Here is a 1153433-nt window from a genome sequence, read left to right on the forward strand (position 1 = left end):
TTCAGAGTGAACTGAGAGGAAGGAAGGAAAGAAGGAAGGAAAGAAGGAAGGAAGGGAGGAAGGAAGGAAGGAAGGAAGGAAGGAAGGAAGGAAGGAAAAAAAATCCAGCCATTCTAGGTATGAGGGAGGGGAGATAGCCAGTGAAAATACCAAGAGTTGGGAGGGTCAAACAGAAATGAGGCCAGCCACACTGGATCAAAAAATCCATAGGACAAGGTAACGAAGCCTGAAAAGATAGAGAAGGGCCAAGGGAAAGTGGTTCTGATCTGTATGAACTTTATTAATTGAGATCCATAATTAAACCCTGAACTGATTCTGGTTCCCTGTCATGCAAAATCTCTTCACTTCAAGTGCCCTAATTCTAGGTGAGCATCTGAAAAAGCCTTAGCCTAAAAGGGCCAGGGTCTTCCATTGCAACCTGCTAGTATTATGCTACTGTCAGACTTGAATTTCACTGATTGTGTAAATTCTTTCCATCAGTGAGGGCAGTCCCTCCACTAATGCAAATGATCACTGCTCTGTGACTTCATTGTCTTTGAGAGTTGTTTCAGTGGAAAAATTCATCATTCCAGAACCAACATGGTGATGAGACTTCCTGGAGTTTGATTAGTTGGTCTTCAGTCTGATTTGCTGTGGCAAAAGTAATTTCTACCAGGATTTCCCTACATGCATAAGATCTGTGCCTCCTCTCCTCTTCCAAATCCAGCATAGGTTAGGCTCAATCTTCCTTCTTCCCCCATGTGACAGGGATTAGTTTTCCCTAAAAGTCCATAATACCGCCCCTAGGACTTGACTGGCCCCTGCCTCCCTTCAGAGAGCTTCCTGGTCACCTAAGGGCATAAAGGAGACACCCAAGAGTTGGAGCGCCTCCCAAAGTTAGTGAAAAGTAAAAGCACCACACCCTGCTTTGTTGACTAGCTGTAAATGCCCATCCAGAAAAGCAAAATACCATTGTACGTTTGTTGCATATCCTTGTGGTATTAGGACAAAGTAGACCTCCTTTTGTTCTGTTTGATAGCTTGCTAGTATCTTTTTGTGTTCCAGGGTCAAATCTGAGCTAAGAAATTGATGGTATCAGGCTGCTTCTAAAATATGCTATCCATCACTACACCAGTATTGCAGCGTTTTCCATTCCAGCAGAAACTCCCAGATTCTGTGTTCCAATAGTCTTCAACAGCCCAGGGTGCCCTCCATACAATGAAGCATCAAAGAATTATTTTGGTGGAAGGGGTGAATATTTAAAGCACTTGAAATATATTTCCCATATAAAACATTGTTTGCCTATCTCCCTAATATATAGTATATCTAAAAAATTATCTAAATTGATATTTTATCTTTACCACTCCAAAAGCTCTGTGAGTTCAGTTAGGGAGACTCCCTCTACCTACGACATACATTACCAAAGATTAAGGAGACTCTCATCTTATCAAACTTAATCTTATCATTATATGATACACACTGGTTCTTATATTCAGAAAATGGTAGTAGAAGGGAAACAACACTTTTTAGAAAGATTCCAGAACAAGAAACGCAGTAGAATTTCATATAAAAAAAAATTGTACTAAAGGTTTTTTGATAGGTTACCCTGATTCAATGTTTCAAACCCATGTTTCCTCAAAGGCAATATAAAAATGTAATTTCATTACCATGTCACCATGGCTTTGCTTTGATTCTGTCTGGTGGGTTCTGTTTGCTTGCCTTTTGAACAAGGGCAGTATAGGCAACAATTAACCAGGACTTGAGGTATTCAACTCACCATACTAATTACAGCTCAGAACTTGAATGATTTAAATTATTTTTCCACGTCAAATGCCCATTATAAGTATAAAAGAATTACGTTTTTCCGATCAAGGCAAAGGTGAAGTTCCCAGAAAAAAAAAAAATCTTATTTTGTGAGCACTAGAGGTTATGCAGAGATGGCCTCCGTGGTTCTGAGACTTTCTCCAGATTCCAATTACTGTCAATAATCTGTACTTTATGAGCTGTCTAACTTTTGAGTCTGAAGGGCAAGGATAATGCTCCATTGCCTCAACAAAATAGACAAAAATTATACAGCATTCCCTGCGAAATAGTACAATACTGTCTGTGTCATTCACCCTGAATGGTCACTCTAAATAAAAAACCTGAGGTATAAATTAAAAAAGTAATTATTAATCTATTAATGTATTTAATTTATTAATCTCAAATATAGACAGGCCTCAGCTGGGATGAGTCTACAGGCATTCATGTATTCATTTGTATTGAGCACAAGCATTGTTTGCATGTTCAGTGAGATTAAAATAGTCATTGAGAACAGCTTGCTGGCCTTCACCTTAGAAACTTTAACAAATCAGAGTGCTGATCATTTCCTACCAGGCTACGCTCCTCTGGAGTTTTCCATCATGCCTCAGGAACCTCTTCATCACTGAAAGATCCCGTTAGCCCTGAAACTGACACCTCTTCAGTAAATCTGCGCCCCTGGGGTCCCTCCCTCCTGAGTATAGAGTAAAAAGTGTGAAGAGTTTCTCCCAGAGCCACCACTTCAGGAGGGTGCCAAGGCCAGCTGGCTCTCTCTTCATCTCCTATCTGTCCATACTTCTTTGTACTTCTCTAAAACACATCTGTCCCTGGTATCTTTTTCCAGAACTCTACTTTTAGCTTTCTTATGTGTGTTACCTTTCCACCGATCAATTTTAAGCTGCCAAAGATCAGGGACTGTCTTTTGACTTTCTTTAAATCTCCAGTGCTTTACAGTCACCCTATTGTGAAAGTGTTTAAAATGCCAAGCTAGAAGCTGTTTGCTTAGGAGCTATAAGAGTATTATTGGCTAGCAGAGAACCTCACAACTTGTAAACTTTTCTTGGTCCCAGATAGGTTAGACTAGAAAGAGACTGACGATGGCCGGTTTCCATGGGTCATGTGACAAACAATCTCGAGAGAGAGCATAGTGGCAACCCTCCATTTTTCAGAGGCATTGGGGAATCCTTTGTCTGGTGGAAAGCAGCCCCATGTCTTGTGCAGGCCCGGTTTAGCAAGAATAAGATATGTACAAAACATCCAGTGTAACTGTATATATAATACCAAAATAAAACACTGACAATACGATCCTGTAACACAGTGCCTGGCACCTAGTAGGTCCTTATGTTTATTGCCTGACTGACTGTAGGGCCACATCCAATCAAAAGTCATAGCCCATGAGGCCTCATTGAAGTCTGTACTTTTATTAGTCAGACAAAGGACAGAATAAGTTCTGAGCATGGGCATTTTTTTATGTAATAGTGTAAGAAAAAAAAAAAACAATAAAACTATTGTTGATATATCTAGTACAATCTCCCAATCAATCAAACTATGCTTCAGAGAGCACAATTCCAGTGGGCTGGCCACGTTGTTTGAACGCAAAATGTACGCTTGCCAGAAAGACTATTTTATGGAGAACTCTCATGGGGCAGGCGATCACATGGTGGTCAGAAGAGGCAATACAAGACACTCTCAAGGTCTCTCTCAAGAATTTTGAAACTGATTGTGTAACATGGGAGACAATGACAAAGGACCTCTGGGCATGGGGTGCCTACATCAGAGAAGGTACTGTGCTCTTCTCTGATTCAAAGCAGAATTGAGACAGCTCAAAGGAAACATAGAATGCGCAAATTCAGAGTATCTACGCCAAATGTTCACACAGACTAACTGTGCCCAATCTGTGGTAGAGCATTTCCATCTCATCTTGGTCCCATCAGCCACAGTCAGACACATTGAAACTTGACTTTATCATAGTGATATCATTTTGGTCGTCTTTGAAAAGGAAAGACAACAACCAACCAGGAGAAAGTCCTCAGCTGATACAAAGAAGGATCTCAGTTCCTAGAGTCCTAGTGGTATGTGACTTTGTTCTTTAAAAGAATAGCCCTCACTTCCAGGAGCCAAAATTTTTTGGAACATAGACCCATCATAGGATGAATGTCTTAGTCCCAAGTTTCTATCTGACTTAAGGTAAAAAATATATCTTTAACCTCATCAGTTTCTAATTTCTAACCTGTATGCTGAAAATCATCCTTAAAGTCTTCAAGAAATCAGCAATCTCTTTCTGAAAATGAGTTCTAGTGAGTTTTCTTAGAAACCAAGAGGCTTTAGTTTCCAACACAAATGGAAAGTGGAAGGAATACAAGAATGAAACCTCCAGGTGGATATAGAGTGAGGTATTTTATTTAAACTCAATTCATTTTTCCAGATTCTTGCTTTTATGAATTATATGGTCAGAAACTTGCACCACCAACCCTGCCCCCCACCCCAGACCCCGAGTCACTGACACATTAACATTTCCCTTTTTTTTTACTAGCAAATTTACCTGCAGATTTTTTTCCCCGTCCCTTATAGGACAAATGTAAATCATACATTTAAGTTTATGTCTCAGTTATCATACATTCTAAATCTGCAGAGTTGGATCAAATGAGGTTTTATTATTGGTAGAATTTATGAAAGAGGAAGAACCAGAGAATGTGCTGTCCGCTTTTCCTGTCAACTCTAGGTTGGGGATAAATCTAAGGATTTTTGTCCTTACAGTTAGGTAATACTTTTTAGAGCTTCAGATAAAGGGGAAGGGAAGGAAGTGATTAAAACTGAAAGACTGGGGAAGGAAGGAGAATTATACATATGAGGGCTGAGAGAAAAGGCATATTGAAACCCTTGTCAATTTCTAGTCCCTGCCCTGATTTATAGGTAACTGGAGATGTCCAGAGTATGTTCCCCATTCTGAAGGGTCCCAAGGCGTTAGGCTCTATACCCAGAGTTACAGAAAAACTCCATTATCTGGGGAAGATGTACATAATTCAATTAGATTTTAATATGTCATTTCTTTCCAGAATAGCTCTCTCTCCAAGTACCCAGAGGACTTTTCCTTAGGCATATCTTGACACAAGAAATTCAAACTCAGAATATCTAAAATTTCAAAGCTGAGTTAATTACTTTTTTTTCCTAAAACCTCCATGTCCTTCTGACTTTTCAACTTATTTCAGTGGCCACAACAGTCTCTTAGCCTCTCATATTCCAACACTCAGTGGTTGCTTTGACTTTCCTTTTCCTTCACTTTTTTTATCCAAATAATTTCCAAACCAATTACATCCTACCTTCACAATAACTCTTTATATTGGCCCCCTTTCCTCTCTTCCCACTGCTAACACTCTAGTATGTGCACACCTCATCATACCCCTAATAATTTCATTAGTGCCCAAACAGGTCTGCCCTCTCTTATTCTCTAATCTTCTTCCCACCTCACCCAATCTATCCTTCAGGTGACTACTAAGAAAATCTCCCTCATTCATGGACTCCTTTGCTACTTTCTTATTTCCTTACCTTCCCTCTTCATTGAAACTGGGGTTTTCTGAATCCATGATGTGATTCCTGGGAAAGATGAGCTACTTATCTCAGGTGCTCCAGACCTAGCAGCCCCAGGTGATTGGTGACTGAGTATGTACAGACTTGCTCACTTGACTCACTGTATCTGCTGGATGTCCCTAACTTCCTTCCCTGGTCACCTCTCTCTTTTATGTGTTATGTTTCTTTATTAGAGTATAGGGTCTTTGTGGTCAATAGTTATCTCCTTTTTAATCCCAACACATCACCATTTCTGGTGGATAAGTCCCCATCACCACCCATCCCTTACCCCCCCATTCATTCCAGAGAATAGTTTCTAGAATTTCCTAGGAATGGAGAGTAAGCTCACTGGACTGTGTATAATTCTCAGGCTGTATCCTCTTTTCTCTCTCTCTCTCTTTTTTATGTTCATGATTTTTGCCATTCTTTAAGCTTTTGTTACCATTCTGCTTTCCTTTTCCTAGTCTTTTAAAGATCACTCATAGTGACAGCAATCATGATGGTCTGTTATTTTCTTACGCATGGTTGAACTTCATGTAAGCTTGGTGACTTGGACTCCTCAAATCCCATCTAGACATTTTTCTCATTATCGTCCAACTTATCTTGTAAATCAAGTCTCTTTTAACCATTTTTTCTTTTTTTTCTTTCCAATCCAAAGATCATTCTCTTTGACTAAGAAAACAGAAGCCAAAAAAATAAAAAAAACATTTGAGCAATTCTGCCATCTAGGTGGGTAGGTGGTACAATGGATGGAGTACAGGCCCTGGAGTCAGGATGAGTTCAAATGCTGCCTCAGACACTTACTAGCAGTGTGACCTTGGGGCAAGTCATATTTCCATTTGCCTCAGTTTCCTTATCTATAAAATAAGTTGGAGAAGGAAATGGCCAACCACTTCAGTATCTTTGCCAAGAAAATTCCAAAGGGGTCATGAAGAATCAGACATTACTGAACAGATCTCTCTATCCTCTATTATTATCCCATTCGCTATGGATTTATTCTTCCTTTTTTCTCCTCAAAGCTAAAATGAAGTATTTTGATTGACCTTAGCTTTTCCCCCCTCAACAATACCAGCTCATTCTTAGTTTTAGCAACCTTCCCATTCTTATCTTGCTACACTTTTATACTCATCTCCATTATCTGCACTTGTTCTCATATCCTGTTCATACACATTTTTGTAAGTACAAGTAGACTGAATAGTTCATTATGAATATTTATCATTCTCATTAGACAATCACTCATTTTCTTTCTCCTTAGCTTGATTCTATTTGTATCTTCAGAATTTCATCCAAAAGCACTTAAGTCATGTAATCCTACCCATTCTTTCTTTGAAATCTGTTAAATTTGTCCCCCAAATCTAAAGTGCATACCTGACTGCCTTCAGTTCTCTTCTCTTCACTCACCAGTTCTAAGATGAAGCGGCCACTTCACCCATCTTTCCTATCATTTCTACCCCAGTTCATTAACTAGATCCCCCATAATGAAGATATGGGATAACATGGACAAATATTACCCAAGATCAACTAAAATATGGGTGAGTTGCCATCTGTATCCTTTACATCCTTGAGGAGAACTCACCAGTGGTGGAGGTTACAGATCTATTGAATATTTGAGTTTCACCTAGTATTCTCCCTATAGTCAGCATACAAAAAGGACTGAATTGAATTGAGAGGCTTGGCGTTATCGTAGTATATGTAGCAAGTAGAATGTGTAGCTGACACATGCACACACTCAATCTGATGCTCAGGCAGTGTTCCTCCCACCTGAATACCATGCATTCAGATATATCTTATCTTTCAGGGATTATCATCACTATTCCTAGAACCAGAGTAAAATTTCAGGGAAATTGGCACTAGGATCTCCACCTGATGCCTTCATTCTCTCCCTTTCCATTTCCCTATGGAGAGGCTAATAACATCCAGGGACTCACAACCAAAGAAAAACATAAACATCTGTGGATTTATATCCAAAAGACTTCAAAAGTACCCAGGAATACACAGTTGAATAATCTACTTCCTTACACACATATTTCTCAGCTTTCACAAGACCTTCTCTAATCACCCCTTTTGCCTCTCAGTCTCACACTAGCATTTCACTAATTTTCTAAGCAGTTTGTGTGTAATTTATCTATACTTCATAACAGAGAGGAAGGGCAGACTTCTGAACATATCTTCTTATCATATCAAGAGACCAACCCAATCACTTCTTTATAGCCTAGAAATATATAACACATGCATATAAATACAAAATATTTCAATAGATTTTTTCTGTTCCAGGAATTGGTGGCAGTCACTTGTGATTCTTTAGATCTACTTGAAGGCAAAAGCTATTTGTTTAGGTACTTATATGCCCTTAAAGTTCCTTGTGTTATAGAGAGGCAAATGTTTTTTAAGGATCTCATTTGATTTTTCATTAATTCAACGTCATCCTTGGATACATTATCTTTCTCTTTGGCAAGGGAATTGGACGTCTTCTGACTAACATTATTTCCTGGCTCTTTCATGAGTGACTGTTGTTCATCAGTTAAATTCCTTTAAGAAATGGTAATAATCAGAGGATATGTCTTTCTTTTTTATCTATTTTCCATTTTTTCATAATCAATAGCTTGTTTATATAGGTCAGTTTGGAGCCATTTATAATTGCATGCTATTTCATCTCATTCCCATTTCTTTTTTTAAAGTTTATTGATTTTGAACTTTCCTCTACTTGCCAGCTTGATTGCACACATAAGGCACACTTGGAAAGTGATCCCATGTTAGTCACGAGTTGCTTTCTATCTGTTGAGACAGATTCTATTTCATTGTGGAGTCTATTATTGTTTCATGATTACCGTCCTCAACACCTTCACAGAACAAATCCACTTAATAAAAAGACTTTTTCTGTAGAACTTGGACTCAGTCAAAAAGCCACACTTGAGGACCTAGGAGTCCACATGTGGTCCCAAGGTCACAGGTTCCCTACTCCTGCTCTATATACTCCCCATTCTATGTGTCTGCTTGTTGCTTTTCTATATAACAAATCTAAATGGAATTTTGGGAGTAGGTGAGAAATTCCATTGATTTACCAAGAATGTTTATGCCAATTAGATTAATGGTAACTGTTTTCTTGCTAACTTTGTAATGGAAATCACAAACTATTTCTTATCTATGAGGCTATAGAAGAGTGGGTAGTGGACTCCAGAGGTACAGGTTCTGTTACCCTTACAATAAGATACACCATAGAGAATTTGCAACTGAGAAAAACAAATATAAATTTTATTATGCCTAGTTTCTAAATGGGCATATCTGAAATGGAATTTTTCATGATGAAATATTTAATTGAAAACCAAGCAGTGAAGATGGAAAAAATGAGAGATATTTAGACAGACTAATCAGTTTGCTTTAAACATTATATCAAGAACAAGTTGGTCCCAAGTCAAATATCTACAGTACTGTTTTATGTACATTCAATCATTTTTGTTATTTACAACAAGTCAAGCTTGAATCAACAGTTAGAATGGAAGGGAATTTTCAAATCTTGTTAGGAAAGGATACATTTTATTATTTTTAAGTTTTTGTTTCATTTAGAGCTCTTGAAACAATCATCTATGAAGAAACCTATGTATGGGGGCATTTGCTCAACCTTCCTTTAAGACCAAGGATAACAACAGTAGTGCAAAAATAGGCTAAAACCTCTAAAAAATAGCATTTAGATCAAAATTCAATGTTACGCATACATCAGAGGCTTTAAAGGAAAGCAATTATGCACCAAACTTATTTTTAAACCAAATGTCAAATGCTTTTCACAGATACAATTCTGTTAAATTTTATCATTGGTTTATTACTTAGCATGAAAAAATGGTTTAACTCCCAGCAGTGATAAGCCTGGATAGTTCATCTAATTTTGCAGGTTTTTCTTTTTCTTTCTCTTATTGAACCAAATAAAATAGCAACTGACATAGTTTTGGGGTAATTCTGGACTTCAGAGAGATAGGTAGTCTGGTATAGTGGAAAGAGTGATGAAACCATAATCAGGATATTCTGACTTCATAATCTACCTGTGAACTGCATGATGTGGGATCCTGGACAAGCTAAATAACATCTCTGAAACATAAGTAGTTCAAAAAAAGACCCTCATTATAGAATCAGAGGACTTCATTCAAATCCTGCCTCTAATTCTTACATTTATGTAACTGCCCTGGATCTTGGTTTCCTCATCTATGAAATGGGGGGGAGGGGGCTGGGCAAGATAGCCTCGATCTCTTTTAGCCTTAGATCTATGATCCAATGAACAACACTAGCAGAAACCACAATAGGATGCTGTAGTAAAAATAGAGGGATATCCCTAGAGTCTTGAGGACCTGAGTTCAGATCTTCTCTTTGGTTATGTGATCTAGTCAAGTCATTTAACCTCTAAATGCCCCAAATTACTCTTCAAGGCAAGAAATTACAGGGCAATTGCTGATCTGCATTGGTACAGGGAATTTGCCTTCTCAGAAGTTGCAAGTATTAATGAACCACAGAGCTGGACTAAGAAGCAAAATGTCAGCAGCTTATCCACCACATCTTATTTTTGCCCTTTTAAAAAATGGTAATAGCCTATTTAAAAAAGCCTATTTATTTTAAAATAGTTAAAATAGTAATACTTGCCCAAAGGACAGAATCCCTGGATCTCAATCTGCCATGCTCCTCTTGAAGCTTTGCCCTTTCCATGCCCCATGCATAATCCCTAATATTTTAATAACAAATTCAACAGTTTCCTTAAGAAATTCTTCCAGCTGCTCAAAACAAATGGAAATAGATTTCTTCCCTGAGGACTCCACATCCTTAGCAACCCACTCTACTGGTACAACTCATTCTCCCAATTTTCAATCCATTTTACCAGGAGGGATAAGAGCAGTGGCTATTAGATTCTTCACCCCACCTCCAACCCTGCATCCACAGACTGTTGGAAAATTATCACAGTACTCTACAGTTTCAGCTTTTATGCAAGCTCATGACACTTGATTACATTACACTATTATATCCTTCTTGAAGTTCTTTATATATCTCTTGGACATTTTCATTCTCCATCCTTAATGATTTTTTTTTAGTCTCAAGCTGTCTTGCTCAGTGGCCAATCTCATGCCACTATCTTCATCCACTTTCAATACAAGGTTTCCTCACTGTCTTAGTGCAATTTCAAGCTTTAATAACCAGAAGTATAAATGCTACAAACTTACAAAAACATATTTAGAAAATATGATTATTCAAATTTCTTTTATTCTTATAATTTTGGAAATTTTAAATAATCAATTTTTAATTTTGATTTTAAGAAATGGGGCACCTTGTCATTTTATATTGTTTGTGACAGTTTCTTGATGACACATTATCAGATCAGTGGCTCATCAATAGAAGAGTGATCCGTTTGGCTACTTCAGTCACTCGATCTGTCTCCATCAGTTTTTTCTTGGGGTGCTTTTCAAAACTATCATGTATGCACCAAAACCACATTCTTTTGATGATCTTAAGGCAAGGATTCCAAATGCAATATGTTTAGTCAATTAACAGCAGTTAATGACAGTTTTTACAAAATCTGAAAATCAGTTAGAGTGATGTATATAGCACAAGATGTTGATTATGTTGAAATGTACTAGGAAACAAACATCTAAAAAATCTAAATGATGAAATTTTAACATTTTTATAAGTTTGTCATTTATACTTCAGAAATTATTAAAGCTTAAAGCTACACTAAGACTTTTGGGATGCCCTATACATTTGTCAAAGATAGACATTCTTTTTTTTTTTAACTACAATGATATCCATCTACATTTTACTTCAATCATTTGATAATCTGGACTTCACTAGAGTTTATGATTTTGAAGGCCTGAGACCTGACCATTCCTAGGGGTCAGCTCTTTGAAGGTGTTGGACCCTGACATTTTTCCCTATCCAGTTCTCTCAGCCCACATTCATACTTTTCATTACCATTTTCATTACTTCTTCCCCCCATGCTGCTCATTCTTCAGATTTATCATTCTCATAGTATTTCCTGCTTCCCTAATCCACTTGAACCTCATAATCAGCACAAAGACCATTGAGTAATCCCAAACCTCTTCCAACATTTCCATAATGTTTATCTCTAAATTTGGTTTATCTACTACTACTTACCAAAATCCCACTGATGGCTTTCCAGGCTTCTCAACTGGGACAGACAAAGGGGATTAGCAGTTGAATGGCTGAGGCTTGTTGGCATCAGTGCATATGAATAGTCATTGATCACTGGGCAAGAAGAACTTATATCCCATTGACTAGTCATATTCCACTCCATAACTACACTGGAACTGTTTCTCAGTAGTTAATTTTCCCTGTGTTCCTCAAGGAGTCCAGTTGCCTGACAAATAAATGCTAGCTGGTACTTCGGCCTCAATCCTCTCTGCTTTTCCTCAGCATGGATCTCCTTGTTATGACTGTTTGTGCCATCTTGCCATCCCCAGAGAGTGGCAAAGTTTTCAAAATTTTTTTTTAATTTCACAGGCAATGGTAAAATGCTCTTCCCCTACAATTCCTCTTATAATCCCCTTCAATGGATAGCTCCCAACATGGGGCAGACTTTTTTTTTTTGAGGGGGGGGGAGGGTGTACAATACAAATAATAATTGTCGACACATTTGTGCCTGTAGACACCTAGGGACAAGTCTCAATCATGAACTCCAGTGCTTTCTGAATAGTGAGTCTGGATTTAGTTTGGAACAAGGTTGTTCTAGTGGAACAATTTGTCAAAAGGTTCAATAAGAAAACTGATAAATAGAAATACACATAGAATACTTTTACATACGCATGTATACATATATGTTACGTATACCTATTTGTGTCTAATTAGCCATCTCTAGGGCAGAGGGAGGGAAGAAAAAAGGAAATTTACATGATAATTTTGTTATATATTTGAAAGGAATAATTTGAACATAGCAGATTTACAGTTTCATGTGCAATCATCTTTCTTTTTAAAATCATACTATGTTATAGAATTGCTTGTTTTATTCCATAAATTAAAAATAAGATATGAAAGGTTTAATGACAAACTCATGAAATTCCTTTCATCAGTAATCAGTCTCCCTTTAGAGAAAAAACTTAAAGAGCTTGCCTGGGGTGACACAGACAGATGGTATTTGAAGAGGAATTTGAACTTAGGTTTTCCTGATTCCAAGTCCAGTATTGTTGCCCAGTGTGTCACACTGTGCTCTGTACACCTAACTACTTAATAAATAAAATGATGGCTACATGGGCTACGGCAGTTGGACAAAGGACTTTATGACTACCAGACTGTTATGAATTCAGAAGTAGTAGAAAGCATATGAAGAAGAATATGGCAAAAATATCCATGGTGATTAGATGACTTTTCTTTTGGCCATCCCGCAGTCATCAGGTCACCAACAAGTCCTTTTCAGTGGTGCTCAATGGTATTCCTCATTGTTGAATATCTCATGCAAAGGTATTGACAGATCCTAAGGGAAATTCTATGGGTACATTTTATTCCAACTAGAAGAGGCTCCTAGTAAAACCTCCATCTTTCCTCCATCTTTCCTGCTAAATACCTCTTCTCTTTGGGCTCAGTTAGTTATTATACCTATCTACCAAAAGAGGTAGAGAAAGAGGATGGTACTTGGAATAAAGTGAGCTGGATTCAATTTCTGGAAAAGGTACTGATTAAATGATTCTAGGCAAGTCACTGACCCTTTCTGAATCCGTTTACTCTGTATGAAAGGAACGCCTAATAAGACATGAGTCATAAGTTATTATTGTATATCCCAGTAACCACTCATGTGAAAACCCTATATTTCATCAGCAGACCCCATTTCCAGGTGATGCGATATTTGATCTTAGTGATTGACCAAGGTGATTCTTGTTCAGGTATGGGTAAGACCAGATGACTTCTCCACTTTGTTATGGAGCAGCATTCAGGTTGAATGGCTCTGTCTTGGACCCAATACAGGTGTTCTTGTTATTGAAGTGCCAATTGATGATGGAATCAAGTTAACCTGCGTGATAGTTCCAGTGTTCCCTCCTCTGTCCTTTACTACTTGTGTGACCTTTAGCAAGGCACAGGACCTCTATGGGTCTGTTACTCATCTGCGAATTGAAGGGGGCTAGATTTGGTGTCTTCTAGGGTCCCTTCACATTCGAAATCTATGATGCTATGATACTGTAAATAGAGATTCTGTTCCAACTCATTTAGGGAAAAATATTACCTCCCCTCCCCACAAATAATTGCCAGGATATTTCCTAAAGGGTAGGGATTTATTTTCAATGCTCACATACAATTGAAACAACTGAATGAGACAAACTATTTACATAAAGCATAAGTACAAAAAATATAATACAATTTATACTGTACATGATCAGGAATCTTCTTCCTTTCTTCTATTCATTTATTACCAAAAAGTTTTAGCAGAGATGATATAGAAGTGAGGCTGGGGAGGGAGAAATATTTCATTGGAAATGATTGCCAAATTTACTGTCTATCAATTTACAGTCTCTGATGACACATTGACTTTGGATACAGAAATTGGCAATCAAGTCTGCAGTGAAAACAACAGTATCACTTGCATAATGATGGCTAATTGCACTTTTCAGAAATTTAGTCATTTTCTTCAGAGTTGAAGAATTGTTGTTAGAATTTGTTTCCACTGGTTGGCTGGGCAATCCATTACCTGTTTCTTGAAGTGACAATAATAGAATGAAGGTAACAGGTAATGAGCCCCTCAGCTGAGTTACCAACAAATGAACCTTTTGGAGGCAATTCATATTCACAACCAATGTCTTAAGCAGATTGGTTTTTTATAACTATTGGTCTTTCTGTTCTCATTAAGAACTCATCCAAATTGTAGTATTAGCACTATTGCAAACACTGAAGACTCTTTGAGGGACAAATAGCTAGGACAAAAGTGAAACTTTAAAATGTCTGCTAGACATGTCTAGCAAAATGGTTTTAAGAATGGTCCATGCTGAATGACATATGGCAAATGAGAAGAGGGCTCAGATCTGATGTGGAATGTTTAAAGACCAGTATTAGGAGCAACCTTGAAAACTTAGAACATCTGGATTGGACAATTGAACTCCACTTTGTTATAAAAATAAACAACCACAAAACCAGTCATCTCATATTGAGACAGTCCCAGGGATTAAAAAACAGAAATAACTGCTCTGAGGACAATAGGAACACCATGCAAAAGACATCAAACAATAAGTTTTGACAATAAGGAGAAGGTTTAATGAAGAAATAATCTTTCCATATGTTCATTTTTTTTAATTCCCAAAGAGATGCTGCTGAGTTCTCTGTTGCAATGTTGGGTTTACACACTGACGTGACATATTCTGAAGGAGCAACCGCTTCCCACACAGATTCAATGGTGCAAAAACACTGACTTTAACAAGTACTAAACAAATCCTGCATTGAGCAGAGCACAAGCATTTTCTTACATGATGCCATTTCAAGTTGCATAGGCTTCTGGGTTCAACCAAAACCTCTCTTTCACAGTACAAAAGGAAGAGGTCCTTTTAGATCCATATCTATAATTCAAAGGAGTAAGTAGGAGTTCAGTGGGATAGGAGAGTGCCTGTCTCTTATAATGGGAGATAGCAGTGCCCTGAATTTGTAACTGTGTGGTGTAGCTTTGAAATAAATTGGAAAAAAAAATCATAAGTCAGGCTTAATCTCCAAAATCACCATTCATTCTGTCACCCACCAATGTATACAACAAACAGCTGTCAGTGACCTGTGATCAACTTTCCTGTTTCTATGGATGAGTCAATGACAGGAAAAATAACAAAAACTTCTAAAGTCTATAGGCATCTCAGTGACAATGCTGATATGGAACATGTCTTTCAATGATCTTTGGAGCAGGTAAAAAAAACAACAATGAAATTTTCTAAGGTGAAGTCCACATAAAACACTTCCTGTGATGATACATTAATGTTAGATAATGAATTAACTGTTCTTAATAATTTGCCATTCCTGATTTCAAAGGGTCAGGTAAAAATGCTTTCTTAAAAATATTTCCAACATCTTTTTATCCTTTGCTAACTGAAACAAAAAATATTCTGGTGAAATAACTGAATATTGACCTTCCTCAAGTCACTAATTCATGTCTTTTCAAAAGAAAGTTTAAATACCTATCCTAGAGATGGTCTAGCAAGGTGTTTTGCTTAGGAGAAATTGTAAACTGACGAAGTTTGGATTGTCTAAGATCAGGATTTTCCTTCCAGCTGTGAGTCTTTTATCTGAACATGGCATCATTTTCAGTCTCAACTATCACAGTATTAAATCACTACAGAAGAGATTGATGTTACCAAAGAAGGATGATTTCTTTCTTTTTTGCCTCCCCTAACTCTTTTGGCTTAGAAAAAGAAACTGAATTCTATTACTATGAATATATATTCAAGGCTACATTACTGTTTTCCTTCTACATTTCTATTTTATATTAGTTATATCTCAATTTCAACTAGGTAAAACTGGTGTATTCAAAAATGGGCTAGTTTTGGAAATAGAAGATTTAAGGTGTGTGTGTGTGTGTGTGTGTGCACGTGTGTGTGCACGTGTGTGTGTGATAAACATATACTCAAAGTCCTAGCCATAATAAATGCTATTTTTCTGACACTAGACACATAGCACAACTTCTTTGAACCTTGTGTTTTATCACAAATATGAATGGGATATCACTGAGTTGTTTGAGAAAATTATTTTGTAAACTTCTATAAATGAGGTGATATTGTTTGCCCAAGTTGGAAATGAGCATTTAACTCTGAATTTAAACATTTGGCATGATTAAACCCACATGATTTTCAGGAAATTAAAAAAGTCTTTTAGAACTATGAATATCCAGAGATTTATATGAGTTTATGAATTAGATACTCCCAATTTTGGTTTATTTGTATTTTTATCATTTTTTCCTTGGTCAGTTATCATGTTAAATTAGTTGAATATTTTTAAGAGACCTCATTTTAGTTAATTTTACATTTTATTATTATATCAACTTTGTTTACCCACTGAGACACACACAAAGGAGGAGGAATTTCTTACTTTTAGAAATTATCTATAAACTCAATAAATAAGAATGAATAATTTGGTCTTTTCCATTGAATTTCAATAATGGAAAGCACAAAAACGTAATAAAAAAGCAGTGGAGATTTTTGTGTTATGGTAGAATACAGGAAAATATGTTGCTTAAAACTATTTCAATGAAAATCAAATACATCTTCATATACACATTTCTTTGAAGGACAGCAATAGACTGGAAAGGTCTTTGAGATTATCTAGTCGGACCCTCTAACTTTCAAGATGAGGAAACTAAAGTCTAGAAAAGTGAGATAATATCATTAAATTAATAGCAGATATGGGAGTTGAAACCTGGTTTCCAGAGTCCACCTCTCTCTCCTCTACACCATCTTTTTTAGTTAGTTAAGAATCATCCTTATGTTAGTTCACTTTTATGGACCCAAATGGAGATACGGGTGACCTCTATGTGGGGGATAATCTCCCAATTAAAAAAAACACCAAGCCTTTTTATCATATCAAATACAATGGATATGATCTATTTTAGTAGCATATTTACCTTCCTAGTTAAGTTTTCTGTGGGTTTGTATTAAATCAATGTATATTACTTGAGTATGTCAGTATACATGGTTCAGAAAGCTTCCTTTTCTCTATCTGCATGATTATGATTGGTAGCCTGGACTCTGTCACCAACATAATTCCTCTAGAATTCTTGCAAGAATAAATAGATACCATTGAATTTCCAATATCTTTAACCTTTAATTGTTTAAAATGTGGTCTTATTCCCTTTTTCCCTTTACTTAAAAATCCTTAACCTCATTGTTGTTTAGTTGATCGTGGATAAACTTTAGCAGAAACCACCAACCACGAATAAATAGGAATCATTGCTTTACAAGAGTGTCCTCCCCTTGCAGAGGGGTCCGGTGCCTGTAATTTGTACAAATAAACATCAATTACTCTCTCTCTCCCTCTCCCTCTCCATCTCGATCACTAGTCTTCCACTAAAAACTTTTGGTTTTTCAGATTTTAGATTTGCACAGATAAACACTTTCACCCACTACACCTGTTGCTAGCTGTTATCTTGCCCAAAGCCTTCTTATATCAGAGGATTCTGTGGCACTGTTTTTGTCAATAACAATAGTACAGAGATTTAAAACTGCATTAAGGATACAGGTGATGTTACAGTAAAAATTCATGCACAAGAAACACAATGAAGTGTAAAATGATATCCAGAGGCTACAGAAATTTGTGCAGTTATGGTATGTATGCAGTTGATGTGGAAAGCTATTTGAAAGCTTTGGGGAATTTTCTCCTGCTCTGATTAACTGAAAAAAGAGAGAAAAACATTTCTACATATCCTAAGGTCTTAGTAACTTTAAAAGGGAAAATGCTTAATTTGAAGAGTGTAGTGAAGAAAACAGTTGGGCCAAATACTCCATTTTGCTTTATATAAAAATATGAATTTTCAGATGTGTTTTAAAATAAATTCTACTGAATTGTGTCTTCTTCCACTGACATCTGGAAAAGCAAGAAAAAGTCCTTACCAGTATAAGTTTGAATTCTTAACTACTATTTAAACAACAATCAGTGGCCAAAAATTTTCACTATATATTTGAATACTCTTGTCATGTATTGTTTTAGGGGTCAACTGGTGAAATAAAGATGACTTCAGCTTAAAATACTATCCTTTTGGTGTCAGAACTCACAGATTTCATGATTTAAGAATATCCTCGAAGGCATACACAAATGATGTTATTTTCTAGTTCTTTTGGGGGTGATCACTGGTTTTTTTGTTGGTTTGTTTGTTTTTAGGAAAAAAATGTTCCCATGAGATTTTATATTGCTAAAATGAAAAATATTATCATTTTACTTATACTTGTTCCTCTTCTGTTTTTCATAATCTTAGGATTCAGTAGGCCTAATGAATCCTTTTTGTATATGAATGAAATGGTCTTTGTGTTATGTGTATACTTATGTATTTGCATATCTTACTCAAAACATTTTTTTGGGGACGTGATATTTTTAACAATATGCTTTTTGCCTTCTCTTCTCAATTTCATTAGAATTTCACTTATATTTAATGTAATAACAAAAACAAACACTATTCTCTTGCTCCAATATGAAAACTATAATCCTAATTTAAAAGCATTTAATTAGAATTATTAAAATTTTTCTGTAATGCTAGGGAATATGGATGATTAATATAATATTTAAAAGCATAAAAACAGACTTGTATTTAGGATACAATTCAATATACATATGTATTATTAAGTACAATACCATATGACCATCTCTTAGCTATCAAGAGGGTGGATCAGACTTCTGAGGGGACCTCTCAAGCTCATTTTTTATTTTACTCTTCTTGATTGCTATTGGATGCCTTTTCTTATAAATATATCCCTGGAGCTATTTGGAAAATATATATATATATTAAGATAATATGTTAGAATTTGATTTCTTGTCTATTCTACAAATTCTTAGCATAGATATTAAATAAAGGTTTAGATTGTAGCCTTAAAGCTGGAAGTACCTTCGAGGTCATAAGACTCCTCCTTTTATATATATATGAGAAAACTGGGGCCCAATAAAATTAAGTGACACTTAATATATGGATGAAGTGGAATTAGAGGCTAAGTTTTCCTGACTCCAAGTCAGGTACTCTAGGTACCTCATCTTAGGACAGACTAACTTTGAACATTAGTAGGAATTATTACAAGAGAATCCAAATTGTAAGACTAAAGGCCACCTTTATAGTGAAGTTCACCTGACCTTCCATTTTAACCAATTTGAGTATCATAAGACGAACTCTGATTAAAAATCATTTGATGTCACCCTTTCTTCCTCCATAGATCCAAAATACTACATAGTTTCAAGGTGGTGTGGATTATGACTCTAATTTTTATTCCAGTGGAAAAAGAAAATCAAATTGTACAAGGAATAAAAAGCTATTCCTCAAAGTTTCTGCAGAAGTTCAATGCTTTATAATAAAAAAGAACCATTTTATGTAAGTGTTTTCTGCTAGTGGTGTTCAGTTATTATTGTGTGGACAGATTGTGTAGATGTATGAACAAGAGGTATGATGTGTTAAGTACATATATATATACATATGACATGACTATAACATTATTGGAAAAATAAAAAAATCACATATGTCTAAAATACTTCAAGAAACATATATTTTAGTTTTTCTAAGCTAATTGTTGCTATTTAAAATTTGTAAAATTCAGAATGCAGAAAAATCATATTTGAAATAGCCTGCAGAAAATTGGAATAAAATTTTTTTGTTGTGGGTAGCTTTAGAATTCTATGTTATTTATGTGAAAACTCTGTTATTTTCCCTCAGATGCTATGGAAGACTGATTATAATACCAGATTGTCTATCATTCTTAAAGCTTTTTCCAACTAGTCTATTGAACTTGAAGCATTAATTTTCCTTTTTCCTAGGGGAAAAAATATATGGCATCACTTCTAAAGACAAAAAAATGAGTCAAAGGAAAAAATGAAATAAAGAACTACCCAGGAACAGGACTTGTCCTTATGGAGAAGTGATAGGATAGATTGCATCTTCGATGATGAATCAACACAAACACCACAAATAGCAAAAACAATAAGGAAGCTGTTCTGACTGTTTCATTCATTAAATGTAAATTCACATACACACAACACGATCTGATGATGCAGCCAAATAACAAATATGATACAAAATGAGCTCATCAGGAAAAGCATCCTGGAGGCACTGCACACAGATGCCATCAACTTCCCAGAGATCATCTGCCTTTTAACTCTTTACTACGGAGTAGTTATTGAAAATATGCATAGGGGAGAAACCTTTCTCAATTAATAGCATTCCATGGTAGATTATGAACTGTTTCTAACCTTTAATTTTTGCCTTGATATTTACCGAGTAAGACATTCCCATGTGCACATCCTTCAAAAGAATCTACACCATTCAATGTCATTGCAGTGCAGTTTTGCCAGTACAGGTTGATTTTCTACTAGAAGTAACTTCTGCATATGTTTATCAGTTTGTGTGTGGTTTTTTTGTTTTGTTTTGTTTTTGTCAGAATGCCAATAGCTGTTCAGGTGAAGTATGTTTTACTGCTGTTTTCACTTTAAAAGAAATTGTATAAATATCATTACACAATAGAACAGTTGTGTAGCAGCTGTTTACATAAAAATAATTTGGCTTTTTTCAACCTTCTGGGAAATGTCTGTGGATAGTGCGAAATACTAAAGCACTGAAATGTTTCTTTTATCAATAAACATTGCTCAGAACCTCAGGACCAATTAGCGGGCATTTCTTTTTCTCTTTCTGGCAATCCTTGAAGTTAACTGCCTCAGATATAGATTGGCATGCTGCAACAAGAGAAGGTACTCTGAGAACAAGGTCAGTGGCACCGAAAGTAAAGACTAGTTATCAGTCCCTTTACCTGAAATTACAGGTAGAAAATGACAACTTAAAACTTAGAGAGTATTAACTATTTACAGTATCTGGCTTATAGGAAGCCCACCTTAAACAATATCATTAATGCTCTTGTCGGGGGTTGATTAACATACATCAAATATTTCAGAAGGATGGCAAAAGTTGCCTTTCATAACACAACTGCACTTTGGATATTTGTCAAAAAAACAGGCATTGGCAAACAGTGATCTGTAACCAGAAATGCAGTTCTGTTTTGTCCATTTGTTCCCAAGCCAGTCAAGGAAGGAGTGGTAAGTCAATTATTATGAAGTTGGTTAGTTCATGATTTGGCCTCCTTGAGTGTTTCAATGGACCAGATGTGAGGGTCCCTTATGCAAACAACATGGAGAGGAGGACTATGGAATGCCATGCACAACCAATTGTTCAAGAAGATTAGTTAACCAGTCAGATGCAGAAACTTTCAAACTGAATCTGCACCTCATTCCTCTACCCTCTCTCCCAATTTACAACAAAAATAATTAATGCGACAAGATAAAAGCTTGAGTTGTCTCAAGGGTTCATGTAATCTTCTCTGCAGACACAAACCATCTTATGTTTCCTGGCTTACTCGGGCTAGATTCCGTTTCCGATCCAAAAAAAAAGAGAGGTTGCTTCCAAGCATTCCAGCCAGAACATTCTTTAGATTGGGGAGCATCTGGGGTCACTGTGGAACATCTGTACAGTAAAATTTTTCTTCAGCATTTTATCCAGTGTTATATAGAGCTAAATACTTCAATTTAGAGGGACTCATCCTTAATTACTCATTTTCCTCTTCTAAAATATCTTGAAAGGACACATCTAAAGGAAGCCAATGGTAGTGTACTTAATGGAATCTCCAAAGGCAGGTAACATGATTACAAAAAAGCTCAAGAAAATAATCCTCAACTTGTTAGAGAAATTTAACTGACCACAATTAGAAAACTTCCCGCACAGTGACAAACAGTATTTCTCATGGCTCATTCAACTATGAACAGATGCTGGAGACCAAATTTTCATGATGTCACATGGAGTTTTTGTTGTGATAGGGTATGTATTTTTGGCAGCAGTGGGACACTGATGGCTTGAAGTGTGCTTGAAATGTCTCCAAACTTCATCTCTGAAGCCTCAAACACATGGGCAGTCATGTAGCACAGGCCTTGGGGGACTGGGGAATTACAAGAGACCAAAAATATAAGATCTATTAGTACTCATCATAATTATTGAGATCTGTAAAATAGGCGTTAGAATAGGTCTTTGCAGTGAGATGTGGATTGAAGTATTTGTTTCTTTCCTCTAGGATCAAGTTGTTTTTGTTAAATGCCTGTAAGAAGGATAAAAAAAAACCCAGTAAGTTATATTTCTGGAAGATATTGTAATAAGGAGCAGCCCTTTACCTGAGAACTTGTGTTCTCATATAAGTCCACAGGGAAAATATAATAATAAAATATTCTGCCACCTTCTTTATTTCCAGATCATGCAATGTTGCATGCTTACCTGCTAGAAAGAATGTCTAGTTGTGCTTTATTTTTTTAATATCATTTTGAGATTTCACTTGAAATCAATAAATATTGGGAAATGTAAATTATTTTATTTGGAAGAGAATTGAGGTGGTCTACTAGAAAGTTTAGCTAACTCCAGTGAGTCTTAAAGAACAGAATGTGTATCATTGCTTAGTCCTTTACCTGCTTAGTGGCCATCATAGTACCATATAAGAAGAGGCTTGTGATAACTTGCTCATCTTTTTCCAAGCAACCTCAATCTTCATCTTTCCACTGTTTTTTCTTTGCCTTTTCTGCAGTTGTCCTGTATTAGATGATTCTTCCATACTTTTCTACTATAATGTGTCTATTCCTAGAGAATCAGATTTTAGAAGCCCCAAGCAATATAGATTGATGCTAGGAATTGGTTTCTTGTCCCTGTTGACTCCACACAATTTACTTTGACGGCTACCCAAGGATTCATGAAAGATTGGAAAATCAACACAAATGCTTCATGAAAATGGAATTCTTAGTCATTAATATCAAAGTAGTCAGATCCTGGTGAAATCTGCTGATTGCTTATAATTCTAGTTCTTCTCTGTCCTAATCCTAGCTCTCTGATATGCTTATAATAACAATGACCATTAAATGACATGTTAGACCCTAGTTTTAAGTAAATCTTTTATGAAAGTTCTCTCTTATAAGCAGTGTGATAGAATAAAAAGATCACTGGCTTTGGAATCAGAGGACACTGTGACACTTATTTTCTATGTAACCTTGTTTAATTCACTTAGCCTGACTGGGCCTCTGTCTCCTGAGGTTAGGCTAGATGACCTCCAAAGTCCCTTCCAATTCTAGATCTATGATCCAGTTACATATGAGTAAAGGATAGTTCAATTCTCCCTTCAATCTTTCCCCAGGGACACGGTTCAGAAACAGCTATGTCATTCACAGTCTTTTTTTTATAAACCTAACTTAGTTGATTTACTTCATTCATTCTGGTTGCTCTTATACTAGGAAAACCCCTGGAAAGAGCAAACTTGTAAAGTCTTAGCCCAAGTTAGAATGGACTGCTGCTAATAGGAAGGAAAAAACAAAGATAATTCAAGAAACAGTGACACAAAGATTTAGAGATTCAAACTATCCTTAAGACAGAGATGCTCATAGAACAATCTATGTATGGTGAAAAGCCACTTAGCAATAGAGGGGGAAAAAACAACCTCCTGAGAATGAATGACTGAAAAACTAAGATTGAAAGCAAAGCAATGAGCCTATTTGAAATGTCCATGTTTAATTTTCTACAATAAAGGGAATTTTCCTCAATTAAATGGCATGATATAGTGCAAAAGAGAACTCAACAGCCTCCGGAACCTTCTGACTTGTTGGATGGCAAATAAAGTCAATCGTTATTTCTCCATCCCCTCAGCTATAAAGAGGGGATGCTTCTAGTGAGGCTAGAGGCCCTTGAATAGGTTAAAAATTTATCATCAAGCTTCCGCACCAAGTATCATCCTTTTGATATGGAAAAGCACATGGTATGGAATTTTTAAAGGTAAATTTTATTTTTATTTGTATTTATACATGTTACATATAAATATAATTTATATTTATTTTATGAAATGTATTTGATGAAATTCCAAAGTGTGCCAGAATTCTACCTAAGTATTCTTTCCTGAAGTGAGCTCATGAATCTTTTTTTTTCTTTATTTGCTTATGTCTGATTATCAATAGTTCTATTTTCCTCACTTATGCATAGCTGGGTATTTGCCTGAATTCTGTAATTCACCTATGAATATACAAGGATTTCTAGGGATATAGGAGATACAGAGTTAAGTGTGACAAGCACACTATTTTTGCTAAGGTTTTATTATTTTCTGACTTTTCACAAGGATTTCAAATATTTACCAAGTCTTCATTTGATGCTGTCTTAGTGTACCTTTATGTTGTACTCGTATTCTCTCTCCCTCTCCTTCCTTTAGTCAGTCTCCCCTATTCCTTCTCTTTCCCCACTTCTTGTTTTCCTAATGCAATTAATAAAAGTCTTGAAGCAAGAATTCTTGAAACCTGAATTCCCTAGATAATTGTCTCAATCTTTCATTTTGCATATATATGTATATATATACACAATACTATATATATATATATGTATGTATGTATGTATGTATGCATGTTGCCTTCATACTGTCTCTGCCAATTGCTTACCTTGATGGCTTCCACAGAATCATATTTATCCAGTTTGTTGATATGATTAGTTATGCTTGTATTAAGAGGAGCTGGTGAGACGGGATGGATGACGGTAGCATCGTGCGCCTGCTGCTGGTATCGCTGGCAGTATGTGTAGATAAGCAGAGTAAGGAGGCAACCAAGAATAGAGCTGCTTAATCCCACTGCAATCATATGGAACATGTTGAACTCTGAAAAGCATATAGTCAAAGCCATATTATATTTCATGCAGACATGTTGTGTAAAAGCTCAAAGTCCTCAGATGACAGAAGCCCTGGGGCTCTTCCAAAATAAAAGAAATTATCGTCTCTTCCTTTAAAATGGCATGCTCATCAAGACTTTCCTGCAAGAGCAAGTATGTTCCAAGCCAGTTCTCTTAGGAATTATAATCTGCCTTTTATACACCATTGAATATTTGAATCCCTCTTTTCGTAGCATTCCTATAAGAACGCTTTTTTTCCTCCTAGTAAAATAACTCTGTATTTATAGAGCTTCTAAGAAATGTGCTTTTTTCCCCTCAAAGTATCATTTATTAAATCTGGTTAAGAAAATGCACCGATGACATTGGACAAAAGTATTTAAACTTTCATGAAGAGCCTCTTTTCCGTTTAGTTTTGTATTTTAATGTAAATCCACCAAAAAAGCTGTCCAAACCTACTTAATATAAAATACATTTTCAACAGATTTGTATAGATTCTGGTGCTTTATCCTTTCTAACAGTATGTTTTCTTTTTCTTAAGAGTTATATTTTTGATTATATAAATATTAACCATTCCAGCTATTATTACGTCACTTGTCCTTATTTCTATATTAGAACTGCTTTGTGTCATGATTAAATAACAAAACAAAGTCTCTCAAAGAGTTTACTACTAATGTCAATACTATTAAACAGTCTGATAGATTTCAAACTGGTAAAAACATTCAAAAAAGTATTCAGATGAAGACTGAAAAACAATATTAATTGTAATAAAATGCTATATCATCTCCCAATACACACAGAAACCCCAATCTATCTGGATCTGTTGGCAAGTGATTTCTTGGCTAAATCTTCCCAATTTATAGTTCACATTTTAAAATCAGATCAATACAATGTTGTCCCAACAGAAGACTGAGTAATGGAGTCAGAAGTTTCAAGCTTTGACTTGATTGTGACCTTTACTTTATGACTCTGTTTAAGTCATTATTTTTAAAGTCCATTTCCCTCATCTGTCAAATGAGAAGGTTGTGGGGAAGATGGGAGTATTGGATTCTTGCACTACTGCAGAATATTGCTTTGGGGAAAGTGCTTTGTAAAAAGCCCAAATGTTCTATAAAAGTGAGCTATTTTGATACTCTTGAAGCTAGAAATACTCTAAATACTATGCCATTGTCACCTAAATTGCTACAAGGAACAACCTCAGTGGGCCTCTACAGCCATCAATTTATTGATGAAAACATGGAACTTTTATCTAAGAAGTGAATCTGAGTTGTCCCTTCCATGGCAACAAGCAAAAATCTGCAAGAGTCTCAGGAGTTCAGGAACTAAGCTATATTTTCATCAGACGCTCCAGAACCAGGAAGTAACGTTAGGTTTGCTATTAGAACTGTGTTCTAGTTCTTAGATGTAATGCATATTTGTATATATCTAAGTTCCTTAACTTTTCTGAGCCTCACTTTCTTCCTAGACAAAAAAGGAGAAAAGTATCCTACCTGCCTCCCAGGAAAGAAACTTACGTAAATGTGAGTGAACTAGCTTGTTCCTAAAATCTTTCAGATTCAACATTAACATATCCCTTCTTACATTATTCTCCCTCCCAAAGCGATTCAACATTGGACTCTCAGCAGTCTACGAGCTTTAAAGACACAGAACTAGGGAACCCAATTTTATTCTGGGACCTTTCTTGGGCTGCTGAAATTTCTCACATGTTTTGGAAGGGAATTCTATGTGTAGTGTAGAAATGTATGGCTCCATCTTCATCCAGTCAAGTTTTGAGTTTTGAGACTTCCTCTGCCTTTGACTGAGATTGCAAATTGAATAAATCATTTAAATTCCACTTGTCTCATGAGAAATCTAACTTAAGGCATCACGTATTTACAAATTATTTCCCATTAATACAACTGCTGACTCAGGGAGAGTCTGGGGCGTCTAGAGTTTCTGCCTTTCTTAGCCAACAGGAATGAAAGCAAAATGGAACTCATGAGAGGAATGAATTTGACATTAATAAAGAGTAAAAACTTACCACCACATCTTTTTTCTTCTACACTACTGGATCTTGCTACAGATATTTCTGAAAGAACAAACAGTATATAATATATACAAAGCTTTTCTGGGTTTTTTTTTTTGTTGTTGTTGCATATGAGATACTTTAAGAAAAAAATCTAAAAACTTTGATTATTATAAAGACCATCCTTAATAGAGAGAATACTGGAAAGGATACACAAGCGTTATATGAAAATTATAAATCATGCCTGCTTATCTTTTTTTTGCCCTTTGGATATTGTTTTGATTTGCAGAGGGTTTCTTTGGTCATCAAAGAGTAACTAATGACTGGAAAAAAAGACTGTTATAAACATCAGATACTTGAAGTACCTTCCCTTTGGCTGAAAATACAAGATTAACTTCAAAACAATCCTAGAGTTTTTGTTGGTTTTTCTGATAAACTGTCCATCACCAGCTGTGAAACTGTGAATAGTCATAGCCTGTCAATTTCTTGCTTTAGATCTCCACTTTTACATAAAACCCAAATTGCCATATTTCCTGCAGTGTGGAATCAATCTACAAAAGTTCAAAGGAAGACATTAACAGCCCAAGTAAAGGAGTTTATCAGAGAAACATTTCACTTCCTCATTTATATAATGTCACATCCAGAACCTCAAAGGTAATCAATAGGATTACAAGTTACTTCACTGTTTTAATGCCCCATGGGAACAAAACTATTGAGGGTATTCTGGAACATTCTACACTTATTTTTTCATTCATTCAAAATTAAAATTAAAATTCTGATTATATTAAAATGAAGAGTGGTGGTTCTGCATCCGTAATGTACTAAAATACTGAATACAGCTAAAGATAAAGGTACTTTCTCCAAAAGGATGATCTTACTCATATCCATAAAAAAGCAGAAACATGACTTAGTAATATAATGCAACCTTGAAATGTCATATTCTTATCCCAAAGGTTTGCTTATTTATTAGATAAAAACATCATCTACATATGTAAATATGCCTATGAATAAAAGTATAATTGTGCAAACATGAATGTATGTGTGTGTGTATGTGTGTGTATTACTCTCAGTATAACAGTATAAAGGACTTAGCTAATTCTCTAATACAATTGCTATAACCATACCTAGAAGGCAGTGTGGTGCAGTAGAAAGATAACTAGATTTGGAGTTGGAAGCCCTCGTTTAAGTTCTAAGCAATGACTTTTATTGTGACTTTGAGTTCATCACTTAAGCTCTAATTGTTTGACTTTATTAATGTTATGTAGAAACAGCAATGGGAATTTCCAGCTCCTACAATTTAAAATATTTAACTTAGTATTAATTTAAATGATTAATAAATATTTGTTGCACAGATAAATGACTCATTCATACACCTTACTTTAAATCAGTATTGATTGCCTTTATTAAGAACTAAAGTCATATAAAATACTGTGTACATATTTATCTACATATGTAATATGTATATACTATTATACATATGACATATAGAAATTATATACAAACTGTGACAATCTCTATCTCTCTATTCATCTCTCTATTTTCTTATCTATCTCTACAAGAATTGATGGAACCATTGTCGCTTTTTGTTAATATCTCTAAAAATAAGAGATTTCAGACCTATCAATCATTTAATGTTATACAGTTAAAAATGTATTTGTTTACTTTAGTAGATATCTGTAATCTTACCTGGAATGAAATTGGAATCAAAAACACAAGACCGACTTTCTGTGGTATTTCCAGAACACTGGTTGCCCACAGGAAATAAAATGATACACTGACGGACCCGGAATTGATTCCCAGAAGAGTCACACTCAGACCAGTCTGACCAATCAGACCAGCTATCTGCAAGAGCCAGAAGAAGGAGAAAGGGAAGGGACAAGAAATATTTCACATTAGAATTTAATCTACCAAAATAAAAGATGCAAATATATGCCTCTCTAGTATCAAATTTAATATTAAGGCCTATGAATGAACAACAGCCATGTCTTCTAAGCAAGGCCCTAAATAAATGTGACCTATACAAAATCTAGGTTTTTACATAATTTAATTTTTTTTATTTTTCTAATTTATTTAGCCAATTTTCACTTGTATTGGGCCAATAGTATAATAATATATTTGCCTCTGCAATTGTTAATTTCAAAAACTGTCAGTACTGTGCCACAAAATAGGCAACATACCCTATTGCATAGTGTACGTGCATGTATGAAAAGAGATCGGTCGTTCAGAATGTCTCCTCTAACAGTTCCTCCAGAACTAAATTTCAGTATCAAGTCAATAACTCTTTGTTATGGAGAAAGCTCTAGGAAGGAATTGAAGTTTTCAGTCATCACAACAGTCCTTATCTTTAGTTATAAACAATAATTCCACTCATGTAATGTAGGAAAACTGATTTTTCCCATTTCTACATTCAGTAACTAAAGATCACACGAATAGGCCCCTGGTCATGGCTAGAATTTGAAGGGACATTGTCACCTTATCTAACATTCCTAATTTTGACTAATTGGAAATGAAAGAAATGATGCTGATTTTACTATTATTTTAAGCTTAAAGAATCAAATCCTGTGAATTAATTCTTATGATCAAAATATCTATTTCTGAGACAGAAGGCCCACAAAAATAAAATGTTAAAAAATATTAATTCTTGCCCTTCTGCATCATTGGTTGTTTAAGGAAAGAAAGAGATCTAATTTTGTCTTTCATACTTGGAAATAAGGCAACATGTCTGCTCCAAAACTAGAAGGAAAGGACTTAATTTAGTCCTACTCAGCTTCAGTGGTTCTTTTTTGTTTCTCTCTTTGTTTTTCCGTAAACAGTTCTATTCATTAAGTGCCTGCTATGTGTGAGGTACTGGAATAAAGAAAATGACAATCCTGCTCTAAAAGAACTAAAAACCTACTAAGGAAATAAGGTATACTAAAAAAATAATATTAGTTTGAATTCAATACGCACGAAAAGGGAGATGAAACAGACATGAAACATGAGGGAACAAGAAGGTCTGCTGCTAGTTGGTTATAATATGAAAGAAAACATTTCCAGATTCAGAGTAAAATGTTGGGAAATAGAATGTATAATTTTTATGGTGAACCTTGTACATATCCTAGAAGTTCAAACAAAATCTTTGTCCATAAATTCCTTGATTTAAATGAACTAAAAATGATACTAGCAAGTGTTCCAGGTTCTATGCATCTAATACCTGACCCTGACTTGGCACATCAAGTTCTGACCATGTTTTATAGATTTTAGCCACAAAATCCTACATTTTCACTTCAGATCATATCTCTAATTTCTATTTTATTTAATATCATCTATTTTATTATATCTATATTATTAAATATCATCTATTTTAATTTTAATTTAATTTCATATTCTGTCATAATCTTGTTACACTGCATGTTTTCTTTTCTTCTTATCTAATTGCATATATTAATTTTTATTGTTTTCCTTTCCCAAGTTGCCCAGTCATCTCATTGTTCTTTAATGAAAACTTTATGCCTATTATAATTTAGAAATAATTTCATGACAAAAAACATTAAAGAATCATTGAGATGGGCAGTTAAGTGATACAATGTATAGAGTACTGGCCCTGGAGTTAGGAGGACCTGAGTTCAAATCTGGATTCAGACACTTACTAGCTGTGTGACTCTGGGCAAGTCACTTAACCCCAGTCTTCCCCTTCCTTCACAAAAATGAATTCTTGGTCTAACTAGATTTCGAACTATTTTTGAATTAAAAAAAAAAAAATAGATCATTAAGACTGGACTGCATGAATGCCCTCAGGGTCAGAACTACCTGAGTTCATCCTGCCTCTAACATAATGCTAGTTTTGGGACTCTGGAAAAGTCACTTAACTTCTTAGCATCCTAAGCAAACTACCAAGATTATAAGTTGCAGAATACTTGCCTATCTGTGTTATTAGAGGTCATTTCCTCAGCTGAAGCATGCCATACATAGATAAAATTGCAGTCTGGAGTTCCCTCTTCCCAGAAAAATTACCAAACCGATAAAAAATAAGAAAATTTCTGAATGGAAATGTTTTAAAGTGAAATGGAGTTTTAAATCTTTCCATAAAAGAAGGAAGCCATGAAATAACAAATTCTGACAAGAACAACATTACCATGTGCAGGTAACATAGCATACAAATATAAGTATGTGATACTAAATTTTGTAATCCTCTATTAATACTGAGTTGGGGATAATGGTATCCAGAACAAATAAATCAATCCCGGTAGGAAGAGAACTATGTTAAATGTTTACCTGGACATGGCTGTGTGTTGCAGAGGGCCTCTTCAGTGTGGAGTCCAAGGCATATGTCTCCCCCATATGCTGGGGCAGGGTTTGTACATGAACGGGTCCTCATATAGTGTCCACCTCCACAGGTGGCTGAACATTTTGACCACGGTGACCAACAAGACCAAACGCCATCAACTACGAAGGGAATATAAATACAAGTTATTACTTTTCCAGTTCTGATTCATCTATACTTTAATTCACTGATTTATTCATTTTCATCATTAATTCCACAAATGTTTATGTGACATCTATACTCATAATAACACGGTTCTGATTTTTAAAATAAAATATACATATACATATGTATACAAATAAATGCACATATGCAACAAGAAGCTTAAACTTAGTTGGGAGAAATAAGAACTTCACATATGAGAATAAATTAGAAACAAAAAAACCCTCTATATTCTTTATTATATGACTCACTAAAATTAGAGTACACACTTATAGCTATGGAAAGGGAAGCTTGTTTTGGGTTCACAGCACCAAAGACATTCAACTCCTTAGTCTGAGCTGGGATTTGAACCTATATAGGAATTCTGACTAACTCTTAAGCCAATGGTACATGCTCTGTACCATGATCTCCCTTTTCTACTGAAAAGATGATTGAATAAGTAGGTATGGGAACTAATCCAACTTACTGAGAAGTCATAGAACCCCAGAGAAATAAAAGCAGGGAAAGTAGATGGCAAGTAATGGACGGAAATTGGAGGAAGTCATCAATGTGATCTCAGATCCATGGTATTTAACTAGTTAGTATGCTCGAGTTATACATGCAAGTCTCCTCATTTAAGTGTAAGTTTCATGAGGAAAGGAATAGTTTCATTTTCACCTTTATATCCATAGCACTTCCTACAATCCCTGGTTCATGGTAAAAATTTATAAAAGCTCAGTGACTGACAAACAGAAGAACAAAATCTGCTGGGGAAGAACCACTTTATAAAACAATCATTGTTATAAACAGCAAAGTAGTGGAAATATATTTTAAAAAGGTGGAGAATATTTTTAGATAGTTATCTAATACTACATACTATATAGTGATTAAAAAGACAAAGAATATAAATATTAAAAATCACATCATTTAAAAAAATAAAGAGAATTGCAAGATATATCTTCCACACCTCTAGAGAGGTGAGGAACACATAAGAAATCACGGTATAAAAGAAATTATATAGGGCAAAATTGACAATTTTTATTTGAAAACTTTGATAATAAAAAATAAGTACTATTAGAAGAAGAAAATATAGATATGTATTTCATTAAATATTTCGAAGTCTGATACTAGAAATCTATAAGACACATTCCATCTCTAACAAGTACTCAAAATAAATAAGTAGTTTTCAAAAGAACAAATTACAAACTATCAATAACCATCTAAACAAGTGTTCAAAACTACTAATAAGAGAAATGAAAATAGCATTTTACTGTGCATACACAGATCTATATATATATATATATATATATATATATATGTACAGACAGATCTATGTATGTACCTATATGGATACACACATACATGTATACACACAAATATGTATCAAAAGATGTTATTAGCAAAGATGAGGGGAAATAAATACTGTAGGGGTTATGGAAACATAGCCATTCTTATTTACTTAGATCTGTGAATTTGTGTGCTAACCATGGAAATGTTTTGAAATTGTGCAAGTTACAAAATTCTTCATATTCTTGAATCTAGTTTCCACTATTGAATTCACAATGAAAATGAAGTTAATATAGCTTCAATAAGAAGTTTCTCAGGACATAGGCTAATATTTAATCTATATACAGAGCATTCCCAGACTTTTCTATCTTCTTAAGAGCTGCAGGACCTTTATTTCATCAACAAGCATTTCATTCAAGAGTCCAGAACCACATCTATGACATGATAACAAATCAGAGTAGGACTTTGGGAGTCCATATATTCAAATATATATTCTCTCTCTCTCTCTCTCTCTCTCTCTCTCTCTCTCTCTCTCTCTCTCTCTCTCTCTCTCTCTCTCTCTATATATATATATATATATATATATATATATATATGTATATATTCAAAAGGCATTCTCCTTAGATTTAAGTGAGGCTGAGAGGCAGAGCTATACAGAGTCATCAGCCTCGCTCTCTCCTCCAGTCACTGAAGTCCAGTGGCAAGACAAAAACAAGAAAATTCTTCAAAGTCAAGCTGCAGCATACTCAATCAAGATAATAAATTTTATGAAATGAATTTCTTCCTCCTTAAAGAAATGAACTTTGCCAGAGATTCTAGAAAATAATAGTAGCTTACAAACATTATAACAAATTTTAATGACTAAACCTATTTTAGATAGAGTAATATATTCACATCTGGGTGCCTCAATTTAAAGAGGACCATAAGAAGCAGAAGGGAATTCAGATGAGGGGAAATAGAATTGTGAAAGGCCTTAAAACCCTCATGGCAAATGAGTTCTGCTTGAATTAAGAATGTTTGAGCTGAAAAAGGAAAAAGAATGAGGCATCTGCATGATTAAGTCTGTATGTATATGTGTGTGTGCTTGCATTAGGCAGACTTTACAAAGATGATAATAATATGATACATGATATTATAGGATAATGCTTATGATTGATTAGAAATGCACAGGATAAAGTCTAGTCATGTATTCATTTTAATGAATTCTTAGGACCAGTCCTCATAGGAAAGAGGGGATCAAATAGATAGAAACTTCTAGAGGGACTGATAATATCCATGTGGGCATACTAGAAAACATACACTGGTATAATGTGAGAATCAGACAAAGTGAAACATTTGTTAAACGTTGTAATAGTGGATATAAGTATTGTCTGGTTTTTGCTATTTGGACACAAAGACATGAATCTGCAGTTATTACAACAGTCATACATACATACTGAGCTTTATTTTTCTTAATATAGTTAAAGATTCCCAGTGCAAAAGTTCACTCAGCTACTGATCCTTGACTCTATGAAGCAAAATCATTAGCATCTGAAAACAGTTTTGTAACAGAATGTTTTCAGTTTATTGACAACGGAACTAAGTGAAGGAACAGAAAATAACAAGAAGATGTCTACATGGTGTATATTATCATGGGATTAAATTGATTAATAGTGGGGAAGTGACAGAGATTATTCAAGCTCCCAAAATTAACTGTGAGCCCTTTGAAGGGAATTTCCCCCCTATATTTCACCACAGTGCCTTGCACATAGTATTAAATCTAAATCAACAAACATCTATCAAGCACTGTGAAAGGTACTCTGCTAGGCACTGGGAATGAGTAAGCATTAAATAAACATCTGTTTAATTGAACTGAAATGTGTTAATTAAACCAAACCAAAAATTGTAAAACTAGATGGAAAACTAGACTTTAGCCAGTGGCATAAGGAGAAAGGAGACAACAGAAAGGTTGCCATGATTAAATCCTACCAATGACAAAAAATGAAATTTCAAAGCAACAAAAGCTTTGGAATGATTACTGGACACTTCAACGTAAAGCAAGATTGCTTTCATGAAAAAAGGACACAAATAGCCATGGGAGGGTGCCTGACAAATAAGAATAATCATGTAGAAATATGAAAAAAGCAAAAAGATGGGAACAAGTAGAAGAATACTTTGTGTATACACACCATAGATACATAGAATAAAGGAACATGAGAGAGAAAATAGTCTCAAAGCAAAATTTTCAAGGACATAGGGGGAAGAAATTGAAGTCAAATATTTTGAAAAACCTCAAGGTCGTAGGAGAAATTGAGAAAGTATATTAGGTTAAGGTTAGGATTGGATAGCTAGTTTAATAACTTAGCTCATACTCCCTAATGATCAAAACCAATGGAACATATGGGCAAGAAAAAATTAAAGTTAACAATTATAACCATGAACATGAAATAAATGACTCATAACACAACAATAAGCTGCCTAAAGGGCATAACTAAGACAGAGACACATACATGAAAGTGCACATAGTCAGTAATAATAGTATGCACTATGCTTCACCTGACTAAAATGACTAGATAGAATCCTGATATGGCAAAAGCTAAATTAAAATTATAAAGTGTTATAAGAGATAAACAGAGGAATCATCCAATCAAATATATCAAGCTTGGCAATGAAAAAAATCAGTATTTAAGTTTTATATACTTTATGACACAGCAACTAAAATTTTAATGCAAAAATTAACTGAATCATGAAAGGATTTGGACAGAAAAACAATAATGGTTGTCAATTTTAGCACCTCACTAAAAAGTGTGATAAATTCTAGCTGTTTGTGAGACAAAAAAACCTCCCTAGTATGGTAAAAAAAAAAAAAAAAAAAAAAAGAAAAGAAAAGGCAATCTGGCTGCAAACTTTCACATTACTGCCCTTTAGATACTCTGTTCTAATCAAATGCTTTACTGATCAAGTCACCTCCCATCCATGAACTTCATTTCCTCTTCACTTCTGCACTTCAGAATTCTTAAGTTTTGCAAGGTTCAATCCACTACCACCTTCTGTTTGAAGTCTCCTTATTCCCCAATTGGTAACTCTCCTTGAATTACTTTGTACATGTTTGTTTGTTATGTTTTGTATAGACTGCCAATAGAATATAATCTCCTTCATGGCAGGAGTAGGGAGGTTTTTGTCTTTGAATTTCTAATACCAGGCACAGTGTTTTGCACACTAGAAAGAATTTAGGGACTTTAATATAAAAGGGGAGATATGGAAGATTTATGGAAATAGCTAAAAGAAAATAGTAAAGAATTCACTTTTTACTAAAATATATGGAACATATAAAAACAGTCAAGCATGCCCTTGAGGCTAATCAATTATATGTAATTAAGGAATAGTAGGAATTTTTAAAAATTACTTTTAAAATTCAGAGGAAAGGCAGCCCAGGAAGTGCAGAGTACATGCAGTGCAGCCCAACTTGGCAGAGACAGGACCTGAACAGAAAAACTGCCCTGATATTCTAGAACCAGAGGACAAAATGAATATTGAAAGAATCTACCGAGCACCTCCTGAAGAGATTTAAAAAGAGAAACTCTTAGAAATATTGTAGCCAAATTCTAGAGTTCCCAGGTCAAGGAGAAAATATTGCAAGCAGCTAGACAGAAACAATTTGAGTATTGGGGAAATACAATCAGGATAACACAGGATCTGGCAGCAAAACACTAAGGGATTGAAGGACTTGGTGATGTTCCAGAGTCAAAGGAACTAGGATTAAAACCAAGAATCATCTACCCAGAAAAACTGAGTATAATACTTCAGGGGAAAAAATGGTCATTCAATGATATAGAGGACTTTCAAGCATTCTTTATGAAAAGACCAGACCTGAAAAGAAAATCTCAAAAGTTAAGTATGAAAAGGTAAACAGGAAAGAGAAATCATAAAAAACTTTCTAAAGTTGAACTATTTACATTCTTACATGGAAAGATAATATTTGTAACTCTTGAGACTTTTCTCAGTATTTGGGTAGTTGGAGGGATTATACACACACATATATGTGCATGTATGTATACATATATACATATAAATTATATAGACAGAGAGCACAGGGTGAGTTGCATAAGAAGACATGATATCTACAAAATAAAATTTAAAGGGTGAGAGAGGAATATATTGGGAGGAGAAAGGGAGAAATGGAATGGGGCAAATTATCACTCATAAAAGAGGCAAAAATAAGCTTATTCAATGGAGGAGAAAAGGGAGGAAGTGAGAGGGAAAAAGTGAAACTTACTCTCATCATTTTTGGCTTAAGGAGGGAATAACATGCTCATTCAGTTTGGTATGAAAATCTGTCTTACACTACAGGAAAGTAGGGAAGAAGGAAAAAATGAGGTGAGGGGGATGACAGAAGGGAGGTCAAATCGGAGAAGGGAGTAATTAGAAGTAAACACTTATGGGGAGGGTCAAGGTCAAAAGACAGAATAGAATAAATGGAGGCAGGATAGGATGGAGGGAAATATAGTTAGTCTTACACAACATGATTATTATGGAAGTCTTTTGCAAAACTGCACATATATAGCCTATATTGAATTGCTTGCCTTCTCAGTGGGGATGAGTGGGGAGGGAGGAAGGGAGAGAAGTTGGAATTCAAAGTATTAGAAAAAAAGGTTGAGAAATGTTTTTGCATACAACTAGGAAATAAGAAATACAGGTAATGGAGTATAGAAATCTATCTTTCCCTACAAGAAAAGAGAGTAGATGGAGATAAGGGAAGGGAGGGTTGTGATAGAAGGGAGGGCATATTGAGGGAAGGGGTAATCAGAATGCAGGGTGTTATGAGGTGGGGGAGGGGAAAGGTGGGGAAAAAATTTGGAACTCAAAATTTTGTGGAAATGAATGTTGAAAACTAAAAATAAGTAAACATTAAAAAAATAAAGTTCAGAGGAAATATGATAAAAATGCAACTTTAGATGGTAACTGAAAATGAATTGTTAAATAATACCAAATTACAGAAAAAAATAAAGAAATTATAGACATATCAAAATCATTTGGACAAAGCAAAATAACTCTTCAGAGGTAAATTCAAAAATCATGTATAGATTTATTATAATATTAATCAAAACACCAATGGGATGCTTTAGATAATAATAGTGATTACAATAATAATTATTATTAGTAATAATAATAATAGCTAACATTTATATGGTATTTACCATGTGCCAGGTGCTATGCTATGTACTTTACTGTTATCTCATTTGATCCTCACAACAACTCTCTAATACAGATGCTATTATTATCCGTAAGGAAACTGAGGCAAACAGATGTGAAATGACTTTACCAGAATCACTCATCTAGTAAGGGTCTGAACTCGTCTTCCTGACAATAAGGCTGGTGCTTTAACTTTACATTTAGCTACCAGATACTTGTTTTGTTGTTCTTGTTGAGGTGTTTCAGTCATATCCCACACTTTTTGACCCCATTTAAAGTTCACTTGGTAAAGATACTAGATACAAAAGGTGCCATTTCCTTGTACAGCTCATTTTACAGATGAGGAAACTGAGGAAAAGAGGGGTAATTGACTTGCCAAAAGTCACACAGCTAGTAAGTGTTGGAGGCTAGATTTGAACTCATGAAAAGAAGTCTTCCTGACTACAGACCTAGCACTCTGTGCACTATGCCATCTAGCTGTTATGATTGCTAGAAGCAGAATATAATGTAGTAAACTGGCGCCATGTAACAATCATGATGAAGAATCAAGTTCTTAGTAGACAAATATTTTATAAAACCGAGATCACAAATACTTGGAAAAGAATTCTACATGAAAGAAAAACTACAAGAATAATCAGATATTTGAGCAATTCATCATGAAATAGGAGTTGGTATGTGTATATACATATATAGTGCATATGTACATGTGTACATATATGTATATCAACATATACCACTAAATAAATGACAATAAATTCCCAATATTTCAAAATTTGAATACAAAAGCACCACATTATTAGAGGATAATGAACTATTATAAACAACTGTAGAAAGAGAAAATAACTTCATAACTTACATTACAGAAAAATAAAATGTTTTGCACAAAAAAATCAAAGTATTCAGAAAACAAAGGAAAGAAACAGATTAGAGAAATCATTTAAATAGATAATTCTGAGAAAATTTTGGGATCCAAACAAGGAATTTACCAATATTTCTGTGAATAAGAATAATTTTTTAATTGACAGTCATTTGCCTATAAAGGAAATTCTCAAAGGAAGATGCACGTAATCAGTTTCCACATTAAAAAAAAATATTCTATATTCTCCACTAGTTAGCCTAGTACCAAATATGCAATAGAGGTTTAGGAGCAATGAGTGCCTAACACTAAGAGGTGATTAATAAATGTTTCTTTATTTATCCTTGATGTAGTAATAACAACTGATCCAGCAGTTGTTAGTCTTCCAAGTAGGCATTTGCCAAAGCAGGACGCTAGCCTCTTAGTAAAAATTTTTTAAAAAATGGAATTGGGAAAGTGTACATGATCAATTGCCACATTAAGGAAAAGTATTTACATTCTCTAATAATCAAAGTGATAACATTAAGATACTACTTTACACCTGTAGAATTGGCAGGTTTTAAAGGATGCTGAGATTCAATGCTCATATTGCTGTGAGAAAAAAGGGATGCTAATATATTATAAGTAGAGCATGAATTGAATCAATCACATGTGTGTTTATATACACACACATATGACTTTGCAACATATATTATATAACATTATATATAAACACATATATAAACTTTGCAACATATATAACATGTATTCTATCACATTATATATAACAATATATGTGCTATATAACAATTACACACACACTTTGCAAACCATAAAGAACCATATGAAAATTAGCTGTTATTATTAGCTAGCTACTATGCATCAGGAGAAGGGCTAAAAGTCTAGGTCTCCTTGACTCATTATTTACATCCCAGTGTACTAGCTAGTACTACAAGACAGCTTATTATAATCAACTAAAAACAAGCTAATAGTCCAATTCTTGGGGAATTGTTGAATAAAACATGCTATAGCAATGTAAAGTAATAATATCATAAGAAATGATAAATACAAAGAATTCTGACAGATATGATGATTAATAGAAAATAATACAGGAGAAAAGGACAGCATAATGATAATAATATGTAAATTAAAACAATAATAGCAGCGAAAGCTAGACAAACTTCTGAAAGTGTGAAGGAAACAAATAGAACAATTTAGTTGCTACCTTATTGTTTTATTATGCCATTATTTGCAAATAATCAAATTTCAACTTTCTTTAATCATTTTCTTGCTTTTCTCATCTGTTTTTTCATTTTATTTTAAAAATCAACTACCCTCTCTCATCAATGATAATTAAAACTTGAAAAAATAAAAGGACAAAAAAAAATAAAGGGAAAACCAGAATCATTCTGCTCCTATAGGTTGATTTTGTAGTCGTGACAATTCATTTTGTTGGCTAGACAAAGACAAGGAATTGTCACAAATTTAAAATATTAATATTTTTAGTTATTAATAAGGTCATACTGTTACCCCAAATTTGTATACAATACGTAGATTAAGAGGTTTTGATTAATTTTCTTATAACCAAAGACATAATGTGTGGTGGTACAGAAACAAGTGTGAGATGAAACATAGAACACTGATAACTCTGTATCACCTCACCCCTTGACTTTCCCTACCCTACCCCAAAATGGAATTGACATTTCAGGAATTTTATGAAACTTATATTTTTTGGAGGGGGCAATGAAGGATTATTTAGGATGAAAAGGCATTAAAATTCTGTGTTCTGCTTTGCCAGAGGAGATACTGACATCGATTGAAATCATTGATAACTTAAAATAACAAAGGAAGAATTCAATCTAAGATGGGTGTCTGTCACGTCAAATTTAAGAGATCATCTTTTTCATGGTGGTTTTATTTGTGAGTACCTTGAAAAAATTGTATTTTTGTACACAGTTTGAATATTCTGTATATATGTATGTATGATGTACATATGCAGTAATAGCTAATATTTTCTGCCATCAATAGAGAATGAGATGTTTGACATTTGTGAATTATTTAAAGCGCTGATATTTTTGGCTAAAAGTTTGGTTCATTCATGCATTCATTCAACAATCACTTATTAAATATTTATTCAATTCTAGCACACAAAGTAAGGTAGCAATCTGACCATGTATTCTCAGGCATATTTCATCATCATCCCCATAAAACGAACACACACACACACACACACACACACACACACACAAAACAAAAAAAACAAAAAACAAAACCTAGTAGCTCACATAGGCATTCTCCCATGAGGTATGAAACCATTACCTAGGCTAATCTCTATCATGGTTAAACTTTATCCATACACTTTCCCTCCATAAATACTTCTACATTTATACTAGAATTCTACATACAACATTGTGTTAACATTGTGTTGTAGGCATGTAGGGTGAATGGAAGAGTTCTGAAGGCAGAATAAATGTAGTCAAGTAAATGTAAGGCAGTCCTTTGAGGTCTGTGGGTAGATCTGCAGTCATGATCCATTTGCTAAAACTTTTCCATTTGCAAGCGTCAAAAGAAATTCTATATGTCATGATGAGTAATTCCTCTTTCAATTTAGATACCTCAGAATTAAATTGGTGGAAAATGGTTGCTTTCTATAGAATAATTAAAAAAAGGTCTGTGTTGTTTCCTTTTCTCTTGCTTGATATAAACAAAGCAAAAAAAATCTCTCTTTCTCTCTCTCTCTCTCTCTCTCTCTCTCTCTCTCTCTCTCTCTCTCTCTCTCTCTCTCTCTCTCTCTCTCTTTTATCTGTTACTTAATAGATAACTTTTAGGTAGCTATGTAAGAGAAGTTAAACAATTTCCCTGTGGTCATACAGGTAGCAAGAATCAGATCTAATGTGTGAGTTCAATTCTTCGTGAAGCCAGCTCCAGCATTGGTTTGCCCCAATAATGCTTTATCTCACTTCATTTAAAAACTTCTTGAGCCTACCCTATAGACCAAGCTTCCCAGATAAAGTGGATTAGGCAATTGTCACCAGCTATAATTTCCCTGATAAAAAACTTGCTTACCCTGTGTTTTTAAGATAGATAATATAGTCTTGTGTGTGCCCAAATTATTCCTTCCTAAAACACTGTCTTTCAGGAAAATGATAATTTCTTAATAGCCTGAAAGAGTCATTATATCTTCCTAATATATTAGCTATCAGTTATAAGAAGACTCATCATTAGATATAAAAACAATAACACATTAGATTTTACATTGTCATGTTTCCTTTAAAGAGCTCAAAGCAATTTTTCATAAGCTGTCCATTTGTCCAGATTTTTATAATAACTTCTGGGAAGATAGCAGGGACAAATATTCTTATTTTCTTAATAGAGAATATATGGAGGCACAAATGAACAGTCTTGCTTAACATTATGCTATTAAACAGCCCATGATAAGGGATTAGAAGAACACAAGTTTTGGGAGCCCAACCTAGCGCTCCATGGGCCAGTCCATAGGGACAATAGTTGAAGACCTGCATTGTGTGCACTATATAGTGTGTCCCAAAAGTCATAGTGTAGTTTGAAACCTTCAAGGCGTCAATAACAGACTTTTAGGGACATGCTTTTTAGCTGTGGTTGTTGTTTTTGTCCTGAATTAACAAATTTTTCTGAAGAAAAAAACACAAAGATTTCAGAAGTAAATTTCTGAGTACTGAAGACTTAAAATAGATATTATACTTGAATCCGAAACTACCAATAAAAACAGTAACAAATTAACAAAAATGTATTTCAATAATATGAAGTAAATCAAAACTAAGCAAAATATTGTTATCAGAATATCCTTTTTCAGTATCTGTGCCATGAATGCATGGTATATGACCTTTGTGTGAACTCTTCTACTCTAGAGAACTTTCCAGGATTTGGTGTTGATCTCTCCTTTATTTGAAATTCTAAAGTAACATAGTCTGTGGCATAAATTACTTTTTCAAAATTTTAGTAATCTGTCATTTCATCTATATTGGTATTATCTCCACCTATTTAAATTTCAAACCCTATATGATTTATTAGATATTCTTTGAGAGTTTCTATGGCCAAAAAATTAATCATCCTATGATTAACAGAGAAATGAGCCTGAGAACTTAACTAGGCTGCCTGGAGCAACAGACACACAATCAATCAATCAATGAATCAAACAACAATTTATTAAGAACTTACTACATGCCAGTCATTGTGGGATATAGGATGTACCAGTCCATCCCAGAGTCTTTTGACCTTGTTTGGACTTGAAGAACTTTGCAACCCAGAGGCATCACCTTCAAGAACTCAGTCATCTACATGCCATGATGAGCTCTCAGAGAGATTATACAATTTAGCTTTTAATTATAGTTGCCCAATACTGTCCTTCATTTTTTTCTTTCATGAAAGTCTCAGCTCCCCAATTAGACTGTAATGTTCTCTAGTGAAATGACTGTATCTTTGACTGTTCTTATATTGACAATATGGGGCTTCCAATGAGCATCTTCTCCCCTCTTCCTGCAATGTTCATCAAACTAGCATTTCCAAAGGAACAAGTAAGTATCCAAGAAATTAAAAATGTATACATATTTTTTTAAAAAATATGTTATTACTTGGCATGTAGACTGACACTCTTGTAGATACTTGTTGGATTAACCTGGTTATTCAGAGCTTATATTCTTTCCTCCTCAAATCTTGATGAAAAGCCTGAAAGTCCATGTTCTACATATATCTTATCCAACTGTTCTTCCCAACAATGAAAGACAATTATAGTTAAATTTTATCAAAGGAGTTTATGCTTGATGCATTAGGTTTTAGAGGGAATAAGTAAAAAACTCTGTGGTGGCTTTCATCTTTTCTGAATGTTGCTTAGCAACGGAGGGCCATCTGTTTTCTCTTCCTTTGTTGTGTAGGAACAGACGTGCTTATTGCTGAATCAGCCTTCTATTGAGGAAACAGATACATGGAGAAAGACTAAGAAATATTTTAATTTTTATAAAATCTGATTATACATGTAGAAACATTATTTTGATGAACATCACAGGAAAAAAATGTTCTTATTATGGAAAGAAAAAAACCCTTTTATAAATTTTGGGACAAATATTATTATTGTGGTTTATGATGATAATTCAGAATCTGGTTCCAGAAATTTCTGATGAGTTATCCCTATGGAATGTGGACTTACTTATCAATATGAATCATGCAAGGAGTGAGTATTAGTATTTATCACACACAATTATTATAAAATATAGTTATAAACTATTGGCTTTATTATTAAAATAATTTTTCTCCTCTTGTTTGTTCAAATAGATATACTCAAAGTGCAAATCTCTATTATTGTTCATTTTTAATGTTATGCACACTACTGCACAAATGCATAAAATAACTGCTTTTTCTAATGGAATAAAATATCAGGATATAGATTCATCTTCTGTAGGCTCACTGAAGCAACTCTAGGAAAACCCCAGTGCCAGGCAGCACAACACAGTCTATAAATTTCAGCCAATTCCCACATCGTTTCTGTCTATTAAGAATACTCTTTTTAAATTTGTGTGGATCAAAAATTGTGGGTGATATTTCTCTCCATAGCAATGATCTTGTTATATCCAGTATGTATTGATTTTTAAAGGATATTTTGAGGTTTATATTTGTTATATGTTAGTTTATGAAATATTGTGATCTTCAAGTATATCACTATGGGATGTGCACGCGGTTGCACTACAGGGCAGAGCTGACTTGCTTCCCACCCGCTGCCTTTGACCATCCCTTTTACCTTTCCTTTGTCCTCAGGTGGACCTAGTACGGCGAGGCAGATTTTTGTGAAGATTTTGACAGGAAAGACCATCACCCTTGAGACTGAACCGTCGGATACTATTGAAAATGTCAAAGCCAAGATACAAGATAAGAAAGGTACTCCCCCTGATCAACAAAGATTGATTTTTGTTGGCAAGCAGCTGGAAGATGGACGTACTTTGTCAGACTACAACATTCAGAAGGAATCTACCCTTCATCTTGTTCTGAGGGTTCGTGACAGTGCCAAGAAGAGAAAGAAGGAGTCTAATACCACTCCCAAAAAGAACAAGCATAAGAGAAGGAAGGTTAAACTTGCTGTTCTGAAGTACTTTAAGGCTGATGAGAATGGCAAAATTAGCCGTCTTCGACAAGAATGCCTTTCTGATAATGTGCTGCTGGAGTCTTCATGGCTAGCCATCTTGACAGACGTTATTGTGGCAAGTGTTGTCTAACCTACTCCTTCAACAAGCCAGAAGACAAGTAAATGTATATGTGTTAATAAAAAAAAAAAAGGATATCATTCGGGTTACCAGATCATTTGTTGTTAGGTTCAAAATTTCTGCAGTTTGAAGTAGAAAGTATAGACATTTCCCTTGCCTGCATATACTGGACCAATCACTAATCCCAGGCTCCTTAAGGATAATCCATCTGTAATTTCTGGTGGTGATGACCTTCTCCTGAGTTGACATCATAAACTCGTCCAATTCCAAAAATGTCTATTTTGTAAGCTTTTTTGTTGACATATTATTGAATGAGCTGATATAGGTGTGTGATTGTGTTCTTAGATGTTGGTTATTGCATAGGCCCCATTTGGTAGTAAACCACTTTTGGTTACTTTTGACAAACCCAGTAGAGTATAACTGTTCTTTAATACTGTTTAGTAAAGTGGTATCTGTTACAAACATATTTATGTAGGTTTTTGACCTGTTTATCATATATTATACAACTATCTATTAACCTTCTCCCTTCTTTTTTGGTATGCAGTTGCATTTTAAGAATTAATTTAACGTCACGGGTCCTGTGTTTTGCTAACATTGTATTTTGGGGTGGGGGTTTAAGATGTTTTCCAAATGTGTTTTGGTTTACTTTTTAGTTAGAATATTGATATTACATGGGTATTAATTACTTCAAATGTGCTCCTCCCATGGAGATTTGATTTTAGAATACCAGTAGGACATTAATCATATTCAGTCCCATTCTTCTTTTTGATGTATTTATGCTTCATGTGTCTTGGTTAGAGGGGACAACGGAATTTATAGATCTCACTTACATCCTTTGGTTCAGGGTGGCATCCAGATTTAAGCTTGAACTCTTGAGTCTCTATCTTTTCTTGGTGCATGCTAAGAATTTTATATTCATCAAATTCAAATGACATTTTGCCATAATTGGAGACCAGTTTCATGTGAAGGAGTTATTTAATTTGATGTTCTGTGAAGCTATATAATTTGATATATATCAAGTGATTAATATATTTTACTTGAATCCTATAATTTAGAAATTATCCTTAGTTTTATTTAGGAAAGATGCCAGATAATTTAAGGCTAGGCAGAAATATAATGAGTCTAAAGTGACTCACTGAAAAATATCATATTTTAAGTTAATTTCTCTTGACATTACTGTCTTGGGGGTACATTCTGAATACAGAAGATTTCCTTCTGTGTACCCTAGCATTCTCTTTATGCTTGGGGCTTTTTAATGTTTTTGTAGTCCAAGAATCATTCATGAGTCAAACTGAGTCAAAGAATTTGATAATCAATAAAAGTAGTACAGATATTATAGCTCTTTGGGGAAGTTTTTCAAAAATCGCTAAATCAGTAATGCAATCTGACACCCATGAGACTTATTCATATACTGTTTTTATTTGTTAGCCAACATTTTGTTTTCTTGGAAAAATTTAGAAATGTTATTAGTGTCACAAGCTCTGAATGTATTTTATAAACATTCAGTTGGCCTACATTTTGGAGGGGGCGGAGCTTGCTGGTATTCTTGGTAACAGGTGATAACTTCTATTAGGAAGGCTGGGAACAGGCTTGTATATGACAGAAAGTCGGTAAAGTGTTTTGCTAGTAATCCATGAACAAGCGTGAAAATTTTGAGTCAACAATCATGGAAATTATATGTCCTTATTACTTCCTAGTTTGACAGAAGACCTAGAGTTTAAGTTTGATGGATCAGAAATTTATTATATTAATGGTGTGCAAGCTTTCTTTTTCTTGGTTTATCTAACTTGAATTTTGATTGAGCTGGAATCTTGAAATCGAAAAGATGAAGTCATTTTCCTCGTAGTTCTTATTCAGGGCTTCACTCTCCCCTCTATTTTTTTTTTTAATTTCTCAAACCTCTGCAGTGATTTTTGTTTGGTGTTTAATTTGGGTTTGTTTGTTGTTATTCTTTGTGTTGCACTAACTCTCTGTATTACTTTAATCTTTTGACTTTTGATTTCAATTGCTGATTAAGAGAATTTAGAATTGTCAGTATGGTGGTGTTTTCTGCATTTCTTCATATGTATTTCTTTTTCTTGCCTTTAATTAAAGAATATAATGTTCCAACTTTCCATTGCTTGTATCAGCTTGATGGTGATACAAACTTTCAGTCTTTTTAAAGATCTGTAACTCTCTTAAGTTGCCACCTAAATAAATGGTGGCATTTTAACACTTCTCCTTATGACTACTATATACACTGCAAAATATTTTAAGAACCATAATACCTCTGCAGAAAATGTTATTAACATAAAATATTGTAGGTACATGATTTTGTTTAATTCTCACTCTTGCAAGTGAGGCAATGCAATATGCTCTTTTTAAAAAAAAACTTTAATTCATTATTTATTTTTAACATTCTTTTCTTTTAAAGTCGAGTTCAAATTCTCTCTCTTCCTCTCAAACCTTCCCACATCCAATGAGAATGCAAGTAATATGATAATTATCATATATGAAATCATGCAAAACATATTTCCACATTAGCCATAGTTTTAATAATGCAAGAAAAATAAAGTGAGAAAATTGCTCTTCAGTTGGGACTCAGAGTTCATACATCCTCCCTCTGGAGGTAGATAGAATTTTTGTTTCCATCATGAACTCTTTGGAGTAGACTTGAATTATTATATTGATCAGAACAGCCAAATCTTTCATAATTGATCATTATTAGAACACTGCTGCTACTGTACACAGTGATCTTCCTCATACTTCACTTTGCATCAGTTCATATGATTCTTGTCCCCTGTCATCATTTCTTACAGAGCAATGGTGCTCCACCCCAATCATATGCCACAACTTGTTCAGTCATTTTATAACTGATGAACATACCCTCAGTTTACACTTATTTGACACTACAAAAAAGACTTGCTATAAATATTTTTGTACGTATAGGTATTTTTCCTTTTTCTTTGATCTCCTTAAAATACAAATCTAGTAGTGGTATCACTGAATCAAAGGTGATATAGAACTTTGGGCATAGTTCTAAATTGTTTTCCAGAATGGTCAGATTCATTAGTCCATCAACAGTTCATCATTGTTATCTATTTTTCCCTCATTCCCTCTGGTATTTGTCATTTCTCATTTATGTGAAGTTGTACCTCAGAGTTGCTTTAATATACCTTTCTCTCACCAATAGTGATTTAGAGAATTTTTTCATATTACTATGGATAGCCTTGATTAGATTCTGAAATGTCTTCATACTTCATGCCAAATATTATGGGAGAACACATTCATTTATGAGTTAATGAAGATATCAACTCTTGAATTACAGTTTCACTAAAATTGGTTATTAGTTTGATTCAAGTCATCAAGCTCAAATGGGAGCTTTTTGGAATTTCAGTCTAAGCATACTCATCTTTAAAATAATTTGATCTATTAGTATTGGTTTTTGTCATTTAGTTAGTTAGTAGTTATAATTTCTGGAGTCCAAATTAAATGGAGACTTTTTATAAGCTCAGTGTGTTCAATATCTTCTTCTTCAGGTTTTAATAGCTTCTTACATTCATTTTGCATTTGACTTAATCTAAACTTAGTATCATATTTTTTTAAAAACTGATTTTCCTATATTAGATAGAATCATATTACTGGATGACTTAAAGCTGATGGTGCTATTGACAAAAAGTGATATGAAGCCTTGGTTTGATAACCAGTCTGATATTTCCAATTTTATTATGATAGCACTGTCATATGACTTCTGTCCATTTAATGCATATTTATAGCTTGTCTCCTTTATTGTCCTGCATCATGTGGACTGAAGTATTCCTGGATGGTAGAGTATTTTATTTCTAGTGGATCTTGTGGGAAATAGAACATGGGGAAGTACTACTTGCTCCACTTTCTTCCACATCAAACCAATTATCATAATAGTTTGGACCACTCAGCTACCACTCAGCTACCCTATGCCCCCAACTATTTCTCAGACTCATAGGGGCAGTCTCCCCACACTGGCAATGGTGCTAACCCAATTATTAGGTTAGCCAAATGCAGCAGCCCAACTTGCTAGTATCTCAGGTTTCTAGCCAGGCCTTCATAGCTATAGCTACAGTCTCAAGGCATTGCATATCACCCTGCCCTCATTCCCTTGTTTTCCATTCTCTCCTCCTAACCCCAGAATATGGATGTGTTAGTTTTTGGAAGTTATTCATTAATATTATTGTTATTGTTGTCACTGTTATAGGTACTCCCTCATTTATCTAGGACTATCACAGCCATCTAATTTCCTTCAGAAATTCTGCATTATATGAACCGAGGTACAATAATAAAAATTGGTGATCAATTTTAACCAGCTGTCTTTGTTAGAAAACATGCTGTGCCAATGAAATAGGGGGACAGGGAAAGAGCAAGAAGGTGAACTCAAAGAACAGAGAGGAAGAGGTTCCAAATGGCACAAGAATCGCTTAGAGACATAAAGCTTCTATACCTTAGAAGAGTTTTCCAATCCTCTTAGTAAAATTTATGAAAAGGACAAAGAATTAAATATTTGTATCATTGATCTGCTTGTAGACATAGGTTTACAGATGGATGTGTGTTACTGGAGAATTGGTGGTAATTCCCCATTATTTTCTAAAATTTATTGAGTTGGGTTTTTTTAAGAAAAAAAGAATCCCTTTAAGACATTAAGACTATTGATATCCTCTTTCATAATATAAATTTACTTGATGAATTTACAGATCAACCACAGCAAAAATAACATTTGAGTCCAGACTTCCTTTATTTCTGTCATTGAATGAAGTGTCTTTGAGATGGCTAGGCATTATCAACAGCATCCAAAAAGCTGAGAGGAAAGTGAAATTTTTAGCAGTGAAAATGATGAATCCCTGTATCATGATTAGGGAGGGGAGGCTGGTTCAAAAGACCGTAATCTTCTCATGCTTCCTCTCTCATCTTTGTTTATAATGTCGGCTCCAAGCCACTTCTTTCGCCTTACCAGTTCTCTTTTCATCTATGATCTAAACACAGATAGACTTTCTTTTTCAGTGGCCTATGAGAAAGGTAAATGTTTTTGATCTTCCCTGACCCCATCTGTATCAGTTGGCACAGAAGGCAGGATGAAACAGTGAGACTGTTGGAGGAATGACAAGCTGACAGGAGGAAAAGAGAAATATATCAGGATGGAGTTAGAGTTTTTTGTTTGTAAAAATTCTTTGCTCATAGCCAAAGCAAAATTACACAATTGGGGAAAAATGAGGAAAACAGAGGAAAATCGGGAGAAATGAGTTTAGAAAGCTTGACTGGATTATGATCATGGAGAGTCTGGGTAGGTGACTTGGTACAGTGGGGAAGAAGCAGAAGGTAACCAGAAACAACACTGAACTATGGGGCCCTAGAATCTAATTCTAAATCCTCCATCTGATGCTTACTGTCTGGGATTTTGGCTAAATCACTTAACCTTGTAGGTCTCAGTGTCCTTATGCATAAAAGAAACAAATTGGAATAGATGAACTTTGAAGTTCCTCTCTGCTCTCTGTTTATAGTCCTTTGACTATCAGACTAAAGGGTTTCTCTCTTAGAAGAAAATTGGGAATCTTTGAATGTTTTGAGCAGGGCAGTAATATTATTAGGATTGTGCTTGACAAAACTTTATCTACCACTGGTATTTAGGATGGGTTGGCATGAATAGTCATAGAAACATGTTATAAAACTATTGTAATAATCTAGGCTACAGGTAATAAATTCTGATCTAGAGTGGTAACAAAGGGAACAGAATGAAAAAAAGTAGATAGATATATTTAAAAGCTAGAATTAAATTTAATTAAACAAACATCAATTGCTTATATGCAAGGCACTATGCTAACAACTGGTAATACAAAAATCAAAATGGCAGGCATGTGGGATGAGAGCTGCAAATGACTGCATTATGATTTTTAGTTTAAGGGAATATAAGAAGGAGAGTACAGTAACAGAAAGAGGGAAATCAGAAAGGGCAGACAGTTTGAGAGAAAATGCCAAACTCAGATTGAACAGGATACATTGCTAGTGCCAATCTTATCAGGAGATGTAAATGTGGAACGAAATAAAGAAATCTCTGAATAATGGGCATGATCCAGCTTATGTATTTGAGAATCATGTAATTGGCTCCCCTGACTCATGTATCAGAATCAAGAACACACAGTTATCTATATAGATATACTTCACAATGTGTGGTTTGCCGCTAGATAATATGCCCGATGTATCTCATTTAATGGGATTACTAATTTGACTTTTACTGTTACACTTACTTTATATTCAAGTTATGAAATTTTCTAAATATGTACATACTAATCATTTATGTCCTATTTTTAGTAGTCCAAATGCTTAATTGAAACATCTTAATTATAATTTCCAAGGTCCAGAAAAGTTGAGAATATCTATTTGTGTTATTAAATATATTGATCACACTTCATGCTACCTAAGGATGTTCAAGAACATTAATGTAATATTTTTGGATCACATAAGATTCTTGACTGGCAATTGTTTTCTAATTCGTGGTAAGGCACATAGTCTTACTGATTAAAATTTCTCAATTTCCAAAATTTGGAATATTTTCACATTTTAAGAAAAAAACTTTATGATAGTGCAGTATAAACTTTAGGGGTTTATCACATGTCGTAATTAAAAGCCTTCAGTCTGAAGCAATAGACTATGTGCCAATTCAATTACTTGATGAAATGGAATAATTGCAATTTGCATTAAAATTATTTCAAATAATTTACTCTAGAATTATTGAGAATAAATAGAAAATGATAAAGCCATTTAATTTTCTTTTAGTAGAACCTGTAACATAGGGAAAAACAAAATAAAACAAAACAACAATCCAGTCATATACTTTCAGAGTAAGAAGGTTCTTTGGTGGCATTAGTTACTGAAGAACAACTCTCCCATTTTGTTAATAAGGCATCTCAAACCCAGACAGAATGAATGACTTGCCAAATGACGCACATGCTAGTTGGAGACCAACTCAGACTGCCTGACTCTAAATCCTTTGTGTATTACCTCCTTTACAACTCGTAAAATGGGGACACATAGGAACAACTATTCTAATCTAAAATAAATCTGATGCAGATTTAATTCTAATAAAAAACTATGGGCTTCTCTAACTCATTCCACCACCACTAAATGCATAGAGCTACTAATCTATTTCTGATCTGAATGGCTGCACCCAAAAGATTGGAAGGGTTCAACAATATACCCCAGCACAATCTGTATTCCTTAAGGTTTCAAGCTTTTTGGGGTTTGCCATGAATTTCAACACAAGCATGGTACCAAATGAGTGATGGGGATCTCTATATCTGGCTATAAAAATATTAAGGCCTTTAAAAGGCAAATCAGATGACACTGTCATATGAGAAATATTATTCCCAGCATCTGATTTCTTAGATTCTATTTCCTTCCTTCTCTCTTAGTATTCTTTTAAATTTGTTATGTTCCTTAGAAAATGGAAAGTGCTCCTTAAAGCAGTTTTATAAGAAGTAGGAATAACTTCCTCCCCTAAACATGCTTTTTGGCTTGTCTTGCTGTTTGGTGACAGATTGAACGAAGCCGGTATCCTTTTTTAGTGACAACACGCAGATCATTATGAACTTAAGGGAATGACTGACTGACTGATTGCCACACATGAAGACAGGTAAAGTGGTGCTGGCTCTGTAATTATTTCCTGGTATTCGTGATATACTTTCCTGTTTGTATCTTGTTATAGATCCCTCCAGTCACATTGGTAGTTATCACAGAATCTCCCCTAAAATCTACAAGTACTTTGTGCATATTCTACAATAAGAACATACCTTTTAGCATAATAACATTAATACTTGTGTGGGGTGATGAATTTCTCTTGAAACGTGCTGGGAAATAAATCTTTATCTTTTCATAAGAATCAAGACCGCGTGGTGCAAGAGTCTAAGAATTGGGAAGGGGAGATGACATGTGTACCCTCCCACCCCAATCCTCAGGAAAAGCAAGTCATGGAGCTTGTCCACAAAGCAGCTGTGTCTACCCATTATGACGTAACACCCCCCATTCCACCCCTCTTGCCTCTGTGCAAGCCCCCAATTTCCCACTTTCTGAATTGGCATTGATTCCTTAGAAAAGTAATAATCTACACAAATATCTTTGGAAATATTCCACTGCCAGTCCACTCTAAGATAACTACCAGGGGGCAGATTCTCTCAGAACTACCATTGTCTTAGAGTCTTTGCAGGCACCCTTCAGAAGCTGAACTCTGGGCCAGTTTCTAGTAAGATCCCTGACAAGGATAGTTTGTGATTTGCAATGGAGATCTAATTGCATTGTCTTTCACCTGTTCTCAAATTTACTCTTATGCTGGAAGGTACTGATCTATCAAGGACACTACTATTCCAATCATCTGATTGTTTTCCTGGATGTCTCATTTTCCCTCAGCCCAAGTATTCATGCAGTTGCAAAGTCATACATATATATACATACATACATATACATTTACATATATATGTTTATGTATATACACACATATAAAGAAATATCTGCAGATATGAATGTCTATGTATTTATGCTCCTACATCTATGTACATAATATATGCACATCAAGGTACATATGTACTATGTACACATATATGCATATGTGTGTATATGTGTGAGTATGTATGTATACACAGAGAGAAGATAAAGAAGAAGAGGAGGAAAAAGAGGAGGAGAAAGAGGGAGAGGAGAGACAGAGACACAGAGAAAGAGAGAGATCTTCCAAAATGTTTTTGATATATACGTGTGGTTAAAATAAGTTAGAGACCTCTGGTAAAATGGCTGCAAAGCTAGATTCAGAATCACAGAGACTTCTATTCCAGGTCTACTTCCAAAAGACTGCAGGTGTGGGTCAATCCTGGGAGCATCACTTATTCTCTCAATACTTTGGCCAACTATCTGCTGTAGAATATTTTCCAGTTTGCATTGGTAGATGAAATTTCCCAACAGTGGCATCATAGACCTGAAGTTAGCTCAGGTTAAGTTTGAACTAATGAGCAATCAATCCATCTTTGTTAATGAAGTCATTTTCCATGAGGGGGAGAAAAGAAACAAAACAACAAACTACATGTGTGTTTGTGTGTGTGGGGGGGGGGGGAAGTACAGGGCTTATCAAAATAACGGTGCATAGAATCATTAAGTTGGATCTGGAAGGGACCCGAGAGGCTTTGTAATCCAACTCCCTCAATTTACACAAGGGGAAACTGAGAACCAAGGAGTTTAAATGAATTGCCCATGGTCATACAGATAAGAAATGACTTCTTGAATTTCCACTTTCTAATTGTTTTGCTTTGACCAAGCTCTGTGGCCTAATCTCAGCACTTTACTTAGTGAAAAAATTGTCAATACGATACTTTAATAAAAAAAGAGTGATAGGTACACTATCTACAGATACAAACTTCCATACAAAGGGTGAGAATGTATTACAGGGTTTCAGTAAAACAGTTCATGAATCTATATTGTTACTAGGAATTCACAATTAACACTCTGACTGATTGTGAGGTACAACAAAGAGCTCATGTGTATTCTACTTCATCAGTTCTGTTATTAAACAATTTTTCCTAAAAAATGTTTGTGGATTTGGTGACCAAGTCACCGATCCTGATTCTTCTTTTCATACTGCTTTACAGGAAGACAAGGGAATGGGTTCTTTTTTTCTCTGTCCCTTCTTTATCCTCCAAGGAAGCCACACTCTTTCAATAGATGAGAAAAACCTCTGTTAACCATTTATTTGCAATAAGTAGAAATGATTCTAGAGGTAAGAAAGATAGAAAAAGAGAGGATGGGACCTGTGGATAATGAATACTTCATTTATCATAACATGCAATGATATGCAGAAAGGACCTTAGTAGTTGTTTAGTCCAAGTATCTCATTGACAATTTAAGTGACACGATCACACAGTTAGTAAGAAGATTAGAGTGTTAATTTTCTGACTACCCGACCAGCATCTTTTTCATGATATCACTTTGCATGCCTGAATCACTATAGACAATTATTCCTATGGATACATTATCTGAATTCACCAAACCCAGCACTTAATCTTTTTTTATGTCCTAGGCCTCTCTGACAATCTGGTTAAGTCTATGCATGGACCCTTTGCAGAAGAATGTTGTTAAATGCATAACATACCACACATAGGAATTACAAAGGAAACAATTACATTGAAATACAATTATTAAAATATTAAAAAAACCAAGTTCAATGACCCCAGTTTAAGAACTGCTGGGGAGCATCTTCAACTTTGGCAAACGTACATTTGAATACAAAGGTAATTCTGCACTGTTTCCATTAATTTTTTACATAAACATTACATAGTGTCCCATTTTCAGCAGTCTATTAAAACTCTATGAAAGTCCTATTCATTCAAGATACAGTCACTGATATATGTAATTGTGTGTATGTGTGTGTGTGTGTGTGTGTGTGTGTGTGTGTGTGTGCGTGCATGAGATAAAGCTCATGGACCACAGTTAAAAATTCCTGACCTTTGTAAATTATCTAGTGTGAGTTTTTACTAGTTCTTCTGCTTAATGGATAGAAGAATAAGCATTTAACAGCTGACTTACAGATATTTTTAGTGGATACAACATATATACAAGTAAAATTAAAAGAAAAAAAGAATTGCTTAGAAAGTGACATTTTTCTTTACCCATGATGACCAAGTTGATATCTGAAAAATTACACACAGATGCACACACAGACACACACATACACTCCAAGTACAGAATAAATTAAGCAAATACAGCTTAACCATATATTAGAAAACTTTACAATTCCCTTCGTCTCCAGTGTCTCCTTATATTATATACACTTACCTGGGCAAGGCAAGATGTTACATTCTTGGTATTCCAGTGATGGTCCAAGACAAGGAAGTCCCCCATATTTGGGTTCAGGGTTATTACAAACCCGTTTACGGTTTCGAATGCCTCGGCTGCAGTCTCTACTACACTGGGACCAAGGAGTCCATGCTGACCAAGCACCATTGATGGTATGTGCAGAATACCTTCCAGATCGCAAGAAATCTCCAGAGAGCCCTTCAGTTTAAAAAAAGAATAAGTGAAAAGATCACTCTACAAATCAGTCAAACAGCAAATAAAAGCTTTAGTCTCAAGCCCCAAACCCAGTAATATTATGTATTTTTCTTTGACTGCCCTCTCCAACCCAAGCTGTCATTCTGATGCTTCAAAAAAGAGACAATTTATAATAAAAAAGATGCATGAAAACCTCCTATAATTTTAGATAATTTTCTATAACTTGCTAAATAAGGTTATAATTAAATAATTCATACATGGGGCAAAGTTTGCCTAAGCAGCCAGGCTGGGCACTAGATAGATTGTTGAATTTGGAGTTTCAGATTCAGGAAGATCTAAATTCAATTTGTCTCAGACATTTAATAGGTATGTTATTCTAAGGAAGTCATTTAACTTATCTTTGCCTCAGTTTCCTTATCTATAAAATTGAGGATAATAAAGTAACCTACCTTGTGGGGTTGTTATGAGATTCAAATGAGATTAAATGTACAAAAGTGCTTTTCAGACTTTAAAATGCTCTACAAATGTTTCTATAATTATATATGTACATATATAAAACAGAGAATTTTATATTAGCTTTAGATTTTTAATGTGATGTTATTTTTTCTTAGAAAGGAAATATAATGTGCTCTCTTCCCTTTGGAAAGGTGTTAAGAAACCCTATAGCCTGCAGACATGCTTTGACAGCTTGGGAATTTAATCGCTCTTAGACAGGATGGAATATATCACACTTCTGTTAAAGCCATCAAGCTAGAAAATAGAAATGATTCTGACTTTTGCTAAACCTGAGCCTTCACCTATTCACCTTTTGAAAGTGAATTAAATGCTAGTGAAAGGTGGAAGATTAACTGCCATGGAATCATTGTCTGTTGAGACTGACGCCTTCCATGGAACTAGGGGATAGTTATTTTTGACAAACTTAAATTGCAGGTTTATGAACAGTTCACTGTGCTAGAGGACATAGAGAGATGAATGATGAACGAGCTGACTAATAGGTAAAAGGAAAATAAAAAATAACAACAAAACTGTGGAACATAAAGTATCTATTAATACAGTCACGTACCCTCATGAATAAATGACACAAAGGCAAAAATCATGTGGGTTTCATTTGTATCTATTCACCAATTAAAAAAAAAACAACTTAATAATCTTCACACACAAAAGTTGGTGGTAGAGTATTTGAGATACTTAAAGCAACAACAACTCACAAAATGCTGCAAGTCTAAGTGTTGGAAGTAGCCTTGTCATGAAAACAGAATTATTCCTAGTGGCAGATCAAATATTTAGCTCCATCCATTTTGCTCATTATCAATCAATAAATGTTTATTTAGCTCCTAGTATATGTCAGACACCAAGCAAGGAACTTAGAATAGAGGAATGAAGAATGAAGAATGAAACAATCTCTACTGAAAGGAACTTATATATATCCCTTAGTCTCTGGCTAAGGCAAGTTGTTGGACTTATTAAAATTCAGTCACAGGGGAAAGTTACAAATATATAGGCATATCTTTCATAATAGCCCTGACCAATTTTGTGTGGTAGAATGGAAAAGATATGCCTGTATATTTTATTTAGAATCAGATGTTGTTTAGCCATTCAGTCATGTTTGATTCTTTTTGACCCCACAGACTATACCATGCCAATACTGTTGATGGATTTTCTTGGCAAAGATACTGGAATTGTTTGCCATATCCTTCCCCAGTAGACTAAGGTAAACAGAGGTTATTTGATTTGTTCAGGGTCACACAGATAGTATCTGAAGCTGAATTTGAACTCAGGTCTTTCCAGGCCCAGCTCTCTTTCCACTGAGCCACCTATCAGCCTTAAAGACAGATGACACAGGTTTAAATCTCAGCCCTGTTACATCGTACCTAGGTAACTTTGTGAATCATTTCTCAGGGCCTCAGTTTCTTCAGGTGTCAGAATGAGGGGATTAGATTATAGCATTTATAAAATCCAGTAATTGGAAATGGAGTCAAGGAAACCTAAATTCAATCCTACTCAGACACCTACTAGTTGTTTTATTCTAGGGGAATTGCTTAACCTCTCTCATCCTCAGTTTCCTCATCTGTAACATGGGGATAATAATAGCATCTCTCTTATAGGTTTATCGAGAAGATGTAATGAGAACTTTGTAAAGTGCTGGGAAAACAGTGTTATTTGAATGGTAATGATTGTCATTATATTTCTTGCTGCATTAAATAAGCATTGTCCCTCTGGAACTAATGTAGCACCCCTGAAATGTTGTTTCAACTTAATTTGACACATTTAAAGCTTTTATTAAGTGTGAAGCATTGGAGAACAAAGCAAAAAAAATAAATAAATGAGATAACACTTTTGCTTACAATTGCATTCTTCTAGAGGAAAAAATAGCATTTACATAGCTAAATATGACACAAAGAATGGGGTAAGAAACACAAGGAAAAATCCAAGCCAAGTCTTCTCAGAAAGTTTGAGCAAGGGCTAGGAAGAGATTCTGAGAGGCTATACTGGAAAAGGTGGCATTCAAAGCTAATCCGTGTAGAAAGAAGATAATTTTGATAGACGGAGATAAGGAGGGAGTACATTCCAGGTGTGCTGGATGCTCTGCAGGAACCTACTGATGGGTAATGAAACCAACTGAAGTTTAAGGAGAAGTCAATGATCCAGACTGGCTGGAATATAAGCTATGTGAAAGAGAGTTAATATAATACAAGGTTGGAAATATAACTTGGGGTCTACCATCACCATCATGTAATTTATACAGAATTAGACTTAGAGTCAGTAGGCCTGGGTTCCAATCCAACCTCACTTATTAACTGTGTGATCATCAGAAAGTCATACCTCACAGAGCTTAGTTACTTCATCTATAAAACAGGGAGAGATAATAATATCTGCACTATCCATCTCATGGGATGAAGAAAATACATTGCAAATCTTAAAGCACACTGAGAGCAATGGATCAAAGATTTAGAGCTGAAAAAGGCTATCAGAGGCCATGAGGTCCAATTCCCTCATGCTGGAGATGAGGACCCAGAGATCCTGGGAGGTCAAGAAACTTGCCCAGAGCCATTCGTATAAAAGCAGAATTTGAACCCAGGTCTTCTGGCACCAAAGAAATTGTTCTTTCCACATGTCACTTTGTCTCCCATAAATGAAAGTTATTCTTGTTGGAACTAAGTTATTCAGGCCCTGAAATACTAGTTGTTGTTGTTTTTTTTTTTTTTAAATTTTATCTCTCAAGCAACAGATAGCCACTGAGTTTTTTTTTAAGTTGAGAAATAGTATGTATTGAAAGCAGAGAAACCACCAGGAAGATCTGAGAATGAGGGGGATTTTGCTAAGTATTTGAAAGATTGAACTGATAAAGTAAAATATAGAGAGGAAGGAAGCAGTTAAAATAGTCCAACTGAGATGTGATGAAGACCTGAAATGCTAGGGGTATTTTTGGAAAATAATTAGGTGCAGATACAGAATCAAGGATTGCTTCTATAGGATTAAACACCCGATTGGATTAAAAGTTAGACAGAGGAGAGGTGACCAGGAGGATAAAGGGACTTAGGTAACCAAAAAAATGCAAGTGATATCAGTTTAAATAGGGAATTTTGGCTTAATTTTAGGTGAGAAGTGGATGTTTTCAGTTACAGGCATGTTATTTGAAGTGCCAGAAGGAAACCCAGGTGGCATATCCTGTAGGCACTTTGTGATGTGGGACTGAAATTCAGGGAGGAGATTGTGGTTTGATTTTGTTTTACTACGTAGGAAGGTGGTATGTGAATTTACTGTGATTCACAAAGAAAAGAGATAAATGGTAAAAGTTAAAACAAGGAATTTGGTGCTATAAAGTAAGTGGCCATAAAGGCATAAAACATTTTTCAGTCTGTTTTATTATAGACCCATCATACTGAAAAATCATTTTATATAGCATTTTGCATTTGAAATATAAAACAAATTCAAAATTAAAATTTTTAAAAACAAAAGACAACAAAAGCACTTTTTATTCCTTTTTTGTTTATAATGATGAACAGAAAAAAGCTGAGTTAAAAAGTATCTTTAGAATTTGTTTCAAATGATAATTAAAAGAAACCAAGAAAATACATAGTCTTTTCCTTTAATTTGATGTAGGAAAAAATGAGATTCTATTTAGGTTGCTCTCAAATTAAGAAATATAGAGAAGTGCAGTCACATTGGTTTATAAGGTACATTGTTTCTTGCTCCATTCTAAAGGAGACATTACATAATCGTACCTCTTTGTCATGCAGAATATACTCAGAAAAAATGAGTACGATGCATTTCATTTTCCCTCTTTATCCTCCTTGGTACCAAGAAACCACCCAGATTGTTCCCATCAGTGAGAGTGCCACCCACATGATGAGATACTAACTCAAAGAAAACAAAGCATTCTTGACAATTTTTATTTTCATTTTTTTGAACAAGATGATCTCCTTTTAGTGAGAAAATTATTTTCATCTTTTTTACAAGCTAAAAATATGGTTATAGCTACAGAAAACTCATTACTATTGTTCCCTTAGATGATTAAAGTTGTCATAATTTTAACAAGTATGATTTTACTTTTAATTAAAATAACTGAAAATGAATTGATTTCTAGCATAATACAACTTAAAAATAATTTCTCAGTATTGATGCAATCTCTTGTATTTTGAATGGGTTGAAGTCTCAAGTTTTAGCTTTAACATTGTCAAAGATCCATGATTTCATTGGTGTAGCTATTTGACCAGATCAATCAATCAACTGAATGACTTCTTGAATTATTGCGATTGAAATTTTCAAAAATGTATGACCAACTGGGAGGTGGGTCTCGAGCCAAGTTGGCAGCATAGAGGCAACAAGCCAACTGAGTCCTCCTGACATTCCCCTCCAAACAACTTTAAAATAAGTGTCAAATTGAATTCCAAAGCAGCATAGCCAACAAAAGGTTGGGGTGAGACATTTTTCTGTCCCAAGACAACTTTGGAAGTCTGAAGGAGATGTCTGTGATACTTGACTAGGGAATGGCTCTGGCAAAATCAGCTATGGGCCTTGGAGGTGAATGTGACAGTAGTAACAGAAGCTTCATAAGCTCTCAGATAGTAATGGGTTTGAACAAATTGTCAGACAGAGATTACAAGGGAACCTGACCTGGCACTGGATGCAGGACCATGCTATATTTGTCAATGCTGTTACCCATACATGGTACAGGGTGGCAGTTTCAGAACAGAGAGCAACAGTTGCAGTTGTAGCGGAGCAAGGTCTCTAGCTGAAGTTGTAGAACAGAGAGGAGTGCTAGCATTTATGACTGAAGAAAAGGAGGGTCCTTCCTGGGTAAAGATCAGAGCTCAGAACAGAAGGCCAGTGACTACACCTCTCCATGGATCACACCACCTTGGAAGCACTGGAAACTTACAAACCCCAAGAACTAGCTCTGAAAACAGTAGTGCAAAAAAAGCCAAAACTGGGAAGAGTGCCTACCTACCTCTAGTTGAGTAAAGTTCAACTTTAATATAATTTCAAAGTCAAGAAAAAGACTAGAAAAATAAGCAAACCACAGAAACTGAACCCAACCATCAAAAGCTACTATGGTGACAGAGAAGAACAAGATACAAACGCAGAAGAAGACAGCAATAGTAGCGATAATGACCTCAGACAAAGCAAAAGAAAAAAAATAGACCTAATTGAGATAATCAGGGAAACTAAATCTTGCTAAAATATATGATAAATAATGAAGTCATATTGTTGCTAAACATATATGCAACAAATGGCATTCCATCCAAATTCTTAAAGAAAAAGTTAAATGAATCACAGGAGGAAACAGAGAGTAAAACTATACAAGTAGTGCACCTCAACTTACCTTTCTCAGAACTAGATAAATCTATGAATAAAATAGATGAAAAGAAAGTTAAGGACATGAATAGAATTTTGGAAAAGTTAGATGTGATAGAACATTGGAGAAAAATGAATGAGAATAAAAAGGAAAATAACTTAATTTACCATGTATTACGGCATAAAAGCATCACAAACAAATTTTTAGATTGTAAAGCCAAAAACATTTATCCAATAAAGTGCTTTGGAAGCACAGATTAAAAATTAATTAGAAATTTAATAATCTAATCCTAATGAATGAATGGGTCAAAGAACAAATATTAGAAACAATCAGAAACTAAATTAAAGTGAATGGCAGAGATGAGACAACATTCTAAAATGTGTGGGATGAAGCCAAGGGAAAATTTCTATTTCTCAATTCTTTCATCAATAAAAAGAAAAAACAAATTAACAAACTTGGTATGCAACTAAAAATTTAAAAAGAACAGGTTAAAAATTCCCAATTAGACATCAAAATAGAAATTCAGAAAATCAAAGGAGACATTCATAAAATTTAATGTAAAAGAACTATTGAACTAATAAATGCTGCTGCTAACTGGTTTTATGAAAATAGCAACAAAATAGAAAAGTCATTAAATAATTTGATTATAAAAAAGGAGAAGACCAAATTACTGATGTCAAAAATGAAAACTGTAAATACATTACCAATGAAGATGAAATTAAAGAAATTATTAGGAGCTAGTTTGCCCAAATATATGTCAATAAAATTGAAAATCTAAGTGAAATGGGTGAATATTTGTACAGTTTTTTTCAGTTGTGTCTGACCCATTTGGCTATTTCTAGGCAAACATACTGGAGGGGTTTTCCATTTCCTTCTTCAGCCCATGTTACAAATGAGGAAACTGAGGTAAACAGGGTAAAGTGACTTGCCCAGGGCTACACTGATAGTAAATATCTGAAGCCATATTTGAACTTAGGTCATCTGACTCCAGACCCAGTACTCTCTCCGTTGCACCATGTAGTTGACGAGAGAAATATTTACAAAAATGTAAATTGCATTAACAGAAGAGAAAAAGAATATTTAAATTATGAAATTTCTTGAAAAAGAAATTGAACAAGACATAAATGAACTCCCTAAGGAAAAAAAATATCTAGGAATAGATGGATTCACAAAGAATTCTACCAAACATTTTAAGAATAATTAATTCCAATATTGATTTTTTTAAAAAAAAATAGGTATAAAAGGAATCCTACAAATATTTTTATGAGACAAATAAAATTTTAATATCTAAACGAGTAGGAACAAAAAAAGAAAAAGAAAATTATAGAACAATCTCTCTAATGAATACTGATGCAGAATTATAAATTATAAATGAAATTATCAATAAAATAGTAGCAAGGATATTACAGCAATATATAAATATAAAGTTCATACACTATAGCCAGGGACAATTTATACCAGGAAAGACAGGCTGGCTCGATTAGGAATTATGGAAATCAATTAGGAAATCCAATTAGGAAAATTATCACCATAATTGACCATATCAATAACAAAAACAACAAAAATCATATGTTTATATTAATAGATGTAGAAGACCCTCAGGACAAAATACAACATGCATCACTATTAAAAAAAACTAGAAAGCATAGGAATAAATGGAACTTTTCTTAAAATGTACCTATCTGAAACCAAGAGCACACATGCTCTATAATGGACATAAACTAGAAGCCTTTCCACTAAGATCAGTGATGAAGCAAATATATCATTATTGTCATTATTTCCTTAAGAAAGAAACAAAACCATCACTCTTTGCAGATGATAAAGTAGTATGCTTAGAAAACCTCAGATAATCAACTAAATATTAGTTGAAACAATTAAAAATTTTAGGTTATAATATAAACTCACATAAAGCATTAGAATTTCTATATATTATAAATAACATCCAGCAGCAAGAGATAGAAACAAAAATTCCATTTAAAATAAGTATAGACAATATAAAATAATTGGTTATCTACGTGCCAGTGCAAACCTTGGAATTACATGAACAAAATTCACAAAATTCTTTTCATACAAATAAAGTCAGATCTAAACAACTGAAGACATGTTGATTGCTCATAAGCAGTCTGAGCCAAGATAATAAAAATGCCAATTCTACCTAGATTAATTTACTTATTCAGTGCCATAGGAAGCAAACTACCCAAAATATTTTACAGTGCTAGAAAAGAATAAAAATAAAAGAATAATAAAATTTATTTGGAAGAACAAAAGGTCAAGAATATCAAGGGCATTGATGGAAAAAAAAAATGTGAAGAAAGGGGACCCAGCAATTCCAGATTACAAACTACATTACAAAGGGGTAATCATCAAGGTAACTGGTTTCAAAATAGAATGGTGGATCAGTGGAATGGATTAGGTAATACATTGGCATACTACCTAGTAACCTAGGTGTTTGATAAACCCAAAGATCCATGCTTTGAGGCAAGAACTTACCATTTAACAAAAATTACTTGGAAAACCAGAAAGCTGTCTGGCAGAAACTAGACCCATATCTCATACCTTCTACCAAGGTAAGGTCAAAATGGATACATGATGAAAAAATAAAGGGTGACATCATAAGTAAATTAGGGAATCATGAAAAATTTTACTTATCAGATTTACATATAAGGGAAGAGTTTATGACCAAACAAGAGATAAAGAGAATCTTGGGAAATAAAATCAATAATGTTGATTATAAAAGAAATTATATAGTTTTTCCACAAACAAAACCAATTCAGGCAAAATTAAAAGAAAAGCAGTAAATTCTGTGTGTGTATTGGGGGATTACAGAAAATTTCTTTGATAAAGGTCTCTTTCTCCAATATACAAGGAGCCATGTCAGATTTATAAAAATAAGAGCCATTTCCCAACTGCTAAATTGTCAAAGGAAGGAAATGAAGTAAAAAAGTACTGACTTCAAATCTGGTCTTATGCGCACACTGTCTGTGTCATCTTGGACAAGTTACTTGTCCTTTATTTGTGTTTTGTGTATGTGTGTGTACATACATAGACATACATACATGCATGCATACATACATACACACATATATCGAATATTTTTATTCATCAACTGAGTCATTCATTTATAAAATATTGCTGCAGTGACTTTTAGAAGGAAACTCTATCTTTGCTTATATATTATTTTCTCCCATAATCAGAAGGCTTAACAACAACAAAAATAGCATAGGGAGAAACCTGGCAAGATAGCTTGATGTTTCTTTTTTGTTTTGTTTTGTTTGCTCCTCAGAAGTAGTTGTAATAAACAAAATTTAATCAGAGCCTTCCTTAGAATTGAGAAGTTATTTCACCATATCTTGGAAGGACAAAGCCTAAAAAAAATTAAGGAGGTAGAAAGATGTGTGTTTACTATATGGAAGGCGTTTTGCTGGACACTGTTGTCAAAGAGCTTATATTCTTATCAGGGAGACAACATAAAAAAATTGCATATCAAAAAGATACATAAAGTATTTGAGTTTAAGAAAGGAGAAATAATTATTTTAGCTATCATTTTTGAATGAATGACCCAGAATTTTACCACATGCAACAATAATATTTGAGAAAGGACAAAAATCTAACATCTATTCACTGGTGTTGAGAGAAAATTTTATAAAAAATCTAAAACTAGTTGTTAATAATAATGCAGATTATGTTCTACAAAATTTCAGCCTCAACTTCCCCCAATTTTGACTTTATCCATAGCTGCCCAACATTCACATTATTCAGGTACTCATTTACTGCTCTAGGAATCATGAATGATGTTTGCTATTTATTTACCTACAGACAGATGCTACAGCATTTTACATACACTAAACACACATCTTTCTATTTAAAGAATAGCTGGCATTACATCTACTCAGACACATACATTCATTTCAGTAAGTTTTCCTTCCAAGAGACCAGAACTAAAGAAGCATAAAAAACGAATTACATTTTGTCCCAGGGAAAAAGAATTTCTTCACTTCAAGAGTGGGTTAAAATTAGCAGTGGCCAAACACATCCAGAAGTCATGTGTTTTGAAGATGTTGTCACTAGCATTAGAAGCCACAATAGTTACACTTCTAAGGAAAACATATTGGATAGTTTGTATTTGATATAAGCTACTAAAAAGCAGCAAGAAAATAACAAATAGATAACTGTTATATGGAGAAACTAGAGCCTCAATTTCCTTCCTATTCCCTTAGATCAAACTCTCATTCAGATTACAAGGCAGTCTAAATTATTCGCTTTAAGTTATAGAGCTAGTTAATATTAAAAATTGGGCTAAAATATAAGGGTCATAACACTTAGTTCAAGTTTTTACCATTATAGCATACAAAGTAATGAAAACATTTTAAATACCTAAGCTAAATAGATATTAGGTTATAAAGGAAACATTGTGAACATTTCTACACCATTGGTACAATTATAGGAGACACTTCTCTTCCTCCAGTCTGGTTTGCATAAAACTTAAGGGTAGTATTGTGCTTCAGTGGATGGAGCAGAATATTTCTTCCTTTTAAAGGAATTTAATTTTATGGTTACAATCTGTTGGAGAAAGCTTATTTTTCGGACTGATATGGGCTTAGTTTCAGACTTTGTGATCTTTATCAAATACTTGAAATAATAGACTTGAGTAAGAAATTACGTTGTTTTTTTCACAGTTGTTCAATCGATGACGAAAGGAGATCTAGTGCTAATGGTATTATTATCAAAACTGATATGTTACAAAAAATGGTCATGCTTGGACTGAAGTTTTCTTTGTAAGAAATCAGAGGCAGTATGAGAGAAGAAAAGGTTGTTTCAACAGTATGTTCTCCAGAAAGCCAGCTCAGTATATGAAAAGATCATTGCACTTAGATTCATAAGACGTGAATTTGATTCCTGGCTTTGACACAACTAACCATGACTATGTGCAAGTCTCTTCACTTCTCTATGACTCAGTTGAGTCTTTCGTAAAATGGGAAAGGAAAGGAAGGAAACAATCATTAATTAATTAAGTGCTTACTTGATGGTAGGCATCATATTAAGTACTGTTGATACAAATGTAAGCAATTTTTCCATTAGCTGCCTCATAGGTTTATAAACAAAATATCATCTATGTAATTGTAAGTTACTATTATTTATTTATGGATTTCATAAAAAAATAAACCCTTAAGATGATATTTCAATGGTCACTTCTATGTCTGTCTTTCAATGAAGTTCTTTTAGTATTTCAATAATCATTTTTCCTAGAGGAGAAGGCATTTAAAATGATATACCTAATTCTAGATTTCCCTAAACAGTTAATAATATTAATAAAAGTTATGTAATACAAATTAAATGCCAAAAAGTCATGCAAAATAGCTCCAGTCTATCACCAACTCTTCGTGGCTGTTTAATTTGGAAAGTGAATTCAGTCTTGTCACAGAATCTGAGTCAGAAGATTGTCCAACTTGTATCTTAACCATCATTTTTCTATCAAGCTTAGATTTAAAGACTGGAAAGGAGGTGAATATATCAGCTCCCAAGGAAGCCTATCCCATTCTTGGATGCCTCTAATTACTAATAAAATTTTTCTTTACATGGAACAGACAAACCTATCTCTATATACGATGTCCATTCTTCACTCTTACCTTTGCTCTCTGAACTATCAAAAGTCTAATACCACTTCTCTGAAAACTTCTCTTTTACATGCTTGGAGACAGTTATCATGTCCTGCTAAATCTTTTTGAGCAAACCATCTCCAATTCCTCCAACCAGTCTTCAAATGGTACAGTTTCTAATCTCCTTAGCATCTTTGGCATCCTTCAGTTTGTCATCTTTCTTCTTAAAATAGCACATCCATAAACAGCAAAAACAATAACTGAAGAAATAACCATTAGCTTAGCTTTTTTTTTTCCCTCACTAACATAATCTGCCTCCATTTTGTGTGGGATAAATGACAGGAAGGCCAAAATACTTTCCCCAGTAGTCACAGATATGGAACCACAATTTGGCAATGTGTCTATTTTATCTCAGCTTACCATCTGTGGAGCAGCCACTGGTCCCATCACTAGAACAATAACGCATTTCTATTCTTTGCCTTCCCACTTCCAGTAAATTGGGGTCAGGTAGTCGAGCTTTGCAAGTGTAACGGAACCGTTGCTCATAATGGCCTCCATTGTCTGAGATGTTGACAGGAGTCCAAGGTGTCCAAGGGGTGGTCTTTTTCAGTTCTGGACATGAGTTGGTGTTACAAGGCTGATATTCCTGGAAAAAAAATTAAAAAAGGATGTTGCATATTTGATATCTTGTAAGTTTAAAATAATTTTACCAAAGAGTTTGTTTTCCTCATGCTAGCTACTAAAGTTGTACGTATGGATGCTGAATATCCATGTTCTGGAACATTAGTCATGTGTGGTTAAAGCGTATTTAGGTCTCATCTCTAAAATTATAAAATCAAACTGGACAACACTGGATCCTATGAAAAACTATTTTTTTGATAATGCAAAAAAGCCCAGTCAGTATCTGCAGAAGATGTCATGAATGTCCTAAAAATCTTAGACAATAAATATAGGAATATACCTTTTGTATCTGTTTAAATAAACATGTCAGTAGAGTTCTTTTATCCTCATAAGCCAAATCTAATACTGGTTCAAGATAAAAACAATTAAAAAGGGAAATATGGAAATGTCCACCAAAAATTGTACATTATGGATATTTTTGTCCTAAAATAATGTTCATTTCTGGGCAGTCACTTGATCTCTTCTTGATTTGAACATTTATTTCCATAGAAAAATTAAAATAAATCAATGACAAAAGTTATTAAATGGATACAAAATGGTAGGAAAAGTATGCTTCTTAAGACTTAATACTGAATTATGGCAGATGGAATTACACATTTACCCAATGGGTTAAGCATATTTAAAGATTGTAAACTTAAAGGCCCATAGAAAGTTCAGATTTCATGAAAATAGATTAAAAAAAAAACCCTTTACAAAATGAGACAACTTCCCTCTCAGCTGCTGACACGATTACCTTCACTAGCATTTGCAAGTTACATCGTGATTTTCATTTTCCTGTTATACCACTAGGGTCTCCTTAGTCCCTGACATAAGACTTTTTCTTTTCTCCTTGAAAGGTAATCGATTATTTGCTCTACTCCCAGAAAAAGTATCCACAAGAAATGAAAAAGAACACCTAAATAATAAATGTAATTAGGCAAATATGATGATTTCAATAAAGACAAAAGTAGTGACCTACATGTGCATCAACAACAACAAAAACCTCAGCACGTTTATGTTCTAGTTATAATTTCTACATACAAGGTAATCGGGAAACTCGGAATGCCACCTAGCACACAGATCTGAGGAAGGTATCCTATACTTCATTTTGTTTTCACCATGGTGAAAGCCAGTGTTGGGTCTTTTTTTCATCAACTTCCCTGAACACTAATTATTCAAATATTTGGCTTTACTTCCTTACTGCCAATTCATTTAACGGAACAAATCCAAAACAAATGAGAGGAAACTGAATGTATGGTAAGTCCCAATGAAAGGTTATTATGCCTATTTGAGGCTCTGTCACTTCCCAAACCTAATTCTCAGTACTTTCAGGTAGTGAGTAGTGGACAAATGGCTAGAAAAGTACTCATATACCCATTCCTCCTTCCTTCACACCACATCCAAAAGGAACACCTAACTTACTGAGATGGAATACTGCAGATGTCTGGCAAATAATGGGGTAATGTTGAGAGTCTGAGAACAAAGGTAAATGTGGCCATGGCAACACAATGTGGGATTAGACGTTAGAGATGAAGCTGTTGAAATATGTACAATTTCATTTGGAAGTATAACTTAATGCCTAAACACCTTGTTTGTCATAAATACACAATGGATGGGGGTGGGGTGAAGGAGAGGGAATAATTGATGAGGCTAAGAATGGGCATAGGTCAGTAATGCTAATTTATCAGTTTCAGAACTATGTATTGAGTACTTGTTATTTGCAAGATATTCTGTCAGGCTATGAGGGACAAAAGCTTACGTCCTAGTCTTATTTATCAAGGAACGTACAGTCTGATAGCTTTGGTATAGTACATCTTGCTCTTTCAACAAACCAAGTATTCGTAACCAGACATTTGTGCATTAAAAATGACAATTGTATTTCAATATAATTGGCTGTCTTTATAATTATATACTTTATTTTATGAATTTAAAAAACATATTCTGAGAAGGGTCATAGACTTCACCAGACTACAATGTACACTATATGTAAATGTGTGTGTGTGCTTGTAAAATAAAACTTTAGTTAAAATATAAAAATTATTTTAAGCTTAAAGGACAGGAAAAACTAAGAAAGGCACGGGTCATATCTGGCCTTCTGGCCATAGTTTGTCAACCTTTGCTCTAAAGCTATTCAAAATTGTGTCATCACAAGCTATTAACAGCCATTAGCATACTTTAATATTCTTATTTCAATGACCACCAAATTATCTAACTGATCCTCACTGGCATTCTGAATTGAACTTCTAACTTCTTTTGTGTTGTCTTGGTATCAACCTTGTACCCAAATATATGGTCAAAGGCAGTCAAATATTAAATATATACATCAATCTTATTTTATTCATTTTTGTCTTTAGATCACAATTTCATTAATAGAACATATGCTATCTTTTGAAAACTAAGGTGAAAGAACACCATAAATGAGTAGATTGAAATTCTCAAGGTTCTACAATTGAGTATATACAACAGAATGAATACTGCCAGTTTGGAAATGCCATATGCTGTTTTCTTTTCAGTCATAGTGTATGTGCCAGCATCCCAGCATATTCCTACGCAGATGTCCAAAGGTATTTGCTGAAAATAACCTGCAAGCATGATTAGATCATGCACCTCTGCTACAGGAATATGTTCTAAGACAATATTCATATAAGTTCTTGGTTTGCCAAAGATTATGTAGATTCTGAATATTTAAAAAAATGAATACAAATATTTCCAATGGTTCCTAGAATGCCTCTCTCAAGTCCATAATACTCATCTATATAGGATGAATTTTTGTTAAAAAAACAAACAAACAAAAAACCTTGATGGAGGTGCTTGAAAGTTGGTCCAAATGTCTCCATTGACATCTGTTTGCTGTCTGCAAGCTCAGCCAGTAGATCATTTATATATCCCAGTTATACTCATAGCCGAAGCCTGAGAGAATAAATTTATGCCTATTATACCTATGTCCGTTGTTATCTTAACCAGTATGGTCCATTCTTAGACTGATTTTTTTGTTTCTTTTGGATAATTTGCCTTTCTTGACATAGTATATAATGAGCATATATCTTATTTTTTACTATATTCATTATCATTGCTATTCTTTCCTCATTCTCATGGGATATAATATAACTAGTACTTCAGTACTTTCCCTTATGCTACCCTATACGAATTTGTGGGTATCACCATGACATTTTAGTTTGCTCACATAATTCATTCTCTTTGCTTTCTATATATTAGTTTTTACTTATAGAGATGATTATACTACCGCTCATAGTGATACAACCATCAGAATGATTAATCACTGAGAGATAGATGGTAGGTTAGGCCTGGTCATCTGAATGATTTAAATAATTTCCATTAAAAATACATTTCCTTTTCATAGTTGAGGATTTCATTGAATATTTGTGATCTGATTAACCTGTGAACAGTCATTCTGTCCACATACACATGATTTTAATCCTGCTAATCTGATGCTTAATTTTTGCCTATTAATGGAATTTCAAATTTGTTTGTTTCCTAATCAGTGATACTACCAAAAGCAGTCAATGGATTACAATTCCAAATTGAAAGAAAATACTGTCCTATCTATAAACATAAAAAAGGGTGAAAGACACAAACACCAGTTCTTTCTTTTTACTTATGGAAGCCCAATCCATTAGTCAAGGTCCATTTCCACTCTTACCCCTCCTTATCTGTAAACGTTCCCCAGCTTCAACTTCAGCTCAAAAAAAAAAAAAAAAACCCAAAACAAAAAAAGAAACAAAACATTTCTAACCTTTCTTGACATTTAGCTATGTTAAAAATTTAGACAACTGAATATATTCCATCACGTATTATTACCAAAATGCACACATGCAACTTTCCAAAGAGATGGCAAATTTCTTGAGATAATATATTTAGGAATGAAAGTGAGAAACTGCTTCAGAGATCATTTAGTCTGCCCCCCTTTAAAAAAACTTATGGTGAAATTAAAGGGCAACATTTTCAGTGAATTGCTCAAGGACTCAGAAATAGGAAGAAGAACCAAGATTTTTTTTCAAAATCCTCTCAATCTAAATCTTGTATTCTTTTCATGATGCTACATTGTCCTTTTACCCTATAAGCTCTCTTCTGCTCTATCCTGCTTGCCTTCTAGCATAGCTCTAAGCACACAATTAGAATATAACAGAAAACTGTTGAGATAATTCTGTTAGTATACAAGAGATTGCAATAAATCCTTTTGTCTTCTTTAAGAAGGTATAAACAACTTACAGCTTACTATGGTAACCATGAAAATGAAGGATAAGTGTGAGGACTCTAAGAACTCATTCCTTATTCCACCATACACTCAATTCCATCCAAACATAATCAACACCTGAACCTCTTTGAAGATTTAAAATCTTTGGTTTGTTTTCCATACCAAAACTATATAGATATTAGAAATACACAAATATTTGAGTATACGCTTCCTAAAAAATGGGAGCAGTCAATAAGCAAGTTTTTCCATGCTATATCCTCTGTACTATTTTTTGGCAATGTTGGAATGGTATACCTAATTTATTTGCTTCCTCTAAGAAGAAAAGTTAAGCAATAACATTTTCTATTGAACCAGAATGAGTATATGTTTATGTCTTTTCTGCATTCTGTAACTAAAATATCCTGAAAATCCAATAGAGGAGTAGCTGTCAAGACGATTTTTCTGTCTTCAATGAGCAGCATGATTTCTTTTTAAATTTATGAGCAACACTGTTTTTTCCCCAAATTTCATTCTAAATTCTTTATAAATTCCAAATTTGCTTGTGATGTTTTATTTAAATTATTCTCCCATGAGAGTAAAGTTCAAGTAATTCAACAATCTATTTTCAGGCAGAAACCCTGAAAAAAAGGTGGATTTAATTTTAGTCACAGGTGATCAAGTAGGCTTTGGAGAGAAAATTTCACTCCCAGTGTTGCTCCTTAGTTGGGGAACTTTAATCAGCTTATTACATCTCAAGACTTCCTTGTTTCTCCATTTGTAATAAAGAACTATTTATTCCTACCTTACAATGATGTAAAGATTAGTAGAGGTTTAAGAAGTCGGTCTAGAAACATGATAATGAACATATAAATATTAAGTCAAGTCTTGTGACTTTAAAAGTCTTCATAATGATTGAGCAGTTAGTCTGGTGCTATGAGGATAGAATTTAGAAAACTACAAGGGAAAAAAGAACCTAAAAAAAGACATGCTGCCCATAATCATAGGACTTTCTTTCAGTGGCTATAGTGACACTCATGTGGGTAAAGCGAATATGTTCTTTGGCAGGGCAGTATACAATTAGAATAATATAGTAGTTATGAAAAACTGGTCATGAAGAGATAGGCATCAAAACATACTCTTTTGACCTTTAAACAATATAACTGGAGAAAAGAATGAAAAATCACCGTATAGTTTATAAACTCTAAGGTAATACGTAAACTATAACATTATTATATTTTTCTTTACTGGTATGGTTTTCCAACCAAGGTATATTCAAAATGGAATTATTTATATGTTTGATAAGATAATGTTTGCTGGGTTTATACATTTTTTACTAGGTATATGAACGATCTTTTAATTAGCTTTTTTATTTAAATAGCTTTATATTTTTAAATTCTTCATAAACTAGAAGGCAATTTGAATAATTTAATTGAATTAAGTTTTTAAGCAAAATGTGATAAAAACACAAATGAGGACATGAGTAAATAGGAAGGCAGTGTGTTAGTCATGTAGTAAGCATGTAGACACCAGACAGTCAGCCTTATTGCTCCACTGGTACCTAGCAGGAAGGTCTCCAAGTCACTGGGTTGAATGTCTATGGAAGACTGCAGGGCTGGGAATGGGGAGGGCAACTAATAAAGAATCATGTGAGGAGATGAATGCAGTAGGAACAATCCATAGTGGAGGATGGTTATCAATTCCACTGAAGTACTAATTCTACCAAAGCAGTAACTGGAAATATGAGTCATTGACCAAAGTAAGTATTTGGTGCTGGTATTTTTGTTATATATTTTGCTTATTAATCTCACATAAAATGTCTGGAGATTATTCTCAGTCTGAAAAAAATGTATATTTTTAAGGCCATTTTTAAAAAAAATTTAACTAAAATCCACAACTATTAAATATGGGAAAAGATGATCTGTTGGTTATTGTTTTTTATTTAATTAAAGACTCAAAGTATATATCAGATTTTAACCTCTAAATTTTGCCATGAATTCAATGCTACTTATTTTCTTTAAGTCTCCCTCTTTCTGGGTGTCTCTGTCTCTCTCCGTCTTTCTCTGTCTCTTTCATGCTATGAAAACTATCGGCAAGGCTTAAAACAACAAATAAGCAAACAAAAAATCCTAACCAAATTCTCTCAAAAGTAAGTTGTTCATTTCAAATCCATTTAATGAAAGATGAAAAAAATGTGCATTTTTTTTTATGACATTTTTCATTAATGTTGTAAATAAATCACATGGAATACACTCTTCTATGAACCCTAATGTGTAGTTAAAAAGGTATATTCTTATATCTTTTCACAATTTCAACCACTTCATTTAACATTTAGCACCCAGATTCAGAAGAACAAAATGAATACTTTGGTTCAGAATAACGTGCATCTTTTCCCCATGTGTACAAGAGCTATAGATTTTCATTTGCCTTGTTTCTGTGTGAATTATTCTTAAATATCCCATAAGGATAATGTATTACCTGATGTAGGCTTTCCATAATCTTCGGTGAGTTTCTTGGAGATAGAGAGTATCTTTCCACCTTTTTTTTTTTTTTTTTATCTCCAGAGCTTAGGATAGCTCTTGGCACATAGTAATTACCTAAATGCTTGTTTATTGATTATGAGATAAATGGATTTCCTGTATTTAGGTTTTTAGCTGTCAGCTATATGTGATCAATTCAGTCTTTGTTCAACATAATTCTGCAGCCTAATAGTCCATCGAGTACTAGAAGTGATGGAAATGAAGAGACAGGGAAAAGGCTGTTATATGTAATAAAGAACTTTTTAGGAGGGATCCTTATAGGTTTTGGTATGATAGGTAGAAAAGAAGCACTGAAAATAAGGTATTCATCAAAGTACATTGACAACCTTTACAAAGAGCAGTGGTTAAAAACGCAGGTGAGAAGACATGATATATAGAATCATTCCTTGTCCTTGGTGATGCCTTGGCCCACAATAAGGAAGAAAAAGAAAATGTGTTTGGAAAATTTCAAGGTATGTGCAAATTACTAAAATTGGTTACATGTCCATTAGTGAACCTCTGGGTTGTAGAATAGCCTTGAAGGAAAGATGGAATGCATAGATGGCACAACATCTCCAATACGGGAGCTTTTCCAAAATCATGTTCTGCCAAGCCAAGAAGTCATTAGCTCTTCCAAGAAAATGCGGATGGATCAGCACAATAGTGCTGAATAATTCTGGAAAGAGCCTCCAGCATAGTCAAAATCTTAAAAAAAATTCTCCCTGAAGTGAATATAAATTTTATTTGTGTCCTTGTTATCATACAAATTACCTTTTCCTTTCTGTAAGTAACCTGGCAAACATCACTATTGTTTTAATTTGTTCTCTGTCTCTCACTCCTGTCTCCTGGAATTTGCAAGAAGCCTGCATTACTGATTTCATACTCTCTTGAGCAATTGCTGGCGACTTATGCCCAAAAAGTTTAGTGGTATTTCTATAAAGGGCAAATATAATTGGGAGCTATAGTGATGGCAGAGTGACTGGCCCTAAGATACACACAATACCTTAAGGAGGTCACTCTGAAATTGTGATGAGACAAATTTCCTGCACAATCCTTCCATCATATCATTTATACTATGCACAGAAAAAACTGGAAGGGTATTCTTTGGGTGTGTATGCTGGAAAAAACATCACATTATAGTGTTTATGATTCAGAGAATCAGTATTTTTCTTAAACAGAAATTTTGCCTCATAAAATCTGGCCTTTGGAAATGTATTCTCTCTGCTGTCAATCACAGCTAAAGAAGTTAAAACTTTTGCTATTGTATGTTGTTCACTTGCTTCAGTCATGTCTGACTTTTTGGGAACCCATTTGGAGTTTTCTTGGCAAAAATACTGGAGGGATTTGCCACTTTCTTCTCTGGCTCATTTTTACATATGAAAACACTGAGGCAAACAGAGTTAGGTGACTTGCCCAGGGTGACACAATTAGTAAGTGTCTAAGGCTAGATTTGAAGGCAGATCTTTGTGACTCCAGGACTAGTGTACTATTTACTATGCTACCTATGTGTTCCTTCTTCTACTATAAAAATCATTAAAGGTAAGAGTTTTCTCCTGATTTAAAGTGGCTATTTAGATTTCCTTAGAAAATCTTTCTCCATGCCAAAACTTATAGATGATTTATGAGACATCTTAATCTTAGGATTCAAATTGTTCCAAAAACCTAAGTAATATTTAAGTGGCCTAAATCATATGAGCCAGAGGTAGTTGTGGCACAGTGGACAGAGAGCTGGCCTTGGAGTCAGAAATACTGAGCTTCATATGTCTTGTCTTTGACATTTAAAGGCTACAAGTTCCTAGGCACCAATTAAACATTTCTATGCTCGGGGTAATTCTCTAAGACTATAAGTTACAGAAAAAGATCCTGACTAGAACTAGTAGAGATAGTTTTCTCATTCATGAGTATCTTTTATCCATGAAATCACAGGAGCTGTCATATAATTAGCTGCCAGAGGATGTTTTATATTACTGCCATATTAATTCAAATGAAAGTATTAGAAGCAATAAACCCACAAGTGCTCTGTTGATTGTCACAGAACTCACCAATGTCTAGTTCATGTTTCATCAGTGCCAAAGGCAGAAAGGAATATATTATAGAAGTGCACAGCTCTCCTCCTTAAAGTCAACCCCAGAGTATGGGATATGCCAACAATCCCCCTGACCCATACAGCATAGTTGGTATTGCTCTTATGAGTCTGGTTCTATTATCTACAGAGCTACAATTAAAACCAATGTTATTTTAGGCCAAAGTTATAGACTCTAGAAGAATAGATATATCTCGCTATTCCTTTTATTTAAAGAATGGTGACCAGAATAGTGAAGATATGTCATTTGAGGCACAATGGAAAAATATTTTAAAGTTTGTTCAGTCAAAGAAAAGCTAATCAAGAAAATATTTACAATATCAATACCTATTTTCAAAATATTGATTTACTCTTGGGAAAAACAGTCCTAAATTAGAAAGTCTTAAATTTGGAATTAGACATCTTGAGTATGGATTCTACCATTTATTTGTTAGCCATGTGACTTAATTACTTAATTAAATTAATTACTTAATTAAACATGAATTCTCTCATCTGTAAAAGGAAGATACCTGCCCTTAGAATACTTTCATCAATGATCTATCGATTATCAATGAATTAAAAAAAGAATTTATATTTTTGAAACATGTTCTCCTGTCAAGAAGGATATTCAGTAAATAATAAAAATGTAAGAAAATTCTCTACAAACACTGAGATTCTCACGTGGTCCTAGTTTTGGAAGGCATTGTTTTCAGAAGCAGACATTAAAAACAGCACTCAGAATATGCATGACTAAGAGAGAAATGAGGGTAGTCATGTACTGAGGGAAAGGGATGATAAAACAAATGCTGCAGTATTACTATTATAACGACAAAAGACTCCACATAGCTGGAATTATTAAAAAGAATGCTTCCTTAAAAATATTATGCATATTTGACCCCTGAGAAGACAATTTAAAAGTATTTCAGAAAAGTCTTTCAAGTCTTGTCTCAATTTTTCCTCAATAGTGTCAATGATTTTAAATGTCCCTTGACCTACAGGAATCAGCAGAATCACTTTGAGCCTCCTCATGTACCCATTAGAGAGCGATACAGAGAGTCATCATGGCCACAATTCAATTCTCTCCCAGCATGAGCTGTAACATATTTCTAGCCTTACCTTCATCATTTGTGAGTGTGTATGCATGACAGAAAAGCATTGTGGGGGATTAAACAACAACCACATGATTTACAATTTAAATCTGTATTAAACAAACAGCTGTCTTCTACGGAGATGTAAATAAGTCTGTAAAGTACCAAGATTGTAAAAGTTCCTTTTGTGTTAAACAGAGTAATGCTGTTCATGTTGTAAATGTTTATATGAAAAACCTTCTTTTTCTGTAGAATTGTTTTTTGGGAAATTAATGCAGAATACTTCAAAACAAATGAGTCGACGAATGATGATTTTGTTAGTAAACCTCCAGCAAATACCAATGAAGAGGAGATTTCCATTGCTGAAATTGCTGATGTTAATGAAAGGTAACTTGTCTTTTGCAAACACTGTTAGGGATAAGATATAGTGTTTATTGTGACCATCTGTGACCTTCTACAACTATAGTTTCAAACAAAGGGTAACGTGTATAGAAGTAGATGTGCAAGAGAAAACAAATTCTTAGACTTAAGAATAATAATCTATAATAAAAAATGGATGAAGATTTCTTTGGCACTTTTGTATTATTTTATCAAGGTTCTGTGACGTTCTTCCAACAACAAATTTTCCCTTGAAAGTTAATGGGAATAAAGGGATGAACACCCAGCACTGAAAAGGAAAGACACGAAGTTGTGTAAAGAAAATTAATGAGTTATATATTTATTCAATATTCAGCTAATAATAGTCAACTTATATTTTGGAAGTTTCACCAAACTGCTCGATGATGGCAGGTTTACATAACGATATTCATAACTCAAGGACCTAAAAAGTAATTCAAGTACTAAATTCATAATTCAAGCAGTTAAATACATCCTCATGTCTTGAAAATATCCACATTTTCCAACTGGAATACACAGTCAAAAGAGAGAGTATGTATGTATGTGTAAATATATGCACACACACATATGTATGTGTGCATGTAGATATATGTACGTGTGTATGTATGCGCAAATATATATATGTACACACATGCATGTGTGTAAGTATGTGTGTATACACAAGAAAGTAGCCCTAGGGAAAAAAATAACAAATCCACCACTCCACTAAGTGGCCATGTGGCTTAGTGGAAAAAGCATTGGAACTGTAGATAAAACATGTAGATTGAAATACATCCCCAGTCCTCCACTCAAGTTTCCCATCTATAACATAAAGTGGTTGAAACACATACCTTCTAAAGCAGCCAATGGCAAGCCTCATTTAGAATATAAATTCCTTTGTTCAGTACTGTGGAGGAGGATTACAGAAGATTAGGAAAAGTATTGCTTTATAAAAACAGTGAAGAGCAGCAGAGGCAAAAATCAGTCTTCAGAAAGTTTGTATGAGATGAAATTATCCCTAGCATCTTCAGCTGTAACCAGCAAGTGCCTCAGTTGCTATAGTGCTGGGCCTGGAAACAGAAAAACCTGAGTTCAAATTTGGACTCAGACAGTCACTGGCTATGTGACCCTGGGCAAGTCATTCAAAACCGTATCTCAGTTTGTAAAATGAGCTAGAGAAGAAAATGGCACAACCACTCCATTATCTCTGCCAAGAAAACTCCATATAGGGTCATGAAGAGTAGGAGATGTGACTGAACAAGGAGAAGCAGGAGGAAGACAAAAAAACATATAAAATGAAACAGATTTCTCAGTATTTCTAAAAGGATCTATTCCTATCATTGCTAACTGTAAAGCTTGTTCTTTTGGGCTCAGCACCTTCATTTCCAATATGCAATGAGAAGAAAGAGAAATGTCACTTAAACCAGAAAGAATGGCTAAGTCAGATCAGGAACACAAAAAGCAAATCTGTATGGGAGATAATATAATTCTGATAGCATTTGAGGAGCACTTTAAAAGAGATTTCAGGAAAATGAAGTGACTTAGAGAATGGGGGAAAAGTCACAACTGATTGTAATGTCCCCAAATGGCATCTAGTATAGTGCACATCTGAAGCAGAATTTGGTTAACAATTTAGTTAACAAGTTATCATATATTCCTGGAAGAGATCTGTGGAAGAGGAAATTTAACACCTCTAGTGGCAGACCATTCTACTTTTGTAATGCTTTGTTAGAATTTCTTCCTCATAGCAGGCCTACATTTTCCTTTTTTTCATTTCCACAAATTATTCTTAGTTCTGCCTTCTTGAACTAAGAAGAAAAAAAGTCTATTCTCTTCAAAAACCTGAAGAGATATCACATTATTTTGTTCTCCAGTCTAAACATCTTTATTTCTTTCAACTGATGCACATAATGGGGAAAAATACATTGAAAAAGTCTGTTATAGACTTCTAGCTTCTTAATTGTTTAGACCTCTTTAGACTCTAAAAAATTACTGAAGACCCACTAAAATTTTTTGCTTACAAAGGTTTATCTATTTCTATTTACCACATTAGAAATGTAAAATCTTAGCAATATTATGAAAATAATTTTCACTTTATTGTCCTCACAGGTTGTTGGAACATATTTTCAGAACAACTGGTTTAGAAGAACATTTAGCTGAGAGGTCAATCTACTGACTGACAAATTTATTATCATTAGGGTTCTTAACATGTCAACTCTGTAGAGTAATTTAAGGTGTTGGAACGCTAATGAGAGTCAAAACTCTTTCCCACCCATTAAAGGGCCTGCTCATTAAGGGAAGCTTGATTAGGGGAGATTTTTGTTGTTGTTGTTGGAAGGCTCACACCTTTTGTTAAATTTCTATTGAGGCACTGGGTCAGAGGGTCCAGCCCTGTGGCTCTGAAAAAAAGTATCAATACAATGAGGTGTGGTTTTTGCTTTGGGGCTTACTCATTAGAAGTGTTTGTTTGGACAGATGAGAATCTGGGCAGTTACTCAGGATCCCCCACTCACCCCATTTTGAAAACCCAGATACTTGTGCTTCTCTCTCTGGTAACTGTATATATTGCTTATGGTCAGGCAGTTGGAAGTCCTGTCTGTTGATCTTTGTTTCTCTGTATTTTTTGGGAGATGGAGCCAAGATGGTAAAGTAGAAAGAAGGACATACAATAGCTCTTACCCTGCAGTCCATAAAATACCTGTAAAGAAGAATTCTCAACAAATTCTAGAGCAGCAGAAGCCACAGAACAATGGAGTGGAGGAAATTTCTAGCCCAGAGTGACCTGAAAGAGAGACGGAAAGGTCTGTCCCACTGGACCAGAGCAGAGCCCAGCCCAGCCTTGGCCATGCTGCACTGAGAGGAGCAGATCTGAGCAGGCTTCATGGACAGAATCTCCAGAGGCAGCACAGATCCTCAACTGACAGTGAGAGGGTTTTTTTGGCTGGCCAAGAAGGGAGCAGAGTGTCCCCATAACTCAGGCCTCCTCAGGTGGCAGCAGTGCAGGCAGAAGTGGATGGGGCTCCCAAAGCAGGCAGCAGTCCACATCCATTGTTGAAGATCTCGTAATAAACCCCTGAGGGAACTGAGCAACTGAGCCCTGTGTGGCTGCTCTGCCCCCACCTGAGCAGCTGATCTTAATCTCACACTGAATAGCAGCCCTGCCCCTGCCTAAAGCCCCTGAGGCTTTGGAGCAGCTCACCTAAATCTCAGCCCCCAGTGTTGGCTTGGCAGAACTGGAGGCAAGGTAGTTGTAGAGAGGAAACTCAGAAGTCATGTAACTGGCTGGGAAAATGCCCAAAAAAGGGGAAAAAAATAAGACCATAGAAGGTTACTTTCTTGGGGAACAGGTATCTTCCCCCATCCTTTCAGATGAGGAAGAACAAGGGATGCTGTCACAGGAAGTTAAGGCCCCTGCCTCCAAAGGGAACTTAAACTGCACTCAGGCAATAGAAGAGCTTAAAAAACAAGTTAGCAGCTTACTAAAGGAGAACCAAAAAAATGCTGAGGAAAATAACAGCTTTAAAAAGAGGCTAACTCAACTGGAAAAAGAGGTCCAAAAAGCCAATGAGGAGAAGGAGGTTTAAAAAAGCAGAAAAAAAAAGCAGAATTAGCCAAATGGAGGAGAAGGTGCAACAGCTCACTGAACAAAATAATTCGTTGAAAGAGAGAATTGAGTTCAGGGAAATGAAAGCCTTTGAGTTAAACCAAGCAGTTAGTAAACAAAACCAAAAGTTTGAAAAAATAGAAGATAATGTGAAACATCTCATTGGAAAAACAACTGACCTGGAAAACAGATCCAGGAGAAACAATTTAAAAATTATGTGACTACCTGAAAGCCAAGATCAAAAAAAGAGCCTAGACATTATCTTCCATGAAATTATCAAGGAAAACTGCCCTGATGTTCTAGAACCACAGGGCAAAATAAACATTGAAAGAATCCACCAATCACCTCCTGAAAGAGACCCAAACAGAGAAACTCCTAGGAATACTGTGGCCAAATTTCAGAGTTTCTAGATCAAGGAGAAAATACTGCAAGCAGATAGAAAGAAACAACTTGAGTATTGTGGAAATACAATCAGGATAACACAGGATCTGGCAGCTTCAACATTAAGGGATCGAAGGGCTTGGAATGGGATATTTCAGAGGTCAAAGGAACTGGAACTGAAACCAAGAATCACCTACGCAGCAAATCTGAGTATAATACTTCAAGGGAATAAATGGTCATTCAATGATATAGAGGAATTTCAATCATTCATATTAAGGAAAAGACAAGATCTGTATAGAAAATTTGACTTCCCAAGACAAGAATCAAGAGAAGCATGAAAAGGTAAACAGGAAATAAAAATCATAAAAAGCTCTCTAAAGCTGAACTGTTTACATTGCTACATGGAAAGAAAATATTTATAACTCTCTGCATTTTATCTGAAGTTCAGAGTGCTGACATTTTCCCCTGAACTAAGTGAATGCCATATGTGCTTAATTAAAGTGATTGTTGACCCCTCAAAAGTGACTTTTCTTTTAGAAAAGCAAATCTAAGAACCTGTACAGCAGGCCCTCTTGTGTATACTAAGGTCCTATGTGGGCACAAAAAGACAACTGAATTGCTTGTCTTTTTTTTTAAGCCTAAATTTTTAATTGTCTTCGGTATTCAAGTTGTGATTTATTTATGCCAATATTAGGAAGAGGAAGGTTAAGACTTTTCTGCATATGTACTTATTTAAATATAAGTAGTTACATCTACATTTCTGAAGTGAAGGAACTTATGATTTTCCATCCTCTGTTCATTCCTTCCCATGAAGGATCAAATCTCATCTGAAAGTAAGCACCTCAATGATATACAGATATAAAAGCTTGATGTATAAAATTATGAAAAGCATGAAATTATCATAATTGTCACAGAAAGAATAAATTAATATCCCATTTATCCTGAAATGTTATGCTGAAAGCTAAATTTCATTCCATACAAGCTATTTTATTTTCTCAAACTACAAAAGAATTCAATAAACTAAAATCCAGAAGGCTTTAGTTTAATACTATGATGGATCCTATAATTCTTCATAAAGTCAAATAAAATCTGTACAACTTATGGATAGTCATTCCTCATAAAAGTATAATTCTCTTTTGATGAGGCATATATTTTAATATATCTTATATAATGAGTAGAGATACAGTGAACTTAGATGAGAAGATAGGGCATAATAACATCAGATTAGGAACAAATTTCCACTATACCTGTGAATACTTCCTGGGTTCAAATCTTTTTAACTTAAATATTAATTGTAAAAATGAACTGAAAAAAACCCAGCTTTGAAAAGCTCAATCAGTAATATGAACTATATTATACCTGATCTAATTGATAAGAGAGTCTTGTCCAAATGTCATCTATCAGTCCGTAGTTTCAGCTTGTATATCACAGAACATGTTGATGTGGGAAGAAGATTTAAATGAGGCAATAATTAGAAATATAGTACTAAGTGATAAACATAAGGGTGCTCTTATTGGAACCCATAGCTAATGAAACTAGAAAATTCTGTAAAGAATAGCTAAGCTTCCAGTAATGCATTTTAATCAATTTCCTAATTCATAAATTCCATAATGTTTCTGCTTGAATAAACTTTTGGAAGATTATGAATGGTATTCAAGAAACAAAACAGCAAATAATAATAATAACTGAGGAGAAAACAAGCCAAAAGAAAGCTTGGCATAATAAATCAGTTTATCCTGAGATCATGTCTTGATGATTGCAGGATTACAGAATTTAGAGTTGGAGAGAACTTAGAAAGCATCTAGTTGCTCTCTCACTTTACAGATAAGGAAAATCAAATTAGAAAGCAGACAATAAGCAGATGTGAAATGAAACAGATCAGCCAGATTTTGGGTTATTTTTAGTCCTATTTATTCTCATCATCAGTGTGAGTGGAATCACTACATTTGGATTTTCCCATCATTCTCTGTACACAATGTACTTTGAGAAGGAATGGAAATTTCACTTAGGTAGGTGAAATCAAACGTACTGGCTGGAATGACCAAATAATACATATTGAAGCGATCTCCAAAGGAGATGACAATGTCTTATAAATCACCCAGGTTGGTTCTTTAGATATCCTGAAGAGGATGAGATGATTCCAAAAGAAAAAATAATATTGCACATAGTATACTTAGAAAAACAAATGACTAAGAAAACATCAACAATTACAAACTCAGATGCCTATTAATTCAGAAATAAAATATTTAGAGAACATTCAACAAAAACATTCATTCTCTCTAGGTATTTTTTGACCATTGATCATATCCCTATAGTTACTGAGTGAATAAAATCAATTGACTTTAAGAAAACATTGAACTGGGAGAAGAAAATGCAGCCTTCTAACCTTTTCTTACAACAAAATCTTGCATACATGTAAGTCCAAATCACATAAGATTACAAGAGAAGTAACTACCATTACTGTTCAATAATCCACTCAATATTGATAGCACTTGAGCTGTTAAATTGGAAGATGTTTGCCTGAGGTTTTCATCAGTCAGAAGAAATATATTTTATGCAAGACACTAATAACAAGGGTGTCTCATTAACGATAAGGTTTTCAAAATGATTCCATAAGTGGATTATGTAAAATTAATCTCACCAATCCCTAAAACACTCTCAATGAAATCTACATGAATGCCAAAGAGAAAAACTAGAAAATAGATGTTACACACTTTGGCTCATGAACATATGTGTCTTGGATGAACAATGAAATGAATAATGAGCTGGACCTAAAATTGAAGGAGGAGGGGATTGAGGTAGATCATATTTGGGAATATTTGGCACTTTTAGTTATTTCAAATTGCCTGCTGCTAAAAATCTCTCTCTTTAAAAAGCAGTATTTTCTGGCAACTCTATAGTGCCCTGAATCTGAATCTCAAACACTATGATCTTTAAAGATTTAAAATTACAAGTAACCCAAAGGGCAATAGAAAGATGAATAGTAGACACAAGTAGGATGGAGCATGTTAAAAATAATGACTTGTTCGTGAGAAATGTTATTAAAAATACTGTTGAAAATATGACTAAAAAAGGTGATGCTGCAATCACTTAGTGAGAATGATAAACAACAGACAGACACTTTGAGTGAGTAAACTGGTATCCCTTAGAACCTGAGGCTTAGATACTAGAAAGAATCAGAGAAAGACCTATAGAGCATCAGGAAAACCTTTCTGGAGGAGTCGGGGTGGGGGTGGGGGAGAACAGGACAAGGATGACAAAGGATAAGAGAGTATAAAGGGCTGTATTTTGCCTTGAAAGAGGGAGAGAGAAAGACTGACACACACACGTGAGTGAGTGTGTGTGTGTGTGTGTGTGTGAAATAAATCAAAGTATATTGGTGAATTATATAATGAAGTATATTTTATTCATTCAGTGAGAGTACTATAACATTCATATGTATATACATATATATAAATTTAACAGCAAAAGTTATTCTGATTTGAATACATACATTTAGAATGTCTTCCCCATTGTTTTCAACTAATTGCTGAGATAATAAGTGTCAGCAAACTTATTACCTAATGCATTAAAATGAATATAGACCATCATATAATCCTCTAATGAATTCCTTATTAATCCCTTTTTAACTTTATTCCTTAAGTCCTTCCTCTTCCATACTTTAATTTTTACTCCTCAAATGCTTCAAAAATTTCTACAAAAAGTATATGAAAATTTCATTTCCTTGAGTTGACAAAATAAATTACTCATTTTAACTCAAAAAATCAAATGAAATTGTATAACGTGGTGGAAAAAGTATTCCCCCTTTCCCAATTTTTGACCAAAAGTATTTTTTCCACTTTTTAATTACTTGAGAATGATACAACCTAATAATAATTATAAGTGAAAGGGAATCAATTAGATAAACCATGTATTCAGAGTTGTCAGTGAATGATCAAAGTATTCCTTGCTGACATCTGTTTTCCAGCTGTCACACACACACCCTCCTTCTTTTCTTTGTCTTTCCTGTTTCAATAGGCTAGAGGCACCAGATGCAGAGAATGAATGACTTAACAATTTCCATCTTTCTGCCACTATAATTTTCTTAAATAATATGACACTTAAGTTGCTTAGGGGACAAACTTGATGGGATTAGGATATACAGACGTACAAAAATGTTTCTCTTTTTAACTACAAGATGTTAGATAATAGTATGTTGATGTCCTTTGCTCATGCATTATAAGCCAAGATATAACTGGAGCCAACCTTGTCCTCAAGATTCTCAGATACCACACCCATTTTCTTCCAAAATGAATTTCTTGAGATACTGAAGGCAAAATTGATTCTAGCAGCTATGGTGAAATAATTGTGTGTTCTATACGCTGCACTGCAATCATGGTTATGATTTTGCTTTATCGGGCATTGTGAATTATGTTTTGGTTGTGGTTAAGCATTCTTGTTAACTATATTTATAAAGATTTTTGAATACAGACATGATTTCATTGATAGATCTTTAGTTTAAGCTAACTATAGAAACAGCGCCTCTTCATTCTTAGGGTCACAAAGATCTCTGAAAGTAGTCCCTAGTTTTCATAATCTTTTAGGTTACTCATTACTGAAAGAATAGCAAACTCTGTCCATGCCAAGAACACTTGGGAGGAGGAAAAAAAAAACCTGAAGCATCTGTGATGAAAATTCAGTGTTTTAAAAACATTTTGCAATTTCCAACATCTGCTACTCTTTCTGTAGTCAATTTCTGGCTGCTTTGAAAATTATTATTGCCTGTAAAATGTTTTAACAACTAAAATTAGAAGAGTAGAGTAATACCAATGGAAATATCAGGTTGAAATTACAAGGAATGGTAGAACCTGTCAAAACTCTTAACCTCAAGTGAAACAGAAACAAAAAAAAATTACTTTCCAATATGAGTGAATATTGGGGGGGGGGGGTATTAGAAAGATGAAATACTCTGTCATAAAAAATGTTTGATCTCTCCAGGAAGATTTTGGGTATTAAATACATGATTCCAAACTGATTCCCAAATGCCACCAAAGTTCTGCTTAAGCATTGTCTTTTCCTTTGATGAACATCAATTTAAACTCTATGCTTATCTATGTAAAAGGAAAGCAAAATATTTTGAAAAGAAAAAATACATAGATTTAAAGCATTTATTCAATTCTTAGCTACATTTTAAATATATATATAATTCTATTTTCTCTAAAACTAGACTGCAATCTCCTTGGAGATAGTCTTATACAACTTTTCATCCCCTGTGTACCCTGCAAATATTAAGCAATTGCTGTTTCATTAAATTAAAGGGAGAGTTCAATTTCCCTCTTTTTATCAGAATACTTATTCTAATCTGACTGGTTTATGGTGAGATTTTCATTCAAAACATTTCATAGTAGCTAATCAATATATTTACTCTTATACTTCCTTAATATTTACCACATGATCTGGAGGCTGAATGTGAGGCAGAAATAGCACTGTACTATGAATTAGGTCAGTTGTGTTCTAGTTCTAGTCACATAATATTATAAAATTCACATAATATATACCAAATCATATTTATAAACTTCGATTATTATTGACTACCAATGGCATTTTCCAATTCAGCCTTATATAACAGCAAAAATATCATAGCACATGTCATATAAATACAAAGAGAAACAATGAACCAGCAAGATCCTTTCCCTAGTTTGAAGGGAGTCTTATAACAATGCGTTAATTTCTACACCTGCTCTACACTCTACATTACTAGTAAGCAGACATCTAGAGTCACATTATTCAGTTTTAATGTCATCTAGTGTCACTGGGTTACAGCTTTGAAAAGCCCAGTGAGGTAGAACTAAATTTTACTATTAAATAAAACCAAACAATGATCTCATGATACTAAAACCAAACCATGAAACAAGACGAGTTGCCATGCAACAATTAATGATAGGTTACACTGCACATTTTTTTTTTTTTGGCTTCAAATCACTTTGAATACATTATCTCATTTAAAACTCACAATGACCCTATGAGGTTAGTCATACAAGTGTAATTCTTCTTGTCAAGGAAATAAGACCCACAAGTGAACTGACACAAATGTGAGTCCAATTGGGGATAGTCATTTCTTCAAAGGATAGAATTATAAAGAAACTAAGGAACATTGATTCTGCTGACAAATACCAGCAAACTTGTTATTATATTTAACGATACTGGTCCTCTGAGCAAGTTCTCTGCTAACTATCATAATAAGAGTATCAGAGATAACGATGAGCAAATAAAATATATTCAAGAGTTTTACAAAACAAGATAGTAATATAATATTCAACTTCTGAAATGAAATTAAGATGGGCTGAGTAGATGTTCTCTGCAGGATTCTTCATTAGTAGTGGCCTGTGGTTGAAATATATCTTCATATGATTCCCACCCTCTCCCCCAAACCAAGTAGTTTCTGTCACTCCTTCCATTCTTAGATAGTCAACATTATTCATACAATTTCTAACAAATAAAATGCATATATTTTTGAGTAAACTATTCACTTATTCTCTTGTATATCAAGTGAACTTGTCTTATTTATTTCAGCCATCAAATATCATTGGTTTGTGATGGGTGGGACTTGCTTTTTCCACAGGTCTATAAAGCAGATGTTAAAGTGAATGATTGTTTAGCTTAAAACATTATAGTTGAGAAAAAGAAATTGTTGCTGTTTCCTTAACCTTTTTTTGGAAACTTCAGTGCCCACTAGTAAAGAATCATTCAAAAAAGTATTTAGAGTACAGTGCCAAGGGAATGCGTGGGAGTCATTTTGCTTCAGAATGCCTATATTCTAGAAAACATCTCATTTCAATTAAATTTGCAGTCATTGAAGCTAATGTCTCCAGACAGGCAAGAAAACAAAGAGGCAAGATTTTGGTTTAAAAGGGAATAAATCTATGCTGCAGATCATTTCTGTACTGTAAATATAATGTCCTTGTAATTGATTCCAGATATAAACTACCAAATCCAATTTGTGCAAGCTATACTTTTATTTATATAAACTCAAGGCAACATCTTGATTAATTGATTTTATAATTGACCATTTTACTTGTCTCTAATCTTACCCCCACATTTTTTTTCATATTTGATTCTAAAATTTCTGAAATTAAATTTCAGAAAGCTTTTACTGAACCTCTAATTTTTCCCTCTTCTTAATAGCTACATTAAATTTGTGGATAATTAATTCTGTTTCTATATACTCAAGATTTTTTTAAAAAATGATATGCCTCTTTAACTGTACTATATACATGATATTCTCATTAAATAGCAAGTAAAAGTAAAGTTTGAATTTTCATTACGATGATGTTAAATCTGACCTTATCTGGTCAAATGTATTTGAAGAATTTCCCTTACAAAGTAATATTTTAAAATACAAATTCAAAACACTCGAAATCAAAAGTGTAATGAGATGTTTTAAATTATATGCTTCCACACAAAGAGGTGCATATTTTTGTACATGTAGGTTTTCAGTTTTTTTTTCTGTAAAACAGTAGGCAAGATACTCAGCTAAGAGAGTGCGGGTAGGAGAGAACTCAAGATCTGAAGAGGGATGAAAAGGTTTGGAACAGTCGCTATGTAGACTGGGATAGTGAGTTGAAAAGGGAGCTATTACATGAATTGTCTATCTGTAGGGAGTGGCCCATCTCCAGTCATCCTGATGAATATCTGGCCACTGTACCCAGATGGCTCTGGAGAAGAAAGTGAAGCTGGAGGCTTTGCACAGCCCTCCCTCACTCAAATCAAAGTCAGCTGCAAGTAATGTCATCATCTTGATGTCATGGTCCTCCTCAAGAACGGAGGACAAACACAACCTGTGAGTGAGTAGCAGCTCCCCTCCCTTTCCCTTCACCTCCCCTCCTCTCCTCTCCTTTTCTTTCCCTTCTCCTTGCCCTTGCCTGGGGTACTCTACCCAGAGGAAGGCACACTTTCATGGCAAAAGCTGACTTTCTTTTTTCCTTTGGGTTTACTGGCTAGATTTCTTTCTCAAAGACCAAACTCAATTCAACCTGGAGCTCATAGATTGGAAAACAGGTCCCCCCACACATAGCACAGAGTGAATGTAAATAATAAATAGTAACTGTTTCTCTTTTACCCAGGAACCCTGCAGGTCTTCTCCTCTGTTTAATTGTTTCATTAAAGGGGCTGTCCCCTGAACAACTTAACTTAAAGAAGCTTATTCACTGAATAGGTGTATCTCACTCAAAGTGAGAATTTGATATGTCCTTAGCCTCAAATGGCCAGGGTCTCCCATTGCATCCTGGGCCATTCTCCAGTCGTTCTGATGAATATCTGGTCACTGGACCCAGATGACTGGAGGAGAAAGTGAGGCTGGTGACCTTGCACAGCCCTCCCTCACTCAAATCAAAGCCAACTGGAAATCATGTCATCCTCTTGAGAACAAAGGACAAATGCAATCAATACAATCCAAAGGGCAGAAAGAGTCATTTCATTATCTCTTGAGAAGTGCCAAACCAAACACACATTGGTGTTTAAAATTATCATCATGAATTCTTCCATTTATTGGATAACTATGCCAGTGATTACATGATATGTGAATAGCATTTTCCAAACACACATGAATTCTTTCCATTTTATTTACTGGAATAATCTGGGCAAATATTCACAGTATATTTGATGATAGTGAGGGGATCATAACATCTAGAATGACCTCATGGGAGTCCCATTATCTGACAGTATCCGACAGATTTTTGAATCCCATTTCTACATTTGAAACAACAGGGAACTCCTAAATTTGCTGGTGATTATGCAGAAACTCTAGATTTCCCCTAAGCAGATTAAGAAATTTCACCTGCTACACATAGGACATGAAATATTCCCAAATAGTTTTGGAAACCTTCCATGTTTTTAAAGCTCTACTGAACATACTGGTTTCTTGTTATCAGGGGAAGATCTGGGTTTGTTTTGGTGGAACGAAAACTAAACTGGCTTCCTATTTTTCATCTCCCTTCCACAAGAATTCTGAATTCTACCCCAGTATCCTAGCCTCTGTTAGACGATCTTTCACGTTCTGCCCAAAATGTCACTTCCTGGGTATTTCCCAGTCATGCCAATTGATACCTTGTTCCCTTGCTTCTCCCAGTTTCTAACTCCCTCTTATATACTATCTTCACCTATCAGAATATGAGCTCCTTGAGGGAAGGGACTGTTCAATTTGCTCACATTTATATCTCAAACCTTAGCACAGTGTCTGAAATGTAAAGTGCTTAATAAGTAACTTATCATTCATTCACTTATTCATTCATTCTTGGAGGCTCTTTGGATTTTATCTCAGGAATAAACCTCATGCTAAAGCATAATTATTTTATAACAACATGTTACTATTTTGTTGAATTTCAAACGCAAGTACAGTGTTTTCCATCTTCATATTTTAAAATACTTTTCAAATAATGAATACAAAAATCAATATTGTCTCAATTACTCTGATATATACAGGTTCTATTGGAGTGGAAATGTACCATGTGAAAATATATATACACACATATACATACATGTAAATACACTTAGGAGGTCACATCTATACAATTTTGAAAATAATGAACACATTAATACCATAATTTGAGAAGCTGATGAATTTAGAAATATAAGTGCAAGCTTCTTAAAATATTAATTCAATTTAAAATTCTACCCAATTTCTATCTTATTGAGTTGTTTAACCTCTTAGCATTCCATATTTTTCATCTCTAAGACAGGGATAACATCAATGATCTGTCTTACTAGGATATAATGAAGGAAATCACAAATAACAGTTGGAAATAGTCTTGAAAAAAACAAAGTAAAACACATCCAGCTTGCAGCATTCACATTGTCATGTATATCCTAGAATGTATTTGACCAAAATCGAAGAAAACCAAAAATAAAGAATCATAATTACTTGATTAGAACAGGAGGTGCCTATTTAAGAAAAAAAAAGGAATTCCTAGGAAGCCTTGATTTAAAGGTGAAGAAATACCCACAAATCAACAATAACTAGCAAACTCATAATCAGCTATGTTTTGTCTTCTATATTTTATATCTTGAAGGAAGTTAATTGAGTCTATTAAATACACATAAGTATAAGGACTATTTAAAATGACACTCTCGAGCTTGATATGTCCAATGATAGGAAATAGCTGACTTACATCATCTTCTATAAAGAATCAAATTACATCACACACTAATAAATTTTAATAATTTTAATAAATCCAGGAGGATGTTTAGAGAATAAGTGAATGTAAAAGACAGTTAAGTAGATAATTGCCATAAATTTCAAGAGGGTTACATGGTATTGTTCTCTGGTAGCTAAAGGCTGCTGCCAATTAGTCTGGCTAACAAATCAATCTTAGACACTTGAACAGTTTCTATGATGGGGAAGTTATACGTGTGATGGCACATATTACTGATGTTTACTTCATTCACCTCTCAGTTTACCAGTGTCTGAGTGAAGGACATGAGACTTTTAGAATCATGCATAGCATCTGTCATAATACAAGACTGGCTATTCTTCATGTTTGGATTTTGTCAGCAAAGGTGATCTAGGTTTTGCAACCCATATTTCCATATTAAATATTAAAATAAAAAGATGGGAAAAAGTTCCAATAGTCAAAATTGAAAGTTTAGGTGTTTTGGTCATTTTTTTTCACCATGAAATACATTGCTTTTGTCCATTATTTTCCTTTAAAATTTTGACAAATATATTTTTTCAGGGAAAATGTTTTTAAATATATGCATTGATTTGTATCTTTTTAAACTAATAGATTATATAAGGGAAAAAAATAACATAATCTGTACTTTATTTGAGATAAAGACAGGGCATTGGGGAACAGGGCTCCCTGGAAGCAGTATTAATTTCTCCTCATTTCCACACTGCCTTGAAGTCCCTGAGGAGTTGTCTATTCAGACATGACCAGACTGCTTCGCATTATCCCTATGTACTCAGAGTTTCAGTTTGCCTATGTTGCCAATTTTTAACAAGAAAAGAGATAAATTCAAGAAATGGCAAATAAAAGATTGATCTGATATAATAAATGAAGCTGAAACAGAGTTAAAGTCAATGAATAATAAGCATTTGCACAGGTTTTTCTTCATATTTTTATACATTGACATCATGCCAGCATACAATTAAGTTGGAATTTTTATTGAAAATTAATGGCATCTCATCCAAAAACTAACATGAATGACAGTGGAAACAAATATTTTAGTAAACTTTCTTCCACAAGCTAAGAAGTTTATTGCAACCTATGACAAGGAATATATCAGGCAAAGCAAGGAACTAAGCTTAGAGTCAGACTGAAGGACACACATTCAAAGGTTTATGCTTCCCTCTCATTTTCTCCAGTGACTTGTATTCTAAGCAAGTTATTCAGTCATGAAGGAGATTTCAATTCAAGACCAGGCTCAATTATTACATGTGCGACATCTCTCTGTCTGTTCCTGCTTCATTAAAAGACGGGGTCAGAAAAACTAATCTCTAAGATCTTTTCTAGACAAAGAATTTAATTAGTTCAAGTCATCTCTTTGGCCTTCAGGTTCAGGTGAGAAGATTTCAGTAGTCTCTCCAAGCTACCTTCTAGCTCAACAATATGTGATTCTGTGAATTTTTACCTTAGGGTAATATTCCTTGGGCTAGCAATCTAGGGGAAAGGTCAGTGCACTAATTTGCCATAGGACACCATGCTTTCCAGAATGTCCAGACAGGCTATTAATTTTAAATATACCCTTAGTGACTTTTTACTACTTTACTTTCTATTTTCACTTTCTCATCTGTAAATGTGGATAATAATAGTGACTACATCCCAGGGTAGTTGTGAGGATCAATTAAGATAATAATTGTAAAGCATTTAGAATACAATAAGTGTTATATAATTGCCAGTCATTCCTATGATCATTTTATTATTAATTAATAATATACATAAATAATTTAAATATGTCTAATGAATGAAAACATTTTAACAAAATATTTTTACTCACTAACAGTTCAGACACAGTCATTGCTCTTTTTTGCCACATGTATTATTAATGACACTTGGAAGTTAGCATCTGGAATATTAACCAAGAATGTACTAATGCCTAGAATGAGATGAAGCTAGCGTTCAATGCAAAAATAACTAAAAGAGTATTTGGTAAATAGTTTGTTTGCAATAGCAATCAAAGGAGGGATAGGAGCAAGTGAATGGAATGATAAGAGAAAAAGAAATGAATGTTGAAAAACTCAATTCTTATTTTGTTTTGTCTTCTCATCCAAGAAAAATAATCTTTTGACTGAGATGAATGTTTAAAAAATACTTAGTGGGACATGAGAAGTCCAGGCAAGTCTAAAGAAGATGAGATAACATTGAGCTTCTTGTTAAAAGAGATCTTGAAGATGTTAGAAGTGCTTAAAGACTAGAGAAGGGCAAATGTTTCAACTTTCAAAAGAAAGAAAAAGATTAGGGTAGAACCTAAAAACTAGAGCAGTAATCTTGATGTCTTTTTCAGGTAAAATATAAAACACAGTATGAAGGTAATGGCCTTGAGCACCAAGAAAGGGAAGTAGCAATCAATAAAAAACAACATGGGCTTATCAAGAACAGGTTATGTTGGACTAAGCTCATTTACTTTATTAAGAATCCTGTTGGATCTCCGAAGTACTTTAGACGTTAAATCGCTCAATATTTACAAAGCCTTCCACAAAGTCTTTCATGCTGTGGTTGTGGATAAGACAGCAAGATATGGGCTAGCTAACAGTACAGTTAAATGCCTTTGGAATTAGTTGAATTACTGGACCCAAAGAATAGTCATTAGTCTATAATAGCTTTGATGGAAGCCTTTAGTGCAGTGCTCCAAGGATCTGTCTTTGTACTTTTTATAAATGTCTTGTGCAGAGGCATGAATGCTATGCTTGTCAAATATGCACATGGTATGAATTTGGAGGATAATTAACATATCGTGTTTTAGAAAACAGACACAAAATGATCTTAACAGCTTATCATACTCAGACAAATTGAAGAAGATGAAATCCTATATAGACTGATATCAAGTTCTACTTGTTAGAGTTGTGTCTGACTCTTCATGATTCCATCCAATACATCAGGACCTTCTCTCCTCCACTATTTCTCAGTCTGTCCAAATTCATGTTCATCGTTTCCATGGCACTATCTATCTCATTCCGTGCCATCCCCTTTTCCTTTTGCTTTCAGTCTTTCTCAATATTAGAGTCTAGAGTCCTACCTTCTCATTATGCGGCCAAAATATTTAAGCTTCAGGTTTGACATTTGAGCTTCCAGTAAATATTCTAAATTAATTTCTTTAAGTATTGACTGATCTGAACTCCTTGCTGTCCTAGAGATCCTCAAAAGTCTTCTCCATCACCAAAATTCAAAAGTGTTGATTCTGTAGTGGTCAGTTTTCCTTAGAGTACTACTCTTACAGCTACACATTGCTACTGGAAAAACCATAGACTTGACTCTACGGACCTAAGTTCTAAAGACTGCATTTCACAAATATAAAATGAGAAAACTCGTCAAAACACAAAACGATATGTGCACATATATATATATATATATATGTATATATATACATATATATATACACGTACATATATGTGTGTGTATCTATCTGTACACATATATAGGTGTATGTGTGTATATATGTGCAGAGACATTTATCTTTCTATCTACTTATCTATCTATGAAAGAGGGCTAGGTCTACTTGAAATAAGCACAATAGTATCTGGAGTGAATATTCTTTGTGTGCTAAGGATGTTGTAGAAGGGATTCTTGTTCTGACATATGTTGAGTAGATGGGGTCCTTTCCAGATCTTAGATCCTAAGATTATATTCTTTTTTGAAAATATATTCTCAAGAGACTTCATTTTTGAAAGAAATTGTCTAAATATCTAAAGTATGAACATGTCTTCTAATGAATTTATTGGTTTCAAAATGTAACATGCCTTTTCTCAGAACACATTAATATGTTATATATGTATATATACATATGCATAGATACATATGTGTATATAGCTATATCTTTGTGACTGACCCCACTTGGGTTTTTCTTGGCAAAGATACTCGAATGGTTTCCCATTTCCTTATAAACTATATTCCCATAGGTATTCATCTTTTGGAGTGCTTTGTTTTGGCATGTCTATGTGTATATGTATATCTATACGTCTGTGTACATATTATATACATGGATGTATATATTTTTACATATACATATATAGGCATATATGACTACAAGGTCAGTCATAGATCTAACCCAAACTCAATATCATGCTAAAATTACTCGTGGCAGCTAAAAAGGCCACTTTGGGGTGAGGGGAAATTATAATATACAGGTAGTTTTCTTACAAGTCTGGATTATGAAAGACATGGTTCAGAATGTTCAGAAAGTCATGGTTGCAGTTCATTCTGCTTGCTTGGTTGCAGCATGCTCTGTCTGCAGCGAACCAGAGATCTGTGTTTGGTTCTGGGTGATGCAGTTAAAGAATAGACTGGACAAACTGAGAACTTTGAAAAGAAGTGGTAGCTATTGTGAAAGTACTGGAGAACCTGCTATTTATTGTCTGGTTGAAGGAATGGGGTGGACAGTGGGGGGCGTAATATTACCTAAAGTGAAGACTTAGAGAAAGTTGCTTTTAAGTGTTTTAAAGCTTTCTCATGTGGAAAAGGAATTAGTGTTGTTCTGAGCTCCAGGGAGCAGAACTAGGAAAGAAAGATAAAAGTTGTAAAGAAATATACAGGGTTTTTTTAAAGGAATAAGTTCCTAATAATTACCATTATAATGAATTTCCTTAGGAGTTAGGGAGCAAATCTTCATTGAAGGTCTTTTAGCAGAGGTTCAAAAGGAGTTACACTAGATGAGCATTGTGATGGGATGATTTTCTTGCAAGTTTCTTCCCTTACCCCACATATAAGCTGGGCTAGATTCTGGTGGACCCTGACCATAATAGTTTGGCTTCTTGCTCACATAAGGTCATGAAAAGACCCATTCAGTTGGAGTTAGAGCTCTTCAGACTTATCAGTCCTTCTGATCCCTGGTCCCTTAGCTGCTGGCCAACCATTTCAACAAGAAGATAAGAGATCCTGGCGTACCTGAACTAACTGTAATAGTCTCCTTATTAAATATCCTTTAGATGCTAGGTATATTTGTAGGAAGTTTTCTTGTTCTGATATAAGTTGGACTAGATGACCTTTGTGGTGTCGTTTGACTCCTAGACCCTATGATTATGTTATTCTGTAGTGATATATTCTAAAGAAACTCAGACTATTTTATAAAGAATTCATCTCTAGTGAACACCTAAAGGTTGAATACACATCTGAATATATTTGTTACATTTAAAAATATGAAATGTCTTTGCTCCAAACACATTAACATTTATTAAAAAATATACAGGTTAACTTAGCAATATATTGAGTAACTAGAACAGCATAACATTACAACCATGCAATTAAATAGAGGTTTAAACATTAATTGCACTTCTAGGAATAACCGGAATTTATGGACAGCCCTTGGGGCATGGCCATCTATTTACATGCTTGAATGAATATTAAATATAATTGGGGACTTAGTTCACTCAATATCAAAGTAATTGATTCATGTAGAGTAGCTTTTTGGACATGCTTGTCTGTCAATTTCTTACAAATCAAATTATGTGAAGCAAACGTTTTGCTTTAGAATAACTTTTCAGTTAAAAAATCCAGTTGATTCTTCCAATATTTCATCAACAAAATTTATTAAATGAAACCCAAGCAATCATAAACCAGAAAGTAATTAAGTTTATTTATGAAGTACTTTATAACCCCTGGATTGGAGTAGAAGAGTGTCTCAAGCTTTCTATGTTGACAGACCACTATAAGAAAGTTTAAAAAGTAGACCTCTGTGAACATACATAAGTGGCACAGTAGATAAAATCCTTCCCCCGGGGTCAGGAAAATCTGAGTTCACGTCCACCTTCAGACATTTACCCTGACCCTAGGCAAGTCATTTAACTTCCACCTGCCTCAGTTTTCTCAACAGTAAAAAAACACAGAATACTCATAGCATCTACCTCCCAGGGTTGTGTGAATAAAATAATATTTGTAAAGAATTTTGCAAATCATAAAGTGCTCTATAAATTCCAGCTATTATAGAAAGAGAATACATAACTGCTCATGTATATATAAGTAGCTTTCAACCTGTCTTTTGCATTGATTACATGCATTCTGCTTAGTATCATAATTATGTGTGAAGATAGACATATACGTACATATCTGTATCTATATATCCAGCATTATGTCCATTTTTATCTGAATTACTGATGAAATTGACAATCTACAAGTTGATATTAAGCTTCTACTACATGCCAGTCATTAAAAGTGATGGGAATACAAAGAAAGAGGTGGAAAAGCAGCCCCCACTCTTAAGGAGCTCATAATTTAATGGAAGAGACAACATTCAAGCAATTATTTGCAAACAGGAGATACACCACACACACACACACACACACACACACACATACACACATATCTGGAGAGAGAGAAAGACAGATAGACAGACAGATATGCGATGAATAATTTTAGAGGGAGGGCTGTAAGATTAAGGACTAGAAAAGGCTTCTTGTAGAAGGTGAGACCTTGATTCACACATATTCTTACTGGAAAAGCTAGTAGCTTATCCCCATTACAAAGAATGCTTAATAATGGCTTTAGATATTTTTTTTTTTTATCAACGTATGGAAAAATCCATTTAAACCAATACTTTCAAGAGTTGTTTTTTTAATATAAATGAGTGTTATACTTTATCAAAGCTTTTTCTGCATCTATTGATATAATCATTTTTTACTTTTACTATTGTTATAATCAATTATGTTAATAGTTTCACTTATGTTAAACCAGCCCTGCATTCCTGGTATAAATCTCACTTCGTCATAATGTATAATCTTCACAATATATTGTTGTAATCTGTTAGCCAGCATTTTATTTAAGATTTTTCATCCACATTCATTAATGAAGTTGGCCTATGATTTTCTTTCTCTGTTTTTACTCTTTCTGGTTTAAATCCTAGTAATAGCAATAAGAGAAGAAAAACAAATAGAAGGAATCAGCATAGGGAATGAGGTAATAAAACTATATCTTTTTACAGATGATTTAACTATATACTTAGAAAATTCCAAAGATTCAACTAAAAAGTAGTTGAAACAATTAGCAATTTAAATAAAATAGCAGGATACAAAGTAAATCCACATAAATCATCAGTGTTCCTATATATCAGAAAGAAAACTCTGCAAAAAGAGAGAGTAAACGATATCACATGTAAAATAACTCAAGATGGTATAAAACACATAGGAGTATACCTGCTAAAACAAACCCAGGAACTATATCAACAAAATTATGAAAAACTTTTTATATGAATAAAAACAGATTTAAATAACTGGAGAAATATTAATTATTCATGGGTAGGCAGGGACAATATAATAAAAATAACAAAAATTTGTATATTAAAAATTTATGTATATTATATATATATAATTATATATGTTGTCTCTTCCATTAAATTATGAGCTCCTTGAGGGTAGGGGTTGCTTTTCCACCTCTTTCTTTGTATTCCCATCACTTTTAATGACTAGCATATAGTAGAAGCTTAATACCAACTTGTAGATTGTCAATTTCACCAGTAATTTAAAAAATTATACAAATAAATATATACAAATTTATATATTAAATGAAATTTGAATTAAATTTTCAAAAACTATTTTACTCAATTAGAAAAAAATAATAAGATTCATTTTGAAGAAGAAAAATCAAGAATTTATAGAAGGTAAGACCTTAGCTGAGACCTGAAGGAAGCCAAGAGAATCTAGGAAACAGAGATGAGAAGAAAAAGAGTTCCAGGAATGGGGTGAACATGCCTGGCAATGAATTAAAGATAAAACAAAGGCAAAAAAGGACAATGATTCTGCTCTTAGAGTGGAGGATGCTACAACATGTATGCAGATAATACGTAAGGCTGGGATGGGGGTGGCAGTGAAGGTGATGTCCAAAGACCTCAGGAAACTCTGAGGAAGGAAAAATAACTAAAAGAAATGGTAGAGAAGACTGCTGAGCCTTTAGAAAAAGACTGGAGAGAGATCACAGAAGCATTTATGGAAGTGCATTTGAGGTAAACCTTACAGATCATAATTGTTCTGAAAGTAGAAGTAAGGAGAGATGGCATTCTTTGTGTATCCTTATAATCTGACACTATGCCTCACACAGAATAAGTTTTTAATAAATGTTTATTGAATTGGCCAGCAATGAATTATTGATTCTGCATCTAAGGCTGCTAGAGCATGAAATAAACCACTGGGGAAGTAGGGTAAATATGGAATTGTCTGTCACAATCAACACAGAATCTCTACCCCTTCCTATATTATGAAAAGAGAAGGGGATCTCTAGAAGATGAAGGTGAGGATAGCAGGATAGTAACCTCGGAAGGCAAATTTAATGCTAACAGTGAAGAGAAATAAAATGATGGACATGTAATTTTATATAGATTATTTCAGTGATACTTCACTACTTTGATTGTTAAAAAAAAAAAACATTATGGCAAATATTATAACCCTTAAGGAACCTGTAAGAGGTAGTACCAAAAGAGTAAATGTTACCAGTTACTTTCTCCTAAACAACATCAGATCTATTTATTTTGATATCAAGCACTGCATTTGATGAGCAGAAAAATGGAATGGCATTTTCACTGTTGACTTATAAGAAACAATTGAACTTTTTCTACCTCATACATATTTGAGAATTAGAAGTAAAGCTGCTGAGTCCAAAGTATTTTTCCACATAGAATTAAATTTAGATGAACTTATAGACTTATATGGTCAAAGTCTTATGTATTAAAATGCATCATAAGTAGGATTTGACTATGCTTTGGGACCTCAACAATGGCCTAATTTCTACCACACTATACTATTACAACAAGTTTAAAATTCATAAAATATATCAACCAACCTCAACTTGATCCATAGGCTTTATTCTATTAGAATGTTTTCCCAAAAAGTGCTATTTAATGTGCTGTTTATTTACCTGAGACCAATTCTGCTGTGCATATGCATACCTTTCAGTAACTACAATTGGGTTTTATGACAACTAAATAGTTGAAATGATTGGGCATTTTAATATCTGTCTTTTGCATGACTCACTGACCACTAATTTCTGCAATCCATGATCACATTTTACCCCCTACATTATACTGCCTTTGATTTGTAATCAATTTGAGTTCTCTATTGCCAGGCATGAGTGGTTTCTGAATTTAACCAGAGAAGCACTCTCTAGTGTGAGGCAATTTTAAGCTCACTATACTAACTTTGATTAACCTTCCTGGAATCGCTTTGGTTCGGTATATTGATTTTAAGGTTTTTCTTCTTGACCTTTAAGAGTCTCTATGGTATGTTTCTCTTGTATTGTGAAGATTTAGATTTAACTTGAACTCCATGTTGATGTCTTTGATCATAGCCTTCAGTTATATATTTTCACAGTTTGTATGAAATTACAGAAAGGGATGCAACTTTTGAAATATCAAACTATGTTTCTCTTCTTGGAATATACTTGAGGTATCTGTGTCAGCATGGGACTCTATTATTTTATAAATTTGTCAAACCTTGGTGGAAAACTTTGACATAGCTCTTTCTATTCAGAAGCAAGTTTGTTTATATGGAATAACATTTTAATGTTTTTCTTCCATTGGTATCTTATAACTTATTTCAGAAATAAAGTCTTATTTTTAAATGTTGTTTCTTATTCTTATTGTTGGAGTCACCTCCAAATTATTTTCTAATTTATGGTTGGCAGTTTTGGTAATTGCTGACTGAATGACCCTTATCATAATAATGTAACAATATGAGGATATGGATGAGTAAGTAATGATGTGAGACAAAAAATGCCTTTTCACTGAAATATCCTTTGTGATAAGCAGATGGAAGAAAAATAAAGAAATTTGAATCTGAATATATTATTGTGAGCAATGTACTTTAAAATACTTCAATTTTAAAAGAATACTATTTCTAATTACATCTGTCAAGTTTGCTATGGTTTAAGTTTGGCACTGGGCTACAATTTAGATATCTAATCATGCACATAACAACATAAACGAGATCATACAAGCCAACAAACAAGCAAAAATAAAATATTGAGATTCCGTCAAGCTACTCAAATCTGATGGAAAACACAAGTAGTTCAACTTTATCAATCAACTATTTCCCTATCTGTCAAATGAGAAGATTTGAAGAAATGATGGCCAAGATATTTTCCAGTTTAAAAATTCTATGTCTTGGTAATCCTACTATTTTCAAAACAATTGTTAGATTAAAGGGAGTCAGTCCTTTAAAACATACATAAACACATAAAGGCATGAAATGACATCATCAGTGGAGCTATATTTCTTTTCTAATTAAAAAGAAAATTGCAAAACTAAAGAAAATCACAAAATTTAGTTGGGGTATAAAATCAATCCTGAAAAACTAAGTCCTCCATTTCTCCCTTCTTGCAACATACACCTCAGGTATATAATTACTTAAAATCTCCATTACATTTTGCCCATAAAAGTAGTAAAAAGTTTTAAATCTATAGGACTCATTTTTTTAAATTTACTTTAATACTATACATTGACAGAGTATAAAAATTTGAAAGGAAAAAGTTTGGTAAAATTTTAGAAATCAATAAGACATCTCAAAATTAGGTACCTACATTCTTTTGTGTCCCCAGAAGCATAGCAACAGCTGTGTACAAGAATGATGAGTGAATTGTCTCCCTTAGTGGCCTGCCAACCATTCATTTTAAGCACCAGAGAGAGAATAAAAATTCTTATTAATCTGTGTTATTTGCTAAGGTTTATAGCAGCATATGTTTAGCCAGCACAGAATAAACGAAGAGGTGGTCACATCACCTTCTATACAGCCAATATATAATACAGCTTCTCCATTTATCGTCTCTCCTAGATTTCACTATGGCACAGAGGAGACTCTGGGTTCTTGAGTATTAACTTTGGAGCACAAGTTTTGTAGGTCCTAATTATCTGGAGAGTTTCTTTTTTAGTAAAGAAGCAAGCATGTTTGGGTGTGTGCTTGCCACTCGACAAAAAGATTGCCTGACTGAAATATAAAGAAACTTGTTACCAAGGGCCTGGCCACCAGTACATAAGAAGCTTATGATTCTTTTGGTTGCAGGAACACATTAAGTTATCTCGTAAAGCGTGAAGAGGTTAAGGGAGACGGTATCCACTCTGACAAAATAATAGATTCTTATAGTGAAGTGAATTTGGAAAGCATGTCATTGCACACAATTCAGTTCTGTAGGTAAACTCTGGAGAGAACTAAGCTTTAGCTCTAATTGTCTAAAACATGTTACGTATGTTTGATAGTCTTAGAATTAAAAATTACAAATTCCAATTGTCAGCAAACTTTCTGAAAATGTCAGTAGATACAGATTACGATACTCAATTTCCCTCACTATGAGAAAGAAGTCCCCATTCAATGTCCCAGAGCTGAAAGAAGTGCTGCTTCTGTTTTGATCCTACTTCACTATGCAAAAAAAAAAGTCACAATATTAAAGTGAACATGACTGGTTAACTAGGTGAGAGGAGAAATAGAGTGAAGAAGGAAGATAACCTTTCTAATGTAGCTAACTTCATAAAGGGACAATTCCAAGGCTAGAACCTCTATATTGTTCAGTCCATAACTGCTCCCAAATTCCTCTACCATATCTATAACTATGGGCATTCAATTTTTGCTTGAAATTCTCTAGGGTGCAACACTTATTATAGTGGTAGTGGGTTCCTCCTCCTTAGAGATCTTTAAGCAGAGGCCAGATGACCACTTACAAAGTAGTCATCCACTTGAATGCAAGTTGCTTGAAGGCAGAGAGTGCTTTGCTTACTAATTTTTTTTATGCCCAGGAATACATTGTATACAGTGGCTGGCACACTGGAAATGGTTAATAAATGTTTACTCTTATTCTACCGCTCTTTCCTCTCAACTCATAGTGGACATCTGTTGAACTAGAGGTTCAACCCTTGAGGTGCATTCAAATGCTCAAAAAGTCTGAATCTTTTTGGTTCTGAATAGTGAGAATAATGAATCCCCTGAGTGGTATTACTGTTTCCAGACCAAAAGAAATATGAAATGAGAACTCAAATAATGAAACACTTTACAAAAGTCATTAATCACTGTAATCAGGAGCTACTTGTGTTTCATTCCACTTAAATACAATTCTAATTTTTACAAAACTTCTTACACCAGAAGAAATTTGTCCCTTAGCAGCTTTTAACACATGCTCCTAGTGCTTCTCCTGAACACTAAGCACATGCCCTTTTCTAGATTATGTTATTTCAAAGCCTAAAGACAGTTTGCATGTTCATCATATATTTTCTTTCCTTCCACGCTAAATATCCCCTCTCAATTAATCTTCATGGTGCAATTTAAGTTCACTCACCAATACATAAAATATTTCAGATTTGTTCTCACCAGGGTAGAGGAAAGAGGCATTTTCACATCCTTCATTCTGGATACTATAAATTAATGTGGTAGCTGATATCAGATTATTTTCACTGTCATGGCACACTGTTGACTTATATTGAACTTGAGGTTCACTAAAACCCCAGAGATTTTCATCACATGTACTATTTTTATATGAGGTTTCTATACATTCTATTCTGCTTCAGTTCAAGTCATGTGCAGACAGGAGACCAGAAGCAGACAAGAGTCAGGGTAGAGGAGGCTCTCCTGACTAGTCAGTGATTCCAGTATAAAAGAATATGTGCCCTAACTGTAAGGAGACATGAGGAGAATGGTTCAAAATGAGTGTTAGAATTTTTTGAACTTATTTTATTATATTAAATATTTCCCAATTTCATGTATAAGTCTTTTTCAACATTAAAAAAAATTGAATTCCAAATACTTTCCCTTCCTGACATCCTTTCCCCTTCCTTGAGAAGGTAAGCAATTTGATATTGATTACACATGAACAACATTTCCATATTAGCCTAATTGCAAAAGAAAACAAAACCAAAATTAAAAAATATTAAAAAACATTTTAAAAAACCCATGCTTCAATCTGCATTCAGAGTTCATCAGTAATCTCCCTCTGGAGTTGGAAAGAAGTTTTCTTCCTGGGTCCTTTGGAATTGTCTTAGATCATGTTTTTACTATGTACAATGTTCTCCTGGTTCTGCTCACTTCACTTTGCATAACTTTATATAAATCCTCCCAGATTTTTCTGATACCATCCTGTTCATCATTTCTTATATCACAATAGAATACCATCACCATCATAGAACATAATTTGTTCCACCATTCCCCAATTTATGGGCATTCCCTTAATTTCCAATTCTTTGTCACCATTAAAAAGTACAGCTATAAATCTTTTTAAATAGGTCCTTTTCCTTTATCTTTCATCCCTTAGGGATACAGATTTATTATTGGTATTGCTGGGTCAAAGATAATGCAGTTTTATAGCTCTTTCCAAGCAGTTTCAAATTGTTCTCCAAAATAGCTGGACTAGTTCACACCTCCACCAATAGCGCATTTTCCCCACATCCCCTGCAACTCTTATCATTTTCCTTTTCTGTCATGCTGCCAATCTGATAAATTTGAGGTGGCAACTCAGGGTTGTTTTAATTTGCATTTCTTTAATCTGTAGTTAAATTTGAATTTTTTTTTCATGTGACTAATTATAGATTAGAATTCTTCTTCTAAAAAGTGCTTGTTCATCTACTTTGACCATTTGTCATCTGGGGAATGACTCATATTCTTATAAATTAGAGAAATTTGCTGCGATATTTTCTTTCCAGTTTTCTATTTTCCTTCGAGTTTTGACTGCATTAGTTTTGTTAGAGAAAATTTTTCTTTTTTAATTTCATGCAATCAAAATTATTTATTTTACTTTCTCTAATCACCTCTACCTCTTGTTTGGTCACAAACTCTTACTTTATCCAAAGATCTGACAGGTACATTTTTCCACGTTCTCCTAATTTGCTTGTGATATTACCCTCTATATTTGCATCATGTATCCATTTTGTTCTCATCTTGGTATATGGTGTGAGATGTTGGTCTACATCCATGACTTGTTTCCACCAAACTGCTTTCCAGTTATCCCAACAACTTTTGTCAAATATTTAGTTCTTGCTCAAAAAGCTTGACCTTTGAGTTTATCAAACACTAGATTACTATGGTCATTTACTACTCTTTATTGTAAACTACTCTACTCCATTAATCTACCACTCAATTTCTTAGCCATCACCAGAATGGCTTAATGATGATTCCTATATATTTGAAAATTACTACTGCCAGGCTACCTTTTTTAGCATTTTTTTTTCACTGATTCCTTGGGCATTCTTGACCATTTGCTTTTCCAGATGAATTTTGTTATTTTTTTAGCTCTATAAAATAATTTTTTTTCTAGTTTGATTGTTATGGTACTAAATAAGTATACTGACAAGTAGAATTGTCAGTTTTATTGCATTAGCTCAGCTTATTCATGAGCAATAACTACTTTTCCAGATGTTTAAATCGCTGTTTGAAAAATGTTTTGCAATTGTCTTCATACGGTTCATGAATTTGTCTTGGCAAGTAGACTTCCAAGTATTTTGTATTGTTTATAGTTATTTTAAAGAGAATTTCTCTTTCTATTTCTTGCTACTCGATTTTTTTGGTAATACATTGAAATGCTGATGATTTATATTGGCTTGTTCTATATCCTGCAATTTTGTTAAAGTTGTTAATTATTTCAACTGGTTTTTTTAATTGATTGTTCTTAAGATTCTATATCATATCATCTGAAAAGTGTGAGAGTTTTGTTGCATCACTGTGAATTCTAATTTCCTCATTTTTTTTCATTTTGTCTTAAAGCTATCACTAGCATTCCTAGTACAATATGAATGAGAATGGTAATGATGAACATCCTTACTTCACTCATGATCTTACTGTGAAGGCTTCAAGTTGATCCACATTATTGATGATGTTTGCTCTTGGTTTTAGAGAGTTACTACGTTTAAGTAAGGCTCCATTAATTCCTATGCTTTCTATTATTTACAATAGGAATGGATTTTTTGCATCTATTGATGATATCATATTATTTCCATTCTTCTTGCTTTTGATAAGGACAATTATGTTGAGTGTTTTCCTAATATTTACCTATTTTCCTAATAATTTCTGGCATTCCTGGCAAAAATTCTATCTGGTCATAATGTATGATCTTTGTGACGTAAATCTCCTTTCTAATATTTAATTTAAAATTTTTGCATCAATGTGCATTAAGGAAACTGGTTTATAGTTTCCTTTCTCTATTTTTGCTCTTCTTGGTTTGGGTATCAAAACAATAATTGTGTCCTAAAAATGAACTTGGTAGGACTCTTTTATCTACTTTTAAAAATAGTTTATATAGAATTCAGATTAATTATTCTTTAATATTTGGTAGAATTTACTTGTGAATCAATCTGGTCTTGGAGCTTTTTTCTTAGGGAGCTTATTGATATTTTGTTTAATTTCTTTTTCTAAGAAAGGGTTATTAAAATATTTTATTTCCTCTTCTGTTAATCTGGGTGAGTAACATTTAAAAAATATTCATCCATTCCACTTAGATTGTCAAATTTATTGGCATATAATTAGGAAAAGCAATGCCTAATAATTGCTATAATTTCATCTTCATGCAACATTAGTGTTTCATTTACCTTTTTTTCATTTTTTATACAAGTGATTTGGTTTTCTTCTTTTTAAAATCAAAGTAAACAGTGCTTTATCAATCTTAATATTTTCCATAAAATTATCTCTTAGTTTTATTAATTCAAAGTTTTTTTTTATATTTTGCTTGCAATTTTATTATTTTCTCCTTTGATTTTTCAAAACTTCCATTTTGGTCTTTAATTGGAGATTTCTTCAGAGCCCCTGATCTCTTAGGGCCAGAAGGGATACTGCTACTTTAGGCTTCCACTCCCTCTTGACTGGAAATTCTCCTTTTTACCATTGAAGTATGACCCAAAAGTAAGTAAAGGAAATGGAATTGCCAAATAGTATTTGGTCCTGTTCCAAGTGCTAGCATTGGAGTACCCTGTAATCTCTTTCTGAATAGTTGTCAATTGCCCTTATCATCTCTGTCTTGGGAGCTCTGGAAGATGCTGCTGCTTCTGTTACCACAACTTTTCCCACAACTTGTATTTCATCCATCTTGATCCTGTTCTAGCCTCACCCCCATATCATAATTCTCTCTTTCTGACATCCTAAGCTGTTTTGGGCTGAACAAATGTCTCACTCTGATCTTTTGTTGGCTTTGCCACTCTAGAATTTGACTTGAGGCATTATTTTAAAGTTGTTTGGATAGGAACGTTGGGAGAGGTTGGCTGAGTATTTCTTTACTTTACCATCTTGGCTCTATCCTCAGAAGTCTAGAAATAATTTGTTCTTTCTTTGAGAATATTTTTTTTAATCCAAAAATTTGCAAGAAGGGATTTTTGGTTCTGGGCTATATCAACAATTGTTTCCCCCACACACTTTATTTTGGCCATGGTGTTGGGGTAAGGGGTCCAAAAACTGTGATTTTATTGATATAGGGGACTTGTAACAAGGAAACTTTTTCTCCCAATGAAGGTGGGCAACTCTTCTCCAAAGTACAGTCTAAGGAGCATTGCCTAAAGTTCTAAGACATTTTTCTGGGTCATACGGTCAGACTTATTCAAAGGCAGAATTTGAACTAAGGCATTCCTGACTCTATGAAATCAAATACATCTCTTAAACATGTAATTTCTTAAATTATAAAGTTATAATGTGGTGGCAAATAGTTAATTTTAACAGAAACTTGGTTATCTCATTCTACACACACCATATTAAATAAAGAGAACTTTGATACATATTTCTCAGCTCAAGAAAAAAAAATGAGTTACCTGCAGTGAAGGTAGGTTTTTTAAATATTACACTAAGAGCCCTGCAGTCCACAGGAGTTGTAATAAAATCATAGAGTCACAGCATTTCAAGTTATGAGGAATTTTATAAATATATTTGGCAATACTCTTTATCTTGCAATTGAGAAAACTCAGACCTAGAAAGGTTACAGATGCATCCAAGGTCATACCATTAATTAGAAGCACAGTTGCCCCTAGAATCCAGTCTGTTTGTTTTGACTCTCAAAGTGGATTTCTTAAAATAATGTCTCCCTGACTCCACTGCTTGCTAATAAATAAGTCAGAACTTGAACATCCAGGCCACAATTATATCACTAATATTCTTTAATCAGAACTCTTATAAGCTAAGTAGTAGAGTAGATGGAGTGGTGGACTTAGAATCAGAAAGATCTGAATTCAAACCCTGCCTCAGATACTTATTAGCTGTATGACCATGTTCAAGTTACTTAACCTCTCTTAGTCTGTTTCTGTGTCTATAAAATGGGAATAATAATAGTTTGTACCTCAAAGGGGATTGTAAGGATCAAATGAAATATATGTATGTGTGTGTATATAATGATATTACATTAATGTGCTTTTTACCTACTCTGAGCTTAGAAATAAAAACAATTAAAACCCAATATTTTGCAATTAATCAATAAGCAATAAGATACAGTGGTAAAAGTAATGAATTCGGTGGCAAAGGAACCAAATTCCAATGGCAGCTTGCTGCCTCAGTGACCACCATGTTAATTCCCTAGACTTCAGTTTTCTCACATTCAAAATGAGAGGGGTATACTTGATGACCTGCTAAGGTCCTTTCCAATTCTAAATCTATTTTCCTATCTTGATCAGAAACAAAAAAAATAAAACATCACCTTAATTCGAACTATGATGTACAACTCAGTTACAGTTACAGACCTGTTTCTTCTCTTTTCTCTGTCATATATACATATGTATACATATACATACATATTTACATATGCACACATAAACATATACATGTACATAACTATATGTGTGTGTGAATATATGCACACATATATTCATATGTATGTAGAAATTTAATTGCAATGTCCCATTTTTCAACCACTTTTCAAGAACTGAAAAAACAAAGCTCATCACTCATCCTGCCTAACTATCTCAGAACGTCAAAGTCAGCATTCCTATCTCAGTAGAGACAGAAATTAGAATAAATATGCCCAAATATCTTTGGAAATAAATTACATTTATGTTTCCTCTAGAAAGATATAGGTTACTTGTAAGAATAAATTAATCAATAGCTACACTTAAAATTCTCTTTGGAAAAGTTTTAGTGTTTACATATATAATCAAATAAAAGGAAAAGCATTATATTCATATGGATACTACGGACCACAAAAGACAGCTTGCACTCTTCCCTTGTTAGAAATATTCTTAGATTCATTATAATATTTTATGAATATGATTGTGGAAGTCAATAAGCAGTTAGAAGCCATCCTAAAGTGCTCTTTAGTTTGCTCATTTCCCCTTGACGCAAAGCTCTCAGGAACAAATATGCAAGCAAATCAGCTTGGCCCTATTCCTGTCCTCATAGTTCCCTGCTGCTGAGGAAAGCTGTGCTACATAGCTGCTAAGCTCCCATGCTCAGACCCCAAGTCACTGAGGTTTAATAAACACTGTACTTTGTTATCACACTTAAATCTTCTACCAAGAACAACGAAATTTATATAGTGAAAGCACATCATTTTTAAAAACGGTTTTAAGTGAAATTGGAGCATTTGAAAAGTCAACAAACACTTATATAAGAAATGGCTGCTCCTACAAATAGTTAAAGATGAGAATTAACTGATTCCAACACTGTTACAGACAGGCACAGGAATAATTGTCTGTATATTCAGTGTTAGAAACTGATAACGTTACTACAATATCTTTGCCAAGGTGAAGGAGAAAAAAATCTAATCACATATCCCAGAAACAAAATCTCATTGGGTCAGGTGTAATATCTGACAAAGCATCTCATAACACTTTCTGTCTTGGAGAATTCCCCAAGGCTACCTGGGATGTGTAATTTTTACTCCAGTCTGAAAATACATCACATAGAAGCACAGAAATATTGCTCAGTCTTACAAACCAAGGAATGTAAGTATTATATGATTAACTGAAAAGATCAATGTGGAAAAATTCCAAGTTCCGTTCTTGTTTAACTTTTTCACCTCAGAGAATTTTAAACCTAGACTCTCTGCCATGCATTTTCTTTGGTGAATGGCACCACAGAAAGGCAAATATTTTGAAAGACCAGCAGGCCTTGAATTTGCTCAATACATTTTAAGAGTTTCATCAGGAAGAGGGACAACTGACCCTTTGAAAAGTGTGAAAAGTGCTTTTAGGAGGAGGATTTAACTTGTGGATTTAGAGCGTTAGAGGAAACAGAGCTGTGCCACAATGAAGGAAAAATAAAACCAGGAGCTGCCTTTTATTCATTAAGAATTGGCATCCACATGTGCTAACATAAAGGACCATACATTTTAAGAAACCTCAGAATGACAAATTTTATCCTTTATTTGGAAATTTAGTATGTGTCCCATACGTGAAAAATTCCTCCCATTTTCTCAATCTTTAATGTGCTGACTCAAAGTAAGTATATTGAATTTTCTCTGTTAGCACAGAAATCAGAACTGTCTACAAACATTTCATACCGTGTGTTGATATTTAGTTGAAGAAGGCCCCAGTTAAGGCCATAATATTCTCTCGAAATTATTTTTTTAAACAAGATAAAAATGTATGATTCACAGAGCATTTATAGGTTTTCCTGCATGCAATGGACTTTTGGGAAGGTAGAGGTTGGGGAGGGAGCTACTCACCACATTACAGCCTGGACAGTCAGGCCCATTCTCACATGTCCTGCGCCGAGCTTGGATCCCGCCCCCACACTGGGCAGTGCAACGTTCCCAGGGACCCCAGCCTGTCCAAAACATGTGTGGGGGGCATAGCAAATGTTCGTTACAGTACCTGGGACAGGGGAAACCAAAAAGAAAAGGAAACTGTTTAAGTGCAAGAGAAGGCCACCAGTGTCTCCTTTGTCGGTTACTGGACCAGATGTTTAACACATGGACATGCTCTACGTGTAGGAGCTTTTTATCTTTGGAGTGGTTGCATGTTGAATGAGGCAGATGTAGCATTGGCCATGCTGTGTGCAGACAGACAAGGTGATGAACAGTAGACAGTGAAGAAAATGCTGAACTCACAATGCAGGATTGATCTTCCTATGCAGCCAAGTAAAGGGAAAAAACAAACACACCTTCAAATACAGATACCTGAACATGGGGAATATCAAGAAAATGACTGCGTAGGGAATTCACTTTCCAAGTATAAATATATTTTTAAAGTAGAGGAGAGTGGGGAATAGAAAACTAGTCAAGACTCATTTAGAATTCATCTCATATTCTATGTACAAATCACTGGCTTCTCCATTTCAGCTTTTCTAATAATCTAATTTTATAAGTAATAGGAAAGACAAAGCATGCTCCTTATTTTTAGTACCATGTTTTTTCTTGTATACCTCCTTCAATGTACTACGGTATTTTGATTATATTACCTTTAACCTACGTTACCTTTAATATAATTTAGATTTCTCACAGGGATGTCAAACAAACTAAATTATAAAGACATATGTCTGAGAAAAGCTCTGCTCTAGGATTACAATTTCTCTTTCAATCGTCTGATTACAATGAAGAGCTAAGATTTCAGATATTCTTTCCATTGAGGATAATGATGATGATGGTGATGATGATAATAAAAAGTGACTTCTGTAACATTTTAAATTTTGTAAAGGACAGGACATATGTCATTGCATATAAGCCTCAGAACAACCTTGTAAGGTAGCAGTTATAAGTAGCATTCTCCTGATGTTGCAGATAGGGAAATGGAGGTTCAAAGAAGGAAGGAGTGGACCTGTTAATGGTCATCCAGCTAGTAAGTGTTAGAAGCAGAGGGAGGAGAAGTGAGGCTGATGACCTGCACAACCCTCCCTCCCTCAACACAAAGTCAAGTGCAAGTCATGTCATCACTTCTCTGATGGCATGGTCTTCTTCGGCAACAAAGAACAAACAAGATCCTGTTAGAAGCAGTATTTGAAAGCAGTTATTCCTGACCCTATGTTCTATATACATTAGACACTGGTGCTTCTGGTGCTCCCTAGTACTCTTTTAATGTCTGATGGATTCTCTGGGTTTCCTCATATTTAAAATTATTATGTTAATTTCAATACTAAACCTGGAACGTGCATACTTCAAATCCTATCTATTGATATTCACAGACAGAGCGTATGGCTTTCTACAATTTACTGACCATAGTTTGAATGCTGTTTAGTACAAAAGAGGAAGCAGTATAATACTGTGGAAAGAATGCTGGATTTGGAGTCTGAGGACCTAACTTCAAAAGCTAGCTCTGCCAAAGAGTACATGACTTAGAAAGTCATTATCCTTTCTAGACCTTGGATATCTGAAGTATAAAAAGAAGGGTCTAAATCTAGTATCCTCTGAATATCTAGGCAGTTTAATAGTAATTTGATATGAAATAGAATCAGGTGGTCCTAGAATATTGAAAGGAATATTTAAATTCTTATGAAGAATTTCCTATAAAATTTATATTTCCTATAAATATTCCTATAAAGAATAGGCTAGCCTACCAAACAATACACAGAATATAATTTTTTTCTCTTTCCCATGCTAATTCCCAGTCAAAACCAGAGATAACACTTCTTTTCCTAGGCATAAAGCAGGAATTATCATCACTGACATCATCACACATTCACTCAGCCCATCCAATTACAGAAGTGTTAATAGACACTTTAGATATTACTTAGTGTAAGTTCTTATTTTATAAGTGAGTTAACTGAGGCTCGATGACGTCCAAGGACAACGGTCAACTAATAGAAGAGAGAAGACTTAAACCATGATTTCCTGCCAGGCTATTGTTCTTCTAATAGACCAGTGTCTAACCATGCATGACACTGTGGCAAGGGTATTACATGGAATAACTGCACTATGAAAATAATGAATATAAAGAAGTTAGGAAAACTTGAGAAGACTCATTTAAACTGATTCAGAGAAGGAAGCAGAAACATGGAAATATTTTCTACTATGATGCCAATAATGTAAAGGAAACCAGCACTTAAAAACTAAAGAACTCTGATCAGTGCAGTGACCCACAAGTGATGACTTTAGGGGCTGAATAGTAAAGCATGCCTCTTGCCTCTCATCAGAGAGGTGGTGGATGATGGGTGTAAAATGAGATATATGTTTTTAGACATGACCAATATACTGATTTATTTGATTCAGCTGAACTTAGTTGTTTCACAGGAAGGTTTTATAGGACAGGAGAAGGACTCAAGAAGTAAAATGATATACACATATTCATTTTAGTTATATAAACAAATATTTATGTATATATGTGTGTATATATATATATAGCATATACACATACTATATCATTTCCCCTAGATTAAATGTGTCTGTGTTTGCATGCATGTATCTATGGGTGTTTGTGTATGAATGTTTATATGTATATATGTCTTACACTAAGATCCTGATTTTAGAAAGACGAAACTATATAGATCTGTTTCTTATTGATGTTGAGTTTATATTCTAAAACAAACACATGAACATGTGTCCAGTTCAAAGCTATTAAAGTGTAAAAGTTGATCAAGGCTTTAACAACAGGTTCCATATACAAATGAAAGAAATTTTATTTTTAGAAATGGAAAACAAGACTGAGTTTGGTGTTAGAGTTAAGGAAAAGAAATGGCAATTTCATGTCTAGAATGTCAGACAGTTTCTTTCTGATTGATTGAGGAAGGCTACATAGAGGAGGGAGGAGTTCAGGAATGGCTAAAATTATGCAAGAGAAAGGACTCGATATATGAAGGGGGCAGGATGGCTGAATGTGCTTTTCTAGGTAGGGTTGTTCTGGGAAAAAGAGAAAGTGGGAATCATAGGAAGAGTGAACTAAAAAAAACAGATATACTCTAGAAAAAGAGCAGCAGAGGTCTAAGGCAATCAAAAAAACAATGAAAGAAGCAAGATATGCTGGGAAAGGCTTTAAAATACAATAAGTGGATTTTGGACTTGTTCCAAAAGATGCAAAGTATGAATTTCTTCAAACTAATTTCTCTATAAAGGAAGTCTCTGAGTTTCACACTAGATTGAACATATATTCCCAATAGGCTGATAAGTTTCTCAACCAGATGGTCTAAGGAACACAGTTTCCCTTAAGCCAATGTGTTTTCTTTTTGCTCCTCCTCTCCCCTTTACCCTTCTAAATTATATTTTAATAATAAACCCTTGTGGACTTTAGGGACATTGGTAAAACAAGGTACAACAAAGACAATTGTAGTTAGAAATGATGAGGACAGCTTGGAGAAGGAAAGCCTCATGAAAAGAAGGTAGCAACAGTCCAAATGAGAAGTGTAGATTAGGGTAATAGAACAAGAAAAGGGCAGAAACACAGGTGGTGCAGTAGACAGAGCATCAGACTTGGAGTCAGGGAGACTTGAGTTCAAATCTGTTCTCAGACATTTACCAATTCTGTGACTGTCACTTAACCCCTATTTGTCTCAGCTCATCTTCTGTAAAATTAGGACATACTGGAGGAGGAAATGGAAAACTAGTACCTTTGCCAAGAAGACCACATAGAGTCTTATATGACTGAATAACAAAAGTGGATCAAATGAATTTTATGCAAAAAGAGTTAAAATTCAGTGGATGGAGTCAGAGTTCAAAAATTAGTTAAAATTTTCTCCAAGTCGCTTAGTTTGGGGTGTTAGGTGGTGGATGATGGCAATATGCATTCTGACTACAAAGACGGGCAGTAAGGGAAAAATGAGCAATCCTGTGTTTGTCATGCTCTAATCTTACTGTTAGTAGAAAATTCAATTCAAATAGTCCATTAGGAAGACTAATGGAATAGTGGAGTGTTGAAGTTTGTCATAGGACCTGACTTTAAATCCTGACTCTTTTCTAAGCAGTCTTGGAAAAGTTGATTAAGGCTTTTTTTTTTACTCATTCTATCATCTTTAAGAGAAAGGAGTTGGGTTAGATGAACTCCAAGTCCCTTGCAGTTCTAGATGTGTGATCCTAAGACTTGAATTGAAGAGCTAAGGTTGAGGTCACAGGAGTTTCAGTATCTTGGACTAATAAAAAATGTTAGAAATGAAGAATGGAGGCTTAAAATGTTCTTAATAATAGAGATGGATTGGATCTTTTGACTACCAATTAAAAACTTTTTGCTGTAACAGATTTCATTTCAAAATATTATTATATCATGTCTCTGTCAATAAGCAAGAACAAAAAGCTAGGCCTTTCAAAATATAAAAGGTTGAGATATTCCAGAAGCATAATCACAAATTTCACCTCTAAAAAGTGTCATGGGGAGGAGACGAAAAACTCTCCACCAAAGTGCCTATGTAATCTTCTTAACTTTTAATAAAATAAAACCATCTCTGGAACTGAGCTTGCATTTTCTCTGAAGAGAAAATAAATCATGGTACACAAAAGCTGCCTTACATTTGCCTACCCTGGCCAAACTCTGAAAACACCAGGTATGTTTTCATAGTAAAGATCTATGGCAGGAGCGAACTTGAAATAGCATTGGAGCCCAGGGTTTTCAGGCTAGTTTTATTAAAGCCTCTATTTTGGCTGCATTTCAAGGGGCCAATAACTGTTTTCTCCCCTTTGCTCTTGTTCCCTTTTCATTTCTTGTTTCTCAGGCCTTAAAGTGTCTATTCCTATAGTAATTCTGTAAAACAAGTATTGTAAGAATCTGTGAAACTGCTGCCCTCTGAACTCATCCTATTTGTAGCAAGCGAGGTCAGAAGGGAAAGAAAAAAGGCTAGAAATAGGGTTTTGACCCTCTGTGTCTTGTGTCTTCATTCACAGAGCTAAAAAGGAATTGCCACCCTGGGAGAGATTGATGACACATTGAGTCTAATAGCCTGTTTCCAATGCAAAAATACCTTAAAAGCACCCAAACTTAGACTGTTCTACCATGGGAAACATTTATCTCTGACCCATGATGACCAATATATGATTAAAAAAAACCAAGTTTTAGAATAGGTGGTGAGACTTCAGAATATGCCTTTGGTTATAGACAGTTGTGAGAATGGGTATTATTAACTTTAGGAAGACTGACTATATTGGGCTTAAGTCATTTATTTTCTAGTATTCTTAAATGGCATAATGGTGAAGGAAGAAGACTCATGAAATTATTCCTCTGAATACCCTGGTTAGATGAAATAAATTTCTAATCTTTTTAAAGTACTCTATGATATATTGAAATGAACACTTTAATTTGACATTGTAAGTTGTTCTCACTGTGTATTTAGAAAGCAAATTAGAGAACTAATAACTTTTTTATGTTATATATTTTTTCTTCACTCAGCAACAAAAAATTATTTTACTAAATCACAGATCTGTAGATTTCATTCTCTTACTCAATAAATACAGGTGCTTCCCTATTATATATAAGAACAAATATAATAAAAGTCCTCTGGTATTTAAAATTCTTTACAATCAGATCTCTTCCTATTTTTCCCATGCTTTTTATACTTTGCTTCTACCTGGTCTAAGAGTTAGCTAAAATGATCTGTTTTTATTGTACAACAATCTGCCTCTATGCCTTTGTTTTCATTGCTCCTTCTGGTCTTGAAGGATTTTCTTGGGGGTTTTTTTGTTGTTTTTTTACCCCTGGTCTTTATCACTTTGCTTCCACAGCTTCCTCCAGTCTCAGTTCAAATCCCTCCTTCTGCAGGAGGCCTATCCCATTACTCCTAGCTGCTGGTGGATTCCCTTTCGAAATTAATTTTCATTTATCGGTATATATCTTCTATATAACTAATTATTTATGTTGCCTCCCCCATTAGAATATGAGCCCCTTGAGGTAGGGGCCATTTTTGCCTTTCTTTGTATTCCTAGAACTTAGCATATTGCAAGGAAAAAACTAAGTGCTTGGTAACTGCTTATTGACTACTCACCGTACATACCGTACTATGAAAAGGAAGACTGTTTTTCCCCCTATTATATATTGTAATCCTACTTAAGTTTACTTAATATTAAACTGAGGGGCAGATAGGTGGCACAGTGATATACAATGCAGACTTGGTGTCAGAAAAACCTGAATACAAAACCACCCTCAGACATTTACTCTCTGCTTGATGCTGGGCAAGTCACTTAACTATGTTTACCTCAGTTTCCTGATTTGTAAAAGGACCTAGAGAGGAAATTGGCAAACCACTCTACTATCTCCGTCAAGAAAACCCCCAATGGGGTCATGAAAGTCGGACATGACTGAACGCATGAAAAACAACAACAACCTGTTTCTACTCTTTGATCCGGAGACTCAACAGCAAAGCCCTTACAAAAAGGTCAAGGATACAAAAAAAGTCTCCTGCCCAACAAAAAATTCATAACAATATTGTGTGTGTGTGTGTGTGTGTGTGTGTGATAGCAAATGACTAGAGACGAAGTGGGTAGACAAACTGGAACGGTTAGAGAAATTATAGTACAGTAATATTATGATGACATAAGAAATAATAATTATGAGGAATACAGAGAAATGTGAGTAGTCTCATATGAGCTAATAACCAGAAATAAAAATATTATACACCTATCTTAATCTATTCATCTATCTTTAGAGAGTCAAAGACTAAAAAATAATAAATGAAAGGAAGCAAAAATCAGAGGAAACAATGTTATACAAATAGAAAAACCGATTATATTGATGGCCTGGATGGAAATGCCCATTTCCTTTCAATGAAGACTTGGAGATGCTATGAGTGTGGAACATACATACTGACATATATGTGTGTGGTTGGTGTGCTAACCAGTTGTCATGTTTTCTTTGTTTAAAAAAAGGCTTTGTAATGATAGATTCTGGAAATGACTGATTCATGAATAAATCTTACATATATACACACACACACACACACATATACATATATGTGTGTATATATACATATATATATACATTTATATTTAAAATGTGTTTCCTATGGTAAAGAAGTCTAATAGATGAAGGAATGTGGTATTGGTTCTAAAAAGTGGCCCAGACTGGAGTCCAAAACTGGTTCTAATCCCTTCATTATAACTTATTGCCAATCACACTTTGGGTAAGTAACTTCATCATTCTGTAGCTCAAAAATTATTTGTTCACAAATACAATTATTTGTATAAGTTTTCTGCTTTGTAAATAAGGGGCTATATTAGATAATTTCCAATACCTCTTTGACTCCTGAGGGTCAGTGTTTCTCACCATAACCTTTGTTAGCCTAATCAACTTGGTGATGCTGAGAAAATGATTTCCATTTATCACTCAGTATACGGGGTATTTCAGTTTGTTAGACATCACTTTGCTAAAGGTAAGTAAGGTAAATTAACTTGCTCATAGCTTCAAATGCTCCAGCATCCAAGTGCATTCATGGCTATTTTGAGAGGACTAATTGACTTCCTTTGGGGAAGCAGATTACTTTTAAGAATGTCATCTCAGTTCACCAAAGAATCAGCGTTAAGCCTCGAAACGCCTGAGTGATACACAAACTGCAAACGTAAACTGGTCCTTAAGATTATCAGATCAAACAGAAACGTATTTCTTCTTTGATACCTTATTTCAATTTTGGTAACCTATTCACAAAGAAGGAATTTCTTCCTTTTCTTTACTTCCTGTTTTGTAATCACTATTTGATACTTCTTCATGGAAATACATGGAAATACTCTCATGGCATACTTGTTGTTTTGGAAGGAGATAAATTTAACCAAAACAAAAAGATATTTCAAAGTATACACATAATTAGACTCACAGATTTCCATGTATCCATAAAAATGTCTTTGAATTTAATGGACATTTCAAAAGGGAGAATCTGGCATACAAATAACACGTTTGTTCATTATATTATGTGGCATTCATCAATGTGCCACACAGCATTTTTTTCTTTTTCATTTCAAAAGAAAGTTCCCCAAACTATAATCCTCACATTACCCTTGATGAAAGGTAGTTGCAAGTGTGGCCACCCACAAGATTTTGGAACTAAATATGTTTAGAAGTAAACAACATGATTTTGTAAGTAGTTCAGCTCCCTGAACAGAGTCCTTTAGCACTCTAGAACTGGGAATAGACAGATGGCCATGGCATCTCTGCACTTTGATTTACTTTTTCAAATTTCCCTCTCCCTGGCATTGGGATATCTCTTTCCTGACAGAATCTCACTTTGTGTGGCACAAGCCAGAGAGGTAAATGTTATATATATAGACAGATTTGAGAGCTGATATTTCCAGTCCCCAAACTCATCATTTTAACTTACAAAGACACAGGAAAATATGTAATTAAGTAGTCTTTGTAATCACATTATCCTTTCTGACTGCCCCTTTCACAAATGGCTTGTCAAGGAAAGCCAAATTTTCCTGAAATCTTTCAGGAGCACTGCTCTTTGTTATTCTGCTTGTTAACAATGTCCATTTATTCCTAAAATCTCCATATTCTTCCTGTTAATCTAGAACACAATTTGGTTTTCTCCTAGACAAAATAAAGGCAAACTCTGCAACAAAAAGAAATTTTAAAATTAAAAGTAATCAGGCTTGCTTACTTTGCTGTGACCTTTGCCTGAGTACTAAACTTCGGTTTCTCTATCTCTTTGCTAGTGTGTTATCTCTGTCTCCTGTCTCCCTATCTCTGTCTCTCTGTCTCTCTCTCTCTCCTTCTGTCTCTGTCTGTCTCTCTCCATCCCCCCCCCCACACACTCACATACATAAACATACACACAAACTGATACATTCACCCATTCACACTTCATTCCTGATCTTTTGGCCTGGAAATATTAATAATGGTTGCTAGGTTTGTGAGAGAAATGCTGTTTCAGTGACAACTTATTACAACAAAAAGATATTTTTCCCAGATGAACTATATAAAAGAAAAAATATTATTTAATAGAATTTTATAATTTTAAATACAATCTTAAATAGGATATCCCTCTTTCCATTGGACATTTCATAGTGCAAAGATAGCATTATGTTGGAACACTGCATCATAACAATAAACAATAATCTCAACACATTATTGTACATTTTTTAATTAAGAGAAAAATATCCTTTATGACAATGGGAAAATTTTGCAAACACCTAAGGATGGGTTAGTTTTCTTCCATATTTATAGTCTGAAAAATAACAAGAAAATATTCACTGCACAAATTGCAAAGGAATATATCTATTTTGTAACCCTGTAGTTCTTATAGAAGTGATTTATTTTAACTTACATTCACAAACTGTATTTTAATAATTTTTTATATGAGCCATTTTTACTGGGAAGAAATATGCTTGTCCTGTGGAACAATCTTTTAAAATAACTTAAAACATTTAATCATTTAAAAGAAGAATGTCATTGATTTGCTGGAAGTTTTATCCTTTAACAGCATCTTGGAAACACATAGGATGTATAGCCAAGATGAATATTTTATAAAGATACAAACCATTGTCTAATTCTATATAAAGTAACAGACTATGTGAAAGCAAAGATTTTAACCACAGTGTTGGCTCAATTTGCTGAAAGATTAAAATACATAGAAAAAATTTCTGCCAATTTCAGTTATTATGCACCACTACCATGATTCTGAAATGGTGTATGTTTATATACTCTAAACAAAGCCTTGAAAATATCCCATATGTCCTACATCTGCTTATGTTTATTTAAGATAGAAAAAAAATTAAACTAAGCTTACCAGTAAGATTGAACTGTGACCATTTTATGCCTTATTCTGGATTGTGGTTTTTGGGTCAGGTGAAATTGCATTTCAAATAAGCAACAATCAATTAATCAATTTTCCAATGAAATCAATTTTCCAGGTCTCAGGGGAAAACAAGGAGAAATACCTCAGCACAAGTGACTATCTTTGAATCAGATGGTTGGTAAAGAATTCAGCCAGGTGAACCTAACAAGCTTCCCAACTTCCCAATCCAGTTATTATACATGCAGTGTCAGTGAAAACTGAAGTATGTCAGAAAAAGAGGAGGATCCAGCTTGAACTGAAGGGGATGCCACAGCTAGGTGTAAGATATAGCTGTAACTAAAACTAAGGGACAACTGCACCACACCGGCATGACATCAAGCATGAGAGATGGAAGTGCTGAAGAGAGCAAGGGTCCACATACCTTTCCTCCCGGTTCTGTCCCACACACACCCGGCCTCCATGGCGAGGGGTAGGGTTACTGCAGGAACGCTGACGGACTTGGAAACCAATGCCACAAGTTGTACTACAGGGTGACCAAGAAGTCCAAGGAGTCCAGCCTCCATTTCTGTTGGAGAAGAAAATAATACATATCAGTTGTTGAAAAGTGGCACCAAATGCAATATTCTTGATCAAAAATTAAAGCAGGCATCTATCCATCCATATTTAAATGTATGAGGGGTTAGGAGGGCAATGGATGGCACAGGTAGTGAAATATATCCTCCAAATTATATTGTCTCAATCGCTGGTTTTGAGATATTCTATTTTACTTTCAAGATAGAAAATTCTGTTAATAACATAAACTTAAAATGTTCTAAACATTTCAATGATGATTCTCAGAAAACAATAAAAAACCTTCCTTTATCAAATCCAAGAACTGAATACAGGGTACTGATGTTTCATTTTTATAAAGAAATTTAAAGACAGGGATCCATGTATCATTTGGTTTGCAGTCTGTTATTTATTTTAAGAGTTGGTTACTGAAACATTAGTAAGGTAGAAGAGAAAGAGGATTTGGATCTAACTTTAAACCAAGATCTGTCATTTTCTATCTATATGATCTTGGACAAGTCACTTAAACTTATCTGTGTTTTAGAACCTTAATATGAAAAAAAAATGTGTCCTAAGTTTCCTTCTAAATCTTAAGCCTATCAACCATTTTGCCTATATGTATATATTTGCATATATGCACACACATATGGAAAACCACTTATATAGATATGTGTTTAAATCTACATAAGGAATTCCTGATAAGGAAATTCCTTCTCATCAGGCAGTTGGGAAGCTTGAGTTGGGCACTGAGAAATAGTGACCAACCAAGACCCAAAGAGCCAGTAAATGAGAGAGGTAGGAATGGAAACCAGATGGGCCTGGCTGACCTCAATACTCTATCCAGTCTATCATACTGTCTCTGCAGATCCATTCCAGAGAGCCTTCTAAAAAACAAACAAAACAAAAATTTATGTATGCTCATGGATTATATAAATATCTTTGATAACAAGGAACAAAAATATAAAACACTAATTCAAATGATAACAGTCTAAGTTGATGAATTCGTTATTGTGTTTACTGACTTATAAAAGTATAGAAAGAATGGTGATAAAAATGGAAAGAATCATGGCTTTTGAGTCTGAAGATCTGTAGTTGAGCCAGTTTTGCAAGTTTGTCGCTATGTGACCTTCAGTATATCTCAGTAACTCTGGATTTTGAGAAAATCATTGAGCCTCATTCAAGTTCAGTTTTTTCAACTATAAAAAAGGGGGACAATAAAAATTATATATGTATATGTATCATAGATCAGACTAGAAGCTGTATATCAAAAATGTTACAAATAAATGTATAATTTCGAATTATAAATGATGCATATTAATATACATCAAATAGTAAGATTTTATAATTATTACACTATAGCCTTATAAGGCTGAGGTATTATTCATATTTGTAGGCATACACTATTGATACTATAATTTAACTAAAGTATCTAGGCTATATATACATATTCTATACATTGGTAATATATTTCTTCAGAGGTTTACAAAGAATTTTCTTTACAACAAGCCTGTGATATATATAATGGTGGAGGGGAGGAACAACCTAGCAAGACCATACTGAGGTTAAACTGAAAGAACTATTGCTACTCTTGAATGAGAACAGATTTTTATTTTAAAAAACAACAACAAATCATGCCAAGTGAATCATAAAATTTAACTGAACATACTTAATTTGCCTAACAGGCCTTAAGTAATTGCCTTAAATTTGGAGGGTGTGATAGCTCCCTGACTTGAACTGTCTGTCTGGTTTCCTAATACCTATCTCATGGTAAAATCCTGAAATTTTTACCAGATGAAATGTCAAGAAATTCAATGGAAGATGACAATGACTTCTTCCACTCAATGATTTCACAAAAATTCAGCCTCAATATCTCATGTGCAACAAGAAACGGGACTACCAACAAAGCCAGAGACAATACAGGTAGAAAAGACCTACTGCCTCCCACTACGACTATCCAATATGACTATTGGAAAGACACATATAGTCACTAATTAGAGCGTGCCTGCAATCAAAGTGGGCTTAGAAGATTTAGTAATAGGAATCCCAAATATCCTGGGAGAGGTTGAAGGATAACCATACAGATTCATAGAATCAAAGGGAAAAATGAACTTTTCCATAAGGACCACATGGATTCTTTGAAGAAATGAAGCAAGAGAAAAAAAAATATAATAGAAGCTCTTGAGGAAAGAAATAGAAAAATAAAACAGCTTAGAAGAGGAAACAATAAACTTCACTCAAAATATTCTCTGCAAACTAGAATAAATCAAATAAATATCAAAGACTCCATGAGATAGCAAGAAACATTAGACTGATTTTAATGGAAAGAAAATGTATGATTATCTGGTATTAAAAAAAAAGCAATTGAAATGGAAAAAATGTCAAAGAAAGATAATTTCATAATCACTGAACTCTCCAAAAGCCATGATTTTTTAAGGTAGGTAGTTAAGTATGAAATCACAAATGAAAATCAATCAATAAATCAAAGAAATCCCACCAGGAAGATGTGGAAATTATATTTAATATTTGATATTTATTATTTAATAATCATAAAGAACTCCCTGATAATTACTCCAACAGTCAGTTAGATGGCAAAATGGATAAAATGCTAGAGATATAAGACTTGAGTTCCAATCTTTCCTCGTACGTTCTCTAGCTATATGATCCTAGGCAAGTAACTTAACCTCTATACCTCAATAACCTCATCTACAAAGTGAGAGGATTGTATTCAATATCCTCTAAATTCTCTTCCTGCTCCAAATCTATCATTCATGCCCATATAATGTTTCAATGGGTCTAGAATTTCATTGTTTTGGTATTCTCTCCAGCGATGCAGGTACTAACACATCCTTTCCTGCCATATCCTGTCTCTAATGCTACCCCATAATCCAACACAAAGAATAAAATGAACTAAGGACCTACTTTGTGCTCTCCCAACATTGAAGGACAGAAATTAGAGTTATCTAAAAATTTTATTGGCAGCCTTGTAAGGCATCAACTTCTTAAAATGACTGGAAATTATCAAGCATAGTTGGCATAAACAGATGACCACCAATACTAGTATATTATCCATATCATATTATTATTCATAATATAATATGAGTATATTATTCATGAAGTCCAACTCTATTACCTTAACCTTCTACAATTGTTATGATAATGATGATGATGATGATGATGACAATGATGATGGTGGTGGTGGTGGTGGTGGTGATAGTGGCAACACCTTCTATTATAATTTAACACATAAAGAGCATCCTGTTTAATTTCAGAAAATATTTAATCATTCATTTGAAATTCCTTACTGAGTCCTTGATCTTATTTTGTTTAAAATGTGTAAGTATGGCATTCATTTAGATTGAACACATTCTAAGCTGTTTAAGAATCTGCTTGTGTTCTGTTCGCTATTAGGGAATAATTTCTATAGAATTTTGAGATGGTCTAGAAGACCTTTTGTTTCAGCATGAGAGTAAAAACAACATGAAGACTTCTGAAAACTCCCTTTTGTCAGGGTTGTCAAAAGCAATTATAAAAATAAAGACAAATGATAAATGAAACTATTGAGAAAAGAATCACAAGAACTAGCTGAGCATGTTTCTGAAAGTGATGTAGGGAGAAAAGGATCAGATTGTTTCCACTCCTTTGTTGGATCTTCTTTGTCAGTTCATACTGTCTAAGATAAGTTTGTTTGTTTTTTTCTAATACAACCCACAGAAATCCAGACTCTCAATATAGTAAAGTCTGGGGTGAAATCATTGTGAGTGACAATGAAGAGAAAAGGGAGGGGATATTTAGGTCAAGAAATTTGGAATAATTTTTGGTAATGCTAGACAGTTATTTGTAAAAGCTTTCACAAGGAAATCTCAAATCAATTTTAATTTACCTAGCTCTAATGACCAACCTCTATGGTCTAATCAACATTCCTACTTGTTGTCAGTGTCTACCACCAGAAAGAGCCAAATAGCCGTGAATCAGATGTAACTGAAAGACTAGATCATTCTAGATCATTTTGGTTCATTTACATGGCACCTCTAGTGGTAGAAAACTAGAAATTCAGATACTCTAATTGCAGAAATGTCTGAATGGGTCTGAATTTAGTGACCACATCTTTCATGCCTTGAGACACATGGTAAGTGACATTTTATAGTCAAACAAAAACCACTAATAAATTACTACTTTGCAAACTTACCCACATTAATCTGAAAATAGGTCATTTCCTCCTTAAGGACTGACATGAAACATACATTTAAAACAAAATTTAAATGAGAACCAAAAGCCTGTAAGCCAAAGAGTCAAGCAGGCTGTGTAAAGCTAAAGGAAAAAAAATGTTTTGACTAAACAAGAGATAAAAAGCATTATGAAGTACAAAATGGATAACTTTGATTACATTAAGCTGAAAAGATTTTGCACAACCAAACCCAACGCAACCAAGATTAGGAGAGCAGCAAAAAGCCAGGAAAGAATTTTTGCAAGTAGTGTCTGTAATAAAAGCCTCATTTCTAAAACATATAGAGAACTGAGTCAAATGTACAAGAACACAAGTCATTTCGTAATTTATGAATGGTCAAAGGATATGAACAGGCAGTGTTCAGAGGAAGAAATTAAACATATCTATAGTCATATGAAAAAATGCTCTAAATCACTTTTGATTAGAGACATGCAAACCAAAACAACTCTGAGGTGCCACAGCACATATCAAACTGGTTAACATGACAAAACAGGAAGGTGATAAATGTTGGAGAAGATGTGGGAGAGTTGGAACACTAATTCATTGTTAGTGGAGCTGTGAGCTGATCCAACCATTCTGGAAAGCAATTTGGAACTATGCCCAAAGGGTTACAGAAATATGCATACCCTTTGACCCAGCAATACTGCTTCTAGGACTGTATCCTCAAGACATCATAAAAATGGGAAAGGGTCCCACATGTACAAAAATATTTATAGCAGTTCTCTTTGTGGTGGCCAAAATCTGGAAATTAATTGGGGACTGGATGAATAAATTGTGGTATATGAATGTAATGGAATACTATTGTGCTATAAGAAATGATGAGCAGGAAGACTTCACCTGGAAAGACTTATATGATCTGATGCTGAGTGAAAGGAGCAGAACCAGGAGAACTTTGTACACAGCAACAACCACAGTGTACGAGGAATTTTTCTGGTAGACTTAGTACTTCATTGCAATGCAAGGACTTAAATAATTCCCAATGGTCTCTTAAGGCAAAATGCCTTCCACATCCAGGGAAAGAACTATGGAATTTGATTGCAGAATGAAGCAGATCATTTTCTTTTGTATTATGTTTTGGTTTGTTTTATGATTTCTCCCATTCGTTTTAATTCTTCTATATAACATAACTAAGGTGAAAATGTATTTAATAGGAATGTATGTATAGAACTTATATAAAACTGTGTACCATCTCAGAGAGGGAGTGGGGAGGGAGTGGGGAAGAGGGAAGGAGGGGAACATCTAAGATACATGGAACTGATTGTAGAACAATGAAAATAAATAAAATAAAAAAATTTTAAAAAAAGGAAAAAGTATAAAAATTGGTAGATTTTAGGTATTAATTTCTGTGAAATAGAGAAAAAAGAAAAAATAAATGGTCTCATTTGCTGGAATATGTTTTTTCCCTATTACTGCTGGCCAATTGAAAAGCTTTATGTAAAAACAAAGCTCCGGAAAGCTTTTCAATGCTGTAGACATCCCTTCTGAGCTTCCATGTAGTAGTATAAAAAGTAAAGATGAGATGTACATTATTGTTTATTATTCTGAGGGGATTAATAAATGACTTTATGCTTTAGGTGAATGTGAATTTTTTTCAGTGTTACAAACATGGGGTTTAAATTAACATAGTTTTTACAATGAGAAAAAGGGTAGGAATAATCTTCAATTTGGTGATATACAGTTTTGACTAATGATGATTATATGAACTGCTTGGCTGACATTTCTGACTTTATTTTTGAAAGCATAGGAATAAATTATAAGTAGTATCTGTCTCAATGATAAGTAGTATCTATAAATGATAAGTAGTATCTATTAGAATAAATGATAAATAGTATAAGCAAGCATTATCTGTATTGAGGATAAGCTAGAAGTCTTTTGAAAAAGATTAGAGGTGGAGAAAGGATGCTCATCATCACCACTATTATTGAACACTGTTCTAGAAATTCTAACTAGTAATAGCTAAAAGGAAATGAGCATAGTAATCTTGTGTTCTGCAAACCGAAAGATCCAAGAGTTTTGGACAAGAACTCACTATTTGATAAAAAAAATTACTAGGAAAACTAGAAAGGAGTCTGCAGAAACTAAGTATAAACCAACATTTCAAACCATATACCTAGATAAGTCCAAAATGGGTACATGATTTAGAATAAATTGTGATATCATACGCAAATTAAGGGAGCATGGAATATTTTAAGTGTCAGATTTATGGATAAGGGGAAAATTTACGACCAAACAATAAATAGAGAGCATTATAGGATATAAAATGGATAATTATGTTTACATCAAATTAAAAAGATTTTGCACAATTAAAACTAATGCAGCCAAGATGAGAAGGAAAGCAAGAAACTAGTGGAAAATATTTTTACAGCAAGTTATCTGATAAAGACCTCTTTTCTCAAATATAAAGAGAAAAGAGTCAAATTGATAAGAAAATGAGCCATTTCCCAACTGATAAATGGTTGAAGCATGTGAACAGACAGTTTTCAGAAGAACAAATCAAAGCTACCTATAATCATACGGAAAATGCTCTAAATCACTATTAGTGAAATACAAATTAAAACAGCTCTGAGGTACTACTTCACACTTATCAGACTGGCTAATATGACAGAAAAGGAAAATGATGAATGTTGGAGGTGACATGGAAAAACTGGGACACTAATACACTGTTGGTTGAGTTGTGATCTGATCTAATCATTCTGGAGAACAAGTTGGAAGTATGTCCAAATGATTATAAACTGTGCAAACTCTTTGACCTAGTGGTATCACTGGTATGTCTGTACCCAAAAGAGATCTAAGAAAAAGGACTTATATGTACAAAATATTTATAGCAGCTCCTTTTTGTGGTAGCAAAGAATTGGAATTTGAGGGGACTCCCATTAATTGAGTAATGGCTGAAAAAACTGGGTCATATGATTGTAATGGAATTCTTAAAATGGTATGAGGGATGCCTTTTGACGCATGCATAAATTGGATTTAAGCGAGGCAGAATGAAATCATTAACTTCTCTTTTCCAGAGTTGTTGGAGTCCGGCGACAAAAGTCCACATGACTAGCAATGTCTTGGGAATCAGGTGGATGACCTTGGAGTCTTCCATGTCTGACCAAGCTCTATGCACTCCTCAGTGTCTGCTTCTGCTGAAGTCATAGCCTCGTATAACAAGTTGTTCAAATCTGAGTGTTCCACCAAGGAAGTCTTCACATTCTTTAGGTAGACACCCTACTATCTCACCAATGGGTTTGAGGTCCATTGGTGACCCTCAATACTACGAAGGAATACTATTGTGCTATAAAAAATGATGAACAGTCTACTTTCAGAATGAATTTAAGCAAAGTGAAATGAGCAGAAGCAGGAGGTAGGAAGAGAAATATTACGTTATATTATCTTATATTTATGTTTATGATATATATGCAATATAATAATATAGTAATATGACATTGTACTGTATTATATATTATACTATACTATTATATTATATTGTATTGTGTTGTATTGTATTGTATCATATCATATCATATTATGATCATCTATGAATGACATATCTATCCTCAGTAGTACAAGGATTGAAGACTATTCCAAAGTATCAATGATGAAAAATACTCTCCATCTCCAAAGAAAGACCCAATAGAGTCTCAATACCAATTGAAGCATACTTGAAAGAAAGCTTTGTCATTCATTTGCTGTGGTTTTGCATTTTATTTTGTGATGTGGCTAATACGGAAACTTTTGCATGACTGCACATCAATGCTTAATAATTGCTTGCCTTCTCAAGGAGGGAAGAGGGAGAGAATTTGGAATCCAAAAATTTTTAAAAATAAATTTTAAAATGTATTTACATGTAACTGAGGAAAAATTTTTAAAAATTTGTTAGTATTATGCAGTGTTTAAATACTTAAAACACTTCAGTACAGATAATTTAATCATCTATAAATAACTTACTAACTTTCAAAGTAGTTTAAAAACATAAAATTATTTTTAACTCCAAATCCATGGTCCGATGACACCATGCTCCATATTTTCATGTAACATACCTGGAACAATTAGCAATTTCCATGCTTGGGCCCTCACACTGCCATCCTCCACACTGAGGAGAAGGATTATCACAGGAACGAGTTCGACAGAGGCAAGAACCAACCATATTGCCATCTGTATGAGTACAGGGTATCCATGGTGACCAGGCTCCATAATTTCCATCCACTGTTAAATTCCTCGTCTAGAAATAAAATTCAAATAAATGCATAATGAAAAATTAAGATTTTTTTAAGTTAGGAAATTAAAAAAAATCATGTAAAATCAGATTTGGTTAAAGATAAAAAAAGAGAATATTCAAAAGAGGAGTGAGAGTTAAAATGGTAAGATCTAACCCTATACCAAGCAGTCCATGAAGACAACGATACACTAGAATATGAGTGCAGGTCAATAGGCAAGGGAGCAGTGATAACTACTTGACAAAGAGAACTACTGGTTGAAGAAACTCACAGTCTGGGTCATTCCCTATAAGCTATGGTCTTAGAGAACTGTCTAATGAAAGGTTAAAAACTTGCCTGTCACATAGGCAGTAAGTGTTAGGGGTAAAATTTGAATCTAGGTCTTTCTATATTCAAGGTCCATTCTATATACAATATGCTATGCTGCTGCTCTCTTTTGAAAGCATGTTTATATTCAAGTTTCTTTCTTGGTAGCTGATAGTTAGGTTGGCATTGTGATGGGAAATATAGGACCATGAGGTATGGCAATCGATGAGCAACTCTGTCATTGTTACATTTCTTGTGATTTAACAAAAAGATAGTTGCTTCAAGTTGTCTCACAGATTAAATGATATGTGGACCAGGAAGGTGTACTAAAATTCCGATGTGTTCCAAACTCTAGACCTAAAGTCCTAGTATATAGAATATCCTAAATAAAAAACCTTTTTGGTCTAATTATTTTCTGTTATTATACCTCTTTCCTGGCATATCTAATATAAAGGAAATTATAGTGAGATTATGATTTTAATCTGGATTGCCTTCAGCACATTATTCCGAATATTCTCTCTCACATTAAGTTAACTATGTTGTTGAGGAAAAAAAAATTTTAAAAGGTGAAATCAATAGACCATATAAATATTTTTTCACTAAAGGGAAAGAATAAGGAAGTGTAAAATTTCATACCTTAACCGCTTCTACATTGAATTATGAACATAAGCAAAAGAATTATTTCAAGGTAAGTTTACTCCATTTGTTATATATTTGTGTCCAATACCCAGAACTCAATTTTAACCTAAAGGCAATTTATATTTGTTACCTAGTTTGAAAAAGGAAGAAGCCTAATTACCTTCAAGTAGTATGCATCTACTATTTCTCCTGATGCTGATCATACTCCATCTACTCCACCAAAAGTTCCATCTCTTAACTAGTAATTACAGTTCTTAAAATTCATCTTTCATGTACTATAGTATTCCAAGGAAGGGACAAGCTGATGTTCTTTTTAAATATAGCTGAAAGAGCTGCAATCCATCATTTCGGAATACTGCTGACATGTATTTATTGGAAATAACACATCATTCTTTGTGCAGGAAAGTAGAGCTGAACTGGGCTTTTGCTCTGCTGTTTTCCCCAATACAACAGGAAACAGTGATTTCCCATTTAATGTCAAGAATGTTCATTCTCTCTGACATGGCTGGGTGGTAGAGCAGAGATAACATGTCCCTGGTCCAATTAGTGTCAGTGCTGTGATTACATCTCGCCTCTTTTATTTTCAGTGTTCAAACATGCTTGATTCCACTGAGGCTGCTGAAAATCTTGAGTACCAAAACACAGCTTGCTCTCTTCTTTAAGAAACAATATCAAGGTGGACAGACAGGTAATGTGACTGCACCATCTCCTCAGGCAATTCACAATGTTTCATCTGATCCTGGCAAGGGGGCAAAGAAGACAGCAAGACACAGACTCATCCCATGGGGAAATTGGGATGGAAATGTCGCAACTTCAAAAGCGCCTTTTCACCTTTTTCTGGGTAAATCAGGAATGAATTGAATGGTCCTATGACATCCTTAGGTTCTCCATAGGACATAGCAAAGATATTTTCTTTTGATAGCTTAGGTTCATACTAAAAAGGCATCCAATCCATTATCTCTACCTCTGATGACCTGCTCTTGTTCCTTAGGGGATCTGGTACAGTGTAATTGGGGACATCTAGCATTTAAATTAAATCAATTTCATAGCTCTCACATTTCTACCTATTCCCCAAATTGTTTTCATTGAATATGAGGGATGAATTATTTAGACTTGTACTAGTTTTACTTTGACTGAGTATAGCACTTTTTTGAAAAATCCTCATGTGCATTCACAATGCAAATTCCCTCCTGCCTTATAAGTGGTATTATGATGATTTTCAGAGTAAAATGATCTTGACTCAATTGTTCATTGAGTCAGTGATATGTAATAATAGTAATTAGGCAAATTTCTTGATATCATATTTATAAAATATAGAATTGGTTATAATTATGCAGCATTACATTGGATACATTTATACCAATTATTACCCATTATTAAATGACGTTCCCCTCAGACAATGGTAAAATTGCTCTGAGGAAGATGTGTATGCTTTTACTATCATCCAATTCTTTACTTTCCTTTTCCATTTTTTAAAAAAAATTCTTTCCCCCTTTATTGAGGGAAATAATGTTTGCTACTGCTTCTATTTTCTTTCTTCTACTTAAATGTAACATGTGGTGTGCTATCTTTCGGAGAATAATGTGATTTGAGTAAGTTTATGTCTTTCCATATCTTATAAATAATTTTAAAAATGGCAGGTTGTTGAGGGAGGATAAGAATGAGCACAAAAAGAATGCACTGCAATGTATAGGAGAGCTTGGGTACTCCTTCAAGGACAGTTTGGGTAGTCTTTATTCATTCCTCCAATAGGATTAGAGCTACATGACCTTTGACGCTTCTTTCAACCCTTGGACACTATGGTTTCAAGTTCCAATGCTAATTTTAAACTCAAAGTGGTAGTATGTTAAAAAAAATATATAACATGAAACATCATAAGGCCAGCCAGAAATACAATGTATCAGAGACACCATGCTATCTTGCAAAGATGGAAACAATTAAAACAGATGTTTACGTTCTAACTATGAAGAAACCATTTATTAAAGATCTTTAATGAAGTAGAACAAATGTAGAATTCATGTAGTCAGAGGAGATGCAGATAGCAATAGATAAAAATCATTAGGTTGGAAGTTTAGGAAATCATAGGTATTGCGGGAAAATAGTATGATATAATGAAAAGACCACTGATTTTGAAATCAGAAAACCCAAACATCCAGCCCTATTTTCCACTTATTGTGCAAACTTGAACATTATTTTGCATTTCTGTTCATTTTTCCATGCAAAAAAGAAAAAAGTCACGGGACTAGATTAGCATTCTTTATCTGGTGGATAGAATTTAAGAGATCCTTAAAGTTGGACAAGAACAAATACATCTTTATTTTCACTAAACTACACTGAAATATGTCATTTCCTTCAAAAAATTAAGAATATAATATAAACCTAAGGACCCCAGCTTCTGGGATAAGAACTCACTGTTCGACAAAAATTGCTGGGAAAACTGGATAACAGTGTGGCAGAAATTAGGCATAGACCCATGCCTGACACCATACACAAGAATAAAGTCCAAATGGGTACATGATTTAGGTATAAAGACTGATACCATGAATAAACTGGAGAAGCAAGAAATAGTGTATTTATCAAATTTATGGAGAAGGGAAGAATTTACTAAAGAAGAGATAGAAAGCACTATGAAATACAAGATGGATAATTTTGATTACGTTAAACTGAGAAGTTTTTGCACAACCAAACCCAATGCAACCAAAATTCAGAGGGATGTAATAAATTGGGAAAGAATTTTTACGGCTAAGCTCGGGGATAAAGGCCTCATTTCTAGAATATATAGAGAACTGACTGAAATGTATAACCGTACAAGTCAGGACGAAATTAAAGATATTTATAATCATATGAAAAAATACTCTAAATCACTATTGATTAGAGAGATGCAAATCAAAACAACTCTGAGGTACCACATCACACCTATAAGATTGGCAAACATGACAGAACAAGAAAATGATAAATGCTGGAGAGGATGTGGGAGAGTTGGAACACGAATTCATTGTTGGTGGAGCTGTGAGCTCATCCAACCATTCTGGAGAGCAATTTGGAACTATGCCCAAAGGGCTACAAAAATGTTCATACCCTTTGACCCAGCAATATCGCTACTAGGACTGTATCCCCAAGAGATCATAAAAATAGGAAAGGGTCCCACATGTACAAAAATATTTATAGCAGCACTCTTTGTAGTTGCCAAAAACTGGAAGTCAAGGGGATGCCCATCAATTGGGGAATGGCTGAATAAATTATGGTATATGAATGTAATGGAGTACTATTGTGCCATAAGAAATGATGAACAAGAAGACTTCAGAGAGACCTGGAAAGACTTATATGATCTGATGCTGAGTGAAAGGAGCAGAACCAGGAGAACTTTGTGCACAGCAACGACCACAGTGTGCGAGAGTTTTTTCTGTAGACTTGGAATTTCGTAATAACGCAAGAACTTATTAAAAAAAAATCCCACTGGTGGTTCTCTAAGGCAAAATGCCTTCCACACTCAGAGAAAGAAATATGGAAGTCATTCACAGAATGTAGCAGATCATGTTTGTGTGTGTGTGTGTTTTTGTGTATCATGTTTTGATTTGTTCTATGATTTCTTCCATTTATTTTAGTTCGACTACATAGCATGAGTATAGTGAAAACATACTCAGTAGGAAAGTATTTGTAGAACCTATACAGAATTGTATGCTGTCGTGGGGCGGGAGGGGGGTACTGGGGGGTATGTGTAAGGGAGATAAAATCTTAATTTTATGGCAATGATTGTAAAACATTAAAAAATAATAATAAAATTAAATTTAAAAAAATTAAGAATATAATTCTGGAAGGGGCATATAGGTTTCCCTAGGCTGCCAAATGTTGCCATTGTTCAGTCATTTTCAGTCATGTGCAACTCTTCCAGGCTCCAGTTGTTTTTCTGTTTTTTGTTTTGTTTTTTGGCAGAGATCCTGGAGTGATCTGCCATTTCCTTCTCTAAACCTTTTTTACAGATGTGGAAATGGAAGCAAAAGAGGTTAAGTGACTTACTCAGAGGCACATTGTTGGTAAGTGTCTGAGGCTGGATTTGAACTCAGGAAGGTGAGTCTTCCTGATTCCAGGCCCTGTGCTCTATCCACTGCACCACATAGCTGTCCCAGCTTGCCAAAGCATCCATGAAAGAAAGAAAGGTGCTGAACCCCTAACCTAGATGATTCACAAGGTCTAATATCCTATTACTAATGTACATTGACAAAAAAATCAAGGCCTGTAATGGTCAGTGTGTTATATGTTATAATGTGCTTTTCTTATGGTAAAATATTTTATCTACATATATTGGACTGCACTGGAAAACTCATTGTACCTGATGGGATTATGGCAAGATTATTATGATTATCTACTTAGTCAAATGGGCTAATGTTGATAAAATACAAGTTTATTTTGACATACCATCCAATTACAGTATTCATGAAAAAGGCAGAAAATCTGTCATCATAAAAACATTGGGGAATAGAAAAATGGATGTCATAGTAATGTTGGCAATGGGAGCAGATGTTATGAAATTGCCAATGAATGTGACAGTGAAGGGTAAAACAATGCTGAAGCAACAGCTGCCTATTGGAATAATTGTTAGATGTCAAAACCAAGGATTTATATCTACACATTTTAGTGAAAGATTGACTAAATGCCATTTGGAATCAGAGACCAGGTGTTCTGTAGAAAAGAAAGCTGTTTGTCTTGTAAGCAGAAAAGGGGCATTTGACACTAGAAGTGATGCTGAACTTGTATAAAGTCATAAAAACTGGAGGGCTTAGATACAAGAGGGTCAAGTCTTTTACTCCAGGGGCAATTAAAAATCTTAAAACTCAGAATAGGTCTTGGCAGGAAATCATGTCTAAACTCCAACTGGCATTTTTTAAGCCTAGAGGAACATTGCTGAAAGAAGATAAAAGGTTTTAAGGATGCCTGAAACCTTCCTGAGAAGTGAAGAATGCCTATCTGTCCAAAGATAAAACCTGCACATGTGATTCATGAAGGTAGAAGCCAAATCTTTTGAGGATGCTGTTTGATTAAGGTAGGAGAAGACAATCTCCATTCTGAATGTGATTGTGGTCAGTTTAGTTTATTTAACTTGGAATTGTGTTATTATGACTTATAGACACCTCAGGAAATCTTTTGTCTCCCTCCTTCCCTGTTCTATAAGGCACAGTTAAGGTTCAGGAGACCAAGAAACCTTGGAAGACGAGACACTTATAAGTGAAACTAGGTTAAATAGAGAGTAGACCAATTCCATTCCATTATATTCAACAAACCCTTATGAAGTGCCTTCTAGGTGCCAGTAGTGGGGTAAGTGAGAGGCAGGTAAGGATAAAAACAATGAGCTTCCATTCTCTTCAGCCACTTGTCACCAGGGTAATAAATGCCTCTTTGATCTACTTTAAGGGCCACTGTCTTCTCATGAAGAACAAAGGGGTTAAACATCATAGGTATTTAACCTGGGAAATACAAAGTACTTTATCTAACCATTTTATCACCAGCAGAACCATCTCTATTCCTTTTTGCCTAATGTAGGGCTTTGACTCTTTCATTGACTTGTGAGAACTCAATAAAATCACTATCATTATCTGTTGCCTTTTACTTAGGGTGGCCTGGGAATGGTTCATGGATACTGTGTTTAAACTAATCTGAATTTACAGGAGCCCTATAAACTTTGAGAACTATAGCTGAAAAAAGGAGAATACAGTTTCTGTATTTGATTTGGAAACCATGAAGGCCAGGTTCTGCTTTCTGGGCTGGCAAATGTAACAAAAATATTCAACTCTTAATTAGCAACATTCATACCAACTTTCCTAATTTGTCCCTGCTTAGTTTAGTGATAATTTTACATTTTCTTGCTATGAGCAAAACCATAACTCCCACAGAAAGGAAGCATTAACCTAGTTGTAACACTACAGTTTGTATCATATGTTGAGGAAATGCATTTTTCATTGGTCAAAGAGAACATTCTTAGAATTTGTTTTGGGAAGACTGACTACAATTGTACTCCAATGGTTATCTGGGTTTTCTGACATCTGTAGTATCATTTTCTCAGAAATAGTTTATACTGCAATGCTTGTGATTATCAAAGCACACATTTAATTTTTCAGACAGCAGAAATAGGGTGGGGCATTAGGTGCTATTCTTCTCAACATTCCCCTAAGTAATTTGAATTATATGGTGAAAATAGCTCAATGCTACATACAAATACATAATTTATAATGAAAATATTAAAAATATCATGGCAGATGTCTTGCCCTGCAATGGAATTAGAGAAAACTGTGAAAAGATAGGTATTTGCACAAGTAGTTTGTGCAGCTTTGCTAAAGAAGTTTATAGAACTCCAAGATCCTAACGTACAGAAGGGTGAATCATGATTCAAAGCTGATAAGAAGTCTCTTCGTCACATGATATCCTATTGGTAGGGAATTTAGGGGTGTTCTCAACAAAATATTTAATCTATTGTCAGCAGTGGCAATCTTATTGGATAGATAAACCAAATTCCATGTTCTGTAAAAGACTATTTCAAAAAGTAGTGAGCCTAGAAGCCCCCAAAGTTCCAGAGGTTTCTGAAAAATCTTCCTTGCTGGTTCCCATGAGGACTTGGCTCTGAGAAGTGATCAGTTCTGTGAGAGATTTGCACCAGTATTTATTTTACACACCACCTTTTATGTCTACAGGTTATTTCCCTCATGACCCTGTCTCTGAAGTGGCACTTTGACTTCTACAGGACAAGCAAATTATGTCTAATGAAGAGACCCAAAGTGTAAAAAACTGAAAATTGCAATTGGTAACAAGATAATAAGGTATAAAAGAAGGGAAGGAATGGATTTCAAATAAATCATTAGGAAAAAGTTTGTATCCTAATGGCTTATTGATTGGGGTGGGTGAGTAGATTTGTGCTTTTTTTCAGTGTGAGAAGTTCCCCTCTCTATTAGAGTATGGAAACTCTAATGATACTGACAAGCAAATTCCCTATTCTTACAGTATTACCTGATAATTAAATGACTTATGTGGCATCTGTCAATGTCTGTTTCTATGACTGCTTCTCTGTCACACATATGTGGACATTTACACATGCCTATGTTTTGCACATAGATATTGTTTTAAATCCTACCCTAATTTTTTAAGGTTATCTTCATTTCAGATTAAGATAGACGATATTAGATTATAATAACCTACTTCTAGATGGGCACTGTTTAAAATGTACTTCTGTAGAATAATTTCATTCTTTTTTATTTATACTATTGTTTCTAAATGTGAATAGGTGGGATTAGGTTCTATTTAGGGGTTAGACCATTTAATATGTATATGGGGGTGATGGTGGTGACAAATCTTTTGAAGCTCTTTTTTATGTATTTTTAAATATATCTAGGTAGTAATAAAACTAAAAGAATTGAGCAGAATTGAACATAGCCTTGCTAGCTTTGGAAATTTATGAGCGAAAATGCTTTTTTTATAAGGTCCTTCTGGCATGCCTTTGGATTTGGGTCAAGAGAGAACAGTATTATTGTGAATCTTTGCTCAAGAGTAATTAATACTCAAGCATTATGACTATTTTGAGGAGAAAAAGATTTTTGAAATCTATCACTAATACAATCTTGATTTTAAAAACCTGATCTGCCAGAAAACCTAACTGAGACAATCAAATGTGGCACTGGCACATTGTTTACATCTTGGATAGCGTGTAAGTATGAACATATATTTGCAAAATTAGAGAAATGCTGCAGCAGAAACTGAATTGCTTATTACGGTGCTACCTTTCTTCAGATACAGCAGACATGAAGTGCTATATGTTCTAACTCAGATGCGCGCTCTCAAGTTAAGGAGGTATTTGTTCACTTTAAATATCATTTAAGGTCCTTTTGCTCACAGCACCAACTCCATAAGAGGATGACATAGGCTAGGCAGAGCTTTACTTTCCTTTGGAGAATAAACATTTCTACCTCTTGGAATCACTAGCCTTTTCCAAAGCTCAGATCAAGTGCTATCTCTTCCAAGACATATTTTCTGATCCCCCTTAGCTGTTGCCACATGTTCAAATAACCTGGTATTGATTTTGTACATATGCTGTATTTACTTTTGGGCAAACAAATTGGTTCTTCCAATAGAATGGAATCTCTTTAAAGGCAGGGGCTCTTTAATTTTTCTCTCTGTATTAAGTGTGCCACCACACAGCAGACCTTTTATATATGCATGATCATTGATTAAATAAATATAAGGTTAGCTGTGACTTTCTGAAAAAGAAATCACAGCTCCTCATTATTTCTGTTATAATGTTAATATTAAAATATAGCCTTTTGTTTCCACACCTGCTACCACCCACTGAAGGTGAAAACATGTTGGTGTCACGTAACATTCTAACCTGTTGTGAATCTTAGTCAAGTCCCATCATATATCTGGTCTTCAGTTTCATTTATTAAATGAGAGGCCTGGATCACTCCAAGATGATCTTTAGCCCTAAAAACCTATGGTTCAAATTTGCTGTAGTTCCAGGAAGTATCTGATTATTGTATAACTAAATGCGACTATCCTGAAAATACAAAGTACATTTTGTTGTTATTTTATTATCCATTTGGGTAAAATGAATTTCTATGATATGGTACATCAGATCATGCATTATACACACACACACACACACACAGAGATTAATACTCGTGTTAAGCAACATTAAAGGTTATGGTAACATGTATATCTTGTGTATAGTACTAGACGTATAGCAATTTAGGTCAGATACAAGTTGCTTAAAGCACTTTAAAAAGACCACGATGTGTTCAATTATAATTTTAAAAGTAAAAAAAGACTACTCAATATCTAAGTGAGATTCTGTAACCTGGACCATAAGAATCCATAAATACTGGTATTTTGCTGATAGATAAACCATCTTAAATCCAGTGTCAGCACATTTCTTTTTTATGTATTTCTCTTTTTAAATTCAATTTTATTTTCTATTCGAAATTACCTCCCTTCCCTCTCCTTTCTCTTCCTTTTGAGAAGGCAAGAAAAATACAACTATTACAAATATTTATAGTCATGCAAAACTAATTTCCATATCAGCCATGTTCCCTTACAAAAAAAAAGCAAGCAAGAAGAAAAAAATAAAAGAAAATATGTTTCAGTCTATATCCTGAGTGTATCATTTCTCTCTCTAGAGGTCAAAAGCATATTTCATCATGAGTCCTTGGAATTTGTGGTTGGTCACTGTGTTGATCAGAGTTACTAAATCTTTCAAGCTGATTTCCTTCACAATATTGTTCTCACTGTATATATTTTTCTCCTAGTTCTGCTCACTTCACTCTGCATCATTCATATAAATCTTCCCAGAAGCTAAATGGCACAGTAGAGTTCCAAGATGGGATTCAGGGAGACCTAAGTTCAAATTTAATCCCAGCTACTTACTAACCCTAGGTAAGTAGTTTAATCTTTGTATGCCTCAGTTTTGTCCTCTTCAATGGGGATAGTAATAGCACCTATCTCCCAGCGTCGTTCTGAGGATTGAATGAGATAACAAATTTAAAGTACCAAGCACTGTGCTTGGCACATAGTAAGTGCTTTATATGTTAGTTGCAATAGTAAGCTATTATTATCCCAAAATTTTTCTGAAACAATTTATTTTATAATTTTTACAGCATAATAGAACTCACATTCAAATAGCATAACTAATTGTAAGGTTAATATTTATACAGAAGAAAATGTCCATCTAACACCCATATAATACATATCACTTGTTTCTTTATACTCCCATTAGATAGGCTGTATCAGTGGTAGCTGAATAGTAGTTAGCTATCAAATTAGTTTCTATTGGGGAGAGAGAATATGGCTAACATTTAGCCATTTCCCTGTTGATGAGTCTCCCCTATTTCCAATTCTTTGCAATCACAGAAAAGAACTGCTAAAAATACTTTTGTACAAATGGATCTTTTTCCTCTTTGATATATTTCTTTGAGATATGCAGTCCTTTGACTATTTCTTTGAGATATAGGATAAAGGGTCTATTCAGTTTATTACTTTCAGGCATAATTCCAAATCACTAACAATGTTTCTGATGGCTCACACAGAGTCACTGATTTATAAGTAGAAGAGACCTTAGAAGTTACCTAATCTGATCCCTTCATCTAACAGATGAGGAAACTAAGGCTCAGGGAAATGAAATAATTTGCTCAAGGTCATGCAAATACAGTCAGGATTTAAACCCAGGTCTTCCAATGACAGAGCCTGTGCTCTTCCCCACTGTACCACACTGACTCTACTTCCACACCTGGCATATCAGAAGTCCTTGTCAGGCTAGAAAATTCCTCAGCAAATGTATTGTTTATAAAGTTGCATTTCATTTATCTTGAAAAATGGTTTCGCTAATTGAAATTTTTCTCATTTTCTCAAGAAAAATGAGAAAAAAATAATATACACAGATGTCATTTGGATGTGTTTTAGAAGGTCTTTTATTTACATCAGTAGCTAGTCTTCACCTTTCAGCATTCATAGTAATATCCCTCAGCTGCCTCATCCCTTTGCATCAAGAAGGATTTTTAAAAGGTATAATTAAAAGATAGCAGGTTGCAAAGTAATCCAGTGTGTTCCATCCACTGTAGGTTAGTCTACACAAACCAGAAAGATATGTGCTTTCCTTCATTGTGTTCTGCTCAAGGTTGGCGATTTACATAATTTATTTTGCATTGCTTGCTTCTAAGTCAAGTACAATATCCATATTCCTGACTTATCATAAGCAGGGCATGATATATTTTCAATTAAATTGAATGAGAAGGTACCAATGGATTAACACAAATTCATCACTTCTACTGGAAAAATAACTCAAGTTTTGCATGTTCTACAGATAGTTGAATCAGTAGAATCATTTTAATATGCAAAGGACAGCACACTATGCTGTTTTTCAATCAGAGATAACTGATGAAACACCTCCTAAGCCACTGATGCCTCCCACTGTCCTTTGAAATGTCTGGAGGCATAGTAAATATTACCCTCTCCCTAATAGGAATCAACTTAGTAGGCATACATTTCTAGTGGGAATATAAAGAAACAAGTGATATACATTATACATATGGACATTTCCATCTAATGACATTTTTTATCAAGGAACAAATCTTGTCTGCAAGCCACATAGCAGAGTACATCTTCTTTTGACTCTCAAGTCACACCTTTTACATTAAAATTTAAGTTCTTCCCATTTCAACAAACTTGTTTTCCAAAATTACCACTAATAAAAAAGGAAAAAAAAAAAAACTTTGGTCTGTCTGTACTTAACACATCTAGAATGCTGTACAGAAATAGCATTGTCTTCTTTGTTAAAGGGAAGTTCTATAACTTTTCTTGGCATAAACAATATGGTAGGAACTGAAATGGATGGAGCTTGTGATGGGTGGTGAGGGGAAGAGGAAACAGACTGGGTGAGCTGCATTTGAGTTTTATATTTTGATAGGGGAAATTTCGATAATTCTCTTCTACTCTGAAGAGTTTTATTAAGAGGAGGAATAGGGTAGCTGACATTAGTCCTCGAGAGGAGACAGGTTCCTTTGGGAGAGAACACACTTATAACTGACGTTAGGGAGGAAGTATTATGATACTACTAGGTACCAGTGGAAAGAACCATGAATTAGGAGTCAAGACACCAAGATCCCAGATTCAGCTCTATTACTCACCAGCTCTGAGAACTCAAGCAAACTGCTTAACCTCTCTGGGACTCAGCTGATTCATATCTTTAAGTAAAGTCTGACCAGTTGCTCCCTAGCATCATAGGTATATCTAATGTTCTCTTTTGTGCTTCTGTTATCAGAAGATTCATCTGAAGCAACACAGTGGATTTTATCAGTTGATTCAAAGTTTACAAAGGTTCATATAGTGTAATCTCAAAAAAAACAAACAAAAAAAACCCCCACATCTTTATTTTGTGAATAAACTCAAATTCCATTAGCTCTTAGATTAGGATGGCTAGAAACACATGTAAATTGGATATTATTAATAACCTTTGTTCTTACTGTTCACCTTTGAATATCGTTGGAGGAAACAATGAACATTTGTGACTTGAGTCTACTACAAATTCATAAAATCCAAAGTCTATTGAACTGCTGAATGTGTGTCTCTTACTGACTTTCATCCTCATCTCCAACAATGGTTTTTTCAAGGCATTCTTTTCTACCTAACCCATTCCCCCAGTTCCCTACTCAAGGACTTATCCAATTTGTCTATGTTGTCACCAACCCCTTCTTAATTGGTTTCTATCACTACCACTTTATTAAATGATTTCTCTCCTCCTCCAATTTCCTCTTCATTACCAAAACTATTTTCTTTTCTATATACTCATATTTCTTGATTATTTTCTGTGGCCTGTGGCATAGTGCCTTCATTAGTACTAGTTTGTCCTTTGGCTTCCATTACACTGAGTAGAATTACAACTTTTCTTATTAGTCCTTGGATTGTTCCTTCTCTGTCTCTTTAACTGTACCTTTTCAGATGATTTAAATGGGAATATTCTTTGGGGTTCTCTTATAGGCACCTTTTTCTTCTGTCCTATCACCTTTAGTGACAACATCTGTCCCCATGACTTCCATTATCACCTGTGTTTACATAATAAGTCAATTGTTTTATGTCCTATCCCCAAACTCTTCTCAGAGCTAGTTACACAGTTCCTATTTCTACATACCTCTAGCTAGATTTTCAGCTAGAATCTTAAAGTCAGTATGTCTAAAACTGAACACATCATTTTCTCCCTTCCGTTTGCCTTCCTGCAAACTTCTCTTATTTCTGGTAATGTTAGCACTACACTCTCACTCTCTAAGGATCATAACCTTGAAGACATCTTTAACAATTCCCTCCCTCTCATCCCACATGCCTAATTAATTCTTACAATGTTAATTCTACCTTATTCATTTAACTCACATCCCTGTTCATGCCCCTTACCCCTATACTAGTTCAGCTTTTAACACTTCTTGTCTAGGCTGATGATGTAAAAGTTTCCAAACTAGCATTTCTCACTCTAATAAATGTCATTTTTAATTCATTCTCTAATTGCTGGCTGAATAATCTTCCTACTGTGATGTCATCATTTTGCTCAAAAACCTCAGAAGTAGTCTCAGATAAAGTATAAGTTGCAATTCTCGGATTCAAGGCCTTTCACATCTTGGATCCAACCTGACTTCTTCAGAACTGGGACCAGTGGGTAGAAATAGATTCTGGCTTGATATAAAGACTTTCTAACAATTACAGGTTTCCAAAAATAGAATATGATGACTTGAGGAGCAGTTGGTTCCCACTTACCAGAGATTTTGAAAGCAAAGGCTGTATGACCCTTCGTGGGGAGATTGTAAAAGGGATTATTATTTAGTTATGGGTTGGATTTGATGAGTTCTAAGGTTACTTCTAACTCTGACATTCTGTGACTCACGGATGTTACATTCTAGGTCAATTAGATTATTCTCTTTTATTCACTCTTTTCTTTCCCTCTGGGATCCTCATTCTTTGGCTCATACCATGACCTATGCTTGGAATAGGTTCTCATTTCCAACTTTTGAATTCCTTCCTTCCCATAAGGTCCAATACAGATGTTACTCCTCCCAAGAGAGCATCAGTTCTCTATCCCTAAAGTAAATGAATTTCTCTCTCCTCATATTTATCATCACAATTTGAATAAACCTCAACTTTATGGCATTTTTAGTCTCACATATCTATGGGATATTATAGGTAGATCCAATATAAATAAATAATGGAAAGATTAAACATAATAGATAATTCCCTATATTTTTGATTCTGTGAACAATCATTATCAGCAACATGATTTAACACTTTTATCTTCTTCTACATTTCTCAACATTTAAATTAATTCTAAGCCTAAAACTATAGCTCCCAAGGTAACTTTATGAATATAGTGTTGCTCTGTTTTTTAATGGTATGGATTATTAAAGGAATCTACAGGGAACTTTGGAGATAAGAACCATCATTGAACCCATGGGAAAATGAGACAAGAGACTCATTTTCTTTGTCACCACCAATCAATTGCAGAAAACTGCCACCATCAATCAAGAAAGCCCAAGAGAACTCCTGGAATAGAAGCACCAATGTCCCTCTCCCACTCCAGATCATTGATTCTGAATATATCCAGCAAGATATGACATGACAGTGTTACTGCCTCTGCCTTATCAGCTGCTGCTGCTACTGAAGATTCACTCACCACCAAAGTCCTTGGCAGAATCAAATGGTTCCATACTAGAAATTGATATGAATAGCAATAGAAATAACATTAAAAATAATACCTCATCATTCTATTTGGTGTTGTACCCTAAGGGCAATGGAGCCTTTCCATCTCAAAACATCTTGAGAGCAGGAACTATCAGTTTTCTACTTTTAACTACAGTGCTTAGCAGAGTACCCTCAGGTCCCCACCCCCAACAGGTCAGCATCATAGCAGTTACCAAACCAGAACTTCTTGGATTTCTTTTACAGCACATCTCCAGATGAAGACAGGCAAACGAAAGTATGTGAGCATGAAGTGGGCAGTAAGATAAGCACACCATGAGCTGATTTAGTAGGATTCAGATTTTCAAAGAGAGATAAGACAAATAAATTTGAGTACAATGGTTGTTTGAGCTTAGGAAATAGTGAGATCCGCACACATTTAAGGAGTTCTGAAGATATCAATGACTGTCCTAGTACTTACTGGACATGTTGAGATACTCTGCTCCCACTGGCTCATGCTCAAGCTCTCTTCCAAGGTCGTACATTTCTTCATCACTACATCCCAGCCACAGTAAGGATCCTGAGCTCCAATACAAGCACTGCAAATACAAGTCCCACAGGTCAACAAAAGGGCACTGTGGCCTATTCCATGTAATGCTAACTACAGTTTTGGTCCTACCTGTCGTGAGCAAGAAAAGGAACAATGTAAGGTTATTTAAACACAAAAGTGTTGCAAAAATAAAAATTGGTCGAACATTTATTTTGCATATTAGAGATGAAGACTGGAAGGATAACTAATTACTAGATGAAAAAATCAAGCAGTCATTGCATTTACAAATGTGACATTTACCACTATGTAGGGAAATATTTAGGAGACTGAACAAAGTCATGAAAATTCACATTTTATATATTTTTATATTTTATGAAGCAAGTTCTTCACAATAATTTTGTGGGAGAGGCAACAACAGTACTTCTATTCTCATTTTATAGATGAGGCTGCTGAAGGGTAAAGAGTCTAATCCATGAGTACCTTCTCATCCAATGTAATTGAACATAAATCATACTATATTGCTATTAAGTTGGAGATATGAATAACACACTTGACTTAGAAGCTAGTAAAACAAAGGAAGTATGTGGCCAAGGTAACACTAATAGCGCTTCAGGCAGAATTTATCTGAGTCTAAGTTCAATGCTACTTCAGCTATCTCATCAAATAATCTGGATGTTTCAGCTCACACGTTATCACAGCTACAGTCAGTGTTTTGCAATTAGCAGAATATAAAGTCGACCTTTTTTCTGAATTACAGGTAATAGGAAAATATTTGTGAGATACAGCATAATCACAACTTATGTTTAGATACACATACATATATGTATTAACATATTTACATTCACTGACAGGGGGACAATTTTCAACAGGTAAGAATCATTTCAACTTGCTATGTCTTTGTTTACTCATCCATAAAATGAGCACATGAACAGATGATCACTTCCAGCTTTAGAATACAGTACTTCTACATGGGAATTTTTTTTATAAATTTACAGATTCTTAAAGTATATTTTTAAGGACAGTATAATAATGCCTTTCATGTAGTATACATGTTCTGAAATATATAAATTGTTTTCCCTAAGCTGTAAAATCATATTAAACTGATTATAAAGTGTGAATAATTCATTTAATCTCTGTCTAAATGAAAGATTTCATACACAAAAATGAATATTTTGCATGAAGGTCTCTCATACTATTTACCAAACGAAAGAAAGAAAAATAAGAGATGAACAGCAAGGCAAAGATAGATATAAAAAGAAGCAGTAACAAAGTGATAGTTTAAGGCAGTCAGTATACTCTTTCTTCAAGCCATAACCACTAGGAAAGAATTTTTAAATTTTAGACTCTTGCCCATACCCAGACTAGAGTTTTTCACAGAACAAGAAATACAAATAATCTGCTTTATAGAGAACACATCCAAAGATTTCCCTGTTCAGCCAGACTATTTTATTATGCAAGTCAGTTTTGTGAGCAGGGGCTCTGTAGCACTCTCCCACATTCAGGTGAAATAACATTGTAGAGTTCAAGATAGAACCAGTCCCCTCTGGTATATGGCAGATAGCCCACAAAAACAACATGTTGATTTGGTGAGAATGACTGGTCTTGTATTAGAAGTGCTTTTTCTGGTTCCTTTCCATGTTACCATTATGTTCTATATTTGAATAACTGAATACTGTTAGTTGGGAAGGAGAGGAGCAATTGTCAACATATTTGCAATTTTTCTATCATGTCGTTGCTTAGAAATTACCATTCAGTAGTATTTATCTACTCGTGTACCTTAGAAAAACAATCCCCAAGGGAGAAAAAATTAAACTCTCAAACTACAAAAGGAAAATGAAAAAAATATGCAACAATATCTAGGAACTAAGTGGAAGAAAGGATGAGGAAGGTACTACTGTACAAGTCCTTTCTGTAAAGGATCCAGAACATTTATTTTCACTAATCACTTTACTACAGAGAAAGTTGTCATAAATTCCTTTTTATTTTTAAATGTTTAGGTCCCAAGTCATTACTAAAGCAAATATAGTCTCTTCACCACATAAAAATAGAAATTCGTTACAACACTAGTCTATTTGTATTTGTGAAAGCCTCTCCAATATGACATATAGTGCAGCTTACAAAGGACTAAACTAGTCCTGCTTTGAGCTCGCCTGGCAAGATGCTACTATGTACATTGGTCTCTGAATTATAATAACAGTTTGTATTCAATTTCATGACTGCCATGAGGAAGAACAAGAAAAGAACTTAGAGTATATTGAGCTCAACCCCCTCCTTTTGTAGGTGGGGAACAGGAAGGTTGTACAGGATTAGAAGCATCAGAAGCAAGATTTTGAACCCAGGTCCTCTGATTCTGAAACCAGGGCTCTTTTCCAAGTACAATGCTTTCTCCAAAGATTTGATTTGATCAAACACATTTTTGCATTATCCCTGTTTTAACTCCCTAGGAAAATCATATTAGATTTGGCATGACATAATGTGCCACCTAGATGGATAGGCCTGAAGTGAGGAAGACTCATCTTCCTGAGTTCAAATCTAGTATCAAGATACTTACTAGCTGTGTGACTCTGGACAAGTCACTTTTAACCCTGTTTGCCTTAGTTTCCTCAACTATAAAATGAGCTGGAGAAGGAAATAGCAAACCACTCCAGTATCTTTGACAAGGAAATCCAAAATGTGATCACAAAGGGGCAGACAATGACTGAACCACAATAATTTAAGATGCTGTTTTCAAAGTAAAGCAAAAGATCTATACATTATTGATTATATATATGTATATATATATATACATATATATAAACAGAATTCTTATATAAATTTTCTGAAAACGTCAACTTCCATATGAATGTTGGGATAAACACAACAAAGCTATGAAAAGTTATGTGAATTGGTTTTCATTCATTGGTTATTTTATATATATATATATATGGAGAGAGAGAGAGAGAGAGAGAGAGAGAGAGAGAGAGAGAGAGCTACTAGAAAGAATAAAACTCCTTCAGAAAATTGGGAAACAAAATCTTCAAACTCACTTCTCTTTCCGCTGTATCTCATTCCACTTGCCCCTACAGTTTAAACAGCTTTCAACAGCACCAAAACGATATTTTAATGTTAACTATGAAAATATTGTACAGTATTTTTAATGAATGATTGCCTGCAATAACATTACTCTCTTCCTATAATGCCAATTATGCTTCAGAATGTTCTTAAGTTTCCAATTAAAGGGAAAAAATGTATTATTCTTTGTGCCAAGGATGTGTGTATGAAGTATATGTATATATTTGCATATGTATATACCATCTATATATTATATAGAATGCATGTATATATCTTGAAATAATGAAAATATGTTTTGGTAGTAGTGAAGTACTTTTAACATATATTATTATTTATGACAAAGTACCTGGTTATTGCCATCTTCCATTATAATATATTAGTTTTGGAAGCCAGGACATTTCTATGATGAAATGTGGAAAATTATGACCTTCTTGATAGCCCTCTCACAGGATTCATAGATATAAGTTCTTTTTGTACCACTTTCATATTTATATAGAAATTTAAAATATCTTTTGGGTGGGAATTCCCAAGGATTTTCTAGTTTAATATGATATTCTGGTAAATATTGGATATATTTGAGTAGAGAGGATGTTTGTAGTTGGAAACTTATTGTGGGTTGAGTTTTAAAGTAGCAATTTTGTTCATATATGCATATGGATTTTATTTATCTCTTTTGAATTACAAAATTCTATTGTTTGTGGACCTAATATAAATTATTTGAGCGAAGTAAATGAACAGATAAAACAAAGATATGTACTTTCACCTGGATTTTTGCACTGTTTCTGGAAATCTGGAAATAATTACAGATTCATTCTCCATCCATGCTTGGGGTGGGGGCTACCCATAGAATTCCTAGTAGGAATACTCACATCAATAAGATCACAGACTTACTGGTATACTGGGAATATTAGGGTACAAACTCATCGCCATTTATCCCAAGGAATACTGGGTTAGCACTGACTTTAGTTCTGATTTGTTTTTGTCATGAGTGTTAAAATATTCATCAGAAATTGTGAATGTTGAACATAGTAACATAATTGTTAAACAATGTTTAACACAAATTTTTAAAATAATGATTATTTAATGATTTGTTTTTAATAAGGTTATGCTCTGGTCTCTGTCACTACTATGAAATTGTTTTAAAAATAAAGTTCCTTTTCATCAGTCAGCCAGTTACATGTGCCAAACAGTGTGCTAAGTGCTAAGCATACCAAAAAAAAGAGGCAAAAACAGACAAGGTCCTCAAAAAGCTCACTTTTTAAATGTAGGTGACAACTTGTGATAACTAAACACATACATGACATCTACAGAGTAGATGAAAGCAAAATGTAACTAAGGAAGGAACTGGCATAGTATATGTGAGGGGAGAGACGGACTAAAAATTAGTTGAGATTTGAACAGTCTTAAAGGAAGTCAGAGAAACAAATAAAGGTGAAGACAAAGAGGATTTGAGGAGCTTTAAATGACAAAGAGTCATTTTTGTATTCATTCTGAGAATTAATAAAGAGCCCTGAAAATTTCTTGAGCAGGGGGTTTGGCATGTGTTTGGTGAATGAATTGATGAATGAATAGGAGATATTATAAAAATTGCTGTGTTTTCAGTCCTTTTAATATAAGGTAATAAGCAAGTACATAACAAAATAGCCTACAAAAAGATCCACACAAGCTGGCAGTTTGAAAGTTAGCAGGATGAAATGTTTCCCTGCTGGCTGGCTCTTTCAGTACTTTCATTAAATTATAATCAAGAAACACAGGAAATGGTCTGAGTCATTTGATTTAAAGTGGATTCAGAATAAATACAGCATTTTCTTTCTACATATCAATGCCATTATAGACATCATTCAGAAAATGTGCTGTGGAAACCCAAATGGAACAGGTGCCATATGGAAGCATGCTGGTCGACTGACTATACTTAGCTTATATATTACAATGAATTTAAACTTTTCAAAAAAAGAAGTCAGATACATTCAAGTTACATGAGCGTACTTGAAGTGTTTACATTTGGTTTTTGTTTGTTTGCTTAATCTAGATTTAATTTTAGGAACATCTTCACTATAAGTCAATGCTTGCAGAAAAAAAAAATCCTTTGTGGATACTTGGTGCTAGAATAATGACTATACAGAAAGAAAGGAGAGAAGAAGGAAGAAAGAAAGGGAACTAGAAAGAGAGGGAGGAAAAGAAGAGAGACAGAAAAAGAAGGTTCTTGAGTCTATGTCACAGGAGGATTGTTTGACAGAAATTAGGATGTTTATCCTGGAGAAGAAAAGACTAGAGAAGGGTAGGAAGAGCTGAAAATTGCAGAGAGGTCTGATTAAACTTGATTTTAGGAGACAAAAATTTCTACCCATTACAACTGTCTAAAAGTAAAAAGAACTGTTATGGGTTACCTCCTATTTGGAGATCTTCGAACAGACAGATGATCACTTACAGGAAAGGTTATAGTGGGAACTGATCTAGTTTAAGAGTTAGAATAAATAATCCCTAATTTCCATTCTAACGCTATAATACTATAAAATATCATGTGCTTTATATAATGTATGATGTTCCTGATACTTACCGAATTGGACTATTGCAAATGCATTTATTTCTCTATTGTAAAATCCATAATTGTGAAGTTTTTTTCATTGAAATTAGGGGACAAAATGTAGTGTGACTTCACTCCTGGGGCTCAACTCTCTGCGTTTTTCTCATCTCCTTGCCAGTAGCAACCTTGTTCTCCACTTCAACTCTTCCCTCCTATCGTGCTCTCTTTCCAGTTTTCCCCTTCTGTGCCCTCTTTCCTCAGTCTCTTTAGAATGTAAGCCCTTTAAGGATAGGTATTTTCTTGATTGGTGATATTTTTGATTCCCAGAACTTAGCAGACATCATAAATAATACATACCTTATTTATCTAATAAATGCATTATCTAATTACCTATTACATGAAGTAGGAATGCTAGCATTGCTAAAATGATATTGACAAATCTAGAACAGACTGTGTTTACTTCAAGTAGTTTGTTTTATCTCTTTGAACAGAGCAAGAGATTAATCAACTCAAAGAACTGTAAATATGGGAACCACCTGCAATTTTCCCCCTCGCATTTTTCTATTGGTAGGAAGCATATGTAAGAGGATAAAACTCAACTGTCAGGATGGCACTTCCCAAGGGTGAGCCAGGAGAAATAAACATGTCTGGGAGTTCAGAGTTCTCATCCACATGACATAAATTCCCTCATCTCAGGCACTATGTTACAGATCTGATCTTGCCTTATTGGAATGACGTTGGCCTCATCCTTCCTGAGCAAACTAGTGCTTATCATGCATTGTAAGGGTGAATGCCCAGGACAATCATTCAAGGTGGATAGGTGGCTGGTCATAGTACAGTTGTGGGATTCTTTTCCCCATCATGTTAAAAAAAAGAAAATAAATGATATGTGCCAAGCAATTTTTTAAACAAATATTATAATAATAATGCAGAAAATGCTGATTGTTCTGTTTATAAAGCCACAATCTCATGGCAATTCTGCTCCTGGCTACTAACATGAACATTTTACAGATATTCAATTCAAAAGGCATTTATTAATCTTTTATTATGGGCAAGTCACAACCTCAATTTGCCTCAGTTTCCTCATCTGTAAAATGGGAATAATAATTGTATCAATCTCACAGAGTTGTTTGGTAAATTAAATGAGATAATTGTAAAGAGCTTAGTGCCTACCACATTAAAAGGGCTATCTAAACGTTAGCTATTCTTACCAATATAAGCCACTGTAGTAAACACTGGACATAGTGGAATAAGATCCCCTTTTCTATATAACAAACATGCTCAAACCATACCTGTAATTTTCAGTTATAGGAGCCACATTTTGGGAAGAATATTAAGGGACCACACAATTGCTAGGAGAGGAAAAAAAATGGATGCTAGAAGGGCATGAGACCATGTGAAATTGGTTAGCTGATAGCATTTAACTTGGAGAGAAAATGTTTTGTTCTGTTTTGTTTTTTTGGGAGGGTGGAGTGGGGATTGTAATGTGTGAAAGGATGGCATATGAAAGAGGGTTTCTATTCCTTCTGTTTGGTCCCAGAGGAGAGAAGAATAATGAGTAAAGGTTGCAGATAATCTGTTTTTGACTGCATCTAGGAAAGACTTCTTAAGCAATTTGCCTATGAATGAGTTGTCTTAGAAAGCTGTATCTTCAAGAAGAGTCTGGATGACTACCTATTAAGAGTCTTCTAGAAATGATTCCTGTTCAACTGGTTAGACTAAATGACCTTTTGGGAGTCAATGACCCCTCCATCTCCCTAAGATCTATGCCCTGAGCTGTAGGGAATAGCTATATAGAAGACAGAGTGATCCAAGGTTAAAGAATTTAGATATTTTCCAGAAGTAAAATGTAGTTTTGGTTTTAAATGACCCTAGGAATTAACCTTAACCTTAGCATCTAATCTTTCTCCTTCCCCAAATACTTTTGTTTTGTAGGATCTATTATGTAGAATCATCACTATAAAGTCCTGAAATATACTCAAATATAATCCTAGAGACTGCTTTTTACATTTAATTTTCAGAAGATATCAATAATGTCATAATCCCTAAGCTTTGAAAGTAAATGTCCTAAAATTGACCCAATTGCTACCTCAGATTCCAATTTATCACATGGAAAACAAACTAGCATTGATGACCCCACCATAAACATCCTATATATGCTATTAGGAAAGTCATTTTACTTTTTTTGGTCCCCTGTTTATCCAACTATAAAATTAAGGAAGCTAATATCAAATAAAACCACTCCCCTACTTCAGGCTGCCCAGACCCCACTCTCCATCTTCCTGATAAAGTGCCCTCTCCCCTTTTCTCCTGAGCAGTTGTTGATCCCTGTCCTCTTAATCCCAATTCTTGTCAGAGGAATTCCAGAATCTTTACTCTACTGTGACTGTATTTCCACTGCTGCTGTCCTAATAATGGTACTGAACCAGTTTGCTAAAGATTCCTTGCTTTGTAGGGCCAACATACCAATGCATCATAATCACTCTTGGGCCCAACGGCCACTTTGCTGAGGAACCCTTAAGACTTCCATATCTTTTTATCCATGATGCAAGTAGATTTTTCTACATATTTTGTCTTCCCCAATTAGAGTGTGAGTTCCTTGAGAGAAGAGATTTTTCCCTTTTCATACTGGCATCCCCAGTGCTTAACATAATGCTTGGTAGAGAGTAGCCATTCAATAAATGGTTTTCCAATCATGTAAGGAGGCTGAACTAGTCACAGGGTGGGGAACTGGTGGCCTCAAGGCCACACGTGGCACACTAGTGCATCCTCAAGCTTGGCTCTTTGATTGAATCCAAGCTTCACAGAACAAATCCTTGGGTGTGGCCTGAGTCCAAGTTTTACAGAACAAATCCTCTTATTAAGGGGATTTGTTCTGTGAAGCTTGGATTTAGTCAAAGGGCCACACTTGAGGACCTAGAGGGCCACTGTGACCTTGAAGCTGCAGGTTCCCCAACCCGAACCAGAAGCTCCATAGATACTTTATTACTCTAATAATTTATAGTTACCTGGAAAAAAAAAAAAAACAAACAACTCTGGGTTTACAATTCAGATCAGTAAATGTGCATGCCAAAAGAAAAGGAAAAAAATAACCTTTTAAAATTCAGGCTTTTTTTCCCTATTATCCATAATTTGGATTACCCCTATTATCCATAATTTGGATTACCTCTATTACTTCCAGAAAAAAATGCTAAATAAAAAGCAATAAACACAAGTCACCCACCAGGATATAATCTACAAAATAGCTAATGAGGTTGTTCTAACAAACAGGACCCAGATTGAAAAGTCTGTCCCTCTAGGTGTTTATTGACTGGTCAGTGAGAGAGCACTAACACTTGCTGGGAACATGGTAAATATGGCAGTCACTGTGTTTTTTAATGATCAGGTCACATCTGTATTATATTCAGTTCTGGGAAACCAATGATTTTACAATAACCACTAAGTATCTGGAGCTCATCCAGATGAGGGTACCAAAACAGAAGGGTTTGGGAGAGAGCGACCGAGCTGTATGTTACATAAGGAAGATTTGAAAGAGTTAGAATGCTTAGAATAAAAAAAAGTAATAAATGTGCATGTATCAAGTAGAAGAAGGTGACTAGAGATTAGAATCTGAATCAATGGATAGGTAGAGGTTACATGGCAGTAGGTTTAGTCTTAATAGAAGAAAGTGTGTCATCCTAAAATTGGAGCTGTCCAAAAATGAAAGACAAGCAAATAACCACTGTGGCATAATGGAACAAGTTTTGACTATAGGGTCAGAAGGCAAGGATTTGGAACCAGTTCTAAAACTGTTTGACAGTCAATAAATACCTTCTCTGAATCTCAGTTTCTTCATATTTAAAATTAGAGCAATAATATACATACCATCTAGTAGGGTTGTTGTGAGGAAACATTGATAATCCCAAAGTGCTATACAAATGTAGTATTATATACATTAATAACGATAATAGTTCATGCAAAAAAATGAAAAGAGTGATGGACTTGAAGTCAGAAGATCTGAGTCCTCTATTAGCATCTATAAAGTAAGGGTAATAATAATAGCATCTTCTTGTTAGAGATGTTTTGAGGATGAACTGACAGTATATTTAAAGCGCTCTGTAAACTCTTCAGCACTATATAATAGCCAAGTGTACTGTTGCAAGTAAGAGACCCCAGTCTCTAGGACTTTACTGCCTTGACTGAGTCCTTCAGTGCCTCTGAAGTTAGTAAGACTCAATGCCAACTAACTGATGAAATAACTCCATCACTTATCAAGCCCAGATGAGTATTGCCTCCATAACAGCCCTGGGATCATTCTCCTTCTAAGCACATGCATGCATGGTCACTAGTTTTTGGGCCCTGACCAACTTTCAACTAGACAATGATGCGCATGATCACTGATCTCCTTGCTGCAGTCCTCTCTCCAGTCCATCCTTGACGTAGCCACTAAAGTGGTTTTCCTAAAGCAGAGATTTGATATCTTTCCTCTGTTCAATAAGCTTCAGTGGTTCCCTATTGTCTCAAGGATGAAATATAAATGGTTCTATTTGGCATTTGATACTACTCACAACTTAGCTTTTGCTATTGGGGTTGTCGTTCAGTCATCTTTTAGTCATGTCTGACTCTTTGTGACCCCAGTTTTTGAGTTTTCTCGGCAAAGATGCTGAAGTGGTTTGTAATTTCCTTCTGCAGCTCATTTTACACATCAGAAAATGGAGGCAAGTGAAAATGGCTTAGCCAGGGTCATACAGCTAGTAAGTACTTGGGGCCAGATTTGAACTCAGGAAGATGAGTTTTCCTGACTCCAAGCCTAATATTCTATCCACTGTGCCACCCATCTGTCTTTCATCTTAGCTACAGCGTACCTTTCCAGGTTTATTATATGTTATTCTCATTCATACACTATATGGTCCAGGCAAAACATTCTTCTTGCTGTTTGTAATATATAACATGCTGGGGATGGAAGCTCAATTCCATGAGGACAGTCTCGGGCGGGTAAAGGTGGGAACTTCTAAATCTTAGAGTTCTCACGAGACCCCCCCAGGAAACGACTGGGAATCGAGGTGAACCGAGCTATCTCGTGTATTTCCACCTCTTCCCGTGAGAAACGTGATGGGAGAGAGCTCTCCCCGCCCTCGAGGTTGTTCCGGATCTGGGCACACTATTGTTATCTAACAGGCACGGTATTCAGATGCAAACTATGCGGCTGGAGAGCTTAAGTAGGATCAGGAAAGCCTGAAAGCTCTCTTGGGCGGAGGGGCCACGTGTGAGGACAAGAAGGCTCCGCTTTTCCTCTCTCCTCTCTCCCCTCCCCCTCTCTCCCCACTTATACTTCTACTTCCAATCTCTTATTGTAAGATCTTTGCCTCCTTGGGAGATTCTTCGCTCCCTCCTAAGGAAGAATTCCCCTGCACTTGTAACTAGACCCTGAAATAAAGCTCAACCCTTGTTCGACTCTGGAACATCCTTTCTCTCATACGAGCATCCGGTTTGGCCAACCGAAGACCTCCGATAGAGGTAAGGGAAGACTCGGGTAGCCCTCAGGCCTCTAGGCCTGGCAATAACATTCTATGGCTTATCTTTGAGCTTTTATATAGCTTGCTCCTTGTACTTAGGATGAACTATTTCTTACCTTTTCATCCTAGAATTCTTAGTTCAACTGCCCCACAGGAAGATTCTCCTGATCTTCTCTGCTTCTGGTGACCCCTACTGCCCCATTGCCCTCAAATCACTTCTATTTACTTTCTATATAAATTTACCCATTCTCAGATGTCTGTAGGTTGATTCCCTCAATAAAATGAGGGCAGAGACTTTTTTTTAATCTTTGTAATCTCAGTACTGAGCATTGTATCCAGCAAAGTAGAAGTAATTTAATCCATGCTTGTTAATTGGATACTTGAACCAACCAGGTCCTTTTCAGGCCTACTTTCTCAAGATCACTTTCTCTGACAACAATCAACCAAGCTGCTGTTAGTCCAGACGTGGAGGCAGATAAAATCAAAGAGAAGAAGAGCATTTAGCAAAGCAGACCTAATGAAACAACCTATGGTTTTCAGTCTAGTGATAAAATAATCCACAGCTGGAGAAAGATGGGCCAAAGTACAATGAAACCAAACACCACAGTAGGTCAGGGTAGAACTACTGCCTTGCTCAGATTCAGAACAATCCATGGTGCAATCATATGCTGTGACATGAACACATTCAACCACATAGTAGGCATTTCCAACTGCCTATAATTCAAAACATCTCCAATGGAAATCAAACATTGTTAACTTACAATGCCTCCTGGGACAGGAAATAGCTTTACAGTGACATTAAGGGACTGAGTGCTACCAATAAGTCCCTTCCCAAAAGAATATTTCTGAGATAGTGGTTGGCATTATACTGCCATTAGACAAATCAACAAGAAAAATAAATGCATTTCTTTTGGACTGCTGGCTGAGAATGCATTTGGCAAATGCACTTAAGCCTTAAGATGACTAATGAAGGCAGACCTGTTTCATCTGACTTCTGAAAAGAGAGAAATGAGACAATCATAAACATATGTATTCTCTGTCTATACTATAAATATACTATCTACCATATAATAAAGATAATGGATCTGTACAGACTCACCTGTACTCTCACATTCCCCCCTGGTGACCAAAGGAAAATAGCTAGCATTTATGTAGCGTTTAAGGGTTGCAATTTACTTTAAGAAATACCATCTCATTTTATTTCCACAACAATGTTGAGAGGCAAAGGCTATTATTTTACAGATGAGAAAGTTGAGGCATAACATAGGGTAAGTGCCTTGCCCAGGTCATGTAGCTGGGTAAATTTCTAAGGTCAGAAAAGAATTGAGATCTTTCTGACTCCCAACCTAACATTCAATCTACAGTGTCATAGAGCTTCAATGAATCCTCAGACCTCATACAGGACTTCCTTCTTTACCTGTCTTATAAACTAATCATAGGATGTTTTAGTAGTATAATTACCTATTTAGTATTATAAAAAATCTGCGTTTGTGTTGTATATTCAAACTAGAATTCAAGCTTCCAGAGGACAAAAGTTGTGTCTTATATAAACTTTATATATCTCCCAGCTATCTACAAGGTATAAGTGCTTAACAAAATTGTTGAATTAATCATTAAGATAACTGTCCAGATTTAGGGCAGAATTTAAGATCTTCATTTGAACATAGAGATCTGAACCTATGACTTTGGTCTCTTTAACAGCTCTCTCTAATTAACTACAAACTTTGCAGCAGAGACAACATCTGAGGATATGACTGTGAATCCTTGTATTCCACTTATTACCTGTTTGACTTTGGTCAAGTTGCTCAACATCTCCATGCTGTGAACATCTCAATGTGAGCAATGATTGCTGTTGTTCAGCTGTTCTAGTCATGTCCAAGTCTTCTTGACCCCATTTGGGGTTTTTCTGGAAAAGATCCTGGAATGTTTTGCCATTTCCTTCTGACAGGTCAAAGTAAATTATTTCTAGGGTCTCTTCCCATTCTAAGATTCAGTGTTCAAAGAAGAAAGAAAAAGCAGCTATTATCAAGAACCACTTTTCCTCAATATATTTTCCCCCAAAGGGTATAAACTTTTTGGAGGAAAAGATTAATTCATTTTTGTCTTTCCATCCCCAACCCCTAGAACAGCTCTTGGCACACAATAAATGCTTAACAAATGTACAATATTAGACTTGGAGAAAATGGCTTATCAGACAGCATGTTAGATATGGAGTCAGAAAGATCTCGGTTCAAATTCTGTCCCTGACACCTACTGTGGGAACCTGAGTGAGTTGATTAGTTACTATATGCCTCAAGCAACCCCCTAAGGATTACTAAGTTCTAGACTAATTGAGACAGGATCTTTCATGGTATAAGTAATTTCCAAAGATGGAGTTTCCCAAGTTGGAAGAAACATCACAGTTTCTTTTCCCCGTCATATAAGAATACAAAGTAAAGCAGGAAAAACTCAAGAATGAGGTAGGCGATGTTAGTCAGCAACACAGGCTACCAGAGTTGGGGAAAGCTTACAGGAGATTAGATTTGAATTGGAATTTGAAGAAAGGCTATAATTTAAACAAACCTTTATCTGGAGTAAGAGAGGGAAAAAACCTTCTTCGTAAGGAGAATAGTCACAAAAGTGTAAATATGTTCAAATTTTGATAACGATAAATATCATTTGAGGCTATGACAATTAGCTACTGTGCGCAAGTCAGCTCTTATTTATGGGTCTCTGTCTCTTCATTTGGAAAATAAGAGATTTGGGTCAGATAATTCCCAAAAGCTTTAGTTTATGTGACACTGAAAAGACCAGCCTTGCTCGTAGGATTCAGACTTCGAGCTGGAAAGGACAATAGAGGTCCTTATATCCAAACTCCCTCATTTTACAGGTGAAAGAGCTGAGGCCCAAAAAGGAGAAGTAACTTTTCACAAGTTGGTCAGTCAGTCAGTCAATATGCCTTTATTAAGCATCTATTACGTCAGGCCTTGAGCTAATATGCAATAAGTTGTGATGCCTCTTGTAAGGATGAGTAAGAAAAAACAATTGACATAATAGGTTAAGACAAGATTGTGAAGGCCCTGGAGTATGAAGTCCTGACACTTCTAGAGGCAAAGAGGAGCTGCTGAAGACTTTTAAGGAGATGACTGATATATATCAAAATGGATCTTAAGGAAGATTACTTTGTCTAGAGGGTATATGTCAAATGGATTCAAAGCAAGACTAGAACTGTTAGCAGATTAATTTTAGGACCTAAAAGGCAGCACACGTATTTCACAAAATTTTTTTAACAAAGATACTGAAGGGGAAAATAATTTAGACTAGGTCATAAGCCACATAAACAAATATAAGACTATTTTTAAATAGACATCAGCTTAAAATCAAAGCACATATCAAGTTAAATGTATTTAATAATTTAAACTGCAGTGTATGCTTTGTTGAAGAAATGAAATAACATCTTAATTAGTGTCTATCTTTTAAACGTGTGTTTATTAGAAAACTACCTATATTTAATTAGCATTTTCGTGTGACACTGATTTTGAAAGGGTAGGATCATCTTGTAATTTTTATATAAATACCTGATAACACTATCATCACCACCTAAGACAAATTTTAGTTATAACTTTACATTTTATTACACTGTTTATAACTTATAACTCTGAGATTGCTATTTCAGACCTGAACAAGTTGGATAAAAATTTCAAATGAATTTCTTATTCAAAAGTAACAGAGAGAAAGAGAAGAAGAAAGGGAGGAAGGGAGAGAAGGAAAGCAGAAGGGAGGGAGAGAGAGAGGGAGAGGGAGAGGGAGAGGAAGAGGGAGAGAGAGAGAGAGAGAGAGAGAGAGAGAGAGAGAGAGAGAGAGAGAGGGAGAGAGAGAGAGAGAGAGAGAGAAAGAGAGAAGGGGAAGAAGAAAAAAATAATATTGTCAAATCTAGGAACCTCTGAAATAAAATGAGATGTCCTAGAATCCAATAATTACAATCAGACTTAAGATATCTTCCTTGGTCTGTGACTTAATGCAAACAGCCATGAAAGACTCCACTCGGAATAAACACAAAGCTTAGTTGTTTATATTGGCATTCTCTACCAATCTCAATCATCTAAATCATAGTCATGGTCATCTTGTGGTAAAGTTTTCTCCAGAATAAACATGTAGACTTTTCAGGGGAAAAAAAAAAGTTATAGCTTCCCCTAAGTATAAGGCTTCTTGAGGACACTGGTTCTCTAGGACAGCAAGGTCTATAAGTGTTGGTCATAAAGAAGTCATCCAGTCCATGAGCTCTAATTCCACACACAACCAAGAGCCACAGGGAGTTTCCATTTTCATGTTGTGACATTTCCAGTCTTGTTCAGGGGTCAAAGAGGTGGAACAATCTGCCAGGAGTGACAGATGGCCAAGCCACAGGACGTACTTACCAACATTGTGAGCTGAAAAAAGTTATGTTTGTGTGTCTGTGAAAATGAAGGAAAATGTTCAATGGTCAAATTCATTGAAGTAAAAGTCATTATTTAGTGGAATCTCTTGAATCCTAGTTATCCTCTAGAAATAAAACAAGAGAGGGAAGAACCAATCATTTATATCTCCTTTTCCCCCCGATGGAAATGTTCAATGTGTGTGTGTGTGTGTGTGTGTGTGTGTGTGTGTGTGTGTGTGTGTGTGTGTTTGCGAGCGGGGGAAGGAAGGACTTTGTCAGAAAGAAAATCAGTTAAAAGAACTGGCCAACAGCAATCACTTTTGGAGAGTTGCTATTCAGAGCAAAAAGAAGGTTAAAAATGCATTTCATATCACTAAATAATCTTTTTGTTTTCTTAGACCACACTTGTGATTTCATTGGCATGGGAAATGCAATCCGGAAAGTCCTTTTACCTATGCAGATAGTCACCTCTGGCTATAACTGAGCATCAGCTATGATTCTGCAGCTGGAAGTTTAGAGAGTTACCTTGGGGGTCATTGAGAGAATAATTGGCTTGCCCTTGATTGACCAGGCTGTTATGTTTTAGAGGCTAGACTTAAAACCTCTGTGGTCAGCTTTTAATTCATTACATTACACCATGATGCTACTTAGACACAACCGTATGCCTACATAAAATCAATCCATTCATCAACCTTATTGAGAAACTACTAATAAACATTATAGAATAAAAAAGTGGGGGGAGACAAACTGAGTGAAGGATTGAGGACTGAGCTGCCTCTGAGACTTACTATATGACCCAGGGAAAATCATTTTCCCTAGGAGATTCAAGCACCTCAGGAGTACTTATCCATTAAATCACAAAATGAGACATGCTTGGAAGAGGATGCTCCTACACTGATGAAATAAAAAACATTTCTTATACTAAACAATGATGATAATTATTTTTATCTAAATCTCCATCTATTCTATCTACATTTTGAGCAGTTGAATGATAACTGACAAAATATGGGTATGTGTGCAAGGACCCTGAGGGAAAATCATTGATATTTCACGTCTGCATTGTTTTAGCTTTCTGCCAGTGTAAAACACAGTTAGCCAATTTTTAAAGTAGCAAGAATGCTGTAAAACTTCTGAGAAAGAATTCCTTGGTGGAGGAAGAGGGAAATGTACCTATGCCTAGGTCTCCCCAAACCTTAACTATGGCTAGACCTTGAGAACTTTAAGGGTCTGGAGGATTCTGGACTTCCCGTTGACATCCTAGCAACAGAAACAACTGGATACAATTCAGGCAGGCAGATTTCTCATGGTGCCCAAGAAAGAAGCTACACTGCACCTAAGGAGAACTTGAGCACCTCAAAAAGGGGATAAATGGATTTCTAATGGACCAATTTAACACCGTGTTTTCTGTACTTATCCTCTCTTTTTCCTGGACTCTGTAATGTACCAGTGGACAAATATGCAACAGACTTTTGAGGGGATGCTTTATTAGAAATGTTCACATTTTACAATCTTAGTAAATGTCCCCTTCTCATTGGTAAAACAGATAGACTGACAGACACATACAGACATACATATATGAATAGAAATAGAGAAAAATAGAAGGGTAAACAAATAAGTAAATAAAAGGCTAAAATGCCAAAATAAATGAATGAATACATAAGGTAAAATAGAAATAATTAAATTAATGTCTAGATGATGAATAAATAAGTAAATTTGGTAAGAATAAGATAGAAGTATTTAAACATTAGGCCTTCTTCCACCTGTGTAGAGAAGATATGGAAGAGTGGAAATATCATCAGAAATCCGAGTTCTGACCCTGGGTCAGGTGCTGTAAGTGCAACCCTGGACCTCATATCTGACTTCTTAGGGCCTAAATGTCCTAATCCATGAAATTAGAGAGTGAATCAGATGATTTGGGAAATCTCTTCCAAGACTGCATTTCAATATTTGAAATGATCAGATATGCCATTTTAATGCAAACTAAAAAGATGGTTGTTCTGTATTATATAAACAGAAGTCATTTATCTTCAGTTCTTGATGAATTGCCAAAATAAATTCAATGAAAACTTCATGCAGGAAGGCAGAATTTGTTGCAAAGTGACACAATTAGGATCAGTGAACTCACAAAGGATTTTTTTTATCTGATGTACAATGAAGCTACAGGTGTGACTCTGGGCATTTAATCTCATCTGCCTGAATTTCCTCATCTTTAAAATTAGGACTATAGGGGAGGAGCCAAGATGGGGGACTAGAAAGACACACTTACGCAGGGTCCTCCCCACAGCCCATAAAATACCTGTAGAGAGGGACTCTCAACAAATTTTGGAGCAACAGAAGTGGAGAACAACAGAGTGGAGGAGATTTCCAACCCACAGTGACCTGAAAGGCCCACGGAAATGTCAGTTGCGCCAGAAGTGGAACCAAGCGCAGAGCCAAGCCCAGCCCAGCCTTGGCCAAGCCTCGAGGTGTGAGGACAAGATCTGAGAGGAGGACACCTTGGAAGTGGAATCTCCAGTTGCATGGGTCCTCAGATCCCTCAGGCCACAGGCACCAAAGATCAGTGATGGGGTTTTATCAGCAGTCCAGGAAGGGAGAAGGGCCTTCCCATAGCTCTGGCAGCAGGCAGCAGCCAGGGAGCCTGCACAGCAGTCCATATGGAAGCTCCATTGTTGGAGTGTTAAAACCCCTGGGGGCATTGAAGAGCTGAGTCTTGCCTCCGCCTTGTGTGGAGGTTCTGGGGGAGTTGGTCTTTGTCTCACACTGAATGGCACCCCTGCCCATCCAGTTTATCTGAAAATCAACCCCTAGTGCTGACTTGGGAACTGTAAGCCAGGTGGCTGTGGAGAGGTAACTGCCAAAATTCTGGGCATAAAAATCCCTCTCTGCCTCCACACGCTTGATTGTGACACCTTGGAGGAACTGAAATCTCACAGATTCCCAGAGTATACCCTGCTTTTGACAAAGGACCCAGAAGTCAAGTAACTGGTTGGGAAAATGCCCAAAAAAGGGAAAAAAAATAAGACCATAGAAGGTTACTTTCTTGGTGAACAGATATCTCCTCCCATCCTTTCTGATGAGGAAGAACAATGCTTACCATCAGGGAAAGACATAGAAGTCAAGGGTCCTATATCCCAAATATCCAAAATAAATATTCAATGGGCTCAGGCCATGGAAGAGCTCAAAAAGGATTTTGAAAATCAAGTTAGAGAGGTGGAGGAAAAACTAGAAAGAGAAATGAGAGAGATGCAAGAAAAGCATTAAAAGCAGGTCAACACCTTGCTAAAGGAGACCCAAAAAAATGCTGAAGAAAATAGCAACTTTAAAAATAGGCTAACTCAATTGGCAAAAGAGGTTCAAAAAGCCAAGAAGGAGAAGAATGCTTTAAAAAGCAGAATTAGCCAAATGGAAAAGGAGGTCCAAAAGCTCACTGAACAAAATAGTTCTTTCAAAATTAGAATGGACTAATGACTTTATGAGAAACCAAGAAATCACAAAAAAAACCCAAAAGAATGAAAAAATGGAAAATAATGTGAAATATCTCCTTGGAAATATCTGACCTGGAAAATAGATACAGGAGAGACAATTTAAAAATTATGGGACTACCTGAAAGCCATGATCCAAAAAAGAGCCTAGACATCATCTTTCATGAAATTATCAAGGAAAACTGCCCTGATATTTTAGAACTAGAGGGCAAAATAAATATTGAAATAATCCACCGATCACCCCCTGAAAGAGATCCAAAAAGAAAAACTCCTAGGAACATTGTGGGCAAATTCCAGAGTTCCCTGGTCAAGGAGAAAATATTGCAAGCAGCTAGAAAGATCAAGTATTGTGGAAATACAATCAGGATAACACAAGATCTAGCAGCTTCTACATTAAGGGATAGAAGGGCTTGGAATATGATATTCCAGAAGTCAAAGGATCTAGGACTAAAACCAAGAATCACCTACCCAGAAAAACTGACTATAATACTTCAGGGAAAAAATGGTCTTTCAATGAAATAGAGGACTTTCAAGGATTCTTGATGAAAAGACCAGAGCTGAAAAGAAAATTTGACCTTCAAACACAAGAATGAAGAGAAGCATGAAAAGATAAACAGCAAAGAGAAGTCATAAGGGACTTACTAAAGTTGAACTGTTTACATTCCTATGTGGAAAGACAATATTTGTAACTCTTGAAACTTTTCAGTATCTGGGTAGTAGGTGAGATTACACACACACACACACACACACACACACACACACACAGAGCACAGAGTGAATTGAATAGGATGGGATCATATCTTAAAAAAATGAAATTATGTGGTGAGAGAGAAATATATTGGGAGGAAAAAGGGAGAAATGGAATGGGACAAACTATCTCTCATAAAAGAGGCAAGCAAAAGACTTTTTAGTGGAGGGAAAAAGAGGAGACGTGAGAGAAAAACATGAAGTTTAATCTCATCACATTCCACTAAAAGAAGAAATAAAATGCGCACTCATGGTATGGTATGAAAACCTTTGGTATGAAAACCTATCTTACAATACAGGAAAGTGGGGGAGAAGGGGATAAGCAGGATGGGGGGGATGATGGAATGGAGGGCAATGGGAGGAGGGAGCAATTTGAAGTCAACACTTTTGGGGAGGGACAGGATCCAAAGAGAGAATAGAAGCAATGGGGGGCAGGATAGGATGGAGGGAAATATAGTTAGTCTTACACAACACGACTATTATGGAAGTCATTTGCAAAACTACACAGATATGGCCTGTATTGAATTGCTTGTCTTCCAAAGGGAAGGGGTGGGGAGGGAGGGATGAAGAGAAGCTGGAACTCAAAGTTTTAGGAAGAACTGTCGAGTACTGTTCTTGCTATTAGGAAATAAGAAATACAGGTAAAGGGGTATAGGAAGTTATCTGGCCCTACAGGAGAAAAGAGAAGATGGGGACAAGAGCAGAGAGGGATGACAGAAGAGAGAGCAGATTGGTGACAGGGTCAATTAGAATGCTCGGTGTTTTGGGGTGGGGGGAGGGGACAAATGGGGAGAAAATTTGGAACCCAAAATTTTGTGAAAATGAATGTTAAAAGTTAAATAAATAAATTTAAAAAAGAAAAAAATAAATAAAATTAGTACTATAATAGTACTTGTCTCCCAGGATTGTTATGAGGATAAAAAATATTTGACACTTTGATAATCTTAAAGTATTACGTAAATACTAGTGATCATTATCATTACCAAGCAGGTATACTTTGTGTCAACATGTCTATAATCTGCCAAATCTACACTTCATGGAGGCAGTGTGGTACATGGCAAAGAACAATGCAATAGTGGATCTGGCCTACAATTCCATCCCCATTACTTACAGCGTCTCCAAAAGTATGATGGATCCTCTAAGGAGTCTTCTGGCTCACTGATGGTCAAGATAAGAACTCTATTTAATGCAGTGATCAATAACTACTTCAGAGTACTTGAAATGAAAGTAGCTTCCCACTTCTAGTCAGAAAGCTATTGACAAAAAATGAAGCACAGAGGTAGCCCATGTGCAGGTTTGTTTTCTAAATTATGCTTTCTCTTTACATAAGTAGTGTTTTTTTTCCTTCATTTTTGCATGTGTGTGGGGATAATTGGCATGATAGTAATGCAGAAAAAAATAAGAACATCAAAAAAGAATGTGATTCAGAGGAAAACACATATAAGCAAGACATCTATGGAATTCATATGCTAAATGTATTTTTAAAAAAAGCATCAGTTTTAATGAATTTTCATGGTTTTATGAACATTCTTTTTTTCCTTTTTTTGTATATATGGGAAGGCTAATATTTTTTGATTAACAAATTGAACTTTTTTTAAAAAAAAGTGGATGAATGATAATTAATCTTTGTTTTCGAGGGAGTTTCTATTGGAATAGAGAGCCTCTGACATCCCTTTCAATGCTGAACTTCTGTGAAACTTGTATAGTCTTGGGCAAGTCATGTAAATTTCTCTAGGACTGAGTTCCTTCAACAGTTAAATAAGATAGTTTGGTTACATTATTTCTAAGATTTCTTCAACCACTTCTTTTATTTTATGAACGTTAAGAGTAGAATCATGTCATGAAGTGGCTCTTTTCATCATCTCCCTTGCCCTAGGTAAAGAGTAAGCGCAGCATCGTGAGTAGAGATCAGTCCTTGGAGCCAGGAAGACCTGGGTGTAGGTGTTAGGCAAATATTTTAACCTTTCAGTGCTCTATGAAACTAAGATTGTAATTATGGAGAGAGTCCCAATAATTTACATTGGTAGAGGTCATGTCTTTACCTTGAAGTTCTCTATGTTAATGAATTGAGAGGTTTGATCCCTATGCCCACTCCTTATCAGCGACCTAAATAAACTAAGTAGAGCAGGTCCATATAAACCTGTGCTTTAATTTACTTATGCAGGTAAGCACGAAAAAATAAAGTTCTCCATTTAGTGAAAAGAAGTACTGCACATTCTACATGCTAAACTAGATTGTATTTAACGTTATTCTCAGGACATTTCCCAAATATTCTTAACTGCTTGAGAAAAACTTTGTCCAAATCTATCAGTTACCCAGTAGGCTAGGGAGTAAGTATACATAGGATACCATACAAGAAAGTGAGGTCTACACATTATTTTCTTAATTTGTTAGAGAATCTTAAAGAAAAAAATCTGCTTCAGTAGGGGGTTAATTATATGAGATGGCAGTGTGAAAAGTTTACTTATGTAAACTGAATTTGGAATCAAAAGACGTGAGTTTGAATCCTGACTTTGTTATTACATTTGGGTTTGTATGATTGAACTAGATGATTTCTAAGGTCCCTAGCCCTCTAAAAGTCTATTTGGGAAAGGGTGTATGCATTGAATAATGTTGAACCGCAAATGATAATAGAAATAAGTTTATGAGATACTTAGGTATGGAATATGGCATATGAATTTGGGGAAGGGGCTGACAAATTTATCTTCCTAATTATTGCTTCCTTAGGTTACAGATCACAATTGTCCCTCTGAATTGTTACAATAGTGGATTTTAGGGATGACATGCAGGTTAGTGGAAGAGCTTACTGTATAAATGGGGAAAAATGTGCATCTTTCAAATTTTTACACAATGCATTCATTTTTCCCCCAAGAAGCAGAACCTATCTTTGGTGAATATATAATCAGTAAGGTGCTGACCTGTTAACTCTGTCTTTAGAAAGCTGTGCCTCCTTGAGCAAGAAATGCTCTGAGCTAACCTAATCTCCATACTAATTACCTTAACGAGGTACTAATTCCACCGACTAAATGAAATCATTAGAGGCTAACAGTGTTAAGGATGACCAGCTAAGAAATTCTCATGCAAACAGAGATATATCATTTTTGTAGGAGGTTTCTGTTTTTTCTCTCAAGCTCTCTCAATCGAATTCCATTGATTGGCACTCCCAGAGGGCTATTCGCTCTGAAACATGAAATATAAGTCATCATGGTTTTCTGAAAGGGGGGTGGGGGGGTGGAGAGAGGACATGTAGTCACATCAGAGACTGTATTTGAATTCAAGTCCTCTGACACCTGAGCCAGTGGCCTTCCCACTTTCCTTCCAGTGTATGTACTATTTGAAACACTTGGAGCAGAAGAGCATGGAACTTGCATTTAACCTTGGCTCCGTCACTAACTCCATTGTACCAGTCACTTACCCTCCATGATTTCTGATGTATATATCTATAAAATAGGACCAATCCTATCTGTCCTACTTATAAAGCTAAGGAGGGGAATCAAATGAAATAATCAGCCTTTCTGGGAAAGTATAAAATACTACACAGAGAATTATTAGTATTTATCATTTAGGTAAGTAAAGTTAAGCATCAATTATTAATTCATTCATTCCAAGTATTCATTTAGTTTCGATTCATGCATAGCCTCAATCCTCAAAACCACTTTAAAACTTCATAATTGAAACTCCTCCTAATACCATACCCTCAAGTGCTCCTAATTCCTAGACAGGACTGTACAAGTTTTTAACTTGGGGATTCCAACACAAAAGAAATTTGGAACTCTACCATTTTTCCTTAAAAGGAGAATGGGTGAGTAGAAAGAAAGACAAGAAAATTGAACCAAAGATTTGGTATCTATTTTCTTCCTTAGTGCAATGAAGATAGGATACAAACAGCTACATTTGTGATTTTTAATTTTCCATGAGTAGTCTGCTATGTTATTTCATAAATACAGTGAGATTGAGAAATTTTATATTTGCTCTATTAAGTGAACTGATTAGAGAGTAATACTGATGAGGCTGAAGTCAGGTATCTCCCATAGGGACACAAGTTAGCTTTCTTAAGTCTTAAGCAGGCCATCTTTCAAAGCTCTATCAGTCTCAAACAAAGGAAAGAGAAAGGAAGTGTGAATTTTAGTCATCACCATTTCTAGAATAACTCAAAGATCATGTTGGCACTGAATAAAATACTTGTTGAAATTAATTGAACAATCATCTTGAACAAATAATATTTGCAAGGGAGGGGTATGAATTTGGTATAGCGAAAAGGGCATTGGATTGAAAGTCAGATGATCTGGGGTTTAATCCTTGCTTTACTCTGTATTTGTAGGATTTGGACAGAACAATTATTCTCCAATGGGTATCAGTTTCTATATCTGAAAAAATGAAAAGAGTAGGTTTAGATGATGTGTAGAGTTTCTTCTGATTCTAAATTATATGATGGGGTGTTCCATTCTTTCAATGCTTCCCAGGGATCTACATCCTTAAAATTTTTAGGGGTCAAAAAGTATTATGGGTAATACATATTACCAATAATTTTCTCTAAAATTTCTGAATAAATAAATGGACCCATATTGTCCTTGTAAATAGTTCAATGTCAGTATAGTTGAAGGTGACTAGTAGAGCTAATGAAAGATCTACACTTGTCTTTGGGAAGTTTTATAGGTACAAATAGTTTGTTATATTTTCAGATGATACAAACCTGGAATAAACGCTTAATATATCAGATGACAGAACGAAGTATAAAAAAGATAATGAAAAGTCAGATAAAATAAAATTTAATAGAGATGAATATAAAATTCTACAATTGGGTTCGAAGAATCAGTTTCACAGTTACACAAATAACTGTATGTATGGCTAGAGAGAAATTTCTTTGAGTTGATGAAAAGTCATTTAATCTGAATGTATTATGTGCTTAGCACTGAGCTAAATTATTTGAAAAAGAAGTGGGAATATTAGTGAAAGGAGGCTCACCAACACAAGTCAACAATGTGATAGACTACCTTGAGAGAGGTCTAGAACACAGAGGACGCTGGTTCTCCTGTGTAAGCGCAGTAAATAGAGAGATCGCTGGGCATGGAATCAGGAAAACCTGAATTCAGTCTGGCCTCAGGCACTGATTAGCTGTGTAATTCTGGGCAAGTAACTGTTTACCTCTGTTTCCTTATCTGTAAAATAGGGATAAGCACCTTCCTCTCAGGGTTGTTGAGAGGATCAATTGGAATTTTGTAAATTACTTTGTAAGTAAAATCCTTTGTAAACTCTATACACGCTGGCTATCATTACTACCACTACATTTGTTACTTTGTCTCAATCACAGTATATCTGGAGTATTGGGTTCAATTACAGTTGCCACATTTTAATTAAGCTTATCCTTGAGTGACTAGGAAGTGATGAACATTTAAAATGATAAAATGAGGAACCTAATTATAATTTCACATCAGGAGTAGATAAAGGAACTAGGGATGAAGAAGAGATTTAAGGAAATGGGGGAGGTATCACGGAGAAGAGGCATTTAGACTTATTTTTTCTTGGTCCCAGAGGAAAAAATAAATGTAAGGTATGGACATTTTCAAGAATCAAATTTAGCTTTATGTAAGGATCTAATAAATGAATGGGTTGTTCCCCACGGTCATCCTTCCTCTTGCTAGGGATGTTATAGAAAAGATTCTTATTCCATGCCACATGTGGCCCTCTAGGTCCTTGGATGAGGTCTTTTGACTACGTCCAAGTTTTATAGAACAAATCTTTTTATTAGGGGGATTTATTCTATAAAATTTGGATTTGGTCAAAGGGCCACCTTGAGAACCTAGAGGGCTTCAAGGCCACAGATTCCCCACCCCTGATATTCTCTACTATTTTTATGTTGGATCATAAGGTTCTTACCGAAAAAAAATTTAAAATTAAGCTTAATACACATTTCTCTTTTCCCTGTTTTGAAATGAGATAATATATGTGATAGCAAGCACTATGTAAGCATTAAAGTGCTACATAAATGTTAGAGATTATTAGTCTCATTATTTATTAATATTATTAAAAGCCTTGATTATCAAAATTTTTAGATCAATACTGTCATATTCCAATTTTATTCTTTTAAAAATGAATTTGTAATCAAAATACCTGAAATTTAAATGCAACCACTAGTTGAAATGGATATGGAATGTCTGCTTGCTACTAGTTATAATAAAAATACATAATGAAGGCTAGAGAAGCATAAACTTTCATTTAAACAAGGAAAACCAATCAAGGAAGTTCCTAAAGCATTTTGAAACCATAAAATTGCCTCAAAAAAAAAAACACAGAAAAAAATTGAGACTCTAGTTCGCCTGAGTCATAAAAAACATTAAACAAGGTATTCTAACGTAGATTGGCACCTTCCTACAACTTACTGTATTAGAGAGAGGCCCACATGTGACCTGACATGCCTAAAGTCCACTAGGCAGCACACATAGGGGGCAGGCCCTAAACCCTAAACCTCATGATTCTGAGCCCACCTCCCCATCTACTGCATCGTACTATCTCTCCATGAAGGAGAAAACCACATGCACTAAAATCAAGACAGACTATCTTGGTGTGAAGGGTCCCATATGAGAAATCTGCAGGAAGCAATTGGGCTTCCAGATGTCATGAGTAGTTGTGCACTGTTCAAATCATTTCACTGCTCTTTACCTCAGTTCTTTCATCTTTAAAATGAGAATAATAACCCCTGCCTTGCCTAGTTCACAGAGTTATTTGGAAACTAGATAAACAGTTTTGAAGCTTCTATGTCTATGATAAAATTACATAATCCATGTTTAAAAGGTATATACATAAGTAAGTCATCAAAATGCACCAAGCCTTTAGAACATGGCTTTGATGATTTCAAAGCAGAAAATGAAAACAGAACTGGTTTCCACATGGACATGGGGCATGCACGTTTATTCCGCTTATTTGAAGTCAGAGCCAAAAGTCTTAATGCTCTATAATTTTGAGTAACCTTCAATGCCTATTGACAAATGAACGTATAGTAGAATTTAATTTACTGAAGTTTTATTGAACAATTTCTTCAAGCAACATCCTACATATGCAGCTTCTTCTTAATTCTGAGGGGAAAAACACATGAGAAACAGTATTTGTAGAATTTTGTTTGAAAAAAATAAGGTTTAAGTTAGATTCTACTATTTTTTTTTAATTATCAGGGGCTGAACACAAATTCTCTGTGCATTATTAAAAGAAGTTTTCTAAACAGATAAAAAGAATAAGATGTGAAATGGATTATCTTTGCTACTTCTGGAAGCAATTTTTCTAAAACATATATTATAAAAATCTATTGAGATAATTGAAGTACCAATTATCCATCAATCTTCTCAAGGTCTCTATCTACAAGGTCTCTGTCTGCCAAATATTCTGGCAAAACTAATTCCAGGTGCTGTACTCAAAAGTACTAACATGACGTATTTCTTTGAAATTAAAACTGTATTTCAAAAAAATTATTCCATCATCCAAGCATTTTATTATTCAGAAAAAGTAGCCTGCTCCCCAGTCAGCCTAAAATTACAGTTAGAAAACATTTCACAGAAGGAAGGGACCTTGGAGAGTATTTATTCTAATTCTCTCCTTTTATAGACAGAGTAACTGAGGCCTCACGAGGTTAAGTGCTAGAACCAGAACTAGAATTTCAATGCCTTGTTTCCCAGACCTGTGTTCTCTCTGCTGTATCTCAACAGCATCTCTTGTGGTTTTACTTTATTTCTACAGGGCAATAGTTTTTGGTGAATAAAAATCAAGACAAACTCCTGGGCCAACTTTCTTTTCATTTTTATTTGCCCAAATGCAATATTTAAAAGTCAAAGTTACATAGACACATCTTAAAAGAAGCTAACTGGAAGAAGCATGACTTGCCTCCCTGGGTGTGTGTGGGGGAGCGAGGTGTGGGTGGGAGAGGTGAGGAAGTGGGAAAAGGTTGTGGCTCAGGTACCTATTACCAGCTATAGAATCTCACTGCTTTCCCTTTGGTATGGACAGGAAAGTGGCAGGAGGATCCAGTTCTGAATGTCATGTGAAGATTACTCTCCTCCTACACAGCCAGATCAAAATACAAGTAACACTATTCTTCTTAAATTAAAAAAGAAAAAAAAAAAGAGCAGGGAGTTCTATGAGATATTTACTTCTGCCATGGCAATGGATCACTATGTATTTTGTAGATAGACTCAAAATACAGCTGTAATAAATGGAAAAGCTTGGCAAGGTATATTCCTTAGCTAATCTTATGCAAGATTTAGCTTTCTAACTTGCAAGAACAGTAGAGTTAGGCTATTGTAACCCTGCTTCAATGAAACCATGGAAAACCAAAAGGGCTGGATTGTCTCAGTACATTGCCATCCTCAAACTCCAGTTCTGGCCCATAGAAAACATCCTGCTCTGGTAGCAGAACAGCAATTTTGACTATACGAGGTTTTCTGCTCTAGACAAAGGGTCCATTTTTCATTCTGTCCTGTATTACGCCCTACGGAGCTACTCAGAACATGTAACTCACCACTGACTCCACAGGTAGCTCCAGGCTCTCATCAGTTTTACTGAATTTGGCAGTATGTGGAGGATAAAGGGCAGGAAGGAGAGGTACAAAAGACCAGGAGCTGTCCTTAAGCATCACTGACTTCCTACGTGACACAAAATCTTGAGTTTTCCATTAATCAACAATAGAGCAGTGGAAATTTCCACCTTAACGAACTCCTCTACAGAAGGTAAATTAGATAATGCTTTCAAGCAATTAACCATTAAACTTTATGGATGGCTTAGAAATGATCACCATATAAATATAATTTAATTTTATTATCAATATTATTAACATGATTATTAACATTATGCTGAATCAAAGACTGAGAGAGAATAAACTGGGAACTGTTTTTTATTAATCTCTAGCTTCTTTTAGCTTGAGGAGAAGATCAAATACTCAGAAATTCTTTGAAGGACAATTTTGTGATGGTAAAATGCACTAAACCTTTATTTATCTACAAAATACTTTCCAGTGAGCTATAATAGGAAGAGTATTGGACCTGGAGTCAGGAAATTTGAGTGGGAACTTCTGTTCTACTGGAAACTTCCTATATGACCATGAGTGAGTCACTAAACTTTGCTAAACTGCTCTTTTCCCATCTGTAAAATGGGGATGGTAACATTTATACTGCTTACTTCACCAGGCTGTAATTCTCAAAAAACTACATAATATCCCAGATTTGGAGCTGAGAAGGACCTTACTTTCTCATTTCAAAGGTGAAGAAATTAGCCTGAAAAGATTAAATGATTTTCCCAATATCACACCTGTTTCATCAGAGGAGAAATTTGGACTGGATATTCTAATGCCACAATTATTGATTCCACATGTCTAATTTATTATTCTCTCACAATGCATGGCAAGCCCTGACCATCACCTGGAAATTTTAAATTCTATATAAACTCAATAGTAGCCATTTTATTGTCACTATCTTTTTTAGTCCTTTAGAACTTAATCCTTCAGAATTATCTGTAGCATTTGGCATTTTTTATCTCCCTCTCTCTGTTTTTTGTTTTTTTGGGGGGTCTTTTTTTGTTTTTTTTTTTGTGATAGTGTCCTGTCTTGGTTCTTTTTCTGTCTGTCTGAGTGTTCTTTTGGTGAATTATCATCTCTTAAATGTGGCTATATCCCAAGTCTCCTCCCTGGGCTCTCTTCCTTCTCTCTCTACCCTCTTTCAGTAATCTCATCAAATACAATAAGTTCAATTATCATCTCTGTGAAAATGATCCCCAGATCTTTGTGTCCAGACTTATTATCTCTCCTGTGTCAAATCACAGGTCACCACTTTTGGGTAATAAAATATTGCATATATGCCTCAAAAGCATTTAATCTCATTTTTTTCTGTGTTTGTTTCTGGCATTTGGGGTTAATTGACTTGCCCAAGGTCACACAGCTAGTATGTGTCTGAGGCCATATTTGAACTCAGGTTCTCTTGCTCCAGAGCTGATGCTCTAGCCACCTAGCTGCCCCAATTCAACCTCACTGTATCCATAAAAGAACACAGTAATTCTTCCCTATACTGAGACTTCTTTCTATCTTCTTTATTTCTATCAGGGCTAATACATTCTTCCATTAAAATCAGGTTCATAATCTCAGACATACTTAACTCTTTATTTTCTTTTAGCACCCCTTACATGTCAAATCCTGTCTAGTCATCAATTTTACCCTCACAATGTCTTTCACACTTGTCTCCTCTCTACTCACATGGGTACCATCTTGATGAGGCCGTCATCTGAACTACTGCAATAATTTCTTAATTGGTCTCCCTGCCTCCCCTTTGTAGATTTCACATTTTAGATAAACCAGCCTACTTGGTATAACTTTAACATGATCACCTATCTCCCATCTCTGTGCCTTGACACAGATTGACTTCCAAGCCTGAAATGTACTCTCTCCTCTCCCCTACCTCTTATGATTCCAAGCTTCTTTCAAAGCTCAACTCTTTCTTCTACTTAAGGCCTTTCATTCATTTTGGTTCCATGTGATACCCTTCCACTTCCAATAGAAAAACATAAATTTAGAAGTGGAAATGACCACGAGTCACTACTCCAACTCCCTCATTTTATAGATGAAGACATGTGATTTATAGAGGCTAAATGACTACAGTGGAAAGAATGCTAGGCTTTGGGGGTAAGAGAGACCTGGGTACACATCCTGCCTCTGTAACAAGAAGGGATAGGTACACACCACTTAAACTCTCTGAATTTCAGTTTCCTCTTTGTAAAGTGTGTATAATAAAATCTGCATTATCTAACATCTAAGCAATAACTATAGTACCAACCTCACATGCTTTTGGAGATGCTACAATGAGCTACACTATATAAAGTGCTTTATAAACTTTAAAATACAATATAAGTAACAGAAATATCACAAAAAAATGCTTAAATGTCACTGATTTCCACTGGTATAACTGAGAAGGCTAATTTGTTTTTGGAGTTTTGGGTTTGTTGTTTTTAGGTATCATGCTGTGAGTGACAGTAAGATTTTCAAGATTCTCTCCCCCATGTAGATTTCTGTCCTGCCACATGTATGTAGACAAAGAGCCTCAGAGCATTGCTAGATTTTATTTGAGTCACAAGTTTGGGTTTCAACTTTAATTGGGTCTTAAAGATAGTCCTTTAGTAATGATCTAATCTCTTCTTAATGGCCAGAGCTGTAATGAAAAACTGCTATACATATGTAATATCACATACATGCATATTTCTTATTTTCAAAGGATGTTTTAGCAAAACAAAGATTTGGAGCTAGAAGGAAATACATAAGCCATCTAAACTAAGTTTGCTATCTTAAGGATAAGACTGTGAGGCCCAGAGAGTGATTTCTCCAAGGTGATACAGGGAGCAAGAAGCAGAGCTCAAGTTCGAACTTCGGTCCTCTCTCTACCAACCCTGCATCATGGTGCCTCACAAGCAGCATCTCATTTCCTCCTCACAAAAGCATTATGAGTTATTCAGGAATAAACAAAACAAAACAAAATAAAGGGTAAGAGGAGGAAAATGTAAACTTACTGAGTCCTTGTTCTATATTCTTCCTGCCTTATTGTCTAATTACATAATGCTATAGATGGTGATCAATAACCTTGACTGACAAGGTGACTCCATCTGAAATAAACCAGAGACTGACAACTGATTTATCATAAGCTTATGAATTTGGAGCTGAAAGAGATGTTCGAGATCATCAAGCCCACTGTCTTCACTTTACAGGTGAGAAAATGAGGCCAAGAGAGGTGAAGTGAGCTGTCCAGGGTCACACAGGAGTAAGCAGGAGACACAGAAACTGAATCTCGGATTCAGAAAATTTTTAGAGTCAAAAGCCTGACTTCTTGCTGGAGAGCACATCACTCTCTATACACTTTGTAGAAAGAATGTGAAGAAAAGTCATTCCTCCTTTAACTGATAATCTATAAAGAAGTCATGGATGTTCTCATGCAAGTACCTACACTTGCCGTTCCAAACCTGTAAAAAAAAACAAAACCCCAAAAGCATCCAGTGTCACTAAACTGAATGCCTGTAGCAGCAAATACCAATATTGGCAATGAATGATATAAATGCCTGATTTTTTGTTTGTAATAGACTGATAATTACCTATGGATTAATTAATTTGACTATCTCAACAATCATATATCATCCTTAGTGCTTCATGGATTCTTCTAATTACAGTAAATTGGTTTAGCGTTTAAAAAAATCTCCAGAGATTAATCTAGGATGCAGTGCTCACACAGCTTTCTAGATCCTTAAGTTATTAAGGAGCAGTTAATTTGAAATCCTACAAAGATTATTGTCTCTCCCTCAGGGTAGATTCTTCTTTTATTGGGAACAGCAGCTCTAGAATGAACATGCATGTGATTTCCCTACCTGCGCGAGCTATAAAAAGGGCATCTCTTCAGGGGGATCTTGGCCACGTGCTCCTGAAGACCCACAAACAGAACACTTTGGCTGTGCAGAATCTGCAAGCTCCTGATGGGCTCCCTTTGCCTCTCAGGGAACAACTCAATCTCCTCAAGCAAACAGCTGCTGGAAGTCAGGTTCATTGGGGCCAGGACCTTTTTAATTGTGCCATAATCTGTAAAGAGAATGGGGTGGGGGAAAGAAACACACAGAGTCACATTGGCAGTGATTTGCCCTCTCACATCTGCACACCTCCATCTGCCTCTTCCAGGTCTCAGTTGAAATGCTAACTTCTTCAGGTGATCTGTCTCAGTCTCCCCAGCTTCTGATGCCTTTCTCTCCAAGTTTTTAACCTTTTTTGTTCATCTTGTGGACCCATTAGCAGTCTAATGAAACTTCTGGACCCCTCCTCAGAAGAATACATAAAATATAGAGTTACAGAGCAAACCAATTATATTGAACATATATAACATGTTGAAATACAGGTAACATTTTTGAGTTCATAGGCTCCAAGATAAGAATATAAACTTAAAGTTAACATTGACTTAGAATGTTCACATCTTGTGTACCCCCAGCTATGGATGTGGCAACTCCCCAGGAAGATAAAAAGCTTCTAGGCAGCAGGAACTGTATTGTTATCGTTGTTGTTGCTGCCGCTATTGCTATTTTCTCTTTCTTTATAGTTTTGGCTTTTATCACAATAATTGCCTCATTGTGGACATTTAGTAAATGTTTGATGACTGATTGTTGACTGAGTAAGACACTGGTAGTTCATATTTTAAAACAGATTTTCCTATTAATCTGGAATTCTAGAATACCGGGGTAGTATTTTATATGTGATTGGTAGGCTTCATAGAATGGGTATCATTAGGTTAACCTTTGAAGCATGAATAGGAACTAAATGGGAGAGGCATTAATTCTAGATATAAATAAAATGAGCATAGGCACGGAGGCAGGAAGGGGCAGCTAGCTGTCACCATGGATAGAAATCTTGAACTGGAGTCAAGAAGATCTGAGTTCAAAACCAGTCTCAGACACTTATTAGTTATGTGACCCTAGGCAAGTCATTTCACCCTGTTTGTCTCAATTTCTTCATCTGCAAAATGAACTGGAGAAAGAAATAGCAAAGCATTCCAGTATCTTTGCCAAGAAAACCCCAAATGATGAGTTGGACATGTCCGAAACAACTGAACAACAAAGATGGAGGTAGGACTTTTCAACAAGTAATAAAATTTTACTAGAATTCAGGGGCTGGCAAACTACACTTTTGTATGGCTATAAACTAAGAATGCTTTTTACATTTCTGAATAATGTTTTATTACATTTAAAAGCTCACAGGCTGTACAAAATATGGGATGTATTTGGCTCTTCTCCTGTAGTTTGCCTCCCTCAGAGTTTGCAGAGGATACTCATATTAGATAAGTCTAGAAAGCAAGACTTCCAGAAGATTATAGAGAAAACTGTTGTGAAGCCAATAAATATGAATTTGGTACACAGTCACCACTTAAGAAATGCTTGTTGATTAATCAGTTTACTCAGTAAGCAAAAGGGAATCACTGAAGATCCTTGAGTTGAACAGTTACATGAACAGATCTGTAAACAAGTTCTGCTTTATTTTGCTGAAACTCAATAAATAATTTTATTTATGTAGAAAACTCAGGAGAGAGAACTGCAGAACAATTAACTAGGAGATCACATATGGAGGAAATTAAGTTAATGCTTTGCTAACTCTAATTTTTGAGCAACCACCTTTTTCACTACATTCTTCTATCCCATCTGGAAATGAAGCTTTTCTTGAACTGTGCATAAAATGGCCATATTAATGCAGTTATTGATAGATGTATCTGGATAGAGTTCCTGATAAGATACAGATGACCTTATGCCTCTCTTTTCCACTAAGCCACTGTAAGGTTATAGAGATGATCACACAATGAACTACAGTATTTCACACTTAGAATTTTTCACAAGATATGACCTCTGAATTAGTTCTTTAAAACTTTTTGTAAGAAAAGAAACTACAATAAATCCTAATTATTTGTTACAGATGCCTTTTTGAGATTCACAGTAGACAACAAAATAATGGACAATGAGTCAGGAGGAATCCTCCTGTAGCATCAGAGTCCACATTCATCTGCAGACACAAAGGCTTGGAGGCCAGTGGTTGGGTCTGAGTCAAGAACTCTAGGGGAAAACTAACAAACTGCCATAATCATATACACTGGGGAAGGATGAAGAAAGTGAATTCCATCATGCTGAAACTTACTACATAACACAGATTTGATTATATTGTTTTCATGAACACAAAGATATAGGATAGGCATTTCTGTATCAAAGAAAGCTTATAATGGCAGTGATATTCTTCTACTCTATCATCAATATTATAGCACTGTTCTGTACCATGTATTTCAAAATAGTAAGGTTCATTTTAAAATTTAAAGTCATATATTTTGCAATGAAAAAGTTATTTGGATTAAAAACAATAGAAGTTGAAATAAGAGTTATTGCAAACAAAGTACACTATAAACAACTTGGACAGAAAAGAGAAATAGATGAGGAATTTGGAAAACTGATCATGTTGATAAGCATGGACATGCCAGAGTTGTGATGGAAAACATCAATTATCCAGACAAATACTGAAGCTCCTTCATTTTCCCAAATAGAACAGATAATAATTTTTGTCTTGGTATAATGATTACTTCATCCTTCAAATGGAGGATGAAACAGTAAGAGAAACTTATACTCTAAATTTTATTTTTGCCAAAAAAGTGGAACTGATCTCAGGGGTAAAAAAAATTGTTGGTGTCTTGATCGCTCAATTGCAGAATTTGTGACAAAAGGAAAAGAAAAGCAGTCATAGTTTGACATGTATCCTAGGTTTTTATTCTATTCTGTTTTGTTTGAGGAAGATTTCAAAGGATTCAAGCAGGATCCCAAGAATAATAACAGGATGGGGGAAGTCAACCTAAAAGGGATATGAAGGCCTTAAGATGAATTTTTATTTTCTAAAGAGACTTAAATGGATGCACAGAGACCTTAAAAGATGAGCAAAAAGATGGAAGCCAGTGAAGGTAATGAATGCTATCCAAAAGTTTGTACTGTCCCATAATAGCATGAAGAACATTTAAGCTTAGAAAGAAATGAGGCTGGCAAGGAAAGTTAAGGGAAACAAAAATAATTAAGGGATATTGGTAAGAAGAGAATAAGAGCACAGCAAAGTGTGATGACCTATTGATAATAGAAGATGGAAAAAAATCATGTGTTATTCATTTTGGTTTTTTCACCAAAAATAATTTTTTTATTGAATAAAAAAGAGATGAAACAAAAATTAGTGGGGAGTTATTAAAAGAGCACCTAGTTGTCCTGGATGAGTTAAAGTTCCAAACATATGATCAGTGTGCTCAAATTCTGTAGTAATGGTAGATGAAATATCATGAAGAATAGGAGAGAGATCTCAGAATAAGAGTAGTAGAATTATCTTGATTTTTGAAAAAGGGAAGAGAGTGGAAGGTGAGTTATGTGTCAGCCACTGGAATTAACTTTCCAAAAGCAGCTCATACCAAAGACGAATCTCATTTTTTTTTTTTTTTGGACAGGATTACCCCAGACTCAGAGGAACACTATATATGTTGTTCTTTTAAATTTTAGAAAACCATTGGATAAAGTCCCATCAGCCTTTCCTATAGACAAGAAGAAAATATGTCAGCTATATCATTACAGCTAGCTGGATTTGAAAGTGGTTGAACAGACAAATGAAATGAGTAGTTATTAACAGTTTGAAGGGAATATTCTAGAGATCAGTACTTGACCTGTGCTAACACTTTTATCAGTGCCTTCTATAAAAGCATAAAAGACATGCTTTTCAAATTCTTTAGATGACACAAAGTTGGGAAAGATAGACAGCTAATACAGAAGACAGAGTCAGGAATGAAAAACAATTTTGACAGACTAGAAAAATAAGTTGAATTTTACAAAAACATAATAATAGAAATAAATGGCAAATCTTAGACTAAAAATCATTGTCAATAAATTAGACATGGTCGAAAAAGCAAATTTCTGAAAAGATCTCAGAGTTTCAGTGGACTACATGTTTAATATGGGTCAAATGATTTGATATCTCATTGAAAATAATTAATGTGATCATAGACTCTATACAGGGAGCTATAGTGCATGGGATTAGGAAGGTGGTAACCCTATTGTACTTATTCCTGGTTAGGACCTTTCTGGAGCATTGTGTGCAATTCTGCTGATAATATTTTAAGAATCTCTTTGATAAGGAGAGTGTTCAAAGGATGTGAGATCAACCAAAAGTATGGTGGGCCTCATTATTATGCATTATGAGAATCAGTTGAAGGAGCTAAGGATGTTTAGAATGGAGAAGAAACATTTTCAAGGGGGCAATGAGCAATTTTCATGCGCTTGAAGTGTTGGCATTTCCAAAAAATGAATATACATGTTTTGCTTGGATCCAGAGGAAAAAGTTGGAACAGTGGTTGGGAATTATAAAGAGGTAAGTTTAGGATTGACATAAGGAAATGTTTCTAATAATTAGAATTTTCTAAATGTAAAATGGTCTACCTCAAGTGATTTCTCCCTCACTGCAAGTTTAAAAGCAAAGAGAGTAGAACCATTTGTTTGAGATGTGGCAGAGCAGATTATTGTCTGAGAATGGGTTGAGTTAGATGGCCTCTGAAGGTGGTACCAACTCTGAGATTCTATGACTCTTAAATTCTATGTGACACTCCAACCAAAATGTTAGGCAATCATGTGAGAGTATCTCCAGCCAGATTTGAGTCTCCAATTCACTAGTTAGATTCATCTCTCCAATTCTACATAGACATGAGGTATAACCATGAATAAATATTTTCCTCCTCCTGGAGGAAAATAATTATTTGATAGTTTCAAACTACGAAATTCAGAAAAAATTATTGCTATTGGAAGTAAAACAATATTTTTCCAAACTGTCCCAACTCTCAATATTTCACATTAAATATAGTAACCAGAGGCAAAGGCAAACAAAAAATTAATTTCAAGGATGATAGATAAAAACCATTTGGATAATTCTCTTTAAAAAATGACCACCACTTGCAACAGCCAATAATTACCTTCTGTCAGTCATTATCTAAACCCTGCAAGGTGAAAGTGCTTACTAAACTCTAAAATCCACTGTTTAAAATAATTCTAATTTGACAATTATTATTTCCCTAAATCTTTGTATGATACTAACATTTGCTTTCTTTGTTAACATCAACTGCAAAGTATGCTACACAAAAATTTTTAACTTATCTAATTAATCTAAATTAATACATTCCATATAAAAGAGCCTTGGTTTCTACTACACATTTATAAGACTTATTCTGCCTTTTAATGAATTTGATGTTTGCAAAGTGTGGAGTTGTTTATTTCTGTGAGCCATAATACCAAAAAATAACTAAATTAATCTTAAAATTTACATAAAGAAAGATTCTGTCGTGTTTTTTCTACAGGTCATCTTTTAAAAATGTATTAGAAGTGTTAGGCATCTCATTCAATTTAAATGGGACTTATACAGGTAAAAGACTGATAAAAGCTCATGGGAAAAGCTCCTTACAGGTATGACAGTGTATAATAATTATGAGACTAGTCTCTCTAAGGCTCATGGAACTTTGTTGTATTTTTATTTTGTTCTGGAAATTCTTTGGCATTCACAAAACTGAACCAACTGGGAAGGGAGATGAAGGATCTCGATGTTCTTCTGATCCATCAGAAGACACCATCTGTTACCCATCTGCACCACAAAGTGTATGTGATTAACTTCAGAATATAGTATGATCTCATGACCACAGATACCATGTTGTATTTCATCTAAATTTTTGATAACTCGTCTGCTTAGAGGGCATGAATGAATGACATTGTGTCCTTTCTTCTTCTCTATTCCTTTTATATAGTAAACAAAAACTGCAGAGATAAAGCCAAATAATTGACAGAAGATAAGATGAAATCTTGTGTATTCTGGTTATATGAGTAATATTTGTGGAAGAGAAAGCAAAATGCACCACTGTTACACAGGAGGAAACAGGTCAATGAAATACATCTTTAAAAAAACAATGTTCATAAGCTTAAACAGAATACCCAGAGATGTCTGTGATGAAGCAACAAAATCTCTTGGCAAAAAAAAATAGTAAGTTATCAGTATAAAAAAATCCATACTATTGAATTTGCCAGTGACTGATGACTTGCATGGAAGACCACAGTTAAAAATGATTGCTGAAATAAAATGAGGAGATAAAAAGGGAATACAGTAATAATGCAGAAAATGGTTTGGATTTACAGAATCAATGTCATTAGAAGAAGGATAAAAGAGAAAAAGAAAGTCTCATACAAAACTAGTGCTACAAAATACAAGCTGATATGATGGTTCATGAAATAGAAAAATCAATTTAAATATGTCTATTTGAGGAGGGAAATATTTAAGCAATGCTTACTGAAAGCATGGTTCAGAACTTGAAAAGGACAGTAAGATGTGAACAGAGGAAAATAAATCTGGCTTTCTAGGAAGAATTCCAAAGACAAATGGTTACAATAGAATGATGAGTAAAAAAGAGTTGAAGGAAAATATACCATGTTAGAATAAAAACATTGTTAAAAAATAGCCCTGGGGCTCTTTCTGATGGTACCCAAAGATGAAGGTCTTATTCACCCATTGAATGGGCAACATGCAAAAGAGTCAGGTGGGGAAGGATCTTTTCTGCCTTCCCCTTCAGGCCCTGTAACTTTAAGAAATGGTCTTGAGGTTCTGGTCAATGTATCTTTTTCAATTCTATGAATAAGTTGTGGAATCCCAGACTTGGCAATCGTGATGACTTTGGAGCTAGAATTCTAGAATAGAGAGAGCTGGCTTGAGAAACCCAGGAGATCATTATACTTTGAATTTTGTGGACCATGCTATATCTATATAGGAACCAAATTAAACTGTGAACCTAATTCCCTTCCCCATGCACAGAAACTGAGGTGGCTTAGGTGGTACTACACCTAAGGTGCAGTACTACAACTGAGATGGTACGACATATAGTTTTTTTTTTTGAGGGGATGGGGGTGGCAAGGGTAGGAAAAGAAGGAGGAATGTTTGTCTGCTCTTGATATAACTTTAAATTAAATATTCCTTTGTAAAAACTAAAAAAATAGTAAATAAATAAAAATAAATAGGACCATGGGCTAAATAAAGAAAAAAGGCAGAATAATGCAAATCTTATGGTACAATAAAGGTTATTCAGGCAAAATTTTCAGTAAAGCTTTCCTGAGCATTTTCCAAAAATATACTTCTTTAAAATGTTACAACTCCTTCCAGTATGCACAAGATCTTAGAATACCAGTTACTATTGTTAAAATACCTACTAATAACTTAGTCCTTAAAAGTCTTCAGCTAGAAAGGTATTAATATGCCTAATTAAGAAGCAGGTTGGTATAGTATAGGAGCTTTAACTTATTTTGTGTCAAGGGCCCTATGGCTATCTGACAAAGACAAAATCCTTTATCAAAATAATGTTTTTAAAATTCAAATAAAAGAAATAGAATTGCAAAGGAAATGAGTTCTAATGAAATAATTATAAAAGTAGGTAAAAAAGTTCACAAACATCAGGTTAAGAACACCTGAGAAGATAAAAGACTAGATGAGAAGTAAAAACTTAAATCTGAATTCTGCCTCTGCTACTTAATAGTTATATTGAGCAAACCATCTTATTTCCCTGAGCCTCACTTTTCCTCTTCTATAAAATAATATTGATGCTACCCATCTCACAGCATTGTTTTGAGGAAAGTGCTTTGGGAAGATTAAAAAATGATATCCTGTAAGAACTCTTGGGCATTCATTGCATCAGAGACAAGCGAAAGGTGAAAAGATTAAAGGAAATCCCATAGCCCAAGTGAAGCAGAATAGGGTTTAGAACTCAGTAGCCTCTTATTCCCTAGTCTGAGTACCTTTCACTACACTATAGTGATTTATCCATACACAAGAGATGAATACATTTACCATTTATGTTAATAGGCCTTTGAGATCCAGAATAGTGGAATCCCTCACTAGGAAATCACTAACACGGGGAAACATGTTTTTAAATAATGCTATTTGGTAACATCAGGTAATATTTCACTTTAGAAAGTAGCTTATTTTCCCCAGCCAATAAACTTGGTTAATTTTTCTAACCCAATATAAAAACAATATAAAGAAGAGGTAAATGGTTTCATTAAGCAGCACTATTTGGCACACGCCAGGAGGATATCTGAAAAATTCCAAAGCAATATCCCATTGTAAATAATATAGGAATTTTTATATCTGAGAGGAATGATACTGGTCTTCAGAGACACCATGGCCTAATGGAAGAATCACTGGATTCAGAGAGGAAAAATAGGAGTTTTCATTCTGGCTCTGAAATTCATTAGCCATGTAACTTGTAGATATGTCACCTAACTTCCCCTAAGGTTCAGTTTCCTCCTTTATAAAGTGGGATACCTAGCACACTGGATTCTTGTCAGGTTAACACTTTAGAAATCTTAAGTTGTTATATAAATGTGACTTATTATTCTCATGGAGTTCTAATGTCACATTTTACTGATGAAGCAACTAATATGACCTAAGAACTGAAATGACTTGGGATTACTGTGTGGTTGGTAGATGGCTGCACTGTGCATTGAAGCAGCTTGGGAAGGATCACTTCTTTTATTTCCTCTTTCTGCCAATTGATAATACTTGGCAGAAGGTGTGATATTGATTCATTAGCTCCTGTCTGTATAAGTATTATTATAATGCCAATATCTGAGAAGGTCTGTCAAAGTCAGAAGGCAGCTGCAAGTGAACTTCTGGGACATTCACATAATATTCCCATAGAGGATCATTCAAAAAAGAATCAAGGGTAACTTCTTTAGAGCAGGACACGAACTCCATTTAATGAGCAGCTGCAGAAATGACTGGTTCCTGACCACAAGGATGAAACACAGTCACCACACATGTAAAATATAATCAGGCAGGGGACTGAAGTTGGGAGACTTGGGGGTGGGGCGAGGATCTACAGGCAGCTTTGCAGTTCACCCTCAAGGATGCCCCACATTTGGTGATTAGCAACAGTTAATGCTCTGTAAATGACTGGGGACACACCTTCCTTATTCATATAAATTTACCAAATATTATGTCACGTAGATTTAGATTATATATCTTGCTGCTTCTATTTCTAAATCAAAACTTGGGAGGCTATTGAATCTGAAAATATTGATGCTAGAAATAAGAAATGCGAGTAAGCAATAATAGATTTGAGACCCTATTATCATATCATACTTTCCATAAAATCATAGTATTATAGACTTGCTAGAACCGTCAGGAGTTATGTAATTAACACCTCTCCCCTCATTTTAAAGACAATGAAACTGAAGACAAAGATAATACATTTCTTTTGTGTTTTGTGTTTCTAAAAAGGTAGCAGTAAAATCACAAAATAGTGGCTAAAAGAACATTTCTCATACAAAATTTAAAAAATAAAGTTCTACTAATATTTTGACTTTTCCAGTTTTCACCTCTCATATGAATCTAAGGAGATCTGGCCTACTGGGTTTGCGGACTGTGCCTTTGTCACCTAGGGGAAACTATTATCTACTTCTCTTGCTTACCAAAAAAGTTTGCCCTTCCCCATTTCCCACTAGCTCCTATAAGAATTAAGTGAATAAGGATCCTGTTTATTTTGACAAAAGACTTAATTAAGCAGATAATAAAAAAGGAAGATTTGCTACAGAAGATCTACATGGTTGCTTCATGAAGTGATAATTGAAAATTAGCTGCAGTTTGGCTTATCAGATGAACAGAAGTATACCTTAAATCCTTTCTTCCTCATAACTCTTCCCACAGTAGAGCTGAAAAAAATTTTTTGTGACCACCACTCTCCAACTCTCCTTCAATTTAACATCATTAGGTACTTTGAAATGCTGAACACGTTTCCTTCTATTTTGCAGTCTTGATAGAAAAGTAACTTCTGATAAATATTAGAATAGTAAAATGTCTCAAATGCTGCTGGGATCTGAATCATAATCACAGTAATGAGTTCAGCCAATTCCAAGGATTAACAAGATAGGTATAGAAAAAATCTATTTCTCTATGAAGGCAGTAGTCATAAGAAAACACTGATATACCGGAAGCAGCTAGTCCACAGATGGTCCATAGTTACTCTATGTTCTGGTGTAGAAGTGAGTGATGATAAGGGGTCTTCTGTGCTTCACTGAGATGGATTTGATTCTTAAAGCACTAGAGAAAGGGTTATGGCACATTGGGTGGACTTAAAAACAATTTACAGGAATATACTAAGAAGTGCTTTCCAGGAATTTGGGAGCAGGGGTAAGGAAGTGGCAGCAATCTAGGAGAATGGTAAAAAGATCGCAAAAGGACTTGTCCCCTTACTAAGGAGCTCAGAATACCATTGATGAAGTGAAGTCTAGGCAGTTTGTCCCCTTCAGACAATTCATAGCCACCTGGCTTCTTTTATTTTTTAAATTTAATTTTTAAAATGTATTTATTTTTCATTCCATATTCTCCTCCTCCCTCTACTTCCCACTGAGAAGGTAAGAAATATAGCATCTATTTTCCGTATGAAGTCATGCAAAACATATTTCTGCATTAACCATGTTTTGGGAGAAAAAAGTAAGAAATTAAAGGAAAAAAATTCATCAATCTGCAGTCCATCAATTCTTTATCTGGAGGTAAACAGTATTTTTCATCATGATTCATTTGGAGTTGTGGTATTGATCAAAGGTACTGAGTCTTTGACAGCTGATTATCTTTACAGTATTACTGTTACTGTACACATTGTTCTTAAGGTTGTTTTCACTTCTCTGGGCATGAGTTCATATAAGTCTTCTAAGTTTTTCGGAAGCCATTCCCTTCATCACTTCTTACAGCACATTAATTCTATTATATCATATAACTTTCTTCAGTCATACCCCAATTGATGGACATCCCCTCAATTTACAATTCTTTGCCATCACAAAAAGAGTTTCTAAAAATATTTTTGTATATATCCTTTTCCTTTTATCTCCTTGGGGCATAGACCTAGTAGAGGTATTGTTGGGTCAAAGAGTATGCACAGTTTTATAGTCCTTTGGGTATAATTCCAAATTGTTTTCCAGAATGATTGGTCTAGTTCACAGTTCCACCAACAGTGCATTAGCGTATTTATTTTCACACATTCTATCCCATACTGGTCATTTTTCTTTTCTACCATCTTAGCTAATCAAATGAGTATGAAGTGAAAACTCAGAGTTGTTTTCGTTTGCATTTCTCTAATTATTAATGGTTTATAGCATTTTATATGATTATTTAGAGCTTTATGTTCCTTTGAAAAGTGTCTGTTTATATCCTTTGACCATTTAACGGTTGGCAAATGGCTCTTATTTTTAGAAATTTGAATTGGTTCCCTGTATATCTGAGAACTTAGTTCTTTATCAGTGAAACTTATAAATAATTTCCTAGTTTCCTACCTTTCACCTAATTTTGGCTACACTGGTTTTATTTGAGCAAAATCTTTTTTTTTTTTTTTTTTTTTGGAGGGATGAATGGTTCTGGTCTGACTTTATTAGAAGTTTAAGAACTGGATGAGTCTGCAATGGCAGAAGAAGTAGGCTGGAGAAGATTCAAATGGGGCTAACTCAAAGGGGAGAGTAGACATGGGATGAGAGGAATAGGGGGAAAGGGGGAGAGGAGAGGCAGGATGAGGTCTAGACTCAAAGGGGGATATAAAGCAGAAAACTAGTAGCAAAGGGCTCAAAAAGGAGCTTCCCAGGAAGTGTGAGGGGCCATCTGGGCACATTCCAGTTGCTTGTAGGTGACAAACATCACTATATTTCAGGATTCTAAATGGAGGAAGGAAGGCATGAACCCTTTGTAGAAGGTTAAGGGCCCCCCCCCCACCTTCAGAAGCATGGTGAGGACACTGTGGCCAGCACTGGTATACTAGCCTGGGGCAGAGTTCATGTATCTCATCCTGACCACGTCCACAGGGGAAAGTACCTTCACCGCATCTGTGGGTTGAGCTGCAGCCACTGCCAGTGTTCTTGTGCTGCAGTTTGCCAGGAGGTGGCTCCCAATGCCTGAATGCTTATATCCCTTGGTATAGAACTGCTTGACAGAGTCATAGAGGCCAATGCAGACAGAGGCAAAACTCATTAGGCACTGCAACTCAGCTCCAAGCCTGTTGCGCAGGCTTCCATGTTCCTCAGTCTTCACCATGAAGAGAGTGGTGCCTATGGCACCTTGATACCAAGCAGTGGTAGAGAAAGCTCAGATAGCCCCATGGCTCTCTCCTAAAATCTGCTGCCAGACTTCCAGAGGGAAGGTGATGAGGTCAGTGATGGAGAAAGCAGTGCCAGCCCCAAGGAACCTTATAGTGACTGTTAGGGGCACATCCGTAGGCTTAAATCCAACCATGATGCAGTACTGGCCTTCTGCTACTTCCCAGGAGGCAAAGAAGAAATAGAAAGATAGCCTCCACTGATGGAGCAAGAAGAGATAGGGGAACTCCACCAGAGCCCTGATATGGAGGGTCTCAGGATGATGACACTTTAATCTACCTTTAAACATCTCTCACTCTTCAAAGTTGCTCACCACAACCTTGACCCACTTTCCTTGATTTTCCATGGGAAGTTGTTGGAAAAATGACCACCCAATGATCATACTATGTGCCTGGGACCACAGAGGAAAACAGGAGGAGACAACAAGAGGCATGAGGCATCCAGTGGGCTGGAAGGGTTGTCTAGCTGTCTCTGCCCTGGGTTGCTAAAAGGTCTCAGCCTTAGAGTAGGTTGATGCCCACACTAAGCCAATTTCTTTCTTACTTTAATGTAATTGAAATTATCCATTTTCCTACCTCTAGATCTATCTCTTTTTGGTCTTATATTACTTTCATATCCATATGCCCAACAGATAATTTTTCCATGCCCTCTTAATTAGCTTATGATATCAACCATTATGTGTAAATCAGATACCCATTTTGACCTTGCCTTGGAATTTAGTGTGAAATATTGGTCTATACCAAGTTTCTGCCAGATTACTTTCCAGTTTTCCCAGTACTTTTTTGACAAGAAAAGTGAGTTCTTGTCTTAGAAGCTGAAATCTTTGGGTTTATGAAATGCTGATTTACTCTTCTTATTTGATTTTGTATATTGTATATATGATCTATTCAATTTATTAAATACTATTTTTCTAGTACTAAATTATTTTGAGAGTTATGACTTTGTAATATAATTTGAGATTTGATACTGCTAGGCCACCTTTCTTCATAATTTTTCCATTGATTCACTTGGTATTCTTGAGTTTTTTGTTTCATTCCTCCAGTCCAGTTGCATGTTTTTTTTCCCTAAGTCTACAAAGTAATTCTTTGGCAATTTGATTGGCACATAAGTGAATAAGAAAATTAATTTTGGTAGTATTGTATTTTTTATTACCTTGGCCTAGCCTCAGCTTTATTATGTGACCAGTGTTTTGTAATTATGATCATATACTTCCTGTATGTCTTGGCAAGTATCTTATAGTCTGAAGTTATTTTAAATGGAATTTCTCTTCTCATCTCTCTCAGTTGGGTGTTGTTGGTAATATGCAGAAATAATGATGATTTGGGGGGACTTATTTTTTATCCTGAAACTTTTCTAAAGTTGGTAATTGTTTTTTTTAATTATTTTAATTGAATCTCTAGGGTTCTCTAAGTAAATCTTTGTATCATCCACAGAAAAATGATGGTTTTTATTCCTCATTGCCTATGCTTATTTCTTCAATTTCTTTTTCTTGTCTTATGGCTGTACATAGCATTTCTAGTACAATATTGAATGATAATGGATTATGATAATGGACATCTTGACTTCACCCCTGATATTATTGGAAAGGTTTCTAATTCATCCCCATTATAGATAAGGCTTGCTCTTGGTTTTAGATACTACTTATTTTTTAAGGAAAGCTCTATTTATTTCTATGCTTTCTAGTGTTTTCAATAGGATTAGGGGATTGTATTTTGTCAAAAGATTTATTCTGCATTTTTTCATAAAATCACTTCTATTGGTCGTGTTATCAATATGGTCAATTATGCTTATATTTTTCCTAATATTGAATCAGACATGCATTCTTGGTATAAATCCAACCTATTCATACTGTATGATCTTTGTGACAAATCACTGCAATGTCCTTGCCAGTATTTTATTTGTTTGGTTTTTTTTTTTTTTTGCATCAATATTCATTAGAATGATTGGTTTCTAATTTTCTTTCTCTTTTCCATCTCCCAGATTTAGGCATAAAAACCATATTTGTGTCATAGAAGGAATCTGGTAGGATCCCATCTTTACCTATTTTAAAAACTGTTTATATAGTATTAGAATTAATTTATTCTTTAAATTTTTAGAAGAATTAAATTGCAAATCCATCTATTCCTAGGGATTTTTTTCCTTAGGGGAAAAAGATAGGGATATTTAACTATTCTGCATCTTTTCTTAGTCTGGTCAGTTTATATGTTTGTGAGCATTCATTCATTTCATTTAGATTGTCACTTTTGTAAGAATATGCTTAGGCAAAAATTGATACTAATTGCTTTAATTTCATCTCCATCGGTTATTCACGTACCCTTTTCATTTTTGATACTGATAATTTTATTTTATTCTTTCTTTTTAAAAAAATCAAAATAGCTATTTATCTATTTTATTGAGGCTTTCATAAAACCAACTCCTCATTTTATCTGTTATTTCATTTTTTTTAAACTTTGGGGGCAGTCAGGTGGTGGCATGGATAGAGCACATAGCTTCCAGTCAGGAAAACCTGAGTTCAGTTATGGTCTCAGACACTTACTAGCTCTGAGAAATTGGGCAACTTGCTTAACATCTGCTTGCCTCAATTACCTCATCTGTAAAATGGAGAAAATAATAGCACATACCTCAAAAGGATGTTGTAAGAATCAAATGAGGTAATAATTATAAAGAACTTAGCACAATGTCTGGTACATAGTGAGTACTATATAATATTATGTGTTTATTAAAATAATAATAATTGTTATTACTTTCAATTTTATTAATTTCTTCTTTTATTTTTGGGCTTTCAGTTCTGATTTTTATTTAATTTCCTGAAGGAGAAAAAATGTCCATATGAAATTTCTATCTCAAAATATCTCCCTTATGGTAACAGTAGAGGGGCTTTGAGCTTTCTGTACTATAGATCTTGGATACTTGAATAAAACCAGATGCCCTGCATTCTGTACTGCAGAGATTATTTAAATAAACTCATAGTTGCTGCCAATGACATTTTCCAGTCCTGACTTCTGCAAGATAATGAAAAGTACTAGATAATTTCAGTTTATCCTAAGTCTACAACTGGAAACATTTACATGACATAGAATAGATAAATCTTATCTTTAAAGCTCACTAAGTTGTATTATTTTATTTTTAAAATTGTGATGTCCTTTGTCTTTACATAGTAGTCATTTCCAATCCCAATTCCAAAGTAAACTTTCTATTATTAAAAAAAGAGAAAAAAATCATATGATGTGCCCGATAGTATATACACTATTCTCTCATAATTATCCTCTGACACAAAGGAGAATGTATGTTTCACTTTCTCTTTTTGTGGAACTTCATTGGTTTTAAAAGTACTCAGAGAGCAACTTTATCTAATTTATTTTCTTGCTTACATTATTATAATTTATTGTGTATATTTCTCTGCTTATATTGTTTTGAATAGGCTTATGTAAATTTTCCAACATTTCTCTAAATTTTCATTTCTTACTTAATTATATGCCATTATATTGACAGTAGGGAAAAGTATTGAAACTGGATTTGTAACTTCATTGATATTATAAGCTTCCAGATGAGGGAACTCCCTTGGCTATGCAACATAGGCATAGGGCTTTGTTTAGGATACTAAAAGTTCAAAGATTTACTTAGGCTCACAAGGTCAGTATATGTCAGAGGTACGGCTTGAACCTATCTCTATGTGTGTGTATATATAAAATGCATGTAATATATACACACACACATATATATGTGTATTATATATATTGTATATATATATTCCTATTTATAAATCAACTAATTAATAAACCACATGGTCGCTCTAGATTTTTACTCTTTTATTCAATCATTTTATTATTAGTAGGCACTCATTTCAATTCTTGGTCTTTACTACCACAAAGAGTAATGCTATAGATATTTTGGTACAAATTAGACCTTTTATTCTTTTTTTTTTATGTCTTCAGCATATGACTAACAAAAGGAATTAAAATTTAAATACTTCTGAATAATTTCAAATTAAAATCCCTACTCTGTAACTCTACTAAAGGAGCATCAATGTCCCTCTCTTCTAATAACTTTTCTAACATTATTGATTCTCATTTTTTTGAATTTTTGACAATTTCAATGGAGTAAAGTGAAATCTCAGGCTAGTAGTAATTTGGAGCTTGTTTCCATGCAGTCAATTATAATTGCAAATATTCTTTCAAAAACTATTTGTTGAGGTTGTTTGGCTACTCAGTGGATTTGTCATTCTTTATGTTAAGCATTTCTATCTATCCACTCTTTATTTTTTTATCTGTGATCTATGTTGGAAATATTTTTCCAATAACTCCTTTTAATGTCATATTCATGCAAATAGCCTTTGTTTTTATGTAGTCTAAACTGTCTTGGATTTTCATCTCCTCTAATGCTTCTTTAGTTAAATATGCTTTTCCTAGCTGCATACTTATAGTGATACAAAGACACACACACACATACACACACACACACAGAGGATTATTTTGATGTGTGATGTGAAGTTTTGATCTAAACTTAATTTTTACCAAGTTTTTTTTTTTACATTTTTATAACATAAAAAATCATTTGAATAAAAGCACAACAAACCAGAAAATATATAGCTTGAAAGAGAAAATATAAAGAAGTCAGGATTATTGCAAGGTATTAGAAAGTTAACTTTATTATCTTTGATTCCAATTCCATCATTTTCCTTCCTTTCATTATATTTCAACCAAATGTTTATCTACTTCTCTACTGTATACTGCATTGAAATGAAACCTCTGAAGGAAATGAAATGCAGAGCTGACAATGGCTGTCAATGAGGCAACCTAAAGATTCATTATGGATGACACTGTTTTCAAAATTAGGGAGATAAATGACATATTTCTATACACTCTCATTCTAGAAAAGGCATCATTTGCATTATGACTTCACTAGGTTCCCTAGTGCTGTGATTGGAGGGTATATCTTAGTAGTACACTTTAATAGATCTTGGTACATGGAAATACATCTGAACATACTAGAAATTCACATTTCATACCTTTCAAATCATTCTTTCTCTCCATAAAATAATGACGAAATACCTTTTCTACACTTATTTTGCTGAACATTACCATAACAATATCTCATTTATTAAGTTCATCAGTTCAACCAGTAATTATCCCAAAGTAAGGGATAACTAACATATTATAAAGGTGCCTGATTATAATTTGTTGCTGAACAAATGAATTACATTAGCCCTGGTATTTCCATCTAAATAATATAGCTAATACTAGGGGGAAATGGGAGTTATGCTACCTGTTGTGCACTCAGGACAGATGTTATAAATATTTTCATGTTTTAAATAAAAGTTTTACTTACATGAATTACCAGATTCAACAGTAGTCTATTTTTTTTCTCAAAATAGGTCTGCTAATTTAATACATCTCTAAAGATCAATTAGTTATTTTTTTTCCCAACAAGAACCCTTCTAAGCCAAGTCCCCTGTTTAGATTTGTCACATTCCTAGTTAGAATGCAGGTAACAAAACCTAAACAAGTTTATACTAAAGTTACCAGACTGTTTCAGTCAGTACTTGCCGCATAAGAAATAGGCAGGGAAACAAGAACACTTTGACAGGAACCACTATTAGAACACTAAACAAAACTCAAATGTTTCTTTAAGTGCAGTAAATCATAATCTGGTAGCCTATAAGAAATTTGCCACTAGTGCTTCCTGTGAACGAAAACTATATTACATTTAAAACAATGGCTCAATTAGTGGATTCCTCTGGGTGCCTTTTCCAGGGCTCTCATCTAGCCTTATGACTTAAATCTAACTGCAAATGCATTGACTGAAAATCATTCTAGTAAGGAGGCAATTCAAGGTTCTAAAGGGAAATTACTTGCTTTAGATTTATCGTAGCTAAATTACAACAACAACAACAAGAATCCCCCATATTTGGCAAAGTTATCAGTATCTCTCTGAAAGTCACTATGCATAAGCATGGGGTTTAAATTACCTTCTCATCCCCAATGATCAAATTTATATTTTGTCTAGTCCCATTTGGTTTGAGTTGAGATGTTCACAAAATTCATACTAAGCACTTTTTCACTGTTAAAATGTTCACTTAAAACAAAAATGTTCTTCTCCTGAAAGAATGAGAAACAGAATAATTCACCTTTCTATTTTTCAGAGTTGTGTTCTAATTCCTGGAAGTAAGCAGCTGATAATTCAAAGCATGTGGTTTGACAGTGTGGTTTCCTTGGATTTCTCAAATGGTAAGAAGGCACCTTAATGGTTCCCAAAGTATAGGCAATGAAAACACAATTAGACTTTCTTCTTTGAATCAGCTGGGTATCTCAAATTCAAAAGATCCCAAACGTAGCAACCTTCCCTATCCACCTTCCCTCCAAACCCAGCTCTCTTGTCAACTTCCCTATTTCTTTCAAGGGTGCTACCAATATGCCAGTCATCCAGGTTGCCAACCTTAGCGTAATTCTAGACTCTAAATACCCATTTTGAATCCAATGATAAATGTTTCATACTGTCATTTCTCCTTAAAGAAAATGAGTGTGTCATTGGATAGAGGACTAACCCTAGAGTTAAGGAAGATCTGAGTTCAAATTTGACCCAAGACACTTGAATGCTGTTTGAGGCAGAGCTCTCTTGCCTCTACTTTCTCAACTGTAAAGTGGGGATAATAATAAGACCCACCTTACAGGATTGTTGAGAGAATCACGGGATAGTATTTTTAATAGTGCTTAGCCCAGTGTGTTACACATGGTAGTAGTCACTATATAAATGCTCATTTCCTTGCCTTCTTCCTCCCCATTCCTCCCCAATATCTTAGTGCTGTCCCTCATCTCATTCCTTCGGACCTACTACAATAGTCTTCATATTGATCTCTTATTACATACTGATGTCACTCCTGTACTCAATAAACTGATAGCTTCCTTTAAATTCTATTATCAAGTATAAAAGCCTTTGTTTGTCACTTAAAGTTCTTCCCCTTCCTACTTTTCAGCTTCTCTAAATATGCCACGAAGGGCAGCTAGGTGGCTCAGAGCACTGGAGTTAGGAAGATCTGAGCTGAAATCTGACCTCAGATACTTGTTGCGTGAGTCTTACTTATTAGCCAATTAACTAGCTGGACAAGTCACTTAACCTTGTTTGCCTCAGCTTCCTCATCTGTAAAATGTTGGAGCTGGAGAAGGAAATGGCAAATCTCTCAGTATCTTTGCCAAGAAAACTCCAAATGGGGTCATGAAGAGTTGGATATGACTGAAATAACTGAACAACCAAGATACTGAACCATACTGGACTCCTTGCTAATCCTAATGGAATAACACTCAGTTTCTCATCTCTGTGCCTTTGAATTGTTTGTTTGTCATGACTGGAATCCTCTCTCTTTTTACTTTCCCTTAATGGAATCTCTGGCTTCCTATAAGATTCAGCTCAAACATCACATTTCACAAGAGGTTTTTCTTGATTCTCCCAGGTAACAGATAAGCCTTACCCTGGTGGTAGGGCAGCCAGGTGGTGCAGTTAATAGAATGCTGGGCCTGGACTCAGGAAGACTCCAGTTCAAATCCGGCTTCTGACACCTCCTAGCTGTGTGACTGAGGGCAAATCATTTAACCCTGTTTGCCTCAATTTCCTCACCTGTGAAAGGCAAACATCTCCAGTATATTTGCCAAGAAAACCCCAAAAGGGCACAACTGAAACAACTAAACAACAACAGTGGCTGCCCATCCATTTAGTCAATATACATGGATATAATAACTTAACTACTTATTTATATATTTTCTCCCCATCAGAATATAAGCTCCCTCAGGGTAGGTATCATTTTTGCTTGGCTTTTCATCCCTAGGACTTAATACCTTGTGCAGAATACAGTAAGTGTTTAATAAGTGTTTGCTGACTGATCTTGGAGATTCTCTTCGTGGTATTTACACTTTATAACTGAAAGAAGAAAAACACAAACTGCTGAGCATAAAGACTTGTAAATATGGTGAAGGAAAAAAAAAACAACTCAATATGACAGCAATGATATTGCCCAGAATTTACATAATTTTTTAAGGTTTGCAAAGGACTTTGTAAATATCATTTTATTTTGTCCTCCCAACAACCTTGGAAAAGTAGGTATTATTATTATTATCTCCATTTTTATAGATGAGGGAACTGAGGCTGACAGAGGTTATGACTGTTTTTCAACGTCACAATGTCTGAGCTGAATTCAAACTCAGATTCTTTTAAAACTCTGGACTAGATTGTTTTTGTTTATTCAGGTAAACAATGAGATATTGAAGATATCTGGATGCTATTCCATAAAACTTCCCTATCTTGGTTAAAAGGAGTTGCTTGACCAAAAAGAATAGTTTTTATTACAGAAATCCATGACTTTCCTAGAGTTTACTGGGATCTAAATCAAAGAGTATTTTATAATGGTAATAGATCCCCCCCCCAAAAAAAAAAATTAAAGAATTATGTAAGCAGCACAGACGACTTGTCATTAATCTTACTGAACACTGAGCATTAAAGGGCATTTTTCTTTTCTGTTCAGGAAGTAAAACTGAAGAATAATTTCTGAGTTTTCACATAGCTAATTACTAGAGATTGGATTATCAAAGAGAAGTATGTGAAAGCTGTTGCCCATAAAGCATTTGAACTTTTCTGAAGTAGTGCAAATTACCTTCTTATATTGGGCTTAACCCAATAACATTTACATATCTTTTCAAGGAAATGCCAGTTGAAGAATAAGATTATCTATTTTAGCCATATATAGTAATGTTCTTTTTGGGGAAAAGTGTATAGAAGAGGAATTTTTCTTAACCATATTTGCCTCTTCAATAACACCACCTTACTTTAATACTAACCAAAAAGACGTAAATATTTGATTGCTTAACATATCCTCTGAGGGCTCAGAAATTGGATGACACAATGAGGAATCACCAGCTTCTCTTCAGCTTTTTTTCATATTCTTCTTCTTGTACTTCATGGTCCAGTCAAAATTATATATTCTCTGAACCCAAAAATATTTATCATAAGGTTCTACCAGAGCCAGAACTGAGTGAGATGGCAAGCAAAGTAGGATCTTTTGCTGTTTTTGTTTTAGTATAATCAAGTGCCTCTGATTGAATAACTTGATTAAAGAAGATCTTTGCCACCCATTAATGGGCCTGGGGGAAGACCCACACCTTTTGCGAATGAAGCACTGGTTCTCAAGGAGTATGATGTCTTCTGGTTCTAAAAAAGTGTATAAAGACTCTGAAGTGTGGTTTTACTTTGGGGCTTAGTTTTCAGAATAAGCTTTGTGTGACAGATGAGACTCTGGGAAGCCAGTAAGCAATACACCAGCTTTGAAAACTCAGATGCTGGTGCTTCCCTCTCTGGTAACTACGTATGTATGGTCAGGCAGTTGCATCTGTCTGTTGATTTGTGATGTATGTATTGCTTAGTGGCAGACAGTTTGGAAGTGTTATCTGTTGATTTAGATTTCTCTGTATTTTCTCTGAAGTTCAGGGTGTTGACTTTTTCCCCTGAACTAAATGAATGATACATGTCCTGGATTAAAGTGATTGTTGATGCCTCAAAAGTTACCTTTCCTTTTATAAATGTAAATCTAAGAACCTGTGGTAGCAGGCTCCCCTGTGTATGTCAGGATGCTTACTGTTATACTAGGGCAATGAAACCAGGACTTTTTGCCATTTACTGAAATACAGAGGTCACTTTTTCATCCAGCAGAAGATCAGAGACCATTGATCTAGTTCCCTCAATTTTCCTAACAGCCAGTGAAACATAAGCATGGTCCTTTTCTTTTTTCTAACTGCTGTCTCCTATGGGTAGGGTTTCCTCCTTTTAGATTTAACTTACTTTTCTCTGAATAACTTTAGACTATTTTCCACAATTCTCAGTACGAGTGACATTTTTTTTGAAAATCCATTTACATAAATATCTTACAGCAAATATATTTGGAGGAAAAGCTTCAGCAAACTTAAATTACAATAGTCATTTACATCTATAAAACAGGTACCTCTCCAGAAGATTCCTCAGAAAGTTTATAGTCCCATTCATGCAATCCCCTAGCCTTAACAGGGATGCCTTTGAAGGAAACCAGCCCTGAGAGGAGAGACTTTTAAGGTGCCAAATCTATTACCATTACAAAATACTCTTTGATTTAGATCCCAGCAAGCTCTAGGAAAGTCATGGATTTCTGTAAAAAAAACTACTCTTTTTGGTCAAGCAACTCCTTTTAACCAAGATAGGGAAGTTTTATGGAATAGCATCCAAATATCTTCAATAGCTTTCAGTATCTGGAAGATGAAGCAAACGACCTCCACCAAATGAAGGGTGGGATAAAGGGATAGAAACCCAAGAGAGCTGAGAATGTGGAGTCTTAAACTGAGGTACCTATCCTCTCTTTTGCCATAGATCCCTTGGCACTTTCCCCATGTCTTGTAGTTGTACAGTCAGTAAGTCAACAAACATTTATTAAACTCCATGAGCCAGGAACTGTGCTAAGCACTGGGTAGAAAAATGGCTTTGCCCTCAGGGAACTTGAAAGATAAGATGCCATCAGCTGTGAGCCTAGGAGATATATTCAGTGATCTCTTGGCCACACTAGAGAGCCAAGCCCTCCTCCTATCTACTCAGTCCCTGCATATTTTTGTAGCATGCCATAATTAAAGAAGAATGACTCCTTTGCTTCTGGTTCTCTCTCCTTAGGGCGGGGAGCAAAAGAGAATTGAGGATTGTTGAGGGTCATCATCTTGCTGCAAATACATAGGCTGAACTGTCTGGGAGTGATGGCCACCCCTCCCCTAACATGGCTGCACCCACTCAGGAGTGTCTCATAAGAAAGCACACATGGGACAAAGTAGATGAAAGAATATCTAGACAACTTCCTGTATTTTAGGTGGATTTTTGCACCAAAATCAGGCCAGTCCTGCTCTCTTCTAACAAATAGTTGGTTCCCAGCCCCTCCCAAGCTTCTTTCCTCTTATTCTAGGCACCAGAATATTTAATTGTAGCTCCATGTCTTGTCTTCCTTTCTGCTTTTTAAATTTATACCCACCAGTTCATGCCCAATTGAATGGTTATTTCCTCTATGAATTTTCCCTTCATATTATTCTCAAGTCTTTTCAATCAGTCTTTATATAGCACTTAGCTTTTCTTCTTCAACACAAGTACCGTGAGGTTTAACTATCTGAACAAGTGTCATTCAATGAGACTATAAACTTCTTGAGAGCAAGGAATGTGCCTTATCTAGACCCTATATCATCCCCAGCACCCTGTTATGGGCTCTGCTCTATGTAGGTCCTTAATACTCATTTGTTGATTGAATGGATACATGGCTGAATGAAGGAAAGAAGATCTTTATGCTACCTAAATTTAGGAACAACTATTTTACAAACATCAAGTATAGTTTAAAATATACATGCTTCTGGAGTCTTGAATAAGCCAGTATCAGTCATTTGCCTCCAGAAATTCTCTCAATTTGCCTTGGATGGGCTTAAGAAACATCATCTGCGGATGATGCTTTAGTTCTCAATTAGCAAAACTTCCGAGATAATAAATCAGAGGTTTCCAAGAAGAGGCTTCCCGGACAGATTTTTGCTCTTTCCATTTTAATCGTAACAATAATAAAGAAAGCACTCATAACTGTCTTTCATGACATATTTCCCTGGAGGCTAAAAACTTTGATTAATATGATTCATTCATACCCTAAAAATTCAATGAACATGGTAGAAGCTGAAAATATGGTTTCTCTTTTATGGATGAGAGCAATGAGGTTTAGACAGGTTAGCCAAAGTTTAAAAGTCATAGCAGAGCTTATGAATAAAACCCATTTCTCTGTGCCCTTATGACTGATATTGTATTTCATTTCATTACTTCCAGTCCTGAACCCTAGTAACTGTCACTTCAGAGAGGAATCCAAAAGTGAGCAATAGCTAACATTTGTCTAGTTTTTTTAATATTATTTAAAAAAACAAAAATTTCCACCCTGAGCACTTGGTAAAATTTAAAGTGATCCATAAATGTGAGTTATTATGATCATTATCTAATACTATGTTCACAGTAGTAGAAATGATGAGTGCAGCTCTCCAAATATTTCATAATATTTAAAGAATCTGAGCTGATGTCAATAAAATAGGTCAAGATTCCAGGGTCATTTCATTTTATCCATGCTGGCATATATAATAGTAGAAGTAAAACTGACTGAGAAGTCAGTTTTACTTGTGATATTTAAGATGCCATTACTTTTCTGGATCTTCTGACCTGCTAGTGTCTCCTCCTCTAAATAATCTGAATTTATGTGTATATTCTATACATAAATGTATATGTTATATGCATATGTGAAGATATGAACATATGCAAATATTGACAATAAATAGATTGATAGAAAGATAATTGATGGATAGATAGTTAGATAGGTTGTCTTAAATACTTTCTCCCCTAAGAGAACATAAGTTCTCTGAGATCTAGAACTCTTTGTCTTTGTGGCCCCAAATTCCAGCACAGTGCCTGGCACATAGTAGGCTTAACATAAATACTTGTTGGTTGGTAGATTGTTTGAGATATTTAAAATACTAAGTGTGGCTTTGATTTTGTTACATTTTTGTAGTAGGTTTGTGACAAAAGAGTAATAAATAATTATTATAAGAAGCTGCTAAAAATTACCACAGATTTTGTCACTTCTGACTAGAATTTTCCATATTATTACACAATTCAGTGAACTTGGACTTTGGTTAAAACAGAGAACCTAAAATATCTACATTCAGATGCTGGCTCTACTACTTAAAACCTTTGAACTTGGGCAAGTTAATTAACAAATCTGGCATTCACTTTTTTCATTTATAAAATGAGGTTGTGGTGGGTAACTGAACTAGATGATCTTAAAGTTCCATCTAGCTCTATTTGGTCACTAAGTTCTGTTTACTTATCATTTATCATTATTGTCATTCATATCCATCCCTTCGTACTTGAACTATCTGATTGTAGATTCTCTACTTCCTCAAATTATCCATTTGTCTTCCTAACCTATTCTCATCATAATATTTGCCTCCTTAAAACCACTGAGAGTCTCCCTCTATGTCATTCACCCACTCAAAACCACTGAATGGCTCACTGTTTTCCATTATCTAAACTCTTTATGACTTAAAAATCTCCTATAAATCAGCCTCATTATGTAACCTATTCCCCACTCCTCCTCAGTTTCCTCCTTTGATTATACTTAAACTGGTCTGTTCATGACCCATGAGTACACCATAAATCTTCATTTAGGATTTATGACCTTCTTCTTCCTATTTCCCCCTGTATAAAATAATTTACAGTTTTATGGAATATAAGAAATAAATTCCATTTATTCTAAACAAAACCTGAAAGAGAATGCCTTTTTTTTTTACCCCCCTCCCTGACTTTGTGCCCTCTCTCAATAATAATGCTGCTTCTACTGGAAGACCTCCAAAGTTGAGGGTTCTTTAGTTCCTAACATAATCTATCCAATTTCTGGAAAGCTCTGATGACTAGGACATTTTGCCACTATAAACCTGAAATCAAGCTCTAGGTAACTTCTACCCTTTGTTGCTAGTTCAGCCTTTGATCTATCCAGATTCCAGTTTTCAAGGCCAAGCTCATGTTTAGGCTTCAGTGACATCATTTCAATGAACTTCTTTAAACTGAAGATCCATGGGTTGGATAAAAGACTTCAGATTACATCCTACCTTTAATACTTACTAGCCATGTGGCCCTGGGCAAGTCAGTTACCTTATCTGAATCGTAGTAAGTTCATCTGTCAAAAGGGGATGATAATACATTATCTCCTTCATGTAGTTTTTATGAGGATAATACTTTGCAAGCTGAGAAGTACAATATAAAACGACATTATTATTATTTTCCTATATCAGAAGGTAATATGCAAATCTATTGCTATGTCTTGCATGAGAATGGGTGGTGGTGGTAGTGTTGTGTGTTTCTCCTCAAACCACACTGTAAAGTCCTTGGTGTAGTTCCTCATATCCCTCTCATGAAAGCTTGTAGGCCCATATGTCATTGTAACAAGGCTCTGTGATCTTGTCACTTCGCCCCGCACAATCTATCTAGAACTTAGCAGAAAGGTATTAGAGTCAGAAAAGTTAAGTGATTTGCCTGTGGTCACAGGAACTCATAAGTTTCAGAGATAGGATATGAACCTAGTTTTGCCTAACAACAAATGCATTATGCTATACTATATATAATGGCCACCTAGTAGGTGTACCAGTGTAAGGGATATTTTGGGGGGGGGAAGGTGGCAAAGGTGAAGGGATATTTATTTTTAACGAGGAAAAGTGACAGCCCTTGGGGTAGGAGTTTAAACCATCAAACAATGAATGCTTGTTCCTCCAATGACTCCCAAGATCAAATGTACTTGATTTACTGTGTCTATTTAGCTTTCTGGTCCTTAACTTCTCCATGTATAAATGTGGAGATAACAAGATTTTTCATCTCTATAACTCAAGGGAATTTGACACAGATTGTGGCTCTGTTTCCAAAGTGCTTTTAATTTTTCAGAAGAAAGGAGCCATGTAAGAAACATGACTAAAGTATCATTTTGTATATTGTGAATTATTTATTGTAAAGAATAGTATGTCTTCTGCTTTTACTGACTGTAAAGAAAAATGCTTCCCTTTAGAATTTTCTTCCCACAGAAGTATTTCAGTTCAGTCTCTGTGTTCAGCCCGTAGATCAGAACTGCTTTCTCTATTTACAGCTACTGCCCCATCCTTTCTCTCTCCCCCTGCTTTAAATGTATATTTCTGCAGTAAGTCTATTTGCAGAACAAAAACCTTCCCTTTTCTGTAGCTCCAAGGAGAGACCACTTACTGTTACACTCACAGTTTTTGCCCTTTCCAAATTTCAGGTCCCTAAAATGCATGGAACAGGCTGAACACATCTACCTCCCTTCAGTATTAACAATTCCTTAGATCTCTGCTGTATACATCAAGTACAATGTGACCAGCACCAAACCAGAGGTCTCTCTATTAGTGAGATTGCTTATCTCTGAAATGGAAATGCCACATTTTCTTTTCTGAATTGATTATTTTAAAGTGATATTTTATAATTACTTCTATTAATATTTTATAATGTATAATTGATATTTTATAATTACTTATACTACTACTAATTAGCACCAAAATCCATGTCATTCTCAAGAAATGGAGCCTCCAGAAATCTGCATTTCTCCCATGGCTATTTGGAATAGTTTCTAGAAGAAAATTAAAACTCAAAAGTTATTATCCTAAGCCTACAGACAAAAATCAAAAGTTTCAGAATTCGCTCATAAAAATTTCACATTTTAATTTATTGTTCAAAGAAGTGAGTGAAAAAGAGGTGAGTAATCTATTGTTTAAAGATTATGTGAGGAATTAGCATGAAATAATGGATGGAACTGAACTTGGAGTCAGGAAGATCCAGATTCTAACTGTGCAGTTAGGGCAAGTGTAGGCCTTATTATTTCCCCTGACACTAAGACCTCCAGACTCCTGTATGTTGTCATCTTGACAGGGTAAAGCCCCAGGCTGAGACATTTGCCACATACCCCAAAAGAATTTGGGCCTCATTTGTTTACAGACCCTGGAAACCCTCCCTTGAACTTTCCCCTGAAATCTCCTTGAATTTTCCCAATTAGTCAAGTCTCTGGCCTTTGCCTGAGGTATCTGCCCATAGCAGTCAACTGGCTTTTCCTTGTAGTCTACAACCAATCTCCCAATTCTCTGTTACCTCTAACCTAGCCCAGCCCTTGATTGTCTGTTACCTCTAGATTGCCCAGGCTACTTCCCACTCTGGATCCTTTCTAGATTGCATTCTCCCTTGGTCACATGGTCCAGGTCCCTGATGTTCCAAGTCCCTTCTCTGTTACCTCCCAGTCACTCCAGACTACTTGGTCACTCCTAGATTGTTCCCACAGTCTTTCTATATATAGGCAACAAAGTATGGATCAATTCTCTGCTGCCTGTGCTCATTTTGGCCTAATAATTAACACCAGGAAAATACAAGGGCTCCATCAGTCACCACCACACTATCCATACATGTAACCATCAGTTACAATGGAGAAGTTTTAAATGCTGTGGATGAGTTCACTTACCTTGGTAGTGTACTTTCCAGGGATGTACACATTGACAATGAGGTTGATGCTTGCATTGTCAGAGCTAGCTCAGTGTTTGGGAGACTCCAAAGAAAAGTTTGGGAGAGAAGAGGTATTAGACTGACTATCAAACTGATGGTCTACAGAGCTGTTGTGTTGACCTCATTGTTGTGTGCCTCTGAAACATGGACAGTCTACCAGCGCCATGCCAGGAAACTGAATCACTTCCATTTGAACTGTCTTAGGAAGATTCTGAGGATCATCTGGCAGAATAAGGTACCAGACACTGAAGTTCTTTCCGGAGCTGAACTGCCAAGCATTCAAACTATGCTTCAAAGAGCGCAACTCCATGGCTGGCCATGTTGTTTGAATGCAAAATGTATGCTTGCCAAAAAGACTATTTCATGGAGAACTCACATGGGACAGGCGATCATGTGGTGGTCAGAAGACACGAAACAAGGACACTCTCAAGGTCTCACTCAAAAACTTTGGATTTGACTGTGCAAAATGGGAGACATTGGCACAGGACCTCTCAGCATGGCATGCTAGAAAGGGTGCTGTGCTCTATGAGCAAAGCAGAATTGAGACAGCACAAAGTGAACACAGGATGCCCAAATTTGGTATCCCCTCTAGATATTCACAAGGGCTATATGTGCCCAACATATAAAGCATTCCGAGCTCTTATTGGTCTGATCAACCACAGCTGGATACACTGAAACTTCACTTTATCATGGTGATATCATTTTGGTCCTCTTGGAAAACAAAGGACAACAACCACCATACCTCTTTCACTCCCATTCCCACTCACTTCCCTTTTACGTTTCCCCATTCTATTGTGAGCTGTTTGAGGGCAGGGACTATCTTTTTTTCTATTTGTATCTTCAGCACTTGGCACAGTGCCTGACACATAGTGCTTTATAAATGTGAAATGAATTGAATTGAATTAATGGTTATGATGAGGGAAAGGTTTATGGAAAATATTTGTTATCAATAATTAATGGACCTAAGTATTCTGTACTTAAATTCCTAAGAAATTCTGAACTCTTCCACTTTCTCTACCATTGTAATTTTGTTCTAAAAATTATGATTCAACCTAAGTTCAGTTTAAATTTATGATACCTTAGTGATTCAGAAGAAACTTTGGATTTAGGTTTGATTACCCATTACTTAAACAAGCATTTTCCAACTACCCATTAGGCTTCCCATATTTCATATGAAACTTCATTGTTGAAATATCTGTCATTAATATGCATTTCTGAGCTCTTCTGCTTTCAACATATATTACAATTTTTTTTTGGCAACAAAATGTACTTCTTTAGAAACGAAGTCAAAAGAGAGAGCTTTAATTTTGTTTTTATTTGAGACCTTTTTCAAAGTCTGTTGACACCGTGATTGATGGGCTATTTACCAGATTGCAGATTTATGTTTGAAAGAGTATCCTTTAAAACATACACATAGAAAGAAAGAGAAAGAGAGAGAGAGACAGAGAGACAGAGAGACAGAGAGACAGAGACAGAGAGACAGAGAGAGACAGAGACAGAGACAGAGAGACAGAGACAGAGACAGAAAGACAGAGATGGAGAGGCAGAGACAGAGAGAGACAGAGAAGGGGGGGGGAGAGGGAGAGAGAGAGAAGGAGAGGGAGAAGGAGAGGGAGAGAGACCTATGGACAAAACTGGTCATACACTATGTTCCTAAAGCAGTTCTAATGAAGGGGGAATGAGGTAAGACGCTCTTATTCTGAGGTTTTTCATTGTATAAATGAGTTACAGTTTGGACTGAGGATCATAAATGTTGCCAGGGGAATCCGCTTAATTCAATTAAATTCAACAAGCGTTAAAAGCTTACAATGAATAAAATACTGTATTAAAAAAAAAATCCTAGGTACTGATCGATACATAGGTCTCTGATCCATTCTTTAAGGCCCTGGCTAATTACTTGAACAATGAATAACACTATTGGTCGCTCATCCTATATTCTAATCCTTCACCAATTATTCTAATTCCTTTCTTTGTTATTGCTTCTTAGGGGTCTTTGATATATTTTGAGAAAAAAAAGAGACAAGTACATATCATAAAACTGCAAGATGAATTCATTAGTCTTACTATGTCAAGCATTTAAGATTTCTGTGTTAGAAGCCCTAAAGAGTTTACCCAAAAGTTAAATGAATTGCATGTCTGGAGCTGCTATTTCAATAATTTAGCTACAACTTATATGCAAAAATGTTTTTAAGGAATTTTATATTTTGTTTGTCTTTTTTAAAAAAATCACAACCAAAAGTTTAACTAAAACATTCAAATGAATAAAACATTTTAAATATGACTGAAAACTGGGCTTAGATATTGATTGAAGTTGAATGAGGAAAACATTCAAAGATCAAGTGAGAAGCCAGCGTCTCTAATTCAGTAGTGTTCTAGATGATAGGCACAAATATGAACAACTGACATGTTGATTGATGGTTATTTTCCCCAGTTATTAATTATAAATGAAGAGTACTTGAATGCATTTGAAGTCATCTTTCCTTCTTTAGAACATAGAGCACAGGATTAGAGATTATTAGTGATCATATGTCTATACCCTTGATCTCTTCTAGGAATTTTACATTCTTTTTCCAGGATCAGTTCCTACATGATTATAGCTTCAGGTAACCCACACTTTGGAGTAATGGTTGCCTTGATAGCAAAGTTCATGTCCCTTAACTGCTCTTTAAAAAAATCACAAGGGCAGACTAGAAATTGTAAGGATACTATTAACAGAACAGAGCTGCTCTTGAAAATATGACATCCAAAGGCTTCTGAAATTTTTTTCCATAATTTTCATTACTTAGTCAAAAGAATCATGCATTTTCTTCAGTAGCGCCTTAGCAAGTATCTTGGTAAAGTGGATTTTATTCAAGTAACTGAAAATACTACCTTTCAAAACTGCATTTTTTGGAAGGAGGTGCATGGGAAGGAAAGATATCCATATTTCAGAAGGTTACAAGGTACAGTATGAGGAACTACTGAAATCTCACTTCACTGGTGCATTTCTGCATTACTGTTTGTTGTTTTTTTAAATAGGAAAACAAAATTAAAAAATCAAAGGGGATGCTATAAATGATTTTTTTTCAGAAGTCTAGGAAAAGATTGCATTTAAATGATGAAGGTTATTATTTACAAGAATGTTGTTTTTATACCAACAGATGGTTTGGCAAATTCTAGTAGAAAAGAAACCTGGAAATAAAAGCACTTAATTTTCTCTGCTTATTTAGTGTAGCTTTCTTTAATTTCTAGTTGGTACCTGGGATGAAGTAAATAATATGCTCTCACATAATGTTCCCTACACTTTATATCCTATTCTCTCTAAATTTATTAAATCTCTTCTGTCTATCCATTCAGACAATTCCTAGAATTCTTTTAGGTTCTCATAGGTTCATTGTACCTATAGATTTGAAGCTGGAAGAGGCCCTAAAAGAGGCAAGACAGTACAATTGATTCATACAACAGATCAGAAAACTGAGGGCTGATAAAGTTACTTGTCCACTATTACTCAGGCACTAATTTGCAAAGGTGAAATTTGACTTATTCCAAGCCCAGTGCTTTTTCAACTATACTATTCCTTTAAAAGACTGAACCACTTTTCTTTCATTTCCCTTTTTTTTTCCTTCCAAGGATAATGGAACTTTTCATTGAGAAGGGTAGAACAAAAAATGTTATCGGAAAGAGGAAATTGAAAATAAATGAGGGCAGGGTGAGACTGCATCCAGCTGTCTTCACAAAGTTCAGATTACCAGTCTTTTTTCTAAGGTACTGAAAAAGATAATAACATATGATTGTTGAGTCATCAGGTATAAGAGGATTTTAGGAAGGTAAATGCTATCCTGATTTTCAATGCCGGTGGGTAGGGGAGAGAAAATGGGGTTTAAGGAAGGGAGAGTAAAGCACTTAAATGTTGTTAGTCAATGAGCTTGACTTCAATTATGAATCATTATTCATCCTAGAGGCATTAATTATACACACTTACTACTGAGGCACCACCAGAGAAGTCAAGGTTCAGAGAAAAAAATGTATGATCCTTTACCATTAAAAGTTCCTATTTTACTAGATGCTAAAATTAAAAGGTTTAAGATTGGTCAAAATCTTAAAAGCCAGAATGACTTTACCAAAAAAAAAAAAAAAAAGGTCATGTCATAAAAATATCATTTCCTTTTTTCTTTTTGGTCTAGGATGAAATAATACTGATATTGCACTCTGCAATTTAGATTCCTCTGCCACAAATGATTTTATTTAATATACATCAAAGATATCTCTAACTCAGAGAGAGAAAGGGAGATGTCCAAATTGGCATAGTTCCCCAAGTCTTCTGACATAACTTTATGACCCAATGATATTTCAGGTAACATTTATGTGAATCTAGAACAAAGAAAAGATTATAGTATTTTAAACTATAGTTTTGGGTTCATATTACAGAATAATTACTATTCAGTTCCAACCTGGAGCACTTCACTTTAAGAATTACCTGCTGTGATCTATACCTTATGCTTGAATTTCAGAATAGCAGACACTGTGTGCAGATGAGTGAAAGCAACAATAATTTCAGGGGAATTGGAAGAAATTAATTACATCAAGACAAGAGTTAAGTTTTGTTATTAACCTTATTCCATTTCAAAATAAGGTTTTGACTTTTTTTTCTTTTACTGCTTTCCCAAGGGAAAAGTCTGAAAAGGATTTTGGGTGGGAAAATTTGTATTTTCTAATATTTTTTGGGAAACTCAAAGGGAGTATTTTTATTATGCCTCTACATTTCTGTAAAACAATTAGACTGGCAGATCATGGGAACAATGTTGATATAATAGAGCTAGATTTCTCTAAAGTATTTGGGGGAGGTGTCTTACATTTAGAAGAAAAATGGGCCATATCACTGAGAATTTGAAATGGCTAAGTAAGGGGAACCAAAGACCAATCACTGATGTCTAATGTTGTTGTTGTGTTTGTCCTTTGTTGCTGAAGAAGACCACGCCAGAGAAAAGATGACATGACTTTCACTTGACTTTGTTTTGAGTGAGGGAGGGCTATGCAGGTCACTAGCCTCACTTTTCCTCCAGAGCCATCTGAATCCAGTGACCAGATATTCATCAGGATGACTGGAGATGACCCAGGATGCAGTGGGAGACGTTGGCCTCTTGGCCAAAGTCTATTCAGGAAATCAAATAGCCCAGTGTCAGCTGGAGGGAAGCTTCTAGTAGACTGATCCAAAAATATGTCTTTGATTCTGTAGTATTAAATATTCTTTAATGGCTAGAATAGGAAATTTTTTCACAAAAATCTAAAAATGACATGCTCTGAATTCCAGCATAGTAGAATTATAATACATGAGTATATGTGTATACACATATACACATGCAAACATACATAAATCATTTATGTGTTGAGTGTGCAATAGGTTGCATACAACATGAGGTACTTGAGGTACTGTGCTAGAAACAGTATTCCTCTATACATGCTCTGCAATCCTTAAGCCTACTGAAAGCCAGCATGTTACTATGTTAGGTATCTAAAATGGAGGTACAATAGCTGCATGGTCCACCAGCTATGTTCGGACAAACTGTTTTCATCAATGTCTGTCTGGTCCACATCAAAATATCCAGCACTGCTTTATAGTTCTAAAATTCTGGAGGAAAAATAAGGTTCATACAGTCCAGGTTCGAAATTTAGACTGGAGGTGATTAAATATTGATCAAAATTATTCCAAATAGAAATTCATGCTTAACTGAATCAATGTATTAGATATTACTCAGCATCATACATGCTGGAGTGATGTGCTTCATTCAATCCAATTTAACCATTAAATGCCTACTATGTACAAAACACTGTGTATACATGTATACTTCCTTTTATTGAACAACTCCGCTTTCCCACTGTCCCTCCTCCCCCTCCATTCATAGAACACAGGCAACCAACATACTGTACCTGGATAGTGTATTGTGTTTTGGAAAAATTAGAAAAACTCACTAAGTGCTTCCTACCTGAAATACCTGCCCAATTGGTTCCTGCAATTCCTCCTAACTTTCCCTGCTTTTAGGTTCAGCTCCAAGATGAAGTGTACTTGTCTTCCTTTTGTGGAGAAAGAATGAGCAGTGGGGTTAGGAGAGGAGGGGGAAGTGTGTGTGTGTGTGTGTGTGTGTGTGTGTGTGTGTGTGAGTGTGTGTGTGTATGAGTGTGCTCACATGCTCTGAGCCCTGGACTGCAGAGGATAAGCAGGGAAGATAAGGGCACCACAGGGAGAGACACTCATCAGTCCTTGTCAATCCAGAATTTTTATAGCACCAGGCTTAGCAAAAACTGACAGTCTCTGAATTCAGGGACCTCTTCTCCCTCTAGCCATGAGTTCTCTTCTCAGTCTGCTCACTTCTGCAGCACTAGTTTCAGAAATGGTTCTAGGCACCAGAAGTAGAATCTTGATCCATGCCCACCTATTAGTCACCTGCAGTCTTGTCTTGGCTCTCCTGCTGATTCCTGTCACAGAATATAACCTGGATAGAACCCTATAGGCAACAACCTTGGCATGTACCTACCAGTGTCTGCCACTTTCATTTACAAAGCAGACAAAGCATGCTACATCTGGCTATAGTTAAACTCCAACTTCTATGAAGCAAAAAGAGAACCAGAAGTCTTTCCACAGGGCAAAGGAAAATGACGGAAAGAGAACCCAATTATGGATATCAGTATCAAGTTCTCATTTTCCTCCTCCTATCACAGAATTCCCTGTTACAAAATATCTACTAATGAAAGAACCTGCTCCCAGTATTGTCAGAAGGTTTCTTTGCGCATGCCATGCAAACATGTCCCTAGAATTCATTTGGGAGGAGGGCAGGGCAGGCCACAGTAGTTGGAAGCACACTCTCCTGCTTTCGTCTCCTCAGATTATCATCACACTGGCTCTGAGCTAACTAATAATTTAGAACAAATAATGGTTCGGCACAGACAGAGAATAGACATAGAGAAATAGATGAGTATATATATACACACACATATATGTACATATTTATATTTATTTATATAATATATATATTACATAATATATTAATTAATTTATTATATTTATTTATTGTTATTAACAAATAGCAATTTAAAAAAACCCACAGTACTTCCAGCATGATCAAGTGTCATTGGGCACAACTGTATACCAGTAGATAAAAGAATTGTGCTTAGCAAAAAGCAGAAAGAAGTAAAGGGATCCATTCACAAAATAATTTAGTAAGATAAGAAGTGACTTACTTTCATGCCAATAAACAAGATTTAATAACCTTATTTATTTTATTGCAAAATCTGCACTTAGACGAAGTAATACCAATTATTTAGCTGAGAATACACTACTCTACTTAGCGTGTAATCAATTAAACTATTATCAAGAAACTTTAAAGATAACATTCCTTTCAATATAAAATAGACTGTATGTTTTTGGTGACCTGAAGAGGCTTTAAGAACACTTCAGATGGTATCCATATAGTTTTATCACACAGGTTATGAGGAAAACCCTCACAGTTTTGTAGAGCCAAAGAAATTAATTTCTTTCTAGTTTTGTGGATTAGAGATGAATGGCTTCACTTGCCAAGAAAACCCCAAATGGGGTCACCAAGAGTTGGACATGACTAATAACAACAACAAATCAATCTGTATCATCTATCTGTGTCACTTTGCAAGCTGTGTCTATGAGTCTGTCTACCTATAGCTTTATTATATAAATATGTATATATGCATGTAATGTTAATTATGTTAATGATAGTTAAAGATCCTCCCACCCATTAATGAGTCCGCCCATTAAAGGAAGCTTGATTAGAGGAGATTTGTTTTGTAGGAAGGTACATATGTTTTGTTAATTTCTAATGAGGCACTGGTTCTCAAGGGTTGTGATGCCCTGTGACTCTGAAAAGTGTATAAATACTCTGGGGTGAAGTTTTGTTTTGGGGCTTACTCATTGGAGGTGTTTGCTTGGCCAGAGGACATGCTGGGAAGCCACTAAGGAGTCCCTCAACTTTGAAAACTCAGCTATTGGTGCTTCTCTCTCTGGTAACTATGTATGTATGTAATGGTCAGACAGTTGGATCTGTCGGTTGATCTATGATGCATGTATTGCTTATGATCAGACAGCTGGAAGCCCTGTCTGTAGGCCTTTATTTCTCCACTTGTATGTTCTCTGTTGGCATATATGTTTCATTAAAGTGATTGTTGACTCCTTTGAGAAAAGTACGTCTAAGACCAGTACAGCAGGCCTTCATGTGTGTGCTGGGGTCCTTGCTGATACAACATATCACTTTACTAATCAGTTATATTCATATAGCTTTACAAACACTAAGTGTCTACATAAATACTAGGTATTAGCAATCACAATAGTATTGTTATTTTTGCTGTAAAGCCTTTATAAACTGCTAAAGAGGTTCGTGACACACACAAAAATGGTTAAGAACTCCTGAGCTACTACAGTTTTAAAGCCACAAGACTCAGCGTCTAGGACTAAGGATGTGACAGATCCATTATATACTGCTCCCTAAGCAAGCCATATGTTATGTTATGCTGATTTATAGATGATTTTATGGAAGGGATATTGATAAGCTAGAGAACATTCAGAGCCAATCAAGATATGAAAGGCCTCAAGAGCCTCACAAATGAGGTTCAGAACAGGTGACATTCACTCTGGAAAAGTGAAGATTGAGGGTAGATATGGCACTTATTAAAACTGTGGGAAATATGAGGAAATAGATACAAATCTTGTCCTCTAGAGTCTTAATTTTTAACTGGGAATCAAATTACTAAAAGTGATATGGACATATTTCCTATGGAAATTTAGGGATTAAGAGTTTAAATATGGCTTCGAGCTCTCAGAAAAACCCAATAGATCAAATTTAAGATGTTTTAATAAGTAGGATATACATAAGTAGGGAGGGGTCATCAGAGAGCCTTTGGGGCAAGGATAATAAAAGGTGTGGGCAAAAGGCAACACTAGGAAAGCCATTATTTGTGGAGATAGCATGGAGATGAGTTTGTCTGAAACATGAGTTTCTATTCGTATCAAGTTGGAAGGCCTGACTTGGGCTTAAACAAACGTCTTCTACATTTTCACTGTCTGTGAATGATTAGTATTGTTTTGAGTTAAATATGCGCAGAATTATGGCAACAAGTCCTAAACAGTACAAACACCAAACATAGGCAATGTAGGGAAGATATAATTTTTATGGGTCTATAGCTAATAATAATATACAAGGCTCTGGGTCACTTTCAATTCTGATTAAATGAATTTATTTTAACATATGGGTACCTTTTCCCATAATCATTTTTTTAAAGTTTGTTTTCTTTTGAGGTAATGATAAATACCCTTGGGAAGACCACATTCAGTTTATAACTCCATGAGGAAGGTCAAGTCAGTTGAGCTAAATAATTTCAGTTGTCACATTGAATACTGGGAGTAAGATGACCCCACAAAGGAAAGGACTAATTATTTCAATTATTAGCGTTCAGAAGGCATGTGATAAGCTTATATGACAAAGTTTTTCAATCCCACCCAATTTCATCACACCTAGTTAAACTTAGTTTTGATGACTTTCTGAGCAGTAATTTAAATGTAAGCCCGTTCATAGAGTTATGACTAGGCTTCCTGTGAAGAGAGTGCCACTTTTTAAAAGTGCTGGTGGTAATTTTATAGTGTTGTTCACTATGAGATAAAAAAAGGCAAAGGGTCAAAACGAATTTAGTCAGTTGCCTTTATCACTTGTAAAGACCTACTAACATTAAAATTCACTACCATAGGAACATCTATAGCTTTATCTTGAAATTAACTGAGCAATATATATCCATGCAAGAAAGAGATAAAAGATAAAAGTCACTATTACCCATTCTTAACTTGGTTTCAGAATTATCTTCATCAACAACCATGGATCACTACTATATTTAACATGAAGTATTCCACATGGAAATTAGTTTGAATGCTTCTTCATAGAATTAAAGCCTGAGATTTAGAGATACAATTAGACCCAAGGCATATCTGACAGAACATTATAATATTCTTTTGGAGTTACATCATCAGTTTCACAAAGGACAAGGTCCTATTGTATATTAAGTAGTAAAATAAGAACAGGCTTGGGAACAGCAGAGAAATATGCTTAGGCTACATGATTTCCCTTGACCATCCAGAAGAAAAAGAGCACAGTTAGTTTGATAAAGATGTTGATGTATAAAAAAGAATAGTGCTTGGAACTCATCCCTCACCACCCACAAACACACACACCTTACACACACCAACCATAATACTTTCCTGCCTGTGGTAACTAGATCAATATCTGATAATGTAGCACCTAAAAGAATGCTGGCTTCTTTATCTGGAGATCAAACAAAGAAGAAAGAAAAAATAATGAATTAAATCTATCAAGAATGCAAAAAGTCTTTGTTATAACTAGAAAAGTTGTTCTTTCCCCAAGTTGGAATAATTAGAAAAGTGACTAGATAAAATCTTATATTTCATATTCTCATACAGTTTGGAGAGAATACAGGGAATCTTTGGCTAATATTAAATGATTGAGAAATCATGTATAATTTCACTGGAAGAAGTCCTTACTTCTAGTAGGTGCTCATGCAATAACTGTTGAGCTTAATTAAGCTAAAAAGGTACATACTATACAATGAATTTCACTGTATTAAGTCAAAACAGATCCAGGCTTACCAGTATTTATATTCATGAATGAGATAGTTATTATAAAGAATTATGAGGTTATTAATATGTCAGTTTTGAATTCATTATATAATGAATATATTCTTTTTACTTCTTAAATTATGTTTAATGTAATAATATTCAATTATTTTTAATTCTAGAGAACTAGCCAGCTGGTAGGAGCAGGTGATCTGGGATACTGAAGAAATCTAGTATAGATTTAGAAAATCTGTTTCAAATAATCCACAAGGTAAAAAACATTCTGCACACAGGTCATTCAAGGTTGACAATAGCACGTGCATTTACTACATATTATCTCTTAGAAGCATCTGTTTCACTGACAGTTCTTGAGTACGTGTATCTAGAGTGTACCTAGAGCCTTGCTTTGTTTGGGTGAAGGATTTTTTCAAGCTGAAATTAGACCATTTTCCTCTCTATTTCCCTAAGAATACTCTTGGGGGGGGGGGGATGCACATATAGAAGCACACACAATTAAGCTAGGTTTTTATAACTATATATAACTTTATACTTTTATATTATAATATTATAAATTAAGAAATATATATTATAACTTTATAAAGGAGGATAGCTAGAGGACTCTTCAATATGCAAATCTTCAACAAGTAATACATGCCTTGACTACTTAAGATACTTGAAGATTGCTTATAAATATTTAGAAACATAAATTGTAGCCACAATAGCAATCACCATGATGAGAGTAGTAGCAATTCTTGAGAACTCCAAATAGTTTCAGTGGGCTCTCTAGACATCCTCTCATTTATCTTCACTGTAATTGGTGTGATGTAGATATTACAAGAATTACAAGGGCTTTAGAAGCATTATCTAAACTGTAATCAAATTACTTAGTCCTGCCAGAAAAAAGAGGGAAAAATGTTTGTATACTAATAAGTTCAGTTCTGTACCTTTTCATTGGCTCTGTTCCAAACCTGAAATTCATTCTCACCACAACTCTCCCTCTTATAATCCCTTGTTTCCTTCAAAACTCTTCTCAAGTGGCACCTTTGATATAAAAAAAGTTTTTTTTTTCCTGAACCCCTAGCTGCTTGTGCTCTCCCCACTAAAAGGAAATTGCACTGATTTTTATTTTGTATATATCTATGTATGGACTTTTTTTTCTTTCCCCTTTCAGAATACAAGTTCCTTGAGGACTGTGACTGTTTCATAACTCCACAATCTAGCACAGTTACATTGACTTATCCAATGCTTAATAAAAGCTTTTTAACTTTTTGGTTGATTCAACAAAAGATAGAGGATAGAAATATTCAGGCAGTTAGAAGTGGAGGACTGGCAAGGACTGTTTTCACAGAGATGTAAGAATCTAAAACATTCTTAAAGGACTTTTGAGGCAAAATGCCATCCACATCCGGAGAAAGAACTATGGAATCAGAACACACAATGAAGAAAACTATTATTTTCTCTTGTGTTGTGTTCTGGTTTGGTTTGGTTTTCTCATGATTTTTTGCATTCATTTTAATTCTTCTATGCAACAAGACTAATGTGAAAATGTGTTTAAGAAGAATGTAAGTGTAGAACCCGTACAAGATTGCATGTTGCCTCAAGGAGCAAGGGGGTGAGAAAGGGGCAGAAAATTTAAAACTTATGGAAGTGATTGATGAAAACTGAAAGCAAATTAATTTTTTTTTTAAAGTGGAGGACTGAGACTTAGGTGAGTCTGAGACCAAAAATAGATTTTGGTACTCATTCACCTTCTCTTTGTTCTTCTGACTTTTCAGACATCAGCAGCTGCAGATTCATACCTAGGAACCTCCTTTAGCATTTGGACCTCTTCACCCTGGAATATCCATCAATCTTTACAGCCTTCTCAAAGTAAAACATCTTTCTGCCACTCCAATCACCTTCCCCCATAGATGAGTTCCTTCTCTTTATGGGGAAAGGACCAGACTGGCCAATTTTCATTCTCCTTCTGACTGAGTTTCTGACGTTCTACAATTCAACACCACACGTCCTTGTAGTATTTTCTCCCTTTCCCCTTTCCTTTTAATATAACATCTTTCTTTCCCCTTTAGAATTTAAGCTGCTTGAGGGCAGAAGCTATCTTACTTTTTACTCATTTTTGCATTCCCAGTGCTAAACACAGTGTCTGGTATTTATTAAGTACCTTTAAAAGATTGCTGCTTTGTGTTGATTGGTCATCTAAATAGGAAAAAAAATTGAAGCCTTTGGAACAGGTAAAATTTCCAAGACAGACAGTACATAGTGACAGAAGAGAGGTCCAAGGGACACAAATACTTAGATATACCTTGGCATGCAAATACTTAGAAGGCAGAAGGGATATATGAGGAAAAACAGAATATTCATGGAGAAAAAGACAAGAGGAGCATTACAAAACAAAAAGAGAAAAGATTGATAAACAAGATAACATACAAAATTAGATAAATCAGAAAAAAACAAAGAATTATTAGCACCATTATTATTACTAGCTAGCACTTATATAGCACCTGTGTGCCACTCTGCTAAACACTTTACAAATATTATCTCATTTAATTCTCACAGCCCTGAGAGGTAGCTATTGTTATGATCCATATTTTACAGATGAGGAAACTGAAGCAGGTTAAGTGACTTGCCCAGGGTCACAAAACTATTTAAGTTTCTAAGGCCACATTTGAATTCAGGTCTTCTTAACTTCAATTAAGAGAGAGACATTGTTGTTTTTGAAGAGAAAAGGTTCAGTAGAGAAGTGGAGATAAAAGCCAGATTCCAGGAGGCAGAAGAATGAGTGGAGGTTGTTGGAATGAGGAAGCTGGGACAAAGTATATATTTTTTACATCTTGGGCAACAAAAGGGAGGAAATAGAATAAATATGAGAGTTTGGAAGAACAGCAAAGTCAAAGAAGCTGTTTTTAGGAGAGTAGAGACCTAACCAATCAGCTTGGTAGGTAGAGAGGAAAGAGAGAGCAAAGAGAAGAGACTGAAAATAAGGAAGCAGGAAAGAATGACATTAAGAGCTGAAGGGGAATATCTACATTCAGAGTACTTATGTTCAAATTCCAGCTCTGTTGCTTGTCACCTGTGTGACTTTAAGCTAGTCACTTTAGCTCTCTAAGGGTCATTTCCTCAACTATAAAATAAGAATTGTTGAACTAGATGACAACTAAGGTCAAAATCTGAATTAGGATCCTATGAGTAAATAGAGTAGAGATCATGTGGAGGGAGAATAAGAGGTTAGGAAGAAGGAGGCAGGAGATGTGAAAGGAGGAAGGACAGGGAATTATGCTAAGAGGGGAAAATGTCAGAATTCTGAATCAATGTGCTAAAAGGAAAGCAAACCCTGGGGGACTGAGTGAATTGCCTAATTGTCTGGCAATGATAACTTCAATTCATTATACTAACCATAGAACTTGTGAAATCAGCTGCCAACCTGCCTACCATGTGGAAAAAGGTACATGACTACAGAATATGAATTCTGTCTTGCTTAAGGCAAATACATTTTGGAAGACATGGTGATTTCATGGTTTCATCAATGAATTATCTTCAGTTTTCAGTGAACGATAATGAAAAATTATGTTATCTATTCAAGTACATTATGGACAACAAAAGGATCATAGAAAATAAAACATTTAATTATATAGATAGCACAAAGGCTATTAATTAGGGGGAACATATTATACAAGGTGCTTTTTTAACAATAACTAACTTTTTAGTAACAAAATACTAATAGTTTGTGAGCAGGATTTCTAATAATATCAGGAGTTTTATGAATGGGTTTAAAGAGAATAAAAAGGTCCACGTATGTATGCATCATTTATTACAGAAAATTATCAATTCATAATAGTATGAATGGAGATAAAAAGAACTCTGTAAAATATAAAAGGTATTCCTTTGAAGATAACTACTTTAAACTACTTAATATAAGAATCACTCCTGAAAAGATTTATGATTCAAATAAAATTTAGATTTATATTGATTACCCCAAACTATATTACCCTTGGTTGGTGCAGTGGAAAGAGTGCCAGGTCTATAGTCAGGAAGACTCATTCATGAATTCAAATCTGGCCTCAGTTACTAGCTGTGTGACCCTGGGCAAGTCACTTAATTCACTTTGGCTCAATTCCCTCATCTGTAAAGTGAGCTAGAGAAGGAAATGGCAAATCACTCCAGTATTTTTGCTAAGAAAATATCAAATTGGGTTATTCAGAAAGTACTTCCTGATCATGCTTTGCCTCAGTCACCATTGTAAGTCATGCAGGTTATTTTGATGCTAGTGGCTTGAGATTTTCAAGGGATAGTATGGCACATAAATCAGCTTCTTGATATTAATGAATCACAGAATGATATATCTAGAAGGGATCTTAAAGAGCATTTTAGCCAGCCCTGCAATTTACAGAAGAATAAACTAAGAAGACAAATAAAGAAACTCTCCAAATATTATACAGGATATACAGCAAATTTTCTCTAAAATTTCAATTTTAGAGACAATTCAAACCAAAACAAAGTAAATGATGAAGCATTTAAATACGTTAGAATGTATTTAACATAAATACCTCATGGGATAATAGGATATATATTCAGAATTTACACAAAGTCATTTTGTGCAATTCCTTGATTTTACATATGAGGAAACTGAGATGAAAGAAATATTTTGCCCAAGGTCACACAAATAGCAAGTGGCAAAGCCATGATTCTAAATTAATCCTTATCATAACAAATTCAGAGCTCTTTCAGCTACATAATCACACCACAATAAAAAAGTCATTTTCTTTCCCTGTTTTTCCTCATAAAGCACCACTTTCTAACCTTGCTCTCTTTCTCCAATCTTTTGGGGAAAAAAATCATTTTTAAGACTTTTCTGCTCTGAAAAACAGACCACAAATCTGAATCTCTGAATGTAAATGCCTTGTTTTAGGTTTACAGAATATTGAAACTGATGTGATGACTCCTGCTACCTCAGGACAAGCAACAGGATGCAGCAATTCTAAGTCAATTGATGTCTTCATGGGTTTGTTCACAACCTATGTGAGGGTTTCATGTTAGCTGTCTCAGCAACAGGAGGGATCACTTCTGTGATTATGGATTCTTGTTAGGAAAGGATTGACGTTTTTTTAAGGCAGAAGAAGAATTACATGACTTCCCCACTAGTTTCAATTTGGGAGTTGCCAACTTGTCCCATTAAATATGAATATTGACATATTAGCTGTAATTTGGCTGTGTTCCTAGACACAGTGTAGAGATCAGAATGTATTGTTAAGCATTACAGATGCTGTTGGTAGCCATGTTGTTAGCACTTAAAAACAAATAGACAAACAAAAAAACCCAACATTGTGGGAAGATGACTGAATAATTTCTAGGAAATAAAAGGTCAATGGGAAGCTGCCAAAGTTGCCTAGAAAAAGTCTGGACCTTTCCATCCTCTTTTGTACAATGTTTCTATGTTTATTCTTAAAATAATTATGCTAAAGGATTCCATTTCCATAAAATAAGGTCACTAGTCTAGACCTCCACACAGATCCCTATTCATAGTGACCTCTGAGAAACAAACAAAAAAGAACAATGTCACTAGATTAATAAGTGAAAAAACCCACAAAACAAGAAAAAAGTAACTCAAAATAGATGTGTTGCATAAAGGGAAAACATGCTGGAGTGAAATTACTTTACATTTCTCACTTCTGAGGGTTATTATAGATATCTATGAATGAAAAATTACTTTTTAAATCATAAGAACCTCCTTAGAGCTGTCCTCTAAATCACCAGAAAAAATGTAGATATTACTATTTCCAGGCACAGAGAGGCATAAAGGTACGTAATGTCTTCTTGTAGAAAATAATCAAATTCATTAGAGGGTGATATTATACAACTAATTTTTTCTAATATTTTTATGTTTGAACAATCATTTTATTTCTCCTCTAAAATCACACATGGCTTGGAAGGAGAAGAGAGGTGAAATTGACCTCCCTTAAATAAGAATTTTGAGTTTAATAAATATTCAAGCCAAATCGTTCATTTCTCCTATAATTTTGATGGTATACCTGCACTCAGTGCTCTGGGAGCAAGAAAAGAAAGAAAGGAAAGTAGAGGAGGGAAGAAAGATAGAAAAAAAAGAGATTCTTTGAAAAATATATTAGTTCATGTTTAATACATATCACTGGTATACTGTCCATACAAGAAGGTTAAGTTCTACTGTAAGGACAAGATGGGTTATTTTTCCTTAGATCATTTTTTTTTACTATGTGGTGAGCAGTTTTGTTCGCCTTTCTACATATGCAGTTCCCTGAGTACTGGGGCAGAACATACTGGAAAGGGACTGAAGAGGTCTTGTTTCTAGTTGAGGTTTTGTTGCTGACTTGAGAGTGTAACCAAAGGACCAGCCTTTTCTTCTCTATAGGCCCACTATTCCTTCTGTCTTAAAGGAGAGGTTTGATCCAGGTGATCTCTAAGCAGCCTTTTGGTCTAAGGACTCTACTATTCATTCACTGAGTTATCCTTTTTTGTTTTCTAATGGAAGGTATTTCTAAATAAATTAGGAGTCTGTGAATGGTGAAGAAAAGTTTTCTCTATTCATTTGACAATCAAACCTAGATTTTTTTTATGTCTACCACTCTCTAATCAGAGTTAAAAGAGCTACCCCGCCTTTAATATATATATATGTCATATGTACATATGACATATATATATCATATGCAAATAAGCACGTATATATCAGAAATATTTTTTTGACTCTGCTTCTATCTCTGTCTTTATCTCTTCCTCTCTCTCTCTCTTTCTCTCTTTCTCTCTCTCTTTCTCTCTCTCTCTCTCTCTCTCTCCACACACACACACACACACACTCACACACACACACACACACTATAACTAATAATCATTCAGTCATTCAATATTTATTTATTAAGAATGTTACTCTACAAAACACAGTGCTAGGCCCTAAGGAGATAAAAAGGAAAACTGACACAGAGCTTTAAATCTTGCAATTATGGCCATCATCATCATTGCTACGACTACTGATTTCAATTTATATATTCACCTTAAGAATTATCTTTCTCTACTACATAAAGGCTATTTCAATTATATGTACTTCTAAGCAAAGAAAATTAAACTAATATCTTATTCATTATTAAGGACACTGCTAACCCATACCCAGTTATAGTCAGCCCCTGTGACAACTGATTCTCTGATCTGGTCTGCTAAACACTTAACTGGATTCTCCCCCAGTGTCCAATGTGCTGCTACAGTAAAGCATTAAATAGTCCCTTGGTGTTCTGAACATCATGAATGCGCCACTATATGCCACATTACTATTAAGTAAAGAGGGTGGGCACTAGGGAATGGAGTCCAATTATTCCTGCAGCCTCATAGCTATAAAAGTGTTATGACTTATCATAGTGCATAACACACTAGCATATGGAGCATGGGACTTGGAATTGGAAGGCCTGAGTATCATCCTTCTGTCTGCCACTTATTAGCTGTGAAATAAGAACACATCATCCAACTTCTCTGAACCTTTTTCCTCATCTGTAAAACTGGAAATAATAATGTGGAGAGTACTTATAAATCATAGAACCATAAAATAATGTATGTAAAAGTGCTTTGAAAACCTTAAAGACCTTTAATACATGTCTTGAATTTGGGATGGGGAGAGTTAGGAGCTGGGTGTTTTCTTGTGTGTGAGGACTCTTGGAGAAGAAACTCAATCTAACAATGAAAATCAGCACTTAGCTTGAAAGTACAGTCTTACAGAAAGCTGCCTGGAGCACCAAGAAGTTAAGCTAGGTTAGCCAAGGACAAGATGCCATTTAGGTTCAAGGCTGGACTAAAATTAAGTTCTTCCAACTAGACTCCCCTCTATTCACTATGCCATATTACCTGCCTCTCATCTGTTAGTTTATCATCATCACTACAACCACAACCTCCACCACCTTCATCACCATCTCCTAAAATAAACATTTCCTTTTGTAAAAGAGAGTTTTACTTCCCTTTGATAACAGGTTATCTGGGTTTTAATAAGTTGTTACCTTCTGTTTTCTCAGATGTCTTTAGAATATTTTCTAATTCTAATGGTTAAAATTGACATGTAAAACTAATACAAAGTTTAATTTACCTTCTTTCCATTTTTTAACAGGATAGGAAAGTTATGGTGACAGGGATGATTCAGTGAAACTTTGTGAAACAAAAATATAAGTGTGAAATGAAAGTTTTATGCATTTATTTTGTAACAGCAATTGTATATTTGGCCAGAACACATTTTTCTCCTTATCAGTTCAGTACACTATTGTGCTGCACTAAAGCTTTCAGATATTACAAAAATAACTTCAATTAAAGTTCAACTTTCTGGAACACAAATTCTCAAAGATGGTGCAGCATATGCTTAAAGATTTGCTTGCCTTTCAACATTATTAACAGAGATGGTCCTGATCTCACTACTTCTTTCAAACACAGGGCTAGTTTTAGCTCTAATTATTGATATACTTCAAAAAACAAATATTATTTCTAGGTTGAAAGTTGGATGGGTGCATGTGTGTGAGTGCTTAAAGAAATGGAAAATTAATTAAAGCACACATTCAGAATATATTGCCAGATAAATCTTGTTATGTCAGATCTTTTTTCAGCTCTTTCTATATTGAATTAGGGTTTCATGGATTGAGTCTCTTTAAATGATATTTTTACATTATGTATTTTACTTCAATTCATCTTGATACAGGTCAAATCTCTGGAATATATAAGAAGGGAATATCCTCTGGAGCACAATGAGATAGTTTAAAAAAATAAATGGTAATACAGAATATCAGAAGGCAGTGGCTTGCACTGTTTTGGAAGTGAGGACACCTGTGTCAAGATGTAGCTCTACCACTTTATGTGTACCCTAAATAAACTATTTAATCTCTTTATGCCCTAAGTTGTTATATCTAAAATAGGTTAAGAAAAAAAGATGACTGATTGCTTTTTAAAGGTTGTTATTGTGAAAGTAAATGGATATGGACTACCATCCCCTTCTCCCATTTGTGAGTTTCTTCTCAAGACTCCTCCTTCCATCTTCTACCTTCTCCTTCCTACTACCTTCCATTCTCTTCTTAGCTCTGGTTCTGACTTTCCAGACTTAGACATTTAGACATTGTTCTCACATGAAGTTATCTTGTGTCCTCACTCACTCTCAACCCCCTTTTCACCTTCATTTGCTAAGCTGTCTATCCCTTGAAAATGGGAAATGTAAGATCCTGGAGGGCAAGGGCTTCCTTTCTTTTTCTTTGCATTTGTATCTTAGAGACTTAGGCATCTGGAGGACTAACATCTATTAGTTCTTCAGAATGGTAATGTTTCCTGAGCACAGCACAATGCCTGGCACATAGAAAGTACTCAATAAATGTGTGTTGTCTTGTTTTTAAGAAATATAAATTGCTATATATAGTGATTTTCTACTTACCACAGATGTTAAGGACTAAGAGTCAAGCTACTCTAATGTTATTAAGAGTTTCTGTGACATCCCAACATGTTTCTCCCTGAGAGTTTCGAGAGATGCTTTTAGTTTTTCAGAAAGAGTAGCAATATAACAGTCCAGGATTGGGGAACTGTAGCCTCAAGGCCACATATGACCCTCGAGGTCCTCAAGTGCAGACTTTTGACTGAACTCAAACTTCTCAGAACAAATCCCCTTAATAATAGGACTTGTTCTGTAAAACTCGGACTCAGTCCAAAGGCTGCACCTGAGGACTAGAGGGCCACATGTGGCCTCAAGGTCACAGATCCCCAACCCCAAAGGGTTAGATTCTTCAACAGAAGTAAAATATTTGCTAATGACTGGACTTAGAAACTATTTAACAATTTTGCCATTAATGGTAAAAATAACAAAGAAGGCACAGGTCAATGGACCAGATTTCTCTTTCCATTTCTCAGCCAAGGCTAGCATGTTTTCCTGATGTATCCTGGGACTTTGGGCATGTCCAGATTGTCTAACATGGAGTCCATTGCCTCCTCTACCATTGGGTGAGGGTAGCTTCCTTGATTGGTTGCCTGCATCTTTAAAAGTAGTGAGACCAAGCTGGTAATGTCCTTTTCCACTATCTTTTGGCTGTGCTCTTTTGATGATCCCTCTCTGTTGTGCCTAGTATGGACCCTATGAACTGAACTGATGAGAGAGGAGAGATCCCTGCTTACCTTTCTTTTACCTCTGGTCCAATAAGTTTGCCTCGGATATTTATTTCTGTTCTGTGTCACTTGTTTCTATCAGTTTCTGATATTGGAGATAATTCCTAAGAATGGGTGTTTGAATTATGGCAACCTCTGAGCCAAAATTTTAGTTGGGATGGCACAGCCAAGTCAGCCCAGCATGGATGACTGGGAAAGTCAGGGTGCCTGAAACTTGACCTGAGTAGAGTTTTGGACTTGAAACTGGAATTGTATTCTGTCGAAACCTATAGGAACTTAAGTTGTGAAATTTACAAGGGGTTTACCTTGTCCTTCCCAGAGATTTAGGCTTGCAGGAGTTGGAGAGAGGAATATTATGCTTCCAAGTATTGGGGAGAGTAAGTTTCCATATTTGGGTTATACCTTTGGAAAGAAATATTCCTGTATAAAACTCCACTGTGTTACACTAGGTTTATTCATTAGACCATAGATTCAGAACAAGAAGGGAATGCAGAAATAATTTGACCCAACCCACTAATTTTACAAATAAGGAAACTGTGCCAAGGATTGAATGTAGTAATGTTAGAGTAATGTTCTTAGTCCCCAAATCTAGCACTCATTCCCCTACAATACTCTGAATTCATAACCTTTTAATTCTATGCCACATGGCTCTCCAAAACACAGGAACAAGAGAACAAAACAGGGTTGTTTTTAATTGTTATTAGAACAAGATAATCTGTCTTGCCTTAGCCTTATGTGCTTCTAATAAAAAGTGAACATGGGGGAGGTGAGACAGATGTAGCTCACTTCAAAAAAGCTGGCTAGCACATAAAAAGATTTTGCTGATGGTATCATAAATAATTACATGTATTTCCAACTAATACCAATAAAATGAGGAGTTCCATTTCTAAGACCATCTCTAATTCCCAGGCAGTCTTTATTTTCATAACAGTCATCTGCACTGTATCATACCATTTTCAGTTAACACAACAAAATCAACGTGGGAATACTTCCTGAGTTACAATTTAGTCTTCTACTGCAAATAAAGGAAGCCAGAAGGACTTTCTCCAATAGATGTTTCCACTTTAAAAGTACATCTTACTTTTAAGCTTGTGGTACAACAATATATTTTAATCCTCCTCTTCCTTGAAGGTCCATCTTAGGTACAACATAATCCATGAATTCTCCCAACTAATAATGATTCTCTCCCACAAAAAATTTCCTTACAACACATGGCCTGAGTTTCTGCCTTTGTTCTTAGCATATTCTATCTTGCATGAAACTTATTTGAGTACATATCATATCCTTCCCATTAGATCATTAGCTCCTCAAGGAAAAAGAATGAGATGTTGATTTGACAATATCATTCATCCAGCTAGAAAACCTTTATTTAGTGATTATTGTATGAGGAGTATTTTATTGGGCATTGGGAAGAAACACGTTAGGTAAGGAAAACTCCCTATCTTAATGAAGCTTACGATTTATTAGTAGGGAGATTAGAAAGAAACAGATAATTATGGAACACAATATTACATAATATATGTATTAGAATAAGTTCAATATCAAGAAAAGAGTGTTGGACCTAGAGTAAAGTCTAGATATTGCGTCGAGTAGTTGATAATGACATGGTCGTGTTTCTCTCATTCAACCACTTGGATTGAGCCAAATGGGAGAAGATATCACCTATTAGGTTACTCTCTGAAGTTGTCTAGCCATCAAAGTTAAACAAATAATTCAGAGAATATGTTAACAGTCCATAGATAACTAAGAGTTTTCTATATTTCATTTTTGTAACCCACTTCTAAACTCTTTTACATCATTGTTTAAATATTCTTGAGCCTGTGACAGGGCTATATTTTTTAGTATGAGAGTACTGGACTCTTCTATACTTACTACTTCTAACTACTGTCATTTATTTCTTATGCTGTGACGAACTATTAGGTAGGAAAAAGTCTTATGTAGTACTTCATAGTAGTGTTCATCATTGCTCTTACAGTTTGAACAGCCTTTTCTATCATATGACCAGGAATATACGCATTAAATCTTTATATGGGGTCTCTGTGCAACTCAGACATAGACTGGTATCCTCGTCCTCTCTTCCTCCTACTAGGCTCATTTACAGCTCTCTAGAAATACAATTAATTTTTTATTGAGGGGCAGACTTGGTATCTTGGAGGTGAAAATGAACTAACAATAGCTACGTATAGTCCATTTGAGATTCATATATATCTTTTCATCCTAAGGCAACGAATAACTCCTGCTGATTTTCCTAGGCTCATGTGCAAAATCATCACATACTCATGTAACATAGTGGTTCTTCTTAATGTCACCTCTGGATTCACTGAAATGGCAACACAGATAAACTCAAAATTTCTGTATTGTGAGCACATTTTTCCCCTTTCATATTAGCCTACAATCTGTCCCGGTTTCCCTGCATACATACAACAAGTTCCAAATGAAAACTGCTGATTCAAAACATGTGTGTGTGTGTGTGTGTGTGTGTGTGTGTGTGCTTTCTAGTCTTTGAGTCTCCAATAAATATCAGACAGTTTTTTGATGTAATGTTTTCTCAAAAAAAGGAATACCATTATTTTGTGACAATATAATGCCAAATATCAAAATTCAGGCATTAGTGACTTAAGTTCTTTTAAAATCTTAAGCCATATACAAAACAAATCAGAAACAGGAGCCCTCAAAATTAATAATAAATGTATCTGACTGGTTCACTCCAGCACAACTAAAACATTTTAATCTTAAACTTAAACAAGCCCTCTGAAAATAAGCTAGCACTCGGACACAGAGGGAAGTAAAGTACACATTTATAGAAGGAAATGTTGGTTTGATTCAAAATACTTCACATGTTCAAAGAGTTAAAACAAGTTTGTTATTTCTCATTCACGAGATCTACTTCAAAAGGGGGCTTTTTTTTATTAACCATTCTTTTCTTTAGACCTCTTCCTGATATCTTGTCTGGTGTGCTAATATATTTTTTCTAATTGGTCCCTAGTTGAGAGTTCCATTCAACTCTAGATTAAACTAACAAAATAAACAATTCTGGTACATCAACTCAGAATGCATCTCTAACTCTTGTCTATCTTTTAATAAAAGTACATTATGTCCATTGGTGAAACACAATAGATGCTTTAGTTATATCTTCTCATCACTTCTGCACAAGCACATTTCTTCTTATCATAGGTTTTTAAAGTCATCTTTGTTTCTAAAGAGAAACTCAGCTGTCACAGACCACAGAGTTACAGTAGCTCAAAGAAACCTCTGCAGTCATCTGGTTGAGTATTCTGTTTTTGCATTTGAGGAAATTGAGGTTCAGAAAGATTAAGGGACCTGTCAAAGATTGTACACAGAGAATGTATTTAAAGCCAGGTTTTCTGTCTCCAAATTTGTTGTTCTTTCCACTGTACCATGCTGTCCGCAAATTAATTCAAATACACAGTCCTATCTAGCAGTGTCTAAAATCTGTTATTATTTTATCCATTGGATAACATGCCTATTTTCTTTCAATGGAAGAAGCAAAATGAAACCATAGAATCATAAATTTTAATTATCTGATTAGCTACTGGAAAGGAAAGAGATTAGATAAATCAGTAACCAGGACAGTCAGTCCACTCAGTAATGTGGTAATAGTAGTAACTGCTGTGGGCAGAGCCAAGATGACAGAGAGGGCAGAGTCAAGACAGCAGTGGGTGGGGCCAAGATGGCAGAGTAAGAGCAGGGATTTCCCTGAGCTCTCCACCAAAGCCCTCCAAATAACTAAAAAAATGACTCTAAACAAATTCTAGAGCTACAGAACCTACAATATGACTAAATGAAACAAATCCCCAACCCAATACAGCCTGGAAAGTTGACAGGAAGGGTCTTTCACACTAGATAGGGAGCAGAGTTCAGTCCAGCATGGGCTGTACCAGCACAGACCTGCCACAGCAGGACTCAGGGGACTGAATCACTGGCAGCTATGGCAGTTTGCAGACTTCTCAAAAGACAAATGCCAAAAAGGTCAGTAGGAAAACTTTGTGGGACCTGGGTGAAAGAGTAGCATGCAGTCTGACTGGGTCTGACCCCAGAGCCAGGCCAATGGAGCTGGTGGTGGTGGTGGCAGGTGGTGGTGGCAGCAGCAGCAGCAGTGGCAGAGGCTGCTTTTGGAGCTCTGGGTCCACAGATGGTGGTGGATTTAGCAGTTTCCCCTCCCAGTTGGATTTTTAAAAATTTTATTAAAAGGGACCACCCTTTGAGTAACTTCTTAAAGAGGTGAATTCACTGAATGAGTGTATCTCCCTCAAAGTGAGAGTCTGATAAGACCTTAGCCTAATAGGCCAGGGTCCCATATTGCCTTGGCCATCTCCAGTCATCCTGATGAATATCAGGCCACTGGACTGAGATAGCTCTGGAGGAGAAAGTGAGGCTGATGACCTTGCACAACCCTCCCTCACTCAAATCAAAGTCAACTGCAAATCTTGTCATCCTCTTGGTGTCATGGTCCTCTTCTAGAACAAAGGACAAACAAGCAACAAAATCCCTGAAGCCTTGGACAGTACACTCACCTCCACCCCCACTAGAAGCAGAGCTCTACCTTGACAAAGAGAGAGAAAGTCAAGTATTGGGCTGGGAATATGAGTAAACATCATAAAAGAACTAAGACTATAGAATCCTGCTTTCATGACAAGGAAGATCAGGGCATACAACCAGAGGACAGCAGAGCCTAAGCTCCTACATCAAAAGCCTCCAAGAGGAATATGGGTTGGTCTAGGCCATGGAGCAGCTCAAAAATGATTTTGAAAATCAAGTAAGAGAAGTAGAGGAAAAATTGGAAAGAAAAATTAGAGTGATGCAAGAAAATCATAAAAATTGAGTCAACAGTTTGCTAAGAGACCCCAACAATGCTGAAGAAAATAAAACCTTAAAAACAGACTAACTCAAATGGCAAAATAAGCACAAAAAGACAATGAGAGAATGCCTTAAAAAGAAGAATTGGCCAAATGGAAAAGGAAGTCCACACTGAAGAAAATACTTCCTTCAAAATTAGAATGGAGCAAATGAAAGCTAATGACTTTATGAGAAATCAAGAAATTATAAAATAGAACCAAAAGAATGAAAAAATAGAAGACAATGTGAAATATCTCATTGGAAAAACCACAGACATAGAAAACAGATCCAGGAGAAATAGTTTAAAAATTATTGAACTACCTGAAAGCCATGATCAAAAAAAGAGCCTAGGCATCATCTTTTAAGAAATTATCAAAGAAAATTGCCCTGATATTCTAGAATCAGAAGGTAAAATAGAAATGGAAAGAATCTACTGATTGTCTCTGGAAAGAGATACTAAAAGGACAACTCCTAGGAATATTGTAGCCAAATTCAGAATTCCCAGGTCAAGGAGAAAACATTGCAAGCAATCAGAAAGAAACAATTTGAGTATTGTGAAAATACAATCAGGATAACACAAGATCCAGCAGCTCCTACATTAAGGGATCAAAGGGCTTGAAATACAATATTCCAGAGGTCAGAGGACCTAGAATTAAAACCCAGAATCACCTACCCAGCAAAATTGAGTATAATCCTTCAGGGGAAAAACATGATCATTCAATGAAATAGAAGACTTTGAAGTATTCTTGATGAAAAGACCAGAGCTGAATAGAAAATTTAACTTTCAGATACAAGAATTAAGAAAAGCATGAAAAGGTAAACAGGAAAGAGAAATCATAGGAGATTTATTAAAGTTGAACTGCTTACATTCCTACATGGAAAGATGATATTTGTAACTCATGAGATCTTTCTCAGTATTAGGATAGTTGGAGGAAAGAGAATAGATAGATAGATAAATAGACAGATAGACAGACAGACAGACAGATAGATAGGTAGGTAGGTAGGTAGACAGACACAGGGTGAGTTGAATATGAAGAGATGATATCTAAAAAATAAAGTGAGAGAGAAATATATTGAAAGAAGGAGAAAGGGAACAATAAAATAGTAAATTATCTCACATAAAAAAACAAGAAAAAGTCTCACAAAGAAGGGGAAGATGGGGGTGTGAAGAAGGTGAGAAATGAATGATAAGAAGGAATGAGTGAACCTTACTCTCATCAGATTTGGCTTAAGGAGGGAATAATCTACAAACTCAATTGGATATCTTACCCTACAAGAAAGTAGGGAGGAAGGGAATAAAAGGAGGGAAAGGGATGATAGAAGGCACAGCAGAGAAAAGAAGGGAGAGAACTGGAACTCAAAGTTTTAAAAACAGATGTTAAAAAAAATTGTTTTTACATGCAACTGGGAAATAAGATATACAGGCAATGTTTAAATATACTATCTTGCCCTTCAAGAAGGTAAAGAGGAAGGGGATGGGGGGGGGGGATGATAAAAGAGAGGGCAGACTGGGAGAAAGGGTAATCAGAATGCATGCCATCTCTGAGTGGGGGGAGGGGAAAGATGGGAAGAAAATTTGGAACTCAAAATCTTGTGGAAATGAATGCTGAAAAGTAAAAATAAAGAAATAAAATTAAATCTTAACAAAAAGGTAACAGCGCAGTTAGGTTGGTACAGAGGGATGGCTCTCCTCTTTCCCTAGTCCCTTGCCTTCTTCCAAGGGACATTTTCCCCCAGCCAACACCCTGACTCCAACACCTGTAGTGGCATGGGCTAACAGAAGGCTATAAGGTTCGGGGTGTGAGGAGAAAGTGCTTCCCTCAGAAAGTGTCACATAAGCTAAGTCCTAACTGGTTATGGTTATGGATCAATGAGAGATCATGTCAGATAAAGATGGGGATCTTAAGAATGACTGGGCAACAGAAAACCTGGCTTAAAGTGTGGTATATCATGGAACAGCTCTCAACTGAGTGGTAAGTGAAGTGGTTATAGGAAGCATATATAATCAATCAATCAACAGATAATTATTAAGCACCTAGTATGCCCTAGATACTATGCTAGGCATTGGGGATATAAGTAGAGTAAATACAATCACCTATCCATGAGGAATTTAAATTTCCTATATAGCCAATAGAGGGTTGATTATACTTAGATTAAAAAGCAGTGGGAAATTGGGGAAGCTTTGAAAATATGGAATGGATCAAGTTTGTAGCCTGTTCAAGTAAAAAAAAAAACAAATCAAAACTGGAGGAGAATGTCTTATTTTCTTCTCATCCTTTAAATAAAATAGACACATTGATGGTTTGGGGGTACCTTAGTTTTACATTTAACTTCAGAATATGATCTGTCTTTCAAAATGTACTTTTAGGAGTATGGTAACAATTAAGTGAAATGATCAAGGAAGACATAATACTAGAGGTTCATACAGATTCTAAATTTAATGATATCCAGCTAATTCAAATACCCTTAAATGCTCTCTATACAAAGTCATCTGAAAGAACTTACAGGTGGTCTAGGTCATGGTCCATCATTTTGTGGCATAACTAACTCTATTAAGTTCTGCCATTTCCCCACATCTTATTTGGTTAACTCTTTCTCATCCCCTGAGTTGAATTTCCCCTCATTTAGGAAGAGTTCTATCTACATGCTGAATTTGACTCTCTGTGCACTAAGCATGAGTAGCAACATGACATAGTGGAGAGAGAGTCAGCTTCAGAATCAGGAAGATGTGAATTTAAGTCCTGCCTCTGAAAAGTCCTGGTGGTGTGACCCTGGGCTAGGTCATTTAGCTCTTAGCACCCTATGCAAGTGTCTAACACTGTTACTTACAAAGCAAAAGTTGGCATATATGGGTAAAGGGAATTTAGTAAAATCACATCTGTTAAAAAAAAAAGGGGGGGAGGTGGTGATAGCACACAAATTATATAGCAATAAGATGCAAAATATAAAAGAAATTTGTCCCCAGATCTGCATTTATACAGAGGTTCTTGTTCAGTTGTCTGACTCTTGGTGACCCCAAGATGGGGTCAAAGATACCGGAGTGGCTTGCCATTTCCTTCTCCAACTCATTTTTCAGATGAGGTAATTGGCACAAACACAGTTTAGTGACTTGCTCAGGGTCAAACAGTTATTAAATGTCTGAGGTCAGATCTGAACTCAGGAGCCAACTCCAGGGTCAGCACTTTATTCACTGTGCCACCAAGCTACCCTTACCTAGAGGCTCGGGAGTTTGAAGAAAGTTGAAATTCTGACTTATTTGGTAAATTAGACATTAAACATGATTTTCATAATCTGATTTGTATATCAGATATAATCTGATAGCCTAGGAGATGCCAGCTGCTATGATAACACACACTAATCTCTCCTCGTCCAGATGGTAATAACGGCTCTAACAAGAAGGCAAGTCAAAACAAATTTGGGTAATCAAATTACTGTGAGGTTACACTGTTTAAAATGCCAGTGCCTTTGAGTATAATTTCTAGTCAAAGGCTATAATTTTCCCAAGATTTGTTTGTTTTGATTTGACCTCGATTCTGTTTCATCATATTATTTGTGGTTTATTGGCTTTATCACAGGGCAAGCATTTCTAAGATGTCAACAGGAGAGGCTGTTCGATCAAATAAGAAGAATGATTTCACTGGACAATTACAATGGATTAGAAAATATAATTATAAAACCAAGGAGATACATAACTTTAGAGTTTTGTAACATTTTACATCACAGTGACTTTGAAGTTGCTGTAAAGTGAGAATTACAGAATGTAAGAGCTAGAAGGGACCTAAAATCATCTAGGTTAGTGGTTCTTAAGTGTGGTTCAATGACCCCTGGCATCACCATGACCCTTTCAGAAGTATGTATGTCAAAATTATTTTCATAATAATGCTAAGATACTATTTGCCTATTCAAATAATCCTCCCCTTTCTACCTACCTATCTATATGAAACTGGATTTCTTCAATCATCACAACAGATTTAATCCAGAATCTGATATGGGAATTAGCTCTTTTCTATTAAGCTAGACATAAAAGTCATTTGCAAAAATATGTAAAAATAATATTACTCTTTTTACTTTGGAAAGTAGCTATTTTCCTAAATATGTTCATACTAACATGTAACAGATTTATTAGTTATACTCAATGAATTTTTAAGTTGTCAGTTTTAGTGAGTAGATACTACCCACATAAACAAAAGTTGCACTGAGGTATTCAATAATTTTTCAGTGTAAAGGGCTCTTGAGGCCAATGAAACCTTCTTTTGTCAGATGAGAATCTATTGAGGAGTCTTTGAGTATACTATATAGGGCAAAGAAAGGATTCTAAAGGACTGAGTCCTCCTCTAGAATTCCTCAATCATCAAATGAGATGAAATCCATAAATCACTTTGCAAACCATAAACATCAAGCAAATGTTTGCTATTATTATTACTTTTCTAGGAGCTGAACAAAAAAAAAAAATAGATGCCCCTGAGTTGGTAGGACATTACACTATGTACCCTGACATTGCCCAATCAATCAATAAGTATTTATTAAATGACTACTATGTGTAATGATAATATGCTGTGCTTAGCCTTAAAACACGAGGAAGATGAAATGATACATATCTTTAATTCATAACTTAACCACTGAAAGTACACAAATGAGTCAATATATACATATTGAATATGAATGTTCACATACACGTTGAATATTCATATACATATTGAATATGTGAATACACAACAGTTTTGGACAGGGGATCCTACCAGTGGGGGCTGGGAGAAGGTTACCTAGACCTAATGGAAAGGGAGCTCTTTATCTGAGTCCTTAAAGAACCCAGGAATTCCAATAGAAGGCCAGGAATGAATCTATATAAGGCTGGGGAAAAAGACAATGTAAGGAGCGAAAAACAAAAGAGATAGAACTGTAGATGTATGTAGTACAATGAGTATGGGTGAAATGCAAAGTATGAGGAAGGGAATAATCAATTAATCAATAAGCATTTATTAAACATTTACCAGGTGTCAGTCACTGTTTTAAGCTCAGAGGCCACAAAGAAAAAGCAAAAACAGTTCTTGTTCTCAAGAAACTTACATTCTAATAGGGGAGAAAACACTGACCCCCCCCCGCCACACACACACATACACCCACACACACAACACATAAACACAAATCCATATGTTTATATCTGTCTCTGTTTGTATACATGTATACATATTTGTATGTGGATGAATATACATATTTTTACGATACATACATATATAGGCAATATAATAGCGGAGACAAAAGAAACCATATATGTGTACAGAAACATTTAAGAACATATGTACATGTGTGTTTATTCTTCCATCTTTGAATCAATTCTAATAAGCATAAGGTTCATGCATTTTCTCAACGTTACCACCTATTTCCCTCCTTACCATAAAAGCTCTTCTTTGTTTAGTTTTTTTATGTGACATAATTTCTCCCATTTTATCTCTCCTTTCTCCCTTTTCCCAATGGATTCCTCTTTGCCACTCCTCCATTTCTTTTGAGATGATCCCAACATAATCAACTCTTACTCATTCCCTCTGTCTTTGGGGAATCTTTTCAACTGTCTTAATAATGATAAAGTTCTTAAGAGTTATATGTGTCATCTTCCCATATAAGAATGCAAACAGTTTAACTTGATTGAGTCTCTTTTGATTTCTCTTTCATTACCTTTTTATGCTTCTATTCAGTTCTGGTCTTTTCATCAGGAATGCTTGAAAGTTCTTTATTCCATGAAATATCCATTCCATGAAATATCAAGGATTATACTCAGTTTTGATGAATAGGTTAATCTTTGTTGTAATCCTAGTTTCCTTGCCTTCCAGAATACAATATTACAGATTTTTTTGCTCCATTAATGCAGTAGCAGCTAAATCTTTTAAGTTCCTGATTGTGGTTCCATAGTATCTGAATGTTTGTTTTTCCTGGCTGCTTGATTTATTTTCTCTTAGACCTGGAAGCTCTGGAAGTTGACTATAATATTCCTGGGAGTTTTCATTTTGTGATCTCTTTCAGGAGGTGATCAGAAGATTCTTTCAATTTTGGTTTTTGCCCTCTGGATCCAAGATATTGGGTAATTTTTTTAAACAGAGTGTTTAGGCTTTTTTTGTGATCATGGCTTTCAGGTAGTTCAATAAGTCTCAAATTATTTCTCTTTAATTTATTTTCAATGTCAGCTTTTTTTTAATGAGATATTTTACATTTTCTTCTTTTTCATTATTTTCACTTTGTTTTATTGCTTTTCAATGTTTTGTGGAATTATCAGGTTCCACTTGTTCAATTCTAGTACTTAAGGAATTATTATCTTCTTTGTACCTTTGTACCTTCTTTGTACCTTTTTTCCATATAGTGAATTCTGCTTTTTAAGAACTTCTTTTCTTCAGTGAATTTTTGTATTTCTTTTTCCATTTGATCTATTCTGGTTTTTTAAGGTGTTAATTTCTTCCTTATTTTTTTTGTACCACTTTTGGATTATCTTTTCATAATTTTCTTCTATCACTCTCATTTCATTTCCTAATTTTTCCTCTACCACCTTTATCTTTTCAGTTAACTGTTCTAGAAATTTTATTCTGACTTGTTTCCAATTAGCATTTTTATTTTGACTCTTTGCTTATAGCTGCTTTCACGTTGCTTTCTTCTTCTGAGTTTACATCTTGGTCTTTCATGCCACAGAAGTTTTTTATGGCCAAGTTGTTGTTTTTGTTGTTGTTGTTAGCTTATTTTTTCAGCCTAGTTTTTGACTTTGACCTTGGGGGTGAGCAAAACAAATCATTGTATTGGTTGCTTCAAAAAAAATTTTCTCATTCTACACCCAGTGTATCTTCCTATCAGGAAGTAAGAAGCATAGTTTATTATCAGTGTTCTAGAATTATGGTTGGTTATTGCACTGATTAGAGTTCTTAAGGCTTTTCCTGTCCTGCTTTCTGAATTAAGTCCAACTTTGACAGCAAATCATTGTTCAAAGTGTAGGGAGTTAGCACTGGATTACTAGCTATTAAAGAGTGTTATGATCTTGTCAGATCTTTTCTGTCAGCCTCAATGAACCCTGATCTGAGCGTGAGAACTTTCAAAGAAGACACATACATTTGGCCATCAGTGAGAGGTTTAAACAACCGATTTCCAAGTTTCCCCCTTGTCCATTAAATCTATGGATCTTGCAATGAGAAGATTGGAAATGTAGGGAGAGGTTCTTTAAGAAGGACATGCCACAATCTTAAGCAACCTGCCTCAAGAGAAAGTGGTAAAAAAGAATATAGAGGAAATTCTTTAACCTAGAATAGTTCTATAACTTTTGTTGAATTGCTACTATTATTTTCTGTTCTCCATCTGGACTCATGATTCCCTTGCTCTAGAAAACTCTCAGTGTGGAGAACTTCCATCAAGCCAGATACATAATTAATCTACAATTTGTAGTTTCAACTGAGTTACCTGAAGATGAAATGACATGTTCACAGTCATGCAATTAGTATAAACCAAATGAAGATTTAAACACAGTTCTTCCTGAGACAATGGTTGACCTTTCCTCCATATGCTATGCTGATTCTTATTGGTTATTATGCAACCTTGAGATTATATACTGTAGCCCTTCAGAAATTGCAATTGACTATAAAATTTAATAAAGACCATTGCCATTTATAACTTAATGAATTCTCACCTAAATTTTCTGTAGAGTTACCTAAAGCATCTGTGCTCACTGGGATGTTCCTCAGATGAGAATTCTGTGCTATGCCTACAATTTTTGACCCAATGGGACATTTTCATACAGCCACAGGGCAGCAGTCCTCCTTACGATGTCTTTCAACAAACAATTCAAACACCTTAAATGACACACATTAGGTTCTGCCAAAAAGGATATTATTTTACATTCTCTTCATGCAGCTAAGTAATAAGCCATCACTCATTTTTATTTCAAAATAAAAGGATGAACAGATGGTTAAGGATCACAACTTTCGAGGAGAAATAGAAAGGATAACCAAGAAAAGAAGATATTTTATGTGGGGTGGAGTGGAGTGGAGTGGCAGTGAGGCAGGCAGTAATGAATGGGAAGCAGAAAAAGTCAGTTTGAATTAGAATTTTTAAAACTAAGAATTCACACATCTGAAGAATGGGAAACTCTTACCTGTAGCCAGATAGATGATATGGAAGAGCATGTCTTTTCCTTGCACAACATCTACTGCAACATGAGAAAATCGACTATTGTCTTCCATGAAGTAGGGAACTGTAGTAACTGGCTGTACTACCTCATGCATAAGAATGAACTTTTGAGCATCCTGAAGGTTTCTTTCTGTCAGGTTCACATACAAGCCCTGGTCCACTGTACCACACTGTGAATGAGGAAAGATGATCTTATTACTGTAGGCAACCACCAATTGTCACACCATGCATATAGTAGGTAAACATGGTAGCAGGATACAAAATTAGGTAATGGTACTTTTGTAGTGAGATTGTGGAAACAAGCTCCTACCTCTCTCTCTCATGTTCATACACATATAAATATATTCATATATGTATATGCATACAGTATATATGCATGCATTTGCAGTGTTCCAATACAATATTAGTATGTATGTGCACATATGTGTATGCAAGTATAATATATGTATGCGTACATGTACACACATAACAAATATACACACTATCAAATTAACTAAAGAATGTACTTCTTTCACAGTATCCTGAATATCACCATTCTACCCATTTGGATGTCGATCATATCATAACTTCTGAAGAGGACAGAGCAGGAGTAAAAATATTGAGTATAAGTTAATGCTAGCTATAGCTAACATACCTTATGCCCAATAAGTTCCCAGCTCACTTGTAGCCACCTGGAAGTTGTCTGGCTAAGTGTATTTTATCACATCTGTCTGCTAAATCAGAGACCCAAATTCAAAATGCAGCATTCTGGAACATTACATTGATTTATTATATTTCCCATAGGAATAATGGATCTATAAGGCTATAAATGGATTACATGGAAACAGAGCTCTGTTATTTCATTTGTGAAAGGTATAATATTGCTTCAACATCATTCATGTAAAGTTACCAAAAGAGGGCTGAGTTCCTTCATACCCAGTGCACCCAAATTGCAGGGAAAAAGTCAGTTTGTTTCTATCTGAATAGCCTTAGAAGTATACAACTTAGGAAAACTTGTATATACACACATATGTGTGTGCATGTGTATGTATGTGTATTTCAGGTACAAAGAAAATAATCAACATGGATTTCATTCAGGCAGACTTTAAAAATCACTTTCTGAGAAATGTTTCCATTTGTTATCTAAATTTGAGTACGAACTAGTAGAAAAGTTCATTGTTTATCTTTTATTTACTTATTTTGGGGAGCGGGGTAGATATGAGTTAGAAGGAGTTAGTGATGTGTCCTTGACTGACATGAAGTAAGGGATAAGTGAAGGGATCAGGAACTTTTTTTCATTTCTTTTAAACTTAAAATCCCAGTTTAAATTTGATTTATGTTTTTCAGAACCTGATATTAGAAGTATGTAGAAGCAAATTTCAATGTCTATAACAATCTGAAAGTATCACTCACAATTTGACATCCTGAAATTTGGGTTTAAAAGCAAGTCACGGGTACAAAAGTAAAGAAAAATGGAAGTTTGTGGGAGGGTTTTCTTTCTTAAATAGAATGCATGCTTATAACAAGTGGAGGGATGTGACAGATGCCGTGGTAACAGCAAGCTTATAAAACAGAATCCTAAAATCTTGGAAGTAGAAGGAAAATTTAAAAATCATCTACTGTGACTTCCATTCAATACAGAAATCCAGTATTCCATATAGAATATTATTCATCTTAATGTTTTGACATTACAAAATACAGAACTCGTGTAAATAGATAAATACAGGAAAGAATTATGATAATTATAAAATAAATGATTTAACAACTACCATGCCAACAAACAGTATCTTCCCTATAGGAAAAGAATCTATAGATATGTCAGATTCAGGCCCATCTAGGCCATTTTCTTTCTCCAAGACAGCTAAAGAATGCATTTTGTAAAAGAATGGCTGACTTTCCTAAAATCAACACAATAAAAAAGCCTGTAATGCCAAACCATTCAGTTTCTTTTAGTAACTTGTAACTAAATGAATGTTATGTGCTTTAAACCTCCCTATTTGCTTTTATCAAAGTCACCACAATCTTGGCATGATCCTGACTACTCACTCTTCCATAATTTGCCAAATCTTGCTATTTCTTCCTTTACAATATCTCTTGAATCTGATCTTTTCTCTCCATATGCATAGTTTCCATCTTAGTTTGATGGAAGCTCATTAACTCTTTCCTACATGACTACAACAGTATTCTAATTGATTTCTTTGCTTAAAGTCTCTAACCATTGTTCCACACTGTAGACAGTCATTTTCCTTAAGAGCAAAACTGCCATGTGATTTCTCTACTCAAATAACTCTAGGGGCTAGGATCTCTAGTCATTTTATATAGGATCTAAAATAAAATCCTGTGTTTAGTTTTTAAAGCCTTACACAACCTTGCCCCAACCTATGTTTCCAGTCTTGTTGGATATCATTTTCACATATAATCCAGCAAAACTGCTGGTTTGTATTATATTATATATTATATTAATATGGTTAATATAATAATATTAGTATATATCATGTTATGTTATATTTGTTATTTTATTTATACTCTATTATTACTTCTTAACACTACCCAGTATCTCCTGTTTCTTTGCTTTTTGATTACTCATTGCCCATGTCTTCAAAGCATATCCTCACATGATATCCACCTAATGGTCTCCTCTCTTTCTTTAATATGCAGCTCAGGAACCATCAAATATATGGAGCCCATCTTAGCGACACTACAGTCTAGGACTCTAACACTATGTTGTATTCTACTATTTTTCACATAATTCTATTTATTATCTTTTTATATGTAATATATGTGTGTATATATGCTTTGTAGCATGTATATGTGATATACTTGTGATCTACTAGAATGCAAGCTCCTCATGAGTGGGATTGATGGATTTTTATTACTGTATCTCTAGCACCAACACAAAGCTTGGGATAGAGCAGATACAATAAATAATTGATGGTTAGTTGACTGATTATTTTTGCAAAATCATTCTTTGCTGCATTATTTTACACTCATGCCATATGTGCTGATCTGAACTAAAAGACCTCTGAGGATATAGCACCACAATTTAGCAAAGTGCCCTGATCATAGGAGACAGCTCAATACAGCTTTGTTATTGTAAGATTATTTTGATGATATTTGATGATATGATCTATTTATTCTTGGACAGCAATCTAATAAGGGCTCTTTAGGGAAAATATAGTTTATTTAAGCTTAGAATTTGTCCACAGGAAATACTTAACATCCGCATTTGTTTAGCAATTCAATTCATCAGGCATTTATTATACCTGTTATATGAGTCACAAAGGTGAATGTTTTTAAGTGAAATACTCATATGAAGATAAAGGACCTCCTATAATATTGGAAAAATATGTTCAAATATAAGTAAACATTATATAACTGATGTAGATACTGATGGATCATGGTTCAAATGGCTCTTTAAACAGAGTCATGAAAGAAGTTAGCAATTTTAAAAGGCTAAAATGAGAAGGGTATGAATTCTAGGCATTGGTGACAGACAATGGAATAAAGATGGGCAATGAAATGTCAACTTTTTATAATAACTAGAAGGTCAATTTCATTAAATATACAGTATGTGATGGTAAGGAATATGAAATAAGACTGAAAGGTAGATTGAAGTCATCTTAAGAAGAGATTGAAATATCAAACTAAAGAATTTGTGTTGTTCAGTCATTTCAGTCATTTCCAACTCTTCACAACTCCATTTGGGTTTTCTAGGCAGAGCTACTAGAGTGGTTTGCCATTTCCTTATCCAGCTCATTTTACAGATGAGAAACCGAGGCAAACAGAGTTAAGTGACTTGCCCAGCATCAGACAGCTAGTAAATGTCTGAAGCTGGATTTGAACTCAGATCTTCCTGATTCCAGACCCAGCATTCTACTCAATGAGTCACCTAGCTTATACTTTAACCTAAACGTAACAGGAAGTCATTGAATATTTTTTAAGATGTTCAAACTGATGTTTCAGAATTACTACTTTGATATATCATTTGGAGGATTGACTGGAGAAGAGAGAACATGGAAGCAGGGAGACAAATTAGAAAGTTATTGTAATAATTTAGATGAGGGATAATAAAGACCTGAGCAAGAGATAGAGACTGTGCAGCTGGGTAAACTCTTTGCAGAGATCCAGTAGGGGATCAAGAATAAGACAGAGTCCAGCTTTGGCAAGAGAAAGAACCACCTTCCTCACAAACTGAAGCAAAGAGAAGAGATGATAAAGAATTATTCTGAAGTAGGGAACTGAGAGTGCAAAAGAAGAAGGTCATAAAAGATTGCTGATGTTTTCTTTAAATATAGGAGGTGAAATGCTGGGAAGAAATGAGGAGGAGAAGAGATGGTAGAGATTAGGTTTGGGACAGTCTCTTTGAGAACCAGAATAAAGTCAGTCCAGAAAAGTTAAATAATTGCTATATAGCAGTGAGACCCAGCTGAGATAAGATAATGTAAATCTTTAGTGGTCCATATGGCAGTGTTCGTAAATATGTTAAAGGGAATGAAAAAGTAAGGATAATTCATATTGGGTTCTAACAAAATGTGGGCACTTCTTTTCTTCCCTTCTCTTTTGCCTCATGACTTGCCAGGTGTTCTTCAAGTCCAAGCTAGAATGCTATATTCTACACAGAAGACTTTCTCAATCTGCTTTAATGCTAACTGTCTTTCTTTTATTGATTGTTTCAAACGTATCCTGTATATGGCTTAATTGTTCACCTTATCGTTTAGTAGGCTGAGGTCCTTGAGAGTAGACACTATCTTGTGCCTTAAGTTGTATCCCAGGCCCTTAACACAATGCCAGGCGCTTATTAAATGACAGATAATAATAATTAATGATTAATAGGCATCATATTAAGTCATCAATAATAACACTTAAGGATTGATAGGTAAGAGATTTAAAAGTAGAAGATGAAGTATAGTTAAACTCATTAACTCTATGTTAAAGTCTATAAAAAGAAAAGTGAGGGCAAAGCAGCACAGAGGGACTGGGAGACTGGGAAAGAGGAAGACTGGAACTTACACAGAAAAAAGAAATGAGTTAATGGAAGTGATGAGAGACAGAAGGCTGGGAGAAGAAATGGAGAATTCATGATCATGGAGGCAGAACATAGGCACTTGCAAAAACTAAGATGCAGCCATACCTGTAGATATTGAGGTAGAATGAAGATAAATGTCATGAGAGTTGAAAAAATAGAAGAATTGAAAGATCAAGGTGTTTGTGCAAACATAAAAAAAGTATATTAACATGACCAAATATGAGGGCAGAGTTTCAGGTAGAAAGGAAGACTTTAAGCCAGGTGCCAAACCCATTTTAAAGGGCAAATCACAGAGGTAAAAGACAACAATAAGGAACTAGACTGATAATATAAGCAGATGGAATTAGGACGACTGGTGACTCAGGGCAACAAAAGAATGGTCCAGAAATGATTGCTTTGAAGGAAGTACTTTTTGAATTGTAAAGCACTCTATCAAGGCAAACTATATAATCACAAGAAAAAGGTTCAATCATTAACCATAATAACAAGTTAAATATGATTTTGTGTTGCTGAATCAAGCATAAAAAAGAATTAGATTGTAGAACTGTAAATGAAAGAGCATGTGTGATTACATGTATACTTATATATACATAAATATAGCTATACATATATGTAGATACAAAAATATTCCATTTATACGTACATGTGTACGTATGTATATATGTAGGTATGTAGATGGGTAGCAAAAGTTTGGATTTTGAACTCGCAGTTTGATTTCACTCTTAACAAGTTCCATGAAAGCAGCACATAGTCAATCACTTAACATTACAGTTTGTTGAACACCGTGACCACAGCACATGAAGCTCTGATGGTCTCTCCCTGTATAAAGAAGGATGAAAGATATTTCTCTACCTGCTTCTAAGCACACAGATGCTGCAGGGCAAAGCTCTTTGATAATTCAGACTAATTCCCCACTCCCTATTTACCATAGGGCATAGATAACTCGGTTGTGTAATTATTAGGATTCTTAGTTCTATCAATCTTGTCCCTAAGATGAATTTCCTTGGAAAGAATAGATGGTATTTAAACCTATTAACTAAAAAATAAAAGACAAAATATTTTTTCTTATAATTGCATTACATAGTGATATGCCCAACACCATAATGCCCAGTGAAAGTCTAGACTATTTTATCAATGAAATTTTAAAAAATGACTTAACGATCATTCTTGTAAGTAACAACATTAAAGAACAGGTGCTCCAAGTTCTTCTAAAGTCCATTTGTGGGTCTGTGCCCATAACAACTGTTTGAGGAGCACAGTCTAACATTACACAGGTAGTCCTCACCCAGAAATGACTGAAATTTTTCCTTTCTTCCTCCTCCCCATTCCTACTAAACTCCTCTAGCTTCTGTGGGAGCCATTGTAGGGGAAAATAATACTGAAACTTTCAGAACATCTTCCAAGTCTTAAAGTAGAGTTGGGGAGCGGGGGGAAGCAAACAGTAGGAACGTATTCAAGTATGCTACTTGAAGTGAGTCTTGAAGGAAACAAAGAATTCAAAGAGGTGGGAAATCAAGCAAGGAGTGGAATTCAGGTATGGAGAAGAGCAAATAGAAAAAAAAAAAATATGTTGATGGAAAATGAAGAGTCATGTAGAAGGACCAGTAAGAAGATAGATTTGCCTGGACTACAAAGTATATGAATGGGAGCAAGGTATGATAATATTGGGAATGTACAATGAAGCCAGGTTGTGAAGGGATTTAAATGCCAATGCAATGGGAGAAAATATCCAGGATATTCAGCCTTATCTTATTTTTTTTTCTTTAAAACTAGAACAAAGCTTGTTTAAATCAAGATGAACAAGGACCAATTTTTTTGATAGAATTGTAAATGCCTTACAAACCAAATACTGGAACATGAAATCAAACAAATAGACAAAATCTGTATATAGTCATCATCCATCAAAAATTTTGTCCCAAGCAGACCATACTGCATGCATGATTTCAATGTGATGAAATCTCAAGTTCCACCCCAGGCAGAATAGACTATATGGTGTAATCCCAGAGCATGAAGTAAGTGCCACAAGTCTTTAGGTGCCATTTAAATACAATATGATTCTTGTGAACAGTGCAATACAAAGTATAACAAGTATTTTACCTATTAATATATCAGGAGACATTTTAGAAGGGAAAGCGTGTGTGTGTGTGTGTGTGTGTGTGTGTATGTGTGTGTGTGTCTGGCGGGGAACAGCTGCTATATATTTGGCATTCCTTAAAACTACTGGAGTGTTACCAAGTTAGGGGATTGTCTATTGTCATTTCACTCAGAATCTCTTAGCAGAAAACACATAACTTAAAAGTGTTTACAAATATAATTAACTTCTATATTTTACTTTAATTTCATCCTTTGAAATTCTTCAGGGAGATTTGGCACCTCATTTTTTTTTTAAAAAGTAGGGCTGAAAGATGGGTATGGTGGCATACACGTGATCCTAGCTACCAGGCAGGCAAAGATTTGGTGGATCTCTTGACTTTAGGAGTTTTGATTGGCAGTGACAAAGTTGATTGGTATCATTTTACCGAGTCTTCTCCCATCTCACCTACAAATCAAGAGATTATCAAGTGGCCTAAAGGGAGTTAAAATAGCCTGAGGTAAATCAAGGCTTCCCATATTGATCAGTAATGGAAGAGAGGGAAATCCAGTCTTTAACAGAAATTAAATTAAATTTAAAATAGAATGCAATAAAAGTAGATAGAATTGAAAGAGCATTATTACATCTCACCCTTTAAGGAGTATGGATGGGAAGTTTTGTCTACCATAATTCAGAACTCTGACTAAAAAAAATTGTATTAATTTTTATAAGAATTCTATACTTGTATCTTTAAGGATATGGAAAAAGATTAATCCTATGATTTTAATGATGTAGAGAATTCTCACATGAGGAAGCTTTCTCTACCACTGTGGATCAGAATCTTTTCTACAGATGACAGTCTCAGAGAGTTTCCTAGAACAGTGAGGATTCTGATAAATGACATTCAGGGTCATACAGACTGTATGAGTCAGAGAAAAGACTTGAATTCAGGCCTTCCTGGTCCTGAGGCCAGTTCTATAATCTGCTATACTATGCTGACTTCTCTATTTATCTTTAAGCAAGGAAATAAAAGTCTGTTTATTTTTTGTTGAGCTGCCAACTTCATTAGCTCTACTGGCCAGCTGTGATTTACAAGACATGTGCATTTATTTCTCTTTCCTTGGCCTCTCTCATCATCAAACTCATATGAATATCAAATAAGAATTTCTCAAATAAAGCCTTCAAACACATGCTTTGAATTCAAAAGCCTCTGACAATGGTTTGTGACCTTAGCAAACAATCAATCTTTCCTAAGTTCTACTTTTTTTGTGTATGCCCAGATGAATTTATTAAAGATCATTTTGTCAGATTATTTGAAATCTATAGATGAAAGGCATCTATCTTTTCTTCCACTGTATTTCCCAATTCCACTCATACTGCACGTTTTTATTGTAACACATAACAAAAGTTTTATAACTGTGAGAATGCATATATGCTTTACTAATAAATGCTTCCAACTTTCTTTAGATATATCTCCTATATCATGCCCAAACATCTGCTTAATTAAAATGTCATTCAGTAGAGGTGTTTTCTAAGTAAGAGTACACATAATTACTTTAAATTTAGGACTTGCCCTTAGCCTGTGACTGGAAACAGCACTGTCCATAATTCTGTCCATTATTCATTCTCATTATAATTTAGGAAAAGCAACATTTTCACTGTATCTACCTTTCTGTTTGTTTCTGTGAATCTGTCCATAGGAAGAAACAATCTGATGTGTGATGAATATTCAAATAAAAAAATTCAACAAACCTTTATGAAGCCCATAATATGGGTAAATCACTTCCCCCAAAGTTTTACCTATATCTCTTGGATTCTTTCAGAAACAAATGACTGAAAAGCAATGACCTCTTCTCCTCTGAAATTACCTGGAAGTTGGGGTTGGGATTCGGGTAGGGCAGCCATGCTGAGCGAGAATTCTCTTGATATTTGAAAGGTCCATTGAATGCCTGAGAGATGGCACTCAGGTTGAACACACATACAGCGGAGGCAGCTATACTGTTACTGCGGAAAAAGTTAAAAAAAAAAAATGAAAAAGGCCACCAAGGAACCCACGAGCATGTTTCTTTTATTTTTTTAATGTGAAAGTGACTTTTATAGTCCCTCTAGAACATTACCTACTTAAAGTTCTTAGAAAAGCTAAAATCAAAACAATTAATGGTCATTTTCAGTAATCTTGTAGGAGAACAAAGATTTTGACATAAAACAGAGGTTTCTTGACAAATGAGTACTTACTTTTAATTCTGCCAGAATAATTGGATTAATTCATGAGACAGTCATAATTTGCTGACACAGACATTTGAAGGGGTGGATATTCTGGTTTGTAAATTCCCTAAGACAAAAGTCTTTGCCCTGGTTTGTCCATGAGGGTCTAAGCTGCCTCTCCCCTTGCTCTCATGTTCACCGTTTCCCTGTTTACTTCTCCTGGCAGCCCTCTCTAAAGCAATCAGTTAAAATCAGTTTAGGGGAAGAAGTCCCATCATAGACTATAAAAAGTAAGGGGAAAAGTTTAATGCAACATTGACACAAGCATATTAAACCACTAAATACAGTTTTTAAACATAAGGACCAACAAGAGGTTGTTTATGCAGGCTGACAGAAGTCTAAGATACACCTTTAAACTAATCATTATGGCCACAAAGCCATTTTGCTAAATAAAATTTGGTTTGAAGTGAAAAGTAAAAAAAAAAAAAAGTGGTAATTCTTAAAGTGATTTCATATCAACATTTACAAGAGAAAATCTAACTCCTAAGAACTTATTACCCCCTTGGCAAGGAACTAGTTTCTACCAGTTCAGCACAATTAAATCCATTTACTATCAAACAACTCCTGTAACATCAAAGGAGAAATCACAGATGTTTTGCTGTTAGCAACTGACACTAAGGGTCAATTATTAAATGCAGTGCAAGCAATAGCATTTTCATAGAGGTTTTCATAGCTAAACATTACTGTTTATTGTCGCCCAAGTTTTATGGTTTCATAAGCCATAAAGTTCACAGCTTTTCTATCCCTTCTGTACACGCTGCTTTCTTTTTTATGTATATTGGGACAGACTGCCTGCCCAATACTAAAAAAGGCCAGGTGTTTTCTGGATTTGTACACCTGGATGTCTGGATGTATAACATGAAACCCACTTAGTCAAAAATGATTAATAAACCTTTCCCTCTGAATCTTTCTTTTCCTTAGGACTTCACAGTTTCTGTCATGGCTCCAAAATTCACCCAGTATCCTATATTCACAACCTTATCTCTTAACTGTAATCTTGAACTCTAGCCTTTGAGCCAGCCTGGGTTCTTACAGTTGAGCATTTGCCTCTTCTTGCCCAGATCTAGGCCTCCAGTCATGTCTAAACCATGCTGCCTGCTTTCTGGCATGACCACCACCTCCCTATCGGAAACTTGGACTCTACCCCTGCAACACTTTCAATTAGAATAATTGAGCTTTTGTCTTTTCTTGACTGAATCCAGGCCTCTTTCTCACATCTTGGCCAACCAAACTATGTCTCCACATATGCACTCTCCACATACACTCATGCCAGCTTCCTCTTTATGTGTTTTTCTCCCAGTGTAAGGTCATTGCAGTCATGGATCATCATGCTTAGTTTTACTTCTGTCTGTCTCACAGGCTACCAAGTTATCTATCTTAGGCATATGATGCCTATATCATTTCTCTTACTTCTATCCAATAATTCATCAAGTCCTTTTGATTTTACCTCTGTAATATATCCCACTCTTACCCAATGCCATCTATTCCCTCTGGTATCACTCTTAACAACCATCCACTTGACCTACTGCAAGAGCTCCTTAATGGGGGTTTCTTCCTCTACATTTTCTCCTACCTAATTCAGCTTTTATGATAGTCATCATAATCATTTCTCTGTATAAATCTGGCTATGTTATTTCTATGCCTAAAAATTTCCAAGATTTCTTTTGAAAGTTCAAATTTCTCTGTCTGGCGTTCAAGGTTCTGCATAATCTGGTGTAATCTTACTTTCCAGCTTGATTTCACATAGTATTACTCTCTATATACTCTCTGCTGCTACCAATCAGATCTATGCCCTATCCCCATGGATCTTCCTATCTCCATGCATTTGCTCACATTATTTTCTAGGTTTGAAATGTCAGCCCTTCCTCTTTACCTCTTTTCTCTTCTTTGAAGCCCAACTCAAATGCAAGATTCTAAATCATGCCTTTGCTGATGTGTGAATTCAGTGATAACTGTGTCTCTCAGGTCTCACTTAGCATTTTGTCAAGTTACTAATGCAATTAACATATGTTGTCTGTTATAGCAATCTGTCTTTGTGTATGCTGGAAGGAAAACTCATAGATAGTAGGGACAATGCTCTATATAAACTTTATACCTCCCTACTACTTAGCCTAGCTGCACTATATACAGTAGGTATTTTAAAATATAAATATGCAAATAATATAAAGTAATACAAAATATTTAATTATACTTTAATTTGATTTAAAATATTTAATGAGCAGATTGTCAGATCAATGATGGAAAGGTGATTTCTAAGTCCTTCGATAGTCGATAATTTTACTAACGTGAAGACACTTAAAAGAAAAAATCATTGGTTGTGAGATAAATGATTATTTTTCTCATATTAATAACCAATTATTGAATTAGGACAAAGATTTTTCCCCTTTCCTACTTTCTTATTCATAAATCATTCTCTGTAGGTTATGTAGGCAGCCTTTGAAGTTCAGGGCTGAGAATGAGAGGGAAAACTTAGATCTGTTGGAAAGGTAAAGAAATGTTAGTTGAAGTAAATTGAAGGATTTTTGGCTCATTGTGTTTTACTGAAATAGGTCTGGAAAAATTCTCTATTTTTGTCTAGATTGCCAAAGATTCAAGGTGATTTAGAACTAAATGGCATGATCAAAGTCATGTTCCCCATTGTCTCATTAGAATAGGTCCACCTCTCATTATAATATTTCTTCTCTCTCATTATTTAACTAATCAGAGTCTATTGCCACCCTCAGGAACATCCACTCTTCCAAGGGCATATAAGTGATGAGTGCGTTTCATGAGGGGTCTTTGGTGTTCAAGAATGTCTCTGACCCCTTTTATTATTTGGTATCAAAATTAACAAAATGATTAACTACCCAGAAACTATGTCTGTCTCTTGAAATTTTGTATGTCACAGATGACAGAATCAATTCAAAGCCTCCCTCATCACAGAGATTTATTTGTATTTATAAACTTGTGAATACTTATTATAAAAATCAGTCACATACCATTATGCTTCCATCCTATCTTGTACAGTACAGGCAGCTAGGCACTATAGTGCATAGACTGCTGGGGCTGGAGTCAGGAAGACAAATCTCTCTGAGTTCAAATCTGGCCTTAGATACTTATCAGCTGTGTGACCCTAGGCAAGTCACTTAATCATCTTTGCCTTAGTTTCCTCATCTGCAAAATGAGCTGCAGAAGGAAACAGCAAGCCATTCCAGCACCTTTGCCCAGAAAACCCCAGGTGAGGTCACAAAGAGTCAGACATGACAGAAATAAGTGAACACCAACAGAATTCTGTATAATTGATTGGGGGGGGGGTCTTTGACCATATTTAGAACTTGGTTTAATTTGTCCCTCCCATTGGCTATGGAGTCAGATGATCTGCATTTTCATCCTACTTGTAATATTATCTGTTTGACTTTTGCCAAGTAAGTTAACTGAGACCATGGGTCTCAGTCTCTTCATCTGTAAAGTGAGAAGTTCAGGTTGGATAACTTCTAAGATCCCATCCAACTCTCAATCTGTGATTGTAGGATCCTAAGGCAAGTTTTAAAAAAAATCCTATCTATTGGTGGGGAGTTAGTAGAGTTGATTAGAATGATGGGTCAAATATACCTTGGATAAAAGTTGTTTTTTTGTTTTTTTTTAAAGAGTGGTGCTGAACAACCTGGTGATAGAAATCTATCTTAAAAGTATAGCCTTAATAAGGCTACAACACAGAGGGAGTCTGGCCATTCAAAAAGAGGGAGCCATTAGGTCTGTTTTGTCAGAGAGGAGCCAAGGGAAGTAGAATTCCTTTTTTTTTTTTAAATGACAAGTAACTGGCAGATAGAGTTCTGGATTTAAAATAAAGAAGACCCGAATTTCAGTCCTGAATCAAAGGTGTCAGAAGTCACTTAATCTCCCCATCTTAGTCTCCTCTTCTGTAAAATGAGAATACTCATAGCACCAATTTGCAGGGGCTTTGAGAGGATAAATAAAATATCTATAAAGTGCTATAAAAATGCTACCTCTTAAGAGAACTGTAGATTTACTGGGCAAGCTTTGGTTAGGTAGGTGTGATTGTGAAGATTAAGGTTGGAATGGGAGGAAGACAAGGGCTTTCTACCCTTTTTGTCCCTTTTTTCCATCTTTGAACATTTTAACCTTTCTCTAACCACCCTGGTCTTCTTCTTTTATCTTGACTTTTACTCTGGAGAAGCTATTTTCTCTGTCAAGAAAAACAAGAGTAGGAGAAAAAAGTATAGAACAAAAATGAAGTGTCAAGTTTTTCCCAATATTGAATAAGGTTTTATATTCTTATTTCTAATTCTAAAAAGAATATAAAAGGATGGAGATTTTGTGATCTTTTTTAGCTCTTTTTACTCATACTAAAACCTACTGACCAACTAAATTTACTTAGTTTATACTGGCCTAAGTCCCTAAACAGTATTTAGAAACATGCAATCAAGAAATTACAGAGAATGATGTGGCATTAGAGCTCATCACATTCAACTTTCTCATTTTACAAAGGAGAAATAGATTTTATATTGGGTTGATGGTCATTAGGAGCTTAAAAAAGTCTACGCCAAAACACAAGATTGTAAATGTTTCTGGTTTGCTGAGTTGATTTTTACTTTGGAAAAGATCAATCTTCTTAGCTACCTAATTCAAATAAATGTGGAAAACAGTGATAAGCCTAATTTTTGGAACAACACAACAGGATTTTAAAAGGAATATTCTACCCATTCTCCATCAGTACTTCTCATCTATCAAAGAAATGAAAGAAAATATTGAAGTAATTTTCCAGAAATCATTTTTTAAATCTACAAAATGTTCCATAGAAATGTCAAAAATTCTAATTATGCAGTGTAAGAAAACAAACTATTTCTGTGCATTCTGTCTCTAATCTACCCTAGTCTAACGTGAGCTCTTTGAGGGCAGGGATTGGTTTTCACTTTTATTTTTGTATTTCTAGTCTTGTGTAGAGGGCTTTGCATATAGTAGGTGCTTATTTCTTAAATCATAGTCTACTTTTCCTTCTTCTCATGGGCACAGAGGTGAACACAGTTACTTCCAGGAGAACATTCAAGCAAATGCAACTCATTATTGTAGTCATTGCCATAGGTGTTGTTACTTTTATGTGATATGTGAATTATTTAACACTTCTTTGGAAGTAATGGATCACTTGTAATGTTCCTCTGAATGGAAGGTGACATTGACCAAACAACCATGTTGTAGCAGCAGTGACTTCTAACTCTCTCCCCAAAGGACTAGGAAAGGATGTGCCGAGGGATTAACTGTGCTGCTCTGTACTCTAGCCTGTTCAAGAAGATGTGTAATGTTTCTTTGACCTCCCAGTAATTCTCACCTTGCTAAAATCTAGATAATTTATACCTATAGGATTCCCTTAGTGTACTACTTTCTTTTCTAAAAGATCATCAAAGATACCTTTAATAATGCGTTATAGAACTTTGACAGCAATCAAAGTCAAGAACACTGGCTAATACTCTATATATTCCCTGGTATTCACTATTTGAGTATCAGAACAACCTTCTCCTTCCTCCAGTCTTTCAGAGCCATGTCACACCCACCCTCCATAATTTCTCAAATATCACTAACAATATGCTGCTCAACAATCATCTGCCTCCTCTTTCAGTTCATTTGGATGAGATGAATCTGGACCTAACTGACAGAACTCACCAAGGACATCTGCTCTCTATCTCCATACTCATCTTAAACATTTTAATATTAAATATTAAATAAAATGCATTTCTTTCTTTTTATGAAATTCTGTAAAATAAAGGGAAGTTTACTGAATAGAAATAGATTGAGGTCCTGGAGACCTGGGCTCAAATCACATTTCAGGCATTTCTAAATTGTATGACTCTGGGCAAGTCACATCCTCTTAAGACCCCTGTTGTTTAATTGTTGTCTAATTTGTAAAATGAGGGAAACAGTGGACTTGATAACCTTTGAAGGGCCTCTCCAGATCTAAAAGTACTTCACTAAAATAACAGTTTATTTTTTAATGTTAAAAGAACAGTAATTTCCAAAAAAACTATCAAATTTCACCTCCTGAATATTCAATAGGTACTATTAGCCTACATTCAATTCTTTGGCTACTTGTCTACATCTCACTGTCTCTCAAATGTGAGAAACCCTCATCTCACTTTCACCATTTGCCAAAATGAGTTTTAAAGGATTTATAGGACAGCTTAGTTTAGGTGAAGCAAAATTAAGCAACTAGAAATGCATATGTGAGGCTAGAAAATCCTTTGATTAGTCATTATGTTGTAAATGTACAGGACTTTTGGAATTCTATTTTCTCACACAATGTGAACAAATAGTGGTTAAGTGGCACAAGGTTGACATGACAATAAATGTCAGCAAAGGAATTTGAATCCAGGTCTTCTGACCCCAAAGTCAGTGCTCTATTCACTATTGCCTCTTGCTGCAGGCAAGCAACAACTTCTCTCAGCCTCAGTCTCCACAACTATAAAATGGGAATAACAATCACAGAATCTACTTTATATGACTATTATGAGGGTTAAATATATGTAAAGTGTTTTGTTAACCTTATAGAGCTATACAGACATTATTAATTATTTGACTTAAAGACTATGGTATTGAAGAGATCAAAACTAAAGAAAAGTTTTAGGGAGGAGGGTATCCTGTCATAGTAATCATAACCCACAGTCATAGGGGTTCTCATAATTTCTTTCAGAAATCAATATTTGGTCTCTCTCCCAATTCATATCACCATAAAGTTGAAGCACAAGAGATAAACAGAAAAAAAGTATTTTAAATAGTAACTAACCCACTAAGTCTTTTTTTTTTTAATTCACCAGTGGTTTGGGGGATTTTACAGAAAGTTACATGGGCTTGCTAAATTACTATTTGGATACCTAGGGAAGTTGTCATAGCAATTACAAATGGAGTGTAATTTAAGGGACCAATGATAACCAAGATAAGAGAGTAACTAGATGAGTAATAAAGAAAATTGTAAATATTTTGCACAGCCAAACATTCAAAATTCAAAAGGTAGAAAGAATAAATAGCCTTGTTAAGTCTTGGAGAAAGTCTTTTAATTACAACTGGCATTTCAGAGCCGAGTGCCCAAGGCAGACATCTTCCTGAAAATTGGTGTCACATTTAGCCCTAGATTACTTAGAACCAGTACAAGTTAATGATTGCCCAAGAGCACCCATAATTAAAGGAAATGGATGATTTTCCAGGGTTACTTTCAAAGATATTTTCAGGGTCATACTTACAAAATTACGTGTCCTTCATTATTCCTGTAAGCATTGTTGGTTGTCTCTGTGTGATTACTATATAACCACAGGCACTGATTAGGAGTCCTGTGGGCTACATATGCACTAAACCTGCTTCTCTGTTTTAATAAATCTCAGAAACATATTTGCAAAATCAGAGAATGCACATCAGGAGATGACATTAAGGAAATGACTTATGCTAATCAATGGTTCCAGTCACTTCTATCCTTTCAGGGTATTTGGCTAAATATACCTTTCAAAAGAGGGAAGGGTCTTGAAAGGCAGTAAGAGTAGCAATGGCTAAAGAAGCAGGGGGGATTACTTTGAGTGAGTACAACTGCTGGAAATGGAGTAGAGTGAGCAGAAGAAATATATAATAACGTAAAGAAAAATAATTTTGAAAGAACTCTCATCAATGTAATAATCAACCCTGATTCTAGAGGATAAATCGATGAAGCATGATCCTAACATAGAAGTGATAAAATGTCAAATGAGACATTTCTGAACACGGTCAAAGTGGAAAGTTGTTTTGCTTGAAAATGCATTATTGTCATATGGATTTTGCCTTACATGGGAAACTGGTAGGAGGGAGAAAAAATAAATGCTAACTAACTGAAAAGTATAACTTTTTAAAATTGAAAATTACATACACATTAGTGGTAAATATCCCATAGATTAAATCCAGTTCAGGAAGGAAAAAAGTACTCTGTAGTTCATTGTAGTAAAAAGGAACTTCCCCAGGACGGGAGCAGTTCAGTCGAGCCTTCATGAAGGTGGTCCACGTATCCTCTAGCAAAAATCGGCCTCCAATGTCATTCTTACAAACTCGGGCAGCCCTGGAGAAAACTGTTTTTCCACAATCATGCTCCACAGCATTTTCTCGGAAGAAGAAATAGGTGAAGTTGCCAATATCATAGGATGATATGAAATTTGGTTCTAAATCCAAGAGAAAAAAGAAAATTTGGTTATTGACATCTGTTATTTTGTTGGGTTTTTTAAAATCAGACTAGTAATCTCATGGGTAGAAGGAGTTCCTAGTAAGAATCTTCATCTACCAACTGGATCATCATATTCTCTATAACTTATTATCTTAGAGTTTTACCTTTGGCAACACTAGTTAAGTGGTGTGTCCAACTAAATATCAAATAACAACAAAAATAACAAACATTTATACAGCTATTTAAGATTTTCAAAGCACTTCATGTGTATAGTCTCATTTATACTTCATCACAACCCTGTGGGAGAGGTGATAATATTATTACAATTTTACAGTTAGAGAAATTGAGGCTCAGAAATGTTAAATCATTTGCCCAGGGTCACACAGTTAGTAAATCTGAGGTTTCATTTGAACTCATCTTCTTGACTGCAAATCCAGCACTGTTCTATACACATCTAGCTCTCTGCAGTATGTATCAAAGGTAGATATTAACTTAGGCTTCTGGACTTGAAGTCAGTTCTCCACTCACTCCTCTCAGCTTTATTTCACTCAGTTAAAGTTCTTCCACTGAAATGGGGGAAATATATGTATATGTATGTATATGTATGTATGTATGCATATATATATATAAAATTAACAGTCCTTTCTCACATGTGAAAATTGATCAAATGCCAAAACCACTTTATGTAGACAAGTAGTTGAATGAAACAATTCCCTTCCATTGTGAATAGAAAAAAGAGGTATGCCATGATGAAGTTGCTAAGCACAAGTTTTAAATTATAGAAAATCATATTTCTCTGCTTGAGCACACTACAATAAATCAAACTCAAGTAAAACTAGCATTAATATTACCAAACCAATAAGAAAAAAAACCCTCAAAAAACAATAGCAAAGATTTACTGCACTGTTTAGAAAAATGTTACTTGCATTTTAAATTTTCATGCAAGTGCTACAGTTAACACTTGCATGAGACATAAAATGAATGAAGAATGAGATATGTTTGATTCTTAATGAACTGAGGAAAAGGAAAATATTGCTAAGAATGAATGCATATATTTCATGAATATAAAATCATTCAATAAGCTTTTATTAAGTACCTACTATGTGCCAGCATTATGTTACGTGGAGGGATACAAAAGCACAGTTTTTGCATTGACATACATGTGCACACTTGGAAAATGGATGCTAAGACCTGAAAATGAAATCCAAGCTTTTCTGAGTCTTCTGAAATATATGGAAACTCTTAAATATGTTACTATTTCTATAGAAATATACATATGCTAGAGTATATGACCATATATATTTATATGTTTGTGTGATATTATATACTGTAGTATGTTTGCATGCATATGTATATATTTTATGTGTACACGTATACATATATCCACATACAAACATGCAGGCTGAGCTGAAATGATTTTGGCAGTTACAGTAATTGCTTATATAACATAGTTAAGTTATTTTTATGATAATGCATTTTATCACTGCTAGTTAATGTTTTCTGGAAGACATATTTTAATTGTCCTCAAATCTTTACTTTGCCCACTCAACCCTGATAGTTCATGACCAATTACAGATTCAGTTGAAGTACACCAACAAATACCTAAATGCCCCTGAAAATACGTCCTTGTGGATACATTTGTTGTCTGTACCTTTTCATTAACTTTGAGTGCCAAGATGTAGGCATAATTATCTTTAATTGTCCCTATAAAATTCAGAGGCCAGCTTTATTGAATGGAAAACTCCTTGAAATAAACAGAAAAATAAGAATCTGTGGTCCTTGTTAGATTGGGTTTTGATAAACACTTGAGCATAACCTGAAGGCAGAAAGAGTTCCTCTCAGAGACAAATGCAAAATAGTTTATTTCTCTAAAAGAAAGTTTTATTAAGACTAAATTCCAAACCATAAATTCCCTTAACTGCCTCAACTAAACATTTTGCATGCTATTCCAAAATATCCTGGAGGCTACTTATTACATTTCCAGGTTATTAGTGAAGGTCATGGTTATTTCATTCAAATCCATTTCTATGCCCAATTTTAGTAAAAAAAAATAATAATAATCTGTCAGGCACCTGTATCTTATTTCTCTACTACTTGATCCTCCCTTCTCCAATCAATTCTCCCACCACTTACTGTGGGGTATAAATCCAGGTGACTTAGTAATACTAAAAGGTACATATAAATTTGTATCATAAAAGAGCTTAAATGTGATATGAAGAGTAATTATTGAACATACTGAGAGGTTAGTTTCTTTTTGAGGCAGGGGAAGAATAATAAATATGCCTGCAATTTCATTGATCTGGGGAAATTCCTAACGTGTAAACTCCCATTGTTGATATGGCTCAGCAACACATCTATTAACTTAATAAGCTGCTTTGAGCTGATAGGCTAAGTGACTTATCCATGGTCAAATGGTAAATTTATGTTAGTAAAAAATCAATGCCAGCAGTATTGTCTTAACAGCTATGTAAAATTGAGAAGCAGAGTTTTCATCTTCTAATCAATAAACATATATATTGTCTTCAATGAACATTTGTTTCTGGATTCATTCACAAAATCTCTCACTAATTTCTATTTACTCAGCTCTGTCAAGAGCTTCTTCTTAGAGTACAGAGTACTTCTCAAAGTCCTTCAAGGGACAGCAAGTAAGCAGAGATGAAGTTATGATAATAATAATGAAAGGGTAAAGAGTGCTAGAACAAAACTGAAAGTTATACAACTGCAATGGTGAGAATGGAGACAAGTTAGAGATGTGCCCCTGCCTAGTTCCACTGAGAAGTGGAGGGCAATGGCTGCTGAATGCTGCTTGTATTATGACATGGTCTTCATTGGTTAGTTTTGGCAAACTCTAACTGAATTGGAAGGATTTATGAACAAAATTGAGTGTGATATAAAAAGCATACGTTTCAACTAAAATTGTTAAAGCATACTTTTGGTTATAAAAGAGATAAAAAGTGAAAAGTCATCAATTGTCCAACATGAAAATTCATCTAATATATCTCCCTTACTGTGAATTTTAGGAATTCTATGATCAAAAAGGTAAAGCCATCACACAGATAGTGAAAAGGAGAGCCACGATTTAATCCCAGGTCCTCTGATTTCAAATCCTATTTTCTTCTATCTATGTCACACTGTCTTCAATTTGTAACAAAATATATTTGTACTTATTTATTTTTTTAACCTGAAATGGGTGTAACCTATAGCTCTCATTAAAATTACTTCATCACAGATGAAGGTAGATAGCACTAGCCATACAAAATATTTTGCTATCATAGAAAAGAATTAATAGAAAAAAACAAGCATTTTTGACATTTGTAACATTAATATATGATAGAAACCTTGGGAACTGTTTGAATGAGTATTCATTAACTTTTTGCACAAAGAGCTAATGTCAGACCTCTTGAAATAGACCTCAATTTAAAAAGATTTTGAAACTACATATTGATTTCAAAATGCAATATTCATTTGTACTTCCGATCCAAAGAGAAAAATACAAAGCCTTTCAAAATGATTTTTAGATTCAAGGATTATGAAAATAAGGCATAAAATAATTTGTATTAAAAATTTTGAAAAATAAAAATGATACAGTGCTACACTAAAATTTTGACTAGTTCTTAGTCTTCATCTCTCCGTCTCTGTCTCTCTGTCTCTGTCTCTATCTCTCTGCCTCTATCTCTTTGTCTCTGTTTGTCTCTGTCTCTCATACATAAAAACACATTCACACATATGTATACATTACTTAACAAGGAAAATCAGGAAGAAGTAGGGGAGTAATTCCAGGTAGAAGTAACAGTACCAGCAAAGGAACAGAATCAGGAAGGCAGCGGTCTGTAAAGAGTGTTTTCCGATTGTGGAAAAGGAAAGGTAGTAGAAGGTAATTCTGGAAAGGAAGTCAGGGGCTATAGCATGAAAGGCCATACTTTCCAGACTAAGAAGACTAAAGTTTACTCCTTAGGGAATGGGGAGTTATTGAAATCAATTAACTTTCATAAATACTAGTTAAGAATTTATTCTGTACAAAGAAAGAATTCTAGATTTGAAATATTTTTAATAACAGGGTAGTGTGAAATACTCTTTGCCCTAATACATCTAATAGCCATGTAAATTTTCATATCGAGACCACTTCAACCAAGGACTCAGAATTAAGCCCTTGAGTTTTTATTTGAAGAGAAAAATATTAAGAAAAATAATGCCATATATTTAAGGAATTTTTTTAAAGACATGCTTTATACTGTTTTAGAAGGCTTTAAAAACAGACCAGGTAAGATGTATTAAACCATATTTCCAAATATCCATTGACCTGGGGTGGCCCAGCGAGAGGCATTGCAGTCACAGAATAGACAAGACAATGAGTAACTGAACGTAGGAGGTAAATGAACAGGAGTCAAAGATGGCTCTTTGGTTTACAGCACAGGTTACCATTAGAAGTGCCAGGAACAGAAATGGTGAAGTCATCAGGATGTGGTTTGGGTTTGGGTTTGACTTTACTCCTTTAAAAAATGATGCCTTTTGTAGTTACATCACATTCATTTCCAAATATATCCTTCCCTCATCTCCTACTGAATAAAAAAAGCATCCTTGTAACTAACATTTCAAAAAAAAGATTAAAAAATTCAGCAAAGCTAACCAAGATATTTACTTTATTTTACATTTTATACAACATTCTATGTACATAGCCTTCTATCTTTGCAAAGAAGACAGACACTTTTTTTCCAATTTTCTCTATGGCTAAGCTGGGTCATTGTAATGACGGTGTTCATTTTTGTTTTACTGTTCTTTCCATTTACACTGTTGTCATTATCTTGTGTACTTTCTTCCTAATATTTCCTTGAAATAAGTATTTTCATATCTCACTGTTTCTTGCAGTATAATATCATTGCACTGTATTAATGCAACAAAATATATTTAGTTATTCCCCAATCAATAGGTTCCTACACAAGTGTGTAGGAACTACTTCATGCAACCTAAGTTAGCTGTGTTCCCCACCACCTCTGTTGTGCTCTACCAAATGATAACTATCCTTTGATTTAATTATTCTTGAGATTTAATTGGTCCAAGGGACTACATATTGAATGACTGATAGATTCTTGGTCTAAGTATGAAAATACCACATGTGAGGCACTGTTACCTCTAAGGAATGACCACACCCTTCTGAACAGGTATGCCGTTAAGAAAAATGTAGAGGCCGATCAACTGCATGAAGCTGAATCAATGCTCTGTATTCTCTGAATATCTTTTATGTGTAACTGTTAAGGAAACTTTCTTATGTTAAATTTTAAATGATTCTATGAATGTCTTACTTATTTTAATCTTCAGCTTGGACCAGCTTGTTAGGTATGAACCAAAACAGTTACTATGAATACTGTACTTGGTATGAGATTTTTCATTCTGTCTTACTCTTTCATGGATATGTATATCTAGCAAAAAGGTGTCTAGCTCAGAGATTACAGTTATCTTAGTAACTTTAAAACATATTTTTATGGATTGTGATTTCATAGCACTTTAATTTTTGAATATATCCCTTCTTTTGCTATCCTTAAAAATCAATATTTTTATGTGTAGAAAAGATTTCTTTATACTTTTTTTCCTTTTTTAGGATATACAGCTAGCAATGGCATCTCTTGGCCAAATGCATGGACATTTTAGTCACTTTTTTTAGCATAATTCTCAATTGCTTTCTAGAATGGCTTGAACTTAATGACAACTCTGTCATATCCCTTGATTACCTAAACATTGTATAATAGCAACAAATATATATGCATATGCATACACATGTATGTGTATATATATATATATATAGTATTATGAAATCTATAGGTGTGTATGTGTGTATATTTTGTATGCATATGTGTTAATTCCTCAGATATCTGATATAACATACTCTCATTAGAAATGTTTGATGAATTTTCCCATTTAACAGTTTCCCATTTTATCCCACTTACACTGATTTTATTTATGGAATGCTTTTTATTTTTATATAATAAAAATTATCCACTGTATTTTTTGTATTTGTTTTAAATCTTGTTTGGTTAAAATAATTTTTTGCTTCCGTTCCTAGGTCATACATGAGAAAAGAGACCAGATCAAATTATCTTCTAATTTTGTTAGGTGTAATCTTCCATTTTGAAATTGTGATAATGGTTTATATGGTATTGTCAACCTAATTTCTGTCAAATCACTTTTTAGTTAACTGAAAGGCTTTACCACTTAGGAAATTCTTCTGCTTTTTTTGTTTTTTATATTTATTTGACCGAGCTTTTGACTTTACTTTTTTCCCCTAATTCTGTATCTGGTAAGTTCTACTTATCTAGAATTTAAATTTTTTTTTTAACAAGTACCAAAGTGTTTTGATAAATTGTACTTGAATGTAATCTGAGATCTATAAGTGCTATGTCTTTTTAATTTTTACTATAATTTTACATAGTTCTATAAAGTTTTCCCTTATAATAATGAGTATAACACTAAATATATACATTACTTTAGGCAACATAATCATTTAAAAATATTAGCAGGATCAATCCATTATCAATTAATATTCCTCCAATAATTTGTCATTCTTTATTCCTTTAAAGAGTATTTTAAAATTCTATTTATATAAACTTTGAGCATAATTTGATCTATTAATTCCAAAATGTTTTGTGTATCATGTAGTCATTTTAAATATTATTGAATTTTATTTTCTTTTCTACTATCCCCTCTCAGATTTTGCTGTCATATAGAATATTGATTATTTTAATATAGTCATTTTATATCTGGCTGCTTTAGGAAATCTATGAATTCTTTGAATTAGTTTCCCAATTCCTTCATGTTTTTCATCACATCAATTACTAATAGCAATAATTTTATCCTGTATTTGCTAATTTTTACCCTTCATTATTTTTCTTATCTTATTGATACTGCTAACATTTATGGAATTATGTCTAATAAAAGTGGATAGCAAAGCATTTTCATGGGGGTTGACAAAGGAATGCTTTCCCAGATCCCATAGGTGAAGGCCATAACCACCTATTACCCAAGCCTGAGTCCACACAGTCTGGACCTGATTTCAGAGACTCACATAACAATGTCCTTCTTTTTGGTTACATATGCTATTACCCAGGGGGAGAATCTTAAATACCGAGCATGTCTACATTTTTCCAAATGAGGATTGTGTCCCTAAATTCCATTTAAGTGCTCAATATAACAAATACATCACAAGTAGAGAATAGTTTTTTTTTGTTTCATTCTGCCAAACAGATATTCAAGAGGGCACAAAGGATTCACAGTAGACCATGTATGACAGACATAGAAAAGACACCAATAAACAGATTTAGAAAACACATAAAGCGTTTATGGCATTCATATATTAACTACCAATTAAATTCGGGGTTGTCATCAGGGTAAGAGTCCTGTTTCATCCTAGCAAAGCACTAGAGCTCCCCTACAATCATACTGAATTACTGCCAGATGTGTACAAGTGATTTTTATTACTCCCAAAGTCAAAAAAAGCTTTTATGTCACACATAAGCAACGCCTTTTCTATCAGTCATGTAATATCTGAATTTCTCACTGTAATAGTGGGAGTTGGACCAGAATCAGAATTAGAATCCTATGAGTAGGAATTCCTAGGCATAAATACTACTTCTAGCACATACCAGTTGTAAACCTGGGTAAGTCATTTAAGTTGTCAGTGTCTCAAGCAATTTACTAAGACCATAAGTTGGGGAACAGTTGTTCATCTGTAGTAGTTGAAAATATTTCCCTGTATTAGTGAAATCATAGGTTCAATCCATCCCCTACATACAGTAGGAGGGGGTATCAAGATCTTGCTCCATTATGTAAGTTGTGATATTAATCCTTAGTGCTCCTCTACTCGTGAGACCACAGTCAATATTTTTCTTTCTCCAAGAGACATGATACTCAGGAAATCCTCTTCTCCCTATATGTCTAATCCCAGAACTATCACATTCAAGGGTACTTTGAAAGGTAAGCTCAAATCTGATATAGCCCAAGAAATTTTGGCCTAAGCAATAGTTTCTGAAATCAAATTGCCTAGGTAATAAAAATTTCCTTCTCTATACAGAAAAGGTTAGAGTGCAAAAATGTTGTCCATGAATTCCACTCTTGAGTTGGATGGGCAAGCACGTCTGCTTCTGCTTTGGAAATTTTGTTGCTCAACCATTAGACTAACTACCATTATCTCCTAAACTCGTTAACTCTCTTGGACTGAATAGACAAGAAATGTAGTAGGAAGCACCTTAATCTGTCCTCTGCTTCCTCCAAGGTAACCATCAATGATTCCCAGAGAAAGGAGAATACATACATAAAGAGCCTTACTGTATCAGGTCTCCAAACCAAGGTCTGCTCTGTCATGCTCTGTTTTGCTTTTACATTAATAAGTTATCCAAATGGATTGTTCTTCTCACAAGTGTCTCTTCCCTACAAAGTCCTAGCTACTTGAATTTTCCTGTGGTTATCTCCTGTCACTTAAAAATATCTTTGACTTCTAAACAAGTTGTCAGAGAGTAGATCCAGAAGAACTCCCCTGATACACTCCCCCACTGCATGTCTTATGCATTTTCCATACTGTTTCATGATATCAATGTGGATGAAAATCTTAGAAAGTTTTTTCTTACATCATGTCAGTCAACAAGTAGTTCTTATGTGTATACTATTTGCCAAGCATTGTGCTAAGAACTGGCAATAGAAAGAGGCAAAAACATAGTCCCTGGTCTCAAGTAGATTATATCCTGATGAGGGAGACAATATGTAAACAATTTTAATTATAAGAAACATACATTAAAAATGGAAGGCAGCCTCAGAAGGAAGACTAGGGGAAAGAGGTTTGCCAGAACGACCTCCTGAACAAAATGGGGTTTGAGCTATTTTTGAAAGAGATCAGAGTACCCAGAAGGCAGAAATGAGGAAGGAGAGCATAAAGATATGGGAGACAGCTCTTGAAAAGGTATGGAGTTGAAAGATGGAGTGTTGCATGTGGAGAACAACCTGAAGGTCAATGTTGATGGTTCACAAAACTTATGAAAGGGAGTGTTATCTAAGAAGACTGGAACAGTAGGATGGTGAAAGGTTGTGATGGGTTTTTAAAGCTATAAAGAGGATTTTAGAATTAATTCTAGAAGTAATAAGAGACCACAGACTAGAGACATCATGTTTAAGAAAATTTCTTTGCCAGTTTAATGGAAAATGGAGAGAGAGAGAGGCTAGTTGGGTACTACATGAAGCCTTTGTCTACAAATTCTGTTACTTTTTATACTTCTGCCCCCTGAGGATAACCAAAATACATCTAATACTGCTTCTGTACAAAGCCCTTTCAAAGACTGATTATGCCAATCTCCAACCAAGTCTTCTTTTCTGCAACTAAAACCCAATAGTTCTTTGAACTGATACTTATATTACACAGGGAAAGGGAATAAGCATTTATACTGCATTTACTTTGTGCCAGACACCGTGCTAACTGATTTTTAAAATATTATCTCATTTGATATTGTATCTGATATAGTATTCAGTACCATCACTGGTTTTGCCCAAGGCAAATGCAGTGTGACAACAATATCCCTTTTTTCAGGATGCTGCACCTTTCATGAGGTATCCAGAAATTACATTCACTTTATTTGGCTGCCATTTCACATTGTTGGCTCACACAGAGCTTGCAATTCACTAAAACATCGGTATCTGTTCATATGAACTTCTGTCAAGATGTGCCGTCCTCAGTCTATTCTTCTACTGTTGATTCTCTAACTCCAGGCAGAGGACTTCCTGTTTCCCCCATTTAACTACATTTCTACTGGATTTGGTCCACTGTTCTAGACTATTGAGTTCTTTAAGGATCCTCTTCTGTCATCCAATGTATTGGTTCTCTCTTGTTCCACAGCTTTATCATATGCAATCTGATAAGCATGCAATTTATGCCATGACATTGGTAAAATGTTGACCAACATAAAACCAAAGCTAAATTCCTGTGGTACTCTACCTCTATAAGGTGTGGTATAGCAAGAGAATTAATAGATTCAAAGTGAGAGAATCTGGGTTCTAATCCCAGCTATACTACTTAGTGTCAGTGGGATGTTTGGGTAAGATGTTTCACCATTCTTGATCTAATTTTTTATCTATTAAGAGAATAGGTCAAATGAGGAAGCTTTTGAGTTTTCTTTCAGTTCCACAGCCAAGATCTCACATAATTATCTAAATTGGCCTCAAATCACTAGTGACTAGTGTGTGGATCAGCCAGTTTTGAAACCACTCAAATACACTATCATCTAGCACAGATCTCTTCCTCTCTCCTACCAGGATAGCATGAGATATTCTACCAAATTCTTTACTATTATTATACAATGTGAAAATATGGTTTTGGCACACCTCTAATATCTGAATCCAGTAAGCACTCCTTTTACTCCTACGTCTAGAATTTTGTCAGATATTCAAGCTCATTAATCTCTAGAATAAAGAATCAACCAACCCCTTCCACTTTTAAAAAATGGAGATATTTGATCATTTACAGTCCTATGATAAGTACCATTCTCTATGATCCCTTAAGGATTAGTGTAAGTGCCTCAGTAATCATGTACCTTAGTATGTAATTCTTCCAGATCAAAAGACTTGATCCCTTTAATAGAAGGCAGTTTCATTGCCTGTTTCTTTTGTTTTCTTTTTTTAGTCACTTATTTGGATAGAGACAGAGAAGACACATGTATCTTATTTGTGGATAGCACAAAAATACAACAGATATGTGGGGAGGAATGAACAAAACTGAGATGATCTTATCAGGCCAGAAGACTGGATGAAAACCAACAAGATGAGACTTAACATAACAAAATATAAGGTTCTACTTTTAGCTTCAAAATATCAATTGGAAAATACAAGATTCACGACAATATTTTAGACAATAATTCACACCAAGAGGATAAGGTGTTTTAGCTAATCTCATGATTAATATAATACAAAAATATGATCTAGCTGAAAGAAAAAAAGGAAAAAAGCTAAAACAAGCTTACTTGGCCTGCCATAAAAAAAAAATCACTGCATTCAGACAATAAGAAATATTTGACCTTCTCTAGGTTATACTGTTCATAATACATCTTGTATGAAATTTTCATTTCTAGGTTCCATATTAAAAACATAATCTTAAAAAAATTATGAAAAGCCATGAAATATAATATGGAGGACCAGTTTGTTTTGTTTTTTTTAAATTAAGAAAACCCAGATTCAATCCTACCTCTGATGCATCTTGTGTGGCTATAGGCATTACTTAACCTCTTGGTGTTCCCAGAAAATTGTCTGATATTGTAAGCACTAGACAAGATTGATCTGCGTTAAAATAGAAAGCCTCCTTACTAGGACATCCTTGACACAGAAGAAATTAAGATTCAGGTCCAAAAAAAAAAAGCTGAAAATACTAGATCACTTTAAGAATAGAATGAATGTGATGATAGTGGTGTTTAATATGCAGGGATTTGAAAGACATTGGATGTATATCTGGAAAGAAAATAAAGGGGGAATTGTAAGACCTATACTTAGCTTTTAAAAGGACTGTGCTGTGGAGAAAATTACTTATTTTGTAAGGTTCATTGGAGGAGAATTAGAACATGAGAACAGATAGAGAGGCAAGATGGTGCAGTAGACAGAACATTAGATTTTGAAACAAGAAGATCTTGGTTTGAATCTTGCCTTCGACACTTAACTGTATGTGTTTCCCTGGATAAGTAATTTGAAATATCTGCTCTCAATTTTCACTTATATAAAATGAAAGGATTGGAATAAATGGTCTTTGTGATTTCTTAAAACTCTAAGTCCATTTTCCTATGATTTCAGCTCAATATAAAACCTTATATCCTGATTTTCCAAAAAGATATTTCAAAGATACTCTGTAAGGCAGTCAATTTCATATTACTATAACTATTCAAGGAGATATTGGACATGTACCTATCTGTAAAGGAATACTCTATAAAGGATTCCTGAATATGGGTATAAAATTTGACTTTCAGAAAATGAAGTGATGATGTATATATAGGAATATAGTAAAGGGAGGGTAAGCATTATTCATAAGGAAAAGATAAAATAAATGGGGTGAGGAAATTCATGAGCTTGACTGGCATAACATGGTGGAAAACTTGGATAAGAATCAAGACAGAGAAAAATGGAAACAATTGTAAAATCACCAAGGCAGAAGGAAGAAACCTGTGACTATTTCAGTCACAGAGACAGAAGGAGCCTAGGAGATATTTTCATCCTACCAATTCCTCATTTTACAAATGAATAATATAAATCCCAGAAAGCTCAAGCAAAATTGCTCACAGTCATGCAGGTCATAGATAACTGAGTTGGGAATAGAATCTACATCCTTTTATTCCAAATATAGGTCCTTTCTCACTAAATTTGCTGCCTATTCCAGAAGCAGATAATAGTATGGATTATGATAGTTTATAATATGATGATCACTTTTCTTAGGAAAGAAATTTTCTTAGTTTAAATATACAAATATAGATGTGTATTATACAATTTTGAATGAAATGTAGACCACTTGAAGAAGAAATATGTTATTGTTGTTTAGTCATTTTTCAGTCACTTCTGACTGAATGAGCATTTCCTTGGGAAAGATACTAGAATGGAACTTCTTTCTCCAGATCATTTTACAGATCAGGAAACTGGGGCAAATGGAATTAAGTGATTTGCCCAGGATCACATATCTAGTTAAGTTACAAAAGAGTTAAATCTTCTTCTTGCTAGCAGATGGAACATACTAGAGGATTAGAAGTTCTTCAAGAGATTTTTTTTTTATGAATTAGACATGGCTTTCACATGTATATCTTGATTTTCTGCACATCCAGTTTCAATAAGAATTTGTTAATCCAAAAAAATGGACAAAACGCTGTACTCAAAGAACTTTGAATCTCAAAAATATGTGTGTTGCCCTCTATTGATCTCTACTAGTCATATTGTGTATGTAATCAAAGTACCTTTATTTTAGTATGTAAATTCATCTAAATTTCAACATATCCTGGACCACTTTATTCAGGGAACTAAATTACATTTGGAAGCATATCCTATGACCTCTAGCAGTGATATTCTTTAAAATTCACAAAATCATTGGTCCCTGATTATATGACTTGTTTTTAAATTGGAAAGAAGTGTTTCTTGGAAAACAGAGGTTCTTGAAACAAATCCAACATCTATTTCGTTCTCCTGAGAAAACCAGGGCTAGTTTTAAAGTTCTGTGCTGACACAAAGTAGTTTTAAAATTATATATGTATATATGTGTGTGTATATATATATATAATTATTATTATTATTACATTCTTTTTTATGTACCTGAAAGAAACAAGGTAGGGCAGGGGAGAGTGGTTTCAATCCCCTATAAGGGTTGATAGAAGGCATATAGCTTTCCTCCTGTTATTCAAATTGTGTGTTTGCTAAAAGAAATTCACCAGAAATCTGTTATCTATCATTTCTGAAACTTTTGCAAAACAAATCATAAATCAGGTATTACATTCTGTTCCACAAGGACTGCAAGTGAGTGCAAGGGAGATCTAAAGGGTACTCCACATATTGTTATTATGGAGAGCAGTGAATAGAGTGCCAAGGGATGAAAATACAGAGATGAGTATATGTCAGATATTATGTGGCTGCAATACAAAAAATACATACATACGTGAGGGCTCTGGAATTTATATGGTCCATTTGGATGATATAATCACATTTATTTCCTATACAATGCTATGCAATTAAGCTGATTTGTTACATTCATTTAAGACATCTTTACAGTAATCATGCAGTTAACCTGGTGAGTCAGCTAATCAATGTAACAATTTCCATTTATACAGAATATTACATTCTATTTCCTTGCAATCACTGTAGGGGTTGGTAGTATAAGTATTACCCTCCCCATTTTGTAGATGAAGAAATTGAGAATCACAGTGACTAGGAGACTAGACAAAAGCCACACGGCTTATATCATGGTGAGAGACAGAATGTATCTCAGGTCTTTCTGGATTCATGACCAATTTGACCAAATACTCTAAATGAGAATTAAATTCCCTAAAACATCAAAATTCTTAGTAATTGGTGACTGATTGATTGATCAAAAATCTTTAATTTTCTGTGTACTCTGGCCAACTTAGTTAAAGATTACACCTAGGCACATTTGCACTTGTGGTAGAACTGCATAGCATTTTCTCTTCTGCACTAAAAGAGTTTGTGAGCAGGCCAGAATTTTACTATTGTATAAAACAGCTACCACCATCATCACCATGGCCACAAGAAAGCCTAAAGGAGATGCTAATGGAAAGAAGACCAAGCATAAGGATGAATCACAGATAAAACTGGCATGAGTATCTATTAAACCTGGTCTTCCAAAGCCAGGAATCAAAATCAAAGAATCACCTGCAAAGAAAAGAGCCAAGTTACCCAATGGGAAGGAGAAAGGCTGATGCAGAACAACTCTATAGAAAAATGGAATTGTCCAAACAGCCCAGGCAGAGAATGCTGAAGATGGAGACTGAATTGTGTGAATTTTATATATTTCTGTATTTCTTGGGACTATAATTTTATATTCCATCTTAATTATGTTTTGTTAGAATTCTAAACTTTGTTATAGTTTGGTGGGGGAAAACATATCCCAGTCCAAAGCTCCAGGAAAATATTTCTAAAGGCTTCTTCCTCATGCCTTACTCTTAATGTGCTTTCTCAGCTCATGAATCAGCAATCCAACACCCTTCCAATACATCCCTTCTTCAAACAAAACTGATTCCCCTCTTTCTATTGTTCAAGGATGTACCAGTGCTCATCTGTGACTAACGACTTACTACATACCAACAGAGTGAGTCTTTTTGAGAGTTTTAAATTTAGCACAGGCTCTGAAGTCATTATTTCCCAATCCCCATTCTCAGCGGATGCCAATTAGCAAGAAAGAATTGCTTTAACTTTTAAAAAAAGAGTATTTACTAAGGTGGCATAATGAAAACACTCATATATAACAATTCCCCAAGCTCTCAAGTACATACAAAATCCAGGGGAATGAGGGCTCAGCTTGAAGTATGCAAATGGCTAAAGGGTAACTCACAGTTGCTGATAGCTGAAAGTATGTTTTGGGGCTCAGAAGCTCAGAATAAATAGGATTTAGCTTTTGGGGGGTTCTTATCGAGCTGTGAGGCTGCCTTGCATCAGTAGAGCTCATTTGTTTCTAACTCTCATATACACTCTGCCACTTCTACTGTTATTCCAGGGATACCTTTAGGATGCTTATGGGGTACCTAAATCTTCAAACCTTTTGACATTCACAGGGTCATTCCCTAGTCAAGGTGGGGAGAGGAGATAGAAAGTCTCTCCTTTCTATATCATCTAGGTAATTCCGCTTTGGGATGACTCAAACTGTTTCCACAACAAAACTAGCCTTCTACTACAATGCCAAATTTTTAAACTGGCTTGTTGTTTCAATCCAAGTCTCACGGAGCATGACCAATCATTCCCAATACACTTGCTTCATGGTGTCATTCCATTTCATCCAATGGCTGGAATAATTTCATTCTTCCCAAATTGAGTAAGAAACACTAATTTTTCACACCTAATCTAGATGATTGACTGATTCAATAGAGATTTTCCTACTTGATAATGGTGTCAGGCCAGGGTTCTTAATTTTGTATATCAGTAGATTCCCCTGGAAGTCTGGTAAGACCTTCTTCTCGTGAATATTATAAATTTTTTAAATAATTGAGGGAAATAAATTTCGGTTAGTGGTAAATGAAAAAAAGAATGAATTTATTCTCATCCAGATTATTGTCTGAAATTTGTCTCTGGACCTAGGACTGTAAAACTCATTTTAAAAACCACTGGTATAGAATATTTTGTGAGGTATATTAAGTGCTTTGGGAACAGCTGAATTATTGAATCTATCCCTACCCTTAATCAAGTAATGTAGACGTGAAAAAAATTTCCTTCACGAAAAATGGATTTGTTTTTTCAATCAATTTACTAAATATTTACTGAATGCTAAGAATGAAAAAAAGATTATTTAAGGTACTACAAGCAGATATCAAAGTAATAGACTTAGATTTTTTCCTCAATTAATGGAATATGTATGGTACAAAAAGTGTGCGCATGTGCATACTCATGTATGAATGTATCCCTTTTCTATTCATGTACATAAAAGCATTATTTAATGATAGAATTAACAATTCATTTGATTTTCATAAGAATTCACAGGGGATTCAAATATTTCTGGAGCAATATTTGTATAACTTGACCCACTCATAGTCTCTCCAGGTTTCATTTTCCTTACCTGTAAAAAATATGTATGTAGGACTAGATCAAAAATCATTACTCTCTGGAATGTTACATATATTCCAGGACAAATTGCATGAACATTCCATAGAGATAATCCTTCAATTCATGTATCTTTGATAGGTACAAGATTTAGTGACAAAGAAGAAAACAGCAATGATAGTAGAGGGGAAGTAGAGGGGGAAAGACTATTTGCTTACTTGACAATATTGCCTAGGGCATCCCCAAGACATTTCATTAAAAATCATTTTGCATCCTACCTTAGGTCATAAAAAAATTAGCAGTGGATTGACGTGATGAAATCAATTTAATGGTCGTATAAGTTTACAAAGTGTTATATAAACTTTAAAATGATATATTAATGAGATGTTGTTAATATAATTAAGATCAAAATTAGCAGCTCTGAACTTGAATTAAACAGGGAGAAAACCTGTTCCAAGCAGTAATGCTGATATGAGACAACTGGCCCTGAACTCTTGGCATGCAGGCTATTTCTTGGAAATAAGCCTAGGGATATAGTTGATGCTGACATTAACCAGGCATTAAGGTTGAGTAACACCTTACTTTATATTTCTATCGCAGTTCTTATGCTTTTATGTACATTATCACCCACACCTTTCCCCAGTATATAATTGCATTACCTTGTTTTGATTAAAATAAAAAAACATATAGTTGTCAAGTAGCAAACATTAGAACTTTCTAACTTAGCCATGACACATATATTGTGAAATGTTCTAAGTGAAAACTGATCTTTTTGACGCAGAAAGATTTTTTGAGATTACAGGATGAAACTGTTTAAATCAATCTAGGAAGTTAAATTAAAACAAGCATGTAAATATTCATATGTATTTTATGCAACAGAGAATGGGATCATATAATGTGTGTATGGTACTATATCTATTTTACTGTTGATCAATCTATTCACCTACCTCTCTACCTGTATTTTAACTACATTTAATTCCATCTATGTATGTCTTCTTTCTACCTCTTTTCTAATTGCTGTCATCTAGCATCATTTTTCATCCTTCCTCCCTTCTTTTTTATCTTCTTTCCTTCCTTCCTTCCTTCCTTCCTTCCTTCCTTCCTTCCTTCCTTCCTTCCTTCCTTCCTTCCTTCCTCCTTTCCTACTTCCTCCCCACCCCCCACTTCACAAAAGTTCCATGCCTCATCATGGCATGGATGTAATGAAACTTAGGTTTATGAGGTTTACTTATACCAATAGAACACAAAATCGGGCAGGTCCTTCTAAGTTGGAAAGTTCCAGATATGGTCCTGACATGAGACTGTATCTGTTGTCCCAGGACTAGACTGTATAACAACAGAAATGCTCACCGTTAGATCTCTGGGTGATGAAGTCTTCAGGTAAATTCTATGTATATAGAATATATGTATATGTATATTCATGTATATCCATGCCAATCTAGGCAATTAATAAAAATATAAAAAAAGCTGACAGGTCTATGCTGCTTCTCTCCATTTTAGCAATGATAAAGTACCAAAAAATGGGGCAAAGGAAAACAAGCATAAGATAAACCTTTAGACTATTAACAAACAATATTTTTGGCATTGTACTTATAAAGCTTACTTGACTCTTTGCCTACTAAAGAAGCTCTAAATATGCAACCAGTAAATTAAAAGTGCAAGCTATGAATACAAGGCTGGGTGAAATCACAGGGCTTGATGAATTCCAACCATCAAAAGAGATGAGAAACATTTATACTCTCAAGGTACATTTTTTTTTTTACAAATATAAGTACAATATCAGACATAAGGTTGAAATCAAATAAAGAATTAATTTGTAAGTATATGTAATGGTGGTTCACAATTTCTCTTTGGAAACTGGATGAAAAGGTCATCTAGTACAAATCCCTCATTTTGCAGGTGAGAACACTATAAAGGTAAGCAAGTTTCCAAAGTCACAAAGTTACTGAGTTAGGATTTGAAACTTTTTTTTCCTCTCACTCAAGTCCAGAAAGCTTTCTACTCTGGTACGCTGCCTTTTAACTAAATTAGAAGAAGGAAAACAAATATGTGTGAAGTGGAACAGCTCTGTCATTACTATCATAGTGATTTTTTTTCTAATCAAGGATGACATTTGAAAAATCGCACCTAGGAAGTGGAAGTTGTTCTGAAAGAAATAAATAATGAAGATAAGTAAGTGTAGCTGAGCCAATGCATCCAAGAGACAATGTATCTAAAGAGTTTGATATGACTAAAACAACTAACAACAACAACAAATAGTTGTAGAGAAGGAAAACTTGGAGGAAAAAAAAACTCAGGGGAAACAAAAATACCCTTGATTTTTCTCCCTGTATAACTGAGGTCAGAGTGTTTGAACCTAGGTCCTCCTGATTCCAAGGCAGTACACTGCACCACTTAGTTGCCCTTGAGCTCAGGATGTGATTATCTCATTTCATTGCATGGCATATGTTAAAGCCATCTCCATTATTTCCTTCCACTGTCTGTCCTAACTTCTCAACTACAGTTTCGTATTTCACCATGTTGATAAATATGTCTTTAATTGGAAATGTTAAGGCTCCAACAGTTTGAGTGGACACCTTACTGAGGATTTATAGGAAGACATGAACAAGAACCACATAGGATGGATCGGTACAGAGTGCGTTATGATCTGCCCCAAATGAATGGAGTGTCCACACTCATGAGAACACAGATCTATTGAGATTTAGAAGTTTCTTACCAGAATTTCAAACACAACATGGCTAAAACAAAATCACTAACTACCTCTCTCATCCTGATGGAATCTTAATAAAGTTGCATCCAGCCCCAATATTCTAACTTCCTTATGGACCTTACTGAACATCAGGCATGTCCTCATTCAACCTCACAATCTGGCTTTAATCACACCACAGCCCCCAGACTCAATATAGCCACTGCCTCTACCTAGTCACAGCTCCCCTGACTCAATATCCTAATTTCCTCATATATGCCTCACTAGAACAGCAGGCATGTCCATGAATTCATGCCCCGCTAGAACAGCATGGGTGTCCATGTGATGGGATTCCAGCTACTGTCTCTAGCTAGCCACTGCCCACAGACCCATTCCTCCTATTCCTCACAGAAACAGTATGTGTGCCCATGCCTTCAACAACAATCTCAGGCAGGACCATACTGGCCAGTCAATCAGAAAGCAGCACTACCAGGATGCCTGAACAGGATGTGGACCCCAAAACAACAGCAGGGACTTTCCTTAAGTAGGCATCTGTGCAGTAATAGCAAAAGTTGTCCAGGTGAACTTACGATGTAGAGAGGCTCATTGTAATATCATTTTCATATATTAATTCCCACCTACCTGCCCAATTTGGGTTTTTCTTTATGCATTGGGGGTAATTACATATACAGTTCCAAGGCCAGGACCCCTCCCCCAGCACCTAATCCCTTGACAAACCATTCCTATCTTTTTAATATCCATAATTTCTGTTGTGTAATTATGATCATTACACTATAAAATTACCTGTCTTGTCTTACTGAAGTTGATGGTTCCTCTAAGGAGAACCCAGCCTGCCAGAGGGCATAACCCTCAATAAATGCCTTTGCTTGGATCAGAGATGATCTGAGTCTGTGAATTCATTTAAGATGACCTGCACTACACACTGTGAAACCACAACAATCCTACCTACCTCTCTGTTACCCTTATATATAATTTGTCCATTAAGATTTCTGATATCACTACCAGGATATCAATATTGAAATTATTTCAAACTTTTCCTCTTCCTCTGTTAACCTTCCTATGTAACCAATAAATCATTACTTTTTCCTTTATACAGTTTGATTTTATCCTTTAACCATCATTCCTACAAAGTTTTTCATTCTAACTTTAATCAATTCCCTTGTTCATTTCCCAAGGAGCCTCCCTATACCTCAATTTATTGAGCATACCAGGACAGAATCTTCTATTGTACAGAGATTCCTCCCACTCCCTTCTAGATGTTATGATGGGATGCCCAGGTTCTACTATCAAATTCAAGGGCATTAATTGGCATGATGGAACCTGTACTGGCTCTAGAGTTGGAGATTTGGGTTCAAATCCCATCTGACACTTACTACTTTTGTATCCTTGGCAAGTCACTTTACTTCCCTGGGTCTGGTCTGTAAAACAAGGGGATTTGACAGAGGTGAGGTCACCTGCCCTTCCAGTGCAAGATCTGTGATACTATTCTCTCCTCCTCTTCATTGCCATTCAATAAAAGATCTCTTAGAAGTGGATCCCTCACTTTCATATCTCAGTAAACTTCAGCTGTTCACATATTACATATTGCCTCTATCTTCCCAATCAGGAACTTTACTATTTGGACAAGTATAGTGTGTGTGTGTGTGTGTGTGTGTGTGTGTGTGTGTGTGTGTGTGTGTGTGTGTGTGTGTAGGAACAGAGGGTTGGGGAAGGTGGGGACTATGACAGTGGCCTTATAGTCTGAAGACTTAAGTCCCAGATATTCCATTTGATTGTCATGATCTCAGACAAGTCTCAGTTTTTTTCTAAACTTCAAATAACACTCTTTCCAACAGAGATGAGAAGTAGCAAAAGAGATGTCCTCAAACAGGAAAGCATGAAATCCTGTTGTGCCTTTGACATTAACTGGCTTTATGAACCACATCAAGAAGGCATCCCTCTATGAATTAAACTGTTGAAAAACTTCCAATATATACTATTAAAAGAGAATCTCCCTCAGGAAATTCGTAAAATGATAAATTCATAGGTACATTTTTTAAATGGGGAAAATAATGCCTATAATGTAAAATAGTGCATATATATATATTTTTTATTTCAAAGCATTACACAAATATGAACTAAGCTGAATATTATTAGTTGCTGAATATTATCTCAAAAATATAATAAGTGTAAAATTCCCCAGGGACTCCCTTTAGTGACCTCTGAAACCTCATTCCTCCTCTCAAAACTACTCAATTAATTCTGATTATTTAGTATCAAGATTGCTTTTAGACAAGATGCCAAAAGCAACAAACTGCCTAACTTCCCTGACCTGTTATCCCAACTAGAATGAACATCGTCCTTTATCTTTGCCATTCCCTATTCCAGCCTCCTAATTCTGAAAACCATTCCCCAGAGAATGCAGTGCCATTCTACCTGACCCTGAGACACTCTTCATTTACAAAAAGGGTGAAGATTATTGTGTGAGTCCCATAGGGAGTGGGTCTTATTTATCCGAATGAGGAAAATCTTCATGCTTTCCTAAAGACAGCTTTTCCTGTACCTCAAAAATTCCTGAGGAAGAAATTTTGAAGTCTGTAATATTTGTTCTGCTTCTGGAAAAGTTTTTTTTAAAAAAACAAATATTATTACAGCTGAACTGTTTACTTTTTCTCCAGCATCATTCATGCTGTTATGAAAAGGGGGGATAATATACATTTGTACTCAATAAGTGTTCCTGTAAAGTAATTCAATCAAGACCAGAAAACTCAAGACATAAGAAACCAACATTAGAAATAATAATTAACATAGCAAAAAGCAATTGGGAATAAAATTAAATACATATATTATATATCTATCAAGGGGAAGATAGTAAGAAGTAATATTATTGGCAGGCTTTCTGTTCACTTGGCATCTTTATGGTATTAAAATAACTCAGTGAAGGTGTCTAATATTTTGGGAATAGACTCCTTGAAGCAAACTTATGAATAACAGTCATGCAGGATGGGCAGGTATGGATGGATTATGGTCTGGATTATTTAAGGGAACATTGAAACTGAAAGAGATGTTCATATATGGGAAGAGAGAGAGAGAGAGAGAGAGAGAGAGAGAGAGAGTAGCTAGGTGGTACAGTAGATTGAACTATAGGCTTAGATTCAGGAAGACAAGTTCACACATGTAGAAGCTGTTGGACTCTAGGCAAGTCACTTAACCCTATTTGCCTCAGTTTCCTCATGTGTAAAATGAGCTGGAGAAGGAAATGACAAACCACTTCAGTATCTTTGCCAATAAAATCCCAAATGCTGTCATTAAGAGTTAGTTGAACATGAGATGGAAAATAACTGAAAAAAAGGAAATACGTATGTGTGTGTGTATACACATATATATGGATATATAATGGTATGTGGATATGCATACATAGATGTATATGCATATGAATGTGTATTAATTATACATATAGGTGTCTGTGGTATACACACATACATCAAGTAAAATGACATCTGCTCAGAAATGAATGTATCAATGTATTATTCCAGAAATGAACATATACCTACAGATCGATCTGATATGGAGAGTAAATATTAATTTTAAACAATGTATATTTCACATCTAGACTACATGTATTATATATATGTATATATACACAAATATATACACATATATGATATAAATGTACATGAACCTCTTGGGTTCATGAATATTCTAATGAGTGTGAAAAATATGTGCATATATATATCTCTATATATGTATATATAGACATAAATATATATACACACATATATTCCTGTTAGCATGGAATATGTGGTATATATGTGAAATAAGAATGCACGTGAATCTAATAGATATTCTTCAAATGATGCAGAAATACAAGAATGTATCCCTTTATAGAAAAAAATAGTTCTGAAATACAGCATATAAAACAAGTCTTTGTATGTTCAATCCTAATTTTCACTTGTGTTTCAGTTATTTTTTAAAATATGTATGTAATTATTTGGGCAAAAATGGGGAGTGATGGGGTTCAGACTCTGGGAACCTCCTTGAACTCTCCTTGAATCTTCCCACTTAATCTGACCTTTCATACTCAGATCTCTTACCCTTAACCTAGCCTGGCCCATCCTTGATTACTTCCCATCCAAGCCCTCCATTGTCTGATACTTTCTAATTGCCTCCAGCTGTTTCCCATGCTTGATTACATCACTAGTTAGCCCAGTCTCATCAAGATCCTCCTTAGACCCTCCTCCCAGACTACTAGATCACCTCTAGATCTTTCCCAAGGACTTTCTGTGCATAAATTTCATCTCGCCTCCATTAAAGGCCCTCATATTCAATCCTGCTCCAATTCTTATTATCTGAGATTCTATTTGGCCCACTTGTTAATACAAGTGTCACAAATGATTAGGCTCCTTAAGAGTCAACCCAATATCGTGAACCTTTAATAAACTTTGTTTTACTCAAGCATGCTTGAGTCTAATTTATTCAGCAGGACCCGGAGTGTCAGTATTTTGGGGTCCACCACAAACTTCATTATGGTTCTGAAACCTCAACAGGGGGATTAAGGAAAGAGCAAATGTGTGAATGCAGCATATTTTTGTGAAAATCAAACAAAAATTATGAAAATAAAACTACTCAAAATAAGTCACAACTTATGAATTCAAAGTGATTAGACATATTTGGTAGCACCAGCTCAAATTCATAAGTAAAAAAATAATTTTAATTAAATTAATAAATAAGGAATTGATGTCATTTTATTTAATTATTTTGAAGTTCTAAACAACAGCAAGTAATTTTATATTTTTAATTGTTTAGACTATTTACTAACATTTTTTAGTAGAAACAATTGGTTTTCTCACTATTTGTGAAAATGCATGGATTTTTTTTTTCAGGTAACATGTTTTGTGGGGCAAATGTATAAGATATATATAGGTTGGTTGATTATTTAAGATGACATCACCAAGATAAAGTGAAGTTTCATCGTGTCCAACTGTGGCCCATCAGACCAATACAAGATTGGACTGCTTTACCACAGATTGGGCACAGATAGTCCACGTGAGTATTTGGAGTGATTACTCCAAATTTGTGTATCCTACATTTACTTTGTGCTATCTCAATTCTGCTTAGTTCATACAGCATAGCATCTTTTCTGATGTGGGTATGCCTGTTGTTCATGTTGCACATCTCCCATGATGCACAGTCAAATCCAAAGTTCTTGAGAAAAACCTTGACAGTATCCTTGTATCACTTCTGACCACCATGTGACCTCCTGTCCCATGTGAATTCTCCATAAAATAGTCTTTTCGGCAAGTATACATTTTTGCATTTGAACAATATGGCCAGCCCACTAGAGTTGTGCTCTCTGAAGCATAGTTTGAATGCTTGGCAGTTCAGCTCAAGCAAGGACTTCAGTGTCTGGTACCTTATCCTTTCAGGTGATCCTCAGAATCTTCCTAAGACAATTCAAGTGGAAGCAATTCAGTTTCCTGGCAAAGCTCTGGTAGACTGTCCATGTTTCACAAGCATATAGCAATGAAATCAGCACAATGGCTCTGTAGACCTTCAATTTGGTAGTTAGTCTAATACCTCTTCTCTCTCAAATTTTTCTTCAGAGCCTCCCAAAAAATAAGCTAGCTCTGGCAATACACGCATCGATTTCAACATCCCTGGAAAGTACACTACCAAGCTAAGTGAACTTATCTACACCATGTAAAACTTTTCCATTTGTTGTAACCAATGGTTCCACATATGGATGGTGTGGTGGTGGTTGATGGAGCACCTGTGTTTTCTTGGTCTTAATTATTAAGCCAAAATTAGTACAGGTACCAGAAAATTGACCCATACTTTTGAGTGGACAATCATCTGCAAACCAAAAATCATGCACCAACAATCCCTCCACTTTGGTCTTGGCTTGTAGCCTTTTCAATTTAAAGAACATACCATCAGTACGGTAGTTGACCTTGAAGCTGTGTTCATCCTCATTGAAAGGATTTGACAATATGGCTGAAAACATCATGCTAAAAAGCATGGGAGCAAGCACACAGCCCTGTTTCACTCCACTGGTGACTTGGCAGGCACAACAGCTTTGTCCATTATCCAGAACATGGGCAAACATGCCATCATGAAATTGATATACAATATTGATGAACTTCTCTGGGCAACCAAATTTTGATATAATTTTTCATAAGTCCTGATGACTAACAATGTCAAAGGCCTTGGTCACAACAAATGATGTGTACAGACCTCTATACTGTCTGGGCATGTCTCCTGGAGTTGTTGAGCAGCAAACACCATATCAACTGTTCCTCAACCCTTTCTGAAGCCACACTGGCTCTCAGGCATATGACCATCCTCCAATTGAAGGATCATTCTATTAAGGAGGACTCTAGCAAGAATTTTGCCAACAATGACTAAGAGAGAGACTCCCATGATTGTCAGAGGACAATCTATTCCCTTTACCTTTATAGAGATGGACAGTGGCAGCATCTTTGAACTCCTGGGGGATAGATAGTCTTCTCTTGCTGTATAACCTGGAAAATTCCAGTCAGCTTTTGTATGAACAGCGGTTCCCCTACCTTGTAAATCTCAGGTGGAACAGAATCAGCACCAGGTGCTTTGCCACATGAAAGGAGCCTAATGGCCCTCAAAACCTCTTCTTCAGTTGGAAGTTCAGCTAAGGAGAGATTGACTTCAACCTGAGGTAAATGGTCAATGGCCTCAGCATTGATTGATGATGGTCTGTTGAGAACACTATGAAAGTGTTCAGCCTATCTCTCTAGGATCATGTCCTTATCACTAATCAATGTGCCTCCATCAGCACTGAGTAGTTGTGATGCACCATAGATTTTTGGTCCATAAATGGCTTTCAGAAAATCATAAAAACACTTTGGATTGTTACTATCGTTATAAAACTGAACTTTATCTGCCTTCCTACTGAGCCAGGAATCCTGCATCTCTCTAAGTTTTGCTTGTACTTTCCTGTTGATGGAACTAAAGGTTGCCTTCTTAGAGGTGGATGAAGTTCTCCTGTGAAGTTCTCCTGTTCTCATTTTTCATTTAGCAACTTCTGAATTTCCACATCATTTTCATCAAACTAGTTTTGATGTTTACGAGTGTTCTGACTCAGATGAGCAAATGCAGTGCTGTATACCAAATCTCTGAAAGTTGCCTACTCTTTTCTGCTCCGCTGTTGCCAACTGTGTGCTGGCTTAGCTTTCCCTCCAAGTTAGCAACAAACTGTACACCTCAGAGAAGAGCTCTAATTTGTTGACATTAATTCTTCTGGTAGTCATTTTGCCTTGGGGCCAGCACTTTTGATGAACGTGAATATTTACCTTGGAAAGGATAAGTCTATGATCAGTCCAGTGCTCTGCACCACACATTGCCTTAATCACTCTCACATCTTTTCTGTCTCTTCTCCTTACAATCACATAGTCTATTAGATGCCAATGTTTGCTGCATGTGTGTATCCATGAAATTTTATTGCATTTAGGTAAATGGAAAACAGTGCTGGTGATGAGGTCACGTGATACACAAGTCTTCAGCAGTAAATGACCATTGCTGTTGCTATTTCCAACTTCATTTCTCCCTAGACTCCTTGCCAAGTCTGGTAGTCTGAGCCTACTCTAGCATTATAGTCACCCATAATTATAAGCTTGTCCTCTTTTGGCACATTGATGATAAGGGTCTCTAGGTCTTAGTGATGGGGAGTCTACAACGTCACAAAACAATTCTTTCCAATTTTCAATAGCTGAATATGTTGATTTTTTTGTTTACTTTGCATCAATTTTAAATCTACCTTTCTTCAAAGTCCACTTATTTCTTCTATTCTTTTTTAACCTCAATGGAATGCCTCCTCCTATGACATCATTTGTAAGAATTTTGCTAACTAGGTGCCACTCAGAATTTGGGAGAAAGAAAAAGGAAGATTGGTATATGTAATCTGATTTCCACTAAACTTGAGAAGAATGGAATTCTCAGAAAGGCTAAGTTGGATCCAATGCTTTAAAATTAGTCATGGAAAGTTATTTACACATCAAGAATGAAATTCTGAAGATAAAGGCACAAAGAGAAATAAATGCTAGAATCAGGAAGAAAATGGAACTTGTTACAAGGATAGATGTGGTTGCAACTGATTAGCAATTGTTAAGAGGATTAGGAGAGTTAAATATGAAAATGGGCTAATGCTGGTGAGGCAAACTGAGGAAAACAAAAACAAGATTTCCTTTTGTTTTTTCTTTTCTCTTTAGACTTAAAATGACAATGTCATTTTATCTCCCTTTCTACTGATTTTGAACCAAATGGTCTTTAATGTGTCCCGCTTCCAATTAATAGATTTTCTTACATAAGGATATTTTCTTATTACCCAATGCTACTCCATTCCATCTTCTACCTCATTAGAATTAATAGGATAAGGAAGAATATAGGTAGAAATAATATTTTACCTCATTTGACCTGTTAATAATTGCAATTAATTAGTAACTATATAACATTAATATAAAGGCAAAACAGGATTGTAAGACCTCCATTTCTACAACTTTCAGGCATTCACAGATAGGATTAAAAACCATATTTTATTTCCAAAATTTTTAAAGGGTATATTAAAAAACTTCTTTTACAATTATGCTCCTCCATGGGGCAAATTTCTCTCACTTTCAGTTTCCTATCATTTATTGTCTTCCCTTGTATGTAATGGATCTCCTTGATGGCAGCAGCATTATTTAGCACAGCAATAGATGGGTACAGAGGAGGAGCTTAATAAATGCTTCTTGACTAAATAATCTGTCATAAATTTGAAATGCCTAACCCTCTTTTTTTAAGATTTAAAAATATTTTTATATGTACAATGTGAGCACTTGAGGGAAAAAATAGAAATAGGAACTACAGAAGAAAAAAATGGAAAGGAAATTAATAGTTTAGTACAAGACATAAAAAAGTTTGCCCAAGCAATGTGTCCTTTAAAATTAGAATAAATGGCATGTTCGTCTGTGTGCTGGTCTGCTCACTCCCTGTTGCCCTGCCATGGCTGCCTACAAGCTGGTATTGATAAGGCATGGAGAGAGGGCCTGGGGCCTAGAGAACTGTTTCAGCTGCTGGTACGACACAGACCTGAGCCCTGACAGGCACAGGGAGGCCAAGTGCTGCGCAGTGCTGGCTATTAATTTGATATTTGTTTCACCTCTCTCCAGAAGAGAGCAATTCGGACCCTTTGGACAGTACAAGATACTATTGACCAGACGTGGTTGCCTGTAGTGAGGACTTGGCGCCTCAATGAGCGGCACTATGGAGGTCTGACAGGCCTCAACAAAGCAGAGACCGCTCCTAAGCATGGTGAGGCACAGGAGAAGATCTGGTGATGATCCTACGACATCCCACCACCTCCAATGGAGCCTGACCACCCCTTCTACAGCAACATCAGCAAGGACCATTGCTATGCAGCTCTGACTGAGGATCAGTGGCCTTCCTGTGAGAGCCTGAAAGACACCATTGCAGGGGCTCTACCTTTCTGGAATGAAGTAATTGTACCCCAGATCAAGGAAGGCAAATGTGTTCTGATTGCAGCCCATGGCAATAGTCTTTTAGGGATTGTCAAACATTTTGAAAGTCTGTCTGAAGAAGCGATCATGGAGCTGAATCTGCCCACTGGCATTCCCATTGTGTATCTGACAAGAATCTGAAGCCCATCAAGCTCATGCATTTCCTCAGGGATGAAGAGACTGTGCCGTGGAAGCCGTGGCAGCTCAAGGCAAGGCCAAGAAGTGAACACAGACTACCAGCACCTGCCAGCAGTAGCCAGGTCCTTCCCTTCTCACTGTCCCCACCACATCTCTCCCCTGCCTGCTCCACACACTGACCATCGCCCTAGGGATCACAACACATGGCAGCAGGTGGGGGACTGATGGTTCCTTTTCTCATTTCCTATCTATTTCAGACCAATTCTTTTCTCTCTTGTTGCCCTTCCCCTCAACCACATTAGTCAGAATGCCTCCTGGGTGGTTTGGCTCAGTTAGGACCTAGTTTGGGGTTAGGGTTGGGGACATAGTAAGAAGTGCAATGTGGGAAGTTGGAAGAAGCAATTAGTCCAATTATTCCTATGAGCCAGTCCTGCCAGTAAGGCAGCCCTCTCAGAGGCTATTGTAGGAAGTTGCCTATAACCTGGGTGGTCATTTAGCAAATCATCAAAGTCTAACGTCCTCCCTAATCCCAAGAAAAATGGATCTGGGAGGTTGAGATTATGTCCTAATGTTTACTTGTCACATTTACTTACAGAAAAAAAACCTTCTAGGCTGGTTATTAGTGACTTTTGAAATTAAAGTGTCCCACTTGGTAGTTATCAGAGAACTCAAGCCCAGTCAGAGAAGGAAAGAGTTCTTTGATTTCTAAGGGGTGGCTGAGTACATCCCATTGTGTGTTTTATAGCCCTGCTCTGTTCTGTGGCAGTGAAATGCCCCTAGATCATGTTGAAATATGTTCTCAGTGTCCCATTGTTTCCATCTTATGTCCAGCCACCTGGGTCCTCATCAGTTTTTAGCATAACTATACTAACCCTGCCCCCCTTTTTTTGTTGTTCATTATAATAAAGGAGTGATGTGCAATAAAAAATAAAAAAATAAAATAAAATTAGAATAAACTCCTTAGAAGTCAATTACTTCATGAGGCAACAAAAATATTAAAGAAGTCTAAAGTCTAAAAGATTGATGAAAATATAAAGCATCCCATAAAAAAATGACTGGATAATACAATGAGGAGGAAAACATTAATGATCATTGGACTACCTGAATGCCATGACCAAAAAAAAGAATTGAGACAACCTATTTCAAGAAATTCTAGTAGAAAAGTGTCCAGATGTCTTAGAACCAGAGGACTAAGTGAAAATAAAAAGAAACCATCAGTTATCCTCTTAAAGAAAGCCCAAAGTGAAAATTCCCAGAAATATCATAGCCAAAATTGATAAGTTTCCAAGTCAAGGAAGAAATATTGCAAGCAGATATGAAATACTGAGGAAGCACAGTGAAGACTACATTGAATTTAACACACCACTATGAAGGAATGGAAAACTTGAAATATGATATTCCAGAAGGCAAAGCATATGTGTTTATTGACAAGAATAACTTACCTAGAATTACCAAGAAAACTGAATATAATGCTATGGGGGGGGGGGAGGGGAAGCAGGTAGGTGTTAATAGATCTTTAATGAAATAAAAGGCTTCCAAATATTCCTGATAAAAAGACCAGAGTAGCAGAGAAACTTTTAAGTTCAAACACAGAAGTGAAGAGAAACATAAATGAGGAAATACAGAGTGCTAAAGAAGGATAAAGTGCCAAAACTTTTGTCCCCTAGAAACTCTATCATCATTAGAAGAAGTTCAATTAGATGAGGTCTTGGAGGTTCACTTATGTCTGGATGATCTTAAGGAAAGAATGGAAATGGAGGGGAAGGGAAACACATTGGGGACTGAAGAGGGGCAGGGAAAAGATAGTTGACATCTATACAAATAAATATAAAGAAGTGGGGGGAATTGGTTGACATTTCAATCTTACTCTTATCTGAACTTGTTAAGAGAAGAAAGAATATACAAAAATAAAAACCCATACAACTGGGTTCAGAAATACATTTCACTCAACAAGAAAATAGAAAGGAAAGAGGTGAGAAGGAGGATTACAGAGAGTGTAGTTTATAGAAGGGAGTAGTGCTGGCAAAATATTTACTTTTTGTATATATAAATATACAAATATTTAATATATATCATATTTGAGGTAACAAAGAATGGGGATATAAGAGTATATATAAATTGGGAAATGGATCAACAAGTTATAGATTACAAATGTGAGGAAATTCTATTGGACTATCCTGTCTTCATTATTATTAGCCATTCCAGAGGGTTAATGATAAAATATTTTATCCACCAACTGATAGACAGCTGGACTCAGAATGTAGAATAAGACAAAATTTTGGAGGACATATATAATATGGAAATGTGTTTTGACTGACTATATATGTTTGCAAAATTGTTTTTTTTTCCTTCTGTTCTCTTTGGGGATTGAGGAGTAGGGTGGAAAAGTGAGATGATGAAACATGGCTGAGTTAAAAAATCTATTTTTAAATAAATTAACTTATCTCCCTAGTCTTTTCTTCATTAGGTTACATAATCTCAAGTCATTCAAATTTTCTATCAATTTCTGTAATTCTCCTCCAAACCCTCTCTATCCTACATATCTCTTTTCAGGGTAAAATAAGTGAATTTTGGAACATTATAACTGTACATAAAAATTTAAACTTAGCAAAGAGATAAATAGAGAATATGATGTTTTGAAACTCTCACAAAAGCATACTCACTTAAATAGTTCCACTTATCAGCTATCAATATCTATTCATAACAATTATTTCAACAATGAACAAAAAAAAGTTGAAAGGATACTGATAATTAATGTTCAGAGAACAAGGTCCTCAATAGCATATCAATAATTAAAATAAGCTGATGGTGAACTAAGGCTCAGTTTTCAATCATTTTATTTCCATGAAAATTTCAGTCAAGTCCAAAAGCATATATATCAAGCAACAATTTTCAGTCACTGTGCGTTCACTGAAGGTACAAAGGGAAGCAAAGAACATTCCCTGATTCTCTATAGAGATATACTCACATGAGTATCCCTCAGTGAGGTTTTAACTGGAACAGAGTTCACTACACAAAAGGAGAAGCCCTTTACTTGGCATTTAACACATATTCCTTTAAGTATATACATATATTATATTTCAAAGCACTATGTTCTATTTCTCTGTCAATCTCTAGCTCCTAACACAGTGCCTCCTACGTAGCGCTTCAAATATGTTTGTTACTAAGAATGATGATGTTAACTCTGTCATTATTCACTCTCTGTGCATATATTTATGCATCCTGCCATCATGCTTGATGTTCAAAATGCAGCTTGTTATTCACTGTGACCCCTTTATCTTTCAAAGCTACTTTTGCGAATTTATTTGAGCATTTTCTTTGCCTCACATATACTCCTGAGCACATCTGGTTGATTTTCATTTCTTATTACTACCTCTCCAATTTATTAATTTCATATTTTACTAAGAATGTGTTAGTGGAAAACTGAACCATGTGCAGATTATCTAGGGCTGTGGGGCACTGCATTAACTGTGAGGATGCTTCAAAATAAGCTTTTTTACTGTAACCAGGATAAAGGGCAAGCTAAGTTATGAAAAGTCTAGCAGTGGTCAGGTCTAAAGAGGTGTCAGAAATCTGGATGGGACACAAAGCTATATAATCAGTGTATCTCATAAAATACTTCTCTTCATGATAAATGGACACACACGGACACACATATATATATATACGTAATAAGTGTAGTGGTTTAGCAGACATAAAACAATAACTATAAAATTGAATTTGAAATTATAATGACTGTGCTTTGCCTTGGCATAGAAATGAAAACATTTAACATTGCATAAATACACATGTATGTACATAAAACTATGTACATGTGTACAGCCAAACACTCAGTTGATGACATGGCCATCCTTTCTAGTTTTGGTTGAACCTTCCCTCATACCCCATGACTTACTGGAACCAGAGGGGAATTTTTAACACTCTTTGCCACTTTGGTGTTGCCTCTCACTTTAGAATGTAAGCTCCTTGAGGGTTGGACCTGTTAAACATTTTTTGGGTGGGGGTGGGGGGTATTATCAAGATTCAGGAGAATGCTTGATAAAGAGTTAATCGATTCCTCGTACTGTCACAGTCAGTCTACAGATGTGTGACTCAGCTTTATTGAACTACTTTGTTTTTTTCTTTTTTCAACCCTGTCACAAGGGATGGTTTGCTGCATTAGAGGAAGGATACACTTAAGTGTTGTGTATAAGTTAAAAACATCAAAAATGTGTTAAAGTAATTTAAAAGTCTTTTATCAGAAAAGGGAATTTAAAAACTATCCTTACCGTCCTATGCCAATGATAATTAGTGAGCAAGGGGTAAATAATTAGCTAGAGGATATAGTAGATTGCTGAACTTGGAGTCAAGAAGAACTAAATATGAATGACACCGCAGTCACTTCCTAGCTATGTGACCCTGAACAATATATTTAACATTTCTTACCCATAGTTTCTTCATCTATAAAATAGGGATAATAATACCACCTAATTCACATGGTTGTTGTGAGAATAAAATGACGTACTGTATATAGTGCTTTACAAAGCATAAAGTAAAGGTTAGTTATCATTATGAGAGAGGAGGCTTTTAGTTACATCTCAGTCACAAAAGTGTAATTTCCAAGTTCCCTAACACAAAGTTTCAGACAAGATTAGTGAAAGATGGTTGGTTTCCACAACCAGAAAATGGGAGATGAGACCACGTGGTGTACTACCGAGGTCTATAATGATAGCATTTGTGGCTGATTTCTGAATCTTGCTATCCACTTTCCATGATTAACTGTATTGACTTTCTACTTGTTTGTTGAGACCCCACAGGGTTAACATACTCAGCTCCTGAGGTACTCATTCATACTGATTTTCTTGCTATTGTGGGGTTTTTTCCTAGATGTTTAAGTTTTATCCTTCAAATTAGTCTGTTAATTCAAAACAAGAAGACTATTATTTGTGCTATTGTTGTTACTGATATTCCATTAAACATCTAGTGCAGAATTTTATAACATGACTATTTTTTGTCCCTGTAACTAGAACTAATAGATGTTCCAGGAACACAGAATTTCATTTATTACTTTAACTATCAAATTGGTTACCTTAGAGTGGCTTTACCTCCAAAAAGAAATAAAGCTTAGCAATCAGGAGTCAATCATTAAAAAAGGGTATGAATCTCCAGATTGCTGTAGCATATGATTCATTGACACTGAATTATGGTGTCATTATGGTCACATTAAACAATTGTTAAGGGGAAAAATAGTGGAAGGAAGATTGGTGGCTTCTTTGAACTGAAATTAGTTTGGAACAGTATTTGGTCTCTAGATTGTACCCTTCCTTCAATCCTTTGAGCTATCTAAATGGCATGGCATTCCTTTTACTGGTTCGTACTATAAACCATCTATGCCCTCTCACCCTGCTAGAATGTTTTTCCATTTCTATAAATCCTCCATAATGTATCCACCCACATGTACTGCTCCATTTGATTTTTTTAATATCTTACAAATTTCAGTGCAAAACACATCTTGCCTATTTTTAATGCTCATTCTTTCTATATAGCTAGCCTTCATCCTTTTCCAAACATACATATCCTTGATCATGCCTTTTATATCATCTATTGCACAAAAGTCATTGTTGGTGTGCCAAGAGGCATAATGGCAACCTAGTATTGTAGAGAATGTGCTGCCTTTGGATTAAAGACTCAATCCTACCTCCAATACTTTCCAATATGTGATCTTAGGGGGGGTACTAGACCTCTCAGTATAAATTGTATAGTATAGATATTTCCTCATCTGCAAAAAGGGGCTATTTACTGTGTTACCTTTCTCACAGAGCTTTTGGGATACAATATATCTAAATCATTTTTCAATCCTTAAAGTTCCATGTACACGCTAGTTATTATTAATGGCAATACTCTATAGCCACAGTGCATCTTTCCCTTGTCCTTAAGTAATTTGCAATGATAATTTTTTTGAGGTCTTGTTATTTTAAGATTCACAGTCATATGGCATAACCAGCAGAATATACTATATTATAGAACATTAGAAATTGTTTTCCTCACCTAGCTGGACTATGAATTGTGTTGTTCATTTACAACACAGATATTTTTTAACCTGAGTATCTATATTTGTCTGATATGTATCTAAATCACTATAAACTCCCAGTTTTTGGCAGAGTTTATTAAATAAAAAAATAAAGGTATGCTCCTGTATCGGGAACTATTATATATTGAGAGGAAAGTAAGAAAGGTTTTTTCTCCTCTGCATTCTCTAGCATTATTCCATTTCTGAACCTTGCTATCCAAAACTGATTCCTTTTGCTACCAGAACTCTCACTCTTCTAAGGATCTTATTGACAGAAGGAGTTTAAATAATGATTTAGGATTTCTGAGTAACAGCTCTAGGATTTTTAACTTTGCCAAAACTCACACATAAATAATGTGACAGCTACAGTTTCCAACGAGCATCTGTGATCGACAATGATAAAGTTGTAAAACATTTTCTGTAAGTTTTGTTACAAATCCAAATTGCCATAAAAGTCGCCATCAAATTCTTTGTCTTGCAACTATTTTCAAGGGGAAAAAATCCAGAAATTCAACTATTCAGGACAAAAGATTATTAAATAGAAGTACACTATCACATCCTGTCTATTCTCCTTAGATTCAGTTTGCAAGAGGAATTTATTCCATTTTTGAAGATGAAGTCTGGTAAGTGGCAATTTGTTCATTCTCCCAGTGGAAAGTTTTTAAAACATTTTGGGCTGGGCTAAAGAATATCCTTATTAACAATGATATACTTGCTGTGACAGTTATCAGCAATATTACTTTTTACCCAGTGGGTCTATAATACATAAGAAACTTCAGGTACATCCCCATGCCATTTGAAAGACACAGAAATGCCTTTCTTTGGCATAGAGTCTCAGACATAAGGATGAACCTCTTATTTATTCCTCCCTTCATGAGATTAAAAAATGGGGTTAGGCTATATAAAGATGGATTTTACTCATTGGATGTGTTTCCTTGACTGGACAATGCAAAACTGAAAACATTTGTAGGCTCTTTGTGAGTATGGTATATTACATTAGCTATGTGGATGCTTTCAATGAAGGGTTCTTGCTGTTCTCAGGATAAAAACATGTTAGGTTATTAAAATCCAGCTGTGCATGGCTAAATAATGTTAGGAATTTCTCAGGGAAAAAGTGATGGTGGGCACAAGAATTCAACTAACTATCCTTTGTAATGCTAGTTAGATTCTTTTCTCCAGACTACCTCTTGCTGAGGCAATTTTCCTTCCAACACAGGAAGGAGGAGGTGGTGAAACCAGATAAGGCCAAATTCAGAGAATAGTATGCTATTTAAAATGATGCACAAGCAACTGCTACTTGGGTGATGAGCCCTGTAAGGTTTATTTTATTGTCAACTAAGTTTTGTTAGTGCCTTTTATTTTTATGTCATAATCATTTCTGCATGTAAAACTCACAACAGCCCCAGAGTTGAACTCAACCTTTAAAATAATAAAAAGAAAGAGAAAAGTTAAGCAACATCTGATTAAGTGACCTCATATGACTATGAAGAAACTATTTTATTTCAATCATATGTCCCCACCTCTCTGCAGAGATGTGTTTCATTATTTCTTAAGACATAACTTAACATCAATTATTTGTTTTGCTTAAGTTTACCTGATCCCAGCCTTTTCACACAGATCCCAAAGCCCTTCCTTTATCCTACCCAATCCATGATTCCTTGGATTATCTTCTTACTCTCATTTATGTTCATTTTAACCTCTCCATGCTTTCTCTTTGTACTTTTATGTCATTGTACTCTTTCCCTTTTCCAGATTAAATAGGAGATACCAAATTTTCTCTTTCCTCTCCCTAGCAGCTATTCTTTTAATTTTGAGGGCATTAATATGTAAAACTCCATTTCTAATACATTCTGTTCTTTCCACTACTAGGATATATTAGATCTAATCATCCATTTATGGGCTTTATGTTTCCATGATCCTCTTGGGTTCTTTCTGTGACCCTCTTATTGGTTTGGTTTTATGAAGGACAAGAGCTCTACTCTCACTTCTACTTAGCCCTATCAGTTTTATTAAAGATCCTCCCATTACTTCCCTTAATCATAAGCCTTTTTTTTTTAAAAGAAAGACATATAATGTTTACATTTGTATTCAAAAACTGCAAATATCATTAGATAAATGCTAATGTAAATAGGCTTAAATAATCTCCCTGGCTCTGCAACATGAATAGCAGTAGACCAGAGGATGTGAGAAGACAGTATCAGGGAATTCAGCTATCATAGGCATTATGGTACCTAGGAAAGATGTCATAACAAGAGAGGCAGTTCATATAGAAGGAAGTGACACATAAGCATCATTAATATATTTGATAAATCAAAGGTCAGAGTTCAAGGCACCAGACTACTCAGAGGGAATAGCAAGGTTTAGGGTCTATGTAGATATGCTAGAAATGGAGTTCAGGGCCACAGCCTGGGCAAAAGCACAACAGCAGATATGGCGACCAAGTATAGAGATTGGAGCTGTTGTCAGAGAAACAGAGCAGTCAGAAGGCCAGAGACAGAAGCAGGAATTCAAATCTGAGTTAGGATTTTTTTTTTTTGAGGACTGTTTTTGAGAATTCAAATTCTCAAAATGGATGTGGAAAATGAATTACAGATTTAGAGGCAAGAAACAGAATCTCAAATCTCAGTAAATGTGGGATAGAGCAATAAAATGTGGGAATGAAGGAGAAGGACTACTGATCCTCTGTTCTGGTTTGAAGTAAACTTCTTGATGTAGACAAAAAGAGTGACTGCCCCCATGGTTACTCCCAACCCCCCAATGAGTGGAAGGAAGACAGAGCAGCAACACATACTGTTTCTGAGGGAATCCACAGACATCCTTTACCCCAACCATTCCTCATGGCTCAGTTGTCATCAGATACAGAAATTCTACTGCTTAATAGATTCTGATCTCTATATCCCTACCTCTACTAGAAGTATCCCAGAACTCTACTCCACCCTAACCCTTGAAGTCACTATTCTCTTGGTGTGGTGACATCTGCTCTGTCAATATTCCTCAAGATTCTCTGAGCATTCATCATCTGCCATGTTTCTTTCCCTGCCTAACAATGATCTGGCCTTTCTAATTGCCATGATTTGAACATAGATATGAACTCTCCTTTATGGGTTATCTCTCACAATTAGAATCTGAGTCCCTTGAGAATAAGGGATCCTTTCATTTTCTACTAATATTCCAGCATTTAGCAAATGTTTGGCATATAGTAAGAAATACTTTTCCATTCTGTGGAAGAAATGAAAGTTAGCATTATACAGCACATAATGTTTAATCCCTTAGAAAACCAAACCATAATTGTTCCCACACACACACTGTGTATTCATTTCATCACCTCACTCCTAAAGAGAAAAGATTTCCCATTGATGAAGTAACAGCACCTGATAACTTGGTTTGCTGTTAGATGGCTGTAAACGAAGTGTGGTCAACAAATGGACACTGCAGCTAATGGCCTACCTCAAATGACTTTTCCATAATACTATCAAGGGTGTCACAGCTAGAGTGAGGGATGAAGAGTGAGTGAGAAGGAGACAAGCATTGCACCCGTCTTCATATTTGACTTGATTTTAGAAAGCTCTAATCACAAGCACTTTAGACTCTGTTTCTAAGTTAAAACTTTTCCTGGACAGGAAAAATAGAAGGAACAACTTAAATCTAAGTAAATGCAAGCTGCAGGGCCAAAATGTGAACATCAATAGAGTATTTATGGGTATAGTTGAAACCAGTTAACAGAGACAGTGTTAATGGAGGAAATCTAGTTAAACATTTCTGTTTATGGGAACATTTCATTTTGCCCTTTGGATGTAATACAGAACAATCCAACTTAATGGGAGTTAATAATAAGAACATTCTCTCTTCCACAAGGGAGACTTTTAAAAGAAAACAGCAGTTTTTGATTCAAATAGTTTATGTAACAACAAAGCATTAGTATTGAAAGAAATATATACATAGACATGTATGTGGATATACATATATGTAGATATACACACATGTGTGCACACCTCTGTACTTTTATTTACAATTAAATTAATTCAGTAAATCATTGGTCTTCACACATCTTGTACATCATTAAGGTAAAGGGTATAAATGAGTCTTATATACTCAACTCTGATTAGATTAGCAAATATCATAATCATGGTCTCAGTTCCCTCTCATCTTTATTAATAGTTATCAAGCACCATGATTTTAAAAATTTATAATTCATGATTCAGTTTAGTTTGAAAATCATACACATACTCCTAAAACATCATCCTAGAGTTACTGAGAAAGACCAGCCTCTCTCCAACAAGGGAGTTGAAGCTGATAAAAACCTTCCTTATTCAGTTGCAATGACTTTGTTTTCATCTCCAGAAAAATCAGTTTCTGATACTTTGATATATCTATCTATATCTCCACCTCTGATTGGATAGCCATAGAACTATATGTATGCAGATATGATGTCTATACATGCCTATAACACATATGACAAAAGAACCTTCGGGGATCATTTGAAGCAGGGAAGGCATAGCCAAAGTTACAAAGAACTGAAGAATAAAATTTCCTTCCTCAATAATAATAGCAACCCACTCTTTAAAGCTATGATCTCCTTTACGAAAAGGATGCTTTTGTCTCCGTGGCATGTGTATTTTTCTATTAATTGCTGCTTAACTAAGCTACAGATATTTTACTCCTACAATTCTACCTCCTAAGTAGAATTCTACCTCCTCTATCCTTTTAATCATTTTTTGTTGTTGCTCTGTAAATGGTCTCTGATTTATCTTTAGAATTCTGATGCTGAGGTAGCTTAAAATGAATGTAATATTTCAGAGACAGGTTCAGAAGACTTATTGGAAAAGGCAATGTCTCCCTTCTCCTGAACTATTTCTACCAAGGATTAATAGTATGAAATTTTCCAAGTTGATTCTCAGTAACCATTCCATTTCCTCCTCTCTTTTTTACCTCTCTAGATTCATATCTGTTATATTCCCTTTATCTGTGAGGTTTAAAAACATCTTCCTCCCTCCCCTCAAAGCACTGTCTACAGATCTCATTGAAAGGCTGATTACTTTCCTTCCCAGATGATTAATAAAGATGTAAGAAAGAGTTATTGTTAAATAAAACAAACACTTAAAACTGCAGTTTAGGGAACTTATACGGTCATTTAAAGATGACTCAAACCCAGACTTAACTCTATTACTTGGTAGTCAAATAAATCTTAGGTACTAGATCATTCTCAATGGTTTTAGGTCTATCTTGCAAGTAATAATTTTACTATTCTAAGATTAAAGCGCCAAGTGTTACCCTCAAATGATCATTTCTTTTGTTCGGTTTTAAAACACTTAATATTTCCAGTTGTTAGAAAAATGAGTTTTTCTTCAGAAGTTTTGTAGCAGAAAATAAAGTACATGGTTCAAAGTGATTTTGATGCTTACCATTTAGCCATTTAGAGTTGTACTGTGCAGTGCGCAGAGGAGGGAGGACCCCAAGGCTTCGATAAATGGCAGGATCTCTTCCTGGGAAATCCATAGCTGTGGCAGCATACAATTCCCCACCAGAAGTAAGCAGGGCTGTGGAGTTATGTTGGGGGCTATAAGGACACCGAGCCATACCACTGATCTGATCATGTATCTCAGTCAGGTTACTTAACTACAAGTGAGAAGAGAGAAATAAATAATTCCTCAGGGCAGAACCCCTTTGATGAGGATCCATGCATTCTCAATGCATCATAGATCAACAAGTCAAAGGTCTTCCCCTGGTGCTATCAATAAACCAGAATGACCACCATCACACTGTTGTCTGTCATTCCTATTTCCATTCTAGTACACTTTTACTGATATCATTTACAAAATTCCTACTACAGAAGTCATGATTGACAATAAGTGCAGTCTTATACAAACCATGCATCTGTTTGTCGCACTTTTTTCTTACTAATAATTTTTATTCTTCCAAAATCATGAAGTTCCATATTTTCTAGTCATAAATTTTCATCAACAGATTATCAAAAATAAAGAGGACATTTTTGGGGGGGAGGAGAAGGAAAGGGGGCATTTTAGAATCATTGGCACTGCGTGATTTCCCAAATTTAATCCAAGATTATATGCACATTTATTTGAATTTTTCTATGTATACATGTACATTATGTATGACATAACAAAGTACTATACTTCTAAGTGCATATTACTATGTTGACAAAATGTATTTTTCACCCACTTCATTTTTCTAGTATTTATGTAGAGACCAATCTCTTTCATATTAGTGGGGGTTTAGTTGAAGAAGCTTTGAAGGGCCTGAGAATTCACATACTAAAAATCTTATGTAAAAAGAAACATGTAGAGACTCATCATCAATAGGTCAACTTTTTTTTGTTTAGATTCCAAACAAGATATCTTTGAAGACTATGACACACACCTTAGTTGAGCATTTTACCCCCATTTTATACTGCGCTTTATACCAGTATTCTCCAGGTAACTGCACAAACTTATTTCCACTTTCACAGTAATATATCATTTTTCCTAGATATGGGAGACATTTTTTGAGGAGAAACTTTAAGGATTTATATACATTTATAAAAGACTTTTATTTAAAATAGCATTAAAATTAATACAACTAAATTGATTAACCATTTCCATTCAAATTAATTAATTTCATTGCAAATAGCTTTTCAATCAACTTGTCTTAACCTTCATTAACGTTGTTTTTCAATTCATTCACACTCACCTTTATTCTTCATGATCATACTACTTACTATAATTTTTTTGATTCTGCTTTTGGTAACACTTTGCATTATTTCATACATATCGATCTGCTTTTTTGAGCATATCTCCTACCTACTCATTCTAATTGTATCTTAGTATTCACTGTGTTGATGTATATGCCAATATTTAACTACTCTTTGCTTTTGCACATTGAAGCCATTTCAAAAAAAGATTTCATTATGGTGCAATGAAAATCATTGTATAAATTGTTCTTTTTGTTGTTATTTTGATAACACCTTCATGACATGTTAATAATGGAATTATTTTATGAATGGATATGATTCATTAAAATACTTTTACAATCAATAAAAAATAGAAAAGAATCTGATATTCTCTATTCCTCACAGCTGACAAAATTATGTCCTACTCTAGAAAATCTATTTTAAACGTTGATAGTTGTCTTTTATTTTCATCGATGATACCCTTGATGTGTAAATAGACCACTCTAATAAATACTTTATAGAGCCAGGCAAGGAAACAATAGTTTAGTTACTATCAGTGGCTTCTAGGTTAATAATTGTGGGTATTTTTTTACGTACTATATGTGTACTTTTATGTCCCTTTGGAATCTTCTTTTCTCTGGGATATCTTGAAAATCAATCCCTGAAGTTGTTGAAAATTGTGTTGTTTGCAACACTTCCTTATTTATTTTCCCCAAGGTCAGCTACTCTTCTTAATTCTATCCTTTTAATTGATACTTCCTCACATAACATTTTTAGGTACAGGTAGCATCAAAGAGTACAAAAGAATGGTTCTAATATTATCACTGATGAAGATATATCCTTATGGAAATGAGAATAGGGTTAATCCATTGTGCTTCTTGGGTAGCTAGTTTATACAGTGGATAGAGCACCAGGAGTCAGGAATATTCATCTTCCTGAGTTCAAATCTGGCTTCAGACAATTATCAGCCATGTGACGCTGGAAAAGTCACCTATCCCTGTTTGTCCCACTTTCCTCATCTGTAAAATGAAATGGAGAAGAAAAAGGCAAGCCACTCAAGTATTCTGTCAAGAAATCCCCAAATGTGGTCACAAAGAGGTGGACACAATTGAAATGACTGAACAACAACAAAAACTGTACTAATAGTTTCAACTACAAACCTCTGGGCCATCTGACTTAGATCCATCTCATTGGAAAGCTCTTTGGAGGACTCTTCCTATTAACTGATTTTTTTAGGTCAAACCTGCTCTTAGCCTTCTACAATGCTTTACAAATTAACTTGTATGTATGTATATATGTATGTATGTATGTATGTATGTATGTATGTAGCCCTCACCTTCCATATATCATTCATTTGGCAAGGAATTCTCTTAAAAGCCATTCATAAAACAGAGAAATGAGTTATATTACATTGCACATACATAGTTAATATATAACTGTTTTAATTTTATTTCCCTTTGATAAAGAAAATCACTTGCTTAGATATTTTAAAGATATAAAAGTCATATAAATAATTATTGCAGTTTTGTTAAAAGAATCTAACATATTGGGATTTTTTTTACAAATTCAGTCAAATTGTTTATGTATTTCTATCATTCCATGTTAAAATTTAGGCATTCATCATATATACTAAGTTTTCTCAACCTTTGGATATAGATCTTATAAGAGAATACAAAGCTACTAAAAGGAGACAAAGAACCTACTTCCATTGCAGGAATTTTCTTTCTCATTTTTTTTACTTTTCTCTAAATATATTAATAATGCAAATACTGTCATATGGAGAAGATAGGTGTTGTGGATTTTTTTACATTAAAATAATGTCACCATACTTTAAAAGGCTGGAAACACCTTACGTAAAACAATGATTCTTTTTCATGTATGTTAAGTTTTCAATTTTATATTTTAAAAGTTCATTTTTCTTTGTTTGAAACCATTATTTTGTGGGAAAAAAAAATGAGTACATACCGTTCGATTGGTGCAAATTGGTGTAAAAGCATTGGTTCCACAAGTGAAGAGTCGGTCACCCCCCACCAGCAGTACACGAATATAATTTTGACATTCATCCTGAAAAATTCAAATTTAGGCAACATATTTAACAATGTTTAAGGAGAATAGCATTGAATGTTTGACATGTTTTCTCTGGCTTATAAATTAAAAGAAGTTTGACCTCTGAAAAACTTATCAGTTATCAGGGGGGATTTATATGTGATGTATATATGTACTATGAAAATACAATAATACATTTGCATATACTTATATATATTTGAGAGACAGAGACAGAGAATTAGAATTCAGAGTAATGGAGGCAGCATGGTATTATGAGAAAAAAACAACAAAAAACAGCACAAATCTAGGATGTTTAGATTCAAAGGTGTTGGGTTCAAATCCCAACTTGTCAAGTAACTGCTTGTGAGATCTTGGGCAAGCCACTTAACTCCACAGGACCACTGTGTTTCTTCATCTGTAAAAGTGTGGCTGGATTAGATGTTCTCTGAGGTCTTTTCTTCCTGGTTCAAGATCTATTATTCTATGATACAACTAGCACATTAAAAAAAATCCCCACTAAATTGCATTATTGAGAAATGTGTCCTTTAAGTTAAGAAAAAAATACACCTAGTATATAGTTTTGTGAGTAATTAAGTACTGGGAAATATTCCCTGATGACTATCAAATATACTTTATTTCAAGTGAATGGACAGGTTTGAATGGAGAACTTCTGCATGTGAAGCATAATATAGATGTGTGAAAGTTCTAGCATTTCATAGGTATACAATTATTGCAAAGTCCCTTTGCCACTCCTCATTCTTCTTGCCTTTTGCAGCACTTGATACTATTGACCACACTCTTCCCATAGATAAGAACTCCACAAGACTTGTTTCTTTATTCTTTCCCCATTTGACTATTCCTCCTCAGTCTTCTTTGCTAGTTTTATCATTTATGTTTAATCAATATTTCTAATGTACCAGGAACTATGCCAAGCATTGGGGATACCTTTAAAAAAGACAAATACAGTCTCTACCCTTAAGATGCTCATATTCTAAAGGAGTTTGTACATACAACAAATATACATAATAAATGGAAGGTAATTTCAGAGGGTGGGCAGGTAGAGGACTACCATTGTATCCTTCAGTAGGTAAGATTTCAACCGAGTCTTGAAAGTAGCCAAGGAGAATAAGAGGTGGATGTGAATAAGGAGATTATTCCATAAATGGGGGATAGTCCTTACTAAGGTAGCATGTATATCCCAAGAAAGTCCTGAGTCTTCTTTCTATATACAACCTTTCTTAGAGATCCTATTCATTCTCATTGCTATACTAATAATCTCTTCATGAGTCCCATATTTACATATCCACACTTTTTTAATCACCTGCTGCATAGAGGACATACTGACCTGACTACCCTCTAGATATATCAAATTTAACATGTCAAGATATCTCATTATTTTTTTCCTTTAAAATTCAGCCTTCCTAACTTCTATTTTTCTATTCTGGGCATTATCCTGCTCCTAGATTCACAGGTCCATAATCTCAGAACTATTACTCTGCCTCAACACGTAGCCAATCAGTTGCCAAGTCTTATCAATTGTACCTCCACTAAGACTCTTTATCTGTCTCTTTCATACAACTGCCACCCAAGTTCAGGTGTTCATCACCTCTTATCCAGAACATGACAGCATAGTCATAATTGGTCTTCTTGCCTTAGGACACTCTCCTTCATAACCTGTCATCTCATTGGCACATTGTTATTGCCTAAAGTGCAAGTATCACCATGCTCAGTAAGTTTTTTATTGACCCTAGAACAAAATACAAACATCTCTGCTTAGTATCTAAAGATATTCACAATCTAAGGCCAATGTGTCTAGGCTTCTTGTGTATTGCCTCACCTTTCACGCTGTATATGGTCAAGCTAAACTGGTCTGATAGCCAACCCTCTAGTTCCTCAAATACAGCATTCCAGCTTTCATTTCGGTGTTTTTGTATATGTTGCTCCTCATGCCTGAAATACACTTCGTCCTTACTCTGCCTCTTAAATACTGCAGCATCCTCTAAAGTGAAGCTCAAAAGCTATCTCCTACATGAAGCTACTTAAGTACTTCTAGATGCTATTTCTACCTCCAAAAAAATTACTTCATCTTTACTTTGCATAAATTTTTCAAGAACTTCTATGTATGCCTATTATTTTCACCAGTATCTTATAAGTTCCCTGAAGTAAGAATTTTGTTTTTCTCTTTGTTTCCCTACCACCTTGAAAGGTGCTTGATAAAATGTGCTTTCTGATTTGTTTCTTGCTTCATTGATTGACACAAAATGGCTAGCACAGTCTCAGAAACATGTATTATTAAGCACTGCAGCAACAGATAACTTTGCAACTTCCTGTGGCTCTAGGAGTTAGATGATTGCTTCTACAGGCCAAAAACAAAACAAAACACAAAAATCCTATCTCGTATATTTTTCTTATATGCAGAGTCAAACAGAATACAATGCGATTAGTATGATGAAAAAAAGAACCAACAACTTTCCAGAAATATCTTTGCAATATAGAATGTTATAATAGTTTGAATAAAACACTTTCATAAAATATTTCAAGTGAATGTGATGCAATGATTCTTTTGAGCAAATCCAGAATTTTCCCTCATCAAAAATGTTTGTTTCCTATAAGACAGTCTCTACCTCTGATTTTATAGCTAAAAGATTTGCTTTAGGCATATATAGCATATCAAACTATTCCTTCCACTGCAGTATGAATAGATAAAAATAGATGGACTGAACACTGGGGAATTGAGGTTTGATATGCAGAAAACTATATTGTCCCATAAATGGTGAGGATTAATACTGGGAAACCTAAGAGAAGAAAAGCAGGAAAATGCTGGAATGCGTGTGTGTGTGTGTGTGTGTTTTAAAGGATATTAGATGAAAAGCTATGGACAAAAATTATTATACAAGATAAGAAAACTATTAACAACCATACAGAAAAATGTTCCAGATTACTCGTAAGAGTAGTAAAAATTAAAGCAACTCTGAGGTTTTCTCTCACATCCATTAATGTTGAAAAGATGATAAAAGAGAAAAATAGTAAATGGTAGATGGTCTAAAGGAAGATATACATAGTAATATACAGCTAGAACGGTTATGAAATGAAATGATACAACCGTTCTTCAAGACTGCTTGAAATCGTAACCATTCATAACCTTGAATCAGTTCCACCTCTGAAATATTTCTTGAATTCTTTTTCTTCCTATCCATTCTTTCTGCTACCATCATGGTCAAATTCCGCATCTCTTTACTCGAATTTTGTAGTTTTTTTCTTGCCACTTTTCTCAACCTTCATTGTTTTCCCCTTAAGCTATCCTACATACTGTCAGATAAATTATCCTATTCTATAAGTTTGATTATATTGATCCTCTGCTAAACAAAAAAACCTAATAAACAAAAGAAAAAAAAAAACCTTTAATGACTCCTTCTTGCTTAATCATTAAGTTCTAAATCCTTTACTCTGGCCTTAAAGTTACTCTACAACCTCACTCAACCTACTTTTCCAGTTGGATTTCATACCATTCTCTTTCTTATATGCTGTACTCTAGCCAAATTGTAGTAAGCAACATTCCAAACATAAAACCCACACTTCCCTCCATCCATTCCATTAACTATGCCATGACACTGACCTGGAATGCTCTCCCTTCATCTCTACAAACTGAATCCAACCCATTCTTCATGACCTTTCCAAAGGCAACCTCCTCCATAAGTCCTCTTAGGAACTTGTCATATTCTATTTTGTATTATATCTAGAAGTTCAAAATCTTACCTGTCTTACTTGCTCTTTGTGGGCAGGACTATTCCTTATTTTTCACTGTATTTCTTTTAGAACATATTGTATATCTTTTAATGACTACATACTTGTTTATTGATTTTACTTAATTCACAAACATCACTTTCATTGTTTGCAGCCTCACTCAAATGTTATTTCATCTGTCTAAAAATTTCTATTTTTCTCCTATGCAATTTTGTTTCTCACTTTTAGTAGTCCTCCTGAAAATGCAACCAGAGACTTTTTAATGAATTTTAATTTCCTAATAAATCTCAGGACAATTTTATATACACTAATTTGACTTTTAACTATACGAGTTTGTTGATAATGAGAGCCGCTTATCTACATTTCTATATACAATTTGATGTTAAAATGTATTACCCATGTATTACCCAGATTCTGCAGGAAAACCAACTTGCCTTTCACTATGTAGCAATTTTTATGTGAATAAAGACAGCTCAAATGGAGCTGCTGAGTCATTTGAAGTGATTTTTGATATGGTATGGCATTTTGCTCCTAATGCCCACTTGGTCAAAAGGACATAAGATCATGTCTACTTAATAAAAGAGAAATGTTTTAAGGTTATGATTCCCTAATTTTTTTTGTCTTACAGAACATTACAGAACATCATCAGAGACTAGTCTTAGAACTGGAAGTGACCTCCTTGGTCATCCAGTTTTTTAAATCTACGGATGAGAACAATGAGGCTCACAGAAGTGATGTAGCTTGACCAAGTTCACAAGGGAATTAGGTGGCAAATCCAAGAAATAAAATCCAAATTTTTTCTGATTCCAAATCCATATTTTTTTCCACTGTACCATACTATTTCAAACTGATTTGTTCTGCCTGATCAAAGACTCAAGATTCACTATACATGAGTCAAAGAGTTACAGTGCTTGGCAAACTTGGAGAATTCCCTCTGATATTTTTCTCATTTTTAAAATAACATTAGTGAAGATGACGTCTAAGGACCCTGAAGGACCTAATAGGCTCCTTGCACTCCTGTTTATGAGTCTATGTTTTGCAAATTTGGGGGATCTCCTAGCTCCCTTTCACATTTTCCTCACCTTCAAAATAGTAAGATGGATGGTGGTGACTCCCAAGGATCCTGATGGACCTCATATGCTCTATGTACACTTATGCTTATGGGTCTATGCGCTGAAGCTGTTTTGGAGAGGAGAGACTGGTGAAAAGACCTTTGTAGGGGGCCTATTTAGACAGTGAACAAATTTATTTAAATTAGATACTATGCACACTGCTATTTTTTCTAATCCTAAAATAATGAAACTTGAAAGTACATTTACAGGATATCTGAAGTAGGCACATATGTGATGTATGCCCTATGTATATGGCAAATTTCTTGCTTCAAAACAAGTGAATGAGCTTTGAGAATATGATCTTTTCTGACTTGCCTGTCTCCCTCCCTTAGGCCATATTCTACTATTGCTTTACGCAAAAGAAAAAAGAAAAGAAAAAAAAATATGCTTCCCATCATCAAACATTCACAAACAGTACTCCATAGATTTTGAACTAAAGAGGCCTTTGAGATTTATTATTCTTATTATTAATTATTTCCTAACAATTTTCCTAACCCCCTTATTTTACAAATTAGGAAAATGAGACCACAAAAATTTGCATGTCTTGCCCCAAATCAAACAGATAATAAGTGACAGAGCTGGTATTCATATCCAGTTCCTATAGTTAAAATTGAATGTTGCCTTCACTGTACTTGCCCTACCACTGTCCATCATTCAAATCTTTACACAGTACAGATGATTTAGTTGCAAATTACACAGTAGTTCTGTCTGGGTGTGTTTTACCTAACAACTTCTCAAGAAGTATTTCCTTTGTTTCATTCCTCCTACTTTCTGAGGATTAAAATTCTGTTTTCTCCCTTAATACAAGATCATTGCTTGATAGTTTAGATAATTCAGTCAAAAGATTAACAACCTTTGCCAGGCACCTCTGTGACCTCATGGAAACTATTGTACAGCTCTGGGTCTCTGCTTCCCCTTCAGACAAATCAGTGATGCTACAATCCTTATCTACCATATGGAATTGTTAGGTCAAAATGAGATAATAGATACAAGAATGCTTTGAAGGGTAGAAAGTAATACATGAGTATAAGGCACTCATTTTATCTTTGGGCCAGTTAACACTGAATTTTGTTAACATTTTTAATATGTCATACACAACTTAATGTGTCATAAACAGAATAAAGGGAATGGAATTTATAGGATCAGATCAGGTTTTAGATAATCAGCTTAAAATGATATTTACATATAGATGTTTGATCATCCCTAGAAACTTTTTTGGATAATCACTAAATTAAATAAGACAAAACAGAATAAAATTACATTGTGGCAAGTCTTTGATTCATGAATCTGGGTATTTTTTCTTTTAGCTACAGATTGTGAAAATCAATGAATAATGCTAAATCATTCACTGTCTTTCAAGAATCAGTGAAAATCTTTATGAAAACTCTTTAAGTCAAACAGAAATAAAAGTTCGGGAAGAAGGTTGTCAGTGTTACTATCCTCTTAGAAGAAAGAAAAGAAGCATTTATTATGTATCTACTATGTACCAGGCATTGTTGAGCCCTTTAAAATATCTCATCTGCTCCTTGCAACAACTCTAGGAAGTAGATACTATGATTATCCCCATTTTACAGTTGAGGAAACTGAGTCAGAAGTGAAGTGACTTGCTAAGGGTCATGTAGTTAAAAAGTATCTCAGGCTAAATTTTAACTCTAGTCTTCCTCACTCCAGGCCCATATTAAAGTTAAGATTTTTTTTTCTTGACCAACTAATTTGAATTTTTAAATGGTAATAAATGAAATGAAATGGTCCACTTTATCATGGAGTTTATTGAAGGAAGAAAGCATATACATGCAACAGGAAGTTTGTTACACTCATTACACACACTCAAGCAAATTCAGGAATGTTTCATGTAGGACAAACAAGTGGGCTCTGACCAGATGCCCCTTTGAGTTTTTCTGTTTCACCGCACTAGGCCCCATTCCAACATTTTTCTGTGCTAAAAAACCTGCCATGTGTGCCAGCACCAAGTACCCACTCCTGACACTCAAGGAATCTCTGTGCCTTTTTATTTATCTGACATTCTTCACATTCATAAGTCTTGCTTTTTCTCTTTCTCCCATATTCTTTAAATCGTTCTTTGTTGCTTACATATTGGCACAATTGGGCAACATAAGTAAAAATAGAACAATAATATCTAGAAGTTTGAGCAAAGTTTTAAAGAAAATTCAAATTTTTTTCTTCCCTTGAAGCCTAAGGAAATATTCCTTCCCTCACCTACACTCCACCCATGACTATTATACTTTATGCCTTTTAAGTCAGACTTTTGTCACTAAAAAAATATATATACATATGTATGTATGTATGTATGTACATATGTATATATATGTATATATATATACATATATATAGAGAGAGAGAGAGAGAGAAAGGGAGAGGGAGAGGGAGAGGGAGAGAGAGAGGGAGAGAGAGAGAGAGAGAGAGAGAGAGAGCGCTAGTATCAAAGTGTTTTCTTGCCCAACTCAGTCAAGCTGTCACTGAGTTCCCTGACTGGCTCAGGGGGTGGTCCCAAACAAATCATATGCTTGCTTCTTCCTTTTCACAAAGGCAATGCAGTTTTCAACAGCTGCCTACCTGACAATGCTGTATAAGTTAACGTCTTAACAGTTTCATAGGCTTATACAATATGGCTCCTATCGAGGCAGTAGAAATAATCACTGCCTTGCCTGCTGCTCACTATTTACCACCTACTGGAACACCCTACAAGGCTATCTACAGTGTCAAGTATATAGATTCAGTTACATGCCAGGGTACAAGTGCATTTCCATTCTACACAATTCTGTTGCACAAAATTCCATTTCATGTAATTAAAAGGAATTTCTTTGGAAAGTTATCACAAAATTTCATCTGTTAGTATGAGTAAATATACAGATTCATGCTGCCTCAATTGTATCTCTATATGGCATTCTGACACAGTATGCAGTTATAGATAGAGTACCGGGCTTGGAGTGAAGAAGACTTGAGCACAAATCCAATCTGATGGGGTGGGGTGGGGTCACTAGTGGGGTGACCTTAGTAAGTTGCTTAACTGCTATATTCATTAGGCAAGAGTCAGAAAGAGGTTATGATCTGACTGGGTAGAAGGAATTCCCTACCGTTATAAAAATCGCTAATCCAAATACACTCAAGTATACACTACACAGAATAAAAGTAGATTCTGAAGACTACATGTCCAATGTATATTTATATGCACATTTTCATAAAAATATGTGTATTAGTCGATTAGATATTGGTTGATTAATTAGTGGATTAGTCCCATCTGACTCTTCATCACCCCTTTTTGGTATTTTGTTGGCATAGATAAAGGTAAAAGAAATGGTTTGCCACTTCCTTCTCCAGATAATTTTACAGGTGAGGAAACTGAGGCCAACAGGGTTAAGCGACTATATTTTATATGCAATTATATTTTATATGTAATTATATTTTATATTATTTATATATGTGTGCATAATGTTTTTGTGTGTATATGCGTATGTGTATACACAAAATAAACAACTTTTCTTTGAAAAGGATTATGGTAAATCATGGAAACGAACTTTTAAAAATTAAACAGTGAAATTTATCAACCTGTCTCACAGTACATTTACATCCTCACTCTTAAATGGTTCTTCTTCAAGAGGGCCAAAATTAAAGTATTAACCAGTGGGATTCTAAGTTGTTCCTAATGTGTAAATACTAAAAAAAAAAGGGGGCGGAGCCAACATGGCGGAGTAGAAAGACACACATATGCTAGCTTCGAACCCACAGCCAATAAAATATCTGTAAAAAAGAACTCCCAACAAATTCTGGAGCAGCAGAAGCCACAGAAAAACAGAGCGGACGAGATTTCTGTTCCAGAGAGCCCTGAAAACCTCTCGCAAAAGGTCCGTCATGCCCCAGACCCAGAGCCGAGCCCAGCCCTGCCTTGGCCGCACCATGCCGAGAGGAGCACACCCGAGCAGGCTTCAGGGACGGAATCTCCAGCAGCCGTGCGGGTCCCACCACCCAAAGGTGACAAGGGTCAATGAGAGGGTCTCTTTGGCTGATGGAGAGAGGAGTGGGGTGCCCCCATAACTCAGGCCCCCTCAGGAGGCAGCAGTGGAGGTGGGAACAGATCAGGGCTGCCCAAGCAGGCAGGAGCCCTGATCCATTGTTGAAGGTCTCTGCATAAACCCCTGAGGGAACTGAGCCCATGAGGCAGCCCTGCCCCAACCTGAGCACTTGAACTTAATCTCACACTGAATAGCAGCCCCGCCCCCACCCAATGCCCTGAGGCTAGGAAGCTGCATTTGAATCTCAGACCCCAAGTGCTGGCTGGGAGGATCTGGAGGCAAAGTGGGTGTGAAGAGAATACTCAGAAGTCAAGTCACTGGCTGGGAAAATGCCCAGAAGAGGGAAAAAAAATAAGACTATAGAAGGTTACTTTCTTGGTGAACAGCTATTTCCTCCCTTCATTTCTGATGAGGAAGAACAATGCTTACCATCAGGGAAAGACACAGAAGTCAAGGCTTCAGTATCCCAGCCCACTCAATGGGCTCAGGCCATGGAAGAGCTCAAAAAGGATTTTGAAAATCAAGTTAGAGAGGTGGAGGAAAAACTGGGAAGAGAAATGAGAGACATGCAAGCAACATGAAAAACAAGTAAACACCCTGCTAAAGGAGACCCCAAAAAAATGCTGAAGAAAATAACAACTTTAAAAATAGGCTAACTCAATTGGCAAAAGAGGTTCAAAAAGCCAATGAGGAGAAGAATGCTTTCAAAAGCAGAATTAGCCAAATGGAAAAGGAGGTTCAAAAGCTCACTGCAGAAAATAGTTTTTCAAAATTAGAATAAAACAGATGGAGGCTAATGACTTTATGAGAAACCAAGAAATCACAAAACAAAATCAAAAGAATGAAAAAATGGAAGATAATGTGAAATATCTCATTGGAAAAACAACTGACTTGGAAAATAGATCCAGGAGGGAATTTAAAAATTATGGGACTACCTGAAAGCCAGGATCAAAAAAAGGGCCTAGACATCATCTTTCATGAAATTATCAAGGAAAACTGCCCTGAGATTCTAGAACCAGAGGGCAAAATAAGTATTCAGGGAATCCACAGAACACCGCCTGAAAGAGATCCAAAAAGAGAAACTCCTAGGAACATTGTGGCCAAATTCCAGAGTTCCCAGGTAAAGGAGAAAATATTGCAAGCAGCTAGAAAGAAACAATTCAAGTATTGTGGAAATACAATCAGGAGAACACAAGATCTAGCAGCTACTACATTAAGGGATCGAAGGGCATGGAATAGGATATTCCAGAAGTCAAAGGAACTAGGACTAAAACCAAGAATCACCTACCCAGCAAAACTGAGTATAATACTTCAGGGGAAAAATTGGTCTTTCAATGAAATAGAGGACTTTCAAGCATGCTTGATGAAAAGACCAGAGCTGAAAAGAAAATTTGACTTTCAAACACAAGAATGAAGAGAAGCATGAAAAGGTAAACAGCAAAGAGAAGTCATAAGGGACTTACTAAAGTTGAACTGTTTATATTCCTACATGGAAAGACAATATTTGTAACTCTTGAAACTATTCCATATCTGGATACTGGGTGGGATTACACACACACACACAGGCACACACACAGGCACATGCACACGCACACACAGAGTGAATTGAAGAGGATGGGATCATATCTTAAAAAAATGAAATCAAGCAGTAAGAGAGAAATATATTGGGAGGAGAAAGGGAGAAATGGAATGGGGCAAATTATCTCTCGTAAAAGAGGCAAGCAAAAGACTTATTGGTGGAGGGATAAAGAGGGAAGGTGAGAGAAAAACATGATGTTTACTCTCATCACATTCCACTAAAGGAAGGAATAAAATGCACGTTCATTTTGGTATGAAAACCTATCTTACAATACAGGAAAGTGGGGGATAAGGGGATAAGCAGGGTGGGGGGGATGATGGAAGGGAGGGAATGGGGAGGAGGGAGCAATTTGAGGTCGACACTCATGGGGAGGGACACGATCAAAAGAGAGAATAGAAGTAATGGGGGGCAGGATAGGAAGGAGGGAAATATAGTTAGTCTTATACAACACGACTATTATGGAAGTCATTTGCAAAACTACACAGATTTGGCCTATATTGAATTGCCTACCTTCCAAAGGGGAGGGGTGGGGAGGGAGGGAGATAAAGAAGTTGGAACTCAAAGTGTTAGGATCAACTGTCGAGTAATGTTCTTGCCACTAGGAAATAAGAAATACAGGTAAAGGGGTATAGAAAGTTATCTGGCCCTACAGGACAAAAGAGAAGATGGGGACAAGAGCAGAGAGGGATGACAGAAGAGAGAGCAGATTGGTGACAGGGGCAATTAGAATGCTCGGTGTTTTGGGGTGGGGGGAGGGGACAAAAGGGGAGAAAATTTGGAACCCAAAATTTTGTGAAAATGAATGTTAAAAGTTAAATAAATAAATAAATAATACATTGATCCTGACAGATAATTCTATTTGGTGCCATGCATTTTCCACTAGTTTTATTTTAAGCAGTTATGTATTGTAGATTTCTCAAGGAGACAGCATTAACGGTCAGCCTCCTCACCAAGTCAGGTTTGTATTATCCTGTCAAATATGACAGATTACTTTTTCTTATTTTTCTCCCAGCTGTTTTCTCTACTTTGTACTCAAGCATCAGTAAGCAAATACAAAAGCTCTAGGCAAAATAGAAGGTCATATTTTTTTCTTGAACAGGTAATCCTCCAAAGTACTGATAATCCAATTTTAAATGCACTATCATAGACGAATTCAAAATTGTATTTTTGAATTTTTAAATTTAAAGGAACCTGAGAGATGATTCAGTTCCTCATATAGAGTTTACATATTAGGAAACTGAACCTCATTTTCTCAAGGTTATACAGCTAAGTGAATGTCAAAGGGGAGCAGAAAATAGAAGCCAAGTCTTTTGAATGCCCAATTCAAGTTTTCTTAAAATTTCTGTCCCAATTTAGCCTTTCAACAACTAAATGCTCAGCCCTTTTATAATTATTTTAATTTCAAAAAACATTGTAGATGATGCTTTATACTGTTTATTTTTCTAAAAGAAAAAAGAGAAATATACAAATTAGAGAAACAAAATTACAACCCTCATAAAGCCCAACAATATTTTTCCTATGTATATGGGGAAAAGAAAACGGAGGATGCCTCTCTTGATTACTTTGTGGATTACCTTTGGAAGGCAGAGATAACACGGGTGTGAAATAGTATGTACATATACATGCATGTATATTTTTTTAAAATGTATTGACAGGTTTGTAAAAGTGTTTTCCTCTTTTTCTTAAAAATGAAAAAAGACTACTATGTAGCATAACTCTGGGAAAGGAGAATGGGAGAGATGTGGGGAAAGCAGGTAATGTAAAATAAAAGATGAATAAAGATCTTTTTTAAAAATCATTCTGGAATGGGTGGGATGGTGGACACCTGTGATTCTTGTTACTAGACACGGACTGTATGAGTTACAGAGTTCTGCATTGACATAGGGTTAAGAAGATCACATGTCTCCATAACGTCTGGTACTAGTATGGTGAACCCTTAGGACCAAAGGGCTGCCTAAGGTCAGAACCAACCCAAGTGAAAAACAGTGCAGCTTAAAGCTTCTATGAAAAAAAGTAATGCGATTGGGCTTCTGAGTGGTCACTACACTTCTAGCCTTAGCAACATAGGGATGCTCAGTCTCAAACATATAAATATATATGTGTATATATAAAGATATAGATATCTATGTATTTATATTTCTATATTTATACACATGTATATGTGTGTAAAAAATTTAAACTTAATATGTGCTCATTTCATATCTTGAAATTTCATTTTTGTTATGCTATCATGCACTGCTATTTAGAGATATGACATTCCCACCTAATCCCCAAATTAATACTAGAAATGGCATGGAAAGAGAAAAAAAATGAAAGCTCCTTTAAGGGAATTTAGAGGGTAAAGATCAGGGACACATGCTTGGACATAAAATCACACATGTTCACATAATGCCTAAACTTGCAAATTATCTCTAATTCTCTGTCAAACTTGTATCTTCCTATTCACCCAATATATGAAACTTCTGACGTTACATTCCTAGATGACAAGTAAATACAAAGCTATTTTAATCCTCTGGACATTGACTGATTTTCTGATCTGGATCCTGCCCCCCTGCCTCTAACCCCAGTGCTTCTACACACCTGTGTCAGGTCGAATAATTGCTCACTTTATAGGACCCAGCTCTTACTACTCCCTGAGTGGGGAATTTCTGGCAGGGCTTTCTCCTTCTCCCCAGCTCAAGAAGTCTCCTTCCAAATGAAGGAGGACATACAGGTCCAGTCCAAAAAAAGTATAAGATGTTATTTATAGTCTATGGAAAGAATTCTTGCTTTTTATTACACTGACAATCAATGGGATAAAAACAGTGGAATATTAAAACATCAAAAACTAAATTGGAATCACACCTCAGACACTATCTAGTTGTATGACTCTGAGTGAGTCACTTGATTTCTCTAAACTCGTTTCCTCATTGGTAATATGATAATAATATCACCATAGGCTATGAGATTTTGATGAGATAAGAAGGAAGGAGAGAAGAATTGGCTATTCAGTCATTTTTTAGTCATGTCTGAGTCTTTGTGACTTCATTTTTGGTTTTCTTGGCAAAGATATTAGAGTAGTTTACCATTTCCTTCTCCAGGTCATTTTACAAATGAGGAAACTGAGTCAAACAGGGCGAAATGAGTTGTCCAGAGTCATATGGCTAATAAGTGCGTGAGGCCAGATTTGAACTCAAGAAGATGACTCTTTCTGATCCTAGGCTTGGCACTCTATTTACCTCTAGAACTTCCTATATGCTCAACACTGTTAAGTGCTTTACAAATATTATCTTCATGTTATCTGATAATGTATTGAAAGTAATGTGAAAAATCTTAAAAGCTTATGTCAGCTATTATTATTTTTGAGCCTGTTTCTACATTTCCAAAATGGGGATAATAATATCTGTTACAGAGCCATTGTGAGGCTCAAATGACATCACAGCATTCATTATAAAGGTAATGTTACAAGCAGTCTCAGAGTCTTTATAATCCAAATCCCTCATTTTATATATGAAGAAATTGAGCCCAAAATAAGTATTTAAACACAGATCCTTCAATACTAGAACAAATTTTCTTCCCACCTACTCTCCCCCTTCATACACCATTTTTCAAACTTAAAATCACAATGTCAGTATTAGGTATTATTATTATGTTAGGTGAAGTGGACCATTTCTAAAAACCCCAAGGCCTTCCAGAGTTCTCTGGTCCACAGTTTGGGAATCACTAATCCAATCTGTATCTCCTAACCTTGAACACAAAACTTATGAGAAAATTTGTCATTGCTTTTTCTTTGAAAGTAAAATTTACCCCTTCTGTATATTTAATGGCATTTGCAAGCACTATCGTGGCAGGATGCTCTTGAAGGCAGGGAGACCTGATGGTCAATGCTACAATCATTTTTACACTTCTCCCATGGAGGAGTACTTGAGATCACTTGAGATATTGGTTAGTAATTTTGGAATTCTGTAGCCCCTTCTACATGTAAGTTCAGTTTTTTGATCATTCAAGGCATGTGTTCAAGTAAAGGTAGATTGGTAGATAAACACTATACTCCCACTCCTTATCTAAAATACGTATAAACCCCTTATTGGCCCTCTACTAGCATAAAAATGAATCTCATCACAGACCAGCCATTATCCTGAGGGTCTGACTCTGTCCTCATACTACTGGATACTCCAGCTCACTACATGAAGCTGCCACTTTATCTCTGAGGCTGCCCATCTGTTCCTTGAGGTCTTTGTCCTTACAGTCTTGTCACTTATCACATGATGTGGACAGCCAAATTTGTGTTAGCATTTTGGTTTTGGTCTATTTGGGGTCCTCCATGTTAAGATTTATCTCTTCACTAAGGCAAGCTTTATTAGATTGTGATATCATAGAGAACAGGGACAGTCTTTTTACCTTTTTTTCTACCTCCCATGCCTAGTACAGTACCTGGTACATACGGGGTGTTTAATTAAGGTTTATTGACTGACTGTTAGACTTTTTACCACCAAAATAACTGGTTCAATTCAGATTACTTTTAAAATGCCAACATTCACTCCTTTAAACATTAATTACAGATTGTAACTTTGAACTTCACCTGTATACCATAATATCACTCATCCCCCACCAGGCAATGCTTCGTGAATTGGAGGCAGCTCAGCCAAACCTATAGGACTCTATACTGTGGAGGGCTTTGAATGACAGATCAAGGTATATTCTTGAAGTTCAGCTAACAAGATGCCACTAAATATTTTAAAAGACAAATAGCATGGTTAGACTTCTATATGAGGAAGATATAAAATCCATATGAAAGAGAGATTAAAAGAGCAAAAAGTATACATATATACGTGTATATCCTGCCCACCTATACACGTATATGTGCATATACACAGTTTTTTTACAAATCTTTCTAACTCTCTACTACAGCCAAACTCATTATTCTCCATGAAAATTGTAAAATCTTTTATAGACAGAAGAGGAGGAGGAGAAATATGAAAGCAATTATGTGAAAGAAGACAGGGAAAAGCAGTGATTTAAAAAAAAAGAAATAGGTGAATATAGCAGAAGATGACAGAGTTTAGAGTGCCCAAGTGCTATTCAATAGTGTTAGTACTAAAAACACTTTTGCACTAAAACAAATAAAGAAAAGACCTAAGCTTAGATATATCCATTGTATATTTTAAAATATGCTATCATGTTGTTGATTCCTCAAGGAATCATCTCCTTAATGATCAAACTAATTTGTCATATTTGATTTTTCATGACAATTAGACTTCAAAGTATGATGCCTACTACTTGTTAGCTGCTAGACAATGATGGTGCTGTAGGATTATATAATATTCAAACTCATAAATCTATTTGAGATAAAAAATCTAGAAAACATCACTCCTAAAATATTAGGCATAATTTAATACAAACTCAACAAAGAGGTCATACTAGATCTTTTAAGTGTATTGGTTTAGTTTTTAAGCAACCTAAAAGGAATAATATTTTTTACCATCTTGCACTCTCATTAAATCCTTTTGCATTTCAGATGAGCTATCTGAGATTTTCCTAGGTTAAATATCTTTAGTAAATAGCATTCATCATTTTCTATCTTTTCTTCTTGCTATCTCCATACAGTTCCATAGTTAAGACTACATTCTAATTAGGGCATCGAAGCAGTATTTTTCAAGCAATGAACCTTAGAAAAAGAAAATATATCATAATATTTCAGGAATGAATAATGCAGATGTGGAGGAAAATATCCTTCCACTCCTGTCTTCATTCCCTATTTTTTTCCCAAACTTTTTCCCAAAGTTTTAGAGAGTTCACACTATTTGAAGGCTACAAGATACATGTTCGTGGATTTTGTGCTATTATTTCCTTACTATGCTGGTCAATAGAAAAATTATTGTTCTTAGATGTTCCATCTACAAAAAATATTATTATAACTTCTAAAGTCATAATCTTCCGATACCAATTTGTAAAATTTGTAAATAATATCATGAACCCCACAATAATAAAAATGTCCTTCCATAGCCTTGATGATTATATTTTTCTTTGTTTTTATAACTATATTTTTGGTAGAATATAAGCTCAGTAATGGAAGGAATGGGTTCATTTTGGTTTTATATCTGCAGAGCATAGTACAGTACTTGGCACATGATTAGTATTTAATAAATACTTATGAAAAACTCACTAAATTATAACTTTCTTTTAATTTTATAATTATATTCAACAAAAATACAAGGAAGATGATAAATATAATCATTATTAAATACAAAACTTATGGAGTACAAGTTATGATTTCTCAAAGAGTTTTTTTATATAATCTTTTTCAAAAACATATTCATTACTATCATTATTTACAGATGACCTTCATTTCTCTTATTTCTTTCCTCAACTCCCAGAGAGCTATCCTTTATAATAATGTCTTAAAAAATAAAAAACAACCAATACATTGGAAAAATCTTACATTTACAATGTTCCATAACCATAGACAACCTCTCACCTCTCACCCACCTTCTCCTCTGTAATGGAATTAGAGAAGGCATCTTTTCATATTTCTTTTCTGGGACTAAGGTTGTTCTTTGTAATTTTATGACTTTGACTTTCTTATTGCTATGTGGTTCTCATCTTTTCTATTTGTACTCTGCAGTCACCGTGTATATTCTTTATGTAGTCCTGCTTTGCATCCATTCATATGCTTCTCTGAATTCATCATATTCATTGTTTCTTAAAGTAATATTTCATTACATTCATGTATCATTATTCACTTAGCCATTCCCATCTAGTTTGTTTCCCATTCTTTTCTACCACATATAAATATGGAGGTTGTCTTTTAGTCAACGGCCTTCCAAGGTAGAATCTGTATTTAAGGATATAGTCACTTAGCTCTTTTATTTACATAATTCCAAATTGTTTTCCAGAATGATTGCTCTAACTCACAGCTTTAATTAAAAAAAGTATGACTGTCTTTCTACACTACCCTCTAACATTGATTATTCCTATCTTTTGTCGCCTATGCCAATTTGGTGGTTAAAAGGTGAAACCTCAGGAGTCTTTTCAGTACTTTTCTTATTCTAATCTAATCTCTTATAATTTAATGTAATTTAGGTTATTTTTTCTTAAAATCCATTTATTAACAATCTAGATCAAGCCTAGTCTATATTTCTAGATTTGTTTCACATTACACTCCTTGTCATTTTATGCAATATGTCTAAATAAATCAGACCACCAAACTCTGCATTCCGTCTCCTGCCTCCAAGATTACAGAAAAAGTTGGAATATGATTCTTCCTCACTTTTACCATTTAGAATCGTAAGCCTTCCTCAAGGTCTGGCTATGATATAATTTCCTGTAGCAAACCTTTCCTAATCTCCCTAGGTAATAGGGTGTTTTTTTTCTACTCTGATCTTACTTATCTAATTATTGTTGTTCTCTTTCCCTGTCCGCAGTAGAATGTAACCTCTGTCAGAGCAGGGACTTTAAAATTTTTATTTTTGCGTTCTCAGCACCAAGTATAGTGCCTTGCAAATGACAAATACTTAATCAATGTTTTTAGATTTTAAATGAATTGAATTACTCTCACATGTAGAAAGAAAATTTTCAGTGGAAGATATTTTAGTATAGGAAACTTCCTTCATATTCATGATAATAATGCAATCATTTACTCCCAAATGACATTTTATCTTATTTTTTTACTAAAAATGTTAAATTGATATTATTCATAAATCATTGAGAATATTGACTAATGGTAACATTAGAGAACTTAATTTTTCATGATTACTTCTCCAGCAATAAATCTTAAATTACTCAAAGGATTCTATTGTCTTAAGTGATGTGCTATTTCAGTGATACATATTAATGTGTTTTAATGTATATCAATACTTTTCTTATTAATTTCTTTTGAATTTATTTCCTTTTTAAATGCATAATTTTAAAGCTAAAATTTTGTTCCCCTCAAAGTAACTGATGAACAATTTAGCGCAAGAAGGATTTTATCAGATCTCTCAAAATAATCACTATTTAATAACAATGAACAATTAAAAAAGCATATGGTTAGCTAAATAAAGATGAAATGAGAAGGAGAAGAAGAGAAGTGAGAAACCACAGGACTACAACATGGCTATTTTAAGTACAAAAATAGCAGATGTTAAAGAAGGGAACAAAAGACTAACAAATTCTATAATTGGGTAAATGCAAAGGTGTGTCAGAAAAGGCAGAAATTCGGTGAAATATATTATCAGTATTTAGGTCAATAGAAAGCAAAAGTATAATTGCAATATTTTTGTACAAGAAATAGATGTTATTGTGCATTTCTTTAATGGCAGTTTCCACTGGTGAATATTCAAGCATAATAAAAGAACCGGTATAATGCCAACATGTTAAAGAATTAAGATAATTTGAGAAAATGCATAAGTAAAGATACTATTTTTAAATTGTTTATACATCTATGGTTTGATTTCCTTAATATGCTATAGGGTCAAGAACACAGGATCACTGGTTTCTCTTGAATTCTGACAGAAAATGTAGAACAAGTTTTCTCTATGTAGTAGTTACTTGGTAAATGTATATCAGCAAATGTGAATGGTATATTTTTGGAAGTATATCAAAAGTATCTCCCAAATAAAAGTATATCTGTAAAGTTATTTGCTCCCACTGGTGAAGTGCTCATAAAAATTAATTGAGACAGTCTTCAAACTGGCAGTAAGCCAAAAATTCATATAAGTCTCAACGTAACCACCTGCAAATTCAAATACAGGGGTTACCTGTACTTTTTCACTACTGGCATATTTGCTGAATGACATACACACACAATTCCTCAAAGGAGAAAGAATTCAATAACAGGTTTCCAAGGTAGCCAGTCAATTGTAAAACAAAGTGTCTGCTACCCCACTGAAGAGCCATATTTGATAAGAGATGATGCATTTTCATTCTAAGCACCCAAGTTGTCTTTTCCTTGAAATGACAATGATGTGAACTGCTTTAATACACCTTTAAGCTGACAGAACAAAATCATGGAGGATGTATTTTAAATAATTGCAAGTAAAAATCATATATTTTATTTGAGCTATTGTTTTGCTCACCAAGGGAAGTTCCCTCTGAAAGTACATAAAGTATACAATTTTGGATTATAGCCAGTGAAAGTATGATTGAGACAATGTGGGGCCAAATAAGTAATTTTAAGACAAGATTAAAAGATCATTTCCAAAGAAGTAAAAATCCATTTCAACTTACATGCATTTTCACAATGTAATTACGTACAATTCAAATCTGTGTATGTGTCACAAAATGTCAGTGAAACTAATCTCTGTGATAAAATATTAGTGTTTAATGGAAAGTGATAAAATATTAGTGTTTAATATAAGTCATTGTTTATTAATGGATGGTTATTACATAGTATTATCTTGTGTTTGGTGTTAATTTATGACTGGAAAGACCATCAACCAATAAATTATCCAAAAAGAAAGAGAACATATGTTCATTCATGAGGAAAGCTGCAGGGCAGAAAAGAAGAGAAAGGCATTCTGGCATTCCTGAGAATGCTAGCTGATTTTTTTGGTCTCCATAGGGATGAGATCGGTATCCAGAGACAATAATCCTAAACTCCTAAACTACACTTCAATACCTCCACCATTTATGGGTCAAACGGGCAAATATTTCAGGAAGCAAAATCTATTTCCAAGTCCAGCGATCTAAGGGTTCAGAAGTTATACATCAAAATTAAATTTCTTTTAATGAATACTTTTCAGATTGGAATCTATGGTTTCCTTCCTAGAGGAAAAATGAACTAATAGGAGACCCCTCACAGAGATGACAAAAATATATTTTTCAATGATTTAAATTTTATATTACATAGAAATGTGATTGAGGAAGCAGAGTTTATATAAGTAGAAAGATAGTAAAGGTTATGCTTACACCATTTTGTCATGGAGTTTGATATACATTGAAAACATCTGCCTCACACTATGTTTTAGTAGACAGAAGAACTTACACCTGCCTAATGGTCTAACCATGTTATTTGAGACTTTTCCTATACATAGTTGTATGTCAAGAGACAAGATCTTACTAAGGAGGAGGTACAAAAGTATAGTGTTGTGCAACGCTTATAACAAGCTTATAACGCTTATATCTTGGTGGATATTAGGCATCTTTTAAAAGTCAATAATCTTGAGCTGTATCACATCCTAAAAGGATTATGCTGAATCCTATTGATTAGTGAGCAATTGTGATTTCCAGATAGGAATAATACCTTAGACCTTTTGGCAGAAGAGGAACTAGAGTTGTCAAATGAGGCATGCATTCTCCAAAATGATGAATGTGTTTATTTGTTTTGAATATATACATGTGTGTACATACATGTATATATGTACACACGGGTGTATATATACATATGCATATATGTGCATATACACATATATACATATTCATGTATTATTATAAAAATGACTTCTACTTAGATAATAAAATTACTTTTTTATCTTAACATTATTGTTGTTTTCTTCTTGTACCTTCACAGAATATGCCCCTTAGTAAAAGCTAATTGGTGGCAATGGAATTGGGGTCCTAAACAATGGTGTCTAACAATGTGGGGTAACACCCAAATAGAGAAACCCAAGTTCATAGAATTAGGAATAGGTATTTTCAACCTATTTAGAACCCTAAATCTCTGAGAGGTAGGTGCACACTTTTTCTCCCTCTGAAAGATTATATCCAAAGTACCACAATACTATATCTAATTTTGAAAACATAGAGGTAACATCATCAAAATTTTCTGCCAAGAATAAATTTCTTGGCTTCATAACTAAACCACTTTATTCTTACTAAACGAACATGGATATGGGTTTTCAGGACTAGGAAGAAAAAGAAGTACCTTTAGAAAAATTAACTTGTGATTTCTGAGTAATGGGAGGCATGGCACCTCAAGAAATTGAGCAAAGGAATCAGAGACAAGTCAAGTGACATTAGCCAAGATTATTCACATAAATCCATAGCAAGATATTACATCTCCCACTTGAGTGGAATAGGCCATTCTTTAGAAAAATAAGAAGGGGGAGGAGGAGAAGAAATAGAAGAGGAGGAGGAGGAAGAGGAGGAGGAGGAGGAGGAGGAGGAGGAGGAGGAGGAGGAGGAGGAGGAGAAGAAGAAGAAGAAGAAGAAGAAGAAGAAGAAGAAGAAGAAGAAGAAGAAGAAGAAGAAGAAGGAGAAGAAGGAGGAAGGAGAAGAAGGAGAAGAAGGAGAAGGAGAAGGAGAAGATGATGATGATGATGATGATGATGATGATGATGATGATGATGATGATGATGATTTTAACAATCTATAACTTCTTACCATTCAAAAATAAGTTCGGGCTTAAGAACCAGGCTGTTGTATCCTTACCTTAGATTTTCCCTTGCTGTAACAGGCTCTTTTAGTAGCTTCATCACACTCCCACTCCACAGCCTACAAAGAAAAAAATGTTTTAAATATTCTATTTGGCTTGAGAAATACATAAAATATTCATAAAAGTAAACAATAGTTTATTTGTCAAAGAGATCAAGGCAGAAAATGTCAATAACCTATCAGTTGATAACAAAATGTTCATACTGAGTATAAGACTAAACTGCGTTGCATGGAGGCTTGCTTCTAAAAAGGATGCTGCTCTCCATAAGTAATTTTTTAAAAAAGATTGTTCACTATCTCATTATTCTCCAAATTAGCAACAGCTGACAAACTATGATACCAAGGAGGTGACCTATAACTACTTGGTCAAAACAAGTAAGTTGTATCATCTGTAAAAACTATGTACAGTCATAAACTGCCAACATTTCTAGATAGAACTTTAAGATTCTTTGAATTAGTAGATGGAAGGAATGTTTGGATAATCATCAGTCCTGCTCTCCACAAATGCATGTATCTTCCTTTACCCTGTAGACAGGACTTAAATGGTTTAAGCATATATCAGTTCATCCATTTTTATAAGTTTTATTAAATCCACACAAAACAGAAAGAACAACAAAAATCTAATTTTACAACATAGAGTATCTTGATGAAAAGAAGGGAAATGAATCACTGAACTTAGATCTGGGAGGTCCGTCTGTGGCAAAATAGTTCAAGGCATATTCCCCCCCAAAAGTCCAATTATTTATATAGGCATCTGGGTTGTGTTTCTTTGTACACTGAAAAGCTCATATTTGTTGATTATTGTTAAATTCAGAATAAAAAAATCACAGAGGTCAATACTACCCAATTGTAGTATATGTAAAAGGAGTTTCTAATAAGCAATTTCCTCTACTAATAGAGGGGAACACCTTCTCTATAACTTAAATTCTTCGGGAATTTTTTTATGTCCTGGGAAGTTGAATGATTTGCCCAGTCATTCAGCCAGGATATGTCACAAAAGACTTGAATTCAGGTTTTCCTGGCTGGGGGAAGTTCCGTATTCTCTACCAAAATACCTCAATAAATGCGTGTATACATACATAAATACACACATACATATATGTGTCTCATGTATATATACGTGCATGTGTGTATACATATATTATGCATATTGTAAATGTCTATATTAAATATATTTTTGAGAAAGAGGTCTTTCTATAAGCATCAATCAAATGGCCATCCAGTCTTTGCTTAAAGCTCTTCTTTGAAGGGGAACCCACTACCTCATAGGGCATGGAAAGTTTTAATCTTTAGGAAATTTTTCTTTGTATCAAGCTCCAATTAGCTTCTCTGTAGCTTCTCCTCATTGCTCCTATTTTTATTCTTTGACCTTAAACTTTCATGTCCTTTCTGAACATGCTTCCCTTTAAACATTCCTAGTATATCCTACCAATCCTTATGTGCAAAAAAATAAAAAATATATATATACCTTCAAAAATGGACCAAAGCTGAATTTTACAGTTTCCACCCAGATGTTCAGGGATGCTGTCTTCATTTAACTTGTGGTCAAATACTGTCTTCATTTAACTTGGCCCAATGAAAAGCAAGTAATATGTATTCTGTGTGATGCAATTCTTTCTTACTAAAAGGTTTTTTTTAAACCTTCAATTTTACAATGAGAAGTAAACTAAATTTCCCCCAAAGTACTTTCCTTTCTTACAAGACATTACTTTTGCTCTCAAAATGTGAAATTTAAAACTATGTCTAGCAGAGTAGGATTTTGATTGATTACATTGACATAAATGTAATGTATCCTTCAATGAATATTTTTATATGAGGAGAGATGTACCATGCAGACAAACAATATAGGATTTGTATTTGCAGAGACACTTGTGCTTTTAAAAATAACCTCTAAAGAACACAAACTATAACCTAATAATTAGATCTATAGTATTTCTTCTCATACTAACCAAAGCCAACTCATGTTGGCTTCATTTCAGCATGTTTAGATATCTGATCTTTCCTTGCTAGTAGACTCTGAAACAGCCTAAAATAATAAACAAAGTCCATTTAGGGGAATGAAAAAAATGCCTTCAGATATTACTGTATCACATATGGTGATGTGCTTTTCCAAGTCTTTTTAAAGACTTTTTTGTTTGAGCTAATTTTATTTTTGCTATGATATAGATAGTTATGGACATATAGAGATATATACAACATTCTAGAAAAAAAATAAACATCACATATATTTTCTCCATCAACTATCACTTTTTTCTCCATTAACTATATTTTCTGTTATAGTTGAATTTCCAAAGGAGCAGAGTTTTAATCCATTAACAGATCTAATTTTTTGCTCAAATGGCTGACATAAGGGGTTTTTTATGATTTAGATGAAACACACAAAAAAGTTATCAGCTCAAAGAAAGAACAACAAAATAACTTTTAATTCAATTTTACAAATTTTTTACTAGTGTTTCTAAAAAGACAAGGAGTTTGAAGAAAACAGTCTGACATTACTCTAAGTTTGAAGTATAAAGAATGCTTCACATAGAGATTATGTAATAGAATAGCATATATACTAGTTACCTTCCTTTATAAAGATAACTCCATGATAAATTTCCAAGAGGGACACAACATTTCATCCAAAGAATAATCTCTTAAAATATAGATGCTGTACTTTCCCTGAAAATTTATCAGTGTCAAGAACCAATATCAAAAACTTGCTATATTATCTTTTCTATATTGCTTACTAAAATGACACAATGTTCATAATGCTGGACTACAGATAGCGTCAGCTTTACTTAAAAACACAACTGATTTGTATCTAATTTTAAACTTGTTTGCCTTTAATTATATGCCATTATGACAAACGCTTGCATGGAATGTGAGGACAACATCGGAAAGACATTAACAGCATGAAACATGGCTATGTTTGTCTGTCATGTAATGATACTTTATCAATATAGATGACTCAGATTTAACCCACAGAAATGCTCTTTTGTTAATAATGCTTTCAAAAGACTTGTCGGTTTTATTGTTAATGGAAACTGTACTTTGGTGTCAGGGGATCTGAGAGTTAGTCCTGACACCAATTTGTCACAGAGTCATAAACTGAAACTTTGAAAGAATCTGTTTGATCATTTAGCCCAGTTCCTTATCTAACAGATGAGAAAACTGAGGCACAGAGGGAAAAACAAAATAACAACTTGCTAAAAATCGTAGAAGTAGTAAACAGCAGAACTTAACTCCTGTAATATCAAACCCAACAATCTTTCCCATGTGACTTTGAGCTAACTGCTTAACCATTCAATCAGTTTCTTCATCTGTAAAGTAAAAATGAAAACTCTTCCTTTATCTACTTCCCAAGAGGCTTAGGAAAAAAGAAGCTTGTATATAAAAGTGTTAGTATTATTTAAAGATAGCTATCAGTAAGTACTCTTTATCTCAATTTTGTGTGTATTTGTAAAAGAAAGGGTCCAAATACTCATTTATCAAGTTACAGTAATGATGAGTATTAGCAAAAGAGACCCAAGGATGATTTTGATTTCCTAAGCTTAGAAGGACTGATTGTGCTTTTATATTAAAACTATGATATTGGAAAACATGCAATTTAAAGCATTTTTTAAAGTAACAAACATTTTGACTGTTCTTGTTGGTCTAATTATCTTTTTCTTTTAAAGTGAAATACTGATGTGATCTTCAGCAACAAAACAGATGCAGGGATTTTAATCTGCTCAAAGAGCAGAAAGGGAAGAATTCCTATGAAATGTCATCAGGTTTATTAGGATTCTGTTTCAGAAAAAACAAACAAAAGGTGACATAGAAGTTACGGAATGCCTAAATACTCCTTGCATTTGGAAGATAAATATTAGCTAAGGAACAGAAAGAAAAAAATCCCTCTTTATTGCAAACGAAAAGAAAGGATTTTAATTGTAATGACTCCATCCAATATATAAGGAAACAATATCCCTAACAGAAGGTCCTTGGTCAGGATGAAGTGTTAGAAATCTTCAAGTGTTCTTCAGTCTCTACAGGTATGATGCTGCTAAGGGTATGAAAACTGCTATGATGGTACTTTGTCAATAAGCAAGGTTATTTCACTGAAAACTTGTGGTGGATCACAGTGTCTACATTGTTCTGTTTATACTTGGATATGTTTTCTTTTTGTCAGACTACAAAGGTAGGTAGAAAAATAAACAGTCACAATTATGAAATTAGATAATGTGAGAGAATGGACTTTATTGGGGATGGTGTTATGTCTACATTGATTGGGTCAAATTATATGTTTCTTAATTAATTAATTAATTTTGACATTTCCTAGATTCATTATCAATGGAGGAACTATTTTCTAATAAGTAGTCATATAGAGATGAACGAAAACAGCAGGTAACTCAAAATAATAAAGCAGTAATGGTAGTGAACTTGGTTCATGATTAGATAGTGTTTCAAAATATTAACACGATACTACTACTACTACTACTACTAGGTAACATTTTTAAAAGTGTTAACTATGTGCCAGATATTGTGCTAGGTGTTTTACAGTTACCTCATTTGATCCTCAAAACAATTCTGGGATATAGGTGCTATAATAATTCCCATTTTGCAGATGAGAAAACTGAGGCAAACAGAGGTCAAGTGACTTTCCTGGGATCACATATCTAGTAAGGATCTGAGGCCAGATATAAATTTAGGCCTTCCGGACTGTACGTCTGGTGTTCTACACATTGGCCCATCTAGCTGCCCCTAAACTGCACTAAGGCATTTGGAACACCCTATATGTAAGTATTTTTTCTACAAAGTGTGGCAACTTATACTCAAATGATTGATTTGGATGTTGTCTCCAAACATGTATATCACAATCCATCCCTGCTGCACTTCCTGTTTGCTTTTTCTCATGACTTCCTATAAACTAGCGATAGGTGGCCCACTGCAAAGTTTTATAATTTTTCCTTACTTTTTTCCAGGCATTGCATGCTTCCCAGCATATAGATATAGACAGAGAGATAAAGAGAGAGATAGAGAGATAGACAGTATAGAAATATATATATATATACACACACACAAAAAAAAAACCACACACACATATGTATATGTATATATGTGTGTACATATATACTATGTATATATATGTATATGTATATATATCATACAATACATTAAATTATATAATGTATGAGAACAATGTAAAATTACAGAGCTACATGATGCAATAACTATAAACACTGAAAATCTGATCCCTAGCACAGATGATTGAATGACTGAATCAAAATACAAGGTGTATTAAAAGTCTTATACAGTTGGGACACTCTGTAGAAGATGTAAAACAATCATCTTCACCCTGAACTAAAAGCTTCCACTTCACGTCACTGAGTAAATTATTCTGAGGCAGTTCACCTAGAAAGAGCCTCATTGCACTAGAGATCAACAACGTACCTTCAGCAGCTTCCTAACTATGTCACATGGAGAAAACCAATCTCCGAGACTGTTTCCTCATATATAAAATAGATATCTTACTTGAGATGCCAGTCTTGCGAAGTCATTAAAAGGATCATGCAAAAGAAAATGGCTTGAAAATGACAAAGGTCGCGCAAACATAATGTTATTAACATTACAATTAGATTCGTGCCCTAGAAGTTCTTTTTATATCCAAACACAATCCTACACTCTAATCCTTTTCCTTCAATGCTGGTTCTATGTCACTGAGTTCTCACAGTAAGCAACTGAAATTGCCATGTCTAATATGAAAGCTATCTTTCTGTAGAAGAATGGACAGAAGTACACTCGAAATTTAGAAGATCTGAGATGGAATGATTCACCTGATATTCATTACCTGTGTGACCACGAGCAACTTACTTAAAATTCTTTGAACTTGGTCTGTCATTCACAAATAGGAAAAATAACCTTGATATTTAATATATATAATTGTTGCAAAGCTAACAAATGATAATATATGCAAAGTGCTTTACAAATGTTAAGGTGCTACATGTGTCAAGTATTTTTTATGATGCCTTCATTTTCTAATACATTTTCTCATAACCTTAAGATAAGTGGAATCAGCATAGCAACACTATGCCTATCTGGCTTTATCATATTGATATATTATTCTCCTAAATGCATTTTCTTATTTCCTATATTTTATGCTACTGTAGGCTTTCTAAATTGTATTGTAAAAAATTCATTGAGAAAGCAATTTCTGGTCCTATGCTGTATTCACTAATTCTTCTCTAATTCATTAAAATACCCATAATTTCATCATTGCTTGATTCCTTCAGAGATGAAGAGGAATTCAATCAGGAAGATATTATTACAAATGCTATCTTCTGACACTAGACTGTGTAACTAGGATTAATTTAACTTCTCTGAATCAGTTTTCTCATCTTTAAAATGACTCTTTCACTTGGATCCCCAGAAATTAGCACAATGCTCTACACATTTAATGCAAGTTTTTTATTCATTCTTAAAATAGAGATAACAATAGCTACAGCTATTATTATTACAAACGTGTTGTTATACATGTTGTAACAATATAGGATATGTTGTTATTTTATAACAATATCTACAGTACAACTGTATCACAGGGTCAGGGTTAGGTTCACATGTCATAAGGTACATAAGGCACTTTGTTTTACTTTCTGCTTGGTATTATCCCTTCAACATATAACATACCATGGACTGCATTTTAGAATTGCCATGAGTGAAATAAGCATCATTCTTTAAACAACCTTGTGATAAACCTTTCTCAAAAATTACCTAGGATGACCCCTAGATCACAGAGGTGCAACTCATCACTATGCCCACACTCAAAGCATTTCCAGCTTGGTAATCTATCCAGCCAAAGCTTGCCTTCTACTAGCATAGACTTAAAGAGACAAAGGTTACCCCATATCATAATAAATAAACCATTATCGTAGCAGTTCTGAAGGAAATAGTAAAATAATGATGATATTTTAGTGGGATCTCCTAAATTTTGAAGAACAAAAAAAGTAGGGATCAAACAAAATCTTGGCACCAGAAGTTATTTTAAATATCAAGTACTCTAAAAGTATAATTTTACAAAAGGGAAAATTAAGACTGTGAAAATTTAAGCAATTTATTCAAGGTCACACTATTAGAATATGATAAAGCTGTAGCTAATCCAGTGCTTACAGAATACATTGGTCAAAATACTTGAAAATATATACATACTATGCCTATGCAAATGAAATATATGGTATACTTATACATAGATAACATGTATTTTATATTCATCAATCATATAGATATAACATAAATATGTAATATACAAATAATATATACTGTATATAAATTTATATACATAACCTATATTTGTATATGGTATACACTATTTATGTATAACATATGTTATACCTATATTTATAATGGTGTCTAACTGTACCTACATGTATCAATTAGATATTTTTATTTGTATATGGATGGTGTGTATATTAACAAGTATTTTGACCAATGTTCTATAAGCACTGAAGTAGGTTCAAATCCAGCTTCAGATACATGTTAGAGGTGAGCCCCTGGGCAAGTCACTTAGCCTTTCTAAATTTCAGTTTCCTCCTGTGTAAAATGGGAATAATAATAGCATCTAGATAGCTAGATTGTTATAATAATGAAACAATATCTGAAAAGTGCTTTTCAAAGCTTAAAATGCTATATAAATGTTTTTGCTATTATTCATCATCATTGTCATCACCATCACCATCACCATCATCATCACCATCCCCATCACCATCATCATCATCATCATCACCATCATCATCACCATCACCATCACCATCACCATCATCATCATCATCATCACCATCATCATCGTCACCATCATCATCGTCATCATCATCACCTTCCCATTGTTGTAACTTCCAGAAGTGTGATCTTAGATTTAAATTCTCAAAACATTGTTGCCCCATGTGCGTCTGTATTTCTGCATGTGTGTGTGTCTTTGATTTAATTGGCATAGGGAACTCCTGTTAAGGAAACCTTTTCTAAAAGCAGATTTACTAATTCTCTTCATCTTATAGTTTAAAGAGTTTCATATGCAATGAATTACATGTTAAGTGTGTGTATACATACATGTCAGTGTACATTCAGATACTGATATTGATATGAACATACACATTATACATATATACACACATACAGATATATGGGATGATGCATGTGTATATCTAATTATTGGAACTTAATATATGATTAATATATATTGATTATATTCACATATATACTTATATGTACATGTATGTATATTTTATATATGGTGTTTATGTGCTTGTGTGTGTGTGTGTTAGTTCATCCTATTCTGCTCATTGTGGATTCTTAGACCCAGTATGTTCAATAAGGACTGAGCTAGTTCCTTCTCTAACATTTTCCAACAGTGAGATCCAGGGTAAATTTGGGACACTCACCTAATCTTAATTTCTCTGTCTGTAAACTGAGACATTTAAACTAAAAGAGTAATATTCCTTCTGGTGCAGACTAATATAGTTCCTGCATGTAAGATTCTATAAGTCTGTGACTTCAACTTATAGACACAATAAGCTGAGTGTATATGTATGTGCACCAACATACATATATATGTATCTCTATATATATCTATACATCTATATATACATCTCTTCTTTAGTCCAGCCATTCAATATTTATTTTAATGGGATGAAAATCTTTCTGCTGTCTAGACATCATCATACAAAGTCTAAGAATACAGATATAGTCATTTTTACTCTCACCACCAAATTCTAGTTTATTCAGATTTATTCATGCAAAAACACTGAATATAGCAATCAAAAAAGGTATCAGAAATGCAGGAGGTGACAATCCTGCATAAAAATGAGAGAAGTGCATGAGAGAATTATATAAGCTGATATGAATACACAAATGTGTATCTGTGTGTCTATGTACTATGTGAATATATGCATAATGTATACAAGTATCTATATATACCTATGCAAATGCGTGAATCAAGAATATATACATATATATATGTGTATATATATATATACATATATATATGTGTATATATATATATACATATATATATATATATATATCCATGGATGCATCATTCATTCTCTCTTCTCTCTCTCTCTCTGTATATGTATGTGTGTGTGTATATATATGTGCATGTATGTGTGTGTATTTACACATCTTTTCCCACTCCAGCAAATCATCCATTCACTTCAACCATATCAACACCTACTTCTACTCATTAAAAATCTAGTGACTGTCCATCACCTCCTTGATCAAATATAAAATCCTCAATTTGGCATTCAAAGACCTTCATAACTTAGCCATCCCCACAATATCCTGAACTTCTGGTCTTCTTACACCCTATATCCCTTCCCTATATCACTTCTCACTACCTGTTTTAATCCATTTACATTGGCCCCCTTACTGTTCCTCACACAAAATTCTCCTTCTCCTCACTCTGGGCATTTTCTCTGGTTGCCCTCCATGATTGGAATGCTCTGCTGAATTCTGAATCCCCTGAAGTCTCAGCTAAAAATCTCACCTTCTGCAAGAAGTCTTTTCCAATTCCTCTTAAATCTAGTATTTTCTGCTTCATTGATTTATATAAATATATAAGTATATTATAATTATACAAATTATGAATGTGTATATAATGCATGTATGTGTATAAAAATGTATATGTATATATAAAATGTATGTATATACAGAGACAGAGAGTTTGTACATAGTCCTTTGTATGTTGTTTCCCCCCATTAAATTATGAGCTCCCCAAGGGCAATGGCCACCTTTTACTTTTCTTTGTATCCTCAGCACTTAGCACAGTGCCTGACACATTGTAGGTGTTACTGAAGGTTCATTGACTATGTACTTTGTCTATGTCTATAAGCTACATATTCCCACCTATACATATTTTTGAGGAATGTGTAAACAAAGTAGTATGATTACATTTTACAGTAAGAGAAGCTAATAAGGCAGGGACCAGGAAAAGGCAGACTCTTTCTATAAAAATGAAGAGAACAACATTACAGACAGATGGGTTGGCACGACTTCAACAGATGGTTTTACTAATTAGATACTGGCATAAGACAACATTTAAAAAGTGGTTTAATTACACAATGCCAAAAATTAACAACAACCTGAGGGTTTTTTTTTCATTGTGTTTGCTTTTACATTCTTATGTTATGTATTTCAACAATGCACTGAAGAATTTTAAATGGCCATGGAAATTCAAAATGCCAGTGAATGCATCATCCCTTTGTTCAAAATAAAATTTAAAAATTATTACATGAAATAAATTTTATTCTTAGTAACTTGAGTGAAGTTATAAATCTGATTAACTTTGTATCTGAATAACTTCTTTCATTATCTCTCAGAAAACAAACACAAAACTGTACATATATATATGTATATACAAACATATCTGTTTCTACATATGTATATTATCTATGTATATACATGCACATACAGAGAATTTAATAAAGATTATACTTTGGTGAAGTTTCATAAAATTGAAATAGTATAACCCAGATAAAAAAAAAAAGATCATAACATGAGGAAGAAAATGATGCTAAAAGGATGTATTAGAAGTGGGAAAATCAGAAGACCAGGTTTGACTTTGTGCTTGGCTATGTACTAACTCAATCATGAAGAAACCACTATATTTTTCTGGGCCTCAGTTCATTCCCTTGTTGAGATATTTAGATTCTCTCTGAAGTTCCAGTTCTGGCATATCCAAAATCACTGAAAGCTCATTCAATTTGGAAGGAATTTTTCAACTTTATTATTAGAAAGAAAAGCACTTTATTGTGTGTCGCTTCCTGTTGTCTTAAGAAATACTTGTACAATTTCTGACTTTTCATATACAACCAAGTTCAGAATTTTGTAGCTGTTAATATAGATTCACAAGCCTACAGTGGATATGAATAATCTGCTCCATTCCATTACATTTAAGAATGATTATGCTGAAGTCATTTGAGTATAAAATAATTTATGTTAAACTTGAAATCTTTCATTAAATAAAATCTACAACCTCTTTGGAAAACTCATTACAGTCACTGAAAATGTGTGCAATAAAAAAGTGCTTCCTTGTGTCAAATGTATCATAGGTCTTTCCCACAATTTGTCCCATTTCTCTCCTTTGACCTTTATTATTCAATATATTTGGCATCCATTGCTAAAATGTACCCTCTTCCATTCTCCCTCGCTGCATAATTTTCTCTTGACCAAGTGAAATAAGCCCTACTATATAGGCTTTTCTTCTATTGCTTTCTTTCCTAACAGAATGATGAGTCTTATTCCTTTTCTACCCATTAAGTACAGTGTCTCCAAAGTCTTAATGTAGTTTTTTAAGTTGTTAATCTTTTAGATTATTTAACTAATTAAAGCGAAAAATTACACTAAGACTTTACACCACTGATAGCTCTACCACTAATTTTCTTTTTTTTTTTTAATTAAATTTATTTATTTAACTTTTAACATTCATTTTCACAAAACTTTGGGTTACAAATTTTCTCCCCTTTTATCTCCTCCCCCCGCCAAACACCAAGCATTCTAATTGCCCCTATGACCAATCTGCTCTCTCTTCTATCATCCCTCTCTGCCCTTGTCTCCATCTTCTCTTTTGTCCTGTAGGGCCAGATAGCTTTCTATACCCCTTTACCTGTATTTCTTATTTCCTAGTGGCAAGAACATTACTCGACAGTTGATCCTAACACTTTGAGTTCCAACTTCTTTACCTCCCTCCTTCTCCACTCCTTCCCTTTCGAAGGCAAGCAATTCAATATAGGCCAAATCTGTGTAGTTTTGCAAATGACTTCCATAATAGTTGTGTTGTATAGGACTAACTATATTTCCCTCCATCCTATCCTGTCCCCCATTACTTCTATTCTCTTTTGATCTTATCCCTCCCCATGAGTGTCGACCTCGAATTGCACTCTCCTCCCCAGGCCCTCCCTTCTATCATCCCCCCCACCCTGCTTATCCCCTCATCCCCCACTTTCCTGTATTGTAAGATAGGTTTTCCTACCAAAATGAGTGTGCATTTTATTCTTTCCTTTAGTGGAATGTGATGAGAGTAGACTTCATGTTTTTCTCTCACCTCCCCTCATTATCCCTCCACTAATGAGTCTTTTGCTTGCCTCTTTTATGAGAGATAATTTGCCCCATTCAATTTCTCCCTTTCTCCTCCCAATATATTTCTCTCTCACTGCTTGATTTCATTTTTTTTTTTAAGATATGATCCCATCCTCTTCAATTCACTCTGTGCACTCTGTCTCTATGTATGTGTACGTGTGCATGTGTGTGTGTGTGTAATCCCACCCAGTACCCAGATACTGAAATGTTTCAAGAGTTACAAATATTGTCTTTCCATGTAGGAATGTAAACAGTTCAACTTTAGTAAGTCCCTTATGACTTCTCTTTGCTGTTCACCTTTTCAGGGTTCTCTTCATTCTTGTGTTTGAAAGTCAAATTTTCTTTTCAGCTCTGGTCTTTTCATCAAGAATGATTGAAAATCCTCTATTTCATTGAAAGACCAATTTTTCCTCTGAAGTATTATACTCAGTTTTGCTGGGTAGGTGATTCTTGGTTTTAGTCCTAGTTCCTTTGACTTCTGGAATATCCTATTCCACACCCTTCGATCCCTTAATGTAGAAGCTGCTCGATCTTGTGTTATCCTGATTGTATTTCCACAATACTTGAATTGTTTCTTTCTAGCTGCTTGCAATATTTTCTCCTTGACCTAGGAGCTCTGGAATTTGGCCCCAATGTTCCTAGGAGTTTCTCTTTTTGGATCTCTTTCATGCGGTGTTCTGTGGATTCCTTGAATATATATTTTGCCCTCTGGTTCTAGAATCTCAGGCAGTTTTCCTTGATAATTTCATGGAAGATGATGTCTAGGCTCTTCTTTTGATCATGGCTTTCAGGTAGTCCCATAATTTTTAAATTGTCTCTCCTGGATCTATTTTCCAGGTCAGTTGTTTTTCCAATGAGATATTTCACATTATCTTCCATTTTTCCATTCTTCTGTCTTTGTTCTGTGATTTCTTGGTTTTGAATAAAGTCATTTGCCTCCATCTGTGCCATTCTAATTTTGAAAGAACTATTTTCTTCAGTGAGCTTTTGAATCTCCTTTTCCATTTGGCTAATTCTGCTTTTGAAAGCATTCTTCTCCTCATTGGTTTTTTGAACCTCTTTTGCCAATTGAGTTAGGCTAGTTTTCAAGGTGTTAATTTCTTCAACATTTTTTTGGGTCTCCTTTAGCAGGGAGCTGATCTGCTGTTCATGCTTTGACTTCATGTCTCTCATTTCTCTTCCCAGCTTTTCCTCCACCTCTCTAACTTGATTTTCAAAATTCTTTTTGAGCTCTTCCATGGCCTGAGCCCATTGGGTGGGCTGGGACACAGAAGCCTTGATTTCTGTGTCTTTGCCTGATGGTAAGCATTGTTCTTCCTCATCAGAAAGGAAAGGAGGAAATGCCTGTTCACCAAGAAAGTAGCCTTCTAAAGTCTTATTTCTTTTCCCTTTTCTGGGCATTTTCCCAGCCAGTGACTTGACCTCTGAATATTCTCCTCACACCCACCTCGCCTTCTGATCCTCCCAGCCAGCGTTTGGGGTCTGAAATTCAAATGCTGCTTCCAGCCTTAGGGCTTTTGGCAGGGGCAGGGCTGCTATTCAGTGTGAGATTAAGTTCAGGTGGTCAGGTCAGGGCAGGGCCACCTCTCAGGCTCAGTTCCCTCAGGGGGTTTATGCACAGACCTTCCACAATGGATCCATGCTCCTGCCCACTTGGGGAGCCCCGGTCTGCAGCCGCCTCTCAGCTTCTACCTCCCGGGGAGGCCTGAATTATGGGGGCACCCCACTCCCCTCTCAACCCGCCAAAGAGACTCTCTCACAGACCCCCATCACCTGTGGGTGGAGGGACTTGTGCGGCCTCTGGAGATCCCGTCCCTGAAGCCCGCTCGGATCTGTATCTCTCGGTGCCACGGCCGCGGCCGCAGCAGGTCTGGGCTGGGCTCCGCGTCTGCAGCGCGACGGACCTTTTGTGAGAGGTTTGCAGGACCCTCTGTGGGTGGAGGGACCCGCGTGGCCGCTGGAGATCCCGTCCCTGAAGCCCGCTCGGATCTTTTCCTCTTGGTGCCGCGGTTGCGGCAGGGCTGCACTCAGCTCCCAGTCCCGGGGCCCAGTCCGCAGCGCGAAGGACCCCCTGTGAGAGGTTTGCAGGTCTCTCCGGAACAGAAATCTCCCTCGCTCCAATGTTCCGTGGCCTCTGGGTGCAGAATTCGCCGTGAGTTACTTCCCTGTAGCCGTTCTATGCGTTGTGAGTTCGGAGCTATGTGTATGTGCATCTTTCTACTCAGCCATCTTGGCTCCGCCCCCTCTAGCACTAATTTTCAAACACAAGATTATTCATACTTTACATTTATATGAGGGGTACTTAACTTTTCTGAAAGTAAACTAATATAATGAATAAATTGCCTTTGATAGTTCTGATTATTTGACCTTGAGCCAGTCTTTAAATTTTCTTATTTTTAAAACGGGATAGCAATACCTGCTGTAGTTCCCTCACAAAACTGCTGTTTAACATAAAAGAGGTAAGAACTTTGGAAATGTTAAAGTGCCACTGGCCTTGTGAATCTGGGTAAGTTACTCAATCTTTAAAGGCACTAGGTGATGAGGCAACATCATCAATAGCAGAACAGTTGCTGATCTCCTTTAGTAGAGGGAGTGTCCTATAATACTCAATTCAGAAGTCCGCATATTCAATCAATCAACAAAAAATAAGTAAATGACAGAATTACAGTTAACATCATAATCACAGATATTCAGGATTTCATTTGTTCCTAAAATCCAGCCCATGAAGGATATAGGGAAGGTATTTTGGGCAGATGAAGGAGAGAGGGAGACAATGCTGAAGATGCCTGGGAAGCACTATGAGAACCTAGAAAATGGTGAAATAAGGAAAAAGTTGTCCTTTTTATTTTTCTAGTAGATCACTTTCTTTTGTAGATACTTGCAAAATATCTATTTAATAATATATTTTAGAATTTTCTGAAGAATTGAACACAAGTTCATTGGCCTACATTTTACAAACTGTTCTCTTCCCTTTTTTTGGAAAATCAAGACATTTATTTTCCTCTAATCTCATTTTGGGTAACTAGGTGGTGTAGTGGATAGAATGCCAGGCTTGGGGTCAGTAAGAACTGCTTTCAAATCTGGCCTCAGACGTTTACTACCTATGTGAACCTGGGTAAATCACTTAACTCTGTTTGCTTCAATTTCCCATCTATAAAAAGAGATGGAGAAGGAAATGGCCAACCACTCCAATATCTTTGGGAAGAAAACCCAAAATGGAGTCACCAAGAGTCAGACATAATTAAAAGGACTGAATAACAACAACAATCTTCTGTTACTTTTTATTTTCCTTGATCTTTAATTCTCAGAGGCTAAGCAATTATATCTGTGATTTTTCTTCAGTACTCAAAGGCATAATTCATCTGGGCCTAGTGATTTAATTTAAAGGGATTTTGGCATTTTTTTTAAATATCCTTACTTGTCTTGGGTATCAACTATCTATTAGTCATTTTGGTTCTGTCATCTCCTTGGTGGGAAAAAAATTAAGTTTTGATAGCACGCAAGAAATTATTAGATAATAAAAATTAAACAGGGCTTTGGAATAACCAAATTAAAGGAAAACCATTACGGGAATCGATAGCTAGACAACAGTATTGTACAGCAGCTGCAAGAGTTCAAGAAAACTTGGGTTGTGTGATGAGAAACATAGCATCCAGAAGCTGTTAGAATTGTTGTATGCTACCCCATGTCAGATGGCATTTGAGATACAGCATTTAGTTCTAGATACCACATTTTAGATACAATTTATTCATCTTGCAGCAGAAAAGGGTAACCACAATGATAAAAGGTCTAGAGACCATGTCATTGGTGATCTAGTGGAGAAACTGTTCATGTCTGGCTTGTGGGGGGTGGGGGTGGGGGTGGGAAAGCTTTAGGGAAATATGATACTTAACTAAGTATTCAAAAAGTCGTGATATGGAAGTAATTAGAGTGACTGTGTGGGACCCCAGAGAACACACCTCAGAGTAATAAGTATAACTTGCAACGAGACAGACAATTGAAATTAAGGTAAATCATTCTGACAATTAGAGTTGTGTAAAAGGAGAATGATTTATCTCAAAAGGTAATAGATGTCTCTTCACTGGAGGCATTCAAATAGAGGCTAGATGAACACTTGGAAATATTGGAGGGAGATTTCTGTTCAGGTATAGTTTGGACAAAATGGCATCTTAGTTGAATTGCAACCCTTGAGATTTCTGCGAATCTGTAACACAAAGGTGGTTTGCTTAATGAAAGAGATAAATAAGCACTGAGTTTGTAATTAAAGTAGGTAGTGAAGGAATGACAAATAAAAAGAATGGTTTTTGAAAAGGAAGAAACTGAAGCAACTAAAGAGATTGTTTTATCAATATTCCAAATGAAAAAGAGTTTATGATGGGAAAAGTTGCTGTTTCTTGTATATTTCAGGATCATGAAATAAAATGTCACCATATTAACTGTCACTAACAAGAACTATACTGTCTAATATACTACTTTATCTTCCTGAAAGCTTATAAATATATTCAGGGCTCAGTTGTAATAACTAAAACACTCTATATTTATATTTAGCTCTTGGTTACATTTAAATGCTTTTTGTTCTGTTTTTATTTTTGTTTGCCTTAATCTATTTCATATGTATTTTAACTTTGTATACTGATTTAATTCTTTTGGAAGAAGATAAAAAAGATACTTTAAATTGGGCTGATTCTGGACATGTCACTTTATTGCCTTTCAAATAATTTTGCTGAAAAATCAGATCTTTTCTCATGCATTTGAATGCAAAAAAAAATCGTAATTGTTCTGCATAAACTAGGTGATGTTGGCTAAATTCCCAAGTGCACTTGTATTTGTTTGTTCCCATGTTTTCATCTTTTAAAAGTCAATAAAAGAGATTCAACATCTGTTATTGTGATGTCTAGCAAAAATGAAAATGGGTGTATCACAATCATGTTGCCTATCTTAGCCAAAAAAAAAAAAATTACCTAAATTCCTTCCTTATCCCTTTGGTGCTGTCTTCTAACACAAGCAAGCAGCCGTTAGGAGAGGCTGTGGTACAGCGAGGCAGCTTCAAGATAAATATTGACTAGACCTTGGGATTTTGTAATACTATTGGAAAATGAGAAGGGTGAGCAAGGAATAACTTATTGCTGAGGTAGCAGATAGATAGGTAGACAGATAGACAGATAGACAGATAGATAGATAGATAGATAGATAGATAGATAGATAGATAGATAGATAGATAGATAGATGATAGATAGATAGGTAGATAGATAGATAGATAGATAGATAGATAGATAGATAGATAGATAGATAGATAGGTAGATAGATGATAGATAGATGATAGATAGATAGATGATAGATAGATAGATAGATAGATAGATAGATAGATAGATAGATAGATGACACATATACATACATCACATATAGATGATAGATGGAGGAGATAGATGACATATACATACATCACATATAGGTGATAGATTGAGGAAAGGAGGTGTATGCAAGACGAACTGAGACAGACATGCAAAGTGGATAGATATACAAATAAACAGAAAAACAGGCATGGCAACCAAATGCCAACAAAAATTGGTCTTTTTGAAAGAAATTTTGCCAAATCTATAAAGCTTCCATTTTGTTCACTGAACAATGACTTGGTGATTATACCTGGAGGAAGAGAGCTATACTTTCAAAATATTACTTTGAGAAGAGTGGAGGGGAACAACCTCTCAAAGGCAACCTGCTCCCTGATAGTCATGCTTTAACACTATCTGGAAGAAATTATGAAACTCCCTTTGGATTTACTGCTTGAATAGGTATTTCAGACATGTGATGAAATCTCATCAGGGGGTATTGTTAAAGGCATCAAGAAGTATTCTGCTTCAAATGTAATGGATATGATCAATAGTGATTTGCCTTCATCTGTAACAATGAACAACGAAGAGTGATGGGGATGGCAGGGACAAGGAATCAGATGGGAAAGGAAACAGAGAGTGGTGAACGCTGGTGCCCAAGGACTTTTTCATTTATACTTTGTTTTACTGTTACTCATTTATGTTCATATCCTCCTTCCCAAATTACCTAATAGCTAATTTCTTTGTATTTATTTGTATTCATTCTCATTTTTATTCTATATATAGTGTATATGTATTTGTGGTCTGCTCCATTTGAATATAAACTTCTTGAGAATAGGAGTTTCTTTTTCTTTTTTTTATCCATAGCATCTAGCAAAGAGTTTGGCACAAAATAAGCACTTCATTGATTTTTTATTAAAATGAATTTTTAAAAAGAAAATTTTATTTTTCTGTATTTCTTTTCTTTGAAAGATATGAAGGCAATATCTCAATCTGTGGTTTCCAAGAAAGTTAGGTTACTTTTTCTTTCAAATATATTGAAAGCATTCTCAAGACTTAATTAGCTCAGGAGGCTAAAGGTACAGGTCATTAATATCACTTACTGATCACATAGGCTTTTTTTTAAAGGCACTCAACAACCCTCCAATGCCTAGCTAGCAGACTATTCTGAGTAACTCAGAGGCAGGAGAGGTTCACTCAGATGAATCCACTCATGGTGTTTTTCATATGTACTCCTATTAAATATGCTTCCCTTTCTAAAACAAAGTAAATTTCTATTACTTGCTTAATGAATGACATGTCTCATTTAACTCTGATATTGGATTTAAACTACCAAGTGGCTGGCCAGATAAGCCCAGCACAGAACAAAAGTTTCCTGAAATTTGCAGTAATCATAAAAATTAGACAGAGAATCCCAGAGCAGTGAAAATCCTTGGAAGTCACTTTTCTACTTCTTTGGCTCCAAATCAATGTTACGTTTAAAATATTTAACCGTATTTCTCACACACTAATTCAGTAAATTAGCATTGTGTTCATATCAATGTAAAAATGTAAAAATTTTATTTTTATATTTTCTCAAGTGAAATGAATATTTTTTTTCTGGCACTAGGTTCAGTAAAATAATCAGATCTGCAGCAAATATATTAGCATAGAACTTGGCTTAGAATACACAGGATATGTGTGTGCATATGCATATGTGTGTATATATACACACACACATAAATGTAATGTGTATCTATAGTATAAATATATTATTTACTATTTTTCAATAATTGTTGCATGTACATTATTTTGTCTAATTCTTAATAAAAATTATCTTTAAAAATGTACATACCTCTCTTTGTCTTCTTGCTAATAGATAACAGGTTTATGATATCCTACTGTTTCGCTGAATATTCATCTCACCATGTTTAGCTGGAGCTTTTGTCCAATTTTTTTGGACTGATCTTTTTAATTGTGGGATTCTACATATTCTTTCATGAGTTGTTTCATTTTGAATGAGTTGTTTTAGTTTGTAATAAGTATGTCTGAGAGATATGTGATTTGGGGGTTCAAAAATAGTTTACCAATTTTGTGTTTCTTCACTTGTCAGATATAAGGAATATGATGAGATTATAGTTGGTGTTTTTAATCAGAATATTGTTCTTATAGTTTGAAGAGGTTTTGTCTTATCTCTTTCATTTTTAAAATCAGATAGTTATGCTTTGATATTTGATATTTTCTTTGCTATATCTCCTGGTAAAAGTCCTATTGATTTAATGCTCTTCTGAACACATTTATTAAGCATATGCTATGTGAAAGACACTGTGTGTACATTAGGGAGAGACAGTTTTAAGAAATAGAACCTCTGTCTTCAATGAGCTTATATTCTACAAAGAAGATAATCATCGGAATAATAATAGCAAGAATTTATATAATATTTTAAGGCTTCCAAAGCATTTTACTATCATTATCTCATTTTATCTTCACAATAGCTCTGGAAGTGGTATTATTGTACTCATTTTATAGCTGGAGAAACTGAGGCAGTGAGTAAGTGGCATGCCCAGGATTACAAAAATTGTATGTGTCTGAGGCTGTGTTTGAACTCAGTCTTTCCTATTCAATGTGTTGCCTAGCTATTATATATACCAAAGAAGTGTAACTCAAAGTAGAATGTGAATGGGGAAAAGAGCAGATCCAGAGTACACTAGGAAGACCGAGGAAAGTGAAATGAGGTTCAGGATTTGGGAGGAAGATGATAGATTCAGTTTTAAATATGTTGAATTAGAAGTACCGGTTGAATATTTAGATGGAGGTAAACAAGCCAGAGACAGAAGACTGAAGTTCATCAAGAACACAAAGACTATCTGTCTTTCAGTCTATCATTTGTCAGTCTACTTATATCTATCTTTTTATGTCAGAATAGGGACTGTTTGAGACAATTATCCTACCCCTACTTAAATCTATTATCAAGTCTTTTTGATTCTACCTTCAAAACAGCTGTTGCACATATTCTCTTTTTCTCTCTGACACTCGTGCCCTTTAATGCAAACTGATAGCCTCTCTTGACTCTAGATCATCCTTTTTCAGATGTCATATAGGTCTTCCTAGAGATCAGGTCTGACCATGTATCTCTGTAATAGTTCCTCATTATGCAATAAACACTAGTGTTTCCCTACCAATCCAATGATCAAATATAAAATTGTCTATTTTATATTTAAATATCAAATATATCCAATTATCACCAGGCCCTACCCTACATTTACAGCATTTGTACACCTTATCAAACTCCATATACTCCAGGACCCACTGGATACCTTCCAGTTCCTTATATTCTATTTCCTAATTTAGTACATTTTCATCAGCTATCCCCCATGCCTGCAATTCTCTCCCCCATCAACTCTACTTTTGTGGTTTCCTGATGTTCTTCAAGTCCCTGTTAAATCCTACATTTTAATAGAAACCTTTACTGATCCCCTTTGATGATGATACCTTCCCTTATGTGATCATTTCCAATTTATCTTGTATATATCTTGTTTTGTGCAGTGATTGGTGCATTTCTATCTTGTTCCCTTCATTAAAATGCAAACTCCTTCAGAGAAGCAAACTCATTTTTGCCTTTCTTTGCATTCCTAGAACTTAATACAATGCTTGACACATAGTAGGTGCTTAATAACTGCAGGTTGATTGACTAACACATGACCCAGTCTACTAATGAATGTGGGATTTGGGAAGGTGACTCCAGAACTTATATTATAAACAATTTTGGGAATCATCTATATAGAAATGAAATTTAACCTGTGGGAATATATGAAATGGCAAAGGGACACGGTATAGGAAGCCAGAAAAGCAGAAAAGAAATAAAGTGTTGAGTTACTTGTATTTGTAGGAATATGCTAAACTTAGGGACTCTTTTCCAATTATTTCTCCAAATATGGCATCTGATTGTGGTGATTTTTCTCTTTTTTTTTCCAGTAAGTTTTAGAAATGTCTTTTCTTACACTACCGTAATTTTCTCCAGTATCCTACCACTCTTTCTCCTAGAGTGTCACTCCATAGCACAAATAGCAATTATTAAAAGAAACACAAGAGAAGAAAAAAATCACCATTATTAATATATTGGAAAAGTCTGAGAATATTGTCAAAAGTGTGAATGTATTGGATCTCCCACATGTGGAAAGGGGGTGAGATGGTAATGTCTTATCATCATGTATCTTCCTTCAAGCAGCAATTGTACTTTATGATTTCATGACATTCATTTGATTTTGCGTGTGTGTGTGACTGTTCTTTCAGTTTATATTTTTAGTCATTTTGTACATTATTTTCTTGACCCTGCCTACCTCACCTAAACTGGTTCATGTAGAACTTTCCATATTTCCTTATATTGATCTCATTCATCATTTCTTATAGCATAGTACTATTCAATTACATTCACATTAGCCATTTCCCAAATGATGGGTATCTTCTTTGTTTCCAATTCTTTGCTACCACAAAAAGTGCATCCATAAATACTTTAATTAGAGGTCCCCTTTTTTTTTCAGATCCATGGCTTTCTTGGAGGATAAGCCTAGCAATAAGAATCTGTGAGTCAAAGGGTAAGAAACATTTTAGTCACTTTATTTATATAATTCCAGGCTACTTTTCAAAACAGTTACAGTGATTCAAGTATTTCCATCTTTGGCATCTTTGTCCATGTGTGGGATGCAAGGTGATATGTTAGGATTATTTTGATTTACATTTTTATTACCAGGGATTTGGAATATTCTTTAATATGGTTATTAATAGTTTCCAATGAATAATTTGAAATTATAGCAGCTTGGAAAACTATTAAACAAGTATGTTTGTGTGTGTGTGTGTGTGTGTACACATATATACATATTCAATGCATATATTTATGTATGTGTGTGTTTGTGCATGTATTGTGTGTATATACATATTACATATATACACACATATATGCAAGTGTTATTTGTAAATCCCACATACAAAACCCTTATCAGATTAATTCAATACAAAGATATTTTCCCAATTACACTCTTTCCTTTCTGATCTTAGGTACATTTTGTTTATGAAGAATATTTTCAGTTTCACAATGTTCTCATTTTCAATGCTGTTTCAGATCCTAATTCATCTAAATTTTATGTATTTTATCTATGTGCTGTCATTATTAAGCATTCGTTCACTTCGCAATGTACAATAGATGAAACAATGTTTAAGATTTTGCCTATGCCTTTAAGGAACTCATAATCCTGTAAAAGGAAAATATACTAATATAAATGGCTATACTATGCAATATTTTTAAATATTATCAAAATGCTATGTCAGTAATCGGGAAAATAATCACTTATTGGGAGAATCAGAGAATGTTTAATAGAAGTTTCTAACTGATTTAAAAATAGAGGGTAATGTCACAAGCAAATTAGTAGAGCATGGAAGAAATTACTTGTCAGATCTAGAGAAAGGAAGAGTTCATAACCAAAGAAGGAGTATTGAGAAGTTCCAGGGAGGCAAAATGGATAATTTTGATTATGTAAAACTAAAACAATTTTTGCACAAACAAAACAAATACAATTAAAAATAGAGGAAAAGCAGGAAACTGAGAAAAATTGTTGCATCAGGTTTCACTGATAATGTTTCAGAATATTTCCCAAACATATAGGAAATTGAGCCAAACCATAAAAATAAGAGCTAATTCTCAATTGATAAATGGCCAATGATTATAAACAGGCAGTTTTTCAGGAAAAGAAATCAACACTATTAATTTTTTCATATAAAAATATTCTAAATTGTTAAGAATTAGAAAATGCAAATTAAAATAATATCCACGAGATTGACTAAGATGATTAGAAGGAAAATAAATGCTGGAGGGGATATGTGAGTATAGGGTGACTAATGAATTGCTGATGAAGCTGTGAACTTGTTCAATAATTCTGGAAATTCATTTAGTATCATGCCCAAAAAACTAATAAATTGTGCATACCTTTTCCCCCAGTAGTACCCTAAAGAGAACAAAGAAAAAAAGGAAATGACACGTATGTACAATTTATAGTAGCTTTTTTTATAATTGCACAGAACCAGAAACTGAAAGGATTTTCCTCAATTTTGAGATGACTGAAAAAGTTATGGTAGAAGTTCTGTAAGAAATTATGAAGGGACAATTTTAGACAAATCTAAAAAGACCAATATGAAGTGATGTTATGTGAAATGAACAGAACCTTCTACACAGTAAGCAATATTATAAAAATAATCAACTTTGAAAGACTGAGTCACTGATCAACATGGTGACCCTCCACAGTTGTAAAGGATTATGATAAAAAAAAAAATTGTTATCCACCTCCAGAGAGAATACCGATGGACTAAAATTGCAGACTGAAATTTTTTTTATCCTTCATTTTCTAGTTTTTTTCAGAACATGATGAATTCATAGATTTATTTTGAATGACTTCATATTTATAAGGGATTTTGTTTTTATTGCCTTCTCAGTGGGTGTGGGAATGGTGAGAAAAAACAGAGAATGTGGAACTGAAAATAAAAATAAAATTGCATGGAAAATAGAGTAAATGGAATTTGAATCATCATGTGATAGAGCTAAAACAGCAATTCCATTCTGGATTATCCATATGGCTATCACTCACTTTAAACATCTATAAACAATTCTTAGTTTCATTGTGGATCCTGTATGTTACCCAATATATCTTGTTTGATATTGTATGGACCAGTAAGTTTATTCTAAGGAAATAGAAATAAATAAATAAAACAAAGATAATGATTATATATTATCATTATTATTGTTACTAGGAAAACTTTCAAAATACGCAAAGTTAAATATAAATGATTTGAGAACTTTTGTCATTTTGGTAGTAAGCCCCTTTAAATTAATGTGGTAAAAGTTTTTTCCCCACAGAAATGCTGTATACAATCGTGAATGATTTTGTTCACGTTGAAGCCATTCCAAAATAATGACAATTCAAGGTTAAATATCCTAAGTTTTAGCTCAAAGTTACATGATAATAATGATTTAACTACCTTGAGTTCTGTGTACTAAATCAAATGAATGAGATAATATTTGTGGGGAGATGACATAAGCATAAATGAAAAATGAGAATAAATTTTACTTTGAATTTACAGAATCTTTGGCAAGAATTAAAAATTTAAATGTTAGAGCAAAAACAAATGTGGGAATGACAAAAAAAAAGACACCATTCACCTAAGTGTCAGCAAAAGAAACTCCTTTTATTTTTCTTGCATTTGTATTTCTTCAGCGTAATGGAGAAAATAGTCAACTAACCATTTTAGAATTGATTCTGGTTCCAAAATAAGTTTAGCAAAAAGAATTTTCTTCATAACCAACTAAATTTGAATTCATATTTTATTCAATAACCCAAGATGCAGCTGGACTTCAGCTGCAGCATGTATATCAATCAAGTATAACTAATAGCTTTCTTTAAGTAATATATTTTGATCTTCACAATGAATCCATGGGTTTTTTATTTGATTAAAATGACATGTCAGAATAAGAGTTCCACTTTCATTTATGCTGAGTGTATGTGTGTGTGTATACATATATATATTTTATACACATATACATATGTAGCACATGTATATATGCATATGTATATGTTTATATACAAATATATGCACAGTTAAAATTTCTTTCCACCAATTTGCTTTTGTTATTATGATATCAAAAGAAAAGGCACTCACAGGAAAAATATAGCATGAGAAGAATGAGTGAATTCACGTGGAATGAGAGTGAGCATAAAAATAGTAGCAGCAAGCAATGATACAGAAATGGCTGAAGATCAAAAGTCTCATATTTGGAGGTATGGTGGTCGACAGATGTCCAAAACAACTGTGGCTTTCAGACTGGAAGAAGAATAGTAGGTACCCCAAGAACTTCAAATCTAACTCTAGATATCTGTGTAAATTTAATATAAAAAATAAGAATGAAAAGTCACTTAAAGAAACCTAAAATAAGTATAAACTGTCTTTTCTGCCCGTGCCTTTCCATTGATTCAGTTTTTTTTCAAATTGGGGTTCTGCCTACTTTCAAAATAAACACCGAGGTGCAAACCCTAGTTAGTGCACAGAATTTATGATCCAGTCATTTACTGATCAACTCTTTAGGGCTAAACCTCTCATTTTAATCATGCTTTTTACATGTGGTAACTATACAACTAATGAGTCCAGAGTACTTACAGTATTATAGATTATTATTTATAATCCCATAGGTATTATACGGGCTACCCATAGTCCTATGCTATTAAATTCAAGGCTAAATCCCTCAGTTTAATTATGCTTTTTCAAAAGAGTAACTATAACTCATGAGTTCATAGTACCTCAATATCAATGGTTTTCTCTGTCTTACACACCTATAGGTTCACTTAGATTTAATCTTTTTTTAATAGTTAACAAAGCAATTGTTTATTACTTTGTTTTCAAGGGCAAATCAATTCAATTGATACCTCCTCTCAGATTTCCACAATCTATCAGTCAAGGACAACTAATTTCATGGATTATGATCTTGGATAATTAGACTCCTTAATTATTTTCTTAGAACCATTATGAGAATAAAAACAAGACCAAATCTACACATGCATATAACTACCAATTACAACACATTTAATTGCTTTTTAATTTAGCAGTGACTTCTGTTCAAAGAAAATAAGACTGATTGTACATTATTTGCTCAATGACTCTTGCAAATTTAAACTTTCCAACATTTTATCATCACTTTACTTGGCTCAGTTTATAAGCATGTTCAAAACTGTCACTATCTAGCAATTTTAAGTGTATTCTAATTAATAATTCAGATTTTTCAAGTTAAAACTAATATCTTTGGGGGAACCTATATCTCAATTCATCTGTAAAAGTCTCAGATAGTCCAAATAAGATCTAAACCTTTGCTTTTCCAAACATGGTGCACATGCATTCATTTGCTTTTCTTTTAAGGAACTACCTCTGTCAAACTCAGCTTTTTAAACTCTACTAAATTTCAAGAAAAAGGTAACAATCAGTCACTTGACATTTATTAAACATCCTCTATGTGTCATTCACTGTGCTAAGAGCTGAGCATATGTAGACAAAAATGAAGTATTTCTTGATTTATAGGATCTTAAACTTTACCAAGGTAGACAAGGTAAATATTTTGAGGGGAAGGCACTAGTAGCTGGGGAATGAGGAAAGAATTAATGAAGAAGGCTGCATCTCAAAAGAATATTTAGCAGGGGAAAGAGATTCTAAATACTAGAATTAAAGACAGAAAGTGTTTCAAGAATGGAGAAAGTCAATGTAAATACATAAAGATCTATGCAAGGAACAAGAAAGTTAATTTGACTAGACTGAGTAATGTGGGAAGGGAAGTAAAGTACAATAAGGTTGGAAAGATTGCTTGGTTTAGTTGTGAAAAACTTTAAAAGCCAAATAGACAAATGGTTAGATGGATAAGGTGAGGGAGAAGATAAGGTTGCAAATATGTGCTAATAGAAGGATGATCATCCCCTCAATAAGGAAATTCAGAAAATAAGGAAGTTCATAAAACATTGCATTTTGGGGAAAAAAGATTAAGTACATTTTTAGGATTTGAGATGCCTATGGGATAATTCAGATTAAAATATCCAATGAGCTGTTGGAGATGTTCAAGTAGCACTTAGAAGAGAAATATATGTGTAAGTACATATAAATTAGATGTAGAAACAGACTGGATATAGATGCAGATATATGATAGGGAGGTAGTCATCATAGAGATGATAATTAAACCTATAGGAACTGACGAATCCACTGAGAGAGAGTAAAGACTGAGAAGAGAGAGGGTCCATGATTTAGGGGGAAATTTAAGCATATAATTTCTATGTTTTTATATCATACATATACAAATATGTATGTATATGTAAACAATAAATACTGACACATAAAGAAATGAAGTGATTAGGTTTCAATTCTCTCAGATGTGCCATAGCTCTCATTAGTTTGTCTACAATTTTATATTTAGGTACCCAGAATATATGACATTATTTGAGTGATTTTTAGCTTCTAATTTTTGAAACAATTTTTAATTTTGTTTTTTTTAGTTTTCAACATTATCTTCTACAAGATTTTGAGTTCCAAATTTTCTCCCCTACCACAGTTTCTCCCTGCCCAAGACAGTATGCAATCTGATATAGGCTATTCATGTACAATCATTATTAAAAATATTTCCACATTAGCCATGCTGTAAAAGAAGAATTAGAACCAAAGGGGAGAGGGGCATGAGAAGGAAGAAACAAAGAAATAAACAAAAAAAGGAGAACAAATAGTATGCTTCAATCTGCATTGAGAATCCACAGTTCTTTCTCTGGCTAGGGATAGCATTCTCCAACATGAATCTTTTGGAATTGTCTTAGATTCTTGTACTGCTCTCAAATCTATCAAAGTTGGTCATCACACAATATTGCTGTTTCTGCGTACAGAGTTCTCCTGGTTCTGTTCATTTCACTCAGCATCAGTACATCTAAGTCTTTCCATGTTTTTCTGAAGTCCACTTGCTCATCATTTCTTATGGAACAATAGTATTCATCTATCCCAACTTGTTCAGGCATTTCCCAGTTGATGGGCATGCCCTACCACAAAAAGAGCTACTATAAATACTTTTGTACATGTGGGTCCTTATCCCATTTTTATGATCTCTTTGGGATATAGACCTAGTATTAGTATGGCTAGATCAAATAGTATGCACAGCTTGGTTGCCCTTTGGCCATAATTTGGAAACAATTCTTAAACATTTTGCCAATGTTATAAGAATAAAAACTGGAATTTCAAATAGTAACTGGCCAGTAAGCATTTCACTCAGGGCCCTTGAATTATTTCTAAGAAAAGTCAAATGTCAGGTTCTTCGCCAGGTACTGGAAGAGTTGTTGCAAGGTTACTGAGAGATAAGACCAAAAATTATGAGTTCTCTATTTTGCGATGATGGAAAAGGACACAAGGAAAGTTGTGTCTGCCAGGTTCTTTTCAAATAAAGCACCTAATATATTTGAAGCACTATGCTAATCTCTGGGAACACCGACATCCCTGCCCTCAAGCAACTTACATTCTAATGAGACAAGACAACATAGAAAAGGAAGCTGAAAAGTGGGGAGTGGGAGGGGGCCCCAAAGTTACTATTCTTTATTTTTATAAATATACAAAAATCAATAATGCTATAACATTTCTACTCTATGCATAATCAATAATAAGAGAAAACATTTTAAGAAAGTCTAAGTTATAAAGATCAGATGAATAGGAAATTAAATATAGAAATTAATCCCAAAATTGCAAGCTGCAATTAGTATTAAATTCACAGAAATAAAACAAAAATATAAAGAAAATCATAGATATAAGCAAAGAATTTAAGTTCTTAATGGTTCAGATCAGTTTTGTTTGTTTTTTTAAAAAAAACAATGATTACTAATACTTATGAGATTTTCTGCAAACTACTGACAAAATGACAGTTAAGAGTGTATAATCCTACAATTAATTATCTCCTTTTTAGAGGAAAAAGAGAAAATCTTTAAAAAGCAGCCTTTCCATATGCTTATATGATCTTATCTGAGAAGAATAAAAGTCCAAAAAAAAAAAATCATTTACAACTACCCAGACAAGGTACATAAAACAGCCTGGTATTAATATATTCATGCATTTATTCATTAATCCAAAAAATATTTATGGAGAACTTTCTGAATACAACCTAGCATACTAACTCAAGCTAAAATGAGAGATGATCCTATACTTCAAGAAATTCATGATTCAATGGAGAACTTAAGAGATTTAGGTAAGTAATTATCATCATACAAGCTAGAATATGTTGAATCAGTTTAAAACAGTAAAAATAAATAAGACATTATGAGAGTTCTGAGGAGAAAGAGACTTGGCAGACATGAGAAAAGACACAAACTGTGTGACTCTTAATAAATCATATACACATTGATAGAACATGCTCTACAGAGTTTGATACTTCAAGCAATAATGCCAAATTTTCCAGTGAGTATTTAAGGTGTCTTTCGTAGTTATTGAGACCTACTGAGAAAAGGGAACAACAATGATTTACTGTTCCTGGAAACTCTTTCTCTGTGGAATTTTCTATCATCAATAGCAGTCACCTTAATAATAATACTCAGTCACAAAAGAATTTGCTCTGGTCTTAAAGACACTTTGAACTTTCAAATAAAATGGCATCTCCAGGAAGACTAGAAGTTGTCACAAATTCATGAAGACTTTCCCACAAGGCAACCAAACTACAGAAGACCCCTGTGAAGGGATTATTTCAAATCAACAATTTCTTTTAAGTATTCCAGCACACTAGCTCCCACAAAGTAATCTGTGTTGACAGTGCGGAACTTAATATGGAAGAGTGAAATCACTTTCCCCACTGTTCTCAGTAGTATATGGAAGTAACAGAGTTAAAAAGGTTTTTGAAGTGGGTTGGGGGAGGGATGAAGAGAAAAGATAGGATTTTGAACATCTAGTGGAAGTAGGAGGATGGACCACTTTAAAAATAAATCTGAAATTGGTTTTTATTTTCCCTCTAATTTTAAGAAAAAATAAATCAAAGATATTCAAAGCCATGAACTTGTAAAAGATCACAACACTGTCCAATCCCTATAACTTATTCATATCAAAAACAGAGTTAATACAATTCTTTAACTCCTTTAATTCTGATTTTTAAAAAATTAAATTAAAAAAGCATGGGCAAAAATTTAAATAAAGACATAACACAATATGGATTTTTTGCTATTGTCTCTTAAGGCAGTTGATAAAAGAATAAGTCCTAATATCTTAAAACTGTAAGCAATGCAGTCATGCCAAAATGAATTTTATTGAATGTCATGATTTCTAGATATTTCATAATGACAATGTCAATAAGCATTGACAGAGATGTTTTAAATAAAATAATTTCCTCTCCCCTTTTTTGGCATCTGAGTGACAGTAAAAATGAGGTTTGGGTGTATATAATGCATAAAATAGTAGGGAGTGAAGCTTCTTAAGCACTAGTACTGAAAGCAAATCATTCCAAAAGGAGAAAGGAGCCTATCTAAAGATAAAATGTCTTCCTCTATTTCTCAGAGCCTGCTTAAACTCCTGTACCTATTCTAAAACACTACTAGAGCATATAGGCACAGGAGGATTTCACAGCAAGGTTTCTACCTACAGTTCATTTCTTTTCTTTTGTTAAAGAAAGAAAACAACTGGAGAAAACATAATGGGGATTAGTTACAGTTAACAGCTGTCAGATGCCATCTCTCTCTAAAATAAAATGAAAAATCAGTTTTGTTTCTAAAATGCCATTAATTTGGTAAAATGCAATTTCTCTCCCATATTCCCTTCAATAAGTTCATCAATAATATTTTAAACCTGTTTTTGATTTGAAAACTGAAGATGTAACCCCATACCTTTGAATGCTCATTATACTTTATGTCGAAGATATATTCTGCATGTCTTCTTTAAAATACAGGTCATTGAGTCATCAAAATAAAATATAGTGCTGTGGTTTGGGGTAATTCTTGTATCATAATGACAACAGAGGGGAAAAGGTTCAAGATCAGGACTTCACAACTGGGTGGATGAATAAATTGCTTATCTATGCCATCATTTTGATTCCTATATACTGTCATCTCATAGATTCAGTCAAATTATGCTAATAAACTGTTAACCCAAGAAGGTGCCTATCAACTATAAGGGGTTAGTAGCACGCCATTTTGATCTTTACTAATACAATTAATATAATAACATCTATATCATAAAAAAGCTTTCATTTTTCCAGATAACTTAAATTTACTAAAATAATCTATATCTTGGAGGTTCACATTTTCTTTTAAATACAAAATTACCCTTCCAATAATGAAGGGCAGAATGAACTATACATGTTTGTCTTTATGTGTAGATGTATATATTCATGCAAATATAATTATATATTCATCAAACACTTGTTTGCCTTCTGCCTCTTGACTATATCTTGTTCACAACTTACTTTTTCAACAAGTGAAGAAAATATAACAGGAGTCAACATATTTTGAAAAGTACTCAGGGATCAATTTTTACAATATCTCAGAGGGGATGATTCCAAAAGATCACAAAAAACATTTTCTCCAAAAACTAAGAAAAAAACAAGCATCTACCAAATGCCTATTTGATCATGTCAATAAAATTATGATGAGAATGGTCTACAAACACATCCTGCAAGCATTAAAACGTAGCTAAACAATTGCAAAGGTTTTCATATCCCCACAATCATACTTCTCACTGAAAGTTTTGAAGAATTACTCATGTTTTATCTTGTGTTTGTTCTGAAAGAAATATGGGATAAAGTAAATTCAGCCTTCAAGTTCCCCCTCAGACAAGGCTTCTCCCATGCATATTTTAAAATTGTACAGACTCTCTTAGATATAAGTATGGAGATAACTATTCAAGCAACTCATTGAGTATGAATATCAAAAAAGGCATAGTAAGGCAAACAAATGTTCCCCTAAGTGTCGTGGAAGACTGCTGTTGTTCAAAGTTCCAAAAGGGATTCCCAAATAATGACATAAAAGTCTATTCTTTAAAAAGCAATATTGTTCAGTGGTTGCATGGCTATAAATTTCATAGTACCAATTTCAGAAGGAAAAATGGTGGTGATACAAAGGAAAGAAGCATTTAACTAGGATCACTCAGCCATAATGTTTCAGAGGAGAGCTTGGAACAGAGATCTTCCTGAATCTAAAGACAATTCTTTATCCACACGCAATACTTAGCTGCTTCTCAATATTGTCAATGCAGAAAAAAATTCCAAAGATATCTTATGTTTATAGTTTTAGGTTTATGCTTTCCATTAAACAATCCATTTCCTAGCACCAACAAGTACTTTCTTGGGAGAGGAAATGAAATGTAAATGACATCCAGGAATAACTACAAATTAATGGAGTCTAATCTTGGAGTCAGATTTAGGGAAAACCTATGAACAGCATGAGTGATGTATTTATCCTTCAAAAGTATTCAAACACCCAGAGGGAGGGAGTTCAGTGAATTGGGTCAATGCTCTGTGGAAGGTCTACACTAAGACAAGAATAACAATTGTACAAGGTGAGGTATTGGAAGTATTTTAATGTGCACTGGTGGAGGAATATCCACACCAGTGAAATTAGAAATCTACCCAAGTCAGAGGGATTTTTAGTATTAATGCTAAGGGAAACTTTATTTCAACTTTGCCTTCAGAGAAGCAATTAAAACATTTTTTAAAATTAAACTTGGGTCTTCAAGGGTTATGTAACTAATGCATAATTTTTTTTACAGAAATTATAATGTTATTTTTTTTTAAATCAATAAAGACAAAGGTTCACCCCTACACACACAAACACATACCCTATGAATATGACATCTTTAAATTTTTTGATTCCATGAAAATATGGAGAAGCAGCTGAGCATTGTGGGTAAATAACTGTCTAGATTCAGGAAGGTCTGAGTTCTAAGCTCTCCTCTAATACACACTGGCTGTGTGACCTTAGTTAAGTCACAATCTCAAAGGACACTAATCAATCTCTCTAAAACTGGTAGAAATGGTTAAGACTATCAATACAACAGCTCTCTGTACAGACTGGAGAGAAGAAAAAGCTAGATGAAGGAATACCAATATGTAGAGAAAGTACCAATCAGTATTACTTTTCTTAACCCAAAGTTTCCTCTATCAATGAAATCGCAGGTGAAGTCCCTATCCCTGTCCCAGTGAAAGCACTGAATTCAACAAGTACTGTAAGGATTAATGAGATTAGTTCTTCTTGCACCTCAAATGTTAATGAAGCTCAATATATCTCCGTTCCAAGTCATCAGAATAGAAAGCCTCCCTGATAAGTAGTTGTAGTTCGTTCAGGGATTTATTGAGTGATCATCATGTGACAATCAACAAGTGTACTAATATTCTAACAAATAAGTCTATAAGTATGTGCATAAGTATATATATGGATAACTTTCTAATGAGCTTGAGAGAGTAGGGTTGTTTGGGACTACGAAGTGGTCACCAATAATTTGTGAAGAATGATTAAAATCCATTGTTGAAAGGAACATTGGAAGTCATCTAGTCTAATACTCCACCCAGGTTCAAGTAGTCCTTTTATAATTTTCCTAGCAGGTACTTCATCTAGTCCATATGAACCATCATGGAAAGCTATCTCACAAGGTTTCTTACCGTTCAGTCATTTTTCAATGGTGTCCTACTCTTCATGAGGACAATAAGGAAAACTCATTTGAGATTTTCTTGGCAAAGATACTAGAGTGATTTGTCATTTTTTTCTTCAGTTCATTTCACAGATGAGGAAACTGGAGCAAAGAGGGTTAAGTGACTTACTCAAGGTCACATAGCTAGTAAGTGTCTGAGACCAGAATTTGACTCACAAAGATGAGTCTTCCTGATGCCAGATCCAGAAGTCTACCCACTGCACCCCCCAGGTTGCCTACTTCCCAAGGTAGACCATTCTATTTCTTGACGATACTAAACGGTTTTAAATTCTTCCTAACTTAAAGCTTAAGTCAGCTTCTCCTCCTAGTTTCTACTAATTAGCCGTAATGTTTTTTCTTTGACGTTACACAGAACAAATTCAGTCCATTTTACGTATGACTTGAAATATGGAAAGACAATTATGTTCCTTCCCTGGTCATTTTATATTAGCCAGATCAGCTCTCTTCCTTACTAAACTTCTTCAGTTGTTTCAAATATTTCTTATAAAAACATTGTCTTCAGACTGTGCACCATCTTTCTCAGCACATGATGTATCATTATTCCTCTTTTAAATTAGTACTCCCAAATGAATATGATGCTTTGGATATAGTAATATAGAGTACAATGAAACCTCTTCCTCTGGGTTGCTGGAGTGCTTCTATAAAAAACAGTTTAAGATCATGCTAACTTTTTATCACACTTTTGAACCATGTTGAGCTTTCAGGCAATTAAAACTCCTATGTTTGTTTCGTTTCAACTGTGATTTAGACTTAGGTTCTATTCATTCTAGGCTTCTGTTGGAGGTATCATTCCTTCCCATGTGAATCAACATAAGTGGTATTAGTGAGCTGGCTTGATAAGTGTTGGCAGGCCATTCATCATGTTTCAGATATATCCTCTAAGAATACAGTACATTTCCTGATCAGTCAAATTTGTTATACAAAGAACTGCCTTTATGTCTCTCAATAGGGGTCATTAAACAATGACGTTTCTCTCCTTCCTAAGGACCATAATAAGATTGCTGTAACTCCTATTCAGGTCAGTTTAACAAAGATTTCTTGCACACCTAAAATATGTGCAGCAATGGGGATTTTTTACAAAAGGTTAAAAAACCGTGGATCAATGGAACTTAAACTCTACTAAGGGAAAACAATAAGCACAGAGTAAAAAAAAAAAAAAAATGCAATGTGATTTTGGCAAGGAGATCACTAATAAATACAAAATGAATTCAAAGTAATTTTAGTAGATGGAAATCACTAAAAAATAGAGTGAATCAAGAAAGGACTTTTGTAAAAGGTACTGCTCTTAAAACTTATACTGAAGGAGAGCTTGAGATAAGAAGTGTTTCCCAGGCATGAGGGAAGGCCAGACAATCCAAAGAGACAGAAGATGGAATGTTGAGTCTATGAAGGTGAACAATGTATAATCAGATTAGAAAGATAGTTTGGGGTGAAGCAAAGAGGTTAGGAACAATGTATTAAGCACCTACTATGTTCCAGGCTCTGTGCAAACATTTATCTGATTTGATCTATACAACAACTCTTCAAAGTAGATATTATTACAATTCCCATTTTACAACGAGTAAACTGAGTCAGACATAGGTTTAAGTATCTTGCCCAGGGTCATAGCTAGACCTAGCTTTTCATAGCTAGAGAGTGATGGAAGCTAACTATGAACTCAGGTCCTCAGGCCTTCCTTACTTCTGGTGTGGTTCTCTATCCAATGTTCCATTCAGCTACCAGATCATAAAGGACTTTAAATATCAATCACTGTTTTCTTTCTATCCAAGAGGAATGTAAGTAAACAGTTTTTGGCAAGGCACTGACATGGCTAGGGTTATCAATATAGCAACTCTGTGGAAGATAGATTGGAGAGGGGAGAGGTTGAATGAAGGAAGATCAGTTTGGAGACTACTATTGGTAGCACACTAAACAATAGATAAGGAAGGCCTGATCAATAACAGTAGCCATCAGAAAGAGATGTAGGTAAAACAGGAAGGGTAGAAGAAGCATTGGAAAGATAAGGGAAATGATTGAATTTGGGAGGAGGGGAGCAAGTAAAAGTTAAAAATCAAAGATTAATCCTTTGTCCATTGTATCCCCAGTGAATAGTAATCACTTACAAATGCTAGTTGCATAAATGATTGGCTTTAAATATTATTTTTTTACTTAATACCCTTGTTGCTAATGATAGAAGAAAATTCATTCCTTTATTCATGGGCATTTATTTTGGCATGTCAAGTCCCATTTGTTACAATGGAAATTCAATTACCTAAGAAGCCCAAATATAAGACACTCTCAGAGGAGAGAGGTTGGGTAAAGACATTCAAAAATGTATTTGGAGTTCACCATTACTTTGTCCCTTCTCAGCAGAATGTCATATTACTGCTACTTCATATTATTACAAATCACCTATGGTGGAGAACTTGTGCTAGCTATAGTGGTTAAAAGTCTTAATCTAACTCCCCTCCTAAATCTCACACCAATAATATAAATTATGTTCCCTTAAATACACTGAACCACATGATAAAAACTAAGCCTAACTGACACTTAGGTGGTGAGTGCTCAGTGGTAGTATCTGTACAGTCTTATCTGGCTTACTTGGATGTCTCATAGATTCCTGACTTGTTCGAATAAATTGTTTTGCTCTGTAGGGGTCACTTGGACAAAAAGAAAAAAAAAATTTATTTTCTTCTGAATGTCATATTTTTTTTATTTCCCCCACCTCCCAGACACTTGACAATGATTTATGATTGTGTTTCACCTCTCTAAAATATGTTTGTTTTACTCTGCTCCCTTCTTGGATCATATTATTTACCATCATAACTAGAAAACCTTCATTCTTTCTAAATAAAACAGAAGCATTCCTTAAACCCTGTCCACTTGAAACAGACATAAGTTTGATTTAAATAAAGAAGCCAGTGGGACCATGGAAGGTGAGTCTAACAGACTATGCTCACTAAGATCTGAGTCAGAAAGGAAGAAAACAGTTTTCAGAAATTTTATACATAAAATTATTTTATTTTCCATTACAAAGGAAAAATTTTTCCTGTACTTAGAATAATTCATAGTTTTCATAAGAGTACTAAGAAAAGAAGATTGTAATGACCATATTATCTTTGTACCCAACTAGAGAGCCATGGAACATTTAGTGGACTCCAAGAAATGGATTGTCCAAGAGTTTGACACTTCCATGAGATACATACTCCTTATTTTATTTTTATTTTTAGAGCTCTAGCAACCATTTACAGATTTTTTTAGGATAAATACTTTGTATATGGAGTTTGGCTATACAGTGAAATCATTGTAGCATTTTTTTCATTTCTTCTTTTTGGAAAAAATTTCTGACCTTAATTTGCTCATTTCATTTCACAAGAAAAAAATGGCCATTGTTGTAGTGTAAAATGTAAAATGTTACCAAGCAAAAGTTTGCATTAAACATTCCTAAGAAGTTTATAGTAATAAATAATAGAGGAAGCCATGTTAACCAGAATTTTTCTATGTTTTTGGGCAAAATAAGAAATGAACTTTGTAAAAAAATGTCTAAAAGCTACTAAACGTGAATAATCCAGTTACATTATACACATGTATGTACATACAAACTAACCAATAATATTTACCAATATTTCAACATGCTTCCTGAAAACATTCACACAAAGCTGGGACAAAATTAGGCATTGTGACATAACGGAAAGGTTCTCATTAATACCAAGTATCTCCAGGTTAGTACAAAATTATATTTTGTTATTCAAACATAAGCTCTCCTTCCTGGACCCTTGCCTGCTTTTTTGTGTTTTATTTCCTGCAGTTATCCTTTCAGAATTTTATACCTCATTCTTTCTTTACCAACAACTTCTATTGAATTTCTTACTGAAAAATGAAGAAATCATTCTTAATCTATAAAATCCTGCAATTGCATTTACAAGAACCAAAATAGTCCCCATCACCAAATTCTGAACATATAACTGCATATATACTCTAAAGGTAACCCGTCTTTTTGCTTGAAACTTCACTCTTTTTTTTCTGTCCTAATTGATATATTCCAATTTCTTATAGGAGCTGAACAAAGTTCCAGGTTTATTTCTCGTTAGCCATGCATGCTTGCCATCCTCTCTCCTCTGCCAAGTTCTTTGGAGGGAGTTGATCAGAATTTCATTTAGTCTTACATACATCTTCTGTTGTTGTTACAAACCATCTTAGGACTGAAAAATCTTAATCTGTGACAGTGCTCCTGGTCTCTTTCTTAAAATAGACCTTTTTTTTTTTAAACAATAAAAGAAACGAATACAAATTCACTTCTACTTGTAGGAATTCTGCTGGAATATAGGAGGATTAAAAAGATATACCATATGAACTCGACTATATGCTTGATTTTTATTTATATTATTCTACCTGTTTCCAGATTTTATACTCTCCAGATATGTTTATGTATACAGAGGACACAGTAAGATTTGTAGGGAAAGGAGAGATTTAGAAAGGGAAGCAGATGGAAGGAGAGGAGGTAGAAGAAAGAATAGGAAAAAAGAGGAAAGAAAATGGTGAAGGGGCAGAGAAAGGGGGGAGAATTGGTGAGAAAAAGACTACAAAGGAGAAAAGAAATGGAAATAAAGAACCAGAAAAGGTAGAAGAAATGACAAAACAGATAAACAGCTGAAATAATAAAATTATTAGACCTAAAAATTAAAAAACAAAAACAGTTTACTTCTACAATAATGGCTCACTCTAAATTCTGTAAATAATGATTCATGAACTTACAAAAGTCAAGGGGGAATTTAAAGGTTCTTTAACCAGTATATGTGTTTGGGGGCGGGGGGGGCATATGTATACATACATAGATACATAGATATAGACATATTTTAAAGCACCTTTTTATAGACAGGGATAATGAAATACATCAGTGGGTCAGAGGAGAAGAAAGTGAATGTATACCTGAATTTCAGTTTCTCTAATTAACTAGGATGCCACCCCACAGAGACTCCTGCAACCCTATATTGTGACCAGACACCCATGAGACAATACAGAAGTAAAGAAACAACTTTGCTCCTCTTTCATAGTTCTGTTTAAAAGTAAAGCTATGTTCTGCCAGAAATGCTTATTTTCCTCTTCCAAATATGAGCATATTTTGGGGGCTGAAAAGATGAAATTGCATCACTATCCAATTTCTGATTTGTTCTAAGTGTATACTCTCCCCACCACTAGCAGCTTTTATAGAGCCTTCGCTATTAGAGATTGTAGGCTTTCTACTTTTCAAATTGTTGCATGTGTTTTTTCACCATTCTCCCCCAGCCACTCCCAAAGGGAAAAGAAACTTAGACACATATTCGCTCTGAAAGTAATATACTTTCTGATCTCACTTTTAGAGTTCTTATCATGTCCAAAATGATAACACTGAGAATTAGCTTTTAAAAAGTCAGAGATATTTATGTATAAATATGTATGTATGTATTGTTTGAGTAATTAAATCACTGAACTAGTGGCCTTTGTTTTCCAAATAAATAAACTTTTCTTGAGTCTCTGGGAATCACCTACTGTGTCAAGTTGAAATGAAGTTCAAATGATCTGCCCACTCAAGTTTCTTTTCAAGTCATCTGAGGACTAACTCCTCCCTAAAAAGAATGTCTGGGCCATAGATAGGCAAACTCAAGAAAAGTTGTTAGATATCATGAACTTTTGGGGAATCTCAGGCACTTGGCTGGAGTCTCTTGTTTTCAAGTTGAAGGATTGGCATCTGAAAAATTTCGGGAGGAGAATGAAATTTCTATGTGGAGGAAGACTTCTATGGTGGAACATTCCTAACCAAAATGCATTTTTCCTCCAAAGTCTCTCCCACTTTTTCTCCTAGTACCACAAAGAAATACATTTTCCTAATGCTCCCAAAATTATTTGAGAATAATAATACTATCTCAAAGTACACATTTCTTAGAGGACCTTTCTGCATTGAGTGATCTCCAGATGTTAGTGGATTCAAAAAGCTCTCTTTGCTCAAAGGGCACATGAGGACAGCGACAGGGTTCAAATTGTTTAAACAGAGGGTGGGGCTTCCAAAGAAAGGAAAGTGGCTGTGCTGAGCATGTTTTATGCTCAGATGAAAAGAGATAGCTAGGCGAGCTTTGTCATTCCTCATAACAACAAGATGCTTAAAATACCTCCTGAAGAAAGCAAGCCATAATATTTTACTGCCTCTCTACAACTTCATGAATGCTAATAGAGGGATGAAAAGGGAAACTACAGATTTCAAGACTACCTTGAACTTTCATTAAAGGGCCATGCTTTCATAAATAACAAAATCACACCTTTCTAACATACAATAACCAACTAGTCAATAAGAAAATATTTATTAAGTCTCTACTATATGTAAGCTGCTATATAGTAAGAAGCTATGCGGCTCAGTAGATAGAGCACTGGGCCTGGAGATAGGAAAGTCTTAGTTTAAATTCAGCCTCCCAGGCATTCACTTGTTATGTAACCCTGAGCAAGTCACTTAATCCTGTTTGCCTTAATTCACTTGAGAAGGAAATGGCAAAACATTCCACTCTTTTTGCCAAGAAAACCTCATTTTGGTTCACGAAGAGTAGGACACATCTGAATGATCAAGCAACAGCAGCAATGTGAAAGGTACAAAGATTTAATAAAAGGACCCAGTTTCTCTCTTCAGGAGATTACTTTCTATTTGAGTGGGGAATCAGGTATGCTTTCAATACAAATAAATATGAGGGGAAGAGTCCTAGAGACAAAGGAGATCTCCAGTCTTGCACGTTACAAGGAATATTGAGGAAAGGGATATTACTTTCAGCTAGGTAATTAGGGAAGTTGTACTTAGCTTAGCCTTGAAGTAAAAGGATCCTGAAAAATAGAAGAGGAAGTAAATTCCAGGCATACAAGATAGCCTATATAAAACATAATTGGGAAACAACTAGTATTTCAGTTGGACTGAAACGTATTTTCAGAAAAGGGAATGATGTGAAATGTGGTAAGCCAATATAGTGAGAAGCAGCTTATACTAAGAGCCGCATGGTATAGGAAACAGAACACTAGACATGGAGTCAGGAAGAACAGGGTTCACCTTAGACACTTATTAGTCACGTGAGCCTGGGCAAGTCACTTAGCCTCTCTCTGCCTCAGTTTCTTCACCTGTAAAATATGAAAGTTTTATTTGGTGTCCCCTACACTCTCTTCCAACTTAAATTTATGATCCCATTATTTTGGAAAAGTAGAGTTCTTAAATGCCAGACAAAGAAATTTATATTTTTGGACTAATTCCTAGAGAAAAAGACAACTACAATAGAAAGGGCACTAGAAAAAACTGGAAGAAGGGGCTGCCTGTTGACTAGGGAAAGGCTAAACAAATCATGATATACAGATATTATTGTGCCATTAGAAATAAAGAGTATTAAGGATTATGAGAAACATGGCCCAATTTACATGAACGGTTGTGGAATTAAGCAGGCTAAACCAGGAGAATAATCTATAAGAAGACCTCAATGACATAATGGAAAATGACACTAAAAGATGTGAGAAATTTGATCAATGCAGTGACTAATCATCATTTCAGACAACTGAGCAGAAGTTTTTGGCAGAGACTGAGGTGTATATTTTCTTCTACAGTCACTTGATGGGTTGATTAACTTAATTTATTTGTAACAAATTAGAGTTATGAGGGGGCTTCAGTGAGTGCTATTGGAAAACGACAGTGATTTTTAACAGATAGAGACAGAGACGTAGAGGGATAGGCAAATGAGCAAGAGGGAGACTTAGAATCAGAAGACTGGGTTCGAATCTTGGATTTTTGCGTACTTTCTCTATGACCTCGGACAAACCATTTAGTTTCCCTAAGCCTCAGTTTCCTCATATGTAATATGAGAGTTAGACCTTTAAGACACCTGCAGTTCTATATCTTTGATAGTTATCAATTAACTTCCCATTTTCTACTGTTCCATGATACCTCCTATTTATCAATGAAACAAGTAATGATAATGAGAAATCCTGTTCTAAGCTGCTGGACTATTAAAAAAATCTAAGGGAAAAGGTCTGGAAATCAATTGAAAATGTGACTAGGAGCTAAAGGGAGAGATGAATAGATAGAAGGTATAGAACTCATTATCTGTATAGAGGTGATCATTTGAGCTGATCATAATGGAGGATCCAAAAGAATTTAGTGCCAATAGAATGTAGGAAGCTAGGTGGTGCAGTGGATAGAGTACTAGGCCTGTAGTTAGGAGAACCTGAGCTCAAATTCAGTCTCAGACACTTATTAGCTACGTGATCCTGGACAAGTCATATGAGCTCTGTCTACCTCAGATTGATCATCTCTAAAATGAGGATCATAACAGCACCTACCTCACGGAACTATTGTGAAAATCAAGAAAGATAATAGTTTTTAAGTGCTTAGCACAGTGGCTAGCACATAGTGGCCACCACACAAATGCTTGATCTCTTCCTTGTTCCACTTCCCCCTAGAATGTGAGATAGCCAATGATCATTTAACAAATCCACTTGCTAGTAACAAGAAGACCAACATCTGGAACCTTCCCCCCCACCAAAAAAGACGGAATACTCAGTGAAAACCAAACAATGGCTTGGAAGGAATACAGACAGAAACAAAAGCTAGTTTGGCCCGACGTCTTATTGTCTAACTTTTGGAATATTTTAGATTATAAATGGACTCTCAGCTTCCTAACTTTTAAAGATCATAGAACAAGCTATACAACATAGATCTACCCCCCAAAGAGACCCTTGAATGAATTTTGAAAAGGAAAATATCAGAGAGGAGTGGAATGCCACCTAGCCTGGGAAGGCACCATCAATTGTGTTCAGAGGAAAATGTTAAAAAGGTTTAACTGTAGTGTCCCAAAGGAATCAAAATAAATTTATACACATGGGTGATTTTGTGTATGTATGTATGTATGTGTGTGTATGTGTGTGTGTATGTGTGTATACGGAAAGAGAAAGCTGGTGTTTCTGTGTTTATGCTACACATATACACAGTCTAATATTCGTATGTACCAACATTTGCTCCATTTCTTCCAACAATTAGGATATTACAGATGAATTTTAATTTGATGGAGTATATTCAGAATTTGAATATTTAATGACTGAACAAAATATATTTTGATAACTACAGTGCCCAATAAGCCAATCAATTAAAAAGCACCAAATACCTCCTTATGTGCCCAGCACTGCGCCAAACCCTGGGAAATACCAAGGTATATATGAAATAGTCCCTATTCTCAAAAAGTTTTCTAGAGAGTAAATATTGGATAGAGTTATAGATAACATCACATCCAGAAGTGAGAAGAAAAGATAACTGGACTCTAATAAAGAATTCATTTTCCTTCTAATATTGTGATTTCATTTATATCACACTTTATAGTTATTTACTTTCAATACTTCAACAAACTACTGCAAGTAATTATATTTTTTTTAACATTCTTCTTTGCACATAATTAATCAGGATCAACTATTTGATTCGTAATTATGTAATAATTTTTGAAGAGATTCTACTTATTCCTATTTTGAACATGCTGATTGATTTTAGGAATAGAAAAAATAGGACAATTTGTTTTAATAATTTTGATAAAGCAGTAGTTGGCAAGACATTACATTTTATTACTTTTGATTCTGGCCTTCAGCTTGAATTGGTTCAGACAGATATAATTTCACAGGTGAATGAAAGCATGATCCCCTTTAAAAATAATAGCTACTATTTATAATACAATTCTGAACTATTTTGTAAGTGCTATGTTATAAGCACTTTGATCTAAGTTTTATGTAAATGCCTGATATTACAACCCCTTTCAAAAAAAAAAAAAAGCCAGTCATGTAATTTTCCATTTTAAGAAGAAAACTACATCAAAGAATTTGAGAGTGTCTGAGTCTCACATCTCTAACTTTATCACTTGACACTAGCCTCAGCTCCCAAAATAAAAAAAATACCTGCTGCTCTACTATATCAAGTCAAGTTAACAAGCATTAAGTGCATACTATGTGCCAGGCACTGTGCTAAGCTTTGGGGATACAAAGAAACGTAAACCATATCATTAATTTCAAGGAGCTCACAATCTAATGGAGAAGACAGAAGGAAATCAGCCATGTAAAAGCAAGATTTGTGTAGGATAAATTGGAGATCAGGTGATGAGAACATCACATGAAAGAGTACACAGGAAAAAAAGAAAGAGCACACAACTGACTTTTAGGGGACATCTATGGTTAGTGGGTATGTCATGGATAAAGATCCAGCAAAGGACACATGCATGGTCCAACAGGAGAGATTAGTGTCATGAAAACCTAAAGAGAAAGTCTCACAGAGAAAAGGTAAGGATTGAAAACAGGAATGAAAAGACCTCTTTCTCTTACATAATATATAAAGACCTATAATCAAATGTGATTTATGAGAACTTTTAAAAAATGGAAGTCACCAATATGTGTTAAAGCAACATGGAACAGTGGAAAGATTTGGATTCAGACATGGAATCAGAAGACTTAGGTTCACATTATGGCAGCATTTATTTACTACCTGACAACAGGCAAGTCACTTAACCTTCCCAGGATTTAGCTTCTTCATCATTAAGAGGATGAGGAGGGGGGGAGGGGGGATGAACTGATACTTCCTAAAGTCTCTTCCTACTCTAAACCTGTGACCCTACGTACAGGTTTGAGCCAAACAAGAATGTTTCATCTCTAACACACAAAGACAGAATTTGAATTCAAAATGCTTACTGATTTCTGATTTTAAAATGAATATTGATGGAGTACATGTCTTGGGGAGATAGGCAGGCTGTTGAAGAAATTACATAAAAAAGCAATCTTTTTTTTTCATTTTGAGGGTCAAAATTTAGTGACAATAAAGCTGAACTTCTGATGTGACCAGAAGAGAAAGTTGATTCCACTTTTAAAAAAATAACACACCTGATTGTAAATTTTAGCTTTTTCAAGATTCTGGATGTAATTCTATATCACTGCAACAGACCAAAGTGCATCAGATGTAGTATATCAAAGATATTTAAGAAGTAAAACCAGCCAGGCTGAAAAGGCAAATGTTAAAGTTCTATCACATCCACAAAAGTGTCAATGGCTTCTATTCAACATGAAAACCCTTTTTGAACCCCACATAATGATGTCAGACAGGTGCTAGCTAAAATGTGGTCAGTCAGTCATGCCAGCCATGAAACAAAATACAGTTTCACTGTGCCAAATATTATCTCATTAGGGTCTGGGAACCAACATGACCCCTTAAGGAAACAATGTAGGGATTAGAAGTTTTTGTTTTTGTTGTTTTCCATTTCATATCTAAGTAAAATAGTTGTTCAAGAAGAAATAATATATATTCCAGAGCTGAGAGGTTCTATATCTCAAAAAATAATCATAAAATGGGTCTTCTGAAAAAAAAAGTGGTAAGTTGCTAAAAACTATTTTGTACAGATGCCACATTTTCTCAACCCACCATAGTAATGAAAGTTCAGTTCTGTGAACAGAGCATTAATAATTGCTTTTGATATTTTACATTTCATTATATAAGAAATGAGTGATGCCTGCTGCTTTCTAAGCTTAAAGCAGCACCAATTAGAATAATATTTGGTATCCAAATGCCCATTTCCAGTCATGGAAGCAAAGACATTTGAGTGTCACTGGTGAAAAAAATTAGGAACAATTTTAATGGCATTTGGAAGTCATCATGTTATAAAAGAAATGATCCAGAACTCAAACAAGAAAATTCAAAAATGAGACAATGACATGTTACCAAAATCCAGAATAGGAAAATATTTCAAGAAAGGGACACATTTCAAGAAAGGGAGACAAGATGACTTTGACTAATTTGTTAACATTATAAATGATTTCCTATTATTTTCATATATTATGCTACTCACTTTACTGATTTTAGTAATTCCTTCTCAGATCTTCTGCCTAAGTAACTTGCTTACAGTCTCCATCTATATTTCTGCTTGTCTCTGTCTATCTCTTTACTTTGGAATAGACTACACAGAGTACTTTTATGATCTGACAGGATATTTCCTCAGCACATACTTGTGGAGTCTGTTCTTCTTTTGAATCCTCAAGGAAAAGAAAACAAAAATGAAAAACTAAGGACTTATGTTATTCACATCTAAGCCGAATAACCTCCAACGACAAAGGTAAAAATGCCTACAAGAGAGGCTCTTAGATATATTCTGTTCAAGAGGAATACTTTCTTGAGAATGGACAGGCTGAGCTGCCTGACAATTACAGTTTGCACCTCATTCAGATAACAATCTCAGTAGGGAGTTTGCCTTTTGAATTTAAGCTGCTTTAGGAATCATTTCTAGTTTGAGTACTTTACCAACAAAGAAATGGACAAAATATAAAGTCTGACAAAGCACAGGGATGTGTGTGTCTAAATCTCCATGTTATTGGCGGATATTCCTATGAGAAAGGGAGCACTAGATTCAAATGGTACGGTGGTAAATGATACTAGGCTTTCACTTACTTCGGGTCACATCAGAGAATACTAAAAGTTGTTAAGTTACAAGATGAATATAAAAGATGTTGAGTTACCTATAAATAACGTCCAGCAATTAAACTTGTAATGTTTCAAGGAGTATATACAAATTAGATGCTCCAAAAAGTAGTTCTAAGCAAATTAGGGTAACAAGGTCTTTTTGTTTTCAAAAATAAGACCATGATTATAAAGAACAGATATAAATAGTGACAGGATAGCTTGTTGAGACATGAATACTACTGGGTGGCAGGGAAATTTTGCCATTCGTCTATATCAGCCCTGCACACAATCATTCCATTACTAAGAAATGTGGCTTTGTTTCAAGAAAATGTTGTTCTTAAACAAGTAAGATGACTTATCAATATTTGATTCTTAATGTTCAATGACCTTGGTGCACCTGGCAAAAAATTAAAAAAAAAAATAAAACAATGGTTAATTCATTAAGCATGCATTCCAATTTCTTAATGAATTCTGTAACAGCAAAATTTCCATTAGACTCTGAATGTATAATATGTTTTCTCTACCTGTCTCAACATATTTTTTACACCTCCATCTAACATAATGTATGGCAATGAACAGCTGGTCATCATGATTTGCTTTTCCTGCTGTTCTCAGATGCTGACATGTAAAATAGGAGTGTTATATTGCTATTATATTATAAAATTCCCTAAGACTAATCTAGTAGTTGGAATTTGCCCCTCCTCCAAAATTAAAGATGAAAATCAAGAGGTTAGGGTGTGTGTATGTGTGTGTGTGTGTGTGTGTGTGCATGTGTGTGTGTTTTAGCTAATAGCACACCTAATGTAAAACATATTAGATGTCATCAGTGAAATAGCAGAGATGCCATGGTATAGATGAAAGGGACAGAACACTTTCTGCATTCTGTAACTAACTGACCTGGGCAAGACATTTCATCTATACCATGGAGTTGGATTAAATGATTCTAAGATGTCTGACAGACCTACAATTCTATGATCATTTTCACAAGTTGAACATATCTCCAGGACATAATAATCCAAAAGACAATTCCCAGGACATAACATAGATATGGTGGTAACAAAGCAATAATTGAGTTACCGACAAAGGTTTTAGCATAGTAATTAGCAACATTCACAAACAAATTCTGACATTAGACCTATAAATTGAGTTGGTCAATTCTACTATGTTTCTTTTCAGGAAAAATAATTATATACAAAAGAATATTAAGAAAGAAAGCAGAATATTTCAATAACACTCTTGAATCGATATAAGCATAACATTCTTATTATCATGCACCATATCAAAAGACTTGCACCCTATACGCATTTTTGTCTGAAAGATATAATTTGGTAACTAATATAACCAGTTTTAATTCTCAGACATATCGATGATATCATCAACGCTGACTCTTGAAATAATGGAGATAGAAACCTATCCATACATTGTCATCTTGTGGGAATCTTGTCCAGGTCTTCCCATAAATCACAACAAGAGGTACACCCAATATGCTAGTTTCTTCAGGATATTTTGAATTTGGGGGACTACCAAAAGATCATATGAACTGTCCATCAGTTATCTCTAAATCTTGTTCCGTAACCAGGTCATTAGTCATAAAATTCGATAGACTGATAATAGAACTGGGTGATCTACACAGATGCCTTAAGTAGATAACCAGGAGTGGATGATGACTTGGGCCCAGAATTGAAGAGAAGGAGGGTATATACAAGATGGATCACACTGGAGAAACTATGTAATGCTCTTAAAAGCAGACAAAGGGCGAGTGAAAAGAATCTGCAAACTACTGCGTAGTGAATATCCTTTCTATTACTAGAAAAATTCTAGAATGGATAATAAAAGAGGTAGTTGGCAAATATCCTGAAAATGAAGCAGTGATTTTACTTTATTTCCCTTTTTGATAGAACTGCTAAACTAGTACATAAGGGGAATGCTGTGGACACAGTTTACCTAGTATTTAACAAATCTTTTGATAAAGTATCACATTCTTTATTCAAAAAAAGATAGAGACGCAATAGTATAATTTAATGGATCTGAAACAGGATGGAAATCTACACTCAAAAGGACCATTCCTACTGGTTTAATGCAACATGAAAAAGGTCTTCTACAGAGTATCCCTGGGATCTGTTTTTGACCCTGTGCTATTTAATATTTTTGTAAATTTTATATATATAGATGCATCAATGATATATTCATCAGATTTGTAGATGACACAAAATTGGGAGTGATGCATAACACACTGGACAATAAAATCAGGTTCCAAAAATATCCTACATCCTACCAGTCTAGAAAATTAAAGTGAATCTGAAAAGATAAAATTCAATAGGGAGAAAAGCCACTTCTGTCCCACCCTATCCCCCACTCCAAATAATAATATCCAAAAGTCTTGTGCAGTTTTAAGGCATTAGAGCTTAAATGTTATTGATGCTTAGAATTCCACTAAGACTTTGGAGACACCTTAGAGACATGGATAGAAATTGCTTTAAAAAGAGACTTTGATATTAAAGAGCGCTGCAAACCCAATTTTACTTAGGAATGTGATATGACAGCCAAAAATGCTAAAGTGATCTCAGGGGATGTTAAAAAGTACCTAGCTTAAAAAAGAGGTGATAGAGAACTGTTCTCTTCCCTTGTGACAAGAAGTATTGCATTTTGTTCTGGGTATCTCACAGAAGAAGAAGGAGAAGGAGAAAAAAGAGGAGGAGAAAAAGAAAAATAATGCTGACAAGCTTGAAGAAGTTAAGAGGAGGGAAACCACGATGATGGAAGGCCTTGAGTCTATGGTTCAACAAGGTCCAACTATAGAAACAGAGTGGGGCTGGAAAACACAAGACAAGGATAAGAGGATTGCTCTTTTCAAGCATCTGAAGTATCATCACATGAAGAAAGGACTAGACTTCTTCCACTTCTTCCCAGAAGGCAGAATTAAGAGTAATGACTAGAAGTTCAAACATGACAATTTAATTTTGATTTCAGGAAAACTTCCAAATGATTAGAGTTGTATAAAAGTGGAATGGCTTGCCTATAGAAGTGGTGAGTTCACACTTCTTTTGAGGGCTTCAAGTTGACTACTCAGTGTATATGTTATCACAAGAAATTTGCTTTGTGTATGAGTTTAACTGGATATTTATTGAGGTCTTTTTTCACTCTCAAATTTACATTCCAACCACCACCTTGAAACAAAACTCATTTTACTTCTTTTTTTACATTAACATTCTTCTGATATGACCATATGTCATAAGGGACAGATAGAAAGTAGATATCAGAATCGCAAAGACCTAGGCTCAGTCCAGCTTCTGACACATATTAACTATGTGGGATCAAATTATTTGACTCTCACTGTGCATGGCAGCTCTCTAAGGTTAAACATTATAATACAGGTGGGAATTTGCATTAGTAGAAGTAGTTTTCTCATTAAAGTTCTAGATATCAATGGAATCACAAATCTAGCACAAATATATTATTCTGGTGATATTAAATATTAAATTAAATTCAAGGAATAGCATAGTCAAATTAAAATGGCAGCTCCTGCAGCAGGCACTGAACAAGCCTATGGTAGGTATGAGTGGCTTTCAAGATATCCCCAACCAAGAGTTGCAAAAGAGTAGCAGGATTCATGCCAGAATTCATGACATATTAAAGTTCTTTGTAGTAGAGTTTGAATATAAATATTTTTTCATTGTTAAAATAGTCAACTTGCTTTACTTGTTAAAGAAAAACAATGCTACCACAAGAACAATGAAATAATGTGCTTTATTAAAAGGTTTTGACATTTTAAGCTTTAGTGGACATTAGTGATTAACATTTGAATGTGCATTGGAAATAAGCTAACAGTAATTAAAGCAAAACAAATATTACTATGCCTATAATGGAGACTCAGAATTGCCTTCTTACAAGGTACCCAATAAAGGCACACCCGGAAAGGATTATATAAAGAAAATGATGATCCTAGGACCACACAATGAACCAATGACTAATAAAGAAGAGAATGTAATTATTCCCATTTATTTTTCCATGCTCCATTTTAGTAATTCAACTTAAACACTCAATTATTTTAGCAATCATCAGCATTTGTTTTCTTCCAATTTACTGCCCCTCCTTGTAGAACATTCACAAATAACAGATGAAAAGAGTCAATGATATCCGAAACTCCACCCTCTCTTCCATAAATACTATTTTTCACTGCAAACAAACGTCACCACGAAAAAGGATAAACATATAAATAGCCCCTTAAGATCACATAGATACAATTTGACTAGTATTAGGAAGTCCTTAACTGAGGACATAGCTTCAGAAGAATGGGGCCCTTGTCTCCCTAGCAAAACAAATCAGAAAAATCTACCCCGTCAATCAAAAGACTGACTGATTTGTACATCCATAGCTGGAAGAGCCATTAATTGGAAAGGCAAGGAAACTGAGGCCAAACAAGTTAAGTGCTTTGTCTATGATCACTCATCTAATTAAGTAGCAGAACCAGTGCCCAGTCTCCCTCTTCTTACTCTACAGCTACACTTCTGTTTTTTTTCCCCCGGAGGGCAGAATCACAAGCAGAGGGTGGAAGTTCCAACACGGCCATTTAGGCTTGATGTCAGGAACACTTCCAAACAATTAGAGCTGTGCAAAAGTGGAGTGAATTGTCTATAGCAAAGGTTCTGCACCCCTGGTCTACAGAGATGGTAAGGTCCTTCTTCTCCAGTGTCTTCAAGCTTTCCAAAAGCCCAAAGCAAATCTCTCTGACAATCTTCCTCTTTTAAGGAAAAGCTGGAATAAAAGATATGTTGGAATAGTGCTAAATACCACTCAACTAACATTCTTCTATAAGGTATTTCCAAAGCTTCTGAACTACTAATATTTTGACATTCACTTTAATATCATGTGCTTTCTATACAAGACTTTTAGCGTGTGTTTTTACTCAAACAAGATTTTTTTCATTATTTTGAGTCTCTCTCTGTTGCATATTATGTCTTCCATTCATAACAACGGCCCTGTACAAAACTAGTGCCACGATGCAGGTTTTTAAGCATTGATGCATTAGTTACACATGTTCTACTACATGCCTTTTGTGGTGTCCTGGAAAAAAAAAGAAATTAATTAAAACATAAGTTCATTGGGCAATGAAGCCAGACTTAAAGGACAAGTATCCCAAATCTTTCCCCTCAATGAAGGATAAAATAACAAGTTACTTGGCTATTCTATATCCTACAATGCTAACATTCAAATTAAACACATCAGCTTCACTCAAGCCATAAACAAACTGTTTTAAGCAATAAACTTGATGCTTTAAGCCAGACAAGATTGGTTGCTATGTAACCCTGCCTGAAAGGATTGGCTCCCTACAGTCTCCTCTGTGAGTGTACATATATGCAGGAAACAAGTAGAAAAGTACTTACTGTGTGTCAGGCACCATGCTAATTGCTTTACAAATATTAGATTTGATCTTCTCAACAACACTGTGAGGCAGGTGTTATTATGAATCTCATTTTCAATTGAAGCTAACAGAATTTAAGTGACTTATCCAGGGTAACACAACCAGTATCTGAGGTCATACTTGAACTCATGACTTCCTGATCCCAGGTTCATCACTGTACCAACATATACACACCAAAGATATACACAGATAGACATGTATAAAAATGATGCAGATATGGATATAGATACATCTATCTATAAGCAAATGAGTACATACAAATGTGTAAGTACATACAAATTTTTCTTTTTCTCTGACTACTAAGCAAGCATTTTTAAAAACTGGTATATGACAACATAGAGGTTTAACCTCCTGGTGAAGAGGTTCATTTAGTCATAGAATATCATCTCATCCAAGCCACACATTTGACAGATAAGGAAACTGAGATAGTCTCATGAAGCCTATAGGTGGACTCTTCTCAGAAAAATGTTTTTAAATGCATAAAATGATTAGGATCACAAAGAAAATTAATTACATTGACATGTAGTTAGCATTATTTTTAACAAATTCAAGGACCCTGTGTTAAGAACCTCTCCATAGTATCCTGAAGTGAATTTCTCTCTCTTCAAGATTAGGTATGATAAATTTGGTAAACCTAATGAACTGAAACATTATTTAATAAACCACTACTTTAGTGCACACTGATTGAGGCTGCTGTATGGGACTATATAATGAAGAAAAACTAGAAATGGCAGAGATATGAGAAAAAATAAAACCTCATGGTTTAGGACAAACCCATTACAAAATAGAGTGGTAACATGGTTTGGGGTGGTGAATCTGTGGTCTCAAGGCCACATGTGGCCCCCTAGGTCCTTGGATGCAGCTTTTTGACTAAGTCCAAGTTTTATAGGACAAATCTTTTTATTAAGGGGATTTGTTCTGTAAAGTTTGGATTCAGTCGAAGGGCCACACTTGAGGACTTAGAGGGCCAACATGTGGCCTCAAAGCTGCAGGTTCCCCACCCATGTAACAATGTATTTCTAAATTTGCTATTGTTTCAATCATGTATAATGAAATCTTACTGCATATAACCTATACACACTGAATGTTTTGGAATTCTGTCTTTAAAGTTACTATAAAAATGATCAATTATTGACTCCCCTATTTCATGTGATCGTATTCCTGCTGTAATAGAAAGTGAGCTCAAGATATACTTGGCAGAGTTGATATTTAAAAAAGGACCCAGACTTTTGTGCGGGGAACATACTTGTCAATGTACCTTTCAATTGTTTTCTTATTGACTGGTTAAGTTTTATTTTACTTGGAATTCAGTATTGGTCCGGAGACTAAGTTAGGAGTTAGGAATCTTCCTTTAAATACCCATAGCTGGCTCTGGGCAAGCTGTTTGGCTTCCACATACAGCAGTTTCAGGACTTAACAGGTTTTAACTCCACAAGGATGGATAAATTTCCATGTCACTACTTGGAATTTCTTAAGGGGATTTTGCCAATGAAACCCATTTATTCTACTTCCCCTCATACCAGCTGCCTTCCTGATCCCCTCACCTTCCCCCCACGTGCGCACACACACACACACACACACACACACACACACATACACACACTTCATATGAATACACTGAGAATGCTTTATTGCCCTATGGCCATCTTAATCTTGACCCCAGAATAATAATGTATATCTTTGCCAATTCAAAAATCTCTGTTAAATATTTTTGAATTGTTCACAAATTCAAATAGTATTTTTTCAACTTTGTACAGTAAGTATTATACAGAGCAAAGAAAAACAACCTTATGTTATAGAAGCTCAAAATTATTTTAGAGCAGTAAGTGCACTATTTATAGTTGATTTCTTGATATTCAGAAGTACTAATTTTGTTCTGTTTCTCCAGCTCCACTACTTACTAGCTATAAGTATGTCACAACCATTCCCAGGATTAATTTCCTCATCTGTAACATGGGGATCAAAATACTGGCGATATCTATCATCAAGAGTCTCAGGGACAAATCTCTGCCACCCTTAACGCATATGGTGATTTGAAAATCCAAATATCTACATGTAGATTTATGTCTTCTACATTCAGAAAAAAATAAGTAGTTAAAATATGTATTCCCAAGGCAGCAATTTATAATGGAGAAAAAGAACTGAATTTGGAATCAGAAGACTTATGTTCGAATCCTGCTTCTCACTTACTATCTGTGGAAGTTTAGTAAAGTTACTTAACATCCCTGTCCTTCATTTCCCTTATCTGCAAAAAGAGGACAGGGTGAGATGAATCTCCTAGCACTAAAATTAAGATCCAATTCTCTCATAAGGTATTCAGTCATGTTTAAAAATTCAAATGTGATTATTCTAATTGTAAAAGTATTTGGGCCTTTCAATAAAGTGTTATGCAGTATTATAGATGTTTGTATTCATGCTTTCCTATGGAATAGAATTTAAAATCCCAAAGGAGTTAGAGGGAGAAAAGGGGGGAAAGCCCAGTGTAAAGTCTTGGTCTGCAAGTCTTCTGTTGAAACTGAGGTTCTTACAAATGCTTCACAGGATTACTGGAAAAGGTAAAAATTCTTTTATGATATATGTTCAATAAAAATGGACCTGGGAAATAAAACTTTTCCTTTAAAAATCCCATAAAAATACTTATTTTTCAAATATATTCAGTCGAATTTGATAAAATTTTTCAGAAACAGCGCTCAAAATAAGAACAACTTTATCCTAAAATCAAATTAGGTATATAAGAAAATAGTTCTAAACTGAAGACGTTGGAATATATAAGCAGGTATAAGTATAAAGGATTGTAGTTAACTTATTATCATTTTTCATTAAGTGACAGCATGCATTTTAAAATGGGCTACCTCTGCTGGAACAGCTGATGTTTTAAACAGGCTTCACCCACAAAATGGGCAGGGGGAAGTAGGGAAAATTAAACATGCTTGATATAAATGTCATAAGCCATTTAGTCTCTATCTAAACAAAGAGCTGAAATTCATAAAAACCTACGGAAAGCAAGTGGATTTTCCAAATTACATCCAACACAAATTGCAAACCAGATTTACATGTTATAGTACGTTCCAACTTTGGGGGAATTATAATATTGCAACATCACAGCTGACTTGAATATATTTTTTACCCTTCATATTCCCCTACCCGTATACATATATTTTACCATGATTCCTAAAAGTTCTGTCCAAACTGTATTTACTTTAAATTTGAAATTATTCAAATAAATTTTGTTTTGAGATTTTAAGGACATTGCTTATCATCCTAGAATATGCTGTACTGGAAATCAATAATGAAGAAAAATACCATTACGTCAGGTCCTAATTTCTTTGTCCAATTTAGAAAAATAGAAGATAGAGGAGAAGAAAGATGGAGGGAAAAGCTGTGACAGAGAACAGTGATTTTGTCAGTTTGTTTCAGGAAAAACAGCAACTTTTCATGTAAAAATACCAACCTCAGTAAAGGCTATCCACATTTAACTAATAACTGACTATCCCCTCCAATTAATACAATTTATGATATATAGTCACATTCCTTCTCTCTAAGGACAGATTTTGATGAAATTCTTAAATCATATGATTTAAGGAATAGGAATAGTCCTGGATAATAAACTATAATTTAAAGGCAGTGCTTTCTTAAAAAGCAAACTTGAATCAGTTTTTTAAATCTACAACTTAAATTTAGATAGCAATTTATATTAAAGACTTCATGCTTAAAAATGCTTCACATATTTGATCTTGCTGGATTATAAACAACATTTTGAGGTACATATCAGAGTGAGAATCATTATCCCTCATTTAGAGATCTATAGCCCAAGAGGTTGAGTAACTTGTCAAATTTCGTACTTCTACCATCAGGATTAATTAAATATTCTGGTTAAAAAAAGCATAAATGATTTATGACTTTTCAAAGAAAAATGATAAAATTTACTGAAATTTCAAACAATACTAAATATTTAGTCTTTATAAGATAGCTCAAACAATATCTCAAGATCTTGCAAGATCACATCATTATTCTTGTATCAATTACTAACATAGTATAGTTATTCATGAGCACATATTAATAGACATCTGGATTACAGAATGTCAGATAAATCAGTGTTTGCTGTAAAGGAAACTCTGGGGTCTGTAATTTTTAAGACACATTAGAGAAGTGAGCCTTCATTTTTCAAAAGGTTTATCTACCTAAGGGTTAATTTAAATAAAAAATTTCCTTAGTATTCTAGTAGTCATTAAATAGTACTTAAAAATACAATATTTTAAATTCACTTTTAGTCAATGACAATAATATAAAATGTTAATAACATTTACACCATAAAATATGACATTCCTGAAATCCAAAATGCAAACCAGATCACTGGGATCATCCCTTGGGGTTCAGCTTCCTTATAAATCAAAGTTATAAACCTGACTTTCACTGACTACTTCATAAGAAGACCATACGCTCCTTCATAGAATTTTATTATCCATCTCCTGGTATTATAGGATTTAGAGCTAGAAGAAATCTGGTTCAAGTAGTCCAACTCCATCATTTTACAGAGGAGAACACTTAAGCCTCAAAGTGACATGGCTGCAATCACACCGGAATTGGAACATTAACCAAATTTAATGCTTTTTACATTAGATTACATTACTTTCTAGTCCATAGCTCAGCATGTTGTGTTGATTTCACTAAATCTTCACATTCATGCTACATGATCATTTGAAACAATCGTACCAGTTCTGATAGTAAGATTCCATGGCAGAAATCACTCAGCAAATAAATGGTATATGTTTAAGAGGTTGCTGGATGTGTTTGAGAAGGGTTGTTCATTTCTTTAAATGATCAATGGAAGAGTAACAGTGATTTGTCATTGATATGTATACTTATTTGCCAGATGTTCTCATATCCACTGGATAATAGATACTGATAGTTACGGTACATATATTGATGCTTATATATTTCTTTACACACAGCAAACCCATTTGTTAATACACATTTAATGGCACGTACTATTCCAATTTTTCATATATTGAATAACTACACTTATAAATAATTCACTTTTAATAGCTGCAATTACATTTTAATAAGTATCATGTGTCTGAATGTACATAGGAAATATGTTTCATTCTAACAGAATTAAATACATTTCTTAAGATCTGTCTATATTTAGACATACATGTTCCTCATTTAAAGCCATGGGTAACAAAACTCTACAGTCTCATAGTATTCTCTGTCTGGTTGGTTCAGCTGCTTAGAGTACACTGTTAAATAAAGCCTGGGTCATAAGTTCATTCCGTTTGAGAATGGATAAACTTTTTTCTGTTATTTGCACATATTGGCCTTCTATCCTTGGTCAAGTAGATGTTAAAAATGTACATCCTTGGTCATAAGGGAAACTGGATGGGAACTAAATAGCCAAAGAGAAGCTGAAAATAGAATCAAGGTCTCTTGGGACCGTAACTATCTTTGACAACCCAAAAGATTAACATTCTGTTGGGATGACTGTAGTCTCTCGGACAACGGCCATAAATGGAAATGTAGATAATAGGAACAGGAAACATAGTGTATTTATTCTGTGCTTAGTTATCAATATTTGTATTAATTATCTATTAGCTGTTTTCAAGCTCCAGAGTCACATTACCCTTCAAGTATTTTTATAGAAAATCATAATCCAAAAACTTATGAAAAGTCCTCTTAAATTCATTGGGTCAAAAATTTAATCCTTTCCTAAGCAGGTGCCAAGTGGTACAGAATTTAAGAGATTTTAATCCTTCATATGACAGAATTTCAATAACAAAATATAATTATTTCTTCATATTAAGTAACAGAAAAACTCATTTTCCTCTTAGGGTAGCTAGGCTGATACAGAAATTTAACTCAGTCTGCTGATATATTTTCTTCTGTATATTTCTCCATTTGAATCTCTTGGGGGAAACATCAAGAAAGCAAAGATCACAGTAAGAAGAGGAAGGGGATGTGCTATATAAAATATGAAACATTTTGTTGTCATCGTTGCTTTTCCATCTTGCATCACAACCATCTTTCTTATCTCTTACTCTTCTCTGACTTTTACTATAGAATCTTTTTCTTTCTCTACTTTCCTCCTCTGTTTTTTTAAGCCTTGAATTAATTAATTCCACCCCTCCACAAGGCAAAGGAGGAAAGTTACAAACTTTTGAATAGAATTTCTGGGCCTAGAGTCTCCAAATAACAAACAAATTTCAGAAGGAAGAGCTTCCAAGGTAGGGGAGTACTATTTTCTTTCCTGACTAGGGATGAGCTACATGACCAAAAAGCAAGAGTCCTTCCTATCTGTTCAAACCTATTCATGAACAAATATAGTAAAATATAAAATTGCATATTCTTTCTGATTCAGTGATACCATAAGTGAATGTCTACCTCAGTGAGATCAAGAACAAGGAGAACATTCCCATATATTATACATAAACAAACACATATTAATAGCAGATCTTTTTTTAATGCAAAAACAATTTATATTTACATATATATGTTAATATAGTGGGTATATCCATCACTGGAGAGGGGTAGGGTATATGAACACTGACCTACTACTCACATGTGGAATAAGAAGGTAAAAGAACATTATTACACCATAAGAAATGAAAAATAGGAAGAATTCAAAACAATTTGAAAAACAAATGGAGAGAGCAAAATAAGCTGGGGGAAAAGAGATCAGTATGTAAATTACATTAACACTACAACATTCCAAAATACCAGAACTCTGGACAGTATACTAGCCAAGCTATACTTCAGAGGACTGACAATAAAGTATGACATTCTTCTTCTTGTCAGGGAGATGGTAGACAATAGGTACCAAATTAAGTATACAGCATCAGATGTGGCCAAAACAAAACCAAAAAAATGAAAAATGGAAGATAATGTGAAATATCTCATTGGAAAAACAACAGACCTGGAAAATAGATCCAGGAGAGACAATTTAAAAATTATGGGACTACCTGAAAGTCATGATCAAAAAAAGAGCCTAGACATCATCTTTCATGAAATTATCAAGGAAAACTGTCCTGATATTCTAGAACCAGAAGGCAAAATAAATATTGAAAGAATCCACCAATCATCTCCTGAAAGGGATCCAAAAAAAGAAACTCCTTGGAACATTGTAGCCAAATTCCAGAGTTTTCAGGTCAAGGAGAAAATATTGCAAGCAACTAGAAAGAAACAATTTGAGTATTGTGGAAATACAATCAGAATAATACAAGATCTAGCAGCTTCTACATTAAGGGATTGAAGGGCTTGGAATAGAATATTCCAGAAGTCAAAGGAACTAGGACCAAGAATCACCTACATAGCAAAACTGAGTATAATACTTCAGGGGAAAAAATGATCTTTCAACGAAATAGAGGACTTTCAAGCGTTCTTGATGAAAAGACCAGAGCTGAAAAGAAAATTTGACTTTCAAACGCAAGAATCAAGAGAAGCACGAGAAGGTAAACAGCAAAGAGAAATCATAAGGGACTTACTAAAGTTGAATTGTTTACATTCCTACATGGAAAAACAATATTTGTAACTCTTGAAATTTTTTTCAGTATCTGGGTAGTTGGTGGGATTACACACATACACACACACACACACACATATACACACACACATGCACACATAGAGAAAGAGAGAGAGACAGAGAGCATAGGATGAGTTGAATAGGATGGGATCATATCTTTAAAAATGAAATTAAGGGATGAGAGAGGAATATATTGGGAGGAGAAAGGGAGAAATGGAATGGGGCAAATTCTCTCTCATAAAGAGGCAAGCAAAAGACTTTTCAGCGGAGGGAAAAAGGGGGGAGGTGAGAGAAAAAACATGAAGCTTATTCTTATCACATTCAACTAAAGGAAGGAATAAAATGCACACTCATTTTGGTATGAAAACTTACCCTACAATACAGGAAAGTAGGGGAGAAGGGGATAAGCACGGATGATGGAAGAGAGGGCAAATGGAAGGAGGGAGTAATTAGAAGTCAACACTCTTGGGGAGGGACAAGGTCAAAAGAGAGAACAGAAGAAATGGGGGGCAGGATAGCATGGAGGGAAATACAGTTAGTCTTACACAACATGACTATTATGGAAGTCATTTGCAAAACTACACATATATGGCCTATATTGAATTTCTTGTCTTCCCAATGGGGATGGGTGGGGAGGGAGTTAGGAAGAGAAGTTGGAACTCAAAGTTTTAGGAACAATTGTTGAGTATTGTTCTTGCATACAACTAGGAAATAAGAAATGCAGGTAATGGGGTATAGAAATTTATCTTGCCCTACAAGACAAAAGAGTAAATGGGGATAAAGGAAAGGAAGGATATTAGAAGAGAGGACAGACTGGAGATAGAGGTAATTAGAATGCTTAGTGTTTTCGGGTGGGGGGAGGGGAGAAATGGGGAGAAAATTTGGAATTCAAAATTTTGTGGAAATGAATGTTGAAAACAAATAAATAAATTTTAAAAATATTATGCATGATGCTCATAGGGTTAATCCTTCTAATCCAATCTTTGCCTCTTTGAACCATAGTATTATAGACATAGAACTGGATGCAAACTTGTAGGTCATTGAGTTCAAACCTCTTTATGTAGAGAGGGTGACTCCTCTACAGCCACTCAGCTAGGAACTGTCTGAGGTAGAATTTGAACCCAGGCCTTCTGGCCTCCAAATCCAATACTCTCTCCACTACTATACTCTGTCAACTACAGTCAGTCTTCACGACTTTTGAATGAATAACCACCATGTTATGGAAAGAAAGTAAAAGTATCAGCAACTGCAATTGAACTACATGAATTTAGAGAGGCCAGAGATAGCTTAGCACATGGTATCTTAGAGCGGAAACAGAAAGCTGTTGCCTATGTGCATGGTCCCTACTTCCAGTACTATGGACACTTCTAAATGACATTTTACTCTTTGTATTACATTTAGAAGTGAACCAAAGCTGGGTGGTTCAGTGGATAGAGCACTGGGCCTGGAGTCAGGAAGACCTGACTTTATTATCCATTCCCTCTGGTCTCGTTAGGTGGATAAAGATTCATTCATAGCATTTTAGTTATAATAACATGCTTGATAGGCAACTGTATGCTCTAAAATCACCAAGAGAATCAATAATGGTTAAGGCATTAGCATCCCTTAAAGCTCAAGGGTGAGAGAAGGCCTGGACTTGCCCACAGAATGAGAGGAAAAAAAGAATACTAGGAGTTACGTATACAATCCAGTAACACATGCTATTAATGTCAAGGGCTGTCATCAAGTACAAAAACTCTGGATGATTCTTCAATGACAAGGGTTTATAACCTGAAGCCAATGAATTGCTTTTTTTTACTATTTTAATAGCTGTATAACAATATGATTATTTTCTTTTGTAATCTTATATATTCTATTGCATACATTTGAAGAAAAAACTATTCTTAGAAGAAGCCTACAAACTACTGAGGGGGTCTGTGACACAAGTTTGAGAACTCCTCTATGGGGTTCTGCGATTTCATTACCACATTGTATCAGAAATGAAAGGAATCTTAGAGATTACCTAGTCTAGCCTGGAACTACCACCATTTTACATGTTGGGAAATTGGGTCTCTAAGAAATTAAATGGCTTGTTTAAAATCACACTATTTCCAAATAGAAGAGCCCAGATACAAAAATAGGAACTTTTCTTGCCAATTATAGTATTCCTTCCACTTCATGATTCTTAGAAGCTATGGAAACATATAAAGAAGATGCTGGCCTCGGGACTATTATTTGCTGCTGACCATGGTCCTACCAACACTCTGTCTTCTCTTCTAATCTATTCCACTCTGTTTTCTCTTGGGGGTCCTGGGTATTTGTTTGTTTAATTCACAGGAGACCAAAAAATGAATAAGTAGAAATCATTCATGAAACAATATTTAGAATTAGGGTTTCTGATCTCTTAGTCATTGTATCCCTTCTAACATGGGCCTAAAAGTCATATGTTGAACATAAGTCTTTTTTATTTTGCTTAAATTAACATTTTCCTTGCCCTGTGGGTATGATACTTTCATTTATTTCATCATATCATAAACTAAACTTGTCAAAAAAGCATAAGACAACAAGAAGTAAGCAAAAAATAAACAAAAACCCCTGATGTAATACAAAGAATACACAATAAAAGAGAAAAGAAACAAACTGTATCAGGTCTCTTTATTTATATGGTGATTGGATTGTTGAAATGCTTGAGGAAAAAGGGTTCAAGTTTCTGAGCATATTGATTTATTAAGAGATGTATGACAATTGCATAACAAATCAGGACCAGGCTTCCTCAGCTTGGCCCTGAACCCTAAATACAGGAGGAGACAGACTTTTATACATTAAAAGAGCAAAATTAAGAGAATATATAAACTATGATACAAGATTAGGTAAACCAGTTTCTAGTTGGAGGAAAAATTAGGGGCTTTTCAAGCTGGATGAGGGAGAATAAATAGGTGCAATTCTCTGAATTCGGAAAAAGAAATGTCCCACTACATGATAAGTGTCTGCATTCAGTCAAAGGAACAAACAGTTACTGATTGACTAAAATAGGGACAGTTTTCAGATAAGACATAGGATTACCTGAGATGCATAGTTGAGAGAAAACTTGAATCATTCACCATATCTAATTGAGTTTGTAGTCAGCATAACCTAGGTCCTTTTTAAGTGTCCCTAAGCAATAGATAGAGGTGGTCCAGCTTCCCCAACACACAGAGCTTGATGCAAACAATGTAATAAAGTTTTTTCATAATTCCCATAATTGAATAAAGTTTTCTCACAAGACAGAAATTAGACTAGACACATAAATGAACAAAAATAAAACTCAGTTAACTCCAGAATTCAGTCACAAGATGGAGTCAATGTGGTTCACTCAATTCCCACAATTCCCACATTTGGCATGATCACCATCCCAGAACATAAATCTACATTCCTGCTTCTCATGACGGAGCAATATCACTAACAAAACAAAACAAATCCTATAGCAATTAGTTGAAGTCATTTGAAAAATGGTCAACCTCTAGCCATACGAAGCAGGAAATGGAGGAGTTAGGGGTTGTGGTCAAGGATAAGAAGACTGGGTAAACAAGAGAGACTTAGATGGTATAAAACAATATATGGTCCTCAAGACATTTTCATCTTTGAAATGTGATCAGAGTCATGAACAAGGGCACACGTTAACACAAATACCCTCTATAATCATAAACCCCACAAAATTCTCTCAGACTAACATTATAATCAATAGTTCAACATCTTCCTGATCTATATTAGAATTATAAGGTGAATCTCCAGGTAACTAAGCTAAAATAGTCAGCACGTGTAGGATCCTGAAAATTAGAATATACCTGCTGTACCATTCATACTGAAACATGTCAAAAAACTGTATCATAAAACATAAAACATAAACCCAAAGACTAGGGCAGAAACAAGCCCTTGGACTCAGTGACCCATCGCTGAAGTGAGGAGACAAGGTCTCAGTGGTCAGATTAATGTTCCATTCATGGATAACCAAGACTTCATTGAATTGGTATTTATTTTCATCAGAAATCTGCATCTTCCAAGAAAAGGCATTTTCTATTAGTATTAAGACAGTCCTGAAATTAACAACTCTGATTCTAAATGTGGTTTTGTGAATGACTTGAATTTTATCTGCCTTTTTTTTAATTATAAAAATAAGTAAATACCTGCCATAAGCTGTGTCTTCAAAGATGAAATTTCTTAGATACTTTAGACTTTAAACCTTGATTTGCATCAGATAACTGAGAACTACAAAATACTTTTATAAATTAAAGTGTAAAATGAACATTAGGAGAAAGGAACTTTGGAAAGAGGTCCAATACTGAGAAACTAAACTGAAAAGAGAAGCAGAAGTAGTATGGTCCATAGTCACTCCACAGTATAATATGTTTATGCAGTAAGGAAAATGTGACCCCTGAATCATACTGCATGGCCAGAGCTAAAGAGCAGCTGGAATGGGATAATGAGTGTGCGCCCAGAAGGGATACCTTGCCATGTATCAGCATGGGTGGAGAAAAGTAGAGACTTATACATTTACTCCTTTCTGCAGTCATTGGCTTCTATAGCAACCATCTAGTTTGGTGAATCTCCACAGCATGCAAAGCAGGGTATAAAACAAAAATTTAACTATAACTTGAAAGTATTCTTGAAATTGGGGAACAAAGAGAACTAGCTAATTAACATCTACTTGGTGCACACTTGCATTACAATTTAGGAATTCTCTGAAAATATACTTTGAACCTACAATTTGACTTAAACTAACAAGTAAATAATAAGTGCTTCATAACAACGTGAAAATATTCAGAGTAATCTTAATGGAAAGTATTTCACAATGTGTATTACCCTTTTCAAAATACTCAGAATTACTATCATTAACGTCCATTTTTGCTTGTAATGGAGTATGCTGCATGAATAACACATTCAACTTCAACTGTGACAAACATTTATTCAGTGCATCTTATGAGCAAATGGTAATGCCAGGGCCCTGGAGGAGATATGGAAAGTCAGTCAGTGCCTTCATGGAATTCACAATCTATATGACATTCCAAAATATATATGTAATGCAAAATGATACATGGTTAATTGTACAAAAGAAGTCAAAACCAAGCACTGTGCCTAATCTGAGAAGGAAGATTCATCAGTGACAAAGAAAATCCTGTAAAGGCTTAGGCAAGAAGATAATATTTATCTCAGATTTTTAAAACATGTTAGTAGCTCAACAAAAATGGATGGAGAATTTCAGATAAAGGGAGAACTTTAGGCACAAGACCCTGTGTACGGATACAGTAGACTATAGAGTATACATAGAGTATAGAGTACACATACACACACACACACACACACACACACACACACACACATATATATAAGTACATATGCTATATATGGTAGGGTATATACAGAGTATAGAGACAGAGGGTATGTACAATAATAGTACAAGGGAGAGAGGCATCAAATCGTAGAGGTTATTAACATCCATCCTGAGAAGTTTAAATTTCTTTTATTTGTGTTCAGAACCCACTGAAGGAACGTGAGTAGAGGAGTGACACTGAGAGGTATGTATATAATCTAGCATGGGAATAAAATGTATTGGAGATGAAAAACACAAAGAAGACCTAAGACTTCAACTTGAATTTGCAGATCTTGCTTGATATATTCTTTTCATGTACAGATGCTTCATATGTCTTTAGGGATGTATTTAAAGACATTACAATTTCTACACTATTACTTCTGATTATGAATTTCAATTATTTTCTCATGGAAAGAAACATACTAAAACAACTTAAATCAAAGATCAAGAGATAGAATTCACTTTAAAGGGTATTGGGTCCAATCCCCCCATTTGACATGTGAAAACTGAGGAAATTGAGTCCCCCCAAAAATAAGTTTCTAAGCCAAATGCATGCAGCTAATGAGTATCTGAGAATTTGAAACCAGATCTTCCTCCTTCAAAATTCAAAGCGTTTTCTCCTAGATCAAGCTCACTATCACTGCAAATTCAAATATAAGTTTCTTGCTAAATAGGTTACAAAATTTTCCTGCATCATAAAACATAATATTTCTTCATTTATCATTACTGAAACACATTTTTAATTTAAAACCATGTAGCTATAAGCAAAAGTAGACTAATTATCCACAATTATTTTGATTTCTCTTTATATCATCATGTATGATCATTTTATATGACCAATGTCTTAATTATATGCTAAATCAAATAGCGAGATACATTTTAGAAAATTTCTGCGATATCAGAGAACTTGCAATAAAATGTGTGTATCAACAAAAAGTACCTTGTGCTGTTTCACTGGATTAAAAAATTAACAGATGAAAGAGCTAGAATTGAGGCAAAGAAAAAAAATTTGAATGACTTTCCTTCCCATTTACCACAGCATCAATCTTGCTGTGGGAGAAATTAAGGGAAAATCTCACCCACCATAATAAGGTCCATAAGATTATGATCAAAAAATAAGTAGCTAAACTGAAAAAGAAAAAATAAATTAGCATACTCAAGAAGACTGCTCAGAATGGTAGCAATTTCAGCATCTTAAGGTATGAACTAGGTTTCTAACAATTTTTTAGACTCTACCAGGGTATAGAGTTAATAAATACCATTTCTATAGCAGAAAGGAAAAGGAGAAAGTGAATGAGCCTTGGAGTTAAAGGAGTTGCTAAAGATCAAACTGAGTATTTCCATAGGAAGATGCATTTCTCTGTACTAGGTCCTTTCTGAGATATAGTGGGGGCCTCCTTCCTGCTGGAGTCAGCTTGACTCATACTGTTGCTGCAAGTAGGAGCAAGTAGGAGATTGTGTCTTATTGACACAATTCTCTTGGTTTCTTTGCTTGGTCCCAGAGATTACATTATCTGGGGAGAAGTTCTCTCTCCTAAACTCGAAGTGCTTATGTTCACCCATCTCTTCCACAGCTTCCATCAATAAATACTTCCTAAAGCCAATTTATTACCTTTAAAAAATGTGTGTCAATATGCAAAAAAGACAAGGTACCCACTCTCAAATATGTTTAAAAATCTTCTTATAACATAAAAGTTGATGAAAAAGAAAGTAGGTATACAAAGTCGAAAGTAGTCAGATATTCTGAGGAGGTAAAGATTCATAAACATGCTCTTTTGCAGATGAAGAAGAAACAGAAATGTTCTGAAGAACTTCTCATTGGATGTGGGCTTAGAGGACATATGATCACTTTTAACTCTAAATCCCAAGATGTTATAACATTATAACTGATTTAAGAGGGAGTGTAGTAATATTTTAATGTTGTAAATAATTCATGATTTTATTAATTTCACTAAATTCCCTCCATATATTAATAAACAATTTAACAAGTTTCTCTAGAAATTTTTTTAAAAAAAAAAACAACCATTATCACTTGGTGACTATCTTTCTGGTCATCAGTCTCGGATCTTGGCTAGGTTGATAGGTGGGTTTTCAGACAACAGCTTAATAATCTACTGCCAGGGCTATACTGAATGGTCTTCCAGCATGATAAGATCTGCCTGGGCATTCTTTCTATTGGCATCACTTTTAGAAATCCAGAATCAATGAGGCATCAAAGGAAAGTGAGGAGGTCCTTTAATGTAGAAAAGCAATAATGTCATACTTAAAAAAAAGAATTAGGAATTTTTGCTGTTATTATCTTGTTTCACCCAAAGTAGTACAAAAGAATTATTTCACAAGAATGTAGTGATGCTCTGATACAGAAGTAAAGGAAAAAAAGGGCTGGCTATGGAGTTAAAAAACCTGAATTCAAATCATGATTCTGATACTACCTGTGAGACTTTGGACAAAGTATTTAACCTCTGTGAGAGGTTAGTCCATCTAACTATGAGAGTGATAGACTAGATGACCTCTCTAACATCTCTTCCAGCTCTAGAATTATGATTCTAGTACAGTAATAATTATCAGTCTAATCAATAAATGCTTATTAAGGTTAAAATAAAATTCAAGCCCAGATAAAAGGTAAATCCACTTCTAAATTGTTCTTCCAGAAAATGCTAGCTGTAAATAGCAACAGTATTACATTTTCTTTTGAAATTTCCTAGTTATAAATCAACACAAAGAACAAAGAGAAACTCTGACATTTAAAACGTAGAGTTATGTTCTAGGGTTGTGATATTCTTCAGTGTTTTAAAGAACAAAATATGTAGAAGGACATATTTGTTCTAGGAGTTTGTTAGTAATTGAGTCCACACTATAATGCTCACATTTTCATCCAATTTTCAAATTTCATTATCATAATGTTTGACTAATATATTCTCAAAGTCACCAGTTCTGGCCCTTCTTAAATGGAAGTCATTAGCATAGGTAAATATTTCCCTTCCAAGGAGTTTAGTAGTGTTCAGTCATCCTGTTTAGTGGTTTGTTGGAAAAAATCAGGCAGTAGAATGAAACAACTATATGAGTAAAAAAAGTAATTTAGATTCTTTCATTATCAATATTTATTGAGCACTGATAGTGTGTTCAACTGTACAGAGAAAGAAAGTGTCTACTATAATTGGAAAAGCAAGCACAGGCAAGAGACTGCATTAAGACTCATAGAATTTTAGAATTGGAAAGGATCTTAGAGGTTAGTCCAACCTTGTGGGAATGACACACATTGAGGGGGACACACTAATCATAACCAGGCTCAGGACGGTAAAACAGTGAAGAGAAAGGGCTTGATATCAAGAGCAAAAATGAAAAAAAAGAAGGAAGGAAGGAAGGAAGGAAGGAAGGAAGGAAGGAAGGAAGGAAGGAAGGAAGGAAGGAAGGAAGGAGGGAGGAAGGGAGGGAGAGAAGGAAGGGATAGTATTTGAGATACTGTGGAATCTAAGAACATTTTCCCCCATACATACTCCCTCTACCCACTCACCCAACTGACATTTGAACATGTTCTTGATAAGGGAAAAATTTTTTTCAAGAATTATATTGTCTTATCCATTTCTCTTTCCCTGAGATTCATCCGGAAAAATTGTTCCCTTGCCCCTAAAACACTCCAGTTTTGTCAATTATCAAACATGAATTAGATTACATGGTGATAACTTTTTGTTCTGTTGTTTAGTGCAGGGACTGCATAAAGTAGGCACTTAACAGATGCTTGTTAAATTGACTTGACTTTTCTGTATCATGCCCCATCTGAAAGTCTGGTGAAATCCATGCATCCCTCTTCCAAATGATGTTTTTAAATATATAAAATAAAATGCACAAAATTTCCAAGGAAACCAATTACAATGGAATTAAAATGATTTTCCCCTTCCAATTTCAAAGACTCCTTGAATAGAGGACCTCAGGTTAAAAACTCCTGATTTGATAAATGTATAGCCCCTACTAATTCATAGACAATTTAAGTTGATCTAACCACTGTAATACTTGCTATTTTTTTACACTAATTCTTAAAGTTGTCACTCAAATTTGAATTTGGATGGATCCTCTCTGAATCACAGAGACTTATGTACTACCTAAAAAAATACGTGCATTTCAGAAATCAACAAGCATTGATTAACCACTTACTATGGTCCCAAGGCACTATGCTAAATTTAGAGGGTTCAGATAAAGGCAAAATTCAGCCCTTGCCCTGATGGGAATAGCTCACATTCTAATGGGAGAAATAATGTGTAAACAATTATGTACATGCAACTTAAAAATGGGGTAAATGGATGGTAATATCTCAGTGAAGGAAGTAATAATCCATACAGCGTAGAAAAAGGTAAAAAATGTGTTTGTTTTTCAAAAGATTTTTCTTTCTGGGTCATCAGCATTTTTTTCCATTTTAAATGGATTCTCAGGAGGTTAAGTACAAGGATAATGCTAATAATACCCACAATACATCTATATAGCATTTCCATGTATCCAAAGCACTGTCTCACAACTCCATAAAGGTAAATAGTGCAAGCATTATTGTTCCCATTTTGTAAATTATGAAACTGAGATTCTAAAAAGTTAAGCAATTTGTCCATGGTGATACAAGTAATAAATGTCTAAAGCACAATAACAGATGGACAGTCCAAGTTTTAAACTGGTAGTTATAGAATATGGAAGGAGCCAGAGAAAAGACTCATGTGCTTAGGTTAGAGTCTTTGTTGAAGATTTATGGAAAGACTTGGACCATAATTGTCCACGAGGTGTGAATGAATTGCAACCTGCATTGGAGTTGGAAGCATTCATGTCAATACGATTATAGATCCTTCAAAGTGTCAGAGTCCATGGACTGAGTCAAGAAGGGCCAGGTTTTGGATCTCACTCCCATCCATTCCCTATTTTTTCCACTCCTTTCTCTGACAGAAATTTGTTGCTACTAATAAGGTACTTGGAGAATGCATTAGATAAAGCATCTTAATCAAGATTCCTGCTATAGTCAGAAAAAATAACAGAACAAAACAAAGAACTGTCCTCAAAGAGTCAAGTAACAATAAACTGCATTTGTAATGACACTCTCTCTTCAAGAACCAGTGATTTATATTCTCGTCTTTTATAATTCAGACTTTTAGAATTCTCAGCCTTGGATTCTATCCATTAGTCAACAGTATCCCTATTTAAATGTGCTTATGAAATGAATCCTGAATTCAGAGTACACTGATGCCATACTTGGCAAAATGGCTTCTGAATAACAGAAACATTCACCTTATGAATAGTATATACTCAGACAGTCTTTTTTTTTTTTTTAAGAATGACCCTAGTGAACCATTTATTACTTACCTGTAGATTAGAGACAGGGATAAGAAGGTCCAGGTGTGTAAGGTTATTGGTACGGTGAGTTTCTAGAAAGAATACTCCCTCTACTAGTATAGATTGGCAGCAACTTTGCAATTTACAGTTTCAGAGAGTTGCCTTGAGTACTAAGAGATTAAATAACTTATCCCAGGGTCACTTAGACAGTATGTGTCAGAGGAGACTTGAATGAAGATCTTCCTGACTGAATCTGGATCTCTATTTACTCTACTATGCTGCCTCTAAAACTACAGATACCAAGCTTAATAATCAGGCCATAAGTAATAATCCAGTATTATTAAAAAATCAATTAAATAATCAAGTGATATCTCATTGAATAAGCCTCCATAATGAGTGGGGACACACACACACACACACACACACACACACACACACACACACACACACACACACACACACTCTCCAAACACTGGTTTGGGAATCCAAATGCCTAGATTTGAATCCTTGCTATGCAACATATATCATTTATGACCATGTTTCATATGTGAGATGAAAGGGCTAGATTAAGATAATTTCTAATGTTTCTTACAGTCATAAATTCTCTGAACTGACAAAGTAAGCATTATTTACCGATTAACTTGACATTAAATCAAGTTGCAGATACTTTTTTTTCCCAGAAGTTCTGTATGTGTGGTGACATTTAAATGTTCTAATTATTTTGTCACTGCATGGAGAGGAAGAAAAGTAATTACCTTTGGAACATGAAATTTAGTAAATAGATTATTAAGCTGAACAATGAAATGGCTTCTTTTAAGGCAGCTAGATAGTATGAGAGAAAGAGTGCTGGAGATTGAATGTGGAAGACCTGAATTCAAATCCTTCCTCAGAATCTATGTGATTCTGGGCAATTCACTTAACCTCTCAAATTCTCTCAGCCTCATTTCTTCACCTGTAATAATAGCACCTCCGGCAAAGGGTTGTTGTGGGAATCAAATGACATTATATGTAAGGGGCTTTTCAAACCTTAAAGTGCTCTAAAAATGATAACCACTGTTTGATGAGGAGGAGGAGGAGGAGGAGGAGGAGGAGGAGGAGGAAGGTGTGGATTATGACAAAAACAAGGGAAAAAAAGCAAACTTTGGTAGAAAAAAAGGTGTTTCCTTAACTGTTTATGATTCAGTCTCACACAAGTACCACTGTGAACTGAAACTGAAAGCAGTAAGTGAGAAAGGCTAACAGCATTCCATCCATTTAAAAAGTAAAGCTGACTGTAATCAATAGTCAGAAGTTTTTATTGCCACTACAGGCAAGCTATGAATGTCAGATCTAGGAAAACCAAAGGGCTAGAACAAAGCGCCAATTTCCTTTTTTCTTTACTTTTCTTTTTTCTTTTTTTTCCTTGAACTCCATTCATCTTCATTAATAGCTAGCAAGTTTGGACTTTTTTAATAGCACATTTTATCCTTGTACTTCTCACTCTAAGAACTCTGATTCTCTGCCAACTCTCCATGAATTATAAGACAGCAAAGAAAAGTAGTTCCTCACCAAATTTATGAAATCACATAGCTGGGAGAGATCTTAGAAATGATCTAGTTCAGCCTACTTATTTTATAGATGATGAAATTTAGGCTCATGGAGGTGAATTTTTCAAACTCACATCAAAAGTTAATGATAGATCCAGGTCTAGAACCCTGATCTTATCTGTCCGTCTATCTATCTATCTATCTATCTATCTATCTATCTATCTATCTATCTATCTATCTATCTATCTATCATCTATCTAACTATCTTGAGAAAAGAAATATTGCAACAGGATTTTTTTAGGTCCCGGGTTTGAGAGAGAAAACATTAGTGGAGAGAGCTGTGGGAGTATAGAGGAGAGAGGTGGAAGGAAATCATAAAAGACATTAACTATATTTATCTCTGGTAGTTAAGTAAAACATCCAAAATAAAGGTAATTAGTAGAAAAGACACAATTTTTAAAAGCTATTTTCTAAGTTTCAAAGATTAGAAAAATTTAAAAAATACAATGAAAGTTTTAATGACTCAAAGAACAACGGCTGCAGAGCTAAGATAGGTAACATCCTGTCACAAGCTGTTTTTGTTTTTGTTTCTCCTGCTAGCACTTGATGTACATTTTCCCCCAAAACTCCCCAAAATGTTCTGAGTGTTCTCACTTCTTATTATAATAGTTTCTATCCATGTAGGGTTGGAAAAGTATATAAAGTATTTTGCACATATTTTTCAATTAAAATCCTGAAAAACAAAATTGTTGCTTTTTTTAACTAGCTTGTCATTGGCTTCTTAATTTATTCTCAATACAAGCACAAGTGTATTGGTACAAAGTTACCTGTATTTATGATTCATGGACTTAGGAGATAGTGATCTCATTGGGACAGCAATTTATTCCCCAAATACTTACATAATTTATAGAAAAATAGATGGAAGAGAAGACAATAGATTTAGTATAGCCCCGTTAATTCAAATTCAGTTGAGGAAAGGAAAAGAGACAGCTGTTGGGGGGGAGGGTGGAAGGGGAATGATTAAACAGCATTCAAATTGGCAAACACATCAGTTTCAACTCAATGAACACACATTCTTACTGACAACTACAGCCAATAAATTCATGTCTCAAATTTTTATTTTAGTTTCTATTCATATTGTCTGAAAAAATGATTACTGAACATTGACAGTAAAGCATGCATTTTTAGACTAATCTAATAGTAATCAAAACATCAGCTATATTATCTTGAATTTAAAAATTAACTATGGCAAGAAAGCAGCATAAGAAATTCACATTAAGCACAAAAGGCAAATGTCTAGATCTAGACATTTGTTGTTATATTGACATTTGTAGGTTTCCTCTAAAAAGCAAAATGTTTCTTATGGACTAACCATTGAACAATGGCCTTTTCAGACCTCTGGAGTGTGTGTATTTGTTCACCACAATTGCTATAGGTTGAATCACCCTGAAAATCAATAGCATTTGACACATTTATTTTATAATTTTAGGATGATAAATGACTCACCAGTCACAGCCACCATCTATTACTATAAAATTTCAGTCCTTTGCAGTCTATTGGACAAACAACAGGCAAGTTTGATTCATATTTCTTCCCTTTGCATTTTTCAATTTATTCATTTACACTTGGCCTCTAGGTAATTGTGCGATGTCAACTTCCAGAATTCATAAGCCACTACATTTCACCAAAGCAGGAATTCATCACAGGTTTGAAAGGAGTATAACTATGACAGCAAGGGGTATTGATAAACTGGCAGCACTCAACTAGTACCTTGGCTCCCCTGTCGCATCAGCATTTTAGGAGGGGAAGAAGAGCAAGAGAAAATGAAAACAGGCCAAAGGATTCATGGTTTGTCATTTATTCAGTAGATCTGTCACCAATGTATGCCAGAACAAAATATAAGTACAAGTGCATTTCTAAACAAATGAGACCATATACCTCCATTTATCCAATGCTCTGTGATTGTCAGGCTGCATTTGTTGCTGTCCTACAGAAATTGTCTCTCCTTGTTTCCAGAAACAAGGAAAGAAAAATGAGCACTAAGGAATGATTCAGGTTCTCTTGGAGGCAGATGTAGGGGAACCCTTCCCTCCTTAAGGCCCAAACCGAGGTCTATACATAGGGAAACAATTGAATATGCGTTATATTTACAAATCAGTTATGTGACAAAAGTTAATATAATAATGATGATAACTACCTCGGGGTTATGGATCACCTCACTACCAACCCCAAAGAAGAGATAAAGCAAGGTTTTGTCATTGCAGGGTCAAAAAGGAATTATTATGGGCTTAAACAAGGTCATGCATTTGAATGTTTTATACAGGCATTCAACAGAGGCAAATTGCATAGTGGTTAGAGAGCAGACCTTGGAATAGGAAAGTCCTGGGTTGCAGGCCTGACTCTATGATATACTAGATGTGTGACTGGCAAGGCACTTTACCTCCAACAGCCCTGAGCTACTCTCTGGAATTATAAAATACAAAGTCGGAGAGCAGGTGTTGATTGGCCTCCATGGAAAGAATTTCTTACCTAAAACTCCATGCACTGGTGAAACCATAGGCCCAATTATTTTTTTAATGAGTTTCCTTAAGTTTAAGCAATGGGCTGAGTGTATTAGTATAGTGAAAAGAATTGAGAATTCTCAGATTCTATCACAGTCAGTAAATGCCTAAATTTCTAATTAGTTTAAATTATTTGAAAAGTTTTCTCAAGGAGGTGAAAATTCAGAAAGTACTTGAATGAGAGAACATTTTATAAAGTGCAACATGATGGCAATGACTTACTTCCTTTCCTTTTGCCCCATGAATAACTACTTCTTGCATGAATAACTACAGTTATTTAAAAGGAGTGTAATAAATGAGCAAGAGACAGAGAACTAAAGATCTTGTTTTCAGAAAGTATAAAAAGTAGGGAGTTTGTAGTGGGTTAAGTGATTACCATCTCTCCTAAAACTAGAGGCCTCTTTCTTCCAAGAAGTTGATAATAAAGATGCTTGAAAATATCTTTCTCCTCTTTCCAAAGGACTAAATGAAGTAGTCTTTAAAATTGGATGAAAACAAAGAAGATAAAGGATCTGGAGAGGCTGTGTCTGAATGAAGAGGCGTAAGTAGATTTTTATCATTATCATTAGAAGGACTACCTCTCTTACATCTCAGATCCATTAAAGAAGTTAGGAATCTGAAAAAGAGAAGACTGTGATAAAAAGAAAAAAAGGAGAGAAAGAAAATCACTATGTGAACTATGCAATAGTTATTAAGTTCATCCTGTAGATCAAAGGCTCAATCTTTTTTGATATCATGGACCCCTTTGGCAGTCTGGTGAAACTTATGATGCCTTTCTCAGAAGAATGATTTCAAATTCATAAAACAAAATAGCATTACAAAGGAAACAAATTATATTATATTATATTTAATGGTCATTAAAAAGTGTTTTTAAGTGCATAGACCACAATTTAAAAACCCATGGCAAAAGAAGCTGGACCCTGAAGAGAAAATAATTGGGTTCAAATGAATGATAAAGTAGATGCATTGATACTATTAAGATAATTCACTAAGGAAGGAGCAAAGAAAGAAGAAACAAATGACTCTCTGCTGAAAGGTAATGAGGAAACTATCTGTTGAATCTAGCATGTCGAAAACAGGTTCATTATCTTTTCTCCTAAACCTACCCATCTTCCTAACTTACTCATTTCTATTGAGAATACCAGTATCTTTTAGTCACCTAGATTTGCAAACTTAGTATATTATCCCCTTTTCCTCAACTCCCCTATCCAAATGGTGGGCAAACCCTATGAATTCTCTTCTCACTCTGATGACTGCCACCCCAGTTCAAGACTTCCTCACAACCTCAACTCCATGGGACTACAGAAGACCAGGATGCAGCATCTCGGTAATTAATGAACTCCTTAGAGTTCGTTTTGATTCTGTATCTGTGCTTGAATAGTTGGTGCATTAAAAAGCAAATAGACCATTTCAGCCTCATTATTTCAGGGCTCCCTCACCCCTCAAAAAGCACAACACACTGATTTATTGAACATTACTTTTCATCACACACTCTTATGTTGTAGACTAAGAAAAGCATATCTAAGTGATTAGGACTAGAGATATACAAATCCTACTGTACTGTGATCATATTTTATCTGAAGCACTGAGTTGATTCTGACTAAATTTTAGAAAAATTTCTGATAAGATGAAGAACACTCTGAGTAGGGAAACTAAGATGATGAAGCCCCTTAAGATCATTCATCAGTGAATGGAGTGAAGGACTTGTGATGTGTTTCCCAGAGGGGGAAAAAAAGTGTGAGGAAATGACTCATTTTCTTCAAGTTTCTGAACAGCTAGAATGTAGAATTTGGAGCCAACTTTTACTACAAAGCCCCAGCTCAATACATGGAAATTAAGGAGGTAAATTTCACATTAACGCAAGAGACAAATTCCTCACTGAAGGTCTAGGAGGAGAGGCTGAATGACAACTTTTTGGCTATGATTCAATGGGAAATTTTTTGGTCAAGTGTGGGATAGTGGGTTGGACTAGAGGGCTTCTGACATCCCTTTCAACTCTGAAACTGTGATTTTCTGTGAGTATAAGATATTAAAAGTTATTAAACTTGGTCTTTTCTGAAAAGTAAAATTAGTTGTCCTTCCACTAGTAAAATGTTGTGGGGATATTATTGTTTTAGGGTACAGAATCACTACCCATACTCTGATTGCCCTAAAAGCAAGTACTTCAGACACTTTTGCGTCAGTGTTTCCTTGACTGGAAATCAAATATTTTCTGCCTTTTCCCCTCTACTTTTCCCCTTATACGCAAAGAAAATCATTTAGACATGTTAAATGCTGCTTCATTCTCAACATTATTATTTCAAGTTCCTAATATCAACTAAATAGCTGTGTGCAAGTGGATGAATCATACCATCATTGTATATTCAATGATATTTATTGATATTCTGGCCAGAGATAAAGATGGCCATTTTGTATCTTAATTCATGACGATAACTGTCTTGTTTCATTAATGATTTTATTTCTGAAAGGAACTTCTTTGACAGAAGAACTTTACCTACTCCTTAACTTTCCAACATGAACCCTAAGTTATACCAGCACCCACACCACACAGCCTGGCCACCCTCTTCACGTGCCTATAAACTGCAGCTACACTACCACCATCACAAATCTCAACTTTAGTTATTGCCATCAAATGCTAAATTTGAGGTGTTGGGAAGCCAATTTTTCTCAGGACTCAATATGAAAAAAAACCAAAACACTGGCTATGCAAGCAGAATTTTAAAATTTGTTAGTTCTACCAACTCATACAATAAGAATTAGTACTTCCTTATACATACTCCCATCTTAATTATTTGCACATGAGTAGGGTCTGTAGATTTTTAGTTTAATTGATTGATTTTACTGATTGCTTTTTTCTTTTTCCTTTTTTCTTTTAAATTATTTTGTAAGGGATGGTTCTCTGGGAGGAGGAAAAGGAGTAAGAGGAAGAGAAGGAGGAGGAGGAGGAGGAGACATGGAAAATCCAGTCAGTAAAAATATAGGAGAATATGAATCTATTTTTAAAAGGATTAGCATTTCTCACCTCCTCTGTAATTCATGATTAACATCCACCTTGCCTACTTAAAATACCCTATTGCTTCATTCATTTATTTTTATCACCATAAAATCAAGCCCCTGCCCACACTTCTCTCTTCCTATACTTTCACCCATTTCCAACTCAGCTCAGTCCCTTGTCCAGACTCATCTCATCACAGTCTTTCCCTTCACTAGGTACCTCCATTGCTCTCTGGGGCATCCCTGTTCTACTATCTGCAAAACGTCTTACATTTTTCAGAACTTCTCTTTTATTTCTTCACCTTAATAGAGTCTATAATAATAATATTTACAATTTAGTCCCAGGCTATCTGAAAAGCTTCTTCAACATAGGACAGAGGAGTATATCTATTGGCTCCCTATTACTTAGTGACAAAAGTTCAGGAGCCTACACAATCTGCTACCATCCCATCTTCTCAGCCTCTGTGTTCTCTGCATGTGAGGACTACTTTTGTTCTATGAAAACACCTGGCTTTTTTAGCCTGCGTGCCTTTGTTCAAATTGGTCTCCATTTCTGTAACGGCTGTCTTTCTCGGGGTGATCTTTTAAATGCCTAACTATCATTGAAGCCCAACTCAAATGTCACATTTTCAAAAAAATCCCAGCTCTTGCCTAATGACACTGGCCTTCAAACTCCCAACCCAACTGAACATCTCACAAAACTCTTTGCTCTGCACTTCTCAAGTGTACTTAGCATGTGGTGCTGCATGTTACTTGTGTCTTCCTAGGGATAGGGATGGTCAGTTAGGTGAATAGAGTGCTGGAGTTGGAGTCAGAAAGACTTCATATCTTAGCTTTGTGATCAAGTCACTTAACCTTGCTTGTCTCAGTTTCCTCATCTGCAAAATGATCTGGAGGAAAAAAATGGCAAACCATTCCAGTATCTTTGCCAAGAAAATCCCAAGCTCACAAAACAACTGGATATGACCAAAAAAGATGACTAAACAACAACAAAGACATAGGGACCATGTCAGTCATTCAACAAGCATTCATTAAGCACTTCTTATGTGCCAGGAACTAAGTTAAATGATGGGCATACAAAGAAACAAATGGGGAGGGGGGATTAAGGAGCAAATAGTTCCTGCCCCTTAGGAGCTTGTATTTTAATGCAGTATAAAAACATGAAAATACATACAAGAAACATACAGAGAAGACACAAGGTAAAATCAGAGGGTAAAGAGAGTTTAGCAGAGATAAGAACTAAGAAATGTAAAAGGTAATTATTTTAGCTGAGTCTTGAAATAAAGGGTGTTGGGAGGTGGGGAATAATATTTCAGACAGGAGTCAAGTAAATGGAAAGGCATGGAGATTAGTGATAGATTATAATGCTCAAGGAACAAGAAGGAGACCAGTGAGATTGAAGTATAGAACACACAGAGAGGGATAAAAGGAAAAAAGAATGGAAAGGTAGGAACGGTCAAAGTAATGAAAAGCTTTAAAGGCCAAACAGTTGCCTTTAGAACAAAACTTTGTATTTGTCCTAGAGCCTAGAATTGAGTGTTGTACAACGTTCTATAAACAGTAAGCGCATAATAAATATTTTTAAATTTAATGTCATAACATCTCTGATATTTCCTGAGTCAGAAATAGCATTTCAATTTCTTATTTCATTTTGATACTTTCATTTATTTAACAATATTTACAGAGTGGTCCAAAGCATTGTGGTAATCACAGCAAATAAAACAAAGATGAATGAACCATAGTAATTGTCCCTTATATTCTACTGAAGCCTTTCCTATTTCACCTTTGCATTCTAATTTACATTGCAATTATTTGCATATATCTTAAAATAACTTCTAGCCTATACCTGTCAGGAAGTAGGGAGTCTTACATTTATATTACTCCAGATACCTAGAAAAAATGTCTTAGGAACAATCTATGTCCTCAAAATAGATATCTATCAAAGTAATCAATTTTAAATTGCTATAAGAGATGCAAATAGGATTCAGAAGACATGGGTCTAAAGACCCTAATAATAATTAACTAAATGACTTTGGGGAACTGATTCATCTACCTTTTCTGGGTCACAACTTTGTCATTTAAAAATAAGTTCACTAGGTTTAAAATATTAAAACTTTAATAGTATCTGACAAATAAAGATGAACAAATAAAATGTGTATACTTAATCACTAAAGACCTTTGTGTGGAGGAAAGGGAGTCAAGCTTCTTCTTGACCAAGAGTATAAATATAAATGCAACATATTTATACAACGTAGATATAAATACAACATATAATTTGAAAAATATACATCAGTGTGAATAGCCCATTTGAAATTGTAGTCCAAATAATTAATTAATATATCATTCTTTAAATTACAGTAGAATCCTAACAGGGTATAGTTACATGGTAATGTTATGATCCATTAGAGAGGTTTATTGCTAATAAAAATGACTCAATTTATTTTTGAATTTTCATTTCATATTAATAAAAGAAAGCAATTTAAATTCATAGATTCTAATAGTTTCTTTTGTGAATGGACACTAAGGATTTATAAACGTATTTTGCTAGCATACGCACTGAAAGAGAGACACTTGAAGAACACCTTTCCCCAGGACCATCAAAAGTGTACAATGAATTATGTAATTAATTAACATTTTATCATCATAAACAAGAAATGTTGCTTATCCCTAAAGACAAAGAAAGTAAAGTAGCAAGCCCTCCAAGAATTCCTCTTTTTCCCATTCTTGCAGGTAGATAAAACTTGAACTACAAATTAAAACCAAACAAAAAACTCTTCCTTAGCCAATCCCAAGCAAATAATAAAAGAGATTTAACAGTTTTCTGCTTTGAAATTGTAGAGACACAGGTGGCAAATTGGAACATTCATTTTAGTTTTTGTGCTTGTTCTAGCTGTTGTGAGTGAGAAGCAGGCTGTGAATTCTCTTTCCCTCAGTAAAAAGCAACATAAAGATAGATCTTGAGCACTTACCCAAAATAACATTACAAGAGATATCCACGCTGGATTTGCTCCAGCCCTTTTGTGTTCTTGGGAGAAGGGGGAGTACACTGCAAGAGTTTGACTACTGGCACTTCACTGTATACTTCCAGATGTACAAATGTTGCTTTCTACCAGCTGCACTTTTTTTTCTTAAAAAATACAAAAGCCCAATTCTTGTAAAGTAACCACAGTGATCAAAGCAAGGCAAGAGGGGGGTGAGCGAAATCTGGGGTCCATTACTATGGTAGAATCAAGCAGACAAACAAAGTGCAGAATTTAAAATCTCCTATGTTGCTATACATTTCAATGTGATTTTTTTCCTTCAATGTATCAGAATACAGTATATAGAATAAAACAGTGAAGTAATGCAGTGAGATACACAACCACCCCTTTATGGAGGTGCAAAAAAATCCAGCTTAGAAAATGATGACATTATTTGAATATTTAGTTGTTTTTCTCAAATGGCTTATTTTATTCAATAATGATGTTTTTATTATTGTAACAGAAAGAAGAAGCATTATGGAAAATACTAAACTAGATATCTGGTTTTTTAATATTACTCTGAATTTAAACAAAATCATTTAAGATGAGCACTTTAGATAACTCATTTCTTAAAAGGATTTATTTTTCACTTGCTTTGAAATAAGAATTTGTTTGAAGTTCTTTCTGGAATTCACTTTAAACAGAAACATGGATGAAAGACCCACCAGCAGAGGATGTCCTTCTCTCCATATCCTGCCAGAGACCTCAGAAGCAATACCAGGTGCTTACAAGGTTTTGATTCAAAAAAAAAAGTCACCAAGAATATTTCTTCCACAGAGATGAAGGATCACCAGGCCTTACCATCTGCCCTGCCTCTATAACCTGAAGATCCCTCACACCTATTAATTAAATTAATTAATTAAACCTATTGATGAGCCTGAGGATTCAAGGACCTTGACATCCACCCTGGATTGCTTCTAAAGGGCTCTCAGACATTCTCTCTGCCCTGCAGCTGAAATTTCTTTTATATGTTGTCTATTCCAATTAGAGTATGAACTCCTTGAAAGCAGGAATTGTCTCCCTTTTTCTATTTGTATTCCTAGGACTTTGAACATATTAAATATGTATTGCTTTTGCTTTAATTCATTCATAAATTCATACTGAGAGAGAGAGAAAGAAAGAAAGGGAGATTGAAATTAAAGGACTGTTCCTAATTAAATCCCTATTTGACTTGCTCCTGGTTTCACATACCACAATATTGATGTAGGATAAAATGTTATCCTTGGGAGAAGTGATATCTTATAGGTGGCAAAGTAAGTGCACATTTGAAAATAATTGTTCTGGTGAATCTAATTACAGTGCCAAAACATTTTTTTTTGCTATTTTTGTTTTTGTTTTGCTACATTTCTTTTTTTAAATGATTTTTTTAGTTCTCTCTCTTCCTTGACATGGGTCACTTGTACTGCTTGAGTCTAATGGTAAAGATTTGAAGTCTGCAGGTAGAAGTTCCTCTCTCAGATTAACTCAAAATCAGCTTATATTGGGCTGGTTTCTCTTGAGATTTATTCTTTGACTCAGTTTCTCTGACAAATTAGATCACTACTCTTCAAATCAGGGGACCTGGATTTTCTTCCTTTCATATTGTTTCATTTAGTGGCCTTGGAGCAGCCATTTTTACCTCTGTAGACCTCAGTTTCTTCATCTGTGATATGAGAGAGTTGGGCCAAATCAGGAGTCTTAAATTCAAATAATGTTTACACTCTACCACTACCCAATCTCTTTATTTTCTTATTATAAAAATTGGTTCTTAAAATTATATTTCATCTTTAAACAAAAGGTTGAATTTCATGACTTGAAGAGCTTTAGTTTTGAGAACTTTGGAGTAGATTATCTCTAAGGTATTCTTTAGCCCTAAAAATCTATGATTCTGAGTGTTTAAAATTAAAAGGAAGTCTGTAAAGTTGAAATAAGATTTGCAATGGAAAAACGATTCATAAGTAGAAAGGAAATTAATATGTAAATTTTATCTAAGTCTGAAATAGACTTTGGTTTGAGACATACAAGAAATCTGAAACTCATAAACATTCAAACTGATGCTGATTCTAGTGTAAAGTGCAAATCCTAAAGTCGAATCCAGTTCTATTTCTCTCAAATTTGAGGATCAAATTGTCCAAACTTTTCTTTATTAGAAGAAATGATATCTTCATAAATCTCACATATAGAGGGAAGACCAAGAAATGAGTATTAATCAAGGTAATATTTAGAGTCTTTGTACAAATCAACTGGCATCATTTTATAATTTTCTGAGGTAGTGATTTGTTACATATAGCTGAAAAAGAATTTAATGTAGCCTTAGGCAACAGCCAGAGTATTCTGAATGAGGAAGCTGATAATCCTATTCTATTGTGTTAAGGTCTGAATGTGATACTTTACAAAGCACTTTGACAAGCTAAAAAACACACAGAGGAAACCAACGAAGATGATAAAGCGTCCAAGTTCATGCCACATGAAGACAAGTGCAAAGAATGAGGGATGTTTAACCTGGAGACAGGGGAGAACAAAATAACCATCTTTATTTCTTGTGAAGGGATTTCACATAAAAGAACCATTAAATCTGCTCTGCTTAGTCCCAGTGGACATAACTAGGACTAAGGGGTAGAAGTTGTAGAAAGGTAGATCTATGCTTATTAAAAAAAGAGTTCTCCATAAGTAAAGCTCTTCACAAGTAGAATTGACTGCCTCAGAAAGTAATGGGTTCCCCCAAACTATGTCATTAAGCAAAGGCTACATGACCTTTTGGAAGGATGCTATAAAGGTTATTCCTGTTCAAGCATAAATAGAATTAGATGACCGTGAAGATCACTTTGAGATTCTATGATACTGAGGGGGTGCAAAGACTAGAACTGAATTCTAGTGAAAATATAGTAATCATATGGAGTGCTAGAAATAGTGTATCACTATGCAGCAATTGTTTAGGCCACATATGGTACAGTAACATTATGCATAAAAGCCTATTTAAACTAGCATTAGAGTCATTCAGTTTAACAATGTTTTCACAACTTTACCATAGCTTTAGAAAATTCATACCACAATCAATTCAAAGGTAAAGTTGTAAACCAAACGGCAAGAACTATGTGATTAACGTTAACATAGCACTGAGAATATCAGGACAATTGGCTTTCTTGTTGTTTTTGACTTAAGCTTTTTCTGCAGTTAGGAAAAAGAAATTAGCAGAGCTTGAAATGACATTAGAATTTGAAGAGATCCAAGAGGTCATCTCATTCAGCGCCATGTGTAAAAAACAAAAAAGAAGAGAAGAAAAAAACAAAGAAACTACCTAGTAGCTGATTGTATATATTGTCCAAGGTACAACTGTAGTTGGGATCAATTTTAAAATCCATGTGAAAAAATGATGGCATTTGTGTAAGTATTCAACTTAATAGACTCATATTTTTTTCAAGAGCAAATAGGGAAATGAGCTTCTTTCTAATTACTTCTCAAGCCTTAGTACCGGGTTTGAAAGCTCTAATAACTATAAGCAACAATACAGAGGAAGCAGATATCGAGCTGTGCAACCTTCCTTTCTCTCTAGCGTTCTTTTACAAACATGGAATTCTCCTTTAATTATCATTACAAAAGGAAAGCAATTATGTCTTTTTTTTAAAGGTTTCACAAAAAAATCTTGACAAGATGTTTCCTACCAAGAAAAAATATTCTAAAATGAAAACAGAGAGCCCCAACCTCCCAGAAACCTGCTGAATACCATTTACCTTTACCTTTCATTAACGACAACAAGGATAAATCAGTGTTGTCCAAGTGAGGCAGTGACAGATCTGCCTGGTTTGGGTCAAAAGCTAATCTAGATTTAAAACAGGTGTTGTGACTTAAGTCATGAGGGGCAACTAAGAGAAGAGAAAGAGCTGACAAGCCCTCTGTGGTTTGGAAACCTCTCTATCCCTTGATTGATGGCATATATACATCTGTTTCCATCACATCAAACAAGTGAGTTAATTGAAGTAGACAAGGCAGAAGATAAAATATATGTTCCTCCTACCTGGATCAGCGTCAAATCCTCAAGCTTCAACCTGAAGAGGTAATTTCTGCAAAATACAGAAATGAACAAAGACAATTACAATTTTTATTTTTAATTGATGTATAAAATAAGACCTATCAAATCAGGGAGGACAGTACACATCTTATCCCAATGCTAAAAATGTACCATTTTGAGCTTCACTTTCCTTGTAACACAAACTGCAAGAAAATAATTGATGTACAACACACATATTTCTCAATAACTGATGGCTAACTCGTACTATGAATACAGAGTATACAAAAAAAAAGCGAAGGTCTTATATTAAAAACAGATACGTAGTTTGAAAACTTGTCAAAGACTTTATGGTACTGCTCTATGGAGAGGCAGTCTTCTCTATTCTAAATGATTAGCTCCTCCTGCTATAATTAGCCATTATTGGAACTAGGAACCTCTGGATTAAATAATTGTTGAAGCTCTACAATTTTCTGACTTCTAAATAATGTTGCAAAGTTAGCTCACATTTTAATGAGAGAGAAACATGCAAACAATGTATATACAAAATATATACAATTAAAAACTGGAGATAATCTCAGAGGAAAACATTACTATCATTGAGGAGGATGGGGAAAGACCTCTATAGCCTCAAAACTCTACCAGTTCTAATACAAACTGCTCCCACATACACTTAATTTGGCACAGGGCTCTCTTACTGAGTGAAGCTGATGGAAACCATACTGTTTGATGGTACCACTACTTTATTTTCTTTGCCCCATGGAAGTTCAGATTTCAGTGTTGGGAGACAGAAAAATCAACCAATTCTCAATGCTGAACAATGAGTAATAGCAACATATTCTCAATTATTTTTTTAAAATTTATGAAATGTTTTCCTCACAACAAACCTCTGAGGTGAGTAGTATAGTATTGTCTCATTTTATAGATGAGGAAGCAAAGGCTCAGAGGGTTTAAGAAGCTTATACAAGGTTGTACAGCTTGCAATTGCCCATCATGATATATCAGCCATGTAATGGCAATTCCATAGTTAAAACTCTGCAGTAATAAATATTCTGTGATAGAGTTTGATTGCAGAAGGACATAAGTATTTGGTGGGTTTATTATAGGTTAATTGTGTGAAAATGGGAAAAAAAACCTCTACCCTTCTCCACTGTGAACAGCAATAACTCTCTATAGAAGTCTGCTATAATTATGAATTTCTGAAGGGCTGCTAATATGCATTGGTAGAGGGAATTTCCTCCCTAGAAGTTGTCTACACTGAAGAAATCACACGTCCAAATAGAATTCGTAATTATTCACATACACAGTGCTATTCCCAAAGAGCTTTCTTCACAAGAATCCTGGCAAATAGTACAAATCCTATGTTATCCTCATGTTGTAGATGAAGAAACAAAGAATTATGATAATTCTGGGGTTTTGCTTGTGTTTTGTTTTGTTTTGTTTGCATAGGATCACACAGCTAATGAACAGGAGAGACAGAATTCCATCCAGCACTACTGACTTTCTGTTATAACCATGTCATTAAGGAATACAACTTATGTCAGATAGATGACAGAAGATGTCGGATAATACATGTATAATCATTTGAACTTGGCGTTGGCCTGGATTATATAGGTCTTTAAAAAATGTTCCTGTTTCCTGTTTTAGCAGCAGCTAGTTTGTTATTTTCATTATATTTTGTTTAGACTACCAGCAAAATTGTTAGCACTCCAGGAATATATTACCAGCAGGGTAAAGCAAGAGGGGAGGATTCAGGAATATCTGGTTATTATAAGAGGAAAATAATCCTTGGATGAAAAACTGATTATGCACAATAAATAAAATAGATAATCATTTATATAGAGAACATCAAGAATTAACTTTGTAATTATGTCAATAGACACATGAATTTATCTATGTGGGAACTCCCTATAAGGGGTGTTCATTGCAATCCTTCCCTTCTTAGATAATCTTATAGATAAGGAGTTTTTAATATTAGGACCACATATATAAATTGACAGCATTATTTTCCAAATACAGTCCTCTAAATACAATCATACAGTCATAAAGCTACGTGATCCTGAGCAAGTCACTTAATCCTGTTTGCCTCAGTCCAGGTTCTTCTTCCTCTATCCAGCCTTCCTCAGTGCTGGTCCTTAATGTCCTCACTTCCCTCTCAGATGTAGTATTTATTGCCTGATCCAACTCATTTAAAACTCCATTTATGCCCACATTATATCCTTCTTCTCTTTGAATGTCTGTCTTGTCTTCCTAATTATGTCTTCCAAAGCTTAGACAGGCAGATCTTTCTATCCCGACATATGACCTCATCCATGCAACAATGATTAAGGGCCAACTAGGTGGCACACTGAGTCTGGAGTCAGGAAGATGTGAGCTCAAATGAGACCTCAGACATTTAATAATTTTATGACCCTGGGTGTCATCTCTAGTCATCCTGATGAATATCTGGTCACTGGATTCAGATGGTTCTGGAGGAGAAGTGAGGCTGGTGACCTGCACAGCCCCTCCCTCATTCAAAACAAAGTCAAATGCAAGTCATGTCATGTGACCCTGGGTAAGTCACTTAACCTTGTTTGCCTTAGTTTAATCATCTGTAAATTGAGCTAGAGAAGGAAATGGTAAACCATTCTACTATCTTTGCCAAGAAAACCCAAATGGGATCCTGAAGAATCAGACACAAACGAAAAATAACTGAAAAACATGTACAAGATACTGTGCCAGGTTCTGAGGTGTGTACAAGTATAAGTGACAGAGGGTTCCTAGCTTCAAGAAACCTACAATCTAGTCCACCTGAGTGGATTTGAATACAGACAAAAGCAGCACAAATGAGAAAATGAAAAGAGCGTTTGCACAGTATCAATCAACAAGAGTTTATGAAGCATGCCCTGAATTCTCTTCCTTTGTACCATGCTTTATACAAAGTGCTTTCCTTGTAAATCAAGTCAAACCAACAAGTATTTATTAAGGGCCTAGTATGCACCCACCACACTATAAGTATAAAATAAGCATTTTTTTAGACAAGCATGCGATTGCATTGGCGTATGGAATGCCTGGTGAGGTAGCTCCCTCTATGCATCTGCTCTACAACATGTAGGCTTAGAGAATTTTCTGGGGCACCAAAAAGATTGGCTTGCTCATGGCCATTTTCCAAATGAGTTAGAAATGGGTATTATTTCAGATGAGAAAACTGAGCCTGAGAGAGGTTATTACTTTCTGGTAAGGTATTAATGACATTATAAGAAGGATAAGGTAGTTTATAATTGGGCAACGGTCATTAGTGTAAAAGCTTCTTTCTTCAGAAACAGAAAGCACTATGGTTACAATGATGTTCCCATTATCATGCTCAACAGGGATCCAGTTTCACATTGTATTCAGTAGATTAATCAATTTATGAGTATAGCATAAACTCATATAAAAATTAATAATAATAAGAGCTAGATTTGTTACAAGAGGCTCTGAGGTTTCTGTAACAGTACAGAGAAGATTCATGATATGTTCAAACTGCAAAAAAAAAAAAGAAAAAAAAGAAAAAAAACAACCTTAAGAGTTTATTTTTATTTAGTCAAGCAATATATAGGAGGCAAGATTTCCAATACAAACATTTATACAAAAATCAAGGAATGAACCAGTCCCTCTGGAGAAGAATGCAGGCATACGACAGAGACCAGTACTCTGGGGAAGACTGCTTTCCTTCAAAAGTGACCCACTGACTAGCATCGACAGAGAAACAAAGAATATAATTATGCATGCTAGGGCAGGGGTGGTTAATCTAGAGCTCTGATGACCTCCATGGCAGCAAAAACAAGAGCCAGAAGCACTCTCTGTACTCTTGACTTCTGAAACTAGGAGCAGAAGGACAGTCAGCATCATTCCAAGTGTACTGAACCAACCTATTAACTCATGTGGATGTTGGACTAGTCTCTCTGCCCTCTACCTTGGTCCTACTGATTTCTGCCTCTTTCAGAACCCTTGCTCAGCAGTCATTCCCCTCTCTTCTGAATGTTGAGGGGCTGGCACCTCTCCACAAGCAAAATTGCTCAAGGCTAATTTCATATTAAAAAGTATTCCTTGACACTGATCTAGAAAGAGCTTCATGGATCATCTGATGCAGTTCCTTTGTTTTTACCATAATAAAACTGAAGTCCGTAGAAGTTAAATGACTTACCTAAGGTTGCATGTATAGTAAATCACAAAACCAGAATGTGAAACCATTTCTTCTAGGTCCAACATCAGTGTATTCATTTGACTACACCATGAAGTTTCATCCAGTTCCATTCTGGTTCGCATTCATTCCAAGCATCTTTGAAAAGTTGTTTATATCCAAACCCCCCCTTTCTTATTACCATTTCTATTCAACTCTGATCTGTCTCCTGCCCTTATATTATATTGAAATTATTCTCTCAAAAGTCACTAATGACCAATGTCTTCTTTCAATTGTTTTTCCTGCTTTTACACTAATATCTGACATTTTAGTGACCATTCTTTTCTGAGATACTCTACTCTGCTGATGCTCCTCAACCATTTTTAGGATTATTTTCCTAATTATTTATTCTCACTCTGCAAACCCTTAACCTCTTTCTGAACTCATAAAGCTAAAAACACTTACTAAGGTTCTGGCTTTAGCCCTCTTTTCTCCAAAATTCTCTTTGGCAAGCCCATTGTTTCCCACTATTTCAACTGTCACTTTCTAGATGACAGTTCTTTATCTCCACACCTGGGCTCTTCTTTGAACTTGATAACATAGTTCCAAATGCCTATAAGATATTTTTTTTTCAAAATGTCTAAAACCAAGCTTACTCTATTTAATCACTATGCACCCAAACAAAATCTACCTCTTTATAACTTACCTATTAATTTTTCCAGATGAATCTTCCTTTACCCTGACCTAAGACATTACCCTTCATCTTCCAAGTTCATAATTCCCTTGGGACTTTAAATAGCACTTTGTACCTCTCTTATGTATTTACTCTGTAGTTTTGACAGAGTAATTTTTTATAGTATTTTATCTCTCTCTTGGGTCTTAGACTACATAGAGAAAGAAACTATATCTTATCTAATCTTTGCGTTTCCTCCTAGGCCAATCACAGTGCACTGAACACCAAAGGTCCTTAATAAATGCTTGCTGTTTAAATCCTTAAATGTCCAACTTCACATAGTTATTAAGTGGTAGTGCTGGGACTACAGGCTAAGTTTCTTGTCTCCTACACCAAAGTTCACTCTACTCCACCACACTGACTCCCAAATTTATCAATAAGCATTTTATTCTTAAATGATACCCCGCATCAAGAAAAACTGGATTCAAGCCCTGCTTCTGACAGCTGTGTAGCCATGAACAAGTCACTTAATTGCTTGGTATCCCAGGTGGCTCTCTTTTTAGTCTATAAACTATAAAGCACAAAGAAATGGCCAAAACACACCAGCAAAAAGACTTTCAATATATTGATAAAATCACAGATAGCAAAAATTACTTTATTGATATGTGTATCCATTTTGTTTTCATATGTATCTCCAAATTATTTTAACGTATTTTGGATATCAAATTGTAAATTCCAAAAGTGCTAGGCATTGCCTATTTAAATTGATTAAATGGTCCAATAGAGTTCGGTGTGAATATGAACATCTAATGTATTTATCATGGTCATTACAACTTAAACTGTAGTCAATCTCTATCTTACTATACTGAGGTTACAACTAAATACCAGGGAACATTTTACTTTGGGAATTTCTTGCCTATCTTGGAACAAGAGAGAACTGAAATCCCATTAGACAATTTGATCCATTACAGTTTAGGTCTATGACCCACAGAAGTTAAAGGCTACAAAAAGAAAGAAACCTGTCTAACAGGAATAAAAAATTGATATTCCCAGATGTTGGGTCACTCACACAAACTAAAGTAAGATCTATGGTCCTTCTAAAAGAAGCAGGTCTCCAGAGTAATACAAAAGATGCAACCACTTTATCTTTCAATTGTGAAAAGCAGAGAAGAGGAAAAACAATATATGTGAGGTACACTAGAGAGGCCAAGGACCTTTCCCAGCATGAGAAAATAATTCCATTGGATCAGATCCAACGAAGGATTCTAACTGCACAACTTATTGAGGGCTGGTCTACTATCAAATAATGTTGCTCTTTTGAAGAGATAAAAGTACTTAAATGTTTTCATTGATCTTCACTGCACCCTAAGATATAAACAGGCAGTAATAATTGCATCACCAGTTTTCATAGAGGGAAAAGCCTTGACCATAACAAGTTAAAGAATTAGGTCAGTTTCTTTTTCCCAAGTATTGAGAGAACTGCAAAGTTCTACCCTTCCCTAAGTTTCTCTCTTAATTTGAGAGGTGCAGAGATGAGATTTAGAGATCTATTTTCTAGCTGTAAGAAGAAAAAATGTTAGTTTAAAGCTTCTATGGAGAATGATTTATGATAAAATTAACCAATTATCTCAAATTGACCTGTTACATGACAACTTCAGATATGAGATACTAACAGTATACTTTGAAAATAAGTATACTGTTAGTATACTTTGAAAATAATAACTATCTTATGCATTTGGATATGATAATTTGGAACACAAACCAGTAAACCATCATCATCACCCAGACTGAAAATGGCAATCCTATTCATGATTCTCATTCACTCCCTGAGTGGTTTTCCATCTTTTACTTTCTAGTTTACTGATTTAAGGAAAACTTTATTCATCCTTGATGTACCATCCCTTTACCCACAATGAGCTATCAGTAGTGAATGATAACATAAAACCATATATTATCTTATATTATTATGTTATAAACAAGGCTCTCAATACATCATGTCAATTTATATCTTATTTTAAGGCAATGAAAAAGCCTGGATACAAGAAGGGCATAAGGAGTTCAGCCTCTTAAGAAATTTAACCAAACAATTCATTTTACACACAGACACTCTGAAGAGTTTAACTCCCAATTCCATTACTTTTAGATGGATAAAGGGATTTTTTTAAAAAGTAGGATTTTCTCTTTTTTTAAAATTTCAAATGAATGTCAAGAGCCATGTGAAAGTACTTAGAACAAAATGTTAAATGAAACCTTCTCATCAATTTGTAATTAGGCAATCCATTTTTGTTTATTTGTTTTTAATTGATGTGCAGCATTCAAGAAAAAAAAGCATCCAGGAATTTTCCAGTAAGGAAAAATGGAGTCCTTGCAGCCTATAATGCTATCTATTATGTTGTTAAATAGCTTTTTAAACAATGACTACTGGAGTTTTTAATTTGGTGGGGTTTTTTTTTAAATTCTGACAGAGCTCAATAATGAAACAAATTGAACATCCCATATATGCATGAAATTAAATAAGAAAGCAAATTATGGTAGTCTTTTATCATTGAGATAAAAACTAACTGAAAGATACCACTAAGCAAAAGTGCAAGTCTCAGCATGCTTCCAAACTGACGTTTTTCTCCTTGCCTGTCCTTCTCAACACTTTCTCTCAAGGACATTTGGTACAAATACAAACATCCATTACACAAATAGGAGCACAGGGGCATAATATAGTGTTACAAAGTAAGTAAGGTTACTTTTTTATTAGTAGTTAAAATTTAGGCCAATAGAGTAAAATTTGATATCTTTCTTAAAAAACATGGCAGTTATTTTAATAATACATTTCTAGATATGCCCTGAGAGTCTTTTTCATAAAAACATAAGATGAAATAAAAAAGCCAGATTTCAAAATTTGAGTAACTTAAAGGTATCAAAATTCTTGAAAAATGCATGATTCTTCAAAAATCTTATAGAAAATTCTACAAAAAATGCAATCTTCTACAAATGTGCATAAAAATAGCAGCTTTATCACAGTGTTTCCATGAGAGTCAAGTGAGATAACATATGTACAGTATTTTGTGAAATTCAAAATGTTAGTTATTATTAAAACAAAGTTCCAGGCCTATAATAGAGACTTGATAAATGCTAGTTGACTGGCAAATAAAGGGATGGGGAGTCTTTTCATGCTGAGAGAGAAAGGTTTCAGGCATTTAGGAAGGAACTTGATAGGAGAAAGAGAATTCCTTCTTTATGGTTTATAGTCTGCAGTATGGGGTATTTTCCACATAGCATCTCACAACGCTGACGCTTGATGAGAGTTCTGACCTCTGTTTCAATTGCGGCTGAATCTACTAGTGCATCTCTCCTCTTTCTCTTTTCTAACTAAATCAAAAGAGTTTGTATGTCCATAAAAGGATCATCAAGTGTTAACGCCCTGTCACAGATGAGATTGTAACCTATGACTAAATCAACAGAGATGGTGAGGCACTGAAAAATCAAATCTCATCTAATTTATACTCTAGCCTTACTTAAATGTTTGCTCTCTGAAGCAAATCAACCAATGTCCTTTTGGTCAAAGTCTAACAATCTGAAAATTAATCTTGTTTAACAAGTATATAGGCTTACCACTGCTGGAAAGTGTTCTAAATTCACAGTCACACAATCTTAATAAGCAGAAATCATTTTACAAAATTCTCATAGACTATCTTGATTGTTTTCAAAGTTTGTTTTATTTTCCCTTGATCCAAAGACAACAAAGACAAGAAAATCAATCTATCAATGTATACAAGGATGAAACAGATATTAGTAAATGAATATTCACTGTTGTAGAAGACACATCCAAAAATCAGATTTGACTTGTAATGAAAAACACACCAGAAAACTATCTATTGTATAGCATTAAAAAAAAGAGAACAATACTAAGTTTTTTTCTAGTGGATCACTGCAATGTTAAGGTATCCAAGAATGAGAGTTCCAGATGGAAAAGCTCTTCAGTGAGTGCCAAAAAATAAGTAGAAGCCCCTTATGTATCCTCAATAATGCCCCCAGTGTAACATTCACTCTGATCTCCTCTTCTAACTTTCCCTCCCACTAGTATATTGGATTCTCCAAGAGAAAAGCCACCACGTTTGATTCTAGTGTATACCCTATAGTTTCAGGGTACAAAATTTAATGAGTAATAATTTCTGACTATACAATTGGCTTTTTTATTATGCAGCTTATAGATCCATTGGATATTTGATTTATCCCATCCTTTTCTTACAGGTATTAGAATTGATTTTTCATCTTAATAAGCTAATAACTAAAATATTCATAGTCTCTAAAGTATGCTCTCATACCACTTTCCTGAAATGTAGCAAAATTGACTTTTATGTTATTCCACTATGCAACAATTTCTTTCTGGCATATATGTAGGGCAAGTAGGTGTCTGAAATTTACCTCTGTTATCTTCTAAAGAACCAGATTCTGATAGAATTCTGATAGAATTGGGGTGTAATGAAAAAGTCAGTCATAAGATTTGAAATTCATTTCTCTTCCCATTTTAAATAGGAAGGTAGTAATTGATCATAAGTACATAGTATAGGCCCAGCTCTAGGAGAGATGGTATACAGCCAGGGCACTTGGAACTACAAAGACATGCATAGATAGTTTTCATCCTTTCTATAATAGTAACTCTAACAAGCTTCAGATGGCAATCTGTACATACATATGCACAGATAAGATTCAGCAAAGCTTGGTAGAGGGAAGACCAGTCATGAACTAAGGAAGACAAGTAGCTCTGTAACCCTGGATAAATCATTTAATCTCCCAATGCCCCAGTTAACTTATTAAGATTGTAAATTGCAAAGCCAATGTTGATCATCATTAGCAGAGGAAATTTTCTCACAGGGAGTTCTCTATAAAAATGAAATCACAAGTCTTCCTCCACTATATTTGCATAAATATGTATGTGCATATGTATATGTGCACATTCATGTATACATATGTGTGTTCCTATAAGTCACATGTGTATGTACATGCAAATCCATTTGAGAGTGGAAGTGGGGGCAGACTTGGAATTTCATCAGCATGGGGAACTCTGTGGAAACTATCTCTACTGACACAGATTGGCAGCTCATCTGTAACTTATTCTTAGAGAGTGGCCTGGGTCACTAAGAAAAATGACTTACTCATCAGGACACATAGTATATAGCAGGTAAATAAATGCTTTTTGATGAATGTCACAAAATCAATATGTGTCAGAGGTAAGACATCCCTCTATCCATCCCACCACACTGCCTCTTTCTAAAGGTCATAAGTCAATGAAAACATTCTAAATACCTGACAAATAGAGACACAAAATGTTGCTGCAGAAAGTTTGAAACATGAAAGTCTTCAAAAATCTATCAAGATAGCTCTATTCATTATATCATGCTACCTCTCCATATATAAATTAATTCATTTTTGGTATCTGTATCTCTCCTTTGTATGGTGTGTGCTATTTGTATCTGTCTCTGTCTACCTTGGTCTTTCTGTTTCTCTCTATTTCTCTCTCTCTCAAACATACACACATCTATACATGTACAACACACATATATACTCATATACATGCAGACATACTTAGATAAATCTCTGATCTCATCCGTATAAGCAAAGTGGCATAGATGACCACTGATCCTCCTTTTCTCATGCTGAATAACTCTTGCCTATTGTTCTTGCTGTTCATTCTTTATTTCAATGAAGACCAATGACATCAAGGTGTAATGGTAATTTAAATGGGAAGATCTTTCCCATTCATTAATAGGCCCATGTGGCCTGCCTGGACCACATGGAGCCTGTGGTGGGAGGAGCTTGCTGAATGGGTGGAACAGGAAGGGTGCAGCAGAACCTAAGTTAGTGAGAGGAGGGAGGGCACAGACTGGCAAACACAGCAAGGCTCATGAGTGTTTGCTTGTGGAAGGAGGGGTGGAAGACTTGGGAATGCCTTTGTCCTCAGTAGTGCTAATATGTATCGACTTCTTGGCTATTATGATGGATTTAGCTTTCTGATGTCTGAATAAATGTTTTTCTTCTGCCTTCTATATGGAAGCCTTTTAGACTTTGTGATTCAGAACTATGCCAGCATATTCATAGCTGTCCTCAGTGCTGTGAATATTGCCTGGGCAATACAAGATGGAACAGGAAGAGGCAGAGCTAGAGCAGAGCTGAGAGGAAATTAGTCATGAGAGCAGTTAGAACGGAGGGAGAGAGAGGAGGCAGACAGCTAGGCTCGTGACTGTTTGTTTGTTTGTGGGAAGGTCCTAGCATGGGGAAGGCTTGGGGATTGTGTTATCCTCTGCATTGTTACTGTGTATAGATTATGATGGATGTGGCTTTCTATTGTGCATAGATTTTTGTTACTATGATGGATTTGTCTTTCTGGTGTCTGAATAAATGTTTTGGTTCTGTCTTCCATGTGGAGAGTCTGTTGTATTTAATGATTCAGAACTGTGCTGGGATATTCATGACCACTATAGGTGCTGTGAATATCACATTGGCACTACACAAGGCTGATGACTTGCTTATGAATTGGATTTCTGTGAGACAGAGTTGCACAAATATCTTCCTACAAGTCCTTCACAGGGAGTTCAACAGTGTGTGGGGACATTCCTCTAAATTTGTTAACTCTCCTGGAACCAAGTTACCAAGGATATCAAGGGCTATCCATTGATTATCCAACCTGATGTATTACTAAATATCTCTTTTTAAAAAACAGCTTTTGTGTTACTCTATGTGCTTTTTTTTATTATTATCTTTGATCTTTATAATTATTTTTCATCTAATCTTTGTGAAATAACATAGAATTTTTTTAAAAATCTTATTCAAAAAATGAAACTGATTCTATTATATCCTGTTACAAATTTATTTCTCTATATCTCACAGTCTTCTATTAAAACATATACCCTGTATCAGTCAGATACATGTGCCAATTTAGATGGTAATAACTTGTGCCCTTCATTTTGGTTTCTATATCAATGATGGAATTATATAGGGTTAAGTTAAGTAATTGAAACAAGAAGAAATATCACATGTAATATGATCAAGATCCCAAAAGAAAAAACTCAAGCACCAAAAAGTCAAAAAAAAAAAAAAGGAAAATTGCATATTTAGATACAGGTACACTTTCAAAAATGGTTTATGAATGATAAACTTTTTTAAGAATGAAGGAACCAAAGATCAACAAATAATGTCCTGCTATACACCATATGGTGGGTTTAGGTGACTTTAAAATTCTTAATAAGGAATAATTTTTTGTTTCTGCTGTGCAGCATTTGATATTATAAGCAATTATCTATATCTATTGGTCCTTTATTATTAATGACATTAAAAATGATCAACTCCAAAACTCAAATCTGGGAATTAATATTGCTAATTTAACTGAAAATTATTTGTCATTTTCTTTTGTTAGTGTTCCAAAACTTTCCTCTTTAGGTTATTATGTGAAAATTATACAGGGTGTATTTCAAACAATACTGATTATAGGTAATTTGTATACAACTGTGCCAGCTAATACTTCATCCATTATAGGACACAGTTCTCTGTTTAGCATACCCACTTACAACAAATTGTATAACACCAAAAATAAACTTAATTTAAAATAAAGTACTTTATTATTTTTTATCAGTGTCATAGCTTCTATAGTAAACCATTCATGGTTCAGTAATAAAGCTGCTTTGTAGTAGTAATCTTACCAATCTATTACTAAAGTAAAATACCAGAGTCCTAAAATTACCCTGTCTAAAAGATGTGTTAAATGTTTTTGTTTTTTTTTTTTACAATATTACAGAAAACAAGTGAGTGTCATGTACCTAAGACTTGAGGTTGTTTTTTTTTTAATTGACAGAATATGTAACAAAATTTGTCATTTCAAAACTTTGATCCAAATAAAATAGCATAATAATGCTTTTTGTTATACTTTTCAAAAGACTCTAAGTATTCTTCACTCCACTTTATAATTTATGAAATGACAAATACATAATCCCTCAAGAAAAAAGCCTAGCACCTCAAAGATCCATAACCTATTGTTTTACTTTTGTTTATAACTCTCTTTAGGTTTTGGTAATTCTAACAATTTTAAGAATGTTACATCATACAGAAAAGGGCAATACACAATGTTTACTGCTGTATTAAGTATTGCAAAATAGAGACTAGGGGAGAAGGTTGCTACTTGAGGGATGAGGAAAATTTTACAGAAAGCAGTGGCATTCAAGGTGAGCTTTAACAATTCATACAAAATCCAATAAACAAACAGGAGGGAAAAAAGATATTCTGAGAAAAGGAAATAATGGAAGTAAAAGCATAGAGGTTGGAAAAACAGTGCATATTTTGACAGCAGGAAGGAATATGGTTTTTTGAAATTCTCTCCTTCCATGCCCCCCCCCTTTCTGTCTGTCTCTGTCTGTCTGTCTGTCTCTGTGTGTGTGTGTGTATGTCTCTTTCTCTTTGTGTCTTTCTCTCTCTGTCTGTCTCTGTCTGTGTGTGTCTCTCTCTCCCTCTCTCTCTGTCTCTCTCTCTCTGTCTTTCTCTCTCTCTTTTGTCTTCTTTTTCAAGTCAAACTTACAGTAACAAAAGGTACCCTGTATATAACATGGTACAAATGAAAAGAGTTGATAATGTTGGCAATTTCCCTATGCATTGGTGTTTGGATTCTGAATTTTACTTTATAACATCCTAGGAAAGTGGGATGCCACAACAAATTTAATTACTTTCTGAGGTATCAACACCATGCATCAAAGAACATAAAAAGGGGCAGAGAGGCCACTACAAATTTCATACCTTGTGGTGTTACACAAGTTTGCTTTCCCAGTACACCTTTAAAGGATTTGGAAAAAGAAAACCTTCTTTTAGAAAGTCTTCCTCACCATCCATTTCTACAATCTAAGTTTATTTTTTATTAATATATAGGAAGATAGGTAATAACTGATTTGATGCCAAATTCCAAGTAGTGGGAAAATTAATATGAACTAATTTAAAGCTGCCAGTGTAAATGACAGTGTTTTTAAAGAATGTGGATGGAAGACATCCTTATTTCAGGAACTGCTAAAATGTTATAAAGATTTTCTGAATGTCTAAAATATGAAATAGTAGTAGATTGCACAGTATCTTTGGAAGTTGAAACAGTTCTTCAGACTTGCTAAATTTTACTGAAATAGGTGAAGAAATGCTTTGGCACAAGCATTCAAGCACTAACAGAGTCAATGTATGATTTCAAAGATAACTGGGAAGATATGTATGGAATGATGACGGATAAAATGAGCTGAATCTAAAGAATAATTTATAAAAATGAACAGTTCTGAGAGATGTAAAAATTCTTATCATTTAAATGATCAATCATGATTCCAGTGGACTGACTAATAAAAAAGAATGCTACTCACTTTATGACAGAGAGAATAAGAAATGCATTTTTGGACACTGTCAATGTGAGAATTTATTTTTCTTCACTGGATTTATATGATGGTGTTTCTTTTCAGTGGTTAGGAGAAAGTAGAAAGGAAAGACTGTCTGATAATTTTTTTAAAAGTATTGTAATAGAGTGTCCTCACTAAGGAAGTACTTAATATCTGGAAGCTGGGGAATAAAGTATACAGCACCATTTTAAAAAGAATCAGTTAAAATAAATATCTTTATTTGCATGTCTCACCCTACTTCCCTGTGAAAATTATATGGAGCTCTGAGGACACACAGTGTAATGGAAAGAACATTGAGCCAGTAGTCAAGAGATCTATGCCTTTTTAATAGCTATGTCAACAGCTAGCTAAGTACTCATAGACAAGTCTTTAAAATTAAGTTCAGTTTTTTCAATTGTAAAATGATGCTGTTTTTATAGACAATCTCACAGAACCTCAAAGTTGGAAGAGACATCAGAGGATATCTGGTCTAACCAAAACCTGAATAAGAGGCTCTCTATATTCTACCTAAAAGACTATCATTCACCCTTTGCCTGAAGAATCTACTGTTGGGGAAATTGCTACTTGCTGGGAGACCATCGCAGCTTGGGGAAGATCTAAGTACCAAAACAGATACAACTAGGATATTTGTCCTAATACACCATATTTTAAGAGCACTAAAAATATTTGAAGTCCCTCAGCATAAGAAACAACAGACCTTCAGTAGTAGCAAGAATATATTTGCAAGAAGTTACTCAATGTCTTCCTTCTTCTCCCTCAAAGTGACCCCCTCAAAGTAACCCAGTCCTTGACATGATTATCTCTTGTCCTTCCCTGAAATGGCCTCCTCAGAAGTTGTTCTTTTTACAGCTACATTAACGTGAAACTTGCTCTAACAACCAAAAAACTAGTAATTAGAACCTTAATTATTAAAATTATTTTTAAATTGAAATAAAAATCAGCTTTTCTGAAATTTTTGCCTGTTGCTATTAATTCTGACATCTGGATCTAAACAAAAGAAATCTAATTCCTCTTCCAAAGAACAACCATTCATAAACTTGAAGGCAGCTAATGTCCCCACAAAAGCTTTTCTGATCAGTGATAAACACTGCCGGGTCATTCAAACAATCCTCAAATGGCATGATTTCATCTATTTTCATCACCCAATCACTCTCCTTTGACAGCCTCTAGTTTTCCAAATGTTTTCTTTTTTTTAATATGGCACCCAGATCAGAAACCAACATTCCGTAAGTGTTCTGCTTAGACATCAGTATAGGGAAACTATCATCCCTCCTCTTATTGATAATATGCCTCCATTAATGAAGTATAAGACAATGTTAGAGGGGTTTTGGCTATTATTTTTATTGTTGATTTATGCCCCTGGGTCTTACTTTCACATGACATATGGTCTAGCTATACTTTCCTAATAATGATACAGGTGATTTCTGAACTCATGTTATATTTATCACTAGTAAATTTCATCTAGATTTGGTCCAATCATCAAGGCTGTCTTGGATACATGAGCAACATGTTAGCTATTATTTGTGTTAACTTCATATTTGATGAACGTGCCTTTCATGTCTTGATCCATGTTACTGCCAAAATATATGAACATTACAGGACAGGTTGCTGAGATACTCTGCTAAAAACCTTTCTTAAGAACATTGATTCATTCATTAATCACTGCCCTTTGGAACAACATCTTGCAGTTTTCTTTCAACTCCAGAAGTTGATCATTCAATAGTCTAATGAGACTTCATGAAGAAGAGAAACATAGGCATTGAAAAAGTTGCAGATTGAATGTATTGCAATCATTGAGTATCAGAAGGGAAAAGAAATACTATTACATAATAATAAAAATTAAAGATCCAAAAAGAGATTGAGACAATTTTATGAGAAAAATAAAAATCATATGTTTGAAAACAGATTCACCAAATATTCCATTTCATAAATAGGGATAAATAATTTCCCCCCCTTTTCAAATAAGGATGGAGTTGGATAGTTCTATAGCATTGTGGCTATAGGCAAACAAATATTTTTGATTCTTCAGGTACACAATTCCTACCCCTTTCAAGTGACACATAGAAGGCAGTGCAGTTTAATGCTAAATAAGTGGAATAATATGTCAATTTACTTGACATCTCAGTGTTTTAGGAAACTCCCTAAGCTGAAAGTTACAAAGAAAGCACCGATTTGTAGTTATGGACAGAGCATCCTCATTGGGAAGATCATTAAACCAATGAAATCACAGGTCCATTTACTATCACTCTTCATAAAATGACCTGGTATATGCACTCAGGTCACAGTTTTCTACATAGTAGTCAATACATTATTTAGCCCCATTTGTTACATCACCCAAGTCATGTTTATAATAATTAATATTGATTCATATGGAGAGGAAAAGGAGGGGAAATGGTCATATAACACTGTAAAACAATTGTCATGAAGGATAATAGGTATGACCCAAAATGACAGTAGAATTACCCTAAAATTCAAAAATGGAAGTATGGTGGCAGAGAGATAGCAATGTTAAGAGACTGGGATGTTCCAGTGCTAAAAGCGGGAAATAGATTGACATTTTCCCCCTTTATAGAAATATTTCCCCCTATCTACCAGTAACGCAGAGTGACTGCAAAGGAACATAAGTAACTTCACATCTACAAAAAGAAATGAGAAGCATTAGGGATTAGGCAATTTTTGTGTGTGTGGCATTGTTGTACTTTGGAAGAGGGCTAGGATCTGTGTACACAGCAAGTATTGAAAGATAAGTAATTGGTAGGTGAGAGTGTATTCTAGGGTTACATTTACAAAAAAATAGGAGTTGAATAAGAGAGGAGGTATTTGCCAAAAACATGTACTTTAACCTAATGGGGCAAGTAAATTAGATTAAGTACTGAAGTTGGAAGCCCTTGGCACCATAGGCCTTTAAGGTATATACATGAGATTCAGGCATGTGGCCTAAGTCCAAGGATCTTCCATGTACCGTATTCCAGGACAGAATGAGTAATGAGATGAGATTTTTATCTAATGCAATTTATCTGAATCACAAGTATTTGAAGTCACTTGCAGGTTTCTATTTTGTAAAAAAATTGCTGGGAGGGAGGAACGGAGAACAGAAGTGAGAAATTCAATGGAAAATAAAATATATGGCCAGAGTATCTATATAACAGTGCACAGAATGCTGTTAAAGGAAACTCAGTATTGTAACAAGTAAGTAAAGTGAGAGGTGTTGGCAAATCCTGATAGGACAGAACCAATGATTTTATGGCAATGTAAAAGCAGTATGACATAGTAGTGAGTTAGAGTCAAGAAAACCTGGATTCAAATCTCACCTACAAATATGTACAACCCTGGATAACTCACTTGAAGACTATGATTCTCATGTGTAAAATGAAGATAATAATACAGTAACAATTTCATGGAGTGGTAATGTCTCACATGAGATAATTCAGGTAAAAACACGATAAAATTTTAATGCTGTGGCTGTTATTGCTATTAATAAAAATAGGGCCATAGGATTTTAGAGCTGGACAGCACATTAGAAGTCACAAGTCACTGTGCATTAAAAAGATCCAGAAACCCTTTACCATACACCTTTGAGTAGAACTGGGGTGGGTAGAATTTTGGAAAGAATAAAAGGGAAGAAAAACTAAAGTGATAATTGTTAGAGGAAGATGCTACAGGTCATCAAACTACAGAAAATATGAGTGACAAGCACGGTGCCTAGAACATTGGGCCTGGAGTCAGAAAGACCTTGACTCAAAGCTAGCCTCAGACACTTCCTAGCTGCATGGTCCTGAGCAATTCACTTAGTCTCTGTTTGCCTCAGTTTCTTTATCTATAACATGGAAATAACAATAGTACCTACCTCCCAGGGTTGTTGTGAAATGAAATGAAATAATATTTGTAAAGTACTTAACACAGTACCTGGCACATAAATGTTACCTATTATTATTAACTAGATCAGAGGCAAAGTGTATAATAGTTATAAGAGAATTCAACAATTCAGACATTTTCTGAAAGTACTATTTGCTTAAAAGCAAAAGTTTTTAGCATTTTTTTTTGCTAACAATTTTGTCTATAATAACATGAGGACTGACTCTGGATTTAATTCTAATCAAGAAGAATAAATTGGTTGGTAATGTAAAAGAAAGTTATGCAAATAGGGACAATACCTCATCAAAAAAATTTGATGTGGATCTATAAGAATAGTCTTAGAACCCTGTCCACTAGAGCCCAGAGCCAGACTTTAAGGAGGAATGCATTCTGCTGTACCCTTGGACTGCAGGTCTTTATAGTGGTTAACATCTTAACATTTCAATGAAGTTTGGTACTTAGCATAAATCAATGAACATTTATTAAGTACCTATTATTTGCTAAGAATTGTGCTAAGCACTGTGTGTGCACATATATGTACAGCTATGTACATACTTGTTTCCCGCCTTAGAATGTGTGTGTATGAATGTACATCTGTCTCTCCCATTAGAAGTTTAACTTTTATATGTCTATTCCCAGTGTCATATTTTTATTTACTATATATTTACTATATTTACATATAAATATATATAACACATAATATTTACTATATCCCCAGTACCTGGAACATAATAGGCAAAAAAAATTTGATAATTTATAGTAAAGCTCCAAATACATCAGAATAAAAGGTGGTTCTTCTCCAACACTGGAGGCCAGACCCCAGGGATTAGGTCTGCCTCTGCCTAGATCATGCTCAGTTCATAGCCGCACAAATGAGGACCAAGGAATTTGAAGAGGCTATAGGTCAAGTCAAGTAGGTTAAATCAAATAAGCTTGTCAGAATTCTTAGTATAAATCTTTGGACTTTCTCAAAGTAGTCATAAGTAGAACTAATTAGAGAGTTATGGACATCTGAAACAAGATGAAATAATTACCATTAAGTTAAAGATGAATTGTCAATTTGCAGCGGTGGAGTGTGTTCTCACACTAGGAGTTCTGCACACCAATCACAGAGTTAAATGAGAACCCCCCTCCAAAGAAATAATTCTTACTTGGCATCATACAGTTCTTTTTAATTTTATTTTTATTTTAAACAAATACAAAAAGACAAAAATGAATATTTCCAGGTACACAGCACAACATAGAAGGATTCAATATAAAGCCATGAATTTCCATTTCATCATCTACTTTTAAAAAAACTATGTAATAAATACAACACAGTTTTCAGAGCTGCCCTGCTTTTCTGTGCTTCGTTCCAAGCTTTCTTTTGTTTTTTGCTGTGTTTTTATTCATATCATATAATTCTTAAAGATTTTATACACAAACTCTACAGGGAAGAACAGATTGCTAATAAACACAAAGTAAAAATCACTTTATCTGATATTAACATAGCAAAAGTCAAAATCAAAATGTAAATAATCCTCACAATGACACTAATCTTGAATGCTGAAAACTTGAGGTGTAAATCTGAGTGTATCAGTAACAACATAAAACCATTCCCACAATTCTTCCATTTGTTTTGGGGATTTTACTGCTAAAATTCTAGAAAGGAGTGACAAGATGTGTGTGTTATGATGGCTCTGGGAGCACACAAACCCCATCAGTATCTCACTAAGTAACATATTTTCCAAGTAAGCCTCATTGCTAAGTGTTAGCACTCCCTTGGGCACTGATAATTACATAAATACAACATGGTTATACCTGAAACTACTACGGGTAAGGTGAATCTAGTACAGAGAGAAACTGACACCCTATATATGTGAGCAAACATTAATATAACCTAACTTTCATTTTTCATGATCCTTAATATAACAACTGTTTTCTTTTTTCCCTGCAAGAACAAGAAGTTGCAATAGAAACTGCAGTGATAGTGCCTATATTTTCCCTCTTTCCCAACCATAAGTAATTTACCAGTGAGTGTGTGTGTGTGTGTGTGCATGTATGTGTTTGTGTGTGTGTGTGTTTGCGTGTGCACTAATAACCTGCAATTCAAGCAGAAGTTAAGGACAGAATAAATAAACTGGCCTGAAAGCCAATTTTCATTCCAAACCACTGACCAGGCAAATTGTATCATCTCATAACTTACTCAAGGCCAGACCCAATTCTCTCTAGATCCCTATAACGCTCACATTTTATTAGGCCTGGAATATATTTCCTCCAAATCTCTGCCTGATGCAAACCTTCTTTTCCTTGAAGACCCAGCTCAGATGCAACCATTTCCACACTGATGAACCTCTTTGCTGCTCCATCCCTCTCCTCACCCTCTACAACCTGAATCTGAGTTTTTTCCTCTTCAGATTTCTCACATCACTTCATCTGAATCTCTTCTTTACAATTATCATACTCTGTTTCTCATTATACAACTTTGCTTATACTTTTATTCATATTATTTGTCTGTAACTGCTGTATGAGCAGATGCCATATTATTTACCATCCTTGTAGCCCCAATGCCTAGCACAATTACTTTTTACATAGCAAATACTTCATGGGTTTGAACGGAGCTGAGGGACTAAATACTAGGGGAAAAACTCAAAGCCTTTCTCATGGTAGGCCCATAGTAGAATCTTTGATACATGAAGAAAAGGACTTGAGTTGATGTCCTTAAATATTTTCATCTCTGAGAGATGAAATCTATCCCTCTAATTTTACTGATAAAAAAACTAAAGCAAAAACAAGCAAACAACCGTGAAGTCACTTGTCCAAGGCCAGATTATTCTAAATGTCGCTAGCATCTGCATTGTACTTTAAGGGTTAAAAATTATTTTGTATACATTATCTCACTTGTGCAGCATAACTGGAAATAGAGTCAAGTTTTGGTGTGCTAATCACAAACTAAATTTTCTAGGCTGGTTTCCATTGCTAAAATGAATAATGAATAATTAATAGCTAGTCAGTAGTTTCTAACCATGTTTCAAATGCTCATGCTTAACCAAATAAAAGCAAAATTGAGTCCCCCCAAAACTGGGTGACAAAGAAAATTTCTCACCTGGCTCCTACAACAAGTTCTTTCTGTCCTGGGTCAAATGTTAGCTGAGAGAAATCCACAGCATTCTTCGCTCTGAACTCATGTAACCAGGGGGCAATTTCTAAAGGAAAGGGGAAAAAGAACAAAAATCATCATTGTAAGTGCTGTAGATCAGGTAGCAAATATTACATGTCATATATGATTTAAAGGTGCCTTGATGTAATCATTTAGGGGCCAAAAGAAGTCTTCACCCTCCGCACTGTGGACCTGTAAAACAAAAGGGGCAGCCACACAATACGTAGCAGACTGAAGCATCTATGCTTCATTCTGATTTACAAGCCAGATGCATGTTTTTCTTTAGGCCCTGGACTGTGCAGAAAATAACCCAATACACACATGATTCATTGGAAGACGACTGAATGGGAACAAAAACATTTCCTGTGCAACTCAAATAGAAATAGCTGAAGATTTAGAAAATCACAATGAGACTCCTCAGGAAGAAATTATAAAGCAAATGAGCAACGTTTGCCTTTTTTTTTTTCCTAAGTGAACATTTCATTTCCTTGCCCACTGGGTTTCTCTTGGTAACTAGTTTAAATGATCTAGAATAGGGACATGTTGACTCATATCTGCATGGAAAAGCAACAGTTAATTTTACCCATATTTTGCATTCTTTCTAAAGGAAGTCAGATAATAACCTCTCCCTACAGGGACAGGTTCCTCAGGCACTCATATATTACTACATAAAGCCACTATTTAATATCCTAAACTCTAGAATCACTCTATCATGAAAATCTAGCTTCCAATGATACCATCTTGTTATAGTAGAGAGTTTCATTAACTCATTCCAGATATCAAGGAACTTGTCAGTAAGTAAGCTGCTTGATACTCACAAGTTATTGTGTTATTATTTAGTTGTTAAGTTAACTTGATTTGTTTCTATTTCATATTGAATCTTTTTTTATTTCACACTGGCTAAATAAACTTGCAGCAGTTATAATAACGGCATCCTTTAGAGAGAAAGATATGATACAAGAAAAATTCAATTACTACAAGCACCACTTCCTAAAAGTGGGTTGCATATAAAAGGAATATTTTCACATCCTAGTAGATGCCTCAGAAAAGGGTATCTGTTAAAATGAATTCACTACAAGGAACAATCTGGCACAACCAATCATTTCTAGGAATAAATCGGGCAAAAATTAGTAATCCCTTGCTATATTCCAATAAGTTGCAAACACAAAAATAAGACAGTCCACACTTTCTAGTAGCTTGTGTCCAAACCAAATACATTTAGGTAAGTGGTGAACAGAGAACAAAGCTTTGATGTAAGATATTGAAGAGGAATAAGGCAATCTATGGAAAAAGTCTTTCCATAAGTAATGACGGTGTTGGCCCGATTAAATTTCTCTCCCTGAGGCAATTTGGGTTAAGTGATTTGCCCAGGACCACTAAGACTGGATTTGAACTCGGGTATTCCTCACTCTAGGGCTGGTGGTCCATCAATTGAATTTCTTAGAGCAACAGGTGGAAGGGATAATACTGAAAAATCCATTGGGTTGCAGGGCAAAGAGCATCTAAGGTGACAATGAAGACACATGATCCCAAAGAGCTTAGAGTTGTGTATCTTAGTAACTCTTTGTCCTTGTCTCTGTAGATCTAGATTAGAAGAGAAAGCAGCAGTGGCAAATGGCCCCAGGAAGGAAAAGGAAGAAGGTCTTAGTCCTCGGAAAGATCACTTTCTTTAATAAGTACTAACATGTGCAAATACTAACATTTTAAAATTAATAGGAGAGCTAATCAAACTGTAGGTTTATTTGTATCTTACAATATATACAAAGCACTTTTGACTTTTTCAAATCATTTTCCCATCTATTATTTTATTTCATCACTAAATAAGCATTTACAAAAGGAGTACTAGGCATAAGGCTGTAAGCACTGTGATACTGTAGTCTGATGCTTCTGTTTTTGTCATTGTTTTAAACCAGACCTGTGATCTCATTGGTATAGTGGGATCCCAGGGTGGAATTTCCTCTAGGAATGACCTTCTCCACAACTTGTCATCTTATAGAAAAGCCTTGAGCTTCTGAGAGTTTAAGTAACATACCTGAGCTTATGCAAGTAGTATGTGTCTAAGGCAGACTTGAACCCAATCATTCCTAAATCTAAGTAGAGCTCTACCCATGACACCAAGTTGCCACTAGTCATGTCTTCTGAGAAATAAAAAGAATTGGGTGAGGAAAATAAAGTTTAAGAAATTATTCAGTTACTCTGTATGTATACACTGACCACATTAGTCAACATATTTAGGCATGGGAAGGACATTACCAGCTACCAAAACAAAATGAGACTGGACAGAATCTTGAATATTTTTAAGGCAGCTGGCATTTTCCATACAGCAAAAAGTCAAAGATAAGCCTAAAGGTCTCAGAAAGAGTATCTACATTGTCTGTGGTCCTGTAAAGCAATTGTACCTGAATTTAATTTTTCTCTCTTTCTTCCTTGGTGTGCTGACCAGTAGGAAGAAAATCAGGCAAGTTCTTTCCCTTATTCAGATACCTTCTGTGCTGTGACATCAAGGTACTCAGGGTCAAGTCTCATTAAAAACTGAACCTGTGATGATATTATTCTCAGAATAGGATAGAAGCTCTGAAATAGAGGAGAGTACAATCTACAAACCTAAAAAAAATCACCTGTAGACTATCCTTGACAAGTGACAATTCAAGTTCCACTTGGCATTTTCAGATGTAGGAGGAGACAAAGATGAGAAGCAAAGAAAGGAATCTACAATATTTTCCAGTATTTTCAACATAAATTCCAACTAATCCACTGAATAGAGAGAAGCATCATTGCATAGTATATAGAAGTGGATAAAGGACCAAATATGGAATCAAAAAGGCCAGGACTCAGGTAAAGTCTGTGACACCTGCTCCCTACTTGACCATGTTCAGGTAGCTAAATCACTCAGTGCCTCCAACAAATTCTCTAAAACTATATTTTATAAATCAGTTGCTTATATACATGAAGTAGAGGGAATTTCCAAAACAAGAACTCTCCAATTCTTATGAAATTAGAGGTCTACCATCTCCTGCCCATCCCAGGGAGAGATTGTAATATGAATAGTTTTACAGCGGAAGGAAAAATAACCTCTGGATTTGCATTCAGGGATTCCAGGCTTAAATCATGGTTCTGTCATTTTATGACCTTGCATGAGTCACTTCCCTTCACTGGGATTCTACTTCTTCATTTTTAAAATGAAAGGGTTGAACTGGATAACCTCTAAAATCCCTTCTGACTCTCAAACATGACATGTGATTTCATCAGGTTGGGGAACTCACAATATGGAAACCTTTTCTACTAATACTGCTCAATATTTGGTCTCAGAGAGTTATCCAAGGGACAGATGTGAAATAACTTGTTTATTATCATAATGTGACAAAGAGAATTTAAATGCAGGTCTTCCTCACTCCAAACCATCCAGCCATCCCCTATACTATGCACACTGCTATTAGTATATCTCAGTGTAAAGGGGGAAAAGGGGGGAAAACCTGGTTACTAATTACATATAGAGGAATAATGACAAGGATGAATCAAAAATTTCTAGCCTGGGTAACTTGAAAAATTATAACGATGGCTGAAATATGAAATTCAAAGAGCAAAACTCTTTGAATTGATAGAATAGAGAAGGGAGAATAATATACATATATGTGTGTATATATATATGTATGCATATACATATATATTTAGTTTTAGTCATAATGTGTATGTGCATGTGTGTGTGTGTGTGTGTGTGTGTGTGTGTGTGTAGTGACAGGGAAACATTTAGTTACAGATGTCCAGCATATGCCTAAACATATATTCATTGCCAATGATAGAATTTTAAAGCTAGAAGGTATCTCAAAGATTAATCGAACGTGCTCATTATAAATGTGGAAAATCAGAACAGTATTTCTTTTGCCTAAGGTCAAGCAACTGATTAGTGGTAAAGCCATTTGGTAATTATTTATATTATGGCAAATATTTATTTATTTTTACCTAAACCATACAACCTCTACTGTACAGGAGAAGGATTAGGTTTTAAGATGTAATAAAGGGGAAGTCAAGAAAAAAGATAGTCAAAAAAGATTATGTGAGGATCATAATGAGATCAAATGCAACAGACAGGTCAAAGAAATGAAGATGAAAATGTCATCAGATTGGGTGATAAGGAGGTCAGTCGTGACACTTAAGATGTTACTGGTAATCTTCAAGAGAGTTGTTTCCATGAAGGGATGAGTTCATCATCAATAGTTCATCACTGCATGCTGAATACTAAGCATAGTTCACAGGTTTTAAATGTTAAGTCATGAATGTATACTGGGGAGTACTTTGTTATCTGGTATTTAATATAGTCTTTTTAAATGGTTCTATTAAACCTAGGAATATGAATAAAAGTGTTAGCTCACTATATACTCTGAGATGTAAAACAAATACAAATGTCTTAATTAAATTTATCCTGTGAATTTGACCTTAATTGAAGGTTATGTCTTTAAATACGTATTATTGTAGAATCCTATCACAACTGCACTTCATATTTACAGATCAACATTTCAAATCATATCCTTTCTCTACCACTTACTACCCATAGGATCACAGACTTAAAGCTGATAGGGAACTTAGAGATTATGGCGCTCAACACATTCATTCTATAGAGGAGGAGGAACCTGAGGTGAAAAAAGGGTGGGTGGCTTTCTCACTGTTACGTAGCAATTCAATAGATAAGGCAGGATTTAAACTTAGATCTTCCTGATTTCAAGTACAGTGAGCAATTCGAATTTGGATCTTCTTTAACTCTGATTGTCACTTTTCTTGATTGGTATATTGGGGTTAATACATATACCACCTACTTGAGAAGATTTACATATTAAGCACTGTGCAAAGGATAAAGTGTCAGTTGCAAGTAAACTAGCAGCAGCAGCTGCTGAACTAATAGTAGATCTTATTTAATATTCTAAGCCTAGAATGGAGGTGCTAATTCTACTTACTGACACCACAATATTTCAGTATCACTGTAACCAATAAACACATTTCAAAAAAATTTATAACAGAATGAATCAATTATTACTTTTAATTTTCTCCATGTATTTTCAAAATTCTGCCAAAGTGACCATGTATCCAATTTGAAGGAAGATTTGTTTTAATCCTTTCTACCCCACTTCCTGGAACCTCTAGTTAAAATTCTAGATTTGGATTAAGACAACAGTCAGAGAAATCCTTGAAAAAAGATTTAATCTCTTTTAGAAGTCTTTTGAAGAAAAAAAAAGAAATCATACACAAAACAAGCAGGATATTGACTTAGCCACCAAACTAGTTTCCAGAGTATAACACGTTTCTGTAAGGAATTTATTTAGCTTTCATTCTAACAATATTAACCCAATTATTTCAAAATAAAAATTATTCCTTTCATACTCTTTCAGTCCTAGTCAGCTGGAAATCCTTTTGTTCATCACCTATTGATCTCCAATGCTTTGCCAATCATAACTAGTTTAACCCTCTTCCACTCTCTTTAAATTAGAATTCAATTCCTTGTCACTATCAGAAGATGACCTCTAATTTTGAGGGGGGAAGAGTGAATGAGTAAAAGTTCCTCATCTACCATTACTTGTCATTCAAAAATATTTCATATCTGTACCCATTTTCCCATCTAGCCTGAGAGGCTGAGATATGCTTTCTTCTCTTCCAAAGAAAAGTGACTACCTAAGCTTTTTAATCTAAGTAAATTCACTGAATATTTATTGAATGCTTACCAGAAAACAGACATTAAACAGGAGATGCTATGACACAAAATGAGGCAAGTGCTTGATCTTATGTAGTTTATGATCTACTGTGAGTGAGAAAATATGTACACAATTAAGTATACTAGAGAAAAGGGAGAGGGTGCAACAAAGTTTGTAAGAAAATCTGAGGAGGGAAAGATAATTTTTAGCTATGGAAATCAAGGAAGGTTTCATGGCAAGGGACACCTGATCTCAACCTTGAAGGAAACAAAGAATTTCATCAGGTAAAGATAATCAGATTGTGGATTTCTCCTGGCAAAATGGTGGACATCACTCTACCATGAAGATAACTGCTATTTGCTGATTTTCAATAACATCCCTTGAGGAGAAGTAAAGAAAACAAAATAGAAAAATTTTATTAAGAATTTGGCAAGACCTTCAGAATCAAGTCAACATGCATTTTGATGCTTGGTGACTTCTATTCAACTGTGGGCATTATGGAAGGACAACAAAAACCAGGTCACAAAATATAATCCAGAATGAGGAAATGAAAATTTTAGATATCTCAAAAGTCTAAGTAATGTACATCATGATTACATTTTCTAAGAAGAGTCAGAAGACTAGAAAGAGGACAAGCTCCAAATGACACAACAAAAAAATCAAATTTACCATATCACAACAGATATGAAAATATTATTTGCTGACATAGTTCTCATTTCAGATTTACCTCAGTCTATTGATTTATTGACTGCTAATGACAAAGGTCAAAGTAAATAGCAAATTATAAGGAAGGATAACATGAAAAGAAGATCCAACCCACAATTACAGCATCTCCAATCTATTCAGTTTAAATAAACTGTTCCTTAAAATGGCAAAAGACAAACATAGATATGTAAGCTCTTTGTCAACTTCTTAAAGGAAATTAGCAGATGTAAAATATCCATCAGAATAAGAACTCCAAAAAAAGCCTCAGCCAATAAAGGTTTAATCACCCCGCCAAGTGGAGAAACACAGCAGCCAAGGGTAACAATTATTTAAAATACATCCTCATTTGAAAAACATTACAGAGAAGATGGCAGTAAACTACCAACAATATTTCCTCAGAAAACATGGAAAAGCAGTTTAAAAGAAAAGCAATCCAGTAGAGAATTTGCTATATGATCCAACTAAGCCACATCATCATGAAAGGATCTGTGGATAAGAAACAGAAAAATGAAACTTATCTAAAGCATTTCCATACTCAACTAAGACCAACATATTTGGACTTCACTATATCAGCACATGTTGTGACGAAGTTCCAATGCTGTTTAGATAAATGAAGTTGGTTGGACCACAGAGAAGCAGGAAATTACATCATTTTAAAAACACTCAAGGACCAATGATTAAAATATATTAATAAAGGGGAAATGTCAAAAGAATGCAAAAAAAATTCATAGTGAATGTTTCCACCAAGAACACAAAACAGAAAAGGAAATAGAGCTATTCACCCATATATAACTATCGGCTGATCCCTATAAAAATCTTACTGAGAGTACTCTGGGCACAAAGAGAGTACAGACTTGCTAAAATCTTGAAATGAGATTTTTTTTTTGTAATTGACTACATTAAAGTAAAACTGATCGAGAATTGGGAGAAAAAAACATAAGATACAAGTGTATCTATTATTTAATATTTTTCTAAAGCAATTGACAAAGTACAATAAAATCTCACAAGACTTTCTTTAAGAAAGAGATATAGCTAAGTAGATAAATTTCTTAAAGGGTCTTCGGAGAAATTTGGTGTCTATAAACTGAAAGGGAAAACAAGAAGATGAATGGCAACCTCAGGTGTTTGACAGTGGCATGGATACATACGCATTTGTGTGTGTGTATACATACACATATAAATTCAAAGTCATTAAAGATAGGCACCAACCATGGGGGGTTGCAGGGTGGGGATAAGAGAGACTGAGGGAGGGAGATATAAATGGCACTTAACCTGAATCCTGAAGGGATCCCAAGTGGTCAAGATGAGGAAGGAGAGCATTCCTTCCAGGCTAAGGGGAAGTCTCAATAAAGGCACAGAGGAAGGAAATGGAATGGGGAATGAAAGGCTTTAAAAATGGGATTTTGTATTTTATGCTAAAGGCAGGGAGTTACAGAAGCATTTTAAGCAGAGGAGCAACCTGTGTCTTAGGTGTTATATGGAGAATGACTTGGACTAAGGAAGGATCTGAGTTAAGATGAACAATTATGAAATTCTTGTAATAGTTTACGTGATAGATGACATGAGTCTAAACTTTATTATGAAGGATGTGTTTTTTCAAACATTTATCTTTTGTATGTAGTTATTCTGCTTAATATTTTTATTTTCTTTCCTTGATGTTTTTCTATGTCATACCTGGTACAAGAGAGTCTACAAACATGTTTATAAATTAATAATAATCATAACGAAATTTATCCTACAAAATTTCTACCACAAGTACCACTTAGCATAATTACTTATTTGGTTTTTTATTTAAATGTTATGATTTTACTGAGTTAAATGGAGAAACCAGTATGATTAATTATATTTACAATAAATTCTTCAATGATTTTGGTGAGGTAAAGTCTCTGACCCTCAATTTTCTCATCTATAAAATGAACAGGGTAGACTAAATGTTGTCTGTTGGTCTCTTTAGCTCTAACTCTATGGTACTCAGAAATTTTTATTATTTTTATTTGAACCATCCATCTACACTGGACATCTCTCCAACTATTTCATCGGCTGAAATAATATTTTAAAGCATTTAACACAGTGCCTAGTATGTTAAAGGCGCTTAATAAATTCTTATTCCCTTCTTTATTCCTTTTTTAACATTTTACTATTGTTACTTTTATATCAGGCATTATTAGTATTAATATTAGTATTAATTCCTCAAATTTCAAGTTTTTGTTGTAATTCCTGGTCTAAATTGGTCACATTTTCTTGCTTTGTTCTTGCTGTTAGTAATAAGAATGAAGAGTTGTTCTTTTTTTTCCTGATCTCATGTTCTACAATCCTTTTTCTCACTTTTTGTTTTGGTAGAGACAACAGAAGTTTGTAGGCATTCTATCACGCCATCTGAAAATTACATATTTATATTTGCTCTTTTATTTTTCACGTTAATTCCATTAGATCTATTTCAATAAGCTTTCTATTAAGTATATTCTTTGTTCAAGATTTTCTTCTAAAGGCAGTCATAATATCTGCTGTTTCCCCACCCCACCCCACCCCGGCACCTTCCCCATTCTAATACTATATCAAATGAAAGACCAAGCTTCTGAAGATTAACATAGAGTCTATCAATGGGCTCATACTCAAAGCCTTTTCAGTTTGGAAGGATGAGATAATACATGCATTCTGACACCCCTTTGTGACAATGAGACATCAGGACAGGATATTAGTAGTAGATGCTCTAGACTACAAGGACAATATATGAATAATACTTAGTAAACATGAGCCATAATTGTTAGCTATTATTAAATATATCCTTTGATACATATTGCATTAAAAGATTTAACATCATTCAATTAACAAAGGAACACAATTTGTTTTGATTTTGGAAATAATTGCTTTTATGATCTTTTTTGTAGATAATATCGATTTTTATCTTAAAAGCGATTTGGCAAGGTTAAATCAGAATTTTGTTTGAGATGTTATCACTAGTAAACAAAGCTACTAAGGAACAGCACCAATACCTATCCCCTAAAAGAATCCAAAACTCACTTTTCTGGGAGGTGTCAGGTTAGATGACCAGATTTCATTCATGTGGGAACTCCCTTCAGCAAACATCCATAACTTATAATCTTACTTGTTTCTTGAGATACTCAGAGATTAAATTATTTCAATATAGTCACACAGTCAGTATACATCAGAGGCAGGATAGTGCTTTATCCACTATGCCACACTGTCTCACTCCAGAGTACATGTAAAAGAAAATCATTTAAATACCTGACAAATAAATGGAGCTAAAAAATGTTGCTTCAAGAGTACACTACAACTTTTTTGAAATAAAAATTCATTCCAAAAATCTATCAAAATATTAGATCAGAATTAATGTCCACCCACAGGCAGAAACTTGTAGCATTTTCATTGTCCAGAGAATTTGACTTGTCTAGAACTGCTGAGCGAGGCAATGTTTCCATCGTAGACAAAGTTTGGCTATCTATAAGCGTAGCTTCGTTACTCACCATTTCAAATGTAAGTATATTAAACAGAAAGCAGGATGACAGCAGGCCTACCAAAAATGCATAGGAGATTTGGATACTGTACTAGAAACCAATCTCATGTGACAAGAAAAAAGGCAAAGGCTATTGGAAGTCTATATAAGGCCATGCATCAATATGGGAATGTTCAAAGAAGATTTAAAATGAAGGCCTAAAGTTTATATCATCTTTCTCATGACACTCTGTGTTACACTACTCTGTATATGTCAGCATACAGATCATAAATAAAAGTAATGACAATCACATGGGTATCTATAAAATGACCATACTGCAGTAAACCTAAAACTCAGATACGCTTACAATTCAGCGTTTGTAAAATTTAATGTGGGCAAACCAATCAAGAATTCCTCAATGCTGTTTTTTATTGTTTTTGTGATTGTTTTTGTAAACAGATGAAGTATTTCCCATAAACCCCCTTCATTCCAACACACTTATTGCCCATTAAGCTTTGTAACTCCCCAAATCCGCAGAAACAGAATAGTAGGATAAATCATTTGACACACCAAAATAGAATCCCAAACTCTATTGCAATGTCAAGTTTAAAAGGCTTCAGGTTTCTAGGACGCTTTAAATTTCAGTGACAATTTATTGGGACCACAGCACTCTCCAATAGAATCAGATTCATCCTTATGAACCAAATACAAATTTAGACCTGGGCAAACAAAAAAGAAATGGGGATAGAAGACTCTGCTTCCCTAGAATGAAAAGAACAGATGAAAAACTAAAAGTAGATGAAGGAAGTGATATAATAAAGGTTAAATGGTTGGCCACTTCCAATCAATATAAACAGCTTGAGTCTGACATGGAGTCAGCAATAGAACATGTTGGAAAGGAAAAAACAGTGGTCAAAGCAGCAGGTGGGAAAGATGATTTTAGTAGCAATATTTTGGATTGCCTGCAAGGGTAGAGAGTAGAACGTCATCCATGAAATGTTATAGTTTCAGAGTGGGGATTTTTTATGTTTTGAAAAAGCTACTCCTAACTTAAAGGTATCTATTTCTCTATTTGCAAAGTACCCTTTATGGTTTTTATTTTAGTAGCAGTACATTAAATAAAATATTCCATAAATGCTATATGGCCCCAAAACATTTTTAAGAAAGCAAAAGACTGTTTTTTGTAAGAGCAATAAAAGAAAAAATGATATTCACGAGTCTCTCAGTTTTCTTCATTGTCTTTTGACTGCTCTCATTTTTCTTCCTAAGATTTTCTATTTTTTTATTCTTTTTTTGTTGGGTTTTTTTTTTTTTTGCACAGTTCATATCACATAACACAATTCCAACTTTTGGTTAGATGATATTTCTTTTAAAGCATTTACAATATAGACCACAAATGGATTTTTTTTAACATTAACCAACTGAGACACACATAATAACTATGTATGCTAACTTCATAGCCCCTTGACCTAATTGTCTCCACACTATTATTAAGAATTAAAGGACCCTAACTTATTGTTGTTGGTCTAAAGTCCTAAGCCTAATAGCTTAATTTTAGACTTGACCTCGGATGTTCCCCTACCAACAATCTATAATTTAATAGCTCTGGTATTAAGCTTACAAATCTTTTGACAATACAAAATTGCCATTAAGAGTAGGGACGTTGCAGGGAAACAATATCTCCCCAACTTCATGTCAGTTCCAGGCAGGATAGATTGTCAACTTGCATTCAGTGAGGCTTAGAATCTGCCAGGTATCAGTGGAGAAATTGAGTCAGGAGAATCCTACCTCAGCCCAGGCAGAATAGCCACTCTCCCACCCTTCCCATGAGGTAACCTTTTGCAGTTCATACTAGCATCTCACAGGTTTACTGGCATCATGGGTTGAAGGCTCAGACCACTTTTCTTGTTATCCATACCTGGAGTTAGACTCAGAAGAAGAGTCACTTAATAGTCCCATAGAATCTTAAAATAGCAGGTTCTAATAACCAGGTTTCAGATATCACTATAATTTCACATTGGCTAAGGAACATCTTTTGAGGCAAGTCTTAAGTGGCTTACATGGCTCTCTATACATGTTCTAGTTCCTGATTAAATAACAATCATAAAATCAAATTTACCATTAAAACCTTAACTTTTCCATCAATGCCAAATTTTACCCAAAGTTACCTACCTCTAGGAGACTTAGACTAAAATTCTTTTCCCCAAACTAAAGATGTCTCTGATTTAGTCTCAGTAATTAATTCAGTCAACTGTTTTAATACTGATTGCTTCTACATCACTTTGTAACATGTCCAATTTTTCTCCCCTTCTCCCACCCCCTAATACCTTGCATTCTGATTATTCTCTCCCTCAATGAGCTCTCCCTTCTATCACACCCCACCCTTCCCTTATTCCCATCTTCTCTCTTTTCTTGTAGGGAAAGATAAATTTCTATATACCATTACCTGTGTTTCTTATTTCCCAGTTACATGAAATAATAATTCTCAACACTCATTTCTAATTTGAATTCCACCTTCTTCCCCTCCACCCCTCCCTCCCCATCCCCACTGAGAAGGCAAGCAATTCAATACAGGAGATATATATATATATATATACACACACACATATATATGCCATTTTGCAAAAGACTTCCATAATAATATATAATGTATATAATAATATATATATAATACATATAATATATTATTATATATTATATAATATAATAATAATAATATTCCATAATAATCATGTTGTGTAATACTAATTATATTGCCCTCTATCCTGCTCTATCCTCCCTTATTTTTTATTCCCTGATTTGACCTTGTCCCTTCCCAAAAGTATTTATTTCTAGTTACTCCCTTCTCTCATTTGTCCTACGTTCTATCATTCCCCTCACCCTACTTATCACCTCCTCCTCTACTTTCCTGTAGTATAAGATAGCTTTTCATACCAAATTTAGTGAGCATGTTATTCCCTCCTTAAGCCATATGTGGAGAGAGTAGCTTCATTTTTCCCCTATCCTCTTCTCCCTTTTCTCCTCCATTGAATAAGATTTTTCTTTATCTCTTTTATGAATTATAGCCTGCCCCATTCCATTTCTCCCTTTCTCCTCCCGGTATTTTCCTCTCTCACCCCTTAATTTTTATTCTATTTTTTTTTTTTGTGGATATCATCTCTTCTGATTCAACACAGCCTGTACTCTCTGTCTATATGTGTGTGCGTGTGTGTGTGTGTGTGAGTGTGTGTGCATACAATCCCTCCACCTACCAAAATACTGAGAAAAGTCTCAAGAGTTGTAAATATTTTCTTTCCATATAGGAATGTAAACAGTTCAGCTTTAGAAACTTTTTATGATTTCTCTTTCCTGTTTACCTTTCCAAGCTTCTCTTGATTCTTGTGTTTGAAAGTCAAATTTTCTATGCAATTCTGTTCTTTTCAACATGAATGCTTGAAAGTCCTCTATATCATTGAATGACCATTTATTCCCTTGAAGTATTATACTCAGTTTTTCTGGGTAGGTGATTCTTAGTTTTAATTCCAGTTCCTTTGGCTTCTGGAATATCCTATTCCAAGCCCTTCCATCCCTTAATGTTGAAGCTGCCAGATCCTGTACTATCCTGATTGTATTTCCACAATACTCAAACTGTTTCTTTCTAGCTACTTGCAGTATTTTCTCCTGGACTTTGGAACTCTGAAATTTGGCCACAATATTCCTAGGAGTTTCTCTTTTTGGGTCTCTTTCAGCAGGTGATCAGTGGATTTTTTCAATATTTATTTTGCCCCCTAGTTCTAGAATATCAGGCAAGCTTTCCTTGATAATTTCATGAAAGATGATGTCTAGGCTCTTTTTTGATCATGGCTTTCAGGTAGTCCCATAATTTTTAAATTGTCTCTCCTGGATCTATTTTCTAGGTCAGTTGTTTTTCCAATGAGATGTTTCACATTATCTTCTATTTTTTCAAGCTTTTGATTTTGTTTTTTAGCTGCTTGGTTTATCTCACAGTCATTCATTTCCCTGAATTCAATTCTCTCTTTCAGAGAACTATTTTGTTCAGTAAGCTTTTGAACCTTCTCCTCCATTTCGCTAATTCTGCTTTTTAATGCCACCTTCTCCTCATTGTCTTTTTGGACCTCTTTTTCCAATTGAGTTAGCCTCTTTTCAAAGGTGTTATTTTCCTCAGAATTTTTTTGGCTCTCCTTTAGCAAGCTGCTAACTTGCTTTTCAAGCTCTTCTATTGCCTAAGGCCAATTTAAGTTCACTTTGGAGGCCCTGGAGGCAGGGGTCTTAACTTCTTCTGACAGTAAACCTTGTTCTTCCTCATCTGAATGGATGGAAGGAGACATCTGTTCACTAAGAAAGTAAACTTCTATGGTCTTATTTTTTTTCCCTTTTGGGGGCATTTCTCCAGCTACTTACTTGACTTTTCAATCCTTTGTCAAGAGATTATACTTAGCTGCTTGGTTCCCCTGGGCTTTGGGTGGGGGTGGGGCCATCACTCAGGGCTGAACTTTAGATCAGCCGCTCCCTACCACCAGAGGCTTTAAGCTGAGCTGCCTGAACAATTGATCCAGGTTGTTTCCCCAGCCTCTGTAGCTGCCTACGGTCTGCTGCTGAGGCCTCTGCCATTGCCTGGGGCTATTGCTGCAGGAACCTCGTTCCCTCTTGCCCAGCTGAGAAAGCCCTCCCCCACTGACCTTTGGAGCTTTCTTTGTTGCTTGTGGGTTGAGATATTTGGGACCTTTCTGCTAGAAACTCTGCCTGGAGGTCTGTTCTGGTCCTGTTCCTCCCAGTGCCACATAGCCAGGGCTGTGCTCTGCTCTGCTCAGCGTCCATGAGATAGACCTTTCCGAATGTCAGCCTTCTGGGTTACCTTTGGCTGGAAACCTCTTTCACTCTGCTGTTCTGTAGCTTCTGCTGCTCTAGACTTTGTTGAGAGTCATTTTTACAGGTATTTTGTGGGCTGTGAAGCGCTAGAGTATATGCATCTTTCTACTCCCTTTTTATTCTTTTTTGCTAGGTTTCTTACTCCAAGGATTACCTCAAAACAAAAGCATAAGTTCAGTCATGACAATAGTTCAATGACTTTCAAATCAAGCTTTATAAAAGGAATAGGAAGCCCTACTGCTTTGATTAACTGCTTCTACTCTGAAATTTACAGATGATTTTTCAATGAGAAATACACATTAATTTCATTTATTATGTTTGTGTATATGTATGTATTATGTACTGTATATGAGAAAGTCCAAAAGCTGTCTTATTTGGAAAAAAAAAACAGTATTTGATAAATAAATTTCTGGAAATGTGTTACTTCTCCTTTCTAATCATGCTCTTTATTCAATATGAGGCTCATCTTGCAATGACCAGGAGAGGAATTTGTGAAGAAAGCACCATGAAAATAAGGGTAGTTTTCATGCCAATAATTCTTAAGGTTGACGAAAGGGAGAAATCCTATGAAACCAACAATATCCTACAAATCAAATCAGCATATTTTCATGAGCAATAGTTTCCATGTAAATGTGGGAATAGGTGAACAGTATGAGAAATATGTCGGAAAATATGAACCAGGAATAAGGGATGAGAGGGATTGTAGACATAAAAAACATAAAAGCCTAATGTTTGTATATCATATATGATTCCCCACAAAGTCCTAATGCAATGCCTCATTATGGAATACAGATGATATAGATATCTTCAAGGTTATATCATGATCCACCATGGTGGAGAGGTTTCACACATATGTCCTACAACAAACTGAGATCAGCTTGTTTTGAATACTCAGAGGTTCATCATCAGTATTCTGACTATTTTTGATGAATTCTTTGTCCATGAAACAGAAAAATACAAAATGACACTCAGCCCTATGCAACCACATTCTGTTTCTATAATTAGTACTGTGTTCTAGGTTTGAGGGGACAATTTTGAAAGTTGGAGAGTTGATTACTCTCTCCTAATAATTTCTCAACATTTAGGGTCAGAAGCTCTCTAAAAGATTGATCATGTATATAGGTATCAATGTTAAAAATTGAAAAAGAAGCCCAACATTTCACTTAGTAGATTTTATTAAAATATTTAACATAGTCAAATAAATCCCAAGATAATGGAAAACAGTGCTAGAAGGTGCCTAAGGCTAATGCCTTATACTTTGGCTATGAATGTCTCATCTCCCATGTCTATGGAGAGCAAGCCAAAAAAAAAAAAAAAGCAGAGCTTTCAAGAACAAGAATATTCCATATGTTGTATTATGAAGCTGAGTTTCCTTAATATAAAAAAAAAAAAATCACTGCAAATTATGTCATTCATTAAGATCCTAGTTCATAGTGAACCCGCAAGATTTAGGAGTGATAACTAACTAGGAAAAAGGTAGCTGGGCTTACTGGCAGCCTTTGGTCTTTCAGACCAAATGCAGACTCAGTATTGACACATATTCAAAACCCTTAGTGGCCTCAAATATAGGTGGAATTTTATCTAGTGGGGAGAGCTATAATGGACAATTTATCATAATTATAGGATGACATACTTTCAATGATCTTGGAAGGTAGCAGATGAGTCAGTCTTTCCAGTTTCAGTATTAAAAATTATTCTTAGAAAAACTTTGTTAGACCCTGCTATGTTCCAAGAGGAAAGTAAGATTCAAATGCCTATTCAGCTTTTTGCAAAATAGAATAAAATCTAATGAAATTTTAGGATGCAAACTCTTTTGTGAAATTCCAAGACACAATATTTTTTGTCAATTTACTCACAACATCTAAGCAAAAAGCATTGTAATAAACTACTACCTAATGCAAATGTTTCTTCTGCCTGTAAAAGTAGTCTCCCAAAATGAAGACTGTGTGTGCTTTTTCAGTAAATGATAAATTAATCTTCTCACGCAGGAGATTGATACACTACTAACCTTACTTCTAAACGTATGCTAGTAGAACCTCAAATCTTGAAGTGAAGATAAGTACCTCTTAGCATGAGATGGGTCATAGTAGTTGCAAGGTGCCATTTAAAAAAGAAAAAGTCCAAGGGATGTTGGTCAAGGGATAGAGTATGCTAAGAATTCCACATTTTTTAGAATATCTATAAACTTTAATTTTTCAAACAGTATTCTAAATGTGAGCTGCTTGGCTAATAACCAGAGTGGATATAGTGCCAAGGGAAAGAAGGAAAGAGAATTGGATTTTGGTAATGTAATACCTACAGGGTTAGACAAATCATTTCACCTCTGAGAGTCTTAGTGCCTTCATCTATAAAATGGGGAATTTATGCTATTTCAATAGAAGCATGGATACCAAGTTTTCCTTGCAGTTGTAAATAGAGGAGTGATAGTATTCATTTTAACATGCAAAAGTAACAAGAAACTTCATTTCATGGGCATCAATTCATCTTGCATTGTAGTGCTCATGATAAGCAGTAAAAAAAAAAAAGCACATTTGACAAAAATGATGCTTATGCACAAGAGTGAAGAGATGGAGAAATTCAACAAAGAAAGTGCTAACATCATCCAAGTTCAATTAATAGATGCTTTGATATTTAGGGAGTTAAATAAAAAGGCAGAAATAGAGAAGGATTTTTGAAAATGTAAAGGAAAATAAGAATCAAGAATAGGGAAATAAGAATGGGATCCCTCCTGTTTCCATTGACTGTTCAGAATGGGCTCAGCACAGCAGGTTGGCTCTGTACCCACCAGCCACAGAAGGTCTCAGACAGGATCTTATGTTTGCATACTGTATTAACAGATGGCTACATTACATACAACTGCCACTAACAGTAGATTTGCCCAATTCATTCAGCATTTGTTGACTTTGATTTGAACTTTGTTTTCATTGAAAAGTTGAATTCATTTATGTATGAATAGTACTCAAAAAAACTTATCATTTTGGTCACTGATTCCTCTATACCATCCCCAAGGTCTTTAGCAAAGTTATACCCCACAGTTTAGAATACTTTAGAGCAATGATATTATCATTACTTCTGTGCAAAATTATTTTTATTCTTGCTTTCTTCTTCCCCATACTAGGATCACCTTAGGGACTCAGAATCCATAAATCAAGGTTAAAGGAGTTTTCTGGACTGCTGGACTAACCTGAAGCAGTTTCTACAGTACCATATGTAAAGTTATATTACAAAGAAAATTGTGAATGAGTGGACTTAATGCTCCCTAAAGTAGTTTATATCTTCAAAGGTCAAGTTAACCTATTTCATAAAACTATCTATAGCAATTATTCCTGGTAACTAAAGGGTAAAGACCAAGTTGATCAATGACAGCTTTTTATTGTTGGTGAACTTGCACAAAAAAAGCAATTTCTATTTATTCATCAAGAAATATTTTTTTTAATTTAAAAAATTATGCAAATCCAAATGCAAATAAGGTGAGACCCTTAGGCTTTTGGATTAGAGCCAGTGTTTTTTTTTTTCTCCATTCTGTGAAGACTGTGTCCTGTTTGACTGTGTTTAGAACCAATTAAAGTCAAAATTAGTGTGGCATGTCACTAAGAAGCAATTTTTTCTAGGTCCAAAATAAATGTGTTTGTTTTTGTCATGAACTTTAGAAAATGAGCATAATCTTGAACTACATTTGTAATTACAATTGTCTGTGTGCCTAACCCCCTCCACAAACCATCTGAAAATTCAACTTCTTTTAGTTACAAGAATCAAAAGTGACCTTGCTATGACAAAAATTTTCAAATGAATAATGATTATTTAGCAGGCAACCTACAACATAGGGATTAGAGGGGAGAAGGGAGGGCATCAAGCTCATGGACTGTAGAGCCACGTATATTTATTAGGTGCTCATTATATGTAAAGCACTATGCATGGTGCTCAGGAGGCAAAGAGTATTGACTTTGGAGTAACAAGGCCTGGGTTCCAATGTTGTCTAAGCTATTTACTGCCTATGCAATATTCGGTAAGTCATTTAACCTCTCTAAAGCTCAATCTCATCACGTAACATGAGTGGGCTGGACTAGATAATATATGATGGCCCTTTCAGTTAGAAATACATGACCCAGCAATCTAGGTTGTTAACAACAAAAAGCTAGATCAGAACTACTTTTCCGTGGCAGTAATTCTCCCCACAACCTAAGAAAGAGACATGACTTTAAGCATAAGAGTTCATTCATTCAATCAAGTAATATTTATTGGGTGCCTACTACATGCAGATACTTGTGTGCTAAAATAACCGAATCTTAGTGCAGGAAGGAACCCTGTGTCCTAAAACTTCTACATAACCTAATCCAACTCACTCTCTACAACATCCTAGCCCTGAGGAAGACAGGGATTAACTATCTCAAGAATAGGTCAATGAATGGCTAAACATAAAATGGTTGTTCAGATGATTACAGACAGAAAAGGGCTCACAGAAGAAGCAAAAAGTCCTCATTGTACTTGCTATTACACAGCATTGACGAGAGTCAATTCATAACATTGTCAGATATGAATATCAACTATCCTTTTAAAGAGCCTCCTACAAAGAACATTTTTAGAAGTACATGTTCCAAAGCTATTCTTACTCGAAGTTAACAGTAAGAGTTAGTTGGGAACATAGTCTTTGTGAAAGAACAAAGCCACACAAATAATCTACAACTAGTCTAATTTGTTCATTTACAGACTGTCTCATGCACCACTTATGCTAGTGTCTTCCCTCGGAGATTATCTCCAAGTTATAATTTATATGTTATCACTGTTGTTTAGTTGTTTTCAGTCATGTCCAACTCTTCCTGACCCCATTTGGGGTCTTCTTGGCAGAGATTCTGGAGTGATTTAATATTTCTTTCTCCAGCTCTTTTTACAGATGAGGAAACTGAGGCAAATGGGGTTAAGTGACTTGTCCAAGGTTACATGGCTAGTAAGTGTCTGAGACCAGACTTGAACTCTGGAAGAGGAGTCTTCCTGACTCCAGGCAAGTACTCTGCAGTATGGTGCCACTTAGTGTCCTTACTTATACTTTATGTATCTTGTTTGTATATAGTTGTTCACAAGATGTTTCTCTATTAGATTGCTTCCCTCCTTAGAGCAGTAAGTATTTTAATAAATGCTTTTTGTTTTATTGCTGTTAACTTCTGAAGAAGGAAGAGAACAAGGAGGATGAGGAGGAAGAAAAAGAAAGGTAGGGTATGGGAAGGAGGGGGGTGGGAGGGTGGAAGGAAGTGGGGAAGGAAGGAAGAAAGGAAGGAAGGAAGGAAGGAAGGAAGGAAGGAAGGAAGGAAGGAAGGAAGGAAGGAAGGAAGGAAGGAAGGAAGGAAGGAAGGAAGGAAGGAAGGGAGGGAGGGAAGGAAGGATAAAGAGGGAAGGAAGGAAAGATAAAGGAAGGAAAGAAGGAAGGACAGAATTCCTTCTATGTCTTAAGCCCAGTGAAAAATGATATTAACATATGTTCCTAGGTTTGTTTGTTTGTTACCAAAGAGTTCAAATTCTAAAACAAGCTATTTTTTCAACTTAAGGAAAAACAACAATAAGAAAATATGGATGAGAAGTTTATAGGGTTCCCTCATACTCTGAAGATAAACCCTTAGGTCTTCTAAGCTTCATAAACCATGAATACATGTAGAGAACATTCCTAATTTGGCTGTTCATGTTCAAATATGTTTCAAATGTTGAATACCTATAATACATTGGTGATGCAATAGTAAGACTTACAGGAAAATGAATGATAATATTGATTGGTTTAATGAAATACAATTTCTCTAGAAAGTTTACAGATTAACATTAAAGTGTGAATAATATATCAAGTTTAAGTAGAAACAAAAATTTACCTATTTAAATCATTCAAGAATAAGCAAGTGAACTGTCTTATTTTAATATATTATAAAAACTCACTCTACACCCTTAACACATATTTTCCCTGACAAGTGTGGTAACTGGTATTAAGAAATTAGAAATGGAATAGGAAAAATAAAACCCTTGAAGTATTGAAATGCTAAAGTTTGCTTCTAGTTGATACATTTGTCAGTCATAAGACTTGTCAAACACAAAACTAATTTGATTAAGTAAGGCAGTGGATCAAAGGAGGCAACAATTCTAGGGTCAAAGCTGTTAGTAGTGGCAGAATGAAACAAAAGATTAAGGATTACAGATTTTCAATTATGTTGGTAGAAATGCTAAGGAACTATTAAAAAAAAAAAGCTCTTACCTTCTTTGGAGTCCCTTCATTAACACTGAACAAGCCAATCAGGCCACAATATAATGTCTAGCTATATGGCAATTGTAATAATTTAAAGGAATGTTATTTATTCTGAGGTGACCAATTGTTTCTTTGACAAAAAAAGCCCCTGTGGGGTTTCAGTTTCTCTATTTTTATAAGATGTTATTTTAATTAATGCTTCATATATTTTTCTCCTGAAATATAAGTATTATGCTAAATACAAAGACTCATTGTCATTTTAAGTAAGTAGAGAACATTGCTTTTAGAAGGTACTATAGCGCTATTGAAGATTATAGGAAAAAATCATTTGAAATACATATTGCCTTCTATTCATGAACATTTCTGGAGATCAAAATAATAGACATTTTCTTAGAAACTAGGTACCTGAATTCAATCCAACTCCAAAACAGCACCTTGTCAAAATCATTGCAGTTCTTAAGTAAATCTGTTCAAAAGAAAGTTATTGCTTCTAATCTGTCTTCTTTGGAAATAGAGAACTATTGGTGAGCACCATACATTTTTTCTTACAGTTGCTAGATCATTACGACATTAGCATATTGTGCAGTCTACTTAGTAGTGTTCTAGTAAATGTTTAACAGCTGACGCTTTTAATTTTAATCTGCAATTTTAATATTTTCTTCATCACTTTAGCAAAACTACACAATGAACAAAACAATAAACCAAGCCCTGGTGTGTAGCTTTTGTCAATTTCTTAGTAAGACTCATACTGAAAATTTAACTATCAGCCCCACTGAACTAATGCTAGCACATGACTGGATATGTCAACCTTGTCCTCTACTGAGAATAACAAAAGGAACAAAATCAGATATTTTGCTGATATGTAAATTATACGTGTACTTTATCCTTATATTCAACATCATTCATTTAATTTTGATGACAAAATGATACACCTGCCATGACTTACTCTTCTCAAAGGTATACTAATTACCAGTCAATATTATCTAATTGTCTCAACGAATTGAATATGAACTACCTTAAGACAACATAATAAATAGGTTACACTGGATATACTTTTTCCCAAAAAATATCCATCACTATTTGGAGTTATATCCATTTTCACCTCTAAAATACTTATGAGATATCTGTGTCCCTAAACTTACATGACTATATAGATATTTATCTACAAATATACACAAATATACACACATATATGAGTCTGTCAATAGCTAGACAGATAGACGGATAGATGGATGGATGGATTGATAACAATCTTTCGGAGGTAGTGCAACAAATCTTCATACATTTATTCTTTTAAAAACTATCTTAGTGTTCACTTCTCAAAAAGAAAAAAACTGAAAGGAGGATAGTGTCTCACTTTTCTTTCTAGAGGTTAGGGCTGGAAGGGAGAGGGGAGAGAATCAGAGATACTTTCAACCCCTGAGATAGAGAACAGAGGTGAGAACCTTGAAAGGAACTAGAGAAATTACAATTAAAACCTACATCAGAGAATACCCTGAAGGAACATAAGATATAGAACAGGAAAAGACTGGAAAGATAATAGGTGGTTTTGCCCCAAATTAACAGAAATGTCAACACTGTTTGACAAAGCAGTACTAAACAAGCATGAAGCTACCTTCAATTGTGAAAACCACAATAAATAAAAAAAATAATAAAGTACATTAGAAAGTACCTGGAAGTCATTCAAATTTGAAACATTGGCTTTGATGAGTTTTAAAGGCTAAGACAGAAAGCTCACTTGGATTGAGTTTCCTGCTCACCTAAGATAAAGCCAAGGATGTTAATAGCTTTGAATATCCCTAAAGTTTCCCTTAATTGGCATGATCTGCAGGTTTATCAATGGACTAGTTCATTCATATTTTCAGATTGTCCACCTTCTTAGATCTAATAGACATATGGCAACAATTACATATTCAGCAATTAACAAATGTAAATATTATTTCATATTGAATGAATCATTACAATGTTAAATATTCTTATTGCTTTGTTAGCAATAGATGCTTATGAGATAAAATGTAAATTCTTCTGACATTCAAGGAAATACCAATCTAATCCTACCTTATCTATACATTCTTAACTTGCCACAAAACATATCATATCATGTCCCCTTCATCTTTAATCCAGTGTTTAACACTTCCTTTCATCCTCTCCCAATCCCTTCCACATCTTCCAAGGTATATCTCAAGCTTTTAGCTATCAGTGCAGTTTTCCTTAATTCCTCTGGACAACTCAGACTTCTCCCAGACACATGACTAAGTTCAAGTAGTCCATTATGTCGCACTATTTTCTAATTGTTTCTCACATGTGTCTTCTTTGCCAAAATAGCTGTAAGCTCCTTGAACAAAGGTTATATACTCCTTTTGTAAAGTGTACAGTGGCTAGTACTCTGATATTCACAATGTGCTCAGTAGATATTATTGCCACAACCCTTTCCTAGAAGGGTGCATTTATCTGATATCTCAATGATAACAAGAAAAATAATAGAGATAATACTCTGATCAAAGATAAACTTTCTATATAAAAGGCTACACAAAGTTCATGGAGGAAGAGGGAAACTAATAACTTCTACTCTCTTGAAAGAAAAACAAAATATTTTGACATTTCTAAAAATATAAACAAAGTACTTTTATTTAGGGCGCCACAAATGCCACTAGTCTTATCACCTTCTTTGTTTAATAAGCATTCCAGTTTTAAGAGCAACTAAATTCTGATATCAGAGGCTTCAGAACTCTTTATTTCTTGTAAGTAATTTTTTTTTTCATTGCCTGGTGCTTCCTGTGTTCAACTACACTGTATTTTCAAAATAATCCCTTTTCTGATGTTACGTGACAATTGGCTAGTTGTCAGAAGGTACGCTGAAATAAAGAATATGCTTTTCTGTTTCCCCTCTCTTTTTATTCTTTATTTGACACACAGCAGTTCACCTAGGAAATAAAAGCACATCCAGTCATAGTTTTAAAATGCTTCTCATTCAGACACTCTAAGGACGTGCATGTAAAATGTTGAAAATGATAGTACTTTGAGTTTTTAGAGAGTTTATGAACTCACTATGGTAATATCATCTTTAAAAATGAGTTTTCAAGTTTGTCTCAAAAATTTTATTTAATGTCTTCATTCTTTTCATAAATTAGTTTAAATATCCCACTTGTCTACATAACTACAGTTCAATGAATTGTCTCCTTTGACTCTCCCAAAACTGTTCGGAGAAGTTGCTGAACACTCTAGAAGCCTAAAAATCTCCAAAATATGCAAACTGTATCTAGTGTCATCATGTTGCATTCTAACATCTCCTCTCCCCTGTCTCCTAAAAAGGTAAACATGCTCAGAATAGCTTGTTTTCTCCAGAAATGCCCCCAGGGATGCTGCGCAAGTACTTGGTACTCCATGGGCTCCTGTGGTATTAGACCATTGATTTCAATAGAGTTATTAACTTATTCTGTATGTGCTGTGGACCCCATTGGCAGTCTGATAAAATCTATAAATACCTTTTCAAAATAATATTTTTAAATGCATATAAAATGCATATAATGAAATGTACAGTATTATCCAGGAAACTAATTATATTGAAATATATTTGTCAAGGTAAAAAAAAAAATTCATGGACCTCAGGTCAAGAACTTCTGCCCTCAAAATCCATTTACTGAATTATATATTTGTTCTAATTTACTTACGGCTTTGCAGCGTGACCTATTAGTCCTGCATATTTGTATAAATCTGAGCAGTGTGTTTGTGTGCACTTGTATTTGAGAGTAGAAGCAACAAAGGAGAATTCATTTGTCTGTCTGAACCCTCAGGGTACAGAATGTAACAGATGAGACTATTTACTTGGGAACTTTTAAGATAGGGATAAAGGATATGGAGTTGTTGGATGGATTTTTAAACTGTTTGGGTTCCAAACTAGCCAAAAAAGTACTTTGCATACATCTACAACAAAGTGTTAAAGAAAAGAACTCCCACTTAGTTCAAAGACACTTCTGTTTAATCAAACAAAAACAATTTTTATAGCCTCAGGAATACATTTGGAGTTTGGAAGGTAATGGTTGTAGGATGATATTAAACATTAAAACCAGGATGTTTTCAATCCCCCCACCCCACCCCTTACCCCCACACACTCCCAACTTTGTTTTTAACTTGTTTTCAAAGAAATACACTGGATAGAGCAGATCCTGAGATAAAGCAGAGATTCCTATGCCCAAGAAAAGTCTTATGATGGCCAAGATTACAAGTAGCCTATCACATAAAAGACTCATTTTACACTTTGTAGGACTATTTTATTGGAAATACTCTTTTTGATCTGCTTTTTGTCTCTTCCTAGTTAGCTTTTAACATTTCTGATACTATTAAACAAGTACCTGATGTGCTCCAAACAGTATCCTGAAGAAATTAAATAAATCACATACTAAGGAAATAAAGCAAGACATGGAATATGTCAGGAAAAAAAAAATCCCTTTCTAGTATGACAGCTTTTCTTCTCTAGCCTATTTTCTACCTAAAGGTCACGTATTCTGGTCAAACCTCCATCTCATCAATTATCACTGTGAGCAAGCCATTAAAAACCTCATTTCGTTTTATCATTAACCCTCCTTATAACTGACTTTTCATAATTGTAATTCTCCTTCTGAAATACTAGGCCTGTTAAAACTTAATGCTTTAAAATGGCTTTAGATCTCCTAAAAGTCATATACTGTGTCCATGAAATGTACTGCAGTCTTTCTTCAGAAATACTTAAGTTGGTAAAAAAAAAAAAAAAAAAAACAACCTCATGTTCTATTTTCAAACGTAGGAAAAAGAAAAGTCAAGGTAATTACACTTGGCTAGTTATATGAGGGCTGTATTGTCCAACTAGGAAATATATAATCAGCAGCGTTTCTGTCAACCATATCATGCTGAGGTGAAGGTCACGCTTTTTATTTTGTTTGTATTTTTATTCATATTCTTCCTAAAATATAAAAACTACTACTATATGAAAGGTGATTTGGCAAAGAAGAACTTTAGGGTTTCTTCACAAATTCTAAGAACAAAAAGGAGAAGGGAAATATCTTGTCAATACCATGTGAGAAAGTGTTTTGCCCACGGGAGTGCTGAAGAACTCTTAACAAAACAACTTTAAGATCTTGCTTAATTAATTAATTAAAAAGACATTATAAACAACCAGAGGCAGTTGGCCCATATTCTACCCTGTCCTGCTCCCTAAATAAAGTTCACAATTCAAAGGAGACTGGAAGGAAATTCTTCTTTAACTCTAACCTGATAGTATTAAAAGGAGATCCTCCTGGAAAGAGAGAAATTTCTGTCCATGAACTCATTTCCAGGGGATTTAGGGATTGTCTGCCATATCCAGAAGTCATAATGGAGCTGAAATCATTTGTGACAAGCTCAAATTGAATACTCCCTCAGTTTGAGGATAAATGACATATACACAGATAAGACTTTGTGTGAAGTCTCTCTTCTAAACTGTAAGTTTAACTTAGGCAAAGACTGTGCCGTATCTAATTTTTTTTAAAGCTTCTCTAGATCTGAACAGTATTCTGCATACCACAGTCATTTAATAAATGTTTGTTCAATCAACTGAATTTAAGATCTAAACGGAAGGGAAAAGACTTTATTGAAAGAGTGAATTAATCACCAAGCCAGATCTTAAATCTTTCTATAATTTTCAAAGGGTGACTATAGCAACTTACAGATATTGCCAAACAGCCTGAATATTGGGCCAGATCAGACAGTCAGTATGGAGGAGGCAACACTTGACCAGCCATGACTATTAAGGAACAGAGAATCCTGAAACATTTACTAAAAACTATCTTATTCTCACCCCCATCTCTCTCTCTCTCTCTCTCTCTCTCTCTCTCTCTCTCTCTCTTTCTGTATCTCTTGTTTTTCTCTCTCTCCCCACCCCTCCCTAACCTACCCTCATCCGTATCTTCTTTTCCTGGCCCCAAAGCCTGGAAGAATGGATTATTTGAAAAATTCAGCACCAACATAATACCACAGATCTTGCTCATCTGTCAATAGAATATCAAAGTTAACATGTTACTGATCAATCATTGCCTTTAAAAAAAAAAATCAACAAAAAAACAAAAAAAAATTATTTCTAAGGGCAAGACCATTCCATATTTCAGAAGAAACATTATTTTTAAAATCTGAAGATATTGACAAAAAAGCATAGCACGTATGTGTACAAAGGTCTGAAATTCAGTTATTTGACTTCAAAGACTATTTCTCCCATGGTCAAGAACTCAAATTTTAGGATTTCTGATATATTCACCTTACAGAATTATGACAGCATGTTGGGGGGTTTTTTGTTTGTTTTGCTTTAGTTTTTAATGCCAAGGTAAACTTTAAAATTGAAAATGTCACTTTTCAGCTGAGGTGATGTTGGGACCTGTCAACATTGAAATTATTCTTCTAAGAAATAGCCTAACAATCCATTGGCTAGTTCAAATAATGAGGTGCCAGATGAATAGTCATTCACCTCTGAAAAAGGTCATTCCTTCTCACTTAGACTTGTCTGGTCATAATTAAAATGTTATCATAATTATGGGGATTAATGGAATCTAAAGGTGTACACATCCTCTGGTAAGATATAGAAAACCATAACAAGGGCATTTATTATCCAGAATACTGGCTAACTCCTTCAGTGATAACATTACGTTCAGGAATGGGGACTTCAAAATCTTCACTGTAATCCTCACTAAACTCCACAAATTAAATACAGTTACAAAAAAAAAAAACAATTGGCATGGCTTCCTAAAGAGATGAAAGAATACTTTCCCAAATACAGAGAAAAGTTAAGATATAGGAAAGGGCTATTCAAGACAAAGAGAAAAAGACCAAGGAAATAAAGCTGAATAAAACAAGTACACTAAAATTGAAGACCTGATGGAGAAACCTCATACCTTTACTTTACATTTGCATTGGTGAAAGGTTTTAGTATCTTTCAAAGGCATGCTGAAGTTCTATGGCAGTTTTTTCATATCGCTATTCTTGTGTACGTGTATGTGTGTGTGTGTGTGTGTGTGTGTGTGTGTGTGTGTGTGTGTGTGTGTGTGTGTGTGTGTGTATCAAGTTAAGGTTTCACAAATACAGGATAATATACCTGAAACTTAAACAAGTGTCAGTAACTCTAACTTTCTTTTGATTGCTATTTTGTCTATTAGGTTTATTTTATGGTTGTTCAGTTGTTTCAGTTATGTTCAACTCTTTGTGAGTCCATCTGGGGTTTCCTTGGCAAAGATACTAGAGTGGTTTGTCATGTCCTTCTCCAGCTCACTTTACAGATGAAGAACTGAGAAAAACAGGACTAAGTGATTTGTTCAGGGTCACACAGCCAGTAAGTGTTTGAGGCCATATCTGAACTCAGGAAGAGTTGGATTCCTGACACCGGACCCTGTGCTCTATCCACTTTGCCACCTACTCGTCCCCTCCTACCAACAGGATTGCTGTAAAGGAAACATTTTGTTAGCCTGAGAGTACTACAAAATGAGAGCAATTGCTTGAGGACAAAAATAACCTAAAATGTTAAACAAAGCATCTAAGACACTTCTGAAAATATAACTGGAATGCTGAGTAGGTATCTGACTCATTGAAATTCCCCTTTCCCTCAGTTCCCACAAATATGTTTTTATACTTTTAAATATATGAAAGACAGCCTGGCATAATAGATAGAGAACCAGTCTCTCTCTAGTTAGAAAGACCTGAATGGAAGTTCTACTGCTGCTGCATATTAGCTGTAGGATCCTGGGTAAGTCATTTAATATCTCTGTGCCTCAGGCAAATTTGTAAAACCAGAAAATGCAGAACAGAAGCTGATGTGTCTTAGGAGAGGGAGTTCTTCACCAAGAGTAGATGAAATCACAGGTCACAGGTTCAGGCCAAAAACAACAATAAAATGTTTCCCATGGATTTATTTACATTTGTATATACTAATTCCTTAGTACCTATGGATACCCCTCAGAATGAACATTGGACATTGGTTTGAGTTATGTTCCATCCCTTCTCATAAAAATAAAACTGATATTTTTAAATCAAGAAAGGAAAAATATATTTATAACTCCCTGCATTTTATTTCATACATGTATTTTCTAACTAGAATGTTGAAGTATTTGTCCTAAGCCAGCAAACCTTGTTAAGCCTTACAAGTGGCAAGAGAAAAATAAAAACAAACCTAAATATATATGAAGTTAATCTAGTTCTCCAAATGCTTATTTTGGTACAACCCACAAAAATCATACTCTTTTGGGTAAGTGCATACTTTCTCTTTGGATAAACAAGTATGAGGACTGTGCAGTGGTTAGGGAAGCTAGAGGTTAAGGCTGAAACTTTTTGTGGCACCTCAATGAAATCTATAGTTCACGTATGATTATTTGGTTTTTTTTTCTTGTCTAGGAAATTGAAAGAGTCAATGAATGAGTTTAGTATTTCAGAATCCAGCACAGTGCCTTGGATGTAGAAAGTATCCAATATGTTTCTTGAATGAATGGATGGATGGATGAATGAATGGATGGATATTACTTTTGTAAATAGTTTGGATTTTTATGATATTTTTGAAATTACATTTTTTTCCTTTCAGATGAATTAGATACTGGTCTATAAAACAGAACAACTTTGCAAAACATGGATTTCAGATCAGAATTCTTTCACAGGAGCTATAACCAGCTTATGTTCTTTATGGTGATGTTCTGTTTATAAAAGCTATATGAGAAAGACAACTATTTTCAGAGCATAACCAAAATAAAAGAAAAATATTAAGAGGCATAAACCCATCTAGTTTCTGCACAAATACTGCCTCCCAAAAATTATTGCTGAGTGCTGTTATAATCTCTTAAGTTTCCCTCTCTCCAAAGACAGTTTCTCTAAGGATCCATGCACACTGGTCTGTTAATGGTCTACAGATGATAAAAACAAGCAGAGCAGTGAAGCAGTTGCTATAATTTGCTGGATCTGCACTTAAAATAGTTATGACTGCTGCCCCCACCTACCGCAGTAGAAAAAGGAGACGAGAATTATATGGTAGAACAGGAATAGGTCAAGACTAAATTGCTGGGAATCAAGAAAGTTCTAAGGTCAAACTGTTGGATTGTTTCAAGAGTATCTCTGGCACCAGCAAATGTTATTGCTAGGATTGTAGCAATGGAAATAACCAACGCTGGATAACGGAATTACAAATCCTTTGGGAGATATTCTTCCCTCACTTGGTGTGTGAAATTCCTAGTGATATCAATTGGGCCTTCACATAAACATCTAGGTAAAGGGAATGGAGCCCTTCGGGATTTATACAACTTGTCATGAACTGAAAATTACCCTACTGGACTTTTTCTAAGCAGAAGTCATGTTTCTTTTGCCAAAAGATACAGACCTGGAAAGTCAGCTGCAGCAAAAACAATATTTAATACAGGCAGTGGGGATTGCTGAAAAAAAAAAATAATAAATCTCCAGTGGCCAGAAAAGCCTGGAGGTGCAGAGGCAGCCAGGAGACAAGGTTGGGTGGAGCTGAGTGCATGGAGTCTTTTGGCACTTTAAGACAAGGAGCTGGGAAGGGGATGGTCCTCAAGGCTCTCAGTGCACTATGGTGAAACAAATAAAACATCTGAAATAGGGCAGGCAAAAAAATAAATCAACACTCCCAAATCTGATAATTTATTGCCATGGTCCGAGTACTAATACTCTTTCAGTCTTGTGCAAGTCAAATTTTCACACTATAAACATCTTTAGCACAAGCTACATAAATACACTGTTTCCATATGTTTAAATTCTCTCTTCCTCATTGTGCTTCTAAATTTCAAACTCTGCCCCTAAAGGCTTTCAAAAGATGACTTAAACTAAACAATAAACTATGCACTTCCCTATAGCCACCTGAAGAGGTGCAAGAATTTGTATCAGCAGATATGATATCAATAATGCTTTGAGTTCTTCCATAGCCAGTCTAGAATGTGTCACCTGGACCAAAATGAAATGGCATCTCCACCCTCCTTCCAGGTACCATGCATCTCATCTATCTATTCATACAGAATTCTTGCTGTGAAAAGCTGCTGTGCTGCTCATACTATGAAGCCCAAGTAAGACTTGGAGCCTTCATAGAGTGAGATATGTGGCTTTTGACACACCACTTTAAAAGCTTAGAAATTGGAAGCAACTTATTAAAACCTACTGGAAGTTCACCAGAAAATAAATGAAAGGAGAGGAAAAGCCTAGGAAGGTACAGTTTGCAGAGCATGCTTCATGGGAAAGAGGGTGTGCTTTTCGTTTTACACGTCGGTCTTGCATTTCAGAAAGTCAAATATGTTTGTTTCAGGAAGATAACTTGCCATTCATAAAGAATGGCAAAACCTCACTCTCTGTCACAACACCAGTCGTAGCTATACGAAGGTCTCTTTTTGGTTTTGTCTGCTATGAAATCATAATGATATGATTTAGATACTTCCAGAATCTGTGATTTCTCAGACCTTGCCTTAGTAGGCAATGTTCAGGAGCTAGAAAGGTCACTTATACAGTATTTTAAGGTTTACAAAGTTTACACATGCTAACTCATCTGATCCTCACAACAATCCTGTGAAATATTATCCCCATTTTTAACAGATGAGGAAACTGAGGCACAGAGCCATTAAGTGTTTTTTTTTTTCCAGGGTCATTCTACTTGTTAAGTATTTGAGGCAGAAATCAAACTCAGCTCTTCCAGATACTAAGTCCTGTGCTTTATCCACTGTACCACCTCTTTGCTCCTAGAAAGAAATGCATTTCCCTACAGCTAATTTGGGTGATAGGTTTATAAATGGTAGGTACTTAATAATTTGTTAATTAATTGAGCATCTTCACATTTAGCTAGATTAGCCCTCAACTGAGGATAAACGGTCTACTTGAAGTCTATACTTAATGTCTTTCAAGTTTGGAAGGATCAACTAAAACTTATGTTCTGCTAGAATATGTTTCAAGGATCCAGAGTACCCCCTCTAATGAGAAAGGAGGCATAGGAGAAAGAAGAGAGGAGAAGAAAGAAGAAAAGCAGTGGTACTAGGAGAAGTTCCAAGCTTTACGGAATAAAATGTCTTCAAAATATCTGAGACCTAGAAGAGGAGATAAAAATCACGTAGGAAAAGGACAAATAAACAGATAAAGCATTTATTAAAAATATAATATGTGCCAGGCATTGTGTTAAGTGCTGGGCATATAAATACAAGCAAGCAAGACTTTTTCTGGCCTCCAGAATTTTATGTTCTAATGGAAGAAGGTGATGCATAAGGAGAAGCTGAGGAGGAAGATGTTGGAGTGGGAATAAAAATGAAAAACAAAAACGAAGAAGAGATACATGAACAATTCCATAGAAAGCTTACATTAAAGTTAAGTCTTGACAAGATAAAGCAAAGAATAACCTGTCAGAACTGAAGGGTCCCCAGTTACGCAGAACCAAGTTACCTATGGAAAAGATATAGAAGTTGTAGCCTGGGAAGAGGTACGTATTGTTCTGGAGGTCTGGGTCCCACAATATATGATAATCAGAATCAGAACACGTATTGGCAGCACTACTGTTCTGCCATACAACTGAAGTACTGAAGGTGATGCTTTCCAAGTACCTACTGAAGATGAACACAACCTAATACATTTATTTAACCATAAAAAATAAGTATTTTGTCCATTTGTGCAAAAATTCATAGAACATTAATTCTAAAAGAATAATAGGATAATACCAAATTGTCCTAAGACTATTTTAACTTGAACCCCATCAAAAATGAGAATAATAGTCAAATCTGACACTTCTACAGTGCTTTGCAGCTAACAAGTACTCTATATGTTGCTTGATTTGAGCCTCACAACATATTAACCCCATTTTACAAATAAAGAAACTGGGACAGAGGAGTTAAGTGAATTACAAAGCTCAGATAGCTAGTTAATGAAAGAGCCAGAATTTGAACCCCATACATCAAAAAGCTAAAGATTATATCTTCAAAAAGAGTAAGTACATTGGCTGAATCACCTTTAGAATTCAAGAGTATTAGCCTTGCTTCTAGGGGAGGGGGGGATAGATAGAATATTATCTTATAAGCATCTCAATTTTAGTTGTTCATGGTTTGTTAAAGATTAAATGTTTTGTCAGTAACAAAATATTTTTCTGGATTTTAGTTTCTTTAAAATATGTTACAATAATATGTTTAAACTAGTTCAATCTGCTTTTTTGCTCAGGACATGGAATACTTTCTAAGCAAATAAAACTGATTTAAAATGTAATGTGCTACTTGGATACATAAGTGAGTTCCTCAGCCTTGGGAAATGCTCAGATAGTACTTAGAGTACCTCTTATCACAGATCTCATAGAAAGGATTCATGCTTCATGTAGGAATATAAGATCATAAGATCACAGAATGTTGGAACTAGGTCTTTTGATTCCGGGCTGGGTCTAGCAGTAGCCAGTGCAACTCAGGAGCAGGATTAAAATGCAATGAGACACGTATAGACATATAAAGCACAAAAACAAAGACCTGATTCTAATAAAACCCCATTTGACTCTTATAATAACCATGGCAATGGCCAAAGGATCAGTACTCCCTCAAGAGAGTGGAAATTCCCTGAATTCTTGAGTATTAACTGCCTCCCCCATAGGCTGGGGCTCTTTATGGCTCAGGCAGCAAGGAATCCAAATCAATGATAATTAGGAGAATGGCTCCTTTTCCCCCTTAAGAGGACCAGCTCAGCCCACATAAAGATGCCCTTACATACCTAGTCGAAACCCCTCATTTAACCAATGAAGAAACTGAGACTCACAGAGATAAAGTGATTTGTCCAAGCCTTCACAGGGAGTAAGCAGAAGAGGCAGAATTCAAACACAAGTCATCCAAGTGCAGAATCAGTGTCCTTTCTACCATATTCATATTAGATGCTGAAATGTGAGTTCATGAGGTTTCAACTAATGGTAAGAACTCATATGACATCCTCTGAACAATTATTTCATCAGTACTCATTGGGTATTCCTTACACACAGAATGCTCTATTATGACCTGCTTCCATCTTCCAAAACAAATACAAATGAAATGTACATAAAATGACATACAAAATAGATCACAGGAAACTAATTCTAGCTAAATGGTTATTGACAACAAAGAAAATAATGTCTAAATTCCACTGTATAGTTTGGCCTGAAATAGATACTGGCTCATATATTGTTTTTATCCTTTTTCTTCTTTTTTGAGTACCAGGAAGCGACTGTAAAGAATGAAGAAAGATATGAATCTAGCCTGTTTCTAAGCAACCGATATAGTAAATGATATCTTGAAATAAAGGTGAAAAAGCAAAATGAGTACCCAAATTAAAGACATTCCTTTTTTTTTTCTTTACTGTGTTTGATCCTGGAATATAATTTGAGATTCTACCATGCATCTTTCTTCTGTACTATGATGACAAGATCATTGAAAATCATAGCCTCTGAATCTTCCTTATTTATTTCACTTTTTTCTTTGTATACTACTATGGCATTTGCTTTTCTGAGAAATTTTTATTGGATACTATGTTCATCTATCTCTAGTATACCTATTCCCATGAGTATCTTACTTTAGAGGGCAACAATATTCTTCCAGTCCCTCAGGCTCATAACCTATGCATCATCCTGGGCTGTTTGCTATTTCTCATCCCCCATTTCCAATCTCTTGCCAAGGTCTATGAAGTTCATCTTAGCAATATCTCTTATATACACTCCCTTCTCTCCTTTGACACTGCCATCACTCTAGTACAGGGTCTCATCACATCATGCCTGGACTATTCCATAGCCTTCTGGTAGGTCTGCCTCAAGTCTCTCCCCAGTTCAATCTATCCTCCATTGAGAAATTGTAAGGAAAACTTGTACAGCCTAGCCCCTAGCATATATGCATCGTCATCATCGTCATCATCATCATCATCATATCTAGCATTTATCTAGCATATTAAAAATTGCTTGACACAATATCACATTTTATCATTATGGAAATCCAGACAGTGAGATGTTCTTATTATCCTCATTATATAGATGAGAAAAACAAGACAGAAAGAAATTAAGTGATTTTCCCAGGATCACACACCCGATAAGTACCTAAAGCTCAATTTGAACTCAGCTTTTCTTGACTCCAGGCCCAGCACTCTCTCCACTGTGCCACTTAGCTGACACATCAATAAATATATGTGTGGTACATATAAATATCTATATATATTCACCACTTCCTTCTTTTGTGAGAATGTCTCTGGGGGTCCCTCCCTGGTGGTAGTGACATAGAAATACCAAATAACTCTATGCTGATAGTCAAGGTAGCTGGAAAAGAGATGATGAGTACTGATGAGACCTTGGAAGATTCATCAGAAAACTGTGCATGAAATATTTCCTGAGGAGATGTTTATAATATTCCTGTTTTTATTAAGTCATCCTATGAGTATATGCCAGATATTTAGAGCAGTGTGAACAGTTAGAGGGGAGAAAGCTTAGGATGCACTGAAGAAACAGAGAAGGAAGTATACAGCAAGAAGTCATAAAAATAAGATAGAAAACATATCACATGTTTTGAATGTCGAGCAAAGGAGTCTATATAAACACTGAAAATATTTTGAGCAGAGACGTGACCAGATCTATTCATATAGAAAGTTAATCTCATAATTTTAAGGATTGATTAAGGAGGAAGAGAATAAAGATAGGAAACTCATTTTGAGGATGTTATAATTCAGGTAAGGGGCAATGAAATTTTTTTTCAAGGGGAGAAGAAATGGTAATGATAAGGAAAAGATGGGTGCAGGAGATGTTACAGAAATAGAACTGAAAGGTTCCTAATTGGTACCTAATTGATAGAATTGTAGAATTGTAGAACTGATAGAAAAGTAAAGACAGTCATACTTAGAACTGTGGAGAATTTAAATATTCAGGGAAAAGAAAAAAAGTCTCCATTTGAGGAGAAAGAAAAAGAGGCTTATGAAAGTTAAGAGAATATGACGTCTCTGAGCACAAAGGAGCTGGAAGGTCCATCCCAAGGTAGGGTTTCACATTATTCAGTCTCACGTTAAGGTCAAGGCAACAGGGTGAAGAGAAGCAAAAGATAAATGAAGCTCTTCAGTCCAGAGTTAATTTATTTTGTTTATTAAAAAAATGAGAAAAGTCTAATTTCGAAGGAAACAGGTAACTATTAATATAGTAGTTTCATTAGAGTAGCAGAAAGAAAAGAAGAAATGAGGTTACTGGTAGGAGATCATTATTTTCAAAATTAAAATACTGTTATTGTTGTTGCTGTTTTCATTATTGCTTCCATCTGAATTATTTTATGAAGATTCTGAAGATCACCTGGCAGGATAAGGTATCAGACACTGAAGTCCTTACTCAAATGAAACTGTCAAACATTCAAACCATGCTTCAGAGAGCACTACTCCAATGGGCTGGCCATGTTGTTTGAATGCAAAACGTAGACTTACCAAGAAGATTATTTTATGGAGAACTCACAAGGGGCAAGTGATCACACGGTGGTCAGAAAAAGTAATACAAGGATTCTCTCAAGGTTTCTCCCAAGAACTTTGGAACTGATTGTGTGATACGGCACTGTCACAGGACCACTCAGTATGGTGTGCCCACATCTGAGAAGGTGCTGTGCTCTAAAGCAGAAGTGAAACAGCTCAAAGGAAAAAACGATGGGCAAATTTAGAGTATCCACCCCAAATGTTCACATGGACTATTTGTACCCAATCTGTGGTAGAGCATTCCAAGCTCATATTGGTCTGATCAGCCACAGTCTGACACACTGAAACTTGACTTTGTCACAGTGATGTTATTTTGGTCCTCTTTGAGAACAAAGGACAACAACCAACCAATCATTATTTTTTTTTTAAATTTATGGATCTCAGGGGAGCCAAATGACAATAGCAGTGATGTATAAACTGTAGCATTTACGAAAATGCATACTTTATGCTGAAGTTAGACATAGGTGGAGGAGGTAATGTGGGGAGGATAACTAGCTTAAACAGGAATGAAGCTTTTAACCTATGTATCACCATGACAACTTAAGACTCTCTCTCTCTCTCTCTCTCTCTCTCTCTCTCTATCTATCTATCTTACTATATATTCATTGCAGCAATGTATTAATTAATTAAATCTATTTAATAAAGGTTTACAGAGATGATTTAAGCATACTTCCCAGAAATATTTTTTAAGGTAGAAATGGTCAACAAGCTTCACTAGTGCTTTACAGTATCTAGATCTAGAAGAAATCATGTCCCTTTTAGTGTAGTACTGCACAATATTACTGTGGATGAAATGACAAATTTAGCTGTACTTCTGATCATAAAAACAGTACTTCTACCACCATATATGGGTTAAGTTTTGGAGAGACTTTGACTGAGGGAAATTAAAAAAAGAAAAAAAACACATAGAATTCTTCATCCCAGTTTGTGTCTATGCTTTTTCTTTTGTCCTTCCACAGAACAGAAAGAATGATTTTCAAAGAATATAGATTTTCACATATTTGAGAGATGTTGATCAGATGAGTTTGTAAACTAGGTAAAATAAAGAAATCAGAATTTTTTTTAGGGAGGAAGAAGAGCAGTTTAAGTTAAGTAAGCCATATGGCCTGCTAAAATTGACCTAACCTATGAATACAAAATGTAATATTGTTACTAGCTGCTATTTCAGTCAGAACTAAAATGAAGAACATAGCAAATATACAGGCATAAAAAATTTAACTTAATGAATTTCAGTCCTTAATGGACTTTGTTAGTTTTGGCCCTGCCTAAAATAAGACAAAATCTGTTGTTGTTTTCCTCATAAGAAGATAAAAGTAATAGTATTTCTTTTTTGAAGACAGAAGCCATTAGAATTAGCTAATTAATGGCTATCTGGATTGTAACATGTTTTAGATAAATGAAAGAGAACATAATGGAATGTTTGACAGCTAAATTAAATCATTATTTCCAACAATAACTTTAAGAAAATAATTCAAAAGGACATTTTAATACCATGTGCAAAGAGTTTTGAGTACTTAGTTTATAAAATATCTCAATGCAACTTTGAAAATACTATGTACACTCCATCCTCAAAAATATGTACTTAATATTACAAAAGCATTCCTGTCCAGTCTGGCAAATTATTTCATTGTAGTAACATCAAAATTGAAGGATAATCCCAAAACAAAAGTATCGATAATTTTTAAAGGTTCAATAAATCACTCTCACTTGGCTCAGAGAGTCATCAATCTTTTTTTAAACCTGTATATCGACATACAAGGATTCTCTGTCCTTTCATCTTTCAAAAATCAATAAGGACATAAAATGGTTGCATTTTTTTTTCAAAACAAGGGATTGAGAACAAATCCATCAAATGAACAATGAATAGGTGTTTTTAGTTTTGTTATCCCCTAACAGGTATATTAACTCATAAATCTTTATTTAACTACTATGAAGTTTTCAAAAATTATCTGGACAAAACATGGTTTTCTGATTTTTTTTAAATAAAAAATTGTGAAGAAAATACTTGATCTACAGAAGCAGCAGAGATTCTTATCTCAAGTTTGAAGGAACACTTTTCAATCACTACTCTCCAACTTTATTTGCTTGCTCTCTGAAAACACTCATATCTTAGAGTTTTTATAATTGTAATGAATCCAATCATCTTCCTGATGGTGGGATTGCTATGAAAATTAGTAAGATAATTCTATGAAGTTCATGAGATTGCATGAGGGCAAATGATTCAGATCATAGTATATTTCTGTCTGTTTTTGATACCTTTCCCCCAAGTAATCCAATTAAAACTGGCAAATATCCTTCTGGGATAACTGAGGACATATTCAAGTATATTTGACAAGTTTTATAATTAAAGAAATGTGCTCCAAACACACATATATAAAACTACCTTACACAATTATCTACAAATATATTGTTGTAATTGCATAAAACCATTATTCTAACATTCAAATACAAAAGTAAAATTTATTTTTTATTCAAAAATACTTTTAGGAGAAATATTTTCACCCCCTCTTGACAATGTGAGCCTTCATCATACAATTATAGAAGCTATTATAAAATCTATTTAAACATTTAGTCCAGAATGAACAGAGAATGAATAGTAGAATACCTGAAAAAAATGACTGGCTAGACAGGATTCTTAAATCATTATTCTTAATATGTGATAGGGCATTTAAATATAGATTGTTCCAAACTATGGAGTATACTATAGGAAATTACAATATAGTAGAGCTAGACAAAAACTAAATAAATGACTGATGGTGTCTTTTCAATTTTATTCAAGTACATTTATCTTAATCTTCCACAGTGGCAACCTCAGGAATTACAGGCTTGCAGATTGTGGGTGGGGAGGAGGAGGTGGTGGGATAGATTAGACAGAGATGCCTTGCTATCAGATTTACACAGTCCTTGAATTATAGCTCACAAGTCCACTCACCCCCCACCTGTGAGTTTGGCCTTAATAGTCAGTCAGTAGACTTAATTAGTTCAAAGCAAAAGTCTTTATGATTATGTAGGAAGTACTACGAAATAGCATCCTTCCCATCCCTTCAAACCTGGAGCGTAGAATCCTACAAAATAAACATAGTGTCTGTGGGTAGTGAGAAGAGTGAGGGTGAGTTTAAAGTAACTGTATAGTGAGATACAGAACACAGAAAGCCAATGCAATTGTTTCCTTTCCAATTCTATTAGAGAGAACACATTAGATAAGGGAATAATAGTATGTAAATTGCTCTCTTCATTAACATAGTAACTCCTTGTTATCTCTGTTAGCAACCTATTAGCTTCAATGTTTGCATCAACAGACTTTGAAGGGGAAGTGGAACCAAATCTCCCTCCTTTATGCTCACGTTTTCTGTTGCTTTGCCTTTTGGGAGTAGAAGCTACACTGCTTAGCTCCTGAGTGGTACAAATGATCTACTCTACACAACACTTTTCATAGCCACTGAAAGTATGATATCTAGGCAAGGAGAAGGAGGGGAAAAGAGTCCTGAATGAAGAAATAAACAAAGGGAGTGGGTGAAAAGAGCAAAGAAAAAAAGAGACAAAATAATACAGTACAAGAATGGTAGAAGGCCACCAAAAGTTGCCTCAGATATTATCCTTGACCTGGAGCAACGCTGAGAAATTTACAAGAACCCTTGCAAGTCTTTCATTATTCCTGCTGTTGAACAGTACAAGATGACGACAGGGAGTCTTAAGGAATTCAAAGCCTTTAGATGCAAAAAAGCAAAGGGGAGGGGAATAAAAAATGAGTCAGACTTTTAAAAGTTTTCAAAAAAAATTTTTTTGTAGAAACACTTAGCAAAGTGAGAATGATAATTGCCAGCTGAGAATGAATAAAGTTGTTGTTTTTTTAAAGCAAATGATTGAAAACTATTTCCCTATAACCTCCTTTCTACAACTGGATCTCTCTCTAAATAGCTAGCATGCTGGGTAAACTTTAATCAATAAACAAACAAAGGCCAAATATGGAATCATTGTCCTAAGTAGGCATTAAACATTTAAAACTAATTTTGGATGTGGCTATGAGACTCAGTTAGTTTGCTGTGAAGCACGTTGCCTCAGAGGGTCACTATTTTTTTTTCCGTTTTATTGGAACTGACATCAAGGGAAGATGCAGATAGGACCAAAGTGTGAACCCATGATATGTCAGGCTGTTTTAGCAACCAGTGCACAGTACAGAATAAATATCCAGGAATTAAGGCATGTCTAGAGAGTAGTCTAATAAATAAAGTAGGCTCTTAGATTTTGTTGGTCAGTGAACTCTGCTAGACAGGAAACATTTGTAAATCCTACACCTATTCTGAAAAATAAAGAGAGGCCAGAATCTTTTCTGAAGCAAGATAACGAATAAAATCTTGAATACATGTGCTTAGATTTATACCAATGTCACTTAAACACACAATTTCAGATATAAGTTATGCAAAATACCAGCCATGCTTGGAATTTGTAGTTATTATGGGGTGGGCATAAGGGGAAAGTAGGGCACCTAGGTGGCACAGAGAGAGCTAGACTCATTTTTCTGAGTTCAAGCCAGTCTTAGACACTAGGAAAATCACTTAACCCTCTCTGCTTCAATTTCCTCATCTGTAAAATGAGCTGGAGAAGAAATGGCAGGTCATTCCTGTATCTTTGCCAGGAAAACCTCAAATGGGGTCAAAAAAGAGTAAGAAATGACTTAAATGGCTCAACAAAAACAATGAAAATAAGGGAAAAGTATGCAGAACAAAGATAAAATTTGTAGAGAGATTCAGTTTAGCTAAGTGCTTTATTTCTCCCTCATCAAAATTCCTCACTACATGTGTCCGATAAGAGCTCCCAAATAGCACGAAAGCTATTTACCCAACAGATTTAAGGGGCTGCTAACATGCTACAGTTGTCTGAAAATCACTCGAGTCAGTAAAGACGGGCATCTGCCCCAGTGGCATAGGTTGCTGTGACACATGTATATGGGATTTGGCTTTGTGATAAGGCTACATGCTGAGAAACATCAAAACAGGATTTATTTTTAGATTTAGTGTCACTTTTTAAAAATTTCTGAGTGAAGGGCCCATGACATATACAATAAAAGAAAAGAAAAGAATACAGAAAAACTAGCAAGTGCTCAATAGGGTAAGGGACTGGGGGTTTCCTCTCAAAATACCATGCCTCATTACTGAATGGGAACCATTTATTCTGAAAAATGATATGTTTCTCCTCTGGATAACTCTTAGCTGAAGGGGATAAGAATTACATTTTCACTTGTAATCTAAGGTTTTGAAATTAAGTTTCTAAGAAGAGAGTTATCATTTTTAAGTTTACATCTCCTTTAAAAATCATATTCACATCTTAGAAGAGAAAAACAACACTTTTCTGCTATCACATGCTTGCTTCCTCACCTTTATAGGTGATAACTGGATGCTCAGCTCTCTTACACTGAGTATCATCTGTTGTCATTGGCTGTATGACTCCCAACAATCCCAGACTTGTAACCAGCCACACGATGAAGTAAGTTCCCTCCATGTTGGTCATGAGGTCCTTGTTACTAGTCACTTCTAACTGGAAGTTCTTCTTCCATTCATCTGTGGAAGTGCCTGAAGAACACAACAGAAAAAAGACGGATTATATAAAAGGAAACAAAACAATGAGATCCAGCTGCCTGGTGGGTGGTCAGATGGAAAAAACCAAATCATCATTTTCAACATTATGATTTCTGAAATAGGGAAAAAGTCTGCAGAATGTATCTATTTCTGTATTGATATTCTGGGTCATGTGCTTACTATGTTCAAAACTACAGATTTATAGAAATTAAAGCTGGAAGGTACCCAACACTCTCATATAACTCATTAATAAAATGAGAATAATAACATCTACCTCCCACGTCAGTTTTATCAAATAAGATATGTAAAGTGCTTGCAAATACTTGTAAAGACAGGCATTACCCTGACACATAGTAGGTACTATATAAATGCAGGAATCAGAAATAAGGAGGGAAAAAATTCCAGGAAGGGCAAACTCCATGATACAACATGGACATTCTCTAAGCTTCCTAAAATTGTACAAGTAACCATTTAACAGCATTTTTAGGGAAGTATCAGGACTAAAAAAGGATACTCAAATATGATAAGGAACACCTAATCAATTCTTATGCTGGAACCCTCTAAAAGGAGCCACAACATGGGCACAACTCCCCACTACCCTCTTTTCTAAAGCAGCTAGGTGATAACAGTGGATACAGTGGATAGAGTACTGGACCTGGAGTCAAGAAGTTTGAATCCTGCTTCAAACTCTAACAAATCATTTCATCTCCCTCCCTTATCCTAACCTCCCTAAGACTCAACTTCCTCACCTGCAAAATGGGGATAACAGCACCTAACTCACAGGGTTGTTGTGAGGACCAAATAAAATAACATATATAAAATGCATTACAAATTTTAAAGCACTATGAAAAATCCAGTCTATTATTATAATTCAAATGTATTAAGTATTTTGTAGCTAGAGGCCTCCACAGAATCCATCACAAAAATAATGACAGGAGTCAAAAAGAAACTGTCTCAATCCTGATGAAAGTTAGAATTCAGATAACCTGGAAGTTAAAGGCATCCATCAAAAAATCCAATCAGCTTCAACAGACTGTCTTTTTTTTTTAATCTAATAAAATTCCCAACTTAAAGTCTAGATACAATCAAGTTCTGCTATGGGAAAGATCATTTTCAGAGCCTAAATGTCTTTACTAAGTGATTCAATTCTGGGTCAAGGACAGCTTAAAGAAGTGATCCACCAGAATTAATTAATGATAATAATTCCCAGGTTCCATGGTAAATCTATGGGTCAAAGTGGCTTGTGCTTCAATCCCACCTCTGACACACTCTGGTTGATTGACTTTGGCCAAACAACTGTGGTCAAATCATTTAACCTCCCATTATCCTCAAGCAACTCTCTAAGGATTTAAGCTTCAGAACCATTGCAGATCTTCATTAGTAGATTAAATGTCTTTACGGTTACCCCTGAAGACCAATGAAATTAAAGGAATAGGCCCTACCGTACTACACTGAACAGCAATGATCAACACTCCAAGATAGATAAATGAAATAACTATTGTCTTCTCTGTCTAATTCAAAACAAGCAACCTATGGTTAATGTGGTACCTCTATCTGCCCTACACATCTGGGCATGTGCTTGTGCACCGAACACAAAAATGACACGGATTAAAACTTATTATTATTTGTCAATAACGTCGTGAGTGCGGGTATCATTCAGTTCACAATAAAGAACCAATGCTATGCCTGACATAAAGATAAAAAGCAACAGCAATGATCAGAGGAACTTTTACCTGTGACTTTGAAAGAGACGAATGAAGAAACATGTGTGGGTGTATGCATATATACACATACATGTATTTATGCACATATATGTGTATATGTATATTTTATATATACCTATATGTATGTGTGTGTGTGTGTGTGTATATATATATATACATACATATATATATAGTATGTATATGTGTGTGTGAGATACTGACCAAGTTAGCAACAGAAATACCTTTTAAGGAGAATGAACCTTAATAGTGGCCCATGATAATATGCAGTTTGAGTATTCAGTGTGGCATACTGGAGTACTGGAACTACAAGTTTGGAGAGATCTGAATTCAAATATTTCCTTGGACATGAACTAGCTATTTCTTCCTCTATATGATGAGAATAATAATGTGAATTAAATGATGTCACGTGTGCCGAGCATACTGCAAACCTTAAAATGTGGCATGTTTTAGCTATTATTATGATAAAAACTAGTTATGCTGTTTTGGCTTACGTGTTTGACACAGTATTTTCTAAAGGTGTATAATTCAGCAACATGCTTCATTTTGTCTTACAGAAAAGGCAATACAAACTACCTTCACTGCAAAAAGAAGAGGGAAAGATATGATGAATCTAGTTATTAATAGCAGAATGTAATTCTTATACCCCCCAAAAGGTTTCCCCTTCAACAAATAGTTCTTTAGCTCCCAAGACATTACAAGTCTACCCTCTCCTGACTCAGCATATATATGAGTCAACATGACTCCTCTCCAGGAAGGATTAACTACTCTATCACAGCTACCAAGATCATTCCCAATCTAATTAAGCAGATCACCCTGTGAAATTGGCATCACTTTACTTTAGCTGAAATTCAATTTCCCAAAAGTTAAAATCACATTACTTATAACTGTGTGCTGCCTTAAGGAAAACAAAAAAAACAAATGCATTCTTTAATAGGGAAAAAAAATCCCAGCCAAATAAATATTGCTTCAATTTCATTGCCCAGTTAATTAAAAATATTTGGAGTAATTGAATGCTAAACAAGTGATTTTCCCCCAAAGTGAGGGCCTATTTTACGTAAGAATTGGATCAAAGTATTGCCCCAGAAATACAAACATTGTGGCAGGGATTTCTGAATCTAAAGCCTTCATTAGAGTTTTCTTCTGTGGGATGTGTAAGCAGGATCCAAATAAGAACATCTCTTCCAAATGTTCATATAACAGATAACATTTACCATTCACACCTACATTGTAACTGAATAGTCCTTCAGGAACAGAAAATAACTATCAGGGAATGAAATCATTGTCAGGTGAATTAAAGAAATCAAAAGAATAGAAAGTTATACAAGAAGTTTCATATATGTAATGAAAAATAACTAGTACGAAGACAAATGAAGCAGAACTCAACTAACGCGCTACTTTTGGAAAAGAAGTCAGCTATGCAGCTATGTGGCAGTGGGTAAAGAGTAGAGCCTGGAGGCAGGAAGACCTGAGTTCAAATTTAGCATCAGTTACTTATTAACTGTGATCTTGGGTAAGTCACTAAATCTCTGTCTCAGATTATTTAATTATTAATTAGGCATCATAAAAACACTTACCAGACAGACTTGTTGTTAAGATAATATATTTTATTTGTAAAAAAGTGTTTAGCCCAGAGCCCAGTACATACTAAGAGCTTAATAAATGCTTCTGAAACATTTTAAAAAATTTAAGAGAATAATTTCTGGGTAATTAGTCATTAATGGTCTCAAATATCAAAGGTAATCATGTCCTTTGAAAGAGGAGTATTCCTGAGGGTGGCAATTAACAATTAATGAGTCAGACTTTACCAAGAAAAGTGAGCTCATTCCAGTGAGGGGCTAAAGGTGACATCATGCCACTCTTGGCCAGAGAAACTATCATCACCACCACCACCCCCAGCCATGGGCAGTCTAGACAAAGAATCTCTATCCCCAACCCAAGACTGAGCTAGTTGGGTAGAGTAGCAATACCCAGGAGGAAGGAAATGTTAATCCAATCTTCCATCAGTCCTGTCCTTGAGAGATTGGACAAGGAAACAGGACAGGGAGAAAAGCTGGGGTCTCTCCAATTTTAAAAATGGGTTATTAAGATGAGGGAGAAATAATAATTTCTCTCACCTATCCTCTCCCATCTCCTTCTGAAGTAAAATGGTAGATAGTTTCATATCTATCTATATAGTAAAATTATAATCAATGCAGTGTATAATAAAACAGGATGGTCTAGAATCAGATATACTCTAGAAAGTCTGGAGAGATAGCTCAATTGCCTTTCCCTTATGAAGGAATACTGGATTACATCAAGCTGATCCATGGAACAGGGTCACAGAAGAGGCCCTGCTGAGAAACTTACCCACTCTGTATGGTTTCTATAACTTTTCATATAGCTCTTTGGCAGAAAGTGATTTGTAAAAGGTCCAATTCTGCAAGGTTACCAAGGAAAAGACTTTCTAAACCAGAAGCCCCAATAAGATTTGGGTATCTCAATAATACAATACAATGCAGTTTGGTGGTCAGGACATAACTACAAATGGACTTTTTGTGTGAACTGAGAAACCAGTAGCATTTTTTTGTTTCTGTTTTTTTACCAAATAGGGACATTTGCATTCAGAAGTTATAGAAGTTCATACTTAATACTTTCTACACATGCATCTAAAAGGATACTAAGGAATACTTCTCACAATAACTTCTGAGCCAGCCCTTCAGATCTCGATTTACATACTGGTTCAATCAGGAAAATACTGATCTCATGATCATTACATAAAATAATAAGGAGAATATGCATATTTAGTAACTGCTGAATTAAAGGCTCTGTACTAGGTGCTAGAGATACAAAGAAAAAAATGCAACAGTTGTCGCCCCCCAAAGTGCTTATAGTATAGAGGAGTGGGCAACCTGCAGCCTAGAGGTCATGTGGCCTCTAGGTCCTCAAGTGTAGCCCTTTGACTGAATCCCAACTTCACAGAACAGTCTATAAAACTTGGACTCAGTCAAAAGGCTGCACCCAAGGACCTTGAAAGGCACATGTGGTCACAGCTGCAGGTTCCCCACTCCTGGTGGATAAGAAACAACTACATAGACAAGTCACTTAACTCCTAAGTCTTTCTTTCTTCATCTATAAGAGAAGGAGCAGAGACTCAACGGTACCCTAAGGTCCCATCTAGCTCTAAGTCTACAATCTCATGGATATTCAAAATTTATAACAATATAAATACAGTGCAATATAGGATTAGAAACTTGAGGGGTGCAAGAAAAGCTTCATGTAGAATTTGGTGCTTGAGCTGAGTTTAAAATGTATTCTGCAATGCAGAGAAGATGAAGTGCATTTCAGCCATGGGGAATAGCCACTACAAAAGGAATGAGATGAAAGATCAAGTGTCACAGGTGAATGACAGCAAGAAAGCTAAAACCCTCTCTGAAGGTTTCTATACTTTCTTTCTATACTATACTAGCCTCCAATACCAGCGATCTTGGTCTCATCTCTGCCTTCCAAAAAGGTCATTGATCATTATTAAACCTATCACTTAAGGCTTATTATGTGCTCCTGACTAGAATTTCTTCTTCTCTACCTGACCAAACCCCACTGATTCCTTCAAGACCCAAATTAAATTGCCCCTCTCCATGAAGTCTTCTCTGATTGCTAAACACAACACAGGTACTGAACACAACATGTACTGGATACAACATGGATGTAGAACTTGAGATGTAGGACTTCAGACACCATTTTATTCCAATCTATCCCACTTATATAGCCTCTTATTTAGATAACAACCATTGTCTCTGTCATCCCTTTGATATCTAATAACACATTGTATTGTATTTTTATTTCACTTTTCTTTATATCTGTTTTTTGAAAACAAATATTCTTTCTCTCAATGATGCTGAGTGATTAAAGATCTTGGAATACCACAGTATCTGAATGATCAAAGTTGCAGGCTACCCATGAAGGAATGCATGATGGGCACACACAGCCTGCAGCACATTAATGATGTTGACCTAAGAAATAACATGAGAAATCATAAAGGAAAGAGTTTATTGGAAAAAGATTTGGAATCTCTATTACCTAAATAGTTTGTCATCCCTCTCTAAGTGGAATATTTTAAATGGAGGAGGAACAGAAAGATTTCCCTTTATTAAACTGTCACTTTCCTCTGACCATCCATTTCTATTTTCTCTTCTGCCTCACAACTGAGTGGATGAGAACATAGAAACCAGAAAAGATAGAAAAGAGTATGAGAGGAAAAGAAAAAAGATGGAAAGGAGAAATAAAGGAACAAAAAGAAAGTTGAAATGATTATTTTTCTTTGAAGTACAAGGTCTATTACATGTCAGAATAAACATATGGCATGAAAGATGAGCATTTTGACTTTAGTTACAGGGTAGAATAAAAATCCAAAATGCATGAATTGTTCCAAAAATTTGGGGAAATAATTTTTAAAAGTTAGTAGTGTCTCCTCTCTCCCCAAAACAGGGTTGCATCAAGTGGAATATACCACACTAATCACCAATAGAAATGCTACTTGTTTTGAAGTCTTTCTAATAGTGCTTACAAATGGATGCAGACTGAAAAAGACAAAGAAGACAAAAGAAGACAAAGAAGGCAAAAATTGGAAATAAGAATTCTAATAGAACTTTTCCCCTTCTGATGGAAGGCCGTGGAAGGTTTGATTTCACATTCATATGAATGTCCTCCTTTCCTTTCCCTTAACTGAAGTACAGGCACCTGAATCAAAGCAATATCCTTCTGATGATCACATCCAGCTCCACCCTCTAGTGATATCAAACATGCTTCTCAGAGAGTAAACAGAAAATACCTACAGAAATAAAAAATAAAGTAAAAAAGTTAGGATGATACCCTTTAATGGAAAAATCACAGGGACAAGGGATTTATATTCTCAACCCTTTAAAAAAATTCACAGAGAGATACATATTCTCCCCTATACACACACAACAAATGCAGGGACACATACACACATACACAGATTTTTATCTGTCTTCTACCAATAACTCAAATTACTTTGTGCCTGTAGTGGTCTCTTGACTGTATGATTTTTATAATATTTTGATTCAAGTAGCTGACAAGCTTTGGCCCAAGGTGGGGAGGGGAGCAGCTATAATAAATGAGTAAAACTTTAACAAAAAAAAAAACAAACTTTGATAAGAGAAACTGTGGCCTTCTTTGACTACTGCAGCTCAACCAGATGCCACTTCATTGACTATGAGTCTGAATATGGAATAAGTTCTCTCATCCATTGATTTTCATCATATCTAAAATCTAACAAGTTAAATTTTACAACTATATAAAATGACCTCATTGCATAAAATGGGTAAAAGCATACATTAAACTGTTTTACACACTTCAATAATAGTTCAACTCCAGTGACATTATTTCAGTCTCTTTAGAATTATTTGAGTTTAGAATTATTTAAAGTTTCTTATTAGATTTTTGCCCTCATTTACATGTTTTAATTCAGTTTTCCTGGGGGCAGAGAGGCATAAAAATAAATGAGGTCCATTATATAAAATTATTTATACAAAGATAATATTCATTATATTTGTTAGCAGGTTTTTAAATGAAATGAATCTTCATTAAATATTCTTCTTGTTAGCTAAGCTGATGAAATACATGTTTCTAAGAGAAAAAAAAAACAGCTAATGGAAACTTCCAGGGGAAATAACTGTATTGGCAATTTCTAAAGGTTTTATCTAGAGACACATTTTCTAAGGCAAAAACAACCTGATATGGTCAAAATAAAATAATCAAATTTTAAGTGATTCTCTGAGTGTATAAATTACTATTTATATGAACTCCCAAATGGTATTTGTTTTTTAATTATTAAAATAAGCATTTCGGGGGATGCTACTAGCATCCTTATCAACCAAGAGGTGAAGTATCTCTGTGAATGCAGGGAATTTAATGGGTTTTGGATAGTAAGGGACAGCACAGAACTCAAGCAAGTTGAGAGAATGAGATACAACAAGTAAGCAGATAGAGCACTAGGCTTGGATGCAGGAGTATAGGGTTAAAAGACTTCCTCAGCCCCTAGCTGAGTGACACTGGGGAAGTAATTTAATTTCTCTGTGCCTCAGTTTTCTTACATGTAAAATGAGAAGGCTAGCCTCTTTGGACTCCAAGATTGTTTACAGCAATGTATCCGTGATCCTAAGAACTTATGAAATACTGTAGAACTCAAGTTATGTTGTCCAAATGGAACAAAATCATACTAATTTATATAAGCTGCTTTGCCTTTTCTTCTATGTTAAAATTTGTATTTAATAATATCCACCGTTGTTTTTCTGGCCTAAATAAATCATACGCAGATGGAGAGGCCCTATCCTCCTATGATCTTTGGCAATTTTGGCTAGTTACAAAAATCCCTAACTTTGAGTTCTGTTTTGCTTTTAGCTGAACTTCATTAAATTGTCCAACTAATGACAGAGTAGATCAAAAGGTAAGATACCTCCAGTCTGGGAAGAAGAAGGCTGAAAATGGATGTAATCAGTGTCTAAAAACACAGAATAGGTTTTCAGTAGATATAATGCTCCCAGTTGATCAAAACAAAAGAAAAAAAAGAAGCAGTTGAAGTAAATAAGGCACACTTTAAGTAGAAGGTAATTTGTATTTAGATAATACACTTTATAATAAGTTATAAAAAGAAACTAAGGTGTTTTTATGTACAACCTCAATCTGATGAACTTGGAATTCAAGATTCTCATATAGAGATTTAGAGTTTAAATGTTATCAAGTTCAATCTCATTTTACAGATGAGGAAATTGAGGCCAAAAGTAATTGTGTGTTTTGCCCAAGGTCATACAAATCCAATAAGTGTCTGAAGTAGGACTTAAAGTACACGGTTCCTTGAATCCCAGTCTAGTATTCTACCCACTATACCATGCTGTCTTAATAGGTATCCAGGATATTTCTCAGCTGTTGTCAGATACACTGCTACTATCTGGTAACTCCAGGTTTTTAATTCTGAAGTGGTTAATAGAAACAAATTGGAGTAATAGTATTTGTAATAGTAATAGTCTCAACTGACAAACATTAGTTCCATTTCAAGTTGATATTAAGGAGACTATTTGAAAACGAGAGTCAAAATTAAATAATAAATATTATCATATTTTTTTTTCAAAGTAGAACAATGGTAGAAGGAAACTTGGTTCTCAGAGGCTGTACCAATAGAGCATATTAGCAGCAAGTACTAGTGGGGAAAAAATCAAGAAGAAATTTGGTTGGATGGCCTTCTAAGGACAAGCCTATATAAATGCAGAAACACATAAAGTACTCTACAAATATTAAGGTGTATATAAATACTAGCTACTATGCCTCAAACTTCTAGGTGGCAACATAGGGCATAGAGCACAGGCCCTGAAGTCAGGAAGAATCATCTTCCTGAGTTCAAATGTGGTCTCAGACACTTACTAGCTATGTGATCTTAGGCAAGTCATTTTCCCTCAGTTTCCTCATCTGTAAAATGAGCTGAAGAAGGAAATGACAAACCACTCTAGTATCTCTGCCAAGAAAACCTCAAATGGGTTCATGAACAATTGGATGCTACTAAAATGATTGAATGACAACAAACCACAATTACCAAAAGAAAATTACATAATAACTTTATCATATATTTAAAAAGACTAGCAAGTTGTATATAATATATTTGCCATTTCATGTACAATCATATTTTTTCTTTTCTACCAAGTTATGGAAACAATTGTTTTATTTCTTAAGGTAAGAATAAAATAAATTTTTAAAAAAGAAAGAATAGCTACCAAGTGACAAATACTTTGGCCGCAGGAACTCATGAAGACATCTAAAATTTTAGAAGGGTTTTGGTCTTTGTCAGATATATTATATCTTAGGTAGGCTTTGTGGGCTAGCCATCCTTGAAACTACTGGCCAAATGGGATTTGTGCACTGATTCTCTGGTCATAGCCACACTCTGTTCAGATCTATTTAGCTTATTTTGGCAGAAAATCAGAATCCATCAGCTAAATTTTCCTAAAATAAGTTAATAATGTTATTAAATAGGATATCATCAAATAATCTGAGAATCAGCATGGATTGAAGCTTCTTTGAAATGCATTCATACAGCTACTTCTAAAAGTACTCTCTAAAAATATTGGTTTGTTTAAAAAAGTCAATAAGTAAATAAATAAGTCAATTTAAAAAATAGAAAACTTTTTTTCAAATTTCCTTTTTACCATTTCACTTAAGTGACTCCATTGTGTGGATATACTTTTGAACATATTTGCTTCAGTTTTTTTTTTAAATCTATGATTTTATAGATGTGGGTACTCCCCACACAGATGATAAATTTTCAATGACCCAGCTGATAGCCTTCAAGGTTTGTTATGGATGAAAAACTTCAAGTCTCCAGCCAATATGATGGAGAACCTCTTTAAATTTAGCCAGGCATATTCTCAGAAGAAAAGCATTCACTAGACCTACAAGTAAAGTCTTTCTAGTTTGATAAGATTGGCTACAGCTGATACTGTAGCTGTTAGCACAGTCTGAGAGGATGACATTGGGTCACCTCACTAGGATCAATCATCAGAGCAGGACTTGGGTAAAAAAATGGTTATAGCTATGTTTATGAATGCATAAAACTTTAAATTAAGAATTAAAAACAGCTTTCCTGACACAAAGATAACATCTTGTACTGATTTTTTCAAACAAGTTCCAAAAAAAAGTACTTATAGATTATTTCACAGTTAGTCTGATTCTTAACTCTTCAAGATATGAAAATAATGAATCTATCCTCTCTCTCAGCCATATAAGTCACACCTCCAGCCAAGGCTTCTCCAGAAGTGATATACATTCCAACACTCAAGTACAAACTGCAATAGGGCTCAGGACCAAATATATATTAAATCTTAAAGGAAGAAAACATAATGTTCCTTCAAAACTAGACACACACATGCACACGTGTGCACACACACACACACACACACATACACACAAACAAAAAAACCTCTAACAGTTTTTAGGAGCTGGTAAATGCCCTAACAACAACAAGGATGAGAATTATAAGCAGCAGAAGAAATGAGTACTTTGCTGACTTTTGATAGAAAGCAATCAAAATATAGAAAGTGGGACAAGATAACCAGTAATTTAGCTACAGTAATCTGATTAAGGAGAAGTTTGGCCAGCAAGCCCCAAAGAACAGACTCGGGTATATAAGATATGCTGAATAATGGTTTAGCTTAGAATAAAGGTGTTCTAGGTGTAGATTGTGAAATAACTGATAAGTAACTGTTAAAAAAGCTCATATAATATATATTATATTATCAATAATATCATTAATATCAATTATATCATAATATTAATATCAATATCATAATATCAACAATATCATATAATATCAATAATGTAACATCATCAATTATCAATAATATCATTTCTGTCAAGTCCAGTTGATATTCTGATTGGAAAAAATAATTCCAAGGAAAGTATAAGTATCTAATGAAAGAACAAGCAGAAATATTAGATGTACTGACTTCAGTCGGACCCATGTTATAAACACTTCCACAATGATTTCATCACTTCTAAAGAAATGACTGCTTTGGTCATGGTGACAATTGAAAACAGGGATCTTGGTCACATAAAAAGTTACTCATTTTCCATAGAAAAATAGAAAAGGTTAGCTATGTATTGTCCTTTTTCCTTCATACTGCAACTGATCTGCAATAATTCAACTCAACGAACATTTATTAAATACCTGCTTTGAGTAGTGCACTGTGTTTAAGCTCTGGTAAATATGCAACATATGAGTATCATATGAACCTTTCCCTCCTGAAGTTGACAATCTAACAGGAAGAAAACACATATACACCAATAACTAGAACACAAAATAGCAAGAATGTAAGAAAAAGAATTTTCTGTATTATTATTCCAACTTTTGCTGGTGAAAACTTGTTCCTAACCTCACATGAATAAAGGATGACAGATAAAAGACATTCAAAGTGTCATTTTAATGGCTCCTGAAGATAACGCTTGCTATCTGTATAACCTTGGGAATGTTACTGAGTCTCACTAGGCTTCAGCTTACTCATCGGTAAAATGAAGGACTGGATTAGGTGGTCACGGAGTTCTTTCCCAACTCTAGGTCTAATTTTCTCTGAAGATTTCAACTTAAAATTGTCTAAAGGAGATGATGACATCAGAATTGGGCTTCAAAGAACAGCACTAGTGCAATAGGCAGAGGAAGTAGGGGAGACATTGCAGATGGAAAAATATGGAATATATATATATATATATATATATATATATATATATATATATATATATATAGGTATCCATGAACAATCTAGTTTGGCAGAAGCTAGGAAGGTGATTAAAATGAAATAAGGCTAGCAGGACAACAGGACAGGGTGATATTAGATTGCATAGGTTCTTAAATGCCAGGACAAACAACTTAAAATATACCCAATAACCAAAAGGAAAATTTAAAGTTTGAGGGCTAAGGATAGATCTATTGATAAGGTAGCTAAAAGAAAAAACAAGCTGAAGAGATAAGCACTGTATTGGGGGTTGGCCTGGGGAGCTTTCATGTTTTGAACATTGTAAGTACAGTCATTTGACTTGGCTAAAAAGGAAGGAAATAGACTCCAAAAATAAGAGGAAAGATGGCACGAAAACATCAAAACAGGTTTGATTAAACATGCCAGGATTTGTAAAAAATGTGCACTAGGTTGGAACAGAACATCCAAACGAAGAGAAATGACAGCTGACGGCTGATAAATAGAATAACTTATTGGTAGAGGCCTTTAAGTACATGCTTATATATATTTGGATATGAAAGAAGAAAATATGTGGGAACTATGGCAGATGCAAGAATTATGGATCATTGTACCAAATTGCAATGATATTAAGCAATGATCCTTGCTGCAAAGAGAGGGGAAAGGTTAGAAGGGAAAGAGATTAGATAAAGGAATATTGGAAAATGGAAAAAGGCTAATTTTCTGCTCAATATGTCCAAATGAAATTAGTAATTAACATTAACATTCTCTCCATGTCACAAAGCTAGTAGGAGATATGATTTATGTAAATCAATGATGAATTAACAGTAAACATATTTTGGACCACAGAGCTTCCCAATATTTTATGTACTCTACCCTATCTATCAGGTTAAGATAATTACATATGCCCTCTCTTTCCCCAGAAAAATCAACATCAACAAGAGCAAAAGTTTAAGCTAGTGAACTGTACTTCAAAGAATCATGGGAGATGCTCTCCACTGCAGGGGAAGTGGGAGGGCACACAGCTTCTGGACAAGTGGTATTTGTGCCTTTAGAACTAAGAGTCTGAAGCTTAGTAAACAGGGCCATTCCAATGCTTTCAAGTAAAGAAAATGTTGGGTTTGTGGTTTGGCATTCAAGTGAAAGTCATGGCCCATCCATGTCGCTATGTGTTAGAGGCAAACTTGTCTTTAATCCAGCTCTGTAGAAACAGTTGTTTTTTCCCTTGCTAATAAGTGTGAAAGCAGCACAAAGGAAAACTTTGTTAATCATAAAGATGAGATTAGGAGCTGCAATTCCATTTTAATCCATACTTTTTCATTCTTGCCATTCTAATGCTCCATTCTCCAGTGCAAAGAAGGTAAACTTGATTAAATAGTCAATCTCCATTTTTTATAATCTTGTCAGATATCCTTCTCATTACTCTGAGTATACCAAACTAGTGAGGGGTAGAAGACATTTTCTCACTGAAAATCCAGAAAGAAATTCTTGAACCTGCCAAACCCTTTTCTGTCATTGTTCTCTTGGCTGTAAGATTCTGAAAATCTAGCGTGGGGTTACTTTCTCTAATGTACTTGATCTAGAGCAGGTGACTATGGAAGGATATGGTAATTGATGGAGTCCTACTAGAGCTGCCCCCAGTCTCAACATTCTAACTTCATTATAGACCCCTCCTCAAGGCTCACTATATCTACCTACCACCACCACCCCCCACCAATGTCCTAACTTCTTCATGCATGCTCACTAGAACAACAGGTGTGTCCCTGAAACCCATAGTTCTCACAGAAATAGCAGGTAGGAGAACACAGTCACTGCCTCTACCAAGCCATGACTCTCCCGGACCCCTCCCCACAGAAATAGGTGTGTTCTTGTACTCAACCACAACCACATCATCCGTTTTGCCCAAGATAGGCACAATACCTAAGTATCCATCTTGACCAGACAGTACGACAATAGCTAGCCAATCAGAAGACAGTACCACCAGAATGAAGAGCAGAATACTTGACCACTAAACCATAGAAGGAGCCCACTCTTTGATAGCGCCTGCTGAGGAATAATAAAGAAATGACCTAGAATGAACTTATGATGTAGAGAGACTTATTATAATATCATTACCATATATATGTATATATATGGTAATGATATTATATATATATATATATATATATATATATCCCTCTAACTGCATGCATTATGGGTAACTGCATGTACAGTTCCACTGAGGCCTGGACCCTTCCTCCATTACCTAATCCCTTAAACTCTGCCTGTCTTTCTAATATTAATCATATTCCTATATTCTATGTAAATTTTGATTTGGTAATCAGCATCATATTCTCTATAAAATAGAGAATTTTTACCTTACTGAAGTAAATTTCTCTCAGGAACTTAGCTACTCACCAGAACATGAAACCTCAAAACTCTAACAAATCTTTTCAACTGGCTTGGAATGGACCTGAGTCTTTGAATACTTTAGAGATGTCCCACTGCAACTCTACCTGAACCTCATCAGAAATCAGAGTAGATGGATTCATGTTGGTCTCATTCCTATCACCAATGGAATGAATTATCTTTACACAATAAATCCAGTTTCAAGAGATCCAATGTAGGTAGCCACACTGAGGGAGGCATCAAGGTATAGCGAAAAGAGCAATGGCTGAAGACAGAGAATCTGAGCTCACATCTCTCTCCTGTCAGTCAATGGGATTCAGTTTACTTATCTATAAAATGAGGAGTTTGGGCTGATTGACTTTGAGGTCCCTTTCTGCTCTAGATCTATGATCCCATGATTCCACACGAAAATACACCATGAAAGTTGTTGTTGTTCAATTGTTTTCAGTTGTTTCTGATTCTGTGTCACTCCAACTGGAGTTTTCTTGGCAAAGATACTGGAGTCATTTGCCATTTCCATCTCCAGCTCATGATGAGGAAACACAGGCAAACAGGGTTAAGTGACTTGCTAGGGTCACACAACTAGAAAGTGTATGAGGCCAGATTTGAATTCAGGAAGAGAAGACTTCCTGACACCAAGTCTGGCACTCTATCACCATCTAGCTGCCTCATGCCTTGAAAGACATGACTCATAAATTTTTGGTTCTTTACAAAAAAAGTATCCCATTTAAATAAGCTAAGATACAAACTACCTAATGATCTCTAAGACGTGCCTCTAGATTCTCTGAGAATACAAACAAAACTAATGTAGTTTTATTTACTGCTTTGGAGAGACTATATGATGCCATGGGTGAATGAAAACTGAGATGATGGTCACTGCCATAAGTTATCTTTCAAGTAGTAAGAATGAAGTGGGGCAGGGTGGATTCCAGAGGTAAAAAAAGAGAAAAGGGTATAGTATAAGCATTCTTAAACTGAACTCTGTGAATCTGTGGGTTTTTTATACTTTGATATCTATATGTCAACTTAGTGATACATAAACTTCACCAGATTGCAAATATGGTCCATTACATAGAAAAGGTTTAAGAAACCCTGCTAAATAATCTCAGGGATAAAGGCCTCATTTCTAGAATATATAGAGAACTGAGTCAAATGTACAACAACACAAGTCATTCCCCAATTGGTAAATAGTCAAAGGGTATGAACAGGCAATTTTCAGAGGAAGAAATTAAAAATATCTATAATCATATGAAAAAATACTTTAAATCACTTTTGATTAGAGAGATGCAAATCAAAACAACTCTGAGGTACCACATCACACCTATTAGATTGGCAAACATGACAGAACAAGAAAATGATAAATGTTGGAGAGGATGTGGGAGAGTTGGAACACTAATTCATTGTTGGTGGAGCTGTGAACTCATCCAACCATTCTGGAGAGCGGTTTGGAACTATGCCCAAAGGGCTACAAAAATGTACATACCCTTTGACCCAGCAATATTGATTCTAGGACTGTATCCCCAAGAGATCATAAAAATGGGAAAGGGTCCCACATGTACAAAAATATTTATAGCAGCACTCTTTGTAGTTGCCAAAAACTGGAAATCAAGGGGATGCCCATCAATTGGGGAATGGCTGAATAAATTATGGTATATGAATGTAATGGAGTACTATTGTGCCATAAGAAATGATGAACAAGAAGACTTCAGAGAGGCCTGGAAGGACTTATATGATCTGATGCTGAGTGAAAGGAGCAGAACCAGGAGAACTTTGTGCACAGCAACGACCACAGTGTGTGAGAGTTTTTTCTGGTAGACTTGGATCTTCATAGCAATGCAAGGACATAAAAAAAAAAATTCCCAATGGTCTTCTAAGGCAAAATGCCTTCCACTTTCAGAGAAAGAACTATGGAATTCAATTGCAGAATGTAGCAGATCATTTGTGTGTGTGTATGTGTGTGTGTGTGTGTATTATGTTTTGGTTTGTTGTATGATTTCTCCCATTTATTTTAGTTCTTCTACACAGCATGACTATAGTGAAAATGTATTCAATAGGAATGTATGTGTAGATTCTATATAGAATTATATGCCATCTTGGGGAGGGAGGGGGGTGGTGGGTGGGAGGTAGGGGGTAAAATATCTAAGTTTTGTGGTAGTGATTGTAGAGCATTAAAAATAAACACTATAAAATAAATATAATAAATTAAATAAATATATAATAAATAAATTAAAAAATAAAAATAAATTAAAAAAAAGAAACCCTGCTAAAATATCAAGTGCTGGGGAGATATACAATGTCAGTTATGTGTATGTGCACATTCATATATTAGGGCTAGCCAGTAGATTAACAGACATATAGAGAGATGAATGGATAAGTGATACAGACATAAACACACATACCAGTTACACAATCTTTTCTTACTTTTTTCCTCGCTTCCTCACTCCCTCTCTTTCCCCCTTCCCTCTTTCCTCTCTTCCTTCCTATATCTCTTCTTGCTTTTCTTCTTTCCTTCCTTCCCCTCTCCCTCCCATTGTTTTAATGATGCTAAAGACTCAGTTACAACCTCTCAAGAACTTATACTTGCTGCCAAATGCCATGCTTTGTGTATAGTCACAAGTTTCTTAAATTTGTATACCAAGTTCTTGCTTATTAAGCAGTCTTTAAAACAGGAAATCTCACATTCTGTGGTGGTAAAGATCCATAGTAGAGATGTGTGATGTTGCAGAGAAAGGGAGAGGGAGAGAGAAAGAAGGAGCTGAGCAGGCACAAAAACAGATGGTTGATGCCAACATGGCAGTGCCCTTGTGCTTGGCCATCTTACTTCAGCTGAGTAAGTATAGCAACTTTGTCTGATGTCTCACATTTCATTGCGCAGACTACTAAATTCCAACAGAGATAGTGTATCTAATGCCATATGTCAGCCTAAGGGAATGTCTCCTCTAAACTAGCCCTTGATTATTGAATATACATCTCTGGAATCCAAATTCTTTTCCAAAGTCCACATGTTCCTTCTCATAATGTAAATGTTCAATCACAAAACACCTGCATAATGACTAATCCTTAAAGTCCTTTATGATACTTTCTAGTTACTGCTAAAAATTACCAAGATTGCCATTATCTTTATAGTTTCAACTTAATGAGGTTATAGTTTTGGGTGACTGTCAAAACAGGGTTTCATTCATATCAGAATGAATAAGCATTTCAGTAAAAAATCCCAGTTCCACAAATGCTAAGCATAATTCATATTTAAATTTCAGTCCCTGCCTACTGCGTATGAGTGTCATCCTATGGGAATTTCCCAAGGAGAAGCACCAAATGGAAATTTGGCTCTATGATGAGCATAATTCCAAATAATTGCAGAAAATGTAAAGCTTCAGAGGAGATTAAAGATTATTGAGTTCAACTCCCTCTCTTGAAGGACAAAGAAATTGAGGTCAAAACATATAAAGCAACTTGCCAGAGGCCATTCCAGTAGTAGGTAGAAGTCAGGATTCAAACTCAAGTTTTCTGACTCAGAACCCTGTGCTATCAGTTATATTTTCTTCTGTAATCGTTCCCACTACACTAGTTCTACTAAGCAGGACATCATATTTCCTTTAGAAAACTCTCAAATCAAAATTGTTTCCTTTAGCTAAGCAACCCTTCAAGAGCTTCCAGTGCAATAGTTCTGTGACAAGGAAAATACATTCATTAGCTATCACCAGCAAATTAAAATAAACCATGATATAAGTTTTGTTGTGCAAGTACTAGTTTTAACCTATAAAATTTTAACTTATTTTTAAGTCTGCCAGCCTAGAAGTCAGTTTGTAAAATGTCAATACTGAATTCTACCAATAATAGGAAAGCTATTTTGGTTCTAAGCAAATCATTAATCCTAGTGTTTCCACTGAAAAATGGAATTTAACACTGGTATTACATGTATAAGATAATTTAGTAGAATCCCCTTACCCCCAAGGCAGAAAAATAGCCAAGGTAAGATTCAAACTCACTCCTTTGACTGAAATTTCAGCATTCAGTATTACTATATAGTAGACTGGAAATAACTTTGAGAAGTGGTCTGGTTCACCCCCATATCCACATCAATACGCAGTCGAAGACAACATGTCATTATGAATCATCTAGTCTGCTCATTTCTAGTCATCTTTGGGATCTTAATGAGAATAGTTGTTTCGCTTTATCATTTGTACTTTTTTACTCCCTAAACTAGAACATCATCATACTGGAGAAATAAATTAGTCACAGTCTTAGGGAGCTATTTTTTTTTTAGAACTAGGTATTAAAATAGAAAAAGGAGGAAATTTATATACATATATGAATGCATATATATGGTACATGTACATAAATACACATATGTATCCATATATAGAGACAGATAGATATAAAGGGAGACAGACAAATCCTTCAAATAAGGGTCTAGCACTTAATTCGGTAACTGATACATAGTTGGTGAGATATGCGTATGTGTGTATTTGTTTGTACATCTCTGTGTGTATGTGTTTATAACATATAAAGATAAGAAGCAGAAAAATCTGAAAGAGAGTAAAAGCTGATTATCAGTCATTCTAACTGATCCATGAAGCTACCTGTAGTTTGAGGCACAAGCATTATAAAGAACTACCTAAAGCCACACTCCATTTAAATATGAAGTCTTGTCTAGACCTAGCACCTGACTATACACAACTTTAATTCAGATCATTTACTGTTATTTCAGATTTCCTGACACTGTCAGCTATTTCCACATTATCCGATGAGGTGTCCACCAGTCATCATGTAAACTTAAAAAAAAAAGATTAAGAACTTTAACCACATACTAGATAAAATAGTGCAACCTCCTAATCCATTATTTTATTTATACTTACTTATTTTGATCATAAATTTTAGAGTTGGAAGGGAATATAGGGGCCATGTAGCCTAACACATTTATTTTCAAAGGAGGATCTAAAGCCTATAGAGATCACACATGTGATAACAGAGTAACAGAGGTGAGAGGTGAACCAAGGTTCTCTGACTCTAAAACAAGTATCTTTTCCCTCACTGTACCCACACTGTCAAATGATAAGATTTTTTTTTTTCTTTACAAAACTTTTTTTTTGGATGAGAATTTATAAAAACATTTATGTCATTTTATTAAGAATTATCTTGCATTCCAAAAATATATTGAAGAAACTAAATTGTTTCCTATTTCAAGTATGGAATCCAGGATTGGTTCCTGCACTTTCACAAGTCACCTGGTGACAGGCTAGTACAAAAGTTCAGGGAGTGTCTATGAAACACCACAAATACAACTCAATATATTGGTTAGCTCAACACCATCATTCACACCATTTAAATGGATTCCTAAATCCCTTGGATTCTCAGGTCACTTGAAGGACTAGAAAGAATAAATGCCAGACAATAAATTGTCCCCTGCAGGTTCTCTCATTCCATTTACTGAGCTCTGTGGTTTGGAAACAACTCCCACAGTTTCAGCATATTCAACAAGATATTCATCAGCCTATCCCACCATGAAATAACAGGCCCAAGCAACACTCTAACTACCCTTTAACACAGTCTATGTTCATACATGTCATTGGAACAAAATAAGGTATTCAACACACCCTGCTCTTTACAGAGTTTCTTCAATTTTTTGAGAGCATTAATAACACTTGAAAAGACCTCACGTATAAAAGGTTACCAAGACCCCAGATTTTCAGGAGTCACACACCTCTACCCAGGGTACAGAGATAGCAGCTTCATGGATCAGTTAGTAAAACCCAGAAAGCATGACTTTAATTCTGTCTTGGCGTGTAGCCAAGCTTTCAGATTCTCTTCTGATACCTCTGACCTTGAGATTCTGTCTTATTTTCTCAATCAAGAGAATAATAATGATTCACTAGGAACATAAATACAAAATAAATGTAAATTAACCACGATCTGCTTTCTCATCAGGCCCCACGGGACTAAAAGAAAAGACACTGATTTTGTTTTTCAGTTGCTGATAGGGATCTCAGAAAACATCCAAAAAAAAAAAAAAGGAAGGAAACTGGAGGGTCTAGAAGACAAGAGACTTGCAACTGTCCTATTTGAGCTGGGGTGGGAGGAGAAGAGGAGGGGAGACAAGGAGGAGGGAAGTAGAGAGAGTAAATCAACAAACATTTATTAAATGCTTACTATGGGCAGGTACTGTGCTAAGTGCAGAAGATACAAAAAGATACAAAAGATGCAAAAAGCAATCCCTGCCCTCAAGGGTCTAACATTCTAACAGGAGACACTATGTATAAAAACCAGATAGATGTAAAGAACCAGACACGTGCATACTTGTACTAAACACATACATCTGCATACATATGTGCAGAGTAGATCAAAGGTAAATCTCAACTTTGAGCAGGAAACAGGACACATAGTTGTCACCAGCCTAGCAGAGGTTCAAAGTACTTCATATCCAGGTCAGTCATAGGATGCTCTTTTTTTTCTAGCCACATTGTTCTCAAAGACAGTCTAGAAAACCAAGAGTTTCTTCTCCCTAACCTTAACACTAACCTTAAATTTCTAGGGTTAGGGTGAAGGATAAGAGATACTGAGTAACTTGGCTAAGGTCCCACAGTTCATAAATATCTGGGCCAGGATTTAAAATCAGGTTCTTCTAATTTGAAGTCCAGGGTCCCGTCCACTAGATCACCATCTTCAGTACCATTAAGTGAATTCAGAACTGTTTGTATAACACACTTAGAGAGTAGTGATTAATGTACCAATCTCAGTAGGGAGTAAAAGATGGACCATCCTAAGGTGAGAACTCCATCCTTGACATAGTTTTGCTCCATACAGGAGAAATATCTAGAATTGGAAGGGAATTTACAGGTTTTCTAGTCTAAGCTCCTCATTTTTATATGTGAAGAAACTAAGCTCTCAGAAAAATTGATGACTTGTGCAAGGTAAACCAGCTAATAATTTGCAAAACTAGAATTTATACTAAGGGCACTCCAAGGTCAGGCCTTTTTTTTTTCCCTATACCACGTTGATTCTCTTCTTATTTCAACAAGGGTGTAAATGGCAAATAACAGAAAACTGGGAGGGATATACTGACTGACAGAATCAGGATTCAAAATATTTTGATAAATTGCAATGACAGGCCATATGAAATAAGAGTCAATAGTCCTAATAGTAAAGACCTTCACAAGGGTCCAAAAAGATAATCATTAAGTACAAGAAAATGAAAGAGACAGACAACCAGTTGTAAAAAAATCATCTGGTGATTTCAATGGTTTGCAAACTCAATAGTTAATCAACCACTTTATGTCATGGCTGTGATACAATGAATCCTATGATGCAAAGGAGATAGAAATTCCTTTGTGGTCTGACCATCCCACTCAAATTGTATGTGAAATATTTTTATTTAACAATTAGTCACTAAATTTTAAGAAAGGAATTAACAAGCTAGAGCTCATCCTAAGGAAGACAATGAGAATAGTGTATTCTTGAAAGAACACCATACAAAGAAATGGGGATGTTTTATCAGAAAAAGACTTGAGGGATTTGAAGGCTGTAGAAACAGGATCAACATCTATCCAAGGTTTTTCTTGGACCTAAGAGGCTGAACTAGAAACAAAAGAAAGTCAGACTTCAATTTAATGAAAGGAAAGGAATGAAAGGAAATGAAAGGAAAAATCTAACCTTCTGAAAGTAAGATAGACTTCCTTCAGAGGTTATGAGCTCCCCATCAATGGAATTCTTCAAACACAGGTTGAATGATGACCTGTTGGAAATTTTGTGAGAATTCCTGTTCCTGGTCAGTAAGGGTGGGACAAGAAAATCTCTACATTCTTACTAGCTTTGAGATTTTGTGTTTCTGTGGACATTTTATCATCTCAAGAAACACATATATTCCTATTATCTAAAGATATATTATGATGCCTTCCAAATCTGTGACATCTACCATTTGTCTCCCATAAAAGCATATGCAAAACAATATAAACCAAATGGATGCTAGCATTCTAATATATTGTACTTATTTTCATGATTATACACATGTGGGCTCATAAGTCTGCCCTATGCCTTATATCACGTCATCATTTAACTCTACATGATTAACTAGACCTGCTTTGGCTTCTAAGCTGGTACCCAAGGACAAATAACATCTGTTGAAGAGAACGCAAGGAATCACAATCCTTTGAGAGAATCAGGCTCAGTGGTCAAAGAGGACTGGAGATTCAAACATTGCTTAATGGGGCTAAGCTAGAAATAAATGACATATGCTACCTAGATGATAAGACTGGTAGATAAAGATAGGAAAAATGAAAATTTAGAATGGGTAGAACTAGAAACTGAGAGCAGCTGGACTTTCAATTATTCTATCAATTAACCAGAAGGATCACCTCCACAAATTATTTAGGAACACTTTCAATACAAACAATAAATGACACAATTCATTAGAAGAAATGAAAATGAAGGAAAAATTAGACAAATTATGTTAAAGACAAAATATGTCTTTTTACATAGAATGGCAGAATGCTAGAATTGGAAGGGATATATAATTCAGTTATTTTCAGTTGTGTTTGACAATTCTTGACCCTGTTCAGGGTTTCTTGGGCAAAGACACAGGAGTGATTTGCCATTTTTTTTGCCACCAGTTAATTTTACAGATGAGTAACTAGATGAGAAAACTAAGGAAAACAGGATTAAGTAATTTGCCTAGGGTCACACAGCTAGTAAGTGTCTGAGGCCACATTTGAACTCAGGAAGGTGTCTTCCTGATTCTAGGCACAGCACTGTATCCATTCTATCTATACCACCTAGTTGCCCCAAGGAAGAGATACTAGAGATCACCTAAACCAAACTTTACGTTACATTTGTGGAATCTGACACCACTAGAAATTAACTTCCTTACAGTTCTACAGCTAGTAAGTGGTAGGGGTAAATATTAAGTGATTTGTCCAAGATCACAGAGTCTGCTAACTAAAAGAGCTAGGAGTAGAAAAATAATAACAAAGACAAAAAGTTATCATTATATAGTACATCATCATATCGTTATATAGTTATCATTATATAGTACATCAAGATTAATGAAATGTTGTCTTGTGACAACCATGTGGGTTCAGTACTCCAAATATCAATATTCTCATTTAAAAAATGAGAAGACCAAGATATCAGAGTGGGTAAATTATTTGCTTAGGATCACAAGGCTAGTGAATATTAGAAGTAGGTCTTAAATCCAAGATTTCTGACTACTAGTTTTGTGTTCTTTCCAATGTATCAGTCTACTTTCTAGTTCCTCCTGTAAAATATTGAAAACTGCCTCATTTTTTCCCCATTGAGAAACACACATACACTTACACATACACATGTGTGTACATGTATGTATGTATGTGTATGAGCATCCACATCATTATATAAGTGCAATCATGGCAAAATCTTGGAGATTTTTAGCAGAAAATGAGTATAATTTAATGGCAGCAACTCAAACTATTTTCTGAATGAACATTTATCACTGTTCTTCATACTTAAAGATGAATGCTATATGACATATGTAAATCCAAAAGGATATAAAATCTATTTATAAAAGATTGATTGGTTCTTATAAATCCCTTAAACAGAACAGTCTAACACAGAGACTGATATATACTGATGAAAGAAAAGTGAAATAATTTTGATATGAAAAGGGGCAAAGTTAAAAAATCTATTTCACACACGAAAAATAATTCACCACTCCATCTATGTACTCAAGTCTAATGAGAATAGAATCTGCTTCCCTTTGAAAAGCATTTCCTTCTCTTTAAGGAAAAAAAAGTCTTTAGATATCAAATAAAGTGGCATTTTGATAACTTTAAATAAATGAACTGATATTGAAGTCAAGTTGTGATATGCAAACTCAGGTAGATAGCATCGAACTGGAATATTTTTCAGTACAGAACTGGCAATGGACACAAATATGTCTTCCTAGTATTTATCCCAATCTATTGGATAAATTCATCACTATAAAGTTGCCAAACATGATATATTTTTGGTCAAGGCAGTTTATGAAGATTATTTTATAAGGTTTTTCCAAGAGCTATTATCTATACAATGAGAACGTAATTACTATTCTCATGAAATCATGCCTTCTGAAGAAGTGGAGTAAATTAATAATGCTACACTGTTAATTGATTAATAAACTTTCACTAAATATTGTTGGTAAGGTATGAGAGAGAAGGAGCAGAAGGAAAGGAAAACATAGGTTAAGGAAAGATGAAGTGAAAAGTAAGAAAGAAGAAAAAAGGGAAAAGCAAAGAATAAGGGGGAAAATAAAATGCAAAATGAAGGTAGAAGAAAGGGGAAAATGAAAGAGAAATAAGGAAATGGGAAACTAAGGGTTGGTTGGTTGCTGTCCTTCGATCTCAAAGAGGACCAAAATGACATCACCATAATAAACTGAAGGTTCAGTGTGTCTGACTGATCAGAACAATACAAGCTCTGAAAGCTCTATCACAGATTGGGCATAGATAGTGTCTGTGAACATTTGGAGTAGATACTCCAAATTTGCGCATCCTATGTTTCCTTTGTGCTGTTTCAATTCTGCTTTGCTCATAGAGCACAGCACCCTTTCTGATATAGGCATGCCATGCTGAGTGACCCTGGGCCAGTGTCCCTCACGTTGCACAGTCAAATCCAAAGTTCTTTAGAGACACCTTGAGAATATCCTTGTATCGCTTCTTCTGACCACCATGTGATCGTCTGCCCTACGTGAGTTCTCCATAAAATAGTCTTTTTGGCAAGCATATATTTTGCATTCGAACAGCATGGCCAGACCCCTGAAGTTGTGCTCTCTGAAGCATAGTTTGAATGCTTGGCAGTTTAGTTAGAGCAAGGACCTCAGTGTCTGGTACTTTATCCTGTCAGATGATCTTCAGAATCTTCCTAAGACAGTTCAAATGGAAACGATTGTTTCCTGGCATGGCGTTGGTAGACCGTCCATGTTTCACAGGCATACAACAATGAGGTCAGCACAATGGCTCTGTAGACCTTCAGTTTGGTAGTCAGTCTAATACCTCTTTTCTCCCAAACTTTCCTTCGGAGCCTCCCAAACACTGAGCTAGTTCTGGCAATGTGTGCCTCAACCTCAACATCCCTGAAAAGTACACTACCAAGGTAAGTGAACTTATCCACAGCATTCAAAACTTCTCCATTTGTTTAAATAATGGTTCCATGTATGGATGGTGTGGTGGTAGCTGATGGAGCACCTGTATTTTCTTGGTGTTAATTATTAGGTCAAAATTAGCACAAGCAAGAGAATTGATTCATACTTTGTTGCATCTCAGCTTCAGAGGCTGCATTTGAGTGCACAATCATCACCCACTTCATCTGCCTTCACGGCCATTGGAACAAATTGTTCTCATCCGCCCATTCCATCAGGGGAAGTCTTCATACAGCTGGAGTAGACAACCCTTAACTCACCAATGGTTTTGAGACCCCTTGGTTACCCTCACCCTAGTCTGGCCCATCTGCTGAAATAGTTTACTAGAGTGTGGCCACTGCACATGATGCAGCTTCTTGGAGTCAAGAGTGAGTGCTGGGTGGAACAGGTGGACACCAAAGGTGGAAAGCAGCCCTGATAAAGGCTTGACAGTCATTACACCAAAGGTATTGGTGCTTCCTGAACACATCCTCTACCCTGGGAAACTAACGGTAGAGGAAAATGAAGGAGAGAGAAAGAAATAGAAGAGAAGTAGAAGAGGAAAGACCACGAAAATAGGAAAATGAGAGAAAGAAGGGGGACAAAAAGGAGGAGGGGAGAAAACAAAAAGAAGGAATATAAGAAGAAAGAAGGGAAAGAGTTGTCCTTGATTGCAATTGAGTTGTAGGAGAGTTAGTATACTTGAATGAGTATTTATAAAGCAACATATTGACAAAATACATGTAACATATACCAATTTAAAATGTATCATTGGAATTTTTAAGTTTAATCACTATTGCACTCTAGATTTTGTAACAGATTTTGTTTTTGTTTTTTCTGAAAGCAGTATGTGAATCCTTTCTATTTTTTTCCCCTATATTCAGGACTGCACAGTTTTTTTGTATATTTCTTGCCTTATGATGTTCAGGTTTTTTGACTTGTCCTATTCTGGGATGTTGTCACTTCACATCTTGCCTTCAAGATCAATATTTTTGCTGCTAAAGATCATATTTTCTTTTAATGTTATAGCATTTTTTTCTTCCATATTTTTCTTTACATCTGTATGTTTGTAATTCCTGTCAAGTCTTCTCTCTCTCCTTTATTTATTTGAAGAGATATACCATTGTGAATTCATGTTTTACTGTTTTGCCAATGTTTTCTGCTTTGCAGGGAATAAATTTTTCTTTCATGACTCATATTTTTCTCTTGAATGTGATGTGGTTTCATTCTTTCTTGGGAATACATAAGATTTTATTCTCTATTAGCTGTTGCTTCAAATTATTTTGTCTTACAATATTTATGCAGAAATGCTTGAGTATCTTGGGGAGCAATCCTTTCTTCTATTATTAATATCATTCTCCTTGATTTGTTTGCTGGGGATCAAGGTTCTTAACTGGAATTTCTTTCTCCTGATTTCTTTGGTCGTTTTAGTCTTTTCTCCTTATAGTCCCCTATTTCTCATTTTGTGACTCTTTCCCCTGTGCTGACAGATTCCCTGAGGATTAGACCTTAAAGATATCTCAACCTCCTCCTGTTTCCACGAATTCACTTTTCACCAAGTGATTTCTTTTGTTATTGTTGTTAAGTCATTTAGTCGTATCCCACTCTTCAGGATCTTATTTTTATGGGATTTTCTTGGGGAAGATACTGGAGTAGTTTGCTATTTCCTTCTCCAGGGTCCCCATTCTACAACTGAGAAAACTGAGTCAAACGTGGGTTAAGTGACTTGCCCACATAGATAGGAAGGATCTAGGGCCATATATGAACTCAGGTCTTCCTGATCCCAGATCTGGGGAGCCACCCAGCTCCCCTAAAAGTGTTTTTAAGGGGTTACAATTGGCCCCAGCTGATTGTCAGTCCTCTTTCTTTCTTTCAGGCCTCATGTATCACACACACATACACAAATGTGCACCCTGACCCATTTCTTTCTTTTTAAATTTCTTTGAATAATTAATTCCATAGTAGCATGCTGAAGTCCCAGACAAATCATACTTCCACTTTCCTGTACCTCCATCTCCTCTTCAAGGAGGAGGCAAAGGAAAGGGGAAAGAAAGGAGGGGAGATTGAGTTCTGCTATTTATTGCCACAGAATGCTAGATTGAAGACAGGATGAGGGGCAAGGGGTGCTGACAGAGACCATCAGCAGCAAAGAAACTGCTGAAGAGATCCCAGGTCACAAATATGTAGGTTTGATTATGCTCCAGAACAGGAGAGCTTCTGAAGGAATATGTAACAAGGAAATTTTGTAGAAATTAAGGATTAGCCTTTTCTGCAGTTGATTCATAGAAATCATGCATGTTGACTCATTAGAAATATCTTGAGCTATGAGGCAGCCAGGCGGCATATTGGATAGAGTGCCAGCTCAATAGCCAGGAGGACCTGAGTTCAAATTCAATCTCAGATACTTCATGGTGTACGATTAAATCACTTAATCCTCTTTTCCTCAGTTTTTTCATCCATAATATGAAATGGAAGAGGAAATGGTAAACACCTCTAGTATCTTTGCCAAGAAAACCCCAAATAGGGTCATAAAGTGTTGGACATGACTGAAACAATTGAACAACAGCAACAGTCATAGGTATAGATAAAATTACTTTATCTATGTTGAAAAACAATCATAATTATTTAAATTTATGGAATAAAACAAGCATTTCCATAACATAATACAATAAAACAGAGGATTGCACATGAAACCACAAATTCAACATGTACAAATTGTTATTTCTTTTAAATACACAACAGTTATCACATAAATTTCCCTTATTGTGTTTATTTTGCAAGCATTAGAGAAAATGTCCTAGTCCTCTCTTTTCTTGGTCATGACTCAAATTAAAATGTGAAAATGAAAATAAACATAATAAAGGACAAAAGTGGAAAAAAAAATTGGAATGGAATGAGCCTTGCTTGGTAAAGCAGTCTTTAGAGGGGCCATGGGGTGGGCAGTTTGGTGGGGGAAAAGATCCATAGAGTCAAAGGACATTGACTGGAATCCCAACTTTGCTAGTTACTACCCATGGTTCTCTGGGCAAATCACTTAACTTCTCTGGGTAAATCACTTAACTTCTCTGGGTATCATTATCTTCATCTGTAAAAGCAAGAGTTTAAAGATGGCTTTTAAAGTCACTTCCCATTCTAAATCTATGACCCTATGGTTAGGAGTGATATGATCAAAGTCTCCAAGACAAGTGATTTCCTTGAAAGCTGCAAGTTCATTGTGTTAACGCATTACAATAGACACACCCCTAAAACCAGAAGGAAAATCTGTGAAATTCTACTAAACACATCAATGTGAACTGGCTTTATATACCTACCTTATTTTTTTCCCCTTGCTTGATATTGTTTTCTTCAATTCATATGTTAAAATGACTTTGTTAAATTAATAACTAGTTGTTAAATGAATATTCCATCCCATCCTTCATAGATGTCTTTGGTCCTATGCCATCTTCATCTAGATGGCCCCTTTCTGTGCATGTGAGAACAAGATAGGTGGCAAGTAAAAGGGACTAAGTAAAAAGATATTAATAATAGGAATTGGAGTGGGAGGATGAAAGAGGTCTTATTTTTCTATGATTTAGCCTTATAATCTCTCCCCTAAATGTCATCTATGGGCTCCACTTTTTTTTTTCCTACTCATGCCCAAATTGGCATTTCTTTAATTTGCTCCAAAGAGGGTAAGATAAAGTTAAATACTCTTATTTCCTACATAAACAGGCAATGGATATAGGAAAATAATACTGCCCATTCTTCCCAGATGAGGTTGGTGAATTTCCTAAAGTGTTACCTAAAGTAAAGTAACTTCCCCAGGCTCCCTTTTGTTATGGTGTGGTTGGAGGTATTAGTCAGGTGCGAATAATTTCAGTGCCTTTGTACAAAAAGTCTGACACCCACATCAAGAAAACCACTTAGCACCTAATCAATAAACATATTAATGAACTTCCCATAAAACAATTTAGAAAATGAGAAATTATTAACCATGACAAAAACAGGCTCCTAAGAAACAGGATTTTAACAATGGACTGGCCTCCTACTACTGGTACAGATAATAGTCATTTTAATATGTTATTTCAAGTAGTGATAATCTCAAGTATACATTTTCAAGTTACTTATACAGTTTCCCAGTCTTTTTATATGAAGGACATTCTACAAAAGACTCATCATTCTTTACAGTCTTTGCTGGTAACTAATTGTCTTTTTACTTTAAAAGGTTTCCTCCATTCTTGTCCCATAGGAAGTAACATCAACATTTAAATTCATGTGAGCAAAGCGAGATTACCAGAGGACAAAATGGTTGCTTCTAATTGAAATCCACCTTCAGTGAATAACAATTTAAAGAATTATAAGGATGTCAACCTATTCCACACTCAAAATTTGACTCATAATACACTATATATATATGTGTATATATATGTATATCAGACTATCACTTTGAATTTTTAGTTTATACTCGATGCATATATTAAGATAAGTAGATATATAATTAATGTGGATACTCAGATGTTAGGTTCCATTTACTATTAGCCTTAGATTCTTTAGTCAGTACTTATTACACAGAGCTAGATAAATACTAGGCATTCAATAAGTGCCTGAACACACAAATTTGCTCCATGCTGACTACTGTAATAATTGTGCTTTTCAGTTTTAAGGATAAAAAAATGCAATTGAAAGGCAATTATTTTGAAAACTAAGATTTCATTCATTTGTTGAGCTAGAATGAACCTTAGAGAGCAACAAGTACAACCCCAACATTTTACAGAGGAATGAATAAATGAATGAAAAGGTCTTTTTAAGCATTGTGTCAAATATGGTGGATCCAAAGGCACACTGACTGTCCTTAAGATTACACTGTGTTAGATGAAAATACTAATGTCCTGAAAGACTAAGCTGCAAAACCAGAATTAGAACTGACTCCCTGATTTCAAGTCTGAAGTACTTTCAAGTATTCTTTGTACTGCTTCAATCCAATGAAGAAATTGTTGAAATGAAAACATAACTCAGTATGGAGTAGACAAGAAAGAATGGCTAAGGGGAATTCCATATGATTAACCAGAAAAATCAAAAGATTTCCATTCTTCCAAATCTGCCGATTTGCTTCCAGACAGAGAATTTAATTCTACCATAGATATGTGACTTACATCTAATACTACCAATTCTCTTTACAAGTAACACTGAGTAGCAAATCTAATGGCCCATTTTAAAAAGGAGAAACCAAGGAGGAAAGAAGTTCAGTGACCTGTTCAAGGCTAAGGATGAATTCATTACAGAAATAGGAACAAAATAAAATCTTCTGACTCCTGGTGAGCTCCCATCAGCCCTCAGGGCTGCACTTGACTACACACACCTATAAAGGGACCTTTACGTCTTCTATGGAACAGGACTTAAAGCTCCCACCACAGCTACTCTGTAACTGATTTATTGGCTGACCTTCAGACCCTCACGTCTTCAACCTTTCTGTGACTAAGTTTATCCCTCTGGAAAAGTCAACTTCTTTCCCTTATGGTTAAAAATGATAAAAATGAATCATGCAAGACTTATATAAGTCCCCCAGATAGGAGACATTATAAAAGTATAAAAAATTATTACCAGAACTATTTAAGCTAATAGTTCATGCAACTAAATAAGATAGAAAAAAACTCTCAATATTTTCCTGGTAGAGAATGGAGTTTTAACAAAAGAAAAAGATTTACTATTATTTTTAGTTTGGTACTGATAAAATAGAGGACTGAATTTTTACAATTATATAATTGGAGGCATTTGTCTTTATGTAGTGACTTTATGCAGCTCTGACTTCCCATCTCCAGTGCTGATAATTGTGATATAATCAGATTACAAAATAATAAATTTTAATTAGTCTAATTAAACTTGGGCTTTCTCTTTCTAAGACCTTAATATCTGGAGTTAAATAATCTATATACATATATAAAGGGATGTGAGAAGTCTTCTTTAGGAGATATATCTGAGTTGAGCCTTGAAAGAAGCTAAGCATTTTAAGATACAAAACTAAAGAAAAAGTGCTTATGGGACTGATCGTAGGAAGTTACAGGTTTTGGAGATAGAATATCAAGTTTAGGGAATAAAACATGCACCAGTTTGGCTAGAATAGAAAGTATAAAAGGGTAAAATGTAAAATAAGTCTAGGAACCTCAGCAAGAGCCCAGTGCTTTCATTGCCAAGTTAGGGAGGTTTTATTTCATCACAGAGACAGTAGGTAGATTCTTAAGATTCTAAAGCGAGGATATCACATACTCAAATATGTGCTTTAGGAAGATTATTTAGTATATTGCATGGTAGACAAATTAAAGAAAGGAGAGATTAAGAGCAAGGTTTTTACAATAGGAACTAAAAGTCTGCAAAAGGGTTTGGCCTTATAAATGCAAAGAAGAGGAGGGATTAAAAGAAATTAGTGTGGAAGTAAAACTGATAAGGCTCCTTAAGTATGGGAAAAATGGAAGGGAATGGAGGGAGAGGAATAAGAAGGGACTCTTGAGAGGTTGGAAATCTGGCTATGATAGTACTACTCTCAACAAAGATAAGGAAGTCTGGAAAAGCTATGGCTGGTTTGGGAGAAGAGATGATGAGTTCTGAACACATTGATTTTAAGATAGCTATGAGACATCTAGACATCAAAGTTCAGCAGATATTTTTAACTGAAGAAACAAAAGTAAAAACAAAACAAAATATAACTAATAGTACAATATAATATACACTCAAAACAGCAGAGTTGACAGAGCAGAAAAAAAATTGCACATACCGAACAACATTGCTTCATCTGGTGTCATTTGTAATAATATCATACATTATAACCAATCCCTAGCTTAAAATGCTTCATCCAGTCCCTGAGGATCAAGCCATTTTGAATTTCACTCTTCATTTCAGGGGTTAAATATCATAAGAAGCATTAAGGTCTTTATTCTATCAGTTCACTTAAAAGGGGCTGCCCTTATCAGTTACAGCCCCTTTCACAATAAAGAGGCAATCAGATGTAATTAATTGGTTCCCTAACTGCTTCTGGAGCATAAAGGAAAAGATAACAGAAAAAACAAAATTTTGAGGGAGGGAATTTCACCTCAATTTATGCAAATTTAAATTCATTACTCCACTGGTTTCTCTCCTCAGCTAATCTCCTGAAGAATGGAAGTTACAGATATTAACATCCTGAATCCCCAGGCTCTCCTTATAAGCAATGACCCTTACTTTAATTTCCTCTTGTACAGGGGTCAATGCTTCCTCCTCCTCAACAACTGTCTGCAACCGAGGTTCTTAACATTTTTTGTGTGTCATATACCCCTTTGGCAATCTGGTGAACTCTATAGAGCTCTTTTCAGAAAAATATTTTTAAATGCAGAAAATAAAATACAAAGCATTACAAAAGAAATGTTAAAATGTAGTTATCAAAATATTATATCCAGAAGTTTACAGAACCCAAATTAAGAATTTGTCCTGTAAAAAAAAGAAAAAAAGGAATCTGTCTTCTAGAGAACAGAGGATTTTGGTGAGCTAGTGAGTAAGCCTTTCACTGGATTCTTTACTTCTTTCTGTCCTTGAGCCAACCTTCAGTCCTGATCATTGCTGGCTGCTAAGGAGAAACCTCAGAGTTGATGACTCCATGAGTTAGGTCTCCATACATTTCTTGAGGATAGAGGATTTCTTTGGAAGAGTGAGGAAGTCCCTGTTCTCCTGAAAACTTCTAAGCCTTAAAAATTATCAAGCCAACCTTCCCTCCAGGCATTTCTAATCAGTTTAATATAATCAATCAACCCCTCCCAGAACAGGCCAACTCCAATAACCTGCCTTTTAAAGACTTCAACTTTAGCAGTCTTTATTCTTGCTGCTCAGAGACACAGTGGTCATTTGTAACATGGCTGACACAGCCCTAACTGCCCACTGTAAAGTCATTTTTACCTGAACTGTGTTATTGTAAAATTAGTCACTGATATTAGATGAACTATGCCTGTAATCTTTTAGATTATTCATAAAAATGAAAACTATCATGTGTTATAAGAAGTAATCATGTTTAAGTTGAAAGTCACTATAAACATGAATGACCTTCAAATGTTTATGTTCCAGAGAAATTATACCATTCCTTATCCATCTTTTCAACATCATTTCTCTTTAGGGTATAGCACGCCATTCAAAGGAGGTAGCTGAATCTTTTAAGAACACTTAAGCACGTGAACACAGGATGAAACAGCCAGGGGTTCCCTAAACACTTGGGGTTTTAGTCCAAGAGGTGATGGGAAAAGGATTCATTACAGACATTGAATAAAAAGACAGAACTGGAGCTAGAGGTTTAGGGGGAGGAGAAAAAACATCCAGGCTTCCTCTCAAGTCTGAGTCCCAGGCATGAGGAAAGCAGAATGAAAAACATTGATACCCTAGGGATAGAGAGGTTAAAATGTGACTGGAGCCTCAGCCACAAAGGCGATGTTAGATACCTGGCAAAGGATGGGAAATGAACCATCTCTATCCAATTTCCCTTCCCTTTAATCTTGCTTATGCATCTACAAGTCTTTTGTTTGTAATTTGTTCTCTAGTGATGAGCTAAGTTGTTCTTTTGTACAGACTTCTACCTTTTCTTTCTTTCTGTAAATGTTTTGTTCAACAATACTAATACGTATCTTTGTGCATGCCTTAATTGTGGCATCAGAATATAGGAGGTGTGCTTAGTTAGGTCACTCAGAGGATATCCACTGGAAGTTCCTTCCTGTAGTCAGGAGGAGTCTATACATTCCCGGAAGGCTCACTGAGATAATGTTTCATTGTACAAGAGAGCTATAGCTCTCTTTCCATTAGAACCCAAAACCTGAATTAAGACCTTAATTTCTTTCCCTAAAAGAATGAGCTAATCAGAACTCTGGTACAAGCTGAGTGCATGAGCTAGGGTAAGAGTTAAGTCTCTTCCTCTACCTCAAGCCAGCAGAAGAGCATAGGGAGGAAAGAAAGAAGAAAAAGGGAAGAGAGTAAGTCTTGCCCCTGAGTCATACCAGACAGAGATAGGAAGGGTCTTTGATCATGACCCTTACCACTTTCTAATTCAGAGGGGGAGCAGGGAGAGCACAATATTTAGTATTCTCCAGGGGCACTTTTTCAATAGTGTTTTCTTTTCCTCAAATTGTTTCAATAATTAATTTACCTGGGAATTGTTTCTGCTTTTACTTAATTTGACTTTAATCTTGTAAAATATCTGGGGTTTGTTTTCACATATTCTTTTATAAATTGTTAAATAAAGAATATGTAATGAGAAGGGAGCCTAGGGGAAGCACATAACCGACCTACATTTTCACAGCCTAGTGTTTGTCTACCTGTCCACTATTTTTATTCAAGTATTAACCATCAGCAGTTCCCATCTGACTATTTTATTGAAGAAAAGAAGAGAAATGGCACTTCTCACTTTATCTTAAGATGATTTATACAAGTTTGTTCATTCTATAACTGTAAACAAAACAACTTCCAGCCCATCTTTCAATTATCTCTCCTGACAATGCACAGATAGTACAGACAGGTTCTAATCAAGGCTGAGCAGATGAGGTCAGGTGACAGAGGCACAGAACTGAAAGAATAAACAAAAGCTGTGATTCTCTAACAAGCTTTTGTTTCTGCAACTGATCATTTCAAAGGACTCAAGGATCACAAAAAGTGTTTTCAATTGCACAATATTTTAATATAATTCAGTCTTCAACATCTGCGATTGCTAGATTGCCACTGGTGACCATAAAATTCAGCCCAGCTGCTGAGATAAGGCAAATAAATACCTAGCAAAAATTAGTATGCACAGGAGTGCTGCTAACCCAGCTACTGCAGCAGATTTATGTTCAATGGTCAATGGAAGAACAGCACAGAAGATGAGTCCAAGCGAGTCACCAATTTTGATGAGGCAACAGTTGACTCTTCACTTTCCCCCTGAAAACAGAAATATATTCTCTGGCTCCTGACAGATGCTGAATGACACCACAGAACAAAGAATGCCCCAGTTTGAGGCTTATCCAAGTGGCTACTGTACCGGCTAAATGAGGACTCTATACATAGATTTTGTGGTTGTTCAGTTGTTTCAATCATGTTTGGCTCTTCATGACCCCATCTGGTGTTTCTTTGGCAAAGATACTGGAGTGGTTTGCCATTTCCTTATCCAGTTCATTTTACAGATGAGAAAACTGAGGCAACCGGCTATATAACTAGTAAGTGTGTGAGATCATATTTGAACTAGTGCATAATCTAGTTTGTCAATGCTCTTCTATAAAATATAACACACAACCTTACCAAAAAGACTCCTAATAGAGTCTAATGCAGATGACAGTGGGACTATTCCTTTCCCGGCATAATTGCATTTTGAATAATTTAACTTTAAAATTAATTAGTTGTTGGGGGCATTTAATCAGTTTTCATTTAAATAAAATCCATTAAGTCCTTTCCAAAGAATTTTTGTTAAATCAGTCAGCACTTGTAAAGTAGAAAGACTGCTGCATTCACAATGAGAAGACCTGGGCTTAAAAACTGCCTTTGCTGTTCACTACCTTGTGATCTTGGGAAAGTGATTTATGGTTGCTGGTCCTTACTTTCCTCATTTCTAAAATGATGTGCCAGAACTAGATGATGCCAAATGTGGTCACCTTCACCCTTGAAATCTACAATCTTGTAATCTTTTTGCTAAAAAATTGATTCTCTGAAAAATCTGTGAAAGAAATTCCATTTGTCTCCATTAAATTTGTTCTTGGTCTGTACATTTTTAGCCTAGGTCTGAAAATACAATGATTTAGCATTTCATCCCAGCTTTGTGTAATGAGTAAATTTGATGAGCATATCTCCAATTAACTTCTTATTAAATTTTCTAAACTGACTAGACAGAGCCAAGAAAAAATACCAGTGGCAGATGACTATGGAAAATAATTCAAGTTAACAATTTAATAATGTGATAATTGATACTCTAAAGATAATAATTGTTCAATGAACTGAATTCCAATGATTTCCCTTTGTGTCCAAGGGGTCTATAAGAGACTTCCCCACTGAACTCAGGATCACTATGTTGTTGGCATCCCTACGATTCACTAGTTTATCAAGTCCACAAGAGAATTAAATAAGGTTAATCCTGCGTAAGTATTCTTACAGCATACCCATGATAGCTTCTTCTAATAATTACACATTCTAGAATATTGTGAGGAATTGATATCAACCTTAATGGTCTTTAATATTTGCAACGGACCTTTCTGTTCTTCTCTCTAAAGATATGATAAAGTTTGCACGTCACTAATCATGTGACACATCTCCCATTTTCCACAGTTTCACAAATATTCGTGATAGCATCTGTAAGTTTTTTTTTTCTTGAGTATCCTGAAATAAGATTCATCTGGAATTGAATGCTAGAAAATATTTAAAGTATCTGACTGTTCTCTAACTATATCATCACCTAACTTCTTCTACACTTCATATGAATCATCTTTGTTCTACCCTTTCCATCTTGAAAATCATTGTCCTTAATAAAATCAAATTAAAAAAAAGATTGGCAGCAAAACAGAAATTAAGCAGGTCTGTTTCTTTTCTGTGGTCTGTTAAAATCAGAACTTTTGCCCCTAAAAGTTTGCCTGCTTTTTCCTTGTTCATCATGCATTCTTAAATGGCTACATACTGGCCTTAGTTTTCAAAAGTCTCAGTTCATTATTGACTTTAGTTTCTCTTTAACGCTAAGATAACACTCTGGTAATTTGACCACGTGTCCCCTTCTTCCATATTTTGGATACCTGTTTTTACAATATGAGCTCCTGTTGAACCTGTGCAGTAACCATGTGCAGTTTCTTTAGAAAACACATTCTTTTCTTCCCCTTTAGAAAGCTTAAAATTGTATTTTCAGAATTTACCTACTGACATCTTCCTAATCTTAATGTACTAATTATGCTTTTAGACTCTCTAATAATGGTGCTTTTTGCCAAAAATGTCATGAAATCAATTTGCCTCAAGTCTAGCTCATACCTTATGAATATGTCTGTGACTAGTACTTGGTTCTTAAAAATCTAAAATCATGGTATAATAAAGCTGAAGCCAGAAGGAGCTTTAGAGGTAAATCAACTCATGAGCATTTATTAAGTGCTTATAGTTCCAATTATCTTGTGAGACACTGGAGATCAAACACATGATGATGATGATGAAGAAGAAAAAATTTTAAAGACCCTGCTCTGAAACTGACAGTCAGTGTGTGTATGCATGTGTGTGTGTGTGTGTGTGTGTGTGTGTGTGTGTGTTTACAGAATAAATAAAAAATTAATTCGAAATTGTTGAGGAAGGGCAGTAGCACTTGGGTACATCAGGAAAAGCTTCGTATAAAACATAGTATTTGAACTAAGTCCTATATAGTACTACCCCCTTGTAGATGAGAGTAGTGAAACAAGCCTGGAAGACTTCAGGGATCCATCCATGGTCACAGAGGTAGTAAGTAGTAGAGCTGAGATTCAAACACAGGTCCCTGAGACTAAAAATCCAGTGTTCCTTTCAATACAACATGGTAATACCATCAATTTCTATATGATTCCTATTACTCACTTAATCAAATATTTTCTCTTTATTGGTCAGCATTAAGCCCAAAATAACGAGTGGCCTGATTGTTTTCTCTACCTTCTGAGAGATGAAACATTTAGTCCTATATTTCTAAAACTTATTACCTCATGCTCAGCATAATTACATCTCTGAGATACAGACAGGTGAAGTTCCCTCCTGCAACCATGTCTTGAGTCTGTGTATATGATTTATCTTTGGAAAAACAAATATCTTTATTCGTCTATATATTCTCTACTTTTGTTTGTAACTATTTCTATACTTGTATATTTCTTTTTCTAGAATGAATTATCTTTTTATCAATTTTCTGCTTCAAAGAGACTCACTAATACAGGAAAACAGTCTCAATTATTTGTGTGTGTGTAAAATTAAAAAAAAAAATTCTATGCTTCATCCTTAACCAATATTCAGTATTTCATACTCAACAATACTTCATTAAATTTTATTTCTAAATTATATCATATACCAATTTATGAAATAAATATATAAATCTGGTGACTCCTGCGCATTGGCTCAAACCAATTTCTATGCAATACATAAAATAATTTTTTTCTATTAGCTATTATTGCCTAGCATTGTCCATTTATAGTTCATAAGAAGTCCATACATTTAGTGAAACCTTTAGGATAATGTCATCTGCCATAAGTTTCTGTAACACTGTTGTACTCATATTTTTCAAATAGCCTCCAATAGTGATTAATATTCCTTTGATGAAGTTCTCTTAAAACGCACAAATTCTGTTCAGAAAAGATGTGTATAAAATCACTTGAAAGCAATATTACCAGATTAAAACTATTTCAGTTGTATTTTAATTTGATTTTAAACCTACTAATAAACATTATTTTAATTTGAAAATAATTAAATTAACTCATTAATTTAATCCAGTTTTAAGTAGTTTTCTTTTTCAACCCAAGAGAGCACACTCACTGTTAGTAGTGATGGTCACTTTTTGCTTTCAGGCTACGTGGCCCCAGGGAGAAGCATTAGGACCAATGGGAAGTTGCAGAGTGGTAGATGTCAACTCATTTCCGTAAGCATTTAAATGCCTGCTGTTGATATAGGTAAAAATGTCCCTATCAACTGAAGTTACCCCAAAAGGGAATGGGCTTCCTTGGATTTCCTCTAATATAGTATCATCAAGTCATGTTTGAATTACCATTTGTCAGGTATGTTGTAGAAGTGATTCTTGTACAGGTGTAGAATAGGGGCTATCCTTTCATTAAGGGGATTTATTCTGTGAAGTTTGGATTCAAAAGGCTTCACTTATGGACCTAGAGAGCCACATGTGGCTTCAAGGCTGCAGTTTCCCCACCCCTGAAATAGCCTCTAAGGTTCCCTCACCCTCTGAAATTCTGTGTTTCTTTGACTTATAATATCTCTAAGCAAATTTTCCTAGATTAGTTCCATAGATCAGTAAGACTATGTAAAATCATGAGTAAGATCTAGAAGAATTAATGGATACAAATGACTACACTGGATTGTTTGGATTTAAAGGGGTTCTATTTGGTCTGAATCAGTAAATTGACCCAACTGCTTTCCTCAAAATTCAAGTTCATTATAGTTCAATTGTTTCTAATTAAGCTAAATAATTATTCATTCATAAAGACACAGAGAACTTGACAATTTACCCTGCATTATTTCTACTGAGGTTGTGTTATATATGAGACAAAGATTAAAAAGCACTGAAATCTAGATCAGACTTTAAAAGGGCTCTATTCTAATACTTTATTGTTCTTATTTTCCTCAGTGATAAAATGGTGATAATATCACCTCATCAATAGGTGATAAATAAGGTATTTAATATTAAATAAGGTTAAATTAAGGTATTTAAATTGCGATTAAATTAAATTGCAATTAAATAAGGTATTTAATTGCAAAACATTAAGTTTTTTTCCCCCTCTGACATAATAATGATATAAACAGAAGCAAAATTCAAGATATAGAACACATGGACAGAGAAATGAAAAATCATAGGAAGATGAATTAATATACATGATTGTTATTTTTATATTTTTCTTTTATTTTTTAAAAACCATATAGACTTTTTATCCTCTTTTGTAGTTCCAAAGATTTTTCCTCTCCCTGCCACCTTATCTATTCAAGAAAAGAAAAACAAAAACAAAAAAACCAAAAAATAAAAAAACAAGAAAAACAAAACCCATTACAAATTACACTTGTTATTAAGGGAAAAATTTACATTTTATCTCTGTGTTTGACTATTTATTATAGAATCAATATCAAATTCATTTTATTTTAAAAATGAAGCACATATAGTATAGGATTATTTATGTGATTTTTTTCACCTTCTATCTTCATTTTCTTTTCATTGACCAATTTTCAAAAAACTATAAAGAGAAATAGAGTACTTCCAGATGGCTGGTCTAAGTGAATTGGATAGAATTTTCCTTTAAATAACTTGGAAAATATATGCAATATCACCACTACTCTGAATTCATCAAAGTGAAACTGCTACTATATAAAACATTATAATTAATTCATTGGTTTGTAGATGAATCTTATATAGTTCAAAGAGCATCACAAATCCCTACAGTGTTCATTGGTGCTTGTTTTGGCATTTGGATCTCTAATTTAGCTAAAAGATACAACGTGTACAGTATTGCATTGCTGAAAAGTTCCTTCTTGGCACCTCTTGGTTCCCTATTGGTTCAAATAGTAAAACTGAATCCTTCCAAAGGTCATTTGAAGCCATGGTTACTCAGCTCAATATGTTCCATATGTTTTCGTAGGTAGCCATGAACTCCTCTCACCTTCTTGTTGCTAATATCCATTTTATGTGTTAGAAAATGTACCCCAACAAAGGTGAAATGATGGTAGCACAGAGGAGTGTGCTTTTAACAACTGGTTCTTTGTGGGAAAACAAGGGAGGAATGTAGACACAACGCATATTTAAGTTTAATTTGCATTATTACTAGTTTTTTCTATCACTTTAAGTCTAGACAATCAATAAAACAAATCAAATGCTGCTTTGCAGCAGTGTGATTTCTGAGGCACATATACACTAAGAATTAAATTGCCAGCTCTCCCAAACTGATGCAAACTAACTCCTGCTTACTTCTGGCAGTACCCCATCATGTCATAAAGTACAGCTCAGAATTATTCTGCTCCCTTGAAAGATTCATCATAAGTTCTGTATCTCTTGATCTGGGGGTTAGACTCATTCGGTTCTGGCTTATTTAGAGACAATGACAGAGAATCTCTCAGGGACTTTTAGCCGTAGTACTACCCAAGTCACATTGAGGTTCATAAGGACGTAGGGACTTTTTTTCAGTTTTCAATTATAATTTCAACTATAGTTTAAACTTACTATTCCAGAAACCCAGAGTAGAATATGAAAAACAATGTCTAAGAGAAGTGCCTTGCTGACAAGACTAAATGAGGCAAGGTCCTTCTTACTTGACCAAACTGAAAGACAGTCAAAAGCATAATGGAGTACTTGGCCACTCAAGAGTTCTACAATTACTGTGTTTATTGTTATATATCAGGTCACACTGAATCAACTATAGATAGTAAATAAAAGGCAGACAGAAAATAAGATCAGGGATAAATTAGAAGAATATTATATTTCCTCCCTACCATTCAGATTACTTTAGATCATAAGGGAATATTTTTTTATAAAAAAACAAAAAAAAACTTCCTTGACATCACAGCAGCAGCATCATAGAGCTAGATAGACCTGGAAGAGGTCTTAGATACAGTGGATCCAACCACCTTATTTTGTAAATGAGGACACTGAGGCACAAAGAGGCTAAATGATTTTCCTAACATGACAGCCAGGATTCAAACACAAGTCCACTGACTTCTAATCTAGGTCACAGAATGCATCAGGATGCCTCTCTTCATTGCTAGAGTCCAAATATGGTGGTTCTAGTGTCATCGATAATGAAAATATGCTATGAAAATACCAATACATCAGTTCCAGCTTTTCATCTATTTTTTATTAAGTAAAAAAGCATGTATTAAGCACTGGGTGCGCAGCATTGCTAAATATGGGGCTACATGAATGCAAAAAATAGTCCCTTTCCCCAAGAAGCTCACATGCTAAGGGAGGAGACAACATGTAGACAACTGTACAAACAAGACAGATAAGTAGAGTGATAGACAGATGAATATCTTGTTTGTACATAGTTGTGATAATTACATCTCATGGTGCAAAACTGGATTTTAGTTGAGACTTGAAGGAAGTCAGGGAAGACTAGAAGCAGAAAAAAGGAGGAAAAGCATGCCAGAAGTGGGAGACAGCCAAACAAAAATGCATAGTCAGAAAGGGAAACATGTGTAAGAAATAGAAAGGAAGCTAATGTTACTGGATTTTAGAGTACTAGAGGGGAGTAAGTACAAGACTGGAAATAAAAGAATGATTCAGGTTATAAAGAATTTTAAAAGCCAAATAGAGAATTTTATATGTACTCCCATAGCCACTGGAGTTTACTGAAGGCAGGGAAGGTGGGAGGATGTGATATGGCCGGATCTGAAGTTTAGGGAGCTTACATTGATAGATGAGTGGAAGATGGACTAGAAAGGAGTGAGATTTGAGACTAATCAAAGGATATTTCAAAAGTTCAGGTGTGAGGTGATAAGGGTCTATATCAGGGTGCAACACTGTCAGAGGAGAGAACAGAGCAAATATAAGAGATGTTATTGAGGTAGAATTGATAGGATTTGGGAAGATGTTAGATTTGGGAGAGACAATGAGGAGGGATGGATCATATCAAAGGTTGAGATACAGGGTGACTGAGAAGATAGTGGTGCCCTTGACAGTAATGAGGAAGTTAATAAGAGAAAAGTGTTTAAAGAATGGGGGTAACATAAAGAATTCGGTTTTGGACAGGTGGAGCTTAAAATACCTAAGGGGATAACAAGTTCAAAATGGCCAATAGCCAGTTGAACAGGTGAGACTGGAGGTCAGCAGAAAAGTTAGGGCTGGATCTGAAAATCATCTTTATAGGATATAGGAAAACATAGGGGTGTTTGTGGATAGTAGAAGCACAGTAAGTAGACAGGGAGAGATTAAAGATTAGTGACAGAATGAAGATGATAGGGCAATCTGCTGGAAAAGATGGAATGGAATGAGATCGTTTATGCACATAGAGTTATTTGACATGTCAAGAAGGGTCACCTCTTCATGTGAGAGATGTGGAAAGAAAGAGACAGTGAAGGAAGGCACCTGAATGATGGAGGAGGGAAGAAAGGTAACTAGATGAGTACTATAATTCTTTTCAATGAAATACAAGGCAAGATTCTCAGATGAAAGGGTGGAGGAAGGAAAGTCATAGGATGTTGAAGGAGAGATGAAAAGGTTTGGAAAAACCCCTGTGGTGAATGGGATACTGAACTGACTGAAAGAATTGTCTTCCTGGGAAATGTGCAGGTAAGATTATTTAGCAAAAAGTTGAAGTGGACCTAGTAGTTAGTGTGGCTGTGTGACTTCATTCAGCAGCAAATGAACTGGAGTGAAGGACTTGGATAGTGGGAGTTATCCACAGCAGGGACAAGATAAGTGAGAGAATAAGGGGCAAAGGATACAAGATTATAGGACAGTACAGAGTTGAACTGGTTTACCAATGGGGTAGGAGGGAGGAGAGTGTAGGCAAAGCATGGAGTGATAATTTGGGGGGAAAATTGATGGGTAAAGGGATTGGAGATCCTGTTGAGGAAGAAGAACAGTGTAACATTAAGGGCTCTTTGATTAACTCAAGTCATAGAATCACAGATTTAGAGATTTAGAGACATTTAGAAGTCAGATAGCCCAACCCTCTCACTTTACAAATGTGGAAACTGAGGTTAAAAGAGGTCAATGACTTATCTAATATCATGCAAGTAAAAGATTTGGAATACAAATGCAGGACCTCTGACTATTATTTTATCTAATTATTTAGAATGACTGAGATCATTCGTGATTCCTTGATGGATGTCATCAGAGACATAATTTTGTTCCATGATGCTTGGATTATCGACATAAAGTAAATCAAAAATGCTTGACAAAGCAGAAAAAATTCATAATGCATAATAGCTAGCCACCAAAATTCTCTAATTAACATTAAGGGAGCAATTATCAAAGACTATTTTCAAGAGTCACAGTATGATATATATATATATATATATATATATATATATATATATATATATATATATATATATATATCCATTCAGGTGTGTAGACTTATTATTACTGAAAAATTTTCCTATGTTCTTTCTATCATCTTCTTTCTCTTCTTCTCTTCAGTATATTTTCAGTCTGTTGTAATTTCTATCAGTAAACAGTCAAGAAACATGTAGTTCTTCAACAAGACTCATCTTCACTGTTACAAAACTACTTTTGAAATCTCTACATCAAATAACTACAGTTCAAGTGATACAAAACATTCAATAAAAATAAAGTTATCGATCACAACACAGCATCTGGTGAAGCAGCACAACCTAATTTTACCATATCCACTAATAGCACAAAGACAGTATTGCAAAAAGGTTCTGTATTCGACAAACAAAAGAACATATTGGCTAAAAAAAATAAAAAGGAGGGATGCTGTAGTTAGGTCAGTACCTATATGCTTCTGTGTGTTACCATGTAGGTTTGCTGAGACTCTACAAGACTAAAAGATAAACACCAGATGTTTCTAGAGGGGATATCTATCATACTTCTAATGGCCATACTGAAGCAGTATTTTCATATTTGACCAACAAGGAAACTAGAAAGGCCAGCTGTACTCCTTCTATCTTGAGACTTTTAATTACAATGGTAGGGGCTCACCTTGGTCAGTCTCCACAATTCCTAACAAGCAATAAAAGTTTAAAATAAATGATGAATCTAGTGTATAGGTATATGAGTATTGAGTATACAGGGACAACTAAGTGGGGCAGTGGACAGAACTCTTCTTTATGAGTTCAAATCTGGTCTCAGACATTCGCTATGTGACGCTGGGCAAATTGCTAATCCTCTTTTGTCTCAGTTCCCTACTCCTATCTGAGGTTGCTATTGTTTTCCAGCTTCAAATTACATTGATTTGCTTTTTTCTGTATGCAAGTGGTAGAGGCAACAGATGATATTGAATAGACTGCAATACATGGAGTCAGGAAAATCTGGGCTTAAACCCATCTTATGATGTGATCATGGGCAACTCATTTAACCTATCAGAGCCTGAGGCAGCTATCTAAGACAACAAATTAAATGTAAGCTCTTTGAGGGCAGGGGTCATGTTTCATTCTCTTCTTTGCAGCATAAGCACCTAGCACAGAGTCATGCATACAGCAGAAAATAAAATAAATGTCTGTTGGATTGATTACTTATTGATATATGACCCTTGCCTCAGTAGAGAGACTATTCCTTTTGATTAAATCATTGGTCCTTGATCAACTGACATATGTGTTTTATTCTAGTAGAATTTGTGTAGAATATGAGCTTCTTGAGGGCAGATAAAATTTTGTTTGAGCTATTATATTCCTACATCCTGGCCCAGTGTCTCTCCACATAGTGGGCTTTTATTAAATGTTAGATGGATTGAATTAAACACACTTTTTTCAAATCATTTTGTGCCAGACTTTGACTGTCACAGCAGAGGTTTAAATTAGCAACAAGAGCACTTTTAACTATTTTGATTTTTTTTTTGCTATAATCAAGTTTTTCCCTTGAAATGGGACTGGAAACCTATTATGGATTCTAAGCCAAAACTTCTTCGTTACTTCCTATGAAGAAACAGGTGCCTTTGGTGTGTTACACTAAGTAGCCTGGCAAATGCTATAAAATCCCACAGTCTTTCAATATCAGAATCAACTCCAGGCTACCAGCCATAGTTTCTAGCCAATGCTTTCCTTTGAATAATTCCCAGATGAGTTGTATATACTGTGACCAAGATAATGTGATGACTGCCTTCTGGAAAAACAACATAAATTCCCCATAAAAGATATCCTAATGGGCAGATAACTCATATTGATGGCTTGTAAATGACTTTAGTTGCTCTAGTTGTTTCTCTACAGGCTACCCCCTTCATTCCCAGTTAAAGACAAAGATCAATATAGGATGCTGCATAGTTAATCCAACATTTTGAAAAGCATGAAAAGGTTAGCAAAATAGGTCTTCAAACATGCAAACTTTTAGAGGAGGCACTCCAACATAATCAGGAATTTTTAGTGGAAGATGAACATTGTACTGTCACGTTCTGAGACAAGTAGATAATAACTCCATTACAGGGCAGTTATGAGAAAGTACTTTGCAAATATTAAAGCTGATACAAATATGAATTATTACAATGCTATCATTAGGGATACAGATTTATTCTGGAAAAAAACTGTGATCAGTATAATTTGTGAAGACGAATAGACCCAGAGAGACAACTATGCAATTTCTCCATTTAAAGGATAGGAGCAAGAGATTCTAGATCAGTTTGAGCTATCTAGAAAATGAATCCTTCCAAGGTACCATATTCAAAATGGAATAAAAATGTCTGTAACACCTAAACCTAAATCCCAAAACAGTTTGATCTCAAATTTAAGATCTAAGTTTGTAAAAGATTTCCCTGAAATATACCTGGTTGGGTATACCTCATGCAAAGCAGCTTTGAGATCAAAAATATGTATTCAGAATGAAGCAGTATTACAATAGGAAAAATGGCCCAGATGAAAGGGGAGGTTTTCTCTCAAACATAACTTGAGTCAAAAATTAGAACACAATAAAGTAGAACAATAGACTAGAGCAACAACAATTTTGATGATGAAACAATAATAATAGCTAATATTGATATAACACTCGCTATATACCAGGCACTGTGCTAAGTTCATTATAATTATTATCTCCTATCATCCTCATAACAATCCTGAGATATAAGTGCTACTATTATCCCCATTTTACAAATGAGAAGACTGAGGCAAATAGAAGTTAAGAGCCTTGTCAAGAGTCATACAAGTTATAAGTGTTTGAAGCCAAATTTGAACTCAAGTCTTCTTGACTCCAGTCCTGACTCTCTATCCTCTGCACCACATAGGTGCCTCTAGAACAGAAAAATGGAAGGGTGAGGAATGGGGAAAACTTGACATGACACTTAGATAAATGATAAATAGAAAAATTGAATTAGTTCAAACCTCATACTGTGGGTCTGCTAAATCATACTTCTCTGGTCATTTCTAATTACTGGATGAATACTGACAGGCAGTACCAGACAGAGTCAAACCAGCATTGCTCTCATCAGTCTTGTAGTTGAATCAAATAGCTGTGGAAGAGGATTAGGATGAGGGGAAAAATAGACATTGCCCATATGCCCACTAAAGTATCAGAATGTGTCACATTACATTAAATGACAGAACATTTCATATAAGATCATGAATGTTGTCAAATAGGAATAGTATAAAGGATTATTAAATCTTGCACAAGATCCAGCCCTTGCAGGCACAGAAATATGCAAGTACAGACATAAGCTTGATGACTTGGATTTAACATTATTTTGGATTTTAGACTGAGATAAGTCGAAGCTCAGGTAGTGTGAACCCACACAATAAGGAAATGCATGGGCTGGAAACTCTCATCGCTGAATTCTTTTCAATTCTACTGGAAAAAGATGCCTGATAATTTTAAAAACTCTTCCTAATTATCTTTTGCTTCCTGTATAGTCCACACAATGACTGTATATACCCAAGTACCCTTTTCTAAGTGTCCTTGGAGGAGGAAGCAAATATGTGAATACTTATTTAGCATTGCGATTGGACAGCTCAGTAACAGCTATCTCTTGCCTGCTGGATGAGAATTTCATAGAAGAATCAAACTCTGCCATGCAGTGATTGCAAGGAGAGCATAGTACAATCTATAGTATGGAGGAAAGACAGTCTAAGAAGAATGTTTTTAGTTTCTGTTAAGTGGGAAATCAGAAAATTGAAAAGGACAGGTGTGTTATTTTAAAAAGATTATACCTCTGCCTTATTTATAGTTGTAATTGTTACAGGATAAAAAATGATTAGAACTGGCAGTCCTTTGATTTTGGGGTTATCATGTTATTTTGAGTACTGGACTTAGAATTTTAATAAGTCTTGGGTTCAAATCCTTCCTTAAACACTTATTAGCCATATGACCCTAGGTGAATCACTTCACATCTTGAAACTTTAGTATTTTCATCTATAAAAATGAGATAACAGTACAAACCTCAAAGGATTGTTGTAAAGTCAAATGAGATACTGTATAAAAAAGTTCTATGAATATTAATTTTTATTATTATTATTATTATTCATGCCATGCTATCTACCACAAGATCTACAGGATTGGCCATATATGGTAGCATTTATCTGTAATCCCTCATACTGGGGAGGCTGAGGCAGATAAATCACTTGAATCCATGAAGTCTGTGCTTCACTAGTGTTCAATGCAGTAAGATAATTCACAATAACTCCGGGAGTCTAAAGAGGAGTGAACTGCCCAGGTCAAAAATTGAATAAGTCAAGTCTCCTGTGCCAATCAGTCTTGTGATCAGGTCCATGAGTTGCCACTCTATTTCTAGGCTAAATAAATTATTGGGAAAACCCTATTTCAAAGTTTAAAAAAAGCTATGGGTTACTGCTGCCTAAAAATAATGAATGAAAAATTGAAAAATGTTGATAAAATAAATTGTCTACTAGGACTTATTAGCTACATGGTTGTGAAGAATAAAAAAATCCAGGCTAGACTAAGTTAAAATTAGGATAGGAAGTCAGCTAAAATGTAAAGGTCTGTAGTATAAATAAAACTGGAAATAAGACAAACTATGTTGTGTTTTATTTGTCTTACATTGCTGACTTAAAAGATGTTTCTAAATTATTCACTGATTTTCTAAGATCTCTTTAAGACAGAACAGTTATTGCTCTCTATGGCTGGTACTGTCATAGGCAGGATGAAATGAGAGAATGAATACAGAGAGATTTACAAATCAGAAAGCACAATGAAAGGCACAGGCAACATGACATAGTAAACAGAGGGCTGGCCTCAGAGCTAGAGAGATCCTAAATCAGATCAAGTCACATTTCTGGAAAGGAGACTAGGGGAAAGTTACAAAGAATCTGGATTCTGCAATTACCGAAGACTGTAAGTTATAGATAAATAGGCAATCTGCACTGGTAGAGAGAGTTTTAAACTGGAAATTCCATATACACATAAATAATTAGTTAGATTCCTTCTTCTCCCACTGAAAAGTGCTATAAAAATGTAAATTAATATCATTATTATTATGAAGATGATTTTTGGAATATCTTATTAATGTACAGCTATCTACAGTTCACCCCCTGGAAAAGGAATGATATTTGTGAATTCCTAGTTAGAAATAACATGATACTGTCTGGGTCACTGAGAATAAAATCTGGTAGAGCATCACTTGCTTCATAATGGCAGCTCAGTGTGTTTTAATTAACAAAATCCCCAAATACCACCTTTTCTGCTACCAAGATAAAAGAAAACTAATTCATTCATACAAAGTATTCTATTATATGATAAGACTAATATGTACAAGTGTTTCTCTGATACAGCCCCTCCTCCCATTTCTTAAGCAGGGATAAGTCTTCCCAACATGTAGACAAAGCTATGTCTGTAAAAATGGTTGGCCCTGATTCTACCACCACCACCACCACAACCCCTACCATGCAACTTTTTGGTCACCCAAAGGCATAAAAAGTCTTAACCACAGATAGTTGAGGTCCTCAGACTAGATGAATTTCTGAAAAACACATGATTCACCATTTCCTAGAACAAATCTTGTCTTAATGACCAGAGGCATTTCCATATAGAGACAGACAGACACACCCAGAAAAGCTAAGTCTCTATATGTTTGTTACATATTCTTGCTCTGTTAGAACAAAGAAAAGCTCTTTTTGTTAACTCTTCAATGACTTGGGAATACCTCTTGTCTCCCCAACACCCCCATCATAGAACCTGAAATGAGAGAATGTGGATGGGTTAGAGCTGCCTTCAACCATTATGACCAGAGGAGTACACTGAGTTGAGGTTTTCATTTCTTCCTGGGCCACTGCAATAGCTTTCTAATAGAGCTCGTATCCCCTTCTCATCCCTCAAACTACTTCCAAAATGACCTTTATGAAGAAAGAATAATTTAATTCCTTCTGCTCAAAGGTCTACCACAACTAATAAATAAAGTATACATTTTCCCTGCTTGTTCTTCAATATTTTCCATCATACAAGCTCAGTCTATCCTCCTGGTCTTAGTACCCAGTTTCCTAACTCTGGTATTTCACTATATCAAGGATTCAAGACTTTAATGATATGAACATATCCCCCAACATTGCAAACTGCAACACTTTTGCCCCTTTTCATGAGTTTATAAACCCTCATCCCAAAATCATCACCTTGTATCCAGAGCTTCATATTGTATATTTCAGTGATTTGAATTTTATTATTCTCACATCCCCTTAAGTTTTCCTCTTTTTTTTTGTCTTTTCTCACACTCTTACCTCTGCCTAGAATACCCAAAGCAAAAATCCCATTAATCCTGTAGTCCCATGGAACTCCAGTGTTCCCTTCTAGGAACGCTTCACTCTACAAGATGTGCTCTTTTCCTCCTCTGGATGCCTGTAAGAACTTTATCTGCACCTCCCTTACCTTACATATATTCTATTATAGAGTTACTTATGTACTTGTCAGACCTTCCACACTAGATCGTAAATTTCTCAAAGACTGGCTTCTCATCTTGTGTCTACATATATACCTATATATGTATACATATGCATGTGTACACATACACATATATGTGTGTGACATAGTGTTTTACATATGGTAAACATTCAATAAATAAATGTCAAATTAAAGTTAATTGTCTAATGTAATGAAAAATTAAATCAATGGCTATCACTAATGTTGGCAAAGTCCATATTTTCAAAGTCCACTAAAAAGAATGTGTGTACATGTATACATTTATACATACGCACACTCACATATATTTAATTGAAAATACTCAGAATTGTTACATAATATTGTAATGGAAAGATAAATTGTTTCCTATTGCGTTAGAAAGATTGGCTAGATTTCTTCAAGAAGAAGGGACCTAAACTCATGACTATCTACCCTCAGCCAAGACATACTTGGTTTCTAATGGGCAACATACCCAAGAAGCAATCATCCTCTTGCTGGCTGGGGCCTTTTTGAACCCCTTTTTTCCATCACATGTGAAAGTGCATTACCAATAGCATTTTGTGACAGAATTTTCTCTAATTTATAGATAAGGTGTAGCAAATTTAGATATTTTTTAAACTACTATTTAGTTTCTTTATCATTAAGCTTTATTACCTCTTGATGCTTTATGCTTGGAAAGAGCTATTGTTTATTTTGAATGCACAGCATGCACAACATATTTAACTGATTTTCAACTTCATTTGTTTTACTCTTTCTTCATTCCTGTTTCAGTCATTAGAAGTGGTTTTCACTCCTTAGAAATAGAAGAATAAAATGAATAACCTCTAAAAAAGAACTGTAATATCCTACCTTCTCTGACTTTGCCTTAAACCCTCAAGAGGAACAGTAATATATTGTGACACTGAATATCAGTCAGTCAACAAGCTTTTATTAAACAGTTCTTCTATGCTTACCACTAAGGCTATGAGCTCAGAATATAAATATAAGCCAAACACAGTCATTCCCATCAAAAAAAACTTCCATTCCAAAGGGGAAGACAAAATGTAAATAACTCTGCCTATACAAGATATATACTCCAATTCAAGTCCAAGGTTTATTTTATTGCACTACTCTCCTTTGAACACAAAAGCAAAAGAATGGATAAAATATTAATTTCAGTCATTCAAATTGAATAAACTGACTGCTCTGAATAGGAGACAGAGTAAATTTTACATAAACCCACAAACTGGCATCTCTTTCCCCAAAATCCTGACTTCTTTGTATGTATTTATCTTTTGACTATCAAAATGGCATTTGACAAACAAATCCCTTGGCTTTTACCTGTCTTGGGACTTTCAGTTTCTATGTAAGGCACATCCTCTTTCCATATGGGAGGCTCCTGTGTGAATGAATGTTCATAGTCCATTACTTTTTGGCAGGCAAGAGCATATTCTGCCTTTACAGTACAACATAATTGACTCAGAAAATCTTAATAGCTAGCATCAGAGAATATTTGAACCAACTACATACAAGAAATGTGAACCTTTTGATTATAGCTTAATGGGTCAAATGCTTCTTCGTTAAAAGTCATTGTTCCATTCCTCTATAAAAATCAGGTAGACTCCTAGGCTTCTTAGCTTGACTTCCTCTAGATAAATATCAATAATATGAATGAGGCTAAAAGTTAACTTCCTGTAGGATTCCAAATTTTGATTAGTTATATGAACTCCAACAGTGTTCCTTCAAGGCAAGAAAAGGCATCATGTCAACCTTCACATAAGGAAGGCATCCCTTGATACAATTAGTCATAAATGCAGAGAAGCAGAAAATATGGGGCAGAAATATTAAACAAATCTGCCAGTTACTTAATCTTACACTATCAATTCACTTTCAACAAACCAAAAGAAACAAATGAAGTCTGAAATATTATTCAGTACTTCAAGAAGCTCCCATTTAGAATGGGATGGGGGAGGACAAACTGCTATTGCCAGAAAGTAAGGTGTTAGAGGAAAGGAAAAACTGCTTCAGGACTGGAGCATACTGCTTATCTTTTTCTATGACAAAATTAATGTATAGAAAAAAACATGCTAAAATATTTATTGCAGAAGTCTGAAACCTCTTCTTTCAGTGTTACTGGGATTTTGAAACCAGAACTACAGCTTTATTAGAATTTTGAAAGCAGAATGAAGACAATTTCTATAACTTGTCACAGATATTAAGATATTAAGAAAATTATATCTAAATCACTGGATAAACTTGATTATGAAACATCTAATAAATCTATTTCAAGAAATCAAAAAATATCATAAAAATATTTTAGACTGACATACAAACTTTGCTTCTGAGCAGTATAATTTTCACCATCACTTTCTCACTCCAATTCTAGGAAATGAAATTTAATGTGATACACTGAAGCTATAAGCAATGCTTTCCATTGGGAAGTGGTGCTTTATCATCTTCAGTTGTGGTTGACTCCATCATATGGGCTTCAGCACCTCCATTTGTTTATCCTTTAGTGTTACAGAGCAGTGGTTTGTGGGCAAGTTCAACCATCAATCATGTGTTTTCCAAGAGGAGCTTCCATACTTAGTATTCCAGCTTTAACCATTTGTTAACTTAGAGGAAGAATACCAAAATGCCATTTGTAGAACATGAAAATTATTTTTTCTATACACTGAAAACTTTTTAAACAGGATATTCATTTCAGGAATGGTTAGCTATGCAGAAAACTCCATTCTGCTTTGGTCACAACACATCTGAAGCATTTGTGTTCAATTTAGGGTGTTATGTTTCAGAAAGGATGTTGACAAGATATGCTTTATGCAAAGGAAGGTAAAATGGATAGTGAGGGGACTAAAATTCATATTAAAGAAGTCATTACATGAATTTGCCCTGATCGGAAAACTTGGGGTAGGAGGGATGATAGCTGTCTTATAAATATCTGAAAGGATGTCAGGTGAAAGAGATTAAATTTGTTCCCTCATTTTCAAAAGACCAGTAAGCAGTCATTTAAATAATACAGCTTTCAGTTCAATATAAGGAAATACTTCCTTAAAAAAAGAGCTACCCCAAAATGATAATATTCCCCCTCAGGAAGTTAATGAGTGTCTCACCCCTCAGAAGTCTTTAAAAACTGAGACATAGGCTGTTGTACAAAGGATTCATGCTTTGGGTGGGGTTGGATTTAATTATCTCTGAACCTTTTCTAACTCCACAGTTCTAAAAATTCTATGACTCTCCTAATTTCTTAGGGTGAGCATTGGGGGGCGATGAATCAGAGTGGAGGATTAGAAAGTTGGATAACTGGGGAGCCCAACCAGAAGAACTAGGTTCTTCTCTTAGTGTCATAAAATGACTCAGATGGTAAAAATTTCTTGTTTAAATAACTCCTGTATTACTCTATTTGAATAGAATTATTTAAAAGACTTAGATAGTAAATTCTTAGATTTTTTCCTCTACACTTTAATATATTATTTTGTTGTTATTATAGTTTCTATTACTCTCCAATATTTCAGAGATCTGTAAATATGTAGCGGTATGTGCTGGCCCTTAGGTATGGATAGAAGACAAATAAAAACAATCCAAAGGATACACACTTGTGTTGAGAGGAAAAGCGGGGCATGACATCTTCAGAATGCACTGTTGTTTGGGGGGGAAAAAGGAACAATGCTGAATCTGGCATTTCATCAATCTGGTAAATTTATGGGGTGAAAACTACCTCCACAGACCCAGTTTAGCTACCTATCTATAACTTACAGTGTTAGAGGATTTTCTGGGACACTGAGAAATTAAGCAATTTGCCCAGGGTCATAAAGCTAAAAAGTGTCCAAGGCTGGATTTGAACTCAAATCAGTATACCAGATTCTGTCCTTCACATTTTAAAAATGCTATTGACAAAGATGATAACCCCTGTGGAATAGTATGTGTGTAATAACTGTCCTTTCTACAGTACAATGAGCCATGAGAAATTGTGACAGAAAGACTATGTATCCAATATCTTTAATTAGAAGGTACCACTCATGACAAGTAGGGCCATTGGTAGCTGGCATTTACCAGCAGTCCATAAGTATGCTATGTTCATTACAGCCTTAAAACTTTTTTCTATCATCTGGCTTTCGGCTACCCTACTATCTATTGTGTACTATCTATTCCAACATTTATCATCTAACCAACAACTGAATTTCTTAAGTGTGTAATCATATATTCTCAATATATTCTACTCTTGTGCACAGCACACAAAAGTGTTAGAATAAATAGTCAATTTAATTCAGCAAAATTTTTCTATGTGCAAGGTTAAGTATTGGCATGTTGGTAATTCTATCTTCTCATCTAATGAGAAATAATGCCTCACAGGAAATGTTAGTTAAATGGCTCAAGAAATCATGTGTGACTTTTGCAATAATTCCACATCATACTGAAAGAATTTTAAAATAGCAGGAAGAAATATCTCATAATCATTATATATGTACATTCACTTTATCATGCGTCTGCATGTGGATCTGCTGGACTGGGATACATGAGTGGGGGAGGGGTTAAGTATACTTTTCAGTCCAAAACCTATTTAATTTTCTTGTTTCCTTTCTTTGAAATCCCTCTCACAACTCTTAAGTCATTCATTAGCAAGAACTGGGTTTGAACAAAAGGTTCCACACTTTTCTTCAAAACCCTTTCAGAGATTTTCATTAATTCTGGAAAATTAATAAATCATGTCTACAATATTGAATATAAAAATAACAAATCAATCATAAAGCATGCTGAAAGAGATTATGTTCCCCATAGATCAATAGTAGTACAAACATATATTTTGGGGATACTATTTTAATTGTATTTATTAGAGGACTATGAGGGTCACTCATGCTTAACATAATTATTGTTGGCTTAGATGGACAGTGCGGTACCTATTTACCTCTGATTTATCAGCATAGAAGTTTCCTTTAAATCAAACTAATAAAAAGATTCAGATTTCAATGTGAAATTGCATGTCTGAAACTCAGCCCACCTGATTCCTAAGCTTTTATATAATTTTGACATGAATTTTCCAGTTCTTGGACACATGTATTTGAAAAGAATGGCAGTATTTATTTTCCAGAATCTTTTACCAATACTTCTAAATACTGTTTTTTGCCTTCGTAATTTCACTATTAGTGTTTGGTGTGGTAACTTTAAGAAAAAGCAAAGAGTGGCAACATAACTGTGAATCCCTTTGTGGAAAGTAAGATGTACACACACACACACACACACACACACACACACACACACACACACACACACACAAACATCTACAAGTGAATAAGACGTAAGTTGGGGAGATGTAAAGTCATAGAATCTTTTACACTGTTCCAGAGACAACAATGCATGGAAATGAGATTCACTGAGGCCATGAAATTCAAAAAGCCTTACTCTGGAGACATGTATATGCACCTTAGCAGAGTTCTGTCAAAGCTAGAGTTTTCTTCAAGTGGACATCAACATAAAATGATCATATGTGCATATATAAATCTCCAAATATAAGTGATTAAACTCATCTATCCCTCTGAAGGCTTTCTGAAAAGAAATAGTACACAAATAAAAAACCTAGCCCAACTCAAACTAGAGATAAAAAAAAATCTATCCTGGCTTTTACAACATGTCTGTAATTCCCAGATATTTATAGCAGTCATAAAACAACTGTCCTTCAGGACAATAAATGTTAATGGCTAGCAGTGAACTATATACACACTCCAAAAAAATGGGCACAAATCCCATCCTGACCCCTCACCTCCCCTCCCCTCTGAAAAGAATGAGAGAAAGAAGATTCACCATGTTCACTAACTGGAATTCCAATGCATTGTAACGGGGATAATAGAACTGGACAATTCTCTTGTCAAGCTTTAGCAATGCATGAGGGAAAATGCACATGACAGAACAAATCAGCTTACTAATTTGGCGATTCACAAAGACCTTTCCTCACCTTTTCATAGCATTCTATCTATTCAGGCTAAACAGATAATGTGGCAAATATAATAAGGTGTTAGCTCTAAGGTCTTTGTGTTTCTGACATTATTTGGAATGACAGGCTAAATCTCGACCCTAAAATACGACCACTCAGCATTCTCAAGCTGTTGATCTTCCATTCATCATTAACATACATCGAAAAACACAGTATCAGGAAATTCTAATTTCAGCCAAGGGCATGTTATCATCAACAGCTTATTAAAGTAGCACATAAAATGAATTTCTAATAAATTCTTTCAGTATTTGGCCCTTTTTTTGGCAAGACCTCAAACCATTGTACAAACAGCTTGGTCACACTAACAATTTTTCATTCTGGGTAGCCTAACTAGACCCATTTTACAGTTGAGAAGACAAATGCCTAGGGGTTTTACTGATTAGTGACAGAACAATTTAAAAGAACAGAAAGCATAGTAAGCCTCAGTTTTCCTCATCTGTAAAACAGGTACAATAATATTTGCGCTGCTTTCTTCATTGGATTTTTGTGAGGAAAGGACTTTGGAAAATTTAAATTGCTAATATGAGTCAACTATGATAAACTATTATTGACAAATAGGCCTTGTAAAAACAAACAAAAGTATAACCTTGTTAACATTAAACTAGCATTCAGTGTTCTATGTTCAATAAACAAATGCTTTTTGTTTATTCCTTCTTGACCTACTGTTAACTAGATATAATTACTAATACTGACTTTGGTTAGAACTGATAGTTTAGGTATAAACATTATTACAATATCTCCAATACAAAATACACAATGCTAAATTTTTAAAAATTATACATACATATAATATGTTACAATATTTACCAGTGACTTAAATATTGCCTCACAAAACCTTAAGAAACAAAAGACAAAAATTTGTAAAGGACAAAAATTATATAACATATAGAAAAATAAATAACTGAAGGCAAAGAGTCATAGGCATCTGCCAATGGAGCTTGTGCTCCAAATTTCCCAGTGGGACAGTAACTTAATGAAATTCATGAAATCACATTAATAACTATATTTAAAGTACCCTAAGAAAGTGCTCTTTGACAGAAATATACAAGTGAAACTTTGGAAAATCCAAATGCAATTTATTTTATGAATTTACTTTAAAAGGAGTCAAGGAGAACTGCATGCTTTCCCAGCCCATGGGAATAAGAAGTCAAAGGCATTTTAGTGAATGGACAAAGACTTGTTATGACTAAATTGGCTTTCCACTTGTGGGATTAAGTAATCCATATCTGAGTTCTTCCTTCATTAGTTCAAATAATTGAGTTGATTGTATAGCATCGTCAAATTCAAAATCTGTCAAGACGACCCTCAGTCAAAACAGGATATAAACAGAACCAAAAAATGAAAAGAATGATGAAAAGCACTTTGTGTAGCTTTTTTTAAAGTGTAACTTTGAAAAGGGGGTTATCATTTTCCATTATTTATAGGACAAGCTTCTAGTGATGAAGAACAGCCAATCAAGCCATGTAAAAAAAAAATGACATGCCAGAATTTTCTGATGCATCTTGAAATTTTTCTCATGGCATGAGATTCATTAGCTTGCTGAGATCATCTGATTAAAATTAGTATTTCTCTATTAAAACTGATCAAAGGAACAAAACTCCAAAAGAGGTTTTGCTTTATATCATTTGGCTAGTTACTTACATCTGTGATCAGTACATCAGGGGTCAAAAAGGATGATTCAACTTGTCAAGAATTACCCTTCTTGCTTCTAAAAGAACTTAAAAAAACTAATCTTGCTATAGTATCATATGGTTTAGGTACATCATTTCTGCTTAAAGCTGACTGGGGAAAATCTATACTTTTTTTTCATAAAACAACTAAGATTTAAGCTTAAACACAATATTTTCTAGGCAGAGAGAGATAATTACTATACTAATGATGATGTTTATTTTCATTAGATAAGAATGATAAGAAAATGAAATTTCATACTTGGGAACGATATGACAGTAAGAATAATAAATGTTCCCTGATCTTCTTTCATAATAGATTTATATGGATTCTAAATTATGAGACTAACCATATGCATATAGATCTTAGTTTATTTAAGCTACTGATATGCATTTAATATTGAAGATTTACACAATCAAATCTTAATTAACCACAGTTCTACTTCTCAGACCTCTCAATCAGAATTTTTATTCTGCCATGTTTTAACCAGTCATGATTGATTAAATGAATGCACAAGTTCTTTAAAGACATATAAGACCAGAAAGATAGTTTCAATTACAAAAATAATTCTGTTGTGGGAACTGTTTGCAACCATACAAATCATTACCTTCTCTATGACAGTTTGAGAGCTGCCTAGTGGACTAGGAATTTAAGTGATTGACCCAGGGTCATAAATCCAATATATGTCCAAAGTGGGACTTGGAACCAGGTTGTCTTGACTCTTTGATCACCTTTCTAAGCATGATGACACATTGCTTCTCATTAACTACTAGAGAATGCCATCAAGGAAATATATGACCAGAAAAAGTGGTAGGTGAGTAAGATTTTTTGAGATTTACTGAGTGAGATTTACTGAGAGTAAAGGATAATACATGGGTAATGCACACAATACATTTATATTCACATAATATTAAGATATCTAGAAAGAACTTCACATATTCTCTAACCCTCTATGGCAGATTTTCTGGAGAGTATATATGAACACAAGGAAAAGACATGGATGAATTGCATCACTGGAAAGGGTAGATTAGATGTAGGGATCTACAAGATCACAGACTCAATAAATGTTAGTCAGTATTTTTTTTTTTTACTTTGTAATGTTTAACAGTCACTGCCATACAATTGTGATTTTATCCCCCCCACCTACCCCCCACTCCCCCCTCCCTCCCCACGACTGCATACAATTCTGTATAGATTCTACATATACTTTCCTATTGAGTATATTTTCACTATAGTCATGCTATGTAGTCAGACTAAGATAAATGAAAGAAATCGTATAACAAATCAGAACATGATACACAAACACATACACATACACAAACATGATCTGCTACAATATGTGAGTGACTTCCATATTTCTCTCTCTGAGTGTGGCAGGCATTTTGCCTTGAGATCCTCCATTGGGATTTTTTTTTTTTTGGTAAGAAGTTCTTGTGTTATTACAAAAATCTAAGTCTACCAGAAAAAACTCTCACACACTGTGGTTGTTGCTGTGCATAAAGTTCTCCTGGTTCTGCTCCTTTCACTCAGCATCAGGTCATATAAGTCCTTCCAGGCCTCTCTGAAGTCTTCTTGTTCATCATTTCTTATGGCACAATAGTACTCCATTACATTCATATACCATAATTTATTCAGCCATTCCCCAATTGATGGACATCCCCTTGACTTCCAGTTTTTGGCAACTACATAGAGTGCTGCTATAAATATTTTTGTACATGTGGGACCCTTTCCCATTTTTATGATCTCTTGGGGATATAGTCCTAGTAGCGATATTGCTGGGTCAAAGGGTATGCACATTTTTGTAGCCCTTTGGGCAGAGTTCCAAATTGCTCTCCAGAATGGTTGGATGCGCTCGCAGCTCCACCAACAATGAATTAGTGTTCCAACTTTCCCACATCCTCTCCAGCATTTATCATTTTCTTGTTCTGTCATGTTTGCCAATCTTATAGGTGTGATGTGGTACCTCAGAGTTGTTTTGATTTGCATCTCTCTAACCAATAGTGATTTAGAGCATTTTTTCATATGATTATAGATAGCTTTAATTTCTTCCTCTGAAAATTGCCTGTTCATATTCTTTGACCATTTATCAATTGGGGAATGACTTGTATGATTGTACATTTGGATCAGTTCTCTATATATTCTAGAAATGAGGCCTTTATCCCCGAGCTTAGCTGTAAAAATTCTTTCCCAATTTACTACATCCCTCCGGATTTTGGTTGCATTGGGTTTGGTTGTGCAAAAACTTCTCAGTTTAATGTAATCAAAGTTATCCATTTTGCATTTCATAATGCATTCTATCTCTCCTTTAGTAAAGAATTCTTCCCTTCTCCATAGATCTGATAAATACACTATTCCTTGCTTCTCCAGTTTATTCATGGTATCAATCTTTATACCTAAATCATGTACCCATTTGGACTTTATTCTTGTGTACGGTGTCAGGTATGGGTCTATGCCTAATTTCCGCCACACTGTTATCCAGTTTTCCCAGCAATTTTTGTCAAACAATGAGTTCTTATCCCAGAAGCTGGGGTCCTTGGGTTTATCAAACAGAAGGTTGCTATATTCCTTGCCTACTGCATCTTGAGTGCCAAGTCTATTCCACTTGTCTACCTCTCTGTTTCTTAGCCAATACCAAGTGGTTTTGATAATTGCTGCTTTATAGTACAGTTTGAGGTCTGGTAGCGCTAGGCCACCTTCCCAAGCATTTCTTTTCATTAGTCCCTTTGATATTCTGGACCTTTTGTTTTTCCAAATGAATTTTGATATTATTTTGTCCAGCTCTAGAAAGTAATTGTCTGATAGTTTAATTGATATGGCACTAAATAAGTATATTAATTTGGGTAGAATTGTCATTTTTATTATATTAGCCCGGCCTACCCATGAGCAACTAATGTTTTTCCACTTACTTAAATCTGACTTTATTTGTGCAAAAAGTGTCTTGTAATTGTGTTCATATAATCCCTGGGTTTGTTTTGGCAGGTAGACTCCTAAGTATTTTATACTGTCTACCCTAACTTTAAATGGGATTTCTCTTCCTATCTCTTGCTGTTGGACTTTGTTGCTAATATATAGGAATGCAGAAGATTTGTGTGGGTTTATTTTGTACCCTGCAACTTTGCCAAAGTTGTTTATTAATTCTAGTAATTTTTTACTTGAATCTCTGGGATTCTCTAGGTAAATCATCATATCATCTGCAAAGAGTGATAACTTAGTTTCTTCTTTGGCTATTTTAATTCCTTGGATATCTTTATCTTGTCTAATTGCTACAGCTAACATTTCTAGTACCATATTAAATAATAGTGGTGATAATGGACAACCTTGTTTCACCCCTGATCTTATTGGGAATGCATCTAGCTTATCCCCATTGCATATAATGCTTGCTGAAGGTTTTAGATAGATACTGCTTATTATTTTATGGAAAGTTCCCTTTATTCCTACATTCTCCAATGTTTTTAGTAGGAATGGATGTTGTATTTTGTCAAAAGCTTTTTCTGCATCTATTGAGATAATCATGTGGTTTTTGTTAGCTTTGTTGTTGATGTGATCGATAATGCTAATAGTTTTCCTAATATTGAACCAGCCCTGTAGTCCTGGTATGAATCCTACCTGATCATAATGTATTAATCTCGTGATAAGATGCTGTATTCGTTTTGCTAGAATCTTATTTAAAATTTTTGCATCTATATTCATTAGGGAAATTGGTCTATAATTTTCTTTCTCTGTTTTGTCTCTTCCTGGTTTGGGTATCAAAACCATATTTGTATCATAGAAAGAATTTGGGAGGACTCCTTCTTCCCCAATTTTCAAGAATAGTGTATGTAGTATTGGAATTAACTGTTCTTTAAATGTTTGATAGAATTCACTTGTGAATCCATCTGGCCCTGGAGATTTTTTCCTAGGGAGTTCATTGATGGCTTGTTCAATTTCTTTTTCTGAGATGGGGTTGTTTAAGTAATCAACTTCCTCTTCTGTTAATCTGGGCAATTTGTATTTTTTAAAATATTCATCCATCTCATTTAGATTATCGAATTTGTGGGCATAAAGTTGGGCAAAGTAGTTTCTAATTATTGTTTTAATTTCCTCCTCATTGGAGGTGAGTTCACCCCTTTCATTTTTAATATTAGTAATTTGGTTTTCTTCTTTCTTTTTTTTAATCAGATTGACCAAAGGTTTATCAATTTTATTAGTTTTTTCATAAAACCAACTATTGGTTTTATTTATTAATTTAATAGTTTTCTTAATTTCAATTTTATTAATCTCTCCTTTGGTTTTCAGTATTTCTAATTTGGTATTTACTTGGGGATTTTCAATTTGTTCTTTTTCTAGCTTTTTCAACTGCAAGCCTAAGTCATTGATCTCCTCTTTCTCTATTTTATTTATGTAAGCATTCAGAGATATAAAACTTCCCCTAATAACTGCTTTTGCAGTATCCCATAAGTTTTGGTATGTTGTCTCACTATTGTCATTCTCTCGAATGAAATTGTTAATTGTTTCTATGATTTCTTCTTTAACCCAACCCTTCTTTAGAATTAGATTATTTAGTTTCCAATTGATTTTTGGTTTCTCTTTCCATGGCCTTTTATTACATGTAATTTAATGAATTATGATCTGAAAAGGATGCATTGATTATCTCTACCTTTCTGCACTGGATTGTGAGATTTTTATGTCCTAGTACATGGTCAATTTTTGTAAATGTTCCATGTACTGCTGAGAAAAAAGTATATTCCTTTCTATTCCCATTTAATTTTCTCCAAAGATCTATCATATCTACCTTATCCAGAGTTTTATTTACCTCCTTAACCTCTTTCTTGTTTATTTTGAGGTTGGATTTATCGAGTTCAGAGAGGGGGAGGTTGAGGTCCCCCACTAGTATAGTTTTGCTATCAATTTCTTCCTTCAACTCCCCCAACCTCTCCTCTAAGAATATGGATGGTATACCACTTGGAGCATACATGTTTAGTAATGATATTGCTTCGTTGTCTATGGTGCCTTTTAGCAGGATATAGTTTCCATCCTTATCCCTTTTGATTAGATCTATTTCTGCTTTTGCTTTGTCTGAGATTAGGATTGCTACTCCTGCCTTTCTTACATGAGCTGAAGCACAATATATTCTGCTCCATCCTTTGACCTTTATCCTATGTGTATCCCCCCGTTTCAAATGTGTTTCTTGTAAGCAGCATATTGTTGGATTATGGCTTTTAATCCATTCTGCTATCCGTCTCCGTTTTATGGGAGAGTTCATTCCATTCACATTCACAGTTATGATTACAATCTGTGTATTTCCCTCCAACCTCTTTCCCACCATTTGTGCTTTTAGCTCTCCTGTCTCCCTTCCCCTCCTCAATAGTATTCACTTTTCTCCCCCTCCTCCTGCAGCCTTCCCCTCCTTCTTTTGACCCCCCTCCCTTTTAGTTCCCTTTACTCTTATTGCTTCTTTCCTCCCTTTTAGCCACCCTCCCCTTTCTTCCCCCTTCCCCTCCTACTACCTATAGAGCTAGTTAAGCTTATCTACTTAAGATTATTGTTCCCTCCTTTGAACAAATCAGATGAGAGTACCCCTCAAACAATGCTCATCTCCCTCCCCTCCTTCCCTCTACTACAGTTTTGTACTTCTTCCTGTGATATAATTTGCCATTTTCTGCTCCCCCCTTTCCACACCTCCTATTACATTCCCTTCTCATACTTAAATCATATTTTTGACATGACATCATTTACTTTATGCCCGTTCCCTCTACATATATCCCTTTTATCATAATAGCTGCACAGTTCTCAAGATTAACAGGTATCATCTTCCCTTATAGGGAGGTAAACAGTTTGCCCTAATTGAGTAGCAAGTTTTTGTTTTTGTTTTTTCCCCTCTGTTTACCTTTTTATGATTCTCTGGAGACCTGCATTTGAAGATCAAATTGTCTATTGAGTTCTGATGTTTTGGTCAGGAAGCTCTGGAAATCCCTTATTTCGTTGAATGACTTTCTCCTTGCCTGAAATGTTATGCTGAACTTTGCTGGGTAGTTGATCCTCGGTTGAAGTCCCAACTCCTTTGCCTTACGGAATATTGGGTTCCAATTCTTTCGATCTTTTAATGTAGAAGCTGCAAGGTCCTGTGTGATCCTGACTGTGTGTCCTTGATATTTGAATTGTTTCTTTCTGGCTGCTTGTAGTATTTTCTCCTTCACTTGATAGCTCTGGAATTTGGCAACTATATTTCTTGGGGTTTTGAGTTTGGGATCCCTTTCGGGAGGGGAACGGTGGATTCTTTCGATGACTATTTTGCCCTCTGAGTCTAGTACTTCTGGACAGTTTTCCTTGATGATTTCCTGGAAGATATTGTCCAGACTCTTTTCTTCATCATGGGTTTCTGGCAGGCCAATAATTCTTAGATTTTCTCTCCTGGATCTATTTTCCAGGTCAGTTGTTTTTCCAATTAAATATTTTACATTTTCTTCTATCTTTTCATTCTTTAGATTTTGTTTGACTGATTCTTGTTGCCTCATTGAGTCATTAGTTTCTACTTGCCCAATTCTAATCTTCATCGTAGTGTTTTCTTCAGTTAGCTTTTCCATCTCCTTTTCCATCTGACCAATTTTTCCCTTTAAGGAGCTATTTTCTCCATTTAATTTTTGTACTTCTTTTTCCAATCGACCAATTTTCCCAGTTAGGTTTTGAGTTTCCTTTTCCATCTGATCAATTTTCCCAATTAGGTTTTGGGTTTCCTTTTCCATTTGATTAGCTCTTCCTTTTAGGGAATTATTCTCTCCAGTTAATTTTTGAACTTCCTTTTCCATTTCTTCAATTTTCTTTTTCAGGGTGATGTTCTCATCAGTGAATTCTTTTTTTATAGTTTTAAAATCATTGGCCAGTTTTTCTTTTATATCCTTCTTCAGACGTTCCAGGTAATCTAGTTGTGCTTGCGAGAAATTCATAGTCCCATCTGAGGTTTCAGATGGAAGTACAGTCTCAGCTCTAACCTCTTTGGTGTTTGTGTTTTGGTCCTTATCCCCATAGAAAGATTCTATGGTTTTTTCACTTTTCGTCTGCTTTTTCCGATTCATGATGTTGGCTGAGTGTTGTAGCTTTTGGTTCTTTCAGTCAGAAGGTACAGATCTTTAAGTTGAGCTGATGTGTGTCTAGGCTAAAAGCAGGCTTTTGTTTTTTGTTTCCCCGATCAACCCTGGGGTTAGCTTGTTAGGTGTGTGGGAGGTGTGGTCTGGTCTCAGGCTATCTCCTCAGCTGACTTGAGGCAAAGGCAAGGTCAGGGGATGGTAATCCCAGCTTCCCTATTGTCTTCCCTTTTCCCCTGGAGGGCTGGGGCACGCCCAGAAGCTAACGCGTGTTCCCGCCCCTCCTGGGGCTCGTCTCCCGGCTCTGAGGCTTGCCTGGGTCTCAGTGCGAATTTTCTCTGCTCTGGGTCATCTGTCCCTCCAGATCGCCTCCACCACAGTAGGAAGAATCCCCCTTTGCCACTTTTCCAGCCTCTGGTGTTATGAGACCACCCGCCCCCTTCTGCTGTTCCTGCTGATCCAGGATTAATCTGGGGAAGAATTTTATGGTTCCCTCAGGGTCATCGGGGGGAGGAGAGAGCACTTACTGATCACTCTGCCATCCCAGTTCCTGGAAGTTCAAGTAGTGACCCACCGAAGTCCGTCTTCAGGCTGAAGATTTCAAGGACTGCTGCGCTGATGTCTGGCACTCAGCGGCTCTCACCGGCTCGGCCTGGCTTATCTCCTGCTCCGCTGGTCTCGCCCGCCACTCTCAGGCTCCTCTGGTCCCCTCCGCCCTGCCCCGCTGACCGCGCTGCACTGTGCACCGGGGTCTTACCCCCGCGGAACAGATCCCTCCCGTGGACCCTCCGGTCCAGCCTGGGCTCCGAATCCGTCAAAGTCCGTCACCCACTGGATTTTACACCTCCAAAGTCTGGTCAGACTCTCCCCACAGATATATCCAGAGGAGTTTTTCCAGGAGCTTAGGTGAGTCGTTGCTTTCACTCCGCCATCTTGGCTCCGCCCCCCCAGTATTTCTTTTTTGCCCTTGGTTTGTAGGGTAAAGGCAATTCTAATAGGCGCTTATAAAAAATAGTTCCAGGTTATATTCCCTCATCCGTTCATTTTCAAATAATCTCCCTTATCTGTCAATGTCCGAAGAATTTTTTAAAAATGAGAACTGACTACCATAATGATTAATTTGATAAAGATTCTCCATTAATAAAAAAAACTTGATTACTTTCAGTATGTAAGTAGACTCAATAATATTATAAATACATAAGCACATCCCACCCTTAATGTGTTACAAAGACATAGCATGCTAATTGATCTCCAATTGGTAATCCTTTTTCTGTGAAACTACGTTTTTGCCTAAAATCATTTTTAAAGCAAAACTACAGATTAGGTAGGGTTTGTACTCTACTTACAAGGTCTGGGGTTTACAAAGCAAAGAAATACCAATAGTGCTTTCAATATATCATTATATCATTATCTAGAAACAATGTAATTTCAGTAGCCACTCAAGGAAACCTCCCATAAAGCAAAATTAAAACACCTATTTACTTATACTTTCTAAATAAACTTGAGATCACCAACCTACTTAAAGCCAAGGAAATTCAATTAATTTAACATAATATGACGTAGTATTTTCTGTTTCACACAAAGAGAATTTTCTAAAATATTTTCAAAATATTAGACTCCCCTAAATCATCAAAAGGGTCCTCATTCCAAACCAGCTTTTTAAAAAAATTCTTTAAAACAAACTATAAGTCAAGGACAGCATTTGTGACTGATGTCATTTGTTCTAAAATAATCAGTTATAGATCCCTGTGAGACAGAAGAATTAGAAACAAAATGTAACATGTACAATATAGGTAAACCAAAACCTTGTCAGAAATTTGAGAATTCTTTCATTGAAGAATTAAAGAATCAATAGATGGTAGATATAAAATATCTTATTTTTACCAAAAGCCAGCAAAGTTATCATAAATCACCTCATTAAATTGAAGGTATAAAATTAATGAATAGTCTCTCCTGGAATTCTGTAGACACTACACTACTCAATGCCAGCTCTCCCTAGAAGTAATCAGATTAGAATTTCAAGAACCGACCATACATTATGTTTTATTGCTAAATGAGCTTGTCCAAGACCATAAACTTGACAATATTCTCTTCAGAGACTTCTTCCCTTTCTTGTCTTCTTCTTCTTTTACTATTCCTATGAGCTTTAAGCCCAAGATTATTCTTATTCTTTCTTTTCACTGTGATAATACTTAAAGCATATTGCCTTCCTACTCCTCATTGTTCCTCAGTCTTATATAACTTATATTTGAATTGGGAATCATAAAAGAAGGAAGGAAGAAAAAGAAACTGCTGAAAATTTTGACCCTGGGACCTACAAACTCTAAGATAACTTTTATATTTTCTATTTTGATGTTGAAAAGAATAGCATTTGCCTAACTAAAATTAACAGAATTATATAGTCAAGAAAGGCAACCAAAGTTTCCCATCTGCTAAAAGTCAGCTTTTGTATCCCCACTGTTTGGATGTTGGCTAGATTGTTACAATGGGAAAGAATCTTCTCCATAGGGTCACATGCCTCCAAAATATGCATATGATACCTACTAAAAAGAACTATATCAATCCACAGTGCTCTCCAAGGTTCCCAATATAGTGCAGGTGCAAATTCATACTCTATAATATCTTCCAATTAGTACTAGATCCCAGATGCAATTTTCAAACTTTGTGTTATTCTTTGGAAAAGAAACTATGCAAATAGAAATCATTAAGGAGAGGGTAGGGAGAAAGAAGAGGGAGAAAGTGAGGGAAGAGGAAAGAGGGAGGAAGAGGAGGGAAAAAGTAAAGGAGAGATGGAGGGAAGGAGGGAGACAGAGAGAATATGAATATGACATTCTCAACTCAAGATTACTAAATATATATAATAAATGAACTATTCCTGGGTATAAGCCATCAATATATAAGGTGTAGACAAAAATACCAATTTTTGGTGTTCCCTGCATCAAAAATGTCTACCTTACATGTGGCAGCAGACAGTATGAGTAATAATCTCTTTATTATAAGATGGTAAGATATAGAATTGGAAAGTGTCTTAATGGTCAGCTAGTATAACCCACTCATTTTCCAGTCAGAAATTGAGGTACAGGAAGATTAAGTGATTTGCCTAGTATCCTAGGGCCATTAGCATCAGAATTGGGATTTGAATACATGTAATCTTTCCCCTAAACAATCTTTGCTCTCCAAAAATGAACATGAATTGATGTCTTCAACATTTTCATGTACAAAGAGCACTGCTTCCCATGGCATCTTCTTTGCCTAGTCAAATTAGCCACATATCTCCCTTTAAAAAGCTTCCCTGGTATCTTCAGCTCTCAATGATTGTCTCTTCTTAACTCTTTACACATTTAGGGTCTATACTATACAATACCATTCAGAAAGTTTGGTCTTCCAGCAAATGGCATTTTTTTTGGTGTTTGTAATACCTGGCCCAAATGATTACTACATGCCAATCACACACATACATACATACACATGCACACAAAACTCAAGACTCTGGGCTCACACGAAACACTCAGTAGATCTCTCTTTGGCTCATATGCTCTCACTTCAAAGAGATGATTTTGTAAAAAAAAAAAAATACTTAGCACAGTACCTGGCACATAATAATGCTCATTACATGTTTCATTTGCTTTTCTACTCTAGAACTATCCAAGTATGGTTTATGACTTTGTTTTCACAATTGTAACAGGATCCTGTGTTCAAGTAGAAACGTTCCAGGTGACATATTCATGCAACACAGAGGACAAATTTTATTTCACCATCACCTACCCACTAAAAATGAACATTTATAGGTGGAAAATGAACTCAAAGGGCTCAAAAGTATTAATAAACAGAAAAAGTAATCTAGAAATTTCACTTAGAAGGAATTTGAAGAGGGGATGTCATTGGATCACTGGTCAAATTCAGTTACATAACTAATTATTCCTCTAGGGTTAAAATTAATCCCTCCAAGACAGGTAGTGATTCCTATGATTTGTTTTTTGAGAGAAGGGAAATACATTTTAGGGCTACTAGGTGTGCAACCACTTCCCCCACACTATATGATTAGCTCCCTATAATAAAAAGTATGTCAAGTTTCAATAAGAAAAGAATTCCCAGGGCAGAGCCAAGAGGATGGAGTAGAAAGAGGGACCTGTTGTAGCTCTCCTCCTATAGCCCATACAATACCTGTGAAAAATGACTCTAAACAAATTCTAGAGCAGCAGAAGCCACAAAATGACAGAGTGAAAGAGATTTCCAACCCAAGACAGCCTGAAGTCCAACAGTAAAGATCTATCACACCAGGCTCAGAGTGGAGTGCAGTCCAGCCTTGGCCATGTCACACAGCACAGACAGGACTGGAGCAGGCTTCAAGGCATAGAATCATGGATAGCAGTAGTTGCAGTTCCCAGATTTGTCAACCCACAAATGCCAAATAAAACTTCAAAGGTCAGTGAGAAAGCTCTTTAACCTGGGTGAGAGGGGTGTGTGGTCTGGCCCCAGGGTGGCAGCAGTCACTGTAGCAGCAGCCTGCACTTTGGGAATCCCTGATCTAAATACTCTGGGGGAATCAAGTAGCTGCTCTAGGTCTTAGTCGTGAGTGGCAGTCCTGGGGTGAGGAGAAGCACTGGAGTGGTAGAGCTGGTAGAGGGTCTGGAGAAAGAATTCTACTCACAGATCCTGGGCTTGTGGTTTCTCTCAGACCACAGTACAGGCCAGGAGAGGAGTACACTCCTCTCCCTTGATTGTGCCACCTAGGAGCAACTGAGAACTCACAGGTCCCTAGAATATACCTTCCATTTGATGAAGGACTCAAAAGTCAAATAACTAGCTGGGAAAATGCCCAAAAAGGGGGGAAAAGTGAGACTATAGAAGGTTACTTTTTTGGTAAAAAGGTATTTTCTTCCACCCTTTCAGATGAGGAAGAACAAAGCATACCATCAGAGGATGACATAAAAGTCAAGGCTTCTACATCTAAAACCTTCAAAAATAAATATGCAATGGTCTCAGGTCATGGAAGAACTCAAAAAGGATTTTGAAAATCAAGTAAGAGAGAGGGAGGAAAAATTGGGAAGAGAAATGAGAGTGGTGCAAGAAAATCATGAAAAGTAAGTCAACAGCTTGCTGAAGTGACCCAAAAAATGCAGAAGAAAATAACACCTTAAAAATAGGCTAACCTAATTGGCAAAAGAGGTCCAAAAAGCCAATGAAGAGAAGAATGCTTTAAAAAATAGAATTAGCCAAATGAAAAAGGAGGTTCAAAAGCTCACTGAAGAAAATAGTTCTTTAAAAATTAGAATGGAGCAGATGGAAGCTAATGACTTTATGAGAAACCAAGAAATTTTAAAACAAAACCAAAAGAATAAAAAAATAGAAAATAATGTGAAATATCTCATTGGAAAAACAACTGACTTGGAAAATAAATCCAGGAGAGACAATTTAATTATGGGACAACCTGAAAGCCAAGATCAAAAAGGAGCCCAGATATCATCTTTCATGAAATTATCAAGGAAAACTGCTCTGATAGTCTAGAACCAGAGGGCAAAATAAATATTTAAAGAATCCACAGATCACCTCCTGAAAGAGATCTGAAAAGAGAAACTGCTAGGAATTTTGTAGCCAAATTCAAGCATTCCCAGGTCAAGGAGAAAATATTGCAAGCAGCTAGAAACAAACAATTCAAGTATTGTGGAAATACAATCAGGATAACACAGAATCTGGCAGCTTCTTCTACATTAAGGGATTGAAAGGCTTGGAATATGATATTCTAGAATTCAAAGGAACTAGGATTAAAACCAAGAATCACCTCCCCAGCAAAACTGAGTATAATACTTCAGGGGAAAAAATGGTCATTCAATGAAATAGAGGACTTGCAAGCATTCTTGATGAAAAGATCAGAACTTAATAGAAAATCTGACTTTCAACCACAATAATCAAGAGAAGCATGAAAAGGTCAATGGGAAAGAGAAATCATACAGGACTTTCTAAAGTTGAACTGTTTACATTCCTACATGGAAAGATAATATTTTCTCAGTATTTGGGTAGTTGGAGGGATTATACACACACAGACACACACACACACACACACAGACACACACACACACATACACACACACACACATACACACACACACAGAGAACACAGGGTGAGTTGAATAAGAAGGGATAATACCTAAAAAAATAAAATTGAGAGGTGACAGAGGAATATATTGGGAGGAGAAAGGGAGAAAGGAATGGGGCAAATTATCACTCATAAAGGAGACAAGAAAAATGCTTTTTCAGCTGACAAAAGAAAGGAGGAGGTGGGAGGAAAAAGGGAAGCTTACTCTCTTCACATTTGGCTAAGGAGAGAATGACAGGCTCACTCAGTTTTATACAAATGTATATCTTGCATTACAGAAGTGTAGGGGAGAAGGGGACAAGTGGGGTGAGGGGCATGATAGAAGGGAGGGCAACTAGGAGAAGGGAGTAACCAGAAGTAAACACTTCTGGGGAGGGACAAAGTCAAAAGTGAGAATAGGAGCAATGGGGGGGCAGGATAGGATGAAGGGAAATACAGTTAGTCTTACACAACATGACTATTATGGAAGTCTTTTGCAAAACTACACATATACAGCCTATATTGAATTGCTGCTTGCCTTCTCAGTAGGGATGGGTGGAGAGAAAGAAAGGGAGAGAAGTGGGAATTCAAAGTATTATAAATGAATGTTGAGAATTGTTTTTGCATGCAACTGGGAAATAAGAAATACAGGTAATGGGATATAGAAATCTATCTTGCCCTACAAGAAAAGAGAGAAGAAGAGGAAAAGGGAAAGGGGGGGGGGGGGTGATAGAAGGGAGGACACATTGAGAGAAGGCGTAATCAAAATGCAAGGTGTTACGGGGTGGGGGTAGGGGAGAGATAGAAGAAGATTTGGAACTCAAAATTTTGTGGTAATGAATGTTGGAAACTAAAAATTAATAAATAAACATTTTTAAAAAGAATATTAAAAAAAGAAAAGAAAAGAAAAACAACTGACCTGGACAATAGGTCCAGGAGAGATAATTTAAAAATTATTGGTCTACCTGAAAACTATGATCACAAAAAGAGCCTAGACATCATCTTCCAAGAAATTATCAAGGAAAACTGCCCTGATATTCTAGAACCAGAGGGTAAAATAGAAATGGAAAGAATTCACTGATCACCTCCTGAAAGAGATCCCAAAAGGAAAACTCTTCAGAATATTATAGCCAAATTCCAGAGTTCTCAGTTCAAGGAGAAAATATTACAAGCAGTCAGAAAAAAAAATTCAAGTACTGTGGAAATACAATCAGGATAACATAGGATTTAGCAGCTTTTACACAAAGGGATTGAAGGAAGTGGAATATGACATTCCAGAGGTCAAAGGAGCTAAAATCACAACCAAGAATCACCACCTAGCAAAACTGAGTATAATACTTCAGGGGAAAAATGAAATTTCAGTGAAATAGAGGACTTCCAAGCATTCTTGTTGAAAAGACCAGAGATGAATAGAAAATCTGACTTTTAAATACACAAATTAAGAGAAACATAAAAAGATAAACAGGAAAGAGAAGCTTTAAGGAACTCATTAAAGTCAACCTGTTTACATTAGCATGTGGGAAAAAGAAAGAAAAGAATTCCCAATTTCACAGCTCCAAAATGTGTGTATGCTCTCCTGGAAGAGTCCAAAGAAAGGAGTCGTTTTAAGATTAGAAGAAACTAAATGAACAGAATCCTGTGCGAGAGCTAAGGATTTTGAACCACTGTCCCAATGACAACCCACAGTTCAATTCCTTCTAAAATAATCATTTGTGAGTGCTTTATTCTTTTTCTGTATCTGTTTATGGATGTCTGTGAGTCCTATAAGTGTCTTATGTGCTTTTTCTCTATGTGGTCCTATAAGTTTTTAATATCTTCAGTGTTATTTGTAAAAGTTGTCCTAAACACATTTGTTACCTTAAGTATTTCTTCTGGACCTGGGAACCTAGTTATCTACATCTGTAGAAAGCTAGAACTGAGCAAAAGAATCAACATTTCTTAGAGTGATCTTTGAGTAAAGGTTATGAGGCAAAAGAGAAAATGATCATATTGGATCAGATGTCAAGACTAGATTCAAGCCATTGACTCCACAGCTCAGGGGCCCTTGGACCACAGAGTTCCTCTTTATAACTACCATAAGATCGTGGAACTTACAGCTGGAATTGGACAGATATGGAAATTGAGCCCTAAAAAAGTAAATGACTTGTCTAGGTTCACCCAGGAAATAAATAATGAAACCAAGATTAAAACTTAGGTTCCCTAATTCCAAATCCAAAGAACTTCCTATATCATGTTGCTTCTCATTTAAATTACTTCTTTTAAATCAAATCTGTATAAAGCAAAACAAAATAATTCATGGTCAATGAAGCTAAAATGGAACTTAAAAGTTATCTAAGTCATCCCTGTCACATTCAAAAATATGGCATCTTGCCATAAAATCTTCCTCAAAACAACATAAAACAGTTTCATATGCATAGGCCAGTAAACAGAGGAACTCAGTCATGGTTTTAAGAAAAAAATCTCCAGTCCAAATCCATGCTTCTAACAAAGTCTTAGGTGGAAGGGAACCAATCATGTCAAAGATTTCCAAACTCTCAGAAGTTTTATGGAAAAGAATGGCTCTTTAACACTAGACGTCAACTCATGTATTAACAAATAATCATTAAGTCACTGCTGTAAGAAAGGGAGTATGATATGCCACCATCAATAATCTGAGAAACTAAAAGATGGAGAGCTTTCCCAACAGAAACTTACAATCTAATTGGAAAGTCAGAAGATATACAACAGAAAAAGACTGAATCAAACGAGTTGTATAGATTATAAACCCTGGAGCAGAAAAGATCGTCATTTCCAGATCAAGCAAGGCTTTATGAAGAAATTACTATTTCAGATGGACTTCGAAGGCATCAACAGAATGAGGAAATGAGTTTAGTTACAACAGACAGTTAACAGAAAGGAAGACTGTACTAAGATGTCAGTATCACAGCTACATTGGTTACTAGGTTGTATATTAGTTCTTCCTAAAGGATGTAAACGTAATAAAATATTACTGTGCCATACGTAATGGTGAACATGAGGAATTAGGGAAAAAAGAAAACTAATACAAAATGATGCTGATCAAAGAAAGAAGCCAGAGAATAATTTATTTGATGAAAGTGACACTAAAGGGTATCAGAATTGTAATTATATGCAATGTCTGACCTATGTTCCAAAGAACTGTTGGTGATGATACCTCATTCCTCTCACTAGAGGGATGTGAAACTATAGTTGAAAATGTTGCATCCCTTTGTTTGGCTTGATGGTTTTCATCGTAAGAAAAGACTATGAGGGCAAGAAGAGGGTAACTAGAAATAAAAGATACAAAGTTTCAATAAAACATCAAAAATAACAACAACAGAAAGGAAATTGTAGGGTGAGCTCATAGAGTAGAAGAATTTGAATGCTAAGTTAAGGAGTTTGAATTTTCTCCTACGGGCAATGGAGAAGCCCTGGAGATATTTATGTAAAGTAATACCATGAGGAAAAAAATTTTTTGAGTAAAACTATTCTGGTAGGGTATACAGTGTGGCTCGAGGAAGATATAATCATTCTCTAGGACGTTATTCTAGCAAATACCTAAATGTTACAGTACAATGTAAAGAGTACTTATTCTGGAGACAGGGAACTTAGGTTATATCATACCTCTGTCATATGCTACCTGTATGATCTTAGGAATGTCTCTTAGCCTCTCTATGCCTCACTTTTCTTATCCGTAAAATAAGGAAGTTGGACTAGATGGCCTCTCAAGTCCCATTCAAGCCCCAGATCTGTGATCCTATTCTAGATGTAAAGTGAGAAAACCATAAACTAGAGAGGCTGATGTTGGGGAAAATGGGTGCTTATAGTGAGGGGGGGATTTTATAGTCCTAGGAAAGAAGTCTGAATCTTGGCTCCACTGTTTAGTTATGTGACTTTCAGCAAACCACCTTTTAATCTCCGGTCCTCAGTTTTCTCATCTGTAAAATGCATTCCATCTTCGTATCCTCAGTATCCCCAGGTTCCCTCAAAACTCAAGTGGCACCTTCCACATGAGGCCTTTCCTAATTCCATTATCTTCCAGTGGCTCTCCCCATTTATTTTGTATATATTTATTTCGGTACCTGCTACTTCTCCCAGTAGAATGTTCCACATGCTTGAGCACCCTATCCTTTCCAGATACTCCTCAGATCACACAGAGTTTAGTGGTGGAAGGGAAAGAAAAAGTATCTGTACATGAAAGAAAAGAATTATATCAACTGACAAAGGATGTAAGATATCGTTGCTATTAGAGATGAGCAGTTTGATGCCTAAAAGAAGAGAACTTTGAATAAAAACTACTAATAGTTACAAAAGAAGAAACAACTTTTAGATAACACCTGAGCACTTTTGGACAGAAATATAACTATAATAAAACAAAAACTCCAATCACATTATAAATGACAGCATGATTGCTAACTTGCATAGGAACAAGCTTGCTGGCTTACAGGAGCAGAACTCCTGTTACATAATGAAAGACTTTCATAATAGCAAATGGGTTGGTGGAGCTGACTGAAGATTTTATAGCTAAAGGAGATAATGGTTCATTTTAATGTAACTTTTATAACTAAAATAGGTTGAACATAAAAATGATCAATCATATCAACATATGGAGACTGTTTCGATTTTTCTTTAAAAGGGACTATCAATTTCAAAGGAAAAATTTGGAGAACTGTTACTTTTTTGGTGTAAAGTAAGCCACAAAATGAAGAGGCTCTCGTTTAATTCACTAAGAGGAGAGAAACTTGACAGAGGTTTCTGAATGGGCATCATGGCTTCTGAATAACTCTGGTTTTGGCCTGTAAAGTCAAGAGAGAGCCAATATGATGAGCACCGCTCTGGTTTAAAGGGAGCTAGTTTTCACATTAGGAGGTAACACTTTCTAAATGCTTTTTTAAGGTTATCTTCTGCTAAGGAAAAGTGTAAAAGCTACATTTGGATAGAGAAAATCAGATTTGTCCAACTCATGAGCACAGAAAACCAACAGACAAAAAGTCAGCATTGAATCAGTTTCATATATTGTACATGTTCCTAAATAGACCTATAACATCAAAGACTGTAGTTCAGAGTTGGGAGCTGCCCCTAATCATTGAGTTTTTCCTCCCTCATTTGTTTCCTTGCCAGGCTTCTTTGTGTGTGCCCTGCGTACCCTCAAGATACTGAGTGCACGGATGGCAGAGTATGGCCCAGATTCCTATGTAAACTGCTATATTTTATTATTTACGTATTTGCCTTAATACATGATTAACTATATTACTATTTATTGCTGTTCAGTCATTTTTCAGTTGTGTCTCACTCTTCATTACCTCATTTGGGGTTTTCTTGGCAAAGATACTGGAGCAGTTTGCCATTTCCTTCTCCAGTTCATTTTATAGATGAGGAAACTGAGGCAAACATGGTTAAGTGATTTACCCAAGGTCATGTAGCTAGTAAGTGTCTAAGGCTGAATCTGAATTTAAAAACATGAGTCTTCCTGACCCCAAAGTTATCTATCAACTGTAACACCTCGTTGACCATCTATAAGCTTTCTTTTGCCTTATTGTTAAGTAAATGGTTATTTTTAATAATTACAGTGTCATCGTTATGCATAGCTGCTTTGTAAAATGGCCATACTCTGTGGACAGGTAGTCTATATTCACTGTAACCTGAGATAGAATTCTCTGATAATTTACAGAAGAGATATCTTTTTATTCTCTTCAAATCTTTTCGTTATGATACCACATTTCCCAACATTTTCAATAGCATCTTGTAAAATATTTTCAATTTGTTTATTGCTTAGGTCACACAACAACCATATCTAGATATTTATGGATTAAAAAGTAGCACAGGGAGGGTACTTATTCTAAGACAGACTTTAAGAGAAAACTACCGATGTCAGCAACAGATCCTCAGGGCACAAAGACATGTTCAATATAGCACAAACATCAATATGGACTAAGAAATTATTGAAATGATTTGCATTTAGGACCAGAAGTTACCAAGACCAGAAACATTACAGTGAGGAGGGCAGTTTTATTTATTGGATACTTAACACACAGAGAGGAGAGAAGTCTAGGAAAAAGGGGATTATGTTCTAGTTATAAATATCTGCCTATGCCTTTCTCTTCTATATATTCTCTAATTTGATGAGCTCTTAAACTTTGTTTGCTCACCTATGGTTAAGTCATCACCTCCTCCAAATAGGTATGTCTAAGGTTTAAAAAACATTAATTATTATTTATTGATCATTAATTATTCAAATATATTACTTTCATTCACTTCTACTATAGGATGAATATAACTTAAAAAATTCATGCTTTCATCTGTTATGGAATATAAGAACTTGTTTTTAACATCTTCTAAATTACTAGGGGAAAAAAGAGTTAAGGCAAAAAGAATGTAAGGAATTAGAATAACAAAAATCAAAGAAGAGAAGGAAGAGAAAAGAGAAATAGAGGAAAGAAATAAGAGGGGGAAATGATCCAGAGTAGGAAGAAAAAAAAACAAGGAGAGACTTGTACCAGCCAGGTCATTCAGATCCAAGCAAGTCTTTGAAGCAGGGAAACAAAGGGAAAGAAGTAGACAATTCTGTGGATTCAGAGGAATGCCTACAAAAGTACTTCAAGTATCTAAGAAAGCTCAGATAAGTGAAAACATAGAAATAAACAAATTCATGTCTGCAAAATAAGGAAAGAAGTAATCCTGTAGATTCCAGGGGCTGACATCCCTTGCCTAACAATACAAACCATCCTTAAACCCAGTGTTACTGTCTAGCTTTTGTGATGGAGGCATAGAAAATTATATGTTGTTTAGCAGGCCACAAAAAAAATAAATTCTAAGGGTTAAACAAAACAATGTATAAATAGCTCGAGGTTGGGATGAAAGAGTCTTGTAATATGGAGCAGACTCCCGTAATGGTCCAGCTGAAATCGTAGTGCCCAAACAAAATGCCATTCAGAAAGCGTGCTGTTTAACAGCAATGCCAATTTTTATGAGTATGTCACTTTGTTCCACATGCTGGCTTAGCCAGTTTGTTCATTTTAATGCTGCCCAAATATTTAAACAAGGGTCTACATCTAGTCTGTATAAAAGACAGTCAGATTGCAAGTGAAAAAAATGAGCTCATTTTAAGAAATTAGTTCTCTGAGCATGGCACAGTGAGAAAGTCTGAGCTTGTTTTATTACTTCCTTAAGATGCTTAAATTTTGTTTGATTATCAAGGTGGTAGAAGAACTAGTTAGGAACTAGGATAAGATTTCTTAACTGGTTTCCATCTACCTTCAGTTTTACAGACTGTGGCAATTTTCCCAATCTGGAAGAGGAGTGGAGTGAAGGATGGGGTGTCCTTCTGCCAAGCTGCAGCTCCTGAGGATGAAATAGCATGTGCTAGAGTTCTTATAAATACTCAATCAGTCCATGAGTTGCAGCACTGGAATGTGAACTTCTGACTTCAAATCATGTTTTGTTTTGTTTTGCTACTGCACTCTTTCTTCTCTTCCTTCAGATTTTTTTCCAAAGGTAATAAAGAATTTAACTTGGAAAATTAATTGCTGCTCATCCAGCCTTCACAATATTTAACCTGTAGTTACAATAATAGTACAAAAGGTACTATTACAAAATTACATGTATGATACAGTGCCTATTAGAAAAGTAACTATAAGGTTAGTACAGCATCTGGCATTTCCTCCAATCAACAAACAAAGTTGGGCAGCTATTGCATGTAGTATGTTATTATTCAGGATTCAGAGAAGTGTAGGATTCAGTCTCTACCCTCTAAGAGTTTATTCATTGGGGCTACCCCTTCCAGAGCCATTCTCATTAGTTTAGATATTATTTTATTTCTATGAATTCCTTTGAATCAGGAGTAAGGAATCTGCAGCCTTGAGGTCATATGTAGCCCTCTAGGTCCTTGGGTGCTGCTTTTTCACTGAGTCCAAGGTTTAAAGAACAAATCCTTTTATTAAGCAGGTTTGTTCTGTGAAGTTTGGATTCAGTCAAAGGGCTGCCCTTGAGGACCTAGAAGGTCACATGTGGCCTTCAGCCTGCAAGTTCCCTACCCCTGCTTTAACTGACTATAAAACCCATGAGACAATGGAGTATTGAATTTGGAGTCAGACGACCTGAGTTTGGTCCAGTCCTAATATTTACTAGTTGTACGATCACCGACAAGACCTTCAGCCTTCTGAATCCATTAACTCCTTTGTTAACAACTTAAGATTAAGTTTGTAAAAACCTCCTCAGGAGCTATTCCTTAAAACTTTGACAGACAGGTTGGGTCCCCTGGAGGAAGTTTCTCTCAAGGGTTCTAGGTTGCTCTATGGTTCTACTCTCCTAAAATTAAAGCTTGTGGACCCCCTTCAGGGAGATTACGCTTAAGAATTAGCCAATAGACACAATTAGCTAAAATTAAACCCATTTACAAAGATGGTATAGTAAGAAAAGTAGCTATAGAATATTCCCTTCCCCCTAATAAATTTGGAGCAATACTCTCCCACAAATACACAGTGTCAGAGGAAGAGCAGAAACAACATGCATTAGTGGTGAGGTCAAAAAATAAGGAGCTCAAGTGGTCAAGACAACTTGTGTCTCCAGTACTGGAGGGACCTGATGTCTTTTCTTACCTCTTGCAGTCCTCAAGCTTCACCTCCCTCTTGGTGGTGTCTTTGCTGGCAAAGTTGTTTTGCTGGGCTCCCTGAGTCTGCTCTTCTACACAGTTCAATTACCAGTTGTCTACTCTTTCTTCAATCTATAATTTCCTTTTCTATTTCCAGAAGTCAAACTCCCTAAATTTGCTTTCTTCTTGGAATGCTGCCCTTCTCCGTACCTGAGTCTCTGTATGTGTGTCTCTGCTCCCAATGCATCTCAACTGAGCCTTGAACTCTCAATTTGTCCAACTCTCTAAGGCTTGGCATGTTCATTCTGTTTTGTTTTGAAGACCTCCAGGGGGTGTGGCCAAATTTTATCCATCCAATGGACAGCTGCTAATGCAATTCAATTAGATAACTCTGTCATATTTGGTAAAGGGATAAAGAGGCACATGACTTTGTATTTTACTAGCATATTAATGCCTCACACTCATTATCTGCTTATTTCTTTGTGCGATTACATCAACATAAGGGGGGAAGGTAGTAATCACATCTTGCCACTACAAATAGAAAATGTTTTTCAAACTTTAGAATACTATATAAATGTCAGGTATCGTTAATATCATTACCTAAATCAAAGTGTTACCATAAGGTAAGTATTTTATAAAACTTATAGCACAACAGAGATATGATTTATAATTCAGATCTTCAAAAATAGTGTACAATGGGCTATATTTACTCTCACTTTGATGGATGTTTGTTGAATAAATGAATAATAATGCTTTATATTAACACCTTCCTATAAAGGGTCTCACTGAATATTTACCATTATGCCTTTGGAGAGGTAACAGATCAATAAACCATTAGATAGATATTCTTGGAAAAGAACTGAGAACACATGACAGAGAATTCTTATATACTTACATTAACTAAGAATTCATTTTTTTTCCTTTTTTCATATAAAGGATGAGTAGTCCTCAGGATACCTTTTGGGGGGACCTATTCCTATGAGTCTGCCAATAAATGATTCAACTACAAAAAAAAAAAAGGGTGAGGAGTCTGATGGATAATTTGAGGGGCTTCTAAATACAATTTCAGTGAAGGATCTGTTAAAAGTTAAATACTTGGTGTCCCATCTCACACAACAGAAGGGCAGGTCTTTTGAAAATTATCCTGAAATGAATAAAAAGTAGAAATTACTGTCCTTCATTAGTCTGGAAAACCAGGGGGAGTACTTTAACCCCTGTGTTTAATAAGAAGTCATTGTGACAGGTGACACTTTGGAGATGTTAAATGAAGCTCAGAGTTAGAGAAAAATGAAAGAGGAAATTAGGGATTTTGTTTCTCAAAGCTTTTATTAGCTCTGAGTGTAACAATTTGAGAGGGAAAAAACCAAAGGGCTTTACACTGATTCTTTGTATCGTGGTAGCATGGTAAGTATTTAAAGCTATTACTAATTGCTGCTCCTGAAACTGATTTATTACCTCAATACTATGAATAGAGATAGACGAAAACAACTTCCTGTTGGATTATTATTGCAGGAGACAATTAAATATTTTCTAAATTGGTGAGAGGTACAAGACCTAGGAAACATTTCAAAAAGAAATGATTCTTGCCTAAAAATTAACAAGTATCCCAAACCAAGCAAAAGCTGCTCTCACTGAACAGTTCCCTGATGCTAAGGACAGAGAAGGTCCCTGGACAGTTAGCACTTTCTTGCTTCAGCCTCATGTGCCAGTTTTTCAAAGGGCAGACTTCCTTTTCATGTGAGCAATTTTGAAGTGCTTCCACAATTGACTAATTTGCATGGGCAATTGGTTACTTAGCTTTCATTCTGACAGCTAAATTGATCCATTCTTTTTAGGCTAAAAACTGTGCACCCAAAAAGAGAAGCCTGTCTAAAGCCCTTTGACAAATTTGGCCTGTCTAGCATGGTTCATTCTGAAGAACATGCCCAAGAAGGCTCACCATCTAAGCAGTAGCTCACAGATGCAAGGAACTCTTGATATTATTAAGCCCTAGCTAAAGATCAGTGCTAAATCCAAAGAATACACAATTGGGGAGATCTAAAGAGAGAGTCAATGAAAACAGAATACTTCCTGAGTTAAAATGGAAACAGAAAGTCCTAAAGATTTGATAGCTTTATTTGCTATTCCAGTTTGAAGGGAAACGTGTTTTTTACTCAAGTCTTTCAGTAATTATATGCAGGGAGGGGAAAGTCTCACTCAGAAAAAGCTTTAAACTATAACTGATACAACAACGACCCCAGAGAACACTGGAACAAGAAGCAGGACTGAGTATGCATTGAATTGCATTGACCAGATCAGCAAGCAAAGGAAATGAACACTTAATATGCAGTTAGTACATGCCAGACACTTTGTTAAGCGCTTTATAAATATTACAAATATTTTATCTCCACAACAAGGTGAAGGTGGGAGGTGGGTGTATTAGTGCAGTTGAGGAAAGTGAGGCAGAGACTAGGTGACTCGGCACACAGCTAGTAAGTGGATGATGTGGTATTTGAACTCAAGTCTTCCTGATTCCAGGTCCAGTGCTCTGTCCATTGTGCCACCTCATTGCCAAGAAAGTACAGTCCAGTTTACAAAAAAATGAAAGGGTAACTGGTTCAAGCATTAGTAAATTATGTCTCAAAAAAGACTAGCTAGAATTTTACTTTCCCTCTCTCCTCCCAGAAAAAAAGAGGAAGCAAAAGAAAGTTTTGTGTCTGAAAACATTACCCTAAAACTGAGTAACTTCGTGGTTGAGCCACACAAGCTGTTGGTTTGCACAGATACACTCAGCTGAGAGGGACTCTGTTTATTCTACATCAATACACCATAAATCTAATATCTAAGCATGATATGATTGCTTGATCCAAACAAATCCTAGTTTGGCTTATAAGACAACCTAGAATGTTCTGTTTTTCTGGCTTCAACAGATAAAATCCATTTATACCTCTTCAGAAAGTTCATTACTCAGAAGAAACAGTATAAAGTGTTGGAAGGAACCTTAGAAATTACCTTGTTCAACTGTCTCATTTTACTAAAGACAAAACTGAGACTTAGAGAAGCTAAATTATTTGTCCAAAGTCACAAACGGAGGAATTTGTACACATATCCTCTTCAGTTCTAGTGTTCCTTTCACAACTAATAATAATGATCATAATATTTAACATCTATGTAGCAAGCACTGAGCTAAGTGTTTTGCAAATACTGCATTAGATCCTCACAACCCTGGGAGGGAAGTAATAATATGATCTTCATTTCACAGTTTTACACTGAGACCCAACCTGAAATCAGGTCTTCTTGACTCCAAGCCCAGCACTGTGTAAGCTGAACCACCCAGCTGTCTCAACTCCACACATTCTTAATTACATATATATGCATATACTTCTATGTGTTTTATATATATATATGTATATATATATATATATATACACACACACACACACATAATTTGTATATATGCACACTTAACCAGCTGTGTGACCCTGAGCAAGTCACTCAAACTCTGTTTGCCTCAGTTTCCTTTTCCACAGGGATAATAATAGCACTATCTTGAAGGATTGTTGTAAGGATCAAACGAGATAAGGATAGTAAAATGTTTAGCACAGTGCCTGGCACTATAAAGTAAGCTCTACATAAATGTTATCTGTTATTATTATTAAAAATAAGAAACAGACTTCAGTACAATAGACCAGATGGGTTTTTTACCTTCTTGTAAATGTGTCTATGTTTAGAACATCTTACATGTGTGAGAAAATATTTTTTGTTTTGTTTTGATTTGTTTTGGGAGGAGGAGGTGTTGTTTGGTAAGGTTTTGTTTGTTTAGGGTTTTTTTTCCATTTTTTGTATTTGGCAAAAAAATCATGTTTTCTATTTCAACATAAGTATACTATACTTAAATATTTCACAAAAGAAGTCCTGCTAGATCTTCGCCGGTAGTTAAAAATCAACAACCTCAGCTGCCTGTGATTAGTGGAAATGACATCCTGAACTGTTCAGCCTCTTTAGTCAAAAAGGAAGTCTGCTCACTGTAGGCACCCTCTAACAAACCAGAGACACATTACTTCTCATCCAAACAGGCTGCATGAAATGGTGCTTTTCCTCTCCCCTGCCCTCATGCCACTTCAGGTGGTTTCTTTCATTTCCTGATCGATGCCTTTTCTCCCCTAATCTCAGCATAAAGACAGTTATTTTTTTTTTCTCACCATTCTTCTTATCCCTCTTGCTCAGTGATCTTTAAGATTCAGCTCAAATACCACGCACTCCATGAAGCCTTGCCTGATCGCCCAGCTGGAATTAATCACTCTATCCTCCAAACATTCACAGAATTTTTGTAAGAGCCCTTTTGTTGCACTTTCATGTTCTATTTTTGACTACAGTTATTTGTCTATATCTATTACCTTCTCTTCTCCTAGATCAATAGCTTCCTAAGGGATAGGGCTGTGGTTTATCTTTATACTTTCCCAAGCACCTCAAAGAGTGTCATGAATATATACACACTCAAAAAATTTATTTTCCCATGAATTAATAAATATAAGTACACCCATCAGCAAGCATTCTGTTAAGCACATAATATGTGTCATGCCATATTCTAGGTAGTCACTGGAGATATAATTTAAAAAGGAAAATAGCTCCTGCCTTTAAAGGGCTTACATTACATGGAAGGACACAGTATATTAATAAAGAAGTTAATATTGAATACAACATATATAAAATATACTGTTATATTTCTCAATGGGATGGATGTAGCATAATACAGTGAAAAAATTTCTGGCTGTGGAGTCAGGGTACCTAGTTCAAATCCTACCTCTGACAATACTCTGTAACTTTGGACAAGTGACTTAACTTCAGCTGGGCTCAGTTTCCACATCTATAAAATGAGGTGATTCAATTAGATGGTCCTTTGAAGTCCCTTCCACATCTAACTCTCTGATACTATAAACTGGGAAGGCCTCCTGAAGGAAGTGGCTCATCAGTTGAGCCATGCAGGGAGCCAGGATTTCATGAGGCAAAGATGAGAAGAGAACGTTCCAGGAATGGGCAAGGGGCGGGGGATGGTAGGGGAAAGGCAGGATGGTGAGAGGTGGACCGCCCTTCATGAAGAACAATCAGTGTGCCCGTTTGGCTCCTATATAGTGTGAGTGATAAGGAGAAATGTGTAGTCAGACTGGAAAGCTAGGCTGGAGCCAGAATGTTACTGGCTTCAAACGCCAAAGACAGGAGTTCCTGGTTTTTCCCAAGAACAAAAGGAAATTGCCAGTGTAGCTTCTCATGAAGTAGGGTAATATTGTCATACTTTTAGTTTAGGAATATTAATTTGGTAGCCATGTGGAAGATGGAGGCAGGAAAATCAATTAGGGGCTGTAACAATAGTCCAGGTGAGAGTTGATGAAGCTAATAACCTACAAATATTGCTGACTATCTTTAGTTGTGTGTGTGTGTGTGTGTGTGTGTGTGTGTGTGTGTCCCAGAGCTGGGATAAGGCATTTAGTGTCTTCTGCAAGATTTTCAAATTATTTTCCTCTATATTTGAAAATTGCAACTCCTGTCTTCAATAACTAATAACCTGCAAGTACTGACAAATCTCTTGTTTAGCGTGGCTATTGTAAGGTGGTTTGTGTGTATGGGTGGGTGAATTATTGTGTCTCCCAGAGCTGGAATAATGCATTTATGCCTTCCACAAGCTTTCAGATTTCTCACCCTCCATCTGAAAACTGCAACTGCTGTGTCTTATTATCCACTGGAGGTTTGAAACCTTCATTATAACATGTATGTTGTGTCACACAAAATAAATACCCAGAAGTCATGGAAAGCAGACTTTTCTGCCATCAAAAAATAAGCATTTATAAATATTTCATACTGCTTCTTGTTTCATGAGCATGTTACATCATGGATAACTCTCCTTTTCCACCCCTGGGTTGATCTACCTTCACAAAATGACAATATATTAAACCTTAATGAATTGAACTGAGTCAAGAGAAGAAGCCATTTTGAATTCTCAAAGATTCTTGAAGAACTACAGTTTGTTATCCCACTGGAACTTCTTTAATGAAGAGGTAAGAATTATTTTTAATTAGCATACCATAACATAGATTGGTACAACCTGGCAATTATTAGGGGCCAAAATTAAAATAGGCTAAGCTTCTTCAGGCCATAGATAGGAAACTCTAGAGACAGACTCAAGATGGTTGGTTGTGTGGGGCACATGACAAACAGGAGAGTACACAGTGGCAACCCCACATTTTTTGTTGGCAGGCTTAAAGCCTTTGGCAGCCCACAAGCAGCCCACAGGCTGTTTGTTGTGCAGGCCCCTACCATAGCACCTAATTAGAAAGACCCAGGCTCCTAGTCCCATCCCTTCAATATTTATAAAAACCTATCCAGTAGTCGTATCCCTTCAATATTTATAAAACCACAGAAATTAAGAGATGGAAGAGGTTTCAGTGTACATATAGAATGATCTATACCTGAAAAATAATTCCTTCAATGTATAAGGTCCATCCAGCCTTTACTTATAAACTTTCAATGACAGAACACCTGCTACTTCCCAAGGAAGCCTATTCCACTTACAGATAGCTCTACTTGTAAAGAAGACTTTCATTACCTCACACCTAAATTTTTCTCTGCAACATCCAACCATTACTCCCATACTTCCCACTGAAGTCAAACAGAATGAATATAATATTTCTTCCCCATGACAATCCTTAGCACAGTTGAAGACAAAAATTATGCCCCCATCCCAATCCTCAGTCTCATTTTAGTTTCAAGGTCCCTCTTCCTTGAACTGAGCTTGATGTATCATGAAATGCAGACCATTTGCCTTTCTGGTTTTTCTCCTCTAAATATTCTCTACCCTATAGATGCCCTCTGAAAATGTGGCCCCTGGAACAAAATACTCCAGATGTGGTCTAATCAGAGCAAAGTACAAAGGGACTCTTTGTTCATTCTGTCCTTGGCTTCATGAACCCATGGACCACAGCATGCCAGGTCCCTCTATCCTCCACTATCTCTCAGTCTGTTCCAGATCATGTCTGTGTTTTCCATGATGCTATCTATCCATCTCATCCTCTGCTGTCCCCTTTTCCTTTTGCCTGCAATCTTTCTCAACATCAAGGTCTTTCCCAATGATTTCTATCATTATGTGGCCAAAGTTTTTAAGCTTCATCTTCAGTATTTGACCTTCCAGTGAAGAGCCTGAATTAATTTCTTTAAGTATTGACTGATTTGAACTCTTTGCTGTCCAAGGGACTCTCAAAAGTCTTCTCCAGCACTACAGTTCAGAAGCATTGATTCTACAGCACTCAGCTTTTCTTGTAGTCCAACTCTCACAGCCATACATTGCTACTGAAAAAAAGTAGCTTTGACTAAATGGACCTTTGTTGGCAAGGTGATATCTTTGCTTTTTAGTAAGCTGTCCAGACTTTTTAGTATGCTGTCCAGTATTAGCTTTCCTTCCAAGAAGCAACTGTCTTTTAATTTCATAAATGCAATTGTTATCTGCAACGATCTTTGAGCCCAGGAACATAAAATCTGACACTGCTTCCATTTCTTCTCCCTCTGTTTTCCAGGAAGTAATGAGACTAGTTGCCAGGATCTTAGTTTTTTTTTCAAGTTAAGCTTCATTTCAGCTTTTTATACTCTCTTCTTTCACCCTTATCAAGAGGTTTCTTAATTCCTCTTCACTTTCTGCCATCAGAGTGGTATTGCCTCCATAACTCAGATTATTTATATTTCTCTCAGCAACTTTAATTCCAGCTTTTTATTCATCCAGTCTGGCATTTCATTTGATGTACTGCACAGAAGTTAAATAAATAAGGAACAGTACATAGTTTCATCATACTCTTTTTCCCATCTTAAACCAATCACTTGTTCCATGTTTAGTTCTAACTACTGCTTCTTGACATGCATATAAGGTTCCTCAGGGTACAAGATGATTTGGTTCTCGATCTCTTTGAGGACTTGCCACATTTTGTTGTGATCCACACAGTCAAAGCCTTCCATATAGTCAATGAAGCAGAGGTAGATTTTTTTTTCTGGAACTCCTTTGCTTTCTCCATAATCCAGAAAATGTTGGTAATATGGTCTCTGGTTCCTCTGCCTCTTCAAAAACCAGACTGCTCTTCCAGTAATTCTCAGTTCCTTTATTACTGAAGTCTAGTCTCAGTTCACACATTGCTGAAGCCTAACTTGCAGAATCTTAAGCATTCCCCTGCTGGACTGTGAAGTAAGCACAATTGTTTCATAATTTGAATGTTCTTTGGCATTTAGGATTGAGACACAAACTGATCTTTTTCAATCCAGTGACCAGGCCTCATACTCTATCCACTGAACCACCTAAAGGCCTCTAGCAAAGGATCTATTAACTCATTATTTCTGGAAGGTATACCTCTCCTGGAGCAGCTAGATGATCCAATGGAGATAGCACTGGGTGAGATCAAATCTGGCCTCAGACACTTACTAGCTGCATGACCCTAGCTGGTCAAGTCACTTAACCCTATTTGTTTCAGTTTCCTCATCTGTAAAATGAGCTGTAGAGGAAAATAGCAAAAAACTCTGATATTTTTGCCAAGAAAACTCCAAATGAGGTCACAAAGAGTCAGGCAGGTCTGAAACGACTGAAAAACAACAATACCTCTCCTAATATAAAAGGCCTATTATAAATGTAATACAAATCGCACTCACATACACATGAAGCTATTAGGATTTTTTTTTTGGTTACAATAAAGCACTGTTGCTTCATACTTGGTCTGCTGGTCACTAAAAATCCCAGATCATTTCCAGACAAACTGCTTGCTTATCGTACCTCCTCTTAACATGTATTAATTCAGTGCAACACTTTATATTTATTCCTATGAAATTTAATCTGATTAGATCCAACTCAATGTCCTAGCCTCCCTGTATCTCTAAAGCCTGTCACCCAGAGTGTTTTCTATCCCTTGCTGTCTAATGTCATCTGCAAATTTGACAAGCATGTCATTTCTGCCTTTACCTTTGTCCTTCATTAGAAAATACATCCTTTCGATATTTTATATTTGTATCCAATATATACATTATAATATTATTTGTGTTTATTTAAATTATAGAATATCCCTTACTCATTTTTCCAGTCCATGAAAATATTTCTACTTCTTCTCTACAACCAATATATAACTTCCTCAGACCTATGTCATGAAACTCAAATTGTTAACTTTTCCATACTTTGTATGAAAGGTATTCTATGACTTCATTCACTACAGGAAAGTGAACAATACATATAAGAAATAGAATGCCTAAGCACATAAAGTATCCTTCATTGTACTGATACTTTCTGATCTCTTGGTTGTTGAGAGCACATTTCTCTTTTCTCCTCCAACTTTCTCCTTTATGCTCTCCTTCTCCTGCTAGCAGGCTCCTGGAAACTCCTTAAATTGTACAAATAATAAAATTTAGTCTTTCAAACACATAAACACAATCTGGGGAAGAAATCTCTCAATTCATTGATGGTATCTTAAACGCACCAGTAATTACAAACACTGGGGAAATCAAACAAACAAAAACAGCATTGACATGGAAAGCTGCAGGCAAAGGGGAGAGGAGACTCGTTATTGTGTTTGGAATGCAATGTTTTGTCCTTGTTTACCACTTATATCACATGCTTCAAATTGCACTGGGAAGAAGGGACACCACTATTCATCATTTGCAGACAATTTCCCAATTCATGCCTCATTTCCAAATATTGTAAAACAGCTGTAAATAAGAAAAGTGGCATGAAATCTCTGTGACAGCTGCTTACCTCAGAGATTCATAGGCTCAATTGCCAAAGAGAAATTGCAGACCATAATATGAGATTTATTACCATTTCTTGATAGAGATATAATCTCCCCTGGATTAGATATCTCCCAACTCCATTCTAGGGCACCCAGGGGTGTTTTATCAACAGGCTACAAAGCTAAAATCAATCATAAGAAAGAGCATGTTAGCTACAAGCAAAAAGCGGGGGGAATAAGGAAAAAGAATTAGGGTCGATGAAAACTTTACTCCTGCTGACATGGTTGCTGGCAGGACCACTCCCCAGGGCAACACCTGTAGAGATGTCAGATTTATTCACCTTTGTAAGCAGCAGTTGGCTACAGGTGGCAGACAATGAATTCCCTTTGCAAATGTGACACCTCTGCCTAGCAAGTGAGGAAAGGCAAGTAGAAATGGAAGCTTCAACAGAATCCACCAGAAATGACAGCAAAAGAATCGAGAAATTTTAATCCTGCTATCTTCATAGTACAAATTCTTCAAAGGGGCATGATCTATTTTTGGTCACCTTTTCTCCATCCTTCCTTCATGAGTTGTTTTTCTAGTGGATCATTATAGCCATCCTATACCGCTTTCTCCACTATGATACTTGCGGCTGCAAGCACACTTCACAGAAAAAAAGGACAGATAAGTTAGAATGACATAAACACTATTCCCTCAAGGACATTTAGTCTGGAAACTGTCAGTGCCCTGGTGACATCTTCATTTACACTGAAATCACCAAAGGGAGCCCCTTCTCTTAGATTTCAATTTGCTTCTACAGGCACATTGCTGTCAGTGAGTGGTTGGCTTCCACATAGCAAGAAACTGTACAGAAATGCCAAAGCTGTCCATTAGGTGTCAACAAAAAGATAGTTAGCACCTAGTTAAAAGACTACTGCCTTAGATTCCCAGGCTGTAATGCCAAGGTACTGACTGAGCCATAATAACACAGTGCTGATGATCACACACACACACACACACACACACACACACACACACACACACACACACACACACACACACACGATGCATTCCATTTTAGGTTTGCTCCCACATTGCCTCTAATTATTTCCATTGGATTAATGAGGAGGCTAATCCCAGACTTCTGAGGAAAGACTGGAAATCATTTAGAAAGAAAAGATAATCAATACAACCAAATCTTCAAAACATGGAAAAAAAATCTCTTGCCTCTTACTCTCAGCCCTCCTGCAAGTTACCCCCCCTTTAAAAAATAAGCAGTGCAAAATTATGATATAAAATCAAAGAAAGTTTCACTTAAACCTATCTATTAAATAGACTATTAAAGAAATTTACATTTACTTTATCTGTCCATTCATTGGATAGGCATCAATGAGAACTCAGAACTGATGGTTCTTTCAGGTGAGCTCAGAAAGTGAAAATTGTCATATTCACCTGTAATAACTTCAAAATAGCTATGGTGAGAGAATAAGACTCATTCTTGCCCACAAAACTACAACTTTAACTCAAATTTGAGATACTTTACCATAGGCACCTGATAATAACTAAAAAGAATTTTTTACATGTCACCAAGGATGGGAAAAATGAATATTCAATCTACAGTCGAGCAGATAGTACACTGGGCTAGTTAAAAGATCTAGGTTCTGAACCAATATTGACCACTTTGCATGTGACAGATGGACAAGGCATAAGCAAATATTACTGTTTGTGGAAATGACTGAGGCTGTGTCTAGGAATTTTTAGCTGGACTAAAGTGACAGAGAGAATGTGAGTTGAGGGCATTTAGCTGGGGGGCAGGAAAAGGGAGAGGAAAGACATAAATCAAAGCAAGGTCATAGGGTTTGTTCTACTCACTACAAACTGAAAAAGAAATCTCCTGGCTCCTAGTTTAATTAGAATTTGGGACTGCAATGTTTGGCAATGTATGGGAACCAAAGTTTGGCACTAGCCAGGATGGACCGACCAAATTCATCAAGGATGAAAAGAAGTAAAAATCAACCTTCTGAAAACTGCAACACCAAAAAAAAAAATAATGCATAGTGAGTAAAGCTGGCTAGCCTAGTGACCCTTCAGACTACAGGGTGATGAGGGCTCTGGTTTTTGCTAATAGAATTTCTTTTCTACTCATTTCACAATGTGGACCAGATTCTGGTCTTCTATGCCAGTTTCTACTTCTTTCCCTCCAGATACAAGTTCTGATTAAAGGCTGGTGACTTGAGAGCAAATCATTACACTTGTGATAATATTTTCTTGAAGACTAAAGCTATTAGCCTGAACTTCTATGTACCAGGACAAGTCATATTGTGGACCTTTTTGACATATTTATCATCTGTTGTGTACTAGATTAGAAAGTGCCCTCCATTGCTCTCCTAAATATGTATAGATGTGGTTGTGGGTGTGGGGGGATATGGAGGGGTGAGGGGCATTGCTTTTCCCCCACATGGATATATAAAATGAATACAAAAAAATTAGCTGTTCTCTTGGTGCCATCACAACTTTATAGTTTTAACTTCTAGCTTCAGGGGAAAAATCTTGCTCTAACTTGATGATATACCTACTAATTACTTTTATGATATTAAGTTCTTTAACATTAAAAAAGCAAATTAATTTCTAACAAAAAAAGAAACAGAAGCAAGTCATAAAATTAAACCGTAGGGGAAAGTGATAAGTTTAAACATGCTTCCTTTGTTGTCTCCTCTATTCCTTTCATTCCTCATCTCCCACTTTAGTCTTAAAGAAATTTTATAACATCTGACTACAGTATTCAGTGAAATGAAAGGGGTAAAAATATTTTTCCATATCTCCTCTCCTTTTTCTCCTCAAACAAACCAAATCCCTATGCTGAAAATTATCAATGGTTAGCAAGAAGTTCAAAAAAAGAAAAAAACACAAAAATATGTCACGTATCAGTACAGTTGTGACATGGTGATAAAATAATTCACACCCTATCATCCACATACAGAAACAGGATCAACAATCAGTTTCTCTAACACTCAAAGTAAAATATTCTGATAAAAATTGTCAGGCTCATTCATAAAAGAATTGCAAGTAGATGGAAAAGCATCGTGGTATTTATTGATAAGAGTGCTGGATATGTAGTTAGGAAATCTGAGTGAGAATTTAGCCTCAGATAACTCAATGTCATTGAGGCAAAGTCACATCACTTCTCAGACATTTTATTCCCTAAACTGTACGATGAGGGGAAGGATACTCCCACTGCCTACTATACAGAGTTGTGGGGAAAATGCTTTGTAAATATTAAAATGCTACACAAATATGAGTTATTATGCGATTTTAATAAATCAAATTCAAGATCTAGAAGTAGGAGTTGGGTACTAGAAATTTTCATTCTTCTGGTTTCAGAATCATGTACATGTGCTTAATCTCTCCAGTGACTCAGGATCTGATTTTTTCAAACTAACCATACCTCTAGTGGATTTTCTTACCTAATTAATATATTGTCGGTGTACTACTATAGAAAGTTCTGAGGCTGGCAACATACCAGTATGAACCAGCCGGGACAGGCAAGCAGTTTCAAACAATCCAGTAATGAGATCCCGACCAAGCATGAGAATACGAAAACATTCACTAATCCAAGATTGACTGCAAGGCCAAATGAGGCCATGTAAGAGAAGTAAAAACTGAATTCTGGATGCTAAAATAAGGAAATGGGTCTATATAAAACAGTTACAAATAGATAAAGAGAGTAAAAAATGAAAAGTTGGCATAAGCTGGACTAAAATGCAGCACCTTGCATTAAAAGAAAGGGAAATGGTTAATATTTGACTGAACGTTAAGCACCATTCCTAGGAAGGAATAGTTCTTTTGCCCTTATGAGAATGGGGACTCAAGTCCCCATACCCCTAATAACAAAAACGTGAAATCCCAAAGATCACTGGTAAAGGATTAATTTCTAGCAAAATCTAAATGATTCACTATGTAGCAATATACAACTATACCTGTGAGTTGTGAGAGACTCAAATACAAAGGGGAAAGAGGTTCAAAAGAGACATCAGAGGAAGACCCAGATGAGGTGCTTAAAATGAACCAGTTCTTTGTTTGCCAATTACAGCATGAGCCAGCCCTTTGTCTCTGAGAAGCCTGCAGTTAGAGTACTTAGATTTGGGCACACATTCTAATTAAAGTAAATCTTTCTGTGTTCCCTGCTGCCTTTCCCCCCAGTAGCTCCAGCATTCAGTATTGTTCAGATCTTTCCTACATAGACTTTACAAAGGCCTGCTCTGTTCCAGGCACAGCCAGCAAGTAGAGTGTGTGTCACACTCACACTTTGGGGTCTTAACAAGTTTAATCTCTTTTCAGCAACTAACTGAAAATAATTGCTTGTGAACTTTCAAGCCCTGAGCTAGTGGTGCAGGTGATAATCCAAGCCTTGGCTAGTTGATGGGAGAACAAGAAAGAGACTAGCTAGGAGATACAATAAGAAAAGAAAAACTCCTTCCTTCCACAGAACTCAAGAAATAAACAGAGTAAAAAAAAGAAAGAAAGAAAAGAAAATGGGAGAGAGGGAGGGAAGGAGAGAGAGAAAGGCAGGCGGAGAGGAACAGAGAGAGAGAAAGAGAGAGAGGGAGAGAGAAGTGTTTCTGAGTGGGTAAGATACAATTAAGGACACCTGTGACTTTTAGAAATAACATAAAGCACATGTCTTCATGCTATTGACACTCCCTTCCTTTATTCCAGACCTAACATGGACTGACTGGACTCCAAACCACAAAATAGCTTGAGGGAAAGAGGAGCAGGTCTAAGTTGGCCCAGCTGCAATAACAGAGGCATAAGGCTCGTACCACAAAAGCTTTTAAAAATAAATACTCCAATTCAAAAGGAGGGGGGAAACATCTAGTGATTGGAGAACCTCAAGAGGATCTAGGTTTCACCAAACCTTTAAAAACCAATTTGGAAATTACCATGGAAATTGTCATGTCAGCGGTGGGGGAGAGGGAGAGACAGAGACAGAGACAGAGACAGAGACAGAGAGACAGAGAGGCAGAGAGAGTAAGAGAGAAACACAGAGAGACAGAGAGAGACAGTGAGAGCACGCAACAACAGGCTCACATAACTAAACCTTCAAAATGTCCCCTTCCCCTATTCCAAGCAGAATACCAAAAAACTCACTTCCTTTTTTTCCCCATGTAGAAAGAAAGCTTCCTCACATGTATCATGTCCCTCAAAACTTATGAACATAATACTTATAAAGTTTTAGTCAGAACCTTTGAAACTTAAAAAAATCTGCCAAATTAAAACTCTATTTCAATGTGGAAACTTTTAGAATATTTTTTCTCCTTGTCTTTACTACAGTTATTGCTGTCATTCAAGTAAAGACAGGACACAGAGGAAAGCGCTGGCTCTTGTTTTAAGGGACCAGAGTTTAAATGCCACCTCTGACTCCTACAACGTGTGTCACCTTGGATAAATCACTTTGACCTCATTAGTCCTCAGTTTCCTGATCTATAGGAGGGAATAAAGATGGCCCCTGAGGGGCCTTCTAGTTCAGTACCTATGATCCTAATCTGCAATTAAAGTCAGTTTAATTCTAGGCGGCAGAAGAACAGTCTCCCATATTCCAGTGGTCCAGGATCTTAAAGAAGAGGAAGCACTCAATTTTTGCTGTTCACAAGCATGACCTCCACCTCGCCAATCTGCTTAGTCTTTTGCATGGATTTTGAAAAATACAACCATTAGAATAGTAATCTGTATCAAATTTGAAAATACACAGATTTGTGGGGTGGGAGATGTAAATTCTTTCCTCAGTTTTGCTACTCTCTGAAATAACATGATCGCAGATTTAGCACTAGAAAGAATTACTGAGTTCAAATCTCCCAGTATCTTCCTCACTTCTCATTCTAAAACTAAGAGAGATGAAACAACCTACCCAACATCACCAAGTCAGCAAATAAGAAAACCAGAGTTCAAACCCAGTTCCTCTGACTCCAGATTCAACACTATTTACAATGCAACATGCTACAACTGAGGATGGCTATGGGTCTCAGTTTCCTCATTAGTACTGGCTATATTATCCTGAATAAGTCATATAATCTCTCAATGCTCTAGGCCTGAAATATCAAAACATGTGAGACTAACAACACTCCCAAATGAACTTGAACCAGATTAAAATGTAGTTTCTATCTGATTTTCATGTGTTGTTTTATTAATAAAAGATAAATATGTAAGCATGTTAGATTTTCTAAGTCAATATGCATCCCACAGGTATCCTTAGGTAGGGTTCAGCATCTTCCATTTCTATTCGATTTTGACAGGACTGCTCTAAGCAATTATGTAAAACTGGAAGTGACAGATGCTGTGGCAAAATGCATTGATAAAGGGAGTTAAATGAAATCACAAACCCTGGCCCTCTGTTCATCTCTAGCACCCGCTTCCTTAAGGGACTTTCCTGATTGCCCCCAGGTGATAGTGACTTACATCTACTAATGATCAATATATGAGGAAAGGAGAGAAGATATTGATCTGTGGGCACCCCTCCCTCCAACCCACCTCCACCCCTGCCTTACAATATCAGCTTGGGCAAAATTGCTATTTCACTACCCAAATTGTTTCCCCTGTGCCTACTCACAGTTCCTGACACAAAATAGGTATCATGCTGAATGCTTCTTGAATGTATGGATGATATGACCAGTAGGAAATTTAGAGTCACCATATCCATAATAGCAAAAGAAGTCTAAAATCCAAAAGATCATTTTCCAAGGCTTGACTTCTAAAGCAAACTTTAAACTGTTTCACTATGTAACAATATCCATAAAAATCAAACATCCCTGGTAATAACAGTAACAGCAATCTACATTCTTTGTAAAGCCATGGTCTGATACACAAAGTTTAAGGAGCATACCTTTAAATTGTCAATTGGATAAATGAAAGTTCCTTCTAAATTGCTTGTGCATGATACATTAAGTCCAGTTTTCTTTATGTCTGTGCTCCTTACACATGAGACCCACATCCATTGTCCTGACTACAGATAGAATAAAATTCTACACAGAGAATTAGAACCATAGTATTTATATGCTGAAATATATTTTTTTTAAAAAAGCATTAATACTTTTCAATACCAGTTATTTTTCAACAAACTCCCAAAGAAACTACCTTTGTAACCAAGAAAAAATGTTAAAGACAATCAAACTGACGTCCTAAGCATTCCTGAAAATATAGGCAATGATCTGCTTCCTGCTCCTCACTTCTCTGAGATGATGAGGAAAGTAGAAATATGATATTGTGAAAAAGATCTTGAAAAAGAAATGAGTGGATAGATGCAGGTATATATGGATATGAGTTCTTAGAAGGCTTGTGATCATCGAGGACTTTAGAAGCTGAGCAAATGAGCCTCATACTAAATGAATTTGAAAGGATCCTGGGTGAGGAAGATGGCTTCTGAGACATAGCCCTTAGTGCTTAGCAATAAGGAAATCCATTTATGTCCCCAAAAACTCCATCAGCATTTAGCTGAAAGAGCAAGGAACTAATGAAGAAAGCTATCAAGACAGACTCTATCCTGGCTTCCCCTTCATTTACCCAGGAGCAGGGTTAATTAATATTGCTGTTGGTAAGGAGGATTCTATTGATGGATAGTGCTAAACCCATACTACCAATGATAGAATAATGACCTAGAGCCAAGTACAAGGAAATCTGAGTCTTGAAAGGAAGAAGTAAACATAAAAACAAAAAAGTAACACCAAGCTTACAGACATACCAAACTACAACAAACACACCACATTATATTGATATTTTACCATATGTTATTTAACTAATAAAAAACATTTTTTATATAGCATTTATGTGCCAAGCCATAGGCAATGTGCTAAGTGCTTTTGCCAATATTATCTCTTTTGATCTTCGCAACAACCCTGGGAGGTAGGTGCTCTCCTCAGCTCTATGTTATGGATGAGGAAACTGAGGCAAACAAAGGTTAGGTAACTTCCCCAGGATCACACGGTATCTGAGACCAGATTTTGAATTGATAGCTTCCTGACTCCAGGCCTAGTATTTTATCCACTGCACCACCTAGCCGACTACTAACATTAATCCCTCATTTTTCTGAAATTGTGGAGAAAAAAATCACAAATACTATAGTATTTATATGAAATAACGACATGAACTAATGGGTCTTCAAGCCCCAAATTCCCAAATTAAAGGATGGCAAAAATGAATTCCATTAAAATCCCATTTGATTGAACAGTGTTTCATCAGAAAGAGGGAGGGAGAGGGAGAGGGAGAGGGAGAGGAAGAGGAAGAGGAAGAGAGAAAGAGAAAGAGAGAGAGAGAGAGAGGAGAGAGAGAGAGAGAGAGAGAGAGAGAGAGAGAGAGAGAGAGAGAGAGAACACATATGTATGTACATGCCTTTTTGTTTGCTTTTGTCTAGATCTGTGATTTCATTGTTAAAGGGAATTCTCAATGAAGAAACTCTCTACCAATGCAGCTTAACAACTGCCATGCAATTTACAGTTGTAGGAAGTTGCTTGGGGCACTGGAAGGCCAAGTAACTTCCCACGTACTCCAGCCAACAGCATGTCAATGACAGAACTTGAACTTACAGACTTCAGTCCTGGCTCTCAAACCACCACGAACCTTTCATATGTAAATACTTGCAGTAATTAGATGGCTGATTTTAATATAGTTTTTTTTGGTACCAAAATTCAAAGATACTTTTCATTTTCTTTCTCTGATATTATATAAATCACAATATATTACACTGTGGATATCCAATTCTCTATTATCAAACGTATATACAGGAACCCTAAATTATTCTGAATGTCAAGTTTCACTGTCCAAAAAATAAAAAAAGAGCATAAAATATAATTTGCCATGATAAGAACTAAGATTGAAAAAGTGCCCTAACACTAACCACAAAACTCAATAAATACATCTTGATGCAAAAAACAAAAACCAATCATTTTGAAAAGGTCTATTGCACAATAAACTTTGTCACTATCACACATTAAGATTATCTATATTAATAGCCAATAGAATGCAAGCTTTTCCACTGTAGGAATTAGTTTTCACTTTGTCTTTGTAGCCTTATTTTCTAGAACAATGATTTGCCAATAGCTTGTTTTTAATAAATGCCTGTTGAATTAAATTGAAAACCACTCTATAACACATGAAAGTATTAATTTGATTATTTCCACCAAAGTATTTCCTTGAATAGTTTTCAAAACAGATTTCAAAAAAGTTTAAGTCAGCTACATTTCCACATTCTTGGACAGTAAAATCTTAAAGTACAACATTAGCACTTGTCTAAAATTATTTCAAAGACATTTAATTTTGTATACCCAATTATACTAGGATTTTTCTAAACTAAATATCCCTAAACATGAAACTATATATGCATAAGTAGAATAAGTCATGTTTATGAGTTAATTTAAACATATCTGGCATGTTTAAACACATGACTTCAATCTGTCAGCTTTTAAAGAGTTTCTAAAAATATATGTAAGAAAATACAACATGGCAGATGATTGATCAAGAGAGTCTTGCTGCTTACTTAAAGCACACACTCTCAATCACATCTTCATTTTATTTTTTATGAAAAGGAATGTTTTTCTTATCTTGACATGTTTATCATTTTGTGATGGAGCCCAATACTCTGGCAGTTTATGTTATTTAGTTCTCAGAAATTAAAGAATTTCATATCTTATGGAAACCATCTCTGTTTTACCATTTGTATGCATGCAAAAAGAAAACAAATACTAAATAAAAGTCCATTACTACTCCCATTGATGAGAAACTATGGACTCCTGTAATGTTGAATAGTATTTTTAATTTAAATCTTATTTATGACTCCCAGACTTTTTATTATTTTACATTAAGGTAATTAAAAGTCTATTCATTAATAATTTCTCTAAATGTCAATAGGTTAGTTGGTCTAAGCTTCTATATGTTCCTAAATTTTGCTTTAGTGAAGCAATTATATTGGCCAGTCTTCTAACATCCCAAGAGGCTTCTGTATATCTACTACAACTTATTACAAATTTCCCTGATTCCATTTACATAATTAGAGGGTTCAGGAATTCCCTTAGTCATGGGTTTCTCCCATATATATATAGCTCCCCATCTGAAATAGAAATTGAATTACACACAAATGATTTTATTTTTAAGCTTATCTCTCTTCCAGGATGGAACGCTGAGCCTATTTTAGTAAACTGGGAAACAAATCTTCTTATGATGGGAGCTCTGGAACACATTTGTAATATTACCAACAAAAGTATATGAAGGATTAACTATATAGAACTGACTACTTTTGAATTATTTTTCTTTAGGGCCCACATACAGAGCTGCTGCTGACTTTCTCAGGCATATTCTCAATCCATGGGGGATCTTCAGAGTGGTTTATGAGAAAGGAAATGTAATGGTCAGACTCTAACTTAACTAATACAACTAAATTGAAAACTTTATTGAGGCTGCCTAGATAACTGCTCAGCTGTTAGTCTGATAGTCCAGCTTCCCCAACACAATGATTGTAACATAGAACTCAAAGATCATTCTTTAGTGCAAGAGTATTCAGGACCAGCCAGTGCTACAATATGAGGCACTTTTCCGGAGTTCACAGTCCAACACTGCCTGAACTTCAGACTAGGCAGAATTCAGTGCCAGAGACATCAATCTCTAATGTTGTACATGCACTAAAAATTATGTTATTACATCCCAGCTCTCCACACCCTTTCTCAGGAAAGCGATCAACTTTCCTAGGGTTTCACACAAGAGCCAAAGCACTCTTATTCTAACAAGGTCTTTGCTGCTGCCTATCCATCCACAAGCAAAGTGTAGTAAAACATGAAATTTTTTTGGACATGAGGAATAAGCATATTTCTTAATTATTTTAAAATTAATAATTTTCTTAAACTTGGCTACTGATGAGCAATATCACAGAAATAGAAAACATAAGCATAGAATTATATGTTTTGATTTCATCAGCACACAGTCCTATTTCTTTATCATTTTTTACATATGTGCATGCATTCATCCTTCATTGTCGAAGAACACCATGCCATCAGAGAAATGATGACATGACTTGCACTTGACTTTGTTTTGAGTGAGGGAGGGCTGTGCAGGTAACCAGCCTCACTCCTCCTCCAGAGCCATCTGAATCCAGTGACCAGATATTCATCAGGATGACTGGAGATGACCGGGATGAGGCAATTGAGGTTAAGTGACTTGCCCAAGGTCACACAGCTAGTGTGTATCAAGTATCTGAGGTGAAATTCGAACTCAGGTCCTCTTGACTCCTGCGCTGATGCTCTATCCACTGCACCACCTATCATTTTTTAAAACTTATATTGGAGTCTATAACAGTTTCTCTTGCTATCCTGTATCATTCATACATTTCCCCTTTGATCCATATATTATTTTGCCCAGACTCAGTACTTAATTATTGCAGCATTCAAAGGCTATGATTTTCTTTGGTTAACAACCTGTTTATTGTTTGTTTGTTTTTTGGTAATATGAAGTCACTCCCCCCCAAAAAATTCAAGAAAAATAATTTACATTAAAAGTGCTGAGCATATGGAATATCCATTACATATCAATGAAAAACAGAAATGCATATATATGTGTGTGTGTGTATGTGTCTGTTTACAAAAGAAGATATCACTATCACCGAATTTTATCACAGAATTCACATTTTCATTATATCAAACACGAGAGTTCCAAGGAACACAGTCTAGGAAATGCTGAACTGGCTCACTAGGGAGAAAATATTTGCAATGAGCTGGGAAACGTTCTCATAGAAGATCAACTCTGTGCTGTCAAAAATGGAGGGCAGAAAGCAGAGACATCTTTGACAACATGCTACATCCATCTGTCTCATGCTTTTCCAGCTGATAAATCTAGTAAGACATTGAACTGCTAAGGATGTGCTACCATACTGAAATGGAAGCTTCTCTCTCCATTTCTTCCTGTGTTTCACTTAAGTCTCCTTCTTAGACTTCAGTGAACAAGCTGAGTCTCCAATAGCCCCAAATATTTTTTCACCCATAAAGAAGGGCAACTTTGCTGCGTATGAGATAAGTGCTTATCACCTTTATTTGGATAAGCTCAGGTTCCACTTGTGGAAATGAAAAATGTACACCACTCAAAAAAAGAAAACAGGAAAGTAATAACCTTTAAAAAGAGAAAAAGATCAGTTGTTATTGTTCAGTTGCGTTTTTCAGTCATGTCTCTTTGTGATCCCATTTGGGGTTCTCCTGGCAAAGATACTAGAGTGGTTTGCCATTTCCCTCTCTAGAGTAAAAGATAAGACAATTCAGAATAAAGAGAGAAAGGGAGGGAAAGAAGAAGGAAGGGAAGCATAAAGGGATGGAGAAATGGAGATATGGAAGGAAGGAAGGAAGGAAGGAAGGAAGGAAGGAAGGAAGGAAGGAAGGAAGGAAGGAAGGAAGGAAGGAAGGAAGGAAGGAAGGGAGGGAGGGAGGGAGGGAGGGAGGGAGGGAGGGAGGAAGGAAGGAAGGAAGGGAGGAAGGAAACCAACAAGTAGAAGGAGGGAGGAAAGAGAGAGAAACTATGTTAATGAACTCTCTCATTCCCCACACTAATCTGGTCATGGAGCCCCTCGGGGCTTAAAATATCTTGTCAGGACCCACAAATATTACTATGGCAAGAGGGGGAGGCACAGTGTCTGGAAGAATGAAATACTTGTGATAAAGGAGAGTCTGAGTAGACTTCAGAGAAAAACAGGGAGCACTGTAGCCATTTTAATACAGGAAAACTGCCACACAACTGCACATTTTGAAAACATATGTGTGTGTGTCTGTTTACAAAAGAAGATATCACTATCACGGAATTTTATCACAGAATTCATATTTCCATTATATCAAACACGAGAGTTCCACACAGTCTAGGAAATGCTGAACTAGCTCACTAGGGAGAAAATATCTGCAATGAGCTGAATTTGAGAAAAAAAGTTCTTTAAAGCATAGAAAGAAAGGAGACTCCATAAAAGTTTAAGGTGTTTTATTACTTCATCACATATGGCTCCTGCCATCCCAATCCAAAGGGATTTTTCTCTAATAAAAGGAGTGCTTTCCTTTTTTTCCCTTGAAAAATGACTATATTCGTACTTATTGATTTTTTACTAGAGAAGCTGGCTTTTTTCTGAAATTATTTTAAGCTAGATAGATAGAACTTTCATATGATGAATGAATCCAGAGACCTGTATGTAAACTAAACAGAATATTTGCCTAAAGTCAAGTCACAGAATTTCAAATCAAAGGAACTATAGGACTAAAAATGTATACTGTTATTTGTTATAAATTATAGGTTCAGCAGGTGCTCTGTAAGTCACTGTGATCACTCTTGCCAACACATCTTTACTTTGCCCAAAAGCACCATGGTTGCTTCTAATTTTGAGTAACAGTAGAAACTGCTAATAAAGTTAAATTATAGGGAGGGATGTCATAATGTACTTAATATACTGAATAATATATGTTCAGACCACCAGTGATGATGACTCAAACTAACAGATGTAACAACCCAAACCCAACCTTATCCCTCCAGCTAACTGTATCCTATCTAGTTCTCTTTATTAAAGGAAAAGGAATATAAAATAATTGTAGTATATTTTCCTCAAGCATTCTCTAGCCTGTCCCTCCCCTTTTTCTTTGTGTGTTACAATACAAGAACACTTTAAGTACTTATAATAATACTATTAATTGTTATTGTTCAGTCGTTTCAATCATGTCCAACTCTTCAAAACCCCATTTGGGATTTTCTTGGCAAAGATACTGGAGTGATATACCATTTCTTTCTCCAACTTATTTTTAAAGATGAGGAACTAAGGCAAATCAGATTAACTGACTTGTATAGGGTTAGAGACCTAGTAAGCATTTGAGGTCAGATTTGAACTCAGGAGGATGAGTCTCCCACACTTCAGACTGGACACTCAATCCACATTTATATAGTGCCTACTATGTGCCAGGCACTGTGCTAAGTGCTTTTACAAATATTGCCTCATTCGATCCTTACTGGGAGGTAGGTGTTATTTTTACCCTTATTTTATAGATGAGGAAAACAAGGCAAAGAGAATTTAAGTTACTTGCCCAGGCTCACATAGCTGGAAAGTGTTCAGACACTGGATTTGAATTCTGATCTTCCTTACTCTAGCCCCAGTATAACGTACTGTTACTGAAGGAAACCAAGTAAACTAGTCTATTTGCAACACCAAAGACTGTTAGCCAAACAATCCATGCATGAAGTACCAAATGGTAAAGCAAATATCAGCATTACATGAAGTTCCTTACTAAAATTTTAGTATGTACGTTACCACCAAAATGAAAACCAACAAGAAATTTTTTAAAAAATATATAGGAAACAGAAAAAAAATCAATAAATAAGCAAATGATTACATAATAGGTATTAATTTTAAATTTGTTGATTCCCTTACTTAGCTCTTTCTAGATAGGGAGAGGGACTAGCTTGTGATTGCACTGGCATAGGGAATTCCTAGGTTAGGAAACTCCATCAAAATGCAGTTAGCCACTTCCTCTCCAATCCAGTCTTGGATGGTGGTCTAGAGCACTGGGTGTTTAAATAACTTACCCAGAGTCACAAAGTAAGGAGGTATCAAAGAGAGGATTTTGCTCTGAGGCTAGATCTCTATCTATTATGCCACATGGTCTCTCAAAAACTGGTATTAACCTATATATAACATTAAGAACAGGATTTCCAAAAGCCACAGTAGAATACCAAATGGGAAACTGGACTGTTTTGTTGTTTTTGGTTTTTGCTTTTTATTTCATTAGAAGTTAACAAATTCATTAGGGAAATCAAACATAGTTAAAAGGGAGGAATAATTTTTCCTATTCCTATGTTATGGCTTGTGAAGGGTTTGAATCAAGCAACCCTACAAGGTAGGTATTACATGCATATTACATTACTTTCATTTCCAAATGTTTCCCTCAATACATACATGTATTTGATTCTAAGAAATTACCTGACTTTCCTGGTTCCCCTAACTACTAGAGTCTTCTCAAAGGTAACCTTCCATCTACTCTATATATATAGATATCTCATCTGTATCTTTTTTACATACTGTAGGCATTACTGAGCTACTTGAGGGTAGGGACTGGTTTTGCTTTTCTTAGTATTTACATATAACACTTAGCACAGAGCTTGAAACATATTAAACTCTTAATAAGTAAGTGAATGATTAGTTGATCAATTGTTTGATCGATTGATATCATAACATGATGTAGAGCAATGATAAGCATCAAAGGTATAAAAGTTATTGCCCTTAGAGGTTACATGAAGACCCTAAGCAAAACCATTCATTCCTATGCAGAATAAAATAACATATTTTCATCATTAAGATCAACCATTCTCATGGATTCAGGAGACCAAAATGAATTTGTTCATCAGATCGATAAATTCATGATGACTAACTTCTAATTCTCACTCTGGAGCTCTAAATTCTCGCCATGTCTGTGAGTGACCACAGCATCTGAGGGTCTTCCAGGAACTCTCTACTCAGCCTTACTACCAAGGAGGCCATCAAGGAATGCCACCAGAAAAGCTAGTATATGTGGGAAATGTTTCTTGCTTCTTTGACAGGAATAATAGGGGTAATGGATACAGCTGGTTTCACTCCACCTTGGCAGAGACTGGTAAATAAACTCAACTACTTTCATAGTCAGAATCAAGCCAGGGCAGGCAGCATCAGCTCTGTGCCCAGAGACAGGAGTCAGAGTGGGAGGTGGGACAGGCACCAGCACATCCCATTGTGTGTTGCCTGGCTGTCTGCCTTGAACAATGAAGTACAGTTACATCTGCAATATTACTAAGTGCTACAAATAAGGAAACACAGCAGATGAAGGTTTAACAGGTTTATTAGTAATAACACCATTCAGCACACTGAATCTTCAAAGCTCTTTTACTAACAAAGTCTAATTAATCCTTACAACAATCCAGTGAGGTAGGTAAGCAAGCAAATGAGTATTATTATCCCCATTTTATGGAGAGTACACAGAGGTAAAATGCTTTACCCCAGGCCACAGAAGGAGTCAGTGCTAGTCACAGACTTCTAAGTATCAGCTTGAGACTCAAACAGGCTACCAGCCCATACACTTTGCTGACATGGTTGAGTTTTACAAGAACAGAAACCTTGGGGCAAAAAAAAAAAATTCCTAGGAGATCCTTATATTGCATAGAACATGCCATGTAAAGGAGAGGACAGTGCATTTGAAGTAAGAAAAGCCTACATTTAAATTATGACTCTGCCACTAACTAGCTGTGTGACTACGCTGTTGGCAAGTCACCGGACCTCTCTGAAATTCAGTTTGCTGAATTGTAAAAGGGGAAGAAAATACGCACGACTTACACCTCAGGGGGGCAGAAAAGAAAGTAAGTACTTTGGAAAGTTTAAAGCACCACGTAAACGTGAATGACTGCTTTCTGAACTATATAAAAAGTGAAGGCAAGAGAATATTTCCCTAATTTTAACTGGGTTATTCAACCTGGATAATTAATGATAAATTACCAAAAAAATTACTAGAATCTAAACAGAGTCCATAGAATTCAACAAAAGTTTATGTATATTTCTTTAATGCAGAATGATGAAATAAATATGATTCTTTAATGATGAAATAATATGATTAATTTTATATTGGGACAGAAATCTGACATTCATCTCAGAACTTCAGAACATGGAGGTAGAAGAACCCTAGTCCAATGACGTCATTTTATAGAGGAGTCTCAAAGAGGCGAAATTAGTTAGGAGGCAGTGTGTTCCAGACTACCAACTCCCAGTTCAATGGTTTTTCCATTAAACCCTGCCCTCTCTAGCTGACAATTTTCTCTCTTTGCCTCTTGCCTGTCTGAATCTCTGCCTGTCTGTCTCTGTCTCTGACTCTCTTTATCTCTCTTTCTCAATCATATTTTTATAAGAGTATAACTCATTGTTTCTTTTGATGAACCTCTTTAACTTCTGCTCCGGGTCAACTTTCATATATCTTCAATGCCCTTTGTGACCTACCTTTCTGGAAACAAGCCTAGGTAATCATGATCCAGAAACTGGCTTCCCTTGCTTAGTACTCCATGCTACCTCTGCCTATTAATGACTTATCCATGTCACCTGACACCTCAAATTCAATGTGTCTAAAACTGAGTGTATTTTCTTATCCCCAAAATCTGCTCATTCACACTTCCCTATGTCTGTTAATGGCACTACTATTCACTCAATTATTCTCATGTGAAACTTTTTTTTCAGATCTCTGGCTCTTCTTTTTCTCGTACTCTCCAATCAGCTGCCAAATCCAATTGAGTCTATCTTTGTAATACCTCTTAATTCATTCTCTCTTTTCTGTTCCCCTTGTTATTATCTTAATACAGGTGCTTAATACATATCCCACTGGAACTAGTGTAATAGCTTCCTAAAAGCCTTCCCTGACTGCAGAACCTGCTTCTCTCAGTCCACAAATTAATCTTTTTTTTTTTTTTTATTAAAGCAGGACTGATGATGTCACTCCTCTGCTTAAAAGCCTTCAGTGAGTTTGCTTACTTTAAACAAAATGCATGTTCCTTATTCTGGCATGCAAGGGTCTCTCCAGTCTGATACCAGTCTAAACTTTGAGCTTTATCTCATTACGGTCTCCCTCACACTGAAGCCTAAGTAAACTACTTACACTGTTTCCCATGTGCTCATCTCATTCTTTCTAATAGCAAAACACTTGAAGGTTTAAAAAGTACTTTATAAATATTATGTCATTTTATCCTTACAACAGCCCTGGGAGGTAGGTTCTATTATATCCTCATTTAGTGTATGAAAGAACTGAGACAAACAGAGGTTACGTGACTTGCCCAGGGTCATACAACTACTAATTGTCTGAGGCCAGATTTAAACTCACAAGGATAAATCTTCCTGACTCCAGATCTGGCACTCAATCCATTGGGCCACCAATCCTCAATCTACATTTGTACAATTAAGTGTGTGCCTCAGAGGCACAGTGCGACATTGAAACTCCCAAGTCCTTTGTATCTGGCTCTGGAATGTTCCTTCATACTTATATTGGATATTATAAGAATACGTTGTTCTTCAAAATAAATACAACTTCACTGTGAAGAATGCACTCTGGTCTGACTCAGAACCTTTTCTTTTCCCTGAGTCTACTATATTATTAGGAAAAATGTCTTTACCAGTTAAACTTAAGTGAAACAAGCTCAATGCCACAGAGGTGGTATGGTACAGTTTAAAGGAAACTAACTGTAACCAGAAAACCTAGGTGCCAATACCACTTCTGACATTTACTACCTTTTGACCTTGGGTAAATCAGTCTTCAATTTCTACATCTGTAATGTGAATAGTCTTTTGATGGAACCATACGGTCCCTTCCATCTCTAGGTCTATGATCCCGTGAATACTACAAGGTTGAAGATTTAAAACCAGTGAAGGGTTTCAAAAGACAACTTTACAAGTAGACCACAAGATTTGGAATTAGTGCTTATTTTCTGGGGAGAGACAACTTCCTATGCAATTTAGCTTTTACTTAAACTAGAAAAATAGAGATTGATTTTTGCCATATTTTGTTAAAAAAGAGCAAAAGGAACTAATTTGTGCTAATGAATGTACATGACATTGAATGTGTATCACTAGTAACAGTTTGCTTAGTCATTAAGTATATTATATGTAAATATATATCCTTTTAATGTGCATTCTGTATACAGAAGATATGTATGTAATAATTAGCGTCAAACAAAATTCATTTCATTAACATGGAATGTCCTGCTATCTCATTCTGTTTTCTCTTTTCTCTTCAAAGGAGATTGTAAAAGAATGTATATTAGAAATGAGAGACAAATTGTCTATTCTTAGTGAATAATCATAGTCAGAAGATTAATCCACTATTTAGGATCTATGATCATATCCTTATAGGCAATGTGCATGCAAATTAACATGACATAAAGATATACCCATAAAAATATCTTTTTTGTCTTTTGAATACAGTAAATTTCAGAATTTCAATGGTAATGCTATATGTTTTTCAATGGTATCCCAGAGAAAATAAACAAAGATCCAGGATAAACTTCCCATCTGTTCCCAGACCAGGAGCTTTCTTCCTATCTTCCTCCTCTTGATAAATCTCAGAACAAAAGAGCCATCACATATAGCTCTGGGATAGTTTCAGTGCCGCACCCTTGATAGGGTTATATGACTCTGGAAATCAATTTAGTCCAGTGTGAATGAAGGATGAAATGAAAAACTCCTGTCTTGTGTACAGAGAATTGAGGTAGAATGGCTGAGTCATTACTGTGTTTTTCCTCTGTTTTATTTTGTACTTGGAAAAACAATCTTCAACTCTGTTTGAGTAAATAACAGGAGTCATTTGATAGACAAAAGTGTTCATGGAGTAGGTGAAAGGGGTAGTTGAGATGGGAGAAAGAAAGAAACTTCCTAAAACTATTGCAAGCTATTAGGCTTCTCTTTTCTTTTGTCCCACAGGCCCTCTCCTAGAAGCACCAGTAAAATAGAAAAGAGAGCATGGAAAAGGATCCAGTACTTTTAGCATACAAATTATTTAGAATTAGACTAGAACAAAGAAATGACCATGTATTTGCTGGAAATAATTCTGCCAGTGCCGAATGCAGTATTGATATGTAACATACTATTCTACTTATCTTGAAATAAAAGTACAAAAACTGAAATAGTTCAAAGTGTATTATCTGTTTGATGATAAGTAAAATAAACCTATTATGTTATCCTACTGTTATCCTCTCTGAGAAAATTATTATTTTCTGGGTTGCATTTCAACATGGGATTTAAACTAGTCATTGTGGTTAGTCTTTCCAACCACTTTGTTGCCAATAAATACTGTAATATTTGTCTGACTTTGTTTAAGAGAAACAAAAGGATGATGTGCTTGGAGAGACAGAGGGAGAAAGAAAAAGAGTGAGCAGAGGGAGGGGAAGGGTACAGCAAAGTACTTTCAAATTATTGCAGTAGTGCTTATATCCTAATTATGATTATCATATTACATAATTACTATTTATATGTATTTATCAGTAGTATATCATGTATGTAGTATTATATGTATTTCAGCCTGCACAAACCAGGGTCCCTGATCAATAGATTCTAAATATCCCTTCCAATAGAGAATTCCTCAGTTTTTGTTCTAAGCAGAGAATAGTTCGGACATCTATATTTTTAAATTCCACAGCTCTTTTTTGGTGGTTTTCTAATTCTGATTACAAGATGAAGAAACACTCAATTAGGGACTATTATTTTATCCGTCTCTTTAATACCATATAGTTTCTATAGCCTTCCTTAAATGTACATTCAGAAGAAGGTAGTCCTGCAGCCAGGGTGCCACAAGGCCACTGTATCTCTTAAGATCTCAACCCAGGACTATAAGATTTTAATGTGTAGTGGGCATGAAGGACAGAGAGACCTTAGAGATCTTATAATTCAACTTAATTACTTTAGAGATAAAAAACTGAGATTCAAAAAATGATCTTCCATAACAATTAAGAGCCAGAACTCACCCAGATCTTACTACAAGTCCAGTGTTATTTCTAGTATATATATAAATATATGCAAATATATGTAACTCCAAATACTGGTTTCAAAGCAAATTCATTCAAAGACAGGTCCAATAAGTCAACTAGACCTATGAGGTCAGCCTGAGAGAGGTATCTGAGAATAAGGGCATAAGTCTATGGCTGATTATTCTAGAGGTAGGTCATGAGGATGTAAGTCTAGAAGGCATAGCAAAGATGGGAAATCAATCTAAGGAAAGAATAGGTGAAATACAAGTAAACAAAGTTGAAGTAGAGTTCAGGTCCAGAATGGTGATGCAGGCAAGAGTCGAGGAAACAAGGAGGTAGGGAATAAGCCAAGGAGGAGACTTGGGACCAAGACTTCACACACACACAGTAGTGCACTATGTAGTAAAGTATGTAAGTATAATAATAGTGCAGCATGTAATAAAGGTTAGGCAATCTAAATAAGAAAGTATATGGTAAAAGTCCACCTAAGTAAGAAGTTGGCAAGTAACCAAAATGAATCTTTATTTAAGGAATGAAACAGCAAGGATCAGGTACCAAACTGGGGAGAGTCAGGCATCTAGGACCAACATCTCAAACAGAGAAACTAGGCCCTCATGGTCTAAAATCCAACAAGGCAAGATCATCCCAGTGAAAAAGAAAGGCCAGTTGCTGAAAGACCAGACAGTAAATATCAGAAGTTCAGTCAACCCTATCTAGCGTCATAAGGATTACACAGGACAATCTGAAATACTGGCCTGATATATAGCAAAAGAACTGTGAACATATGGTTCTTTATATACTGTCTACTAAGGATAAGAACTGGAATGGAAGAGGAGATAAGGGTATAGGACACAGAAAAAGAAACAGGCATATCTACTCACTGTTAAAGGAGGTTCGATCAGGAAGCCAGGCAAATTTCAGCACTTATTGTGATAAGTACACATCAAAGACGCAGAATCCTCTTTTGAATGTCTTCAAAAAATGTTTTCTCATGCAGGCAAATTGTCCTGTAGAAAGAAAGGAGTAAATTGACACCTCTTGAAAAATAAATATCTTTTCAAAAGTTTCATGGTAAATTACGTGTGTGAAAAAGAAAACAAAAAAAGAATAAACATATGATATGAAGGAATTTATTCACTACAGACATGAATGTTCATTCACTCATCCATCAAAGGTTCACTTCTGTGGTATTATTCTGTACACACATTATATAATTATCTTTCTTCCAAAAAACATTTCTCCTGTTTACCATCTTGTAAGATCAGTCAATAAACATATATTAGGTACCTATTTTGTGCCAGGCACCCAGACATAAGCTTTTAGATATTCAGTATTCCTCATTAGAGATGAAGAAACTGACATGACCAAGGTCAGAGGGTGAGTTATTGGCAAAGTTGAAATGACTGTTCAGATCTTCATTCAGCTTTGGAGTTTTTTCATTGTGTAATATTGCCTTTCTGTTATTACTTATTACTATTTCCAGTGTTGATACCATAGTAGTCGCCAAAAGTCAAAGCAATTTAGTCTATCTTATTTGTAGAATTCAAAGTTAAATTGTTTTAACTGTATATTAAATTTTTTCTCATTTTCATTATTCATGTTTTTTTTTATATCTTAGATTTAATGAACCATTATTAGAGTACCTACAGTTAATTCAAGGATAATGTCAACATAAATTACAAATATTTTCCTGTCTATTAAAATATTATCTATTTCTTTCCTTATGGCATTATTTGGCATTCACATCTAATGTCTACCAATTCTTTTTTCAACAATTTTGTTCATAATAAAGAGGCATGAGGCTTCTGTGTGATCTATAAGTCTTTGGCTTCTCTCATTTCTTTTTTCCTGAACCATTCCATATCATGTATTTCTCACCATCTTCACCTTTTCCTACTTTTTCACTTCCCAACAAGTGTTGGTGCCTATACTGATATGATTTGGAGGATTTAATCAAGTTATTCATACAATTTTCCTAACTCTGTATGCTTGGCAAATGAAGTTAGTATATAAGTAGCAATTATTTTCATGGTGGTTTTTTCTCAAATATTATTAGCATTGCACTATATGATGATAAATCTCAAAAATCGTATTTTTGCCATCTCTAGGTATACCACAAAACAAGTCTGCAAAAATTCACAAACTGTGATAGCACTTTCTCCCTCATCATCTTCCTTAGAAATCTAGATTGATGGCAAGGTCTACACTTACACTCTGTACACCCTTCTAGCTCTCTGGATGTCTTCATCCTACTTTCCTTGTCTTTTCAAGTAGTACCTACCTGTATATCATCTTTCTACATGTCTGCAACTTCCTGTTTTCTTCGGGTATACTTAATCACAAGAATATAAAGACTGATATGATTCCGCTCTTCTAACAATATGTCCAGTCTTTGATCACTGGACTAGGACCTCACATTAGCGATTATATTAGAGTAACAACAGTCAAGCTGAAGTGTGTTTGTGATCTAAAGGACAGAAGATTCTTAGCAACCTCTACACATGATACTTAGTGCCATTTGTTTTCCTTGTATCATGGATTTCCATGGCCCCAAAAAGATTTCATTACAAGGTAGTTAGACTACTGGTGACATGCCTCTCTGTAATTAGCTAAGTAGGTCACCAAAAAATAGACTCCCTCATTCACCAAGGGCATACTTGAAGTCTTACTAGTACGGCAGAATGTGCCAGAGCTTGTATTCCATGGGCATAACTTTTGAGAGCCTGGATCAATTACATTCCATGTTGAGACATAAGAATAGGGCTTTATGGAGAAGAGGATTCAGTGTACAATTAAAATAATTCAACCTTGAACTATTTAAATAAGTTACTAAAGTAAAAAAATGGACAAAAGAAATAACATCAACACTGCCTATCATAATTTCATTGATTTCAAATAATGGAAATTATTTGCCATAAGGAAATCAAAAGAACCTAGAAAGTGCCTTAGGCAACAAACATCTAATTTATTTGCCAAAAACCCAAGAGTGATAGTTGCCAAACCTGTAATGCCAGGTTACAATTTGAATTCATCTTTAAAAATTATGAAGCATAATGATGGGCAGTTATAAGTAGTAGCATCTCATAAAGAAAGAGAAGCAGACTACGCCAAACATACATACATACATATACATACATGCATGCGTGAGTGCACACATACACACACACACATACACACACCTTAGGAGATACATGTTAGAGGTAATACAACTGTGAAGGCATAGACAAACCAATGTGCAAGGTATGTGAAGGAAAAGACACTCTCAGAGTGGAAAAAAAAAAAACTTAGACATTATTAATACCAGAAAATGTAAATGCAAGAACATCAATAACTATCCATTTGCATGCCTGTTCTACTACATATATATCTATATACATATCTATCAATGTGTGTATGTGTATATATGTATACATATACATCTTTCTGGAGTCATCTATCTATACATGAAGTAAGAGCATCCTTGATGAAAATATTTTTAGGGAAGAATCAATTTTTTGAGAGCTATATTCAACAACAGATCACATCTTTGCCATCTCTAAGATAATTAAAAGATACAGAGAATATAGGTTCATATTAAAATTACTGTTTGTTGATTGCAAAAAATGTGATCTAACAGAACAATATATCACCCTAAAGATTCTTTTACTGGACAGCAAGCTATCTCCCAACCATAAATCAAGATCATTCAGGATTCCTTAGAAGATATAATGCAGAAATAAACCTGTTCAATAATTCTCTGATAGTAAGGATTAAGTAAGACACAGAACAGGGAGTTATATGCTCAGTATAAAAGTACTCGCCAATGTGAAGGAGGAGATACACTATACAGTCTAGAGCTAGGAAAGATTTCCTGTGGAAGATGAAATCTGCCAAATTCCTCTTGAGGATGACATTTTTGCTGATAGCATCAAATTTCAGGATACTATAGAGACTCCTAGAAAAGATCAGTAATTAACAGAAGAATTTTGGTACCTCTATTCACACAGGAAAGACTGTGTGAATAAAGAGTGTCTATTAACCAGACTTCATAATGAATTTGCATGGATAACCTATAGAGCTCCTCCAAGAGTATGTATATTTAGGATACGTAAAAAAGATGTACAATGAGCTGGGTCTCAGAATTGAAAAGAAGATCTTGGATAAGATTGCATTGGGGAAATTATAAAACGTTTTGCTGTTGTTGTTTCCAGGAAAGTAAAGGACCATCTTTTCAATACTACCATTTTATTCAAGTTATTATGTGACAGTGAGATGCGACACGTCTGCCTCAGAAAAACTAAAGCTTATCAGACTGAGGTCGGTGAAGAGATATGGATGGATGTGAGCAGGCTGCAACATCTGTAAGCAAGGTGCAGTCAGTGAGGAATGCAAAAAGATGAATCAGATTAACGAATGTCAACAAGGAACTATATAACAAAAAGAAAAGATCCACTGAACATGTAGCAAGAGCAAGAGATTTCTAAGCAGTCGTAGTGTTCTACAAGTATCCTCACAATGTTATATAGAAGGAAGGAAGGTTTCTAGAAAATGTGATGGATCCCCTGTGGCAAACTTTGGAGACAGCATGGACAGGAGTCATAAGGTATGGGCAGGCATGGATGAAAAACTATATATAATCTGCAAGATTGTACAAACTGCAATCTAAGGAAAACCTAAATTGATGATATCACAGATACCTTTAAATACTAGTAGAATTAATGACAAGGCAGCTAGGTGGCATAGCGGATAGAGCACCAAGTCTGGGGTCAGGAAGACCTTAATTCAAATCCAGGCTCAGATACTTATTAGCTATGTGATCTTAGGCAAGTCACTTAACTCTGTTTGCCTTGATTCCTCACCAGTAAAATGAGTTGGAGAAGGAAATGACAAACCACTCCTCTGTCTTTGCCAAGAAAACCCAAATGAGGTCATGAAGAGTTGGACACAACTAATTAACAAAACAACAACAGCAAGAAGAATTAATGACAAGGAAAACACTGAAAAACAAAATTATAAAATTTTATAGCTAGATTTGAAGTCTGAAGAGCAAAATTCAGGTATCACCTTAAACGTTGGATAGTTGTGTGACTGTGGAATACTAGCTTAACTTTTGAGAGCCCCAGTTTCCTCATCTACAAAATAAGTATAATGATTTTCACTTAACTCCCTACTTCACAAAATTATAATAAGGAAAGTGTTATAGAAATAGCAACCATTATTGTGTTATGGGGCAACTAAGTGCCACAACAGAGAGATCTGGGCCAATAGTCAGGAAAGACTCAATGAGTTTAAATAGGACCTCAAGCACTTACTAGCTGTGTGAGTCTGTGCAAGTCATTTAACTCTGCCTCAGTCTCCTCATCTGTAAAATGAACTGGAGAAGGAAATGCAAACCACTCCAGTATCTTTGCCAAGAAAATCCCAAATGGGGTCATGAAGAGTCAGACACAACTGAAATGACCAAACAGCAACAAATTATGATATCATCCATAAAAAATTTTCAAGAAGTTAGACAGATGTCAATTATACCATATAGCTCCAATCACGCTATTACTCTTGTTTTACCATGAGCTAAAAGCAACAGTGTTTGTCCAAGGGAACACAAACACAAACATAAGCAACATTAGTCACAGAAGACAGGGAAAAAAATGTGTAGAATCTCGTAATTCCTGTCCTAACTTTCAACCATTTGATAATTCTCCCTCTTGCTTCTAGAACTGTATTTGTCATTTTAACTTATACTATTATACTCTTTGGCAGAAAAATTTATATGCAATTAAAGATATATTTTTCATAGTAAGGAAACCAATAATTCTCATCATTCAGATAGAAATATATTTCCTTAGTACAGAGATGTAGCCATTCTTCTGAAGAAAGAAATTCTTTTTTGGCATTAATTGTGACTAGATCTCAGTTATACAGAAAAAACAGACTATTGTCTTATGGAGAAACTGAGTCATTACTGTAATCAGTTTTTTAAAAAAAGTTATTGTACGTCAAAAGCCAAGTTAGTAGTACACTGCAGACTAACATTGCTCTCGCCAATAAAAAGTTATATTTCAAGACGATAGGAAAAATAATTCTTTATGCTAAGTTTACATTTTAATCTTCTTTACCCCCAGGTATCTCTCTGAGCTACTCAGGTTGTATACTTTTTAAAATCTATTTATGGTGGAGGAAAATTACTCTCTCTAGGAGAATAAAAAGAAAAGAAAAAGAACGAAAGGAAAAACAAACATCTAACAAAAAAAAAATTTAACTGCTCTCAATGTTACTTTGAAAACAAGGCTAATAATATAAGCTATAAGTTAGCAAAATAAGTCATAGTGGCAATTTACAACTGATTGGAGAATTGTAACAGCCTCAAGCAAATCAGTCATTAACTACTGCTGATTTGGAGGGTGACAAAGCATTAAAAATTCAGTAAAGGAAAGGCTTTAAGTAATAAAATCTTAGGGTTATTTATTTAACCAATTAGATCCTTTTTTTGGCAGTAACCCTGCTTTTGTGAGTATGAATAAACCATGTACATTCTTCAATTAATCAGGAGACTTGTACACTACAAATTCGCAATTATTGCTTTTCAGCTGGTGCGGCACAAGTGGCCCTCAAGACTGAGGGGGAAAATTCAGTGTATCCTATCGTAACAGCACAAATATAATTTATATGGTTTCTCTATGGAACAGGTAGTCGACACTTAGAAACATGCTAATTAATAAAGCTTGGCCACTAGTACTTAATGAGTCACTCCTGTCCATTCACATTCTAAATCCAGGCAAAGGTATATATATATAAATTCTACCTACAAAAAGTTATAACCATTAACGTACATATATAACACACCTTGTTATCATCGGTGCAGAAAAATGTCTTATCAGTTTGGAGACAGGTACAAATTGGGCAAAAATGTTTGATTAAAATAGTAAATGGTAAGATGATCAGTGCTTTCACTTCCACTTACAAATATGAAGCATAGAGCCCACCTAAGGGTCCAATAAGTGATTCTCTGAGAAAAAAACTACATCAAAGGGTAGAACATTTCATGTTGGTATCTTCCCTTTTTCTCAGAAAGAACCTGTCCATAGTTCCTACAACTATAATAGCCTAGCAAGATAAAATCTCCAATAAGTATGGAAAATTGCTAGACTTTTGTTTACTATGCCAATACACTGTCTGAGTATCTTAAGTTCTTTAATTTTGCTTTTTAAGTCACACATATATCAGTTCTATCACCTCCTTTCTCATTCTTTCTTGTCCATTTCTTTCTAGATTTTGTTAATTTGAATATATTCAATTCAGCTGTACTCTTTCCTCCTTGGATTGTCATGACATTCCTAACTCCTGGTTTTCCTCCTGGTGACCTGTCTATCTTCTTTGCAGAACCATTCCCATTTCCACTCTCCATGAATGTATGGACCCCAGAGGTCTATCCTGAGCTCTTTTGTTTCTCTACGTTCTTGTCTGATGATCTCTTGTGTGTCTACAGGTTCATATATATCTATATGTATCTATATCTATTTCTTCTAGAAAGATGACTTCCAGGTTGTACATAGAAGAGACTGGATTGCTATTGGGAAATAATGGAATATTTTCAATATCAAGCTTTTCTTTGAAACCAAGACCATTTTATTTAATATCAATATTTTTTCAATGGCCTTATGTCATAGAATACTACAATCTTTTTTAATTTAAAATTCCAAGTCATCTAAGGGACAATGGGTAGGCAAATAGTCTGAGTGAGCATGCTGTAACATATTACCAAATAAGGACTGCACAGTAGAAACAAGCCGAGCAAGACAGTGGAAAGAGCCCTGAATTCAGGACCAAAACTCAAACTCCATCTTAGCCACTTATAATCTTGTCTTACAACCTTGGCAAATCGCTTAATTGCTTTCAGCTCCAGTCTCCCAATGTGTAAAATGAAAGGTTTGGAGTTTGGCCTAATCTGAAAATTAAGATTACATGATTCTATAAAGAACATAAGAGATATACAAACAGAAAAGATTTGCAGGGAAACCTCAAGTAGATTGGTTGCAATCTGTGTGAAGGGTTTATAGCAGAACTCCGCAAGGGTTGCCTATCAGATTCTGATGGTTTGTGATATATATCACTCTAGGGAATATCCACAAGGATACTGTCACATGTGTGGAAATACTGAATGAGTCACATATATTCCATTAAAAGCAACTTCACTTGACTATCTAATTTTTCCCCTGTTGTAGAATTTTGTTCAGCCAACTAAGCACAAAGCATTTTAAACAATAAACATTTATTAGATGGCTATTATTTGCCATGTTCCTGTCAGGTGCTAGGAAATATAAGTAGAAAAAAATAAACAATCTGTACTTGAAAAAAAGTATTGATTTAATAGGATAGACAACAAGTTCTCATATGAATATATGCAGAACAAATGCAAATAAAAACAAGGCAGTGAAATACAAGATATTTTGGAAGGGAAAGCATTAGAAGATAAGCAATTATGAAAAGTTTTACATAGAAGATGGTGACTGAGCTGCATCTTCAAAGAAGAGAGGGAGGCTGGGAGCACATTCCAATCACAGGGAATTATCAGTATCAAGGCACTGGGATGTGAAATGGAGTGTGTGAGGATTGGAATAGAGGTAAGTCTAGCCAAATTCCAGAGCACACAAGGTGACAGGAGTAATGTCCAAAGAGATTAGTAAAATGGGTTGAGGGCAGTTTTAAAGGACTTTAAAAGCAAAAAAGAGAACTTTATATCTTATCCAAGAGGCAACAGAGAGTCATTGGAATTGACTGAGTATGGTGTACTTAAGGAAAATCATTTTGGTAGCAGCATAAGATGACATGGAATAGGGAGAGACTTGGGACAGGGAGACCAAAGAGTCATTACAATAATCTATACAACAGGTGAAGAGTCTAAACTAAGATGGCAGCTGTGAGTACTATAATGTGGTAGTAAGTATTGTTTAATATAAGTAAGCCTGGAAAATGTCTTTGTAATAGACATTTCTATTGTAAATGGTGTTTATTGCATTCTCTCTCTCTCTCTCTTTCTCTTTGTCTCTGTCTCCATCTCTGTCTGTCTCTCTCTCTCTGTCTCTGTCTCTTTCTTTCTATCTCTCTGTCTCTGTCTCTCTGTCTCTGTCTCTGTCTCTCTCTCTCTCTCTCTCTTTCTCTCTCTCTTCTCTTCCTCTCTCCTCCCATTTCCTTCTTCCTCCCTTTCTCTCCTCTATTCTCTTTCCCTCCCTCTACCCCCTCGGCCCTAGAATTTTAAAATGAGGCAATGCTTCAAATCCTGGTCTTGTGAAAAGGACTAGAAATCTCATGAAACCGTGCCATGATTTCCTACCATTTATGGGAAAATAATTTTCAGGACCTTAGAGGTGGCAGTAGGTAAGTAAATGAATCTAAGCATGCCAGAGAGCTATAGGTTCTGAAAGCCCAAATAAACCCATTCCATAAAGAGGGATACATCAGCCTTACAAGCCTGACAGAATGTATAAAATCCAAAGACACCATGACAAAAAAAAAAAAAAAGGAGTAAATGACTAAATGTTTCAAATAAGTTTAACAGAATGCTTGGGTGATTAATTTGTCATATTTTTATATTATTTTATAGGGCCTCTTTGTCCTCCTTTTTTCTCTTATGTTCCTTGAATTACATTTCTATTGCATTTCAAAAGGCACAAAAAAGAAAGACAAATCTGACCCCAAGGCTTAAAAGCATAAACCACAAAATGAGAACAGCCTAAAACATAAATCCAGTCTTTAAAAAACAAGGTGTGTGGGGATTAAGAGAAGAATAATAAAGAAGTCATTAGCAATATAGATAATGTCAAGGTTCATTACTTCATTCTGCCAGATACTGAGAGTGGCCCAGCCTTTTGCATAAATAGAGAGGAAATAATATGACTGTAAAACTGACTGCCACTAAAGGTAATTTTTTATTTGCAGAATTATCCCCTGTAGGAATAAGGTCCAAGAAAGGACTATATCAAAGTTCTATTACATTTAGGAGTAACAGAACAGAAAGGGAGGAGGTGAATTGCTTCCTTCATCCTCAAAATCTTGCCTTAGGTCTTTCCAGTGGAGAAAGGAAGACTTCTGACGTCTGTTTCTTTGAAAATATATATTCATTATACACCTTTAAGAATTTTTTCTCAAAAAAAAATACTGTTTTTAGCCTGTGTTCTACCACTAAAATTAGAAAGATAACTAATTTCAAATATACCACCATCAAAAAAAAATGTAATGTTATTTTGACCAATGTCTAATAGGAGAGATGTTTCCAAACTACTATGCAATGTTTTGATTGTAACACAACACTTCCTAGAACACCGAGCTTCATTCAAGGTCCAGTTGAGGCATTATCTCCCACTGGAAGCTTCAAGTCATCACCTCAGTTCTAACTGTTCCCTTTCTCTCTCCTTGGATCATGAAGTACATCATTATGTATTATAAGTTATATCCCTCAGTAGAATATTTGCTGCTTGAGGGCAAGGACTATTTTTTCATTTTGTTTTAATCCCTAGCTCCAAGTAGAGGACCTTATAATACATAATAGATAATTAATACTTACTGCATTATTCTGAATTAGACACTATATCTTGTTTAGTATGTCATTAGGCAGACTATAGTCAAATAGCTAATCCTCACATTCAAGACATCCGAAGTTAATAACAGTAAATGGAAACATTAATGGAAGTATAATTAAAGAACATATTTTAGTAATACTGCAAAAGAATTATTTTTATATTCCAGAAAGATAGCAGATATAACTCACTAGCTTTTCCAATGACACATTTAAAATGATGTTTTGCATATTTGACTTCAGAAATTCATTTTTTTGCAATTAAATATTATTCAGATATTTCATTTAATTGATACAAATGCTACATTAAGGAAAAATGACAACATCTAAGCCAACCTTGGCGATACTATGGTTACATTTCATTTAGGTCTCAATTAAGACTGGGAGTCATGAAGCCTAAGAGCTACTCCCAGTATTGCCACTGAATCACTAAGTACTGTGGAAAGTTATATAATCTCTTTGGATTTCAGTTTGTTCATCTTTACAATAATAGAGTTGAGTTAAATGATCACAGTTCATGATTTGGTGCTTAAATTAAAATATAGCAACCATCTGCTACACATACACCTTTTTCCCCAGAATATAGATATTAATTTAAAATATATTTATACTGTAGCATAAGTGCAAAAACCTATTCTATTTTAAAACCTGAGAATGATCAGATGGACCTTTCCCAGAGTCAAAAGGAACATTTATTTCCTTTCCAAACAAATCATAACTTGACCTATTTTGTAAAAGGATAGGGTAGAAGTAAATATCAAATGTCTTCTAACATGAGCTAAACACTTAGTTATTCCAGTATGAACTGGGCTCACAGCCTACATTTGCCTTTTTAAAGTTGTCATAGTTTTTCAGCCTGCTGTGCCTCAAAATAGTCACTGAACGGCAATATGCTAACAAAATTAATTTATAATTTTATGCTCTATCAAGCAAACTATCAAAGGGATATATCGCCAAATTCAACAAAATGTTAAAATTCATTTGAAGAAATAAAAAATTTAGAATGCAAAGGGAGATAATGAAAAAGTTAGGAAACTATTTCATACTGATTAGAAAATAGAGTACTAGGTCAATGGAACAGACTAGACAAGGGAGAATCAGAAACCATAGTACTCAATAAATAACCTATTATTTAATAAATCAGAAAACAAATTATTTTTTAAAATTTCATATGTAATATTAAAATTGCTGGGGAAAATGAAAAGTAATATAGCAGAAATTAGACTTCTACCAAAATCTTGTATCATATTACACATAAATTTAAAATAGATATATAGTTTCATTATTGATGATCATACCATAAAAAATTAGAACAGAGGGAGATCATATTATATACCTTTCAAGGCTGAAAGTAGATATATTTTTAACCAAATAAGCAGCAGAAACAATTTCAAAAAAATAAGTAGTTTTCATGACATGAAACTGAAAAGTTTCTGCACAAGTACAATTCATATAACTAGAATAAAAAGAAAAGTGGGGAACTGAATCAAATATTTTAAATAAGATCTTGGTATCCAAGCGGTAGGTAGGTAGGTGGATGGATGGATGGATGGATGGATGGATGGATGGATGGATGGATGGATGGATAGATAGATAGATAGATAGATAGATAGATAGATAGATAGATAGATAGATAGATAGATAGATAGATAGATGGGTGGGTGGGTGGGTGGGTGGGTGGGTGGGTGGGTGGGTAGGTAGGTAGGTAGGTAGGTAGGTAGGTAGGTAGATAGATAGATAGATAGATAGATAGATAGATAGATAGATAGATAGATGGATAGATAGATGGATAGATAGATAGATGGATAGACAGACAAACAGAAACATACATATATGCCTTTATTTATAGATGTATATTCATATGTGTATATATTATCTTATAGGATTGAGATGAAGAAAAATGCTTTGGAACCTTTAAAGTGTCATGTAAATGTCAATTACTTTAAGTGAATACTAGCTACTTTGGAAATATCAGCTTTTAAAAAATATACTAAAGATATGTCATTAGAATAGGAAATTGTTTCCCTTCCCTCCAAAAGATGTATAACATGCAATTCTTCACTATTATCAGAATATGTAGCATGAATATGCAAATATATGGAGAAAGTAAGGAAACAAGCATTCATTAAGTGTCAACTATTAAATCAGGCAATGTACTTCATACGCTTTATTCATATTATCTCATATAATCCTCACAAAAACCCTGGGAGATAGGTGTTATCATTACCCCTATTCTACTGTTGAGGAAAGTGAGACAGAGAAAGTGACTTGTCTAGGATCACGTAGTCAGTAAATATCTATGGTCAAATTTGAACATAGGTCTTCCTGACTCTAGGCCAAGCATTCTCTCAAATGTGTACGTGCCCTGCCAAAGTCTAAAGCTGTTTCACAAACTTTTCCAAAACTATTTTTAAAGACAACAATTCTTTCTTACTATTCCTACTTACTTAAGTCACAATTAGCATATAAGCAATAACTAAGAGCTTCTCTCTGGTTAGAGGTATACTTTATCATATTTCCAAAAATTCAGAACTGAAATTTAAACTCAGAAGTCATCTCTCTAAGGTCACCCTAGCAGTAAATAAATTGCAAACTCAGAACTTGACCCAAAGCCTATGGATCCAAATTCCATGTTTATTTCCACTATATTATAACTGATACGAATCTCCCTGTGGTATGTATTGTTAATGTATTTTTGCTTAATTTGAAAATCTTTCCCACCCATTAATAGGACCATGTGACCTGCTTAAATCACATGGAAGTCTCATCACATGTGGTAGGAGGAGCTTGCTGAATGAGTGGAATAGAAAAGATGCAGTAGAGCTAGGATGATGTCGGAGAGAGCAGTTAGAGTGAAAAAGAGAGGACACAGGCAGGCACGGCTAGTCTTGGGAGTGTTTGTGGGGAGGTACCAACAGTGGGGGGAGGGTTTTGGAATGGCATTGTCCCCAGCAGTGATAATGTGTATTGATTTCTTGGTTACTCTGATGGATTTGGCTTTCTGGCATCTGAATAAATGTTTTTCTTCTGCCCTCTTTAGGGAGAGTCTGTTATACTTTGTGATTCTGGCACAATCATAGTTGCCGTCAATGCTATGAATGTTGCCTTGGTGATACATATTGTCCACATGGTAAATGTTTTGTTCTAGATACTGATTTCAAAAAATTTCTTGTGTAAAATTACTAACAATATCCAGGAAAAATGGCTATAATCATATTAATACACTTAATAGGACATAAGTAGAATAACCTTGTATTATTAAACTGATTAGTTAGTCATGCATTCCCTTCATTGCTTAAAATGAACAGATTTAGGAAGCAGTGATCTTACTCAAAATGGGAATTTTCTCCCACCCCCACACCATCATAATCTAAACATAAATGATATCCACAAATTAGATCCCAATGTATATGCAGTGATCTTAGGTAAACAAATTTAATAAATATTTGTTAACATACTGAAACATGTTCTTAAGAATGAAAATGTTCTAGTCCCTTAAATAAACACATTTGATAAAGAAACCTTTGTCTTCACTTTGTCTAGAATTTCCTCTATGTCTCAGTATTAAAATAGTAGTCCAATGTGATATATTAGAAAATTAAGAATAAGAAAATATAAAGAATAGCATTATTTATATATGGTACTCATATACACACTAAGTATCATTCATTTTTCTAAAGACAACCAAAAATAAAACCCTCAAAACAACTCTCATCAAATATGGAATCTTGTATATAGAATTTTTCTGTCATATCAAAAGCTTTCATTAAGTTGGACATACTGTAAAAAAGTTAATGTATTTCTTAGCTACTAACAGGACCTAATGCTTAGAACCTGAAGTGAAAAGTGATGTGCAGCTCTTAAAAAAGCAAGTCTGCAAAACCAGAGAAGATAACTACTTTAATGATACACAATCTTCACCATGGGAATTCATTCCACTTATAAGTCTGTTTCATGCTACTGTGTGGATTAATCATTCACAGGGTGGTCTAAATAGGGTATTATAACTGTTAAGACTTCCCTTAGTGATTATAAGCATCTTTGCCAGATTTATACATCTAATCTCTCTCTCTCTCTCTCTCTCTCTCTCTCTCTCTCTCTCTCTCTCTCTCTCTCTCTCTCTCTCTCTCTCTCTCTCTCAAAATCTAAGCCTTGGACTTGATATTTTTTCTTGATGTTACACAAAACCAAACATGTCTATTTCCTTACTCTTACTTAACATTAAACTAGAAATTCTGAAACAGAAATGGAAAAAGATTAAGCACTCTGAATAAAGGAATAGAATACATTTTTATGTCACCTTTCAAAGGATATTTGAATGCCTTTATTATGCATTCAAACCTTTGCTCTCCTGGAGGTTCACAGGATCTCAATTTTACATGCTGAAGTTCAGATCAGTGAAAGTTAGACCTAACCCCAGTCATCCAAAGATTTTCTTTCTTTGATGTTTCTAGTGGAAGTGAGACCTAACCACAGTCATTTTTCCTCTGTTGTCTCGCCCATCAGAATGTATGTTCTACGAGGGTGGAGATTGGTTTTTTTTGTCTTCCTTTGTATCTGCAATGTTTAGCACATAGCAAGTAATACATTCTCTTTGAATGAATGACCTGATCTCTTCTAAACAAAATCTCCAGGCCAGAAATCATGGCAGGATGAAAGAAATACTTATTTTGTCCTCTGACCTGTGCAATCTTCCTCAGCCTAAGTAGTAAGCATAAAGGAAAGTGAAAAGAAAAGAAGCACTTGTACAAGTAGAAGGAGAGCCAAGAGAGGGCTGTCCAAGAAGCCAAGGAAAGTGCATGGTAAGAAGACTGGTCTATTCTATCAGAATCTGCAAAGGTCAATCAGTTTGCAAAATATTCAAAATTTAATTTTATCTAAATGATTACATGTTCCTATATTTAGAGCTACAAAGGACCTCAGGGATAATTTCCCTTAACTCTTTTATTTTAAAGATGAGGCAACTGAAGCCCAGAGGAGCTCAGTGATGTATCCAAAGTCCTGCAGACAATATGTAGTAAAGTGAGATCTCAAACCCAGGTCCAAAGACTCCAAAACTAGTCCTTTTTTTGCAACATAAGTTTCATTCCCCTTTTAAAGTGTTTCTGATAAGTAATCACAAAGCTGTTTCATTTCACTTCTTTTCTTCCCAAATTTCAATCTCACAGAAGTGCTAATAATCACATAAGTAGCCAAAAGACTGATGGCATATTGAAAAAGAAGAGAGAAATGAGGAGTCAAGAAAATCTTTTAAAAGGAAGATTGCCTAAAAATACAGCCTTGTCTGTATTCTGTGCGTATTTCTATATTACACCCCTTCTACATCACTCTTCCAATGTGCAGTCACACTCTCATACTGCATCCCCAGAATGTTACTCTTGTGTTCTAGTAATCTGGTCTAGTAATCTGTGGAACTATAATTGTAACTCTGTGGCTCATGGGTCCCCACCACTGTACTTCCCATTAACAAGCAGCCAGTATTTACTGATAGACTATTGTGTATAAGCATTAGAGCTAGGTGGCCATTTCTGATAACACACCACCAGCAGCAGCCCTCTTTCCCAAATCCATTGTATGTATATTCTTCTACACTTACTTTACTTACTTCTATATTTACTACACTTTCATTAAATTCATTGTGTACATATTCTCCTGTACTTACAGCTGCATGAGGTGGGTGGGGAGGGTGACTACTTTCTGGATATACAGTGTTCAGAGGAAGAGTGACAGAAATGAGGAATAATTGCTTTGTATTTCACTCGACTCTTGAGATACAGCTCAAAAACACTCATACTTTGTAGCCAGAAAGTGTGTGAAATAGAGGAAGAACATTAAAGCAAAACAATTAAGTTCTTTTTGCAGATCTAGAATCTGCTGAACTCTTTAGTTAATTAGGGGAACCCTTTATCATGTATGGTCCAAGCCCCTCAGCAATGAGTTACACATGGTCAGAAGAGTTACTGAGCATACTTCATGTAGAAATGGGGAAGACGGGTGACATGTACATTCATGTGATCTCCTTTGTTAGGCTATAAGCTCCATGGAGGAGCAGCTCCTCTAGTGCTGACAATAATGCCTGATACATTGTCACATGAGTGGGATCACTTATACTTGCTGCTCAAGAAAGGAAATCATCACTACAAACATCTTGAAAGATTAATAGGATTTCAAAGGAAAAAAAGAACAGATATTCCAAGTGGATGAACCGGTATGAGGACAGCACAAGACAATATGGAGTCAATCCATAAATGCTACAACCTTGGCTCATCATTCTCTGCAAATACTCTCCATAATCACTTTGAAGCAGAATACTTCTGAGGAGATTCTCAAATTTATAATGAAGAACTGAAGGTAGGACTTTTTTCCTAGAAAACTCTTAGATATGGAATTTCCTGCTTTCAATTTCCACTTGCTAATTATCACCCCCTAACTACTGTCAACCAGCAAGTCATGATAACTGGAGAACTTCTATCTACCATTACAGCCTCTGTTCCCTCTCAATTTCTGCATGATATTCAAAGTGCACCCTCCTCTTCAGGCAAATATTATTTGTTTTCTGTTCCTTCTATACAACTTCCCAGTTTTCATATAGCTTTGTTCATGCAATTCAAAGTATCTTTCTTCTCTCTATTTCAATTCATGCCTATCATCTTTATGATCTATCTCAAAAGCCACCAAGAATAGAAATATTTTCAGTAATATCAGCTCACTCTGATCATTCTATCACTTCATGTCTCCTAATTGCATTTGTGTATTCAGTTCACTTTTTCAACTTACTGAAACATTTCTTTGTGATCTTCCTGCACTATTCCCATGGCAACATAAAGTAACCCATCACTAAATTTGAATGAATGTTGCCTCAATGACTTTATTGCATAAAAAGTTAATATTTAATTATAGGTGTTAGGAAATGGATAAAATGAAGAGAAGGGAAGAGACAGAAAAGGAAAAAAATTAATGAAACAAAAGGATAGAGAAAAAGTATCAGAGAGATAAAGTTCATTCAACAGTTCATTCAACAACTCTCTTAAGTACCTGTTTTATTCAAAACTTTGTTTTAGATCCTGGGAGAAAAACAAAAATTGTTAAGATATGGCCTGTGCTCTCATGGAGCTAGAAGAAATCACAGAAAAAAAAACACAAATAGCAATAGACTTTCATAGCATAACATCCCTATTTTAAAATATTTTGGAATATTGCTTCAACGACTTATAATGCCATATTTTGTTTTCCCTACCCTAGGAAATTAATGCTTTTGTACTTGATCTTGGCAGGACATCCAATAAATCAAGAATCAAAATTTCCCTAGCCTCACTATTATCCTCTACCAGGTAATAATTGTTGGTGACTGAGTTTGTATGTGTATGTGTGTCTGTGTATGTACATGTATAGATAGAATGCAAGGAAGTTCAGTGGAAGAAATCCATGTTAAGTGTAGGAAATAAAAATTAATAATTTTAATTTTCTTAATTAACATTTTTTAAATTTAATATTGTGTTAAGCCAGGAGCATCACAGCACAAGATTACATCTTATGCCCCAGCATATATTGAGGAAACAAGGCATTTTCTTGTATTTCTCTACAAATACATTTTGTTTTCCTGGGTTTCAAACTGGATGAGTTGTTCTGGTTTCCTTTACTCTGATAATAAGCTAGAACCTTAACAAAAGTTTAGAGCTCTCTCATCTCATTTTCTACTTCTGGATTCTTCTGAGGTATTCATATGATAAAAATGTTGTATTGTAAAATTTAAAAGACATGAAATGCAGTTTGGAGAAATGTACACATGTGAATGTACTAGATAAGACTGTTCAATACAACAGCAGCCATGAGATAGTTTAACATTTTAAAAATATTTTCAAGTACTATCATTTATATTTAGGGAAAACAAAGTCACTTACTGGTTCTGTGTTATGAAGCTGTGGATATTGTTCATGGGCACTTAGTTCAGTTTTGCAGTCACTGTTAGACTTTTCATTCACAAAGAGTTTTAGTTGGGGATTAATGATGAATCAGCAGATTAGAATAAACAGAGATTGAAGACTGAAGAATGATAGCAAACACCAATGGATTTAAGTCACGGGGAATTTAACTGTCTTTAAAGCATGACCTCATGCTAGAAAAGAGCTAAATGGGCTATAGTTGGACTCTGCTCTATGGGAAATAAGGCTTACTTTATATGATATGACATTCAAATTTCAGAGGGACCCTTCACCCTTATTAAAATGTTGCTGCCTTGTGTTGAAAAGGCAAATCTGCACTTGCATATTATACACACATTTTAAAATATACTTTCTAGTCCAGGATGAACAGTCTGACTCATAAGCAAGGAAAATAGATTTTCATAACTGTAGGTGGTATCCAGAAATCAACATAAGTTGTAACTACTCCCTATATAAAAATATGTAAAAGATGCAAATTACATACAGCCTATAATGCAAATTCATTTGTCTTATTGGAAGTCTAATCCTATTTCCAGTCAAGAGAATTTTAGCAAGACAGAATAAAGAAGTAGAAAGAGGCTAGTTGTAACAGTATAATTGTAATTTTATATATATATCATATCTATATATTATATTTATAATATTATGTACTATATAATTATAGTTCTGGATATACCAGTAGCAAAGTTGTTTGATCATGATCAAATCATGTGCTTCAGTTTCCTCTTCTCAACAGTGACAATGTGACCAAAGGTACCTTCTAGCTCTAACAGTATGTGATAACCCAATGGCTTTGATATTCAGCATTAAAAACATTAAAACAATGTTCAGGGAAGAAAGTCATAAGATTTGCCTTTAAAATATCTAACCTTCCATCTAGCTTGTCCTACACACTACCTATGCCACATCAAGCAAGCTACTATCATCTGGTAGTAGATAAATAGAAAAGGCCAGGCAAGTCAGAATCAAAAGTAATTGAACTCAATAAATAACCCAGTGTTTGATAAACCCCTAAACATGTTATTTTAAAGAAAAACTCATTAATTGATTTAAAAAATGCTCAGGAAACTGGAAAGTAGTCTGACAGAAAGTGATTTTAAGCCAGCATCATACATATTGTCCCACAAGTTCAAAACGGATGCACAACTGGAATATAAAAATCATTGCATAAAATATGAGAAAAGAAATAGATTCTATGTCTTTCAGAGCTATAAACAGAAGATAAGTTCTTAACCAAAGAATAGAAACAATTGCAAAAGATTAAACAGATAATTTCAAACACAAGAAATTGAGAAGTTTTTATGCAAACACAATTAATGCCCATAGGATAGAAATGGTATTGATTAAAAGGAAAAAAAAAAACTTTGCTATCAAATTTACCAGTTAAGGATATGATATCCAAAACCTACCTACCTATACACACATATACGTGTAAAAGAAATATATTACACCAAAACCCACCATTCCCCAAAAGATGCATAGACAAAGGATATGAATAATTTCCAAAGAAGAATTGCACACTATTAACATTCATAAGAAAAAATGTTCAAAATCCTCATTAATAAGAAAAATTCAGACCTGAAGTTACACATCACACTACACAAAATTGGCAATGATGACATAAGATGGGAGTTGTCAATGTCAGAGCGGCTTAGAAAGAAAGTCACATTAATACATTGTTGGAAGAGTTGTGAATTAATACAACCCTCTAGAAAGAAGATTGGAATTATGCAAATAAAAGGGCTAAAATGAGCTGCACTTCTAAGTATGCATCCCATGAACGTCATTGACAAAAAGAAAGACTTCATGAATACCAAAATATTACAGCAACACTTTTATGGTAACAAAAGATTGGAAATATAGTAAATGTCCATCATTTGGGGAATAGCTAAACAAAATATGTTCCATTAGTATAGTGGAATATTAATGCCAAATATGATAAATGTAGAGACACACAAAAAGGCTTATATGACCTAATAAGAATGAAAAAAGAAGAGTCATGAAAAGAGAGAGACAGAGAGATTAAAATTATATAAATGGAAAGAACTATAAAACAACTGGAAATGAATGCTGTAAAATTACAAAGAACAAGTTTGTCCTCAAAGAAGAGTATTAAAAGCACCTACCCCTTTGCATAGATAAAATGGCAGGAGAGGGGAGGAAGGTGAAAAGTCCACCAAAATTCAATTTTACTGATTTTTTTCTCTTCTTTTTAATTTTTTTTCAAAAAAAGTATTTGTTATAATGGATGTTTTTCTTTTCTTTCTTTTTTTTAAATTAAATTTATTTATTTAACTTTTAGCATTCATTTTCACAAAATTTTGGGTTACAAATTTTCTCCCCTTTTATCCCCTACCCCCCCAAACACCAAGCATTCTAATTGCCCCTATGACCAATCTGCTCTCTCTTCTATCATCCCTCTCTGCCCTTGTCTCCATCTTCTCTTTTGTCCTGTAGGGCCAGATAACTTTCTATACCCCTTTACCTGTATTTCTTATTTCCCAGTAGCAAGAACATTACTCGACAGTTGATCCTAACACTTTGAGGTCCAACTTCTTTACCTCCCTCCCTCTCCACCCCTTCCTTTTGGAAGGCAAGCAATTCAATATAGGCCAAATCTGTGTAGTTTTGCAAATGACTTCCATAATAGTTGTGTTGTATAGGACTAACTATATTTCCCTCCATCCTATCCTGTCCCCCATTACTTCTATTCTCTTTTGATCCTATCTCTCCCCATGAGTGTCGACCTCGAATTGCACTCTCCTCCCCATGCCCTCCCTTCTATCATCCCCCCCACCCTGCTTGTCCCCTTATCCCCCACTTTCCTGTATTGTGAGATAGGTTTTCCTACCAAAATGAGTGTGCATTTTATTCTTTCCTTTAGTGGAATGTGATGAGAGTAGACTTCATGTTTTTCTCTCACCTCCCCTCTTTATCCCTCCACTAATGAGTCTTTTGCTTGCCTCTTTTATGAGAGATAATTTGCCCCATTCAATTTCTCCCTTTCTCCTCCCAATATAGTTCTCTCTCACTGCTTGATTTCATTTTTTTTTAAGATATGATCCCATCCTCTTCAATTCACTCTGTGCACTCTGTCTCTATGTATGTGTGCATGTGTGCATGTGTGTGTGTGTAATCCCACCCAGTACCCAGATACTGAAATGTTTCAAGAGTTACAAATATTGTCTTTCCATGTAGGAATGTAAATAGTTCAGCTTTAGTAAGTCCCTTATGACTTCTCTTTGCTGTTCACCTTTTCATGCTTCTCTTCATTCTTGTGTTTGAAAGTCAAATTTTCTTTTCAGCTCTGGTCTTTTCATCAAGAATACTTGAAAATCCTCTTTTTCATTGAAAGACCAATTTTTCCCCTGAAGTATTATACTCAGTTTTGCTGGGTAGGTGATTCTTGGTTTTAGTCCTAGTTCCTTTGACTTCTGGAATATCCTATTCCATGCCCTTCGATCCCTTAATGTAGAGGGTGCTAGATCTTGTGTTATCCTGATTGTATTTCCACAATACTTGAATTGTTTCTTTCTAGCTGCTTGCAATATTTTCTCCTTGACCTGGGAACTCTGGAATTTGGCCACAATGTTCCTAGGAGTTTCTCTTTTTGGATCTCTTTCAGGCGGTGTTCTGTGGATTCCTTGAATATTTATTTTGCCCTCTGGTTCTAGAATCTCAGGGCAGTTTTCCTTGATAATTTCATGAAAGATGATGTCCAGGCTCTTCTTTTGATCATGGCTTTCAGGTAGTCCCATAATTTTTAAATTGTCTCTCCTGGATCTATTTTCCAGGTCTGTTGTTTTTCCAATGAGATATTTCACATTATCTTCCATTTTTCCATTCTTCTCTCTTTGTTCTGTGATTTCTTGGTTTTGCATAAAGTCATTAGCCTCCATCTATGCCATTCTAATTTTGAAAGAACTATTTTCTTCAGTGAGCTTTTGAATCTCCTTTTCCATTTGGCTAATTCTGCTTTTGAAAGCATTCTTCTCCTCATTGGCTTTTTGAACCTCTTTTTGCCAATTGACTTAGGCTAGTTTTCAAGGTGTTAATTTCTTCAACATTTTTTTGGGTCTCCTTTAGCAGGGAGCTGATCTGCTGTTCATGCTTTGACTTCATGTCTCTCATTTCACTTCCCAGCTTTTCCTCCACCTCTCTAACTTGATTTTCAAAATTCTTTTTGAGCTCTTCCATGGCCTGAGCCCATTGGGTGGGCTGGGACACAGAAGCCTTGATTTCTGTGTCTTTGCCTGATGGTAAGCATTGTTCTTCCTCATCAGAAAGGAAAGGAGGAAATGCCTGTTCACCAAGAAAGTAGCCTTCTAAAGTCTTATTTCTTTTCCCTTTTCTGGGCATTTTCCCAGCCAGTGACTTGACCTCTGAATATTCTCCTCGCACCCACCTCGCCTCCTGATCCTCCCAGCCAGCATTTGGGGTCTGAGATTCAAATGCTGCTTCCAGCCTTAGGGCTTTTGGCAGGGGCAGGGCTGCTATTCAGTGTGAGATTAAGTTCAGGTGGTCAGGTCAGGGCAGGGCCGCCTCTCAGGCTCAGTTCCCTCAGGGGGTCCATGCACAGACCTTCCACAATGGATCCAGGCTCCTGCCCCCTTGAGGAGCCCTGGTCCGCAGCCGCCTCTCAGCTTCCACCTCCCGGGGGCGGGGGGGGCCTGAGTTATGGGGGCACCCCGCTCCCCTCTCAACCCACCAAAGAGACTCTCTCACCGATCCCCATCACCTGTGGGTGGAGGGACTTGTGCGGCCGCTGGAGTTCCCGTCCCTGAAGCCTGCTTGGATCTGTATCTCTCGGTGCCGCGGCTGCAGCAGGTCTGGGCTGGGCTCCGCGTCTGCAGCGCGACGGACCTTTTGCGAGAGGTTTGCAGGTCCCTCTGTGGGTGGAGGGACCCGCGTGGCCGCTGGAGATCCTGTCCCTGAAGCCCGCTCGGATCTTTTCCTCTCGGTGCCGCGGCCGCAGCAGGGCTGCACTCAGCTCCCAGACCAGGCGCCCAGTCCGCAGCGTGAAGGACCCCCCGCGAGAGGTTTGCAGGTCTCTCCGGAACAGAAATCTCCCTCGCTCCAATATTCCGTGGCCTCTGGGTGCAGAATTTGCCGTGAGTTACTTCCCTGTAGCCGTTCTATGGGTTGTGGGTTCAGAGCTATGTGTATGTGCGTCTTTCTACTCCGCCATCTTGGCTCCGCTCCCTAAGGGATGTTTTTCTAGGAAGGAGAGGAGAAGTGAGGGGTGCAGGAGAAATCTAGCCTACATAAAGACAATGCACATCAAAGAAATCATTTTATAAAACATTTAAGGATGTACTCTTCTCAATGATAGGAGCAAAACTGAAGAACTACCAGCAAAAAAGAGCTGAATGAGACTAGTCCTGAACAAAAATCTTTTCATACCCATTAAAGGAAGGTAAAAAAGCAAGCCTTATATTCTTAAGTGAAAAGTCTAGGGAAGTGGGGCCAAGAGAGCCAGCAATGCATCTGAAACATGACTCCAGTAGGCATGCACACACCGGGACTAAATACATTCACTCACCCCTGTTTAGACTAGCTTCAAGAGCACAGATTCAGAGTTAATATCATTTAGCTCTTATGTCAAATTCATTATTTGACCTGCGTATTCTATGTAAGAAACAAGAAAACAAATGTATTCTATGCAAGAAAATGTTAATCGTTGAAATAGTTATAGTTTTCACTAACTAGCTTTAAAGAAAGACCTTTAATCTGTGAGTTTCCTTCACAAAAGTGCTCTTCTTTGATATAATTCTTTTTTGAGTGCCTCCCTCCCTCCTGAACCATTGGCAGCTGTAGGGCCAAATCATAAGTGAAAAAACTGGGTCAGTGACATCCAAGGCCCAATAAGTCTTCAAAATTGATGGAGAGTCAAATACATGCTGGATTGAAGCTAGGTTCAGTTAAAGTTCTGGATGCTTGTCTGAAGTGAAGTTCTAAAGTATGATTTCATAATTAATGTAGGACTTTTGCACTCTTTTAGGAAAACTGTTTCCATTTTGGGTCTGCTCACAATTGCACAATACAAGTTGTTTAACTTCTACAAGTCTCGTATCATTGTAAAATGCATAGAACTTACTGTATTTGTAAGTATGCAATTAAACTAAGTTAAATTACCTTACAGATGTTAATAATATAGTCCAAATAATACAGAAATTCATAAAACAGACCTATTCAAGATTTTTGCTTTTTGATTTATACTTGCAGAATGAGGCATTTTTTTTAAACAGGAGCTTTGGAAATTAAGATTTTATAAATTGGATTGCTCTCTGTGGTAATAAGCATATGAAAATACATAAAACTCCGCAGGGGCTGTAATTCTTAAATAATAATTAGTAAGCATGAGATTAGATGAATTCATAGACTACAGGTAATAGATCATTAAAAGGAAGTTAAGAATGATTAGGGCACATGCCTAAACTCTGAAAAGTGATGACATAGAGGTTACTCCAACATTCTACTCAAAAGCAAACAAAATGATATTTCAGAAAAAGAATAGGACACTAGATGAGCCACTGGTCTGATCCTATTGAGCATTTCTTATATTTCAAATTTCAGACAAACTAGTTTACTCTGGGAAAATAAAATATTTTTCAGTCTATTTCTTACTTCTATCTCCCTTCTTGAAAAAATATAATCCAAGGTGCCACTGTAAAAATCACCATAGTCTCTGAAGATCCTGCAAATAATATGCTTCACTTTGCCAGGAGGGGGAAATAAAGCTTCTATACTTTAATGTTATCTGGGCTCACCCATCCATTCACACTCCACTCCTTAGACCCTGAGGAGCATGCCAAATAATCAGATCAGGATTTGGCTTCATATTTCTCCTGCACATGAGGTGGGCTTTCATTTTCAGCACAGCATTTTGCTTTCCCTCAAAAGATATTACATCATATACAAACTTTAAAAATGATTTTAATAATGTGCACTTTCTCCTGACACTAGTAATAGATGCAGTGATGTCATCAGCTGCCCAGTTGGACAGTTGTTCCTCTTTGTCTGAATTTTCTTTAAATTCCTCTGAAAGGAATATCCCAATTTGCAACCAGATATCCTAACAACTCTACAATAATGTGGAAGAAACTTACATTGAAATGCAATCATAATTCTATATTTATTTTTACCTTCTAAGAAACTATAAAATATAATTAAGGTGTAAAATACGTTTTGCCAGGTTTTGGGAAGGTATCTATTGATATGATTAAGGAGTCAACATTTTCTTTTGGTTTTAGTATCCATATCAATGTAAAGCTAATAGAAATTCTGTCAAAAATTAAAAGTGATTCTGAGGAATGTGGGAAAATCGAAGAAAACTGTCAGGTAAGGGTGTCCTTTCACTCATGCTTTACCCCATATTCAAATGACTCCTGGATAAACAGGAACTTGTTTTATATTCCCATTCCAACTGGTATATGAAATTCTTCCATTCTCACAGGGCAAAAGCTTCATAATAATAAACAAAAGAGAGAAGGGAGAAAATAAAGAGGGGGAAATATGAAGGAAGGGAGGAAGGAAGGGAGAGGACGAGGGAGAGAGAGACCCAGAGGATTTATAAATTCCAGAAAGTGAGATATTATTTCACTCTAGTAAGTCTTCCTCTAGTTCACCAATGAATTATATTATCAAAAAAATTGAAATTAATGTCACTAACTATACTTGTTCTATGAAGCATTCACAGTATCTATCTAGTAGATATCTCCAATTTCTTCTTTTCTCCCAAAACCTTATACTCATCACACTCATGTGACTGCCTACTATTAATAACTTCCCTTTCATGGAAACCATTTCACAGAGAGGTTATAGGATTTACTCCTTAGTCATTCTGACAGAGATAGAAGTCTGGCTTGAGCAATTAGGTTTACACTCTGGAACAGCTCTTTAGACAGACCATATATAGGCTACATACCTGCCTTATAAAATCTTACTCTTCCATTTTAACTTAGAATTATTTACCTGCATAGTCTTGGACAGAAGAGGTAAATGGAGAGGTATTATAGAATGGATGGGGACCACACTGAATCTGGATTCAGAAAATCAAGGTTCAAGACTCAGGTTTACCCCCTAGTAGCTGCATGACAAGTCACTTGATTTCTTTGAGGTGAGGCTTCACCAGTCTTCACACTACATCACATGACACTTGAACTATTATTATTATCATTAAAATATTTAAAAGAGAAAGGAGATAGAGAAGTTCTGTTTTGCTTTGTTTTTCTCTTGGCACCAAAATATCCATTATAGATTAAGAGAAAAATAGCTGGCACATGACTCGTGGGCAGACATCTGGTATTGACTCTTCTATAAAGTTCCACAAAGCAGTATGGCAGAGGGGGTCCAATAAGCCCTCAGCAAATGGCAACTGACAATTAAATATTAAATGCTTTGGATATTTTCTAAACATTTGAGGGCTATAAAGCAAAAGGATAGGACTGTAAAAATCCAGTTCTGGAATCTTAACTATAGTGTGATAACCCTCATATTTAGAAGTAGAATTTGTATTTGCTACAGAGAAAACTGTGTAGCCTAAAGAAAAATAGCAATGCGTAAAAAGGAGAAAGGCCATTTAACAGTTCACTTCTGACCAGTTATTTTGTAAGTGAGTCACTTTTCAAAAGCCACTGAGGCGTTCTGATGGGCGACAGTGACTGGGCAGTTGGAACAGGAAACACTAAAAGGCACTGTCACTAGGCTTGATCTGCAGTATTATCTTTCTTGGCTAAAAGCAACAGCTGATCCAAAGTTCCTACAGTTGACAGGTCTCCTAGAAACTATTTAAGATGAAAATAAAGTGATATAAACAGGTTTTTATGCTCATTTCAAGGTTCAGCTGGCTCAGAGAGACCAGGTATCAGTCCTGCACAGATGTTTCTCTCAAACAGCCTGCTGAACAGCGTTATGGGCAGAGAGTGAAAAAGTCCTACACGTTTCATGTTTCACTGTCTTTGACAATTTCTTGGATACAGTTCTGTCTGGGAAAAATTACAATAATTCTTTGCTTTTTTTTCCTTTTTACATTTACTCTAATGGGATAACTAGTACAAAACCCAAATTATGCAGTATTCAAAACCATAATCCTCTGGACAGAGGGAAAGTGACTGATAAGAAGAAATGCAAAAATATTTTGTGCATTTCCCCCAAATCCTGGTGTCTTAAAGTTCACATTCAATAAAATTTTGTTCATATGGAATGGCTTCAGAATGAAGCATTCTAATAAATTTAATATTCTGATTAAGAGTTATCGCATAAGTCATAGAATTAGACAACAATATGACACTTCACTTGAAGATATTTTAGAATGCTGCAATGCCTCATGTTCACTATTATGAATACCAGCAATTCTCATATACTACTCATGAGACATAAATATGTATACTTATAATCTTATAAAATTTAGAACCAGAAGGACAAAGTTTCAAGACCAGAAAGTTCACACAGATGAATAACAAAGCCAAGATTATAACCTTGGTCTTCTGACTCCATATCTAGGGTTCATTTCAATACCATTTGTTGCCTCAAGGGGCATTCGCCACAAGTAGATTTTTTTTTTTCTGAATAAGTTTCCAACATCAATTTTTTCTTAATTTTTCATAAAAACAGAATGAGTGAAGAAATTCCAAGCTCATTAAGTTTTCTGTTTCTTTTTTTCTCTCATGGACAAACAAAAGTTTGCTGTTTTATGAGAAGCCAGTGGGACATAGCTTAAATATATAAAAATAAGAAGATAAATAAAAACTTTGTTTTTGTCACCATGATAACAAGTGTCACCTCCAACTCTGGAATTCTACCACTAAACAAGCCTATCCCAGACAATTTTAAATGTTATATTTGCCATATTTTCCTTTGGGCAGCTGATCTCCACATGATCACATATTTTTATATCCTTTAAACATGATTTAGAAAAGCCCTAAGGCAGCTTAAAAATAAAATTACCAAGAAAACTGGAAATCATAGAAAGTCACCAAGGATCTCCCCTTTGCTCCTAAGTTTCTATACTTATGGAAATTTACAATGGATCTGCTCTTTCCCTGCCCTTTATCCTCAAATAGGGTTACAATGTTAAATTTTAACAATAATATTTCCAGAAACACTAAACCTTGGTTTCCCCACCAGCAGCAGCATCCTGAAGTTTCTATTGTGTTTTACTTATTTTGATGAGTTCTAGAAATAGTCTTTGATTCACTATTGCAATATAATGCTTTGTATACTTTTCTTAACTTTTCTAGGATGACAGTAATTCTAAGATTTCTGTGTCATGATCTTTCCTTATGTCTGTATCATAATGCTACATTTACTAATAATTTGGAGAATTCACTATATTTTGAGCTTGCATTACTAACTTTTTTGCCTTGGGGATCATTTTGCTTTCTATTCAATTAAGCTTCTTGTTAGTTGCTAGTATGACGTCTTAAAAATTTTCTACTGAATTTTCAGTATTGGTAATTTGCATTAGCTTGTACTCTTGTGAGAAGTATTTTTTCCCAGTCTTGGTATATTTGTAACCCCCAGACATAGTTCAATGTCTGGCCCTTATTATGTCCTTATTGACTAAAAGATCAATTTTTTTCCATTATTTCATCCTAATTTTTTGTACTCTTTTATTGGTAGTTCAGATTCCTCCTATGTTATTTTTTCTTTTTTGTTTTCCTCAGTCATTTATTTTATTTGACCTTGAGATTATTTTATCAAAATCAAATCTTGCTTAACTTATTTTGAATGTGTCATTTATCTACTTGATAAAGTCTGTCAGATAACATGGTTTCTCTTTCCATTGCTATTATATTTCCTGTATCTGCTGGTTCAGTTAATCCATAATAGAACTTTCCTGTTGCTGTATTATTTGTTGTTCTGCCTCGTTTATTGTTTATTAAAATATTATGGGCTTTCTTTAGCTTTTTCTCTTCTGTGTTTGTATTGATTTTTTTAAAATGTGGGGTGTGTAAGAAGCTTAGCTCCACTCTATTATCTCACCTTACCATCTTGGATTAATTTCCATCCTTTAATGTTTTCATCAGGAATAGTCTTATAGATGAAATGCCTCACACTAAAAGAATTCTCATTGATAACATTTCTTCTTCCTTCTTTTCGATTATTAATAGTTTTTTTTCTATAAGTATAGTTGGTCCTTACAGGAACCTGATTTTCCCCTTGATATATTTATGAACTAATAAGGCAAAGGTTATATGAAGAAAAGTCTACATTCTCCAACAGTCACAAATTTAAAAAGTATAGACTGATTTACAGTTACTAATAATTACTGTCCTACACATAGTTGACAATTAGAGGTCCCTAAAGAGAGTGATTTTAAAGAACTCTTTTCCTTGCTGTTCTATCAATAAATCAATCTAAAATTTTAATATGAATATTCAGAAATAGCACAAATATATCACTTAACTGAACTATCCTCATTTATGTATTTGTGTGTATAGACCTCTTAGTTTCATACAGCAATTTTAAATTTGTTTTCTTTGTGTACAAAGTCATTCAAAGAACCCTTAATATCTTTACTTATGCTTATATGTGGTGATCAGTCTGAAGTAAAGAGCTTTGAAACCCCAATCAGTTGTTTGAAAAGATAGGTGGCTATAAGTGTGGAATACTGCACAAATCCAACTCTTTCAGAATGCTTATTTTGTATAACTTTTTTTTCTGTTACAGAAGAAAGCTCTCTAGGAGGGAAACAGAGAAACATGCATTGGGAGATGAAGATTATGGGTTTTTTAGAGCTGTAATAAAAATTATTTTTAAAGAAAAATCCCTGATATTCAAACAACACTTTCTGATTTATCAATGACAGATGCAACATTAATACGAATATTACAGTACACGAGAAAACTGGTATTTACTCTTTCAATTCTGTAGGAAGAACAAAAGATGTGGACTTAGTTTCAAATTCTGCCTATTATTTACTAGTTTTTTTTAGTAAATTTAGTAGTTAATTGGTAATTATAATAATATACCATAATATAATAGTAATTATAATAATATATAACAATATAATAATAATATATTATAATATAATAAACTAGTTAATTTACTAGTTAACTGTGGGTAAGTCACTTAATCTCTCTGGGTGTGAAGTTCTTCATCTATAAATTAAGGTGGCCAAACCAAATAACCTCCAAGGACTCTCAGCAGCTTTTAATCTATGAGTTGATGATTAAGTTTCAGTTTTTAAATGTATGTAATGTTTTATAATCTTCAAATTAATCCAAACATTGTGTCATTCAGAAACCCACTGATGCCACTATTATTTTAAGTTTGTAAAATGACATTCTGAGCCTTAAACAATAGACACTAGTGTACAAAAAAAACACATTTAAAACTGAATTGTTAATAGACGTATTGTTGATATATTCCTTAGCTTTGTAAATGATAGTGTGCACATTAAGATTTAAATTTAGAATGGAAGTAATAAGCCATCTTTAATTAATTGCCCCTTTATTAACCTTAACTCTAGGGAGTTTGAGAATATTATTATATAAAAATATCATTTAATTACTTATTTTAAGAGTTTTAGAATAACATCATAAATAATTGCAGTGATAGAATATAGGCTAAAAAGCACCATCAGAAAGAGATGAGAAGAAGGAGATGTAATGAATTAGATGAGAGAGAAAGAGGAAAAGAAAGGAGAATTTCTTTTTTAGAGTCCACTCATTTTGAGAAAATTAAGCACTTGTATTTTTTTTCATTCTAGAAGAGGATCATTTGGGAAATTTTCTTTAATATTTCAAAGATTCATAGTATTATTACTTTAGGTAATATCTCCATTGACATAGATCATGAGTTGCCATGACCAAAAGTTCTATCACCCATCTTTGGACTATAAATATGTAGTTTGGGTTCACTGGGTCCATAACTTTACATCTTTCCACCTATTTAGAATCTCCCAGAGCTTGCACTCCACTGACAGAACCTTCAGTACTATAAATTTACCTTGTTAATAATAGGAGTAAGGCACTAGAAAAGGGCATTTAGTGTTAGTTTCCTAAAGATAATTTGAATAATTTTAAAAAGTCTGGAAGTGTATTGTATATATATATATGTGTGTGTGTGTATGTATACATATAGTCATATATGTATATAAATTCTGAATAAATGTACTTTATATTTGTTTATAACTCATTCATATTATTATATAAATAATACGTAGAAATTCCTCAGCACATTAGACATAGCAACTATGGATATTTGATCAGATTTTCCTCTCCTGCACAGAACTTGTTTCTCACTCACATTAGGATATCTAAATAATGTAATATGCATCATGTATTAATTCTATATTAAAATGTTAAAAAGGCAACCATTCATAATCAGCATGATTTCCAAGGGATATTAGTTCCCAAATAGAATTCCATCATGTGTTAAACTTAGAAGATCTATGTGAAGATGGGAAGAGTAGAAAATGTTGGGGTCTTTCCCTCTGTCCCTTCTCACAAAAGGAATAGTGCTTCTCCAAAGTCTAAAGACTACAAAGAGCATAGCCTTCCATTCTTAGGTAATGCCAACTACTAGCTATGAGTGTAATTAACTTGGAAGGTTTTAATAACTTCACCTATCTCAAAAACTGACCAAATAGAGAGATATTCCTTGTACAGAATAGGTTTTTCCCTGGTGTCAGAAGAAAAAGAAACCAATATTTACAGTAAAATCATTTTGATATATATGTTAAGTGCTGTTATGTCTAAACCAACCTAATCTAACAAGCAATTTAAGCAATATATTAGGAACTGATGAAAAAGATTAAAAAATACTTTCTGCCCTAACAAGAGTTTATATTCTATTGTACTAGATTTTAGGTACTCAAAATATGGGGTTTTTTTAAAGTCATATGACTTGACCTCAAGAACCTGACATTCTACCAGGGTATATGCACAGGTAACACCAGGTAGTGAGGAATGGGATCAAAGGAGAGATCTAAACAAAATTTTCAAGGAAAAACATGGAAAGAAAGAAAACACACTCTGGTTTAGAGAGATCAGAAATGGTCAGATAGAAGAGTTGGCAATTGAATCTAGCCTTGAAGAAAGAGGATTCTGAAAGGTGGAATTGAAAATGTATTGCAGGCATGGAGGACAACCTGTACAAATTTTGGAAATGGCCAGTAAACCAGAAGAGAAATATGAAATATGGTTAGGTGGGAGTCAGACGATACAGAGTTTTAAATAAGCTGAGGAATTTTTCATTTATCCTAGGAGAAATACTGAGCCCTACATCTAGACTTGAAGCTAATGACAAGGGTTTCTCCTAAAGCTAGAGGAATACGGGAATTACGTGCTTGGGAAACTCTAGTGTATCCAGAGGATAGCATGGAGGAAAAAAGGCTCAATTGGAAGAAATCCCCAATTTGGTGCTTCATCAATAGTGTTGTCAAATGTTCTAGGGAGAATTGTCTCCCCCAAGACTATTTATAAATATTCCTAAAAATAGAGAAAGTTCTCCCCTCACAGAGATGGCAATTTGATCTAGATGAGACAAACAATAATGCAACTGACAGAACAAACTAGACCTGAAGGCATCCTGAAGATATTTCTTGAGACCAAGGAGATGACCACTACTACTTTTACCATTCCCCAACACCCCACCCCCCCATGCACAAGCAAAAAAGAAGAAAATGAAATTTACTTAGAAATAAACGCTTTGATAGCAGAGGATCATGGACAGACCCCAAAAGCTGAGAGACTCTTGCATATTCAGGACTATAATTTATTAGACCTTACATAGGTCTTTCCAAGACATTTGTTTAGCAGAGGAATGTCATTTGTTTTCCAGATCATCTGGTTTAGGTTCTGTTTTGTTCATGAAAGTTCTATACTGCTTCCTCTGTCCTTTCAAAAAATTACCCTTCTCTAACATTAAAAACTGAGTGCTTTCAAGGGAGTTAGTAGCAGTACAGCAAGAAGAAATAGGTCAGGATTGGCTCAGATTTTCTGAGTGTGCCAAACTAGTCCTATAAAGCATTCCTGGACCTTTTGTGTGAAAAGAGACTCTAACATAGGGGTTATACCACAGAATGATACAATCACAAAGCAAAAGTATCCTCAGAGCCAATAATTTTCCCAGGCCTGGGTCCTTGAAAATGTACATTTATCGAGTTGTAGGCTACCATTAAGCCTTGTATTTGAAAATGTAGCTTTTTAGCATGGTTTAACTTGCTTGCTTTTTTTTCTTGCATTTAAAGATTTCATTATGTGAAATGGAACATATTGGTTATTATAGGCTAAAAGCAAGGTAATAAAAATGTGTGTATGCTGCAATTATGCTAATGCTATAAGTAAATCAGAAACACTTTTAAAAATGCAAAATAATACATGTAAATACAAGTATAAAATGTTCTAGGCGTTTGCCTTCAGAGTAATGTGCTTGTATACTGCCACCTGGTGTTGCTGTACATGTAGGAACAGTGGGTCATAAAAATGGATGCATGACAACCTCACCTTCTTCCAAAAGCAAGCTAGCATGTCTAAATCCGATATATTACCTGCCTGAACATCACACCTGCTATCATGAAACCCAGCATAAACACTGCCCCACTAAAATACCACTCCAGGGCTTCAATGTGATTTGGAGATGACCTGAGTTCATGAAAGGTATCAAGCTCTAGCAGTCAATTCCACAACTTTTACTAGGTGGCCACCACATGATACAAGGCACGATGCTGAGGATACAAAGACACAAACAAAACATTCCCTGCCCTCAAGAGGATTACTTTCTACTAAAGGAAATTAGGTTTACCTTCTACCAAATTGATGGGATTTTGAGTGCCCACCTGTCCAAAGACCAGCTGGCTTTGCGTCTGCCAATTGAGAACCAAGTTAACTAAATGTTGAGAGATTCATCATCACTAAAGTCTGGCTAGTACTAGGTCATGAATTTTTCAGCAGCAACTCATGAAATGTAGAAGGGTTATCATTAGTATCAAGGGAAACTAGCCTTGAAAGCATGATGAAATCACAGATCTTTCAAAGTCTCAAAGTAAAGTATAAAAACATTGTTTTGCAGGGTAAGATCAAAGGGAGAAAATAAATAAAATTTCGTTGCTATTTTACTCCATGGATTAATAAAGGATTCACTACAACCAGAGCAGGAAGCGAACATAAAAAGTGAACAGGAAGAATGGAACCTACAATAATCTTGCAGTGTACGACAGGTAAGGGTAATCTTGTAGCATAAATACCTCTGTACCATCCTAAAAATAATAACGCATCACTGCATGTAAATTAGAATTATTTGGTGTATATGTGTGCATGTATATATATGTACATAATCTCTCTAGAGATATACTCATCTATCTCCTGGCTCATAGAGATCCTACCTTAAACCCCATCCTCCAGTCCCAGTATATCTTTGTATCTACTCCATTCCACCTTCAGAATCTAAGTTATTGACACAAATTAGGTGCCAAATAAATGCTGGAATTAATTTAAAGGCTTTAATGTAGAAGGGGAATTATATTAGACTGCTCCAAAGGTTTCAAGGAAGAGGATTTGGTCCCATGACAAAATTCTCATGACAATTAGATTCCAAAATTAGAATGGGCTGCAGGGGAGATAGTGGGCTCCCCCTTCACTTGAGGTTATTTAATGAAGGCTGGGTGATCATGCGTTAGAGATTCTTGATTAGGTATCAATTAAATTAGGTAGTCTCGGTTATTCCCAACTTTGATTTTATTATTCTATTAGGGAATAAATGAATGAACGTACAAGTTATTTAGCCTTCATAGCTCTTATTCAAGCTCCATTTAATGGTTGCTGGTATTCATTAAAATTAAAAACAAGTGTTTCACTTCATTCCCATAGAGAAGGAAATAATAAAAGTAGCAAATATACAGCCTAATAAGAATGATCATGTAATAATGATACTCTCTACAATGCACTGAGCCTTATCATGCTTTATTATTAATTTCCACTTAATAATAATTATAATAAAGTTATAGCAAATGGATTCCAGAAAATACAGAAATTATTCCCAAATTAATAAAACAGTAAGAGCTAAAATGAGGAAACCTAGAAAAAGGATGACAACTTCATAGGAATAGCATTACACTTTAAAAGGAATAAGTTTAATTTACCACAAATAAGCATATAAATAAAGAAAGAACAATAATAAGGAAATATATGAGATGTGATGCTCCATTAGCAAACATCACATCTGTTACTCATATTTTAATATCTTCAGTGTCACCCTGCAGCAAAAAACATGCAATTAGAAAGAAATTGCAAAGCAATATTTTTGGCTAAGTTATCAACAATCCTAGCACATGGAGCCAAATGCAAATATCTAAATCAATTTTGTACCAGCTTATAAAGTTTTGATTAATCTTCAACTCTTCCATGTTATGATAATGCATCATTAAATGAATTCCACAATTTAGGTGATTATTATTTTATTTGTAAAAATGTAAACATTTACTGTAAGGGTATGTTGGTTGACAGTCCTCTGAACCACCCATTACTCACAATCCTGCCAAATATGAAGAAACTATCTACTTATTAGACAAATGTTAATAGTTACAAAGTTTCATAAAACCCCAGGTATTATGAAAAAATAAATCATTTCAATCTACAGTGGATGAGAGCACGTGAATGATTTTAAATATGTTTTAAATAACAAATGTCATATAATATAACCAGTGGTGTTGTGTCAATTAATTCTGGCATTATTTCTTCCTCTTCCATCAGGGATTTAATCTAGTCAGTAAATTCACATTATTAGATATAGCACTTGTGATGTCATGGTGATACCTTGCACTGCCAATATAGCAGGGCTATTCTTGGATGCCTTTATTTCCCTCAGACCTTTGAATTTCTCTTTGTTGTGAGGTAGGGAAAGTATTAGTGATATACTACAGTATTCTCTCTCTCAGGAGCCGTCTACTATGTATTCTTGGACACCTCACTGAACAAAGCATTATGTTACATTTTCTACTTAGTCGCAGGATCGTAAGATTATGGATATAAGGATGAAAAGGACTTTAGAAGTCATTGAACCCAACACTCTCATTTTACACATGAAGAAACTGATGTCCAGCCAGAAACTTTGCTCAACGTATCATAGATACCAAAAGAAAAATACTATTTTTTCTAGCATTCCAAAAAAATTTTAAATGAGGTATTAATCTATTACTAGGGCTGATTTCTAGTTTTCTAATCATTAAAAATGACAAAGAATTTTAGAAAAGAATGTAAATTTTTAAACTGTAAAGTGATATATCATTGTCTCATCCCTCAAATGAGATATTTGTAAAGTATTTAGCACAATGTCTACCATATAGTAGGTATAGCTACTACAGTAGCTGAATACTAGCTGTTATTATTATCTCATCAAAATGTAATTCTAAGCCCAGGACTATTGCCTATAAAAATTCTAAAAATACTGCTAATGGAAAACCTGCTACAGAATCACCAATAATGAATCAATAAAACATTTATTAGGTGCCTACTACATGCCTGACACTGTGCTAGGCACTAGAGATACAAGTAAAAACATCAAAGTGAAGCATTCAGTGTTCTCAGATTCTGGCTTTGCTATTTACCATCTATGTGACCTTGACCTCTCTAGTCTCAGCATCCTCATTTGTAAATGAGGGGGTTGAAATAGATAGCCTCTGACATTCCTTTCTGCTCAAAATCTATGATTCTATTAACTTACTGCTTCACCACTAAATAATAAAAGGAAGTAAAATGTTTCTCCTTCAAATACCCAAGGGGAGAAATTACAAAGTATGAGAGAAACTAACTTACTTCCAAATTTCCCCTTGATACACATTTGCCAAAAAAAAAAAGATTCTCTCCCTCCATATCTATGTTAAAGTCCAACTCCAGGGGTTTGTTATGGCATCAAGTCAATACTGAATTCTCATGGTCTATTCCAGTAAAACACAAGCTTTTACAAGTCCCCCCAAATGGGACAGACTTTGAGAAAGGACCTGGTGACAGACATGTCTATTGCTCAAGGACAACACTACCAGACTATAAATTTGAAATGACTCAACACCAACAATGCTTCTGGTTGATACAATTTTTGGCCACAGTATCTCACAAGAATGATCTGCTGAAGCATAGAAGAGGGTTAGCCAGCCGGGTTAGTGAACTGAGGTTAGATGAAGCAACTCAAGTCTAGCATTAGAATTTCAATTGATATAAGTAAAGGGAGGATTCACAATGATTAAATCACAGGTCTTGGAAATATTGGTTTATGTGTGTGTGTGTGCATGTGTGTGTGACATTTTCTAACATTGTCAAATTATAAGACTTTATTAAATGTACAAATACTACTTATTAGAGACTAAGAGAGATACAAAGTTTAAATAAAACATACCCCTCCTCAAATAATGCTTAAAAGACAATAGAATGATATGGGGAAAAAACAAAGATGAATGAAAATATACAATATTATAAACATTTAGTTGGGACTTGAAGGAAGCCAGGAGGTAAAAATGAAAGGCGAAAGAACTGGGCATTGAGAATAGTCATTGAAAATTTACAAAATGAAGGAACGTAGTGATATATTTGAGGAAGAGCAAGGAAGCTGGTGTCAGTGGATTGTTAAATGTGTGGAGGGGAATAAAGTATCAGAAAACTAGAAAGGGAGAAATGGGCAGGTTATGAAGGACTCTAAAAGTCAAAAAGAATTTTTATATTTGATCCTAAAGCCAATAGGGAACCACCAGAATTTACTAAATGCTAGGGGGATGGTAAGACGTTTTTTGATGATTTAATACTTTATTCTTCCTGAATTATGTTCAAAAAAGCCCTGTCTTTAACATTTGTGATTATATTTTTAATTTTGAAATCCAAATTCCCTCCCTCTCTCCTCTCACCCCTCACTGAGAATGCAAGGGATTTTTATGTAAGTTATACATGCACAGTCATGCAAAACATATATCCATGTTACAGGCTTATGTTTTAAGAAGATCATTTGATACCTGTACAGAGGATTAACTAGAGTAGGAAGAAACTTGAGACAGGGAGACCAATCAGAGGACTCTTGCCATATCTTAGGCAAGAGGTGATGAGAACATGCATGAGACTCTTAAAAGTAACTAACAGTGGACATCAAATTATATCACAAAGTCATAGTCATGAAAAATACTTCCTACTGGTAAAAAGTCAAAAATAAATCAAATAGTAGATAAGTAGAATAACTAAATAAAGAAGAAATTAGAGCAATTAAAAATAATAGACAAATCCAAGAGCATAAATTATTGTGCATAGGATTTTGACAATAACTGTGAGAAAACTATAAAGTATTTTATGAGAAATTTTTTAGACCAACATCTTACCCCATATGTCACAGTAAACTCAAAATCTGATTATCAAGTTTACAACATTAAAAAAAATAGGAAAGAACAGGAGGAAGCATCTTTCATAGTGATGGAGAGGAAAGTTCTTGATCTAAAAAGAAGACTGAAAATTTTCTACTACAAAATTTAAATTCTTAGTTGGATGAAATCAATAAAGTTATAATATGAAGATAAACTAGAGTAGAATATTTGCAGTAAATATTAGTGGTAAAAATCTGGTAATATCCAAGCTATCAGGTAATCTGACAAATATATTAGAGAACCATATCCCAATAGAAAAACAAAGGATATAAACAATTTTCAAAACAATAATTGTAAACTATAAATGAGCATGCTATAACATCTTCTGAATCTCCAATAGTAAGAGAAATTAAGGTGAAAACAACTCTGAGGCTTCATTTCATATCCTATAAACTGACAAAAAAAAATTTCCCCAAAAATGAGAGCAATAAATGTTTCAAGGGTAACAGGAATACAGATAACAGTAATACACCATTGGTGAAAGGATGGATCATTGGAAAACACTTTGGGATTAAGTTTTTGAAGAATGTTAAGTGAGATAAAATAACAAGTATGATTAATTCAGAGAATCACAAGAAGATTCAAATTAATAGATGTAGATGTAAATAGAAACAATAACGCATTATATACAATGATTACAATACAAATGAAAGTATTACTAAAAGGAAGTAATAAGACATTCCTTTTCAATCAGTGCAGATTTGTTTAATTGGTTAAAAGTTTTAAGGAGTGTAGGAGGAGTGCCTAGAGAGAGAAGGGAGCTAATTGCTGCTGTAAAGAAGAGGAAGGATGTCAATTAAACATTTAAAATGCATAGAATAAAAAAGAAGAGGTTCAGAGGGAAATCAATAAGTGAAACAGCTTTGGAACTAACCTACTGAATTCACTGTATACTTTTTTAAAAAGCAAACTTAAGGAATAGAGATTCCAGGCTTCATGTTAAATTATCTTCTATTTTTCTTAATATGTGAAAATGTTCATATTTGTTGCCATTGTCTCAAGTTCAAAAGAACAAAAAATGCAAATTTTGTCTTTTAAGAAGGCAAGGTGCAATATGGGGAAATTTTTTTCTTCAGAAATGTGTGTATTGTAGTGACAAAAGATATTGATAAAAATGTGTTTGTGCTTTTAAAAGAAAGTAAATTAACTAGCAACATATGACAAGAGTCAAATTCCTCCCTCAACAACTCTTCAGGTATAATTCCCTCTGATAGATGTGAGTGTTAGAGGCAACACTTGGCACAAGGTGAGAGTGTCGGGCTATGCCAGTCATGTTTTTGAAAACAAAGTAGATTTGAAGTAACCAAAATAACCCTTACCTTGTTAGGTCTTAAAAGAGGTTAACATCTTTCAACAGAAACTCATGCCAGGAAAAGCAAAGGTCTAATTTGGAGCCATTTGCTGCTAAAGGTCTGCACTAAACAATTTTTCTAGAGCTATTATAAAGTTATTCCAGAGCTCCTCATTACCCACTAATCTCTCAAGTGTCATTCCTGGCAAGCTCCTGTCCAAGAATATATTCAGGGTGCCTGGTGCTTGGCAGTTGACCAGAAAAATGTGCATTAAAACAGGGAAGAGGAAAGCATATTATTATATTAGTATGTACTTAAAGAGGAAGAAGAAAGTGGTAAGTTTGAAATCTTTCTCTGATAAAAATCATTAGACAGGATCAAACAATGTTAATTAGAGAGTGATTTAACAAAGAAGAATAAAACATAGGCAAGAAAAGGAAAGACAAGAACCAGGTCAGAACTGGAGTCCACCGACTTCATCTCTCTCCTATTTCCATTCATAATATTTCCTGCAGAGAGGCTAGAAACATGTAAAAGACATAAATACCAGGTATGACATAAAAATATTGATTTAGGAAGTTAGCTCTTAGCACACTAGCTTTGTCATGGAAGATACCAAGTAAATATGAATGTCTACAAAGTCACGGATCTCCCCTAAGTTAAGGGAGATAAGTAATCCTAGGACATATTTGTTTTCTACCAGAGTTGTGATGTAGGTGTTTAATACTTTTTGATCAAATGATCCATTAGGAAAGAGAAGTTCTAGGAAGATCAATGTCAATCAGCATGTCTATAACTCTCCTAGAGTTATGGGACACTGAGAAATTAAGTAACTTGCCCACGGTTAGTCAACCAGCCAGTACACATCAATAACAGGACCTGAGTCCAGGTCTTCTCACTTTGAGGTCAGCCCTCTATCCATTATACCAAATTACTTCAGTCTAATTAAGAGTTAACCATGTCTCCCTGGGAACCAGACTAGGTATGAGTGAAAATTCTAATGCTCTATTCCCAAGAAGATGGTTATGCTGCAATTGGAATAAAGTTACAGTGTAATTCCTGCTTCTGTTCACATGTAAAACTCATCTATAAGAACAAATCTGGGACTTTGGGGTATGAACATTCTCCTCTGCACTGGGAAAGACCATAACAAAGGTCCAATCATGCCTAAAACAGAGAATTGAACTGGACATATACAACCTTGGAATTTTAGACCTGAAAAGGTTGTTAGAGATCATCTAGTCCAGTAATTCTCAAACTTTTTGGCCTTGAACTTTTTTGATCTCTTTACAGTATTAGAAATTATTGAAGACTCTCCTAAATTATTTTTTTTTCCTGTGGGTTATTGCTATCAAAACTTACCATATTAGAAATTAAAGTATGAAATTATAATGCATCCATTTATGAATTCATTTAACTATAACAAGCCCAATTCATGTTAGTAAAAATAGCATATTTTATGAAAATAACCATAATTTCCAAAACAAAAAATTACTGAAAAGTGGCATCGTTTTACCTATTTGTGTAAATCTCTTTAATATCTGACAATAGAAGATACTGGGGTTCTTATATCTGCTTCTGCATTCAATCTGTTGCAATCTGTTGTTCTGAGGTATTTAAAGAAAATCCAACCTTACATAAATAGTTAGTTGAAAAAAGGAGGATTATTTTAATAAGTAAATAACACCTTGGTATTATTATGGAAATATTTTTGCTTCAAGAACCCTCATGATTCCATGGACCACAAGATGAGAACTACTGATGTACTCCAACCCCTTAATTACCTAGATAAAGAAACAGAGGTCCAAGACCACAGTGATGTGGCAGACAGAAGCAGAATTTTGGTTTTCTAACTGAAAAATTCAATATGATATCCATTCCATCTCATTGCCTCTTTATGTAGATTGAAAACAATTGTTTTGCAGAATGTCTGCTATCCAGTCAAGGTCAATATCATATACAGAACCTAGAGATCACATAATTCCTGTGCTTATTCTGCATGCTGTTAACTAATCTCCATGTAAAATTAACCTTACATCAGTTAATGTCTCATCCACTATCATGTTCATGAATAGTAAGTGTCCTTTTATCTCATTCTTAATCCAGCATCAAAAATGTCAGCCTTTCCTAATCCAGCTCTTTCCCATAGGTGAAAACAAGAACCTTTGCTCCATTAGTAAAATAATAGTAATATTAAAGGCCTTTACATTTCATTTAGGAAACCTGAATTCATACCCTGGCTCAGTTACTCCCTAATAATGTGAACTTGGGCAAGTCACTTTCCTCTGTGTCTCACATTCCTTACCCATGAAGTGAGGGGTTAAATGAGAGGACCTTTAGGATGGCTTCCATTCTAAATCCTATGAGCCTATTATCTTAAACATCACTTAAGAACATGCTATTTAACTGCTAGAAAATGGCATTATATGATTGCATTTTTTAGGACAGATACCCAAAGTAGGACCAAAGTTGAAGTATGGGTTTTTCTAACCTCAAGAAGCTTAGCATTCTTTAACACTATCATCTTTAACCTCTACTCTCCCTGTTTCTTTCTCTCTCTATTAGAAAGTTAAAAGCCAAAGCAAGTGTCTTGAAGACAGGTTCCTACACAACCACTGATTCACAGAAATTGCATTGGATAATCCCTTCATTGCAATTTTTGAGTAAAGAAAATCTGAGTTGATTTTATAAAGCTCTTAGCACTACTCCTGGTGCACAGTAGGCTCATAAATATATCACTAATCAATACACATTGATTAAGTGCCTACTATGTGCCTGGCACTGTGCTACATGCAGAGGATTCAAAAAGAGGTAAAAGATAACCTCTGCCCTCAAGGAGCTTAGAATTTAATGAGGAGGCAACATGCAAACAAATATAAACAATTTAAATGACATTTAGGACAAATAGGAAATAATTAAAAGAGGGAAAGCATTGGAATTTAAGAGGGATTGGGGAAGCATCTTGTAGAAGGTGGGATTTTAGTTGAAACTTAAAGGAAGCCAGGGAAGTCAATAGTCAGAGGAGAGGAGGAAGAGCATTCCAGGCATGGGAGACAGCCAGAAAGAATGCCCAGAGCTGAGAGATGGAGCATCTTGTTAGTGGAAGAGCCAGAAAGCCAGTGTCAGTGATCAGAGTACGCATTAGAGAGTAAGATGTAAAACCAGAAAGGGAGGAGGAGGTTATGTCATGAAGGGCTTTGAATGCCAGAGAGTTTTGTGTTTGCTTCTGGAGGTAAATTTATTGAGTTTGGGAGGAGATATGAATGGACCTACATTTTAGGAAATTACTTTAGCGTCTGAATGGAAAATGGATTAGAGTGGGATGAGACTAGAGGCAAGCAGACTCATCAGCAGGTTATTGTAATAATCAAGGTGTGAGGTGATGAACGCCTGCTCTAAAGTAGTGGCACTGTCAGAGGAGAGACTAAGAGAATCAAATGTCTTCTTTAAAACAAATTCATTATGAATTCCTCAAGGAAAACTTACAAGAAAACTTAAGGGGAACTTATTCCATTTCTTTTTATTTAATCTCCTACCAATCTTCCTTTCCCACCAAAAATTCTGTCCAAAGGCTTCTCCTTTACTCTTTTTATAATTTTTGGTACAGAAATAATACTCATACCCTTTGATTCATTCCCAATACTTCTGTCATTGAATTAATACAAATTTCAACTCTTCAAGTTTTGTCTGGATTGTGGATTGAGAATAAAATGCAGTGAACTCTGACAAATCATCATGGAGTGTGGCAGCTCTGGCAAGTCAACAAACAAATGAAACTTAAGGTATATGAGAAACATCTAAATTACTACTCCTGTTTAGATTCTATCCATAGTTTTCTAAGATCATCAAGCTCATCATTTCTTATAGCACAGTAGTATTTCATCACAATCATATACTACAACTTGTTCAGCCATTCCCCAATTGATAGGTATCCCCACAATTTCCAGTTCTTTGCCACCACAAAGAGAGCTTCCATAAATATTTTAGAAAATATAGGTTCTTTTCTTCTTCCCCTAATCATCTTGGGCAACAGAACTAGTAGAGGTATTGCTAGGTCAAAGAGTATAGGCAGTTTAATAACTCTGGGCATAATTCCAGATTGCTCCCGATTAGATAGATTTATTCAGCACCCTCTCTTCCTTTCCAAATTCAAAAAAAAAAATCCTTAAAATGTTATCCAAAACTAACTTAACGTTATCTCAAAAATAGCGGTGTGGGAAAATTCAACTACTATTAGGATACTGATTAACATGTAGGCAACCTGGTAAAGTAGATAGAATATTGGGCTTGGAGTAAAAAAGATCTGAATTCAAACTTGTCTTTCAATATTTACCAACTGTGTGACCCTGAGCAAGTCATTTCATTTCTGTTTGCCTTCATGAGACTCATCTACTAAGTCCTATGTTATTCTCACTCTAGATTACTCCCACAACTTCTACGAAATGGATCCAGAGGTAGCCCTGTGAATGCCTATTACTGCTAAAGTAGCTCACAAGTCCCTACCAACATGCTTCCCATTAATGCCAGTACACTCAATTAGCCCTTGACAAATAAATCTCAAAAGAAGGTATAGTAAAAGCAATACTTTTTTCTCCCCATAAATTTTGGAGATACACTCTACAAGAAATATACACACATATTACATGGAAGAGTGGGCTCAGATTTAGATTTCAGTGGTATGAGGCATAGATATATGCTATACATGTGAAAAAAGGAGCGCTCTCTCTCTCTCTCTCTCTCTCTCTCTCTCTCTCTCTCTCTCTCTCTCTCTCTCTCTCTCTCTCTCTTTCTCTCTCTCTTTCTCCCTTTTGTAGCTCTTACTTGATGCGTCATCTCAGCTGGCCACGATACCCAAATGGGTTCCCAGAGGCTGCTCCTCTTCACAGTTCACTCTCCTCCCCGCAGCTAGGGACCATGATTCATTAAAGTGCTTCCTCCTTAGATGACAGTGAACACATATATCTGCATCTGTGTGGACTGTGGCTCGCTATTCCTCAAAGGATACAATATCTTTCAACTGATCAAATAGTAATTCCAACGACATTGCCATTGTAGAGGGAGAGAAAATCTCCCTTCCTTGCTGCCTTCCAATAGAAGTGCAGGAATTTCTTTCACTATCATTTCTGAGCCTTGCAATTTATAAGGGATTACTTATTTAAAACCTCTACAAGAGCAGGAAATATATTTTATCTAATTATTATTACCCTCAAATACTAGCAAGTTAGAATTTGTATAATGTTTGTAAAGCACATGCACAATGCCTGTCACATAGTAGGTGTTTAATAAATGCTTGTTCTATCCCATCTTGACTCCATCACAAGGTTGTCCCACCTGATAAAGATATCAGGATTCAGGTTCATCTCTACAGTGAATTCAGTACTTTATTTACACTTTGTCATTTCATTCTTGGTTTGTATCAGGTGGTATGTTGGGAGGGAGATTCAACTTTATGCATACATGATTTTCTTGTCTACTGGTGGAGGAAGCCCCCATACTGGGAGATTCTTGGACGGAAAGAATCACATATTATTGTCGTATTTACATTCTAATATACAAATTAACAGTAAGGTTAAGGGAGTAGGGGTGGGGGCAGTAAATAGCCTGTCTTGATATCCAGTCTGAACTAATTCAAACACTTTTTTAAAAATCACTTTCCATAAGGAGATGAATCTTATTGTCATTGAGCATTCGTTTAACAAGTAGAGAAGTCCATACGGTCTAATTAAACATAAGACTGTATATTTCTGGGGTTTTTTCATATTTCTCACTCAGATCCTCTAGATCTGTTCTGAAGTTGTCAGTCATTTTCACTAAACAACAAAAATAGGCCTTAATTGGTCACTGTTGAGTGACCTCAGACACAATCTCCCATTTCCTGGGAGCAGAAAATATTGTCTGCCAAAGCATAGAGCACAAATGTGATTAATATTTTAGGTCACTTGATCAACACTGAATTGAGTTTGGAGGTAACAGCTATCCACAATCTTTCAATACTGCTTTCATTTCCTTGAAGTAATTACAGAAGAGCATCGTAAGAGCCCTATTCTACAATGGCACCGATTCTAAAGTGGCACTAATCAGGATAGAAACCCACAAACAACCAGTTCCATCATTATGAGAAAGAGTCATTAACAGGGTTAAAGTGAAGGAATGCAGGAAGCACTTTCAACTCCCCTCTCCGCCAAAGATTTCTGAGTGCTATGCATTCTAAGGGGAAAAAAGAAACATATCTATACTATTCAGAAGTGAATTTGTACTACCATAACTATAAACAAGGAAAGGGAAAGGAGAAGAGAGGAAAAGGTACAGTAGGGGAGAAGAGGAGAAGGGAAACACAAGCCCATAACTGAGCAGGGAACTCAGGTCTATGTCTATATTGTCAATGGTCGGTGATAAGAAAAAACTCAAAGAAAACAACCCCAAGTTCAGCCTCACAGGGATAAATACATTCAAGTGCTTGAGTAACTATTTTCCACTGCCATCAAGAACACAGCAAGGATAAAGTGTCCTTAAAATACAGTAAGACGGTTAGTCTTTGTGTTAAATAAAATTACAAAATAGACTACTAAAGGATACTATGGAATCTCTTCAAAGTATCTACTAAGTTAAAATAAATGCTCATTTGCTCTGGATAATTTAAATATTGTCGGAATTAAAATCCTATAAGAGAATAAACTATTATGACCATTATATCTACTTTCAAGATGCATTCAATTATTTTGTGTTGACACAGAACGCAAAACCCCCAAAAAATCACAAGTAAACTCCTCACAACAATTTATTAAACAAAATATCACAAAATCAATTTTATACTAATAGCACATTCAACTTTTCTAGTTTTCCACTTTTTCAAAGCAAAAAAAAAAAACTATGTGCTTTCATGTTAATAAGTACATATTCTAAAATATGTATTGCAATTCTCTTTGCAGCGGCAAAAAACTGGAAATTGTGGGGATACCCATCAATTGGGGAAGTGGCTGAACAAGTTGTGGTATATGATTGTGATGGAATACTACTGCTGTCAGAAATGATGAGCTCAATGATCTTAGAAAAACAGGATAGTCTTGCATGACATGATAAAGAATGAAATGAGTAGAACCACGAGAATATTGTATATAATAATGGCAATATTCTTTTAAGAACAACTTTGAGCAACTAAATTTTGACTACTGTAAATACCTAAATTAAGTATAAAGGACTTATGTAGGAAGACATCATCTGCATCCAGAGAAAGAAGTGGTAAATAGAAATATGTATGGAATGATTGTGTGTGTGTGTGGATGTGTGTGTGTGTGTGTGTGTGTGTGTGTGTGTGTTTAACTGTAGCCATCTGGAGGGGAGGAAAAAAATTACATGATAATTCTAACATATTTAAAAGGAATAGCAAGTTGTGCATAATAGATTTTCACTTTCATGTGCAATCATCTTTTTTTTCCTGTTCTACTATGTTATGAAAATGCTCATTCTATTTCTTAAGTTCAGAACAAAATAAATGAAATCTTTTTTAAAAGTGGGAACCAGGATTGTCCATGGTTTTCTGAGGTAAAGTTTTCTCATTTATTTCATTTGACTGTTTCAAATTACTTAACAACATTAGGTTGCAATCACAGGTGTTGTTATTCTTTGGACACCACTGTCTTTGCTCTATCTCATTTCACGTGGATCTTCCTATATTTCTTCAAATTCTTCATATTTTTTGTTCCTTATATTAAAATAATGCCTGAGTTAAATTATTAACTAATAAATAAATTAAAAATAAATAAATAAATATTAAATAAAATAAATATATATTCAGTAATAAATAAACATTAAATAAATATTAAATAAAATATATATTAAATAATAAATATATATTAAAATGCAAATGCCCTAGTTTGTTCGGTCAATCTACAGTGGACACAAAGTTTCTTGTTGCTGCCGCTACTGTTGTTTTCAGAGTGCTTTTCGGTTACCATTAGTGCTGCAAAGAATTTTTTTATACTATTAAGTCTTCCTGTCAACAGCCTCCTTGAAGTAAAAACTCTGTAGTGAAATTGTCAGGAAAACTATGTGGCAGGCACTGTGCTAAGTGCTTTGCAAATACTATCCTACTGATTCTCACAGCACAACTATTAAGTATCTAAACTTGAACTTGAACTCAGGTCTCCCTGACTTCAAGCCCCATGCTCTATCTGTTGTACCACCTAGTTACCTCTAGGCAAGCCATTTGACTTTGCTAGCCTCAGTTTTCTCATCTATGAGATCACAGGTTTGGGCCAGATGACCCCAAGGGCCTCCTTATTGTTCAGAGGTTTTAATTCTATGAGGAACAATCTGTGGCATTTTCGGACAATTCCAAACTATTGTCCAAAACATATCAATTCACGACCACAACAGAAATGAATTTTTTTCTTTTTCCCACAGCCCCAACATAAAAATTTTTCCATGTTGTGCCATGTTGGCCAATATGATGAATGTGAGTTGGTACCTCAGAGCTGTTTTAACTTAGGTATTTCAAAGTATTAGGGATTTTAAGTTTTATTCCAAATACTTGTCATTGTTTACATTTCTTCACTTGAAAAAAATGTCCATTTCAAGCTTTCATCGGAGATGCAGATTTTTTTCTAGTATATAGTTTTCCTATTACTTTAGGCACATTTATTTTATTTGCATAATTTTTAATTTTTTTACAATTGAAATGATTTGTCTCATAAATCTTAATATTTTAATTTATTTCAACAAATTCAATTAAACAAATGATGAGCATCTGTGTAAAACTATGTGCAAAATAACCTGTATCCTTCTTACCTGCATCCTTCCTCTATTGCTATCTGTACTTTACAAGAAATAAAATTAAAAAATAAACTTAAAGCTTTGATGAGTTGTTACACAGCTTTTTCACTTGATCTTGTTAGTAAGTAAACTGACTCAAAACCTACTGTGTAAGTCTGACTGATTACATTTTGCAGAATTGGAGATGACAAGAAAGTATATATCAAAGCCTACTTTTATTTGGTTAGAATGAATTGTCAATACAAAACATTTGGAGTTCAGCTTTTAAAGAGACCTCTCCCAAGACTTTTTTTATGGAAATAGCCATTTTTATACTACAAACAATTGCACCATGGGCTGGTAAGATGAATAACCAGATTCTTGGGACATTGAAGTGAAGGGTAATAAACAGACGGCACCTCCATTAGGGTAATTTTTGTGACCCTTACAAAAGTGACATTTATGGGAAAAAAGTCCTTTAAATCATGTGTCATTGAAAACCAGTGGAAACAGGGATAGCTTCCAAAGCAGCAAAACTTAAATACAATCATACAAAATATATTGCTTAAAAAAAAGTAACCTCAACTTAAGTAGCCCCTGGGCCAGAGAATTTAGCTTTTGATTCTATACTTTCTTTTGTTTTTACTAAAGGGCAGAGATTCCTGGGGAACAACAATAAACTGGAATCTTAGCAGGAGTCTACGAGAGGCTGAGTGAGTTAACTATTGCTTAAAAAAATTCTGTGTAAGGCATAGAGAAAAAATTTGCACGAATTATTTTTCAGAGAATACTCAGAGAGTTAACTGTCAACAAGAATGAGTTTGTGAGAGATCACAAGAGTTAACTGCCAGGGGGAAAGAATTGAATTGAATATGTTTCTCTTGAGGAGATTCGAAAAGACTTTGAGTGCCACACAGAGAAAATCATGATGTTGAAGGGGTCAGGTGTCAAAGTGTTGGTTAAGAAGTGGCTGTGCTTGTGACTTTCTCATTGTTAAAGTATTAATTTATGTCTTTGCATTATTTTTTAGTGTAAAAATTATATGGTCAGAAAGTAGTCTTTTTCTAAACCTATGGGACTGAAGTTTGGGAAAGTGAGGAAAAACCTTCATAGGGAAAGAGAATTTTTTTGTATTTTTACAAAACAGTAGAATCTCTGAGCTAATCAACTAATTAAGTAGTTTCTATATTTATCAGAATTTATGATACAGTTTCAAAACATATTCCTTGATGTCTTTGAATTGAGTAAGAAATAATATAAAGAGTCAGGAGCAGGCTATGAGGTACACTCTGCTGTGGTTTGTTTGTTTTTTCAACAGCTTATGAGTGGCATTACTCTCACCTTGCAAAATGCAGCCACATCCTCATCCAGAGGAAGAAGGCAGCAATAGCTGTGTCAGAAAGAAAAAAAAATATATTCTAGTGACATGTGTGATTTTGGCCCTATCGCAAGTTAGATGAAGCTAGTACCTGTTACAAAAAAAAAAGAGAGAGAAAAAAAATTATTCTTTTAAAATTTCTATTAATCACATTTTTCTTATTTGTCAGGTATTTGTTTTCTCCCAATTATTTCAGTTTTGTAGTACTTTCTACTCATTAGAATATATGCATTATCAAAATTCACAATTGTAATTATAGTAAAAAACATTTCTTTAGGCTCAATGGAGAGGAGTTCCAGCACTGACTCTGAACTAATGATTTAAGAAATAGAGAAAGTCAAGAGATTTCTTAAAGTGTTTGGGAAAAGCCACACCATAAAAATAAAATCCCTTTATGTAGAAGCAGAAAAATCACTATACTGAATTAGACCTATAGTCCTCTAGTACAGAATTCTGCTACCATCAGTAGTCCTAAGAGCTGAAACATCATGTAACCTTAATAACATGATTAAGTGCAAAAAATTCTCCTGGGCATAGGGATAACTTGGAATGAATGAAAAATCCATGCACAGCTCTCCTACTGTCTTAGAGAACTTATTAAGTTCTCTACAGGCTGGCAACTACCCTGGCTTATATTTGAGTTAATTTTCTGATTCATCATGGCTGAGACTACTATCATAGGTAACCTTCAGTGATTAGAACTAGGAAACAATTAAGGAAAACCTTATAATGGCAAATTCTTTTCATTTTCAAATCACATTAACAAAAACATCTGTGGAAACTTTGTTACAATTCCCATCTTCCCATTTTTTTACATTGCCTTCCTATTTTTTACTCCTATGCTATGCCCTCCCTCATGCTACAATAAATCAGGCAGTAAGGATATGGATAGCACCCGTTTCCTAGAAGTAGATATGCTAGAACAAAGCAGGAAAAGGAGGGTAGGAAATGGGTATCATATAATCATAATGATTGCAGGTGGACATCTCTAATGTTATCAAGATGCTCCAGAGGTGGTTTATCATTGCCAGAAGCTAGGGGACAATGTACTTTGGCACCACTCCTTTGGCTATTTGGTTGCTAGCAGCAAGCCCAGCTGTTATGTGGGTTAGAGAGCTTAAAATAGAGCCAGCAGCAGCTGGAGTGGATCAATGAAACCCAGATCTTGGCTCAGCAAGGGCAACAGTGTTGGTTCATACTGCCCTGCCTGGACCATGGATAAATATGCCAGAAATTCGTTGTACTCTAGATTCTGCCAATAATCAAAGTGCCCTTAGTGCCATAGACATAGTAGTAAGATACTTGGGTGGCTGAAATATCTCATTTACTTTTCTACTGCAACGTACTTTTTCATATTAAGTGACTTTATTAAGGAACTGAAATTTCCACTGGAGAGGATTCAACTAGTATACAGCACAGTAACAGCATGATTATTCTAATATCGTCTCAATGTCATTTTAAGGCATTCAGAATTACAGTAGTCCTTGGGTACCATTTCTGACTCACACGGTCAAAACAGTTTTATCTTAAAAGAACAATTCTGATTTCATTTAGTTGTGTGTTGTTTATTTTCTATTTTTAAAAGTCACATAAAACCTAACCTGAACAAGATGTGGTCTCTTTCATATTTTTCCTAAATTTCATTCAATTTTTTTGAGTTTTTTTAAAGAAATCAAATATTTTTTTCCCCTGGAGTGTTGTAAACCAAACAAAAGTCTGTGCCAAAGCAAGAAAGGCATTCATTAAAACTAATTAAAAATAAATGAAAATCAAATTCATGAAAATTGTTCATTCTGTTCCAAGTCAAAAGAAGATGAAAAGGAGAAGGAAAAGGAAGGAGGGGAACAAGAGGAAAAGAAGGAGATGCAGGAAAAGAAAGAGGAGGAAGAAATGGAGAACAAGAAAAACCAAAACCAGAGCAAGAACAATCAGATCCAGAAGAATAAGAAGTAGAACAAGAGAAAGAAGGAGGAGAAGAACAAGAAGAACTAAAAGAGGAAAAAGGAAAAGAACAAGAATGAGACAAAGTAAATTCATCAAGTGCTAATCCTGGAAGAGATGTCAGAGGACAGTTTGTAGAAGCCCTTGATTTTATATATGAGGAAACTGAGACCTAGAGAATTAAAGTGAATTCCCTAGAGTTACAGAGCAAGTTCCTGTGACCGATTAGAACTCAAACCTCTTATTTTTTTTTTACTTTCAATGCAGTACTCTTTTTACTATGCCATACCATATTTTGGTAACTTAAATTCAGCTGATTTCTCTTTAGAAGCAATTATCCTCATTTATGACTTTTAAAATCACTGATTAGAAGAGCTATTTCATATTGTGGTAAATTAAAGAAAAGTGATCATCTGCTCCCCAATAATGAGTACATTGCAGTCACTTTTTGAAGCCTGTTTTAGATTCAAAAAAAATGAAATAAATGGAAATGGTCTCTTTACTACAAAGTGCATTCCATTTCTTTCTAGCAAAATGTGAACATTACAATAATTTCTAATACATACACACACACAATGCCTTCCTGATTCCTCTTTAGATCTTAAATATGTATAGCCAGTGTATATCCATTCAGAAAACCCAATCTGATGGGTGTGTACACAAGGGGATTTGAGTTTGTTACATCAGCAAGAATACTGGACAATTCCTGTACAATAGCACAGGCAGCCTTTCATACAAAGCAGATGTACAACAAAAGTGGAATTTCACAAAGTGCCAAAAACTTAGGGAAATATTCCTTCCAACTGCTTTTATTCATTTCCAAACAATCTACATTCCAGATGATCACTTTTGAATCTTTTGCCACAAATTTTTCATTTCCTTATCTCCTATAGATTTTAAGTACTACTAAGAGATTTTGGTGGACCCCTGATGTCATCACTGTGGCTTCCTCCATCAGTAGAGATTGAAGCCTATCTATGAAGAAAGGAAGGAAAATCTTTCAATTCTTTCAGCACCTGCCAGCAGGGATGAAGTGAATTTTAAAATCATATTTTCTTCTGGGACTATGGCCCAAGTCAGTGTCTAATAACAGCAGCCAATAAAAATTAAAAATCAACCCTTTTGAGTTTTCTATATATCTCATTTTTTAAAAAAAGTTTGTTAACAATACAGGTTTTAGGCTGTCAATGAACTATTTCACACTATCAGCTGAACTTTATCCTACTGACTGAAAATTAATACACTCACATGGTAATTTATGATAAAAAAATCATTTGGTCAAACTATGTTATTTTTGGGACAAAATGATCAATTCAGTTGGCAAGGCATTTTCAGTTCAGGTCTCTGGATCTCTTCCAGGTACCACTGAAGTGAAGAATATTTTACATAGGTATATAAAACCTAAATTTTCTCTATTCTATTTTAATTTCTATTAACAAAGATTTTATTAAGCAGTAAGTGTTAAGTGAAGCATACGAGCTGGGGTAAGCTATACCGGAAACAACTGCCAACCTAAGTACTCAAAAGATTTTATTCACTTTACAACTACATATTTCTGCAGTGCTCAGATTGTTAATAGGATAGTTATTCCAGTTCTTCTCACAGTCTGGAGAACATATGTAACTTATTCTTCAGGGACATGGAAAAAGGAACATAATTCCATGATCTTACTCCTGAATGACATAGTCTAATCAGTTATGCTCAGAATAAGAGGGAGAATCACTGTCTAGGAGTCAGTCAATGAAGGACTGAAACTTTTCTACATGCTTAAAAAATTTGACAGGAAAGGTCAGCTGTTGGAGCACAGCATGGGACTGGTAAAGTGAGAAAAGTGTCAGATCTGCAGCGTCAAGCCACTTTGTAACTCCGGACCACATTTTCTCCTGCAGGAACTCAGTGAGTCTTTTACTCAGTCACCTAGATATGAATCAAGTCATAATGCCCAGGCTGGAGCTATAACTTTCCCTGAATGAGCCTACAAACGGCATCTTCCTTCATCATGTATGTGACAGTCTGCTCTCCACTCTTACCAATAGTGGGCATTTTCTAATAGTCATTAAAATAGGGTGATTCACACCAAGTGGATTGTTGCATTCCATATTCCTCTCATGCCAACCATGTAAGGCTATGGGTTTTTATAGCAGATGTTAAACCCAATATGCACTTGAAAAGTTTACATTTACTCTGTGTGTATGAATATACATATATATATATGCATACACATATGTATGTATTATTCTGATGAAATCTAGATTTCATTGAACCATGTAAGAAGTTTAGAAAATGTAAGTCTAATAATATTGTCATAACATAGGGCTTTCAAAAAATCTTTGTAGAACCTATATTTCTTCCTGTAAATCAAAGACTGCCTAAGATTTGCACAAATAGAACTTTTGGCTTCTAAACAAAATGACAGAAATGCCTTGTCATACCCTTGCCAGACCAAACTGTAATCATATACCAATAATAACCCAGCGATTTTGGCTGTCAAAATGGTGCTTGTACTATTCAGACCCCTCTCTTTGGGAGTTGCTACTCCAAAAAAAAAAAAAGCCACAAAAATTACTTTCTTGGCAGCATAAAATTTGGAACTCATTGATGGTATTACCCTCATTTCCTGTCCCAAATGCACTGCCAAGTATCCAGCTGTGTTCTCTAGAGCAAAAAGGTCTTACATGATACCTCTGCCGCCTATGCAAACAGCATTTTGTCTTCAGAAAGATGCCTGGTTTTCTCCTTTCTCCAGTACTGCCATTCAGTAAATGTATCACTTCACAGATTAGCTGAGGTTAGAAGAGGTCAAGAAATAGGCAATGTCTTCCTAATTCATGCAATCTGATTTAATGTGTTCTTATACAATCTTTCTCCCCTCTTCCTATACACTATTTTCTATTCCTCAAACAGCTGTACATCTCAGTTTTTCCTGGCTATATACTGCCTTAACTCTACAAACTGAATGACTAAGTTAATGTCAATAAAATGTAAAATGTCTAGATGCGTTGATGCCAGGGATTTACTTAACCCTGGAATTCACATACTTAATGAAATCCAAGAGGAGTATAAGACCAATTAATTATTTTAAATATTGCTAGGTTGTGATGCCCATTAAATGAACTATTTAAGTACAGAAGAACTAATTAGATAGGATGAAGAGTTTTACTTCACATGAGAACCTAGATTTAAAAGTCTTCACCTACCATATCTGACATAGTCTCATAGAGACACATATTTGTACATTATAAACCCACATGGTACTTAAAGTCTGAAATTCATATTAGATCATGTACACAAAGAAGAACGTATCCTTAAAAACCACTCTCCATCTCAGACATGAATAAGTGCCCTTTACCATTACACCCAAGGGAGTTGCAGTGAGGAGAGATACAAAATTTTTGCCTTTAGTCAGTAAATTCAGGCACTCTTTGCATAACTCTTTGCATAACAAAGACATTCATTACAAAGTCCCTTTAAATAATTAACTGCCCTAGTACATTTTAATTTATTCAATTTATAAAAGCTGACCTACCTACCTTTCAGAAATTCATCTGTTGTGCAGATGCAAGCAAATGTTTACTGATGGTCTAAATAAGAATTATAGGGAAAAACAAACCTGTGATAAACACTAATCTAGTGACACTAAGTCAAAAGTTAGAAGTTCTGAGTTTTTGTTCTGATATCAAGATGACTTCCACTGATTATTCCCAACAATAGAATGTCTGTTCTTCTACATGGGATGCTGTCTAAAAGTGACAGACTGCTGCAATACAGGTGCCATTCCTCCTAGTGACAACAATAAATAAGTACAAATGACAGTAAATTGTGTTAATATGCAACCTAGTCACCCTACACTGCACACCAGGCTCTCAACCCTTGCCAATCAGCTGAATTAGAGAAGCAACTTGTCTCATCACCTAATAGTCACCACCAAGTTTCTAGACACCTTCTATCCAACTTTCCAGATTCATAGGGGGTTCTTGGAGACTCTTAATGATGTGAATAACAATCAGGCTGTGCTGAGGGTAAAACTCCAGCTCACATTTGCTTGGAATCCACTCTCCAATTAATTGAAATAAAGCAGAGAAATTGTCACACAGAGTGAGGAGGTTCAAGGATTCTCCAGAGCAACCTCTTTCTTTAGGGTGGGTGGGAGGAAGAAAGCTATCTTCAAAGGTCAAGACCAAACTAATTTTCTCTGTGGTGCCTCATGGCAACTCATTAGAAAATATGTTAAATGTTGCAAATGATTGATCTACTTGCCAGTTTCCAAGATCTAGAATCTGTCCAGTTTCTGAGAATTCATATCCTTCCTTCCAATTTCCTTTTCTTACCCTTCCCTGAAACAGTTCAGAGGCCAGCAGCCTTGAAACCTCTACTCAGTTAGGTAAACTTTCCTATTTAAAAAGAAACCACCTACTCAAGGGATAATTTGGGGGAATTTGATATGATGCTTCTGTAATTCAGATGCAATTGGTTATCTAAACTTTCTATTTTCCTGTAGTACCAAGCACTGGAGTTTGTACACAGAAAGCAACTAATTAATAAATAGTCATTGAATCACATGAAATTCCAAGGAAGTTTATTCACAAACTTCTAAGCAATAGCTAGTATAGATATACAATGCTAGCGAGTTAGAACTTGTTGCTACTAACAACACAAAGGCAGTTCCTAATTTGGTCACTTCTCATCACAAACCACATAGATCAGGTGACATTAAAGGTCACTAAAAAACAACAGCATTATTGATATCACTGTCTTTAAAATGATAACATTGGTCTAGAGAAAATAAAATACTAATTCTACTATTAGAGATACATAAGGCAAAATAACACTGCTATTGAGAGCTTGGATGGTGGGGAAGGCATACATTTATTACATACTCAGATCTGCTAGTTTTCTGCCAGATTTTTTTTTAACAGGGAAAATGTCAGAATTAATGAAGAATGTACTTCGTTGTTATCACTCCAAAAGTCAAGTATTTACTTTGGAGCTTAAACAAAAGAAGTCCAGAAACTTATTTGGCCCATAAAATGGGGTATCCTCTGTATATTTTCAAATATCTGAAAAGATGCCAAATTTATAGATAATAAGCAAACAGCAAAGTATTGTCACCACTTATCACACTGTAAGTGCTAGCTAGAGATAAATCTACAAATGAGTGCTAATCACAATGTTCCTTGTGAACACATTTACCATTCTATCTAAAATTTTAAAAGAAAATTTGGTTTTAATTTGTATTGACCTTTTGTCCCATGAGATCTTTTCAGTGAAAAGGGGGAAAATGGCACTTGACTTTCCAGTTATTTTCAAGTGTCGTAAGCCTCTTTAGGGATAAGAAATGTTATTTCATTGGTACAGGGTAAGGAAACTCACTCTACCAATTTACACTGACACTTTCTCACGACTACATTTGACGCTTGTCTGGGTACCTGAGCAATTAAGAGACTTGGCCAGGATAGCCGTGTCATTGGCAGGCACACATTTAAGCCTTTTACAGAAAATATACGAGGTGCATTGGCGACGTGGAGGTGGGGTGGGAAAGACACTGGAAGTGACTGTTATCCGAAGTCACCTTTCCAAACTTTTGATTTCAATGAAGGAAATAATGAAGTCAGCAATGGTGTAGACTTCCCTTGTTCTCACAAGTTATTTTTTCCTTAATTAATCTGTGATGAGATAATCAGTTTGGGGGCACAAATTGCCCTGAAAACCCTTTAAAGAATATTTGCCTCTGGTGCTGTGAGGAAGACAAAGTCACAAAGAAAATCAACTTTACCAAAGAGCTCACTCCAAATTGAATTCTTGTAACCATAACAACTGCATTCTACACAACTTGAGCGACAAAAGACAGCCAAACTCTTCTATAAAAGCTTTTCTCCTTCTGGCCATGGTTCAAGGTAGCAACAGCTGGAAAAAGGTCAGGAGAAATAATATTTTGCATCATCATGGTACAGCCTTTTACTATATAACCCCAAAGTAGTCACTATAGTGATCAACCCCACCCCAAAAAAAAAGCACTTTCTAAAATCACTTACAATTTCACTTCAGAGAAGATATAAGAATTCTATTGCACTTACATACAAAAAAATAGCCATTGGCAACTCTACAGAAATATTTTCCAAAAAAAGCTGAAAGTGCAGAATATGCTCATATAAACTTCTTCACTCAACCACCACCACAGATTGTCTCGTTTGCTGTAGGGCTTTTAAAGTATCTGCTGCTATAATTGGGTTATTTAGGTATGACCCCATTAAAATCTAGGCTTATATGCATCCTAGAGAAAAAAATGGGCCAGATTTTATAGTTGAGTCAGCAAATTACTCCGTTGAAAGTTATACATTATGGGAGGTACTGTTCAGTCAGTTCCTAGGACCAGAGCCAGTTACTATGACACACAAATTTTCCAGTTTATACTCAAACTTACCTCAAGTATCTTATCTCCTGCATGTTCATTTGTTTAAACTGTCTTTTACAGATTTTCAAGTTATCCCTTCAGGAATGATCTTCAGATTGGGACAAAGTTGGTTTTCCTAATGTGGACTGAAACTTCTCTTTATGGACTGTTTATCATTGTGCTTTAGTCTTTGCATCAAATTCCACCATTTTAACATAACTTTAAGCTTGATTTCATCCTCAGAGAGAGTGACTAGAAACATGAGTTCAAAAGAATTCAAGGATATGAAATTGAAGTAGTTTCTGAGTTATTTAAGACTGCTTTATACTATTGCTTTTAGTTTTAATAAATCTGTGGAACGTACTACTGGAATTACTGATACAAGAATTGGATGAATAATCATAGATACATTTGTGATAAGCACAGATAACTGTTTTGAACTCACTTTATATGGTATTCATAATTGTTTTTGTTCCCCCACTGTATAAAACATATCAGTGCCAGATATTCATAAGTTATTATACAGTAATAAAAAGTACAAAATAGAGACTACAAAAATAAAAGGGACAAATGTACACAGAGCTTATACTACTTATGACTTCTTTTTTTTAAAAAATAGCTAGTGTTCTCAGTTCTTCATTAAACTCTAAAGAATGGTTATTTAAAAATTAAAGGCCTCTATTCCACTATGAGTTAAGCACAATTTTCTAACAGCAACATATTTTATGAAATGTTTTATATCCTGTTATAATAAGACAATGAAAACTTAACTTGTTACCATCCATTTCATGTTATTCAGTTATGTTCCCTAACGTGTGGGAAGAATTACCACCACCAAACTGAAAAAACAAAATAAAATAGCTGGTGAAACCAACCAAGCCCCTTTTTAATTTGCTATTAGCTTCCTAATTTGCTAATATGTTTTTCTCTAGTCACATAATTAATCCTGAAAGCAGTCTTTTGGGGGTGCTCATTACTGAACATTCTGCTTTCAATGCAAAGAAATTCCTTCAGACATTTCCAACAAGTCATTTTCAGCTTTGAATTCAAGAATTAAAAAACAGAAACAGGAAAATGTCTAGGACCAAATTATGAGTGTCCTACATGATTTTCTATTTGCATATTTCTTTCTATTGTCTTATTTTAAAAACTCTCTCTTTTATTATTCATTTTACTGTTCTGATCCTGATCCCTCTCCAAACTGGAAGCAATTTGCAGGTTTCTAGGAATTGTATTCAATATAAACTGAAAACACATATGCAGTGATTTCATTATTTTTGCTTTTGGGGGAATGGCCTTTTGAAAAGCAAGGCTATTCAAATATTAGGAGATTGTGTCTTTTTCATACCAAATCCCTCAGGATCTAATAAATGGAAAAATGTTAGAGGAAAAGAAAAGCTGACATATTTGTATCTCTGTTCTCATCCCCTCATATTTATGCTCTCCCTTCACCCATAGGCATAGTTCTTGAATCTCTTTGATCAAAAAGTAAATGTGTTCTGTGATTTAAGCTTTAACCCACTATCATCTATCTCTTGGTATTCATTCTAACCTCAACAGTGATGGAAAAAAAATAAGATGTGCAACCCTTATCATAGAACTTTAGACTGGAAAAAGATCTCAGTTTACCCATCTAGTTCCAGGCTTCTTAAACCTCTTTTGTCATGGACCCCTTTGATAGTCAGGGGAAACCTAGGGACCTCCTCTCAGAATAAAGTTTTTAAATGCATAAAATAAAATACATAAGGTTACAAAGGAAACCAATTATATTGAAGTAATATTAAAATATTAAGGGAGAAATTCAAGTTCACAGACCTTGTTCTACTGTTAAATGGAACAGGGAACCCTTTTGGAATCTCTAACCTCTGCTTGAAAACCTTTACTGATGGGGAACTTACAACCTACTGAAATTAAGCCAGCTCTACTTTTCTAGAACTTCTATGACTGCTGTACAAAGTCCTCTAACATCCACATGCCTCTATTCTGCCCTCTGGGGCCAGAACCAAGGAATCTCTTTTCCATATGATAGTCCTTCAAGTACTTGAAGATAGTTAAGCATATTCTCTGCATGTTTTCTCTTCTCATGACTAAACATCCAGAGATCTTTCAACCTATGGCATGGTTCCAGGTGTCTCATTCTCTTGGTTACCCTCTCCTGGAATTTTGCCAAAATTATTCCCGACAGGTTGTACCCAGAATTGAGCACAATGCACCAAAGCTAGTTGTGAGGATCAGATCAGATAATATTTGTAAATCACTTCACCACAGTGGCTGGCACACATTAGAAACTTAATTAAGACTTGTTTCCTTCCTTTTTTTAGTACATATGATACTATTCTTAGCAGACTATGTCATTATTTTCAACTCATCATCAGTTATATGTCCTATATTCCATTTCTGAAGATGTCCTTTTAATACGTGTATCAGAGTTCTCTAAGCATATACATCCTTCATTTAAAAAAGGTTCTCTTTTTCAAATGCTCTAAATCACTACTGATTAGAGAGATGCAAATCAAAACAACTCTGAGGTATCACATCATACCTATCAGATAGGCTAACAGGACAAAACAGGAAGATGATAAATATTGGAGAAGATGTGGGAGAGCTGGAACACTAATTCATTTTTGGTAGAGCTATGAGCTGATCCAACCATTCTGGAGAGCAATTTGGAACTATGCCCAAAAGGCTACAAAAATGTGCATACCCTTTCACCCAGCAATACCACTTCTAGGGCTGAATCCCAAAGAGATCATAAAAATGGGAAAAGGTCTCCCATGTACAAAAATATTTATAGCAGCTCTTTTTGTGGTAGCCAAGAACTGGAAACCAAGGGAATGCCCATCAATTGGGGAATGGCTGAACAAATTATGGTATATGAATGTAAAGGAGTACTATTGTGCTATAAGAAATGATGAACAGGAAGACTTCAGAAAAACTTGGAAAGGCTTATATGAACTGATGCTGAGTGAAATGAGCAGAACCAAGAGAACATTGCACACAGTAACAGCCACATTGTGTGAGGACTGTTTCTGATTGACTAAGCCCTTCACAGCCATTCAAGGACATAAAACATTCCCAAAGGACTTGAGGCAAAATGCGATCCACATGCAGAGAAAAAACTATGGAATCAGAATGCAAAATGAAGCAGACTATTTTCTCTTGTGTTATGTTTTGGTTTGGTTTTTCTCATGGTTTCTCCCATTTGTTTTAATTCTACTATGCAACATGACTAATGTGAAAATGTGTTTAGTAAGAATTTGTGTGTAGAGCCCAAGTAAGATTGCATCCCATCTCGGGGGGGGGGGGGGGGGAAGAGAGGGGGAGAAAATTTAAGACTTATGGAAATGATTGTTGAAAATTGAAAACAAATAAATTAATTAAAGTTTAAAAAAATTTTTTAAAAAAGGTTCCCCTTTCCTTCTTCATAAGAATTATGTTGCTGTGGTAAAAATTTCATTATTGAAAGCATCACTTCCCTTAAGAACTGACTTGACCTATAGGATCTTAGTCAATAGGAACCTACTTATTCTTTCTCTGAGTTTTGTGAAAATCTGTGTCCTCAAATTTAAAGCTTTCCCCCAACTTATGGTCATTACTAAAAATATGACTAAAGTCTACAAGTGCCAGAGTTCTTCTAGGATGATTGCACAGAACATAGCTGGCCCTCAGCATGCACATTGTCTGTTCCAGAGGCTATAACACATGCTCAGAAAACAGTCTGTGTTCCATGAATTAATCTCCACAATAACTCCTCAAAGATCTAATGCAATATTTTCAATTTTACATTGCATATGTCCATCCAACTGTCCTCAATGAACCTCAAACTGAACATTTCCCTCATTAAACTCTATCTTTCCTCTGAAAGATGGCACTAGCATCCTCCCAGTTGCACAAGGTCAAAAATTTAGAGTCACTGTATTACTCTTCCTGGTCCCTTACCTGATCTATCTAATCAGTTGGCAAATCATGTTCAAAACCATATTCATTGTACTGCCTCAGATGAAAATTTGCTTTATTATCTCACAGTGATAACTACTATTGCCTAGAAGTCATGGACAGTGTGATAAAAGGTAGAAGACAGCCACTTTTGTTTAACAGAAGAGGAGAAAAAGAATGGTAATATTGAGAAGAAGAGAGGGTTACAGGAGGCCAACTTCTATTGAATGTGCTCCCAGCTTTCACAATGACTAGGGTATTTGATCTAGTTAGGCAACACTCTTGGCTGGGCAGCCCTGAAATTCCCTGACCCAATCATTTTCTTTTGCACTTGACAGCTAGTGTGGCCTCAAGATGAATGAGGAAAGGAAATGCTGCCCTTTTGGTTTATTAAAGAGAATTTTGCACCCTACCTACACTATGTGAATTGTGTAAGTCTTTCCTTGTTAACAAAAATTTTATCTTTTACTTCTTTTCCTCGCTTATTCAACATCTAACAATTGCTTTACATTCATAGTTTTTCCATAAAGGTTGTACACAACTTACAAATGGGAGACAGAATAACGCACAATTTTAATAAGTGGTATTAGTGATCTAAAGAATCTATCCATGATAAATGATGAGATATTAATACAATGAGAGAGCAAAAAGGAACATTTAAGAAGTTTATGAGGCATATAAAGAACAATAAGTTTCTCTACTTTCAAAATTTTATTAGAATCTAAAATTAAACATTTAATCCAAATGCTTCCATTTTATTAACTGGGAAATGATTGGTCTTCAATAGGAAATGATGTGACAGGTATTTGAAACTGACATGTAAACACTACCATTAGCTTTAATTTATTTGCTGATTCTCTTTACAGTTTACTTGTGTGACCTCTTTTCAGTGTCACCAAATCTAATCCAAAGGATATAATCTAAACAAATGGAAACAATCTTTTCAGATCCATTTCAACATTAAATCACTTGTTCACCTAGAGAGAAACATTATCTAAGTCAGTTAAACAGCACATTTCAGATAGAAGTCTTTTTCTAACTGTTACTAGGCTATACAATATTTGGGGGGATGGAAGTAGAAGATTTTTGTTATAAGACAAGGTTGTTAAATGATAAGGGTTATCTGGCATTGTAGAGTTTAAAATCTAATAAAAGCTGATGAAGCCTGCTATCTGTTTATTCAATTCAAGGAAATGAAAGAGCAGGACATCAGATATGGAGGTCCTATACTTGGTACTGCCATGCAATTGCTAAATTGAAGCTATATACACAATAATTTCACACAAGCAAAATAAATGGACAAAGGAAAGCTTACAAGTGGAAAAGCCTCTGTTTTTCAAGGTTGTTTTTATTATCTCATCTCTTTGAAAGCCTTATCTTAGCCTAACAATGTTCCCATTTAGGATGGTAAGATGTAAACAATCTTGTATTTTTAGTTGTCTTTCATATATTTCCAGACTATTCTAAAGTTATGTAATGAAAAATCTCTAAAAAGTGTTTAACAATACAAGGATTGGAATGCTGCAAAATCACAGAAAACAAGATTAGCCCCAAAGAAAAGATATGAGAAGACACCTCCTTTGCTGAGGTGAGTGAAGAGGGAGCTCATGAGTGTGGGACACTACATATATTATTGGCCTTTTTTTTTGATGTATTGATTGACTTTACAGATATTTTTTCCTCATCCTCCTCTTGTTTTAGAAAATCACTTATTATATTGAACAGTTTTCTGGGGAGAGGGAAAAATGTAGACTGTGTAAAAATAAAATATAGCAATAAAATTTTATTTTAAACAATATAGGAATTACAAACATTCCTAGCTAAAGATTAACCCTACCTTCAAAATTAATTTTAAAATAATAATAATTCATGATCATTCTTCAAGTGCTCAAAATGTTACTACTTAGATGCTGAAGTTTTAACAAATGGAAAAAGCAAAATAACTTCAATTTTTAGGTACCTTTAAGAATATACTCAGCATTTCACTTTTTCCCATCTTTGTTTATATGTGAGAATAAGAAAAAATAGACCATATATTGTTAGGGCAAAAGGTTGAGGATTCCTTAAACTTCAGGTGAGTGGTGATAGATGATGACACAGAACCTGATATCAAAAAGTTCTCCTTTGATTTACCAGTTGGAGGAGTAAATGGATAGGAAAGAAAATCAAATCCAAAAAGCATTTTCTTATTGAGGTTATATTATATATAAGACACAATCAAGCATTATTGAAAAGAAGCCAAAGTAAACTTCAAAATCACAGAGGATTCAATCAACATGTGCCCCAGAAGTACAGTTGCTCCTGGGATTGCAATGGAAATACATTTCTATCGATAGGTGTCTTCCTTGCCTCATGAAAAGTATGTTCAGTTGTCTACATATGTTAAGAGTATTTTTAACCACAAATTGAAGAATATTTAGGGTTTTTCCTCTGCTGTTCCACTCAGTTTTTATGTATAATTTGCTAAATCCATGGCAATTACTATGTATTAGTTTGTATATTTACCTTCAGGTGTATCTAAGCATTATTGATTTAGTCAAAGGTAAGGAAATGACTGAATCTAAGACCCTGAGGAAAGAATGGCAGCCTGGAAAATTCTAGGAATAGTAAAGAGACTTCAGCGAAGGAGGACTCAGTAGATATAAATGGGAAATGAGAGCAGATAACTAGAGTAAGATTATCTTACTCCAGGTGGAAGAGCATACTGAATCATTACAATATGCTTACTGTCATACCAGACTTAAGTGAGAACCAATAGAAATAAGAAGTTAGACTATGATTCAGTAACAAAAATGTTTATTTATGTATTTGGCATCAAAGCTAATTTGAATTTACATTTTTAATCTAAAAAAAGTACATAAATCAATCCCTTTGAAATCAAAAGACTTGGATTAAGAAGTTATATCTTATCCTATGAAATATCATATATATGCATATATATGTGTGTATATATATATATATAATACATATATTTGTCTATGTATATGTCTCTTTTCAGTAGTACTGGGGCCTCTCCAGTAAAGAAACTCCTTCCACTGAAGTAGAACAGCAACTCAACTCTAATTTCCCCGGATCACAAAGCTAGAAGAGACCTCAGAGGCCATTTATTTTACAGATATGGAAACTATGTCCCAGGAAGGTTGTGACCAAATTATCAGAGATAGGATTTGATACAAGATCTACCACATTGAGTCCCTGAGAGGTTAAGTGACTTACCTTTTGTTTTCACAGCTAATATGTGTCAGAGGTAAGATTTGAATTCATTGATTCTAAGCTCTTCCTATCAAATCATGCTGTTTCTTGGAGTATCAGATATATATATATATATATATATATATATATATATATATATATATATATATATATATATATATGTGTGTATGTATGTATGTATGTATACATATATTTCTATAATTCAATTGATTCTTGAATCAATCATTCAATCAACAAATATTTATGAGGGACTTAATGGGTGACAGGCACTGTGTTAGACACTGTAAACTAGGTGATATAGTAAATTATATGACATAAACCTGGCCCTCAAAGAGTTTGTAATCTAGCTATTAGGGATGACAAGGCATACTGAAATCCTCAAACAGATCAGCTATCTCAATTAGGAAGTACCCTCCAAAGATACCCATCACAACGCATTCATAGTTTCCTGTCCAGTACAACTATTGTTCATGTCTTTCTGGAAATTCACCAAAGGGGAACCCCATGCAATACTCTTCAGAAAGGCCTTCTTTGATTTCTCCTGACATCATAAGGTGGAGCACTTTGGCTCTTCACCTGTGATTCCTTACTCTTGCCACCTAACTGGCTCATTATTCTTCCTATCATACAATTCTTGGATATCTTCTTTTATTTTTTTTCCTCTTTGGAATTCCTTGTTGAGGCTCATGTAGTCTATGCTACAGACTAGCACCTAGCCCACAGGGTTATTGTGAGGATCAAATGAGATAATATATTTAACACATTTTGCAAACTTAAAGAGCTATGTAAATGTTAGCTACTATTATTAGAATACAAGACATAAACACAAAAATGTAATTAACGGATATTTTTAAAATGTTAAATGAGTGGTGTGGATAATAAGTGCTAAAAAACAAAATAATTCAGAGTATGGACAGACCATTTTGGAATGAGGTACTTAGAATATGTGACACAAACTGGTGGCATGAAAGACGTGGTAAAAAGCAAGGAAACCAGTTTGGAAAGTGGAGAAACTAGAAAGATGGATGGAAATGATTAGGCTTGGCCTAGACTATCAGGAAAAGGAGTTTGAACTTTATCTTATAACTTATCTTATCATTGAAGGCCTCTAAGTAAGAGGCTGGCATGAAGACAGCTATGTTTTGAAAAGATTCATCTGGAGACAATATACAGAATGGATTATGGAAGAGCTGAAAAACTAGGGAAAAGGAATGAGTTTATCAGTTATAAATGAATCTTTTTTTGTAATTTATAGTTATATTTTTAATAATTCCATTGATAATTATCAAGTGGTTTTAAAAATTGTGAAAGCTTCAGCAGAATTATTGGATAGTAACTTTTAGGTTTCTGCTGTCAAATGAAAAGGTAACCAAAAGCATTGCTTATTTTCCCCTTGCTAACAAGAAATATATTCACACATAAAATATGACTTGTAAAAAGTTCAAGGAATACAAGCCCTTAACATCAATCCTTTCCCCAAAGATACAAGTCTAAGTCTCACTAAAAATAGTGGGAGATTTTGTCCTTACAGCATTTAGAGCCAGATTTTACAATTCAGTTCAATAAGTCGGAAGTTTGTTGAAAAGATTCTGTTTTCTTTTAAGAGCTCTAATAGTATATATTTGTGTTTAAGAATATTAATAGTTAGCCATGCAGTAAGAAATACACATATTAAGACCTACAGCAGCATGTATAGAGAATGTGCTGAAAGGCATTTTAAATGTTTGGGGTTTTTTTGCAAAAAAAAAAAAAAGTGTAATCTACTCTATAAAGTTGGTTCTTATTTAAATTCTCTTCTTACTTTCATCATCACCATTATCCTCAAAATACATGTGTTAAGCCCTTACTATGTGCCAGGAACTGCACTAATAGAAAAACCAAGTCCCTTCCCTCAAGGAGTTCACATTCTAAGGAGGGAATAAACATATCCACAACTATAGATACACAAGATCCATACAATGAAAAAAACACACGCTTTCAAAACCAGTTACTCCGATTACAGAGCCTTGATCTTCGGTTTCAGACTCAAAGATAATATCCTACAAAGATCTCTTTAACTATATGAAGGAAAATCACATGAGCATCTAAATGTCATCATTATCCCAAGGGGGTAGCACCATTGTGGACTCGAAATTCTCATCATTTCATTACGCCTCTCACTATCCTCTTCCATTTGACTAAGTGGTTAGTTGTACTTAGTTTAAACAAGTAGGTAAAAAAATCAACGGCATCTCTAATCAGCATACAAAAACAAACAAAACCCAGATTAATGCGTCTAGACAAGTTCACATGTGGCACAATTCCATGCCCTGACTGCATTTTGGATAATTCTGTTTCTCTTTTTCCCCTTCTCCCAAATTTCAAGGAGTTTCTCCTCTTCCAGCAACAGCAAAACAAGCAACCAAGAAGCACCCTTGATATAAGAGTTTTGAATGGAAATAGACCTTGCACCACACAGTACTTCTGACAAGCTGTATGCAAAGGGAATGTTTGTTAAACATAGGACTATATTGTGAATACACTAAGGGGTCTTGATGGTTAAAGGGAATCCTTTAGATAAATGAAAAATCCCTTTCCAGTAAAGATGATCAGTTCTCAATTGATTCATTTGTGAAGTTTGAAGTTTTGTGTGGTTGAGTTTTGTTTGTTGTTTTGAAGGGGTTCTCTGGATCCTGTTTTCCACCAGAACTATGATTTTATCAGTGCAGTTCTTGGTGACAAACTTGTACTAATAATGTGGGTTAGTACCTTCTCTGTCATTTATAGTCTTAGAGAATGCCTGTGTCACTGAGAGGCTAAGTGACTTCCTTAAGGTATCTTAGCTCACATGAATCAGAGACAGAACTAAAACCTGGATCTTCCTGGCTCTGAGGATGTTCTCTAGCCACCAAGCAATGCTAGGTATTAATTAAATACATGTCTGCTTTGCCTGATCCTGAGAACCTTGATAAGGACATTTTGCATGCTCTTTCTCACGTAATCTGATTAGGAGTAGGGAGAGGGAATGAAAAAGGCTATGGTAGGTCTTCTCCTATGATGGGACAGGAAGAAAAGGAATCACCTTGAAGTGTTGCTGACCTTGCACCCTGGATAGATTCAAAGCTGTACTTCCCTTCTTTCAGGACAGAAGGCACCAGGGGAATGTTCCTGTCCCACAAGCTGGACAATGCCTACACACAGAACTCCCCTGATATCCCTGGAAGAAAAATAACTTCTCCTTGGAGCCAAGTTTCTGCCACTTCAATATTTCCAGGATACTCCTGAAAAAAAGTTGGGAGTTAGCAAACTTATGTATCACAAACAGTCTTCACTGCATTGTAACCTGACAATACAATTCCAATGCGTTTTTTGGAGCCAAAGGGAAGGATGTTGAGGGATGTAGTCCAGATCTCTCATTTCCCAGGGAAGGAAGCTAGGTTTAAAAAGGTTAGCTGGCTTACCAAGGTCACAAAGGTAGTAAGTAGTAGAACTGCTTAAGTATTTCATATTTTTAGATGGGTTACCATATTATCTTTTTTATTCATATAAATTCCAAAGAAAAGCTTTATTATACTATAGTTAGAACAGCTAGGTGAGACAGTGAAAAGGCTGCCTAACAGGGTCTAGAAGAATGGAGATCCAATTCCACCTCCAACTCTTACCAGCTGTGAGGTCCTAGGCAAGTCCTTTCACCTTTTCCAGCCTCAGTTTTATCTGTAAAACAGTGGCTATCACATAGGATTTTTTTGTGAGTATAGTATTGAAAGGGATCCTAGGGAATTTAAAGCTCAACATGAGTTAACAGTATAACCTGTGAGCCAGTCTAACATAACAAGATGTTTAGTGCCTGATGTACTCAAAGTACTGTGTTGAGCACAAGGTGACACAGAGACAAAACACCTAAAACCTTAAGAAGTTTCCACTGCAAGGAACATAATCAGCAGCTAAATGGAAAAAGTGGAATCCTATCCAAATCCCAGGAGGCAATTTTGTTGTCTGTTGTTGTATCAGTCATGCTTGACTTTTTGTGACCCCATTTTAGAGTTTTCTTGGCAAAGATATTGGAGTGGTTTATCATGTCCTTCTCCAGCTCATTTTACAGATGAGGAAACAAAGGCAGAGTTAAATGTCTTGTTCAGGGTCACAGAGTTAGTAAATGTCTGAGGCTAGATCAGGATTCAGGAAGATGAGTCTTCCTGACTCCAGACTCAGCACACTAGCCCCATCATATCGCTACCTCCACAAAGTAATAGTTCTGCTATATTCTCACTTTCTCAGACCTTATTTATCAATTACAGAATCTCAAAGTTGCAAGAAAATTAAGAGGTCACCTAGTGCAACCCCATACCTGACAGTAATACCCTCTGATCATAATCAACAAATAAATGGTCATCCTGTCTTTGCTGGAAGACCTCCAATGAGGGGCACTCACCCCCTCCAAAAACAGTCCCTTCCACTTTGGGATAACATCATTAGAATATTTTACTTCTGACACAACAAGATTACATCTTCCTTTCTGTAAATTCCAATCACTGCTCTTCATTCTGTATCCGGGGATGGAGAAAAATCAGTCTCTCTTCCTTCATGACAGCTTTACAAATAATTAAGGACAATTATCACCTTACTCTTAAATCTTCTCTTACCCAGGTTACACTTCCCCTTTTCTTCAAAATGATCTTCATATGAGACCCTTTTCCATTCTCTTTGACATCCTCTAGACTAGTGATTCCTAATTGTTTGTATGTGTCATGGACTCCTTTGACAGTCTACCAAAGCCTATGGACCCCTTCTCCACACAGTGTCTTTAAATGCATAAAATGAAATGAAACAGGAGACTTACTGTACTGACAAAGGTATAAAAAATGTAAACCAAGTTCGCAGATACCAGGTGAAGAATCTCTATACCACTCTCCAATTTTATCAGAGTTCCTCCTCAAAAATGGAACTGAGTACAACAATCCCGATGTGGCCTCAATTATACTGGAAAGGGGATTCTTATTCAATTTAAGACTAGAGGTAGGGGCAGCTAGGTGGTGCAGTGGACAGAGCACAGTGCAGGAGTCAGGAGGACCTCAGTTCAAATCTCACTTCAGACACTTGACACTCACTAGCTGTGTGACCTTGGGCAAGTCACTTAACCCCAATTGTCTCATCCTGGATCATCTCCAGTCATCCTGATGAATGTCTGGTAACTGGATTCAGATGGCTCTGGAGGAGAAGTGAGGCTGGTGACCTGCACAGTGTCACTGAAAACAAAGTAAAGTGCAAGTCATGTCATTATTTCTCTGATGGTATGGTCTTCTTTGGCAATGAAGGACGAACACCCACACGAAGACTAGAGGTACTTTCTAGGTCTGATATTTTATGATTCTGTAACTGTGATGCATAAAAACAGTGTACTAGCTCAACTCTATTAGGCAACTACAAGGTACAAGGCCCCATTGAACTGCAGGGGATGCAAAAACAAAAAAGGAACAATTCTCGCCTTCACAAGGTTTATGTTCTGTTGGGAGCAATATAACATTTATTCTGTTAAGTTACTAGAAAATAATTTTAAGAGGGAGAGAGCACAAACTGAACTAAAACTTTTCAATTACTTGGCTAAAATAAACTCACTCAAGACTAATAATATCTGAAGCTAAAAAACTCACATCTCCTAATTCATGTTTGCACTTTGAGATATGTAAAGACTCAGAAATAAAATGGTAAGAGGAAAACTCCTTCACCTTTAAATTTCCAGATTGCCCTAATAGTGTGTCCACTTGGTTTTAAGTTTTTATCTAAAGATGTTGTTTCCCATTTCAAAAGCACAAAGGTCTTCAAACAGGTTGTGGCTTAAGGAACTTTTAGTTGGGAGCAACTCCATTGCCAGTGAGCCTGCACTGGCTGCTGCAGCGAGGAAGCCCCAGCTTACTCTGCAGATGAGCTTTGTTTCCAGGACAAGTTCCCTGCAATCATGTCTCTTGCTGCCAGGCTTGTCAACACCATTCCAAGGCCTGGTCATAGTAGTCTTTGGCATGCTTCTGTTCAAAGCAGCTGAATGAATTCTCTTCCACTTTATTATCAGCTGGCTGCCTGTCACCTGTTTCAATATTTACATGAATATGCATGCATTTCTGGTATACATAGAGACACATAAATGAATGTATAGATATGTGTATACATATCTACATATACATGCCTCTATATATTACACAAGTATGTGTATTAATGCATACTCGCATATAAACCACAATGCATGTTATGTGTACGTGTACAATGCAATATACCAATATCTTTGTTTTCATGTAATATACATATGTATGTATACACATTTCTAAAATGCTGTATTGATGAATTCAAAGGTTAAAAAATTAACATTAGCATTAAATTTGAAAACACTTTTATGTCTAAAATATCACTATCTATGTATGTTACAAAGCTATGTGTAGATAGTAAATATGAAAAAAGCTTTAAGAACTTGCACTTTGATTACTTATTCACCTTTCTAAAGCTGCCCAATGAGAAAAAAAGGTTTCTCTCATTATTAAAAGAATGCTTGACTGTTTAGAAAAAGGTATTTTCATCTTTTACTTTATTTTTACAGCTATTTTAATACAGATATATTTACTCCCACCACCATGCATCCATATTATTTATGCAGATTTCTATGTTTTAACATGAGGCTTATGAAGTCCCTGAAATCATCAGTCCCAAAGTGCTCATGCTCAAATTTCCCTCTCCAAAGTCAGTATTGTTATCACACACCCCGTGATTGACACATTCCTCGAAAGAAAGTAGCAAGTCATGCGGATGAGACTGAAGAATTATAGAGTTCGGAATACAAAAGTTCTTACAATAGTTACAGCTCTGGTTACTTTCTCATCACAGTTCCTACACCACTTGATCAATGACGACTTGGAACTCCTTCCCTCCTGTCTACCTAGAGTGTATGTCATGTTTGCAGACAACAAACTCTTGGCCAATTTCTACCTATCACTAGAATAAATTTATCATCTTTCTAACTTGTTTCATTTTTTATCACATGATTCTCTCTCTCTCTCTCTCTTTCTCTCTCTCTCTCTCTCTCTCAATCTATTGATCCACATATATGCATACTACTTAGTGAAAAGTCTTGACTTCATATCATATGTCCCAAATTTCACATTCTTTTTTGGTTAGACATGATTTTCTGGATAATTTTAACATGAACACAGTTATCCAGAAAGAAATGACATGCAAAATCTACAAACTTTTTAATTCTAAAAGAACACACTGGCACATGACTCCATTATAGAAATGCCTTTTATTTTCTGCCAGAATTTTCATTGGAACAATATCTAAGGCACTATTGCCTCCTTTTTACAAAAAAGAGGGTGGAGTGTGAAATATGAATGGAATTACTTAATTTTATAGCATATACTTTCTAAAGTATAATAGAAGTAACAAGGAATTTTTAAATATTTACATGTATCATCATTTGCAATAATTTATTTGATTACTCTTACAAGACATACTGATAACCCTAGATTTTATTTAGTAAACAATGAAAACATTGAGGAAGACAGAATTTTCTGAGCATTTTACTGTGCTGTGGAAAAATACAAGGATCCCTGTCCTCAAGAATTTTACAATATAACTTAGAAAATAGGACAAACATACACATATTAAAATGCAAATAAGTATCTAGGAAAGAAATAAACATCAATTATATATTTAAATGCTGTTAGGTAATGGAGTGACCTGATGGCATCAATCAGGAATGGTTCCTATAGGAGCTGTTTCAAGCAGGTTCTGTTATATTCATCATTCATTCTTCATTACTTTCCATTTGTCTTATGATAGTGGAAACCATTTAGTAAAAAAAAAAAAAGATGTCCTTTCAGTGTCCTAACTAAAGTATCACAATAGAAACTCACAACTAAAGTAGATTATGGAATAAAGTAGATTATGGAATCTTCTTCATTGGAGGTCTTTTCATATAGTCAAATGTTCAGATATAGGACATTTGTTAATTCCACAATCCATCAAATACAGTGATCTCTCCTTGAAAGGAGCAACACAGAATATTATGGGGGTGGGGGAAACAGAAAGGGTAGACTAGTAGTCTTCAAGGATAAGGAACTTAGAGGAGCCAAGATGGCAGAGTAGAAGGACGGAAGTGTAGAAGCCCTCCCCTGATAGCCCATAAAATACCTGAAAAAATGACTCCAAAGAAATTCTAGAGCAGCAGAAGCTACAAAATGACAGAATGAAAGATTTCCAGCCCAAGGCAAAATAGAAGATGGATAGAAAAGGTTTATCACACTGAGTTTGGAGTAAAGTGCAGCTCAGTCTTGGCTGGGACAGCAAGGACAGGACCAGAGCAGGTTTCAGGGTGCAGAATCACAGGCAGCATCTGCTATTCCCAGATTCTTCAACCCACAAATACCTGAGACAGCTTCAAAGATCAGTGAGAAAGCTCTTTCACCTGGGTGAGAAGGGAGCAGGGTCCTGCCCTAGCCCCAGCCCCAGGCAGTTTCAGAGTCCACTTTTGGAGCCCAGGGCCTAAAGACTTTGGGGGAATCAAGCAGCTGATCTGAATGTCAGCCTGAGTGGCTGCTCTAGGGTGAGGAGGAACACTGGCACGGTGGAGCTGGAGGCAGGTGTAGAGAGAGAACACTACTCACAGATCCTGGGCAGAAAAGCCTATGCTTACTTTCAGACCAAAGAATAGGCCAAGAGAGGAGAAAACTCCTCTCCCTTGATTTCTCCCTTGGAGAAACTAAGAACTTACAGGTACCTAGAGTATACCCTTCTCTTGACAAAAGAATCAAAAGTCAAGTAACTGGCTGGGAAAATGCCCAAAAAAGGGGGAATAATAAGACTACAGAAAATCACTTTGTTGGTGAACAGGTATTTTCCTCCATCCTTTCAGATGAGGAAGAACAAAGCATACCCTTAGAGGAAGACATCAAAGTCAAGGCTTCTGCATACAAAACCTCCAAAATAAATATGCAATAGTCTCAGGCCATGGAAGAGCACAAAAAGGATTTTGAAAATCAAGTAAGAGAGGTAGAGTAAAAATTGGGAAGACAAATGAGAGAGATGCAAGAAAATCAAGCAATAAATAAAATAAAAGCAAGTCAACAACTGGCTAAAGGAGACCCAAAAAATGCTGAAGAAAACAATACCTTTAAAAATAGGCTAACTCCACTGGCAAAAGAGGTTGAAAAAGCCAATGAGGAGAAGAATGCTTTAAAAAGCAGAATTAACCAAATGGAAAAGGAGGTTCACAAACTCACTGAAGAAAGTAGTTCTTTAAAAATTAAAATGGAGCAGACAGAGGCCAAAGACTTTATGAGAAATCAAGGAATTACAAAACAAAACCAAAAGAATGAAAAAATAAAAGACAATGTGAAATATCTCATTGGTAAAACAGCTGACCTGGAAAACAGATTCAGGAGAGACAATTTAAAAATAATGGGACTAACTGAAAACCATGATCAAAAAAAGAACCTAGACATCATCTTTCATGAAATTATCAAGGAAAACTGACCTGATATTCTAGAACCAGAGGGTAAAATAAACATTGGAATAATCCACTGATCACCTCCTGAAAGAGATCCAAAAGGAAAAACTCTTAGGAATATTGCAGTCAAATTTCAGAGTTCCCAGGTCAAGGAGAAAATATTGCAAGCAGCTAAAAGAAACAATTTGAGTATTCTGGAAATACAATCAGGTTAACACAAGATCTAGAAGCTTCTACATCAAGGGACTGGAGGACTTGGAATATGATATTCCAGAAGTCAAAGGAGCTAGTATTAAAACCAAGAATCACCTACTCATCAAAAGTGAGTATAATACTTCAAGGCAAAAAATGGTCATTCAAAGAAATAGAGGACTTTCAAGCTTTCTTGATGAAAAAACCAGAGCTGAAGAGAAAATCTGACTTTCAAAGACAAGAATCAAAAGAAGCATGAAAAGGTAAACAGGAAAGACAAATCATAAGGGTCTTACTAAAGTTGAACTGTTTACATTCCTAAATGGAAAGATAATATTAATAACTCTTAAAACTTTTCTCAGTATTTGGGTAGCTTGAGGGATTATACACACATACACACATACACACACACACATACACACATAGGTATGCACACACACAGATGGCACAGGGTAAGTTGAATAGGAAGGAATGATATCTAAAAAAATAAATTTAAGGGGTGAGACAGGAATATATTGGGAGGAGAAAAGAAGAAATGGAATGAGGCAAATTATCTGTCATAAAAGAGGCAAGAGAAAACTTTTTCAATGGAGGGAAAAAGGGGGGAGGTGAGAGGGGAAGAAGTGAAGCTTACTCTCATCACATTTGACTTGAGGAGGGAATAACATGCACACTCAATTTGGCATAAAAATCTATCCTATATTACAGGAAAGTAGGGGAGAAGGGGATAAGTGGGGTTTGGGGAAGATAGAAGGGAGGGCAAACTTTAGGGGAGGGACAAGGTTAAAGGAGAGAATAGAATAAATAGGGGGCAGGATAGGATGGAGGGAAATATAGTTACTCTTTCACAACATAACTATCATGGAAGTCTTTTGCAAAACTACACATATGTAGCCTGTATTGAATTGCTTGCCTTCTCAGTGGGAATGGTTGGGGAGGGAGGATGGGAAAGAAGTTGGAACTCAAAGTTTTAGGAATCAGTGTTGAGAATTGTTTTTGCATGTAACTGGGAAATAAGAAATACAGATAATGGGGCATAGAAATCTATCTTGCCCTACAAGAGAGAAGATGGGGATAAGGGAAGGGAAGGGTGTGATAAAAGGGAGGGCAGACTGGGGGAAAGGGTAATCAGAATGCAAGGTTTTTTGGGATGGGGAGGAGAGAGATGGGGAGAAAATTTGGAACTCAAAGTCTTGTGGAAATGAACGCTGAAAACTAAAAATAAATAAATAAGTCTTAAAAAAGAAATTAACAATAAGAAATTCAAATAATCGTGGGAAGATTTGTATGAACTAATGCAGAGGGAAATGAGTACAACAAGAGTACAATTTGAATCATGTGTATAACCATGTAAACAAAGAGATCACTAAAAGGATCTGAACTCTGAATTTATGTGGACTCACAGGTATGAATGCCACCTCTGGCAGGGGATTACTGAGCTAGTAAGGTATATATCTTACCAGATTCACCCCACACTATATTAACTGATTTTTGCAGACTGTTTGTTAATGTAGTTGTTGCTACATTGCAGTGTTCAGGTGGCAGCAAGGTGAGTGGAGTAAGGTAGGATAAAAGTCTGGAGGTGACAGTGATGTACAAAATCTAAAGCATCGATAATATTTGAAATGGAATTTGTGCTGTGGAAAATGATTCCCCTAGCATTGCCTTTTGTGTTTTGAAAAATATAAAACATTTCTCCTTTAAAAATGTTAAGGAACTTAATAAGCTTCCTTTAACAGAACATTTGGGATCAACCACCCATTAATTTATCTAGATATTCTTTATCTTTGTAGTCTGCACAATCTCTTAAGGATAGTCTCTCTTCCGTATACCTCTCAGATGGCACCAAAGCCCATATGTGTGCCCATGGATATATGTTGGATAGACTATGCCCTAGAAGTAGTACAAACCAGTCATGAAGTCCCTACCAGCATTTGTGGATCCTAAGACTGACCACAGAACATTAAACTTATTCCTGAGGTGTTAGCTCAGCCTGGTCAGACCATGGTTAAAGTCATTTTGGCTGAGCCAGTATCTTAATTTCTTCAGAAGCTGACTTCCTCAGAAAGCCCAAATAACTCTATGCAGGGAATTCTGTGGTTTCAGTGCTTCCATTTTCCAACTTATCTGAGATGCAGGTTTCTGAGGAAATAAAGTTCCTGAATTCTATCTTCAAGATAGCTGCAGGACTCCTGTGATTAAGCTATCATCCATTATACAGGCTGAAGAAACCTAGGACCAAGCAGCACTAATATCAAAATATAAGGTCTGCTCAAGGCAACAGTACTTTTGGCACATTCACTTGTAATAAAAAATAATTTTTTTAAAAAATACTGTTTAATACAGCCCTCTAGGGACTTTCTGTTGGTTGGAGTTTTTTCCCTTTTGGGGGAGGGGGATAGTTTACATGCCTCTCTTTACAAATAGGGTAGATAGCTATCTCTGGAATAAATTAGATGCAATCCAACCTGGAGGCAAGGAGATGAATTAGATGACCTTCCAATTCTGTGATTCTGTGAAATAGTTGTATGAAATAGGATACAACCAGCACTCAATAAACAAAAGGACAGTACTATAACTCAAGGAAACCTCAATTTTCCTTTCTTTCAAATAAAACCTACTTCCAATCTTCCACATGCAATTTTCAAAGAGCAACTAGTGGAAAGAACTCCAAAGAACAAACATTTGAAAATTAATCTATCTTTTCCTGCACTGTGCTTTATGCTTCTATCAACAAAAGAAAACATTCTTAAGAAATTCAATGATTGGTTATAATTGCTAACTGATTGGTACAGGAATGAAATGTAATTATGAATTTATTAAGGAAATACTCATTTTGAGAAAAGAATAAAAAGCACTCAACACATTTAGTGTCTTTAATGGGGAACTGGTCTTGTGTCTTTGGAGTAATTCGAGATTCATGCGTAAAGGGACAAGGTATAAGTTAAGTCGTAAAAAGATTTCCTCTTCTCATTTCCACAGATGAACGATTTCTTTGATAACCAACCACCTTTGGCTCTGCAGTCCTAATTTTGGCTGAGAACATGACACTGTCTCATATAAACACAGCAGAAGAAAAGAAGTCAACTCTACTACTCTTCATCCCTTTCACTTTCCTGTCCAAAATAATATAATTCAGCCTATTTGATTTGAATTTGATTGAACTGATTTGATCTCATTAGTACCTGCTTCTCTGCTCCAATACTAATAAGAACTTAAGATTTCTTGAGTTTATGGTCCTATATTGTTTTCTACATATTTGCGTATACTGAATACAGAAAAATAAATTGCTCCAAGGTTATTGTCCTATTTGTGAATAATCAAGTTTTATTCTCTCCTAGTCCTACAAATAACAATTTCTTGTTGAGACCAAATATTGTCAGAACAAATTCATTCTTATTATTTCTTCATTTTGGTCTTCCCATGATATTAGATGCTCACTATGACTAGATTTTTAAGGATTCTGCCAGCTCGAGCATTCTATGAGTCTTAAATAAAACCTTAGCAGTGCCATGTTCAAGATACTTCTACTAATTTGGGAATGCTGGGTATTGTCCATCACATGATATATTTGAACTTGTTAAAAATAGCCCAGCTACCAAAGAACATTTCAACTTGTAAACGGGTGCTATGAAATTCAGATAGTAGTGGTTCCAGTTACAAGTTGGCTTGCAACTCAGGAGCACAGATAGAGCAGTTGTATATCTGATCCACATAATGAAATCTTCCCGGGGGAATATCTCCAAGGAAGGCATTTTATTAAGTCTTTGATTATATGTTATCTGACAGGCAACTAATCTCTCCCCTTCAAATGAAAAGCTCAGATGATAATTAAAATGTATTAATACTGGGATCAAACTATTATTTTTGTATCTTGCTGGTTCATTTCCTCTAAACAGTCACTTTTAAGTAACCTCCATTTTAGAAATCTAGAAAAATCAATAGAAGACACTGTTTTTCAAGAATATGCCCCAAGCCTCCATTAAAATGACACATTGAGCATTTAACTCATAATATTCAATTGATTATATTTTTTTCTTTGGAGCATCTGCAGATAGTAAATATCTAATAGCTCAGTAAAGCAAGATATTGCCAACATATGTAAAGTGCACATATTCAAAATGTGCCCCTAATTATAATTACATGTATGAGACTCTCCATCCCTCCACTATTTCTTAAAAGCTTAATACTTTTAAGTAAAAAACACTTTTTTACTAAGTAATGAAAGTACTTTATATATCAAAGGCCTTCTTTTGCCATATATACTAGAAATTCGGAGTGTATTAAGTTTGTATTGACCTGTAAGATGTTTTGTTTTGAGTTTTATAATGTGTTTCAATTTAGATGGCTTTAAATTTGAATTCATTCTGCAAACAGAATACTATAGTCAAAATCATTCTTCCTCTGCCAAAGGTCCAGTGAAAGACAGCCCAAAGGTTAAGTTTTGGCAGGGGGGAGCAGAAACAGTTACCTGAAGATGTGCATGAGAAAAAAATCATTTTTCAAGGATACAGCTTTTCATTATTTTTAAATGTTTTTCATTTGTTTTCATAAGTTTAGTCATGTAAGCTTAATTAAGCCCAGTCACCAACCCTGTCTTCATTCAAAAGTGCAATTAAGAAATACCACACAAAAGCAGCTTAGCCCTGAGGGGTCTCTGACATTAGTCTTGCTATGAGCAGCTCACTAATTGCTTCCTTTATCTTAAGTCTCTTAATGATATTTTTGACACACCACCAATCACAATGTTTTACTCTTCACAGTCAACAATGTTTGGACCAACTTCAAAGTCAATGCTTCAGGGAGTGAGTGTGTGTGTGTGTATGTGTGTGTATGCGTGTGTACTGAATGTGTGTATGTACACATATACACATGATCACATGCATATATATACATACATATATACACACATACAAGTAGTTTTATCTAAAGCACATTGAGAGGTGGGTTGGTTAAATTTCAGAATTTCATCAAAGCTGATTCTGATGTCACCAATATTTACTGGCTACTAATTAAGGAAAAGAGACTCATGATTACAGATAGTATGAGGTAGACTTGTAACTGCTATTTATTGACCATAATGGATACAACTCAGACAGGAAGTCCATCAGGCTGTTCCAGTCTATTTGAACCATGTTCCCACACCAAATTGAATTGTAACGCTTCACAGCTCTTCTTCAGATCACAGGCTCTCTGATGACTGGAAGGATTGGTGCTGCGATTGCTTTTGCAAAAATGATTGCTTTCTCAGAGAAAAGGGGGTTGGCGAAGCCAACTCTGGCTTCATAAAAGACCTGAGCTGAACTGGGACTCTCTAGGAGTTCAGCTGGGATCTTCATTATTCAGTGTGAGACTCTCTTTCCTAATGCTTACATTATATATATATACCCAAAGCCAATCCATCACTGATGGCAGGCATCCATGGGAGAATTAAACTACCTCTCTCTGATATTTTTAGGTAAAAGAGCAAAAAAGGATACAAAATAAAGTCCACATTTTACCCCAAAGAATTTTCCCCTGAATGTCAACAGATTTACGCTAAAGATGAGAAGATTTTGATTCTTCCAACTGGAATAGAAAGGACAACATAAAGTCAGTGTGAGATTGTTGAAAGACCTAAGTCCTCCGTCTAATTCCAAATGAAAGAGCATTCTTTTGTTACTCATCAATCTTACTTTCTCACCTATCTCCTAACAAGAGAAGTGATTTAATTTTTCTCTGAATCTGATTACAATCTGTGGTTTACTCTTGAAGTTCACATTACATAGGGAGGAGGTAGGAAAGGGAAATCCCTAATTTGAGCTGTCAGTGAGTTTTCACAATTCCCTGTGGGAAATAGCTTTCCAATTATAAGCTTAAGGTCCATTTCTTGGTATTCTTTATCCCCTTACTGGCCAAATCAATTTTCTCAAAGGGAGTGAATGGATCAAGCCAGTGTCTTTCACTGCCTTGAGCCCACTTCGATAAATAATTGTTTCATCAATAGTCTTGCAAAAAGTTTCATTGCTTAATTCTGGCAAAGTGCTCATTTGAGTCCTCACCCTCGTTTTATCATGAGCCACTTGTTGGTTTATAGTTTCAGGGATGTGAGTTAGAGCCCTTTACAGCTCTGCTGAGAAGCTTTAGGGTTCCTGGCCCTGACTTGTTCACTTTCAACAAGTTAGATGGATATTTAAAGAAGATCCAAAGTATAACCATGTCTGATAGAACTTGCTCTATTACTATTTGTGAAAGGGAAATACCACAGGAAAGAAAGACCATATGATTTTTAAATGACTTCTTTAATATGGAGCAAACTTTTATGAAATGATCACCCAGAAAAAAATTCTGGAGGAATTTCTCAAAGTTAACTAATATTAAAGTTTTAATCCTTGAAGTTTGTGATTGAAGTGAGTATTTTTATTTTTCAGCCTTCAATTTGCATCTAAGTGATTTCTTTTCACATGCTGGTTATAGAATCAGAGGAATTTCACCTGCATGAGCAAACTGAAAGTGTATCCTGAAGGTTCTGAACATGGAAACTGCTTTAAAACTTCTGACTGCCAAAAATGTGCTGTATGGACTTGTATTTTCAACATGATGTCCCCAGTGACTACTACCCACTGGATGACTTTAATTTACATAATTACATTTGGGAGAATGCTGCTCTTTTTATGCCTAGAAGCACTGATATTTTGGTGGATTCCTGATTTTATCTCTAGAAGCCATCTCTTCAAGCTCTCTCATCCTGTGGAATTCTTGTTCAGGTTTTATTATAAAATTATCTAAACAAAGTTCTAGATAGAGGTTTTCCTCTTCTTTTATCATCTTGGAGATACTAGTGTTTTACTGAGGTTTTCCATGCCCACTTAGAAATCCAGATCAGCTCCTTTTTTAGATTAGACATTACCTCATTCACATATTTTATGCTACTTTTATGTGTACAAGTTGGTTGTGGTAACACATAAGCTTCTTGGATTGTTTTTTAATAGTCACACTGATTGAAAATACTAAGCATCTATAGTTAAGCTGACTTAGGATCATCAACTTAGGGAGATCCATAGTGATTCTGAAGGTGATAGAAGCAAAGTGGAAGAGCTTTTGTTGAATTTCACCTCTGGTCTTCTTTTCCAAAGTTCATTACCAGAAACCAGAAGTCAAAAACAAAAAAAAAAGGATGTCTGTGGCCCTTTAGCTGTACCACCCCCCCCCCCAGCATAATACAGTATCACATAGTGAGCACACATATACTTTCATATTAATAAGACCATTATCAAATGATGGGCAAATGTCATGATGTAATTTAATATCAAAAACATTCTTGTAATCTGTTCATATCTAATCACATAAGTTATTTCTTTCAAGAGGAGGAAAATGATTGTTTTTCTTTCTCTTCTACTGTTAAGTGACGCTACCATATAGAGGATAAAGCTCTGGATTTGAAGACAGAAGACCCTAGATTTGCCACTGATACATGCTAATTGTGTGCTTTTGAGAAAGTCATAAGCTCAGTTAAGTGTTTCAGTTTCCTTTTCTGTAAAACAGAAATAAAGAAATAGTCCTCACAAGTGTGTGAGGATTAAATTTTAAATCAGTTTGCAAACCTAAAAGTGCTAGGCAAATGTATTGTTGTGGTGACTAAGGACATTGTCAGTGGACCTGGAAAATTTTGCATAGTGTCAGTAAAAAAGAAAAGTAAACATAGTTGTGTGGGAGGAAAGGAGGAGAATTAAAATGACAAGAGTGTAGAGAATAACTTACATTCTGAAAGAGCTGCCCAGAACCTGAGAGGTTAATTGAGTTGCCCACTACCACATGGTTAGAAGGTATCAAGGACAGTACCAAAGCAAGGTCTTCCTGATTCCAAGGATGTTCTTATTTTCACTACCCCTGCCCTCCATTAAACAATGAAAATGAACAAGCAAGAGCACTTTAGAAAAACATGGAAAGACTTATAGGAACTGATGCTGAGTGAAGTGAGCAGAACCAGAAGAACATTGTACACAGTAACAGTCACATTGTGCAATGACTAACTTTCATAGACTTGGCTCTTCTCAGCACTTCAAGGATCTAAGACAACTACAAAAGATTCATGACAGAAAATGCTGTCTACATCCAAAGAAAGAACTATAGAGTCTGAATGCAGATTGAAGAATACTATTTGCTCTCCTTTTTGTTATTGTTGTTTCATTTGTTTCTTCTTTCTCTTTGTTCCTGTCAATGACCTAATTCTTCTTTACAACATGAGTCATGAAAATGTTTAATATGAATGTATATATAGAGGCTATATCAGACTGTACACTGTACTGGGAAGAGGAGATAGTAGGAAGGAGGGAGAGAACATTTAAAACTTAAAAGCTTATGGAAGTGAATGTTGAAAACTGAAAATAAAGTAAATTAAATACTTAAATAAAAATAAATTAATTTTAAAAAATGAAAATGACCAAGGAGGAGATAAGAGGAAGTGAGAAGAAAAGACAGGGACAGAGAAATTCTAAAGACAGGAAGAGACAGGGGTGGAGCCAAGATGGCAGAGTAGAAAGATACACATACACTAGCTCTTCCCCCACAGCCCATAAAATACCTGTAAAGAAAGACTGTCAACAAATTCTAGAGCAGCAGAAGCCACAGAACAACAGAGTGGAGGAGATTTCCAGCCCAGGGTGACCTGGAAGGCCTACAGGAAAGGTCTGTCACACTGGATGCAGAGCAGAATCCAACCCAGCCTTGGCTGCATGGTGCGGTGCCAGGAGGAGAGCCAAAGCAGACCTCAGGGGCAGAATCCTAGGGGCAGCAGCCACAGTTCACAGATCCCTCAACCCCCAGGTGCCAAAGGTCAGTGAGAGGGTTTTTTCAGCTGGCTGAGAAGGGAGCAGGGTCTCCCCATAGCTCTGGCCTCAGGCACCTGGGCAGAGGCCACAGCCAGCTGCTCCCACGACAGCCACATCCATTGTTGGATCTTAAAGCCCCTGGGGGAATTGAGCAGTTGATCTTACTCTCACACTGAATGACTGCCCTGCCCCTGCCTAACACCCCTGGGGGAATTGTGCAGGTGATCCATACCTCAGCCCTGTGTGGCGACCCTGCCCCCCCCAACTAAAGTTCCGGGGGAATTGAGCAGGTAATATGAATCTCAGCCCCCAGTGCTGGCTTGGTGGAACGGGAGGCTAGGCGGTCTTGGAGAGGAAACTCAACTACTTGCAGATTCTGGGCACAAAAGTTTCTGGTCACACCCAGACCAGTGTACATGCTTGATTGTGCCACCTTGGAGGAACTGAGATCTTACAGATCCCCAGAGCATACCCTACTCTTGACAAAGGACCCAAAAGGCAAGCAACTAGTTAGGAAAATGCCCCAAAATGGGAAAAAAATAAGATTACAGAAGGCTACTTTCTTGGTGAACAGATATTTCCTCCCATCCTTTCAGATGAGCAAGAACAATGCTTATCATCAGGGAAAGACATAAAAGTCAAGGCTTCTGTATCCCAAACATCCAAAATAAATATTCAATGGTCTCAGGCCATGGAAGAGCTCAAAAAGGATTTTGAAAAAGCAAGTCAACAACTTGCTAAAGGAGACCCAAAAAGTGGGGAGGGAAATAACACCTTTAAAAATAGGCTAACTCAACTGGCAAAAGAGGTTCAAAAAGTCAATGAGGAAAAGAATGTTTAAAAAGCAGAATTAACCAAATGGAAGAGGAAGTTCAAAAGTTCATTGAAGAAAATAGCTCTTTAAAAATTAGAATGGAACAGATGAAGGCTAATGACTTTATGAGAAACCAAGAAATCACAAAACAAAACCAAAAGAATGAAAAAATGGAAGATAATGTGAAATATCTCATTGGAAAAACAACTGACCTGGAAAATAGATCCAGGAGAGACAATTTAAAAATTATGGGACTACCTGAAAGCCATGATCAAAAAAAGAGCCTAGATATCATCTTTCATGAAATTATCGAGGAAAACTGCCCTGAGATTCTAGAACCAGAGGGCAAAATAAATATTGAAAGAATCCACTGATCACGTCCTGAAAGAGATCCAAAAAAAGAAACTCCTAGGACTATTGTAGCCAAATTCCAGAGTTCTCAGGTCAAGGAGAAAATATTGCAGGCAGCTAGAAAGAAATAATTTGAGTATTGTGGAAATACAATCAGGATAACACAAGATCTAGCAGCTTCTACATTAAGGGATCGAAGGGCATGGAATAGGATATTCCAGAAGTCAAAGGAACTAGGACTAAAATCAAGAATCACCTACCCAGCAAAACTGAGTATAATACTTCAGGGGAAAAAATTGGTCTTCCAATGAAATACAGGACTTTCAAGCATTCTTGATTAAAAGACCAGAGCTGAAAAGAAAATTTGACTTTCAAACACAAGAATGAAGAGAAGCACAAAAAGGTAAACAGCAAAGAGAAATCATAAGGGACTTAATAAAGGTGAACTGTTTACATTCCTACATGGAAAGACAATATTTGTAACTCTTGAAACTTTTTTCAGTATCTGGGTAGTTAGTGGGATTACACACACACACACACACACACACACACACACCACACACACATACACATACACATAGAGAAAGAGAGGGAGACAGAGAGCACAGGATGAGTTAAATAGGATGGGATCATATCTAAAAAAAATAAAATTAAGGGGTGAGAGAGGAATATATTGGAAGGAGAAAGGGAGAAATGGAATGGGGCAAATTATCTCTCATAAAAGAGGCAAGAAAAAGACTTTTCAATGGAGGGGAAAAGTGGGGAGGTGAGAGGGAAAACATGAAGCTTACTCTCATCACATTTGGATCAAGCAAGGAATAAAATGCACACTCATTTTGGTATGAAAACCTATCTTACAATACAGGAAAGTGGGGGAGAAGGGGATAAGCAGGGTAAGGGGGAATGATGGAAGGGAGGGCAATGGAAGGAGGGAGCAATTAGAAGTCAACACTCTTGGAGAGGTACAAGGTCAAAAGAGAGAAGAGAAGAAATGGGGGGCAGGATAGGATGGAAGGAAATAGAGTTAGTCTTACACAACATGACTATTATGGAAGTCATTGGCAAAACTACACATACATAGCCTATATTGAATTGCTTGCCTTCCCAATGGGGATAGGTGGGGAGGAAAGAAGGAGGAGAAGTTGGAACTCAAAATTTTACGAACAACTGTTGAGTATTGTTCTTGCATACAACAGGGAAATAAGAAATACAGGTAATGGGGTACAGAAATTTATCTTGCCCTACAGGACAAAAGAGAAGATGAGGATAAGGGAAGGGAGGGATATTAGAAGGGAGAGCAGATTGGTGGTAGGAGTAATTAGAATGCTTGGCGTTTTGGGGTGGGGGGAGGGGAGAGATGGGGAGAAAATTTGGAACTCAAAATTTTGTGGAAATGAATGTTGAAAATTTAAAATAAATAAATAAATTTTTAAGAAAATAAATATAAAAAAAGAAAGGAAGAGACAATAGTGTAGAAAATGAAAATTGTTAATAAAGGATATTATAGAAACACATTATCTGGAGAAACAGAAAGGACAACACTATCTTTGTCTATCATAGAAATGTCTGGTCACCTCACTTTATGCAGGTAATTTAATGGCTATATATTAGTTTCCCTTCCAATATGGATTTTTTCTTCCACATTTATACATCTAAAATGTCAAATTTTAATACTTGGTTTCTTCTAGGATAAATTTAAAAGGATTTTCTTTCATCAGTACTGTCCAAAAACACTTCCAGTATGATCTTATTGGGAAAAATTAATTGATAAGGCTAGCTAATATTAGAAGATGGAATGAATTTCATTCACTATCCTCAAATTTAGGTAAACATTTAATATCCTTCTCCCTTGTTCAGCTTAGTTCAGTAGTGGTAAGAGGTCTATAAATTTCATAAACTATCATTAGTCAATATTTCATGTCAACATTTGAATGCTGTGCAGAAAAGGGAAGGAACTCTTAAAATCAAGTGAAATTATCAAAAATAATATCCCTTTTTTCTTTTAGAAAAACATTTGTTTATGTTCAGTCATGTCAGACTCTTTATAACCCCATTTAGAGTTTTCTTGGCAAAGATACTGGAGCAGTTTGCCAGTTCCTTCTCCAACTCACTACAGATGAGAAAACTGAAGGTAAACAGAGTTAAGTGACTTGTCCAGGGTCACACATTAGTAAGAATCTGAGGTGATACTTGAACTCCAGAAGATGAGTCTTTCTGACTCCAGGGCTAGCATTCTATCCACTGTGCCAACTAAATATCTACTTAGAAAAACATATCTTGTGGCATAAATCAGGTCTCATCTATCCCTTTCCCAGAGCCATTTTTACTTTTCATTAGGATACAAAATCAAAAATTTAGATCTGAAAGACAGCTTAAAGGTCATCTAGTCCAACTCTCTAATTTTATAAAAGAGGAAATTGAGGACCAGAAGCATTAAGTGATTTGTCTCAGTTCCCCAAAGTAATAAACAGCATAATCAGGATTTGAACCTAGGGCCTTTGACTCAAAATCCTGGGTCTTTAACACTGTACATCTTAATTAATTAAAACCCACAACTACCAATAAACTACTAATACAAGAAAGAGCCAACAAAGAGTAAAAATGAACCTTCTAGTTCCTTTCTTTCAAAAAATAATAATGATAAATATTTGTCTTAAAATGCTTCCCACATCACAATACCAGCAAACCTCTTTATGTCTCCCAATAGTAGACCACAAAAGATCCCTATTTAGACATCCTTGAAAGCCAAGCAGTTATAATTTATTGGAAACAGAAAAAGATGAACCTATCTAAGCTATCCTGGAAGCTAACCTATTAGCAAACTGAAAACAGAGGTAGAAATCAAGGATAGGTATATAATCTACAGCATTTCTGCCTAAACAGCATAAGGGAATGTTAAACTAACCTTTCAAATGGCTAGTCACTCACCAAAAATGGATAATGATTTATTGTGGGTTAGTAAAAAATGTATTTTTATTTATTTTAGTCCCTGTCTCTGTCTATAGTTTAGAGAGGAAGTAAGAAACAGAGGTAGAGAGTGAGCTGGTGAAAACGATCTTTTTTTGGCAAGGCTATAATACAACCATGTCAGAAAAAATTTTAAGAACATTGAACTTGTTTCATAGACTCAGCTCTTGCATATGGCTGCAAAAGCTAAAAAAATTAGGCATCATTCAAAGCAAATGCTTGCAGACATTTAGGACTGGATAAAAGTATTTTATTACCAATGCAATAATGCAGAAAAACACCAACCAACAATTAGTCTCTGCCAGGGCTCAAAACCAGTACTAGATATATCTGGAGCATATACTAAAGTTGCCAAAATACAAATTCCCACATAAAGTCACCATGTGGAAGCCAATTGGTATGAGGAAACTAAGGTGCCCAAGGGAGAATTTAGGAAGTCCCCTTGGCAGAGCACACAGAGTAGATGATTTTAATACTATTAAGCAGATGGAAGCAACAACAAATAACAGAGGAAAGCAGAAGATAGTCATTTCTGCCAACAAGACAATACTGAAGCAGGAAGGCTGTAATATAGTGTCATGTAATGTATCCATGTCTCTCTACCAAAGAACTATTTTAAACTTGCAGATTACTTGTAGTAATCAGAAGTTACTAATATCAGGATGGGGAGGGTAGTGGTGGTGTGAAACCTGATTAAATGACTCCTGGGGGAAAAAATGCATACACAGACACATATTCTCCCTCCCTCTGCTATGCTCTCTCTCTCTCTCTCTCTCTCTCTCTCTCTCTCTCTCTCTCTCTCTCTCTCTCTCTCTCTGTCTCTCTCTCTCCAATAAATTGGAAAATATATGGTATACATACAAAAATATCATTATTTTTAAAAGACCTTACTATGGACAAGGTTTTGTACTAGGGATACTGGGACAAATCAAAATAGTCCCTGCATTCAGTGGGTTTACGTACTAGTCAAGTAAGGGATATAGACTGGAAACAGATAAGATAGATACTAAATAATGTGGAAAAAAGAGAAAGTACTAACAAATAGAGAATAATTTCAAGAAGAGACAACACAGAAGCTAAGCCTTAAAGATACATAAATATCCTGAGAAGTGGAAATGAGAAGGGCATGGGGGATAACATGTACAAAGGCAAGAAGAAAATAACTAGTAATTCAATTTGGCTGGAAAATACATTACATGAAAAAGAGCAGGTAGGTAGGTAGGTAAGGTGGAAGGTAGGTAGGTACCTAGGAAGTTGGTGCTAGATTGTAAAGAGCTTTAAGTAAATACTAAGCATAGTTTTCTTTATCCTAGAGGCAGCTGTGACCTATTGAAGGTTTTAGAGCAGGGAAGTTACAGATATGTTTTTTAGGAAGATTATTTTGTCAGCTGTATGGAAGATGGATTGGAGAGCAGAAGAGGAAAGGCCAGTTAAGAAGCTCTTCGGATAGAGCATGTGAGAGGTGACAAGGGCCTGAACTAAGGTGATGGCTGTATGAGGAAGGCAAAAAAGAGAAAATGTTTAAGATGTTGTAAAGATAGCAATGACAGACAATAATGGGGAAAGAAAAAAAGAAGGAAATCAATGAGAGATAAGGGAAAGGAGTCAAGGACTACAAGGTCACAAATAAGGGTTACCAGAAGGATGATAGGCCCTTCACAAAACTGGAGAAGTTTAGAAGAAGAGAAGGTGTAAAGGGGAGTATATTTGTATAAGATGCAAACAGGACATTCAAGGTATGGTGTCCAGCAGACACTGCAAATCTAGAAGAGACACTGGTGGAACTGTGAACTGATCCAATCATTTTGGAGAACAATCTAGGATTATGCCCAAAAAGTTATTAAACTGCCTATACCCTTTGACCTTGCAATACCACTACTAGGTCTGTTTCCCAAGATGATAAGGAAAAGAATCTATATGTTTCAAAATACATAGCAGTTCTCTTTGTGGTGGCAAAGAACTGGAAATTGCAAGGATTCTCATGAATTGTGGTATGGCAGAACAAATTGTGATATATGATTGTGATGGAATACTATGCTATAGGAAAGGATGAGCCTGATGATCTTAGAAAAAAACATGGATAGCCTTGCACAAAATAATAAAAGACTAGATGAGCAGAAGCAAGAGAATGGTGTATACAGAACTGAATAGATCCCATGAGACCCATGATGAGAGACAGAAGGAGAATAAGGCCCAGGAGAGAGGCTTGGGAAACACTCACGCAAGGGGTACAGGAGATGAATGATGATCTAGCAAAGGTCACTGAGAAAGATCAGTCAGACAGTTAGGGGTAGAATCAAGAGAGAGTAGAGAAACAGCATACCAGAGAGAAGAGAGTAAACAGAAGGAAACCGTCAACAATGGTAAACAACTACAGAGAGTTCAATATCAAGACTGAGAAAAGATGGCTAGACATAAAAGTTAAGAGATCACCAGTATCTCATAAGACAGACTCAGTACAGTGGTGGAGATACAATGTCAGTGAATGCCAAGGGAGTAGAATGAGTGAGCACAGGCAATTCTTTCTAGTAGTTTAGCAAGGAAAGGGGAAAAAATGAAATACATCCAGAAGATAAATCATCTATGGGGAAAGTCTAAGCCAAAATTCCTGTAATGACTATTTTCAGTCTTTTAACAACTTCTTTTCTTAGGGTGTGTATACAAGATTAGAAAAAGTAGTCAAAAAATGAAGGAAATCCAGCCAAAGAGGGTCTTGGCAGTCTACAAAATACCAAAAGATGAACTGGTTGTTTGCATTTATTTAATCAACTTGGTTGTTTCGCACCCTGTAAAGAAAGCTTTGCTTGAACTCCAGATCAGGGGCTGACACAGTTTATATGGAGGCAGAGGCTTAACTAATATAGATATATGAATCACCTTGGTATCTATTGGTCTTGGCAATAGACTTTATAGAAATAATGAAAAGGCAGTATATAATGTCCAGGAAACAGAATAGGATCCATCTTCATACCTCTGAAGGCTTAATTTACACTAACTCTAGAGATTATGTATTAGCTTCTTTAGGCTATAAATCCAATTGATTAACAGCGTTTATTAGTCTCACTGCAGAAAAAAATAATCCTCCTCTCTAATAAATTGAAATCACTACAAAGAGTAAGTAAAAATGCAAAGTACACTAGGACCACTGAGCATATGTTATGCACACTACCCTCGTATTATGCTCCACTTTTCATTTTGAGTGTTTGGGGTTTTTTGAGAGAGACAGTTTCATTGGGAGAGGCTGCCATTTTCTTGGATAAGATATTGGTTGCTTTGTTTCTATATTATTTTTTAATAAACAAGCTCCAGTCCCAAATAAATTCAAAAATCTTTAATCCAATATCATTATGTTAGCTTCCATTTCTTAGATCATTCATTAATTTTAAAAGGATTTATTAAAATCTATTTTAATATTTATAGTTCTCCTAGAAGCTCAATTTATTTACTAAGTCCTCTATTTACAGTATAGATTCTTTCCTAAAAATTTACTATAAGTTGATTAATTAGAACTTGAATTGTATATTTACTCATAGGTTTCTGTGATAGTTGACATCAATCCTACTAAGCTCAATAGAACTTGAGCTATTTAATGAACTACAGATAATTATGTTGCTTAGCCTGGAAACTTAATTGTAATTTATGCAATATATTTATGGGAAATGAGTTGTGTTTCTGGTCATCCAGAAAGGAGAGAACTTCTATGTTATCATCTTGTAGAAAAGAAATCCAGCAGCACTGTGTCAACTAGACAGTCATTTGTATGCGTAAGTCAAGAGTTTATAAATTTGGAAGTTCCCATAAAAATGCTAGACACTAATGGACAGAAAAATCAAATTAATCTTTGCACAAAACAATTTCTAAGATTTAAAAAGAATTTAAAAACATTTATTGACCCAAAGACTTTCTGGTAATTATAATATTCAGTTGTGTGCAGGCAGGTCGACATCAAGAAAGTACATGGTGATTTAAATCACATATATAGTACAAGCAAATCTATTATATTGGCTTATACTTACATTTAACACCAGCATGAACATCAGCTTAATTAAAATATCTGCTGGACAAGTAAACTTTAGCCTCTGGAACAATTATCGTGCTTTATGTCACGAGTCATAAACAATGTTCTTGGCTTTATAATCATTAAATTTTTACAACAGATCTAAATCTTGATCCTGTTAGAGAAATTGCTGAAGCTTGTCATGACTCATGAGCCTGATTGGTTATGAGATTCCTTAATATAAATTTCCCTGTCTTGCTTGGTTTTAGTCTGATTTCTTAGTCTCTGTTCTAATTCTTTCTACTATTTGACTTAAAAAAATATTAGGAAAATAACTGTGTGAAATAGCAAAAAACAAAGTGGATTTGGGAAATGAAGAAATAACTACAATTTTAAACTGGAAATAAGTGATGAAACAGAACAGTAGATTATCAACTATTTCTTTATAGTTTGTTACAAATACACAATTACATAATAGAGACTTATACTATGTGTCCAGGGTTCAGAACCAAAATCTTAATGTACATCTAGGTTATAGGAACCAAAATTTTCTTATATACAGCACTTTCTGACTTAAAGCATTATTTGGAGGCATATTATTTTAGGAGCAAGTAGGTGGTGCAATGCATAGAGTACTGGGCTAGAAGACGAGTTAAGATCCAGCCTTAGACACTTACTAGCTGTGTGACCACAGAAAAGCCACTTAATCCTGTTTGCCTCAGTTTCCTCATTTGTAAAATGAGCCAGAAAAGGAAATGGCAAAAGTATTTCAATACTGTTGCCAAGAAAACCCCAGATAGAGTCACAGAGTCTGACAGAACTAAACAACATTTTTTTTTATCAAGAAGTTGCTTAATACACTTTCTTCCACTCATATTTACCAACCCTTTCTCTTTTTATTCAAACTGGCTAACATGCACAATTTTGGTAAACATTTGGTGAATTTGGCCTCTGAATATTACAAGTTAATTCACTTCCTTTGAGGTATACAAATATCGAATAAGCATCATTCATGCTCTGTGTCAGGAACTTAATTAATTCGATATCTAAATAAATATGGTGTTATTTCTCCAATACCTTTCCAAACATTTCATATCCTTTCTTTCATGTACTCTATATTTTAGCCTATTAGCTGAAATGAGTTTTCTTAATTCTATATGCTATTTCCAACCTCCATGCCATTCTATGAGATGTTTTCTCCTTGCCAGTATAATAGAGGACTACTCAGAGCATGCACAGATGGTCAGCTGCCAATCCTCCTGTTGGGAAAGGGTAGAGGGGGAAGTGATGACCCTGTTTCTGGAGGTGCATAATGATATATAATGGAAGGACTTGCTCCCCAAAAGACCATATATTCTTTCCCTCTCCCTTTTCTTCTCTCTCTCCCTCTCCCTCCCTACCTTATTATCCATGTCTTAAAATCTTTCTCTTTCTGCATTTTACATTCATCACTTTTCTGTCAGGAAGTAGGTGGTATGTTTCATATACATTCTTTTGCAGTGACACAACTGGGTCAGTGTTGTATGTACACAGAGTTTGATAGTTTTCTAGGCATAGTAACAAAGTGTGGTTTAGAATGGCTGGACAAATTCACAGCTCTACCAACAAAGCACTACTGTATCTGTTTTCCTACAGTCTGCAACATTCATCATTTTCCTCTGTTTTTCTTCTTTGTTAGGTAAAAGTTGCTGTAATTTGCACTTATTTAATTAGTGATTTAGAGCATTTTTTCATAGGGTTGTTAATAGTTTGAATTTGTTCCTTTTAAAAGTATCTATTCATATCATTTAACTATAGGGGAATGGCTCTTATTCATATACACTTGAATTATTTCTGTATACACTTTGAAAATGAGACTTTTACCAGAGAAACATTTAAAAAGAAATTTTCCCCATTATGTTTCCCTTCTAATTTCTGCTACATTGGTTTGTTTGTACAAAAACTTTTCGATTTTATATAATCAAAATTAGTTGTTTTATCTTGTGGTGATGCTACTTTAGTAACAAATTCTTCTTTTATGAATAGATGCAAAACATAATGTCTTCCTTGCTTCTCCAATTTGTTTATAATGAGACTTTTTGTATCTAAGTTTGTATCCATTTGGAACAACTCACCCTGCCTTCTTACATTTTCTCTATTATTACACTTGAAATTCTTGACCTTTTGTTTTTCCATATGAATTTTGCTATGTTTTTCTTGGTCTGTAAAATATTCTCTTGGGAGTTTGCTACAGCACTAAATAAATTAGGTAGTTTTTTTCTTCAAATTTATTATGTTGACTTAACCTATCCATGAGCAATGTTTCTCCACTTATATGGATCTGTTGTAATTTCTTCAGAGTATTTTATAATTAGACTCATATGTGTCTTTGGATAATCTTGGAAGATATATTTCCAAGTATTTTATGATTTCTGAAGGTATTTTGAATGTAATTTCTTTTTCTATCTCTCCTCACTGGGTTTGGTTGATTACATAATGGAATGTTGATTCATGGGGCTTTACCTTATATGCTTCAACTTTACTGAAGTAGTTATTTTGATTTAATTAACTCTCTACAGTCTCTAAATACATTATATCATTTGCAAAAAGGAATAATTTTGTTTTCTCTTTACCTGTTCTTATTTGCTCCTTTTCTTTTTCCTGTCTCACTGTTACAATCAGCATTCTAGCACTAAGTTAAATAGCGTTTGGTTTAGCCCTGATCTTAACAGAAAAGTCTCTAACTTTTCTCTACTACATTTAATTTTTGCACTTGGATTTGGATGAATACTATTTATTATATTAAAGAATGGTTCCTTTATTTCTATGATTTCTAGAGTTTAGTAGAAATGAGTGTTAGATTTTGTTTAAAAAACTTGTTTAAAAAGCATATACTGATGCATACATATGGTTTATTATTTATATTTTATGTAATATAAAATATTTATGCTAACATGGCTTATGTTTATATCGTTCCTTATGCTAAACCAACCAATATATGTGCCAACTGTGAGCAACATGGGAAAAATTTTTTAAAACCTGGAACTATTCTTATGCCTATCTAAAGTGCTACAGTGAACAATAAATAATAAATTCTAAAAGATGAGGTATAAGAAATTACCCTTATCTTCTCTTCTGACTTTACTATCTATAGAATTCATTATTTTTCACCCCCAACTCTTCCCTCTTCCCAACTTTTCCTTTTACCTGTTAAGGGCACCACATTCTCCTAGGATATTTGCAACCTCATTGTCAACCTTGACTCTTCACTTGTACCCATCCAATATATTCAGTCTGTTATAAAGTTTATCATTTCTCCCTTTGCAAAATCTTTCTTCTGTATCCCCTTCTCTCCTCTGACACTGTCATTGCCCTGGTACACACCTTTATCACTTCATACTTGAATTAACGCAATAGCCTTCTACTTGGTACCTCTTCCTCAAGTACCTCCCATACTCCACTCATCCACCACTCAACTGCCAAAATGACTTTCCTAAAATGCAGGTCTGACCATGTCATTGATCTTTTCAACAAATCTCAGTGGTTCCTATTACTTCCAGGATCAAATATAAAATGCTCCATTTGGCACTTAAACCAATGCCCTTCCTATTTTTTTTCAGTCTTCTTATACTGTACTCTCTTCCTTCTTATACTGTGCTCTACAATCTGGCAACACTGTCCTACATGCATGCTGCTTCTCAAAAACAACACTTCATCTCCCTAATCTGGGCCTTTTTACTAGCTCTTCCCTCAAACCTTGAATATTCTTTCTCCTCATTTTGACCTCCTGTGGTTTCCTTCAAATACTTCTTTCTGCAAGAGGCCTTTCTCAGTTCTCTCTCCCTCCTCTCTCCCTTCTCTTCTCTTCCTTTCCCTTCTCTAGTGCATTTCCTCTTCAATAACTTATTTACACCCTGGATATTTTGCCTCTTCACAGTTATTTACATGTTCTCTCTCCTATTATGATATGAATTCCTTGAGGAACAAAGATTATGACCTTGCCTTTCTTTGTATTCCTAGAATATAACACAGTGCCTGGTATTTAGTGTTAAACACATGCAGCAGCAGCAGCAGCAGCAGCATGACAGCATTTTAAGCACTTTATATATGACACCTCATTTGACCCTCAAATAATCTTGTGAGTGGATATTATTATGCTCATTGTACTGATGAGGAAACTGAGGCTGAGAAAAAGTGACTGGTCAATGCTAACACAGCTTGTATCTGAGGCAGGACCTGAACTCAGATCTACTCCAAGCCTAGTACACTACCTACTGTACCACCTAAAGCTACCTGGCTCCTTCACTGTTGAGGTTTGACTACTAACACCGTATTGAATATAGCTTAGTTTTCATTTTTTATTTTTATTTTTATAAGCAGCAGTCTGGGGAATTTCCAGTTTACAGTTTCAATGCCATTTCTTTCAAATGCTATATTACATTTGAGGCATAACTTGTCTTTGAAATTTCTGCACTTCCTAATTTATTGAAGAGTGAAAGTTGAAAATTATTTGGCCTGATACCCTTTAAATGGCAAAGATGAATTGTTAATGAAAGTATCAATATACTGAATTAAAGCAAAAGGTTTTTATCTTTACTTTGACTCCAGAATTTGAAAATATACTTAATTTCCAAACCAGAAAGTCTTGTGTAATTTTTTAGCATGTAGAAATCTTAAGAGATTTCAGATTTTTCTGTTGGTATTCTAATTCACTTTAGACATTTTACCCTTAGTCAAATACTGTAGCTTCGAGAATTAATCAGTACTTGACAAATTTATGACACAAAAGTCAATAAGTGAAATGTATCAAAGTGTCTACTTCAACAGCCCTGTATATATATCTCATATATAACTAGCTATTTACATTTCCCCAATAGAGCATGAGCTCCTTGAGGGCAAATGGAGTGTTTTTGTGTTTCTTTGATTTCCCAGTGTGTAGCCACTGTCTGGTAAAATGCAAATTGTTAATAAATGTTTGTTTGGCTCAATTAAAAAAAAAAACAACTGTTTCCCTTTAAGATCTTCCTCTCCTAGATTATTTGGGCTACATGATTACTTCAGTTTCGAAAGAATAAGAAATATCAGATTGCCATCTACCTTTTGCAGGTCATTTCTGCAGTTCAACAGACAAAATAGTTTTTCAATTAGCAAATGAATCAACAAAAGTAAGTATATGGTGTAAAGAAAATGTGTAGAAAACATTTGATTATGGAAAATATTTGTTAAATATGGCAAATAAAGTTCAGCCAAGTTTATAAGTGAATTTATTCTTTTATAATTTCCTTTATAGACAGAGACAAGTTCAGCTCCCAAATTAGAAAAAAAAAACTGTCTAACTCAACAGATGAATAGAAAGTTAATTTGTATTCTATAGTTATTTAGCACCAAAAATAAAAACTTCCTTGAGACATCTGTGTCATAATTATAAAAGTCTTCTACCAATGTATATAAGCAACTATGGCAACTTTTTTACTTCCAATACAAAAAGATGATAATGTAATTTTAGAATCACAGTAGTTAGGGGGCTCAAGAAGAATATAGTAGGGCTATATGCAAATTATCATTTATAAAGTACTACAATCTTAACTGTGAGGTATTCTTTCAATCTAATTCATTACATATTACCAACACTTTTAAAACTGGTGATCCAGTGCAATTCCTTACATTAGGTTTTTAATAGTTTAACTGTGGTTGATTGCTTTCTACTGTTTTATATTGTGATGTTTTTAAATCTTTTAACTCTTAGGTCCCAGAGTTTTGTTTTCTGTACTTTAGGGCATGTCCAATAATAGACAAAGCTTAATTCCAATGACCTAATAAGATAAACAAGAAGAACAAAAATAAATAAATAAATACAAGTTAATGAACTGTCTTATGCATAAATACGTTCAGTCAAAAGGCAGTTGTCTGGCACTCTTGTACTAGTCTGCAAATTAGTCTGTGACAATGGTTCCATCACATCTTTGACATTACGCCTCTTGTCCATCTCTTAACAAACACCTACTGGGAAGAGGCTTCATACCTTATGGTACTTGACTCTTGGGGTTAATACATGCCAATGTGAAGAAACAGTCTCAAAGGGAAAATGCAGCTGAACTATAACAAGCGTTTATCCTAATGCACTTCTCAACATTTCAAAATCCCCTCTCTGGACAAAGACAAGCTTTACCACCCAAGAGTGTAAAAGCTTTTTTCTCAGCAGGGGTCTTGCAGCTGTTCACCATTAAAACAACTAAGTGAGAAGGTCCTCTTTAGTAAAAGTCATAAAAAAAGATTATTATCATCACAACTTCCATTTGTTTTCTTAAGGCTAACAATTAAAACATAAATGCATTTAAAGGTATATACATAAAGTCCATATGCAGACATACACACTTGTAGAGTCTTATGACAAAATTGTTCAGGATGAGCTACTATTCCATCACAAACATTTTTTTTTTAAATAAGACTAGGTTGACCAGATGTAGTTAAGATATCTGACTAGTTCTTTAATTTTTTTTAAAAGGATAAGAAATGCCTCAAAAATCTTTAAAAACTTTGAGCAATCTTGTCTACCCCTTGGGAAAATAACCAAAGATGGAGAAAAGAATATATGTGATCATAACTGAACTAAGTACATTTTAAAGAGTTTGTTTTTGAGCCTTTTGCAGCCCTGTGTATTTAAAGAAGCATTCCAGCTGTACTTTAATAAAATGATTTGTTAAATGTTTCTGTCAATGAGAATCATCTGATTGCCCAAAACAATGCCCCATTTGTCCACAAACTTAAAAGGCTGCTATCAACTTGCTTTGATATCTTTTCTTCATTGAAATTATATACTGTTTGCTCAGAAGGGCTTCTTTAAGAACAACTGAGCATTATGCTAGGTCCAAGGCAATGTTTTTCTATGAAAAATGTGTTTCAAACCTTATATACTTTAGCAATTCCATCAATACCCTAAAATTAATGTCAACTGCATATTTTTAAATCTTCCACTAAAAATAATCAATAACAGGACTGCTGTGGCCAAACCTAACCAATAATACAACTATTCCCAACTTCTAAATGTCATCTGTAAGGGCGTAAACATTAAATATACATACACCACACAAGAAGCACCAGCTGATTAATTTTCAACTCTCTCCTGGGCATTCATCTTAAAACCTTAACTATAACATTTTACCGATGAAATTTCAATTTATTCCTGAGCAAACACAAAACAACAAACTCTACCCACACAGGAATTGTCTGTGACTTTATGCATCAAGCTCAAACCAAAATCTGAAAGTATTTTCCAAGTCACCATCCTTTTCCCTTCCACATGCAGGCTCTGACAGCTCTCTCCTATCAACATGGAAGTCTTTCCTTAATATGAAACAGTTGCAGGATTTGCCCTCTGTCCCTTTCCGACAGTGACCCTCAAAGTGCTTGCTTATTGATGTCTCAACCAAATGCGCCTACAGCGGTCTCTCTGAAGCCAGAGCGCTCGCTCTCAGCGCCCCCTGCCGGAAATTCTGAGGCCTAGCAAGCAATGAAAAGTTCAATTCCCAACTCCATCAGCAGCCCAGCCATCCAGGTAAAACAAATGGCTAGAGCAGTCTTGGAAAGGATCGGATAACGCTTTCCCGCCAAATCCTATCAGACTCCTGGGACTCCAGTACACAAAACGAATTAGAGTACTAGTCTCTCCAAGTAAGAAGACTTAAAAATCCCATTTAGAGACTCCTTTTCCCCCTTCAAAGTCGTTCTCCAATCCTATTAGAAGATAACAGATTCAAGATTCCTTTTGAAACTGGGTTAGCAGAGAGTGCTGGGGAGCAGGGGTGTAGAATGCAGTGAATGAGAGATCTTTGGACACTGCAAAGCTAGTCCCAGAGCCTAGTAATCCCAGAAAGCAAAAAAGCTTCTCCCCTATCCGCACGTCTTGCACAAGGGACCTTTTTATTGTTTTTAATAAGAAACGTCTATCATCATCATCATCACCACCATCATCATTCTGTAGTAGTGTGAACTCTCAACACTTCATCTCTGCCTCTTTTCAGCATCAGGAATACCTTCTTCCTTGTGCCTCCCCTTTTGGGAGAATTCCAGTCTTTCTGCAATCCCAGGACCCCCGACCAAATACGTTTTTCACATTCTCCAGCAGTCTCCTTCAAACAGACCAAGAAAAGTTGTTCCCAGAAGAGACTAAGGAAATCATGAGACTCAGAGGATTTAAAGCATCTCCTTGTCCCTTCTGCCTGTCTCCTTTAGCCCACGCTCCTTTTAAGGCGAAGCTTGCAAAAAGTCAGTGTTGATTCGCACTGCTCCCCCAAAAGCCTCTCTTATCGGATCTCTCCTTTCCCACTACCACTGCATTCGCTGCCATACACACACCTCACACTCTCCTTTGAATACATGACACAGGCACTCTGAAGTCTAGAATGTAAACTAAGTTACAACCAGTTGAGTGGTGGAACTGTTGGTCCACCACAGCCAAGAAATCTCTGCACCTCTAGAAGCGCCAGTGATGACCCGGATAACCAGAATCCCATTAATCCTCCCGTCCTGTCCAAGAACTAAGCAAAAGCGATCACTGAGCTGCTCCCCCCACCCCTCAAGCCCGGCAGCGGTGCTGCGGGAACAGGGACAAGGAGAGGAGGAGGAGGAAAGAAAGGGCTCTCACCAGGTGCTGTGCCGGCTTCTTGCCCAGGTCATCGAGCACTTGGGTGCCCGGAGACGCTCCGCAGTCCTCTCAGGTTCCCTCAAAAGGAGGTCAAATACAGGGACCCCCGCCTAAGTCCCCTTCCCTCCCCCCACCCGCCCCTCCAAAACACGAACCCCCCCACTGGGGGGCTGGGGGCGCGGGGGGCAGCGTCTTGGGACCAGGAGCTGAGTGTGTAGAGGGGACGAAGCTCGCGCCAAGTGCCGGCTTGGCCGGGGTGAGATGGGAAAGTTGGGTGATAAATCCAGTTCCGTGGGCGAGCAGCAGGTAGAAGACAGCCAGGGATCTCCAACTGTTGGACAGTCCGCAGGAGACAGCACCGGCCCTGGGAGAGGCCGGAGGGAAGGAAAGCGGCAGCCGGAGCAGCGGCAGCGAGCCCGGGCGAGCGAACGAGCGAGCGTCCTCCTCCTCCTGCTGCCCTGGTCTCGCAGCCGCAGCCGCAGCAGCCCGCGCCCCGCGCGGCTCCCCAGCCGGCCGGCGGCAGCCGCAGCCGCAGCGGCAGCAGCTCGGTTCGAGAGCCGGGAGCGAGCGCGCGCGGGGAAGCGGAGCCGGGGAGCCGGGCAGCGGAGCCGGGCAGCGGAGCCCGGGAGTCGGGCAGCGGAGCCGCGGACAGGGGTCCCCCTCGCGCTCGCACTCACACACTCCCACTCCAGGACTCTCTCCACTGAGTCCAGCTGTGAGCAGCTACCCAAACCTCTCCGCCCCCTTCCCCCGCCGCCGCCGGCCGCCGCTGCCTCCACCCCCTGCCGCTGGAGCTGCGCAGGGGCGACTGGGCATCGCCGCCGCCGCCGCCGCCGCCTCCCCCTACACCTCCCCCTTCTACCCCAGCGTCCCGCCTCCTCCCTCAATGAGTGAAACCTGAGAGCTTGGGCCAGCTCCAAACACCCCACCTCCCGGAGAGACCCTGCGGGGGGAGGCTCCCCGAGTCACTGCCCCCCCTCCCCGACCTGGCCAAGCCGACCCCGCCCCCAACACGACCATTCCCCAGTTGGCCCGGAGGCAAACAAGTCTCAAGTCTCCTAGGCTTCTCGCCCTCCCCCCATATATGAGTTAGGCTGAATTTTTTCTCCCCTCCTCTGCCACGTAAAAACTGTTTCGCTCCCATTTCCCTACCCCGCCTTCTTTTCCCCTTTCTTCCCTCCCCTTCTCTATCGACGTGTCTCTCTCTGGCTATTTTTAGGGGAGTTCTCTATAAAGGTCCCGGGAAAGTCAGGGCCAGGCACTAAGACGTGGCACTCGGGCCCCTACGGGCAGCGAAACCTGCAGACATCCACTCCAGGTACAGTAACAGTTACTGTGCAGGGGGCGGCGGGGAAGGGGGAACTGGTAAGGGATCAGGGCATGTTACACTGTAGCTGGAACATGTGGGTGCTTCTAGTGCCGTCCGATTTGCAGTGTGTTGCTTCTTTCTGTCTAATTGCAAATCTCATGCATTCTATGAAAGTTATAGACGCATTAAGAGGTGCTAACTTGGGCAGGTCTTGGAGTTAGGCTTCCACTCTTCGAAGTGTGGATCCCTGAACTAGCTCAAGTAGCTAGTCTCTGCACATATATCTAATTCCAAAGGGTAGAAATCAATAACCAAATGCTTATGAAACCATTTCTTAATACACTTACTCTTTGAAGATTTCCTTGAGTGGGGGGGGGAATATTTTTTGAAATACCATAAACAGATAACTGAGGGTAAAACTGTATAGAAAAAAAAAACCTCTTGAAATTGTATCCCATCCCTTTTCTGCTGTGACTGTGTGTGGGCATATGGGTAGGGGAGTGATAGGTTTTGTTTTTTTTTCACTTTGACTAGAAAGATATCAATTGATAATATATTTGTAGTGAAAAGTTCTTTCATTCTTCCCTAACAAATATTCTGATATAAGGGCTTTGTCTTTTTTAGGTAAATAGCCCATTTATCTACATTTAAAGTTGTCACATATCCTCAGCCAAACTTCCAGTATAAAATGTATCTTTATAAACCAATGTTGTCATTTCAATAGCTTTCTTGAGCCCTTTCAACTTTTATATCAGTTTCTTCCTACAGGTGGTTGTCATAATTTCAGAACTGTAAAAAAAAAGTCTACATGATGCCATATCATAAATATATATATAGTTCATTTATATACATAATGTATTTATTTATGCAGCTCATGAGTGTACCTTTGGAACCCATTCCATTTGGATATGGATAGTCACATAAAGAAACATCAACAAAGTTTGCCAGTAGTTTAGTGGTAACAGGGTATTGGCAGATTTTACAAATGTTGCCATTGTCTACCCTGAGCCAAGGGAGCCTGAGGCCTCAAGGCCATATGTGGCCTTCTAGGTCCTCAAGTGGGGCCTTTTGACTGAATCCAAATTTCACAGAACATTTTTTATGTTCATTTCTATGTGAATTTCACTGAGAAGTTTAGATTCTGTCAAAGGGCTGCAATTGGGGACCCAGAAGACCATTTGTGGCCTCAAGGTCAAAGGTTTGCCACCTGTGCTCTGAGCCATGGGAGGTAGCACACAGCAAGAGAAGCATGCTGGTGTTGGAACAAAGCCTCAGTTCTCAGTTCAAACTCGGACTCTGGGCAACATTGGGCAAGTCTTTTAACCTTTCTCAGTTTCAGTTTCCTCATTTTTAAAAATGGAGAAGATGGGAAGAATGACCTCCAAGTTCCCAGCTCCAAAGTAATGGTTTTAGGATTGGGAATCTCTCTAAATGGTTTATGTAGGAGCCTCACTGGGTGGGAAAGGGAGCAAGGGGAGAGGCGCTCACCCTAATCTGTTTGCTAATTTCCTATTTTAAATCAATTATTGTTCTGATTGAATTGTTTCAGTCATGTTCAGCTCTTCATGACCCCATTTGGTGTTTTCATCGAAAAGATACTGAAATGGTTTGCCATTTTCTTCTCCAGATCATTTTACTGATGAGAAAGTAAAGCCCACAGGGTTAAGTGACTTGCCCAGGGTCACACAGCTATCAAGTATTTGTTCTTGCTCAACAGGAACTAAGCTTGGTGGATTACCTGCCAAATTAAATTGCCATTGCCCCACCCTAGATATGGCTCTGATAAGAGCTTTTACTGCTATTCTTTGGGGAAAGGTGTGTGTGTGTGTGTGTGTGTGTGCATGTGTGTGTGTGTGCACATGCCACATGCATGTGCTGGAAAGGAGGAAGCTGAGGAAGAAGGCAAATTGGGTAATAAAGATTTTAATACTGCAGTCAGAGGGAAACCACACTTTTTAGTTTTGATGAAAACATATATAGCCACCAGGAGTGTGACTAGGGCCCACCTCCAAAACACAACTTTTAGAGCCCATAATGCTATGTATCAGTGATTCTTTATAATGAGAAATCACCATTAAGAGAGTAGCAGTGGCTTCCTGAAAGCAAGTTTAAATCCAAGGCCTACAAATTTCAGTCCGTGTGTGACACTATTTATTTGACTTTGTTCAGTCTATCAATCACCAACCAATTATTGAGTGCCTCCTATGTGCCAGTCACCGTGTGTTAGGTGCCAAGGATACAAAAAGTAAAAGTCCCTGTCCTGAAGGACCTTACGGTATTCTTACAGGAGACAACATATTCTAAGATTGATACAAAGTATATAAGAGATAATGGATCTTGGAGGAAAAGAAGGATTTGTTCTGTAAAACTTGGACTCCGTTAAAAGGTCACACCCAGGGACCTAGAAGGCCACGTGTGGCCTCGAAGTTGCAGGTTCCCTAATATAGCTAGCAGCTTCAAAGATCCAGAAAGGCTTTATGTAAAAGGTGGTACTGATAGGAACTAAGAATTCTAAGGGGCTAAAATGAGGAGGGAGTGCATTCCAGATTTGAATTACAGCCAGTTTAAAATCACAAAGTCCTCTTGGGAATTAACTTCCCCCTGGAGTTAACAGGGGAACAGCCTCAGTTTTCTCTACTGGAAAATGAGAAAGTTGTATTGGATGGCCTTTGAGGTCTATTACAGCTTTACATCTATGACTTATACATTGGTCTAACAGATTCCCATTGGAAGTACAGAAATTATATTAGTGACATTGTATTTCTTTATCTCCAGAAAACAACAAATACTGGGAAAGCTTTATGAAATCAATCCTAAACATCTTAATCAGACCCCAATCAGTATTTGTTTTTTAATTTTCAAAAGGTGTTGTGACATACTCTATAACTCCCCTACTATGGGATTATGCCTCTTATTTAAAGGAGTTTTTATTTTTACTATACTTTTTTTTACACTTTTACTTTACTTCAAGTGTCTCACTTCTACCTACTTTCTCGTTTTGTCTGCCAAAGTCATTGATGGACAGTTACTTGGCCAAAGACACTGAAGAGATTTCAGGCACCTTTTTTTCATCTAGGCTACACTTGTATCTCATTTGATTCTCACAGTAACCCTGTGAGCTATGTAAAACAGCATGCCTTTTCCTGTTTTGTAGAAACTGAGGCTCAGAGATCTAAGATAACTTCCCCAAAGTAGCATAGCTTTTAACTAGTAGCTTTTCCACCTCCAGACCTAAAGGCTGTTTCTAAAAACACCAGCCTGCTTTTTACCATATTAGCCTCTCTTGGAGGTACCAAGAGAAGGAAAACTTTGTATAAAAAATGAGTATAGATGGCAACTTAAACGTCAGAAGGAAACAGGAGAGACATGAGGAACATAACTGATCCTCTTCACTACATCTCTAATACTTTGCTCTGTTCTGTCTCAGGTCCTAACACTAACCTCCATTATTAAGTCTCCAAATTGCACTTCCAGCCTCTAGTTTCTCCTTGCTCCAAATTATTCTCCATGTGGGGATAGGGAATGGGCCTGTGATTTTATTGATAGAGGGTATTCCTGGGTGAAGAAATTCCCTCTACCAATGGAGGTCCATCCCTTCTCTGTAACTTAAAGTCAGAAAGTTACTTAGAGTACCTAGATTTGAGCTCAGGTGTTCCTGACTCCAAGCCCAGTTCTACCCACTATTAGGTATCACTTCCCTAAACATCCTTAAAATATTAGATTCCTCCCTGTTTCCTGTATTCTTTTAACATTACCTTAGCTATGGGAAGTAGATCAGTGATTCCATTGGTACAGAGAAATCCTGGATAAAGAAATTCTCTACTAACAAATCAAAACTTTATCTGAAATTTGTATTGTTAAAGAGTTATCTAGGACATTGACAGGTAATTTGACTTAACCATAACTCACAAAACCACCATTGGTCAGAAGCAAGACTTGAACACAGTTCTTCCTGCCCCTGAGAGAGCTTCCTAGACACAGCACCACTTTGCCTCTTTTCTTCCATATAATAAATATCTAGAATAAGTTTTCAGAAGCACAAATCTGACCAAGTTACTCCCTTGCTCAAGAAACTTCAGTCTTCTGCTATTACCTCTAAGATAAAATATACATTTCTCTGCTAGGCATTTAAACCTGTAGTGCTCTGGCTTGGTTCTGCCTTTTTCTACTCTGTGGAAATCACAATACTCCTTTTCACAAACTCTTATCTTCCAGCCCACCTAGCCTACTTGCAATTAGCCAAACTCAACAGTCAATTTCCCACCCCTATACCTTTACCCAGAGTATCCCCCATGCGTAAAATATATACCTTGCTCATTTCTATATCTTCTTCAAGTCTCAGCTCTTTTTCCACCTTTTGTGGGAGACTTTTCCTTATCCCCATCATCACCCACAGTCACTCCCTCCTCAAATTATAGTGTTTGTACTTATCTGTTTACATTTTGTGAACACCTTCCCTGAATAAAATGTAAACTTCTTGAGGGCAAGAACTGATTGCTTTTTCCTTTGTTTTTTTTACAGCCTAGCACAGTGTTTTCTACAGCCTAGCACAGTGTCTTCTACATAGTAGATACCTGATGTTTATTGAATTGGGTTGATTCCAATCAGACTGATTGGATCTAGGGTTCTTCTCTTCGAGACTCTGTATTACAATTATGGGGCAGCTAGGTGATAAAATGGAAGAAGTGACAGGCCTGGAGTCAGAAAGACCGGAGTTCAAATCTGACCTCATACACATACTAGCTGTGTGACCCTGGGCAAGTCACTTCACCCTATTTGCCTCAGTTTCATTTATCTGTAAAATAAGGTAGAGAAGAAAATGTCAAACCACTCCAGTATCTGTGCCAAGAAAACCTCAGATAGGGTCATGAAGAGTCAGACATGAATGAAATGACTAAACAATAAAAACAAATTACAATCAGACCTACTAAATGGAACTCCTTATATGACTTAGCATCTAAATTCTATAATGGAAAGAGCATTAGTCTTAAAACCAGAAGTTCAAATCCTAGTTCTGCCACTCTTTAGAGCTAAGTTCTGTACACCTCAATTTTCCCAGTTGTAAAATGGGTAAGTAAAACTTGTAATACCTACCCCAGAGGTGGTTGTGAGGATCAAATGTGATATTATGTGTGAAAGCATTTTACAAACCATAAAACATTATGTAAATGTAGGCTGTTACCAACATAGAGTCACTGTAGATTCATTTAAAAGATTGGAAAGGAGATTTCAGTTACTAAGGCAATGCCTCTCTCAACTATGTCCCATCTCTGTCCCTAAGAGAATGCACTGCTGAGAAGTGTCTTGAGCTCAGAGGGCGATCAACAAAAATATGTGGTCCGATAGATAAGAGTGCATTAATAGAGAGCACGCTTCTTATGTTTCTGTGTTTGGCACTTCAGTGAAAAGTCAGTGAATCCATTCCCACAATTCCCTTCAGGTTTGCTCACATGCCCCACAGTCAGAAAGCCACTAGAACAGGCATTTACTCCTGTCACACCGTAAAGCTGGAAGTATTACACATCTGTTCCTAGTGTGTAGATATCAGCCTGGAATACTTTAATGGTCTGTCTGATTCAGTATCCCAGGAGGTGTGTGTGTAGAACTATGTAAGCAGCTGCAAGGGTGATTGGAGACTGGATAGAAAGCCCTGAGGTAGTATTAATACTCACTGAAGTTTTCTTCTCAACTTGCAAAAGTCAGAAATTTCATACTTTAAAAAAAATTTCTTCTTTTAAGGTCTTTGTTCGGTAATAGGACTGCATTCTCCCCAGGGCCTAAGTCATTTACTATAAAAAAGTACTTGGTGAATTAAAGGGTATATTCATGGTCTCCTGAAGAAGGAATGGACTGCCTAAGCACCTGATTTAATACCAGGGAGTTAAGTTGTGAAGTGGGAAGCATCAGTGGCTCCCTCTGATAAGAGACATCAACATTTAACTCTGTATTTTCCAGATATGCTAAACATGTTTCTATATGTATGTATGTATGTGTGTGTATATAGGAACACAGATCCATCCTTTGAAGGGAGCAAATTAGGAAAAGAGTGAATTGTAAGGAGTTCTTTCTGCAGTAGATTTAATTTTCTTTCTGAAAATACTAGTCTATTGAGGGGGAACATTATATTTTAAAATATAGAGGTACCTTTAGAGATGTAGGGGACCTTAGAGGTCATCTCATCCAAACTTTACCTTTTTAAGATGAGAAAACTGAGGAAAGATGGGTAAAACAATTTGTCCAAGATCACACAATTAGCAAATAGTGTCAAGACTCCAATCTAGGTACTCATTACTCCCTCTTAGTTTATACCATAGCGCCTCAGGGTATGAATATTAATTTTCCTCTCTTTAAAAAGTAAAATTTGAGGTACCCTCAATATGAATAATGACAATAGTAACCAGAATGATTAAGGGGAAAATGTTATTTACTTGGTGAAAATGATGAATTCTGGGGAACTGATTCATGTGACTTGAAAAGGCCATCCATTTCCTGATTCACCTTGGTTTTTTATTTTTTATTTTATGGAGAATGACATTTATTAATCTAGTCTCTGAAATAATTGACCATTTTTTTCTTTCTATATTCTTTCCTTCTTTGCTTTCATTTCAGTGATTTTCCTGAACTGACATCTCAGAGAAGAGAAGCAAAGATGGGGTTAGAGTGGAGATCATCACACAGAGAGCAAGCTCCTATCTTGGATCATGATTGACATGAAAGGAAAATTTTAATATCTGTGATATTTAAAAAGAAGGAAGAAGATTAGGTTAAAATTATGAAAAACCACAGACTAAAGATTGTGGCCTTTTGCCATTTAATTATTAATTGGATTTTCCGTTGTACAAGCCAGCAGACACATATCATACTATGGCAACTCTTGGGTATCCAGTTTTTTTCCCTTCCATTTTTCATTCTCTTTTCTAAGATTAGCTTTATTTTTTGTCCATTTGTTTTAGTGTAATTATGTATCTGTGCAGTATCACCAACTGTTTCATACTAGAGTTAATTCATTCAATAAATATTAACACCTGCTATATGAAAGTAATGATGCTAGAGTTTCATTTAAATATGATAAATAGTCTACATATTAGTAAATATTTTACATAGAGATACTTATCTATAGATTGGCTTTATTTTTTAAAAAACAGTCTTCATTTTTCTTAAAAATAAAAATGAAATACTCAAAATAATGTCATATAAATATCTTATCTCTTAACCCTGATATTTAGGAAAAAACTAAATAACAGTTGATAGATAAAGTGTTTTACAATTTACTGATATTGAAGGAAGATAATATACCAAAGAGAGCATGCTTTTAAAATGGCATACAGAAAAATATGACTAGAGAAAGACAAATCATGAAAGTTAAATCCAATATAATTTCGTGGAGTGTAAAATTAAAAATTTCATTTTCACAAATTTGACCTCAAATGCTTTTCATTTTCCTTTCACTACATATCAACTTAAAACACATAAACAAACAAAAAACAAGGTTAACTATCAGAAAATGTAGGGATCTCATTCAGGGAGTGTCAATCCAGAGGCTTTGGTCTAGAAAACTACATATAGCTTGAAAGTCAGCTTTCACTGGTGCCCATGATCTGGGTAATCAGAAATGTTGCATCTCAGTTTGTTTTGTGATTCATAAGATGAGTCCTCTTCTTAGTTCTACAAAGGATAATTATCATTCATATAATCTACAGAGGGATCCTCATCGTTTGGTTTTGACAAGGAGCTTGGGGAGAGGTGGCAGAGGGATAGGAAAGGATACCAAGATTAGCAGATGAGAATGCTACACTGTGAAAACTCAATCAAATTGACATGCTGACATTAAAAGAGTTTTTATGCTTCAGGCAAAGCATTGATTCATATCTTCTTTTGACCCACCCTCAAAACAAACATGACTGCAAAAATATTTAATCGGGCTGACAAAGAATATTAGTACTGCAAAGGGCCTCAGAGGCTACCTAGTCCACATTAGGCTTTAACAAGAATCCACCCAGCAAGTAGCCAGTAAGCCTCTGCTTAAATACTTCTAGTGAAGAGAGAACCCAGCTATCTCCCATAGCAGCCAGTTCACTTTTGGATAGCTCTAATTATCAGGACTTTCTGTTACTTTTATCAATCCTCAGTTTTCCTCTTTGTCATTTCCGTGGACTGATCCTCATTCTGCCTTCTAGGAGCAAAGAGATTGAGTCATTTTCCACAGGACAATATTTCATACACTTAGAGACAACTATCAAGTGACTCCCCTACCCCTAGATCTTTTCTTCTCTAAGATAAACATCATAAGTTCCTTCAGATAACTCATGTGGCATGATCTCAGTCCCTTCAGTGTTCTATTTGTTCCCAGAATGCTCTCCAGTAATGTTGCATATTTTAGGTCACATACCAGAAGGATCTGACCTAATAATTGCACTTATATATTGGATGACATGCACACACACCTGTGCGTATATATACATTATATGTGCTTTTCTATATAATAATGTGTCGTAATGTATATTTATGTATATGTATTGTGTATATGTAATATGCCATTCTTTATTATACATGATCTTCTATTTACTATTATAAAATATATTAAAGTATATTATGTTATAATCATCTAATCTATGTGTTATATATGTTATATCTATTTGTTATATATGTTATAATCATCTATATCAACTAATACGTATACTATATTGGTATATGGCATATTCAATATAGTATAGTATTGTATACATGTATATCCATATATATTTTTTAAACATATGTATACCCTTAAGCATAAAAAGGAGATTTGCTGAAGACCACCAAAAATTTATCAGAATGACCCTGTATTTTGAAAATTTATCAGTCAACAAATATATTTAGTATCTCTCTTTCAGATAGTTTTGCTCCCAGGACATTGCTTTGTAGGATATAACTAGCCTCTTCTATTCCCTTCTCACCACAGCATGCATTCAATGAAAATAAATATAATTGATCATAATAATCTTTTCCACATAACATTAGCAAATTCTTCTGCCTAAATAATTGTTAGTTCTTCCAAATAGGTACCCAATTAAAGTGGGCACCTGCTAATTTACATAATCCTATTAGAATTTTGTTGTATAATAATACTAGGTTGTTGACAACATATTAAATTATGATAAACAAAGAAAGCATTAATTTGGGCAATGTGCTATAACTCAGAAGATTGTAATTACCAGTGATATATTCCTGTCTCTGAGACTCATTGGTGTTTTATTGTAACTCAACCTCCTCCTCTTCTCCCATTCCTAACCCCGATTCACACATTTTTTTTTAAAAGCTCACATTTCAAAACAGGTATTGGTTTTTGCTGTCACATTAAGTATTACTTGCATAGAGCCTAGTAATTCTACATAGGATACCCTGGCCTATAAAAGTTTACTCTCTCTATTTTAGAACTTAAAAACAGTTTAGAGAGACCATCACATCCAACTTCTCTACTTTACAAATGAGAAAATTGACACTCAGAGTGATAATGTAACTTTCCATGTTAGTAACAAGTCTCCAGACTCCTAATGCAAGGAGTCCACTACACCATATTGCCTTCAGAAGACATATTACTCTTCTATGGTTGAAGATAAAAGTTGTATTCCAAGTAATTATATATTACAAATTCCACTGCAAATTGGGACAAAAATAGAACATGCATAAAATTTGGAGATTACAGTCAGTCTGACTGGACAAGTATAGAAACAACTGTGATAGAAAACACATGCCCAGACTGATTTTACCCTCAGGTTCAAAGCAGCTAGATGAAATAGCATAGAGCTATTTACTTTGTCAAAATCAGATAGGGACTCATTTACCTTTTTTTCACTTTCTCAAGAAGAAGGGGGAATGTTAAATATCTGTCATGTTCTTCTTACAATCATGTGTCTTCAAAGCATTTTCCCCTACTACATAAGAACCTAACAGGAAAGAACAAAGAAAAGGTGTTATGTCTTTATTAGTGCACATTTCAATATTTCCCTGTATACAAATGCTGGTTTCATTGTAAAAAAACACTCTTGATGCTTTGATTTTATTTCATAACAGCTAAATAAATGAGAAAATAAATATAACTTCCAAACGTTTTAATTCCAAGATTGAGAACTGATCTTCTGGATGTTGGCAAGAAGATGGAGATGGAGAAGACAATAGACATCTAAGTTATAAGATACAAAGATTCATATATTTTGGTAAAACACTAGTTCAGGAGACAACAAACCGTGGTCAATGAGCCAATTCATAAAAAACATAGGTTGCGGGCCAGATTTGGCCTTAATTTGCTGTTCGCTAATTCTAGTCTAATCCATCTTCTTTAGAAATGAGAAAACCGACACCTGTCTATGTTCAGTAACTTGCTCTTGCTTGCCAAAACTGTAACTTCTAGCCAAGCAAGTGCCTCAAAATGCTCCAAGGGAAATAGCCAACATTTCTAAAGTATTTACTATGTGCCAGACACTGTGATAAGCACTTTATAATTATTATCTCATTTGATCAGGACGTCAATACACAAACGCCCACAGGACACAAGGTAGTATACTGTGGCAGGGGAGTCAAAGGCCTCTAGACAGAGGCACCAGCTCCTGTGAGCACTGAAAAACCCATGCAGAGGACATCACTGCCAGAGAAGAGAACAGGAACACCAAAACAGCTCTTAGGCTTGACCACCAAGGGAAGGGAAGAGTTTAGCATCTGGTAATTTCTTGTTTTAACTTAATTATTCTACCTCAGGCAGCATATGCTCTGGATTTATTCTCCCAAAGTCCACTCATATAGATTGGTCAAGTCCTCAGAATGAAACTGATACTTGTTTCCTGAGAGTCTAAGGGGTTGGGAGTTGTTTTTCTGAGGCTATATCTTACAAGTCCCAAATCATGTGCTTCTCTCTATGATTATCAGTGGATAACAATTAGTTAAGCATAACTGGCTTTTAGAAAACAGTATTTACTAGCTACAGTAAAGCTAAAAATAAGAATAATTGGTACAAAACATCCCCCCAAAGTGACACTGTCTCCCACTAGTATGTACAGAGTCCAGGGGAAAGTGTATTTAAGATTAACATGGACACACGGCAAGGGAGCTCCTGCTTCATGGAAATCCTTTACTCTCTGTAGGTTTGATGTTGTTTTTCTGCTGAGTGCTTCATAGAACCTTGAATCTGCCTGTAGTGATCATGTCCAGTTTGTCCTCATTTCCTGATGGTTCTGCTAAGATGCCAATGAAAATTCCAAATGCCCCAGCTGTCCAGAGTCCATAAGTTCTTTCTCCATCCATGACTTGGGCTTTCTGCACCTACCCCCAAGTCATTCCTTCTATGGGGTTCTCCTCTCTGCTTCCAGACACTCTAAACTTTAGTTCTGTAGTTCTCCTGTTTTGTAGATGACCCTCACAGTTACATTTCATTTATCCTTCACTTATAAATTAAAAATAAAATTACACATGATAGTTGACTCAAAATTCACAGCAATAATAGACCTCAGATTCAAAGACCCTATCTTAAAATTCTTGAATTCAAAGTCCACCTTTATCAAGTTGGCTCAAAAATGTAAGTCCATTACAGATTATTCAGGTACTATCTAATAATTTTCTAAGTGACAGCCAAATAATTTCAGATGGAAACTCACTCTTTGTCATACTAAATTTATAAATCCCCCCCTTTTGACAAGGAGTGGGAGAGGGGATCCTTTTTTCTCAGTTTTAGTTTCTTAAACTCCAATCGTGTGGAATTTAATATGTTCAACAGAACTTAAAAAAAAAAAAACTATCATCCTGCTTGAATACAGGAATACAAAGTCTCAAGGATCCTCATACGTATCTTTAAAGGTCTGTGAACTTTCCCTAAACAGAAAATTATTATTATCGCTATTATACATTTTAAAACAAAATATGCCCTATTAAATATTTAACAACTTTCAAGTATCTGTTTTATCACTTTAGTTTTAAAACCTCTATTTGTAATCTAATAGCATCCAGATTAAGAGAAGTTATTTGTCTTAAGAATCTCTGATACAATGGTTTCTTAAATTTCAAAATGCAAGAAAAAAAACCCAGAAACACAATATATAATATAATGTCTTTAAATATGTCTTTAAAATATGAAACAAAGCCTGTTACCAGTCAGATAACATCAATTAAAGTGAATATATTTCCAAATTATCATAGAAAATAGTTCATTTTGTCATGTTTGCATTTTACACTGATCATATCTAGAACCCAGTATTGAGTTATTCAGTATGAAGCAATTACATTAAATTGAAGAAATAATGATAACAATAGTCAACATTTATATAGTGCTTACCATGTGCCTGGCACTGTGTTAAGCACTTCATAATCATATCATTAGATCTTCACAACAATGAGAGATGGATGCTATTTATATTCTTTTTACAGATTAGGAAACTGAGGTAGTTCTGGTTCACCACAGCTATTAAGTTTCAGAATAAAACCTTGTCCAAATCAAATCTGGATTTTTAATCATTAATGGTAACATTTAAAACCTCCAGAACAAAATTCCTAAGAACCATAAGTTGGTAGCACTTCAAAATCTTAGAGCACATTGTAATCAATTAGTTCATTTTCAAAGATTTATAGTACCACTCTCAGTTCCCTATTTTTTTATTTCCTTCTAAATAACCCCCAAAATCAAATCAACTCTATTTGTGTTCATAACCTAGCCCTGCTCGCTTGCCTTTCTCTGAGGCTTTTCAGTTTTAACCTCGTAAAAATGATAGGGAGAGACGCCAAGTGGCAGTCTTACATTCTCATCCCCCTGCTTTATGATTCAAGAGGTTACAAAAGATTGGGCCATCTGAAAGATTTTCCAATCATCTCTCAGACTTTCTAAAGAACTAATATTCAGTCATGGTATTTCTCCTTAGTAACATAGCACAAAATCTTAAAATTGCAATATTATGACCTTTTTGGGTTTCTAAAAGCTTACAAGTGCTTGTTTTCTTTCTAGTATTATTTGGTGACCTTACTTCTAATTGAACTAAACAATTATGCTGTTATATAAGGCTTTGAAAATTCTGTCTTAGACTTCCCAAAAGATACTCTTATTGCATAATCACTGAGCCCTCCTGTCATTGTGAATATATAGCCCCATTATCTAGAACAGGAACTGAGTCCAGGAGACTGATGGGTATGGGATAGGCAGTTCCCCATAGTTGGGGGTGGGGTTTGGAGGTCCCTCCTCATGATCCTCTTCTTATAAATCTCTCTTTTCATACCCTGAATTTTACTAATTTTAAGCTCCTCCATAATTTAAATAAGCTTTTCTCTTTTCATGGCCAAGAAACAGTTAATAAGAGAGTGTTCTTAACACCAGATAAATTTAAACTGCAAACTGTAGTCATCATTTTTTTAATCAGTGAGACTGATTTCCTTCACTTTACTATAACAATAACCTTATTAATCTCCAGGGACTCCAAAACTATACCAAAACTCACCAAAATATTTAATCATTTGTTAAGCTTTCACTAAGTGTCTTATCAAATTGTTGCTGTTCCTTCATTCCTGAAGAGGACCCATTACATATGGAAGGAGATGTCATGACTTTCAGGGAAATTGGATTTAAGTTAGGGAGGGCTGTACAAAGTCACCAGCCTTGTTTTCTCCTTCACAGTCATCTGGGTCCAGTGGCAAGCTATAGATCAGGACAACTAGAGATGGTCCTGGATGCAGTGGGAGACCTTGGCCTTTTTAAGTTAAGGTCTTTAACAGGTCTCAGTCTGATTGAGGCAAAGCCCATTTAGTGATTAAGGATAGGTAAGTAATGAGGCACAGAATGACCCCTTTCACCTAGTCAAAAAAAAAATCAATATCAAATAGAACAAAGAAAAAAGGAGTGAGTTCCTTATTTAGTACTTGCCCCAAATCTACTTATCTCAGTGGAATCAATCCTTCTCAGATCTCTTTCACAACTCCAAATTCTTTCTTCAAGAAAGAAGAGAGAGTTGCTTAAGTTTAATCTGCAAACCTCCAAAATCTACTAAGATACTATTAGCAGTCACTATAATTTGGAAATTTACAGTAAATATATTATATTTCAATTACAAATTCAGACTAGTTAATTTGTAATGCCACAAATTTCTACAGACCTGGAAAAAGTTTTCCTTACTTTAATTAACTGAGTTTATTTCTGTAGCCCCAACTTAGCCAGGGCTGAAACGACAGAGGATAAAGTATTTTTCAGTGAGTTTTTTTAATCTAATCCCACACAAAGTCCAAAGATGGAGTTAGTCCTACTCCCTGGGATCCAGAGTTTAGCATTAGATTACAGAAACCTGGGAGAACTGCTTCAACTCCATTAATCTTCCTTAATATCCTAAACTCTTTGGCTGCAGTTTTTCAGCAGTCTTTCTGGCTGGCTGAATTTTCTCTTTAGAAATCTTCTACAGTAGCAGAATCTGCAAACACTAGACACAATACCTAACAAAGATATTACCCAATGAAAGAAGACACACAGCAAGTCAATGTGCACATTTTATTAAAGCTGGCAGTAATTGAAAGTCCCTTCTTCAGTTCAAACTTGAAACCTTTTTGGATTTTTATATACTTTAAAACATTCTTAATTCCTTTAAAGTGCAGTAATGAAGAGTGCCAAATTAAGACCAAAATAGGTTACCAGTTGAATCTTTCATAGTTTTAAACTAGATTTCACACAATTTAATATAGCACACTCTTCCCCTGGTCCCAAGACAATTTTTCCTCCAGGATGGTTTCCATCAATATGTTTACTATTAGATCTGATAATTTGCCTAAGGGAACTTCTCCAACAATGTGCAGGCTTACCCTAACTTTTTTCCCTAAGGGGACTTCTTCTCCTGTCAGGAGGCTTACTGTAGCTTATTCTCCTAAAGGCACTTTACAAAAGGATCTACTTCCCGAACATTGTGGGGACTTACCTTTCCCAGTAATATGGGAGCTTACTTTTAACTCAGAAGAATTTGAGATGGAGGGAGTCTGACCTCCAGGAAAGTCTTCCCCTAAGAAGTCCCTAGGTGCTCTGGGGAGTTTTTCTGAAAGCCAATCCTGAGAGTCTGAGTCCTGCATTAACTTGACTGCCTTCGCCAAAACTGCTATGAGTAATTTATAACTGAGGAAACAAAGGTCTGAGCTTCTAAGCATATCAATTTATTAAGCAATGAATGCCAATTGCCTAACAAATCAGGACCAGGTCCCTTCAGAAAGGTAATAGACCCTAAATACAGGGGAAGACAGATTTTTTATGCATTAAAACAATTAACAGGACCTAAATCAGAATAAAAGATTAGGTAATTTGGTTTCTTATTGGAGGAAAGATTAAAGACTTTCTGAGTTGGGAGGATGATGAGCAAGCTTGGGGAGTTAGGAGGAAGGAGACAGAGCAGGTGGGCTTTTCCAAATCTTAAACAGGATGTCACTCACTTCCCACAATTAGAAAACAGGTGAAAATTACAGGACAATGAAACTTAAGTCTCAAAACTGATTTAGTTTTACAAGTCAGTTTGGTTCACACAATTCTCTCTGGGGAAGGGGTAACATCTCATTTATCCAACATGATCGAAAAATGGAACATTCTAGTTGACTTTGGAGCATTGTAGTTAACTCTAGGATGACTGACTTAATCCAAATATGTAGTGGCATTGCCCAAAGCAGGAATAGCTTTTGTAGAATCATGTAGGAACTCACTTCTCAGATACTCTTATGGGCACAGTTGTGAAATGAATGAATGAGTGAATGAATGAATGAATGAATGAATGAATGAATGAATGAATGAAAAACATTTATTAAATTCTTTCTATGTGCCATACACTGTGCTAAGCTTTGGTAATACAAATATGACCAAAGAGACAGTCCCTGCCTTCAAGGAGCTTACACTTTAATAAGGGGATACAACACATAGAGGAGAGCAGTAATGATCAAGGAAGATCTATTCTGAATAGATTGATTTATATAGCATGTCCTTTCTAGAATTAATGGAACTTTTGATTTGATTACTCAGAACAAATAGAGAAAAAATGAGGGATAAATATATGAAAGGGTATATGCAGGAAGATGGTGAAACTGATGGACAACTGGCTTGCTGCATTGGATGCAAATATGAAGAGCAGTCTGATGATTAAAGATGGCCAAAAGACATAATGGGCTACTCATCCAGTCAATCACCAGTCACCTGAGTTGGACTCTAGGGCTGGAGCTCCAATGGTCAGTGAATTAAGTTCCATCGAGAGGGATGGGGACATGGGTTCTGAAAGTCCCTGGTGTGGAGGACTAGGTCTCAGATCTTATACGGAAGATGTTGGTCCAGGTGAGGAGGAGCAAGCATTGTTAGCAGAACAATGGTGAGATTGTTTGTGCATTTTACCCACAGATAGCTCCAACCTAATAAGTAGACCATCAACCTGCCATATCAAAATGCTTTGATACAGGTGTCATCAAAATGAAAACTCAAGTTGTCAAATGACTAAAATAGAGAAAAACTTTAGAAGCTTATGAAAAACTATGGGTCTATCAACATTTAGGCTTAATTTTTGGGGGGAGACATTAGGGACAGCTGCAGAGACAAAGGCACAGCTAGAAAATACTTTTAAGAATAAATACTTATTAAAAGATAAGTGACTAAATCTTGGGATCTCTGAAGCAATAGAATAAACAGATGGAATCTACACTAAAGTTGAATACTTGAAAGTTTCAGAGTTCTTGAAAAATGAAAAGCAAGTGAGTTAAAAGTATAATTTGTGGTTATAATGTAACCTGTATCCCAGTCACAAGAATTTATTGCATTTTGTAGGACCTTTAAAATTAATAGGGCAAAATAGTTTAAGAGTAATGATTAACTGACATATCACTGGGTACATAACTTGCCCTACACATAAGCTATATGGCATGATTTGAGGGGCATCATAAAGGTGCCTTTTCTCCAAAACTATCTCACCTCCCAGTTGCCAAAATATCTTAAAATCTACAATTAGAGATTCATTCCTTTAGGTGACTATTATGAGCAATTTTTCTTTTCATATACAAAACTTTCTGGGAAATGTAACAAGTTAATTCACATTATAGTCAGATCAGAATTTTATTACCTTTGGCTAAAAGCCATTATGAGACTTGCTGAGTAAAAAGTAGCAATAATATGATATTTAAAATGAATTTTAAAGCTCAAAACTCAAACAAGAATGTATTTCTGAACAGAAGAATGTCACTATAACATAGCCCATCATTCTATTCTTTCAACCACAGCCTGTAAAATATTTTAGCTTTGATTTCATTTTTATGCATAGGAGAACACAGATTTGGAGTAGGAAAGGACCTTAGAGATCATCTAGTCTAATCCCTTCATTTTAAACAGAAGGAAACTGAGGCCTGAAGAGGTGTTATTGACTATTTACTTAGAACCCTAAGATCATAGATCTGGAACTGAAAGGAATCTCAGAGAGAGTTTAACCCCCTCATTTTACAGTTATTGAAATTAGACCCAAAGATATTATTTTACTTGCCAGAAGTCACACAAATAGTAATCACATCAGAGTCAGTAGATGAACTCATGTTCTCTGGATACAGAGCAAGTTCTTTTTTCTACTGTATAACTACTTGTCGGGGTATTTCTTTCATGCAGAAGTATTGTGCTTCCTGAGGACTTGTGAAGGAAATGTGGGAAATGAATTCTTCTAGAGGAGAAGAAAGGTATGCGGAGAATGGAGGGGGTGAGGATCCCAAAAGTCAATTTCATATTCTTGCCCGCTGTTATCCCTGTGACTCCATGGCAAAGTGATACAACTGATTCTTACATGTGAGTTTCAAAATCAGGTTTATGCTTTGTCAAGTTAACAAATATTTACTATGCACCTACTATTTGCCAGGCACCATACTAAGCACTAAGTATACAAAGAAAGACAAGAACAATTCTTGCCCTCAAAGGACTCCCACGTAAAATCTATGTACAAACAAGACATTCTGTTTTGTTTTGTTTTTTAAAAATTTATTTAGTATTTTATTTTCCCGAGTTACATGTAAAAACAATTTTTAACATTCCCTTTCAAAACTTTGAGTTCCAAATTCTGTCCCTTCCTCCCTCCCCACCCTTCTTCATGCAGAAGGCAAGCAATTCGATACAGATTATACATGTGCAGTCATGAAAAGCATATCCATAATAGTTATGTTGTGAAAGAAAACATAGACAAGAAAACTAAAGACAGTTTTAAAAGAAAAAGAATGTTTCAATTTGTATCGAGACGCCATCGGTTCTTTCTTTGGGGATGGATAGCATTTTTCATCATAAGTCTTTCAGAGTTAAAAGAATAGCTAAGTCATCCACAGCTGATCATCTTACAATATTGCTATTGCTTTGTACACAGTGCATTTCACTTTGTATCATTTCATGATGCAAGCACTATACACCAAATCACTGAACGTTGCCCACTCCTTTTCTGCTCCACTGTTGCCAGCTGTGTGTTGGGTCAACTTTGCCTCCAAGTTAGCAACAAACTGTTGCTAGGTCAAAAGTGTACATAGTTTTATAGCCCTTTGGGCATAGCTCCAAATTGTTTTACAGAATGATTAAATCAATTCACAACTCCGTCATCAGTATATTAAAGTATCATTTTTCCCAAATCCCCTCCAACATTTGTCATTTGCCCTTTCTGTCCAATTAGTCAATCTAATAGGTATAAGGTAGTACCTCATAATTGTTTTAATTTGCATTTCTCCAATCAATAATGAGTTAGGCTATTTTTCATATGGCTATAGCTTTGATTATTTCATCTGAAAATTGATCACATCTTTTGACCATTTATCAATTGGGGAATGGCTCTTGTTGACTCAGTTCTCCATATGTTTGAGAAATGAGGCCTTAATCAGAGAAACTTGCTTCAAATTTTTTTTCACAGTCACTACAAACAAGAATTCTTAGAACTGTCTTCAACCTAAACTGTATTATCAATTTCCTTGTCTGGATTTTTCCCACTGTTTTCCCAGAATTTGGCTCAGTTGCTTTACAATTTTTGTTGTAGTTTACTAAGCTGAGAAATGATATCAAAAAAATAAAATGAACAAGCCAAAATTGAACTGCCAAGAATGAATAAACTTGGTTCAGGAGAATTCATCACAATTCTATCACATCTTAAAAGACCAATTGAAATTTCTAGGACTGTATAAGACTACTTACAGAAATTAAGGAATATTTAAATAATTAGAAAGTTATTCATAGCTCATGATTGGACCATGCCAATGTAACAAAAATGAGACTATAGCCTAATTAATTTGCAGATTTATGCTTATCAACCAAACTACCAAAGAAATACTTTATAGAACTTAGACTTAAAACAAGAAAAAATAAATTGGAGGAATAAAACATTTCAATTCTCAAGGGAAAGAATGATAAAACATCTGAAGGAAAGGGGCATAGAATTATTAGATCTCAAACTATAAATTATAAAATTGTCATCAATATTTTTTGTCTCTTGTTTTAAAAAAAACAGAAGAATTGCTCAGTGAAAGATCCAACAACCAAGAAACAGAAGCATCTAAAAACACATTAATACATATGACTAGGAGAAAGGTTCTCTTTTAACAAGGGTTGCTGGACAAATTATATAAATTAGAAAGTAATTTAGCAGATATTCAGTTTTGACAGATATCTTATACCTTATATCATATTAAGCTAAAAGTTGATACAGACAGGTTTGGTTTTTTTTAAAGAACTGTGAACTATAAATAACTAAATGAAAACATGCACCAACTATTTTAACAGATATGCACATTAAACAACTATGGTCTCACTTCACAGTCAGTAAATTATCAAAAGTGGCAAAAATGAAAAAGGAGTAGTTTCTGTTGTAGAGACTATGGGAAGACAGATACACTAATATCAGTGATGCTGTGAATCAGTCCAACAATTCTGGATGTCAATTGGTTTGTTTGCAATATTACCTATACCTTCTAAGCCATGGATTAGGTAAATATTCCAAAGAAAGTCAAAGTCAGAAACTGAGAAACCATTATACACCAAAATATTCATGGTAGAGCTCTTAGTGATAGCAAAGAATTGGGAACTATGGAGATACCCATCAACTGAGGAACAGATTTTTGAAATCCATGATTCATGAATATAATGGAATGTTATTGTATAGTAACAAATTATGAATTTGAGGAATTCAGAGATGTGTGGAGAGGTGACCATTAATTAATATCGAATGAAATGAGGAAAACCAAAAGAACAATATTACACAGTGACTACACCAAAGTGAATGAGGTCATCACTGAACAGAGCTGAACTCTGAATAACTGAAGAAAAAGTAATAGCCTCAGAATTCAGATACTAAAATGAGCTTCCTTTGTATGATAGCACAATGTCCTCTACATTATCAAGTGCTATAACTATCAAATATTCTTTTGTTTTTCTTTGTTGTGTAGAAGATGTCCAAAGTAAGGAAACCTTTATCCCACAACCACAATGACCATGATTTAAAGATGACAGGCATCATTTAAATGTATTATATTCACATTTATTAAATAATTGTAGTTTGTTATGGGACTAAAGCACAAAAATGCAGCAAAACTTTGTTTTCTCCTCTTTTGATCTATGTTCAAATAAAAGAACTGGGTCAATAAGAGTAACTGACATTTATCTTTGAAAATAATATGAACTTTTCATATTTACCCACATTATCTCTTTTGAACTTCACAATAGCCCTGTGAGTTAGGCATTATAGATACTCTTATCCCATTTTACAAATGAAGAAGCTGAGACTCAGAGAAATTAAGTGACTGGCTCTTGGTTGCACAAGTAACAAGGGTCAGAAGCAGAATTCAAACTTCTGTCTTCCCTAGATACAAATCCCACTATACCACACTGCCTCCTGTCCAGTTGATTATGACCAAAAATATGGTCAAGACAAGTAAGAAATTCTTTCAAATTGGCAGTTTGACAGCATATGGACTGATGTCCTTGTTAGCAACTTGTGTGTGGGTCTCTGCCCTCATCAACTTCACCGAACTCCCATTCACAGTGCCAGACCAGGGCCCCAGAAAGATGTTGACTACATCTTCCCTTGGGAATCTATGGACAATTCTGAGGGATTGGGAATTTCTAGTATTACTTTTTGTACCCCCAGCACTCAGAACAATTCTTGGCACATAGTAAATGCTTAATAAATGCTTATTGATTAACTGATATTGCACCATCCTTACTACATTGCAAATAACAGGTTCTTTAATAAATGTGGAATTGTTGAGTATGGATAATACTTCTGAATTATTGATTGACTTTTGACTGAACTGACAATGTTTAGTGTCCTATACACATAGTCTAAATAATTCTGTTGTTGGAGATTGACATTGGCTGACCATAATCATCACTATGTAAGAATTCTTGAAGCTTGTGAATTTATACAAAACTTCACAGAAATTAGAAGTTGTCGGCACCCTGCAAAATGGAACTATGTTCTGCATGTGATTTTCTCAGGAAACAATCACACTATCATGCTTAAGAATTACTCTATAAAAATACAGAGTTTTATTGAATAAAACTTTATCAGTTTGGAATGGGATGTCTAACTATGTCCATTTAAAATGTTATTGAATCTTTTGCTAGTCCTCTAGAAATTAATTTTGGGGGCTGTATAGTAGGATAACTCATGCATACTGTACTGCTTTATTCTCTCCCATTCTTTGGAACTAAAATGAAAATATTAAGATATCATAGGTTTCTCCAGTATTTTATCCTTCCAAACTGGTCATAAATGAAGTATCATTTTTATAATTTGCAGTGAAATCTGTTGCCAACCAGTAATTGTTGGGCTTCTATACAATAGTTTTATACCAGCAGTGTTCTTGTTACAGCATCAATAATTCTAGCCTTCAGGAAGGGAAACTGAATGAAGACTGATGGTTGGTGGGCATAGGCCAGTCAGACTTATCTCCTGCCAAGTCTGCATGCCTACACACTTGCCAATGGCATCACTTTTCATATTACAGGACACAGATGTAGCAGCCAGAACAACTGTTCCTCATCTCATTCACAAGCCAGTCTCGTGTTTTTTGCCTTGCAATCCTAATCGATGTAACAAAGCAACATGTACTGCCTTTTTTACCTATAAATGCTACAGTGAAAACTTCTCAGGAGGTAAAGAGGAAATTGAACCATGACGAGATCTGTCACAGAATTTCAACTGTGTTCATAACATCTGAATGTAAAAATCAGCCCCAGTATAGTAGTACCATCTTTCCTAGTGTTATACTTTTGAAAGTAGCATGAAATGACATTTTGCAAATATAGCTGTTCTCCCTAATGTCAAACTCAAAAGTTATATATACATCCATACATGCATGTATGTATATGTATGGTATATATATATATGCGCATATAACACATAAATAGTTATAAGTTTTACACATGTATGTATATGATAGTATATATGTATTATATGTGTATATATGTATCTATATGTGTATTTTGTGTGTATATCCCCAAACATCCTAATTTATCTTAATATGGGAATAGTATTAGAAACCTACTGCCCACTTATTTTATGAAATATTTTTGACATCTACCTATGTCTATAAAGTTTTGTTGTGTCTCTATATCTGTCTCTATATCTCCTCCATATCTCTACCTCTGTCTCTTACTATATATGAATGAGAGGCAGCACTATACAGTAGATTTACAGTCAGTCTTGTAGCCTGGTAGGCTTGGATTCAAGTCCTATCTCTAACATATTCTAGCTATGTAATACTGGGCAAGTCCCTTAATCTCTAAGTATTCCATACAACTCTAACATTATAAATTGCCAAATGTGTGTATATGCTACACATATGATATACATACATGTATATATATAACATATATGTGTAAGATAAGTACATATGTATATGTTATATATGAATATATTGTATACATATCTGGCCTCAGATACTTACTAGCTGTATAACCCTGGGAAAGTTACTTAACCCTTATTTACCTTAGTTTCCTCATCTGTAAAATGAGCTGGAGAAAGAAATGGCAAACCATTCCATTATCTTTGCCAAGAAAACTCTAAACAGAGTCACAAAGAGTTGGACACAACTGAAAAATAACTGAACAAAAGATACATGACTGAGTGTGTGTGCGGCACATGTGTGTGTATGACAGAGAGAGAGACAGAGAGAGACAGAGAAAGATGGACAGACACACACACAGAAAGAGAGAGAGAGAGAGAGAGAGAGAGAGAGAGAGATTTAGAGACTTAAGTGGCTTTATAGATAGAATGGTGGATTTGGAATCAGGAAAAACTGAATTCAAATCTGGCCTCATATATTTACCACTGTGACCTTGAAAAAATCATTTTACCTCTATGAGCTTTAGTTTACTTATCTGTATTATGTGTATAATAGCTACACCTATCTCATGGGTTATTTTGAGAATCAAATCGAATGAAAACCAAAAAAATACACTTTGCAAACCTAAAAGTGCTATATAGATGCTATAGATAGACAGAGATATATAACTATGTAATCTGTGCCATGTGTTGAGAAAATCAATTCTTATCCTCAAATAACTAAAGTAGGTTCTTCACCCACAGTTTTCCTTAAAAGAAACCCATGTTATCTTTACCTTCTTTAACTGCTTAAGTGTTAAATGACTTACCTTTTACCGCTAGCTCGCCCAATGTGGAAATGAGACTCAGATCTACAAGTATGGAAGTGTTTTCTTGGACAGGAATCACACTAACAATCTCCTTCCTCTAAATTTCAGTGCCAGTGCTTCATTATTCTGTGGAGGTGAACCTCGGTTCTCAAAAGCATTGCCAGCAGATTATAGATTCTGACAGGACTTTTAAAACTGGGAAGAGTTTGTGTACAGGTTTGCCAGGCACTATATGTCTCTCATCCAAGGATCAGTCCAGATAAATCTTGAGAAGCTCATCACCATGTTCCTCATACGGTGATGAATATTTTGGCCAAAGCAACTCAAATGAACCATGTACCAATTCATAGAGTGGCTCTGATCAGTATCCATGGAGAAATTATCTATGCTTATGAAATATTAATAATATTTTTCTGTAGTTTCCATAATGTAGTTAACTCTTATCAGATAATTCTCTTCAGTGATGCAGACTAGCAAATTCTCTCTGTTCCACTGAAATATCAAGTGACTTTCCCATGGTCACATAGCTAATATGGGTCAGAGGCAGACCATCAAGCAAGGACTTCCTGACCTCAAAGCCACTGTCCATTATACTGCCTAATACATTATACTGCCTAATAACAATAATTTAGCATCTTTTCCAGGAGTACTTCTCCCAACTCCCACTCATACTGGCGGGTTGGGGTCCCAGAAGGAAGCTAACTACTTCTATCCTTAGGGTTCTATGGGTAACTGGGCAGTTAGGATTTTTTAATACTGTAACTCATGAACTTTCATCAGTACTCATTAACCAGTTCATATCAAATAGCTTTTACTGGTGTGGTAGAGTGAGAATAGTTGTTGTCAAGAAAAATCCCTCCAAAATCTGTAGCACTCTTTCCCACAAATATAAATTCCCACACAAAAAAAACATCTGTAAGAAGGGTGTTATCAAGCTTAGAGAATACATGTGGCTTAGGGTCATCTAATGGTTCCTGACTATTGGAAGTCCTTTCCTTTCTTCATTACATCTTCATGGTTTTCCCTTAGATATAGCTCTCTGCTTGACTCTGAATATCAGTATTTTGTAGAAAGTAGCACTTGAACTGAGTCTTGAAAGAAAGAAGAGATTCCAAGAGGCAGAAGTGAGGAGGGGTTGTATCCCAGGGTTACATATAGGATGATAGCTGGAAGGGATGGTAAAATATAGTGGGAACTTTTGATGTGTATGTATGTGTGTACATGTGTATATGTATACAGGCATGAATGTATCTCTGTAAATGTGTCTTTTCACACTCAAAAGAGACTGATGGTAGAAGTCAGAGAACACTGGGATTTGGTAAGGAGAGGGTGTCAAAAGGACAAGAAAGCAAGGGATTAAAGAGGAGAGTGTGGGGTTGAATTTAATTCACTAAGAGATCAAGGTTGGGGAAAGGAGGAGAGTGGAGTTAAAACAGGGAGCATAACTGAAGGGAATGTAGGTCACCCTGAGGATCAAGAATATGCTTCAGTAATTTATAACAGAGAGATAGAATAGCAGAAGATTATGAGAATTTCAAAGTTATTGGTCATAGGTCTTAGGTCTTGAAGCAAGAATATGTTGGAGCCAACTCTGACAAGATTTGAGGGCTGATTGTTAAATTCTCAATGTGAACATTTGCACCTTGGAAGCTAGCAAGTGCTATAAATCAGGGCTTGATTTATTGTTTTGCTAATTGTCTCATTCCACTTTGCATTGACTGCTCCACCTGGTTTCACCCCCATGGAATAAGATGTTTCTGTGTCTGGTATGCCCTAGTGCTCTCCTACTCCAATTCCCAGTGTTTTCTTACCCTTTAGCTTGTAAGCTCCTGGCAGGCAAGAACTATCTGTCTTTTTATTAATTGTATCCCCAGCACTTAGCACAGTGCCTGTCACATAGTAGCCTTAAATAAATGTTTATTGGATTGGATTGGATCATTTAGATTTAAGAAAATGATGGGAAAATGTTAATAATACAAATCATACTTAAGTTGTGTCCTGCATACTTTTCTCCCCATCAGTTGTTAAACATTTACCAGCACACACCTGCCTAGAAAGGCACTTAGAGACTACCTATTCCAGCAGCCTCATTTTACATGAGAACATTGAGGTTCAGGAAGTTGAGTGACATGCCCAAGGTCCTACCAGGAGTAAATATCAGAGGCAAGAACTGAACTAAGGTCATCTGTTTCCAGTGCCAGGGTTCCTTCTATTCTGATAAGAATAGAATCCATGGAAACTTGACCTTTTCTACAAAGAAAAGAAAATCATTCAAAAATCATTTACTGAGTACCCATATAAATGAGACAATATCCCAAACCTCAAGAATCATAGGATCATGATATAGAACTAGAAGAGATCCAAGAGCGTAACTCTTTCATTCTGCAGAGGATAATGTGCAATTAAGCTACTTGCCCGCAGTCATGCAGGAAGTAAGAAAAGGAACCAAGATTTGGACCCAGGTTCTTGGGCACCAAAACCAGCCCTCTTTCCACTATACTAAGCTAAGAGAACAGTAAATATAATTAATTTACAGGGTTTTTGCAAGCTGTATGATGAAAAAAGCAAAAGTTTCAAGAAGTCCAAAACTTATAAGTAAAATGTAAGTGCCCTTGTCAACTATTTAACTTTCATAGTCCCTTTCTATTTGTTTCATTTATAAGGAGAAAAAAGCTGTTATCTATCTCCTTATCTTTTCAGTCCATCCCATTTCCTTTTCTAAGCTCCAGACTTTCTTTCCCAGTCTTCTTGGGCCTCCTCCTCAAAGGAAAAGGGTTCACTGCTTAGGAGACACTATTTCAAATTTTTCTCTTGCCAGTAGTCTCTGAGCGAGCCATGAACTCCTTCCTCCAGATGAAATAACATCGTGTTCCCCCTTTAACCAGGACACTTTTAACTCACATCGGACAGCATTGTCCATCTAGCACATTGGCCACGAACATCTAGGGTCTTGCTGTCTGAGTGCCTTTTAATGGGAAGCCTGAAAAGAGAACCAACTTTCCCTGCACTGATGAGGATTCCTCTGATGTGCACTCAGTAGCTCACAAAAGGCTCCTACCGGCTAAGCTAAAGACAGGACTATTTGGTTTGTTTGTTTGTTTCACTGTGTCATTTCAGTCATGTCATTCTTTCTGAACTCACAGTTTTCTTAGCAAAGATACTAGAATGGTTTGCCATTTCCTTCTCCAGTTCACTTTACAGAGAAGAAACTAAGGCAAATAGGATTAAGTAACTTGCCCAGGGTCATGCAGCTAGAAAGGGTATAAAGCTGGATTTGAAATCATGAAGATGAGTCTTCCTGATTCCAAGCCCAATGCTCTATCCACTGCACTACTTAACTACCCAGGACCACTAACGAATATAAATTAAGTTTTAAAAAAGCTAGGTAACAAAAAGAAGTGGTTATCTCTCAACTCCTTGGTTTCACCCATTGCAGGATGTGAAGTGAAGCCTGATGAAAGGCACTGCTATCTCCCTACTTTCTGAATGATTTGCACAGTCTGTGTTTCTTTGTCAACAAGTACCATTTGCTGTGTGTGGACAAGACTGTAAATTCCTTTTACCAATTTCAGTCAGTCACTCAACAATCATTCATTAAGTCCCCACTATGCACCAGGCATTGTCCTCAGTGGAGAAACAAACAAAGAGAGGGAATATATAGTCCAAGATCTCAAATGTCTCTTATTTGTCTATTTCATCTATATATCTATCTATCTATCTATCTATCTATCTATCTATCTATCTATCTATCTATCTACACATATGTGTATACATATATACATATATGTATACATAATATAAAAGTTCATATAAAAATAAGTATAAATACGAAATACATTACAAATATAAATAAAAAATAAATTATAAGTAAATTTATAAAATAACTATAAAATATAAAAAGAAATATATATATATTCTAAGAAGTAATTGGTACCCTCTGCAGAAGACTGGAGGAGTACATGGCAGGGAGTGAGATAAGAGGGGAATCCTTCTATAAATGCTGGAGAGTGAGAACACTGGGATCTTGAGGCTGGATTTGAATAGCATAACAGTAATCAATACTTTCATTGCTTCTAGAAAGTGGGTGACAACTGACTGCCCACACAAAATTCCCATAACTTCCCACCATAACACTTTTCACTGACCATCAGTTCTCTATTTACGTTGTCTTCCCCTATGAGAATATGAGTTTCTTGAGGTCAGGGATTGTCTTGCTTCTGTATTTGTATCCCCAGTGCTTAATTAACTCAATTAGAAGATATAAATTCAAATCCTTTCTCTCACACATATTGGCACTGAGCAAGTGGTTTAGCCTCTCCATGCTTTAGGCAACCCTTGAATGCTTTAAGTTGCATAGAAGGTTCCAAGTTGCATGGGCAAAGGGAGTTTCCTTACTCAAAATTTTCCACACACACCACTTGAAATCACAAGTATAGTCACAATCCCTAGTGCTGAAATGCCTTTTTCATTCATTCAATAATTATTATTATTATAGTAATAATGACCCTTAAGAGTTTTTAGCACATTACAGTTTTCTAATAGTTTTCAATGCTAGACTCGATACAGAGCTTATTTAATATGTATGAAGCCATCACATGGAAGGGTTCCAAGTAAAGGATAAAGAATACTTTCTCTTTTCGTTTGTAGAAATTGACAGAACTTTATCTTGGCAGTGGTAGCATTTGAAACCCTACAGTGTTAATTACACAGAACTAGCCAGCGTGGGAGAGACTTCTGAAAACTGCGGAGATTTACCTTTAAATCAAAAGTATGTTTCTTTGTGTGAGTATCTAAGTTATTTGGGAGACATTTTGCGTTACCCACATTGATTGTGTGTCTTTATTTCTAAAGAACAAAAAATAAATAATGGTAAATTATATTTACCTTCTAGAAAGATAAAAATCCCAATTCATTTTAATTTTTTTATTCAAGCATTAGGATTCAACACTCAGAGAATCCAAGCCTCTGTTTACCAACCCTCTCTGCTACTATCTGCTCTTTCCCTAGTCTATCCCATCCCTCAAAAATCACAGCTTATGTTTTGAGTTCTAAATTATGTTACTATGACAACTGCACAGATGAGTCACCATTTCAGTGGACCATGCTCGCTCCATTTGTTTCAAAGTAAAGTATATATTTTAGTCTTTGGGAGGCAAGTGCAATCAATACAACCTCAAACTGGAGGTTAGAAATCCTGGCTTCTAAACTCAGCTTCCAACATTGATTTGTACCACCACAGGCTACTTATTCAACACTTCCAAGGCTTACTTTTCTTCTCCAGAAAGTTTAGTCACTTCCACTTGCTACATACTCATAAGGTGGGTAGAAATTTAATTGGTTTAAAGTTACAAAATACTTGAGATCTTGAAATTCTAAGCACTGTCCTATTTTTACCTTAATGTAATTACCCTATTTATTTTTACCCCTGATTGATGTAAACACTATCACCACAGAACAAAGTATGTGGTGATACTGCATGCAAGAAATGTATGAGAAACATTTCCATGTGTCATTTTCCATACACACTCAATCTAGGGAAAGTGTCACAGAACCACAGAAATAAAATGGAACCCCAAGGCATCATTTGGAACTTTAATCCATTATGGCCAAATTGCAAGAAAAGCAGCCAAAGCTGATAGGAGAAAAGAGACAAGCTTCTTTGTTGACTCTCGGACCATGGCACAAGCAGGATGATCAAATTCTTGATAGAAAAAAGTCACTGCAAATTTGAATTATGCATACGTGTAGTGGAGGGCTCCACTACAGAGCTTCTCATGGATGTTTATAGTTTTGACACCAACTTCATGAATTCAAAATGTCAATGTTTCCTATGAGAAGTGCGAATCACCTAGCAGGAGATGACTTTCACAGCACCCTGTTAGAGAAAGCAGAGAGCAGGTGGATTTCAGAAAAACCTGGAAAGATTTATATGAACTGATGCTGAGTGAACTGAACCAAGAGAACACAGTAACAGAAACTTTGTGTGATAATCAACTATGTTAGACTTAACTCTTAACAATACAATGACCTAAGACAATCCCAAAAGACTCATGATGGAAAATGCTATCCACATCCACAGAAAGAACTATGGAGTCTGAATGAAGATCAAAGAATATTATTTTCTCTTTTTTTCCCTGTTTTTCTTTCTTATGGTTTTTCCCTTTTGTTCTGATTCTTCTTTAACAACTTGACTAATGTGGAAATGTGGTTAATATTATTGTACATGTATAACCTATATCAGACTGCATGCCATCTTGGAGAAAGGAAAGATCAGGGTGGGGGGAATTTAGAACTCAAAATCTTATAAAAGTTAATGTTGAAAACTAAAAATGAATAAATAAATTTTTGAATACTAGAGAGCGGAGGATTCAACTCCTGAAGAGCGAAAGCCAAAGGCATATCTTGTTGACTAGAACATCTGGATTTTTGAGTTGTTTACATAGTAAATATTTGTTAATATGTGCTTCCAAGTGTTTGGTGATTTAAACATCTCTTGTGGTAAAGGAAATAAATTGCTGTCCTATGCCAGATATCCATTTGTATGTGTACCTTTCTATGGGGGATTCTTTTAGGAGAGACCCTAGCACTAGCCATACCTAACTTTTAAAGAGATTTTCTCTGGAATTCTGGGGTGGGGACAATAAGCAATAAATTGTGAAAAAAAAGTCTGATTTCCCTCTTTTGGGGATCAGGTAGTAGTTATCCCTAGGATTACTCCCAGATGCATAAATACATAGCCAGGGACCCTTGTTGAGGGGGTGGAGCAAGAACCCCCAAGCTTCTTGGTTTCATTAGGTAGCTGCTAAGGCTTTACTCCCTCATTTCTTAGGCTCATGGTTCAGTGATATGGGTACAGAGAAAGAAACACATACCCCCAAAAAAGCATACAGGAACTTGAAATCCAGTCTCAGGCTCACTCTTTGGTAATCTGAACTAAGAGAAAGACATACAAAGCGGAAGAGGCAGTCAGGGACTTGAAGAAGGAAGGAACATCTTCTCACTGCCACATGTTTATATACCCCTGACATGAGGGAGGTGAGAGGAATCCATTTCCCTCTTTGCTGGAAGTCACAAGGAGAACTAGCTCTGGCTGTGTCCAAGAAAAGAAGCTGCCTTGAAAGAGACTGGAAGTCATCTCTCTTTGATCCTCATAGCCCGCAGAGTGGGTGGATATTCTTGGCTCAGTTGCTAATCATCTTTGACACAATTCTTGCCTGCTAGGCACAGAGACTAAGGAACCAACCAGAAAACCACTAATTGCTTATGTCCTTTAGCAAAGGGCTAGAGCATGGGTTTCACCAGAAGGAGCCTGAAGGCATTCCTGACCACAGGGACACTGTTCCAGTACAACCCCCGACTTTATGTCAATAGTGCAAATTCAGAAATATTTCCTACCAATATGATAGCTTTCTTCACTCCCCATGCAAGTTAGACACATTAAATTTTTGAATCAGATGGATTTTCCTGTTACATTTGTGGTGCAGCACAAAACAGTAGAAAGATTACTGGACTTGAAGTCATGAGAGCCTTGGATTTGAATGATGCTTCTACCCTTTCCTAGACTACAGGCGAGTCACAAACTAGCAAAACCTCTTTAAAATGAGAATAATAGTATCTCTAATACCTATCACACAAAGTTATAACAATCTGTACGAAGTTGTGGGGTGTGTGTGTTTGTGTGTGTGTGTGTATTTTGTGAGGCAATCAAGATTAAGAGATTTGCCCAGGGTCACATAGTAAGTGTCAAATATCTGAGGTCAAATTTGAACTCAGGTCCTCCTGATTCCAGAGTCCATGCTCTATTCAGTTTGCCACCTAGCTTCCTCTGCAAAGTACTATCTCAACCAACTAACTAATCAATCAACAACAATTTTTAAAGGAAGCGTTACGTACCAAGAACTACATTAGGTCCTATAGATATAAAGACAAAAATTAAACTGTTCTTACTTCAGAGAGCTTACATTCGATCACTGAAAACATGTATACCTAGAAGTGCAGCACTTGCATTGTGAGCGCTCTATGGAGGTCACAGCTCAAGCTCTGAGATGCTATCCTAGAGTTCAGCCAGTGGTGATGGACTAGACATTATAATTATAGAACTAGATTTTTCATAGAAGCTTGGAGATAGAATAAGCAGGCATTTTTATTCTATAATGTGGGAGAAAGTGTGAGCAAAGTCAAGCGGGGCCCTCAGTTCCTGGGTACTGGCTCCCCTTCCCCTTCTGCAAACCATAAGCTTTGGTTGTAGACCATGGGAATTAGACAAGGTCTTTTCTACAGTCCTGTCTAAGCACTGATGTATGCATGATGACATTGTATAGCAGCGGGGGGGGGGAAATGTGCATTTTCCCTTACTTGTTAAAGAGGAATTTTCTTAAATCTTGTTTCTTCATTAAGCTGGTAAATGATTTCTTCTCCCTTTGGGAGAGAGCTGAACTTAGGAGGAGAAGCTGACTCTGCTTTGACAGCTGGCAACACATGCTACTGCCTAGTTTCTATCCAAATGAAGTGTTCATTCACTCCCCACTGTCCTTTCATGTATGTATGTATGCAAGCATGTATTATATATTAAATGTGTATATGTGTATTTGTGCATGTATATATGTGTGCGCATATATACATATGCATGTATGTGTGTGAATGTGTGCACATATATACATACATACGTGTGTGTGTACTTATGAAAATCTGGCAGCTGCTAATCCTTATTTGTATGATTAATTCTGACCTGGGTAGAGAGTTGGGGGAAAGGCTTAGGTATTCACAGAGGGACTCAAGACACGTTCCTATTTTAACCATGGTGAACGATGAGGGGATGAAGAGCAAATTCTGATTTTGTCAGATGTCATAAATACATTTGAAGCACATTGAAATCATGCCTCTAGGCAAGGGTGGGTTATAGAAATGGGAGGTATTAAAGTTAATAATATGGATTGCATACATAGGCACACATATATATGCATATATGGATATACCCCCAGACTAGAGATAATACCTTGAGGCAAAAGAAAGCTAAGACTAGGAAGGAAGGGAAACTGTGATGCCAGCTGGACATTCCCAAAGGGAAATATGTATATTTCTAAAAGTAGGACAACATTTTCATTTATTTGTTATACACAAAATGCTGCTAAATATTAAATGCAGAATGTAGATATAATGTTACATGCATTGTATGTGCAAAATATATACAAAGTTATTATTAATTTGCTAGTAGAGACAAACTAGCAGCTAGGGAAGTCAGGGTTTGATTATTAAATCATTATTCTAACCATCAGTTATTATTATTATCTATCATTTTTCACTCTGCTTTTGCTTTTCCATATGTCCTATAATTAATGCGATAAAATTGGACTCAAAACCAAATGAGTTTAAAAAAATAAATTAGTCTGAAATTTTCAGAATTTGGTATTACTATGTCATTAGTAACAGCATGTTACTTTTACTTATCTATTGAGAATCACAAACTCCTTCCCAACTTTCATATAATAATAATAGCAACATTTTATAGTGTTTTAAAATCTGCATAACACTTTACAAATATATCATTTAACTTCACAGTAACCTTGGAAGTTCTGGAAATTCTCCTCTGCATAGTTTATAGGAAAGTAAAGCTTGATGTCCAAAGATGAAGAGAAAGTATACAACCAATTTATACTAAAATTGATTGGTGTTTCTGAAATTAAGCAAAACTCTTAATTTCCGTCATGCTTTGAAATCTGAAATTGAAATATGCTTTTGTCTGGTTAAGTCCAAAATGTTTGACTTGTCTTAACTTTTTAAAAAATCCTATTTTCTAGCTATCACATAACCCTTCCTACATAATCCTACAGATGCCTGCTAATTCCCCCTAATTAAAAAAAAGAAGGCCCAGGGAAGGGATTAAGCATTTGTGTAGTACCTGTTATGTACCAGGGACTGCACTAACTGCTTTACAAGTATTATCTCCTTTGATCCTCACAACTCTGAGAAGTAGGTGCTATTATTATTACCCTCATCTTATAGTTGAGGATAGGGAGGCAGAGGTTAAGTGACTTACCCAGAGTCACACAGCAAGTGTATGAGGCCAGCTTTCAATTCAGGTCTTCCTCACTCCAGGTCCAGATCTCTATTGATGGTGCCACCAGCTGCCCCTAAAAAAAAAAAAAAAAAGTGTCGGGACAGATAAATCTAACCAAAAAAATTAACAAAAAGAAGTTAAGGAGGTGAACAGAATTTTAGATAGACCTCTGTAGAAAATTGAACGGGGATAGAAAGGAATATGAATTTTTCTCATCATTACATGACACCTACACAAAAATTAACCTTATATTAGGGCATAAAAACCTCACAATCCAATGAAGAAAGGCAGAAATATTAAATGCATTCTTTTCAGATCATGGTACAATAAAAATTACATGCAACAAAGGGCCATGGAAAGACAGATTAAAAATTAATTGAAAACCAAATAGTCTAATCTTAAGGAGTGAATGGGTCAAACAACAAATCAGAGAAACTTTGAATCTATAACTTCATCAAAGAGAATGACAGGAATGTAACAACACGCCAAAATTTATGGAATGCAGCCAAAGCAATAGTTAGGTGAAATTTTACATCTCTAAATGCTTATGTGAACAAAATAGAGAAAGAGCAGAGCAATGAATCGAGAATGCAATTAAAAAGAAAAAGAACAAATTAAAAATCCACAGTTAAACACCAAATTAAAATTACTGAAAATCAAAGGAGAGATTAATAAAATTGGAAGGAAGAAAACTATTGGTGTAATAAATAAAAATAAGAGCTGGTTTTATAAAAAAAAAAATAAAGTAGATAAACCTTTGGTTAATTTTTTGAAAGAAAGTAGAAAAAAGAGTGGGGAGCAGTATCTTCTGATCTTCTTCCAGTCTCATTGCCTCCTAAATATTTCTCTATATCTGAGATGAACCTTGAAGCCCCTGGAGCTTTTTATCACCAACATTTCATTTCAAATGTGGTGGTGCAGGGAATAATGTGTGTGTGGTCTGCACACATATTTGAGACTATAACTGGTTAAATTAGTTGGAACTAGTTGATGGAACAATTGAAATGCCAGATTGAGAAAGTAGAACTCTGCCACTTTCTTATTTGATCTTTTTATGGCCTCCGGACTATTTTCACTGCAGAACCAATCCCACTTTGTTCGTGTTTTCCTCTTGTAACAAGCATGAGATTATACTTTTCATGAATTCTGGGCTACCTCCCCCATACCTTGAGTCCTTTATTCTCCTCTCCACCCATCCAAGAAGATGTGAGCAAAGACACAGAGGCAGAGAAACTCTAAGTATGCTTGTAGGACAGAGAGAAGTCCTCCATAACTGGAGGGTCAAGTGCACAGAGGAGAGTAGCATGACATAGAATGGGGCTGGATCAAAGGTGTCTCTGGTCATTCTGTTAAGTTATCCAATCAACTTGTTGAAATTACCTTTGGTAGAAGGGCCAACCTCCCATGGAGCAAAATACATACCCTAGACCCTAGTTAAGAGACATATACCATTATCATGTGTAAAGGAGGCAGAGGAAATTTCTCTGATTGGCCCTCAGTGACTGGAGCTACTTCTTGATAATTTGTTAACTGAGGCTAAGTAAGATGAACTTTTCTTAGAACTCCCCTCCCTGAGGTTTAGAATGACCTGAGCAATGGCCCTACCTCTCCTTTTTTTTTTACCCTTGCTCTTTTCACATGCTTTCACATTCCCTTTTACTTATAGACTAGAGCACAGCAAGATGGGGATGAGACAAAATAGAAAAGATTCTCCCCCTTCCCTTCCACTCTTAGGAAAAAAAATTGGTGAAATGCAGAAGGCTAGCAAATGATGAGCAATATATGCTTGCACAGATAAACCTGAGACTGGAGTTTGTAACCCTTGAGTTGCTGGCTACTTTCTTTTTTCTTCATATTTTCCTTTCAGAAACCAGTGATATGGGGAAAAGAGATGTTTCTAGCCTTGATTTACTTAAGTAATATTGAATTCATCAATTTTTAAGTTTGAAAAGTCTTGATTTTTAGAGACCAGCCTTCGTAGGTAAGATTGCCTTAATAGCACACCTTTCAGAGAAGAAAGAAATCACGTACAAGAGAATCCTGCAGTTGAAAGACAAAAGCCATGCCATGAAGGACCAGGAGACCTGGGCCTTGCCAGTACTCCATGATATTACTGTGAGTAGTTCAAATAGCTTAGATCCAAAGTAATTTTGGGGAAAAGGGGAAAGATGTATTTGTTCATCAGTTCCACAAAATGTCTGTACTTTCCAAAAGAGGTAAAGGAATGAATATAATAAACTATTTGAATGATTCCTATATTTCGTATTTGTTCTTGTTGACATATGAGTTTTAAGTGTTTTCTTTGGAGGCAGGATATAAAAAAACTATCCCATACCTGATATCTGTATTGCATATTGGTTAACTTTGTGGAAGAGAAAACTTGTTATCCACATATAAGGAAACCCTATAAATAAACCACATTTAAACTTTGTGTGGTATCCCCACTAGGGTTACTTTTCCCAATTCCCAATCACATTGGTGAGGCTGCCAAAAGGGAGCTGACTAGTTCTTTACTCAAAGTTCTAAGGATAAACCTGAGGTGTTGATATTTTTGGGTACTATTTTACATGAGCGCCCATCTAGTGTGCTTTATCTTGATTATCAGATAGATTTGATTGGCTTTTTGAAAGAGCATAAGCGAGTATAATAAGGACAGTTACAGAAACAATCCCCCTAAGCCAGGGACACACTAAGACATTACATCCACAAGGTGCCTTAGAAGCGTTTGCTCAAATTTAGGGAGTAGATGTGGCCAAAGGGTAAAGTCATAGCTCCTGTTTATTGGAAATAGCTTTCCTCCTTCATAGGATCCTTATGAAGTACCCCTTAGCTGTAGCTCTCTGCTGGGTATACTCTGGCATTCAAACTCCTTTGCAACTTGGTCTCCTCCTACTATGCCCCAAATATTTTGTAATCCAGTGACACTAGCCTCCTTGCTTTTCCTTGAACAAGATACTCCAGAAAGTTGCTGGGGTGATGTGTGAGCATTTTCATTGGCTATCCTTCATGCCTGAAACTCCCTCCCTCCTCATTTCTATCTCCTACCTTCTTTGACTTCCCTAAAACTCCATCTTTGGGGGCAGCTGGAGGTACAGAAGATAGAGCATTGGGCATGGAATGAGGAAGGACAGAATTCAAATCTGTTCTCATACTCTTACTAACTGTGTGACCATGAGCAAGTAACTTAAACCTCCATTTGCCTCAGTTTCCTCAACTGCAAAATGAGGATAAAATGAGGCACCTGCTTCAAAGGGTTGTTGTGAGGATCAAATAATATTTGTAAAAGTGATGAGCACAATGAGTGGCACACAGTAGGTGTTTCATAAATGCTTTTTTGACTGTCTTACTGATTGCAGAGCACTGAAGCTTTCTTTCCTTGATATGCTTAGTCCTTGGTGTCTCTCAAGCCCTGATCAGAAGATGCCAATACTAAAGGCTTCTGGAGACATTGCTATCAACCAATGCCTACTGGTGGGATCTCTGATGTCTCTCATGTATATTACACTCTCTGAACTTACACAGCCTCCTAGTTAGGGAGAGGGGATATAATCCCTCCCTTACCCAACTGATTCTTTCTCAGTAATTTGGCTAGAGTAACTCTACCATTAGATTGATCACTACTAGAATGACTTCTGCTGAACTTTCAAAATCTCAGAGGTTCAGCCATGACATTTAGTCAGCCAATTCTCTGTTTTCTGTTTGTCCCAAGTAAAGAGGTTCATACCTAATTGGGAAATCATAAGCATGAACCACTGACATTTAAATCTTTGCTATGCTCTTATAACTATATATCATATCTGACTCTTCATGACCTCTTCTGAGGTCTTCTTGGCAAAAATGCTGGAGTAGTTTGTCAATTTCCTTCTCCAGCTCATTCTACAGATGAGGAAACTGAGGCAAACACAGTTTATGAAGTGACTTTTCCAGGATCACACAGCTAGTAAGTACCTGAGGCTGGATTTGAACTTAGGTCTTCCTGACTCCAAATCCAGTGTTCTATCTACTAGCTGTCCCCTTTACACTAATTACATTCCATTAACTGGGGGTAAAATATGGAATCACCTTCCCGCCTTACATTTGTTGGAGATGTTTCATTTTAGTTTTGCTCCAGGAAAGAAGCAGAGACAAAAATAAAAAGATAACCACCCTAAGCCAGCCCAGAAACCCAAGGTGGCAGGGCAGGGCCCCAGTCAAGTCAATAGTAGTTATTAAAGGCTTACTATGTGCCAGATACTATATTAAATACTGGGGATATAAATACAAGAAAAAAAAAAAGACAGTTCCTTCCCTCAAGGAACTTAGATTCTAACTGGAAAAGACAAGCCACGAAAACAAGCTTAAAATAGCTAGAGTTAACTAGCCCAGGGATATGGTGGAAACATAAATTTGGAGACAGTCAGTCAGTCAACAAATATTTAAGTGTTCACACTGTGCTAAGTGCTAAGGACATTTTTGTTTGTTTGTTTGTTTCTCCATAGTATAGTTCAGTTCTTTATTGATCTTTCAACTCTAGGATTATTTAATCAGTCCTTCTCTCTCCAAGATATGCACACTGTCCACCACCCACTTCTCTCATGTGGGTCCAAGGATCCTTTTCAGTCTAAGGGGCTGGCGTTGTTTGGGTACTCCACCTTCTCCCTCTAGGAGCCTGGGTTGCCAAACTCTCCAGGAAGCTGTCATTATCAAGAAAATCCCCACTCTTCTACGTAGAAAACTCAATTTGGGAACTGTCTGTGTATTTGGCATTTTCTAAGAAATCTTTCCTCCTCTATCCAGGAGCCTGGACTATGTGGTAGAGCCTTTAAACTATTACAATGTATCTCTGGCCCTGCTTTGCCAAGGCTGCCATTATAACATCTCTCTGAGGAGAGGCTGTGTGGATATCTAGGCTTCTCCCCAAAGACTGGAACCCACATCTGCTCTTAATTCAACCGAGGTTCTCTTGCCCCAATTACCCAACTTCAACTGGAAACTCCATGTTTCCTTTTATAGACCTAGTACAAAGCAGTGGCTCTGATCCATATGCACTTGACGCAACCAAATCATGTTCTGCCTCCCCTAAGCCCCTGCCCAAAGCTGGGATTCACCCTCAATAAGGTGTGCATGGATTGGCAACTATCCAGAAGGACATTTTTTAAAGGCAAAAAAAGTAAGAAGGGATCCAAAAGGGGAAAATCTGGATAAGCAAAGGTGGTCAGGGTACTTTCCAAAATGAACTGATCGATCAGAGGAAGGGACTGGAGGGACAGAGTGATATTTCAAAGTGAGAAGGCTCCTGTGGCATGGTAGAGAACTGAGAGCCAATATAGTTGAGGCCCTTTCTCTTATTCTTTTAAAATCTCTAGGATACCAATGAGCTACTCTTGTCCTTCAATTTCTTTTTCTTTGATATTTTCAAGCAAATTTGTTTTACTAAATTACACTTTATTGATGCCTTGCCTTTACATCACATTCATTTTCATACAGCTCTAGCAAACTGTACTCTCTCTTGTGACAAAGTAAAATAATGCAGCAAAAGTTTCTGCTACAGAAACCTTTATCTGACATTGTATACAATATTCTTAGTCTTCCACCTCTAGTCTTAAAGAGGAGCTGTGTTTCATTATCTCTTCTCTAGGACATTCACTAGTTTTCATTGCTTAACATCTCACTTCCTTCTAGTGACCTTTCTAGTTACATTGTTTAGTTGCTGTGCGAGTTGTTCTTTTGTTCTACATATTTTCTTCTGTGTAATTTCATACAAATCCACATTTCTCTGAATTCTATATACTTGTCATTTCTTAAAATTCAATAATATTCCTTTCATTCATTCATCATAGTTTTTTAGCTGTTCCCTAAATTGATGGACATTCACTTTATTTTGAAATTTTTGCTATAACAAAGAGTGCTGCTATCAATATTTTGATATCTATTGAATCATTCTGTATTTGATTTTCTTGGGGTAGTAGGATAGCTGGGTGAAAGCATATGACGTGTTTAGTCATTTTTCTTGCATAATTTCAAATTTAGCTCTATAATTGTTGGATCACTTCCCAGCTTCACCAACAGTGAACCAGTGTGCATGTGTTCCCATAATCAGGCTTACCATTTTTCTCTTACTCTTTTTTTTTTCTCTTAATTGCTCTATCTTTTCTTTGAGTCATACATGCCCTTCGTAATATCTTGCATATCATTTTAATCTCTTGGTCTATCGGTAATATGGTATAGCTTCCTTCTTCCCCCTTTCCACTGTCCTTTAGGTTACCTGAATTTTTTATTTTTCCCAACTCTACATCTTATAGCCATATGACATCACCAGGGAATGTTAATGCTAAAGTGATGGGTTTCTATAGCTGTGAAAAATTTATAACTATTGTGTAATTTCACAAAAATAAACTACACCAAATCTGCCCTATATTACATTCGTGGTCCAAATCCCCATCCATTTGTATCAGCTATCCAAAATGTACATGCAGATGGACTAAATTTGCAGCTTGTTGATTTAGCTGCACATTAAAATCTGGGTATACTGTATGTGTCTTATATTCACTTTGTTCTTCCAACATGTGTTATTACAACAATCTCTTTTTCACTGCTAAGGATTTCACTAGAAGGCTTTGTATTGTTTCAGGGCTTAGCACAACGAAGGGAATTCTTTTGACTTCTATGCAGGTTACTTTCCATGACAATGACCAAAGAACTGCTTCTTTGGTGAGAGGTAGCCCAGGTCTCAAGTTTGGTTTCTTACTTTGGCATCCAAGAGAAGGATGAGAAATGAGGAAAAGAATCTCTTAGGGAACCAGTCTTTTTTACTTTTAATCATAGATGCCCCAGTCAAAGATTCCAATCAAGTATCTATCAAGGAGAGAAAAAGCTGTAGGATAGGTCTCAAGCATCATGTATTCCTGCAGGTCATAGAATTGTTAATAGTGTTTGTGTCAGAGGTATAGGGAGCTACTGAAGGGTTTAGGGAAGAGGAATGATGTCATTATCTAGGTTTAGATATCAGTCTATGTATCCCCTAGGCAATACTCACAGTACTGAGGATGGCTATGAATATGCCAGCATAGTTCTCATTCTTAAAGATTGAAAGACTCTCCATACAGAAAACAGAAGAAAAACATTTATTCAGACACCATAAAGTCAAATCCTAGAGCCAAAAAGCCAAATCCTTCATAGTAGCCAAGAAGTCAATGTATATTAGCACTGTTGGGGACAAAGACATTCCCAAATTACACCCTTCCCCCCGCTTCCCAAAAGCAAATACTAAAGAGCCTTGCTGTGCCTGCCAGCCAGTATCCTCTCTCCTTCCACCCTGACCCATCTCACTAACTTACTCCCAGTTCTGCTCCACCCTTCCTGTTCCACTCATTCAGCAAATTCCTCTCAGCTGTAATGGGAGTTAAAAGGCTACAAAAATTCACATAACCTTTGACCCAGCAATACTGCTTCTAGGGCTATATCCCAAAGAGATCATAAAAATGGGAAAATGTCCCACACGTACAAAAATATTTATAGCAGCTCTTTTTGTGGTGGCCAAGAACTGGAAATCAAGGGAATGCCCATTAACTGTGGAATAGCTGAACAAGTTGTAGTATATGAATGCAATGGAATACTATTATGCAATAAGAAATGTTGAACAGTTGGACTTCAGAAAAACCTGAAAAGACTTATATGAACTGATGCTGAGTGAAATGAGCAGAACCAGGAGAACTTTATACACAGTAACAGCGACAGTGTTGGGGGATTTTTTCTGATAAACTAAGCCCTTCACAGCAATGCAAGGACCTAAAACATCCCCAAAGGACTTGCGGCAAAATGCCATCCACATCCACAGAAAGAACTATGGAATTGAAACGCAGAATGAAGCAAATTCTTTTCTCTTGTATTATGTTTTGTTTTTCTCATGGTTTCTCCCATTGGTTTTAATTCTTCTACACAACATGACAAAATGCAAAAATGTATTTAATAAGAATGTATACATAGAACTTATGTAAGATTGCATGCCATCTCACAGAGGGAAGGGAGAGGAAGGGAGGGGAGAGAGAAGGGGATAAAATTTAGGACTTATGGAACTGATTGTTGAAAACTGAAAACAAATAAATTAATTAAATTTTAAAAAAGCTTCTCCATCCATTGATAGGCCTCAAGTGGGGCTATTGAGGGAGGCTTGACTAGGGGAGGCTTGTTTTCTATGAAGGTCCACACCTTTTGCTGATGGCTAATGAGGCACTGGGTCAGGAGGGGACCTGCCCTCTGGCTCTGAAAAGAGTATGTATACTCTGGGGGAGGCTTTGCTTTGGGGCTTAGTTTTGAAAGACGGTTTGGAGACTCTGGGAAGCAGCTAAGCAGTCCCCACCCACCCACCCCAGCTTTGAAAACCCTGATGGTGCTTCACTCTCTGGTAACTATGTATGTATGCAATGGTCAGAAAACTGGAAGCCTGTCTGTTGGTCCCTGTATGTTGAATGTAATTAGTGATTATTGACCTCTCAAAGTTACCTTTCCTTTTATAAATGCAGATCTGAGAACCTGTGATAAATCGCAGGCCTGCCTCTGTATGTCAGGGTGCTTACTGATATACCACCACACATAACTTAGACTTCCAGGTGATTTAAGCAGTTCACATGGGCCTATTAATGAATGGGAAAGATCTTTCCATTTAAAGTCTGTCAGCATTATGAAGGATGAATTGGAGGCAGGTAAAGGATAGAAACAGGAAAATATGTTAGGAGGGTGTTGTAATATGGTCTAGGCAGGTCATAATGAGAAACTCTCTTAGGAAGGGATTGGTGGGCATAAATAGAAGGGCATGAAGATGATTGTTGTTGTGGGAAAGACATGGAATTCACATGACTTAGTAAATTATTATATATGAAACCTCAGGTAGAAGGAAGAGTGAACAATAGCTCCAAGTGTTCAAAAAATGGAAAATGGGGTCAAGAGTGGTTCATATGATAGCATGAGGGCCTTGGGTTAACCATTAGGTGGAAGAACCTACCATGCTACAAGCTCTGTGAGAGCAGAGGTGCATTTTATCTAAATTTTATATTTCCCTCAGGGCCTTTCACAATGCCCCACACACTATGGACATTGTATAAACTTGTTGAAATCAATGAATATTTTATTCTTGACCAAAACAAAGAAAAAAAATTGCTCTCTTTCATTTATTGGAAAATAGTATTTAGATATATAACAGACCTTCCATATCATCTAGGCTAACTCTCTTATTATACAAATGACAAAAATGAGATGCAGAGATTTTAAGTGAGTTTCCCAAAATCAAACAGGAAGTACATGAAAGAGTCAGGCTAAACAGCTCACATCTTTTGATTCCAAATCCAGCACACTTTTCACTACAAATCAACAACAAAAAGTATATATATTAAGTATTTACTATGTGCCAGCCACTCGGCTAAATATTGGGGACTCAATAGAAGGCAAAAGAAGTCCCTGCCCTCAAGAAGCTTACTTAATAGTAGAAGCAGCAAAAAACAAATTTATACAAGAAAACATGCCCCTAAACAATTTTCAGAAAGGATTTCTCCTAATAGCTTCTCCTTATTAATAGATTCTCTTTCAAAGAGGGGTAGCTAAATCAAAATTTACACCTATGAACAATTTTCCATCTTTGCCTGATGGCAGGAGAATAGATTATAGTCATATAGTCATTCGTTCATTCAAGAAGTATCTATTGAATATCTACTATAAATATCACATGTTAATGTTTCTGAGTATAAATTTTAGAAGGAAATTCAAACTTCACTTTAAAGTCATAAATCCTATTATTCTTTAAATGTTGATATACATAGGTAGATAGATCAGCCCTCCTTCACTCAAAACAAAGTCAAATGCACATCATGTCATTATTTCTCTGATGGCATGGTCTTCTTCAGCAATGAAGGACAAACACACACACAGATAGATATACACAGTCATATGCTTTTTTATTTATATATACATATATAGAGATAATTATATGTATACATATATGTATGTGTGTAACACACATATACATATATATATATGTATTTGTCTGTACTTCATTTTCAAAGAGGACCAATGATGTCATGATGTTGGGGTGTGAATGTTGTCGACTTTCAAGTGAACTGAAGTGAGGCAGTTATACAAAGTCATCAGCTTCATTCCCTTCCAGAGTCATCAAAGTCCAATGGTAAGACAAAAGTCAAGATAACTGGTAACTCAGGATGCGGTGGATGACCTTGGCATCTTCAATGTCTGACCAAGCTCTAAGCAAACCATAGCACTTGCTTCAGCCACCTTCATGGCTAGAACAAATTATTCTCATGCACCCATTCCACCAAGGAAAGTCTTCACATGCTAGGAATAGACATCTTCCTAACTCACCCCTTGGTTACTCTCAACATGGCTTAGCACCTCTGCTAAGATGCATGCTCCAGCTTCTTGGAGTCACAGGTGAGAGTTGGGTGAAGGGGACACCAAAGGTAGATGGGTAACCCTGCAAAAGGCTCAGCAAGCCCTCACACCAGAGGCGCTAGTCCTTCTGGAATACTCCATAATATATATGTATGTGTGTATGTTTATGTGGTATACATATATGTGCATGCTTACATGTATGTATATATAACCTGCCTCAGACACTTACTAGGTTGTGACCCTGAACAAGTCATTTAGGCGAAATAAAAGGGTTAAACTTGATGGCCACTAAGGTCCCTTCTAGTGCTAAACTTATGATCCTACAATCCTGCATAGAACACCCTTTTCCTCAAATTAAAGGATTTTTCATATTGTATGTGTAAATTTATCCATTCTTCAAGGAAAACTCATTTTGCTTCCTGGTCTTGGGAAGCTAGATATTTTTCTTGTAGGAGGAGGCCCATGATTCAAAAGAGCTCTGTAAACCAGCCCAAGGACCCCTTAAGCCTTTGAAGTAGAACATCTAATGAGAGGGCAGGCTCTGGCTTGAAGTTCCAGGTGCAATGAAGGTACTGCTTCTGATGAGATTAAAAGGTTTTTTTTTTTCTCCCTCTTAGAAAACATTCTTCCAGAACACTGTTTCCCAAGCAAATAAATATATGCCAAATATGAAATTCATATTGCAAGGCCAAGTCATTTGTTTCTTATTCCCTGATGCAATCAATGCCTGCATATGGATTCCCACAGAGAATTATGTCGCCAAGTTCTCCCTCAAATCATTATCTTCTTAAATAACAAAGACTCAGCTTATGTTTCAGATTAGAAATCAGGCTTCCCAAGGAGTTCCATACTCATACTGTCATCAACTAAATTAGCATCATATTGGTTCACAGTATTCCACATAGTATTCTCAACTTGCCTAAAACAATTTCCTTGTATTACTTCCATTGGCTAAAAATAAACATGATTCAGACATCAAAATATTACTATGATGCATTTTATCTGAAAAAATACATGTTATAAATACCCAATAACAATAAATTCACATTTGCAATAATATTTCATCTAGTGATTTTTCTACAAAGTAGTTCATCATCATTGTAGACATTTAATGTGTTGGTTGCTAGATCTTTGCCTATCATGTTTGTATTGATCTGTACATCTTTTTACCAGAATAATTGATTTTAGGTTGGTATGAATTAGGGTTTGTCACTTGGAAACCACACAGTAGACACTGGTGGTCATATGACTAAAAAGATGGAGGACTAGACATTTCTCTAATTTTCTGGACTTCTCCAATCACTCTAAAATAGGAATTATGCAGAGAGATAAATCAATTTCAGTTGTATTCAAAGGCTAAGGATGACAAAAATACAAACAAGGTTAAAAACTCAAAATTCTAACAACACATAAAAGATAGTCCTTAACTCCTAACATGTTCATGTTCTCCCATGACCCACAATGCTCCTGGCTGGAGGGCTGAGTTAGTAAAACCAGTACTTAAAATAGAACTCAACTTTACATTCTGACTCTCCTCCCCAACCCCTTCCTTCTTTCAGCATCATGGAGATACAAAGAGAAGAAATTTATTTCAACTGAGATAGCAGTGTGGCAAGAATCTGTTTAACAATCAAGTTTAGCTATAGAATGAAGGAAGAGAAGTAATGGAATGGATAGGAAAGGGGGGGCAGAATACATAGGACTATATGACATTCTACCAAGCCCAAGAGAAAGATCCCAGAATTCAATTGGGAGTAGTTCACTTTCCACAGGAGTCTCTTGGAGCAGAGACTGAAACTGATGAACCATGAGTGGTCCAGCATGGAAAAAAGAGGTTAAGAGCCTTTGAAATCCAGTCCCCAGGGAAACAGCCATCAAAAGGAAGGAGTCAGAAAATAAGCATAAAGAAAAAACCCCCAGAAATAACCAGAAATCTCAGGATGGAAAAAATTGCATTTAAAACCTTCAACCTAAGCAGATAAACCAGCAGGAAAGACAATAGCAGAAGGGAATATGGTCTTGAGATAAGGTAAAAGAATTCAATTATCTACAATCACAAGATGAATGAAAATGAATCTTTACCTGATGAGGCAGAGGATCCTATGTATTCCCAAAAGAATGTGAAAACATAGCAAGAATTTCCTTAATGGTTTAAAAGAGAAATAAGAATTATGAAAGCAGAATGTATGGCATGAAAAGGAGAAATAATTAGCAGAATAGATAACTCTTGAATCCACAATAGCAAGTCTCACAAAAGAAACAAAAGAGAAGAGAAGTGATTGGGAATGTAAATATATAGAAATGGAAGACAATCTAGAAAAAGCAAAAAGCAATAAAATTTAAGAAAACATGATCTCCATACATGCAAAATACATTAGATGTGTAGGAATGGCTTAAGCATAAGACAAAAAGTAAAAAAAAAAACCCACAAAAACAAATAAAAAAGGAAAAACTGAACACTATAACACAAAAAGTATGTATCCAGAACTTCTGAACACATAAGATCAAGTGCCAATCAAAAGAATACAAGAGCACCCCAGAAGGGAAAAGAAGAAAAACCAATCCTTTGCTTCAAACACCAAGATACATGGTTGTTAAATGTAATAATTACACTGACAAATTCTGCAAAGGACAAAAAGAAAGGACTTCAGAAAGAAGATTTAAATTACATGATAGTACCCTGCACCCACCACAAAACTCAGGAGGGAATGGAGTAATGTATTCCAGAGAAAAAAGAAGCTCAAGATACTGTCCAAAGTGACCTATCCTGAAAACTTGAGCCAAATCATAAATTGGGGGAAAAAAAGATGGATGTTTGATAAGTAAAGTGCTTTCAGAACATTCCTGGAAAGAACAACCAGACCTGAAGAAATTGTTTGCTTCTCAAACACCCCAAACAATAGAAATAAAAAAGGGTAAACAAAAATGAAATAACAGAGAAACCATTAAGTAATGTCTTTGGAACATGAGTCAGTAGATGTCAAATAGAATTAATGGTAGAAAAACAGATTTGATATGTCATGGACTAAATGTAACACCCAACCTACAAGTGAATCTTTTATATAGACATACATACACTCATATATATGTAATTTGCTGGACTAATTTAAAAATGGAAGGGCTCATAAAAGAGGAAAAGGGAAGAAGAAAAAATATGATGCACTCTAATCAAGTCAAAGACTAACCAAATATCTCAGGAAGAAGAGATCCTACAAGGAAATGGGCAAGGAGGCAAAGGAAGGGATTGAAAAATATGGGGGTGGGGGGAATCATTTCTCAGTGGTGGGACACTAATGAAAATTTTTAAAGGAGAGGAAAGATATTCTATAAAGGCAGAAAGGGGGTCTTACAATAGGTATAATCAGCAGAAATTTGGAGCTTAGGGAGACTAATTTTTCTAGCTCAAGAGAAAGAGAATCAGAGGTCCTGAGGGGCAACTGACACCAAAAGGAGTGGGAAGGCATGAATCAAGGGAGATTTCAAGACAAATGAGAAAAAAATTGATCAAAGGGATGGCAAAAGTAAATAATGAACTGTACAATCAAGGACATAGGAAAATTCTTATCATAGTGTAGAATGAGTTGTGCTTTGTTCCATCAACATCCAGGGTTGGAAGGCATGCTGTACCTTGTTGACCTTCAGTAACTTAGGAAGCAGCTACTCTGGCTAATGTCCTCCCACCCCATATCCTCTTAATGTAGTCCTCTGCCAGAGCATACCTTCTTTCTCTTCCTATTCCTTGTGGGGGCATGGATTATGACACTCTAGGGAATAGGACACCCCTTCCTGGTGTACTCAAGATAAGACTATTCATAGTGATGCCATGCCCTTGTACCCCACTACTACCACTGAATTTGCTCTAAGGTCAATTTGAGCTTGGTACTTTATTATAGCTTCTGCATGCAGGACATCTTTAGTGTTAGCATTGATCATGTCAAAAAGGTCACCACCTCCCAAGGCAATCCTTTCCAGTTTGGGACAGTATTAATTGTTAGGAAGTCCTTATGTTGACCTGATGTCTCAATAGAATAGCCTCATCAGCCCATACAACAAAATGAAACAAAACGAAATTAGGAGCATGGCCAGTGTGAAACAGAAGTGGAGTTACTCCAGGTGGCCATAAGAATGAAAATTCTAACGTTTCTGTATTGATTGATATATAACTCCTCAATGGACTACTATTATAATACTCCCCTACCCCAGAAAGATTCAACCTTCCCTTGGCCTATAAAGTATATCATAATCACTAGGTATAGTTGGAGGTGGTGAAATGGAGAGAGTTGCCTGGCCTGAAGTTCAGAATACTCATCTCCTTGAGTTCAAATCTGGTCTCTGACACAAGCTGCATGATTCTGGGCAAGTCACTTAGCTCTGTTTGCCTCAGTTTCCTCATCTGTAAAATGAGCTAGAGAAGGAAATGGCAAACCACTCCAGTTTTCTTTGCCATGAAAGCCCTAAATGAGGTCACAAAGAGTCAGACGCAACTGGAAAATGACTAAACCAGAACATTATTCAATAATCTGGTCTCCAACTAGAGTAAACTGTTCCTAATCCATCATGATTCTGGGAGTTTTAAGTTTTTGTTATTGTCATTTGTTTTATTTTGTTTTGTCACATTTTGTTGCATGGGCTGGTGAGGCTATTCTGTTGAGACCTCAGGTCAACATAAAGACTGCCTAACAATTAATACTGTCCAAAACTGGAAAGGACTGCCTTGGGAGGTGGTGACCTTTTTGATGTGATCAAGTTGATGTTACTTGACCACTTGTTGAGGATGTTGGAGAAGAAATTATCCATTTGGCAAGGGGTTTTGAAAGTCTCTTCAGCTTTGCAATATTATAAATGGATGAATTTTGTGATCTAGGAGAAAGAGCCCCAAGCTGGGAATCAAGGGACTTATGTTTTAGTCCCATAACTGCCACTGATTCATTGTTTAGCCTTTGGTAAATCATTTTACCTCTCTGGATCTTCTTTTGCCTGTATATAAAACAAAGAAGTTGAATTACATGACATCTAAAATCCCTTCCAATTCTAATGTCTGTGATGAGTATTGAAAGGATGGCAACAATTGAACAGAAAATAGTAGCTTCCCTTGTTGTTTAACACCTTTCACCTACTACCCTGAACCATTTCTTGGGTGATTCTAATCTGGGTTACTAGATGGATAATGGTGTTGTTGTTCAGTCATGTTCAACTCTTCATGACCCTGGGTCAAGTACTTCTATCCTGCACTATCTCTCAAAGTCTTTGCAAGTTCATGTTCATTGCTTCTTTGACACTATCCATCTCCATCCTCTACCATCCTCTTTTCCTTTTACCTTCAATCTTTCCCAATAGCAGGATCTTTTTTCAATAAGTCTCATCTCATTAGGGGCCAAAGTATTCAAGATTCAGGTTCAGTATTTGACCTTTCAGTGAATAATTTGAATTGATTTCTTTAAGTATTGATTGATGTGAACTCCTGGCTGTGCAAGGGACTCTCAAAAGTCTTCTCCAGTACCACAATTCGAAAGCATCAATTCTGCAGTGCTCAGCTTTCTTTATAGTCCAACTCTCACAGCCATACATTGCTATTAGAAAAACCATAGCTTTTATTATATGGGCCTTTGTTAGCATGGTAATGTCTCTGTTTTTAAGTATGCTGTCCAAATTTCCCATAGTTTTGTTTCCAAGAAGTGTTTTTTAATTTCATGACTGTAGTTGCTGTCTGCAGTGATCTTTGAGCCCAAGAACATAAAATCTGACACTGTTTCCATTTCTTCTCCCTCTGTTTGCCAGGAAATGATGGACCAGTTGTCAAGATCTTACTTTTGGGGGGGTTTTATGTTGTTTCAAACCAACTTTTACATTCTCCTCTTCCACCCTCATCAAGAAGTTTCTTAATTCTTCTTCATTTTCTGCCATTAGAATGAAAATGTTTGCAGATCTGAGAATGCTGATACTTCTGCCATCAAGCTTAATTGCAGCTTTTGATTCAACTAGCCTGTCATCTCTCTGTCTTTCTGTCTCTGTCTCTCTCTCTCTGAAATTAAGAGGATACACTAGGAATGTAGATGTAAAAAAAACTTACAAAAGAAAAAAATTGCATTTTTTATGGAATTATATTTTTTTCTTAGAATGTGAAATTGTTGCAGAGTTACTGAGCAATTATCCCCTTTCCCTTGTTCAGTTATAATAACTCTACTCAGTTTCACTGTAATCTTTTGTTCAGCATGTTCCTTGGCACGATACCATGAGGCTCTGAGTGCTCAATAAATATTATTTGATGATAAGCAAGCTTCTAATTTTCAGATGCTTCCTTTTCTCTCCTGATGATTCCTAAGCTCCTATTAATGGCAAAGAAACCGAGACGTTGGTGGGAGAGGAGTCTTCCCAGAAAGGAGTGGCTGGATGGGATAAAGGTTGAATGTCTAGAGAAATGAAGGGTAAGGGGAAAATAACATATATGATATTCCTTGTAGAACTTAAGGGAGTTACCAAACATGGTAACTAGTACTAGTACATGGTACAAAGTAGGGGATAAGGTGTTGCTCTCCTAAAAGATTACTTGGGTATTCACTGGGAATACCTGGAAGAAAACTAGTCATTGGGAAGTGGAGGTTTTGCAAATATTTTCCAGAATGAGGGAGTGGCCAAGAGTTTTAACACTTTGTCTCATAAATTCTGATTAATTCAGTAACTAAACTCTAACCTAAATGTTTTTTTTTCTTTTGGTGACACATGGAATTGGCAAGGAATATAAGCATCTTTATGGGAAGTGGGCTCATGAGCTATCTTGATAAATTTATGGAAATCTGCGTGGTGATGATCTTTTTACATTTTAAACCTTAGATTGTATTTTGAGGAACTTCAGCAAGCAATGGGAGGCTCAGTTTTCTAGAGTGTTCACAGAGATCCAGGTAGGCAGGGCAAGTGAAAAAATCATGCAACTATTAGGTTAAACTCAGGGTACCACCTGGTGGCTCACTCTAAGACTGCACTCTGAGCTGCGATTCCAGACCATGGAACGCGGATGTAGAAGGGCATTAATTAGCTCATCCACCTGTCATTCCTCCTCTATGTATGTGGCAAGTACATTAGTCTAGAGGAAAACTTCTGCAGCTATCCTAACAACTCTTTACGTACATAAAATTCGCATGAAAAGGTTTTGTACATGCTTTCCCAAGCCACAAATCTGAATACTTTCAAAAATTTTCAGTGACTTTCTAACATCTCTTGGATAAAATACAAACTGTTTAGCTTGGCATTTAGGGGCTCCTCCACAAACAGTCACTAATTTATTTTTACAGACTTATTTTACATTACTTAGTCCCTTTTGACATTCTCTGTGTTCAAGTAAATTGGACTACTTACCAATTTACTTACTACTTACTTACTTACTACTTCCTCAAGTTCAATATTACATCTCCCATCTCCATGCATTTGAACATGCTTCCTTACATTTTTGAAATGTCTTTCCCTCCTCATCAATTCCTCTTAGAAACCTTATCTTCCTTTAAGGTGCAACACAATTACCACCTCCTCTGTGAAACTTTCTCTAATCATGCCCCATCAAAAAAAAAATGGATCATTAGTCATTCTAGCTTCAAATTATCTCACGTTTTTTATCCACACTGTGCTCTCCTCCACTAAAATATAAACTTCTTGAAGGCAGCTTTTTATTTGTATCTCTAGTGTCGAACTCAGTGTCTTATAAATAATGGCCATTTAATATATCTTTGTTTAATTAATTGAATTGAAGAAATCCTTGATGGACACGTGAAAAGAGAACATGCAGAGTTTTTTTGCAGACAATTTTCTACCATGGGCTATATCTAAACAGTCACCTAGCTGATTGAGAAATATAGAGAGTTTGAGATCCTGTTGTTTATTGCTACTGCTTTATTTTAATCTAGATTAGGAGTAATCAAATTCTAACCTGAAGGCTGAACCTATTTTTGTACAGTTGGGGAACTAAAACTAGTTTTTACATTTATTGTTAAAAATGGAGGGGTAGCTAGGTGGTACAGTGGATGGAGCACCAGGCCTCAAGTCAGAAAGTCCTAAATTCAAACCCAACTTAAGATACTTGCCAGCTGTATGACCCTGGGCAAGTCACTTAAACTTTGCTTGCCTCAATTTCCTCATCTGTAAAATAAGCTGGAGAAGGAAATGATGAACCACTTCAGCATCATTGAATTGGATTTTGTGCCTCTTTTACCATTTGACCTATTCTGTTTTTTAAGGCATTATTTTCTTCCATATTTTCTGTGTGCTTCCTTCACCAAGCTGCTGACTCTTTGTTTGATTTTCTTGCATCACTCTCATTTTTCTTCCCAATTTTTCCTCTACCTCTCATGTTTGATTTTAAAAATCCTTTTTGGGTTCTTTCATGGTCTGAGACCAATTCATATTTTTCTTTGAGGCTTTGGATGTAGGAATTTTGACTTTGTTGTCTTCTTCTGAGTGTGTTTTGATCTTCCCTGTCACCATAGTAACTTCCTATAGTCAGGATCTTTTAATGCTGTTTGCTCATTTTTCCAACCTATTTCTTGACTTTTCACTCTATGCTAAAGTGGGGCTCTGCTTCCTGAGTGAAAGAGGCACTGTCCTAAGCTTCAGAATGTTCTGTGCAGCTGTTTTCAGAGATACTTTTAGGCACCTGTAAGTTTTTAGTTCTTTCAAGGTAGTATGACATTGGGAGAGGCATGTTTACTATTTTCCTGGTCTGTGAATGACCACAAGAATTTTTTTCTACCTTGAAACTGTGACTAGAGTCTAAGTTGCCTTGCAGCCATAACCTCTGATATGTTAGTGCTCCTTCTTGCCCTGGGACTGAGACCCAAGACTATGACCCAGATCCAGGTATGGGCAACGCAACAGAGCCCAGCCACTGGTGCCAGCAAAGGGACTTCTGCAATCTCCTTCTGACCAGTTGTCTGACCCCCTTGTGGGCTGAGAGCTTCAGAAACTGCCCCTGATATTCCTGATGCCACTGATTTAGTCACCTCCAAGACCTGCTCCTGGTTTGTAGGTGCTCAACACACAGCTGAACTGTACTCCATTCTCACTCTGGTGCAGCAGACCTTTCCTGCTGACCTAGTTGTCCTGGGTTGGAAAAATTTTTCACCCTATCCTTCTGTAGGTTCTGCTGCTTCAGAGTTTATTTAGAGGTATTATTTAAAGTTGTTTGGAGGGGTTTGGGGGAGAGCTCAAGTGAGTCCCTGCCTTTTCTCCATCACCTTGGCTATCCCCACCCCTGTACTCCAGTATTCTTTGCTAAGAAAATCCCAAATGAGGTCATGAAGGGTAGGACACAACTGAAACAACTGAACAACAACAAAATGGAGAAACGTTCTTAGCTCTCCAGGTATACAAAAACAGACAGTGAAGCAGATGAGGCTCTCAGGCCATAATATTTCTATCCCTGGTCTAGACCTCTGCTTTCACTAGTGTGGGAATTCCTAAGGGAGAGAATATATTGCTTGTTGATGATAAAATGCATTTGATACACCAGAGAAAAGTACAACTTTAAAAATGCTTACTCAATAGAGGATTGTTTATGCCTATATTAAGATGATACAAGGTTCTAAAAGAGAAGTACCCTCAGATACAACTTTTCAATGGCCTACTCAGCATTAACATTAATGTAGGCATCAAAAGAGGAAACATAGTCTCACAAAATATGTTTACTGGTGTCTTGCAGAATTTCCTATGCAGAATCCAAATGGAAAAGGTTTGAGTTTGCTTTGGTTTGGTTTTATTAATTGAGAAAGGGGTTCTATACATGCTTTTATTTTGAAATGGCATTGTTCAGAACTGAACATAACTCTGGAACATTTTAGGGTTTCCTCAGTAAAATCCATAATTACTTAAAAGTGATCAGTCTACCCAATGGCATAGGAAAAACAATATCTACAAAGCATTCATATTACCCAGGTTATGGAAAGACCAGCTACTGAGTTATTGCATCAACATCTATGTCTTCAATAGCTGTTCCAAATGGGCAATGATTTGCATTCACAATTAAACAGAAAGAAGAAATTTGGTTGCATGCCATTCAAGAAATTACATAGTGCTTTCAACAATCCCAAGTTATTTCCTGCAACTAAAGGCCATCTCTTAATGTCAGTCTCCTCCCAATAATACTAAATGGTTGTAAATTATGGGGTATTAGTATCTCAGAAGAACTATCACAATTTTAAGAGACCCAAAAGTCAATGGAAAGATAGTTGGTATGTATAAGCAGGTTGCAGAACGTGACAAACAAAAACTTTTCACCTTCAGCAATTTAAAAGACATGATCAAGGATATACATTAGTGGAAAATGAAGTGGGCCAATCATGTTGAAAGAGTAAAGAGTAGAAGTGGGTAAACAATGTTGGGATAGGATGGATGAAAGATTAAAAGAAGTAGAGGAAGTTATCTACTGTATAAGGTTGATTCTCTATGGAGAATTAATAGGAAGAGAAGGACACAAATTACACAGGATGAGAAGGTGCAAATGAATCGCAATCTACACTGGTAAAGGAGTATTCAAAATGATCAAACTATAGATACACAGAAGTATTGATACGAATGACTATCTATGGGTTTCTTGGTACTAGCACAGTTTATTTGTGTCACAGAATCCAAAGTTGGAAGAAAAAGTTGTATATATGCTCTAAAAGGAAAGGTGTAACCTGAATGAAAATTATTCATCTACTTCTTAGAAAGTTTAGTCTTTGGGAAAGGGAGAAACATTAAATAAACATTTGTTACACATCATCAGAGAAACATTTCTGTCATCCTTCCATTGTTTACTAGGGAAAGGAAAATATTACATCTTCCATAATTGTGAAAGTGACCAATGTCTACATTTGGTGGAATGTCCAAAAGGAAAATAACTGATGTACCAGAGTAATTATAAATGAAGTGACCAGTTAGTATTTAGGTAGTACTTCTCTCACCTATACAAGGGTACCCAACCTCCCCAGTGTAATCTTTCTTTTCCAATGCTACCTTTGACATGAAGGGAATAAGGGAATCTACATTTATTAAGCACCTACCATGTACCAGTCACTGTGCTAGGCACATTACAAATATTGTCTCATTTGATTCTCCTAGCAACCCTGGGAGATAGGTGCTATTATTATCCCCATTTTACAGTTGAAGAAACTGAGGCAGTGACTTGCCAAGGGTCACATAGCTAATAGGTGTCTCTGGATAGATTTGAATTCATGTCTTTCTGACTCCAGGTCCAATGCCCTATCCATTCCATCATCCAACTAGCTCTATTTTACATGGAGTAAAAAGACATAGATACACATACACACAGGTTTAAGAAAATTCCAATGCATGTATCTCACAAAATCTCTCAGGCTCATGTCACCATGAAGATTTGGGAGCATCAATACTGTATATGACTCATGTCTCTTATAGGACATTTGGATTGTATTCAGTGAAAAGAAACATTAGAAACATCATCATCTGGCTAATTCTGCTCACCAAAGAGGATCCTTGGCTCCCCTTACAAGTACTTAGCCTTACAAGATGTTTAATATAGGACAGGTTTTATTTAATTCATCAAAAAATAAATACTGTCTTATATATCTTTAGCCATTAGGAAACTCTTCTCTTTATGTAAGGTATCAAGAAAAACTAAGATCACCTTTCCTCTAATCCTATGAAATCCATAAGACTCAATAACCAAAGGATAGGTTCAAGTTGCCTTGCTGTACCATTCTCTCCAGTACCAGCAAGGACCATGACTATTGGTTTGTTTCTTATTGCCATGATTCTGTGCCTCATAACCCCTTGATACATACCCCTCCTTGCTGAACCAATATCCCTAAAGCTCCAAGGGGCAAGGCTCAAGGATTTAATTCTTCCTCCTGTGACTGCCTCTTTATGGTGTCCTCTTCTCTATTATGGTTGGCTCCAGATGTTTGTCATGTCAACATCTCAATCTGGCATCGGATCCTTGGCAGATATAATTCCCTGCAGGGAATCTGGTTGTGGAAGCCCAGGAGCTGGTCCCTTATACAGCTCCACATCATCATTATCTTTGCTCATAGTGTAATTTTCTGCTTTTACATCTGTAAATAGACTTCTTTTTCATATGTGCCCCCATCATCCCTTGTGAATGGGTATCTAAATATTAGAGAAGGGGCTTACCTATGAGCCAACCACAAGTGTTTTTGTTCGACCACTTTGCCACTGGGAAGCAAGAATATAATTCTCTTTGTTGGGTATGAACCTAGATGAGAGTGTGAATTCTGAACAGGGAATTGGAATATAGTCTCAGAATGAGAACACCATCTAATCTAATCTGTATCTAAGGAAGAATCCCCTCAAAACATATCTGGCATGTGGTTGTAATAGTAAGCACCCCAACATTAACAGGGGGAACTGCTATCACAGGTTCTTAGATCTGCATTCATAAAAGGAAAGGTAACTTTTGAAGGGTTAACAATCACTTTAATTGAGCACATGTATCAATTCTTTAACCAAGCACATATGTCATTCACCTATTTCAGGGGAGTCAGCACCCCAAACTTCAAAGAAAATACAGAGAAATTAAGTCAACAAACATTTCCAAAATATCTGACCATTAACATACATACATCTTTACCACAGAAGGAACATGTGGGTTTCTCAAAGTGGGAGGGAGGGACGGGGGTGGGGCAGAGTCCTCTTTTGGCCAAACACTTCTAGTCAGTAAGCCCCAAAGAAGTAAAACCTCACCCTCAGAGTATTTATACACTTTTTAGAGCCAGAGGGCATAACCCTCCGAACCAGTGCCTCAACAGAAAAAAAAAAAGTGTACTTGAGACCCTCCTACAAAACAACTTCCCTAATCAAGTTTCCCACAATGGGCAGGTCCATCAATGGGTGGGAAAGATCCTTCTCAGTCACATTCAAATAGAGGCAGTATACTTCTTGATTATACTCAGATGAAAACAGCCAAAGATCCTATTTTACTTGCTATTACAGTGGTCTTCCAGCTTTTACTAGATGACCAGCATTGAAGGAATCTATTGTAATGCAAGACTGGCCATTCCAAACCTAGATAATGGGACTCTAATGAAACTGGTCTTCCCACTAATTGAAGACTGTGGTAGTCAGGGATTCACAGATACCAAGGACTTTATCTGTTGTTAACTGTCATCATTCAAAAACATTTATAGTCAACGCAAAAATTCTAATCCATGGATTATGGAGTAGATGGATCAAACTTTGATCCAGATGGAGTTTTACATAGCTTTCTATTTTCCATTCCATTGTTCTTGCTTTTGGTGTAGAAAAGATTTTTATTGGAATAATATCTTTCCCAAAAAAGTCATACCAAGCCATCAACCCTGTTAAAGTTTTCATGTTTGATAACTTGCTAAAAAATATGCATCAGCCAAAAATTTATACATGCATACATACATAAATATATATGCATGCATATATATGGGTATGTGTATGATGTGTTATATATAATACATTACATGTAATATATATCATACATATAATACAGAATATTATATGTAGATATGCAATACATAGTATATCATATATTATATTATACATAATATACAACATGCCACACACATATATTGCTCTCAAAGAATTTATATTCTAATAGTAGAATATAAAACATGAAAGTGAGCTGACAACCAGATGGGGAAAGTTTTGGAGAGGAGATGAAAAAGTCTGGAGAAAGAGTCAAGCTGGGATTTAAGTGAGTGTGGCCAGGGTCCTTCTTTAAATGGTCTTGGCTATAGGCTCACTAATCAGAAGAATAGAACCCAGGGTGAAAGTATTTGCCACATTTGTTGGTCTTTTCACCTTTTAATGCATGCTGATTTAATATGCAATTATATGAGGTACTGAATATAAAGGTAATAGTTTCATTTAGTAATTGACACATAACTGAGTATTAGTTGTGAAGAACAAGACAGGGTTAAAAATCCTTATCTCAAAGAATTTGCAGACAGGGTGTACATATATGTGTATGTACAAGCATACAGACACATAGTTATCAGCCAAGCTGAGATTCCAATACAATTCAATTCGTTCAATATTTTTAAGTGCCTAGTATATGCCAGGCATTGTGCCAAGTGCTGGGGGTACAAAAAGAGGGAAAAAACGGTCTATGCCCTTGAGGACCTTACAATCTAATGAGAGAAACAACATGCAAACAAATATGTACAACCCAAGCTATGTATGGGATAAATAGAAAACAAGAGGCAAAGCACTAGAATTAGTAAGCTTCCTGTAGAAGACAGGATTTTATCTGAGACTTAAAGGAAGCCAGAGAGGCTAGTAGTCAGAGCAGAGGATGGAGAGTGCTCCAGGCATGGAGGATAGCCAGAGAAAATGCTCAGAGTGAAGATATAAAGTACCTTATTCATGGAACAGGTAGGAGGCCAGTGTTACTGGATTGAAGAGTAAATTCTGGGGTAGAAGGGGATAGGGTTTTTTGAAGTACTTTGAATGTCAAACAGAAAATTTTGTATTTGCCCTGGAGGTAATTGAATTTATTGAGTGGGGGGGCGGGGTTTGGGGGGAGATGACATGATCAGACCTGAGTTTTAAGAAAATCACTTTAGTGGCTGAACAGAGACTAGATTGGAGTTTGGAGAGAATTGAAGCAGGCAGACCCACCAGCTGGCTATTACAGTAATCAAGGCATGAAGCAATGAGAGTCTGTTCCAGCGGTGGCAGTATCAGAGGACAGTAGGGGGCATATTGAAGAGATGTTGCAAAGGTGAAATCAGCAGACCTTGACAACAGATTGGCTATGGGGGGTAGAGGTGGGAGAGATGAGAAATAGTGAGGAATCTAGGATGACTGCTAAGTTGTGAGCTTGAGGGACTGGGAGGATAGTGTTGCTCTCTACTGTAATAAGGAAGGCAGGTAGGGAGTTGGGGTGGAGCAGATGAGAAAGTTCAGGAGAAAAGGTAATGAATTCTGTTTTGGACATGGGTTAGATGTCTACTGGACGTCTAGTTTGAAGTGTCTGAAAGGCAGCCAGAGATGCAAGATTGGTGGTCAGCTGAGAGAATGGGACAGGAAAGGGAGACTTGAGAATCATCAACCTAGAGATGGTAATTAATCCATAGGAACTGATAAGATCACCAACTGAAGTAGGTTTGAGGGAGAAGAGAAGAGGGCCCAGAATACAAGCCTGAGGGACAACTAGGGATAAAGGGTGTGATCTAGAGGAGGATCCAGAAAAGGAGTCAGAGGAGTGGTCAGACAGGTAGGAGGAAAACCAGGAGAAAGTAGTTTCCCAAAAACCTAGCATCAAGAAAGATTGATCACCAGTGTCAAAGTCTGCAGAGAGGACAAGGAGAACGAGGATTGAAAAAAGGCCATTGGATTTGGCAACTAAGAGATCATTAGCAACTTTGAAGAGGGCAGTTTCAGTGGATTGATAAGGTCCAATGCCAGATTGGAAGTGATTAAGAAAAGATTGAGAGGAGAGAAAGTGGAGGTATCTACTGTAGATGGCTTTTTTGAGGATTTTAGCTAGCTACAAAAGGAAGCAAAGATATACGATAGAAAAAGCGGAAGGATCAGGTGAGGAGTTTTCAGGTTAGAAGAGATATGAGAGTGTTTGTAGGCAGTAGAAAATAAACCAATGTAGAGGGAGAGATTGAAAGAGTGGGGAAAACAAAAGGGATAATCAGTTGAAGGAGATAAGATGAACAAGTAGAAGAATTAAGTTTGGTAAGTAGTAAGCCCACTTATGTGAAACAGGGGTGAAGGAGGAAACAGTGGTGGAAGGCATCTGAGTCATAGGAAATAAGGAAGTGGGAAAGAAGAGGGGGTTCATGAAACCAAGGACTTAATTCTTTTTCTCTAAAATATAAACAAGAGAGTCAGGGGGAAGGGAGCTATGGGAAGGTTGAAAAGAGTTGAAAAGGTTTGGAACATCTACTGTAGAGAATAGGATAAGGAGAGAATAAGGGAGATATAGTGGAGCAAGGAGGGCCCAATTGCGGTTATGTAACAAATTTGTAATGGACCCAGCCCACTACGGGATTGCAAACATGTGTTGGCCTAAAGGCAACAAAAGATAGGACTGATCCAAGGCTGAGGCTTAGCTGGGCATAATCAGTGATATCATAAGAGAGCAAGAGATTCAAGAGAGGAGGAGAGTGTCGAATTAAATTCAAAATTCGAAAAGAACCCAAGATAAGAAGAAGAGACAGTGCAGGAGAGATGGCCTGGGAAAGAATTGAGGAGCCAAGAGATTAGAGGTCACAGTGAGGATGGAGGGTAGGGTTATATAAGAAAAGCTAGGGAAAAACTGAAAAACCAATAGATCATGGTCAGATTAAAACATTTCATAACTCTCAAACATGGAGGTGGTACATTTGTGGGTGATGGCAAGATCGAGAGGAGGACTATCTTTGGGTGTGGCTGAGTTAGAGGAGTGACTGAGTTGGAGGAGTAAGTCATGGAAACTGATTAGGTTCAGAAACTAAGTCATTAGCATATTTGAGGGAGAATCAAATATGTATGTTCAAGTCCCTCAGTACGAGGGGAGGAGAAGGGAGGAGAGAAAAATTGTAAGCCAGATATCAAACTCATTGAGGAGTGACCTAAAGATCTATAGATAAAAGCTACCAGAATTTTGATTTGGTAATAGATATGAATAGTATGAACCTCAAAGGAAGAGGAGGAAAGGGGAGAACCTGGAATTGGCAATGGTGAGCAAGGAGTATTCCAAATTCTCCATCTCAGAGTGTGGAAGAGAATGAGTGAAAGTGCAGCCAGTACTAGAAAACATGTCCAGGGAGGCTGTGTCATTGGGGAAAGCCAGATTTCAGTAATCTAGTAGATGGAAGGTGTGGGAGAAGAATAGATTTAAGATGAAAGGAAGTGTGTTGCCTATAGAACAGACATCAAGTACTGAGTAAAATTAGAATGAAACTTTGGGAGGGTTAAGCTAGATGGAAATGAGGAATTAGGCGGCAGGTAGGGGTGTGGGGGGTGAAGTTTGAATGATAATTGGCAGGTGTTCAGAGTCACTGGAATGTGAAGGGTATGACTAGGTATAAGAATATCCATCATGAAACAGAGGGTGCCACTCTTTTACTCTCAACGGACAGGTACAGCAGGAAATGGGAGGCCTGAAGGAGAAGGGAAGTTTGTTCTTCTTTGCACTGGAAATTCTCCATGTCCCAGTTGGAAGGTTGGACTGGCATGGCAGTAGGAGATGGAAGATGCCTTATGCTTGTACAGATGGAAATGGTCGCTTTGGGGCCTATGAACGATGCCTGTCCCTGTTCCTCACATACTTTTCTCAAGGAATACACTGTGCCAAGCAGAAGATAGAAGGTTTGGGGTGCTAGCACACCAGTAGCCTGAGTTCTTTTCACCAGAGGAGGCTATGAGGCAGCAGCAGAAGTGTTAGACTCTGAACAGAGGAAAGACTCCTGTCTTGGCCCCAAGCAACATTTCCTCAGTCCTAGTGAATCCATAAGTCTCATGACTACTGCTTAAATCTCTTTCTACTACACAATCCTGTAGTAGTATTAATTTTTATATCTATCTATTTGACATATTCTTGACCAAGACTGAAAATTCTACTCCAATTTATTTTGTACCCTAAATTCATGCCTAAGTAATTCCATCCTGAAGTGATTCTGTGCCATACTGGATAACTCAAGGTCTTAAAGTGGGCATGTGAAACTATCATATTTGAAGGATTTGGACTCTGACTGGGAGTCAGGAGGAGGAACACAGCAAGAGGTCTAAAGCAGGGTGTACAAAAGCAACGTAGTCAGGATAAGTCAAGCATCAAAAGCTGGTTAGAAAGTCCAGGAATAGTGGAGTTCATTATATTGGGGATCAGGTTGGCATTAGAATCCATGTCCGAATGAGTATTCATAAGCGATGAAAAGAGAAAAAGTATTTTTAAAAAATAGAGAGGTAGAAACATAGTATCAGTATAAAGTCTTGTGTGGTAGTTCAGAAGCTTAAACAGAGAGTAAAAGGGTAATCTGAAAGTCTTTGAGTCAGGTAAGTGGGAATTCCTTGATAGGGTAAGGGGTATGGGTACAATGAGCTCAGGTCATCCTTATGCATTGCCTTTGGTGCAAGTTTCAGGATGCCCAGGCTACAAATGCTCCTTGTCCCATCAAAAGTATCATTTTTAAACCATACAGTGTTTGATGAATTCAGATGAACCCTGTTCTTTTTTATTCACCAGAATAAACTGAAAGAAGAATTATAGTTTCTCTTCTTTTTTTATGTTTCTTAAAAACACAATGTGATTCTACACACATGTCTAAAGAAAAAGTCAATACCCTTCATGCTCTGTGCAGGGTCAGCCTCTCAATCAGCCAGAGTACATAGCTGTTTATGTGTTACAGGCACCAAGAACATCCCCCTTTCCCCTACCTCCTGACCGCCCCACCAGTCCCTTCATGGATTATTATAATGCCTATGACTGCACCATTAGCAATTCATTCCTTTAAGAGGTCCCCTTTAAAAATCAACTCTCCCCTGGGAAAAGGGGGCAAGGTAACATTTTAATACCTAAAGGGAACTGATTTATCAGATCCCTTGCAATTTTGGCAGCTAAATGAGCATAAGTCCTTATAGAAACAAGCTGTAGGGTTAATTAAAGGAGATGAGAGGGGGATAAGTATGTAGACTAAAAAAGAAAGTGGGAAAGGAGCTTCAAAGCCTCTACTTGCTAATTTTGCTTTGAGCCAGCCCCATTTTTGTGGCTCTGACACTACTCTGAAAATCTGAGAGAAGGAATACATAGGTAGACCTGAGTTGTCCAAAGGCCTAGAGGCACCTCTGGTGATGTGAATTAACACCCAGGTCTAGACTCTAGAAGGGAAATCTTTAGCATTATACAATGAAAAGAATTTTGGGTCTGGATCAGAACACATGGGCTCACATCTCATCTCATTCACTTAATATTCGTGTGACTTTGGACAAATCATTGGACCTCTCTGGACCCCAGTTTCCTCATTTGTAAAAGGAGGGGTTTGAACTAAATGACCCCTGGGGTCTCTTCCGTTTCCGCATCTATAATTTTGTCCTCTAACCCTCTTATATGCCTTGACTCTACAAATCGGAGTGAAAACTCAGATATTTTTTATTCTTTAGGCATTTTTCTCTCATGAAGTATTGCTGTATAACCCTAGACAAATCATGGAACCACATCAGTGCCTCAGGCAACTCTCACAGACCATAAGTTACAGATGAGTTGTCCGTCTGCATTGATGCAGGAGTTTTTACATTGGGGAGTTCCATATACTGATGATATAGATCTAGATTCTCTGACCCCCTCCCCCACCAAAAAATAATAAAGCATTCTTGAAGTACATGACATTACATAAACACAAAACAACATTACTTTGTCTTCCCATACTGATTTTCATTCAAGATCACTACGTGCTTTGTGCCCATAAATTAATTAAGCTTCCTAACATTCCCAGAAAAATGTAAGTAAGCATTCACCACTGAAATGCAGTCACCATTGGGATAGAACAGCTGTTTCACAGAACATAGAAGCAATAAACAAGTGGGACAGGAAGTGGGGAGGAAAAAAAGGACATCCAGAGGAAACTTTTAGGAACAAAAGCACACAAAAAAATTTGGCAGGGTTTGAATCTAGTTAGTACACAATTATTTTTTATCTCAAAGGTAGCATTTTGCAGAAACAGAGCTGTATTAATTTAATAATATAATAGAATGATTGTGGATTAATTTTCATTGATAAAGGCACTAATTTACATAATAATGAGCTAAATTCTCCCTACTACATGACAAAAATGAGTTCTGCCAGGAGCATGGGGAAAAGTCTCTTCCCTGTCCTCTCCCAAAGTAGAAAAAAAAATTGCTTGTTTCCTGATGGGAAACTGCTGACCTGTAGTAAGAAGGGTAACTGAAAGATGTTGGATCAGGAGGTTCAGGACAGCTGCTGCACTTCCTGGACATTTTTGTCGACTAAGCACAGCCCCTTATTACCTGGTAGATTAGAAGGGTGGAGATAACACAATTAATAGACATGGTTCAGTTTTGTTGTTCACATGTAAATGGTTTAATAGTATTTTTCCCACATCATGGAGAGACCATCTCCCCTAACGTGGCCGAGATCAGAATAGGTTCTGATGCCTGGTTGTGGTGTGGAGGTGATCCAGCCATCCTGGGAGAATACAAGTACTGGCAGACTCTTTCAAGATGGAAAGGCTTCAGGGTTGAGCCCACTAATGAACTACATGTCTCTTGCTCAGCAAAAGCCTAAATAAACTCTGGGATAGACTCATTACCTGGCTAGTCAGAGTAGGAGGAGATTTTTTTGGTTGCAATTCTAAAAGATTATCTACTAAATTAAAAAGTGAGTGCAACTTGTAAGTGTGGGGGGAATACCCACATTGATAAAATTGTATCTCCTTGGAGTATAGAGGTCTGTGGATCCCCTAGAGGACATTCTTCCACAGGAAGATCACCTTGACAAATACAAGATGAAAGAGGCATAGTTGGGTGGTAGTTGTTCTGAAAAAGATGTATGTGCTGGAGATATTGTAGTGAACTGCAAGCTCAATATGTTAGTGATGTGATGTGGCAAAAATGTTATCTTATTCGATTCTTCCAATAGTCCTGTGAAGCAGATGCTGTTTTCCCCTTTTTATAATTTCCTTAGAAAACTGAGCAGACAGAGATAAGTGACTTATCCAGGATCATATAACTAGGAAGGCTCTGAGGTTAAATGTAAACTCTGGTTTTCCGAACTCCATGACCATTACTGTATCCAGTGGACCACCAAGCTACCTCTTTTATGCATGGGCTGTGCCAGATAATCACTGAAGTTCTTTCCAAATCTCAAATTCTCTGACTGTGAAAAGACCAGCCTGATCCCCCATATGCATGTCAAAGAATACCACTGACATAGTTCAATCTTGATCAGCATGAGATATTTCTGAATTCTTTCTATCTATGCCAATCTGTTTAAACAGAGATTGTTTTCTATTTCTTAGCATTATCAAAGTGCTGAATAAATAAAAAGAACTTTGATCCTCATTGGTTGATGGACTAATTGATATCTATAAAAACTACTGCGAAGTACGAACAGACATGAGTATAGACAATGTAATTTATTATAGCAGTTGTTTTCTTGTCTATATAAAACTGTTACAGAGGTAAGACTCTAACAGGACTCAGGAATCAGTATGATGAGTGTACCAAAGATGATCCATGGATCAGTGACCACAGGCTAGTTAACATCATCACCATCTGTAGGCAGAGCTTTTAGGATTTTCCTGTGTATCTCAACTCAGGCAACTTGGTGGCACTGTGGATAGAATGCCAAGCTGCAAGTCAGAAAGACTCATCTTCATGAATTCAAATCTAGCTTCAGACACTTACTAGCTGTGTGACTCTGGGCAAGTCACTTATCCTTGTTTGTACCAGTTTCCTCATCTATAAAATGAACAGGAGAAGATGGCCAACCATTCCAACATCTCTACCAAGAAAATCTCAAATGAGGTCACAAATAATCAGACACAACTGAAACAACTAAACAACAAGCTATTTCAGCTGGTCCACTAAGAGTTTCCATTTGTTTTTGGAAGATAGAAGGTATTCACATGATGACCAGGATGTCCCCTGCTCTTGAGAGTTGGCAAGCTTTCTTTCCCCAAAAACAAATCCCCATTTATGCAAAGGTAGAAACCATAGCACTCCATTTTTTAAAGTTTGCATACTCCTATTTTAGCTCCCAATTTCCAAGTTATTCATCCTGGAGGAGGGAAAAGCCTTTTGAACTTTTAAAAAGGAGTTCTTAGTTTAATTTGTGTCAAGCTGACAAAAAAGAATAAGAAACTGAGAAAAGAGCAAATAAAAAATTCTGGGTCAAATAGAACCCCAGAAATCATTAAATCTGATTAATGCCTTCCTTTCCAGACGTGGAAACTGAGGTTAAGTGATTCATCCAAGATCCTATAGCTAATTAGAAGTAGCACTGGGGATTGTTTCCTCATTTTAGTGAGCCCTAAGAATAAAGAAAAATTAAAGTCCCCTTCCCACTTTGTGCCCCCTGCCCAATTTTATGAGCAACCTGTGGGATACAGTCCACAATCCATGCATATTTGACTCAGAGTTGTGGCAGATCTGGGAATCAAATACAAGAAGAAAATCTTGTTTTTAGTTTGTGTATTGAACAAGCTGAGCAACAAAAGTGCTTTACCCCTCAGGCCTGTGGTTCATTTTCTAGAAAGTCTGTCTTTATTGGGCTGAACGTTTCTGTTGACCTTTGTAGTCTCAAAAAAAATTCTTTTAAACTAGAAAGAAGGGAGTTATCTCACCACAGGCCCATTCTTTTCTTTTTAATAAATACAAGGTTATTAATATTTGCAATTCCTTTGGAAAATCTATATGCTGAGGAACACCTGCATCTTAACTGAAAAGTAATACATCAGTATCACTTCTGGAGATACAAATTAATTTATTGACAAGCATTACAAGACTGCTATTATAGATAAGCAGTTGATAAGTGTGACAGTGCACAGTACTTGGTAAAAACACTAAAACTATGAATAAAAACAGCTATTGATTTTGAGCATGTTAGAAAAATAATGAGAACTTTATATTGTGCTGAACTAAACCTCTGTTCATCATGAAAGAGGGATATAATACGAATGGCTAGCCCCAAAATCAGACACTATAGAATTTTTACCATTTTCGGGAGATGGCATTAATAATCAATATTTATTCACCGCAAATGGGCTGTAAATTATTAAATCTGGAATTTACCTTAGCTAATCAACTCTGATGCTCTTTTGTTACATAATATTCCTATTATAACATATTCCCATGTAATACTATATTCCCTGGGAATTTGTCTGAATACTTCTTTTTGCCACTTAAAAAAAAAAAACATCTGGAAATACACTTTTCCATTTATCTAAATCTGGTCCCTGAGATGAATTCCACAACTAATCTCCTTTCTAGAGATGATGTCAGTGTGCTAGCTTTTTCCCTGTTGCTATTTTGGCCTTCAAATTATTGCTGCTTATTACTGTGTTCATTTGTCCAAATAGCACTTTGAGTATTACAAGGAGAGTACAATGAAATGGCTCTTGTCCAAAATGGCCTTGCGAAGAGATTCTCAAAATCTGGAGGCCTACGTAATCACATCTTAGTCACAAGCATGCTGACTGGAAGATTCATAATCATAGTCTCCCTCATTCAAGAGTAAATTATGGCACAAAGTTGGTAGGTTGGTAAGTTAGCTCATGCATGGTGAATTGATGCTGTACCCCTAGCCTTTAACTGGGCATGGCCAGTGAATTCTTCTAGAATACAATGGAGGAAGTCACTTGACAAGAGAAACTGCTTAATAAGTATTTGTTGACAACCTAAGTGCCTTAAATTGATTGGATCCAGTCATATTTTAGTGGATTGCTGGGTGATGAGCTGGGAAACAGTGGATCTCATTGTACTTAAAGCCATACACATACAGAAACATTACCTTTGCCATACTGCCACATAGTACTGGTTTAAGTAAAAAGTTTTCTCTGTTGTAGTTCTAGAAATTCTTTCTACCAGCATCCTCACTCCTAGGTACACAGCCCCTCTGTCCACTCCCATTGAGGCCTGCACTGTGGACAATCAATTCTCAAAGCTCTGGATCTATCCTACTTCTCTCTTCCCTACAAAGAGGGAATGTCTTCTTCCTCCAAGGGAACTTTTCTTGTGTGTTATTAGAAAGTGATCACATAAACTAGTTTATATCATGAAGGCTGATGAAGGCTAATCATACTCCTAAGTAACATTCACATTTGAACATAAAATTGCTATAGGAACTTCAAATACTGTGGCAGGTAGATGCGGAGAGATATTTTAGGGTTAAGTATTATACCCCCTAAACTGCTGCCTCTCTTGCCTACATGTAAGAAAGGCTAGTGTGGATGAATGAATATAGCATTTATTAAACACTTACTAAGCACTGAACTAAGTGCTAGGGAGGAAAACAGAATGGTCAAATAGTCCCTATTCTCAAGGAGCTCGTATTCTAATGGGGGAGAAAACATATTTGAAAGGTTTCAGCGCAAGTCACATGGAAAGGTGGTCCATAGGGTGTGATGGCAAAGTGGATGGTGATGTCATTTCTTTAATTGTCATTTCCACTGACAAACATTTCTGATGTTGAACATCTGTCATTGGCAAGGAATCTGATAAACTTTCTGTTCTGGGCCTTCAGAAGCTTTAGCTATAGTACCTACAGGAGAAGTTGGCCAGGCTGCATCCCCCAGGGCAGGCTTCGCAAGATGATAGATGGGGGCACCAGGCTGGAAGCATTCCAACTGTCAGGGCTCTCAGAATCAGGGTCTTGGGATTTCTCCATATAGGTATGAGGGGAGATGTTGGTTAATGTGGTTTGACTTACCTGGCACAATCTGCCCCTATCTCTCCCTCAGGGTACTTAGCTATTTCAACTAGAATGGCTTGCTTGCCTGTGGAGAGTAGTTAGTGGGAATGGCCAACCTACTCAGATGATGGTAATGAGGGCCATGCTGTCTGGAAGTAGGACTGGGGGTCTAGAGAGTGCCATCATTCCCAAGACTACCATGCCTAACTGCCTCTTAGTGGCAATTGGTCAGCAGCTGTTGCTGGTGGTGATAGGAAGGTGAGCCCCTTCCCTACAAAGATTTCTCCCCTCTGACTGCAGGCATCTGAGCTAGAAGTCAGTCTGATGGTTTGTGGGCACATTGTTATGCCCAAGACTCTTGTGATCAGAGTCCTAGGTGGTGGTAACTAGATTGGTTTATTTGCCTTGAGGATTGGCTCTACTAGGTCTAATTAACTGCCCCTAGGTACATTATTAATCCAATTTGCACAGTTACAAATACTTGTTGGCTTTCAAGGCTTAAGGTTACTTTAAGTAACAATTGGGTAGCATCACCTGCACATAACATAATAGAATAATAAGGGGAGCAGGATAGTACAATGGAAAGGATGCTTCATTTGGAGCCAGAGGGTATGAATTGGAATCTTTTCTTTGATACTTGGTACCTCTGTGCTCATTAGCAAGTCACTTTATGTCTCTGGGCCCGTTTCTTCATCTGTAAAATGAAAAAGGTGGACTAGGTCTGATCTCTAAGGTCCTTTCTGGATTTGAATCTGTGATCACATGATCCTATGCTACAAAAATCCCTGAGGATTTTAAGAAGGAAACTGCCAAAGATTTAAAAGTATTAGTTGTAAACCAAAGGTGTATTTTTAAACACATTCTCAAAATGTTAACCACAAAAATTAAACTTATCAAAGCTTACAAGGGCCAGCCAGATGGTATAGTAAATAAAGCATTGTACCTGGAGTCAAGAGTTCAAACACAGTCTCATACACTTACGAGATATGTGGCACTGGATAGTTCACTTAACCTCAATTTGCTTCAATTTCCTCATCTGTAAAATGGGGATAATAATAGCAACTTACCTCCCAAACTTATTGTTAGAATCAAATAAGATAATAATTATAAATTGCTTAACATAGTGCCTGACACATAGTAAGAGCTATTTAAATGTTAGTTAGTTAGAGTGTTTAAAATTTATAACAATTAAGTACTTATTTTAAGGTCTTGCCAAATTTAAACCATGGATTTTTCACCCTAGTGGTTCCTTGCTTTGGGCTCATAAGATGATAGACTGGAGCTGAAAGGAACCTCAGAGTCCCATCACCTCATTGTATTGATGAGGAAATTGAGACCCAGAGTGTTTAAGCAACTTCTCCAGGGTCACGCAGATAGTAGAAGGCGGAGCTGGGATTTGAACCTGGGTTCTCTAACTCTACTGCCAACGTTTCTTTCCCTGTACAGTAACACATAACTTCAGAACATTATAATAGGATGTTCAGCAACAATGTAGTTAAAGATTTCGTATGAAAATGCATCTAATTTTAGAAAGATAGAATCCACATACTACCTCCTCTCAGGGGTGTAGAATATTTGTACAAACTGGGCATTTGGCCATAACTACAAAAAAGTACATGAGTTTTTAGGGGTTTAAGTAGTCTTATTTATTCAAAATTGGCTTATCTTTATGGGAAAAAAAAAACATTTAATGATCTGAAATGGAAAATTAAAAACCAGTGACCGCCCCCCCTCCAAAAAAAAAGGAAACTGACACTTTATGGTATACATATGTTTTAGATTATGTGATAGAATCCCCAAAGCCCCACCTTCAGCCAAAAGCAGTTCACTGGATCCAGATGTCATATATCTAAGTCCAGATGTTTACCTCCTTCTTTTAAAACATCATTTTTATAACAATGCAGCAAAGGTGAGTGATACCATAGAATGATCACGTGCATTAAGAACAAAGACTTCCACCCTCCTGAGAAGGCCTGAGTGAAGGAGAAGCCAGTGACTCAAATGACAATGTACTCTCTTGAATGTATATTGAGGCTTTTCCCCAAAGAGCTTAAGCTTTGTGTCCCAAGCATCTTAATGCAGTGTTTAGCTTTCAAAACTGCACTAAGACTTTGAGTGCACCCTGTATGATGAAACAGATTCTCCCAGCCCCCAAAAGACTCTCTACAAGTTGTTTGATTTATTAATATACACTCTTTTTAACCATTTAGATGCCTAAAGATGTGCTTAGGTTACAAACAGCTAAGAGGGAATTCCTGAAATGATAAGGGTGATTACAAGAGATACCAAACAAAACATATAATAATAACTGACATATGTACCAAGCTTTAAAATTTGCTATATATATGTACATATATATATATATATACATATATATATGCATACACATACATTATCAGTTGAGGTCTGTGAGAAAGGCAGGTAGTATGGCCTTGGTTTTACAGAAAAGGAACTGCATCTCAGAGAGCTTAAGCAATTTTTTCATGATCACATAGTTAGTATGAAAAGGAAAATTTGAATCAATTCCTGGTCCAGCATTCTATCCCAGTTCACTACCCTATGTGATTGACATAACAGAGTAGAGCGAAGCACCTTCTCCCCAACCCACTATTTTTTGCCTCGCATCGATCCACCACTGCCAATTGAATGGATCACATTTCTCTCAGGTCCCTTTTCAATAACTGTCTATCTTATGCTCTCTCTCAGAAGACCTAGGCTTGCAGCCGTGTTTACTTTAGACTACTAGATAGCGCTTGGAAAGTAATATTTTCTGGTGGAAGTTGTGGGAGGAAGAAGGGTAGTTTACTTACGAGACCTCCTGCCCTGAACCATGGGAAAATGATTTCATAGTTGAAGTTCCCAGAGTGAATAATTTCTAATCCCTTTTCTGGCAGTGTAGAGGATGGGAAAGAAGAGGACACTGTGTGACCATTCCACAGTTCAATGGTATAAAGGAGGACAAAGGAAATATTGCCAAACCAAAAGAGTTGTTTTAAATAAGGGAAACTCCCCCAAAACAAGTCAATTTGAGTCAATTTTACTACTCAAATTTATTTTCCTGTGTTGTGTCCATCATCCCTCCTAGCCATGAACGTTTTTCTGAATAAATTTGCCTGTATAGGTGAACAAAGTGTTGAAAAACAGTGCCACTTTCCTTTGTAAATTATTTTTAGAACTTTGTTTCTAAGAGGAGCTTACTAGTTTATGAGCTAGTCATATAATCTTGTAAGTCATGAGACAGAACTGGAAAGGCCCTAAAATATTCCCTCTTTTATTTTCTAGATGAGGAAACTGAGGGAGGTGAGCTTGCCCAAGGTACACACAGATGGATGAAAGCAGATTCATGTTTCAAATCTAAGATCCCCCCTCCACCCCCGAATTGGCTTTCCTATGAGAGGACTTGAGTTCAAATACTGCCTCCATCACATTTTACTTGGGTGACTTCAAGTCACTTCACCTCCCTGGGCTTCAATTTCCCCATTTGTAAAATGGGTGTGTGTCTTTAAGGATATTTCAGCTCCAAATTTATATAGCGTTTTTCCACTGTACCTGATGACTCTCATATGTCATCCCATATAGAGTTAAAAAATTAACTGGAACTATAATTACATTATAGTTTCTTGTTGAAGGAATAGTTCGCTAGCTAGATAATACTTCATATGCACTTTACTGTTCAGCTGAGCACTCCCCAACTACAGTTCTTGAGTACATGGTGGTAAAAAGGTGAGAAGAAACCATCCATGTCTCCTCCCAGGCCCTGCTGCGGAGACAATGGACTGTACTTAACTCCAGGATATAGACATCCATGAGTCATCAGACTACAGAAATTGTAAACTGCTGGCACTTCCTCCATTTAGGATATAAGATCTTTAAAGGTAGGGACCATTCCATTTCTGTGTCTTTCTGCCCCTAAAACCTTGCACAGTGACTAGGACATAGCAGTTGCTTAATAAATGTCTGTTGACTGGCACCTTCTAAAAGGAACACAATAAAGTATAATAGCAGAGAGTTTAAGGCCTTTGTCCTACTCTACCCACTTTGCAAAGCCTGTGCAGAAGCCAATGAAGAGTTATTTCATTTCCTCAGAGAGAAAATGCCCCTCCACCTCCTCCTGCATAAACCAGGGAAGAAAAGATGGCAGATTTTCAAAATATTTTTTGGACAACGGACCCCTTTGGAACTCTGGTGAAGTCTTTTAAACTCTTCCTAGAGTGATGTTTTTAAATGAACAAAATAAAATACATATGATTACAAGGGAAACTAATTATATTAGAAATAATTATTAAAATATTTTAAAACAAGTTCACATGGAGACCCCAGATTAAGAACCCACTCTGTGATATGCTTGATATACATAACCTATAGCTTAGAACATTGGACAAGAAGATCCTAACAACCACAGCATATTTAACAATCAAGAATTCCTAACCCACACAAATTCCCTCAGGCTACTAAACAACCCTCCCAAAGCTATAACCTAACTTACCCTAGAAGAAAAAAATAGAGTGGAAATATTTTTTAGAAATATACACCTTAGTGTCACATTCATCCAAATGAAGTTGAAAATTAATTTCTTCCTATAAATAGATGGAAACATGCTCAGCCCCTGCTCACTTGCAATGCTTCTGCCTCTGAGAATACAACATTTGAAAACTACTGTCTCTAAGGAAGAGTTCCATTGCAGTGCAGTGTGGACAAATGCAACCTGAAGCAGCTTGGTAAAATCACCTCTTTTATCTGTCCAATTAAGGCAAATTGATGTGAAAGATGGACTCCCAAATCTTCTTCAGATGTTCGTGCATTTTAGCAGTTGATGGGTCACATAACAGCAGCGTCTGGGAATTCAATCTGACAGGTGGGAATAAAAGTCAAGCTTGTCCTCAACTTCCCCTCCAGTGACAAGGGAAGGAATTCTTCTTTTGGTAACCTTCAGGACTGTTTTGAAAGTCTCCCAAAACAGGGATGTACCAGGGGAGAGCAGATGTGCATCAGTCCTTTCAATACCAGAGCCTTCACCTGGACCTCAGTACTAAGTATGCAGATGAGCACTGACCTTCGAAATAAATGTTATGCTGACAATCAATTGAATGTTCCAGAAGGGTGAAAATGTCACGAACTTGTCCTCTTTTTAAACCTAAAAGCAAACCAAATTGATTAGCTACACCTGTAATAAAGTCATGCAGGTTTAGAAACAGCATGCTTTATTGGGTCTGAGTAGAGTCTAGTGCTGAATCTCCTCCCAGACAGCACTTAACAGAAAGCAGAAACTTTCTTGCATAATGCTTCAGCTTTGAATTTCCTAGAATTAAGATGATGGAGTGTGCAGAGGGGTATAAGGCAACCATAGAGAACAGAAGAAACAACAAGAGGATTCTTTCTATGGGAATCTTACAAAATAGTATCATCATTCCAACATAGTAGGAGCAATAGAGGATAATGAAGGAGAAAACCGATTTCATGGCGCGGATATGAGCTTCGGTGCTTGGGTCTCTGAAACCAGTTGCTGTGCTTCTCATCTGTTTGATGTGTCTACACAGAGAATAGATCAGCAGAAATGATGCAGCATTGAACATGCATAATGGCATTGCAAACCCCACAACAAGAATTGGAGTTGGAATTATATATTGGAAAAGAGCTTCGGAAGTGATATTTCCTGCTAAAAATCTTCTCACCTTCAGTTTGGCCCTTGGCCAATATAGTAGGCTGTGGAACACAGAAATGGTAGCTGAAATTAGCACTGACCCCAGAATCCACCGTGGCACAAGCCTAGAGATCCTCATCTTCAACCAGAGGAAGAAAGGATGGACAATATTGGCAATCTTCACACAGTAGAAGATACAAAGGTAGGTGGCAAGCCAAAGATTGACTTCATTTATGAAAAGGAACAATATGAAAACATCATGGTCTACATATAACTCTACAGTGAAGGAAAATATCACATTGATCTGAAGTATTAACACTTGCAAAATAATTCTGAAGATTCCCAGACTGGTCAGAAGGAGGTCATATGCAGTCATGCTTTTCCTCTTGATATATTCAAGGCCATTCACTATTATAATGATTCCATTTGCCATAATTCCCATAAGAAACTGGGTTATTGCAAAAATGAATTGGATAATTAAGAGGAAATCTGTCATTTTGAAGAAAAATAATAATTGCTTTCCTTCAGTTTTCTCCTGATGGATTTCAAAAAGTTTACATCCACTTGTCTTCTTCCTATCTTAACAAACCAGACTTTAAAAAATTTTTTTGCACTATCATACCTAAAAGGAAGCTCATCTCATGAATAAAGGCAATATGATATAGTAGCTGAAATATGCTTCCCATTTGTGTTCTCAGTTTTGTTCATGAAGATTTAAATGAGTGAAGACCCAGATGACCAACAATTTTGTTTTAAGCACCTAGTCTTTGCATATTTCATGTCTCTTTATATGAAAACATCATCACAAACAAATAATTGAAACAGAAGCCTTGAGATCATTCTAATCAATATACTAAATCAATCACCCTAAGCAAATACTGAACCTAATGATGATCTGAAATATTTTTGTGTTCCACTACTATTACTATCACCACTATCACTGCTATTAACAATTTCTATTTGTATTTGGATGTGGTCAGTATGGAATTTTGTCTTGTTTGACTATATATGTTTGTAACAAGGGGCTTGTTTATCTTTCTCAGTTGGGAGGAGAGTGGAAAGGAGAGAAGGGAGACAACCAAAGTTGTCAAAAGATAACTGAAAAAATTAAATTTATTAAAAAAAAATAATTTACCCTTGAAAGTGTAACACATATAATTGTATGGAAGCATGCTTGAAAAGTCACCAGTAAGAGCCAGGAGAGCATTGTACATAGTAACACTAATAGTGTACAATGATCAAAGTGTAAATGACTTAGTTTTTCTCAGCAAAGCAAAGATCCAAGAAAATTTTCCAGGACTAATGATGAAAAATGCTATCCATCTTCAGAAAAAGAACTGATGGGATCTGAATACAAATCAAAGCATACTATTTTTCACTTTCACTATTTTTTTCATGATTTCTTTTCCTTTAGGTCTGTGTCTTCTTTCACAACATGACTAATATGTAATATGTTTTGCATGATTAAACATGTGTAACCTATATCAAATTGCTTACTGTCTCATGGAGGAGGAAGTGAGAGAGGAAAAAGAAGTGGTACTCACAAAAATTTTAAATAAATGTTAAAAATTGTCTTTATATATAACTGGGGAAAATAAAATATTATTTTTAAAAAGTTGCTAGATAAACAAATTGTGGTTTATCAAGTTCCAATTTAATAAATAATACAATACAAAGTATGTTACTGGGGGGCAGAGCCAAGAGGGTGAAAAGAAGCCAGGAAGTTGTCTGAGTTCTCCCCAGTTTCCATTGGAAACAATGTTAAATTAACCTCTAAAAGAATTCTGGACTGATAGAACCCACAAAAAGATGGAGTGAAACAATTTTCTGGTCCAAGAGAACTTTGAAGAACTTCAGGAAAGGAAAGTTTCAATTGGGAAAAGGGGAGCAGAGCTCAGGGCAGCCAGAATCTGGACAAGTCAGTGGGAGGCTCTTAGCCACAGCACAAGTCAGCAACTAAGGCCCAATATTCCTGGGTTAGGAAGACAGTGACATAGCAGGTCAATTGTGAGGCCTCCAGCCCCATGACATCAGGCAAATTGCCAGCTCTGAAATCCAGGGTACAACTGGCATGATGAGTCTAGGTCATCCCAGTGCATCTGGCAAGTGATCGAACCTCAAGCTCCAGAGCAGAAACCAGTAACCAGGTCCCTGGCCCACAGTGCACGAAGCTATGGACAGGGCCCTCTGTGCCTTATGAATAGGGATCAACTTTTAAAAAATGAGCAAAAAACAGAAAAGAGCCCTGACCACAGAAAGCTACTACAGTGACAGGGAAAATCCAAACACAAACTCAGAAAAGGGTAACAACATCAAAATGCCTACAGGCAAAAGCTCTGAGGGGGATATGAATTCATCTCAAGCCCAAAAAGCCATCTTGAAAGACCTCAAAAAGGATTTTAAAAACCAAATAGGAGATGTAGAAGAAAAATTGGGAAAAGAAATGAGATGTATGCAAGAAAGAGTTAAGAGCTTGGAAAAAAGGACAAAAGTTGACTAAATAAAACAATTCCTTTAAAAACACAATTGGTTAAATGGGAGAAAAAAAGAAAGCATCTCTTTAAAAAGTAGAATTGGCCAAATGGAAAAGGAGATGCAAAAGTTAACTGAAGAAAATAATTCCTTAAAAATGAGAATTGAGCTAGTGGAAGTTAGTGAGTCTATATAATGCATCAAGAATCAGTCAAACAAAATCAAAAGAATGAAAAAAATAGAAGAAAACATAAGAAACATAAGATACCTCATTGGAAAAGCAACTGACCTGGAAAATAGATACAGGAGCAATAATGTAAAAATTTCTGGACTACCTGAAAACCATGATAAACAAAAGAGCATGGACAGCATCTTTCAAGAAATTATCAAGGAAAACTGCCCTGATATCCTAGAATCAGAGTCTAAAATAGTCATTGAAAGAATAAACTAATTACCTCCTGAAAGAGATCCCAAAATGAAAACTCCAAGGAATGTTGTAGATAAATTCCAGAATTATCAGATCAAGGAGAACATACTGCAAACAGTCAGAAGGAAACAATTTAAATATCATGAAACTACAGCCAGGATTACATAAGACTTAGCAGTTTCTGCATTAAAGGATCAGAGAACTTACAATATGATAGTCTGGAAGGCAAAAGAATTTGGATGCAACCAAGAATCAACTATGCAGCTAAACTGAGCATAATCTTTCAGAGGAAAAGATTAAATTTAAAAGGGACTTTCAAATTTTCTAGAAGAAAAGAGCAGAACTGAACAGAAAATTTGACCTTCAAATACAGGACTCAAGAAAAGCATAAAAAAGTAAACAGAAAGAAAAAAATGTTATTCAATAAAGCTTAACTATTTACATCCTTACATGGGAAGATGACACTTAAAATTCTTGAGAACTGTCTATTAGGGTTGTTTTCAACAGAGGGTGTGGGTATAAAGTGACTTTTTTCTGACATTAAATCCATAAAATATGTCTAGACTGAGGAGGCCAAATCAGTCCTTGAAATAGCCCATTACTTATTCAGTAACACTGAGTTATTAAACATGAAAGAAGAGAAAATGGGGAGGCAGAATGGGGTAAATTATATCACATGAAGAAGTGCAAAAGATCTACTACAGTAGAGAGAAAGAAGGGAAGTGGTTTAAACATTGTTTGAACCTTAGTCTCATTGGATTTGGCTGAAGGAAGAAATAATATATGCACTCATTAGGCATATCAATTTATCTTATCCTGTAGGGAAGAAGGAGGGGAAAGGGACAGAAAATGGAAAAGGGTGGATAGAAGAGAAGGCAGGTTGAGGAAATCAGTGGTCAAAAGTAAAACACTGGTGAGGAGGGGAAAGGGTGAAAGGAAAGAGAAAAGTATAAGTGTGGGTGGAGGAAATAGGATGGAGAAAAATACACAGTAATCATAAATGTGAATATGAATGGGATGAACTCTCCCATAAAACAGAAACTAATAGCAAAGTGGATTAACAGACATAATCCTACAATATGCTGTTTACAAGAAACACATTTAAAGCAAAGAGATAACACACAGAGTAAAGGTAAAATACTAGAGTAGAATATGAAGTAAAAAAAAGCAGAGGTAGGGATGATGATCTCAGACAAAGCAAAAGCAAAAATACTTCTAATTAAAAGAGAAAAGGAAAGAAACTACATCTTGCTAAAAAGTAACATAGACAATGAAGTAATATCAATACTGAACATATATACACCAAGAAGTATTGTATCCAAATTATTAGAGGAGAAATTAAGTGAATTACAGGAAGAAACTGAAAAATTATGGTAGTAGGGGACCTCAAACTTCCCCTTTCAGAACTAGATAAATCTAACCACACACAAAAAAAAAACTAAGAAAGAAGTTAAAGAGGTGAATAGAATTTTAGAAAAGTTAGATGTAGTAGACCTCTGGAGAAAACTGAATGGGAATAAAAAGGAATATACCTTTATCTCAGTGGTACAAACACCTACACAAAACTTGACCAAGCAGTAGGGTATAAAAACACCATAATCCAATGCAGAAAGGCAGAAATATTAAATGCATTCTTTTCAGATCATGATGCAATTGAAATTATGTATAATAAAGAGCCATGAAAAGATAAACTAAGAACTCATTAGAAACTAAATAATACAATCCTAAAAAATAAATGTGTCAAACAACAAATCATAGAAACAATCAATAATTTCATCAAAAAGAATGACAGTGAGATAACATATCAAAACTTATGGGGATTCAACCAAAGTAGTTCTCAGGGGCAATTGTATATTTCTAAATATAAATGTAATAAACATAAATAAAATAGAAAAAGAACAGATCGATGAATTGGATTCACAACTCAAAAAGCTAGAAAAAGAACAAATTAAAAATTGACAATTAAACAACAAATAAGAAATTCTCAAAATCAAAGGAGAGATCAATAAAATTGAAAGTAAGAAAGCTATAGAACTAATAAATACATAAAACTAAGAGCTGGTCTAGGAAAAAAAACTAATAAAGTAAGACATATCTTTGGTTAATTTGATTTTTTTTCTAAAAAAGAAGAAAACCAAATGACCAGTATCAAAAATCAAAAGGGTGAATTCACCACCAGTGAAGAGGAAGTCAAAGCGATAGTTAGGCATGATTCTTCCAAACTGTATGCTAATAAATCTGACAATTTAATTTAAATAGATTAATATTTACAAAATATAAATTGCCCAGATTAACAGAAGAGGACAAAAATACTTAAATAATTATATTTTAGAAAAGAAGAAATTGAATAATCCCTTAATGAACTCCCTAAGAAAAGTCTCCAGGCCCAGATGGATTTACAAGTGAATTCTATCAAACCTTTTAAAGAACAATTAACCCCAGTATTATATAAACTATTTGGAAAAACAGGCAAATAAGGAATCTTACCAAATTCTTTTTATGACACAAGTATGGTGCTAATATCTAAACCAGGAAGAATCAAAACAGAGAAATAAAAATATAGACCAGTTTCCCTAAATAATATTGACGAAAAAATTTTAAATAAAATATTAGCAAAGAGATTTCATTTATTTATCACCAGAATGATACACTATGACCAGGATTTATGCCAGGAATGCTGGACTGATTCACTGTTAGGAAAACTATCAGCAAAATCGACCAGATCAATAACAAATCTGACAGAAAACATAGGATTATCTCAATAGATGCTGAAAGAGCTTTTGACAAACTACAGTACCTAATCCTACTAAAAACAGTACAGAAGATTGGAATAAATGGAGCCTTCCTAGAAACATTAACCAGCATCTTTCTAAAACCATCAGTAAGCATTATATGTAATGGAGACAAGCTAGAAGCATTCCCAGTAAGATCAGAGGTGAAACAAGGATGCCAATTATCACCATTGTTATTCAATTTTGTACTGGAAATGTTAGCTTTAGTGATAAGGGAAGATAAAGAAATTAGAGGAATTAGAATAGGCAATGAGGAAATAAAACTATAATTCTTTGCAGATAATTTGATGGCATACTTTGAGAACCCTAAAAAATTAACTAAAAAACTATTTGAAACAATTAACAACTTTAGCAAAATAGAAGGATATAAGATAAATCCACATAAATCATTAGCATTTCTTTATATGACCAGTAAAACCCAGCAGCAAGAGATAGAAAAAGAAATTTCATTTAAAATAAATGTAGACAATATAAAATATTTGGGAGTCTGCCTGCAAAAACAAACTCAGGAATTATATGAACACAATTCCAAAACATTTTTCATACAAATAAAGTCAGATCAAAACAATTGGGAAAATGTCGATTGCTCATTGGTAGGTCAAGCTAATATAATAAAAATGACAATTTTCCCTAAATTAATCTACTTATTCATTGTAATAAAAATCAAACTACCCAAAATATTTTATGGAGCTAGAAAAAAATAATAAAATTCATCTGAAAGAACAAAAGGTCAAAAATATCAAGGGAATTAATGAAAAAAATGCAAAGGAAGGTGATCTAGCTGTACCAGGTATAAATCTGTATTATAAAATTCCAATCACCAAAATTATTTGGTACTGGCTAAGAAATGTGTAGTGGATCAGCAGAATAATCACAAGGCACAGTAGTCAAGACTAATTTACTGTTTGATAAATCCAAAGACGCCAACTTTTGCGATAAGAACTCACTGTTTGACAAAAAGTTCTGGGAAAACTGGAAAACAGTACGGTAGAAATTAGGCACAGATCAACATCTCATAGCTTATACCAAAATAAAGTCAAAATGAGTGTATGATTTGAGCATAAAGGGTGATACCATAAACAAATTAGGAAAGCAAAGAATAGTTTAATTGTCACAGCTATGGAGAAGGGAAGAATTTATGACCAAATAAGATATGGAGAACATGATGGAATGCAAAATAGATCATTTTGATTATATTGAGTTGAAAAAGTTTTGCACAAGAAAAACCAATGCAAGCAAGATGAGAAGGAAAGCTGAATATTGGGGGAAAAATTTTTATAGCCAGTGTCTCCAATAAAGACCTCATTTCTAAAATACATAGAGAACTGAATCAAATTTATAAGAATATGAGTCATTCTCTCATTGATAAATGGTCAAAGGATATGACTAGGTGGTTTTCAGATGAAGAAATTAAAGTTATCTCTAATCATATGAAAAAATGTTCACTATTTATTAGAGAAATGCAAATTAAAACAACTCTGAGGTACCACCTCACATCTATCAGATTGTCTAATATGACAGAAAAGGAAAATGATAAATGTTGGAGAAGATATGGGAAAATTAGAACACTAATGCATTGTTGGTGAAGTTGTGAACTGATCACACACTTCTGGAGAATATTTTGCATGACAATATATATAATTGATATCATATTGCTTGCCTTTTTAATTTGTGGAGGAGGGCAGGAGGAAGGGAGAGAATGTGGAACTCAAAATTTAAAAAAAGAATGTTAAAAATAAATAAATAAATCTTATCTTCTATAAAAATATTATGATTATCGATATCATACTCTTAATGGGGAACTTCTAACTCATAAGCAACAAGAAGTACCAAAACCTCTTAGGCTAGGAGTGATTTATTCTATAAGGAAGCAAGATAGAAGACATTCATAACATTAACTATTAAAGTACCATGGAATTCTCTGTGAAATTAGAAGTTTATAAAAAGGAAGTTAGTGTTAATTCTATCTGGATGCCCTGAAGTAGATTGTTGGAATACACACACACACACACACACACACACACACACACACACACACACAAATGAGTAGTCTTATGTTCAAGATGTCATATTTCATGTTTAATAACTCAGTGTTACTGAATAAGTAATGGGCTGTTTCAAGGACTGATTTGACCTTCTCAATCGAGACATATTTTATGACTTTTAATGAGAAGCAGAAATGTGTTACACATGCTACTCTTTCTATACCTACACGTCATTCATTTTTATTATGTCTTCACTAGAAATTCTGAAAATGGAATAAGACTGTGTCCTACTACTATGGAGACATCAAACCTGTATCACATAAGTCTCGCAGAAAGATGAGAAGGATCAGTGAAACATCACCATATTGATTAACTTCAAAGTCATTTCAAGGACAAAGGTTTAAGTGAACATGAAGGAGTAAGCACCTGCATTCCAAGAGGTATGGCAAGATTTTTTGGTTGAAGATGGCACATTGCTAGGAAGAAAAATGACCTGGTCAATAGTGCAAAGATGCTTTGGTTCTTTAGGGATAGATGAAATACCTATCAGGAAGGAGTTAAGTTTAGGAAGCTAGCAATAGCAAAGGTTTATTCCATGACTTGCTAGATTATACCCCCATTTATGAGGCTCAGCATAATGTCATGATGCAAATTGAGCTGATATCAGACTAAACCAGACTAGAGAAGACCAGGGTTGATAAGTCCCATAAGGTCTAAACAGAGCCAGGGGCATGAACACAGAATCAAAATTAGTTAGTTGCCAATTATTCTAGGGCTAGAAACACAAACATGTGAATCCAAAAGTGAGTTCTTTAAAAAAGGAAGTGATTGTTGTCTTCAAATATTTGAAGGACTGCCACTTGGAAGAAAATATAGACTTGTTCTATTTTACCAGGGAGGATAGTTTAAGAGTAATGGATAGAAGTCAAAGAGGGGAACGTTAAGGGGTTTTTTATTGTTATTTTTTTAATTGAATTATTTTATTTGTTTTCAGTGTTTGACAATCACTTCCATATATCTTAGATTTTTTTCCACTCCCTTCCCCCTATTCCTTCTTCCCTCCTAACTCCCTCCCTGAGATGGTGCACAATCTTATGTAGGTTTGACACGTACATTGCTATTAAATGCATGTATCATAGAAGAGTTAAAATGAATGGGAGAAACCATAAAACAAAGCAAAACATAACATAATACAAAAGAAAATGGTCTGTTTCTGTCTGTGATGCAATTCCATAGTTCTTTCTCTGTATGTAAAAGGTGTTTTGCCTCAAGAGTCCATTGGAAATTTTTTAAGTCCTTACATTTCAATGAAGTACTAAATCTACCAGAAAAATTCCTCTCACACTGTGGTTGTTGCTGTGTACAAAGTTGTCCTGGTTCTGCTCCTTTCACTCAGCATCTGTTCATATAAGTCTTTCCAGGCTTCTCTGAAGTCTTTCTGTTCCATCATTTCTCATAGCACAATAGTATTCTATTACATTCATATACCACAACTTATTCAGTCATTCCCCAATTGATGGGCATTCCCTTGATTTCCAGTTTTGGGCCACCCCAAAGAGAGCTGCTATAAATATTTTTGTAGGTGTGGGACCCTTTCTCATTTCCATGATTTCTTTGAGAGAGAGTCCCAGGAGCAATATTGCTGGGTCAAAAGGTATGCACATTTTTGTAGCCCTTTGGGCATAGTTCCAAATTGCTCTCTAGAATGGTTGGATCAGCTCACAGCTCCACCAAGAATGAATTAATGTTCCAACTCTCACATATCTTCTCCAACATTTCTCATCTTCCTGTTTGGTCATGTTAGCCAATCTGATAGGTGTGATGTGGTACCTCAGAGTTGTATTGATTTGCATCTTTCTAATCAATAGTGATTTAGAGCATTTTTTCATATGATTATAGATAACTTTAATTTCTTCCTCTGAAAATTCCCTATTCATATCCTTTGACCATTTAACAATTAGGGAATGACTTGTATTCTTCTATATTTGACTCAGTTCTCTATATATTTTAGAGATGAGGCCTTTATCACAGATACTGATTGTAAAAATTCTTTCCCAGTTTTCAGCTTGCTTCCTAATCCTGGTTGCTTTGGGTTTGTTTGTGCAAAAACTTTTCAATTTAATGTAATCAAATTTATCCATTTTGCATTTCATAATGTTCTTTATCTCTTGTTGGGTCATAAATTTCTCCATTCTCCATAAATCTGACAAATGCACTATTCCTTGCTCCCCTAATTTGTTTACAGTATCAGTCTTCATACCTAGATCATGTACCCATTTGAACTTTATTCTTGTGTATGGTGTCAGACATTGATCTATGCCCAGTTTCCGCCACACTGTTATTCAGTTTTCCCAGCAACTTTTGTCAAACAGTGAGTTCTTATCCCAGAAGCTGGGGTCCTTGGGTTTAGCAAACAATAGATTCCTATATTCATTAACTACTGTCTTAAATACCTAACATATTCCACTGGTCTACCCCTCTTTTTTGGTTATTTTTAATGACATGTAAAGATAGTTTTCAAAATTCACTTTTATAAGATTTTGAGTTCCAATATTTTCCCCTCCTGTCCCTCCTCAAGATAGCCTGCAAACTGATATAGGCCATACATATAAAATTATATTAAGCATATTTCAATATTTGCCATGCTGTGAAAGAATAATCAGAACAAAAAGGAAAAAAAACCACAAGAAAGAAAAAGAAAGAGAAAATAGTATGCTTTGATCTGTATTCAGACTTGATTAGTAGTTTCTCTGGATGTAGATAGAATTTTCCATCCTTACGTCTTTTGGAATTATATCTGATCATGATGTTGCTGAGAAGAGCTAAATCTGTTAGAGTTGGTCATCACACAATGTTGCTGTTACTGTGGAAAATGTTCTTTTTCTGCTCACATCACACAGTATCAGTTCATATAAGTCTTTCTCGGTTTTTCTGAAACCCTTCTGCTCATCATTTATTATAGCACAATAATATTCCGTTACATTCATATACTACAACTTGTTCAGCCATTCCCCAATTGATGGGCATTCCCTCTATTTCCAATTCTTTGCCACCACAAGAAGAGCTGCTGTAAATATTTTTGTACATGTGGATCCTTTTCCCTTTTTTATGATCTCTTTGGGATTCAAACTTCATAGTGATATTGCTGTATAAAAAGGTATGCACAGTTCTATAGTCTTTTAGGCACAGCTAAAAATTGTTCTCCAGAAGTGTTGATCAGTCCACAACTCCACCAACAATGCATTAGTGTTCGAGTTTTCCCACATCTTCTTCAACATTTATCATTTTCCTCTTCTGTCATATTAGCCAATTGGATGGTGCGAAGTGGAACCTTAAAGTTGTTTTAATTTGCATTTCTCTATCAATAGTGATTTAATTTTTTTATGTGACTATAGATAGCTTTAATTTCTTCGTCTGAAAACTGCCTATTCATATCTTTTTACCATTTAATCAATTAGAGAATGACTTGTATTCTTATAAATTTGACTCAGTTTTCTACATATTTTTAAATTAGGCCTTTATCAGAGACACTGGCTATAAATTTTTTCCCACCTTTATGCTTTCCTTCTTTATCTAGGATGCATTGGTTTTGCTTGTGCAAAACCTTAATTTCAAGTAATCATAATTACCTGTTTTGCATTTCATCATGTTCTCCATGTCTTATTTGGTCATAAATTCTTCCCTTCTCCATAGTTCTGACAAGTAAACTATTTTTTGCTTTACTAATTTGCTTATGGTATCACCCTTTATGCTTAAATCTCATATACTCATACCATACCATATCTTGGTATAGGATGTGAGATATTGATGTATGCTTAGTTTTTGCCATACTTTTTTCCAGTTTTCCCAGCAGTTTTTGTCATAGAGTGAGTTCTTAGCCCAGAAGTTGGTATCTTTGGGTTTATCTAACAGTAGATTATTCTAGTTATTGACTAATGTGCCTTATTATTCCACTGATCCACTACTCTGTTTCTTAGCCAGTACCAAATAGTTTTGATGACTGGAACTTTATAATATAGTTTTTAAACCTGGTACAGGTAGGCCACTATCCTTTGCATTTCTATTCATTAAATTACCTTGATATTCTTGACCTTTTGTTCTCTCAGATGAATTTTATTATTTTTTTCTAGTTCTATAAAATTATTTTTGGTAGTTTGGTAAAGTAGTGAATAAATAAATTAATTTAGGTAGAATTGTCATTTTTATTATATTAGCTCAACCTACTCATGAGCAACTGATATTTTCCAATTATTTATTTCTGACTTTATTTGTGTGACAAGTCTTTTGTAATTGTGTTCATATAGTTTCCAGGTTTGTCTTTGCAGGCAGACTCCCAAATATTCTGTACTGTTTACAGTTATTTTAAATGGAATTTCTCTTACTGTCTCTTCTTTCTGGGCTTTATGAGTAATATATAGAAATGTCAATGACTTGTATGAATTTATTTTATATTCTGCAACTATGTTAAATATGTTGATTATGTCAAGTGGTTCTTTAGTTGATTCTTTGTGGGATTCTGTAAGTATACCATTGTATCATCGGTAAAGAATAATAGCTTTGTTTCGTCATCGCCAATTCCAATTCCTTCAATTCCTTTTTCTTCTCATTGCTAAAGTTAAACATTTCTAGCACAATATCGAATAAGTGTTGATAACGGGAATCCTTGTTTCACTCCTTTTCTTATTGAGAATGCTTCTAGCCTATTCACATTATATATAATACTTGCTTGTGGTTTTATATATATGCTGCTTATCATTTTAAGGGATACTCCATTTATTTTTTGTTCGCTGGTGTTTTTAGAAGGAATGGGTACTGTATTTGTCAAAAGCTTTTTCTGCATCTATTGAGGTAATCATATGATTTCTGTTAATTTTATTATTCATATGATCAATTATGCTAATTTCCTAATATTGACCAGCCCTGCACTCCTGGTTTAAATTCCATGGTGTATTATTATGGTGATAAATTACTATAATCTCTTTGTTAATATTTTATTTAAAATTTTTGCATCAGTATTCACTAAGGAAATTATATTTTTCATTCCCTGTTTTTTCTATTCCTCATTTAGGTATCAGCACCATATTGGTACTATAAAAAGAATTTGATAGGACTTCTTCACATATTTTTCCACATAATTCATATAGTATCAGAATTAATTGTTCTATAAATGTTTTGTAGAATTGACTTAAATCCATCTGGCCCTGGTGATTTTTTAAGGGAGTTCATTGATTACTTATTCAGTTTCTTTTTCTGAAATGGGGTGATTTAAGTATTTTATTTCCTTTTCTGTATTCTGAGCAATTTATATTTTTGTAAATATTCATCTATTTCACTTAGATTGGCAGATTTATTTATTTACCCATATAGTTGAGCAAAATAGCTCCTAATTATTGTTTTGATTTCCTCTTCATTGGTGGTGAATTCACCCTTTTCATTTTTGATACTGATCATTTGGTTTTCTTCTTTCTCTTAATCAAATTAATGAAACACTAATCTATTTTATTGGGATTTTCATAAAACATGCTTAGTTTTCTTCATTAGTTCAATAGTTCTCTTACTTTCATTTGTATTAATCTCTATTTTGATTTTCAGAATTTCTAATTTGGTATTTAATTGGCCATTTTTAATTTGTTCTTTTTCTAACTTTTTAAATTACAGGTCCAATTTGTTGATCTCCTCTTTCTCTATTTTAGTAATGTAAGCATTTAGCGATATATAATTTCCCCTGAGAAATGCTTTGACTGAATCCTATAAATTTTGATATGTTGTCTCCCTATTGTCATTCTCTTTGATCAAGTTATTATTTCTATGATTTGTTGTTTAACCCATTTATTTTTTAGGATTACATTATTTAATTTCCAATTAATTTTTAGCCTGTCTTTCCATAGCCCTTTATTACACATAATTTTCATTGCATCATGACCTGAAAAGGATGTATTTAATGTTTCTGTCTTTCTGCACTGGACTGTGAAGTTTTTTTATGCCCTAGTGCCTGGTCAAGTTTTGTGTCGTTGCCATGTATCACTGAGAAAAAGGTATATTCCTTTCTATTACCATTCAGTTTTCTGTGGATGGCTACCATATCTAATTTTTCCAAAATTGTATTCACCTCCTTAACTTCTTTTTTGTTTATTTTGTGGTGAAATTTATCTAGTTCTGAGAGGGAAAGTTTGAAGTCCCCCACTAGTATAGTTTTGCTGTCTATTTCTTCCTGTAACTAACTTAACTTCTCCTCTAAGAATATGAATGCTATATTACTTGGTGCATACATGTTTAGTATTGCTATTACTTCTTGTCTCTGGTATTTTTAGCATGATATAGTTTCCCTTCTTATCCCTTTTAATTAGATCAATTTTTGGTTTTGCTTTGTCTGAGATTAAGATTGCTACCTCTGCTCTTTTATTTACTTCAGCTGAATCATAATTTATTCTACTCCAGCCTTTTACCTTAACTCTGTGTGTATCCCTCTGCTTGAAATGTGTTTCTTGTAAACAACATACTGTAGGATTATGATTTTTAATCCACTCTGTATCCACTTCTGTTTTCTGGGAGAGTTCATCCCATTCATATTCACAATTATGATTACTATGTCTTTTTCTCCATCCTGTTTCCTCCTTATTTATACTTTTCTCTCTCCTTTCACCCTTTTCTTCCTCACCAGTGTTTTGCTTCTGACCCTCTGCTCTCCCTTCTCTCAGCCCCCTTCCCTTTTCTTTCCCCTTTCCCATAGTACTTTTTCCTCCTTTCTCCCCTTCTTTTCAATCCACCTACTTCCTTTTCTTTCCTCTTCTACTTACCTAGAGAGTAAGATATATTTCTGTATCCAACTGAATATGTATGTTATTCCCTCTTTGATTGAGCCAAATCTAATGAGAGTAAGGTTCAAACAATGCATGCCTCCCTCTCTTCTTCCACTCAACTGCAATAGGTCATTGTGTCTCTTCCCCTTTTCCTCTTCTTCCAATACAATCCTTTTTTACAGTTTGATTAATTAGTATCTTCTTCCCATGTAGGGGTATAAATAGTTTAACCATGTGTTTTTTCCTCTTTCCTGTTTATCTTTTTATGCTTCTTTTGAGTCCTGCATTTAAAGATTGAATTTTTGGTGCTGCTATGGCTTTTCCATTAGGGATTATTGATAGTTCCCTATTTCATTGAATATCCATCTTCCCCTTTGCCATATTGGCTCCTGGAAGTCCCAAACATTAATGTTTAATGTCAGCAAAGTCTTGCCTAAAAAGAGTTGTCCCCAAGTTGAATAGGCTGCTATGGGAGGATGTGGGAAGGCAAATGCCTACTTGAGTATTTTATTAAGTTCTGAGTACAATATTTCAGGAATGATATCAGCAAAGTAAAAAAGTTTACAGAAAAAAATTATGGTGGAAAGAAAGCCTTAATTCCATACCATAACAAGATTTGTTAAAGGAACTGGCCATGTTTAGCCTAGCTATGGGGGTTAAGTGGGGAGGAGGTGCTCATAACTGTCTTTCAGTATTTGAGGTTTATAATGTGGAAAAAGGATTATACCTATTGTACTTCACCAGGCCTTGATGAAACTAGGAACTATGGGTTATAACTACAAAGAGATGAATTTAGGATTAATTCCCCCACAAATAGAGTTATCCAAAAAGATCTCATGAAAATTGGCTGTCCCAGGAAATGGAAGCCTTACCCTCCCCCACTAAAGGTCTTTAAGGAAAAGCTGCATGATCACTTGTAAAGGGGATGCTTTCAAAATACAGTAAGACTTGATGGCCTCTAAGTGCTCTTCCAACTCTAAGATTCTAAGCCTACAGGGTTCTGAATATGTGAACTAAAGACTTCTAATATTTGTATTTCTAATAAGCCACTCAGAATGATAATTTTTACTATTCCATAAAATTATCATGTGGGATTAGTTGGTTAAGAGCTAAATTGAGGGTGGAAGGGGAGGGTTATAAAAGATAAGGAAGATTAAAGGAGGCAATGGTCTGAAGCAAAACAGATTTTTGAGGAGGGACAGAGTAAAAAGGGAGAGACAAAGATAAAATGAAGAAAATAAGATAAGATAGAGGGAAATATACAGTTAGTAATTGTAATTTTGAATATAAATGGGATTAACTCGCTCATAAAAAGGAAGCAGATAGCAGACTATATTAGAAACCCAAATCTAACAATACACTGTTTATAAGAAACATACCTGAAACCAAAAGATAACAAAAGTTAAAATAAGGGGCTGGAGCAGAACCTATTATGCTTCATCTACAGTTAAAAATAAAAAAAGGTAGAAGTAGCAATCAGGATCTCAGGCAAAATAAAAGCTAAAATGATTTAAGTAAAAAGAGATAATGAAGAAAACTACATTTGGCTAAAAGGTACCATAGGCACTGAATATCAAAAAATATCAAAAAAAATTACAACAAGTTTCTCTGGCAAAGGCCTCATTTCTCAAATATACAGAGAACTGAGTCAAATTTAAAAAAATCAGAACCATTCCCTAATTGACAAATAATCAAGAAGTTATCTATAGTTACGTGAAGAATAGTCTAAATCACTATTGACTAGAGAAATACACATCACAAATAACTGAAACATTACCTTACACCTGTCAGATTGGCCAATATGAAAGAAAAGGAAAATGACAAATGCTGGAGGGGAAGTGAAAAAATGTGGACCCTAATTCACTGTTGGTCGAGTTGTAAACTGGTCCAATCATTCTGGAGAACAATTTGGAACTATGACCAAAGTGCTATAAAATTGCATATGCTTTGACTTGGCAATACATCTACTAATTTTCTACACCAAAGAGATCAAAGAAAAAGGTATATGTATAAAAAACATAGCAGCTCATTTTTTTTGGTAGAAAAGACTTGGAATTAAGGGGATGCTTGTCAATTTGGGGAATAGCTGAACAAGTTGTGGGATATGATTGAGGAGGAATATTACTACAGTATAAGAAATGGGAAAAAGAAAGTTTTTGGAAAAACCTGGGAAAACTTAGATGAATTGATTCAGCGAGGTGAGCAAAATCAGGAATTCATTGTTATGTCAATACTGTAATGATAACCAACTGAAAGAATTAGATAATCTGGTCAACGCAATGATCCAAGACAATTCTAAAGGACTCATGATGAAAAATACTATGAACCTCTACTAAGAGAGAACTAATAAACTCTGAGTGCAAGCTGAAGTATAATTTTTTTCCATTTTCTTTTTTTTTTTTTTTTTACTTTTCTTTGGTGACATGGCTAATCTGGAAATAGATTTTACATTATTTCACATGTATAATCGACATCATATTGCTTGCCTTCCTAATGTGTGAGAGAAAAACTGGAGGGAAGAAGAAAATTTGGAATTCAATATTTTTTTCAAAAAGTTGAGAATAAATAAATAAATAGATGAAGATAAGGATGAAAACATCCTTAATAAGTTCAAATGTTCCGGTAAATTTGGACCCACCATTTTGGGCATATATTGTAGAAAAAATACGACATGTCCCAGTGGATAAAGAATGCTTCTATCTGAAACTGGTGAATGTTATGAAGGAAATTTAAGATAAGATTAATTTCCAGATTCTCAGCAAAGTTAAAATGAAATGAAAAAACAGTTGTTGGAATACATATTTAGGTAATGTTACAGTCTTATTGTCATAAATATGCTTTTCTCCCCAAATTTATGTTTTCAGCTTTCACTTCCATAAACTCCAAATTTTCTCCCCCTTCTTTCCCAAGATGATATACAGTCTTATATGAGTTCTATACATACATTCATATTAAACACATTTTCACATTAGTCATGTTGCATAGAAGAATTAAAACAAATGGGAGAAACCATGAGAAAAAGAAAATATAACAAAGGAGAAAATAGTTGCTTCATTCTGCACTCCAACTTCATAGTTCTTTCTCTGGATGCAGACAGCATTTTGCATTATGAGTCCTTTGGAAATGTTTTAGGTCCTTACATTGCTGTGAAGCACCAAGTATATCAAAAACAGTCTTCACACACTGTGGCTCCTGCTGTGTATAATATTCTCCTGGCTCTGCTTACTTTACTCAGCATCAGGTTTTCTGACGTCTGCCTGTTCATCATTTCTTATAGCACAATTGTATTCCATTACATTCATATACCACAACTTGTTCAGCCATTCCCCAATTGATGAGCATCCTCTCTATTTTCAGTTCTTGACCACCACATAGAAGAACTGCTATAAATACTTTTATACATGTGGGTCCTTTTCCTATTTTTATGATCTCTTGGGGAACTAGCCCTAGAAGCAGTATTGCTGGATCAAAGGGTATACAAATTTTTATAGCCTTTTGGTCATGGTTCCATATTGTTCTCCAGAATGGTTGGATCATCTCACAGCTCCACCAACAATGAGTTAGTGTTCCAACTCTTCCACATCTTCTCCAACATTTATCTTCCTGTTTTGTCATGTTAGCCAATTTTATAGGTATGAAATGATACCACAGAGTTGTCTTAATTTCATCTCTCTAATCAATAGTAATTTAGAGTATTTTTTTCATACTACAGTAGATAGGTTTGATTTCTTCCTCTGAAAACTGCCTGTTCATATCCTTTGACCATGTATCAGTTGGGTAATGGCTTGTGTTCTTGTATTCTAAATTTGACTCAATTCTCTATAAATTTTCGAAATGAGGCCTTTATCATAGACACTAGTTATAAAAATTCTTTCCCACTTTCTGCTTCTCTCCTTATCTTGGTTGCATTGGCTTTGTTTGTGCAAAAACTTTTCAGTTTAATGTAATCAAAGTTATCCATTTTTCCTTTCATAATGTTCTCTATTTCTTGTTTGGTCATAAATTCCTCCATGCTCCATAAATCTGACATTGCTCCCCTAGTTTGTTTATTTTGTCAGCCTTTGTTACCTAGATTGTGTACCCATTTGGACTTTATTCTGGCATACAATGTCAGGCATTGGAGTATGCCCAGTTTCTGCCACACTATTTTCCAGTTTTCCCAGCAGTTTTTGTCAAACAATGAGTTCTTATCCCAGAAGCTGGGGTCCTTGGGTTTATCAAACAGTAGACTGCTATAGTCATTGACTACTGTGCCTTATATATCTAACCTATACCACTGATCTACCTTCCATTTCTAAGTCAGTAACAAGTGATTTTGATGATTGCTGCTTTATAATACAATTTAAAATCTGGTATGGCTAGGGCACTTTCCCTATCATTTCTTTTCATTAATTCCTTTGATATTCTGAATCTTTTGTTTTTCCAGATGAATTCTGATATTATTTTTTTCTAGCTCCATAAAATAATTTTTGGTAGTTTAAGTGGTATGACACTGAATAAGTAAATTAATTTAGGTAGCATTGTCATTTTTGTTATATTAGCTCATCCTATCCACGAGCAACTGATGTTTTTCCAATTATTCAAATCTGAATTTATTTGTGCAAAGAGTATTTTGTAATTGTGTTCATATAGTTCCTGGGTTTGTTTTGACAGGTAGGCTCCCAAATGTTTCACAGAGTTTACAGTAACTTTAAATAGGATTTCTCTTTCTACCTCCTGCTGTTGGGCTTGGTCAATAATAAATATTCAGATGACTTATGTGGGCTTATTTTGTATCCTGTAACTTTGTAAAGTTGGTTATTATTTCAAGTAATTTTTTTACTTGATTCTCTAGGATTATCTAAGTGTATCATCATATCATCTGCAAAGAGTGATAACTTAGTTTCTTCTTTGCCTATTCTAATTTCTTTTTCTTCTCTTATTGTTAAAGTGAATATTTCTAGTACAGTATTGAATAAGTGGCGATAACGGACATCCTTGTTTCACCTCTGATTTTACGGGAAATGCATCTAGCTTATCCCCATTACATATAATGTTTGCTGATGCTTTTAGGTAGATAGCTACTAATTATTTTAATAAAAGCTGCAGTTATTCCTATGCTCTCCAAGATTTTCAATAGGAATAGGTGTTATATTTTGTCAAAATCTTTTACTGTATCTATTGAGATAATCATATGGTTTCTGTTAGTTTTGTTGTTGATATTATCAATTTTGCTGATAGTTTTCCTAATATTGAACTAGCCTTGGCATTCCTGGTATAAATCCTATTCTGATCAAAATGTATTACTCTCATCATAAATTGGGGTAATCTTTTTGCTAGTATCATTTCTAAAAAAAATTGTGTATCTATATTCATTAGGGAAATTGGTCTATAATTTTCTTTCTCTGTTTTCACTCTTCCTGGTTAAGGTATCAGTACCATATTTGTATCACAAAAAGAATTTGGTAGGACTCCTTTAACAATTTTCCAAAATAGTCTATATAGAATTGGAATTAACTTTTTTAAATTTTTGATAGAATTCATTTGTAAATTCATCCCTGGGGATTGTTTCCTAGGGTATTCATTGATGGTTTGTTCAAATTTGTTTTCTGAGATAGGGCTATTTAAGTATTTTACTTCCTCTTCTGTTAATCTGGGCAATTTATATATTTGTAAATATTTATTCATTTCACTAAGATTGTCAAATTTATGGTCATACAGTTGGGCAAAATAATTAATTATTGTTTTAATTTTCTCTTCATTGAAGGTGAATTCACCCTTTTCATTTTTGATATTGGTAATTTGGTTTTCTCTCTTTTTAATTAAATTGACCAAAGGTTGATCAGTTTTATGTTTTTTTTCATAAAACCTGTTCTTAGTTTTATTTATTAGCTCAATAGCTTTCTTAATTTCAATTTTATCTATCTCTCCTTTGGTTTTCAGTATTTCTATTTTGGTACTTAACTAGGGATTTCCAATTTGTTCTTTTTCTTGCTTTTTCAGTTGCATGCCCAATTCATTCATCTCCTCTGTATTTTATTCATGCGGGGTGTAGGGTGTGTTCAGGGAGGCTCAATACCTTTGGTGTGATGGCTGCTGAGCCCTTTTCAGGGCTCTTTCCACCTTTGGTGTCCACCTGTTCTGCCTAACAATCACTTATGGCTCCAAGAAGCTGCAACATGCACAGCGGCCACACCCCAGTAAACCTTTACAACAGATGGACCAAACCAGACTGAGGGTAACCAAGGGTTCTCAAACCCATTGGTGAGTGAGGGGGGTGTCTACCCCAAGCATGTGAAGACTTCAAATGGTGGAATAGGCAGATGAGAACAATTTGTTCCAATGTCTATGAAGGCAGATGAAGCAGGTAATGTGGAACGCTTAGAGCTTGGTTGAACAACAAAGACGCCAAGGTCATCCTCTGCATCCTGAGCCATTGCCAGCCATCTGGACTCTGTCCTGCCACTGGACAATGATGACTCAGGAGGAAACAGTGAGGCTGACAACTTCGTGCAACTCTGTCTCACTTAAATCCAATTTATGCACGGATCAAAAGACATCACATCACCCATACCATTTCACTATTATGCCTCAAAGTCCTATGGTGACAGACAAGTGATGAAGCAGCAGATGTGGATGCACTGGGAGCTGTAGTCATGGCCCTGCCCACAGGTGGCCCAGACCATAGAGTTTTTTCTCACTGGAAGCAGCAGTGGGACTCGGCAGCCCCCTAAGTGTCTGAGTAGCCTTTTAAGGCTGCTGGTGTGAGGAAGGGGGCTAGAAAAGGTGCCCTAAAAATTATCTGGTTACCCGATCCTGGCCTGAATACCGCAGCAGGTAGGAAATCCCACTACGTAGGCAAAACACACAAAAAATGTACAAAATGTACAAAAACATCTGCAAGGATGATTCCACTCACCATTCACACATGGAATGTGCACACACTTATACACCTGAAAGATGAACTACTCTTGTTCCAAGAGAACTCAACAGGTAACACATCAAAATAATAGCCCTGAGTAAAACAAAGTTGGCAGTTGAAGGCCAGCTTACTGAAGTTGGAGCTGGACACACCTTTTTGTGGAGTGGGCGCAGTGAAGGGAAGTGCCATGAAGCTGGCATAGATTTTGCATTCAAAACTAATCTAGTCAGCAAGCTGATATGCCTGCCAAAAGGAGTGAATGACAAGCTCATGACAATGTAATTGCCACTTGCAGGAAAACACCGTGCCACCATCATCAGTACCCCACTCCCACCATGACAAACCCTGATGATATCAAAGAAAAATTTTATGAAGACCTAGAGACACTTATCATCAATGTGCCAAAAGAAGAAAAGCTTATAATTCTGGGTGACTTTAATGCTAGAGTAGGCTCAGACTACCAGACTTGGCAGGGAGTCCTAGGGAGGAATGGAGTTGGAAACAGCAAGAGCAATGGTCATTTACTGCTGAAGACTTGTGCATCGCATGACCTTTGCATCACCAACACTGCCTTCCATAAATGCATTCCATGCAATAAAACTTCATAGATGCACCCTCGAAGCAAACACTGGCATCTAATAGATCATGTGATAAGGAGAAGAGACAGACAAGATGTCAGAGTGACAAAGGCAATGTGTGGTGCAGAGTGCTGGACAGATCATAGACTTATCCTTTGCAAGGTAAATATTCACATTCATCAAAAGCCCCACCCCCAAGGCAAAATGACTACCAGAAGAATTGATGTCAACAAATTAGAGCTATTCTCTGAATGTGAACAGTTTGCTGCTGACTTGGAGGGAAAGTTGGGCCAACACACAGTTGGCAACAGTGGAGCAGAAAAGGGGTGGGCAGCACTCAGAGATTTGGTGTACAGCACTGCATTTGCTCATCTGGGTCAGAACACTCACAAACACCAAAACACGTTTGATGAAAATGATGGAGAAATTCAGAAGCTGCTAAATGAAAAAAGTGAATTCCACAGGATTTATCAGCAGAATAGTTCATTCACCTCTAAGAAGGCAGAATTTAATTCCATCAAAAGCAAAGTACAAGCAAAGCTTAGAGAGATGCAGGATTCCTGGCTCAATAAGAATGCAGATGAAATTCAGTTTTATGCTGATAGTAATAATCCAAAGTGCTTTTATGATTCCCTGAAAGCTATTTATGGACTAAAAACCTATAGTGCATCACAACTACTCAGTGCTGATGGAGCCACATTGATTAATGATAAGGACATGATCCTAGAGATAGGGGCTAAACACTTCCATAGTGTTCTCAGCAGACCATCATCCATCAGTGCTAAGGCCATTGACTGTTTACCTCAGGTTGAAGTTAATCACTCTTTCCTTAGCTGAACTTAAACTGAAGAAGAGGTTTTGAGGGCCATTAAGCTCCTTTCATGTGACAAAGCACCTGGTGCTGATTCTGTTCCAGCTAAGATTTACAAGGTAAGGGCACCATTGTTTATACAAAAACTGACTGAAATTTTCCAGGTTATACGGCAAGAGGAGATTATACCCCAGGAGTTCAAGGATGCCTCCATTGTCCATCTTTATAAGGGTAAAGGGATTAGATTGTCCTGTGACAGTCACAGGGAGATCTCTCTCTTAGTCATTGCTGCAAAATTCTTGATAGAATCCTGCTTAATAGGCTGATCCTTCATCTGGAAGATGGTCATATACCTGAGAGCCAGTGTGGCTTCAGAAAGGGCTGAAGAATAGTCTATATGGTGTTTGCTGCCCTACAACTCCAGGAGAAATGCCAGGAGCAGAACAGAAGTCAGTACACAACATTTGCAGATCTGACTAAGGCCTTTCACACTGTTAGTCATGAGGGCTTATAGAAAATTATGTCAAAATTTGGTTGCCAGGAGAAGTTCATCAATATTTTACGTCAATTTCATGATGGCATGTTTGTCCGGGTTCTGGATAATAGAAAAAAGCTCTTGTGCCTTCCCACTAACCATTGGAGTGAAACAGGGCTGTATGCTTGCTCCAATGCTTTTTAGCGTGATGTTTTCAGTCATGTTGACAAATGCTTTCAATGAGCATGAACACAGCATCAAGGTCATTACTGTATTAATGGTAAGTTCTTCAATTTGAAAAGGTTATGGGGGTGGAGTCAAGTTGCCTGAGTAGAAAGACATACATATACTAGGTCTTACCACACAGCCCATAAAATACCTGTAAAGAAAGACTCTCAACAAATTCTGGAGCAGTAGAAGTGGAGAACAACAGAGCAGAGGAGATTTCCTGCCCAGGGTGACCTGAAAGGCCGATGGGAAATGTCTGTCGCACCAGACACAGAGTGGAGCCCAGCCCAGCCTTGGCCGTGCTGTGCAGTTCTGGGTGGAGGACTTGAGCAGGCCTCAGCGTAGAATCCCCAGTCACAGTAGCAGCGGTTCACAGATCCCTCAACCCACAGGTGCCAAAGGTCAGTGACAGGGTTTTTTCATCTGGCCCAGAAGGGAGAAGGGCCTTCCCATAGCTCCAGCCTCAGGCAATTGCCACAGAGGCCACATCAGGCAGGAGGCAGCAGTTCCCACAGCAGCCCCTACAGCAGCCTACATCCATTATTGGATTGTAAAACCACTGGGGGCACTGAGCAGCTGATTCTTACCTCAACCCTGTGCAGAGGCCCTGCAGCAGCTGATCTTTATCTTACATTGCATGGCAGCCCTGCCCCTGCAGCTTATCTGAATCTCAGCCCCCAGTGCTAGCTTGGCAGAACTGGTGGCCAGGTGGCTGTGAGGAGGAAACTCTACTAACATTCTGGGCACAAAAATCTCTTCTTGCTCCCAGACCAGTGTACATGCTTGATTGTGCCACCTTAGAGGAACTGACATCTTACAGATCCTGAGAGTATACCCTACTCTTGACAAAGGACCCAAAAGTCAAGTAACTGGTTCGAAAAATGCACAAAAAAGGGGGAAAAATAAGACTATAGAAGGTTATCTTCTTGGTGAACAGATATCTTTTCCCATCCTTTCAGATGAGGAAGAACAAGCTTACCACCAGGGAAAGACATAAAAGTAAAGGCTTCTGTATCCCAAACATCCAAAATAAATATTCAATGGTCTCAGGCCATGGAAGAGCTCAAAAAGGATTTTGAAAATCAAATAAGAGAGGTGGAGGAAAAAATGGGAAGAAAAATGAGAAAGATGCAAAAAAATCATGAAAAGCAAGTCAACAACTTGCTAAAGGAGACCCAAAAAAATGCTGAAGAAAATAACACCTTTAAAAATAGGCTTACTCAATTGGCAAAAGAGGTTCAAAAAGCCAATGAGGAGAAGAATGCTTTCAAAAACAGAATTAGCCAAATGGAAAAGGAGGTTCAAAAGCTCACTGAAGAAAATAGTTCTTTCAAAATTAGAATGGAATAGATGGAGGCTAATGACTTTATGAGAAACCAAGAAATCACAAAACAAAACCAAAAGAATGAAAAAATAGAAGATAATGTGAAATATCTCATTGGAAAAACAACTGACCTGGAGAACAGATCCAAGAGAGACAATTTAAAAATTATGGGACTACCTGAAAACCATGACCAAAAAAAGAACCTAGATATCATCTTTCATGAAATTATCAAGGAAAATTGCCCTCATATTCTAGAAGCAGGGGGCAAAATAAATATTGAAGAATCCACTGATCACTTCCTGAAAGAGATCCAAAAAGAGAAACTCCTAGCAACATTATAGCCAAATTCCAGAGTTCCCAGGTCAAGGAAAAAATATTGCAAGCAACTAGAAAGAAACAATTTGAGTATTATGGAAATACAATCAGGATAACACAAAATCTAGCAACTTCAACATTAAGGGATCTAAGGGCATGGAATATGATATTCCAGAAGTCAAAGGAACTACGACTAAAACCAAGAACCACCTACCCAGCAAAACTGAGTATAATACTTCAGGGGAAAAAATAGTCTTTCAATGAAATAGAGGACTTTGAAGCATTCTTGATGAAAAGACCAGAGCTGAAAAGAAAATTTGACCTTCAAACACAAGAATCAAGAGAAGCATGAAGAGGTAAACAGGAAAGAAAAATCATAAGGGACTTACTAAAGTTGAACTGTTTACATTCCTACATAGAAAGACAATATTTGTAACTCTTGAAACTTTTTGGGGTATCTGGATTACGTACACACACACACACACACACACACACACACACACACAGACGAGAGAGAGAGCACACGGTGAGTTGAATAGGATGAGATCATGTCTAAAAAAATGAAATTAAGGGGTAAGAGAGGAATATATTGGAAGGAGAAAGGGAGAAATGGAATGGGGCAAATTATCTCTCATAAAAGAGGCAAGTAAAAGACTTTTCCATGGAGGGAAAAAGGGAGAAGGTGAGAGAGAAAACATGAAGCTTACTCTCATCATATTTGACTCAAGGAAGGAATAAAATGCACACTCATTTTGGTATGAAAACCTATTTTACAATACAGGAAATTGGGGGAGAAGGGGATAAGCAAGGGAGAGGGGATGATGGAAGGAAAGGCAATGGAAGGAGGGAGAAATTAGAAGTCAGCACTCTTGGGGAGGAACAAAGTCAAAAGAGAGAATAGAAGAAATGGGGGGCAGGATAGGATGGAGGGAAAGTTAGTCTTGCGCATCATGACTATTATGGAAGTCATTTGCAAAACTACACATATATGGCCTATATTGAATTGCTTGCCTTCCCAATGGGGATGGGTGGGGAGGGAGGAAGGAAGAGAAGTTGGAACTCAAAGCTTTAGGAACAACTGTTGAGTATTGGTCTTGCATACAACTGGGAAATAAGAAATACAGGTAATGGGGTATAGAAACTTATCTTGCCCTACAGGTCAAAAGAGAAGATGTGGATAAGGAGAAGGATGTTAAAAGGGAGGGCTGATTGGTGATAGGGGTAATTAGAATGCTCGGCGTTTTAGGGTGGAGGACGGGAGAGATGGGGAGAAAATTTGGAACTCAAAATTTTGTGGCAATGAATGTTTAAAACTTAAATAAAAATAATAATAAAAAAATAAATTTAAAAAATTTGAAAAGGTTACAAGCCAAGAAGTGGAGGTAGTGTTGGAGCATGATTTTCTGTTTGCAGATGATTGTACACTCAATGCAGCCTCTGAAGCTGAGATGCAACAAAGTATGGATCAATTCTCTGCTGCCTGTGCTAATTTTGGCCTAATAATTAACACCAAAAAACATAGGTGATCCATCAGCCACCACCACATCATCCATATGAGGAACCATCAGTTACAACAAATGGAGAAGTTTTGAATGCTATGGATAAGTTCACTTACCTTGGTAGTGTACTTTCCAGAGATGTACATATTGACAGTGAGGTTGATGCATGTATTGCCAAAGCTAGGTCAGTTTTGGGGAGGCTCTGAAGAAAGGTTTGGGAGCGAAGAGGTGTTAGACTGACTACCAAACTAAAGGTCTACAGAGCTATTGTGCTGACCTCATTGTTATATGATTGTGAAACATGGACAGTCTACCAGTGCCATGCCAGGAAACTGAATTGTTTCCATTTGAACTGTCTTAGGAAGATTCTGAGGATCACCTGGCATGATAAGGTCCCAGACACTGAAGTCCTTGCTTTAGCTGAACTGCCAAGTATTCAAACTATGCTTCAGAGAGTGCAACTCTGATAGGCTGGCCAAGTTGTTTGAATATAATATGTGTGCTTGCCAAAAAGACTATTTTGTGGAGAACTCGAATGAGGCAGGTGATCACATGGTGGCTAGAAGAAATGATACAAGGACACTCTCAAGGTCTCTCTCAAAAACTTTGGATTTGACTGTGCAACATGGGAGACACTGGCACAGGACCTCTCAGCATGGCCTGCCCACATGAAAAAAAGGTGCTGTGCTCTTTGAGCAAAGCAGAATTGAGTCAACGCAAAGTAAACACAGAGATATCCACCCCAAATATTCAAATGGATTATCTGTGCTCAACCTGTGGTAGAGCATTCTGAGCTCATATTGGTCTGATCAGCCACAGTCAGACACACTGAAATTTCACTTTACCATTGAGTTGTCATTTTGGTCCTCTCCAAAGACGAAGGACAACAACCATTTTATTCATGCAAGCATTCAGAAATGTAAAACTTCCACCAAGAACTGTTTTCAGTGCATACCATAAGTTTTGGTAGGTTATCTAATTATTGTCATTCTCTTGAATGAAGTTATTGATTGTTTTCTATGGTTTGTCGTTTGACCCACTTGTCGTTTCAGATTAGATTATTTAGCTTCAATTAATTTTTGGTCTATCTTTCCATGACTCCTTATTACATATAATTTTATCTCATTGTTATCTGAAAAGGATGTATTGACTATTTCTTCCTTTCTGCACTGGATTGGGAGGTTTTTATGCTCTAGTACATGGCAAATTTTTGTGTATGTGCCATGTACCTCTGGGAAAAAGACATATTCCTTTCTATCCTCATTCTGTTTTCTCCAGAGGTCTATCATATCTACCTTTTCCAGAATTCTGTTCACCTCCTTAATTTCTTTCTTGTTTATTTTGAGATTAGATTTATCAAGTTCAGAGAGGGGGAGGTTGAGTTTTGCTGTCTATTTCTTCCTGTACCTCCCTTAACTTCTCCTCTAAGAATCTGGATGTTATATGACTTGGTGTATATATGTTTAGTAATGATTTTATTTCATTATCTATGGTGCCTTTTAGAAGGATATGCTTTCCTTCCTTATCACTTTTGATTAGATCAATTTTTGCTTTTTCTTTGTCTTGAGATTAGGATTGCTTACCCCTGCTTTTTTTTAACTTCATCTGAAGTATAATATATTCTGCTCCAGCCTTTTATCTTTATTCTGTGTATATTCCTCTGTTTCAAATGTGTTTCTTGTAAGGAACATATTATAAGATTATGTTTTTTAATCCTTTCTGCTATCTGCCTCCATTTTATGGGAGAGTTCATCACATTCACATTCACAGTTATGATTACTATCTGTGTCTTTCTCTCCATCATATCCCCCACCTCTGCCATTTATTCTTTTATTTCTCCCTTCCTTTCCTCCAAAAAAATTTTGCTTTTTACCATCACCTCCCTCAGTCTTTCCTCCCTTCTACAAGCCCCCTTTCCTTTTCTTTCCCTTTTCCCTTACTACATCTTCACTCCCTTCTAATCACCCGCTCCCTTTTCTCTCCCCTTTCACTTTCTGCTTCCTCTAGGGTAAGTTAGATGTCTATACTTAACTGAACTTAACTATACTTAACTGAATATACTATTCCCTCCTTGAACCAAATTCTGATGAGAGTAAAGCTCAAACAATGCTCGTCTGCCTCCCTTCTTTCCCTCTACTATAATATGTTTTTATGCTTGTCCTGTGCCCTTTTCTGCTTCCTTTCCTCCTTTCCCTTTGCACCCCTTAATTATGTTTTTTTATCATTACATCAGTTAATTTATACCGATAACTTCTATCTACGTATATCCTTTTTAAATGTCATAATAAATACATAATTCTCTAGATTAATAGATATCATCCTGCCAAACAGGGATGTAAACAATTTTCCCATATTACATAAGCTTTTTTTGCTGTTATTTTTTTCCTGTTTATCTTTGCATGCCTCTCTTGAGTCTTGCATTTGAAGATTAAATTTCCTATTGAACTCATCAGGAAGGTCTAGAAATTCCTTATTTCATTGAATGTCCATCTCTTTACCTGGAAGATTACTCAATTTTGCTGGGTAATTGATTCTTGGTTGTAGTCCAGACTCCTTTGCCTTTATCATATTCCAATCCCACTTATCTTTTAATGTGGAAGCTGCAAAGTTCTGTGTGACCTTGACTGTAGTTACTCAATATATGAATTGTCTCCTTCTAGGAGCTTGTATTATTTTCCCATTGACTTGATAATTCTGGAATTTGGAAACAATATTCTTTGGCATTTTCAATTTGGGACATTTTTCAGGAGAAAATTGGTGGATTCTTTCAATGACTATTTTAACCTCTGGATGTAGGACCTCAGGGCAATATTCCTTGATGATTTCTTGGAAGATACTGTCCAGCTCCTTTTTTTCATCATGGCTTTCTGGTAGACCAATAATGCTTAGATTTTTCTCTCCTGGATCAAATTTTCCGGGTCAATTGTTTTTTCAATGAGATTTTTTAAATTTTCTTCTGTTTTTTCCTTCTTTTGATTTTGTGCCCAGTTTCAATTTTTAAGAAACTGTTTTCTTCAGTTAGCTTTTGTGCTTCTTTTTCCATTTTCCAAGTTGTTCTTTTTAAGAAGTTATTTTCTCCAATTAGGTTTTGTACCTCCTTTTCCATTTGACCAGTTTTACTTTTTAAGGTGTTGTTCTCTTTAGTGAATTCTTTTTTTCATTTTCTCAATTGTATTTTTAAAATCATTAGTTAATTTTTCTTCTATTCTCTCATTTGTCTTTTAACATCCTTCTTGAGCTCTTCCAAGAATGCTTTTTGGGCTTGCAACCAGTTCATATTCCCTTTTGAGATTTCACATGGGTATAGTATCAATGCTGTTTTCTGAATTTGTATTTTTATCTTCCCTGTCCTTATAATAAGATTCTATGGTCTTTGGTTTTCTGATTTGCTTCTTATTCATGGTGATTGCCTTTTTCCTGTCTTATAAAGTGCATCTCTGTTTCTGAGGCACAGTGGGTTCTGTCCCACATTTCTTTGCTGGGAGTTAGGGGCCTGATTAACAGTTTTGTATGCTGTGACCTCTGGGTTCTGTCAGCTAGAAGCTATGTAATACTGCAGCTTATCTGGTGCTGAACTGGCTGAATGTGCCAAGGCAGACGTCAGGTAAAGTCTTTATGAGTTTCGCCAGTGTTACACTGAAGCTCATGGTGCAAGGTGTGGAGGTGCAGTGGTTTGGCTGCTGGAGGTCTCCTCCTCCCCTAGGGCTGTGCTAGAGCATGGGCAGACCCAGTGGCTGGTGGGTCCCCATCTGTGCTGGTGTCTGCCCAATTCCCTTAGCTGTGCTAAGGCATTCTCAGGGTCCTGGTGCTAGTGCTTACTGGCTCCACCCCTCTGGGGCTCAGGATGTCCTACTGGTCTACTGAGGTGGGGCTTGCTGGGATGCCTCCAGTCCTGCACTGGTCCTCTTCAGTCATAGCAAGAGGGACCATTCCCATCAATTTTCCCAGCCTCCCTAGCTAAAAGACTGCTGTCCACCTTCTGATGGCCCCACTATTCCCGAGTTTTTTCAGGGGCAATTTTCTCTCGATTTTTCAAAGTCAACAAGGGAGAATAAGAGCACTTACAATTTACTTTGCCTTCTTGGCTTCCAGAAGTTCAAATAGGTTTTAAAATGCTATTGAAAATTAGTTTTTCTTCTCTGAATCTGCTATAACTTTCCTTTACAGCTACAAATCAGATAAAGGAAACAGTCAAGAAGGTTAGTTTTTTTTAATAAATCATCAATCAGGGCAGTTCACAGCACAGACTCTAACAAAATTAAACCCCAATTTAGGGATGACAATTGAAATGAACTTTCTTCCTCTCCTCCCAGTAACAAGGTGAAAGCATAAATGATAACCTTTTCTATTTTGCATTGTGAAGACTGGAAGCCCATAAGCTAAAAAAAGTAACTAATTTTTACATGATAATTTTTAAAAATAACTTTAGAAAATAAGGGGCTTCATAACTTGAGAGAAAAAGAAAGAATAAATGTCTCAAACAGCAATATTTTAATTAATCCAGGTTAAAGCATTAGTTTCCCTTCCCCATATTCCCAAGGAAACAGAAGAAAAAAATCCATCTCAATATACCAAAACAGTTATAGTCTTAAGGCAAATGACCAAATTTGAAGGGGCATTGAATTTGGAATGAGAAAATCTGGATTCAAATCCCAAAACTGTTATTTACTACTTGTACGACTTTAGACAAGTAATTTAATCTCTCTGGGGTTCAGTTTTTTGATCTATTAAATGAGAGGTTTGGAAGATGATTAAGGTCCCTTGCAGCTCAAGATCCCCTTCATTCCAGTCTTTTGGAAATTTTCCTTAATTCAGATTGTTTCAGTGCCTAAACTACTTTCTTCATGCTAAACCCAAATATGCCTTTATATCACTATGGCAGGAGGAAGCTGGAAAGATATCAAATCATTGAATTGCAGAATTACAAGAGACATTAAAGAATTTCTAATCCAACACATTCATTTTGTAAACAAGAAAACCAAGGGCCAGAGAGATGAGATCATAGAGTCAGAACATCATAGGCACAGCTGGGATGGACTGGAAAGATAATATCTTTCCTTTACAGTTGAGGAAAATGAGGTCCACCATGGTGAAATAGATCTTGGATGATTTCTCCAGTCATGTGGTTAGTGGTAGGACTGAAACTAAGGTAGGTCTCCTGATTTTAAGTTCACCTCCTTACTAGACATTAAAGATGTTGTGTTTGGTATGGTCAGAAAATTCTGAGAGGAAACAGATGTGATGGTAAAAAATAATCAGATCATAGAATTTTAGATGCAATTTAGATCTGGAACATATATTTGAGATCATCCAATTCAATGGCGTTATACTTAAAGAGAAAGAGATTCCCATGGTGCCCATATTTGCTTAGAAAAACACCAATTTATTGTGTTTTTATTGGTTTCAGTAAACATTGATTAAATATTTCTCAATTACATTTCTTTTGTTTCTGCCATACTGGAGAATATCACAAGCATTAACTTGTGGGCAACAAGTTTGACCCAAGGGGTCAAGGAAGGAAAGTGGAAGGGAAGGAAACTGAAGCCTAGAGAAGTAAGGTGACTTAGCCAAGGTCACACAGATAGTAAATAACAGATGGAATCACTTGATTAAAGCTAAATATTTGTACTTCATTTGAGTTTCTCTTCTACCTGTGTGACCTTAGGCAAGCACATTTGCACACACATGTCACAGCAAAGTTTTGGGGAAGCAAAGCCTCAGCAATCTTAACTCTAGCTTAAAGGGTACTAAATTAGTCCAAGTGAGACCATAAAAAGCATTCCTTTTTCTGTATCTCTGACATGGGATCATTTATTTGAAGACCTCTCATGATACAGACCCCACTACTCTTCCTGAGCAAAGACAGAGCTAAGGTGGGGCCATCAAGGAGTTGTTCTAGGGGCCAAAATTTGGATTAGGGTTAGCACTTCTTTCCTTTCTGGTCACAGACAATTTAGGTCCTGTTAGCAGATAGAAAAGTAGCCAGAGAACCATTTTTCATCCCATTTTTCTAACATGGGGGAACTTCTGATTTGACTCTAAATTCTGAATTTGTTATTGTTGTTGTTCAGTCAGGTCCAACTCTTTGTGACCCCATGGACCATAGCAAGCCAGGCCCTTCTATTCTCCCATATCATTCAAAGTCAGGCCAAGTTCATGTTCACTGATGCCATGCTGCCATTGCTCCATCTCATCCTCTGTCATTCCCTTTTCCTTTTGCCTTCAATTTTTCACAACATCAGGGTCTTTTCCAATGAATTCTGTCTCCTCATTATGTTGCCAATGTATCTAAGCTTCAGTTTTTGAACTTCCAGCAAAAATCTTGAATTAATTTCTTTAAGTATTGACTGATTTGATCCCTACCCTTAGACAATTTTCTCCCTTCCTCTATTCTAGTATATCCAAAAATTCTTTTCCATTTACAGATAAATCTCACACAATCGTTTTTTTAAAGTTTTTAAGCAAATGAGTTATAATCGTTTGAAAGTGTCTCCTAAAGATTTTATTCTAAAGTTTAAAATCCTTTTTCATTTCATCAACTTGATCTCAGAAAATGAAGTGGAACCAAGTCATCTAAATAAGGTGTGATCACCATTATCATTACCAAGCACTCTTTGTCTTAATTCCTAATAATCCTAGGTAAGTCAAAGGCCTCTGTTGCAAAAAACAAAAATGAAAACAAAAAACAAAAACATTTCTTTTAGTCATCCAATTCCCAGCATTGGGTGAGTAGAGTAAAAGATTTCTAGAATGGGAATAAAGGGAAACAAGAAAAGGAAAAAAACATTTATGAAGTGCTTACTATGTGCCAGACACATGATAAGTGCTTTACTTATGTCATTCTCACAACAATTTGGTAAATAGAATCTACTATAGTGCCCATTTTTCAGTTGAGAAAACTGAGGCAGATAGCAATGAAGTGACTTACCTAAGGCCATAAACAATTAGGTGATGCTGTGAATAGAGTGCTGTGCCTAGAGTCAGGAAGACCTGAGTACAAAATCCAGCCTCAGACACTTACTAGCTGTGTGACCCTGGGCAAGTGTCTTAACCCTGTTTGCCTCAGTTATCTCATCTGTAAAATGAGCTAGAGAAGAAAATGGCAAACCACTCTGTATCTTTGCCAAGAAAACCCCAAATAGAGTCATGAAGAGTCAGACATGGTGGAATGGAGTAAACAATCAGGGCCACACCCAATATCACCCACTTTGACAAAATCTTTCAGTAAAAGGGTTGCCATAGCAATCCAAGGGGGTCAAAGGAGTCTTAAGTATGGGAAAAGGGATTTAAATTAACTGAGTTCTACCCCTGACCCCCTCATCCAGCAGTATTCAGGTTCAAGGGATATGCCCGTCTCAACTTCTCCTCAACCTTCTACCTACTTGAGGTAGATACCTACTTGTGGGAGGTGGGGTTTGGGAGGAGCCGAGCAAAGGTTGAAGCTCAAGATTGTGAGTGATGGCACTCCTCCTAAAAAGACTGAATGGATCCGGTATCATTTTTTTATTGATCTTATTTACAAACAATTGATTTTGTCCTGTAGCTGCTTAAGTAATGGTTCTTTGTCTCTGAATTTAGTTCAGAATTCAGCAGGCCTATAATGGATTAATTTCAGCAATCCAGTTCTCTTGCTAATCACCAGACTCTTGTTGCTTCAAGGAATTTACCTGACCTTGGGGAATGCATGTGAACACAGGAGAGATGGGATCTAGAATCTACACCATCAAGTCATCCTTCAAGGATGTCTGGCTTGTTGTTCAAAAAAGGAATAGTCTGTTATCTTTTAACCTCATCCTTGGACTCCAGTAATGAGCACTTTTTAGTCTCATGAGAGAGGAAGGGGTATCATTGCTAGCCCCCATTACCAAGCATCCAACCAATCATGCTGTTCCCTGTGACTCAGCTTAGTAACCAATAAAGTTGCCCTCAATCCCATGATGTCACCTGTTCTGTTCTTTGTTCTATATTCCCCAAAAACTATAAAAGGGGAACTGTCCTTTTGCTCAGGGTCTTTGGCATAAATAAAGACACTTCATTGACTTAATTGTTGATAGGCAGCATGACTGCTCATTAAAGTTATCTTGCTGAGAATTGCCTTGGTTAAATTTCATTCATAATACTTCCCTGATGTGACTATTCTCACAAGCTAACAACTCATAGTAGCCCCAGACTTAGCAGTGGCTCTGTTACCCAGGTCCTTCCTACCCCCTTAACACAAGCAGCTTCATGTTCTCTGTCCCGGTTCCCCACACTACTTTTCCTAGGTACCAGAATCCTAAATTTGGGTTCTGATCCCAAGATATTTGCTTTTTTGGACAAGTCCAATTTTGAGGAAAGTTTCCCTTTTCCCAGCCAAAATGTCTTTGAAGTTTCCCTTTGGGTCCAATTTGTACAGGTTAAATGTCTCTTCCACATGAGAACCTTTCAAATTTTTGAAGATAATTATTGTGCCTGCCCTGTCTTCTCCCTTCCATAAGAAAATTCCAATTCCCATCACCAATTTTTTGTGATATTCACTAGTCTTCACTTCCCCAATTTTTCCTTCTTGATGAGTTCCAGCTTGTCAATACCCTTTCTAAAATTTATTTCCCAGAAACAAACATGGAAATTCCAGGCTTAGTCTGACCAGGGTAGTTTGGAAGGCGACTATCATTATGCCTCCCTTAATACCAACAAATATTGTGATAGTGCATTTCACTTTTGCCTACCATATCGCCCAGTTTAGTCTTATCCAAATTGCAAGATGATTTTCCGTCACTCATTACCTAGCTACAAGTCTACTCTTTTTGCTTTTGTTCAGATTTAGAGGATTCTGAAGCCACCTGAGGTTGCAGATTAGAACCAAAGCAAACTTTTCCTATCACTACTTCCCTGGGAACCTGACCCACTTCCCCACGGTGGAGATTTGCCTGTCACTGCCATCCTGGTGTGGATCCCAAGGAGCAAATAGTAAAATATAAATACTTCATGTGCTTGCCACTTCTGGGAGGTAAGGATGACATGAACTTTTTGACCACAAAAATTGATTTAAAAAACAAATAACCCTACTACTAAGGTATATTATGTATCAGTATAGGAGAGGAGTGTGGCCACAGAAATAAGATGGAAGTTAGGAAGTATGACCAACAGTCTCAGAGTCCCCTAGATCCAATGGAATGTTTCTCCTCTTGACAAGGAACTTAAGGGACAGGTCACCACCTAGGAAGGTACACTGCCTGTGAGAAAAAGGAAGTCAGACTTTCAAGACTTAAGTATAGTGAATGAATGAATGAATGAATGAATGAATGAATGAGAGCATATTTGTTAAGTGCCTACTATGTGCTAAGAACCATGCGAGGTGTTGGGGATACAAAGACAAAAGTGAGATAGTCCCTGTTCTCAAGGCACTTCCCTTCTAATAGAAGAAGACAATGCATGTGCAGGAATGGCGATCAGGGAAGGGAGTTTTGACCTGGGAAGTCAAAGGGGTAGTAAGTGAAATCATAGGATAGTTGATTGTGACACCCTTTCCAGTAGTAAAGGTAGTATTGCTTTGATTACTATTCCCAAAGAGTAGGCAAAAGGTGTAGGAAGATGAAGGGGTAAGAGGCAGACAGAAGTGTTTAAGGGGGTGGAAGAGAGATGGCATGATGCCCTATCAGGTTCAGGTTTTCAGGTAGATGGTTAAACAGGATGTGAAAAGTGTTCTAAAGTTATTGCAGCATAGTGGGTGAGGTGCATTGGTGTGGTTATTTTTCAGTCATATCCAATTAGTTATGATTCCATTTGGGATTTTCCTTGGCAAAGATCCTGGAGTGATTTGCCATTTTCTTCTCCAGCTCATTTTACAGATGAGGAAACTTGAGGCAAGTATGATTCAGTGACTTGTGCAGAGTCACACAGTTAGTAAGCATCTGAGGTTGGATTTGAACTCAGGTCTTCTTGATTCCAGGCTTAGCACTCTAGATGTGCACCACCTAGGTGTCCAAGGTCCATTTGTACTCACCAATTGGAGCAGCTCAGCCCTGAGGTACAGTTTTTAATCCATGGAGTGGAGTAACTCTCTCTGGAATGGGGTGCCAGGGACACTTAGGGTCTATAGGATGCTGGTGTAAATTAGGAGACACAGGTTGTGAAACAGGGACACCTGAGGCAATTTCAATGAGAAGAAAGCTTCCTCAAGCACAACCAGGCTAGAGCTTCATGCCCAGGAAAACTTTACTCACTCAGTTACTATAGGAACCCCAGTGCAAAAAAAAAAAAAAAAATATTACTAAGTAGTGAGGTAGACAAGGAAGACAAAATGAGCAAAAAAAGAAAAAAGAGGTGAATATTCTCTGGGATGGCATTAGAAATATGCTACAATGACAGCAAGCTAAAGCTGAGATAATGCAGAGCATACCATGGCTTTAAAGGGGGAGATGTCTTTATTTATTAGCATGTTTTTTATCTTTGGGATTCTGGTATCTATAGAGGGCTTTTAGTTTTCTGATATTCTATGATAACTTTCTGGAGAACTAGCTTTGGGAGACAGAGGCATTCTATTATATGGCAACCTTATTTCACGTAGAATAGGTTTTTTTCCCATAGAGTAAAGGAAGAAAAAAAAGCCACAAAGCTTAAGGCACATTTATTTCCCTTCAAATAATTTCTATCACCTATCTTTTCAAGAACACAAACAAAAGCTGCTGAAGACACATCATCTCTGGCCAAATGCCACCAACAAGCACAAGGTCTATACTTGTTCTCATTCTGGATCCTTTAGGAAGGATGAAGGAATGAGTGATTTTCCTCCACATTAGTGAAGCATTTTTGTGGCATCTAAACCACTATCCTGTTCAACCCCTGAGGCAGCTCATTTTAGCCCCGGATGAAGTGATCCCCCAGTATTATGGGTAACCCCTGCTCCCGCATTAGGATTCTCTAGAGAGAGTGAAAAAAGCAATACAATAGCAAACTTTCATTCTAAGTAGTTCTTTTGTCAAGGGAAGACCAGCTAAACAGTTTAATAAGGAGGGAAAAAAATCCAGAAGAGGAAAAAAGTGATCTCAAAGATTTGATCCATTCAGGTCTTTTACAAGAAAAGGGTATGGAAAGAAAGACACACCTGTCAGAGTCTGTTGCTTCTAGGATAAAAAACCTTCCACGGTTGGCCTCACCTGCCAGTCACCATCACAGAGCTTTGCCACTATTTGCATGGGCAAATAACTTGTAACAGATGGAACATGGCATCTATGCAGAAATTCAAATGATGATGATTGCTGGTGGCCCCATATTACCCTGATTAAATGTGTTCATTTCCAGTCATCTGTAATGAACAATCACTAAAGGGAGGGAACAGTGAATATTCTTGGGGTAACTGACAGGCAGAAGAAATGCACATTGATATTCAACTCATTTGGTTCTTCAAGAGAAAACAAAGATGTTTTGAAATATATTTGGTTTGGAGTGATCAAGATTTTCCCTGGGCAGAAGGGCTACAGCGAGTGAATATCTTTTAGGTTTTTTACCACACACACAAAATTTCTGTATTAGTTTTGAGCTGACAATGAACTCTGGAACCAATACTTTTCCCGAGAGTGTTTTTGCATTTTGTCATCATGGGAACGATCTATCTTTTGTGGTACATGACCACATATTAGTGTTTATTTTACAGGATTGATCTGGTCAAAAAGAAACAGACCTTGGGCATAAAAATAAGGCAAACATTTATTTTGAGTCTTTGGTAAAATGCTGTTAAGTACTAAGGTGTCGGTTCTAAACAAGCTTGTTTAAAAACATTTGGCTGATTATTCCTTAAATCTAAAATTATTATTTTGAATAAGAGGATAGTGTTTAGAGAACTGTTTCTGGTACAAGAAGACCTGTGTTCAAGTTTCATCTCTAATACATAAAAGCTGTGTGACCCACACAAGTCATTTAACTTTTCTTTGTCCCAAGGAAATCTTAACACTAAAATGCAGAACAAGCACTGATCTATATAGATAAAGGTACTTCCCTCACTGGGAGTTCCCAGACTAAGAAAATCACAGGTATAGTTTTAAAAAGTTTTTTTTGAAGAGAAGAAAAAGATTTTTTTCATGGTATCTATTCTTTAAAGTTATTCGTTTTCTTCTCACTGATCATTTGTACTGTAGTTTATTCCTTTTTATAAGGAAAGTTATTGCCATGCATTTGCCTTTTTTCTTCTTTTATTTAGCTCAGTAATATATTTTTGGTCTTTCCCTTTCCCCTCAGACTTCTGATGTGTCTTTGCACTGCAAGTACACATAAAATGTCTCATCTAAAAATTGTAGAGGACTTTATGAACAAGATTATTTTATTATAGTAGGACAAGAGATCCCAGAGAATTCATTAATGTTTGATTTAGTAAATAAAGGGAACTATCAGAGGACCTAGGTTCATAACCCAAGTCTTATGTTTACAATCTGTATGATCTCAGGCAAGTTATTTACCCAGTCTGGGCCTCAGTTACTCATCTCTAAAATGAGAGTGTTGAACTAGATGGCCTCTCAAGACCCCTCCAGATCTAAATATATGGTACTGTAATCCTAATAGTTTTGTAAACTCTAGGTCAGGGTCTTCTAAACTTTCTTCCAAGGAACTCTGTTAATTCCCACAACCTTGCTCCCCCATTCTAATAGGGTTATTTAGTCAACTGAGCAAAGCAGTAGGTGTTTCTGTAACTTCCTAAATATTTTTTACAACTCAAGGGCATGTGAGAATATTATTTCTGAAGCCAAGCTTCTTCTTGGATTTAAATTGCATTCTTATCTTCATGCTTGTAGCAGAATTCTTGTTTCCGAATACAATCAAAGTCCATGGCAGAGAGGGAGTAATACAAGTATTGTTGCCTCTAAAGTTATTGTATTTTTTTTTTGACTCAGGTAAGAAACAGCTATGAGAGAGAGGGGGAGAAAGAGAGAGAGACAGAGTGACAGAGAGAGAGATGGAGAGACAGAGAAAGAGACAGAGAGAGAGACAGAGAGAGAGGAAAAGGGAGAGAGAGACAGACAGACAGAGGGAGGGAGAGAGAGAGAGACAGAGAGACAGAGGGAGGGAGAGAGAGACAGAGATAGAGAGACAGAGACAGAGAAACAGAGACAGAGAGAGAGGAGAGAAAGAGAAACAGAGAGAGAGAGGAGAGACAGACAGAGGGAGGGAGAGAGAGAGACAGAGAGACAGAGGGAGGGAGAAAGAGAGAGACAAAGAGAGACAGAGAGAGAGAGAGAATATGAGAATGAGAATCCCACTCCAATGCACCACATCAGGAAAAATTTGAGAACAGAGAAAACCACAAGCATAAAGGTATAACCAAGCAAACTGTGTTTTCCAGGGAGGGTCCACCAAAATAATAAGTGGCAGATAGTCAGCTCTGAAGGATGGGGGAGGAGTCAAAGATCATGGGGCAAAGACCTCAACGCTATATTGTAGGAAGAATGTGCTTGGAAGAATCTGAGACTGCACTCTTGGATCAAGCAACCAGAGGAAGCTCTATATTCTCGTTCATCTGTCCAAAAATTTTCAAAGTCAAAGCCTAACCATACGTTGACTTTATGATGTAGCCAGTCAAACATAGTAGTAATTTATTATTATGGAGCTTTCTGTCTTGAAATCAGGGATCCAACAGATTACCAGGGGCATGAGTTGGCCCACACAGTTCTAAATTAAATCTTTCATTGTACTTTCTTTAGCACTGTGACGTTGGCAAAAGATAAGAGAGACATGGTGTTCAGGAAGAGAGAAGTGTTCATTCCAGCATACCCTGCCCATCTCAAACCACATCTGGAGCACTCTGTTCAGTTCTGGTCTCAGAAGGAAAATATCCATGAGAAGGAGGTCAGGATGGTAAAAGAATTGCCTGTTATATTGAGGATAGTTTGGAGGGACTAAGGATGTTTAGATTGAAGAGAAGACTTAAGGATAAAGTAGTAGCCATATTCAAGTATTTGTAGGGCTTAGACTTGTATTTTCCTAGGTGGCCTCTATTCCTGCTCTGGCTCTGTTCTCTTACCTTCCCAAACTTTACCCTTTAGTGAGCCACATTCTCTTCTTGATTTCCTTGCCTACTTGCCATGTCTTACCAAAACCCTGTACTCCCATCTACTGCCATGGCTCCTACTCAGACCCTATAGAATGAAGTCACAAAACTGAGCCAACTCAGTCAACCACAAATTTATGCTGTCTAATTTCAAGTGGGCCCTCATTGCTGCACGACATTCCTTCCATTAATCCCTAAGTGATTTTCTACCTCACCTACCACATGGCTGTTCTAAAAATTCTCTAATTTTGTCATATTTTCCATGGGAACCCTCCCTGGATGCATGTGAGGGCCTTGCCTGCTATTTTATTTTTCTTTTAGTTGGGGTCATTCATCATACACTCCTCTCTTCTCCCCTCCTCTCCATAAAGCCTCATGTCCTTCTGATATAATCTTCCATCATAACCTCTTTCTTTTCAGTTTCTGATGAAGATATGGCCATTATCCTTGCCAAGGCATATGCTTCTACATATACCCTTGATCCTATTCTCTCCCAACTTTTCCAGTATGTTATCCTCATCTCTCTTCTCTCTCTCTCTCTCTCTCTCTCTCTCTCTCTCTCTCTCTCTCTCTCTCTCTCTCTCTCTCTCTCTCCTTCAATCCTTTCCTATCTTATGATATCTCCTCATCTATATTTCCCCCTCCTCATGTAGCAACTACTCTAGACTAATTCCTAAACCCTTATTGACACTCACGGATTGGGTTTCCTCCATATTACACCATATTCTAGAAGTAACCCTGTGAGTAATTACTCGTACTGGGGCAGCTAGGTGGCACAGTGGGTAGATCACCCCATCCAAAGTCAGGAAAATTCATTTTCCTGAATACAAATCTAACTTCAGACACTTAACTAGTTGGGCGAGTCACTTTACCCTGTTTGGCTAAGTTTCCTCATCTGTAAAATGATCCAGAGAAGGAAATGGCAAAATACTCCTATATCTTTGCTGAGAAAACTCCCAAAATGGGTCACAAAAAGTTGGATATGACTGACCAGCAACAATTATTCCTACTACCATAGCACACACAAACTTCCACCAGTCTGCTTCACATTAACTATCAGTCAATAGATTTAGTTACCTTTTAACAAAGCACTTGTTACTATGGTATAGCAAGGAAAACCAGTCTTAGATATTCCCCAAAGCCTTCAACTGCTCCATGTTTAAATACAGCATCTATGGGGTGATCAAGCCCAAACTTAGAAAAAACAGTAGTGAGATACATGTGTAAGACACATGTTTAGTAAAGTGTAACTTAAGTCCTGGTCCTACATACCTTCAAAGTCCTTTATTTCTTTGTAGAATCTTCACATACTCCCCTTATGTATAGAATCTCTATTGATGCCATTCAACTGGGCTCTCAAGGTCTGCTCCTTTTTCAGTCCGTAGCCAACATTCTCCTGTTTTAAAGAGGTCACACTCCCTATAGACTCTTCCTTCCTTGGATGACCAACTATTCCTTTATATCTGTGTCTATTCCTTTATATCTTGTGTATGTGCATGACAGCTAGATGCACTGTCTCTCACTGATTCAAAGTTCCAATGATATGGTAGATTGAGAAAGAATTTTCTATTGCATGAGTGTCTCCCACAGATTTCTCCTATGTATAGACTCCTCATTTGCTGAATGACTTACTGTTTTTATACGTAGTCCCAATGGGTATGACTGATTATGTCAGACAATCTAAAATATTTCCTGTGATGTCAGTCACCTTCATCTAATAAATAAAGCTCCTCCTGGATCACTACCTTATTTTGGCAGAGGAGCTTGAATGAAACCATGAGTTATGTCATTCAGCATTACTCATGATAGACAGGTCTTATGGAGAATTCTGACAAAAATAATTCACTGGAGAAAGAAATGGCAAACCATCCCAATATCTTTCCCAAGAAAACCTCATGGACAGTATTCTTCAGGAGATAAAAGAAGACAGAAGCGTCTGGCATGCCATAGTCCATAGGATTATAAAGATTAATCAATTGAACAACAACAGTAAATAAAAGTCTTTCAAATTGACTAAAAACTTATTCATGGGATATAGGAGTTGTATGAATGAAAATTCTTTAACATCTTGTTACTACTTACTGAATCCTGTGTCACTACATCAATTGAGGTGGAATGGGAAACTCTCTTCTTTAAACTAAAATGATAATAACAATAAATACTGTAGATCAGGGGTGGGAAACTTGCAGCCTTTTGGCCCCAGGTTCCCCACTCCTGTACTAGATTTTACCGTCCCTGATAGTTGTTGTCCTATATCTTTAGCCCCTCTCAGTTAAACTTAAACTAGTCATATACACTCAATGCCTCAATCTATTCTCTCCTTTTGTAATATGATTTCTGATTCATTCAGCAGAAGCTGCTCAAACTAAAATTACTAATGATGTCTTAGTTGCCAAAACTCATGGACTTTTCTCAGTTCTTATCCTTGCTGATTTTTCTTCAGCATTTAAAACTGCTGATTGATTTCTCCTCCTGGAAATTCTGTCCCATCAAGGTTTTGTGACACACCTCTATCCTTATTTTCTTTCTCCTCATCTCAGTGCTTCTCATTCAGTCTCCTCTGCTGGATATTTATCCATGAAAAGTCTTCTAATCATGAGTCTTCCCCAAGAGTCTTTCTGGGGCTCTCTTCTTTTGTTTTTCCCTCTGCACTCACTTTCTTGGTGATCTTATCAGCTCCCATACGTTCAATTATGCTCTCTATACAAGTGATTCTCAGATCCATATATCTACTTAGTCCAGAATTCCAAAGCTGCATTCTCAACTCTTGAACATTTCAAATTAGATGTTTCTGAAACTTAACATGTCCAAAACAGAACTCATTCTCTTTTCACCCAAACTTACCTTTCTTCCAAACGGTTATTCTCCAGAGCACCATCATCTTTGTAGTCACTCAAGTTAATCTTCAACTCATCACTCTCACATGCCTCATCTATGCAGTTAATTACCAAATCTTGACATTTTTATCTCAGCAACATCTCTTTTGTGTATTTTTCTGTCTATTCATAGAACCATCACCCTAGTGATCAGACCTCACATCATCAGAGCTCCTCAGACCTCACCTAGACTAATACAATAAGCTTCTAATTCATCTCCCTGATTTAAATCTCTCCTTACTCTAATTCATTCTCAATACAGCTGTGAAAATGATCTTCTTAAAGGCTCAGGACCCCTCATAAGTGTGGATTCATAAATTTCTTCAATCTTGGGTACTGATCTCAAAGGGTCATTTTTTTCTGTCTTTGACTTATTATGCCCCCACTACCCCAAAGTCCACTCTGGGGAAGTATCGAAATATAGGTTAGTATAGGTTATATCTAGGTTTCTCAGGATTTGAATAATGGGGTGTCCATTTCCCATATAGACAGCCAAGATTGTAAATACATACTGGTAGGACAGCTATTTCACCTTGCAGAAAATTCATAAGATGAAAAGGAACCCCTAAGTAAATATAGAAAGATCTAAAGGACTCCTAGAAGTTCTGCCAGAACAGTGGCAGCCTCTTTGGTGTTAAAGACCCTTTAAGGGCTTGAACTCCCCTGGAGATGACACAGACTTTTTGGAGCTACCCCTTTCCATCAAACATGCTTTGTCTAAATAAGTTCACTATAATAGCAATATCCAAATAATAATAGAAGCAATATATAAAATATAATAGCAAGATCCAAATTTCTTCCCTGCCCCCTTCAACTACGACATTGTCTTATTCTTTCAGTTGCAGTGGTTATATGGATTATACCCTTTCTCCAAACAGATAGATGTTGTTTAGAAGCAATGTAAAAAGAAATCTTCTTTTTTTAGAAGTAAAGCACAACATGTGAACTCTCAAACTTTGAAACTCTGAGTATGTCCTTTGAGTAACTTTAAGTATGTTTCAAAGGTTCAATAAAATATCATTGATGATAAGAGATTCAGAGGAGCTATTGTGAACTGGAACAGTCCAGAAAGTCTTCATGAAAAAGATAAAGCATGATCTGGGGCCTGGAGAAGGACAGGATAAAATTTGGATAGGTGAGAAAATATAGAGAAGGCATGTCAAGCAGAGGTAACAGCATGAATAAGACTTACAGGCAACCAAGTATAAGGACTTTCATAGGAAAATAAGAGCATTCATTTGGGAAGACAAGGTAGGAAAGAAAGCTTGGATTACATTAGAGAAATGCTGAAAATCTGAATTTAGCATTTTTATCGAAGAGGCAATGGGAAGCCACTGAAGTTCCTTAAGCAGAGAGTTACATGATGAGAAATTGCTAATACAGTGGGGTTGTGGGATAATGTACTTAGAGTATAAAAAGCCATTTGAAGCCATCAGTCAAGTCCAGCCCCTTTATTGTTTATATGAGGAAATTATAGAGTGGTTAAATGACTTATCCCAGATTTGAACCCAGGTCTTTTTGACTCCAAGGCCAGTGCTTCATCCATCAGCTTTAGACCAGTTTGTACTTACTCACTGACCAATAAAGGTCATCTCTAGAATGAAATTCCATGTTATATTAACAGGTCTAGGGAGGAAGGTGTATGATAAATGGTAGAAGTGGAAGATTAACCTGTAAGCTTCCATTTTACTATTTTAGAACTCCTCATGTTATATATCATAATCAGAGCAATCTTTGCAGTAATTTAGGACTCAAATCATAGAGAAACTTCCTACCATTAAGATATACATAACAGTGGCATTGAAATAAAGAATTAAGGTAGAGTACTATGTTCACAAATGTCTACCTAGGGGTTTTTATTCCTTTCCCTTTCCCTCTTTAATTTATCTGCATGGGACACCAAAGGACTACTGATGGTTAGATTATGGGGAGTTGGTGAGGGGCGGGGTGAGTCACACAGTTTTTGGCAGTTTATTATAAGGGAACCCTTAATGGTGTTTCTGAAGAGGTGTAGTTTGATAACCAGAAATTACAAGGGCTTTGTAACTCTGAGACAGAAACTTAGAACAAAACCCCAGACACTGGTAAGTGGGAAGACACATTTGGAAAACAAACAATACCTTTGGGAACTATTTCACTGTTCTGTGTTCCAAACAAGCTTTGTCTTTGAAGTCAAGACTCTCCTTTTGGAGAAGAAAAACCTACCATCAAGACTTGATGGATTCTCCTTATGGGGGGAAAAAGTAGATAATGACTTTTTTCCAGAACCATATGAAAGCCCCACTTTCAAAGAGTTAAAGTCATTTGAGCTCTGACCTAACAAAACCAAAAACAAACCAACAAATCAGATATCAGAGCCTTTTCTTCCTCTTTTGGGGAAAAGGTAACACCTCAGCCAGGGACTCCAGAAGAAATGGGGCTCTGAAAGCCCAAACAGGTCTATAATCTCATGCCCAGAAGTACATGTGTAAGTAAGAACAGGACTAATGGACTACCATCAAGCACAAGCTATATCAGACCACTAAGGAGCAACACCTGACCAAGACTCTATACCACAACCATATGCCATTGTATGACTTATACAGCATACAATATCAGAAGGGAGCAGAGTGATGGAATATGTTCCTAAGTGACCTTTTTTCTGTAACACAAGTTCCTTGTAGGAGATTGTATCCCATTTATCTAAAAAAGTATCTTATTAGTACTTTTCTTACTATTCTTTAATTAAATGAACTGTGTGCTCTGGCTGACTAACAAAAGTAGACACAGGTTCAAGCTTGTGTTATGGTTTCCACTGAGTAAATACAGTTCCACAGAATACCTCAAACCTGGGAAATCCTGCCTGAATGTCCCTGCACATCAGGGGGAGGTAACTTCAGTTCTACACTAATAACAGAATGTCACTTCATTGGTAGGAAAGAAAAAATACTGAACTTTCATTTGCTTTAATTCTCTGCTTTCTGCCTGGAAAAATGAAGCATTCTTCCTGCCCAGTTTTCCATTTCAGACTATGTACAAATTAGCCTTCAATTGTGTGAAGGTAGCTAGGAGATGAGCGAGTTCTGTGACACTTTAGATGTACATATTGATATTAACTCTAATCCAGGAGGATCTAAAAAACAACCATTGAGTGGAGTTTGGGCAGGGACACATTTTTGTTCAATCTATGGGCTTCAGAGTGCATTGGAACTAAGGTTTTAGGGAAGGAAGGAAGGAAGGAAGGAAGGAAGGAAGGAAGGAAGGAAGGAAGGAAGGAAGGAAGGAAGGAAGGAAGGAAAAGAAAGAAGGAAAGAAAAGAAAGAAGGAAAGTCCTGAGAAACCTAGATATAACCTATACTAACCTATATTTTGATACTTCCCTAGAGTGAACTTTGGGATAGTGGGGGCATAATAAAGAAAGAAAAAATGACTCTTTGGGATCAGCACCGAAGATTGAAGAAATTTATGAATCCACACTTATGAGGCTCCTGAGCCTTTAAGAAGAGTACTTTCACAGCTGTGTTGAGAATGAATCAGAATGAAGAGAGACAAGTCAGGAAGATTAATTAGAAGCTTATTGTATTAGTCTAGGTGAGGTCTGAGGAGTTCTGATGATGTGAGATCTGATCACTAGGGTGATGGTTCTATGAATGGAGAGAAAATTATACCATAGAGATGTTGCTAAGATAAAAATGTCAAAATTTGGTAATTGACTGCATAGATGAGGTGTGTGACAGTGATTAATTGAAGATTACATTGAAGTAGTTCATCTGAGTGATGAAGGCGCTCTGGAGAGTAACAGTTTGGAAAAAAAAAAGTAAGTTTGGGTGATAAGAGAATGAGTTTTGTTTTGGACATGTTAAGTTTGAGGAGACATACAATTTGAAATATCCAAGAGTGAAGGGGGCATATTGGAGCAATCATCCTGATGAATATCTGGTCACTGGATCCAGATGACTCAGGAGGAGAAAGTGAGGTTGGTGATCATGCACAGCCCTTCCTCATTCAAAACAAAGTCAAGTGCAAGCCATGTCATTGTTTCACTGATGTCATGCTTCTCTTCAAAAATAAAGGATGAACATAAGATGTACATATCTAAAAGTATATAAACATTCCTTCTTCTCTGTACTCCTCCTTGCAATCAACGGCAGCATTTCATTGTCATCCACCATTAACAATTTATAAGTGTTTACCTCAAACACTGTAGATACAAACTGAATATAGAGACATTTTAAAATAATTCCTGTAGTATAAGAATAAGTCTTCCTGACCTACTCTAGCCCCCATCTTGGGACCTTTAATCTCCCCCTTCAGATGCTTGGGATGAAAGGTCTTATTTCTAGGTCTAATAACTCACTGAACTCAGTTCTCACTCAAACCTGAAATCCTGGCCTTCTTGGTTGTCTTTGTTTTTTTCTAGTTTTAGCATCATCTAGTCACATTTAAAGGACTCAAGGAAAATGACTTATAAACAAAGAAATATTTAATTTTTTTCTCCACTAATAGTAATGGAAAAGCTGTCTAACAATTATAGCTATCCAAACATAAGATGGACTGACTTTGGAGTTAGTAGGTTCCCCCTTACTAGACAACTTCAAGTACAGTCTTGATGACCATTTGTTGGGGTTGTTGTAGAGAGAATTCTTCATCAGATAGTGGTTAGAGTAGATGACCTTTAAGGTCCTTTTCATTTCTGAGATTCTTTGAACTGATGTAGCCATTAGAATGCATATACACATATGTCATATATAAGATATTATATATTTGTATATGTGTATATACATACATATTAAAAATTAATTAGAATAAAGCTTTCTTTACCTCCTCCCTTCAGTGCTAATTCAAATTGATAAGAATAAGAGCCATTCATCAATTGCTAACTGATCAAAGGATATGAACAGGCAGTTTTCAGAGGAAGTAATCCAAGCTACCAACAATCATATGAAAAAAGGCTCCAAATCACTAATAATCAGAGAAATGCAAATTAAGAAATCTTAATTGCTTAGATGCTAGAAGGTTCCACGTCATCTACATTTCATTGGTAAAGTTGACAAAAAATGAAAATGACAAATGTAAATGTTGGAGGTATGAGGAGGGGGGATTAGACATATTTTTTTTTAATTTATGGAATAAAACAAGCATTTCTATAGCATAATATAATAAAAAAAAGATGATTACACGTAATACTGCAAATCTTGCTAAAAGAGATGCCAAAAAACGCTGAAGAAAATAACACCTTTGAAAATAGACTAATCCAAATGACAAAAGAGGTCTAAAAAGCCAATGAGGAGAAGAATGCTTAAAAAACAGAATGGACCAAATGGAAAAGCGGGTCCAAAAGCTTACTGAAGAAAATAATTCCTTCAAAATTGGAATTGAGCAAATGGAAGCTAACAATCTTATGAGAAATCAAGACATTATAAAATAAAACAAAAAGAATGAAAAAGAAGGTAATGTGAATATCTCATTGGAAAAACAACTGACCTGGAAAATAGATCAAGGACAGATAATTTTTAAAATTATTGAACTACCTGAAAGTGATAAAAAAAAAAAGAACCTAAACATCATCTTTCAACAAATTATCAAGGAAAACTGTCCTGATATTCTAGAACCAAAGGGTAAAATAGAAATGAAAAGAATCCACTCATCACCTCCTGAAAGAGATCCCCAAAGGAAAACTCCCAGGAATATTGTAGCCAAATTCCAGAGTTCTGAGGTTAAGGAGAAAATGTTGCAAGCAGCCAGAAAGAAACAATTCAAGTATTATGAAAACACAATCAGGATAACATGAGATTGAGCAACTTCTACATTAAGGAATTGAGGGCTTGGAATATTATATTCCAGAGGTCAAAGGAGGTAGGATTAAAACCAAGAATCACCTATCCAGCAAAACTGAGTATAATACTTTGAGGAGGGGAAGAGAATGGAATTTCAATGAAATAGAGGACTGCCAAGCATTCTTGTTGAAAAGACCAGAACTGAGTAGAAAATTTGACTTTCAAATACAAGAATCAAGAGGTGCATGAAAAGGTAAACAGGAAAGAGAAGCCATATGGGACTTATTAAAGTTGAACTGGATATATTCCTACATGGAAAGATGATATTTGTAACTCAAGAGACTTTTCTCAGTATTAGGGCAGTTGGAGAGAATGTGTGAATATATATATATTATATATATATATATATATATATATATATATATATATATATATATATATATATATATGGGAGGGTCACAGGGTCAGCTGAATATGAAGGGACAATATCTAAAAAATAAAATTAAGCATTGAGAGGAATGTACTGAGAGAAAGAGAGAGGTAGAATGTAGTAAATCATATCATATAAAAGAGGTAAGAAAGTTTTTACACTGGAGAGGAAGAGGGGATAGGTGAAAGAGAATAAGTGAGTCTTACTCTCATCAGATTTTACTTAAGGAGGGAATAACATACACATTCAATAGGTTATGGAAATCTGTCTTACCCTACAGGAAAGCAGAGGGGAAGGGGATAAGAGAGGGGGGATAATAGAATTGATGACAGATTGGGAGAAGAGGTAATCAGAAGCAAGCACTTTTATGAAGGGATAGGTCAAACAAGAGAACAGAATAAACAGAGGGCAGGACAGGATAGAGGAAAATATAGTTAGTCTTTTACAACATGACTGTTATGGAAGTGTTTTGCATGACTACACATGTGTAATCTATATCAAATTGTTGGCCTTCTCAATGAGGGTGGATGGAAAGGGAGGTAGGGAGAGAATATGGAACTCATTTAGAAATGAATGTCAAAAATTGATTTTACATGCACTTGGGAAGTAAGATACATAGGCAATGAGGTATAGAAATTTATCTTACTCTACAGGAAAATAGAAGGGAAAGAGATCAGAAAAGAGGGTAGGGAGTGGGCTATAACAGAGGGAAAACTGGAGGAAGGGACAATCAGAATGCATGATGTCCTGGGGTGTGGGGAGGAGAGAGATGGGGAAAAATTTGAAATTCAAAATCTTGTGGAAGTAAATGTTGAAAACTGAAAATAAATAAATTAATTTTAAAATATTTTTAAATGAGCAGAGAACTAGGAGAATAATTTATAAAGCAACAATAACATTGTAAAGACAAAAAAACTTTGAAGGACTTACATACTTCCATTAATTCATTAACCACCTGTGATTTAGGATGCTATATAATGAAACATACTACCCATCTCCTAAGAGAGAAGTGATGGACTCAGAGTGCAGAAAGAAACTATTTTTTTTTGACATGGCCATTGTAGGAATTTGTTTATCTTAACTATCTATATCTCCTTACAAGGGTCTTGAAACCATCTGTGGCCAACTTGAGGGAAAGCCTTCTGAGCTTGTATTAGTCCAATCAACCACAGTCAGACACGCTGTACCTTGACCTTGTCATAGTGATGCTATTTGATCCTCTTTGAACACAAAAACCAACAGACACAAGTGTCTTATTTTTCCCTTTCATTTCCAATGAGAGGGGTAGGAAGAAGGGAAAATAGACTCTTTTTAACTATATGTTTAAAAAACTATATATATATATATATATATATACATATATATTTGCAATGGAGAAGCACTAGGAAGTTTTCAAATAAATACAGGGGTGGAGAAAACACCCTTCTTGCCTGCACTTTGATATATTTCTAGAAATTTTAGCAAGAGCATTATAAGTGAAAAAGTCTTAAACATAATGAAGAGATAACATTATCCCCACAATCATGACATGATAATTTACTTAGGAATACCAAGAGAACTAGCAAAAAAAAAAAAACTAGCTAAAGCAATAGTTTCAGTAAACATCAAGACACACAATAGATCGAGAAAATCAACATTTTTACATAGCAATAATATAATTCAAGGGAAGAGAGAAAGTGTGTGTGTGTCTGTGGATTCAAATGATTTTCATTAAAGTTTTGACCTCTTCATGACTATATGAAATATTGTTCCAAATCACTGATAATCAGAAAAATGCATATCAAAATAATTCTGATATTTCACTTCATGCTAGAAAATTGGAAAAGATCACAAAAATAGAAATAGACCATTATGTAAGACCTACAACAAGACAAGCATATTAATATACTTTTCATGGATCTGTGAATTGCTCCAACCATTGTTAAAAAAAAAACAAGTAGGACTTCTGTACAAAAAATAACTAATATTTTCATAGTTTTAACTCAGAATTCCTATTTTTAGGGATTAACCTCAGGGAGCTTAAATAAAAGAATCCTCTTAAATTAAAATATTTATAACAGAGTTCTTTTTTAATATCAGTTAACTTAAAACAAAGAAGATGGCCATTGATTAGAGAATAGTTAAGCAAATTGTTGTACATGAATATGATGGAATGTTACTGTGCCATAAGAAATGATTAACAAATTAGATTTAAAACTGAGGGGACATTAGAAAATAATTCAATCCAATTTCCATGTTTTATAGATGAGGAAAATGAAACTCAATGATGCTGTTACTTGTGGATGGTCATAAAGCAAGCAAATCTCTAAGAGTAGAATTGGAATTCAGGTCTTCCTGCCTTCAATTCAACAATGCTATTTCTCAATGATATTAAAGACTGTAAAGATTAGAGAGAGCAAGGGAAGATTTATATGAACTGATACAAAGTGAAATAAGCAAAATCAGGAAAATAACATATACAATGACTACAGAAATGTAGAAAGAATACAAATTAAAATTAAAACTGAAAAGTATCTCCCTTCAAAGTGTAACACCAGCATCAATAGCCTCTAACACAGAGACTGTGGATACAATCTTTTAGTATTCTATGAGAAACCTCGCAGTTGAACTATCACTTTGGAATCTATTATCTGTGATATTTGCAAGGAGGAGAGGAGGATTGAGTAGTTACCAAGAGACAGGAGACTATGAGAAATTCTTTCCTGAGATAACTAAGTTTAACTCTTATGAAGAAGCATTGTAAAGTAAATTCTTCAGAGATTTTAGTTGCTATCCTATGAAAGCTGAAATGTGAGTCTGTTTCCAGAATTGAGAAGAAATCAACAATAACAGTGATAAATACTGGTATAAATATCGAATATTGATATTGATAAATATTGGTGACTCTGGATGTAATCATTTTCACTATTAGTACATTGTTAATAATGATTTGCTTTTGTTTTATTATTATAATGTTAATAAATAACCTAGTCAGTAACTCTGATGTTTATTTAAGCCCTGGAAATGTTTGAGATAGAAAAGATGAGTAAAGTTTATATTGGAAGAGATTTCTTTAGTTTTTTAATAAACTAGTGGGAATCTAACATTAATTGATTAATTAATGAGATATAGTTTGTAATTTAAGTAGTTTATGAGGAAATACCAAAACATACTTCTTAATTGCCTTTGAACCTGGGATGCAAATGAATAAAGCAATGAGTCAAATAGTAGACGAAGAGTTGGGTTTGGCGTGGTTGTCAAGTAGTACATGCAATCAAAATCCATGTAGGTTATATATGAGAATAATTTATTCTAAACCCTTCTACATGTGAATTCACACAAAAATATATGTATATCCTTCATTTACCACCAACTAATCTTGGTTTTTGACTCAACCATCATCATCATGCCCTCTCAGGATAAGCTCATTACCAGGAAACTCATCATCATGGAGATTGCTTCAGCCTTGGTACTCACATCTTATCAATACTCTCAGTTGCTTGTGCCTCTCTAATTGGAGGATTGGAGGATAGAGCAAAAAACTCCTCCTACAGACTTCTTTTATAGAGGGTTCAGAATTCCGGGCATTTCTTCATTTTCCATCAGTTTAGTTTTGACTATCATCATCACCACCACCACCACCCCACCATCCCCCAGGAGAGAGCACACTTTGGTGCCCTCCCTTTTCAGCTTCAGTTTGTGATTTGTCTTTCCCAAGAGATTGATATAATGAGATGACTTCTGTTAAGTGCTTCGCAAACCTTAAAGCATTATATAAATGCTACTTTTTATTTATATTTTGATGTCATTTCTACTTCATTAAGCAGTCCATCCTTTCTACTTAGAATCAAAATTATGTAATCTTCCTTGAAAGATGTAATGGAGATAATCTCATTTTGATCCTCCGGTCAGTAATATGAAGAAAGTCACAAACTAAGTGCTTGCCACTGTCATGGAGCACATATTCCAAATTGAAGAGGGATTGATAGATGGCAATGTTCACAGATGATGTTTTGCTAGTTCCTCCAATTTCTAAAGTAACGCAGAGGCTATTGCATCAGATATGTTACATGTTATAATCAAGCCATGTGGATCAAATAAGTCTCTGGTACCAGGCTCTTATGACCCAATACAGCACCCATGCCTCAGATCTTATTCCCCTCTGAACTTTAGGGTCAGAGCCTCAGGATCCAGGACCCTCATCTCCAGGGATGGTGCCTCCAACAACTGGCCCTCACTTCACCTAGTCCAAGACCAAAGACTTAGATACCAGACTTTTTGCTACCAGAACTTTATCTATAGAAAGAATTACTAACACTAAGCCCAATTTATTGTCTTTCCTTACACTTTTATCACAAAGATAACTGACCTTTCCTAGTAATCTTGAGAGTGGAAGCTCCAGTCAAAAGATACTCTAGCATATAGTTGATAAACTGCCATCACTCATCAGCTTCTCCTCCTTTAAGTTTTATTTCATCTAGATAGATCACCTAATCAAGATCCTGGTAGCAGCCATCCACTAGTATCAAAATTATTCTCCTTTCTCAAGGAGTTCATACTCTTTCTTATCAACCTATCTTTTGTCCTTATACTATGGAACTCCTACATACATGTTGATATTGCCTCAAATACACTGGCCTCCCAGTTGCTCAGCTGTCTTTTGAACCCTTAATTCCACCACAATTACACACAGGGAAAGTAATACCACTTATTTTACTGTGACCTTCAAGTGTTTCCATGATTAAGAATGGTGTACCTTTGTCCAACCATTTTGTTCTACTTCTCCTCTTACTCATCCCTAGCCTGCTCCTCATATTTACTGTGGCATCAACCCCACCCCCCCTAGTTGTTACTGCTCTCCCGGATCATCATTCTTTGTCTGGCTTCACTCTCCTTCCTTACTAATCTTGACCCTATTCTTAACCAGCTCAACAGTTTTACTATGCTATACTCTCACATCTCCTTGTCCTTTCCTTTCATGCTCTTCTCATTCCCAGTTCCCACTACCTATCTACTATACCTCTACTTAGGTGTTGCTGAATGGCTCTGGGTCCTCTACAAACATGCTATCTGGTCTAAACTGGGCTCCTACCAGAGCAAGGAATATTCTTTTATTCCTCTATTGTTTATTTTACCCCCTTAAGAAAGTTGTCCAATTTTTTGTGCTCTCCTTCTGTACTTATCCTCCTTCTAACTAAGCATATCACAGAAAGGATATTCAACAAAGACACTTAGCTTGGGTAAACACTCCTGCCTCAATAATGAAATGATCAACATAGTAAGGTGAGCTTGCTCACAGGATCTTAGGAGAAATGTCAAGTTGAAAAGACCCTAATTCCATTTGGATGGACCTTTTTAACGCCCTTATGTGACCAAGAAGTCACATCAAGGCAACTAGAGACCATAGGGAAGTTACAGTCAAGGAAGCATACCTTAAGCTAGACAGACCAAGTCCTAGAGAAGATTTCCTTTACTTCCAGGGAAAACCAGACTAACCTAGGGGCTGAGGAGTAGAGGAGGAACCTTGGTAAACAGTAGTCCTGTCACACTCAGGTTCTATAAGACATATTACTTCCTTCAAAAAGGAAGCAATCATCATGCTGATTCATTATTATATGATCACTTTTTCCTTTTCTAGATGTTTGCTAACCAACTTTTAAATTACTTATTATAGAATTTTGAATTGGAATTAAAGTCAAGCTTACTGGCCTATAGTTTATAGACTCCATTGTATTCATATTAAAGCATTTTCTCTTTAATATTATGGTATCACTTGCATCCTCCGTACCAGCGTTTCAGCAATCACCTCTCTCATTGATTTAAGTACCCTAGGATATAACATTCCTTTGGTCATGTCAATAAAATTATTTGAATCCCTAGTTTCTTTTAAGACAGCTTAAATGTTACCTTCTGCAAGAAACCTGTTTTAGTTCCTCCAGTTGCTAACAAATTCCCCTCTAAAGTTTTTTCTCATTTACCCTGTAGGTATCATGTACACATCTACTTATGTTTTGAATGTAAACTCCTTGAAGTCAGAGGCCATTTTTGCTTTCTTTTTTTATTGTCTGGGTGGAGCTTAGTGTAGTCCCTGATACACAGTATTTTAATAAATGCTTGCTGATTTATTGATATATCCTTACCTATCTTGACTATTAATTCCCTGTTGGTCATTATTGTTCTGTCTGAAAATCCAAAGATCATTATTCTTGGCAGAGGAAATAAAAGGAAAACAAGAACTGATCACTTTACAATCCAAAGAATTCCCTTTATTTGCATTAGAAATGAGAATCATAATTAAATTTCTACTGCACTGCCATCCCGAGGCAATGCTGAGCCGATCTAGGGAACGTTATACAAGATTTGTGAGTGTTTGGGAACCGAGAGGCCTATGTTATGACAGCTGGACAATGCCATCTCTGAGCAAGAGTTACCGCTCTGTGTTAGGATGGATAAATATTTCAGTTTCATGCTCCTGGGTTATGACTTCCTTGTCACTTTCCCAGAATTGTAGCCTTATTGATTCAGATTTTTTAAGTCTCCAATGGCTCTGTCAAAGCCAGTAATAATATGTCCAAGTGCAAGTTTCATAGTAAACATACAGCTTAAATGAAAGGCAAATACACCTATGCAACTCAAATGAGTTGTTCTTCAATACGCAAATGAGGATTCTATCACTTAAACTACATAAGCATTGGTTTTGCATGTGTAATCTGAAAGGTCAAAACATGTGAAGGATTTCCTATGTCTCTAGTCCCCTTCAAGAGAATAGAAATGTCAATGAAGATAGGTTCATGAGAGTTTATGACATGAGGAGTAGCTAATATCAATAATTTGAGGACGGAGACATTTTAAAAATGAGCACTTATTTCCTTTTATAAAAGTGTAAATATATAACAAATGTATATATCCATTTCAAACCAGGTATAATCTCCTGCTCACAAATATGCATTTCAAAGAGAAAATTTAATTATAACCAGTCCACAGCCCAAATGGCGACAGTTGGGCCCTAGGATTTCCTTTAGGTGAAATATGGAATTGATTCAGCATTACAAAGTAAAAGAAAGAGGTTTGTCAAACTCTAGGAATCAATTTAAGGGAAACAACTTGATCCTTGAGAAGCTCACCAAAGGAGCAAACCACAGTCAATTATACTAAGAAAAATTGTGCTTGATCATTGGCTGCCTAAGGCCCTCTGCATGCCTAGGAACTAAAAACTCTCTGCTCTGAGTGTTACAGGGAATTATGATTAGATGACTGATTTATAAATGCCTCAGTCTTTGATATACTTTCAATGACTACCTTCCCCCAAAAGACACTTTTTTCCTCCAATCTGAAAAATTCAGAGCCTTTTTCCGTCAGATTGGTCACAAATTAATGCTGTGTGTCAGTAACTAAATAAGCATCTGTATTTGCAACTGGACCAACCAGGAGGGGAAAAATGCAGCTCAAGAGAATAGTGAAAAATAGAAAGAAAAAATTATCAAAGTGAGGTACTTTTTTTTTTACTTTCTGGTTGTTTCATGACCTACTGTACCTTGTGTCACAACAGAGTAAACCTGGGAACATGATAAATGGATAAATCTGCCATAGCAGTGGCATGAAGTCTTGTCTAAATGCTTTGTACAAGACAAAAAAACATTTGGATCTATTTATTATGACTGAGGAAAGCAGTGATAGCAAGCTAAAACTATTCCTTCCTGCCTTTGATCCAGTGGTCTGCTTTCTATAGCTTTCTCCAACAGGAATTCTGGAATGTCTTAGTGCCCACTGAAGATATAACAGGAAATCTTAATAAAGGGGTATACTCAACATTGAGAAAACAATATACAAAACATCTGAATATGACTAACAGAAAATCAGGAGGTAATGCTTCCTGTCACTTAATGATTCTTCAGCTTACAAAGTGATTTCTGGCAAGCTTCCCTTTAAAGTGAATTCTCTGACTCTAATATGCTATTGGACTGTTCTATCTCCTCTCTCTGGGTGTTTTCTCCAATAATGCAGATCCCAAACCATCCATGTTTGCCTGTCTTCTCGTATTTTACTTCCCTCCACAAACTCTATGATTCATTGCTTCCTCGTTTCTTCTTGAACAAGACATTCCATCTCCCAAATCCATACATTTTCACTGATTTTCAAATACTTCTGCCCCAAGCTAACCTTGGAAAGAGCACAGGTAAACTTTGTGCATATATTGGCTTCCTCACTCCCGGAATCAAATTCTGTTCTACTTGGCTCTGATCTGTCCTTCAAACAAGGAAAAAACTGAGCATGTTTGTCAGCTCCCTTTTATTTATCAGCCTAAGAAAAGGTTCCTTCCATCAAAGTCCATCCTCCCACAAGGTCAAACCAAATAAATAAACTTTGGAGGACTTCTAGTCACTAGAACTCACTCTCTGAGAGCAATTGTAGCTCCAGACCAAACTTGGAGCACCTTCAATCACAGAAACTTAATCAGGATTTGTCTTTCGTTCTCCTAATAAATTGTTGGTAGTTATATCCACAATCTTTGGGGAAGAGATTTATAAATAGTCAGTAGTGCCAAGCAAAAAGTCAGCTCCCACTAAACTCATTGAATAGGTCAAAAATAACTAGGACTCATTAGAAGGTCTTATGTTCTCAGCATCTGGTGGTTATCCTGGGTCTGAGAGCGTAGATTCGTGTTACACAGTCATTTTCATGCTATCCTCCCTCTGGCTAATTCTAGATTATACCCCAATCCAAGTGACTCTTCATTTTTAAATGTCCTGACACAACATGACATCAAATGACTTTTGTCAGCTGTAATTAGGTTAATCTCTTGAGGCTGTTTAAGCCACATATTGCCCATTCCCTTAATATGCCAATATATACGATGCAAGGGATTGCAAAGGAAAAGAAAACCTCTCCAAGCAGGTGCTAGAATTAATTGAACAAAAGTAAGAATGATTAAGAGGAGGAAAAGTTGAAAACCAAGTAGCTATCCTACAAGATAAGGAATTCTATTGGATGTGCAGAATGTGAGAAATATTCCACCCAGACTGAAACACTATTTAGCACTTTAAAATTTTCTTTGGAAACAAGGAAGGAGGTTCCCATTCTGATGTCCCAGTGACTCAGTCATATCTATATACCTTCTGGTGAGAAACAGACAAGGGGAGAAAGTATATACTCTATGACTCTGGGGGTGCCAGGTTAAAGGATGAGCTTTGCACACAAGGAGATGGGGAGCAGCACAGCTGCTCATGTTGGCTAATTGGACCCCAGGTTCATTTAAGATGTGTAAGGACATATTCCCAGTTTTTGTATTTAAGAAACTCTACAACTAATTCCCATCTCTCATATCTGTCACTTTCCCACCACTAACATATACACCACTTTAGCTCAGGGTCTCAGTGCTTCTGGCCTGGATGCTCATGCATGATCCACATCACTGGAGAAAGCACTTACATCTACTAGACTACAAATCTTACAAAATATCAAAAATAATTTCACTCATAGGACTTTCTCCTCATCTCTCACTTAACTCTCTAGTCTTCTATAATATAACTACCCTCCATTCCCTCTGTTCCAATCAAATTGAAGGTTCATAACATACTTTTTAAAAAAAGTGAATTGGATTTCTCATTAAATTTCTCATTAATTTCTCATTAAAATTGTTAAGCAAAACCATTGAGCATAGCAATTGGGATGAACATACATGTAGCAGACTTCTCCTATGCCTCACATATATGAGGCAGGGAAAGAGTTTACTCTGAGCAAGTCACTTAACCTTCATCTGCCTCAGTTTCCTCATCTGTAAAATTTAATGATAACAGTACCTTCCTCTAACAATTATGAGGATAAAATCAGATGATATTTGTAATGTACTTTGTATTTTGCAAACATTAAAGTGCTACATAAATGCAAGGCATTTTTGACATTGTTATTACATACATAAATATATAAACATTCTATACATTTATGCATATACATGTACATTACATGTATTTTTTCCAATGTATCATTTCCCTCTCCTTCCCAGAGAACCTGGAGGAGTTAATCCACACAACTTTTGAACTGCTGCCCTTCAACACAGTTGTCCTAACTGTTGAGGGAGGGTAAGCTTATATAGACCACTATATAAGCTGTAGATATATATAGATACATGGACACACACACGTATATATACTATGTATGTGTATCTACATGCATATACAACATATAGCCATACACATATACATACATTTTTATATGTGTATGCATACATATATAGGTATGTATGACTTAAAAAGAATTTGTTATTTAGTTGTTTTCAGTCATATCTGAGTCTTCTTGACGCCTTGAGGGTTTTCTTGGCAAAGTACTACAGTGGTTTGCCATTTCCATCTCCAGCACATTTTACAGATGGGGAAACTCAGACAAACAGGATTAAGTGACTCGCTCAGGGTCACATAGCTAATGTCTGAGGCTGGACTTGAATTCAGGTCTCCCTGACTTCAGACCCAGCACTGTATCCACTGAGCCACCCCACTACCCTAAAAGACAAGATATCAAGTAAGAATAAAGTGGTTCAAATTCTTTTCATATTAATGACCACCCATAGGACTAGAGTTTTAGTTGACCTTTCTGGAGTTCTAAGACCCTTTGTAATTTAAATCCTACTCTTGTTCTACAGGAAATAATAAGCTCAAAAAATTACATTCTGTCATTACTACTTATATATTATTCTTTTGAATGTTCTGCTTTCATATGGTTCTTCATCTTTCTCTATTAAAAAAATGTGTCTGATATTTCTGAATAACTGTCCACGTACAAGTATGCCCTATTGACGCATCATAACTTTTGTTGGAGAGGGGATCATTTTTCCTTTTTTTTTTTTTTTTTGGCATGATGAGAATTCAGCAGAACTCCCACACATTAAAATCTCTATGGCTTTACTTCACAGACTTCTGTGTCACACTTCTACAGTTAATCCATAGAAAACATAAAATTAATACGTTCCAAGTCTTACACGTCTACTAAGAATGCTAATTAACTGTCCTTGTTTTCTTCAAATGCGCTAATGCAATTTACCTCTCTTACACTTAACAACCAACTATTTGCATAATTAAAAGCCAAATTTAAAATGAACAATGAGCTTTTCTGTTCGTCTCAGCAAGGTATCCAGGTATATAAGTAATAAACCACTGCATAGACTCTATGCCTCGTAGCAGACATCTAGATCATGCTTTATGGTCTGTGAAATGCTCTATATATTATTTTCCTTTTGAACTTTATAAAATCCATATGACTTAGGGTTTTGTTGTTGTTTTGTCGTTATTATTTTAAGCCAGACCTGGGATCTCATCAGTACGGAGAACTCCTTGGTGGAGAAACCTCCTCCACCTTCACCAATCAGCAACTTGTCTGTAACCGACAGTCTTGGACATTTGCCTGGGGCAATGAGAGTTAAATAATTTTCTTTTGGACACATGGCTGTTATATGTCAGTGGCAGGACTCTACCTCAAAGGGCCACTATGCCTTACTGTCTTTCGTATGCTAGATATACCGGAATTATTTTTTTGTTGTTTCATCCACAAAGAAACTGAAGCATAGAGATATTAAAACATATCCAAGGCTGTACTATTCATAAATGTTGGGGTTAAGATTTGAACCCAGATCTTTTGACTCCAAATCCAGCACTTTTCCAAGTACATGAGAGATACCACACTTCTGTTGCATCTCCTCTTTTTATGGCCTTTTTATACCTGAAGCTGACCTCTTAGAAAAAGTTAGCATCAAGCAAGGACAGGGCTTAGTGTTGAACTGGGGATTTCATCCACTTAGGGAATTCCCAGCTGAGGAAATTCCCTCTACCAACAAGGTAGGCACCACTTCTGCAACATATAGTCTTTGGAGTCAGAGCACTGAGATGTTAAGTGACTTGTCAAAGAATACACAGCCATTATGTTATTAGAGGCAGCATTGGAACTCAGATCTTCCTGGCTTTGAAGTCAATTCTGTAGCCATCATCTTATAACTATTAATTTTCTTGTGCCTGCTAAAGTACAAATGCAAATTTACATGAAACCTTCATGAATTTGACAGAGGTTTTCTTCTCATTTTTATTCCACTATTCAAGTCCAAGATCAGATGAGGGAGTCTCACAGAATTCTCTTTGGGATATTGAGATGAAAATATCAATACAAAATGGTTTTCTTTGGGATTTTCAACATTTTATCTCCCAAGGTTGAAGGCTTCACAAAAAAAAATAAAGAATTGTTTTGTTTGTTTATAGCTGACACATTGAATGAAAGTGTAGTCACAGACAGACAAGAAATAGCTCTCTTTGTCTAGATAAAAGAACCTTTACACGCCTTTAGTAAGATCAAGGTTGGCCCAGGAATGATTGACCACAAGGTCAACTGCGCGGTGTGACTAGACCCTCAAATCTTCCCCTCTGACACTTGCCTGCGACTGTATCTGAAATTCCCAATGTAAAAAACTTTTTTGGTTAGGGATTGCCTTCTTTGGAGGCCTTCGTTAAAGTGTGTATCACATTAAGGAAGATTTTTTTTAAAATATCAATTTGTTTATCAGAATAGTTTGCTGGCAATATGAAAAGTAGACAGAAAGCCCTAAGGAGATGAAAAATAAAATAGATAAATTTTGCTGGGAGTTGATTGGAAAGGCAGAAGGAGGGGAGAGAAAATAACGGGAGAGAAGTCCAATACACTGGTTGCTTTAGTTTCAGGAATGCAGGACTGTGACTAAGAGAGTTGAAAAGTCAGTGCCCAGTGCTAAGATAGAGTTTACCTGGGATAAGGTGAGTGTGCCTAATGGGTATGTGATATATTGAGGAAAAGCTGTCCAGGACACATTTTGCCTGTGACTGGCCCTGAGAAGTAATAAAGTCAATTCTTACAACTGTCCACAGAAAGTTCAAATGTTACCATTGGTCACTACACTATAATGAAATATAAAAATTTAGTCCTAAAAATTCATAGCTATAACTTGCTTAGTAACATGTAGCTTATATCACAGCTTGCATCACAGAGAAGACTGATTAGATAGTAATTACAATATGTTACCCACTTTGAAGACCATAACTAGAAAAAAAAAGCTGTTTCCTTTTTAAAAAAAAAAAACATTTAACATTTCAGTCACTTTAGCCCATTCATTTTATGTTTAGGGAGTAATAAAATTAACCGATAAATGCTTTTTTCTCTCAGACTAATTATTTCTAGTTTTTTTTTATTTTAAATGAAAATGTTTTATCTTAGAACTATGAAAGAGGAATGGGGAACAGTCTATGGAGAGACATTTGGACTATAACACTGGTCACTAGCAATTTTTGAAGGTAAAATAAAATTTCTACAATGTTTTCCAAACCAAAGACAGCCCTTCTTTTTAAATCTGATTTAACTTTCACAAAAATCATTTTGTAAAGCATTTTTGGGCCCATTTTTCACTAGCTCTCTCTCTCATGATGAGTTTACTCACTGATGTAGCACTTGTCACCTCAGGTACATCACTGGTGATGGCTGAGCTGGAGTTTATCTGAAACTGTTAACCAAGTAACTGAGATATTAGGGCTCCTGAAGGAGCCTAGAAGAAGCATCATATCAAGAATGATGGAGTATTTCTTGGATGTTTCAGATCGAAATAGTACAACCTGGGGAATAAGTTAAATACCTTATCTTCCTTCTCCTATTTGTTCTTTCTATCTCAGACACGATGGAGCATCTGGGACTTCTTTGGAAGAATGATAAGAGGAAATATTAAAGGTATTCCCACATCTTCTTGGGAGGATACCAAACAGCATCCAGAGCACTCTCCTTCCTGAAAACCTGGTGAACAAAACTACTTCAGCAGGAAGTAAATAAATATTCTTCAACTGAGAAACTAATGCCATATAATCAAGAAGTATTTATTTTACGCCTATGTGCCAGCAACTGCAATAGGTATTGGGGACATATGGGAGGGGGGGAAGAAACATTTTCATGTAGCAAGAATCTTACATTCTAACAGATTCTGACATCTACAAATAAAAGAATATACAAAATAAATTCAAGGTAATTTCAGTGGGGAGGCACTAGCAACTGAGAGGATCCAGAAAAGCTTCCTGTAGGAGGCAGCATTTCAGCTGAACTCTGAAGGAAGCTAGAAGTTGAAAGAGGCAGAGGTGGGGAAGGAGGGCATTCCGGGTACAGGTGCAAAGGCATAAAGATGGAAGGCAGAATGTCTATGTTAAATGTGTTATTGCTGTTCAATTGTTTCATTTTTCATGACTCCATTTGGGGTTTTCTGAGAAAAGATATTGGAGTGCTTTGTGATTTCCTTCTCCAGCTCATTTTATATATGAGGAAATTGAGGCAAATAGAATAGGGTAAAGTGATTTATCCAGGATCCCACACCTAGTAAGAATCTGAAGCCAGATTTGAACTCAGGAAGATGAGTATTTCTGACTCCACACAAGGTTATTCTATCCATTGTGCCCCCTAGCTACCCCATGTTAAATGTCAATGAAAGATTAAAATGTCAACGATTAATTTGATTCTAAATTAAGTCCATATGCATCCATCACATAAAGCATCCATGCTCAAATTCTATACCTTTGTTTATGTTATCTTCACCAGCACTCACTGCCATCTTTCACACTTCCCTTCCCCTGTCCAGTAATCTTACACTCTTACTTGAAGGTCTAGGCCAAGATTTTGCCTCTCCTAAAAGCTTTTCTAGACTGACCACAACTTTATACTGGCTGTTTTTGTTGTTTTATTTTGTTTTCCCCTGAGATTGAGCTCAGTATATTGTGCTCATTTTGTTACACATTACCTCAGAAAATTTCTCTACTTCATGTGGGTGCTCATTTGTTGGGATGGTGAAGAGGAATGCTTGGTCAGATAGAGGTTACCCTGAAAGATCTCTAAGCTCCCTCCTGGCTCAGAGAATCTATGATTGTTTAAGTCTTGTCTCCTGAGCCTGTAAGCTTCCTAAATTCAGGGACTAGATCTTCTCTTATTTCTTAGAACAATCGTATTCTAAATATATATTGGTAAACATTTGTTGAGCAAATGAGAGTCTTTGCTAGCAGAAAATGATCAGAGTAGATTATAAGCAGAGGAAACACTGCTGGGCCTGAAATCAGGAAGACCTAAATTCAAATCTGGCCTCAGACACTTTCTAGCCATGTAATCCTGGGCAAGTCACTTGTTCTGCCTGTCTCACTTTCGTCATCTGTAAAATGGGGATAATTGTAGCACTAGCCTCTTAGGGTTGTTGTGAAGATTAAATGAGAAAATGTCTGTAAAGTGCTTAGCACAGTGCATAGCACATAACATTAATATATGTTTCCTTCCTTTCTTTTTTCCTCATGGGAATGTCTGAGTTTCTTTATTTACCTGAGCATAACAAATAGCATGTATCCATAGTAAAAACAAAATGTACAGAGCTTGAAAGCGTAGGCTTAACACAAATACATAATGGATATGCTTTTCATCATGTATTGCTAGTTGCTTGGGAAAAGTTAGTTCTGATTGTAAAAATTTATTCTCTTGAATAATTATTCCACTAAAATTATACAAAGTACATTCAATACTTGAAAATGATGGTGGGGGGAGAAAAAAGGGCCTTGTGTGGCCTGGTAGTATCATCAGGGCTGCCAAATCTGACAAAGGAAACCCAGCTGTGTTTGGGAGAGAGAAGAGAGAACGTCCAGTTGTAAAATAATGAAAAGGTTGATTTGTTTAAAAAAAACAAACCACCAGCAAGGAGTCCTGGTGCACGTGCACTTTCCTTGGGGACTACAGTAAGATTTGGCTGACATGCTGATACTGGTCAGAGGGGAAAGGAGATTGGCCAAAATCTAGATGAATCCAGGATTGTGCACCCCAGCCTCTGGTATTTTGGCATTATCTTGGAATCCTTCTCTCCCTTGTGTCTCATGTCTAATGCATTACTGAATCCTGTCGATTCTACCCCCCTTAGTATCCTGGTCATCTGTCTCCTCCAGCCTGGTAATGGACATTGCACACACCTCAACTATTGCAATAATCTCTTACTGGTTTCTTTTATTCTAGTATAGAATTCAGAATAGTTTCAACATGAATCTATTCTATAAGTCACTTTTCTCTTTTTTTTATTTCTTGAATTTCATAACTCAATAAACAATGTCAGAAGGTTACAATGGGAAGATGTCTGGACTGAAAACCCAAGTACCTGCCTTCATACCCTACTTATTTGCCCTTAAACACTTCAACTCTGTGGGCCTGATTTCCCTAAATTACAAAATAAGAATGCTGGACTTGATGAACCTCAAGCTGCCTTCTAGCACCTAGGACCTATTGCTTATTAATCCCACTGTTTCCATAGATGTAGCCCATTCTTTAGCCAGTTACATACCTTGTGTGTAGATTTTAGGGTCACTCCACTGCTCAGAAACCTTCAGTAATGTCCCATGTCTTACTGAATAAAGTTTAAATCCTTTTGTCTGTATTTCAAGACCCTCTGGTACCACGCTACAACTGCAGCCTTATGCTCCCATCAAAGAAAATGACTTTCTGTCACTCTATAGATTTGTTGCACTTTACTGTGTCTAGGTCTTTGCTAATACTGGACCTGGAATAGCCTTTCCATTCACTCTGCTTGTCCTACACATCCCTTAAAGTCAAATTTAAATGGTGATGACTAGAGGAAGCTTTCTCTGATGCCCTCAGTTGGTAAAGGACTTTCCACTGTCTGATCTCGCCTAACACTTTGTTTTTACATTTCCTTTCCTTTCCTTTTATTTATTTATTTTTACTTTATGGAATAAAACAAGGATTTCCATAGCATGGTATAATAAAAAATAGATGATTGCAACACAAAACTGCAAAACTATTATGTACAACTTGTTATTCCTTTTAAATATATAATAAAGTTATCATGTAAATTTCTTTTTTCTTCCCTCCCCCACCCCCACTCTCACCCTAGAGACATCTACCATATCACCTTTTTTATGCACTTATTTTATATAACGTTATTTACTTATGTGAGCAATTTTCCTAATAAATAATAAGTCTCATGAAGGCAGGAACTATATCTTCTCAACACTTTGTGTAGTGGGAAAACAAAATGAAAAACCACCCAAGATTTAGAATGAGATACCTAGCTTCAACATCTTTGTTTATTACATTTTCACTGTGTGATTGGGGAGCATAAGCTCTGTAGGTTCAATTTCTTCATTTATGAGACACAATATTTTCCCTACCTTGTCCATAGAGTTGTGAGGAACAAATGAAATATAAGAAGAGCTGTTTAAATTATAAAATGCTATGTAAATGCGGGCTATTGCTATAACTGGCTCACTGTTGCCCAGTTACTTTGGATTCCTCTTTATGTTAACAAGGCACACCATAATCATACTGTTGCTTCAAATGATTCCTTCAGAAACAAGATTGTCCTCAACCAGATGTATTGAAATTTTTAAGACAATAATTTGTTGGGTTTTTTTAAGAGAAGTTCAACTCCAAGATATCAAAAGAAAAACCTACAACGAATCTCTTGAGGCAGATTTTTGAAAGTTTAATTCTTGCTTCTTGACCTCTCCTCTATTTGCTAATTGGATTTATGACTTTCCTCAAGAAGGTGTAGGAATATTTAGACAAATCTTTACTAAACCTAAGCAAGCAAAAAGACATATTCTGAAAGGCATTATACTGGGTTTTATGTCATGTATCAGATCTTTTTGGAGGCACCCAGGAACAACTTCTGTGATATCCAAAGTATCTGAGGAAAGACTATCTATATACACATACATACATACATACACATATAAAATACACATGCATATGTACATACATGTATGCATACAAATAAGCATGTATGCATATATATATGCTCCATGAACAATTTATATATAAATATGTATTACCTGGAAAAAGAAACACTTCGCTACCTTTGGTTCACATTGCCACACAAAGTTCTATGTGGCTGTCTTGCTTGTGTCTCTCTTAGGCTCGAAGTTACCTGTGGCCTGCCTTTATAATATCTAGAATATTAATTTAAGCAATTTTATCAAATTCTTTGAATGGCTATTTGAATACATATATTAAATAACATGTATTTGAATATGTTACATATATGTATATATTCTAGATAAAATCAGACAGGAAAACTGGCAACATGTATACAAATGTCTCAGAGAATTGGCACAGTCTGCTGAGAAGTTATTTGACTTTTCCATGTTCACATGGTTAGGGTTTTCAGAGACAGAGCTTGAACGTAAGACCTTCTAATTTTAAGGCTAGACCCTAACCCACTCTACCAACTGTGGTTCTCAGTAATAATTCTCCAAGTCAAAACAATACAAGTCTTCTTGTCAATTCCAGAAATACGTAGTCAATGACAGTTTTGCAAGTAACTGTTGGTGTAACTATTCTCTTGCCATCAGTGAGACTGAACAGAACTGCCAAGCAGTTTATAGAGAATGAAGGCATCCCTTGCTTCTGCTCTTGGCAGACAAGTCACAAATCCAATCCTGATTCCTGGTGGGGAAAAATCTGAAAACTGCCTCATCTCCTGCTTTGAGTGGAGAACTAGGGAAGTCATAGAAGGGACTGTCAATATTTTACCTCTCACATTCCAAAGCATTCCAATCAGTCTCTCCAGGAATAATGGTTATTGCTTTTGCCTATCCATGCCAGGCATAAAAGCAGTAGATTACATCTTAGCTACATGTATGTCTTCAGATATATATTAATAAGCAATTTAATTTGTGGAGTGGGATAAAACAGCTATCTTCAGAGAGTGGGGGAAAAGATTTATGCCATGCAATGCCTGAATCATGAGTTTCTAATTTATTTTTTTTATTAATAAAACTAGTAATTTATGCTATGGGAGGCTTCTTTCATTTAAGAAAGAAAAACACATGGCTACTTTTGGTTCACAATGCCACATGAAATTCTGTACATGGATCGGCTGTGTGCAAGTTTCTCCTATCCTGTGAGTTACCTTTGGCCTACTTTTTTAGTCTCTAGGATGCTGTCAAATTTTATATGAGTTCTCAGTAAATTTTAGTAGACAATTCAATTTTTCCACTTGGGCATAATTCCTCCAGCATTCAGGCTATCTTCAGTTCTTTTCCACTACCATTCTGTTCATGATTAGCAGAATCATTTAACATATTCCCTTGATCTATGTTTTATATCAGTGGTTCAAGGTGGGTAATATAGGCATTCCTACCCTCACCACCGGTTAGTTGGCTTTACCATTAATTACTCTAGTATCTACACAAGTAAATTAATGAAGGCTTGTAGTTATTGATAAAGATCAATTACCTCCTTAGATAAAAAAAAAAATCAGGAAAATCTCCTGGTGCAGGTAATTGGTAGAACAGGCATGACTGGAATCTGAGACCTGAATATTTGTGAAAGAGTGCAAGAAGAACCTGAAGTATATAAAGAACGGAATGTGGAGTGTCAGTGTTGGCTTAAGGACTTAGGGACAGAGAGTGATATAAGTACACTAATGGTCCAGAGAGTGTGAATTAGCATGCGTAAATGGGTGAATGTATTCACATGTATCAGATAATGTAAGAGTGCATTTTGGACATTTAGGTCTGCTAGGTGGATTGGGAACATAGAGAGAGTGGGTACTGGGGCTAGAGAAGGACTAGCTTGTTCCCATATATAAGGCCTTAGATTGGATATGTTCTGAGTTCTAAATACCAACTCCCATGAAGTAATTCTTGACGTTGGGGATTTATGATGACCAAGCCCTGGGAAGTAGAGATACCTGATTGTTATGAGCCCCTACTGGTCTCCAGAAGGGAAAAGAGAGTCTCCAAAGAGAAACTAATATAGGCCTGCACAATATACAGACCACCAAAGGATTTTGGGCAGCTGTCATGTGACCCACAGCAACCAACCATCATCAGTCTGTCTTGACTGGCCATATATTGTGCAGGCCTGAATGAATAGGTTCAGTCTGGATATGAGTAACTGTAACTGTCGATGCTTTTACTTAAGTGACGGAACAGAGAAGGCTCACCTAGAGTGTGACAGGGAAGAGGAAACATCTACGGGAACATCTGTAGGTTCTATCCTCCTGAAAGTATGGCTTCCCAGGAAAAGAAATACATTACTTGATGCTGAAGGAAGAGCTGAGAAGGGTAGGAGGTACCTTCAGGGAGGTATTTTTGGGTCCTCTAAATTTCTTGCCATGAGACTCAGCTACATTGTCCTTGCTAAAATTCCATATATGAGCAAAATTGGCATCACTTAATAAAGTACTTGTGTGTTCAAATGACGCTATGTCACTTTAATTGCTCTTACATCGGCACATTTGAGAGTTGAAAGGTTTGGAGAAAGACATATGCTCAGCTGCTTTGGACTCATTTCTTGTACTGTGGTGAATAGTCCTCTTGCCTTTCAATCACTAATGTTACAGGTCCAACTCTCCAACCTGCTTCCATGGGGATCATCTAAATAGAATAAGCTGTTTGGAAATTCATCTTATTTTCCCTCTAGGACTTACAGAATAGAAGTGCATTTAATAGTATAGACAGTAAGACTGTTTCTTTGATGCCTCCACAGATAACACAAAGGCTATATAATGACTCAGCTATCTGAGGTTGATTTGGGTTTATTAAGCCATAACCATTTATTAACAAGAAATTTATGGGCTCATTATATAGTTAATCAAATTATTTTGACTGTCATATTGGTTAGGAATCTGATTGCCAGTGAGGTGATTTCATCAGTTTCTTATAAATTAATTTATGTGACAGAGAAAAAGAAAAACTAAAAAAGGTCAAAGTGCAACTTCTTGGAGCATGATATGTTTTTATGCAAAATTAACAGTGTCAGGAAATATATATATATATATATGTGTATATATACATATATATATACACATATATATATATATACATACATATAGTACTCTTCCTCTGCCTAATAAGAGCAAGCTTGCTAAGCCCATATTTTTAATTACAGTCATTCCAGAGAATAGTTTTGGGTCAGTGGGAGTCAAAGGATTATTGAGAGGCAGCTCTACTGGGAACACAAAGCTGGGGGTAGAAAGAGAATCCTGGTTTTTTTCTCCCTGGTGCAGAGCTCTTAGGCATACAATTCAAGTTAACAACAGTACAGAACTTAATGGACTCCTACATCCTGTTGTTTGTTATTATCTGGACATATCTATTATATAAAAATACGCTTTATAGTGCATAGCATGGAGGAGAGCGTACTGAGGAATATTGAAAAACTGGTAAAATGTGTCTGAGAAAAGAACAAATATATGATGCTTACATGTGGTTGTACACAAACAATTCCTTGCGATCAGATCATTTCAATTGTGTTAGACCTTCAAACAATGAGTAACAGTTATTACCTCTTCACATAAGTTCTCCTTGGAATCCTTATATTTCGTATAGATAATACACTGCAAGAGGTAATGGTTATCTGCCATTATTCAAATAAGGTGGAAAATAACTTCTGCAAATTATTTTAAAGAAAAATAGCTAATAATGTTATGATATTATAAGAGTTTCTCAAATGTTAACAGAAATCTTGTGGAAAGAGATATAATCTTTTAAACTGCAATTGAATGACAGAATTTTAAACTATTAACCATTTCTTACAATGATTTATAAGTATTCTATAAATATATAGCTTCCCTGAGCTCCAGAGAGTCACCAACAAGATGAAGCTGTTGCCAGAGGAGAAATATTACATCTGAATGTCTCTTCCAGAAGAAAAATGTTGCTCTAGCGATAAGGATTTTGTCCCTAGGCATATCCTCAGGAATTGAAGACCAGATGGGAGAAATGGCCCTCGGTGAACTCTTTCTAAGTCATCATCAATCCCTGGGAAATTCCTTGGGACTCTGTTTTGTTGTATAATTAATCACTCCAAAGACTATATCATCTTTCAGAGGTGCATGTATGTGTGCACACACATGTCTGAGTGTTTATGCATGTTCTGTTTTTCAAAGACAAACCTTTGACTTAGATTTCTTTGACGGACAGGCAACAAAAAGATATTTTACATCTTCATTTGTAATTAAGAATATCTTAAAACTGATCATAAGAGTGATTATAAAATAATTCAAAAATCCAGAAAACATGGACATGAATTATGGCCACAGAGTGAACTACATATAACTAGATCTCAATAACTAGCAAGGCAAGGTATTATTAAAATCACTATTATCATTGCCATTTTCACTGAGCTGCGTCAACATGAAGGGCCACAGCTAAAAATGTTCGGGCAATGATCCCCATGATAGCTTAAACTAGTCACTTAACCTCTCATGACCTCAGTTTCTTCTTTTGTGAAATCAGTAGGTTGAACAAGCTGTCATAGGTCACTTTCTACTCTAAATCTATTATCTCACATATGATAGAATCATTCATCTATATATACACATGCATATGTGTGTATATGTAAATAACTATAAGTGTATACTCATTTATACGTATAAATATATACACAAAATACATACAAAAATATATACATACATACATACTAGATCTGTGATTTCCTTGGTATAAGGAACTCCTAATAAGGAAAAGAAGGTCAGCTCCTGATGTGCTGTTCTGCAGTTTTTAGAGAGTTGAGTTGCCTGAGGTTGTGAAAGCTTAAATGACTTCCCTAGGGTCACATTCGTTCATTGCTTGTCCTTCATTCTTGAAGAGGACCATGACATCAGGAAGGTGAAGTCATGACTTGCAAGTGAATTGGATTTATGTGAGGAAAGGCTGTGCAAAGTCACCAGCCTCACTCTCTCCTCTGGAGTCATCTGGGTCCAATGGCAAGATATAGATCAGGATGACTGAAGATGGCTCCCACAGTCATATAGAGAGGACAGGTCAGAGACAACTCTTCCTGGTCCAAGGTCAGATCTCTATTCACTGCAGAGCACAGATCCAATATCATGAATGTTGAAGTTTCTAAGGAGGCTCAAAAAGAAGAATGTCTCCCATCGGTTTTGAATTCAGATTCATCAAAACTTTACCAGAAAATGTCAATCAATCAGTAAGCATTTATTAAACAGTTACTAGATGACAGCACAGCATGTGATGAGGGATTCCAACGAAATATTAGGCAACTTATTGTGAAAAGTCAAGCATTCAAGTGTCATGAACTGGCTGATTTTTGCTGAAAGGTCTCTGTCCCTTCAGGTGCTTACAGTCTTGTATAGGATAGAAAACTACTTGTTGTCATATAACTGAATTAGAGTTCAAAGGAGGACAAAAGGGATGTGCCTTAAAGTTCTTAAAGTGCCTTAAGTTCTTGAAATATGGGGATCAATTGAAGGAAATGAACATATTTAGCCTGAAGAAAAGAAGACTCAGGAAGGACATGATACATGTCTTCAATTATTTGAAGAGCTATCATATGGAAGAAGAAGTAGACACTTTCTGCTTGGACCCCAAGGCTGAACCAGGAACAGTGGTTGAAATGGTTGCAAAGAGTTAAGATTAGATTTAACGTCAAGAAATTTTTTCTCATAATTACATCTGTCCAAAAATGGTGTGGGTTTTCTTGAGAGGTGGACCTCTTGCAGGTCTTGAAGATCTTCTATCTATTTGTCTATCTATTTGTCAGGTATTTTGCATCAGAGATTTCTTTGCTGTGTGGATTTTACTAGATATGCATTGAGATCCACTTCAACTCTCAATTCTGTGAATTCAGGTAAAAAGAAAAGTTATATAGCATGTGTGCACAAAAATATAAAGGCAGTACTGGGCAACTAGTCCTTAGTTGTCCCTAACCTAGTTTCTTTCCTTTACTTGGCCCTGTTCTCCATTGCTCATCAAGAGACAAAGTACTATTTAAAATAATAATAATTTTATTGAAGTTTAAAAATAAGTGCGTTTTCCAATAACTACCTTCCATAGGTTAGTCCTCTCTCCAACCCAGTAACAAAGAAGCACACTTAAACAAAATAAACCAACACATAGACCATATCTGCTAGCATATGCCTCACTTTGCACTTATGGTGCATTATTCAGAGAGACAGACAGAGATGGAGCCAGAGACAGAGAAAGAGATGCAGAGACAGTGACACAGAGAGAAATGGAGAGAGAGACGGGGGAGACAACCATCAAATCTGGCAATTGTGTATATCTGAATTGTAATGTCTTTTAGGGTTGTTCTTTATATTAGTGTGGTAATTAAGTATATGAGTCCTTTGATTCTTTTTACTTTGATCTGCAACAGTTTCCCCAAGTTTCTCTGAATTCTTCATATTCATTGTTTCTTAAGGCATAATAATATCACATTCATATGGCCATTTAAAGTAGTCTTCTAAATATATCTTCTTATTTCTCAGTTTTTGTATGCTTGGATTGAGTCTTCTCCTGTGGTTTTCCAAGCATTCTATTCATAGAGCTAGAAAGGAAATTCTCATCTGGTAACAGCCACTTTCTTGTCCTGGCTCTCAGTATTTGTCAGTTCTATTCAACTTACTTGGAGCAACTAATCAGTGCAAGTCCATTACGTGTTCAATTAAAAGGCTTCTAATGATTGCGGTATGTCTTTTTTCTGTGGTCTAGTCCAAGAAAAAGAAAAGACACTCAAATTTCATATGGAGGGAGGAGGGATGGGGATCAATAGCTTCTTATGGTCTATGGGCCATTCATTAGGTAAAGACATTAACCTATAGTTAGAAATTAACATAGGTATTGTTATACTTAAGTTTTGAAAAGAAATGAATAATATTCTGTTCCATCTCATATGCTACATGTGCACTATGAAGTACATAAAATAAACCATATGGGGCTTATGGCCAATTTTCTTACTTAATGTGGTCCGTATTTTCTGGTTATTTTTCTAATTATGTACACACCAAAAGGATGGTAAAGCAAAAATAAGTATAAAAAAACCAAAACTTTTCAATCTTTAATTTTAAAATGGCAGTAGGTTTACAATTTTATATTTAGGTATATTGTGTTAATTAATTAATATTAAACTGCCTTAATTCATTCTGTGCCTTAATAATCAATTCTAAAGTGCACTAATTAAATATAAAGTTACTTTGTGAAGTTCACTGCAAAATTTGTCTGTAGAAGTAAAACAAAGGCTGCATTAGTACAAAGGCTAACCTAAGGGATATCTAAGCCTGTACACATATACCTACATACAAGCCACACGTGTGAACCATAAAAATAAGAAGAACTAACGGATTCATAGTTGGTAATTTCCTTTTGGGTGAGCGAAGCATCCTAGTATTGGAAAAATGTAGCAAGACAGATATATCATAACAAGGGTAGTCTGCATTTTTAGGTATATGTTTAGGTCCAAAGGAGGTGAGAAATGTATTATTGTTTTACAAATATTTATCTGTGTAGCCAAATCAATAAGCACACATTAAGTACTATGCGTCAGATACTCTGCTAAGAATTGGGGGCATAAAAGCAAAAACATAACTCTTACCCAGAAGGAATTTACATTTTAATGTGTGACACAGCATGAGAACAATTATGTAGATCAGACGTTCTTCATTTGGGGCCTGTTTTTTAAAAAAAAATTTGATAACTAAATTTGTGCATAACTGATTTCCTTTGGACTAGAATGATCGCTGAGTTCTCTTACTATCTAGCTTCTAGGTAGACAAAGAGACAGACATACAAACATGCATATTGACATACATACATATGTTCATGGTATAGGTAGGATAATTTGAGATCATTTTATCTATGTGTACATATATACAAAACATAGTGCATGTAATAAACATATATACAAGCAAACATGTACTTGTGCTTATACACATAAACATACACACATGTGTGCGCGCGCACACATAGACACACTCCTCCTACATTAAGTCCTTTCTGAGCTTTCATGATATTGCTCTGTCTTGGTTCTTCCCCTTTCCAAATAAAATCTTCTTCCAGTCTCCTTTGGTTAATTGTCACGAATATCGTGCCCAGGCGAGGTAAGCAAATATTATGTTTCTTAATTTCTATAACTTAAACTTAGAAACCAATAGGACAAAGATTATCAATGGGAGAAAGGAGACAATTTCTTCTCATTTGTATGAAAGTCAATAGAAAAATAATTGCTAAATATAACTGCTGTAAAGTTGTATCAAATTTTATAATTACTAATAAAAGCTATAAACTGAGTTTGACACCATCCACTAGTCTTAGAAATTAAATGATAATTGGTAAAAGAAAACCAATGAAATTGATCCTAGAAGTTAATGCTCTCCATTTTGTAGAATCAATACTCTTTCAGCAAATAACTTGTATTGTTTCCCAATGTCTACACAATATAAATCTAGAAAAGCAAATTAGGTATTTCTCCATCTCCCTACCAGTTTTTTCTCTATTTGGATGCTTCTCACAACTGTGTAGGTCTTACCACCCATTTGACTTTTTCTACTTTCATTGTATAAGTGAAATCATATGAAATCATATCACCACAACAGCTGGCCACTGAAATGACAACTTAATCAATTAATTGACACATTTATTAATACCTGCTGTGTTACAGGTACTGTGCTAGGCAGAAGGGTACAAAAACAAAACTGAAACAGTCCCTGTCCTCAGGGGGCTTATATTCCATTAGGAAAAATATGTGAAGATATAAGTAGATATGAAGTAGAGGTGAGGGGGTTTGGAGGAGGAATCACTACATGCAGATAGAAGGGAAAGAGAGGCAGGAAAATCATTTGTAAGAGGTGACATGACCTGAGCTTTGAAAGAAATTAAGATTTTGGATTTTAATGTATCAAATTGCAAGGGATGCCACCAAGCCCATCAGATTACAATCTAGATGATAATAAATTTGTAATGGAATAACCTGGCTACAAAATACGAATACTATCTACCTCTGAGAATCTTCAATGTGACATTCTCACAATAAAGAATTAAAATAATCACTCTGGGGCTGAAAGTAAAATATTCACCATGCATTTTCCTCTAGAGATGTTCTGTTTTAATAGAAGACCAGAAGCCTAAGGGTGTTGGGCAAAAAGAACTGAGCTTTCTAGAACTTTACAAAGAAAATGTTGGACCATAATGAGGTCCCCTTTGTCAGAATTTCAAGTTGCAGATTAATCATAAAATTGACTCCTTTTTTTATTGTCACATCAAAGCCATTTTGTAATGGTTCCTAAGGAGAAGTAAGATAATTACTAAGACAGTAAAACAAATAAAATCAAACAACTTTTTTATGTTCATAGTAAGATAAGCAAAAAAGTAAGCCAAGATCAAGGAATGTAACAGTAGCATCCAATAAAACCAAAAGCTAACCTCACATGTGCTTTAAAGGGCCCCAAATGAGGACTCTAGAGAGGAAAGGTTCTTCAAAAATCAGTGTTAAATAGATGAAATTTCTCTGTTACCAGGGCTGCACACAATTACAGTTTGCCTTAGGTCTGGTCTAAGCCATTTTAATAAATGTTTGAGTGAAAGTATGCATGTGTGCATGCATAGCTACCTTTCGATAGATAAACATGTCTATATACATATAAACATATAGATACAAATATCTGCATAGTTATGTATTACATATAATCTATATCTATGTGTGTATGTATATATTCGTATGCATACGCAAATATATGTCTACATATACATGAATAGATATAGATACATTACTATTCAGAGAGCAGTATGAAAAAAATGATAATGCCATTGAAGGATCCGTCTCTTTTGATAGTATTTCTATCATTTTACCTTGAATTTGAAATTCCATTCTGCTATGTTTCAATTGAATGAATCTATGAGTTAAGGTACTATCTTGGAAAGGGGATATGAATACCCTTTAATAAAAAGGAGTATGATACATACCAAGAACTATAGTAAGTATAAATTAATTTCATAATATAAAACCAATTTATTTCTGCTTTCATGTCATGGTCTTGCTTTTACATTCTAATTGTGCTTATTATATCTTAGGGAAGTCACTCCATCAATTTGTCTCTTTTTATGAAACCCACAAATAACTTGATGTAATTCATTGACTCTTTGATTCTTCATCATCTTATTTCTTTTATAACATCCATTTTAAGGCTACAACTCAATTCACTACATACCATGAACTCATCACAAATTTTCTATTTAGCCTCATAGTTTTCTAAACCTTATAATTCTCTAACCCTTTAACCTAAACTTTACTGGGTCTAAAGTTCCACTGTTACAGAAACATAGTCTAGTAAAAGGATTGCTGGACTTGGGAGTCAGAAGGCCTGTATTCAAATTTCAAGCCTATCACTTATGTCACCATTTGATGACAGGCAAGTCACAGATCTCTGATATAAGTTTAATTTATTTAGCAGTAAAAATGAAGATAACAGGAAAGCTTTATAAACCATGAAGTATTATATCAATATTAATAAACATTAATGTTAATAAAGTTGGCTGATTTAATGTGAATTAATATTAATAAAGTAAGAGGGTAGGCTATTGGTTCTCTAATTCTAATCTCTATTGCAGCTATAACATTTTATGATTCTAAGATTCAGTTTCCATCTCTGGATTGCCTTTCCTCATTTACAAAATGAGAAGATTGAACTACATGATCTTGAAGGTCCCTTTTCAGCTCTAAATGTTATAAAGTCCTATAAGATTACAATAAATGGGCCTTGTGATTAAAGAGATCCCAGCAGTATGTCCTAGTCTCTTTCCGATCATGTTTCTGAGGAAAAAAAGTGAGAGACTACTGTGGTAGGTGGTATTCTGAACTTCCAGATGGAATGGCTACCAGAAGAAGTAGGATCTGCTTGGGAAAAAAACCAAAGAGAAGTTGCCAAAACATTACAAGAACATTCGGCTTGACTTTAAGATTCAAGGAGGCCATTAAGGGAACTTACATTGACAAGAAATGTTCTTCATTGTTTTCATTCAAGGAAAGAGCTGATCAGGTTTCAACCCAAGATGAAGATGCAGGGGACAATTGTCATCCACTATAACTAGTCATAGTACATCCAAATATACAATATTTTAAAGGATCCAGAAAAAAATATTTTCCCATAGCTTTTACTCAGCTTCTGAGATATCCAGATTGGGGACATGTTGGTAATCTAGCAAGATAGCAAATTTCAAAATGCTGAAGGTCCCAAGACAAAAGAGAACAAGAAGTAATTCCAGACTTTCTAGACCTAAAATGTCAAACCAGGAACTACATGAATAGATCCAAAACTGTGGAAAAGGAGGGTAGTTTTTTTTCCTTTTTCAGGGGGTAGGGTAGATTTAGAAAGGCTCTGACTCCCTCCAACTTTACAGAGGGTCTTTCTAATTTCCTCTCTGAAGAAGACAAATAAGTAATGGTGTACAGCTACTGGACTGACCTGACTAGCTAACTCAGAAAAGATATCTATCCCTCATAACAAAAAGGAATTGCATGAAGTGACCCCTTCTTGTGATTAATCAATCCATAACTATTTTTAAGCATCTAATATAACCAAAGCACTGTGAATAGAAAAATAAAATAGTTCCTGTCCTCAAGGAGCATACATTGAAACAGAAAAGACAACTGTAGACACATACACACAAAATCTGAGAAAATAAATTGAATGTTATTTTGTGGGAAGAGGCATTAGCCACTGGCCGAAAGAAATCGGTACTGACTTCATATAGGATTTGGTATTGGAGCTGAGCCTTAAAGGAAATGAGATATTCCACTAAGGTGAGGTGGATAGTGAATTCCAACATGGTAAAAAAAATGGGAGATGGAATGTCATGTGTGAGGAATTGCAACAGTCACTTCTGCTATTCATGGAGTGTATTAAGGAGAGCCATGTATAATAAGAAGCCTGGAAAGATAAGTTGGAGTCAGGTTGTAAAGGACTTCAAACACCAGAAGACTGGTGAAAACTAACTAAAGGGAATTCCAAATGATAATATAAACCTGGCTTGTAATAAAAACCCACATAGCACATGGCAGATATACAGTACAGTATCATGAAATCAAGGACAGCCATAGTTAGAAATGGTAATTGCTCATATGGTATGATGGAGGGATACTTAAAGGCTTTGTTACCTCCTACAATGCCACCTGCAATTCATTGAACAGAATGGAAAGGCAAAGCTAATATCACACCTACAGATGAAGTACTTTGCTGACGACAGCTCAGTAACCTCTGCTGACTTGGCAAAGCCTTTCTCATAATCACACTCCATGCTGTAAAGACAAGGTTAGACCTTTCTTGCTTTGAAGAATCAAGGACCTATGAACTATTGCACATACTCTCAGGTTTTAGTTGATGTGTTAGTTTTACTTAATGCTTTTTTTCCCTTTTATTTCATTTTAAAAGGATAACTCTTTGAGAAGGGACATATTCAGAAATGAAGGTGAAATTAAAATTGTTGCAAATTTTAAAATACAAGACTAGTTCTCTTGCCCTCTGAGGATTGGTTGACTTCTGGCTATTTTGACCCATGGTTCTTTGTCTACTACAATCATTTCAGAGAAATATGGAAAGATTTATATGGATTGTTGCAAAATGAAGTAAGCAGATCTAAAAGAACAATCTATACTATAACATCTATAAATATGAATTATGTATATAAATATACATATAAATCTGTGTACACACACGTAAGTAATGCATCTAAGTAATATATAGCTTCAGTAGCTAGAGTGCCAGATCTAGAGCCAGGAAGACTTGAGTTCAAATCTGATCTCAGTCACTTACTAATTGTGTAGTCTTGGGCAAATCACTTAATTTGTTTGCCTCAGTATCTTCAGCTGTAAAATGGGAATGATAGCACTTGCTTACCATGATTGTTGGAAGGACCAAAGGAGATTTTATATGTGTGTATTTACACATGTGTAGTGTGTGTACATATATGTATATATGTGTGCGTATAATGTTTCGCACAGTTCCTGGCTAATCATAAGTGCTATACAGGTGATAGCTATTATTTTGAGGCCGCTAAGTGGTGCAGTGGATTAACCACCAGGCCTAAAATCTTGAGCCCTGAGTTCATTCTGGCTTCAGACACTTACTAGCTCTGTGACCCTGGGCAAATCACCTAACCTATGTCTTCCTCAGTTTCTGCAAATGCCAAATTGAGATAGTAATAGTATGTACCTCCCACAGTTGCTGTGAGGGTCAAAGAAGATATTTCTAAAATGCATGATACAGTGTCTGGCACGTCATGGACACCACATGCCTATTCCCTGCTCTTTCCTTTTCCTATCATAAAAATGAGAAATTCAAGTCTTCAGACTTGTATAAACTGATGAAGAAAGAAGTGAGCTGAACCAGGAGAGTAATTTATACAGTAACAATAATATTGTAAATACAAACAATTTTGAAAGTTATAAGAACTCAGATCAATACAGTGACAATCCATGATTCCAAAAGACTCATGATGAACCCCGCTATCTGCTTCCTAAAAGAGAGGTGATAGATTCTAGGTGGAAAATGAGACATTTTTTGAACATAGCAAATGAGGAGATTTGTTTTATTTGACTATTCACATTTGTTACAAGAATTTTTCCCCCAGTGGGATGAAAGAAGGGAGAGAAAATAACTAATTTTAAAAATAAAATTTAATCCAAAAATATCAAAACTACAGGAAGTATGGACTCCTTATTTTCCCTTCTCACACCCTAAGATGGACTCCTCCTCCAGCTTGGAAAGAATGGTCAGTTAGAATAGGACAGTTTTTTTATTGTGTCTTATAACTGTCAGCAGAGATAGTGTCAACTGTATAAGACAAGGATACCTATAGTAGGTATGCATGGGAAAGTCCTATCGATAATTATGAAAATTCAAGCTACAGGAGAAAAGGTAGAGTATAGATAACCTCTAAGTGGAAAATCGTGTTCAAGATCAGGGCTAGCATGTTTGGAAGAAAGCATATTTAAAGTACCTAAGTAAACTTAGGTTTGGGCCAAAAGCAGGAATTCAAAACTACAGGAGGTAAACAGGCCCAGGACAAAGAATTGTACAGCCACTTTGAGAAATATACCAAGGTACTTCCCCGGCTGATACACATGTTCATAAGTGACAAGTGTTGCTACCCATCTCCAGCAAACAACTTGTAATGTGGCACTGGCCAAAGGAATGTCAGTAGTATGTTGTCTGTCCAGACTTTAAATTTAGCTCCATATATTTAACACTAGGAGGCAGCTAGGCAGCAGAGTGGAGAGAAAACTAAGTCCAGAGTCAGGAAGTACTGAATTCAAATCCAACCTCAAGTGCTTACTAACTATGTAAGCCTGTGCTAGTCATTTAACTTCTGTTTGTCTCAGTTTCCTCAACTGTCAAATGAGCTGGGGAAAGGAAAAGGCATTATGGTATCTTCATCAAGAAAAACCCCAAATGGGGTCATGAAGAGTCAGACATGAATGAAATAACTAAGTGATAAATGAAATCCTCGAAAATTTGTTAAGCCTTGAAGATGGAATGAACCCATAAGCAACTGATGATCAAATAAATGTTTACTAAATACAACCTAGGCAACAGGCTTTGTGTGAAGCACTGGCAATATAAAGATAGAAAAGAAACAATCTTTGCTCTCCCTTTATCATATACTAGGGGAAATAGCATGGACATACATAATCTATTTTTTAAAAATACAAGATATTTATAGAGGAAGGGGCACTATTAGGGAGAGAGGGCAATAAGTGGATAAACCACATGTAAAAGATTATAGTTGAGCTAAATTTTTAAGGAAAGCATTTGATGACGAGGGTCTTTTCAGGGTCTAGGGGACCTCCACTTCTAGCACTTGATTTGTTTTATTTGAGGCAGCTCATAGAACAGTAGCTTCCACCAGACCAGTTGAGCATGTACCTCTGCAGTACAAGCTATACGTGAATGGCCATCCAGAACATGTGTAACAGAAGAAAGTTTGGCCTCTTTGGATATGCTCAATTAATTGTGTTCTTTTCCCAGACCTTTTGTCCTTACAAGTACATTTCTTTTCCCATGTTTCCTTTTCTTTGCTGGTTTCCTGTAGGTTCCTGTCTTTGAGTCTGTGTGACCAATGGAGGTCATTTTCTTTGCTTCATCAATTTCTGCATGACAAGATGCTCAGGGGATTAGTGAAAGTTGGATTTTTCTGAGCATAGCCAGGCTTTGTATATGTAAACCATTTCTTAAAAATGTCTGAAATATATATCACATATAGGCTTGGAGCTACTCTCCTAATCCCCATCATCAGGAGCAGGTCAGATACCCAGAATTCCAGTGCAATATATTTCTTTAATAGCTAAGGGTAGCTCTTAGGGGTTTGATGTTGTCTGTCATGAACTCTGTCAATGTGCTTCCCACTATGGTTATCAGTTAGTATCAATAATCAGACAGACTTAGCTTTTAGAAAATGACAGTGTAGTTGGCACACAAACAGTCTATGACATACTGATATATAGAGACTCCAGAGGAAAGTGGGTCCAAGATTAAAGAACATGTGTGTCAAAAGAATAACAATTTTTTGTTGCGGATATCAAGATGTTCCCCTGTGTATATTATTGCTTTTCCTTTTTCGCTTCTTGCAAAGCCTTGAATACACTTAGTTATCCCTTCTACATCATGGGGCAATCTGGGAAATTCTTGTAAAAATTTTTGGCCCTCCTTTTGTACCAGAGAAGGAGCCTGATTTTTTTCTTTTTCTTTTCTAGAGTGTTTACAGTACCTTAGTGTAAAATTCAGGTTGCTGTGATACAATAGTATACACATATATTATGCATTTCTGAGTTTCTAAACTTTTTCTGTGTCATCTGCTGACCTTTGCGTCATTGGTGGCCTGCACAAAACTCTTCCGCATTTCCCGTTTGATTTCTTATGCCAACAGATGATATCCTGAAACTGCAATGGGAAAAGTTGCAATATAGAAGGATAACTACATCTTTTCATCGGGCCCTTCTTGGCTCTCATTATAGACAGTTTCCAGTAGCTATTGTCCTGGGTATGATACTAGAATGATGATGGGAAGTCTAGGATACTTTAGACTTATTGAAACTCCAGGTGCATTGGGTGGCAGAATGAAGCCGAAGCCAAAGCCAAAACAAAAGCCCAGGGTGTACTTCCTCTTCTCAAATGATTGCTTCTCAGCAATTGAGCTGGAATGCTCACCTCCCTTCTAGTAGGAACTTGAATCTCTTGATTTTCTAATTTGATATTTTATAGATAATTAACAAGGCAAGTGTCCTAAGCCAAACCCAATACTTCCTATAATAATAGTTGACCAAAGACTTGGATATTTAATTGATTTACTCTCAACCCTCCACCTTTATATTTTTTTTAGCACTGGTAAAAATAATAATATTTATCTTCTATAATACTTACAAAATGTGTTTACATGCCCCTGTATTCTCATAGAAATTTGCCCACTTGTACCTATCTGAATAGTTATTTCCATAGTTGATACTGGCATTACGTACTTAAACCTAGGTCTTATCCCTTTGTGCTAAATTGTCATACTAAACTTAGTATATATCTCATGGCTATCTGACCACATATATAGGTATCTATAGCTATATCCTTCTCCTTGTCTCACATTGCCACTCTGGGAAACTTCCACTTTGGGAATCTTCTCAAATTGTGACTCCTTCCTGACAGCACTAGTTTGAAAAGGATCTCAACCATGCTTCACCTCAACTGGGAAACGTCCATCCTGGGGTCCTCCTCTCCTCACTGGTGCCACCCTCCTTGGGAATCACAATTTGGAAAGGATCCTTGCTATATTTCACCTCCTCCTGCTTTCTGGTACATCTATATGTGTATTCCATTAAAATGTAAACTTCTTAAGGGTAGGAACTGTCTTCTTGCCTGTATTTCTATCCTTACTACTTTGTATCCACTGCCCTACTTGATTTTACCTCTATAGAAAAAATGCCTCTTCAAGGACAAATTCATCACTTATAAACTCACCACCATTCTACAAACCCAAGACTTGATTGACACCACGTCCTTCAGTCTCCTCTCCCCTCTATTTGGAGAGATGAAGTATCGTAATGGCAATTTAAATGGGAAGATCTTTCCCATTCATTAATAGGCCTATGTGATCTGCCTCAGTCACATGGAAGACTGAGTCACATGAGTCAAGTCACATGGAACAGGAAGGGTGGAATAGAGCTGAGAGGAAGTTGGTCAGACTAGTCAGAGTCCTTCCTAATCAGGGAAGGACACAGGCAAGCAGGCACAGCTGGGCTCCTCAGTGTTTGTTTGTGGGAAGGTAGGGTAGGGGGAGGGAAGAAGCTTGGAAATGCTTTTGTCCCCAGCAGTGCTAATGTGTATTGACTTCTTGATTACTATGATGGATTTGGCTTTCTGGTGTCTGAACAAGTGTTTTGATTCTGTCTTCCATGTGGAGAGTCTTTGGCATTTTGCGATTCAGAATTGCCCTGGGATATTCATGGCCGCCATAGTTGCTGTGAATAACACATTGGTCCTGTAAGTATAGAGTACTCCTTCCAGAGGCTTCCTTTATATAAGGAAACTTTACAGAGAGTCCAGAAACTGGACTCAGATCACTCCAGTTTGCATCTGCTGGCTTGCTTGGTTTCAGCAGAACAAAATGACCCTGTACTGGGAACCCCTTGGTGTCCCTTCTTGCCCTGCCACTTTCCTTCCCTCTTTGTGTCTTGTCTTCCCCTTTAGATTAAGGGCTCCTTGATGGCAAGGACTGTCTTTTTTATATTCACAATATCTCCATTACTTAGCATAGTGCCTGACAAGTGGTAGGTGCTTAATGAATATTTGTTGGATTGGATGACCACGTAGCACAGTGCCAGGCACATAGTAAATGCTTTATATGTCTCTTGATGCTTGGCCACTTCCACAGAGTCTTCCTAGCTTTTGGAAGCATCTTTAATATGTGATTTCAGGATTTTGCACAAAGACCAAAATGGAGCTAGGACAGACACGGACACACATGCACACACACACATTTACCACATATATGCACATATGCATATACACACAGTATGTATACATATATAGTGGTTGTTGTCCTTCATTCTCGAAGAGGACCAAAATGATATCACCATGATAAAGTGAAGTTTTAATGTGTCCGAGTGTGGCTGATTAGACCTATACTAGCTCAGAATGCTCTATCGCAGGTTGGGCACAGATAGTCCATGTGAACATTTGGGGTGGTTACCCTAAATATGTATATCCTATGTTTCCTTTGTGCTGTTTCACTACTGCTTTGGTCATAGAGCAAACCTTTTCTGATGTGGGCACGCCATGCTGAGCAGTCCTGTGCCAGTGTCTCCCATGTTGCACAATCAAGTCCAAAGCTCTTGAGAGAGACCTTGAGAGTGTCCTGGTATGGTTTCTTCTTACCACCATGTGATCGCTTGCCCCATGTGAGTTCTCCGTGAAAAAAAGACATATAGTATGTACATGTGTGTATATACACATACATAACACACACATGCACACATTTTACATAGTTGCCAACACAATAGTGATTCAGTAGTATGCTTAATTCAAGCTTCTATTGGTTCTTTCCCAGGAGAACTTGAACTTTCCTTTAAAATTTCCCAGTTTGGGTCTATGATTTTCTGTTGATATAGCACATCTAGACTCAGGACTTTCACGAAATCAGTCTCAGAGGTGTGATAAAGGTGTTTGCTGTGCCTTTTCACTCTTATCTACAACTGAAGCATCTTTTCATGATTTTAGCAAGCCTCTTAGTTTTTCTACTAGTAAATCCTTTCCATCTAGTGAGACTTATTTTTTAAAATATCAATTCTTCAAGGGAAAGTATGGTGATCAATTTCTAGGTACTATCATTGCATAGGGGCAGTTAGGTGCCACAGTGAGTACAGCGTTGGGATTGCAGTCAAGAAGAACTGAATTCAAATCCAACCTCAAACATTTACTAGCTATGTGACTCTAGGCAAGTCATTTAACCCTGTCTCAGTTTCCTCTTCTGTAAATTAAGCTGGTGAAGGATATGGTAAACCACTCCAGTGTCTTTGGCAAAAAACAAACAAACAAACAAACAAACAAACCCAAATGGAGTCACAAAGAATAGGATATGACTATATGAAAATACTGAACAAAACACAACAAATTATTCTATCAGGAATTTCTGAATTATCAACTCTGTTTCATAATTTTGTAAAAGGGAGACTGAACAGTATTATACTATTATGGTAAGAATAGATTGAGTATCTATTCAAATCTACTACGGTCCTTCACATTCTTATAATGTTCTTAGTTTTGCACTGAGGTTTTCTTTCTAAGACTGAAAACATTTTATTTCTATATTCATTGCTTCACAAAACTTTTCTGGTGTTTTGGCCTGTATTTCATTCAAATTTTATTTAAAACAATATTCAGCAAATCAATAATGCTAAAATAAACATGTCATGAATAAAATACTGAATCAAATAGGCAGATTACTGCTTTGCAGTACTGCAAAGCAACATACATAAAACCATGCCAATGTAAATAGCAGTAGCTGCTCAATATTTACTGGCAACTGGCATAGGATTAAGCAAACCATATTCAGTAAGCTATTTTCACATGCATGTAAGCATTGTACATGACTCAATACATTGATAAGTAATAGAGTTCATAAACACAATGCAGTTGTAGTCTTATGAAATACAGTGGATTGAATGAAGAAAATTACATGTGGGAAGAAAGAAAAGCTTAAAAAGTCAAAAATTTACAATGGAGGGAAAGAAATGAAAAAGTTTCAAAATTGAAATCTGGATGGAGAAAATCTCAGAAGCCAATATCAAACATAAAAATATAATCAAGCTCAAAATTCTGAATCTTCAAAAACAATTTACATGTGCACATCCTCAGTTGTGATTCGTAAGTGTAATTGAGTCTAACTTGCTCAAAAGGGAAAGTAAAACAAAAAAGGGAGAGGAGTGGGGGTAAAAGAAAGAATATAAAAGTTTTCCAGATGAAAAATTCCATTTGTAACCCAAGACTGGGCTACCAATACACACAAATACGGATACCAACGACTTTCACGGAAGGTATTCCATATGACACGCTAGGTGTTATAATAGCAGCAACACCCTCAATGTGTCTTCCCTAAGTCTGTGGACAGTCAGGGTGTCACATTACCATTAACCAATAAGAGGCTGTGATTTCTAATCTTGACCACCAGGCAGCATCCTCCTTCATTCACCCTCCCGTAAGTCTTATCAAGGTCCTTTTAAAGCATGTGCCAAAGATTGTGTGCATTATCAGGTAGCCCAGGCCCCACTCCCAAAAAAACCCTAGCTTCAAAAAGCTAAACAAAGAGAGACTGACCAGATTTTGAATTTATTCTAAGAGATGAAAAGTAAAATAACCCTTTGAAATAGTAAAGATATGAAATCTATGGCTTTCTTATTCACCCTCTCTCAGGGAAATGTCCTACTCTCTGTAAAAAATTAACCACATTCTTGAAGTTCAAACAAATGGCATTAAGTGACCACTTAGCTTAACATATAAAAAAATGCAACAGCAAAGTTTCCATGTGCTTTCATGGTGACTCTACCTGATGAGATCTTTGAACTTCCCTCACATACAAGTCATAGGACCCAGTCCTGAACTAGAATAGTGAAAGCAAGGGAGAAACAGGAAGGACAAGGAGAATACCAAGGAACACCAATTTTTACAAGTAAGATTGGCTCTTTCTATTGGTCATCAACTCTGAGCATGTTGGTACCGTATTGGCTTTGTTAACTCCATGGCCTGGTCTCCAAAGATAGGAATTGCAGGTCCTAGTTGCTACCAGACAAAAATTTTCAGTACCCCTCTACCCAAACATCTACCTGGAAATCTCTCTCAGATTATGGACAAAACAGCCTCTGTTGTCTTACTCCACTGATTCCCAAAATTTGTTGTTCCTAATCTCCCTGGCAATCAACCACTCAAGCTTCACCAAGAAGTAACCAAGTGTGTCTCTGCATTGTAATGAAGAATTCAAATCTCATGGACAAATGGGAGGAAGGAGAGAACATCCAATACAGGATGCCCATGGGCTACATTGTCACTGCTGTTGTCCTTTTGGGCAGTTTCATGTCCATCATAAGTGCCCAGAATTCCCTGAGTTCCCTGATGTGAGAAAGAAAGTTTGGCATCTCCTAATCATGGAGGAAAGAGGGAATGAGAAATATGGAACATCAGAAATTCTCTACTGTTCTTTCCTTTCACCTTGAGCCTTCAGGGAATTTGACAATTAAGAAGAGAGTGTGGCTTGAATATAAAACATAACTAATAGCTACAGAAAAATGGGTTTAGTGAGTGAAAGTTCATCCTTTCACAATGAGTTCTCCTTCCCCATGGCCTTACAAGTACAACTTGGGTGAACATCACTTTTGAGGATATAGCTGATAAACTGGTTTTCCATTCTTTCTGTTCCCTCCTCTCCCCATGGATAGGGGCAGAGTTGAATCATTTCCTGCTTCCTCCCTGGAACCATGGTTTAGGTAGGATGTGGTCTTTCCTTCAGTCAGCGCCTTCTCCTCCCAATCTTCTTCCTTTTTCTAGAGATTTACTCAGCTACACCCTGTAACAATAGTTAGCTTGCCTCTCAGACCTGATGTCTTTCTGTTTTATAATTTACATCACAAGTTAATATAATCACAACTCACCTATCTCAGTTTGCAATAACATTCAGGCAGAGGTTTTTCTTTCTGTTCTAATTTATGTTTTTGTCTATCTCACGATAATCTCTAACCCCTTTATATTTGAGGAAAAGTCAGAATACTGGAAATATTCAGGTTAAAAAACAGTGAAGAGAACCTATTACAGTGGGAGAAGCTGGGGAGAGAGGAGAACTTGTCTTTGGGAAACTTCCTTAATTCTTGAAGAAGTACAACCAGGAAGCCAAGTTTTCTCCTTTGAGATTCTTGGCAGAGTCTGCTGATCCTCCTTTATCTCTCTTTCTTTTCTGACTTTCCCCTGTCAGTTTCTCCTTTTGACTCTTGCCCAGTGCTACTGACTCTTTCTGGCTCAGTTCATTAATCCCTGAGTGATGCTAAGTATGCCCTGCTCCAACTGCTGCAGCTCAACTTGCAGCCTGGACCTTTCTTGCTGATATCTCACAGACTGCTTATGTCCCTTTAAGAATATCTGCAAGTGATCCAAATCTTCCTTCCAGCTCACAGATTGTGTATGGCTGTCAGTGCTGAGAGGTAACATTTATGGCTCTCAACTAGAAATGTCAGGATGCCAGTCAGTTTTCAAACCCCAACTATATAAGCATAGTAATCTGTCATCTTCTCTACCATATACCTGCTTAATGGTCCTCAGAAGCATACTACTGTTTCTTCTGGTATCCAGCAGTCTTTTGCTAAAGGGTTTAAAATTTTCACCATTATTCATTCCTTTGAGTAAAAGCACTGATGGTCCCTACCACAGAAATCATGGAGAATTGGTATAAGAGAGAAAGCAAAGCCAAATTTTTTCTACTTCACAATTTTGGATAGAGCCACTTTCATATGCAAGTCGTTAGTTGACTATGATTACATTTGTTGAATCATAAGAGTATGGCAGAAGTAGACAGGACTAAAAGATTTTTTGGTTCTAATAACTGAGGTTCAATAAACAATTTCTGAGACAACAAAGCTGGTATTCATCTATATTGTTTAAATGGGCTAATTAGGTCACCTCAGAGGAGATAACCAACTGAACCTTCTGACCTCATCTGATTCTGCCGTTGCTATCTAAAAAAAGTTTAAATGGTTAATTTTATTTAGCTGTATAAAAGCAAGTTAGTGAACAAGAAAGCAAATGTATATGACTGAGTGAAAAAAGAAGAAAGGAAATGGTGAGGGATTTTTGGTTGGAGAAAGAATACTGAGTGAAAGTTCTAAGTCATTAAAGTGAACTTGAAAAGACTACAAGCCAAGACTAAAGTGGAGGGAGTGTTGGTTCATGATTTTCGGTTTGCAGATGATTGTGCACTCAAGGCAGCCTCTGAAACTGAGATAAAAAAAGTATGGATCAATTCTCTGCTGCTTCTGTTAATTTTGGCCTAACAATTAACACAAAGAAAACACAGGTGCTCCATCAGCCACCACCACACCATCCATAGGTGGAACCATCAGTGACAGCAATTGGAGGAGTTTTGAATGCTCTGGATAGGTTCACTTATCTTGGTAGTATACTTTCCAGGGATGTACACACTGAAAATGAGGTTGACACAGGCATTGCCAGGGTTAGCTCAGTGTTTCGGAGACTCTAAAGGAAAGTATGGGAGAGAACAGACATTAAACTGACTACCAAACTGAAGGTCTACAGAGCTGTGGTGCTGACCTCATTGTATGCCTGTGAAACCTGGACAGCATACCCAGTGCCATGCCAGGAAACTGAATCGCTTCCTTTGGAATTGCCTTAGGAAGATTCGAAAGATCACCTGGCAGGATAAGATACCAGACACTGAGGTCCTTTCTCAAGCTGAACTGCCAAGCATTCAAATTCTGCTTCAGAGAAAGGACTCTGATGGGCTGGCCATGTTGTTCAAATGCAATCAAAAAGACAGTTTAATGGAGAACTCACAAAAGGCTAGCGTTCACATGGCTGTCAGAAGAAGTGATACAGGGACACTCTCAAGGTCTCTTAAGAACTTTGGAATTGATTGCATGACATGGGAGACACTGGCACAAAATCATCCAGCATGGCATGCCTACATCAGAGAAGGTGATATGCTCCATAAGCAAAGCAGAATTGAAACAGCTCAAAGGAAACACAGCAAATTTAGAGGATCATGGACTGTTTGTGCCCAATCTCTGGTAGAGCATTCCAATCTCATATTGGTCTGATCAGCCATAGCTGAACACATTAAAAATTGACTCTAGCATAATGATGTCATTTTGGTCCTCTTCAAGAATGAAGGACAACAACCAACTAACCAACTTGGGGGATAAGGGAGTGGAATTCTGTCTCCTTATTTTATAAACTGAGCTATAATTCCATATCTGACAAAATCCTTTTTTTTTTGAGATTCTGGTGAAAGGCACTGACTAGGCATGCTTAATTCCATTGCTTACTTTGCTTGATTGTACAGATTTCATCTCCATACCTCAGCTACCTTCTTCTCTTTTTCTACTCCTTGATCTTCATCAACAAAATAGTACAATTTTTTTTCAATTAGCCACTGTACCCAAGGATGGTAGTTGGGGTTTTCTCTCTGTAAAATACTTTTTCTGCAGGGCTTTCATCCATTCCCTCTACCAGCCCACTTCAGCACTGTTGGCAGAAGTTCCCAGCTTTGACTGACTTCAGAGCTCACCCTTACTGCCTCCTCTTTTCTTTCTCAGAAGAGAAAGATGATAGTGTTCCTCTTTTCACTCATTGGCTGAGTCCTCCTCCCTGGTCCATTTCCTTGTAACTAAACATCTCTGTAATTTCTCCTTCTGCCAGTACCACCAGGCATACATGTTCTTCCAGCTGATATCAAAATGTATCTGCAAAGCAAAGAAGATCCTTGGAAGGGCAATGTCTCCCAGCCTCATCATGGCAAAGTTGTCAGCTTCTAGACCTTTTTCTTATAGATCTTGTGGTGGGAAAACCAATTTTACTGGTTCATCAGAAGAGCCATGAGGAGCAAGGTGGGGTAGAAGGTGGCACTATCTGTTGTGGGACTTGCTGAGGGCCAGGTCTACAGCTATGGTTGTAGCTGCTGTGGATTCAGTGCTACAAGGGAGGGAAAGGAGAGGGAGAAAAGCACCCTGAATCTTCCCTCAATTTATCTAGCATTCTCAACCTAGAACAATCCTCCACCCCTTTGGCTTTCTTCAACCTTTGGCAAATTATTCCCAGGGCCTCCATTTGGAAGAAGGACCCAGACAGAATGTTCTTCATTATGCCGTCATCCCCTGCCATTCACTGCTCTTGTCACTTTACCATCATTTCCTCCCATCATACTTTCCCTTTTTTAGCTACATTTTGTGCATTGTGGATAGAGTTCTGGCCCTAGAGTCAGGAAGACTCACCTGCATGAATTCAAATTTTGCTCAGCTACTTACTAGCTGTGTGATGCAAGGCAAATCACTTAACCCTGTTTGCCTCATCTGTAAAATGAGCTGGAGAAGGAAATGAGAAACCACTCCAGTGTCTCTGCCAAGAAAACCCCAAAATGGGATCACAGACATGATTGAACCATGACTTAACAACTTTCCCCAGTAGACTATAAGCTCCCTGAGGGAAGGACTTTTTGCTTGTATTTTTATCCATAGTGCCTGACACAAAGTAAGCACTTGTAACCTACCACTCATATGAACAACAAGATTTTGTCCAGGCAGATCACTCCTTAAGTGACTTGGTGATCTAGACAAGGCTCAAAATGTACCTGGTTCTATTCAACTCAGGGTAGGGGCACCCTTCTCTTATGAGCAGCTGGCAGCTAGTCTACATTGTTTAAACCCCAGGTCCCTAATCTTGTGGAGCTCACAAGTTCCTAAATTTTCCCTATGCAGAGAAGCTTCTGTCTTCCAAGATCTTTTTGTCCCTTCTTTTGCTGGGAACACCTCTACTTCCCATCAGCCCCCTTCTCAATAAGGGGGTACATCTTCCTATAAGGGTAAAGATATGCCTTTCCCAAATATCAGATTTTTGTCTTAGTGTATGTCTAGTAAGTACAAAGTGGTTAATTCATTTAACTAGCTTGATACTTAAGCGTTTCTTAACTGTGGCCACAAAATTATATACGTTAACGGGTATATTTTGCAGTTTTGATAAAAGGATTTCTCTATCCATTTAAGTTAGATACTAGAAATGACCAGTCTCCCTTGAAAAAAGCTAATCCTGGTTATTAAAAGAGATTAGTTCCATTTTATACCATTTTGTGTGAAATGTAGTCTAATTATAATATCGCACTCGATAAGTTGTATTATCATTTCTGAGAATGTATTTATGGGTCATTACATGAGATGCCTTAAAATAATTGCAAGTTACAGGACATATTCTTCTGAAATATTAATTTGAAAACACCATGCTATAAGATAACAAATTTCACAATATTTGGTGGCAAATATTCAAAAAATAGTTTACATCTGTTAAGCATTTCTGTACTGGGTAAAAAAGCATATGTTCATAGTTAGAAGATCAAGAAATAATGCCTAAAGAACTTCTAACAGAAGCTTATTAGCAGCTTGTCACATGCTAAACATTGTCATATTCTAAGACAACAAAAACTGCTAATTTTAGTCAATCTACTTAGGCAAAAAGTAGTTAATTAAAATGTTTTCACTATTATATATGAAGTACTGAAATGTGTTTCTATTTTCTCTAGTCTCCTTCCGAAGAGCTACTGAAGAAGAGTTGTCAATTTATAGCGTGTTTACACTATTTTGTCACTTTCTGAGTTCAGTGACTTAATGGAGATTTATTTTAGAGAAAATATATCTTTAAGTCATTCTGGGCCCTAAGTTGATGTTGTTGTTATTCAGTCATCGAAGATGTGTCTGACTCTTAATGATCTTGTTTGGGATTTTCTTGGCAAAGATACTGGAGTCGTTTGGCATTTCCTTTGCCAGCTTATTTTATAGATGAGGAACTGAGGCAAACAAGATGAAGGGACTTGCCCAAGGTCACACAGCTATTAAAGTGTCTAAGGCCAAATTTGAAGTCAGTAACATGAGTCTCCCTGACTCCAGGTCCAGAATTCTATCCGTGGAGCCACCTAGCTGCCTATCCAGGCTCCAAGTATAATCTTCTTTAAAGCCACAGTTAGTATGGATAGAAATTTGAAGAATGACAATGATTATTGATGTGCCATTATCATGATGCTATTTCTATTTTCAAACTGTGTACATTTATGTTTCATCATAAAGGTTAAAAGAAAAGTGAATGATTACTCCTATTAAGATAGCTAATATCCATTTATTATACAACAAAGGGAAATCATTGAGAGTTTGCCCATTTAGAATAAAATGTTTATCAGGGTAGTGATAAGGGTGATATGTGGGGGAGTTACCCCACTTAAAAATGTTCATAATTTGAAAGACTTTTTCTTTAGAATTAATAAAATATGCTTCTATGAAGAGTTAGAATGTATTTGCTTATAAAAGTAGAAAGCTAGTGGAAAACTTTTGATGATATAAAATTTTATATATTTCCCTTTTACTTTTACCGATTTGATTGTTCTGTTTTCTCTCCACCCTGGGTAACAAAATTTATAAAATCAGAATCCAGAATTTCTGGAAAACAAAGCATTCTTTGTAAGGTTAATGGTTGATGTTTAAAAGGAGAAAATTTTCCTTTTTCCTCTCCCAGCCTATTTTTCTTCTTAGACCTAATTATAAAGGGCCCATATTTCTAAACTTAGGAAAGGAACTGGAAGACTATTTTGATTTTTTAAAACATTTATCTCCTGACATCATATCCTTTTCTATTCCCTTTACCCACCTGTTCCTTGCTAATTCCCTCTCTTTATCTCAATGAACACAACTTTCTACTTAAGAAACAGATGCAGTCAGCCACCTCCCTAGTAAGCCTCCTAATTCCCCAAGTCTTTTTGTCCTAAATGGTAGCTCTGGGGGAAAAGTTTCTCCCTGGTCCTCAGAGGAAAGATTCTATTCCTTATTTAACCCTAAGGGTGAATTGCCAAGGCAATAATCACAGCACTGATGGTGACTATGTATATGCTGGTGTAGTTTCCAATTGCAAAGTATAAAAGACTCTCTATGTAGAAGGCAGAAGAAAAAACATTTATTCAGACACCAGAAAGCCAAATCCATCATAGTAACCAAGAAGTCAATACACATTAGCAGTGCAAGGGACAAAGCGATTCCCAAGCTTCTCCCCTCCTTCTCTAACTCACAAGACTAGCTGTCCCTATGTCCTCTCTCCTCCACCCCCACTGCTCTCACCAGTTTCCTCCCAGTTCTGTTCTACCCTGCTTGTTTCACCCATTCAGGAAGCTCCTCCTACCACATGTGACCTAGGCTTCCACATAATTTAAGCAGGTCATGTGAGCCTATTAATGAATGGGAAAGATCTTCCCATTTAAATTACCATTACAAAGGGTCATCTTCAAATGAATACAATATCCAGTTTGTCTATAAAATGATGCTTCTTTTTCTAATGAAGTAGCATGTCCACTGGGCCAAGTTTAGAGCTTTGGGTATTCACGATGAACTAATCATCATTGTCTGTGATGTCTCAATAAGATCTTTCCAAGGCTCTCTATTGAACAATGGTCAGACAGTGGGATTTCTTTCTTCTTTCCAGGTCTTCCCCCAATCTTTCACACAGCTAGTAAGTGTCAAGTATGTGAAGCCAGATTTGAACTCAGGCCCTCCTGACACCAGGGTTGGTGCTCTATTCACTGTGCCACCTACCTGCCCCTAGGCCTCTTTGATTGTATCTATTACCTGCAAGCATAAAGGCAGACAACTCTATTCTTTATGGGGATGAAAAATTTATACTCCACTTGCAGGTTAGACCTGTACAGAATATAGCCAATTGGACCTAGATAGATGACAAATAAAGGCAAAGAATTCCTCTCAACCAACAAAAAGAAAAATAAAATGAACTTGCTCTAATAAAGGCTATTTAAAATCCCAAGATTGCATGATACACTGATATTTGAGCAAAACCTATAGTAGATCAGTGAAAAATTTTAAGATATTCAAATTTTAAGTAAATTGTGTAGTTTAAGACCTTGCAGGAACAAAGTGAACAAAATTAAAAAAAGTTCAATAAAACCTTGTGTCAATCTAAAAGGTAAAATAACTTCAGTTAACTACAGAAATATCTTGAGCTTCTCTCAGAACAGAGAGCTCATAGCAGCATTGCACAGTAGAAAGAGCAAAGGCTAGAGACAAAAGTCATAAACTCAAACCTCACCTCTGCTGTCAGTGATCCTTCCTTGGCCTCAGTTTCTTTATTTGCAAAATGATGAGGTTAGCCTACATTGCTTCTGAAGCCCCTTCAAGCTATATATCTAAGATGATGCAATCCTCAATAGAAATAGAAGAGTGAATGGATAGGGATGAACTACCGAACTAACTACAGAAAGCAGAGATAAATAACCTGGTAGAGTGAGGGTAGCTAAGTGGCTCAGTGGATAGAGCACTGGGCTTAGAATCAGGAAGACTCATCTTCCTGAGTACAAATGTAGCCTCACACACTTACCATCTGTGTAACCCAGGGCAAGTCACTTAATTCTGTTTGCCTCAGTTTCCTCATCTGTAAAGTGAGCTGGAGAAGGAAATGGCAAACTACTCCAGTATCTTTTGCCAAGAAAACCCCAAATGGAACATGAAGAATTAGACACCACTTAAAAATGACTGAACAACCTGAGTGAGGTCATGTAGGTGTGGTATAGTAGGAAAGACAATTGACTGGGAGACAGGAAAACTGGGAATTAATCCTACCTTGGTCACTGACTAATTTTGTAACCTGGGGCCAATCACCTCATCTCCCTGGGTCTTCAATTTCATCATCTCTAAAATAAGGAGTTTACACTAGATGATCTCAAAGTTCCCTTCTAGTTCTGTTAGATTGCACCTGAGATGATGACTACTTAAAGCTATGCCTATTTTGCTCTCATGACAAGTCTGTACACTTTTAATTGCATTGAGTTAGCTCATTTCTATTTCATCACAGATTAGTTCTGCTGTAAAGATTTCTGCAGTCATGTTCCTCTCATTTTTTGAAGCAATAATTCACAGTTTCCTCAGAGAATATAGTTTCTCTCAATCACGGTAATGAAAAAGACCCTGAGAAATCAGTTATCAGTAGGTAAGCCCACCCTTCAGCATCCCTAACAGGGGAGAATCAATCTTATTTTTAATGGAGAAGAAGAGCCCATAATCTCCTTGGTAACTTATTACAGTTCCTAACAACTAAGGAAATTCTTGTGTCTAATCTAATCCTGGTCTGTGAAAAATAATTTTATACTCTGATTTAAACAAAGAAACTCATAAAATGCTGAACAGGATGAATTTCTTCCTTTCTCAATCATGTCTTCTCATATGGATTTAAAATGTGACGATTTAAAAAATAGCTAAGATGTAGTAATCAATTGTTTCCCAACACCAAAACTGCATAATTCATTTAGTATAAGCATTCTGAATGAATGCCGAATGGTCCTGGTCAAATTTCCAATATGGAAATAAGACAACTAATCTAATTTCATTATAGGCACAGTTTAACAAATGACAAAAAAACTGTGACCCCCTCATTAGAGAAGCCACTTCCAGTCCAAGATCCTGGATGCAAGGTGACTTGCATGAAGAGGGAGGTGACATGGGTCTGTGTCAGAAACTAGATAACCTTGGGTAAGTTGCTTAACTTTTCTGTGCCTCAGTTTCCTCATTTGTAAAATGAAGGCAATAGTTCTTTAAGGTTCTTTCCAACTCTAAATCTATGATCCTGTCTCACTTGAAAATTTGTTCCCCGGCAGCTAGGTGGCACAGTTAATAGAGCGTTGGTCCTGGAGTCAGGAAGAAACCTAAATCCTCTAACTGTGGAACCCTGGGCAAGTAACAACCTTAACGTGTCTCAATTTCCTCATCTCTAAAATGAGAATATTAATAGCCCCTACCTCTCAGAGTTGTTATGAAGATCAAATGAAGTAATAGTTGTAAAGTGTTCTGCAAACCTTAAAGCTCTATATAAATGTTGGTTAATATTATTATCATTATCAATCATAATCATTATCACAGTCAAATAGCTAGCTTCAATGGAAAGCCAGAGAGCAAGATAGCCCATGAGACTCAATTTAGTTCACAGCAACAAACATTTCCTTAATATGGGTATAATTGTGAGCTGATGGTGGGGAGGAAAAGGGGTGTGGGATCTGCCTGTCTCTTCAGGGACTTATAATCAAGAAGCTGACACAAGTCATATGCAAATAGATTGAATGCCCAACAGAATGGGACAAGTACCGAAAATGCAGGTCTGGGGAAGGAAGTAGTATTTCAAATGGATGGGGCAGGAAAGGGAAGGGAATGATTAGAGGAGGCTTTATAGAGATGGTGGTCTTTTAATTTTTAAACCACATAAGGAAAGGAAATTATTCTGAGTTACTGTAATCCACAATTCATACTGCAGGTGAACAGGACAATGGGAACCTAGAAATCACTGGTGATAAAAAAAAAATTTAATGAATAGTTTGTTTGATCCATAAATTGATCACAGGTGAGCATTAATAGCAGATAAGTCTTTCAAAAAGCAGAAGCCGAGAAAAACAAGCTGTGGCAGACTTCGGTATTTGGTTTTTGTTTGGATGTATGCAAGGAACAAAGTGTCTCTTCTGGGAAAGCATCACATTTCACTGGCAACAGATCATACAAGTATATGCACACTCAGGTGTCCTGAAACGCTGGGACCTGCTTTCTTAGGATGTTCACCCATTCCTTCACTGAAATACTGTAATCCTATATAAGCTTGGCAACAAGATGAATGGTCACTTTTGGGGGATGGGGCCAAGTTATTTATTTTGAATTACTGCACAGAACAAATTACTAGACTAAAAAGAAAATGGAAGAGGACAAAACCAAGTTTCTCTTCAGACTTCTTTACATTTATCTCACTATGTACTGTATATGGAAGCAACCTGGCAATACGATACCTGAACAGAAGGTGCATTTTTTTCTCTGGGAATTAAAAAGAAACTAACAGATAGAATAATGAGTGCCAGGGAATTTGTACCCATAAGAAGCAAAATTCATTGTAAACTAATCAAGTCTAAGTTTGTCAACAATATATATACTTCTACTTTCTTGCTCAGTTTTTCTGAGTTTATTTTAAAATTCATTTCAAATGCTTTATTATGAAAGATCATTTAAAGTTTCCAGATCATCAATAGATCCATTTATACTATTACCATTTCCTTTCTAACCCTATCCCTGTATGCTTAAAGGTGTCAGTCACATAGCAGTTAAAAACACCATAAAAAAAATCCCATGGTAGATTCTCAGTTGATGACGGATATATTGCCTTTATCATGTAACATAGGTTTCTGCTAACCAGGGTTACGTCTAGTAACAATCATGACCTAGAAGAAAGAAAACCATAACTTCATTCAACTGACTCACAGTTCCTTCCTATATAAAATGAAGAGGTTCAACTAAACAGTCACATTTCCCTTCTAGCACTGACATAATTTCTGCAATTTCTAATGTTTGAAAGGAAAGTGAGCACAAGCCTGTGATCCTGGAGCCAGATAATTTGGGATTCCTCTTTTCCCCAGAGCCAGCCCCAGGGGACAACCATCACCTCCACCTCCTCCTTATTCCCACATTAAAAATGATCCAGTCTGAGAGACTGTGAAATCTAATTTAAGCCCTGCTCTGTTTTCCATGCAACCAGTTGGGAATTTCAAAACCTATCTCTTTGGGATACAACAGCTCTATTAGCAACATTGCCTTCAAAGATAGCCAGACCCTATGGCTATGTTTCCCTCTATATAAATTAAATTTTCTATGTGTATATTTGTAAGTGTGTGTGAAATACTTTTCCTTTAAAATCAAGTTCATTAGTTCTTTTAGGTCGTTAAAGTAGTATACTACTCTAAAAGTCCTAGCTTATTACATATAAGGATCCAAAATCCCATGCAGAGATAACTGCCAAGTACACAAATAACATTTTTTTCCTATCAGTTATAGTCAATATTTCATCCATGACCCAATTTCTGAAAGTTCAGTGCACTTTTAAGATAATAAGACCAGCTAAATTTCATCTTAGAAAGAATTTTTAAAAATTAATTCAAGGGAATTCCACATAGGTGAAATGCCTTTCACCAAAGTAACCTCTACTTCCCTAGAGCAGGAGTTGGGATGGGGAGAGGGTGTCTGTGTGTGTATGTGTCATGGACCCCTTTAGCAGTTTGGTGCTGAATAATGTTTTTAAATGCATACAATGAATTTTATAGGATTACAGCAGAAAACATAAGATTACAAAAAATTATATTGAAATATGATCAAAATATTTTAAAAACCAATTTCCCAGACCCTAGTTTCAGAACCTGCTCTAGAGAATAGCAAGAGTGTAGAACCAATGACAAGACAACAGAATGGCTAGGATTATTTGGCCAGTGACCAGGCTGACCCATAATTTTACAAGGGTTAATGGATTTATTTGTATTTATCATCAGAATAACCTGTAATACAGTAATATGTACTTTGTGTCATTCTGTCATGTGACACACTATACATGACTTCTATGCTTGGTCTACTACATGAGACTTCATGATGTTTATTACTATGGGCTTGTATGTAGCCTTTGTATTTGACATATTATACATGTAACCACAATATATATAAAGTTATAGATAAGTGGTGCAAATCTACAAATTGTACCAGTTTATTGGGTGTGGTGTATAAAACTATCATTTTAGTATAGTATGAGAGCTACAGAGACCTGGACATAGTAGCTCCATTCTGCCCTGATGCTACCTCTAGTGGGGCTAGTTATTCCTCCTAGTTATTTAACAAAGCTTCAAGTACTTTAATTTGCATACTGTTGGTGCTGGTTACCCGGAGTATGTCAAAAGTTGAAAGGAATTTACTAATTTCCAGTCTAAGTTCTGGTTAGCCACAAAAGTCACATAAAGTATCCAGCCTACTTAAATCCGTCCTGCTGCCTTTTTTTTTTAACGCTCAGATGCTCTGCTACAGTTTACTATATATCTCCCTGCTGCCACTCCAACTTTTCACCCCTTCCCTAGAACTATCATCATGGGTAGGTTGTGTTCAGACAATGTGAAAGGAGTTGTGCTTCAGTCTTCCTTTTGGGTCAAGTATCCAAAGGCTCAATGTAACTTGTAGACAAAGGAATTTTTTCCTTTTTTTAAGGACGTCTAGTAAACTAACCCAAGATGATATCTCTTCCTCATTCAGTTCCCTCAGGACAAAAAAAAAAAACAGGAATTATAAGGGAGTGGATCTACTTACTGGAAGACATTTTAGATTCAAGCCATGCTTACCCACTCTAACTCAAATGTCTTTGATCTCTACCCAGGCTAACATCTTAGCTATAAGTCACTTTCATTCACATGATGGCATTCTGTCCTTCCCATGATCACTTTTACACTGGAGTTATTGGCCAAGGCAATACTGACTTTCTTTAGAGGATCTTCTCACCTTAATAAAAGTTCTTTATGTCTTTATCATTTGTAATGGATGCTGCTATATGAGCTCTAATTATCTTAATGGAACTCAATTTGCTTTAGGCTCATTGTGAGCACAGCTAGGAGAGAATGGCCAAGGATGCTATTAAATTATGCTTTTGTTGCCTTGGGGCACTTGTTAAACACTGACTACCAACTCTGGAACTTATTTGCTTTTTGGAGGAGAATCAGTAAGACATCTTACTTCTCATTAGTAGCTGCAACTTCTTTATGACTACCAATATAGATTCAGTTCTTACAGCAAGTTAATCCATTGACTATTGGGCAAAGATCTTATAATTAAGAATCCCAAAGTAATGCTCACAGACAATTTAAGAACTGTGTGATTTTGACCCATTTCACTATTCTTCTCACCATCATTATAAAAGTCCAAAGGAACCACAAAGGAATGGGGGCTATTTTCCGGTTTTTGTCTATTCATAGATCATGAAAACGGAATCATTACCTGTCTCTCAGCCTTCCAGTGATTAACCTTTTTCACTAAGTAGAAACGTGGTATTGATGCATGCAGTGCATACTATGAAAATTTAAATTCTGCTAAAAAACTGACAAAGGGATTTATGCCAAGAAGAATGAATATTTCTCAAGAGACTGAGCCTAAGGAGAGGTTAATTCTCTTAACTAATAGGATTAAGTAAAAGAATGCCTATTAAGACACAGAAGTTTCATATTACATTTTTTAGGGGATTTTGTATTTTGGTTCAGACCTGTGAGTTCATTGGTATAGAGAACTCTCAGTGAGAAAACTCCCTCTGCCAAGGTTCTCCAACTGTGCTGCAACCTAAAGTCTTATAATGAAGTGTCTTCCGGGGACACTGAGAGGTTGAAGTGATTTGCCCAGGCGAGGTGAATCAGAGGCAAGACTTGAACTCAGATCTTCCTGAGTCCAAGACCAGCTCTCAATCTGCTCTGCACTATGATGCCTATTTAATATTTTTAGTTTTGCTCTATTGCTTACTTTCTATATAAAACTGGAGAAAGGGAATGATACCTGTAATAACTACCTGGAAGAGCTGTAGCACATAAGATAATGTATAAATTTTCCTGTGTGCGCCCCTGAAGTCGGGAGGACCCCAATTCCAATCTGACCTCAGATACTTACTAGCTGTGTGATCCTGGGCAAGTCCCTTAACCCTGATTGTCTCCCCCTTCAAAAAAGATGCTGTGAATCGTAAAAACACTATACAAATACCTAGGGGAGAAAAAATAAGGAGGATAGAAAGGAAAAAGGAAAGTTAGAAGGAGAAGGAAAGGAGTTATGTTTGATGATGCTAAATGGATAATGGATAGTTTGTTTTACAACAAATTGTCTCAGCAAAAGTCATCCTACAATTTCCCAGTAAATCTCTCTCTCTCTCTCTCTCTCTCTCTCTCTCTCTCTCTCTCTCTCTCTCTCTCTCTCTCTCTCTCTCTCTCTCTCTCACACACACACACACACACACACACATGCACACACATGGTGGCAGGGTGGAGGGAGAGAACAGATTTGGAAGAGCTGGAATATTCTTTAATAAAGTTCTACCCATTTCCCTTGAGATTCAAATTAATAAATCTTATCCATATTTTAGTAAGCTAATTTGGGTATTCCGCTCGTGCAAACTTTCTCAACTGTGGCTGACAGGCAACCGCCTCTACCCTGACTCAGAGCCGTATACCTCCTGGGGCATCGAAAGGTTAAGTGATTTGTGCTGGTCAGGCAGTATATGTTAGAGGCAGGGTCTGAACCCAGATTTTCTTTACTCAAAGGTCAACTATCTAGCAGTCATTCTGCCAGTCACTGTAGTATTAATTTTATAACCTGAAAGCAGAGTCTCTTGTATGATGTTTCTGTACACATGTTCACAATAGAATTACCAGAAAGAGTAGCCATTGCCACCCTATACCTGGTACCTTCTTTTATTTGATGACAGCAACTTACTGAACGACATAAAAAAATTCTTTGGGGAAATCTAAAGGGTCTGGTTGAAAAAATAAATACCTCAAACCTTCAAATACAAAAGTGATCCCAAGGGAGAATGCAAGTAATAAAAGATAACATTTTTCTAGTATTTTAAGATTTGCAAAACACTTTAAATGCTGGAAAATATGGCAGGGGATTGAAAGAGTCCAACAATTTGTAAAGTCCATAGATGCCTCATACCTGAATTTAGAGAGCTAAACTTGGAATCAGGAAGAAGTCAAGGGTCATAGAAACCACTGAGCACACTCTGCAGGGGCTAAGATCTAAAGTTTGGGGGGAGGGCATTCAGAAGCCAGCTAGTCCAATGTCCTCATTTTACAGATGAGGAGACTGAGGGTCAGAAAAGTTACGTGTCTTTCCCAAGGTTTCGTAAACGTTTGTGGCAGAGGTAGCATTTGAGCAACTCCAGAGCCAATGCTCTTTCCACTGTAGTCCGGAGTTCAATTCTACATCAAATACTTTCTGTCTGATTCCCTACTAAATCATTTAACCTCTTTCAGCCTCAATTTCCCCATCTATAAAATGGGATAATAATAGCACTTACCTCAGAGGGTTGTTGTGAGGATTAAATGAGATAAAATGCTTTACAAATCATAAAGCACTGTATAAAGATTGTTGTTCAGCCATTTTCAGTCATGTTTAAACCCCATTTAGGGTTTTCTTAGCAAAGATTCTCTCAGTGTCATTTCCTTCTCCAGCTCATTTTATACATGAGGAAACTGAGGCAAATAGTGTTAAGTGACTTGCTTAGCTAATAAGTCTCTGAAACCAGAGTTGAACTCACAAAGAAGAGTATTCCTGACTCCAGTTCTGGCATTCTATCCACTATGCTACCTAGTTGCCCCCTAATATAAATATTAGGTATTATAATTGGGATAAAGTAGATATAAATAACAAATAGTACAGAAAATATAGCAGATAGGAAATAACTGATCACCATCATGGGAATCATATTTAAATCAATTATTTAGCACATAGCTAGATCATCAATTTGATGCTAGAAATAAAGACCATAGCAAAATAAAAATAATAAAAACAAGAAAATAAGGTATACATCCCAAAGCACTCCAAGTTGACCCGTTTAATAAGCTATGTACACTGGCAAGTGAGAAATTATATAACTTTTCTTGAAACAACTCAGATCCTCTCCTGCAATTTTCCTGCCTTCCCTAGACAATAGGGAGAAAGGGGCAAAATGTAGGGAGCCGGGAATGAATCACCTGAGTCTTTTACTATACAAGGAGTTTTGTAAGGCTGAGTATCAAGTGGAGATTCAGAAGTGGATGTTTGAAAAAATCTTCTTGAGTCACAACACGAGGCCCAGGACAATGGAGAGCTCTAGAAATCATGGTTCTAGATGTTTGTGTAGGTCCCAGTCAGAAAAGGTCAGGTCTCTCTATAGCAGTTGAGCTAGAGATCATTTTTCACTCTGATGAGATTCTTTCATTCCCCTCCTTCTTGCTTTGATGTTGAGAATGGGAGGGGCTGCCTGCCAATCCTCCTCTTCCAACAGTCTCTGGGCATACTTGTTTCCCTCCAAAAGGTGAAAGGTGAAGAACTCCAACCTCACTGGGAGTGGCTGCTACATACAACTTTATGTTAACAGAGTGACCGGGTACCATTCAAGAGTTTTACAGTTGTATCTTTTATTTCCAATTCTCTTCAATAAACATACTTTAATCTACAATGTGTATGCTTCTTAAGGATTATACAAGGTTAGGAAGGAGATAAACCTCTTCATAGGAAGTGGGGAGGGGGTCACTGAGCCAAACAAAGTTTGATAATCTTTATGTTTTCAATCCTACACTAAAAGAAAGGAAACACCATTTGAGCCAAGACACTAGGTGTCATGGAGACCCAAGCAGGATTCTGCCATGCATTCATACAGAGGAATCTTCATCAGCACATGTACGAGTGAAGGAAAAAAGTAGGAGAGCTCAAGATTGGAATGATGTATGGTTGATCATTCATAGATTGCTTACTGAGCAGCTAACTATCCTAACTATCCACCTCCTCTCCCCTCTTAGTGGGTAGGTAAGGTATGTGTTCCTGTGAAGAGGAAATATATATACATATATATACATACATACACACACACATACATATACAAACACAGATATATTATTTCTTATAGGAGTTTAACATAAAATAGGTGACATAAATAAAAGTGGTAAAGTGAAAAGAGAACTGGTTTTCGTTTCAGAGGACCTGAGTTCAAATACTACCTCTGATGGTTATTACTTGCATGGCCTTAAGCCAGTCCTTTAACCATTCTGAACCTCAGTTTTTTCTCCTATAGGGGGCCGGACTAGATGGCCTCTAAGGGACCATACAGTTATACAGTAGGCCCAAACGACCTTAGAAACCACCTCTGCCAGCAATCCCTTCACCAGGCAAAAAGATGATGGTAGCCCAGACAAACAGCAGTATAGGTTATGAACATATTGTATAATCATAAGGAGTAGGATAGCAGAAGTTTATAAACAATTGTACTTCTTAAGTAGTGGTGGAAGTAAAATACAGAAAGCTTGACTTAAAATCCAGTTAACTTGAATCATTCTGAAAGCACTTCAAGGAAGAAACTGAGAACAAGTAGACCATTAAAAAAAATGGAAAGATCAGTCAAGATTTCTACAGCAAAGTTTTCTTTAATAATTTCAATGGGATCACCCAATTTAGAGTTTATCATCTTAATGCCCAACATTGTTTGCAGAAGTGGAAATGGCACTAAAGAAAAGAAAGATGGCAAAAGTAGTTGGACATAAACAAGTATGCTGAGAGCAACTCTGTGACTAAGGTGACACAGTATTGAAGGATCATGCACCAAGCTCTCAAAAAGAGGGGGAGATACTAAATACTTGGAGTTGGAGGAGACATTATCGACATTGTTATTTTCAAAATGGAAGGATCAAGTGGATATCAAGAACCGTTGCTTTCTACCTTCACAAAAGCTTAATGAGACTAAATTGCAGAAGAGAGCTTTTGTGAATAATATTGGACTGCAGATGATATTTCAAAAGTCCGAGTTGACAGATGCAGAAGGTATAAGATCCCACTGTGATGATTGCTCTCTGAGAAAACATTTGATTCAGTGAAGCAAAATGTGGTGTTAAATGCTCTCCTCTAATAATGTGCAAATACATTTGTTAAATTTGAAAACAGATGCAAGGACAGATAACTTTAATTATTATCTAATTATCAATATCAAGGGAGATATAAAAACAGGGAGATATGACAATAAAAAGTATTTTTCAGTCTTATGGAGAAATTTCAGTTTAGAGTCTAAATGATAGAAATGATTCACATAAATAGAAAGATGCTCCCGTTTGCAGATGACATCATTCTTGCTATATCAAATTCTGAAATAAAGATTTCTTAAATGAAATTTGAAATCAAGCAAAAAGATTCAGCCTAGAAAGAAAAAAAAGATGAAGATTACATGTTTTCTAGTTAATTATATATAGTTGGAAAGATAGTCCATAGAGTTAGCCCATCAGTACAGATAGGAATTGACATGTATGGGAAGGGGATGAGGTGGGAGGGAGATCTTGTACAGATAAATAATGTACTGAATCCTGAACTGAACAGGATTAAGAAAACAAAATGCATTACATCTGGAAAATTGCACAGCACATTCAGTGTCCCCATTAAAATACCCACAAAAAATAAAAATCCTCTTAAAATTGTCCTCCAGTGAATCATGGGATAGCATTATCTCCAAAAATTGTAGCAGTCAGGGTTCTCTCCCCATACAAGTCCAGGTTTGAGGCATTTTGTTGGTCAGCAACCACTACAAACCATAGTTTATGAGACTCCACTAATGGGTTTACTTTTACTCCAGGCCAACCAGAAGAGACATTAACTCAAAGCAAAAGATATGGAGAAGGAGTAGTTGCAGTCATAGTAACACATTATATCATTTGATTCTCACACCAGCCCTGAGAGGTAGGCACTATTATTATTTTTCCCATTTTACAGATGAGGAAATTAAAATTCAAGGAGATTAAGTGACTTGTCCAAGGCCATAAAACTGGAAATCAGAGGAGGAAGGCAACCAAATATGGCAGCCTAAGTGACAAGTAAGAATTCCTCCCATCAATTCAGGGGTATGCTCTATGAGTGACCATACCAGTAGGAGGGAAGAGGACATCAAACAGAAAGAACAAAGAAAGTGGAGGATTGGGCACATACATAGGGAAATACACATGACCAAGGAATAGGTGCAAAGGGACACTCACATGTGTCTGGAGATGATACCTCTGATGCTACAGAGCTGCTGCTCTGCATGGTGCCATCATCCCTCAGTGATGTCATCAGCTGAACTCTTTTTTCAGTGTTTTCCTGCTTCCACCTAGACAGTAAACATTCTTCTCTGCCCCTTTCCTGTAGGCTGGGGGTCTCTCTGGAGCTGTGCCTCTGTGTTACCATATGCTAGTCTTCAGCTATTCCACTGCCAGTTGCTGAATGGCATCTGTTATGCAGCTTCTTTCTCATTAGTGAAAAGGTCTGCCAGCACTTTACTTATAGTCCTTGGATTATTATGTGTGTATGCGTGCACAAACATACACACACACACACACACACACACACACACACACACACATGTTTATTTTGAGGTGAACTCCAGGAGCTACCTAAAGAAGACCTTGTGGTTCAGTTGTTTTTCAGTCATATCCAACTCTACATGACCCCATTTGGAATTTTCTTGGGAGAAATACTAGAGTGGTGTGCTGTTTCCTTCTTCAACTCATTTTACAGATGAGGAAACTGAGGCAAACAGAGTTAAGTGACTTCCCCAGATTCACACAGCAAATGTCTGAGGCCAAATTTTAACTTAGGAAGGTGAATCCTCTTGACTCCAGGTCTAGTGCTCTACCTACTGTGCCACCTAGCTAGCCAAAGAAGGTCTTAGGCATTTAAAAATCTTCCTTTTAATGCCTTTCTTTATATTACTACTTTAGGCCCCTCAATCTAAACTTTTGTCTGCTATGTTAGAAAATTACTTTTAACTCCTACCATATCCCTAGACTAGAAGTAGATTCCCTTCAAATCATCCTGGCAACTTCCACTTAGCAAACTCCCCAGAGTAGTGAGGTAGAGTAGGAGCAGGAAGATTCCAATACCCATAATTACCCTGGTGACACTAGTGAGAAATTTTGCAGCATGAAGGCCAAGGTGGAGTTTATAGAGTTATTAATCCTTGCCCTACTTCCCACCGAAAATCCAAACATCCATCTTCCTTACAGGATCAAGTTTTGGGGTCCTCCAAAGGGCAATGGAGTGATGGCTAGTAAATTGAACTAGACTACAGTATAGATGATGAAGTATGTTCAAATATATCTTCAAAGAGATTTAAGGCTGTTAAAAGAAATGATTAGATGATGCAGCAAAAGTAGAGAATAACAGGTGAACAGCCCTCACATGCTCCTCAAATACCAATCTATAGGAAAAGGCTCTCAGCATCTTGGGTGGCCTAAATGTAGAGTAGGAGTTCTTCACCTTCTATGTGTCATGGAACCTTTTAGTAGCAAGAGAAAGTCTATCCCATCTCAGAATAATGTTTTTAAATGTATTAAACACATGGGATTACCAAGGAAATTATACTGAAAAAGTTATCACAACATAATTCAGACCTCAGGTTAAGTATCCCTTGTGTAGAAGACTTACATAAGGAAATTAACAATATCTGCTCAGAATAAAAAGACATGAATGGGTCACTCTGCATGGTTAGACGGAAAGCCCACATCAGTGTGACCATGGACTCTTTGAAGTAAATAAATGGCTGAGTGGTTCTTTTCATTCCTCTTTACTTTTCCCATTTCTCCTCCCCTAAAATGTCAAAGTCTCTTACTTATGGAAACCTACCTCTTTCCATTTTCCTAATATCTACACTTTGAAATTTTGCCTTTCAAGGTGAACCTCTGAACCAGCAATTTCATTATCACATGATTGGAAAAGAATCGATTTTACCAGATGCTTTACTGTCTTTTCCCAAGTCATTCTCCAACTTCTCTTTAGACAAAAACCAAGACATTCATCTCTGGGATGAACATAAATGTTGATATAATTCATAAGTTATGAGGTTCTAAGAAGAAACAATGTACCAACGAGAACTAAGCATGAACTTAGTAAGTTACAGAAAGAACTTTACAAAGAGCTTAGATTAAACACTCCTCATCACAATTTTGATGAAAAAATTCTATGAACCTGAGAAAGATGAATCTAAACATGTCTAAAATTCAGTTAAGCTGGGACTTATTCCTGGGAAGGTTAAAATATTTCTACAGAGTACAACTAAATGGAAGTATTCTCCTGTTATTTTGTTATAGCAGAGAAGGATGGAGCATAACAGTATCCAAAGAATTAAAAATATAAGGCACTGGAAAGATTATGATAGGTGCAAGCAAGCTGCAACTTATAACCAGAAGGAACTTGAAAAAAGAAGGGGAATAAAAAAATGTTATCAGGGAAATGTGTGATGGGGAAAAAAGACTGGTTTGTCATATGACAAGGGCAAGGGATGACTACTGTCTTCATGCTATCAGAAGACCACGAGGAAGGTCTCCAGCATGTTGGATACACCAGTTGAGATGACCTCAGAGTAGAATTAGAGATGCACAGGAGCAAGCAGCATGGATAGGTTACAATCTGCATTATTGCAGATACCTCTAAATTTATGGGATCACAGATCCGCTTGTGGATTTTGATACTTGAAACCCTGCAAATTACTTAGTCTTATGTCAGAGTTTACAAAGATGAAAAGTCATTGCTGCCAGGTATCTAAGATCTCCACTCTCAGTTTTCTCTTAGTTGTCCTGGTCCCATAATATAGGTCATCTTCAAAACTCTCATTTCACAAATGAGGAAACTGAGGTCCGTTGAGGTAAAATGAGTTTTGTAGGATCACAGAAAGAGTAAGTTAACAGAGTCAGGATAAAAAACAAGGTTCTTTGACTCCAAATCTAATAATCTTCATATTCTCTTTCATGCCTCCCTTAATCAGGTTATTCCATAATGAAAAGAATGAATTCCAGATCATTCTGTGTATTAGCCCAAGGAAAAATTGGAATGTGTCCATTTGAGATGCTCAAGATTGAACAGAATGAAGAGTGGAATGGTTTGCATCTGGAAAATTACATAACACTTTCAATGGCCCCACCAAAGTTCCTCAACAAAAAGCAATCATCTTTTTATTGCCAATTTCCTTCCAGTGATATTGGATGGCTGTGAATCATGAAATACCACAATCTCCCCCCAAAACTGCAGCAGCCAGGGTCCTCCTGACATGTGGGCCCACAGAAAACTGCCTGAGTCACAGGTGCTTCCCAGATTTCTGGTGCCTGGGGTGAGCCTGTGTAAGCCTCAGAACCTATCCAGACTGCTACAGCCTGGTGATTTGTAGAAGACTGCCAGGCCCTTTCCAATTTCAAGTCAGCCTCCTTGAAGCATAATGCAGCACAGATGACTCAATTTCTTTGACCTCATTTTCATCACTCCTACATAACTTTCCTCTGCAAATACTGAGATTCCATTGACTTCAAAAGGAACTGAGCGTACAAGGAAATATATGGAAAGGGGATGAAAACTGGAATAAATATAACTGTACTGCCAGTAAGGGAAACAGAAAATGATAGATTTCTATTCAAAATACCTTGTTGTTATTCCTACCTGCCTATCCTCCCAGTCATCCTTTAGATGCTTCCATAACACCTGTGAGCTCTTTGATGCCTAGACTTTCATCAAAAGATACAGGTTAAAAAAAAAAAAAGCAGATGTTTAGAAGCATAGCTCCTTGTGTGCCAGAACAAATCCAAGATCTGTGCTCCCAGGAAAAGATTGAGAGTCCAAAGCCAGCTATGATGGGTAGGGGACAAATATATGGAACTCTGCAGTGCTAAGTTCCTTTGACTCACCCACCAATCTGTATCCTTTTCTCTCTGACTATGGCAAAATAACATATACTCACAAGAGATTATGAATCATGGGGTGATTCTAAGGTCATGAATTGTGGGGGTGATTGCCAAAGAGAATAGCAGCTATTTCTTTTTTGTAGTTTGAATTGAGTCTTAAAAATATTTAAAGGTTATTCTGGACATCAAAGGGGTCTCAACTGGGACAGCCAGTAGTTAATGTGAAAATATGTATTATGAATCTTGGAGGATTTTATAAAGGGAATGATAACAACAGTGATAACGTGATTCAGTAAAAAGAGTACTGAATTTGGAAAACGGACTGGGTTTGAGCCCTAGACATGTGACTTACTGCTTCTGCAGCCTTGGACAAGTCACAACCTCTGGGCCTCAAGTTTCCTTAATATAAAATGAGGGTGCTGAACAAGATGCCTTCTAAGGTCCCTTCTAGTTATAAAGGTATAATCCTAAGAGATGCCATAGAGATTGGAAGGATGAGTATATATTCCAGTGCATTATGTAGGCAGTTGGTCCTTAATGGTGGAGTTGTAAAGGTCATTTTTAATGAAAGTGTAGAAAGAGAAGGGTAGGAAGGGAATAAGAGGAAAAGAAGACAGAATCTACTTCAAGGGTAGGGAACCTGCAGTTTTGAGGCCACATGTGACCCTCTAGGTCCTCAAGTGTGGCCCTTTAATTCCCTTTATAAAAGGATTTGTTCTGTAAACTTGGACTCAATCAAGAGGCAGTACCCAAGGACCTAGAAGACCACAGGTTCCCCACTAGTACCCGAGGACCTAGAAGGCCACAGGTTCCCCACCACTAGTCTACTCTATAAGAAAATCTGAGTGATATAGAAACAGTATATCCAGGGTGTAGTAATTTATACAATGGAAATAGAGGGAAAAAAGCAGGATTCTTAAGGCAGAAACTAAGGGGATATCAGCTGAGAACATGTACAATCAGAATCCAAAAGAGATTTCCTAGAGTCCTTGGCAGAAAAGAATCTTGCCCTTCTACTCTCTCCCCCCCACACACACAAAAAAAAGTGGAGGTGGGTAGAGGGGAGGTAAAGGTTACCACTCAGTCTGGGGTTGGAAGGCAGAAATAAGACCAACTGAAAGAACCATACTACCTATTTGAGGACTCAGAGGAAGAGACTAAAAGGGAATGATAATAGGGAGGGTAGAGAAAGGGTATTTAAATATCTGAATATTTGAAACTTATGAAAAGAAAAGTTAATACCAAGAAATTGTACTGGTCTACGCAATTGTGTCTACTTTGTATACTAAAATTCCCTAATAATGTAAAAAGTTGAGTTGAGTTGAACTGTAGTAAATTGGGTTGATCCAGGTATAGTCTCTGATGTGGAGAAATCTCCCCATTTCCCTTTTTGCCCTTGTATGGTGGCAGGAAAGAAGAAATCTGTAGGCCTTCAACACCATAGATTACAGAATCACAGAACATCTGAGGGGGAAGGAAGGCCAGCAGTCATCTAGGCCATCCATGAAGGACATTCTCACTAGGACACATCCAGCAAAGGATCATCCAGCCATTACCCGAAGACCTCTTACCTTCCAAGATAGCCCAGTTCACTTCTAGAAAATGCTAAGGGCTGGGAAGTTTGTTTTATTTTGTTTTCCTGAAACAAAATTTTGGCTCTGCAGCTTCCAACAATTGCTCTTGGACCTGACAAAAACAGGTCTAATTATTCCTTCAACATGACAGCCCTTCAACTACTGGAAGGTGGCTAGAGCATCCCATTAAGTCTGCTTTTCTCCAGGCTAAGTATCTTTCGTTCCTGATGCTCATAATTCCATGCCATGGAGTTGAGGCCTTTCACCACCCTGGGTGGCTTCCTCTGGACATTCTCCAGCTTACTGATATCCTGCTTAAACTGTGTCGTATAGAACTAAACATAATACTCCATATATATGTGTGTGTGTGTGTGTGTGTGTGTGTGTGTGTGTGTGTGTGTGTGTGTGTGTGTGTGTGTGTGTATGTATGTGTGTGTATATGTATATATGTAATGATTAAAAATAATAGCAGCTAACATTTTTAAGCACCTACCTACATGCCAGGCACTGTGCTAAATGCTTCACAAATAACTCGTTTGAGGCTCACAAAATCCTTGGAAGAGTGGTGCTATTATTCCCCTTTTACAGATGAGCAAACTGAGATGACTTGCCAATGGTTTCTGACAATAGATTTGAACTCAAATCCTCCTTACTTTAGGCCCAGTGCTCTATCCACTGTACCACCTAATTATATATACATGAAATAAACACAAGGATAGGAAGCCCAGGCTTAGTGGTTGCTAATCTGAGGAGACATTGTATGTTCAGCTTCAACTTTTACTCATCAGCTGTTTCATTTGCATGTTCAGCTAAAAGTCCCTCTGGGCCTTCACAGAATTCATGAATTGTTGTAGCCAAAAACTCCATTACTGGATGGTCAACCTTCTGGAGGTAGGCCTCTCAATATTTGTCTAAGCTTGTCCTTGACAAAGGACTTGACAAAGTCAAATGCAAGTCATGTCATCATTTCTCTGATGGCATGGTCTTCTTTGACAACGAAGGATGAACAGGATCCTGTGAGCAGATGCAGCTGGCTGAATGCTAGCTGGGTACCTCACCTCCTCATCTCCTGTCTGCCTCTCCCTTCCCTTCTTTCTCCTCTCCAAAGGAAAGCAAATTTGGATGGCCAAAAGTTGCCCAGTTGACTTGGGTTTTACTGCCTCCTTTTCCTTTTCCTTCCCTTCTCTGTCCCCTGTCTTCTCCCAAAACATTCAACCTACTACACTCTGAAACTGGGACTCCATTGGGGCGGCTGCCAAGGTTCCTGGACTCCTCAACTTTAGAGTGATTATCAATAGTAACTGTTGCCATTTCCCACCCAGTCTGATGTCTTTGCTTGTCTTGACCTCATTAAAGGGGCCATGCCCTGGCTACTTCTTAAACAGGCCTATTCAATGAATGGGCGTTGCCTTACCTTAAGCGAGTGCCTGCAAAGACCTGGGCCTAAAGGGCCCAAGGTCTCCCAGTGTATCCTGAGCCATCTCCAGTCATCCTGAGAAATATCAGGTCACTGGATTCAGATGGCTCTGGGAGAAAAGTGAGGCTGGTGATCTGAACAGCCCCTCCTTCACTCAAAACAAAATCAAGTGCAAGTCAGGTCATTATTTCTCTGATGGCATGGTCTTCTTCGGCAACGAAGGATGAACACACACATCTGAACTCAATAGTTAGCTATTTCAATTCTGTTCTTAAATTTGTTGATGGCATGGTCTTCTTCAACAACGAAGGATGAACACGATCATGAAGTTTGTCCTTGCCAATTATTAGCTTCATCAATCATGGCAAGGACTCTTCAATTTGGTAGAGTTTGTGCCTGGCCTTCAAGAGCCCACCATCCCCACAACCAAATGAGACATCAGAACAGGACTTTGGCAGAGAGGATGCTGGAGTCCACAATTTTTCTCTACACTTCAGGATTCCCAGTGTCCAAACTGCTTCCCTAATCACACCTCCCCCAGCCTACATCCAATTTGGGTGTCTGTTTTGTAGAAGGTGGTGATCTGTTCATCATATCTTCATTTTGCCACTTTGAACTGCTAACAATAGCCATTAAGCAAAACTGTTCCATGCCCCCCTCATGTTTTCTCATTCTATCCCTTTCAACCTAATCCTACCACATCTCAGTCCAACTCTGCCTTTTCCTTCTACTATAACCTCTGTAATTCCCATTCCGTAGTAACATCCCCATCTTCTTGCTTTCACATCCTTTCTATTAACCCTCACTGAAACTTGACTCTCCTCGGATAACTCTGCCTCCTTGTCTATCCTCTCCACCATTGACTGCATCTTTCCTCACAACTCCAGTCACACTGGTCCTGATGAAAGTCCAAGTACTCTACTTCCTTCCCATTGTTACTTCCACACTCTCTCTTTACCTCTTTTACTCAGTTCTCTTTTCCTTTTTTGAATTCTCTCAATAAGAAATTTTTACCCGATCAAAATTATGGTTAGTTACAGTATCTGACCCCCAGGTCACCCTCCCTCCTTTCTTGAGTTCAGCACCTGACTCACCATCTTCCTTTTTTCTCCAATTTACCTTTGAGGGAAAGAGGAAATACTTACACTAGGAGAATTTTAATATTCAATAGAGGTTTTCTAAAACTCCCTAACCTCTAATTTCATTAACTTCTTTAATTTGCATGACCTTCTCCTTCACTCTACCTCAGCCACACACACGAGTGGTCACACACTAGATCTTACCACTACCCACAAGTGTTATACTAGCCTAATTATAAAACAGCATTCCCCTATCTGACCACAAACTCATTGCATTCTACTTGTCCCTATTCTTAATCACTCCTACATCTGTTCTCTGCCCTTTTTTGAGATCTCTGTTCCCTCTATCCCTCAGTGCATATTCCTAGACTATTACTTAATCCAATCTACATTTATTAAGTACCTACTATGTGCCATGCAAAGTTCTAGCACTGGGGATACAATTAATAAAAACAGTCTCTACCCTTAAGGAGTATGCAATCTACACAAAAGAAGGCAAGAAAGAAGGGGGAATGCCAGAGGGTACCTAGCATGAGGGCATCTTCTTGCATACCATTGAAATGAGGCAGAGAGGCTGACTCATGGTGGAATGAGCACAGAAACCAGTTTTGGCCCTTTATAAAGACATTGGAAGAAGTTTGGTGCTCCACCTCCAGCCCTCCAATCAGAGGAGAGAGATGTCAATCAAGGCTTGATTAGTAGCATGGTGGTGAGTTTAAAAGTGATAAGTTTCTCCTGGGAGAGATATCTTGCTCTGTGGAGTTGAAACCACACAGAGAAGTTGATGCAAGGTGGACTGCTTTGACTTTCCTTTCCTTCCTTTCCTATCTGAACTCAATGGGGCAGCTAGGTGGTGCACTGGATAGAGCATGAGTCAGGAGGACCTGAGTTCAAATGTCACCTCAGACACTTGACACTCACTAGCTGTGTGACCTTGGGCAAGTCACTTAACCCCAATTGCCTCATCCTGGGTCATCTCCAGTCATCCTGATGAATATCTGGTCACTGGATCCAGATGGCTGTGGAGAAGTGAAGCTGGTGACCTACACAGCCCTCCCTCATTGAAAACAAAGTCAAGTGCAAGTCATGTCATTGTTTCTCTGATGGCATGGTCTTCTTCGGCAACGAAGGATGAACACACACATCTAAACTCAATAGTTAGCTATTTCAACTCTATTCTTAAATCTGTTGCCCCTCTCCCCTATCTATTGCCCCTCTTCTTTTGCTAAACCTTAATTCTGAAGAGGGAAGCACAAATGAATAAGCATTTATATAGTACCAACTACATGCCAGGCACCATAAAAAATGCTTTATAAATATCTCATTTGATCCTCACAACCCTTTAAGGTATACTGTTTTCCCCATCATACAAATTGAGGAAACTGAGGTCAACAGAAGTTCAGTGACTTTTCCTGGGTCACACAGCTAGGAAGGCTAAATTTGAACTCAGGTCTTAGTGACTCCAAGAGCAGTGTTCTACTTCCTGCACCACCTGCTGCCTCATACAGTTCTTCTACCCCTACTCACTATCTACTGAATGAAACTGGAGAAAGTGTCGTACTAGTGCTAAGTGGGCACATGACAAACGCGTGTTATCCAACATCAACTGGGCCCTCATTGCAACAAGGTAGTCTTTCCATATCTTACTTCCAATAAAAGCTATTCCAAACCTTCTCTTACCTCCTCATAACACCTCCACTGCCTTACTATCTCATCTGAGAACTTTGCTGTTTGCTTTGTCGAAAACATTAAGGCTATTCCACTGAGCCCTTTCTCTTGTCGTAGTCTCTTCATATCATAACTTCTGAATATCATCTTCCACTCTTTCTTCCTTTCTACTACTCTGACAAAGAGGTGGCCTTTCTCCTTATCAATGTCCTACCCTCTACTTGTGCACTCAATTTCTTTCCCTCTCAGCATGTTACAACCTCAGTCATCCTCCCTCTCTTTCCAATCCTTAATCTCTCCCTATAAAATACTTCCTTTCCTGTTGTCTTCAGACATGCCTAATCTCCCCTATCCTTAAAAACCTTTCTCTAGTCTAGACCCTATCACTCCCTCAAACTACCTTCCTATCCCTCTCCTCTCTTTCTCAGCTAAACTCATGAAAAATTTGTCCACACTCACTGGCTGCACTTCTCTTTTCACTCATCAAACTATTGCAATCTGACTTCTGACCCCATCATTCAACTGCAACTGTTCTCTCCAAAGTTACCCATGATCTCTTAATTGCATATCTGATCATTTTAGTCCTCATCATTCTTCATCCGTCTGTTTCTGACTATATTCTCCTCCTGAATACTGTCTCAACACTAGCTTTTAGGGACACAACACTTTCCTGGTTTATCTCCTACCTGTCTGACAGCTCCTTCTCCCTCTCCTTTACTGGCTCATCATCCATATCACATTCTTTAACTGTGGATGTTCCCCAAGGTTCTACCCCAGGCCTCCTTCTCTTCTCCTATATGTTGTCTCTTGGTAATCTTATCAGTTCCAGTGACTTAAACTATCATCTCTGGAGATGATTCCCACATTTATATATACAGTCTCAGTTTCTTCCCTAAGTGCGAGTCCTGCAACACCAATTGCCTATTGGACATTTGAAATTGGATCATCGGGAGGCATCCTTAACTCAACATATCAGAAATTGAACTCCCCTTCCCCCCAAACCTTCCCTTCTTTCAAACTTCTTTATTTCTGTAAAAGATACCACCACCATGCTTCTAGTGTCTCAGATTCATATTTTTGGATGATCCTAGACTCCTCAGTCTTCCTCACCCCCCTCATATATCCAATCAGTTGCCAAATCATGCTTTTTGTGCCATCACAGTATCTCTAACATCTGACCCTTCCTCTTCACTCAAGCAGCTACCAAATTAGCTCAGGCCCTCATCAGCCCCCCACCTAGGCCACTGTAACAGCCTGATGATTGGCCTTCTTGACTCATCTCCCCCCGCTCCAGCTCATCTTCCACATTTCTGCCAAAGTAATTTCCTTTAAGCACAGTTATATCCATGTAACTCCCATATTCACCCAACTCTAGTGACTTCCTATTGCCTCTAGGATTTAGTCTGTAAAGCCCTTTACCACCTTACCTCAGCTGCAAAGTGCCTTGCCCTTTAAGACTACTTTCCATCTACTGTCTACTACCTTTTTAGAGTAGGTACGGATTTATGTATATATTGTCTCCTTCATCAGACTTTAAGCTCCTGACAATCTTTGATTTTTCTTTGTATCATAGTGCTAAACAAAAACGCCAGCACATAGGAAGTACTTAATAAAACCTTATATATTGATTTGTCCATTTTATGTGTATATAATGAGGCCACATTACTTCTTGAAAATCATGAGAGCAAAAGAAAAATTTTAAAAAAAGACTCAAAGGGAAGTAAGTCCTAATTTTCTTGTCATGTACTGCCCCTATTTCTTATGTATTCATAAGAAGCAGTATGCCCCAGATTGAAATCTGTGTGTATGTTTCTCCTTCATTGCCAAAGAAGACCATGCCATCAGAGAAATAATGACATGATTTGCACTTGACTTTGTTTTGAGTGAGGAAAGGCTGTGCAGGTCACCAGGCTCACTTCTCCTCCACAGCCATCTGGATCCAGTGACCAGATATTCATCAGGATGACTGGAGATGACCCAGGATGAGGCAATTGGGGTTAAGTGACTTGCCCAAGGTCACACAGCTAGTGAGTGTCAAGTGTCTAAGGTGAGATTTTGAACTCAGGTCCTCCAGTCTCCTGCACTGGAGCTCTATCCACTGCACCACCTAGCTGCACTAGATTGGAATCTAAACCTGGATTCAAATCCTACTCTGCACTTTACTCCCTGTGTGACCTTGGGCTGTGTCACAGCCTTTCTAGGCTTTTGTTTCCTCATCTGTAAAATAAGGATTGGGATTAGATGGATTTAACATTCTTTCCTTCTCTAAATCTATGATTCCATGATTCCAATAAGGATGAACGGACAGAATGCCACATTATAGAATCTTCATCTGCATGATGATTGAATAAAACAAATGCTATGTAATTCATGAGGAAAAAGAAGGGAAGTTCTAGACTTCTAAAAAGCCCTTTTCCTAAGTAGATCATTCATATAAGTCTTTCACAAATGCTTCTCTTACTCTTCACAATTACGTGTCTACCACCCCCCTCTGTTTTGAATTACTTTGTGCTAACACTAAAATTGTTCCATAGAGAGTAGGATTTATTTGCTGAAATGTGATGAGGAGAAGCTGGAATAAGAGAAATACAGCACATACAGCTCCAATTGCAAGCACAGCTGTATTTTTGAGCAAGATAGCTTAGTTCCCTTGCTCCATTCCTTTTTGTAATTTAATAACTGAAGTACAAAGCTCATAAAAGCTGGGAATGTGTTGGGAAGCCAAAGAGGAGAAATGTGAGCAGTACAGTTAGGAGATATAAGGGGGTTATGATAATACAGGTAAATAGATCTTTCAAGGTAATCCTCATCCCTGGTTTACGGCAACTACATCTACATTAGGATTGAAGACTAAACTCTCATTAACAACTGCAGGTAGGAAGAACAATTAAATTCCTTCATCAGAGTGCTTGATCCACATTGGATATTCAAAAATGTTTATTGACTTATTAAGAAAATATCGTTTGTTAAAGTGAAATTTTATGCAATAAAATAATGTTTTGATACCAGCAAATGGAAGTATTGGCAGAAAATGCCATCCTTTGAATGCAAGATATGAAAATTCAAACATATTTTGTTGTTGAGCACAGTGCCTTGGCCTAGTTGGTACTCAATAAATGTTGATAATGATGTACACTAAGGCATTAAAATTAATGGTCCTAGGCATATTTTTTAAATCCTTTCTTCCCAATTTGGGTGATGATTCTTTTCAGTTGGGCATTAGCATTTCCTCTACATTTGGGATAGGCTCTTCAGGTATGACATCAATTATATCTGTAGCTCCTTGACATTTAAATTTGGTCTCTATTAGTGCCCTTCCCAAGCACAGACCAAATACTCTATTTTGAATAATCAGGTTAATAGCTGTTTTAGAGAGGCTGAGCTGCTTGGTGGCTTTGAGTTCAATCCAACCAACATTTATCAAGCACCTTCCACATGGAAAACACTGAGCTAGTTGGCTTGGGGATACAGATGAAAATGACAAACAGTTCCTTTCTTCAAGGAGCTCACATCCTACAAGCTAGGTAGGTAGCATAATAGAGAAAGGGTTTGGAGTTAAGAAAACCTGAGCTCAAATCCTGTCTCTGACACTTACTAGCTGTATAACCCTGAGCAAATTCCTTTGCCTCTCTTAGCCTTAGTTTTGTTATCTACAAAATGGGAATAAAATGGCACCTCCCTCATAGGTTGTTGGGAAGATATAAAGCACACTGCAAACCTTCAAATACTACATGATATTACTGCGATTTTTATTGACATTAGATATTTTGATGCTTCCAGTCCAAGATAGTCCCCAAATAAAATTCTAGTCTCTACCTAGAATCCTGCTGCCCAAGAACTGTATTATCACTACCTAGGTTGAAGGGACTTATGTTTGAACACACTGGGTCCACTATCTTTCACCTGAACTTTTCCTGACCACAGCGTATATCTCTTCCAGCATGCACACTCAGATAGCTATTGGAAGTACATAAACCTTTTGCTACACTACCTCATCATAAAGGCATCCATAGTACAAGTTCCAGTTTATTTGGGTGAAATAGATGCAGCCATTTGTAGACGTTGCCCCTTGGTCAAACAACAAGTATTGTAGCTGTGAATTGAATTCCAACTCTCATCTAAAACCTGAGCTATTTCTTTACCTTCCCTTGGTCTTGGACAAAAGGAAGGATCATATTGTTTTGCTATCATTCACTTAATAAACATTCATTAAAGGCCCTTAGTGAACATTCCTTAATGGGCAGCTAGATGCCCTGAAGTCAAGAGGACCTGAGTTCAAATCCAGCCTCAGACACTAGTTGTGTGACCCTAAGCAATTCCCTTAACCCTGTTTGCCTCAGTTTCTGCATCTGTAAAATGAAGCAGAGAAGGAAATGGCAAATCACTCCAGTATCTTTGCCAAGAAAATCATGAGATCACAGTTGGATGCAACTGAAATGAGTCAATAGCAGCATAGCAAGGATAGCATAGCCTACTGTTAAAGGTGCTGGGGATACAAACAGTATCTCTGACCTCAAGGAGTTTATATTCCCTTGAGGGGAGAAGGAAGCATAATATGTACATGAATAAATAAATACAGGGTAGTTTCAGGAAGGAGGGCAGGAGCAACTGGAGGAGAGGAAGAATCAGGCTTGGGCTCATGCGGGACGTAGCCCTTGAGTTGAAGCTTTGAAGGAAGTTTAGGGGTTCTAAAAGGTAGAAAAGAGAAGATGTATTCCAGGCATGAAGATGGGGGAGGGAGGGAAGGAAAGGCAGGGGAAAACATTGCCCAGGCACAGCCTGTCATGTACTAGAAACAGCAAATAGGCCACTTTGGTCAGTGCAGATTATGTGAATTGACTGTGTAATAAGCCTGTGAATGCAGAAAAGAATGGAAGTAGATTATAAAAGTCTTTAAATGTCAAACAAGGGAGTGTGCTATATCCTAGAGGTAAAAGGTAACTTCAGGGCTTTGAGGAAATCTTTATTTCTTCCTCTGTCCTGGGTCTGAATCATTTTCCTCAGTCACCCAAACTTGAACTCAATAGTTTCCCAGATTTATACCCACAGAATGTGCCTGCTTCTCCTCTGAGCCCTTCCCTTAACTATCCTTATTCTAAAGTGACATCAACAGGCTCCTGTCTAGAGCTAGTGAATCTGCTTAATCATCTTGTCTCCTTCTATTTCCTGAATCTGCAGTTTCTCTAATGGCCCTGCCTTTCTTAACATCTCAGCTACTCTCCCCTTCCCTCAGAGTTACTAACACCCCTGAGTGGCATTTCCAGCTCTCATTAGAGCAAAACATCACTATAGCTACAAATCAATTATACATCAGTTAGTTTGACCTCAGAAAGAAAGTGATGGCAAAGTAGAGAAGATGATTCTCAAGTGACATAGGATTTGGGGAGGGGCGTGGGAAAGATTATTTGGTATTGTCTACGAGTGCTTTGGTGGCAAGTAGAGAGGTAAATGCAATTAGTAAAAGAGGAAAGAAGTTGTCTTTGGAAAATAGGATTAATTAGACCTGAAAGGTTCCTAAAGGTCACCTAATCTAATCCTAGGTTTTATAAGGGAGGAAGGTGATGATTTGGATAGAAACAGTGCCCCAAGAGTTAAAAATAATATTAAGGATTGACTTTGTGAAGCCACTGGTTTATTTTCTAACCTGAAGGTGCCCTAAAGTCTCCCCTTACCACAAAACTTCCCCTTATCCTGGCCCATAAAATTCCCTGTCCCCACCCCTCATTCTGGGGAATGGGATTTCTTTATCTTGTGTCATTCATAGTCCTCACCCTGTGCCTTTATCTTGCAAGACTTACCCTAGATCTCCAACCTCCAAAAGGAAACCCTAAAATCATCCTATAAAAGTTTGACCCTTTTCCTGTATCACTGCCTTTGTATAACTCCTTGCTAAATCTCAGGCCTGCTGCTTTTGAGTCAATAAAGCCCCCAATGGCTACAGCGCTCTTTCCATGGTTACTAACTCTGTATTCCAAGGAATTTTTTTTGGGGGGGGAGGGGACCACTTCACTGGGATGAGCAAAAGTATTTCTTCTATGTATACAGAGAGGATCAGCTGTTCCTGAGGAGAAAGACTGCCTTTTTCTCCCTCTTCAATGCCATCTTTTGAAAGACCTAGGCTATTTCAAAACTTTCAATGTTTATTTCAAACACTATCTCTTAAAATGACCTCAACTCTTACCAAAAAAGACCTCTCTGCCAAATGTTAGACACACACACACACACACACACACACACACACACACACACACACACACACACACACACACACACACACACCCTACTTTGTATCTATCTTGTCTTCATTTTTCTCTTTGGATGGTTCTGCCCAGGAGAATAGAAGTTCCTTGAGGGAACACACTGTCACTGTGTTACTTCAGCCTCTCTGGGTCTCAGATTCCTCATCTGCAAAATACTTTATCTATTATGACACCTTGCCTCTAAAAAAAAAAAATACTATTTTCCTTTGTTCATGCCAACTTATAAAACAGAAAAGTACAAAACTGACTTCACTCTTGTTTAGACCAATTCAATGCCTACAGTGATGATAGCAAACTGGTAAAAAGGTATAGAAGATGCTGAGAATCATCTAGTTTTTAGATGGCCTGTAAATACTCATTTAAATATTATACAAGAAGTATGAAATCCTTGTCCAGTAATCAATGAAGCACTTACCACTAAAGGAACTGAATTTTGCCAATATTGACTATAATTAATAACTATAAATAATATACTCTATACACTATGCATTATAAATAATGATTCATATTTCTTGATATAGCTCTTTAAATTTTACAGTGATTTCCTGATAAGACCTCTATGAGGTAAAAACTGAAAATATTATTATCCCTACTTTGCAAATGAGGAAATTAGGGCTCTGAGGAATTATGTAATTTGGTCATAATCATGTAGCTAATAAATGTTTGAGGTGCAATTCAAGCTAAGGTCTCTGGACTCTAAATGTGGCACAACCTGTTTTGCTTACAAGACCTTTGTGAAGTAGAACCACAGGATGTTAGATTTAATGTTGGAAGGAATCTTCAAGGTTATCTAGCCCAACCCCTTTATTTTAAAATTATTACTTTGGGGTGTTTTTTAGAGGTAAGGAAAACTGAGTCTCAAGGTGGTTAAGTCATTTGCTCAAGGTCATATAAGCAGTAAGTGGCAGATCTGGGTCCCAAGACCTCTGACTCCACAAATCAGCACTTTTTTTCATGACATACTGGAATCTGAGCGAAACAACATAAATTATGGTGTTCTTCTGTAGCATCAATGCAATATATACATTGTCAATACACCTTCATGCGTCCAAGTTTATGGATAAGATTGTAATGATATCATCACACCCCCAAATCCCAGTATATCTTATGAATAAGAATCAGTCATTCTAAAAAGAACAGTCTAACATGACCAATGAGAAAAAAAATGACCAGATCAGACCATGACAAGCAATTGGATGAGCAATCCATTAAACATGGTAGTATGGAATTAGGGTTAGGTTTAGATATAGAATTAGGGTTAGACATAGAGTTTAGAGTTAGAAGCAGGGTTTGAATTAGGGAAAGACACCAAGTTAGGGTTAGACATGGAAATTAGGGTTAAGGTTAGAAAAAGAGCTAGGGACAGACATAGATTTAGGGTTAAATGAAGAGGCACAGATATAATCCACTGTATGGATTGGACATGTATTGCAGATGGGAAATGAACTAGGGTTAACACTGAATAAGAGGAAAAGAGTAGGATAGTATGTAGAATATTATGTAGCACTACTAATAACTCCAACATACTCCTTGACACAAGAGCCCATGTTTTTTACAAGATGCTCTATGGGTAGGAATCATGGAATAATCCAATTGGAAAGGTCAAAATTGTGACTGAGCTAGAGAAGAATGGAAAAAACTATTGCAGGAGAAAGTAGACTGGCATATTACCAATGATGACTTGCGCAAGAAATGGCATAATTGGTTTTATCAAGGAAATTTATGATCTGAAAAGGAGGCAAGATGTTCATGTAGCAAGAACAAGAAGAAAAGTCTGTATGCTATGCTAGCACACAGAGAATATTAAATGGCTTTGTGGGGATTTATGAGAGTACATGAAGGAGAAAAGCACAGGATGAGAGTGCATTAATGGGTTGTGCTCTGATATTGGAAGGATTCTCTACACCATTTAGATCACAGATTTGTTTATGGGTTAAAGTAAACCATTTTTTACTTATAAGCATACAACCAGCATTATACAATTATTAATGAAGAACTTATAATTAGTAGAAAGACTATTTTCACACTGTTAATAGGACAACATTGCTTTGTTTCATATAATTTGTTCACTGCTAGTTTGAAGTATTTGCTGTCAACTGAGACAACAGAATTACACAAAAGAAATTGTGTAATTTGAAGCTGAAATCTTATTTTAGTCCACTTGGAAATGAGATTATTTCCCTCTTCACAATTGTGTAACATGTAATGAGAAGTCAAAAAACAAATGAGCTTTAGAGGGTAGAAAAATCTATGTTTTGCTTTTAATTCAGCTTGGTTCACTCACTGAACATATGGTTATGTTCAGAGCCCAAATTATCTCTGCAATTTTGTTATTCTTAGTTAGAAGAAGAGATAAGGAGCAAAGCAGCCCCAAATAGATGAGTAGAAACTTGGCTAGGAGAAAAGGAAAACAGCTGAATCTCCAATACTACTTTCCTAATTCATTAAAAAGCTTTCCCTTTTAAAAAATTCAATGTTGTTCTGTCAACTGGAGCGCTATTAGTTTCCAAAATCTCCTTGCTTATGCTTAACACCCTCTTAGAAGATAGGATGGTTGAAAGAAATCTACAAACAAACTGGGGCAGCTAGGTGGTGCAGATAGAGTATGAGTCAGGAGGACCTGAGTTCAAATGTCACCTCAGACACTTGACACTCACTAGCTGTGTGACCTTGGGCAAGTCACTTAACCCCAATTGCCTCATCCTGGGTCATCTCCAGTCATCCAGATGAACATCTGGTCACTGGATTCAGATGGCTCTGGAGGAGAAGTGAGGCTGGTGACCTGCACAGCCCTCCCTCCCTCAAAACAAAGTCAAGTGCAAGTCATGTCATTGTTTCTCTGATGGCATGGTCTTCTTCAGCAACATAGGATGAATCACACACACAAACTACTAATCACGTCCAGAAGCAGTGGTGGTATTTCCACCATCCTGGCTCCAAGAAATGGACAAGATGCCAGTTACATCTATCCCTATAGAAGTAACTGTAGCATATACAATGAATAGAGTCCATCAGATGAGGGTGCCCACATTTCAGAATCATTCAACATGTTCATTTGGGATTCCTTCTAAACCTAGTGTCGATTTGAAAGATGCTAGTGACAGCATAATAAAACAGAAGAAGCCTCTTGCCTGAACTATTGTGATAGCCTCCTAATTGGTCTCCCTGCCTCAAACGTCACCAGTCTTCAATCCATTCAATCACACAGCTGTCAAAATAATTGTCCTAAGGCACAGGTCTGACCATGTCACTTCCCCACTCAAAAATGCTCAATGCTTCTTTTCCTCCAGGATAAAATGCATTTTATATTTAAGGAACTCTACAAACTGCTTCCAATTCTACTACCCTGCCTTATGACACATTACATCCTGTCTTGGTTTACCTTCCAGAAACACTGGCCTACTTCCCTCAACTCAGAATCCCACCATTAACTTCTGTATGTCTCTATGCAGGCACACAAGTCATTTCCTACTCATGGAATGCATTCTCTCCTCCAGTCTGCCTCTGGAAACCTTCCTCAGTGAAGCCTTCTGGATCCCTCAGTTTGGTGCTAGAATTCTCAATCCTCACTTCTAAGGCACTTTGTTTAATCTCTCTTTTGCTACAAGTGACTCCCTAACTTATATTATCCTTACTTTTATACATAACTGATACCACGTAAAAGAAAATGGAAGTTCCTTGAAAATAGGGACTGTTGCATGTGTTTTTTTTTCTCTGTTTTCCCAGGACTTAACATGTATATCATCCATTGTGTTGGTAAACATTTATTGAATTATTATGTATTAACTAAATTCCTACTTTAAAAATTTCATATGTGATAAAGAAGAAGTATGGCATAGAGACAAGTTCCAGAAGTAAAATCAGCATTGAACCTGAAGTTATGAAACCTAGATTTTGAGTCCTAATTCAATCCTTTACTGTATGACTTTGGGTGGGTCATTTTCCTCCTATGTAAAGTAGGAATAGTTTACAAAGTTGTTGTGAGGCTCCAATGAAATAATAGATAGTATAGTCTTTAGGCGCTACATAGATATAAGCTAGTATTATGAGCCAATAAAATGTTAACATACCACTTCTGCATTCAATACTTTCTATTTCCCTTCTACAGAGTCTTCCATATCTATTAATGGATTGGAAATGCTATTTTTATCATACTTTCAGTATAACTTTCTATACAAGTTCATCATATATAACATCAGAAATTTGTGGTACCTAAATAATCTACATGGAAGACCCTTATAGAAGTAAAGAGTTTGAGTTATAGGGAATGACTGTGGGTGTTCTAGAAATTTTTACTTACCTATTAGTTGTCAACTGTGATGAGCTTCAAGAAGGCTCAGGTAGTTAATGAGGTGCAGAAAGGTCAAGATGAATGCAATCTGTGCTCCCACTATTATTGTTACTGAAGGAAAGGAGCCCAGTGTGCTGAAACACAAATGGTGCCCATGTAATTGGGCTATTTCTTTTCTTTTGCTTATAAAATGTTTGTTAAATATATTTAAGATGCTCAGTCACATTAGACTTAATATCCTCTCCTTCAACTTACTGGATCCAAGATTCTTAAATTTGCTATCTGATTCACAAGGTGTTGTTAGTGATTGACAAATATAACACACACACTTTTTTCAATTAAGTTTTCTCAATGAACAAAAATGTATTTACTTTCTCTCTTATTTCTCCTTCCCCTTGCTAAAGAGAAAGAGAGAGAGAGAGAGAGAGAGAGAGAGAGAGAGAGAGAGAGAGAGAGAGAGAGAAGAAGAAGAAGAAGAAGAAGAAGAAGAAGAAGAAGAAGAAAACGACAAACTTTCTAACAAACATACATAAAAAAAACAAAACAAATTCTGACATTGAATATGGGCAAAAATTAGATGACATTTAATATCCTTATCGTTCACTTCTATGTCAAGAGGTGGATAACATGTTTTGGTACCATATGTTATCGAGATCAGTCAAAGTTCTTAAGAATTTCAAAATTGTTTCTCTTTTCAATGTCAGTGCATTGTATACATCTTTCTCCTGCTCACTTCACTCTACCTCACTTCACATAATTCTTCCCTGGTTTCTCTAAAATCTTGGGATCATTTCTGATAGTGCAATAATATTCTATTATCTTTATATGCCAAAATTTATTCACTCATTCCCTAATTGATAAGTTCTTCTCAAGTTTCCAGTTCACAAAAAGAGAAGATTCTATAAATGTTCTTGTACTAATGAGTCATTTTCCTTTGATCTGTTGGTGGTACAGCCTTCATACTATAACTGGATCAAAGGTCATGTACAGTTTAGTGATATTTTTAGCACAATACCAGGTTGCTTTCCAAAATGGCTACACCAATTTATAACTCCATCAATAGTGAATTGGAGTTCCTATTTTCCCATAGTCCCTCCAACATTTGTCATATTCTGTTTTTGTCATTTTTGCCAGTGGGATGTGAGGTAGAATCTCAGAGCTACTTTAGTTTTAATTTTTATAATTATTAGTGGTTTGGAGTATTTTTGCATATAGATAGATGGACTCCCTTAAAAAACTAGATGTTCCTATCCTTTGACTGTCAATTAAGGAATGGTTGGGATTCTTACAATTGTGTATCGGTTTTTTTTCTATATTATCTATCTTGGAAATGAGAACCTTAACAGAGATTATTTTCAAATTACCTATTTCCCCTCTAGTAACTCCAGTGGTTTTCTTTGGGCAAAGTCTTCCTAACTTTTTTGTAACTTAGATTGAATCTGAGCTATTTTAATTAATAATTTCTTCATGTAGCAAGGATTGTATGAAGTATATCCATATATCCCCTTCTTACTTCCAGTAGATCATGGAACTTATGGTCTTCTTGACTCAGGACTAAAAGGTTCACACTTTAAGATGAAAAAGAACCTCTTCATTGGCTGCTGAGCCAGAGGAGCTTATGACTTGGTATATACACAGAAAAATTGTCCTGCCTATCTTTATCTTCCTTCCCAGTTATAAAGCATGGGGATTGTTTTGAGTTGTATCCTACCTCCAATTGCCTTTATTTCCCACCTGTCTTCAACAAAGCTGTGAGTACCTCTGTTGAGTACCTGACCTAGCCTGGGTTGGAGCTGCTTTTTCTCCATGGGCTTTGTACTTTCTAGGTCTTAGGCAAACAAGTACCTGGAAAAGGATTTATTCAGAATCAGAAATGACTTTGGAAGCTCAGAGGGTCCTGAGATGGATGATTGCCGTGGCAGGAGCAAGCACAGGAACCACAGTAGTAGTGTCCACTAGAGTGATCAGTTCTAGCAATGGCAGATGAAAGAGAGGATGACTGTGGACATGGCAGAGCCCAAAGTTCAGAGGAGAAGCTTTTTGGAGAAGAGTGATAGTGCAGAGCTGAGGTAGAATATAAACTGCTTAATTAGCATTTCTGTAAATTCTTTTGTGCTCTGATGAAGTTTAAATATTAACCTCCCCAAAGATTATTATGTACTTATAAATTACAGAATCCTATTCAAAGCTGTTATATTAATGCACCCTGAGTTTTTGTGCTTAGCATTTCTTTTTGTGTGTAGGAAGAAATTACCTGTCCCAAGCCTGATTCTTATTGTACATGATACCTCTTCTATTTCCTCACTTTGGGGAAACCTCTAGACTTGTGAGTGATAACCTAGTTACCAAAAATAAAATTGATTCACAGGACACAAGGGTAGGGGAATTATTGAACCAACAAGTATGAGAAAAGACATCCCTCTCATCAGCGGTTGATACTCTAGGACTAAAGCTGCAACAGTAGTACAGGACAAGGAGTGTCAACCCCTGTGGACCTAGTTGTAGTGCCTAAAAGTTATATGCAGGGTCATAAGCCCTCAAAGGGAATGGGCAATGGAGAGGTCAAGTCACTTCTAGGGCCAAACAACATTATGGGGCAAAAAGGGGGGAAATTAACTCAGGACTTTTGAATTAATTCATTAAAATTTTAGGTCATTTTGAACACAATGGTCAACAAATATTGTGAAATGGCAACTAAGGGTTAGACCAATTTCTCTAGGAAGGTAACATGTGAAAGTGCTTTCCAAAGTTTAGTTACTGTTATTTAGTTGTTTTCAGCTACATCTGACTCTTCATGTCCCCTTTTGGGGTTTTCTTGGCAAAGATACTGGAATGGTTTTCCATTTCCTTCTCCAGTTCATTTTACAGATGAGGAAACGGAGGCAAACAGGGTTAAGTGATTTGCTCAGGGTCACACAGCTAGTAAGTGCCTGAGACTGGATTTGAACTAAGGTCTTTCTGACTTCAGGCCACGGACTCTATCCACTGCATCACCTAGCTGCAAGGACCCCAAAAGGTAACACTATATTATAGGATCATCATTGTCATTTAGTCCAGATCTGTGATTTCATCAAAGTGGGAACATTTCCACAGTAGAAACTTCCTCCATTGGGGCAGATCAGTAACTCATTTGTAATTCATAATTTTAAACAGGGTCCTGAGAAATCATATAACTTGTGTGGTATCACACAGTCAGTATGAGTCAAAGGCTATACTTGAGCCCAAGTGTATTTTTTCCCTTTCTTCTTTCTGGCCTATATCCCCCATAGTTCTATCCCTGAATGATGGCAAGTGGATGTTGTCAACATATGATTTCAAATGATCATGAACATTTTGAATCTGAAAAATTAAACTTCTCTGATTAAAGAAAAGAGATATGAGTTTAAAACAGAGACATTTTTAGGTTCATCCAAAAGTTCCAATGTTTTGTTTCAAGAAATGCAGGCAGGGTTTCAACATATATTTCAAGAGGAACTATCTATATTTTTTCCCATTTTTTCCTAAAACATAAAAAATATGGCTTTGTTATACACGTTTAATGTAAGCTAGCTTAAAACAGAATGCCTACAACGTGTACTGAGTATACTTCTGAATACTTCATAGAACCCAGTATTTAAACCCCAAAAGGTTGTTTGATCTTATTGAATTACCCAAGTTGCTGATGATCCTTTCAGTTGCCAAAACGTTCTCTCCCACCTGTACCTTTGAGGTTTGGCAATCCCAAGTGTTGTGCAGAATTTTCATCAGGAATGTAAACTCTAACCTTTGGCATCCTGGTCCTTGCCTTTTCACATTTACAAAAAGAATGATGAAAGAGCTTCATCCTGTTTACTTTGATTCAGCATTCTCTGTTCCTATCACCTTTAACTAAACCATTCTACTCCATTATATTGTCCATCACAACACCACTGAAGCTCACATGTGGAAAAATACCTCTTTGGGGTTATAATCTCAGAAGTACTTGGGTAAATATATTGACAGACCATGTAAATAGTTACTCTGAGAAAGCAATTCTAAGAATGCATTGTCTCACATCAATGCACTGTTGATAGACCTGTGAATGGTGCAACCATGCTGGAAACAATTTGAACCTTATACACCAAAAGTTACTGAATTATCCATGCCCTTTGATCCAACTCTAGCACTGCTAGGGCTATACCCAAAAATGATCAAGAAAGAGAGAAAGCTCCTATATGTATGAAAATATTTATAAAAACTCTTTATGCTATGGCAAAAACTAGGAAACTAAAAGGATATGCATCACTTGTGAAATGACCCAACCAAATGTTCACTTATGAATATAATGGAATACTGTAGTTGCTTTAGAAAAGGGACAAAAGACAGCTTCAAAGAAAGATGAAAAGACTTACACAAATTGCTGCAAAGTGAAATAGAGAGAAGAAAAAGATGATTTATATTATCAATATTGAAAAAATGAGGAATTTTGAAGATTTTTATAAACTGATGAAGAATGAAATGAGTAGAACAAGGGGAACAATTTCTACAACAACAATAACACTGTAAAATAAATAATTTTAAAAGCTGTGAGGAACTTAATCAATGCAATAACCATCAATGGTTCCAGAGAATACATGATGAAACATGCTGTCTCTCACCTGGCAGATATGATGCACTAACAGTGCAGAATGAGACTTTGTTTAATGTAGACAATGAGGAAATTTGGTTTGCTTGACTATTTGTTACAAAGAATTTGCTTTTCTTTTTCTTTTTTTCTAACGATAGATGGAAGGGGAGGAAATTAATTCTGTTCATTGAAAAAAGAACAGACACACAATGTGCCAGTCTACCTCACTCTAGCTCAAATCTCAGATCCCACTAGCAGATCTGACTTTTCAATAATTCTCACACCTAAAGGTGAACTTTTAGTCTGATAAGTGGCGTGATAGCATAGCCTGCCTTTTTAAAGCTGTATTGGTCTGGCATACTCAGTGCCAAGAAGATTGTGCCCAACTCTTGGATGGGCAAACTGCCTTTGAAGCAGATGGCTATGAGGACAAGCAGGATGGAGATTAAGACTATGCACAGAAATATTTCAGTATAGGGCCATATTCACATTTGGGAACATTCCACCATCTGCTCACATCCTAAATTTCCAATTCCACTAATGCAGTTTGCATACAGATTTCCATTTTTATTTTCATTTTTTAAAAGCTTCAGATTGAAGGAAGACCCCTTTCTCTGGCCAGAACAATCAAGAAGTTAGGCTTTTTCTTGTTTTCCAATTTCTACTGCAGTCACCCAGCTAGTTAAAGGCAGAACAATGGGTAGAAGCTGTCTCCTAATACTTCTCCCATAAAACTGTGCTGCCTCTCAGTCTAAATAATGAATACATTGATGGATAACACAATATTTAATTAGCATTTTCAGAATCCCTTATATTCTTGTGGGATGGATAAAAGAGTAATTTCATTGGTATGGAAAAACTTCCCAGGAGGTTAACTCTCAGATCAGAAACTTTATAACTTAAAATCTCACAGCTCTCTGGGATATTGAGAGGCTAAGTTAATTTGCTCAGAGTCCTATAGCTTGTATACAACAGACTGGAACCCAGGAATTTCTGAATCTAAGGTTGACCATTAACTTATACCATGCTGACTTTCTAGTATATCTTTTTTAAAGGTTCACTTGAGCTATTATAGCTTGAGTAGAAGTGATAGAGTCAGAACCCAGAGACAAATTGACTCAAGTAGCCTAACAGCTGGGGTGTATACTATCCAATCTTCACATACAAAAAAAGTACTCTTTTAGGCAGCAAACATCCCAAGAGCACAAATTGTCCTGATATTATCAATATTGGAAAAAATGAAGAATTTCGAAGATTTCATAAACTGATGAAGAATGAAATGAGCAGAACAAGGGGAACAATTTCCTTCATCAAGAAAGGCAGAGGAATTGTTGGAAAGAGGGGTCTCTGGGGTAAAGGCTACACTTTCCTATTCTCTGTGGTAACCTGATTTCAAGCAAAATGATGAGAACACAGGAAAATCTTCAGCCTTTGCCCTTGTCAGGTAACCACACCTGGGTTGTTCTGATGATGCATTAGGACTGGATAGAGATGTGGGCTAAGGGTCTGGCTGAGATAGATAAAAAATCATTGCTCTTTCAACTCAATTCTGCCACTGGCTGATTTTGTGACTATGGGCAAGTCACCTCGTTGCTCTGGGCTTGCCTCAGTTTCTGCATATAAAAAGAGAGGGTTGGGTGAGATGATCTCTGTGGCCCCATCCAACTCTACTTTAGCACTCTGTGAGACTATATGAGCCCAATTCCAGCCAGATGAAAAACATAAAGTAATAGCAAACAGGTCTCTGATGTCATGAAGTTGGTCAGAGGCCCAACAGTGAATTTTACAACCAACTACTGACTATTACACATGGTCAAAGAACAGTGACTAAGCTTTTCCTAAGGCAGAGAGACACAAACTCAGGAAATCCATACCCAGGCTGATCTTCCAAATATGTAACATAATCTATATGAGTAAAGCCAGCCCCTTTGGAGCCAGTAGGTCCCTGTGCTTCAATAACTTGTTATCCTAGTGGACTGAAAGTCATTGTACTTGCTAAAATATTAGTTTATTCCGAGGAATAGTATAAGAGAGTCTGGCTAGATAGGATGAATGAAGTTGAGTCTCATAAACTTCCAATGGTAGTAGTAGTAGTAGCAGCTTATACATACATATGTAGCCCTTTAAGATTTACAAAGTGCTTACATATGTTATTTCTCTGATCCTCACAACAAACCTGGGGGTGGTAGGGTAAGTATTGCATATTATTATAACTATTTGACAAATGAGAAAACTGAGTCTCAGAGTAACTTGTGTAATGTCCCAAGATCAGTAAGTGGCAGACTTCACATTTGAACTCAGGTTTTCTGATTCTAATTCTATTGACCTCTACTACAATGATCCCTGATGCATATTCCAAAGTCAAATCAACTATCCACCCCACCTGCTTCTAAAAACAAAACAAACAAAGCTATCAACTGATTAAATAGTGTTTCATCAAACAGTTGCTTCTCTGATGGAGAAAATACTCTTGTCCAGACAGAGTTAATCAATGAGCATAATTTTTTCGCTCTGCTGGGGTCCTCTCTTCACACTAATTCATTTGATGGATGAACTCTCTCACACAAGCTGCCAAGCAGCTGGGAGGCATTCTCTCAACTTCTGGAGCAGAAACTGCCCATTCTGGCATTGCTTTTGGAGACCAGACCCAGTTTCTAGAGATCAACAGGTTGAAATCCTGATGCCAGCACCTGGTTTTTTGAATACAAGACCAGGAACTTTAATACATTCAAGCCACAGTATTGCTTCCCAGGCAGTGCCTAGGAGCACTAGAGTGCTAGTTAACTCTGGAGAAGTTAACAGACCGGCTTATTGTGAACAAAGTCTGGTGACATGAACACCATACATGGAAAACCATAATCTTCAATGTGAGGCTTTATAGCTTGAAATCTATTTAAGAATTAGTTTTCTCGTTGATATTATAACTCATGTATTTCAAAAATAAAGCAACAAGCAGGGAATCCTGAATCCTTGGGTTTTTGTTTTCCTTTCTCAGTGTAGGAAAAACAAGTTATTTGAATCAAGGAGTCAGAATCTAGTCTGGGTTTTGCAGCCAGTTCAATATAAATGACTCAAGGAGCAAAGAATGATCTTTGGCAGTGACCTTCTGGACCCATATCAACCAAAAGTGAACTGAGCAGCAATGCTACCTTTATGGGTAAACTTAGTGGGACCAACATTTAGTAAGAACTGAGTTAAGTTTTGAGGCCACTCTCCTAAAGTGTTGGGGGAGTACAGCAAAAATGTTTATATGTTTATAATTCCTATCCCATTGTAAAAGCTGGGGCACTAATAGAAGGTTCCCTAACCAACAAAAGGAAAAGGGTGAATGAAAGCTCAAGTCAATAATAGCAGAGAAAACAAAATACTCCCAAAGCTCTCAAATGCCCCTAGATCCCCCACATGACCCCAAATGCTTTCAAAGTCAGGGTGCCCTGGAACTCTGAAACATGATATAGCCTGCCTAACCTTGAAAGAGTAGAGCCAAGGTATACATGTTACATGATGAACACTTTGGCAAAAAAAAAAATGGCACCAAGAAAGCTCTTATAGAACACCCTGAACCCATTATTGCATAATAGAAAGCATTTATTAAATGCCATTTCTCTGATGTCATGGTCTTCTTTGAAAAATGAAGGACGAACACAACTCTGAGCTGGCACTGGAAATATAAAATTAAATCAGTCCCTAACCTATAAGAGCTTACATTTCAATAGAAGACAACACATATATAGAAGTGGCCGCCAAGGAAGAATTTTTGTCTGCAGAATCATAAGAATGATGAGTGGAGACATGGGGCACACTTAATTATCATCCTCTTTCCAGAAACAGTGTTAGAACTGATTTGATCACTGGTCCCTGAGAAAGCGATTGAGGAAGGTAAGTTGATGCACATAGTTAGGCAGCATGGATGGTAAGATGTCCAGGCTGGATAGGTGTGAAGGACCATCTGAGGCAGACCACATGGAGTGAGTGAGGTAACTTTTCACTTAGCCACACACCAATCAAGGCAGCTCTGCCCAGGGCAGAGTTCCAAAGCTTTAAGAATTCATTCATTTAGGGAGGCATGATCTCTGGAGACTGGTCCAGAAGGCGTTATTCCAGGTGGGAAGAAGAGAGCACTTAACATTGGCCAATATGTGAATGTGTTTCCCTAATCATTATGCTTCACTCTGGTACCCAGAGTAAACACTGGGTCATTGAAGGATAGATCAGTGGAACACAATTTAGGACAAGTTCTAATAAGCTGGAAAGGATTCAAACATTAGCCTGACGATTGTGCCAATTCAAATTTATTTTGATTGTCTAAGGACTGATCTCGGTAAATACTGACACTTATAATGTGTTCTAAGTTTTGCAAAGTACTTTGTGTACATTATCTCTTTTGATACAGTAGCCCTTTGAGTTAAGTGTTACAGATATCATCATATTCATTTTACAGACAGGGAAACATATTCAGAGACATTAAGTGACTTTTCTAAAATCTATAGTAAGCACCTGAGGTAGAATTTGAAACCAACTCTCTCCTGACTCTGGCCTAGTGCCCCTTCTACTATACCCTGCTTCCTCTAGAACTGTCCTTAAAATCAGCACCAGATGATTTGTCAGGAAACCGTTCTCTTTGTGTGTATGTGGCTATGGGGCAATATGTGATGCTCCAAACTACCCTAGTCCTCGACAGCTCCTTTAGGTTCTCTGTGGTGTAGTCAGAGTAGCTAAAGGGGAAAATATATATTTAGCTACTGGTGATCTTAACATGCAGTACTAGCCCAGTGACCAGGAAATTGGTATACTACTAGAGAAACCAAACAATATCTATATTGGTATTTTTATTATAAATGAAACAAAAGATCAAAAGATGTTAAGAAGTCAGATAAATGGGAGAAAATAGTTCCCAGATTCTTATCAGAAAGACACATAAAAGTATTGACAGAATTGGTTTCCTTACTTACTCAAAGGCTTGAAGAAATACCATTTGATGAAATATTTTGTCATTTTGTTTTGTGGAGTTTATGTTAAGTATAAGCAGATAGTTCACCCAATAGGTACAGCTACATGACCCAATGGATAGGCCGGAATAAGGAAGACTCATCTTCCTGTGTTCAAATCAGGCCTAAATACTTACTTACTAGCTGGTTGACCCTGGGCAAGTCATTTAACTCTGTTTGCCTCAGTTTCTCAACTGGAGAAGGAAATGGCAAACCACTTCAATATCTTTGCCAAGAAAACCCCAATGGGGTCATAAAGAGTTGAATACAACTGAAAATGACTGAACAACAACAGCCATGAACTAAACGCCATTGCAGAAAACCAAGAAGCAAAATATTTGTATGGAGAAAACACCTCTAAATTGAGTCAACATATATCTTGATATTAGATTACTTCATTGTGAAAGCAACGAAGTACAGTTCTACTAAAGCCAAAAATGACACCAATTTATACTACAGGTATTGCAAAATATCACTTAGAAGAAGCAATTGGAGAAAACTGGGGCTGGCAAAGAACTTGATGTGAGATCTAACAAGATCAGTCAACAAGCATTTATTTAGTGGTTATTAAGCACCAGTCAATTTAAATCATCAGTGACTAGAATGAAGAAATTGATGGCGTGCTTGTCAAATCTCTCCTCAATCAGTCATACAACTAGCCTTTATTAAGCACCTACTATGTGCCAGAAGCTGTACTAGATAAGACATTAGGTGACAGTGACAGGATATAAAAAAGTCTTGACAAATGAGAATGGTGAATCAAAATCTAACAAAATGAAACGTAATAGATATAAATACAAAGTTGTGTACTTGGGTCCACAAAAGTAGCTTCATAAGTATAGGAAGAAAGACATGTATTGGAGAGCAGTTAGCCTGAAAAAGATCTAGGAGGAGGTTAGTAAGCTACAAACTCAATTTAGTTAGTTTTTGTTCTTCAGTCATTTTTAAGTCATGTCTAACTCTTTGTGACCCAATCTGAGATTTTCTTGGCAGAGAAACTGGAGTGGTTTACCATTTCCTTCTCCAGCTCATTTTACAGATGAGAAAACTGAGACAAACAGGGTTAAATGACTTGCCCAGGGTCGCACAGCTAGTAAGAGTCTGTATTTGAAGTCAGAAAGATGAGTCTTCTTGACTCTAGGTCCACTGTGCCACCTAGCTGCTCCAATTTAGTGAATAGGATAACAATATTGCTTCTCACCCTTGATGAACTACATTAAGACATAGGGAATCTATTTGAATATTTTAGTATGTATGACAGTCCTGCACTCTGGTCAGATCACACATGGAGTGTTTGTGTCCAGTTGTAGATAATCACATTTCAGAAAGAACATTGATAAGCTGGAGAGTGTCCATAGAATGACATCCATGATCATAAAGGGCATGGAGATTATGGCATGTGAGGATCCATTGAAGACACTGGGGATGTTCAGTCTGGAAAAGAGAGTATGTAAGGCAAACATAGCTGGATTCATGTACTTGGAAAGTTGTTGTATGGAAGAAGATTAGTTGTATTTTGTTTGATCTCATGTGGCAGAACCAAAAACTGGGTGGAAATTGCAGAGATAGATGTAGGGTTTACATAAGGAAGACATTCTAACAATTAGAGCTATAAGGAAGTAGAATGGTAGGCTTCCCCTCCCTAGAGATTTTCAAGGAAAAAACCAAATGACCACTTATGAGTTCTTGTACAGGAACAACTTAGACTAGGTGCCAACTATGAGATTCTGTGAACATTTTTAAACAATATTCAAGAATAATTAACTGCCAACAAAAAGATTAGCTCTGTTGGTGTTTTATAGTGGAATAAAAAATGAAACTGTCACATTTGAATTCTACCATCTCCAGATTTTATGTACTATGTGAGAAAAGTAGCAATGATGCATATGAAGATGAATCTAGAAAGACAAGTTAGAACACACCAAATACATAGAGAAGATATTCATACTAGAGGTTAAACAGTTTTAAAGCCATTGAAGGGAAGAATCTTAAGAGATTTCAAAAGGAGAGGATTTTAAGGAAATAAAAAAGATTGCAAGTAATGTATTTATTAAAAAGGGAGACCAAGAAGACATGAGCAACTATCAACTCATATACTTTTCTCATCACTATGAAATCTTTGTGATAAAGATCTATATATCCACATAACAGGTGTCCTACATTAAAGGAAGAATGAGAAGGGTACTGGCAGGCTTTCATACATGATTTTCTATGACAGACAACTTCTTTATGGTCTCACAACTCATTAAGAATTGTAGATAGCACTGTATAACATCCCATTGGGTTTGTGGTTTGGAGATTTCCATAAAATTGTTTACTCTACTAAACTACTATTCCTATGATGCACTGCAATGTGGACATTATCAAGTTCTCAAAGACTCTGTCAGTGAAGTCTGAGAGTCAATAAGTGTTTATTAAGTATGTAGTATATGCCAGATCTGTGCTCAGTGTTGGAGATACAAAAGCAAAAGACAACCCCTGTCCTTGAGGAGTGCACAGTCCAATGGGAGGATATGATATGCAAACAGTTCAAGGGAAGCTCATCACTTCTTTGGCTATAAACTGATAAATTTCTTTCAGCCAGATAAACTCTTCAAGACTATCTACTAGGTCATGAAGAGGTTTTACTCTGCATCATCAGAAGGAATGTCTACACTAATGAAATCTTGTATCTCAGAAGAATTGAATGAAGTACTTATTTGACTTAGTAGAATAAAGTGCTTTCTTAAAGTGTCTCCTAAGACAAGTAAATACCAAAATCATGCAAAACTACCATAATAGTGACTATCAAGATGACTTTGTTCACTAAGCCACATGCTATTGACATCAAGCAAGGTTTAAAAATAGAGAGATACATATTTTACCTAAGACACTCAATGGTATCATAGAAAATGTCCTAAGTAAAATCCAAAGAAAAGAATGATTCTTTTTCGATGGTGAAGTTTCCCAAATGTTCCCACTTGGAGATGTTATCTTGCTAATGGTACAAACTTTAGCATACTATAAATTCTTCTTTGTCAAATTCATACTGATACACGACGTGGATGAAAAATTCAACCATATGTTACTTACTACACTGCAGTGATGAGAACAGAAACTAAATGACAGGGGGTTCAACTTCCAAGAGTAGCCTATAGATTTCAGATGGAGAGGATTACTATGTCCATCCTCTCCCTGCTTAGCACCAATAATTTCCAAATGAGTTCTCAAAGTTCACTATAAATATTTTTTAAATGTCAAGAAATTATTTAAGTGATATGTCAAATGTTACCTTTCATTCAATGTCTATCTTCCCTCAAAATATGGTAGGACAAGGCTTGTTTACATTTGGTTTTGTTTACATGGAATCCCACTATTCATTGAAAATGTTCAAAAAAAACCCAGGTTTAATCAAAAGGTCAATAATTATTGGTCTTTATAGAGGAGGAACTTTCTTTCCAATAGTTTCTTATTTAAATTAAAAACCACTTTGAAAAAATAAACAGCTTAGAACAGGAACTCTTTCAGAGCAGGGCCTGCTTCATTTTTTTTTTTTTGTCTGTTGAAGGCATATCATCTCCACCCCTATGATTACCTTAATATGTGGAACTCCCAGTAAGGAACTTCCTCTATCAGTGCAGATCGGCATGTGCTCAGCAACCCATAGTGATAAAGAGCTGGGGGGAGGGGGTGAAGGGAGGAGAGAGAGAGAGAGAGAGAGGTTAAATGACTTTTCTGAAATCACAAGACAGGTATTGAAAGAGTTAGAAACTGAGCCCAGCTTTTCCTAACTCAAAGGTTAACTCTGCTTATGTCATCATAATTCCTCTCCTACTTAGTAGATTCTTAGGGAAAATTTGTTAAATTGTTGATTTTGTTGAATTCTTGTTACTTTGAAAATAAGACACAGGCCATGTCCATGCAGTACAACCTTTTACAAGTGAGTTTTTGGTGTCTTCCACATGACTCTTCTAGATAGCAAATGAACATGTATTGCCATTCCTACATGAAACAAACCAGGTCAAGGCATGGAAAATCCTTTCTCTCTGCCATGATATCCATTCATGTTCATGTGACCAATAAAATATAGGATCAGAAGTACTATTAATCAGCATCTCCTTCTTGAAAGAAACTTGGGGTCTGTATCCTAAAGAAATCAAAGAAGAAGAGAAAAGGTCCATATGTATATTTTTGCGCAGCACTTTTTGTTGTAGCAAAGAATTGGAATCTGAGGAGATAATATCAGTTGGAGAACGGCTGAAGAAAATTGTGGCGTATGATTGTAATGGAATACTATTGTGCTATAAGAGATGATGAAGGAGATGGTTTCAGAAAAACCTGGAAAGACTTATATGAATTGATGCAAAGTAGTGAGCAGAACTAGAACACTATACATAGCATCAGCAATATTTTAATGAGTCAATTGTGAAAGACTTAATTACTCTAATTAATTACAATGATCCATGACAGTTCCAAAAGACTCATGACGAAAAATGCTATCCGCCTCCAGGAGAACTGATGAACTGAGTGCAACTTGAAGCACATTTTCTTACACTTCATTTTTCTTGTTTTTTTTTTCTCTGCAATATAGCTAATGTGAAAATATATTGTGTACAGCTTCTCAGATGTATAATAAGTATCATATTTCTTGCCTTCTTAAATGATGATGGAGGGGTGGAAGGAAGGAGAGAATTGGAAATTGAAAATAATTATTTTATTAAAAGTAATTAAGTAAAAGGGGCCTTGGATGGGTCTGGAATCCAAGTCTACATCCTGGGTATATCTTAGATCCTGAGAGTGCTCTCCATTAGAAATAGGAGGGCATCACACCTGCCAAAGTCTCCACAATGTAGTCAAACATGTAGTTCATAAGAGACCTTGGCTAGAGTATAGAGATTTAAATAGAATTGGCTGTCTTAATGGGTTTGCATCAACTGATTGGAGTCGAAAGTGCAGAATAATTTGCAGCATAATATAATGGAAAATACAATGGACTTGATAATTGGTCGAGTTCTAGCCCAATGTCTTATAGTTCTGCCACAAACTAGCTATATCCTATTGGATAAGTCAATTAACATTTTTAGCTTTGGTTTCCCCATCTGTAAAACAGGAAAATTTGGCTAAATGATCACTAAATGATTTCTCTATAGATCTAATATTCCTTGAGCTCTATATACTCAAGTCAAACTATGAAAACAATGTAGCCATTCACCTACTTTTTAGAGGGCTGAATTGACCAATTTTTCAGTTTCTCTGGTCATTCATTTCATACCACATAGATAATGTTACTGCAGAATCCTTCATTCTATGGTAGACCCTGAGGTCACAGGTAGCACAGAGAAAATTTGGAATTATCTAAGTCCTCTATTGAGCCTGTATGGTTCCAAATTAGAGCCCTGAGGAACGGGTTTCTTGTTTGTTGTCCCTGCATATAGCAAATGTAACTTCTTCTCTTCATATAGTAAATCATGTTCTCTAAGCCACACTCCACTTGCCTCCCATTTCCTTAATATATACAGGGATTAGCTCCTGCATTCTCCCCAAATGTCACTCAAACATTAGGATCAGATGTTCCACAGATTGTAGATTCTTCTCCTTTTGTTTGTTTGTTTGTTTAGGTAGACAGAGTCACCTTTCAATAACAATCTAGCCTTGGAGTCATCCTCATAAATTGTCCCCAAGTAGACAAAAGCTTTCAATCCACATGGAAAACAGAGAAAAAATTCTGTAACCTGCTTCTTGGTGCTTCTGGATTGCTGCGCCTCTGAAATCTTTTTCATCTTTGACTGAGCTTTTATAGGATTTAAAAAGGACTCAAATTAGAGGCCTTTGAAAAGTTGACAAGTTAGTTCCCTGATAAGGCCTGTGCCTGGAGGGGGAATAACATTCTACATACAATCCCTTGAGGTGTCCACCCCCAATCTCTCATTACACTGGCAATTCAGACCCTAAAAGCCAGTTAGTCTACCAAAGTTGTTCACACTGATGAGGGTGAAAGGGAATAGCCCTAATCCCTGAAGATAGTTCCATTTTTTCTTGCTTTCTCAGTGTCATTTGCTCTTTCATTCTGGCTGGTGGGTGATGCTCAGAAGCATGGGGCTGCAAGGTAAGGAATCATTCAACCGACATAGCTGCTCCCAAATCCACTGTTTAACAAGAACTTGTTAGAGTCCACAGATGGTGTCATATTCCCTTTGTAAAGACATACATGCATGGGAGCTGGCTGTGCTCAACAGGAAAGATGCGAGCTTTAAAACAGTAAAAGTGGCAAGGAAAAAAAAACTGAAGAGCCAAAAAAATTCAAACAAATAGTAAAACATGGCAAGAGTCATCAAGGGTGAAGGGTAATCAAAAAATTTGCATTTGGTTTCAAAACAACTCATTTCTGACATCTGGCAACTGTTACCTCACTTCTCAAAAAACGAGGAGGTAAGAAAGCCAATACAGCTTTACCCATTGGCCTCCTCATAAATCTATCTCAGGAGGACATCCTCCATTGTGTGGAAAAGCACAATGGCACAGGGAACCTGTGACTACCAAGAAGAGAAATTTCTCTATCTTGCAGATCTCACGGCCAATTTCTAAGGGCTCATTATATCCAATTCTCCAAAAACATAGTCTTTTTAAAGTTCTATTTTTTTGTAAAGTGAACATATATACCACAGCATAGCACCAAACCTGAGAAAGCTGAATTTTTTTACAGCAGAGATAGTTTGACCTGATTTGTCTTATTGTAAATGAATTCCGTTTTGTGTGTGTGTGTGTGTGTGTGTGTGTGTGTGTGTTTAAAAATAAATTGACAATAAGCAAACTATACCTATCACTTAATTTGGTAACTATGTTCACCTTGTTCAATTGAGCATAAAATAATACTACAAGAAGAACTTGTGTTGCAGGGCAAATTTCTGGTTCTGTTTGTCACTGTGAGAACCTGAGGACATCCATTATCATGCCGCACAGCATCAAAAACCAGTTGAAGGAAATAAATTCATAAAAACATCCCAAGAATCACCAATAATTGGGCAATTAGTCATCATTTTAAAAGCACAAAATGGTTGTGCCAAGAGAAATCAATTGTACATATCCTGCCCTGAATAGCAAGCAGTTCTCTTTTTTAAATATAATGATTTGCATGGTAACTGTATCCAATTTTGACAGTCAGCTACATGGGGCTTTGGCATCTTTAACCCCTTCCTTCCCTCACTAGAACTGAACACTGCAACTCTCTTTCCCCCTAAATGTTCCAATCCTCCCAGTTAGGTATATCTTTTTGTCAAAGAAATTTTGGCATCTAGAAAGAAGATCCCAAAGGTGTGAATGGGGACTGGTACTGACACTATTTCAGTTTTGCCTAGGCAAGCATATACTGTCACAGCTATGTTCATACATTCACCATTGTCACTGAAAGTCTGAGAGAAAATTCTGAGTCCAAAGTGCCAGATTCCAAAGAGAAAAATAGAAAGGAAAGGACTGTGGCTTCTCTTTATAAGCTCTACTGAGTGGGCAACTCTTCCTAGATTAGTTACCCATACTCCTTGACACAGCTTTATTCCTAGTCTACACACACACACACACACACACACACACACACACCACATGTAAGTGGACCAAGAGACCAAGTGAGAGCTGTCTCCACTCTTCAGTGCCCTAAATTTAGCAAATGGAGAGATCCATCCTCATGGAGAAAGAGCTCATACTTCATGGGCATGCCTATGCTGAATAAACATTGTTTTTATGTCTGGTAGTAAGTCAGAGAAGGAGATCTGGAGTAAAGATGAGAGGCTGAGGATGAAAATAATTAATTGGGAGTGATTCACTTAGCAGAATATTTGAAGCATTGTGAGTGAATGAAATTGACAAAGGAAAGTGAAGATAGTAGAGAAAGGTGAGTTGTGTTGAGAACCACTCACTTCAAGATGCTGGGAAGAGGAGCTACCTAGAATATTTAGACATGGAAGAAGAGAATCTAGAGAGGACAATGTCATGAAAATGAAGGAAGAACACAACCAAGTCAGAATGGTTATACGTGCAAGTCGTATAAGAATACTGTCAAGCATTGCTGAAACTCAAAATGAGATAAGCCTTGTGATGTATGCTATAAACAGCAAAATGGAGGAGGGTGGCTTTTTAAAGAAAGCTAAGTGAAGATCCAAAGAAAGATTTTTAAAGAAGGAATTGGACCATAACTCACTCTATATTAGCCCAGTCACAAACTCAGATCAGACCCTAATCACCTTTCACCTGTTACTACAGCAATTTAATTTATCTCTTTTAACAAATCAACAAACATTTATTAAACATCGACTGTGTGCCAGGTGCTAAGGATACAAATACATAAGTGAGATAGTCCTTGACCTCATGGATGCAACTTTCTATTTACTGATAAGTAAATCAATCAATCAACTCTTTGTTAGTCATCTACTATTCTGTGTTGGACACTGAGGATGCAATTATAAAGAATGAAACAATATCTACCCAGAATGAGCTTACATTCAAATGGGAGATAAAACAGGTCCATATAAAAATATAGAGAGCCCAAATATAAAGTTAATGAATAAAATATGTATAAAATATTTAAATACAAGGTAGTTTGAAAGAGAGGGCACTATCACCTGGGGAGATAAAGAAAGACTTTATGAAGAAGTTAGTCATTAAGCTCTATCTTAAAGGAAGAGAGTTCTATGGAGCAGAAATGAGGAGGGGATATATTCCAAACATGAGGGGGATGCTAAAGGCATGGAGATAGGGGATGGGATTATGTTTGTAAGAAACAGAGAGAAGGATGTATATACAAAATAAATACTATGTGATTAGCTGGGAGGGAGGATGGACAGTAACAACTGGAAGGAAGTCATGAAAGTCCTCTTGAAGGAGATAGCACTTGAGTGGAACCTTGAAGAGAGCTATGAATTCTGAGAGGCAGAAGTGAAGAGAGAGAATATTTCAAGTATGGAGGACAATCTGGTCAAAGGCAGAGACACAGAAGAATGGCAATCTCGTGCTGGGAACAGCAAGTAGGACAATCTGGCTGGCATACAGAGTGTATAAGGAGAGATAATACACATTCAATCCTGGTAAAGTAGGCTGGACTCATATTGTAAAAGGCTTTAGATGCCCAAGAGAAGAATTTGAATTTTTTTCCTAAAGACTACAGGGAACCATTAAGGCTTTATGAGCAAAGGAATGACATGATATGACCTGAGTTTTAATAATATTAATCTGGCAACTATATGAAAGATGGATTGGAGAAGGGAAGGAGAAGTGGATGTCCAGAGACCAATTAGGAGGCTATTACAATGATCTGGGAAAGAGGGCCCAGACTAACGTAAGACTGAAGAAGACTGATGGGGAGGAGGCAGAATCAATAAGACTTAGCAATTGATTGGATATCAGAGGTAGGTGAAAATAAAGAATCAAGAATATTTCAAGGATGTGATCCTGAGTGACTAGAGGATGTCAGAAATAGGGAAGTTGGGTGGAAATTCTTATGAACTTGCATAAAAAAAAATGTGTAAATTATCATAGGTCCCTGCCAGAACTTGACTGAGAGATATTGTGAAATTTTGAGAAGAAATTGGGTGATTAGGACATGAAGACCACTTTTTCAAAATGAGTGAACAACTGAAGGAATGAAAGGAGAAAAATATTAAATACTTACTATGTGACAAAGCACTGTGCTAAGGAATAGGAATAGAAAATCAAGATATTCCCTATTCTACAATAACATTCTAACAGAGGGAGACAACAGGTGAGGTGGGAGAGGAGGGCAGAGATGGAACATTCACTGAATGTAATTGAAAGGGAAAAGGAAAGGCTTTTCTTTGAAAGGTTTGAAAAAGACCCAAGCTTGTTTGGAAGAAAATGGGAAAAGAGATTAAACCTGTTCAAGAAGTAGCCTGAAGCACACTGAGGCTTACTGTCAGGACACTTGGCTTCAAATGACTCATTCTGATGCTTGGAATGTATTACCATTGGCATGCCTCCAAGCCTCAGTTTCCATATTGGTAAAATAGGGATGACAGTACCTATACTACTTTCTTCTGGACTGATAGTGAGAAAAAGTCCTTTGCAAGCCCTAAATCAGTATAGAAATGTGTTATTTTTCTGGACAGGAAAGGGATGACTCCTGAAGACGCAAGGCCCTGGAAGGCCAGAATTAGATTAGGTGGAGGAAGAAGGAGCAAGATTAGATTTTGAAATGAGCTGGAAAATATGACTTCCTCTGAAGTAGAAAGAAATAAGGAGAGAATGAGCGATGGTACTGAGAAGTTTAGGAGCAGGGAGGAAGGGAATTGAGGAAACTGTGGTCTGATGACTTCAGTCTTCTCAGTAGATAAGAAAGTGAAATTATCTGCTATAAGTGTGGGTGGTGAGGAACATTTGGGAGTATGAAGTAAGAGGAAAGCTTTCAAACAAGCTCTGTGGGAATTCAAACAAGGAGTCAGTAAAAGCCAAGTAGAAGGATTCCCAAGCAGCAGTGGGGACCCAGCTGAGGTAATGCACCATAAATTCATAGTGTGTATAATCACCCTCAATTTTATTACTTTCTCCACTGAAGCTCAGCAGCCCAGTAGCAAGGGTGGGATATTTGGATGGTGGGCTTTGCTTAGGGTTGAGAATATAGCTAGATGTGTAATATATATAGTCCATTCTCATTACAAATTATTTGGGTACATGAAACAGATAAAAAGGAGAAAAAAAAATCCAACAGTACAATGTATCCTATGCTAAGTGCTAAATATAGGCAAGTAGGTACTATCTGAGTAATAAGGGAGGTAAGATTATTTTAGTTTTATTTGGTCAGAGATGATTCAAATAAAGAAATGAGATTTGATCCAGGCCTTGAAAGACAGGAAGGATTTCAATAGTTGTACTTGAAGAGGGGATATACTCATGGTGGGGCAAAAGAGATGGAGTCCATTATAGTACATACAAGGACCAAGAGATAGAAAAGTCTAAGGTTGGTTTTGAGAAAATTGATTGGATAGTCCAAGATGGAGACAGTAAAGAATGCATGAATGTAGAGGAGTTGTGAGAGACAAGGCTGGACAAGTTTGAAACTGGATTATGAAAGCCTTGAACCTAAGGGTTAGATGTTTGAATTTTATCTTATAATCCTCAGTTTTGAGCCTTTAAATGTTTGGTGGGGGTAGAGAGGGTAGAAAGAATATGATTAGGAAAAAGTAGCATATTATCTTATTTTTAATATCCCAAGCGGGGGCATCCCTTTTGCTTCAATAGGATTCATGCAATCTGAAATCCTCATGTGTTCAGGCCACATGATTTTTTTACATTTATTTTACTAATTGAATAACAACTGAGTAACAATCAATAACAAAAAAGGAAGCCTCAAGAAGGTGATTAGGCAGACCCTACCCATGGAAACCACTTGTTCATATGTTTTACTACCTCAGTAATTTGTGATTTCTTTGGAATAAGCCCTCCAACTACCACTGCAGATTAGAAAGCTCTCTATGAATTAAAAAGGAGCTTCAAAAGTTACTGTGGTTAATAAATTCATCAAACTGAGGCCAACCTGAGGCCAACTCTTCAAACATAGCTAAGCTGCTCCTCAAAAGACATACATACAGCCTTGATAAGACTGGTCAAGGTATGCACTCTGCTGTCACCACAAATCACTTTCATACCATGATGGAGCAGTGCACTGATTAATTAAACAGAAGGGTCCATAGGGTTATATTTGGTCTAGATATAACATATTGGTCCCCTGGATTTTAGGATAATGGTGCCAAAGCTTTCTAGTGGGAGAAGTTGGGAAGTAAAGAGTATGTGCAATTTAAAGGCTTATCTACACAAACATACCCTTTTACCTACTTTTTCTTGCCCTGAACCATCTCACTCTCTCCCTTGCTTAATTGCCTCTGTTCTACTTTTCCTTTGTATATTATAGCTGTCTCCACTATCACATATACTAGGATTAACTCTGGGCAAAACCATGAAACAGTCCACTTTTAATTGTTCTCCATTTCTCTATCCCCTCCCTACTCATTCCTCCCTTTCATGCTCCCTCACCCTGAAACTCATTGCCTGTGACTGACCAAGGGAAGCCTATTACAACACCCCATCTGGGCGACATAGCAATCCCTAGTGAACTGAGGCTCAAGTCACCTAAGTTCTAATGCTGACTCTGATTCTTATGAGTTCTTGATCTTGGGTAAACAGGAGAGCCTCTTTTTGACATAGCTGCTGCATCTGTAAAATGAAAAACTTGGACCAGAATATCTCTAAGGTATCCTCTAAGTCTCACACTCCATGATTCTATTATAAAGTATTTTGACATCCAATTATGTTTTAATTTTTTTTCCAGCATCTGTTCCTAACTAGAAATGGCAAATGCAAAGTCCTCCTTTAACAGTGATATGTATCTCCATCAGATTTCTTATTTTGTTTTTATTTTTCAAAGTAAGGTAGATATATTTCCTTTTATAGAACTCCTTGCCTTAGGAAATTCCAAATCCCCTTATTTTTCTCCTTTGGGAAGTTTCTTAATTATATATTTTTGCAAAAAAGTGGCTAAAAAACACTAGAACAGGATGTTGCAAATGTGTATATTCCCCAAATCACACTCTTTCAACTACTGTATGATCTTAGCTGGCAATGTGGAAGAAGCAGCATACTATGAATCCAGGGTCTTTGATGTCTGACTTTCGTTTATTTTTGGAATTTGGTTATTCCTTATTCTGGCTGTTCCTATTAACATGCTGTAACCATGCTTATGGAGAAGCATGACTGTTTCTTTCACTTATAAAGTTGGATTGATACTAATAATCCCCCACACAGGGTCTCTACTTGGAATCATGTGAAACTTTTCCATTTTATTCATTTTGTCCAAGAAGACTCAAACAAAAAAAAAGGAATAAAGTGAAAAATAGTATGCTTCAGTCTATATTCAGACATCATCAGATCTTTCTCCATAGGCTGATAGCATGTTCCATTGTAAGTCCTCTGGGATTGTCTTGAATTATCATACTGCTGAGAACTGCTATGTCATTCATAGTTCTTCACTGAATAATATTGCTGTAACTGTACAACATTCTCCTGCTTCTGCTTACTTTGTATAAATTCATGTAAGTCTTTCCTGAGTTTTTTGAAATTATCTTACCTGTAATTTCTTATAGCACAGTAATATTCCATTACAATCATATACCATAGCTTGTTTGGCCATCCCCCAATTGATGGACATCTCCTCTATTTCCAATTCTTGGACTAGCCATCTATTAACTATCACTCTGATTGCATAATTACAGTCATACATGTCTTCAATGTTGTTTATGTCACATCTTGTAGGCAAGTCATCAGTAGCAACATAGGGTAACCTACTTATACTCATCAGTCTTTTCCATTGTTCTATAAGTAACTTTTAATTTTTAAGTTTTCAGTGTGTTGGTGTTCCAATGAATTGGTATCATAGATGAGTTCCTATTAAGGCCAAGAGCTTGGTATTCTTGAGAATACTGTTTAGTTTCTGATTTATACTCTAGACTACTCTCTTCCTTCTGGGTTCAGTTCATTGTCCATCTGAAATAATTTCTAAAATCAATAAAGTAATTTATAAGGTTCCCATCAAAACATGTGCTGTGGTCTGGGCAATATACACGTTTCATTCACTTTGTTTTTCCAGTGTGAATTGCTGAGTTAATCTCTTTCAAATGAACCTGTACCTCACTGATAAGGTCGTATTGTGTTCCAGGGCTGGAGGTAACTAAAACAATGTCATCTACAAAGAAGAACAATTGAAGACACCTTGCTGTCAATAAAGAAGCCTTCTCTTTGGACTTCATACAGGATACTCTCCATCATATTAATGAATGTCATTAGTGAGCATATGTCTCTTTCTTGTATGCCGTATTTGTTGTTAATACTCAGGAGATTATTGAACAAAGTTAACTTGATGGTTGCAATTGTCAAGGGTCTGACATGATTTTAGGACACAGAGGAGACACTATTTAAAGTGAGACTTAAAAAAAGAATTTTTGTCATAGTCTATTATAAAGAAAGTAGGAAATACAATGCATAGAGTGCTAGACTTGGAGTGAGGAAGACCTAAGTTTGAATCCTGCCATAAATACTTACTAGATATGTGACCATGGGCAAATAGTTTAATGTCTTTGTGCCTTGGATTTCTTCACTTGTAGAATGAGACTTATAATAGCGTCTACCTCACAGGGTTGTTGTGAGAATCAAATGCGTTACCATATGTAAAGTACCTTGTAAATCTTTAAGCACTAAAAACAAGCTGTTATCATTATTATTACTCCACGAAAAGTAAACGCAGAAGGATTTTATATTTGCTGTATTTCTCAGTTACATAATTGTGAATATGGTCTGCTGTAGAAAATCTTCCACAGAAGTCACTTTTTAAAATTTCCTCCTAGTTCCCTCTTTATAATTTCATCAAGGAACTCTCAGTCTGAAGTAATAGTTTTCATAAAGATTTCATAGACATGAAAAAGTAGACCCATTGGTTAGCTGGTAGTCTTTTCAAGAGCCTTCTGTTGTTTTTAATTTCTCCACTGTTATTAAGTTTTTCCTTCTTTGAAATAACTTGAAGCTTGATTTGCGAAGGTCTAAATTGTATCTCCTTCAGCGTGAATGTATTCTTACATATTTGGGGGTAGAAACAGTCTTGCCAAATTCCCATCCATGAGTGTCATTGCAATCTCCTCACACAGAACACCATTTATTCAGATAATGGAATCCAAATGTTCCTCTTTCACTGCTGCTGAAATTTGATCAACATAGAAACATTGGCAGAACTGTACTTGTTCATAGGTATTTGTTCTAAAAGTTAATGAAAAAAGTAACATTCTGTTACTTACAATATTTATAGTGCTGGAAAATGCATAATAACATTGGCAAAATAACTGACAGTACATAATGTTGTTCAGTCTTTAATCTTGCTACATTTTAGCTTTCTTATCTCTGAAATGCAATGTGGTCAACCTATCTCACATTGGTAAGAGGTTAGTCATGCACAAAAATACACACAAAACACTTAGCAAATTTTTAAGGCTTCTTTATTTCTATTGTCTGGTATATTGGTCATACGCTTTCAAAGTTCTATGGAAACAGATCTTTTAAGTAGAAAATTCACCAGGTAGTAACTAAATTAGTTCTTACAGTATTTTCAAGCATTTTCTATCTGTGTTGGCTTGTAGACATGAACTTATGCCACCATAAGTGGCATACTCTATATACATATGGAATGGGTTATAGACCCCACCCCAAAGAGGGGAATAGGTTAGCCCAGGGAACAATAATTAGTGTTATAAGTAGCGTTTAAGGGTAGTTGATCTATAGAAGTAATACTCAGCCTAGTTCCACATTGGCGATCCACTTACCTTTCCAGTTCTATTTGATAGTAATCCCCTTTATATTCTCTACATTCCAATCAAATTGGCCTGCTAACTGTTCTCTTCACACAATGTTCCATGTCAGGCCTCCAAGGCTTTACCCAACAGTTCTTCCTTTGTGTGTAATGCACTCCTACTCACCTCTGCCTTCTAGAATCTAGGTTCTTTGAAAATACCATTTAGGTGCCATGGCCTACATGAAGCCTTTTCTTCATGGGGTGTACCCCCCTTACCTTGTTATACTTTGTGCTTATTGTACACCCCCAAGGAAATGGGTTATTTTGTGTTTGTGTACTTAAACTGGCACATATCAAGCATTTCATAAAAATCTACTAAATTGAATCAAGTTGAAGCAGTGGTGCTGAAAACATCTAGAGATAAGTTGAGGGAACATATTTGAGGTCATTTCAGTGGGCCATTAAGAGAAGACAGACTTAACAGAATCATCTGGAAAGAATACTAGAGGCCACTGAAACCCTTGCACTTTACAGATAAGGAAGCTGAGACACAGAGAGGATAAATAGCTTGCCTAAAGGCACACAGGTAGTAAGTCTCAGGGGTAAAACTAGATACATGAGTTAAAGCCAGAGTCGACAAAGGAACAGACAAACTGACCAGGGAGGCCAAGTCTACTCACTAGTTCACTCCTAAGAGCTGACCTTTCTATGCTAGTGAGTCTACCATGAACAATCTTGGCCTGGTTAGCTGCTACCTGTAGCTAAATAGTAAATTAATTTTTCTTGTTTGGTTCAGCTACTTCTTTTAGTGCTCTCTTTGCATCAGCAACGATAGTATTTAGGATATGGGGTTATAACAATGGCTCTTATGACATTAAACATGGGAAGAGCAGTTGGACCTAATCAAATACACTTAGCAGGAAGTGATACAGTCCAGCTGTGCCATGTGATGAGCTATCTCTATGTACCTCAAATCAATTCAGCAAATATATGTTAAACACTTTGTATTTAATAATGTGAAATTTAATGTGGTTATATAAAAAAAGAGCTGGCTCAAAGTTAGGAGATCTGGATTTGAGGTATTGTCCAGAAAAAACACTATCCATAAAGTCACTGACATTTTACTAGCTGTGGGACATAACTCTTAGAACTTTGGTTTCTTATTCTGAAAATGAGATTAATCATATTGTCTACCTTACAGGGTTTTTGGAGATGGCAAGAGTGAGTTTATGGGAAATGATAGACAATCTGAGTTTAAGATGATGACTAGAAATCCTAGTGGAAATATTCAGTAAGCAGTTAGCAATTTAGGACTAGAATTAGGGAGACACATTGGGGCTACATATGTAAACTTGGAAATTATTTTTGTAGAGAAAATAAAGGAACCCAGAGAAACAAATGAGATCATATGGAGTATAACAAAGAAAGACAAAGCTTAGAATTGTCAACCATAGGGTAAAAGTTTTGAAATGAGGGAAATGAGATTAGAGCAGGAGTAATGATCAAGTGGCAGAAGAGAGGGGGATGGAGTGACTGGTGGCCACAGTTAAGATGAAGCATAGATTTAAGAGAAGTGAGTTTGAAGGAGAATTGTAAATATGGGAAATTAAGAAGTATGTATAGAATGGTTTTATGTATATATATATGTATATATATATGTATGTATGTGTGTGTGTGTGTGTGTATGTATTTGTGTCTAGCGGTAGCCATCTGGGTGGGGGAGGGGGAATGAAAGTAGGGAAAAACACTTGAAGAATGAAAATACCTTTGTATCAAAAAGCGACTCAACTTTCTGATATGGAGTAAAATTAAGGAAGAGAGACGCACTCACTTTCTTATTTAGCATCTTTGGTTCTCAACTTGACAGCTTTGCAATATTCCTCCAGGGATGATTCAGTCAGTTTATTATAGATTGAAAGCAATAAATCTAGGAAAAGAAAAAAAAGATCAGAGGGTAAATTTAAGATCACCACATCTGTAAAATGGGGGCAGTAATACTTGCACTACCTACTTCACAGGGTAATTGTAGGAAAGAAGCTTTGATTTTTTTTTTAATTTTAAGAGTTTGTTCTTATATGAAAAACATTTTGTAAAAGGCTAGTCTATAACATATACACGTGTGTGTGTGTGTGTGTGTGTGTGTGTGTGTGTGTACTCTTTCAACTGTTCCATATTGTCATTGAATGGAGATCATGAAAGAAATAGAGTTGGAAGAAGAGTGAATGGTGGCAGGATGGGGCAGAGCTGGAAAAAAACTACCTTGTGACAAGTGATATGGGGCACCATCATCAGCACACATGTTTCCAAACCAGGCATTTGTACATAAATCAGAATCAGAGGAAAGCAAAATTATAGATAGATAGATAGATAGATAGACAGATAGCTAGACAGACAGACAGATAGATAGCTAGATCGTAGATACATAGATACATAGACAGATAAAGACAATATTGTATGGAAGGCCTCATTTGCCTAAAAAATTAGCTTTGTGAAAATTATAGACAGGTGACATGGAAATGGGCTCATTAATTATTTGCTTTCTCCATGACACATCATACAAAAAACACTACGAAGCACTAGAAAAATAATTTTTCTCCTTTCAAACATTTGGGTTCATTCATCACAACCTCCCTTTGATAGTCCATTTTGACCACACAGAGGCATGAATATCAAATGCAAGCAAATATTACATCAAAGTAACTGTCTTTCAAATTGATCCTGATCTCCCAATTTTCTGGTTTTTTCTCACTTCCTCATGTAATGAAGTGTAGAAAACAATTTGATAACTGGTGTTGATTTGCTTTCTAAAACTGACTTGTTTTTTTCTGACTTAAAATTTGTTTTAACTCAAATACCATCTGTTACCATCTGTGCTATTAATAATCTCAAACACAATGAAGACTTGAAAGTGGAAGTTAAACTCATTTTACTCACATTATTGTGAGTGATGAACAATTTAATAGAAAATTGTTCCTTGTAGAAACAGGACACTAAAATAATACCCCAAATTGCCATTTATGAAACACGTTAAAGTGTTCCACATACATCATCATAACCCTATGAAGCAGGAGCCATAGGTATTACTATCCCCATTTTGTACATACAAAGACTGAGGAATACAGAGATCGGCAAGAATTAGAGCCAGTATTAGAGGCAGAATTTTAACCCAAATCTTCTTAATTCCACATTCAGCACTCTGTCTAGTCCACCATAACAATATTTTTCATGGTTTGTCAATGCAATATTAGAAGGGAGAAAAATCATATAAAATCACAATGGGAAAGACAGAAATATGTTTATTATTAAATATGAAATAGGATATAAATAGGAAATAGGATAAAGAGACAAGAATCATAAATTTAGACCAAGAAGGGATCTCATAAGGCTAGCTCCCTCATTTTATAGATTCAAAAATACTATGTCCCCCAACAACTTGCCCATTGTCATATACCTTGGCAGAGGCAGTATTGAACCCCAGCCCTCTAACTCCAAAGTTAGTGCTCTTTCAACTGCAATGACAACATGCTGCAGTCATTGAATAGAGACTGTGAAAGAAATAAAGTTGGGGAAAGGGTGAGAGGTAGAGGGATGGAGGAGAGCTGGGAAATAACTAACTTGTGACAAGTGACGTGGGCTATCAGCACACATGTGTCCAAGTCAGGCATTGGGACATGAATCAGGACCAGAAGGAAAGCAAAATTAGACTTGTTGACAACTGAAAATCAATGAGGCAACACAAGGAAATATTTCTATGTTCTCTCTCTCTCTCTCTCTCTCTCTCTCTCTCTCTCTCTCTCTCTCTCTCTCTCTCTCTCTCTCTCTCTCTCTCTCTCTCTCTCTCTCTCTCTCTCTCTCTCTCTCTCTCTCTCTCTCTCTCTCTCTCTCTTATTTTCTTGATGCTGACAACCAAGTAAAGATATGGTATTTGCCAAAAGTTTCACATTAGTTTTACTAGCAATTTTTTTTTTTGCTTTCCTGTTAATTAGTGCCAGAGGCAAATACTTGTTCCTTCTTCCCAGTCTCCCCCTCTACTTGCTAATGAAATAGAGCATTTTCTGGGCTTCACAATCTAACTTGAATTGTGCTATTATTTTTTGCTGGTGGTAGGGAAAAATAAATTAAGTTGGAGAACGTCTTGATGGAAACAGTTTACAATCAAACACCCCACTGTTGACAAAATCATCATGACTGTCACTTCACGCCTCTCTGCCAACTGTGTAATTAGTGTCATTACCAATGTCATGGAAATATAAATTAGTGTGGATTACACAGCAGAGAACTGCATAAATATGAATATTTTTATAGTGCTTATGTCATGTCACAAATTGTGCCCAACATGAGTTTGGCACTTGCTTCCAGCTGTTCTTAAGAAAAATCAGACAAGCTTAAGTTCAACATTTTTGTAATGTAGTTTTGGAAAGACAGTCTGTAGGTGGATGTGATTGGGGTGAGGGTGACATGATGGAGATGAAGAAAAATATTAGTTTGTTTGGAAATATTAAAGGAAATAAAAATCTGGCGCATCTGTGCTCCCTAGGAATGTAATTTAAATTTAATTTTGCTGTTACCTTAAGGAAAACAAAATTAAGATCAATTTGTCTTTAAAACCATACTATATGTGAAAGACAAATATGCAAGTGCCATTTTGGATTTTCCATTCTCCTCTTCATGAACAGAAAGCATTACAATTTTCTATGCATTACACAAAGTCACATAAGATTCTCTGCCCAGGGGGCCATTTCTATTCTATCCAAATCTTATTCAAGTTCACTTCCTTCACATCCATATTAGAAATTAAGCCTGCTGGCAATACTAGGAAAAAAACAAAAATAAATGGATATACATAGTCCCTTCCCTGAGGGAGCTTACATTCTAGAAAGGGAGAAAATGAATATAATTTAAAGAAGGGTATGATCAGTGCATGAGAAAATTACAAAGGGTTTTGTATTCAGATAAAATAGTGATCACTATCAGATAGGGAGAACTAGAAAGATTTCACTGAGGAGGCAGAATGTTAGCTGGGCCTTAAGGGACAGGGTAGTATTTCAACAGTAAAAGATGGGCAAGAGAGTTATATTAATGGAGAATAGATGACATGCAAAAGCAAAGGAACTAGAAAGCAGAGAAATTCTTTGAAGGACAAGGAACTCAGGCTAGCTATTAGCAGAGGCAAAGCTTTCAACTGTTAGTAAAGCTCCAGTCAGATTGTGTAAATCCTTCAATGCCCAACTAAAGAGCATGACTTAAAATGAGCTAGTCAATGAGAAATCACTAAACCTTTTTGAATGATGAGATTAGACCTACACAATTGGAAGATTAAAGTTAAATGGTCTCTCTGATTACTCCTTAACATATCACTGCTGTGATCTCTTTCTTTTGGAACTCCTAGAGCAATCATACAACTTGACTTGGCACAAAATAATTTGCTGTCTTAAATTATTATCTAATTGTTCTGTGTGTGTTGGTCTTGTTTCCTCAAAACAGTTGTCCACTGTCAGAGGATAGGGGTCATGTTCAGAACTTCAGTGTTACTGACTAAGCAAATATGTTCATTCCAGTAAAATAGCAAAAACAGGATGTGGCAAGCAGAGGATTATAGCCTAGGGCTTTCTCTTTAAAGGATGGGATGTGACATGAGAAAGCCAGATTACAGGACCATAGGAATTCTAGCCTCCAGAGAAACATTGGGGTTAAATGTTTTGGTCACCCATACAAGTTTGTTCATGAAAAGTATATTTCTGGTCACATAAATCATTTGTTATAAGCTAAGGTGTATGAAAAAGATCTACGGTTTCATCAGTCAATATGGGAAATTCCTGATGGCCAGGTCAAGCCTGTGGAGGTTCGGCGTGCTGAGGACCCTGAAATGCCGACACACTGGGTCCTGCTCAAATGAATTTGACACAAGCCTTCTTAAAGTCAAAGAAAAACAAAGTTTATTACAGATTTGCCAAATGGGGTGGCTCTTAAGGAGCCTAAGCATTTGTAACACTTGTATTCACAAGTGGGACAGATAGAATCTCAGTTACAGTTAGAGCTGGATTGAATCTGAGCACCTTCATGGAGGAACTTAAATACACAAAAAGACTGAGGGAAGAATCCAGGGGATGCCAAGTAGTCTGAGGCCCCAGGGAAGGTCTTAATAGGAGAGGTCAACCTGGAATGTCCAGAAGTCTTGATGGGAATGATCAGTATCCTGGGGTGAATACAGATAGAATCTAGGGAGGATCTTGATGGGAGTGGCCTGGGGAATGGGATTTTGATAGGATCAAGGATGGAGAAGCGCAACAGAGACCTGGGCATAGTAATAATGAAAAGTTTATGGGCTCCAAGAAACTGCCCAAAGATTCAAGGAGAGTTCAAGAAGGTTCCCAGAGTCTGTACCTCCACAAACTCATTTATGTTTTAATAAATAGGTTCTAAGCAGCCTAAGCAATTCAGACATTAAGTGCCCTGACCAGGGTTACACAGCTAGTGGATGTCAGAAGCAAAACTTGAACCCAGGACTTTTTGATACCTATCCCAACTTTTTATTTATAACTATCACACTGTTCTGTCTCTTTAAATTGGCACAAGAAAGAATGAAAAAAAGGAGGAAGGAAGGAAAGAAAGAAGGAAGGAAGGAAGGAAGGAAGGAAGGAAGGAAGGAAGGAAGGAAGGAAGGAAAGAACACAAATCCTCTTCTCCAGGGAGAGTCTACAATTTATAGAACTACCTCAAGTCCCATTTCTAAATCACTGCTGTCATATTTATTATCTCAGAAATTCCATCATGTTTTATACCAGAAATTTCCTGAGTTTTGGTGAGATTCAAAAGATGTTTGATCCTGTTTTCTTGACCATAAAGTCAATATCATAGGTCTTTTATCCTTATAGACTTGGAGCTCAAAGGATACTACTTATGTTTGCAGGTGAGAAACTCCCAAACCATTATTTCCTCAAGACCATCATGTTAGGGCTTTCAGTCATGGATCTTCTCATTCATTTCTGCAATTGCCTATGCTGATGTTCCAAGTCACTTTTCAATGTTAATTACTCTTCTACAATCAATGTTATTTATTTAATCTAGTGGGAAATGTGCTGTTTTCCTTCTTCCCATTTCAACAAAAACTCAATTTATAATTTAAGCATTCTTTTCCTATGAGAGCTAGACTTTCACATCTCTTGAATTTCTCCCCACCCTTCCTCTCTCTTTCTCCTGTGCACTTACACACACACACATGCATGCACACCTACACAATACTTCACACAACAAAACTACACATGTTGGTATTAGCTTTTTCTAATCTCCAAAAACCTCCAATTGTTGAGGTTTGGGGGGACCCTGAAATACCAACATTCTGGGTCCTGCTCAAATGAATTCAACACAAGCCTTCTTAAAACCAAAGAAAAACCAAGTTTATTAAAGATTCGCCATACTGGGTTGACTCTTAAGGAGTCTAACCTTTTGTAACACTCACATTGACAAGTGGGCCAGATAGAATCTCAGCTAGACAGAGTCTGAGTTGGATTGAACTTGAGCACCTTCATGAAGGTGAGATGGAATTTAAATATAGAAAAGACTGAGGGAAGAAACAGATGTCACCAAGTAGTCTGGAGCCCCAAGGATGGTCTTGATAGATTAAACCCAGGAAGAATCCCAATGGGACTAGACAGTAGTCCAGATAATCCACAATCCAGGCTGGGCAATTTGGACTTCAAAGAATGCTGAGTAGTCAGGAATATCAAAAGGATGCTAGGATCAAAGGAAAAGAATGCTAAATGGTGATAAGAGAGAAATTTCTGGGCTGGGAGAAATGGAAGGGGAATCCAAGGAGCACCCCCCCACCCCCAAGGCCAGACTTTCCAGGGCCCTTCAGACAAATGTGACAAAAGCCCTCCTGATCCAAGGGGAAAAAGTCTTGACTTGGGCTTGTACCTCATCACAATGAACTTTATATTTTGTTCTTTTTCTTCTTGAAATTTATTTATTTTAATTCATTTTTTTTTTTTGCTAAGATTTTATAAGTTGGAAGCTCTACAAAACAAAAATTACACCGAGTTTCAAAAAGCTCTGTGGCTTAGTATGTATAGCACAAGATATGTATCTTCAACCATATTTTCTACAATGTTTTTCGCTACCATTTCTGAGTCCCATTCTCATATCTTCAAAGTACTAATTTCCCCTAAAATACTAGAATATTTTTGCCCAAATCTCTGAATCAAATTCTCTCACCAAAAAAGATTTTAACTTCTAAATTTTTGTTGTTTTATCTTTTGTTAGTCTCTTTACAAATATGCTACTGTTCAAAATGTTTTTGTTTCTTTTACTTTAGAAAAAAAGAAAAGGTGGGGAGGTTGGAAGAGGGAGGGAAGAAAGGAAGGAAGGAAGGAAGGAAGGAAGGAAGGAAGGAAGGAAGGAAGGAAGGAAGGAAGGAAGGAAGGAAGGAAGGAAGGAAGGAAGGGGAGAGGGGAAAGAGGGGAAAGAGGGGAAAGAGGGGAGAGACAGAGGCAGAGACAAACAGACAGAGAGAATAATATAGGGAGTTGTCCTTGATTGCCTTGGTGTTTGTTGACAAGTTAGCCTGCAAAGAAATGTAGGAGAACATGTATTTTTTTGGATAGATCTTAATTTGTACTTTCTAGTTTTATTAGACATTACATGCTATTTAATGAAAATTCTACTTCCTGAAATTACAGTGACTCACTTTCTAATTGCTGAAGAATCAGGGAGCCAGAAAGCTGAAGCAAAGGCAGGAAAGGAAAGGACAAGAAGGAAACACTTATTTTCTGCCCTATCATTCAGAAAGAACTGCTTCCAGTTTCGTGGTTCCACCCTGATCCAGTTGAATCTCCCTGTGGCACCATTCAGAAGAGTTTCTAACTGATTTGGAAAACTGTCAAATACTTTTGTTGGCATTCCAAAAACTGAAGACAGTTGGAGTCTCAGTAACCACCTGTAGACCTGATGGCAGCTTGTCCCTTTCAGTATTAGGAAATTCAACAATATAATAGACCTGAATTATTTCTAGCCCTACAGAGCTACTGAGAAAAGAGATACGTGCCCATTAGTAAATGAAGGAACATTTATCCTCCTTCTCTAACCATAGTGAACCATTGTTTGCTCAGCTCAGCAAGGTAGGAATTTCTATGAATGACAGAAAAATATCTTAATAGAGCTCAATTCCAGTCTTAAATACTTAATATCTGTGTAAGCCTGAGCAAGCCCTTTAACCTCTCTATGCTTCAGGTTCCTTGTCTCTAAAACAGGGATGGTAATAACATCTACTTTACAAGGCTGTTGTAAGAATCAGATGAGATAACATGTGAAAGGCTTTGCAAACCTTAAACAGCTATACACATGCTTGCTTTGTTATTATTAATAATAATTATTATTATAAGTAATTATTAGCTCTCTTACAACAAAGTTCTGGGGTTAGAGAAGAGAGGCATGCTGTTCTGGAAATGCTTTACTTCAAGATAAAAGTTGCCCCAACCATTACATAACATCAGTTTTTTGGCGGGGGGGAGGGGGAGGTAGATGAAAAGTAAAGGTTATGACTCAAAGAATGAATGTACTTGAACAGAGCCATGCTTACTCAAAGGCAAAGAGAGACAGGGATAAAAGTGAATATTGATCAATACCTCTAGAAAATGAGCTGACACAGTGCTGTAACTGACACTAGACAAAATTTAAATTATTGAAATCCATGCTGCATCTCAGGGACTTAGCCTCTTTCCCTTGACCTCTTCTTGTGAGTTTCCCATCCAGGAAGTCAAGGTCTCACCAACAGTATGAAAGTTACAAGTTCCAAATCACAACCTCTTCTCCATCCCTACCCATATCTTGCCAGAGGAGAGGATCTCCTCTTTAATAGTTAGGGACCTCCCATCCCCTTACACCACAAGGCAAGCTCCATCCATTCTACATCTCTTTGCAGGGTCTAGCCAGGTTTCCAAAAAACCAGTTGATTGTCTCTTTTCTAAATCCCCTATGGAGCTCAGCATTCATAACCTTAGGCAACTCCCTAGACAGTAGAAAACTCAGATGAATTACCTTCTAGCACTCTACATTTCTGCTTCCATCCAGAAGCTACTTAAGAGATAGCCACAAATTGCTGAGGAAGGAACTGGAGCTCATTTAAGTTCGAGTTTAAAACATGTTATAGTTACATCACATTCTATATGCATAATTTACATATACTTAACACATTTTATATACATTATTTACATCTCATCCCAGCTGCAAGTGCCCTTCTCCCCAAATTACCTTGGATTTAGGGTATATTTTGTATATACTTATACATATTCTCTCTCTCAATAGAATATAAACTCCTCAGAGGCAAGGACTATTTCATTTTTGTCTTTATAAACAAGAACCATGTTTTTGCTTTTCTTTGTATCTCTGGTGCTTAGTAAAGTGCTTGGTACATCGTAATCTAGTGGAACTCAACAAATGCTTACTGATTGATTGGCTGAATGATTGATATCCGTAAGGCCAAGTCTAGTACATAGTAATAATGAGATAGTCATAATAAATAATATAAGTAAATAATAGTAATAATAAGCTGGTTAGCCCTTTGGTTATCTGTGATGGTAATCAAAATAGAATCTTTTGCTGTTTTTGTTTTAGTATAATTAAGTGACTATGATTGAATCATGCCTTTATCAATCAAGAGTCTTTACAAGAAATAAAGTACAGAAACAAGAGTTTCTTTAACTAGAAACAGTATATGTATTTGTATTGTTAATTATTTTAATGTGATTAAAGATCTTTCTCACCCATTGATGGGCCTGCCCAATGTGAGAAGCTTCATTAGGGGAGTTGTTTTGTAGGAGGGTCCCGAGTACCTTTTGTTTTTTCTATTGAGGTCCTGGGTCAAAGGGCTGTGATGCCCTTTGACTCTAAAAATGGTATAAATACTTTGACTTGAGGTTTTACTTTGGGGCTTAGTTTTTGCAAGAAGGTTTGAGTACCAGATGAGAACACTGGGAAGCCACTAAGGAGCCCACCCTCACCCCCACTCTGGTTTTGAGAACCCAGATATAGTGCTTCTCTCTGGTACCTATGATCAGACAGTTGGGATCCAATTGTCTGTTGAATTCTGGCAGAGGAGGCCATATCTGTTGATCTTTTGATTTCTCTGTATTTTCTTTGAAATTCAGGGCGTTGACTACCTGAACTAACTGAATGATGATGTATGCACTTGGTTAAAGGAATGACACGTGTTTGATTAAAGTGATAACCCCTTGAAAGGTGCTTTCCTTTTCTGAATGGAGATCTAAGAACCTGTGAAAGCAGCCCCTCCCCCCCGCATATGTTGGGGTGCTTTCTGATACATTATCCCATTTGACTCTTATGACAACCCTATGCAGTAAGTACTGAAGTTATTATCATAGCAGACTCAATGAGATCAAGAAATGAAGGTAACCCCTAGTACAGTGTCAACGGTAAGATCAGAGTATGAGTGTCTTCTGACTCCAGGGTCAAACACACTGACTGTCTCTTACATAGACATTTACATGAAAATACCAGATCCTTAAAGCGTGAGCACAAAATGACTGGATAATTCAGGCAGTACAAGAACTCTGGACCAGGGGACAGATGGAGCCAGCAATGGCAATTGAATGTTCATGGCTCTAATTACAGTTGAGTAAATTAAAATTGGAATGGAGAGATACACCTGATTCTCTGCACCAGAGTCCATATCATCCCTATGGCACCAAAGTACTTCTTGCTAGCCCTCCAGTCCCTGAAAGCATTGAGGTCTGAACTGGAGTTTAAGCAAACTAAGGGACATTGGCATCAGGACAGACAATCTGGTAGGCATGTCATTATCAGGAGAGGAAACACAGCTTCTGCAGCTTAATTTCAAGGTGTCATTGCAGATAGAAGGAATCATGATGATCTGAGCTGAATCACCCACTAAAATGTTTCATTTTAATATTGAAATTGGCAATCAGACTGAGACCTCCCAGGCTAGTAAAGATTAACTGTTGGCCCAAGGAAATTATATGTAGAGAAAAGTGACAGAGCTCACATAAATTGTATTATTAGTTATGCCATTATTATTGGAAATATACATATAGAATGTCATGTAATCTTTCAATTACTTTCAACAAAGAACTGTTACTCTGTTGTTCCACCCTGGTGGAAAACTACTTACTGACATTTTAATATAAACTTTAAAAAACGCTTTCTGAAGATTAGTTAATGCAGTCAGACAAAACTGAAGTATAGCAGGAAAATTGGCTTTTAGTATCAGTTCTGCTGCTAATCAGTTCTGTGGTCTTAGGCATCATTTAACCACTCTGTACCTCAGTTTCTCCATCTGTAAAATAAAGAGGTTGGGCCAAATAATTGCTAAAGATTCCCACTCTAAGAGTCTATGATCTAAATAAATGAATTTAAACTTCATTGAGCATACTGAACTAAAAAGGTCAGCAGTTATCTCTTCTGGTCTCAAAATCATTCAACATGGTTTTTCTACATTCTAAATAGCACACACATCTTTTGTGATGTGGAAATGTAATACATAATATTTATGTATTTTGAACAAAATAAGGATTTATTTCTGCTTCTTCCTTTGCTCACCAAAGTACCCTCTCTTGGCTTAATTTTTGTCTTATTTCCATTTTGCATTTATTGATTCTATACATAGCAGGAGTCTGGTACTAATTTTGGCAATGCTGCAGTAGGAGATTTGGGAGGTAGAATGGTTAATTTTAAAAAATGATAATTAAAACCTCACAATTTTCCTATTATCATGAGGCTGTAGGTCACTCTGAGTAAGGAGCTGGTCCTAGAACCAGTAAGGCCTGACTTCAAGTGCTGTCCCCACTACATACTAGCAGTGTGACCTGGGAAAGTCACCTTACTTCTTAGTCTCCCAAGACCCTTACCTACTGTGGAGCTGCTGAATCTGAATGGGTCAAAGAGTCTCTGCACAAGAGAAATTTCTTCACGACCACACCCCGAGCCCACCAAACAACATATCCATACTAAACAATTCAGTCAACTTCATTTTAAGCACCTAGATTAGACATCAAAGAGAGGTAGGCAGGTACAGTGAATGGACCACTGGACCTGAAATCAGGAAGACCTCAGTTCAAATCCACTCTCAGATACTTACTAACTGTGTGACCCTGGGCAAATCACTTAACCTGTCTTTGCCTCAGTTTCCTCAACTGTAAAATGGGGATAATAATAACACCTATCTCACAGGGTTGTTGTAAGGAATCAAATGAGATAATAACCCAGTGCCTGGCATATAGCAGATGCTTAATAAATGCTTATTCTCTTCCCCTTTCCTTAGATAAAACACTGTTGATGACTAAGTAGATAGAATTAAGCCAAACTTGCCCAACTGAAAGGCCACACTCTAATATGGCTTTGGTTGGCCTACTTCTCCAACTTTGGTTTCTAAAGTCCTTAATCTACGGTTTCTGAGCCTGACTGTCCAAATGCTTTCATTAACCATAGGTTCAACTGCCCTTGCTTTCTAATTAATTCTATGACTAACTGGCCATTAAATACTTGTCATGAGGCAGCAGGTACTCTGAAAACCTTCATTTTCCAAAATTGTAATGCCATCATGTTTTAAATTAAAATGAAGCCATTTCAGGATCCACTAGAACCCTATAATATCTCATGGAATCAAACAGCTGAAGAAGAGGCACGCTTCTGCTCAGGGCCATGACCTGAAGATGGGGTGTAGGCTGTGCAGATTCTTAAACTGTAGGGCCAGGTTTGGGACCACCCTCCTCCTGAGATTCTAGGGAGTGGGATGGGAGAAAAGGAATAAAGGAAGGAGAAGGGAAAGTTAGAGTAGCAGGGGAGAGGGAAAGAGAGGGAAGGGGAAAGGAGAGAAGGATGATCACAAGAAGAAGGGGTTTTCCAAATAGGCTCTAAGTCTCTTGAGGGAAACTTCTTTTTAAATGGGTAGGGAAGATTAATTAAAACAAAATAAAACTAAGCTTTTAAAAGAAAGGGTACATGATGAATGTAGAAAATGTTAGGAAGAAAGCAGTTCATTGGAGAAAAAAGAACTTCGCAACAAGTTTCTCTGATAAAGGTCTCATTTTCAGGTTATGTAAAGAATTGATTAAAATTTATAAGAATAAGAATCATTGTTCAATTGATAGATGGTCAAAGGATGGATATGACCAAGTAGTTTTCAAAAGAAGCAATTCAAGCCATCAATAGCCATACTGAAAAAAATGTTCCAAGTCACTAATAATCAGAGAAATACAAATTTAAGCTACTCTGAAGTCTCACTTCACACCTCTCAGGTTGGTAAAGGTGACAAAACAGAAAAATGACAAATGCCAGAAGGACTTGAAAAAGACAGAATATTAAAGCACAATTGGTAGAGTGTGAATTGGTCCAGGCATTTTGGAAAGCAATTTAGAACTTATGTAAACAGTTACTAAAGAGCACAGATTCTTTGACAGTGATATTATTATTAGATCTATACCCCAAGAGATCAAAGAGGAAAAGCAACCATATGTAGAAAAATTATTTGTACAGCAAAGAATTGAAAACTCAAGAGGTGCCCATCAACTAGGAATGACTGAAAAATTATAAGAATTAATGTAAATTATGAAAGGGATGATTTTAGAGAAATCTGGTAAGACTTTTATGAACTCATACAGTGAAGTGAGAACCAGGAGAATGATTTTTACAGTAACCATAATATTGAAAAGAGAAACAACTTTGAAGGACTTAAGAACAAGGATCAATGACTAACAAAATGCGTTCATGATGAAGAATATTACCTACCTTCTGACAAAGAGGTGAGAGATTCTGGATAAAGAATGAGACACACATTTTATGTCCCCAAAGTGGGAATTTGTTTTGATTCATTGTGCACATCTTTATGAAAATTTTGTTTTTCCTTTTTTTCAGTAAGGTATATTACTTATACATGGTTTTTCTGGTATGACATTTAGGAAGCACTAAATATTTTCACATTATAATAATCTATATGTGTGTATACATATGTGTATGTATGTATATACATATACATACATACACACACATATGTTATATGACTTGGTGAAAGTAAGGAGTAAAGGAAGCAATTATTAAGTATCTACTATGTGCCAAACACTGTCCTAATTACTTTCACAAGGATTATCTTATTTAATCTTGACAAAAATCCTCAGAGGTAGGTACTATTTTATCCCCTTTTACAGTTAAGGAAGCTGAGAGTCACACAGCTACTAAGTATCTGGAGTCAAATTTGAACTCAGATCTTCCTGACTCCATGCCTAGCACTCTAGACATTTATATTACCTAGTTGCCTCTAGGCAGTAACTCTGTGTTTTGCCACAGTACTAACTCATATGATGTTTTGCCATGACTCATGAGATGCTACTAAAAAGGAATATAGTATAGATGTACTTGGATTCAGAATATCTGTGTTCTAATTGTGACATTGAAACTGACTAGCCATATGACCTTAGACAAATCTCTTTAGCTCTCTAATTTTTCATCTACAAACTGAGTGTTGGATGATAAGATTATTGAACTTCAAGAGGGAGTTTAAGAGAGAAGAGGGTACAGAACTAGTGTAGTGGATCAGGCAGAAGTATAACCCAGATGACCTCCTTCGGTGTTCTTTTCATTAGACTAATGGAATGGATGGGAATATGCATTTCTTCTGTTTTATTTTACTAAATTTATTTATTTATTTTTAGTCTTCAACATTCATTTCCACAAGATTTTGAGCTCCAAATTTTCTCCCCATCTCTCCCCTTCCCCCACTCGAAGACACCACGCATTCTAATTACCCATTCCCCCAAACTGCCCTCACTTCTATTGCATCCCTCCTTTCCCTTATCCTGATCTTCTCTTTTGTCTTGTAGGGAAAGATAGATTTCTACACCCATTACCTATATTTCATATTTCCCAGTTGCATGCAAAAACAATTCTCAACATTTGTTCCTAAAACTTAGTGTTCTAACTTCTCTCCCTTCCTCCCTCCTCACCCATCCCCACTGAGAAGGCAAGCAATTCAATAAAGACCATACATGTGTAGTTATGCAAAAGACTTCCATAATAGTCATGTTGTGAAAGACTAACTATATTTCCCTCCATCTTGTCCTGTCCCCCATTTATTCTATTCTCTCTTTTGACCTTGTCCCTCCCCAAGTGTTTACTTCTAATTACTACCTCCTCCCATTTGCCCTCCCTTCTGTCATCCTCTCACCCCCCTCTTATCCCCTTCTCCCCTACTTTCCTGTAGTGTCAAATAAATTTTCACATAAAATTGAGTGTGCATGTTATTCCCTCCCTAAGCCAAATGTGATGAGAGTAAGATTCACTTTTTCCTTCTCACCTCCCCACTTTTCCCCTCCATTGAAAAAGCTTTTTCTTGCCTCTTTTATGAGAGATAATTTGCCCCATTCCATTTCTCCCTTTCTCCTCCCAATATATTCCTCTTTCACACCTTAATTTTATTTTTTAAAATATCATCCCTTCCTATTCAACTTACCCTGTGCCCTCTGTCTATATATAATCCCTCCAGCTATCCAAATACTGAAAAAAGTCTCAAGAATTACAAATATGATCTTTCCATGTAGGAATGTAAACAGTTCAACTTTAGTAAGTCTCTTATGATTTCTCTTTCCTGTTTACCGTTTTATGCTTCTCTTGATTCTTGTGTTTGAAAGTCAAATTTTCTATTCAGCTCTGGTCTTTTCATTAAGAATGCCTGAAAGTCCTCTATTTCATTGAATGATTATTTTTTCCCCTGAAAGATTATACTCAGTTTTGCTGGATAGGTGATTCTTGGTTTTAATCCTAGTTCCTTTGATTTCTAGAATATCATATTTTAAACCCGTCAGTCCTTTAACGTAGAAGCTGGTAGGTCTTGTATTATCCTGACTGTATTTCCACAATACTCAAATTGTTTCTTTCTGGCTGCCTGCAATATTTTCTCTTTAACCTGGGAACTCTGGAATTTGGCTACAATAGTCCTAGGAGATTTTCTTTTCAGATCTCTTTCAGGAGGTGATTGGTGAATTCTTTCAATATCTATTTTACCCTCTGGTTCTAGAATATCAGGGCAGTTTTCCTTAATAATTTCATGAAAGATGACATCTAGGCTCTTTTTTTGATCATGACTTTCAGGTAGTTCCATAATTTTTAAATTGTCTCTCCTGGATCTATTTTCCAGGTCAGTTGTTTTTCCAATGAGATATTTCACATTGTCTGCTATTTTTTCATTCTTTTGGTTTTGTTTTGTGATTTCTTGGTTTCTCATAAAGTCATTAGCTTCCATCTGCTCCATTCTAATTTTTAAGGAACTATTTTCTTCAGTGACCTTTTGAACCTCCTTTTCCATTTAACTAATTCTGCTTCTGAAAGCATTCTTCTCCTCACTGACTTTTTGGATCTCTTTTGCCATTTGGGTTCGTCTATTTTTAAAGGTGTTTTTTCTTCAACATTTTTTGGGGTCTCCTTTAGCAAGCTGTTGACTCTCTTTTCATGATTTCCTTGCATTGTTCTGATTTCTCTTCTGAATTTTTCCTCCACCTCTCTTACTTGATTTTCGAAATCCCTTTTGAGCTCTTCCATGGCCTGAGACCATTCTATATTTTTGGGGGGAGATTTTGCATATAGATGCCTTGACTTTTATGTCTTCCTCTGATGGTATGCTTTGTTCTTCCCCATTAGAAAAGGATGGAAGAAAATACCTGTTCGCCAAGAAAGTAACCTTCTGTAATCTTATTTTTTTCCCTTTTTTGGGCATTTTCCCAGCCAGTCACTTGACTTTTGAGTCCTTTGTCAAGTAGAAGGTATACTTTAGGGACCTGTAAATTCTCAGTTTCTCCAAGGTGGCACAATCAAGGAAGAGGTGTTTACTCCTCTCCTGGCCTGCTCTCTGGTCTAGGAGCAACCACAAGTTTTTCTGCCCAGGATCTGAGAGTAGAATTCCCTCTCCAGAGTCTCTACCAGCTCCACTAGCCAGTGCTCCTCCTCACCAGAAAGTTTCCACTCAGGACTGAGACCCAGATTAGGAGCTCAATTTCTCCAGGGTATTTAGGCAGAGGGCTCCTAAAATGGACGCTGAAGCAGCGACCATTGCCACCCTGGGTCCAGGGCCAGACCACATTCCCTTGTCACCCAAGTGAAAGAGTTTTCTCACTGACCTTTGAATCAGTCTTTTGCATTTGTTGGTTGCAAAATCTTGGGACTACAGCTGCTACCTGTGATCCTGTGCCCTGAAGCCTGTTCCAGTTCTGTCCATGCAGCATGACCTTTGCTAGGCTATGCTCCACTCTGAGCTGGGTGTAATAGACCTTTCCTGTCAGCCTTCCAGCCTACCTTGGGCTGGAAATCTCTTCCACTCTGTCATTTTGTGGCTGCTGCTGCTAAAGAATTTCTTTAGAATTATTTATTACAGGTATTTTATGGACTGTGGAGGAGAGCTAGAGCAGGTCTGTCATTCTACTGTACCATCTTGGCCCTACCCCCCAGGAATAAGCATTTCTATACCACCTACTATGTGCAAGGCACTGTACCAAATACTTTACTGCCAGGCCTAGAGGCCTGTGTGGGCTACCCAAGTCTTCTTACCTCACCTCTGAGGTCTTCGGTTGGCCAAAACCGGATGCTCATATGAGAGAAAGGACATTCCAGAGTCGAACAAGGGTTGAGCTTTATTTCAGGGTCTAGGTTACAAGTGCAGGGGGTCTTCCTTAGGAGGAAGAGGGGGAGATTTCCTAAGGAGGCTAAGATCTTAAGGGATTGGAAGTAGAAGTACAAGCGGGGAGAGAGGGGGAGGAGAGAGAGGAAAGAAGAAAGCGGAGCCTACTGTCCTCTTGGCTCCTCACGTGCTAAGAGAGCTTTCAGGCTTCCTCAATCCTACTTAACCTTCAGCCGCATAGTTTGCATCTCAATACCGTGCTGTTAGGTAACTAGGTGTGCCCAGATCCAGGACCATCTCGAGGGCGGGGAGATCTCTCCCTCATCACGTTTCTCACGGGAAGAGGCGGAATTACTCGAGATAGCTCGGTTCACCTCGATCCCCTGCCATTTCCTGGGAGGGTCTCGTGAGAGCTCTAAGATTTAGAAGCTCCCACCTTTACCCGCCCAAGACTGTCCACACGGAACTGAGCTTCCAATCCCAACACTTTACCACTATTATCTCATTTAATCCTTACAACAACCCTGTGAGGTAGGTGCTGTTATTATCCCTATTGAATGGTCAAAGAAACTGAGACCCAGAGAGGGTACAGGATTTTAGCCTTTTACTTTTGTCCTCCTTTACCAGTTTTCTCTTGGGGCACTAGTCTAATCATGGAGGAATCTACTTTTAGTCCAACATGCATTCATGCACTAAACCAGGAGTTCTTAACCTGCCATCTATAAACTTAGATGAGGAAGAAGAAAAGATATTTTTATTTTCACTAATCTCTAATTGAGATATAGCATTTCCTTCAATTAATTAAAAGCATTATTCTGTGACCGGGTCCAAAGGCATCACTGAACTGCCAAAGGATCCAAAACACAAAAAAAGCTCTAACAAATCTTGAATAATATCAGTGATTGAATGTTTTGCCTTATACCATATTGCCTGGTCCAGAAACCATGTGAGGATTAACTTTTATCTCTAGAACTCCCGACTTGTATGGGAAAAGGGTGTTCTCTATTAGGTGAACTTCAGCCAAGCTTACTGTCCTTGGCATAGCATGGGTATACACACACATCTGAAATCAGAGTCAAATCAATGCTACCATCACTCCTAGAAAGTATATGTTAATCTAGATTTACATCCTTGAGATTTTCAAAATCCTAGTCAGCCTCTCCCTATATGTATTGTTACCCTCTATTAGAATGTAAGTCCTTTAAGGGCATCAGGGACTGTCTTACCATATTTATTTGCCTTCAACTTCATTTAGTATAGAGTCTGACACAAAGTAAATAATAATAAGTAGTGTGTGTATGTATGTGGGGGTGGGGAGAGAGGAGGGGAGACAGAGAGAAAGAGGGAGGGGAGGGAGGGAAAGAGAGAAAGACAGAGAGAGAGAGAGAGGGAAAGAGAGAGAGAGAGAGAGAGAGAGAGAGAGAAACATGAATTGTCCTGTTTACAATTGAATTCTGTAAGTTAAGTGCTGATTTAAGTTGTGTCTTCACACAGGTGTTAACAGATGAAGTGTTGACTGAGCTTGGCTTCCTCTCATGAAATGCATTACCTGTGAAGTTCAAACACAGTTTAATTCATTGTTGGTTATTAATGGTCTCTAATGTAAGCAATGTCTGTTAACTAAAGAACACATCACTAAGTGCCCTTAGAGTTTCAGGAGTCTCTAAATCTAAGGTATATGGTCCTGTCAGGGATTCAAGAATAATTCAATATAGGCCTACAACCAAGGAGCAGATGGTCAAATTGTCATTCAATGACTTGGCTGGAAAAGACAGTATGTAAAAAATCTATTTGCTATGTCCTGCCATTTTAAAAATATATTTTACAGTATTTGCAAAAATACTTAAACTCGGTTCTCTTTAAACAACTCACAAATTTCAAGGATTCATGACTTCATCTATATGAAACAGTTCCAAATGCTTCTATTTCTGGTTAAATAGTTTAATGAGTTTCTGGGATCAAAGACCACATTATCCAGCAGCCAGCATTCAGTCTTGAGGCTTTATTTGCTTAAATCAGCTGGTCCTTGGATGAAAGATTGTCAGAGCAACATCAGATCCATACTTGAAAATTCCCCAACTTGGTAAGGCCAACAATAGCCTGCATTCTGTATAGTCATCTTGTAGAGTCCAGCGTCAAATGCTCTTCACTATGAGACACTAGAGTATATTAGTGGTAGAACTGATTCTAATAAGGAGAGAGAATGAAAGGCAGAAAGCTACCTGTGGCATGACCTCCTACTGAATAGAAAGCTTTCTAGGAGGAAGGATTTGAGAATGACTTGAGGAGCAGAAAAGAGAACCGGAAATTTGTTTCATCTGTTTTGATTTTTTGATGAGGAGAAAACTGGAACAAAGCCTGCTACAGAAGTGCCATCTTCTGGAGGAACTTTGAGTCTCAGTGTAGGAACTAGAATCACAGAAATATGAGTTCAACACAGGTTGTAGACTAGGAATCTCCCTATAACATGCTGACAAGTGGTCATCCAGCCTTTGCTTGAAGGAGGGTGAACTCAGCACCTCTTAAGGCAGCTCATACTAACTTGCCTGTTTGAAACTTCTGCTCATTCTACTGGTTCTGATAAGAACAAGGAGAAATGCGTGGAAGTCGTCAGGTGAACAACTGGCAACCACACACTCAGGATAGAAGGATAGAGAAGGTTTGACTTCCGTAGCCAAATGGTGTACATTAAGAATAGTTATAGCTATTCTCTTAAGACTCTAAGATTCAAAGTGGTAAATCCAACCATTGTGCAGGGAAGAAAAACAGAAGTTGAAGGCAGGAGAGTTCTGAACTAAACAGCTCCCAAACTCCATGAGTAAAGAGGTTGGTTCAGGGGTTCTTTACTTTATTATGCACGACATAGACTCCTTTGGCAAAATGATGAGACTTATGGACCCTAATCAGAATAATGTTTCTCAGTGCATGAAATAAAATGTATAGAATTACTATGCAAACCAATCCCAATGAAATACAGTTATCAAAACAAATTTTTATGTTCATCAGCCCCATGTTAAGAACCCCTCTGTCTAGGTGAATAAATACTATATAGTGACTCTTTCAATAGTGGGAGTTGAAGTCAGGTGTTATATTACACATAGAAATTATGTGTGTAGTTAATAAAAATGAACATTTATCTAATTCTATTAAATTTTTGAAGTATCACCATGATTAAAAGTAATAATCATAGAACCAAAGATTGAGAACTAAAAGCAACCTTAAAAAGTAGCTAATCTAACTCAGTCATTTTACGGGTAAAGAAACCGAGGCCAGATAAAAGAAGTGGCTTTTCCAAAATCATGTAGTGTTATGACTCCAAAGCTAGCCTGCTTTCCAAACACCACAGAAGGAGAGGAGTTATCAATATGCTGTAGAAAAAGAGTAATATCTCTTTAGAACTCAAGTTAGGGCAGGTTATCTCAGTGGTGGACTGGAAGAAGGAACATTAAAGTCCAGTGAAGCATAGGCAGAGAAGTTAGGGGCACTGGATAAAGGAAAGGGCACCTGGCAAGTTATTTGGAAGGGCTTCTGATTAACTGTGTGTTAGAGATATAGGGCAGCTAGGTGGCACAGTAGAGAGAATGCTGGGCTAGAAAGAAGGAAGATTCCTCTTCCTGCATTCAAATCTGGCCTCAGACACTAGCTGTATGACCTTGGGTAAATCACTTAACCCTATTTGCCTCAGTTTTCTCATCTGTAAAATGGGCTGGAGAAGGAAATGGCAAACCACTTCAGTATCTTTGCCAAGAAAGCTCCAAATAGCATCATGAAGAGTTGGAAAGAACTAAAAACAACTGAACAAAAACTTAGATATGTTGATATCATGGTGATATCGCTACTGTTCCTTAATCTGACTCATATCTTTCTGAAACAACAAAATTAAGAGCAGTTTGAATCAGATTTGGAAGGGTTTCTGATGCAAGGGAGCCAGTATGGTCCTGGGTTCCCTTCTATCTCTGATAAATTCTCTATGATTGCAGCATCCCTTGTCTTACAAAGATTTCCAAGTACTATTTCTTCTGTGGGATTTGTGACCTCCAGGGAACAGTCACATAAGTGCTTTGGCAAGCTGCCATGGTCAGGGAATTCAGCAGTGACAAATTGACAGCCTCAGGGCTCTGTCCTTGGTCTTGATTGGTTAAACATTTTTATCAATGACCTGGATGAAGGCATAGATAGAATATTTATCATGTTTACATTGGCATGAAGCTGAGTGAGCTCTCCAATATGTCAGAGGACAGAGTTAGGGTTCAACAAGATCTTGATGTGCTGAAACAATGAAGCAAATCTAACAAAATGAAATTGCGTTTAGCAGAATGATAAAATTCTGCACTTACATTTAAAAAAAAACAGCCACAAAATTATAGGTTAGTGGTGTGGTGGCTGGAAAAGAACAGAGGTTTTTAATGACCTGTAAACTCAATATGGGTCTGCACTTTAATGTGATAGCCAAGAAAGCTAATGTAATCTCAGGCCACATTAATAAAAAGATAGGGTTCAGAACAAAGCTACTAATGATCCCATTGTATCCTTCCCTGGTCAGACCACATTTAGAGTATTGGGTTCACTCCATATTTTAGCAATGACATTGTCAAGCTGGAGCACAGCCAAGAGAAGGGAGGAGGACCATTCAGGACAGGGATGGGACTTAAAACCATTGTATCTGAGAAGCTCTTGAAAAAACTGAGGATGTTAAGTATGGAGAAATCACCTACATGGCAAATTATTTAAATTTTTATATATTTTTGAGGTAGTGTCATGTGGAATATGGCTTAAAGTTGAACTCCAAAATGGAATAGGAAGATTTCATCTGGACAAATGAAAAAATAATGAAAAAAATTAGAACTGTCAAAAATTGGATATGCTTCTGTGGGAAGTAAGTAATTAATAGGTAATGAGTTCCTCAAACCTTGAATCCCTGATATAATTGGGAGACTGAATGATCACTTGCTAGGGATATCATGTGTGTGTTTGTTTCCTTGGATTTGATGACCTCTGGTATCCCTTTCCAGATCTGGAATTCCTAGCTGAAATCCACATCTGGAGGCTGTGAATTTTTACATATTTACTTGTCTACAATTCTAAAGCTTTGTACTGAGGCCTTCTGATGGATTCATGGTAGAAACATTATCATGTGGCTGATCTTTTCAATGATACAAGTAATACCATTAACAGACATCTAACTAGTTTGGAATCACCTTAGTTAGTGAGGTAGGGAATAGAATAGAGACTCTGAGATTAATTCATTGTCTTGGTGAGGAGAAAAATAATCACTAGAACAGGGTAGGCAACAAAGCTGCCATCTTTTGCAGGAATTCTGAAATCTCAGTACAGGAACTAGAATCACAACAATGTGAGACTATATTACCCAATTTAAAAACAAAAGAAATTCCTATGACCATATAACGTGCAAGAGGAAATCCAGTCTTTGCTTGAAGACTTTCAAGGAGGGTTAATTCACCATTCCAATTTGGTAGAGCTCTACTTGTAAAGAAGTTGTTCTTTACATCAAATCTGAATTTACCTCTTTGAAATTTCTACCCATTCTGTTGGTTCTAATAAGAACTGGTAACAATGGATATAAGTAATAAAAAGGCAACTTGGCAGCCACACATTTAGGATACAAGAATACAGAGGGTTTAGCTTCCGAAGCTATATCACTGAGCATGTCTGGGACAGAGATAAGACCTAAATATTACTGTTGGCACTGATACTTTCAAGATTCAAAGTGGCAAATTCAGTCACGTGGGAAAAATAGGAGCAGAAGGAAGGAGAGTCCTGAATTCACAGGTTCTCATACTTCATGAATAAATAGACTGGTTCAGGGGGTCTTAACTTTCTTGTGTGTGTGTGTGTGTGTGAGTGTGTGTGTAATACATATGTATATAGCGTAATATACATATACATAAATACGTATATACGTATAAACACATAGACACACATATACATAGACTTTTGGCAGTCAGATGAAGCCTATGGAATCCTCAAATGAATCTTTTTCAATTCATAAAATAAAATATGTAGTGTTATGATTCAAACCAATTATATTGAAATAGCTACTAAAGTATGGGTAAAGAACAAGTTCATCAACCTCACTATGCACACTTTCACTGAGGTTCAAATTTGCTATTTCATTAGTGGCATAGAGGTGACCTCGGTTTCTTAAAAGCTTTAGGTACGGATTTCATGACAGACCACAAGATTACAAAGATCAGTCCCATCAAGTGTGGTCAGACTTATCACCAGAAGATTGCCCACCAAATGGTAACATTTTGGGTTGAAATAACTCATGAAGGGGCCATCCTTTGAGGGATTGGGGAGAATAACTACCCTGATGAAATCATAGATCTTTCTTTTTTTCCCCTTCAACAAGCATTTTTTTAAACTTTTAAGCGAAGCTTTTTTTTTTAAATATATTTTATTTTCAGTTTTCAACATTCACTTACACGACTTTGAATTTCACATTTTCTTCCCATCTCTCCCCTCCTCCCACCCCAGGACAGCATGCACACCAACTACCCCTTTCCCCAATTTGCCCTCCCTTCTATCACCCCTCCCTTTCTCCTGTCTCCCTCCCCTCTCTTTTCCTGTAGGGCAAGATAGATTTCCATACCCTGTTGCCTATATGACTTATCTCCCAGTTTCCTGCAAAATAATTTTTAACATTCATTTTTGAAGCTTTGAGTTTCATGTTCTCTCCCTTCTTCCCTCCCCATCCATCCTCATTGAGGCAGCAAGTAATTTGATATAGGTTGTACATATGTAGCCATGCATACTTCCATGGCACTCATGTTGCAAAAGACTAATTGCATTTCCGTCTATCCTATCCTTCCTTCCATTTATTTCACTCTCTCGTGACCTGTCCCTCCACAATAGTGTTTGCTTCTGATTACCCCTTCTCATTACCCTTCCCTCCTCAATCTTCTATCCCTTCTATTATCCTTCCTCTCCTATCCCTTCCCCCTGCCTTCCTACAGGGTAAGATACATTTCCATGCCCAAATATTCAGTGTGTGTTATTCCCTCCTTAAATCAAATCCAATGAGAGTGAGGTTCACTTATTCCCTCTCATCTTCCCCTTCTTCTCCTTCATTGCAAAAGCTCTTTCTTGCCTCTTTCATGTGAGATGATTTACTACATCCTACCTCTCCCTTTCTCAGTCTCCTAGTACATTCTTCCCAACACTTAATTTATTTTTTAGGTATCCTCCCTTCAAGTTCAGCTCACCCTGAATGTCTCTGTCTCTCTGTGTCTGTCTGTCTCCCTCTGTCTCTGTCCATATGTACATATATATGTATATATGTATATATACACACATATATGGATAGATCTATATGTATGTACATACACATATACAATATGCACATGCACGCATGTGTATATGTGTGTGTATGTATGTATATATATATATATATATATATATACATATATATATAAAATTCCCTCTAACTACCCTAATACTGAGAAAGGTCTCATGAATTACAAATATCATCTTTCAATGTAAGAATGTAAACAGTTCAACTTTAATGAGTCCCTTATGGCTTCTCTTTCCTGTTTTCTTTTTCATGTTTTTCTTGATTCTTGCATTTGAAAGTAAAGTTTTCTATTCAGCTCTCGTCTTTTCAATAAGAATACTTGGAAGTTCTCTATTTCACTGAAATTCCATTTTTTTCCCTGAAGTATACTCAGTTTTTCTGGGTAAGTGATTCTTGGTTTTTTGATCCTAGCTCCTTTGAATTCTGGAATATCATATTCCAAGACCTCTATTTCCTTAGGGTAGAAGCTGCTAAATCCTGTGTTATTCTGACTGTAGTCCCACAATATTTGAATTGTTTATTTCTGGATGCTTATAATATTTTCTCCTTGACCTAGGATTCTGGAATTTGACTACAATATTTCTAGGGGTTTTCCTTTTGGGATCTTTTTTAGGAGGTGATTGGTATATTCTTTCCATTTTTATTTTCCCTTTGGTTCTAGACTATCAGGGCAATTTTTCCATGATAATTTCCTGAAAGATGATATCTAGACTCTCTTTTTTTGATCATGGTTTTCAGGTAGATGAGTAATTTTTAAATAATCTCTCCTGGATCTGTTTTCCAGGTCAGTTGTTTTTCCAATGAGATATTTCACATTGTTTTCTACATTATAGATTATATATTATTTGTATATAATTTGTAATTATATATTATGTATGTATATATTTATATATTATAATTTGCATATAATATATTATATATTACAATTTGTATAAATATGTATATATTTATCTGTTATAATTTCTTAATTTCTTATAAAGTCATTAGCTTCCATTTGCTCCATTCTAATTTTGAAGGAATTATTTTCTTCGCTGTGTTTTTAGACTCCCTTTTCCATTTGCTCCATTCTGCTTTTTAAGGCATTATTCTCATCATTTACCTTTTTGACCTATTGTATCATTTGGGTTAGTCTATTTTCAAAGGTATTATTTTCTTCAACATTTTGGGGGGTCTCCTTTAGCAAATGGTTGACTTGTTTTTTGTGATTTTCTTGCATCAGTCTCATTTCTCTTCTCAATTTTTCTTCTGCTTCTTTTACTTGATTTTCAAAATCCTTCTTTGGCTCCTCTATGATCTGAAACCATTTCATATTTTTCTTGGAGGCTTTGGATGTAGGAGCCTTGACCCTGCTTTCTTCCTCTAGTTGTATGCTTTGATTTTCCTTATTGTAAGAAAAAGACTTTTCACCAAGAAAGTTAACTTCCTTTAATCTTATTTTTCCCTTTTTGGTCAATTTTCCAGCCAATTACTTGACTTTTGAGCTCTTTGTTAAGTGGAGGGTGTACTTCCCCAAGTTTCAGGGGGTTTGCGCAGCTGTTTTCAGAGATATCTCTAGGGATCTGTAAATTTTCAGTTCCTCCAAAGCAGTATGATCAAAGGTGAGGTGTTTCCTCCTCTCCTGGAGGAGGAAACTTTGGTCTGTAAGCTACCACAGGAACTCTTTTCTGCCCTGGAGCTGCAAATAGGATTCCATCTCCACAGCCACCACCAGCTTCGCCACACCGGCACCCCTCCTCCCCCCAGGATCACCAGCCAGGACTGCAACCCAGATCAACCACTCAGTTCCCCCAGACTCTGCAGGTGGAGAGTTCTAAAAGAAGCCTCTGCCCAGGCAGTGGTTGCAGTCACCCTGGGGCTAGGGCCAGACCATGTTCATCTCTCACCCAGGTGAGAGAGCTTTCCCAATGACCTTTGAAGTTGTCTGTCACATTTGTGGGTTGAGAAGTCTGGAAACCACCACAGCTGCCAGTGCTTCAGTATTCTGAGGACTGCTCCAGTCCTGTCTGTGCTGGACCAGGCTGGGCTCCTCTCTGAGGACAGCACAATAGCCAACTCTATATTGCCTTGGGCTGGAAATCTGTTTCATTTTGTCATTTTGTGGCTTTTGCTGCTGTAAAATTTGTTTAGAGTCATTTTGTATAGGTATTTTGAGGGGCTTGGGGGGAGAGCTCAGGCAGGTCCCTTCTACTCCACCATCTTGGCTCTACCCTTGAAATCATAGATCTTTTAAAGAATCAGTGCAAACTAACATCACAACAAAAGATTTCAAAGTCATTGAGAAGAAATGCTGATTCCAATAAACATCAGCTTACTATTGGCAAAGCTTTTTTTATGTTTAATTAACAATAATGTGGTAGACTCCATAGAGAATACACTTGATCCTGAGGGCTCAAAGTACTTCTGAAAGAAGGTTCACAATACATACTTTCTACGACTTTATTTTCTCCCTTCTTTTTGGATATTCCTTATAGATGGAAGAGAGGCATAAAATTAGCTAGGCTAAAAGCTGGGTGGTAAGGGCTCACAGGAGCCTTCCTAAAGCAGGTAGACTTGGAAGTATTGACTAAATAAAGAAAGGAAAAATAGCATGTGGTTTGACAAATGAAAGAATGTTTTTTATTCTACATCTTTCTGTGCAAAGGGGAAGACTCCACAATGAAAGTCTAAAAATCTCATAGCAGAGGGAGGGGAAAGTATACTAATGCACACTTACAAAATCACTTTAATGATTTATTTCCTTTTCTTAATCTATGAGTATTCCATTGAAGCAAGAACTGTTTGTCATTTACCCCAAGCCCCTCCTATTTCATTTCTGAAATGTGTTTTTTATGGACCCAGTGTGTATTTGTTCACTTGGCTCAATGGGCTGAGCTTCCTAGATTCCGCTCTCTGAGGATGTCAGTGTGTCAGCTAACCGAAGAGTGGCAGCAGTAATTGTTACTCTGGTACTGAACAGCTCAGTAATCACTGTAATAAAGTCATGCAGAAGAGTTCCTGCACAAGTTAGCATTGGCTCCAGAATGCTCTCCTGGGCACTACTCACTTTGCTTTGCTTCTTTGCAGAGCTCCAGTGAACTGTTTACCAGAGCACTAAAATCAGGCAAAATCCCCAACTTCCAAAATCTTTCCTATCTTGTCCTCTAGTATATGGTGGGGGAGGGGAGAGACTGCTGCTGGAGGAGGGGTGTTTCAACCTGAGAATAAATGCAACTACATAGATCTCTGTCCTTTTTTGGTGTCAGGACCTTTACTCAAGCAACAACTATTTATTAAGTACCTCATATATGTCAGGGGCTGTGCTAAGATCCAGAGACAAAAATGAAATATTTCCTTCTCTCAAAGTGAGTACTTCCCACTAGGGAAGACAATATGTAAATATCACAAGATCACAGAATTCAGGAATTCTAAGGGATCTAATTGGCTATTTAGTTGAACCCATGCCCTAAAAGAATACCCATTATTACAAATGCAATGAATAGTGGTCTAGCCTCTCATTGAAGACCTCTAGCAATGAGGAACTCACCACCTCTCAAGGCTGCCCCTTCCATTTTGGGGCAGCTCTAAACGTTAGGAAATTTTGTTTTGTTTTGTTCTTTCCTTGACATCAAACCCAAATTGACCCCTTGAAAGTTCCTCCTGGTCCTGTCCTCTGAGTCCAAACAAAATAAATCTAATATTTCTTTCATGTGGCTGCCATACTTCACAGCCTGAAATTTGGATTCAGTCAGAGGGCTACTCTTGAGGACCTAGAGGGCCACATGTAGCCTCTAGGCCATAGGTCCTCCACACCTGGAAACCTTTCAACCAACTCATATGCCATGGACTCACAGAGCTTCATCATTCTTATTATCTTCCCCTGGATGCTCTCTAGCTTATCAATGTCCATTTCAAATTGGTATGTCCAGAACTAAACATAATTAATTACTCTATTTACATATTTAACTTAGATACAAGATAAATTCATGGAATGAGTTCTGTAGATTAAATGAAAACTATAACCTGAGGTGATACCACATGTTCAACTTTAACTGATCAGCAATTTCACTGGCATACACAAATATACATTTCTCTGGACCTTCACTGAAGGCTCTTCTTAATTTATTTCATTGCTAACCAATCAACCTTCAGATGATGAGTCTCTCAACCTTTAGTAAGGTTTGTCTTTGGTCATCACTACTTTCATCCACTGATCAAGGCTTCTTTTATTTGATAGGATCTGTTAGAGTTTATGCTCTACTGGAATGACCTATAAAGAACCCACAGTTCCCTCTACAACAGAATAAGGCATCAGAGTAGGACTTTAGTGGAAAGGACACCACACAATCCATAATTTTTCTAAATACTTTGGGACTTCCAATATCCACAAATTTCTGTTAAGTCTGCTATCCTACTCTTAATTTGTTACTTTGCAGGACATCTTTTCACACATCAATAGGCTCTGACAATAAAAAGATATACCTGTCTACTTCCCTCAGATCCAAACGACAAATGAAAATTTACCCCAAAAGGATTTATAGCATCTCCATTGCTCTGCATTGACACTCCTTCCAAAAACACCCAACAACCAATCCAAAAAGAGCCAAATGGCCACCATTAAGTCTGCAACCAAACAAGGAGAAAGACAAAAAATATACATCAAAACATTCAGAATAATCTTTGTGATAGCAAGCAACTAGAAACAAATTATATGTCTATCAACTGGGAAATGTCTGAGAAAACACTACAGGATTATAATGGAATCTTGGGTAGTCATAAATGACAAAAACAAAAAAGCAGAGAAACATGGAAAGCTTTATATTAGTTGAGTCAAAGTAAAATAGGTATAGCTGAAAAAGCACTATATAAATGACTCCAACAACGTGAATGAAAAAAGGAAATTGAACTCTGAGTAACTAGAACAACCAATAATGGGAAAAAAATTAGGAAGTGTAGCTCCCTCCTGTAAATAAAAGTTGTGGGATTAAGATGGAAAAATATTCTATACATTTTCAAATGCTATTCCTGAATCAGGTATTTTTGCTTTAAATGTTTTTTTGCTACATTACAAGGGAGGTCCAACTGGAGGAGGGTGATTTTCATAAATTACCTTAGTATAAGGGCAAAGGGTATTACTAAAACGTTTTCTCAGAAAGGGAAGGGAAGGAGAATGGAAGGGAAGGGAGGGGAGTGGAAGAAAAATAGGTCCATTGGAAATACATCCTATATAAAAAAAAGATATTTACATCTTTTAAATAATAATAACTTGCTGGGGATGGAAGCTCAATTCCATGTGGACAGTCTCGGGCGGGTAAAGGTGGGAACTTCTAAATCTTAGAGTTCTCACGAGGCCCCCCATAAACACCAGGGAATCGAGGAGTGAGACCGAGCAATCTCGTGTATTTCCGCCTCTTCCCGTGAGAAACGTGATGGGAGGAGCATCCCCCTCGAGACTGTCCCGGATCTGGGCACACCTATTGTTATCTAACAGGCACGGTATTCAGGTGCAAACTTTGCGGCTGGAGAGCTTAATTAGGATCAGGAAAGCCTGAAGGCGCTCTTAGGCGGGAGGGGCGTGGAGCGGACAGGACATAAGGCTCTGTTTTTCCTCTCTTCGCTCTCCCCTCCCCCTCTCTCCCCACTTACACTTCTGCTTCCAATCTCTTATTGTAAGATCTTTGCCTCCTTGGGAGATTCCTCGCTCCCTCCTAAGGAAGAATTCCCCCTGCACTTGTAACCAGGACCCTGAATAAAAGCCTAACCTTGTTTGACTCCGTAAAGTCTCTTCTCTCATACGATTATCCGGTTTGGCCAGCCGAAGACCTGCGAGAGGTAAGGTAAGAAGACTCGGGTAGCCCTCAGGCCTCTAGGCCTGGCAATAACTCACATTGAATATACTATATGATTAAAGTTCTCTTTCTTCATAACATATAGGTGGCAAAGTATGATTCCTATTTTATAGTTGAGGAAACAGACTCAGAGAGGATTCTTGCCTGGAATTAAACAACTAACAGGTATTGAAGTTGAGACTCAGGCTTAGTAATTCTTACTCCAGTCCAAGGGTCCTTGCTAGCTATACTACCCTCCCTCTCAAGAAGGTAAAGCAAGAAGCTCTAAATTCTCCAGTCTGGAATGACAGAGATCCATACGTCTAGTTTCACAGAAAATTATTGAATTAAACAAGATTTCAAGACAATTTATGTTTTTAATGGTTTGTCATTTATCTCTTAAAAACATATTCACATAAATGAAATCATCCACATGGAACATAAGCAATGCTTAGATGATTACACAGGCTTTGGAAGCTTACATTTATCATTCACCCTGTAGAATACTAGCCTGGTTAGGTTGTAAGAAGTTTGATTTACCTGTTGCTGATTTCTATGCTAAAACTTGCACTGCTAGGAATCCCAACTGAGGGAAATGATTATTTTCTATTATATTAATTACCCATTATTAATTAGGATCCAGACTTTTTCTTTCTTCATTCAAGGCAGTCTCTAAAGGATGTGGTTGCTGAAATTGCTCTAATCCTTGCAGAACATGCTCCTCATCTTGGGCAGAGCCCCACCCAACTAGGACACCTTACTTCTATTTAGAGTGTAAACAGAACCAAGAATCTGAATGTAGATTGATTCCTCCATCCAGGTTGCTGAAGGCAGTTGAATCTCACGATGAAACCACATTCTAAACTAGAGGGATTGAAAGTTCTTAATCCACCCTCTCATTAATTATGCACCATTCAGGGAAGATTTTCACTGGTCAGGGGAACCTGCTTTTCCAAAAGTATATTAAAGCTTCTGGTCTCTTCAGGTTCTTTGTCTGAGAAATGACTGATCATCAATTTGTTGATTATTAGCTAGTCTAATTAATATAGTGATCATTAATTACCCAGAAATTCTGTCCCTCAAGTTTTTTTCATTTTTTACACAACCTTTCCTTACTTGTTTTTAATTGCAGTTCAAACATTCACAACAAATCTAGTTTTGGCACCTCATGTCAGAGTTATGTTAATTTTTCAAAAGAGCACAAATTGGAACAGAGTTCCTTTTAAAAATGTTCATATTTACTCATTTATAGTGATTTACAAGTTAGTCAAGAGCAAACAGTTTCTAACCTCTTTTTTTATTGTCTAACATCTTACTTTTAAGTGGTCTTAAAATGTGAAGATCAAAATCTCTCCTAGAAATTCCTGTGAAAGAAAAAGGGAAAACATGTTAATCTCCAAATATCATTTCTCTATAGAGTTTGCTTTTCCATATATACACCCAAATAAAACAAATGTTACAGAAATCTGTCCACGTGGTCAATCCAGGGGGATAATGGTAAATTATTGAAAGCTGGAAATGATCATGGAAGCATTTCAATATAGCAATAGGTCTGTGATCTCATTTCTATGGGTATTCCCTCAACAGTACCAATTAAAAGTCATCCATACCTTCACATCCTGCTCAATACTTGTCCGTTTGCTTCTGTAAATCCTACATGGGAGCCAATGCAACATGCTAGGACTTTCCACCAAATCTCTTGACATTACACATGAATGATATGGGTTGTCCCCTTGCTCATGCTATAAAACTAGTCCATCTCCTTCTTGGGTGATACATCTCTGTCATTATCTTTTATGCACTTGTATGTAATTTAAAAGTGGTACTATATGCTTCAGTCTATTTAGGTTGCCAGGCATCCCTCCATTATGCTTTGAATAACACATAATTTTGATTCATTCAAGACTATGGCATTTTATTATTTAAAGCCATCTAGTATTACTGAAAAAAAGTATGCTAAATGTGAAAAAAGGTGATATTTCATTTCAGAAAGAAACCAGGAGTCAAACAAAGGATTTCATAATTTCCCAAATACAATCAAACCCATTTTTTCCTCCTCTTTAATTTTGAACCAAGTTCATTGTCCAAGACATTATATGCCAACGAATCAGCCCTATTATAATCACTGAGGTACCATTATAAATTTAACTTTCCTTCTCTTTATGATCCTATTGGTACATAGGTTTCTAAGTGAACTTTCAATCTTGGAAGAATTTTACTTTATGGGCATTTTTAAATGAAAAATCAAAAGAAACATCTCATATGTAATATGAGTGTAATTTGAGAGAAAGCATGATTTAGTGAAAAGATAGCCAGCTTTCAAGTTAGGAAGATCAACCCCTGACGCATACTGGTTGTATCCTAGACAACTCACTTTTCCTCTCAGTACCCCCAGGCAACTTGGTAAGACTATTAAGTTACAGTCAAGCTGATAATATGTATCAATAGAGAGTTTCAACACCTGGACTTGTTTTATTATTATTAATTATTATTGTTCTGAACTTAAGAAATAAAACAAGCATTTCCATAACATAGCAAAATAGAAAAAAATATGCATGAAACTGCAAATTCATTTTGTACAACTTGCTATTCCCTTGAAATATGTAATAAAGTTATCATGTAACACTTTTTTTCTTTTTTCCTTTTTTTCTTCCCTCCCCCCCACAGATGGCTACCATTAGACACAAATATGTATATTTAATATATATGTGTGTGTGTGTATATACATAATATATACACACACACACTTATATAAAGCTCTATACATACTTGTATTTATCAATTCTTTCTCAGCATCCTTCATATATCCTTTGTAGTTCATTTGGGTATTTACAATAATCAATATGACTTAGTCATTCAAAATTGTTCCTAAAATAATATTGTTCTTACTGAATACAACATTCTCTTGGTACTGCTCATTTTACTCTTCATTTTGTGCAAATCTATAAGACCATTTCACATATATATGTATATATATATATATATATATATGTACACACACACACACACACACATATGCATATATATATGTATATATATATACATATATATATATAAAATGAGTTTTGATGGATGAAATCATCTAGTCTGTCCAGAACTTGCCCCATACTCTAGAAATAGTAGACTGGGGAATGAAAAATTATGCAGTTTTAAAAATCTATGACTCTATGGGTCCAAAGAGACTATAAAAGAAAACAAGCAAAGAAACTGTGAATAGATACGAGCAGCATATGAAAGAAAAAATCTGAAAACCCTCTAGAACAAAGTTATGGGAAGAAAAACAAAAAGGACAAAAGAGGAGAAGGGTTAAAGTCATAATAGTTTGAGATTAAACTCTGTAGAATCAGAACAACAGGATAAAGGGAAAAATCTATAAAACCAACAGTTATCAAATGAGTTACAATCCAGAGAAGACTGTCTTCCCCTCAGACACTATATGCCATACAGGACTGATAAAAATGGCAGGAAAAGAAAGCATATCATGCTCAGAGAACTTTGACAAATAGGGCTACACAAAAATAGTAAACCTTCAACATCTGAAGGAGGTGGAAAGAGAAAATCCTATTGGAACTTCTAGATAACTGATGGATTGTGATTGCAGCATCATTAACTTCAAAGCCTCAAGATATGAAACAAAAAGAGTTGTTTTCTGCAGTCCATTTAATGCAACAAACATTTATTAAACACTCACTCTGTTCACATTCTCTTCCTGTTGTTAGGGTCATACTGTTACCAAAAGGAAAATTTATTCTGCTGATTAACATGAGACCCAATCACCACCATGATTACCATCAACAGTAACAAAATCTATTACTAGCATGGGAACCTGGGCAAGTCACTCAACCTCTGTTTACCTCAGCTCCTTCCACTATAAAAAGGGGATAGTAACAGCACCTACCACACAGAGTAGTTATAAGGATCAAAGAAGATAATATTTGTAAAGTGCTTAGCACAGTGCCTGGCACATAGTAGGCTCTACGTAAATCCTAATTCTCTTCCCTTTTCCCCATTTATTTTACTATTCTGATAAGATTTTTGCAAAGCATACATATTTCCAAAGTCAAGTATTCATTGTTTCATAAAAGGAAAGGTTGTTCATTACAGTAGATCAGCAGGTGCTCGGGTACTGTAGGCTAGTATCCCTCTATAGGAAGATTATAGAACCCAAAGAGCTGTAGCAGGTCATAGCAGATAGAAAGTGGCCTCAGAGGTAGGAAGACTCAAGTTCAAGTACTGCCTCCGCCACATATTGATTGTGTAACTCTAGACAAATTACTTAACCTCTAAGTGTCCCAGATAACAATCGAACACCATAAGTTGTAAGGAAGATGCTGACCTACATTGGTAGAAGTTACTCATGAAGAGCCCTTCTCACTTATATTTGCCTGCCATTTGCCCAGTAACTGAACTTTTTCTTTGTTATCTCCTCTAATTAAAGTGTGAGTTCCTCGAGAACAGGACTTGTATCACTTTTTCTCTTTGTATCCTCAGTGCTTAGATCTGATATTTTTAGAAACAGGTAAAGAGAATGCAGTTATGTAAAATAAATGCACAAAAAAGCATTTGTGAAGCATTTACTAGAGAGAGAGAGACAGAGAGAGACAGAGAGGGGGGAGGGGCAGGGAGGAAGGGAAAGGAAAGGAGAGGGGAGGAGAGGAGAGGGGAGGGGATGGGAGGGAGATGAAGGGGGAGAGAAAAAGAGAAAGAGACAGAGACAGAGAGACACCAAAACAGAGAGATATTTGTTAAGCATTTACTACGTGGAGATTCACTGTACTAAGCCCTGGGTATACAAATAAAAGCAAAAAGAAAGATGGTACCTGCCCTTAAAGAACATATAACAGTAAAGGATGACAAAACATAAAGGAAACTGAAGCAGTTGGGGGGCAAAGTTGGGGCAAGTCTGCAAAGTCGTGGGCTGGTTGGAATTTGAAGTAATCATGCTTGGTGTAGGTACTTCCTTGAGTGGAAGCTGGAGGAAGATATTGGAAGGGAGAAGATTTCTCCAAAGTGAGAAGAAGGGCCCTAGAGCAGAGATGGAGACTCCAGTGTTGTAGACTAGTACTGGTTTGGAGTGATTACATACATATTGCTAAGCACTGAGGATAAGCATTGAGTATACAAAGAGAAAAAGGGACACAAGTCCTGTTCTCGGGAAGCTCATGCTTTAGTTAGGGAACATGACAAAGAAAAAGAAGTTCAGTTAGAGGGCAAATGGAAAGACCCAGAAGTTCTAATGGTGGAGCAGTGAATCAAATGGCAAGGTGGAGAGGTCTTTAGTCCCATAGGTAGGCTTAGATGATGAAAAGCAGAGGCATCAAACACCCTGCCCAGGTACTACATTGGGCTGCCATAATCCTGAGGGTCAGAAACAGATTAAAATGTAATTAAGAAATATTTAACAAAACAAAAAAAATACAAGAAGATGTATATGTATACATACATATATATACACATACATACACATATATGCATATACATATACACATGCATATATACACACATGCATATACACGTACGTGTGTGTGTATGTAAGAACTGGTCATTCTCATATGAAGGAGAGGAATTGTGGACACCCATCTCATTCAGTTCTGAGAGCCTTCATTTTTGTGTGCCTGAACTAAAATGTTACTATTTGCCAAAGGTTTTTCAGCCTTTCCTGTGACATACTCAAATTGATGTGCTACAAGCATGGAGAACAGAGTTTTTAAGCATTAAAAATATGATGTGTTTGCTGCGTCTTAGACAAATTCTCCCTTGTTAGCCCTAGTAACTGCTTTATTAGGAAAGAGTGGGAATCATCCTATAGTTTTCTTTCTTTCATTCTTTCTTTTTGTTTTTCATTTCATTGGTTGTTATTCATCCTTCATTCTTGCAAAGGACCAACGACATCACAAGGGTGATGTCTTGACTTGCACACAAATTGGATATGTGGGGGTAAAGCTGTACAAAGTCATCAGCCATGCTCTCTCCTCCTGAGTCATCAAAGTACTGGGGCAAAACAATTGACAATGGTCCTAGATGCAGTGGGTGACCTTGGCCTTCCTAAAGTAAGGTCTTTCCCAGGTGTCAGTACCAGACTCATTCAAGATTTCATTAGGGAGGGCACTCCTGAGGAGGAAACTCCTCATCACCAATGCAGATCAATTTCTTTGTAACTTAAAGACTTACTTGGGACATTGGCAAATAAGTGACTTCCTCACAGTCACGCTACCAGTATGGAACAGATGGAGCTTGACCTGAGGTCTTCCTGTGGCCTGGGCCAGCTGCCTCTCCACAATTTCACACTGCTTCTCTAGGGGAAGAATCTTTTCCTAATAGAGAAAGGGATTAATTTGTCCCAGAAGCCTGATTGTTAGGAATGAATCCTGGAGTGAGATGAGGGAGAAGTCAAGAATAGATACTATACGATCAGTCCTCATGTCAGTGCCCTTTAAATAAACTTGAGTATAACATTTTAAAAAGCTTTTACATTTCTTCAATTGTGATAAAAATGTTTTTTTAAGTGTTCCTAAAAGCAAACATGCTGTCACTTAGGTGGTGCAATAGATAGAGCACTGAACCTGAAGTCAGGAAAACTTCCCCTCTGGAGTTCAAATTCAACTTTGGATGCTTACTAGCTGTGTGACCCTGGGCAAGTCACTTAACCCTGTCTGCCTCAGTTTCCTCATCTGTAAAATGAACTTGAGAAGGAAATGGCAAACCACAATATCTTCGCCAAAAACACCTCAAATAGGGCCACAAAGAGTCAGATGTGACTGAAATGACCAAACAATAACAAAAGGCAAGTATTGCTATAACAAATATACAGATAGGTCATTCATACTGACAACATAATGCGCTATTATTATACTACACTAATGTTTTATCTAAATTATATTTCACATCACCTGGTATTAAAGAACCTTATGATGTAAGGTTCCAAGGTAATTTAAACCAGGACACTGACACAGGGTTTGATACTTATTCATTGTAACTTTTGATGTTAAAATAATTCCAATGTGTACAGAAATTATTGTGTACTAAAATAGATGGCCTGGTATTCCATTTAGAAGCAAACACTTATTAAAGCAGACTATGATCATTAGACCCTGTTTGACAAGCAATCTAATGTTGTATTTAAACATGGAATTTGAAAACCTTTCTATAAACTCAGATAGTGTTTTAAATGCAATTTTATATTTGTTTTAAGTAATGCAAAATAAATTTTGTATTCTCCCTCTAAATGTAGTTCTGGGTGCAAATGAAATTGAAGCTGAATTTTTTTTAGGTTCTTTAATAATTGTCAAAAGTGAATTTTACTAACCCAAAGTAACAGTTCTTCTATACTGTGTCTCTAGTTGAGACATTTCTGAAGTAGTGTTCAGTTCTGGGTTCTAATGTTATGAAGGGCATAGACAAATTGGAATATGCCCAGAGTAAGGTGAATGAAATGGTGAAAAGGCTAAATGCTGAATAGTTAAAACTCTGAAACATTATGACATTGCGCCAGGTACAGTAAAATACACACACACACACACACACACACACACAGAAACTATGTTGACCAACTATATCCCAATAAAGTCAATAATTTAAATGAAATAAGTTAACAGTTATAATTTTAAATATATTAACAGAACAAGAAATAGAGAATTTAAACAATCCAATTCCAGACAAAGAAATTAACCAAGCTATAAGTGAGCTTCCAAAGAAAAAACCTATAGATGAACTCAAAAGTCAATCTGTCAAACATTCAAAGAACAATTAATAACAATGAGACCACACAAATTATTTGCAAAAATAGTAAAAGAAGAGATCCTACAAAATTCCTTCTATGACACAGACATAATATTGATACAAAAACCATGGAGAGGCAAAAGAGGAAAAAAAAATTACAGAACAATATCCCTCAAGAACATAGATGAGGGCAGAGCCAAGATGGAGGAGTAGAAAGACGCATATACTCTAGAGCTTTCCCCACAGCCCACAAAATACCTGTAAAAAATGACTCAACAAATTCTAGAGCAGCAGAAGCCACAGAACAACAGAGCGAAAGAGGTTTCCAGTCAAAGGTAACCTGGAAGGCCGACAGGAAAGGTCTATCTCACGGGACGCTGAGTGGAGCAGAGCACAACCCTGGCCATGTGGCACTGGGAGGAACAGGACCTGAACAGAACTCTGAGGGAGAGTTCCCAGCAGGGTGGGTCCCAGATACCTCAACCCAAAGCTCCAAAGGTCAATGTGGGAGGTCTTTCCCATCAGGGCGAGAGGGAAATGGGGTTCCTGACAGCAGCAACAGCAGCAGCAGACTGCAGGCAGCTACAATGACTGAGAAACAACCTGGTTCCATTGTCCAGGCAGTTCAACTTAAAGCCTCTGGCCATAGGGAGCAGCTGATCTAAACCTCAGCCCTCAGTGATAGCCCCACCCCCACCCAAAGCGCTGGGGGAATTGAGCAGCTGAGTCCAATCTCAGCCTTGAACATGATACTGGGGAAAGAAGGGGCAGCAGGACCATCCTCTTGACAAAGGATTCAGAAGTCAAGTAACTGGATGGGAAAATGCCCAAAAAAGGGGAAAAAAAATAAGACCATAGAAGGTTACTTTCTTGGTGAACAGATGTCTCCTCCCATCCTTTCAGATGAGGAAGAACAAGGCATATTGGCACAGAAAGGCAAGGCCCCAGCCTCCAGGGCCTCTAAAATGAACATAAACTGGACTCAAGCAATAGAAGAGCTAGAAAAGCAAGTTAGCAGCTTGCTAAAGGAGAACCAAAAAATGCTGAGGAAAATAACAGCTTTAAAAAGAGGCCAACTCAATTGGAAAAAGAGATCCAAAAAGCCAACGAGGAGAAGGAGGCTTTAAAAAGTAGAATTAGCCAAATGGAGGAGAAGGTTCAAAAGCTCACTGAACAAAATAGTTCTTTAAAAGAGAGAATTGAGTTCAGGGAAGCTAATAACTATGAGATAAACCAAGCAGTTAAAAAATAAAACCAAAAATGTGAAAAAATAAAAGATAATGTGAAACATCTCATTGGAAAAACAACTGACCCGGAAAATAGATCCAGGAGAGACAATTTAAAAATTATGGGACTACCTGAAAGCCATGATCAAAAAAAGAGCCTAGACATTATCTTCCATGAAATTATCAAGGAAAACTGTCCTGATATTCTAGAACCAGAGGGTAAAATAAATATTGAAAGAATCCACAGATCACCTCCAGAAAGAGACCTGAAGAGAGAAACTCCTAGAAATATTGTGGCCAAATTTCAGAGTTCCCAGGTGAAGGAGAAAATACTGCAAGCAGCTAGAAACAAACAATTCGAGTATTGTGGAAATACAATCAGGATAACACAGGATCTGGCAGCTTCAACATTAAGAGATAAAAGGGCTTGGAATAGGATATTCCAGAAGTCAAATGAAGTGGGATTAAAACCAAGAATCACCATCAGCAAAACTGAGTATAATACTTCAGGGGAAAAAATAGTCATTCAATAATATGGAGGACTTTCAAGCATTCATGATGAAAAGACCAGAACTGAAGAAAAAATTTGACTTTCAAGCACAAGAATCAAGAGAAGCATGAAGAAGTTAACAGGAAAGAGAAATCATAAAAGCTTTCTAAAGCTGAACTGTTTATATTCCTACATGGAAAGAAAATATTTGTAACTCTTGAAACTTTTCTCAGTATTTGGGTAGGTGGAGCAATTGTACATACACACACACACACACACACACAGAGAGAGAGAGAGAGTACAGGTTGTGTTGAATCAGAAGAAATGATAACCACACAAAAAAAACAAAAATAAAAAAAAATTAAGGGATGAGGGAGAAAAATACTGGAGGAGAAAGGGAGAAATGGAATGGGGCAGGCTATAACTCATAAAAGAGATAAGAAAAATCTTGTTCAATGGAGAAGAAAATGGAGAAGGGGAAAGGGGAAAAGTGAAACCAATCTCTCCACATATGGCTTAAGGAGGGAGTAACATGCTCCCTAAATTTGGTACGAAGATCTATCTTACACTACAGGAAAGTAGGACAGGAAGTGACAAGTGGGGTGAGGGGAAAAATAGAAGGGAGGACAAATGGGAGAAGGGAGTAACTAGAAATAAACACTTTTGGGAAGGGACAAGGTCAAATGAGGGAATAAAAAAACAAGGGGGGATAGAGTAAGATAGAGGGCAATATAGTAAGTATCACACAACATGATTATTATGGAAGTCTTTTGCAAAATGACACATATATAGCCTGTATTGAATTGCTTGCCTTCTCAGTGGGGATGGGTAGGGAGGGAAGGAGGGAGAGAAGTTGGAATTCAAAGTATTAGAAATGAATGTTGAGAATTATTATTGCATATAACCGGAAAATAAGAAACACAGGTAATGGGGGTTAGAAATTTTTCTTGCCCTACAAGAAAGGAGAGAAGATGGGGATAAGGGAAGGGTTAGGTATGATAGAAGGGAGGATACATTGAAGGAAGAGGTAATCAGAAAGCAAGGTATTAGGGATGGGGGGAGGGGAAAGATGGGGAGAAAAATTGGACATATTACAAAGTGATGTAAAAGCAATTAGTATTGAAACTATTGACAATTAATTACTGAGACTAAATCAGAGACATCTTTAGTTTGGGGAAAAGAATTTTAGTCTAAGTTTTCTAGAGGCAGGTAACCTTGGTTAAATTTGGCATTGATGGAAAGTCAAGGTTTTAATGGTAAATTTGATTTTATGATTGTTATTTAATCAGGAACTAGAACATGTATAGAAAGGCATGTAAGCCACTTAAAACTTGTCTCAAAAGATGTTCCTTAGCCAATGTGAAATTATAGTCATATCTGAAACCTGGCTATTGGAACTTGCTATATTAGGATGGTATGGGACTATTAACTGACTGTTTTGAGTCTAACTCTAGGTATGGATAGCAAGAAAGGCAGTCTGAGCCTCCAATTCATGAAGCCAGTAAGCCTGTGAGATGCTGGTATGAGCTGCAAAAGGTGATCTCATGGAAAGGGTGGGAGAGTGGCTGTTCAGCCTGGGCTGTGGTATTATTCTCCTGACTCAATTTCCCCACTGACACCTGGCAGACTTTAAGCCTGACTGAATTCAAGTTGACAATCTACTCCCACCTGGAACTGACATGAAGTTGGGGAGATATTGTTTCCCTGCAGTGTCCCTACTCTTGGTGGCAATTTCCTATAGTCAAAAGGTTTGTAAGCTTAATACCAGATCTATTAAATTATAGATTGTTGGTAGGAGAACATCTGAGGTTAAAATTAAAATTAAGCTATTAGACTTAGGACTTTAGACCAACAACAATAAGTTTAATTCTTAGTAACAGTGTGGAGACAATTAGGTCAAGGGCTTGTGAAGTTAGCATACATAGTTATTATTTGTGTCTCAGTTGGTTAATGTTAAAAAAAAATTCATTTGTGGTCTATATTGTAAATGCTTTAAAAGAAGTATCACCTGACCAAAAGTTGAAAATGTTTTATGTGATAGAAACTGTTAAAAATCAAAAATTTAAAAAAAATAAATAATTTAAAAAAAAAACACAGATGAGAAAAAATAAAATACTTCCAAAGAGGCTAAAACAATATATCACAAAGATTATAAAATGACCAGATTAGATTTATAGGATACAGGATTAATATTAGGAAACCCGTAAACTTAATGAATCATATTAATGACAAAATCAACAATACTCACGTGATTATATCAATAAATACAGCAAGGACTTTTGACAAAATATGACTCTTTTTCCTATACAACAAAACAAAACAAAACATAGGAATAAATGGATCTTTTTTAAAAATGGTTAATAGTATATATCTAAAACTCAGAGCTATTTTTATATATAATGGAAATGAATCGGAATCCTTTCCAATAAGATCTTTGTCACTATTTCTATTTAATATTGTATGAGCAACACTAACTATATCAATAAGATGAGGGAGAGGAATTGAATAAGAAGAGGTAAAGAAAAAATAATACATTTTACAAATGATATGATGGTTTACTTAAAAATTCTAAGTAAATTAAAAATTAATTTAAAACAGTAACTAAACAAACTTCCAGGATATGAAAAAATCCACACACGTCATCAGCATTTCTATATAATACCAATAAAACTCAGCAGATAGAAGAGACAGAAAGAGAAAATGCATTTAAAACTACTACATAATATGTAAAATAAATATAATACATGAAGTATATAAAAAAGTAATGGGATCTACCTCCCAAGATACATATAAGAACCATATAGGTACTGCTACAAACTTACAAAAATAAAGACAGACCTAAGTAATTGGGAAAATATTAATGTCTCATGGGTAGGATAAGCCAACATAAGAAAATGATAATGTTACCTAAATTAATTTACTTGTTCAATGCCATGCTAACTAAACTAAAAAAAGTAAAGTTTATATAAAATTTAAAAAGGTCCAGAATCTCAAGGGAAATAATTAAAAGAAGCAGGAAGGAAAGGAACCTAGCAGTACTAGATCTCAAACAACAAAAGTGGTCATTTTAAAAACATTTTTACTACTGGTTAAAAAATGTAGAGAAATCGACCAGTGGAACAGGTTAGGTACACAATACACAGAAAAGAATGTATGTAGTAGCTTAGTGTTAAATAAACAGCAAAGACTAAAGATACTGGGAAAAGCATTCCTTATTTGAGAAATGCTGTTGATACAATTGTAGAACAATATGGAGGAGGTTATATTTAGACCAACATTTCACAACTGAAACCAAGATAAGTTCCAAAGAAATGTGACCTAGCTATAAAAAGGCCAAATCATAAACAAATTAGAGAAATATAGGAAAAGTTACCTGTCAGATCTATTGATAGGAGAAAAGTTCATGGCCAAACAAGGAACAGAGATGATCACAGGGGATGAAATGGATAATTTTGACTATATAAAATTAAAATGTTTTTATATAATAAAATCTAATAAAGCTAAGAATAAAAGGAAAACAAACTGGTTGAGAGGGAGGAATCTTTGTAACATTTCCCTAATAAAGGTATCATTTTCAAGGTATATAAGGAACTGATTCAAATCTATAAGAGCCTTTTTCCTACTGATAAATGGTCTAAGGATATGAATAGACACTTCTCAAGGAGAGATACCCTGCCTATCAATAGCCATATGAGAAGGAAAATACTCAAAAATCCCTACTAATTAGATAAATAAAACCTCATACCTATCATACTGACAGAGAACCAAAAAAGAAAATAAAGATAATAAAGATTGTAAGGGATATGGGGAAATGGGCATCTTGATACACTAGAATTTTCATGGTGCAAGCCTGTGAGCAGCAACCTCACATTTAACTCAGAACTTTCGCAGCCTGACCAGCAACCTCGCTATCCCTCCCAGATACCCTCCAAAATGGTATCAGCTGTCACAGATCACCTTATCTTGAATGTCCTAAAGCAAGACCAGATTCCCCAGAACAAGATCCTGTTGTTGGGATTGGTGCAGTTGGCATGGATCGTACCATTAGTATCTTAACAAAGGAATTGGCTGATTAACTTGCTCTAGTTGATAAAGTAGAAAACAAACTACAGGGAGAGATGATAGATATCCAATATGGCAGCCTTTTTCTCAAAACACCAAAGACTGTTTATGGCAAAGACTATAGCGTGACTACAGACTCAAAACTGGTCATTGTTATGGCAGGGACACATCAATAGAAGGGAGAAAGTTGTCTTAATTTGGTCCAGTGTAATGTGAATATCTTTAAATTCATCATGCTCAGTATTGTTAAATATAGCCCTAATTTCAAGCTGCTTACTGTTTCCAATCCAGTGGATATTTTGGTATATGTGGCCTGGAAGCTACGTAACTTTCCTAAAAACCGTGTTACTGGAAGTGGTTGCAATCTGGATTCTGCCTATTTCCATTACTTAATAGAGGAGAGACTTGGTGTCCATTCCTCAAGTTGTCATGGATAGGTCCTTGGGGAACATGGAGACTCCAGTGTTCCTGTGTGGAATGGTATGAATCTTGCTGGTGTGTCTCTAAAGAACCTTCATCCTTCTTTGGGAACTGATGCTGATATAGAGAACTGGAAAGACGTTCATCAACAGGTGGTTGAAAGTGCTTATGAGGTAATCAAACTGAAGGGCTACACTTTCTGGGTCATTGGCTTGTCTGTGGCAGATCTGGCAGAAAGCATTATGAATAATCTTAGGAGAGTGCATCCAATTTCCATCATGATTAAGGACCTATATGGCATTAATGAAGATGTCTTCCTTAGTGTCCTATGTGTCTTGGGGCAGAATGATATTTCAGATGTGGTGAAGGTCAACCTGAATCCAGAGCAGGAGAATTGTTTAAAGAAGAGCACAGATACTCTTTGGGGAATCCAGAAGGAGTTGCAATTTTAAAACCTTTGAATGTGCTGCCATTGAGAGAACATGACAGGGGCTGAGGGGTTATGTATGATCCACTTTTCAAATAGGCCAAAACCTTCCTCTCATTAGTGACTAAGCACCACAAATATAAAACCTGTGAACACATTCTAGTTTCTTCCTAAAGTTAGAAATGGGGAATAGAACCCTGTTGTAGTTAGCATATGATGCTGGATATGACTTGTATAGTCTCAGTGGTTGGTGTCAAGGAGGGCCAGTGCCCCACAGATATATAAACTACCTGCCCTGTATGTAGGTGTTACAGGTTCCCTTAGGTCCAGAAGACAACACTCCTGGATACAGAACACCATGCAGCAGTAATTCTTTATTGATGCATTGTTACCTTTGTGCTCCCCTCCATTAGGGCACTACAGCATGGCCCCATGAATCACCTTTCCAGAGGACCTGATTTTGTTGGCCAAAACATATGTGTGTGTGTGTGTGTATGTGTGTGTAAAATATATTTATATATTATATATCAATAGTTGTAAATTTCCATATTATATAAAAAGAGCTGTATATGTACAACAATGCAACCAATTCCTCAAGTGTCACACTAATCCTAAATACTGAATAAATAGCAAATAGCTGATTAAAAAAAAGAATTTCATGTGCTTTCAGATAAGATCAATGTGTTGTTGGTTTTGTTTTATTTGTTTACTTTGTTACAAGAATTTTCTCAAGGAAAAGGGAATGATCTGTAAATGTAATGTCAACAAAAAAAAATCAACAAACCTTTTAAAAACACACACAGGAATACTTCAAAAACATCTAGAGGAGTGCCTGTCATTGACTTTCATTTGAAAATGAACCACATGCTTTCCACTGGCATCTCTTCTATTCTTGTGTAGAGCTTTTCTTTAATTTAAAAGGACAAAATTACCCTTCACTGGTGAATGTACCTCCCTCTCCCTAATACTCATCCCTAGTAGTGAGTCATTTGGGGTTAGAGATGAGGAACTGAATCTGTAAATTTCTTAATATAGAGAATAGCCTGGTATGGTAACTCTGCCTATCAATACAGGTCAGCACCTTCTAGTCTTAGAGTTGTCTAGAGCCCTGACAGGTTAAGTGACATCCTAGGATTCCATAAACTTGTATGTGTCCAAGGTAGGATCTGAATCCAGGTCTTCCCCCACTTCAAGGCCAATTCTTTTCCCTATCATTTTACCTCTTGTAACAATGATTAAAAAATTGAAAGGGGTAGGGGAAGAAAATTACTATTTAAACTTTTTAATGTTATTGTTGTCATGACATCCTTAAGCCTTTTCTCTCCAAATAGATTGTATTTTCCATGAGTTCAGTAAGCCTCATCTGATACCACCCATATGTTTCCCACAACACCTAGCACACAAGTGTTTAGTGTTTTACTGCATCAAAGAACCAGAGCCAGTTGAAGCTGGAAGGAGTTTGACAGCCTCAAATTAAGCCAAGAGAGAAGGACAATAGCCCAAGTTCACATAATGCCTTTGTCTCAGAGCTAGGGCAAGAGCCCTGGCCTTCTTACTCTACATTTCACTGCCTCCTCAGCCCACCCATCATCACACCACGCTCCACCTCCCCTGAATGTGATTGGTAAGAGCCCTTTATATCTACCTAGTCTAAGACACTAACTATGCTTCATCCTGGTCATTCCCCTGCCCTTCCTCCCTTCTCATTTTCTACTCTGCTCTGGGAATAGATATTAAAATAACCATGGCTTTTGGAAAGGTCACATCAATCAACTGTCGCAGGGCTCCCCTCACTATCCCAGAGACTTCCCAAGCTAAAACACCTTTCCCTAGTCATCACTTCTCAAAATGTGTTTTCTCCCTCTATTGGAATTATAAGTTCCTATTTGTCTTTGCATTTCCATCCCTTGTGCTTCAGCTTAACACAGTGGTTAGGAATAGCAAATATTTAATAAATACTTTTTGAGTCATTCTTTCTTAATTTATTTATAATTTATAAATCAAATAACCACTCTAGTATGTCAGTTTCCTCATCTCTAAGATCCATGATGACACTTATATTGCTAAACTCACAAGAACATTATTTTTTAATTTTATATTTTATTTACAGAATAAAATAAGCATTTCCATAACATACTACAATAAAGAAGTTGATTGCACGTGAAACTGCAAATCTACTATGCACAACTTGTTATTCCTTTCAAATATACACCAAAATTGTCCTGTAAATCCCCCCCCAACACACCATTAGACAAAAATCATTATATGGATGTAAAGTTGTTCTATATATAACTTCTATTTATCAGTTCTTTCTCTGGATGCAGATAGTGTCTTTTCTCATATGTCCTTATGAATTTGGGTATTTATCATAGCCAAAATAACCTATTTACTCAAAGTAGTTATTAAAACAATATTGCTGTTACCATATACAACGTTCCCTTGGTTCTGCTCATTTCACTCTTTATTATTTTGTCCAAGTCTTTCCATGTTCTTCTAAAATCATTGAGTTCATCATTTTTTATATTCCATCACAATCACATACTAGAACTTGTTCAGCCATTTCTCAGTTGATGGGCATCCTTGCAATTTCCAGTTCTTTCACAAGATCATTATGAGGAAAAATGCTTTGTCAACAGTAAAATGGTATAGATATGTTCAACAGGGTAGGGACTGCCTTGCTTTGGCACTCCCAATATCTATCGCAGTGTCTGGCATATAGTAACAGCTTATTGATTCTGTTACTCCAGAAGACAGGAGTCAGATCTTTGGTTTTGGTTTGTTTTGGTTTTTTGCCACTCTCAGTCCTAGAACAGACCTTTGCAACAGAATAGGTAATAAATGGTTGTTAAAATAATGATTCCCTGGTACATGATTCTCTCATGTTCAGAGGCAAAACACAGTCCCATTGCTTAGGGGACCAAACTGACCAGGTCCAAGGTGCACTTGCTAAAAAGAATTTTTTTTTCCTCAAATGATTGTTCTCCAAGCTACTCTACATGCAAATCCATCAGTGTCCTGAATTCTCTCTAAGGAGTCTCTAGTTCAAAAACCTTATGATTCTGTATGTAATAAGAAAGGTAGTGTGAGGCAATGGTGAACATTCTGAATCTAGAGTTCTAGCACCTGAGTCTAAGGACCCTGAGGATGTTGTTTCACTTTTCTAGGCCTCAGTTTTCCTGTCTGTAAAATGTGGAGGTGGGACTGGATGACTAGATTCGTTCACTAAAATAAGTAGAATGAAGATTTTCCTGGATTTAAGGATTCTGAAAATGAAGCAGTGACTTGATGCTTTTTCCTACATTTCAATTCTTTCACTTGGCAATAGTGATTCAAGAACCACCCTTGGAACCTGGAAGATCTGAATAGTCCTGCCTCTGGCACTTAGTGGTTGTGTGACTGGGCAAGTCACAACCTTTCAGGGATCCAGGCAACTCTCTAAGACCAGAAGTTGAAGAAAAGAGGCTAAACTGCATGACCAGAGGGCCTTTCCTCCTCTAGGGAGTTCCCTGTACCAGTGATTCTCAAACTTCTTGGTCTCCAGGTCCTTTTAGACTCTTAAAATTTACTGAGAACCCCAAGGAGTTTTTGTTTATGTGGGTTATATCTATTCATACCTACTATTTTAAAAATTAAAATATTTTCACATTAATCACAGTCAATAAACATGTATTAAGCCCCCACTAAATACCAAACATTGAGCTAAGTGTTGGGGATACAAAAAAAAGCAAAAGACAATTTGTCTTCAATAAACTCACAATTTAATGGGGGAGACAACAAGCAAACAAATATGTGCAAACAATCTATATACAGGACAAATAAGAAAGAATTAAAGAGGGAAAAATCGGTTTAGGGTGGGGCCTGGAGTAGACAAAGAAAGGACAGTTAATTAACTGGGAGAGGCTATTTGCCCCAGACCAACAACAGGAATCTGGGTCACCTGGAAAAGTCCAGAGCTTTTCCTTTTGGCTTCCATATCCAAAAGATGTGGTCTTTTCCTTTTAGGTGTTTAGATCCCATTCCCATCAAGAGAAGCCATAGTATTATGAAAACAGCTTTGATCTTAGGGATCACCAGCTCCCAGACCATACTTTGAGAACCATAGCTCTATATCAGTCAATAAGCATTTTTTAAGTACCTACTCTACATCAGGTGCTGTGGTAAGTGATAAAACTTAAGCTCTAGTCAATGAGATCACAGGTCACAATAAACCATATGATATAATGCTAAACCCTTATATCAATGAAATCATCAGTCTATTTCCTTTGCCTATAACAGGGGTGGGGAAACCTACAGCCTCGAGGCACATATGGCCCACTAAGTTCTCAAGTTCAGCCCTTTGGTTTGGATTGAGTCAAAAGGCTGCACTTGAGGACCTAGAGGACCACAAGCAACCTCTAAACTGTAGGTTCCCTACCCTTGGATCTCATTTGGCAGCAAATGTTTTTTCAAAGGAAGATTAAGTGTTAATCAAAGCATTCATCTAGGAAAAGGAAGAGGAAACCTAAAGAAGAGATTTACATGTCCAAAGGAGATTAATTAAAGGTTACTCTTTATAGCCATCTGGAAACTGGAGTGGGATGCTTCAGATCTCCAAATCTGCTTCCAGATCAAGGTGAAGGTGTGGTAGTTCTAAAAATGGCTTCCCAGCTTTATAATCTCTGATGTGCAATAAAAAATGGCCTCTCCTTTTTGAGAGAGGTTCAAGATGGTGATTGGTAGATCCCAAGATATTATCTATTCCCTCTACTTCCAGATTGACATTTGTGGGATTTTTGAATGTAGTAATTAATTGAATGAGAGTATGAATGTGGAATGTTCCCTGATTTGCCCAAGATTAGCTAATGATAGGAACATGGTATTAATGATTCCAGGTGCTATCAGACTGTCAGTGGACACTTATCTATGAAATTATTAATTGGCAAAAATGCAGAGACCTTCTTGGCTGTTTTTAAGAAGAAAGCTAAGGGATAATTGGTACTATAGTAGCAAAATACAAAGAAGCTAAAACATATTCTTATCTACTTTAATAAGAAGGGATATGGAACTACAAAGACCAGACATTACGTAAAACGTTGTAGCAGTTAAAGTCTTGCCTGGAGGGATGATAGTAGGAGAGGGGAATATTCCCAGATTTACCCAAGGTTAGCAAACAAAGGGGATATAGAGGGGTTTTATCTAAGATACCAGGTACCATGGAAATGTTTGGACCCAGTTAAGTTATCATTGAGAAGAAAATTGGAGGACAGAGACTTTCTCAACTGGCTTTGGGAATGAAAGCAAAAGACAAAGGAAAATTAATACTTATTGGGAAAGTGACAGGAGAATTAACACGGTTTGTTTTCTCAAGTGAGGAATCAAATGCCTCATAGAAATACTTATGGTGCATAGAAGCCAATCTCTCCCCTAATCCCCATCAGCCTCTTAGGGCTAGGGGAATGGAGGGAGAGGGGAAAGGGCTGGGTAGGGACTTCAAATACATGGGATCCCAATCCTTGGGATTCTACATGTAAAATCTTTGGCAGGAAATCTTGATTCACGTACATTTCTTGGAGTAAGGAAGGATAGCACTAGGAGTTACAAAATTCCAAAAATCAAAGCCATGTCCTCATATACACAATAAGACAGGGTTATAAACAATAGAGACCAGTCATTATGGAAAACATTTCTGAAGTTAAAGTTTTGTTGGCAGTACGACCATAACCTCTAGGGGCAAGTAGGGGGCACAGAGGCTAGAACTCTGGGCCTGGATTCAGGAAGACCTGAGTTCAAATCTGACCTCAGGCATTTACTAGCTATGTGAGCATGGGCAAATCATTTGGCCTTGTTTGCCTCAGTTTCCTCATCTCTAAAAATGAGCTGGAGAAAAAAATGGCAAACTACTTCAGTATCTTTGCCAAGAAAACTCCAAATGGACTCGCAAAGAGTTAGACATAACTGAACAACAGCAAACAACTCACAACTCCAGAACTCACAAAGCCTTGGTATCCTTTCTTTCTCTAGTGGATCCTCATGAAGTTCATGATGGGATATGGTTTTAGTTATAGATGGTCACTTAACTGCTTGACTGGTTTGGTCTTCAAAGGGCTTTGACAGCTACTCTGGATGTGCTGCTCTCCTGGAGCTGTCTCCTTATGAGGAACAGTATCTCAACTGGAAGGGTCAGTCTACTGTTGGACTGGGTCATACCAGTCACTTGGCTGAGTCTCTGACTTTTCATGAGGCTTGCTTGTTTTGATATTGGGGCAGGCAGGTTACTCTCCCAGTGAGCATTGGTTGCTGGAAGGGGATGAATAGTCTTCTCTTCTATTGTGCAGATGCTGCCAGAAAGGCCCCTTTGCCACTAGGATGTTGCCAGGCTGGACTGAACAGATAGCTCAGCATCTTTCTTGAAGGAGTCAAACCACTGGACTTCTTGAGTTTGCTCTTTAATGGGCAGCTGCCATGTTTTCCCACCCTCAACCACTGTTTTCAACTGAAGTGTTTCAATGTTCTTTTCCACTGACAACTTTTCCCTTTGACTGCCTCATAGCCTCAACTATTAGGCTGTTTGCCATTTCCAGAGAAGATATAGCATCTCATATTTCAACAGTCATTCTTGGCTCAGAAACTCCTTTCCTCAGTTAAGCACTCATCTTGCCCTAGGATGATCAGTCTCAATTCAGGTGATTCTACTTCCCATTCTCCTTTCAGAATCTCATACCTAGCTAGAATGGCTGTTTAGAGTATATGGGGTGTTCAGGGAGGATTAGCACATAACTTTCACCTGTGGCTCCAAGAAGTTGTAGCATGCACAGCAGTTACACCCCCAGTAAAACCATAAAACCATCTCAGTAGATTGCCTAAACCAGGTTAACATGTCAGTGAGTTAAAGGGATGTTTACCCCAAGCACATGAAGACTTTCCACTGAGGAATGGGCAGATGAGAACAATTTGTTCCTATGGCCATGAAGGTAGCTGAAGCAGGTGCTGTGGAGGTTTAGAGTTTGATCAGATATGGAAGATGCCAATGTCATCCACTGCATCCCAGGACATCACCCGTTGTCTTGATTTTTGTCTTGCCACTGGACTTCAAGGATTCTGGAAGAGAGATTGATCGGACAACTTTTCACAACTCTACCTCACTTAAATCCAATGCACAAGCAAGTTAAGACATCACTTCATGGTGTCATTGGTCCTCTTCAAAACCAAAGAACAAACAACAACAACAACCTAAAGTGGCTAGGTAAAAAATATTATGAATGTGCCCTAGAAGCAAGTTTGTTGTGTCACTCACATTTTCATAAATAAAATGAACCATTCAAGCTTCTAACACCTTCTAAGATGAGGAATGACTATTTTGCATAGCAAGACCTTCCCCCTTTCCACTTCTATGTCTAGTTTTTCCTTTCTCCAGACAGTTACTGTTGAAGTCTCACAGGGCTCCCCTTCTTACATTGTCTTACAGTTATTTGTGTATGGGCTATAGCCACCTCTAAAACTGGACACTCCAAGAAGACGAGTCATATTTAGCCAAACTTCTGTAATTCCTCTAGGGCTCAGAGCAGGGCTCTTTCTGTACAAGATAGATGCTAAATATTAAGTAATTGGGATTAGTGGTACCCTTTGATCAGTAATTCAAGGAATGGACAATTGCAAAGGATATGCATTATTTAGAGAAATTTTGCCTTCTCTCTGCTCACTACACAAATGGAACTCTTGCCTCATTTCTTTCTTAATCAAATTGCCGAAAGCCACATTGATGTCTCATTGTATTCACTCTATTGGCTTCTGAATACTTCATTAACTTTTAAATCTGACCATTTAAATGCTTGCATAGCCTTGTTTTCCTTTACCTAACAGAATCATTACAATTTAGTGTACCTTCTTATGGTTTCAAATCATCTTAACAAAGACCATGAAAACACAATCTCTGTGACAGCATTTTAACTCCTTCACTTATGTGAAAAGCAACTATTACTTGCTTAATGATTCTACTAAAATCAGAAAGGTACCATAGAGCATCTTGTCTCCCCCAAAGTAGTAGCAAGACCTATAGATCTTTTATGAAATAAAACCTGCTAGTCTAAGTACCATGGACAGCTAAAAAAAGATCAAATTCATTACCTCTGCACCTTTAGACACCATAACAATTTAAACTGTTTAAGATGATTCCACATTATTCTTAGACTCTTCAAGGATGAATCCAACAGGTCTTCTTTTACATTGTCTTCCTATGAGGAAAATTTTCCTCATATCTTTAACAACAGGGAATGCTAATAGGCAACCCAGAGAGAGAAGAGTGTGGGAAACAAGGAAGTTCTGTTTCAGCAGTTTGGGGTGATCAGGGTTGTGACCTAGCACAGTCAGGTTAGAGGTCAGAAACTTGTGTGCAGGTTTAACAAACTGGTTGAGGGAAAGCCTATCAGAGAGCATAACATGAAGTCATGTGATAATGGATGGTGTCATCAAAGGTTCAACATTCAGAACAGTATAAGAAACTTCCATTAGCCTGAACAAGTTGTAGTCTTCCTGTAGCCTTACTGGGAAGCTACCCATTCATAATGAATGCAGAAGGCACTCCCTCCTCTGAACTCTATTTTAATAAATTTTCCTTGACACCCTTTTGTGTGTAAAGTGTGTCCCTAATGTTAACCTGAAAACTTGGTTAAAGAAAGGCAACAGGCTGAATGCATACATTTTATGATTTAATTAATTAATCAATTCCCCATAAAGAAAACAGTTACATAGCGCTATGGAGTCAGAGGTGACTCTGACTACCTAGTACAGAAAACATCTGTCTTAAGTACATTTTGCCATGAGAAGGAAACTCTCCTAATTAAGCAAATCATAAATTCAGTAAGACAAGACAATTAACAAAGCAATGTCAGTCAAATGTTGAGATTCCAAGCTGGGTAAACATATGTCTCAGGTGGTAAGGAAGGAAGGAAATCCCATCACTAGTAAGTGGCAGGCTTCCTGCCCCAAACAGGTAACTGACACAGGAAAGGGCAAACAATGTTCAATAGAAACCCAGGATGCCTATTTTTTCTTTACCATTAATATGCCATAACATAGTATGTGTCTATAGATAATAAGATACAAAGGAAAGTCCCATTATTCAAGATATGTCATAGGTTAAAGGTCTCCTTAAGGAATGTAGAGTCAGCTTTGGCTGGCTTTTGCTGACATAGGAAGAGGCACCCTCTGAGTTTGCTTCAGAGAGAACAAAGAGATTATTCCAAAATTTTATATTAAACATTATCACTAACAATTAGGCATCCAGTGTGAAATCTGATTCATTGACTTGGGGGAGTGAGATAAAACACAGGGAGAATGCTCCTGTAAAAAAAAAATTTTTTTTACAATCCCTGTAAGTTAAATCTACTCCATTCATCAGACCACGAGCAGGGAATTGAGAGGAACAGGGGAGGAAACTTGCTGGCTGGCTGTCCTGATAACTAGGTATACCTTGCAAAGATCAGGCCACCCCAAAAACTAGTACTCTGAGTCGGTCTTTTACTGATGCAGTGAAGTTCAGTACGGCAATCTCTTTGTTGGTCATATCCCTGTCTGGGAGTTCCCTGGTTGGACCTAAACAAATGAGTGCACTTGGATAGAGACCCAGGAATTCAAACAATGGTGGGGAATTCAAATTTGAAACTAATGTGGACTCTATAATGCTTTGTTAAATGTGTTGTCTGTGTGTGTTTATAATGATGTTAATAGAGAGCTGAAAACCTTTAAAAAATCTTTCTTTCTGCACTCTAAACCTTGATTAAGTTTTTGAATGTGAAAAGAAAGATAAAGGGAGGGAAAAAGTCTCTTTCCTTCAGATCCCTCTTTGCAGAGTATTCAACTTTAAAAAAAATATGGCTCTCTTGATATGTGAATTCTTAAGCCCTTAACTTCTGAAGTATTTTTTTAAGCAACAGGAAAGCTAGAAAAGATTGCCTTAAATATGATAAGCATTCCTCTCCAGATTCTCAAAGATGAAGACAAGGATGGTGAGTACTTAGGCAGTGAATTATTTAATCTTTTGAAACTATGGAAGCTTCTGCCTGGTAAGTCTGGCAATACCCTCTCAGCATTAAATTAAGTTCCTTAGGTCTCTGCCTGGATCCAAAGCCTAGTTTTAGAATGTTGGCATATTTTAAGCTAACCCAAGGAGAACAGGTATAATTTCAAGCTTTTTATAGAACTTTATATGCTTATCCTAGTACATAGCCTGAAATTCCCAAGGGAGAAAATTATGGGTGGAACAGCAGAGTATCCATGTGCTCTTTACCCTGTGTGCCAGGGGAAGTTACCCCCCTACCTCCCCAATCTGATTAAGCAAGAATGGGACTGAGAGAGAGCATTGTCTGGTGAACCTTGGAGAGGGGAGGGGAGATGGAAGATGCAGTTTCAACTCTTAAAGAAAGTGGAGCAAAAAGGGATTATGTGAAGTTATGAATAAAGTTTTAAGTAGCAAGAATATTTGACTTAAGAAAAAAGGGGGTTAAAATGTACATTATTAGTTATTATAAATCCAGATTTAATAAAATTCAAGCCAAAATATATCCTGAAGGAATAAAGAGCAGCATCTGAGAGTGCTCTTCCTATCAGGATAAATCAGAAAAAGATATTCTCATTTGGCATTTATGATTGTAAAGTGCTTGACAAAAGGATGGGCATATGTTATGTGCAACATTAATCTAAATAATTGTTACAATTTTTAATGTGAATTTTGTTATATATATAGATTTGGGTTTTAAAAGAATGTGATAGAAATTTGATAATTTGAAACTTATATTTGGTTATAAATAAGCAGTGAAAATGCTAATGTTTGCTATATAATGGTAGATTTTTCATTTGAAATCTTGGCTAAAAAGATGTTATTTCTGAAGTAACTGATTCTTCCAGGGAAGAATGAACAAACTTGTGAAAAGATTAGTCATTATATTAAATGATAATCAGTTGACAGTGTGTGTCCATGTGGTGGTAAGGAGATGAATTTCTGTGTAAGGTGATGTGAAATTGTATTCACCTGAATGGATAATGGACTGCTTCAAGTTTTAAATACATATTTTATGCTATCAAAAAAATAATTTATCTAAATGTTGTTATGTTAGGAATTACATTGTTAAATTAATGATGAATTGGTTAAGAAGCTGTTTGAAGTGTGTTTTAAGTTTATGTTTAAAAGTTTATTTCTGCTACTAAGAAGAAGTTTTAACTAAAATTGTTCTTGCTATAAATCAAGCATTTGCAAAAGTATGTTTGTGAAAGGAAACTTGGTAATTATGCAAAGGTCTTGGTTCTAGATCTTTTCTTGTAATTTTTGTCAATTAGGTTCAAGAGGGTTTTGTGATAAATTGAAAACTGTTTTAAGAGAGGAAAATATTTGTTGTATGAAGAAATGCTTTGTAAAATCTTTTGTACAGTTTCTGGAAGGCCTACCAGATTTATATTTATAACTTAATTTGTTACATAAAGGTTTTATGGGGGTTCGAAGATAAGGGACAAGATAAAGGAGATCAGGAATTTTATGGCTCCGGGAAGCTCTGTGATAAATTTAAGACAGCCTCATGGAGATCTCCTCCTTCACCTTCAAAGTCCAGTCATTATTACAGAAGGACTTCTTATGATCTAATCTGAACTCAGAGCAGCTCAGAGAAAAGATGTTAATTCTTTCCTATTATGCAAAGAAAGGAGGGGTGCCAACCCCACCCAGGGCCCCTGACGCTGGAAAAGCTGGAAGTGGCTACAGCATCTGAGGCTAGCAAGCAGCAGCACCTCAGACTTGGGTAAATTTGCTTTGTTAAAGTTGTAGTTTCTATGTAAAGTGTATCAAATTGATTTTAACTGTTTGTATATGGAGTTCCTAAATAAGGAACTTGTTTTGGTGATAAATGATCTCTAGTGAGTGGTTTTTAGGACAAATTTAAGATGTAAGTCCTGGTAACATTTTTGATTACTGAAACCTGCTATCTGATGCAAAGCCTCTGAGACCATTACTAATTGTGTTCTGCTACTCAGAGAAGAATATGACTGGTACAGGCAGAAGTTTGTGTCAGGGAACAATCCCGTCCTCAGTCTGGGATGGGATCCTTCTGGCTCAGTTTCCCTGTTGTGTTCCTCTGAAAAGGAATGTTTTCCTACTTGACTATTTCTGAGTCTGACTATAAGGTGGAGATAATATCTAATTAGGTCCTTGCTTTTTATCTTCATGGCATGTTCCTATAATCAAAGCAGGTAGTTTAAGATGTAAGCATAATGCAAGTAGTGGAATCTTGCTGTTTTCAATTAATTAGGTAAGTAGGTACTCTGGGATAGTCTTGTGAAAGATAAAATCTCTGAAATAGAACGTTCTTTATGAATGGTCTGGGAGTAATTAAATAAAGGAAAGGAAAAAGTATAAATGTGATATTGAATCATTGTTCCATAGAATAAGACTGGGATTTAAAGTTAACTGTAATGGTATGGAATTGTTGAGGTTAGGGATGCTTCAGATGTAAATAGTGACATGCTGGGTCCTGTTCAAATGAATTCAACCCAAGCTTTCTTTCAGCCAAAGAAAGTCAAAGTTTGTTGAGGTTTCTCAATATTGGGTGGACTTTTGGGGAATCTGAGCGTTAGTAATGCTAAAACAAGATGTATCTTATCTACAGAGAGACTGAGGAAGGGGTTCAGGGGTGACTCCAGGTGGCCTGGGGGTTCCAGGGATGGTCTTGATGGGAATGGCCAGTAACCTGGAGATTTGGATTGATGGTATCAAGGGTGGGAAATAGAACGGAGATTTGGGCATGGTGACAGGCAGAGGCTTATGGGCCTCACAAGAGCAAGTTCAAGTGGAGAAATCCAAGGGACATTCAAAGTGAGGTTTTCCAGGGCCCTGTTAGACAAATGGGACTAAACTCTTTTGAGGTAGGAAACAAAGGTCCCAACTTAGAAAAAGGTCTTTACATGTTACAAAGACCAACTGGGTAAATACAACTGACTGAATAAAATTAATGAGACTAAATTGGAGACATCTTCAGTTTGGGAAAACAAAAATTTCAGTTTAAGTTTCTTAGAAGCAGGTAACCTCTAATAATATTTTGCATGGATGGAAAAGTTAAATGTTTCTGTTTTGATCTGAATTCATTTCATAAGCATAAGTTGAAGTTAGTGTTTGAACTTATCATATGTATAACTTAATTCTTTTAGACAGAGCACGGTTAGAAAGGGGTAGAGAAGCTTGGGAAACAGAAGTAAATCTATTAGAGATTAATAACATGATTTTAATGGTAAATTTGATTTTATGATTGTTATTTAATCAGGAACTAGAACTAGCATAAAAAGGTATGCAAGCTACTTAAGACTTGCATTAGAAGATGTTCCTTTGCCAATGTGAAATTATAGTCATATCTGAAACATATTATTGGAGCTTGCTATTTTAAAATTTATGGGACTATTAACTGACTGTTCTTCTGAGTCTAACTCCAGGTGGATAGTAAGAAAGGCTGTCTGAGCCACTGATCCATGATGCCAGTGAGCCTGTGAGATGAAGGCATGAACTGCAAAAAGATGATCTCATGGAAAGGTTGGGAGAATGTCTGTTCCACCTGAGCTGAGGTAGGATCCTCCTGACTCAATTTCCCCACTGGCACCAGGCAGACTTTAAGCCTGGCTAAATGCCAGTTGACAATATAGTCCTTCCTGGAATTGACATGAAGTTAGGGAGAGGTTGTTTCCCTGAAATGTCCCTGCTCTTAATGGCAATTTCCTATAATCAAAAGTTTTCTAAGCATAATACAAGATCTATTAAATAATAGGTAGGGGAACATCTGAGGTTAAGTCCAAAAATTAAGCTATTAAGCTTAGGATTTTAGACCAATAACCAGTAAGTTAAGATCCTTTAATTCTTAGCAATAGCATGGAGACAGTTAAATTGAGGGCCTGTGAGGTTAGCATACTTAGCTAATATTATTCTCGTCTCAGCTGGTTAATGTTAAAAGAAGAATGGTTTGTGGTCTATCTTGTAAAAGCTTTAAGAGAAGCATCACTTGACCAGAAGTTGGAATTTTTTTATGGTGTGATATGTACTATGTTAAAAAAAATTATTTATTGTATTTATGTATGTACTGGAGCCTGTTATTAATTCCTTAGTGAAATCTCATCCTCCTGATGGGGAAAAAAATAGTAAATTAATGTAAATGCAAAAAGTGGGCTTTAATGTAAATTTCTTAAACATGACAATTGGCCAAAGTTCCAGTTTTGAGTTTGTAAAAGTGATGAGTATAAAGCTTAGGAATGGTAACAGAAAATTGTATTAATGTCAATCTTGTAAGAGACTGGACATCTGGATTTCCACTAGAAGATAAAGGGAAGAAGATGCTGAGATGCTGTGCTTAAGATGGTTTGAACGAGCATCCAGACCAGAAAACTGCATCAGATGATGTTCCTCCAGAGACTGCTGTATGAGATGGAGCTTCTAAAAGGACAAATCATGGATTTACCTTTTTCTTCTGAGTCTCTATGTCTGTACTTATGAAAGGGGACTGTCCCCTTGTTATTTGTTAATGCGTTGATCAACTCAGCTCCCTTCCCATATTCATATAAACAGGAGAGAGATGAAGGGAAGGATTCATAGGGAAAAGAAAGTGAGGAGGCATTTGTTGGATTTAGGTATGGAAACATTCTAATAAAGAGAAAAAGGGAGAAGTTTGTGGGAAACAAGGAAGTTCTGTTTCCACAGTTTCAGGTGATCAGGGTTGTGACCTAGCACAGTCAGGTAAGAGCTCAAAAACTTATGCACAAGCTTGAAAAGGTGTTTGAGGGAAAGCCTATCAGAGAGAACATGAAGTCATGTGGCAATGGATGGTGTCACAGGCGGTCCAAAATTCAAAACAGTTTAAGAAGCTCCCATTGGTCTGAACAAGTTGTAGTCTTCCTGTAGCCTTACTGGGAAGTTACCCATTCATAATGAACTCAGAGGCACTCCCTCCTCTCAACTCTATTTTAATAAATTTTCCTTGATACCCTTTTGTGTGTAAAGTGGGTCTCTAACAAGAGGAAGAGGAAAAGCATCATGGGCATTATGGGCACACCTATTCCATCTTCCAAACCTTCCATCTCCTGCTAAGCAATCTCCTGGCTGATCTCTAGTCTCCTGAAGGAAGAGATTAAGAAAGGTGGTGCTGGTGTGACTTCCATACCTGCTAAACCCTCTCCTGTCTTATCTGCAGTCTCTGAAGGGAAGAGGATAAGAGAAAAGGAGACCTTATACCTGATTGTTTGGCTTACAACAATGTCTTTAGTCTTGAGCTGTCTGTTTGTGCTGACTAATTTCTGGTCTCTACTGGAAAGAGGAAAGGCACTTCTCAATGAATAAAATACTCACAATTGGCCATATCCTATAAATCGCAACAATTTTGAACTCCTGTAGGTCATCATCCAAACCCTATTCCACATCCCCTATTGTTTGATTTCTTATTCCCATCCTCCTCAGCCTACTTACTCCGAAGTGCTAACTGAACACTATCCATTTCTTTCACTGTGACCTCTGGAATGCCATTTTCATAGGCAACAAACTTGCTTTCATCTTTGATCTCTTCGTTTCCCATTCCTTCTATCTCCTGATTATCACAGAGACTTGCCTCCCCATTGATGATATAGTCTCCCTGGTTACCCTTTCCAGTGCTGCCTGTGTTTTCACTTGTTCCTTTAGCTTACTGGTCAAGGTAGAGAAGTTGGAATATTTCCTGTTCTTTATTGCCACTTTTGGGGTCTCCCCCTATCACCACCATTCAGTAAACTCCCCTTCTTTGAGGTTCATACAGTACACATCTTCCACCCAGTCAAAATCCTAGTAATTACAGATCTCCAGAATACTCCCTTTATTTTCTTCAATGAGTTCCATATATGGCTCACAATCTTTCTTCTCTAACAGGAGGAAAGGTATTCAACACACATATTGACTGTCTCTCATCACCCTAATATCCTAGTTCCTCAACCCACTCACTTCCCATTACCTATACCCCTCCACTCCTTTCCAACCACACACAAAGACAATCATACCTTTCATTTTGCCATTACTCACAAGGGCACTACCTCCATGTTCAACAACTCTGAAGTTACCTTATCTGCTCACAGTCCGTTGACTTTTTACCTCTCCCTCTGCCTTCCCATCCCAAACCCTACTCTTTATCCATACCATGATCTCCAATCACTCTATTCCTCGGTTCTCTCCCAGGCCATCTGCACTAACCACTTTCCCCAACATGCCCCCTTCTCTCCTCTGATACGGCTGCTCTTCTAGTACAGGCTTACATCTCTTTACACCTATACTATTGTTATAGGCTGCTGGTTGGTCTATCTGCCGCAAATCTATCTCTACTTTAGTTCATTCTCCATTAAATTACCAAAGTTATTTTTATAATGTGCCATTTTAACCATGAACCACCCTCTCCTTATTCAATAAACTCTAGTGACTTCTTCCACCAAGAATCAAACAAAAACAATCTTCTGTTCAACACTCAAAGTCTTTTGTTACCTAGCCTCCCCTCAACTTTTCTAGATTTCTTATACTGTACATCCTTTCTCCATCAAACATTCTCTTTGTTTTAGTGACCTTGATGACTTCTTGCAGTTCCCCAAACAAAGCACTCCATTTCTTGACTCAGGACATTTTTTCTGGCTTTCTTACATTCTGGGAATGTTTTACCTCTTTATCTCTACCTCCTGACTTGCTTTGGTTCCTTCAAATCCCAGTTAAAATTGAGTAGTCCTGTGCTGGTGTCTCCCACATTACACAATCGGTTCCAAAATTCTTAAGAGAGACCTTGAGAGTGTCCTTGAATGGCTTCTTCTGACCATCATATGAATGTTTGCCCTGTCTGAGTTCTGCATAAAATTGATTTGTGTGACATGGGAGACACTGGCACAGGACTGCCCAACATGGCATGCTCATTTCAGAGACAGTGCTGTGCTCTATGGGGAAAGCAGAACTGAAGCAGCTCAAAAGAAACACAAAATGCAAAAGTTTAGAAATCACCCCAAATGTTCACATGGACTATTTGTGCTTGACCTGTGGTAGAGCATGCTGATTTTGTATTGGTCTGATTAGTTGGACACAGTGTAACTTGACTCTAGCATAGTAGTATCATTTTGATCCTCTTCAAGAATGAAGAACAACAACCAACCAACCAAAATAAAAGCCTTCAAAAGGAAGCCCTTTCCCAATCTCTCTTAATTCTAGTGTCTTCCTTCTATAGAGTATTTCCTCTTCATGCTATAAATAGTTTGTACATATCTGTTTGCATATTGGCTTCCCCCATTTGATTATTCTTTGAGGGCAGGAACTGTCTTTTGCCTTTCTTTGTATCCTCAGCACTTTGCATGAGGCCTGGCACACAGTAAGTACTTAGTAAATGCTTATTGACTGACTGACTTGCATGATCTTGTTCAACAATAAAGATGAGGCTTTTAGCAATCCCACATTCATCCTAGTAGTTCTATACTCCACCTAAAACTAAAGGAAGGGTTCCAGAGATGGCAAGCTTTCTATTTTCAGAGTGCTGGAAACATCTATCACCTGATTTTGTCCACTGGCATGAGCAGAACTTATTTTATTACATTAGGTGGTGGTCAATATAGAATTATTCAAATAGAATCTCACCTAAGCCCAAATCCACTGGAAAGTTCCACCACCTTTCTCTTTGAGCTGTTTCTATCCAATCAAATCTGCCTAGGTTAATGAATTGATCACATAAAGATGACTTTACTATGTACAATCTTTACTCAGCCTCACAGCAGCAAAAGGAATACAAGTAAATATTTTTTCAAAGTGGTATCATTCAATTGAATATCTGTGACTTCTGCCAGACTTGGTAGTCCCTTAGCTAGTCTATAGGCATGCTCTAAACTCAAAATTTTCAATAGTATAGTTCAGTTGCATAGATTTTCTGTCAACTGCCCCCTGTGACAGAAAGCATTTCCAATGCTCTTCCACTCACTATGTCTCAGAGAGTTAATGTCTTAAACTGAGGCAATTCAGCTTCTGAGAATATTTCTTTTCTGGCCACATTTCCTCACTCACCACCCTGATGCTAGCTGGGATCTCTGGCTGCTTGCAATATTTTCTCTTTGACCTGGGAGCTCTGGGATTTGGCTACAACGTTCTGAGGGGTTTTCCTTTTGGGATCTCTTTCAGGAGGTGATCGGTGGATTCAAATTGTCTCTCCTGGATCTATTTTCCAGGTAAGCTGTTTTTCCAATGAGATATTTCACATTATCTGCTATTTTTTTATTCTTTTCATTTTCTTTTATAATTTCTTGATTTTTCATAAAGTCATTAGCTTCCATCTGCTCCATTCTAATCTTTAAGGAATTATTTTCTTCAGCGAGCTTTTGGACTTTCTTTTCCATCTGGCCAATTCTGCTTGTTAGGGCATTCTTCTCTTCATTGGCTTTTTGGATCTTTTGTGTCATTTGGGTCGGTCTATTTTTTACAGTGTTATTTTCTTCAGCATTTTTTTGGTTCTCCTTCAGCATGCAGTTGACTCGTTTTTCATAATTTTCTTTCACCACGCTTACTTCTCTTCCCAATTTTTGCTCTACTCCTCTTACTTGATTTTCAAAATTCTTCTTGAGCTCTTCCATGGCCTGAGAACAATTCCTATTTTTCTTGGAGGCTTTGGATGGAGGATCTTTGACCTTGTTGTCTTCTGTTTACATATTTTGGTCTTCCTTGTCACCAAAGTGAGATTCTATAGTCTGATTCTTTTTTTGTTTTCTTTTGTTTTTGCTCATTTTCCCCAGCTATTTACTTGACTTTTGAGCTCTTTGTCAAGGTAGATCTGAGCTTCTGGTAGGGCTGAGAGGGTATACTGTCAGTCACTAGATTCCCCCACAATCTGTGGCCCTAAAGCTCCAGAAACAGTCTCTGCCCCTGCTGCTGTTGCTACTGTGGCTGCTGTGGGTTCCTTCCCCGCTACCACCCTGGGGGCAAGGCCAGACCACCCCACTCTCCCACACTGGTCCCACAGGCTTTTTCCACTGACCTTCTAATTTGTCCTTGATGTTTTGGGGTCCTGAAGTCTTGCAACTGCCACATGTGTGAGAGATTCAGTCTCCTCAAGGCCTGCTCAGGTCCTGTCTGTGCCAACATGGCCAACACTGGGCTGTGCCCTGCCCCCTGTGTGACGCAATAGACACTTCCCAACAACCTTCCAGTCTGTCTTGTGCTGGAGATTTGCTCTGTCATTCTGTAGGTTCTGCAGCTCCAGAATTTGTTTAGAGCTATTTTTACAGGTATTTGACTGGGCTTGGGGGCAGTGCTCTAGAAAGTGTGTGCTGCTACTCCGCCATCTTGGCTCTGCCTCCTTAGCTGGGATTTCTGATTCTACCCTTTGATAGCTTTCCAGTGAAGATGCTTCAGTGACTGAGCTCACCCATGGTTCAACATGAATGGAACAATGGCCTCAAGGGCAGTGTAGAACAAGACAAAAGACTACTCCCATATTCTTGATGTTTTTCTCTCTCATCCTTGAACTCCCTCTCCATGGTTGCCACATCTTCTGTCATTCTTATTCCATTGGCCACACTGTTTCTCTCCCCCCCCCCCACTCTTTTGGTCCTTTCAAATGTTGTCTCAGTGGCCAAAGCTTTGTGGGTACCCCTACTTCAGCCCACCAACATCTGTCACCTTACAATGAAACATCTGCAGCCTTTAGCTGTTCTACTAGTGGTGATGGCTATGAAGATAACATCCTGCTTTCATGTTTCCCTTCCTCTCAGCCCTAAAGTCTTCTAGCATCCTGACCTCAAGTGCCCTTCTAGTTCAAAAAAGTCTGTGATTTAGTGTTAATTATACTTGGAATCACAAGATCTTTGAGCTGGAAATGACCTCATTGGATCATTTGGTCCAGTTCCCTGCCTTCATCAGCCAAAGTGTCATCTCCATCTCATAGATGAGTCAACTGAGACCAAGAAGCTAAGTAATTTGCCCTGACATGCCACCCTTGTACTCATAGTATGAGAATTTCTGTTAAAAGCAGTATTTTCTAAAAATCTGAATTTCTACCCAGCATTTGAAACTACTTAGCAATTTCATTTGGAAAGGAGAAGATAATAATAAAATTACGATTTTTCAAGGCAGAGTGTTCTGAGCAAGATATTTGTCCTTATTTTTCCTTTGAAAGATAGAATATAACTTTCTGTCTTTTAGATAAAAATGACTGATTTTTGGAGGGTACAATCAATGTAGGCCACATAATATTCACTGGTTTAAATTGATTTGTGAGTTTTAAATTAAAAAACAAAAAATCATCCAGAGAGCTGAAATAACTCAGCAAAGGAAGTCAGGAGATCTAAGGAAACCTAAATGACAGAGCTCTAATTTTCTAGAAACTCAACCTTCATCTAAGTATCTTATTAAGTGGAAAATCAGCATAAGTTTGCACTGAGAACTGTTTGTACAAGTTTTCTTAGAGATTCTCCTGTTCATCAGGACAATCACACTCAGAATGTCTTTCCTTAAAAGAAGCAGAGGCAGCTGATGGTACAATAGAGAGAACACTGAGCCCAGAGCCACAAAGACCTGCGATAAAATCCAGTCTCAGACACTAGCTATGTAACCCTGGGCAAGTCACTTAAACTCAGTTTCCTCAAATCTAAAATGTGAGTAATAATAGCACCTACCTACTTAGGTTGTTGTGAGGAATAACTGAGATAGCATTCATTAAACAAACAAACAAAAAACCCTCTTAGCTGAACGTCTGGACCACAGTAGGCACTTTGTAAATTCTTATTCCCTTCCTGAAAAGACAAAAATTTGTGTGCACCACCCCAGGATGTTGAAAAGAATACATCTGAGGCAACTTCAAGGTCAATGACAAATTGAGCTCCAAAAGTGTTTAGAGCAAGGGCAGCATGAGTGGCCTCATTAGGTGACTACTTTGAAAATAACTATTGAATCACTAAATTGTGGTCCCATACTAGTTACATTATTCGTATAAGATACATAGGGTTAGGATTAATAACAAAGAATAATACAGTATATTACCTCATCAGCTCCCAGGAGAGGAAGAAAATAGGGAGGAAAGGAAAGAAAATGAGAAAGGATGTGGAAGAGAAGAAGGAAGAGGAAGAAAAAGAGGAGAAGAAGGCAGAAAAAGGGGGAGGAGGAAGAGGAAAAGGAAGAAGATGAGGAGGAGGAGACAGAGAAGGAAGAAACAGAGAAAAAGTAGGAAAAAAAAGGAAATCACAGAATATATTCACTAAACTACCATAAGACACAAAATTTAGCACCAACCAAATATGTAGTAAGATAGGAACAACTGACTAGAATTATATGTCAGAGGAAGAAAAAAATAGAAATCAGCTAGAGAAATAAAAGGTCAGGACTATCTAAACTATCTAAGGAAACAAAAAAGTTAGAAAGGGGGCCTAGAAGTACCAATAATCAAGCAAAATATTAGGTGCACTACATACAGAAGCAAATAAGCCTGGTCGTATAGTGTTCAATAGACTCAAAGACCCTAATTAATAGTACTAGGATAATGACTTACCATTTGACAGAACTTTGGAGAAGTAAAAAGCAATCTAGCAAAATTATGTTGAGGTCAGTATCTCAAACCATATATCATAATAAGCTCCAAATAGACACAGGACCCAGATCTAGTTGATCATATCATAAACAAATTAAGAGCAAAGGGAAGGAAGTAAAGTTTCACAACTATGGATAGGAGTCTTTATCAAACAAGGGACACATAAAATATAAAATTTTGATTATATAAAATTGAAAGACACTTGCACAAAACAATCAATGGAGTTAAAATTAGAAGGCAAACAGTTAAAAGGGAAAAGACTTTTGCAGCAAGTTTCATGGATTAAAGCCTGATATATGACGTATATCATGGATACATATTATTGAAATACACATATTAAAAACCAATTCAAATATGCAAGAACCATTCCCCAATAAATAGTCAAAAGAGATGAAAGGAAGAAATTCAAGCTATCAATAAACCTTTGAAAAAATGCTCCAAAGCATTAGAAAAAATATAGAAGTACAAATTAAAACAACCCTGAGGCTCTATCATACATCAATCAGGTTAGCAAAGATGACCAACAACAAAAGAAAAAAATTGTGATTGTTAGAAAGGATATGGGAGAGCAGGTATAATAATGCACTACTGGTGGAATAGTAAATTAGCCCCATCATTCTGGAGAGCATGTGGTACTAAGTACAAAAGCATACTAAGTTTTCCATACACTTTGTCACGGCTATAACACTAATAGGACTATGCCCCAAAGAGATCAAAGACAGAGGAAAAGAATATATAAATATATATATATCAAGACTTTTAACTGGAAATCAAGGGAATGCTCATCACTTGGGAAATGGCCATACAAGTTGTGGTATATGAATGTAATGGAATACTATTGGGCTATTAGAAATAATGAGCAGGAGGATTTCAGAAAAACCTGGAAAGACTTATATGAACTGTTCCTGAATGAAGTGAGCAGAACTAGGAGAACATCATATACAATAACAGCAAATTTATGATGATCAATCATGATTGATTTAGCTCTTCTCAGCCAATACAATGATCCAAGACAATTCCAAAAGACTCATGATGGAAAATGCTATCCACCTCTAGAGAAAGAACTATGGCATCTCAACCCAGATCGAAACACACTATTTTCACTTTGTTTTTGGAGTTCTTTTTGCTTTTCATGGCTTTTCCCTTTTGTTCTATTTCTTCTTTTACAATGTGACTAATGTGGAAATATATTTAACATGATTGCACATGTATAACCTATATCAGAATGCTTGCTGTTAGGAGACTGGAGATAATGATGAGTAGGAGAGAGAAAAATTTGAAACTCAAAATTTTATAAAAATGAACGTTGAAAACCATCCTTATGTGTAATCAGAAAAAATACTATTACTAAAAAAAAATCAGAACTTTTTATTGTAGCAAAAAACTGGAAAGTAAAGAGGGTCCCCATCAATTAAGGGATGGCTAGGCAAATTATATGACTGTAAAGAAATTTTATTTGCCTATAAGAAATGATGAATAGGGTGACTCCAGATTGGGAAGACATGGAAGGTCTTACTACGTGTTAATTACTACCTGCATATAGGACATGCAGGTTAAAATGAACACAACCAGGAAAACAATTTATGCAATGAAAAATAATTTGGAAGGACTTTAAGAACCCCATTTATTGCAATTACCAACCTTTACTCCATAGGTCCCAATGTTGAAGCCTGTCAACAATCTTCTGATAGTGAGATGTTGGATTAGAAGTGCAGAATGAGAATGACATGAACTTTGTATGGATTTGTTTTGTTTCATTATGCTCATTTCTTACAAGGGACAGGTTCATTTTGGTTTGGGTGAAGGTATTGGAAGAGGACTGATAAGAGTAATGGCTATACCCCTAAAAAGAGAAAAAAGAAGCAAGGAATATTATTGAAGCATCCAAAAACAAACAGAATAGAACAGAAGGCAGTTCAGAGAGAGAGAAAGAGACAGAAAGAGAGAGAGAGAAAGAAGTTAACTTTGAAAAATCAAGCGTTGATATATATATATACACCTATATGCACATGTACATAAATACATACTACATACATATATGTATATATACGCATAGTGTGTGTGTACATGTGTGTATATGTGTGTGTTGTATACATGTAAAGGCACTGAGAGGAATTTGGTACTTAGCTGTCCATCTCTCCAATCAGAGGGGAGAGGAGGCCACATGATGTGGAGTCAATCAAGGCTTGAGTTGGTAATGTGGTGGTGAACTTATCCTAGGAGCAGCAACTTGTGCCTTTTACTTGAAAACCAAGCAGAGCAAAAAATGCACAGTGGAGAAATTAGCAGCTAGTAAATAGCAAAGCTGAAATTAACAGCTCCAGTTAAAAGCATTGGACAGTTTGCAAAATCTTTCCACACAAAAACTTTGAGATGCAGGTAATCCAAGTATTATTTTTAGCATTATTAATTAATATTAATATACTTCCTTTAGATATATACATATACATACCCACATATATACAAATATAAATGCAATACTTAATGTTGATACATATATATTATATACATTTATAATTCAACACTTTTATGTATACACCCACACACACACACATAGTCACATGCCAGAGATTTGAGTTTTCATATATAATCTTTCTCTATATTCTTTGTATATAGAAATATTCATGTTCACTGGCACTTTTCAAGTTTAGAACATGAAATAATGTTTTTAAAAGAAGAAAGAACAAGTATTTATTAGACACTGGTGATACTCAGACAAAAATAAAATATTTCTGGCCTTCATGAAGCAAGCATTTTATTGGGGGACACAACATGTGTATATACAAAATATATGTAGAATAAATCCATGATAATTTGAGGTGGGTCGGGTACTTGCAGCTAGGCAGACCAGGAAAAGCTCCATATAAAAGGTGGCATTTGAGTAGAGTTTTGAAAGAAAGGTGAGCCAGAGACAAGGAGGAAGTACAACCCAAACATGGGGAATAGCTAGTGTGAAGGCAAAGAGATGACAAATGGAATATCATGTGTGAAGAACAGTGAGAAGATCAGTTTGGCTGTACCACAGGTTTTGTGCAAGAAAATATCTTTTAACAGCCCTAGAATTAGAGGTTCAATTCTGGCTGAGAAGGGCTTTAATTACCAAGCAGAAGAATTTGTATTTTATCCTAGAAGAAAATGGGAAGAGTGGAATTCATTAAGTAAAGGGATAATGTAGTCAGACTTGTGATTTAGGAAAATCATATTGGCATCTATGTAGAAGAATGAGCACTGGTTTAAGGATCAACTTGATCCTTACTATCCATGGGACTAATGATTTAATAGAGGCAAGTATATAGCACAGTGGATAGAGCACTGGTCCTGGAGTCAGGAATACTCATCTTTCTCATTTCAAATCCACACTCTGACACTTACAAACTGTGTGACCCTGGGCAAGTCACTTAACCATGTTTGTTTCAGTTTCCTCATCTGTAAAATGGACTGGAGAAGGGAAATGGTAAATCCAGTATCTCTACCAAGAAAACTCCGCATGGAGTCAAGAAGAGTTGGATACGACTACAAACAGCTGAACAACAACAAAGTGATTTTACCTCTCTGTAACTCCATTAAATTTTACCTTTTAAATAAAATATGAAAATGAAATTAAATAAGTACTTATTAAGGAAGGAAATAAACATTTTTGAAATGTGTACTATGTGCCAGGTATTGTCCTAAGTGCTTTGCAAATGTTATCTCTCATTTGACCCTCACAACAACCCTGTGAAGTAGGTAATTACCCTCATTTTACAATTGAGGAAACTGAGGCAGACAGACCCTGTGGCCCCAGGTCATCAAACTGGTAAGTAACTGAAGCCAAATTTTGAACTCATCTTCCTGAATCCAGGCCTAGCACTCCATCCACTGTACCACCTTCTTCATAAGGCCTACCTATTTGCCAAATACTGTGCTGGGGGTGGGGATGAAAAGACCACAGTGAAACAGTCCCTACCCTCAACTTGGACCTCCTCCATTTCAAGTTTTTTGTGTGGAAAGGGTTTTGCAAAATGTACCATGCTTTCAACCCTGATGTGTTAATTCCAGCTTTGCTGCTCACTACCTGCCTAATCTCTCCATTTGGTATCTGTTGCTCTGCCCGGCTTTCTGCAAGGAACAAGTCGTGACTTCCAGGGTACGCTCATCATCTCTAAGCTCATCACTTACCACCACATTTTCAACCCAAGCCTTGATTGACTCCCTCAGTCTCCTCCACCTCTGATTGGAAGGATAGAGGGCTGAGCACCAAACTTGACCCAGTGCCTTCCTTGATGGAGAGCAGAAACTGGATTTGGGGGCTCTCTCAGCTCTGCCTCTGGTTCCTCTGTTTGGTTTCAACTCCTTAGGACAAAAATGCCTGGTACCCCCCTGGGTGTCTCCCATCCCCACTGTCCTGTATCCTTTTGTGTGTCATCTCCCCTCATTAGATTATAAGCTTCTTGAGGGAAAGGACTGTCTTTTTTATTATTATTATTAATTGTAAGCTCAGCACAGTGCCCAACACACAATGGACACTAGAAAACTATTGATTGGATTGGATTGTTACTTATTTTTTCAGTCCTCAGTTTTCCCACCTGTAAAATGAAAGTATTGAACTAAATGATCCATGAATTTCCCTTCCAAATCTCAAACCTATAGTCCTATTATCTGAAACAAAATCTCCCGGAGCAGTAGCACTAAAACTGTGTTCACAATTTAGAGGCAGAATTGAGTGCCAAGAAAAACAGTCAAGGTGTTGAGGTAAGGTTTTATATTTACTAGTTCCAATTGTGCTTTAAATCACAGGGTGAGCCAGAATTAATAATGACCACCGAACCGAATTAACTGATTCCAAGGCAGAACAACCCCATCCCCACCCCCCAAGAAATGTTTCTCTCAGGTGGAGGCATAGTCTGTCCACCCCTATGGAGAAGGCCAGAAAAAATCCAGTAGGAAAACAGGGAAAAGTATTGCACAGATATTCATAAACAACTTCTGTAAGAAACAAGGTCTTTCCCATGTGGCCCTTGATATTCTACTCCAGTAAAAATGGCATTTCTTACTTATTGCTTATTTGAAGATTTATATGGTGATTTTTCTCCATGGGCCTGTCTTGAAATGAACAAATCCGTCAAAGGGCTTTAAATAAATACATTTGAAAAATAGGCACAAATGATTCACCATGCTGAAAAAAAAAAAAAGAATACATTTGCAGAAACTAGCTCCAAATAATATGAGTGTCATGTCAAGTTGCTAGGATTCATCTTCTTTTTCACATATAAAAATCATATCTTTTTTCCCACTGGTGTTTCAAAGTTTTATGTGCCATTAATTGACTAATGGGACATAGGTATATTTTGACCAAGAAACACAAGTGAGAAAGGAATCTGGAGACAACCTTCAACCTCTGGAATGCAGAGGTGTGGACTGAAGTCAAAAGACACTTTAAGGTCTCTATGCTCAAATTAACATCTATAGTAAACAAAAGAAAAACTCAGCTTTAGTTAAAATCAGAAAGTTATAAAAGAGACTCTGTGTGTGTGTGTGTGTGTGTGTGTGTGTGAGTGAACTAAGAGAGTATATCCACAAATAACAGAATTAAAGAACAAAATCACTTCTTAAACACCAAGATATTAGAATTACACTCAAAATTAGGAGTAATTTCATTTTAATCAATTCAGTGAAACAAAGATTGATTAAAGATCAGTTATGTACAAGACAAGAAAGAATATATTTCAGGAAGAGCTCAACATCTAATCCTGAATCCATATGGATTTTGGACAAATTACTTCACCCTCCTCAGCCTTAGGGATTGAACTGGATGATCTCTATGGCTCGTTCTAGGTCTAAAATCCATAATCCTATAACTGGATTAAAGGAGAGGTCTGTGACTCTTCTTCCAGAAAAGTTAGTGCATTGTAAAACTCTCAGAAGAAACTCTGCAAATACTTTCCATTCTTGTAGAGGATGAGAAGCAAGATTCAGCTATGAGGAAGGAGGTCAAGTCCTTCTGTCATCCTTTGTTTTTTTTTACCTTGATTGTGATGCATTGGAAATTTAAGCTAGGGATACTGAGAATAATATTCCCACTTTAAGCTCTTAAAGTTGATAGAGCTTTTATCTCTATGCCAATATTATCCCAATAATCCTGGGGACAGTGGTTTCATTGGTATAGGCAGCTGCCAGTTAAGGATACTCCCTCTACCAATACAATATTCTCTTTAGTCTTAAAGATCAATATTCTAATGTTCATAAAAACCCAAACTTAAAAGCAAAGAGAATGGAGCTCTTTACTAAGGTGGTTGTGGTAACTGATATTAGAATGCAAGGTCTTTGTGAGAATTGCTTCATCCTTTGTACTTGTATCTCAAGAGCCTAGCAAAGCGCCAAGTTGAAAAAGAAAGACAATATTTAATACTAAAAATATTTGGCAGATTGATGTAATAGAACAATCACTGAACTGGAAATCAGAAGACCTAAGCTCATGTCCTGATTCTGTCCCTTGGGATAGAATGACCTTGAGCAAGTTCAATCTCTCTGAGTCTTCTAACCAGTCTTTTGCTCTATCTTCATCCAGGTCATATTGGATAATTGTGGGTGCACCTCAATACTCTTTTCTAAGTCCTATTCTCTTTTCTCTACATATGATTTTGTTTGATCATCTTATCAACTTCCATGGATTCAATTATCATCTCTATACTGATGATTCTTGGACTCAAAGATCACTGCAGATGGCAATTGCAGTCATGAAATTAAAACACACTTGCCCCTTGGCAGGAAAGCTATGACAAATCTGGGCAGCACACTAAAAAGCGGAAACATCAGTTTGCCAACGAAGGTCCATATAGTAAAAGGTATGTTTTTTTCCACTAATAATGCATGGTTGTGAAAGTTGAACTATAAGGAAAGCTGAGTGGAGCAGAGCTGATGCTTTTGAACTGTGGTGCTGGAGAAGACTTTGGACAGGATCTTGGATAACAAGGAGATCAAATCAGTCAATACTTAAAAAATTAATTCAGGCTATTTACTAGGAGGTCAAATCCTGAAGTTGAAGCTTATATATTTTAGACACATAATGAGAAGACAGGACTCATTGGAAAAGACTCTGATGTAGGGAAAGATTAAAAGCAAAAGTGAAAGGATATGGCAGAGAATAGAATGGATAGACAGTATCGTGGAAGTAATGAATATGAGCTCAGACACACTTCAGAAGATAGTGGAGGATAGAAGGGCCTGGCATAGTATGATCCATGAACCATATATTCAGTATATGGGATTCAGTATATACATATACATATATATACATATATATATATATATATATATATATATATATATATATATATATATATATATATATATATATATACACACTGAACAATATACTAATGATTCTCAAATCTATTTATCCAGCCTCAACTTTTCTGCTGACCTCCAGATTCACATCTCTAATTGCTTCTTAGATATATCAAGCTAGATTTCTCATAGACAACTTAAACTCAGCATGCACAAAAAGGAACTCATTATCTTTTCCCCAAAACCCTCTGCTCTTCTTAATTTCCCTATTAATGTTGAGAGTACTGCCATGCTCCTATTCACCCAGACTCCACATTCTCCCTCTGTATCCAATATGTTGCCAAGTCTATCTAGTTTACCTGTGTAGCATCTCTTCTTTATGCCCTTTCATCTCCTTGGACACTGCCACCGCTGTGGTGCAGGTCCTCATCATCTCATACCTACACCACTACAATAGTCTCCTGGTTACTCTCCCTTTCCTAAATCTTTCCCTAATGTAGTCCATTCTTCACTCAACTGGCAAATTCATCTTCCAAAAGCAACAGTCTGACCACATCATCCCACATCCCTTATTCAATAAATAAATAAATCCAGTGTCTTTTTACCATCTCCAAGATAAATGACAAAATTCTCTATTTAAATGTGTAAAACCCTTCCTAATTTGAACAACTCCTACTTTTCTGGTCTTTTCTCATTTGTACTCATCCATCCATAGTCTTTGATCCAGTGAAAATGGCCTCCTTGATATTCCTCAAATAAGACACTTTGTCTCTTAACTAGGCATTTTCACTGGCTGGTTCTGAAGTCTGGAATAATCCCTCTTCATCTTTGCCTCTTGAACTGGCTTCTGTCTTCTTTGTGAATCCTTTCCTGATTTCCTCTTAGCATGAATGCCTTCCTTCTGTTCATTATCTCCAATTTATCCTGAATATGGCTTGTTTGCAAATAGTTACTTGCAGGTTGTCTACCCCATTCAGCTATTATCTCCTTGATAACAGGAGATGTCTTTTGCCTTTCTTCATATTCTCAGCACTTACACAGTCTGGGGCCAACTCCAGTCATCCTGATCTATATCTTGCCACTGGGCCCAGATAGCTCTGGAGGAGAAAGTAAGGCTGGTGACTTTGCACAGCCATCCCTCACTTAAATCCAATTCACCTGTAAGCCATGGCAACACCTTCCTGATGGCATAGTCCTCTTAGAGAATGAAGGACAAACAACATCAACCATAACTTATCAGTGCCTGGCACATAGTAGGTGCCTAATAAATGATTGAATATAAATTGGGGAGGTTAGATAAAATGAAATATAAGGTCTCTTTGGGTTCTTATATTCTTTGAGTCTGATTTACATGCATATTTTCAGCATTAATCAATGAAAGGGAATATTCACTTCTGTGATACCTCTGAACACAAACAGGATATAGGGATTTCATTCATTTAGGGAATTCCCAGGAAAGGAAATTATATCTACCAAAGCAGATGGACATTTTATCTGTAACTTATAGTATTAAAGAATTTCCTAGAGTCATAGTTCTCAAACTTTTTGGTCTCAGGACCCCTTATACTCTCAAAAATCATTGAAAACCACCCCAAAAAGTTTTTCTGTATGTTATATTGTTATATGTTATGTTAGATATACATGTTTGTATTATATCTATTGATACTTACCATATTAGAAATTAAACTGTTAGCATCATTATGAAAATAATTTTAGCCTCCAGAACCCTCCAGGGGTTTCCTCTCCTCAGCACATTTTGAGAACTGCTAGCTCAAAGCACTGAGAGACTTTGACTATGGGAGGGGAGTATGAGAACTCAGGTCTTTCTGACTCTGAGGGTAGCCAGCACCCACTCTATCATGGAAGACACTTATAAATTCACTGAGGACCCATTTTCATAGTGTCATGTCTAATATCCATTACTGTGTAATTGAAATTGTTATCAAATCACTTCTCCAAGCTTGGTATGCTAGAAAATAGAGGGATTTGCTGCCCCAAAGTGGTTGTGATCAGGACTAATATTTGTCAGTTTCCTCACAACATGGTTAAGCCCACCCTTCTTCCTTCCCTTAGTTTTCTCTAAAAAGAGATGAAACATTTCCATGATCTGACTGGCCCCAGCTTTCCTGGAGTTTCCTGGTCACCTAAGAACATAAAAAGGCCTGGTCACATGGCGTCTGGGCCTCTCGACCTAGGTGGATGCCTGAGACTATGAGAGTCTCACACATCTCAATACATCTGCTGACCAGATGTGTTTCCATAAGGAGATAAGGGAAGCAGTGTCTACCAAAAATGAGGAAAGGTGCCACCATATATACTTGTTGCATATCTTTGTAGTATTAGGGCAAAATAAACCCCCCTTTTGTAAGTATTCAGTGATTTACAAGTGCCTCATTTTGTCCCAGAATGAAACCTGAACTAAGAGAAGAATAGCATTTGTCTGGCCTCTAACACCTGGCTCAACGGGGAACTATCCAGTGAGAACTAGCACTCTAGCTTGTGTTCAAAGGGGTAAAACATTTTGATTAATAGCTAACTAGAGTACTTTTTCTTTTTTAAGTTTGGATTTCTCAGGGAAAAAATTTATTGGACTCACTGGGCTAACCCCAACATCGATCAGCACAGAAGCTTTGACCTACTTTGTTTTCCTGACTGGGGCCAATTATCCTTTCCATTGGCAGCCTCCTTGTCTCCCATTTCCAGGGGCTCACCATACTGCTGTTGGACTTAATGTGGACACCAGATCAGTTTGGCCCTACTGCAACTCAAAACTTCTGAGCTCAAGAGATCCACCAGCTTCAACCTTCCCCAGGAGCAAGATTGCAAGCATGTACTATCTTACCCCAGTAATAGACGTTAAAGTTGAAAGCAGTCTTACAGATCTTTTTCTTTTTATTCCAAATTTCAATTTCCTCAAGATGAGGAAAAGAACTCAGACGTTCCCAAAGTTACAAGACTTTTTAGAACAGAGTAAGACCTAGATCCCAGGTCTTCTGGTTTATGAAAGTCCAGTGCTTTTTCTACTATTCTACACTGCCAAATATTGAAGAGCACCTTACATGACTTCGTCATTAAAAATAGAGCCAGGTAAAATTCACTATGGGGTATTTTTCCACTTTGGGGATTGGTATACATAATTTCTAGTTCAGCATTTAAATCTAGTGGGGTTGTTGCTTGAAGTAATTTTTGAAAACAAATTAAAAAAACCTGCCTATAATGAAAGCCCTCTGCTCTGGGGCAAGATATATACTCAATCGTTACTAAATCCAGTCATATCCAGAAATAAACAAGTGAGGATTTAACATTTAAGAAAGGGAGCTCAGTTATTCACTATGAGTGCCTCTGATTAACAAGTCTCATATAGAAGGAAGCCCAGGGGGTGCTAACTGATGTGATTGGAGGTAACCCCAAAGGCCATCTGGCCCAATTTGTCTCCTCATTGTTCTGCCCAAGTGGCTAAAGTGCCTATAATTGGGGTTAAGGTATTTTTTCTCAGGAACCTGTTGTTAAAAGGTTTTTGTGTTATTTGGGAGTTTAATACCTCTATTGAAAGCATAGCATGGGTTCATTTTTTAAATTAACTTGCATCTGAGACCATGTCCTAAGAACACATAAAATACAGTACAAATACATTTTATAAAGGAAGCAGAAAAAAAAAATTACCCAAAGCTTATGCCACCATCTTTGTAGCCATGAATGACTCTTCCAGACTCTGCTACCTGATATTATGTGTAACGCAGGATTTCCTAATGGAAGTCATAAAATTCCATGGATTTCCAGGCCAAATTGTTTTTGGATTGAAGTTCCCAGTTTGTGACCAAATTTAGGAAAGGATTACAAAATATGTTGGGGATGGAATTCTTGTTCACAATCAGTTACCATCATCAAACAAACTGGTAGGTAAAGGGTACCTTTTGGAGAGGTGTAGAGAGGCTCTATTTTCTTTCTCTTGAAGAGTAATACCATTTCTAGAATAAGCCTCCATTTCAGTGAAGATCAACAGCCATATCTAACCCCTATGGTTTGCCTTCTTTTACTCCAATGCTTGTGCAAGTGCAAACAAAACATTAACTATGCTATCCCTTTTAGAGGTCAACACTGAACTAGCAGATTAGAAAGTTATCTTTCTCTGCCTAATAACACCACAAACAGCCCTGAGGCCAGTGGTGATTGATAGCGAACTTTGTAATACTATAAATACCTGTGCCAAATGGCTCCTGTTCAGAAGCCCACTTGCCCCACAGAGGTTTTCCTCCTTGGTGGACCAAGTGAAACTTCTCCCTACCTTGATTATAGATTAATTAAATCCTTTCACTGACTTGGACCCTAAATTGTAAATACTGGGTTTTCTTTCTACAACAGTTATGATGGCCCCATTAAGAGTCCTAAACATAGAAAATTACACCACTTTTTTTTCATTTTCATACCTCACATCTACAATGGGACCAAATACTCTACCTATTTGCTATTAAGGAAGTCAGTTAACTTCTCTGCACCTATTACCTCACCTGTAAAATGAAGGGGCAAATGAAAACAGCACTAAGTAACTCCCATTTTCAAATTGCTTATTATTATATTATATTATTATAATATTGTATCATTATACCCCTTAATAAATTAAAGTTTGCAAAGAACTTCATATGTATATGTATATACATGCATGCATATATACATACATACATACATACACACACAAATATATTCACAGTTGTTTTGTGGTCAAATAAGATATATAATTAGCTCATTATATATATTTTATGTTATGTGTATATATATATATATATATATATATATACACATATGTGTACGTATGCCTAATATGTATATATTACATAATACATATGTGTGTTCATCCTTCATTACTGAAGAAGACCATGCCATCAGAGAAAAGATGGCATGACTTGCACTTGACTTTGTTTTGAGGGAGGGAGGGCTGTGTAGGTCACCAGCCTCACTTCTCCTCCAGAGCCATCTGAATCCAGTGACCAGATATTCATCAGGATGACTGAAGGTGACCCAAGATGAGGCAATTGGGGTTAAGTGACTTGCCCAAGGGCACACAGCTAGTGAGTGTCAAGTCTGAGGTGAGATTTGAACTCAGGTTCTCTTGACTCCTGCACTGGTGCTCTATCCACTGCACCACCTAGCTGCCCCTAATAATGCATATGTATGTATGAGACATACATACACATATATAGCATCTAGGTGGCACAATGTATATATAGAGTGCTGAGCCTGGAGTCAGGAAGACTCCTTCTCCAGAATTCAAATCTGGCCTCAGAAATTTAACTAGCTATGTGACCCCCAGCAAGTCACTTAACCCTTTTTGCCTCAGTTTTCTCATCTGTAAAATGAGCTGGAGAAGGAAATGACAAACCACTCCAAAGTCTTTTCCAAAAAACCCCAAATGCAGTCACAAAGAGTCAGACAACTGAAAAGCAACTAAATATCAGATAGATATATATAAATATATATCATACACATAGGTATCTATACATACACACACATACATACATGTATTTAGTTCAAATCTTACCTCTACAACTTGCTTACTACGTGACTTTGGGCAAATCATTTCATGTCTCTGGCCGTCAGTTTTCTCATCTGTAAAATTCAGAAGTTGAGTTAATTGACCTCTAATGGCCTTTCTAGCTTTAAATCTAGGACCATTTCCTAAACTAGAATTTCTAAATGAAGGCTTTATGCTTCAAGGGAGGTCAACTCAAATCAACTAGAATAAAACAGAGTTGAATGGAACAATTTTGTGGTCTGAAAGGATTATGGTTCAGAGGCTGAAAAACTCAGTGATCTGTAGGCCTCTTGACTGGTGACTTTCTTCTACCAAAGATAAACTGAAAAGCTATACCCATCTTTAAAGGGATAGAAATAATTGAGTAAACAGAGAGTGATGGGGTTAGAAAACCCAAGGGGAAAACTTCTGTTAGACTCTGATAGTTCCCTGCCCCAGCTGGAATTGATTTCACTCTAATTTATTTCACCACAGAGTTTTGTTTATATCACTGATATGACATTTAGCTCTGGTCTGTATTGCAATTATTTGCATACGTACCTTATGTACTAGACTGAGCTCTGTGAGTGAAAGGATATCCATCTTTACACTTCAGGCATGACCTACAATAGTCTTTTGGATATGGTAGGTATTCAACAAGTACTTTATATGAGGAGATTGAGTGAACAAAATAATTTTCAGGATCTGAATCCAAGGCAGAGAAGAGACATCTGTTTATCTAAGGGCCTAAGGCAATTTCAACCTGCATGTTATTTTCATAGCAATTTATAGAGCTTTCTATTTCCCATGAAATAGGCTTCTTTGGAAGCCTATCAAAGATAGATAGACTCATGCAAATGTGATACAGAAGAGAATAATATTGACTTTAAATATTTTCAACATTAGAATTGCTTGAGTCCCTTAATCAAATATAGTCAAATATATACCCTTGAGAAGTACACCAGTGGTTATGTGGATGGAGGACAATAATTTGTCTCCATTTGCTAGATGTAAGAGCTATCAAAATGAGTGGTAGCATAGTTGTCATCCACTAAGACAAAAAGGCAGGGTGTGTGATCCAAGTGACTTTCTCTAGTGTCATTTGGGGTTTCAGCAGCCAAAGTCTGCTCCATGACGAGATTGGTTAGTTACTGGAAGCCTCAAACAAGTTTCCCGGATCAGCTTCCAGTGGTGTATGAGTACAGAGCCCTACTGCTTCAACTTTAGGGTCAGCACAGGAAAGCATCAAGACAGCAAATACCTTCTCTCAACTTAGACCTCGAGAATCCAAATTGAGAAGATCTTTCAAGTCTATTGGGGAAAAGGAAAGTTTGAGTTATGTTTTCCAGTAGCATCTTGGGGAAATGATGAAAGAGAAAGGAAAGTATACCTGTATATCAAAGGCAAGAAAAGTTTAGGTAATTTGTACTCCTTCCCAGCTCAAGAAGAGAGGAAGGCTCTGTCCTCCAGTTCTGACCCTACATTAGATTCCTATCTTTCTGTGCTTGGAAGAAATTCAGCTCCTAAAGTGGCTAGAAATTTAGGCTTCACTGCAAGACATCCAGTTTAAACCTTTCCAAAAGTACCATTACATGCATTCAGTCTGCATGGGCTCCTTTCCCTTCAACTGCCTGAAAAGTAGGGTAGTGTCATGGGATTTTTACACAACATTCCTCCAAAAAGGTCACAGCAACAACGTGTCCTTTCCTTTTTTCCATCCTACAAATGTGGTCAGCTTTGACATTCTAACCTTTTCCCATCCTTAGTGGTGACACCATTAATCATGCTATCCAAAGACTTTCATCCAATAGGCTGAAAAGCTATGTTTCAACCTCCTTACCCAGTAGTAACCAAAATAGCAACTATTTCAGAAATCTTCATGAGGCAAACAACCTTCTTTTCACTATACTGGCAAAAAGTCTCAGCATTTACATATCCCCGTGTCTTTTCTGATTTTATGTTTCTTTTATGAAGTAAACAATAGGTTGTCTAAGCTAACAGTTGCCATAGATACTTTCCCACTTATTTATAAATTTGGTAGCCAAGTTTATAGCAGGCAGGTAGGTGGCTCCGGTGGACAGACCACTGGACCTAGAGTCAGAAAGACCTAAGTTCAAATCTGACCTCAAACATTTATAAACTGTGTGACCCTGCACAAATCACTTAATTTTTGTATGCCTTAATCCACTGGAAAAGAAAATAAACCATTCCAGTATCTTTGCCAAGAAAAGCCCTTAACAGTATGATCCATGGAGTCACAAAGAGTTAAACACAACTGAGTGACTGAACAAGTCAAACGCTAGTGATCGCTACATTTATTTAGTCGTCCTTTTAGAAGAATTTCATTTTCTACAGAGAAGCCATAACCAGGTCATCTATATGTCACCCTTATGAGCTAATAAAGCTAAAGCTAGGTTGTCACTAAACAGGAACTCCATTCTTCTGATCCAGTCTATTGTCTATATAGAATCATAGGTTTTAGAACTGGAAAGGGCCAAATGTCTTGTTATAAAGGTGAGGAAACATCTAGACATATTAAAGTGACTTGCTTAGGATTATAAAGTAATTAGTGGCAGAGCTAGCATGTGAATTCAGGTCTTCTAGACTCTGACCCCAAATCCAGTGCTCTTTTCAATGCACCATCCTGCCTCTCATATGTTGAATAGCAATGTGCTGTTTCAATTTGGATTATTGACTAACCGTATAACATCCGAAAAGCACTGGCTTTTTTTTCCACTGAAGCAACCCAGCTGTGTCTTTTTTGTACAACATGGCAATCACTGTTCCTCTGAAATAATATGTAATTTTGTCCTTACATGACTAAATTAGGGTGTATAATTCTTCCAATTAAGCATTTAAGTTTCAAAAGAAGGAAACATCTTGGGGGCATCTCTTTCTGAACTTTGAAGAAACTGAAGATGTTTTCTTGCCCAGCAGTAAGTGCTAAATCCTAAGTGCTATCACAGCTTCAAGCTAGCTAACAGATGTTTATTCTCAAAAACGTGTTTTTTTTTCCTCTCAGTGGTTTAGTTGAAGGAATTAGAAACTTCCCAACACAATATCTAAGTTGGAAATTTAAAAAATCATTTCACGAGAATAAAAAAAATGAAACAAACTTTAGAATAAAATCTGGGTCATGTGAAAATGACAGGTATCAGAGAATGACAGAAAAAGATGTCTCTCCTTTGCTTTGTTCATGGTCTCTGACCATCATAGGAGGTCTAGAGATCAGAGGACTGAGGAAGAATAAGCAGAAGCTTCAAGCTATATCTTACAGTAGACATTCTTAACCTGGGTTCTACAGATCTTAAAGGAGTCTGTGAATGGTTTTTTTTTGGGGGGGGGAGGGGTCAGGGTGTCCATGTACTTTGAATGGGGAAAAAAATTACAACTTTATTTTTGCCAGCCTTTACCTGAGAGTTAGCATTTCCTTCCACTATGAATTTTTTTAAAACAATATAAAAATAAGGGGTCCATGTGCTTACCTAGACTGCCAACCAGGCCACACCAAGATATTATAAAAGGTTAAGAACCCGTTTTACAGGTTGCCCCCCTCACTCCATTCATACTTTCCACCTTGCTCTCTGCAGCATTTCAGTAGTGGTAGGAGACAGACTCTAAAATCACAAACATGCCTAACCACATGTGGGCAAGATGGCAACCAGGGCCAGAAGAACCATCCTCTCATTGAGGTCCTTTAGTTGTATATGATGCTGAGTTCCAGGCATCTGCATCTTGCCTTAGCTGCCTCTAGGTTCCCATATGACATCCAGGGAAAATTTGAGAGAGTGAGTAATCAATCCCACTTCTTGACAATGCTGCATTATTATAATCACATTATACAATCATGCCTTTATTTTTTAACACAATGAAACACTTTTCTTTATTTCCATCTCTGCCTCTTAAACCCCAAGTCGTGCTTTGCTCATCTGCCCTCAATGACAGTTAGCTGTGTTTTCCTATCACACTCATTGCTCTCTCCACTTAGAGCCCATTCTGATAGACTCCTCCAAGTTCTTTTTTCTTCCTCACCACCCCCTTTATTTCACTCCAGTGCCTACTTCCCAAGCCTCTCTCATTAAATTCCAGCTGTTTCCCATGATATTCAAAACCAGTCATGTCATTTTTCTCCTTAGCATTTTGCTTATGACTTAGAAAAATCCATTAAAGGGCTTAAGACTTTTGCCTTTCTAAATACTCATCAATCCAACTTTTGGTCCCTTCTGCTTCATATGTATGGCTGCTGCCTCTAATTTTTAAAAAGAGCTTGGCCACTGATGAGATACAGGAAGAGGACAATTATGCCAGAGGGTATTTTTTTCCTCTTACTTCAGCATTAAAATACTGATTTCTTGTTTATCAAGATACCTGTCCCTTACTGAACTTTCTCATGACAGCATAAGACCCTGCCTTCTAATAACAGCCTGGAGAAAGCAGAAAGAATATCTCAGTTAATTTTTAATTAAGCATCTTCTTACTTCCATCTAGAGCATGACAATGACTGGCTTCCTTTAATTTAAGCAGAAGTAGCTAAAGAAAAGAAAAAAACACTGAAACGTAAAATATTCCCCAAACGCAGATCCTCTCATTGTCAGACTGATAACCCTCTCCAAGGTTCCAGAGACTTTTTTCTTATTCAGATAGCCTCTGGAAGTTCAAACTGAGCACCTATATTACTTTGCTGAAGAAAATTAAAAAGCACTGATGCATTTATCTACAATTGTAAAACTCAACCATTTGGCACCAATTTCTTTTCTCCCAATGAAAGATGATGTGGAACCTTTTAAGTCACCCAACAATAATATAATTTAACCCATAAAATGAAATGATTTTATTTATAAATTCCGGTGGCTGAGAGACTCCATGAGGACAGGGAATCAGGAAAAAAAGAATTCTTAATCCTGACTGTTAAAGAAACAGCACACGTGACCTTGAGCAAAACATTTATATGTCTTCTCTGCCTTTGCTTCCTCATTTGCAAAACAAGGCAAGCAAAGTCCTACTAATTTACTAATAAATTGTCTAATTACTGAGTGTAAAGCATACTTATTGTTTAGCATTTATTTTTGCAATGTCAGAACATTTTCAAATTTCTGCATGAAAGATACTACATAAATGCAAAGCATTCTCATTTTTTTTGTACAGCAGAACATGTAGGAAGAAAAGAGGTGGGGAGTATGTAGGCAATAGAAATGAAATGTCATTTAATTTATTATAAAACAGATAACTGTAAATGTAACCTTTCTGATAGTCCTCTAAGTAGCTGGCAAGGATGCTGTGATAGCAAGAGAACTGACCCAGGGTCTCTTCCAGATATTGACACTAGACTAACTACATCACCTTGATCAAGTCACTTCCATAGACTGGACCTGAGTTCCTTATTTCTACAACAATGGCATCAGATTCAGTCATGCTAACAGTCCCTACCAGTTCAAACATACTTTGGAATAGCCTCCCTGGAATTCACTGACCTAATACAAAAAGATACTAAGATTTTAAGAATTTAAATGTCTTCCAAAATTAACATTAAGTAGGAGATATGGACCAATGAAGAGATACTTGACTTTGACCTCTAAAAGCATATATTCAAACTACATATATGCATTTCATAACCCACCCCTAAATCTCTTTGTAATTTATCATGAGTAGTGTTCCTTCATATGGAAAAGACAACAGCAGCATCCCAGGGTGCAGAAGAAAGGTACATTTCAGGGAAATTACTGGAAAATTTTCCCAGTCTTCAGACCTATTAAATGTCATAGACCAATACCCATGCTAATAGTTTCTATCATTTTCCACTTATTACAAATACTGGAAGAAATAGACAGAGTATGTAATATACTGGACAGAAGGCTAATCAGAGTCAGGAAGACCTGAACTCAAACTGTGCTTCTGACACCTACTGGTTATGCAACTACAATCAAGTGACTCATGGGCAAGACACTCTAAGTATCTCTCTACGACACCATTACTGTCTAGTTGTATGCCTGTGTAACGTCAGAGGTTCTAGACAATAACACCCCATCGCAATCACAGGTCTGGACCAAAATAGAAGCAAAGGCAAAAACTCAGATAACATGTAACTATAGTTAACTATAGTAATTTTCTATAGGTTGTAAAACAGCATTTTACCACCAAACAGAACTTATCACCAAAATTTTATTATCTCAACAGATTATTTTTATTTGCCATTTAAGACTCATATCTTATAATCTCAGTAATAAAATATATGAAAATCATCACTACTACACATTCTAAAATTGTTGCTGATCTCCAATGCAGGATCTTTTGTTAGATAAGAGTAAAGTCTTTCCCAGAAGCCATCCTTCAGTAACTCTGCAAGCATGATTCTTGAAGTACACAGTATGGAGGACATGGATTTAAGACTTCCAAAAGATCATGATCTCTAGGTATTCCTCAGAACCTTGAAGGGCACTGAGGAAGGTAGAAGAATATAAGTCAATCATGCCAGGGGAAGCCCACCCCAGTTGAGTCTGAAGAAGACATCGCAGCCCATGAAGACTGTTCACTAAAGGCATGGAAAAGTAGAAAAGTAGAGGGATCATAGAACCACAGATTTCTTCTTCCCAACTGGAAGAGATCTACTTATATGCAAAAAACAAAAGTATCCCTTCTATTACATAGCAGACAAATGTTCGTTCAGTCTTTGCCTGTATTTCTCTAAAGAGGGAGCAATCTACCAACTCCTGACATACATAGAACTTTTAGGAAGTTTTTCCTAAAAAAAATTAGGCATCAAGTCTAATTTTGACTCTACAACTTTTCTACTCATTAGTCTTAGTTCTGTTTTCTGAAGCCAAACAGAATAGAGTACTTCTTCTGTGTGGCAGCCCTTTAAATACTTGATGGTGGTTCTAATGTTTCCCATGAGTCTTCTCCAGGCTTTGAATGAGCCTCCTATGGCAGGTATTCTTAGGTTCTTTGCAACTCTGGCTGTCCTACTCTGAGTTCTTTCCAACTTAGCAATGTTCTTCCTAAATGGTAGTGCCCAGAAATGAAAATTTTGTCCAGATATGGTCTGGCCAGGGTGGAATCCAACAGGATTATCACCTCCTTACTCCTGGATGTTATGGCTCTTGATGTAGCAATTGCCTCTTTGGCAGCTACACCACACTACTGACTCATATTTAGCTTAAGGGCCACCAATCCCCCACCCCCAAGCTTTTTGTGGCAACTTATTACCCATGCCTCCCCCATCCTGTACTTGTGAAGTACCCACACTGGTAAAATCAGAGATATTTTAATGTATTGTAGCTAAAGTGGAATAAAATGTGATCTTTCCCCAGGAAGTGATCATCCCCTCTCTTTTAAAATGACTCAAAGTAGAATCTCTGCCCCAGAGAGATCATTGTTCTGGAAATTTACTCATCAGAGAAATCTGAAATTTATATTCCTCCTCTTAACCAATGCCTAGACCCCTATTGATTAAAAGCTCTGCCACAAACCACATGCATAATTTTGCATTAACGGTGTGATTAACTAGAAAGTGTTAATGAAGATGAATTCATTATTGGGTATATTTCCCTTCCTCACATTTTATGCAACTTTAATTAACTTGAAACAAAGTGATGAGTCTGCATGAAGAAGAGAATAGTTTAAGGTCTAGAGTTTGTTCACAACTACCCACACATTGTTTTGATTACATGCTTCCTCTCTTTTTTGAACTTATGCAAATGTCATTAAATTTTGCTCCAGAAAGCCATTTTCTAAAAGTATCATCTAATAACACACCACAAAGAAAAGTAAGACGCCACCGCATGCCATTGATCAATTACAGCTCTTTTTTTCATTGTCTTTCAAGTAATGACAATGAAGATGTAAACTACTGTGTTGTTAAAACAGGGCTTTAAAAATAACTGAAATGAACATCACAACAAAGACAAAGAATGGAGCCCATCAAACCACATTTTAAAATAGCTATAATGAACCCTGTCTTTGTTTCACTGTGGATACATTACAATATATATATATAATCAATAAAGCTGTCACTCTATGTAGTTTTTCTCAAAATAACACCACATTAACAATCATGGGAGATGCTCATCTGGAATCATCAAAAGTAAGGCATCTTGGGAAGAACATTTCATTCAGTAAATACGGCTGCAAAGCCATGTTGCTAAAAGTAAACACCAAAATCCTTCAGCAGTTGTTGAAATTTTTTCATTGAAAGACATATGCAAGTAAAAAGGATGAAGAAATGGCAAAATATTTTATAATTCTAATCATGTCACTACTGTAGTACTTTTTTTTACCATAATCTGTGATTTTACCAGTTTGCAGAACTCCTTGTATGAAAACATCCTACACACGATGCATACCAGCAATATGTCTATAACTTTTTGCCTTGGAAAATTGCCTGGGACACTGAGAAGCTAAATCATCCAACCAACATGTGTCAGGGGCAAGAACTGAATTCAAGTCTTTCTGACTCCATGACCAACTCTCTAGCCAAGGAACAGGCTGTCTTGCCCGTCTTTGCAAATGTAGTGTCAATACTCTTCCTGGAAAGCCCAGAGACATGGACGGTGCAAAAGAGTTGTCATGTGGAAGATAGAGAAAAGTTAAGTAGAGGATTTTTAAAGCAGGTAGATTTGAACATGAAGAGAGAGATTGAGGAAATGATTCTGCTGGTAGCAATTCTGGCATTAATCCTATATGTTTTAGTAAAACTGTGATATCCAGGTAGCTTACATGCCACAAGGAATGTCTTGTCCTGTATTAAAGAAACATAGATGCAGTTAAATGGACAGAAGTGATAGCAAAGTAGTAAGGGGACAGCTGGAAGTCAGGCAGTGAAATTGTGACCCCAGGGGATCCCAAAACCTGATGTCTTCTTGTTTGCTCAATCCACAGTCTTCAGGGAAGACTCAGAGTTATCTAACTGCTAGCTTTATATCAATGCAAAAGTTCATTCATCAGTCTACAAGTGAAAAGTGCACTAGTTCAGTTTCACATTAACTCAAGAACCACAATAAAGAATCAACTTCCTATTCAATCTTCATAAATACTTGGAAAGCTCTAGGGGTTTCCTCAGAAACTGGTAGGTTTGAGTAAGCAGAGTACTTACCATCTGTTGAACTTACTTATATTTCTGCTCCCTACTCTCCAGTCTTGTTAGCAGGTTCATAAAGCTAGTCACATCTATGTCCCTTTAATACAAAGCAAGTATAAGAAGATTGTCTCCTAAGGGATGTAAGCTGACTAGATATCACAGAATTCTGCCAAGGTAAACAAAGACAAGGAAAGCATAGGATGTCTCAGGAAAAATGTCATCTTCACAATTTCTTTCTTCATCTTCAAACACAATTCCTCTAAGCATCTTTTGATTCAGATTTTTCAATTATTCATACAGCCATGGGAGTCCAGAAAAGTTATGCTACATCCTTCTCCCACTGGTAAATTTTGCAGTCCCTTCATATCACACAAGATACTCTTGGATTTCTATAAATATGCCCAGAAGCAATGAGATTATGGCTGTGGAGCACTTTGCAAATTTTAAAGCACTGTGTAAATGCTACCTATTGTCATTATTATTATTATGCACTATAAATTGACATATAATCTTAAGGGACTATCAACAGGAAATCATGAAGTACCTAGTACAAGGCATATGCTTTGTATACTATATGCCATTACATCAAAATTGCATGAAAGTTGCAACAACCACACCAAATATACACAACAAATCTAACCATGCATAATCAAGAGAATTTTAACTACTGGTCAAAGAATATATTTCATTCAGTAAGTGACCAAATGCATAGGTCATATGAATAAACATAATTTACGCACAAATCACAATTATTTATACATACAAATGTATAAATAACATTAAACACCAGAATATATATTCTAAAATGGCAGTTCTCAAGGTGTGATCCTCAAAACCCCAAAGTGGGGTTCCCCATGTCTCTTTCAGGGGGTCTATGAAGTCAAAGCTATTTCTATAACAATAGTAAAATGCTATTTGCCTATTAAAATACTCCTTTCCTTTTCCAGCTACATATATGTGTGAAGCTGGATTTTCGTTATATACTTCAAACAAAACAATATATCACAAGAGGTTAGTTGCAGTTCATTTCTTCTCCACAGTCATCCATCCCTCTTCTGAATTCACCTTTATACGACAAGAGTAGATTTTATAATATTACCCCTCATGTATTCTATGTTCCAGCCAGATTGGCCTCCCTATTTTTCCATTACATGACGTTTCATCTCTGTGTCTTTGCAAAGCCTCTCCCCTGCACATGAAATGCACTCCCCTCTCACTTCTGCCTGTTGGAATATAGAGCTTCCTTCAAGACTGAGATGATGACCACCTCCTTAAGGAGGCCTTTTCCTAATTCCCTCCCCATTTGTTTGTACCTTTGGATTTCTTTGTATAGTTTGGCATTGACTCATCTGTGTTCACACTGTTCTTTCTCCTGCCCCATCTCTGCTCCAGCAGACGGTCAGCTCTTTAGGGGCAGAGACTATGTCACAGCTCTATTTTTATCCCCAATGCCTAGCACAAAGTCTTCTACCATTATGCTTAATGAAAGCTTGTTGGATTGAACTGAAATAAATTCACTCGTGTTCTATTGTCTAAATAGATTTCCTTTATACCTGAACAGACTCAGGTGACTTTCCTCACAGTTCTGGCAGAAGAGATAGTGTGACAAGAGGAACTGGGAACTGGCACTTGAGGTGGGGAAGAAGTGAAACAGGGCAAGAAATTTAAAGAATCAGCTGACAAGTTATTGCATTGCTTTAAGAAAGAAAGGGACAGCTAGGTGGCACAGAGAATAAAGTGGTGAGCCTGTTGTCAGGGAGACCTGAGTTCAAATCCTGTCTCAGATGTTTATGAGTTGTGTGACCCTGGGCAAGTCACTTAACTCAGTTTCCTATTTGTAAAATGAGCTAGAAAAGGAAACAGCAAACCACTCCAGGGTCTTTGCCAAGAAAAAGGGGGAGGATCACAAAGAGTCAGACACAACTGAACAACCACAAAGACAGAGGGAAGGGATGAATCCTAAGGGTAGGAGCAGGGTAGAAGTCTGATAATGAGTTTAGAGTAGAAATATGGCCAGGTAGAGCCCATGAATGAATAGTAAGAGGGCAGATGGTAGCATGATCCTAATGGAGACCAACTTGATTGTCTCTTGAAGTTCTGGAGTTCCTTAGGCAGAGGCAGAGGTTGATGAAACTCAGTGTCTCTCCAGGCCTTCAGACAGTGGTGATCCGCCTTAAAGTACTGGGGCCAGAGCAATCCAGAAACCAGAACCAACCTGGGAAACAGTCACCCCTTTCCTCTTCCCATTCTCAACCAAGAAAGAAAAGGTTTCCTTCAGGAGTTAATAGCAATACAGCAGGAATAAACCTTAGAAACTTTTTAGTCCAATCCCTGTATTTTACAGATGAAAAAAATGAGGTCAGAGTAACATGGCTAGGAAGTTTCGAGCACATTTGAACTCAGTTCTGCAATGGAGACAATTTTGGAGTTGACCTTCTCAGACCTTACTGTGTACTATAGGAACCTTCTCTTTCCCCTGAAATGTTGTGGTTTTGTTTTCTCTTCCTGGCTTTTCAAACTTTCCTAAAGCCCAGAAACTCAATCCCATCTCCTTTCCTCAATCCCTGGACTATTCTACCTCCTTGCGAACCCGATTTCTCATCCCTGAAGATATTTCTACCCTGAGGCTCTCTCTTCGGATTGGTGGGTCCCTGGAATCACAATCATGTCATGAGGTGCTCAGACCAGGCTCCCTTTACTCCAAGTTCTACTCCTTACTGTAGACTTTCCTCCAGACTTTTGTACCTCTTCTTCAGGATCCTTGCTTTATGCTGGTACTCTATCTCCATCCACATCCACATCCACACAGGCTTTTTTTCATATGTCGTCTTCTACCATTAGAATACAAGTTTCTTAAGGGTTGGAACGATCTTTTTTTTTTTTTTTACTTTTATTTGGATCTCCCCTAACCCTTCACATTTAAAACAGTGCTTGGAATATAGTAAATACTTAAAAAATGCTTTATCTATCTACTATCTATGCATAGCTCAGGAATTCAATTAGATTCTATAATGTTGTTGTCATCTAATTGTTCAGTCATTTCCAACCCTTCATGACCCCATAGACCATAGCAGGCCATGTCCTTCTATCCTGTACTATCTCTCAAAGTCTGTGCAAGTTCATGTTCATTGTTTCCATGAATCCATCTATCCATCTCATCCCCTGCAATCCCCTTTTCCTTTTGCTTTCAATCTTTCCCTAAATCAGTCTTTTTCAATGAGTCCTATCTTCTCATTATGTGGCCAAAGTATTTAAGCTTCAGCTTCAGTATTTGATCTCCTATTGAATAGCCTGAATTTCATTAACTGTTGACTAATTGATCTTCTGACTGTCCAAGGGCCTCTCAAAAGTCTTCTCCAGCACCATAATTTGAAAGCATAGATTCTCCAGTGTTCAGCTTTTCTTATAGTCCAACTCTCACAGCTATACATTGCTGCTGGAAAAAAATCATAGCTTTGACTATATGGACTTTTGTTAACAAGGTGATGTCTCTACTTTTTAGTATTCTATCCAGAATTGCCATAGCTTTTCTTCAAAGGAGTAAGCATCTTTTAATTTCATGGTTGCGGGTGCCATCTGAAGTGATCTTTGAGCTCAAGAATACAAAATCTGACCCCGCTTTATTTCTTCTTCCTCTATTTGCTAGGAAGTGCTAGGACCAGTTGCCAAGATCTTATTTTTTTTAATACTCTCCACTTTCACCCTCATCAAGAGACTTAATTCCTCTTCATTTTTTCAGAGTATATCTGTGTATCTGAGTATTGTCTGTATATCTAAGATACATTGAATATAATCCAATTAAATTCAACAAATATTTATTAAGGACCTACTATGAACCTATCACTGTGCCAGGTTCTGGAGTTTATAAAGACAATAAAAAGAAAAAGGACAAAACATAGCATGTACATATATAAGAATATATAAAATAAATGTATGTCCTTAATTAATTTAATGCAGGATCGCAGAATATGAGGATAGAGACTTCAATAACTGTTTAGTTCAATGTATACACAATAGAAATCCATACTGTGCCATATTTAACAAGTCGTTTTCAGTCTTTACTTTAAGATTTCCAAGAAGGGTGTTCTCATAGTTCCAACATTTAGGAACTTTTTCCTGATAGCAAACCTAAGTTTTCCTCATTGCAACTTTTAGCCATTGATACTAGTTTTGTCTTCTGGGGTCAAACAGAGCAATGATCTATGACAGTTCCAAAGGACTTATGATGGAAAATGCTGTCCACCTCCAAAAAAACTGATCCAGTATGTATGCATATTGAGAATAAATCTTTTCTTTATTTTTCTTCTTTTCTTTCTTTGCAACATGGCTAACATGGAAATATGTTTTGCATGATTTCACATGTATAATTGCTATTACATTTCTTGCCTTCACAAAGGATTGGGGAAGGATAAGAAGGAAGGTGAAAATTCAGAACTTACCATTTTTAAATGAATATTAAAAACAAATAATAATTTAAAAAAAAAAGCTTATGAGACTTCAGTTCTAATAATTCACATGAAAGACCCAAAGGTTTAATAGCCATTTTGCTTATTTTGACATTGTACAGAGCAATTCAAGAGATAGCATTACTTAAGCACATCAGCATTCAGGAAAAAGAAGCAAAATTATCCATCATTAGTATAAAATCAGATGCAAAACAAAAGACAGAAGTTCTCTTAAAAAGGGAGACCCAGTGACAACAGCAAACCAAAGAAGAATGTACACCCTGGTCATAACTACTCAGTGCACAAGCAAATTCCAGTTTCCTTTCCCAAGATCAGAAATATCACTGGGATTTTAAAAGTCTCTGAAACTCTGCCACTATCAGTAAAATGGAGGGTGGGGCTGGGGACACAGGAATCTTACTCACATGGCACAGCCTCACAACCATAAATCTAATGCATATAATGGCAGAAAGTTTAACATTAATTCCCTTCTCCATCCCTGGCTTTTACCCTACAAAACATTCTCCATCCCCCACCTGATATTGTCACCCACCACCTACATTCCATCCCGGCATTATGCATTTCCAGAAGCAAAGTGGACAGATGAAATTATGTCAGGATATCAATGTACTAGCAAACCCTGCTATAAAGAATTATTCCATATATGTTCATAAGTATATTATTATATATGTATGATGAAAGAAATAATTTTGTATAAGAGGCCCAGCCAGTATGTTGATATTATATACATATATGTATACACATACACATACCCACATCTATATTGTCAATGTGTGGGTCCATATATGTAAACACACATGGTGCCTATACCTGTGTGAATATATATGTGTATACATATACTGTGTTTGTACATTGAGAATTTATTATACATATATTTAATATATATAAACATACTATGTATATACATACTTATGCGTGAATGGATTATTATTGTTAGTATCTATGTTGTATGTATTTATGTACCTATACATATATGTGTGTGTGTATATAGGCTCTATGTAGATATATACTATATTTATATATACCATCTATTATATATATGCATGTATCTATGTATATACCTGTGTATATACATTGACTAAGTACATATGTATATACATATACACACTATGCATGTATATATAAACATGTATGCATATGTATGTGAGACCCTACACAAATCACTTGACTTGTCAGTGCTCTAGAGTAACTCTCTTCAACAGACTTCTTAACTTTGGGGTCATGAATTTTTCAGATATTTCAAAAATATTTTGGTAACTATATTTAAATATTTATGGCTTATTTTGTAATCTTACGTATTTATCTGTTCACATGAATTATTCTGAGAAAGAATCTATAGATTTTGCCAACGACTGAAAGGATCCAGAAAAAAAAAAAAAAAAGCTAAGACCTTCTTTTCTAAAACTATAAGTTGAAGAGGAGCCAACCTGGATTGGGAGAGGAAGTTTCCTTATCAGGAATAACCTGTACCAGTGACATCATAGGTCCAACTGTTATTCTATACTGGTTTATAGTTACATGTATGGATATCTTTACATGTATAAATATATATGTATACACATAGAAGCATGACTAATCAAAAATTGAAACAAAAGTCAAATTAATTTGAATTTTTTTCACTAAACAGTTAAATTTGCCAACTGCATTCATTAATGTATATAATATATTTTAATACAGCATTCCATCTATGCGATCTTCTGATATTTAATCTAATTCCACCACTCCAAATTTTGCTAAGATGTAGTATCAATATTAAATTTTCATCTTCCTCTACTTCTTCCTCTTAGCTCTACCTTGAAACTATTCATAAATATATTCTATTAAAATTCCCTATGGTCCTGAATGTTAAGCTACTTGTAAAATCTTCTTCCCCACAGAAAAATCTGACTTTACAGGAGGAAATGTATTTTTTTCTTTTTAATGAAAAGCTTGAACAAGTTTTTTCATTATTCTTTATTCAAAGCCTATAAGAAAATACATTTGCATAATTGTTTGGAGTAAGTTTATTTGGAAAAGTCCTAACCTTTTGTTAAGCTTTCAATCTTGAAAAGAAAAGAGCCATAACACTGGGGTTTGAAGATTTGGGCTCTGGGCCAGACTCCATCACTGTAATTGAGCAAGAAGTCCCTTTCTATGACAATCCGAACAATATCCAAACTGTACAAAGACCAAAAAGCGTTTGGTAGGGAATAAATTGGCCCCAACAAACAAAGGCTTCTGTGGGTAGCTCATCCAATGCTATCAGATGGAGGAGACATTTCGTCAAACCAAATGTGAAAGAGCTGTGCTTCTGCCATAAGTGACAATTCACCCATGAATCAAAGAACCCATGAATGAAAGATTCTCCAGGGCCTCTAAGGAGCTTGTCTGGTCAACAGCCTAAATACTGTGACATCTAGGGAAATGAGCCTTGCTCTGGAAAAAAACAACTCTTTCTAAAAAAGCTTGAGTTGGTATATTAACTCACCTAATCGTTCAGAGTAGAGCCAAGGATTATGCTTCCACACTCACATATTGAGTGATTAAGTAGATGATTATTAAACAAAAGACAGAGACATGAACTTGTGTCACTTTTGTTGGACATTCACCTGGAGGTCACTCAGAACCCTGGGTTCTGGACTATATTATGGCACAGTTGTCCCTTCAGCTTTCAACAATGAAGCATTTCATAAGCTAATGGTCCTGGCTGAGGGGAACTTCAGATCAAAGCATGTGACCTTTCAACACAACATGCAGCATGAAGCAGCATAAACCCACCAATCGCTTCACAGTAGCAGGTAGATTATAGAGTCAGGTTTGACCAGTAATCCACAGCAAGGGTTTTAAATACAATAACTCCTCTTCAGTAACTGGACTTGGAAATGGTTAAGGATGATACAGTTCTGAACACAAAGCATGCATACTTTGAATGCCCCTAGACAACACCAAAAAGTGCTGCAGAAACTAGAAAAGGGGTCACTAATGGAAAAAGTTTAAGAAGCCCCATCCTACTGGACTCCTTGTGCCTTGCCTCTGACAAACCTTCCAAACTTATATTGGACTGATCAGACACAGCTGAAAACCCTGCACCCTGACCCCAACATCGTGATGTCACTGGTCCTCTTCATAGATTAAGGACGGACAACAAAAATAACAGTTACACCTACTAGCACTAATGCTGTTACCATTACTACCATTACCAACACTACTACTACCACTATTTATACCATTACTGCCACCACCACCACCATTACTACTATTACTACCACCATCACTCCTACCACCATACTAATGGAATTAGTGCTATTACCACCAATACTACTGCTTACAATTATTACTGCCATACTACCTCCATTATAACAACTAGTCTTACTACCACTAGTGCTATTGCCAATAATACCATTACTATCACTACCACAACCATTACTACCATTACCACCATAACTACCACTATTACTAGTAGTAGCAGTGCTGGTGGTGATAGTAGCAGCAGTACTCATAGTCATGGTGGTCTTCATAGTGATAGTAGCGGTAATAGAGATCAACAATAGCTGATAAACGTTTATCAAAGCACCTTTTATCCACTAAGTACTAGTGATATAAATATGAAAAAGAGTCCCTCCCTTCAAGGACCTTATAATCTAATGAGTGAAGAAAACACAGAAAAGGAAACTGAAAAGTAGAGAGGGTCAGAAGAGGAAAGAAGAAGGTACGTGGTACAGGGGCAGGGCAGAGAAGTCAAAGAGAATGATTCCCATTACTACCACTATTCCTGCTATTAATACTATTGCCTGCCACTACTACTGCTCCTCCCACTGGCATTACTATCATTATTACTAGTACAAACACCACTACTGCCACTAATAATCTCTATTACAACTATCATTGCTACCACCGCTACTAGGAGTAGTAATAATACTACCAATATTATTAGTACTACTACTATCATTACTACTACCACCACCACCAATACCAATACACCATTGCCACTACTACACTACTACTGCTACTATTACTACTACTACTACTACTACTACCACTACTACTACCATTACTACTACTACCATTGCTACCACTACCACTACTACTACTACCACTACCATTACTACTATACTACTACTATCACTCCTCCTCCTCTTCCTTCTCCTCCTCCTCCTACTACTACCACTACTGCCACTACTACTACTACTACTACTACTATTACTACTACTACTGCTACTACTACTATCACTACTACTACTACTGCTACCACTACTACTCCTCCTACTACTAATACTACTACTACCAGTACTACTACTAGTACCACTACTACTACTACTGCTACTATTACTACTACTACTGCTACTACTCCTACTACTACTCATACTATTACTACCACTAGTACTAAGAAGGAGAAAAACAGTATCAATGATAATACATAACAATAGTAATAACTAGTATTTTATTATGATTTTTAGTTTGTACTTTAAGGACCATGGAGCTTTCCTATATGGCTTGCAGTGAATCTTGTATATGTATTGTCCACTAGCTATCACTGTCTCTGATAATCTGATTTAACTTTAGATTGTAAGTTCTTTGAAAGTAGACTCTTTCACTTTTCTATTTGTATTCCCAGCTCTTACAGCGCTTTGCACAAGGAAAGAGGTTAAAAATGTTTTATTCATTCATATTCTGTTAATCTAAGTTTAGAGGACAGTACCATGTCACAAAAAGAAGAAAATAGGTATCTTTATAATATGAGTGATGATTAGGCACTATAAGGGACTGCAGCTACGTTGAAAATTTAAAAGCAACACATTATGGCAGCAAGCAAGCAAGTTTCCATGGAAGGCTGTACCCTGAATTGAAAGAAAAAATACTGCACAGTAACAATCATCTTAGAATTCCCTCACATTTTAAATAACTAAAGTGAAATTTTCAGAAATCTACAATTGCACTAATATTCAGGCTCCCTTGCTCTCCCTCCATTAATGTGCAAATCCAATTATTTCTATATGAGAGAAAAAGACTCTTGCCATATTAGATTATATTTAAGAAAAATATAAAAGGAAAGAGCTTGAAGCAGATAAAAGTCATGGAGTTCGAAAGAGATTTAATGCATCCCACTAAAACCATTAAGACCTACGATACTCTCTACACCATTTCTAAAAAGCACCAAAGAACAAGGCTGAATTATCACCCTATTCTGGATGTGTTCTAACTTATCAGGATCACACCTAAAAGATGTCTCACATACAACCCAGTGTTGAAGATGTGGTCTATTAAGTATGAAGAAAAATGTTAGCACCTTTACTAGGAATTTTTGCACTGAGGCAAGTGCCATGGACCATACCAGGGGCAAAGAACAGGAAAAGTGCTTTCAGTTGGGGGAAAGAGAGAGGCAGACCTGAACTCATGGTGGGGGAGATAGGGACTGGAGGACATCATGAGATAATGACTGGAATAGCTGCTCTACTCCCATACAGATAAAAAAGGACAATTGGTAGCTGCCTATTTAAATTAACCTCACCAACTAGTTATCAAGAACAATTAATTATTTCTTCACATTTGATATCACAGAAGTCTGATTATTTAGGGATGAGGAGTTGGAGTTATAATCTGTATATCAAATAGATAGAGGTTTGGGGGAAGAGGGCTGAAAGAAGCCTTAAGACCAACCCTCTCCAACTCCTCAAAATGCCATGTTAGAGATGAAAAGGAAATACAAGGGTCATCTATCTATTTCATCTTTTTCATTCTACAGATGAGGAAATTGGGGCCTCAGAGAAGACCAATCACTTGTCTGAAGTGGCAGAGAAAGTTCATTCAACTCTTAGATGACATTGAGGTTAAACTGAGGTTAAGTCAACTAGAGTCCAAACTTCATAAATTCATGGACTGCCAGAGATGGAAGAATCTTTCTCATGTCAACTACAAAGTTGGATGCTTCTTGTCCTGTATTCACATTTTACTATTATTATATGTATTATATTGTTTTATTTGACCTAAGTGTAAGAGCCAATATATTTAACACACTCATGTTACCCAGAAGAGAATCAGAATTAAGGTTAGAATGGCCTAGAAATCTGGCCATTCTTATGATCCTGAGGGGAGAAGTAACCATAAGACTATAGGGGGACCAGTCTATCCAGAACAGTGATCCTTTCCCTTATGATTCAAAACAGGCAGCTGGCAGAGAGGGAAGGGTCCTTATGGGTATATCTTGGCCCCAAACTCACTTGCCCAGACAGGCTGCTCTGAGAAAAAGTTTATCAGATAAGACCAAATCTTTTAGAACTAGGAGAGGCAGAGGCATGCCCAAGAAGGTATGGCCCATCAATAGGGACTAAGTAGGTGGCTCCCTCTCCTTGCCTGAAGGGTCCCTCCTCCCCATACCCTAGTCTCCTTCTCCCAGGGCAGACACCACTAAGAGGCAGCAGAGAACTCCTAGCTGATTTTCCATTCCCAGGAGGGAATTCAGGCTCTCCTAGGGCTCAAGCATCTCTTTACCCCATGGGACTACTCAGCTTGGTCCTAATGTCCAACCAATGGGTTTGTAGCTCAAGAAAACATGCTAAGAGAAGGAAAAAACCCAGGATTAGGGAGACAGAAGTATCTCTCCAGAAATATACAGCCTTCCAGCAGGTGTTTCTTTAATTTCTAGCCTGCCTCTACACCTCCAGCTACCCTCTTTCCCTAGACAGCCATGCTATGAGGTGGCCCCCTGAAGGGTTACTTGCTATCTGGACTGAGGGGAAACACTACCTAGACCTGGGTTGTACCTCCCTTCTCACCCCTAGACTGGGAAAATCCTTGGTTCATATTAACCTGGTCCTTTCCTAAAGAATTCCACAAAACCATCTAACTTCTACTATCCTCTCCAACCAGTTCTTTTGGACCACAATTCCACCCTTTAAATTTCCCATTCTGGGGTACATTTCCTGACATTCCCCCATCCTGGGACAAATCACTCATCATGCTTCCATAATTATGGGTAGGACAGTGGCTATTACTTCCCATGGTTTGAACACTTCCCTTGTACTGGTATAAACTAAGGTGTTATGCAACCAAATCTCACTGTTGGCTCAAGGTATGATCAAATAAATCACTGGATCTTTTTCATATCAACTACCAAGTTGGACGCTTCTTGTCCTATATTCATCTTATATTATTATTATATGTATTATATTATTTTGTTTAACCTAAGTGTAAGACTTTATGTATACTCCATCATGTTGGCTTCATCCTCTTATAAAGGTCATTTGGGAGCTGGATTTCATAATTTATGATAAAGGTAATATTATGGTGTTAGGAGAGATACGGCATGGTAAGGAGAGTTTGGGGCTTAGAGTCAGGATGGCCTGAGTTCACTTTTCATCTCTGACACAGACAGACTTTGAGGAAACTCATTTAATTTCTCTGTGTTCTAAGCAATTTTCTAAGACTATAAGTCACAGAAGAGTTGTCAATCTGTATATGAGAAGGAACTTTCTACTTGAGGAGTTCTGCAGAATGATGAAATCACAGGACTGGAGTACATACATATATATGTGTGTATGTACGTATATACATACATAGAGAGAGGGAGGGAGAAAGAGACAGAGATGGAGAGTGAGACAGAGAGAGAGAATGTATGAAGAGAGAGAGAGAGAAAGAAAGAAACTGCCCTCTCTCAGTTTTATGTTATCTGCAGATTTAAAAATCATTCCTTCTGTAAGTATAACCAAACCATTACAGAAATGTAAAAAAAAAAAAAAAAAAGGGCAGGGTGAAGAACTAAGCCTTGAGACATTCCACTAGAGACCTTTCTCTTGGTTAATTCAGAAATATTAATGAAAATGGAAGGGAGACAAAAAAAAGGGGGGGAGGGGGTGAATTCACCACAGTCTGGAACTCCTAATCTCAGAACTCCCTCCACAAAGGCAGATTGCAACCATTTGTGACTTTTGTTCTAGGGAGCCACCCATTGGGCAATCGAATCTACTTTCAGGTACACAGGCAATGTAGGATAGAGCAAATAACAACACTATGCGCTGATTCTTGCAAGTGCAGAAAAGTTATTATCACCTGACAAAATATACCCATAGGTATAAAAATAAAGAGATGTCTTGGTGGAGTGAAGACACATGTCCTCAGAGTCAGGAAGTCCTGCCTCTGACCTACTCTGGCTGTGGCCCAGGGTGAGTTACTTAGCTCTAAGTGTCCACAAGCAGCTCACTAAATCCATAAATGGCAGCTCACTTGCTGATGTGCATTGAGAGAAGGAATTTCCTCAGTGGAAGGGAGCGCCCTAAACAGATAAAATTATAATTATAGGTTCAGTTAAAAACACAATGTACAAAAATATATGGGGATAATATGACCCTGCAGGACAGAAAAAGAGAAAGAACTTTAATTGCACTTTCCCTCCAAGTTCAGATACTCAAATCCTACAAATTGGCCAGAGCAAAAACTTGGTCATATCTAGCTAATTCCACTTTTAGCTTTAGGGATGTACATTGGGGGCAGGGATGCGGGTGGGGGGGGGGGTGATATTTTTATTCTCTTTACCCTGGTGATTGCTCAGGGGATGTGAGCAGTACTGCCCTCCCTGTACATTATAAAGGTGACTGTCAAAATTAATTTGAAGTATTAGTGGCAGCCTTGACAGTTTCATCTCTATAAATGTTATTACTGTCTTTAAAAAGAAAGAAAGAAAGAAACAACTCACAAATCTGTCCCATGTTTTCCTCAGTCTCCTTCTGGGGGAGGCCTTTCTCCCCATCAATAGAAATCCAATTGTGCCACAAAGACATTTGGGAGAAGGAGAAGTGTGCCAGCCTCCCACCTGTTTTATTGCCCTTTTCACTGCCATAAAAAGAACCTAATGTTTAAACGTTAAAAAGCACTTAATGTTTAATCTGAGGAGATTAAATCTCTTTTATGATTCTTAAGCTGGCTCTGCAACAGGTGAGAAACTGATTTCTTGCCTGGCATCCCAGGGCACTGCCAGGATTCTGCTATTCTCTTTGTAAAACATCTGCACCAGACTTTGGAAGGCTCATAAATGCCACTAGATATCAAGTGTCCTCTTCTAAAGAAGAACCAAAGTTAGAGCAGAAAAAAACATCTTTCAAAATTTTGCAGCAGAGAAAAGTGAAAGGCTGTTATGTCTATGGGTCAAAGAAGGCCATGGGAATGGGGCTCTGCTAGGTGTAATCACAGGAGATAGGTGCAGAGAGTCACCCCTTCCAGGTGAAACCCACTCAAAGGTGCAGTCCATGGCTGAATTCAGCCTTGAGGGGGTTTCACCTGGAAGGGATGACTGCACCTATCACATTCATACATCTCTCCTGAAATAGAACAAATGAGTATCATATGACATTAGTTTCTTAGACCAAATTGACTTAATCTTCGTTTGTTTGGCATCAGTTAGGGGTCGTAGGTTCACAAAATCGGCTGTTCACCACAAAGTTGTCCAAATGTGTCTTTTGTGCCACAAAATAACACACTATTCAAGAAACAGAATAATTACTAGATGCCACCTGTTCAACACATTCGCCCCATTATAAGGTCAATCTTGAAAGAGAAGAATTCCACTCTATCTTCTGACAAATGCTGGCATAGTGACTGCAATCATGTAGCCAGTTACAGCCTGAGCAGAAGAGCAGAATGAAAGATAGGCCACCAAGAACCAGGATGATCATTTTGTTATTATTACAAAAATTTCTCTTCGGTGTAATTCTCTTTCACAGACAGGATATTAAAAATGTCTCCCCCTCTCTACTACCCCAAGACAATTGATGCCAGTAAGCTTAGAAGTTTAAAACCAATTCTCTCACTATTAAATCATTTTATAAGAGACGAAATTCCTGAATGTCAAGAATTATTCTTTGCTCCAGATGATTGGAATCTGAAACCCACTTATGTATCATGAGAATCAGGTGAATGTTTCCTCTCCCTGCTAACAATCAGGAATGCTCTTTCCGTAGATATATTACTCTTAAACAATAGGATTTTTAAAAAATTTATAGAGGCTCTGAGTTCATTGAAATGGTGAATTCGTAGTAAGGACATTCTTCCTACCAGTATACATCAGCACCTGCTCTACAACCTATTGGTTCAGAGAATTGCCCAGCAGAACTGAAAAAATAAATTACTTTCCTGTGGTAACAATGCCAGTATCTATCAGAAAAAAAAGCAATTGTACCCAGGTCTTACTAAGATTCGCTCTTGCAATGCTGTCATAGCATTATTTGTTGAAGGCTAGAGGATGGGGAGGGAGGGTTGACACAATTGTGTAAGAAATATTTTCATAAACTTGACCCCTTTATTCTTCTGGATCTGTCAATCAACACTGAGCATATTTGATTGTTGAGTGAAGATCAGTAGGTACTTGGAAATTTTCTAGGATGAGTAAGAGATCAAATTGGTATAAAAATTATTGGTAATAGCGAAAGTATATTTGAATTGTTGTAGATTTTTAAAAGCTAGCCATAAGACTGCATCCCCCAAGTCCTACTCCTGTGCCTCATTGTAGCATGGAGAGGAGGCTGGGTTTTTGAAGACTGTGGTAGCAGAACGCAAGTCACACCATGCTGGATAAGATTCTTGGCAATAGCTACTGTATATCTCTTTACTAAGGACTAGACCAATTAAGTACAAAGAAACTCATCAGCAGAAATCTGGTCACCAGATGATGTGTGTCTATGGACCACAACAATTCATAAAGAGCTTTCTCTTTGTGTGGGTTCTACCTTATTCTGTCCCTCCTTGGGTCTTAGTTAAAAGATGCTTAGAACAGAACCCCCAGTAATCTGTAATAAGGAATGAAGAGTGAGACTATTCCCCTGGGTTCTCCAATTGTTTTTCTGTTCTTCCTTGGGTGAATCTATAATTCCCCTCCTTTTCAGTTAAGTTACTAGAAAAAGCAGTCTACACTCATTACCATTATTTTCCCCCCTCCTAATCCTCTTGAAATGTCTTCCAACATTACTATTTAATGGAAAATGCCCCCTCCTAACTTACCAGTGATCTCTTAATTGCTAGATTCTTTTCTCCCTTTGTATCCTTCTTGATTTTCTTGCAGCATCTGACACTCCTTTCTCCTGTATATTCTCCTTTTCCTCAGTTTCCCTCAGAACAGTTCTCTCTTGGTTTTCCTCCTAGCTACCTGACCACTGTTTTTCAGTTTTCTTTTCTGGATCATCATCCACATCCTGCCTCTTCCCTATATCTGGGTATACCTCAGGCATATGTCCCAAGACCCCAACCCATTCTACATTCTCTTCTTTGGTGATTTTATCAGTTATCAGGTCAGTTATCATCTCCTTGTAGATGACTTCCAAGTCTACTCCTTTCATCTTTCCTTAACTTTACTTGGATATCCCAGAGGGATTCTTAAATTCAGTATGATGATGAACTTCATAGGGAGATGAACTCATCTTCTCCCTGAAGTCAACCCTGCCCTATTAATTTTTCTATTTCTGTTGGGGCATCAATCTTTTTCCCATTCACTCTGTTTCATATCCTCTGTCTTTCTCACTTATGCCCTTCCTCGCTCTCCAAATCTAATCAGTTGCCAAGTCTTGTCAGTTTCACCTCCACAATATACGTTGTATCTCTCCTCTTATACCATCATCACCATAGTTCAGACTCTTATCACCTCCTGCCTGAACCTCTGTTAAGATCCCTGTATCCAGTCTCATTCCCTTCCAACACAAGCTCTACAAAACTGCCAAACTGTTTATGCCAAAGAGTAGGTCAGATCATGTCACAGTCACTACTTGGGAAACTATGGCCTCTGGAGTGAAAAACAAACTCTTCTTTTTCCATATTGAATGCCCTTCACAGTCAGAATCTATCCGAATATCCAGGCTGATCTGACATTAAAGCCCATCATGTATACTATGCTCCAGCCAGTTTGCCCACCAGCATTGAATGTCCTTCACAACCTAGATCAATCCTGTATTACCAGACTGTTTTGACATTAAAACCTCTGATGCATGCTATAATCCAGCTAAGCTGCCCTACTTTCTGTTCCCCCTACATTTCCTTCCCATATTCTGCGCCCATTTCTACAGTCTTTGCATAGGCTTTCTCACACTCCTGGAATGTTCTCCCTCCTCACCTTTGCCTCTTGAAACTCTTAGCTAGTTCCCTTTAAGGCTCAGCTCAGATGACACCTCCTATAACAGGCTTTTCCTGACACCACCAGTTGTCAATAATATCCCCTGTCCCTGAAATCACTTTGCATTTGCTTTGTGTATATTTTGAATTTAATAATGTGGTTAATTATGATTATTTTCCAGAATAGAACATAGGCTTCCTGAGGGCAGGGACTTTTTTCAATTCTGTCTGTGTAGCCCTAGTGCTTTGTAGAGGGACTTCTATCTTGGAGGTATTCACAAAATGCTTGTTGTATTGACCTGAATTGAACTGAATTGGGTGTGATGGAGGAGAGGAGACATGGTGGGGCATTAGCACAATTTTGAGGAATTTCAGAATTGACTCAAGTTTTCTGCAGAATTGTGCTGTTATTTTTCCTACCAGCATAGGTCCTTTCCTATCCATATTCCAGTTCCCTAATATGCAGGGGATTCACTGCCTAAGCTCCTGCAGATGCTATGGTTACACAGAAAGGACATGAAACAACTTCTTCAAGACACAGAGGTCCTTGTTCTGTAGCAATCTGAGGTCATTAGTGACATTCTGCCTTTGATTTCAAAATGGACAATTACACAAATGGCACATGTAAGAGGTTGAGATGGTTTTAGGTATTGTATAGCACATTGTTTTAAAAGCACAGGTCTTCTTGGCACCAGATCTTAGCAGGCTCAAAGAAGACAGCTTTTTTATATGCATTTTTTAGGGCTGGTGTAACATGCAGTGATTTCATTGGGAGGGATGGCTGAGTCCCTAAAGATCATCTTCATTCCTGAGAATGATTCACTTTGAGAACACTGACCTTCAGTGTTCTTGCTGCATGTATTTAAGATGTTTAAATAGAAGCAAGCCAAGCCAGTACTCTTAAACTCCATTAGGCTGTGGTAGAATGGGAGTCTCAGGTTTCAGGCTGTAACAAATTGGATTTGTCCTATGTCGTTTGGAGAGCTCATGCAGAGGAAGTGGCATAAAGTGTAATGATGGGTTGTGCTTTAGGACCCAAGCCACAGCTGTGACATCTTAAGGGCATAGCTGAAAATCTATTCATTGAGAAATTCACATTCCCTATGTCTTACCTTTCTTGGATGTATAGGAGTATGGGACAGTGAAGAGGTGAGAATACCTCTGATACTATGAACTCGGGTCCTCTGGAAAGATAGTTATGCCCTCAGTAGAAGTAGGGAACATGGGAAGAGGAGAGAATATCAAGAGGAAGATGAATGCTCTGTTATAGACATGCTGAACTTTAAGATGCTCCCAGAATATCCAGGTGGAGCTCAGGAAAGAAATAAGTACTGGATATGGAGATTTGGGAATCATCTACATGGCGTGATCATTGAACATATGGGAACGGATAGGTTCACCAAGGAAGAGAAAACAGAGCCTGTCACGTAGTATAAGTATTTAACAAATGTTTGTTCATCAATTTATTATCATCTTCATTGTCATTATCATCATTTTGTTTCCAAAGTGGGGAAGGGGGTCCCTTACTACCAGTGGGCTGGTTCATGACTACAACAGGGAGAGTAGGTGATGATGGGTTTCATCCCATCCTTCCCATGATAGTCAACTAGAGAGCTGATCTCCAGCAGTCTCATGCTGTCTTTCCTCTGCTATCACTCAATACTTCTCCCTTTGCCCTCTCCCCTGAAGACTCCTAAGTTCTTCCCTTCTACATAAGTCTCTCAGGAATCTACAATTTAAACATGACCTGGGCAACTGAACCAGAAGCTGCATGGTTAAAATTATCCATTTTCCCCCTAAGTTCCCCCCGCCCCCCCCCCACATACACACACTTCTCTACATCACTTGTGACTATGGCAGGCTCTTTATAGACAACTCAACAATTCAAAGTAGTGACCAATAAGAATCACCACCATCCCCTTTTTTTGGTGAGTATATTCTACAGGAGAAGATAACAGGCATTTATTAAGCACTTCTATGTGCCAGGCAGTGTGCTAAGATCTTTACAAATATTATCTCATTTAATCTTCACAACAACCCTGGAAGGTAGATGCTACTAAAATCCCCCCATTTGAAGATGAGGAAACTGAGGCAAACAAGTGAAGTAACTTGCCCAGAGTCACACAGCTAGTGTCTGAGGTTGGATTTGAGCTCATGTCTTAATCTGGTTTAGTTGCTTCAGAGTGAGTTGCATAGGATGAGAAGGGATGGGTTGTCAGCCTCTTCTTCACCTATCTCATTTCCCCCCAGAACCACTCCTCTACTTCCTTATTCTTGACCATCTTTTCAGTTGTCTAGGTTTGAAACCCTAGTTTTATTAATGACATCTCAATCTCCCTCTCTCCTTTAGTCAATCACATGCTAAGTTTTCTCCATTCTACCTCCACAATATATTTTCTATCAATCCCCTTCTTGGTACTCAAACAATGATCACCCTAGCCAGTGTCCTTGTCACCTCTAAATCGGACTATCTCAATAGCCTCTTAATTGGTTTTCCTGCCTCAAATCTCTCCTCATTTAATTTATCCTCTACACAACCGCCAAAGTAATATTCCTAAAGCACAAGTCTAATTATGTAACTTCCCATCAATAAACTCCAGTGGGCCTATTGACTCTAAAATAAAATATATATTTTTAAATTTTTCTCTTTTCCTTTTAAAAATTTCTCTGTTTTGGTGAAAGTTTTATGAGATACACAATTATTAGTTAAGGAGAGCAGAAATATCCAGCTAAAATAGACCTAACCAAGATAAGGATTCTTGCCAGGGGCAAAATGACTTTGAAAACCACATATTAACATCTGTATTCTATTGTATTTTTATTTCTTTTGTGAAATATTTCACATTTTCATTTTAATCTGGTTTAAGCTACATTGGGGAGTGTTGGAGGCTACAATGTTGCCTGCAGCTGTGTGTCTGACACCTCTGTGGTAGAGTATAGGTATATAATTTATAAATGAATAACTTTATATAAATATATTGGAGTACATGCTTAAAATGTGTTACTGATGGGGTAGGTAATGAAAAAAGTTCAGAAAGTACAAAGTTATATTCTAAGCCCCCTTATCTCAGCTTTCTGAATTCCTCATTTCCTTTGTACAGCTCTCTGAACACAGCAGGTACTATATAATTGTTGAGTTGAATTGATTGAAATGAATCACCTACAGGCAAAGAGACCAGTCTATTTCTACATGAGATTTCCCATTTATCTGGGAAGCCAAAATATATGAAAATAAAAAGGACGAATAACAATGTTTAGAAATGTGCAAGTGATTAATGAGTGATAGAGTATGAAAGACAGATTTCGACTCAGATTTAAAGTTAAAATGAATGCTCTAAGTTTTCTAATACAAATCTCATTTTGAAGATGAAGACACTGAGATTCAAAGAAGTTAAATGACTTGCCCAAGGCCACTTACAGAGTCAGTGGCAGGGCTAGAATATGAATTCTCATTCTATTATTTCAAACTCAGTGCTCATTCCATTATACCTTTGCTCTTGGAATAGAGACACAGCCAGGTTTACTGAATTACAGACAAATGATTAGGGCAGACTGATATATAAGAAGGTTATAAGGCCATTCTCCAATAGATAATGGTAAAAGAATAGGAACAAATAGTTCTCGAAAGGATAATTACAAAATATTCACAGCCATATTAAAAAAAAAAAAAAGCTCCAGATCACTAATAAATGTACATCAAAACAACCCTGACATTCCACTTCATACCCTGTCAATTCACAAAAATTCCAAAAGGTGGCAACAATGAATGCTGGAGAACTTATGGAAGTGTAGTTACATTAATGCATTTTTAGAGGAACTGTGAAAAGATACAATCAATTTGGAATTCTGCAAATAAAGTGACTGAAATGTCTAAACCCTTTGAATCTGAGACTCCATTACTGGGAATATAACCCAAAGAAGTCATCAATAAGAAAAAATGTCCCCATATATTCTAAAATGTTAATCTTAGCACTTTTGTGATAGTTAAGAATAGGAAACAAAGTAGCTATCCATGAACTGGGGAATAATTTAAAAATTGTGATACATGAATACGGAATATTACTGTGGTATAAGAAATGATGTGTGTGATGAATGCAGAGAAGCTTGGAAACACCTATATGAGCTGATGCAGAGTGAAGTAAGCAGAGCCAAGAAAACAACATACATAGCAACAACGTAAATGGAAAGAATGGCACACTAAAAGGCCATAAGTAAATGTCACAAAAGTATAAAGATGAAGTGGGATTTGAAGGTAGAGATATAAGAAGACATCCTCAATCCACCCCTTTATGAAGGTGGGAGATCCACTGGTATTTTGAGACTTCTTCCAATGTATCAGTCAGTTGTTCTGACTTTTATCCTTGCTCTAAAAAAAAATTACTATTTGTCATATGGGATGACTCTCTTGGAGGAGAAGGAGGAATACTTGAGATTCTGTGATGATGTGAGAAAGAGAAAAATATTAATAAAAACTTTTAAAAAAGAAAAGAGAAAAAGGAAAGGGTAGTGGGCATGTGTGTACTTTTTTCACTGCCACCTCTTTTTGGCTCTATGTTGGACACAAGAAAATGAAGCTGCATGTGCTTCTAGAAGGTCAATTCTCTTCAGACGAATTGTCCAACTTTCACATGATTCATGGACCTTCCAAGCTGTAGTAGATAAAGGAAACTGGATGTTCTGTTTAGGGTAAGTAAACCCCCATCCCTTGTGAGTATACTAATCATGAGTACATCATACAAGGCTCCACACAGGAGGTGAGAGAAATCCTCTGGATTCAGGGCTTGTCCTCATAGATTCACTAGCCACTCAGTTGTCTGTGTCTTTATATCCTACGTTCTCTATATGGAGGGCCTCAATTTAAACATTGTGAATCAAAGTGCTACAGAAACCCAGAGAAGGCAAAACCTCATTTAGGACTGAAGTCCCTGGCAAAAGATTCACAGAGAAAGTGAGACTGGAGTTGAGTCTTGAAGGATAAGGATAAAGATTTAGAAAAGAAGAATGAAGATGGAAGGGCATTTCAGGCAGAGGAGAAAATGACAGCAAAACAGGAGGCAAAATTAAAATACCAGGTAAAAATCAAACTGTAGAAGGCATTTACGCTAAAGAACTTAAATATTATTCCAAAGGCAATGTGGAGCCACTGAAACTGTTCAATAGAGTTTAAACCACAGAGCTAAATAATATTATATGATTCCTTCACCACTGTCATGTTTTTACATAGATGAAATCTGATTAAAATGAACACCAAATGCAGCCATAAAAGTGAGGAAACGTTGATCTCTACAATTTCTTTTTTGTAATGTATCTTATTTCTATAAGTACTTTTTACATCAAATTTCCCCCAAACACGTCCCTCCTTTGTCCCTTGAACAGCAAGCTATCCCTTGAAACAAAGATTTTTTTAAAAGAAACAGCAAAAAACTAGTCAATACACCAATAGTATCTGATAGAATATGCAATATCCCATATCCATAATCCTCTGCTTTTGCCATGAAGAAAGGGAAGTACATTTTCTCAACTCTTCCCATTACACAGAACTCTATGTTAGGGTGTTTGTTTTTCTATTTATAACTTTGTAAGCATTCAGTATATTTTCTTGATCTTACTTACTTCTCTTTGAATCAGTTCATATAAGACTTCTCATGTTTCTTCATATGTCATTTCTCATGGTATATTCCATTGTATTCATGCACCCCAATTTGCTTAGCCATCCATCAATCTAAGGTAACTATTTCCAGTTACCTTTTGTTTCTTAACCACAAAAAGAATTGCTATGAGTATTTTGGAATCTCTGTGATTTTCAGTACACTGGAGGTAGCTTTGAATGTCCTTTACCTTCACCCTAATACAGCCAGATGTGCCATCAACCCAGTCAAACAAACAAACAACTAAAAAAACTAATATTAGCATCTGCACTTGGAAAGGAACATGCAATAAATAGGACAGCATGAAAAGACTACGTTTAAAACTTTTCGACTTTAAGGTCTAATGGACTAATTCAAAGAAATGAACTCCAAGAAACCTATCAGATTCTTTTGTTGTACTAAAATTGTGACATTTGGGATGCTGATGAAAATCAGTAGAAACCCAAGGTTCCAAAACCTTTTTTCACATAATAACACTCCATTCATCTGGAAGTCAGGATTCCAACAACTTCAACCCTCTAAACACAACCGGAATCTGGAAATAATTCAGAAAGTCCTGGGAGGCCCTAAAACAGCCAACTCAAAGCCCCTGCAATAAAGCTACATCTTTTCTTCTGTACATCTCCATTCATGCAGCAACTTATTTGCTCTTATTTAAGAGGGGGAAAAAAGGCTTTCTCCTCTGGCTTTCCATCCCACAAAATATTAGAAACAGCCACCTTGAAAATAGATTGGGAAAAATGTAAAGTAGGCACAAGGGCTACACAACCTACAGCTAACAACCTAACATAAAGGAGCTATGAAAGCCTAAGGGATGGAGGGGGAGGGGAGGGAAGCACTATAGAAAACATTAGAAGACTTTGGTTCAGATCCCAGCTCTGTTACTCACTAGCTATGTGACCTTGGTCAAGAGCCTACACTTCTCTGATCTTCAGTTTCCTCATCTGGCAAATGGGAAGATTAATACTTACCCTGTCAAAAGGGCAGTTTTGAGAATTAAGTGAGATCATGTATATAAAGTATACCATAGACTATAAAGTGTTATATTCTCAAGGAACATGACAGAGCATCTAAAAAGCAGACACAAAATTCTATTTTCCCACAGTAAACAGAATGATAGGCAGTATGGTGCAGTGGAAAGAATACTAGACTGGAAAGCAGAAGACAATCTCAGATCTGCTACACTGGCGGTGTGACCTAGAAGGAGTCACTTTCCCTCTTAGAAAATCAGTTTCTTTTAAAGAGGGATAATACCAATCTTGCCTACCTTAGGTGCCATCCTACTTTTCAAGATTTATTTCCTATTATTCCGCTCCATGGACTCTATACTCCATCTAGATTGTACTACTTGCTGTCTTCTAAGCATGCCTGGGCAGCTAGATGGTGCAGTGGATAGAGTGTCAGACCTGGAGTCAGGAAGATTCATCTTCTGGAGTGCAAATCTATCCTCATACACTTACTAGCTGTGTGACGCTGGACAAGTCACTCAACCTTGTTTCCTGGAGAAGGAAATCGCAGACCACTTCAGTATCTTTGCTAAGAAAACCCCAAATGAGGTCACAAATAGTCAGATAGAACCAAAACAACTAAACAATAAAAACAAAAACTTTCCTACCCCTAAGTTTTCTTAGAACCACATGAACATTTAGCCTTCGAGTAAGGACCACCTAAGTTCAAGTCGCTTAGCTGACGCACATTGCCTGTGTGACCTCTGGCCAAGTCACTTAATCTCCCAATGGTCTTGGGTATTTAAGACTATAAACTGGACAAAAGGCAAAGATGCATCTTGATACAAGGAACTCCCTTACGCTGATGAAATCACAAGTCTGAAACCAAAAAAGTCATGAAAACTTGGCATGCACGTGCGTGCATGCACACACACGCAACATTCCAAGTCAAATGTCACCTCCTTCCATGAAGCTCCCAGGAGTTAGTAATGAATTTTCTTGGCTCTTATTTTGAGCTTGCCTTCTTATACACTTATTTATCACTTTGCATGAGTCATTTGTTTGTGTGTGTGTGTGTGTGTGTGTGTGTGTGTGTGTGTTCGTATGAGAGAGAGAGAGAGACATGGCCATATACAACCTGTTTAGAGGCTTTCAACACCATGAGGGCAGGAGTTATACCTTATCTAAACTTTTGAATTTATCCAGTCCAGAATACACAGGCAAAATATAAATGTTTGCTGAATCGAATTAGACATCAAAACAGTAGATGTTTAAAAATAGCAGAAATGGTCATTTTTTAAAGTCATTTGTCAGGCTTCATCTTCTCCACGACAATCCCTCTCAGTCCTGGGAAAAGCCCTGGACTCCAAATGAAAGCCCTTGGCTTAGAACTCCCATTCTGATTCTTTACACCTGTGTGACATTGAACGAATCCTGTAACTTAAGCCTGCTTCTCTACAAAGTAGTAGATTTGGGGAAGGGAAAGGGAAGAGAAAAAGTATTAATGTATCATCTACCATGTGCCAGGAATTGTGCTAAGAACTTATGCAAATATCATCTCATTTCACCCTCACAATAACCCTGAGAGGTAGGAGCTATTATTATCCCCATTTTACAGCTGATGAAACTAAGGTAACTAAAAGTTAAGTGACTTGCCCAGGTGCATACAGTTAATGTCTAAGGCCAGATTTGAACTGGGGTTTTCCTGACTCTAGACCCAGTACTCTCTCCACTGTATCATGCATTGCATTCTCTAGATAGTTAATCTATATGATAATAAAAATACCTTTTTATTTATTTATATGGATATGTATCTCCCCCAAGAGATACATACTCTGGCAGGTAGGGACTTCTTCATTTTTATCTTCATATCCACAGTTTCTAGAACAGAACAATATATACAGTGAATATTTATTAAGTACTTATTGAGGGATGGAGAAGAAGTGAAATTTTGCTCATTTAAAAAATAATTTAAAAATAAATAAATATCAATTGACTGATTGATCTCTTCCATTTCTAGATCCTATGAGTAATCCCATATGATGTTATATGACTTACTTCTCTGCTTTATAGAATCCCTAATCAAAACTCTAACCTAATCTTAGGAAATAACCTTCTTGATCTGTGATAATGTAACATTTGAAAGAAATCTGCATAGTTTTTTTACTGAAAGAATAGTGAACTCAGAGATAGGAGACACTCAAATTCCTCTGTTGAACCACTCTTAATCTCCCCCACCTCACCTACCCTGGAGGTAGCTCTTACCTTTGCACAAAGTAGGAACTCATAGGGTGTTACTCTGCATAATAGGTGTCTCCAGATTTATTTTCTTTCTTTTTTTTAACTAATGTTTAAATGTATGGAATTACATATTAGTAGGGACATGCTTGCATTTTATTTTCCTTTTGCACTAATTGCAAAAGGTACATGTTAGAACATGGTGAGAATGCCTAAGAAACATGTCTTCACTTTCATACCACTTTGGACAGAACACACAGAAGGGGCGTGAAGATAGGTCCCGCAGAAGTCTCCATTGAGAGCGATCTAAGGTTTCTGTAATGAAAATCTTCCTAAACAGCTGAAAGTGAGATGGGGATAAGTGCCCCCTCAGTAGAGATCTTTGTGTCAAGGCCAACAAAAACTTGTACTTCTCTGATGCTTTTCATAATGCCTGATTTCCATAGTTCACAACCCTTGTCTCATTTGTTAGACATATAAAGGTAGGATTGGTCTAGGCTAAACTCTTCTTTTTTCCCCATCTCAACACCTTCTACACTGTCCCCTTCTTCAAGTCCCTTTCATTCTATCCTGTTGCTAACCTTCAGTCCTGGATTACTCCCACCATCCATTTCCTTTGTTCTTATTCATCTAGTGTCAAAGCTAGAGAAAATCATGAAACTCTCCTAAGTAGATCCATTACAAATTCATGTTACAGAATATCCTCACCTGAGCCCTCTCTCTTCTCCATCTGATTGCCCCCTCGATCATTCCTACTCTTTTCTTTATTTTCAACCTGTCCCTGTCTGTTGGCTGCTTCCCTGTTGTCTACAAAATTGCTAATATCTCCTTTATCTTTATCACTTTATCCACCAATCCATGCTGTCATCCCATATCACTTCTCCCTTTTTGTGATGAAACTTCATAAGAAAGCCATTCAAAATAAGTGCCTCCACTTCCTCTCCTTGCGTTCTTTCCATAACTCCCTATAGTCTGGTTTCAGGCTTCATCATTCAACAGAAACTGTTCTCTTCCAAGTTGCTGTGAGATTCCACCCAGGTTCTATCATGCCCTTTTCTCTTTTCTCTCTAGACTATTTCATTTGATGATCTCATCAACTCCCATAGATTCAATTGTTGTTGTTTGGTCTTTTTCAGTCTTGTCTGACTCTTTGTGAACCCATTTGGGGTTTATTTCAGCAAACAGACTGGAGTAGTTTGCCATTTCCTTCTTCAGTTCATTTTGCAGATAAAGAAACTAAGGTAAACAAGGTTAAGTGACTTGCCCAGGGTCACACAGCTGGTAAGTGTCTGAGGCCAGATTTGAACTCAGAAAGATGAATCTTCCTGACTTCAGGCCAGGTACTCTATCCATTGCACCACCTAGCTGCCTATCTCTACATTAATGATTGTCAAAGCTTCTTATTCAGCCCTAATATCTCTCCTGTCTTCCAATTGCCTGTTAGACATCTTAAATTGGGTGCCTATAGATATTTAAACTCAATATGTCCAGAACTGGACCCACTCTTTATAGTCCTCCCAAACCCTCCCTGGTTGTTGTGTTACTCCTTCATTTTCGAAGAGGACCATGACATCAGGGAAATGATACCATGACTTGCAGTTGATGTTGATTTGAATGAGGGAGAGCTGTCCAAGGTCACCAGTCTCACTTTGTCTTCCAGAGCCATCTGTGCCCAGTGGCCAGATATTCATCAAGACAACTGGAAATGGCCAAGGATGCAGTGGGAGACCCTGGCTCTTTCAGGCTGAGACCCTTACAGATTCTCACTTTGAGTGGGGAAACATCCATTCAGTGAATAGACCTCTTTAAAAAATGAGTCAAAGTATGCCCCTTCAATTTAAAAAAATCAAACTGGGAGGGGAAGACCCTCAGGATTGCTGGTCAAAAGAGAAACAATTACTATGTGAATAGTGTTGAAGATACTAAAATCCTCTAGTTATCCAAACTCACAACCTGGTGGCCTCTTTGGCTCTTAACTCTCAATCCCTCGTATCTAATCTGATGACAAGTCCTTTTAATTTTACTTTATAATGTCTCTCACATAGGCAGTCTTCTCTTCTCTGACACTGCAATTACTCTGGTTTAGGCCCCCATTGACACATGACTGGACTGTTACAGTAGCCTACTGGTGGGTCCCTCCTTCTGGTGTCTCCCCTCTCCAGTCCATCCTCCATATAACCACCAATGTGATCTTCCTAAGCACCAGTCTAACCATGTCAGCCTACTTACTTCTAATGCCTTCCATCTGTTTATTATTTCCAATTTTATCCTGTATATAGCTCTTTTATCCATATTGGTTCATGTGTTCTCTCCCTATGAGACTGTGAGCTCTTGAGAACAGAGATTATTTTTTGCCTTTTTTTATATATCCAACAGTTAGCAAATGCCTGGCACATAGTAGGGGCTTAAGAAATGTGACAGACTAATGCAGAACTATTTGTTCAGGTAAAATTTCTTCCTCTTTATCCAATAACAACTTCATAAGTCTCTATCTGAGTCCAGAAGGCACCACAATACCTGGCATCATCAAAACCATGTCTCCCTTATTAGCTTACTTTGAATGAATCAAGGAATGTTCCACTCTTATGTATCTCAAATAATTGCTTCGCTGAAAGGTCCCAAAGTATAGATCTGGATGTGAAGGATGTAGATAAATACTTCATTCCTCCAATTCCTATCCTGGAACCCATGAAAAAGGAGAGAACATCTTAAAGATGGGACTTTTTTAGTTCAAAAAAGGAAAGCTTGGAAGTATTCTTAAGAGCTACCACACCATCACCCCAATCTGGAAAAAATATTTGGAGACCTGAAGCACCCTTGAGACATGCCTGTCTCAAGCTGACTAAAAGCATATGCCTCAATAAGTCTCCTTTGGATACATAATTCTTGTGCATGGGTTTCATCTTCCTCTTCCTAGTACAGACACAGGGTTACCATATAATCTCCCCCTTGGAAAGGCATTTGTTGCCCAATAAAGGAAATGCAGTGGATAAAATACTAATCAGGTGTCCCCATTTTTAAATTCCTCAAATTCAGGGAGCCCTCATTCATATTGAGGCAATGAGTGACTCTAGGATAGTCTACAAGGAAAGGTATAATCTCTTCAGCATAGATCCAGAGTTAAAAGGGACCTTACAAGTTGTCACTTTTGTGCTGTTCCATTTAATCTCTTCATGTTATTAATGAAGAACCTGTTCCAGAGAAGTTAAGGAATTTGCCCAAGATCATTTTTTTGTTGTTCAGTCATGTTCAACACTTCTTGACCCCATGAACCATAGCACATCAGGCACTTCTATTCTCCCTATCTCCTGAAATCTGTCCAAGTTCATGTTTGTTGTTTCCATGACACTATCTATCTCATCCTCTGCCATCTCCTTTTCCTTTCACCCTCAATCTTTCCTAACATCAGTCTTTTCCACTGAGTCCTGTCTTTTCCTTATGTGGACCAAGTATTTAAGCTTCAGTTTCAGTATTTCACCTTCTAATGATTAGTCTGAATCAATTTCTTTAAGTATTGACTGATTTGATCTTCTGGCTATCCAAGGGACTCTCAAAAGTCTTCTCTAACACCACAATTTGAAAGTGTCGATTCTGTAGTACTCGACTTTCCTTAAAGTCCAGTTCTCACAGCCATATTCTACTATGGACAAACCACAGAGCATACAAGTTATTATAAGTGGCAGAGTTAGCATTCTAACACAGTTATCATTTAACAAGATGAGTATTTTTTTCTACTTCACTAAAGATCTTTGTTCAAACATTAGCTAGATTAGATGGCCTCTAAGGTATCCACCAACTTAGTTTCTATGATGATGGCTATCTCTAACTTTACAGAGAAAAGAACATGGCAACTTGAATAAAAACAAAAATCAGTGGTAGACACTGTTATAGGATTGCAACCCACCAATTGATCTGTAATTTTGTTCAATAAGCAAGTTATAAGAAATTATTATATAATACAATATATCAATCATGATGATCATAGGCTCATACACTTAGAGTTGGAAGGAACCATTAAGGTCATTTAGTCAGACAACTTTGTTTTAAATGAAGAAACTGGGGCACAGGAAGCTGGTATGACTTGTCCAAGGTCACAAAGGTGGCAGTCGGGATTTTATCCCAAGCCCTTTGACTCTAAATCTAACACTTTCAGTGATAGCTCTATTTAGAAAATCAAATCAAAGGTAAAGCTCTGTATCTAGTATGGGGATCCAAACTCCTTAAGTGATCCATAATTCACTCCATCACTCTAGCTTTCCCTTGAAACAAAGGAAAACGCACAATGGATTTTCAGAGAAATTACAAAACTTCTTGAAATTATCACAACACTATGACTATATCAGACAAAGAAAGACATTTCTCTACATTAAAACACATATACTATACTTAAGAAAAGCAATAAATGTAGGATAGTATTATCTTTTATCAGCCCTGTCAATAGAGAACAAAAATGTGATATTACCCTAGACTTTAACACCAAAGTTATTGAGTGTTTTGCAAGGAAGTGTGATGGATTTTTCTTACACGATGCTATCAGACACTGGGCTGAAAAAGGTTTTCTTGTAAAAGTGAATAGACTACAAGTAATTACACATTTCTAAACAAGCCCATTTTTATTGTGGTTTCCAGTAGATAACTAAATGTTCTCTTTCATCTTCTTAGTGTTATCTTGATATTGAATAACTTTTTCTATTTTTGAGAGATTGAGTTGACAATGATAGCTAGAGGGATGACCTTTGGGTTGAGAAGAACAGTGTTCAAAATTCACCTTTGTGACCATACTGGCTGTAGGACCATGGACAGGTCACTTAACTTCTAGATGTCCCTGGCAACTCTAAGAATGCAAATTGCAAATATGTTGCTGATCTGTATTAGGAAGGGGTTTTGCACCAGGAGCTCCTAACAATGAAATCAGAGCACTGGATCAGAGCTAAAACAAAACAAATTATATTCTTTTATAATAAGATATACTTCTCTTAAGCCTTCAGTGACCAATATATATATGTAGACACATGTTCATACGTATATATATATACACACATATACATGACTCTACACAAATTTTTCTGCAAGTTCTCCAACTGGTTAAAAAAAAACATTAAGACAAAAATTGTGTTTATCTAACCATACCCAAGGCATCCAATTTCCTTTTAAAAAAGGATGAAAATGACACATTTTTATTCAGCAAATGATACAAGTATAAATGAGGTTATAGAGGCACCAAGGTGACACAGTGCAGAGTGCTGAACTTGGAGTCAGAAACATCTGAGTTCAAATGCCACCTCTGATACTTGCTGTGTGACCATGGGCAAGTCACTTAATCACTCAATCATTCTGTGCCTCAGTTTCCTCATCTGTAAAATGAAAATAATAACAATAGCACCTACTTCACAGAGTTGTTGTGAGGTTCAACTGAAATGACATATATAAAGTGCTTCACAATCTTTAAAGCCTTACATAAGTGTTAGACGTGATGAACATAAAGAGCAATCTATCCATTCTTAGGGATCAAAACTGGAACTGTAATTTCATTAGTACAGAGTATTGTAGGATGAGGAAATTCCTTCACCTCGTCCACTTATAATCTTAGAGAGCTAAGAAGTTAGGTGACTTAACCAAGGTCTCACAGCTAGTATGTGCGTCAGAGGCGAGAACTATTTGGGCTCCAAAGCCAGTTCTCTATCCACCTCATTTAAACTGCCTCTCAATTATTAGCTAATTTTATGTTATTATATAACAAAGCTTCAAGAAGTCAGATCACTTTCAGTCAGTCTTGTGGCACTGCTATTCAGTCAATTTAGCAGAGACCAACAGTAAGGGTCTATGTGCAATGATCCTAAATTTAATAACACAAGTAGTGTGCCTTCCATGTCATTCCCTTTATAATGGGAAGTGACCTTGTGAAGTGTAATGTTTCCTCCTCCTCTCTGCATACAACAATACAGAAAAACTAGAATCCTGGTTGTGGATACAAGTTTGTCCCAATATTCTTCTTCAGCATATAATATAACTAGGAACTTACCTGACCCTAAGATAAGCAGAAAATAATTTATTTTTGAAATAAAGTTTTAATTTGTAGTCAGTTTTTATTTTCCATGTTGTTCTTTGAGTTTGGGAGGAGGTCTATTTTAAAAAACAAATTTTAAACATTCTGGAAGAGCAGACATTTTTGTGCCTGAGAGAAGAGGTAGGAACATCCAAGTGATTGGTCAGAGGAAAGGAACACCGTCTGGATGGTGGGGAAACAAAGGCCATGAGGGTGGAGCAAAACTTGGTCGAGGGGCATGGGGTTTAATTCTGCCTACCATCTGGTACCTTTCTAGGTCAAAAGATGATTCTTGCTAAGTAAGTGACAAGTTTTATTGTTTCTATGAAGAGCTTGCTAGTGCTAAAAGTACCCTGTACTGTTAAGTACAGTAATTTAAGTAAGTTATGTCAAAATACTTTAGAGATATCCTGTTTTCCAGAGCTAAGGCCTAGCAAGCAAGCTGTGCCCTGAGCTTGGCATAACAATAATCCTTTGCATTCTGGATGATCTTACCCTCTGGCAAAGTGTATTGCACCAGGTGTTCACTCCCTCTATTTCCCAGGGACTTGAGAACCAACATCTATCACATCTCTGACAATCCATGTGCTGCACTCCTGTTCCCATCACAGAACTATGGTTCTGTGCCACACAGGGTATACATGACCCCCAAGACTTGAGAGAATAATGTTCCCATAGGGCCCGTGGGAATAGTAACTAAAGACCTAAAAATGATGTATATAAGATCTGCCTTTAGTCCAGCATGCTAAGTCCTCCTCAGGAAGTGGGGTTTCCTTGCATGCAAGTTGTTTTCCTCACTCTGAAATAAATTATACTACTACTTTGCGTCCTGATACACATACTCTGCTAGGGTCTGGCCATTCCCCGATTAGAGACTGGTCCAGCCTGAACTGCATTCAAAACTCTGTTGATATTAAGTTAAAGAAGTACAACCTTAGTAAAAGTTCCCGCTTCTCTGTAATAATTTTGACTTTTTTTAAACATTCATGTTGAAATATAAAGTAGCATTTCTTCACTCAGTTGGTCTCATCTGCTATCTTTGCTGATGACTATCTGAGATTTGGTCTTTACTGAAACTTGGGACATCAACCGTCAGAAGGGGGCAAGTATTTGAGATAAGTATGGCAGGTAAGACAGCCATAAAGGCTTCAAGAATCCCTGGATATCTAAAGACACGCTGGGCTTCTTCAAAGCTTCTTGACATGCTGATTGGGAAAAAATACTCAGGTAGTCAAAATTGATTCCATGATATCTACATCCTGCTGTCAACACTCAATAAATGTTAAGTAATAGTAGAAATAGTGATATACTATGAATAATGAATTATAAAGTTGATCTGTTTGTCAGACTGGCTTAGAAATCAATAAAGAAATCAATGTAATATTGAAGACAAATTACAAAGGCTTTAGACTTGGTAATTTTGCCTTCTTCCATCTGCCTTTCTTTCATTCTAATCCCAGAATTAGGGAAATTCTTCCTGCTTTCTCTCATTTCCAAAATAATGGAATTTTACAGTGTTTTAGCTACAGATTAAATTAGATTATGATAAATTCCAAAGGATCATCCATATTAATTCTAGAGAAGTTTTTGTGTATCAAATATTCATTGAACAGGACTTATTATTCATTTTCTTAAAATATTTTCATTGATGCACTGTTGTGGAGTTGTGAACTGATCCAACCATTCTGGAGAACAATTGGGAACAATTTGGAACAATTTGGAATTTTATAGCCCAAAAGGCTATAAAACTGTGCATACCCTTTGATCCCGCAATACCACATTGCTAACTCTATGTCCCTAAGACATCCAAAAAAAGGCGAAAGAATCAATTTGTATAAAAATATTTATAGCAGCTCTTTTTGTGGTGGCTAATAATTAGAAATAGAAGGGATGCCCATCAATTGGGGAATGGCCAATCAAAATAGTATATGATTGTAATAGAATATTATTGTGCTATAAGAAATGACAGACAGAGGGAGCCAAGATGATGGAGTAGAAAGAAGCACATACTCTAGCTCTTCCCCCACAGCTCATAAAATGCCCGTGAAAGATGACTCTCAACGAACTCTAGAGCAGCAGAAGGCACAGAACAGAGTGAAGGAGATTTCCAGCCAAGGGTAACCTGGAAGGTCAGCAGGAAAAGTCTATTGCAGGGGACATGGAGTGGAGCAGAACCCAGCCTTGGCCACACAACACTGGGAGGAACAGGACCAGAACAGGTCTCTGGGGCAGAATCCCCAGCAGCAGTGGAGGGTGTCAGATCCCTCAACCCACAAGCGCCAAAAAGGCTTCAAAGGTTAGTGAAAGGGTTTTCCCAACTGGATGAGAGGGGAGCAGAGTTCCCCCCCCCAGCACCTGCCCCAGGCAGTGGCAGTATCACAGGCTGCCATGGCCATGGTGGCAGCAGTTGTAGCATCCATTTGTGAAGCACTCTACCTAAAGCCCTTGGATGAATTGAGCAGCTGATCTGAATCTCAGCCTTGCCCTTCCCCTAAAGCCCCTGAGGGAATCCAATAGGTGATCTGAATCTCAACCCTGAGCACAGTCCTAGGGTAAGGAGGAGCACTAGGACCCTCCTCTTGACAAAAGATTCAGAAGTGACTGACTGGGAAAATGCCCAAAAAAGGGGAAAAAAAGGAGACCATAGACAGTTACTTTCTTGGTGAACAGGTATTTCCTTCCATCCTTTCAGATGAGGAAAAACAATGCATACTGTCAGAGGAAATCAAGGCTTCTGCATCCAGTATGTCCAAAATAAATATGCAATGGTCTCAGGCCATGGAAGAGCTTGAAAAGCGAGTCAGTAGCCTGCTAAAGGAGACCCCAAAAAAATGCTGAAGAAAATAACACTTTTAAAAATAGGCTAACTCAATTGGAAAAAGAGGTCCAAAAAACCAATGAGGAGAAGAAAGCTTTAAAAAGCAGAGTTAGCCAAATAGAAAAGTAGGTTCAAAAGCTCACTGAAGAAAATAGTTCTTTAAAAATGAGAGTGGAGCAGATGGAGCTAATGACTTTATGAGAAGCCAAGAAATTACAACAAAAAAAAAAAAACCAAAAGAATGAAAAAATAGAAGATAATGTGAAATATCTCAGTAGAAAAACAACTGACCTGGAAAATAGATCCAGGAGAGACAATTTAAAAATTATGGGACTACTTGAAAGCCATGATCAAAAAAAGAGCCTAAACATCATCTTTCATGAAATTATCAAGGAAAACTACCCTGATATTCTAGAACCAGAGGGCAAAATAAATATTGAAAGAATCCACCAATCACTTCCTGAAAGAGACCAGAAAAGAGAAACTCCAAGGAATATTGTAGCCAAATTTCAGAGTTCCCAGGAGAAGAGGGAGAGACAGAATTAGGAACTCAAAACTTTAAAAATGTTTTTTAAAAAAATAGTTTTAACTTATAATTGAGAAAAAGATAAAATATATATTTTCATTGAAGTAGGCCTTATATAGACATTTGAAGTGGTAGTCAGTGATCATGTGAATATCTCAGTTCTTTTCTTAGAAGTCTGTGATACTCTAATACTTACCTATTAACTTTTAACACTTGTGTAGTAACACTGAGATTATTATGTGTAATGGATAGATTCTGATTTACATAAAATAGATTTTAAAACAGATTTTAATGATATCTTTTGATTTTCACCTAGATTTCTCCCGGTGTCCTTCCCTTTCCTTCCTAGAGAATTTTCTTATGTTTGCTTTGCCCTATGGTTCTAATAAATCTGGCCTCTTTTTCCATGATTTCTCTAAATATTTAGCCATGATACTTAAATTTTCACTTCTTGATCTGTTTTCTAAGCCAGGATTTTAACATAAGATTCCTTGCCCTTTATTTTTCCATTAATTTGACTTTGTTTTAATATTTCTTGCTGTCTCATGAAACCATTAACTTCTATTTGATCCAGTCTAATTTTCAGAGAATGTGTTACTGGGGCAAGGTTTTGTACCTATTCTGCCAATCAGTTAAATCCCTTTCAAAAGATCTCCTCCATTGTTCTCTTTACTTTTTTCTATTATTATTATTAATCTTTTCTTCTATTATTCTCATTTCATGTATAATATCATTCCCCCCCCCCCCCCAGGAATTCTTTTGATCTTGTGATCAAATTTTCTTTAAGGCTTTGCTTGCTTTGGAGTTATTCTCCTTTTCTGGGTTTGTGTCCTGGACATCCTTGGCACCATAATAATTCTCTCTCTCTCTCTCTCTCTCTCTCTCTCTCTCTCTCTCTCTCTCTCTCTCTCTCTCTCTCTCTCTCCTTCCATATTTATGTGTGTGAGAATTATTGTACTGTGAATTATTATATAATTATATATGAATTATATATTATATTATAAATAAAATATACACATATATTTTATTTACTCTTAATAAAATGTATACATGTGTTTTATTAATTTTTCTGGTGATCTGCTCTGGGCATCCCAGCATTGCTGGTCTAGTTGGAAGTTCTGAGAGCTGAGTCTGTGGATCCCCTGACCCTCATCTTTCTCCTCCCCTTTCCCTCCCATTACACCGCTGCCCTGGGTGAGGGAAGTACAAGATCTGCTCCAGGCAACTCCAGTACAGGGCTCTGAGTACTGAGTCCAAGTTCTCAATCTCTGGGAGACACTTTGCTGTAGTCTTGGGTCAGAGGAGGAATTTAAAATCATCTTTGAGCATCCTTACACTGCTGACCTAACTCAGAGCTCTAGGTGCTAGATTGATGAACTTCATTCCTCTTTAATTGACTTAGAGTTAGGAATTTCTTTTAAACTCCTGTTGCTGGGATCCATGCTACCAAATACATTTTGAAGACTCTGCAAAAACAAAAACAAAAACCAGTAGCTATGTGGAGACTGGGGGCTGAAATGAGACTCACTCCCAAGCTCTTCTTTGGCAGGAAAATGAAAAAAGTCTTTATTATGTTTAGCTGTGAGTAACAAATACCCCCCCAAAAAAAGCCCTGGCTTTTGCTCAATATTCTAATCAACACCAAATCTTATCTCCCTATAGTTAATATTTGGTGACCTGGGAGGCAGAAGTTTTAGGTGAATGTAATTAAAGAGGGAAGTATGGAAAAGAAGGAAGAAGATTTACTCAAAAATCGTAATAGGGTATGGAAGGGGTTTCATTTGTGTTGCTATTTTTTTCTATTTGTTTTGAAAGAAAAATAGGCCTTTGTATGTTTATAGGAGAAACAGAAGAGTCAAAAGAGGAATAAAATGATAAGGAATTAATGTTAGAGCATCAAGACAGAATCATGTGACTGACAGCAATTCAGAGAATTATGATTCAGAGAAGTATGATTTCCTGGATGAGGGCCAGGGAGTCTTGACTTTGAAGTAAATGCATTGTCTGTGGTATAGTGGGCAGGAGGAAAAGTGATCATTTGTCCAGAAATTGTGGATACCTACTTATGCCGGGCATCAGGGTAAGCCCAATGGGGTACTACAAAATAATATTGTACTACTATCCATGTTTGTAATATGTTGGGGAGAAATGGTGCTAGGAGACTGGAGTAGAGGCAATGGGCAGATTTCTGTTCAATATTAGACTTTTCTAGGACTTAGAACTGCAACATAATTAAATGGGTTTCCAGAGAAGGGGTGGGAGAGTTTCCCATCCCTGGAATTCTCCAAGCCAAGGCTAAACAATCCTCCTTCAGGGATATTGTCCAGAGGATTCCTGAATGAGAAGGCAGACCAATGAGCCTTAGAGCTTCCTCTAGTTCTGAAATTCTATGATTCAGAGTGTGGGGTACAGACCAGAGGAAATCAAAGAAGAATTCATGGAAGTGGAAGCATTAGAAAGGCTTTAAAAAATGAATAAGAATTCTATTAGGAGACAAAGGAATGGAAGGGCCTTTTGAACATAGGAGAAACAAAGTGGTGGCAGAGAAGTACTGCTTATCTTCTGGGGTCCATAAAGGAAGGGAATACTGATAAGACGTGCAGATGACCCAAGGCTGGATAGATAACTAGCACGTTGGATGACAGAGTCAGAATTTGAAAGGAGTTTGACAGAGTAGAACAATGGACCACATCAAATAAGGTAAAATTTAATGAAGTAAACATAAAATACTTACCTCACAAAAAAATGAAAAGCAATGGAAAGGAAAATAAGTCTGCAGAAAACTTGGTATGAAAGCTAACTAAAGCAATTCAGCCCAAGAGCTCTCAGATGAAATCAGAAGAGTAACAAATAGGCCAAAGAGGAGAATTGCTTGTCTGCCTTTACCAAAATGTTCTATCTTCATCATGATGACAGTGGAATCACCACAGTTGGATGACAACACTTTATTTAGTCCGAAATATAAAGAAGTGAAAATGACACTTGAGAAATGGAAGTCAAAAAGAGTAGTTGAACCAGATCACATAGACAAGGAAGAGATCTGAGAGGCAATTTTTCAAAGCAATGGGGGATCAATTCTCAAGATATCTGAAAGAGTGGAACATACCAAACAAATGGAAAAAATCTTGGATGCTATATTACCTTAAAAAACTGTAATCAAGGGAGCATGAGAAACTACTGACCCATATGCCAACTTTTTCATCTCTATAAAATCTTTACGAGATTGAGTGACACATGAATCAAGGATACTCCTGGAAAATAGAAGAAGTGAACAGGCAGGCTTCTACAAACAATTTTCTAAAGCAAATTACATCTTCACAGATATACAGTTGACTGAAAAGGGTAGCAAATAAAAGATCATACTGGGTTCACTGCTTGTTGATTACAAAAAAGCATTTGACTTGGTAGAGCAAAACAGACCCTTGAAGACTCTTGTCCAACAAGGTATCTCTCATGCCTATATTATTTTTTTTTAAGTGAGACCATGATAGATTCAATCTTAGAGATAACTGTTCAATTCTGTTGATAAAGATCAAGTAAAGCATGAAAAAGGTTGATGTACACTCACTGAAGATGGTTTCCAGTCTGATGGAGAGTTTTCTGTGCATTGTCCAAATGGAAGACAGTTTCACTATAATTGATAAGGTCCTCCAGACCCAACTTTGTAAATAATACTGCACTATTTGTGTCAAGTCCCTGAATTCTCCAAGACCTTACTGATGACATTCATGAGTAATCAAAAATCAGCAGCTTAAAAAATCCACACAAAAAGTCAAATGGATGAAAAATCTCTGTTACTCACACAGTGGCATGTATTTGGACAGGAAGTTCAATGAGTTAGTATTTCAATATATGGATCATGGACAGACTAAAAGAGCAGACTGATCTCAGAGTTAAATCAGAAGAAGAGAGTGAGTGATCCAGGAGAATTACATACTTTCAATGATACAAAAACTCATATTTTAACATTAATGTTCTCCTATGGATGTTATATAACTGAAATTCATGAAAAACCACAATCTCTGTAGAATCCAAATTGGGATAATCCAAAGAGGGGGATATTGGGATTTATACTGCACTTATAAGAACTTTGGAAACATAAATTGGTGAGATGCAAAAACTGGACAATGCAGGGGGAAAAAAACAATGGACACTATGGTCTAAAGCTAAGAATAAGGCAGCAACATAAGCATTAATATAATGCTTGACATGTGCTAAGCACTGCACTATATTTTTTACAAATATTATCTAATAATCCTCATAACAACTCTGGGATATGAGTACTATTATTATCTTCATTTTGCAGTTGAGGAAACTGAAGTAAACAAAGGTTAAATGATTTTCCCAGTATCACCCGCTTGATAAGTGTCAGGTCAGTTTTGAATTCGAGTCCTCCTGACTCCCTATGCCCTATTCACTGCACCATCTAAGATAAGATGAGTGAAGTGGAGCATTACAGGGGCTATATAACCTATATCCAGTGATGATTTGTGGTGTAAGGGATATGATTCATGAAATTCATGAACAGAAAAGGAGGTGAACCAGTTATGGAATTTTAGGGTTTCACTTGGTAAATGATTAAGATGAAAAAGGCAGCTTTTTGCTTTTTTTTTTTCAGAGAAATGGTTCCATTTCTCTGAAGGTTTAAAAAGTTCATATTTAACTATAGCACCTTATTCAAGAAACTTCTTTTAGGAATTTCTATGAAAACTCGTTTATATAAACACTCTTCTCTACTCTGAAATTTTTGAAATCTCTGCTGCATCTGGTATAACCTAAAAGGCCAAAAACTAAAACTAAAATCCCTAAATCATTTGGGAGATCACCATAACCCCAATAAAAGAAATACATACACATCGGTAAGACTTTTATTTGCTTGGCAATATTCCTGACATATTCCTAAAAGAATCTTATCATATAAAACATAAAAACTCTTGCAAAGGCCATATAGGCCCTAGTGGCCATTCCATAAAGAATGTTAAGACATATTAAGAGGCCAAAGATCTCAAAGTGAAGATCCAGAAGAAGAAAACAGATAATATTTCTTCCCCTCACGTTAAAGCATTGGAAATGGACACTGAGAAGCAGGTATTAGAGAGTACCCCCAAAGGAAAATATAAAAACAGATTAAAATTTCAATGGATGCTTTTTCTATCTACAGATACAGTGTCATATGTAAGAATGCAATTATATTGTCCTGGAAAATATCCCCCTAGCAAACTTAACTAGCAGAGATCAAAAGGCAGTCACATATCACCTGTCAGAACTAACTAGCAGTAGGAATCTTAAAGATATCACTGATACTAAGGACATTAAGTTTTGTATTGTGCTTTCAGGCTAAAGGGGAAGACAACATTGTGTTGTTACCACGAAGATCTCAGTAGTGGGAGGGATTGGTCACCCTGCTCACTTTGGTGGAATCTGACGTTGTCTTTCTTACCTATCACCCAGCTGTTACGAACTAGACTTTGACCATCGCAAAACAGGAAGGTATGGCTAGATAACTGTTTACATTAAAAATACCTGGGAGTTGGAAGTTTATCACAAGTCCAATACGAATCAATATGACAAGATGATAACAAAAAAACCAATGACATCTTGGGTTTCAATGAGAGGCATCTTGTTCAGAAAGTGGGAGGAATAGGATAGTTTCACTGGCCAGGTCAGGCACATTGGGAGCATCTTGTGAAGTTGTGAGTACCACATTTTAGGAAGGACGTTGATGGCTTGGAGCTGAGGAGGTGACAAGGATAATGACAGGACTGTGGCCATGCCATCAAAAGACTGGCCAAAGGAATTGGGGATGCTTTACCTGGAAAAGAGCAGGATTCTGGAGACGTGACAGTTGTTCTAAAAATAAGAACCGTAATGGAGAAAAGGCATGAAACTTGATCTTTGTGGCTGTAGAAGGAAGAAGTAGGAATAATAGCTAGAAATTTCAGAGAAACAGATTTTAATTCCATGGAAGGAAACACATGAGCAGCTAAGTGACACAGTGGATAGAATGCTATGCCTGCAGTCAGGAAGACCTGAATTCAAATTCAGCCTCAGATACTAGCTGTGTGACTCTGGGCAAGTCAATTAACTCTGTTTGCTTCAGTTTCCTCTCTGTTAAATGAGCTAGAGAAAGAAATGGCAAACCACTCCAGCATCTTTGCCAAGAAAACCTCAAATGGGGTCACGAAGAATCAGCCATTACTGAACAATAACAACAACCACAGAGGAAAAGAATTCAAACCATCAAAGTTGCTCAAAAATAAAATGGACTATCTTAGATGATCTAGATTTTCCTCTCACTAAGGATCTTCCATGAAAGTCTAGATAGCAATTTGTAGAGTGCTGTAAAAGCATTTTTTGTTTAGGTATATGTTAGACTACATGGCCTCTGAGGTTGTATACAGCTCTGAGATTCTCTGAAGTGACTTATCCAAGATCACAAAGGTTTTCAGGAGTAGAATTAGGATTCAAATCCAGGTCCTAATACTCCTAATTTAGAGGAGTAGTAGGAGTAGGAGTAGGAGTAGGAGTAGCGGTGGTGGTGGTGGTGGTGGTTACCACTTATTGTCCTTCCTGATTCACCTAATTGATATTGATCTTTTCTTCTCCCTGTACTGCTCCAATCCTTAATTTGTTACTGTTTACGTGACATTCATCCCATATATCTTGCATTTATTTATGAATTTCTGGAGTTCAAGGACTGACCCCTATATATGTTTGTATTACACATACACAAATATTCATAATGCATGTACTGAGAGAGAGAGGGGGAGAGGGGGAGAGAGAGAGAGAAAGGAGAGAGAGAGATACAGTGCTTAGTATATACGTGCTCAAGAACTATTTGCTCAACGAATGAGTGAATGAATGAAAGACAAAATGAGATTAGTTTTGGGCAAACTGCTAATTGAAGATGTAACTCAGGATGTTTTACAAAGAAATATTTATATCAAATTATAATCACAGATATATAAACTTACTTCTCCAATACGTGGGAGGCAAAATTCTCCTCCCTCCTCTCCCCACCTCTGGGAAGAGAAGGGAAGAAGATTTGGTTCATAACTTAGCTCGGTTCCCATAGAGCACAGTCTCAGGACCCAAACCCCCTGCCCTGGGCGGGGGGCGGGGTTCAAATCCTAGGCACCCTGGTTTCCCAGACTTTCCATACTAACTAACTGGCTGCACCACAATGCCTGCAATCCTAGCTCAAATATCTATAGCTTGAACTCCCGATCCCATGAGGATCACTTCGATCACCTGAAACAGAGTACAAACAACACAAAAGAGAAACAAACACCCCCAGGCCCACATCAGAGAGTAGGGGTAAAAGAGAGGGGGCAGGGGAAAGAGACCTCTTCCTATTTCACTGGTTCAGTTCATAGTATCCATGCCAGGCATACCTAAGACTTGGCAGAAAGGTGCAGCTAAAAAATAACAGAAGAGATAGCAAATGGCTTAGTCTGGACACTTAAAGACGCAGGCAGCTATTCAGGGAGGTTGCCCCCATTCACACGGTAGGGAAGACAGTGGGCTCTATGTTAGGCAAACATGACATGCTCAAAGACCCCTCAAGGCTGGCTTCATGTTAGAACTGGGCATGTTTTTAAGAAACTCCAGTTATTAAAACAAAGGGAATTTCACAGCCTAGTAGAGATAACATCAGCATCTTCTTATTGTAGTCTAGTACAAAGGATCACAAGGCCACAAGGAAAATATATTTTCTCAAAAGATACTGGGACTTAAGCTGGATAAGCACCATGGAAATATAAATTGTAAGATCCAAAAACTGGACAACTTGTGAGGAAAAGAATGGACACTGTCACCTAAAGGGAAGGGGAAGAAAAGGGAATAAGCATGTTATAGTACCTACTATGTGCCAGGAATTGTACTAAGCTTTTATACAAATATTATTTCATTTTAATGTTTGCAAAGCATTTAGCACAGTGCCTGACACAGAATAGATACTACATAAATGCTTTTCCTTTGTTACCCTTCCCTCCCCTAAACTATGACATAAGGAAAAAACTTGGTAGTTGTACCCTTGAGATGGTTTGCTCTAATTCCAATTATTTGAAATAAAGACTGAAACTTGCTAAAAAAAAAAAAAAAAACAGCAACAAATAGTATCTCATTTGATCCTCACAGCTACCCTGGGAGACAAGTGCCATTATTCTCCCCATTCTGCATTTGGAGAAACTGAGACAAACAGAAGTTAAATATCTTGCTCAGGACCACACAGCTAGTAAGTATCTGAGGCTAAATTTGAACTCAGGTCTTCCTGATTCCAGGACTAGCTCTCTTCCAATGTACCACCACTGTGTGCTGAACTGAAGAAGCCTAAATTTAAATCTTAAAGAAAGTGTCACAGATAAGAGTCCAGGCAAGCATAATGATACATTTGTATTCAAGATATTAGCATTAATTACCCTCATGTCTGGTAAAAATTGACTTGGTAGTCACTGACATCAGAGTCAAGAATTCCCTGAAGAATGAGGAATCATTTCTTGAGAGGGAAAATGAGAAGAAACTGTTTCATATGCCACATGAAGTTCAGATCAAGAAAGAAAAAAATATTGTTTCATGTATTACAATGGGGTTGAGGATAATGTTTCACTCTGGGATCAATTACCATAAAGAAAAAGATAACAAGTGGAAGCAATAGATTGTAGATAAGGTAGCAAATGAATATAACACAAATGTAATTAGATGAGATTTATATGAATACGGAAGGCAATTTTCAATAATGGGTGAGAGATCTGAAGAACTCTGAAGACCGAAAGCTTAAATGCAGAAAAAGCAACTGTATAATACTTTCTAGTTTTACAGTATCTGGTAGTTTGACAGCAAGTGGTCTCAGATGCACGTGGATAATAGCAGATCACAAATGACAGAATCTTTCTACCAGTCATCCAAGATAGACTAAAGGAATAATAACGATAATTAAGTTAATTACGAAGATAAGTGGAGGGGGTACAATTTATTCTCATATTCTCATTGGCAGGCAAGCTTTTTGCAGCCCTTTTGTAACTACAAGCATCACTGTCAAAGGTCTCTCTAGGCCTGTTTCCTCATCTATGAAGTAAATGGCTTAGACTACATAGTAATTTGTAGGATCATGTTCCCCTGTGAATACAGGAGAAATCCTTTCTGTCAGTGGTCTTGTTATTCTGTCTAAATGTCTTTTGCTTTGAACTTCTATGTCCTGTGGTTGTCTGGTAAAAGAAACATCAGTAGGGGCTTATGAGGAGTGGTTTTTTAAGTAGATATTGTCCCATATCCATAATGCTCCTTGAAATCTAGGCGGCATCTAGGGTTGTGGTGTCAATGGAGTGCCACTTGTTATACCTGAGGTAAAATTGCACCTATAATAAAAACTCAAAAGGCCATTTCAATGGGCTGGGATAGTGACTACTACATGCTTAGCACCTATCACCCTGAGGAGAAAAGGAGTTGAAAGTCTTCACAATTAAGAATCTCACATCCCCTGTGAAAAGACAAGAGTTACATGAAACAATTAAAGAAAAATAAGGAAGCAGATATCAAGTACTAAATTGAACACAATCAAGTACCCAACTGCATGATATATAAGTATGTATAGTCAGGCTGGAGTAAATGGATGGATGCATTTGTTGGGGAAAGTCTAAAAAGAGAAATGAGACTTCCACTGTTACTGAAGGGCAGGGCAAAGTAGGGAACAATATTTGCTGTTTAATCTAAAGAAGAAAAGCACAGGAAAGTAAACTGTATAACTATATAATAGTCTTTGTCTCTTCAATGTTTTTTTTTTACATTTGTCACCCTACCAGTACTAGGGTTGTAGGGAATGCAAGAAAATATGAGATGCACTCCTTACATTCAAGGACCTACAAGTGAGCTCAACAGATAAGACACAAACATGAAACATTAAATTACTATACGAGTTAAATAAAAGTTCAATGTAGTGGAATACTATTGTGTAATAAGAAATGGTGAGCAGGCAGATTTCAGAAAAACTGGGAAAGACCTGTACAAATTGATGCACAGTGAAATGAGCAGAACCAGGAAAACATTGTACACAGTATCAGCAACATTGTATGATGATCAGCTATCAACTCAGCTCTTCTCAGCAACACAATGATCCAAGACAAGTACATAGGAACTCATGATGGAAAATACTATCCACATCCAGATAAAGAACTGATAGACTCTGAGTACAGATTGAAACATACTTTTCTTACTTTTTTGTGTGTTTTTTCCCTTTTCATCTGTTTCTTTTTTCACAACTGTGACTAACACAGAATTATGTTTTATATAATTGCACATATATAACCTATATCAAATTGCCTACCATTTTAGGAAGCAAGAATGGAGGGAGGGAGAGAGAAAAATCTGGAACTCAAAATCTTATAAGAAATGAATGCTAAAAATTGTCTTGACATATAATGGGGGGGGGGAATAAAATATCATTAAAAAAAGCTCAAGAAATATGAAGTCAATACAATGTGTCCATAAGTTAATTGTCAAATGAAAGATACAAATAGTAAACACCACAGAAGTTAAGAAGAAGGAAAAATCAGTATAAACTAGAATCATCAAGAAAAGTTTCATTTAAAAAATGGAGTTTGAGTTGGATTTTGAATGATAAGTAGGGTTGGGACAAATTATAGAGGAATGAGGGTCTACTTTGTAGGAGGAATTTAAGCAAAAGCATGGAGGAAAGAAAATCTGAAGACCAATTGAGGCGGCAATGAGTAGATCATTTTGACTAGAACAGATCAGTGTTGAGTAGGCCAGAAAGACAGACTGGGGTCAAACTATAGAGGGTCTTGATATAAGTAGTGCAGAATCACAGAAGGACTTTGCATTTCTTTGTTGTCAGTTCTGCAGCACTTGCTTTTGATTGCAAATGATGATTTGTTCAGTTTAATGAACAATTATTAAATATCTAGTGCTGGCAAGCAATTCACTACTCATGTTGAAATCAACTCATTTTTCCATTCCCAAAAACAGACCACACCATTGAACCCTAACTGTTCTGATGGCTCAGAAGGTATGATATCAACACGTGAGCACATTTTTCACCTGAGATTGGACAATAATGAACTCATCTCTCTTCCTGGTAATTCTATCCTGTTCTGATTCTTCTGCCTGCTCTGCTCTCCGTCCCCCACAGCTTATTTTCTCACAATAACCACAAGTATGAGTGTCCTGAAAATCTACATCCATGGGACTTTGCTGTTCTGTTATCTTAATATTCTTGTGAAGTTCTACTCAGTTTCATATGGATGTGAATGGCTCTTAAATTTATACCTCCAATCTTGATTGATCTCTATCTTTCTCTCTCTTCCTCCACACCCCTCCTGATTATCTCTAATTTCTCATATTTTCTCTAATTTCTCATAGAACAACTTTGCCTAGAATTGTTCTACCAACAAATGGATTCAACATTTTGATGCCTGAATTCATGGTCTCATCATTTGTCTCCCCAAACCAGCTCCCTTCTGTTTTCTAAATTTTTCATTACTCTTAAGGACAATCCTCCTCATCTTTAGGCTCCATATCTTAGAGACATTTTTTTGTTCTCTCTCATTTGTCCCTTCCTCCCCCTTATCCCTTCCCTGCAATCTATTCCCAGGGTCTTTAGATACTTCTTCGCAGCATGTTCCATATCTCTTCATTCCTCTCTGTTTCCATAAATATAACTCTGGCCCTTCCCCTCCTCACTTTATACCTGAACAACTGAAACAGCCTCAGAGGAATTCCCTACCTCTGGGGAATACTTACTCAATTCCAGACCAATTTATTGCTTAAATAGTAATGTTTATAAAAATTAATTCCCTAATTCAGAACTGACCATAACTGAAATTACTGTAATACAAAAACAAAAAGAATCTATAAAATTTATTTTTGAAAGAAGGTAAGGAAATGATGGGTGAAGAGGAAGTAACTCCCTATTGTCTCTGAAATCAAATTTAAACTGCGTACCCTAGCCTTAAAGGCTTCCCCATCAAATTAAAAGCCTTCTCAACCTGTCCACCCTATTCTACTAATCTCATTTCTCTTTGTGATCTTAATCACAAAATTCCTAAAGGAGACCTAAGAAAACTTCTATTCCAAAAGCCTCACTTTACAAGTAAGGAGACTGAGGAGTGGAGTCATGACTTGCCTGTCACCTTACCACTAATACATGGCAGAGCCGTCATTAAAGTACATGCTCCCTAACTTCCAGTTCTGTTCTTTGCACTATAACTGCTGCTGCATCTCTAAACTTAGCAAAAGATTCCTTGTCCCCAGAACAATTTATTACCACCTCTGCCTCTCCATGAATCAGTACTTCCAATAATGTGCCCTCTCCTCTCCAATCAATCTCCCTATTTAACAACTAGCTCACTTCCTCCAAAGAAATTTTCCATGACTATTCACTCCTCTTTGCTTGGGATCTCCTTCATCACTTGTTCTGTGGGACTTGAATTTGTACTAGTTAAATTATTGATCTGAGTCCTAAACACTCTCTCTCTCTCTCTCTCTCTCTCTCTCTCTCTCTCTCTCTCTCTCTCGGTCTCTCTGTCTCTCTGTCTCTGTCTGTGTGTGTGTGTGTGTGTGTGTGGGTGTGGGTGTGGGTGTGGGTGTGGGTGTGTGTGCGGAAAGATCTCTTTCCTCAACTAGACTACAAGCTCTTTGAGAGTGGGGAATATGGCTTCTATTTCTTTTGTATCCCTCCTCAACACTTAGCACAGTGGTTTTCACACCAAAGGCACTCACCTCATGCTGTTGACTGACTGGGAGTCATATGATCTAAGTGTTGCCTGTAAGGTAGGGCTCAGATTTGGTCACTTGGAAGATCTCTTTTAGCTCTAGCATTTAATGATTCTATTTCGGCTTCCAATATGAAAGGTAGGATCTTGACATTATAACTGTTGGCAGTTAGTGAAGGTACAAAGATCTAGCTCGCATAATGAATTCATTGTGAATTCAGCTCAAAAGCAGTTGGGGGAAGAGGTAGAGCCGGCAATCATTCACTGAGTATAAACACCTGCCAACATTCCATGGGCAGATGTTCTCCATTGTAAAGGAGTGTGTTGCCCTGTTCTGGAACTGATGCCAAACAGAAGGTCCTCTTGGCAGGCATATTAGCCCTCACTGTGCTCTGCAGATTACTCCTCTGAACCATCTTAGATTGGCAAATGTGCCTTATAGAAATTGGCTTACCACCTACTTCACAGGCCTCCTGCCAGCCAAACAGATGGGCACAAATGTAAGTATGTTGACTAACTACCATGCGCATCAGGCTGGAGTATTTAAAGCAGGATTTGTCTCCAGATCAGAGTGAAGCCAGAGGATCACCACTGTCAAAACATGAGGGCACACCAGAAGTTTATGTTTTGAATTAAAAAGGAGCCCCTCTTAGTATTCTAACTTCTGGGCAAGTATAAGCTTTGGAATCTGTTAATTAAAGAGCCCCAGAAGAGGAAGAGAAATTTGAAAGAAAATCCTCCCTTCTCTTTTACAGCATTTGGCTGGAGACAAGCGTCTAGCACCTGGGAAGTTTGCTTCTTCTATCCTGGTGGAATTGAGATTTAATGCCTTGTCCTCAAGCAGAAGCCAAACCCACAACCTAGGACTTCCATGACTCTGAGAAAGCCAAAGGATAAAAGGTACAATTTCTCTCCAAGTACTGGCATAGATAAAGGCCTCAGTACACTTGAGTGAATCAAAGTTTAAAACTCAGGTTATCTCCCCATTAGAGCAGAGAATCTAGCAACCATGTTATAGGAGCCTCTGCCTAGATAAGATTAACACTTACATCTTTCTGGCTTAGAATACTGAGAACCTCTCTATGGTTGCTTCAGAACCAAAGGCTGATTAACTTATATTGACTGACGTTGACTTTGACTTCTGATTGGCGTGTTGGACCTAAGCGCTTCAGGCAGCTATCTGAGAAACCAAGAAACGGCCTTTGGTATTCAAAACCTTATACCATCAACAAAAGGAATAACACAGATTCCATCTTCTGCCATCTTTAATTCTGGCCATCTTTCAACTTTAAGAGGTGTATGCGAGATGAATTGGTCCGCTTACTTGTGTTGATCCTGCATGTAATTTCTTCTATTGAAACTTTGGGAAGTGGAGAGTAGAGTAGTCCATTGTCAGTAAGTACAAATCTCTCACATTTGATATTGTCACTCCTAGTTTGTCATCACCATAATCCTCCTACAGCTACAAGAATGAGTTCAATAATGACAAACCGATCAACTGGCACCATAACTGTCCAGCTCCCAGCAGTTAACCCAGCTGCTGGGTATTGACTCTCTTGTATTGGAAACTGCTCAAATTCAAGACTGGGTTAGAAACAGAGTTGGGACATTCAGAAGCTGAGAGCATTAACAACCTTGGTCTTTTTTTTCTTGGCCTTGAGAGTGAGGTCAGGTGTTCCTAGGAACAAGATGTTTTCTATGAATCCTTTTAAATTCATTTCTTGTTTTCAAACAGTTCCAGATATAAGCTTGAACAACTATCAAGAGTTAATCAGGGTTGTGAATTAGAATAACAGAAAAAAAGAAGAAAAGTCTTAATACCTTGTGAAGATGGAATATGCCAAAGTAATGGTTCCAGATGTTAAACTGGGTGTATTAAAGAGGTTTTAGTCTTCCCTGATTGACTTCCTATTACTCCCCAAAGTGCTTGTTCCAAAACTTTACTTCTTTCTTCAAGTCACTGACATCAATTCTCTTCTAGGCTACAATTCTTATTTTATTGAGAAACTGGGGTCCACCTACCCTAAAGATGTCTCTTTTTCCTATTTCATGTCCCTTCTCTCTCTAACCATCAATCTCATGTCATCCACTGGTTTCTCTTCTGCCTACACCAATACCCAAATTTCCCACATCTTTCAAAACATCCACATGACTGCTATTTCCTCAACCTTTCATCTTATATCTCTCCTCCATTTCTCAACCATACTCCTGAGGTGGGGATGGGGAGGCAGCTATCTACATTTCATGACTCTTAATCTCTCAACCCCTTTACAAACTGATTTCTCGAGGCTGCTAGGTGGATCAGTGGATAGAATGCTAGGTCTGGAGTCAGGAAGATTGGAATTCAAATCCTACCTCAGATACCTGCTAGCTGTGTGGCCCCGGGCAAATCACTTAACTTCTGACTGCCTCAATTTCCCCAACTATAAAATGGGAATAATAACAGCAATTATCGCTCAGGGGTTTTTGAGATTTAAATGAGATAATATTTGCAAAAAAGAAGTTAGTACATTGCCTGGCACAGAGTAGGTGCTGATATCAATGTTTATTCCTTTCCTGTCTGACCTCACCAGTTGATCATTCCCTTCCAGGGTTACCAAGAATTCCTTTAATTGCTAAATCCAAGGCCTTTTCTCACATCTCACTTTTTCTATAGCTTCTGACATTATGAACCACTGTTTATCCCCAGGTTTATTATAACCATATTTTTCTTCCTCTCTAACTTCTCAAGTGTCCTTGAGAGAACTTGTTTCCTTGGCTTCTTTTCAAGATTCCTTTGCTGGATTATCCATGCTTACCTCTTCTGCATGTGTACATTCTAAGGACAGGGATCTGTCCTTACTTTCTTCTCTTTTGTCTCTTGAACTCCAATCACCAACATCCCATTGGTCATTTCCAGCTGGATAGCCAATGGTCTTAGTGTGTCCAAAACATAATCTGTTATCCTTCCCCCCAAATCTACCTCTCTTAATAATAATAGTAATAATCTTCTTTGAAAATGAAGGACAAACATAACTAGCATTGATATGGCACTTAAAAGTTTGCAAAGCACTTTGCATGTTATATCACTTGATCCTTACAATAATCCCGTGAGGTAGATGCTCATATTATCCTCATTTTATAAGTAAAGAAAGATCAATCATAAACTCTTGTTTAATATTTAAAGCCCTTCATAACCTGGCCCCGAGATACTTTTCAAGCCTTATTATGCGTTCCTCCTTTTTACATATACTACAATCCAGCTAAACTGGCCTTCTCACTATTTGTAAAGACTTATACTCCTTCTCCCATCTTTGTTGCTTTTCATTCTTTGTCTCCCAGGCCTGAAATGCACTCTCTCCTCAAAACTTCCTTCCTAGTTTCCTTCAAGACTTAGTTCAAATTATACATTCTACATGGTCTTTCCTGATCCATATCCCATATGCTAATGCCTTTCCCCCAAAATTATCTTGTTATTTTTTTTTATTTTGTATATAACGATGCACGTACTTGTCTCTCCTGGCTAAATTATAATTTCCTTGAGGGCAGGGAGTATTTAATGTTGTGTTTTTATGGTAGCAATTAATGTAGATCTTAGCAAGAATGTAGTAAATATTTAATAAATGCTTGTTGATTGATTGCTTGGTGATTTCATCCACTCCCATCGATTTAGTGATTATCTCTATGACGATGACTGCCAAAACTATATATCCAGGACTGGTCTAACCTCTCCACCTGAATGTCCCAGAGGCATCTCAAACTCAACATGTCCAAAGTAGAAGTCAATAACTTTTCCTTAAAATCTACCATTCATTCTAACTTGCCAATTTTCATTGATGGTACCTCCAACCCTCTAGTTACCAAGGTTCACAACCTCACTTTTTCATTCAGTGTTACCTCTAATCATTTGTCACTTCTGGCCAATTCCATTTACATGAAATCTCTCACAACTGTCTTCTTCTTTCAATCCATGTGACCACCGCCACCGAGCAATAGCCTCCCAAATGAACTTTCCATATGTGGTCTCTCCCTTTTCAATGCATTCTCCACACAACTGCAAGATTTAAAATAGCTAAAGCTTAGATTTCACCATATCACTTCCCTCCTCAGGAAGCCTCAGTGGCTTCTGGGATAAACTACAAACTCATCTCTAGTATCAAAAGTCTTTCACATTCTGTCTCTAGCCTATCTTTCCAAAATAATCCCATATTACTCCCCATCATAGATTCAAAGTTCTAGTAAATAGACCTCCTTGTTGTTCCTCCTACTCAAGACTCCTCCTCTCATTTTTATAACCTTGTTTGGCTGTCCCCCATATCCAGAATGCTCTCCCTCTTCACCTCTGATTCTTGGGCTCCCTAGCTTCCTTCAAGGCTCAACTCAATGGCTATTTCCCACAGTAGGCATTTCTAGATCCCAGTAGTGGGTAGGGCTCTCCCTCCAGTCCACAAAAGGGCTCCTTACTTATTAGGTATATAGTTTGAATTACTCAACTATGTATGTGTTGTTTTCCCCCAAGGAAAATGAAAGTTCTTTGAGGGAAGGAGTTCTTTTGTTTCTTTATACCCTCAGTTCCTAACCCAATGCCTTGAACATAGTAGGTGCCTTACATATCTTTGAACTGGATTACTAGATAGGTAGAAAAAATATTTACTTGTGCTATGTATCATGAATGCAACTGAAACAATTTCTTCATTACAGAGGGTAGCTAAGTGGTGTAGTAGATAGAGTGCAGACCTTCAAATCAGGAAGACCTGAGTCCAAACTTGGCCTAGGTCACTTACTAACTGTGTAACTCTGGGTAAATCGCTTAACCTCTGACTGCCTCAGTTTCCTCAACTGTGAAACAAGAATCATAATAGAATTTATTTCCCGGGGTAGTTATAAGGATCAAATGAGATAATATTTGTAAAGCATTTCGCATGTGTCTGGCAAATAGCAGGCACTTAATAAATGCTTGTTTCCTTCCTTATTTTCAAGGCTGGGTTAACTTACATTTCTTAGAACAGTTTCATACAAGAGATTTTTATTCAAGAAACATATACTGAATATAAAAGTTATATCTTCTTTTTTTGTTTTTTTAAAGTTAATTTATATGTAGATTCACATTCTCACCCATTTCCAACACCCCTAACTGAAATGAAGAAAAACAAATTCCCTGAATATGAACTCTTCTTAATTCTTTAAATGTTCTGGGACCCCACTAAGGGTACCTTACCATTAAGGTAAGAAGTGAGGATCTGACTTAATATTGACAACAACATACTTGTGTGATCTGTATGCATATTGTAGGTATGATAGAGCTCAGTTTCAGGATTCTCTTCAACCTTCTTTTCTTTACCTATTCTTTCTGGCAGAGAGTCGCTATTCCACTGGTTTGTCTAAAGTAGGATAAATGACCATCTCCCAACAGCACAAGTTGTGGGAGCTGAGAATCATGCCTCCTTTCCTTTAAAGGGCCCTACATTTAATGCTGTTCCAGAAACTGAAAACCCAGAGAAATCTCTCCTTTCTAAAATATTAGATAATTTCTAGATGGGGATCATCTATGACTTTGTTGTAAGTCCAGACCAAAATATATCTCCCTATGGATACAGCTTGACTGTGTGGCTTTTATAGAATCATAAGTTGAGCTTCCAGGAGGCTTCCAGCTTCCAATTCTTCAAATTGACCTAGGACAATTATTTATTTTACAAATGTGGAAAGTGAGGCATAGGGTAATTAAATGATTTTTCCAAGGCTACCCAGGTACCAAGTGGCAGAACCAGGATTTGAATCTGGGTCTTCTGATTCCAAATCTTTCTACCACACTGAAGCACCATCAAACTTAAGGAGCCCAAAAGGCTCCTTAAAAGGAGATACAACTTCAAATAGGACCTCCAGAAAATAGTTAATGAGGATTCCAGGGTCTGTTCACAGGACTGACACCCCCAATGGATTTCAGATGATAACAGCTGATACTGATTTCCAGACTTGACTTGATTTGAACTGGTGACTTCTACCTCTGAGTTTCTCTGTGAAGAAAAATAGAATATACCCTTAGGCTTTTGGCTTCTTTTCCAGACTATGAAGGAGGATGATCCTGCTCTCAGATGTTTTCAAGAGGAAATGTTTACAGCTGAGAAGGTGCTTTGACTCTAGAAACCAATCAATGGGATCATTTCTCCCCTAGGCTCCAAGAAGGGGAGACTGCCTCAATGCAGGTTTTAATGCAGCAGACTCTATTAGGACTCTCTTGACTAGATAGGCCTCCCCAAGTCATATAGCCATTTGCTATCATGCACTTGTCTATCCCTAAAACAAGTCCTCACCACCCCTTTCAAGTGACTGTAGGCAAATATTGAGGCACAACAGATGAAGCTGTTTTCCCCTAGCCCATGTAAATTGTGGCAATATCAGAACAGATTTTTAAGAGCCACTGAGGCAAGAGACAAGGTTGGAGTAAAGTGACAAAAGGAAAACTACAGTGATTCCTTGGGCTGATAAGAAGGAGAATCAAATACTACACTGAACCACACACCTAGAACTGTATCCGGATGAAAGGAGAGATGGGCAGAGATGCAGAAGAGTTCATTACTCTCAAAGGCACTCCATCCTCTCAGGTCCACAAATTCAAACCTCAAGATTATCCTATCCTTCAGAAGCCACATTCAATCAACATAGATGATGATTCCTTTACACATCTCTGTTCTCACTCTAGTCCATTCTATGAATAGCTAATTATCATTCTCAAACTCCACTTACAATTGGTCACCTTCCCTGATTATTATAGATGATTAAGATCATTGGAAGGGATCCAGAGATCATCTATCCCAATCTATTCATTTTGTAGAGAAAGAAACTGAGATTCATAGAGGTCAATTGAATTGCTATTCAAGTTCACTGTGGCTAAATCAGAACTAAAACCCAGGAGAGAAACTCAATCTCCCTATTCAATCAATAAATCCATCAAGAAGTATTTATTATATACTCACTATGTACCAGGCAATGTGCTAAGTGCTAGAGATACAAAGAAAAGACAAAAACAACCCCTATTCCTATGGAACTTATATTTTAACAATTCCTAGTCCAAAATTCTTCCCAATAAATTACATTGATAAGAGAAAAGGAAAATCCGCTGAAATGGAATACCCACTTGAGAATTATTTTCTATGGGAAATAGGGGATTTGTGAGCTGTATGGTAAGAGAGTGGATTGGGAACTATAAAATAATGCCAATGGGAGACAAGAAACAAGTAAGAAGAAGCATCAAAATTATGAATATACTTCAACGGGACAAGATATATAGTATATCACTGGGGCTATGTGACATCATTTTGAGAGAAAAAGATCTTGTTATACAATATAAGAGTAGGGAAGTAGAAGGAAAAGGTTTCTGTAGAGTTCCAAGAACCCATAAGCATTTACTACTTCTTTTTATTTTATTTTTTTTTCAGTTCCAAATTCTCTCCTTCCTTCTACCCCCTCTTACCCACTGAGAAAGCAAGAAACAAAATATTCATCATAAATATAAGAAGCAAAACATATTTCAGCATTTGCCATGATCCATTTTTTTTTAAAAGGGGGGGGGGGGGCAGAGTCAAGATGACAGAGTGAGAGCAACGACTCACCTAAGCTCTTAGACCAAATCCTTCAGGTACTTCTAAAAAGAGAATCTGACCAAATTTTCAGAATCCAATAGGAGACAGACTGTAGCAGATTCACAGCCCAGAACAGACTGGAAGGTTGAAGGGAAGGATCTGTTCCATGGGGGTGAGTCAACACCACACAGCACAGCACATCCAGAGCAGCAGAGCAGGAAAGTCCTGGGGAAGCCTGAGGCAGCAGCAGGTAGAACAGTAGAGCAGCAGCCCAGGGCAGGAGACCAGTGGGAGCTGAGCTAGTGACAGTCACTGAGCCCCAGATATCAGCTGCAGCAGCTCCTGAGAATTTCAGCCTGCAGATTAAACATCTGTAAGTCACCTACTTGAACTTCCAGGAGCCAAAATGGAGAAGTGATCAGTAAATGCTCTCTCTTCCCTCATTGTTGACCTCGAAAGAACCATAAAACATTTGCCCAGAAAAATCCTGGATCAGTGGGAACAGTGAAAGAACAAACAGTCTCATAACACCTGAGGCTAGGAAAATAGCTAAGGGGGATTTCTATTACTGTGGCAGAGGCAAACAGGAAGGAGAGGGGCCCCAGAGCAGTGGAAACTCGCACTAGGACCGGTGTGCCTCAGCACTCCAGGGGAAATGGGAAGACAATGGGGCACCTGGGATCACCAACCCCTGAGCTTGCCTTTGCCTCAGCTCAGCTGAGGAGAGCTTCTGTGACCAGACCACCACTTCACCACATATAACAAACTAGCCCCAGGGCTGGTCAGGTAAACACAAAACAAAAAGATAAATTAGCACTTGCCCTTGGCTTTTTCACACCAGTCAAATCAACAACAAGTTCTGCAGCTTTTAACTGAAAGAATCAGAAGCCACAACACGAATCACCATCATGAGCAAGAAAAAGCAAAGCAAGGGCCACAAAACCATAGAATGTTTCTGTGAGAATAAGGACCAAAAGAAGAATATCAAAGAGGTCAGTAGTGAGACTTCCATCTGAAACTTCAAAGGGACCATGAACTGTTCACATGCACAAAGAGCTCCCCTAGAACCTGAAGAATGAAACAGAAGAAAAACTGGCTAATGATATTAAAAGTATGAAAAAAGAATTCCATGAAGAGAATATCTCTTTAAAAAAGGAAAATTGAAGAAATGGAAAAGGAAGTACAAAAACTAACTGGAGAAAATAATTCCTTAAAAGGAATAATTGAACAGATGGAAAAGGAGATGTAAAAGTTAACTAAAGAAAACAATTTGACGAAAATTAGAATTGGGCAAGTAGAAACTAATGACTCTATAAGACATCAAGAATCAGTCAAACAAAATCTAAGGAATGAAAAGATAGAAGAAAATGTAAAATATATAGTTGGAAAAACAAGTGACCTGGAAAATAGATGCAGGAGAGAAAATTTAAGAATCACTGGCCTACCAGAAAGCCAGGATGAATAAAAGAGTCTGGACAACATCTTCCAGGAAATCATCAAGGAAAACTGCCTGGAAGTGCTAGATCTAGAGGACAAAGTGGTCACTGAAAGAATCCATTGTTCTCCTCCCAAAAGGGATCCCGAATTAAAAACACCAAGATATATTGTTGTCAAATTCCAGAACTATCCAGTGAAGGAGAAAATTATACAGACAGCCAGAAAGAAACCATTCAAATATCAAGGAGCTACAGTCAGGATCACATAGGACCTTGCAGCTTCTACATTAAAAGATCAAAGGAATTGGAATGTGATATTCCATAAGGCAAAGGAGCTGGGACTACAACCAAGGATCAATTACCCAGCAAAGTTCAACATAACATTTCAGGCAAGGAAATAGACATTCAAGGAAATTAGGGATTTCCAGACCTTCCTGACAAAAAGGCCAGAACTCAATAGAAAATTTGATCTTCAAATGCAAGATAGGCACAAAAAGGTAAACAGCAGAAAAGAAAAACTTGTTACTCAATTTGGGCAAACTGTTTATCTCTCTATGAAGGAAGATGATACTTGTCAATCTTGAGAATTTTACATCTATTATGAAATATATAAGGGAAATACATAGACCGATAAAGTAAATGATATGATGATAAAAATATGATTTCAGCATGCAAGGAATTGTAACAGGAGGTATGAAAAGGAGGAAGCAGAAAATGGTAAATTACATCACAGGAAGAAGTACAAAGTTATAGTAGAGGGAAAGAGGGGAGGGAGATGAGCATTGTTTGAGAGGTACTCTTATCTGATTTGGTTCAAGGAAGGAACGACAAACTTAATTAAGTATATAAATCTAACTAGCTCTATAGACAGTAGAAGGTGAAGAGGGAAGAAAGAGAAGGTGAGGCTAAAAGGAAGGGAAGAAGTAGTAAGGGTAAAGGGGAGTGAAAGGGAGGGGGGCTGAAAGAAGGAAGGCAAGACTGTGGGAGGTGATGGTGAAAAGTAAAAACTCTATTGAGGAGGGGAAGGGAGCCAGGAGAAATAAAAGCACAAATGGTGAGAAAAAAGATGGAGAGAAAGACACAGATTGTAATCGTAACTGTGAATGTGAATGGAATGAACTCTCCTATAAAACAGAGATGGATAGCAGAATGGATTAAAAGCCATAATCTAACAATATGTTGTTTACAAGAAACACATTTGAAATGGGGGGATACACACAGGGTAAAGGTAAAAGGTTGGAGCAGAATATATTGTGCCTCAGCTGATGTAAGAAAAGCAGGGATAGCCATCCTGATCTCAGACAAAGCAAAAACAGAAATAGATCTAATCAAAAGAGATAAGAAACTATATCCTGCTAAAAGGCACGATAAACAATGAAGCAATATCATTACTAAACATGTATTCTCCAAGTGGTACAGCATCCAGATTCTTAGAGGAGAGGTTGGGGGAGTTGAAGGAAGAAATAGACAGCAAAACTATACTAGTGGAGGACCTCAAACTCCCCCTCTCTGAACTTGATAAATCTAACCTCAAAATAAACAAGAAAGAGGTTAAGGAAGTAAATAAATCTCTAGATAAGGTAGATATGATAGATCTCTGGAGAAAACTGAATGGGAATAGAAAGGAATATACTTTTTTCTCAGTGGTACATGGCATATATACAAAAATTGACCATGTTCAAAGGCATAAAAACCTCACAATCCAGTGCAGAAAGGCAGAGATGCTCAATGCATCCTTCTCAGATCATAATGCAATAAAAATCATATGTAATAAAAGGCCATGGAAAGATAAACCAAAATTAATTGGAAACTAAATAATCTAATCCTAAAGAAGGAGTGGGTTAAGCAACAAATCATAAAAACAATCAACAGCTTCATTCAAGAGAATGACAATAATGAGACAACCTACCAAATCTTTTGGGATACTGCAAAAGCAGTTTTATATCTTTGAATGCCTACATGAATAAAATAGGGAAAGAGGAGATCAATGACTTGGGCATGCAGCTGAAAAAGCTAGAAAAAGAACAAATTGAAAATCCCCAAGTAAATACCAGATTAGAAATACTTAAAACCAAAGGAGATATTAATAAAATTGAAATTAAGAAAACTATTGAATTAATAAATAAAACCAATAGTTGGTTTTATGAAAATCTAATAAAATTGATCAACTTTTGGTCAATCTGATTTAAAAAAAGAAAGAAGAAAAACAAATTACTAATATCAAAAATGAAAGGGGTCAACTTACCTCCAATGAGGAGGAAATTAAAACAATAATTAGAAATTACTTTGTTCAATTTTATGCCCATAAATTCGACAATCTAAATGAGATGGATGAGTATTTTAAAATATAGAAATTGCCCAGATTAACAGAAGACGAAGTTGAATACCTAAACCATCCCATCTCAGAAAAAGAAATTGAACAAGCCATCAATGAACTCCCTAGGAAAAAATCTCCAGGGCCAAATGGATTTGCAAGTGAATTCTATCAAACATTTAAAGAACAGTTAATTCCAACACTATATAGACTATTTTTGAAAACTGGGGAACAAAGAGTCCTCCCAAATTCTTTTTATGATACAAATATAGTTCTGATACCCAAACCAGGAAGAGACAAAACAGAGAAAGAAAATTATAGACCAATTTCTCTAATGAATATAGATGCAAAAATTTTAAATAAGATTTTAGCAAAACGAATACAGTCTCTTATCATGAGAATAATACATTGTGATCAGGTAGATTCATACCAGGAGTGCAGGGCTGGTTCAATATTAGGAAAACTATTAGCATTATTGACCATATCAACAACAAAACTAACAAACCACATGATTATCTCAATAGATACAGAAAAAACTTTTGACAAAATACAACACCCATTCCTATTAAAAACATTGGAGAGCATAGAAATAAAGGGAACTTTCCACAAAATAATAAGCAGCATCTACCTAAAACCTTCAGCAAGCATTATATGCAATGGAGATAAGCTAGAGGCATTTCCAACAAGATCAGGGGTGAAACAAGGATGTCCATTATCACCACTGTTATTCAATATGGTACTAGAAATGTTAGCTATAGCAATTAGACAAGATAAAGAAATTGAAGGAATTAGAATAGACAAAGAAGAAACTAAGCTATCACTCTTTGCAGACGATATGATGATATACTTAGAGAATCCCAGAGATTCAAGTAAAAAACTATTTGAAATAATAAACAACTTTGGCAAAGTTGCAGGTTACAAAATAAACCCACACAAATCTTCTGCATTTCTATATATTAGTAACAAAGCCCAACAGCAAGAGATAGAAAGAGAAATCTCATTTAAAGCTAGGGTAGACACTATAAAATACTTGAGAGTTTACCTGCCAAAACAAACCCAGAGACTATATGAACACAACTACAAGACATTTTTCACACAAATAAAGTCAGAGAGAAAGTTCCACAGAGAGGTCCTTACACCTATGAATCATAGATCTTGTCACTCCCCACTCCCCTTAGCTATATGCAAGGTAACTTCTTCAGAATTAAAGGTATGAATTTATTTCTGTAATAATGATACTTAAATCTGACCTTTTAAATCTTACCATTTAAAGCAAATTTTGGCCACTTAGGTCAGCAGGAAGGTAAAGCCTTCCTCATCTTCCCTCTGTCAAGATCTTCCTTAAACGCAATTTCAGTGGGTCAGAAGATGGTGCTTTGCCAGGACCTGTTAGGTGACTTTCTAACCCCAATTAGGAGAAACTGATCAGTGTCCTGTTCACTGGCCCTGAGTGGGGCAGAACTGATGGCATAAGACTAAGGGAAATTTTCCAGGGCACAAGTCAACTCTCAAGGAGCATGGTGCCCTGTGTCTGAGAAAGGAAGGTCAGCAGTGACATATAGCCAGTCTATGAAAGGACAAAAGAGAAAGGGTCAAAAACAAAGAGGCTAGTATTAATAGATCTCTCTCTCTCTCCATATATATAATATACATACATGTGTATATATATCATATATATATGTGTGTGTGTGTGTACACCTATACATTATGCAGATATATTAGTAGATATATCTACCCATATCTATCTCTATCAGTATATCTATCTATAAATGTCATATAGAGATATATTTCTCCATATCTATCTTTATTTTCATGTCTATTTCATCTCTAAATACAGAGATATATGCAGATATACATATATATATATACATCTTTAAATATGTACATACATGTCAATATATATATACATATATAAATACATGGGCAAAAAACTTATTCTCTCTGTCTCCCCCAGTCCCTATCTAAGACAATAAGTCTCAGAATTACAGTAAGAGTAAGACTTGCCTTGGTAGAGGATGTATCTGTATATACACACATACATATGTACATATACATATGTATGGATGCATGTGTGTGTGTGTCCCCAAGACAGCAGGACATAGGCTGAAGAAAAGTCCTTACCCTTTGCTCCACTCACTGAACCTTTTCAACCAGGTGTGTGTGTGTGTGTGTGTGTGTGTGTGTGTGTGTGTGTGTGTGTGTGTGTGTGTGTGTGTGTGTAGAATTAGTTTCCCCTCAGTTTTATAGATGAACTGAACCTATACACAGCTCCCACTCACCTCCATGGCCTCTATATTGGGAGGCTGCTATGATCTGAAGGTGGACGACAGTCCTGTAGTAGAAAGGCTCTCCTTTCTCATGGAAGCCCAAGCTGAGTTCATAATTTAATTCAAGCGTCAGCTTCTACATCAGACCTTTCATGCCCTCCCTAGGAGTTGCCAGGGCCTGCTTCTTACTCCAAAATTATTTTGCAACTGCTTTGTGTGTATTTGAATCTTCTAATTGGTGTATCTGTAGTTTTGCCCTCTCCCAGTAGAATATAAACTCCCTGAAGAACAAGTTTTTTTCCCTCTTTTTTCTTTCTCTTGTGTCCTCAGCCTCTAATGCAATATCCAGCACATAGCTTGAACTGAATAAACTATAGTGGGATTGAATTGTTTTCCCATAGTTTTTAGTTTTAGTTTATTTGCTTCTAGGCTCTCACCTTCCCTGTTTAGATGCAATCAGGATCAGTGACCAAAGAATGAAGCCAGGAAAGCAGTAGTCAGCAGTCAGTTTAGCCTTCAGCTGACAACCTCTCCAAGTTCGATTTTTAAAAACTGAACATTTTGGGGGGAATACTTAACCGATAGGGCTTGTTTAAAAAACACCAACAGCAATCACTACAGTGCTGTTCCCCCCTCCCTCGATTAGTTTGGAGTGTTTAAATGTCTGAGCTTTGACTGACCTGCTATTGATAAAGAGGGATTAACATGGCTGCTTCACAAAAGAGTAGATCTTGTTGCCTGTATTTCCTAAGCTCCTTATTTCTACTGAGAAAGTTAGATGATTTTCTTCCTTGGTAAATATCCTCTTCCCTGGTAAATATCCTCTTACCTGAGTAGATTTGGGGAAGTAAAGTAAAGCCTTTATGCCCTGTATCCCAGGTCTAGCCTATAATTTTGAACAACAAAAGTTACACAAAATTTCTCCTGAAGTTTCTAAAATGCCTCTACTACATTGTAGCTCCTGCCTGGGCTATTACCATAATTCGTGTGTTTGTGCTAAGTGACTCTCCTTACAAATTTATTTTAAAGTGTAATCCTTCTGGGAAGGATAACACGTTATGGTACTGATACTTTATTATAAATTTATTTTTCTTTCCAAGTTGTTTTCCACAATGGGACCTGAGACAGGTTGGGGTACTGAGGATTGACCCCCTAAGGGGTGTGTGACCAACGAATGAGATAATAGGAAGATGGGTAGCATCCCACCATCCCATCCCCATAGTCCAATGTTTGGGCTTGACTGTGGGGACAAAAAAACACCCCAAACAACTAAAAGGGAAACTGAGGCAGAGTTCTGAGTCAAAGCACTCTATTAAAGGGACCTGGCCCCCTCTAATGAAATGGACCCCAGACCTTCCTCATAGTCTGAGATACCCCCTCCTTCTAGCACCTTATTTTTATGAGGCTTGATACCTGAACACTCTGAAGAGGCTATACAAAGTATGGAATCCCATTGATTGATAGATCCTGTTTTGAGGGCCAAACATGAAGCATAAGCTAAAAATGGTAGGTCAGCAGGTCACAGGTTGGGTGAAGCAGGGAGTATCTCCACTAACTAGGTGATTATAAGATGGATGGACTCCTCCTTAGGCTGGGCAAGAGGAGATGGCAGAAGTCATGTATATGTTCCAAGAACAGTTTTGGGAGGGGGGGGTTTCTGTACCATACCGCCCCCGCTCCGTGCTTGGTTTGGTCATGGAGACATCTGTATCAATGTTCTTGCAATTATGCAAGTACGCTCCATAGCTGGTAAACAAGTAGTGAATAATACATTAAAGCTTGAGGCCTATTAAAGGGGCTCTTTTATTAGAACCTATATTACTATGTGATTTATATAAAGTATGGATTAATACATCATTTATTCTTGTACCTATTGCTAGATGATTGACTAAATACGTATTACTAGATGAATATAGCAAAATAATTACGAATAATCATTACCCTTTATAGAATCATAATGAACTAATATTGATTAGCGCCTGAGTAGGGGTCCAAAAGCCATCATCTGTCACAATTTCATTGCCAGCACACTTACTCTGTCCCTTCATATCCCTTCTTCTGTGTGAGCTTCTAACCTTCCACCTTCTGAGATTGGCATTGGCGCTAACCATTATCCAAGCATCCATAGCAGTAGCTGAGCAAGTACCAACCAGAACCTCCCGCCCCACCCTTATTTCATAGGTCATCTCCTGGCTCTATACGTTCAGGAAGGGACTGGTAGATAAGTAAGAATATTGCCTATCCTCTTCATTTTTGGCAGGACAGAGTGAGTTGCATGAGATAAGCAGGCATGAATGAATTATAATCTTCATTGTACATCTCATCACATCTTTCCCCCCAAATCTACCTTTCTTCTAAATTTCCCTGTTATGTCAAGGACACATTTTTCCTTTCAGCCTCCCTAGCTCACCACCTAAGTGTCATATTAGACTCCACTTTCTCCCTCCTCTCACATATCCAACATTTGCCAAATCTTGTAGGGTCTAGCCCCACATCTTGTCTTTATTCATAAAGTCCCCACCCTCCTTCAGAACCTTTATCACCTTTTGCTTGGACTATTGCAAAAGCCTTCTTATTGCTCTTTCTGCCCCAAGTCTCTCCATGCTCTAACTCATCTATTTATTAAGCACCTACTAGGTGCCAGGTACTGTGTTAGGAGAAGATGCAAAGAAAGGCAAAACACAATCCTTGCTCTCAAGGATCTCAGTCTAATGGGGGAGACAACAGGCATACAACTATGTACAAACAAGATATATCATACAGTATAAATTGGAGATATTTAACAGAGGGAAGACACTAACATCAAAAGAGGACTGCAAAAGGTTTCTTGTAGAAGGTAGGGCTTTAGCCGAGACATGAAGGGAGCCAGGAAGTTGGGAAAAAGAGAGGAGGAGGGAGACTGTTCTAGGAACAGAAATATGGCCATTGAAAATGCTCAGTCAGTATATGAATTGCCTTGTGTGAGAACCAGTTGTGAGACCAGTGTCACTAGATTGCAGAGTACTGAGAGAAAAAGGAAAAAATGAGAAAGGTGTGGGGGTAGGGGGGCAGGTTGTGAAGGGCTTTGAATGCCAAACTGAGGATTTTATATCTGACCCACGAGGTGATAGGGAGCAGCTGGGATTTACTGGATAGGAAGAAACATGGTCAGACCTGTACTTTAGGACTTGACAGCTGAATAAAGGATGAGTTGGGTTGGGCAGAAACTTGAGGCAGAGACAACAGCCAGCAGGCAATTGCCACTGTCCAGGCATGTTGACCATCTGCACCAGGATGGTTGTAGCTGTCAAAGGGATTTTCCTAAAGCACAAATGTGACCATGTCAACTCCCTGCTCAACAAAGTGGTCCCCTATAGATTCCAGGATCAGATGTTCATTTTTTAGTTGTGGTTAAGTCATTTTTCAATTGTGTCCAACTCTTTGTAACCCCATTGGGATTTTCTTGGCAAAGATACTGGAGTGGTTTGACATTTTCTTCTCTAGCTCATTTCACAGATGAGGAAACTGAGGCAAACAGGGCCAAATGACTTACCCAGAGTCACACAGCTAGTGTCTGAGGTTGGATTTGAACTCAGGTCTTCCTACCTCCTAGGGTAGCTAGTTGGTACAGTAGAAAGAATATCAGGCTGGGAGTTAGGAAGACTCTTTTTCCTAAGTTCAAATCCAGCTTCAGACACTTATTAGCTGTGTGACCCTGGGCAAATCACTTCACCCTGCTTGCCTCAGTTTCCTCATCTAGCTGGAGAAGGAAATGGCAAACTGCTCCAGTAACTTTGCCAAGAAAACCACCAGTGAGGTCACAAAGAATTGGACGTGACTGAAAACAGCTGAACAACCACTTCCTGACTCCAGACCTGGTTCTCCGTTTCATTTTTATGTCATCCTTTTTAAATGTCTATTTTTGTGTGTTTTGTAAAGAATTATGAATAGAGTAGTAGGTAGGTATAATTTATATAAAAGTGTATATGCAGTATGGGGGCACATGCACAAAATTTTTTTTACTAATTGGGTACTAGATGAAAAAAGTTTGGAGAGCATCATACAAGAGAAAACTGGGTCTGGAGAAACACAGAGAAAAATGGGGGTGGTACTCATAGAACGGAAAGGGCTCAGGGAAGAGAATGGAGGGGAAAGGAATTAAGAGAAGTGGTAGTTATTTCACAATTTGGCTTCAGGCAAGCCCTATCTGTATGTATAGGTGTCCTTGCATACCTTTCTTACACTGGGGAATGACAGTCTTTCTAGGAATCTGATGTTCTGGCCTCCACTCCAGTTCCTGGCTCTGTCATCACTGCCTCCATGGACATAGAGGAAAGGATGTTGGAACCCTGAAGTCAGGCCTGGATTTGAATGGCAGCTCTGACCATTGTGACTGTGGGTGACTGTGGGTAAGTCATCTAACTATTTAGTTTTCTCTGTAATAAGTCAGGAATAATAATACTTGCGCTACTTTGCATAGTATTTTTGGTACAAAGAGAAGCTCTTTGGAAACCTAAAGACATAGAGATGTGCTTGTTAATATAATGTCATTTTAGCCCAAGGAGGAGGTGGGGCATGGAGTGTGATATTTGCCACAGGATTTGTCAGGCAGGTGAATTGCCAGAGGAAAGATTATACTCAGCAGGTATAATCCTCTCCTGACCTGATTGAGCTAAGCAGTAGAGCCAGGCCACTGCTGAAAACAGAGGGGATGCTGGTGCCACTTTTCAAAAGTGATTTGGACAGCCTTTTATGCTTCTAAAGTAACCTTACTCAGGATCAAGTCTGTGAGTCATATGTTTGGCATTTGGATTCAAGGGTGTGTGTGCTATAAGCACGTTGTGGTTATTTATGCTAATTTATTAAAATAGTCACCCTTGCAGTTTGTTTTTGATTCTGGTCTAGTGGTGCTGCCCTGGGTCTGGCACATGTGCAGACCCCATTAGCTTGCTAAACTGGCATCATCTAAGGGGAGGACACTAGTGAACTACTTCTGGAGGAACTGTAAGGAATGAAGCACGCAGCAACATTGTGCAACGATTCTAGTTGGTCTAGTGGCGAGGAGCTTTTACACTATTGCCTACATACACAAAACCATGGTAATCTTCAAGGCATCCTGAATTAGTACCAGCTACAGCTTTGGTGTTTTCACGTCTAAAGGAGAAAGGTGACTCCTTTATTTATAGTTGGTGAGATCAAATATAGTAAATTAGGGAGAGCCTTAGAGCCCCCTCCCCATGTGAAGCTTTATGATGCCTAAGAAATGGGCCTGGGTCTTCAGCCTTTTATGCTTTGGGCATAGGGAATGGAGTCTCTGATTTGCACTGGGAGCTTGAGCTACATGGATTCAGGAATCCAAGATGGATGTTGCAGCAAACCCAGCAGAGATTCCCTGAAAAGTAAAGGTCCAGGACTCTAGCCCATTAGAATTCAGCAGTGTTGCTGGCTTTGGATGTGAACATGGTGGAACTAATGCTGTACAGGAACTGAGCTAAATTGTGATCCTGTTCCAGGAACACCCCCACCCCCACCCCACCTTCTCCTAGAATGAGGTGGTGTAGAGGGAAAGAAGCCCCTGAAGTGCTGAGGGAAATGTTTGTACATTTATTCTTGTGATATAATTGGAGTAAGTATCCTTTTGTAAAAGCTACCTGGTTAAATAGAATTGAGATACTAAGGAAACTGGACCCCTAAGATAAGGGTGACAAAGTTAGTGGGGACTTCAGTCAGTGGCAGATAAAAGAAACATTCCAACCTCTTAGGTAGAGAGGGAGATGTGACAGGTTTCGCCCTAAGAGAATAAGGTAAGTCAGTCATGTTACACTTGAAACATCCATTGGTTAAACTTGGGAAATAGCATGCTGCGGGGGAAATAGCACCATCTCTGAAGTTAGAGCACCTGTGTTCAAATTCCCCCTCTGATGCTTTCTACCCTGTGACCTTAGGAAAGTCATGGAAATTTCTTGGGCATCAGTTACTTCATCTACAAAATGAAGAGATTAGATTAGAAGTCCTTTGAGATCCCTTCAATCTTTAGGTCTATGCTGCTTAGAGATTTACAGTTAAATCCTCTTAGTACCTTGAGTAAAAGTGGGGTACTTTTAATTGTCCTTATACAAAGGAAAGTGCAGGGGAGGTTGAAGAAGGAGCTCAAAGTGGTCAAAGGGGTCACTGATGGGCTGGTGTCAGGCTTAGACTTAGTTTGTCTCAGTAACAAAGTCCGGTGTAACAAAACACTGTTTTTTACCTGAAAATATATACAGTAAGTGTGAGACTTTTAGACACAAAATATAAAGTTGACTGTCCCTCTCACCTCGCCCCCCCCAAAAAACGTTCTTGGTTTTTCACCCTGGAATTAGTTTGAATGGATTTGCCAATCCTGCCAAATATTTTGATTGTCGGCCTCTCTTTCTCCTTTCTCATCTGGGAGTCATTTTAAGTCTTTGTAATCCACCATTCGGGATAGGCCTCTGGCACGCATTTCAGAGGTTGATTTACTCCATTTGTCCATATATATTTTCTTGCCATTTACAGATTGCCCAGCACATCACTGATGAACTTGATTCCTTCCATTACACCTTAGAGCATGTGTGAGATCTGGGAAGACGACACACCAGAGCATAACCCAGCAGTCACCTGGCAATGAGCCTTCAGATTTCTTGGTGGCCAGAAAAAAAACTGAGAAAAGAATGCTTTCATTGTACAAAGCTCCACCTCACGTTAAACGCAGAACAGAGTCGGTTTAGTTTAAGGCAGAAGGATTCAGGAAAGCTATGTCAGAATACATATAATAGCTATACCTTCCTGTAATCTTTTCTACTATAAGTCACATCCATGTTTATCTCTTCAGAGCCCTGGGGATAAATTGGTGGCAAGACATGGACATGTTTAGAGCTACTGTGCCCATGTGCAAGATTGATGATGGAATGAAGGAAAGTCAGAGTCAGACCTTGGCATGACTGTGCCATGGGTGAAATTTATCTTCAGTCTGACTCAATAAAGAGTTCTCTTATAGGGTTATCATGGCTCTAACCTTTCTCTTACCTTCTCTTAAATCATTGAAATCCCCATAAATAATAAAGGTGAGTCATTGTCTCAAGTTAGTAAACTGTTATAACTGGGAGGAGGCCTTTTTCTTATGCTCATTATCCAGGATTTCATTCTCAAGCTAGCTACTTATCACCCTGTAGACTTGGGAAGGCCCTGAACTGAATTCCTGTCCTTTAGTGGGGAACAAAAGGATATGGGGACACTGGAGGCAAACTACTCCATGATTTTGACCAGAGAAGATTCTGAGAAAAACTAGATACAGTATTTTGTTTTCCTCAACATTGCTTCCAGGTATGAAGATTAATTCCTGAAAAAATTAAAACAAACAAGAAAATCCATATCATGCTCTAAAGCAGGGGTAGGGAACCTGCAGCCTCGAGGCCACACATGGCCCTCTAGGTCCTCAAGTGTGGCCCTCTGACTGAATCCAAAATTCAAAGAACAAGTCCCTTTAATAGAAGGATTGGATTCCGTCAAAAGGCCACACCCAAGAACCTAGAAGGTCATATGTGATCTTGAGGCTACAGGTTCCTCACCCTGGCACAATCTCCAAGACACTTTCCTACAATTGAATACAGAGGCCAAAGGACTATAATTCACAGCTCTTAGAAGTCTTTCTGCTGTGAATCCTCAGAATATTCTCTTGGTAGTATGTAGGGCTTTTTTGCTTTGTTTTGCTTTGTTTTTTGACTTGGCTCTCCATAAAACCATGAGTTGTCTGCCTCATTTTGTTCAATCTGCCCTTGGCTCTGGATACAGATACTAATACCAGTGGCTGTGTCCTAAGGATTCTTTTGGGATGCCAATGAAAAAATCCAAATCCTCTCAAGTTCATGAGGTCCTTTTCTGACTGGGGTTGGGGGAAGGAAGCGGATTTTCTCTCCCCTCATTCCTGAAATGACTCCTAACTCTCCACTTACTTGCATCTCCTTTATTTTAAAGTAATGACTGTTTTTATAAAAGCCACTAAGGGTGGGGGGGTACCCGAATCCCTCAACCAATGAGAAGAGACTTTCTATCAATATCACTAATGGCTTCCAAGAACTTTTCACACTTAGAATGAGATGTATTCTCACTTGGTTAAGGTGTCAGGCAATTACAGTTATCTGATTATTGCTTACTCTGAGTGGGTGGGACAATTGTGTAGTCTGGCCCTTTCACTGTATCTGTGGCATCTTCCACAGTACAAGCTTAAGAAATATTTGGTACTTGATGTTTCCAATCCTGTCATGGGGATGATAGCAATCATTTTTGTTTGATTTTTCTTCCATCACAAAACCTTGTGAGGGAGGGGGCTTTTGTCCTTGTTATTACAAATGAGATTCAGAGTAGGCTCCCTTGGTACAATACTTCTTGGTGGCCATTCAAGTGGTGATGTTATTATTCCCAATGAATGTTAATAAACATTAGTTGGAGGTAATGCCTTTGATTCTTTGGAAGAAAGAACACAGCAGTTGAGATGCCTAATGGCTTGCATTTATTCTGCCTCTCTGTTTTGGTTTGTTGTCCCTGTATGACCCTGGGACTGAACTGTTTTGAAAGCAAATCAATGCGCTTTCCCATGTCAGCTAGATTACAGTGGCCATAGTTTACAATGGATACAAAACTATAATCAATTAGATCAAAGAAACAAAACTGGCTGAGATACTTTAAATCAGATTAAAAATGCACATTTTAAAGGATGCTAGTATTCTGGGACTTCAGAAATAATCAGCCTGCTTGCAGAGAATAGGAAGAAGAGTTTTAAGCTGGTGAAATCCCTGTGGTTATTTCAAGGCAAATTTTCTTAGGGTAGAATGTTGGCTGCTTGAGGATCAGGGCTGTTTTTTCTTCTGTCTTTCCGTTCCAATAGGAGATCATTAATATTTGTTGAATTAATTTGAAGTAAAATAAGTCTAGTGATCTTTTAAAAAAAAATTTCTAAAGCTTCCTCTTTCTAGAGTTGACATTGGATACGGTGTTTTCCTTTGCTGTCATTTTAAAAAAATTTTTCTTCTTTTTTATAGTCTTAACTAGGGTGGCTGACTTGAAACCAAATGAGAGATGAACTTGAGAGTAGGAGTTGATGTTGAACCTTAGAGGCTAGATACTAAGCATGCAGAGGAGTTTCTTGTGATGAGTCAGTGATTCTATGGTGGAAAGCCATGGCTCTTCCTCCCAGGTCTATGCTGCTCTGCTATATGACCTTCTAGAAGTCACAGCCCCTCTCTGTTTCAATAATGCTATCTCTAAAGGGAATCTCTTACTTATATGTCCTCTGAAGCTCTTATTAGAATGCCACAAAGGCAAGGAAGAACTTGAGAAAGAACTTTCACAGACATGATTTCATTTGACAGAAGTAAGAAATTATTGCTTTTTATTAGAATTTCTCTCCCTGGAGAGTGCTAACAATTAGATTGGCACTTCTTGGCCAGGAGATGCTTGTGCAACTCAACCTCTTTTTTTCTCCTTTGTGCATTCTATAGTCTAGTCATATTGTTTTTCTCTCTGTTCTTCACATATCCCCCTCCATCTTCTGACTCTGACTGGTTGTATCCCATACTAGAAACATAATCTTTTCTTATCTTTACCTCACAGAATTCCTCACTTCCTTCAGGAGAGAGTTCAACACAGTCTTCTACACAAAGCTCTTTTTGATCCACCCTCCCCACCACGCCTACAACTGCTACCAGATTCCTTTTCTAAACCTATATGATTTATTTTGTACTTATTCAGCATATATATACATACATACATTCATCCATACATATACACATACATACATTTTCTAATGTAAGCTTCTTGAGGTCAAGGGTTTTCCATTTTTTTGTCTTTGTATTCTGATTGCTTAGCAGAATGCAATGCCTGGAACATAATAGGTACTTAATAAATGTTTACTTATTGATAGATGCTTGAGGTGACTTAGAAACAATAGACTGAATAACCTCTGAGGTTTTTTTTTTCCTAGTTGTAGCACAGTATGGAAAATATTAGCATTGGCTAACATGGCTAATCTGATAGAAAGGCCAAGATGAGAAGGGGGAAGTTGAGTCTCCCATGCCATTGTTTTCCTGAAGTCTGGGATTCAGGAATGAGGGGAAGATATTTTGATAAAATGTTTGTGTGGAACTTCATGAATACAAACTTTTACACTTTATCTAGGAATTCTCATAAGGGAAAGTGTGTTATCTCAAGGTTAGGGTCAATGGATCTGACTCAGTCTGGTATTTCTTAAAGTTTTAAGTTCTGGAAAGGAATAACATAATTTCTCTCTGCCATGTGGAAGGTGGAAGATTACTTGGGTAGCACCCAAACCATGGCTTATTTGCTGTCAAGGCCAAGGTCAGATGTTAAATACATAACAGAGGATTCAGGATTTAGAGACCAAGAACTAGTAGGTTTATGTTGGTGGAGCTGTGAACTAGTACGATCATTTTTAGAAAATAATTACAATATGCCCCAAAGGCTATAAAACTGCATTCCCCTTGAGCCAGAAATACTGCTAGCAGGTCAAGACCTCAAAGAGATCAAAGAAAAATGAAAAGCATTCATATGTACACAAATATTTAGAGCAGCTCTTTTTGTGGTGGCAAAGAATTGGAAATTGAGAAAATACCCATCAATTGTGGAATGGCTAAACAATTTGTGGCATGTAAATGTGTTGTGATACTATTGTTTCGAAAGAAATGAAAAAGTGGATGGTTTCAGAAAAATTTGTAAAGATTTATGTGAACTGATGCAAAGTAAATGAGCTGAACCAAGGGAATAATCTATATTGTAACAGCAATAGATAATAAAGATAATCAACTGTGAAAGACAAAGTGATACAATGAGCAATACAGTAATCCAAAAATGCTACCCACTTGTGGATAGAGAACTTCTTGCTTTTTTAAAAAATTAATTAATTTTATTTATTTTCAGTGTTCTACAATAATTACCATATAACTTAGATTATTATTTTTCCCCACCCTCTCCCCTCCCTTCCCCCTCCCTCCCCGCAACGGCATACAATTTTGTATAGGTTCTACACATACATTCCTATTAAATACATTTTCACTATAGTCATACTGTGTTGAAGAATTAAAATGAGTGGGAAGAAGGAAGGAAGGAAGGAAGGAAGGAAGGAAGGAAGGAAGGAAGGAAGGAAGGAAGGAAGGAAGGAGGGAAGGAAGGAAGGAAAAAGATATACAAGCTCCAAAGAGAATTATAAGTTAAACTTGTATGATATTACTGATTTAACTTGAAAATATGCAATTGAGATTATAGAAACAATATAGGTGAGGAGATGCCAATCGCTCAGATATTTTAATTATTTAAATTCTTGCTCTACAAAAGGACTCTCTTAGCACAACTTCATTTATGAAATACACAATTGTTGCTTGATGACAAAAGGAGAATTTGAGAAAGAAACTCATTCAAGATTCATTGGCTCCTGAGTGAATATTTGTCGAACTTTCAGAAAAGATACATTAGAAGTAGTGAAAAGGTGGCTAGAATTACCAAAATGAGCAAGCACACCATCTAGTGTCAGCCTGCGGGCACAAGGTCTCTGGGGCCTAGGTAGAGAGGCAGAGGGAAAGCATCCAAGAGATTAAATCTACATAAAGTGACAACAGAAACTGTCCCACCAACGAACTAGCAGATGTTGAGATTCAAGACTTAAATTCCTTAGAATATAAGTCAAATACATCAACTTGTCAAAAATACATACCAGTGCACCAGGGAAATAAAAGGCAAGAGGCAATATGAAAACCTTGGTGAGAGTTGACCTTAATTAAAACAAGTCAAGGGAACTCAGCTTCTCATGATACATGGTTCAGGGCAGCAGGAAAAGCGGATTCCACAAGTGTCCATAGCAAGCAGCTGGGAGCATATGTGTCGTTTCAGTAAGAGCAGTCAAAGAAGTAGCCAAACAGGGAGAGCTCTTAGAAGCAAGAAGAAATGAGAGGCATAGGAAAAAAGCTGCAGAATAGTGTGCTGCTGTCAAAATAGAGACCCAGCTTTCTTTGGAGTCAAGCCGCTGAATAACCCTTGGAGGGAGATATTCAAATGGTTTACATCCCTCAGTTGAGGAGTGGTGGCACTATGCTCTTTAGCGCTGCTGTTGTCCATTCTTGACACCAGGAAGGTGATACCATAACTTATTAGTGAATTGGATTTAAGTGAGGGAGGGCTGCACAAAGTCACCAGCCTCACTTTTCCTCTAAAGCTATCTGGGTCTAGTGGCAAGACATGAATCAGGATGACTAGAGATGGCCCCTTGTGCTCCTTTAATATCTTAAATAACCCTTGTTCTGTGAGCCTCATTCCTTATAAATAGCTCTTCCCTGCTCTTTCCCTCTAACTTGCCTCTAGTTGTACAACTGGATTTACTCATCTTAATGGGGTTTTCACAAGAAACTAGGGTTTGACCATAAATTTAGTGAAATCTGGGTTTATTCATTTTGACACACAAAAGGGTACTACATGAAATTTTCCTCTTCCATCAGAATTATACCTGATGGAAGAAAGATAACTGAAAAAAAGCTATGTAACTTTCTACATGTGAATTCTTCTAAAACATTCAATCTCTCACCTCCATACCTTTACCCAGACTCCCACTCTTGGAATGTATTTCTTCTTCTTCTTTGTGTCCTGGAGGCCCTAGATCAGGAACTTAAAGACTCAGTCTTCAGTCCTCTGAGTCCATAATCGATGCCTCCTACATGTAGCTTTTTCTGTGAACCTCAAACAGTAAGTACCTCTAACTCCATAGAAATTACTCTGTATTCACATCGAAAATATATGTATTGACTTAACTGTGTATAAATTGTTATGCCCTTCTCAACCCTCCACTGCCCACATCCCGAGTGTAAGCTCCTCCTGGCTGGAATGATTTCACTTTTGTCTTTGTATCTCCATGTCTCTCTAGCATAATGACTGGTCCAGGCTAGGCACCTAAATAAATGCTTATTGAATCAAAAAATAAAGAACAGTAACCTGCCTTCCCAAAGCATATTTTGGGGGAGAAGGCTCAGTTACATTTTGTTGGCAGCTGGTAAATGCAGTTTGTGGGAATCGAACCACCGATGCAGACATGTACTAACCTGGAACAACAACAACAACAAATAACAGCAATTGATCCCCAAACAAATGTAGTAACCTTAGCTATGACTTCATCTTTCCTGTCCCCTCCCCCAGGATAAAAACCTTGTTGGGTCTCTTAATGTTTTTAGATTATGGACTCCTTTGATGGTCTGGTGAGAACTATAGATCCCTTCTCAGAATAATGTTTTTAAATATAGAAAATGAACTACAAAGGATTATAAACAAAACCAATTACATTGAAATCATTTTTTTTAATTTAATTCATGGACCCCAGGTTATGAAACCCTGAACCAGACAACTGCTTCCATCAATCTGTGTATTACTGGACCACAACTTAGGCTCTGATTTTACTCTCATTTCCATGTTATTAGAGAAATTAAAAACATTGCAATCCTCTGGGAATCCCCAAAGATTTCACTATAAATGAGCAGATTTGCATTAGCAATCCTAGCTCCCTCCAGATTGCTTTTAGTGGCCCTGAATACCAGCCTATCAAGGGTGTGGAGTTGGAAAAGTTGACCTCCTTAGCAGAAATGTTCTTCTACAAGGAATCCCCCTCCCCCCACCCCTGCCCCAACTATTTGAATGAAGTCTTTTCTCCCAGATCAATAATAATGATTCCATTTCTATGAGCCTGTTCAGATGCTCATCATACTCAGAGAGGGAAATGTTACCTTAAAAAATATATATATATGTTCTGTGGTCCCTCCCCATAGACCCTGTATAATTCAAACAGATCGGCAATAGTATTACACTAGGCAGATAGGCATATTCATGTAATTCACACCCAGCTGTTTCACTTTTCATTTTCCTGGCTGTTATCATTAGCAGGATTTGGGGAGGAATCCTCAAGAGTTGTTTTCACAGAGGAACTGAGAATCCTATCTGTGGCCACAGGCTCTCATTATAATAACTGGCTTCCTATTTGGGAAAGCTCATTGCTAGAAGCAGAGGAAAAGAAATACTACTCTTTTAGTTTTCTCCTGAATTCAGAAATCTAATTTCTTAGTAGAATCTAGAAAGGTAGCATGGCATGCAGCATAGAGGATTTGCCTTGGATTCAGAAGGACAAGGTTCAAGTCTTATCTCTGACTCATACCAGGCAACTCTAAATCCATGAATTAGTAAAGTGCTAACCTGTATTGATAGCCATTTCCACAACAAAAATTCCCTATCAAATAACATCTCAAGTTGGGTTGCCTCCAGCTACCCTCCCATTAAAAAATATTAGAATCTCTATCCACCCATTGCAATTGGGAGCAGAAAATTTGGATTTCAATGAAACAGGCTCAGTTAAGTGCTACCAATTTTCCTTTTGTTTGTTCTTTCCCATTGGCTTTGCAACAAGGAATCAGGCACTTCTGAGAGTCTATTTGAAGAATAAAGGGTGAATGCCGATAAGGCCACCTGCAAAATCTACTAGATTTTTCTGTCTAAAATTGGACTATGACTACATGAAAGAAAACAAATACAGATCTTGTTGTGATTGAAATTTCACCTCTGAATCTCTCAGAGCTTCAGGCCACTAATAACAGAAAAACAAAAAATCCAGGTAGGTTAACTAAATAGTCTTAGAGGCAGAGCCAAGATGGCAGAGGTAATTGAACATTTGTGCTGAGCTTTCCCAAGCAAACTCTCAACATTTTTTTAGTGCCTCAAATCAAATTCTAAAGGGGATAGCCCCCAAAATGTCATGGTATCTCATTTTTCTAGTCCAGGAGAGCTTAAGTAGACCAAAAGAGAGGTCTGCCTGTGGACAGTCAGAGGAAGGCTGGGTGAGAGCACAGGTTGAAAAAGCAATACCAGCTGTAGGGCTTGGAGAACATAACAACTCCTCTGGTGGCAGCAGCAACAGTGGATCCAAGAGTGCTTAGAACTTAAGAAAGGTAATCCTTGATCAGAAAAATATTGCACGTTTCCCTGTCCTAGCACCCAGAAAAGAATCAAATGTTGTTTGGAAGCTTCTTTACCTATCACCTAGTTCTAGGTCCCTGTTCCAAGGTTGAGAGGAGTGATTACAGTCTGTGTTCAAGGAGGAACAGAGGCCCTTCCTGAGTAAGGACAGACCAAAAGGAAAGTGATATGAACTCTTCCAAGATTATGTAACTTTGAATCACTGAAAAACTACAGACAGGTCTAGATATAGAAATTCAGACAAGCCACATATAACCCCAGAGGTGAGCAGAGTCCAACTCTAACATAAAATTCAAAGTTAAGAAACAGGCTGGAAAAAAAATTAACAAACAACACAAAAGAAAAAAAAAAGAACTTGGCCATAAAAATCTTCATAAGATTCATAAAAAGCTTAAAATATAAACTCAGGAGAAGGCAATTACTTAAAAATGTTTAGAAGAAAAGCCTCAAAGAAAAATTCAGATTGGACATAAGCCCCCCAAAATTCCTAGAAGAACTAAAGAGATTTTTTAAAAACCAATAACAAAATTATTTTAAAAATCAAATAAGAGGATTTTCCGGTTCTGGGAGCCAAGATGGCAGGGTGATCAGTAATTGCTATCTCCCTCCTCTTGTTGACCTTGAGGAGCCCAGAAAATATCTCCCCAGGAAAAACCCAGAAATGGTGGGAGCAGAAGAAGAGGTAAACAGACTCTCAACCTGGGAGGCTAGAAAGATCACTAAGGAGGGTTCCTCTTCCTGTGGCCAAAGACAACCAGTGCAGGATCAGAGCTGTCCCAGACAGCCCCGCCTCAGCAAACTGGGAAAAGATCCTGAACCCCAGGAGGGTGAAGCCAGCAACTGCCAACACCAGGACCGTAGGCATGCCTCAGCGCACTAGTGGAATGGGGAAGACACTAGTGCAGACCACTGAGCTTGCCTCTATAGTCCAGACCACCCCTCCCCCACACTTAATGAGCTAGCTCCAGGGTAACTGCGAGTGGGGGGGGGGGGGAATGCCCCCAAAAGGCCTAACCAGCCTCTGCTTTCAAAAACCAGCCAGCTCAGCACCAGATAAGCTGCAGCATTTAATTTCTACCTGAAAGAACCAGATGCTACAACACACAAAGCCCCAAGTTTTAGGCACAAGAACTGTGGGACAGAGTTCCCTGTGTCACAGACACAGAGATATACCTTAAAAGCCAGGAAAAGGAGTTATTATCATGAGTAAGAAGCAAAGCAGAAAAGAAAAGATCATAGAATCTTTCTATGGAGAAAAGGACCGAAACACAAATACCAGAGAGGTCAGCATTGAGAATGTATTCCCATCTGAAACTTCAGAAGGGAATATGAACTAGTCTGAAGCACAAAGAGCATTCTTGGAAGAACTGAGGAATGATTTTAAAAATCAAATTAGAGAAACAGAAGAAAAACTGGCCAATGATTTTAAAAATATGAACAAAGAACTCACTAAAGAAAACATCTCCTTAAAAAGGAAAATTGGACAAATGGAAAAGGAAGTACAAAACCTAACTGGTGAAAATAACTCCTTAAAAGGAACAATTGGACAGATGGACAATTTCACATGATTGCACATGTATAACCTATATGATTTTGCTTATCATCTCAGGGAGGAGGGAGAGAACAGCAGGAGGAAGGGACAGAGTTTGGAACTCAGACATTTTTTAAAATGTAAAAAATTGTTTTAACATGTAATTGGGGAAAAAATAAAATATTACTTAAAATTCAATCGGAAATCAAGTAATCCAATCCTAAGGAATGAGTGAGTTATAGATCCACAAAATCACAGAATCAATAATTTCATTAAAGATAACAACAATGGAAAATCATACCAAAATTTATGGGAAACAAGCAAAGTCATGCTTGGGGAAAATATATCTTTAAATGCTTACATCAATAAGAGAAAGAAAGAGAAGATCAACAAACTGGGTATGCAACTAAAAAAAAGAACAAAGTAAAAATCCCCAAATAAATACTGTTAGAAATCCTGAAAAATCAAAGGAGAGATCAATAAAAATTAAAAATAAAGCAAGCATTGAACTGATAAATAAAACTAGGAGCTGATTTTATGGTGCAGGGTGACAATAAAATAGATAAACCATTGATTAATAATGTGTTAAAAAAAAAAAAAGAAAACCAAATTAACACCTCAAAAATGAAAAGGGTAAATGCACAATCCATGAAGATGAAAGTAGAAAAATTAAGTTATTTTGACCAACTGTACACCAATACACTGACAACCTAAATTATATGGATGGATGCTTATAAAAATATAAATTGCAGGGAGCCAAGGTGGTGGAGTACAAACACGCACATACCATAGCTCTTCCCCCACAAATATGTAAAAAGTGACTCTCAGGAAATTCTAGAACAGCAGAAACCACAAAACGACAGAGTGAATGAGATTTCCAGCCCAAGGTAGCCTGGAAGACCAACAGGAAAGGTCTATCACATGGAGTGCAGCCCACAGAGCCTAGCCCAGCCTTGGCCACACTGCACTGGCAGGAACAGGACTTGAATAGGCCTTGGGGGCAGAATCCCCAGAACTAGTGGCAGTTCTCAGATCCCTCAACTGAAAAACCCCAAAGACAGCTTCAAAGGTCAGTGAGAAAGCTTTTTCATATGGGTGAGAAGGGAGCAGGGTCCTCCTGTAGCCCCAGCCCCAGACGACGGTGGCAGTGGCAGCAGCAGCATCTATTATTTGAGCCCTCAGCCTAAAGCCCCTGGGAGAATTGAGCTGCTGATCTGGTCTCATCCCTGAGTGGTGGGTTGGGGTTGAGGAAGAGTGCTGGCCAGAATAGTGGAGCTGGTGAAGGCTCTGGAAAGGGAATTCTACTTGCAGATCCTGGGCAGTAAAGCTTTAGTAGCTCCCAGGCCAGAGCATGCCACTTGGGAGGAACTGAGAACTTACAGATCCCCAGAGTATACCTTGACAAAGGACTCAAAAGTCCAGTAACTGGCTGGGAAAATGTCCAAAAAAGGGGAAAAAAATAAGACTATACAAGGTTACTTTCTTGGTGAACAGGTATTTTCTTCCATCCTTTTGGTTGAGGAAGAACAATGCTTACCATCACAGGAAGACCAAAAAATCAAGGCTTCTTCATCCAAAATAAATACGCAATGGTCTCAGGCCATGGAAGAACTCAAAAAGGATTTTGAAAATCAAGTAAGAAAGGTGGAGGAAAAATTGGAAAGAGAAATGAGAGCAATGCAAGAAAATCATGAAAAGCAAGTCAACAGCTTGCTATAAGGAGGCCCAGAAAAATGTTGAAGAAAATAACACCTTTACAAATGGGTTAACTCAATTGGAAAAAGAAGCCCAAAAAGCCAATGAGGAGAAGAAGGCTTTAAAAAGCAGAATTTAGCCAAATGGAAAAGGAGGTTCAAAAGCTCACTGAAGAAAATAGCTCTTTAAAAATTAGAATGGAGCAGATGGAAGCTAACAACTTTATGAGAAATAAAGAAATTACAAAACAAAACCAAAAGAATGAAAAAATGGATGATAATGTGAAATATCTCATTGGAAAAACAACTGACCTGGAAAACAGATCCAGGAGAGACAATTTAAAAATTATGGGACTACCTGAAAGCCATAATCAAAAAAGAGCCTAGACATCATCTTTCATGAAATTATCAAGGAAAACTACCCTGATATTCTAGAACCAGAGGGTAAAATAAATATTGAAAGAATCCATCAATCACCTCCTGAAAGAGATCCCAAAAGAGAAACTCCTAGGAATATTGTAGCCAAATTCCAGAGTTCCTAGGTCAAGGAGAAAATATTGCAAGCAGCTAGAAAGAAACAATTTGAGTATTGTGGAAATACAATCAGGATAACACAAGATCTAGCAGCTTCTATATTAATGGATTGAAGGGCTTGGAAGATGATATTCCAGAAATCAAAGGAACTAGGATTAAAACCAAGAATCACCTATCCAGCAAAACTGAGTAAAATACTTCAAGGGAAAAAATAGTCATTCAATGAAATAGAGGACTTTCAAGCATTCTGGTCTCAAAGACCAGACTTGAATAGAAAATCTGACTTTCAAACACAAGAATCAAGAAAAGCATGAAAAGGTAAACAGGAAAGAGAAATCATAAGGGACTTACTAAAGTTGAACTGTTTGCATTCCTACATGGAAAGATAATATTTGTAACTCTTAAAACTTTTCTCAGTATTTGGGTAGTTGAAGGAATTACACACACACACACATATGCACACACACACAGAGAGAGAGAGAGAGAGAGCACAGAATGAGTTGAATAGGAAGGGATCATATCTAAAAAAATAAAATTAAGGGATAAGAGAGGAATATATTGGGAGGACAAAGGAAGAAATGGGCAAATTATCACTCACAAAAGAGGCAAGAAGAAGCTTTTTCAATGGAGGGGGAAATGGGGGAGGTGAGAGGGAAAAAGTGAAGCTTACTCTCATCATATCTGGCTTAAGGAAGGAATAACATGCACACTCAGTTTGATATGAAGATCTGTCTTATACTACAGGAATGTAGGGGAGAAGGAAATAAGCAGGGTTGGGGGGATGATGAAAGGGAGGGCAAATGGGAGGAGGGAGCAATTAGAAGTAAACACTCTTAGGGAGGGACAAGGTCAAAAGAGAGAGTAGAAGAAATGGGAGAGAGGAAAGGATGGAGGGAAATATAGTTAGTCCTACACAACGACTATTATGGAAGTTGTTTGCAAAACTACACATATATAGCCTATGTTGAATTGTTTGCCTTCTCAGTGGGGATGGGTGGGGATTCAACCCATAAGGCTAGAACAGGGAAATTAAGTAAATGTAATAAATAATATAGAATCTAGTGAAAAAATTAAATACTCTAGCTTGATTAGATGAAAAAAATGAATAGTTAATCATATTTGATGAAACGAAATCAGAAGCACGAGGTAAATTATCACAACCCTTGAAAGGCATGCATTTAAAGGAAAACTGTCTGCAAATTAATATCTTTAGATATCTAGTTGTCATTATCTTTCAGCTACCTTGTTACCTAGAGAATCATTGCATGTGTTTCCTCAGTTAAAGAAATTAAGGTCCAGATTATAAGTAGGAAATCACTCTTCTGGACTCAGAAATTCTGATTTCAAGTTCTGACTCCCATACATACAAACCAGTTAAATCACCTGAGTTCTCTGAAATCTCAGTTTTCCCATATGCAGAAAGAGTTGTAACAAAATTTGTACTGCCTACCTCACTAGGTGGTTGTGAGGAAAGGATTTGAAAGCCTTAAAGGTATGATATAAATGTGAGCTATTGTTAAATAGTTTGATGCAACTCAGACAGCAGAGCCATGATCTCATGGGGGCGCTTGAGGACATTGACCTATTTGGAAACATACAGATGCCAGATGTATATTCTCCAACCTAATGAATTTCATTTGACCCCCAAAGGCAACCCAAAATGCAATAACTATCCCAAGAGTCTCTAGGAATTGCCCATCTCTAAGCTGCTGGGTTCAGAATACATGTGAGAGAGTATATGAAAGCAAGAATCAAGAAGTAGGAATTTTTACTCTCAATGTTTCACTCTGCTCAGAGTATTGTGTTTCTTGTCTTTTAAATAGGAAATTCAACACCTGTCAATGTCCTTACAGTGAGATTATGACTGTTAGATGCTGTAAAATGCTTTGCTATATCTTTTTGGAAAACCTTAAGTACTACAAGGACAAAAAAAAAAAATCTTTCTAAGTTGCCATGTGGAACACTTCATCTTAGCAGGGAAGCAAAAGCTGTCACATCCTTCCCCACACCCTTGCCTCCCTTCCACATTGTAATAAAAATTGCCTTTGCCTGATGTTTCTGATTTTAAAGGAAGCCACAGAAACTTCTTTGCGGAAATTTCATTTATGCAGAGCAGATGGAAAGATTTAATCTAAGAAAATGCAAAATCATAACATCATAATGACTTCTTAATTTTTGAAAAATTATAGCTTGAAACTCTCCAAGGGGGACAAGAGGAGCCTGCGACAACAGCTGCAGGAGAAATGCTTGCACCAGGCGGGGAGTCACAAGCCCAAGAGCTTGGACCAGGGACAGAGAATCTCTACGCTGCCATTGGTACTTAGTGGGCCACACAGAACACACACAACATCTGAATCGGCCCCAAACTTGTTTTCAGATTGGAGAAGAGGAAAGAGGCACAACTGTGCTGCAGATGCAGACCCATTCCAGTCAGTGCGTGGCTCTCACAAAGGACAGGAAGCTTTTAAAATATTTGTAGATTCCTCCTCTTTTGTGACATTTTGTATATTAATAAGACATTATTGTTTATAGATGCTCTCCATTGGGACTAGATTACAAATTTATATTTTGGACTTTGCAGGAACAAAAATGAGGTTTCATTTTTTTTAATTAATCTTTTTCTTATTTAGATCCATTTACCAGGCTACTATGTTTGAGTGGGTGGGTCACTCAGTGTTCTGTCCTCATTCATTAGAAAAACAGGTGATAGGATCAACAGGTCATAATTCTATAATTAAAAGGGACTTCTGAGGCCATCTAGTCACCTTCATTTTACACATAAGGAAACTGAGGCTCCATTCAACTAAGATCATATTATTTCAGATAAAACATTTCCCTAAACCATGTGCTCCTCTAGGTCATCAAGGTCCTTTGACTGAATCCAAACAAATTTGTTCTGTGAAAGGCAACATGTGGCCTCGAGCCCCCAGCTTCCCCACCCATGTCCCAAACCATTGTATTTACAACTTGATTATTGATCCTCCCTTTCCCTTTTTCAAAGCTTTTAATAAGTTTCAGAATAGTCCTCAAATACTGTAAATTGTCATGTCACCTCTCTTTTATAACTAGAATATAATTGGTTCTGGGGCGGCTAGGTGGTGCAGTGGATAGAGCACCAGTGCAGGAGTCAGGAGGACCTGAGTTCAAATCTCACCACAGACACTTGGCACTCACTAGCTGTGTGACCTTGGGCAAGTCACTTAGCCCCAATTGCTTCATCCTGGGTCATCTCCAGTCATCCTGATGAATATCTGGTCACTGGATTCAGATGGCTCTGGAGGAGAAGTGAGGCTGGTGACCTGCACAGCCTTCCCTCACTCAGAACAAAGTCAAGTGCAAGTCATGTCATTACTTTTCTGCTGGCATGGTCTTCTTCAGCAATGAAGGATGAACACACACATAATTGGTTCAATGGATAAGGTGCAAGGCCTGGAGTCAGGAAGACTAAGACTAATCTGGCCTCAGACACTTACTAGCTATGTGACCCTGGGCAAGTCACTTCACCCTGTTTGCCTGTTTTCTCACTTGTAAAAATAAGCTAGAAAAAGCAATGGCAAAACACTCCAGTATCTTTGACAAGAAAACCCATAATGGGGTCAAGAAGAGTGGAATACAACAATATATATGTAAATGATTGTTTCCTCCCAGAATAGGAAACTATCACAGGTATTAAAGTGGGTATGCATATATGCTCCTGTTGATGAATTTGCACATGAATACACACACACACACACACACACATACACACTACAGACTTCACACTAATACATTTAGAAGTAGTTTCAAGAACTGATCCCTGACATAAGAAGCATCAGTTGGATCTGACATATTGCTGCAAGGCTATTTGGTCTGAGGCAGAGAATGAACTGCTATCCTCTGGGTGAATGGAGGAAACTGATGCAACTTTGAGTGGGCTTCATCTCAATAAAGCTTATTGAAACTAAACAGCTGGAAGACTTTTCAAATTTCTGTCTGGGGACAGCTTAATGCAGCAGAACTCAGCATGAATTTCCCACTGAGCTTTAAGTGGGGAAAGTGGTTTTTTTCCCTTCTTTGGAAGTGTCATCTTACTCTACAAAAACACTAGAATATTAATTCTTTAAAAGTTGTTTGCACTTGCCATAGGCATAGGATTAGAAAAAGGCTAGTCAGATTACTAGAACTGGGAACTGGAGGGAAACCAAGCTAAAGAAAAAAAGTTGGAAGAACTGGACACCTTGGAGTTGTCACTGTCACATCGCCAGTGGCCAATATGCAAAGTACACAACCCACTACATTTATCAATACCAAAAGCTGAGGATGGGCATCACTAAGTTTCCCATCCTCTGAGCACATGAGTCTGTCCTAGGACTCTCATGTGGAGACTACATGCTATCTGTCCAGAAATCCTGTTGGAGACCTTGCTTCAAGTATCAGATCAGTCATTAATTTGTTATATAATGTTGGCAAACCCTCTAGGCTTCAGTTCCTCATCTGTAAAATTAAGAAGATAGGCTAAATGATTTCTGAGATCCCTTCTCATTTCAAAACTCCATGCTTCTATAATTCATTTGACATTCAACAGACTTTTATTAAACACCAAGTCTGTGTTAGTGTTTAATAAAGTATAAATACCTATTATCCTAGGCCTTGGGATAGATGTAAAGATTAAATAGGACATAGTGCCCCTATGTCCTTTTCAAGTTTAAAATTTGATAAGGTAGCATGACACATACACAAATAACTAAGTATATAAGACCTGAATGAAGAAAAGGTCATTACTGACCAAGAACACTAGAAAAAGCTTCCTGGAAGCCATGACAATTGAATTGTCTTTGAAAAAATGGATAGGAGTCCAACAGGAGGAGATGGTAAAGGAATGGTGCCCCAGCCATAGGAAACAGCTCAAGCAGTAAAAAGGTATAGTGGGTAGAATTCTGGCACTGGATTCAGGAAGACCTGGATTCAGATCCTGCCTTTGGTACCACGAACCTCTGATTGCCTCAGCCAACTCTCTAAGACCATGAGACTAAATCCTTATGACAAGTTGCTAATCTGAATCAGTTGAGAGTTCCCATACCCAGAAGATACCCATGTCAATGAACTCGTAGATATAAACAAAAAAAATATGGGATCAGGAAAATTGGTTGTGAATGGGATTAGTAGATAGGAGGAGCATGAAATTTGACTGGAAATTCTAGATAGAATGAAGCTGTGTAAGATCTAGAATTCCAAGCAACTTGGTTTGAACTTTATTTGGTAGGTACTAGTCACTGTCTAATTACTAAAGTGATAATTACAATAGTTTACGTGTACATAGTATTGTAGAATTTACTCAAGCACTTTTAAGTAGATAGTACATATATTATTACCTCCTTTTTTCACATGAGAAGACCAAGTCTCAGAGAAATCAAGTGGCGTTCTGTCACCCAGGTTCACAGTGGGAGAATTGGTGTTGAACTCAAGGTGCAATACAGCATAATACAGTAAACACTGAAGTGACTACTATATGCCAGGTACTGTGCTAAGTGTTGGGGATACAAGAAAGAAGAATGAAAGAGAGAGAGAGAGAAGGAAGGAAGGAAGGAAGGAAGGAAAGAAAGAAGGAAGGAAGGGAGGGAGGGAGGGAGGGAGGAAGGAAGGAAGGAAGGGAGGGAGGGAGGGAGGGAGGGAGGAAGGAAGGAAGGAAGGAAGGAAGGAAGGAAGGAAGGAAGGAAGGAAGGAAGGAAGGAAGGAAGGAAGGAAGGAAGGAAGGAAGGAAGGAAGGAAGGAAGGAAGGAAGGAATCCCTTGCCCTCAAAGAGCTTCCGTTCTCAGGAGAGAAAATAACACACAAAGCATAAGGAGGGGCAAGAGGGACGGTACTTGGTTTGGGGGTCTTGATGATAGTGGAATCAGAGAACAAGCAACATAGCTGGTGGGAAATGAAGAGGTCGCCTACCTGCCAAATTAGTGACCTTTTCACTACCCATTCTCTACCAAAAAGACCATATTATAGGGTGGTGCCACAGCAAAGAAAAATCTCTTTTTCTTCCATGTCTGTCTCCCACCCCCCACCCCCACCCCCTGCAAAAAAAAAAAGTTACAGTTAACTTCTGGGGAGTTTATCATGCTCATCAGCACTTTTACTATTAAAAACCTTGAGCTAATGAACCAAATTCAGCAAGCATGGGAATTCAAATAGAACTGAGTTCCTAATAAATAGAATTCAACAGTGCTTGGACTTGAGCCAGGGGCTTTAAAAGAGCAGCAGTCCGACGGATAAGACAATGTGATTTTTCCCAAAGCTGTCTAGTTTTCTAGTTTGAAGAAGTTGCAGAAAAATATACATGGTTCATGTCATTTTCCTTGGTTCCCTGCTATCAGAGTGTTCAGTAGGTACCACACATTTTAAACCTGGTTCATGCATGTTAATAAAACAGAGCAGAGGGAAAGCAGTAGTCGTGTTCCTAGGAAGATTTGGAAAGAGAAAGTCCACAGATCACAGGCAATCATTAGTCTCTTTCATGTAAGAGAGTTAGCCTGTTAAATATGCAATGCTGTAATGTTCATATACCCCATTAGCCAATCAATATAATATAAATAACTGTGTCAGGATGGGGTAAGGGACTACAGAGGGTGATGACCAAAGCAACAACAGGATCTTGGATTGTAGAGCTGCAAGAGACTTTACAGATCATGTAGTAAAACCCTTTACTTTGCAGAGGTCACTTAAACAGTTTGCTGGGACACACAGAGATCAAGTGACTTAGCCATGGTCATAGTCTTTCAAAGCAACCTCTTAAAAACTCACAAAATAAGAGATATTTCTGCATGAAAGGTCCACATTCCTAGAGAACTTTTTTTCCAACTAAAAATACGTTTTAAGCTTCAAGGTCATGAATTTTAGTGTAATAAAAATTATTTCACAGTATGGTGTCCATATAGAATATCTCTTTGTAATAGGAAATTTTCTGCTCTGTGTCTATGCCAAGTGATCATGCTAAAAGATGCAGATAAGTGCAACTGGATGCTCAGCATCATTTAGTAAACAGGATATGCTTCTGGCATTGTCAAGAGACTACCACCACCACCATCATCCAAGAGAACAAGGAGAGACAGAAAGTTTTCTTTCTTCAGCATCCCTGAAGAACATTCTGTTACACCCTTTAGAACTAGAATGTAAAGAGTCCACTCAATACAATAAAACCGACTTAACTTGAACCCCCAATGTGAAGAGAAAATCCAATTTGGTCACTTAATTACTATCCTGAATTATGCTCAAAATGCTTAAAATTAATAAGAAGGAAAAATAAAATGAATAAGCCTTTTAAGAATGCAGTGGAGTAATGCACTATTAATGGAGTTGTAAATTGGTCCAATCATTCTGGAAAACTAGAAAAGTCACTAAATTATATGTGTCCTTTAGCCCAGTGATACTACAAAAGGGCATATATTGTAAAGACAGAGAGAAAAAGTTCTTCTATACAAAAATATTTATAGCATAGATTTTTGTGGTAAAGTGGGTTCTCATCAAATGGGGAATGGCTAAACAAATGGTGGCATTTAAAGGTAATGGAACAGTAACATACCACCAGAAGCAATAAATGAAGGATTTAGAGAAAGTTAGGACGACTTATATGAACTTATGCAGAGCAAAGTAAAGAAAAAATTATGCAATGATCAGAATAGTGTAAAGGAAAGCCACATTGAACTATATCAAAACTAACTGATGCAGTGAACAATCTTGACTTCAGAGGTCTGACAAACTATGCCTTCCTTCTCTCATTAGAGAATTAGCAAACTCTAAGTACAGAATAAGGAATATGTTGTCAGACATAGTCAACGTGTTGGTTTGTTCTGCTTAACTGTACTTATTTGTTACAAGAGAGGATTCTATTATGGGTGGAGGGAATTCATGATAAAATGCAAACACTGCACCTAATAGTGGACTGTTACCCCATTTCTAAAACTGTTAAAATGTGGTAAAATGGTAGCTATTATTGTTCCTTAGCAGAAACTATCTGTAGCAACATCATTTTACTTTACCCCTGGGTTTGGGGGGAGCAGGGACTGGGATTGAGAACCAGTTAGTATAAATAAATAGAAAATGCCTGTAATACAAACTCTTTGATGCCAATAAAGCCTCATCCTGCTAAGTTCAACAGTGAACAAGCAAGTAAATTGCCACAAATTTGAATGAGTCCAGAGGGGTACGTGCACATTGGACTAGTGCATATTTAACAAGCTACTCTCTAACACAAAAGAGACTTTTATGATCCATGAGTAGGAGAGAGTTGTTCAGGCATTTTTCAGTCATGTCTGACTCTTCATGACCCCATTCAGCGCTTTCTTGGCAAAGATACTGGAGTGGTTTGCTGTTTCATTCTCTAGGTCATTTTACAGATGAGGAAGCTGAGGCAAACAGAGTTAAGTGACTTGCCCAGGATCATAGACAGTAAGTATCTGAAGCTATATTTGAACTCAGATCTTCCTGACTCCAGTCCCAGCACTCTTATCCACTGTGACATCTAGCTGCCCAGGTAATCATTCCTACTGACTTCTTTAAAATAGTTGGGACAGGGATATGCTAGAAGTCTTATTTTTGCATTATTTATAAAAGCAAGCCCTACTAAGTAAATTAATGCCGTAAACAAGATTTCCAGGAAAATGTTTGTTCTTCTTAAATGAACTATTTTCAAGCACTCTAGCAACACTTAAAGTACTTATTTAGAAATGAAGGTGTTGATTATATTCATTCTTGGATATTCATTAAAGCAGTGCACTGAGAGTATATAGTTGAAGATATTCTCTTAACCCAAACATCTGTTTTATATGGATGTAAAATAATGAACCTACATTCTTAAAAAAAAAAAAAAACTTCACCATTTCAGATAAGGCTTCATTTCAACAACTCCAAATTAATAGCTTTTATATTATTAATATATTGATATATAAATTAACATGTAACATTACATTATATATTGTAATACAATAATATATAATTAATGAATATTATATATAATAATATATATTAATAATATAATGTATTAATAGACTATATAATGTATTATATATGTATAATTTTATTATAATTTCTAAGACTTTAATATTATTTTAACTAAGTGTTTAAAATCATGATTGACAAAATACTTTCTTCATAATAATCCTCTCAGTTAGCTATCACAAATATTGTGCACAATTGATAGAAGAGTGACTTGTCCAAAATGTGTGTTCATCCTTCGTTGCTGAAGAAGACCATGCCTTCAGAGAAATGATGCCATGACTGGCACTTGACTTTGTTTTGAGTGAGGGAGGGCTGTACAGGTCACCAGCCTCACTTCTCCTGCAGAGCCATCTGGATCCAGTGACCAGATATTCCTCAGGATGACTGGAGATGACCCAGGATGAGGCATTTGGGGTTAAGTGACTTGCCCAAGGTCACACAGCTAGTGAGTGTCAAGCGTCTGAAATAAGATATGAGCTCAGGTCCTCCTGACTCCTGTCCTGGTGCTCTATCCACTGCACCACCTAGCTGTAGGGAAGGAGGGGAGGACAAAGGTAGTGCCATTGGTCTTGGGGATAGATGAGTCCTGCCATAGAGACATCTATAATTAGTGATTTCAGTGCCAATACAGGTATATGGTATGACAGTGGAAAATGTTGGAAAATATAGTTCAGCAGTAAGAAACAAGAGAAGGGTCAAATATTTAGGGATTGTACACAAAACTCATGCCTACATTATGGATATTTTCAATTAGAGAGTCAGGAGATACTGGACATGAGTATCAATAACATTAAAAACTGAAATTAGTTACGATTTAACAGAGATGAAGCAATGAAGGAGTCATTTCCAAATCGTTTATGATCCAACTGTCATATTGTTGGTATAAAAATAAAAATCAGCACCAAATTAGAAGCAATAAGCTGAGAAGTGTCATCAAATTGAGCAGCTAACCCTAAATCGTGTATTTAGTCCAATTGTTGACACTGAAAAATGAATATAATCTACATACGAGTTGTTTCATTGATGTTGGTTGAATTGAACTGAATTCATAAAAACAAACTGAATAAGCAAAATATAAACTTAAAACCTATTGGATACTTAGGGAATTAATAATAATCAACTATTTGCTTCTGAGATGATGATTTCCTTAGAAACTAAGAAGTTTAATGTATTACCCAGTATTTTAAAGTTACTCAGTATTAATTGTTTTCCCTTAGCTAATACTTCTTGAACTGCACTACTTTAATGGTGTCCCCACAGCAAGTTAAAACTGGCTAATGTCACATAGGAATGTTCACGCTCCTACAGAAGTTGTTCTTTCTCTCATGTAGTCCCTATTTCCAGCAATTTTTGACAGCCTCTATACTGATTCTTGAAGCTCATAAAATGTCCTTATCTTCTAAAAAGGTTGATTCCCTTAAAGGTTTCTTTTTGTTGCTCAGTCCCATCTGACTCTTTGTGACCCCATAGACAAATGCACTGGCAAAGAAGCCATTTCCTGTTCCAGTGTGTCTCCATTTTACAAATGAGGAGCAGAGGTAAATAGTGGTTAGGTGATTTGGCCAGCATCACACTGCCAGTAAGTATCTGAAGCTGGATTTGAATTTAAATCTTCCCAACCCCAGACCAGAGCTCTATCCACTTTGACACCTAGCTGCCCCTCCCTTAAAGGACAAGGTCCTTAAGAACTTCTATAGTATATGCTTCATACAGAACACTTCTCAAAACAAAAACGTGTCAATTTAACACAGCACATACAAGATCTACATTTCATGACATTCACTATACAGTCATGATTTCTTTTTGAAAGGAAAGTTAAATAAAAGTAGTTCAACCATTTGGGAGAATGAAAATAAGATTTGTAACCACTTAGAATTCCTAAGACTATTGTATCAGTTAATCAAATGGAAAATTGTTTTATGTAGATATCACAGAAATTCTTTAATGTAATAGATTCTAACACATAGCTATAATATACCATAACTTTGTTCCTGCAATACTAGTTTAATTGACTTAGATCAAACATTTTGCAGTTTTGTGTTTTTGTTAATTTAAGATATTTTCAGAAATGGAACTAGAAAAAAAGGTAGAAGTCAAGGAAGGGGAAACGAGAGGATGAAAAGGTGCAAACAGTTTCATCAATAACTTAATGCTAACATTCAATTAAAATGTAAATTTATCCTTTAGGAGAAAAAGAATGAATTGAACAACTGGAAATTAATGTGGGAGATGAACCAGTGTCACTGGATGAGAGAGGTTAGGGGAAATATTATGCAGCAACAAATTAACTTGAGAGCAAGGCAAAGGATTTGCAAAGATTTAAATGCATATAAAACTGTAAAAAGTAGATTAAAAAACATTTGGCTAAAAGGAAATTGATCTTTGGGGAAAAATACATGTTACTGAATACCAAAACTATATTGGGAGAGGAAACATATTGCTAAAATTATTCGTGCCACTGAACATTACATTTTCAAAAACTGGTGATACCAGAATACTAAATCTTTTGCATTCCATTTTACTAAGAGTTAATAAGATTCATTTACTCCACTAATGGGCTGAAGAATCAGAGACAATAATGAACACTGACAATCATGAAGGAATTATTTTGTGGGGTTTTGTAGTTATATGTATTCTTTTTCTATGACATAATTATGCTATTTAAAAACTGTGTGACCTTGGGCAAATCACTTAATATCTTTGGATCTGTTTCTTCATCTGTGAAATGGGTTAATAAGGTTAACATTCCCTACCTCACAAAGTTTCTGTGAAGATAAAATCATATGATGTATAAAAATTAGAAATCATTATCTAAATGGCCAGAGACTACTATCTAGACAGAAAGGTAGACACAAGAAGGAAGGAAAGAAAGAAAGAAAAATAGAGAGGGGAAGGAAGGAAGGAAGGAAGGAAGGAAGGAAGGAAGGAAGGAAGGAAGGAAGGAAGGAAGGAAGGAAGGAAGGAGAGAAAGAGAATATGAGAGAGAGAGAGAGACAGAGAGAGAGAGAAAGAGAGAGGATCCAATCTATATAGTCAGCAGAACTTAGATTTTGACGCAGTGAACAGAATGTCAGACCTAAAGTCAGGAAGACTCATCTTACCAAGTTCAAATCTGACCTCAGATACTTCCTAGTTGTGTGACCCTGGGCAAGTCACTTAACCCTGTTTGTCTCAGTTTCTCATATGTAAAATGAGCTGGAGAAGAAAATGGCAAACCACTCCAGTATCCTTTTCAAGAAAACATTAAATAGGGTGATGAAGAGTTGTACAAAAATAAGTGAATAACAGATTAGCCTCACTTAGTAGAATTTACTAAGTAATTGGCTTCTTGATTTTCAATTTAATATCAATTTATATATCAACAAAAAAAAGAGAAGAAAAATATTTATAAAGCTGGTCAAAAAGTATCAGAAGCAGTGTAGTACAATGGAGGATGTTCTGGATTTGGGAGTCAAGAGACCTAGGTTCACATCCCAGTTTGAGTACTTGTTTACTGTGCACTTCCCCTACAATCTCTGATTCTGTTTTTCCCTCTGATTATTGTTGCGTCTGACACGTCATGATCCCATATGGGTCTTCTTGGCAAAGAAACTAGAATGATTTGCCATTTCCTTCTCCCAAGCATTTTATAGACAAGGAAACTGAGGCCAACAGGATAAAATGACTTGCCCAAGGTCACACAACTAGTATATATCTAAGGACAGATTTGAACTCAGAAAGATGAGTCTTCCTGACTCCAGGCCCTGCACTGTATCCACTGTGTCACCTAGCTGCCCTTTTGTTTTCTTCCTTTAGACCAGAGGCAATATTACTCAAATTTACTTGTGATAGGCAACATAGAAAAATGAATATGAGGCTATCGTAGAGTCAGTAAGGGTACCAAGGTGATTTAAGTAAGTGTATGAGATAGTATTCAAAATCCAGTCATCTTAAGAAGGAATCCAGCATTCCATTTACTATGTCACACTTCCTCTATATTAAGTAAAACTTCATCTCCTATGTCTCTATACATCACATTCTGCAAGAGATTAGCTATTATAAAAGCCCAAATTAGGATACCTCATGCATCAATTCCTCTGATAAGCCCATTTATAAACCAAACATTTTCAAACTTTCAGAATTCAATTTAAGCTATCAAAACTAATTACTAGGCCTGGTACTCCTACATCAAGTTTAATTGTCCACCTTCCTAGTAGATAGACATTGTATTGTCCTAAAGGACAATAAGTCTCAAATGAGCTCTAGCATTCTACCCTTATGATGAGGGAAGATGCTAGATGTATGGTACTCTAGACCATGATGGCCTGGTTATGGGCCATTAGGACCTGTTTAAGGCCTTGCATATGGTTGTCCATGATTTTTGTGACTTCCCTTTCATTAAAGAAACAATCCATCTTAAGCAGAAAACTGTGAATTTAGTGCACCTTTGTCAAATGTAGCAATGACAGCACAATACCATTTAGTGTGTCTAGTGATGTGAAGTACCTGCTCAGGCCAAGAACCCAAAGTTCATTCAACAGACTTCAAACAGATCCTGCCACCTTTCCTCTATCCTAGGGCACTAATAACATTAAATATCATTATGGACCTCACATAATCTTAGGAGTTTGATACCACAGGGGTGATGGTAAACATTCGAACCAGTAGGATTCGCTTCCTCTCTTATTCTGGACCTCCCACTACAGTCAAAATGCCTTAAAGAAAATTTCTGTTTCCACAGTCTTCACTCTCACATCAAGGTGAGTGTTATTGGGACCAAGCAATTTTTCTCATCAGGCAATTAGGTGCCATAATCAATAGAGCACCAGACCTGGAGTAAAACTTACCTTTCTGAATTCAAATCTAGCCTCATATAGTCACTAGATATGTAATTCTTGGCAAGTCACTTAACACTATTTGCCTTAGTTTCCTCATCTGTAAAATGAGCTGGAAAAGAAATTGACAAACCACTCCAATATCTTTGCCAAAAAAAACCCCAAATGGGATCACGAAGAGTCAGACATGACTGATAGAACTGAATAACAACAATTTCTCTCACATTTCTGTGCACACACTTATTTTTTAATACTTAAAGCACATCAGCACTACTCATATTGACTTAGACAGAGTATACAAACTGAATGCTGAAAGAGTACTGCACATTCCACCATCAGTTTTATGGGGAGGCCTTGAAAGAGAGGGAAGGGATTCTGGAGAGAGTGCCTGTCCAAGATGCTAGAGAGATGCTGAATCAGAAGGAGAATGCCTAGTCCAGAGGCAGGGAATGCAAATAGCTTCAATTTAAAAGAAAAAAATAACTGGTAATCAATCTTCACATTTGTCTCAACCCTTGGATCTCAGTTCCACGGATAACAGTTGCTCTCCTCCTTCTTGACCCTTAGCAGGGATTAACCTTGATTCTCCATTCCTCCTTCATTTGCCTAATCTTTGGGAAGCTTAGCCTGAGGCCAGAGAATTTCTTTGTCATTTTTCCAGGAGAAAGTGCTTAGATAAGGAATACCTGGGCATTGAGGTGATCATTGAACAGGGTAAAGCTAGACATAACTATATCCATTAACAGAGGGCTTCTGAAATTTCAGGAAAGACTTCAAACTTCAAAAAGTATAGAATATATTATAGCTCAGACTAAATATAACAAAAAGATAGCCCTTATGGTTGATCTTTGATCCTTTTCTAGATCTGGTTTCCCTTTTAGAGTGGGATGCACTGTCTTGAGTCCATGGCCAATTGCCATAACTGAATTTAAAACACAAAATTTCTGCCCCTTTTTTCTTATCCTTGTCTAGTATATCCTTGGGCCTGGACCAACACCGCCTGGACTATTTTAACATTTCCTCCTCCAGACTCCCTGACTCCCCTATTCGATTTCCAATATTACTGGCACAGTTAGTTTCTCTTTTCTAAAATTGCTTCAGTAATGGCGGCTCCTCCTGAAATCTTCTGAAGTCCTATATGACCTTTGGGCTCATACTGTACAATGGAATACATTCAAGAGTCTTCTCTTCTGCATTATGTCCTTCAAACAAGCTATTAGGAAATACCTCAGTTACCTCTCGTCCTCGTCCTCTCCACACAGAGATGCCAGAGGATAGTTCTGGAAAATAATGAGAGAAAGGTAGATGAATTAGGCAGGGCCTATGGATGGAGGGTCAAAAATATGAGCTAAAGTAAGCTACATTCCTCTGTCAAAAGAAAAAAAATCTCATTCATTATCCAACGTACCATAAGCTTGTGGAAAAGACCATAGGCTCAAATCAGAAAACCAGTGCTCAAATTCCACTTCAGATGCTTTCTTCCTGTATGACCTTGGGCAAGTCACTTAATCTCCATTAGGATCAATTTCCTCAGGAAATAGGGAGGGGGAAGAGGATAAGGTAGGGGTCTTTAGAGGGAAGGGTGAGGGAATAGATTATTGGGGGTGGGGTGGTATAGAAGGGTGTTTAGATTAATGAGAATGGGAGGATAAGGAAAGGATCCTTGGAGGAGGGATAGGTTAAATAATAGGGCAAGGTAACAGGTAGAAGTAAAGTAGAGGAACCAGAAGGGATAAGAAATAAGAGATGCATACAAACATAAAATAAAAATCAGAAGTAGAATTTGTTAGGGAAAAAGGAGTCAGGGTGTAATCATGATTGTGGATATGTAAAGGCTAAAATAGATTTAATCGAAAGAGAAAAATAGGGAAACTACACTATGTGTCAGCCATATTAATCAATGTTGTTTTGGACTATTTAAAACAACTAGCCAGTATGAGGTTGGAATATTGCTTTGGTGTTGGGAATGATGAGTTGGTGGACTTGGGAAAATATGGAAAGACTTGGACTTATGAAAGAAGAGGTTAGCCACCCTCAGAGAAACATAGGACAAATAGGTATAGTTTGGTCTTATATAGATGTACATGAATGTATAATGTCTACGTAAGTACAATTTTGGATATCTAAGTATGTGTTCACATAAGTAAATGTATATGTGTACAGGTATATATATACATATATATACACACATATGTGTGTTTACATATCTTTGTGTATGTATGTCTATATATGTATTGTATATGTGTATGTATGTGTATGCCCATATTTGTGTATCCACTCTTAATTGTAGCCATAGGGGAAGAATAAAGTAAAAAGTGTGCAATAGAGAATTAAAGGAAACTTAAAAGGAAGCCAAGAAAAGAGGGACAATTCTCAATACAATGTGTAGAATTTATTACATAGGCTTTCTTGAAATGGAAATTTATCACTGTATATTTTGAATTCTCTCATATTCTGCTGTGCACATGTCAATGCTTTTTTTCTTTCCTTATTTTGTATTATTTTAGTTTTAGTATTTCGGTTTGTTTTTTTTTTCTTTTCTTATTCTGTATTTAAGTTTACAATAAAATATAAAAAGAATCCATTTCCCCATGTGTCAAATGAAGGATTTAAACTAGTTCCCCTCCATGGTCCCCTCCAACTCTTCTTTTACGATCCTCTGACTTCCCAGGGTTGCTACATTTACTGTCATCCACAAAAGCCAAACTACCCAAACTCAAATGAAAATTTCCCTTTTGCTGAATTTTTTGAAGGTAGTTAAATATTCCAGTAACCAACCACTCATACTTCCCACAGCCCAGCTAACTAGAAAGTAGCTGAAATGATTGTCTGTGGTCTTGCAGCCCCATATCACTGTAGGGGGATATTGACTTTCAAGCTGTGGTGGCACCTCCATTGGTGTCATTTCCTCTGAAACAGAAGTTATTTCCTCTCACCACCATGCATCATATTTATAATAGCTTATTGATCAAAGCGAGCCCTCACTTTTAAAGTGAGGGGAAAGCCTTACACTTAAGCTTTTAGTGTTCCTTCTCAAAGTACTATTTTTACAATTGCTTGCAACACAAGGTATGAAGGCCATTGTTCTTTTTTTTATACAGGTGACAAAATTTTTATGGACAAAGCTAAATAAATGCTCTTTATCACTAATAATATGAAGAATGTAAAATAAAATGGGTGCAAGATTTTACCTTATACTTAGAAAAATGACAAAGATGACTAAAAAATAGAAAGTATCAATGATGGAACAGCTGTGGGAATATAAGTATACTACTACACTGCTGGTAGAGCTATGAATACACTCTGAAAAGCAAGAATATAAAAGAAAAGGAAGTAAATTGTTCATAAACTTTGATGTGGACATCCCACTACCAGAATCATACCCCACCCCCAGAATGTCTAATGACAGAAAGAAAGGTAAAATATCCATAGCAGCCTGCTACTCTGCATTTTCTAAGTTATCTATGATTTTATTAGTATAAGGAATTCCTAGGGAAGAAATTCCCTGGGCCAGTCAGATCCTTACCTGTATTTCAAGTTACAATTTTAGAATGTTTCTTGAGGCATTGTAAAGGTAAGTGACTTGTCCAGGGTCACATAGTTAATATGTGTCAGATAAAGTATTTGTGGTAGCATAAAACTAGAAATGACCGTGAAATATGACATACAAATGTAATTAAATATTATTGTTCCATAAGAATCAAAGAATAAATAAACATGGGGAAAGACATATCACTAGTAGAAAGTGCTTTGGTAAAGAAAGGGATAAGAGAACAGTACTACAGTAATGTCGTTGACAATGGCACTAAAACCACTCCAATTCTGTAGAATGTTAATGAACCATCTCAGTTCCTGGAATTAATAATTAATATACCTTCCTCCTCTCAATAATAAGGTAGGTGACTACAGATGAGTAGTATGAAATGTCCTGTGCTGTTAGATATGGTTGTTGTGGCAATTGGTTTTGCTTAAACGATTTTGTTAAAAAAGTGATTCACTAAAAGAAGGGGAGAAGATTTAAGAGGAAATAACTGAAGTTCAAATACTAAAAGCAACAATAAATCTTCTATAAGGAAAAAATGAGAAAGTCAAGTGAGTGTTATCCAAGGTTACATAGCACATTAGTTGAATCGCTGCCATTAGCCATCTGGCTTTTCTTTAGCCAGTCAGTCATGCTTCCTGGACACCAAGAAGTAGCCACAAGGATGGCCTTCTGCGTTTATGTCTTCTATGAATAAGAATGATCACAATCCTATTTACAATGAAAAGAAAATTTACCAAAGCATTCAGGATTTGTCACATCTGCATGCTGTGCATTGGAAATGACAAGACAAAAAATTACTAACAGGCAGGTGCTATCTAAGCCAAGTAAGATTATAAGAAAACACCTAGCTTCTCTTGATAAAATCAAGTCCCCTGGCCCAGATGAACTATGTCCTTGGATCCTAAAAGACCTGGCAGACATGATTGCTGAGCTCTTCTTAGTGATATGTGAAAGATCACAGGAAAAAAAAAAGAGAGGTATCATAAAGTTGAAGAAGAGTGAATTTTCCAAAAAGGGGAAAGAGCAGAATCTGCAAATTCTGATTTGTATTCCTGGGAAAATTTGAGAATGGCTCATTAAAGAGAGAGTGACCAAACATCTAGAAAAGGAGACATCAGTTACAAAGAACCATCATGGCTTTATCATGAACAATTGATGCCACACTAACCCCATTTTCTTCTTTAATAGGATTGCTAAATTTGTAGATAAAGGAAATGTTGTCAGTGTAATTTACCTAGATGCTAGCCATACTGGAACTATTCACCATTCTCCAAGTGTGTTACAATTTCCTGCCTTCCTATCTTTTCCTCATATATTCTCTAAGCCAACAACCCCTCCCAAATCAGTTTAATATCTTCCCTTTAAACTTCAACTCTTTTGTCACTTTCTGAACCAATGACTTCCCTAAACTCACAGACTAGAAATGATCTTACCCTTTATGAATCTCATATCAGACAGACCACTGGGCTTGGAATCTGGAAGACTCATTTCCCTGGTTTCAAATCTGGCCTCAGACACTAATTGTGTGACCCTGCACAAGTCTTTTAACCCTGTTTATTCACTCATTCAGTAAGTATTTATTAAATGTCTAATATGTGCAAAATACTAGGTATTTAACAGGGGAAGGAAGGTAAGCATGATAAGTTCCCCCCCCCCTCACCAGGCAGTAAAATCTGAGAGATGAAGGAAGTTGCTTTGTACTCCTTTTTATCTCCCATGGGATCTCATATGAGCTAAGGAGCTCCTGGTAAACACTTCTTGAGTTGTTTCTTAGCATATTCATACATTACAATTAAGGTAGCAATAAGTTGGACCCTACATAGAATGGTATCTCGTCTGAAGAAAAGACTGGACGCTGACATTGAGGGAGGGAAGGCTTTTTATCTCCTATATATATGGATTTCATGGTTAAGCCATCTACATTCTAAGATTTTTCCAAACACCATTAAAAGAGACTCCTTTTCCAGTCAGCTAAGGACTAGATGAATTGGTCCTTCAGCAAACATCTTTTTTCAGAAATATTCACCTACTGGCATCAGCAGGATCTGGAAAATATTCCATAAAAGTAAATAAAATTTATCTCAATAATATCATCCAGTTCATAGGTAAGGAGATAAGGGGCATATACAAAATAGCTTTTTACGGTGAGAAATACTGGAAACTGCTGAAGTTAACCAAAGACATTTGTTTTATGTGGGGGGGTTTTAAGTGTAAGTGGCTTGAAACATTTTTAGCAAACTTGTTTCTCTGAGTCTAGAAGACTGATCTTTTTCCTTTATTTCCAAATGGGAGATTGAGATTATAAATTAGTGGCTATTCTGGTTAGCATTGTCCATGACATTGTAAAGTGTAATGGGAACCGCTTAGCCTAAGAACTTGAAAAGCATGACTGCTGAGCTCAGCTGTCCTGGAAAAGGGCTCCCCCACTCATTGTTCATCCTCTATTTGTTATTGTGTGAACCTGAGCTTCTTAGGCAGCAAACCTTAGAGACTCACTTTGTTTTCTTATAATGCTCCTGGAATGACAATGCAGACAAGCAAAGTTCAAGTCAACTCGGCAGATGAATATGTCTAAGAAACAAATCTTACAAGACTGCATAAATCAATTTTAAAAATTAATTTCCAGTTTTGACTAGGAAGAAAATAGAGACAAAATGTCATTAGGCATCAAAACAGCTGACAGCTTCTTTCTTCCACTTCAGTGGGGCAAGTAGTATATAATAGGATGACTATAGGATATGAGGTCATCAAAACAAGTCACTTAGAAGAGAATAAAATCCCCAGGATCCTATAGCACCAGACTAATATAAAGGAAAAGCAAACGTTTACTATATATTCCTTAATTAACCTCTGTTCCATTAATTTCAAAATAATACATTTGCAGCTGACATAGGAACCAATTACAGAATTCTAAGTACAACACGTTACAAAAGGAATTTTTTTCTATTTCACAAACAAATTGCCTATTCCATATTCTCATAACTAAATATTAGTTAATTCTCTCAGTTTCCTAATTGTGAATTCACTAATGACAAGGGACTAGATACAGAGTTCTCAGTAGGATTGGATGTAACATAGTCTTTTTCTATATTGCAAATCATACTGGTAGAGTTTTATCAAGATCCCTAGCCTGAAAGACACAAGTATCTCACCTGTCTCAGTTTAGTACAGGCTAATAAAACTAAGAAACAGCCAACTTGCTTATGTTAAATTGCTTCCTATGCCTCCACAGTCAAATATAAACTCTTTGAGGGTAGGAACTATTCTGCCTTGTCTTTTATCTGCAGCAAATTAAACAGTGCCATACACGCATAAAAGCTTCATAAAAATTTGATGTTTCTAATAGAGAACATATCACAAATAAATATGATGAAAGGCAAATTAAAGTGACAACTGAGCTGAACCCCCAAAAAAGATGAGGATTGCAGGAGGTAGAGATTAAAAGGGAGCGAATTCCTCTTTGCAGATTTTAGAGGAAAACAGAGACACGAATTTTTGTGCAAGAAGGTAAGTGAATTGTACCTGTATCAAGATGACAGATCCAGTGAAGTTTTCATGTAAAAAAATAAAATCTGCAAACCAGCTTAGAAAGGGAAAGAGTAATCAAGAAGAGCAGCATGGTTTCAACAAGAACAGATGATGCTAGATTAACCTTATTCCTTTTTTCTTGACATGGTTACTAATTTAATGTATTGGGAAATTCTTTGAATTGAATATACTTAGATTTCACCAAAGCCCTTGAACAAATGCCCTCAAAGACACTAGGGAGATATGTAGATAAAATGATGGTACAATGAGATGGACTTGGAACTGGTTGAATGACTGGAGTAATCAATCTAGAAAGATGTGAATATCTAGATCTAGATAGGTAGATATAAGCTTAGAGGAAAGTCTTTAGTGGCGAGTCCCAGCTATCTGTGCTTGGCCCTATGCTGTACATTATTTTTAATCAATTACTGAAAGGAAGGTATAAATGCACAGATGTCAAATTTGCTAATGACATGAAAGTAGAAGAAATAGAAAACATGTCAGTGGCAAAAAACAGAATCCATCAAAATTTAATCAGGCAGTATGATGGACTGAACCTAATAGAAAGAAGTCTAAAATCAGTAAATGTAAAGTCTTGTGCCTGAGTGTAAAACATAAATGGTACAAATATGACAAAGGGATGGCTAGGCAGTAGTTCATGTGAAAAAGATTGCAAAGCCTTAGTGGATTTCAAGCTAAATATGGAGTCACATGATGACAAGGCAGTTTTTAAAAAGATACTCTAATTCTGGTATTTTATTGCAATTACATGTAAAGAGAGTTTTCAAAATTCATTTTTGATAAGATTTTGACTTTCAAATTTTTTTCTCCCTTCCTTCCTCCCATCCTCTCTCTTTTTATCCCTCCTTCCTAAGAAGGCAAGTAATTTGATGTCGGTTAAACATCTACAATCATGAAAGTATTACATTAGTCATGTTGTGAAAGAAGAAATAGAACAAAAGAAAAAAAGGGAAAATAGCATACTTTGATCTGCATTTAGACTCCACAGTTGGATATGAATAGCATTTTCCATCATGAGTCTTTTGGAATTGTCTTAAATCATTGTATAGCAGAAAAGAACCTAGTCAGTCATAGTTGATCATCACACAATTGGTTACTATGTACAATGTTCTCCTGATTCTGTTCACCTCACTTGGCATTAGTTCATACAAGTCTTTCCAGGTTTTTCTGAAATCTACCTGCTCATCATTTCTTATAGCACAATAATATTCCATTGCATTCATATACCACAACTTGCTCAGCCATTCCTCAATTGATGGGCATTCCTTCAATTTCCAATTCTTTGCCACCACAAAAAGAGCTGCTATAAATATTTTTGTACACATAGGTCCTTTTCCCTTTTTTTTTAATCTCTTGGAATACAGATCTAGCAGTGGTATTGCTAGATCAAAGGGTATGCACAGTTTGATTGCCCTTTGGGCATGGTTCCAAATTGCTCTCCAGAAAGGTCGGATCAGTTCACAACTCCACCAACAATGCATTAGTGCCCCATTTTCTGACATGTACTCCAATATTTATCATTTTCCTTTTCTGTGGTATTAACCAATCTGATGGAGTGGCTTTAATTTTCCTGTATCTAATCAATAGTGAAAGATACTTTAATCCTACACTAAATTGAAAAGGGCTTATTTCCTGGACTAGGGAGATGAGAGGTCCATTGTAATCACTTTTGGTCGGACCATATCTGCTACATTGTATTCTGTTCTGGATTCCACATTTTAGGAAAACATTGACAACTGGTAGCATATCCAGAAGGAGGACCCCAGATGGTGAGGAGATTAGAGACCTTAGCTTACAGAAGACTCAGGGGAGATATGATAGCTGTTTTCATTTACTTGAAAGGTTAAGTATAAGATAAATTAAATTTATTCTCCTTAGTCCCACAAAGCAGGTCTAGGAGCAGGTAATAAATACCACAAAAAAAAAAAAGCAAATTTAAGCCCCACCTGTTTAGGATTAGGACTATTTCCTAACAATTAGAATTGTTCAAGTCAAAAAGAATGACTTTGGAAGTAGTATCAACTCACTAAATATATTCAAGGAACAGAAGAATGTCCAGAGATCAAGAGTGGTGTATGTGAGACTCTTGTTCAAATACAAGTTGGTGACTAGATGATCCCCAAGCTCCCAGCTAGATTTTATCATTCTATGAATTATCACCTGAGATTGATTCAGTTTCAAGGTATCAAAGAAAGCATCCATATTTGAGTACTTCCTACTCATACATTTGAGTACTACCATACATTTAACAGTTAGTTTTTTTCCTACTAGAGGCAAACCTTATCATATTAAGTATTGCAACATAACCTTTAGACTCTCACAGTTATTTGACAAAAAGTAACTATTTACTTAAGAACTACAAAATGAGGAATACAGGTCTTAAATGCAGTTATGCTAGTCTAGCATCAGAATTAGCTATGTTCCATGAGAGCTACTCTGCGGATTTCATTTGCACTGGTAGACTAGATCCCTGAAGGCCATCTATTCTTTCCTTTTAAGGTTCTAGGGTTAACCCTGGGGGTTGGAGGAGGGAAGAGAGATTTTTATAATTCTATATCTCACAAATTTGTTTCTCACACTCCATTATTATCCATTTATTATCCATTGGACTTAATTAGTTTTTAGGATAAAAATCATTCTCCAGAGTCTACAACCTACACTTCCCACCAGTTGGTTGATTGGCTAGTTGGCTGTTGTCCTTTGTTCTCAAACAGGACCAAAATGACGTCACTATGCTAGAGTCAAGTTACAATGTGTCCAACAGTAACTGATCAGACCAGTATGAGCTCGGAATGCTCTACCACAGATTGGGCACAAACAGTTCATGTGATCATTTGGTGTTGATTTTCTAAATTTTTGCATCTCACGTTTCTTTTGAGTTACTTCAGTTCTGCTTTGGGTGTAGAGCACAGCATTTTCTCCTACCAGTACATAAAGAGTCAAAAAGAAAGTAGACTCAAAATTAGCATATGTTGATACAAGGGAACTTCTAGTTTATAGAAGTCCTTTTCTTCCCTCCAGCTGGTATTCAGGAATTAGGCATGATATAGTTTTTCTCCTGGGAGTCTGTAGAGTCTTGAAGCTGCCTTACTTCAGGAGATGTGGCTTATCCTGGCTCTTCATCCTGGCTTCAAGTCACTGCTGTTCTGGGGACACTGACATTGACACACTGGCAATGAAAAAGTCCCAATTCTCCTGTCCTCTGAAGTTCTTCAGGACTTCTAATCAAGGAGTAGGGAGGAGACAGAGAGGCATCCTCATCCCCTCCCCCAAGCAATTTTTTCTTAGGAGTTAGCTAGACTACTCTCTCCTCTATGATGCCAGAAGCTGGAATCCTGGATTCCCAGCTAATCTATCTTAAACAAAACCCACAGGTTATGAGTTTCTTCAGCCAATCTGAATATATCTCCTGTTGGCATTACTCTATTAAATCCAATGACTTTCTATCCTTCCAAACTGATCTTTTCGCACCTCCTCTGATGCTCTTAAGTGATTGAAACAATGAATCTATCTAGGCCACCTTCACACATTATTCGTATCTCTGATTGATTCAGTTGAGATGCTCTCACTTGATAAATGCCTTAGGGCTAGAGATCACAAAGCCTTAAGAAAAGCTATTAATAGAGTTCTCTTCATAAGCATTGTGTATTCCAAGTAGTTCAGAATGAAACCTCAGCACCTAAAAATATTTAGAATACATGTGGTCCTAACTCTGAAAACTGATGTTCCTTAGAAGTCCCAAAATTTCACCATATGTTAATTTCCCTACTAGACCTACACTTTCATCTTCTCTGATCTCATATTCTTTTATATGGTTTTATGGAAATCCTATAACATAATTCCCCTTGAATATTCTCCCAGTATTTAAAATGTAACTAATTCAAAACTTGTCTCACCCTCTTCCCTGAAGATGTTATCCCTGGATTGGGCAGCTAGGTGGTGCAGTAGATAGATAGAGCATCAGTGCAGGAGTCAGGAGGACCTGAGTTCAAATCTCACCTCGGACCCTTGACACTCACTAGCTGGGTGATCTTGGGCAAGTCACTTAACTCCAATTGCCTCATCCTGGATCATCTCCAGTCATCCTGATGAATGTCTGGTCACTGGATTCAGATGATTCTGGAGGAGAAGTGAGGCTGGTGACCTGCACAGCCCTCCCTCACACAAAACAAAGTCAAGTGCAAGTCATGGCATCATTTCTTTGATGGCATGGCCTTCTTTGGCAACGAAGGATGAACACACATACCCCTGGATTAGAAATGTTTCTCTAGTCAAACCTGTTCAGCATCCCTATTACAATAGTAGCTCACTCAAATCTTGGAACCTTCACACATTTCAGCCCTTTTGCCTTAACTGTTGTTCCCCTTTCTTTCCTCTCCCACTCTCCAAAGAGTGCTGATTCCTCTTCTTCGTAAAGTCTTCTATAACTAGCTCTATAAAGCTCCAGTCACTCCATGCATGTCCAGCATCCTCTCTGCACTTAGACACACTTAGTCTTCAATGGATCTGTCATCTCTTTACTGCTACCAGTACCACAAATTGCAACCCATCCTGCCTTTTCATCCAGTGCAATTTTTGTCCACACTTAGGCAGATAGTTTTGTAAAGCTACTAGCATTGCATCTAGCTGTCACTATACAAGTATATATTTATCACCACCAGACTGATCATTTGGAGACCAATTTGTATTCTTTTGCTGGTGTGACAGCCAAGTGTTACAAAATTGGCCTAATATTGACAAGTCAAATGATTAACTATCAGAGATTGTACATTTTCCTTACATCCATGCAATAATTTGCCACATATTTCTTGTTCTTGTCGTACCGTTCTTCTCCTATTGTGAGTAAACTCTTTGGCCCCAAAAAAAGGATATCTTTGGTAAATGAAATGTAAGCATGTGCTCAAACACTACTCTTTAAAGTATTGGGGGGGATACGGGGGAGTGTAACAGATAACTTTCCAGATGACATAAAATGAGGCATTGCTTCTGGCTCGTGCTAGAAAATGTTAAGTGGTTCAGTATGGTGGCATGAGTTCTTTCTTGCCAGTTATATGATATAAGGCAGAAACCAGTAAGTCTTAATTAGTAGTTGTTCTGATTGCTATGGTAACCTCCTGGTTAAATATTTCAATAAGGGTCACTCCCATGATTCTATTTGCTCAGTTGTTTTTGTTTGTTTGTTTTTTTCCTTTTTGCAACTACATTGCTTCATCATTACAGTATTTGGAAGTCTCCTAGATACATAGTCTTTCTATCACATTCAAATGGTGGCCTAGCTCCCCTATAATTTATTTTAATATTTAATTATCATCATCATTATCACACTATAAGCATGGCTGGAGACCTGACTTAAAGCCAGGAAGGTCTGGGTTCAAATCTTACCTCTAAAACATACGATTTTGGTCAAGTCATTTAACCTCTTTAAAACTCTTAAGATATAGAGCTTATGCCAACCTGTATTGTTATAAAGAGTTTTCTCTCCCATGACCTTCCGGTACCAATGAAACCTCATGTCCTGTCCCTACTCTTATTCCCTATCACCATGACCATATGCATTACAATTTAGTCTCTTCTGTCAACTTCCTTATCAGGTCTCATCTTGACATGATGTTAAAAAATAACTAAACTCCAGAAAGTAAAAGTGAAAATCCTGACACTTGTCTCAGTTTAAATTGACCACTGAAAGTCTTTTGACACCACTGACCCAAACTGGTTACCTATAATCACAATTTCCTTCTGCTCTTCCTTCTCCTCCAAAGTCTAAGCATAAAGAAACACTCACCAACTACCAAGGGGAAATATAAAGATTGTGGATTTGGGGTTTTTTTCCTCTGTCAGACTTACATTGTCAAGTTCTGCAGTGTGTTCAGAGAGGTTGCTATGGAAAACTTGAACTGGTCTTAAATCAAAGCAACCTTAAAATTACCTCTCCAATTCCTCGCCACCACCAAAAAAAATTTCCTTCCATAAAACTATCTTTGTTAATGATATAGGACCTCATCTGATGCTTCAACACAGCAAGAAGGTGTCACTGGATTCTTAAAGGAAATATCAGAGTATAACAAACTCTGGCAGATCCTGCCAAGCTGGAAAAGACACCCAGTTCAGACTTACCCATCCAAGGCTTGTCGTCCAAGTACCTAAGCTCAGAGAAGATAATACCAGATGGGCTTCAGGGTGATAAAAATTTCAGCTTCAGCAATTTTCAATAGGCTAAATGTGGCTTCATTTTCTGACCAAACCTGCCCAATTCCAATCACTCCATTCCAAACAACATCATTTATATTTCAAATTTGAGAGGGAAGTATGGTGTAGTGGAAGGAACTTCCTTCTCTTCACAGAACTTTCTCTACATTCCATAGAACTCTTTCATTCAGGAAGCGCATTCCACCTTGGAAATGCTCTCCCACCTGGAAGCCTCACCGTCTCATTAGCTGACTTTCTCTACCTTGCCTTCTTCCTCTCCACTGCTTTTCAGCTTCTTTTTATGTATTGTCTTTTTCCATTGCAATAAAAGCTCTTTGAGAGAGCTCAAGGAAAGATGGGGACTGTATTTCTGATGCTATTGCATTCCCAGGGCTAAGCCTAGTGCCTGGCACATGGTAAGCACTTAATAAAGGTTTATTGACCGACTGACTGACTCTTGTCTAGAAGATCTGCATTCAAGCTCTGATTTGGCGAGCTGCTTTACCTTGGACAAGGCTTCAGTTTCCTCCTCTATAAGGAATTAAAGGGTTGGGCTGAATGATCTTTAAGATCCTAAAGAACTGTAACATTTCATGAATCAAAAAAAAAAAACCTCCAATAGCCTGGTCTTTCTACTTTCTCATAATACTTGGTTACTGGAAAATAGAACATCATCAGCACTTCAAGGGAAGATAATATAGAGTGCATTGAGCTGGAACAACGGGGAGAGCAGCATGAACTGGTTCAAACCTATTCCCATTGTATACATGATTCCAGGTCTTGTTTGGGTTTTTAGAGGGCAAATAATTGTTTGATTCTTTAATAGATCCATGATTTTTATCCACATAGGTACTTGTTTCACTGAAGCAGATTGTAACCCCTGTATGCACTCTAATAATGAAAAATTCTTGACCAAGTTTTTTTCATCAATACTCCATGGAGAATTTACCCAGTAGGGAATGGGCCCTCCCCTTGTTTTTCAGCATTTGGGGCAGGGGTGAGGATGAGACCATCACACACTCACTCTCACACACACACACACACACACACACACACACTAATAATAATGGCTGTTCATTATTTCTCTTATGTAATACAAACTATATGGTTTATCTGCCTCTAGCTGTACATGACTTGCATGTTCCAATCCTCCCAACATAAGTTAGCATGGAATCCTACTTATATCTACCATACTTCTTTCTTTTTCTTCTTGGGATGTTTTCAACATTAATTCTTCTGAGATCACATTTCACGATTCATGTCTCTTTAACAACACTTGGGAGAATATTGGTGTGAAATAGATAGACTTTTGTGATCATGACCTCATTTCTTTCTCCTGGCTCTGCTGGCTTCCCTCAAAGTCTCAGTAAAAATCCCACCTTCTACTTACAGGAAGCCTTTCTTAAACCCTGCTAATTGTAGTTCCTTCCCTCCATTGACTGTTTCCAATTTATCTTGTATATGGCTTGTTTGTATGTAGTGAGTTACATATTGTCTCCCTTATTAGACTATGTTCTCCTTGAGAACAGAGACTATCTTTTACCTTTCTTTGTATCCCCAGCATGTAGCACAGTGCCAGACACATAATAGGCACTTAATAAATGTTTACTGGCTAACTGACTTAGTATCATTGAAAACACTGCAGTTTCCCAAAATGCAACCCAGTATGATTTCTTCTTCCTGATCAATTCTGACAGTCCATACGTATATAGATAGATAGATAGATAGATAGATAGATAGATAGATAGATAGATAGATAGATAGATAGATGCTTAATGAATGTATGCTGATTGACTGAATGATTGTTGATAACTTGACATTCTCAAGCAATAGAATGGGAAAAAATAATTTTTAGACACTTTGTTTTTCAAATGTAAATAGTGAAGCCTATACCTTTCAAATAACTGTGATCATACACCACAGAGCTGGAAAGGACCTCAGCTTTTTACAGATGACACAACTAAAGCCCACCAGTGATTTGCCAAAGTTCACAGAGATAATTGTCATATTTGTCAGAGTTTTATACAATTTTGACGTATTGTCAAATGTTTTCTTAAAAGGCATCAGGCTATGGAAGAAGCAAAGATGAGCTAACAATTTTTCTACTTAAATTTACATTTTCTTCTAATTTCTCTGTCTTGGTTGAAGGTACCTACATCTTAACAGTTACCTTTCCCTAATCCTACCTTCCTTACTTGGGTTCAAAAAATATTCTTACTAGCATTTGTATAGTGTTCTAAGGCTTGCTAAGCACTTTACAAATATCTCATTTAATTTAGCCTCATAACACTTCTGGGAAATGTGTGCTATTATTCTTCCATTTTTACAGAAACTGAGGTAGAACAAGATTAGGTGACTTGCCTAGGGTCACACAGCTAGTAAGTGACTCAGACCAGATTTGCACTGCAGTCTTCTTAACTCCAAACCCAGCTCTCCATCCACTGTCCCACCTAGCTGCTTCTAACACATGTCTAACATATAGTAGATATTTCATACATGCTCGTTGAATTGCATTAAATTGAACTGAATCAAGAGGTTGGGTACATCAAATTTGGGAAAGTGCAATGTGTTTTAAATGATCTCTGCTCGGTGCCACAGCATCTGGGAATTGTGAAATGTTCAAACCTTAAGAGAATCAAAATTACAAGTGGCTGAAAGGGCTTTGGAAAAAAGATTGAGGCACTGGACCCATGATAACTTTCTGTGAGAAGTCACATAATGGATATTAACAAGACCTGTGTAATTGGCTTATTAGGGAAGGTCAGACAGCCACACAGTGAAAATAAGAAACAGTCCAAGTATTTCTTTAGTATAATGGAAATCCTTATACTCAAGGGACAACTTCCAGCAAAGTGGCCAGGGGCTGCGGGGGTGGGAAGGAAATCCTTTATAGAGGATGAATGAAAAGGCCTGGACAGAAACCACACAGGATAAGAAGACACCATCTTTAACAGGGATGATAAAACAGAAGCTGGGAATAGTAATATGAAGTAGCACATGAAGGTTTACAAAATGCTTGCTTCATAACACCCTTTGAGGGAGAACCTTGTGCACCTGGGTTTGACATCTGGCTCAGACACTTAGTAACACCGGGTGTGGCTTTGCAGAGTCTGCTTCTTTATGTGTAAAATGAAGGGATTGGGCTGAATGATCTCGAAGGTCTCTTCCGGCCCTAAATCCTCCCAGTTGTGGCACTTCTGTTCCCCCAAAATGAGCATTGTGAAAGGGGTTCATTGACAGCTTCTTGTAGTATGGTTCTTAATCATGGTAAGGGCCAGAACATTATTTTCCCATTGTTAACTTGCTATGCTGACAGAGCTCAAGCCCAGCTAACCCTTACCATTTGGAAAAGCTGCTGTACTGCAGAAACTTGGTTTGTAATTAGTTTTGTGCAGAATGCAAGGGCATGATGGAATTGCACCATGGCGAGGCCAGTGATAGGACTTTGAAGAGCCATAAATAGTGTGAGGATTTCAGGCCATTTGAACATAAAACAAAGAGAACTCATTGAAATAGAAATCCAGCTAACAAAAGTGCATTCTTGAGTTGCTAGGACTGAATTTAATGAAGTGATGTAAAATGCTTGCTGTTTCAGATGCTGCTGTTTTACAGAATATTCATTGTAATAGCAAAAGGTTTGGTATGCATATCGTTCTCTTCTTTGGGATGCTGTAGTGCTAGTAATGTTAATTAGTATAGGTGGTATGTGGAGTTGTGTTTCTGAGGAAGAAAAGGCCCATTTCCATCATCCACATATACAATGACCAACACAAAAGCCAGAAACACACTCTTCCAAGTATGAACCTGCCTTAGAGCGAGGGTTCTTAACCTTTGTGTCATGGAGCCCTTAGGCAGTCTGCTAAAGCCTAGTGGTTTTACATGCATAAAACAAAACACACAGAATTGCAAAGGAAACTAATTATATTGAAATACAGTGTATCAAAAAAAATAAAATAAAAGATTTCCAATAGCAGATTAAAAACCTCTACTTTAGAGGAATAAAGGATGTTATTTACCATGGAGAGTTCTGTGCCCCATGTAAGGACTTGAATCAAGGGATAGATAGCCTTAAAGACAAAGGTGATCTGGATTTTCTTCATTGCTTTTATCACCTCCTATCACTCACTGTTCACTTTTTTGTGCCCAGCTTTCTAATAAGGGCCTTCCCAGGGAGTACCCACAGGAACCAATTATGACTACCAATTGACACCAAATGATTTTAAAATAAAAGCAAAAAGTCAGCAAATAAAAATTATTCTTCCTTTGAAAAGAGATTTGAATAATCCTTTTTAAAAGTGTTATGAAAATTTCTAGAAACACTGAGGAAAAACACAGAAACCTGTAGCTAACTCCCTTGCGGTGATGATAGAGCCCTGATTCCTATCACCAGGAATGAGAACTCTGCACATATCCTAAGGGAATCACATCTGTCATCAACCCATAGGTATAGGAATTTGAAGAGTAATCATTGTGACATTCTTACTTGAGATGGGTAGAAACTGGAGGGAAGACAACGACCCGTAAATGGGGAGAGAAATGATCATTTAACTTTTGCAGAGTCTCTCATCACTTGCTTTTGCAGCTGTAACATTATGTACACAATATTTTCATGCTCCTCAGCACACAATGCAAATAGAACTTGTCAGATGGCATAATTGACCTATTAATTCTATTAATGGAGTTGGAGGATTTCTGAATATTTGATGGCACTTTGTCAGCTTGATATAATTGAGAGTATAATTGTATCTTTATTTTATTAGCTACAGCATAAATGCAAACTTGAAAGAGAATGCGGAGCAAAGATTCTGACAGGACATTGAAGGTCCTTCACATTTATATAGATTCCTTAAAGAAAGTGTTAAATGCATTTTGTGATTAATTTTTTTCCATATATTAAAAAGGCAAAAGCAAAGGACTAGATCTATAAAACTAGTATTTTAAGGCCAATTATTTAATGAAGGGTATATGTATCAACATCAGAAAACTAAGTCTCTTCAGTTTGATACTGCTACTGTTTGCTCACCCTGAGCTGAATCAGCTCCATTTGGATAGATGACAGTTGTGGAGTGCACTGTTTCTGAAACACAGGTGGACATTTCTTTCCTATACCCTCACATATCATCACTTACTGACAATTTCTGTAAAATACTTTTAATACTGGGAGAAATGAGATGATAGGAGAGATTCTGCTTAAAGGCTTCCTCCCTCTTCCTAAAAAATATTTGTTTTTGTCCATTTGTGAGTAGAGTGTACAGAGCCCCCAGACAAAGGTTACAGAGATGGTCTAGTTGATCTCCAATTAAACGCTTGAGAAGAATGTCCTTCTTCAACAGCAGTGTACACTGACATGGGAGCCCTCTGTGCTTTCCCATTTATCTTTATTTCCACCTCATCCACTGTAATATGTAGCTATTGGTGGCATTGCACTGGAGTCCATAGACTCTCCTTCAAAGCTGTGGCTGAGAGTACATCCTTCCTTGTCACACATGGAGCTACATGCAGCAAAGAAATTACATATTGATTTTTTTTCTGTTGAATGGTTTTTTGAACAAAGTCAGCAATGTCACCAGCTCCCATGGTGTGAACAAGGAGACATCAACACCAGCAATGAGCTTTGTCTTAGGTCTGTCCTTGTTCACATTTGTCAGGACTCTGGACAGCTGCCCATTTCCGGGGTCCTCTCTAGGAGCTCCCACCTTTTGGCAAGCCAAAGAAAAGATTTCTTGTATGATGAAATACCAAGGAAAAATGGCCTTTTCTGAATCTGAGGGGTCAATAACTAATAATAATAAAAACTAACACAGTGTTTGAAGTATTGTTCTTCTCGATGTCCTCAAGAGGTAAATGTTATTATTACATCATTTTATTAAAAAAAACAAAACTAAGGCTCAAAGAGGTTATCATTTGCCACACATTACACATCTAGTGCCTGATTCAGGAATATTTAAAGCAGCATGATTTTTATTTTTTATCAGTTTTTAAATTCTTGTTTGTTCAGTTGTTTTTAAGTAATGTCCAACTCTTTATGACCCCATTTGGGTTTTCTTAGCAAAGATGCTGGAATGGTTTGTCATTTCCTTCTCCAGATCATTTTACAGAGGAGGAAACTGAGGCAAACAGAGTTAAGTGACTTACCCAGAGTCACACAGCTAGTAAGAGTAGGAGGCCAGATTTGAACTCAGGAAGATGAGTCTTTCTGGTTAGGCAGCACTCTATCCACTATGCCACCTAGCTGCCCCTAGTTTTCAAATGGCTTTGGGTTATTTTTGAAAGTAAGCAGGGAGAAGAAAATAGACATTTAAGAAAAGAGTATTTTGGATCACAATCTATATTAGACTCCCTGGATATGCATATGTCTCCAAGGCTCTCTCCTCAGCCCTCTTCTTCCTGTAAGCTCCCTCTCTTGGTGACCACTTCCACTCCTTGGGTTCAATTATCTCTATACAGATGACTCCCAGGTCTTTGTATCCACCCCTAGTCTTCCTATTGCACTTCAATAGCAACTTATTAGACATTTCCACTTGAATGTCAAACTCAATACAACCAACACAGAATTCATGTCACATCCCAACTTGCCTGTTTCTGTTGAGGGGACTACCATCCTTCTAGTCACCCAGGCTCACAACATGAGTCATGCCTTCAGCTCTCCTCTCTCTCTTATTCCCTATATCCCATTAGGTCAGTTCTAACTACCAAGAACCTCTTGCATTAAAAACCTTCTCTTGCTTACAAAGCCAACACTAAAGGTTCAAGTCTTCTGGAATATTGGAATCACCTCTAATTGATCTCTTTGGCACTAGACTCTCTCCTTTCCAGTCCAAACTTCAGAGGCAGCTAGGTGGCACAGTGGATAGAGCACTGACCCTGGAGTGAGGAGGTCCTCCATTCAAATGTGACCTCAGATACTTGGTACTTACAAGCTGTGCGATCCTGGGTAAGTCACTTAACCCCAATTGCCTCAAAAAAACAACCCAAACTCCACACAGTTGAATAAATGAAGCATTACGTACTTACCATGTGCAAATGACTGTACTAAGCACTGGAGATACAAATAGTAAACAAAGAGAGTGGTGCTTTTGAGGAGCTCACATTCTATGGAAGAGACAACAGACATGGGGCTTTCAGTTGCAAGTCAGATGAAAAGGTCCCGTGGTCCTTGGGGTATGTCAACAAAGTAGATATTAATGGCTCTTCTTTTTAATGTCATTTCCACTGATAAATCTCATCAGTTTCTTCTGCTGAACCATCCGACAGTGCCAGGGTCTTTGGTAGCAAGAATTTTCCATTCTGGGACTTCAGTAGCTATGGCCGCAGCATCGGCAGGAGCAATGTTTGGGCTGCATCTCCACTGGAGTTGCTTCCCAGGATGATGGATGAGGGCACTGAGCAGGAAGCACTGCTATTCCCAAGGTTCTTCTGTGCAGGGTTTGAGGGAAGAAGGAAGTCAAGGTGGGCAGGGAGGTAGGGAGGGGCTTGACTCACTTTGCATGCACATGCTACCTCCCATTGCCAAAATGACATTAGTAAAACACTGTTCTGTCTCGCTCCCCTGATCAGAACTACTGATCAGTTCCTGTTGCCTCAAGAACCAAATGTAAACTCCCCTCTTTGACATTTAAGGCCCTTCACAATCTGGCACCAACCAACATTTCCAAAATGATTCCACATTACTTCTCTTTACACATGCCACACTTCCTGCCAAACTCATCCGCTTGCTGTCTGTCCCACCAACATTCCATCTGGTATCTTCATGCAAAGGTTCTCTGCCCTCACCTCCAACCCCCACCCCTGTACCCAGGCATGCCCTCCTTCACCTCTGCCTCATAGGATCCCAGCTTTCTTGCAAACTCAGCCCACTCCTGGCCTCTTTTCTTATACCCTCAGCTAGGGGAATGTCTTCCCTTCAAAAAAAAAAAGAAAGAAAGAAAAAAACTACATTGAATTTCCTTTATGTATAGCAGGTTGTGAGTGTGGTGTGTGGATGTGGTGTGGGGGAGGATATATATACATATAGATATAGATATATACACACATATATATGTGATGTATGTGGGTATGGGGCAAGTGCAATGTATATGTGTGTTATATATTGTGGTATTGTGGTGTGTGTGGTGTATGTGATATAGTGCATGGTATGTATGGGTTATATGTGTATATTGTGTATAGTGTGTGTGGTATGTGTGATAAGTTTAGAGTGCACACCAGAATGCTGGGGTGCCACCTGAAATGATGATGAATAGACATGTGGATTCTGATGTCTTGAGTGAATTTACTCAGATAATCTCCAAGTTAAAGAAAGGCATTTACTGGGGTGATGCACCCAAGCGGGCCTGTTCCCTGTGAGGCAGAGTCCCAGAGAGCCCTCTCTACTCCATGTGGCAGGCAGAGCAGAGGCAGCAGACCCTGCTATCCGTAGGAGGTAAAAGCAGTTATTGGGGTTAGCTATCTGGTTTAAATACAATTTAATGGAATGGGGGAAGGCGGACAAGAGAATGGGAGGAGGGGATAACATTCAGATAAGCAAAGAGAATGCAAAATGGTAGGGGAAGTTGTCAGATTAACTGGGGATGCTTTGTGAAAGCACACAGGTAAGTCCACGGTGGGGGTTTCCATGCATAGTCTTCTCTGATCACTTTTGTGGCTGGTCACAGCCTGCATCTCATCTCATATCTCACATCCTGCATCCTGCTTACTCCATCTGCGTCAAGCACTCTTTTCTACCTCATCATGTATACATATGGTGCATGTGGTATGTATGTGTGGTGTATGTTTGTGTGCATGTACATGTTTACCTATGCATGTGTATGTACTGTGGTTTGGGGTGATATATGTGTAGTGTAGTGAATATGTATGTTGTGTGTGTGGTATGTATGTGTGATGTGTGTACATGTGTATTTGTGTGGTATGTTATATATGTGTGCAGGTTACATGTGGTGTGATGTGATATATGTATGTGTGTGGTGAGTGCAGTATTGGGGGCGGGGCCTCCCTCATTAGAACTGAGATTCTTGAGACAAGGACTTCATTTCTGCTTCTCTATCTCTGGTGACTATAACAATGTCTGACCCATAGTGGGCACTAACAAATGCATGACCCAATGAGGCCACTAGGTGGTGCAATGACTAAGACTACCTGACTAGTAATGAGAAGTGAAAAGGTTAAAATCCTGCTTCAGATTGTAACATGCTGTTTGACCCTGGGAAAGTCATTTCATCTTTCTACCTCAGTTTCTTCATTTGTAAAATAGGGATAATAGCTAGAGCTGTTGTGAGGATTAAACGGAATAATACATGAGAAGTGTTCTTGTAAACCATAATGTGTTATGTAAATGTACACGACTGCTCATATGATTATTAATTGACTCAACCATGAATTGAAGACCTCCAGTGAGGAGGAACCCAATGCATCAAAAGGCAGCCCATTCATTCTACTTAAGTGCAGAAGTAATTATGAAGAAGTTGTTTTGGGGATTTTTGTTTAATTTTGCTTTTTCTTGATATCAAGATACTCATGATTTTCGTTTATGTTCTCTGAGGGCTAGTCTTCCTCATAAGAAACACAGACAGAGTTTGTAATTAATGACTATGGCTGCCTTCTTGAGTACAGTGCAAAATATACCTAGATCCAAATACAACTTTGAGCACTTACCAGCTGTTTAACTCTGCCAGGGTCAACAAAATATTCATCATGGCCACTCTATGAATCAGTATTTCTCGTTTAGAAGTTCAAAGGGGAAAAAAATCTTAAGCACCTTTATGAGGTCTTTCATTTCTCACTTGAGAGAATAACCCAAGATCATTCTCTTGGTACTGGCCAAGTAACTGGCATGGATTCCCCAAATGTTAACTGCCATCTTGCTTTTTGCTTTCACCCCTAAAAAAGAGCTAAGAATGTTTCTATCTCTTTGCCCAATAAAAACCGCATAGATTAAAATGGCCATTTGAGCCCAGGTTGCCCTGTAGCATCTGACCAAAAAAGAAAATTTCCTCTACCTCCCCCTTGTTATTTAATCTTGGTTAAACAAGGAACTATTCCAGTCTAGTACTTTCATCCCCATCAACCAACTACTTCTCTCACAGATCCCAGAGCTTATAGCTACAAATAGAAGCAGTAGGTAGCACCTTGCTTCCCACCAATCACAATCCTGCAAACCTTGAAAAAGGACAAATATTTCTAAGAGACATCAGAGATGAGACCTTTTCTATACAGAAATGGAAAGTTTAGGGGCCATCTTTGGAGTTGCCAAATCTGGAGTCAGATAGAATCCCAATCCAATCTTTGGCCAGTTAGAAAACAAATCTCCTTTGGACGCATAAGTTTTATGGCCATGGAAGTTTGAGTTACTGCATCATCACTCATTTAAAGAGACTTTTGCTGACAAATTAAAGAATGGGAAGAAAAAAATGATCATCTCATTTTTAAATTGAATGAACTCAGTGAATGCCCCTAATTTAATGACCATCTGCAAAATCAGGCAGCAGCCCTTGCTGACTACTTACTGGAAGTTAATAGACTATGTAAACAGCATAGTTGAAAGGGATTAAGAACCTTAACTAGCGCGGTAGCAAAGCAAGTAGAAATGAATGGATAAATGCAAGAAATATTCTGGAGGGAAGCAGCAAACATGGGCTTTCACTTCAAGCTGTCCAGAGTTATGTATCCGTATCCTAGTGTGATTGTCACTTCATGCTAAGATGATCAGGGAGAGTAACCAAAGAACATTCTAATTAGGGTTTATAGTTAAAATGAAATGATAAAGGTACTAAAATATATCTTAGATATTTAATTTTTTCTAAGACTTCTCTAAGAGGATTACATTTTTAATGTCAATTTGTTTTAATAAAATTTTTCAATAAGAAGAAATGGGAAAGGATTATTACCTCTTAAGCAGAACATTATACTGTTTGAATGACTTAGGCATGTATTCCACATTACGGCATCACATCTTAATTGCTATACTGCTTTTTTTGTTAGCAGTAAATAAGTTCTTACATGTTGAAGCTACATAAAGATGTATAGAGACAGCAAATCTCATATAACACAGAGGTGACGCTTGTTGTAGGTCCAGACCCAGCCATACACATGTCATAAATAAATCACCTCTCTCTTTCTTTGTCTCTGTCTCTGTCTCTCTCTGTGTGTCTGTCTTTCTCTGTCTCTATCTCTCTATCTCTCTCCCCCCCCAAAGTATTTAATTAATACTTATCCTTTTCCTTTCATTAGCCTAGATACTGAAACCACAAATTTTCTTTCAAATACTTATGCAGAAAATTTCTTAGCTGACACAAAAGCAACAAATTAGGTTTTTGAAGGTTTGAGTGTGGGTTAAACAAGCATCTCAAATCCCCAAAACTGTCATTGCCTTAACATATATGCCCTCTCTTTTCCTGAGAGCAGGATATTAAAAGACTTGAATAGTAGCAGCATACAATTTCATAGTTTACTTTCCTTTCTAATCAATGAAAAGTCCACCCCAACAAAGTTTCTTTTGGAATTAGCGTGAAAAACCAAGGACTACTTTTTCTGAACTGTTTAACACATGCAAGTTACTTGTTACAAGAACCAAGAAAAAGCATTCTTAGTTGCTGAGAACAAACACTGTTAGTTTTCATCAAATTTAGTAAACTAAGCCCCTAACTTAAGTTTAAGAGCTCCCAGCATTGCTCTGATTTTTCATTCCCTAATTTCACACATAATTCCAATTAGATCTATTTAAAAAAAAAAACATGGATATGATAATCAGAGTAAGTAAGCCATATCAATATAGTGGAATGACATCAATTCTAGAACTCCCAAAGACCTGTAGCTGTGTCAAATGCTCCCTGAGTTACTTTGGCTATCCAGTAGAGTGCTGAATTTAAATATTATTAAACTAGGATCATCGATAAAGAGCTGGATGAAACCTCAGAAGTCATCAAGTGCATTTACAGATGAAGAAATGGAGGCCCACAGTATTTTTAAGTGAAATTCTCAAGGTCACACAGTTACAACTAACACTGAATAAATAGAGTAAAATGAAATTCCTTTTCAAGAATGGAGCCAAGGCAGAAAAGGTCATCCTTAATTACCTCCCTGGGATTTTTTTTTCATTTTGGACAATAACACTGGGATGCCAGAAAATGACCATATTTTTCACAAAAACTAACATAGAAAGGGCATTGTGCAGTATTCATAGATTTTCTTAAAAGGCCCCAAGATGAAGATGAATAGTGAAGTAAACACAAGATAATAAAGAAGGAAAGAAAACTGCTTTAGAAAGCCTGAAACGTCAAGTTATCAAGGTGGGTCAGCCTGGGTTACTCAGAGGAGCTATGTTATACCTCATAAAGTTAAGTGCCTCTGACAAGGATTTGAACACTGGGGCTCTAAGATTTGCTGACAGTCCTAAAATGGGAGTTAAAAAAAAAACAATAACGGGAAGCAGTATGACCAGATTTAAAAGAATTTGAATCATTTAGGTAATTGGGTCAGCAGATGGCAACTGCAGTTCATTCTCAGAGAATGTAAAATAATTAGTCTGGAAGAGAAGAGCTAATCTAGTAATAACGATGTTCTGTTTAGGTAGCATTATTTTTGGTATAGCACCTTTCACCCAGACAGTTCCCAGAACACTTCTCAACACAATCACAGACTATAAAAAGACATTAGCTATGGGCACCCAACTACCATTGGGGGTGATAACATGGACCAGATCCGGGAAGGGGAGAATTCAATGCCCAGGAGAGAGGACAGGTCAGAACACTGCAATCACCAAAGTTGAAATTTACTTTGGACACCTACTTCCCAAAGCAAGAGTTATACAATTTTAGTGACAACTAATAAGGCTTTGAAAGATATTTCCTTGGGATGAAAAACAAGAAAAATTACATCAGGTCTGGAGAATTTGATTTCAGAGACAAGGCTGAGAGGTTACCTTCATCTTATTGAGAAGAATGAAAGTCAAAAAAAAAGAAAAGAAGGAAATAATACTTTGAAATGACACAAGGGAAAGCTTCAAAGTTATATAATAAATTCAGAGTTGACAATAACTAAAAATAGGATAATTAGCGCTTTAGGTGGGAGTGGCAGGACATCCCTGTATTATTTTATCAACTTGAATTCTACTGTCACATCTATTAATTCTCCCTTCTTCGTGTGTCTCCTCTGACACAGCCATCTCCCGTGGTGCAGGACCTTATCACCTCACCCTTGTCTACTGCAATAACTGCCCCTTTAAGCTTCTCCCCTCTCCAAACCATCCTCCCCTTAGCTGTCAAAGTGATCTTCATAAAGGGCAGATCTGACCACGTCACCGCCTTACTCAATAAGCGTCTGTGCTCCCTATTATCTCCAGGATCAAATATAAAATCATCTACTTGGCATTCAAAGCCCTTCATAAGCTGTCTTCTTACGTTGCTCCCCCAACACACATACAAATATACATACCTAGGATCCGGTGATACTATTTCCTCTCTCACACAACATCTTTTCTTCCAGTTCCAGGCATTTTCACTAAATGTTTTCCATGCCTTTCCATATCTCCCTTCTCATCTCTGCCTCTTGGCTTCCTTCAAGCCACAGATGGAGAGAGTGAGGCTGAGCCCTTAAATCTAATCCACGGGCAAATCAAGACATCGCCCTCATGATGCCACTGGTCCGCTTGGAGTGAACAACAACCAAACCTCACCCTCTACAGGATGCCTTTCTTGATCCCCCTTAATGCTAAAGCCTTCCCTCTGGGGATGATCTCTAATCTACCCTGGATGTGTTCTGTTTGTACTTAATTGTTTGCATGTGGTCTCCCACTTGAGACTGTGAGCTTTGTTAGAACAGGGGCTTGTTGCTTTTTTTTTTGTATATTGTCAATACCTGGTACGTAGTAGGTGTTTAATAAACATTTGCTGACTTGACTAAACAAATACAAGCCTCTTTGGGGCCCTTTTTGCTTTTTATTCTTACCTTCTTTCCCCTAAAACTCAAACTTCTGGTAGGATTTGGAGAAGGGAAGGGGGGAACAAAACAGAAGGTGGAGAAAAACATTCTAGTCATCCCCAACCTTTTTAGTAAACACATGTCCTTTGATTTACTGCTAGAGAAGGTCTTCAGAGTGATTATCAATAGTAACTGCTGCTGTTTCCCTCCCAGCCTGATTCAGTTATTTTTCTTTGCTTCATTAAAGGGGCCACACCCTGACTACTTCTTAAACAGGCCTATTCACAGAATGGGCATTACCTCAGCCTAAGTGAGTACCTGAATAGACTTTGGCCTAAAGGCCCCAAGGTCTCCCATTGCATCCTGGTCCATCTCCAGTCATCCTGATGAATATCTGGTCACTGGATTCAGATGGCTCTGAAGGAGAAGTGAGGGTGGTGACCTGCACAGCCCTCCCTCACTCAAAATAAAGTCAAGTGCAAGTCATGTCATCATTTCTCTGATGGCATGGTCTTCTTTGGCAATGAAGGACAAGCACAAACACAACAACAATTAAATTGGATGAATGAAAGGGAGAAGATGAAGTGGGGAAAGGGGGGAAACTGTTCACATAAGATTTATTATGTCTTTTATTTGGAATGGTCTGTAGTTCCCATAGCTAGAAAGAACACATGTATATACTTACGTGTGTGTGCATGTAAAGATTTATGTTGGTATAGGTATATATTTTTCTATATATACTCAAACGCTGAATATCTGTTCTTTTAAGTGCTCTTTCTCACTATGGGAATCGCCAGATACACATTATATGTAGTTGTAGACAAATCAAAATCCCAAGGAAAACCCTGATGAAAGTTCACATACACAGATATAGACACTCAGATTTGAGATTCCAAATGTTCAGAGATTAAAATTGCAACACATCTTGTTTATATGATTCTAATGCTTACACTAAAGGGCAATCGGGTGGTGCCATAGTGCAAAGTGCTGGACCTGGAGTCAGGAAGACTCATCTTCCTGAGTTCAAATCTAGCCTCAGACACTTACCAGCTGTTTGACCCTGGGCAAGTCCCTTAACCCTGTTTGCCTTGGTTTCCTCATCTGTAAAATGAGCTAGAGAAGAAAAGAGCAAACCAGTCCATGTCTTTGCAAATAAAAAAAGCAAAAAAACCAAAAACACTAAATGGGGTCATGAGGAATTGAACATGACTGAAAATGACAGAACAGCAATGATACTTACACCAGTCATCTCTCTTAAGAAAAGCAGATGTGCAAATATCCAATTAATTCACCGTTGTCTTACTCTGGGAAAGAGTGAAATGATAAAAACCAAAATAAATGTAATTAATATATTCTTATCAGTTGCTATCAAGATAGAGGGGCAACCTATCAATCATCTCCTCAGACCAAGGTCTCCTGAAGTGATCAACCTTCCCACTTCTATGTAATCAGGTCCAAATAAAAGCCTCAGGAGCTTGAAACACCAAACTGATCTGATGCCAATTTCACCACCAGCTCAATTACTCTCCAGACTGCTCTGTCTCTCTACCAGATGCCTTCCCCCAACATCAAGACTTTCTGTTTTCCCTTTTCTGTTTTGTCTTCTCCTATTAGAATATAAGATATTTGAGAGTAAGGCTGTCTTATTTTCTTATACTTATTGTACCACCAGTACTTCACACAATGCCTGGCACTTAATAAATGAACTATCCATCCATCCATCTACCTATCTATCTATCTATCCCTCTATATACCCATCTATCTATACATTTATCTCTCCTTTCATCCATCCATTGTAAAGTCCTTTTTTTTGGAGGCAAGGCAATCAGGGTTAAGTGACTTGCCCAAGGTCACACAGCTACTAAGTATCTGATGTCAGATTTGAGCTCAGGTCCTCCTGGATCCAGGGCTGGTGCTCTATTCACTGTGCCACCTAGATGACCCACCCTTCTATTTATGTATCTATCCATCTATCCATTCATCTGTGCACCTATTTATCTATCCATCAGTCCACTTATCTATCCGTCTAGCTATCTGTCCATCTATCCATCCATCTATTTATGTATCCATCCATCCATCCATCCATCCATCTATCTATCTATCTATCTGTCTGTAGGTCTGTCTGTCTGTCTGTCATCTATCTGGGATCTGAAGGTTTCGCTCAAGTCCTTTGTCTACTTAAACTTGTCCTAATAGCATTATAAAATCTGCCTCCAAATTCTGGGCACCTCTGTGTTATGTGGATATTCAGGTATTAGTACTATTTGACCTTACCTTTCTTTTAAAAGGTAAACTCTCTTTGAGAGTAGGGACTGTTTTATTCTTTAAATTTCTACCCTCAGTACCTAGCACAGAACCTAGTACATAGTAGACACTGAATAAATGCTTGTTGATTAAGTAACATCAGAGTGTAGAGGAATAAGAACTGAGATTAGATTTAAACTATCTGGCTTTACTCTGGCTTTGGCAAGTCTCACCTTCTTATCAATGCGACCTTTGACAAGTCAAGAACCCTTTCCCTCTAATTCATGAGGTTATTGTTGAGGAAGAAATGCAATCAAGTATGTAAAAATGCTCCTAGACATCAGGAAGGAGGTCATGTATAAAACAAGATCTTTCACAAAGAGTATTTCCTTCAAAAGGTGGAAACACAAATACACAAATTTATTTCCCTGAACACAGGAGAGGCATAACGAGGTGCACCACCTCAGTCTCTGGCCTGGGGAAGGGTTGGGGTTCAAAATTTAACTCCATTCCTGTAGAGCACCATCCTAATTCCAATTCCAGAACCCCTTTCAGGCTCCAGTCCCATGAATCCTGGCTTCTTAGGGCATCGATGGCAGACTGGTTTGCTGCACCATCTTGACTACAATCTTTGGCTCCAATGCTTCCATGGCTCAGACTTCCAGGTCTTTTGGGGGTCCATCAGTCCTGATACCTGAAACAGAGGACAAACAACACAGAACAGAAAAAAACCAGTAAAAAAAAAGGGAGAACAGAATAAGACAAAGCCTCCATTCTCACCATTTCAATTCAAGGTATCTATGCTGGGCACTGAAGGTAAATTTCCAAAAGAGAACGGCCAAAAAGATGGTAGATAAGAAAATGGCTCTCACTAGTTTTGAAGATACAGACTGCCAATCAAAAGGTAGTACCTCAAACCAACCTGGAGAGATAGCCAGCTCTATTTTAGGCAAACTAGGCATATTTAAAGGCATCTCAGTGGCAGGTAAATATTACAATTGAGCATGCCCAACAAAGCCCGGGTTACACATGAATGAAAGAAAAGTATTTATGAAGTTTTTACTATATACAGAGTATTTTGCTAATTACTGGGTAAAAAATAGAAAAGCAAAATGGTCCTAGCTTGCAAGGTATTCATGGCCTTATGGGGAGGACAGCACCTATAGAAAATTTCAGTGGTAAGTCAGGAGAGAACTTCTTTCTGTCTCTGTCACTGAGCTCTAAACCCAGTAAGAGTTAAATGTATATTTACTACCATTTGTAGCCCTTTTTAAGACTATTCATCTACCTTTGGTGTCTACCTATCCCCCAACTCTCACCTGTGGCTCTAAGAAGCTGTAGCATGCCCTGGTAAAACTGTGCCAGCAGAAAGGTTAAATGAGTTTGAGGGTAGCCAACAGGCCTCAAATCCATCAGTGAAGTAAGGGGATGTCTACCCCAAGCATGTAAAGACTTACCCCAGTGGAATGGGCATGACGAGAACAATTTGTTCCAAGTACCATAAAGGCAGCTAAAGCAGGTACTGTGAAGCGCTTAGAGCTTAGTCAGACATCAAAGACATCAAGGTTATCCACTGCAGCCCAGGTCATCAACCATGGTCTTGACTTTGTCCTGCCACTGAAATTCAATGATTCTGGAAAAGAGAGTGAGGCTAACAATTCTTACAACTATGCCTCGCTTAAATCCATTTTACGAGTGAGTCAAGACATTACCTGTGTTGTCATTGGTCCTCTTTGAAAATGAAGGATGAACAACTACTACCACTAGTACTACTATTGCTGCTGCTGCTGCTGCTGCTGCTGCTGCTACTACTACTACTACTACTACTACTACTACTACTACTATTTGTGATGATAAAATCTCAACTAGAAAAATTTCTCTAAACCAGGTAAGAGAAGAAGTATGGTATAGTGGTGTGAGCATTGAACTGGAAACCAAGATTAAGTCTAATCTTGATTCTGGATCTCTCATTTCACGACCCTGGGCCTGTTTCCTCACCTGGAAAATGAACTAGCCAATCCCTGAGATACTCTCTAATGATTTTATTCTGTGATTCTATAAAAATAAAAATATCTCCTTGTAACCTCATCATCAATGGCAATGACCCAGCCATATATGCTTAACAAATGTTTGTGAATTGGTTGAATTGAACTTAAAATCTACAGGGCTATTGACTTCTATATGCCTCTTATAACCACTAGGAACTGATCACCTTGAGTGGAAATAGGACATGTACGACTAAAAATCCCAAGTTGTTATGCAACAACATTCAATAGCTGTAAGAAAATCCAATCCAAGCATGAAATTTATAATAGGCATAGTCATTTCAATAATACAATAATTTTCTTTAGGCTGTTCATTTCTGCCTCTTTTTTTTTTTTTTTTTTTTTTTTTACAAATTTTGCTACATAAATTGTTGTGAAAAAAACCACACCCTCCCAGATCTGCCTGAATTCCACAGGCTTCAAGTTTTTCCTACCATGAATTCTATTTCCAAAACCACCAATGTCTATTACTCAAGTAGTGATCCATTGGGAGCCTGCCACAGATCATAAGATTAGTCTGAAGTATCTGGCAAAAGCCAATAGGAGAAAATATCATGCTCAGCATCTAGGATCTTTTACATAATGAAAGTTGGGGTCGTTCTCTCACCAAGGTTTTGTTTTCCAGATGGCAATTTTGCAAATTTACTTGTTGTAACAAGAACTTGATAATCAGAATCCTTATTCTCTTTCATCTTCTTGGAAGATACATTAGAGAAATTATCCTCCACTTTTCACCAAAGCATGGTAGAAGAATCACTTCTTTGCTCTTGGCACTATATCATGCCAGTCAGTAAAAGTCTCTAAGTGCTTTGTTGTGGATTTGGGGATTTTTTTAGATGCACACCACTGGCTTCACAGCATGCCTTAAGCAGAATTGCCAAAGATAGACTTATTTAACATTCTCACCATAGGAAAAAAGGAGAAAGTGTCAGAAAATAATCAGTGAAACCAAGTTCTTTTAGATGCTTTATAATTGTACATGTCAACTCTGGCCTTAAATCTTATTGTTGTGTTATATCTCACTGTGCGTTCTGTGAAAAAAAATGGGGGAGAGGAGAGGAAATGGTAGAATTTCTTATTCAGTTCACAGTCTGAACAGGGAACCATATGTGGTGGGAAACTCAGATTCCTTTTAAGACATTATTTAAAGGTTCCCCTTAACCTGTCATGCTGAGCATTGACTTTCTGTCACTGAGTTATGTATGGAGATTTGGGGCTTCTGTCAATTGATCTGCAGAGAGCATTCTTACTGACTGCATAAGAGAGGGACGGAGGAGAGTAAGGGTTGGCAGGGGGACATAGTAAGCAAGGCTTCAGCAATTGGTCAAAGCTCAGGGGTAGAAAACTGATCTAAAATATTAACCTGAGCTCAAAGCAAGACCAGAATGTATATGGAAGGTGGGGAAGGGAGAAAGGGAGGTCTTTGCTGTTGCTTTTTTTGTGTGTTATATTTGCTAAAATTCTAACCTCAATGGACCCACCATGGAAAAAGATAACTACTTCTTCTGGCTGAAAAATCTTTCCCTGACAGAACTGAAGCAAGTATCCGGATCTATAAAACTAAACTCTGATATTTTTCTCATCACAAAAGTCCTTGTTTTATTTGTTCAATTAGCTAGAGCAGCTCCCCACTCCCCTCCCAGTTACTAATGCTTCCTCAAAGGGCAAGGCCTTTCCGATTTACCTTTATCACACACACACACACACACACACACACACACACACCACACACACACACACACACACACACATACACACATACAATGTAGATATAGATCTACATCTATATCTTTTATGTATCTAGTTATTTACATGTCAAATCCTGCTTTAGAATGTGAACTCTGAGAGTAGGGATTTTTTGTTGTTGTTTTTTCTTCCTATCCTCAAAATTGAGTGTAATTAGCACTTAATAAATGATTGACTGACTGATTAATGCATCTAAGGCACCACTTTCAGCACCAACATAGGCCACTGAACTTCCTTTTGTTTCATGGCTAGACTACATCCCTACTTCTAGCTACAAATGCATGATTTAGTCATAAAGATGACTGGATGAGGGATTGGTAGGCCAGCCCAGATACATGCTATACAAAATCAAAACATGGAACTTTTCATACTGTCATTTTTCTTGAGAGTTGGTTTCTTCACTAAAAAAAAGGAGCATCTTTCTTTTTCTGTCTTTACCTAAGAGCATTTAGATCCACACCTCTAATTACCTGAAATCTTTCTTCTTCATAGTGTCATTTTACATTAAATAAAAATGATGTGCCTTCATTTAGTAGAATTTATCCCATCATTCCCAGAAAGATTGGTACTGGGGACCCTCAAAAAATTCTAATGAGCTAAACTTTTAAGAAAAGATAAAGGCATGAAGAAAGTGTTCTCTCAAATGACTGATAGTAGGGATTCTGTCATTTTTAATTCTTAAAAGCTAATGATAAAAGGGGACTAAGATGGACAGAACACTGAATTAAAGTTAGACTAATAAATGAGTACTAATACAAGACTAACGTTGACCTAGAATGACTTCCCTTTTAAAATCAGTCTTTCTAAATATAAAAATGAAGCATTTTAAACTCAGATAATTACATTTCTTATCAAACACATGGGTCCTTGCATTGCTTTTTGTAAAATAATTTGGTTTAATATATATCCAGTTTAATTAAAATTTATAAGTGGTTATAGACCAAACCAAGTGTATCTTAATTAAATCAGAACATGGCTCACAGATGCTGGGGTTGACTCTAGTTCTAATAAAGGAAATGCAAATACTAAATAATTAGAGACTTGGCTGAGTAATTTTGGTCAGGTAGAGAATAAGACCAAGGTGAGGTCAGCATGGTTTCATCCACCTCAAAAAGGGAAAATAACTTCCTAGGATGTCCCATTAACCAGAATGGGCAAAAAGACAAGGTGACCTGTCCAATAAGCCAAGGGAAACTGAAAAATGTAAAATAATCTATGGACTCCTAAATCATCAAATAGTAAGCTTACACCTGATGGATACCTGATAAAGACAGACAGGAGGAAAGAACTTCTCTGTGACCACTCTCACACTTAAGTGCCCCATCAGCAATATTCTTATCACTAATAAATTAATCATGGCAGCTCAAAACTCTCAACAAAATTGAAGAACAGAGGTTATAGAAGAGGATGGGCGCTCTCCAGGGTGCTCACAGATCCACGAGGAAGGCATGTCAATGAGAATCTTTTAAGCTCAGTGTAAATGAACATATTTGCTAAAGAATTATCATTAAATGCCCATGAAAGTCTTAAGCGGTTACTTTATATCTAATGTCTGTGTGACTTATTATAAGCCATTAGGAATAAGACAGGCAACTATACTGTGAATACTACTAAGAGGAGGACTGGGATTTTTTTTTCCTTTTTCAAATCATCCCTCTTAGGACAAAGCTGGACCCGAGGAGGGTGATAGTGTAGGTTAACTTCACTAGCAAATAAATCAAGGCATACTTATTGATCTTCTACTATGTATGACACATTGTATTAGCTGGAAAGACACACACACACACACACACACACACACACACACACACACACACACCCCAGGTCCCAAGCAGCTTAGAATCTGGTTAGAGAAATAAGATACCAGCTGTGGCTTAAAACCATTAGCTATTCTTTCATATATAGAGATAGATATATGCATATGTGTAAATATATGCATTTATTTTATATATATATATATATATATATATATATATATATATATATATATATATATATATATATATAACATAGACACTCACACAAATATGTCAGTCAATGAACATCTATTAAGTTTCTACCCTGTTCTAACTGCCAAATGAATTATTAAATGATGAATATTATAAGATATCACAGGAAAGAGAGCTCATTTCTCACTTTTTCTCAGAAAAGTTTCACAGAGAACGTGGGATTTAAGGACCTTGGAGTACGAATACATTTTGGAAAGATTGAAGCTTTGGGCATTCCAGAGAGGGGGGAGGGAAGCAAACAGATAAAAAGTTCAGAGGCAAAAATAGCAATAGTTGCTATTTATTTTAGGGCTTAATAAAGGTGACAGCCTATATTTGTACCCAGTGAACTGACTAGTTTGGCTGGAATCAAGGGTGCATGTGGGAGATTAATGAGAAACCAGACAGGAAAGGTATGTTGAAGGAGGTTGTAGAAGGTCTTGAATGCCAAACAAAGGATTTTTGTTTTGTGAAGAATAACAAGCCTTAGATTATTTTGAGCATAGTATTTTGATTAATAGACCTGGTAAAATCACTACTTTCAAAAAATTAATATGGCTTTGTAGCGAAAGACAGGAGAAAAAAAAAATGGAGTCAGATAGTTAGTTCCATAGACCAAGTATGCAGTGATTAAGGACCTAAACTACAAGAGTGATGTTAGACCAGGGGACTTTCAAATCTTCACACAATCTTTTCATCTTCTAGAGTTTCTCTGAAATGTGTTCCTACCTTCGATTCCCCAGAAACCTCCACATTCAGTTTAGCAAATCTCTGTTTAATAGTTATTATTGGCAATAATTATGAATAGCTATATGGAATGGTAGAGCAATGGCCCTAGAGTCAGAAGGACCTGAGTTCAAATCCTACCTCAGACACTTAGTAACTATGTGACTTTGGGCGAGTCACTTAATTCTGTTTGCCTCAGTTCCTCATCTGTAAAATGAGCTAGAGAAAAAAATTCCAAACCATTCCAGTATCTTTGCCAAGAAAATCCCAAATGGGGCCATAAGTAGTCGGACCCAACTAATCAGCTAAATAGCAATAACATGGGCAAGGTTCTCTGCCCTGATCAGATCAGATCAATAGTACTAGTTTTTCTTCTTTTACTGGGAATGAATGAGTAAGTTCACTTAAGAAACATATTTTAGTGAATCACTTTATCTTTTTTGTGCCAATGATCCTTTTGGAAGTCTAGGCAAACCTAGGGACACCTTATCAGAAAAAAAATGTTTACAATGCATAAAATAAAATAGTCAGGATTATAACAAAAATCAATTACATTGAAATGAGATATCAAAAAGAATTAATTCATAGACTCCAGGTTAACAACTTCTGTTAGAGGATATAAATCCCATACACATAAGGGAATTGTAACCAGGGAAAGGTGAAGGCAAAGAACTTAATAAGGTGCTTTTTTCTTATCCATTTACTCACTCATTCATTGGGCAGTTGAATGATGCACCCTTTTCAGAAGCAAAGGTTTGAGCACAAGGTAAAAAAGGAAAAGTACTTGAGATGGGATAAAAGGAAGATGGTGTGGTCCAGTGACTGAAGCCAGTTAAAAGTATGCTATCACCAATCAGCAGAACCCCAGGGTAGAAACTGGATGTCCTAGTAAAATGGGACAATGGCATAAGCGGTACCTCTGGGTGTCATGGCAGGAAAGCTTATAGCAGGTTCTCAGACACAGAGAGTTAAGAAGAAAAAAATACTTGTTCCTTTATTTATTGACATACAATTTAACATGGAAAGGATGGGATGGTACACATACAATCTTCCATATGTATCAGTTAGTTACACAGACAATTGTTCCACCTCCAAGACTATATTTCTTATTTCAATCAACTATTGCTCCAAAGTGTGCAAAGTGAGAGGCCAGGTGACAAACCATGAATAGTTTGTGAAAACCTCTCACAACTACTGGACAATGCTGAAAACCACATATCCATCAATTGTGAGTCAAAGGCCCTATGCTTTTGTGGATAAAAGACAGCACATTATTTGTCAAACACACAACACAGACAGCAGCTGACATTTTCCCGTAGAGATGACATGGATTTTATGGAGGAGAAAGGGGATAGGAGTTGAGGTATTTTTTTTTTCTGATATATCCAGGGAACTGTACTTATTTTCATCATTTTTAAGCCTATTAATACAGTCAAGGTTAACTTTCCCTTATACCAAAGGCAGATTGTATAGCAACTGAACAAAGAAAGTGGTACATTTGTCTCTTGAATAAAATGCTGAAATCTCCTTATAGACAGCTATCACCCTTCTTCCTTAAGGATGAACATCAACTTGCTACCCTGGTCTGTCTATTCCTGTATGCAATAATCTCTCCCCAGCCTCCAGGAAGTCAGCATTGTCACTGCCTTTAAAATACTGTTTTCTGTCATTCTGAAAAATCATCATCAAATCCTTCCATGCAAAGAAAAAGACTTGAGGAATTAGACATAAGGGACCCTTTGTCACTACTTTCCGAACCCCAGAAAAAACTCCCTTCTTTTAGCTGGTTGGTAAGGAACATGACTGATTTGTAGTTATAAATAGTTCCTAGTGAAAGCATTATGAAATGCAAAATGGATAACTTTGATTACATTAAACTGAGAAGTTTTTGCACAACCAAACCCAATGCAACCAAAATCCGGAGGGATGTAGTAAATTGGGAAAGAATTTTTACAGCTAAGCTCGGGGATAAAGGCCTCATTTCTAGAATATATAGAGAACTGACTCAAATGTATAATCATACAAGTCATTCCCCAGTTGATAAATGGTCAAAGGATATGAACAGGCAATTTTCAGAGGAAGAAATTAAAGCTAGCTATAATCATATGAAAAAATGCTCTAAATCACTATTGATTAGAGAGATGCAAATCAAAACAACTCTGAGGTACCACATCACACTTATAAGATTGGCAAACATGACAGAACAAGAAAATGATAAATGCTGGAGAGGATGTGGGAGAGTTGGAACACTAATTCGTTGTTGGTGGAGCTGCGAGCGCATCCAACCATTCTGGAGAGCAATTTGGAACTATGCCCATAGGGCTACAAAAATGTGCATACCCTTTGACCCAGCAATATTGCTACTAGGACTATATCCCCAAGAGATCATAAAAATGGGAAAGGGTCCCACGTGTACAAAAATATTTATAGCAGCACTCTATGTAGTCGCCAAAAACTGGAAGTCAAGGGGATGTCCATCAATTGGGGAATGGCTGAATAAATTATGGTATATGAATGTAATGGAGTACTATTGTGCCATAAGAAATGATGAACAAGAAGACTTCAGAGAGGCCTGGAAGGACTTATATGACCTGATGCTGAGTGAAAGGAGCAGAACCAGGAGAACTTTGTGCACAGCAACGACCACAGTGTGCGAGAGTTTTTTCTGGTAGACTTGGAATTTTGTAATAACGCAAGAACTTCTTATAAAAAAAAAAAAATCCCAAAGGTGGTTCTCAAGGCAAAATGCCTTCCACACTCAGACAAAGAAATATGGAAGTCACTCACAAAATGTAGCAGATCATGTTTGTGTATGTGTATGTGTTTGAGTATCATGTTCTGATTTGTTATACGATTTCTTTCATTTATTTTAGTCTGACTACATAGCATGACTATAGTGAAAATATACTCAATAGGAAAGTATATGTAGAATCTATACAGAATTGTATGCAGTCGTGGGGAGGGAGGGGGGTAGTGGGAGGTAGGTGGGGGGGGATAAAATCTCAATTGTATGGCAGTGATTGTTAAACATTAAAAAAAAAATAAAAAATAAAATAAAAAATAAATAAATAAAATAAAATAAATAGTTCCTAGTAACTCCACACCTGGATCTCTAACTAGAACTCCTACTAGAATCTCAAACTCAATACATCCAAAACCAACGTAAGAGAATTCTTCCTAAACTTTTTTCTATTTTCACTATTCTGCCAATAACACCACCCAGTTTCCCATGTTGCAAATTTTAGTAGTGTCTTTGAGTATTCCCTTTCCCCATATCTATTTAGATAAACAAGTAATTACAGAATTATGGGATTTATAGCTGAAAGGGACCCAGGAGGCTCTCTTGTCCTCCCCCAAAATGTGCCTGGCACATTGATTGTTGACTGACACATTGACCCCCTTCCATCATTTATAAATGAGGAAACTGAAACCCAGAGAGGTTTGGCTTGTCTTATATGTCTTGTCTAAAGACACACGGGTAAGTAAGGGGGATTTGAATCCAAGTTCTCAGACTCCAAATCCATTATGTTTTCCACTATATCATGATACCTATCTATAGATTATAGGATCATAGATTTAGATCTAAGGGACTTTAGAGATCTACTTCAAAATGTTCACTTTAAAGATGAAGAAATCTTTGCCAAGAACACCCAAAATGGGGTCATGAAGAATCAGACACAATTGAAACAATGAACAACAGCTTCCTGACTCCAAATCTCATACTCTATACTAAGTAAAAATCACAAGCAAGATAATAGAGCATTTATAGAGCATTTTAAGGTTTGTGAAAATCTCATTTTACTTTCACAATAATGCTGTGAGAGAGGTGTTATGATTATTCCCATTTTGCAAATGAGAACCTTAAGTGACAGCTAGTAAAGTCAGGTCAAATTTGAATTCAGGTCTTACTGACTCGAGGTTCAGTGTTCTACCCACTCAGTTATCTCACTACTTCTTTCGATTGGAGAATAGAAGATGGAATAATTCTTTCTCGTGATTCTATAATTCTTTCTCAGGAAGAGGGAGGAGAGAGTCTTCCGGAAAAATAAGAGAGGAAAATTGGAACATAGAATAGAAGGTCTAGAAATCTTCAGAATGCAAAATGAGGCTCAGAATCCCCTTAGCCCACAAACGATAGGTGAAGAAAGGCATTTCAAACATGTAATAATTTTGTGTTAATAATAAAGAATTAAAATCATCACCCTAACAGCCATCCACTTGGTGCCTTTTCAGTGACTTATACTAAACCTAATCATTTTAAAATTATGAGTCACAATACAGTTCTGGGCAATAAATGAGTCACAATACAATCCTGTGCATGTTGTGGCTGCTTCAGCAGTTTACCTAACAGTAAACATCACCTGCATTCAAAATTAGAAAAGGAGATTGAGAAAAAGATTTGTTTTCCTTTTACATGGGAATGGTCAGCAGAAAAAAGGCACCAGTGGAATCTTTCTGTATCACATCATTTCTGAATGCTTAGGAGACTGTATTTGTGAATATACATATATATATATATATATATATATATAGACACTCTACAAGATATCTGAAAAGTCTCAGCATAGTTTTTAAGCTTTAGTAACATAAAGCTCTACTGAGACCTTTGTAACTCCCTATAAATACAAACTACAAGAGTAAATTTCCCCGAGATTTTAGTAAATTGGTCAATCAATTACCATTTGCTCTTTTTTATTTAAAAAGGTATAGTGCTTAAAAACTTGACAAGCTATTGCCAATTCACAAATGGACTCTGTTCCAAAAATTCATCTGTAAGTTATTTATGTGAAACAAAGAATATGTTTTCCCACAAAATGCAGGTCACTTTCCCATTGTTGTTGTTCAATTATATCTGATGCTTTATGACTCAATTTGGAGTGTTCCTGGTAAAGATACTGAAGTGATTTACTATTTCCTTCTCCAGCTCATTTTCAGATGAAGAAATTGAGGCAAACAGGGTAAAATGACTTTCCCAGGGTCATTCAGCTAGTACGTGTCTGAGGCCAGATTTGAACTCAAAAAGATGAGTGTTCCTGACTCTAGGCCCAGCACTCTATCCATCATACCTAGCTGCCCCAGATTCCCCTGCTCACAAAAGCTTGCCTGACCTGCAGAGTAGCTGAAATAATTTCAATTTCTAAAACCAAACAAGAAATAGTTTTTTAATCTTGATTGCTGTCACTTGAGGGAAAGAAAGCTTTATTAGAGGAGGATGAAGAAGGAAAAAGGCTTCTAGGAATTCTAAAGGGGACTTCTGGTCACTTTCAAAGGCATTGCTGGTTGATGGAACTGATTTTTGGTGGCCTTCACTGCAAAAATCACCCAAACAAGAAGAAAGCTCTTGATGGAAAGATGTTGAATCATACAGTTCTTCCCAGTTGGCTTAAGTGCTGTCTAGGTCAGGCAGGAGAGGGGTAGTTTAGGAGTAAGGGTGGAGAGACAAAAGGCAAGCAAATGCACAGCCAACCTTTTTGCATGTACAAGTGCTTCCATCACTTTTAGCCTCCTTTTTAGGTCTATCATCTGTTCACAAGCCCCTATTTTCCACTAGATCTCTTCCAAATAATTAAACTAGAAATGGTGTTACCTTTGCTACTGCAAAGGACGTGATGATCTTTTGCCATATGGTTCCACTTAATATATCTGTGCTTCTGAATTATAGGGCTCCTAGGTAAAAGCTCTCCTACTTGTCTACCATCACCTGCTCCCTCATTCCAGGCCAAGCCAACCCTATCCATTCTTGTCCCTCTCCCACTCTTCCCTACCCTTCAGTCTTGCCCACTGGAACTCCTGATCTTTAGTTAACAAAATACCCTTTGTATTGGACCTGTGTCCTCATGCCATCAATGACTTTGTATGAATTTTGCATTTACATATATGTATAAATGATATTTTCTCCCTTTCCCGAAAGAATGGAAGTTCCTTGAGAGCAGGTAGTGTTTCCACATTGTCTTTGTACCATCTTTGGTCATCCTGATCTGTCTGGGCTCCTCTGGAGCCATCTGGGCTCCAGAGGAAAAAGTGAGACTGGTGATTTTGCACAGTCCTCTCTCCCTTAAATCCAATCAGTTGCAAGTCATGTCATCATCTTCCTGATGTCATGGTCCTCCTTGAGAACGAAGGACAAATCACAACCTGTACCTATCTCTGTAGACTCATTATTATGTGCCAAGCACCTATCGCAGTGCCTGGCATAGAGGAAGCACTTAATAAATGCTCATTGAATGAAATGGGATGGAGTGGAACACATAGAAGCATGCAGAGTTTAAGAACATTAAAACACTAAACAGTAGAAGAACATTAAAAGAGAATTCAAAGTAAATAACAGACAATACGCTCACAAACAGCCACTCTCACTACCCTTTCTCCAAATCTTCTCCTTCTCTCTCTCTCTAGGTCAGGAGATCAAAATCCACTCCCAGATTCTCAGGTGTTTTATTATTATTATTATTCATGGATAATATATTATATAATTATTCATAGACTATGACTGATGGTGCATTATATATTATTTAATTCTATTCATATTGCATTACATTATTACAGTAACAATAACAATAGGTAGCATTTGCACAGCGCTTTAAGATTTGCAAAGCACTTTATATTCATAATTTCATTTGCTTCACACAAACTTACATGCTAGGGTTCGAACAATGTGACCCACCTTGTCCATCAGACAAAAGATGTAACCTCAACTCTTACAAGGAGCTATTTCTTTCTACAGGAGTGCTGAAGCACTGCCAAGGAGTCATACTGCTTCCTTGGGGACCCTTCCTACCACTGTTGGTACACAGTGGACTTGCAGCCTCTTGCCACCCACACCAGCACTGCCAAGACACAGCTGAAGGGAAGTACTCCAACAGGAAAGAAGCCCAGTTCTCTGTGTTCTCTCTCCATTCTGACATTTGCTCTCTAACCCACCTTCATCACTTGCCTTCTCATCAAAGTTGCTTCCCAAAACTTCTAAACATCCTCAACTAGAAGCTGTGGTCACCGAGGCTTAAATGATGGTTCATGCTGCTGAACCATACTACACATGGACACACTCTGACCATAGAAATAAGGGACATTTGTAAGAGAGGGACTGGTAACTTGGAGATTGACTACAATGCCTTCCCCAGATAAAAATACCTTACTATTGTTTATACTTTGAGCCTTTCAAGGCATTTTGACAGCTATCATCTTATTTTACCTCCAACCACTTGGGAAGGAAGGGAAAATATCTTCATTTCATAGATCTGGACCCTGAAGATAAGTGAGTGACCTCAGGTCAGGACAGCTTGGCAGAATCAAGAGGAGATCCCAGATGTCTGGTCTCCAACTTTGGGCTGCAGGATATATTGTCTCTAACAGAAGATATGTCGTAGCATTTTTCTAGATCTCTCTGGCATTGTTCAATGACAAAGTTGTTTCCTTTGGAAGTGCCTACTATCCTGTGGTTAGATAAAAAGTTACAAGAGCCTCATAGCTTCAGTGTTACCATTGAGAACCACTGAACACAATCATAAAAATAATTTATGACTTTAAGAAAGAGACTGATAAGGATGAGACAATGTACCAAAATTGCCAGACTACAGTTAAAGCAATGCCTGGGGGAAAATTATCTCTGAAAACATGCAAAAATCATCAAAATAAAATGAAAACATATAAAAATACATCAAAAGGGAATACGTAAGTGAAATAAGCAATTTTTTTCAATTAGAAAAAGAACAAGTAAACAAACCCAAAAGAAACACAAGAGAAAATTTTGAAATGTGAAAATACAATAGATAAAATTGGAGAAAAAAAGATTATAAAACAATAAACCGGATTAAAAGCTGGCTTCTTGAGAAGATTAACAAAAATGATTAACCTTTAGCTAACCTGATTTTTTTTAAAAAAAAAAAAAAAAGGGTAAGCAAAGGAAATAAATCAACACAGGTTTATTCAAATCACAAAAAATAAAAAATGTCTCAGAATATACTTTGCGCAATTATGTGCTAGCAAAACAAAGAATTTGAAAGAAACTGAGGGGGGTACCTACAAAAACATAAAATACTCAAATTAATGGAACATGAAATGGGGGGGGGGGAATTGAACAAACCTCAAAGGAACTACAAAAAAAAAAAACACCAAAAATTAAATAAAAAAAAAAAAAACTTGGCCAAGGTGGATTTACAGAGGAATGCTATCAAACTCTTAAAGAATAATCAACACATGTATTACACATGATGCTTGACAAAGAGTCTAGCTATTGGAATAAAAATCCACTATGTTACAAAAATTGATGAAAACTGGATAGCAGTTCAGCAGTAATTATATTTAGACCAATACTCCCATCACATCATCTTGAAATGGATACCTGCCCTAGATATAAAAGGTCTCATTATAAGCAAATTATAGGAATAAGGAAAATATTATCTTTCAAATATGTGGATAGGGAAAGAATTCATCAAGGAACAGAGGATTACAAAAGATAAAATGGACAATTTTGATTCTTAGAGATCATTTTAAATTGCAAATAATTTATATATAAAAATTTTAAAATTTTACACACACACACACACACACACACACACACACACACACACACTCCAATACAGAGAAGAGTAAAAGGGAAAGAGCTAACTGGGAGTTGAGGGGGGAGACCTTTGGAGAAAGTTTCTTTGATAAAAAGATATATATGGTATGAATTCAAATTTATAAGAATAAGAGACATTCCCTAATTGATAAATGACCTACAGATATGAACAGACACTTAAGAGGAGATACCTAAACTACCTATAGCCATATTTTTTTAAATGCTTCAAAGCACTAAAAATAAGATAATGTGAATTAAAGCACTTACACCCATCAGGTTGGCAAAGTTAACAAAAATGGAGAATGACAAATACTGAAAGTACTGTATCAAAACAGACATTAATGCACTGTTGGTGGAGTTGTGAATTGCTACTGTTATACTGGAAAATAATTTGAAACTTAGCCCCAAATGTTACTGAACTGTGCACATTCTGATCCAGCAGCATCACTACTATGCCTAAACAACAAATGGAAAAACTAAAAGGAAAGGAAGTCATCTATACAGTCCCTTTTGTAGTGCCAAAGAACTGGAAATTAAAAGAATGCTCACTAACTGGGAATAACTCAACAAAGTATGGTAAATTAATACAATGAAATACTGAAAAGAGAGAAATTTGGAAAGACTTAGCAGGCAAACAATTTATATTTAAAAATCACATAGAACAGTTTTGAAAGACTTTAGATGTCAATGTAATGTAATGTAATGTCAATGTAATGATCAACCATGATTCTAAAAGACAGATGAAGGTTGCTACCTACCTTCTGACAGAGAATATGCAGAATGAGACATATATATTGGACATAACTAATGTAGGAATAGGCTTTAACTGACTATGCTTATTTGTTCCAAAGATTTTATTTCTACTATATTTTCAGGGGTGGGGACAATTTTGAGGGGGAAACATAAATGCTTGATGATGGAAAGAAATAAAATCTAAAGTTTAAAAATGTAGTTAATGCCTATGCTACAGAAATGATTCTCAAAAATTTAAAATGAAAATATTCTACCACACTCCTTTTGAGATAAATGTGGTCATTACACCTAGACCAGGATGGGATAAAGGAAAGTAAAAGAATTATAGATGAATATCATTAATGACTATTGCTTGATTAATTTTAAATAAAATCCTAGCAAGATCTTTTATTTCTATCTCCATGACATCTCTAATATATGTCCTTTCCTCTAAGCTCATGTTGCCACCACTGTAGCTCAGGCTCTCATCACCTGACTTTGGTCTCTCTCCACTCCAATCCATTCTCTACACAGTCACCAAAATTATCTTCCCAAAGTTAAGGCCTGACCATGTCAAATCCTTCCTCACACTCAATAAACACAAGTAATTCCCTATTGCCTTTGAAATAAATATCAACTCCTCTTGTTTGATATTTAAATATCCTTACAATCTGGCAGTTTTCTACTGTTCTAGCCTTTTTACACATTATTCCCATCCTCACACTCTATGATTCAACCATACTGTCACATAGGGAATTAACTCAAATAAGTAAGACCAAGAGCTATTCCCCAGTGAATAACTGGTCAAAGAATCAGAACAAATACTTCTCAGAAGGATAACATTATTAACAAGCATATGAAAAATCAGTCCACATCACTAATAAGAAACAGCCCTAAGATTTCATTTCACACTCAGCAAACTGGCAAAGAAGACAAAGGATGGAAATAATCAATATTGGGAGGGCTGTGGGAAAACAAACACTAATGGAATACTTGGTAGAGCTGTGAATTGGTCTGAAAAGCAATTGGGAATTATGCCTTCTAAAAAGTGAATAAAATGTCTATAGTCTTTGACCCAGAATTTTCATTGCTAGGTGTATTCTTCCCTGGGCATCAGAGACAGAAAGATTCAATATGTAATGAAATATTCATGGCAGCATTTTTTTGTAATAGCAAAGAATTGTAAACAAAGCACATGTCCATTGATTGGAGAATGGCTAAACAAATAATGGTACATAAGCGTAATGGAATATTACTGTGTCATAAGAGCAATAAATATGAATAATTTTTAAAACAGTGAAAGATTTATGTGAATTAATGCAAAGTAAAATAAGTTGAACCAGAATTCCAATATACACAATAACTACAGTAAAGTAAATGGAAAAATAACAATAAGACATTTAGAACTGAATGCTGCAAAATCACGAAGACCGAGCTTAACCTCAAAGAGAAAATATGAGAAGACAGTTCTCCTGCACGTTTTATACGGGAGGGGGATGATGGCTGTGGATCAATGAACATAACATCATAATTTTTTGGATGTGTTGGTTAGTTTTACATAATGTTTCCCTTCTATTTTTGAAAAAGTTCTTTATTCTAAGGGATGACTCCCTGGAAGAAGGTAGAAAGTGATCAGAGTTCTCAAGTCTTCCAGAGTTTTTCTTCATATTGTTACTGACATGGTCATATAAATTATTCCCAACTCCTTATTTCATTGTGACTCTTTGCCTAAGTTTACCACAAGGGGACCACCCAACACACCAGAAGACTTCCTCAATTTTCCTTGACATCTTGAGGATGCTGATGGAGCACTCTGGCTCTATTATCATTCACCCTAACTCCATGGTCAGCCCATCTTTTCTTCCTCATGTACATCTTTCCAGTTGACATGTCTAGAACTCTTTAAGGTTAATGAAGTAATTGGCATACATTAACATTTGTTCCTCACAACCCTGTGATATCCCTGTTATAGCTCTTATTATTCTTGTTTTACTCATGTAGAAACTGAGACAGAAATTTTTGGTGACTTATCCAGGGTCATTTAGTATAATGGCAAGCGATCTTTTGCTGTTTTGTTTTAGTATAATCAAGTGCCTCTGATTGAACAATGTGATTAAAGATCTTCTCTCCCATCCCCATTCCATTAAAGGGCCTGGGAAGATTTGTAGGAAGACCCATACCTCTTGTTGATGAGGAACTTGTTCTCAAGGGTTGTGATGCCCTCTGTTTCTAAAAAAAAATGTATAAATACTCTGAGCTGAGGTTTTACTTTGGAGTCTTAGTTTTTGGAAGAAACTTTCTGTGTCAGATGAGACTCTGGGAAGCCACTAAGCAGCCCCCTGGCTTTGAAAACCCAGATGTTGGCTCTTCCCTCTCTGGTAACTGTGGTCAGTAACTGTATCTGTCTGTTGATCTACAATGCATGTATTGCTTATATCAGACATTTGGAACCATATCTGTTGATTTTGATTTCTCTATATTTTCTCTAAAGTTTAGGGTGCTAACTTTTTCCCCTGAGCTAAGTGAATGATACATGTGCTTGATTAAAGTGATTGTTGACCCCTCAAAAGTTGCTTTTCTTTTATAAATACAGATCTAAGAACCTATAATAGCAGGCCCCCTGTGTATGTTGGGGTCCTTGCTTTTACACTTAGCTAGTAAAGATGTGAAGGATTCTAAACTCCTCCTGACTACTTTTCCAATACTCTATTCACTATACCAGGGTAGCTAGGTGGTGAAGTGGATAGAACACTGGGCTTGGAACCAGAAAGACTCTTCTGAGTTCAGATCTGGCCTCAGATACTTATTAGCTGTGTGACCCTGGGTAAGTCATTTAACACTATTTGCTTCAGTTCCTCATCTATAAAACGAGCTGGAGAAGGAAATGGCAAATCATTCCATTATCTCTGCCAAGAAAACCTCAAATGAGATCACAAAGAGTTGGACACAACTAAAAACAACTGAACAACAATTTACTATTCCACATTACCTTTGGTATGTGTGAAATCTCATCATCATCATCATCAGGAGAAGATAGGTGGCAAAGTAGATAGAACATTGGGCTTAGTATTAGGAAGACTCATCTTCCTGAGTTCAAATCTGGCCTCAGACACTCACTAGCTGTATGATCTTGGGCAAGTCATTAAATACCATTTGCCTCAGTTCCTCATCTGTAAAATGAGCTAGATAAAGAAATGGCAAGCCACTCCAGGATCTTTGCCAAGAAAGCCTCAAATGGGGTCACAAAAAATCAGATACAACTGAAACAATTGAACAATTCTACATCATCATCATCAACGACAATTAACACTTACATGAGGCTAAAGCCTTTGTTTGCAAAGTACACTTTACATGATCTAATTTGATTCTGGCAACTACCCGATCACTGCAAACAAGTCAAGTAAAAACCCTACAAGGCAATGGGAAACTACTGTTCAACAGCAGCCTCTTCACTCTCAGTAGCAGGAGCTTCAAATTCAAAGTAACCCTGCTGAAAGAAGTCAGAGTATTGCAGAGGCTTGGGAATTAAAAGGCTTGAGTTCTAGTCATAGTTGCACTAATGGCTCATCCAGCATCATGCAGAGTTCCTTAAATAGTCTGAACATCACACTTCTCATGTGTAAAGGAAGGACTAATTAGACCTGCTCTCTAGGGATGTTAGTAAGATCAATTAAATTAAGTCTGTGCAAAGATTCATGCTGCTTATAACTAGCTATCAAAACAGAGAACAATTTGGGTTATACAACTTTTAAAAGCCTATGAGGAAGTTGAGATGCCGGCCCACTTTTCATACATCTGGAAAAACAAAAACCTTGTCTTCTATACATTTAAAATATACGGAAATCTGAGTTATAATAATTCACTTTTAGAAAAAGATTTAAAATCTACAAAGCACTTTGCATACATTATCTCATTTGACCCCTTAGCTATAGATACTACAACTTTAATTATAGCCATTTTACAGATGAGGAAACTGAGGCTCATAAGAGTTGCATAATTATACAATTAATTAGAATTAAAAAGTCCAGAGCAAGTGATGGACCTAGAATCAGGTAGACTTGAGTTCCTATCTTGCTTCAGACATTCACTATCTACATGACCCTGTATGACTTCCCCTAATTTTTCTCATCTATTAAATGGAGATGATAATATCAAATAGTCAACAAACATTTATTTTATACAAAGTACTCAGACTGTTAACTCTTTGCCAAGGGTAACCAGTTAGAAGTTTTTTTTGTTTTTTTGTTTTGGATTGTGGATTTTTTTTTTCCTTCCTTTGTATCCTCATCACTCAGCACTCCCTGGCACAAAACAGATGCTTAAATAAATGCTTGCTGATTTGACTTGACTTGACTAGATGTAGGGGATAAAAAGACAAAAAAAATTCTTTTTTTAAATTTATTTATTTTAGTTTTCAACTTTCATTTCCACAAGATTTTGAGTTCCAAATTTTCTCCCCATCTCTCCCTTTCTCTCACCCAAGACACCATGCATTCTGAATACCTCTTCCCCCAATCTGCCTTCCTTTTTATCACACCCCTCCCCTTATCCCCATTTTCTCTTTTCTTGTAGGGCAAGATAAATTTCTGTATCCCATTACCTGTATTTCTTATTTCTCAGTTGCATGCAAAAACAATTCTCAACATTCATTCCTAAAACTTTGAGTTCCAACTTCTCTCCCTTCCTCCCTGCCCACACATCCCCACTTTGAACGTAAGCAATTCAATATAGGCTATACATGTGTAGTTATGCAAAAGACTTCCATAACAGTCATGTTGTGAAAGACTAATAATATTTTCCTCCATCCTGTCCTGCCCCCCATTTCTTCTATTCTCTTTTTTGACCTTGTCCCTCCCAAAAGAGTTTTCTTCTAATTACTCCTTCCTCCCATTTGCCCTCCCTTCTATCATCCCCCCTATACCCCACTTATCTCCTTCTCCGTAAGATAGATTTTCATACCAAATTGAGTGTGCTTGCTATTCCCTCCGTAAGCCAAATGTGAGAAGAATAAGTTTCACTTTTTCCCTCTCACCTCCCCCCTTTTCCCCTCCATTGAAAAAGCTTTTTCTTGCTTCTTTTATAGAGATAATTTGCCCCATTCCATTTCTTCCTTTCTCCTCCCAATATATTCCTCTCTCACCCCTTAATTTTATTTATTCAGATATCATTCCTATTCAACTCACCCTGTACCCTCTGTCTATATGTATATAATCCCTCCAACTACTCAGATACTGAGAAAAGTCTCCAGAGTTACAAATATTATCTTTCCATGTAGCAATGTAGACAATTCAGCTTTAGTAAGTCCCTTATGATTTCTCTTTCCTGTTTAACTTTTCATGCTTCTCTTGATTCTTGTGTTTAAAAGTCAAACTTTCTATTCAGCTCTGGCCTTTTCATCAAAAATGCTTGAAAATCCTCTATTTCATTGAATGACCATTTTTTCCCTGAAGTATTATACTCAGTTTTGCTGAGTAGGTAATTCTTGATTTTAATCCTAGTTCCTTTGACTTCTGGAATATCATATTCCAAGCCCTTCAGTTCCTTAATGTAGAAGCTGCCAGATCTTGTGTTATCCTGATTGCATTTCCACAATACTCAAATTGCTTCTTTCTGGCTGCTTGCAATATTTTCTCCTTGACTTGGGAATTCTGGAATCTGGCTACAATAGTCCTAGGAGTCTTTTTTTTTCAAATTTCTTTCAGGAGGTGATCAGTGGATTCTTTCAATATTTATTTTACCCTCTGGTTCTAGAATATCAGGGTTGTTTTCCTTGATAATTTCATGAAAGATGATGTCTAGGCTCTTTTTTTTTTCATCATGGCTTTCAGGTAACCCCATAATTTTTAAATTGTCTCTCCTGGATCTATTTTCCAGGTCAGTTGTTTTTCCAATGAGATATTTCACATTGTCTGCTATTTTTTCATTCTTTTGGTTTTGTTTTGTAATTTCTTGGTTTCTCATAAAGTCATTAGCTTCCATCTGTTCCATTCTAATTTTGAAAGAACTATTTTCTTCAGTGAGCTTTTGAACCTCTTTTTCCATTTGACTAATTCTGCTTTTTAAAGCATTTTTCTCCTCATTGGCTTTTTGGACCTCTTTTGCCATTTGAGTTAGTCTATTTTCAAAGGTGTTATTTTCTTCAGTATTTGGGGTCGGGGTCTTCTTTAGCAAGCTGTTGACTCGCTTTTCATGATTTTCTTACATTGCTCTCATTTCTCTTCCCAATTTTTCCTCCACCTCTCTTACTTGATTTTCAAAATCTTTTTTGAGCTCTTCCATGTCCTGAAACTATTGCAATTTATTTTGGAAGTTTTGGATGAAGAAGCCTTGACTTTGATGTCTTCCTCTAATGGTATGCTTTGTTCTTCCTGATCTGAAAGAATGGAGGAAAGTACCTGATCACCTAGAAAGTAACTTTCTATAGTGTCATTTTTTTTCCCTTTTCTGGACATTTTCTCAGCCAGTTACTTGACTTTTGAGTCCTTTGTCAAGGGGAGGGTATACTCTAGGGACCTGTAAGATCTCAGTTCCTCCAAGATGGCACAATCAAGGGAAAGGAGTTTACTCCACTCCTGGTCTGTGCTCTGGTCTAGGAGTAACCACAGGCTTTTCTGCCCAGGATCTGCAAGTATGGTTGCCTCTTCACAACCACTTCCAGTTCCACCTCACCAGTACTCCTCCTCACCCCAGGGCCACCACTCAGGGATGAGATCCAAATCAGCCACTCAATTCCCCCAAGGTTTTTAGGACAAGGGTTCCAAAAATGGACCCTGTGCCACAGTGACTTCTGCTGCCCTAGGTCCGAGGCTAGGGCCAGACCCTGCTCCCTACTCACCAAGGTGAAAGAGCTCTCTCACTGACCTTCGAAGCTGTCTTTGGCATTTTTGAGGTAAGAAATTTCAAATCTGCCACTGCTGCCAGGGATTCCACCTGCTCCAATCTTGTCTGAGTCACTGTGTGGCCAAGGCTGGGCTGCACTCCACTCTGTGCCTGGTGCAATGGACCTTTCCCATAGGCCTTCCAGGCTGTCCCAGGCTGGAAATCTCTTTCCCTCCATTGCCCTGCTGCTCTAGAACTTGTCTAGAGTCATTTTCTACAGGTATTTTATGGGCTTTGGGGGGGGTAGAGTTAAGAGTAGGTCCATCCTTCCACTCTGCCACCTTGGCTCTGCCCCCCAAGACAAAAATTTTCAAGTCATTTCTATTCTCTAGAAGTCTATATTCTACTGGGGAGGATATAAGATGTAAAGTGGAGAGATGGATATGAATATTTTGGAGGTATGATCTATAAGACTTTGCAACTGATTAGATATGGGAGTTGAGAGAAGGGGAAGAGTTGAGGATGACTCTGAGTGTGAACCTAGCTGATGGGAAGAACAATGTTGACTTCAACAAAAATATCGAGGTTTAGAGAAGGGGTAAGTTAGAAGAGCATTAACTAGCATTTGTAAGGGCCTATTGTGTGCCCTTACTCGATGCTAGGTATAAAAAATATTCAAGAGTCCCTGCTCCTAAGAAGTTTACATTCTATAGGGGGTCCAACATGTGTGTATGTATGTGTATATATGTTTTATGTATTATATGTTTGTTGGTTTGTTGATGTCCCTCATTCTAAAGGAGGACTGAAATGACATCTCTATGCCGGAGTCAAGTTACAGGATGTCTGACTGTGGCTGATCAGACCAATATGAGCTCAGAATGTTCTACTGCAAGTTGGGCATAAAAAATCCATAGGAATATTTGGGGTGGATTCTCTAAATTTGCACATCTTGAGTTTCTTTTGAGCTACTTCAATTCTGCTTTGCTCATAGAGCACAGCACCTTCTCTGAGGTGGGCACACCATGCTTTGTCAATGTCTCCCACATTACACCATCAATTCCAAAGTTCTTAAGAGACCTGGAGAGTGTACTTCTATCATTTCTTCTGACCACCATGTGAGTGCTTGCCCTGCATGAGTTTTCCTTAAAATAGTCTTTTTGGCAAGAGTACATTTTGCATTCGAACAACACAACTAGTCCATCAGAGTTGAACTCTCTGCAGTACAGTTTGAATGCTTGACATTTTAGTTCAAGAAAGGACCTCAGTGTCTGGTATCTTATCCTTCCAAGTGATCTTCAGAATCTTCCTAAGACAATTCCAATGGAAGTGACTCAGTTTCCTGGCATGGCACTGGTATTCTGTCCAGGTTTCACAGGCATACAATGAGGTCAGCATCATGGCTCTGTAGACCTTCAATTTGGTAGTCAGTTTAATACCTCTTCTCTCCCACACTTTCCTTCAGAGCCTCCCAAACACTGAGCTAGCTCTGGCATATATGTATACATATATGATATGTATACAGCATGCATACATCCACACAAATACATATATGTGTCTTTGTAGAGAGAATAAATCAATAAAATTTAAATATAAGATAGTTAAATATTACCTGGGACTAAAGTTAAGCATGGGCAAAGATATCATATACATGTAATTGACTGGAAGCTGCAAAGATATGATGAAGGATAACCCCAGGTGCAGTTTGCTGTCTGGTATTTTTTTTTATAACCCTGTGAATTCCAACAATTCAGAGTTCCTTGGGTTCTTTTGGTCAGAGTAGGCTGTAGCAAGGGAAAGAGTCCCTGAAAACTATTCTAGTATTCTTAGAAAAGATAACCACCAACGTAATGATTAGTCAAAGCCTGGTCCATTTCATTAGAAGACACAGACTTGCTTAGACATTGCAAAGTAGATGTTAAATGTGAAGTGTCTAATCAGTAACCTTACCAATTACTTTATAGTTTTAATGATGTTTCAGTATCAGCCTTCAAAGAAATAACGTAAGTAGTTACAAGTAAGTTTATTGAATCCTGCTTTGTGTCTGCTTGTTTGGTCAATACCAGATTTATGTTGCATCTTGAGTCTGTTTTACTTACCCTCCTTGGGATAATCCAGACATGAGTCAAAATATAAGCTATAAATTTTTCAAAAGGTGCCAAGATGAGAAATGTAATGAGCCAAAGAGTATAAGAAAAGAGGGTCTGAGAGTACATCTAGGTAATCAGGCTCCTCCAGGACTGATACCAGTCTGAACCACACATGCAGATGGGCCCCTTAGAGAAAAAGGGAGTGCTTGCAGCATCTCAGGCCCCTGAACACCAAAGAGATTGCTAATGTTAGATAAATGCTAGGTAGTTGGAATGGAAGAAGCTAGAGGCTGAGGGTGTGGAGGATCAGTAAAGACATTGCATAAAAGCTGGTGCTTGAACTTCAATTTGAAGGAATTGTGGGATTCTAAGAGTCAGGGGTAAGAAGCAAGGACATTGCTGGCATGGGGGATGGTCAGGACAAAGGCATGAAGGTGGGAGATGGCATGCTATATGTGGGAAACAAAAATCAATCTGACTGGATCGTATAGAAGGGAGGAAAACACACCATGAGGTTGGAAAGATATGTTGGGGCCAAAAGACTTTAACAGTCAAACAGAGGATTTTATATTTTATTGCAGAGGCAATAGGAAGCCTTTGGAGTAGACTGAGTATTGTAGTAACATAGTCAAGAACTGTCCTTAACAGAGACATTTAGAAGTTATCCTTCTTTAATGGGACGGAAGGGAGTGAGGAGTCACTTGGTGCACATATATCAGAAACCTCCTTTCCCAGCCCCTCCTGCACTTATCTTGGTGAAGAAGGAACATGGGGGTATTGGGAGACTTTCTATGCATACAAGAAAAAAAGATACAGAAGAGTGAAAAAAGTCAAACCACCAGATATTTCAAAGCATCCTCATGTTTGATTTAATATCACTAAAATTTCCAAATTTTTGACTGAAGCTTTTCAGTTATCACGTAGAGTTTTTGGTAAGTTTCTTGGGGGCAGAGTAACAACATCTATGTTTTCTTTAATCACGCAAAACTCTGAACACTGGCATTATGTGTATGTAATTGATTAAAAAAAACTCACAGTATAGTGATGTCCTTGTAGCATACTAAAACAGTGTTATTTATAAACCTGATAGGTATTTGACAAATGTTTTTCAAATTGAAACAAACTCAGCCTATTTAAAATTTAGCATGCTTTACTGGTAACATATTCTCCCATACCCTGCAATTTCCCTCTTTTCTGATTGCTTATCTCTTGTCCCTTTTTACCCATGTGTTCATGTCACTTCTCATTTAACCTCAGCATTTTAGAGACAAAGATGTCAATATCAAAGTGAATATTGCATCACTTTCTAAATTAAAATCCCAGATTGCTACACCACTAGGTTTATAATTACTTTTTCTGACACAATGCCCCTGTCACATTGGTCCCCTGACTCTGGTTTATAATAGTAGTGTCCCTTATTTTCTTATAATAGAGTTTATAGTTGTGATAAATATGCAGAAAAACCTACTTAGAAGTATACATCAGAGTATTTCTATTACATTAAAAAAAAAGTCTATGAGAATATGTGACCAATTGCTAAGTAAAAAGTATAGCAGCATTCTCAGATTTCCCCGAGGGATGTACATGTCTATACAATGTTTTGGGCGGGGGAGGGGAGGAGTGGGGTTGGGTTGGTTTTGTTTTTTTTTGTTTTTTTTTGTAAGGAAAAAACTGGGAGAAGTAGTTGGAGATGAGAGCATTATAACATCCAACTGGGTTCCTCCTTTTTGCCTACCTATGTTTCAAAATTTCCTCTTCCATCTTCTAGAGGAAATTTTCTTTAAAAAAAATTCCTCTTGGTTGGTTGTATTAAAGTTAGGGTTACTTCTTGCCATGTTTTTAGCATCTTTTCATTCTCTGTGTCAATAAATAACAGATAAGGAAAATGTTTGTGTTCAAACATTTGGAAACACATGGATAGAATTAGTCTAGCATCAGTGGTTTTGATTTCTTTGATTTCTTTAGCTCAGAGAGCTCACAAGGAGCTCTACAAACTTCCTCTACCAATGCAGTCAGGCAATCATTGTGCAATTCAATCTTTAAAAGTTTCCTAGGCCACTGAGAGGATAAGTGACTTACCCAGGGTCACATAGCCACTGTGTCTGAGATGGCATCTGAAATTTGTTCTTTCTGACTCCAGTGTGGCTATCTACCCCCCAAGATATACCACTTTTCCAGTGTATCATAAAGAAAAACAAATGAACAGAGTTCACTAAGTAGGATAGTTTGTTCATTATATATTTATCTGTTTCATACAGACTCATGTTTTGAAACTGAATATATCAAATATGAACGAGCTGTGAATCTCTTACCTCACGACTGCAAGTTAGACTGAAATATCCGATCCCACAGCATAGTGTTGAGAATACATTGTATTTGGAGTCACAAGACTGGTTTAAATCCTAGTTCTATGTTCCCAACACAGTGCTAAATGTTGGGAATACAAACACATCAGGAAGATAGCCTGCCAGCAAGGAACTTACATCCTAATGGGGGAAGACTGCACATAAAAGGAAATTGGAAAGTGACTCTGGAGAAGGGAGAACAAGAGAAGCTCAAAAGAGACATTGTAGAGAAAGTCAGGAGCGCCTGGAGAGGAATAAAGACACGGATGAGTGGAGCATCCTTTTTTAAACGGAGGTTCTGAGAGAAACCAACCAATCAGAGGGAGGGCTCACAGGGAGGAGGCAAGGGTGTCCAGGTAAATATTTAGCAACCTGCTTTCTGAAAAAAAAAAAAAATGTATGCTCAATACAGCTTTAAATTTAATTCATATTATCAGCATTTTCTCTATCACATTCTTAAGACTAGACAATCAACAATAACAATAAAAATAAATCAAACAGTGGTTTTAGCACTTGCCTGTTCTGAGGCATAAATGCTCAAGATGAAAATTTAACCATTGGCTCATGGTGGACAGCGTCTCTGAACAGAGGGTATTTCAAAGGTCTGAAGTCTAGGGCTGGAGTGAACTTCCAAAGCAGAGAAGCTTCTGGGGCATTGTAGAGAAAATTAGTGAGGACAGTCAGGAGCGAAGCCTCTCTGGGCCTCAGTTTATCTATAAAATGCCAGGGTTGGAATAACCCACTCAGATCCTGTGCAGCTCTAAGTCCATGCTCTCCCCTAAAAGACGTTCATATCTTAGTTTAAGGAGAATGGTAATGAACCAGTTTCTATTTAATACTGCACCCTCTATTATGACAACATATGAAGGGAGACTATGTCTTTTTGGCTAACACCATCTTGAATCTTAACCTGGCAACGTGATCTTCCTGGCAAAGGCGGATTTTTTTAAAAAAGTCTATATTCCACCTTGATTAAATAATGGGAAACATTTGGATGAGTTGAATCCTCAGCAAATTTTCATCAGTCAAAAACCTTTTACCCCTAGGAAATTCCTGCAATGTGGCAAGTTTCCATGTTACAAGGGATGCATAGAATGTATTGGTTGAAAATAGAATAACCTAATGTCTAATTTTGGGATATAGTGATAATGTATGACCGTATTCCAACAGAAACATTTGAATGTTGGTGATTACACACTGAAATAGTTACTAGCCAATTTTCTAATAAAAAAGTAGAATACTGGCCAAAATATTAGTCATGGAATTAGAATCCATTCTCTCATGAATAACCTTATCCCCCTCAAAAATAGCTGAAGATAATCAGATTAGCTTCACTACAAATTTTAGTGAACTCATCACCATAAAGGCATTTCACAAAAAAATAAAATAAAATAAAATGGTTACTAGTATCCTTAGTGCTGATCAAGCTTTGAGTAAAATAAATTTCCTTGCCTTTCACACATTTGGATTTTAATAGTGCTAGTGTAATTGGCTTAAGCTAAAATGTCCTAATAGAAATACATATAGCATCACAAATGGATTAAGAGGATAAACCTTTTAACTGTGAAGAAAGTTTTAACTTACAGCTTTCCCAATAAGGAAGGTGGAAAAAAAGGATGCTTGAGTAAGAAATCATTCACAAAGCACTCTTAAATAGCTTGAACTCAGATAACTTGAATAGCGCATCACCAATTATCTCAGATTTGTTCTAGGTCAAACTCATATTCTCTTTGACCCTAGCAATGACCTCCTGCACAAACAGCCTGGTGTATTCCTCCTACCAAATGTTTTGCTATTTGCAAAGTCCAGTCTCTTTCTTTCTTTCATATTTCCCAGATTCAATCCCTAGCCTTCTAGAATCCTACAGAGACCTCAGTCAGCTCATACAAAAACTATTTGCTGTCTCTCAGATGCAGACAAGCCTTATCATTCTGGCCTAGATAACTATTTTCCTTGCTCATTTTGGCCTTCGTCATTCTCCACTGGTTTTCCATATCACTACACATAGATCAAGTCTCAAGTCTCAGCTTAGGAGCCCCAAATAAATGCACTACTCTCATTATAATATTAATAGCTAATATTTCTATGATACTTCAAGATCTGCAAAGCACTTTACACTGTGAAGAAACCCATGTTCCTTGCCACCACCAACATCAACTACTTACTAGCTGCCACTGACGGTTAGGTAAGCCTACGAGTGACAATACTTCCATGACCACCAGACCTGCTTCTAGCCCAAGCCTTAGAGCAGAGGTAGAGAATCTGTGGCTTCAAGGCCGCATGTGACCCTCTAGGTCCTCAAGTGTGGCCCTTGACTGAATCCAAAATTCAAGTTCCCCACCCCTACCCTAGAGGCATAATCCTGGCCAGTATCCTAGTAAATTACCTCAGCAAGCCCTGCAGCCATAGCTACTGAATACCCAGAAAGTTTTTACCACCAAAGTCCTTGGTATTATCAAATGATTCAATGTCAGAAATTTATATTATTTTACCAGTGGAAATAACATTAAAGAAGATGCATTACCATCTTCTTTACCAGCCTTGGGATCTGACTTGCTGCTGGCACTTCCTTTACATATTGTCTCCCCAAGCAAATAGGAGCTCCCTGATAGCAGGGACTAACTTTTTCTGTTTTCATCCACAGTCCTTTACACAGTGCTCTGCACATAGTAAGCACATAATACATATTTTCAGTCATTCAATTAAAAATACTATTTTATTTGATCCCCCTAACAACCCTGTGAGGTAGGTAACTTGTCATTCCTATTTTATAAAGAAGGGCATTGAAGCTGAGAGCTAAAGTGATTTGCCCAGGGTCACAGAAATAATAAGTGTCTGGGGGCAGATCTTACCCAGATCTCCCTGACTCTAAGTTAAATACTCTATACCTTCTTGACTCCTCCTACTTCTCAGCCTGTCTCCTTATGTCAGGCAATCGGCCCAATAATCCTTTGTAGAGCTGTCACTAGGATGATAAAACTGAGTTTCTTATACCATATCTGTCCTTTGGGTAAAGAATAGAAGACTTGAACTGTTGGTAGAGTAGGGCATCTGGCTGCTGATCAGAGAGATTCATAAATGCAGCCAGTGGGGGAATAGATAGATAGATAGGTAGGTAGATAGATAGATAGGTAGGTAGGTAGGTAGGTAGGTAGGTAGGTAGGTAGGTAGGTAGGTAGATAGATAGATAGATAGATAGATAGATAGATAGATAGATAGACAGACAGATAGATAAAAATAAATGAATAAAAGAATAAATAAACTAACATCCCTATATACATACATATATATGTACACACAGTGCATCTGTAAATTCCCTATTTTTAGATTTCCCATGAGATTTCCCCTTCCCTTATATACAAAGTCTACTACTGATCTTAATGTTTATTTTATCCTGATTTCACCTGTATTAAAATGCTGGGAGGAGGCAATAGCATAATGTTCCTCCAGGGCCATGCTTCTCTAGTATTGCCCTGTAACCTTATTTCTACCCCAGAACATTCTTCTCTGTCTTTTCCCCATACCGAAAATATCCTCTGCCACCTTCTACTTTACTAATACTTTCCTGTCCTTTCTTATGGTAGTTGCTGAACTCCTACCTCCTCTATCTAGCCTTCCTTGAATTTTGTGGTTTTGTGAAGAAATGCAATGGCCAAACGATGAAAACTCTAGCTCTGCAATTAATGTCTTAAGTGGTCATAAAGGACAGTTAGGTGGCACAGTGGATGGACCTCTAAGACTCAAAAGTCAAAAAGACTCAGCTTCATAAGTTCAAATCTGCCCTCATATACTTACAGCCCTCCGTCACTCAAAACAAAGTCAAGTGCAAGTCATGTCATTATTTCTCTGATGGCATGGTCTTCTTCAGGAACGTAGGATGAACACAAGTAGTCATAAGCAATCCACAACCTCTCTGAGACTCAGGGGTTTTTTTATTTGCCAAAAATAGGGAAAATGCTCTAAGTCAAAAGTTCTTAATCATTCTTACATGTCATGGACCCCTCTGACAGTCTGATGAAACCTATGGATACTATCTAAGAATAATGTTGGTTTTTTTTTAAATAATTGAAGTAAATGCTAAATTTCAGCTTGAAAAAAAGTAAAAAGAAAGATGTGATTTTTTTTTCCATCAAAGTACATGGTCCCTTTAAAATCTATCCAGGCTAAATTACCTCCTGTAGTCAGGTTAATAACCCCTGTTCTAGATGGTTACTCATGTCCTCTCCTGCTTTAAAATTTTGTGATTATATAATTGGAAGACAGGCAATAATTACTATTGGTTCTACCCAATCTGAACAATCATTCATTCATTTAAAAATATTTACTGAGTGCCTACTCTAAGCAACGCATTATAATAGACTCTTTAGGAAATGCCAAAAGCAATGACACCCATCTCCTGCCTTCATGTAGTTTACAACTTTACCACCAAGTCAAATGTGAAAACTCTCTTAGAGAGGTCAAAGGAGAGAGAAATGAAAAAGGTGAACATGTGACTATTATAACATTGCATTACTTGCCAAACCCATCAAACAACTTACACTATGTAAGAGTTACAGAATCAAGAAAAATCTACTGAAACAAAGAACAAAAAAACTAT

General features: G+C 36.3%; 2 protein-coding genes, 1 long non-coding RNA gene, 1 other non-coding gene and 3 pseudogenes across 9 annotated transcripts; 3 read left to right on the plus strand and 4 right to left on the minus strand.

Annotated features, from left to right (window-relative positions):
* Positions 1-20650: 20650 nt before the first annotated feature.
* SEMA5A (semaphorin 5A) lies at positions 20651-681351 on the minus strand. 3 transcript variants are annotated; one of them, XM_072605411.1, is made up of 23 exons: positions 681262-681351; positions 581179-581304; positions 469908-470102; positions 428100-428199; positions 406948-406993; positions 323211-323273; positions 301336-301434; positions 298106-298319; positions 257762-258047; positions 249486-249621; positions 240507-240711; positions 178333-178540; positions 146191-146308; positions 130401-130582; positions 122023-122166; positions 111694-111841; positions 67519-67744; positions 55486-55704; positions 30954-31124; positions 28386-28541; positions 26715-26762; positions 24475-24686; positions 20651-22115 (listed from the first exon to the last, which is right to left on the minus strand). In XM_072605411.1, the coding sequence occupies exons 3-23, from the start codon at positions 470038-470040 to the stop codon at positions 21996-21998; spliced, it is 3234 nt and encodes a 1077-aa protein (XP_072461512.1). In that variant the 5' UTR covers positions 470041-470102; positions 581179-581304; positions 681262-681351; the 3' UTR covers positions 20651-21995. The 3 variants fall into 3 exon arrangements, with proteins under 3 accessions (XP_072461512.1, XP_072461513.1, XP_072461515.1); XM_072605412.1 differs by having other exon boundaries at positions 21799-21959; XM_072605414.1 differs by lacking the exons at positions 20651-22115; positions 24475-24686; positions 26715-26762; positions 28386-28541; positions 30954-31124 and adding an exon at positions 49568-49784.
* Positions 31675-44740, plus strand: LOC140498757 (ubiquitin-ribosomal protein eS31 fusion protein-like; annotated as a pseudogene).
* Positions 190052-191046, minus strand: LOC140501607 (dicarboxylate carrier SLC25A8 pseudogene; annotated as a pseudogene).
* LOC140501608 (phosphoglycerate mutase 1-like) lies at positions 286002-286742 on the plus strand (annotated as a pseudogene).
* A 7649-nt stretch (positions 681352-689000) lies between the features above and the next one.
* On the plus strand, positions 689001-689069 carry LOC140502926 (small nucleolar RNA SNORD123). Its single transcript, XR_011966646.1, has one exon. It is a non-coding gene; the product is annotated as a small nucleolar RNA SNORD123 (small nucleolar RNA).
* A 67093-nt stretch (positions 689070-756162) lies between these two features.
* On the minus strand, positions 756163-757098 carry TAS2R1 (taste 2 receptor member 1). Its single transcript, XM_072599524.1, has one exon. The coding sequence runs from the start codon at positions 757096-757098 to the stop codon at positions 756163-756165; it is 936 nt and encodes a 311-aa protein (XP_072455625.1).
* A 140424-nt stretch (positions 757099-897522) lies between these two features.
* LOC140498516 (uncharacterized) lies at positions 897523-1105767 on the minus strand. Of its 4 annotated transcripts, none has more exons than XR_011965122.1 (9): positions 1105562-1105767; positions 1093591-1093634; positions 1023663-1023757; positions 989704-989771; positions 962232-962427; positions 952690-952743; positions 942323-942370; positions 911085-911180; positions 897523-897599 (listed from the first exon to the last, which is right to left on the minus strand). It is a non-coding gene; the product is annotated as an uncharacterized lncRNA (long non-coding RNA). The 4 variants fall into 4 exon arrangements; XR_011965120.1 differs by lacking the exon at positions 897523-897599 and adding an exon at positions 908038-908724; XR_011965123.1 differs by lacking the exons at positions 897523-897599; positions 1023663-1023757 and adding an exon at positions 908038-908724.
* Between the last annotated feature and the right edge of the window lie 47666 nt (positions 1105768-1153433).

Source organism: Notamacropus eugenii, chromosome 4 (assembly GCF_028372415.1).
Source record: "Notamacropus eugenii isolate mMacEug1 chromosome 4, mMacEug1.pri_v2, whole genome shotgun sequence".
NCBI lineage: Eukaryota > Metazoa > Chordata > Mammalia > Diprotodontia > Macropodidae > Notamacropus > Notamacropus eugenii.

Bases quoted from the DNA above. Each gene is read 5' to 3' on its own strand.
- TAS2R1 (XM_072599524.1), bottom strand. From the start codon at position 757,098: ATGACAGATTTCCTCTTAATTATCCAATTCATTTTTGCAATAACCCAG.
- SEMA5A (XM_072605411.1), bottom strand. From the start codon at position 470,040: ATGACCAACATGGAGGGAACTTACTTCATCGTGTGGCTGGTTACAAGT. The intron at 323,274-406,947 runs GTAGGAGGAACA...TTTTCTTTGTAG, and splicing joins AGGATTTGACGCTGATCCAG to GCTGTGGAGTGGGAGTGTGA. The intron at 122,167-130,400 runs GTATGTTACATG...CTTCTCCAACAG, and splicing joins GAAATTGCTAATTGTTCCAG to AAATGGAGGCTGGACTCCTT.